Source organism: Callospermophilus lateralis, chromosome 1, assembly GCF_048772815.1.
Source record: "Callospermophilus lateralis isolate mCalLat2 chromosome 1, mCalLat2.hap1, whole genome shotgun sequence".
Classification (NCBI taxonomy): domain Eukaryota; kingdom Metazoa; phylum Chordata; class Mammalia; order Rodentia; family Sciuridae; genus Callospermophilus; species Callospermophilus lateralis.
This window is the reverse complement of record NC_135305.1, coordinates 56,103,190-56,945,946: the sequence shown is the minus strand read 5'-3', so window position 1 is coordinate 56,945,946 and position 842,757 is coordinate 56,103,190. Positions and strand designations below refer to the sequence as shown.

The following is an 842,757-nucleotide window of genomic DNA, read 5'->3' as shown; positions in this document are numbered from 1 at the left end:
CGCGCCCGGTTAGCATCCGGAAGGGCAGGGAGGGGTGCAAGCCCTTGCTTGGAGCGGGGGCGCTGTCGGGGCCACTGAGCCCGCGAATCTGCAGTGAGTGATGTAAAAGCCCCGGGGAAAGGAAACCTCCAGCCCAGCTGTCCTAAAGAGTACAAGGAGGCGGCCAGCCTCTTTGGACCTTAGATTTCCCTTTTTTTTTTTTTTTTTTTTCTTTTTAACTGGGAAGACGCGCAAGAGAAGAGGGGCGCAAGGGAAGAAAAAGGGCGGAAGGGACGGCGCTGGCGCGGGTTCTTTGTCTGTGCTGGCTGCGCCCCGCGCCCCTCGGGGCACGCCGCCTAGCAGCCAGGACAGCCTGGCTGAGGTCTGGGGATCCGCCCGCGGTCCCGAAACGCGAAGGCCCCGGTCGCTGCCTTCCCAGCCAGACCTCGAGTCCCTCCCGCTGTCCCCCGCCTAGCTCATCGCTGCAGCGACAGAGCCTCATCTGTAGCCGGATTTAAAATGAGATTAAGCGAAAACGGAATTGGCAGCCTCGAGTGGTGCCTGAAAATGGTGATTTGTGCTGCTCGGGTGTAGGGAATTGTGAGGCACTAAGGGCTGGCGGAGCTGAGACCCGACAGGCGCTCTTCGCTGGACTGTTATTCATTGCTACTGGTTTCTTCAGGCGGAGATGGGTGTAATAATTTTTTAAGTCCGTATTTATTTCCTTTAAATGTCAGTTATGGCCAATGTCCCTGAAATGGGGGGAGGGGAAGGCGTTCAGAGGAGCTGCTGACGGCAGTGATGAAGCGGGTAGTAATGAGCTGCCGCACATGAGACTGCGGGGAAGTGAAATCATCCATAAGCACGTTTTTAACTGAGGACGGCTGGCAGGAGCCCTGCGGCATCCGGAGATGGGGAAAACGGGTTGCCAGATTTTAAAGCCTCTCCCCACCCACCCTGGGCTTGCCACCAAGCCCAGATAAGCCCGCGTGTACAGAAAATGAGAGTATGAAATTGTCTTTGCCTGTAGTTGGGGCGAGGTGGATGGATGAAAAGCAGGGTTCAAAGGGAGATCTCTGTAATCACTCTGTTGCAAAAGGAAGAGATTGTTTTTCTTCCTCTCAGCCAAGCCGAGTTTAGACAGGTAGAAAGGGGCCACTTACAGCGGTCTACTGTTCTCCCTTACTTCAAAATCCCCAAAGGGGGCTATAGCTGTAGCTCAGTGGCAGAGCGCTTGCCTAGCATGTGTGAGGCACTGGGTTCGATCCTTAGCACCAGGTAAAAAACTAAACAAAGGAATGCTGTCTATCTACAACTATAATTTTTTTAAAATCCCCACAGGTTCAATGCTATCTATATCTATCTATCTATCTACCTACCTACCTACCTACCTATATCTATCATCTATCTGTCTGATATATTAACAAGTCATTACACTGTAGCTCTATGCTGGGCACAGGCTATAGATAGGCTGTAGGTCCTTAACCTCATTTAATCCTAACACCACCTAAAGAGGCAAAAAAATTTATCCCCATTTCACAAGGGGGAGGGAATGGAAAAGTTAATAACTTGCCCAAAATCTGTGACAAAACCTGAATGCAAGGCAGCCTGGCTGGTTCCAGAGGCTCTGCCCCCTCCCCCCGCACTGTCTACAACCCTACCTAGCAGAAAAGTACCACCAATAATTGTTTGTCTTGTGGTAGAGCAAAATGTTGCTTCCAGATCTCAGTGTCCTGACCCTCATTTCTCACTACAGTTTCAGGCTTCTGAAAGAATTTCCTGATCCCCCATCCTAAATTAGGTTTTCTAGAGCTGCACCAACCAACAGAGTAGGCCCTAGCCATAGGCAGATACTTAAACTATATTAAAAATTATGTTCCTCAATCACATTAGCAACATTTCAAGTATACACTATTTACCTCAATAGCTACATGTGGTAATAGGTACTGTATCACACAATGCAGACTCAGACTATGTCCATCTGCAAAAAATTCTCTCAAACAGCACAGTTCTATACTGAAAAGATGGATAAATGCTTAGTTGCTAATGCATTCTTTCAATCAACCAATATTTTATCAAAAACCTCCTGTGTGTCAAAATGCTAGATGCAATGGGCTTAGCAGTAAATACATTTAATACTAAGCCTGTCACTGTGGAGTTTACAAGCTAGTGTTGGAGACAGGAAACTCATGGAGCAGACAAGAGAATTTCTGACACTGGTAAATGCCATGAAGAAATAAAACAGGATGATGGCGGTAGAGTCTAGGGCAGGGAAGTTACCTTAGATTGAGGAGTTGAGAAAAGCCTTTCTAGAAGAGTGAGATGGGAGCCAAAACTGCAGTAATCTAGAAGAGCCCACCCTGTGGACGTGTGGGGGACAGCGAGCCAGCCAAGGAGAAGAAAGAATATTGAAGACCCTAAAGCAGCACCATGCCTAGGATGTTCTGTGCTCAGGAATGGCAGCAAGAAAAGGAAGGGTGGCATGGAATGAGCCCAGAGAAGTAGCTGAGACTAGAATGCATAAGGTGATGGGGAGATTTGAGTGGGCAATGAATCAAAGGATAGAATATCAGAATGCCAAAAAAAGTTTGAGAAAAAAAATTTAAGTCTTCTCCAGATTTAAATAAATATCTAACATAACATTTTAATGTAATTGTCTACAGAAGTTTCTAGATAGTATCAAAGGGCATTCACACATTTGTTTACTCTGACAAATATTAACTGACCAACTATTACATGCAACATACTGTGTTAGACACAGGGGAAAAACAGTTCCTGCTCCATGAAACTTAACTTTCAGTGAGAGAGAAAGACATTAACATCAATTACTATGATCAGTTATGGAGTAATAAAAGTAATATGTACTCTAATGGGAAATAAAAGTGACAGAGGGGGAAAAAAAGGCAATAGAGGCTTAATTGTGGAAGAGACTAAAGCCAGGATCTATAAGGGTTTAGTTTGATAAAATGAAGGGGAGTAGGAAAAAATTATTTCAGACCAAAACACCTTTGTATAAGAAGGTATCCACAATGAAAAGGAAAGTGTACGTTGAAGACTTAACACAAAGATCAGTGCAGCTGGAGACTGGCCCAGCCATGCTACTAGCATAAGCTGCACCCTAACTGAGCAGGACCTTGTCTGTGCCGGAATGAAAGGGAAAGAGATATGTTGAAGACACTGCACACACTCAGGCTTTTAGTTCTGGATCTAGTCACCAAATTTCTTTCCCAGTGCTATAGATCTAGCTTTTACTACTCCTCAGGCTTTTGCAGCTCGAGAAATTGTTGCTGTTGAGCAAGCTATTTTTTTAAATACTTTTTATTAAGTAAACTTTTAAATTAAGTATACCATTTGCATGAAAATAAGCAAACAAATCACACATTTAGAGAAAAATACAGTGGAGTACTTGATACAAGCAGCATCCAGGGAACCAAGGAATGATTTTTTTTAAAAAAGACTTACTGTGTCTTCACGGTGATTATTTTTGTCTGTTTTCAAGCTTTATATAAATGGAATTATGCAATATATTTGACTTTATAGGTGGCTTCTCTGGCTCAGAATTATGGTTTTGAGAATTATTTGTGTTTTTGCTTATAGCAAGAGTTTGGGCATTCTTATTACTATGCAGTATATGGGTATACAGGCAAATCACTATTAACTAATTAAAATTTATACTATTTTCAGTGTAGAACTATTTTCAAATTTTGGCCATTGTTAAGCCATAAACTATGTGGTTAAAAACACTTTGGCACATATATTTCGGTGGTTATATGAATACATTTCATTTAGGAAAGGGAGTATTAGCCCATGGGGCAGGAAGAACCTCTTTTAACACACCAGTTCAACAGAACTAGTAAGAAACAGAAGTTCTTAGAGGTCAGAACAGAAGTGAAAGCAGGAATCCAGAGATAAACAGTGAGTATCCAACCCACCCAGCTCTCTGAGACATCTGCCCACTTCAATAGTCCTTGAATTTCCACTTTGATGGCCATATGGTGTACGGGAACATGAGATAAAGCTTAGGGTCCGCCCTAAGTGGGAAGAATGATAGGACTGTGAAACTCAACGTATAGTTTGTAGATCAGTCCACAAACTATCTGCTGCCTGTCCATTTGAGATATGTACAGAAATTAAGAGGATTTAGACACTTTTATAGTGCATTAAGTATCTGTCTGTGATGGAATACAGAAAGTTTTCATAACATCATGATAGGCACTCTATGCATAAAGCAGTGACCCATTCCTAAATAACTAGACCCTCAGTGGAAAGGTAAACCAGGGGGAAATGTAAACATATATATCCCTCTTATTGGTCTGATTCTTGACAGAGGGTAGTGATGACAGGAGTCCTACCAAATTTGAAACTACGATCTGGCTCTCAAGGGTTTCTGACCCAACAAATGTTTTCTCTCACATATGGAAGTTAGAGCAAAATAAGGGGAAGAAGGTGGCAGTGAGGGGAATCAGACATCATAAATATATAGGGAAGATCAGTGGAGTAGAAGGTAGAGAATGAGAGGGAGGAAGGAAGGATGGGAAAGGAGAGGAGATATGGAATGCATTTAACAAATCAGGTTATGTGCAAATATAAATGTACCAAAGGCAATTTTACCCTTGTGTATATGTAGAAAATACAAATCAAAAATAAATAAAGGAGCAAAAGGAAAATCATTAGAGTAGAAAAGGAAGAACAGGGGGAAGGAACAGGGGAAAGGTGGAGAGAAATGGGGATTGAAATTGAATTCCTTACATGTATGATTTTGTCAAAATGAACCCAACTACTATGCATAACTACAAGGTTCAAATAATTTTTTTTAAAAAGAGTTTCTGACCCAAATTTACACTTTTGTTTGATTAAAAAACCTCAAGCCAAAATTAATTTTAAAGTGGTCTTGGATTAAAAGTGTTCCCACACATCTGGCAGAACCAAATCCATATCATCTCCAGGAAGGGAAAAAAAGAAAAAAAAAAAAACTCATTGTAAGTCAGGCTTCAAAGAATTCCAACTGATGCTCAAGGAACATGTTCACAATGAAAAAAAATCACTAATGTGGTGAGAAAGCAGAACCTTGTGAATAATCATAAACAATAAATACAATCAAATTACAAAGATTTTAGATATCAGAATTATCCACAATATGTGGTATTTAATAAATTTAGAAATTTTCAAAAATATTTCAAAAATATAAAACTAAGAATAAATGACTTCCAAAACTTACCAGGTATTTCCAAAATGAAAATCTAAAACTCTAAGGACAGAGACATGTGCTTCTAATCGTATGGAACACTACATCTTCTGGGAGGCCTTCTTCCTGCAAGACAACTAGATTTATCATTAAGCTTGATTTTCTAGAATTATTGGGCTTATAGAAAGTAAAAGAAATCATTAAAAAATCAGCAAGTTTAACAAAGGCATCACATACTAGCTATACAATTTGCAGGACTTCATACAAAAGACAAACATTCAGTTCAAAAAGTAGGAAACCAAGTCCATTAAAGGTGTGTGTGTGTGTGTGTGTGTGTGTGTGTGCACTTGTGCACGTGCATGCATCAACCATGAAGGAAAGCCAGAACAGTACATTCAGTGGATACATATGAGTGTGAGTTTGCAGTTATGTGGAAACAATATATGGCATTTGTCATTGCAGATCTAAAGAGGAAACAATGGACTTTTCAATAAATGTTCTGAGGCGATTTGTTATTTGCACAAAAAAATAATAAAAATTGGACCTCTCTCTCCCAACTAGGGTCACAGACTACTTAAGTATTGGTCCTTTCACTTGCATTAACCCCTTCCAAGGCCCTGAGAGGAGCTTGGAAATGGCTACATAGGGCTGGGGTTGTAGTTGAGTGATAGAGCACTTGCCTAGCATGCGTGAGGCACTGGGTTCTAGTCTCAGCACCACATAAAAATAAATACATAAAATAAAGGTACTGTGATCATCTACAACTAAATAATATATTTTTTTTAAAAAAAAGAAATGGCTACACATGGTCACACGTATTTTTTAAATTTGTAAAGTAAGATATTTTGATCACACTGTCCCTTTCTATTCTAACTATTCCTCCATCACTTATTTTGTGCGGACTGTCATACTCTCATTAGAGTGTGAACTTTCCTTTCTTTCTTTCTTTCTTTTTAGCATGATTAAAGAGAAGTTGATTTGGAAATTCATTGCATTTAGTTGAATATTTTTATGTGGTTTACAATCAGTTTATGTTTAGAAATGTCTGCCATGAACATTTTCTTTTTTTTATCTTATTCTTGTTGGATTATAATCTTTCTTTTTAAATTTTTTATATTTTATTATTATCAGTTGTTCAAAACATTACAAACATTTTCATAGAAGTATTTGCGCAAATGTACATGTTCTTTTCTCTTTAGGAGTGAAATGCTTGGGAACAAAGGTTCTTAACGCTGTGTGAAGGAACTCTTTGGAAGTCTGAAGAGGGCTATGGAGCTCTTCTGAGGATATTGTTTAAACATTTTTATTGCCTTTATATAAAATACAAAGGGTGACAAAGAAATTAAATTGAAATATAGTTAGTATCACCATCCTAAAAACATGTTATAGTAATATGTTTTATTAACACATAAAATAATAAGTTATAGTAGCAAACACTTTCAACATAATAATGAGCTCTATCTGTATTTTGAGTTCTATCAATCACAACGTAATATGGAAATGTCTGTGATTTCTACTGGTGACAAAAACATACTATTTTGGTTAGTAGTCTACTTTATAATCAGAGGAAATGCTAAATTTTTGCTAAACATTAATGAAAATTCCATTTCATAGATTTCCCTCTACCCCAACAGATTCCCAACCTGTTAAGAACTTGAAATAGAATATTATACTTTATTAAAAATGAATGAATCTTGTAATGCTCATCTTAAAAGGCAAGTTGAAGAAAACATACAGTTTTACTTCACTTCTATAAAACTTAGACACATGCTAAATTACAATATGTGTTGTTTAGGCATTCATATAGTGAAGTATGAAAAAATGTATGGGAATGACAACAAGAATTTCAGAACTACCTATAGGAGGGAGAAAGAGGGATTCGCTAGCGAGGGATTCAAGGAACCTCGACTTACTTGTAATAACATATTTCTTAAACACACAGGTAGGTTTGCAGGTGTTTGTTGTATGTCATTTTTTATATTTATGCTTTATGTTTCCCATGTATTTGCATGCATATGAAATATTTCATAACAAATTTTTAAAAGAATGAATTAACCATTTTAAAACATGTAAAGAAAAATTATACCAGTACTTAATTATTAATTATTATATTCAAAATATTAATGCCCTGTATATACCTAAAATACTTTATACTATGCTATACTCAAAATTGTGGAATTAAAAAACAAAAATTCAGTAACATTTTCTTCTCACACTCCCCATTGAGTTTTTTCCCCAAGGCAATATGGGTAATTTTTGAAACTGCCTTCAAAAAATTGCAAATTGTGCAACCAATCTGGAAAGCAGTATGGAGATTCCTTAGAAAACCTGGTATGGAACCACCATTTGACCCAGCTATTCCACTACTTGGTCTATAGCCAAAGGACATACTATAGTAACGCAGTCACATCAATGTTCATAGCAGCTCAATTCATAATAGCTGAACTGTGGAAGCAATCTAGATGCCCCTCAACAGATGAATAGATAATGAAACATTAACAGAGAATAAAATTATGGCATTTGCAGGTAAATGGGTGGAGTTGGAGAATATCATGCTAAGTGAAGTAAGCCAATCCCCAAAAAACAAAAGGTCAAATGTTCTCTCTGATAAGTGGATGCTGATCCTTCAGGGGGGGCAGGCGAGGGACAGGAGGAGAGGTAGCATGGGGGCAGGAAAGATGGTGGAATGAGATGGACATCATTACCCTAGGTACATGCATGACTGCACATATGGTGCGATGCTACATCATGTACAACCAGAGAAATGAAAAGTTGTGCTGTAATTGTGTACGATGAATCAAAACGCATTCTGCTGTCATATATATCTAATTAAAATTAATTAATCAATAAAAAATTTTAAAAGGTATATATAAATACATAAATGTATATAATACATGATTATATATAACTTTTTAAATAGACTAATAAAATATTTATATTTATTTATAACAATATATATTTATGAAAACATATAAATGTGTGTATACACATTTATATGTGTATACATAATATATAGAGAGGTGTTGAACATTTTTCACATATTTGTTGATATATTTGTGTATATAGATATATATACACATACACTTTTTTGGGGGGGTAGGTATCTGGATTGCTTTACCACTGTGCTACCTCCCCAGGTTCTTTTTAAAAATTTTAATTTTTTAATTTTGAGACAGGGTCTCACCATGTTGCTTAGGGCCTCACCAAGTTGCTAAGGCTGGCCTTAAACTTACAATCCTCCTGCCTCAGCCTCCTGGGTCACTGGGATTATAGGTGTACATCACCACACCTAGCTTTCAAAGATATTTAACTTCATTCTCTTTATGTTTTATTTTACTTTACCATTATTTGAACATCTTGGAATTTTCCCAGTAACTTTTTAATTTTATTACAGTATTATTTATAGGTTGGAGTTGACAAAACATTTTGGTTGTAACCAGTGGAAATCATGACTCAGTTTAATCAGTTATTGATTAGGTTAATCAGTTAATTATTGATTAGGTTAATCAGTTATTTATTGATTAGAATAGCAAATACTTTACAGAAATATGAGTGGTCAACAAATATGTGAAAATGTTCAACATCTCTAGCAATTAGAGAAATGCAAATTAAAACTACACCGAGATTTCATCTCACTTCAATCAGAATGGCAATTATCAAGAATATAAGTAACAATAAAGCCTCTCTGGAGGCTGAGACAGGAGGATTGTGTGTTCAAAGCCAGCCTCAGCAAAAGTGAGTCGCTAAGCAACTCAGTGAGATCCTGTCTCTAAATAAAATACAAAATAGAGCTGGGATGTATCTTAGTGGTTGAGTGTCCCTGAGTTCAATCCTCAGTACCCCGGTGAAAGAGAAAAAGTAATGATAAATGTTGCCGAGTATGTGGAGGAAAAAGTCACATACATACATTGCTGGTGGGACTGCAAATTGGTGCAACCACTCTGTAAAGGAGTATGGAGATTCCTCAGAAAACTTGGAATGGAACCACCATTTGACCCAGTTATCCCACTCCTGGGTATATATCTGAAAGAACTGAAATCAGCATACAGTAGCTATACAGCCACTTCAATATTTATAACAGCACAATTCACAATAACTAAGATTTGGAACCAACCTAGGTGTGCTTCAACAGATGAATTGATAAAGAAATTGTGGTATATATACACAATGAAGTATTACTCAACCATAAAGAAGAATGATTTATGACATTTGCCAGGAAATGGGTGGATATGGAGACTATCATGCTAATTGACATAAGCCAGTTTCAAAAAGCCAAAAGTTTTCTCTGATATATGGTAGCTAACACACAAAAAGGGGGATGCTGAGTGGAAGAATAGAAGTTCGGTAGGATAGACAATGGGAAATGGAAGGAAGAGAGAGAAGAGAGGAAAAAGAAAGCCAGTGGAATGAATCTGACATAATTTTTCCATATACCTATATGAAAACAACACAATGAATTCCACCATCATGTACTAGAATTATATCACATACTTGTATAATTATATCAAAATGAATTCTGCTGTCATCTATAACTAAAAAGAACCAATAAAAAAGAATAACTGAAAAAGCCAAAGGAAGTCCTAGTTTCAGTACCACTGAATATTGCTGCAAGCACTCTACATCCCTTAGCTTTTCTCTATCCTGCAGTAACAGCATTCCCAGGCAGGCCCAGTCAACGTGGTAGCCCTTGGAAAGTCCTGGCATATTTTATCATTAGAGGAATGAGACTTATTGGACTGGCTGAGAGGCATATGCCCATTCTTGAACCAGTCACTGTGATGGAAATGTTGATTGCCTCTGTCTAGGACATGAATCCAGAGTCTAGGGTGAGTAAGTATAGAGTCAGATCCACCAAAACCACATGCACTCTGAGGGAGGAGAAAATGTACCAAAAGAAGAGAAAGTGAATGCTAAGCCAAACAAACAATAAATGTCACTTTGTTGTCATTTGGTCAACTAAGAAAAAAAATGTCCTTTCATTGTCCAGGGGTGGAGATTCATCCTTTGTCTTCTTGTCCTCTACTAACTGCAGAATACCTTACAATCTGTCTGAATGCATTCTTGCATTCTTCTATTTAATGATGAGTGCTGACTGAGGCTGGTTTTCAGAAGTGGCATTAACAGTAATGTGAATTTTAACTTGGGTTTTTTTGTTTGTTTTTGGTGTGCTGGAGGTTGAATCCAGGACCTCACACATCCTAAGCAGGTGCTCTATCACAGAGCTACATCCCCAACCCACTAAGTTTTAACTTGATTGAGAAAAGTCTAGCCCATGGTAAAATAGGGATCAGGATACCCCTGTTCTCCAAAACTTAGTAACATTAATAGTGTTTTGTATTGGAGTCCTCAACTTGCTACTTCCATGATAAAGTCCTGCATGAATAATATATAATTCTATAAAGCTTTCCGGTATAGTTAAATAAAAAAGAAGGATTTGTTTAATATTGTAGGATTCAATGCTCTGTATACTGATGTAATGGGAAAATTATTCAGAAACATTTCATTCTTGAAAAATACTACCCACATTATCAATGCCTTGGCACACCTGAGCTTACAAAAACTACAGTACATACTTTCTAAGCACATGACCTTGTTGGTGACTTTTCACCACAGGAAAAAAATTATCTTGAAATTTGATGACTATTAGCAATGCTCAGAACATGAGGTTTTAACAGACAAGGGTAAAATTGTAGATACTCACCCACTTTCCTTTCACTATATTCAAAGAAATTTTCTAAAGAAATTCTCTATGTGTGGATGTGAAATAGGTATCCAGAATTTTGCTTATGAGAGGTTAGACTAAAGAAGGTTAATAAATATTGATTCATTACACATTATTCACCTACTACATGCCAAGCACCATGCTAGGCCCTGGTGATGTAATAGTAAGGAAAGATGATTTACACTCTCAAAGTATAAATCTTAATGGAGGAAATATAATTATAATATAGTGTGATCAATATTTATAATGTAATAAATACTTTAATAAAGTGAATAGTATATACTGTGATACTCAGAATTAAGTATCCACAAGAAAAATAATGGGATGAGATGGCAGTATGCTGGAAAATGCTTCAATGGTGAATAAACATCTTGGGGGAAACTTGGGCTAAGTCCTAAGGACAGTAGGAATTTCCCAGGTACAAGGGGTGGTCTAGGAAAGGAAAAGACAACCCAAACAGTAAATAGAGAAATAAGCAAGCATATTATCTTCAGTTTATTAAAAATGGGCTTAAACAAAGGCTGTATGAAGCTAAAGATATCAGTAGGGTTGGAGAAAGTACCTACTAAAAAACATCTGTCACTTATCTGCTGAGATTTTATTCATGTAAATTATAATTAATTTTGCCTTAGAAACATTTTAATAGGTTGATGTCCTTGGGGATGGTGATAGAATAAGATTAAGTCTGTTTTGTATAGCTTTAATAGAATACCTAAGACTAGGTAACTTAAAAAGAACAAAAATTTATTTGTCACATTTCTGAAGGCTGAGAAGTCCAAGATCAAGGCACTGGCATCTGGTGTTTGATGAGGGTCTTGCAAGATGGTGCCTATATCCTCTGGAGGGGAGAAATGCTAGTCCTCACACAGCAGGAGAAAGCAAACCTACTTCCACATACCCTTTTTGTAAGGACAGTAAGAGCAAAATGAGGACTCCATCATAACCTGAACACTTCGCATCAGGACCCACCTTCCAGTGCTGCTACAATGGGGATTAATCCTCTGACACATGAATTTGGAGGTAATAAAAATACCTGGACGATAGCATAAAACAGTTCGTTACAACTTCTCAACTCTACAGTTGTATTATGAAAGTAGCCACAGGCAAATGGTATGGCTGTTCTAATATAATTTGAATCACAAAAACAGGTGACTTTTCCAAGATATCTACTAGCACAGAGATGTGAATTAAGCCCAAAATATGGCCCCTTCCTAGCCATACTGAGCCCAACAACCAACCTCTCAAATGTGGAATATCTTCCTGGAAGCCATTACCTCTTCTCCCAAAAGCCTATAAGAAGCTCTTCTTCCTTTAGAAAATGGTGAAAAGAGAGAGAGAGAGAGGAAAAAAAAAAAAAAACTTTCCCATTCCTGCTTGGCTTGGAAAGGCAGCAATAAGGAACCCTACGCAGCTGTGGATTTTCTGGTGAAACATGAGATTTCCCCCTCCTTGCCAAACTGGCCTGTGCATGGCACAGAGATGTACATGGAAGTAACTTTGGCCATGTGCAGGTTACAAGGAACACTGTTTTCCAATTCTGAATTTATTTGCCTCCCTTCACATTCTCCACCAAATATGGTAAATCATAGTTGAGATTGAAGCCTAGACATAAAAGCCTCTTAACACATTATTACATAGCTGAAATATAGCAGTAGTCCACTACGAAAAGTTCTGTCATGTCTAGTGATTGTGTGCGTCTTGGACCATGAAACTCACTCTGGAAGGCATAAAAATATTTAAGAACTAGGAATCCCAAGCGTTTGCCGGGGGGTGGTGGGGAGAAAGACTAAAACTGGATACCTTTAATAATTTCTCTTTCTTTATCCTCATTTGAATTTGAGAAAGTCTTTAAAGCTTAGAGAGTACTTGCTCATTCCAAACAATTTATCTCTATGAATTCCTTTTTTGTGTATTTCACATGTCAGAGACACACAATAATGCAACCATTACTTGCCAGTTGCATGAACTTTGATCTCAAATGGGTCATGGGTCAGTTTCAAACAAAGCACTAAATGTGAAATGATAAGCAACTTCCATGCCTATGATATTACGAGATTTTATTTTTCACATGGTGAATACAATGGCATATTTTTGTCTTTATTTTTCGGTTAATGACTATAATATGAACATTGCTTGAAATCATGCACAGGTCTAGCAATTCTGTTAAAAGACAAAAACTTCTAAGCACTGTACAGTCTAGGATTATACATCTTTTCTTCTAAATAGATTAATGAATACTTCCTTGTTCATTAATATTAAAGGATTTAATAAGAGAAAGGCCACTCACAAAATTTGCCTTTTAACTGAAAAATCTAACACTTGAGAATTTGTAAAACTGGAAAACTGGTCAATGGTTAAGATGTGGTTGCACACACTTGCTGTCAGTGCCACAGGTAGGATTGCAAAAAAGTAAGAATAATTTTTAAAGCCTCAACTTAGCCAAATTTTTTTGTCATATGGTGAAATATCACCAGTCTAACACCAATATGGAGAAGAAAATGTTTATAACCAGACCAATTGTGTAGCCTCAGAATTAAGATATGTTAATGAATTTGGGTCCATGACTAAATGTGCTCAGATCCAGATGTTTTGTAAATAATTGAGTGGTACAAATGGTATGATTGCAGCATTGAATTTCTGGGTTGTATTCAACTGTCTCTAACAAAACCCCAGTCCTTTGTATGCACTGCTAGCCCTCAGTAGTTCTGATTATTCTAAAGGGCTTTGTGTCATGTTTTATGAAAACCCACAAACCTAAGAATCAAATAATACAGGCCTAACCCAATTTATAACTCTAATAACTGTAAGTTATATGCTCAATTATTAGAGATGGTAGTTTAAATTGATTTTAAATATAATTTTAGCACTTTTATGAGTTATATAAATGATAGTTTGGCTAAACTGATGTCTTTAAAATTATCACCATTATTATTTTGCACTAGTTTGTGCAGCATGAGCAGCAAATGCTTGGAACTCTATTGGCCAATTCTATAACTTCTAAAGTGTTAGATTTCTCCTGCATAAGGCAGATTTTGTTAATGTTTTTAATATAAAATTCTTTTTACTAAGACTAACAAAATCATTTATAGCACTGTTTCTCCTTTCTGGCAAACCTTCTAATTTAGTTCATAAAACTACTGTCCATGAGATGAACTTAAAATTTGTTTGATTTTAAAAATTAAAACTTTTAATTTTAACTGCATATGTTTATTATAAATCACCTCAATTAGAAGTGGTTTTGAAATATACACTGGTGATGACAAATATCTTCTTCAGTTTTTTTAAAAGTTTATAATTAAGGCACAAACAATAATAAACAGCTGTTTATCTTTCCAGTCAAGGTGGAATCCAAGTCAAAGATATTTATAATTGCTTTCTGGGTTCAGTATGAGTTATTTTACACTTTGGGGGGTCATAAATGAGAAGACAGGAAAAGGGAATCGGTTTTATGCCCTTATAATGTATGGTTCTAAAATATTGCACTGAAATACTCCCAAAGTTAAATATAAATACATTTGAGATTGACTATCAAATGTGATACGTGAACAAGTTGATGCTCTAACTTTCCTTTCCTGAAAATACAGTCTAGGCACTTTGCATTATTTCACAGAAGTCCCTCCAGTAAGTAAGCCATGGTTCTTCCAAGAGTCATTTAAAGTTCCTGAAAGAGGATTTTTCTCCACAAACAGGATAGTTTGGAGACTCCCCGTGAGGTGAAATGAGAAATGCTCCCCAGTTAGAAGGTCCAGGGAGCAGGATGTCCCAGTGAGGATGACACAGCCTCTGTCTACGGGTTTCATGACCTCTGACCTGGATGGACAAGCTGATCTAATACCCAGGAGTGACAAGCTAGTGAGTTATGTGGAGTCAAGAGCTTTGCATGCTGATACTCAAACCCTAAACTTTTTAAGTGAATAAGTGGCACTTTCTGGGAACCGGGTAACAGGCTTCCAAGACAGCCCTTCTCCCTGATTCTGTTAATCATTGAGCTTTCCTTTTCTGAATTTGAGACTGAGTCATGGCTATAACTCGAGGGCAGCCTGATAAAGCTTAGGCATCAATGGCCTTGCCCTGTGATTTTCAGGTCAAAGGAGAAGAAAAAAGAAGGGAAAATGACAACAACTGCCAATTTAAGAGAGGCCTGTGAACAGTGCTACTGCTGAAAAATAATGCTGACCTTAAAATGACCTTCAGTATAATAGTGTTTCTGCTTGAGGATAAACTGAGTGTAGGCTAAGGTTTAACATGTTAAAACTAAAATGGAGCTCTTTTTTTTTTTGAAAATAAACACGTTTTATTGTTCTTAAATATAGTTTTATTTTTAAGTATATTTAATAGAGAATATGTTTAAGATGTACAACATTATGTTATGGGATACATACAGATAGTAAAATGGTCACTATAGTGGGGCAAATTCATGCATATATAAAAATTTAAGATTATATATATGAATTTTTATATGTAAATTTAAGATTTAAAATTATATACATACTCTTACATAGTTACCTATTATTGTTGTTTTGTGGCAAAAGAAGCTAAGATCTACTCATTAGCATGAATCCTACACAGCATCTAGTACAATTTTATTACCTGTAGTATCCATGTTGTATATTAGATCTCTATCTAGACTTATTCAACCTGCATATCTGCTACAGTTTTTTTACCACTTTGATTTTTGGTAATATTTGATGTAGATGGCTTTTCTTGATTAGGACAACTGTTGTCCTAAACTATGTATAAAGCAACTGAGTGAGTCACTAGGGTTTAAAGTGAACACATGAATGATTCTCTAGGAAAATCAGACATAAACCTCAAAGTTTTGAAGGCCTTGGCTTCATGACTGCATCTCCCCATGTTTACTTCTGATTACACCAGGCATGACTTGTTGACTTGGAGCTATTTATTTTGTTACAGTTATTTTAGGCATCCAATTGCTGGTAGTCTTGGGAGAGCTTGAAATCAAAATGATGGGATATTTTTTCTTGGCCAAATTAGATACAAACAAGGAAATCTAAATGTAGGGAAGGAGAAAATCATATTTCAGAGATTTAATAATCAGAATAATCTTCCTTATTATCCAAGCAGATGAAATTGTAAGAGCTCAAATGAGTGGAATATATTAAATTAGATCAATGTGTGGTTTTATGGTCAGAAATGTTGTTTGACCTAATTACTAAATTAGAAAAAAAAAATATATATATATACAAAGTTAACATTCAGGGACTGAGGAAGCCCTGGGGTCACATTTTACCATCAGGTAAACTGTATATGCTGCTTCAAATCCCAATGAACAGCCTGTTGCTGCTGAAATTTATTTTCTAAATAACTTTTTATTGAATGATAAACTGTTAAACAAGGACCAGGGAAACAAAACCACAGTAAGTGTTCAATAGATGGCTTAATAGTCCAATAGTCTAATTCATATACTTTCAGACTGTATATTTTACATTTGCATAGTATTCTGTAATTCAGAAAACATTTGCATGCAAAAACACTCATTTATTTAATCTTCACAATAAACTCATGCTGTTGTTACTACCATCTCATTCTACAGATGCAGATGGGAGGCTCAGTGAGTTTAAGAGCACTCAGTAGAGAATCATTCAAGAAATTGTTGTTTGAGGCCTGGAATATGCCAGAGACAGCTAGTAAATAACAGCCAAACCTTGAACTCAAATCTAATAACTAAATTTATTGTCCAAAACATGGTTTCAGTATCTTTCTCAGCACAAAGAAGCAGGCAGCAGCTTCCTATCAGAGTTGCCATGCTAGTTGAAATCTCTGCCATCCCAGCACTGTGCCAAGCTGCCCTTGACAATCTGTTAGCTAGAAAGCAATGACTTTATCTAAACCCTGAAGTACTCATTATGGGCAAAATTGTGAGCAGAGCAGAGCGGTGGTTACTCCCCTCCCTCCCACCCATGGTGGGACCTTCCTCTGTACTGGCTCTCCTCTCTGCCTGAGTTCCACCCTCTTCCCTTTACTAACTCACTCCTATTGGAAAAGCAATCTGAAACAGAAGCTCATTCTTAAAAGAAAAACAAACCCCAAAAGCAGGGTTGAGCCTGATTAGGAAAAAAACATTAAAGTAAAATATATACATTTTTAAAAAGATAAATTGAAGAGTAGATATGAAAAAGGATATAGAGGGCTGGGGCTGGGGCTCAGTGGCTGAGCACTTGCCTCACATGCCTGAGGCACTGGGTTCAATCCTCAGCACCACATACAAAAATAAATAAATAAAACAAGGATATTGTGTCCATCTACAACTAAAAAAAAAATTTTAAAAGAAAGAAAGAAAAAGGGTATAGAAGCTGTTGAGGAACAACTTTGTGCAACTTTGGGCAACTTTGTGGGAATAAAATTATAAATTTATTTATAATTATAAAATTATAAAATCCTTAGAGAAGTGGTAATTTTCCAGCAAAATATAATTAGAAAAGTTAGCCTAACGATGAAAACCAAAACAGACCAATAATCATACAAGATAACAAAAGATATACCTTCTAGAAAACTACAGGGCCAGATGGTTTTACAGATAGAGTTAATCTTAAAATACTGATAAACCATGTTATTTAGTGTACTTTTGCTCATAAAAATGTATTAATCTCCATTTTATGTGGTAAGTAACACTCTACTGACAAAACCCAAAACCCAATAGAGTTCAAACAAGAAAGTCAGTCTTGCCTATCAACATAGATACAAAATAACAAATAAGCTACTAGTTAATCCAGAAATACAAGAAAAGAGCAATAATTTGAGCTTATCCTAGATATGCAAGGACATTTCATTGTTAGTCTTTCCAAGATGATTCATTACACCAAAAACTTGAGGTGAAAAATGAATATTATCATGACACAGTGCTCCAGATTAAACACCACTGAATAATAAACTTGGAATCTGAATCTGAACCTAGATAGTCTGGTTCCAGGAATTGGACATTATTCTCAATTGCCCTCATGTCATTCAATGATGAGGAAAATATCTTTTTTTGTTGTTGTTATTTTTGTACCAGGGATTAAATCCAGGGTGTTTAACCACTGGGACACATCCCCAGCACAATTTTATATTTTATTTAGAGACAGGGTCTTGCTGAGCCGCTAAGGGCCTCACTAAGTTGCTAAGGCTCGATTTGAACTCGCAATCTTCCTCCCTCAGCCTCCTGAGCTTCTGGGATTACAGGTGTGTGCCACCACACCCGGCAAGAAACATATCTTTGCAAACTATATGGCCACCAATTATACCACCAATACATAATGAATTCTATATTAATGATAATAATAGTATTTGTGATGATAACAAAACACAAGCAGCCAATAAAACATTCACAAAGGATATGAATTGTTAATTCCCAAAAGAAGAAATTATTGTGGCCAATAATGATAAAATATTCACCCTACTGAGCAAATAAAAATAACAGCAGCAGGCAAATGACAAAGAAAAACAAACTCTATTGCTTTCAAAGAGGTGGAAAAATAATCAAACTCAAACACTGTTGCCAGACATTTGGGGCTTGTCGCACTTTAAAATCTGAGCATTAAAAAAAATGCTGAAGACTATAGTGTACACATATCCTTTCACCCAGCAATCTCACTTTTAAGAATTTAAATAGTAAATAATAACAGCTCTGATATTAAGATATCAAAGAAAACACATTTGAATGTAAGACTACTGTGTAAGAATTTTTCAATAAATATTACATTGTTTCAGTGGCAATTAGTAATGGTATATCCATTCCAAGGAATATTATATATAGTTATTAAAAAGAAAAAAGTAACATTTATAGTTTTTAAATTTGTTTTGTGTTTTTTTTAGAGAATCAATCATGTATTGTTTAGCAAGAAGACGTTTGACAAAAATGTATAGACTATCTCCTCATTTTAAATAATCAAACATCCAGGTGTGGTGGCACATGCCTGTAATCCCAGTAAATAGGAGGCTGAGTCAAGAGGATCACAAGTGCAAGGGCAGCTTCAGCTTTTTAGTGAGACCCTACGCAGCTTAGTGATATCCTGCCTCAAAATTTAAAAAAATAAATAAAAAGGGCTGGGGATGTAGCTCATGGTAAAGAGCCCTAGGTTTAGTCCTTGGTACAAAAACAAACAAGGAAACATAGTTTTTGCTTTTTATCAGTGCACTGATTAAAGGCTATTAATGCCATTAATATTGGTTTTCTCTTGGCATGAAATAAAATATTTAGAGGAAAATACTCTTATCCTTTCTTCTCTCTTTCTCTAGATAGTCAGGCATATATAGATTGTTCCATTGGAAAAAATTAATCTGAAAGTAGATGGTCATATATGCAAAGAATATCTTTGGAAGATACAAAAACATGGGTTGGAATTTGAGTATGGGTAGGGAAAGAAACTTTTTTCCCCTATACCCCTGCTTTAATTTGCTTTTTAAACAAGGAACATGTATTCATTTTTTAAAAAAACTTGCTAAATAAATTTCAATGATTAAAAGCCTTAATGTAACCTTTCAAGGAGCATTTAAATTCCCATGAACAATTCTGAACTTTTTATCTAAGAAGAATCCATCTATTCAAATAGAACATCAGCGCCAATAAGAGAATTTTCTCAAGACACGCCATAGAGACCCACTGAAGAGGTCTGCCTAAGTCTTCAAATATTTCCTGTCTCACTTACAGAGCTTCAGTTCTTGAATTTAAAAGCTTTGCTGTCAGGATTCGATGGAAGTGGGAGGGACACATTTATTCTTAGGGTAATAATCCATGAGATGTGGAGGGAATAGATTGGTAAACACATCAGATACTTCTATTAATACTAATCATATCCTTTTACCATATGTTATTTTTGTATTAGACTGATTCATAGACCAAACCTCTATGTATCAAAATTATTTGCTGTGTTTCAATCTCAAGGATATTTAAAATTGGTGATTGAGTTATACAAAGATACTATGAAAAGCCTTTCATAGCTCGCTAACTTTGTTTTGCTAGCAAAAGGTTGAGCTTGATCATATAAAGCAAAAGGAAGTAACCTGGCAAGAATAAAAGTTCTGCTCTTAGGCTACAGGCAAGTCCGGCAGGCAGAAATTATGGTATTAATAAAAGAATAATCATTTACTATATATGAACTGGTTGGATGTGGGGGAGCACAAAGAAACGAAGTTTAACCTTTAGAAATCCTAAAGTTCCATTTTTTTTCACTTCATATTGACTTATAAGTCACTCATCAAATAAATACAATTGGAGGTAAAAAAAAGATTAGATACAAGTTGAATGTGAGGTTGAGTAGGAAATTTTAATTGGGGAATAATCATTCTTACAGATATGGATGACGCTTACAAGTGAAGTTTTTCACTTCCTTTCTCTCTTCCTTCTCACCTCCTAACACGAAGTGATAATTGCTTTAAAGCAAAATAGTTCTGAATATACTGATAGGTATTTTTTTTCCCAAGGACTATAAGTAGCAAATTTCAACACCTGATGAATCATGTTATTTCTCATTTCACTTAACAAATTCTAATAGGCAGCGAAAAATCTCCTGCAGGGTATGCATTTATCTCAGCACAAAATGTTTGAGCTTGAAATTTGGCCCAGAAAATGGAGCAGAAAGATCAGGAAACGGAAATTATTTAACTGTCATCACGAATAATATTCTGTTCTTTTGGACCTGAAAAACAGCATTTTTACCATAAACACCTATAGTTTCTTCTGAAGAAAAAATAAATTATCAAAACATCAGATGTCCAAATAAAAAGTAGACAAACATTAAGTCTCCTAAATAAACTCATTGTGAGAGAGTTAAAAAAAAAAAACATGAAAAGAATACTACATGAGGGATTTTTATGGAACTGGAATAAACACTTGCAACATTCACAAAATGGACAGAAGATAATTGTGGTCAATTATATTATACTCCTACTCCTGAGAAAATATCTCACAGTCCAGGAAATGAGTTCTGAGATCCTTCCTGTGTGTGGTAGTATGTCCCAGTGAGCTTTAGTGTCTATTAAATGCCCTACTTCCCACAATCTAAGAGCGAATGTGGATTTTTTAGTACCACATCTTCTGTTCCAAAATGGACTTAAGATGGCTTTAAAAGACATGTAAACTACAACAAGACCTCATAAATTAAGTGTGAGTAAACAAGAAAGGAAAATATGGATAGGAACAGAAAAAAATAAGTCCCCAAAAGATCTATTGCAATAACCTCACTTTTGCTATTCGTGGGCCACAGATTTGATGCTACATTTCTAGCAGGAACTGAGAAAAGGAAGATATCCAACTCTAACACTATTTTTTTTTTTGAGAGAGAGAGAATTTTTAATATTTATTTTTTTTAGTTATGGGCGGATACAAACTCTAGTATATCCCTGTAAATGGAAAATCTCATGGTGAACCTGAAGTGTGGGCTTAAGTTGTTTAATTTGTAATAGTAGTCAAGGTATCAGTAGCAGTTAGAGTAGACTTAACTCAGAATGTTTACTGTAATTCCACATACTCTTGAGTATATCACGTATATTAAATAATTTAATCCTCGAAAAATCTAAGTAGATAATACAAGTACCAGCTTTTAAAGATTAGGAAACCGAGGAATAAAGATAGATGTAGCTTGCTCCTAATAAACTGAGATGTTATGAAATATGTACTTAGATAATTAGAATATAAAAACTATATGCTTATAGCTTTTGTATGTTCACCTATCTCAAACAAATTCAATTAAATACAAACAAAAGCTATTAAGCAAGCCAAGCTAACAACTTTGATTTCATATGACAAATCTTACTGTTTGAAACTAAGTCCTACTTGCAACGTTAATATGGAATTGGGTGCTGAGATGAAAGTTCATTTAAGTTTGGCATGCTAATGTTTGATGACTCAATTTTCCATTTCCCTCTAATTGGACTACTGGGACACCTAGCTCACATGGCCTGTCGAGAGTGTGTTTGGCCTTCGTTTGGTGAGAAAAACACCCTTAGTGTATCAAGCCCACCAGTGTTTTCTCAGCACTTGGCAACAATTCAAGAAGTATCACTTGGCATCAACTCTACTGGAGGCACAAACATGATCTCAGGCAGGGAAGCTGTGGACCAGTTTTAATTACAAGATGCAAATGATCCAAAGTATGCTTATATTAATTTATTTTCTAGAATGTCATGTAAATAAAAACACAGAGTTTATTCTTATGAATCACTCAAGTCACCCTTTGGGGGAAATACACTTTTCTTTGGAGAACTTGATAATATTCTTCATTTCAAAAATAGACTGCTCAGGTGTTGCTAATCTTCATACTGAAAGCTGTTTATTTTTCAGGCAATGGGGGCCAATATAGAGGACAGTATGGAATTCAACTAAAAATGGTTTTGGAAACTCTTCTATGAAAAAAGACAATGATCCTGAGAATATAACTACAATGTCACACCAAGAGTTATTTAAGTAAAAATAGTCCTGATGTTCTGGTTTTATTGAGGTTATTCTTTTTTAAGTGCTGATGCTCAAACTCAGGGCTTGCACATGCTAGGCAAGCACTCTACCCCCAAGGCTCACCCCAGCTCTTATTTGAAAGTATATTTTTAAGTAAAGAGAAGTCACATTCTGGGGAAAGGAGTTTGTTCACATACCTGAATTCATCAATTATACGTTGTGGCTACAGGGCTTCAACAAGGTCCATGGTCTTCAATATCAGAAAACTCTTGTATAGAAAGCTAAAGAGCCTCCTAAGAACATGAACCTGAACAGAAACACTACACTCTACTCACAGATGGGAATAATCTTAAGAAGTATGTGATCCAGTAATGTATATTTACATAATGTCCATTAGCTTAGAAAGATCTTAAAATTTCATTGTTATTTCCATTTGTTTCCACTGGTAGTGCTACCAGTTAGGATGCTTTTGAACTGACTTAAGTGATAATAAAATGCATTATGTCATATAATAAAAGGCTACTGGGTTGGCTGATTTAACAACTCAAATTAGTCCCATCTCACTGTTTGCCTTTCACAGCGTGGATTTCTTTCTACAAGTTTCCCCAGCACACAGAATCATCATTACCAGTAATAACAAGGCACAGTGTCCTCATTTATACCCAGCAGAGAGCAAATTAGTTTCTTCCCCAATTATTCAAAAACTTGCTTAACAAAACTGTTTGGATGTTCAATTTTAAATTGTGTTTGCATGATGTAAACCTGTTCTCCACCTTCTTCAGGTTCCCCTTCAAACTTTCAATAAAGTGTACTATTACACACACACACACACACACACACCAAAAAAAAGAAGGGGGGAAAAAGAGAAAATGCCTTTCTTTTAATCTGATTGGCTAAACAGATCCCATTGCCCACAGAGTAGCATGAGCTGATGATGGCTTAAACCAGGTAACTTTCTCCAATTCAGGCAAGAGATATGAGATCACTACTATTGCCACAGTCTAGTTAAAGCCCATTCAGGATGAGGCTGGAGTAACCTTCCCCTCCGACCCATGAGCTGAACTTGGTGAATATCTCCATAAAACCCGAGTTTCACTGTGAATGTGGAAATGGGGTAGACAACCAACAGATCCTATAGCAATAAAAGTGTTGGAACTGGGGATGTAGTGCAGTGGTAGAATACATGCTTAGCAGGTCAAGGCCCTGGGTTCAATTTCCAACACCAAAAAAAAAAAAAAAAAAAACCTTTTCTCGAGCATATCAAGGCTAACTATTTTGTACTGTATGCTGACGTATCGTGGATAGGATTCAGGGGCCAATAGTACCTCCATACTCAATGAAACTCTGCTATGATGTACTTAGGGACACTGTTCTTAGACAATGTTTATATTTTTAAGGGTCAAACATCATTTACTATAAATAAATCATATAAACCATAACAGTTTTCACTAATTAAAATCACAGCTGCTTAGAATCAAGCGCAAAGAAAAAATGACTAGTTCCTTTTCTCCATATTTCACTATCAGGTCTTTCTATACCTTCGATTTCACTCACAGAATGGTTTGAGTTAGTAAGAACAATTCATGTATTCAATTAACATTTTTTTCTTAGCATCCAACTGCCTGCTGTGTGATATAAAATGAGTGAACAGGCAAAAGATGTATCTTTTTGTTTGTCTGTCTTTTTTTGGTACTTGGGATTGAACCCAGGGGCACTTTACCACTGAACTACATCCCCAGCCCTTTCTATTTTTTATTTTGAAACAGGGCCTCACTAAGTTGCTGAGGTGGGCCTCAAACTTGGATCCTCCTGCCTCTGCACCTCGAGTCACTGGGATTGCAGGCATGCCCCATCACACTTAGGCAAAGGACACTTCTATGTCTTCACTCCATGTTCTGTAAATTCTTTCTTTACAAAACACCAAGGTTAACATTAAACTCAGGAGAAAGATAAGCTAATAAATTGGCCAACTTCTGATTTAATCAGGAAGACTTCTTGGATGAGCTAGACTCTGAATTAGAGACAAGATGGAGGGAAGATATTTCAGATATGTAGGCTCCTGTGGACAAAGAGGGCTAAGCAGGCTGGTGACTCTGGGAATGCTGTGGGGATGGGGGAGGATAGAAGGCGGACTGTAGGACTAGTGTGCTGATAACTGAGGTTTGAGTCTGAATAAGTTGGTAATGAAAGACTTAATGTAGGAGATAAGAATACAACTAACATGTGCTGGTTTTCTAAAATGTTCCAGACACTGTGCTGGGTGCTTTATATATTTGCCTTATTTAATCTTCTTAAGAACCTAACAAAGAAAGTCTAACAGCATTCAGAATTGATAACAGTCTATAAAAGGGTGACCTGAGAGAAGGTGTTGCAATAACCTAAGGAGGTTACTTTATGCTAGATTAATTGCTGAAACAGATCTGCTTCCAGCCCAAATACAGAAGATGAAACTTCAGGAGTTGGTTATCCACGTTAGCAAAGATAGTGACTAAGCCAAGTAACATGTGAAAGATATTTTTATATATATAGCCCCGTGGGTAAAATTTTACAGGACTTTTATTTAGGAATAGCCAAATTTTGAGTTTTCTTAAAAAGTTCTTAGTTTCCAACTTACTTGGAATTGTTCTACCTTGGAAAAGGATTAAGTAATATATTCCTTTTTCTTCTATACTTTAATGATGTAAGAAAGATATTTTAAAATATGAATTATCTTTGGAGTTTGAACAAATTCAGTATTGTTCAAGGTCATCTGGTAAAAAAACAAACCAGAGTATGTCTATCCACATGAAAATACAATTCTCAGTAGCATACCATGAAACAGCTTTAAATAGCATTCAACACACATTCTGAAGTCCCATCTTTCTTTTTTTCTTTCCTTTTTTTTTCCTTAATGGTTCTAGGGATTAAACCCAAGGCTCTGTGCATTCTAGGCAAATGCTCTTCCACAGAGCTACATCCCCATTTTCTTTTGATTACATGTTACACTGACACTGGTTTACGGTTCTCAGTAGGGAATTTCAGGACAGAGATCCTATCATCTCTTCAGAAAACTTCTTTAGTGATTTAAATTAATTGAAGATGGTGTATGGTAAATGGTTGTTGAATGGCAACTCTTCTTTTTTATTAATGGCTTTAAGTTCTTTAATATCCTGAGTGTTATCAGTAATACTTAATAAAAAGCATAGCTATGAAGATTAAACATAATTATGGATACAAAACACTATAACAATAGTATTTATTTTATTAAATAAATTAAGTTACAACTCTGCAAAGATTTTAGCTGGAATGCTGTTGAGCACCTTGTCTGTCAACAAGGCAGACATTAATCATTTACACTGAGTATTTGATTTTAAGCAAAAGTCCTCTCCTAAGATATTCTATAATCCATGTCTTGTAAAAAATTCAGACTGGCAATCCTCAAAAGACTCCTTTTTCCCCTGAAATAAAGTATGATGATAATGAAAAGTTGCACGCCCTCCACCCTCGAAAAAAGAATTTGAGAAACTAATACATGCTTTCTAGAATAGCAGTGTCCTCTCCCCATAGCTGTTGACATTCCTTTGGGCAAAGAAACAACTATTTCATTGGACTTCTGCCTCGTATCCACTCTGTACAGAGCAAGTCAATGACCATATAACTCCCAAATGTCTTAAGTAAATTTTAGACTGAAAACAACGACAATGTTAAGAATATAAAACACCAGAAAGGATTCCACTGGGGGAAGAACTGGAGCACACACTCACACAAAAGAATGATAGGGGTAGCTAACAACTATGGCTTCAGTCTCAGCATGAAGTTTGAGGGTTGGAGGGAATAAAAAAATTCAGAGATGCCACCATTTTAGAGCTCCTAGCAACTTTCCCTACAATGAATCCTAAAAGCAGTGTTCTCTCAGATACAGGTATCTTCAAACCTCCACACTTCTCAGGTGCCATACAAGAAAGTAATAATCAAATATTGTCTACAAGAGCTACTATGGTGCCAAAGAACCATGAATAACTATAGAGTGAGCTCAAAGATCAATATTGTCTTCCATATAGCTCTGGGCCATACAAAATCCCTACCCATAACCTTTCCCTCAATCCTGACCAATGCGCACAGCAAAAGAGGACAAAGACAAAAGGAGGAATCAGAAAGCTTTGGTATCACGTCCCTGAAAGTGGCAGCTTTTCTACCACTCACAAATGAAGTGGGCAACAAATTAAATTGCACTTTTAAAAAATCAAGTGTTAAAATGCAAGTAAAATATCTAGTAAAAGCTAGATATTTTAAAAGCTAGATATTTTATTATATATTAGAATGATTCTCTGAAGACTATCATTGGGTTTTAAAGATTTCACTGAGGGGCTTCCTCTTCTCTCTCCCTTCACACCCAGGGTGGTTGTTACACCTTTCAATTCTTCAGATAAGGATCCAGAAGAGGGTAGCTGTTAAGAACTCAAATCCTGGACTCATACAGTCATGAGATTGACTCCAAGTACAAATGCTTATACTTAGCTGGTGATTAATTCCTCAACCTCTCCATGCCTCAGTTTCCACAAGGTAAATAAATATGTGAGTACCTGCCTGGTAGATTTGCTGGGAGTATTGTTGAACCAAGTATTTGGCATGTAAAGATTCAATAAATGCCACCCATCTATAATAAGCATATTCCCTTTTTTTTTTTTTTTGTGGTGCTGGGGATTGAACCCAGGGCCTTGTGCATGTGAGGCAAGCACTCTACCAACTGAGCTACATCCCCTGCCCCAGCATATTCCCTTTTGACAGAGTAATCACCTTGCCTTAAAATGATACACCAGCATTGGAGATGCAAAGGAAAGATATACAATGGGCCCCTATCAGGAATTGCTGGATGACTTAAATCTTACTGGAAGTGAAGATAGAAAATGACAGCCCCATTTCCCCAATAAGGGCAGAGAGGACACAGTTTTCCCACAGCTGCAATTGCTTGAAATGGATGTTTGTGAGAACCATAGATTAAGGTTTTTGCTTTTAACTTTTAAAGCTCTTGAAGGACTGCTTCCAAGTGAGCTTTAGGAACTGTGGACTGGCCCTTGCCTTCAGGGTTTTGGGGGAAGGGAGCTTTGGACTTTGGGGCTTAGTAAGAACATTAAAGGGATCTCACATCCCTCTCCTTACGCAGCCCCCAGGCGGGAGGATCATCTCTCATTTTAAAGAGCTTTCATTTTTCAGGGGCCCATGGCTCCTCAGATCCATTTTATATTTGAGTTTTATACTGCTGTTTGTTTGTTTGGGTGGGCAGTCTACATTTATCTTTTTTTTATAGTTTCCCTTTAATCTCTCTTTTCAGGTATTATTTTTGGAGGAATGCACTTTGGGTTTAAAACTCAGTTAATATGCATTAAAGACAAAACTGCTGTAAATTCTTAAGACTGGTGGATAATACATCACCAATCTATTTCTAAATGTCCTTTAAAAGACTATTTCTGAAAATATTTTCAAATGTTAAAGATACTGCTCTACAACATGTATTTTGGACATTTAACGAATGTAATTTGAGAAATGACCACATGTGAAATGTTTTTATTCAGTACCTTTATTTTGTTTATTTTTATGTGGTGCTAAGAAGTGAACCCAGAGCCTCACACATGCTATACAAGTGCTCTACCACTGAGCCACAACCCCAGTTCTTATAGAATATTTTTAAAGCCTTTTTTTAAAAATCTGAGTTTCTCTGAATAAACTTTTATTGTGGAAAGATCAAAGAAACAAATTATTATGGGGGAAACTGAGGTTCCAGGATAGTAACAGAATCACCCAAGGTCTTTAACACATTGTAGGCAGTCTAGACATAGAGTCACTGCAGGATCCTATGTGGGCATCAGAATGAGAAGTTTTTTTCAGACATAGAGGTTTTCCTACCCCTATGATGTTAGAGTCTACTTCAGGAATGTGGGATAGAATAACTAGAGATATCTAGGAATATTCATTTGGGGATATGTTCCAAGATTTCTAATGAATGTCTGAAACCATGAATAGTACTGGACCCAATATAAAAGCCCTATGACATTCCAACAGTCAATCTGATAACCAAGGTAGCTCCTAAGTGGGCACTGTTTGCAGCGAAGAAAGGCTGGGCATCTCAGGTGGGGCGGAGTGAGTCAGTGCAAGGTTTCATCATGCTACTCAGGATGGCAGGCTATTTAAAACTTATGAGTTATTTATTTCTGGAATTTTCCATTTAATATTTTTGGGTCATGACTGACTACAGGGAACTGACACCACAAAAAGAGAAAACCACAAGCTGGACACAGTGGCACATGCCTGTAACCCCAGCTACTGGGGAGGCTGAGGTAGGAGGATTGCAAGTTCCAGGTCACCCTCAGCAACACACTGAGATTCAATCCCCAGTATTGCCAGGAAAAAATAAATAAATAAAATAAAATAAATAATAGAAAGGGAAACTGTAAATTAGTAAATAAGGGGGAACTACCATACATATTTTTTTTAATTCTGAGGCAAGTGGTTCATGGACCACTCTGTGAAAACACTACATCTTAAAACCAGTTTAGAACTCTAAGTCAAGGAATCTTTTTAGTTTTAGAAACCAGTTAAACTTTAGTGGAATCTTTTCTTTTTTTTAAAATCTCTTTAAGTTCTTGGTTAATACATAAGAGAAGAGTTCTCTTATCTACTTCTACATTCAATCAGTATTCAATTACATGTGCCACTTTGGGTAGAAGTATATGGGAAAAATGGTCTCACACAGATATTAGTTGGAAAAGGAGAGACTAATTTAATAATCTTGTTATTTAATTGCGGGTATTTTTGAATACTACAGCAAGATTGATCACAATGTAAAATCTGAAACTTTAACAATGAACTTTTTACACTTAGTTACTTGAAAATTCATTGGTCTTCTATTTTACATGATCTTTTACCTATTCTGATTTTGTGACATCATAAATTAATCATTAAAAAAACAATGTTTCACTGAGTTATTCAGGTCATCAATTTTGGGGCATTTTTTACTCACAATAGTTAAGAAATCATACTTACTCATATCACCAAAGAAGGCCCTCATTATCAAGAGCTGTCAAACTCTTATAAATAGGAAACTTCCAAAATTCTAATTTTCTCTTGGAAGCTGGAACTTCTTCATTGACAACAAATAATTACAGTTTTTTATTGTGATGGACTTAATTGGCTCATTTTAATTTTTATTTATTTTTTATTTTGAGGCAGGGTCTAAGTTTCTTAGAGCCTTGCTAAGTTACTGAGGCTGGTTTTGAACTTGTGATCCCCTGGCTTCAGCCTCCAGAGTTGTTGGGATTACAGGCATGCACCACCATGTCTAGCATGGCTCATTTTTAAGAGGCCCATAAAGGCACATTTCATATGCCAGTAGTTTTTTCAAATTAAAAGTGTCCCAGGAAAACAAAAAGTAGCTAGCTTGGCTTACACCTCAAACAACTGTACTATTGCTTTACTTAGAGACAATCACTGGATTCTGGTATTTTATAAGTAATTCCTACTTTTCACATGGATTAAAATGACATATTCTCAAAGATTGAAATTTCATACAGTTTGTAATTTTTACTGTTCTACCAGGGACATTCTCTCCCCCAACCCCCACACCAGGGACATTCTTAAGTGCAACTAGATCTTATTTGTTTAACTTCAAGTGCATAATGGTGAAGAATACAACAACTACCAGTGCAGATTGGTGCCATTGCGTCGCTTTGTGCTAAGGTGCCAGGGGCTTGCTTTTGCACTACCAAGGCAAATGTCACAATGGAAAAAAAAATTACTTCTTAGTAATTTTATGAAACTACTTTTTATTTTGCAGACCTTCTGAAAAGGCTTCAGGATGCCCAGGGTTTGTGAACCACACTTGAAAGCTACCATTCTTAAACCCCCCCCCCCAAAAAAAAAAAACAGATTGGTATTATTTTAATACAATTTAGACTGGAAAACAAAACCACAAATTTAAGACTATCTTTATTTTTAGTGTCCCATCTACTTCAAAAGAGGTGACCCAATGAGTAAAATTAATAGAGCCCTCATTCTTTTTAAACCATCTTTTAAAAATCATTTGTCTTTGTAGAGTGATGAGCAGGACTAGTAACATGAGACTAAATTTATTCATCAAATTTTTTGAGTGGATGGCTACATCTGGAGAATCTATGTCTTATTGTTTTACCCTTGGCTCAATAAAAACCAGGAGGTAAAGATAGTTTGGGGAGAAATGGAGCCTAAGAGTGTAGGGTCAGGGGTAAAAAGCTTCCATACCATGTGCAAGGCCCTGGGTTAGAGACCCAGCACTACAAGGAGAGGTGGGGGCAAGTTTAGGTGATAGTGGCTCTTGAGTCTTCTCCATGACCAGGAAAAAAAAATCTACTCATGGACAAAAGTGTTCTCAATGCTGGGGGCTGAGGAAATTGCTACTAAAAAGTTAACAATGTGATGAGGGAAATAAAAATAAGCTTCTCTTTGCCCCTTAGGCATTTATGTGCCAGGGACTGGGTTTTACTTTTGGAGACTTTCTCCCTTCGCAAACAAAGTTGGAATAGTCTTGGAATTCAAGAGTGAAGTATCAAGAGGCTATTACTGCCCTCTGACTCTAACTTTCTAAGCCAAAGCAACTAAGAGCCTGGAGTTTCTTCTATAGAACATTATTTACCATAACCAGGAAACTCCCACTGTACTTTAGAAATTGAGAAATACTTAATGACTTTGAATTAGTTTTTGCTTATTACCTTTGCCCAATTGGTCATTAGTTTAAGAAAAAGTAAAAACCCTGGGATCCAGTGACTTTCCATCCCATCGTTAGCAGTGGCATGACCTTGAGCAGTGAGCAGCAAGCAGCTTGCAGCCTCCCACCTCCCACCTCATGAGTATAAGAAGGGGGCAGAGACTCTAGAATGCACCAAATCATGGAACTGGAGGTCTTAGAATAATATTATCTAATTCAATTCCTTCTTCATTAGAGAAAAAAATAGCCATTATTAATTTAACATTTACTGCAACTGTTATCCTAATATTTTGTACATACGAAATCAATCATTAACCTTATGAAGGAGACAGTTCTGTTATAAAATGATGTATACATTCCTAAAATTCACCATTTATGCAAAATCACACAATTCAAGTAGGTCTTATGGGGAAAGGGGGCTGGGGGTACATCACTTAAAAACCTTTCATATATATATATATATATATATATATATATATATATACACACACACATATACACATACATATGACTAATACATATATTAATATAACTACCTATATATATGGTTAGTTATACATATAACTAACTAACTATATATGGTTATATGTATAACTAACCATGTATATATATATATATAGGTTATATAGTTAGTATATATATGACTATATATAGTTAGTTAGTTAGTTATAGATAGACACAATACCTTTATTTTATTTATTTATCTTTATGTGGTGCTGAGGATAGAACCCAGTGCCTTACACAAGCTAGGCAAGCGCTCTGCCACTGAGTTACATACAGTCCCAGCCCCTTCAGAGCCATATATATATATCTTAAAGAGAGAGAGAGAGAGAATTTTTTAATATTTTTTTTTAGTTTTCAATGGACACAACATCTTTATTTTATTTGTATGTGGTGCTGAGGATCAAACCCAGCGCCCCATACATGCCAGGTGTGCGTGCTACTGCTTGAGCCACATCCCCAGCCTCAGCTATATATTTTTAAAAGATAAAAATGGTAATGCAGTTTTTTATACATATGGATACATAATATGTATAAAGAAATACATAATCATTACAATAAATAAGGTGCTTTACCTTGAAAATGGCCTGAAATTTGCTTGCAGGGGTGGGCTCTGTTGGCCCATCTGCCTGCTCCAACTTGCCATCCAGTGTACAGAAGGAGAAAAAGAAGAAAAGATAAAGAAAAAAAAAAAAAGAAGCAATAGGAAATATGCAAAATAGCTGGGAGGAAAGAGGGGAAATTAAGAAGGGGAGAATGTGGTTCTGCACGTCCAAGTACATACTTGTGAGATACTGGGATGTGGTGGAGGAAGGGCTCCTCAGAAACCAGAAGGGAAGTTTTAATTCCGGATGTGGATGGGTAGGGCTCCTTCCCTCCCCAGGTGTGAGTGTGTGCATGTTGCTCTGTTCCATCCCGCTCTGTAAGAAGGTAGCTAGGTGTAGTTTTCTGCTTCACATATTATTTCTTGCAAACCAAACAGTCCATTTTGGTCAACTTCTTTGAACAAATTTGCACTTTCTTAAAACTAAGAAGGTCTTCATGTTTCAAGTTCCCAAATGCATTTTCCCAAGACATTCTTATTCTTCTTTAGTTCACAACTGAAAAATTGTGTTCCTTAAAATTTTAGAAGAACACAAAAAGGACAAGTATTTTCTAAATTAGTGCAGAGTATTTTTCTAGCCTAGCTGAGGAAGAAGAGCTGGCTTTACCTGCCAGCAATGATGAACCAAGCACCAACTCCCTGATTTGTGGCATTTGCAAGTTTCCTGGTGTAAATACTCCCACTGCAACCAATTTCAAACAATCAAGGTTTACAACCAGTTTGTAAAAGTTCTGGACATTTAACATACAGCTCTTCCAAGCTGGTAAGAGCAGGCTTGAGCACAAGTGTTAGTGGAAGCTTGGAGTAAGGCCTGACTCCACAACAATCAATATGTCACCATCTGCAGTTATAGTCAAGCCAATAAAAGGATGAATCCCTAAACCAATTTACAGATAAGTCCACTGAGGCCTGGATAAGTTATTTGATTTCCCATGATCACACAGTACATCTCAGGCCTTTGCACCATTTTCTTTAGTGCTGTCAGGCAGTGGTTCTCAATGTTAACTTGCATTAGAATCACCCGGTGAAGGCCATGAATCACTAAACCCCATAATTGAGATTCTGATTCAGAAATCTGGGGTAAAGCCTCAGGCTGTGCATTTATAACAAGTCTCCAAATGTTACAGTAGGCAGAATTTTAGAATGGTTCTAGAGAGTTCCACCTACCAATATATGCACCCTTATGATGCTACTTTGTGTTTGTAGGATTCTGAATATAATGGGATTTCAGTCCTGTAATTAAATCAGTTGACTTTGAGTTAATACTCACTTTTATATTATCCTGGTGGGCCTGACCTTACTGGGTAGTCTATTTAAAGGGTATCCAGGCCTTTCCTAAAGGAGAAGATTTAAAGCAGAAGAAATTGAAGTGGCAGAGTTGTTCACCTTGAAGAAGCAAATTACTATAGTCCCCAAACTGCAAGGATCCAATTCTTTCAACAACCTAAATATGTTTAGAAAAGGATCTCAGGCCAGGGACAGCACATGCCTGTAACTGCAGACGTTCAGGAGGCTGAGGCAGGAGGACTGAAGAAGTTGAGTGACTGCCCCAAGTTTACCCAGCTGGCAGCTGGCAGGTTGGGATACAGGCCTAAACAGTCAGCTTCCAAGACCCATGATCTTGAACCTCTCTGAAGAAAACATGTTACCATTTTCATCCCTGACATTTGACCTCTGCATTTTTACAGTCATGAACATCCTACTCATTATTTCAAATTTGATAAAATTAAAGCCAATCATCATTCCCCAACCACACATAGCTCCCTTCTTGGTTACTTACATTTTATTATTCCCTGGATTTACCAGTCTTATTCAGTTAAATTAAACAAACACCTAGCAAGTGCTTGCATGGTGCTGGTATTGTGTTTCACTCCATGGATGTACAGATGAGGCCAAGGTCTTTGCAACAGGAGTTCAGATCCCAGAGAGATATCCTGATATATAATCAGATAATTTCAGCAAAACGCGGGGCTGGAAAAAACCTTGCCCAGATGCCATGGACACACAGAGGTGCTCAACTCAGCCTGAGGATCAGGGAAGTTTTCTGGAGAGCTGATGCCAGAGGCAAGGCTTAGAAGGAATTGAAAGAAAGGTAATCCAGGAGTGGAACAGCAAGCATAATTCACAGAGAAATGTGTATGCCAGAAACACCTTTACTTCTCTCTACATTCAATCTGTCATTACACTGCTATGGACTGAAAGTGCCTTTCTTTTCATAATGCAGAAGGCGAAATCCTAACCCTCAATACGATGGGTCAGGATCTGGGGATCTGGGGATATAATTTATATCTTGAGAATGGAGCCCTCATGCATGGAATTAGTGTCCTTCTAAAGCAGGAGTTGGAGACACCCTAGCCCTCTTTCCACTTTGTGAGGATACACTGAAAAGATGGCAGTAAAGGGTCAGAGAGTGACCCCTTTCCAGAACCCAATCATTCTGGCAGCCTGACTTCAGCCTCCAGAACTATAAGAAATTTCTGTTATTTATAAGCCACTCATCTATGGTACTTTGTGTTGGCAGCTCAAACTAAGACACACGTCTTTATCTTTTTTAAAATATCGTTAAGACCTATAATCATTAATTCTAGTTCCACCCCTCATTTACAAATTAGGAGTGATTTTTTTATTAGTCACATTTATTAAGTTGTTAGGCAATTTGGTTAACAACAAATAAACAACAAAAGGTATGGGAAAGTCCTATAGAAATGCTAGGCAGCCAAAGACAGAGCATAATATAATTAACTAAACCATCTAAATAATATAAAGAAGGCTTGGCTCTGCCTCTCTGCAGCTGCCCTCTCTCAGCACAGCCTCATTCCTTACCAGTTCTTTATTAAAGATCATCAAGCTGAAAAGAAGACTTTTAGGTTAAAATTTCCTCAAACATTTATTTAACTTCCATTATACAATGGGATTGTGGGACATAAACCCACACAATTCTTGTCTTCTAAGAGTCATAGTTCTTTTTTACAGTTATTCCTTAGAAACAAGAAAATCTTTCCTAGAAGTTTCTCATAAGACTTCCCTACTGTCTCACAGAGTGATGAGATACTGCCAATCCTGAATCAGTCACTCTAAGGGGAAGTGTGTGAGAGTAACTAAGACTAACTCTACAGGATGGAATAGATGTTGGAAACTCAACCACTATTGTTACTGAAAATAAGAGTCTCCACTAACATTTACTACATGTACTTCCTACTGTTTCAGGGACAAGGCCAAGTGTTATATCACTTAAAAACACATCCAGCCAGATGCAACGGTACACACCAATAATGCCAGCAATTTGGGGAGACTAAGGTGAGAGGATTTCAAGTTTGAGGCCACCCTGGGCAACTCAGAAAGATCCTGTCTCAAAATAAAAAATTAAAAGCACTGGGAATATAGCTCAGTGGCAGAGTGCCCCTGGGTTCAATCATCAGTACTTAAACAAACAAATAAATATAAAAACACAAACAAACCCAGAAGGTATATGTTTTTATTAGTTTCATGTTACACATGAGGAAACTGATGCTATTGTTGGTGAATTACTTCAAATTACACAATCAGTAAATGCTGAGCCAAGATTCAAGACAACTAACTCCAAAGTTCATTCTAAATTTCAGTTCTACGAACCACTGCCTAGGGAGAGTACATGTGAAATACTCTGTAAATTTAAACACATGATTCAAATATTAGAACTATTATTAAAGTGAGCTTAGCACAAACCTAAACAAAAGGGGAATGATAGGAAAGGAAGCTACCAAGTAAGAATGTACTTTGATGTTTTAAATGCATCTCCAAATTTTCAAGTTCTAGAAATTATATCGTGGAGCATGGAAAGAATCTGTATATGGGACTATCTATGACTTTGTGCTGTCCTGAGAGAGAAAAGAGGAGCCAAAAATAGTATAAAAACACATTTGTCAGTTTTTAAGGCATGCAAAAGAGCAGACCGTGAACCAAACAATAAAGCTAATATTTATTGAGTGTTTCCCCCTTCCCTGTGTCTGGAATTTTTCCAACAATTCTTTGATGTAGAATTATTATTCTTTGCATTTTATGGATGGAATATGGAATTCCTGGGGATTCTAAAAAGGATTATGTAAGTGGTTAAGCTAGTAAAGTATTTAAAACAATTCCTTGCACATAGTAAAACCCTACACAAAGTAGGTTATTATTACTATTGAGAAATCAAAGTTCTCCTTTCTATACTTGCAGTACACCATCTTTATGGTAGAATAAATTGCAGTGTATAGCTGTCACTTGATTTGCTAATTATTTTTCATTGCAATATTTTTTATTGTATATCAAAGGAGAATTCATTGTTAGCAGATTCATTTTTCAGGTAAAGAAACAGAGACAAAGGGATTAAGCAATTGGTGTGAGATTCTGTAATTTGCTTAGTTGTTGAAGCAGGGTTAGCACCTCTAACAGCAGGACATGAGAGAGATTAAAGATCATATTTCTGACTCAACAGTTTCAATGACACCTGAATCTAGCCTCTTCAGCAGTCTAGGGTCTGAGAGTTGAATTTCTCAGTGGAGCTTAAATTGCTGATCTGTTGTTTACCGAATTTGTCTCTTTTTTGTCTCTCTTTGTGTTCCTGGCCTTTGTCTGCAAGTTAGTCATAAAAGTTTCATATAATGACAGGTAAGGGACTGGGAGAAGATGCAGGCATATGAAATCTGACACTCAAAAGATGTATTTGTCCTGCAGTATGCTCTGAACAAAGGATTTTTGAGGCATTAAAATAAGAACAATGAAAGAACACTTCCAGCGGGCTCCTTCCAATACTAAGTTATTTTGGCACAAGAATCATTTTGTCCATAAGTGACTCATTTTTTCACATAAAACTAGGCATGAGTTTGGTTATTAGACACACTTGAATTTCTGAAATATCTGAATAATTGAGAATGAAGCTTTTATATATTCTAAAGCGAGGGCAGTGAATTCCTGCCTCTTTTCTTCTCTCCTTCCTTTTGTTTCTTTCTTCCTTTATTTGGGAACAATTTTGAACTTTGTAATTGTGTGTTTTACTACTGCACAATTCCCGCTAGATGGCTGTAGCAAATATATTCTGTTAGCAGGAAGGTATGATGCCAGATTCATGAATCCTTAGTTTTCTCTGTTTTCCTGGGTATTTGTCCAGTAGAGATGGTGTTAAGACATTTTAATAAAATTTTGAATATTTTTCCTTTTACTATTGGTAAAGACATTAATTAAAAATTAAATTCCTTTCCCTTATTCTAATTTGACACCATATTCATCTTTTTCCTAAATCTGTTTGCTGACATAAGCAAAGATCACTTACCTAAGACAAGCTGTTCAACAGATCCCCCCAGTATGTGGAAATTACATGTGCATTTATTGTGAAAGGGTTAGACTATTCCAAAAGTTTTTTCTGCCTCTGTTAGGATGATCATGTGGCTTTTGACCTTTACTTTATAATTTGCTGTATTATATTAATTCATTTTTATAAGTTGAACCATCTTGCTTTGCTGGAATAAATCCCTCTTGGTTGTATTGTATAGTTTTTTCATATGAAATTGGCTTGCTGTTATTTTGTTGAGGATTTTTTAGATCTTTGTTTCTAAGAGATATTGCTCCGCAGTTTTCTTTTGATTGTCTAGTTTTGCTACATGATAATACTGGCTTCATGGAATAGGTTAGTACATTTACTAATGTGTGCTTTCTCCTTTTATTTGTTGGAAGAATTTGTGAATGGTGTGAATATTTCCTTAAATATCTGATAAAACTGACCAATGTAACAAACTGGACCTGGGATTTTCCCGTGTGAAGTCTTAAAATTACTAATTCCATGTTTTGTTATATATCTGTTCAGATTTTCCATTTCTTCTTGAGTAAGTTTTGATAGTTTGTGTCTTTCTAGGAATTTGTCTATTTCATGTAGGTTATCTAATTTGTTATCAAACAATTGTTACCTTAATTCATATTTGACATCATGGAGGTACTTACTAATCTATTGGGGTAACAATTATTTCAGGCAAATAAAGAATATAAGATTAAAGTATGAAGGTGGTCATTTTCTTGGTTAAAAATTGTTCATTTTTTCATTCATTCAACAAACATTTTTTGAGTGGTCATGATGTTTTATTTATTTATTTATTTTATTTCTTACATACATGACAATAGTGGAAGGTAAAATCATAATTATCCATTCACAACACCATTTTTCATAACTCTATATATAAAGTATGTTCATGCCAAATTATGCCATTATACATGAGCTCTTTTATTATTATTTTTTGCATTACAATCCGTAATACACCTTTATACCACAATTTATCATATCTCTGATTGTTTATAAGGTATGTTGACACCAAATTCATATCTTCATACATGTATTTTGTATAATGATGAGGATCTCTTTCCACCATCCATGCTATTCCCCTTCTCTCTCCCTTTTCCTCCCACCCCTATTCCCTATCTAGAGGTAATCTTCTTCCCTTGCTCTCCCTCCCAACAAACATTTTATTTAATATCTTCTACATGCCATGCTCAGTTCCAGTCTCTAGAAATAAAGGGTAAGCAAAAAGACAATATCTTGCCCTTATAGCACTCACCTTCTCATATAAGAGGAAGATACAATTCATCATAAAAATTATACAATATGTAATATAATATTTGGAAGAATCTTAAATATTGAGCATAGCTTAATAGATGTACCTTAACAATCTGTTGCATGTTATAGTCTTTCATACTAAGTTAACACATAAATACAACATAGGTAGGACACCTATCAGGTTAAACAGATTCTACTAATGAATCTCCTTTCATACATATTTAAATATTTGTATCTGAGAGTGTGTAAAGAGAGATGAGGCAGTAGATATTGTTTTAATTTTGTGACTTTAATGTTGGCTGTACATTAAGGACATAGGAGAAAGTTTTGCAATATCCAATGGCTGACTTTCCCCTAGAACTTCTGATTTAATTGGGTCTGGGGTGAAGCCTAGGCAAAAGTGTAAGAGTTCCCCTGTGAGTCAAACAAGAAGCCAGCATTGAATATCAAGTACTTACTACATTACAAACAATACAATAAGTTACATATGTTATTGCATTTTATTCTTCTAATATTAGCACAAGTTGTAATTTATTGTCCTCATAGACATATGAGGAAACACTTGGGTTCAGAGAGATTAAATGAATAATAGAAGGTTATGCAGTGTTTATTTCCATCCTTGTCTCTTTAAATGAAGCAAGCCTATTTGTATATTCCATCAAAGGAAGCTCAAAAAAATCAGGGTTAAACCTCCTTCTCATATATTTTCCCTGGATGCTCTTCTTTTGCCTACTCACTGGCTTTCTTTTCTTCACCATTATCACTCTGCTTCATGTCTTTATCACCCTATCTTTTTTTATTTTTTTGTGGTAATAGGGATCAAATGCACTTTTCTACTGAGTTACATCTCCACCTCTTTTAAAAATATTTTTACTTTGAGATAGAGTCTCCCTAAGTTGTCCAGCTAGACTTGAGTTTGTGATCCTTCTGCCTCAGCCTCTTGGATAGCTATGATTATGGGCATGTGCCATGATTCCAAATTTATCTTATCTTGATTTGTGTGTGTGTGTGTGTGTGTGTGTGTGTGTGTGTGTGTGTACGTCGGCACATGCTGTATCACTGAGCTATCTCCAGACTTATCTTAATTCTTAAACTTGACACTTGGACTTCATATTCTTAGCCACTACCTGTTTTGAGGACTTGTTTAGATTCTTGTTTCTAATTTATTGTCCTCAGCATGGTCTGTTCAACTCTTGACCTTTCATTCCCTTTACTTTAAATCATCAAATAAAGTTATCAATATGAAATGCTGACATAAATAATTTTACACAGTATAGTTAAATTTTATATTATTGTCATGATTCCCACATCACACAAAGAGACTTACAATTGTTTCACCTTGTAATTCAGAAATGTTCCAAATGAAACATAACATCCATGTCTTTTATATATTTTGTGATAAGAAAGGTTCTGCTTACATGTCTTTTGTATCTTACTAACAGCTAGGCTAGTAGTCTATATTGATGATAAATAGAAATAAAAGTAATGCATCAGTTGGCCATTTGGTCCTTTAATAAACTTGTATCATCAGAAGACAAACTCATTAATGAAGAAATTTTCATATATTTTATTTAAAAATTAAGGTGTGTCCAAAACTATATTAAATGGTTGATTAAGACAACATATTGGAAAGCCTACAAATCATGCCACAGCAACTGTCTACTTAAATGGCTAGTTGTTTTGGTGATAATAAATGTCATCATAAAACATAGGTGAAGCAGTTTGTCAGGGTTACCACTTCAATTTAGTCAAAATGATGCTTCACTTGTATATAGCCTGACTGAATGGAAAGTCATCTATTTGATAGACAGAGGCAAGCCATTTGTATTGCTTGTATTATGTCATATAGTCTAAGATTCAGAGCTCATCTCAGGACCATGGACAGCACCTGGTTAAGTGTGCTCATTTAGTACATGAAAAATGAATATTGACTTTAATTTCAAAATTATTTTAAATTCTCATAAAGAAAATCTAATTATTCATTAAAACAACACTGTGAAGTACATAGTAGTATTTTCCTCCCTTTATAGTTGAAGAAGCTGGAGCTCAGAGACAAAAAGTTACATAGCATATACATGATTAAGATGGAATTTAGACCCAGAAAATTTTATTCCAAGTCAATGTTTAGCCACTGTATTCTCCTTCTTTCTGAAAAAGTGGATTATATATGTAAAAATCATTTTGTCAGTTATATATATGTGACTAACCTTACCTCCCTCAATATATGCCCATTAGTTGAGAAATCTGCATTTGTAGTTTATTTAACATAATCAGAAGACAAACTCATTGATGAAGATGTTTTTATAAGTTTTATTTAAAAAGCAATATGTGTCCAAAATGATATTAAATAGTTGATTAAGACAAACATTGGAAGCCTACAAATCAAGCCACAGCAACTGTCTACTTAAATGGCTAGTTGTTTTTGGTGATAATAAATGCCATCATAAAACATAGGTGAAGCAGTTTTTCAGGGTTACCACTTCAATTTAGTCAAAATGATGCTTCACTTGTATATAGCCTGACTGAATTTATTTAAAAATAAGTTTGTGTACATAAATCTGTTAATTGGTTGATTTCACTGTGGAGGAAAAGAAAGTCCAAAATAGCTTTCTTCTACCTAAGTCCCTTCTTTCTATAAATACTCTCACATCCTGTACCCATCCTCAGAGACAGCAGCATTTTCATGGACTTGCTGAGAAGACATCAAGTTATAACTTGTGGTGAACTGAGACAACCTTAAACGTCACTGACAATGCTCAAACATATAAGCAGTTCTTAAAAATGCAATTATCTATATAAATTTTATGGTACACTAATACTCTTTAATAGGTACAGTATGAAATTATCAGCTTTTCTCTTTTAAAATATAGTTTAAATTCAAAATACCATACTTAATTATCTGTAACGTGTGTAAAATGGAGTAAAAAATGTTTAAAAGTTGTTCAAGCTATGTGTTTCTGAATTTTGTGTACATATGTAACATTATGTACATTTATACAGTTCACTATTGTGGTTTTTGTTCCTTTGAGTTTCTTGAAAACAAACATCTGGCAGCTAGAATAGTTATAAAACAATTGAGAATAGTTTTGCTGAAGGTGTACACATCTTTTATTGCTCTTTTCTTTCCACAAACTCAAATTTTCCTATAACAACATTTTCTAAGAATAGTGAAAACAGTACAAATCCACCTTCAGGAATTACTGCAAATAACTACAACTCAAGCAGGAAATCTTACTAAAACAAATTAAACTATCTGAAGACAGGCCACTTGTTGGCATTCTTCTGCTGAGAAACTTACTCATCTTAAAGCAAATTGAACAGTGTATATTGTGCTGCTTTTGCCTGTATGTACACAATTACCATAATAGGGTCACTGAGTTCTCTGTGTACTCTAAGATGAACACATCTGACGAGTTCGTGAGAAAATGTTCCCAAGCACTATGAGTCATCCATCATCTGGAGATTTATGCTCCACGTGTAAGATCAACAGTCTGGTATATGCTAATTATTTTACTGCAGAGTGGCACCATCTATCTCCACACAGAAATCTTAAAGATTTCTTAAATAATGTCACAGGATTTTTTAAAAAATTATTTGTTTTCTAGATGTAGATGAACACAATACCCCCTTCCTTTTTTTTAATGTGGTGCTGAGGATTGAACCCAGTGCCTCACACATGTTAGGAGAGCGCTTTACCACTGAGCCACAACCCCAGCCCGCAGGATGGTTTTTAAAAAGGCATTGTCAATAGCTTTTTAATGCTTTTTAACTGAAACAAAATTGATATGACAGTGTTAGCCATAGAGTCTCAGAAATTAAAGAATTCAGTAGAAATAAATGTCCTATGCACAAAAATAAGACTTTTTTCCTAATATGTTTAGCAAAGAGAAAAAAAACCTCCAGAGTTTCTGAAGATTAATTTAGACCTGCCAATACTTTTCTGATTATAGGTTTTAAGAATTTAAAATATAGAATCTGAATGCATTAGGGCTGCCTTGCTAACATAAACTACTAACATAAACATATTTAAAGTATGGCCTGTGAGCTGTGGTTGGCTACAATGACAAACTGTATTTAACAAATACCCCTCTTAGCTCTCCATAGCAGTGCTTTAAAATTATGCTGGACACTTATCTATTTGAGTACTTTCTTCTGAGACCAGCTTATAGTTTCATTATGCATTTCCCATTGCCCTTCATGGTTAGGTTAGACTAGATTTACCAAATGACCTCCAAATATCTCCCTTTCAGGTGGAGGCAAGTAGGAGCTGGTATGCTTTCCTCATCACTGTTTCTCAGTGGAGGCAAACTTGGAGAGCATTCGAGATGTCAAAGAAGATGGAGGTTTGCCTGGCTAATATTGGACTGTGATGAGAGTGAAAAATAAACTTTTGTTGTGTTAAACCCTGGAGATGTCAGAGTTGTCTGTCATAATTAATTATTCTGAGTAATATAGCCACAATTATCAGATGGCATTGTGATTTCTCACCACTAATGACAAATCTCATTTTCACTATAAAATTGGGCATGTCAGGAAAGAAGTTTATCTTTTATCAAAGAAGGAAAAGAATTCTGCACTTAGTCTATTGTATTGCCTCTTAAAATGATGCTTACAAGATTCCTGGGATTTTTTTAAAAAGGTTTCCCTACATCTTAATTATATTGATGGACATGGAAAATAAAACTTTCTGCCCGGTCTTATTAATAGACTGGAAGAACAACATCTAATTCTAGTACCCTGGGCTAACTGTCTCAATAACACCCAGGCTATGACAAGCACCAGCTTTTCTTCAAGAGCTACAGTATCAAAAACAGTCATGCATTGATTAACAACAGGAATACATCCTGAAAAATGCATCAGTACACAGTTTCATCATTGTGGGACCATTACAGAGTATATTTGCACAAACGAAGATGGCTATGACATCACTAAGCAATATACTCTTATGGGACAGGTATATTTAACTTTTTCTTCTCTCTCTGTCTCTCTCTGTCTCTCTCTCTCTCTCTCTCTCTCTCTCTCTCTCTCTCTCTATCTATCTATCTATCTCTGTCTCTGTCTCTATCTCTCTCACCTAGGGATTGAACCCATGGGCACTCTACAACTAAGCTATGTCTCCACTGCTTGGGTTTTTTTTTTTTTTTTTTTTTTTTTTTTGAGACAGGGTCTTCCTAAATTTCCCAGGCTGGTCTCAAAATTGCAATACTACTGTCTCAGTCTCCCTGGTAGCTGGGATTACAAGCATGTACCACCATAAATTGCTAACCCACTGTTGACTGAAGTGTTTTTATGGTTGGTGGGTGCTGAACTTCCTTGATTCATTTTTCTGATTATGTACATCATATTAACTATCTTCAAATGCTGTGTAAAGAGTGTGGCCAAGAAAGAGGAGAAGAGGAAACCAAACTTTTAACAAGCTTCCATCATGAGCTATCTGCCAATGAAGAATGACTTTTATGGAAAATATCATTGCTATTACAGAATAATATCTGTCACATTATCTCAGTCACAGTAAATGAAGTACAATGAAGAAACGGTCCTTGGTCATATGTTGCATTTGGTGACCCCAAACTGATTGCAATATTGTAAGGGTGGTAAAAGACTATGGTGTATATAAAATTATGCCTGTAACTCATCAAAAAGATATAACTAAAGTTATTTATGTCAACTTCCTATACCTACTCTAGATGGAGAAAAATCTACTTGAAAAGATGCTTCAAAATGTTTTTCCATCATCAGATGAATTTTTGTGTGTCTTCTTTTCTCCATGGTAACAGCCTTACTGCTGCATTAGTGTAGACAAAAGGATATTTCTGCCTTTGTTTTCATGGCGGACACAATAATGAATAGAGAATTAGCAATTTTACCAGGCTCCAAGAGGCTGCATGGGTATATATCACCCTCCACTGGTTTCAGTCCTTGCAGAGGGGTGTCTAGTAGTATAAAACTCCTGCACTCTCTCATCCCTTCCTTAACCCAAGGAAAGGAGGACAGTCTTATCTGATGAATGACTTCAGAAGTAAGGACTGTGATTGTGTACCTTAGTCCCTTCTCCTCTTTTCTAAGATTTGTCTGGTTATAGAGAGCTGTGCTTTGGTCCACTCTTAGACTCAAGGTAAGCTTAGTGATAAAGGCTCTGCCTTTTCAGGTGGAGGCCACAACTTTCTTGTGAGGTCTGTGACAGGTAGATAAATTGGTTCACTTCTGAAATTCAACATTAGAAAATTCTCTTTATCACACAACTACACATCCTCCAATTTAACATTAATCAGCAATAAGGCTGATACTTCTACCTTCATTTGCTGACTCCTTTATCTCTCAGTTCAGAATTCTGTATTGTGTGAAGGGTAAGGCAACTTGGGCCAGAAAGCTTAACATCCCAACTATGGGAATTTTTTCAGCAGACAATTAGGGCCACACAGTATTCAGGTTCACTGTGTTAGTTGTTAGGGTAGGCCCTCATACTGTGATTGAATCCAGTGTTGCTCTACCACTAAACTACATCCCTAGCTCTTTTATCATGTTTTTGAGACAGGGTTTCACTAAATTCCCCAGGCTGCCCTCAATTTTACATTCCTCCTGCCTCAACTTCCCAAGTAGCTGGAATTACAGGCAGGGATACACCATGATGCCCAGCTCCGTGTTAGTGTATTATATCGAGACAGTGAGCACCTCACCAGGGTAATCTTTCCTGCTCAGAAAAGGATAAGCCACCTGAGAAAATAAAAGTCTGAAGTAATTAGTGAAGAAATAAGAGACAAAGTCAGAAAAATAACATTAAGGGAGCATCTGATATTTTCCTCCAGTCCACATAGGACCTGGAACAGAACAGCCAGTCATTTATTTAAGAGGGTACATTAAAGGCTGGGATGAGATTGCAGCTGTGTAGTCTTGCTTCAAGGTGTCTTGCAGTCAACAGGTTGACTGGCATCTTGACAAGTCACACCTTGGGAGTTTGTGTGGCTATGTGGCTGCAGCAGGGTCACTCCATCACCAGTGCTGTGTGGAACCTGGCAGAGCTGAATAGGAGCTCACATGTATCTGAGCAGTCTCACCAGCAGGAATGCCTCTGGGAGTTCCCAGATACCAGATTTTCCTATTCAGTGGCTACCATGCCTATCTGGTCCACACACATTTCACAGGTAGCTTCTGACGGTATATTGCAACCAAATGGGCAGAGAGGGAAAAAAGAGAGGGAGGGAGAATGGTGTTTCACATGAGAATGCAGTGATACTTCATCGAACTCAGGGCAAAACTTCTGGACCACATGAGGGAACAGGACCAGAAAATGTGAGACCAGCTGGAGTCTCTCCACCTCCTGTCTCTTTAAGTCTCTGTACATTATCTTCATTCTACTCTTTTTTTGCATTTTTCCTCTGCTTCTCCAGGCCACATAGTGCTTTACAGAACTCTAGATTAAATTGTTTTCCTTGAAATTTTGGAGGCATCATTTCACACCAGTTCGATTCTCATTCCTTTATAAAATAATGCCTTTTTCTTCCAAGGAATTACTTAGAATTTTTCTCTGCTCATGGAGTACTGAAATTTCACAATAATGTATCTATTTGTGGATATTTTTCACTCAGTCTCTCAGAATTTGGTGAAAAAAATGCAATTTTAATTTAAAATAATCTGGTTCAGATTGATGTTTGATAATTTCAGTATGATAAAGTAACTTTCTCTAATATATGTCCTTTCCTCCCTTGTGCTACTGTCAAAATTTATATCTTTACATGTTATAAGACCATCAAAGTAATTTCATAATTATAGTTTCATGCAGGAGAAGAAAAGTGATAGGATATGGGTAATTTCAATTTAAAGATTTATATCTCTCTTTAGCTTTAGAATTTTTTATTATTTATTTAATGATATCCTCTTTTTGCTCTTTTTTATTTATTAATGATACATTAAAAACAAAAATAATACATATTAATGGGGTACTGTTATGATTCCATACATGAATATATTACATAATGTTGAAATCAGATTAAGTCTATTTATTTCTTCAAAATCTTACCACTTCTTTATGGTGAAAAAATTCCAAATTTTCTTGTAGTTTCTTGAAATGTATAGAAAATTATTGTTATCTATAGTCACCCTACAATGCAAGAGCACACCACCAGAATTTTCTGCTCCAATTTAACTGTAACTTGGTACACACTGAAAAACATTTCCCTATCCTTCAGTGATCCCTATTCTCCCTGTCCTCTTGTAAACATCATTCTATTCTTGTCTTCTGTAAAATCAACCTATTTAGATTTCCCAGGAGCATATGAATGAGACTATGCAGTATTTGTCTGTCTGTGCCTGACTTATTGCACTTAATATAATGATTTCCACTCCCATTCATGTTGCCTCAAACAACAGGATTTCATTCTCTTTATAGCTCAATAGTTTTCCACTGTGTTCATTCATCAGTTGTCTCTATTTCTTGCTCACTGTGAATAGTGCTTCAACACAGGAGTGCAGATGGTCTTTAACATATTGATTCTATTTCCTTTTGGATATATACCCACCAGTAGCATTGCTATACCACATAGTAATTCCATTTTTTAATTTTTGGAGAAACCAAAATAGGGTTTTCCATATGGCAGTATTAATTTACCTCCCCACCAACAAGCTATAAGATTCTGTTTCTAAATCACCAACACTTCTTTGGGCCATTTTAACTTTTGTTAAATTTTATCAAATGCCTTTTCTGGTCTTTGTGTCTGTTTTTATGCCAGTACCATGCCATTTTTGTTACTATAGCTCTGTAGTATAATTTTAAGTCAGGTATTTGATGTTTTCAGCGTTGTTGTTTTTTTTTGGCTTAGAATTGCTTTGGTTATTCTGGGTCTTTTATTCTTCCAAATGAATTTTAATACTTTTTTTTCTCACTCTGGGAAGAGTGTCATTAGTATTTTGATGGGGATTGCATTAAATTGGTATATTGCTTTTGGCAGTATGGATATTTTTATAATATTAATTCTGTCTAATCATGAACACGGGAGGCTTTTCCATCTTCTTGTGTCTTATTCAATTTCTTTCCTTAATGTTCTACAGTTTTCTTTGCAGAGATCTTTCATTTCCCTGGTGAAATTCATTCTTAGTTTGTTGTTGTTGTCTATTTTTCTTTTCTTTTCTTTTTTTTTTTTTTGAGGCTATTGTGAATAGGATTGTTACCATGATTTCTTTCTCAGCATTTTATTGGTTTATAGAAAGGTTATTATTTTTGTATATTGATTGTGTAACCTGCTATGTTGCTGAATTTGTTTATTAGCCCTAGCAGTCTTTTGGTGAAGCTTTTTGAATCTTCTAAGTATAGGATCATATCATCTGCAACCAGTGATAATATGATTTTTTTCCTTTCCTATTTTTATCACTTTAATTTTTTTCTGTTGCCTATTTGTTCTGGCTACAATTTCTAGTACCATATTAAGTAAAACTTAGTGGTAGTGGACATTCATGTCTTGTTCCAGACTTTAAAGGAAATGCTTTCAGTTTTTCCACATTCTCTATTATGTTGGTTTGGGACTTTCTGATTATAGCCTTTATGATTTTGAGGTAGGTTCCTTCTATCCCTAGTTTCTTCAGTGTTTTTATCATGAATGGGTGCTGAATTTTGTTCAAGACTTTCTCTGCATCTATTGAGATGACTAAGTTTTTTTTTTATCCTTACTCTATTTATGTGATGAATGACATTTGTTAATCTGCGTATTTTAAACTATCCTTGTAGGGGATGAGGTTGTAGCTCAGTGATAAAGCACTTGCCTAGCCTGTATGAAGCACTGGATTTGATTCTTGGCACCACATATAAATAAACAAATAAAAAACTAAAGAAGTGACTTTCTAAAAAAAATCTTTGTACCCATGGGATAAAATCAATTTGGTCATGATGTACAATCTTATTATTACGTTGTTGGATATGATTTGCTAACATTTTATCAAGGATGTTTGCCTCAAAGTTCATCAGGGATAAAGTCTGTTGTTTTCTTTGATGTGTCTTTATCTGGTTTGTTATGAGTATAATAGTGATAGAATGAATTTCTTTTCTAGCTCTGAGATTCTATCTTCAGCATGGTCCACTTTATTAGAGAGACTTTCACCTGAACATTTTATTTGATTCATCGTGTCTTTCATTTCCAAGATTTCTGTTTGATTCGTTTTCAGTATTTCTATCTCCTTATTGAATTTCTCATTCATACCCTATATTGACTTCCTTAATTCATTCAGTTGTTTTTCTGTGTTCTCTTAGAATTTGCTAATCATTTTTATAATTGTTCTTTTGAATTCTTTTATTTCACCCACTTCGATATCTCTGGAGTCAGTTGCCAGTCAATATGAACGTAAGGAGGCATCATGTTGCCATGTTTTTTCATATTTCTTATATTGCTGTGTTAATTTTTATGCCATTCTTATGTGTAGACCTTTTTAAAGGTGTAGCTTTCTCTTGCCAAGAGTGATCTAAATTGGCCCCCTCTTATAGATGTGGTATCCACAGCCTTTGTGTTAATTCCATTTTTGCTGTAGGAGTGGATGTTAGTTTATCAGCAGAGTTTCTACCCTATGAACTTGAGTGTCCCTGCAGATTCCCAGCATCTCCCAGAAAAGGGACACATAAAGAATGGCAACAACAACCAATGCAAACAATATGCAGCATTAAAATAAATACCCAATGCCTACTACGACATCCACAATACTAATTATCATGAAAACAGGGATGGTGGGTTCAGCAGTTACCAAGAGCAAAAACAATAAATAACTATGAACTAGATCTCACTCTAAAGTAAACATCAGTAGTTAACTATGTTGTTCACAGCACTAATAATTGCAACAAAATGAATGATGGAGACAGGCATAGTACAAATTCCTGTCTAAAACAATGGTTCTCTGTCAGTACCTGATGTTTGAACATCCTAACTGGCAGTGTAATGCCCCAGCTGATCATTTTTATGAACAGTCCTTGATGAGACCCAGGTCCCTGTTTTAACCACGTGACAACATAAAGAATATTACTCTTTGTACTAGCATTTTTTTTCAAATAATGATAACCAATTTTATATCAAAAACCAAAATAGAGGCTGGGGTTGTAGCCCAGTGGTGGAGCTCTTGCCTCACACATGTAAAACCTGGATTTGATCCTCAGCACCACATAAAAATAAATAAATAAAATAAAGGTATTGTGTTCATCCTACAACTAAAAATTTAAAAAAAGATAAAGTTGCACACTCAAATAAGTTTTAAAGCAAATTGTATTCAACATACAACATTTAACATTGGGCAGGTTTCTTTATTGCAGGACCCTACAGAGCTTTAGAATAGTTTTAGTTTAGACTCCATCTAAAATGGTTCTAAAAGATGGTAAAAATACAGCTCATTAAGAAAAAATAAAAATTGATTGAAAGGAGAAAAAAGTTTAAAATGTTCGAAATCTGAACAGAATGAATGCATACGAGATGTAGCAAGTGATTGCGATAAAATAGAAAAATAGGAAAAACAAAGTCAAGGGAGAGAAAAAGAGAGAACAAAAGAATTTATTAGCAGAAGAAAGGAGAGCAAGAGAAACCAACAAAAGCAAAACAAAACAAAAGTAAACAAACCAAAAACCTTTGCCTAACCCTCAAAAGACAAGACAAGGAAAAGTAACTATCATAAAAATACTAATTAGTGAGACCTGGTCTCAAAATAAAAAAAAATAAAAGGAATGGAAATGTGGTTCAGTGGTTAAATGTTGCTGAGATCAATCCCTGGTACCAAAGAATATAAATAAATAAATAAACAAACAAACTAAAAAATGAGAAAAAAAATAAACAAGTGTGTGTGTGTGTGTGTGTGTGTGTGTATCCATAAACCAATCCACACAGCAAGAACACACACACACACACACACAAGAAAAAGAAAAAAATTCTTAATGAAAAAATGATCCTCACTGAGGTGGTCAAAACAGTTGACAAGAATGGATAATCATTGTTTATGCCCAACTGTTCTTTTTTTCAATTCTTCTTGGGCTATGTTGAGAGAGAGATAGAGAGCAAATACTGGGGATTCTTAACCCCTTCCTATTTTGGTGTTGCTCATCAAGCTCTCAGTTGGAGTGGCTAAAATTGAAGCTGGTTGAAATAGCTCTCACTATAAGGTAGATGGAATGGGAAGTACTTTCAATTGGAGTTTTCTCCAGACAGTCCAGATTGATGCTTTCCCAGAGTAGGGCTGCTGCAGAATTCTACAAGGGGAGTTCTGGTGGCTGGGGCTGAGGTCTAATGAGGCCTTAGAGGCTTTGTTGGGTGGTATCTGCTCTAGAGAGATTTGACCAACGCATCCTTAGGATCAGGCAGATGACCATTTCTGCTGGGAATTTAGATATCAGGAGCCTCCCAAGAATTCTGTTGCAGGGCAGGGGAGCCCAAACCTTCACATTCTCCTGCCCATGAATATGCCTTTCTCAGGCTTAGTCTCTGAGTGTTTTCACACCTACCATTCAGTTTCCTGACCCTCTTCAGCTGGTCATGAGACACCAGACTCAAAGCAAAAGCAAGTTGAACTCTCTTTGTTTTTCTGACTTAAATCTCCCTGGGGTTCAATCTTTTTTTGTGTGCCTGTTTTGCTCATGTTCTGCTAGGTGCAGCCTGGACCACATGATAGGTGCTTGCAAAGGCAGTATGGCAATGATTGCTGTAATCTCCTGGGTTCCCACAGCAGCAGCTGCAACATTGTTTCCTCAAGATGGTTCCCACTCAGCTCTTCATTTGCTGGTTGAGAAACAGAGCACTTTTCAAACACCAGTTTGCAGTACAGCATCTCAATCAACTAAGTTCAGGCTCTTTTCTGATCTACAGGATTTTTCTGTGCCAAATTTGTCCAATGTGTTTCTCTCTATACGTTACCCTTTCTCCTCTCTGGCCAATCAGCACCACTGCTGCTGTCAACCAACCAGCTTGGCTCTAACAAACTCTCCCTTGCTCTTTGTTCACTGTAACCAAATTCTGAGTCTTTAAGACTCTGACTGTCCAATATTGAATTTTAGTGAAATTCCTCTGTCACCCACCTTTCTGAGAAGCAGTATTCTTGCTGCTTGAATCCTGAAGCACAGAGCAACTGGAAATGCCGCCTTCCTCTTATCTGCCATCTCAAATCACAGTCTGCTTATCTTCTCCAAGCCTGTAATCACTTCCATTGTTTCAAAACTGGATGCCACTCAGATCCAGATGGCTGGAAGTCTGCTGTTGGTGTGTTACCACTGTTTCAGTACTAAAGGGCAATCTAAGCACATATTTGTTCCAAATATATTGGAGTACTATTCAAAAAGAACCAAGAGAGTACCTAGAAAGAGTAATCTATCCCCACAAGCCTCTCTCCCTGGGGCTAGGATAGGCCCAAATGCCTGTCGTAGTTATGGACCTGTGGCCAGGCACCACAGATTCTGCTCAGCTCTAGGTGGAGTCACCATGGATGGACCAGCTCCAGACTCCTGTGTAACTAACACCCATGTAACTAATGCCACTAAGCTGTGTCACACTGTAAGGGGGTCAAATAGATGAGGATGGTGGGAACACGAGGTTAAGAGAGTAATTCTAAAAACTGAGCCCACTATGGTGACTCCCCACATGCTTTTTTTTTTTTGCCAAAAATGCAATCTGCCTGCAGCCCCGCTGGGCATGAGGGGCCAGGAAATGTCACCAACTGAGGTGGGGGTGAAAGGTCTGGCAATCAATGTAGATAATGAATGATGGGGGTTGAGATGATGAGGGCTAGTTATCAAAGAAAACAGCTAACCTGTGAAATCCTTCCCATCACAAGGAGCTGCTAACGATACCCCCTGTGCTGCTCCTTCCTGCCCTTAGGCATGTACATGGAGGAGAAAGAGAAGGTAGGAGATTCTGGGGTCTATTAAAAAAAAAAAAGCAAGACACACCCAATACCACAGGCACCCAGCTCTGGGACCTCTTCTCTCCAGAGAAGTCTGCTACCTCTGTCCCTCTCTTAAATAAAACTTGCTTTCTATGTTTGCCTTGGCATTTCTCGGATGTTTAGTTTTCAACACCAAGGGACTGAGGACCCATTCCTGATCTCCAAGACTGGTATCAACACCCTGAGCCCACAGCCCACCAAGACCAGCACCACACTGGGGTAGAACCAAGGCCAATACTGCTGTGAGCTGCTTCATGCTAAGGTGGACTTATTACCCAAGAATGTTGCAACCAACCACAGGTGATAGTAGCTGGAATGCAAGTCTGACAGGATGAGACCACAAGTTTTCCCCTGACAATGGAGCTATTCCAAAACCTCCATCCACAGGCAGGACTAGAGAGAGGAGCCATTGGAATCTTTCCAGTGTCAGGTTTCACCAGCCTGGCTGGCCCTAAGTTTTAGGACAATGTCTTATACCTACTCTCTTGTCCTACAATAGTGAATGGATTCTTGTACTGTACCATGCTGCCTGAGGTTGGGGTAGTATTGGTCAAGACAGCCCCTCGGCCACGTTGGCTAAGGCTAACCTGGGTCACTTCTGAGTCTCACAAATTCGAGAACCTACACAGCCTCAGGGGTACACAGGGCCCACACTGTAGCTGTCAGGGATACAGGCCAAAGACCAATCCATCCAACTGCCATACAGGTATCTGCCTGAAGCTGGTGCAGTTCTCAAACCCCATCTGTGACACTGGTCTGGCAATAGCCATGCTATTTGAGTTTAGGAGCTGAGTGGTAAAGACAGTCCCTCAGTCACCAACATTAAGTTGGGTCACATCTGAGCCTTATAGACTTAGGAATCTTCACAGTCTCAGGAGGAGAGCAGGTGTGTCCTGGGCCCACTATAATTCTGGGAATGTAAAGTTGAAACTGGAGTCTATCCCACCAACACACAGTTCTCTGGCTGATACCAGGGACATTTAAGAAGCATCATCGTGAACTTGCCTATATATGGAAACTTTAGTTTCTACCACATGCTGGGTCTCATTGTGGTGAGCCTGGAACTAGGGCTTCAAGATAAAGCCCTACACTAGGTTTTATGCCCTGCTCCCTAGGGGGTGGAGTCTTCCTCCCTAATCTGTTGCCCAAGGTTGGGGAAGAGGTGGTAGAAGCCTTCAGTTACCTACCTAATCCAGTTCTAGCTGTTCATGGATCAGTCTGGCAGTAGAGGTTGTGAGACTTTGCCCAGGAGAGCATTTCACTGGGGTGGGCCTGGTACTGGGTTTCATGTCTAAGGCCTGGACCTCACTCTTGCTCCCCTAAATAGGACTCATCTCCTTTCATGCTAGGAAGTTTGGAGTTGGGGAAGGGGTGATTCTGGCAACTCTTTCTTGCCTGCCTTCTTTGATAAGACTCTTCAATTTGTTATGCTAGAAGCAGGCTCTATGGTCTCTCACTTGATTTGATTAGCTGTAGTGGAGATAGTGTGATGCATGAACAGCTATTCAACTTGCCTGTGGAAAGACCATAGGACAACCTTAATCAGATGGTATCTTTTTTTGCCTCCTCTCCTTTGTTGTTTTGTTTGTTTATGAAGCTCATACTATTAAGATTTTCTGTCTCCTTGTGTATTTGCTCTGTTATCCAAAATTTCTATTGTTTTATCTCTATTTTTAACTTCAAAGATCTCTTTTTTTTCAGTAATTATTCCTTTTACATAATAGCCTGTTCTTAATTTATGTCATATTTTATTAATTTAATATTAAATGAAATTCTAATAAATGCTCTTCAGACAAACTCTGGTAAAGAATGGATAGTGACAAGTAAATTCTCTCTCACTTGGTCCCCAGTCCTAGAGACAAGCCAGTTATTACTTTCTGATGTATTCTTCCACAGACATTTCATGCATTTTAAAAACATACACACACTTAAAAATACATTCTTGAGCCTCTTTGAAAATATGATTTCAATTTTGTTTTTCTATTTCTCTTTGTCTTTCCTAAGTTATTTCATGTTTATTGGGGATCAGATTTTCCCTGATCTTGGACTTTCCATTTCATATTTCTGGCCTTATGCATATGATTTGTTGTCCATTTCCATGTAAAAATGGACTAGACTGATTTTTCTAGGTATCGAGTCTGGATTTCCTTGTGTGGTATGCATTAGTATATTTTCTTGCCTATTCTCACCCCGGGTAGAAAAGCTACCCTGAAGTTTCCTGTTTATGTGTGGTCATTGCAGTTAAGAAACAGTGGAGAGTATCAACAGATAGTGTTAATTTAAGAATAGGCAGTGGAAATTTGGTCTATATGTTGAGCAGAACACACCCAGCAGTTTAGTTCTCTTCAGCAGTTTGTTTTGTCTTCCAGTTCCAATTAATGCCATGTTTTCCATCTCCTTACTCTCTCCCATATTCCACCCCAGCCAAGTCCAAGTCTAGAGGCCCTCTGGGTTTAGTCTGGCATCTTGGCTCTCTCCACATTCTAGTCCTTATTTGCCTTTACACAGGAGTTTTCAGGACCTAGCTTCCATGAATTCTTAGTAGTCATTAATATTTCTCATTTGCTGGTGGTTTTCTCTAGTACATCGTTCTTGGAAAAGTTTCTGGGTGTTGGCAAATAACCTAATACAAATAGTCCATACTATCCTGTTAAGGACATTTGTTTAGTGATTAATGTAAAATGATATGACATGTTGGGGAGGGGTACTTCTCCAAAGAAATATATTCTTTAATGGAAGAGGATTATCAATCTGTCTTCATAGGTTTGGAGACATGTTTTTGGAGCCACAAGATTCGGGAGAGTGAAGAAATGCTATTTTTATTAATTTGTTCCTACACATATCCCCCCACTTCCCATCTGGAGGACTGTTATTTTCATGAGGTACATCTGGCATCCTTGTCTGTTCCAGGATTTCTCATTGATAGAAACAAGGAAAATGAACTACAATTATGTCTTCCTTACGAATACAGCATCTTTCAATGATTGCAGCACTTTGAAATTATCATGGCATTATCTCCCTGGGATAATTTCTCATTTTCTATTTTGAGGTACACTGTTTTCTTCTTCTGATAGAAAGAACTTCACTCATCTAGCTTCTAGCAACACTATAAAATTAGAAGAAAAAATCTTCAGAAGTTGCAAAACAGATGATTAACAGTAATGCTGTGGCCTTATTAAGTTGAGGGATATCACGCTGTTTACCCATTCACACATGCTTATTGATTTAATGTTTTGTAAATTTAGCTCTCTTCAATCTCAGCTGATGTGCGGGTGCATATTCCAACCAGACTGATATTTATGCCATAAGTGAGAAATAACCTGATAATTTATGAGTGGTGAAACCCAAAGTCGAACAGGTTTTCCCTCAGGAAAGGGGGAAAAAACCACATGTGGCATATTGTAGACAACTCTTTTCTTGGGTTCTTTTACTTAGAAAGTACACACTTTTGTTGGGGTGGGTGGAGGGGTGATTATGCAATTTGGTGAGTCCACATTTTCTTCTATAAACCATCTCTGAGAGAAATAAACCTGAGTAGTGGGTTGTTTTTTTTTTTTTTATTTTTCCTCTGATCTGCACAGAGGTTGTACCTATACTAATGAGGACATGAAGAATGCCTGGAGGTCATGAATAAAGAGTGACCCAGGGAGAGGCCATGCTAAGGGCACAACAAGGAACTGTCTACTTAGGTGCTTGATTACTTGGAGGCATTTAATCCCATTATAAAACTTATGTGGCCAGGGTGGTGGTTCACACTGGTCGTTTCAGCTACTCGGGAGACTGAGGCAGGGGGATTGCAAAAATAAATAAAATATTTTTAAAGACTGGAGATGTAGCTCAGTAGTAGAACACTTGACTAGCATGCACAAGGTCCTAGGTTCATTCTCTAGCACCACAAGGAAAAAAACAAACATCAAAAACATTTATGCAAAAAAAATTATGATCCACTTCAAATCAGCCAAATGATGGTCTTAAATGTAAACACACATGCACTGTATAGGCTTACAAAAATGCTCATTCTGACATATAAATGCTCAAAGATGAGAACAAGGAATACTAAAGCCAAAAAATGAGAAGCCTGCTGGTTGATCACTTCCCTCTCAATCTTTCTCTCTTCTTACTCTTTATATTTGGAAAAACCTATGGAGGCCCCAAGAACACCTGAGTCAGAAAATAAATCTGAAGTACAAAGGCTTACCTCCAAAATGTCTTACTCCTACTGCATCATGAATCCCTCATAGACCATGGACCCTGATGCAAAACATAAGGTACTCTGTCTTATTTTTATCACTGACCATCATACAGGAGAGAGAGAACTGAAAGGTTGAAGCTGAAAAAGGGGGGAAATCCATGTGGTGCCATACAGTATTCACTGGTCCACAGCAATTCTGGAAAATGTCAAGGAACATGTTAAATTTCTTAATGAAGGCTCACTACTTCTCCTTAGAGATGATGCTTTATTGTTCTTGGTTTTTTTGTTGTTTGTTTGGTACCAGGGATTGAACCCAGGGGCACTTAACCACTGAGCCACATCGCAGCACTTTTTATTTTTTATTTAGAGACAGAGTCTCACTGAGTTGCTTAGGGCCTCACTAAGTTGCTGAGGCTGGCTTTGAACTCGTGATTCTCCTCCTCAGTCTCCTGAGCCACTAGGGATTACAGGTGTGGCCACCAGACCCAGCTGCTCTCGGTTGTTAAAGTTAACAATACTTTCACCAGAACAGTTCTTTTAAATAGTCTATAGATTTTCAATTAATTGTGCTAAAGTCCAATTCTTTTACAAAAGAAGTTTTAAGAAAGTCACAACCTCAAATCTTTTAAAGATAAGCTCTCTTCCCCCTCATGTTACTGAGAATGAAAATTTCAGCACTTGGCTCCATTAAATTTGGGGGACAAAGTTTGGTTAAAAAAAAAAAAGGTTTTGTTCAAAGTCAGCCTTGAGGAAGACAAAGGAGACCTTTTCTGTCTCCAGTCTTCATTTTTGGGGTGTTCAGGGATATGAACAGCTTTTATGAGAGGGAACCTAGCCCACTTCCATCTTGGGACACTGCAGACATCACCACAGCCTTCCCCAGGCAGTAGACTCAACCTTGCAACAACAGACAGGGCCTAGAAGCTACTGCAATCTCTGAGAAGGCATACCAAAGACAGTATAAGGCCCATACTTTTCAGCCCCATCTCTGTAAAACATTGCGTCCATCTTGGGGCAACACCTCAGCTATTGCCTCCACCACCTTTAGTTGCAATACCATACATTGAGGGACACCAGCAGGATCTGGAAGCCCAATATCAAGGTGAGGTACAGACAATCTGCATGGATACTACAAGAATATAGGGTAGAAACTGTAATATCTCAGATCCACACTGCAAGAGAGGAAGACACATAGACAACATGAAAAAACAAGGAAGGAAAGTGCAATAACAGAACCCATGGACAGAGAAACTGATGAAATGTCAGAGAAGGAATTCAGAAGGTTCATAATTAAAATAATCTGTGAATTAAAGAATGACCTAAATGAGCAAATACAGGCAAAAATTGATCACTCCAACAATGAGATAAGAGAGCAAATACAGATAGCAACAAGATTTAACAATTATACATTACTTCAAGAAAGAGATAGAGACTCTGAAAAAAAAGAACAGTCAGAAATCCTTGAAATGAAGGAAACAATAAACCAAATAAAAAAACTCAATAGAAAGCATAACCAACAGATTAGATCATTTGGGAGAAAGAACATCAAATAATGAAGACAAAGTATACAATCTGGAAAATAAAGTTGACCACACAGTGAAGATGGTAAGAAACCATGAATAGAACATCCAAGAATTATGGGACAGCATCAAAAGACCAAATATAAGAGTTATTGGGATAAAGGAAGGCACAGAGTTTCAAATCCAAGGAATTCACAATCTCTTCAAAGAGATAATATCAGAAAATTTCCCAAGCATGAAGAATAAATTGGAAAACCAAATACAAGAGGCTTATAGGACACCAAATGTACAAAATTACAACAGATATACACCAAGGCACATTATAATGAAAATGCCAAGCTTACAGAATAAGTATAGAATCTTAAAAGCCGCAAGAGAGAGGAATCAGATCACATATGGGGGAGACTAATTCGTATCTCAGCAGATTTTTCAACTCAGACCCTCAAAGCCAGAAGATCATGGAACAACATATACTAAGCTCTAAAACAAAAATGGATGCCAACCAAGAATCTTACACCCAGCAAAGTTAAGCTTTAGATTTGATGATGAAATAAAAACCTTCCATGATAAACAAAAGTTTAAAAAAATTACAACTAGAAAGCCTGCACTACAGAACAACCTTGGCAAAATATTCCACGAAGAGGAAATGAAAAACAATGATGAAAATCAGCAGAGCAAGATTTTACACTAAAGGAAAAACTAATCAGAGGAGAAACAAAGTCAAGTTAAATACCCACCCCCCCCCCAAAAAAAATGGTTGGGAATTCAAATCATGTTTCAATAATAACCCTGAATGTTAGTGGCCTAACTCATCAATCAAAGATATAGACTGGCAGATAGGATTAAACAAAAAGACCCAACAATATACTGCCTCCAAGAGACTCATCTCATAGGAAAAGACATCCACAGACTGAAGGTGAAGGGTTGGGAAAAATCATACCATTCATATGGACTGCGGAAGCAAGCAGGGATTTCAATCCTCATATCAAATAAAGTAGACTTCAAATTAAAGTCAATCAAAAGAAATAAAGAAGGACACTATATACTGCTTAAGGGAACCATACACCAACAAGATTTAACAATTATACATATATATGCCCCAAACAGTGGAACATCTACATTCATCAAACAAACTCTACTCAAGTTCAAGAGTCTAATAGGCCACAACACAATAATTTTGGGTGACTTTAAGACACCTCTTTCACCACTGGATAGATCTTCCAAACAAAAGCTGAACAAAAAAACCCATAGAACTCAATAATACAATCAATAACTTAGACTTAACTGACATATATAGAATATTCATTCTTCAACAAGAGATTACACTTTCTTCTCAGCAGCATATGGATGATTCTCTAAAATAGACCATATATTATGCCATAAAGCAACTCTTAACAAATATAAAAAAGTAGAGCTACTACCCTGCATTCTATCAGATCATAATGGAATGAAATAAAAATCAATGATAAAATAAGAAATAAAAGCTAATCCAACACCTGGAGACTAAATAACATGCTACTGAAAGAACAATGGGTCGCAGAAGACTTCAAGGAGGAGATTAAAAAATCTGTAGAGGTGAATGAGAACACAGTTACAACATATCAAATCTCTGGAACCCTATGAAGGCAGTTCTAAAAGGAAAGTTCACTGCATGGAGTTCATTCCTTAAAAGAAGAAAAAGCCAACAAATAAATGACTTAACATTACATCTCAAAGCCCTAGGAAAAGAAGAAAAAAATCAATACCAAAAGCAGTAGAAGACAGGAAATAATTAAAAATCAGAGCTGAAATCAATGAAATTCAAACAAACAAAAAAATTGTAAAAATTGACAAAACAAAAAGTTGGTTCTTTGAAAAAATAAATAAATTGACAGACCCTTAGCCATGCTAAGGAAGAGAAGGAGAGAGAAAACTCAAATTACTAACATACATGATGAAATAAAGAAATACAGAAGATATTAGAAATTATTTTGAAAACTTGTACTCCAAAAAAATAGAGAATATTGAAGGCATCAACAAATTTCTGGAGTCATATGATTTGCCCAAATTGAATCAGGATGAAATATACAATTTAAACAGATCAATTTCAAGCAATGAAATAGAAGACACCATCAAAAGCCTACCAACCATGAAAATCCCAGGACCAGATGGATACAAAGCTGAGTTCTAAAAGACCTTTAAAGAAGAACTAATACCAATACTCTTCAATTTATTTCAGGAAATAGAACAATAGGGACCATTTACAAACTCATTCTATTAGGCCAATTTCACCCTGATTCCAAAACCAGGCAAACACATCAAAAAGGAAAACTTCAGAACAATATCTCTAATGAACATAGATGTGAAAATTCTTGGGGCTGGAATTGTGGCTCAATGGTAGAGTACTTGTCTTGCACATGTGAGGCACTAAGTTTAATCCTCAGCACCACATAAAAATAAATAAAGTGAATATATTTTTAAAAAATTCTCAATAAAATTCTGGCAAATTGAATACAAAAAGATAGTACACTACAATCTACTGGGGTTCATTCTAGGGATGCAAGGTTGATTCAACATACGGAAATCAATAAATGTAATTCATCACATCAATAGACTTAAAGATAAGAATCATATAATCATCTCAATAGATGCAGAAAAAGCATTTGACAAAATATGTTGAGAGCCACAGCCGAGTTGGAATGGCCCCTGGCATTTTGCCAGAAGTAATGGTTGAGAGGCGAGCCATTAAGATGATGCTGGATTGAAACAGGCTGTGTATTCAATTGTATATAGACCCCTGCTGTCCGCCTCGGGCACCTGCTACTTTGGAGTTCTTGTAGGGATTCCTGGGGAGTTTGCGTTGGTTGGTGAAGTTCCAGTGGAGGGAGTTCCGGTTGGTGTGTGTGTCGCTGGAAGGACCACGTGGGTGGCATTCGGAAGAGTTGGGAAATAAAGTTTGTTCCTGCTTGAGTGGTTGGTGATTTGTGCCTAGCCAGACTGCGGCAAAAATACAGCACCCCTTTTTGTTCAGAACACTGGAAAAACTTGGGATAACAGGAACATATCTCAACATCATAAAGGCTATCTATGCTAAGCCCCAGGCCAACATCATTCTTAATGGAGAAAAATTGAAAGCATTCCCTCTAAAAACTGGAACAAGACAGGGATGCCCTCTCTCATCACTTCTATTTAACATACTTCTTGAAACACTGGCCAGAGCAATTAGATGAAAGAAATTAAAGGGATACACACAGGAAAAGAAGAACTCAATTTGGCACTATTTCCTGATGGATATAATTCTATACCTGGAAGACCCTAAAAGTTCTACCACAAAACTCCTAGAACTAGTAAATGAATTCAGCAAAGTAGCAGGATACAAAATGAACACCCATAAATCAAAGGCATTTCTGTATATCAGTGACAAATCCTCTGAAAGGGAAATGAGGAAAACTACCCTATTTACAATAGCCTCAAATAAATAAATAAAATACTTGGGCATCAACTTAACAAAAGAGGTGAAAGACCTTTATAACAAAAACTATAGAATGCTAAAGAAAGAAATTAAAGAAGACCTTAGAAGATGGAAAGATCTACCTTGTTCTTGGATAGGCAGAATTAATATTGTCAAAATGACCATACTAACAAAAGCATTATATAGATATAATGCAATTCCAATCAAAATCCCAATGGCATTCCTCATAGAAATAGAAAAAGCAGTCATGAAATTCATCTGGAAAAATAAGAGACCCAGAATAGCTAAAGCAATCCTTAGCAAGAAGAGTAAAGCAGGTGGTATCACTATACTACAGAGCAATAGTAACAAAAACAGCATGGTATTGGCACCAAAAGAGACATGTAAACCAATGGTACAGAATAGAGGATACAGAGACTAACCCACATAATTACAGTTATCTTATACTAGACAAAGGCACCAAACACATACATTGGAGAAGAGATAGCCTCTTCAACAAATGGTGCTGGGAAAACTAGAAATCCATATGCAAAAAAAATGAAATTAAACCCCTATCTCTCACCATGCACAAAACTCAACTCAGAGTGGATCAAAGATTTAGGAATTAAACCTGAGACACTGCGTCTATTAGAAGAAAAAGTAGGTCCCAATCTCCATCATGTCGGATTAGGCCCCAACTTCCTTAATAAGACTCCTATAGCGCAAGAATTAATAACAAGAATTAATAAGTGGGATAGAATCAAATTAAAAAGCTTCTTCATAGCAAAAGAAACAATCAGTGAGGTGAATAGAGACCCTACAGAATGGGAGCAAATTTTTACCACAAGCACATCAGATAGATCACTAATCTCTAGGATATATAAAGCACTCAAAAAACTTAACACCAAAAGAACAAATAACCAATCAATGGACCAAGAAACTGAACAGACACTTCTCAGAAGAGGATATACAGTCAATTAACAAACATGAAAAAATGTTCAACATCTCTAGCAATTAAAGAAATGCAAATCAAAACTACTATTAATATTTCTTCTCACTCCAGTCAGAATGGCAGCTATCAAGAATACACACAACAATAAGTGTTGGCGAGGATGTTGGGGGAAAGGCACACTCATACATTGCTGGTGGGACTGCAAATTTGTGCAACAACTCTGGAAAGCAGTATGGAGATTCCTTGGAAAACTTGGAATGGAACCACCATTTGACCCAGCTATTCCACTCCTTGGTTTATACCCAAAGGACCTAAAAACAATATACTACAGGGACACAACCATATCAATATTTATAGCAGCACAATTCACAATAGCTAAATTGTGGAACCAACCCAGATGCCCTTCAGTAGATAAATGGATAGGGAATGTTTGGTATATATACACAATGGAACTTTACTCAGCATTAAAAGACAATAAAATCATGGCATTTGCACGAAAATGGATGTAGTTGGAGAATATAATGGTAAGTGAAGAAAGCCAATCCCCCAAAAACAAAGGCCAAATGTTTTCTTTGATATGAGGGTGCAGCCAGTATTGAAAGCAGTATGGAGAATCTTTGGAAAACCAGGAATGGAATCACCATTTGACCCAGCTATCCCATTCCTCAGTCTATACCCAAAGGACTTAAAAACAGTATACTACAGGGACACAGCCACATTAATGCTTATAGTAGCACAATTCATAATAGCTAAACTGTGGAACCAACCCAGATGCCCCTTCAGTAGATGAATGGATAAAGAAAATGTGGTATATATGGAATATTATTGAGCATTAAAAGAGAATAAAATCATGGCATTTGCAGGTAAATGGATGGAGCTGGAGAATATAATGCTAAGTGAAGTTAGTCAATCCCAAAAAACAAAATTCCAAATGATTTCTGATTTACAGATGCTGATTTGTAATATGCCTTGGGGGGGATAGGAGTATCAAATGAACTCTAGATAGGACAAAGGGGAAAAGGGGAATGAGGGGAAAGGAGGAGGCATAGAAGAAGGAAAGATGGTGGAATGCGATGGTCATCAGTACCCTAAGTACATGTATGAAGACACGAAGGATGTAACTCTTCTTTGTATACAACCAGAGATATAAAAAATCGTTCTCTATATGTGTAATATGAATTATAATGCATTCTGTTGTCAATATAACAAATTAAAATTTAAAAAATTAAAAAAAACCAAAATTTTGTGAAAAAGAAAAGGAAAGGAACTGTCAAGAAAAAATAAATACCATGAAAAATTATTTATAAAAACAAGAAGAAGTACAGCATGTTTTAGCTGCTCAGGGTCTCAGAAGGATGAAAGCAATGTGGTAGCTGACTACAGCCTCATCTGGAGGCTCAACTGGGAAAAGACATGATTTTGAGTTCCCTCAGGTTGATGGCAGTGGTTATTGCTGTGGATTATATAACTGAGGTTGCTCTTTTTTGCTGTTCTCAGTTTTAAGAGGATACTCTTGGGTCATTGCTAGATGACTCCTCCATATAGGCCCTGTGCTCTTCACCAAATGTGATCAGTCCTTTTTAAGGACTCACCTGACAGGGTCAAGCCCACCTAGGATAATCTCTTTTGATTAAACCAAAATTAACTTATTGGGTCTTTACAACTGTAAAATTTCTTCTGCCATATAAAACAACCTAATCATGGGTAAGATGTCAGAGCAGAAGTCACAGTGGCCATCTTAGAATTCTGCCTTTCATGCTTCCTTCTTGGTTCATCTCTCTTCCATTTTACTGCAGGCAGCTGTACAGTCCTACGTAGCAACATCAGTGTTCTGCATGGAAACTAGACCATACATTTAGCATATTTTCTGCTCTGTTACCATATAACAAGGGCCCACTTTTCTCCAGCTTCCCATAATACCTTCCTTTAGGTCTTTCCTAGAAGCTTCAGTTAACACAATTCCCAAGGTTCTTTAGGTTTTTATTAGCATTCTCCTGTGTCTCTTCCCAGCTTTCACCAACCACTGGACTCAAAGCCAAAGATACAGTTTAGGTTTTTCTCATGGCAGCTGTACCTAAACCAGGCGTAAGTACCAAAATGCACATCAGTTCTCCACAGCAGCTCAGCAAACAATTCTGAAACTAGTACCTAAAAATAAATAAATAAATAAATAAATAAATAGTGATCTTTTTTTTTTTTTTAGTTCACATATCTGGCAGAATTCCAGGCATAGATCTTTATTTGCTGAACCAATTACTCTGATCAGAAGATAAGATTGTTTCATGAGTTTAACATTCTCTGGGCTATGAGTTTTTCTTTTTAGCCATGGAAAATTAGTTGTTTATTATAAGGGAAAGACAGACACAAATGAATGATGGGAACTTGAGGTTATGGGAATAATTCTATATTAAATGGGCCCACTGTGATGACCCCTATATGCTTTCTTTTCCAAGAAACAATTTACCTGCAGCCCATCTGGCTTAAGTGGACAGGATATGTTATATTCCTCAGCAAACTACCTGTTAACCACTGTGGTCAGAGAATATCTAATTTTAATCTTATGAAATTTTAATTTTAATCTTAATTTTAATATTATGAGCAGCATATGGACTAGCATATGTTCAGTTTTTCTAAGTGGTGTTTCAGTTGTTGGGTGCACTGTTCTACATATGACAATTAGGTCAAGTGTGCAAGATATGCAAGCCTAAAATAATATCAATAGGAAAAACCTAAGTTACCCCGAAGGGGGAGATTTTTGTGACGCTTTTAATAGACCAGATCCCGAAACTCAGGGAACTAAGGAAAATTTCCCCTAACCATAAAATCTGTAGGAATTTATGGTCAAGAGTCCAATCAGAACCAGTCGGTATGGGACAAGGTGACCTAGAGTTTTCATGGCAGTGGGGATTTGAAAGTCTGATGTCATCTTGCTGTTAGTCAAAAATCAAGAGGTGGTCCTGGGCAGGACACTCTGGGAACCTCTCTGGGATCCCCAATAAAACTGGAATGCAGGAAAGGCACACTGTCCTCCTCTCTGAGAGAACACTCTCTGCCCTGAGAGTGTCCCCTTTTCCTATCCCTTCAATAAACTCTTGACTCTTACTATGAACAACATGTCTGAAATCTTTCTGATTTTATTGCAAGAATAGGGGTTTGGTGTGTGTGTGTGTGTGTGTGTGTGTGTGTGTGGCGGGGGTGAGGGGCAGGTCTTTACATCAGTTTCCCAGAAGTCCCCAGCTCTGTAACATTTAGACCAAAATATCCACTTAGAACTAAAAAACCTGGAAACATACACAATTCCACCTAACTGTAAAATCTGTAAAAATTATCATCAAGAATACAATTAGAATCTGTCAGCATGGGCAGAACTATTAGCAGACACAAGTCTGGAGGACAAATGCTAAAGTTCGATGCTTGATAAAGGGGAGGAATCTAGGTCTAGAGGTGAGCTGGTAAACTTTTAGTATATCAGCTTTCCCACACACTGAAATCCAAACTTCAAGTCATTTTATTCCTGATTATAAGGTACCTGGAGTCTCTAGCTTAATGCCAAACTCCAGAAGAAAAAGACTTCTCTCTGAAGGTGGATAACATTACCTAGATCCCAAATTTCCTTTCCATTTTTCATATGAAGTGCCCGGTATCCAATCAAAAACATTTGGGTATTTGAGACTTAACTGAAAAGTAAGGTAGTAAAACATATGGTTGATGTTTGTTATTCTGTGTGGTGATTATCAGATATGAACTTTAAAATAAACTTAAGGAACTAAAAGAACTAACTACAGAACTTCATCCAAGAAATGAAAATTTTAAAAGAAGAATGAAACTTCAACTGGTAAATCCTAATATTAATACCAATTGATGTTAAGTACTCAATAATGAACATACTTGACCTAATTGTCATAAGTAGAACAGTGCACCCAACAACTGAAACACCATTTAGAAAAACTGAACATATGCTAGTCCATATGCTGCTCTAACAAATTTCATAAGATTAAAATTGGAATATTTTCTGTCCACAGTGGAATTAAGCTAGACATCAGTAACAACCACCCTGCAAAATTAGAAAATTCCCATCTGTTTACCCTCTTCTAAATAACCTATGTGATCCAGAAGAAAAGATAATGGAAATTAGCATAAACTTGCACTGAATTATAATGAAAACAGTACATAATAAATTTTGTGTGATGAAAAACTAAAGCAATGCTTACAGGGAAGTACATAGACTTTCACATGTACACATTAGAAAAGTAAAGGTAGTAATCTAAGTATTCATCTCAAGAAGCTACAAAAATAAAAGTCAACTACCAAAGTGAGTAGAAAGAGAGAAATAATAACCACATGAACAAGACTTTCTTAAAAAGAAAACAAACACAGAGGAGAGAGGTGGAGGGGAAGGCAAAATTTGATGCTTTGAAAAGATTTCTAAGAATGATTGATGGGGGAAAAGACACAAAAACCAATAGAAGTAAAAAATGTCTATTACCATATAATATGAGGTTATAATAATTATGATGAAAGATTTAAAATTTTAGGTGAAACGGAGAAATTCCAGAATACACTTATTAATAGTTGACACCAAAAGGTAGCAATTGATCAAGTGATTGTTAAATTTATATGGAAATAGGAAGGGCTAATCAGAGCTGAGATAATCTTGAAGAAAAAGAAGCAGACTTGGAGGGGCCACACTACTGAATATTAAGACCTGTTATAAGACAATCACAACCCAGAGGGTGATAGTGACACAAGGATAGGCTAATGGAGGAATGGGAAAAAAATAGGATCCAGAAAAAGACTTAGTCACATATGGACGTTTGATTCAGGTGAAAGGTGGCACAGCAGAGAAGTGAGGAGGTAGTCTTGCATTCAGTGATGTTGGATCCATTAGATAAAAATATAAAAAGAGAACTGAAAATAAAATTTTACAGATATTTAACTGCTCCTAAGGTTGTGGTAGGAATTTCAAACAAAAGAAGAGGGTGGGAGAAAAAATAAAGAAAAAAATAGAATATCCTCATAAAGTAAAACTGGCAAAGACTTCTTAAATGGGACATAAAAAGCACTAATTATAAAAGAAAAATGAATAAATTTGAATAAATTAATTTTAGCAGACTGACATGGTGACACATGCCTTTAATCCTGGAAACTCAGGAGTCTGAGGCAGGAGGATCACAAGTTTGAGACGAGCCTGGGCAAATGAATGAGACCTTGTCTCAAAATAAAATAAAAAGAGTTAGAGGTGTGGCTCAGTAATGGACGGCTTCTGGGTTCAATCTCTAGTACCACATTTAAAAAATTAATTTTAGGAACTCTTGTTCCTAAATCAAAAGATACCAATAAAAGAATAAGGGAAAAACCACAGAATGGGAGAGGATATTTGAAACACATGAAGCAGGCGAAGAGTTTGTATCAATAGTAGATAAAAATAATTTCTAGAAATATGTAAGAAAATTTTAGACAACCCTATAGATAATCTTATGTTTATGACAATCAACATGAAAAAATGCTGTGTATTATTACTTATACAGGGAGACATGCAAACTGAAACCATAGATGCCACAAAGAACACCGGAAAGGTTAAAAACAAAAAGGCTGATCATACCAAGTGTTGGTAAGAACATGGAACAAATGGAACTCATGCACTGCTGGTGAGAATGAAATCAGTCAACTATTCTAGAACAACGCTTGTCAGTATAAATGAAAGTTACATATATGTTTCATGTACATGTGTCTTATGACCCAACTAATGTTTTCCCAGGTTTATTCTGAAGACAAATATGTATATAATAAACCACAAGATGTGTACAAAAATATTTATAATAACACTATTTATAATAGATAAAAATTAAAAATGATAAAAAACCCAAAGTTTCATCAACTTGATAAAATACTGTGAAGTATAATCACGTAATAGAAGAATTTATTAGCAATGACAATGAATGTGCTATGCCATACATTATGAATGAACATCATATACATGATGTTGGGCAAAATAGGTCAACCTTCCAAATATCTATCTATATGCACACCCATATATATGACATACATTTAATATACATATTAACTGATTCTCTTTATGTAATATTAAAAAATGAGTGCTAACCTCCAGTAACTTCCCCAGTGCAATTTCTTCCTCTCTGATATTCTATTCCACAAATTTTATCCACTTTTACTTCTAGGAATCCCAAATGTTTGCAGCACCCCCAGATTCTAATGCTGACACCTAACCCCCAAGGTGATAGTACTAAGAGATGGGGCCTTAGGAGGTGATTAGGTTAGCTCTAATTAGATAATTCCTTCATGAGTGGGATTACTGCCCATATTGAAGAGGTTTGAGGGAGTCCCTTGGCCCCATCTGCCATATGAGGATCCCGCAAGAGGCCACTATCCTTCATTAGATATTCAATCTGTTGGTGCTTTGATCTCAGACTTCCCAACCTACAGAACTGTGAGAAATAAATTCTTACTGTTTGTAAATTACCCAAGAATAGACTCTTGGGCTGTGTGTGGAATCCACCTTTATGAGTTGAGGCTTCAAACAGCCCCCAGGGAATAAGCTGGAACAACTGAAGTACTAAGTTCACTTATTAGCCTTTCATGTATCATAGTCTTGAGCAACTTGTTAGCCAATGTCTGAAAACCATAATTTGATATAGTTTTTCAGGTTTTTTTATAGCAGTACAGAAATATTAAACATACAAATAGTTGGAATCTATTGCTGGAAATTTGATTCAATAAGTCAAAAGTGAAGCCCAGGCATCAGCATTCTGAATACATATGTAAAGGTGATTCTGCAATGCACTTCCCTAGTTGCTTGTAAATAAAATGAGACTAGTCCCACCAAGTGACACCTGTTGTTCCCTATTTGCAGTACTGATTGGTTGTATACGCGCGCGCGCGCACACACACACACACACACACACACACATCGGTTGTGTGTATATTCACCATGTTATTTCAGTTATTGCATATTTATATACATATTACTTGAACTACATGAGGCATTGTGAACCTATGAATTCGCATTCTAAAGTGAACCTTTGCCATTTTTAAGGTATAAAATCAAACTGACTTGGTGTGAATGCCTAATTTAAAAAAATAATGTTAGTATTTATATACAAATGACATTTCTGTTCAAGAATTTTAAAGATGTATTGATCTTTTAAGAAAATTGCTGAGCCCATTTACAGCTGGATTCTGTAAACTGTAGCAAGGTTTTTAGATTATGCAAACACAATGCCATAATTTGCATATGTATATGTATTTTAAGATATTATAATAGCATAAATTAATGCTTACTGAGATTTTTGTGCCAGGCACAGAACTAAATCCTTTATATTCATTATATCTTTTGAAACTCAAAACCACCATAAAATGTAGGTCTTGTCATTATCACCTTTTATAGAGGTTGGTATCTGCCCAATGCTAGGGGAAAAAAAGGTGTTAAAGCCACAAATAAGCTCATGTTTTTGTGATTCCAAACTGTGCTCACATTAACTGTGCTCTACAAAATCTATTTAGAATAAAGAAATACTTATTTAAAGACATTTTGAAATAAGAAAGTGAAACAGTTTAGAAAATTTGGACAAATGTTATTTTCTCACATTAACAAGATTTAAAAAATAAATCTCTGTTTTGGGGAAAGAAGTAGAGTAAAAATTTTGCAAATGAGAAGTTTTTTCATGATAACCCTTTTCCTTCAGGTAAGCAATGACCTTTTGAGTCAATATTTACTATGATTGATTTAAATCTAAACATACAGTAGATCCAACTGAGAAAGGAAGTTTTTCTATATCAAAGAACTTTGATGCAGATAAAGAAGAAAATGATTAATCCTGGGGGAATCAGAACTTTGATCCCCTGTTTACCCTCAGGTGAATCACAGCAGACACACAACCAAAGAGGTCATTAAAACAAATCAGTGACTTCAGGAATCCTTGGGATTAATACACAGTTCTCCCTGTATTTGTAAAAGCTCATTTTGTCTCTGTGCAAACTGGATGGGTTCTGTTCAGGCATCTCACAATACCCAGCATTCTCTGCTCATTAAAGGCACAAAGGCTGAATTCCAGATAGTTCAGCTACCAGGTATAATTCCATCTCCATACTAAATGTTTTTTTTTAGTTAACTTTCCCTAAAAACACAAAGGCAGTCTATGCATGTGTGCATTAGAAACTATCATAAAAAAAGAAAGAGCAGGGGATATTTTTCTATTACTTTAGGTGGTGGTGTTTTTTAAGTGTACTATTTTCCTCTTTGCCCTTCCATACCCAGAAGCATCTGCCTGTTTCATAAAAACATAGTTAAAGAAATTTGGGCTAATGAACTCTACATGAATACAAATGATGTCCAGGTTTCCAGAGTGAACATTTAGAGTTGTTCATCTTCTCTGCCCCTTACAGCAACTGCCAAATGAGAGTTACACCAGCCTGGAGGCCTAATGAGCACCTGTTTCATTTACTCATGATATGATCTGAGCTGCTGCAAGAATTGCTTTTGCAGAAAAGATGAGAAATGATAAACAAGCTCCTCTTCCCAGAGGCATAGTAGCTTATCCATACCTATCACTTCATAGATCAATCCAATTCTCATCTTTTGATGTTTTAGAGGAAAGCAGTCCCTGCCTAGGAAATAGGAATATATGTGCTCAAGCTTCAGCCCCTTGGCTTTGGATCCCAACCTAACCACCTACTAGATGTGTAATCTTGGATAAGTCATTTAACCATCCCGGGCCTCAATTTCTTATCTCTCTTTCTCTCTCTGTAGGATTGTTGTGAGGGTGAACAGGAATTTTTAAAAATAAAATTTAACTATTATTTTACAGAATGAATTCTCCCAATATATATCAATATGTTTGAAATAGGATAGACAATATATAGTAAAGAAATCTCTAAATTAAACTATATATGCAATATATCCTACCTAATTTCTTCCAGATTCCAAATGTTTTACAGATACCTCTTTCAAGTAGAATCTGCCGTGACTAGCTTTGACCAACAGGATATGATGTATATTTCTACAAATTCCCCAGAATACCATAAATGCAGCCTGACTCACTCTTGTAGCCAAACACATACTGTTTTGTATTCTCAATTACCCTTCTTTTCATTTATGATTATATTCCTAATGAGACTGTGAGCTCATTGGTTTCCAAAGGTGGAAACTTTGTATAATAGTTTTTTGACTCCTTCCTAATGATGATGATGATGAAGAAGATGATAAAATTAATAATAATAATAATCTGTTCAGCTAAAGCAATTCCCCTAGAAGGGTGACAGCTAAAGGCTATCTATTGGCAGCACTCCAAACAGATAAATTCTTCATTCCTAGAGAGTTCCTGGTTGTAGCATTAGAGCACCACTATAATCTTCAAGTTAGTAGTAGGCATAGAAGGTATACCGAGACCTTCCTGCACTTGGGCAGAGATTTCCTATCTGTTCCTTTGTGAAAGTGTTGAATGCAGACATTATTAGGGGGATAGATTGAATGACTTCTAAAAGTTGAACCTGTCTATTACCAGCCCATCAAAATAAACAAAAGATAAATGTCTATTTGAACAACCACATTCAATTATGGATCTAAGGAATTCCAGTGATAGTTCCTTTTGCCCAACCAAACCCAAGAGAAGCTGAAGAAGAATAAAGAGGTGGCTTTTCAACTTAAAAAAATTTAACCTGTAATAAACTCTTTGAGAAGCAGGAAATGATTGATTCTAGGCAGAGGAGATGGTGAGATATGCTATAAAGCCCTAAATGGGGATAGGCTAGCAGGAAATTTTCTAGTTGCGTTCTTTTCTCTTCTTGGCAAATCATTGCCTTCTCTGCTACAATCACAGGACCAGTGGGATAACATTTTGGAAGCTGCACAGGTAAAGAACAGATAGCAAAATTTCAGATGGACTAGCAGTCTTCTAAGCATCCCACAGTTGAGCAATGTCAACATCCTTGATATCCCTCTCCCCAGCCATTACTGAACTCCAGTATGGAGAGGAGAATAAAGAGGAGCTCAATCTTAGACTTGAAAACAAGGGCTTCCCCACCATAAGGCACTTCCCCCAAATCACTTAGGAGGCAGGCTCCATCTTCTAATGCATCTGAAGAAGCACTAGTCAGAGCCCACTAATCTTTTGACCCTTACTTCATGAAGATGTTTGCTAACTGTTATAACAGGGTCCTAGTGGGAACAGTGGCATTCTCAAACTGATAATTTAAGAAGAATTTGATAACACTATTTTCAGTTATGTGGGCAACATATCACAACATCTAAATGAGCAGGGAAGGTAGGTGATATGCACATCACAAGGAGAAAATCATTTAGAGAGGGCTGTCTTCATGGGGATGCCAATCTTAAGTCACAGACATACCTGACAGCATAGGAGAGAAGGAAGAGAATAAATACTCTTGACTCCACATCCTTTCCAATATTCTCCACCTGGGGTACTCCAGTGATGAAACCCAATTGGAAGCCAGAGGGCAGGGGAGTCTATTGTTTGTACAGGTCAGCTTCCAGGGGCACTGAGCAAGGTGGGGAAGGATAGAGATTGGATCTTCAGGGGCAAACAGAAGACCTCCTGAATACTAAGTCAGCTGAGAATCCCAAGGGATGAATAATGAGACGTGGGTATAAAGATTATAAAATGAAAAGAAGGGAAAACTTGTGCGTGCACACGCACACACACATACACATACACATACACACAAAGAGAGAAAGAGTACAGTGTTAAGGAAACAGAAACTTTCAGTAAGTAGATAATAGATAAATAAATAAATAAATCTCAGAGATATTAGAATATTAGAAACAAGAATCAGAGAAAAACAATTCTGAAAAATATCCAGTAGGACATTCACTATGGATAATGACATCACAAAAGGGTTTAACAGCAGAATGGATACAATCAAAAAACCAAGAGTGAAATACAAGATTTATGTCAAGAAGCTCTCCTGGAAGACTCTGGGTAAAGATAAAGAGATGCTGAGAGTGAAAGAATAGAAGATTTGAAAGAAAGATCAGTATCCATCTGGTTAGAAGCCCAGATATAGGTAAACACAAATGAAAACAAGAACATAAATTAAGATATAATGATCAAGAGCCTCCCATAAATGAAGAAACACCTTAGACTCCAAAATAAAGGAATTTTAAGAGGGTGAGCATACAGAAGAAAAAATCCATCCTAAACATATTAGAGTGAAATTTTACAGCAAAAAAATCACATTTCTTAATAGCATATCTATATAAAAGAAGACACATACATTAAAGAAATGAAAGAAAAGAACTTTCCATGTTGAATTTTATAATATTCTTAGGGATGCATGTTTCTGAGAATTTGCTATATTAATACTTACTCTCTATTTTTTCGCAGTGCTGAGGATTGTGCATGTGAGGCAAGTACCCTACCAACTGAGCTATATCCCCAGCCCTTAATACTCTCTTTGAAATAATAATTAGAATATGTACTCCAGCAAGAAGGGAAATAAATACAGGGGAATGCAACAAAATATGAAAAGAAAATATAATTAAAGAACATAGTAAAACTTATTTTTGTTTAGTTAAGCCTTAGCCAAGACAAACAGCAAGACTGATATACATAACAATTCGGAAATAAAATTTTAGCTCACGCCCACATGGTTGGGAATGAAGGTTGTGTGTGGAGTATCAAGAAAAGGAAATGAGAATATGCTCAAGTTCTTGACACCTTTGGGGGAAAATACAGTTTCTGATTATCTAAAGATATTGATGGAAGAAAAAAAGGGATGAGTGAGGACTTAAAAAATTAGCATTAACTATCCTACGAATAGATAGATTTTTAATGTTCAAGCATAAGAAGAAAATTGTAATCTATCCAGTGGAAAACAGGAAACAAATAACAGGAAGAAACACTTTTAAAAAATGAAGAGGCTGAGGTTGCGCTCAGCGGTAAAGCGCTCGCCTAGCACATATGAGGCCCTGGGTTCGATCCTCAGTGCCACATAAAAATAAATAAAATTAAGTTTTTGTGTCCATCTACAACTAAACAATTTTTAAAAAATGAAAATCAGTGCAAAGGAAGAAACTCACTGCAGACTTTTATATTAGATTTTTGGAGTAAAATCTACTAATAAATTGTTACAACCAACATATTTAAAATGGCCTCACAGATATGGTTAAATGAAAAAAATCGATATGATAAGTTTAATAAATAGAGAAAAAGCAACTAACAAAGCTTACATCTATTTTCTGATGCATGGGCAACACAAATTAAATAGGAGAGTGTGGGGATTCTAGCAATATAGCCAGGAACACTTAAGAATTTGATACATAATAGTGATAACAGGAAAAGGAACAATTATTTAGTAGATGTTGCTAGAATACATATAGAAAAATAAGAATGGCCAAAGAATAATTTTATAGATGGGCTTTCCCTATATGAAAAAAAGTAAGACTGTATCTCTGTTGAACTTCAGTAATTAGGTATAGGTTGAGATATGCATATACATATTCACAACAAATAAAGTCACAGTGTTTTAAACAGATAGAAGTTTATTTCTCTCTCCTAAAGGAAAAGTCTAAAGGTGGGATGCAGGGCTATAATTGCAACTCTATAATTATCATTGAAGTCTTCCTATCCTGCTGCTCTGCTATCCCCAACATATAGTATCCATCTCCAAAATCCTTTCATGGCCCAAGATGGATACTGATGCTCCAAACATCACTATATCAGTCAAGCTAGTAGTAGAAAGAATCAAGGGAAGAAAAACAGGGATTTACCTTCTACATTTAAAGAGTTTTCTAGTATTCTCTCATTCTCTTGTTTATATTTAGTTAATGAAAACTAAGTCAAATAGCCTCACCCAACTGTAAAGGAGTCTGGGATATGTGGTCTTTATTATGGTTGGCAATATGTTCATCAAAGGTTCTGTGCCTACAGAACAAGAAGAGAATGAATACTGAGAAATAACTAACAGTACTGACTACAAAAATCTGAGCTCCAAGTTGGTTAGAATCATAACTATGGGAAGCATTACTACAGGGCCATGTGTGAAGGAAAACAAACCAGAATGAACTTATTAGGCATAGTAAAAAAATTTGAAGCAAAAAATTTGGCTCTACCAGCTGAAAAAAGCAAATTGTCAGAGCTCAAAGGAGCCATTTAGTTACCCATTCATTCCACAACTATGTCCTGAACTTCTATAATGTTCTAGGGACCCACTGAGAATCAAAACAGATGGGTCTATACTTGGAGTTTCAGCCTAGAGGTGGAAATAAACAAGCTCCTCCCTGACTTTTGAACTTTCACAAATACTGATTATTTTTCTCCATAAATGTCTGGAAGGATCTTTGGATGAAAGCCCCTTTCTCAAACTTTAGGTTGTATTTAAAGGTTACATCAGAGAGGCCTGTCCTAACAAGTTTATCCAAAGTAGATGTCCCCTTACACTGCATCATGGTCTTTTCATAGTGCCCTGTTCATGTCTTTCATAGTACACATCACAATGTTTATTGTGATGACTTTTTTGTTCAATGCCTAAAGTTTTCAGACAGGAAAATGAGGCCCAGGAAAGCAACTACACATTCAGAAAGTAATTATCAGAAACAGAATTAAAACCCAAGCTACCTAAGTACATAAAAACCTTTAGAAATTACATAATTTCCCAGTTTGCCCATTTTTAAAACGTAGTCTGTAATCTATCCTTCTATGGAAATGAGGCAAAAAAGAAATAAAAAGCACTCATATTATAAAAGTATCTCATTTTATATCATATGTCATGTAGAGAAATGGGAGAGTGCAAAATAACTATTTCAAACCTTATTGTGAGAAGCCAGATGCGGTGACACATGCTTGTAATCCCAGCAACTTGGGAGGCTGAGGCAGGAGGATCACAAATTCAAAGCCAGCCTCAGCAACTTATCGAAGCCCTAAGCAACTTAGAGAGACCATGTCTCAAAATTTTAAAAAGGAAGTGAGGATGGGGATGTGGCTCAGTGGTTAAGTATTTCTGGGTTCAATCCCCAGTACCAAAACAAAAACAAAAACAAATAAAACAAACCTTATTATAAGACTAGAGTCATCAAGAATGTGGTACTGGCCTAGGTAGAGACGTGTGGATCAGCAGAATAGAGCTGGACGTTAACTCACACATTAATGGTCAATTATTTTTCTCAAGAATAAAACAAAAGTAAAAAAAGTAAATCTTAGTGATCTAGCATCAGGCAAATATTTCTTAGATATGACACTAAAAGAACAAATCACAAAAGATTGGTTGTTATCAAAGAAAGTTTTTTTTTTTTGGTTCAAAGGATATCATCAACAAAGTGAAAATACAACTCCCAGAATGGCAGAAAATATTTGCAAATCACATATCTAAAAAGAATTGGGCATGTAGAATATAAGAAAATATATAAGTGGCCCATGTACACATGAAAAGATTCTCAGCTTCACTAGTCATTAGGAAAATGCATGTCAAAAATCACAATGAGATACCACTTCATGCACATTAGGATGGCTCTAATGAAAAAGATGGCAATTACCAGTATTGGTGATGTGAAATTGGCACCCTTCTATTTTGCTAGCAGAAATGTCACCTGCTTGGGAAAAAATAGTTCCTCAAAGTTAAACATGGTTAACATATATCCCAGCAATTTTATTCCTAGAAATATATTCATGAGTTGAAAACATATGTTCATATAGAAATTTACATATGAATGTTCACAGTAGCATTACTCATAAAAGTAAAAAATGAAATCAACCCAAATATCCATCAACTGATCAAAGAATAAACAAAATGTAGTATATCTGATAAATAGAATATTATTCAACTATAAAAACTGAAAAAGTCCCAAACCATACTAAAACATAGATGAACCTTAAAAATTTATGCTAAGCACAGGCAAACACAAAAAACTGTACATTGCATGTTTCCATTTGTATGATATGTCCAGAATAGGCAAATCCATACCAACAGAAGACAGATTAGTGTTTGTTAGGGACTCATGGAGGGGAGAATGGCAAGTGACTACTAACTGGTGAAAGGTTTCTTTGGGGAGTAAGAAAATGTTCCAGATTTAGATAGCAGTGATTTAGATATACAACCTTGTTAATATACTAAAATTCACTGAATTATGTATGTTAAAAGGGTGATTTTATGAAATCTGAGTTACAACAATATTTTTAAATATCTTAAAGATATTTTTAAATATCTTTCCTGTTGTAATGCATATTAAATTCCCACTCCCACCAATTCTAGGTTTATCCAACCTTCTTCATTCTTCCCCTCCCATCCTTTACCACCCCCATCATGGAATATCCAATTGGACAGTTATGTTTTTATAAAACCCTCCTTCCTGGCCTCCATCTATTGTTCCCTATAAATCCCTATGTCAGAATCACTTTCCAGGATTTCAACCTTGGGAAAGAGATAAAGCAGCAGTTAATCCTTCATTAAGAGCCAGTCTGAGAGAGGTAAATTAGGCTGATCTCAGAAAGAAGCAAAAACATATTTTGGGGTCATCTGAGTCCTGATTCCAGAGGTCCTGGTCACCAGATGTATTTGCATCTTCCCCAAAAGTTGGTTTTTCAACCATTCCTTAGGTCCCATGCCTCTTCGTCTATCACTGGTGATCACACTGATACACTTTACTATGCATAGGATATTATAGTTTATGGCAAAGTAAACTATATGGTAAAATTTACTGTTGATCAAAAATGCAAAGGAAAAAAGATCTAAGAGCTAATATTTATGGAGAACTTACTCTGTTGGAAACGGTTTTTGAAGAAACTGAAGCATAGAAAGCCTTAGAAACTTCTTCAAGTTCACAGAGCTTGAATAAGTTCTCAACGTCAGAATTAGCAATGTCACTATTTATATAATCACTGTACTATGTTGCTTCCTATAGGGTAAAATATCATATATATGTAAAGCACTATTATTTGGAAGAAACTGACACAGGAAGTTTCCATGTCAGAATGATTAAATAACTATTCTGAGATGTGGGTTTCCTTTAAAAATCTATTATCTAGAAATTTATTATATAGAAACTATAAGAATTATATAGAAACTTTTAAGATTATATAGAATTATAATTAAATAGAAACTGTTCATGACATTTGGAACTTTTTACCTATAATTTCAGTTTTCTGCCTTTAAGTACTTGTATTTATTAACTGAATCCAAATGAACTCATATAAGTTAATATAAGTGGTCTCAGTTACCATGGATGATTGAAATAAGTATTTCAGCCTATACTATGACAGAGCCACATACAGTGTCTGTTAGGTTCCTAAAGAAAGAAATGTTCATAACCTGATGTTTTTATTACCAGGAGAGACAGTAAATGATCTACAGAGTTCACACTAGAGCCGTTGAGGTTGACAGACTATGATCCCATCATCTGAAATGCACATAGGGTCTGCTATCACAGCTGTAAATCAGAAAGGCACTTATGCTGCCTGGTTCTCCTTGCAAGAGGATCACTAAATTCATGTTAAACTTATAAGCTGCTTTCTTGAGAAGACTAGAAAATCGGATTCTGGTGAATCTCAAGGCTTACCCAATTTATCTCCAGCAGAGGTTGATAAGTTGTACGTTAAGCCTTTCCTGTCCTTCCTGTCAGCCTTCCCTGCTGAAGGATGGATCAACGTTTTGTTTTAAGAAACATTCAGGGGCTGGAGATGTAGCTCAGTGGTAGAGTGCTTGCCTAGCACACAAGTGGCCCTGGGTTTGAACCCTAGCACCACAACAAACAAACAAATGAACAAGGCACACACAAAAAGTCACCTATAGGAGAGAGCTTGTTCTCTGGGCTCTTCAGGCGCCTGTGTTTGATTTCCCACGGAGTGCTAATTATTAATGAAAACCTGTTAGATGGGGTCTGTGCATTGGGAATATTTGTACAAAGAACAGGAAATGAAATTACCACTTCATTTCACATAAATATCAAGCAGTCACCAAGTAGGTAAGAACCAGTGCCAACATCAGATATGATCTGGTGACGCCCAGGGAGCATGCTGGCTTTAGGTATGAGTTAAGTAGGTGCTGAGATGGGTGACAGACCAAGCTGGCCCGAATACTTCCTCTTCCATCATGTAGGACAGTATCTAAAATTCCATGATTTGAGTTTCATTCCTTAGTTTAAGACTCCTAGATTACTGAATTATAATCAACCTAAGGGAAGGAGACATTTTAAATAGAATCAATTGTTTGTGTCTTCTTGTGAGTGAGTACCAGATCCTATCCTGGAGTGTGCTTTAGGAATGGGAACAATCCAGCAAAGAAAGATGACCAGCGGGAGCTTAGAACAAATCCAAGTTGTCCAAGTCCTGCCTCTCTGTGCCCATCTCTGTCTCATAAGTCTGTTGCTGGACTATTCGGTCACCCAAGTCAAGGGGAATCACAGGAGGAAATGGGACTTGTATCATAAAAAGAAAATGGCAGTGGGCTTCAAGTCAACAGAAGGAAGGGGAGAGACCAGGGACACTGTGGTTGGTAACAACTAACTAGGTCATGAGCCAACAAAAAACAAGTAACAATGCAGAGCAACAAGTGCAGGTTGAATCTGAGCAGGGTTGATAAGAGAACACTTTCTTCAGAAGAGAGCTGAGCTTCACCAGAAGCTAATGTCAGCTAAGTCAGCAGAGGAGAGGCCATTCCCAGGAGGGCTTTTTGGTTTGTTTCTGTTTTGTCTTGTTGTTTGTAACTACTTAATATGTATATATGAGGGTAGACATTGGTTATACGGGTCTCAATTACCCTATTAGAGAAGGTTGTTCAATGAAACAAGCCATTCCTGCTGTCACTAAAAGCACTAATAAAACTATGGATTGCAGCTCTGGAAAGTTTTTCTAAACCTACCTTCCTCTATGATTTCCTGATAACCAGTATCCCACTCCCATTGCACTTGTGATATTATAATAGTATGTTTGGGGCTATTTTCCTCAAGAGTTTGCAAGTTGCTCAAGTATTATGATCATGTCTTATTCATCCTAGTAACCCCAATAACTGACACAGGGTATGGTACATTGCTGGCACTCAATAACAGTCATTCATTTGGCCAGTATTAATTGAGCGCCTGCTATATGACTGGTGGGATAGTGTGGTATACAAAATAGAAGGAGCTTGGGTTGGAGTGTGGTTAAACAATAGAGTACATGTTTAGGATGTGTGAGGACCTGGATTCAATCCCTGGCAATGGAAAACAACAACAACAACAAAGCAAACCAAACCAAACCAACAAAATTTTTAATTTTGATACATTCAACTAATCCACCTGTTCTTTTGGTATTTGTTCATTTTATATCATATTTAAGAGTGATCCCTTGATCCAAGGCAAAATTCTCATAAATTTTATAGTTTTAGCCCTTACATTTAAGTGTGTGATAATTTGGGGTCAATTTTTATAGAGTGTGAAGTAGGGGTTCAAATACATTCTTTTACACATGAATACTCAAGTTATATCATGCTGGGAGCCATCAGCCAAGTAGGTATGACAATTTCCTTGCCAGCTACTCCCATGCTGTCTAGTGGAAGGACTCTTGAAAGGTTACCTTGCTCAAGTACAGGGCATGCTAATCTTCGAGGTCCTGTCTCAGGATCCCAATTATCAACTACGGGGTTTGAGGGCCACTCAGCTGTCTCTATCGGTGGGGCTGTTGGTTGAATTACACCCTCTTGTGATAAGACGGAGTTAGTAACAGCCTCCTGTTGTGGCCTTTTTCCTAACAACCCCTTTTCCTTTAAATTTTCTTCCTCTGTCTGACTAGCTCGAGAGACCTTCTCTTTTGCTTGATCTAAAATGTCTTTCTCCATGTTCTGAACCTCTAACAATTTACTTAACATCTTTTCAGTTTGTTTTAATCTACTATAAAGATAACGCAACCCAATAAGATAACACAAAACAAAACCGAAACTGAATGAAACAAAAACGGAATAAAAAATCGTTGTATCAATTTTCTCTTCCTCAGGGCCGACAAACTTCAAACCTTTAGTCAACCATTTTTTCCAGTTTGCCTGAGAAATTTCTAGGGATAGGCAGCTTGAAAGAAAAACAAAATAAATCAAAAGAAGAACACATTGTTTTTTGAAATGGTCACCCATTCTCTCGCCTTCCCTCAGGGGCGAGCAATTTCACTTACCCCCAAGCTTCAGGCATTCCCCGTACGGGCCACCAAATGCCGCAGTCTCTGGCTGGGCACAAATCATGAGCCTCCACACAGCTTGTAGATTCAAACAGCAATTCTTTATTCCCGAACTCACACCGGCCGTCTACAAACACGTTCTGGGGAAATCCACGTTCTCTGCCCAAATCCACACTCTGCCCAAATCCACTACTCCTGGGCTTCTGTCTCCCAAATATACTGTCTGACCCTAAGAACTCAAGAGGAACTCAGCAGCAGGATACGCCCTATTCTAAAGGGGGAACACCCTAATCTCCTATTATGCTAAACCGGGGACACCCTAAACACGGATCCGCCCTGGTCCTTGAGCAAGGTCACCTTTCAAGAGTCCTTCCACTAGACAGCATGGGAGTAGCTGGCAAGGAAATTGTCATACCTACTTGGCTGATGGCTCCCAGCATCATCAGTACATTTTTTTTGAAGAAATTATTTTTCCCAATTGAATTCTCTTGGTACCCTTTCCAAAATCAGTTGGACATAAACGTACAGGTTTATATGTGGATTCTCAATTGTAGCTTTGTAGTAAGTTTTGAAATTGGGAAGTATGCATCCTCCAATCTCCTTTTTTGAGATTGTTTCAGTTACTTTGGGTTTCCTGTATTTTCATATGAATTTTAAGACCACTTATTGATTTCTGCAAAACAAATAGCTAGAATTTTGATAGTATTGTGTTTAATATTTTTTATAGTTATAAAGTGACTTTTAGATGATAGCCAATAAGCTTTTCTAAGTAAAGATGTTATCAAGGACAAACACTTTTAAATATTTTAATTGTTCCAAAGGACTAAATGTGGGTTCTTTATTATCATTTTTAAATAACTTTATTCACTTTGAAGAAAAATTACATTGAATACATGCAAAAATGAATCTCAAAGAGTGTTCATGAATAAAGATGTGTGCTGCCAAGTAATTTACAACACTCTTACCAAACCAGTGCTCTTTAATCAGAAAATTTTAAAAAAAGTAAATTTGCAAGGGATTTTTTTCCTTTTGAAGAAAGCTGATTGCTAATTAATAAAAATGAGGACTGCAGAGCTCCAATAAGTGAGAATGTGAGGAAGAGACTGAAAGATGAATTTTCAGGGAATGAAAATTCAAAAAGCAACAACCATGCTTCAATCTGTTGGTGTAAGCTCTTAAGATGCTCCCTTAGAGAAGCCTGATTGCCTTGGGATTTGAGTTAGTGTCACTAATTGACAAAAATATTTCAAAATGTTTTCCTTATGAGTTTGCATGCTTAGCCCTTGCAAATGAGGTTTTGTTCCACTGCTTTTTCTTCGGATCACTTACCTCTACTACCTCCTCACTGGATACTTCCTTCTTTTGTTCCTGTTTTTGAATTTCACATTTGGATGTCAAAATGTATGTTAAAATAAATGTAAAATACACTATTATTTAAATACTTGATTTTCTTACATCCAGGTCATTGCCAACCATAGTATATCAAGGTCTTGATTTATACCCTGAAAAACTGACAAGGACCTGACCTAAGTGTAAAATAACCTGACCTAAGTGTAAAATTAAATTTGGTATTCCTAAGACAAATTCATTTCAATAGGATTCAGGATTGAGTGGATAAACTAAATTTTGCTCTATGGCAAATACTATGTAATAAAGGAAAAAAATAAGTATGTCATCAAATAAGTATGTCATCGATGGGAATCTTGTCAGTTGCAAAATCAATTATAAATTATAATAACCACTCTGTTCACCACTGTGGCAACATTCAATTCCCTAGTTTGCTTGTGAATGATATACCTTCTTCTACTCTCAGATAATCTCTGTTCATAAAAGGGACCCCATTTTGATACAGCTGTATATAAAATGTCAATAGGGAGGTAACTCTAAGAAAAACCAAGTAGCATTTTCCAAAACAAATGCTAAGTGATTCATTTTTCATATCTATTATTTTGAATCCCTGGATCCCTTGACCTCCTGTGTTTACTCTAAATTACTAAAAGTTTAACATATGCAGAGTTAACATGTTTGGGCTTTTTGAAAAGGTAAACATGTTAAATCAAACATAACACCACACAGATATATTCACTTTCACTGGTGGTACTGAAAGATTCAAACTACTAGTTAGGTGCAGTTTCTCAGAATATCCTTGGTTAGTCTGGGTTGAAACAACTCAAACCTGGGCTCTCTTTGCCAGAAAACCCTTTTGCAAAATTTTTATAATAAAATATACTTTTCCAAAGTTAGGATTTTTGAGGCTTCCATATTTTTAAATTTGTGATTTGCTTGCATAAGAGTATATATAATAGTAGTTTTGAAACTCATTTTGATTCTGATCCACATAAAAAGTACATTTTATCTTATAACTCAGCACACATACCTGTACGTGCAAAACAACACAAGTTTTATGAAACAATACTTACTACATGCAATGTATTCCATCTGATATTTTCCATTGTATTCCATTTCTTTCATTTTGTAAAACTGCTGTGTATTCCACACAAATTATGTCACAACTCTGGAATGGTTTATTCACCCTGCAGTCAAATAAACACTGTTCAGAGAAAGACAGTTTTATCACATCAGAGCAATGTAAGCATAGGCCTTTAGTTTGTCACCTGATAACCCTAGCTTTGATTCAACTCTACCCCATTGTGAGTGACCTCTAAGTCTATATTCTTTCCAGTTTTCTTTCTTTTGTAATAACCTTAGACGCCACCTACTGTAGGTAAATACAAACACGCAAAAAGATAAAACAGCAATCCTGTAGCATAAGTCCTAGGCTTTTAAAAAATCCTCATCTTAAACTTAACAATCTATAAAATTGGTAATTATGTATGTAATCAGCAATCAAGAACAGGGCAAATATTGAAGGCAAAATAGTCCCACAAAAGCAAAATACGTGTGGTGTTAACATTTGCCAGTCTCCGTCTCTCTAGACTTGTTTTTCATTCCTTGTCCTCCCTGATGTCAAATATTTGGCTTGGTGGGTAGAATACGGTTGCCTTCTTTGCCTTAATGTCTGCTTTCTTTCCCAGAAAGTTGCTTTTCTCTTAGACTCATGGCAGCCTTCCACACAGTCTCTCCCCATCCTTCTCTTGCACTCTGAAGAATGGAAGCTCTTTTATTCAGTCCAGGGCACTAGCTCTCTCTTGACTCCTCACCCACTAATCAATCACTCATTGCCCAAGGATTCCCAGTAAACTCTGGCTCCCCTTCCTCCCCTGCCAGAACATCTTTTCAGCTTTCATCAAACAAAGGCTCATGATTACATAGCCAACCTAGACAGGAGTACAGCATAACAAGACACGGTTTTAAAGAAATGCAGACCTCGATTCAGTCAGCATCGGATTTTATTAGGTAAAAATATTACTCATTGTATCTAACCAGCATAAGATAAAGATTTTATTTGATTATTTGATTTAATCAGAGATTAGGTGAAATTAATTGAGCAATAGAGAACTCCCTGCTCCTGGTCTAGCTACAGGAAACTTCTCTTTAGTAGTCTTGAGCTTTCTCTTTATCTCTGCCTATATGGACTTTGCTAGTGAAGTTGTGTCACTATTTTTTTGGTACTGAGGATTGAACCAGGAGTGCTTTACCACTAAGCTACATCCCCAACACTTTTAATTTCTTATTTTGAGATAGGGTCTCACTAAGTTGTTGAGGGCCTCACTAAGTTGCTGAGGCTGGCCTCTTCTTCTGCCTCAGCCTCTATGTAACAGTGGTCCACTTTACCTTTTGAATATACCTCTGAGGTTTAATTTTAAAAGGGACCTGTTTTCCTTTCCTCTTCTCCCTCTCCCCCTCCCTGACCTAGGAGTGGGGAACAAGATTTCCTTGAGTTATCTGTGCTCCACAGGAAGGAGATATCTGCCAGAGGATCTAGGAGGTGGACATCTCCCAAATTAACAAGTGAATCCTAACACACCTTCAGGGTGCTCTAACACCCCTACCAGAGCACACCTGGAATGCAACCCTTGAAGAGTTCCTTTAAAATCCCTGTTCCTCCTGTTGGGTAGACTCACAGTGGAAGGGACAGGAGTCCCCTGTGTTTCTCCTTTGCTAGCAGAGAAATAAAACAACTTTCTCCTTTTTCTCCAAACTGTGTCCTCATTAAATTGGTGTTAATTGGCATTGGGAACAAGGACTGAGCTTAAGGTTACACCCAGAGTTGCTGGGATTACAGGCACCTGGCAAGTTGTATCACATTTAACCTTCCATCTTTTGCTCATAGGTTTTTGTTAATTACTTTTACTTTTCCCACAATGCATCTTTTTTTCTTTGTTATTCAGTTGCCTGAAACTAAATACAGGAAATAGCATGGAGTAGACCTATATCATCAGTATCCTGTTCAAAATAGGTTTCAACATTTGCCATATTTTATCATATCATTTCATCTAAAAATTTGGCTAGTCAGGTGATGTGGTGCATGCCTGTAATCCCAGCAACTCAGGAGCAACTCAGGAGGCTGAGACAGGAGAATTGCAAGTTTGAGCCTAGCCTCAGTAATTTAGTAAGACCCTGTCTCAAAATTCAAAATAGAAAGGGCTGGAGACATAGCTCAGTGGTAGAGCACCCCAGAGTACAATCCCCAGTACTGCAAAAATAAAAAATAATTTAAGATTAAAAATTTTAAAAAAATTGATTAGGTAATGTCATATCAGCTGGACAATGCTCACATAGAAGAATAACTTGTTTGACTTTTTGCTTAACTTTTTCCATAATTTTAAATAGTTGATATTAATATTTGATATTTTCAATATTATATAAAGATATAAGGATAAAAGTGAAGATCAACTATTATTCCACTACCTAGAAATAACCACTGAAAGTACCTCGGTTTTTATCCATGGATACATTTTTTCATAAAAGAGTGTATGTGCATGCAATATTTTAGAAAATTTAAAAAGCAACATAGCCTTTGGGTGGTTGGAGTGAGGATTTTTTTTTTTTTTTTTTACCATTTCCTTACATTTTTCTCTGCTTTACACATTTTAAATAATGTTTATGGTTGCAAGCCATAATAAAAGAAAGTCAAAACCACAAAAGACTAATAAGCAAGAAGCCAAGGTGAGGAAAGAGGTTCTTTGGCTGGCAGGGCTGATGGATGTGGGATAGGTAGGGTGCTGGGAGGAAGGAGTGCAGATGAGGTGGGTAAGCGTCTACAGAGGAAGGAAGTTTCAATTAATCGTGTATAATTCTCACTTCCTGCTGTACTCAGAACTTTCATACTTGGATGCACCTTCATGATCACTTTCAAATATATGCTTAAATTTTCCAGGACTTCACCAAGAGCTGATAAAAAACAAACACACACAACAACAAAATTGACTTACATCTTTTGCCAATGAAAAGAAGTGAGGAATAATTTATAAGTATTTCTTTAACTTCGGCTGTTTGAATCATTATGAAAAATCCCACTCATACCTAGGATGTGGCTGGCAGGAAAGATGTGGTTATTATCTGCGTTTCCGCCATCAGGCACTAAAGGAGGAAGTGCACACATCTCTGCAGGGCTAGCACTGACTCCCTATAGACTACTATTTCAGTGCAACTCTGTTAAATTACACTCCTTCTCCTATCCCAGGAAACTCCCCTCTCCCTAATGAAGCATTTATCACCATCTCCACGCTGAATCTACAGCCTATTCCCTCTTCCGCACCTTCATATCTCGGCTCCATCCATCTCCTTCCTTTGTTTTACTTGGGAGGGAGGCTTGTTATATATTGCTTGTATAATGCTTTAATCATGGACCATGGGTTACTTTACAGCTCCCTGAAAGCCTTGGCAAGGCTTCTATATAAATAAAATTATTATTATTAAAGTCAATTAATCAGAGGCACAATTCACTCTTCAGCATCTGACATCCCAAAGACTTACTCATACAGAAAAGACTTTTTGTTCACCACCAGAGCAATGACATTTTTCAGAATAAAGATTATTGAGCAAGATACTATAGATTTAATTTGATTGTAATTTGTACATACATACAGATGTGTTGACCTGTTAAGGATCAATGATTGATGAGCAGTGAAATAAAATATGCTACTGAGTAATTGTGTTCCAAGAGTGCTAGTGAGGCTTGTTGTACAATTTGCAAGCAATTTTAATTCACACGCAGCAAAAGACAGAGAGAAGCAGCTCCTTGTATAATTAGAATCTCTCTCCACCCCAATTTCTTTTGACAGGTCCTCTGTCTGAAGTAGCTAATTCTTTCCTGTTTCCTACTCTTAGCAAACTTCTTATTGATATATGTATGTGTATATATGTATGTACACATTTATCACCATCTCCACACTGTACATATACATATATACACACAGAGAGATATATCAAGACATATACACACAATATACATACAGACAAGAGCACAACTGCAATTGTACAGCTCAATAATTTTCATAAACACAAAAAAATGACCATACAGATCAAGCAACAGAGCATCACCACACTTCAGACAACCCCTCTACCACCACCCACTTATCATCCCACTCAGAAGTAATCCTGATCGCTATCCCCACATTTCTTTTGTCTGTTTTGTAATTTTCTATACACGCAGTCCCATAGGATGTGTTCCTTTGTTATGCCCAATGATTTGTTTTTTATGATACTTAGGTTTTCTGTTATATTTAAGTACCTGCTATGAGGCAGGAATCATTAAGAACAGGGACTAAAAAGAGCTATAAGAGACAGTCTCCTCTCTTTCTTTCAATTTTTTATTAGTTCTTTAAAGTTTTACATGACAGTAGAGTGTATTTTGACATATATACATGGAGTAAAACTTCCCATTCTTGTTGTTGGACATGATATGGAGTTACACTGGTCTTATATTCATATATGAACACAGGAAAGCTATGCCCAATTCATTCTACTGTCTTTGCTATTTCCATCCCTCCTCCTTCCCCTTCATTCCCCTTTGTCTAATCCAAAGTATTTCTATTCTTCCCCTCTAGCCCCCTTATTGTATATTAGCATTCACATATCAGAGAGAACGTTTGGCCTTTGGTTTGGGGGGATTTTCTTATTTCACTTAGCATGATAGACTCTAGTTCCATCCACTTACCAGCAAATGTCAAAATTTCATTTTTCTTTGTAGTTGAGTAATATTCCATTACATGTATGTGTGTATAATATATATACATGAAATATATATATAATTTTATATATAAATTTTATTATATATACACATATATGTATATATAATTTTCCTTATCCATTCATCTGTTGAAGGACACCTAGACTGGTTTCATAATTTAGCTATTGTGAACTGAGCTGTCATAAACCTGGATATGGCCAAGTCACAATAGTATGCTGATTTTAAGTTCTCTGGGTATATAACAAGGAATGGGATAAATGGGTCAAATGGTGGTCAGTCTCCATTCTTAATAATCCTTCAGTCTGGGGGGAAGACAGAAATATAAACAGATGCGGTCAGGTTAGGGGTTCTGTGAAATATGACAATAGAGCTTCAAGGAGATGGGAGGCTCAGTCCCACGATGGCTGAGTAGGTCGATACAAAGGCAGACATTCATCTTGATGCCTATTGCCTACATACCTTAAAATTCTCTAAGGACTTGATTGTTTGGATCAAATTATTCCTGGGTTGATGGTGGGAACCTCTTTTTTTCTCTTTCAGCTCATTTCTATTCTTCCTCCCTTTTTACTTGTTCCAACCCCTCATCCTCCTCTATATCCCTTTCCTCTCAACTCTCTTCCTCCCTCTCCTCTCTTTCTTGGTCTCCCTCTCTTCAGAAGCTTCAGGTTCTTCCTCCAATTCCCTCTGGATCCTTCTCCCTGAAGGGCCCTTACTTCCAGAGTAAGAAGAAATGGAGCTCCAGGCCGGCCCCCACACCCTTCCCATTCACCCTTCCACCTAGGTTTTCTTAGTGGGCTCCAGCACTGTGGGGGGTTGGGGCTGAGCAGGCAGAAAGGACAGATAAAAGGAACCATAGCTGTGACTGGAGAATGAACAGAGGGAGTGAGAAAAACCATTTCAATCAATTCTTTTTGGTGTCTCACTTTGAGTCCTGCAGTCAATCAAATCGAGTTTGGTTGATTTAATATTTATTGTGCTCCTTGTACCATAGCCAAGCACTATTCAATTCTGGATGTTGAGGTGGAGTGGATGTAGTTCTGTTTTGTTTTGGCTTCTGCAAATTCATCCTTCTCTCTGAAAACCCAAAAGGTGGTTTGTGGTGATTGCTGCGAGGACATGGCTCTGGTGTCTCTTGCCAGGAGGATACTCTCTGTTCAGTGTCAATAGGAGTCCACTTAAAGCACCAGCAAGGGACCCGGACCTCCTGCTTCAGCATTATGCCAAGAATCCCCAGCCTGTATTTCTTTTTCATCTGATGCTGACAGGGTGGTTTTGTATCTTATCCATTGGCTGTTTAAACTGGAGAGTTGGCTGAAAATGAACTGGCTGAAGTTCAATTCAGACAAGATGAATGCCCAGGGTTGGTAAACTACAGAAGTTGGAAGAGATAGTCCCCATCCCCCTTTTCACGGGATTTTACACAAATGGGGGTGTTGTAGTTTCAGAGGACAGAATGTGACTATCATTGGGCAAGTGTTAGATGGTATTAAGAGGCACAGTAGTGAGAGGCTGAACATCCAAGAGCCTTGAGTCCAACCATCTGAGTTTAAATCCTGGTTGCAATAACTAGACCAGTGACCTTAGGCAAACTGCTTAAACCTGAAATCTCTCCACCTTTGGGATGGCAGTGCAGGTCTCAGGGGTCAAGTGGGCTGGGAAGGGCTCCCTTGTAAATTGTATCTTTGTGGCTTCTAGATGGAAGTTTGTTTTAAAACTGGAGGATCCTTTGGTACAAATTGCAGGAGATTGCTGATGTCATTGCTGATGTGATAAGAAGTATTTTGGAGCTCAAACTTCAGAAGGGGTATAGTTGAAACAAACAAACAAACAAACAAAAATGTAACTCTCTGGTTTGCAATGTCTGATGAATAGATCTTATGGAGTGCCAGGATGAAGACCTATGGGTCCCACTGGCTCATCAAAAGGTAGTAACTATATGAGGATGCTCTTGTATCAATGATCTGTCACCAGGGTCCAGAGCCCGAATTATAGGGGTCTGGCTGGAAGGTCATTTACAGGCTTAAGGTGTTTATTATTAAATACAAGAAAAGCTTGTTTCATGTTGTCTGGAAACTCCTCAAGAAGTATCTCCTTGTGCTTCTTTGAGCTCTGAATTCCAATAAAAGCAGAAATCACAACCAATATAGCAGCTCAAACATCCTCCCACTCAGGTAAAACCACTGAATAAGAATCAACATCAAGTAGGTATTGACATAGATATTTAACAGATGGTAAGTGATGAGAAGGTACTGGGGTCACTTGCTGGTTAACAAAAAGGATGTATGGCAGAATCACATGCATGTGTCTTGGGTATAAATGAATGAAAGTATAATACACTTTTATGCCAACAAATATCTATTTGGAGCATGTTTTCATCTGGAGTCATGACTTGGGCTGGAGTCAGAGATGGGAAAAGACAGGCCTTGTCTTAAAGGAGGCTGCAATCAGTTGTTTGAATCTTGGGCTTCTCTGGGTAGTTCTCAGACATAATAGAAAAGTTTCTCTGAGGAAACACATCTCTGACATTTTCATGGTAGAAAATGAGAGTTAAGACCAAAGTAACTGATTTCTCTTCCTTTTGCATACTACATATAACGGGTCAGGAAATCCTGTTAGCACTACTGTGAAAAAATAGCTAAACTCAACCCACTTCTCACAATTTCTCCTGCAGCTACCCCAGAGCACATCCTCCTCCCACTTGGAACAGCCTCCTCACTGATCTCCCATTGTACTCAATTGTAAACACAGAAGTCCAAGAGTTCACCTCTATACTCAGGGTCTGGGCTCTATAGTTCACTACTCTGCTTACAGTAAAAGCCAAAGTCCTTACAATAAGAGGCCCCAAGACATTAGGGTTCCTATTCCGTCTTTGACCCCATCTCCATTCACTTCCTCTTGACTACTCTGCTCTACTATACCGGTCTCCTTTTTGCTCATTGGCCCTCATTTTTCCAGCTGTGCTGCCCCAGGGTCTTTTCACTGTACCTGTGCTCAGTCTATACCAATTTTCCCATAAATTCATGTGACTAACCTTTCTCTGTGAGACTTACCCTAATCGCAGCATTTTACATCATCTCTCTTATACACACACACTATACATAACTCTGGCCCTTCTTTTGCATTTCTGTCCTTGATGTGCGTACTGCTCCATGTTTGTGTAATTTACTTGCTTGTTTATCATTTATTCTTTGCTTCCTCACAGTAGAATGTGAACTTTAATTTTGCAACTTCATTCACTTGTCTATTCTAAGTAAATGGTACATTTAGTACTACATATTTATTAAATGAATGAATTAATCAAATAACCAAGATGGGAAGATACCTTAGAAATAATCTGACCTCCAATGTCAAATTTCAAAGTTTGGAGGAGGGATGTTTTTAACATACGAACTGAGGACAATCTTTACTTCTATGCTCTGAATTCAAGTGTGCTAAGAGTGCATTCTTTGGAAGTCAATTTATTTACATAGTTTCAAACAATGTTTCTAAAATTATTTGTGGTGAAAGACACAAAAAAAAATCTAACTTGCAATCTGCAGTGAACAAAAACTTTTATATATTGCAATAGTGGTTCATTACGAAAATAAATTTAAAAGTACATACACAAAAATAATAATTAAATGAATAATATAATGATTAGGTTCAAAAGGAATATAACTATTCTGTCAACTTGCTATAAAAATTTGGAACACTTACTTTAAATTTCTATTTCTATAGTCAAAACACACTAGTCTGTACCTGGCTTTGGAGTTCTCTCTCCTTTTTGGCTCTTAATGACTCTCACAGTTCCTTCTCAGTGTCATGCCTTCACTTAGCCAGGTTGACCTATGGCTTTACAAATTGTGCTGACCATAATATCTTTCTGAAGAAGGCCTCCAGAAGCTACCTGTGGAATCTGCAAATTCCAGTTGTACAGAAGCCCAGTGAGTTGACCTTTGGAATGTAGGAATAAAACCTTATTTTTTTCTAGAGTCTTCTGTGTGGGGGAAAAGCAAGGTCACTGTTTTTAGCTTATTTTAAATTTTATTATGCTCACCGTTATTAAAAATATATTTCTTAAAATGCCACATGCCTAGTGGAGTTTGTATGTATGATACCTGGGAATATATAAGACTAAATCTAAAATTTCATTAATATGTATGAATATAGTAGAAAATATATCTCTTATATCACAGTTGAATGTATTGCCTGGATAGAGTAACTGTAAGGATTGTACCCACACACGCAAAAAAAAAAAAAAAAAAAAATGTGGCCATTTAATATTTTGGAGGAGGGAGCTGAAATATAATTTGGAAAATAAAAAGTGGTAAACTCATATATTTCTGTAGATGTTTAAAAAATACGATACAAACAACAGATTCACATTTTAGTGTGCTACAATTTCTCTTTAACAATATCCCAATTGAGCTTTTGTAATGTTACTAGGCATTTGTTTTCAGTTTATGTACGGGATTCTCCATGGAGATCCGTCCATAACATGAAGGCATCCAATATAGAAAATGACATGCAATGCCTTTATTCTTCCAGTTTAATTAATGCTGTGACAACCGCTTGGCAGAGACTACAGTGGAGGGGAGGCCTCTGTAGGGAACTGCAGGTTATAAGCAGTAAGGAAACTGTCAAATTGTTACTGGGATCCAACATATCAAACCCAAATCTTTCTTTGTAGCATCACTGGAGATAAATTCCAAGGAGAAAAAGCAACTAAAAATTGGGTTGTTTAGTCTAACAAAAAGAAAGTTGATAATGGCAGAAGTTGTAATATCTAATGCATTTCAAATTTCTAGAAAATGGTTTCTTAGAAAAAAATTAAATCTTAGTCCTACCTAAGTTATAAGTGTTCTCAATGTCCTGCGCACTTCGCTTGAAGAATTCAAGATTCTTTCCTTTCTTTGAGGGCGATTTACTGAGCCCAAGTCTGTGCTGGCTGAGTACAATGGTAAATAAGACAAACTCCCTGCTGCCGTGGGGTGAGCCAAGGGACAGACAATAAGCAAATCGTCAGATACAAAATAGGTGGGTGATGAGAAAGACTGGGGGTTGGTAATTAAGCACTGCAGGCTAGAGAATGAAATGGGGGTGCCATTGCAGAATGGGATTGGGGAAACCCTCCCTGGTGTTCAAGCTGGGACTCAAGTGAAGGAAGGGAATAAGCCTTCCAGGAAGAAAGTGTTCCAAGCCAGGGGAAAATGAGTACAAAGGGCTGAAGCAGAAGCCTATTTGCTGAGCTTGAGAAAGAGCAAAAGGCCAGTGTGGTGGGCCAGAGGGAACAGGTGAATGGTAGCAGGAGGGGAGTGAAGGAGGGCCTTGGAGGGGCTCTCAATTCTATGAAACAAGCTCCTGTTCTATCACAAATATTTTCTAATGGCCCTTTTATTCTCTTGCAATAAAATCTGTTGATAATATAACCTTCACAGACAGTTTAGAAATATTAATATAATATTGTCCCTCCAGAAGAAATAGAAGGCCTACAATAAATAAATATTTCTCAACCATACCCCAAAATACAATGAACTAGTAGGATGCTTGCCTCTCAAAATAAAATCACCGTGATTGTGATAGTGAATTGATACAGTTGTATTGGCAATTAGATCAGTGTAACACTGCTGTCTGTGTTCAAGTGTTCTGAAATTATGACTAGCACTTGAAGAGTAAAAATCCCTTTAGGCACACAGTAGATTCTTAGATGGTGTACAGTAAAACCCTGTAAAAATTAGTTTAGGTTTATGTGTGAAATGGAATTAGAATTTAGGCTCAAGTCATGATTAATAGATTTCAGGAGGGCCTTCAAAGGTTTTGTCAGACACAGGACAATTTTGCAATGTGTGATACTGTTCTGAACATAGTGCCACAGTTGGCATTCAGGTGGGTCACTAAATGACCATAGCACCTCCAAAATTTCCCACAGGCTCCTAGCAGACAGTTTTATCTTTGTGTTCAACCCTGGTGTTTGGACATGATCATGACAGAGGCTTTTATGAGGTTTTACAGGGTGTTTGGAAGCTTTGAGCATCACTATTGATCAGTCCTGTCCTATAGAACATAATGTGATAATGAAGATGTTTTATATCAACCCTGTTCAATAAAGTTAGCACTAGAAACGGGTTTCTATTAAGCACTTTAAACGTGCCTATTGAAACTGAGGAAATGAATTTTAATTGGATTTCAACTTACTTAAGTTTTAGGCAGCCACAATTAGCTAATGGCTGCTGTGTGCAACAGTTCAGCTATAAATATATAGTCTATAAACATAGACTCCTATGCCCTTTTCTTCTCTTGCAGTTGCTTCCCCCTCCATTTTACTTTCATGATCATTTCTTTTTGATCCTGTTTATTTAGCCACATTTGAAGAACTCACTCCTTGGAAAAGTTGGACTTGGAGCACTGTATCAACACTTAAGGGCTAAACAATAAATAAAGGAGATATACCTGGATTCCCTATGCTTGGCTTACACCTATAAATGAGCCTTTAACTTGCTAATACTCAGTGCCTCTTACCAAATACTCCATTAACAGTGAGGTGGTGCAGTCACTCAGCAAACAGAATGTCTGGAGGCAGAAGTGCCTCTTGCCTGTATGTAGGACTGAGAATGGGAGAAGAAATATTAGGGACAGTTAAGAGAGGATTAGGTCAAGAAAGAAAGCAGGATGATACAAGAGAATATCTTAACCTGTTGCAGATTAAGAGAAGCTTTCAGGATCCAGTAGAACAGGAGTATAACCGGAGGACAAAGTTATCTGCCAAAGGAGATGTGAACCAAGTGGTGGAATCCCTGTTAAGTGAGGCTCTCCTGCCAACCAGACCACCTCCCTTACTCTTCTTGAAGAAAAAATATTCCTTGCCTTTCCCAGTCTTGCTCACAATTTCCCCAGACCACAGGTCACCATATCCTCCCAGACCTTCCCATTTATTTACCATGTGCCTCTATCAGCATTTATCCCAACCAAGTATAAGGAAGCCTTCCTTGATCCTCTAGTAATGTGACTTTCCCCTCTTAATCCCCTCAGCACTTTCCTTGGTAATGATACAGCATGGGTATCTGCTTCCTGGTCCTATCTCCTTCACTAGATGAAGCTTGTACAGGCAAAGACAGGGTCTTACCCATCTGTGTATCCTCTGTATGGTGCCTGACTGGGCGGGCGGGGGGTCTTTGATGAACATCAGTGTACTGTAATCTAGTTACTTTTCTCTTTTACAAGAAAAGACTCCTCAAGTGGTAGCATAATAGCAGACTCCCAAAGACATCCACACCCTATTCCCTGATACCTGTGCATGTTGCCTTACATTGCAGAAGGGACTGTACACATATGACTAAATTAAGGATCATGAGTTAGGGAGATTATCCTGGATTACCCAGATGGACTTGAGGTAATCTCAAGGGTTCTTATAAGGGAAAGGGAGAGTCAGAAGAGGCAGAGAAGATGTAATGACAAAAGAGGTAACAATCAAGAGATTTGGAGATGCTGTGCTGCTGTTTTTGAAGACAAAAGAAGAGTGCCCAAGCAATAAACACAGATGCCTTCTGAAGCAGGAAAAGACAAAGAAATGGATTCTCTTTTAGAGCCTCCAGGAAGGATTTGGATTAAGGACATGTTGATTTTAGCCTTGTGAAACTCATTTTTGAATTCCTGACTTCCAGAATTACAAAGTAACAGATATCAGTAGAGCACAGTGGTGCACACCTGTAATCCCAGCAATTTGGGAGGCTGAGGCAGGAGGATTCCAAGTTTGAAGTCAGCCATGGCAATTTAGCAAGATGCTCAGCAACGTGGTGAGACCCTGTCTCAAGTGAAAATTTAAAAAGAACTGGGAATACAGTTTAGTGGTAGAGTGCCTCTGAGTTCAATCCTCAATACCAAAAGCAAAACAGAACGGCACAAAACAAAATGAAACAGATATTTGTCATTTTAAGTCACTAACTTTGTAGTAATTTGTTACAGAAGCAATAGAAAACTAACGTACTCTATCTGCTCTTCAGCTGTAGGATTCTCTATTCTGAGCCCCATGGGCCAGGACAGCCTCTAGGAACACTATCTGGAATATCTGCATTGTTCTCTAAGCAACAAAGGATGTTCTTAGTCCTTTTTAAAAAATGTTTCCACAGAGGCAGAGGCTACCTGTCACCTACCTGCAAAGGCATCAGGGCTTTGGTCATGGAGAAAGGCACCATTTCAGGAAACCCAATACTTGAGAATGAATAGTTTTTATTTCATATATGGATAAGCTAGCAATGTGTCTATACATTAACAAATATAGTTGTTAATAAATATAGTGTTACAAATATAATTAACAGATATAGTTGTTATAGCCAGCATTTTCATGTTTTGATTTGTATGTTCCATATCATGTTAAATAGTAATACTGTCACTAACTTTGGGTTTTTACTTTATTATTGTCAAAAGTAGTAAATGAAACTTTGTTCTAATTATGTGTACATGTGTGTATTGAGTTATGCTGAGTTATGCTGTCAAATGCATTTCTTTACTGCAGGTTGCTGCCTATAAGTTTGAAAACACCTGGCTAAAGCCCACCTTCTTCAGTATCTTGCCCTGTTTATCTTTCTCTAACTTCTTCTAAGCATGTAATACAATTTTGCCTACCTTTGAAGAGGTTAATTAGCTTACCTCAACCTTGCATTTTTTTCTATATAGCTTCTAAAGTACTGTATTTATTTCCTAGGGCGTTTATAACAAAGAACTACAAATCGCAGGTTTAGACAACAGAAATGTATTGTCCTGCAGTTGTGGAAGGCAGAAGTCTGAAATTGAGGTGTCAACAAGGTTGGTTCCCTTCTGAAGGCTCTGAGGAAGAGTGTATTCCAGGCTTCTCCACATGGCTTGTACACAGTCATCTCCATGCTCACAAGATAGTCACCCTGAATGCGTTTATTCCCCTTTTATAGAGATGCTAGTCATATTGGATTAAGACCCATCTTAATGACCTCATCTTAACTAATTATATCTGCAATGACTATTTGCAGACAATGTCACATTCTGATGCAAATGCTTAGATTTCAATGTATGAGTATTTTTTTGAGAGGGGGGGACACATTTTAGCCCATATTTGTTACTTTGTATTAGAGTTAAGATTCTAGAATATGAAACCAACATGTATTATCAATTCCTTTGTCTGGGATTCACCCTTCATGTCACTTTTATCTGCTTTTTAACCACCTGAAATCCCAACAGATTGACTCTTAATAAAGTTTACTAATTTTCAATTTTGATAGATACATTTTTATCCTTATCTACTTGATTAATCTTTGTAATTTGACAAAAATTCATACTCTTTCCAGTTGAAACTCTACTTTGGCATCCATGACTCAAACTTCTCTCATGTGTACCTTGGCCACTTTTTCACTTTCCTTTGTACAGTATCTCATCCATGGCCAGTGTTTGATTACTACCCATAAGTTGATGACTCCCCTAACTATGCCTAGCACAGAATTTCTCCAGAGATACTCAACGTCTTATAAGATGACTGACTGTCATAGAGACAAGCCTACCATAGATAAAATTAGTTATTTATTTATTTTAACCCAGGTGTGCTCCAACACCACACCCAGTTATATCCCCAGACGTCTTTTTTATTTTCTTAATTTTTATTTTGAGACAGGATCTCCTTAAGTTGCTCAGGATGGCCTTGAACTTGCAATCCTCCTGCCTCAGCCTCCTGAGCAGCTCAGATTATAGGCGTGTGTCACTGTGCCCAGCTAGGTAAAACAATCTTGAACAATACAAAATAATAAATCATGAGATCCTTAAATTATTTGATGAAGTCAGATGGTTTTCTGACCTTATTATGTAACAAAATATCACCAGTTTTTTCAAAATGATCCTTTACTTTTCACTGAAATTGCTTGTTCTAATTCTATTTCTTGTTGAGGCTTCTGTTGGTATAACCAAAACTATAAGTAAGCATGCTAATTTCAAAAATCCTTCATCAAACAATGAGCTAGAAATATAGTAACCTCTTCACCTGATATGAGAAGGGGTGTGAAAAATCCTGAAGGAATAGAATCAACTGGAATGATGACCTGCCCTCCACACAAAATTCCAAGCCCCTTACCCGCACTGTAACCTTAGATAGCTAGTGCTCCACTGGATGTTGGTAAGGCCAATTGCCTGTTCTCCATCACCCAGCACATATTTTGGCATTACAGTTCTTTCATTCTGGGAAATCTTTTATTCACAGATATTCAGTAGAACTTGGGTACAGAGACACTGTCTGTAAGTGACATCCCTGAATTCATCAAGGATATGGCTGTATGATCCTTAAGGAAGTGACCTTCAAATGCAAAAACACCCTCTGATGAGTGCCATCCTTTTTTTGTTTATTGTTTATTGTTTTTGTTTTTAATGATCATGTTGGTTGTTATTTGTTTGTATTAGCTATTTTCTACCTCTATAGATACTCTTCTCTCCTGTATAACATTTATAACTTATTTTTACTGCTGCTAATACTCATTGGCAATTAGAATAATAATAAAAAATCATTGATGCGGGCTGGGGCTGTAGCTCAGTGGTAAAGCTCTTGCCTTGCACTTATGAGGCACTGGGGTTCAATCCTTAGCACCACATAAAAATAAACAAATAAAATATTGTACCCACCTACAACTAAAGAAATATTCAAAGAAGTCATTAATGCACTATTTATCCAATGGAAGATATTAATAAACCTACTTCACATATGAGTACTAACCTAAATCTCAGTTTCCTCTGAGCCCTCCCTTACCATTCAGTATGATGCTGTTGAATTGCCCTTTTATGGCTTAACATTTTAATCAATATACTTTCAGATGTATTAATTTAGAAGAATTAGTTTAAGGTAGTCTTTTTTTTTTCAGGTGGTCACACACACACACACACACACACACACACACACACATATCTAACAATTCTTCTTGCTTTTGAAATTTGTGAATCTCCATACATTAGGCTATGATATTCTAGAAGAAATTTTCAAACTCTTGCTGTGTTCTTAATAAGTCCATTACACTGTATCAGCATTACAAATTATAGATTTTTAAAGTAATAGTTATGCTCAATATACTTTCTTCCTCTGTTGGCATTTAAAACAGTCAGATTCCAAGGACAACTGGGAATCTATGGGGTCCCCACTGGGCTGCTCATGACTTACTGAAAGACTAAAAGCTCAGCTGAGATTGATCGTGGGGTTACAAGCTGCAGCTATAGCCCCTCACCACAACACAAGAATATTTCCAGTGGGGAAAGACATAGGCCTTGCTTACACCTATCAGTACACGTGAACTTACTTGATGGGACTCTCCCTCCAGGCAAATCAAGGCAAAGCTTCAAATGAGGCACAGACACACTCCTCATCACAAATACTTTGAGGCCTCTTGTAATACTGCATCATGCAAATCTGCTGACTGCCCATTTGGCAAAAGTTAACTAAGGGATCTTGAGTTCAAGAACTCTTGTGTTTGTGGTGTACACATTTCTACAACAGGATTCCAAAGTTTTTCTCAAGGTACTGATCTAAGATATATGCTGTTGCTAAAGAAAACTTTTGAAAATAAACTGATTGACTACCAAAATTGTAGGTTTGATAAAATGCAGTAAGGTATAGCTTGGGCTTTAATATTGACTCAGCCTGTTGATTGGCTGGCCCTGGAAATACCTCTAACCCCAACAAGCTTATTTTCTCATTCATAAATAGGAATAGTAGTCTCCCTTCAGGGCTGTTAAAAATGTAGCAGGATTATTAAAATTTAAATCAATATACTTCCTTTCCCCTCTGTCTTTTCTTTGTTTTACACTAAAAAACAATTTAAAAGATTTTTTGTAAATCGCTGACCAGTGATACAGACTCATGGGGGGATGTTATATGGGGTCTAGAACTCAGAATCATTGCTATATTTAAGGGATTTGTTTCTTTGTTGGTTTTCTGAGATCTAAAAACCAAATGTAGTAAAATGCATAAATTGAAAACTCTGAAATCTTCATATACACAGTATTATCACCATCAAGATACAGGATATATATTTTTTCATCCAGAAATTTCTATTACATCCCATTCCAGTCAATAATATCACCATCACAACTACACTTCAAGGTAACCACTATTGGAGTGACCCTGCATGGATTCTTATTTCTGGCTTATTTGACTCAACATATTGTCTCTGAGACTTATCCACATTTTCATATAGCCTTTCATTGAAAGAACATAAAAATTTTAAATCCTTTCTATTGTTAATATTTGGTTGTTTTCAGGTTTGACTATATAAATAAATTTGCTGTGAATATTCTTATATACACATCTTTCAGAGGGCAAATACACTCTTAACTCTTAAACAAAAGCTAGGAGTGGAACTGGTTGGTCAGAAGACAGGTATATATTTATCTTCATAGGAAAATGCCAGTTTCCTGAAATAGTTTTACCACATTCTCATCAACCATGTATGGGAGTTGCAGTTGCTTCATATCCTTACTTGGCATTTTAATTGTTGATATTCTGGAGAAAGTATATCGTCGTCTCATTGTGGTTTTGATTTGCCTTCCTTGATGAATAATAATGTTGGGCATCTTTTCATATGGTAATTGTCCATTTAGAAATTCTTTTGTATGAAGTGTCTCAACGTTCTTGGCCATTTTACAAATTGGGTTGATTTTTTTTATTATCAATTCTAGGCATTGTATATTGTGGATACTAGTTCATTGTCAGATATACGAAATGTGAAAGTCTTCTCCCAGTCTATGGTTCACCACTTCACTCTCTTAATGGTATCTCTTTGCTAAATAGGAGTTACTAAATTGAATTTTGTCCAATTTATAAGCCTTTCCCTTTGTGGTTATTGATTGTAGAAAGAAAATTTTGCCTACTTGAGTCAGAAAGATATTTTCCCTCCTTTCTCCTTAGAATCTTTATTATTTTACCTTTCTCATTGAGACCTATGATACATCTAGTATATTTTTTTTTTATATTTTATGCAGCTGGGGATCACATAGGGCTTCACCCATGTAGCTCTATTATTAAGCTACATTCCCAGTCCTAGAACTATTTTTTTTTATTGGTCCTAGCTGAGAGGCACTCAAGTTCTTCATTGAAAGGTCATTCTTTCCCCATGAAATTGCATTAGTGTCTCTGTCCCCAATCCAGTGGCTGTGAATATTCATATTTATTACAGGACTCTTTCATTCTCTTTATCTCTATGTTTATCCTTACATCAGTCACACTACCTTGAGTACTGTGGCTTTACAGTAAGCTTTGGAATTAGGCAGTGTGCGTCTTCCACAATTGTTCTCCTATTTCACAATCATTTTGCTCCCTGATGATCCTTTGCTTTACAAATAAATTTCTGAATCAATTTGCCAATTGCAAAAATTGGGATTTTTGAATGGGATGGTATAGACTATACAAACTAGTTAGAGAATAACTGATCTCAACAATATTGAATCTTCAAATTTGCAAATTTTTATTTAGGTCTACTAAAATATCTATCAGGAATGTTTTGTAATTTTAAAAAGTATGATGTATTGCACATCCTTTGATACCCATGTTCATTTTTATGCGTGTGTAAAATGGTGTTATTTCATTTTCTAATTATTACTACCATATGAAAATGCAATATTTGTTCTAACATTTTGTTTGTATAGTCTTTGGGGTTTTCTGGATACACAGAGAAACAAAAAAGACTTTACTCTTCATTTTGAATCTTTATATCTTTCATCTCTTCTCCCTGTTTTACTATGTGAAATGGGTATTATTTCTTCCCTAAGTGTTTACAGAATGTGCTAGTTAAGTCATTTGATCTTGGAATGTACTTGGTAGGGAGGATATTTATGCAATTGCTTTGTTCAACAAACATTGGAGTAATTGTATTATTATTATTTTTCAGTTTCAATGATTTTTTAAAAGTGTATAGTTATCTAAATTGTCAAATTTATTGGCAGTAAGTTTTGTTCATGATATGCTACTGTTATCTTTTTAATGCACACTGTCTGTAGTGCTGTCCCTGTTTTCATTTCTGATATTAGTGATTTGTGATTCATCTTTTTTCCTTCATGAGTTTTGCCAAGGGATTATCAATTTTCTTAATCTCTTCAAAGATCATATTTGGCATCTGTTGATTTTTCTCTATTTCTCATTTGTTCTCTATTTATCTCTACTCTTTATCATGTTTTTCTACTTACTTGGCTTCAATTACCATTCTATCTTTATGAGATGAAAGTTTATATCATCAATTCAAAATTTTTTAACTGAATGCATTTAGATATTAATCTTTCTCTAAGTACTACTTTAGTCAGACCCTTTGAATTTTATTTTAATTTTTTGGTATCAGGGATTGAACCCAGGGGCACTTAACCACTGAGCCATATCCCCAGCTCCCCACTTTTTTAGACCTTTATTTTATTTATTTTTAGGTAGTGCTGAGGCTCCAATGCAGTGCCTTACACATGCTAGGCAAGTGCTCTACCGATGAGCTACAATCCCAGGCCCGAGCTCTTTTCATATTTTATTTAGAGACAGCATCTTATCAAGTTGCTTAGAACCTTGCTTAGGTTGCTGAGGCTGGCTTTGAACTTGCGATCCTCCTGCCTCAGTCTCCTAAACTGCTACGATTATATGCGTGCACTGCGTCTGGCATAGAATTCTCTCTCTCTCTCTCTCTCTCTCTCTCTCTCTCTCTCTCTCTCTCTCTCTCACACACACACACACACACACACAGACACAGAGAGTTTTTTTTTTCCTACTGGGTATTGACACCAGGAGTGCTTTACCACTGGGCTATATTCCCAGCCCTTCTTATTTTGAGACAGGGTCTCTCTAGATCACACAGGCTACTGGGGAACTTGAAATCCTTCTGCTTCAGCCTCTTGAATAGCTGGGATTACAGGTATGTGCCACCACACCAGGCTCTCTTTATGCCATATTTTAATTGTAGTTAGGTTAAAGTATTTTCTGATTTCTACCATGATATCATTTTTGATTTACAGATTATTTAAAATGTTTGAATTTACATGGCTATAAACCCAGCAGCTCAGGAGGCTGAGGCAGAAAGATTGCAGATTCAAAGCCAGTCTGGGGAACGTACTGAGACCTAGTCTCAAAATAAATAACAAAAAGGGCTAGGGATATAGTTCAGTGGTAGAGTGCCCATGGGTTCAAACCCCAGTACCTTAAAAAAAAAGTTTTGATTAATATCCAACCACTTGGGGTTTTCTGGTTACCTTTCTATTAGTGCTTCTTAGTTTAATCCTTCAGCCTGCAGAAAATACACTGACTGCAGTACTCTGTTGTATTTTGGGGGTGAATATTTCCTCTTTGCAGTCTGCAGTTGTTGAACACAATGTCATATACATTTCTATTAGATCATTTTGTGTTCAAATCATCCATAAATTTACTGATTTGTGTGTACACATGTGTGCATGCTTGTTGACCATTATTGTATATCTATTGTATCATTCTCCTTTACTCATTTTGAAAGGTTCCCTTTTAAACACTCAGCTTAAAGAAAATCTACCTTGATGTTACTATAGTCAGACAATCTTTTCTTCTTTTTTTGGTTACTGTTTTCATGATACATCTTTTGCCAACACCTCACTTTCTACCTACCTGTGCTTTTATATTTAAATGTTATGTTTATACAGCATATAGTTGAGTATTCCTTTAAAAATCTAGTCTTAAACCCTACACTGCAGCGCATGCCTGTAATCTCAGCAATTTGGGAGGCTTAAACAGTATGATTTCAAGTTCAAAGCCAGCCTCAACAACTTAGCTAGGCCCTAAGCAACTTAGTGAGACCTAGTCTCAAAAAGTCTACTTATAATGAGATATAATTTATATACAATAAAGTTCATCATTTTAGGTGTATAATTCTTTGGAATTTAATAGACAGAGTCCTTTAATTTTCACCACAAATAAAACATTTAATCCTCACAAAAATGTTCCTTCTTGATCCTTTGTAGTCATTTGCTCCATCCCCAGGACTTGGCAACAACTGACCTGTTTCCTGTCCCTATGACTTTTCCTTTTTCAAAATGTTACATAAATGGAATTACACAGCATGAAAGTATTTTTCTTCCACATAGCAAAAGGTATTTGAGTTCATCTGTGTTGTTACATGTATGGATAGTTTGTTTCTTTTTATTGCTTAGTAATATTCCTTCATGTGAATGTCCCCCAGTTTATCTACTTACCAGTTAATGAGTTGTTTCCAGATTTTTGCTATTATGATTAAAAATACTAAAAACATTCAAGTGCAGTTTTCTTTGTTTTTGTGGACACACGTTTTTCTTGGATAAAAAAAAACATGAGAGTAAATTTTCTGAGCCATATATGTTTAACTTTTTAAGACACTGGCAAACTGTTTTCCAAAGCACTGTACCATTTGGCATCCCCACCAACATCAACAACGTTAAGAGTTCTGGTTGTTGTTAAGAATCCTTTAATTTTCACCACAAACAAAACATTCAATCCTCACAAAAATGTTCCTTCTCTTCGCCAGCACATGATATCATCAATGCTCATTACCTTTCTTGTATTTATCTTCCAACTTTATATCTTCCTTGATAAAGTGTCTGTTAAATCTTTTTCCTCCCCAGATTTTTAAAAAATATTTTTAGTTGTAGTTGGACTCAGTACCTTTATTTTATTTTTATGTGTTGCTGAGGATTGAACCCAGCACCCTGCACGTGCTGGGTGAGCACTCTACCACTGAGCCACAACCCCAGCTCTTTCCCCTAGATTTTAACCTAACAAAATTTGCCCCTATGTTCTCTCCCTGTCTGTGGCTTCTTTTTCTTTTCTTTTCTTTCTTTTTGTGGTGCTGGGGATTGAACCAAGGGCTTATGTTCATGTGAGGCAAGCATTCTACCAACCCAGTCCAAAACTCAATTGGCTTTTCATTTTTTTTAACAGTGTCATTTGAAGAAGAAAAAGCTTAATTTTGATGAATTTATTTTTTTAGAATATGGTTTTGTGCTTTTTGTATCTTATAAAAATTTAGTTATTTTCACTTAAATTATTATTTTTTTTACCAATCTTTGATAAATTTTTTTTTACAACTAGCTTAGATGTTTATTTTTTAAAATTCTTTGATAGATTTTATTATAACTAACTAATACATAAAGACTCATTCGGTAGGTTTTTTTCTTTTTAAAATTTATTTATTTTAATTAGCTATACATGATAGCAGAATGAATTTTGTTTCATTGAACATAACTGTAGTACAACTCTACATTTCTATGATTGTACATGATGTAGCATCACACTATATGTGGTCAGACATGTACCTAGGGTAATGATGTCCATCTCATTCCACCATCTTTCCTACCCACATGCTTCCTCCCCACCCTTCCTTCCCCGTTGCCTCATCAAAGTTCCTCCATTTTTCCCATATCCCCCCTGCCCTGCCCCCATTATGAATCAGCATACACTTATCAGAGAGAACATTCAGCTTTTGGCTTTTTGGGGTTGGCTAACTTCACTTAGCGTGATATTCTCCAATTCCATCCACTTACTTGTAAATGCCATGATTTTATTCTCTTTTAATGCTAAGTATTATTCCATTGTGTACGTATACCATATTTTCTTTATCCATTCATCTATTGAAGGGCATCTAGGTTATCTCCACAGTATAGCTATTATAAATTGAGCTGCTGTAAACATTGATATGGCTGCGTTACTATAGTATGCTGTGTTGAGAGCCACAGCCGAAGAGGCCCCAGCAAACTTTCAGACTGCCAGCTGATGATTGGCTCACAGCGGCCCCAGCAACATCTAGCTGATTGGCTCCTCTGCGGTGATGCTCATTAGGCTGTTTCCCTGCCCTTTCTGACCACAGAGCTGCTCATTGGGGGTCTTTTTTGGCTCTGCCCACACGACCCAGCCAATCGGCCTCAAGAGCAGGAGGATTGTGGGAGGTAGAGAGGCTGGTGGTTGTGAGAGAGGCTTGTGGGAAGCTGGTGGTGGCAGTTGGGCTCTGAGGGTTTTTCCTGAGGAGCTGTTTTGTTTGGCGTGTGTGATTCTAAAAACAAAGTTCATTTCTTTTGACAAGTGGCTCCTGAACTGTGCCCAGCCAGACTGCAGCAATGCTGATTTTAAGTCCTTTGGATATAGGCTGAGAAGAGGGACTGTTTTTAATACTCCCTTTTACGCCCTCAATGTCTAAGGTTGGTCTATATCCATTCTGTTATTCCTGATATTGGTAATTTGTCTTCTCTTTGTTTTCCTTGGTTAGTCTGATCAGAATTATCAATTGTATTGTTAATTTTAAAGAATCAGCTTTTAATTTCATTGAATTTCCTTCCTGTTTTTGTTTTAATTTAATTAATATCTACTCAAATAGTTGTTTCTTCCTTCTACTTGTTTTGGATAAAATTTGCCCTTCCCGGGCTGGGGTTGTGGCTAAAACACTAACTTAGCAAATTATTAAAATTAAATAATTTTGTACTGGGTTCAATTCTCAGCACCACATATAAATAAATGAATAAAATAAAGGTCTATCAATGTCTAAATAAAATTTTTTTAAAAAAAAATTTTGCCCTTCCTTCTCTGTACCTTTAAGGTACAAACTTAGATTACTGACTTTTCTTTTATATATATATAATTTACAAATTTCTCACCTGAGTGTTGCTTTAGCAACTGTTCACAAATTTCAGTATGTTGAATTTTCATTTTCATTTAGTTTAAAGTATTTTTAATTTTCCATTGAGGAAACCTCTTTGGTCAATGAGTTATTAGAAGTATATTGTCCAATATTTACATATTCAATAATTATTCAGATCTACCACATGCTTTTTAGTTAAATCCTTCTTACTGGTTTGTGAGACATCTAACATCTGCCCCAGGTAAACAAATGCTTATTACGTCCTGTCTTTCTTTGATTTTAAGTCATCTATCTTTCCTTGGGTTTCCAGCTAAGTCATTTTTTATTGTATTAACATTACATAGGCCTCTCAGTTTCACTCTTTTCTGCTTCGTGAGTGCCACTGGTTACAATTGGCATTAAGAAAGAATCGGGTTGGGCATGTTGGTGGCTCAGGAGGCTGAGACAGAAGGATTGTAGTTCAAAGCCTGCCTCAGAAACTTAGCGAGGCCCTAAGCAGCTCAGCAAGACACTGTCTCTAAATAAAATATAAAAAAAGGACTAGCTCAGTGGTTAAGTACCCCTAGGTTCTGGGTACAAAAAGAGAAAGAGAGAGGAAAAAAAAATCCGTGTGAATCAATCCAACACCTAGAGCCATAACTTGAAGCAAGTACTCTACTGAATGTGATTCAATGGTGAATTTATCATGAATAGGGTCAGAACACAAAACCCAACAACAAACAAAACCAAACAACCAACAACAAAAGATGGCTATTTATGGTGTGGGGGGTAATGAAATTCAGTGCTAATAATAAAATATTACATACTGAAATTTACTTACAGGGAAATTTTATATTTAATGAAGAAATTTAGCATATATTTTTATATACTTCAGGAATGGGGAGAAAAGTAGATGCTTAGTAATAAGAATAGCTTTCAAACAATAGGTTTGGGATTAATTAGCATATTTAATCTCTGAACTCAGTATTTGGAGGCATTTTGCCTGGGCAGGGCATGGTATGCACTGACATATCTAAATCTGTGAGCCATTCACTTGTCTCCTGCCATTTTCCTTTTTCTCAATCCTGCAAGGGCCATTTGAAATTTTATAATTATTAAAATTAAATAATTTTGTACTTGAAATTTTAGTACTTAAAATTTCAACTGTATCATGAGCCTCACCTTTCCATGGAAAAGAATGACCAAAAGGTTCTTACAGACTAGGAGCAGGTTTTGGAGGGGCTCTTAAAGTGGCTCTAGATACTCTTGTGCAAGAGTGCAGCCCTTGCCAGTGAATACATGAAGTTTTCTAACCCAGCTGTATTGGACATTTATATATACATTTCTCTCAGATATTTCTATTTTAATACCAAAACCCCCCACGTTTACATCTCCAGCCAGGATTTTCCCCCAAACTCAGACTTATCTAACTGCCTCCTTGACAGTTCCACTTAGCTGCCTTCACTCATTTGTGCTGCTGCAAAAAAATAAATTAGTGACTGGGCAATTATAAATTTAAAAAATTATTTCTCATAGTTCTGAAGACTGGGAAATCCAAGACAAAGGTACCAACAGATTTGGTCTCTGGAGGGATGTCTCTGCTTCCAGGATGGTGCCTTACTGCTGCATCCTCTGGAGGAAAGGAATTTTATATTCCCCACATGGTAGAAATGACACAATGTTATGTCCCCATGTGGTACATGAGATAGAAGGGCAAAACAGGGTGAAGAGCTCCATTATTCTTTTTCTGTAACATCACTAATCCATTTATGAGAACAGAACTCTGATGACCTAATCAGTTTCTAAATGTGCTACCTCTTAATACCATCACATTGGTGATTAAGTTTGAACATATGAATTTTGGAGGGACCCATACATTTAAACCATTGTAGATATCTAATAGAAATTTCCAACCTACCATGCCCATCCCTGTTCACCTAGTCCTAAACCCTGCCACCAAATCTCTCCTCCAGTCTTCCTCACCTCAGGTAGGGTGAGCTTAGATGACCAGGTCAAAAACTTTGGAGTCATAGAGCGCTCGCTTAGCACGTGAGAGACCCTGGGTTTGATCCTCAGCACCACATAAAAATAAATAAACAAAATAAAGATATTGTGTCCATGTATAACTAAAAAAATATTAAAAAAAAAACTTCGGAGTCATTCTTACTCTATCACAACTGACATCCAATTACTTAGCAAGTGCTATATTAGTTTCTTTCAAATTATATCCTGAATCTGACAACTTCTCACCACTTCCACTGCTAACACTTTTATCTGAGCCACCATTATTTCTCACCAGCATTATTTTAATAGCCTTCTAACTTATCTTCCTGCCTGGCCCCTTCAGCTGCCTACAGCCTATTCTCAATATAGCCCACAGAGAACCTTTTCAAAACCTATGCAAGATCATATGACTTCTCTGCTCCACAATCTCCAGTGGTCCTCAATGCACACAGAATAAGAACCAGTGTACCTCAAGGTACCCTGCAAGGCCACACATGACCTAGTCCCCACCACCTCTCTAACTCTTTCTCTTATGTCAATTGCCCTTGCTTTCTGTGTTCTAACTATACTGGCCTTCTTGAAGCCACGGATCCTGTGTTTTGGGAGCAAAAAGGATAGGTGCTTGGTGTACCTGAAGCCTCTACCATACAAATTCAAATTTTGAGTTAACATATTTTATGCATTTCATAGTAACGTTTTCAGAGTATTATATTCTTATGATGATTTAAAGCATGTTTGTAAATTCTTTTAGATTCTTTTCATCAAAAGGAGAGTCTAGTTCCTTTATTTTAAATGTAGGTAGGCCTTTATCACTGCCTTGACAAATGAAATGCTGCAGAAGTGATGCTACATGACTTCTGAGGCTACATTAGAAAGGACATTCAGCATGTGCTATTTCCTGTGGATGCTGGCTCTCTAGGACTACACACCAAGTCAGAAGGAAATGGATTAGAACATATGGAGAGAACATGTGACCAAATATTCTCCATAGAACTTAGGCTCTGGGCTTGGGTTTTTCCTTTTGGATCATATACTAAATAGGAATTAGCTATGTTTTTATTGCCACTCCAAGCGCTGAAAGGAAGAGGGTTGTATAAACAGTGGAGGTGTGTTATTTGAAAAAGTATAATTAATTTGCAGATCTTGAAGAGCATGGTGATGACAACCTCCTAATATATTATCTGTAACTCACTTCAAAATCGTTTCTGGCTCACTGTGTCAGGGACACTACTTTAAGGACAATATATCTAAATCTCAAAATATCCTGATGATGTATATATTTATGTATGTAGTAACTCTGATCTACAACCAACATCCAACTATCTACTTCACATTACCACTTGGATTCCACAATCAGTTCAATGGCCATTTCCCAGACTAAACTCATGATCTGCTCAACTCCAGACCTAGTTGTCCACCAGGTCTGCCAATTTCAGGGAATGGCAATACCTACACAAATACGTGTTGTTTAGGCCAGAAACCTGTCTCTTTTGTTCACTGCTATAACCCTTACGTCTAACATATAGCAGGTAATTAGTATTTGTGGACTGAATATTGAACACTTTAATGGAAAAAGCCATTAAATCAGAACTTTGTCTTCTTCAAACATCAGTGAAATGGATTATGGTTTATCTGAAACACAGGCAAATCTTTTTCCACCATGCCAAAGCTACCACTATTTACTCAAACAGTTGGAATGCCTTCTAAAATTCTCATCATTACTGTGCATCAACATGTAGTTAAATGAATGAATTGATTATAATTTTCTCTGCTCTACCAAATTTCTACTTCTCATACTGTGTCTCATGAATGTGTGTCACTGCTGGAAAATGAGCACTCACTGTATATTCAGGGCATTTAACAGCAAATTTGAGTGAAATGTTGCTATCTTGATAGGAAAGATTTCTTTTGAGTTCTACTAAGCATTTTTGAAAGCAAATTGTGTCAGCAGACTGAAATTACATGCAAAATTATCTAAAGTATTCATATATGATAGGCAGTCACATTTTGTAGTAGAGACTTTAAAAATGTAGGAGATGAAGCTGAATAATATCAACTTTTGTTCTAACTACTTCCAATCCATCTCTGTCCATGGCTAAAGACATACAGTGCAAACAATTATGGTATATAACAATGTGAGACTTCAGGTAGCAATGGAGGATCCTCTTAGAGATTTGAGTACACACACGGGGCAGTACTTCATCTACTCTATTTGAGGCTGAGTACTTAATGTGATAAGGAATGTATTATTACTGGGTTTAGTCCATAACTTTAGTTTTCTTTGCATAGCACAAGCAGAATGGTGATTACTTTGTAGAGATCAAGTAGGTTTCTTACTGAGCTGTCCATGCTCCAGAAAATATTAATTACATTAATTAGTTGTTGGTTAACAGAATCTGTTGGAGGTATACTAATTGTTCAGCAACCTTAAGCGCAAACAATGTGAGTCCTCAGTCACCTGCTCTCTGATCTGATCATTCTCAGTTATACTTCTGCCTATCCCATAGGTCCCTGAAAAATAAATAATAAATAATAAAATCTGCATGCAGATTAAAATCTAGTGGATAGCCCCTCAACTCTAAAAAAAATAAAATATATTATGACCAACTGAGTAACTCCAAGGTTTTAAGCAAGAAATAATTTCTCTAGGCATAGCATTCATTTCTAGGTGACAAGTTTATATTTCATGATAATAGCTAACATTTATTGATCTTTACTGTGTACCAGGTATCTGACTTAGATTTCAACCTTGGTACAATTAACATTTTAGACCAAATAACTCTGTTATGGGTTGTATGTTTTAGTATATTTAGTAGCATTCTTGGCCTCTATCCTTCCTCACCCCACACTCAGTAGGGACAATCGAAAATGTTTCCAGAAATTGCTAAATGTTTCCTGGAAGGCAAAACCACACCCACTTGAGAACTACTGCCTTAGATTTATCAATTTATTTCATTTTGCGAACAACTATGAGGTAAATCCTATTCTTCAATGTACAGGTATATAAGCTTTGCATCACTATAACAAAATACCCAAAATAATCAATTTTTTAAAAAAGGAAAGGTTTATTTGGGCTTACAATTTTGGATTTTTTATTCCATTGGCAATTGACCCTTAATTTTGGGACTGTGGCCAGACCAGTACATCATTCGAGCATGCGGCCGCAGAACTGAGCTGCGGAAGCAGCCAGGAAGTCAGAGGTTAGAGTCCTTCTATTTCATTCAAGGGCACATCCTTAGTGATCTAAATTTCCCCCATAATGCCCCTCCTTTTCCTCCCCATATTTTTTATTGCTCCTAATTATACATAGTGTTGTTACATATTCATATGTACACACAACATAACTATAATTTGGCCAATGACATTTCCAGTGTTCTCCCACCCCTATTCTACTTGTCTCACTTCAATTTTCATGAGACCCCCACCCCTTTCTTTTCCTCTTTCCTCATTCATATAAGAGAAAACACATGACCCTTGACTTTTTCTTGGTTCTGGGGACTGAACCCAGGGGTGCTTCACCACTGATATCTCCAGTCCTTTTTTTGTGAGACAAGGTTTTGCTAAGTTGCTTAGGACCTTGCTAAGGTGCTGCCACTGAGCTATAAGCCCAACCTTTGTTTGTATTCTTGATGGCAGCCATTCTAACTGGAGTGATATGAAATTTTTTTGGCAGGATAGATACCAGCGATTGAACTCAGGGGCACTCGACCACTGAGCTATATCTCCAGCCCTACTTTGTGTTTTACTTAGAGACAGTGTTTCTCTGAGTTGCTTGGCACCTCAATTTTGCTGAGGCTGACTTTGAACTTGCATTTCTCCTGCCTTAGCTTCCCACGCTACTGGGATTACAGGTGTATGCACCGATATGAAAGTTTGAGTAATTTTGATTTGAATTTCACTAACTTCCAAAGATGTTGAACATTTTTTCATGTGTTTTTTGGCCATTTGCATTTGAGAATTGTCTTTTATCCCAAAGTGTTTTTGGCACCTTTGCTAAAGATCAGATGACTGTTAAATCTCTGTGTCTTCTATTCTGTCCCATTGGTCTCTGTTTTTATGCCAGTAGAATGTAGTTTTTGTTATCATAGTTGTATAGTATAATTTGAACTATAATGATATTATAGTATAATGATGCTTCTAACATTATTTTGGCTTAAAATTGCTTTGGCTATTCTGGGTATTTTATGCCTTTTGGGGGGGCAAGGGTTGGGAGGGGAATCTTTTATTCTTCTAAATAAATTTTAGGGCTGTGTTTTCTTAACATTGTAAAGAATGTCATTGGTATTTTGATGGGAATTGCATTGAATCTATATATTTTGTACTGTACCCTTTAAAGCCAACCCCCCAATAGTGTCACAGGCTGTGACCAAGTCTTTAACACATGAGCCTTGGGGGAATACTTATCCAAATCATAACAGGTGAGAATACTGAGGCACAGACAAGGTAAATAACTTGTCTAAGGCCACATAGGCAGTAGTGATATAGCTGTATTTGATCCAAGATAGTCTGACTCCAGAGCTAACTTCTGTCCTGACTTGATTCCTTTGTCATTTAAGGTTTAATGAGATGAGGCCTGATGGATCAGAATCCTTTCTAGAACTTGAAAAAGATTGCTCATCTGTGAGGATTGCTCCAGGGGTTGAAAATGATTTGAAGTAAGAAAACATCTGTTTTCTAATGCCTAAATCACTTTTGGACCTAGGCAGAGTAGATACTGATAATTTATGTGCCTTAACAAAAATATCTGCCTTAACAGAAACATCTGACCCACCAGTCAACATAATTCTCATCATTAAATTTCTCCTTGTAATTGGAGATTCATATCTTCCAATTAAAGATTTCCATTTGCAGATGACCCTTGTTAAAATGCTGATATCCATTTTAAGCTCTATTAGTCATAATTTAAATAAATTAATTAGTGAGTCACCTAGCAAGTCATCAGAAAATAAATTAAGACAAACAGCAAAGTTCTGATGGTCTAATCAGAGCAAGGAAAATGTAGTTACAGGGTACTGTGAAGGGAAGCCACACCTGGGGCTGGCATCATGGGAGGGGTGGTATAGGAAGGAAAATACTTTGGGCAGGAAACAGGCAATCAGCAATGAAACCCTAAAATGACAGTCACTTTGGGGAAATTTTGCCTCCTTTCTGTCCGTATCCCCAGTTTTCTATTGATACTCTCCCCCACTCAGAGTTTTTTCTCAAAATTCAGATAAGCCTATGACAGGCTTCACAGCAAACATGTGTCTGCATAGCAAAATATGAGGGACAAGAACTGTTCCAGTGGCACTGTTCTTCCTTGAGTTGGCTATAAACATCACTGCTACTTTGATGAGATACAAGTGTCAACATGGGGGAAACCTAAACCTGAAGCCCCACTACACATGGTTCTGGTTCCTAACGTTACCATTTTCTGTGGAAGAAAGACTCTGAGTGAGGATGCTCTTATCCACTAGTTGTGGATGCCACTCTTCGGCTGAAAAGTATTCCCTTGCTACATTACATAGGGAGGCAAAAAGGAATTCCATTCCTTTTCTCGCTATTCATTACCTTTAAGTGGATACAAAACTGCTTCTTTCTTTTAACCAGAGTCTGTCAGATAAGCACTACATAAAAAGGCTTCTATCAAGGAATACCCACTATGAGAATTTTTCTTCCAAAAAGAAACGGAGGAATAAAATACCACTGAAATTTAAACTAGACTCTATAATTGAGCAGTTTAAATCAGCTTAAAACAATTTTCAAGCATTCAAATGCTAAGAGAAAACTTCTTCAAAAACATGAACAGATAAGAAAATCAGAACCAAGGTTCACAACTGATAAAACGTGAAAAAAAAAAAATACTGTGGAACTCTTAAAAACCAATGATTAAAATGGAAGAAGAAAAAAGAAGAAAACCATATGCTGATAAAAAGCTAGGTTGGGTAGTTAATTAAAAAGAGTGACCAGATAAACATTATACAAGTAGAGTGAAGATACTTAGTAGGCTTGAGGATGGAAAACTGGTCTACATCTGATCACACTACCTTGACGTTTGAGAGTATCATTGTGAAAAGAGAATACAAGCATGGATTTTTAAAAAGAACTTGTATTTATTTTATTTTGCAACTATGATCTTTTAAAACAGTGGCCTTAGGAAATCTGCTTTGGCAAGCAACTGCAGAGGCTCCTGTGGAGAGGAAGTGAAAAGACTGGGCATATAAACAAGGGCTGCTGGCACATTCAAAGCGCAGGGGATAGTTCACAGAGCAAAACGTAGTCCTAAGTAAATGGGTTTCAGGCAATTTCAGTGTTAAGATAACATCATTAAGAGTAGAACAGATTGTGCTCAAACCCTGCTGTTTATAATTAACACGTTGCTTCCAAATACTCCAGGGTCCCTGGTAAATAGTCTTCTGCTCATATTCACCCAGACCAATCAGAATATTTTCATCAGATTCCATGCTGGGCCAGCACCTGTTTGGACAAATCCAATAGAGCCAAAGAACTCCTTTCCCTGGCCAGCTAAGTAGTTGGATGAACACAGCTTGGCTTAGTCATTGTCACAGTGTCCATATGGCTTTGAAGCTTGTTTTCACAAGAAATCATACAAGTATTTTATTATGTCAAAGTTCACCGTCCTATAAACAAAAACAGATAACATGTCAGCATTCTTACCTCTGGATTGCTCAGCTTTGTATGATTCTGGGAAGCACATGCAAAATAATTCACACGTAACACTAAATAATCTTATAGTGCTATCAAATGTATCATGCTATCCTTGACACTAGCTTTTCAAAAATGATGCTAAGAACACATTTCATTAAAAACTTGTTTTCTTATTTTTCCATAAAGTTTACTTTTCTTAAAAAAAAGAAAGAAAAAAGAAAAGAAACAAAGTTAGAGCTAATCAACATTCTGTATTTCAATTACACTACAGAAAGTTTAGATTTCATTTGAAAGCTATTTGCTTTTTGTCTAATAATCAGAATAAAGTAATTAGAGATGCAAAAGTATTTAAATCTTCTTTGCTTCTGAACATTGTTTATCTTCCAAACACCTGTTCTATCATTACATAAACGCAGAGCTCATCTGTCCTCATTTGTAGTTTTCATTCTTTTCAGTCTTTTAGCAGTGGTTGACCTGTAAGCGTATTGTAACTAAATCTGTATGATCCAAGAATACGATTCAACAGACGATGTGGATGTATATTTTTATACTCTGATGGCAGGCAGAATAAAATAGCAGAGAGAGAGAGAGACATATAATTATTTTCCTTTCTTCAAACTCATTTTTCACTATAAATATTCAGACTGGAGGTTTATTATTTGAATAAATGGTCAAAATAATTAGATATAATGATCTAGCAATAAGTATAAAATTAAAGCCTTAAATATTCAATTCTGCAAAAATAATCATCCATGCAAGAACAGCCTTTTCAAGATTCAGTAATTGCATGCTCTTATTTATTAGACCATCACCAATTAATGTTTTTGCCTATCATTTTGTAATACACTTTCTAAAAAAGTTTCTAAGCAAATGACTGACATATCAAATAATTTTTTAAAAAATTGGACAGGGAACTACAGATACTGCTTATGAAATACATTTAAAAATAGCTCAAATGAGATTGTATGGCTGTTGTGGTACCTAATATTGGACTAAAAATTAATTGTTCCAGTGTAACAGTACCTCTCTGAAGAATACCAAACCTTTCCAAATGGCATAAAAATGCTGCCAAAATAATCCTGCTATCATTAATAGTGATAAGACAACTAAAAATAGTTAAATAAAAAAAACCTTTTTGTCTCATGCAGAAAGACACAAAAGGTATGGTTATTAAATCATAATACTATTGTATTTTTGTGTTTTCTTTCATCCAACTCTTTTAAAAAAACTCCTAAATTTATAAGCAATAAAGTACCTATAAAAATAATTTTTATAAACATTATTTCTAAATAGCTTTAGTTGAAAAGATCTTTTTAAAAGAGGATTAAGAAAGGAAACAAATATAGTAGATTACTTTTAATTACTGACAAAGAAGGGAAGTGGCATTTGTATCTCTCTCCAGGCACATTGCCATCAATGAGTTTAGGTATTTAGGTGATAAACCTAAAGCGACAAAGTAAAATGGACTTAATGTTGTTTATTGGTGACTTTTTTTTTTTTTTTTTTTTAACTTGGGTGAAAACAAAAAGTTCAGAAAAAGCTAAGATGAAACAACTAAATCCCAACAGTAGTGGAACCTCTAAATTTTACAATTCAATAGAATATTACATATACAAAATAATCAATATGAAGCCATGCATATTAGAGATGCAAAAGCATTTAAATATAATATTAAGGTGAAAAGGAGAACAAAGAATTGCAACTATGTTGTGATAGCTATAGAGAAATGTTTGTCCAACGGACCGGACCATACTAGAAGAGGGCATAAACAAATGAAAATACTCCAAAATTCATTTATGGTAGGATTCCTTAATTTTTTTAGTAATCTATTTGTGTTACTATAGCATAGTTTATGCAAAACAGTTTTCTTTAATAAAAGGACTGATTTTAAACCGTAAGAAACTTAAACGTATTTATTTATAAAAACTTTACTACATTCTATTTCTTTGCTTTGTTACTGTGAAGTTCTCAAGTTGCTTTGTTACTATGAAGTCCTCAAATCTAACAGTATAATTTTTAGACTTGTAAACAACTAAATGAATCAGGAAGCAAATATGTAAGATTGTTCTTTTACAACAACACTCTCCATCATTCCTGCTGCCCTCAATATAAATAGGTGTCTTGCCAATTGATAACCACATACATATACTTTTCTAAAAAAAAATCAGAATCTGATAGGAAAAACACAAGGCAGCATCAAAAATTACCACATATAACAAAGATAACTTTGTGCTAATCCACTTTAAATCTTTTAAAAAACTTTTTAAAAAGTTTTAGCTTATTAAAAAGTGTATACATTTGTATTTACTTTCTCTGGCTTTTCTTGCGTTCAGATGTGTATTAGATTCATATAAATACCATTTTAAGATTTTGGATTACAACATAGTACAGGATATACCATCTCCAATGGAACACAAATCAATTGTTATTTAAAGTAAGCAGCTAGAAAGAAATAGGATAAACACAAAAAAGTTAATGGCAATTTATGAGGAGAAATTCTTAAATCATAATTTGGAGTGATAAGTTCATTATATAAAATACATTTAAGAATTTAATTTTGTCTATATCTTTTTATTTCATTTGTTCAATTATTTTACCCTGTATTGAAATACTTTTTCCCCTCATAGGGACACTATTTTATTTTCTTTTTTTCAAAAAAAATTTTTTTTTTAGTTGGAGATGGACACAACCTTTATTTTATTTATTTTTATGAGGATTGAACCCAGTGCCTTATGCATACTAGGCAAGTGCTCTGCCACTGAACCACAATTGCAGCCCTCCTTTTACATTTATGGGCAATTTGAGTTTAGGTTCTTTTTAAAAATTTGTTTCTTCTGATGACTTGCAATACTACAACATTAAATTGCAACCTTCATTTATCTTGTTGTGTCTTCCCATTGACTGCAGAGGAAAAACAATTGTAAACTTGTAACTTCCATCCACATTGAGAACATTCCAAGGATAATATTTAATAAGCTTTTCAGTCATCTGTCATCTCCCATATTCTGTTTCCATATCATGTTCATTTTCTGGAACCAGATTCCTACTGCTGCTGTGTTCACACTTTCCCATGGTTCGCTGGTCAACAAAGTTGTCCATATCCTCTTCAATGAATTATTTCCCCCTTTGGGGGCTTAAATGAAACTTTGCTCTCCCTGAAGAACTTTCAAACGAAGATTCAATTTTCTATTGTAACCCAAATAGTTCTGTAAAATAGGAATGGTATCCTTGTGCAAAACCCCCTGCTCCTCTCAGATCCAGACCATACCATGCACCATCTACTATCCACCATTATTGCTTAGTCAGTGAACAACTAGCATCCAGTTCAGTTTTTCTATCCATCCTGAGACCTGCAGCAGCTTAGCAACTTTATTGCACATTTGTCTTTCTCATCTCCACTGACTTTTTCTACTCTCATTATTACAGTCAGAAATGTTCTTTCTCTAAAAACAAATTCAGACATTCTACCCAAACCCCATTTTGTTCCTATTAAGATCTCTGTAACACCTTAGGAAAATAAGGTCACAAACTCCTTCACTTTTCCTGACCTCTAAATACCGAATGTGTGCCAGTCATTGAACTATCAGCCCCTGACTGATTTACTTCCTTCCTGCTCAACTTAAGACTCCATACTTCATCACTTCAAGTGTTCACGTGCTAACATCCACTGAACTCACCTGGCAAAACCCCAATATCATGTGATTTCAATTACAATTCTTTGCTGTCCTAGTATCTAGCATATGGAATGCTGCTGGAAAAGATCACAAGTCTCACAGATTGGTGCCACTGTAAATTCAAGGTCAAGAACTTCGACCCTCCCAGCAAGCTACTTTCCTTGTCAGCATTTTCTTCCATTCCCCATGGTGGCTATTTCAAATACTACATATTTCTCTCAAAACTGCTACTACTGCTGCCTTTAGTCATAATTTTGCCTCTATGTCAGAGAAAATAGAAGCCATCAGAATAGAACTTCAACTTTTTGCAACCAAACCTTCAAACTCAGCTCCATCCACACCTATCTTTTCTTCTTGTTATAATGCAAGAGGCTTCCCCTATCTCATCCAGGACTCTTTCAACTCATGTTCCAAATCACATAGTGTGAATTAAATTAATCTTTTTCTGCTTTGTAACATTAATTCTCTGCCACTATGGTTTGCACTACCAACATTTAAATATGCTCAAATGAAGAAGGAGAAGGAGAAGGAGAAGGAGAAGGAGAAGGAGAAGGAGAAGGAGAAGGAGAAGGAGAAGGAGAAGGAGAAGGAGAAGGAGAAGGAGAAGGAGAAGGAGAAGGAGAAGAAGAAGAAGAAGAAGAAGAAGAAGAAGAATACAGGCTAATGAGGATAGGATATAGCTATACTTGTTGGTGTATCTTCCCAAAGACTAGCACAGTGTTGAGTTTAAAATGGGCAACACTATAAAAGTTAAATGAATTAAGAAATGAAAAAGCATTATATGTACTTGCTGCATTTACTTTTTTCATAAATACTATTTAAATGTACTATAATTTGACTTCTACCACATTAGTGTTCCTGCTAAAGTCACAAATGACTGATTTATCATTCCATCTTGGCAGCAACTGACTTTTGATTACTAGTCTCTTCCCTTAGGTTTTCCTAGTTTTCTTGTATATACAACTATATATATATATATAAACTATATTATCTATTCAAGCTCATATCAGGAAAACTTTCCTTTGTTTTTATCCTCCAGAAGTACAATTTTCAGTAATTACATAGTCTCTCTTTTTTTTTCCTTAGGGCTATGTAAGAAATTACTGACTGATTCCCTTATTTTAGACATTTAGGTTGTATCCTGAGGTCTAAAAATCTGTTTTCTGCCACAGATGTCTGAAAGTAGGCTTACCTACCTCTTCTTTGATACCTACCCTTGATTCTCCATAAAACCTCAATTTGGAATGTGACTATTTCTTTAGTTTCTTCCTGCTGCCCCCCCCCAACAGGCCCACATGATTTCCTTCTATCTGAAGTTTTACTGTTACAGGTAAGTAGAGGAAAACATGCAATAATTATCTATTTAGCACTTATTACGTTTAAAGCATTGTATTAGGTTTGAGCATAAGGCAGTGAGAGACACAAATACAGTCTATGCTCTGAGTTTCATGGACTTATTCTACAGAAATAAAGATCAATTCTAGTTATTCAATTATTTATTTAATTAAAACAAATGGGACCTTCCTATTTGGGTGTGTCTGGGTTGGGAAGGGAATGGTCATATGTTTCAGAAGGTTTTCTTTAAGAAACACATTTAAACTGAAATCTAAAGGTTATGTAGCAGTTAGCCAGATGAAGGAGAGGAGAAGTTGGAAAATGTGCATATGCAAGAATGGGAAGAAGAATGGTGAATATGAAAAACTAAAAAAGGCAAAGTGGTTAAATTACAGATACCAAAAGGAGAAAGCATATGTCAGATATGGCAGGCACAAAGGCTATGGCAAGGACAAGGGTAACAATGTTTGAGTCTTACAGGCTATTTTAAAAATTCTGGTTTTTATTCCAAGAGCTATAGGAAACTACAGAAAAAGGAAAACGACATTACATTTTTATAAGATCATTCTGGTTATCGTGTCGACAATCAAGTAGATAGAAGATTAATTAGGAAGTTACCAGAGAACAGATGATGATGGCTTCGTCTAGAGTGGCAAAGTACAAATGATAAAAAGTGAATGAATGTGAGATATACGGGAGGGAGAAATGTGAAGATGATTCCCAAGTTTCAGGCCTGTGTAACATGGTGGACTACAGTGCTGATCACAGGTTAAAGGAGCACTAAAGAATAGCTGGATCTTTCTTTTTTTGTTGGTAGTGGAAGCAGAGGTTAGAATTTCTAAGTACATGTTTTTTTAATGTATTAATAGAGCTGGGAAATATCCAATAAAGGTAAAATATTTTATAAAAGAGGTCTAGCCTTTAAAAATAGGGGAGTTACTAATATATAGGTGGTTGAAGTCATGGGTGTTGCTAAAATTGCCTAGGGAAAGAGTACTATATGAGAAAAGTGCTCAGGCTCAAGCTTCAAGAAACAGTTCTGTTTAAAGGTCAGGTGGAGCGGGTAAACTGGCAAATAGACGAATCTTAGGGAAAACAGTAAAAGAATAAAGAGGAAAACACAATATTGTGGAATTGTGAAACATAAGAGAAGAGAGCTTTATTGAAAAGAGTGGTCAACAGTGTTAGGTGCTACCGCATGTACAAACAGCCTGAGGATGAACAGAGGTTCTAGAGAAATGGGGTATATGGAATTCTGAGCACGGGTGGAAAAATTCATGTTAGAGAAGTGGGAAGGTGGGGCATCTCACTAGTAATTCACGGAATTCTCAACTAAAGATTTCAATTTCTTTTCTTTATTAAACAGTGGAGGCTGAATAGAATAAATACAGATGTTAGGACTTCTCATTTGAAGAGTCAAGAATCTTATAGCAGAAAAGAAGTCTGTGAACCACATGCTTTATTCTTCAATACATAAACTGAAATAGCTGGGAGGTTGGTAGAAGATAATCACAATGACAATAATGTACTAGAAACAGACCAAAAGTCTTAAAGAAGTTGAAGGCAGTAACATTCTGGAAGTGGCAACAAGAAGGAAGAATGTCACTGAAATAACTTTCAAGCTTGAAGGACTGGGGTTTGGGAAAATAAAGAGCAGCCAGCCACAAGGGATAATTCAAGGGGAAGTAGTATCCTCAGGAAAGAATCAGGGTTTAGTTAAGGCAATAAGGAAGAAAATAAGAAAAGGTAAGGATATGGGAGACAGGAAAAGAACGGGGAGACAGGAAAAGAACGGGAGGCTAAATAAGCAGGAAAATGCAAAATGTTATGAGGATGTGAGAGTGAAAGAGGGTAGATGTGGGATGAAGGAGGTGCTTACACTTTGGATATTGCCCATGGGAAGTTGGAAAAGAAAAAGAAAATGCAAGTAAGAAAAGAAGTTACAGACTTCCATGGCAAAATAGCAGGCCTATAGTATCCTGCTCCGTCCTGAGGTGGCAAATGAAAAGTGCAAATCTCTGGATGTGGTTTAAAGTCACTGTGATGCTATGATTAAATAACATATATTCAGTTTGTTTCAAGTATATTCTCTATGATAAGGACCCACAAACCTTTTCTCTGAAATAAACATGTGCTATTCCAAAGTTATGTATTTAGTAGAAGCTCTTAGATATAGAGATTTCAATAACATCCAAAAGAAATTTCTTCTTAATCTTCTCTGTGTAAAAGTCTTCTCAGAACACTAAAATCCTTAATTCATGTTTAGGGTTTATATACCATCAAAATGTGGCAAATAACTATATCACAGAAATATTTTTTTCTTCAGTACTAGAAGTTACACACAGGAGACCTCTATCACTGAGCCACATCTCCAGCCCCATTTATTTTTTTATTTTTGAGGCAGGGTTTCCCAAGTAGCTGGAATTATAGGCATGCAAGCTGTACTGGCAGTATCACAAAACTTATAATTCAGAAGGGACGTAAGGGAAGAGGCTGCCAACCGGTGGATTTCAGAACCTCAATAGGTTGTAAAATTCACTGGAAGAACTCCACAAATCCAGACCCAGGTCGAGCACTGTTTTTAGGCTTAATAAATAATGACTCAAGCCTACATATTTTAAATTTTGAATACATGTAAATACTTTGATGATTAATTTAAAAGTGACATTGGAATCTAGCTATCTACCCAAAAAGATTGGGAACACTGTTTTATGGATTGTCATGTTCAACCTCCTAGTCTACATATACAGTACCTCTTCTACTGTAGTCCTAACAGATCATTATTCAACTGTGACCAAGGGATGAAATCACATTTACATAAATGGCCATTACAGTGAGGAAACTCGTTATGTTTTTAGACAACTCTCATTTTCACAAACACTTTCCTCCCTAAACTTCTAATGTTCTAGAATTACTCAGATGACCCATTTTGCAAATGACAGACTTGGAAATACTTGAGACAATTAACATGTCCTTCCTAAGGCTTTCCTCTTATGCCTCATACTTCAGTCAGGGAGATCCAACAGTTCCTCAATTGACCACTCTCCTCCTCGTGTCTCTTCAACATGTACCCATTTGTCAATGCTCCTCTTAAAACTCTAAAGGCAGCCCAACATACCAGATTTGATGTGTCTTTGGCAACAAAGAATTATATCTTTGGAAAAATACACTATATTGTTATTAGTGTTATCTAAGTCAGGATTTTTATAGCTAACAATCCATTAAATCTCACCTTGCTATGACCATTATTCCAGGCTAAGGTCTTTCAGAACCTTGACTTTTGCCATCTAACATATTAGCTACTGCTCCTAAATTTATGTCATTGGTAAGTTTAAAGAGAGCTATCATTCTACAGTAAAGCTTGTTCATTATTGGAACTTAAATGATCTTTTCTTGTTTAAATGACTAATGATATTATATTAGAAAGAACATTAACTTTTATATTTAATATATCATTTATATAATCCAAGATATTTTATATTAACGATCATTCTACTCTTACCTTGCTACAGCTCTGATGAAGTCTAACGAAACTGTGCATTTGTATTTTGGTCCTTCAAGCTGATCATCATGGCCAACCAGGGTTAACAGCTGAAGAGTCACTAGAGAAGTAATCTAAAAACAAAAGAGAATTTTTTTTTTATGAGAAACTGCTTTAATGAGATTACATGATATCCTTTTCTAAAACAGTTTATGGTACCTTTGATAAAGACATAACTGAGCCCACAAAGATATCTGCAAAGAATATGACTATTTTGAAATTTGTACGCACAAACTTGTATATATGTTTAAAATCCTAGTTTTATACTAAGCATTGTTTAAAAAAAAAAAGTCATAATTTAACCTCTGATTCAAACTAACAGTCACCCCTTAAGGATTCCATTAAACACAGTTTTGCTTTATTAATGACTCAGACATAAATCTTTAAAAGTTACAAATAAGCTACCCACATTCCTTCACTACATAATAAGCATTTTATGGAGTTTCTATCTAAATACAGAATATCAAATGTATACTAACTTGGTAATCAATTAAAATGGAGATTTTGGGGTTTTTTTTCAGAGTTTTGTAGTTGGTTAGAAGAGAGATAAATGCATCCTTCTGACTTAGGCTTAGTCATACTTTATAACTTGCTACAAATCAGGCAGTCAGGAAAACACTAGAATGATTAATAATGGCAAAAACCAAAGTGTATTTTGACAGGTCAAAATGAAGTATGAAATAACCTCACATTTATAAGTGCTCTGAAATCTAAGAAAGTAAGTTAATCCAAGAGCTGAAACTCGGAACAGCCCAATCTTATTTTTATCTCTTATAAGCCAGCAGAAACAAACAATCAGCAATGACGACAAAATCTGGAGACTTGGTAATGTGTAACTGCTTTAGGACAATATAAAAGAGTTTTATTTACTCATTTATTTAGATACTGGGGATTGAATCCAGGGATGCTTTATCACTGAGCTGTATCCCCAATCCTTTTAGTATTTTTTAAATTTATTTTTTAGTTTTAGGTCACAATATCTTTATTTTATTTTTATGCGGTACTGAGGATCAAACCCAGTGCCTCTTGCATGCCAGGCGAGCACTCTACCACTGAGTCACAACCCCAGCCCTCCTTTTAGTATTTTGAGATGTGGTCTGGCTAAGATGCCCAGATTGGCCTTGAACTTGCAATTTTCTTGCCTTGGTCTCCAGAGTAGCTGGGATTACAGGTATACACCACCATGACTGGCAAGAGATAAAAGTTTAAATAACTTTCTGGGAATTCAAATGCTCAATTTGTGACTAATTTTTTCCTTCCTTGCAGTACTGAGGATTAAACCCAGGGCTTCTTACATGATAGGCAAACACTCTACCGCTGAGCCATAATATGTGTATAATGCTTTGCAGATAATAATATTCTGTGAATAAGAAAAACAATAACAGCAATAGTGCTTTGCTTGGTTTTAAGTACCATATATACATAATCTCATTTAGTCTTCATGAACCTACCAAGGGGATATTATTATACTCATTTTATACAGGACTCTCAGAGATATTACATAACTCTCCCAGATCCTAGAATTAGTGGGTAGTTAAGAAAGAAAAACATAAAATCCATGCTCTTCCTACTACTATACTACACTTTTATGAATTCCACTACATTTCCCATTATGATTTTAATTTAGTTATTTAGTATTTAGTTAGCTGTCATGATTATTAACAAATTAAAGGGCAAACAGATGGTAGATATCAGTATTTTACAAAGAAAATACTACAGTTAGTTAGCAAATATGAAGCAATATTTTAAAAAAATAGTTCGTATTAATACATCAAAATGTGGAGCTCTGCATTAAAAATGTTGGCTTTAATTTCTAATTCAATATCACCCATCAGGTTATACCTTGAAACAGTTTTTAGAAATGCTCTAGGTGTTTAAAAAAAGTATGTTTTACAGCTGCTGGGTGCTCTATTCTACATGTCTATTAGATCAAGCTTGTTATTTGTGTTGTTCAAATCCTACATATACTGTTTAAAAAAAATACTTGATCTATCAAACCTGAGGAGTAAATTCTCCCACTATGATAAAGGGGGGGGGGGTCTCTTTTTCTTCTTATAATTCTGTTAATTTTGCATTGTAGTTTTGCAACAATGTTATTAAGTGCATAAAGATCTAAAATTACTATACTTGTAGAACAGTGAAACTTTTTCACTATTATATAATCCTTTTCTTCTTCAGTAATGTGTTTGGATTGCAGTGTATACTTCCTCATATTGATATAGCTATATCAGAATTCTTTTCTGTGCTATGCCTATTTTCTATGTTACTACTTATGATTTTACTTTCAAGTTTTATGTTTTCTTAACAGTTTATTTATTGAGGTACTGGGGATTGAACCCAGAGCCTTGTACATGCTAGGCAAGTGGTCTACTACTGACCTATATCCCCAGCCCGTTTTCTTAACTTTAGACAATTTGCATGCAAAGAGCATGCAGGGTGTCTCAGGTGGATCTTTCAGTTGGACCATATACTCCATTTGCTTTTATTAAGTATAATGATTTTCTATAATTTTATTTCTATCATGTCAACATTTCTATTTGTCTCTCCTTTACTACATGTTCTTCTCATTCCTTGGTTGCCTTTTAGTGTACTGAATTATATGTTCTCATTCTATTGTTTTTACTCTAGCACCCTGGAAATTGTTTTACATTCTATCTAAATTTCAACTTCCATTTTGAATTTTTTCTTAGTTCCCAAACTATTTGGGAAATGTTTCTTAATTGCTAACTTAACAAGTTTTTCTAGATGATGATGATGATGATGATGATGATGATGATGATTTGCAGGGAGGGGATGTAGAATGTGGTCTGAATACCAGCTATCCTTTGAAATTTGTTGAGGCAGTTGGGTTTTCTGGGAGGGGAAAAGGCTGTACAGGGACATGGGTATCACTGTAACAGAAAGTGAAAGTGATCATGGTGGCTACCCTGTCTGCCTCTTCTGCCCACAAGGTGTCTGCCCCTGTTTGGATAGAATGTCACCAGCTAATGACAACTAAACATAAAACATGCCTACCATCTGGGATATCTCATAGAGGCAAATGATGTGGGGTGTGACACGTTTTCTCTCATACATGTATGTATATAATATCCTCCATTTTTTCTCTTGCCTGCAAAGCCTAAAACATTATATCTGTACTGAATATAATAGGCAGTTTTTGTCATCATTTATAACAATACAGGACAACAATTATCTATATAGCATTTGTATTAGGTATTATAAGTAATCTAGATATGATTCAAAGTATCCAGCAGGATACATAAGTTATATGCAAATTTATTACACCATTTTATAGAAGAGATTTAAGCATCCAAGGATTTTGGTATCCACAGGGGTCCTGAAATCAATCCCCTGCTGATACTGGGGGATAACTACATTAACTAAAAAGAAAAACAGTGAAGGTGTCCTAAAATTTAAAGGAAGGTTCACTTAATAATGAAAAAATTCAGGTCCTTAAGACCTTCACTATGAAGGTATGAGACATAATATGATGGGCAAACAAGGAATAAAATGGTCCTTGGGGGAGGGTTGTATAGTGCTGTAAGCTAAGATGAGACAAACTATATCCTTCCCAGATCAGAAACAGGTAGAAATCCATGATGAGCCCTGAAATTGTAATAAATGAGAAGATATATAGAAAAAAGTTAACATGGTCTCTTTATGGCAAACTACATTAACTTCAACCCTTTCTAAAGGGATTCATTTGCTATAATAGGTTAGTAACAGTTATTTGAAAATCATATACTAAATTCACTTTATTATTAACAGCAAGTCTCCCTAGTACTTTTTCTTTCAATATAGAAGAAAACATCAATTACCTTTTACTTTGCCAATGGCATTTCCTTACATTTCTTATAACTTCTACTTTCCTGTGATTCAAATATTCTTACACATTTAATTACATTCTTTAAAGTGTGTAGTAAAATAACTCTTCCACAATTTTCACAGAAAAACACAAAATCTGTCTTTTATCTACTTAAGTTTGAATATTCAGAAGTATTTCAGATACCCTATTTTATGACTTTTACTGCATTAGTTATAATAAATATTCAAAAGCAAAATGTTGGAACTAATAGTCCCTTGAAGTCACTTTCATTTTATCAGCATTTCATGTATAAACTGATCATATAAATTGTGCAAAAAAAAGCACACAGTATCACTTCAAGATAGCAGTCAAAAGTACTCCAAGACATTAATAAGATGATTGATCAATTTTGGGAGGAGAGGGAATTTAGGAAAAAAAATAATATACTAAAATCTAAACTTAAAGAAAGTAATTAAGTTAGAATTCAAGTTTTCACATAAAAAAAATATAAAGCCTCACTTCAGGGGTTTTTCATTACTTGACCTTATCATACAAAAATTAATCAAAAACTCAACATTCAAGTACATAGCTGAGGAGAACAAATATTATATAAAGTAATGTGAAAATGCACCAACAATTTAAAAATACTTTCCTACTTTATTAAAATATTTACAAAGTAAATTGGAATAAATAATGAACAAGGATTACTTCAGAGTAATGTTTTGAATCTCATACTCATTTTACATGAACACTTTTGGAAAAACACATATGAAGCCTTTGAAAAGCTTTTTCTATGACTGAATAAACACAAGAATATTCAGGTTGGGGATGTTGATCCGTGTCAAGTGCTTGCCTAGCATGCATGAGACCATGTGTTCAATCATCAGCATCACAAAGAAAAAAAAAATTCACCTTTCTTTCAATTATCTAATCCTTACATTATTTAATTTTTATTTCCAATTATATATTCATGAAACTCTTGAGAACTTACTCTAGGTAATGTGTACTCAAAGATAAACAGAATCACAGAAAATGCTTATTTATTTTCTTGAACTTTAATTGTTCATGACACTATAATGGGCCCAGATCTTCAGACTAGCACTGAGATCTAAGTAGTCTGGTATGGTCAGTGTGTATAGGATAGAAGTCTCTAGACAGTGAAGGAACACAGACTCAATCTCTGTTTAATGTGTATGCACTGGCTAGTATAACCAATTCTAGCCAATTCTAGAGGTAGAGCAGGTCTTTCCCATCCAGCTGCTGAAGGTTCAATGACAAATCACTCAAAGCAAAGAGATACATAGAAGTTGTTGCTGTTGTCAGGTTCCCAAATATAGAAAGTGATTTATATAGTCTCTAGTTTAAGGAAAGAGTAAATTAGAATATTTTACAGCCAATAAATTAACATCTTGGAATGATTTAATCTTTAATGGGAAAAAGCTCTCTTAATAGTAAAATGCACTACAATATCATGTAATCTTTTTCAGCACTAATTTATAAAAGGCTTCTCATTCAATTGAGTTTTGAATTACCCTGAAATATATTTTATAATCAAACACTAACAAAGAAGCTAGATGAGAGAGAAAAAAGACATAAACTAAAGAACTTCTAGTTCAAACAAGATAGCACAGATTCATATTTATTACCCTTCCCTGCTAAATACAACCATAAACCCTGGAAATAATATGAGGCAACCAAAGAAGGACTCTTAAAGGTGGAAAGAGATGGTGGACCATTCAGGGAATCACCAAACAGCAGAAAGTGAGCCAGGCCCTGCATTTCCTGATCTGCAACCCAGCACAAGAAGGTTACCCAGGTAGATTCATCTCTATTCTGGATTGAAGAGAGTACTGCCCAAAAGAACTGGCAATTCTGTATCTGGTAAAACTATCATTTGCAAATAAATCGAAAATAAAGACATTCTTAAACAAGAGAAAACTAAAGAATTCGTCACTGGCAGACCTACCTCTAAAGAATGGCTAAAGGAAGTTCTTCAACAAAAAGAAAATATAGAAGTAGTAAAACAATGAGAAGGAAAAAAAGAACAATAGAAATAGCATATATCTTGATAAACACAACAGCATGTGTTCTTCTGAGTTTTCTAAATCATTAATTATATGATTAAAAATTATAAATATCATCTGATACTCAAGACAATGATATATAAAGAGTGGAAAAGTAAAAGGAACAAAATGGAAGTAAGGTTTCCATACTTAAAGTAGTAAAACATTGATACCACTTATAAAACTAAATATAACATACAATCATCACCATCTAACCCAGAAATTTCACCCTTAGGCATTTATCCCAGAGAACTATATATTACATGAAAACTCATTCATGAATGTTTATATAGTAGCTCTATTCGAAAAAGCTGAAAAACTTCCAAGAACTCGGATGTTCTTCAATGGGTTAATGGTTAAACAGACTTTGGTACATCCATACCATGGAACACTACTTAGCAATAAACAAGAACTACTGATATGATCAAAATTTGGATAAATCTCAAACTACTGAATTAATCATGCTGAATAAAAAGCCAATTCCCAAATGTTATGTTATATGATTCTGGTTAGGAAAAGGGAGGGAGAAGAAGAGGTATGGTTATCAATGGCCAACAGGAAGTCTCCTTGTGATGATGGAACTGGCCGGTATCTGGATTACCATGGTTGATTTGCAAATCCACACACAAGATAAAATTTCATATAACCAAAGACACAGAGACATACATAAAAATGAAAACATGTAAAGGCTGAGAGTGTAGCTCAATAGTAGAGGATGTGCTTAGCAAGTGAAGGACTCTATTCAATACCCAACACCAAAGGAAAAAAAAAAGAAAAGAAAAATCATAAAATCAAACAACAAAAACGAATTTATGTAGAAGTGAGAAAAATCTGAATAGGATCAGGAAATTGCAATAATGTCAATTTCCTGGCTGTGATTTCACTCTAATTTTGTGAAACTGGAGGAAACTAGCAAAGGATACACAGGAAGAAACAGCCCATACTATTTTTTACAGTTGTAGATGAATCTATAATGATCTAAAAAAAAAGTATAATTAAAATATTAAAATGATAAAAGTATTCAAAATACATAGGGGGTTTGGAGTTAAATTTCAAAATGTTTAAGTATCTATGAAGCTACCAAAATTGACTTATAAAAATATGACCCATATTTACAAGGTTTTTTCAAAAATATTTTTAGTTATAGATGGACACAATTCTTTTATTTATTCACTATGTGGTGCTGAGGATCAAATATCCAGTGCCTCATATGTGCTAGTAAGTGTTCTATCACTGAGCCACAACCCCAGACCCAGAATATTTTTCAAAGGCCATTTGATAAAACAGGCCTTTAAATAGGAATATTAGAGAAAGTTAATTTTTCAATATTGATATGCAACTGGGATAGGTTTTTAAATGTTTATAGATTTTACATTTTATCCTACTTATAGGCACATGATTAGTTATGACTTGTAGTTCAGTCTCAAGGAAGATTCTTATCCAATGATTTCATGCTGTGCGCCCATAAAGATTCTTAGTTGCCACAAACCTGGGGCTAGTAAAACTTATTATTTCTTATATAGGAGGATTATAGCAAAACTGTAATTGTATCAAAATCCTAACTTGAGTATTCTATTTTCCTAAATTATTTTTATTTCTATTTTTTACAAGACAATTCTATTTTTGTTTATTTCAGGGTTATTAGAACTATTATAAATTTACTAAAAAGTAAAATTTTCCAATGTAAAAATAACTGCAAAATAAAATTCTGACTAGCCCATCAAGACAGAAACCTGGAAAATCAATGCCTCATTTAATGGATGAGAAAACACACATCATAAAAGGTCGACTGGAATTATGAGTTCCTAGTCAGGCACCCCAAATAAACAAATACATTTCACAATTATTTAATGTGAAAGACCCAGTAAAAAATACAACATATATGACATGCTAGAGGTTTACTAGAAAACATTTTAAGCACTTAAGAATGGTCAGTCAGAACAATGCCTTCTTTTGGGTGTTGATGAATATCAGAAAACGGTTTGCCAAGACTATTACTACCATGAAAAAAAGATCTCAGAATTAGTCTGTGTGCTTTTATTTTTCTCCTACTATCTCTCAAAATTCTGGACAATGGCATACATATAAATTGGTATTCACTCCTCTCAGGGTCTAGCAGAGGACAAACCTAGAGGAGTGGGGAAAAGAGAGCTATCAGAACTAGTTAATAATATTAGCAAATATGGGAAATTAATGGTGTAAAGACTGGATTCCATTTATTTTGTCTAGGTTCTATGGCAGGCATTGTGCTAGACACTTTTAATTTCTTTAAGCCTCACAATCCCCCATAATTAGGTCCTATAAATAAATCTTTTTATTTCCCCCAGATGAAGAAACAACCTCAGAAAGGTTAGTAAATTGCTCAAGGTCACTGAACTAACAGTGTTTAAGAATAGAATTGAATGCTATCTGAATCCAAAACCCACATTCTTTATATTACTTCAAACAGGAAACTGCAGAACACAGGTAAGAGAGAACTTTGTTGGGATACGATAAGGGAAATTTCATGGAAAAAGGAAAAGTAAGTAAAATGCGACTCTGTCAGTATTCCACACTAAAAGGGAGTACTTGAGGTTAGAAACCCAGGAGAGCAGGCACTGCTGATATAACAGAAAAATTCTTAAATGAAACCAGCAATAAAGACAAAAAAGCATGTTCAAATGCAGGCAAATGCCCTGTCCCATGAATACAGAATAGCCTCGAGCAGTAATAATCAACAATCCTGTGAGCAAAATAGATGAGTAGGATACAATATTAATGTAGAATTTATTTAACCTAGTGACATGGAAACCTTCCATAAACTAGACTGTATATTTGAAATAAACTTACTGTTTTTAAGGCTTAATTTTTAAAAGATAAATAATTTAATTTGGGGGGCATGATTTTTAAAATCTGAAATTATTAGGCAACAATGAAACGTTATCCCAAAATTATAATTTGTGAATTAGGGATCATTTACCCCCCAAAAATCATGACTATCAATCGTATATATAGCATCTGAATGTACTAAAAGTTATGATAAACATTAAAATCTTTTTAAGAAGTAATCATGAAAAGATCTTTCCTGAAACACAGGAAACATTTTTAAGAAAGGTAAATTTACCAATTTGTAGGAAAATTATTAATCCTTTCTGGTCTTCCATAACCTATAAAGACATATTCTTTTGCAAATAATGTTCTAATTTTAGGGGAGGTATACTGTTTTCCACAGCTGCTTTTCTTGTCTATTTTTTAAGCTCAAAGTTGAATGAATGAAATTTTAATAAGCTGAAAAGTAGCCGAGGGAGTAGATTTTCTTTTTCAAAGTCAGAATTTAGATTTAAGAAAAACAAAGAAAACACAAACTAAAGTTTATGGGTTTTGTCTAAAAAACAAAACAAAACTAAAAATTCTGGTTGTTTCAGTTCTCAGTTTAAGAACAAACAAACAAAATCCCTACAAATCTAAAGCTTGCTATTCAGAAAGAACTGTATTTTCCTGGCTTTCATATATTAGCACCATTTTGATAGTATATGAAATAGTTTACCTTAATTTAAATAATTTGATTCAAAAGACAAAAGTATATACATTCTTCTTTTGCCTAGCTCCTGTTATGACTGAGACAGTCACAATGAAAAATAAAAAATGAAAATCACCTTTTAGACACAATATTTTTTAGATTTACATCTTAAATGTAGTTGTACAATATTTGCTTAGTTAATCTTTGCTCTGTGTATTATTGTGTTCTTTGTTCTTATCCATGTAGGGGATGAGCTGATTATTTATGTCTTAACAATAGGAGTTCATGTATCACAGTGAGGATTTTTTCTCCCCTTAATCTGAGAGGCAGTCACTAACAAGCTTCAGCTGGAAATGCTTGATGTAAAAACAGTGTGAACCTGTTCCTGGGCTAATAAACTGTTCTTTCTGCCAACAAAAGAAAATCAATTTACAACTGTAATTAATTTTTAACATGCTCATTATTTTTATAGGTTGGTACATATGTCAATTGATTTATGAACTATCCTATCTTGCTTATCCTGGAGGAGCTTTACAAACTAAAATATGTTAAATTATTTTTAAAAAATGAACTTAATATATGAAATGTCAATGGATAAATTCCATATAATCCAACAAGCACCACATTTGATCTGTTATCGACTGATGTGATGATGGTTCATGGCACCTATCAATAGTTCAACTGACATTTTTATACACAAAAATAAGAGGTGAGTATGGGCAAAAGAGGTGAGTATGGAAGAGTTGGGCAAAAATTGTCGATGATGATTTATCATGAATTTTTACTCCCTGCTCCCCAAAAAGAAGAAAGGTAGGTTAAGTCTTCAAACATGCTCAGGTAAACAAAAAGCAGTTACATTTTTATAGATAAAGGGACTAAAGATAGTATCTTTAATCTCTGAAACTTTTAAGTACATAAATGTCACAAATATTGAGTAGCCACAAAGACCTAAAGTGCATATTAGCAGAATGGGAAGTCATTCAATGAGTGAATCTTATGTTCATAGTACTGTACACAAGATACAAAAGTGAAAAGACCAGGTCTATGCCCTCAAAGAACTCAGATAGAAGGAAAAAAAACTTATAATAAAATGATGACACACTTTGAATGCTAGTAATATGAGTAAACAGAATTATCTGATTGCAGAGAAGGGAATGAGTTAATAGGGAGGCAAAATGTGAATTCATTGTGAAATAGCATTTGGGGGTGAACCATGAAGTCAAAAAGAGCTCAACAATTATAGGAGATCTGTACATTGTAAGAATACAAAAACAACAATAAAAAAAATCAGTATGCTTCCAGAGAGAAGAGCTTATTATAAACTGTGTGTAGGGTACACAAAGGAAGTGACAGAAATTGGGCCAGAATGAGATGGGTCTTACAAGAAAGGTTATGGAATGCAGACCTGGTACTGCAGATAACAGAACTCATTAAATAAGTGTAAGCAGAAAAAATAAGACCAAATTTATTTTTTAAGGTTTATTCTGATGCCTATAAGGAAGATGATCTACAAAGGAAGATCAGATAGGAAACTAGTTCAGTAGTCTAAGAGATGATTAAACCTATGGACTTAAGTCAATGGTGATGGAGATGAAAACAAGGAAACATGTTCAAAAGACAATTAGGAGGAAAAACAGACTAGGATTGTTAACCAGCTAAATGGAGGGGAGGAAAAGAGATTTTGGAGATAATTTCTCCATTTAGGTAAAATAAAAACCACAACTAAAATATACTACATGTACACCATATAGTATATAATTAGTTAAGGATGAATGAATAACTGGTTAGTTTTAAAATTTAAGGCTGAAACTCAAAGGAAAGGTTTGGGAATGATTTGCATTACCATACCAATGCATGATACTGGGACACTGAGGTACAATTCAGGTTCAGTTGCAATTTGGATGAAATAAGGGATAAAGGATCAAATACAGAATTCAAAAGCCATCAACATGTATGCAGCATTTTGTGCCAGGGGAATAGATACCAGTTTTGGGTAAACCTAGTTCCATTTCTTATTTCAAAGAATAGGAACATGATTACTTTCTATTCTATGTATTTAACTCTCTAACCACCATTCAGAGTGCCTGAAGGTCAGAGAGCAATCAGGTTCTAAAGGTGACTTGGACCCAACGGAAAGAACAAGATTTTTTTTTTTTTTTTTGCAGTAGTATATCTATGAATGGGTAGGAGTGGTATGCCTATAAATGGGAAGGTATGGCCAAGTCTCCAGCAAAAAACTAATTAGTTGTGGACTAACAAGCTGTCACTGAAAACTCCCTTAATCATCACCATTTTTTGATCATTGTTTTATAGAAAAAATTTAAAATGTAGCATAAATTTCCATAATGAAGAATTTTTCCAAATCCTTTCCCCTAAACTATTCTTATTAAACAACTTTTCTCATTAAAACAGTCTAATCACAAAAGCTCAATACAATATGGATTTGCCTACATAGGCACTATATATGCATTTGCAAGCATGTATCTATACAAACTTTTTTAGTGTGTTTTTAGCTCAAAATGTGCTAAATCAAATCAAATTTATTGGAACTAAATATATTTTCAAAAAAATGCAAATAATGTGTATTTGGCATAGTTATTGGAAGCAGTAATAGGTTTTGAGAAAGGCAGTTATAAAATATTGCCTACAAAAACAAGGTATTAATGTATTATTTTATACAAAAGTAGAAAGCATAACTTATGCTTTTTTTTTTTTTTTTTTTTTAAATCTCTTAGGCAGTATATCATCCTTAAGCCATGGTTCCAGTTTTCTAGGGTTTAGTAAAAATGTCTTACTGTTGCACTGACCGTGGCTACACTGAAGAAATTTAACACCAGACTTAGGGAAAAGAGTAGGAGAAAACTGTTCTTTTACAAATGCAAATAAGAAAACATCATTTTACCCTGGAGCAGTAGGATAAAATATACTGTACTTTTTTATTATCCTTGTTAATATTAGTATTCTTTACAATAGTGAGCTAGTAAAAATCATAAATCAACTTTACTCTTTAAATCATGAAACATCCATAAAAAGCTTTCTAAAAATCTCCTGAAATAGGCACCTACTGCAGAGTAGTGTGATGGCAGAACAGTAATATATCCACACCAGGGGTAGGAGGAGATTTGAGAATCTCATTTACTGCACCAGTGGAGGCTGAGCATCATGGCGGTGATGCTCTTAGCTGCTAGAGAAGAGCCGGCTTCTTTCAACCAGCATCCCTGCTGACCTATTCATCAGTGAAGTAGACATTAAGTAAGACTTTACCAATTTGGAATGGAATGACTCTCAATCTCAGTTGTGGTTTTTAAAAAAAAAAAAAAAAAAAACTAAGATTATTAGAAAATGTTAGCATTCAAGATATTTTCTGTGATATACATAATTTACCTTAATAGCATAAAGTATTTTAGTTGAGTATTACTGAGAAACTGCAATGCTGGTAACAAGATAAATGAAGTACAGAGAAATTGCAAAAGCATAGTTATTTCATACATTTCTAATACTCTAGTATCCACAGAATATTTAAAAGAAAAACTGTCCCTTTTAGTCACCAAGTTTAATGTCCAAAAAGACAATGCTTAGATATGCATATTTTAGAGCTAGATTTAGGATGCTGGATTTTATTTATAAGTTCAAATCCTTATTTAATCAACATATGTATTTGCATTTTTATCAACTATGATTTCTAATGTTATGTGACCAGCTTTTAACAAACTGAATTACTTTTTGTGGAAATACTAATAAAACCATAATACTATGTATTATGCAAATTGTTTTTTCAGGAAAAGAAGTTTTATAATCATTACGTAACGTCTTTATAAAATCAATTTATTTGGGTAAAGTACTTCTGGTTTAAAAATCTACACACAAGCAATATCATAATGAGTATAATTTTTCATAATAAAGTATTTGAAATATAGCAATATAACCTTTTAGGGAAAGTCATTCAGATGGTTTATAATGCATCATGCACAATACACTGCTTATTTGTCCATAACATAACAAGTTCCAAGTGTCATTAAATGCAATTGTTATTAACAGAACTTAGTTTGACACAGAGGTATCAAACAATCATTGCTCTAAATACTAAATTCAAGGCATATCAGAAGAACCATTCAACAGATTTGTTATCACTTAGTAGAAGACACTTAAATACCTAAGTTTTCAAATATTAGGGATCATCAAAGTTTAAAAAAAAAAAAACCTTGTTTTTATTTATTCACTTTAAGTATTTAACTATTTAGTAGTTAGTATTTACTTTAAGTGGTTAGGTATTATCCCTCAGCACACTATCTGTCCTCAGAGTAAATACACATATACACCATTAAGTCTAACACATGCTAGACTGGTAATCTGGTAACTGCACCAACACAAATGGAAGTCTGTGATAGCCAGACACATTTTCTTCCCCTTTGTATTCTCTTTATCCAACACAGTGTATAGTAGACACTTAACAAATACCTGAATGCAACTGTAAGTAGAGAAAGAAAAAATTTAATTCTAACTAATGGCAGAAGATAAATACTGACTTTCAATTTGAAGATAAAATATTTCAATCTTAAATGTTCTGGAATAAATGACTATTTATAAAATCCTTTCCTTACATTTGAAAAAAGAAAACTAAACAAATATACTATATATCTGTATTTGAAAGACATACCAAAGTTCTGACTTCAGTTGAATAAAATATTAGCTACCTTAAGTATAATAAACATATAATGGTAAAGTATAATAAAATATCTTCCTATAGTTATGGTGAATTAGAGATGAAGTATTTGCTTCCAAAACCTCTCATACATAAAATAATGAAATTACCCTGCTTTCTGACTGAAGATAAATTCATTTGGAAAAAAATACTTTGAACTTATCCAATTTAGCTCATAAAACAATAACTAGATAAGTAGAAACCATAAGGTAAGCTAAATGCTACTACAATAAATGCAACCTCTGTACGAAAAGATTATGTTGATTCATGATAGACAAACTGATACAATAAATAAGTCCAATTATGTCTTAATATAAGCTCAAAAGCAGAGAAAGTAGAAATGGAAATGTATTATTTTTTAATATACATATTAGTATGTAAATCTATGCTTCAAAATGCTTTTAAAAATTTTTTTTGTACTTGTAGATAGACATTAGAATGCCTTTATTTTGTTAATTATTATTTTTTTTAATGTGGTGCTGAGGATCAAACCAGGGCCTCACACATGCTAGGCAAGTGCTCTGCTGCTGAGCTACAGCCCCAGCCCCTCAAAATGCTTTTAATTCATGCTCATATAAATAAAGATAAATTTATAAGGACATTTAATTTTAATTTTTACTTATTAAATTCTATAAAACTAAATAAGAAACCACATAGAAATTACATATTAATACTGAAAATTTTGTCAGTATGGTACATAAAACTTTTAAAAGAACTATGTTTCTTTTCTTTTGGTTTTTTTTTATATTAATTCAGAACAATTTTTAATAAAAGTAACAAAATAACTATTACTTTAAATGACAGAATTATAGTGAATTCTCTTCAAAATTATTTTTCAAAATGTTAACTGATCCTAAGATCAATTATCATTGATAACTGATAAAAAATGAACTTAAAAATAAAAAATGTGATACAAAATATGTGTAATTAAATGTCCCTAATACTTGAAAATCAATTTTCCATTTAAAGTTAGAATCTGGTATGGGTTTCTAAGGGAAATGATTTTAGAAATAAATTCTTCAGCAATTTTATCCTCTGGAAAAAAAATAAGGCAGTATGACATTTTAATTTAACTGATAAATCTAACAGTCTTAAAGAACTACTTTTCTTTCTGTTGCCTTCATGTAACTACATGAGGGCAAGGATAACTAAGATTGTAATACTTATAAATTTTACCCATTTACTGCATTTAAACTGTATAGTTTATCTAGTCCATCCGAGAAGAGAAAGGAGAAAAATTAAAAAAAAAAAAACCCTTAATATTTGTTTCCCATGTGTTCAGGCATATGTTCAAAGGCTACATTTATCTTATTGAAGGAAAATTTTCAAAAATTATTCATAATGATGATTTCAAAATCATACTGAAAAACCAGGTAGGAATAAAATAATCTTTAAAAATTGTAAAAAATTTAAAACCATATTTTTGGTAAGTTCCATAATTCTGAGTATGAACATAATTTACATTTAAATGTGCAATTCTTGGTTACTTATTTATGACACTAATTAACGAGTAAAATATATCCAAAATTCAATAAAGAAATTCAGAAGAATACCAACTCTAATTTAACTAATATTACTATCACAATTTTCAATTAAAGTTTTAATAAACTTAAATGCTTACCTAAGCTATTATTTCATAAGCTCATTATAGAACAGATTTAATTGATTTAAATAAAGTGTAATAAACTTTTGCTTGGGGCTGGGGTTGTGGCTCAGTGGTAGAGTGTTCGTCTAAGCATTCATGAGGCACTGGGTTCGATCCTCAGCACCACATAAAGTAAAATAAAGATATTGTATCCATCAAAAAACTAAACCAAAAAAAATATAAAAAAACTTTTGCTTTATGATAATTTTGAACATATATATCATATATCATAAATTATCACTTTGTTGTATGTGCAGAATTTTTAAATAATTATAAGCGGTAAATCAACCTCCAAAAATAACACATTACTATAAAATAAACACTTCAAATAGTTTCATGTAGATTAAACGAATAGAAAAATACATTATTATCTCATATAGGCACATCACAACCAATAAAAAATAATTTCACTTCCTGGTACAAAATATTCATGGAAGTAGTTAACTTATTGATTTTATTTATATTTTCATGAAAGTGTGTACACACACCCACACAGACACACAAACAGATTATTAAATGTCTTCAGGCAATTTTACTTCTATTTAAATAAATCAAAATGTGAAATTTAAAAACTCTCTAAATATCAAAGAGGATGTTAACAAGTTGAAGTTATTTTCTTAGTTCAACTTAAAACCAGAAAGCAACAATATTGCCATCTAGTGTTTCTATCAAATAAGCACTTCCAATACAAATGAGGTCATATTTTTGTTGTTCATTTAAAAAATTAAGTATTTAGGTTAAATACAAATTGTGATTTCCATGGGTAAGAGTATAGTTTTGACAAATGAATAAAAGGAGAAAGAATAAAAATATAAAAATTCATCATTGGGAGTTAGTGGGAATTAAAAACAAAGCATTTAGTGAGCAATACCCTTCTTTCAGATGCGATTCTGGATACTTTCTTTTTGAAGTACTGCAAACAGAATTCATGGTCTCATGCTTGCTAAGTAACTGCTCTACCACTAAGTTACAACTTGAGCCCCCCAATCTTTTTATTTTTGAGACAATGTCTCACTATGATCCCCAGGTTAGCTTCAAATTTGTGATCCTCTTGCCTCAGCCTCTCAAGTAGCTGAGATTACAGGTGTGCATCATTACACCTGGCTTACATTTTGTTTCTGAACACAGTATATATGTTATCTGATTTTCTTGAATATATTATCAACCAAGCAACAGTAAAGGTCAACTCCACAGGGCTACTTGTGTCAATTCCTGCCTACTCATCAAGCCTTCATATCCCAAATGAAAATGACCAAGATCAAGGACATAAACTTATAAAATGAACATAAGGAAATCCATGTATAGCAGTGTTTTAAATATACAAACAATTTTAATTACTAAGTATCAATGACAAGAAATAAAGAATAAAAAGATCAACTTCAATTGTCAAAACTGAAAAGAATTTAACTTCATTAACTGATAAAAAAACATTTGGGGCCACAGTGTTACTGGCATTACTGAAACCATAAAGACTGGTGACATTGTTCCTCCTAGTCAAAACCCTAGAGCAGTTAGTAAATCTCTAAATGCCATTGTTTTTAAGCGCTTTATTCCACCCGACCCTCCAGAGGATAAAACTGCTGAAGAGCTCATTTCTGAAAAACCAAAATCCCAGCTGGGAACAGTGTAGCTCAGTGACTCAGGAGGCTGAGGCAGGAGACTCAACAAGCACAAGGCCAGCCTCAGCAACTTGGTGAGACGACAAAAAAAAAATAAATAAATAAATAAAATAAAATAAAATAAAAATAAAAATAAAAATAAAAAAATAAATAAATAAATAGATAGATAGATAGATAGATAGTTCTGGGGATATAGCTCAGAGGTAATGCACCCCTGGGTTTAAACCTCAGTACCAAAAAAAAAAAAAAAAGAAAGAAAGTTAAATCCCTACCAATCAAAGGTATAAGGTACCAAGAGCAAAGTGTGATGTGTTGTCGGGTAGTAGTACTATGACTACTAACACCAGTACCACCAATACAGTCACAGCTATGATGACCATCACTACTACAACAAAACCCATCCATTTACAACCAAACTATAGTGGCAGTTCACAAATAAATCCTGTTCCATATCTTTGGTACTATTATCCTCTTTCTCAATTTCCAACTAAACTCTATACATTTGAAATATGTGTCAGCTGATTTTAAATATATTATTTTCACTTTTTATTTACCTTTTTTTCATTTTTTAAAATACATATATTTTTTAGTTGTAGGTGGACACGATACCTTTATTTTATTTATTTATTTTTATGTGGTGCTGAGGATCAAACCCAGGGACTTACCTGTGCTAGGCAAGTGCTCTGCCACTGAGCCACAACACCAGCCTGTATCACTTATATAAACAGACAATATTTAAATAACAAAAATCCTACTCATTCTCAAAAGCCAAGCTCCATTTTGTGTGTGTGTGTGTGTGTGTGTGTGTGATGCTGGGGATTGAACCCAGGGCCTTGTACATTCGAGGCAAGCACTCTACCAACTGAGCTATATCCCCAGCCCCCCAAGCTCCACTTTTATCTTCCCTGATTATAAGTACACTCTACCTCACTTCCTTAGGCTTCAATTCTCAAAGATATAATTATATCATACTGTGAAAGTCATTTAATCTGCTTGAAGATTAAAGGCTCAATTATTCATAATAAAGATTATAATATCTGCTGTGTATTTCAGAGTTACTACAACAGCAGAACTAAACAACAACAAACTTTACTACATATTATATGCAGAAAGCTACTAATTGTTAAATTTTAACTAAAAACTAATTTCAGGCAAAGCATTTTTTTAAAAAAATCTGAATTAAAATTTTAAAAATCATCAGCATTAAGGATCTAAATATCTATTTATGAAGCATAAAAACTGATTGGACAATCTTTCTTCAAGAACACAATAAATGCAGATATTTCCTGTAAATACTGACTTACATAAAAATTGTCTAAATTCAGTGCTGAGAAAATTGAGACTAACCTATTTAACAAAAATTTTAATTTTAATGAAGCTTTTAATGAAGAAGTAAAAGCTATATCACAAAAGCTATATCACAATAGATTACAAAGTCTGACAACCATTCTGGGACCAAATTTATTCACAGTGAATGAGCTAAAATGTACATTATCATATATTTCTTAAACAAAAATACACAGAAAAGACCAAAATGCACACTGCAATGATATGACCTGCATGTCAATAAATAATGCATCACTTTGCCAACTAATGCCTTTCTGAATCATTTAAGAAATCTATTGTGATACTTTGAATAGATTTTTCTTAAAATGTCAAGTACAATAGACCCTTAATTTTTTTTTTTTTTTTTTTAATTAAAGTGCAGAACAGTGGCACATGTCCATAATCCCCGCTACTCTGGAAGCCAATGCAGGAGATTCTACCTGGTCAAGTTGGTGAGACCCTGTCTCAAAATAAAAAATACAAAGGGAAGAATGTGATGCAAAGGTAGAACAACCCTGAGGTCATTCCCCAATACTGCAAAAAATAGGAAGGGAGAAAAAGATCTTATTTCTATTTATGTGATTCTGCTGCCACCTAGTGAATTTTGAGAAAGTACTCTGGAAAACAGATTAATTGGGGGGAAAAAAAAGCATAATGTCAACCTGGAAAGTACATACATAAGGAAGGACACTGTGAAATACTCTTATAAAAACATTTTTATGTGTTATTTTAACTAAAATTACATAATTCATGAATTCAATCATCAAGATCTTCTTTATTTAATCAACAAGATAATTTTAAAAATTCCTTTACTGAAGAAATAAGAGCCAGAAATATTAAATTGTTTTTGTTATCAGGTTATACTTAACAATACACATGAATTTGATATTATTCCCAAAGATTCTATATTTGGAATTTTCAGTTATAGTCATTCCTCAGAAATTAAATACAAGTATTGATTCCAGAACCCTCACAGATACCCAAATCTAAGGATCCTCAAGTAGTACTTGCACAAAATTACATAATCCTCCCACATACCTTAAGTCATTTCTAGATTACTTATAATACCTAATAAAATGTAAATGCTAACAGTTGTGATACTATATGTTCAGAGAAATGAAGAAAAAAATCTGTAGATGTTCAGTAATAAAGCAATTTTTCCCCCAAATATTTTCATCTTGTGACTGATTGAATCCACAGATTCCTAACATATGAATACAGAGGACCAACTATACTTATCAAGAACAGTGCTGATTATACAGTTAATATATAGTAATACATGTTGACAAATAATCTCAATACCTAGAACTTTATCAACTATAATATATCAAAGAAGTCCATAAATACGATAGGTAATAATCTATAATAATGCTTACCTGGGAAAAGATATTTGCTGTTGGAGCAACTCTGCTGTCCACAATGCTATATAATATTGCTAATAATCTGTCTAATGGAAATGGTTTTGGTCCAAGTAGATGATTGCTTGTCTGGGGGAGAAAAAAAGAAGAAGAAAAGAAAGGAAGGAAGGAAACATGGATTTTCTTTTTATAATAGAGCACTCACTTTCTGGACTATAAATTCCCAAAAGCAATATATTTATACTTGTTGTCTTAGTCTGAAGATACTAACAAATAAAATACTTTTAAAATATCATGATTTATTTTTTACCTTATGCCTCAAGATAGTCCTAGTATCAACAAATGAGAGCTCACAGACATCTGCAGTCGTAAACATTGCTATTTTGCTGCTGTAAGCAGTTGTTAGACGACTGAGGTGAACAACACCAGGTTCTTAACTCCTACAGTAGCATTTATTACTTTCAGCCTCTCTAGATCATTTCTAGAAAATGTACTTGTTCCACATTAATACCAGTTCTAAAAAATCAAATATAATTAGAAAACTAATAAAACATTTTATAATTTGTAAATAAGCTATCAGACTGAAACAATATAAAATTTATAAATAATTTTAAAAGATTATAAAATGTTCATAGCTGCATACAAATTCATATGGGACAATTATGTCATTAGAAAACTACAGTGTTCCAATTCTATCCTATTAGCATATTTTTTTAGTAGCAATTTAATTACTTTATATTAGCAATGACAAATAAAATGGGAAACCATCTTTATAAGCATGGGAATAACTACCTATTTAAAAGAAGAATGACTATAAAGAAAAACAACTGTTCAGAATTACAAAATTCAGTATTTACTTCAGTTATTTATATATATTAATGACTGTTCAGAAATCATTTATTTTTTAACTTTTGTATATTTTCCTCAATAAAAGAGGAAAGTTGTTTTAAAGTTGTTAAAACTTTAAAACTTTTTTTAAAGTTGTTAAAAACTTTGAACATTTAGAAAAGTACAGAGGTTAATAAACACCAAGGTTAATAAACACTAGGCTAATTTTATCAAATCCTAATGTGCAATATGCACAAACAATAAAAAACTGGAATACATTATAGAGAAGTTGAAGACTTATTGAATGCTTTTTCCCTCATCCCTTTTTCCCTTTCCTTCCTCTAATGAAGGTCTTTGTACTACTGAAAATTATGTAGCCACAAACAATAAATAGCACTATTTGCATCGTTTAAAACTTTATATAAATGATTTCATTTTGGAAATATCTCATTGTTTTTCACATTTATTGACAAAGTACAAGTAGTTCTAGCTCATTTAAACTACTCTCTAGAATTCCATTTTATGACTGTATACAATATCCAGTTTAAAAATTCATCATTATTACTGTGACTGACTTATCTTGTACATTTCTCCTTGTGCACATATGCAAATTTCTCTAAGTGGGATTGCTGGGTGAAAATATGAGGCAAAAACAATGCTGTGTGTTTACCATTTTTTCTTGGGTATATAAGACTTCTTTTCTTAGTCTTTCCTGTAATTAGATAGATGCTATATAACTAAGTGGTGGCCACTGGACTGTGACTAAAAGTGATGTAAACTACTTCCAGGCCTGGTCTTTCAACAACATCCTTTTATCCTCTTTCCCTTTGGTAGCAACTTCAAACTATGCCAGGTTTCACTTGATGTCATTGTAAAAAGAAGGAAGCCACTCAACTCATATTTAATTATGTTGTGAGCAATATATAAACTTTTGTTATGTTAAGCCACTGAGAGTTTGGGGCTTTTTATTTTATACTCTGCAAGCCCTATTATGACTAAAACACAGTTCATTCATACTTAACTTGATTAGATATTATCAGTGCACAGAGTAGGGAGGCTCTTAATTATACTACATTATTATTAGCAATTGGAATCATCAGATTTTTTTTTTAGTTCTGTCAATCTAAGAGTGTGAATGTCTCTGTTGCTAAAATTTGCATCTCTCATTAGTGAATGAAGCTAAATAATCATGTTATGTTTATTAAGCATTCAACTTTTTTTTTTTGTACATTTTCTCATTAGGTGTTTGTCTTTTCCTTACTGGTTTGTAGTCTTTAAAAATTTGAATTATTTGTTGTATAAATTCAAGGACAGTTGTAAACATCACTGAAGAAGTTGGAGTCCACCAATCCTGGAACTGAATCCAGGCTCTACCACATATTAACCAAATAATCTTGGGAAAGTCGGTTAATTTCTCTTTAATACTCAAAGCTGAAGAGAAAATCAGAACACAGATCTAAACAAATTATCTTTGGAACATAGCACACAGACACCAAAGGGAATGAATAATGTAAATGACTTAGATACAAGGACAGCGAGAAGAAGGTCTAACATGTCTATTCAACATCTTAGGAAAACAAATTAGAATGAATGGTAAAGAGGCAATATGTGAAAAGTTAATGACTAAGAATTTATTAGAATTGAATAAGAATTTATTAGAAGTTGAAAATGAGAGTTAAAAATAACTCCCAGTCTCTACAGTATAAACTCAACAGTTCAAAATTCTCTCTTTTGCCAAGAGAAGCAGCAAAGGTTTGGACATACCCAGTGGAACAAAGGATCTCAATAGTCTAAATGCTCTTTCACCAATTTCAAACTCACCTCACATTCCTACCTTCAAAATTACTTGTGCTTCTACTTTTAAGCTTTTCCAGATTCCTTAGGCCAAATCATCTATCTTGGTTGGAGTTCTGGCTTTAGCCTCCTCTCATCTGCTTAATGACCTGAATATTTATCTACTATGGAATTCCAAATTTGGGAGCCTCTCACCTGCTTAGTCCTTTGAATTTCTCTTTTTAGTTTTTTCCGTGTCATTTTGAAGGTGTTTCAAAGTGCAAAAGAGGAAAAACGCCCATAATCAATCAGCTGAATTTAACTAACAATCCAAGGTGAACTTTTTCATTAACTAGGTCATAAAAACACTGTCAATTCAGTTTTATCTCCAGCACCAGCTCAACTGAAATGTGTTTTCAATCATTGTATCCAATAACAAAATACTATTACAACATTACATTTTAGTATATCAATATGAATAACTTCTCACATGCAAATGACAAATATAAATATACATCCAGTTGCTATATTTTAAAAATTCACAAATGTCTACCATCAGAAAATTAAAAAATGTAAATACCTTTTCATGTTTCTTTAGAAAGTTGGTTTTCTTGATTTTTCCATGATGCTGCAATTAAGAAAAAAAAAAATTTTGTTATATTTATTTTTTAGTTTTAGGTGGACACAATATCTTTATTTTCCTTTATGTGGTGCTGAGGATCAAACCCAGTGCCTCAAGCATGCCAGGCAAGCACGCTACCACTTGAGCCATATCCCAAGCCCCAAGAAAAACAAGTTTTTTAAGATTAAAAAAAAAAAAAAAAAAATACTCCACAAAACAACAAAAAAAGTAATTTGTTTAAAACAACGCACACATAATAATTTATGTGACTTAGACTTTTTAAAATTTTTTATCCTACTTATCACACTGTATATATTATACCTCAATATGTTTTAGGTTGACTTGGATTAGATGGAAGATTACTTCTGCATGCAAACAAAAAGGTTTTTAAATTAAATGGCAATACTTCCTAAAAGAATTTAATAAATTGATTAAGCACTCCATATTTATTGCTATAAAAACAGAATTTTCAAAGGTAAATGAAGGAGGGTGACCCCTGCCCTCTTGAGACTATAGAGTAGTGGAACAGGGGACACAAAAAAGAAATTTATTACAAATTGTTACAAATCTAAAGAAGAAAGCAAATATTGTGTGAAACCAGAAACAATAAAGAAGTCCTGCTAAGATAGGCTGCAGAGCGAGAACACTCTGAGAAAGCAGGATTTAAATTGAAACCTGAAAGGTAAGTATTAGAGAAGGGGCTTTTCAGAAAGAAGCAACATGTTCAAAGACCTTAAGAGATTACAATATTCTAAGGAATGAAAAGGCTTCAAATTTACAACGTACGCCTGACTCCTTCCTTTCTTCTGAAAAACTATCTTCTCCCAAATTTCAGGTTGAAATCTTAATTTAAAGCCTTTAGAAAAAAAGTCTTAAACACGTATTTAACAATTTCTTATTCTAGATTCTAGCCCATAGAAACTTATAGGTATTGAGAAATTTTCAGTTAATTCCTAATATCCATAGGGGGATTGAGAACCTCCCAATCAGATACCAAAACCCAAAAGTTCCTTATATAAAATAGTGTACTAGTTGCATATAACCTACTACATACTTTAAATCGTCTCTACGTTATCTATAATACCTAATACAATGTAAATGCTATAAAAATAGTTTTTAGGGAATAATGACAAGAAAATAGTCTGTAAATGTTCAGTACAGATTGAAAAAAAAATAGTTTTATTATTTTCTGATGGTTAAACCTCCAGATGTGGAACCCATGGATCCTGGGAGCTCCAATAAGAAAGTGAAAACAAGTATGTTGCTATTACCTTAAGGAAGAATCTCTTGTCAGTTCTTGCTGGATTGTATGACGCAAGGTATGCAGCAATTAGAATAAATTTAGAGTAATATGGGAGTTCCACATGAGTATATGCTGAGAGACCTATACAAAAAATACTTTCATGAAGATATTTATCAGGCTACCATTAGGTTTTAAGTATCTCTTCTCATTTAACTTTTGACATTCATAGAATGTTCTCATAGTCTCTGGTTCTATATGGAGATAAAACTGAATCAACAGTGTTTTTATGACTTAGCTGATAAAAAAGGTCACCCTAGACTGTTAAACATATGGTGACCTCTAGTCATGGTAACACTTATAAACTGAGCTGTTGATGGTAATAGTTGCACCAAAAATTACTAATGATATGCTTTATTCATTCTATTATTTTTGCTTGGCTCCTCACATCCTAAAGTCTAAATTCTACCCACTATTCCCTTCAAGGCTATTTTCTTAAATTTTTCCTGATGCTCCCCACCACACCAAGATAGAAAACTTTTATCTCTACTATGAATTTCTACTTTGAATATTTCACACATATTTCATATAATATTTATGCTTTGTGTGAACAAAAATTATATATATAAATTATACCCCTGTAGAGTTTTGTTAAGGAGCCATATCTAGCATTTTTTTTTTGTATTCCTACAATGGTATGCACATAGAAAATAAATACAACAATGAATAAATAAAACATAGATAAGCAGCAATGATTCTTAAAGGAAGAAAAGGAATCAGCTCTTTACTAAATATCTACTATGTGTCAGACATCATGCTAGGGGTTTTACTTAAAGACCACTTTAAATCTTTGTGGTAATTTAAAGCTAGATATTCTTCCCATTTTATAGATGAAGAAACTGAACTGGGTTCAAGATCATCGTTAGAAAGTGGTGCTGAACAATTACTATAGACTTTTTAAAGTTTAGTCATTTACATTCTTCCCTTAATAGAGCACAACTAGAAATCACTTGTAAATCATCCAAAACATTCAAAAAGCAAAGCAGACTGAACAATCAATAGCATGTTTTCATACAATTTTCCCAACCATCAGTCACTAACATTTTTTTTTAAATAAGAAATTCTGGATATTTATTCATATTTTAAAAGTAAAACCAGTTCTTTTGGAAGTAAGTCCAAAGTAAATTTTTTCTTAAAAACAAAACAAAACAAAAAAAACAGTGCTTTGAAAACACAGCCACTGAAGTATATCCCTAAACTGAGTTAAGATAAAATTGAATTTTATTCCATAAAACTCTCAATATATATATGTACTGAGAAAAAATCTTGTCATATATTTGGGTTGTTTCAATAAAAACACTGAAAGAAACAAATTGCTTGACTTTCACATGTTATTATCTAAATTTTAGAAAAGAGAAAATTCATATTCCATTAAATGAAAATTATTTATCAAAATACCATTATGATTTAAAAAGTAAATTCTCTTTCATAATACTGTTTACTGGCTGAATACTCTTTAGTATTAACTTTAGTATCAATAATTATAGATGTATTTCTGATAAGTGCTTCAATACTTTCTAAGATACCTTTTAGTTGTCCAGAATCTGAATCATCTTTCTGTAGCTTCTCCCACTGGGAACTGAAAGAAAAGAGAGGAGCAAAAATGAATTAAAATAGAAGAAATCAATAAGCTATACTTAAAACAGCCCTAAAACGAGCTAAAAATGTGTATTTATTGACAAAACAGAAAACAAGAAAGACAGTTTGGTAAATATTACAACAATATAAATTATTGGACATATATTATATCAATATAAACTTATAAAGCAATACCCAGGTATTATTTTTTAATAATCTTTTACTCTGATCAAAACTATAAATAGCTATCAAAGAGCAACAAGTAAATACCTACCACTTAGTAAAACAACCAATGTTCTAGTTATCATATTAGACACAATCATTATACACTATTTCTGAACTCTATAACAACTTAACTGAGTGGGTATTTTTGAACAACTTAACCTTTAGGCCTCAATGTTCTAATGTAATTATACATAAAGAGAGTACGTATAATTACATTAGAACACTGAGGCCTAAAAGTTAAGTTGTTCAAAAATACCCACTCAGTCAATAGTGGAGCTAAGAGCAGAATTCTTGCACATGCCTTCATGCTATTTTAACTGCTCCACCCTGCCCTTACTTGCAATTAAAACAATTACAGCCAAAATATTAAGAAAGTGCAGTGACTATGATATGGGAAATCAAATTCATAAGGAAATACACTATGGTAAAAATGAAAAAAGACTGCCCCAAGAAGACAGAGGTTTTAGCTTGTAACTGTATAAATCTTTTCTCATCAAAATATAAAGCAGTTAGATATAATGATCTCTAAGGACCCCCTTCAATTCTAAAATTATCTTAAAACTTTATTGTACATGGGTAAATGGGGGAGGGGTTACACTATTGGGGAAAAATGGATAAGTCATTTCCTATGAAGCAATTCAAGTACTTTCAAATGAAGCAAAAGGCAACACCAGTCTTAGAATGACATTTCTCTACTACCAAAGAATCTAACTTGTCCTTTGTGGCACATTTTGAGAAAAATGGAAACTAAGGGCACAATATATGATATTATTATAAAGGTAACAAATTGAACAAAACTGCATTTTTTTAATCCCCCAAAAGATTGGGGGGGGCAGATGAGAGAAATTCAGCAAAATAATATGGCAGAGTTAATAAAACATATATCCTCTATGTCAATAAAAATACATGAGCATAACACACTCATTAAAGAAAAGTTTTCAAAATGCCTCAGAGAGGCAGGAAGTCAGATTAGCAATGCTTATATTTTGTTATCTATCACCTCTGTGGAAGAAACATATTACAGATTACATATTAATTGCAAAGGAAAGAAGATGTATCCAGACACACATGAATGTATAATTCTGAAAACAAAAAAAGTTATGGAAGACAAACCAGGAACTACATATGTGGTTAGGAACAGCGCAGAAGGATAAAGATGGATATGAGACTTATTTGAGTATACTTTTAATTTTTTTGGAGGGTAGAATAATGGGTTTAATTTTCTATTTGTTTGCTTATTTGGTTCTGTTTGTTTGCTTTGACACTGGGTCTTTTGCCCTGTTGTCCAAACTGGCTCAAACTTGCAATTCTCCTGCCTCAGTCTTCTGATTAGCTGGGATGATAGGCAGGTGCCTCCATGCCCAGCTACTTTTATCTTTTGAAGTTTTGAAGTTTTTTTGCCTCTCATCTCTTACTTGTGCAGCAATATATTCCCTTTTCTCTTTCCCTTCTCTTACCATTTTTAACGTTGTGATATTTCCATCTTGTTGGAATACACTTATACAATATTCTTTTACCCTCATTTCTACTTTTATTTTAGTTTTGAGTTGCCTTCAGTCATTTGATTAAAGTTTTTTCAGTCAGCACTGTTGTATCAAGGCTGCCACCAGATTACTCAGAACTGCCTTTTGCATACAGTGGTCCCTGGGTTATTACATGTTTAAAATTATTTTCTAAGTTTTGATATTGGAAACAGATCGAACAGACACAAAATACTTCCTTTTTTCTTTAGTTTCTTGAAAATGTTGTTCACTATGTTGTCTTCCTGTATTACTAATTATTCACTTTGCTTTTATTTTTTTGTCTGGAAAATCAGATTTTTTCTTTTATTTTGAAAGTTTCATAAGGAAGTCGGAAGTAGGCTGAATAATGTTCTTAGCAAAGATGTCATCATCCAATGTTACCTTATGCAAATAAAGGGACTTAGATATGGGTGAATAAGAATCTTGAGACAAAGAGATTATACTGGATTATCCAAGTAGACTTAATGTAATCACAAGGATCTTTTTAAAGGAGGCATGAGATCAGAGAAAAAAGAAAATGCTACACTGCTGTTTTAAAAGATGAAAAAAGCCACAAGACAAAGAATGCTGGCAGCCCCTGGAAGTTGGAAAAGACAAAACAGATGTTCCTGAAGAGTCTTCAGAAGGAAAACAATCCTGTGGAAACATTTTAGACTTCTAACATTCTTCTTTAAGACATTAAATGTGTGTTATTTAAAGTCACTAAATTTGTGATAATTTCCTACAGTCAATAGACTAATACAGTCTCAGAATTGACTATTCTGGATTAATTGGGAAGATGAACCCATTTGAAGCATAAAGCCAGGCCTTCTTTTATTTCTGTAAAGTTTTCTTGGATTCTAATATTAGGTCTAAATTTCAATCTATTCTTCTCTGTCTGTAGGAACTCCCATTACTTATGTTGAATCTTGTCATGTTTATCATATCCTACTTGATTAATTTTATCTCTTTTGTTCTCTTGGTTGCTTTTATTCCTCTTTGATGTCCCTAATACAGTCTTCCTTGGATACCTTATAATTTCATTTCCATTTCTGAGATGATTACTTTTGCTTGAATTTCATTCCTAAGTTTGATCACTTTTGTTTCACATATTCTGTTTTACTTTTGTGCATTTATTCTAGGTTGTTGAATTTCTAATTAAAAATACTCTTTCATATATAAAGATTATATTTCTTAAAAATTTAAATCAGGATGGGGTAGTGTACCTGTATTCTTACAAAATAAAAGAATATTTTGTTTCTTTTTCTGATACCTTTATATGGCTTTTTCTTTTTTTTAATACCAGGAAATGAACCCAATGGTGCTTTATGACTGAGATACAGTCTCAGTCCTTCTGTAAAATTTTTAACATTTTAAGACAGAATCTCACTAAGTTACTGAAGATCTCATTAAGTTGCTGAAGCTAGCCTTGAACTTAAGATCCTCCAGTGTCAGTCCCTCTACCCTCATTCTTGGGATTATAGGTATATGCCACAGTGCCCAGTTTATACTCTCTTTTTAAATGCCTCGTATTGGCCTAGACAGGAATGACAGGTATGAATGTAGGTGAGAGGTTTTGGAGTAACTCAGTAGATTGAATTCTAAAATACTCTCTTCTATAAATAACAAAGTGAGTTTAAAAAATATATATATAGTGCCATTTTGAGGGGAAGGGATTATCTTGATTTTGTTTCTGTCTGTGGGGAAGGAAATCCTCAATTTCCACTCCTTCCTACCTCTGTCTTCTATTACCAAGTCTCTAAAAGATACCATGCTCTTGCAAATTGACCTACCTCTTCTGGAAACAGTACTTTCCCAAGACTATTGTGCTGACACTGGTCCTACATACTGCTTTTTAAAATATTTTTTAGTTGTCAATGGACCTTTATTTTATTTACTTATATGTGGTGCCAAGAATCGAACCCAGTGCCTCACACATGCCAGGCAAGTGCTCTACCATTGAGCCACTACTCCAGCCTCAGTCCTACATACTCTTGACATGTCTTTTTGGTTCTCCAGAAGCCAGTGCTCTATCCTTTGGACCTCAGAACTTACTGTGATATTTTCTCACTCAAGATGGACTCTTTCTAGAAGTGATTTCCTTCGTATGTCACCACTACTAGTCAACTCATTCCCAGCTTCCACTGTCCTCTCCTCTTTCTAGTTGTCGTTGCTTGACTTCTCACTAGAGCATGAACTGGTTTTGTGGTTTCTGTTCACTATTTACGTAAAAATTGAAGTGTACAGTACTTCTCAATTACCAGTTGCAATGCAGGCATGGGTTATAAATAGTTTTGTTGATTATTCTCAATGATTTTATAGAGAAAAATGTATTTAGGTGAGCATAATTATCCGATGAGAAATTAGAAATACTTTCATTATTATGTAAAAATTATTTTAACAAGTACACAAGTTTTTCTACCTTTAGAAGAGTGAAACTTTTCATTCTGTGACATCCCTAATCTGATAATCTAAAATCCTAAATGTTCCAAAACCAGAAACTTTTAAAAGTCTAATATGACATATAAAACAGTTTTTGAATTTAGAATTCAGATTTTTGGATTAGGGATAATCAACCAGTGAAGTCTATGCAAATATTTCAAAATCTGAAAAAAAATCCCAAATCTGAAATACATCTGGCCCAAGCATTTTGGATAAGGGATAACAGCTTGTAGTATAAAGGATATTCAACCTACAGAACACACACTAAATAGATAGTAATTACCTTGAGACTTCCCTGAGATAAACAGTCTGCATGGCTTTCTTCAAATGAGGTTCAATATTTCTCCACAGTTTGCGAGTATCACGTTCATTTGCTATCCCACAGAAGAAAAAATTTCAATCATTTAGATCTTATAAAAAATGTTTTTCAAAATAAATATAAATAAGTAAAATTACATAGATACCTTCTCCTTTAACCACAGGTTCACAGTATTTAGGAAAATTAAGTACTGCCTATAAATTAAGAGGAAAAAGACAAAAAGAATAGAATTATCACAATTAGGAATTTATTTTTCAAGTAAAATTTTATTATAATTCAAGCAATTTCATTTAACTGTTACAGTAAAATGTAATTAGAGCTTACCAGTACAGTTAAAACAGCAAAGTTATAAATAATGATAGTAAAACAACATACAAAATATTCTTTAGTTGGCTAAATCTTGTCTAATAGGCTCTACATATAAAATGAAAAAATACAATTTGTATTTACAGGTCATAATGATATTTTGCACAAAGAAATTTTTTTTAACTATTATTTTCCAACTATTATTTTCCAATGAACCCTGTCATTAATTAAACATCATCTAGTTTAGTATGAGTGAAAGTATTTGGACTAACAGCATTAGCTGAGATTGTTACTAGTTCAAGTTTTGGGTACCATCAAAGGCATGCTAAATGAGAATCTCTGAGGATGAAATCTAGCAAACTATGCTCAACCTCAAAGTCAGACTCACCCTGATAAACACCCTGTTTTAAAATAAGAGATACCCTAAAGCTAAGCTGGTAAAAAAATAAATAAATAAGAAGTTGAAATTCTGAAGAAGCAGAAGGTATTTATGAAGTTTAAAAACACTTTTCCCCAAATACATATTACTTACAAAGAAAAAGAGATATCACTTTAATCAAATGATCAAAGTGAACCACACTGGCCTTGGGGTTGATTGCCAATACCACAAAAACAATAGAGTAAACAGCAATCGATAACGGGTTAAACTAAAATCCTGTGCCACCTGATAGGATGCAATAAGACAACACAGCACATTCCTGCCATATTCCTCAGATATGTAACCTGAATCTATTCATGAGAAAACATTAGACAGATGCAGATTTCCAAGGAGTCTATAAAACAACTAGCTTATAATCTTCAAAGGTCTCACAGTCATGAAAGTCAAAAGACAGGAACCGTTTCAGATGAAAATATGTTCAAGAAACTTGACTTCTAAGTCAGTGATCTGAAGTAGATTCTTTTTGCTCTAAAAGGTATTCATTGAGACAACTAACAATCTTGAATAGGGTTTGAATATCAGGTTGCAGTAAAAAAATCAATTTTCTAATTTTGATCATGGTACTGTGATTATGTAGGAGAATGTCTATATAGGAAATGCACACCGAAGTATTCAGGGATACTAGGGTACCAGGTACAAGCTTACTTCCAAATGGTTTGGGGAAAAGGGATTAATCTTAACTGAATTTACCATTTCTTTGTAAATTAGAAATTATTTCCAAAATTTTAATATAAATTGAAACATCATTCAATACTTTCATTATATTATAAATACTATAGCTTAACAGAACAATTAGAACAAACTATTAACATATCAGTACCAATGAAATATGGTAGTGAGCTATTTTAGCATTAAGTCCTCTCCTTATTCTACCATTTATACTTCAATTACTCTGGTACCCTCTTCTTAGTCACTAAGCTACACTACTAAAACTAGCCATGGGGACAAATAAAATGACAATAAAAAGTAAACATTAGAAACCTGGCATTGTATTTTAAAAGGATGTTAAGCTAAGTCATTCATTCTTCTCTGAGTAATTTCTAAGAACCTTGATATTTCGGAGGAAAATAAAGATTTAAATGTGTAATAGATGTTTAAAAAATTAGGCAAAACTAAAGATAAGTAAACTCATTATATAGTGTTTGGTATTTATAAGAGTATAAAAACAAATTCTTTGACTGAACTTTCTAAAAATTCTAACTATTTTTAGGACTATATTGAGTATTGTTAGAGAAGATAAATCAAAATGTATTCAAAGTAGTACTTTATTTTCTCCTGTTCTGTACTATCTTCAGACAAAAACAAATTTAAAAGCACACACACAAAAAAAGATGACTGAAAAGAATCTTTTGCAGGTGATTTATGAATATATAATCAAGCTATATGCCACTTATGTACTTTGAAATAATATTATGCAACTAAAGGGAAACAGGAAAATAAATGCCTTTATTCTCCTATGTTCTACATATGTAAAAAAGAAAAATAATGTTATTGTTTAGATTTGAGGTGAGACAGGCAAGAAAGTTTAGAAGTGAAATGATTAGTATTAACCTAATCAGTGTGTTATACCACTAATAGGGATCAACTGGATGGTAACTACAGGCAGGTAGGGTGTAGCTGGAGGAGGTAGTCATTGGACGGAAGCCTCTGGGGCATATAATTTGTCTCTGGTCTGCAATCTTTCTCTATCTGCTTCCTGGTACAATGCTGAGCTACTTTCCTCCACACACTTCTGCCATAATGTTCTATCTCACCGAGGGACCAGAGCAATGGCACTGAAGGTCTATGGACTGAGATCTCTGAAACTGTGAGCACCAAATAAATTTTTCCACTTCTAAAATTGTTCTTGTCAGGTCTTTTGGTCACAGTGGCAAAAAAGCTGATGAAAACAAATATGTAATTTTCCCTCCAATGCTCAAAAGATTTTTTTAAACGTTTTTAATATTATATTATAAAGACTTAAACTATATATTTTTTTAAATTTTTATTATTGGTTGTTCAAAACATTACATAGTTCTTGACATATCATATTTCACACACTTGATTCAAGTGGGTTGTGAACTCCCATTTTTACCCTGTATACAGATTGCAGAATCACATCAGTTACACATCCACTGTTTTACATATTGCCATACTAGTGTATGTTGTATTCTGCTGTCTTTCCTATCCTCTACTATCCCCCCTCCTCTCCCCTCCCATTTTCTCTCTCTACCCCATGTACTGTAATTCATTTCTCCCCCTTGTTTTTTTTTCCCTTTCGCCTCACTTCCTCTTGTATGTAATTTTGTATAACAATGAGGGTCTCCTTCCATTTCCATGCAGTTACCCTTCTCTCTCCCTTTCCCTCTCACCTCTCATCCCTGTTTAATGTTAATCTTCTTTTCATACTCTTCCTCCCTACTCTGTTCTTAGTTGCTCTCCTTGTATCAAAGAGGACATTTGGCATTTGTTTTTTAGACTTAAACTATATTTCAAGCTTATGAATATGTTAAAACACTCTAACCTATAAGTAAAAGTATAAGTAAATCTATATGTAAAAGTACTCTTCAGTGAATCCCAAAGGATTTTTAAAAAAATACCACACCTAAATATATGTATTTTCTCCCTTTACATTCTTTTCCTAAAAATATTTTGAATTTTCCTTATACTTTATAATCTATTTTAAAGTGGCTGACAGCATGGAATCCTACAAAAGTCAAATACAAAGGAGTGTTAACTACAAGTTATTCACCAGGAAAGACAAAGGAGGAGTATCTGCCCCTGACTCCAGGAATCTTTCACTTTCCCTGTCTCCTCTTTTTAAGTCCCTTCTATTGTCTGTCATTTCCACTGGGTGCCAGAGGTCCCAAAAGGCATCTTACTTCTGGAGGGTTGTGTTTGTTAGTGCTAAGATTGAACTAGAATAGCTTTTTTTTTTTTTTTTTTTTTAATCTCAACTGAGAAAATGCCTGAAATATACAAGTAAATGTGACGACACCTGAAATCTAAATGTGAATATAATTTTAAATGGTCATCTTTTTCTATGTTCTGTCTCCAACACACATTCCAACACATATTAAATACTATTTAAATAAATATTTAAGTACTACCTTTCACAGCAAAGAAAGGAAAAGCAAAGAAAATGTCCCAAGAAGGATAAAATCTTTACTTTGAAAGTAATTGTTGTCCAGCCTTAGATATATTACTGACTTTTGTTAACTGGAGAATAAGATCTTAAGCATTAATTGAAGGTTTCTAAGAGGGAAAACAGGAAAAAAAAAAAAAAGACAAAATAAAAAGTAATTAAGTTAATTAATTTAAAAGAAAAAGATACACATACACACACACACACACACACACAGAAAAAAAAAACAAAACCCAGAAAGATAAAGAGAGAACTAAAAAACAAAGAGAGAAAATAAACACAACTCTACAATTAAAGTAAGAGAGTCAAAGAAAAAATTAAACATTATCCTTTTCCAGACTGCTTCTGGATTACAAAAATAACTTGTAAATTTTCAAAAATATTAAAAGAATTTTTTATATAAAAATTACTAACTCAAAGTTGGTGGTTAATGAAATACCTGTAATTAAGGTTTCTTACTATCCTCATATCTATCTAGATTATAGGCCAATAGCCATACACATAAAATCCGGAAAAAAATGCATTTCAAAAAAGTAATAAAGAAATCTAAGGGCTGGGATTGTGGCTCAGCAGTAAAGCGCTCGCCTAGCATGTGCGCAACCTGGGTTCGATTCTCAGCACCACATTAAAAAAATAAAATAAAATAAAGGCATTGTGTTGTGTCCATCCTCAAAAAAAAGATTCTCTCTCTTAAAAAAAAAAAAAAAAGAAATGTAAAACTGCTTAAGTTTTAACAACTTCCTGATATCCTTCATTTTTATTTTAATGGACTCCTACATTTTTTGAAATTAGAGAAAAGAGGAAGAAAGAAAATGAAGAAAAAAAAATGTCACTTTTCTAAGTAATGATGAATGTGTAAGTTTTCTAATCTGGTCACAGTGTGTACAAACCTCACACATCAGCCTCAAAAAGCCATGACCAAATTTCCAGAGTACATTTTCAGCTTTCAGCATAGCTTACACTATTTCTATATGGAAAAAGATTAAAAGATATATATTTTTTTTTAAGTAATACGCTCACTCACCAGATGTCTAAGCTCTTTCAAATCCCGACAAACAGTATAGAAAACTCCAAGAAGAATATTAATGTAGGCAGCATAAAAATCAGGTGAATATTCTGGAGGACGATCATGGGATAAGATCTTTTGAAGGTGCCCTGTTCACAGAACATAAATTAACTTAGAATGATTAAGACAGCACCTAATCAGATCTTCTAGCATTTGACAAAGGTTTAAAAAAAAAAAAAAAGAAAAAAGAAAACCCCTCAGTCTCAGCAAGAATTAAGGAATAATAAAACTGTTACAAGATTAGAATTGAAAAGTACGATTTTGTGAATATATATATAATCCCAAATGTGACATACATATATATGACATACATATATTTGTGATACACACACACACATGTACCCAGTTCTTGGTCTAAAATCCTTGGGATTTCCTGAAATGACAGGCGACAGGAGCACCTTATTAATTCACAAGTTCACACTAGTGGGCCCCTACACAGCATCAGAACTAGGGCTCCGCCCCTTAGCCTCCAGGGTAAAGATAAAGTCTGGAGATTGAGTTCATCACCAATGGCCAATGGTTTAATTAACCATGACAATATAATGGAGCTTCCATCAAAACCCCTTTCAGAGAGCTGAAAGGATAGTACATCCTAACTCCACAGGGAGAGAAGTTCCTGTGCTTGGAACCCTCCAGACCTTACCTCTTCATCTGGCTATTCATTTGTGTCCTTTATAATATCCTTCATAACAAATGGATAATAGTAAAAGTAAATAAAAATGTTTTCCTAAGTTTTGTGAGTCATTCTGGCAAATTATTGAACTGGAGAAAGGGATCATGAGAATCCTCAATTTACATCCAGTTTTCAGAAGTACAAGTAGAAATTTGAGACTCAATAGGCATTTAAAGTGGGTGCAGTCTTGTGAAACCCTTAGCCTGATTCCTGGTAATTAGTGTCAAAATTGAATCACTGTTTTCTTGGGTTTTGTTTTATTTTTTTACTCCCCCTCCCCTTTTTTTAATGGAATGTGCTGGATGTCTCTATAATTTTGTTCAGATGACTGTAGAACCTGGAAAAGCTGTTGCTGCTATTGATGCATAACATACTGCTATTATTGGTCTTTTTATAGAAATATAAATATGTATATTTAAACTTGAATTTTTGGAAACTTTAGTTGTGCTATCAACTTTGATGTTCTAAAAAGAATTATTAAACACTACTTAAAACAAATGTGAAACCATGACATAAAAAATATCTCAAGAATCTTCTTGTAGGCAAAATCAATAAAGGGTGAATAATAATATGGATTCTAGCTTATTATTCTGCCTACTAAGTAAATCAACTAGGAAAAAAAAAAGAAGGGGTAATACACAAACTATGACCACACTAGACTATGCTCTTCATTTGTTATAAAATGAAAAGAATTCATAAATGTTTTTATAATTATCATTGTCTGATGCCAATCCTTACTTTGTCATTTCCCCTTTTACCAAGTGTGTTTTCTTCCTACAAATTTGGTATCTTTGCTCTATTTCTCTTTTATCTCAAGTTCTATATATAAATTATATGTTTATGGTCCTAAACTTATATTTTATTTTGCTGAAACTATCATGTTATAGGACAATTAAAATAAAGAGAAATAATTACCTATTACCCAAAACTCTCCAGTTATAGTGCATGAATCAATTATTCATTCATTCCTTTTTGTAATGTTGTCTGCTTCTTGGTGCAATGGTCTCCTTAGTCCTCTGGGTTAAGAACTCTGACTATGACTAGTACTTTAAAACCAGTTCCAGAATGTAAAGGTCTTTTGCAATAACTTCAGATAAAAAGTCTCTTAGGATAGTTGACCAAAAAACCACTTTCAAAGCCTAGTTTCATGCTTAAAATATTATACTTCGAATATTATACTAAAGGGAAAACTTATTGGATTTGCATTTTCCTATCAAAACCCTGAAAATTTTTTCACAAAATGTCAAAATTTGACTTTGGATCTTAGGTACTTTCCCTCTCTGATAGCAAACTTTAAATATAATTTTTTTAATTATGCATGGGAAATTATCTGATACACTGAAAATTTCTAAAAGGTACCTTAAAACTTAGAAATAAAAATAGATATAAAAGATGCCAAATAACTGGATGGATGGAAGAAAGAGAAAAAAAGGAAAAAGTAGATGGTCAGACAGATGAACTTTAAAAGCTCAGACTACATTCCTGAGTGCCCTGTAAACATCTCTGTCTAGATACCCAATTTAGGTAATCTTCAATATCCCGTAAGAAAATTAATTTAGGTATTACCACTGGTCAATGTCAATCCCAATGAACGTCTTCTAAGAAATCAGAACCCCAAATGCATTGTTGTAAAAGTAGTTTAGCTGCTTAGTTACAGTCTACAGATGAAATTTTAGAGTACAAGTTTACATTTAGGAAGTTGTGTCAGATCTAATAGTTCAGGACTATTATTTTAAAGTCATGAAGGAAAAAAAAATTATTTCTATCAGAACGCTGAAAACTGCACCACCAAGTAGTAAATAAAGGAGAAGAGAAACTTTGATTTTTCTCCTGGTATCTTAAAATTTCACTTTCAAAATATTGTCTAACACACAAAGAAAATCTATTCTTAACTTAAAGAGAAACTTTAGCTTCCAATTGTGAATAAGAGGATTCAGAAATATTCTCCTGTGATTAAAAAAAAAAAATGCTGGACCCAATACAGAAAAAGAACATTTTCAAACACTGGACAGACACTAAAAGACTGTGATATCTGAAAACGAAAGGAAATGAGTTGAGTCATGCTATTGTTCAGTCTTTCTAACCAAGGGTCATTTTAACACTGTGGTATAAGGAAAGTCACAAAAGGAACTCACAAACTTCATTGAAGATACAGAGGCTGTGGTGACAGACTTAAGGACTGAATTTGCAGGGCAAAATACCCAAGAGGAAGATGTTAACAGAAAAAGAGCAACAGAAATATGCAAAGCAGTTCTCCTCAAGTCTTTGCTGAATATTGATTTGTGTATGCCTAGAGTAAAACCCCATAATGCTAAACAAGAACAAGTTCTGGGAAAAAACAATTACTGGAAAATTGTAAGTCAAATAATTTCACTGCTCACACAGGGCTGTGAACTATTCCTGTTACTACCAGTCAGTATACAGAAACCATGCTGAATAAATAGAGCATTTAGTAGAGATTCCAGAAGGATGATGTCTTAGAAGTGGAAATAAAATTAAACCTGAAATAAAAGCTATTCCAGATCTCTTATCCAAAAAAGTTTAAAAATTGCCTCAAAATGGTCAAATATATTTTTAAATAATTATAGACGCTTATCATGAGGAAAACCCAATGCACAACAAAAAACACTGCCTATAACAAAATAAAAACTAATAGCTACACAAAAAAGCATAAGGGATAAGCAAAATGGAGAAAAAATTAGCAGAAACAAACACAAAATGAAGAAAAAATGAGATTAATAGACAAGAACACTGAAACAACTGTTTAAAATATGTTCACAAACTCAAGGATATAAAGGAAAACAAAAGCACGATAAAATTTGTCATGAAAAATCCCACTGGATGAGATTAACTTCAGATTAAATACTCATAGGAAAAAAACAGTGAATTTACAGACGTAGAAACAAAAGCTTTACCTAGTAAAACAGAGAGAAAAGAAGATTTCAAATTTAAATACATAAAAAAGGACTTTCGGTGGGAAAATAGCAAGTGACCTAACTTAAATAAAATGCAATCACCAAAAAACAGAAAAGTCAGCAGGGGACTACCAAGAAAAACGGCTACAACTTTTCCTCAGTTGGAGGAAACTACATTCATAGATTTGAGAAGCACAAAAAGCTCCAAGCAGATGAATAAAAGGCATTTTCTTTTTTGACTTTTTATTTCACTGACATTCAAATAATAATATGAAGTTTATAATAAAGGTAGGAGTAAAATGTAAGACAGCATTAGCACAAAGTTGGGAAATAAGAAGTCATTAAAATTTTTAGATTGTTACCTGAGCATAATACCTATCCTGACTGACACAATAACCAAAACCTCATCAAAGCACTATAATCTATCTGAAACAAACACATTCCCAAAAGACATAGTCTGCATTTGATAAAAGATCAAAAAATAAGACTTCTAAATTGGGTCACTAGCCATAAATGCTGAGAAATGGCCTTAACATTAGACACCACATTCCTAAAGACGACACAAGAATCAAGTTAGCGTCATTGGATGATATTAACCACTAATTTCATCCCTTTGCCCTGGTTCCAACTAATTTATTCTAATCATAATTTGGTTTATCAATTAATGTTTTATTCTTTGTTACTTTTTATCTAATTATCATGCCTATGCTTTAAAAAAGACTTGACATGTAAAAGGTAATAATCAAATTTAACATGGATCCATTACTATATACTTTCAAAATATTATCCTATTCTCAACAAAATTAAAAAGATCACTATATTTAATTTTGTCCTCAAAATGTATCTATGCTGCTTTGTAGCTTAAAATTTTTAACCCAAGTCTAAAATTAATTATATCAGACTTTAACTTCACTAAGATGTAGAAAGTCAACATTTTTAGTAATTCACTTAAATTCTAAGCAACTTTTCAATACTTAGAATAGGACAAGAAAAAATTTAACTACAAACAGTTATAACATAGTTAAAAAGAAAAGTTTAAATGAAATATGTTGATTTATCCATTTTCTCTTTTCCTTATTTTGTGATTTTCATAAATAAGGACTCCATCTATTTTGGGTTCCTTTAAAAATTATTTTTTAATTAATAAGCTAAAGCAGGAGGTGTTATCTGGCTGCCATTCTTATGACAACAGGCAAAAAAGTGTTGATCTTAATAATGAACGTTTACAGCTGATTAGTTTAGAGGGATAGTGTTAAGGAGGCCAAGGTCATAGAATGCTTTTTTCTCATACACTGCTAACCACTTTATACTTCACAGTTATAATCTCTGAACTGTAAGTGTCACTTTTGCATCATGATAGCCCAATATTAAGCTGCAAAGATATCCAGCACAAAAAGTCATTGTTTTCTTCCAAAGACAAATATCATCAAGACCTATAAAATTGAAAATTACATATTACCCCCAAGAAAGTAGAAACATAGGGCTAGCAACTGGTATGGTATCACAGTAATACAAAATGGGATTTATATAATCAAGATATATTCCATATGTGTACTGAACACAAGGTACATGACAAATTTAGATTCCAATACAATTTAATATGCTGTACCAAACTGATTCCTATTTGTGTGTATGTTATAATCACAATATATACACATCTTAAAGCACCAAAAAAATGAAAATATACCATTAGCACAACTATAGGAAAGCTACTCATTCAAAAATAATAATTATACAAGAACAGTCCCTCACAGAATCAGAATAAAACTTATGTAAGTGCAGAAATAAAATGTAAGAATTTTATTTGAGACCGGCAGCTTAAGTTTAAGACATCAAACTATTCCAATCTGAAGATTATAACTGAATATGTCAAACAAAACATTTTCCTGAATATCATTATTCAAAACAATGTTTTAAAATTTACCTATGCTATAATCAGGGAAATACAAGACAAATGGCTCAAAGCACCCAGTATCTGGACGAAACTTTTCCCAAATAATTTCACTGAGAAAGATAACAGTCACATTTCTGTCCGTCTGTAAAAGAAAGAGAAATAAAATAACTTTAAATTTAAAAATGTTAATCAGAGAGGTAATTCCATTTGGATTTTTCTTCAAATAAATATAGCAAAGCTCTAACATATAACAAATTATCTGCATATTAATAAACCATGTTTGAAAACCTAATCAAGGAGCTCAACCATTTGCATATTTTCAGACAAAATTACTTGGAATTTCCATAAAATTTGTAGGTTAATCAACATTTCAGTTACACATGAATGCTAGGACAGTCACACAGGACTCATTTCATAGAAATTAAAAAGAATTGTCACTTGAAAAACTAAGACAAACCTTTCATGACAATTTTTTAAAAACCACAAGTTTTTAATCCATAAACAAATAAGGCAAAACCCAGCACTTCTCATTAAAATAGCCAGAGTAACTCAAAGAAAAAGAAATATGGAATTGAAGAAGAGCAGATATGCCATTCTATTTAATTCATAAAACTAGGAAAACTTGAGGTTTTCTCAAAGGCTATACAAGTAATGATGAATCTTAGCATCTAAAATAACCGATGCTAATTGTATATTTAGAAATTACAATTAGTATACAAAAGTAACATGAAAAGAAAAAGCTCAATGTGTCTGTTATCCTTCTACAGAGTGGCCACAAATGTCTGTTATATGCTAGCTAGAATTTATTTGTACACACTTCTTCATTTTCCACATAATTAAAAATTTCCCCATATTCTTTTAGATATCTTCTAGGCCGACAAAGCAAATGTTAGCTGTTTTTGTCTGCAAGTATTCTTAGGGTCTAATCTCATAGATAAATCACACCATACTGTTGTGGTGTTTTACTAGTTATTGATTCCTTACTTGTGTGTTTCTTTCTTTTATTTAGAGACAGACTCTCACTGGGTTGCTTAATGCCTTGCTAAATTGCTGAGGCTGGCTTTATACTCTCAATCCTCCTGCCTCAGCCTCCCAAGCTGCTGGGATTACAGGAAAGTGCCACTGTGCCCAACTACTCGTATGCATCTTATATACCAATTTTCACTACTTAGAAAAGCATTCTTTTGGTTAACAAAGATAGCTGAGTTCAATAAATGAATAATTTTATAGAAAATATATCTTCTTTATAAATGAGAGGAAAAGAGTACACTTTTTGTTTTATAAACTCATCAATTTTTAAGAATCTCTGAAATTATTTCTCTAGTTAGGAAAGTATGTTCTAACCACAATCCTGATTACAAAGCACATGCAAAAGTATTCTATAAAATCAGTTAGAAATACAAGAGAAGCTGGATGCAGTGATGCATGCCTATAATTCCAGGTATTTGGGAGGCTGAGGCAGGAGGACTGAAAGTTTTAGGTCAGCCTGGGCAACTTAGATTCTGTATCAAAATAAATAACTTCAAAAAAGGCTGGGGATGTACGTCAGTGGTAGGGTATCACTGGGCTCAATCCCCAGTACAGGGTAAAAAAAATAAAAATAAAAATAAAAAATTTCAAGTCTGAAAAGATTTTAAATTTTAAATTAGTGATGTTCTCAACTGTTCATCTCAAAGTACTTTCAGTATATAATGGTTTTTATGAGTTCTTTTTAGTTGTACATAAAATAGGAATCATTTTGACGTAATTATAAAAGCACAGAATATAATTTATTCTAGTTCAGTACCCAGTATTTACCTTTTCCCTCCCCTCCTCCTCCCCCTCTGTTCCCTTCCTCTACTCTGCTGGTAATCTTTCTTCTATTTACTTTTTATTTTTTTTTAATTAGTGTTATGTGAATGTACATGATGTTGAGATTTACTATGGTATACTCTTAAATTTAGTTTTCCTCAGATAAATAATAAAAATGCTTTCATTAGAGTTCTCTAAGTGAAATACACTTTTAAAAATCAAGCATGTTTTGGAAATGTCAAAAGCTTAATTCTCTGTTCTGGTAGAATTAAGATTACTGTAAACTTTTAATTTTATTTGAACAGCTTCAATAATTAAAACTAAAACAGTGGAAGGCCTAACTAATGGGAAGGGACATATGATCACCATCACCAAGGATGTGGAGGAAAGGATGTCAATCTACACTGAAAGGGCAAGGGGACAAACATGCCCTCTGGGTATCTGATGGGGAGTCTTACAATAAAGCAGTGGGAAAGAGTGGAGGAGGTTATGCAAAAAAAAGAAAATCCTGGCAACAATAATAACCCTCCCATATAAACACCAAACAAAAGGAAAGGAAGGTGGGGACAACTGGGAAAGGATAGACTTTTGTGGCATTAACTTCCTAATAGACCCCAGAAGCTATATTTCTCTCCTGCCAGCAGCTACACTTCTCTCCTGTCCTCTCTAAACCTTCCCTCCCTCTACTGTGACTAAATGAGAACTTTTGAGAGTCTACCTTAGGAACACAATGACTTCAGTGACACCAAAAAGGACTCTTAAATTTGTAATAGTTTTTGATATACTTTGAAAAAAGGAATATGCTCTAACATTTATCTCCAAGTATTCACTTAATTTTTATTATAATATTGCTTAGTACTTTAATATATAAAACTAGGTAGGTATAAACTACTTATGCTCAAAGCACTTAGAAAATTATAAAACCAAAATAAATGTATTATTAAATATGAACTACAAAATCAACAAAATTTAAAGTAACTAAAAATAATGAATGGTACAGTTTGGTTCAAACTAGCTCTTTGCTTCCTTTATGAATATGATCCTAAACAGAAAAAAGCTATAACTCTTTTGAAATGAGCATTCCTATACTCACTAATATTAGTAAAGAATAAATTTTCTCACCAACTTTCTTTATTCAAAGACTCCAAACCCTGCCTTCTCCATAGAACTATCATTCATCTGACAATCATCCATATTAAATCCACCCGTCTCTTCTCATTGGGCCATGACAAAATAGTAATATACAACAGTAAACAGAAATACAAAGCTGAGATCTGACATGGAGTGGCCATAAGATAGCCATTCAGATGACCCAGAATAGCCATTTCCTTCTCTTTTAGATTACTAAATAAAAAGAAAAACATAAAATTCTTGTAGAGTTCACAGTCTTCCCCCTTGTCATGTACTCTAGCAAACACCTAAAATTCTTTAACAGAATGATTAATTTATAATTAGAAATAAAAACCTAAAATAACTGAAGAGTAAATGTTATCAATTCAATATCAATATTGATATTGATACTAAGAGACCAATTCTCACCTATGACACAGCAAAGTGAAAAAAAGTGACAACATAATCTATCAACTGAGGAAAACACCTATTGATGTACTGTGAGGGAAAACACTCTCACACGTTACTTACCAATTCTTGTAACCTAAGAAATCCTGGCAAAAGATTTGCTTCCATATCTCTTAGATATTCTGCTTTATCTAGAACCTCCAAAAAAAAAAAAAAAATGCAGTGTCAAAAACCAATTATGAATTAACTTTTAAAATGTTATTTACATTCTTAAAACAGACTTGTAACACATTTTAATGTCTAAATAGAAAATTAATTATAGCTACATTAATACCAAGAAAAGATAATGGTATAAGGCACTCTGAGGGCATTTTCTTAGATATATAATACAACCATGTGCATTTTTCATTACACTTGATAAAAGATAAATACCTACCATGAACCAAAAATTACACAACTCTATGACCCATGAAAAACAGAAATAGCTCTGAATTTCATCATACAAAACTTCTCTTGCTTGAACTTTATAATAACATGGTACAAAAGTTCTTCTTTACCTAACTAGATAACTGATCATGTTAAAAAAAGATTAAATTTTGTCCAGTATTATGATAATGCTACTGTGACTTTTCAGAAGCATTTATCTTTTAGAGATACACAATGAGGCATTTATAAGTATCATGATACGATACAGGGGACAACAGGATGCATACAGATTATACAAGTTTGGCCAAAGGCTAATAATTATTCAAACTGGGTGATGGCTCATCACACTATTCTCTTGATTGTACCTAACTTCGATTTTGTTTCTTCTATACCCCCCTTTAAACTTGCCTTGCTGTATTATTTAAAACAAATCCCAAATACTGTATCATTCTATCCATAAATGTCAGCATGCAGCTTTAAAATAAGGACTCTTTATGAAAACATAACCACAGTATCAACATACATTGAAGAAATTTCCCCACTTATCCCATAAACATTTTACTGTTAGCTTGTTTGATTCAAGATTCAAAGGTCCACATGCTATATTTTATTACATTTGGATTATTTGTCTTCAAAGTATCCTCTGTGTAGTTAACTATCTACTTTTGCTTTATTCCTAGACTTGTGATTGTATTCTAGGCCTTCCCAGATAAAACAGGTACATCTGTCCATCTCAAGACCCTTCACTCAATTGCATGTGAAAAAAGATACTTTTTCAAAATAAAGATAGCATTTACAGGGTCCTGAGATTAGGAGCTGATACCTCCAGGGACTATTATTCAGTCTACTATAGTGCCCCACTAAGTTAAACTCCCAAGGTAACCAATGAGTTGGACTTTTGTGCTTTATATGTATTTTTTTAGTATCACTATGAGTTTATAGTTTAAGATACTTAAATAATTCCACCCATTAATTCATTATATTTTTGTCCAATTTTTTGCCACCAAGCTCCCTTTCAAATTGGCTTTTGTGTCTTTCTTTAAATGACCCTAATAGTCATTGATAGTTCCTAGATTTCTAGAATGGTAAAAAGTCCTAGGAACATCTTGCGCATTTTTCTGTCCAGAACTAAAATCATTCTTTCTCCAAAGAAACCTATTTTTATTTCCTAAACATTTACATTTCATTAATAAACCTTATTGCAAATTATAATCATAAAATTAGGAATAAGATTAAGATGCAGGAAATACAAGTTTCCCCAAATAATCCAAGTTGTTTATATCTATTTTATTTATAGACAGATTGAAACAATGTGTGAAAATGATCATACTTAAAATGTTTTATTTCTGGGCTGGTATTATAGCTCAGTGGTACAGTGCTTGCCTAGCACATGTTACGAACTGGGTTCAATCCTCAGCACATTAAAAATAATAATAATAAATACATAAAATAAAGTTAAAAGGGCTGGGGATGTGGCTCAAGCGGTAGCGCGCTCGCCTGGCATGCGTGCGGCCCGGGTTCGATCCTCAGCACCACATACAAACAAAGATGTTGTGTCTGCCAAGAACTAAAAATAAATAAATAAATAAATATTAAAATTCTCTCTCCCTCTCTGTCTCTCTCTTTAAAAAAATAATAAAATAAATAAATAAAGGTAAAAAATGTTTTATTCCTAATTTGTTTGGATAAGATACAGCTAAAATCATTTATTGCTATAAAGATAGTTTCTCCACCATACATTCCCATAATGAAAAATTTCCATTAATCTCCATTTAAATAAATGAAGAACACACATTAATTCAAATAAACTGGTCAATCACAAAAACTTAACCAGTATATAGTTCTTCTGATATAATAATTAACCACTGTACTTAATAATTTTGATATTCTAATTAATAGTCCTTTTTCAAAAGCCATTATCAAATAACTAATATTCAGAAGTAAAAATATAACTTAGATCCAAATATTTTCCTTCATAATTTACACAGAATCATTCTACTAGATTCTTGATTTGTAAGCTAGTTTACTGACTAGAAAAAAAATTCTTAGCAACTTTTCTATATTACTTTCTCAGTACTGAAGCTTACATTCATATATTGGACAGCTTAGCAATCTATAAGGTTACTCTAAAAAATATTCTATATTAAACATCTATACATCTTCTATCCCTAGGCAGCTAACAACTAACTTACTGAAAAGTACTTTGATCTACTAGGTCTAAAAAAACGGTCTTAAAAAAAAACATTTTTTAGAACCAGTATATCAAAAGTACTTTGATCTATTGGGTCTAAAAAATAAGTCAGGCCCATGACTTATTCCTCATGGTTATTTCTAAATCATTGACTCTCCCTCCTTAATAAAGTCACTCGTTTTTGAAATTCTATTTTTTGGGGTCAGCCACATATTCTGGTATCATTCCTCTTTGTTCCTTGAGGATTACAGTTTTTGATTACCATTTCTCTAAGACAACTTCTATGTTTTGAATAGCTGACCCTCTATGGATACACTGGATTCTTAGGTCCTTACCTTATGAAACTACTGTCATAATACTAAAATATTTTTTGCCTTTTTCACCATGTTAACATTTGCAATAATGGTGCAAAAAACAACGGTGGTTTAAACTATTGTCATCTTAGCATAAATCAACAGAAAGGCTGCAAGCTGCACTAGTAATCATTATATTCTTCACTATGCTCTTTTGAGAAGATACAAGAGATGAGCTTTTTCCTAATCCTTCTGCTACATAAAGCCAAGAACCCTGAATATTATAAATAAAACAAAGCTCTGAAAAGTGGAAAGCAGAAGGCAGAATGGCTAGGGACCTTGGGCACAGAAGAATGACTTCAATGTTTGCATCACCTGGTCATTTTGCTTCACATATCCCAGACGTGGAGTTAAAGAAGCCAGCAATACACAAAGACCATTAGGTGTAGACCAAAAAGCCCCAACAGAAAACTACTCTCTCTAGATGAAAAACCATGAAAGGGACAATCCAGCAAGACTTCCAAGACACCACGCTCCCAAGTTGTCTTTGCATTGCTGATTTCCTCTCAGAGTCCTTGTTTGTTTTTCCTCATCCCCTAGTCTCAGTCATTGGACTCATTTCTTTCCAAATTCAGTCTCTCTTGCTAATCTAATCCAGTCTCAAAGATTTATATAGAATTTACATGTTCACTGCTTCTAAATAATTTCCCCACATTGGACCTCTCTTGAACTCCAGATTCACATGTGCAACTACAATATCTTCCACTTGGACTTAATAGTCCACATCAAATTCCTGATCACTCCTTCCTTCCTAGCAATGCACACCTATTGTAGTATTAATTCAGATAATGATTATGCCAGCTTTTTAGGTGCTCAAGTACTTTTTTTAATACCAGGATTGAACCCAGTGGTGCTTAACCATTGAGCCACATTCCTAGCCCTTTTGTATTTTGAGAGAGGATCTTGCTAAGTTGCTTAGGACCTTGCTAAATTGCTGATGCTGACTTTGAGCTTGTGAGCCTCCTGCCTTAGCCTCCCGAGTCACTGAGATACAGGTGTGCACCACTGTGCCTGACAACTCAAATACTTTTGAGTCATCTTTGACTTCTTTCCTTTTTTTCGCCCTCTCTTCCTTCATTGATACATCAGGAAATTCTGTCAACCCACCTTTCATATCCATCCAGACCATTTTTAACCACTTGCACTGCTACTCACAGGTCCTAGTCAACACAACGTTTTGCCTAGAATATTACAAACGTCTCGAGACAAGTTCTATTAATTTCCTAGGGCTGTCTGAGGGGTAAATAAATAAATAAATAGTTTTCTTCACTCTTCCAAATGTGTGGGTTTTTCACACACCAAATAATTTTCAGTTCTCTGTGGACATCAACTGGGTATCCTACAACTGGATTCAATTCTAACCTGGAGTTAGAATCAGATTCCACAAGTTAAGGGAAGGTTCCCCCCACCCTTGAGTTTGATAGTTTGATAATTTGCTTGAACACCTCACAAAATGCAGGGAAACTTTTTTTTATATATCTACCTGTTTATTAAAAGGCATACCACTCAAGGAGAGCCTATTTGAAGGTTCCATAGCACAAAGTATGGGAGAGGGGAACAGCACTTCCATGCCTTTTTCAGGTCCACCAACCTTCCAGTACCTCTAAGTATTCAGCAACCTGAAAGCTTTCTGAACTCCTTACTTTTGGGGATTTTTACGAAGGCATTATTATGTATGTACAAGTGATTAAACAATAGGCCAGGGGCTGGGTCTACAGCTCAGTGGCAGAGTGCTTGCCTAGCATGAGAGGCACTGGGTTGGATCCTTAGCACCACATAAAAATAAACAAATAATTTAATAAAGACATGCTGTCTACCCACAACTACAAAAATTAAAAAAACAAAAACAAAAACGATAGGTCACCAGTGAATTAGTCAATCTCTAGTCCTTCCTCCCTCCCAATAGGTCAGGTTGTGGGCCTGAAAGTTCTAACCCACTTGATTAATTTCCCTAATAACCAGTCTTCATCATGAGGTTATTGAGGAGCCCACAGCCCACAGCCACTCATTAGTTAAAACACAAAAATTAAAACAAAACAAAAAAACATATCACTTTGGAGATGCCAAGGATTTTAGGAGCTATGTCAGGAAATGGAAAGAATACCAAATATATATTTCTTATTACATCATAATCAAAGGCTACCATAATAAAACACCACAAATAGGTGGCTGAAGCCTACACTTACTGTCTAAAATAGAAGCATTGAAAGCACCTTATTCCTTCTGAAGGTGCTGCAGAAAGATCTATTTCAGACTTCTCTTCTAATTGCTGGTAGTTCTTTGACTTGTGGCAGCACAACTCCTATCTTTACATGGCATACTGCCTATGTATGTCCATCTCCAAATTTCCTCCTTTTGCAAATCATATTAGATGAGGGGCCTATCCTTCTCCAGTGTGACTTCATTTAACAGAGTAGAATGGCAATTACCTTATTTTCAAATAAGATCACGTTCTAAAATAACAGGCACTCAAAGTTCAACATATGAATTTTGGGAGAAAACAATTCAATCCACAACACTACCATGCTTGCCTTTACCTTTGCACCCTTCAGTTGATTCTCAATACCACCTCTCCCCACCCTATTTACAGTATTCCAACCACAAAGGCATCCTTGGCATGCCCCAATTTCCTTTGCACTTTCATTTAATCTCTTTCCCTAGAATACTCTTTTTACAAATGTTTGTTCACAGCTTGCTTCAAACTTCTTTAACATTTTACTCAGGTATCATAATCTCAGTAAGATGTCCCTATTTAGGAAGACAACTATTGTACTGTCCCCTATCTCCCTTGGTTCTCTTCTTCAATGTCATGAATGCATTATACCTGACATACTGTATGTTAACTTGTTTATTATCTTTCTCAATTAGAAGAGGGAAAAATAAGGTCTGTTCTATCTCTAATAACTAGAATAGTGTCCCTAGTAAGAGTCCTCAATATTTTGCTGAATATATAAATGAACAAAACTAAAATGTAGAAGAAAATATATAAAAATATTCTATACATTTTAGGAGATGCAAGGATGCATAAAATTTGGTCCCTTCTGTGAATTTATAATTTAGTTGTTATGATATTAAAATTTAATTCCAAATCCAGTGATAATTATTCCTCTTAAAAAGATTAGAGGGGTGGGCTGGGGTTATAGCTTAGTTGTAGAGTGCTGGATAGCACATGTGAAGCACTGGGTTCAATCCTCAGCACCACACAAAAATAAAGAAGTAAAAAAAAAAATAAAGGTTAAAAAAAAAAAGAGTATTTTGAAAAATTCACTAATGTAAAACACATTACAATAGTCTACCTTATCTGCAGGTTTGCTTTCCATGGTTTCAGTTACTCATAATCAACCACAGTCCAAAATTATTAAGTGGAAAATTCCAGAAATAATTCATAAGTTTTAAATGGCATGCCATTCTAACTAGCATGATGAAATTTCTCGCTGCCCCACTATCCTAGAAGGGATGTGAATCATCCCTTTAGGAAGTGGATCCACATTACCTCCACCTGCTAGTCATTTAATAGCTATCTCAGTTATTAGACTGATTAATGTCAAAATGCTTGTGTTCAAAACCATTCTTATTTTACTTAGCAATTATTCAAAAGTGCAAAAGTACTGATGCTGGCACTTTGTATAAGACCAAGAAAAGCTTTATTGAAAGTAGTTTTGGGAATGTATACATACACCACAGATAGGGGACTACTATACATATTTTCAATTGTCTGTTGGTCATTTTCACATTGACGTAATAACAATTCAAACTTAGATCACCTAAAAATCAAACAATTTGCTTTTCACCTCAAAACTACCCCATACACAAGTGACAAGTCTAACCTTTTCTTTTTCCATTTATTTCATTTTCAACTTTTGCCCCAACTCTAGCATAGGCCCAAATTTCCTCTCATATCCATAGTCTTAATAGCCTCAAAACCATTCTTCTAGCATTCAAATTTTTCATCCTTCTCCAATTCATATTTAACACATGTTCAGAGTAATCTTCCTAAGCCATATTTGTTACTCTTAAAACCTTTACTCTTGCCCTTTCACTGCCTAAGAAACGAAATAAAGTGCTTTTGTATAGTTTTCAAGACCCTTCATTATTTGATGCCACCTATCATTCTAGACTTCACTTTCTCTTTTCAAGCTTTGTAACACACTACAACTAGACTATGTGGCATTCCCAGGAATCCATTCCATGCCTTTGGCTACACAATTTCCTCCATCTGAAATTTTTCTTCTTTAGTTTCTTCCTAAATTACCCTGATTATTCTATTAGTGCTTGAAATGCTACCACCTCAAGAAGCATACCAGAGGGATTTAGTCAGTACTAGGCAGTGATTATCACTTATCACATTCTGCATGCAGTCATATGTGAATATCAATTTTAATTCTCCTGATAAACAAAGTTCCTTTTAGATAAAGAATAGTACCAACATTTTTGTATCTCCAAAGCACCTTGTATAGTAGCTATTAGAGAACTAACCTAATAAACAGTTTTCACATAAGAAATGACATAATCTAATTACTTACAATGTATACAGTTTGATCCTTGAGACTTTCAGCTTTGGTTACTTGTTTAAACAAGCGAACAAAGTCATTAAATGTTTCACAGGTTATTTCAGTAGAACATCCCTCCTCTGAAGAACTAAGATGACTCAACTTGTTTAAAATCTTTTCCAAAAGTAGCCTCAAGGTAAAGCATTCGACACAATTCACAAAGACATGCGGGAGCTGAAAAGGAAAACCAAAAAGTATAAATAGAAAATGTAAATGCAATACACATTTGTCTTTCTATTTGGGGGGGGGGGGTGGTAGCAGGGATTGAACTTAGGGACACTCAACCACTGAGCCACATCTCCAGCCCTATTTTGTTTTATTCAAAGACAAGGTCTCACTAAGTTGTTTTGTGCCTCACTGTCACTGAGGCTGGCTTTGAACCAGCAATCCTCCTATCTCAGCCTCTCAAGCTGCTGGGATTGCAGGCGTGAGCCACCGCACCTGGCTCCCTTTCTATATTTATGCACTACCATTCTCCAAGTTTCCCTGTGCCCCAGGAACCTGACCACTATAGACTAAATCTCCCAGATTCTTTTATTTTCTAGCTGTTTAGAGAAACAAATGGGAAAAAGCATCAGGAGACTAAAGAAGAGTAGCAGGAGCTACTCTTATTCCCATGAACCTCCTCCCCACATCCAGTGACCCAGTCTGGCTACATTCTTCTATCAAATACCAAATTCCAATTGAGCAGCCCATCTTCTTTCTAAGGCTACAATTCTTGCTGGATTCTTATAACAGGTCCTATCTAGAGTCCCTTCAATAGTAAAGGCCCTGGTGCGTCACTATTCTTCTTGGCTCCCTTAAAAACTCTCAACTTTTAGAAAATAGTGTCTTCATTAAACTCACTTTGATTTTTTTCTTTTGAGCTTGCCATTTGTTTTCTACAATGATTCAAAGCAAACTACAAGTTTTTTCTAAACAATTATTTTTTTAACTTTATTTATTTTTTTTATGGTGCTGAGGATCAAAACTAGTGCCTCACATGTGCTAGGCACCTTACCACTGAGCTACAACCCCAGCCCCTCCTCTGAACAATTCTTATAAAGAAACCCAAGTACATTTGAATGCTAAAATTCTTAGAGGGAATCTCATATTTATAATTTAAAGAAAATATATTTCATGATGAAAGAACTCAGGTTAAAAAAAGAATTTTAAGAGTTAGAAGCCAAAATAATCTTCCAATGAGAATTATAAGAACTTGATGTATGTTTAAACTATCAAAATGAGGTAATTCCCTACAAGTAATAAGGAAATATAATCTGTTCTTAAAATGAAATCACAAAAGCAATACTGATCATTCAGAGGAAGGTAATTTGTGGCATTTGTGGCACAAAGAATGAAAGCTATAACTATGTTTAGTGACATTCTTTAAACCTCATTACCAATAAGGAGGCTTTTTTCCTCTCTGTGTAAAAGGCTACTTAATATTTATCTTGGGCAGTTGTATCAACATTTGCTAACCCCTTTCAAGCTCATTCCCTTATGTATAAGAGTTACAATGTCTCTAATTTAGGTTTCTTGCTTAACTGCATTTGTGCTTTCTAAGACCTTTCATAGCAACATATTCTAAGTACATACTTCTGTACCTATTCCTGAAGCAGTGAGAATCAAAAGAGATTAAACTGATTAAGGAGGAGCAAAAATTACAGTGTTAAAAAATGGAATTCAGGGCTGGGGTTGTGGCTGTTGTAGAGCACTTGCTTAGAATGTGTGAGGCACTGGGTTTGATTCTCAGCAGCACATATAAATAAATAAAATAAAGGTCCATTGACAATTAAAAAAAAAATGAAATACAGTTCTTCAATATGAAACTTCCTTATTTGACTTTCAAGCTTTTTATTCAACATGTATTTTCTGGACACTTCATACACAGGTTCTTCTTTTTTATTTTTTTTATTTTTTTTATTGGTTGTTCAAAACCTTACAAAGCTCTTGACATATCATATTTCATACATTAGCATACATTAGCTTCCAGTGAGTTATGAACTCCCATTTTTACCCCAAATACAGATGGCAGAATCACATCGGTTACACATCCACATTTTTACATAATGCCATACTAGTAACTGTTGTATTCTGCTACCTTTCCTATCCTTTACTATACCCCCTCCCCTCCCCTCCCATCTTCTCTCTCTATCCCATCTACTGTAATTCATTTCTCTCCTTGTTTATTTTCCCATTCCCCTCACAACCTCTTATATGTAATTTAGTATAACAATGAGGGTCTCCCTCCATTTCCATGCAATTCCCCTTTTCTCTCCTGTTCCCTCCCACCTCATGTCTCTGTTTAATGTTAATCTTTTCTTCCTGCTCTTCCTCCCTGCTCTATTCTTAGTTGCTCTCATTATATCAAAGAAGACATTTGGTATTTGTTTTTTAGAGATTGGCTAGCTTCACTAAGCATAATCTGCTCTAGTGCCATCCATTTCCCTGCGAATTCCATGATTTTGTCATTTTTTAGTGCTGCGTAATACTCCATGGTGTATAGATGCCACATTTTTTTAATCCATTCATCCATTGAAGGGCATCTGGATTGGTTCCACAGTCTAGCTATTGTGAATTGTGCTGCTGTGAACATCGATGTGGCAGCATCCCTGTAGTACGCTCTTTTAAGTTCTTCAGGGAATAGTCCGAGAAGGGCAATAGCTGGGTCAAATGGTGGTTTCATTCCCAGCTTTCCCAGGAATCTCCATACTGCTTTCCAAATTGGCAGAACCAATTTGCAAAAATGCAAATGTCTCAGTCAGGACCTTGTACACTTGGATTCTAAAGTTGGCAAGTTGAGTATAGAGCCCAACAGTTGTATTTTAAAAATGCACAGAAGATCTTTGGGATCAAAGGCTAAAGCCCACAAGCTGAAATGTGCTAAGCACTGTTTGGTGCTTGGGAATGAGCTCAAGAAACTCAGTATAAAGCCAAGGAAAAACAACACAAAAATCACAGCTGATGTAGGTAAACATTATCACAAAATTTAGAGCATTGAGGCTGCATCCTCAGAGGTAGAGTAGGACTGAGGTTAGCAAACCAAAGCCTGAGGGCTGGCCACATGTTTTGTATATATAGTTGCTGTGAAACATAGCTATGCCCATTAGATAGGTACTGCCCATCCTCAGCTTAGGATATGAAAGAGGGCATGGCAATACTCATAAATAATAGCAGCTACCCTTTACCAGTTTTACTATACACTAACTACTGTGGCAAGCATTTTTCATGTATTAACATTTAGTTCTCATAATAATCCCAAAGGTTGTCACAATTTTTCCTAGTTTGCAGATGGGGAAGGCACTAAGTGGTTAGTTCACATGAGCAACACAAGTCTGCCAGATTCTAAACCCCAAGGTCTTAACCATTATAGTATGAAAGAAGCAGATTTTCATATTTGTAAAAGAACTTACTGATATGTCTGTATTTCCCCAATATCAGCCAAAGAAAGAGAGAAGAAAATCTGTCTCAACTTAAAGATAACTTTCTAATGTCAAGATTCAACTTATCGGGGCTGGGGATGTGGCTCAAGCGGTAGCGCGCTCGCCTGGCATGCGTGCGGCCCGGGTTCGATCCTCAGCACCACATACAAAACAAAGATGTTGTGTCCGCCGATAACTAAAAAATAAATATTAAAATTCTCTCTCTCTCTCCCTCTCTCACTCTCTCTTTTAAAAAAAAAGAAAAAAAAAGATTCAACTTATCTAGTAATTAAGGAATTTTGAAGTTTACACTAATCGAAGGTATTCAAACAAAACTTGGACAGAAATGTTTTATGCAGAAGACATTCCTTCAGAGAAAGGTAAACTGGACTAAATAATCTCTCAGATCCCTTCCATTTTTAGGAGTCTATAAGTAAAAAATCAACATCGACTTTAGGGTTATTCTTACCTCTAATGTTTTCAACAAAGTTTGCGTTACATAGGTCTTTCCACTGGCAGTATGTCCATAAATAAAAATGGATGGAAAGCTGAAATGATGTCTCTAGGGAAGAAAAGACAAATATTAGCCTACACATACACAGAAAGTGAACATTTATCAATTTATGAAAAAGTTTTATGTGGTATAGTAAAATACTCAGTCCAAACTACTTTAATAGTGAACATACAGTAGATTCATCCTCTCATTTTAAGCGTAAATTCAACTCTCAGTACTTCTTCTGTTATAAAATTATTTGTAAAATTATATTTGGCATATTTTCTTATATGCTATACATTATATGCTTATGCTTTTGTTATTGTACAAGTTTACAATATACACTCTGGTATTCTCAACTTTCTAAGAGGCTTAAGGGACTATTACAAGGATAATTTTGTCTGTGCTCCATTTTAATCTTAATCCTTTTAAGCAATCTAATGCCCTTGCAGGTTGCAACTTCACTGTACGTTTTAAAGTTTGAAAAGAAGCATAGACAACCACTGGGTTGGAATACATTTCAAAAGTTATCATTCTGAGGAAAACATATAGAATACTTCTGGGTTATGCACACTCACTGACTCTAGCATGAGTGTATACATTTCATCTAGTCAAACATTCATAAAATCTGTATAGTATATATTTCAAAATACATTTTGGGACTAGGGGAGTAGGTTCAGTGGTAAGCACTTGCATAACATGTGTAAGGCCCTGGATTTGATCCCCAGCACTTCAAAAAAAAAAATTAATTTAATTGCAAGATCCTCCTGCAGTATATTAAGTCAGCAGCCTACAAAAAATAAAAATGATCAAAGGCCACTTTATTGGTCTAATCAATACTACAAACATACTTCATTCATTCAATGAACATTTATGAGATAATTACCAAATGCTGAAAACCATAACACATTGAAAATTTCAAGCATCAGTAAAATGCAACATCTACTTTAAGAGTTTTTATAGTCTAGTGGGGAGATATATATTTTAAAAATAATTACAAGAAAATTGGATGATGTAACTTTCATAAGAAAGTTGAATCTTGATCATTTCTATCTAGTAGATGATAGGACTACTAGTTGCAAACACTTATTACATTCTAATCACTAAGTTAAACATTACCTTTTACAAGACAAATTAAGAACTCAGATTTATACCAAAAAAAAAAAAAAAAAGCACTTTCTATGGGGCATATACCTATGATAAAAGCAGATTAACTGCTAAATTCAGACTTAAAAGTTACAAAATGCATTTCTAAATGCACGAATCCTTAAGTTTGTTTGTAATAATCTCTTAAAGTTAACTGGCTCAAAAATTAAATGCATATTACTGAGCACCTCTGCTATCCAAATAATATATATCACCTTTAAAAAGAAGCTCAAGACCATGCTTTAGGAGTTTTCCCCAAGCTACACTAAATTTCATTTTCTGGAATCCTACAACACTTGTCTACATCCACTATTAAATGCCTAGTAAAATCCCACCTTATAACATCTTTTTCTATTATTATCCAGAATTATAGCAAACTTTTACATGGTTACTTAACATTTCACCTTTCTAAACCTGCCTAATAACTATAATAAGCCAGAATCTGGCATAGTGCTTGGCTCAGTAAATATTTAACTGAATCAATAAATGAATTCTGTTAAGAAACATAAACTGATTATTGTTGTTGTAGTTCTTTGTTACAGCAGTTCTTTGGATTTCTCATGTGAACAGTACCTTGCAGAAAAGTAATGGTTAAACATGATCTGTTAACAGCAAAAATCAAAACCCTTTCTATAATCCATTACTAAATCAATACTACTAATCACTATTTGCCAATATTATTTTTCAGGGGAAGCACTCTTGGTTGCAGTGATCTGGGTTTTATCATATCCAGAGAAGGAATCAGCAAAAAATGTTTCAGTAATAATAGGGATAAGTACAAATGAAAGCATTATAACTAGAAAACTGACTAAGAATGTAGTTGTTGACCTCTCACTTCCCTAATTAACAGTGTCCCTTTAGATAGAGGGTGGGACTTTTCCACTAACACTTCACAGGCCTCTTCTCTCATCCAACATTTCTGGATCAAAGTAAACTAAAATATGGTTCACAGATAAGGTCCAAGTCTGATTAATTCTAAGCCTAATTAGTGAGTTTGAAGCAAAAGGTACACAGAAAACAATAAAAAAACAGATTAAGTTGTTAATTGGTTAATGCTACCCACCCTGCCTATGGAAAGGACTCTTTAGCTGTGTTCATCCAGAAAACCATCTCTCCTCTAGCGTTATTAGACAAGGAGAGAAGCCTAGGGTAGACCCCTTCAGCTTTTACAATTCTGGAAAAGCTGCTGAATTTTTAAGCCTGATGCACTGCTTTGGCCCTTGATGGCTTTGAAAACCACCACTGTCTACACTTGACTTAAACAAACTACTTCATTTAAACCTGTGAAAATATATTTCAATAGTATTCTGCAAACTCATCTGTCATACAAGGTTCTGTTCTGCTGGGGTAAGATCACACGCAACTTCTAGTAGCTACTTCGAGCTAACATCATCTAAAAAGCATGGCATGTGTAAAAAAGAACATTTACTGGCCAACGTCCTTTAACAGAGGCCGACCCTCCCTCTGCAGTATTCTCTGACAGGGGTTAATGACAAGATACTTTGGGTGAAAGTGCAAGACATATCTACAACACCTCCTATCGCAACATACGAGACGGTCTATAACCCCTGAAACACCATTCCCCACCCCCACTCCGCACCCCGCACCCCGCCACAAAACAGGAACGAGTGGCAAGACCAGGTAAATGTTTTGCCTAAGGAGTTATACAACAGTTTCACCACAATACCTCTCCAAACAGGGACTGCAAGGTGGAGACTTGGGACTCGCGACAAAGGACCATATTCTCCAAGTGAGGCATTTTGGCGGGTACCACCGCAAAGGGCAGCTCAGGTATCACCGGCAACAGCTTTCCTTCCGCCTGGTGGTCCAGGCTCCCGCCGGAAACCGGACCGCCGCGCTGTGGGCGGGATCCGTGCGGCCAGGCGTCGGCGTGACGGCAACACGTACGTGAGGCGTTTCCGCCGCTCTAGTCTTTCACGCTGAAGCCGCGTACCTCTCGTTTGTCTTTTGCCTCTGGGGGCTATGGGGGAGGTTGCTGTGTGATGACTCTCTTGGGGCGCAGCGTTTTCCACCCAAGAGCCGAGAAGTGTAGATAGGGATGGGTAGTGGAGAAGGAGTGGAAGAAGCTAAGAGGTCCTATGGGATCGCCATGACTCGCTAACCGATAGCTTCAGTATTCCCGCCTGGAGCCCCAAATTTGAAAGTCTTGAGCACCGGGAAACACGGGTTCTTGCCTTACTGGGACCTGTGGAAAGCGGACTCCGATATCCAGCATTCTCAAAAAATGAGGCATTTCTCTGACGAAAAGGTTAAAAATTCGTGGCGTCCAGTGCAAAAGAGCGAAACAGAATTTAATAAACTTGGAATGACTATTCTTCGTGCAAGCCTAAAAACAGACTCGGATGTGCCTCTCCTCAGGAGAGGAGTTTCAGGTGCTTGTGTAGAAATAATAATTCTATCTTTATCATAAGATTTTCATGTTACTTATTCATGAAACACCCAACTAGAAACCAGACGCTAAAAGATTCTAGAAATACAAAATAGAAAATGCGTGCTAAAAGGAAGCCTTTGGGTTCTCAGAATTCTGGTTTGAGACCAATGACAACTACTTCTGGGCCAGGAGACCTTGGAAGAAAGGTTGAACAGTTCATTTTGAACCTCTTTACCTGTAAAATAGGGATGTTGATAATAATCGGTTATTGCTTGGAGTAAAAGATATTATATATGATACCTGCCACACATAGATTTTATAACCAGTGCAGTAAAGCATGAAAAAGAAATGCATCCAGATTGGAAATAAAGAAGTAAACTGAATTTATTAATGGACAATACAATTATCTATTTAGAAAGTTGATGAATTCTACAAAAAGTTACCAGGACTCATAGGTTCTTTGCAAGGCTTTAAAATGCAAGGTCAATATAGGAAAGAAATCAACTGAATTTCTATACACTAGCAATAGATATTTAGGAATTGGAACTTAAAATATCAATATAATCTTAATAGAATAAAAATTACAAAATACTTAGGAATAAATTTGACAAAAGACGTAAAAGCTGCACACTAAAAACTACAAAATAAAATTACTGAAAGAAATTAGATATTTTTAAAACAGATATATTATGTTTGTGAGTTAAAAAACTCAACAAATTCCCAATGAAAATCTTAGCATGCTTTTTTTAAGGGGATAGATATTAATTTAAAATATGTTTGGGGGTGGGTTGTAGCTCAGCGGTAGAGCACTGGCCTAGCGCATTTGAGGCCCTGGGTTACATCCTCAGCACCACATAAAAATAAAAAATAGAGGTATTGACAACTACAACTAAAAAATAAATATTTTTAAAAAATAAAATATGTTAATATTTGAACAGATACTTACTGACAAGGTACACCAAACACAATGAAGTGCATGAAAAGTTATTTAACATCTTTGTTATTAGGAAAATTCATAACAAAATGCACACATCTCTTAATGTAAAACTCCGAAAAATTGGTCTCTCCAGGAATTGGCCAGAATACAGAGCAGCTGCAACTTTCATATATCATTGGTAAATGCCAAATGGTACAACTACAGTTAGAAAACTGTGGCAGTTTCTTAAAACTTAAGTACTTGACACCTAGAATATGACTCATCCAGTTCACTCTGAGATGCTTAACTAAGAAAATGATACATGTTTATAAAAAGACTTGACACTACTGTCCATAGTAGTTTCATTTGAAATAGCCCAAATCTGGAAACCCAAATTCCATCAAGAAGAAAATGGATAAATTGTGGTATATTTGTGCACTCAAATACTTTTCAGCAATAATAAGGAATGAATCAAACAACATGAATTAATCTCACAAATAATTATGCTACATGAAAAAAAACAGATCCCTCTCTTCCCAAAAGAGAATACTATAGTCACTCCATATCTGTGGGCTCCACATTTGTGCATTCCATCAACTTTGAACAAAAAATATTTGGAGGGGCCTGGGGGACAGCTCAATAGTTACAGCGTGCATGAAGCCCTGGGTTTAATCCCTTGAACCCAATGTAAAAAGTCTGTACTAAACAAATACATACTTTTTTCCTTGTCATTATTCCCTAAACAATATAGTACAACAACTAGTTATGTACCATTTGTATTAAATTGGATAGTACAAGTAATCTAGAGATGATTTAAAGTATACAAAAGGGTATGCGTAGGTTGTATGCAAATATTATGCCATTTTATATAAGGGACATGAGTCCACAGATTTGGGCATCTGTGATTTGGGGTGGAGGGATATCCTGGAATCAGTCCTTACAGATATTAAAGATGACTATATGTTGTATGTTTACATTTTTAAAAATTCTAGAAAACTATAATTGAAGCAAATGTTGGTTGTCTTGTGATGGGGAAGTGGGAAGTCAGAAAGGAATATAATGAAGTCAGAAAGGAATATAATGAAGTCTAAGGACATTTGAGGAAATGGTGGATATTATAGGAAATAGGGTCATTGCAAACTTTTGACCAGATTATTAGTATGAGCCTTTTACCAATATTAATATTTTAAGAGGCCCTGTCAATACATAGACAAAAGGAGAATGCCAAGTGAAGATGTAGGTGGAGTTTGCAGGATACATCTATAGGCAAAGGAATGCCAATCAATTCAGGTCCTCACCAGAAGTAAATTCAGAAGCTCAGAGCAGGTACTCCCTCAGTCCCTCAAAAGAAATTAATGTTGCTGACACTCCTGATTTTGGACTTCTAGCCCCTACAGCTGTTGAAAAATAAATTTCTGTTGTTCTATGCCATCCAGTTTGTGGGACTCTCTTATAGTAGCCTTAGGAATCTAATATAATGGATATATTAAGTACTTTAATATTGTGATGGATTCATGGACATATACATATTTTAGAACATCAAACTTTTTAAAAAATTTATTCTGATTTGTTATACATGATGGCAGAATGCAATTTATTTCATATTACAGATATAGAGTATAATTTTTCAAGACACTGATTGTACACAAAGTATTTTCACACCATTCATATCTTATACATGTACCTAGGATAATGATGTGTAACTCATTCCATCATTTCTCCACCCTTGCCTCCTCCTTTTCCATCCCTTCCCTTTGCTTTATCTACAGTTCCTCCATTTCTCCCATGCTCCTCCCCCCACCAGTCGCCATTATGAGTCAGCATCTTCATATCAAAGAAAATATTCGGCCTTTGTTTTATGGGGTTTGGCTTCACTTAGCATTATATTCTCCAACTTCATCGATTTACCTGCAAGTGTCATGATTTTATTCTCTTTTAATGTTAAGTAATGTTCCATTGTGTATATATACCAAAGTTTCCCTATCCATTCATCTACTGAAGGACATCTAGTTTGGTTCCATAATTTAGCTATTGTGAATTGTGCTGCTATAAACATTGATATGGCTGTGTCACTGTAGTATGCTGTTTTTAAGTCCTTTGGGTATAAACCAAGGAGTGGAATAGCTGAGTCTAATGGTGATTCCATTCCACATTTTCCATGGAATATCCATACTGCTTTCCATATTGGCTGCACCAATTTGCGGTCCACCAGCAATTATGAGTGTGACTTTTTCCTCACATCCTTGCCAACACTTATTGTTGTTTGTATTCTTGATAGCTGCCATTCTGACTGGAGTGAGATGAAATCTTAGGAGAAGTTTTGATTTGCATTTTTCTAATTGCTAGAGATGTTGAACATTTTTTCATGTTTGTTGATTTACTGTATATCTTCTTCTGAGAAGTGTCTGTTCAATTCCTTGGCCCATTTGTTGATTGGGTTATTTGAGGGTTTTTTGGTGTTAAGGTTTTTGAGTGCTTTATATATCCTAGAGATTAGTGATCTATCTGATGTGCTTGTGGTAAAGATTTGCTCCCAATCTGTAGGCTCTTTATTCACCTAACTGATTGTGTCTTTTGCTGAGAAGAAGCTTTTTAGTTTGACTCCTTCACATTTATTGATAGCTGGTATTAATTCTTTCGCTACAGGAGTTTTATTAAGAAAGTTGGGGCCTAATCTGACATGATCGAAATTTGGGCCTACTTTGTCTTCCATTTGGTGCAAGGTCTCTGGTTTAATTCCTAGGTCCTAGATCCACTTTGAGTTGAGTGCATGGTGAGAGGAGAAAAATTAAAGCATTCTCTCTAAAAATGGGAACAAGACAGGGATGCCTTCTGTCACTACTCTATTTAACATAGTTCTTGAAACTCTAGACAGAGTAATCAGACAGATGAAAGAAATTAAAGGGATACAGATAGGAAAAGAAGAGCTCAAATTATCACTGTTTGCAGATGATATGATTCTATACCTAGAAGATCCAAAATATTCCAACAGAATCTCCTAGAACTAATAAATGAATTCAGCAAAGTAGCTGGATATAAAATCAACACCCATAAATCAAAAGCATTTCTATACCTCAGTGACAAATCCACTGAAAGTGAAACTAGGAAAACCACTGCATTTACAATAGCCTCAAAAATAAAATAAATAAAATACTTGGTTCCACAGTTTAGCTGTTGTGAATTGTGCTGCTATAAACATTGATGTGACAGTGTCCCTGTAGTATGCTGTTTTAAAGTCCTTTGGGTATAGACCAAGGAGAGGGATAGCTGGGTCAAATGGTGGTTCCATTCCCAGTTTTCCAAGGAATCTCCATACTGCTTTCCATATTGGCTGCACCAATTTGCAGTCCCACAGCAATAATATATGAGTGTACCTTTCCCCCCACATCCTTGCCAAAACTTATTGTTGCTTGTCTTCATGATAGCTGCCATTCTCAGTGGAGTGAAATGAAATCTTAGAGTAATTTTGATTTGCATTTTGCTAATTACTAACAATGATGAACATTTTTTCATATATTTGCTAATTGATTGTACATCCTCTTCTGAGAAGTGTCTGTTCAGGTCCTTTGTCAATTTATGGATTAAGTTATTTTGTGTGTGTGTTTTTAGCTTTTTGAGTTCTTTATATACCCTAGAGATTAGTACCCTTCAGTAGATTAATGGATGTGGCATATGTACATGATAGAATATTACTCAGCAATAAAAAGAATAAAATCATGGCATTTGCAGGTAAATGTATGGAATTAGAGAAGATAATGCTAATTGAAGTTAGCCAGTCCCAAAAAACAAATGCTGAAGGTTTTCTCAGATATAAGGCAATTGATTCATAATGGAGTAGGGAGGGGAAGCATGGGAGGAATAGATGAACTCCGGATAGGGCAGAGGGGTGGGAGGGTGAGGGTAGGGGCAGGGGGTTAGCAATGATGGTGGAATGTGATGGACATCATTATCCAAAGTACATGTATGAAGACACAAATTGGTGTAAATATACTTTATATACAAACAGAGATATGAAAAATTGTGCTCTATACGTGTTATATTAGTTATAATGCATTCTGCTGTTATTAATTTAAAAATTAAAAAAAACATAAAATACTTGAGAATAAATTTAGTGAAAGAGGTGAAAGACCTCTCTATAATGAAAACTACAACAAGCTAAAGAAAGAAATTGAAGAATACCTTAGAAGATGGAAAGATCTACCTTGCTCTTGGATAGGCAAACTTAATATTGTCAAAATTACTATACTACCAAAAGCACCATACAGATTCAATGCAATCCCAATCAAAATCCCAATAACATTGCTTATAGGAATAGAAAATGCAATCATGAAATTCATCTGTAAAAACAAGAGACCCAGAATAGCCAAAGCAATCCTTAGCAAGAAGAGTGAAGCTGTTGGCATTACAATTCAGACCTAAAACTATATTACAGAGCAATAGTAACAAAAACAGCATGGTATTAGCACCAAAAATAGACCTATAGACCAATGGTACAGAATAGAGGACACAGAGTCTAACCCACATAACTTCAGTTATCTTATATTAGACAAAGGCGCCAAAAACGTACATTGGAGAAAAGTTGGCCTCTTCAACAAATGGTGCTGGGAAATCCACTGTAACAAAATGAAATTAGGACATCAAAATTTATACTTCAAATATGTACAGTTAATTGTTTACCAATTATACCTCAGAAAAACTTCAAATTTAATTAAAAAGGGTTATGCATAGAGTAATGATGATGGTGTCATCTATTACTGATTAATCCAATTCTATTTCATTGAGATTCATTTAGCAAACAGAAAACAGTGATTTATCTCTAATAGCCTTACTTACTCCAGTACATGGCTATGCTTTCTCACTTAGGATCACTCTTCCTTATAGCACCTGCACCCAAATTTAATGTTATTTATTCATCAAGTGAATTGAATTCCTTCCTCAATTAATAAATGGGTCATTGTGAGGCTTATATTCTTGTCTACCTATTCTTTTAGATTCAATTTGAACCTGCCCAGTTCTACCTCTAAACCCCCAGACAAATGTGTGGGAGAGTGCTGGGCCTTCCCCTTTTGTAATCACCATGAAGCTAAGCTGAGCAGTGCATTCTCCATCTGAGGATGCTGATCCTCCTGCCAGGTGAACAGTTGGATGAAATGCTGCACTTCAGGTCATGGGCTCTTGCATCCTAAGCAGCTACTGAGGAAGACAGCCCAGAAGCGAGAGAAGGTAACTTCCTAAGGCATTAATTCCTTCTGGTAGCAAATTTAATCAGTGGGAAACAGGACATTAAGGAGACAAACACATTTCTTCTCCTTAAATCCACACAATGACATGGATATATGTCTTGCATGTTTTCCTATGGACTGCTCTGAGATATTCTTGCAGAAATCTGAGGATGTGCCTCATGACAAGCTTATCCATGAATATGTATGGACCATTGTGGATCAGTGGCACTTCAGCTTACATCATACTTTCCGTGTATTTTTCCTCATGCTTGCTATCACTGGTTTGAACTTTTCATCTGAAAATATCAACATGTCCATGCTTACATTATGCTCAATTTCCTAATGAGTACAAGCAAAGACAATTTCTCATCTTTTGCAGTGGTTAAATTTATATGTCAACTTGTCTCAGTTAAAAAATACTCAGTTGGTAAAACATTATTTCTGGATGTGTCTGAGAGAGGGTTTCTGGAAGAGTTTAGCATTTGAATTAATAGACTGAGTAAAGAAAATTGACCTTCACCAACATGGGTTGGCTCCATCCAGTCTATTGAGGGCTTTGATAGAACAAAAAAGCAGAGGGAAGGCAATTATTTTTTTCTGCTGGAGCTGTCCACAGACATCAGAAATCTAGTTTCAAACCCCAAGACTTACACCAGTGACCCCTAGATTCTCAGGTCTTTAGCCTTGGACTAAGACTTACTACACCTTTGACTTCCTGGTTCTGAGGCCTTCAGACTCTGAATTACAGCATTGTTCTTTCTCCACCTTTTAGTCATGGAGCTCCTTTGCCTTTGTAATTGTATGAGCCAATTCACATAATAAATTCTCTCATATTTTTCTATGTATCCTATTGTTTCTTTTTTGCTGGAGAACCCTAATATACCATTCTTTTTAAATTCAAATTTATTGATGCATAATGTAAATTCTCCCTTTCCAGTGTACAGTTATATGAGCTTCAGTGCCGCAGTCTCTGGCTGGGCACAAATCACAAGCCTCCACACAGCTTGTAGATTCAAACAGCAATTCTTTATTCCCGATCTCACACCTGCCGTCTACAAACACGCTCTGGGGAAATCCACGTTCTCTGCCCAAATCCACACCTCCTGGGCTTCTGTCTCCCAAAATATACTGTCTGACCCTAAGAACCCAAGTGGAACTCAGGCAGCAGGATACGCTGTATTCTAAACAGGGAACACCCTAATCTCCTATTATCCTAAACCGGGAACACCCTAAACACGGATCCATCCTGGTCCTTGAGCAAGGTCACCTTTCAGGAGTCCTTCCACTAGACAGCATGGGAGTATGCTGGCAAGGAAATTGTCATACCTACTTGGCTGATGGCTCCCAGCATCTCCCCCCTTCTGATTAATTAAACAAAAAGTAATGTGGCTTGAGGACCGTGCCTGGTAGGTTGTCCAATTCAACATATGGTTCTTACCCGTCATCGGAAAACTGACCTTTAGGCGTCAGCCTCCTGTCTTAGGTTGATACCACTGCAATTGGATCATACCCGTCACTGACTACCGGTCCAGCATATAGCCATTGGCCCCCAAATTTTAGACCATCACTAGCAGAAGGGAGGAGGATACAGAAATGCCACGACACCAAGCCAATTGACAGTTCCTTTGGAAAAATTGCATCATTGGTGACACCATCAGCAAAGATATGCCAGCATTACCACAATTTGCTGCACTAAACGATAGTTACATAGTCCAGGCAAGTTCTGCAAGCGGTTCAAAGTGGAGGAATCTATCAATATGTCCGTCTCCTCCCAAAGTCCGTTTCCTCCCAAAGTAAGTTGACTCCTTGATTGAGCATACTTGTTGAGTTATATTCATTGGGATGAAGATAGGAATTCTGGCAATGATGCTAAAGAGACATTATCCTGAAAAGAATTATAAAATATAATGAAAAGGAAAGGTGAAAGTAAACAAACAGATCTGTTAACCTCCTTTAAAAACAATCCTTAACAGCTGTTTACCTGATTTAAATTAGTAAACAAGCAGATCTGTTAACCACCTTTAAAAACAATCCTTAACAGGTGTTTACCTAATTTAAATTAAGCCATTTAAATCACGTGAATAAAAAAAATAATTCGAATCCATTTTCTCATGAGCGCTCCTCATATATGAAATATGGACATACGCACACACAGACATACAACACAAAACACAAATGTGCAAACAAACGTACAACACATAAGATAATAATAAAGGCCTTATAGCTTTACCTAGGTGAAATCTCCATTGCAATGTTTAAAAACTCCAGTCAAAAAATAAAACTCATCAGAAAAACATTAACCTAGGTTTGTATGAGCTCAAAAAATAAAAATAGAACCTTATGATGTGGAAAAATGCAATAATAAAATAGATATTGAAAAAAGCATCCTGGTTAATCACTGTCACAGATGTAAGAATGGCCAAGCTGGAGTTCTGGATATCAGCTGTTATGGATTTGAGTCAAATCATCTTCTTTTCGATCTGTAGAAATCATTTTAGTTAGTCTTTCTGGAATCCAAATCGGTTGCTTCCCTGTGGAAACACACAAACAAAACCCCGACTCCAGATAATCACTGAGTCAGGACCTTTCCATTGTCCTGTTAGAATATCTTTCCAAAGTACCTTAGGCTTATGTACATTTTTTGGATACATATGCCTTTCCGCAGCACTAAGTCCTGATGAATCCAAATTTAAAAAGTTTAGAGTAAAAAGGGTTATTTTAAGTTTATCTTTGGGGGATATATACCCTTTTCCAATTCCCTCTTTTTGCTTTAATAAGTGCATGTCTGTATCTAATAGTTGTCTTAGCTTTTTGTATTTTCTATTTGAAATACCTTAAATACCTTTACTTGACATTTTCAATCTTATTTTTTAACTTTGTGGGTTTAAAATTCTTGTCTTCCTACATCTTTTCTATCTTTTTATTTAACTTTTTATACTTTTGTCTTTAAAGTTTTTCATTTCAAATTTTTAATCTTTTTTATCTAAATATCTTTTATTTTATTATCTTCCCATTATCCTGGGTTTTTTTTTTTTTCCTCCGTCATGAAGGCATCTTAACCACCTTCAATTTAACTTTTTAAAGCCTTTTAATTATCATCTATACTGTACTTTTAAATGTACTTTTTCACTACCTACAGCTTCACTCTTTTAAACGAGGCTAGATTCTGTTTAAATCGCTTTAATGTTAGTTTAAATGGCTGCCCTTCAACCAAAGGCCTTTTTTACTCCATTAAGAAGCTTTGTCTCAATCTGCCATGTACAAATACCTTTTTTCTTTCTTTCTTTCTTTCTCAAGCTTTTAAAGTAAGTCTAGTTTCCTCAAAATCTTTTTAAATGACATTTTACAACTTTTTTCTTTACCACAGAGATTATCTAATCTAGAAACATTTCTTTTTCTTTTAACCTTTTATATTAAAATACATTTTCACATCTTTAATCTTTTAGTATCTCTTTTTTAACTGTTAACCCTTTTTATAAATTCACATTCTGAAATAACCCTTATAAAATTTCTGAATTTAGACAAATTACTCCACTTTAATAAGATGAAATACTTTCATGTTTTTTATGGTACTATAATACTGTAATTGAAACCCAACTGAAACTTCATATACTCTTTGTATATAGATTACACCTGATAGAATCTTAACTCTTAGTAACCTTGTTTTAGCAAAGACCAAAGCAATATTAAACTTTTTTTTCCATTTACCAATTTATGAAAACACACATAATGTTTAAATATATTACCTTATGGAACTTAATAAGTAAAGAGTACTTGATTTTATATTTAGTGGATGATATTTTAACACTTTAGCTTTGTAAATTAATTAGAACTTTGTAGAAACCAAGATCTTAGACAAATGTAGTAAACAGAATTAGCCATCTATTTCTTGAAGAAAAATCCTTCTACAGGATACCATGATGGTCCCATTGATATATTTAATAACTTGTCTTTAAAAAGCCATGGGCTACATCTTTGTGTTGTATCAACATATGCCCTAATTGTTCTTGGTCTTACTGGGTTGCCTTCTTTCTCTAACAATTTCTCTTCCTTGGAGGCGAACAACTTCAAACCTTGAGTCAACCATTTTCCCCAGTTTGCCTAAGAAAGTTCTAAGAACAGGCAACCTGTAATAAAAACAAAATAAATCAAAAGAAGAACACATTGTTTTTTGAAATGCTCACCCATTCTTTTGCTCTCCTTCAGGGGTGAGTAATTTCACTTACCTTCAAGTTTTAAACGTTCCCCGTACGGGCCACCAGATGCTGCAGTCTCTGGCTGGGCACAAATCACGAGCCACCACACAGCTTGTAGATTCAAACAGCAATTCTTTATTCCCGATCTCACACCGGCTGTCTACAAACACGCTCTGGGGAAATCCACACCTCCTGGGCTTCTGTCTCCCAAAATATACTGTCTGACCCTAAGAACCCAAGTGGAACTCAGGCAGCAGGATACGCCCTATTCTAAACAGGGAACACCCTAATCTCCTATTATCCTAAACCGGGAACACCCTAAACACGGATCCACCCTGGTCCTTGAGCAAGGTCACCTTTCAGGAGTCCTTCCACTAGACAGCATGGGAGTATGCTGGCAAGGAAATTGTCATACCTACTTGGCTGATGGCTCCCAGCACTTCAGTAAACATACAGTCATGTCACTATTACAAAATCATGATGTAGAACAATTGCATTGATCTCCAAATTCCTCTACGATTCTCTGTAAAAAATCTCTTTCTCCAGGACCTAACACTGATATTATCTCTTTCCTTATGGTTTTGTCTTTTCCAAAATGCTATACAAATAGAATCATAAATATGTGGATTTTTAAATTTACTTTCCTTCATTCAGCGTTAAACACTTGAAATTTATTCATGTAGTTGTATCTTTCACTAGTTTATTTCTTTTTGTTAGTGAGTCAAAACCCACTGCACAGTTGTACTCAGTTTATCCATTCATCAGGGTAAGAAAATTTTGTTTACTTCATGTTATGGTTTTACCACAGGGTATTGTTATGGTTTGGATCTTTAATGTCCCCTGAAAAGCTTAAGTGTTAGGCAATGCAGGAATGTTCAGACATGAAATGATTAAATCATGAGAGCTATAATAAATAACATTGATTAATAATTTGAATGGACTTCTTGGTGATAACTCTTTGCAGTTGGGACATAGCTAGAGAAAGTAAGTCTCTGGGGGTGAGACCTGAACTAGATCTGTCCATGGCCCCATCCTATAACCTCTCTCCCTTTTTCTCTGCTTCCCAGATGCCATAAGCTAAGCAGCTTTCCTCCACCAAGCTCTTTCACCATGATTTTGCTTCGCATTGGACCCAGAGCAGTGGAGTTGGCCAACCATAGACTGAAACTCCGAAACCGTGAGCCCCAAAGAAACATTTCCTCCTCTAAGTTGTTCCTCTTGGATATTTTGGCCACAGCAAAGAAAAACCAACTAACAGAAGCATGCATTTTTTAATTTGCCCTATTTTACTGCATAGGGTTCTCTGAGTTTCTTGGATCTATAATTTTATAAAATACTGTTCTATAAAATACTTAAAATTTTCATAGCTATTATCTCAACAAATAGTTTTTCTGCCTTTTTCTCTCTCTTAGGGAATTTCAATTATACTTGATGCTGTTTCATGGTATTTGTGTATTCTTCTGTTTTGGTTCCCTCAATCCCACCATCATGTTCTCTATTCTTTGCTTTTTAGTTTGGGCAATTTCTATTGACCTATATTCAGATTTCTATAGGACAATTTTTTTCTTCAGTTTTGTCAAATTTGTTGAACCATCTCTGCTACAATTATATATACGCATATGTTTTTATATATTTATACACACACACACATATGTTTCTAGCATTTCTTTTGCATTACTTTTGCAGTAGTACAGATTAAACCCAGGGGTTCTCTACCACTGAATCATTTTGAGATAGGGTTTCACTAAGTTGCCCAAACTAACTTTGAACTTGCTATCCTCCTACCTCAGTCACCCAAGTTGGTGGGATTACAGGAATGCACCACCACACCTCGCTTTCTAGCATTTATGTTTCACTCATTTCTTTAGTTTGTACCTCCATTAAAATTCCCAATCTGTTCATCTGTTTTCTAGCTTTTATACAGATTCTTTAGCTTATTAATAAACTTGTTTTAAATTCCATGCCTGATGCCTCTAGCTCCCTAGTCATCTGAGCAATTTTGTTAATAGCTTTGCCTTTAATAGTAACTTGTGTATTCTTACTTCATAGAAATTGTATATCTCATAGTTTTCATTGAATACTATATATCATGTTTAGAACAATAGAAATTGGGGTAATTAGTATTTATGACTGAAAATGCCTCTTTTTTGTGGTGCTAGGGATTGAACCCAGGTCCTGGCACATGCTAGGTGAAAATGCCTCTTATGTTAGATTATTGATGTTAGAGATCAAGTTGATATAATCAGGATTTAGTTGTTGCAATGGTTACTTTCAGCTTCAAAATTGCTCAAATATATCCCTATGCTTATATTGGCATATGGGTGATGAGAGTTTTTGTTGCTTTTCTGCAAAGTCTTAAGACTTTAGTTTTATGCAGGTTAAGAGTCCAAGTGCGACTTTGTTCATTTCCCAAATTCTACCACTTTCTAATATTCATTTTCCAAAATTTCCTTCAGAGTCTCTCTGAGGGAGTTTTTCTTCTACTCTGTGCTCCACCTTTCTTGTGAACACCCAGTGGAGACCCATGGAGATGAACTGTGAGTAAATGTGAACTTTCTTTGTGTCTGCAACACAACACATTAGCCACAGTTGGCCTCTACTAAATAATTTAAAAATTGAGCTGAATGTTTTAACTTGCTTGTATGGCTCCTATCTTTTTTTCCTTTCTTATTCTGCCACAAGTAAATCTGTGCTCATATCACATCTCTGTTTGGAGAAGCCAGCCTACCCTTGGATTTTAGGTGATTCCCCATTCTTTTATAGGTTAAAGAACAATAATGATTTTTTAGCTTAGTCATTTTTTTTTCCTGTTGGGCAAAGGAGGAATGATGTTCTTTGCAGATTTTTACACTCTAAATAGTAATAGAACTCAACTAGCTATTTTAAAATCTAAGTTCATATATTTCTTGTTTCTCTTTTACTCATTCTGCTGCACTCAGTTGGAACCTTCCATTGAAAGGACTTTCATCATAATGGTATCTGCCAAATTATATTATTATATGTGTGCATACAGATATGTAACAAAAATTCCATCAATGTGTACAATTATAATGCATCAATAAAAATATGGAAAAAAGTATTTCATCATTGACATAGACTGAATCTTCTACAAAGCCTAACCTAAGACTTCCATCTGAGCCCTAATGCCATAAAAACTCTCTCAATTTTCTAACAAAATTCTCTCAAGTCTAATAAAAATATTTACATTTTATGTTGCACTTAAAATCTCAATCCTGCATTATATGTTTATTTATTGGGGCACCAACTGGGTTAAATTACTCAGATTTGTTTATTATTTCCCTCATTTATTAATATAGCATTTATTGAGCACCTATCATGCAGAAGTGCCAAAGTGCAATGTGACCAAGAGTGACATTGTAATTGTCCTCATGAAACTTAAAATCTATAATTAGAGGTTTATTGAGCTGCATAGTTGCCAAATTTCAGTAAATAGTAATTAATACATTTAAAGAACTAGTGTTTGTACTAACTGTATGAATAGCAGAATAAATGTATGAATAATTCCTTTTCCACAATTATTTCTCTCTTTTTTATATTTAGCCTAAAATATAGTGTTTCTTATATTCCCTACAACATTATTTTAGAATTTCACTGCATATAGTCCCAAGAAACATTTTTTAAAATGTTTTCTTTGTTGGATAAATGATTTAGAAGTAGCTCCAAGTGTTGGATCTTTATTGCAAGATCACAGTTTTTAGTGCTTAATACTCCCTGAGCACTACTAACATATATTAGAAATCTTGTGTGATATTGCATTGAATAGGATAGACCTGTGAAGTTCATCTCAACTCAAATTTAATTCATTTATTTCAATGAAATAGACTTTTAAAACTAAACAACAAAAGAGAAAGTAATAAGGGAATGTAATAAAATTATATTTAAAAGTGAAATATTTATGTAGTGAGAAGATAAGAAAATTCAATATCAGAGTAAGATTAAATCATTATGAAGTTGGAAAAGCGATCCACTTAACTTTTCCACCTTAATAACAAGATCAGCCTATTTTAACACAACTTCTTTTTAGATTTTGAATATGGCATGTCTAAAGGAAATTTATGAAACAGGCTAATTTAACACTTTTTAAAATAGATATACTTATATATAGTAAAGTATTCAAAAGATTAAATAATAAAGCACTGCCTCTAGACTTCAACAATTCTGGGTTACAATCTTGTTTCTGATACTTGTTAACTGTGACTTTAGACATGTTTATTTTCTTAGCCTTGGTTTCCTCATTTTTTTTTTTTTGTGTGTGTACGCACACACAAATAAAAACAATACCAGTCTCACAAGGTTGATATCTCTGTCTCTCCAGGAAGAGATTATCTTCACCCACATTGAACTTCCTCAACAGCTTGGCCCTTCTTCATTAGAATGCAAGCACGGCAATAAAGGTAGGGATTTGTGTTCATTTTGTTCAATACTGAATCTCCACCTCCTGGAATGGTAACCAGCACCTAACATGCTCAGTTAATATTTGGTGAGTGAATCATAGTATATGATGTGCTTGAAACAGTTGATAGCACATGACAGATACACAATAAATATAATTGTTATTATTGTAACAAATAATCTGACCAAAACCAAAGTTTTAATTCTTGCCTTCCTGCTCCCATCTTATTAAGTTGACACCTGCCAAAATTTTTAAATCTTTTATTTATTTCTTTTTTGTTTAATACCTCACAAATCCACCATAAGTCCTGATTCTACTTTCAAAATATTATTGCAAGACATTGTTCTTGCAGTCTTTCAGATTTCTGCATGTCTTGTAAATGAGGCACTCGCTGCCCTTCTTTCAGGACTATGTTTGCCAGGATGTTTATGTTTTGGGAAAATAGAAATAGCGTCTCTCTTTGGAGCAAAGGGACAGGCAATTCTGTCCAGTATAATAAAAACAATGTCTCAGAAATAAAGAGTAGGCATCTTTACTGCACATATTAAAGATTCAGGTTTCCCAAGTTCATTGTTTTCTTTCTTAAACCAAAACCCACTGCATGTGCAGGTGTCATCTGGTCTCTGTTTTGTTGTGCTGGGAATTGAAACGCAGGAAGTGACACAAAATGCTCATATGGTGTTATGGATTAGATTTGATGGCTCCCAAAAGCTCACATGTGAGACATTGCAAGAAGGTTCAGAGAAGAAATGATTGGGTTGTGAGAACCTTTACCCAATCAGTGATTTAATCCACATTAACTGAGTGGTAATTGAAGTGGTAAGGTGTGACTGAAGGAGGTAGGACTTGGGGTATGGCTTTGGTGTATATATTTGTTTCTGGCAAGTGGAGTCTCTCTGTTTCCTGATCACCAGGATGTGAGCTGTTTCCCTCCACCACCCTTTCCCACCATGATGTTCAGTCTCACCTTGTGCCCTGAGGAATGGAGCTGGCCTTCTATGAACTAAGACCTCTGAGACCGTGAGCCCTCAAATAAACTCTTCCTCCTCTATGATTGTGCTGTTCATGTCCTTTAGTCACAGCAGCAAAAAAGCTGCCTAAAACATATCGGGACATGGAATCAAGTGTACCGATTACAGAAGTCTTCCTAGAGGAAAGAATGTCAGTTGTGAATACCGAAATACAAGTAGGCATTAGGTGAATGAGAAAAGAAATTAGAAAGATCCAATACTAGAAAGAGCATGAAAACATTGGAAAAGCTGTAGGTGTTTTGTGAAGCCCAAGTGTTGGGTACAAGATGGGAACAAATGGAAGACACCTGGGGAAGAGGGAGGAAAAAACTGAGAGGTAAGTACTTCCCAGGCATTAAAGGTCTTGTGTGTTAGGACAGAGTTAGACATGATCTTGAAGATCATGGGGAGTCATTGAGGGATTATAAGCTTGAATATTTGCATTTTAGAAAGATTACAGTGGTGGTAGTTTTGACAACATTGAAACAGGAAGAATTGGAAACAGATCTTTTAACTCATTCAGTAAACTGGTCTAGAATTTATAAGGAATTCAAACAGAGAATGGCAGAAGCAGGGTCAAACACTCAAATATTACGAAGATTATGATATATTCAACTCTCCCCCATGTATATATCAAATACAAATTACATTGGCCACAAAAATAATTGTAAAATAATTCAATTATATTCTTATATTTTCTTATATTGGATATGAGCCTTTTTTCGGTAAATCAAATATTAAAGTATTTCTAAATTTTTCTTGTTTGTTTGATTCCTATTGTTTTATATAAATTGTTGCTCAAAGATCAAGGGATACTTTCTCCTGCTTGTTAGGGTTTAACTTAATTATCTGGCCTGAAAGACTCAGAACCTTACATGATATTTTAATTCAGTAATAGTCAGGTATTATATATACACTGCTTTCTTCTCAATTCTTTATTGGTAAATTTTCTTTTTTGGAACAGTTTCATAATTCTAATAGGGAATGCCTTTCCTGTCATGAGTAGCTGATAAAAGGATGTCTATTTACAGTTAAACTCCGTGGAAATGATCTGGTCACTACTTCCCAAGAAGGGAAGGGTGTGGTGGTGGTACAAATTATTGCCTCTCTTTTACATCTTTTATATCTGAGATGATTAACAGTGAGAATGTCTATGACAAAGCAACAAGTATGCAATAATTCCCTTGACCAAGCAATATAAAAATATTTTAAAGACTCTATTTTAATTTCTTTTTCTGCTTACATTGTTTATTAATTATTTCTTGGGAACAAGAAGTACATATTTGTATTACAGTCTTCTGGCATCCATTTATCAAGTTCATCTTTTTATCAACTGAAGGTAGAATTGTTACATGGCAAATGGCCTAGAGTGTTGGTCAGTATGTTAGGAGTTTCTGAGGGTTCCCTGCAACCCAGCACTCTGCTAATGTCCTGATCATGTCTTTTAGATAACCCAACACCAGGAAAAGGAAATTTGAAGAGGAAAATGCAGGTTGCAGAGCTGTTTAGGTAGTTGAACTGACAGAGGGAGAAGACAAGAATGACTGTCAGGATGCTGAGCAGTGGCCATCATTGAGAATATTCGGAGGAACAAATCTGGGAGAGGGAAATGAGTTCTGTTTCATAAAGGCATAATTTGAGAGGCCTGGAAAACATCCAAATGGTGATGCTCAGTTGGCTAAATGTTTCTGGAGCTTTGAAAGCCATTTGAGCTAAACACTCAGATTTAAGAGTCATTAAGATTTAGATGGTTGTTAACTTCATGTAATAAGTGAAGTCACACAAGGAGAGTGAATAAAAGGAGAAGACAGAAGGGGAGTATGGAAACAAACACATCATCATTCCAGTTAGCTGAACCTGGAAGGCTGGAAGAGGGGTGGGTGGTCACAAAACATTAAGCCTCTGGATTCTGGAAAGAAGCAAATGGACATTCTTTTCAGATAAAAAACATTTATGACAGAGACTCTAATTGCAGGATAATTTGTTGGACTGACCAATGGAGGGCAGCAGGACAGGTGTCATGCTCCCCATTCTTAAAACGTATAGGCAGGAGCAGAGGAGGTTTTCTGAACCCAAGGCTGCATCATTTGGAGACAGTTTGCCAAGTTAGGGAAGTCTCTCAATTGAATGGAGGGGTTATCAAGGAGAGTGATGAGTTTTGACTCTGGGCCAAATTCCTTTGGTGTTTGTAGGCAGCCTTCAGCTGTAGTGAAGAGAAATAAAAAATGAGAGACCTGACAAAAACTTTCCCCAGAGCCACAGAAGTTACTTGGGCTGGGAAAGTAGGTAGGAGAAAACCCAGAGCTATTTTTATGGAAAAGAAACCTTTTGGAAGGTCAACGAGAAAGGAAGAAAGCCATGAGAAGACCATGGGAAAGAAGATCCTGGAGGTGGGGAAATTCTATTCCCTTCAGAATAGAACTGGCTTTGCCCTACAAGTAAGTCCCAGAGGTTAGAGTGTTTCACTGATGCCTCTCCCTGGGCCCCACCCAGTGGCATCACAACCAGGGCCAGCAGGGCTCACCACCCTGGTGGGATGACAAGGGTAGGGCTTGATTTTGCTCGTCCTTTCTTCTTGCATCCTGCACCCAGGGGGCAGGAGAGTTGCTGATACTCAAAGTGGTGAGAATTCTGTACAACAGACTGTTTAGGTCTTTTTGGCTAAACTGTGACAGCTTATCACACATCCCTGATCATGGTTCTTAGAATGGATGGTCAAGCCTGATTGGAATACAGTCCAAAGTGAGCAGGAGGGTCAGAGATTGAGGAAGAAGCCTCAGTCCCAGACCCCCCCACCAGGGGAAAGAGAACCTAAACAGATAGCTGGAAAGACTTACTGGAAATTCACCTACTGGAGGTAGCACTGTAGCTGTGATTCTTTCTGCCTCTAGATGTCACCCTTGGACATCTAGAATCTTTTCTGACTCATTCTGTGTTCCTCCCTCAAGATAGGGACTCAAAAACTTGTCCCTCAAGAGAAATGACAAACCCTAGTTAGTTAAACTTAGACATATCTGACCCCCAAAATAAAGGGCTGCGAGTGTGGTAGTGGAGACAAATAACTAGTATCTTTCTATGTTGGATATGTGATAAGAAAGGTAGTTAGAGGTTGGAAATAAGGTACAGTAATTGAATTAACTGCAAGAGACTCTGGGAGTCTCTGTCATACAATGAACTAGTTTCGGCCAGGAATTACCTCCTGCCCCCAAAAGGAAAGCCTGTAATTTCTTACTGGCTTCACAATGCCTAAAGTGCTAGGCAGTTGGGTTTCCCAGAAAACTCCTATAAACAGCTAACATATAAATTGGCATTTCTTAGATGTCAAGTAATCTATGGTTGCCCCATTGATAAATTCCTTACTTGCCCAATAAAAAAGAGACATGAGGAGGGAAATGTCTCTTCACTTGAACTTAATTGTGTGTCCCACATGGTGTAGCTCTCCATGAGGTGGAAGAAGCATTGGAACACTGAAGTTCTTGGATTGAGTCCTTGGCTTATCAATGTCCTTCAGTACAGCTGATTATGTACCCATGTCATATGATATGGTAGAACTAACTTTTATCCACCTCACCACACTACAGAATACCAAAAAAAAAAAAAACAAAACAAAACAAAACATAAGATCGTAAAAACCAGAGAAAAGTCTGATACCTATCAGAAAACCACAAATTGACCACCAGTAGAATTCTTCCCTAAACAGTGAACATCAGGAAAGGAAGAATAGCAACAAGATGCTGAGAGAAAATGTCTATCTCAAATTGTGTACCCAGAAGACATTCTAAGGGTAAGAGCAAAATTAATTTTGCTGAAATTTGATGGATAGAAATAGATGAGTGTGACACCAACAGATCTATACATAAGGAACATGTAAAAGTTGTACTTCAACAAGAAAAATATCAGAAGGAAGGTCCAAACTCCAAGAAACCATGGTAAGGAAAGAAAGTGATCAACCCAGATAGATCTAAAACATTGTCTGAAAAAAGTGAGGATGATAATTGAAGGAGTGATGTCTATTCTGAGGGGCTTTTAAAAAGGCAAAACTAAAATATGGGGCTCAGATGGCAAGCAAGGTGGCAGGAAACTGATAAGAAGTTAAGTGTTCCAAAGACCATTTCCACAGGAGAATAAAGTCATCAATTTTAGACTTTAGTTTGTTTTTTAAACACATATATTGCTGAGTATATGTGAGCATAAATAAAATCTTTTTTTTAAAGAGAGAGTGAGAGAGAGAGGGGAAGAGAGAGAGAGAGAGAGAATATTTTTAATATTTATTTTTCAGTTTTCGGCGGACACAACATCTCTGTTTGTATGTGGTGCTGAGGATCGAACCCGGGCCGCATGCATGCCAGGCGAGCGCGCCACCGCTTGAGCCACATCCCCAGCCCAAATAAAATCTTATATGAACTTCTTTCATAAGGGAAAAAGAAAGTGTAAATCTTTAGAAGTAAAGCAAACAGTGAAAATCTCTCCTCTGCCATTTATTCTCACCAGGAGGAATTTTTTTCCAGGTGGTTTCAGGTGGTTTTATTGTTGTTACCATTATTTCAAATAATGTTACAATAGATATTGTTATACATAGGTGTACCAATTTGTGTGATTATTTCAATAGAGCAGACTTCTAGAAATATATCAAAGGATATATACAACTCTAATCTTAATGGGTACAGCCAAATTACTCTCAAATACACAGCCCTACAGCAACATATGAGAATGTCCATGTCCACCACCCTCCTCAACACTGGATATTATAGATCTTGAATTTTTCCCACTTGATAAGCAAAAGTGATTTTAAAAAATTTATCATTTTAAATTTCATTACCTTGTTAATGAAAACATCTGCTTATAATTTTATCAGTAATGGGCTTTCTTTTGTGAATTGGCTGCACATGACCCTTTGTTATTTTAAAGGTTTTGTAGTATTGTTTGAGTTGATTTTTTAAAGTTTTCTACGGTACAATTGACATAAAGTTTGCAACTTGATAATTTTTTTATTGGTTGTTCAAAAAATTACAAAGCTCTTGACATATCATATTTCACACATTAGATTCAAGTGGATTATGAACTCCCATTTTTACCCCAAATACAGAATGCAGAATAACATTGATTACACCTCCACATTTTTACATGATGCCATATTAGTGACTGTTGTATTCTGCTACCTTTCCTATCCTCTACTATACCCCCTCCCCTCCCCTCCCATCTTCTCTCTCTACCCTATCTACTGTAATTCATTTCTCTCCTTGTTTTTTTTTTCCTATTCCCCTCACAACCTCTTATACGTAATTTTGTATAACAATGAGGGTCTCCTTCCATTTCCATGCAATTTCCCTTTTCTATCCCTTTCCCTCCCACCTCATGTCTCTGTTTAATGTTAATCTTTTCCTCCTCCTCTTTCTCCCTGCTCTGTTCTTAGTTGCTCTCATTATATCAATGAAGACATTTGGCATTTGTTTTTTAGGGATAGGCTAGCTTCACTTAGCATAATCTGCTCTAATGCCATCCATTCCCTGCAAATTACATGATTTTGTCATTTTTTAGTGCTGCATAATACTCCATTGTGTATAAATGCCACTTTTTTTTTTTTATCCATTCATCTATTGAAGGGCATCTGGGTTGGTTCCACAGTCTAGCTATTGTGAATTGTGCTGCTATGAACATCAATGTGGCAGTATCCCTGTAGTACGCTCTTTTAAGTTCTTCAGGGAATAGTCCGAGAAGGGCAATAGCTGGGTCAAATGGTGGTTCCATTCCCAGCTTTCCCAGGAGTCTCCATACTGCTTTCCAAATTGGCCGCACCAATTTGCAGTCCCACCAGCAATGTACAAGAGTACACTTCTCCCCACATCCTCGCCAGCACTTGTTGTTGTTTGACTTCATAATGGCTGCCAATCTTACTGGAGTGAGATGGTATCTTAGGGTGGTTTTGATTTGCATTTCTCTGACTGCTAGAGATGGTGAGCATTTTTTCATGTACTTGTTGATTGATTGTATGTCCTCCTCTTAGAAGTGTCTGTTCAGGTCTTTGGCCCATTTGTTGATTGGGTTATTTGTTTTCTTATTGTTTAATTTTTTGAGTTCTTTGTATACTCTGGATATTAGGGCTCTATCTGAAGTGTGAGGAGTAAAAATTTGTTCCCAGGATGTAGGCTCCCTATTTACGTCTCTTATTGTTTCTCTTGCTGAGAAAAAACTTTTTAGTTTGAGTAAGTCCCATTTGTTGATTCTAGTTATTAACTCTTGTGCTATGGGTGTCCTATTAAGGAATTTGGAGCCCGACCCAACAATATGTAGATCGGAGCCAACTTTTTCTTCTATCAGGCGCAGAGTCTCTGATTTGATATTAAGCTCTTTGATCCATTTTGAGTTAACTTTTGTGCATGGCGAGAGAAAGGGATTCAGTTTCATTTTGTTGCATATGGATTTCCAGTTTTCCCAGCACCATTTGTTGAAGATGCTATCCTTCCTCCATTGCATGCTTTTAGCCCCTTTATCAAATATAAGCAAGTTGTAATTTTGTGGATTGGTCTCTGTGTCCTCTATTCTGTACCATTGGTCCACCTGCCTGTTTTGGTACCAGTACCATGCTGTTTTTGTTACTATTGCTCTGTAGTATAGTTTGAAATCTGGTATCGCTATACCACCTGACTCACACTTCCTGCTTAGAATTGCTTTTGCTATTTTGGGTCTTTTGTTTTTCCATATGAATTTCATAATTGCTTTATCTATTTCTACAAGAAATGCCCTTGGGATTTTGATTGGCATTGCATTAAACCTATAGAGAACTTTGGGTAATATCGCCATTTTGATGATGTTAGTTCTTCCTATCCATGAACAGGGTATATTTTTCCATCTTCTAAGGTCTTCTTCTATTTCTCTCTTTAGGGTTCTGTAGTTTTCATTGTATAGATCTTTCACCTCTTTTGTTAGGTTGATTCCCAAGTATTTTATTTTTTTTGAGGATATTATGAATGGGGTGATTGTCCTCATTTACATTTCAGAAGATTTGTCGCTGATATACAGGAATGCCTTTGATTTATGTGTGTTAATTTTATATCCTGCCACTTTGCTGAATTCATTTATTAACTCTAGTAGTTTCTTTGTAGACCCTTTTGGGTCTGTTAGATAAAGTATCATATCATCCGCAAATTGTGATAATTTAAGTTCTTCTTTTCCTATTTTTATGCCCTTAATTTCTTTTGTCTGTCTAATTGCTCTGGCTAGTATTTTAAGAACTAAATTGAATAGAAGTGGTGAGAGAGGGCATCCCTGTCTTGTTCCAGATTTTAGAGGGAATGCCTTCAGTTTTTCTCCATTCAGAATGATGCTAGCCTGAGGCTTAGCAAATATAGCTTTTATGATGTTGAGGTAAGTTCCTGTTATCCCTAGTTTTTCTAGTGTTTTGAACATAAAGGGATGTTGTACTTTGTCCAATGCTTTTTTTGCATCTATCGAGATGATCATGTGGTTCTTATCATTAAGTCTATTGATGTGATAATTTTGACATAGAAAATATTTGGGAAATCATCACCACAATCTACATAATAAACACACCCTTCACCCCAAAAGAGTTCATAATGATTCTTCATCATTCTACCCTTCTGTATCCTACCCTGACTCAAGGCTACCATTCATCTGCTTTCTGTCACTATAGATTAGTTTTTGTTTTTTAGAATTTCACATGAATGCATTCATGCACTATATAGTCACTTTTTGCTCTTTTTGTCTGTTTTTTATTTAGCATAATTATTTTGAGATTTATCCATGTTGTTGCTTTAAAGAGTTCTTTCTATATTATAAATATTAGTCCTTTTCTGTTATATATAGTAGAAAGATATTGTTTATAACTTATTTTGTAGGTAGTCTTTTTCATTACAAGAAATTAAAGATTTTGTTGTGTTCTCTATTAGCACTTTGTTTTATGACCTGATCCTTATGTATAGATTTATAAATAAAAAGCCTTTCTCTTTTCACAGTTATAAATATAGTCAAGAACTTCCTAGCCCATTTTTTTTTGCAGTGTTAATATTGAATCCAAAACCTCTTGCATACTGAACAAGTGCTCTACTCCTGAGCAACATCCCCAGCTCTTTTAATTTTCTTTTGAGACAGGATCTTTCTAAGTTTCCGAGGCTGGTCTGGAACATGCAATCCTCCTGTCACAGCCTCCTGAGTTCCTGGCACTTTTTTTTAAATTGGCATTACATTAAATTTATAGGTAGAGTTAGGAGGAAATTTATATCTTTTGAATGTTGACTCTCATCATCCAGGACTATGTATTTCTTCATTTGTTCATATCTTCCACAAGTGAAACAATACTCCATGTCTGACATCACTTGTCTTTGAGAACAAAATAGATAAAGGATGAAAATGGTAATTGTGTACCAAGGGGGTTAGGAGGCAGGAAGGCATTCCCAAGACATCACAGAATACTGCCTAGGAAGAAGCCAGCAGTAGACTTTTTAGCTATCATTCCACTTCCCTAATGGGCCATAGTTGTGTGGGGGAAGTAATATGAAAGAGGAGCAGTGCTTGATTGGGGCTTCCCTGGTGAGACTGAAACCCAGATTTATATTAGACCTTCTCAGCACCCTATTTTCACACCTCTAGCTGCTCCTTCCTGCAAATGGTCTTGAGAGTTTTGTGAGTATTACTTCCAGGTGGCTGCAGATCCGCCAAATAGCTCAATGTTTTCACACAGGTATTTATTTTTAGATGAGCTCATGGTTTCTTAAAATCCTTGCTTATTTCTTGTAAGATTTATTGCTGGAAACTTATTTTATTGGTATTGCTACTTTGGCAACAATTTCTTTTAAATTATATTTTATACTGTTATTGCTGTGTAAAAAGCTATTGACTTTCACCTTTTATGTTTTCATTGCTGTGAAGTATCCGAGTGCAAGGTAGATTAGAAGAAATAAAAATAGGTAGAAAGGAGACATAAAGGAAGGACAAGGAAAAAAAGACTTTAATTCAGAAGTTCCACATACTTTTCTAGGTCCATCATGCCCAAATTCCTGGGAAATCTGAAAATCTACATATTCATGGTAAAATAAACCTCCAATAAATTGATTAAGTAAAGAGATATAGTATTTTGAGAAACAGATAATTTAGGAGAATTTTCAGAGGTACTACTGATCAGACACTGAAGACCATGTTTCACTTGTGGATTTGTTGAAGGCGTTTCACACGTACTTACACTTGCATGCTGTTATTTGTTGTCAGACCAGCAGCAAAGGGCATAGACACAGTAAGTACCATTCTTACACTCAATCCCTATTCCCAGCACAAGCCAGAACCCTAGAGAGGAAAGAGATAAGTCAAAGTTCTCAAATAGAAATAAACTTATTTATTTATTTATACATACATACACACATACATACAAGGAATTTAACACAGAGATGCTTTACCACTGAGCTACATCCCCAGCCTGTTTTATTTTTTTATTTTGAGACAGGGTCTCACTAAGTTGCTTAGGCTGGCTTTGAACTTGTAATCCTCTGCCTCAGCCTCAAATGTAATTTAACTCTTTCCGTGGTTTGTTTGTTTTGGTGTTTCATATTATATTCAGTAACTCTCAAGCTTCACACAAATGACCTCTACTCTTGTCCTATTGGATCATCTCAAACCCTTATGAGAAGAGTTCTTTCTTATGGAGAAAAAAAATGGATAGTAAAAAAAGAGTGCTAAGAAAGAAATGTAAAGAAGTGAAAACATGTAAATATAAAAAATACATCAAATTGCCAGGCAGCGGCAACTGCGAGTTCAAAGCCAGCCTCAGCAACTGCGAGGCACTAAGCAACTCACTGAGACCCTGTCTCTGAATAAAATACAAAATAGGGCTGGGATGTGGCTCACTGGTTGAGTACCCCTGAGTTCAATCCCTAATACCAAAAAAAAAATTGTAAGTATCAGAAGTGGAAAGGCATTATATTAAAATAGCAGCCAAGAATTCTTTTTTAAAAAAACAGATATAGAGGTTGGAAAATTAATGATGGCAATTACAAATCTACACACGTGTACAAAATCATCATCTCTCTTTATTTTAAAAAATCTATTTTAAATATAACTTAAGCCCTGATTCTCATACCTTGGTTGACAGTTTAATCTCAGTCTTATTGGAACCCCTCACCCTCTTCCATACCCATTCCATGAAATATACTAAGGAAGTTACAAAATAGTATGTGTAGCACTGCCTATCTTCTAGTCCACCCTGGTTACTAGTGGCACCTCTATTGTCCTTGATGGAATGTTGAAGGATTCTTTTATTTCTCTGGACTTTAGAATTTAGCCAAAGCTAGGTGATCATACAGCCAACTTCCCTCTGAAGTTCTGTTACCTTCCCTGAACCAGTCTTAGAATCCTAATATCTGTTGACCTCCAAATTCTTCCCAGACTTTGAGAAATCCACCTTCTCTTCTCTGTGTTCTCAAAATCACTCTCTTCTCTTTATTTCTTCCTAATTTAATCCCCTCAAGGATTTCAGACTTTTGGAAAACAAATGTCAGAAGTTTCCTACACAGAAAAAAGGAGCATATGGAGCCTGACTACCTTCTTAGAAGTGTGGGATTGGAAACAACTCTGAGAAAAATTAGAAATTATTATCCCAAAAATTATCACTTTGCATTGAAGTCAAAGAAACCTTGCATAAACTCAGCCAGGCTAAGCACAATGATTAGGCTACAGACAGATCATACAGGACTGGGTGCTTATACTTCCCAAACTAAAGAACAGGGCAGTATGAGTGAAGGCTTTGGTTGAAAATTCCCTGATTCCAGGGCTAGCAATGCAATAACCTCAGCAAGTGAGACTGGCTAATCCCAATTCAATAACCAAGCACGGTTAATGGCACCCAGCAATAACTCATTATTAGCCACTACCTATAATGAAGGTCCATGACTCAAAAATATAGTAAACTCTGAAAACTGAAAGCTTTTTGACAATTTGGAAGCAATATCTAGCCCAATCTGACTTGAAGCTATTTATATTCTTTATTTTTCTTATATTTTGTGAGTAGTTTTATGTTTTGCTAGAGAAAGATCAATGTGTTTGGTAATAAGGTATTGTCCCAGACTTGCTGGGGATGTTAAATGTATGGTTTATATGCCATATTTTCTTCATAAAATCAGAATATTTATGAATTCCAAAAGACTTAACCATAAGGTTTTGGGGAAGTGATTCTGGAACCATACTTTGACCTTACTGGCTCACGTATATAACAACTGTTCCAGATACTCTCCGTAAGTCACTATTTCCAATGACAGGGAAATATAACATCCAAGCAGAAGGTGCAAGGTAATCACTCTTGAGGTTAATTAACTTGGAGGCTTGGTCTCTCCTAAGAGCAATCAGGAAGTAATGAATTATGAGGAGAAGTAGAATGTGTCTAGTGCTTTCTGACTTTCTGTATGGTGTCTTAAACCTGTTGGCCAAGGAAACAATAAATTCAGGATAGAGATAGCTCTCTGCTGGATGGGTTTTAACTTAGGGAACTAAAAGGAAAGCTGAGGTTCTCTTCTGAGATTTAAGTGAGGAGTAGGAAAGGAAAGGGAGTTTGCAATTGTCATCACACAGCTTTGGCTTATTAGCAGAAAGTAATCTTTAAGGCCAGGCATGGTAGCACATGACTGTAATCCCAGCAGCTTGGTAAGCTGAGGCAGGAGGATTGCAACTTCAAAGCCAGACTCAGAAATTTAGTGAGGTCCTAAGCAACTTATCAAGATCCTGTGTCAAAATAAAAAATAAAAAGGGCCAGGGATGTGGCTCAGAGTTTAAGCACCCCTGGATTCAATCCTTGATACAAAAAAAAAAAAAGTAATCTTTCATAGCTTATCCTGGAACATAAATCTAGGTCCTGCTGCTTACCAAAGGGTTTTTCAGGGAAGAGACCACACACTTTATTAGATAGTGGTTGTATATGAAGAAGAAATATATAGTTTGGAAAAAGAAAGCAGTGAAGAAAATGGAATAGTGATGCACTTCAATCAGAAATGGTTTATTTCTCTATATGAGAAGACCAGAGCTAATACTCAGAGAGGAAATGCTCCAAGAGGTAAAGTTGCAGACAAGAATCCAAGAAAATCAAGAGGAAACGGACTTACACGTGTGGGGGGTCTCCTTGCAGCTATTTCACAATGTGAAAAGACATCTGGGGTGGGGTATGGTTGTGGCTCAGTGGTAGTGGCTCAGTGGTAGAGCACTTGCCTAGCATACATGAGGCACTGGGTTTGATCCCCAGCACCACATTAAAAAAAAAAAAAGACTAAATAAATGATAAGACATCTGGGGGGTTATTTTCACAGTTTGGGGAAGCGCCTATAATGTTAAGACATTATTTTATAGAAAAGTTTTAATGCAAGCTAGTTCAGATGCTTCAGTGAACAAAGAAGGTAGAAACGAGTAAACAAGTATTATTTAAAGCCATGTATGAAACATAGCATGTATGAAACATACTTATCTTGGAGATATTCAGCATGTTTCTTATGTAAGTACCTTTATAGTACTTTACTGTGAGCTTATGTAAGTACCTTTACAGTACCTTTACTGTGAGCTTTAAGAAATTCACCACAGGAGTTGCCAGAGTCTTTCATCACCAGTTGCCACCGGGAAATCCATCTGTTAACCATATATATTGGAGTAATATTTGTTCCATGGTGCACATCCTCATGAAGGAGGCTGAGGAAGTGGTGTAATTGCTATAGCCTTATTTATTTTATAGACCAGAATATGATCTAAGTAAGGGTGCCAATTTTCTATCCAGGACGCAAATGTAATAGTCATACTTCTACCTCAATACCTCTCCAGAGGCCCATTGGAAGGTTTCCAGTACAAGCTGTAGAAGGGGCCCTTGACCTATTTTCACATGCTGCTGGCTCTCATCTGACATTACTTCCAGCATCTTGATAATTGTCTTTACTTTCAGTTTGACTGTTTTCTCACTTTTTCTTGGCTGCCTCCTGAGAATACCTTCTGTTCACCCTTGGTCTGTATTTTATTCCTTGGCTTTGGAATATCATCCATCTTACTTTCCTGGTTCTCATCCAGGATCATCTCTGACTAGATTCAGTATATCTCATCCACTTGGCCCTCTTCCTGAGAGATTCTGTGCTATTTTTTCTCTCTGATTAGCCTCTTTTTTCCACACCACACTACCTTATCCAGTCTCCTCTTGATTATTTACACATTTAGAAATCAGAGATTTCCTTCCAAATATATAAATTCTGCATAATACCCAACAGAAAATTAATCGCTTATGGACATTTAATTACTCATTGAATATTTGTCAAATTGGATCTCAAACTAGTTTTCACACTGTTTACAACCAGTTGCGCTCCTGAAAATACCTTAGTGAGTCAGGATCGTGATTTCTTTTTACAAAATGAAGTAGAATGGGATAGAATGGAAAATATCAGAATGCATTATGCAATAGAATTGTTTTGTGAAACTTGTGTCTCACAAAAGGTGGGAGTCATAGCATAAAGATACTAATACTATAGATTAGGGTTAAAAACTTTTGAATGCTATGAATTAAATTCCAGAGTGGATTAAGTAGATGAACTAGACATTTGTGGTCTTTTTTACATGTAGCTCCTTTTTCAGCCATATTTCTATCAACAGAACTACTCTATTTTATGCTTCTTGGATAGCAATTACCCCGCCCCAAACCCAACCCCCAGGCCTTGTCATTAAAGAGCTCCAAGTCCTAGCCATAGTGATTGACTGAGGAAGAGATGTGTGACACAAGCCAGTCCAATCAGTGTCTTGCCTGGTGTGTGTGTGTGTGTGTGTGTGTGTGCGCGCGCGCATGCGTGCATTTGTGCCCCAGTATTAGACATATGCTTTTCTTTCCCCTGGAGTTGCTAAATTGATAGAATATTAAAGCTATCAATGGACATATTGAAAAGACTTGGAGAGAGAGAGGGGCAGGGATATATCACTGGTCCCAAGTGTTACCCTTGAACTTTCTATTACATGAGGCAATGCATTTCATTTTTTGGCTTAAAGTAGTTTAAACTGGATTTTTTTTTACCTTCACAACTAAGAGAATCCTGGCCAATATAAAAAAGCACAGATTGAGAATTGGGGAAATTTGTATTTAGGCCTAACAATGTCACACTGGAAGTATGACTCTTGGAAAATCTCAAAATCTCTATAGCTTTAAGCTTTCTGCTCATGGAAATAAGAGAAATAGACCAAATTGGTAATTCATATCAGCATCCTCTGTGGAGCTTTAAAAAATACAAGTGCTTGAGCTCCATACTAGATTTTCTGAATCAAAATATATAGGAGTATAACTCAGGTAGGTACTTGTAATTTGTAAGATGATCTTAGATGATTCTGATGAACAGCCAAGGTGGAGAGTGCTGAACTAGAGTAGATATTTCTGCCCCAATATTCAGTGATCTGTGAGTCCTCAGAGACTAAAAAGTCTGATTGAATTATTAGCAGTTAACATGGTAACAAAGGTAGAATTTGGACTCACTCTGTTTTTGTTGACTGTCCTAAGATAAATGATGTAATGTAAATGGTAATAATGACTAATAAATATGTACTATCACTATTCCTAGTTAGTTAACCTTATAGAAAAGTAATACTGATACATTCATTAAAATCTCTTAGTGCATTCATAGGATGATCAGCCATCATTACAAATCTCTCTCTTTTTTCCTGAAAAAATAGGAGTTCAAGGGGAATAGTGTGAATAGTTAAAGAAAAAAATGTACAAGTAAGTTAGATGATTAAATTTGCTTTGTGTCATTACAAAGATTTGTGGTATCCAGAAGTGTCATATTTCCCATGTCAGAGCACAAATGTAAATTAGTCATGTTAGACAAGTGATAATGCAAAGCCTTTGGTGATCTTAAGTAATTTTCTCTTGCTCCCAAATTTCATTCTGTATAAGAAAATACATATTTCTGTCATTAATAAAAAAACTCTGCAGACATAAGTCTCATTACTCTTACAGACTTGTGTCTATTTTCCTCTTTAATATGCTTCAAGATAATTTGTTAGTCTGTTCATTGTTTTTCACAGGAATTTTAACGAGACAGGTGGGCTTGAAATCTTTTGTCTAGGAGACTGGTATCTTGGTGAATTTTCATTATGCTTCTCTCACTCCTTCCCTTTGGTGGAAAATGCACTGAGTGAGATATGGCATAGCTGTGGCCTTGTATACACAGACATCCAGGGCACATACCTATTAGTTTAGTGTCCTGGGGTCTCCAGGGCTGTGGCCATAGAGGGGAGAAGAAGGTATAAGAAGATATAGATCTATTCTTAAATGACTGATGAAGATCTTGGGGGAGGGGAGAGTAGGATGCATTGGGGATAATGAAGTAAGCAGAATAGGAGAAGAAAATACAAAACATTTTTGTACCTAGGGAAATAACTGTTTTTGAAATATTAGGGTAACTTGTCAGCCTTGAATTTTTTTTTTGCCCCAGATTCCCAGGAAACCAGGGTGAGTAATTATAGGCAGTAACTGTCATTGTCAAGATAGTTCTGTAATTAGAGTAACACAAAATATGTCTCACTTAGAGGCATCTCAAATAGAGCTGCTGACGCAGCCATCACTTAGAAAAGGTTAATAAAGTCAGAATAGTCAGACGATGGTGAAGCTAAAGACAGTAGCAAACATCCATGATAGGAGAGGATGTTCTGTCTCCTTTAAAGCACAAGATCTTTAAAAGAAAATCTAGGAAAAAACATCTGGAAGGAGAAATGGTTCTGAATTCTGAAGTAACATGGATGGGGTGGGCAGAGAGGAAAAACCTAACCAAGGCCCCATGTATTCACTAGTCACATTTTTTTTTTTTTACTTTTCCAAATTATCCTCTTTATTTGTGTTTATCTTTTTATTATATCTTTACCACAACATATACTTTAATCCAAACAAAGAACATTGTTTCACTCTGTTTTTTAAGAATGTGTAGATAATATGGATGTGTAACTGATGTGATTCTGCAATCTATATTTGGGGTAAAAGTGGGAGTTCATAACCCACTTGAATCTAATGTATGAAATATGATATGTCAAGAGCTTTGTAATGTTTTGAACAACCAATTAAAAAAGCTGAAAAAAATATATAAAGTATACCAATACAATCTCCAAATTTTATGAAAATCCAACCATACTTTTTTAAAAATATTTTTAAGACATTGATGGCACTTTATTTTGTTCATTTATTTATATGCGTTCCTGAGAATTAAACCCAGTGCCTCACACATGCTAGGCAAATCCTCTGCCACTGAGCCACATCCCCAGCTCTATAAAATCCTATTTATTTTCTTAAGTTAAGGGAATAAAAATACTTTTGGCGGGGAGAAGCAAGATTCTTTCTTTAGACCCATAATACAGTTAGAATAAATTTTCACTCATGTGGAGATATTATGAAATGACTTAAGCAAGGCAGCTCACTGTCTAAGCAGTCAATGTTTTTGTAAGGGTGGAGTAAAAATCTTCACAACCTCACAGTTTGAAAAAACAGGGAACTTTTCATCCATTAAAGCACGTAGAAAGCGAATGCCTGTGAGCTAAGGTGTTACTTGGAGGGATATAATAATCATTTATTTTATAAATAGAAGTAGTGGATGCAGGCAGCTGCCTTCAGGCATCTGGTCCAGATGTATGGGTGCCCATATAAACTTTCTGAGTTCTAATAAAGGCACATGGTCAGAATAACTGATTATGTTTATAGACAGTCCTGTTGTGTGGGATTTTTGTTTTATTTACTGATTTAGAAATGTCTCTCTTATTCTTGCCACACCAATAATAGAAGCTTTACAAAGACACATATCTTTAGCTTTTTATGTAATCAGATACTTAAAATGATTTTCATAATATTAGATAAATCCAAAGAAGCTTAAATTTCCTATAAAGTCAGGAAACATAGTCTCACTCCTTCTTTATCCTCCTTCCTTTCTCTTCATTCTTTTCTTTTGCATTTTATCGTCAGAATATAAAGTCTCTCTAAGCAAAATATGAGAACTATGTGAAAATTAGGCTAAATTTTTGTTATGGAAAGCTTTATTCATCAGCCACAAATAGATGTGATCTTTAAGTATTAACACTATATCTTAGTCTGCATGTAAAAAATAATTTTAGAAGTCAGATTTAAAGAGGAAATGAAATTATTAAGATTTTAGTTGACTAGACTAAAAGCATTTGACCCCATATATAACTTCTTTCATTCTCATTTTATATTTGGTGTAACAATGTCCACTTTTTAATCTCTGTTTAAGCTAATGATATCACAGCCAGTACTCAACTCATTTCAAGGATTGTGGTACCTGCTGGTAAGTCCAGGGAGAACAAGTTAAAGCAGTACTGAAGATAAAACAATAGTTGTGGCTGTGGTTTTTTAAAAAGAAGTAGCTAGAGTTTAAACAGTTGTGGCCTTGTGGGTTGATTAAGTTTAACATTTCTGGTTCAAATAGAAATGTTAATTACTGATAAAAAAGGGGAGTAGGAAGAAGACAATGGTGTTCTTCATAATTATAATCTTTTATTTGAAAGGCTCTTAGAATATAATACCTTTGATATGTTCCATTTCTGTTGAATTGACCTCCTACCCAGAAGCTGGGAAATTATCTCTATTGATAGCTCAATATAATTTCAAGGACCCTCATCTGCAAACATGTTGGCACTGCTTTCATTCCTCAAATATTAATTGAGATAATGGCAGAGAGATGCTGAGAAAATTAAGATGAAGGAGATACAATCTCTCTCATCAGGAAGCCCCCAAATTTAGCCAAAAGGACATTTACAAATACATATATGTTAGATTCAGACACTGAAATATATCTAAATGCTTAGAGTCTAATTCTGCCAGAGAAAGTCCAAAGAGAGCTTCAGAGAGTATTTGATGTTTGAGTTGGATTGTGAGGGATGATTAAAAATTGCACAAAAAGGTAAGAGCATTCCAAAAGCAAAGCTCCTGTGCAAAGACATGAGTGTTTGAGAGCAGCAAGTAGTTTAATTTGGCTAGAAAGGGAATTGAGGATTAGAGGTTAACTCAAAAAGAGGAGAAGAGAAAGATAAATGAAGGTCAGATGAACTGACTAGTGATTCTTGACCTCATTACATGCACATATATCATACCAGAAGATATTTAATAATTTGTAGATTCTCTCCACATTTCTACCCTTTACCAAAGTCTTCAGCTTAAGAACTACTAAACTTCTAAAGGCTGTGGGGACTACTGAAGTATTTCAAGCCAGAGACTGACTTAAACACAACAAAATATGTGTTTAGAGCAGCATGAGGAATGCTACTTGGTAACCTCTCATGTATCAGATTTGAAGAAGAACTGACTAGAAGCTTCAAGATCCATGACATTTTAACTAGCTCAGTTACTTTAAAATCTGGCTCTCACTCCCATAGGTAATCAAAACACAAGTGAGGAACATTTTAGCCTATAAGTGCCATGCATGTGTCTCTGGTTTCCAGCCCAGCTTCTCTTACCTGTCACACTAATTGACTTTCTTTCTAACTCATGACCTTTTGATCCACTGCTGTTCTGATTGAGAGATCTCATTTGGCAGGAAATCTCACAGTAATAATTAGTTACAAACCCCATTTGGGCACAGCTTTGGGATCTTTCAATCAAATGTTCTTCTCTCAGGCTGCTCATACCAAATTTCCTTTAGTCCTTTGAGGTAGTTTAAGACAGTAAGGAGCTAATGTCACTTCTGGATGGAAGCTAACACAGACTAAACAAAAATAGGAATACTGGAAATAAAGATACATTACCGGTAGAAATAATAGAACTTTGCCACCAACTGGATGCAGAGGATCAAGATGAAAATGCTGAGGCATTGATGACTTTCAGGTTTTCAACTTGAAAAACTAAGATACTTAACAAAAAGATGAAAAGGAAAAGGAAGGCAAGTTCACTGAATGGGAAATAAGTTTATCTTAGACCTCCTTATTTTAAACCTTCTTCAATTTATAAGGCTGAATAGGACATATTCTTCCTGTCTAGTGATTGTTGACGTATCCTAGGGTTTGATTCTTGCTTGCTTTGTCTTGCCCTTGCACATAGACTCTGTATGATCTCATCCATTCTCATAGCTTCAACCACCACTTGCCTATATTCTGGTCTATCTGCTTCTATTATCTCCTTGAAACAGCTGGATAATAGGAACTCAATGAATATTCATTGAATAAATGAATTAAGTTTGAGTGAATCCACCTTCCATAATGCCTCAACAGTTCTTTTTCTAAGATGTAAATATGAGCCTGGAGTTCAGGATCATGGTCTGAAGCAGAGACTCATAAGTATAGAATTGATGTTTGGAGGCTTGTCAATGGGTGATTTCACTCATGGAGAATTTGTGACTAGAGAAGAAAAGAAATGCAACCAATATGGAAAGCATATGGAGACTCCTTGGAAAACTGGCAATGGAACCATCATTTGACCCAGCAATCCTTCTCCTCGGTCTATACCCAAAGGACTTAAAAACAGCATACTACAGGAACACAGCCACATCAATGTCTATAGCAGCACAATTCACAATAGCTAAACTGTGGAGCCAACTTAGATGCCCTTCAGTGGATAAATGGATAAAAAAATGTGGCATATATACACAATGGAATATTATTCAGCAATAAAAGAGAATAAAATCATGGCATTCGCAGGTAAATGGATGGTGTTGAAGAAGATAATGCTAAGTGAAGTTAGCCAATCCCCAAAAAACAAATGCCAAATGATTGAACTCAGGGGCATTCGACTGCTGAGTCATGTCCCCAGGCCCATTTTGTATTTTTTATTTAGAGACAGGGTCTCACTGAGTTGCTTAGTGCCTCGCTTTTGCTGAGGCTGGCTTTGAACTCGTGATCTTCCTGCTTCAGCCTCCCCAGCATCTGGGATTACAGGTGTGTGCCAGAGCGCCCAGCATCTGCTGTCATTTTTAAAAAATCAATTAAAAATTTTAAAAAAATAGAGAATAGAACTTTGGGATATCAACAGTTCTTAAAATTTAGTAGAGAAAAGAGAATCAGGGGAAGTTACTGAGAAGAAGTGAAGAGGCAAAAATAAAATCAACAGATCATTTTATCTTAGAAGTCAAGCAAGGAAACACTTTAGACAGAGGTGTCCATGAGTGAGGTGATCATTGTTTTAGGGATAGAGGAAATGGAGGGCCCAGCAGCATGGGACCCCACTTACCAAGACCACTCTAATTATAGCCATTACCAAATATCCAACCTACTATCAATAGAATTCAACACTGAGCACTGTATATATTACCATTTCCTGAAAAGGGCCACTGGTCATTTGGTGTTAAGTTGAATACACTGGACTTCTACTTTAAAGGAGCCAGAAAATCATTCTGACAGGAATAGACTATAGACTGGGACAGGTTTGCCTTTACTGCCTGAAAGGTCTCACCCAAAACCACTAACCAAGGCTTACAGAATGGTCCACAGACATAGGAGACCAAATATTATCATTTTAGATGAGGGATTTTCTTTGTAGAAGAAGAAGAGTGGGTGGAGGCCTTTTACCATGAGATTCACTCTTCTTATCATACTGCATCACTCAGAAGTTAATGGCCTGATAGAACATGGAAACATCTTGTTAAAGGGATGGCTGACGTGTAAACTTGAAGATGATACTTAACAAATAATTCAAGGAGCTTAACCAGGTATTGTGTTCCAACAGGAAGTATAGATGGGTTTAAGAACCAAAGGTTACAAGAAGAAGTGGCTATCTTGGCATCACTCCAATGACTGCCATCACTTTCCATGTGAGGGCTCAGTGCTCTCTTTCCTTGCAACTCTAATCTCTCAGGTTTGAGGTTTTGATTTTGAGAGGTAGAATATGTCAACCTGGGAATAAAAGAAAAATTCCTTTCAGTTATAAACTATGACTGCCATTTGGGCACTTAAGGGAACTTGTGGCAAGTAAGAAGGGGAGTCACCATCCTGGCAGTGGGAATTGACCCTGATTATCAAGAAAAGGCAGAGCTTCTGTTTGAAATTTGGGTGACCCACTGGGATATTACTTAATACTTCTATGCCTAATTCTTACAATGGATGAAAAAGCATAGAAACCTCACCCTGACTGATATAACACTAAAACCACCAGAGGTGATAACTGAGGAGAATCTAGAACAGATAGTAGGGAAGGGAAATGATGGTATCAGTTGCAGATCTGAGACCAGCTGGAGTCTCAGAGCCATAATTCATTCCACTGACGTCTGCTAAATTCCCCCATGAGGTGTAATCCACTAGAATCCTGGAAGGGATGCTTTCAGAATGTATTTGAGGAAGTAGACCCAAGTAGAACAAGTCCTTCACTGGAGCATATATTGTGAGTCACTGCCAGGATCCCTCTTTGATGAAGGACTCATTGCCTCGGTTGCTAAGAGTGTGGTTTGCAGTCAGCTTTTGGCTTTTATTAATTCCAGGGATTGCCTCAGCTCCCCCGAGGGGCTTCATTGAACGTCATGCTACTTCCCAAGGTAGTTCATGCCTGATAATTGATTGACATAAAAGTATAACAACCTGGGCATCCTGGCCCAACTGGGGATAACTTTGAAGGTCAGTTCTAGTTCTAGTGTTCCCCTCAGGGTCACCCAAGGTTGACATGAGGCCTGCATCAGAACCCCACTTATTCTTCTTTCTGATCATGCTTCCTTCCTCTCCCAAAGGTACTTATCTCAAGAATTCTTTTTAGAAAGCATCCTGCAAGCTACGGACAGATTCTGCTCCTTGGGGAGCAACACATGGTACTTCCCTAATACCTAATCATGTCCTTATTCCTGAATTAGAATTCCCTTCACATCACTGTTTATCAGTTACTAAAAGTAGGATCAGTGTGTTCCTTAGGGAGGTCAAGCTGTTGGTGTCAGCACATGGAGTCTTTTGGTCATGGAACCCTCTTCTGAGTGGAGGTACATTGGACCTGTCATTATCTCCAGCCAATCATCACCATCCACATTTTCCCTGGCATTACTGCTATTAGGAAGTGAAACCTCAGAACTCTCTATTACTCCATACAAGGGTTGTATTTCTCTCAGAATACACAGAAAAAGAAATGCATTTCAAACTCATGTTTATTGAACACCTACTGCAGCAAAAACATCAAGCTACCATCTGGAAGTTTACAGAGATAAATTAAGTCTTTTCTCTGAAGAACTTACAAAAATGTGCTAGACTAGCAATTTCCCTGTAGAAGCAGCAGAGCTTCTTAGCTTTTCACATATTACATGTTTCTTTGCTTTTGGAGTCCAGCTACTGCTGTGAGCTTCAAAAGCAACATTCAGAAAAAGTGACTGAACATGTCCCAGCCTATATGCCCTTCCTCTTCCCAAACACAGGAGGAAGCATCCAGTGCAGTTTCCTTCACACCTGGGCTTCATACTGAGTCCAGGAACAACTGAACACCACAATTTATTATCTCCTGGTTTATTTTCACAGAGTAGTGGATGGGAACGGTTATATTTTATATCAACCAGGGCATTCAAGGACAAGTTCTGGTCACTGAGCCACATTCTGTATGCTAAATAGTTCCTTAAGGATGAGTAATGCTAAGAGGCTGTCTTGGATGCCCTATATCAAAGTATGGTATAATTAAGGAGGTCAGGGCTCAGAATTCTGACTGTAGATAAATGAGGTACATTCAGCATCATACAATATTGCACACATGATACCCTAAAAGGTCAAATAAAACCCATAGGGAGCCTTCCCCAGAGGCCAGCTGCTATACTAATATACATCTTAGATTATTTTACTAGAATACTAATTACAACTTCACTCAGATGGATAGGAGGGGTATTATGACTTGTTTACTTGTTGGTAAATAAGTACACTAATACCTAGACAGCCTGCCTTACAGTTTCTTGTGCTGATAAAGTAAAAGCAAATGAATTCACTTGATAAAAACTGAAGCATTAAAACAATGATCTTAATCACATAGCCCAAAGACATGTTTTATTTTGATAGAACTATGTTTTAAATTTGAGTGCCCTCAAATGAAAGACAATCCCTATCAGGTTTACACCTGCCGGAATAATTTACATAGGTTGCTTGACCCTGGAGACTTTTGAATTTGTAATCTTGCTTAAGCAAATGTGAAATATTATCAGTGCTTCCAAAGAAACTCTCACAATGGTATACTCATCATTAAATGATGTCTAATAAATCAGAGATAAATCTCTCATATTGACAAAAGGTATCCCATTTGTCAGTGAACTCACTGAGTGTCTTCTTCATTATTATATCTCCAAAGCCTAAGTCAATATCTGGGACATTGTGAATGATCAGAAAATACTTTTTGGACCTAACTGAACCAATTGGAAAGGAAAATAGGTCATATTATAAGGGTAGATGTTAAGAAAGAGCAGGGCATGAAGTTGCCCAACTAACATAAACAAGTGAGGGGAAAAAGTGACCAAATAGAACCTGGACTTAAACTTATTAAAGAGAAAAGAAAAATATTTAAACACCAAAGACTGAACTCAAGTGGACACAGGTAAATATCCAGGACTGCCTAGACTCCAGGAGATGAGGTTTGGGAAAGAGAAAATAGAATAGGTCTTTTAAAGACCCCCCCCAAAAAAAGCCCAGAATTGTATGCCCCCATATAAGGAAAGCAAAACCTCTGAGTGTTACTGATGGGCAAATCATATCTGGGACTGTCACATAAACAAACATTGGGTTAGCTAGACTTGTCTGCTGCAGGATGTGGGGTGCCTTGCCACAGTCTGGCTGGGCACAATTCAGGAGCCACTTGTCAAAAGAAACGAACTTTATTTTTAGAATACACACACTGCACCATACAGCTCTTCAGGAAAAACCCTCAGAGCCCAACTGCCACCACCGGCTTCCCACAAGCCTCTCAACTTCCCCCACTCCTCCTGCTCTTGAGGCCGATTGGCTGGGTCACGTGGGAGGAGCAAAAAAAGCCCCCCAATGAGCAGCTCCGTGGTCTGAAAGGGCGGGGAAACAGCCCAATGAGCATAACCGCAGAGGAGCCAATCAGTTGGCAGCTAGAAGTTTGCTGGGGCCGCTGTGAGCCAATCATCAGCTGGCAGCTGGAAGTTTGCTGGCAGCTGGAAGTTTGCTGGGGCCCCCTCGGCTGTGGCTCTCAACATCGCCTAATTTAGAATTGTGACATCAGCTCTCTCCTGCTGATGTGAGATGCCTTTCTCAAGATGATGGTGTTCAGCCAGTTTCTGTTCTATAAGCAAAAGTTCCCAAGCTGGGATTATGTCACCCAGTCTGGTCTGTCCTGCTCCTGGCAGCCTAGGCAGCTTGGTCAGTGTTTATCAACCTCCAGACTTTCTCTTTCCTTCAGCTTTCACATCTGTAATGCACCAGGGCTGTTTGATCTCCCTCAATTGTAAGTCATGACCTTGACTGGAATATAGACTTTCTGCTCCCTATGCCTTCACTACTGATCTAGAACTCTTAGGGCTTCCAGACTCCAACTCCTTCCCACCTCAACTCTTACCACATTGTATTTGTCCCTTGTTTTTAGGAATTTGTTTTTCAAATTGAATTAAGATTTCAATTCCAAGGATTCATCCTGTCCTCCCCCAGAAACCTCCCGCTGCATCTGCGCCTGTGCATAATCTTTCTGCCAGCAGGCTGTTTTCCCTGCAACCTGTCTGGACTTATTCTATTTTCTACTTGCAAGGACCTCCCCTCTTTTCTTATCAACGATTTGCAATTTTAGTTTACTATTTTGGTTTTGAAAGTTGGGCTTATGTGTGGTCTTCAGGAAGTACTGGTGTAGGAATAGAGTGGCTCAAAAAGACATTGACCCAAGCATAGCTTTTTTATCTGGAAGAATGACCTCATCACTTCAGGAAGAACAGACGTCTTATGATGAGGAAGAAAGGGATGCTTACATATATCACCATGTTGACTGTCAACAGAATTGCTTCCTCCCTGGAGCAGGGGCCAGCCAACTACTCCAGGTCAAATCCAGCCTGCTGTCTGTTTTGGTAAATGAAGTTTTAATTGAACACAGCCATACTCATCTGTTTACATGTTTTTATGGTTGCTTTCATGCTATGACAGCAGTATTGAATAGCTGCAGAAGAGACCATATGGGCCAGAAAGCCTAAAATTAAAATTCAATGTCAAGCCCTTTACAGAAAACATTTGCTAATACCTGACATAAAGTTTTATTGTTTATTTTAGCTTGCCTGTTCTCATCCATTAGACTGTAGCCTGCTTAAGATCATGTGCATATTTTTCCCATTGAAACTAGTAAAACACATTCCATATAGAGAAAACATTAAATTTCTGATTGAATGACAAGCATTCATCCAAGAAACATTTTTAAGTGCACCAGATGAGCAGCAAAGTCTAGAATGATTTATATTTTATATGATGGAAAGGCTATTTCCATGTCTTTATTTTTTCTCTGTACACTGTTTTGTTTTGTTTTCTAAGTTTTACTCCACAAGGGCACTATAATAAATATACCTCAAACTTTGTTGAGAGGTTTTAAGAAGATCTATCCATTCTGCAGGAAGTAACTATGGTTCATGTCTACAGCCTCTATCCTACTGCAAGGCTTGGCACAGAGGAGATGTTGAACAGACACTAGTCAAATGTATGCTGAATAAACGAGCTTCCTCTTCTGGTTGCAAATAATTTTATTTAAAATATGTTGTTTGGAAACATATGTAAACTTGAATTTCACAATGTTCATAGCTCCATGGTTAATTAAATAACACCCAGGCATATGTTTGTTTGGAGAATGCCAACAGATTTGCAGCAAGATCATCCAAACAGCAGGCATTGAGGAAAGGAGCCCACCAGGCCAGCTCTGTGTGTTTTCAGTACCCCATCCCACCCTAGAACAAGGAGCAACACTGTGATCAAGATTAATGTAGCCAGCCTCCATTAAAAAAAAAAAGACTATGTTTCAGAATGCCATTTATAAGGAAAGACTTTGACCTACATTTCTTCACAGAAAGTCTTATGAGGAGAGGTTAAGAGTCTAATTCAAACGAATTATTGTAGGGGAAAGGTTTTAGGAGAAAAATGAAACAGGTTCAATGAATTATGACTATGTTACTAGTCAGATAACTTGGGCAAGTTACTCTCTATTGCCTAGCTTCTAGTTGGTTGATATTTTTATTGTTTAATCTTTTAAGTGAGAAAAAATAACAGAAGTGTTGTTGGAATAATGTGATAATGTAACAAGCTGATTTCCACTATTTTTGGCACATAATAGATAATTTTTAAAAAATGAGTTGCCCTTTTCATAGACATTGGTGAAGTTTATATTCGAAATCTCTCCTTCCTTTCTCAATTGATTTTCTCCTCTAGTAATCCCTCCTCCCCCAGAGCTCAGTGACCTAAATCATTTTCCAGGTATATCTCATTTCGCAAAGTACTCCAGCTCTAGAATGATTAAAACTCTCCTTCCTCCAATAATGCATCTGAACTTGTCTACATGTGAGAAGGAAAGCAATCTGATTGAATTTACTTACACTAAAATGTTAATGGTTTGATTCTCCTAAAATGTTTATATTTTCAAACAGGTCTACTATATCACACATATGAATTAATGACAATCAAATTAAAATGCACACTGAAGAGAGAGAGTGCCATTCCATTTTTTCTCTTGAATTCCTTCCCCCCCCCCCTCTCTCACACACACACACACACATACACTTTTCAGTACAGGATGATCTGTCCTGTCTTTGTGACTGCCTCAGGAGTCAATTAATCCAAGCCTGAGATTCTATCATTAAAAGGCTTTGGAAACTGAACTGTGTGTAAGCAAGCAGAGGTACATTTTTCTGGGGAGAGGGTCTTAAGCCTTCATTAGATCCTAAGAACAATGGATACTCCATGACTCCAGAATGATAAGAACCTCTGCCCCAGACCTAACACCATTTTAAAAATAATCCATCCTTTCCTCATTTAGATGGTATGCATAAAATGAGTGCTTAACAGTTAGAAATTTCCACCAGAGTTTTAAATATTGAGGGTTCTGAAACTAAATTTTTATTTCCAGAGGTCCCAGGTACAAATATTCGTAGGGTTAGGAAGTAACATAGCATGGAAAATGCCAAATGACTATGGTGGGGGGTCTATGGTAAAGCAAAGGAGCCTGCTCTTCCTAAAGGAACTCAAATTCAAAGGGTTATAATTCTCCCTTTCCTTTCAGATAAACAATGAGAAAAATAGGACCTTCCAATCTCACTTACAATATTTTATACTGGAAAGTGAAGAAATCTATACATATATAGAATAATAAATTAAAATGAAGTATTTTTTTTTAAAATTCAGTCATGAAGATGCCCAGGATTTTGCAAGGTCAAAACATGTTCTATCTGAGAACCTGAACTGACTGGAGAGCTCTACCACTGAAGTCTCTAGGCCCCTGAAACTTCCATATCTGCCTACCCTACAACTCCAACCAACTTTCTGCAATCTGTGCTTAGGACACTGAGACCAATGTGAACATGAAATTGCTCATTTTTCATGGGGTCCTGAGTCACACCTCTCATGGACCCAGTCACAATGGGTCAAGGTTATTTGTTTGCTTGGAACACTTGGGCAAGTTCATTTATTCACTTACTCATCCAATAAGTATTGGTTGAACTTCAACAACTTGTGGTTGGGAAATAAGATGAGAGAGTGTCTAAACTTTTCACTTTAGTTGGTGAAAATCTAGATGGTAGTCTGACAGTTATCATATAGTGAGTGCAATCATGATATTATTGAGTACCTCAGGATGTGATAAGATGAAATTCATTTGGAAAAATAAAGAGACCCAGAATAGCAAAAGCAATCCTTAGCAAGAAAAGAGAAGCAGGAAGCATCACGATACCAGATCTTAAATTATACTATGAGCAATAGTAACAAAAATGGTATGGTATTGGCACAAAAACAGATATGAAGATCAATGGAATAGAATAGAAGACAAGAGTTAAACCCACATAAATACAGTTATCTCATACTAGACAAAGGCACCATAAACATATATTGGAGAAAAGATAGCTTCTTCAAAAAATGGTGCTGGGAAAACTGGAAATCCATATGCAACAAAATGAAATTAGACTCCTTTATCTCTCACCTTGTACAAAATTCAACTCAGAGTGGATCAAGGACATAGACATTAGACCAGAGAAACTGCTCCTACTAGAAGAAAAAGTAGGCCCAACTCTCCATCATGTTGGCTTAGGCAAATAATGATTACAATACTTATTGACTTCCTCAATAAGACTCCAAAAGTGTAAGAAGTAAAATCAAGAATCAATAAATGGGATGGTATCAAACAAAACACCTTCTTTTTTATACCTTTATTTTATTTATTTATTTTTATGTGGTGCTGAGGATCGAACCCAGGGCCTCACACATGCTAGGCGAGCACTCTACTGCTGAGCCATAACCCCAGCCCCTCAAACAAAACACCTTCTTCATAGAAAGGAAACAATCAAGAACATAGAGGGAGCGCCTACAGAATGGAAGAAAGTCTTTGCTATCTGAATCTCAGATAGACCATTTATCTCCAGAATATACAAAGAACTCAAAAAACTTTTTTTTAAATTTTTTTTTTTTTAGAGAGAGAGAGAGAATTTTTTTAAATATTTATTTTTAGTTTTTGGCAGACACAACATCTTTGTTTGTATGTGGTGCTGAGGATCGAACCCGGGGCGCACGCGTGCCAGGCGAGCGCACTACCACTTGAGCTACATCCCCAGCCCAAACTCAAAAAACTTAACACCAAAAATTGTGCTCTATATGTATAATAAGAATTTTAATGCATTCCACTATCGTATTAAAAAATAAAATCAATAAAAAACGCTTAACACTAAAAACAAAATAACCCAATTAAAAATGGGCAAAGGAACTGAACAGGCACTTCACAGAGGAAAAATATATATGGTTAACAAATATATGAAAAATGTTCAACGTCTCTAGCAATTAGAGAAACACAAATTGAAACTACACTGAGATTCCATCTCACTCTAGTCAGAATGACAATTATCAAAAATACAAATAACAATAAATGTTGGCGAGGATTTGGGGAAAAATATTCACTCATACATTGCTGGTGGGAATGAAAGTTGGTGCAACCACTCTAGAAAGCAGTAAGGAGATTCCTCAGAAAACTTGGAATGGAACCACCATTTGACCCAATTATCCCACTTCTCAGTCTGTACCCGAGGGACCTAAAATCAGCATAGTGCAGTGATGCAGCCACATCAATGTTTACAGCAGCATGATTCATAATAGATAAGATATGGTGAAGGGCAACTGAGGTGCCCTTCAATAGATGAATGGATAAAGAAAATGATATGTCTATGTGTGTATATACATGTATACACAGATATATGTATGTATGTATACACACACACACACATATACACAATGGAATATTTTTCAGCCATAAAGAAGACTGAAATTATGGTATTTACTGACAAATGGGTGGAATCTGAGACTATAATACTAAGTGAAATAATCCAGTCCCCCAAAACCAAAGGCTAAATGTTCTCTCTGAATGTGGATGCTAACACATAATGAGGGTAGGGGAGGGAAGAGAAGAAGTACTTTCAATTAGACAAGGGGGAATGAAGGGAAAGGAGTGGGGGTGGGAATAGGAAAGACAGTAGAATGAATCAGACATGACTTTCCAATGTTCATATATGAATACATGACCAATGAAACTCCACATCATGTGCAACTACAAAAATAGGAAGTTAAAGTCCATGTATGTATAATATGTCAAAATACACTCTATTGTCACATATCTAAAAAGAACAAATAAAGATGTGAGGAGAGTTAAAAGAAATATCTAAATCTGATTGGGAAGTGATGGAAGCTACAGCAAATAATGATTACAATACTGAAAAGAGGTTGACATCTCTGACTTCCCAAAGGCTTGATCTACTTGAAACTGCACCAATTGTTAGCAAGGAATAACCATCCCAGGATCTAAATAATGCCATATAATCAATATTTTAATGAATTTCTTTTGTTCATGTATTAATTTTTAGACTGTTTCATTTTAAATAAGTGTGTGTATCAATTAAGATTCACTTTTAGCTGCAAATAACAACCAAACCAAATTAAGCAACATCAAATTTAAAAGTCATAATGGTGGCTTAAACATGATGGGAGTATATTTCTTTCACTTCTCTTATAAAAGAAGTCTGTAAGTAGAAATGGTAAGGCTGATATGGTACTTTCTTGGTTGTCTCAGAGTCTTGGTTTCTTGTGTTTTGCTGCTTATTATCCTTAGTATGTTGCTTCATGGTTCATGATAGCTGTCAGAGTTCTAGCTATTGTATATACTCTTTCGTCAGCAGGAAGAAGGAAGGGAAGGGGGAAGGAGAACTCTCTCTCACTTTCAAAAATACTTCCAAAAGTTCCAAACAGTTCAGTTTATATTTCATTGGCCAGAATTTAATCACAAGGTCAGAGCATATGATAAGAAACATAGTCTTTGATTGACTAAAAACTTTTAAGCTAAACACTGAGTTTACTACTAAGAATGAATGAGCAAATGGATATTGGGAGGCAACCAACAACAATATCTGCTCCAGATTGTCATCTAAGCTGGATATGAACACATGTTGTCTGAAGACCCCATCCCAATCTACCATTTGGCAACTGGGTAGAGCATCACTGGTGGAGTTGATAGTATCTGAAGTAGATTCTCTATAAAATAAATTTGGTGAAAACTACGTTACAAAGTTAAGCAGGTTTCTTTTTTTAAATGTTTCTTATAATCCTACATACTTACCCACCTTGATGACCTCAGGAGATTAATTCTAAAACACCTCCCCATAGAAACCCTTGATGCTCAAGTCACCTATTTAAAATGGTATAATATTTGCATATAACCTGTGCACATCCTCTTATTTATTTTAAATCCTCTCTAGATTCTTTTTCACACCTAATGAATGTAAATGCTATGTAAATAGTTGTTATACTGTATTGTTTAGGAAATAATGACAAGGCCCCAGGCTAGAGGAAAGTCTATACACCTTTATACAGATGAAAAATATTTTTTTTCAAAGTTTTCAAGTTGTGGTTCATTGAATCTGGGGATGTGGAAACTGTAAATATGGAGGGCTGATTATATTTGCTTATGTCCATTAGGAATCACTAAGGAGTGCCAGGGGAGCTCTAGGACAAATTGCTCAAACATATTAACATGTAAATAAATTTTAAAGATCTTTTCCCCCCCAAAGTTAATAATGGGTTTAGTGTTCCATAGGACATATTTTGAGTAAAGCTGATCTAATAGACTATGGGCTTTTAGCCAAAGTAATATATATTAAATTCCTGTTCTTTTATTTACTTGTAGTGTATTTCTTGCAGGTTGGTTGTGAAGATAAGATAAAATAACTAGAAATAATCCAAGTATGGTGCCTGGCAAATAACACACATCTATTTTTTTTCTTTTTTTATGAATAGACTTTGCTTTTCAGAATAGTTTTAGATGGGGCTGGGGATGTGGCTCAAGTGGTAACACGCTCACCTGGCATGCGCGGGGTGCTGGGTTCGATCCTCAGCACTACATAAAATAAAATAAAGATGTTGTGTCCACCGAAAACTGAAAAATAAACATCAAAAAATTCTCTCTCTCTCTTAAAAAAGAATAGTTTTAGATATACAGAAAAATTAAGCAGATTTTATAGAGCATTCCTAGATATTCCTTATAGATTAATTCCCCTATTATTGACTATATTACTACTGTGCATTTTAATAATTAATGAGCAAATATTGATATATTTTTAACCCCAATACATTATTTATTCATGTTTCCTTAAATTTAGCTAATGTTCCTTTTCTATTCTAGGATCCTACCCAGAACTCTAAATTATATTTAGTGGTCATGTTTCCTTAGGCTCCTCTTGGCTGTCATTATTTCTCAGATGTTCCTTGTAAAAACAAGGAACATCTTGTGCCATGTTATATTGTACCATGGTATATTGTACCATGCCCTGTTATTTGAATTGGTCTGATATTTTTCTAAAGACCAGTCTTGGGTAATGGGTTTGGGGACAGAAAAGCACAGAGGTCAATTGCCATTTTCATCATAGTATATCAAGGGTAAATGCTATCAACATGATTTATGACTGTTGATGTTGGCCTTGATCACCTCGTTAAAGTAAGTTTTCTCTAGTGTGAAGTTATGCCTTTCCCCCACTTTCCATACTGTTTTCTTTGGAACAAAGTCACTAAGTGCAGCTCACACTTAAGAGGTGGGAAGTTAGTCTTCCTTTCCTTTAAATACGTTATTTAAACTTCTGCATGGGAGATTGGTTTCTTATTGATTTATTCAATAATTATATCATAGATATAAGTAATACATGGGTACTTATTTTGTACTTTAGGTTATAATACCTTGCTTCATCTTTGGCCATTGGGACCTGTTTTAATTGGATCCTATCCCCCTTTAACATACCTCCATCAATATGGGTTTTTAATTTATTCCTGACTTTCGAGAGCTGAAGTACTGCAAAATCCTCCAGTATCATCATGTATTTCCTGCTTCAGACATAGAACCAACCATTTTTTTCAAAGGTTCCTGTTCCTCATTACTATAGGCATCATTCTAGCTCCTCTCCTTGCTTATCTATAAATTTCCTCTCTAATAGTAACAAAACTGACTCTCACCATTTGCCATCCATTTACTTAATTATCCAATTGCAGTAAACAAATATGGCAGCATTTGAATTGTTAACCTATACTTCCATGGGAAACAACTTTATTGACCAGAGTACAGTATTTCTGTGCAGTTCCTGATTTTGGTTTTATGTTAAAAGTTTTTGTACATCAGAAGTCACTCTGTGTTACAGAATTCTGAGCCTTAACATACCATGTATCTACCATTACAGTATCATATAGAATAATTTCACTTCTGTAAATATCTTTTATGACTCACCAATGCATCCCTCCTAAATGTCTTATGATCACTGATCATTTTTTTGTCACTATACTTTTACAGTTTTTCAGAATGGCATATATTTGGTATCATGTAGTATACAGTCTTTTCAGACTGACTTCTTTCACTTAGCAATATGCATTTGAGGTTCTTCCATATTTTTCTATGGTTTCATAGCTCACTTCTTTTTATTACAGAAAAATACTTCATTGGGATATACCACAGTTTGTTTATTTATCTCATATTGGAGGATATCTTAATTGTTTCCAGATTTTGGCAATTATTAATAAAACCTCTATAAACATTCCTGAACAGATTTTTTTATGGGCATAATTTTTCAACTTAGTTGGTTAAATACCTAGAAACACAACTGTGATTCAAATGATAAGACTATGTTTAACTTTGTAAGAAATTGCCAAACCGTCTTCCAAAATTGTACCATTTTGCATTTCTATCAACAATGAATGAGCATTCCTGTTAGAGTTTAGAATACCATGTGAAAGGGACAGGTTACAAAATTATGGAGGGGAGGTGAACACAATTCTGTTAAAAACATCTAGCTAGAGAGTTGCTCTATTACGTTCCTTTTCCTTCTAGAATTCCTTGGTTCTTGTACATTCTGTTTTTTTCCATTCATTTTTTTCTCCTTGTACTTCAGTTTAGGAGGTGTTGATAGGCATATCTTCAAGCTCACTGATCCTTTCTTTACACATGTCAAGTCTCTTGATGAAATCATTGGTTACAATGCTCTCGATTCTTTTTTTTCTTTACTAGCATTTCCATCTCTCTATGTATATATTACCCATCCATATTTGCACTCTGTATACTTTTTCCATTAGAGCCTTTAACATATTAACAATAGTTACTTTAAATTCCCTGTCTCATAATTCTAAATGAACCATATATGAGTCTGGTTCTGATGCTTTTCTTTTTTATCTTTTTAGATTGTGTGTTTTTTTCCCCTTGCCTTTTACCATACTTTGCAAATTTTTGTTGAAATCCAAACATGATATATTAATTACACATATGCCTTTAGTGTGAAATTTTATGTTAATTTTCCAGGAGTTGAGCTGTTTTTAATGTTTTTGTTACCAGGCCCTAGGCCAGAGGCCTGACTCTGGGGTCCCACAAATCAGTCACTAACCCCAAAACCAAATGGAAAAAGTAATGGTACAAAGCAGGAAAGGAACTTTCAGCAATATGGCCATATAGGGAAGTCAAGTGAGATCAAGTGTCTCAGCTTTATCTTTGGGGATAGTGATATGACCTTTAGGTTTAAAGAGAGGAAAAATTGGAGCACAGGCAAGAGGTATGTGTAACTGAGCAGTCTTAGTCAAACTGTGGTATGGATGATCATTATCTCAGTTCTGGATCTTTGAGGTAGCTTGGGGAAGTCTTATCACCTGAGGGACAATCTGGTTCTCATGAAAGGTTTACTCTGCTTAGGGGGACAGCTTCTGTTCTTGTTAATAGGGGGATTATTCACTGTTACCTTATCATGTGATGAACTTTCTGTTAGTCTCACTATTCCTGGAATCCAAGGTAACTGCAGGTTTAGGGCAGTAACTGGAGATTTCTACTCTGGGAGGTCTGGAACAGGAGGTTGTAAGGCCTGCAAGTTAGATATCCATGCAAATCTTGAAAATACCTTGGTCACTCTTATTTTGGTGAATTGATCTTGAAGAGGGATAAGATAGGTAATTTTAGGGACTAGTTTTTACATAGACACTCCTTAAGTGATTAACATGCCTACCATAGACTGAGTTGAGCAGGAATCTGACCCAAAATTTAAGGTAATTTAAGATAATAAAGAAGACAGAGACAAAATGAAGGCAGAAATGCCAAGCTTTCTTCTGCCTTAAATCACCTACTGGGCATCTGCAGGTTGACTTGAAGATCAGTACTTTTAGCAAAAGCAGCCTCTAATTCTGGGTTATATTTTCTGTAACTGTTTTCAAAGCCTTCAGTTTCTTCTTGCTTTATTTTATTTTATTTTTTTATTTTTATTTTTTTGTTGTTTTCCTCCCCTGTTGTCTTTTCTAAGAACTACATTTTAAATAGAATGCACATCTTGCATTTTTTTCAGTTGTAATTCACTGTTGTTACTTTGGAGCCCCGTTGGTTTGGTGGCAAAGTGTGGGGAAGCAGTCTATAATCTTATAATCTCAAATAAATCTTATAATCTCAAATCTCAGTCTTTTAGTAAGTCTGAGTCCCTGGACTGTGATATTCAGAAGTGTCACCCTCATCCCCACTTCCCCCTACCCCTGTTTTTGTTCTCCTTATAGGTGAGACTGAAAGGCTAGAAGGAACTGCAGCTGACTAATTACTATTCCTTCAGGTAGATAAGACTCTGGTAGAATTTACTCCTTTGGATCAGCAGGGCTTTTTTGGGAGAATGTTTTGAGCATCCTAGAAAATGGCTATTTTGGCTCTCACCCCCTGCTGAGACAGGAAGAGGTTTCTTTTAGCACTTTACCTTGTTAACCTTGTGGGGTTCCTGGATGTATGCATTTACAGAAGTATGGGTGCTCCTCTAATACTGACTTTCAGGAGTTTCTCACAATAAAGCTAATTCATGCTTGGTTTCCAGAAATTTATCAAAATGGCGTTTAAATATTCGCACCAGTTCATGGGCCCAACACATTCTACCCCTCACAGACTGATCTTGGTTGTAAGTTCTTGTATTGCCACTTTCCATATTTCAGGCTATTAGTTTGCCCTGTGACCTCAATTCTCTGATGAGTCCAGAAAAAGTTGTTAATTTTCAATTCTTTGCAAGTTGGAGCTGAAACAGGAAGTTTCCCTGTCTGATTATTGTTAATTTTAGAGCCATCTTAAAATAGGTCTGCTACATTGGCCTTTTGTTTGATAACCTCCCCTGTTCCCAGTCTTCTCTTTTTTCAGATTGAACACAGTTTAGGCCACTATCCTATATTCTCCATCGATTCATAAATCAATGTTTCCTCCTATTCTTTTGTGTCTCATGTTTCTTGTATATTTGTTATCACTTTGATTAATATTTTTAAATGAGCTTAATTTATTGTCTTACATTCAAGAATACATTCATCTACCTCATCTTTTATATCTACTCTTGTAATGAAATTTCTGGGGAAAAAAACCAAAAAGATATAGTCATCTCTGGGATGTATATTTTTAAATACAGTAATACTTTATGGAATTCTCAGTAAACATTGTCAACTAGGTCTACATCTATTAGATCATATCTAGGTATTAATTTTATACACAATTATTGTATAATTGTCCAGCTTTTTCTGGCTAGTTTCTTTTTTGTGTTAATTCTTTTATCCCCACCTCCACTACTGGGAATTGAACCCACTGGCAATCTACCTGAGCTATATCCTCAATCTTTTTAAATTATTTTTTTCTGAGAGAGGATCTTGCTAAATTGCTGAGGCTAGCCTTGAACTTGTGATATTCTTGCCTCAGACTCCTGAGTCACTGGGATTAGAAGCATGCACCACTGTGCCTGGCCCCACTATAGTTTATTTTTTTTTTCTTCCTTTAAAATAGCTAGAAAATAATATGCTTTGTGGATGGATAATTGCTAGCTGAAATTGCATAAGTAATAAGAGGGTAAAATTAAGTCTCTAACTCCAAAATAGTCTATTTCTACTATTGTTGTTCATTAAAAATAGAAAAAATTAGAGCAATCCAAAATATCTTAAACATTCCTTTGCATAGATAACAAGCAGATTTTTCTATACAGCTTCATTGAAAAGACAAGAGAATAGAGAATAAATGGTGGTAGTCCAGGAACAGTTGATAGTGGCAATTAATATTCATAACAACCATCATACAGCTATAAAATATTACTCATTGTTATAGCTAGTATATAAAATCCAATTGACTTCCTCAGGATTAGTACAGTAATGTCATTACAGTCTGAAAATCATGTTATAAAAGTGTAATCATGCTGGCCTAAATAAAATGAGAATTTGTGCCAGAAAATATTAATCCGTTCACTTCCATTTTGCATTTGACTTAACTCAAATGCCTCCTATCTAAATCATACATCACATAGTCTTATCAGAATTGTGCAAATTTACAAGAAAATGGGAGCACCAACTCAGGCGCCACCTAGAGGTTGTTACAGAATATTCAAAGGCTAGTACTGTTGAAAACGTCTGGTTAATAAGAAAAAAACCTATAAGCAACTTTCTGGGATATAAGACATGTAGGAACTAGGTCTCAAAAGGAAAATATGAAATTGAAAGAGCTATTTAATTACCATTTGTGTGTTGAGTAAAGTGCTCATGTCAATTAATGAACTTCTGTGCATTTAGATTTAATTTTGTAGTTTTTCTATGCACCCAATCAAATGAAAAAAAAAAACTTATTGTGAAAAAAGCTCTTTCTGAATTTTTTAATTCTTCAGGGAGTATTTTGATGAAATAAAGCCCCTCAAAACAAGGAGTTAAATGAGATCACATTTACATTCAACTACCACTTATCAGTTACATAATCTTGGGTGGATTATTATGGTTGAAAGTGTGGGTGCTGGAGGTTGATTCCTGGATTTAAATTTTCTCCATTTCTTTTTCCCCTGGTTCTTTTCCCCTCCTTCACAATTTAATGACTATTATCCTCCTTGCTTCTTCCCTCTCCCTCCTGCTCCCCTCTACCTTTGCCCTCCATGTTTTTTCCTTCTTTCTCCCAATCATTGCTATCTTCTGTCTTTTTTTTCTGTTTCTGAAAGGCATTCATGAATTATGCTTTTTTTAACCATTCACCAAATGATGACAGAACAGCTATTTACAGTGTCAGGTCTTTCATTAATGTTACTTTATTGTCATTAATTGTGATGGATATCTGTCATGTTTTCTATCTACCCAACCTATTTTTAAAAAACTTTTTGCTATATTTAATGGATTTGCAAGCTTTTTAATTCAATGCTTCATCTACACCTGCCTTTGTAGCCATCACAGACATATGGAATGCAAATGGGACTCACTCACATGAGGTTCAGATTTGCAAGAGAGCAATTTGGAGGAACATCAGCATGCTGACAAGGTGATATAAGTGTGGTCCCCAAAAGAGTATACACTTGACTTCCAACTATGAGGAATATAACTGACAACAGGGCTCCAGTTGCTGCCCTCTGAAAGCTATGCAGCATTTGCACTCAGGCCAACTTCCCCCACAACCACTCAATGAATGCTGTGGGATATCCAGGCCTATTCCTGTCCTCCAGTGACTGATTTCAGAACTTCCATAGACTGCTTATCAATCTAGCACATCTTCATTCACTATCCCTCCCTTTCCCCTTTATTCAGAGTTAGACCTGGTGGAGATCTGATGGCACGCCTTGCTATTTCATCACACTCCCATTTTCTTTTACACACACACACACACACACACACACACACACACACTTATCCTAATAAATTCCTTGCATGTTTAATTCTACCATTGTGTCTGCTTCTAGAGAATCTATATTAACACAAGCAGTGTTCAGCTTTGAGGGAAGGCAGTAGGTGCATGGTTTAGTCTCTGGTACCAAAGTAGCAACATTTGCAGAAATTTAAGGCCCTGGTATCAGTGATTGATGAGAGCTATAGTAGATGATTCCTTAACAGGGACAAATTTTTTTTTCTTTTTTTCCTTTTTTTCTTTTTAAATTTCAGAGACACAGACTTATTTAGGAAAGCAGATACACATTCAAAGGAGAATGCAATCAATGTCCAAGGAGAGATGGATAATAGATGGGAAGTTCTAAAGTATGGATTGGGACATTTCCCCTAGAAGCTTAGCCTCAAAACTTATTTTCTAGCATTCTCTACACCTCCGTGATATATTTTGTGTCCTAATATAAGCAGAGTTTGTGATTAATCTGTCAAAATAACTTTTTCTTCCTTACGACTAAAAATGTTTCATACAAAAATCAATTACAAAAGTGGTCATAAGCAACCAAATCTCAGAAAAAATGGAGAAAAGCTGGAATAGATTATCTGAATTAACTAGGACTGGTGATTTCTAAAATTCAGCTACTCCTAAAAGATGGATCATGGCATTACATGGCACATACACAGGGGCAAAAGAGCTAATTCCATTAGGTGATACAATTAACACCTAGAGTCACTTGGAATACAGTGTCCATTGAAGGTAAGGCTTTGAGTGATCAAGTGGTTACAACCACAGGAAAAAAATATGAAAATTGTGAAAAATGTAAGGGCTTTGGGATGAGTTGGTTGCTTCTAACTGGGCTGGATAACTTAAGAAAGAGAATAGAAGATTCAACCTTCTAAAATCTCAGCTCATAGAAAACAGAAAACATGATACTTATGATAATAAATATCTCTTATCAAAAGTTAATTGCAGGGGGCTAAGGTTGTGGCTCAGTGGTAGAGTGCTTGCCTAGCATGTGTGAGGCACTGGGTTCAATTCTCAGCACTGCATATAAATGAATAAAATAAAGGTCTATTGACAACTAATATATATATATATATATATATATATATATATATATATATAATTGCAGTGTAAGATAACACAAAAGTAAACGCAAAAGTTGATTCTCTGGTAGCTTCCTTAAATCAGTTGAATTCACAGGTGTACTTCACTCATAATGAAGTTAGGGGAAAGATTGGGACCCCAAGAATTGGCATGGGAACCTATGAAAGGATTTAGTACCCCAAACTCACAATCTTCCAGAGCCTCTCTCCAGAAGAAGCATCACCTGGTCCTCTCTATGAAAAGGCCTCTCCTGCCTTGAGGTAAGATAGCAACCCTGTGAGTATCTTACCTCACTTACCAGGAGAAGGCAATTCTTATTCTGCCATACTTGCACCATCTTCCATTGTCTCCAGACTTCTATCTGCAATCAGATCACAGAAAATCCAAGGCAGGCAAATATAAAGTCAAGAATCAAACCTCACACACCCAACAAATTGCAAGATTTTGCTAACTTGTGTTGACTGAAGGGAGGAAGGATGGAGAGAATATGTATAGTAATAGATTCTAAAAGAGATGAGAGGAGATTATATAATTTATAGTGACCTAAATTTATGTGAGCACATTTACTAGTTTCTGGATCAGTGTTTAGGAAAGTTAGGTTGATATTGTTTGGTTGGTTGGTTGACTAAAACTTATTATGAATGTTTACCCTCTAATGAGCTCTGGATTAGCAGGTAGACAAGATGTCTTACTCAGTGGGCTGATGGAAAACACAATTCAGCCAGAGGTAGATTCTATTGTTTGAAACTGAGAACTCTTGCTAATACACTATGTATCTTTAATTTCAGAGTTCTCCAGGAAAACAACCATTAGAATGTATGTGTATATATAAAAAAGGAGATGATTTTAAGATATTTGACTCATATATGATGGAATAAAGTCCAAAATTGACTGGGTGAGCTGGGAGATTAGAGACCCAGGAAAAGCCAGTGCTTCATTTCAACTCCAAAAGCTGTTTGTTGCAGGATTCTCTCTTCTTGAGACAGGTCAGTCTTTTGTTATATTTAGACCTTCAATTAATTAGATAGGGTCCACTCACATTATGAAGGCCAATCTGTTTTACTCAAAGTCCACCAATTTAAATTAATGTAAGTCCAAACACATCTTCAGAGCAACATTCAGAACAATGTTTAGCCACAAATTTTGGCACCATGGCCCACACAAATTTAAATATAAAATTAACCATCATAGCAGATAAGTAAAGCCTTTACAAGAAGACTTCTGTGAATCAGCATTATAAATTAATAATTCTTTCTATAGATAACTATGTTCTTTTTATAAGGTATCAAAAAAGTGAATGACTAGGACTTTGTAACTTGAGTCCAATTTAAAATACTGAATTTAAGTGCTACAGGATTCCCTACTATACATTTTAAAAATTGCTTGTTTTAATGGTTAATAGAATAGAAGAGCACCAGCCTATCATGCTTATTCATAATTCTTTTTTTTCTCAGTCAATATGTTTTTTGTTCAGAAATTCCAAGAGAATAAACTTGGTATTCATGGCACAGATATAAATAGAAGCTTGTGAAAAAATAATGGGTAAACATTAGAACTTGAAAGTTCTGATCCATGGAGTCATCAGGCTATTGATCTTGCTTGTTTATATTTGTCTTACGATTGGAAGCCATAAGATATGCCACTTTAGTGTGTATTACTAGATAATAATTGTGAAATCAAAGAATAGATAATATGCTTCAGTGAGAGGCAAGCAGATAAAAATGATTGAGATTTAGAGAACATATTTTCCTCTAGACAAATGGCGATTTAACAATGAAAGCATAATCTTTAAATTTAATTCAGTCAAGGTTACTTTTTCATGATGTTATAGTGATATAACATGATGTTATACTATAGATAATATTCTTATAAAAATTTATTTGCCAAATATATACACTCAAGTGAGATATAGAAGGAATCAGTGAATTAAATTATTCTGTTGAAAGCAACTGTATTAAAATAAAAATCTGCAGAAAAGGATGAATTAACTATATGCATTATGATATAATTATTTGACCTCCTTTGAACTGAGAATTTCAAGGTGTAGGAAAACTGAACAACAACAAAAAAACTATTTAGTCTTACTGAAGGCTTTATAAGTGGACCCTTTAAACCAAGCATAGATTCAATGCTCAAGATGATTATTACTTAGTGACTCACAACAAGTTCTTGGCCAGTATTAGAATTGGTACACTAAACACACTGGCTTTTACCCAGTTTCCCATGTCAAAACCCACAAGTACTCCTCAATCCAGCCTTTGAACAAGTTGGACTATTCCAAAAGTTGTAGCAATATTAATACAAATTTAACCTTCATGGTACAATGCATCTGAACAATTACTACTTAATTACTATTTTAAATCACCTTCAACAGTATATTTATACAGCAAGGTATTACAGGGTAAGATATCTATTTTCCTTTCACAGTTCATAAAATGTGTGTGCAATTCATGGCTGTTGCAGTAGATGGCAGTGTTTTAAAACTTCCTTCATTTGCAAATAAAGTAGTTGAATGACTATCTCTAATTGGGCTACTTATATTATATATAGATCAATCTATACAAAAAAGTCATGCTTTGATTCTTGCATTTATTACTTCCTGTGCAAATAGCGAAAGGCAATGAAACTTGAGTTCAAACTATCTGTGTACTGATGAGTTGCCAGATGATACCTGGGGAGTATATGACATTCTCTGAGACTTGGTAGCAGGAAAAATCAGGGTTCAATTGTGCTAATAATGGCCATGAACAGAGACAAATAGAGCCTAGATGATATTAAATGTGTTTAAAAAGAACCCAAAACCGACAAATAAAGGTTTATATTTCACACAAATATCAGACATTTAATAACCTCAGCAAAATGAAATTATTCTTTTCATTGAAAAACATTCCTGACACTCAGATTTACATTGAAAATCTTTATCATATGCTTTTGACTGAATATTGTACACCATCATCAATATGCTATTCTTTTCATTGACTATTACAGACATGTGTGTTCCTGGTTTTTGCCATCTCCATCTAGAAGTAGTTATTTAAGATTCTCTTTTTTGTTTGTTTTGTTTTGTTTTCTTCTTTGTGTCTTTTTATCCTATAGCTACAATAAAAACAAAATTTTCTTGATTATTCCTGTAAATTATCTCCCTATATTTGGAGGAAAATAATTTCTGGAGGGCTCATACTAAATCATTATTGCTCTCAATTAGGTAGTTTGTAGAATCCATTTCTCTAACCTGGAGTTTTGTTCTCTCTAATATTGCCTGCATGCAAAACACTAAACATTTTAATGTCAAGTCATGAGTGGTGATTCTGGAAACTGCTTAATTCACACTCAGATTGTGTTTTTTTTTTTTTTTTTGTATTTAAGGTCAATTCTTGGGTCATGCTGTTGGTCCCATTTCCTGGTGCTTTTTGGGGAGTTTTGCTGTTATTCCTCATATCTTTATCTCTCAACCTTTCTTTGTTGATTGGCTTCTACATCTTAGCTTGTAAATATGTTCACTCTTGCCCATTATAAAATAATAATTAAAATTAAAACTTTCCCTTGATTCATATTCTCACTTGGGTAACTGACTGTATTAATATCTAACTTGGACTACTATAACAAAACACCCTAGACTAGGGGCTAAAACAATATAATTGATTTTGTTTTTTGTTTTTTTCTTTCTCAGATCTGGAAGCTTGTATTCTAAGATTGGGTTACAGCATAACTGATTCCTGATGAGGGCTCTATTCCTGATTTGTGTATGGCCACCTTCTTCTTTTTTATTTTTAAATTTAAAATGATACATCAAAACATAAAAATCATGCATATTAACAGGATACCATGTGATGTTTATACATACATACACACACACACACACACACACACACATATTGATATTGTGTAATCAGGTTAAACATCTGTCTCCTCAAACATTGTGATCACTTCTTTATGGTGAAAATATCCAAAATACTTTCTTGTAGATTTTTGAGATATATAGTTCATAATCACTGTTTATGATCACCTTGTTGTGTAGCAGCACACCAGAACTTCTTACTGTTAACTGTGACTTAGTACCCATGGCTCTTCTGGGGTAGACAGAGCCAGCAGTTCTTTCCTTATAAAGCCACTAATCTCACCATGAGGGCCCCACCCTCATAACCTAATCTAATTCTAATTTTCTCCCAAAGACCCTATCTCTGAATACTATCATATTTGGAGATTAGACTTCCACATATGAATTTGGATTGGAAAGGGACACATTTATTCATAACATTGCCTCTGTTTTCCTTCCTCTGGAGATTTTCAGATGGTATTTTGGAAAAGAAAAATCTTCACTTTTGCTTCCATTTTTCACCTCCTATTTCCCTACAACCCTCCACCATTTTGTTTCTATCCCCACAGTGTTCCTAAAATCGCTAAGATCACCAATGGATATTGTGTTTGTCAAGTCCATGGACTGCTTTTCAGTTCTTATTTTAACTTGACCATAGGGTCCAATGCTGTTTGCCATTTTATTCTTTCTTGGTTTCCCTTTCTGGCTTCACTTTCCTCTTGACTCTAGAGTTTCTCCTTCTTGGTTACCTTTAGATTGTTTTCTTCAGTGTCCCAAATGTCAGGATTCCATTCTAAATAATCATCTCTTTTTAATTTGTCTTCTCCCTCAAGTCACTCCCAAGTCTTAAATGACTGAGTATGTACTGTAGTAGGCATTTCTCAGATCTTCCATGATGCAAAGGGAAAATGAATCGTGGACCAGGTTATTTAAATATTTTTCTCAGATAGAATTGAAGTTTGACCCTTATTGATTCTCTTTCTTGTCATTTGTAGAAATATAAAACAAGTCTAGTCTCTCATTTCTCCAGGGAAATTCTTCAAATATGTATTTTTCAATCTCTATCATGGACTTTCCTAGTTTTCTCTTCTCCATCCTTAGCAGTGGGTTATCTATCATCTATTGATCTTCAGTTAGTATGATCTATAGGCCACTCCAATCACCACAGGATACTTCAGTATTTGCCATTCTCGTTCTTAAAATGTGTTTTGGAGCATATTCACATTGCTTAAGGCTGGCTCACATGAAAATTTTTCTCACAATAAAAAACCTGTTTCCAAGTCACATGTTCAAGGTACAGTTTTAAAATTTTGAATGACTAATACAGGGATTATCACTTATTTCTGTTAAATTTTACACTATAGATTTTAATCCAGTATTGTAGCCCATATTGAAGTATTGAATTGCAATTGTGTAATGTATGGCATTTATGGTGGAAACATCCAAAATACTGCACAATGTCTTTCTACTGCACAAGTCACCATTCCTAATTTCGATCTCTGAGATTTGGGTAATCTTGCTTTCTGGGACTTTACCAAGTCACTGACATTGCTGAACAGGATAAAGTTAAGTAAGTGCCCCTCTCATATTATAGAAAATGCTGTCCTATTGCAGTGCTTGTGTGTTTTATTCAAGACTCACTCAGGAAGTGGACTGACCTATACAATATCACTCGTAGCACCAATTGTGGCTGTGCAAGCTCCCTTGACTCACCAACAATGTTGTCATGTCAACAATCCAGCCATGGTGCTATCATGAAAAATCACCAAATATTAAATAAAAATCAAGACACATCATATATCTACACTGTTTGCATGCTCTACCAAACCATAAATCTTATTCAAAAACAAAAAAGATGAATTAACTGTATGCATTACTTTAATAAAACTGTTAGTACTGAACTCATTTTTGTAGCTAATGAGCATTATGTTTTACACCAAATTCTTAGTTTTATCATATGTCTGAAACTATTTCCTTTATCTTGATTTTATTTTGCAATTTCCCTTTCTCTTTGTTTTCTCCTTTGTATACTTGTCTTTCTTTTTTTTTTTAAGAGAGAGAGAGAGAGAATTTTTTTTTAATATTTATTTTTCAGTTTTCGGTGAACACAACATCTTTATGTGGTGCTGAGGATCCAACCCAGCACCTCGCGCATGCCAGGCGAGCACGTTACCGCTTGAGCCACATCCCCAGCCCTGTATACTTGTCTTAATGGTTAGACCAGGTCAAAGATCAGAGAGATTTCCTTTGTAGGAATCACTTCATTGTTCTATGATATTTTGCTAACCCAATTCTGCAGCATGGCTCATTACAGTGATGAGAAAATACTCATAACCTGACTAATATGGATTCCTCCTCTTGAGTAAGTCTTACCACTATGTCATGCAAGTGTCCCCCAAAATATTTTCTAAAACTATGTTTTTATTGTCCTTTGAATATCAGAGTCTACCAAGTAGGATAGTGAGGTTTGGAGTGCAATTTGCCTTTGGTATTTTAAACCCAGAGACATGAACACAGTATATTTTAGGAAACTCTGATTAGTTATATTATGGGTTTGTATCACACTCTGTTACAACATTCCAAACACTTTGATTGGAGTATAAATACTTAGCCTCAAGATTATTTTCCATGTTCTAAAACATTGCCTCAATATTAAAACTTGTGGATTCTTTCTTTGAGCTTTTCACACCTTTCCAAAAACATCTTAGCCAAGCAAATCCACTAGTACAAATGCCACCACCTTTTAATTTTACCTCTTTTTGACCTCTTCTGCTCTATTGCTCAATAGGTTCTTATTCAGAAAGATAAAAAAACAAAACAAAATCCCTCTTAACTGCTCTCTCAGTCTCCTACCACCTATCACTGGGCTGCATTTCCCTTGGGTTTCTTTACTGTCTCTTGCCCTTTAACATCGACAGCGTCCCATCTTCATTACTGCATTCATGATTATATAATCAACATCCATAAGCAGCATTTGCAGTTAGATAAAATCTCTAAAGATAAAATACTGAAGTGTAAATCTCCAGGTGTTTGCCCTTGATTTCTAGTTGTGAAATGAGATACTTTAATTCCTGTGAAAAGAATTTTAGATTGTAGTCAGCAAGTAGAAGAATTTTTTGCTTTTGGTGGGGAGTTATCTTCTTGCTCCTGAATCAGATTATCACAATGCCGGCCCTGAAAGCAAATATCCCTTAGTTACTTTATTAGTGTGTCTGAGATAAAGGAAAGCTTGCTCAAAATGGGTGGTAGAGATTGCCAGTCCATTTAGGCAACTATTTAAGAAAACTGCAGAGCAAATTGAGGAGAAAAATAAAATCATTCTTTCTTCTCCACTTCTACCATATGTAGAAATTAATTTGATTGGTTATGTAATTCATGGGTTGACAGTTATCCTAATCTGCAGAGAGATCTAACATAAGGAATCATAAATGTTCTCTAGGATAGTCAAAACTCTAGGATAGTCAAAACTATTCAACCTTGGAATAACCAGAAGAGAATCAAACAACAAATATCTCTCTCACAATTTTAGAGCTCCCCATTCCTTAACAACTGTTTTGAAATGCTATTTTTGCTTTATAAGCCTCTTGGTTTGTAATGAGTATTGAATGACATGGTAAGTAGCAATTGACTAAAGTTGATGAAAGAACAAGTCCTGAATGAGATCAATTGTAATTTCTGATAAAATGATTATCATGGCTCTTAGAGAAGTTTGTTGAGACAGGAAAATATTAGTCTTTGATAAATAGCCATGTTGGAGATCAAGAGATGATACTTTCAGCCCAGAATTGGGGTTCCACTGTAGCACTTTGTATAATGAAAAACTACTGATAATTCTCCATGCATGACCAATCTTATTCAGGAAAAGAAAAGTCCAGGAAGTATGAAAGTAATCTTTCTTTTCTAATAAAAAAGAGGCTACCCATAAAGTTAATTCAAGTCATGAAAAAATGTAGTATTTCATCTGGAAAAGTCAAATTTGAACCTTCAACATTCAACATGTTCAAGGGGTGGTATATGAGTAAGATTGATATTGGAGGAAGCAGAATTACTTTTCTGTTTCTCTGTCTCTCAGATGTAAAGATGAAGACAAGAAGGCCATATAAAGTGAGATTCCACTGTTATTACATGCAATGCATGAGTAAGGCTAGCAACTTGAAGTAATTACATTCTTATGAGATAGGAATAACTGGGAATTTTATTTTTGTTTGATTGATTCATTCTTGGTAATGAAATAAATGGTAGATGGTGGAATTGCTGTGGTTCCCACAAAAATTTTCTGCTCAGACATTTCAAGCAAATAACTTTTGAAATATATTTTTCCCTAGAATGGCAGGAAGGCACAACACACATAGATATATTTATCTTCATTCATTCACATTGGCATATTTTCAAGGAAATTGAAATGAGGAAAAGGTATGAAATCCATTATGTAAATATACAAATCTAGTTTTTAGTGAAATTGGTATTCTGTCAGGAGACTGTCTAGTGACCAAATGCAAGTGAATGAATAACTTGCTGAAATATCTAATTCTACTTTCATAAAGCAGATGACCTTATCAGGTTCTTTGTTACCCCTCAGCCACCCTCCTCCTCCCCAGCTGGGATTAATATCCACAGATTGAAAGATGATAGACTTTGTCAGTGGTTTCTGCTGCTCTGGTATTAGCTTTTTCTGTATTGGAGATAGTTGAATCCTAAACTTCATGGGAATTTTCTTCATGTTTGGCATCCCTACATAGCATCAAGATCAGATACTGCTGTTTTGCTTAAGAATTTATGTTATATTTACATGAAAGCTGTGACTTGTTGAGAAACAGCAGCATCAGGGACCACAAGTGGATACAAATGTGTGGAAAGTTTTAGTAAAGGCAGACCATGAAGGAGCAAGGAGCAACATATTTTGTATGATCCAAGTTCTGCAAACATAGTTTTCCCTGGGGTATATATTTGTCCTGTGGGGAAAGAAGAGCTGATCACAAGTGAACATTTACAGTCCCAGTTGGGCTCGTGCACTCAGGGGGGAGGTAGCAGTAATAGCGGCAGTAGCAGTGGCACTAATATAAATGTGTAGGTTTATATGCTGGTTCCTGCATGTTACATTATTTAAATTTATTGAAGAGATAGATCTCAAGTTGTGTGTGTGAGGCTTGTTCATTTAAGAAAGTGGCATTATAGGCATGTTTTATCTTTCAATAATCTGTGATCTCCTGATTTTAGAATATTCTGGTGTTCTCAGTAAAGAGCTATATTTTCTTGGGGGTAAAAAAAGTCAATTTTGCATTGGGACAGTATAAATGGAACAACATGGCAAGTTGAGCAAAAGAAGGGACTGAGTTGGTCCATAACTCCTGAAGACATGGAAATCAACATTTTTACCTCTTAAAAGGAAAAGGAAACAATTATGTATATATATATATATATATATATTCAGCAATGTCTGGACATTTGCCATTAATTATAACTTAACCCAGTTGCATATTGAAGAGTGGTTACAGTCCTTCAAGATTTATGTAACACTTACAGCCGTATGATTTATTTACAAAGAGCTTCTTTGATGTTCTCTTTAAAACAGCCCAGTAACATCATTTTTCTATCCAAATAATGTCTGATTTGAATTCCAAATTCAGTCATGAAAAGAAATGCAGATAGTCAGGTGCATTTGCCTTAGACATGAGCCATGTGAAAATGTCTGTCAGCTGATTCCTTTGGACTCAATAAAGCTTCCCGAGGCTGCCTTCTTTATCAGCATGATACCCAGAAGGTAGCCACTCCTGCATATACCATGCATTTCCCTTCCTGGCATCTAGGCATTATTCTGTCAGTGGTGTCTCAGTTTTGCTCTGGAGAATCATCCCACTTTCCCTCTCTGGATACAGGCTTGATGGGTAGAATAATCAAAATATTCTGTAATCTTTTAGCCTAAGGAAGTGTCCTGCCATTCCTTAGCCTAGTGGGAGTTGATCTAGGACATCAGAGATTCTCTTCTGGGGATTTGACTCTTGAACCAAGATATTTAAAAAACCTGACTCATTCCAGTGCAAGCCCTTTGAAGATATTGCCTATTGGTTCTACTTAGGTTCAAGTACCCAGACTTCTCTGGACCCTCTCCTAACTGCATACTCGCTTATTTAAATTTGCAAGTCAATACAATATTGTTCTTTCTCCTTTTTCCTGATTAAATTAGATATATTTTCTCTTGCTTTCAAAGGCCCCCCAATACCTGAGTTATACCTCTCAGCCCATAGAGATTTTTCTCTTTGGAATACCTGTCCCCAAGGTCAATCTCCATTTTTTCCACTCTCCTCACAATTTCTACTTGTCTCTTGGTGAGTGGACTGCTAAGTGGAAATTCTTCAGGAGAATATGGTAAGGATAGGTAAAGAGATGAATAAGGTTCTTAGTAACAAATATTTAACATTTTAGGTAGCAGTTCCCTTTTTCCCTAAGATTGGACTTCCTTATACTTCTGAACCTTGACCAAAATTGGATCTTAACTCATCAGCAATTCAAATCAGAAGTTCATCATTAACCATCAGCAATTCAAATAAGCACCTGGCACACCACCAGAGAGTTCTGCATATCCCTGCTGCTTTCAGAAATGATTCCTGCCTATTTCTCTCCAGCAATTGTTCACCAGTCAGATTTAGATAGAAGATTTCACATTAGGAATTTTCTGGAGTCCACTGGGGTGAATGCCAAGATATGTCCCTTCAAAGCACTCTCCTTTCCCACCTTCTCTCCTGTATCTTTTTGTTCTTCAAATTCCTTCAGCTCCCAATTTCATACTCACTTTTCTCATCCTATAGACTTGTGGTTTGATGTATAGAAACCTGGTATGAGTCTCTTTATCCAGAGACATTGTTTTTTGTTAATTTCTAAGTTCACTTTTATCTTCCTTTTCTTCATCAGACTCTTTGCCATCCAGTATGTTTTTTAGTAGCATTAGAATATGGTAACACTTCATCATATTGAAAACTAAGAATTTATAAATATACTGTGAACCCTAAAGTAATGTTCCTTAAACTATAGATCAAGCAGGGTATAGTGATGCATAGCTGTAATTCCAGCAACTCGGGAGTCTGAGGTGGGAAAATCACAAGCTCAAAGCCATTCTTGGCAATACAGCAAGACCTTGTCTCAAAGTAAAACCAATAAAAAAAGGTTGTAGCTAAGTGATAGAGCACCTCTGCATTTAATTTAAGTACCATAAAACAGACAAACAAATAAACAAAATATTATGGATCAAAACCCATTTTGGGGTTTGTAAAATTAATTTAGTAGGTTGTATTCAGGATTTTTTAAATAAAATTATATGGAATAGGGTAGAACTGAATAGAAAATATCAGAATACCTCACTTATAATAAAAGTAAAACTTTTATGGACAAAAGTTTTATTTCAGTAATGTGTAATTCATCGTCTGTTCTCTTTGACAAGGTCAAGACCCAGTGGAGATGACTGATTGGCATAATCTCTTCTCATCTTGCACTGCTTGAGAATAGCAGAGTGTGTCACATTCTCCACCTAGCGTTTGGCCTTATTTAGATGGACTAAATCATCCATGTGATGGACAACATTGTGAATTGAGTCCTTCAAGCCTAGTAACAGAGGTGCCAAAGTGGAGAATGGCAAAATGTTTTTTTCAAGATAATAACTTGGCTAGCAAAGCCATTGTCTTGTTGCCTAATCTTAGTTTATATGTCAGAAGCTAAATCTCACGGTGTTACCATGTTCTTATTCCACCCTCTCTGAACAATATTCCTAACCTCTTAGACAAACCCTCTGCCTATATTTGAATACCCTGGTCAATGGAATGAAGGTTAAGTACTCAGGAAAGCAGAAGAGAAAATCATATTTATCTAAGAACCATTACAAGGTTACACATACAAATGCTTGATGCTACCAAGATCATGGTGTTTACTAAATTTCTCACAAATGAGTTTCGATTTAATGGCCTCCAAATTCCTATTCAACTCAAGATTATGTCATTCTAAGAACATCTGTACCATCTCCTCTTCAAACTTCATATATATATATATATATATATATATATATATATATATATATATATGTGTGTGTGTATATATATTGCAATATAGCAAGACCTTGTCTCAAAATAAAACCAATAAAAAAGGCTGGGAGATGTAGCTAGATGTAGTAATAGAGCACCTCTGCATTCAATTTAAGTACCATAAAACAGACAAATAAACAAAATCTTATGGATCAAAATCGATTTGTGGTTTGTAAAATTAATTTAGTAGGTTGTATTCAGGATTTTTTAAAAAAATAAAATGATATGAAATAGGGTAGAGCTGTATAGAAAATATAAGAATACCTCACTTATAATAAAAGTAAACCTTTCCACCCTTCTAAGGGCTCAGTGCAGTTTTGCTGTTCTGTCGGGATCCCCATCCTACTACCTTTGGCTAAGGCCTCACGTACTACTTGTTTTTACTTTTCCCACCTCTCAGGGAAATTGTTCTAAACTATCTTCTGTTCTTAAAAGTGACTTAGATCTCTGCAAAGCCTTGATCTGTGCTTTCAAAGCCCCTGTTAGCTAATGGGATAAATTAATCTATCCTAAACTGTTTAGGATAGAAAAATGTTTAGTTTTCTTGCTTTGTTGATTCCCCTTAGCTGTTCTTCACTCTCCTTACCTAACCGGTACCCAACTCTCAACACCCCCAATTCACCAGACAGCCTTGCCTCCTATCTTACCGAAGTCTGTCCCTTCCACCTAAAAATGTTGAAATAGCCAATTCTACTTCCACCATTGTTATTTTTAAAGGCCAAGCTCTCTCCGTGGACTTGAAGGATCCTACCAATAGTTTTCTTTGTATGCTCACTCTTCTCTCTAGATTCTTCTTTCTCCCTGTCTGCAGACATACTAATGATGACTCTCCTAGAAAATTTTCTTTTCTAACTAATCTTTCTTTTCTTCACTCCAATTTCTTGGCATACATTATGTGCATTCTTCTCCATCCATTTCTTAATTTAGAGTGCACTTTTGGTAGTCCTTTCAAGACACAATTTTGCATTTCAAGGGATCTTCAACAGAAATTTAATAGTGAGACTTTTGGTATTTATGGGAGACTGAAGCGGTTTGGGATAGGAGAACATACTGATGTTCCCACCCTTTCTCCATTCCCTGTCATTTATCTCTCAAAGCTTATGTTAGTGGAATAGGCCTGACCTCTAGTGGAAGCAACTTGTTCTTAGCTCTGTTTAGCATCTGTTTACAAGAGATAGAGCCCAGTGCTTTGCTAAGCAGATATAGAGAACCCATTGATTAACTGATTTGTTAATTGAAAACTCTTAAGTTTATAAGGAAAAAACTAATGTATGTTTTGTTGTACATTTTGAAAATCTCTCCATTGTTGACTTTATTTCACAAGATATCTTTTAAGAAAAATGTATCCCCAAAATAACTTTTAAGAAGGTAATTATCATGTTTTAATATTTATGTGAATCTTTTTATCTAAATAGACTTGAAAGCATTTTGCAAACAGATTTATTACCTATATAGTGTGTTGAAGTCAATTAAAGTAAAATTCAATTAAAAAGCAACCACCTCCAAAGTAGGACGCAGCAGATGTTTAACAGCTCACAGCAACACCTCACAGCAGTGCAACTTAAGCAGCAGTTGACGAATGAAAATGAAGAATTCCATTTTCTATTTAAGCTACAGGAACAACAGAGAGAAGCAGAATGTAATTATCCAAATTAGAAATTTTCTGTGACACTGAGGTCACCATCTCCGATTTTCACAGAAGGGCCAAGGGATATTTATTGATCACATGCAGCCAAGAATACTGCTTTATGTCTCTGTTGATGGACAGCCCTGTAGGCACACAGCCTCCAAATGCTCCAGCAGTGAAAATTCACAACAAAGCAAGGGATGCTCCTAGAACTTCAAAAAGGTAGTCCTTTATTCCTTATTCCCTGACCCTGGGCTCATGGAGGGCTTGACCACCAGACTGTTTACCAAATGACACAAGAAGAACGCAGGGTAAATAACATAGTCACAGTGTATCTTGTTTCTTGTGTAGTAGAGATTTTACTGGTATTTAATCCAATCCTGAGTCCAAATGGAGTGGAAAACATTATTCCCATCTCACTCTGGGATTTTCATGTTCATTGCTATCAAAGACTAAGGGATATTGTGGTGACTCAGGGTTTTCTCTAAGTGTACAAATGTGATTTGAAAATAGTGACTATACCATATAAAAGCATTCTTACCAAGAGTTAAAAATAAATAAATAAAATAATTACGTCACTATACTGAAAATCATCTGGGTGAAGAACTGAGTTTCCTTGCTTCTGCATGTGAGTTTGTCTCACATCCACAAACTGGCTTGATCATCCTGTAGGTATCAATGCCTACTAGATTGCTTTTGATTTAAGTGTTGGGTAGACCAGGTTTCCAGGTAGAAATTTAAAAGAAAACTTCTTGACTATAGTTTATGTTGAACTGAGTGATGTTTTGACTCATTTTGCTTTAGTCTAATAGGATTCTAAAATTAGAAACAAGCAGAAACACATTAATGGATTTATCTCTGGGTCAAATTTCTTCATCAGCTTGCCATCACAATGCTACCATTCAATTTATTCTCTTTGGTAATGGCCACTCGTAAACAACTTACAGATACATGTAGAATTAGCAATGATTCTGTACTTGCATGCTGAAAAAGGACATATCCATGATCTGAATGAGGAGCAAGAGATTTCTGGTAAAGACATCATTTACCTCTACATCACAGTCTATTTATATGTTGTTTAAACCATCTCACCTAATAAGAAACATAACAAAGGCTGTGTGGATATTTTATGGCCTCACTGCTAGCACATAGATCACAGAGATTAAATACTGACATAGATATTTTCCTCCTCTGTAAGAAAAATAGAGAATTTCCTCAAGAGGATTATATTGACCTGATTTTGTCGTCAGGATCAAGTAGATGCAAATCAACACATTTATTACATACCCACTGTATGAACAAAATGGCTGAGTGGTAGGCAGATATATATATATATATATAAAGTAAACACAATGACCTCTTGGATTCTTGCAGTATCTCCAGGAGCTAAAGAGATAAGAAGGAACAAAAACTAAGAACAAGGGTCACACAGTATGTTTAGGGTAGAGCCAGAAATTATGAATATTAGAGCTCTTTTTTGTGGTCTGAGGCTACCCCTTTAGAGGCAGAGTTTTGAATTGGTTTTAGGGATCTCCAATTCTCTTTTCAAGGACACAAAGAATAAGGGAAACAAGGAGGTCACCTTCAAGATAGCAAAGGAAGAATCATTATTGGTCACATAGAGAAGATACTAAATTTGGAGAATGAGGCAGAAGCTCTCATTTCTTACCAAATTTAGTTTTCTTCTGTCACCTGACAAATTTTACTCCATCAGTAATCTCCCTCTCCTGTGTCTAACACCTCTCCCTAGCCACTGAGTTCTTCTCAGCCCAGAAATGGGATCAACTTCCTTATATCCCATATAATCATACACAAGCAAAATCTTACCTGAGCCCTCAGCATCCTGCATCTATCTTTTTCTTTTCCTTCACAGCTAAACTTTGGGAAGAATTTGTCTGCACTCATTACCTCTGTTTATTTTTCTAAGTGTTAACTGAGCACTGGCAGTTTAGCACCACACTATTGAGATGGCTACTAAAATCAGTAAGGACCACCTGTCTGCTATTCATCCTGGTGTAGCAGTGGTTCTGCAGCAGTGGTTCCTTCACCTTGAATGTCTCCCTCTCCATTTCCTATGGCACAACTCCTTCTAATGGCCTCCCTCTCAGACTACTCATCCAGGGTCCACTTCTTTCTCCACCCACCTCTTGGGAATCATCCTTCCCTAGGATTCCATTCTTGGAAGAAGGGGGAAAAATGTTCAGAGCAAATTTTATTCTGATGGTGGAATATGAATTTCTGAAAACCAACAAAAAGGGAGGGAATTAAATAATGCTCAGAGGATATGCAGAGCTGCTTAGGAATTAGATTAATGAAGAGATGACCTGTCATTTTGGGGCATCTACTGGTGACTAAAGCAAGCAGGGAAAGAAATCATAGCAAAATCAGTCCTGAGATTTACAAGGCAGAGCAGGCTAGAAAAGCTATACCTGAAGATGGGGGGACAGGTGAGGGCACTGCCAGGAAGATTCAGAATGTTGGAGTCTCATTCCCTTTTGCCAAAGTTTTGATACATGTATCCATTGTATAATTTTTAAATGAGGTTAAACACATATATGTCCTCAAATATCTATCACTTCTTTATGGTGATATCTTTTAAAATCCTATCTTAATTCTGTATTTTCAAGGCCTAATGCATTTTGTGACACATAGCAATGTACACTCAATCAAAATTTTGAAACAAATATATGGATGAACTATTAAAACTTCTCTCACTAAGTAACAGTTTGTTAAGCATTACGTGGGAGGTCAATTAAAATAAGTTCCTAGAATCAAACAGTGAAAATAATTTGACCAGGGTCTGAGGTTGTGGCTCAGTGGTAGAGCCCTTGCTTAGCATGTGTGAGGCACTGGGTTCGATTCTCAGCACCACATATAAATAAATAAAAAGGTCCATTGACAACTAAAAGAAATATTTTTTAAAAAAGAAAATAATTTGACTTATACAAAACACATGGAACAGAGTTTAGAGAGCCACAGTGTGAAATATGAAGTTTCCTAAACTAAATATAATATGGTGTGGTAAGTATGTTTTTGTATGTATAAACCTCTAACACTTTGTTCCCTTTGGAGAGATAAAATAGTGAAAGAATGGAGAGTGGTGGAGAGAGACAGGTGACAAAGAAGGGAAGAGCACATGGATGCTGAGATTTTTAAATACTGTTTTACCAGAGTAATTAATAAAATAAGAGGCATTTCCTGTCTAGATCAAGCAGATATTTCCCCATACTGAACCCACATGGAAGAATTTAAACTACTGAATATGTTAGAAACTTTGCTCTTAGGTTAAAACACAGGTGGTTTTTATGAATGGATAGGATATTAATAGCTTCCATTTTCCAGGGACCATTTCTTCTCTGAAAATCACAAAATCGGGAGTTTATTCGCTGCAATCACCAGGCTCCCTAAAAACTACCGGTTTTCTTAAACTGTTATTAATAGCAATTTTAGACAATCACTACGGCACTTTCAGCTACCAACTTTGAAATATCAAAGCCTGACTTCCCATCTGTTGGGCATTTAACTCATTTACTTAAGCCACTTTAATTCTGTTGAAAATCTGGAATAATTACACTTAAGGAAAAAAACCTCCAATTATTTATAAAGAACACAGTTATAGGCTCACATTGCCTCTTACAATTTTCCTTTTTTAATTTTATTATTTTAAAAGATAATGTATTTGGTTAATCAATTAAAAGCCAATGGAGGGGTTGGGGTTGAGAGATTTTACAAAAGCTCTACTTAACCCAATCTATAAACCTTTACTGTTGTGACAAAACAAGTTGATCTATGAGCACAGACTTGAAAGGAAATTGACTTGGGTATTTTCCTACTTTCTCACTGGAATCTATCCCAAAATTTGGGTACAGATTACAGAATTGTCACCTCCGGGCATGAAGGAAGATCCCTTCTCATTTTATCAAGAAATGCTTCCTTCCTGTAGGACATGAGACTTCCAAATAATGGAAATGAGAATAGTCAGTCTATTTATACCCCAAAGTGTTAGATCCTGGACCCGGAATGGAAACCTCCTGGGTGCAAATACATTTGTCACTTACTAATTATATGGGTCTCATTTTCCTTCTCTGTAAGGTGGGAATTATGACAATTCAAATAGACTGTGTGTAGTAGAGTTGGTGTTCTTTTCAAATGCATTGACAAAGTGCTTAGAATAGCACCAGAAGTAGGTCTGTCATAAGGGTTAGCCCTTATTGTTATAATATGGCGATTCCAAAGGACCTAATGATTATTTATGAAAGTTCTCTGTGATTTGCTTAATCAATTATGGAATGTTTGTGCTGGGGAGGAAGAGTCTTAAAAATCACCTGATTCAAGCCCATCAAGTCTTCTTCACAATCTTTTTTTTTTTGGTCACATAGTAGTCAGAGTGATCACATCAAAATGCAAATGTGATCATGCAATCATTTACTCATGGCCCCTCAAGGTAAGGACTAAACATATTTACCTGCCTTAAGTTAATGCTTCTCTCAGCTGGCAAGCATTGATAATTCAAGTTTTCTGTTTTGAGAAAATCTCCTCCACCTTGGTTTTCTCAGGATCTGCTGATTCTGCCTGAAACCTTTTTCTAAGGTATTTCACCATTTTAATTCCTACTTTCCTTAAGGAAAGACCCCCCCTATATGCTCATAGAGAACTGCTGCCCTTTCTGCATTAGTTCCAACCATATACTACATTGTGCTATTTCTCATATCCACCTATTTACCCCAGTTCTGTGAGGGGAAGGACCATCTTTATATTTTCCACAACCTTATTCTAGAGATCAAATTGAGGACTGGGGATGTAGCTCTGTGATAGAGCACTCACCTAATGTGTGTGAAGTCATGGGTTCAATCCCCAGTACCACATGCATGCAAATTACCAGTGCATAGAGTAGACACAAGACAAGTATTTGTTTTATGAATAAATCAATTATTTTTTCCACCTGGTTGCTCAGGGCAAAGATAGGCTTAAGAAGGAAGGTCTTGGTAGACATTTGATCAATACTCTGGACAAAATGGAAAGGCTTTGTTCAGCACTCATTGAAATTGCCAGAAGAAATGTTTTTCCAAATACCCAAAACAAACAATTTTATCACAGAATAAAACACCAGAGTTATTTTAAAAATTCCAGTCATTTTTTCCTATATCTATTCTTCACCTCAGCTTCTTATAAATATAAACATATTTTAATTTCTTGATGATTTTAAACTTTTTACTTGGCAGATAATCATTTTTTCTTTGTGTATATGTTTAATAGAACTGAGATGATTCCACAATTTCAATTTCCAAAGCTTCTTATTACAATCAAACATCTTTAACTTGATCCTGTATCAGTGATTAGGAAAGGACCGTTTTTATAATAAAAAAACATTATTTTTATAGTCACTGACTACTATCATTGTGAGAAAGAGAATGAAAGAATTCACTTGCTCTTGGAAATGTGCTGGAAGTTTTAAGTTAAGCAAAGGCTTCTTCTTTCCTACACAAGATTGAAGAGGGAGCTTCAGAGCTAAGATTTCTGGTGCTCAGTATAAGACCACTTATCCCAGTTTTCACACTGACTTTGGCAAAAGGAAATAAGACCCCCAACACTTTGAATCTTCCTGGCAATGAGCTCACCTGTCCCCTGATCTTCGGGTATAGCTTCTCCAGCCTGCTCTGCCTTGACAATTTCAGTACTAATTTTATTATGATTTTTATCCCTGGTTGCTTTAGTCACCAGTAGAAGCCCATAATGCCAGGTCATCTCTTTTCTTCATTAGTCTAATCCCCAAACAGTTCTGCACAACCTCCTGAGCATTATTTAATTCCTTCCCTTTCTTTTCTCAGAAACTCATATTCTTCCATCAGAAAAATTTCCTCAACTTTCTCTGAACATTTTTCCACCTTCTTGCCCTCAGTAAACAATAGAAAACCCCTCAGGACTCCCAAACAAAGGCTGTTTTCTCTCCCATGTTCCCGTACAACTGGAATTGGAAATAATCCTTGCTTCTCACTGCCACTTGTAGATCATTCTTCATCTTTCCTTCCTCCCACAAAATACCAGTTTAGACTCTGAGTCATCAGAATCTGTCACCCACTACCTCTCCTAGCTGATATTACCTTCTGACACCCTCTCATTATCTGATGATGTTACCTTAGACCCATGAAACAGATCATGTGGTGTATTTGCATGCAGGCTTATTGAGGAGTATACTATGAAATAACATCTGTATGGCAGTGAAGAAAGCAGGATTGGACTAAGGAAAAACTGCTATCTGATCTGAGGCCTCACCTCAGCCCATAGGAATGTTGAAGTTGGGATGTTCCTTCAGTGTTGTCCCCTTTTGATGAAAGGGGGTCAGAACTTGGTACTTTATCATTAAACTCTTACTTTCTGGAGTCTGTATATCTTGTCAATGCCTCCAATATATTTATCATTTCTTGTTCAACCAGTCTGATTAGCATGACAACATTGAAATAGTGGACTAAGAGTGGATTCAAAGGACCTTGTTAAAATGATTAGAATCAGGGGATGGAAAAGAGATATCTGTCAAAGGTGATTCTATAACTTTTTCACTGTTCAGTGATGGAAGAATGCTATTCTCTTTCAGGTAATTCAGAATTGGGAGGAGGATGTGGAGAAGAAAAGGAAATGTAAAGGATGTTGAATTTGGTTTGGCCACATTGAATGTGAGCCATGGTAGAATAGCATATTGGAATTGTCCCTTAACAATTATAAAATGTGGAATTACAGACCCAGATGAACATTCAACAAAACTATAAAAATTTAAACCTGGAAAGGAAGCCTTTTAAGGGACCAATTAGAACTTGTTCAGGTGCTTCAGTGGAGGATGACAGTGGTGGATTTTTAAGAAGTTGTAGAGTGTTTGTGAAGTTTATGGCTGAATAATATTTGGAGATGTTAGCTCATATCTTTCCCCAAAGCATTTTCCTGTCCATTTCCTTCTATTAACTCAGCAGTAGATTCTGTGCTTCATTGCTTAAGAGAGAGTAAAGGACAAGTAAAGAGTCTAAAAGTGTCTTTAGGACCTAATATCTCTAAAGCACAAGCCCATTGGAAGAAGTTTAAGGAAGAAACAATGAACTGGAAGAAGCTAAAAGGAAACAGAAGTTCTCTCAGAGACCCTTATAGGAGATGAGATATCCAGAGACAGTAGAAATTTGTGCTTTGTTTCCTGATAGCACATGGGGACTATTAAAAACCTTAAGAGAAAATAGCTGCAGGGATTGTCCAAAGCAGTGGTACTTGACCATTTCTGCACATTAGATGATCTGGAGATTGTTTTTTTCATACCAATGTTGAAGTCTACCTTCAAAGAGTCTGATTTAAATGGTCTGGTTTGGGACCAGGAATATTTATTTCCCATAACCTCTCTAGATGATTCTCTTATGGGCAGTCATATTCACTGGACTAAGTCCGACTTTCTCAACCTCAGAACTATTAATATTTTGGATGGCTAATTCTTTGTTGTGGGGGGAGTATTTCTTTTTTTATTGTAGAATTTTAGCAGAATTTCTGACTTCTATCCACTAGATTCTAGTAGCTTCCGCTCACTTACAGTTATGTCAGTCAAAATTGTCTTAAGATATTGCTATATGTCCATGGGGGACAAAATTGTTCCAGTTGAGAAACACTTGCCTAGGTAAATCATAGGCCTTGAGTTTCCTGACATCAACCATAAATGGCAAAGAAGCAGCAGAGAGATTTTGAACCTTGAGGACACAGTGAATCAGAAAATATCTGAAGAATACAACTATACTTCTGAAACCCAGGACCAAGCATTGTAATACCTTCTGAGGTCTTGGCATCACTTGACAATGAGGGTGGAGGATGGATTAGGGAAGAGCTTCAAAATAACTTTGGAATTTCCTGATTGTATGGTGGTATAGGGACTTAGAATTAAAATTTAAAATATTAAGAGAGGTGGGAGGAAGAGTGATATTTCTTGCATACTTGATTTTGTGGCCTGATTTTCATGATGTATAAAAGTTCAGATCATCTTGCCCTGTTAGTTATGAAATGTATATCACACAAAGCTCTACTGTGCACACATATCCATGCCAATACTGGAGTGGGCTAGTGGCTGAAATAGAAGGAAGTAGCTACAGTGACTGACTAAAAAGTTCATATGTGGTATTTAAGTTTATGCAGAAGATATCTGAAATGACATTGCAAAGTTGAGTGCTGGAAAAGAAGACATTTGGGAGCTTCTTCAGCAGCTAGAGTAACCATGCCTTGCTGGGGCGATTTGAACTCTCTGCGGCCTAGAGGCATAATGATTTCAGGTGGACAGGTTGGAGTGCAAGAAGACAACTGAATAAGGCACCCTTTTTCTTAAGGTGAGAAGACAACTATGCCACACAAGACTGATAGCTCCAAACCCAAATGCCTAGCCCAGATGGCAATTGTCCACCCATTTATTTATTTGCTTTAATAAGTAGATTTGTTATTCCAATTGCACAAAGAATCAAAATATTCTTAATATTACCCCTGTAAAATAACATAATTTAGTAAATAAGAAAACTGAAATCCAAATTAAATGACTGCCCAAGTTTATACAAGTTTAAGAACACCCAGGCTACAACTTGGATCTGAGGACAATCAAACTTTCTCACTCACCAGAACATTTCAATTCTAAATATAGATTTTCAAAATATTTTGATACTAGTGATTAACAGAAAGAGCAATGCAAGATAATGCAAATATATAGATATTCTTAATTATAAGTTTATTTCAGGCAGTAGCCAAGACATCAATACATATTAAGCAACACGGACAAGGACAGTTCATATATTTCAGGGAGATGGAAACTCCCAGAAGGTTTGCCATAGGCAGACTTGCCTGTAATAGGTTGTGATAAGGAACATTTGCCTTTGTTCCCAGAGTAGTCAAGATTCATGTCCAAAAGAGTTGACTCTCTCTCGGATGTCTAACACATTCCCTGCAAAAAGTTGCTTTTAATTATTTCATGTCCCTCTTTACTTCTCTATTTCCTACTTTTCTTCAAGTTTCACGGGAAGAACCTCTAGAGAGGGCTCAAGGCTAAAGATCAGGTTGCTTACTTTCTGAGTAAAACACAATCAAAAGGAAGAGGTGATGGGGGGAAATGAAAATGCGACAGGAGAAAGTGGCCTTCATAATGTAGGAAATCCATCTGATCCAGGCAGCCTGTGCCCTCCTTCAAAGTACAGAGTTGTTTCTGGGGTGGTCTACTATATCCATGGCACCATGTGATGATTCTTCAAGCTGTGACACCTGAATCCCTTCAAGGACTTATTTCTTTTGAAGTGAAATCTCTAAGGTTCAAAGACTGGGTGGCTTCATGTTTCTTAAAGCCCAATTAACTGTGATGAACTAGACACTAAAAGTGTAGAAAAGCCGGGAACAATACTGGATGGTGGTTCTGGTGCCAGAGCAGAAGTGGAGCTAGAGGTGGGGTCAGCAGGTGGCATAAGAGACTAAAGTTATGCTGGAGTCATGACTGAAAAGATGATGTAAGAAGTTCACTGGACAGCATAGTACCTGTCCAGTGGAAGTGAGAGCTGGTGTGGCATGGGAGGTAAGAATCACTTTCCTGGTCTGTTGTTTTTTTTTTTTTGTTGTTGTTGTGTTTTTTTTTTTTTTTTTTTAATGGGACAAAATGTTTCTATTCTTTACCTTTGTCTCAGCTACCCTACCTAGCTCAGTTTTAGAACATACCAGGAACACAATGAAATCAAACAGAACAATTTAAGTATTCAAAGAGCTCTCCCTCCCAAGCATATTTGCATTTTATAGTAGACTCTTTATAGAATTAAACACTGATTCAGACTCACTATTCTAAGACTTGAAAATAAATAAAAATTCAGACTTGAAAACAAACAAAAAACCAATTAAGAAATACTAAAAATGCATCTTTAAGCATTAAACAATTGACAAAACAGTGGAGAACTGCCAGGCCAAATTCTGAGAGAAAGCCTGATCCCAGAGAGGTAAGAAAGGGAACTGAGCAGCAATGTTGGCCAGAGGCGTTTGCCAATGTTGGACCAGGTAACAGGAAACCTGAGGTTTGCTCAGCAGCCTCAGAGGAAGGAGGGCAGAAATTGAGTCCTTTACCTTAAGTCCACCAAGCATTCAATGTTGGAAAAATTCAGTGATAAAATTAAGCTGGTACAAATTCTTTCAGAGAATAAAAAAGGGACTATTTCCCAACTACTTATTATGCGTTTAGTATATCTTTTGTTCCAAAATTCAATAAGGATAATATAATTATTATTGAGGCTAATCTCAATATAAGAAAATATTTGCAAAAACACAGGAATGTGTGATTGAGTTAGAATTAAAAATCAGTCAAAATGTAACTCTTTACAACAAAAATAGAGAAATTATGATCAATTCAAAAGATGAAGAAAATTGGAGTGAAAATTTCTATCAGTAGTAGAATACAAGCCAGGCACAGTGGCACATCCCTGTAATGCCAGCAGTTTGGGAGGCTGAGGCGGGAGGATCACAAGTTCAAAGTGGAATACTCAACATCTGTGATAGTGAACTAACTGTAATTAAATGCCACAAAAATCAATGAAGCTTACAAATATAATGTTGAACCAAATTAATCAAGAATTAAAATAATTCCTATAGCATGATATAATTTATATAAAGTTTTTTTTAAAAAAATAGACAAAGTATAATTATATTGTTTAAGAACTCATATTATAGCTAGAAAAACCATACAGAAAAGAAAGGCAATTATTACTGTAAACATCTGGAATGATGTTATCTCAAGGAAAGAGGGAAGGGGCTGTGAAGTGGATGGAAGTTTTTTGAGGGTGCTGCCCATGTATTATTTCTTCATGTGAGTGGTGGTAACTTAGGTGTTTACTTAATAATTACTGTAATTGTTAAATATTGTTATAGTTGTGCAGTTGTAAATTTGTTTCTTATATATCACATCCAAAACAATTTTAAGCAAACCTTTCAGAAGTTAATAAAGCTCAAGTAGTGGCATTTCAGGCACCAAGTCTTAAAGAAGCAAGAGCGATATCTTTGGGAAAGGTGGATGTTGTGGTTTGAATGTGAGGTGTCCCCAAAAAGCTCACATGTGAGACAATGCAAGATGGTCAGAGGAAAAATGATTGGGTTGTGAGAGTCTTAACCCAATCACTGAATTAATCCCCTGATAGGGATTAACTGATTGGTAAGTGAAGTGGTAGGGTGTGGCTGGAGGGAGGAATTGGGGCATGGCTTTGGGCATATATTCATACACTCTGCCATGATGTTCTGCCTCACTTCAAGCCCTGAGGATTGGAGCTGGCCTTCTATAGATTAAGACCCTTGAAACTGTGAGCCCTCAAATGAACTTTTCCTCCTTACAGTTGTTCCGGTCAGATCCTTTAATTCCCTGAAGTGAAAAAGCTGACTAAAACAGTGGGTGATAGTACCTTCAACCACTCTACATACCCAACTGTTTACTCTGCTACTCAGATTGGCAACTTGCCCTCCACAAACTACCTTGCTACTTAAGAAAGCTCGATCCTGGTCATTTGTGTGCAATCTATTGATTTTGCTCTAATATTTTAGAACCAACCAACATTATGATTCTTCAACCATATGCATCATAAATTAAATTGAAAGCATAGTAATTATTTTTATGTCTTCAAAAAAAATCTGAATTGTATAAATGAACATAACTCCAGAGCAACTAAGATGATTATTCATGCCATGTAGCTTGTTGAACCATGGGTCATAAAAAATAAGCAACCAAACACACTGAAAAAAGTCAATGATAGAAAGTAAAAATGAAAAACTTACTATTTTTTTTGAATGATAGTTACAGCTCACAGAGAAGAGCCTGGAGTTGTCATGGCAACAGTAATAAGGAAAATGAGCCTCTAGCCTCCAAGTCTCCTTTTTTTCTCTTTCCTAGTCTTGGCACTAAATAGTAAAGAACCGTCCCAGATGATGTGTAAAACCCATAATGTTTATAAATTAGTCTCAGTTAACACATACAACAACCTTGAGTTTCTAAACAAATAACATGCTGATGAATGTTAAGAGGGTAGAGACATCTTTGATGAATGTACAATGCATCCAGATCCCATAAAAATAAAATAATATGGCATATGGTTGGTTTTACTGATGGTCTTTCCATATGAAACCTGAATAATATCATGTGTAGTTTCATTTCTATTGTACCAGTTATGACACTTTCCTAAAATATACCTCATTTCATCCATGATCACTAATCAGCATTCTCTTAACTATTGTACAATAATTGGGTAGTCTAATGTACTAGTTAAAGTAGTGGAGTTTGGGACCAGATATACCTAAGTTCAGAGTCCAGCATGGCCATTCCTTTGCTGGGAAATCTTGGGTAAGTTACTTAATATTTCCAAATTTTAAATTTCTTGTCTGTAAAATGGAAATAACTATAATTTTAGTACCATTTATAGAGTGGGTATGAGGGAATGAGATACTGTCTGCAAAAGCATTTGTCATAGTGCCTACCACATCTTAAACACTCCCAATGTTATTATTATTATAAATAACATACTCTCCATGGCCTGTGGTGATAGATATTTCAAACATTTTTTGAAAATCACAGAAAACTTAGAGTTCTCAGAATTATCAGTTCTCAGTACTTTATTCTACTTTTGTTTCTGTTCTTGATTTAGTGTGTTTTATTTCTTTTTATTGCTCAGTTAATATTGGAAGCTCTATTCAAATACCACTCTACCAGCCTGCCTTTGTTGCTCTCACTGCTTTATCATGCTTCCATGTGGCCCCACATGGCAATCACAATCAGGAATGGCAAGTTCTGAGAGACAAAGCTCAGCCTAATATCTATTCTGTCTATAGTTTGATAAGTGGGACAAATAAAGGGTGTAAGTACTTCAACTCTTACTTGGGTAAGAGTTGGCAAAAAGGACTGAGATGGCAGTCCTAGAGCAAGAATATGTCAAAAGGGCATGCAAAGCTAGAAAGATCTATTGAGTAGGAGTAGGACTATAGTAAGGCCTGCTCTAGAAAGCAAAGAAAGGCCATTACCAGTCTCTTGGAGCTACCTTTGGTCCCTAGTTTCTACGAGTACAATAGAGAAAGATTTTGTTGATCCTAAAATAAAAACCTTCCCCCTTGGCTAAGAGTGCTGGGTTAGAAACATAGTCTTGAGCCAGGCTATTTACCCTACTCCCTATTCCCCACTAAGTTGAAGTATAACATATACAGAGAAGTACAAATCTTTTGTGAACATCTTATTGGATTTTCAATAAGCAAACACACTCAAATACCTGCTATCTGGATTAAAAGACAGAATATTATCAATATGACAGAAGATCCTTTCCCAGTTACCATTGTCCTTCAGTGCGAATCCCTTTCCTCTTTATCATTACTAGTTAGTTTTGCCAATTTTTAACTTCATTAAAAGAATAATTATTATATTTGATGGTAGCTATGATACCTGTATTTGATTTCTTTTTGTCAACAATATGCTTGTGAGAGTTTTCCTATGTTGTACATAGTTGTGGCTTGTTTATTCTTGTTGCTAAATAGTACTCCACTGTATGAATATATTACAGTTTTTCTTAAATGTATTTTCTGTTTATAGACAGTTGGATTGTTTCTACTTTGGGGTTTTTACAAATGCAATAAACATTCTCATACCTGCCTTTTTGTGTACATTTATGCAGAATTCAATGCATTTTTGTTAGTGTGTAAATCTACAGATCATAGAGTATGCAAATATTTAGCTTTCCTAGATAGTGGCAAACCAGTATCTCCACTTCTCCAAAGTGGTTCTGCCATACTGCACCTCCACTAGCAGTATATGAGATTTCCAGGTGCTTCACATTATTACCAAAACTTGGTATACCTGTCCTTTTAGTTTTAGCATTTCTGGTAGGTGTGTAGTAGTATCATTATTATTTTGATTTTTTTGATGAATAATGAGGTTGAGAAGATCTTCATATATTTATTGACCATTTGGTTATCCTCTTATGAAATACCTGTCTAAACCTTTTATGTAATGTCTTTTTCTTGTTGATTGGTTTTGATTTAGAAATGAGGTATTCCCACAAATTTCATGTGGGACAGTGCAAGAAAGTTTAGAGGTGAAATGATTGGGTTATGAGAGATTTAACATAATCAATGCATTAATCCGCTAATATGGATTAACCGATATTGGTTAACTGTAGACAGGTAGGGTGTGGCTGAAGAAGTTGGTCACTGGGATTGTGCCTTTAGAGCTTATAATTTGTCCCTGGTGAGCAGAGCTCTCTTTCTGCTTCTCTCCACCAGGCCCCACATGGCAATCACAATCAGGATTGTGCTTCCTGTTTGCCATGTCCTGAGTTGCTCTCCTCTGCCATGATGCTCTGCCTCACTGTGGGTCCAGAGCTATGGAACTGGCCTCCTATGGACTGAGTCCTCAGAAACCATAAGCCCCAAATAAACTTTTCATCCTCTAATTGTTCTTGTCTTTTGGTTATGGCAATGAAAAAGCTTACTAAAACAATTGGTAAGAATATGTAAAACTATATAAATAAAAATCTCCTGGATATGATTCTTTTGTCAGATAAAGGTATTCCAGTTATCTTCTCTAAAACATTGAATTTTAGTTTATACTTTCTCAATAGTGTCTTTTGAAGAACAGAATTATTTTACCTCTCTAAGCCAAGGCTTTCTCATCTACAAAGTGGGAATATTAATATCTTCTCTTTCGTGGTCCTGCTATGAAGTTTAAATAGGATCATTTGCATGAAGCCATCAGAACATTATGAGGTACTCAAACTATTATTATACTACTCTGCAGCATCATCAAAGTATTACTCATTTATTCCCATGTTAAAATATATGTGTGATAAAACTACAGTTTTAATAGGTTCACAACATGGGGTAAAAATAATTAATCTGTTCATATTAAATTTACTATAGAAAAATGCTTTTCTAACACTATTTGAGATCATGTTGAAAGCCTGGATCAGGGAATTGAGTTGAAGAGAACTTCTTCTGTGACCAGAATCTATGTGACTGGCAAGTATTTGATTTGTCAGCAGAGTTGATTTTGATCTTCAGTGGTCCGAAAATATTTTTACACTTAGTTATAGCAGCTACATCCTAACATAGTGAAATTCCACTACATTTTTTTAAAAAGAGAGAGGGAGAGAATTTTAATATTTATTTTTTAGTTTTCGGCGGATACAACATCTTTGTTTGTATGTGGTGCTGAGGATCAAACCCGGGCCGCACGCGTGCCAGGCGAGCACGCTACCGCTTGAGCCACATCCCCAGCCCCACGGAAACCCTACATTTTTATCCCTTTCACCTCACTGGGAAATCATTCTTATGATCACATTTGAATACTTGTTTATGTAGACTTACCTGAAGCCTTATTAAACAATTCCCTGGAACTAAGGCATGAATTTCTGATAATTTGTTGAAAATATTATGGTATTATTCAGTGTAATATTTTCCTAATTTTCTAAATGACATTATGGTTCCCCAAGTTATTAGAATGAACTGAGTTAACCTGAGCCTGTTGAATTTGTAATAAAGCTGCAATGAACATGAAGATAGGACAGAAGTAGAAAGGGGAATGGTAGACTTAAAATATTGAGAGAGACTTAAAATTATAAACTTGCTTACTTCTTTTGACACTGTCTTACACGTGTACTTTTTTATAAAGGTCATGCAGAAATTTGCCCCCATGAATGAAATTGGGAGCAGTGGATTACAAGATGGATGCTGTATATTTATTGATCATTTTCTGTGGCCACATATCTGCTCAATACTTCATGTAGATTATTTATTTTACTCTCCCCAATAGTCTGCAAGATGTGGTACTATTTTATACACATTGTACAGTTAAAGAAACTGACCCTTGGGAAAGGGGAGGTGCTGTGGAACAAAACCAACTCAATTATATTGTTATCTTGTGTGAGCATACATATATGTAATAGTGAATTTCACTATTATATGTAATTATAATGCACCAATAAAAATTCAAAAAGGAAATTGAACTTTGGGAAGAATAAGTAATTTGGCCAAAATGTCACAATTAAAATAGTGATAAACTTACAATTTAAACCCAAGCAGCCATACTCAAGATTTTGGCATTCTTTATCTACAACATACTATGATAAACTTACAATTTAAACCCAAGCAGCCATACTCAAGATTTTGGCATTCTTTATCTACAACATACTATGCTTCTGTTTGCATCCCATCAGCAGACACTTAACTTTTGTAGGGAGACTGGAATGAGATTTATCAAGCCATACTCCAGGGAAAGATTAGTGGTATAACTCCCTGCCTCAGAAGCTTTACCAGCTTAATCAGCAGCTATGTTTCAGTCAATTCAGAAAGTTCCTCAATTTACATGTATCCAACAAGACACATGCTGCATAGCATGCGAAAGTAAAATCAAGAACCTAAACCATACAGATGTTTTTGTTCAGAAAAGATGTTACTAAAAATTCCTTTGATCAGGATTATCCTTGTAACAGTCCTTTAAGCTGCTTCTTTACCAATCACAAAATTATCATGAGCCCAAACCTTGCATCACAAAGATCAGAAGGAGACAATTTAGTAGATTTAAGTAGCTGAAAAGTGACAAATGAAGATAGGAAAGGACAGCCTGAAGAAGAAAGAATTGGGCAGAGGTAAAGAATATAGTTATGATTTAGACTGGGTGAAACGCATAAATCTTTTATGTTAATCAGATTTATTGGCAATTCTTTGATGCACCGTTTTGAAGGTTACATTCCCTCTAACTACTGAAATGGTTGATTCAAGAGCTCTTTGAGAGTGAACAAATATTCAATGTGATACGGTGATCCTGACAACCTGATCTGGATATTTTGTCAGTTAAGGATTAATCTCTTTCGCTATATGTTCTAGTTCCTTCTTGTTATATAACAAACCACCCCCCAAACTTCATGGCTTAAAACACTAATAATAACTTATTTGGGGACGGGGCTTAACTGAGACAGCGCATTACTGCTGTATACAGTACTAGTTGGAGTGACTCAGTTGAGGTCTGGAAGATCTGCTTTTTTTTTTAAATTTTTTAAATTAATTTTTATTGTAGGTTGTTCAAAACATTACATAGTTCTTGATATATCATATTTCACACTTTGATTCAAGTGGGATATGAACTCCCATTTTTACCCCATATACAGATTGCAGAATCACATCAGTTGCACAACCATTGATTTACATATTGCCATTCTGGTGTCTGTTGTATTCTGCTGCCTTTCCTATCCTCTACTATCCCCCCTCCCCCCTCCCTCCCCTCTTCTCTCTCTACCCCCTCTACTGTAATTCATTTCTCCCCCTTATATTTTTCCTCCTTTCCCCTCACTTCCTCTTGTATGTAATTTTGTATACCCCTGAGGGTCTCCTTCCATTTACATGCAATTTCCCTTCTCTCTCCCTTTCCCTCCCACCTCTCATCCCTGTTTAATGTTAATCTTCTTCTCATGCTCTTCGTCCCTACTCTGTTCTTAGTTACTCTCCTTATATCAAAGAAGACATTTGGCATTTGTTTTTAAGGGATTGGCTAGCTTCACTTAGCATAATCTGCTCTAATGCCATCCATTTCCCTCCAAATTCTATGATTTTGTCATTTTTTAATGCAGAGTAATACTCCATTGTGTATAAATGCCACATTTTTTTAATCCATTCGTCTATTGAAGGGCATCTAGGTTGGTTCCACAGTCTTGCTATTGTGAATTGTGCTACTATGAACATGGATGTAGCAGTGTCCCTATAGTGTGCTCTTTTTAGGTCTTTAGGGAATAGACCGAGTAGGGGAATAGCTGGATCAAATGGTGGTTCCATTCTGAGCTTTCCAAGAAATCTCCATACTGCTTTCCAAATTGGCCGCACCAATTTGCAGTTCCACCAGCAATGTAGGAGAGTACCCTTTTCCCCACATCCTCGCCAGCACTTGTTGTTGTTTGACTTCCTAATGGCTGCCAATCTTACTGGAGTGAGATGGTATCTTAGGGTGGTTTTGATTTGCATTTCTCTGACTGCTAGAGATGGTGAGCATTTTTTCATATACTTGTTGATTGATTGTATGTCCTCCTCTGAGAAATTTCTGTTCAGGTCCTTGGCCCATTTGTTGATTGGGTTATTTGTTATCTTATTGTCTAATTTTTTTAGTTCTTTGTATATTCTGGATATTAGGGCTCTGTCTGAAGTGTGAGGAGTAAAGATTTGTTCCCAGGATGTAGGCTCCCTATTTACCTCTCTTATTGTTTCTTTTGCTGAGAAAAAACTTTTTAGTTTGAGTAAGTCCCATTTGTTGATTCTAGTTATTAACACTTGTGCTATGGGTGTCCTATTGAGGAATTTGGAGCCCGACCCCACAGTATGTAGATCATAGCCAACTTTTTATTCTATCAGACGCCATGTCTCTGATTTGATATCAAGTTCCTTGATCCACTTTGAGTTAACTTTTGTGCATGGTGAGAGAAAGGGATTCAGTTTCATTTTGTTGCATATGGATTTCCAGTTTTCCCAACATCTACTTTTAAGATGGCTCATAGAAGAACTGGGGTTGCAGCTTAGCGATGAAGAGCTTGCCTAGCATGTGCGGGGCTCTGGATTCAATCCTCAGCATCACATAAAAATAAATAAATAAAATAAAGGTATTGCATCCATCTACAACTAAAAACTATTTTTAAAAAAGATGGCTCATAGACATTGAGGCAAGATGGTGCTGTTATTATCTGAGAATTGAGTAGGGCTGTGGAATGGGGTTCTCAGTTTCTCATCTCATGGGCTTCTCTCAGACATCCCCCATGACATAGTAGCTGAGCTCTAAGAGACATGATCTCAAAGAACCACACATAAACTCTTGGTTTTTATAGCTCAGTCCCATAGTCACATAACATCACTGTGTTCACAAGCCTACCTACACTCAAGGGGAGGAAATACAGTCCCCACCTCCCAAAAAGAGGGTCAGAGAAGTCATCCATTAAGAAAAGCATCCTGAGCAGGAGATAGTGGAAAAATCAATCTGCCATGCCATATATGTTCCTTCATCTATTCATTCAACAAATATTTTGCACTTAATTAATACCAAGTTTTCATTGGTGAGAAACTATATATACTTACTGATATAAATGGAGGGAAAGAGGCATGATACAAATAGTCACATAAATAGATAAATGATTATATTAGTATTAAGTGTGGTAAATGAGAGATCCACAGTATCATGAGGGAGTATAAGGATGTCTAAAAGGTCAATAAAGATTAATTTTCAGGGAAAAATTGAATTAAACTGAGATTTAAACTGAAGGATGAAAGCATTAGTAAGGGTTTTCAGAAAAACAGAACCAGTATAATCTATGTAGGAAAGGATTTATTAATCTGACTCATGATAGGAGGCTGAAAACTCCCACAATAGTCAGTTACAAGAGGGCCAATACTGAACTACTCCAATCACGTGAGCTATCTGAATCTGTCAAACTCATAGAAACAGGAAGTAAATGATGGTTGTCAAGGACCAAGGAGAAGGGAAAGGGAGATGAGTATGTAATGGGTGTAGAGTTTCAGTTTTGCCACCCCAAAAATGCTCTAGAAATTGGTTTCACAACATTGTGACTGTTATTAATGTACTGAACTATTGACTTTAAAATGATTAAAATGATGAATTAAACATTATATATTTTAAAAATACAATAGAAAGGAAGGAAAAATAGATGTCTTGCATTATTTAAGTTTTTCCTGATAACATTGAATTTTGGTTTCTCTAGAGTAATAGGAGGTTAAATCTTAAGCTTTGAATTCATATAACTTAGACAAACATCTGACATTTAACAGATAATTAATGAGTGTCTGATGATGGATAGACAGGGCAAATGGATGAGAATAGACACACACCTTGTCTCAATTCCAAGTTCTCTAGTTCTCTCTTAGTGCCTTTGGTAGTTTTGCTCCCTTTTCTTGAAACATTCTCTTTGCTCTTTCTTTTTTTAATTAATTAATTAGTTCTAATTTGTTATACATGACAGAATGATTTTGATTCATAGTACACAAATGGAGCACAATATTTCATTTCTCTGGTTGTACACAAGGTAGTCATACCATTCATGTCTTTACACATGTACCTAGGGTAATGATGTCCATCTTATTCTACCATCTTTCCTACCTCCATACTCCCTCCCTTCCCCTCCCTCTCCTTTGCTTATCCAAAGTTCTTCCATTCCTCCCATGCCCCCCCCCCCATTATGGATCAGCATCCACTTATCAGAGAAAACATTCAGCTTTTGGTTTTTTGGGGATTGGCTTAGCATGATATTCTTCAACTCGGTCCATTTACCTGCAAATGCCATGAATTTATTCTCTTTTAATGCTGAGTAATATTCCATTGTGTATATATACCACAGTCTCTTTATCCATTCATCTGTTGAAGGGCATTGAGGTTGGTTCCACAATTTAGCTATTATGAATTGTGCTACTATAAACATTGATGTGGCTGCATGACTGTAGTATGCTGTTTTTAAGTCCACTGGGTATAAATTGAGGAATGGGATAGCTGGGTCAAATGGTGATTCCATTCCAAGTTTTCTAAGGAATCTCCATACTGCTTTCCATATTGGCTGCACCAATTTGCAGTCCCACCAGCAATTATGAGTGTGACTTTTCCCCCACATCCTTGCTAACACTTATTGTTGTTTATATTCTTAATAATTACCATTCTGACTAGAGTGAGATGAAATCTTAGAGTAGTTTTGATTTAGATTTCTCTAATTGCTAGAGACATTGGATATTTTTTCATGTATTTGTTAATAAAATGTATATCATCTTCTGAGAAGTGTCTGTTCAGAAGATGGAAAGATCTCCCTTGTTCTTGGATAGGCAGAATTAATATTGTCAAAATTATCATACTACCACAAGCACTATACAGATTTAATGCAATTTCAATCAAAATCCTAATGACATTCTTCATAGAAACAGCATGAGCAATCATGAAATTCATCTGGAAAAATGAGAGACCCAGAATAGCCAAAGCAATCTTAGCAAGAAGAGTGAAGCAAGTGGCATCACAATACCAGACCTTAAACTATACTACAGAGCAATAGTAACAAAAATGACATGGTATAGACACCAAAATGGACTTGTAGACCAATGATACAGAATAGAGGGCACAGAGACAAACCCACATAAATATAGTTATCTCATAGTAGACAAAGGTGCCAAAAACATATGTTGGAGAAAAGATAGCCTCTTCAACAAATGGTGCTAGGAAAACTGGAAATCCATATACAGCAAAATGAAGTTAAGCCCCTGTCTCTCACCATGCACAAGTGTCAACTCAAAGTGTATCAAGGACATAGGCATTAGACCAGAGACTCTGTGTCTACTGGAAGAAAAAGTAGGCCCAAATCTACATCATGTTGGATTAGGCTCTGACTTCATTAACAAGACTCCACACAAGAAATAAAATTAAGGATCAATAAATGGGATAGATTCAAATTGAAAAATCTTCTCAGCAAAAGAAACAATCAGGTGAAGAGAGAAGAGAGAGCCTACAGAGTGGGAGCAAATTTTTACCATAGGCACATCAGATAGAGCACTAATCTCTTCACTCCTTTTATCTCTATCCTCACCCTTACCAATCTGTCCCTCATCAAGGGAACTTTTTGGATCACAGGAGTTATATGCTTCCCAGCCTGTACCCTCAGGGGACATCTCAATTGGATGTAAGAACTTAACCACATTGCATCGCAACACTTGATTCCTGTCTCAATTACCTGACTGTGAGCTCCTTCAGGCAGAGACTTGATCTCATTCACATCTGTGACTCCAGCAATTAGCACATATACAGCCTACATAGACTAGGTTCTAGTTTGTAATTATTTAAGTCAATGAATGAAGGGGTGCTTTATCGCTAAACTACATTCCTAGCCCTTTTAAATTTTTTCAGGCAGAGTCTTGTTAAGTTTCCCAGACGGGCTTCAAACTTGAGATCCTTCTGTCAGAGATTACAGGTGTTTGCCACCAGCATATTTTTAAAGTGAGATTTTTAGAATAAAATGTTTGCATAGTTCCCTGGAAATTTTTCAGTAACAAGGTAAACCTATTCTGTATTGTTGATTAATCCAAATTCTGTGTGTGCAAGATCCCCAAATTCAGAGCAAACATTCTGAGGAAGAAATTTAGGAGTGTAGCTAGTCTTTCTTCCCTAAAGGGCTGCCATCAACTCTGCCTGGGGTGGGCCAAAAGGTTACCAGTAAGCTGCCTTCATTTCCTTCTCTCCCTCCTCAGTGCGCAGCACCCCTAAATAGAAGAATCAGCTTCAGCATTTAAAGAAGTACCTTGCTGAAATTTCAGTTTTCTATCATGAGATTCAGTAGAAATAAATTAGGTTTGAAAAATACTTAAAAGCAGGTGTTTTCAACAAAAATTTAATAAATAGAATAACCTTCCCCAGTTGAATAATTAGTTGAAGCACTATGTCATGCTTTTAACAAGAATAGTGATTAAAATAATTACTAATAAAACTGAGAAACATTACCAGGTGAAATGCATAAGGATTTAGGCCAATGCTTCTTAAATTAAGATCTACATGATACATTCCTCAGCACTTATGAATTCTCTGGGAGAATTTAAAATTTGAATTTTTAATTAAATGCTAATTTAAAATTAATATAAGTATATTTTAAATTATCAGATACACTCATGTCTGGTGGGGAAACAGACTGGAAAACAGTACTGACAAAGAGTTTTAGAGCACAGGAGGGCGCCATATTTATGATTGCATTAACACTGAGTGATCCACCAGAGTTTAATGTGTCAGTAATAAGCATATTCCAGCTCCACTACACATACTAATGACAAAATGATAACACTCCTCCCACAACTACTATTATGCAACTCTTAGTAATTTCAAAGACAAAGCAAACAAAAAACTCTTGTTTTTTTCGATAATAATTTGCTATTGAAAATCATTTTTTATGGAATAAGTTGTTAATTTCTCATTCAGTGACTATGATACCATAATTTAGTGGGTCAGAGTGATATTGTGAAGCAATAACACATGTGGTCTTTATACATAAATTCACTCTTTTTTTTAAGGTGTCAAGCAGTATTCTATGCTTTGGGCTTATAGACCAAATAAGAAAAAGTTCTGTTGCTATGGAGCTTACATTCTTCTAAAAGCCAAAGTAAAAGTAAAAGCCAAAGCATATTATGGTGCAACTGTGCAAAGCAAAGTTTTCTGGTAGTTTGAAGGAAAAAAAATGGTGAGAGAATTAAGTTATCAAGGAGTACATTGTGGTCTAGACATTGCAGCCTCTAAAAAATTCTGTGTCAGATCATCTAACGACAAATTAACAGAAAGGAAAGATTTATTTAGTTGGTCTTGTCTTTATGATATTAACTTGCACCATTAATATAAATGAAAAAGTAATAGGCAATAGAAAGATTTTCATTAGATGTTATCTTTAACTTTCTCAGTTATACTCTGGAAATTTTAACTTGAATCTTATTAGTTTAGTAATTTGATTTGTACTTAATTTTTAACTTTCTTTGGGTTGATAACTTTACAAATAAGTTTTATAAGCCATATAAACTTTAGTTAACTTTAATTTTGTAAACAGTTTCATTGATGTATAACTTATATGACATAAAATTTAACCTTTATAAGTTCAGCTCAATGATTTCTTAGCAAATATACACAACTGTGCAACCATCATCACAAACCAATTTTAGGACATTTTCATTTCCCCTAAAAGTTCTGTTGTGCCCTCTGGAATTTAATCTGTGCTCCAACTTTCAGCTGCAAGCATACATTGACCCACTGTCTCTATAGACATTTTTTCATTTTTTAGAAATTTCTTATAAATGGATTGTCTGGCCTCTTTCACTTAGCGTAATGCTTTGTATCACTTTTTCATTACTGATACTAGAGAAATTTCATTGTACAAATTAAACACATTTTTAAATCTATTACCACTTGATGGATATTTAGATTGTTTTAATGCCAGTTTCTGGATTCTCTAACAATCTCTGTATTTTAATTGGTGTGTTCAGTCCATTCATACTTTTCTAATGTTACAATGCTTGTTTTTTACATATAATTCTATCACTAAATTTTCTGTCTTGATATAATTATAGATTTGCATGTAATTATTTATGGAAAGATTCCTGTGTATTTTTTACCCAGCTTTCTGTGTATTATTTACCCAGTTTCCCCCAACTATCAACACTCTACAGAACTATAGTATCATAGCATTGATATGTAGAATACTGACATTGATACAGTCAAGATACTAAGTATTTCCATCAAAACAAGGACATCTTACATTTTATCCTTTTATAATCATACCCTCCTGTCCTCACCCACTTCTTAACTCTTGATAGCTGTTAATTCATTTCCCATTTCTTATAATTCTGTCATTTAAACAATGTTTTATAAAAATATCCTACAATATATAACCTTCCAGGATTTTTTTCTCACTTAGCATAATCATCTAGAGATCCATCCAGGTTCTTCCTTGTCAATATAGATTGTTCCTTTTTAAAATTGGCTAATTGATATTCAGTTTTGAAAGATAATTTTCCTGGATATAGAATTTTTAGTTTATAGTTTTTCTTTCAGCACTATGAATATGTCATCCCAATGCCTTCTGGGCTACACTGTTTGTAATAAGAAGTTAGCTGATAATCATGTTGGTGTTCTGTATTTCTATAAATTGGATTTGTTTTTTATCCCTGCCTTCAAGTTTTTTTCTCCTCATCTTTGACTGTAGGGGTTTAACTATGATATATCTAAGTGTGAATCTCTTTTGCATATCCTACATGGGATTCGTTGACCTTCTTGTGTTTGTAGATTAATGATTTTTTATCAAATGTGGAAAGTTTCAGCCATTATTTCTTGGGTTAAACTTTATGAGACTCTCATTATGTGTTCATTGATTGTTGGTATTGTATAATGGGTCTATAAGACTTTTTTTTTTACTTCACTGTTTTACTAATTGGAAATTTTCAATTATTTATCTTCAAGTTCACTGGTGCTTTATTTTATCATATAGAATTTTCTATTAAGCCCATCTGGTTCATTTTTCATTTCAGCTATTGTACTTTTCAACTCTAGAGTTTCCATTTGGTTCTATTTTGTATTTCCTCTATTGAGATTCTCTATTTGTGGGAGTAACAATTTTCATGCTTTCTTTCAAGTCTTTAACATAGTTTTCTTTCATTTTGAAAATATATTTTAAATATTGCTTCAAAGTTTTGTTTGCTAAGATAAATGACTGGGCCAATGCAGGATCAATATCCACTGAATCATTTTTTTTTCCTGAGTAAGGGTGACAATTTTCTGTTTTCATTTTTTTTTTGGTTTGGTTTCATATTTGCATGTCTCATAAATTCTTGTTGAAAACTGAACATTTTAGATAATAAATGATAGCAACTGTAGATTCTGATTTTCTCTTCTGAAGAATTTTTCAGTAATTTTCATATGCTTTATCTATAGATTCTATCTTCCTTATTATATGTGGCTGCTAATGTCTCTTCTCAAGTTTATTTTTTGAGTTATTACTATTACATTTATATTTATAGCCTGCTTTCCTAATGGTTTTCCCTGAGTCTGCATAGTTTAGAGGTCAGAAAATGACTTAGGTAGAGATTTTGCTAAATACATCAAACCTGTAAGGCTTTCATTTTTGACAATGGATTCAGGCATTTCTCATCTTCCTCAGGATTTACTTTGCACTACCCAATCCTTCTTTTTGTCTCCTGAATATGCATTGTCATTTCTCAGTTGTTCAGAGATAAGTGGAAAGCTTATCTTGCATTTTTATGGTTTTATCATTTCCAGTGCATCCCCATTACATTTCTGACTAGTTATTACTTGTCTTATCTGAGAACTCAGGATAGCAAAACTTTGGATTTTCCATGCCAATTTGCCATGAGCTTGTTACTTTCATTGAGAATGTTTTGGGGTTGAACCAATCTAAGTTTTCCCTTTCTGACAGAAGCTTCTGGTTTTCACTGCTGCCCAACTAAAACTAATATGCTGATTGAGATTAGGGTAGATATAAAGGGAGTCACTGAAGGCAAAAAACCATAGAGTCCTACTTTTCTTATGTAAACTCCAATAATTCTTCATAAATAAACAATCAATTTGTTGTGTATTTTTAGTTATTCTTTGGAACCTGAAAATGACAGTTTTGACAATTTTATTCATTTTAACTCATTTTAGGGGAGATGATTCATTTAGTTCTTCATGCTGCCATGACTGAAAGTTGATTAAATAAAGTTTTATGTTTTTAATTTTTAGCCCATACATTTAAGTAGCATTACAATAATAACTTTGTAGGTCCACTAGATTTTTTTCTTTAAGATTATTTATGCTTATGTTTGGAATATACTGTAGGTTAGTGCTAAGAATTTGTAATATGACATTTTTTATCCATTTTGAAATTAAATGCCATTTAAAAAAATAATTTACACTTTAACAGGCAGAATCATACATCAAGTTTGAATATTTTAGAGTGAAGAAATGCATTGTGAACTTAACTTCTATTTGGCTTCCCTCCCCACCCAATGCTGTGAATTTTTACATTAAAAAAGGAACACATTCTTCAATAAAAGAATCAGTGGTATATAATAGTCATTCAAAACATAGCCTTAAACAAAAAAAAATGCATATAGAGTTTTAGGAAATATTTGTAAAGTAAGTTGATATTATAATTTTATCAAGGAGGAAGATGAATTTTTAAAAGTCATTTCTTAATTTTTCCTTCAGTTCTTTCCTGTAAGAGGATTATACATCCCCATCACATTTACTTTTAGCTTCTTCATATGACATGCTTTGGCTAATGTAAAATGATATACCATGCTATATACTATATTTCAACCAAAGTTTTATATAATTTTATAAGTTTTCTGAGCCTTTTACACATATGTTCTCTGCCATTAAACATTATGACCCAAATAGGAACTTCTTCATCTTGGACCTCAGAATGAGAAGACAAGCTCTGCATTGAGATCTACTGCCTAGAGTAGAGGACCATAGCCAACCAGCAACCATCATATCGTATAGATAAAAGTGAATCATTGATGTTATAAGCCAATGATATAGTTTGAGTTGCTTCTGCAGCAAGATCTGACTGATATAGTCATGAAAATGTTCTTGCACAACAAAAGCACTGAATTATCAACAATATATTTTGGTATGGCAATAAGCAAAAACATCTGGACAGGGTTTCTACATTTAGAGGATGTTAGGATTATAAAACATAAAACATAGCTATGTGAGTTGGGTATATTCTCAAAAAGGCTGAACCTGAAATTTGAGAGACACAAGAAATTGCTAAGTAGGAAAGACTAGTTTTGTAGAAAAAGATGCCCTTAGCAGAGAATCCAAATAATGCCTATATGAAGCCCCAATTGAAGGTCTAAGTGTAGATGTTCCAAATCAAAGGTATCGATTTTCAATCAAGTTGTACCTTCAGTGGGAAACTCCATGAAGCATTTTCAGAATAAGTTATAGATTTTTTTTAAGATCAGAAAGACCAAATAATGCTAGATTAATAGAGAATAGAAAATCCTAACCCAAATTTAAGTTGTAATGCAATATGGCTCCATGACAGACTTTGTTTTAGGAAAATCACGTTTCAAGATATTCTATATTATTTTATTTAATAGAAGTCATTACCTATCTTCAGACAGAATCATAATGAAATCAAGGGCTTAAAAACATTAAAGTGAAATGGTTCATTTAGTATAAGCTATGGAGGTGTTCAGCTTATGAGAAAACAACTTTTGCTCTTAATTGGGTTGTGGAAAAATGAAAAACACTTATAAAATGGATTAGTCACAGAGAATCCAATTCAAAGGGGGAGAAAAGAGAAGGAGAATGACTGACATTCCTATTTCCAATATCCCTCTCTGTTTGGAGCTTCACATGTCATTGTAAAGTGATATAGACCAAAGGGCAATGAATTCAAAATCTTTTGATCAATTCAATCTTGATTTGCATGGATTGTTGAAACACTCAAGCCATCTGATTACCTCTGCTAATTCAGTGATTGATTTACTAAGAGGTGATTTCTGATTTCTGAAAAGCCCGGAAAGAAAACTAAGGGGGAAGGGGAGCAAAGGGAAACACTTAGTGAGTGAAAAATCTTCATTATTAGAATCGTTGTATTCTTTTTTATCATGCAAATAAAATACTGTGTTTATTAATATTACAATTACATTTAGCAGATTAAATTCTAAAATTGTAATAGGTTAAATATTCTTAGGAACACATTCAAAGAAAGAACTTACAAAAATCAAAGATATATATAAAAAGGAATTAACCCTAAATGCAGAGCAGGGTAAAAAAGAGGGCAGATAGAATAATAAAGGTCAATATTTGAAGACAGAATGACTGAAAATTTTCTCAATTAAAGAAAGACATGGAGAATCTTTGTATTCTTGAGTGAGATCTAATAGTGACCTTGGTAATACCCCTAAACATCAGTTAAGTAACAGAGTTTAGAAATCCTCTTTCTGTTATCAAGGTCACAGCAATGACTCATCTGAAAATTCTAAGCATCTATCGATTGCAAAATTATACCTATGCAATTTCAGAGAAGGTTTTCAATATTAAATAAAAGTCTGTTTTGCCATAATCTTATATATCTCCTTTAGGTCTTGGTAAAAATGATCAGGTAAAAATGGTACTGGGTCTGAATCCCAAGTCTCTTGCTCTCCAAGGCTTTTGCACCCTCTCATACTGTCCCAGATTAGTTTGGGATTAAACATTAAGCTCTTTTCCTCACCCAGCATCTTCCTTTTCTTTTTAAAGCATGTTACATAGTCCAACTATTCTTCCTAACAATCTGCGAGACACAGTTTGTGAAAGAGTAGATCTCATTACTGACCCATGGTGGCAGCAAGAGAAAATCGTTGTCAACAGTAAAGCTTGAGATTTGAGTGTTCAGTGTTTCTAATTCCATGCTGTCGATGACACTGACTTCTATTAGTTATTTAGCACACATGAATCATGGTATAGTTTCAAAATACTTTTCTATCAATAGCAACTTCTTAGCATGAATCAGTCTAGTTTTATTATTTCCTCCTCCCCCAAACAGCTTTCCTGGTCTCATAGTTTTGATGAATGTGACGAGTTACCCAGAAGCTCAGCTGTCTGAACTCTAAAGTCTAGGTGGTGCAAGGCAAAAGTTTTAGATTTAAGGTGGAAGTGGTCTTACCTCTCGGACTCACGGTTGCTAAGGACAAAGTTTGGATGGTGACAGAGGAATTTGAAAGGTGTGGACAATCTGTACTTCTTGATGGCAAGTCAAGAGTTTGCAGGCATTGAAACTCACCCCTAGTTCCTCAATAATGAAGGAAACTCACCCCTAGTTCCTCCTTCAACCTGCAAATCTGTTGTGGTGCAGGCAGGGTGGATGTGGAGAGAAAGGCCATTGGCAGAGCAAGGACAAAATCCATATGAGCACTTTAGATAAGCAAAGCACTGGATACTAGAATGTTCCTAGTCCACAAGAGTGGACACCTTGAATATGCCCCTTGGTATAATGATTCTGAGCACAAAACCAGAGGCAATTCCAATCCTGGAATAAGAATAGGACTCTCCTTGGGAATGACTTAAATAGAAAAGCTCTTTGAATCACAACCTTTGAATCTGAGTCACTCACCAGTCTTTTCTTTGTCCTGTGAAGGCAATTTAAGCATTGAGGTCTAAACCAAGCATTTTGATTCTCAGCCTTCCCTTCTCAGCAACATCCCATCTCAACCACCTCCCCTAGGAACAATAAGAATTTTTTAAGGCATTGATTTTAAAGAAGATCTACTTTATACAAGGAGGTTCAGGGAATTTGAGGGCTTGGGAGAGTCATTAGAAATTACTGCTAGTTCTCGCCTTAAAGCCTTCTCTGCCCCTGGGACATATGGCCTGCCAAATGGACCCATAAATCTGATTACCCTAACCTTTTCTCTTCCCCCACCTATGTTAAAAATTTTCTGATTTTCCAACAGCCTTAGGGGAGTTAAGAAAAATTAAACCTAACAGAAGTTTTGACCCGCCACAGTTACCAATGCATTGATGATGCAGCATCACAAATTATATTTTTAAAGACTGCAAGTGTTATATTGAGCTGGCCAAATTTAGGTCGTCTTCCTTACCTCCCCCAAATGCCTCTGATATTTTAAAAGCTTTTCTGAGCATCTACAACCACACTTCCTAGAAATTCTTATTGGTCTAAACTTTCATGTTCCATGGTCATTCTGTCTGATGGACTTGAATTGTGATACCTGAATTCCTTGCCCAGGAAAAGTTGAATAAGTTTTGCACACTTACAGTTTCAAATTTTTTCCCAGTTGCAGTAGTAGGCCCTTTATTATCTTTTGTGTGTCCCATATCCCAAGTTTCACCCTCTGCCTCTGTCTCCCCATGCAATCTCAAATCTTCAGGTTCTCAAATGAAGAGCATGACGAAACTTGATCATTTACGGTATGACTCTTCTTCCATTGACTAGTCATTTACATAGCCAACTGAGTATAGAATTAGAGATCAAATTCTATCAGAGTTCTCACATTTTTACTTATTCAGTGGTCATATGGTTCAAAATGGTTTATTGCCAAAATCTGTTCCTACTATTGAGGAATCTGGCTTTACTGCTTAAACGGGGTTTACATGCTTCTTTATATCAGAGTCAGAAGGAACAACAACAACAAAAATAGCCCCCCCCCTCCAAAAAAAAAAAATAGAGAAGTGAAGGGACTAAAAAGAGCAATTGAAAGCCTGGAAAAGGCAGGGGGCCTGAAATAAGCAAAGGAAACAGCACAAGGCACAGACATAAAACAGCAATGCTCCATGGATGTAATGTCATATATGGATAATTCAGGGGAAAGTGCCCTGAAAAACGACTCTGGTTAACTGAAGCTTTGGGTTGTGGGGGAAGTGGGGATACCTAGACAATTAAAACATCATCTGTTGGCCATCCTTATTGTATCCTTGGCACATGGCAACTGTCAATGAATGTTTGTGTAATCAATGGAACACTGGCCAAACTACCCGATGTTTTCACTTCCGTGCCCACACAAGCCCCATATACGGGAAGGTTTTGAGGTAAAGACAATCTATATCATCAATTGGCCATAGTTCATTTGGCTGCATAAGATAAGGAAACCACCTTGAGGTTTGTCTTTTTACGTGATTGATTATGGGACTCCTGCTCAACTTCTGTCTCTACCTGTCTACCTGAAGTACTGAGGAGTTAGCACGGGTGGGGGAGTGGTGTGGGCAGTTCTGTGGTAGTAACAGAGAAGTCTCTGGGGGGCAGTATGTCTCCTTTCCCTTGGTATTTCTCGCTTGCACCTGCCGCGTTGCCCCTCGCTAAAAGAAGCAGAGGTCTAAGCACGTTGCTGTGCGGCGATGAAATGTTCCCAGAATCAGTCTCTTGAGCCCAGCCCCTAACACCAGCGGGGATCCCGGAGGTGTTTCTGGGATTCCCGTGGGTGCTCCGGTCCCCATCATTAGATTATGCCCGCTCCCCAAACTCCAGGCCCGCTTCTCTGGTTTGCGCCCGCCACTTAAGGGGCGTTCCAGGGTCCCCGCGGTTCTCTGCGCCCTGGGCACTGGCAGCGTGGGCCCAGCCAGAGACTGGGAACCAAGCGGGGGGGGGGGGGGGCGTGCGGGATTTGCCGCCTTCAGCTGCTGCAGCTGCAGCGGCAGCGGCGGGAAGAAGGGTGGAGAGTGGTGAGGAGGGCTGGAGCCCGGGCCAGGAGGGAGGGAGGGAGGGGGGCCGGGAGGCTGTGCCAGGCGAGCCGGAGGGGTGCTCCGAGCTCCCCCGCCCTCCTTCCGGGAGCGAGGATGCAGACTCTGGAACTGGTGCTGTTGGGCTGAGGCGGAGGCAGGGGAGTTGCAGCGCGCGCGGCTCCGTGAGTGTGTCTCCTGCGCGCAGAGAGGCGGGGGGAGGCGGAGGACCGGGAGGCGGAGGAGGAGGGGGAGAATGCCCGGAGCCGCCGCCGCTGCCGCCGCCGCCGCCGCGATGCTCCCGGCTCAGGAGGCTGCCAAGCTGTACCACACCAACTATGTGCGGAACTCGCGGGCCATCGGCGTGCTGTGGGCCATCTTCACCATCTGCTTTGCCATCGTCAACGTGGTGTGCTTCATCCAGCCCTACTGGATCGGTGACGGCGTGGACACCCCGCAAGCCGGCTATTTCGGGCTCTTCCACTACTGCATCGGCAACGGCTTCTCCCGGGAGCTGACCTGCAGGGGCAGCTTCACGGACTTCTCCACGTTGCCCTCGGGCGCCTTCAAAGCCGCCTCCTTCTTCATCGGCCTCTCCATGATGCTCATCATCGCATGCATCGTTTGCTTTACCCTCTTCTTCTTCTGCAACACGGCCACCGTGTACAAGATATGTGCCTGGATGCAGCTCACCTCTGGTGAGTGCACGCTCACCTCCGCGGAGGCGAGGGACCCCTGGGCGTTCAAGCCCGGGAGGGGCTGGACTGGGAGGGGTGGGGGCTGTGCGCGCCGTGGGATACTAGACAACTTAATCCTCTCGGACTGAGGAGTGTGGGGAAGGAGCCCTAAAAGGCCGGAACCCCCGGGGTTCCCCAGCCCGGGCACTAGCACCAGTTCGGAGGCTTTCGAGAACCTCCCAAGTGCGAGGGACGCCACCCAGAGGGGCGCGCTGGAGGCAGAGTGGTGGCTGGGCTGAGTCGGCTCAGAACTAAAGATTACGGGACAGGGGGGAGAGGGGGTGCGGCGAAGTGGCAGCTTAGAGAGGTTGGGCTAGATGGTGGTGGTGGGGCGCGCGGAGGAACTGGCACAGGGAGGTGAAAAGCGGCTCTGGAGACCTTGTAGAGGAAGGAGCAAGCTCTGACCCTCTCTGTGACTATTGTGCTTCATTGTGTGTGTGTGTGTGTGTGTGTGTTTTTTGTGGGGAGTTGGAGTGAAATTGTTTTTCTGTCCTGGGCAATTATAAATATTTTATCATCCATCTGGAGATGAGTAAATCCTAATTGTCTTGGGCTTCATCCTTTTAAGAAAAATGTAACTTAGAGTGTTCCTTAGCAATTCCCCAATGCTAAGTCTTCAGTTTGCCTCCTTGTCAGAGCAAAGGTCCTTCCATTTCATCTTTAAACAGACGTCTTGCGGGAATCAAGATTTCTCAAAATCTCATTTTGAGAAAGTGGTGTTAGGGAAGTGGGCAAATAGAAAACCTGTTTCATTAGCATCTCTGATCACTCTGCTTGTAGATAGGTTGTTGCCAGCTGGTGAATATAAAAGTACTTTTTTTTTTTTTTTTTTTTTTTTTTTGCATCTGAGCATCAAAGTTACTTTTAAACCAGAAAGAAGAAGAAATGAATTTCCTGATGGTTTTGAAGAGTCCTGAAACAAAACTGACTGCTATTGTAGCTCCCCTGATGCCATTCTCTGTCAGCTACCTTGTGTGTCCTTCCTTCTAAAGTCAAGGGTCCTTGGATCCTTGACACCTTAGTGTTCCGACATTGTTGAGGTCCTTTTGTTTTTATGAGTGATTTGGTTGTGAAGGAATATTGAACGCCTCAAGCAGCCAAAGTTTCTCATTTGTTTTTAGTTTTATTTCATTGTCCTAATTCTTAAAGGATCTTAGTTCAATATTTTGTTGTTTATTTCTGAGAAGATTTTCTGGGAAGTAGGGATTTAATTCCCAAGTTTATCAGAATGTCATAAGTTGATTAAATCCTTAAAGGTGGTAAATAACATTAAGTTTCATGATCATATATCTTTAGTTTGATATAAGAAAAGCTTGTGGAAGACTAAACTTGCACGGAAATGTTTGTTTTGTTTTATATGTGTCTTGACTGATTTTGACTTGCATTTACTGTGAAAGTATATATGTGGAAAACAAGAAATGAGCACCAGCTGAGGCCTATCCCCCTCCCACATGCTATCACCTTCCTGAAATACAAGAGTTCACCTTCTCCTTCTGTCCCTCTACCCCAACTTCTTGAAGAACTCCCTCATTTTGGTTCCCCCCTATATATAATATTAACTTTTATAGATATTTCTGGAGCAAATTAACTCTGAGATTTGGAATAAATTTGTATATTATGGTTGTTCTTGACAGCTCTGGTTTGACTTTGAATAGGACAAACAGGATGCAGATGTTTTAGGAAAAGAATTGACCCTGCACAGCTAATTTTAATTTTTCTAAGTTAAATGACCTATTTAGACTGGTGATTCAAATTAGATTGTTTTCAAATTACTCTGAAAGTAATTTTTAGGTGATTTCCCAATAATACATTATTAAGTATTTTATTTTTATGAGGCTTAATATTCTAAACCCATATATTTAAATAAAAGGAAAGAAAGAAGATGGTCTTTGGAAATGAAATTAGTACAAACTGTAATCATTATCATTTTTTCTTTCCTTCTCCTGAAATAGTGCATATAAAAATCATTTATGCTGGATAATGAAATATATTGTCTTGTTTTCAGATACTTGAAATCAATATGCTATTCTAGTTCCAATGTCATATAAAACATGAGAGACTTTGTATCACAGAAGATATCAGGATATTCACTTACTTTTTGAGAAGTCCATATCTTTAAGTAGCATACTTCTTAAAAATGTTTATTTGCAATTTATTTAGTGTTTACTTGTAGTTATTTATTAATGAAGTACATTAATAAAAGAAGAATGGATTATGATAATGGGTCAAATGCAAATCAAAGTCAATTATATGCACAGATTTTTAAAAAATGAGGTATATGTGACATTTCTGAAGAATTTCATGTTTAATATGATTTCAGGTTTTAAAATTTTTCATGTCATAACACTAATAATAAACTTGACATAATGTCCTGAAGTTTCTTTGAAAATTGAACCTCTAACCTTTAGACTATATCTCTTTAATATTACATAGGTTTCTCATGCTTATAGTTTACCTAGGCTAATCTCAAGTTAATTTGCTACATATGAAAGATGAGACCTAATGTACCATGTTCTTACTAGAGACTATTGAATCCTCATTAGAAGTCAAGTAATTAACTTATATATTTAGTTACCTAAGCATTTTAATGTGGTATTATCATAAATCACAGTCAAGTAAAATATAAAATCCTATAGGAAATGATACATTTAAATGCTGCAGAGACCTTCTTATGACAATATAGCATCAAAAATTATTCTTTTTTATGACTCTGAATGATGAAACAGAAAAATTACTTAATTTATTGGACCTGGAAGTGATGTTGGTTATCTATCTAGATATGTGATACAAATATAATTATTGCCACCATTAAGAACACATTGCCCTCTCCCTTGCCTCTTTAAATCATTATCAACCTCAGAAGAGAGAAGCTTGGAAACACAGAACTAAGAGCAAATATGTCACACTACCTTTGGGTAAAATCCTGTCCTTTGAGACCATGCCTGATTTAAGGACAGAAGACATAAAAATAATACATGAAATAAATCATGACAATCAGAGATACAGAACTATCCCAAGTCTATCAGATAGATAATCAGAAAACTCAAGGAAAACTTTTGTTTTTTTTTCTGCATGATTTGACACTGTAAGAAAGAAGTAGATCTGTAATTGGTCAAGTAAAGTAATAAAGTCTAGGGTTATTTTGATGGTGGGGAGTGTTATTTTTAAATAAAGATAAAGAGAGAATTTTGTCCTTCTGGGAACTTGATCCTTTGTTTCTATGCTCCTGTTTTCTTTAAAACATATTTCAGTCTGTTTCAAGTCTATTCATTGCCAAATAACAGAGATGTTTTGCTTGTTTTTCTAACAGTAAGCAATACCTTGAATTGTTTTGAGGAGCCTGTGTATTCAAGATTTTAGACCAAAGAAATCCCTCCACCTCCTTCTCTCTATATATACATATATACATATGTATGATACCATCATATATTTTATATGATAATATTCAGGTAGACTTTAAAGGTTTTGAATACACCATGGATTTCCTGGTGGAAGGCAGCAGATGAGGAGATAGTTACTCTCATTTATGAAGAATAGATTTTCTCAGAGAGATAAGAATAGGAATGGGTTCCATTTTCCAGATTCCTCATCATTCTTAGTATATCAAAAAAAGGACCATCAAGATGGCAAGGCTTTATAGCAAGGCTTAAGGGCCAAATTGTTTAGTGAATTCCTCCCAGTCTTTGTTTCCCCCCATTTTTTTTTTAGCTAGTACTTTCTTAAATTTATAATGTTGTCATTAGGTGAAGTGAGAGTCACTAAAGATCATCACTGCATTTCTTAGCCTGCAATAAGAGCCTCTGCAGTGTTATGCCATCCTCACACATAGTACCCTCCTCTTATTGATCTCATCAACATTTGAAATTACAGGCTGTTTGTGTGTTTGTTTAATGTCTTTCTTACCCAGTGCCCGGAAAGTTCCCTAAGTCCTCGTTTTTCTTTATATGGCATCGAGGTCAAGAGCATAGACAATGGAGTTAAAAGATACAGGTTTGAAGCCTGGATCTAACACTGACTAGGCAACCTGGGAATTAATCTTTCTGCATGTACGTTGTTCATCTGAAAATAGGCTTGTAACTTTACCTACTTCAGGAGATTAGTGCAAGGATTAAGTGAGCTAATGTGTATACTTAGTGCCTGGCTCATAGCAAGCAAGCTCTGTGTGAATGTAGGTATGGTTGCTGTTGTCTTGTTATTATTGCTGTATCCTGGCACATCATAGTGTATGTGTTTGTCTGGCACACACTAGATATCCAGTACACTTTTGTTGAGTTAATGAATGAAAAAGAGAATGACTAATGGGGCAAAGAAAAATGGTAGGAAGGAGTGATCTTAAAATTTCCTACATACTATAGTGGGAAGACAGTGCTGTGTACCTTGAAAATCATGATACTTATCTTTCACAGTGGTATCAGCAATGACCGCAGTGAAAGAACTCTTCCCTATTCTTTATTGGCAATGGGTGTGACATGAGAGCCTAATTTATGAGGAGCTTTTCCCCAAATAGAGGCTTTCCTTATGTATAGGTAATAACCTTTATTATAATATTGAAAGATAATCATATCTCAGACTTTAGACAAATTTCCCTTATCACTTAGTTTCTCATGAAAATATTACAGCATTCAAAATGGTGGTTTTATGTAAGAACCAAGAGATTAGGCTTTCTTTCATGCAGAGCAGGAACCTGTTCCAGGTTGGATTTCCTTATGCACTTCAGGAGCAATCAGAACCGGAGAAGAGTGTGTCTTTTCTTCACTTTCTTATTTCTTTTTTACTGAACATTAGTGCGGATGTACTCTTGGAGTAGCAGGGAGCCTGCCCCAACTGCTCAGATGGAGTGTGCTATGTGAGGAGAGCTGATGGAGGTGCTCTGAAGAGGGTACAAGCTTGGGATTTACTCAAGTGAGGACTCAGTGTTCAGGACAAGCCCCAGGCCTTACCATCTGACTAGTGCTGAGCAGTGTGCGAAGTAAATTCTTACCTCAGAAAGCTGCTAATTCATCCTGAATTCAGTGCTGTAGAATGTCCTGAAAAAAGCTTTTTACTTTGCAAGAACATTGTAAACATTCTCTCAGGTACAGAGGGAAGAATGAATTCTGCTATTGAGGGAAGTTTTTATTATCTAACAACACATTCCACTTATGGTGTATATAATTTTATATGTTGATTTAAATTTTAATTTAAATAATAACTTTCTCTTTACCAAGACAAACTTGCAAGCAAATGAGTTGAAATAATTTTAGAAACTGTTTCTTTTTCTTATATGTTGTGTGACAAGGAATTTGACAATTGAGGAAATGTTGTAAAATATATAAATGTGAATGTCAAAACAAAAATTTTGATAACAGCTAAATTTTAAGTGAAGATCTGTGAAAAATAACAGGTCCCATATAACCCATATGATACATTATTAGGAGTGTTTTGCCTAGTTGTAAATCTGAATAGAAGCCTCTTTTCTCTGTAAAAATGTTAACAAGATGCTTACTTGTCTGTAAATAAATAATAAATATAATAAAAGCCTACCCAAAGTGAGGAATATCAAGTGCTTAACATGAAAACACCTATTTGTTAATTATTGCTTTTCTCTGGATTGATGCTATGACCCAGCAAAGAATGCAGATGGCCAGGTCATATATTGCACTTACCTCAGAAACCTTTCCAAGTGAGCAAAATTTTAAATGGGAGAGGGGTGGGGGGAAACAGCAGAGCATATAGTTGGAGTTGCAATGTGTGGCTCAGTGCACTTCCCTGTGTGGTGTGAGGAGATAAACTATGGGAGAGAAAGAGAGAATTTTGGCTTACCCTGGCGTGAAACAAAGAATTCCAGAAGAATTCTAATTTGGGGGCTTAATAGCATGACAGCTGAGCTAGTTTTAAAATGTAATTTTCATAATATATTTGAACTTTGGGGGTCAGCACCAGATTTAATTAATGGGAATTTTACTTATAATGAATCAACTGGCATTTTTATTTAATATAGGGAAAGACCAAGAAGCTGACCTTTATTCTTAATAATAACAAGATATTAATGACAGTAAGAGACTCCTTCATATAGCATGGTAGATAAATTATTTGATTACTTAAACATAGTGCTATTATGAAAAGTCACTGGAGCATTTCAAAGAAAGAAATAAACAACCTCTCTCAGCACCCTGAATGTTGACACAATTAACATCATAATTAAAGACATAAGCTCTCAAATTATGACTATGGTAAAGGGTTCTAGTACTATTCAGAATTTCAATTGTCCTAAATGTAATTGTGAGTGAGCATCTTTGTCATCTCCTCTGTTAAAGTAGAAAAATGAGTAGCTTCTAAGAGGAAGAGACATATTTTTTGATTAATATAGATATGAACCATGTTTGACTACTATTGGAAAGAGTGAAAGAAGAAATCAAAACTTTCTGAAGTAGATTTGCTGGCATGGAATTGCAATATCTGAGTTTTGACATCTTTCTCAGCCTAACTAAACCAAGGTCTGCACCATGGTAGGGGCTACTTTTGTGTGGTCAACAAGAGGAAAGATCTTAAATGATAATCTGAGTGAAGTTAAGTTTTCTGACTATCCAAAATATTGAGATTAGAACCTATCAATGAAAGACCTAGTGGAAGAGTAATGAAAGGTAATGGAAATGAATAGTAAATAGTTGTAGATCTGCAAAGCAGCCTTAATTTGGAAGCAGACATGCTGAACATAACGAATCAGCATTCTCCATGGTCTTTGCCAGACCATGTTTTGTTAGAAAACAATGGAAGAGATGATTTTGAAGAGAACTCAACATTAGATTTAGTAAGCAGGGTATCATAGGGCAATTCATTTAAGTGTGTGGAGACAGATTTTGGAAATACTGGGGGTGGGGAGGAAGGAATGTTTTGCAAGGTCTTTGGGTAGTTTCAATGAAGATCAAGAGTGAGGTGCTGCTGGGCACAGTGGCACATGCCTGTAATCACTATCATTTCAGGAGGCTGAGGCAGGAGGATGGGAAGTTTGAGACCAACCTCAGCATCTTAGCAAGACTCTGTCTCAAAATAAAAAATTGAAAGGGCTGTGGGTATACCTCAGTGGTAAATCACCCCTAGAATCAATCCCCAGGAACCAACAAACAAACAAATTTTAAAAAGTGATATGCTACAGAATTGAAATGGGAAATATGTATCATCACTGATTGAAAGCTCAGTATTTGATAAACAGGAAAACAGATCCAGCTTTGAAGAATGACAAGGACATAGAATAGTGACATCAAAAATAAATGAATTATGAATAGAAAATAGACAATGAAATTCAAGGTTGAAAAGCCTGTGGAATTTGATAATATCAAAAGCCTGTTGAATTTGACATCATCAATGTCTTAAAGCATATCGACACAGGAAAAGTTGTGAATGGGAATATGTGTTTATGGTGCATAGGTATGTGAAAACCTGTTACCAAGAAAGAAAAACTGGCTCTGACCTCCATTCAGAAAAATTAATATAGACTCTAAGATCAAGTTATTCAAAGGCAGAGATGATCAAACTTCTTGTATGGTAAATAAAAATATTGAGAAGAAATAAAATAAGCCAACCTAAGAAAGAAAATGTCATTGTAAAATTTGAAGACGAATTGTTGTACAGTTTCTCTTTAAAAAATGTAGTTGCAGACCGAGAGGCTAAATTGATTTCTATAATGCCTTCATTGGGGAAAGGAGATTTACAATGAACATTTGGGTGAATATATTTCCAGAGCATTTTAAGAACTTAGAGAGCCACACTAAATTAATTCATCTAAATTTTAGATTATTAATAATCAGTGATATTGTGAACTTGAGTGATGCCAAATATTAGTTAACAGAATATCTACATTTTAATCAATTGATGGGACATGGCTAGTACTGACCACCTGGTATGTTACAAAAACCTTCACAGGGAAGGGAATTGTAATGTAGTGTTTTAAAAGCTGTAGTTTGTGACCCTTTAATGGTTATGATATCAGCTTAGTAGATAATAATTAACATTAGAATTTGGATTAAAATAGAATAGAAAATAGGAATGCAATGCAGATAATAAGGATTTTATAAACTTATTTTTATATACTTGCACATATGTTTGCATATACTAGCTTGTAATGTGAAATGTATTACTTATTGTTGGCCTAATCAAAATGTTTGAAACATTCTTCCAGAGAAAAGATGATGTCGTATAAATTAAGAAAAGTAATTATCTCTTCTTGGAAATTTTTGAAAGATTTATACCATTCATAAGTAATTTTGTATTAGAAGGTAGATAAAATATACTTGACCTAAGCAATTTGAAACATTTCCTTTGGTTTTTTTTTTTCTTGCCTCATATATTACTTTTATTGCTAATGTGTATCAATTAGATTGTGACTGAAAATTAGAATTATTATATGTGATTTGATTGATCCTCTGTGCTATAAAAAATGACATGGTTCACCTATGAGAAACAATAGCTAAAAACAAAACCCCCATTTGAACAAATATACTTTACTTAGTGCCAAATAAGATTCATAGGCATTTGGAATCATTTAATACAATCTCCTATTTTCTTGATGAAGAAATAATAATGGTAGATAACAACTATTCAGAAACTAACATTTGGGAAATCTTTATTTTATTTAGCTCTTATAACCACCTATAAGGTAAGAATTATGCCTACTTTGCAAATGAAGAAATTGAAGCTTAAAAATTGTTCAAGGTCACAGAGCTAATAAGTGGTCTGAGGCAAAATTGGAACTCCCTTTCTACAGAAAGAGAAGTTAAGAATCTTGCCAAAATAACACTTTGGTTAAGCTAAGATTAACATATATCTAATTCTCAGTGCAGTGCCATTTCTTCCACTTTCTTTTGCCTCCCAACCCAATGTACATTTCTGCTACAAATCTTTAATATGCATTTCACTGTTCTGTGTTATCACAAAGGGAAGGAGCTACTACTTACAAGAAAATGATTATCTACCTGTTTACTAAACTTCCCTTTTCTCAGGTGTGATGAGGTATCCCTCATGGCATCCTCTTCATTTCTCTAAATTATAGCCTGTGGTGGTTGTTCTCCCATAGTATCTCCATGGCTACAACTCTGATATCATCGGCATTAATCTTAAGACTGTGAATTGTACAAGACAGTGTTAATTCCAGATTACTGGCTGTGGGTCATCCATATCTTCCCTGCAAAATGCAGAAATGTTTCCAGTAGAGTTGCTTATTGAAAGTTGTAGTGAAAGTGGAGAAGGATAACAGGATTGCTAAGTCACAAAGATAATTTCATAGAAATTGGGCACTTCTGAAGGCGTCAGGGTGGGGAAAGGGAATTGAGAGTATGGTCAGTATATTTACATCTTGACTTGGCAATTTATTGGCTGGATGACTTGGGGAAAGTCATCTAACTATTTCTGACTTTCCTTTTTATTTGACTATATAATATATATAATTTTATGAGAGAGAGAAGCCGGGAAGAGAAGGAGAGGGGTGGGGAGAATGAGCAAAACATGGACAATAAAACTATATCATTTAGCCAGGAGTGGTGGCACACATCTCTAGTCCCAGATACTAGGGAGGCTGAGGGGAGAGAATTGTTTGAGTTTACAAATTCAAGACCAACCTGGGCAACATAGTAGGACCCCATCTCAAAAAAAGCAAAACAAAGCAAGAAAAGACACTGCCCCCTATATCATCTGCTAACCAAGTATTGCTGTGCATTTACGAAGAGAGCAAATATTAGGGAATCATCAAAGGTAGTTTGAAATTGAAGAAGAAAGAAAACAGGGAACAATCCTAGACAGATTCGTGTTCAGAGTTAGATTTTCTTAATCCAATGAGACTCTAAATAGAAGTATCTATCTTCTGTATTCTTAGGATTGTTGAATTAATGCACATAAAACACTTAAAACTGAAGCTACCACATAGTTAGCACTCAAAATATATTAGCTGTAATCACTATTGTTACAGCTACACTGAAGGGATCGGAGTTGAAAGAGTGGCTAGTATTCACAACATTTTAGAAGGCAGAAAAATTGAACTCACAATGTGCAACCTAAGGAAAGATAGTTGAGTATCATAACTGATCTACCTTGCTCTGAGGACAAGGAAGGAAATGGCTGTGAATACCTTTTATAAACTGCAGTGTTACAAAATTGCCATTGTGATTCCTATAATGGATTTTGTACCTTACTAACAAATTGCCATATTCAATTAAGATTTTAATTTTGTGTTAATAGTTCTTGCCCTTTCCATTTTATTTGTGTGGAGTAGTGACTCAAAGTTACAGGAATGTATTTTGAAGATTATTTTTAAACTGTTTTTTAACTTCATCTGAACCAGCTTGAAAAAAGCAAGCCACATTTTGAAAACTGTATGGACCAGTTTTTTGATGGCGTCAAGATTCAAGCACTTAGATAGTCTTAAGTTCCCCTCAATATAGAGAAAAATTATCAAGGTTGATCTAAATTATTTCTTCTTCACAGTTATCAAAACAAAAATGAATATTTCTGGTCTCTTTTAACATCATGTAACAATTTAGAAGTAGCCTTTTTTTTCCCCATGCTATTTTGAATGTAGTTAGAATAGATTAAAAACTAGGTTTCTCAATATTTTATTTGTGAATCCTTTTTTTTCCCTAGGCACAGAAGGAAATGTGCTGAAATTATGATTGCATTGCTCAGTTTTTCATTCACACGTTGATTCTTTGCATTTCTTTCATTTCTAAAATAAGTTAAAAATTGTTTATATTACTGTTTTCATTTTATGTTTAGAGTCATCAGGTTGTTATAATATTACAGTATCAATTTGCAATGACTGTATCTATGACTGTGATCCAAACCACTGGATTGAAGGATGAGCAAATAAACATTCTCTGCTTTACATGTTATCAAGATCCCCTTTGTGGTGAATGTCCAGTGTTGATTTTGACAGGAGAACTCATTGGATAAGCATGCCTGATCAGACTCTGTTTCTAGAGCCTTGATGAGCACTGCCGAGCAGTCCTGTAGATCATAGTCAATAGCTCTGCTCTTCCTGACCTCTTTGTCTATTGGAAATGGTTCTCTCCAGTGAAATGAGCTGAACTGGGGAAAAGGGCAGGATCCACCCAGCCTTCCTTCACTTTACTGAAGACCCCTCCATTGATGGCAGGATGGGCTCTAGAGGGAGCTCCAGTCCTGTCATCTGGTACTTCTCAGAACCTAGCCTTTTACAGGGTCAGGTCCAGAGTCATTTTCTTACTGATATTACTTTGTATAATAACATTTTAGGGGAGGGTGGGTGGAGGATAAATTATGAAGACTGAGAAAGAATAAGAAAAAGGATTCATCAGAATGCACGTGGTAGAAAGGAAAGTTCCTTTCCCTACAAGAAAAAGCCGTCTCTCTCTGGGTATTTCTGCACTCTATTGTCTTGATATAAAAGTCTTTGAAATCACTTTCTAAAATGTATCTTAACTTTGAAGAAGCTGTTGTGACTTCTAGTGGTCTTCTTTTTTAGAAGACCGATTGGCATGGTTTTCCTGAATCAGGATATTTTGACTATTGGTAATACTTGGGCAGGTCATTGGAGATTTGAAAAGAAGTTGAGGAAGTCAGGACCTCACGATTCTAAATGGCCTTTTGGTCTTGGTGGTATACAGTATGTATTATGGTTTGGTCTCTTTGGTACCCTTGACCATGTTTTAAGAACTAAAACCAAAACAAAACAGGATGGGAAATTCCATTTCTTGGGAAACTTTAGGGACTTTTTAAAATTTAAGAATAATATTTAAGGTAACTCAGAACATGAACAATTGACATAGGCAAATAATGCTTCATATTTAGAATGAAAAACTGAAAATGGGCACCTAATTTAATTACCAGCTCCTTCCTACATATTCCAGTCTCCATTTTCTTAAAATGAAGGAACTAGTGCCTGCTTTCTCTACTGGATGCCACACAAAGGATACACAAATTCCATTTCTATAACACCCTCCCAGATGGACGTGAACTAATTTGGTTCCTATATATTTTTTGGAACCCAAAATGCAGAGACTTCTTTAGAAGAAAACCATCAAAAAGCACCCTTGCTGGGTGTGGTGGTGCAGGCCTGTAATCCTAGCAGCTTGGGGAGGCTGGGGCAGAAGGATCTTGAGTTCAAAGCTAGCCTCAGCAACAGCAAGGCACTGAGCAACTCGGTGAGAACCCATCTCTAAATAAAATACAAAATAGGGCTGGGGATGTGGCTCAGTGGCTGAGTGCCGCTGAGTTCAGTCCTCAATGCAAAACAAATGAAAACACTCTTTCTATGCAATATCAAGCCTTTGATTTTCACCAGAATTTTCCTGTATTAGCCCCAATCCCCTACTAGGGTCCAGTCTTCATAATTTATCCTCCACCCACGCTCCCGTAAAATGTTATCATACAAGGTAATATCAGGGCTTGTGCCTGAACAAGGCCTTCACAAGATCTGAAACTAATGACACTACTGCTCAGTGTACAACACTAGCATCACTGGAGGACCACTTAGAATTTTTTTTTTCCCTGTGCATAGAACTAAGAGGGGAAAAGTTCTGTGATCAAAGGAGTTTATTTGACAAGGGCTTCCCCCTTCCTTCACTTACTACTAAAGAATTGCTTTTTTTAAAAAATAAATAAATAAATGAATAAATAAAAGATCTCTAAAAAACCAATCATGATTGTGAGGGGTGGTCCCTAAACACTAAAATTTAATTATGATAGATTTATTCAGGAAATACAATGAATCTCACATATAATTCTACTGTTAATCTCATGATTATATGAACAATTTATTTGGAAGTTATTCCCCAAATGTGTTAAAGTATTACCTAAATTTAGTGTAGAAATGTGTTTTTAAAATTTCCATTGTAGTTATTATATAGTTTAGCTATTATTTTGGTTTTGTTTAACACTTGCAAAATAAATCATTTTAGCTTATCTGTAAACATGTTATTAATGCATTTTGCATTTGTGTGTATGTGCCCATGTGTATGTGTTTGTATGTGTGTTTTAAAGAATAATAAAGTGACCATTTGTGTGCTTGCTACCTGTCCTGATTATATCTTCCTCCCACCCAGAAGTAGTCACTTTCTTGAGTTTTGTGTTATTTTACATTTCTTTAGTTTTATCACTAATGTATATATTCCTAACACATTATTTAATTTTGTCTGTTTCCATTTTTAAAGAAAATGTTTTTAATATTTTGGCACTTAGTTTGACATATGCTGTAGATTTTTATTGTTTATAAATACTATTTATTAAGTTAAAGAAGTTCCTTTATATTTCCTCCATTGACAAGAAGTTTTAAAATTCCTAATGTATGCTGAATTTTATTGAATGCATTTTCTACTTCTGGTGAGATGATCAAATTACTTTTCTGAATTAATATATGCTGATGAGATTAATTATAATACTGCATTTTTAATGCTGAAGTTATCATGTACTTAAAAGATAATACCAACCTTGCCATCTGTTATGAGACTCAGATGCTAATATTTTATTATTTTTAAAGGGCAAGGTTGGTCTTTTACTTTTCTTTTCTTTCCCATTTGTCATACTGTCTTTATTGAATTTGGGTATCATGGTTATGTAAGATCCATAAAAGTTGAGATGTCTCTCTCTTTTCCTGTTCTTTGAAAGAATTTGTGTGTGATTGGAATGATCTGTTCCTTGAATGTTTAATAGAGTTATCTTGTAAAACTGTCTGAGTCTCTGTTTCTGTGTAGAAAGATTTTAAATGACTGATTATATTTCTTTCATTGTAACTGAATCATTCATTTTTTTCTTTTTTTCTTGGTGCATATAAATTATACAAAATTGTGGGTTTCATTGTGGCATATTCACACATACATAAAAATATAATTTGATCAATTTCACCCACGAGTACTTCCTACACCTTCCTCTCCTCCATTCCCCATCCCCTTCCTCTGCCCTAATGGTCTTCTATTTTTAGGTGTCCCCTTTTGTCCTCTCTAGCTTCCACATATGAGAAAAAGCATTATATGGTATTTTTCTATATGACTCTGATTCATTTCATTCAACATTATGATCTCCAGTTCCATCCATTTTCCTTCAAATGACATAATTTCGTTTTTCTTTATGGCTATATAAAACTCCATTGTGTGTGTGCGTGTGTATTAATTTTTCCTTATCCATTCTGTTGAGATACCTAGGTTGATTCCATAACTTGGCTCTTGTGGATTGTGCTGCAATAAACGTGGGCATTCATGTATCTCTAAAGTATGTCAACTTTAATTCTTTTGTATAAATACCAAGGAATGCCATAGGTGGATTATAAGGCAATTCTATTTTTAGCTTTTTAAAAACCTCCATACTGATTTCCACAGTGGTTGTACCAACTTACTTTCCCACCAACAGTGTATAAGAGTTCTTTTTCCCTTGCACCCTCACAAGTATTTATTGTTATCTGCATTCTTGATGATTGCCATTCTAAGTAGAGTTAGATGAAATCTCAGTGTAATTTTGTTTTGCATTTCCCCGATTGATAAAGATGTTGAACATTTTTCACATAATTCTTGGCCATTTGTACATCTTTCCTTGAGAAGTGTTTGTTCAGATAGAGGAAACAATCCCAAAATTCATATAGAATAAATAGCCAAAGCAATCCTGAGCAAAAACAAACAAACAAACAAACAAAAAAACAATGCGGGAGGCTTCACAATAACTGGTTTCAAATTATACTACAAAGTCAGAATAAGACAAACAGCATGGTGCTGGCATAAAAACAGACATGTAGACCAATGGAATAGAATAGAATACACAGAGACAAACTTCCACAGCTACAGACATCTGATTCTTGCTAAAAAGTACTAAAAATATATACTGGAGATAAGAGAACCTCTTTGATAATTGGTGTGGGGACCCTGGATATCCGCATGTAGAGGAATGAAACCAGATCCCTATATCTCACCCTGTACAATGCAAAATGCATAAAAGATCTAAGTATAAGAACATAAACTTTGCAACTATTTGGAAAACAATAAGGGAAACACATCAACAGAGGCATAGGCAAAGATTTCCTGAATTACACCTTATAACTCAGGAAATAAGAGAAATAATCAATAGATGGGATGGCATCAAAATAAAAAGCTTCTCCACAGCAAGAGAAGTTGATGGAGTGAATAGACAACCTACAGAATAGGAGAAAATCTTTGCCAGCTATTCTTTCAATAGAGGGTTACTATCATATATATATATATACCCTTAACAGTAAAACATCATTCTGTTTTTCATTTCACCTTGAGTCAGTTTGTAAAGATATTTTTCTAGAATTTTTCCATGACATCTCTATTTTCAAATTTATTGGCCTAAAGTTGTTCACAATACCCTCTAAAAGTATGAGTTCTGTCTTCTCTATTTTTTCAATTCAATGTTTCCAAAGATTTGTTAGCTGTATTAGCCTTCTTAAATAAATTCAACTTTATTGTTCTTTTCCATTACAATATTCTTCTGTTCTGTATCAATATATATAAAACCTTTCCTTCTATTTTCTTTCCATATTTTTTCTTATAATTTTTAGCAACCTGATTAACTTTTTAGCTACTATAAACTTTTATGGGAAAAAACCCTACTTATTATCATAGTAAGACTTTTGAAGAGGGCATCATTAGAAGTTTTGATCAGGAATTACATTCAGCCATCTCAAACATAAATGTTAAAGGAAAAAAATGTTCTTGAAAGAAAGCTTATGATATTGTAAAAAATATTTAGAAGTATTTAATGGTATGATTTATACAAATTAAGTATATTTAATATTTAGTTTATATTCAATATATTTAATGTTTAATATATTTTCTTATGTCATGAAATTAATAAAATGAATGTTTTTATGAGGTTACATATGGATGCTCTCAAATATCTTCCCACTTATTCTGGCACTTGCTATCATTTCCTGTGATAAGAAAAAGATGAGAACAAACTCTTAACAATGAGTTGATGCCCCTAAAGTTCATGTCAGCTTTCATGCTTGATTACATCTCTGAATTTTTACTGTCTTTTTTTCTTACCCCCAAGTATTTCTCATATTTTGATATCAACTCAGCCATGCATATTTTAAAAAATAGTTTATATTTTAAAAACTTTTTCATCTAGCAATTTTAGGTGTTGCATTTGACTGGGCATTTTAGGTCATCTGGCCTGCCATGCTACCCCAAATTTAAGTCCAATGAGCACCATTCAGTTGACTTTGCTTAGTTCTGTGGCTACATGGCTTCCAAACATCAAAGTACCAACTTACCTATTTGTGCCATTGCTGAAAGCTGGAGAGGATCAGAGAAGTGTGGAGTAAAGTATATAAACTAATTATAATTTCGAACTATCTACTTAAAATCTGTGAAACTCCCACAGTGAATTAGCACCATCTTTTTAAAGATAAACTATACATTAGGAACAAAGGAGTGAAGGTCTCTATTTCAAATGACATTTGCATGCTATTGTAAAAAATTAAAATCTCTTTATTAAAATATAACAAATGAAATCACAAAAATACTCTAATTGGGTTCTCAGTTCTGTTATTCTTTTATTCATTTATTTATCCTTCACTATTGTATGCCTCCTATGTGTCATTAGGAAAGATTTGAAGATTAAAACACTAAGGTTGGCAATGTCTTCATATTTAGTTTTCTTCCTAGTATTGGAAATTGTTTTGCATTACTAAGAAGAAAAATGTGGAGGCATCAATACCATACTAGATAAGTACACAAACTCTGGGACCAGAGCATATGATTTCTGTGGTGACTGCTTCATTTACAAGGTCATTATATGTCCTTGGACCAGTTCTTTATCTGTACATCAGTTTCTTCATCTGCAAAACAGTGTCTGTTTCATTCCTGATACATGGAAAACATTCATAAGTGTTAGACCTTAGGATCAGCATTATCACTGTAATCTTCATCACTGCTCTAGAAAGGCAGTCCAGGTAGGACCTGGTAGGTTGCTGTTCTGTAAAAATTCCAGATTACCTCAATATTTTTTTTCTTTTTAATCTAGGAAATGAGTCGTGCCTTTTGGCCCTGTCTGTTCATTGCTACTCCATGTTGTTAATGAGTGAGGTCATTCTAGTCTTAAATGGGGATTTGGAGATAGAATAGAAGAAGGGTTAGAGCTTTCCTGTGGTGGTGCCCTTTTGGCATTCTCTCTGGAGTAGGTATCTGTAGGACAATATCACTGGGGCTCAGACAGGGAGTATGGGAATTAGCATCTGCAGCTCCTTGTGACTTCATACCTCCTGAGGATAGGGATCCTGGCTGTTGTTGTTTTTTTTTCCCCTCCTTATCAGGGATTGAACTCAGGGGCACTTAACCACTGAACCAAATCCCCACCCCACCTCCTTTTTAATTTTATTTAGAAGGATTTCACTGAGTTACTCAGGGCCTTGCTAAATTGCTGAAGTTGGTTTCGAACTCATGATCCTCCTGCTTCAGCCTCCTAAGATGCTGGGATTATAGATGTGCATCACCATGCCTGGCTTGGCTGTTTTATTCACCATCTTAGCATTTAGTGCCCAGGAGGCTTGTTCGTGTTGAAAATTTACCTTATCTTCCTATGTACTGAACTGATGCCATAGCTCTAAGCTCTACCCCAAGAACTGCTATACAGATAATTTCTCAGCTCTTTTCTGAGCTTTTTTCTGTGGACTCAGTGCCAGAGATCTCATCATTTCTATATGAGTTCAATTTGATTTAGGAAAACATGTCCTATTTTTATTTCAGTTTTCAAAGTGATGGGCTACGAAGCAAACTCAGTTATGCTTTACTTGTGTATAAATATTTGGAATGACACATATGTCAAATAGCTCACTTTGGCCAGAAAAAAAATTTGGCACTGAAAAACATTTTGTTTAAATCAGATATGTGGGTCCTATTGTCTGTAACTTTTGGCCTTAACAGAAAGAAGAAAAGCATTATGGAAACACTATCACATTTGAGTACAAACCTTGCTTTCAAACAGATTATTTTCCCAAAGAAATCATTTTCATTCTCAGTTTTCAAGGTAACAACCATAAAATCTGGGAGCAAGGGGAGAAGATCTAGAGGACAAAGGAAAAAGAGCAGGACAGTTGGAGGCACTAAACAGATGGGACTGGCATGTGACAGAAACTGCAGTGATCTTGTGCAGTTCCCACCATCTCTGCTCCATTTACAGACATTGATATAATAGTTACAAGAGGAGGACTGGTCAGGGATAGTCTAACTGGAGCCAAAGAATCTTTTTCTTCTACTTCTTCCTTCCCCTTCCTTTCCTTTTCATCCTTTTTCTCTTCCTTCCCTCCCTCTCCTTCCTCTCCTCTCTCCTTTTCCCTCCCTTCCTTCCCCTTCTTCCCCACCTCACCTTTCTTGTTCTTCTGTTCTTCACAAATTTGGCTTGAATTTCAAATACTCTGCAAAGACAACAAAATAAAACAAAACAAAACAAACAAAAACCAAAGACACATAAAGTTATCAATGAAAGAAAAAACCTATAGGTAAGGAAAGAACATTTTATTTGAAAGCTAACAAAAAGACAATGGAAAATAATTTAAAAAAAAAACCCTCAAGACACCTTCAAAGTATAATAACATTAGTTTGCTGCATCCCAGGGCAATAATAAAGACAAGTCATAAGAGATACTTCATAATCATTTTTTCTTATAAAATAATTGTTTTACCTTTTTCCTTGTTATGAGTTTTTTTAAAAGAAACACATAAATAAACTTTTAGAAAGTAAGAAAATGCGTAGACTCCTGGGTGTGAAGTAGATACGGAAGGCTAGAGAAATGTGGGGGGCGGGGGGAATGAATTCTCTGTGATATACCAGAGACATACAAGGGAGCCTTTCATGGTATCACACAAATACCTTTCACAAAGTTTCTTCAAGAAGATGCTTATCGTATTTGATTTTGAAATGACTTTGTGATGTCTGGATGCTATGGTAACTGCTATTGTATCGAAGAGTGGCATTTATAGTCAACTGAAATTTTTACCTTGTTAACATACCATTCTAAACTCCCCTTCTATTTATCCTATTATTCAACTTATCACATATTTGATGTAATCTCACTTTTTGAAATGCTTGTATTTCCCTGTTTCTTTACATATTAGCTTAATATTATTCCCATGTCTGAGTCAGGCTTTAGTGTTATTGCAGATTAGCTCCTTTTGCCCACCATAGTACTATTTTCTGAGAGTTCACCTTATGCCAAAGACTGTTCTAGTGTTCTGCATGTTATCTTCTCTAACCTCCATAACAATACTATCAGGTGTTAATTATGATTCCAGTTTCACTGATGTGGAAATGGAGGCATAGAGAGATGAAGAAATGTTGCCTAGGATCGTATAGATAGAACTGTGCTATCCAATAGAGTAGCCTGTAGCCATATGTGGCTGCTTAAATTTATATGCAATTATGTTAGAAATTCAGTTCCTCAGCTACACTATCCATACTCATGTCCTCAAATGGTCCATATGGCTGGTATTAAACAATGTAGAATAGAAAAATCTCTGTATTTGCTGAAAGTTCCACTAGATATTGTTATCAAAGAAGCAATGAATCCAATGTTCAACCCAGGTGGTGTGGTGACTTCATGGTCCAGATTTGGAACTACTGCCTTGAATTCTCTCTACTAACAATAATAAAGGTACTAGTATGGAGAGTCTATGAGTTGATGTTAACCTTTAGGATAAAGGACAAGACAGTTGAATAGACACTAAAATGGGAGATTCATTTTTTTCTTCCCACAAATAAATCCATTAAATGACAGGTACTATTCTGGATGCTGTTGGTATAGCTGCAAACCAAACAGATGGATTTTCTTACCCCACAGAGTTTATATTTTATCTGGAGCAGACAGACACAGGCAAATAACTAACTACATAACCTATCAGATGATGATGAGTGCCATGAAGAGAAGTGGTTAGGGTAAGGATGATGATGGGGGTACTGATGAAAAATCTCTTTGATAAAACACCATTTAAGAAAAGACCCAGGGAAAGACACAGAGAAGAGATGAGCATGCCAGGCAATGGAAACCCAAATTACAAAGGCTCTAAAGCAGATATCAATGGGTTTAGTTAACTTTTAGCACCCCATAAATGACAGACATCTGAAGAAATCCCCTCTCTTTCTGATTGTCAGACTTCATCTGTGTAGTCTTCATCACCCTTGGTCTAATGTCAACTTTCTTTTCCAATTCTGATGCATCTTCCTTTGAGTCATCAGAGCCCATTTATATAATATATATAATATATATTGGATTTCGTAGTTTGCAAACTTGGGAACACAGAGGAAATCTTAGCACCCTTTTTGTGATCACCCTTGACTTGAATAAATTAGAGGATCGTATTTGTTTGAAAATTCTTTCTGTCCTTCATGATTCTTCTCTCCCCCACCCAATAAACAGAGGTGAACCTACCAGTTCAGAAGTTACTATATGTAAAGCCAAGCTGATAAATTTTTAGAAGAAAATTAATATAAAATAAACCACATAGCACTGTCTAAATTTTTGCTTCTCGAGTCATTCTTATGAATTTAATTTTTGATTATTAATAGTTTGGCTAAATGTAGAATCTCAAATCTTTGAGCAAATTTAATATTTTCAAGAGGGCACAATACATTGACATTCTATAAAGACGATTTCAGCTTCTCATTTGCAAAGTATTAGGAAAGATTTGATTCTTATGGCAATACCCAGAAATTTTTATGGCATCCTCCCTTTCTGATCACCATCACACTGTCCCTCTCTTGTCTTTACATCCTGTTAAGTATGCATCTCTCTACATCTCTCTGTTAAGATATAGTGCAACTAGATGACTATTCCCTTCTCTTAATTGCAAGGAGAAAATGATTTAATACATGTAAAGTATTGCTTTTATATTCATATTCCAAAAATTTTACACATAAAGTACTTCTACATATAAATATCTTAGAATAGAACCAAGTACTTGATAAGAACTCTGTACATATTAGTTCTTATTATTCTCAACATGCTTTACCTAAGCATGTCTTTTCTCATTGCCTTGTATTCTGCTTTACTGCAGGCTGCTCTGTTTTCCAGCCCCACCCCTATATCTTAGATAGCTTACCACATCTCCTTTGGTGAGCCCTGCTCCTTCCTTTAGTGCTTATAATTTGTCTTGCAAATGGAGTTCTTGACCCCTGAAAACCTCTTAAAACACTGTACTGGACATTGTTGAAATCACACAATAAGCCTGTTTCTCCCAGGGTAGAAGTTTCACCATAACTTTCCCTCAGGGTGGGACAGATTATGTGGCCCTAGCCCCAAATCTCCAGTCAAATGTTCTGGCCAGTGAGTATGGGTAGGATCCAGGTAGATCCAGCCATGAGTTTTTGGCCACTCTTCCAGTAACAGTCAGGGCATCTCAACTCCATTTAAAACAGTCCAGAAAAATTCAGAAGTTGGCAGCTGAGATTGAGTGAGTTTCCAACTGCACTGGGTAAGTGCCTGATTTCAGTGGGGAGCCTATGATGGCTACCCAGAAAGGCTATTTTCCCTCTGCAGGTCTGGATGGCTCACAGAAGCTCCAAAGAGGTTGAAATTTACTGATTTTTGTTTGCAATGTATTTGTGAGGGAACATTAAGTCCCTGACTGGCTATTAAAAAAAAAAAAAAGAAAAGAAAAAAAAAAACCAGCCAGTATGCTATGGACTAGCTTCTGGGGAAGTGTAAGAAATTTATCAGTAACTAATGTTGGACAAATTTACATTTCAACACTCCCTGTGCTTATAGGCAGCTGCACAGAACAGGAATAAATTAGGTGCACTGTGCTGCCATGGTGTGATGTCAGATGAGACCAAATGTGAATGAGGGTAATGTATGCAAGGGATCACAATTTTCTCAAACTTATTAATATTCTGTTATTGAATCACATAAGTCTTTTTAACTTATGTTTCCTCAGCCTTTAGTTTGGGTCTGAGTTCCTGAAAGATGTACTGATCTTCATTTGTATATAAATAAAGACAGCAGATTCTGGATGGAAGAAGTATTTGCAGTGAGAATAATTTGTATAAGAGGGTAATGCTTTGTAACTACCTTCATCAATGCCCTATTAACCTGGAGTTAAATAAGCTTTGAGCATCAGTGCCTAATAAGGCAGAAAGGATGTGCTTCAAAGGATGAGCAAACCTGCATTAACCCCAAGTGCTATTAGCTATTTCTGTTTTAGGAATCCTGGAATGTACCAGCAGAGTGTTGGTTACTTTATACATAGCACCTTTAGTTTTCTTAACACTCCTTCAGTGTTGCCATTTGATAATAATGTAACTGTAGCTCAGAGATGGTGTGTAACTTGGTATGAGAGCCACCTACCCAGTAAGTGGAAAAGCAAGACTTGATTCTGTTTCTCTCTACTTGTTTCCTTTTATCCTTATTTTCTCATCTCTGTTTCATTGGCTTTCTCATCTACTGCCAAACCATCGTGTATCCTTCTGTTTATATGGATTCTTGTAAAAAAAAAAAAACAAACTTTCGGGTTATTTTGTATTTTAATAAATGGTATTCTGTTATAGATTTTTAAAAATTTTTGTTATCTACTTATTTTTTTAAATGTCTCCATGCAGCACTGGGTTTTGAAGATCCATTGATATGGCTGTATGTCCCTGTGATCTGTAGTTGTTGATAGCTGCACAGTACTCCAAGGTTACATCTACCACATTTCATCTGTCCACCATCTGGTACAGATGCCTAGATTGCCTCTGTATCTCCACCACACCCAGCAGCCCCGCAGTGAACATCCTGTACACATCCTTTGATGAATCTGTGTGGAACTGTTTGGAAATTTCTAGCTCATAGGGCATAGGTATGCTAACTTGGACTGTGTTGGGCCTGTTTGCTGCTGTCCAGCCTGGTTGATCCAGTCCACACATTCACCAGCAGCGCATGAGTACTTTTATATCCCTTCATCTCCACTTCCAATTTTCTCATTTTTCTAATTTTGGCCAATCTAATGTGTAAGTTTGTTTTTTATTTTTTAAATAAATCTTTTTTTTTAAGAGAGAGAGAGAGAGAGAGAGAGAGAGAGAGAGAGAGAGAAATTTTTAATATTTATTTTTTAGTCTCGGCGTACACAACATCTTTGTTTGTATGTGGTGCTGAGGATGGAACCCCGGGCCGCACGCATGCCAGGCGAGCGCGCTACCGCTTGAGCCACATCCCCAGCCCTGTAAGTTTGTTTTAATTTGAATTTTTTCAAAAATTATTAATGGATTTACAACTCACCTCTTTATATGTTTGTTAACTGAACTTTTCCATTGCTACTCAGATCCCCAGTTCAGGGGATTAAATTCATGAACAGGCCCTGCTCATCTATCTAGACCAGCACTTTTGATGTATTTGATATATTTCAGTTTGAAAATACAGTCTGATGTATTTCCAACTGAATAGAGTATAAGTCCTGTGTACAAATTCAGAATTTCTTGTGGTTACTTTTTAAAAAGATTTAAAAAAGATAAATTAATTTTAATAATACTCTTACATATTAAGTAAGAAATGAAAACTCATTTCAACACTAAATTGTTTTTTAAAATTTGATACATAAAATTATACATGTTCATGGAGTACAGTATAATATTTTGGTATGTATATTAGTTGTTCAAATGAGGGTGAACATATATATCTCCTCATACATTTTTCATTTCTTTATGGTAAAAGCATTAAAAATCATTTCTTCTAGATTTTTTTTGAAATGTACAGTACATTATCAAATATACAGTACTCTATTGGGCAATATAACACCAGAACTTATTTCTTCCACCTAATTATAACTTAATGCCTATCTATCAACCTTTCCCATCTCTCCCTTTCTCTATTTTCCCTTGCCTCTGATAACCACCTTTATATTCTCAACAAGGTCAACTTTTTAAAATCCACAGATGAGTAAGATCATGTGGTACTTGCCTTTCTGTACCTGGCTTATTTCACTTAACATAATGACCTCCAGTTTCATCTATATTGATTCAAGTGATGGGATTTCATCCTTTAATTACTTACTAGTGTTTCTTTTTATATGTGTACGATTTTCTTTATCTATTCATCAATTGATGAACATTATGTTGTTTCCATTTCTTGGCTACCATGAATCCTGCTTCAATAAACATGGGAGTACACACGTCTCTTTGACATACTGATTTCATTTACTTTGGAAATATACCCATAAGTGGAATTGTTGGACCATATGGTCATTCTATTTTTAATTTTTTGAGGACCCACCATACGGTTTTCCATGATTATTCTAATCAGTGGATTTTATTACAATGATTATACAAATTTTCATTCCTACCAATGGTGAGCAAAGATTTCCTTTTCTCTACATACTCACCAGCATTTGTTATCTTTTATCTTTTTGATGATAGCCATTCTTACTGGAGTAGGGTAATATCTCATTGTGGTTTTTTTTTCTTTTTAATAATTAATTTTATTTAATATTTTTAGTTTTCGGCGGACACAACATCTTTGTTTGTATGTGGTGCTGAGGATTGAACCCGGGCCGCACGCATGCCAGGCGAACGCGCTACCTCTTGAGCCACATCCCCAGCCCTCATTGTGGTTTTGATTTATATTTTCCAGATCACTAGTTGAACATTTTTCATATACCTGCTGGCCATCTTTATGTCTTCTTTTGAAAAATGTCTATTTATAGCTATTGCTTATTTTTCATCAGGTTATTGGGGTTTTGCCTTATTTTTAGTCTCATATATATTCTCGATATTAACTCCTTTTCAGATGCATAGCTTGCAAATATTTTTTTCCCATTTTGTTGGCTGTCTTTTCACTCTATTGTTTCTTTTGCTGTGCAGAAACTTTTTAGTTTGATGTAATTCCACTTGTCAATTTTTGCTTTTGTTTCCTATGCTTTGGGGATCTTGTTCAAACAAAATCCTTGCCCATTTCAATGTCCTGAATCATTCACCCTATGTTTTTATTTCTAATAGTTTCACATCTTACATTTACATCTACATCTTACATTTAAGTCTTTAATTCATTTCCAGTTAATTTTTATAACTGGTGAGAGAGAGCAGTTTCATCCTTCTGCATGTGGATATCCATTTTAATTATCATTGTTTATTGAAGAGATTGTCCTTTTTTCAATGCTTATTCATATCACCTCTGTGGAAGATCAGTTGGCTATAGATTCATGCATTTACTTTTGGAGTCTCCATTCTGTTTCATTGGTCTGTATTTCTACTTATGCCAAAATCATGCTGTATCATTAGAGTATAAAATTTTTGTGAAATAGAGTTACTTTATACAACTGAAATTTTGTTTGACAAAAATATTTTACATTGCTTATAAAACTTTGAATGTTCTTGATTATTTGAAATCTCTTCTTATATTGAGCCAAAATCTGTCTCTAATTTCCCACTCATCATTGTACTGCTTTCCATGGCCACATATTAAGTAAGTGATCTGTCTTTATGAGTAGTCATTCCGAAAAGCCTTGGATTCTAGAGTTCTTAAGTTTCTCTATCCCCTAATGTCTTCTCTTCTTTGTCCTCAATATTCCCATTTCCTGTGGTCATGTGACATATTCTTTCTTTTATTATGCTGGGCTCTTGGGTTTTATGCATTTCAGACTATCTGTGTCTCCCTTAAAATGGGATATGAGAACCAGCATGGTTCTGTAGCTGTAGTCAATGAATGGGGAAGTGCTCAGATAAATTCTGGCTTCCTCTAACCCAGACCCTTAGCTACCACCAGAGTAAGTTGAAACTGTTAGCTTTCAGCAGTCACATATAGACTCAGTTAATGAACACTTATTGTCTGGTTATTCATCTGTTGATGCTTTTAAGTGCCCACTTTGTTTAGTGTATCTATGACAGTATAGGTCATCTTCCTATTTGCAGCAATTTCTAAACAAGGGGAATCAAGCTTTTAAAAGATAAGATTATCTGTTTTAAAAATTAAGTTCCCTCCTTTGTAAACCCTGCTCCACCCCATGCCAATAAAAGCCTTCTACAGACTCATCCTCAGAAACACCTGTAGTATGTTTTAAATAAGTGTAAGACATTTCTTGGGCCTGAAATTAGTAGCAAAGCCTCTTTCTTTGGTAGCATCTACCTAAGACAAATTGGTAAAACAATCTGAATCTGTTGATAATCTGACATAAGAATTAATTATGTATGTATTTTACTAGAAAGGAAAAGTTAGCCTACACTCTCATTTTGGAAAGTGTAAGATATAGGAAAGTAAATTTTAATCTTGATATTATCTAAATAGTACATTAGACAAATGTACCAAATTGTGAGATGATGATATGAAGTATGGTATGTAGTAATAACAAAGATAGGGTGAAAGATTGAAGAACAAGTACAGCATCAGTAAAATGATGATGTTAGGATATAGCTTTTGTAAGAGAAGGAAACATGCTGTAACAAATACATGAAAAATGTGTTGCTTACCACTTACAGTCACATTTCCAGGATTGCTCAGCCCAGGGGAAGTAATAAGAAAGGAACAGAATTTAGACTCCAGGCAACTAGGAGACTAGATCAAAGAACCTTCTTCCTTGTTTTCTCCACTCCTTGGTGTTCACTACAAGCTGCCCCTGAATATATGACCAGGTAAAAGGGTTGCCGTTAAATTTAGATTAGGTGAGGACCTTTAGATTAGGCGAGGAACAGTTTGAGAAATACATAATGGAGAGGAATAATCTAGACTCTGGAAAGGTAAGACATGTAGTCCTGGAGTCATCCTTATTTCACCTTCTGAATTTCTCCATTTTATGTCATGTCCAAGAATAGTTTATCCTGACCATGGCAGCTACAGTATGCAAGTATTTTCCCTTAGCTTTAATAGCTCTGGAAACAGGAGAGTATAAAAAACTCAGTGTTATAGTTCATGGGAGGCCTTCACACTTAATTGGGAACTTGGGGTGAACTACTGAGTAAATAGTCTTTGAGCTGAACTTTTAAGGATGAGTTGGCTTTCCACAGGCATAAATGATCAGGAAAAAAATTATGCTAGACTATTCCTTCAGGGGGAAGTCCCCAGTGGCTTTATACAGACAATTCCTTGTGTACTGAACTAAGCATAAAGGGATAAATAGTAAATTCATATCCATATCCTTGCTCCAGGGTCTGATAGCATTGTGAAGATAACTCAGAGTAGCCTCAGAGCTGTGAGAGGGCCCTTGCCTCCTTGGCATGTCCTGTGTGGTATTGGCAGCCGCCGCAGGTTAGCAAATATGGCCGAATCCAGGACACAGCCAAGTCATTTTCCTACTCTTAATGGCAGCTTATAGTTTACTTGGAGTATCTGGGAAAATGACTATTTAAAGTATCAGTTTAAGACAGAACATTTTTACACCCTATAAGCAATAATTTTGGAGTAGACAACTTCAATAGTCTAGAAAAATTGAAATATTATATATGTAAGCCTCTCTTTCCTTTCTTTATCAGTGTTCAACCAGAGAAACAATACCAACAGAAGATATATATTAGGAGATGTAGTCCAAGGAATCAGCTTACACTATTGTGGAGACTGGCTAGAAAAGTCTGAAATCCATAGAGCAGGCTGTCAGTAGGCATACTGGCACTCTCAGGCATGAGCAGAAGCTACTGTCCACAGGCAGAATTTCTTGTTCATCTTTAGTGGAGCCTTGGTTCTGCTTTGAGACTTTAAACTGATTATAGACTTGAATAATATCTATGAATTACCTACACCACCTGGATTAATGCTTGATTGAACAACTGAGGCTATTGCCTAGCTATGTTGACACACAAAATAGACCTTCACGTGCCCATAGACAGCTCCTGTGTTGAGAGAGCAAGGGCAGGTAATACATGCAATGGGACTAAACAAATCTAAACAATGACGTAGGAGAATTAATCAAAGACACAAAAAGCCAAAAGTTGTAGGAATCTATTTATATGAAAAAAATCTAGAATAGACAAACCCACAGCAGATTTGTGGTTTCCAGGGGTTGGAGAAGGAAGAAAACAAAGTGACTATTTAATGAGCATAAGGTTTCTATTTAAGGATGATGAAAAAGTTCTGGAACTGGATAGTGTTTATGACTGTACAATATTATGAATGTAGTGATTGCCATCTAATTGCACACTTTAAAATGGTTAAAATATAAATTTTTATGTGATATCTATTTTGTCACAATGAAAGAATCACATTTTTATTTGGTTTGACTGTAGTGGGTCCCAAAATGAAGCAGGTAGGTAGGGTATAATTTAAAAGTGCCAAATTAGCATGTTTACTTTTTTTTTTAAGCAACGGATTCTGCTGCTTCTTGACAAGTGTCCACCTCAGTCCCTTTCATAGTTGAGATGGGCATTGTTCAAGCCTGTTGTTCTGAATGTCCAGCTTATAATGTGAGGCCACAGGCAAGTTTGACTTAAGCAGCTTGACAGCATATCAAGTAATAAGGGTAAGGCAGGACCGGATGGCTTCTACAGAGCTGGTGATAGAGATCTTCAGATACAAGAGGCTTTTGTTCAAAGCATGCCAGTTGGGAGGATGATCATGAATCTCTTGCCTGTCAGAAAGGAAACTAAGATTTAGCTGGCTGTTGTACTTGGGTTCCTGGGAATATTTTACTGGCATGTCTGTTTTCTTCGCAATAAATTCTTTTTCAGTCTTGCTCTTTATTGAGAGCTGTGATATGTGGATCCTTTCCTTTGTGGATAGCACAAGCTCTTGCTCTGCGTATGGTGATGTCAGCACAATGATCCTTTTGCAATGGTGACAGTTTGGAGAAATGTTTTTTCAAATTTGTTGCTACTGACACACACAGATGAATTCCCAGGTAGAGTTATGGATCACCAAGAAAACAGGTTCTGACAGTGCCCTGGAGGCAGGGAATGTAATGGACCTAACCCTGAAAAAGGCTGCACAGGGCAGATGTGCAGAGCTGCACGGAGAGAGGCAGTCTCTGAATGTCCTGTTTGTGCCAATTCTTCCTTTTTCCAACTGGAAACAACACATTGCACATTTAATGCCTTCAGTACAGAGATTTATCCTTGGGAATATTTTTGTCTCCGTTAGAAGCCATGCTAAATATTTGAAGCCACTAAGCAGAACTTTGTTTACTGACATAAGTGGAACTTTAGGCAACAGAAAGAACTTTCAGAATGTCCTCGTTGGGCTTCATCTATGTCAATTTCCAAGTTAAAAATGAAACTTAAAAATTATTATTAATCATCATATATGTCCTTGTTAGCTGATTTCAGCCATTACAAAAAACAGGATCTAATAAAATTAGTTAGTTTTTTTTTTTTTTTGGAGGCATGAATGTTCCAATCCCAAATGAGTTAATAAAAATGTAGAATGTTAAATACAATTTAGTGTAGTCCTTTCCACAAAGCTGATTCAGTCAATTCATCATCTTGGTTATCCTTTGGCTTATTCATATCCTTGAGTTCTACATAGGGGCCCATGAGAAGCTTTAATTTTTGTATGGGAAGAAGAATTCTTCCAAATTCCTTAATAGGACACCCATAGCCCAAGAGTTAATAACAAGAATAAACAAATGGGATTTACTTGAACTAAAAAGTTTTTTCTCAGCAAGAGAAACAATAAGAGAGGTAAATAGGGAGCCTACATCCTGGGAACAAATTTTTACCCCTCACACTTCAGATAGAGCCCTAATATCCAGAATATACAAAGAACTCAAAAAATTAAACAATAAGATAACAAATAACCCAATCAACAAATGGGCCAAGGACCCGAACAGACACTTCTCAGAGGAGGACATACAATCAATCAACAAGTACATGAAAAAATGCTCACCATCTCTAGCAGTCAGAGAAATGCAAATCAAAACCACCCTAAGATACCATCTCACTCCAGTAAGATTGGCAGCCATTAGGAAGTCAAACAACAACAAGTGCTGGCGAGGATGTGGGGAAAAGGATACTCTTGTACACTGCTGGTGGGACTGCAAATTGGTGCGACCAATTTGGAAAGCAGTATGGAGATTCCTGGGAAAGCTGGGAATGGATCCACCATTTGACCCAGCTATAGCCCTTCTCGGACTATTCCCTGAGGATCTTAAAAGAGCGTACTATAGGGATACTGCCACATCAATGATCATAGCGGCACAATTCACAATAGCAAGACTGTGGAACCAACCTAGATGCCCTTCAATAGATGAATGGATAAAAAAAATGTGGCATTTATACACAATGGAGTATTACACAGCACTAAAAATGATAAAATCATGGAATTTGCAGGGAAATGGATGGCATTAGAGCAGATTATGCTAAGCGAAGCTAGCCAATCCTTAAAAAACAAATGCCAAATGTCTTCTTTGATATAAAGAGAGCAACTAGGAACAGAACAGGGAGGAAGAGCATGAGGAAAAGATTAACATTAAACAGAGACGAGTGTGGGGAGAGAAAGGGAGAGAGAAGGGAAATCATATGGAAATGGTAGGAGACCCTCAATGTTACACAAAATTACATATAAGAGGTTGTGAGGGGAAAGCGGGGGGGGGGGAACAAGGGAGAGAATTGAACAACAGCATATGAGGTACAGAGGGAAGATGGGAGGGGAGAGGAGGGGGGATAGTAGGGGATAGGAAAGGTAGCAGAATACAACAGTCACTAATATGCCATTATGTAAAAATGTGAGTGTGTAACTGATGTGATTCTGCAATTTGTATTTGGGGTAAAAATGGGAGTTCATAACCCACTTGAGTCAAATGTATGAAAGATGATATGTCATGAGCTTTGTAATGTTTTGAACAACCAATAAAAAAAAAGAAGAATTCTGCTCAGCTTCATCTACCAGTGGCCTAGCAGAGTATTAAAAGGCCACCTTTAGAGCCTTCAATTCAGGTTGGATTGTGTTTTAGGGACACATATTGAAAAACAATTATTTACGAGAATGATATAGTATGTTGAACATATAAGATATGCCAGGAACTCCATATATATGATCTATATTTTTTCCAACAATTTTATGCAGTATGTGTCATATCATAAAGCCAACACTGAGAAGGGAGAGCAACTTTCCAAACAGTAAGTGGCACGGTGGCTTTAAACCCATGACAATCTGATCCTCAAACCCTGCTGATTTGCACTGTACCACACTGACAAGAACTTGCAGAATGGTTAGCCACAGGGTTAGTCACCAGAAAGTGGGCCATAGGACACCTAAAGTTTTGAAGGGACTGGGTGAGTGATCCTGAGGAGCTGGTCAATAGAAAGTAGTTCTCCTGGAGAGCTCCCGTGTTCTCTGAAAACCTCCTGTTTGGAACTTTGCATTCCAGCTTACTGTGATGCTGTGCACCTGCCACATGTCTGTGGTCAGCCTTGCTGTGCTTTGTTATGCCTGATCACAGGCCTAGAGTAAGACCTTAATGAGTCCTTAATGAATGAATTGGGTAAAGACATCCAGGTACATCTCAGAGAATCAGAGGACCAGAGGGAGAAGTCTGGGCAGGTGAAAGAAGAGGCCAGGGAGGAGCTGACTGTACTTGAAGATGAGTTTCCTATTTCTGTGTTTGCCTTAGGGTGAGCCAGCCAGCACCTGAAATATACATGGAGAGACAGACATATTGATGAAAAACCCCAGGCTCTCTAGCCATTATCTCTTGCTTAGGGAGGTGTTGATTTCAACAGTGATGGGTTAGTTTTTGGTGTTCCACTTTTCTAAGTAAGTGTTTCGGTTTGTGTGTGTGTGTGTGTGTGTGTGTGTGTGTGTGCACTCACGCACCAAGAATTTGGAGGAAGACTTAAAAGGAGAGTGGAAATAGGGAGATTGCTACTCTGAAGAATAAAAATCCCCTTTGTGGTCTCTACACCAGGGATCAGCAAACTATAGCTGACAGGCTAGATACCTTTTTGACCTGCTTTTGTATGAGTCTATAAAAACTGAGCTAAGAACGATTTTTACATACTTATTGGTCAAAATGCATAAGAATAATTCATAGCATATTAAAATTATATAAAATTCAAATTTAGTGTTCATAAATAAAGTTTCATTGGACTCAGCCACACCCATTCATTTATGCATTTGTCTTTGACTGATTTTGTGTTACAAGGACAGAGTCCTATGGTTGCCTCAAGAACTTTATGCCCACAAAGCCTAAAATATTTACTATCTCATTCTGTGCAGAAAAAGTTTGCCAACCACTGCTCTAAGCCATGGTAGTGTCATCCCCTTTTAAGACTGGTGAGAAAACAGAATAACATTGTTTCAGGAACCTTCAAGCAAGGTATATTGATTATATTTATAGATTCCTATCGATTTTTGTTTTTACTTTAATCCATGTTGGTGTGAAGGGCCTGGAATAATTCTTGTACACTGTGAAGGTACATTCTAAAAAGCATCTGGAAAATCGCTCATGATCGATTTGGTAAAGAAGCTTTAATTTTTAAATTGCTTTTGAACTCTTCCATCTCAGAGTGGGAGTGAAGGGGAAAGGTGGGGTAGGTGCTAGCAGCTCTTACTTCTGTGTTACTGCAAAGGCTGCTCTGAGGATTAGCAAGATAATGTATAGGCAGCATTCTGTGTTTCTTCAGGAAGGGCATTACATAAAAATAAGACATTAGTATTAATAATACATTTTTGATCTCTCACAAAATAACAGGTTTATATAAAAATAATTTAGACTTGATGGTTAAGTGCATGTTTGTAATGGGGCCAAAGCAGTAAGAGGTTAGGAATAAGGTAATTGAGGAATAGAGGAGAGACCATTGTGATTCAAGATATGTAAATCTGTCTCTATTAAAAAAGGGACATTTTCTTTTTTCTTAAGATTTGATGCTGCAAGAATAACTATGATCATTGGTCAGAAATAACTTTGGGACCCTCTCTTTTAAAGGACTGGCTTTATGCCACACAACCAGACAAACACCTGGGCTCTCCAGGAATTGAGGAGTATGAACATAAGTGATGCAGGAATGGCCCTGAGCTTTGCCCTCTGTCTTGTCAAGTTTTCTTATTCCCAGAGATGCTATTGGGTTCCGTTGTAGGTGTCGCTCAGAATAGAGGCTGAGACAAGGACTTGAGTGCAGGTAGTTTATTTAGGGGGTGCTCTCCAGAACCAGAAGTGAGAAAGTAGGCAGAGTAGAAGAGCAAAGTGGAAACACCAGGAAAGGGTATATTCCCGGGCTGGGTAACCTGAGGGTAACTAGGGCTCCATCTGCTGGGAACCCATGAGGCACTGCGTGGAATAAGTCTCAGATGGTCCTTGCTAAGGAGGCTGGAGTTAGTTAACTCATTATATAACAAAAATAGCCACTGACAGGTTTTGAGATCACTCATGTGCCAGGAGCTCTGCCTAAGTACTTGCATTTAATTCTGAAAGCAATCAAGAAAGGTATCTTTAGTTACATTGTACAGACAGGAGTCTGAGGATTTGAGTGTAAATTATATAAAGTAACTTAGCTAGTAAGTGTTGGGCCTCAGCTGTAGATCCAGATCCACCTGACAGCAAAGGCCACTGCTGTGCTATGTAAGAATACCTCTTTCTTATCAGTGGTTCCTACATTTTTAAATTGTAACTAATTTTTAATGTTGGGAATATAGGTATATGTCAGGAGGTTCTATTGCAGTAACAAGTAACCCATCAGGTCTTAGTGGTTTAATCATAACTTCTCTCCATGTAGGGGCCATGTGATTGACAGAGTGGCTCTGTGTAAGTATGATGCTCACCTGGAGATCTAGGCTAATGGCACAGACACAGTCTGGTGGTGCTGGCTCCAGGTTGAGATAATTAAGGAACCTTTGGCATTACTTTTAGTGTTGTGTAAAAGCCAACCTTGAATTCACATGACCTTGGGTGTGAATACTTCACTTACGCTAGTTTAAGCCCTATCATCTGGAGCATTGTAACTTGACATGGCAGAGTGAAGAAGGCCTAGCAAAACCTTTGCCCAGGGATGAATTGCTATTTCTGTTCACATTTCATTGAAAAAGCAGGAAGGACACTGAATACTGGTGAATAGTAATAGAGTCTCCCAAAATAGGCTTGATTTAATTCATTTTTATAAGCTTCCTCCTTTTCTTGTTAATAGGTTAACAAGTTTAAGCTATTAAGCAGATCACTATGGCTTGGAATATATTTAATTCAAATGTTGACTTTCTTATGTGGCCTCATGAAAATTCAGAGTGGCTGAGTGCTGCAGCTGCACCTTCCTATATTTGAATATTAGAAAGGGAATAATATGGAGGGTGCACAGTAAAAATTCCCACCCCATAATCAGCTATCCAAAGTTATTCTTAAGATTTAGTCATTTCCTAGATGGCATGAGAGACAGAGAAGAAAAAATATACAGTTATTACCCTAAGATTTCATCTTGAACATATAATGGGAACCTTTGGCTATGGGCACAGTTTGATGACATTGCAGTGGTTGTGGAGGGGGACTTGTATATAAGTAGTTCTCCTTTTGAGCATGTGCTCCAGCAACTTTTTTTTTTTTTTTTTTTTTTTTTTGGTTGTAGTTACATTTTCTCCATGAGCTGAAAACACAGAGTAAATATAAAAGGAACATCGACCATTAGCACGTGCACATACACATACATTTGAAAAAGGCACTCTGAGAAGAAAAATGGCTTTGATCAAATAGCCGCAAAGCTGGAAGTAGATAATAGACTTTCATGTCTGCTTAGCCCTGTTCCCAAGTTCAAAGAACCCAGCTCTTCTACCAAAATTCTACTCTTGCCTTGGAAGCAAGTTTGAAGTGTGGAGGATTGGTGTGGAATAGTCAGGATTAGATTTAGGTGTTGGAGAAAATGACAGGTTGTCAGGAGGAAGGGTAGTATACTGGGGTGAAAACCTGCTGCATCCTTGTGTTTTTGTCCACTCTGCCACGAACCAAGTGTGCAACCATGATGAGGGCATTTAACTTTGCTTTCTTTACCTGAAGTAAGATGAAACTGGAAATTTTAGCTATTAAAATGGTGATGAGGGCTGGGGTTGTGGCTCAGCAGTAGAGCGCTTGCCTAGCATGTGTCAGACTCTGGGTTCAACTCTCAGCACCACATAAAAATAAATAAACAAAATAAAGGCATTGTGTCTATCTACAACTGAAAAAAAATTTTTTTTAAATGGTGATGAGAGGAAAAAAAGGGAGAGGGTTGTCAAATAGCAGGATGGAAAATTTCTTTTTTAGACTATAAGAGACTTCAGAATATTTGGACTTTGAGAGAAGGAGTCATTTGTGAAAGACACTGAAGGTGCAGGAGAAAGGGTTTCTGACATAACAAGGTTGAGACAGAGGTAGGGCGTGAGGAGACCATGTGGAAGACACCATCTTAAAGGGTGGGGATGCTTTTCCTTCTAGGATAGAGTAAAATGAGGACACAGGGTTAGAGATACTTTTAAGGTAGTGAGAAGGAGGATGTAATGTCAAGAAGATGAAAAGCTTCGCATAGCCTGGTCATCTGCCTAGCATGTGTGGGCAGGGAGGGCATATCAAGGGATGGAGGAAAGATTTAGAACCAGCATTTGTAGAGCGTGATAAAAGGATTTGGTTACCAAAGGGAAATACAAACTTTTTTTTTTTTGGAGCCCAGTGAGGACTCATATGAAGTTGAACAACAGGGATTGTAGTGGAATATTTGGCATGGCACATTTTTATAATTTGACACACCAGAATCAGGAATGAGGGAGACAAAATATAAAAGCAAGCCCTGTTAGAGTAATTTTGCTCTTCCTCTTCCATGGCAACTTGGCTTGGGAGGAAAACAGAAGAGTTTGAGGTGCTCTGTGATTTTTGTGAAGGAACAGAAAAGGTTCCCTTGGTATAAGGGCATGGGAAAGCTGGAAGAAAAGAAAATTTGGGACATCCAGGGAACACTGAAAGCAAAAATGTGCTCAGCAAAGATGTAGCCTCAGAACTGCTGAGACCTGTGATTAATTGAAATGAAGCAGGAATTAACTTTTGCTTTTTAAGGAAGTTGAAGAAGGCAACAAAGTGCTAAACTGTGGGCACCTTAGGGACAGGGCCAACATCCTCTTTGTTTTGGTATTCCAGCCATTAGCATGTGGCACACAGTGGATGTTGAATAACTCCTGCAAATTAAACTGAACATTATCCAGGATGATGGCAAAAGAGAGTCAGGAAGAAAACTCTGAAATGATCAGGCTGTAAACAAGTTTAGTACGTGCAAAGTCTTGTCTAAATCAGAGCAGGGGACCTTATTTTCTTTTGCTGAGCACTCTATCAAGGGCATCCCCTTCCTCTGTCAATGTCCAACTCCACAAATAAGGGGTAATTTCCCAAGTAATAGCCAGCTGCGCCTCCTACTTCTCCAGGAAGGGGCTTCTTCCATTATCCTAACACAAAATTCTGTCCTCCTGCTTGCCTGCATGAATAAATTTTATGGTCATGGCTTTGACTACTTTCTTGATAAAAGGTCATTCTTAGAGGTTAAATAAAATATGGAGAAAATGAAACAGAAATGAGGAACCAGCTAATTTGTATGAGAGAAGGGGTATTCCATTTGTGTGTGGATTGCTGAATTTTGAATGATAGACAGTAAAAAACAAATATCAGCCAGCCAGCATGGCTGAATGTAGGTTTTTCCCCCATTTATTTTGCCAGTGTAGATGGTTGTTAATTACATATTTGTGCAAATACTCCAGAGCTTACTTATGAATGTCCTGAAGCATCTTTCCTAAGCATAATGAAGTCTAGACTTCATGGGGGCCCTCTTGCTCCATTATCCTGCCACTAAGTCTTATCTGAGATATGATTTAGTTTGCTATGGAAGTTTGCAGATGAATTATATTAGGGTGTATTTAGCAAGGTTCTGATGACTAAAATACTGGGGAGATATTCCTAACTTTTGAGAGGTTCTATAAAGTGTCTACCATCACTGCATGCATATGAATAATGCATTTGATCATCAGAGAGAACTGATGATCTGAAACTCAATCCCACTTAGGGATTGAGTTCTGAAAACTTTATGGACCATAAATTCCAGGGCAGCCTTCTATTTCCAGACTGGGAATCCAATGTTCTGTGTTTAACTTGTAACCTTCTTTTTTGTTCTCCAATTTCAAAATTAGAAAATCAGTATGTTCCATTAGAAAATTGGTATGTGGTATACTCACAAAGAGGATTCAGCTTTATCCATTAGCTGGTATTACTGTTAGTCAAATAAAATGGAGTGTTTACTACTTTAGGATGCAGATTATCAGATGTTAAGTAAATGGAATGGAGAGACTGCTGCCTTGTTGATGACCGCAGCTGAAAAGACTGAATTTGGAAAGTTTCAGCATAATGGATGTGTTTTCCAACTCAGAAACTCTGGAGCTATTCACACAGTGCTGTGAGGTGGGGGAATGCATGTGTGTTTTGGTTTGTTTGGTTTTGGTTTTGGCTGCCCAGACAAAATTTTGAGTTTTCATGCCTTGTGGATAAAAATGGCTATTGCCAAAGATTTGCTGGGAATTTAGAAGGGAGCAGTAGTTCACAGTAAATTTTCAAAAATTATTTCATCTGAAGACACAAGGAGAAAATTTCATCTCTGTACTGGTTCATTTCCCAGAGTTAGCTATTTTTCCCAGGCTACCTTTCCCCCTTGAACTTTAAACCTTTAGCCCAGAAACACTTAGAAATTTGTCATTATAATTCTTTGGCTATCACTTCTTGCGCATAAACTCAGCTCTGCTCTCATTGGACATTCAGAGCTCTTGCTAGTTGTTTATCCATAGAGAATAGTATTGAGTGAAGCTGTCAGCTCATTAGCAGTGGTGTGTGTGATTTAAACTTGATAGGTGTACCTGGAATTCAGGAGGGCTCAATTAGAAACCCTCACCAGGCAGTTTTTGCTATGGATCCTGCACTTTATTTTCCCAGCAGGACAGTTTGGGTTTGAATAACACTTTCCTTGTGGTTAAAACCTTCTGTCCAATCTCTGTTGTGTTGTTTTTGTGGTTTGAACAGGAGCATGAGATCTACCTTCTTAACAAATTTTTTGAAAGGAGGAGTGAGAAAATAAGGGAGGTTCATTCTGGAACTTTTTTTTTTTAAATATATATATATATATATATATATATATATATATATATATAGAGAGAGAGAGAGAGAGAGAGAGAGAGAGAGAGACAGAGAGAGAGAGAGAGAGAGACAGAGAGAGAGAGAGAGAGAGAGAGAGACAGAGAGAGAGAGAGAGAGAATTTTAATATTTATTTTTTAGTTTTCAGCGGACACAGCATCTTTGTTTGTATGTGGTGCTGAGGATCGAACCTGCGCTGCACACATGCCAAACAAGCGCGCTACCGCTTGAGCCACATCCCCAGCCCCAGTCTGGGACTTTTAAGACTGATTTTAGTTTAGTAAGAAAATCTACTACAGGGACACAGCCACATCAATGTTTATAGCAGCATAATTCACAATACCTAAACTGTGGAACCAACCTAGATGCCCTTCAGTAGATGAATGGTTAAAAAACAATGTGGCATATATACACAATGGAATATTACTCAGCAGTAAAAGAGAATAAAATCATGGCATCTGCAGGTAAATGGTTGGTGTTGGAGAAGATAATACTAAGTGAAGTTAGCCAATCCCCAAAAAACAAATGCTGAATGTTTTCTCTGATATAAGGAGCCTGATTCATAGTGGGATAGGGAAGGGGAGCACTGGAGGAATAGAGGAACTCTAGATAGGGCAGAGGGGGAGAGGGGAAAGGAGGGGACATGGGGTTATTAATGATGGTGGAATATGATGGACATCATTATCCAAAGTACATATATGAAGACACGAATTGGTGTGAATATAACCAGAGATATGAAAAATTTGTGCTCTATATGTGTAATATGAATTGTAATGCATTCCACTGCATTACAATAATATATATATTATATATAAATAAAAAAAATAATGTATATAAATCAAAAATATTAAAAAAGGGAAAAAAAGAAAATCTAGGACTTAGGTCAAGGCAGAATGGTCATGAACACCCACCATCTGGTTCATTGGTTGATTTAAGTCTACTTCTCTAGCTTGTGATCTGTTCCTTTATGTTACCAAGTACTTCTTAACTCATTTCTTTCTTTGTTTCTGACTCTAAGTAAGTTTTCCTCTCCTTTATGCCCCTCATTGCCAATCCTAGCATGTCTGTCTGATTTCTGGACATGGTATACATGGATATGGTGTGCATGTGGGTATGTGTTTTGTTTTGTTTTGTTTTGACATAACATTCTCACAGAACATCAGCAGTTCTATGGTTTCTATACCATGCATAGAACTATGGCTCTTATACCTCATTATGGATGTATCAGCCTCCTACAAAGCCATGGCCAGCTTGTTCTATACTAGCACTGATTGTTATCAACCACCTTTCAAGTGCTAACTATTGTGACAAGTATAACATAACATAATATTCAATTTGGGTAGGACAAAGTAATAATAAGAACACATATAGCACTTATTACATGCCAGGGAATGTTTTACACACTCGCTATATATTCTTTTACATTCAGAGCAACTCTATAAGGCTTGTCTTAGAAATGGTCCTTACAGAACACAGAAACCACATCATTTTTTTTTGTCTTGCTACTTTCTGGAAGTTTAATTTATATGCCACAAATTTTTTCATTGCAGGTAGATAACAATAACTTTTATTTTTATTTTTTTTTTTTTTGAGAGAGAGAGAGAGAGAGAGAGAGAGAAAGAGAGAATTTTTTAATATTTATTTTTTAGTTTTCGGTGGACACAACATCTTTATTTTTTTATTTTTATGTGGTGCTTAGGATTGAACCCAGCGCCCAGGGGAGCACATTACCACTTGAGCTACATCCCCAGCCCAACAATAACTTTTAATAAATTTAGAGTTGTGCAATCATGACCATGATTTTTAGACTATGTCCATCACCATAAAAACAAAATACTCCCTTAAGAAAGAAAAAAACAACTTCCTTGAGCCTATTCACAGTCCTTATTTCTTCCACCTCTAAGATTCAGGTAACTACTGACCTGATTTATATCCCTATGAATTCACATATTTGGGGCATTTCATATAAATGTAACGATACATTATATGTGGTCTTTTGCATTTGGTGTCTTTCACTACCTTAATGCTTTGATCATCATGCATGTTGTTACATGCATGTTCATTTATTTTTATTGCTGAATAGAATTTTATTGTATAGATATACCACATTGCATTTATGAATATTCCAGTTGGTGTACATGTGAATTTTTTCCAGTTTTGGTTGTTATCAATAAAGCTTTGACATATTTTTTCATTTATTTTATATTTTTTAGGATTAGAATCACTGGATTGTATGATAAGTTTATGTTTAAAAAAACTTTTTTGGTGGTACTAGGGATGGAAGCCAGGCATACTCTGTAACCCCAAACCATTTTATTTTGAGACAGGGTCTTCTTGATAATTTGCTCAGGCTGGATTTGGACTTGGAATCTTCTGCCTCAGCCTTCTAAGTAGCTGGGATTATGGTTATGTATAGGCCTGGCTTTATGTTTAACTTTTAAAGAAACTGCCATACTGTTTTCCAGAGTGGATATATCATTTTGCATTCCCACGAGCAATGTATGAGAGTTCAGTTTCTCTACACTCTTGCTCACACTTGGTATGTCATCTGTTCTTTTGATTGTAGTCATGCTAATAAGTATGTAAAAATATCTTATTGTGATTGTAATTTGCAAACATCAAGTGAATAATAATATAAAGCACATTTTCATGTCATTAATTTAGTAATTATCATGTGCCTCATCTGATAAATTGTCTATGCTAGGCATTTTCTTATTATAATATAATTATATGAGTTATAAGTGTTCTTTATGTATTCTGGATACAAGTTCTTTATCAGAAATATAATTTACAAAAGATTTCTCCAAATTGTAGCTATTCTTTTCATTGATTATTATTTTTTGGGGGGTATACCAGAGATTAAACTCGGGTGCACTTGACCACTGAGCCACATCCCCAGCCTATTTTATATTTTATTTAGAGACAGGGTCTCACTGAGTTGCTTAGTGCTTCACCATTGCTGAAGCTGGCTTTGAAATCGCAATCCTCCTGTCTCAGCCTCCCAAGCTGCTGGGATTACAGGCATGCGCCACCATGCCATTCTTCATTGATTATTTTAATAGAGAGAATTCAATATGAAGAAGTATTAACCATGATGATATACATGCTAATCATGTATTGAAGAACTGAAAGGCCAGAAAAGAACCCAAAATGTCAGGGAGGTAACCACTACAGGAGATAGCTAACACATTTTAAGGATGGAGGAACAGAGGGAAGAGATTGAAATTACAAAACTCAGAAGGCTGGAGAAGGAGCTAACAGTCCCTTGAAAAGAAGACACTGCCCAGCTGGCGCTGGTATCCGGGCGGGCAGTGAGTCTGGTTCTGGGAACTCAGGAAGAGCTGAGAACTGAAATCAGCTGCTGCTTCTGGCATTAACTACCACTGGTGGCACAAAGAAGAGAGGCTAGGGTGACTGATGCAAAAGATCAAGGAGTTCTTTTTTCCTTTCCCAGCCTTTCAGGCTTCTTCTCCCAACCCCTGTTGGCAAAGTTCTACAGGAAGCAGAATGGCAAAGCAGAAATATGGCTTTCAGCCCCAACTCTAGCATTGAAAAATAGGGTACATAAGAGTGGTTTATGAAGTGAGAGACAGAACTTAATAACAGCACTGATAGGTGCCACTACTTCCCCATTTTAAAGATGAGGAAATTGAGGCACAGCAAAGTTATGCAACTTTTCCAAGACATTGAAGCTAGTGAGTAACAGAGCTGAGATCTGAACTTGTATGCCTGGCTCTAGAGCCCATTTTCTTAACTTCTACAACATTCTGCCTCTCTAATTCAACATATATTGTAATAAAACATAATTCGCAAATAATACTTTTTCTTGCTCTTAACTTTTGGATGTCTGTCCTGTAGTCTTATTAAATAAGGAAAATCCTCCGTTGTTCTGATTTTTTGTTTGTTTGTTTTTTGGATTTCTTGAGTTCATGGGAGAAGTGTAGAATTCTAAACCCTATTTAGAGAGATCTCAAACTGAGTTTTAGCACAAGTCTTCAAAAAGAATCAACCGAACTGGTTAATCTGTTTTTGTGTTTTTTTATAACTGTTTCCCATTTTCATCTCTCCATTTCCTACATTAAAATTGTTTGCTGACAAGGGCATATTTTTTTTTCTCCCAGTGTTTCCCATGGGGGACTGAGAGCAGTTGGCATTAAAAAGGAATCCTTTGTATATGGTTCTCTATTAGCGTAAGAGGCTAATTCACATGCAATCACATGATTCTGGTTTTTCTAGTTAATTATGTCTTTATTTAGTTGCTTTCTAGTTCTCTGAGTTTCAGAATAGTTCACTGATTTCACTTTGGACTTGAACTTGATGCTTTTATTGCTTAACTTGCAAATTCTGGTATAGTGACATTACCATGACTTTCCACAACTAAAAAATCAGGCAAATTTTCTTCTTTTCAGATGAGTCACAATAACAATGCTACATTCAGGAGGCTGTGTGGTACTCTTATGCTTAGAATTTGAAAGTGACATTTTAGAATACTTATAACAGCATAGTACAGAATTTTGCATGGAGCATTGGGGTGTTCTTCCATTCTGCAAATACACACACATGAGATATGTATCCCCAACAGATGTATCCAGTCCAACAGTCTGGACCAAAATTATCTCACTGCAAATGAGAATATCACAGAGGATAAAACTTTTTTTGGTGGATGAATTGTTAACAACCTATTAATTAGTATTCTTTTTAGTGAAAGCTATAGTTCATTCAAGAATAACCTAATCCTTTCAGAACCTGTGCCTCTGTGGTGAAAACTTGTTGCTGTTCCAAACAGCCATTAAACCAGCATAGGTACCTTATAAATATATACAGTTTTCATGTGCCAATAAAAATAAAACAGCATAAATGCAGTCAGACTGGTCAGAACCTAAACATGACTTTTATCTTGCATGTCTACCCACTGCATAAAAATCTGGGCTCTAGCAGCCTGGATGGTGGTGAAGAAGCTACTTTCTCACGTGTACTTTGACTTTTAGACTCTTGTCCTTTTTCTGGTAAGGGAGCTTGTGGAATGGAAATTTAAGGTTACGGTTCTAAATATATGATGTTGATTTTGGACCAAGAGGTGCAATAAATCTAATTCTTGCTTTTACATATTAGCATAGTTCTTGATTCATCTGTGACTTCTCTTCCATAATGCTGTTTACATCCTAATATCTAGGATCAATCTGTTGTGATTGGTATTGAGGCAGTTGTTGCTCTACAAACTTGGAGGAATTTTTTTTTTTTTTGATACACTGAAGTGGCAATGTGCTTTGGAGAAAATTTTGGATTTGGAGACTGAGGTCTAGTAGTTAATGTTCCCGCTCTGTGTGTTCAGTGCCTGATCTTGGGCAAGTAACTTCATGTCACAGAGTTTCAAATTCCTCATTTGTAAAACAGGAATGATAATACAATTTTTTTGAGATCCAAGTGAAATAACCTGACAGTAGGATATAAATTCTGAAGAACTACATAAGATGTAGTTATAAATATCTTTGCATGGTGATTTATAAATGTTATGGTAAAGGGCAATACACAGTTGCTGCATTCTTTGTTGGTTTACTCTTAGAAAATTATTTTGATTTTATTATGCATTGTCCAGTGAATGGTTGAATCACAAATTAATCCAAATAGAGCATGGTGTCTGTTTTTGACATACTTCTGAGTAAAGGAAAATGATTCATAAAGCATATAAACATATTAAGGTTCCAAGAAGTCACACAATAAATTCATTTTTAGTAGGATGAATTTGGAACATATTTGATTCAAAATATTATGCTTTAACTATTTTAAAGTTAATTTTACTTTCTATTTATTGATGGCCATGTGTTACAGCCTGCCATTTCTTCAACTTCCAGACTGATTTGGAACAAAATTCTGTTATCTATGAATGGATGCTAGGAAGGAGGCATCATTGGGAAACACACATAAAAAGTTGAAATAATACTTGGGGGTTGCATAGAAAAACAGAGAAGCCTACCTTGGAATAGTTTTAGAGACAAATTCCCTATGGATAGCATCAGAGGGACCAATTTATTTCTGAATAATTTTGGTTCCTCCATCAGACTCTAAGCCTCTTAAGGTGGACTTCATGTAATTTTTGCATGAAGGGACCTAACATAGTACTAAGGGACCTAACATAGTACTAAGGGACCTAACATAGTACTAAGCACATGGTAAGCAAGAAAATATTTTTTGAATGTTCAATGAACTAGAAGAATTGCAAGTAGGTTGTTTTAAACTCATCTGTCATTCAGATTATTTCTTTGTTTTATCTGTAGAAATAAGAATGCAAAGAAATGAAAATAACAACTACATGTGGTAAAATTTGGTATGTTTGGCAAGCTGGTTGTAAAATTGAATCTCTTTGGTAATATTGAAATCTGTAAAAATGGATCTGGGAAAATTAGACTACATAAAAAGTAATCAAAATAGAACAATACTCACAAAGATCAAATTTCCTCATAGTAAATTTCTTATCAGCCTTATGGAAGCTTGAAATCTTAGCTTATGGAAGAATGAAATCTTGGCAGCATTTAGATTTGTAAATTTTGACCCTAGAAAAATAAATGAATTTGGTAAAAACAATGACTGCAAAGAAAACCTCAGATACTATCCTTACATGATCTTCCACTTAAATAACGGGTTTCTGAAGACAACCCCATATGAATTAGTGTTTCTCTGCCCTTATTTCCTAGGGAAGGCATAATTATAGCTGTCTTGCATCATGTATTGCCTTATCTGCTCATCATAGTTGCCTTCCTTTAATTTCTATATTAAACTGTTTCACCTTCACATGTTTACCATTTCACTGTTTTTCTAAAGTACTTCAACATCATCTAGAATACTTGCTAAAAATCTAGGTTCCTGAGTGCTACCCTTATGCTACTAAATTTTAATCTATAAATTGGGGGGTAGGCATCTACATCCTTAAAGCATGTCAAGTTATCCTCATGCAGGTTAGGTTTGGGAACTACTGGTTAAGATATGGTATTCATACCTGCTAAAATATATTCTAATATGATCTACTGATATTGGATGTGGGGAAGAACATGAACAATATCATTGGTGGCAGGATGTCAGAATAACACATTGTTATTAATTAATTCATTCATCTAATAATTTAATGCACTTTGTGGGCATTTTAATATGCCAGGTTCTGTCCTAGGGACTGGAGTATATGGTGATATGATCAAGATCAAGAGCCTGTCCTCATTATGTTTACATTTAATGGTGAATCACTAAAAACAAGTAAAAATAATATATATTCAGGTAATAACTGTGATGGCAAAATTTAAGGAAATTTTTACATACAACTTTTCAGTGCATCATAAAATGCCAAGAGCCCAAAATAAAGGAGATACTAGATGAGATCTCTCAGGTCATTCCTCTCAATAGGGGCAAGGGTGTCATTGCAGACTTTCTCCTTTCTATTCTCCTGATAACATTTCTGTTACTTTTCATGCTGTGTTGGTTTTCATGGTGGCAGGAGGTTAGGGAAAGTTGCATTGTGAGAGGGAATTTTGCTCTATGAAAGCTTTTGTCAAAATATATCCCTTGTGTGGACACCAAGAAACCAATAAAGCTGGTGAAGTGTTTGTAGGCTCTGTGCTGGGAGGGAAGTCCTGGCTACACTTTCCTCATCCTTGCCAGAATACATTGATAAATGACATTAGCAATAATATTTATACATCTAAAATTGACAATATAAAGCTCTTTGTTGAAAGTTAACTAGCAGTCTTGCAAAGCAAGTTGGCATTGTTGTTGGTATGTGATGTTCCTGGGTTATGACTTTAAAATTTTGATGCATGATATACTATGAAGCTTAGTTTCCTTTTGAAAAAAAAAATGTGCTTGGTAAGGACAAAAAGGTAACATCACAAATTGGATATGTTTTTCCCAAAGATCTGGACAGTTTCCAGTTCCTAACTAACTCTGTTATGACTGCAAGAAGGTCAAAACCAGCCCCATCGTGGGTGGCAGGGGACTAGATGCATTCTGACATCCTGTAAAGTTCCATGCCTTGTTTAATCACAAGTAGAAGGAAAGAATTTGCTGATTCACTTGTCATCCTCTCAAGTGCTTGGTTTAAACCATTCCTAGGAAAGGTGACAGAGAGATCATCAGGATGCTATAAAACACCGAATTCCTCTTGCAAAACACACTTCCCTGTTATAATGTTTTATTTCCCTGTTTGTTCATTACGGAGGAATACCTCTGTTCCTTATAGATAGGGAAAGGAGGGAAACTGGGTTTTGATGTGTCACAAAAACCCACAGAAGCCAAAGAAAAAGGAAGAGTTTAAGGAAAGGAGCATTTCAAATAGAATGCTTGGAAAAACATCTTCATTATAATATCTCTCTATTCTTTAGAATCCACTTTTAAGTAAATGACAGAACCTTCACTGCCTAGAGTACTTAAGACCATCTAGAACAGATAAGAATCTATTTGCATCTGTGAAAAACCGGGTTAATTAACATAAGATGACTCTCACCATTTTCTGTAGCTGTTGGAAAAAGAGTAACTGCTTCACTTTTCACCCCCACCCCAACCTCAAATCAAGGTAACTTATCAGCATTACATAGCTCCTGGGAAGGACAAAGCTGCATATTATAAAAACGAATAATTCTTCCTAAATTTTCCTTTGTCTTCTCAATAACACCTAAGTTTTTATTTGTCTTTAAACTAGAAACCTGGAGTTCACTTGCCTGCAGTTTCTCAATTCTTGTGAAAATTTCACTTTGTGAAAATGAAGTAGTAGAAGCACTGCACTAGAATTTGAAGCTATCCCAATTGACATTTCCTTTCTGCCTATTTTTAAAAAATCAGCACTATTGAGTATATAATTTGACTCATGAAGATGCACCCATTTCAAGTATATAGTTAGAGAGTTTTAACAGACCTATACCACCTGCATAAACACCATCACAATAAAAATACAGAATATTTGTAGCACTCCCAAAACTTCCCTCCTGCCCCTTTGCAGTTATCCCTCACCATTGATGCCAGGCTGTCATAGATTAATTTGCCTTTTCTAGAATTTCATAGAAATGGAATATGCAGTATATAGTCTCAAGCTTCTTTTATAGATCATGCTTTTCAGATTTATTATTGTGTTTATTAGTGGTTTATTTATCTTCTTTGCTGAATAGTATTCCATTGTGTGGATGTACCATATTCAGTCTTGTGATGGACATTTTTGTTATTTCCAGATTTAAGTTATTATGAACAAAGCCGCTGTGAGCATGCATTGTGCAAATCTTTGAGTTGACACATGTTTTCACTTTTCTTGGGTAAATATGTAGAAGTAGAATTTTCTGGCCATATGGCAAGTACATGTTTAGCTTTGAAGAAACTGCCAGGCTGTTTTCTAAAGTAGATGTAGCCTTTTAACATCCCTACAAGCAACGTCTGATATTCCACTTTTTCTGCATTTTTTAACATGCTTGATATTGTCTATCTTTTGATGTTAGCTATTCAGTGGGTTTATACTAGTATCTCATTGTTTTAATTCACATTTTATTAATGACTAGTGATAATGTTGAACATCTTTTCATATGTTTATTGACACTAGTATATCTTCTTCAGTGAAGTGTCCTTTAAAATATTTTATGAGTTTGTTGTAAGAGTTTTTTATGTGTCTTTGATACCTGTCCTTTGATATATATGTAGATGTGGAATATTTTCTCCCAGTCAATGTTCCTTTCTTTTTTTATTTTTTTTAAATGAAGGCTTTCAAAAAATTCAGTTTATCATTTTTTTTCTTTTGTTCTTTGGGTTCACTTTATTCTTAAGTCTCCTAATATATCACCCAAAATATTGCTTTTACATTCTGAAACCAGGAACCAATCATATAAGGTAAGAGTGCTTTCATTTTATAAATGACATGGGAATTTTGAAAGAAGTAGTGCCAGATGGCCTGAATATACAAACCTGGCTGTTTTCTGGCAGTGTCAGTCCAATAAGGCCCACTTCTAGGGCAGGTTTGGAAATCTAGATTGGCAGATCCCTGGACAGAGTCAAATCTACAAATTAGCTTCCCAAGGAATTAGAGGTAATTAGGGGGAAGAGTCCACATTTCCTGGACCTTGCTCAGTGCAGGTGAGCTTAACCAGACTGAATAACTGATGATATAGGGAGCTTCCCTGTTAAGTTTCTAAGTCTGTCTCTTTGTTTCTAGTGAATTGTTGAACACAAAAAATGGAATTTTTCCTTTATCAAGAGAGGCTATTTCTTAAGGATAATGGTGCATCTGAGAAAAGCAATGTCTTGAAATAATATAGTGCTTCTTTTAAAACCATCTTGGGCAAGTTATTTATTTTAACTGTTCCAATGTGACAGTAAAGAACCAGGGTATCTCAGGAGCAGGGTGGTATAATAGGCATTGACCAATGGAGTTTTTTTTGTAGGTATATCATTTAATTCATCTAGGCAAGAACTAACGAAGCCATAGCCCCCATACTATCTGAGAGGAAGTCATAAAGTTTCATGGAAATGTGTAGACCTGATTTGACCTATTTGTTTATGTTATGAAATCTCATCTGTTTCAGTATGCTATTTATCATGTTCTTATTAGTAAGCATAGTGGTTAAGAGTGCAGGATCGAAAATTAAACTGTTTCCATTATGACTTCACCACTTATAGTTGTGCAACCTTGAACATTTAATTGTATCTTTTATGAGCTTCAAGCTTCTAAGCTGCAAAGTGGGGATATAACACAACCTATCTCCTAGAGTCATCCTATGAAGGTGCATTGAGATAATCCATGTGCCTGTGTCTTAATAGATATTAAATATTATTTTAATTAAAATACTTAATATCTAGAGATATATATGTGTGTATATATACACAAATATATATATTATATATGTGTGTGTGTGTGTGTATTTCAGTAATTCAGCACCTCCTGGTAACTGGTGTTTTTGTAGAAGACACAAGAATGGATGGTGGACAAACAGTATTCATAAATATAAATAGAAAAAAAATTCCAGGGCTCACTAAAGACCTGAATCTGCAGATGGCAAGAATTTACTATGTTTTAGTAAACATTAATAAAAATAGCTATAATCTAAATATATCCTATGTGATATTTTTGAATTTCAAGGGCAAAGAAAAATTCTGGTGAACATTCAGTATGGGGGAAAAATTTCCTATAAAGAATGAGTCAAGTTATCCTTAAACATTTCCATAAGATGAAGATAAGGAGTGAACAGAATTTTAGGTGAAACAATTGATATGGAAAAAAATCCTAAACCATAAATGCCTGAAGGAATTAGACCTTCTCAGATTTGGAAGGACTTAGAAAATAAGTCATTCATACCCAGTACTGAAAACTTTAGTTACAGATATTCTCAAGACTGAAAGTAATGAAAGCAAAATAAAGCAGTAAAATGAAATTTATGGTATAAAAAGAATTGTTGTGAATGATGAAATCAGTGGAGTAGATTTAATCCTTAACTTGAAAATTTGTTTACCAAAGTAGAATGTAATCATAATAAGTAATTCTTAAGAGAGAAAATAATACTAGTTTAGTTTTTATAAACTTGGTAGAAAATCCTGGATTATTTTTAAAAATAGCAAGTGGAAGAGGGGCAGGGAGCAAAATAGTAAATACATTAATTTTTTAACTTCATGAGAGGGAGTTAATAAGTACTGTTCCACTCTCCTGCTGATAATTATTGTCATAGGCTCAATATTATTTTTTCTTTTCCTTTTTTTTTAAGTTGAGAAGTATAAGTAGAATGTGAAGTAGAACTATACCTTCCAAATTGAATGGAGATGGTAGATGAGCATGTATAATGGGTGGCTTTTAAGGAATATAAATTATACCCTAATAAAAGTATTTTCTTAAAATATCAAAGGATAAAATATAACTCATGTTGCAAAAGATAGACTGCAAAGGAAATATCAAAATAGAAAGCATAAAACCCAATGACAAGATAAAAACCTGATGTTCGCTGTGACTTTTTCACTTATATATATATAATCCTATTTCACTTAGGATTATAAATTAAGGAGGGTGCTGTTCCTCTATGTACTAATCACAACTTACAAACCAAGTAGATTAATGACAGTGCAGAAGGATGATGTGTATTTGAGCAGATATTAAATAGGGTGACACAAAAGGTCTCTTAATGTGGAGCTTCTGGCATTTTCACCTTATATACTTAAAATTTTTTCTTTTTTATATTTCCAAGTCATGTTATTCAAAATGTAATGATCCATAACTATTATTTCTTTATTGTGAACACAATCCTTTATAATATAAGTAATCCTTTTTTGCCACATTTATTGTCTCCCGCCTCCACCTGTGTTCTGGTCTGATTCCTTCTGTTGCCGTGCGTAGGCTTGAGATCTACCACCTGAAGGAAGCCAGTTAGCCCAAGGCAAGGCATTGGTGGAGAAAGAATTTTATTTCCTTGAGCTAGGTGACTGGAAGATGGCAGAATCTCATCCTAAAGGGCCATATTTCCCAGAGGTTGATTTAAGACTGGTTTGCGTAGGAGATGGGCAGTTGTAGTCTGGTGAGCACCTTTTCACAGGTAGAGTTTTGTAGCCAAGTGACAACAACATCTGATCCTAATCGCCTAGTCACCAGATGCTTTTCAGTTCTCTCAACAAAAAAGGTCATTATTTCCTTAGGCTGTTTTTTTTTTTGTTGTTTGTTTTGCTTTTGTTTTTGTTTTTTTAATCACTGATTAGTTGCTCAGTGCAGTTCCTGAACTATTACACAATGAACAGAATAGAGCGGGCAGCTGCCGTAAGGCACTCTTGCTAATCATCAAACTCACAGTAATGAAAGAAAACATACTTTTCCTGACTATAGTGAGAGAAAAGGGTCAATTGAAGTTAAATGGGTGTCAGGCATGAGACCTAGTCTCAATACTCAGGCTGCCTTCTTTTTCTCTTCCCCCAAAAGCAGTTTTGAATGTTCACTATGTATCAGGCCCTGCTCTTGTTCTGAATATGAAGTTGGAAGTAAAACAGATATGATCCCTGCTTTCATGGAATGTAAAATCAAGTGGCAAATTAAGGTTGTGAATCCTGTTTTCGTTATTTACCTGATGAATCTCTGATCATACATTTGCATTTTACATAAAACATTTTTTGTAAATTAATAATGGTAAGTCAGTTTTGACTTTTAAAAAATTCTTTTTCATTGAAAACTTAATTTGGGGTGAAATATTACAGCTTACATTTGAACAAATGTGTGGGAATGATGAGAAACACTAATTTGATTTGAAGCTGTCAAATAATAGCTCAGAAATGCATACCCTCATCCATTATTTGAATTAAATTTATAAAAAACTTGCAAGGAAGATAGAAGGATGCTTTGTTCCTTAGTCCCTCTGTGGGTGCTGGGTTTCTGACCTGAATGTGTCTGATCACTGTTCAGGTCTCTGGTACTTTGCTCTGTGATGGTCAGCAGGTCATTTCACCTCCTCATAATCAGTTTTATCATCTACAAACTAATAATCAAAATACATGTTGCAAACTTACTATGTGCTAATCAGTCTCAAAGGCATCTTCTCTACATTAACTAATTTACAGTCCTTGACTTACCATGGTTCAACTCACAATTTTTCAATTAATTATAGTGTAGAAGTATGTTTATACAGCCATTGTGTTTTTCTCTTTCAGTAGTCAATAAATTATATGAGACATTCAGCCCTTCATTATAAAATAGACTTTGTGTTAGATGACTTTGCCCAGCCATAAGTTAATGTGAGTGTTCTGAGCACATTTAAAGTAGGCTAGGCTAATCTATGTTTGATAGGTTAGTCTATTTAGAACTTGTGATGGGCTTATCTGGATGTAACCCTGTCCCAAGTTGAAGAGCATCTGTAGTCTTTTAAGTACCCTATTTGCTTCCTTTAATGGATGAGGAAACTGAGGCATAGTGAGGTGCTAGTATATGATGAGCCAGGATTCAGGTCTAGGTTGTGTATCCTATAGCCCACGTTCCTGACCCCAGTCATAATGTATTTTCATACTGATACTAAATGATAAGACTTTATGAGAGACTTTTGAATCATGTGAAAATTCTTAGTAGTAGTTTAACATCTATATTTTTTCCTACTGGTGAATTATTCTTGTTTTATAATCAGTTCATAAGAAGGCTCCTGTGTAATACCCTTACTCTGATATGGAGATTTTAGGGACTATAGGTAAAAACTACAGCTAGGGTCTTGGGCTGCAAGAATGTCAGTGCCCCTCACAAATTAACAGCTTTCTCCTTTGCTTAAACATAGACTGGCCATTTTGATCATCATTAAACTGAGTTTCAAATAAGGTCTGTGTTAATTGATCCCTATGAATGTATTTCCTATAACCAGATATTTGGATGAACTAGCATTTCAAGATCTTCAGCCTTACAACTTTTGCCTCAAGATATTAGCATTTCATTAGCATTTACTGATTGAATACCTAACACCTGACTTCTCTTGCAAGGTGTTGCTATAAAGGAGCTGGTCTTCTCTCCTGGGGAGCATCATTTTTAATTCATTTGATTTCTAGGTAGAAAAAGGTTGCTTTTGGTAAGGACCTTGCTGCAAGTCTGTTACTGTTTTTAACAGTATTTAAAGTCCAAAGGTTAAGATTGCAGCAATCGATTGTCCTTTCTTTAAAAGAAGGAGGGAGGGAAAAGCTACAAATTAGTAAGAAAGTAGTGGTGTAGTTTTTCCCCCCTTTGTCTGTTGTCAGAGGGAGTAGAGAAGGTCTTATGAACCCTCTTTAAGGGTTATTTTTGAATCTTGAATGTCAGTGGAGCTTGCTTCTTGTATGCCTTGTGGAATTATTCTAAAGTACATTATCCATTGTCTAGTTGTCTGACCTCTAGCAATGGTCTTCTTTCGGCTTTCATGTGAATATTTTGTGAGTCCTGGAAGCTTGCTGCACCTGAGTATTTTTTCCTGACTTTATATATTTTTTATCTGCAACTTATATAAGTAGAATAAATGGAAATGAGAAATTTTGAATAACTGAAGCAGAGTGAGTAGGAAAAAGAATTAGTTAAAAATAATTAATTCAATAATGTTGACCGAGGAAATAAAATGACATCAACAACTAAGAAGTGTTGAGAGTGGGAGAAATAGAAAGAGCTAGTGAATAAGGATATCAGAAAATGTTATTAATACCATAAATTGAGACAGAAAGAATAAAAGATTTAAGAGTGAAAGGGAGTTAGAAGACTATTTAAAGGAAAAGTTAAAAAAGAGAAAGATCAGGAGTCTTTTTAGCAGTTATGTGGAGACAAATGTCACATAACCTGTTTAACCCAGGTAGAATAAATACAAAGGAAGGTGATAGAGGAAGAGGTGGTAGCAATACTGAGATGCCTTTATGAAACTGAGTCCAAATAACTATCTGTAAAGATGATTTAAGGGGTTTGGATAAAGCCAAAGACTAAAGAATGAATGTATCAAAAGAAAGTTGTCCAGAAAAGGCACATATAAATAGGGGCATCAGCAAGGAGAACCTTGACAAGAACTATCCAAATCTTGCCCAAGGAAGGCAAGTCTTTGGCACCAGAAGTTAAAGGGCAGTTGGGAAATGAAATCTTAGTTTTGTTTTGCAGTGAGATTCTCTAATTCAGAGAAATCGAACCTCTGGTTTTTAGTCTGCTTTTTTTTTTTTTTTAAAAATATTGTTTTTATTTATATATGACAGTGGAATGCATAACAATTCTTATTACACATATAGAACATGATTTTTCATATCTCTGGTTGTATACAAAGTATATTCACACCAATTCATGTCTTCATACAGGTACTTTGGAAAATAATGTCCATCACATTCCACCATCATTAATAACCCCATGCCCCCTCCCTTCCCCTCCAACCCCTCTGCCCTATCTAGAGTTCGTCTATTCCTCCGGTGCTCCCTCTCCCTATCTCACTATGAATCAGCCTCCTTATATCAGAGAAAATATTCAGCATTTGGTTTTTTGGGATTGACTAACTTCACTTAGCATCCTATTCCAAGAAGAGGAAATGAAAAACAATGATGAATATCAGCAGAGGGAGGTATTATACTTAAGGAAAATCTAATCAGAGGAGAAACCAAGTTACGTTAAATACCGAAAATGACTGGGAATACAAATCATGTCTTAATAATTAATAATAACCCTGAATGTTAATGTCCTAAACTCACCAATCAAAAGACATAGACTAGCAGATTGGATCAAAAAAAAAAAAAAAAAAAAAAGACCCAACAATATGCTGCCTCCAAGAGACTCATCTCATAGAAAAAGACATCCACAGGCTTTAGTCTGCTTTTACCTTTCCTTTCATAGCTGGAATGGTCCATTGGAAAAGCTGGCACCTATGAGCAGACAGGTACTAAGTGTTCTACTTTCTGAAAGGGAGTCTGTAGGCTTGTGCCTTCTGTGGAACCACTCTCCAAAACCCTGTCCTCTTCCTCTCCCTCCTTCTCAACCTCAGGTCAAGCTGCTTTCTCTTCTTGCTAAGCATCAGCCTCCCCGCTTCACAGTTGGAGCCATGCCAGGTTAGCTTCTAGCAAGGCTTGACCTTCCAAAGAAAGGCCCAGAGTGGCACAAAAAAAGCACAGAAAAGGTGCCCATTCTTTCCCTATCTTTCACCTTCCCTTCTTCTTCTAGGTAGGAAGAGCCTTAGATCTTACATAGTTACATTACCTTCTTATTGTTTACAGTCTCCTAAATCAATGGGAATGTGGTAGAAGTTAAGAGCCTACCAAAATGCCACTGAATATTTAAATTTTAAAACAATTCTTCTTGTTCTGTTTCTGTACTTGCCCTGCGAACTTCTCAAAAGGATTTGTCTCAAAAGATTAACTACAGGGAAAAAATGCACTAGACCTGCTGATACAATGATTATGCTCCTTATGGCATTTATAGTTCTTATTGTAAATTAATAAGTTGGCATTCTGATCTCTATGAGCTGGATAATGAGAAACCTTCCCAGAGATATGGCCCCACTTTCATGCTGACAGACTGATTTTAAGCTGAGTCTGCAAAGCTGAAGGCCAGACTTGGCACCAGAGTAAAATCACCAAGATAATGATTGCCTCTTTAGAAGGAATCTTGGTAGGCAGCCAGCCTGCCTCTTCTGGTGACACCTGAGTTCCCTGAAAGCCTGGATATTCACCATTTATACATGTATTTGCTTACTCACTCATATGACAATTTACTCATTTATTCAAGAAATAGAGTGAATTTTACTTTAATGTTATGATGCATGAAGCTAACTGTAATTTCTTATTTACTTTATAATGTATTTTTATTTTTTATTGATGTATTCTAGTGCTATAGAGTAATCATATATATGTATATGTATATATATTCATATATATGTTATTAATATATACCAAAAGGGAGTTTTTACATCTTTTTTTCATATTATTTTCATATTATTCCTTTGCACATAGATGTAGCCATAGCAAAATTTGGTAGATTTTATTCCTTAGTAATTCCCTATGCCTTCCCCTTCTCTCCCCCTCTCTATTCCCTTCCTCTACTCTATTGGTTTTCTATTTTCATGAGATTCCATTATTTTTGTATTCCTTTCTTTCCATCTTTCTCTCCCTAGCTTCTACACATGAGAGAAAACATTTGTCCCTCGATTTTGGTTTGGCATAGTTTACTTGGCATGATATATTCTAATTTCATTCATTTACCTGCAAATGACGTAATTTCATTCTTATTTTTGGCTGAGTAATACTCCAGTGTGTGTGTGTGTGTGTGTGTGTGCGCGCGCGCGCGCATGCATGTGTGTGTGTGTGTGTGTGTGTGAGAGAGTGTGTGTGTGTGTGTGTGTGTGTGACATTTTCTTTATCCATTTATCTGTTGACCAGTATCTAGGCTGGTTCCATAACTTGGCTATTGTGAATCATTCTGCTATAAATATTGTTATGCATGTATGCATGTATCTGTATAGTAAACTGACTTTAGATTTTTGGGGGTAAAGACCCAGAAATGGGATAGATGGATTTTATGGTCTACATATGAGATGTCCCCGCAAAGCTCCTGTGTTAATACAGGAATATTTGGAAGTGAAATGATTGGATTGTAAGAGCGGTAACCTAATCCCTCCAAGTTTGAATGAACTGGGTGGTATCAGTAGTGAGGTGGGATTAGGCTAGAGGAGTGGGTCACTAGGGACATGCACTGGAAGGGTTCATCTCCCCTGCAGCCAGTTTCCTTACACCCTTCTCTCCTCTTCCCGGCCATTGTGTCCTTAGCAGGTTCTCTTCACCACACCTTTCTCCATGATATTCTGTTTCATCTTGAGCCCAGAGCAATGGAGTAGACCTACCATGGATGAAATATCTGAAAATGTGAACCAAAATAAACTATTCTCCCCTAAGTTGTTATTGTCAGGTATATTGGTACAACAATGAAAAGCTAACACACTGAGTCATATGGTGGTTCAATTCCTGGTCTTTTGAGGAGTACCCATACTGCTTTCCAAGGAGATTGTACTAATTTACAGTTCCACTAATAATGTGTAAGTGTACCTTTTTCTCCAAATTCTCACAAGCAATTATTGTTATTTGTATTCTTGATAATTGCCATTCTAACTGGAGTGAAGTGAAATTTCAGTGTAGTTTTGATTTGCATTTTCCTGGCTGCTAAAGATGTTGAATATTTTTTCATATATTTGTTTGCCATTTGTGTGTCTTTTGAAAAACGTCTATTTAGATCCTTTGAGTATTTATTGATTGGGTTGTTAGTTTTCTGGTGTTGGCTTTTTTAAAGTTCTTTATATAGTCTGGATATTAACCTGCTGTTGGAAGAGCAGATGGTAAAGATTTTCTCCTATTCTGTAGGATCTCTCTTAACATTCTTGATAGTTTCCTTTTCAGTGAAAAACCTTATAAATTTGATGCCATCTCACTTTATTGATTCTTGATTTTATTTCTTGAGCTTTAAGAGTTTTATTAAGAAAGTCAGTGCCTGCACCAATAAGTTGGAGTGTTGCTCCTGTGTTTTCTTCTAGCAGTTTCAGTGTTTCTGATCTAATTCCCAGTTTTTCTTTGATTTACTTTGAAGTGACTTTTGTGCAGAGAGAGAGATAGGGACCTAGTTCCATTCTTCTACATATGGATATCTAGTTTTCCTAGCACCACATATTTATTTATTTATTTATTTTTATTGTTGGTTGTTCAAAACATTACATAGTTCTTGATATATCATATTTCACACTTTGATTTAAGTGGGTTATGAACTCCCATTTTTACCCCGTATACAGATTGCAGAATCACATCAGTTACACTTCCATTGATTTATATATAGCCATACTAGTGTCTGTTGTATTCTGCTGCCTTTCCTATCCTTTACTATCCCCCCTCCCCTCCCCTCTCCTCCCCTCTTCTCTCTCTACCCCCTCTACTGTAGTTCATATCTCCCCCTTGTATTATTTTTCCCTTTCCCCTCGCTTCCTCTTGTATGTAATTTTGTATAACCCTGAGGGTCTCCTTCCATTTCCATGCAATTTCCCTTCTGCCTCCCTTTCCCTCCCACCTCTCATCCCTGTTTAATGTTAATCTTCTTCTCATTCTCTTCGTCCCTACTCTGTTCTTAGTTACTCTCCTTATATCAAAGAAGACATTTGGCATTTGTTTTTTAGGGATTGGCTGGCTTCACTTAACATAATCTGCTCTAATGCCATCCATTTCCCTCCAAATTCTATGATTTTGTCATTTTTTAATGCAGAGTAATACTCCATTGTGTATAAATGCCACATTTATTTTATCCATTCGTCTATTGAAGGACATCTAGGTTGGTTCCACAGTCTTGCTATTGTGAATTGTGCTGCTATGAATATCGATGTAGCAGTGTCCCTGTAGCATGCTCTTTTTAGGTCGTTAGGGAATAGACCGAGAAGGGGAATAGCTGGGTCAAATGGTGGTTCCATTCCCAGCTTTCCAAGAAATCTCCATACTGCTTTCCAGATTGGCTGCACCAATTTGCAGTCCCACCAACAATGAACAAGTGTACCCTTTTCCCCACATCCTCGCCAGCACTTGTTGTTGTTTGACTTCCTAATGGCTGCCAATCTTACTGGAGTGAGATGGTATCTTAGGGTGGTTTTGATTTGCATTTCTCTGACTGCTAGAGATGGTGAGCATTTTTTCATGTACTTGTTGATTGATTGTATGTCCTCCTCTGAGAAGTGTCTGTTCAGGTCCTTGGCCCATTTGTTGATTGGGTTATTTGTTATCTTGTTGTCTAATTTTTTGAGTTCTTTGTATACTCTGGATATTAGGGCTCTATCTGAAGTGTGAGGAGTAAAGATTTGTTCCCAGGATGTAGGCTCCCTATTTACCTCTCTTATTGTTTCTTTTGCTGAGAAAAAACTTTTTAGTTTGAGTAAGTCCCATTTGTTGATTCTAGTTATTAACTCTTGTGCTATGGGTGTCCTATTGAGGAATTTGGAGCCCGACCCCACAGTATGTAGATCGTAGCCAACTTTTTCTTCTATCAGACGCCGTGTCTCTGATTTGATATCAAGCTCCTTGATCCATTTTGAGTTAACTTTTGTGCATGGCGAGAGAAAGGGATTCAGTTTCATTTTGTTGCATATGGATTTCCAGTTTTCCCAGCACCATTTGTTGAAGATGCTATCCTTCCTCCATTGCATGCTTTTAGCCCCTTTATCAAATATAAGATAGTTGTAGTTTTGTGGATTGGTTTCTGTGTCCTCTATTCTGTACCATTGGTCCACCTGCCTGTTTTGGTACCAGTACCATGCTGTTTTTGTTACTATTAGCACCACTTATTTAAAAGGCTATATTTTCTCTAAAATATGTTTTTGGCAGATGACTGCATTTATATGTATTTGTTTCTGTGTCTTCTACAGTATTCTATTGGTCTTCATGTCTGCTTTTATACCAATACCATGCTCTTTTTGTTACTGACCTCTGTTGTATAATTCGAGATCAGGTATTATGCTGCCTCCAGAATTTCTCTTACCACTAGCTCAGGATCGCATTGGTTATTCTGGGCTTTTTATTCTTTTATATGAATTTTATGACTTTTTTCTAGTTCTGTGAAGAATGTCATTGGTATTTTATGGGGATTACGTTGAATAAGAAGATTGCTTTTGGCAATATGGCTATTTTATTTTATTATTTTATTTTTTAAGAGAAAGAGAGAGAGAATTTTTTTAATATTTATTTTTTAGTATTCGGTGGAGACAACATCTTTCTTCGTATGTGGTACTGAGGATCTAACCGGGGCTGCACGCATGCCAGGCGAGCGTGCTACCACTTGAGCCACATCTCCAGCCCAATATGACTATTTTGACAATACTAATGCTGCCTATCCATGAACATGGAGGTGTTTTTATCTTCTCAAGTCTTTTTTTGATCATTAGCATTCTATGGTTTTCATTGTGGAGGTACCTCTTTTACCTCCTTGGTTAGAATTATTCCCAAATTTTTGAGACTTTTGTAAATGTGGAATAGTTTTCTTGATTTCTTTCTTAGCCAATACATTATTGGAGTATAGGAAAGCTATTGATTTTCATGTGTTGATCTTATATCTTGCAACTTTGTTGAATTTTTTTTATCAGTTCTAGAAGTCTTCTGGTAGAGTTTTTTTTCTTCTAAATATAAAATCATATCATCAGAAAACAGAAGACAATTGACTTCTTCTTTTTCTATTTGTGTCCCTTTAGTTTCCTTCTCTTGCCTGATTGTTCTGGCTAGAATTTTAATTATTATATTGAAGGGGAGTGATGAGGGTGAACATCCTTGTCTTATTGCTGATTTTAAGGAAATGCTTTCAGTTTTTCTTCATTCAGTATGATTTGGCTTTGAGTTGGTCATTATACAGTCTTTATGATATCAAGATCAGTTTCTTTTATACTTAGTTTATTCAATATTTTTAACATGAATGGGTACTTGATTTTGTCAAAGACTTTTTCTGGATCTAATGAGATCATCATGTAATTTTTGTCCTTGATTCTACTTATCTGATAAACTACATTGATCAATTCATGTATATTGAACCAACCTTGCATCCCTGGGATGAAGCCAACTTGATCATGGTGTGCAATCTTCTTAATTATTTTTGAAGGTGATTGTTAATATTTCATTAAGGATTTTTACATCTGTGTTCATAATGGATATTGGTCTGTGGTTTTCTTTCCTGGATGTGTCCTTGTCTGATTTTGGTATCAGGGTGATACTGGCTTCATAGAATGAATTTGGGCATGTTCCCTTCTTTATATTTCATGGAATAATTTCAGGAGTAGTGACATTAGTTTTTTTCTTTTTTAATGTATTTTTTTATTTATACATAACAGCAGAATGCATTACAATTCTTATTACATATATAGAGCACAATTTTTCATATCTCTGGTTATATACATACTATATTCACACCAATTCGTGTCTTCATACATGTACTTTGGATAGTAATGATCATCACATTCCACCATCATTAATTACCCCATGTGCCCTCCCTTCCCCTCCAACCCCTCTGTCCTATCTAGAGTTATAGCAGCATAATTCACAATAGCTAAACTGTGGAACCAATTGAAGATGGCTTTCAATAGATGAATGGATAAAAAAAGTGGCATATATACAAAATGGAATATTACTCAGCAATAAAAGAGAATAAAATCATGGCTTTGCAGGTAAGTGGATGGAGTTAGAGAAGATAATGCTAAGTGAAGTTAACCAATCCCCAAAAAACAAATGCCGAATGTTTTCTTTGATATAAGGAGACTGATTCATAATGGGATAGGGAGCGGGAGCATGTGAGCAATAGACGAACTCTAGATAGGGCATTAGTTCTTTTCTAAGGGTCTGGTAGGACACAACTGAGAATCCATTTGATCCTGGACTTTTCTTTTTTGGAAGGCTTTTTATTACTGCTTCAGTTTTGTTGCTTGATATTGGTCTGATAAGTCTTGTATATCATCTTGCTTCAATTTGGGTAGGCCTAGAAATTTTTCATTATTTTTTTAGATTTTCCAATATGTTAGAATTTAAGTTTTCAAAATGGTTCCTAATGATCCTCCAGATTTCAGAAGTGTCTATAGTAATATCTTCTTTCTCTCTGTAATTCTTTTTATCTAGGTCTTCTCTCTCTTTTATTTTGGTTAGTTTGTTTAAGGGGTTATCAATTTTGTTTATCTTTTAAAAGAACCAACTCTTTGTTGTGTTGTACTTTGTATTTTTTTTATTCTCTACTTTTAAAATTCAGCTCTGATCAATTATCTCCTGACTTCTACTGGTTTTGAAATCAGTTTGTTCCTGCTTTTCTAGGGCCTCAAGATATAGCATTAGATTATTTATTTAGGATCTTTTTTTTTTTAAATGATGACACTTAATGCTATAAACTTTCCTTTTAGAACCACCTTCATAGTGTTCTTGAGATTTTAATATGTTGCATCATTTTTTTTATTTGATTCTAGAAATTTTTAAATTTCTCCTCTCATTTCTTCTATGATTCATTCCTTTTTTTTTTTTAAGAATATTGTTCAATTTCCAGGTCTTTATGTGGTTTCTACATTTTTTCTTACTGTTGACTTCTAACTTTTTTCCATTAAAATCTGAGAAGATGCATGGAATAATATTGTTTTTTTTTTTTATTTGCTAAGACTTGCTTCGTTACCTAAGATATGGTCTCTTTTGAAGAGGTACTATGAGCTGCTAAGAAGAAAGTAACTTCAGCTATTCCTGGATAAAATATCTATAGATGTTTGTTAGTTCCAATTCACTTACAATATAATATTTCATGGACTGTAAGTTGTTCTATATGGAAGATAAATGAGTCATATGCCACATTTTGTTTGATTTGTATAGAAGTATGTTTTTTAAATACTTATTTTATTTTTAAAAGTCTGAAAGGAGGGAAACACTTTCATAATGGTGAATCAAGAACCTCCAAAAATTGTTCTTCTATAAGAGCAATGAAAGTACTGGAAGAAAAGGGTCAAAATAAGCTTTTTCAGAGCTCTGGAAATAACCAAAGGCTTGGATAAGCCCTAAAAGCATTTACTCAAGAAAAAAATGCTGAATATCAGTGAGACAGTGAGCTTTACAAAGGTTTTTTTTTTTTATTTGTTCTCCCTTTTCTCTCTCCCTAGTTCCATAGTAGCCTTTGAATACTAGTAGACTCACAACCATGGAATTGTGTAAAACAGCAGCATATCAGCCACTGGAGTGAACATAACAGGTTTGGAACTCTTCAAAAAGTCCCCTCTTCAGAGCATTTTCATTTTTTTTGATATGTCTCACAGATCCCTGGAAAATCTCCATTCACAGAGCATTGTCATTATTTGACCAGACTTGGTGCTCACTCTGTAGGAAAGCACTGTACCCAGGGAGTTTGTTGACAATAATCATTGGCAATTGTTTAATATCACAGTTGTCTAAGAATGCAATAACAACTGGGACAAAAAAAAGAGCCTGTCAAAAATCTTTCTAGGAAGGTATGAAGAGTAAGATGTCCATAAGGGTTTCTAAAAAGCTACTCTATATTCCTGGGGATCTGGGAAGTCATGTACATGTGCAAGGCTATGATGGTGCCCGGGAAACACCAGAAATTAACCTAATTTCTCACCTCCAACTGACCTTGATTCTTTGTACAAGCAGGAAGTGAAGGCACTAAGGCAGAGTTGAAAACTGCTGGAACATTGCAAATGTGCCACAATACACATGCAGAGTCCCTTGGCAAAAATTGTCGTTTCAAGGCAGTTATGACAATTGCTGTCCAGTCATTAGTTGACAAGTAAGCTAAATGAACATGGCTGCACATAACCTAGAATTTTACAGATTTATTTCAGAATGTCATTAAACAAGCAAATAACAACAACAAAAAACAAACAAAAAAGAGCAACAACAACCACAAAAAATGGGTGGGAATGGGAGGGTATGATTTCAAGTCTCCACACTTTATTACCTAAATTTTCTGGTTTTTTTTAATAGAAAAATTACAAGACATAAAAAGAAAGCTGTAAGTATGGTCCATACACAGGAAAAAAATATATATCACTAAATGGAAACTATCCTCAAGAAAGCCAAGATGTTAGGGGCTGGGTTGTGGCTCATCAGTAGAGTGTTTCCTGGCACATGCAGGGTGCTGGGTTTGATCTCAGCACCACATAAAAATAAAATAAAGGTATTGTGTCCAACTACAACTGAAAAAAAGAAATGTTGAAGGAAAAAAAAAAGAAAACCAAGATGTTAGATTTATTAGACAAATACTTTAAATTAGCTATAACAGATATGTTTAAAGAACTAAAGAAAGAGCCAAAAACACTGAGGAAAGCTTAAGTGAGATTATCTAATATGAAGAACTGAAAGGAAAACATTTTATCAATCTTAGTTATCTATAAATATCATCAAGCATATCAATATATACATAATGGTTATTTAAGAATGAAAGGAGTTAGGGAAGAGGGGAAAAAGGGACAGCAAGAATAATTGAAGAAATGTTAGCCACAATTTTTCCAAATTTGATGAAAAAACAAAAAAGACTGAATCCTTTACTCTTGGTATCAGGAACAAGATAAGAATCAAGGAAGAGGGGCTGGGGATGTGGCTCAAGCCGTAGCGTGCTCACCTGGCATGAGTGTGGCCCAGGTTCGATCCTCAGCACCACATACAAACAAAGATGTTTTGTCCGCCAATAACTAAAAAATAAATATTAAAAAAATTCTCTCTCTCTCTCTCTGTCTCTCTCTCTCTCTCATAAAAAAAAGAATCAAGGAAGAAGTAAAACTATTTGTATATGAAATGATTTTCATTTATAGAATATCACTAGGATGGTTGTAATTTTAAAAAAAAGCAGATAATAACAAGTGATGTCAAGGATGTGGAGAAATTAGAGTCCTTACACACTGCTGTGGGTGATGTAAGATGGTGCAGTCAGTTTGTAAAATAGTCTGATATTTTCCTCAAATAAAAAAATGTAGAATTAATGTACGACCTAAAAATTCCACTCTGAGGTACATACCAAAGATAGATGAAAATTTATGTCCACACAAAAAGTTGTACATGAAGATTCACAATAACCCAAAAGTAATTAAATAATGTTGATCAAATGACAGGAATATTAAATGTCATATATTACCAGCAATAAAAAAGAATGAAGTATTGGTATATGCACAACATGAATGGATGTTGAAAACAAGCAGAGTGAAAGAAACCAGTCACAAAAGGTTACACATTATATAATTCTATTTATATCAAATTTCCAAAATAGGCAAATACTTGGAGAAGAAAATAGATGAATGGTTGACAGGGGGATCGGGCATGACTGCTAATGGGTGTGGGTTTTAGGGGAAGTTTGATGCCTTTTTTTTTTTGGTACTGGAGATTGAATCCAGAGGGACTTTACCACTGAGCCACATCCCTACCCCTTTTTATTTTTTATTTTGAGACAGGGTCTCACCAGTGGCTTAGGGCCTTGCCAAGTTGCTGAAGCTGGTCTGGGTCCACCTTCCTCAGCCTCCCAAGTCTCTGGGGTTACAGGTGTGAGCCACCACACCCAGCTGATAACAATGTTCTAAGAAGAATATTGTAATGTAGACTATAGTAGTAATGGCCTTACAACTAATGACTACACTAAATAGTATATTGCAATTATTAATTTGCACACTTTAAATATGAATTGTATTGTATTTGAATTATACCTCAATAAAATTGTTCTAAAAATTCAGATTCAACATTTTGGTCAGACAAACTAAAAGATACTTAGTATAGTATACTTAGTATACTTCAGTGTACATGAAATGACTTGGAAGAATCTTATTAAAGTGCATATTTATATTTAGTAGTTCTGGGGTAATTCCTAATTCAACTTTCCTAACAAGGTCTCAGATAATAATGTCTATGCTTCCAGGCTATTAGACCTGAAAAAAAAATATCCAGACAGTAATGTCTATGCTTCTCAAGCTGTTAGACCTGAAAAAAAATCTAGAAAAATAATCTCAAAAATATTATCAACTAGTGAGCTTGGTGATATAATTTAGGTAAATTTAATTTTTGTTCTTTTTTTCCAATACTGGGGATCATACCCAGAGCCTTGTTCATGCAAGGCAAACACTCTACCCCTTAACTACATCCCTACCTCTTTGTAAATTTTACTTTGAAACAGGTTCTTCATAAATTGCTGAGACTGGCCTCAAACTTGCTATCCTGCTGCCTCAGCACCACAGTAATTGGGATTACAAGTGTGTATATACTACCATGCCCAGCTTAATTTTCTTTTTTTTTAAAATGTCCTTTTAAGTTTTCTGATTCTTTGAAACTTTTTTCTAGTGATCATAAAGAAGTAAGTAACTGTTAGCATAAAGGGAAAAGATGTCTTCCACATGCATGTTATATAATTTTAGACATGTTAGTTTTCTAGCCTACTGGTATGGTTTAAATGTGGTGTTCCCAAAGCTCACGTGTGAGATAATGCAAGAAGGTTTGGAGGAGAAATGATGATTGCTCTATAGCTTTGACCTAATCAGTGAATTAATCCTTCAATTGAAGGCAGGTGGAATGTGGCTGGAGGAAGTGGTTCATTGGGGATGTGGCTATGGGGTATATATTTTGTATCTGGAGAGTGGAGTCTCTCTTGCTCCGCTTCCTGATCAGCTTGTGAGCCTCTTCCCTCCTCCACAGTCTTCCACCTCACCTCGAGCCCTGAGGAATGGAGCCAGCCTTCTATGAACTAAGACCTTTGAAACTGTGAGCCCCTCAATAAACCTTTCCTCCTTTATAGTTGTTCTGATCAGATCCTTTAGTTGCAGCAGTGAAAAAGCCTTATTAAAACACCTACATTCATTAGAATTAATTTTTGTAAAGAAATTATGGATAAAAATCTAAGTATCTATATTAACATCATTATGGATTTCATACTTCCTTTTTGAACATTCTGAGCATTATGAGGCTATTGAGATTAATTAGTTATAATTACTAATCATCATTTTTTAGGGACCAGTGCTGCCATCTGCTGTAAGTTGTTCTTGCCCAATGAGCCAATTTTAATACCACAATTACTCATCATTTATATGCCTCACTTTGATGAATGACACAGAAGGGGGGGATTCTAAAGATCTCTTTTACAAAAACGTTTGAATTATTTTATTAGATATTAGATAACTTACCCAATAACAGGAATCATTTTAACATGACTAACAAACAAGGAAAAGTTTTAATTAAATGTAAATTTTCCCTAAATTTTTATATCTAGAGCTAGTTTAAAAAGCTGATCTGTGGTTTACCAGCCCAGAATTCTTTGATTGTCCTTGCAGTAGCCAGATCATCCTGTCTGCCCACATGTTTTCCACATTCTTAGTATATTCACGGATTTACCTGTTCACTCCAGTCAGACTGCCACTTAGTGTCACTTGTATCATTATAAGCTGTAATTTTTTCCTGAAACTAGCAGCCAGTTTCTTTGCCACCTACTCTCAGACTTCCTCCTACACTCCTACCCCAAAGATGCTCTCCAAAGTTTTTATCTTCTTAGTTATCAGAAGGACCTGATGACTGATGGGAGAAGCAGTAGGTAGAAATGGTGGGAGTAATTGTGCAACAGGTGGAAGAAATAAATTACCTGCCACTGAGATACTTTCTTCTGCATTTTTTCCTCTTAATTTCTGCTCTGTCCCAAACATTCACTACCTAATACAGATAAACTTTCTCAGAGTAGATTTTTCCAGGATACCAGAAGATTTCATATAATGGATTATCATGATGACATTTATTCTTAATTTCCTAATGTCTGTGATATTCAACTAGTTTTAGATTTTATGACATTCTCTTAAAAATTTCTCTTAAAATATATGAATGTGCATTTATTAATAAAATGTTTTGGTTATAAATAATAGCAAATGGCAAGCAATCTAAGCTCCAAAGGGAATAGCGAGTGTTTCCTCACTGTCCCCCATAGCAAGATGGCAGGTAGAAATGAAGGGAGGATACATTGGAAGTCCACCAAGACTCCTCTTTTTCAGTATTCTTTCTCTGTACAGGGTTTTCCCTGCCCTTGGATCCACATGGTGGAAAACATGGCCATTCCATTGATCCTGAGGGTTTGTGTTGTAGGATTAGCCACACAAAGAGGGGATAACTCTCTCTTGGACCTATTCTAGATCCCCATGAAAGGGAGTTGGCCCAGTTCTAATCAGTTGCCAACCTTATGTTGGGATCAAATAGTATAAAATGGCTGTCAAAGACTCTCTGCCATGTTGGGGCAGGAAGAAGGTCACATGGAGATGGCACAAAATGATAATACTGATATAAGAGAAATAAAAGTCCAGAAATGAAGGTCTCCCGAACAGTAATTATGATAAGATACTAGAAAAAGGTGATAAGAGATCAACTGGCTAAAAGTTAGTGTGCGTTTCATGAGATGAGGGTTAAAATGTTAAAACTCTGGTTCCCCAACAGGAATAGTAACGGGATTATAATATTGAAGATTCATCAAAGCTTAATATAGGGAAATTAGAGTGTCCTCTTTTCTCCAACCCACACCTTTCACTTTTGCATTTTTTTTGCCATGAAATACAGTATAAAAAGTCAACAATGATAGTTTAGAAAAGAAAAAGAAAAATGCAAGATGTACAGAGATTTTATTTTGTTTTTGCTATAGTATTTTGCTTGATTGGGCTAAAAACCATTATTAATATACCTGAGAATTTCCAGTGAATATCTGGAAATCAGAGAAGAGTGAAAATAAAATCAAATGGAAAAATATGCTAGTATATTAAAACATTCTTATAGAACTTGAGACAGAATTCATTTAAAATAATTAGTGTCAGGAATTTTCTAACAAAATTTTATAAATTAAAGTGGAAATTATAGGCTATAATTTCATATCATATAATATTTTTTATCTTCAGAAACAATCTATGAGCACAGACTGGACATTCCATGTTATACATACAACACAAGCAAAGTCTCCTTGAGTTTTGTGGAGCTAGAAAAAACAAAATTGCTTCCACATGCAGTTTCTCAACATAAATAGTGAGTCCTTATTTTTTAGGATAAGAAACTAAATGAACTGTTTCCTTTTTTTTTTTCTGGTAAGCCTGTCCAGCATTTCCTCAACTTTCTTTTAACACAAAAAATATAACTATACAAAATCCTTGGGTATTTTACCAACTCTGGGGTCTATGGTGAACTGTTCAAGTAAATGAATCATTGTCACCTTGTGAAAAGTTCACAGAACTCTTTCCCCTTGTTAAGTGTTGGGTTCCTTCCCAAGGGAAGCAACCCTGTATTATCTTCCATGTGAAGAAAGAGGACAAGGAAAGGCACAACTTCAAAGATGAATTTGTTTTCAAATATCATTTCCAGAGTGAGAAAACACAGCTGTTGTACAAGCAAAGTCAATCCAGTCAGAGTCAGTAACTGTTGCTGTTCTTTCTGGATCGTTTTCTTCCAATGACTTGTGGAATCTTTTTTGTCACTTTATGGTAAAACTAGGACAAAGTAGGGAACAGACAAAAAACTGTTCCAGTATGGGCAGTAACTAAATTTTTTTTTAATGCTTTAGAGTTTACAAAGCATTTCTACATGTACTGTCCCATTTAGTTCTCACATCCATCTTTGTTTATTATTTCATTTTTGCAGGAAAGAAAAGTGAGACACATAGAGAGAAGGTAACTTGCCAATATCTCTCAGACAAAAACAAGGAGCTCAGGTCCACTTCCTGACTTTTTCACTGCGAAGTCCTGCAGAGCTGAGCTACCTCAGCAGCTGCCATCACCCACTCCTCATTTTTACTCTTCTCTTCACTGGCCAACTTCTTTTGCTACCTCCTTTAGGAAACGTTCCCTAACAGCCCTCTGCCCCAGGTACTCTATGTGTCCCTAAATCACAACTCCTATCACACTGTTTTGCTATACCTTGTCTGTTTTTCTCCTTTGCTGGCCATAGCTTTTTGAGGACAGGAATGAGGTCTTACTGGTTTTCATATTCCCAGAGCCTGTCATTGGGTCTAATACATGCTTTAAAATGATTGGAGTATGAACACTGGTTTCCAGAGATTCTGTGTGCTGCTGAAAGGTGGTGAAATAGTGGAGGGGTATTTGCTTCCTGTGGGGGGTTTCTGGAGGATGGAAGGGTTTCCATCCTGAAAGTTTCTACCATGACCCCCTCTTATTTTCCTTGACATCCTTGGTCCCTAGGTGAGTAAGCCCTGGAGTAGCTTGAGGATGCAAGAATAAGCATTTAGTTGTACAATTGTTTAAGACTACAGTGAGTTTTGGTGCTTTGTACAATTTTAATTTCACTGGGTAATTTAAGATTTTGATTTATAATTTACTATTGCTCTAATGAAACTGGATAAAATCAGGGTAAATTACCTAGAAACACAGTGTATTCTTTTGTTCTTAAGGTAAATATGTTGCCCTGGGTGGCTCCATAGGGTCATGTTGAATGAAAGAGTCAGAACTTGACCTGCCATGGATTTTTACAGATTTGTGTTTTTTAGCACTCATCCAGGATCAAGTTCAGAGAAGAAGACAATTATTCTCTTCTTATGATCATGGACATAAGAATGTCCAAAACTACTAAGTGACTATTGTTAGAAAACAGTTTGGCATGAATTATATTGCAGCTAAATCTGTATTTGGTAGACTTTGTCTAACATGTAATATGAACAGTAATAACTCTATCTGATAGGTCAGTTCTTTCAGCTATCTAGAGACATTCTTCAGGTATCCAGGATGAGGAGCCTTTGATTGGCATTTTACTAGGAAAAAAGTCACATTTTCTGAGGTTCTTTAGTTTATTAGTAATTCCTGCCTAGTATTCCCATTTTTTGCTTACCCATAAGTTGATTTTTACCAGGTTGCATAAATGACAAATGAAAAAAAATCTAGAAATTCAACTCCAAAGATAATACCCTTTCTATTCAGGCAAAGTAGTAAGTTCAAATACCCCTTAACATAATTTTTTTTTGGGGGGGAGGTGTACCAGGAATTGAATCCAGGGGCACTCAAACATTGAGCCACATGCCCAGCCCTGTTTTGATTTTATTTAGAGACAGGACCTCAGTGAATTGCTTAGAACCTCACTTTTGATGAGACTGAGTTTGAACTCCAGGTCCTCTTGTCTCTGCCTCCTGAACTGCTGGGGATTACAGGCCTGCGCCGCTGTGCCTGGCTTAACACCATCTTAATTGGCCTACTCTACAGTGTGTGCAAGCCACAGTATTTCAAAAATTTTATCAATATATTTTTTCCCCTCAAATTTTCAACCTTCCCCTTTTCAAACATTTCATAAGAAATGGTTATGGCTTTTCCATTATTCATTCTTTGGAATTATTTGTATAAATATTCCTTCTTGATGCAAGCAGCCACCATCTGTCCAGGCTTAGTGAACTATCAGTGTATGCCTCATTACATTTTGGAAATAATTTAAAGCTATTTGTGTTTTTTTCTTTTTCTTTGACTCCTATGCCTCCTATTGAAGTGTGTGTGTGTGTGTATAAAATTTATCATGTAGACAGGAAGCCCTAAGACAAATTCTAGCCTGAGGGATGAGCCCTGGCCCTGGAGATGGCTGTCATGTCACTTCACTACTCCCTTGGTCAGTGGCAATGACTCTCCTTCCCAGTATAGTAATGAGAAATAACACAAGTAATGAAAGTGTGGAAAAAATGAAGATTCTGAGCCACAAGCTCTCAACACAGTAGAACAGGATTATTCGAGATTCATTTCTAATATTTATCCAAAATTAGTTTATAAAGACTATGATATCCTTGGAGGAAAGTAAAGCCTGAGAAAAAAAAATATTATTTTCTCCACTTTTCAAAGGCTGTAGCCAACCATCTAGCATTAGTCCCATATCCATTGGGTGAAAATTTAAACATTTATTTAGCATCATATTTAAGCCAATGTTTTAATTAAATAAAAACAGCAAAGCCAATTTCAGCAGTGTTCAGAAGACCAGAAAATAATTTGTATTTACCAAATAGAAAAGAACAGAGACCAGTAGAGAAGAAAAAAAATAAGCATAACCTTTATGGATGACTGGAAATTTGAAAAACAAAAGCAGAAATCCTAAACTCAGATTTTGTTTAAGGGGGAAAATATCCAGTTCCACATATTTTTTGGAAATTCATTTTGGGAAAGACACTATTTAAAAAATATTAGTCAAGTCAAGCTAGATTTATTCTAAAAACAGCAAGCGAGTAACTTTTTCAGTCTCTGATTTTGCTATTGGTATTTGAGTGGGGGGTTCAGCTATGGAGTTATTAAGAGAAAGATATAGAAAATTAAAGGAAGAATCCAGTGGAGAGAAAAAAATAATATAAATTATTAAGGGAGCAATGGAATTAAGTTATGAGGAAAGATTAAAGTAACAAAAAATGTCTAGCTTTGCTTAGAAGCAACTCAAGGGAATCATAATAACGGTCTACAAATATTTAAAAGGTATAAAACATTGAGAAGAAAAAGGAATTATTTAGTATGATGCCACATGAGTATAATCAGAAATAAAAAGATAAATTCAAAAGGCTGTTCAAAAAAAAAAAAAAAACAAAACAAAACAAAAAAAAAATCTTCCAACCAGTGGATATTTTGGAAGACTATATATATCTACTGAAATATATAGTAGATTTTAACTGTGAAGATTTTCAGGCCAACAAAACACAAAATATCCTCTTTGTTGTTACTTACTAGTCATTTCCTTAGTCTCCCCAAATTCTGAGATCTAAATTCGAGGGAGGTGGGAGAGATCCCACAACCTAGTTAACATGAATTTATAAGAAAGTTTAAATTAGGAAATTGTGTCTGATTTATTAGCCAGTGGCTTTTGCCAATAGATTTTATTATGCTGTTTTAGATCCCTCTCTTGTTTGACAAATGCCTGTTTGCTTGTGACTCAGTTTAGATACCACATTCAAGAAGCCTTTGCCACCCAGGCAAGGGTTTGGCATTTGACCTGTCCTATAGAGGCTGCATGAGGATTCTTGTCCCCTAGCACGAGGCATGGTGCAATGAAAGAATTATACAATGAAAACTAAGAACCCTAAAGAGAGAAATAGAAGAAGATCTTAGAAGATGGAAAAATATACCCTGTTCATGGATAGGCAGAATTAACATCATCAAAATGGCAATATTACCAAAAGTTCTCTATAGGTTTAATGCAATGCCAATCAAAATCCCAATGGCATTTCTTATAGAAATAGAGAAAGCAATCATGAAATTCATATGGAAAAATAAAAGACCCAGAATAGCAAAAACAATGCTAAGCAGGAAGTGTGAATCAGGCGGTATAGTGATACCAGACTTCAAACTATACTACAGAGCAATAGTAACAAAAACAGCATGGTACTGGTACCAAAACAGGCGGGTGGACCAATGGTACAGAATAGAGGACACAGAAACCAATCCACAAAACTACAACTATCTTATATTTGATAAAGGGGCTAAAAGCATGCAATGGAGGAAGGATAGCATCTTCAACAAATGGTGCTGGGAAAACTGGAAATCCATATGCAACAAAATGAAACTGAATCCCTTTCTCTCGCCATGCACAAAAGTTAACTCAAAATGGATCGAGGAGCTTGATATCAAATCAGAGACACGGCGTCTGATAGAAGAAAAAGTTGGCTACGATCTACATACTGTGGGGTCGGGCTCCAAATTCCTCAATAGGACACCCATAGCACAAGAGTTAATAACTAGAATCAACAAATGGGACTTACTCAAACTAAAAAGTTTTTTCTCAGCAAAAGAAACAATAAGAGAGGTAAATAGGGAGCCTACATCCTGGGAACAAATCTTTACTCCTCACACTTCAGATAGAGCCCTAATATCCAGAGTATACAAAGAACTCAAAAAATTAGACAACAAGATAACAAATAACCCAATCAACAAATGGGCCAAGGACCTGAACAGATACTTCTCAGAGGAGGACATACAATCAATCAACAAGTACATGAAAAAATGCTCACCATCTCTAGCAGTCAGAGAAATGAAAATCAAAACCACCCTAAGATACCATCTCACTCCAGTAAGATTGGCAGCCATTAGGAAGTCAAACAACAACAAGTGCTGGCGAGGATGTGGGGAAAAGGGTACACTTGTTCATTGTTGGTGGGACTGCAAATTGGTGCAGCCAATCTGGAAAGCAGTATGGAGATTTCTTGGAAAGCTGGGAATGGAACCACCATTTGACCCAGCTATTCCCCTTCTCGGTTTATTCCCTAAAGACCTAAAAAGAGCATGCTACAGGGACACTGCTACATCGATATTCATAGCAGCACAATTCACAATAGCAAGACTGTGGAACCAACCTAGATGCCCTTCAATAGACGAATGGATAAAAAAAAATGTGGCATTTATACACAATGGAGTATTACTCTGCATTAAAAAATGACAAAATCATAGAATTTGGAGGGAAATGGATGGCATTAGAGCAGATTATGCTAAGTGAAGCCAGCCAATCCCTAAAAAACAAATGCCAAATGTCTTCTTTGATATAAGGAGAGTAACTAAGAACAGAGTAGGGACGAAGAGCATGAGAAGAAGATTAACATTAAACAGGGATGAGAGGTGGGAGGGAAAGGGAGGCAGAAGGGAAATTGCATGGAAATGGAAGGAGACCCTCAGGGTTATACAAAATTACATACAAGAGGAAGCGAGGGGAAAGGGAAAAATAATACAAGGGGGAGATATGAACTACAGTAGAGGGGGTAGAGAGAGAAGAGGGGAGGGGAGGGGAGGGGAGGGGGGATAGTAAAGGATAGGAAAGGCAGCAGAATACAACAGACACTAGTATGGCTATATATAAATCAATGGAAGTGTAACTGATGTGATTCTGTAATCTGTATATGGGGTAAAAATGGGAGTTCATAACCCACTTGAATCAAAGTACGAAATATGATATATCTATGTAATGTTTTGAACAACCAACAATAAAAAAATATATTAAAAAAAAAGAAAAAAGAAATCCCATTTTCTTGTGTTTCCCATGCTAGGCCCTGGCTCCTTTGGGCAAAGACAGTGTGCCTTACTCCAGTGTATATCCCCAGCACTTCTCAAGGCACTGCATACAATAGACATTCCCCCAAAGTTCTGCAACATGAATGAATAGACGAATGAAAGAAGGGGAAGAAATTACACATAATGATGCAGTTATTCAACTTCTTTTGAATGCATTGCTTTGGGTTTGGGTAATCTTAGATCTTTTACTACTTAAAATGTGATTAAAGACCATTTTAATGTGATTAAAATGGAGGTGTCATTTCAGGGCTATGTCTAGACGGGGGGGATAGGCAAACTCCAGCTACTCAGGCTTGCCTCCTGTTTTTGTCTGGCTTGTTATCTAAGAATGATTTTTATATTATATCTCTAAATGGCTCAAAAATCAAAGCAAGATTAATATTTTGCGTTATGTGAAAATTATACAAGATTCTAATTTTAGTGACCACAAATAAAATTTTACTGGGACACAGTCATGCACATTTGTTTATGTACTATCTGTGTGCTACAACAGCATAATTTGAGTAGTTAGGACAGAGATGGTATGGACTGCAAGTCTAAAATATTCACTGTTTTTTCCTTATTTTCTAAGAAAAAGTTTGATGACTCCTGCCCTAGAGAGAAAATTGAGTACTACCTCCCTGTAAAAAGAATGGTATCTTGTATCTTAGTCAATAAGTTATATCTCTAAACAGTTACCTTTCTGAGATCACTTAGTTAATATTTTTCCGTTTTTTCCTATATTTTATAATATATCATAAAACAGCCATTATTTAAAATTTGAAACTAAATATTTTTTCATGTTCAAAATATAATTACATTTATTTAAACATATTTGAAGCAGAGATTTTTTTCAATGCTTAAGTAATTCATTAGGGACCAATAATAATTTGACTAAAGTAAAATTGAGAAATTCATGCTACATTTTGGAGAGGATATCTTAAGAGGTTAAGTTTGGCGGGAGAAACAAAGTTACTGACTTTTAACTCTAGTCAAAAGTAGCATTGAATCATAGTGGTCACTTCTCCACTCATAAAAGAAATCAGAGTTGGGCGTGGTGGTTTATGTCTGTAATCCCAGCAGCTCTGGAGGCTGAGATAGGAGGATTGTGAGTTCAAAGCCAGTCTCAGTAAAAGCAAGGTGCTAAGCAACTCAGTGAGACCCTGTCTCTAAATAAAAATAGGCCTGAGGATGTGGTGTAGTGGTCCAGTGCCCTGAGTTCAGTCCCTGGAACCTCCTCCAAATAAAAAGAAATCAGAATTGAGCCATTAAAGTAGAAGACAAATTACACCCATTCAAAGTAGTAGTTCTGTCTTCTTGGTCTCCTGCCTCTATGTCCAGTAGGAGACTTTTCAGGAGGCAGAGCAGCTGAGTTCCTTGCTATTTACCTGAAAATCTTAGGTGAGTAGGTGGTAACTTTCTTCCTGGTAACCAGAAACCTACCAAGTTAGCTCAATATTATTGAATCTTTTATGCTTTCATCCTGTGCTACTTTGTAGGGATTATACATGCCCTGATTTCAAAGCTCATTATCCATGTAGTTCAAGAAAAAAAAATGAACAAACAAATTTTGTAGACTTACTATATACAGGAGGTGAAAAATAAGTTGTTTTCAAATTTGTGTTTTCACCCTCCTCTATTGCTGATATTTGGCAGTTGACTAATAAAGTCTATAAAATCTATTGAAAAAATTATTATTATCTATTTTAGTTACTTGGATTTTTAGGAATACACCTCTGGGTGTGAATATGTGTGTAGTTTGTTTCTAATAAATAGAGATAGGTAGTTTTTCAGGATAGCATTAATTTTATTTCCAAGATATTATGTTTTACTTGAGGTAAAAATAATTATGGTGTTTGTCAGTCTAATGATTAGATTTTTGAGCCTAGCCAAAAAAAAATTAAGTCTGCAGAATCTATGATAAAGTAAAAAAAATGACATTTGAGATATTTTCTAATTAATATTTTATATTATAAAACTATTATTCTCTTCCATGTACTTTTATTTATTAATACTGTAGAACTGACTAGAAATAAGACTTTTTCATTGCTGACTTTAGTGGTACATGTAATGCTTAATTTATCAGATGACTGGCAAAGTATAAATAAAATCCAGATATTCCTGAGATATGATAGGTAACATTTACTAGGGAATCATTGTGTGTTTGACATTTTCATAAATGCTTTATATAAATTTTATTTTTTAATCCTGTCAAAATTCTTATGAAGTAGGGTCGATGATTATCCTTATTTTATAAACTGTGGCAAAGAAAGAAAGAGTGAATTGTACAACATCACGTAGTAATGGTAGATTCAGGATTCGAATAGAGATGGGTTCACAGTCAAAGTCCATGATTGTATCCATTACACTATACTGCCTCCCAGTCATTATCTTCTGGAAACCATTAAATTATAAATTTTGTTTTAAGAATTTTGGGCAAACCAGAGCAGTTAAAGCATGGATGTATTGAAGATTTGGATTTAACTGATTGGTTTTTTTTGTAGGTTAGACCCTAAGCCAGCAGCATTTAGTTTCTGTAATTCCATTTTATCCTCATAAAAGTGTTGAATATAGGATCCATTATTCCTGTTTTATAAAATAGGAAATGGAAACTTAAAGAGATTAGCAAATTTCCCTGAATAAAACAGGTCATAAGTAACAGCTAGAATTCAAACACAGCATAACTCACTTCTGAATGTATCTGGCTAATAGTCTTTTTTGCTGTATCCTCTAGACAGTGTCTCATAACTTTTCACAAGCATGCTATCAAATTGTAGTCACTTGCTCTAATTTAAGTCTCTCCATTAATAACCTACCCACTGTCCACCTGATTCTTTGTGAGCTGGGACCCAGATGAATGGAAATACATTGTGCTACAGGTATATTCCTATTTTTCTGGAAAGACTGAGTCTAAAAATCAGAGACTTAAACCAACAAAGCATCTTTGCAGGCAGGAGAAAGAGCAAGTATTTTACCTGTGGAATGCTGGCTGAGCTGGAAATATTAAGAGAACAGTTTTGGGAGATCATTCTAGTGTTAGTTGTCAAGAAAATGTTCAAGATAACTGTTAGGTCTTGTCTATCTACTATGTGTTAGAAATTCAGACACTTTCTATCATTCATTCCTCAAAAATCACTTTAAGACATATGAATTAATGGCAGATAAAATGAATAGTATGCCCATTTTGTTGACATATGAATTAATGGCAGATAAAATGAATAATATGCCCATAGTTGTGTAGTCAGAATTCAAACTCGGGTATTCTGGCTCCAAAGTCTATGTGATCTTTCCATTGAACAAAATTCTTTCTTTTTTTGTTGGAAAAAATGGGTAGGTGTGCAGGAAGAAAACACAACAACCAAGCCCTGCCAGATGCCTCTGGTGATTGGGAAATGCAATTGAGACAACAGGCACTTATTGATCTCTTTTTGTGACCAAACACAGTGGCCCCAAACCAGTGGGATTAAAAAATATAAGAAATATACCAGGCTATGATGAAATTTATACAGGGTACTTGTACAGTCCCTTTTTTTGAAAACTTGTGTTTGTTAACTTATACCTCTTTAATCATGAGGTAGAAATATCTTGGACTTTTTCTATTCTCCCTCCCTTTCCTTCATTCCCCATTTGTCTAATCCACTAAACTTCCATTCCCTCAAATTCTGCATATCAGATAAAACATTTGACCTTTGTTTTTTGGGATTGACTTATTTCATTTAGTATGATAATCTCCAGATCCATTCATTTATTAGCAAATATAATAAAGTCATTTTTCTTTATGGTGAGTAATATTCCATTGTGTGTATATGTATGTACCACAGTTTTTCTTTTTAAAAATATTCATTAATTTTTTTAGTTGTAGTTGGATACAATACCTTTATTCATCTTTTTAAAAATATTTTATTTTTAGTTGCAGTTGGACACAATACCTTTGATTTATTTATTTATTTTTATGTGGTGCTGAGGATAGAACCCAGAGAGCCTCTCATGTGCTAGGTGAGCACTCTACCACATAGCCACAACCCTAGCCCCACAGTTTCTTCATACATTCATCTGTTGAAGGACACCTAGGTTGGCTTGATAGTTCTACTCTTGTGTTAATAACACCATTTAGTTAAAAATAAAGAACTCTGATATTGTAAAAAGAAAAATCCTTGGACTTTGGAATCCAAGATGCAAGTTGGATTCCTGCCTATCACTTACCAGCTGTCTGATCTTGGGCACCTTTAAGAAACTGCAGAGCCACACTTGCCCTGTCTATAATGTGGGGATTCCAGTACTTACCTCATAAGGTTAAAATGAGGATTCATGGACATCACATGTAACCACATCTGGCCTGCTTATTGATATAGGAAGTCCTCCTCCATATTCTAGGTTGTTCTCACCTAGATACTAATATAAAAGTCATTCAGCTAGATTCTGTGGTTGGTTGAGGATTATAAAATATAATCCCTTCTCTTAAGTATTTTTAAATTTTAGAGGAGATTAGAACATAAAACAATGGTTCTAATAAAAATTTTAAAAAATGCTCTGTGAGTTCTATGAAGCAAAAGAGCTTCAGAATGGGGAAATCTCGTTGGTGCTACTGGAATGTGATCTGGGGCTTGAGGGCTGGTCAACATCTCAACCTGGGAAGTAGTAGGAAGATTATCAATGGAGAACAACTAAGTCCTTTATGCCTCATTTCCTATTAGGTTTGAAATAATATTATTTAACTTATCAGAGTGTCTTTCAAGGAAGCTATCTAGAAATTTTAAGTAAAAGCTGAATAGTAAGTGGCATAGTCTGGATTTGAACCCTTGTGTTATAAGTTTAAATCCAATGATTGCAACTTTAACATACTTGCTCTCATCTGATTTCACTCTTTTGGGCTATAGAACTATATTGACTGCCTCTGGCTCCTTCTTCTGAGTCTTCATCCTGACAGAATGGACTAGGAAAAACAGAAATTCCCTGATTCATGTAATTGAACTATCTTCTTGACCCAGCTAGACCAGAGATGCATAAGTGGACCTACTCTTACTTTGATATCATTATCCAGCAGAGTTTGCAATGATTATGGCAATAATTTAGATCTTTAAAGGTTCTTTTCTGGCTTTACATATTTCTAATATATAGAAAAGCTGTCATTTGACACATTTTTTCTCATTTCTGTTAAGATTCCCATTGTTATTCAGTTTCAACTATTAGCAAGGGTTAATTCTTGAACTACCTGGGAACAATCATGGAACCATTTTTTTTTTTCTCCAAGATTGGGTCTGATTTTTACATGTGAGTGTGTAGTGTTTATATATACCAGCTAGTAATTTGCTCACCAGATCTTTATTTAGGTAATTGGAATAAATTTGATCTGCATCTCCCAAATATTGATCAATATTGGATGATATGTACAACTCTGGTGGTCTGCTGTGGTTTTATGTGAATTGAGCAGATCATCTTTACAAGACTAAGCCCTTCAACCAAAAAGACAGCTGTAAGACCAAATTCATTTATCTGTACAAATTTGTGACATTATTAGTAGGTGAAGTCTTATCTCAAAAATGAAAACAGGCTATACTCTATATGTCAGTCCTGAACAAATGGATGGTTGCTGTCTGGATATTGGCAGACGTCTGAAACATATTCTTGATCATTGCAAAGAGTACTGTGAAAGGCTGGCAGTGTCTGCCTTTTGTTCTGGGTTGGAGGAAGAGGGTAAGAACAAGAGGGAGGAGAAAAATGCTCACTTACTGTCCCTTGTTCCAAGAATCAGGAAAGTTGCCTTCCTACATCTTGGTTTGATAAGATCTATTGGAAAGTTTAAAACTTGCCGGTGTGCATATGTGTCTATCTGTCTGTATGTATATGTGAGAGTTATCAAATGTTACAACTATGAAAATATATGAAAGTATATTGAGTAAGCCCTTAGTATTGCTCTGATTCTCAAAGGACTCATTTCTATTACAGAATAGACTTTCTTCCTTCCTTCCTTTTTTTTTTTTTTTTTTTTGGTACCAGGGATTGAACCCAGAGGTGCTTAACCACTGAGCCACATCCCCAGCCCTTTATTTTCATATTTTGTTTAGAGATAGGGTCTTGCTGAGTTGCTTAGGTCCTTGCTGAATTGCTGAGGCTGGCTTTGAACTGGAGATCCTCCTGTCTCAGCCTCCTGAGCTGCTGGGATTACAGGCATGGGCCACTGTGCCTGTCTCAGAATAGACTTTTTAAAAAAATCTTAGAAAATACTTAAAAATTAAGAAAATTTCAAAATCATCCACAATCTCACTATCCAGGATAAACACTAGCAGATATTATCCCATGGTGAATTATAGACATTTTCCCATTGTTTTGAAGCCTTGAAAGTGAAATGAATGCATAGTATTTCGTTGTACTTAAATGGTTAAAGCCAATTTAAATATTCTTCTCTTTCATAAGTCCAACCTATCTTCACTTACAAAGAATGTGGCAAATATCCTTGATTATATTTGCTTATATTCTGACAGTTCTCTAACCTTCTAGAAATGGAATTAGTAGGGAGCTTAAAATGAACAGGCTCCAGTTATAGATGAATTGATTTATTTTAAGGAAGCTATATCAATTTACTGACCTGCCGGCTTTGTGGGACTTACATCTCTCAGAAAGCAATGCATTGTTGGCATCCTTTTTCCACATCCATCACCCTCAGCACTTCTTGGGTATGTTCCTGAGCTTTTCTGGGTGTGAGTTTCAGAATTAATGTAGAGGGAGGTGTCTAGAGAGGGAAGGTAGAGCTGATATTCAGTGACAATACACAGCAAAAATACTGCAGAAAGATGGTGCAAAGATCTTAAATCGGCTCTTGTACTTGATTTTTGAGGCAAAGGTCCCAAGATAGTTGATAGTCTGAGGTGGGAGGTTGACTGGGTGGGGTTAAATGGTAAGGAGAACATCTCTGTGTTTTCTCAAAGTTGTCTGTTATTTTGATGCAAATTATGGGACAGACTCCAGCTTAAGTCTCCATTTAGTTCTACTGGCCCTAGAGTGTCCTCCACATTCCATGATAGTTACTTGAAGGGTTTTTTGGGCCATAGGTACTGGGGATTAAAGTCAAGGGCACTTGACCATTGAGTCACATCCCCAGCCATATTTTTTTAATTTTTTATTTAGAGATAGGGTCTCACTGAGTCACTAAGCGCCTTGCCTTTGTCGAGGCTGGCTTTGAACTGCCTCAGCCTCTCAAGCTGCTGAGATTTTAGGAGTAGGCCACCTTGCCTGGCTCCTTGAAGGATTTTTTTTTTTTAATGATTTAGTCACAGTGTGTGTGTGTGTGTGTGTGTGTGTGTGTGTGTGTGTCTGTCTGTCTGTCTGTCTGTCTCAGAGGAACATTGAAAGAGGTTGAGTCAGAGATGGCTAGCCACATGCTTTGTCAAGCAGAACCTGGTATACATTTTCTGTTGTGAGTTTATTAAGTTTGATCTTCTGAACTGGCCTGGATAACACAAAATCATGATAGTGAAAACAAATTAGAAATTAACATAAATATGTTAAGTCTGTTAATGATGAAAAGGAGTAATAACTCACCAATAAAAAATTTTCACAATTAAACTGCCCCCTAAACCATTTGTGAGTTATAGTATATCTCATTAAAGATTCAAACAAGGTCATGCCAAGGACAGTGTATTGTTTGCAATAATGAGGAAAATATGCACAACAATTCACTTAACATGGTGTGGATTAATAATGGGTCCTGCAAAGATAATCACTAACCAGTCTCAATAACTCAACAACTAAGTAGTTAAGAAGGATATTAGTAAACATGTAAATTAAAACATTTGAAGGATGGATTGGCAAAGCTAAATGTCTAGTATTGACATATTGAAAATGGCATGATGTTGTTTTGTGGAGTGATTTTCAGGCATGCAATTCACTTCCTGAGTTACTTAGGGAAACTGGATTATTAGGTTCCAATCAGAAATTATTTTAATGAGAAATAGGTCCTCCTATGATTTAAACATCACAGAGAAAAGCATTTTGACAATGCCCTCATGAAAGTACACTCTTTCTACTGGATTAGGTTCAGTAAGGGTATTTAAATAATAGGTAGTATGGGCTTAATTATGTGGAATATAACTGTTCCTATGCTTGCTGGAGTCAATTGTTTTTTAATGTGTTAACATCTTGATTTATGATTTATAAGTTCATTCTAGGTTCTAGTAGTTTTTTGATTGATGATGATGTTGATTACTTAACATTATATGTGATAGGATTAAGAAGATGATAGCTTCAGTACCAATGACTACAGCATCTCCAAGTCCTTTCTCAGAATGTCAGATCATTTTGGCTGGATATGTTCTACATTACAGAACAACCTGAAGTGTGTAACTATTTATTATTGACATAAATGTTTAACAAAAGATGGTAGAAGAGGAAAGATAGTTTATACAGCTTTTGTGTAGTTTGAAAATTCCCTTGTCTTAACTCTGTGAAACATATAGGTAACATTTCCTTCAATAACCTATCTACTTTCCTTCTGAAATAAGCCATCATAGATCTAATTGAAGCTGAGAAGTAGCAGTTTTAGAACAATGGAGAAAAGTCTGCCAGAAGATGTCCTCAGAAAACAAAATTGCTCTTTTCAACAACTTTAATGGTTGTGGGTTTGTTCTGTTACCATTTTGAAGTCTATCAGCATATCAGCAGAACACACAGTACACATAAAAAGAAGCTTTGCAACAAGGGTAATATTAAAAATAAGCCAAAAAATATATTGTTGTGCTATAATTCAGCTTTAAAAATAAAAACATTTATTTAAATTGGCAATCTGTAGAAATGAATTTGCTAACTCCAGAAAACACATGCAAAGCAAGGAGAAACACAGTGTTTTTCTAAATCTGTTTCAGAAGGTGTGACTAAAGTTCTCTGTGCAAATCTTCTTTTGAATAATGCAGCCAAGTTTAAAACGAACAGAACAAAGAGAACATTGGCATAAAATTCAGGTGAAAAAAACAAGCACTTTCTCCTTCTACTCTCTCTCCCTTCCCTAACATGCCAGCAATGTAGGATCCCCAAAATAGTAACAAGAATTATGATTTAGAAAGTGTTTACCATAGTTTCAAGCACGTGTGATACTCTTTATGTATACTGTACTGTTTATTTAGTCCTCGTAACAATCTCTTGGGGAGGGTGGCCATCTGCATTCCCAGGCCAGGAGGCTAAGGTAAAGACAGATAATGAACTTGCTCAAAGCCAATAAGAGTTGGGAGACAACCAAGCCCCCATTCTTTACCAAATGCCTCCACTCCCTTGCCTCCCCTGTGGGAACACCTTGTTATCTTGTGAAGATTGTCACGGAGAGAGAGTAAGTGAAAACTAAAATGATCCATTAATTACTAAAAATAAGCCTAGATAACACGAAGTGCCAGTTAATGAAATCATGCTCACATTACAGAGACCGTGTCCAGTATCAGACTTCACTAATAATGACATAAGTAATTGCAGGGCCCAGGCAAAGTAAGGGGTGGTCCAGGACCTGCAGTGCAGCACAGCAGGGCTTTTCTTATTGAATCAGGCTCTATTATGGACCAAGACTAACGCAGGAGGTGTAGTAGATGATGTGTGTGATTCACATTACGTACACAGAAAGAGAATCTCTATTTAATACTAGAGATTCTTGTAGGATGCTTTAAAAATCTACACAGAAATTGCTCTCCTAGGGATCCTGAAAAACTCATCAACTGCAATTTTCTCTTCTTATTTCTGAAACTCTACATGTTTGTTAAAAAGCAAAAGGGAAATTCTAATTAAGAGCATATTTCTTATGTGGATAAAATGTGAGTTACTGTGACTGGTGGTTCATCATTTTCAGCATAAATTTGATTATCTACTATTTATTATTGAACAGATTTCAAAAGGAAAAAACCTTCTGTTACAATTTCTATTACTTATGTGACATTTTCTATTGTGTCTCACAAATCTATAAATACCAAGTTTATTCATCATAATCTGTCCAAAACAGACCAGATGTATCCTAATAAAAACATACAATATGTAAGGACTCTTTGTTTGCCAGAGATCATTGACATATTTACATATAGACATAAACCGATCACCTGCTTGCTTCCTTCTTTGAAGTTCTTCATCTACCTCCTTCCACACATTTAATAAAGAGAATGAGTTGCAAGCATACGCTTTATATATTCTCTGCAAATTTTGAGGAAGGATGATAGCCGTTAGTCTCGTTTCAAAGTCAAGTACTACTTGGAAATAGGTCAGGCAAACAGAAGGGAAGAGACAGTTTAGCTTATTACTACCTGTCAATTCCTTTCCTATAAAAAAGTGTGGGTGGGCTGGGGATGTGGCTCAAGCGGTAATGCGCTCACCTGGTATGCGCAGGGCGCTGGGTTCGATCCTCAGCACCACATAAAAGTAAAATAAAGATGTTGTGTCCACCGAAAACTAAAAAATAGATATTAAAAAAATTCTCTCTCTCTCTCTCTCAAAAAAAGTGTGGGTCCTCACCTTCTAATTCTGCTTCTCTGAAACCTCATCTTTCATAAACAATTTTATTGACTAAGGTTTATCATTCTGGTTTGGATGTAAGGTACCCCAACCAAAAAGCTCATGTTATATAATACAGGAATGTTCAGAGGTAAAATGATCAGATTATGAAAGCTGTAACTTAATCGGTGGATTAATCCATTTGGTGAATTAAAAATTTGAATGAATTGTTGGTGGTAACTATAAGCAGGCTGGGCATGGCTGGAGGAAATGGTCACTGAGGGTATGCCTTAGGGATTTTATATCTGGCTCCCTGAGTGCTGTCTTTGCTTTCTGGCTGCATAAACTGAGTAGCCTTCCTTTGCCACACCCTTCTGCCATGATGTTCTGCCTGACTTCCATCCCAGTTTAATGGAGTCATTTGGTCACGGACTGAGATCTCTCCTCTGAGATCATGAGCCCAGAATAAACTAAATAAACTTGAGTCCAACTCTAAATTGTTCTCACCAGATAGGTTGGTCACAGTGACAAAAAGCTGATTGACACATTTATAAAGAACTCATTTGTCAGGTGTTCTCTCTCTCTCTCTCTCTCTCTCTCTCTCTCTCTCTCTCTCTCTCTTTACTTTATTTTATTTTTTTGGTAACTGGGATTGAACCCAGGGGCACTTAACACTGAGTCATATCTCCAGTCCTTTTTGTTGTTTTGAGACAGGGTCTCACTGAGTTTCTTAGGCCTTGCTAAGATGCTGAGGCTGACTTTGAACTCACCATCCTCCTGCCTTAGCCTCCCCAGCTGCTGGGATTACAGGCATGTGCCACCTCACCCAGCTCTTTAAAATTCAATCCTCAGAACAATCCTCCTATAATTTAGATCTTGAATGTTCCTCAAAGTCCTGTGTGTTAAAGGCTTGGTGGCACTATTGGGAGATGGCAGAACCTTTAGGAGGTGGGGCCTAGTGGGAGATCTTGCGGTCATTTGGGCTGGCCCTTGAAGGGAATTGGGGACCCCAGCCCCTTCCTTCCTCCCTCCCATCCCCAGCCTCAACCATAAGGTGAACAGTCTGTTTTGCATTGTAAACTTTAGTGTTTACTCCTAGGAATACTTTCTCACATTTTTTTTAATATTCCAGGGTCATTACTTATGGCCCCCCTCTATTCTCATGAGGGTCAAACACCAGGCAAAGCTTCCTATGGCTGGGATCACCTGGGCTTTTTTTGTTATTTCTTTGCCATGAAATCTGTTTCTACTTTCCATTTGACCCCCTGGCCAGCTTATTTTCCTCAGGAAAGATGATTTAAAAATATAAGGATCTCTCATTTATTAGAAGAGATAGACTTTAAATAAGTATTATATTACAGTAGGGACAGAACATTTCATTTTAGTCCCTTCATATCTTCTAAGAGTGGCTCTGTATTTCAATGAAAGAGAACTATATCACATAAAAGGTTTTTCCCCCCTTTAAAGCCTATTCATTGGCATTTAGTGTAAATAGTAGATGGAGAATCAAGTTTATGCTGAAAATGATTAACCATCAGTCACAGTGACTTTCACATTTTATCCATGTAAGAAATATGCTCTTAATTAGAATTTCCCTTTTGCTTTTTAACAAACACCCAGTTTGGGGAATAAGAAGAGAAAATTTCAGTTGATGAGTTTTTCAGGATCCCTAGGAGAGCAATTTCTGTATAGATTTTTAAAAGCATCCTACAAAAGGAGAATATTGTAGGCTCTTCCTAGAGTTTCTTAGGATCCTCTATATTCTGAGCAACATATGATTGTGCCCAGATCTGAGGACAGGGAACTCTGAAATGAAACACAGCTGTCTTGATATTTTTAAGAAAATTGTTAGGGAGACACTATGTGCAATCAATTAGATTGTTCTTTTTTTTTCCATTTCAGAGGACAAAAACTATTTGTAAATGCAGGGTTGATGTTGAGAATGTAAATTGGCTAGAGTATCTGTTTATATGGTTAGATTTATGCATAACTGTAGATGGCACAAACAAGGTCTTATTGACCTTAGCAGCTAAGCAGTGATCCAAAACAGGCTCATTGCATTCAATTTCATTCTGCCAACCAGCAGTCTTAACATTTCGGTTTTGAGGGTCGAATTCTCTTACTGACTTAAAAAGAACTTTAACAAATACAGATTAGGTTGCCATCTAAAAATTTGAGGCACCATTCCAAATGAGTGTGGTTTCAATATTTAATAATGGCATTACTTGGGATGTGTTTGGATTTAATGGTAGTTAGCATTCATTCATGGGTCAGCCTGAGAAGAAAACAAATTACCCTATATAGTTACACTACCAGTAAACATTAACTCCTATTAGCATATAATTGAAATCATGCTGAAGAACAATGAGTGCAGAAATTGATTTAAGAGCATTACTTTTTTTTAAAATCAGCAACTGATGTTCATCTGAGCAGAGCCAAGAAATTGGAAATAGATACAGAAAAATGAGGAGATAAACTCTTAAGCCTATATCAAGGACACCTGCTTACTGAAACAATTGTTAATAATTTAACTGCTCATCAGGTATTTGTGGAGTATGTTCTGTTTGTGATGCCTGTGTTAGGTGTAACAATAAAATAGTTAAGATAAAACAATATTTCTGCCTAAAGGGCTAAGTTGAATACTATCACTCTTAACCATAGTATGAATGATGTTTGATATTTTTAATTATTTTCTTATATCAAAGTCTTACTTCTCCCAAATACTAGTTTCCACATTATTTTTAAGAATATAATGAATTTTAGTATATTGGAGATATGCTTTGAGTCGTTGTTTCTTTCCTTCCCACCTCTTCTGGAATTTTCTGAAAATGAAGAATATAATACATAAAAACATGAAAAACAATTGTGAAAAATTAATAAAGCATAGCTATTCCCTCATCCTAACCCCAACATATTATTTTTTTCTGATATTACTTGTCAGTTCTTGGCTATCTAAGTACATATTTTCACAGGCCTGCAATCATAAAACACATTCCAATTTCTAGTCTGCTTTCTCATTTAATGTGATGTAGATATTTCAATTTTTTGAAATAGTTATATAGAATTATTGGTTGAAAACAAAGACAATGTATAAAATTTAAGTAGAAAAAATTGTTTAAGGACATAAGAATAGCTTCTAGTACTTTCAGGAGAGCTGTGATTGTCTATAGAACCCAGAGAAAGTCCTATCAGGTCACAGAGCATGGAGAGTGAGGACATTCCACCACTGCCACCAAGACCAAGCAGTAGGCATTGCGGCATGCACGGAAACACACTGGCACAAGTCAATAGATACTACCTTTTAAGGGTTGCGTTGTGCCTCCACCCCCCCAAAAAAGGATATGTTGAAGTCCTAACCTGCAGTACTTCAGAATATGACTTCGCTTAGGAATAATAGCAGATGAAACTCATTAAGTTTATACTGGAGTAGGATGAGCTCTTGATCAACATGACTTGTATCATTTTAAGAAGTAGAGAGGGACACACAGGGGAAAGATGACCATGTGACATTAGAATCAGTGGAGAGAGGTACCGGCAAGCCAAAAACTTTTCAAAGATTGTTGGTAAACACCAGAAACTAGAAGAGATAAGAAATTATACTTCCAGGTAGGTATCAGAGGGAACATAATCCTGCCACATCTTTATTTTGGATTTATAGGCTCCAGAACTTTAAGCCAACAAATCTATGTTGTTTTAAGTCACCTATTTTGTGGTACTTTGTTACAGCAGCCCTAGGAAACCAATATACCACCCACTACCCTATCACCTACTCATTGGCATCCTCACCATCACCAGAGAGAAACCTACCCTGTCCTCTTTTCTAGAGTCACCAGCAGCCCTTTAAAGCATGTCTAGAACATCTGAGCAGTGAACCACAGGGCATTGTGCTAGCCCTTTAGCTATATAGACGGATGGGGAAATGGGGATCTGACATTGTCAGTTTCTGAAACCTTTCAGCAAAGCTAATAAGCCATGGAACTCTCAGAGCATAGGAGTCCAATGAAGTAGACTTTAAAGCTATGAGTATTAAGGGAGCCATAATATTCCATTATGTTGGTGCCATGACTAAAAAGCGTTTTCTGTTTTTATTGGACATATAATTTCTAGATTGCTGTTATTTTACATGTGACATATGTGTGTCTGTAAATTTTTGCTTCACTGATCCACGTTTCATATCTAAAGCAGAATATTATAGCTTTTATGTTTCTGACTTCATAGTTACAGATTACTTTTCAAAGCATTTTCTTAGTTCATGAATTTATAGTTAGCATGCAGGTTGTACCTGATTCACCATAATCCCAGTATTGAGTGATTTTTTAAATCAAAGACATTTCTGTACATCAGTGACAAATCCTCTGAAAGGGAAATGAGGAAAACTACCTCATTTACAATAGCCTAAAAACAAATACTTGGGAATCAACTTAACAAAAGAGGTGAAAGATCTCTACAATGAAAACTACAGAAAGCTGAAGAAAGGAATTAAAGAAGACCTTAGAAGATAGAAAGATCTACCTTGTACTTGGATAGGCAGGATTAATATTGTCAAAATGACCATACATTATATAGATTACATACATACATTACAAACATACATTACACAGATTTAATGTAATTCTAATCAAAATCCCAATGACACTCCTCATAGAAATATAAAAAGTAGTCGTGAAATTCATCTGGAAAAATAAGAGACTCAGAATAGCTAAAGCAATCCTTATAAAGAAGAGTGAAGCAGGTGGCATCACTATATCAGACCTTAAACTATACTACAGAGCAATAGTAACAAAAACAGCACGGTATTGGCACCAAAATAGACTGGTAGACCAATGACAAAGAACAGAGGAACACAGAGACTAACCCACATAATTACAGTTATCTTTTGTTTACAAAGATGCCAAAAATGTACACTAGAGAAAAGAAAAGATAGCCTCTTCAACAAATGGTTCTGGGAAAACTGGAAATCCATATTTTAAAAAAATGAAATTAAACCCCTATCTCACCAAGCATAAAACTCAACTCAAAGTGGATCAAGGACCTAAGAATTAAACCAGAGACACTGCATCTATTAGAAGAAAAAGTAGGCCCAAATCTCTATCATGTCAGATTAGGCCCTGACTTCCTTAATAAGACTCCTATAGTACAATAATTAAAATCAAGAATCAATAAATGGGATGGATTCAAACTAAAAAGCTTCTTCTCAGCAAAAGAAAACAATCAGTGAGGTGAATAGAGAGCCTACTAATTGGGAACAAATTCTTACCACACACCCATCAGAAAGAGCACTATTATCTAGGATATATAAAGAACTCAAAAATCTTTAACACCAAAAAAAAAGAAAACAAACCCAAAAAACAACAACAAAAAAACAAACAAACAAATAACTCAATCAATAAATGGGCCAAGGAACTGAACAGACATGTCTCAGAAGAAGATATATAATCATTCAACAAATATATGAAAAAATGTTCATCATTGTTAGCAATTAGAGAAATGCAAATCAAAAGTACTCTAAGATTTCATCTCACTCCAGTCAGAATGGCAGCTATTAAAAAAACAAACAACAATAAGTATTAGGATGTGGGGGAAAAGGCACACTCATACACTGCTGGTGGGACTGCAAATTGGTGCAGCCAATATGGAAAGCAGTATGGAATGCTTAGAAAACTGGGAATGGAACCACCATTTGATCCAGCTATCCCACTCCTTGGTCTATACCCAAAGTACTTAAAAACAGCACAATACAGGGACACAGCCACATCGATGTTTCTAGCAGCACAATTCACAATAGCTAAACTGTGGAACCAACCTAGATGCCCCTTCAGTAGTTGAATGGATAGAGAAAATGTGGTATATATACCCAATGGAATATTATTCAGTATTAAAAGAGAATAAAATTATGGCCTTTGCAGTAGATGGGTGGAGTTGAGAGAATATAATGCTAAATGAAGTTAGCCAATCCCCCCAAAACACAAATGCCAAATGTTTTCTCTGATTTAAGGATGCTGATTCATAATGTGGTGGTAGTGGGGAATGGGAGGATTAAATGAACTCTAGACAGGGCAAAGTGGAGGGAAGGGAAAGGAGGGGGGCGATTGGGGTAGGAAAGACAGTGGAATGAGATGGACATCATTACTCTAAGTACATGTATGAAGACACGAATGGTGTGACTCTACTTTGTGTACAACCAGAGATATGAAAAATTGTGCTCATTATGTGTAATATGAATTATAATGCATTCTGTCATATATAACAAATTAAAATTTAAAAAAATAAATTGCAAAAAAATTCTTTGTAATTTGACTGCTTAAATAGTTCTTTAAAAATGCCTTAAGGTTTATTTCATTTACATTATTTGATCTTTAGATCAAATTTTTTTTTCACATGTAGTTTAACTTTCTAATTTCTTCTGGTCTGTTATTTTTTTTCTTTTTTGTGGAACTTTGCTATTTTACAAAAATATTTAAATAAGTACTTTTTAGATATCAGTCTTCAGATGCATTAAGTCTCTGCCATTGTTTTTACCAAGGATCAATAAATAGTATGTAAAACATCAAGAAAGTAATCCTTATGGGAGGCATTTTTCTAAAGAAAATATTTTTCCAAGTTAGATTAATTAATAAAATATATAAGGAAGCTTTATTCTTATGGCCTTCCTAAAATGCAGTAAAATGTTTAGCAGTGCTGATATGTACACTGATATGCTCATAAAAGCCAATAAATGTTACCTCCACTGTTTATTTTATGTTATTGGTATATTCTGTTGTACTTAAGGAAAGTGACATCAAAACTTCATTCATTGTTTCAACAAGTGAAAAAAATGAGAAGACTTACAGAAAACTGTGATTATAATGTGATAATCTTCCCAAAACTGATACAAAGGTTTTTTGTTGTTGTTGTTTTCTTTAAGACTTGGGAGAAGGGAGAAGTCACTTCAGCATTTAATGAATCCAGAAAATGCCACAGAAAGAATGGATTTCACCTTAGCCTTTAAGGAAGGGCGATTGCAATAAGCAGAGATGGAGTGGAAGCATTCCAGGAAGCAGAAATAGCTTGATAAAGATATTGATTGGAAAGTATAAACCATGTTCCAAGAATGAGAAGTAATCATGATTAGTATTCTAGTTAAAAGATAGTGAATCCTTCTGTTGCCAAGCACATGCTAACCCTGTAGTGCACTTGCATTATCTAATTAAATGCTGAGAACAATCCTATGAGACAAGAACTATTATTGTTGCTGTTTCATTGATGAGAAAAATTAGCTTGGAGAAGTTATATATGTTACCTGGGGTCACAAAGCTAGAAGTGGTAGAGGTTATAGCTTGAATCTGTTCTTAAACAGATGTGGGGAAATTGTCTCACATCTTGAAACTAGCAGATCCATGTTGGTTACAGTTTAGAATGCAAGTTGGATATTAAATTAGGAAAATAAAAAGGTATATTGATGAAAAGCTGTGGAAGGTATTTGTCAAGTGAGGAAGTGTGAACTTAAATTAGGAGGAACAAGAGTGCTTTGGTGTTCTGAGCAGCACGGTGATAGATGTTGCTGTGGAAGGAAGATCTGGTGGTGGTGTATAGGATTAGTGGGAAAAAAAGGTACTGGAATCTCCCTAATTACCAGTGGTAAGGTAGTGAGAGCCTGAAATTTAGTCAAGAGATTGAAATAGAGCAGTTGTGAATTTGAGAAACACTTTAAAGATAAGTGAACAGGACTTAGTGGCTGTGGAATATGGAAAGAAGGAAATAAAAGCAAGAAATCAAAGGTGAATGCATGTTTCAGAGATAGGTGACTAGAAGGTTATGATGTCATTAAAACCACAAAGATATTTTAAGAGAGTAAATTTAAGGAGGAAAAGCATAACTTTGACTTAAAACATGTTGACTTTGAGGTGGAATCAGAGGGCTGGAGAATGCAGAACTAGAACTTGGGAGAAGACGAAGATGAAGTTGTAGATTTGAGGTTCCTCTGAGTAGATTTAATAGCTGAAGTCTTGGCCTCATGCTATGTCTCAGGGGAAAAAGGATGAGATGGAGGGATGCTCAGGAATGTCACCCTGAAGGGGAGGCAGGGAGAAACGGGGAGGGAAGAAAACAAAGAAGAAGTGGTGAGAATTCTCTTGAGTTCCCTTGGATTGCAGATGTGTTGGAGTGGATGAAGGCATCCAGATACCCAATTCTATCCTTGACAAGTTGACTCCAAGTGTGAAATAATATACAGAAGAGGCAACACAAGGCAGAGGAGCACTTCACTATTGAAGAGCTTTGGCTCCAGCCCCATGGAGAATTCCAGCGGGTAGTACTGGCCACATAGAGCACCCCACATACCTGGGCCAAGTAAGCCTCAGGGGACCAGAACCAATGCAGGATGGAAGGCATTTTCTGGGTCTTCTTTAGATGTGACCTTCTAGCCTTCTTAATGCCTTTGATGCACAGAAGAGAGAAAAACAGAGGATCACTTTAAGAGTGAGGCCCTTCCCACTGGGATGATGTTTGATAACATGTCCACAGTAGCCTTCCTTCTCCTTGTAGGTGGAGTGGGAAACTGAGAGAACCCCTATAACTGTCCACTGCCTTGTGTTTAACAAAGAAACAGGATAGGTGGACATGAGGGTAGTCACGAGGCCTGTTAGAAAATTGCTCAGAGAAAGAGAGGTGGCTGTAAGTATTAAGTTTGACATAAAGGTGGAAAAAAAGTGAAATAGGAGAAGGATGATTTCAGTTAAATTTTATATGGTTACTGTTGACCTTTAGGAGAGAAAGTAGATTTAACCCAAATTGATAGGATTTAACCCAATTGATAAGATGAAGCAAATGGGAAAACAGGGAGGATTAATATGGAGCAAACTTTGTGATAATTTGAGTTGAAAGGAATCAGAGAGATGGTCTAACAACTCAAGAGCATAGTCAGGCTATTAACATGTTCAGAAAAATCAACACTTATAATAAAATTAGTTGACTAATTGAACAAATAGTTGGTAACTAGCCAAGGTGGTACGATTAACTATGCAAAAGAGAAAAGTACACACTTAATGAAAAAAGAACCTGAAAGACCTGAGACAGGGTTGAATTTTGAAAAGATCCATTGCTCAATTTTTTCAAAAAAGAAAAATGCTCAAAAAATTTTAAATATACACTCTATAAAGTCTAAGCCAAGGACAATTCTGCTTCTACAGGCTTAAGGGGAGAAAAGAAGGTATAAGGCAAAATCAGGTGAAGGTAAAGAAGAAGAATGGTGGAGGCGAATTCTGAACAGACAAAATGCTTTATGACAGGATAAAACTCAATCTGTTGCAAATAGCTACATGTTAGCAGCTGATTTAGGGTGAATGGTATTTGAAAATTAGGGGTCAGAAAGGAAAGGCCCAAATGAGCTCACTGGAAGGAAATAGGTTGAGAATGTGAGCTACGGTGGAAGAATATCAGATGTTACTGGAGAATCGCTGACAAATCTCCTTAGGAAGATGATTTTTCTTGCAGCAATCTTGAATGAGAGGAAATAAAGTCCTGCATGAGTGCTGGAGAGCCTTGACCAGGGAAGTCAGAGAGAGAGTAAGGCCGTTAGCACTAGAAATTGCACAGAGCACTCGGGGTAGGGGAAACTCTGCAGAAAAAGGAGGTAATTTTCTAAGACTAGAAGAGGAAAAAGTGGGTTTGGAAATTGTTCACATTCAGAAAGAGAAGATTGCTCTTATGGTCTGAATGTTTGTGTGACCCTGCAAACCTGCAGATTCCTATGTTGAAATCCTAACCCCCGCTTTGGAGGTATTAGGAAGTGAGGCCTTTGGGAGGTAATTCACTCTCAAAGGTGGAGCCCTCACAAATGGAATTCATGCCATTATAAAAGAGAATCCAGAAACCTCTCTAGCTATCTTTCTGTTATGCAAAGCTAAGATGACAAAGGTAGTCTGCAACCTAGAAGAGGGCCATCACCAGAAACTTACCATGCGGTCACTTGGATCTCAGACTTCCATCCCCTAAAACAAGTACAAGTAAATTTCTATTGTTTATAACCCTCCCAGTCTATGGTACTTTGTTTTTTTATAACAGCCTGTAATAAGATAATTGCCTCAGTCCACCAACTCTTACTCTAATACCCCCCCCCAAATAAATTAGGTCAGGGTGTGAGGCTTATGAAGACTAACTGACTTCACTTCACTTTTATTGTAAGATGGTTAAGCATGAGTTCTGGAGTTAAACTGCCTGGGCTTAAATCCCATATCTTCTATGCACTATGTATGTGACAAATACCAAGTTACTCTTATTTTAAGTTTCAGATACCTCTTCTGTACAAAAGAGATAATAATATAATACCTATCTCATAAGTGATTAAGATTAAATATATTACACCCAAAAGGGTTTCAGGTTGGTAACTAGTACACATTTGTTTTATATTCCCTATTACCTTGACAATGATGTTGTTGATGGTGATATATAATAAGTTCAGAAATAAATAAAATAGAATACCTGTCCTCAAGGAGCTCAGATACTATCAATAAATATATTAACATGTTCAGAAAAATCAACACTTATAATAAAATTAGTTGACTAATTGAACAAATAGTTATTGAGCCTCCTACAGTGTCTTGGGTGCTGGGAACACATTGGTGAAGAAAATGTGCTGAGATTCTCTGTCCTCATGGAGCTTGCATTCTAGTAAGGGGAGAGACAAAATAAAATCAATGAGTATTGTCTTTCAGGCAGTTATATGTATTATGAGAGGAAAGGAGAATAAGCTAGTGTAATGGAGGCCAGAGTGGGAAAGGAGGTGAATAGAGTGGTTATTATGCCCGACTAAGCAAGATGCTGGGGGCTGTGATGGGCATCATATTCAGTGAATTCATCAGATGGGGGGCTTTGGAAGCAGAGGTAGGTCACCCAATTTGGCCTTGCCATGGGAGGTGACAGGATCATTCAGGAAAAGTTCCCAAACTAAGTGACGTTGGGACTAGAAAGGGCCAACCACAGTCACAAAGACCAGCAGAGGACTGGCACGTGGAGAGGATAGCCAAAGTAGGGCTTTATCCTTGTTTTATTAAAGAGGGATTCAAATGTACCCTACTGTTTGCTCCTGAAACAAAACCTAGATTTTTTTTAAAGGCAAAAACCTTAAAACTAAAAATCCACTCAACTAGTGTTTTAGACAGGAAATTATCCTATAAATGCTTTACTCCTTTAAAAAAGGGACTGTGGTTGACAGTGCTTTTCATATCAAATTTCTTAAAACTATGGCTACTTTGCCAAGGATGTGATGTACCAGTATTATGATAAAGAAATTGGTTTTCTGATTGAGCTGTCTCTTGATAGGCACTTGCTGTGCAAGAGGTGGCAGGGCCCCACTTGGCTGGAGGTGCTTTTGCTGGGGAATCAGAGGGCTGTCTGTTGTAATTCACAGAAGTGCTTCTGTATGAAGGTACAGAAAGAAGAAACGCTTCCACCAAGACACAGAGGAGCTCTTATGGGGTCTGCTCCGCAACTAGACAGCCTTTCAATTCATTTCAAAATGCTCCCAGCTTTCCATCACAGAGAAGGTTATGTAAGACCACAGAAAGAGAAGTGTAGACTAACTGAATAAATGCATTGTAGCTCCCACACAAATAAATCCAAATATTGCTTTATCTATGAAGGTCAATCAACCAGGCAGGCCTACAGACATTTTTGTTTGTCACAGCTGGTTGGAGGAGGGGCTACTGACACCTGGTGGGCAGACACTATCCTGTGGGGCAATGGTGCTAAGTAAGCCTGCAATGCACAGGACAGCCCCCACCACAAAGAATTGACCATTGTGCTGAGGTTGCAAAACCCTGTGGTGGTGTGTGGAATTGTAGCTGAGAAAGGGGGGACAAGAACATGAGGTAGGTGAGGGACAGTGAAAAATGGTACAATCACTAGATCACAGGGCTCTGTAAGGGGAAAGGAGTTTGGAAACCTGGGTAGTAAATAGAAAGAAAACAAACTTAGGTCTGGAGAGAGAGGATGTTTGGAATTGGAATTTTGGAGGGCATGGAGGTGTTTCAGTTATTGCTATGGACAAAGGATGGTTATATGTCACAAACACAGGGACATGTACTTGAATGATTATTCCAATATGTAGTAGCTCTGTAACTTTAGTTAACGTTTCTAAGCCTGTTTTTTTTTTTCCCCTGAAAAAAAAAAAAACTGAATATTTTCCTCATATGCCTTGTTAGAGAGATTGAAAGATATAGTGTGTGTAAGATCTAAATGTGGTACTGCTTGGTACACATTACTCAATACTTGATGAACAAATATTAGATGTTACTACCACCCTTAGGATGTTGATTAGATGGATAGTTGTGGTAATTTGCTACATTGTCACCTAAGGGGAAAAGGAGGGATGAGAAATGAAAAAGGGAGAATGCTTTGCTTGAAGATTCAGCTTTCCTTTGAGCTCTAATATCATGTCTGTGATTAATTATATTAATTTCTGCTTTTGATAATGCAATTGGATTTTTATTTTCATAGTAGGGGATGTCTGAGGGATGCTCTTAACTATAGGAGGAGAAGATTTGATGAAATTAACGTTTTTCTGAAGCTTTTTAATAAGAAGACTAAATGAGGTATTTCTTCCATTTTTTTTATTTTTAATCTTTCACTTACAAAATACATACATTCTTAACTTTTCCTGGTTCTCATTTATATTGGCCTGAGTATCCTTAAAATAAACCCTACATGAAAGATAAATTTCAGGAAGCTTCTGTGTCATTTGAACTATTCTCCATCAACATTACTTATTATCTGTTCACAATGGCAAAATTGTAGCTTCACACCCATTGAATAGTGTAAAACATTACTATTCCCCTATTAATTTGTTGGCATGACATTGTCTACACTGACTTTTTTTTTTTTTACTTCAAAACATCATTTATTTTTTCTTTTGACCTGAAGAATTTACAGAGCGAAGCAGTATGGGTATTAACCACTTGAAGGTGCTATTATTTTATTTCTTCATTCCATACATATAAGATTCAGTGAGATTTCATTGAAATGACAACAGCATGAATCAAAATTGTCATGTTTCTTGATTTTGAAATGCAATAATGTTGCCATTATTTTTTCAAGAAAATCACCTATAAGTAAAAGCAAAACAAAAAAGAATTCAGCACCTGTACTAAATATGTAAAAAATATTACCAATTAAATATAGAAGGAAAGATATAATCATCAGTTATATATTAGTAATTTATTTTATAGATAAGATAGAAGTATGTGTCAGAGTTGATTTCTAAAAGATTTGTTGAAGATTGCTGCTTGGTAATAATAAACAACTTGATAAATAGCATAATACATCACTGCCTTTGCTTTCTAAAAGGAAATAAAAGATTAGAAATGGATTATATAGCCAATATGAAATTTAGAGTATTTCAAATGTTAGTCAAGTCAAATGCTACCCCATGTCAATTGCTTCCAGCTGCTGAATGAGTTTGTAAAGTTATAGGGCATTATAACAACATTGCCAGCAACACTTCTTAATTTCACTTTTAGAACATAGGAGATAAATCATAAAATGCATCAAAGTGTATCAAAATAATAATCATAAATAAAGAGCAACAATAATAAATAACATTAAGTGAATAATACTTACCCTTCCTTTGTAGAAATATATAGAGAACAAGGGCTAAAATGTGTATGTGAACTTTCAAAGGCAAATCACCAGTTATTTTCATTGTTAATCTTATTATACTGTCTTTTAAGCATTTTATTAAAGCATTTGATTCTGGTTTATAGTGGGATTTTAATTTTAACTTTCTTTCTTGTTAAGATTTGATATTTCATAGATTGGCTCACAGGTGAAATTTAGATTCTAGTGTTATGCACTGTGTTCCAAAACATCAGTTCTCTAGCTTATATACATTTTGTGAAGAATTCTCTTTCCCTCAGAGAATACTTATTCTTTGAATCAACCTCCCACTTTCATTTCTAATGTGGGTTATAAAATGCTTGCTTGACATATGTCTTGGCATTGAATATCCATTGCTCCTTACTTGTTGACTATGGTTATTTCTCTTTTATTAGATGCAGTTCCTTGAAAGAGGAGGAACTTGTTCATACTCTAATTGCCATCCCCACACAACAAAGCATGGGGCACAGAATAAACATTCCGAAAATGCTTAAAGATTATAATGAAATTAATGAGCAACTAATAAACCTTGCTAGAGTACCTGTTGTGCTCTAGGTATCAACTAAGTTCTAGGGGTTCAAAGATGGGGTGTCTTAAGGTGTCGTTGTCTGTCTAGGTCAGGAGGTCATCAAATCAGGAGAGATGGGCCCATTGTCAACATTCAGTGATGTTTAAGGAACATGGAAGCAACTGGCAGAAGGGAGGAAGGAAGGGAAAAAAGCACACAATGTTCTTTAATAGCTTCAAGGAGACTACTCCAGTTCTCAAATGAAACCTCTGTGAACTTGTAAAGATGGCTGTCTGGACTAGTAAAATTTCATTATTCCTAAATTTAATTTGAACTTTATGATAATCTAGACTGTGCTAAACTAAGTAAAAAAGGTCTCCTAAGAAGTTAACACGTAATACAATTATAGAACTTCCCTTTTACTTCTCAAAAGATGCAGATTATTCCTTTAAATTATTATTTGTTTATCTAAAATGGATGGTGCTAGTATTAGATCATTTATTAAGCACTTTTGATAGGGTGCGTGCCTGAAGATATTTTGTCAACATGTAGTTTGAATTGCTATGTGAATTTGAAAAGTGCAAATACCTTAAAGAACATTCTACCATTAGGCCATGTGTATTGTCAGAGCCTGGCTTATTCCCTGGTGGATTTGGTCTGCATTAGGGCTTTTCTTTACTGTTTTTTTTTTCATGTTTTTTTTTTTTATTATTAGTTGTTCAAAACATTACATAGTTCTTGACATATCGTATTTCATACATTTGATTCAAGTGGGTTATGAACTCCCATTTTTACCCCGTATACAGATTGCAGAATCACATTGGTTACACATCCACTTTTTTACATACTGCCATACTAGTGTCTGTTGTGTTCTGTTGCCCTTCCTATCCTCTACTATCCCTCCTCCCCTCCCCTCCCCTCCCATCCCCTCCCATCCCCTCCCATCCCCTCCCATCTTCTTTCTCTACCTCATTTACTGTAATTCATTTTCCCCCTTGTTTTTTCCCCTTTCCCCTCACTTCCTCTTATATGTAATTTTGTATAACAATGAGGGTCTCCTTCCATTTCCATGCAATTTCCCTTCTCTCTCCTTTTCCTTTTCCCTCCCACCTCTCGTCCCTGTTTAATGTTAATCTTTTTCTCATGCTCTTCCTTCCTGCTCTGTCCTTAGTTGTTCTTTTTCTTTACTGTTTGTTGAGAGAATTTATTCTTTCCTTCTCTCCTCTTCTCTCCTTTCCTCTTCTCTCTCTCTCTCTCTCTGATTGTAAGCATACCAGTGGTTGGTGTGGAATCAGTATTCTGGACCCTATTTCATATTCATATCATATAGGTCTTCAAGTACTCAATATTCTTGTAAGCATGGATAAAAAAAAATCCTTGAAGAGTTCAGTTCAAGCAACCATGATTCAGAACACCTCATGCATCAGTTTTTGCTAGTGATAAACATCAGAAATTAGAAATACCATATACAGTCCCTGCTTCTTCAAAATATCAAAGCTGAGATTACATAGCAAAGACCAGGATAGAACTTGCCTAATTAAAATGGATTGAAAATGGTATCCCTATAAATCAGATAATGCCTGTGTCACAATGCATCAGGTAGGAAATGTAACATTTTACCTTGCTAACTTAGTTTTTACATGTAATTCAATTCCTTAGAAGCACTGTCATATTAGGCACCTTTGCCTAATAACCACCTAAATACAGACATTTTGCAATGTCTATCTATAAGTGTGTTAAAAATTTACATATAAAACATGGCTGTATGGATCCATAATGCTAAATTCTCCTCCTCTTAGAAAGAAACCACAGAATAATTCATGTACGGAAATATGATCATAAAATACCCATTAACTAAATTGTTTCACCATACCCAAGAATGCATGCTATTTTCCAAGTACATTTGTTTTGCAGTTAATATCCTTTTTTTCCAGAGATGAGAACAATTAAATCTTCCTGATGACTTAGGAGAGGCATTTATTTTCAGGTTTGACAATTTAGCGTATCTCCCTCCAATATATAATAACTATGTGGAGTTGGCATGTTAGGTGTTGCCAGCTTTGGTAATTTTCTGCATAATATTGAATCTAGAATTTTTGCTTAATCAAATATGCACAGAGCTTCTTATCATACTAATATGTCTACTTCAAGCCCAAGTCATGGCTTCTGGATTGTGAGTTATGTCCTATTTTTGTGGAACTATTAGAATTAGTGGCTTGGAATTTATAAAATAACTTTGAAACTCTAGAAACTATTTTAATTTGTGATTATTTTTATATTCTCATTTTTCCTTGTTTAGAAATGAATAAGACAATGTGATTCCCCATCCAAATGCCTGGATTTAATATGGTGTCAGTATGGTTTTCTTTGGCAGGCTAATAGTCTATTATTTGAAACAACCTAAGTAAGAAGATATCTGTGGAAGCTTTCCTTGCATGCACTTACTAGTCTCTGGGAACTAAACACTAGTGTCAGGGTTAGATTAAGAATTTGACACAAAACACAGACCAACAAAACCAGTCTGGATTCCAAAAGCTTGTACCAAACAAAAACAAACAAAACCTAGCATTCCTTTTAGAATCTGAGGAAACATAATGAAAGTAGTAACTACAGTGACATCTTCTATTGGTTTTGTTCATAGGTATTTTTCATTTTACTTGGAGATGTATATTTTTTGTTGATAAAAGTGTTGGTGTCCAAACATTTCAAAATGAACCAAAAACTTAACTGTGATAACAATAGTTCTATTTTTTAAAATCAGGGTTGAATTTTTTTTTTAATACAGAAGTGTCATGTGTTCAGATACTTTATTTTTAATTTTCTCCAAGAAAGTTTTACTCTCTTCTACAGAAATTGTTGTCAGTCTCTATTAATATGTTCCCAGAGTGTTCTCTTAGCTTTCTGAAGCAAAAAACAAGTTAGACACTGAAATAGATTTGCTTCCTCATGCAGGAGCCTACATGTTAACCATCCCTGATGTTACTTAATAAAAAACAAACAAGCAAATAAACAACAAAAGCAACACAATATAGAAAATACCAGAATAGAGCAATAACCACTTAAACTCCTGGTAAAGATCCAGAGATGCACATTTAGGGGTTTATGTATGTCATTCCTTAATTATTTCTTATAGAATCTGTAGACTGTTGGCACCAGACCTTAGGTTACAACAGTGAAATTCAAGCAAGTTTCTCTGATTTTATTTTTCTTTATCTATGAAGGCAGTATAATAATACATAGCAGGATTGTTTTGAGGCTTAAATGAAATTATATTTGCATACAAATTTGAGATGTGCCTGGTACAAATCAACCAAGAATAATGCAAATAGACATTTAAGTACAATCCAAGAAAGAAGAGTGAGTGAGGTGAACGTGTGATTTATTAAATGCAGTGTGCCTGCCTGCTGATGTTTGAACTGTTTTTGAAAGACAAACCTCTTCTACTTGAGATATGGAAAAGACATAATCAAGGAGAAATGGCTCAATGGATCCTTGGACTGTTCTAGCCATTATTCCTGGCAAGGCTTCAACACCAACTGAATGTGAGGACAACAGTCATTAAGGAAAAAAGAGACAACAGAAACAAGATACAAAAACATCAAGTTTAAGACATTCTTTTGAAACTCCGGTGTGCAGAAAACATCCTAGTCTTTGTCTTGTCTATTTTCGTGTTGAAGTAATTGATTCTTTATCTAGCAGGCATCTGTTCTCTGTGGAAGACAATGGGGATATTAAACTAAAAATTTTTGGATCAAAGCAAGGACTAAGTCACCTCTTCTAGAACCTGTTGCACCATCCTTTGTGATGTTTTAATTGAAATTCACATTTACGTGTGATTACTTTTGAGTGGAATTCTCTGTCTTTGAATTGACTGCTAGAAAGTCCAACACTGTTCTCTATCCAGCTTTGTAAGTCTAGAAGACATGCATTTTGTATACCAATGGCTTTTATTTTCCAATGTTCATTTCCTCTTTATCTTAATTTGCTCATGGGTTCTGTATGCATTTTAAAACCACCCCAAATCTATTTCATGATGATAACATAAGTAAAAATACTCAATTATTCCCTATTTAGAAAGATATTCCATGACCCCAATACTTCATCTATTATTTTCTATCTATTTTCTGTGAGCTGCAGGTTTTAGAAGAGTTTTCTGAATTTGCTGTTTCCTTATCTTTCATTCATTCCCCAATCCCCTGATTTCTGCTTTAGCCTCCACTACCTTTCTTAAATTGATTTTTACAACAGTCAAGAACAACATCCTCCAGGGGACACTTCTTAGGCTTCCTCTTGGCCTCCCTGACATATATGTACCATTCTCATTTTGTTCATTGTTATAGAAATCTCGATTTAGCATTGCCTGCGTGTTGCCCCAATAAGACTCCTTCATCCTCTTACACAACAACACCATGTTAATACTTTCTGGTACTTGGAATTAGATTGGTTTGGAGCTATACTTTTTGTTTCTCTTGTTTGACCCTTCCTTTTTAGAGGGCATGACACTTTTTTCATTTATTTGATGGTTACTATTTCATGTATCCTTTGCAGGACTCTCCTGAATTTATTTTTCATCTTTTTTAAGTATTTCCTCTAAAAATGTTTCCAAAGTAGGTCTTTGTATGGCAAACTTTCTAGATCTTTTAAGCCTGACAGTGTACTTATTTCACCACTACATGTGTATAATTATTTGTTGATTATCAGAGAATAGGTTCAAAATATCAACTGTTGGTATTTTAAAATACCACTGTCTTATTTCTTGGCATCCAGTTTTTCTATGGAGAGATACCATTTCATTGAATTTTTTTCCCTTTGAGGATCATAAGCTTTTTTCTTTCTAGATAGCTTTAAGGTTTTCTCTTTTACTATCATGTTGATCTCCTCAGTTTGTGATCTGCTGTTTCTGGAGTCTTGAAAGGGAGGGGAGGTGGAGGAATGCCCAAGGAGCTGATCAGTATACTCGAGCCTCCTGCCTCACTGGGTTTTTCGGCTGCCAGCCTAATATGGTATCATGGGAAAGGACTACAGCTGCTGGTTTCTGTGATCTTTCAAAGCATTGTAATAAAGAATAGAGTAGAATTTAAAAGCTCTCCCTTTGCCTGTTCTCCCATTGCTGTCTCTGTGTGTTACACCAGAAGCACTTTACCCCACCAACTTATGATAGCCTTTGATCTCCCCAGGAGTTTCTGTACTTTCTGTCTATGCAGACTCTAGCTTCTGTAGTTTCTCCAGGGTTGATTTGGGAAAGGAAGCCAAAAGCCAGTGTTGGTTCCCCATCTTGCCAAGACCTAGAGGACTCCATCTCATCAATGTTTAACACCGTTGACTTGTGTTTTCTTCCTCTGCTGCTCTAACCTTGACTTTCTCATAATACATTTATGAAATGCCATCTTTCTCTTATCCTTTGGAAAAATTCTCCTCTTCTGCCTACCCCTATTCTCTTCAAAGTCTTGCCTTTTATTTTTTTTTTCATCCTCCACATTCTCCGGAGATGATCTCATCTCCTTTAAAGACCTCAATTGCCACCACTCAGAGAGCCAACTCACTTTTGGACAGTACCACTTAGATGCAAAATGCATCCATATCTAACCTCCTCCTGCTCCTTATGGTTCCTCCTGGATTGCTTCTATCTGCAAGACCTCAACCTAACTTTTAAAGCCGGAATCTGAGCATCCTTCTTTACTTCTCTCATCTCTCCTAATTAATTACCAAATTCTGCTAATTCTACACCCTCAACATATCTTAGCCTTACCCTCTTTTCTCCATTTCTAGTTTTTAGTCTTAATCCAGGCCACCAGCTTCATTTACCTTAGATGGGATGACCCTCCAAACAGACCATTGCCCTCTCCCCCACTCCCTGTGTGATTCAGCACAGTTAGAATGAAACCTTGAATTTTATAGTTCTCAAACATTTTGATCTCAGGCAACCTTTACACTCTTTAAAAATTTTTGAGGGCCCAAAGAACTTGGTTTTTGTGGGTTAGATGTAGATGTTCCCCTTGCAAGAAATTAAAACATTAAAAATCTAACATGCAAAACAACACAAGCACATATTCTGAGAGCTATCAGATCAATTATGTCATCACTCATTTTGTAGCCTCTGGAAACTTCACATGTTTAAAAGAATGAAAATGAAAAAGCTAAGCAATGTCTAAATGATGTTATAAAAATACTTTTGACCTCACAGATGCTCTGAAGGTGATTGAAAACTCCCAGAGCTCCATGGACTCCACTTGAAGAACCACTGCTCTGATCTTTCTGAACCCTTTGCTTCCACGGCAATCACTTTAATTCCTTGCCATAGTCTCCTAGGATGAAATTTAAAAGCAAGGTATACAAGACCCTTAATGATCCACTTCTATCCATCTAACTAAATTCATTTCTTGTGATGTCTGAACTCTGCTTGATGCACACAGTGATCTGAATAGTATTATTGAATCAATGGATGAAAAAATGTAAGTGTTATAATATGAGGTATTTTTAATTGACTTGCATATTTTTTCTTTAAATGCTGAGTGAATTGGAGTTATAGTTTTGATTTTCATGTGTATTAATTTATCCCTTATATTATAAAATTCCAACTCAAAAGCATTAAAGATATCAGCTGTGGATGCTAGATACATAAATATTTATAGTTATAAATATAAGTACTTATATATTTATAAATAATTATATAAAAGTATATATAAACATACATAAAAATATATAAATAAATATATTTTTTAAAAAAAGAAGTAAACTTAGGTGCAAGGTCAATCAGTGTCCCAGGTTCATTTTACATTGGCATTGCTATTCTGACAGTGACATTGGCTTCTTTATTCAACTTGTAGTTCTTTGTGTAACAACTTCTGAGGATATGAATCTTTCTAAATCTTACAGCTGCTCTGCAAGCAGATTTGAAAGTGATTATTGGAAAATTTAGACATAAATTTTCAAGCTAACTCTATTAAATCACATTCCAGAAAGCCTTATGTTCAGAAAGATATTTTGTAAGATTTAATTTTGATTGCTGATAGAGTCTATAAACAAATTATTTTTAAAATTATAAATATTAATAGCAACATTTTTCTATTAATGTATTAGAAATACATTAACAATATGATTAATTTTATTATATACTTATTGATTAATTAATACTATATTAATTACTTATTAAGTATACTTAAGTGTTTTGCTTACATCTGGGGTGTATCTTTTTGTGAAAATCATGACCCTCTTGGTAACACAAAAACATTAAGGGGAAAACTTTAAAAATGAAAAAGGAAAAATGGATTAACTACCTTCTTCTAGTAATATTAATATTCATTTATTAAAAGTCATTAGAATTTATTTTCCGATTAGATATCTATATTTATTTTTATCACCTCTCCATACCTAAGAAATACACACTCTTTGTGATAGGGTATTTTCTGAATTTATTAGAACATAAAAGTCTTCAATCAGTGGGCCCCCCTTGCTTGGGTTGTTATCTTTTTTCTTTTTCTTTATTTTGAAAATTCACCTCAAGAAAGTCTGTTTCGTATTCCTGCCAAAATGTACATCATCTCAAACATTTATTTTATGCTTTGGGTAACTATAAGATGACTTATTTATAGACTGGTCTCCTGGTCTATAATTCAACGTAATAGCTTAGTTCGGTTTATTTTCAAACAACAGAAATAAGGCCATTTCCCAGATTCTGAAAGAGAAATGGCAATGGTAAAACTATTATATCTAATCTGATATTTTAAAATTGCATTGAATGTGAAGATGTCTGTTGTTATGAGAATTATGGTCGCACTGTAGTAATAATAAAAATATTTAAAATGATATCTTCTCTACATATTTATTATATTATACTCCTGGACTATCCAATATGATAGCCACATGTAGCTACTGAGCACTTGATCAGTGCCACATGTTGAAAGGATGGTAATATTTTGAATATATAATTAAAATATACTATTAAAATTGGTTTTATCTTTTTTCAAAACAAGGCTACTTGAATATTTTAAAGTTATAAAAGAGGGTTGTAGTGTCTAGGCACTTTGCATGCACTTTAATCTCAGTGCTCACAAAAACCCTACTAAGCATATATCTATAATATTCTCATTTTTCATAGAAACTAATAATCATGGAGATTAAATAATTGTCCCAGGGTTGTCCATGGTAGAGCCAGGACTTAACCCCAGCTCATACCCTTAACCTGTACTCTCTAATCTTTTTGAGAGGATACCCAATCAGTTGTTTTTGGCACCAAAGACAGTAATGTTATTGAATATGCTTCTTTATTTTTTTAGATTTTGGATTCTTACTTTGTAATATAGAATATGAAGATCTCCTTCATTTTTAGATGCATGCATTTAATGGATCTGATAGATGAAATATATAACTCCCAAAGATGTGTACATCCACATGAACAAGAGTGTCATTGACTGCATTTAGTAAATCATGAGGCTCAAATTTTTTACCCATGCATTAATTATGCAAAGGATTTTTTCCAAACTTTTTTAAAAATATTTTTTAAGTCTTTGGTGGACACAATATCTTTATTCTACATTTTTATGTGGTGCTGAGGATCGAACCCAGTGCCTTGTGCATGCTAGGCGAGCGCTCCACCACTGAGCCACAACCCCAGCCCCCAAACCTTTTTATTGGTGCATTATTGTTATACATACTGATGGTATTTATTGTTACATATTCACACATGCACACAGTATAATAACATAATTTGAACAGTGTCACTCCCCAGCACACTCCACCCACACCTCCAACCCCTTTGTCCCTTTTCTCTACTGATCTCCCTTTGATTTTTAGGAGATTCACCCCCACCTTTGTTTTCCTTTTTCCTCTTATGCAAAGGATTTTTATTGAAATTCAACTAGTAGATTTCTGTGTCTCCTGATGTTATTAAGTTTTTTCTGCAAACTAATTGGATGATGTTGCCTTTGTATATTTTATCAAGTGGTTCCTACTAAAATTCTTTATTTGAAATATTTTCAAACAGCTTTAAAATGTTGTGACTTTTTAGAGGTGACACACTTAATGAAGAAAAAAATAAAAGTTTTCCATATATTTATCTTCAAAATGCTTTCTGCTCTCATTACTAAAAATTATACTTTTACCTTGAAGTATGATTATATTTTTTCAAAATGTATGCCATGTTCATACTGTTGTCAACCCCTTGTTATCACAGAGAAGTTCAGCTAATTTATAACACTTGTCCTTTGCCAAAACTTTCTGGTTCACAACATCTTTAGGAAACTTTCACAAACTTTTATAGTTTGTCACAAGGTACTAAAAATAATTTTTATGTTTAGCAACAATCTTATTTTGAAGTATTATGAAGAGTCTACCAGGTTCTGCTTTAAAAAAAATATTGGTACAAAATTAACTACTTTGATGACTGTATGTAAGAAAACAACCAATAAGCAGTTTTCTCCTGTTGTATTCTTAACACAACATAGAACACTTTGAGCACCAGGTATATGTTTCCCCCCACATATCAATTCTCTGGCAGGCACTGACAAAGTGTCCTATAATTCAGTTGCTCCCCCATTTCAGAAAAGTGCTTTACTTACTGTTATCCATCTATTATAAAAATATACAACTCAGGACTAGCCAGATGGAAAAGATAGATAGGGAAAAGTATGGGGGAAGGGACTCAGGGCTTCATATCCTCTTTGGAGACACCACCCACCTAGCACCTTCACATGGTTAGCAATCCTGAAGCTCTCCAGACCCCGTAGTTTAAAGATTTTTATGGAAGCTTTTTCACATAGGCATGGTGGTTATAAACTCAATAGCTAGTCCCTTTCCCCTTTCCAGAGGATGGGGGATGGAGCTGAAAATTGCAAGTTTTTAATAGATTGATTCTTTTGGCAACCAGCCCACGTGCAGGAGCTCACCAACAGTTGCCTCATTAGAACAAAAAACACTAAGGTCATGCAGGAAATGCCCAAGGATTAGGAGCTCTGTGTCAGGAACAAGGGTCAAAGACTAAGTATTAGAGCAAATGATGTACCTAGCACTCCTGTCACTCAGGGAATTACAACCATTTTAGCAGTTCTGTGCCAGGAACTGGGGGTAGAAAGCAAATATATATTTCTTATTATATCACAATATCACAATGACATTTTGTTACACCATGCACTTTTGGCTTCTCTTGTTTGCTGAATCAGTTTGACTGCAGTGAATGAATTTCACATGTGGTACTCTCTTTGTAAACTTAACTTAGAAATACTTTTAAAAAATCCTAATTTAAGAAAGTTGTTCACCAATGGTTACGTTTGCACAGCTTTTTCATAAAATATCATTCTCATCAAGTAATTGATACACTGAGCATATCGATTCTCTGGTATTATCTTTATATTCCAGAGGCTACACAAGTAATTCATCATGAGTTTCATTATTGAGGTGTGATTTGTGTATAAGAGAAGTGAAAAAAGATTTTAAACAGATAATGAAAATACAACATGTCAAAATTTGGGAATGCAAGTAATGCAAGTACTTCAGAGAAATTTGTAATTTGTAGCTTCAAATGCACATATTAGAAAGAAGCAAAGGCTTAAAATCAATGATTTAAATTTTTTCTTAAGAAGGTATAAAAAGATTAGCAATTTAACCCATTTGCATTTCTCTAATTGCTAGAGATGCTGAACCTTTTTTCATATATTATTTGACCATTTTTATTTCTTCTGTAAAGTGTCTTTGATTCCTTTGCCCATTTATTGATTGATTATTTGTTTTATTGGTGTTAAGTCTTTTGAGTTCTTTATATATCCTGGAGATGAATGCTCTATCTGAAGTGCAGGTGGCAAAGATTTTCTCCCATTCTGTCGGCTCTCTTTTCATGTTCTTGATTGTTTCCTTTGCTATAAAGAAGCTTTTTAGTTTGATTTCATCCCATTGTTTGATTCTTGATTGCATTTCTTGTACTTTTGAAGTTTTATTAAGGAATTTGGTTCCTGAGCTGATATGATGGAGAGTTGGGCCTACTTTTTGTTCTGGTAGGTGCATAGTCTCTGGTCTAATGCCTAGGTCCTTGATCCACATTAAGTTGAGTTTTGTGCATGGTGAGAGGGGGGGATTTATTTTCATATTGCTACATATGGATTTCCAGTTTCCCCAGTACCACCTGCTGTAGAGGCTCTTTCCTCTAATGTATGTTTATGGTGCTTTTTCTAGTATGAGATAATTATATTTATGTGGGTTTCTCTCTGTGTCTTCTATTCTGTCCCATTGGTCTACATGTCTGTTTTGGTGCCAATACCATGCTGTTTTTGTTAGTATAGCTTTGCAGTATAATTTAAGGTCTGGTATTGTGATGCTTCCTGCTTCTCTTTTCTTGCTAAGGATTGCTTTGGTCATTCTGGGCATCTTAGTTTTCCAAATTAATTTCATGACTTCTTTTTCTATTTCTATGAAGAATGTCATTGGAATTTTAATAGGAATTGCGTTAAATCTGTGTAGCACTTTTGGTAGTATGGTCATTTTGACAATATTAATTCTGCCTATCCAAGAGCTTGGGAGATGTTTCCATTTTCTAAGATCTTCTCCAATTTCTTTCTTTAGTGTTCTGTAGTTTTCATAGTAGAGGTGTTCACATACCTTCTTACATATGGAAGAATTTCCTTATTTTTCAAAGCTGAATAATATTACATGTATATATTTTCTTTATTCATTCAAATGCTGATGAACATTTATATTGTTTAATATCTTAGGTACTGTAAATAGTGGTGCAGTGAACATAGAAATATAGCTATCTTTTGAAGACCCTAATTTCAGTTCTTTTGGACATATATTCAAACATAGGATTGCTGGATTGTATGGTAGCTCTATTTTTAATTAAAAAACCCCACTAAACTGTTTTCCATACCAACTACTACTACATTTTGCCTTCCCACCAAATGTACATAGTCACTTACCCTCATCTTTTGTTTTATTTTGTTGTGGGTTTAAATAATAACCAGCTGAACAAGTGTGAAGAGATGTATCACCATGCTTTTGATTTACATTTTCCTGATTATTGGTGATGATGAACACCTTTTCACATACTTGGATATCTGTATATGTTCTTTTCTTTTTTTGTTGTTGCTTCTTTTTATTTTTAAATTTGTTCTAATTAGTTATACATGACAGTAGAATACATTTTGACACATTGTGCACAAATGGAGCACAACTTTTCATTCGACCGGCTGTACATGGTACAGTCACACTGGTAGTGTAAGCATATATGTATAATATCTCTAATAATATCCATCTCATTCCACCATCCTTCCAACCCACCCCCACTCTTCCCTGCCCAATCCAGAGTTCTTCCGTTCTTCTACCCCCATCCCTCAACATGGATCAGCATCCACTTACCAGAGAAAGCATTTGGCCTTTGGTTTTTGGGGGGCATCTGCCTTATTTCACTTAGCACAATATTCTCCAGCTCCATACATTTACCTGAAAATGCCATAATTTCATTATTATTAAAGGCTGAGTAATATTCCATTGTGTATATGTTCTATTTTTAATATATTTTAGCCTTAGATAGACACAATATCTTTATTTTTATTTATTTATTTTATGTGGTGCTGAAGATTATGTGGTGCTGAACAATTGGTATGTTTTCCAACTACTGCCACTGAGCTACAACCCCAGCCCTGTGTGTATGTTCTTTAGAGAAATATCTATTCAAGTCCTTTGCCCATTTTAAAACTGGAAATTTATGGACTTTTTTCTTATTGAATCATAGAAGTTCTTTATGTGTTTTTTTATATTAACATATTATCTATTTCAATTATTTAAGAAAATTATATATATATATAAAACTCTGGGGGCTCAAGTGATCCTGCTTCAGCCTTCTGAGTAGCTAGGAGCTAGATCTACAAATGTATGCTTTCATGCCTGGCTAATAGTGACATGAAGCTTTGAGGCAGAATGGCCCATAATAGGTTTAATCAAAAAGAACAGAAAACTTCTGGAGGCTGAGGAAAAACATGTGTAAAACCTAGGAAAAATATTGCTGAAAGAGTAAATTTCTGAAATTTTTGTAACCATCATCTTTTCTGAAGCAATTTCTAAGAACCTAGATTTGTGGCCTACTGTGTAGAATCTGGGTTTTTAGGTTGATGATTTTTCTGAATATTTCTTCAGCCAGATGGTTCTACAGGCTGGGTGCAATCTGACCAGGCAATGTTTAGTTAGATTATTTAATTCTGTTTATTAAAGCTTGCTCTTTCTGGCATCATAGTATACCTTTTAAAGTGTCTTCTTGGGTAACTGCTGAGTTTGGGGGGGTAATTACTTTTTTAAAGTGTCACTAGAGCTGCCAGAGATCACTATTTCCTCTCCTAGTTCTAGAATATCAAAGAAAGGGCTTCATAGCTTTGGACCACACTGTAACCCTACCATACATTTTGATTTTTAAGCCCGATTCTTAATTTTTTGCAATATCAAGAAGTATTTTTGGAGTAATGACCAATAGTTATTTCATGATCAGTGATTGAATTCTGGATCCCGCATTGACTTGGGTTATAGTGAGTACCAATAGTTTATGCCTGACAGTTGGTAATCATTTTAGGACTCATTTTCAGAAAGCATATCCAGAATAACTTAAAGATATAAAGAGCAACATGGCTAGTTGAAAGTTGGGAGATTTTGTGTTCCTGTGTAGCTACCAAAGAAGATAGAAGACAGACAAGATGGAATCCTAAGCCTTCAAAGTGAACATCAGAACATTAAACAGTATTCCCATCCCCAATACCACCTAACATACTAGGAACATCCACCATGGATACTACTGGTTGGGAGGATGAATCTTCAGAAGATATGAGTCCATGACCATTATTATTTCCAGCGCAAGGATGTTTGGCCTCTGGAGTCTGTGTTCTTCTATGAACTCTGAACATGTTTGTTATTGGCCATCAAGTCTTTAAATTCTTGGCCTGACTCCTTGCTCTGCCACATGTTCACCACTCATAGTTTAGGCACATTCTTCAGGAATGTCTAGAATTAAAAAGACTTCCATATCAACCAGAAGAAAAATCAGAAGCATTGAAGATAAAAGTAATAGAAGCCCCAGGTGCTTCTGTGTAACCAAGAAGGACATGTAGCTGTGAAATCCCTTAATCCCAGAGCAGTTATACGAGAATGAAGTAAGTTATTGAGCAGTTATTGAGTACTGTTATATGAGAATGAAGTAAGAAGCCTGGAGCCCCTGCTCTCATTTCAGATTAAGGGTGCCCTAACTGTATTCTCTAGTGATGGTTGGCCTAAGCTTCCTGCACTGTTGCTCATGAAAGTGAGCAGAAGGATGTTCTTCAGTGGTCAGAAAAAACAACATGGGCATATTCCTTTTAAAAACTGAAGTAATAGAAGAGCCTATAATAGAAAGTATAGTGATGATAATAAGATGATTCTTCAAAATCTAGCATCTTAATAGACTTATGTTTTAGTCGGCTTTTTGTTGCTGTGACTAAAAGACCTGACAAGAACAATTAGAGGAGGGAAAGTTTATTTGGGGGCTTACAGTTTCAGAGGTCTCAGTCCATAGAGGGCCAACTCCATTCCTTGTGACCTCAGATGAGGCAGAATATCATGGGGGAAAGTGAGTGGTGGTTTGCATCATGATCAGGAAGGAGAGAGAGAGAGAGAGAGAGAGAGAGAGAGAGAGAGAGAGAGAGAGAGAGAGAGAGACTGACTCTTCCTCACCAGGACAAAATATAAACCCCAAAGGCATGCCTCTATTGACCCACCTATTCCAGCTATACCCTACCTGCCTACAGTGACCACTCAGTTTATCCCTATTCGGGGGGTTAATGCACTGTTTGGTTAAAACACTCATAACCCACTCATTTCAACTCTAAATCTTCTTGCATTGTCTCACACATGAGCTTTGGGGGGATACCTAATATCTAAACCATAACAACTTATTAAACTGAGATGTAGACTCATCTCTAAAAGTCAGCTGATCATCACCATGTAATTTGGGTTGTTTGCTAATTAATAACTTTATAATTTTTTTCTTTAATACTTTCAGTTTCCAAAATCTTCAGACATTTTATAGAATGTCAGAAAACTATCTACATGCAATTAAATACTCTAAAACTGAATTCCTTCTGTGAATTTCCCTTCTGAGACATGGTTTAGGAAGAGAGTAGAGAGACAGAAACCAGCCAGGGGCCATTTGTAACCATCAGAGCAGCCGTAACATGCCTACAGAGCGACTTCACCCTTCATTAAAGAAATCCAAGCATGAAGACTCTGACCAGGTGCACATCCTTGTAAAAAGCAAATAACAGCTTTGGGTTTTTTGTGTGTTGTCAGGAAAATAATATTTGTGTCAGTTAAGCAAGTGTGAGGCTGTGGATTGCTCTGAAATTCCTTGAATTGAGTGTTAGTTTATCTGACACCTACCTTGTCCATGTGTTACAAGCTTCTCCTCTATTTTTAGAGAGTTCTGTATGTGGATTAGATTTCAAGGAATTTTAGACTGCTCCATTGAAGGTGCTGTGTGCTTTCACTGCATTGGACACAGAACACCTTTTGTCAACCTAGCATTGTTGTTATTGTTTTCCTTAACAGTACCATCTGGATCAAACCATAAATATGTACTGGCAGGATCTAGCATAAGGTACTCCCCGTTTGGGATAGCTTTGTAACTTTTTGAAAGAATATTTATCATAGGCATGGTAAACTTTGTAATATTTATTAACTTGAACATGCTGTATGATTGTCCTGAAGTTTTGCATAGCCTGAGCAATTATTTTTTTGTTTAGGTTTTTTTTGGGGGGGTTGTTACTTGTTATGGTTTGGATGTGAGCTGTCCCCCAAAATCTCATATGTGAGACAATGCAAGAAGGTTTAGAGGAGAAATGATTGGGTTGTGAGAGTCTTAACCAATCAGTGATTAAATCCCCTGATGCAGATTAACTGAGTGGTAACTGAAGTGGTAGGTTGTGACTGGAGGAAGTGGGAATTGGGGAGTGGCTTTGGGTATATATTTGCATCTGGCTAGTGGAGTCTCTCTCTGCTTCCTGATCACCATGTGAGCTGTTTCCCTCTACCACACTCTTCCACCATGATGTCCTGCCTCACCTGGAGCCCTTAGGAATGGAGCCTACCTTCTATGGACTAAGAACTCTGAAACTGTGAGCTCTCAAATAAACTTTTCCTTCTTTAAAATTGTTCTGGTTAGATTTTTTGCCACAGCAGTGAAAAAGCTGACTGAAACAATATCTTTAGTGCCACATTGGTCATCTGGCCAAGATGACTGCATGTACATTGTGTATGTTTTATTCTTAGCAATAACAAGATGAAAATACAGTAAAACACACTAAAGTGCTTTACATTATTAAAACACAGGTTGGTGTTTCATGGAATTGAAAAATCGAGTTCCCTAGCTTCAGTGTATAGAAATATGGTAAACATAATAGTTAAGGGTGTGAGTTATGGAATCAGAGTTCCTGGGTCCAACTATAGCTTCCCTCTTTTTTTTTCTGTATATGTATGTGTGTGTGTGTTGGTGGTGTATGAGAGGGATTGAAGCCACTGAGCCACATCCCTAGCCCTATTTTGTATTTTATTTAGAGACAAAGTCTCACTGAGTTGCTTAGAACTTCGCTTTTGCTGAGGCTGGCTTTGAACTCATGATCCTCCTGGTCTCAGCCTCCTGGGATTACAGGCATGTGCCACTGCACCTGGCTAGCTTCCCTTTTACTAGATCTTTGGGTAAGCCATTAATCCTTGCTTTCTTAATTGTTAAATGAGGGTTAGCACAAGTATCTTCTTTACAAGGCTGTTGTGAAGATTAAATGAAGCAATCCACTTAACAAGGGCCTGGCACAAAGTAAATGTTCAATAAACTTTTATCATCTCATCTATTGATGTTCTTACAGGTCTGAGAAATGGTATCGGTCCCTGTGGTTAATTCTCTGTTGTCTGGTTATTGAATTTATTTTAAGGACATATGAGGAAATGAGCCACAAAATGGATAGACTTATAGGCAGGTACCTCATTTTTATGTAGGTATTTCTTTCATTCATAACAGTGAAGCTTGTGTCCAGAGAAAGGTGAGGATACAAGACATGGGAAGTTGATTTCACTCTTTCATGTGTCTTTTACAAAAGGGGCTTCGCACAATGTAAAACCACCAACTTTTCAGATCCTACTTCTTTAACTATCGCTCCTACATGTGGATAGCAGCAAAGCAAAAAGAGAACCAGAATCACTTCTCTGCCCCTTGATTTAATCTGAGCCTTTTGACCCAGATGCATAGAGCAGGATATTTAATCTCTGCAGAAGTTGCTAATGAAAGTCAAGTGTACAAGACATTGTTCTTATCACCAGGAAGGTTTATTAGTGCCTTCTCAGAGGGGAACTAATAAACTATTTTTGTGCTAAGCAGGATATTTATTTGACAAATTGCCTCATAGGTTAGTTTCTGTGAATCTTTTCTCAAGAGGCCTTGGAATTGTCCCCAAAATGAACAAGAACAACAATAAATCTTGGGACTTAAGAAATAATTTTCAGTACAAATTGACTTAAGGAAAGTAAGTTTTGTGTGTCTTCTGCCCTTTGATCTCATGGGAGGCAATGGTATCAGGGAGGAAGGGGGCATGTGAAATAACAAAGATGAAAACACAGTCACTGAAGATGTGGCCACTGGATTATGCAGAGCTGTGTGTGTTCATTCTGTATCTACAAATCCTCTGGGTAGGAAGATTCTTCATCAGAGCCATTTTGTAGATAGTTTTATTCATATCACATCTAGGTCATAGCACCTTTAGCATCTTTGAATTTTTTTTCCTCAGATTTTATCACCTGGTAGTGTTTCAGCTGCAGTTACAAAATAACATCCTTGCTATGATTAACTCATATTTTTAGGAGAATTTTCAGAAACATAGATGGGAAAATAATGTCACATTAGGAACATTGTTGAAATCTGTAGCTGTTATTTTGCTGTTGGGTCCTGATTACAACTTTCTAGTACCTTTTTTCCATTTATGTTCCTCTGTTTTCTACCTTATTATATGATTTTTATATCAAACTATATTCAGCAGGAGCTCAGATTGCATGCATAATGTGGGTACTTGGCTATTCTCAGAGACACTAAGAAGAAGCTGGGCTCTTTTTCTTAAATATCTTATGATAATCACTTTAATCCACAGTAAAATGAAAGTTGTAAATGTACTTCCCTAGTGGTTTTGTGATTCATTTACTAAATTGTGAATTTTAAAAAGAATAGTTTTTCTAATGAGTCTATGAATGCAAACTATTGAACTAAATGGAGGATTCAGAGTTACAAGTTTCTTACCTTAAAGAAATTTTTCATCTAGTTGGTGATACAAGTCAAAAAGTTGGTCAGTTTTGTTATCAATGGATGCCACCAATGGTCTTTAAATCTTCAAGTCCACTGGCATTTTCTTGGCTTTTTTTTTTAAAGCTCTCAGTAGTGTTTAACACCAGTGACGATACCCTAGGCTGATACCAGCCTGGAAACTGTGGGCTGCTGCTCCTCTGGCCTTTTTGATCTCTGTATTCCCCCAAGAGAAACCTCACTATGTTCGTATCCTAGGCATTTGAACATTCCCTATTCTGTTTGAAACACTTTTGTTAATTAAAAAACTTCAAAAATGTTACATTACATGTTGTATATCTTTGTACAAATAAATTTAAACACAAGGAAACATCCATTTATCTGAAAGTAGATTTTCAGATTTTATTAATATATTAAGCTGAACTACTGTTATTATAGGTCACTATTATTATAGGTCCAAAATGACCAAATATTTGAAGTTCACTTTTTCCCCTCTTGTGTTTTATTAGCTTTCTTCCCTACTGTGTAGGGAATCATCTTTTGCTGTATAAATTGAAATATGGTTTTCTTTAGATTTCCAAATGCATTTTAATGAAAAATTATCATTTTCAACTAAATTGGTATATTTTGAGGTTATAGTTTCCTCTTCAAAGTCATGTGTATAACTTCTATTGTCATTAATATCAATAATTTATTTGAAACACATATTTAGCTGGTAGACATTTTTGTCTTAAGGAGTATTGAACAGGGGAAAGTAGTCGGAAATCCCATTTCTTCTTTTGCTCTTCTTTAGTGTATTGTTTATTCACTCCTATCTGCAGTTCCAGAGTTAGAAATAACTGTAGCCAAATTTCAAGGTCTCACCCAGCAGCAGGTTCATCTCGTTCCTTGGCAGGCACAGACAGTGCTTTATATGATGACTCTATAATTACCCAGTTTTGGTAAACACACATTATTTAGCCAATACAGCAAAATGGCTCCTTCAGAGCCATTACATTGCAGTTCATCAAGTAAATAGTGATTTAGCCATTTTCATGAAAAATGTGTGTTATTTTGTTGATAGCCTGTCAATCCACAGCATTCAGCTAATTCCCTATCCCCCTTTATGAGTATTTTGGAACCTCTTTTTGAAAACCATTACTGTACTGTATGAAAACTGTTCAATGCTCTATTTCAATGTAAAAATCAGTGTGATTTTTTATAGATATTTCTATTATAAAGTCTCTCGGTATTCAAGATAACAGGACACAGTATCCAGACTATTAACTTGAATTGCTTTGATAGAAATGAAAATGGCTTGTCTTTAAATAATAGAAAGAAGAAATGATTTTATATTTAGGTCTTGGCTTTATTTTTACTTGATCATTTAAGTGTGGAATAATTTAATGACAGAATTGTAAAATCCATTTAAGAAGATATGCTGTAGTGTCTGTTGGGGCTATATGAAAACTTGTATATACTGGTTACAGCATTTCAGTACTAATAGAGTCAGTTTCACAAACTAAGTTGCCTTTTGGATTAAAATTAAGATGATGTCTTATCTTCTAAAAGAATTCATTTCCTTCAAGGTAATATTCCAGTGTGAGTGTTTGGTATGGCCCCCTAAGGGACAAGAGCCAAGAAGTTGACTTCCACACTCAAAGATAGAATTCCATGGAGACAGTGCTGAGACTCTGTGCTTATTTGTTTTTGTAGTGATGTGTCACCCAAGGATTTCTAACAAAGCAATGCATTAGGATATAGATGGAGTCCCTACCTTCTGCAATGATTTTCTTTTTCTTTAAAAGACAAAAATAGCTGCCATGTCACAGTGCTACTGGGCCTTGATGGAAAATGTCATGCTGTTTCTTGTTTCTTCCCCAACGGCATGATATGTATTGAGAACAGGAGTGATGATCTAAGTATATTTAGCAAATCTCTGCAGAGCACAGAAGTGGGAAACTAGAATGCTATCACATAAGGACTTCATTCCCACAAACTACATCAGGCTCTTGCTACATTTTATCTCTTTGAGGACAGGTCAGAGAATAAAACTTCTACTGCTCCTTATATATGAATTAATAGTGGCTCATATTGTATCTTTTTAAACTTTAGCAAGAAAGTTCACCTCAGATCCACTGACATCTCCTAAATAATTCTTGCTGTCCATTTTGCTAATCTATATGTAATTTGATCAGGGCAGAAAACTGAGTTGGAAAACATAAGCATTTCTCTGTGGTACTTTTCCATCATCTTTTGTGGTGATGATAGCCTCAAGCTCTTCCTTTTCTGCACTAGTGCCTAAGGTTGTCCTCCCTAAAAATGCTGACATGGTAATAAAGTTTTCCATCTGGATGAGCAGCCAGAGAGGTCTGCCTAGATTGCCTTATTTGGTGACACGTAAGGAGGCTAGTTCCTTTGCACTTCACGTGCGTCTCTCAGCTCAGACAACTTTCTGGGGGTGTTTTTACACTTTCACTCCTCATTTTAATTGAAATATTTAAGGAAAACAGCCAGGGTGGAGAAAAAAAACACTTCATGAAAGATATTATATGACAATTCATTTTTTATGCTTTTCTCTGTCCCCCTCTGAAGTATCTGTGGTCCTCTGAGTTTTCCTGAGGACTCTTGGGAAAAAGGATTTCCTGAACCCATCAGAGAAATCTGGAGACTTGAAGAGGTAAGAAGAGAACAAAACGTTTGTTTATGGAGCTTGGCATAAAGGGCACTAATCTTAACATCAAAAGATCCTACTTAACTTCTCAATTATAAGTAATGCCTTTTAAAAAGTAGTTATGAAAAATGAGGTTTCCTTTATGAATGGAAAGAAAAAGAAAAAGAGAACTGTTTGCCTTCATGGTTTGCTTATGAACTCCTTTCCCCCAGTGTGCAGTGAATTTTTTAGTTCTCTCTCTCTCTCTCTCACTAAAAAGACAAAGCAGAGTAGAAATGAATGAATATAGCTACTAGAAATATTCTTCCACACCTCCTCACCCCTCCATAGGGTGATGATCTTCAGAAGATTCCAACCCCTCCTAAAAATCAAGGGGGAGAGAAGTGAAAATGGAAGTGGGACTATAGATCTAGATTTTTTTTTATGGTTGATAATACTAGGTATGCAATAGCTGATTCATTTCCTCATGAAGGGTGTCTTAGAAGGTGTTGACAGGAAAGAAGGGACACTGCTAATACAAATTACTGCTTTACGAATGTCTTCATGGTGATAAGCTGGTAAGGTTGGAAAGTAAACTTGGCTGCCATGTTCAAGGTTAAGACAACCAAAGGGATTGGAATCAATAAGGCAAAGCAATCAAGGGCAAACTGATTCAGCATATCTAATCTACAAAGCATGGGAATATTGGGGGAGGAGGAATGCCATGAAGCTGGGCATAAGAGCCTTACCCCTCTGTTTTCTAGAGCTATAGATTTTTTTCTGATTCTAAAAGTAACATATACAAAAACATCAATAATACAGAAGAGTATGAAGAAAGAAAAATGGTAATCCTACTTCACATTGATAACAACTGTCAACATTTTGGTTAAAAAATATATAATGTATTTATTATATATATTACATACCTGACAAAATTGGTTTAAAAGTATTTAGTCTCTTTTTAAACTATTTTTATTGCTTTGTCAAAAATGGTATATTCATTGTTTAAAACTTTCAAGTAATTTAGCCAAGTACGGTGAAAGAGATGAAAGAAATTAAAGGCATAAAAATAGGAAAACAAGAACTTAAATTATCACTATTTGCAGACGACATGATTCTATACCTAGAAGACCCAAAAGGGTCTACAAAGAAACTACTAGAACTAATAAATGAATTCAGCAAAGTGGCAGGATATAAAATCAACACGCATAAATCAAAGGCATTTCTGTATATCAGCGACAAAACTTCTGAAACGGAAATGAGGAAAAACACCCCATTCACAATATCCTCAAAAAAAATAAAATACTTGGGAATCAACCTAACAAAAGAGGTGAAAGATTTATACAATGAAAACTACAGAACCCTAAAGAGAGAAATAGAAGAAGATCTTAGAAGATGGAAAAATATACCCTGTTCATGGATAGGCGATATTACCAAAAGTTCTCTATAGGTTTAATGCAATGCCAATCAAAATCCCAACGGCATTTCTTGTAGAAATAGATAAAGCAATCATGAAATTCATATGGAAAAATAAAAGACCCAGAATAGCAAAAGCAACTCTAAGCAGGAAGTGTGAATCAGGCGGCATAGCGATACCAGATTTCAAATTATATTACAGAGCAATAGTAACAGAAACAGCATGGTACTGGTACCAAAACAGGCGGGTGGACCAATGGTACGTAATAGAGGACACAGAGACTAATCCACAAAGTTACAACTATCTTATATTTGATAAAGGGGCTAAAAGCATGCAATGGAGGAAGGATAGCATCTTCAACAAATGGTGCTGGGAAAACTCGAAATCCATATGCAACAAAATGAAACTGAATCCCCTTCTCTCACCATGTACAAAAAGTTAACTCAAAATGGATCAGGGAGCTTGATATCAAATCAGAGACTCTGCGTCTGATAGAAGAAAAAGTTGGCTCCAATAACATATTGTGGGGTCGGGCTCCAAATTCCTTAATAGGACACCCATAGCACAAGAGTTAATAACAAGAATCAACAAATGGGACTTACTCAAACTAAAAAGTTTTTTTCTCAGCAAGAGAAACAATAAGAGAGGTAAATAGGGAGCCTACATCATGGGAACAAATTTTTACTCCTCACACTTCAGATAGAACCCTACTAGCCAAGTACGAATAAAGTAAAAACTTCCCCAAAACTATCACCCAGAAATAGCCACTTCTAACATTTTCTTTCTTTAGGGTGATCTCTATGCATATAAATGTCTAGATTGATTTGTGTGATTTTTACATGAATAGAATCTGCTTATTTACTTCTTATATCAGACATCAATTTTAATGGCTGTGCTGTATCTCACCCTGTGGATGAATTTTATTGTGCCATTGCTTTATTGAGAGACATGTAGGTTGTTTACAGCCTTAGTGCAGTTGCACAGTTAGTATTCTTGTACCTTGAAATCTCCCATCAGGTTAAGTTGTGGTAAATAAAACAGAGAGCCACAATATATGCTATATTGGTCCTCACCCATAAGCAATGAGGGATTATTGTAAGTGTTGTTGGTTACTTAGAATTGGGATTCTGCCAGTCCATACTTGAGTTATTATATCCTCAACTACCACAAATTATTGCTATCAAGAGTGCCTAGAATTAAAGTCTATAAGGAAGAGAAAGGTCCTAAGAGTTCTAATCCCAGCTCTTCTATTTATTAGTAACCTGTAAACAAGGAATTTAATTTGTATGAGACTGTATCCTCACCTATAAAATGGAATAGGAACTCTATTTAAGATTATTATTAGGGCAATTCAGTGAGGTTCTGTATGCAAAGTACCTGGCCCAAGTCCCTCATGTAGAATGAGCTCAATTAATGTTTGTTTAGTTCTCCTGCATCTTGCATAAATATTGCTCCTGTTTTGATTAAAAGATATAAGAGCCATAATTGCCTAATTGCCAAGTCTATTCTATATTATCCTATATTACAAATTTACTTCATAAAGTAGAAATTACTTGAAAATCCTATTCTTTGTCTTCATGATCTAGGCTATAGCATAGGAATACTAAATGGAAAGGAAGAGAGGTTATAACCTGCTTCTTTGATCTTGTCTTATTAGCTGTGATCAATGAGCCAGTCTCCTCATCATGCCTCTGTCATTTTGCTGCAGAGCCTCCTCAGCATTTTTCCTTTATAGATTCATTTAATCTTGATGCGTGAGCTAGGTGTGGATTGCAACTTTTCACTTCATCACCAATATCACATTGATTTATGGGCATCCCTGTTCACCAAAAGTGGATCTTGTGACTTAAAAATGCACATTAATTAGAGTTTTGCTTTTAATGAGTTATTGGTGATGAGGCACATTAATTGAGTCATAAAATGCTTATCTTGTGTCTATAATGTGCAAATTAGTTGTTTCACAACTAATTGAAAAGTTTCTGATTATCAAATGTGGATAATGTCTACATGGCAAGCACTTAAAAAAATCTAAAATCCAAGTCATTGAAGAGATCTTTAGACTTTCAATTCCATATATTGAATAGTTATTCCTCTCAAATTGTTAAGAATTAGCTGCTCAAGACAGCGACAAATTATATTCCTTATAAGATTTTACAAATATTAAGATTATTTGTAAGAAAAAATATTCAAAATGTCAGAGCAATCTCTATTTTTATAAATCACTGCATGCAATTATTCAGTGATAATTATTTTATATTTTAAGTGGTCACAATGGATTATTTATTTAGCTGATGATTAGTTGAGTTTTTCTTTTCTTTCTTTCCTTCTTTTTCAAATGTTGTTTATCACAGCATAGAGTTCCCATGCACCAGGAATATTTTCTGTTTGTGAGGAGATGCAAAGCACCCAGTTTCTAGAGGATGTTCAACAATGAAGTAACAATAACAGCATTATTGGCCTTGGACATGGACATGGGGAATAGTCTTGGAGCAGAGCTTTCAGTAGCAGGATCCTGGGTGACAGCTCACCCAGCTAGGCTGTGACATACAGCTGGAAATTTGCAGCATTGCACATAACTTCCAAGTCGTGCCTCTGCTCCTCTGGCTGAGGACTGTGGCAGTTTCCAACAGTTACTGATCTTTAAGTGACTTTGTTCTCTTTGGCTTCTTAAGCATTTCCAACATCCCTGTAACTAGTTCCTTTATTAACTTTCTTCTTTTTGGCATACCTGGAGTGGTTCCTGTTTCTGAAACATTCCTAAAGCAATGGATTTGACTCCACAATTAAGTTACCTATTCATATGTCTGTTGGTCAGATTTTCATTGTTGTCACCAAAGTACCTGTTAGCAACAACTTAGAGGAGGAAAAGTTTATTTTGAGCTCATGATTTCAGAGGTTCAGTCCATGATCAGCTTAGTCTGTCACTCTGAGTCTGAGATGAGGTAGAATATCAAGGCACAAGGGCATAGTAGACAAAAACTGCCGTTTTAGTCAGATTTTTTGCTGCTGTGACTAAAAGACACAACTGGAATTATTCCAGAATAATCATAGGGGAGGAAAAGTTTATTTGAGGTCTCACAGTTTCAGTGGTCTCAGTCCATAGCTGGCCAGCTCCATTCCTCTAGGGGCTCGAGGTGAAGCAGAACATCATGGTGGAAGAGTGTAGTGGAGGGAAGCAGCTCACATGATGATCAGGAGCAGAGAGAGACTTGACTTGCCAGATACAAATATGTACTCCAAAGGCACACCCCAAATGTCCCACCTCCTCCAGCCACACCCACTGCCTTCAGTTACAGCTCAGTTCGTCCCATCAAGTGATTAACTCACTGATTAGATTAAGACTGTTATAACCCAGTCATTTCTCCTCTAAACCTTCTTGCATTGTCCTACACATGAACTTTTAGGGATACCTCACATCCACACCATAACAACTGCTCACCTCTTGACAGTCAGCAAGCAGAGAGGGAGCAGGAAAAGCCAGAGTGACAAGATAAAATCCTCAAGGGATGCCCCCAGAGACTTCTTCTAGCCATGCCCCACCTGTCTACAGTTACTACCCAGTACAGTAGTCCTTTAAAATGAATAATCCATCAAGTATATTAATACACTGAATATATTAGAGCACTCATAATCAAATAATTTCACTCCTGAACATTCCAGCATCAACACAGGAGCTTTTGGGGCTCATATCCTCATATCCAAGCTGTAAAACTGTGTCCTGATCCCAGTATGCCAATGTACTCCATGAATTGTAACAGATTTAAATCCCAAATGAAACTATAGCCTTGGGCTTTTTACTTCATTTTGTGTCTTCTTCAGAGAAACCAATACAACAAGAATTGCAGAAGGTGGGCAGAAATAGTGTCTGAGGAGATCAAAATTCAAGGCACAAACTGCCACCCTTGACAGTCCAAAATATACTTTATTTAATATTTGGCTATGGAGGATATGGAAGGCAGGAATAGGGACCCAAGTGGTTTTATGTCTAACTCTATTCCATCTGGTTTATAGTTGTATCAGATATCCCTGAAGCTATAAGCCTGCAAAACTGGCTGAAGAAGGGTGTCTTAATAACGAATACTAGAAAAGAAATAAGTAGCTAGAGGGCTTTTTATTTATCTTTTTGTTCCTGAATTAAAATGGAATCTAACTTTTGAGCAAGGTACACTCTTTTTTGCATTTGATTTTTTTCCAGGGCAGTGTTAGCCTTAATTAAAAAAGAAATCCATCTTTATTGCTTCAACAGATTTGTGAAATCTTTTACATATAATTTAAATATCTGAAATTTTATATGTCTTTAACTACTGATGTTGAGAATGTGTAAAAATAAATTTAAAAACAAACAATATTAGTGGTCCAAGTGGGTATGTTTCTGATTTTAGTCTTCTACAATTATAGTTTTTGAAGAAATGCTAGACTTGGAATACATCTAAACTGTAGGATGAACTGTTAAAGTTCGTCATGTAAATGTGTTTGTAGGAAATACTTCAATTTTAGCCCTTCCTCAGGAAAGCAGGAAATGTCAAATATCATATCAACTGTCAGATATCATAAAATGTGTATATTCATGCTACTACTAAAAATATCTGGGTAATTTGGGAATAATCTGCTCTTTTACTGCTGAAAAGTGGCAATTGCATTTTTAAATTCTACTGCCTATTTTGTTGTTAGCCTTTTTCAGACTCAACCATGCCAATATTTTAACCAGCTCTACCCAACTGAAACAAGCTGGCTTTTATTTATTTATTTTTGTTGTTGTTGGACCAAGACTTTATGGATAAACAGAACTGGGAGCCTGACTGAGCTATACTCTCTGCCTATGGATTAAAAGGGATTTTAGCTGGAGTTGAAACCTTTTGATGATGATCAAATGAAACCATGTTGTAGGACTTCACATATTCCAACAACATGGCATTTGCCCAGAAACAGCATCTGTAATAAGAGCTTTGGTTTTGATTTTTATTGTTTTCCTCCAGGAACCTTATTTTCTGACTCTTCGCTTTAATTATTCTTTCTCCCACAATTGTCCACCTATTTCCAAAGTGCTTATCCCTGCTAGGAACAAACTCATCCTAATGATTCTTCAATGGTCAACTCCCTTGTTAATGTCAGCTTTCTCTTAACTTCACATTGCCCAAATTTCCCAATGTTTTTTTCTTAAAGAATGTTTTTATTCTTTTACTTTTATCTAATGAAGTCCCATAGTAGCACCTAAGGGTAGTTCTAAGGCAGAGCAAGGAGTTCATTGTTCTCTGGTGGTATCAGTAAAATTCAATGTAAAATGAAATTGATCAAATTATTTTATGTACCTATCTGAATATACCATAGTGAATTTCACCTTTGTGAATCAACAAAACAATAAATAGAAGACAGACCAATAGAGGAAAAGAAACTTGGAGAGAGAGGGAAAAGAGGAAGTAGTAGAACTGAAATGGAGCAAATTACATCCCATGAATGTATGAATATGTTTTAAAAAATCTCACTATTATGTATAACTATAATGCACTAATAAAACCATTTAAAAATTCAAGGTAAAATAGGAGGGGAGCAGTGATTGCCCTGCCTGCCTATTTCACTTGGCCAGTGTGACAGTTGACAAAAGGCAGTATTGGGCAGTGGAAAGGACCTAGGCTGGAGAAAGAAGAATTGAGTTTAGCTCACATTTCTGCAGCTCCATTACATGGGATCTTTTTGAGTGTTAGTTTCTTCAACTCTAAAGCAGGAATAGTAATAATTCCTGCCCATCAATTTCTCAGTGTGTTGAAGAGGAAATGAGATGTGGTATATAAATATAGCTTGTGCACTATAAAGTTCTGGGAAGTACACATTATACAGTCATTTCTCTGTTCAGGAAAACAGTAGCCAATTGACTCTGGGGGATTAATTCATTTTGTTATCTGTGCATTAGACTGCATTGTATGACAAATAGGCAATATTTTGTTATTTGGCAAGCTGCAAATAGATGCATATCCAACTTAATAATCTTTCTTGGGTTGATTTCTCCTCCTCCAATCAAGAAATTAGATACATTTAAACAGGACCATGTTTGGGAAGACACAGATTGAAAACATGAATTGTCAGTAATTGAGGATTTATGTCAAGCAAATTGTTAACTTGAACATCAAGTCATTTGACTTCTTCCTTTTCTCCACCTCTCCATCCTGTTTCTTCCCATTTTCTCTTACCAAATGGTTTTCTCTTTCATGGAATGATCCATGAATTTCTTTAATGATGAGGATGTTTTTGTCTTCCTATGACATTGGCAATGTGGGTTATCTTTATGCAAATGTAACTCAGAAAATATATATCTGTCAGTGTTCATTACACTGTAGATATTTTAAACAGGAAGATTTAATATACAGAATTAAATGATATCATCTGGACTGTTGGTTTCTAAGTCAAACCACAATTAGTGAAAATGAAGGTCAGGAAGCTGCTACTTTCCTGCCTTCCCCCTGCCTCAATTGGCTTCCACTGTGGAAGGTGGTGACTGGACACTGGAATATGGAATCCAGATACTGAAATCATAACTACCCGTCTTTTTAGCCAAAACTTACATGAGGCTGTCTCATTGGCAGAAAATATACACAACACCCAGAATTCTAGCTGCTAGAGGGCTTAGAATGCCATTTTTAACTTTCTGTTCTTTACAAGAATGGGGTAAGAATGGAAACTAGTGCCTCCAAGAGCTAGTAGCTTCAGCTTTGGAGTCTAGATGGCTTATATTGACAGATCATCCTAAAGTTTTTAGAAACAAAGAGAAAAACAATTATTTGGGGTTATAGAAAACCATGAAAATTCAAGCATCACTTGTGCCCTTGTGAGTGGAAGCCAGGACATGAAGATCTGCTCCCAGAATGAGAGTTGTATAGACATGTTTCAGTGTGGAGCAGTTTCCATGGAGAATGATAGATTTCCCAAAGTATGAAGGACATTCAAAAACATTTCCTACCTTTAACAATTGAGGTGCTTCCCAGAGAAGACAGTTTGATTCCCTCAGTTCTAGTATCATTCATTCCATAGTTGGCTCCAATTTAACATGCTCACATCAAAACTTTGCCCTGTGGACATATGGATGATTTGATCCAGTTCCTGTCAATGGAGTAAATAAAGTGAGCACTGATAGCTTAGGAACTCGTTGATATACTTCTGAAATGGCTGCTGCATATTTTGACAAGTCCTGTCTAGAAACAGAAAAGCATTGTCTGAAGGCTAAAAGCAGGGGGATTGAACCCAAGGCTTTTTGAATGCTTGACAAGCATTCAACCTGTGAGCTATACCCTCAGCCCTAAAAGCAGACTTTTGAGTTCAATATCTCTAACAATTAGAGAAATGCAAATTAAAACTATACTGAGATTCTATCTCACTCCAGTCAGAATGGCAATTGTCAAGAATACAAGTAACAATAAATGTCGGTAAGGATGTGTGTGCGGGGGGGAGTACAGTCATACATTGTCACTGGGACTGCAAATGAGTGCAATCACTCTGGAAAGCAGTATGCAGATTCCTCAGAAAACCTGGAATGAAACCACTATATGACCCAGTTATCACATTCCTCTGTATATATCCAAAGGGCTTAAAATCAGCATATCACAGTGATGGAGCCACATCAATGTTTATAGCAGCTCACAATAGCCAAGCCATGGAGCCAAACTAAGTGTTCTTCAACAGATGAATGGATAAAGAAAATGTTGTATATATACACAATGGAATATTACTCAGCTATAAATAAGAATGACTTTATGGCATTTGCTGGTAAATATATGGAACCCTGGCAAACCTCAGATAAAAGGTTCTTTCTCCTCTAGGCCTTGGGCAAGTTCCATAACCAGTCTGTGCCTAATGCTAAGTGAAATAAGCCTGTCCCACCAAAAGCAGCAGTCAAATGTTCTCTCTGATATGCAGAAGCTAATTCAAAATAATGGATTCAGAGAGAAAAAGAATGAAAGATCAGTGGAGTAGACAAGGGGAATGAAGGGAAGGGAGGAGGCATGGAATGGAGAAAGACAAGGGATGAATCTGACCTAACTTTCTTTCATACGTACATGAATACACCACAGTGAATGCATCCATAATACACTATTGCATCCATAATACACTAACTAAAACAAAAAGTAAATAACAGAATGACCAGTAGAGTACAGGGAAGGGAAGAGGGGGAGGGGAGGGGAAGGGAAGGGGAAGTACTGGGGACTGAATCAGAACAAATTATATTCCATGCTTTTATAATCATGTCAAAATGAATCCTATTGTCATGTCTAAGTAAAAAGAAGCAATATATATATTTTTTTAAAAAAATAGACTTTTGTTCTATTCTCAGTTCATTGGTGGTGTATTGTGTAATAAACAAGAAAAGGATGGGCTCTTTTAAACCCCCTACCATGTTTTGTGTATATCACCCATAAGATCAGCTTATTTTACAGTGTGGCTTTAAAGTACTGGTCGGAGACCCGTTGTATGACTGCTTCCTGGTAGATATTAATTTGCAGGAGTCTCAAACTGCATTCTGTTTATTTACTTCTATTTTTTTCTTTTAATGAAAGTTTCCTCCTAAAATAAATAGCCTATTAAGCTATTCTTAATATCATTTACCAGGCTAATAATTCATAAAACTTGGTATAAATCTAATCCAATGGGTGGTCATGTGACTGAGGTAGATAACTAAAAATTTGCATTTCTCATTAGTTTTTCTGCTTACCCCACTCAAATTCAGCTTTTGGGATCTTCGGGATTCATGATGATTCCTCCTTCTAAATTACCATTAGCAGTGGCAGAATTCTATTTCCTGAGACAAATCTTAAGTTTTGTTTCTAGTTTTCTAGAAGTCTATGAAAAATCTTTATCAGAGAAACTTTAATTAACATGAATTAATGTAGCATTTTTGTGTGTGTTGTCTAGACAAAGGTGACATTTCTTAACTTCCAGAGCATTAATGAAATAAAATTACTGTCCTAAAAGAAATAGGAATTATGTAGTAATGCCTATACCTAATCTAACATTCTCTCTGAGCACAATTGTAGCACAATTATGTTATAATAGAAATAGAAAATGTAGGAAAGTGGTCACTGACATTTGAATGCTACACTCTGAGAATGCATAATCCCAGGTAGGTTATGTTCAGGAGTTTGGTTAGACCACACCTTGTCTAGTACTTCATTCTGAAATAGAGTACAGGTAGCCATGAGAGGCAGAATAAACCAGCTGGGAGATATGAGGGAAGGAAATGGATGTTGTTGGGGGTTCTTTTCTCTCTGTTTTTAGTATTTGGTTTCATATTTTCAAAATGAAGAGAAGGAAGATATGATGAGATAAATGGCTTTAGCCAGAATTGCATTTTATTGATGATTCAATTTCATGTCTCTCTGGCAGGATAATTCTGAATGTAGAGAAATGACTTATTTCACAAGCAGAGATTAATCCATATTCATCCTCTTATTTTTAATAACTGTTCTATTCTTTGTGAGCCTGTTTTCCACATGGACCAATTCATGTAACATATTGGTCATAACATGGTTTTTTAAAAATTGTAGTACTCCAATTCAAACTAAACTGGCTAGGAGAAGCAAGACCATGTCCATCTTCCTGCCTGGCCCAGGATCAGTACCAGCTTATGTAACCAACCTTTTGAGTGCTCACACTGCAAGCACAAATAGCTCTACAGATATAAACTCACTGACTCTGATAATAACACTCTTGTTCCCTGTTGTGCAAATGAGGAAACTGTAAGCAACAGAGCTAGTGACTACCAAATACACATCTGAACCCAGGCACACTGGCTTCCAAGTTCGTTTCCTGAACCACCCTGCAGCCCCAACACAACCACATGTCAGGTCACTTTTTTTTTTTTTTTAATTGTCTTTTCACTGATGTTTTATCTTTGCAGAAGTTCCTCTAGCTTTTCCATCTCTTTTATTTTATTACAACTCTCATTTCGATAATCTGATTTTTCATAATACATATGGGACCTTTTCTGGGCAACCTATACCTCACATCGAGGACACTGACTTCCCACCAGTTCCCAACCCAGCTCACTGAGTGGCTATTCCCCCTCTTTCCTTGTTGAAACTGCCTAAGTTTCCAGTGAATCCTAGAAATCTCAGCTTTTATATAAAGACATCCTTGGCCTGTAAGAAAAAAAAAAGATTTTTTCTCTCTATAAACATGGAATTCCTTTGTTTTTTTTCATTCATCATATTTTAAGTGCATGAAAAAGACACATGCTTCTTTCCATAGTATGTGCTCATTTGCTTTTAGTATAGTTCCGTGTGTTGTGTTCATAATGTCTTAGATTTTAGAAGTTGGAACCATACTTGAAATCCAGTTCAAAGCAGCCCATGAAATGTTCTTACTAAATGCTTTGGTGGTGATAATAGTTACTGGTGATGACAGTACTCAGTTGTGATATTTTGTTGGCCCTGTTGAAACAAAGCCAATGGCTTCCTCAATGTTGTCTTCTCTTTCTCCCAGCCCCCTTCAGAATTATGACCCTGTGTTTATAGTGAATCAACCTTATTTTATTTAAGGCTCCTCACCAATATTAGAAGGCTATCATTGCTCTCATGTTATATGAGAGGATAAAATGTTTCAGTAACCTCACCTAGCTCATATACGGTCATACTGGGATTCAAAACCAGGATGATGACTTCAAGTTCGGGTGTTAATAATTATTGTTATTCTTATGGGAAACCTTGGCAAAACTCAGATAAAAGATCCTCTATTCTTTGACCTTAGGCAAGTTCCATAACCATTCTGTGCCTCGTTTTTTTTTGTTTGTTTGTTTGTTTATTCTAATTTGTTATGTATGACAGCAGAATGCATTACGATTCATATTACACATATAGAACACAATTTCTGTGCCTCATTTTCCCCAGATATATTTTATTTTAATTCATAGAACCAGAAAGATGTATAATGAAGTTTCATATATACAACTTTCTGTTTGAATTTATGCCTTGAAAGTGAGTTATCTTAACAAATGTGTATAAATGCTGTGATAAACTTTATAGTAAAGTTGGATCATGAATATTTTAACCTAATGTAAAACTTTTATTACTTAAGGTTAGCAAAAATATACTATCCTACCATGATTGAGCAAACTCTATATGACACCCTCCTGCCACTGATGAATTTTACATAGTTTTAAGATGAGAAGTAGAGAGAATCCAGCTTCACTATTTATCAAATGGATATCAAATGAAGTACTGTTTTCAGAGGATTCAATTTTTAGTAATCTTTAAATAACACATGTGCTTTGTAGAATACTAAAAATAAAGGCATACAAAAATCAAAACATCCCATCCTACCATTCTGAGATCACTACTGTCAGACTCTCCTGAAGAGTATTTTGGGTCCTTTATGCATATCAATGCATAAGTATTTTCAAATACTTACATTTTTTAATTAACAAAAATGCTATCCTTTTGCACCCATTGTTATGTAACCTGTTTTCTAAACCATTAGTTTCCTTTCCTTTAAAGTAAAATTTTATCTCATCTGAAATCAAGTCCATATTCACATTTACCCAGTTGACCCAGTATTTTTCTGTGCATTTGGTGTGTTACATTAGTATCATTACATGTGGTTATTGTCCTATAAATCTCTTTTCATTGAATTCAGTCCTTTGCTAAATGACACTGTCTTGTGTGAAATGCAATTTCATTATAAACTGCTTTAATTCCGTCTGTGATTGAAATTTTAAACCTGATCGAAATTTGATGTAATATCACAGAAAACTTCATTAAACCCTCTAGGAGAATGATGACAAGTACTAATTTAATAATAAACTAAGAAAAGAGTTTCCGATTTTCAAATAACCCTAATTTTAATGAAGTTAAGATTTTATTCTTTTTGAAACTAGAGGCATTGAAATGGAGAATTGTTTTTAAACAAGTGGTTTAGACATGTTCTATGAAATAGCAATCCTAACAACATATTATGTATCAGTGGTGAGAATAACTACCCCTAGAATCTGAAGGGAGTAAATGCTTCTTTCAAATATAAGTTTTCCATCATTAATATGTTTTCCTGTGCAATTTATGGTTTGCTTTTCTGAATTTTTCTCTTAATGATGATAAAGACCTTTAAAAAAAAAAAAAACAAAGATTCTCCTCAGTAGGACTTCTCAGTGGAACACCTAAATATCCTGCAATTATTTACTTTTATCTGCTATAAGAATGAATAGCAAATGGAAGGCAAGGAACCTAATTTCATAAAAGCTTTTATAATCCTCTTTTATCTTATGACTTTCTTCCATTATGTGCCAGGAAAACGCATATTTATTCACTGTTCACTTTATGCCCATCTATTCCTGAGTTGTGGTGAAGAACTTAAGCTCTGAAGTCAGAGCAATTTGATTTTAAATCCTTTCTTTACTGTGTGACCTTGGACAAGCTCATAAGTACTCTGTTCGTCATTTTTCCTGGCTCTAAGAATTAGATTAGAACAGTTTCTATCTCATGAGGTGGTTGAGGGAGTTAGACACAATGTAAAGCATTTAGAATAGCAACTTGCATATAGCAAACATTAAATAAATCTTTCAGTAAATTTGTTTTAAAAATTGAGTTTGACAAAGAACATCTGAAGACACTGCTCTGAAAAATCGTCCTTGACATTCCTATTCACTGTAAGCAACAATAAACATAAAAAGTAAATCATCTACTTGGGAAAAATATTTATAAAGCTTTATGACATACGTATCTTCCATTTTGAGTCTAGCCCACTCCTATCCTCACACTGTCCTCTAGAAAAAGTTTATTTTCAGGTGCTCAGTGTATACTATTTACCCACACACTCCCCACTCTGCTCTCAGACTTGCCAATCTCATGGAGCAGGAAAACGTCTCCAACCAGGAGGTATGTGTGGTCCACTCTGCGGAATTATGTGAATGGACTTGAAGACCTTCTGCTTCTATCCAATTTTTCTACGATATAAGAAAAATTATTCCAGTCCTGTTTAGCTCATCCTCTGCCTGCTGGAAGGCCCAGATCCAAGTCCTCCCTGAATAATTAAATTTTGATTTGCTTCTAAAGAACTTCAAAGAAGGTCTGTTCAGGAATCCAGTTCAATTCAGTTGGACAAATATTTGAATGTTTATTATGAAAAAGCAGTATGCTGAGCCTAAGGTGAATAAAAAGATTAAGAAATTATCTTTGGCCTCAAGGACCCTGAGGCTCCAGAATGGGGATATAGAAAGCAGAATGAAATAAATATTGAAGATATAGAAGGAGGTGTTCCTGAGACACTTTGATTTCTGTTGCAAAGAGAGAAGATAGGTTCTTCTTACTGGAGAAATTGGAGGAATCATATTCCAAGATAAAATCAGGAAAGAGATATAAGTAATGGTATAAGTATAGATTCACAAAGATGTGACCCCTTATCCTCAGAGAAAACCACTGAGTTTAAACAAGTGGTTTAGACATATTCTATGAAATAGCAAACCTTTACAGTGGTTTTGTAAACCATCTCTTACTTCTATCCTGGTGGTTTTAATCTTTTAACAGAACCAGGATTCCTCAGCATACTGCTCAAATATTCTGTTTCTTTGGTGTATTAAAATCATGTCTTACAAAATAGAAAGATGATTTCCAGAAGCAGGGGGATGGCACAATGGGGAGTTGTTATTTAAGGGGTATAGAGTTTCAGATCTATAAGACAAAAAATTCTGGAGGCCTTTTGCACAATAAGTGAATATACTAAACCCTAGTGAGCCATATACTTAATAAATGGCTATGATGGTAAATTTTGTAGTATTTTACCACAATAAAAAATAATTTTCAAAAAAATTATGTTTTACAGAAAAGACCATTTGGCCAAGTATGTTTTTGAAATGTTCATGCTTATAAATCCATTTTGGGTGACTTTTATCGTTCACATAAACTCTGAGAAATCCCACAATGAAGGAAATCATTTAACTTTGCCTAGAGCTGGATTCCCAAATGTAGTAGTAACAAATTAAGGCACACTAGCTTTTTCTCAAAACTATTTTAGGAAATGCTTATCCAGACTGTATGAAAATGGTGGATAATCTGTTTTCTATTCTTTCTCTAATGAAATAACACGATATCCAACACACCGTGATTTTTTTCTAGCATTGTTTTAGCCTTTTAATTTTCAGGAAAACTCTTTAAAAGATATTGTTACTGACCTGGCCTATTGCAGAAATAAAAATTATCTCTTCTTGCCCAGATGCAGAATATGTTGAGTCTGTGTTTGCTGAGCTTAGAGAAACTGGAGTGGTAGCATTTGCTTATTGTTGACAAGAATTATCAGATCTTATCCCATGCATTTCTTATTGACATATGTCTATTTGCTTCTATCTAAAATGAGTGAAACCAAAAGGATCGTCTTTGACAGTCATTAGAGAAAAATAAAACAAACACAAAAATTCCATCAAAGGTTTTCCAACTTGCACACACCACTCAAGATATGTAAAATAGCAAAATAATATAAAAATATTAAGAAACAGTATTTCAGATATCAGTTGTTATATTGTTCACGATTCTTGTCACCCTTTCAGTATATAAGATCCAGACATTGGAGGAAACAGGAGTGTATAAATGGCTTCTACTAAAATGACAGAGTTCCAAGGAACCAATGCCCCTTAGAGTCTCTCTCCTTTTTTTATTGCTAAATGGGGGAGGGGGAAGAAATGATTTAGGGCAAATATTAACTAAAATCTTACTAGATAAACTAGAAACTCATACCCCTTTAGGAGTATCCTTCGTAGGAGTACACATCTGAAGGAGTATCAACTACTTGAAGATAGTCGCACAATTGTTTGACAACTGCTGATCTGTGTTGAACATTTCATTGTGATGCCAGTCGCTACAGAACATGATTCCTCATAGTCAGCTTCATTCTTCTGTTCACTCCTTCAATAAATAAACTTCTCAAGTGTTTGTCACATACCAGCCACTGTGACAGTGTGCATGAACTGGTAAGCAAAGCCAAGGCATTCTCTGCTCTAAAGCAGCCTGCCATTATGAGGGAAAGAGAGCCATCAATCAAATAAGGTCAGAAATGAGCAGATGAGGCACATAGTAATGTGATTCAAAGATAGGAGTACCATCCCAGGCAAGTGTTAACCAAGTAACCTGATACATCCAGGAGGACGACACTGAGGAAGTGGCACTTAACTGAGGAAAGATGAACAAGAATGAGGGGGTGGGAGGGAAAAGCCATGCATACACATGGACAGCTTATGATAAGGACTGATCGACACTGAATCCTATCCCCAGGGAGAATTTGCTGAAATAGCCAAAGCACAGTCTCTATTTCTCATGAAGAAAATATTAAAAGAGTAAGCATAGTAATGTTAAATGTGAGTGCTTTGTACTTAAAAAAAAAAAACTTTTATGTTCCTATCCTTGAAATTGTGTATAGTTAAGAGATAATATTTTAAAAGTTAAAATATAATAAATATCTCCCTGAGTTAAATATGACTTTTATTAGATTGATAGTTTCATAGAAACCCTTTTATGAGTCTCCATTGTCTTAATAAAACTCCTGACTGGTTGAGGAATTTGTTTCCGCTTTCACTAGATTACCTGGACAGTGTGGTCCGCTGGTTCCTGAGGCTTCAGTCAGCAGGGATTCCTAGAAGCTGTAGCTCCTGAATGAGTGGGAGACACGGTCATAGACTCTGGGGCTCTTAGGGGAACTTTGGTGTCTGCTTCTTTTTTCTTTCTCTTCTTGTCTCCCTTGTGACACTTGGACACAGAAACCCTTAATTGGGCATAGAGTCCTCCATGGAAAATGGCAGCCATGTGTGGCTAGGAGCAATCAAGGCGCATCATCTCATCTTGATGCATTTCTGGTCAGTAGTTCATCCCTTTGTTTTTACATCACCCTTGTGGCAGGTGTGAGCATCCTGGGAGCATTTGTTGTCCTCTGATACTTACAAATGTACTTTCTGTATTCTGTTGCTTCATCTGAAACCTCTCTCTTAGAGAAGTTCAGATAAATACTTTAAAGCCACTAGCAAAGACCTTAAAAAGTTTCAGGCACTCATAGATATGTTGTTGCACATTTAACTCGAAACTCTGATGAATTGTTTAACTTATCTAACACTCTTCTTAATTGTAAAAAAGGATAAATTACATTGCCTTACAGACTTGTGGAGAAGATTGAATGAAGTCACATATGCAAATCATCTAGCTCAGTACTTGGTTTAGCAGATACCCAATAAATGACAAACCCCCCTTGTTTCCTGAAGGCATAAAGTGTACTGATACCCAGCACCTGACCATAAGTAGCCAGATACAGAAAGCCCTGCTCAACTATAGATGAAAAGCTGTACAGAGAATGCCCTTCCATGAGATAGAAACTGTGTTTTTGAATAGAAGAGAGAATAAACAACCACTCTACTTGTATACTTGGAGTAGACTATCCTCAGAATATTTCAAGGATATGTGATTGTGCAGCTTGAATATTAGTTATTTATGCCCAATTGCCAGAGTTCAGGGTTTCTTCTTCGTACAGCTCTCCATTGTGAGCTACTTTGAATCACTTCATTAGAAAGTTAAGTGTCTGAAAAAATAGCAAATTATGGAACATATCCTACTATTGTTTTACACACAGTGTCCCAGAGTGGAAATTATGACCAGAACAGGGCCATGCATAAAACAGGCATTCTGTATACAAATAAGCTTATGGTGATGAAATCTTGAATAACGCATGGGCAAAATCAGGAATTTGTAGCAGTAGGTATTTGTAGCTGACATTTAAACTGGAGTGCCTGAGGGTGGGTGATAGATTATCTGATTTATTTAGCAAAATGTGAGACTCAACTATTGATGAAATAACACACTTAGACTACAACATTTATGGGAACACCAGGATGAAGCAAGGAGACCAGCATTCAAGGCTCATTTCTGCCACTGGTCAGTTATGTCCCTTAGCTTTGCTGAGTGACATGTCTGTGCCTATTAAATGCTGAACTGCTCTATCACATACATCCTACACTTTCAGGAAGAAGGATGTTCCTTAACAACCAAAAAGCCTTCTGTACTTCATTGCATGTCCCCCTACTCCTCCTTAGTTCATGAATGTGTCATTTCTTACCCAGATTGAGTTCCCTGCCTTCAGTCCAACTCCCTAAAATCCACCCACCATATTGCTTTTAGAAATAAACAGTATTTAGAATACTCTAAGATGCAAAGCTTATCGGGTCACACTCTACTTTCAGGGGTGACTATAGTCTTCAGTGTCTTCTCATGAATCTCAGGATAAAGCATTCAAGATTCTTCATTGTCTTTCCTGCCTTTTCTCTCACTTGCCCTCACCCTGGGTTCCAGCCACACAGAATACCCTGCGGGTCTCCACCACAGCTAGGCACTTCCTGCCACTGCACCTTCACGAATGATGCTCTCTCTGCTTGCAGTGCTCTCCTGTGTGCATGTGTCCCTAGAATAAACTGTAAATCCCTGGAGCATAGGAACACTGTGCTTGGTGCTGTGTCTAACATGTAGCAAGACCTAATATTTACTGAGAGAAACAATGAATGAATGAATAAGGATGGTTCCGATTGAAGATTAAGCAGTCAAAAGGGTATTTTACTCTCAGAGTCCTTTAAATTACAGCCATAGGCTACTCACACCAAAAGCTAGTCCTGCCTAGAGTATAATTAGCAGTTGAGAACTCAGAGGCCAAACGTGGGTAATTTTGTGAAGATCACTTGTGCAGAAAGGAGGCTCGTCCTAGGGGGATTCTTCTTTTCTGAGGAAAAAATTCTGGGCCCTTGTCTCTTCTGCTTCCTTCTATAAAGCAGTAGTTGCCATCATTGAGGAGCTCTAGGGATAGGGCATGGGCAGCCTCAGGAGTACAGAAGTATTAGGAAAAGGAAATATGGTTGGAGATTGGGAATCAGAAAAGAGGATGTGGTGCTGGGAGCTAGTGAGGAACCCAGTGTGTCCATTAAAATATTTTGAAGAAGAATACACCGTACATAACGAGAAGTTGAAATTTTTAAACACAAGCTGTAAGGCACTCTACTCCAAACACTTCATCTGTAACAAAGTAGTATAAAAAATAAATTAAAAGAAAGGATATAGGCTTAAGGGCTAAATGATTGACTTTTAGTCTAGGAAATACCACTATGTGGTAGTGGCTACTGGTGTCCTGCCCACCTCTATGATAATGCACCCTCCTACCCCTTTTATGCCGTGAGTGCTGCCTTCTCATGGCTGACAGCTGTACTTCTCACTGGGGAATGACCTTTTGAAGCTGAATTGCCTTGCCTGAGTGATGACACCCTTTCCTTCCCTTAGGGGTGGCCTGTGACTAGCAAATGACTAATATGGGGGCACCTTTTCCTCAAGGTGAAATAACTCTGTGGTGCTTGCTATTCACACGCTAGAGCTCCCTAGGCAACCATGCTGAGATCAGACTTCAGTTAACTACATCCTGGCTTAGCTTTTGCCTGCCCCTCCCCCAGTTTCTTACAATCTTGTCTCTTTATCAATAAATCACTTGCAAAATCACATGGCCTGGGCTCTCCATCTAGGGAACTCAACCCAAGACCCGTGGGTGACCTGGAAACTATATTATGGGAGATGCACCTTCCTATTAAGGTGTTTGAGAAAGTTGCTGCCAATCATGTGTTTTCCCAGATGCAGATTCTTTTGAGCCATCACTTTCACCCTGACTAGAGGTCCCATCAGTGGTCGAGTTACAAAGGTCCTTTTCAAAGTTGGGTCTATCTTTTAGGACTCTGGTGTTTATACTTCTTATGATCTCTTCCTACTTCACCGTGCATAGTAGACAGTGAGTCAGTCATTTGTCACCAATGGAGCTAAAAAAAGATACTGCCTTTCTGAGGGTTGCTTTTCTTGTTGTTCCTTCTCCCTGCCACCTCCTCAAACTCTAAAACAGCAATTGCTTGCATCTCATAAAAAATTGGACAGATTTAGAATCCAAAAGGCAGCTGGCACATTGCCCAGTGTGCCATATGTCGCATTTTCCAACTGCAGGTGTTCTCTCTCTTGACTGGCAGCTCCCAGGCTGGCTGTGGTCCAGTCTGAGAGAGAGAGAAGATCTGGGAAGATAACGCTCAGCATAATTCTTCACGAGGCCAAGTCTCCATCTGGTTTAAGTTTGTAGCATAGTGTTTATCATCTACCCATATGGAAATGTACATGGGATTACAGGAAGGATGTTGGATAAACTTTGTGCCCTCAAGATGTGGACACCTGTGGGACCATATGAACACTCACAACCTTGGTTTTGCAGAGAGATTAAAGCAATTGAAGAATTGAGGCATGGACTCCAAAATAGATGAAAGTTATCAAATTCCATGAAAATATGCTCAGTGTGATTTAAACACACACAAAATTTGGGAACCACAGCACCAACTGATCAAAGAACAAGAGCCAGTTATTTGTTCTCACTCCTGATTTGTTTTGTAGTGTTGATTCTGTTCCCTAAGATGCACTTTTGATCCTAAAAAAAAAAAAAAAATGAGATGGAAGTAATGGTGCTTAAATAATTGCAGATGAACTATTTGGGGAGCCCTGAGATTAAACAGAAAAGGTATAAATCACTATGACTGCTATTCAAATTCACAATTTTATTGGTTTTATGTTCAGTTGTAATTTTATTCCCTTTCTTAACCAAAGATCAAGGTTTTTAAATTGATCATTCACAGACTTAGAACTTCTTATTTATTTTTACCATTTGTCTCAAGGGGGAAAAAAAAGGTAAATTCATGTAAAGGAGGTGTAAAAGTAAACATGTAGGCGAAATACTCTTGACACATTTTGAAATGTTTGTATTTCTTCCAGATAATTTAGAATAATTCTTAAACTTGTATTTTAGACATGTAGTCATTTTACATAAGATTGATTCAAGTAAATGAGCAGAGTTGACTTATGTGGCATCTTTGAATATGTTTTTGTACAGTATCTTTGAGATTTCTCAAACCAATTATGATAGGCCTGGGGAAGAGAATTTTTAATTCCTTTTCGATTCCTTCCCTTTAATGATTTGAGGCTCTCTTTTTAAAGCTTTTCATGTTCTTTCTCCATGAAGAAAACTTGTCTATTAGTGCTGTAACTGGTCCCACTTCTTTAACCTTCAGATTTTTTACCATTAGCTTTGAATGATCAAGGGAAGCAAGATCGAGCAGATGGGTACTAAGGACATACCCAACCCTTGGGGGCTCTCAAAGTGCACTCCCTGCCTTACCCCACCTTCACATAGACGTACCCTCCATCTCCTTTCTCTCCTTCAGCCCACCTCTCAGAGCATGGACATTCCTGGGCCAAAGTTCTGAGCATGGTAAATGAGGGACAGAGAAGAGAGAAGGTTAAAAGCTCTAAGATGCATGGGTGTGTGTTCCTGTTGTTCTCTTGGCTTCCTCTGGCATCTTTTGGATTTGAAGTCTCTCATTTCTCTCAAGTCAGATGAGGAAAGGGACCTATGGGTGTCTCACCCAGAGTAGGGAGGGGTTCTCTACCAGTGCCACTGGAGTGGAGGGTAGAAGAAAGCTCTGAGGAGATGGTGCTTTCTTTTGTAAAACATTTGATTGGTAATTTGTGGATGTGATTTAAACATCACAAATATTTCAAAATACACAGTGAAAAAACTGTCTCCTTCATCTTATTTTCCGTCCTTTCAGTTCCTAGGCAGGCTATTGATTTTTGCAGCACAAAAGATATATTTTCTCATGCATAGGAATTATTCTTTTTGAAAAATCTAAAATAGAGAAAAAAACTAAAATAGCAATGCTCACATACTATCAACATGGTAAGTTATATTTAATTCTAAATATTGGAGTGCGTTTTGGCCATTATTTTTTAATGTGCTGTTGGATTCCATCTACTAGTGTTGTTATTTAGGATTTTTACCATTAGCTATATTGGAATTTTCTGTAATTTTGGGATTTTCTTGTGAGTTATGTATCATCACTTGGTATTAGAATTATGCTTACTACATAAAAAGAATTTTGAAGTGTTCCCTTTTATATTTTCCCCCTGATGTACTAGATACTTTTAAACAACATTGTAAATATGTTCCCTTTAAAGGTTTGGTAGAATTTTTCTGTGGAAACATCTTTTGAGGTACAGGAGATCCCCTTAATAACTCTCTATTTCATCTTTAGGAAGTGTGCACTTTTTCTTTAGTGTACACATTTTAAATTAAGGGTTGTCTGTTTATTGTAAAAGATGCATTATTTCTTTGGTCAGGTGGAAGCTTCCATAATCCCTTCAAGGCTGATGACAGTCCAACCTGATGAAGCCTACATCTGTTAAGCTCTGACAGAGTTATTACAGCTCATGTTGAGGCCATATTTCTGGGTTAGACCACAGTTTGAGCAGACACAGCAAGAGTGGCACAAGGTTCTCTATCACTTTTGAAGCCAACTTTGATAATTTATATATTCCTAAGAACATTCAGTTTATCAGAGTTTTAAATTTTATTTACATGGAGTTGAAGAATCTGTTCTCTTATGAGTTTTTAAGTGTCTACCATTCTGTGGTTACCTCTTTTTAAAACTTTTACTTATTTGTATTTTTTCCTTATTGGGTTGATGTCTTAGTCCATTTTGGTTTCTAGAATAGAAATACCATAAACTGGATAGCTTATAAATGATAGAATAATTTTCTCACAGTTCTGGAATTTGAGAAGTCCAAGGTCAGGAGACTCCAGGTCAGGTGAGGGGCTGCTTTCTGATACATAGATGACTGCTATCTGTGCCCTTACACGATGAAATGGGCAAGGGAACTCTTTCAGGCTTCATTTTTAAGGACATTAATCCCTTTACAGACCCATTATCTAAACATTGTCACCTTGGGATTAGGATCTCACTATATGAAAAAAAAGATCTTGGTGAGGGAGTGTGGTATAGACATAAACATTCAGCCATTGTGGTTAGTAAGTAATTCATTATTTGTTTTAAGGAACAAACTTGATTTTATTTAAGTCTCACTATTTTAGTACTTATTAAGTTATTCTTTTCTCTCCATGCTTTCTTTAAGTTTATTTTATTGCTTTTTCTCACTTCATTTGTTTTTAAATTTTCTCATGTATAGCTATAAATATGCCTATAATTTTCCACTTTAGCATTGCCTTAACTCTCTCATTTTCTCTAATATTAAAAATAATTGTATGTGTTTCATTTCTTCTTTTTGTTTTTTATCCACTGTGCTCCTAATTGTTTTTTGCTTCTGCTGCATTATCTGTTTGGCCTTGTGTTTTTTTCAGTTTCATTTTCATGTCTGTTTAGGTTTTATTTTTTTCTTCTACTTCCTTTCCAAGTTGATCCGGAATTATTTATCTCTATTTTCTTTCCATCATGTCCTGAATTCTTGCATTTCTGTTTTGCATTTATTTCTTATATATTTTTTTTTTACAATTTTTGCACACTGGCAACATTTTTCTGTACATCCTGGCTCTTATATGCAAGGAAGGACAAGGGTAATATGCGAGTTATCTGGGATTCACCAATTGGAGGCTCTCTTTTTCTGATCTGCCACCAAGACAGACTACTTTCTGAAAATATGGTTTGTCTCTATGATTGGTCATATAGTCCCTGTCTAGTTCCTCTCTGCTTCTCTGAATTAAACTAGTTTGCTTGCTTCCATTTCCACCTCCACTGTTGCAGGCAAGGTCTTGCCCATTTCATGGGCCTCTTAACTTCAGAAAGTGTATTTTTATCATTACTTTCTGAGACCTCCTACAGTTGATTTCTTACATTGGAGATCTCTGCTTGGCTCCTCTCCAGTTTTTTCCATGCAGCTCCTGAGTGAACTTGATTGCTTTTGGAAATGCTTACAAATATTTTGGAGTTTCTCTCTCAGTTTTGCCAAAAATTGAGTGCACTTTTGGGTGGTTTCCAAGAGGAGAAAAGAAAATACTGAGTTATAAAACCATGTGCATATCAAAATTCCTGTTCTATCTTTAGGGAGCAATTATCTTTTCATTCATTCACTTTTTTTTGGAGAGTGGTAAGATCTTTAAGATAAAAGTCCCAAAAGGCAATCACACCTCTTTTCATCTAGTCCACTTGAGTTGATAATCTAAGGACATTGCTTTTCTAGGGGTATGATTGTACAATCTCAGTTTCCATCTCTCACTCCTCCTGCCCTCCTCCCCTCCCTTCCTGTTTCTCTCACTTTCCTCTTACCTTGATCTCCAGAGCCTAAGAATTTAAAAGTCTAGGACAAGAATTATACCCAGTTTTTCACCCCTTCTTTGAGTCAAGAGGTAAGAGAAAGTCCAGCCATTGATGAGAGAGGGTCCAGATGACAGGGCAGCATAGAACACACTAACATACAGCAGCAGATTACAGGTATAAGTCGGGTATTACTGTGGCATCAAAGGGTCACAGCTGCAGTGGCATATCATATGCAGAGTCCAGAGCATGGGGCAATATTGAAGGCAGACAGAAAAGTCTATCATCATTTAGTAGGATCCAGACTTTGTTACTGAAGATGAATAGAAAGTGGTAAAAACAAAGCAGGTTATGAGTCCTTGGAAAACTGGGATTTTAGGCAAGGAGAACAAAGTTAGTCACCAAGGCTAGCTACACAACATGTGACCTATGCAGTTAAATCATGTCCTGTGCTCAGAATGGGCTTTCACCTGGTTTACCACTCTGTCATTATCTCAAAATAGTAACAATTTTTAAACAAGGGATCCTACCATTTCATTTTGCACTGGGCCCTGCAAATCATGTTACAGATGTTGTGTATAACTCAGCACATAGCCTAAGGAAGTCTGATTCATCCTTTAAATTTCAGATCAAACGCTCAAATACTCTTTCTTTTCTTTATTTCCCCCAAAGTAAATATTTAGTTAATAAGTTAATGTATTGGTTACCAGAAGGGGAACACAAGGTCCAAATAATCAACCTTGAGCTCTTTCAGTTCTCCCTTGTCAGGAATGAGATCAAACCACAGTTTGAGTAGGGTGTACCCTGGACCACTCAACTCTAAGTATTGAAACATGTAAGGACAGAGTATTGGCCCATGAAAGACCATACATGGATGATACCAGTAACATGACCACAACCCTTACCACCCACCCTGAACCCAGGGAGATATCGCCTTCTGGTTGACTGGAATAGTTTGAGACAAGGACATTTTGTGGAAGATCAGTTGACTTTAACTTACCCTTTGACTGGGTACAAACATCTATGTAGGTTTTACAGCCTCCTCACTGCTAATACCCTAAGCCTTTTTAATTCCTAACCCTCTAACTGTGGTCCACTGTGGGTCTAACTGATACATGCTTATCAAGATAGCCTTCTTTTTTACATGCCAACCATCCAACAGGACAATGAAAGGACTGAAGAGGGACTTGCACCAAGGGCCCTGTGCCTGTTTCTTCATCATGCCCTTACTAGGTAATTTGTGGTTAATTTTTAAGTAGTTCCTGGAATTTTAATGTTGTTTTCACTTTTAACTTTCCTAGCATTCCAATATTTTTTCATTAAATAATGAAAATTCTTGTCTAATCCAAAGGTAGCATTACCCTGATACTGAAAACAGATAATCACATAGCAATAACTAAATCTTATAGATCACTTTCTCTAATGTACATAGATGCAAAAATTCTCAGCAAAGTATTAGTAAATCAAATCCAACAGCACATCAAAAAGGTCATTCATATGATCAAATAAGATTTACTCCAGAAATGCAGGGATAGTTCAACATAGGCAAGTCAATAAATGTAAAACATCACACCAACAAAATGAAGGGGAAAAATCATGATTATCTCAATAGATGTACAAAAACATTTGACAATATTCAACATCCTTCATGATAAAAACTCTAAACAAATTCAGTATAGAAGGAGCATACCTCAATATAATAAAGGCTATATGTAACAGATGCACAGTAAACATCACAGTGAATGTGGAAAAACTAAAAGCTTTTCCTGTAAGATGTGGAACAAGATAAGGTTGTCCATTCTTGCCACTCTCATTCAGAATAGTACTGGAAGTCTTAGAGCAATTAGGCAAAAGAGAGAACTTTAACAAATGCAAACAGGAAGTCAAATTATTCCTGTTTGTGAATGATATGATTCAATATATAAAGACTCCACCAAAAGACTTAGAACAGATCAATGAATTCAGTAAAGTTGCAGAATACAAAATCAGTATACAAAAATCAGTAGCATCTCTATACACCCATAGCAATATTTCTGAGGAAGAAACCATGAAAGCCATGCCATCCACAATGGCAACAAAAACAACTCCAGCAAACAAAAGTTGACCTAGGAATAAACCAAGGAGGTTAAAGACTTCCTTTACTAATTGTTTTACTGAATAAGATAAAATGGCCTCTAAATGAGTGACCAACATCCCTTATCCTTTTGAATATTTTCCTTTTGTTCTTATATTATTAAGTGACTTTTACATAGAAGCAGCTCAAGTAATCCTCAGTAGAATAAAATCTCTTCCTAGTTCAATCAGAGGGAGGGAGAGAAGGAGGGAAAGGGGAGGCACTGGGGATTGAAATGGAGAAAACTATGTTCTATGCATTTATGAATATGTCAAAATGAACCCCTACTGTTACATATAACTATAATGTACTTTAAAAAAAAAAACACTTCTGATTCATAAGAGATCTACCAGTGAATAATGACTTCTCTCCAGAGAAACCAGAAGATATAGCAAATTCATGGGACAGTAATTCTTCTCTATCTGCAGGAAAATATCTGAAAATCAACTACTTAGTACCAGTTCCTGGAATTCCCCCTTCAGATTAGTCAATCAAACACATAAAATTAAAAAAAAAAAAAAAAAAAACTCTGAACCACAAAAGAATCTAAAGACTTAAAATTACTAAGGTCTGGGAAGGCCTTAGTGGAAGTTTCTGTAAGCATTCCATTCTAGATCTCAGGGGCACTGGATTTACTCTAGGGGCACTCAGGTCTAGAAGATCAGATCAGAGAACAGGAGCCATGTGTATCACTCCAATCATGGCTCTGGGAAATGACTTAGGATTCCAATTGGACCACTTGTTCTTGTTCATTTCTTTCCTGACTCCACAGCATTTGGCATCAGCAATCAGATAAACAGGATTTCCAGAAGTACTGACCCACAGAATATAGACCAACCAGGGAGATGGAATGAAAAATGGGCACTTTGGGGCAAGCTTCAGGAAATTTTAATGTGTGTGTAGATACATACCTCTCCCTTGTAGATGCTGACAGTTTCCATCTGAAGTTCTTCATTCCTATTCCTTTCTAGGTCTTTGTTTAATATTATAAATAATAAAATGACTCTGTCAACTTTGGTGAAACAGCAAGAATTTTTCCATGTAGAAAGCAAATTATAGATGGGGGTGGGACCTAAACATAAAATAACAGCCCATACTGCCTTAGAGTGGGCAGGGAAATTCAAAGCAGTACTGGATACCTGCTGGGGAGTAAATCAGATCCCAGCAGGTGAGGGCTGATTGGCCTGCAAGGCAGGGTCCTCCTTCCCTCCTGCTTCACACTGTAAATGCAAAGCAATGGGGTGGGAAGACAGCAGCATAAAACAAACATTAAAAAGGATAGAATGATAATCCTTTTACATTTCAGAGTGATTTATATTATAGGCTTTGTTTATATTAATGAATCAAAACAAAAAGTTTTCCTACCCCAATTAAAATGACCAACACAGAACACAAGATTTTCCAATTAGAATTGTTTTTCAAACTGCTTCATTTACAACCCCCAATTTCATTCCCATCACTTTTTTTTTTTTTTTTGTACCAGAGATTGAACCAGGGATGCTTAACCCCTAAGCCGTATTCCCAGCCCTTTTTATATTTTATTTTGAGACAGGGTCTCACTAAGTTACTTAGGGTCTTTCTAAATTGCTGAACTCACAGTCCTCCTGCCTCTGCCTCCTGAGCTGCTGGGATTGCAGGCATGTGCCACAGTGGTCTGCTCCCATCACATTACTAACACAAATATTTCATCCAAAAATCATGCAAAAATTAGGCTTATGTTCCAAAGAAATGTGTATGTACGTGCATGCATATTCATTTCTATACCAGTCTTGGAATGTTTATGTTGAAAAGTTAATTTGGGTTTGACTGTTTCTTTCATTTACTATGTGCTTTACTATGTGAATTACTAGGGGTTAATTCTTTTTAAATTACTGAAGGTTTTTCTGTTCTAGGATAAATTCTCAACAATAGTAAGAACTATAGAATTGTTTGAATAACACTACTATCATGAGTTGGATTTTACTGTGAAATTTTTTGCCATTTGAGATTCCATTAAAGATTGTCCACCTTTTCCTATTTATCAGAAGTCAACAGGAAACAATATAAAAAATCCTATAATAGAAACAGGACATTAGTACTCTTAAAACATTAGGCCATCAGGGTAAAGAGGAGATGTAATCTCCTTAAATTGCTTACTGAGTTCTTGTAGGGAAAATGGTTGAGTTTCAAGTTAGGTGTCTCTAAAATAGATCCATTCAGAGCATGTCTTGGCTTGGGTTCAACATCCAACCATTCGTAGGGGTACTGGTATCTTATGAGGTACTACTGGGAAATGACCCTATCTTCCTTCAGGCTTTGATGGGCATATCCTAATCTGTTTTTCAGGCTGTGTTTTCTATTTGGAACCTTACACATTTAGTGGAAGAGAGCTTAATAAATATTACATAATAATAAATATTCAATAATATGGTTCAAGATTTTATTGGAAGTTCTATGAAAATTTATTCTGCTTTCACATTCATTTATAATTTCTATGTCCACTAATTTCAAAGATATTTGACTTATAAGAATCTTCAAATTTCTTCTTTTCCAATTTAAAATATCTATATTTTAACCTACCCTCTCTCCTCCCCTTTCTTTCTTAGAGGAAGATGTAGATGCCTACCTTGTTCCTTTCCATGGCCTCTTTGATCCCCTTTGTTCCTGCCTCTTTGGGACCCTTCAGTCATCCATTACCACTTCTTATTACATCCCTCCTTTTCCACCAGTCTCCTGAATATGTAAACAGAGACAAGAGACAAGTCTCTCTATCCTAAAACTTTTCACTTTATCGTTCATGCAGTTCTTTATTTCTTATTTATTTAATCTTCAAATTTCTGAAAGCAGTAATATTTATGCACTATTTAACTTCATTAACCACATTCTTCAACCCTGTTATTTAGCCAATGTTCCCACTGTGAAACAGGACATTAGTACTGTTTAAATTGACTAATACTTATTTAGAATCTTAAATTGACTAATACTTATTTAAAATCCCTCCCCTCCTCCTCCTTCTCTTCATACTACATACTATTTTACAAAATGCTTTCAATATGTGCTTCCTTTAGACTACAGAATCTGACCCCTTATTTTCTTGAAATGTGCTCTACCTTGGATGTCGGTCTTTTATGGTTCTCCCCCTTCTTCTTACATTGCTCCTGTTCCATCTCCTCCTCTTCCTCCACCCTACCTTCAAGTGTAGGTACACATTTTGATTCTTAGCTCCTTTCTCTTTCCCTTCAATGCTCCCTCCCTAGAGTGTCACCTAGCATCAGTGTCACCTAGCATCAGCATTTTCTCTGGGTGATGACCTCCTGATCTAATTTTCCATGCCCATCTTCTTTAGAGTTCTTGCATCTCTTGAGCCTGCTGGACATTTTCACCTAGAGGTCCTCCAGACGCCTTCAAAATTGAACCCACCAACTCATTCCCCATCCAAGTCACCCTCCCCTGCTTTGTTTTAATCCTCTTGATGGCCTCATCTTCCTAGTCTTGGAGTCAGTAGAATCATCATTGATCTTTCCCCTCAGCCAATGTCAATTAAATTACAGATGCTCTTCAGTTTAGTTGTGCAATAATTTTTACAACTAACTCTCTCTCTCTCTCTCTCTCTCTCTCTCTCTCTCTCTCTCTTTCTTTTGTTGTTGTTCTTTGCTCTCACCAGCAGTATCCAAAGTCAGGCCCTCGTTACTTCTCTCCTGAGCTGTGAAAATCATCACTGGTCTCTTACTTTTCTACAGCAGTCTATAGATCCATGCTATCCAATAAGGAAATACTGATCACATGTGGCTACTGAGTACTTGAAATGTGCTAGTTCCAACTGAGATGTTCAGTAAATATAAAATGCACACCAGACATTATATACTCAATACTAAAAATAATTTGACATATCTCATTGATAATTTTATATTGATTACATGTTGAAATAATAGTACATGTGTAAAAATTATCTTCATTTTGGTAGGGGCCAGAGAATTTAAAATTACGTGCATGGCTTTAAATGTATTTCTATTTGGTAGCACTGCTACAGAGCAAAGTGAGGTTTATCTTATGTTTCTTCTCAACAACTTTAAGGGCTTCTCACTACACCATGATATAATATTGACAATGGAAGTAACAGTTAACATACTATTTTACAAAATGCTTTCAATATGTGCTTCCTTTAGTCCCAAATCCAAATCTATTAGTTCAGCACTCCATACCCTGAACCATCTGGGACCAACCTATTTTTCCATTCATTCACTTATTCAGCACATATCCATTATCTTTTTCTCTTCCATTGTTTATACTCCACATGCCTCTAAACCTTGTCTGCTACATATTTCCCATGCATACCCTTTCGTTCATTACATTTTATCTTTGTTTATAAAGTCCCTTCTGCTTAGAACTCTTCTCATTTTCACATTTATTTCCCTCCTTCATTATTTTTAATAAAATTTTCCCTGCTTCTTCCATGCCAGAAAAATACTCCTCACCCCCCCAACTCCTTTAACACTGTAGTGTGTGTAAATTGTTCCACCGTCCCCCAGAAGATTATGCTTTCTTACTTATTCATTTATTCATCCATCCTTTCAAGTGAAGCCTGAACTCTTTCCCACAGGCTTGGTAGAAAGTTTCATCTCCCTACTTTGCTCTCACTCCACTTTGGGTGCAGAGAAGAGCCTCAGGGCTCCTGTGTCTTGGGGAAATAGAAAAAGACATGGTTGGGGCAGTTCTGGCAGCTCCCATTCTAGCTCCTAATGTTTCCCTCTTTCCTCTATACTTCCATTTCTCTTAAGATGTTCCTGTGGTTCCAACATCTGGCTCATCTTCAGAGATGGTTCAGCACTTTCCCCTTCTACTTCCCACCATCATCTTTATTAGAGCATTAACTCACTTAGTTTTGCTATCAATACATTCTGGACACTCTGTGCACATCATCTCATTTAATCCTCACTTATATATTACTTTATTGGAGAAGATAAGCCACTTGCCTAAGATCACACAGCAAGCAAACAGAGGAACCAAGATTTTTAAACACAGTCTTGCTGGTTCCTGACTCTGTATTTAATCATATCCTGGATTGCTTTAGCTTAAATGTAATGGATAAAACCCTGAATATATATCTCATCAGAATTACTAGGTGCTAGGAGCACTGTTCATTCTATGCCTAGCATAGAGTAGTATATATAGGATGTGAATGAAAAGTATTAGTGAAAGGAAGAGGGGGAAATTTAATCTCAACTCTTATAAACTCTCCAGAGCCCCCAAATTATTTTTGAAATGTCATTTCTACCTCTTTATGATATAAAATTAAAGGTCCAAGTGAAGAACACAGTCTCTCTTGCTCAATTTATCATTCCTGCCCTGAACAGCCCCCATCTCCTTAGCACCTGGAGAAATCATTCCTAGGCTTTCTTTTGCAGTTAGAGACCCTGATTATTATAGGTGATTTGCAGAGTAACTGAGATGCTAGGGATGCTACAATGGAAGAGTAAATTATCTGATTACAATTATTGTCATGAAGTATGATTGACAAAGCAAAAAACAAAAGCATTCTTCCCAAGGCATGTTCTTTGCATTTGCAAGGTTTACTTATGTGTCAGAACAAAACATTACTAATTTACGTGATGAAGATTTTTAGGTTTCAAGTCCCAAAGTGAAATATCCATTTGAACATTATTAATGTAAATAAGAATGAGTACACACACATACATAAAAATAATGTGAAGAGAAAAGCATCCCTAACTTACCTGATAAAGAAGTTTCTTAGGTTTTAATCCCCCAAAATAAAATTATTAATTAAAAAAGCACACACACATATGTGATATGAGGATGTATGTATTAAAATTAGAAAACAATAAAGCCAACAGGAAGCACATCAGATGCTTTTGTCTTCATTTTTGAGAGCTGGCAAATCTGCCACTTTTAGTAAACAGTCTATGATATGCATTTTTGGGGTGAAATCTCATTTCTCTTGTTCTACTGTTACCATGGTTACCATCCTACAGAATCCCTGCACACACCAAAAGAAAAAAAAAAAAAGGAAAGAAAAAAGGAAAGGAGAGCACAAACATAAATTTAAATATTAACACACCCCACACCCCTTCCAAGCTAGAGGGGCTGCAGCCTGGAGCCTGGTCAGAAATCTTTTGGCACTGATATCCATTTCCAATGCTTTTGAAAAAAAAGCAGCAGATACCTAGAGTTGGGGAAGAGGCTGGACCATACATGGCCCACTGTGATCACAGAGTCAGAGTTCTAACCTGTCATACACTGATACATGGGACATGTGAGAGGCCAGGTTCAAAGGCCTGGGATTTAGGGAAGTGGGATGGTCATGGCCATGGGGCAGGAATAGTTCCCCAGGGCCCAAGAGATTTTTGTCGAGTGTCTTCCTGCAGGCAGACCTATCTTTGAACCTCAGTTTACTAATCTCTTGCATGAAGACAAAACAGTACTGTCCTCTTCACAGGACTATAGTGAGGTTAAGTATGATAATCACTGTAAATATATTTAGGGAACTCATAGTGCTAAAAAATGCAGTTTCTAATGATTGTGGTTATGATTATTACTATGACAGCAAAATCAACCACTGCTACTACAACCAGAAGAAATCCCCATGAGTTCTAGCAAAGCACAAGGCACTGAGGCTTCCCTTGTCACTCATTTATGTGCCTCATTATAGACATCTTATCTTTGTACTAGAAGAAGATAACTGAGCACATAGCTTTTAATCCCAAATGTATTTCAACCCTAATTTGTTGCATTCACTTATGCATCCCTTTCTTCCCCTGGAAACAGTTTTTAATAAAACTTTCTTTTCCCTTGGCAATAAAAACAATTAGAAATGCTGACTCTTAGGACTCAAATGGGTCCACAATGAATTCTAAGCTAAAACTGGTACCTTTAAATAAATTTAAAAATAGAAAGATGTATTCAACTATTTCTCATTTGTAAAGAACTCCAAAAATGTTCAAAGAATTTTCCTGCATGTGGACCAAGAGTCTAAGTTTTGGGCATGAACATTTCCAGGTATAGCTACTCCCTTAGGCTCAAATTAACAAAAGTGCAGCATGATTGAAAGTCACTGGTTTTGCTCCAAAAGTCATGGCATAGTACATTGCCTTAATTTTATTCCTTAGGGAAATGGTGTCATCTTAACTATGTTATGACAAAAAGAAGCATATAGGGATAACAGTTGGGAGACTTTGAATCTAGTCTTCACTTTGCCATCAGCTTGATGACTAATGTTAGGAAAACCAGGTAACCTTTGTTCACCTGTTTCCTTATTTGCAAAATGGATTGCACTTTCCTTGTTTATTTTGCCAGAGTTCTTGCTATAAGATGAAATGAATGATGTCAATGGGCTTTGAAAATGAAAAGAATTTAATACTATCTCAAAACTGTATTACTTACATTTTTGTTAGTATTTGTTTATTCTTTCTTTCTTTCTTTTGGGGGGGAGGTACTGGGAATCTAACCAAGGGGTGCTTTACCACTGAGCTACATTCCCAATCCCTTTTGTATTTTTTATTTTGAGATAGGGTCTCACTAAGTTGCTGCACGCTTGCTAAGTTGCTGAGACTGGTTGAACTTGCGATCCACCTTCCTCAGCTGGGTTTACAGGCATGCACCATGGCACCTGACATAGTATTTACTCTTAAAGGAAGAAACAGTTGCTACAGTGAAGCATATCTCAGCTCTTACCTGTTAAGGTCAGTCCCCTGGCATCATCCTTGTGGAAACCAGACCATCCTGTAAAGTTCTACCACTGATCTGGTTCAGTAACCCCCAGGCCTTTGGAGAAAGGAATTCAAGAGAATGAGGGACTTTTTGTGTTTCTGGTGCACCAGTATTGTCTCATTAATTACAGAGTGTTTTCCTTCCCCAAAGAGGCCTGGTGGCTACTAATAAGATGAATTAGCTCAATCTGTTACGTTAATTTCTTTTTATTGGGAGATTTAAATCATTAAAGTAATGATCTAATCCATATTTTGAAGCAAGTTAATAAAGTGCATGCAGTTATAATCACATTTAACCCAAAAACTATTTAGAACTTGGTAAATTGCTTTAAAAGATTCCATTATTGAGTAGTGTTTTCTTATCAGTAGAAAAAGAAAAATACTGCTAAATTTTTAAAAAAATAACAAAATGAACCAACAGATTAAGAAGATGTTTTAGATTTTTTATTTTTCCCAAATGCAGTAAATGTACTATTCTTTAAGAAAAGATTGGATCATAAAAATGATGGGTTTGGGCTGGGATTGTGGCTCAGCAGTGAAGTGCTAGCCTAACATGTTCAAGGCACTGGGTTTGATCCTCAGTACCACATAAAAATAAATAAATAAAGGTATTGTGTTCAACTACAACTAAAAAATTATATATATATAAACTTCTCATATTCTTTAAAAAAAATGATGGTGGATTTGTGTTTACATTGACTTTACATCATACTGACTGGATGGCTGTTTCCAGGACTGATTCAGTCCAAGAAGAAATGGGGCTGTGGGTAGATATTGAAGCCTCAAAGGTTCACAGGTATCACAAGCCTTTTGCTTTGACAGTGACATAGTTCATTTGAGGACATTCCTTCTCAGAGATGGTTGAGGGGATTAGATGGCTTCTGAGAACCTATTTGAACAACCTGCTGATTTCATCAATAGTCTTATGATACTTTCTAATTAACTGGAAGTCAATACTTTGAAAACAAAATTGAAAGCATTTATTAGAACTTAATTTGTCATTTTACCAAGTATTGCTTACTAAATTTTGCTTCACAAAGTTGAAAGTGCTTACATTTCACCATTATGAAAATAAGATAAGTAATGAAACAGAGGAGGAGGAGAGAGAGAGAGAACCATAATTTTAGTACTGAGGAATTTTTGTTTTTACAAGTATGTGATCCCTGTGTTTTGTGTGCTTTGTGCTGTCTCTTAAATTCACCTGCCTCCTCATTCTTCCTCTTACTCTGGGATACTTCAGGGTTTCATCTCTCTCACATGGACCATTGTACCTAACAGCACCCTTGGTTCCCTGCCTTAATATTTCCATGCCCATGACTTCCCTCCCCACACAAATCAGATCATTCATCAGCCTAAAACTCTTTAATAGGTAAGTTCTTGCTCTTGGAGCAAACCCTCTCTTCTGTTCAGATGTGACTACATGCACTTTCTTCATGTCTTGCAGTGTCTTCTTCCAGAAACATCCCAATTGGACCCTTTAAATGCCTTGTCATCCTTTAAGAGTTAAGTGCCTCAGAGATGCTCTTTCACCCTGCCTCATCCCCTTGAACTCCCAGATAGTTTAGCCGTCTAGTTTAATGTGCATATATTTATAAAAGTATGTACATTTATCACTTTATATTGCAACATTGAATTTACTTCTTGCTTCCTCGTCTTTATCATGACTATATCCCCAGGGTTTATCACAGTGCTTGGCAAAAATGCTCAATCAATGTTTATTGATTGAAGGAAGGAAAAAATAAGGGAAGGAACTAGCTGAATGGTTTGGTGTGTCCTTTTGAAATTCAAATATTATTCCTAGGTTAATCACAGGTATATTTTAACAAACTCTTTACAAAATAATATTCTCATACCATATACCACTTTGCTGCTGATTTCCTTTCAACATTTGTTCTACTAATTTAAAAGCTATTAAGTAAGATGAAGCCTTCAAAACTTTCAAAACTGAACTGGTGCAGTCACTTGGGAGCAGTTAGTACTCTGTACAATTGCTAATATGATTTAAACTGAAGGAAAATCTTTTGTAGTTTTGAAGTTAAGAGTAAATAGGCTGTTAATAAAACCTGAAATCCATCCAAACACATTCTTCATGTGTGTTTTTACAGTTGTGAACTGAAAAACTGGATATACCTGTATTCCCCACACACAGTAGTGCATTGTACTGACAGGCTGCTCACACCTCTTCTGGAGGTTGGGGGTTATATTTCCCAGGCCCTGCTCTTCTCTGAAATCCACCATAAAATACCCTGGATTCAGAAGTTTGGGGTCACAAGACCTGATCCAGCCTGAGGCTCAGATATGTTAAGAAAAATGAAAGAGAATTATAGAACCGGTAAGTTCCAATTTTAAATAGGGAGAAAGGGAAAAACTTAAAAAAAAACCAAATATATTTCTGCAGATACCTTTAGATTCTACTATTGAATTAACTGTAGCATAGTTGATATGATGGTTGTTGTCTGTTTTCTTTTCTGGCTTTAATAAATGGATTTCTGAACAATGAATTTGATCAATTGTACTATGCTGGGAATCAAATTAACTGAAAGAAACTTCAAAATAATCAAATTGTAGTCCACTTATTGTAAATGCATTTGGAGAGAGGAATGGAAAACAAATTATTGAAGATATCTATAAGAAAATAGACATTAATCATCAAACATTCACATGCCATTATTGAGATTTTGTGGATGTTGAAAATTAGTTCAGAGTTATTTATGTCAACAAAAACTACACATCTAGTTTTTTTAACTATATGTCGTATTACTTTCCATATTATATAATGGTGCAAAATGCAATTTAGTTGCTAACACCAGAAGTGATTAAAAATGTTTTTTCTTTGTCCTGTGGTTTAGGAGTTGGAAATAAATTCCTCTCTTCCAGAGTAATGAAGGCACTGTTCAGTGCTTCAGTTCCTAAGCTTATCAGGCTTACAACCAAATTGTGGGGATAGGGGACTGCTTTTACTCTCTTCTTAAGAAAAAAGAACAGCAGGAAAATGGTGAGCACAGAAATAATGTCCACATGTTGGCTAAGCCATCTGGAATATGACCACATGAATTATGACTGCTCTAGGTTACAATTCTCAAAACGTATTAAAACTGCAGACAATTACACTTGTCCAGGGTGGATCTGGGATGCTGCTTTCCACCTACCTACATCGCACATGTATTTACACATGCTCCTTGCAAAGAAGATAAAATGCATTTAGTACTGTAAGTTGCCTACAGTGCTTTTCCAACCCTTACAATGCAGAGGGTTTTTAATAACATTTATTTTTTCCAGTATCTTTATTCCATACTAACTGAGTTATAGCATGGTTCTGGAAGGTCTAGTTTTCAGGGCATTATCTTTTAAAATGATAATACTTAGTAATTTCTGAGTCCTTAGCAAAGGGCACTCTTTTGCTTTATCAATGATAATATAATCATTTCAATTTTCTAGAAGATAAGTAAAAAATATTTACTAACAGCCTTAAAATTTTATGAACCCTTGATCCAGCAATTGGTTTATAAAAACTTATATTGAAGATATAATGAAATATGTTTGCAAATATTTAATTATACAACTCCTCATTGAATGTTTGTAAAAAGAAAAACTAGAAAAAATTTAAATGTTTCCTTATAGGGAACTGGTTAAGTAAATTAAGCTTTATAAGACAGTAGTATGAAACTATGACAAAATGTTCATGTATAATTTGAAGCAAAAAGATTCAGTTAAAAAATAAAATGCACATGATACCATTTAATTAAAACACATACATGTATGTACATACATGAGAGTGTGTGTATAGAAAAGATAATAAGTATAATTCCCTGATATATGAATTGATTATAAATACTTTTAATATTTTTTCTTAGTTCACCTATGTTTTTAACGTTTTCCATAATGGTTTTTGTTTTTTTTTTTTATAAGAAACAAAGAAGCATTTCTTTTGCTCAAGACAATGATTTCCAAAATGTTTTTGAGTGTTCTATTTCATATTTTGATAATTTCCATAGTTATTTGCTTAAGTCCACCCAACATTTCTTTAGCATTCATGTATGCTCATTTATTTTCATTATGCTCCTCTTTTTTTAAAAAAAAAATTGTAGTTGTAGATGGACAGAATGCCTTTATTTTATTTCTTAATTTTTATGTGGTGCTGAGGATCGAACCCAGTGCTTCACACATGCTAGGTAAGCGCTTTGCCACTGAGCTATAGCCTAGCCCCATTATGCTCTTCTTTTGTATTTCTTATTTTTGTTTTTATTTGGTTGATAGTGAAAAATAACTACTCAACACACTCACCTGATCCGTTCTGTATTTGAAGATAATAATCAAATCATCTCTTACTCATTTTTTTCCTCTCTGAGCCAAATAGACCCCATTCCTTTCATCTTTCTTCATGAGCCTATTTTCTATTCCTTTCATCTTTATTTGTTGTTCATCTCTGAACAGTCTCTACTTTCTTCATGTGGAATTTAAAATGCAGTGGCCAATCTAAAGACAGTAACAGAAAAATGTGAGCAAGACAGACTAAAATGGAAGGAGTTGTATTTAACCTTTAGCCATTGAAAAGCATGATATGTTTTCTTTTTTTAAGTTACCATCAATTGTGTATTCACCTTTTATTTATACAGTTAATATTTTTCAAGGTTTTCTATTTTATGGCTGCATTTTCTTTTTATGTTTTATTTTCAACTTAAATATCTGCTGTTAGATTTTTGTCCTAAATGTGTTCTCATTTATATGCTTATCCTTAGAGCATTAAATTGCATTTTTGATAGGAAAATTTCTCAAAAATATCAAGGTCATTTTGAATTCATTCAGTGATGTTACAAGCAATACTAACCCCTCCTGGTTGAGAATTCTCTACAGATCTGACAAGTACATTCCTGATTCTGGGTCATGAATGTTGAATACAAATATAGTGGCCTCGGGGTCGATTCCAACATACATTGGTATAAGAGGTGACTTGACTCAACTATATTTGACTCAATTATCTGCTCACATTATAATAGGGTAATAAGCACCTTATTGGTGAGACACGGTATATATGGCATGAAAACAATTGCCAGAATTTATGATGAATTACTTGGGTCAATATCCCTTTGTTTTTATTGTGTGGCAATAGCATACAAAGAAACTCAAGTTCAGCATACTTTATTCTACATATACTTTCTGTGGAGGCTTTTTGTTAGTTAATCATCAGCAATGGAGAAATTAGGCTGATTAACTTTTTCTAGCCTTCAAGGACTCTGAAGTCACACTGTTACTTAAATACAAGTATGTTTGTGTGTGTGTGTGTGTGTGTGTGTGTGTGACTATATGCACACATTTATAAACTGTATATACAGAATATATATATGCATACATAAATGTGTATATATATACATATATATACACATATATATATCTCCACACGTGGATATGTACATATATGTGTGTATGTACACACACATACACACACACACACACAGAAGTGCATCAAAGCAGAGCTATTCAATATTTACAATTATTTCAGAGTAACACTGTTCCCCAAACAATATTTAGAAAGCAAACATTAAAGGAAATGTATGTTATTTTTCTGTTCTATCAGGCATAAATCATATAACCAGTAGAATTTTTGTCTTCTAACTCCACAATTATATTTGGTCATGAACAGGGAAAAACATTTTACCTGGGCTATGTTTATTTTTAAAGCCATCTCATTCAAATGATATATGGAAATGAAAAGCTTTCATGTCGCTGATGCTGAAGAGCAGCTTATAAGTAAATGATGGTAATTACAAAGTTCAAGCTTGTATTCTCTGGTGTATGCCTAAAGGTAATGAGAAAGCAGAGGGTAAAAGTTGAAGGTGGTAAAGATGGAGAATGGTGAGCTGTCTATTAGAGAGTTCCAGATGAAGAGGTATAATAGCAGCATCAATAGTGCTAGGTTGCATGGGGGAAATTGTCTGAGCATGGATGACTGAGTTGTTTGGTTTGCAAGAGAAAAAAACTCAAAGTCTTTGGAAATATCACAATCAGTTAATTATCATATATATATAAAAATATATTATATCCAAAAAAGATAAGCACAAGTTGATGAACTAATGAATATAGTAGAATTATAAACCCAATCGAGTGTTTAAATATGAATAAATGCAATTAATGAAATTAGTCACTGTTAAAATTACCAAAGCCTGTCGTTGTAATATAAAAGCTAATCTCTATCAAGTAAATTAATGAAAAGTCTTGAAAAAAAATTACTGTTCTCCATTTTCAAATATTGTAGTTATACACCAGAAGTTATACACCTAAAGGACATTTCTTCCTCCAAGCCTTAAATGGAATTGATTACATGTAATACTCAGGCATCTCTTTGAAAGTGAATGCAATCAACTCACTAGAATGACATGGAAAACTGACTTTATAAAGATTTTTTTCTTGCAACACCTCAGAGTATGGGGTATCCCATATACTATTCCATCACTGAACTCCCATTCCTTTCAGGATACAGCTTAGATACACTTTCTTTGGGAAGCTTTGCCTGAGCCCCAAGGCTCCTAAGTGTTCCTGTGACATTGCTGTGCATATCATGTTCCCTACCACTTGTCCCAAAGTCTATCCACTTATTTGTCTCTGCCACTAGACTGTGGTCAAGTCCTCAAGATTATATTATACAGACTGTTGTAGACTTACAGCCTATTTTATATATATATAAAAAATAGGTATTGGTTGGAATTAAAATCCCAATTTTGTTATGAAAAAGATTAGGCTTTCAGAGCTTCTGTGATTTGTTCAAGATCATATAGATGGTTAGTGAATAATTATGATTCAAACATTTGGTCTTAGAAACCAAGGAAAATAGAGCTTTAACAGGATTATTCAAACAATTCCAAATACAGCAGATATTTGTATTTAATTTAACAAAAAGGATTTGGAAGAACTGATAGTCTTTGAGAGCAGTCTCAGCAGAAGAGGAATGGAAATATAAACCTAGGACATTTAGAGAAAAAAAAATGCCAAAAAATAGAAATAGTTGAATAATTCACAAAGTATTCCATTGGAAGCCACAAAAATGTGGATGTTTACTAAGAAGATATATTAATAAAATTCTTTTTCAGAAGGGAAATTTGGTGTACGTCCATAACACTGAGCCAAGTTCTACTGGGAAGCTGGAGTAGATGAAGAGAAAAGGGCAACAGAATGAGAAATGCAGTCCTCAGAGAACAAAATGGAAGTAAATTCCCTGGGATTTCCCCCAGATTTGAAGCTGAAAAAAGTAGGGAACATGGAATTTTACCTGTAATGAGGCAATGTAGAGTGGTGTCAGAAAAAACCTGCTGAAATAGAAGGATTAAATAAGACCCAGTGTCTCAAAACATAGCATGATATGAAAATGTCCAAGTTTTAATAATGAATCACTGTTGTACAGAGAACCAGGAAAAATTCAAACCAAAGAGTAAAAAGATGATCAGTCAATGCCAACACCAAGATTATAGGGATGTTGGAATTTTCTGACAAGGATTTTGAAGTATTTTGATAAAATAGGTCAGTGAGTAATAATAAATGTACTTGAAATGAATGAAAAACTAAAAAGCCTCGGAAAAGAAGTAGAAAGTCTCAGCAAACAGAAAAGTAATTTAAAGACAAAACAGATGGAAATTTTAGAACTGAAAAGCACAATAGCTGAAATTAAAAGTTCAGAGGATGGGAACAATAACAAAATGGAGGGCTCAAGGGGAAAATCAATGAAATAAAATGTAGAACAATGGAAATTACCTAATCTGAGAAACTGAGAAAAGAGAAAAGAAAATGAAACTTCAGAGACTATGGATATATAGATTTCTTTAAAGAAAATCTAACATTCATGTAATCTGGGAAGGAACATAGGAAAAAGATCAGTCATTGGACTAAAAAAGTACTCAAAGAGCATTGACTGAAAATTTCTTGAGACATAAAACTACTTATTCAAGAAGCTGATCAGGATAAAATTAAAGATATACATACACAAAAGATGCCTGATAATTTTACTTCTGAAACTAAAAGAAAAGGAGACTGTTGAAAGCAGACAGAGAAAAATCATACCTTACCTATAGAAAAAAAAGTTCTTTTGAATGACAGTGGTATTCTCACAAAAAACCCATGAAAGACCCAATGTATAACCATAAAGATCTAATAAAAAGTATATACTATATTTGCAGAAATAAAATTTAAAATCAAACTTCAGAAAGCATAAATTTGATTTTAATTTTTAATTCTCCAAATCTTAAAAAAAGAAAGAAAGAACTTGTGGAAAGAAGAATGAACTGAAACACATTTTTCAAGTTTTGAAATAAAAGAACTGTCAACCCAGAATTCTGTATTATGCAAAAATATCTTTCAAGAATTGAAAGGAAAATCAAGACATTCTCAGATAAGGGAAACTAAGAATTTGTCCTAGAAGAATGGCTGTTCAAGTTCTCTATACAGAATGGGAATAATAAAGGAAGGAAACTTGGGGAATAAAACTAAAACTTTTCCTAATTTCAGATGACATTAAATCTATGTGGAAAATTTAAAGATTCTTCAAAAATACTCCTAGAACTAATGAACAATTTAAGAAACAATATAAATAGTTTAAAATTAGTTGTATTTCTATAAACTAGCAATAAACATGAGGACATCAAAGTTATAATACTACTTATATTCACTAAGGAATATGAAATAGAAAGAGTTACTTTGGTGTAAAACTAACACATTCTCAGGACCTGTTTGCTGAAAAACCATACAGTGCTGATGAAAGGGATCTCAGAACTAGGTAAATGAAAGACATACCATCTTCGTGAGTTGGAAGTCTCTTCATAGTAAAGATGTCGATTTTCCTTAAATTGATTACAGAATTAGCACAATTCCTATTAAAATATCAGCAAGATTTTTTGTAGATATAAAGTAATTATTCTAAAATTTATACTGAAAGGCAAAGATATTGGAATAACTGCAATAATTTTGAGAAAAGAATAAAATGGGTAAACTTCATCTATTCTACCTCAAGCCTCATTTTGATTTTAAATTTTAATTCTGCAAGGAGGATAAACACATAAATCAATAGAACAAAATTAAGAACCCCAAAAATAGATCAAATTGCAAAAACATTTTAATGGATAGCTTTTTCAGCAACAAACAGTGCTTGAGCAATTGCACATCCATCCAGGCATAAGGGTGAATCTTGACCTAAGTCTCACAAAAGTTATACATAATTACAAAAAAGAACTGAAACTGGATTATATTCTTAAATATACAACTATAAAAACCTTTGGGAAAAATCATGGTATAAAACCCTTGTGATATATGGGTAGGCAAAGAGTTCTTAGACTTGATATCAAAAACACAATCCATGAAAAGAAAAAGTGACAAATTTGATTGTATCAAAATATAAAGTTCTTACTCTGTGAAAATCATTGAGAGAATGAAAATGCAAGTTATGAAAAGAAGAATCTATTTGCAAACCACATATTTGACAAAGGACTAAAATATAGAATATATAAAGAAAAGACTCAACAGTAAAAATATAAAGAATCCAATTAGAAAATGGACAAAAGACATGAAAAGATATTTCAGTGAAGGAGACATACAACTGGCAGATGGACACAGATAATGTTCAATAGCATAAGCCATTATTGATTTGCAAATTAAAACTACAAGGAAAAATTACTCCACAACCTTCAGAATGACCAAAAGCAAAAATCACTGATATCATCAAATTCTTGCAAGAATGTGGAAAACCAGATCACTTATACATTGCTGGTAGGAATGTAAAGAGGTATAGGCACACTGGGAAAGTTTGACAATTAAAAAAAAACAATAAATATGCAACTACCATAAGATCCAGCACTTGCATTCCTGGACAGTTATCCCAGAGAAATGAAGACTTGAGTTCACTCCCCAAAAAACACTCTGCACAAGTATTCATACCAGTTCCATACTAATAGGCCATTAGAAAAAAAAACAGATGTATTTTTTCTGTAGCAAACATTTATTGTTTTTATTTTTAAGTTAACACACAAGATTTGTACATATTTATGGAGCACCCACACAACCTTTTACCTTTTTTCTCTCTAGCTTCCACATATAATAGAAAACACATTACCCTTGACCTTCTCAGTTTGTCTTATTTCATTTACCAATGTTCTCATTTCATCCATTTTCCTGCAAATGATATTAATTTCATTCTTTATCATTGAATAAAACTCAATTGTGTGTATATACCACATTTTCTTCATCCATCCATTGGCAAATACCTAGGTTGGTTCCAAAATTTGGCTATTGTAAATTGTACTACTTTAAACATGTGTATGTGTGTATCATTATAGTAAGACTTCAATTCTTTATGGTAAAAACCAAAGAATGTTATAGCTGGCTCATATGGTGATTCCATTCCTATTCTTTTGAGGAACCCCCAGACTTGATTACTGTAGTGATTGTACTAATTTACAATCTCACCATTCTAACTAGAGTGAGGTGAAATTTCAGTATAATTTTGATTTGCATTTACCTAATTGCTAATGATTTTGAACTTTTTTCATATATTAATTTACAATTTGTAGTTCCTCTTTTGAGAAGCAACTGTTTAGTTCATTTGCCCATGTATTGATTGATTAATGATTTTGAATTTTTGGTGGTAAGTTTTCTGAGTTCTTTAGATATTAATCCTCTGTCAGAAGAGTACCTAGCAAAGATTTGTCTCTAAAACCTATAGGTTTTCTGTTCATATTCTTAACTGTTTCCTTTGTTCTGTAGAAGCTTTTTAACTTCTAATTTTTTATTTTATACATGACAGTAGAGTACACTTTAATACATCATATATAATAGAGTATAATTTCCAATTCTTCTGGTCATACATGATGTAGAATCTTGCTGGTTGCATAGTTATATATGTACACAGGCAGAAACTTTTAATTTGATGCCATCCCATTAATTCTTGGTATTATTTCCTAAGCTTTAGGAATCCTGTTGCTGGGAGCCATTAGCCAAGTAGGTATGACAATTTCCTTGCCAGCGTACCCCATGTTGCTTAGTGGAAGGACTCATGGAAATAGGACATTTTGCAGTGACATTGCATGTAAGGTGACCTTGCTCAAGGACCAGGGCGGATCCGGGTTTAGGGCGTTCCTGGTTTAGGACAATCTGGGTTTAGGGTGGTTCCAGGTTTAAGGTTATTCCTGCTGGGAATAGGGCTTATCCTGCTGCCTGAGTTCCCCTTGAGTTCTCGCGGGATTCAGACAGTATTTTTGGGAGACAGAAGCCCAGTGGAGGTGTGTATTGGGGCAGAGAACGTGGATTTCCCCAGAACGTGATTGTAGACGGCTGGTGTGAGTTCGGGAATAAAGAGTTGCTGTTTGAATCTACAAAGCTGTGTGGTGGCTCGTGATTTTGTGCCCAGCCAGACTGCGGCATCCTGTTGTGAAAATTGTTACTTATACCTATAATAGGTTGGAGGGTTAACAGAGTTGCATAGTTTCTTATCTAATTCCTAGGGATGTAAGGATCTAGTTTCTACATATGGATATCTAGTTTTCCCAGCATCATTTGTTTAAAGAACTGTCTTTTCTCCAACTTATGTTTTGGCCCATTTTACAAGGCTGAATGACTATATCTTGAGTATTGTGATACCTTTAGCATTGTTTTTTGTTTGTTTTGTTTTGCTTATAATTGCTTTGGTTATTCTTCTGTATGAATTTTGGGATATTTTTCTAGTTCTGTGAATAATGTCATTGGTATTTTCATGGGGATTTCATTGAATCCATATATTTCTATTGATAATATGTCCATTTTAACAATATTAATATTCTCCCTATCCATGAGCATGGAAGGTCTTTCCATCTAGTATTTTCTTTAATTCCTTTTTTTTCAGTGTTCTATAATTTTCATTGTAGAGATTGTTCACCTTCTTGATTAGATTTGTTTATCCCTAGGTTTTTTTTAAACGTTTTTGTGAATGGAATAATTTTCTTGATTTCTGTCTCAAAACTTCATTATTGGTGCATAGGAAAGCTATTGATTTTTTTATGTTTATTTTGTATCCTGCTGAATTTTTTTATTAGTTCTTGCAGTGTTCTGTGGAGTGTTGTTTTTGTTGTTTTTGGATCATATCATCTGCAAAAAGTGATAATTTAACTTATTCCTTTCCTAATTTTGTCCCTTTTATTTTCTTCTCTTTCCTAATTGCTCTGGCTAGAACTTTTAGTACTATATTGAATAGGAGTGGTGAGAGTGAACATCATTGTCTTATTCCTGATTTTAAAGGAGATGCTTTTCATTTTTCTCCATTTGCTAGGATGTTGGCTTTGGATTTGTTACATAGAGCCTTCATTATGTTAAGCTGAGTTTCTTCCATTCCTAGTTTCTTCAATGTTTTTAGCATGAATGGGTGCTGCATTTTGTCAAAAACTTTCTCTGCATCTACTGAGATGACTATGTGATTGTTGTCCTTAATTTTATTTATGTGATGAATTACATTTGTATTTGTATTTGTATTATTTTATTCCTTGTAACCCTGGAATAAAACCAACTTGGTTAGGATGTAAAATCTTCTTAATATGTTACTGAATGTTATTTGTCAGTATTTTGTTAAGAATTTTTGCATCTACATTAATCAAGGATGTTGAAGTTACCTTTCCTTGTTATGTCTTTATCTGATTTTTGGTATGAGGTGATTTTGGCTTCATAGAATCAATTTGAAAGTGTTCTGCCCCTTTCGATTCATGTGATTTGAGGAGCATTGACGTTAGTTCTTTTTTAAAGAAGTCAGCTGAGAATCTGTCTGGTCTGAGGCTTTTTTTTTTTATCTAAAGACTTTTTATCACTGCTTCAGTTTCATTGATTGTTATTCGTTCATTTATGTTTTCCATATCCTTTGATTCAATATTGGCAGGTCATATGTGAATCTATTTCTTCTGGGTTTTCCAATTTATTGGAGTATAAGTTTTCAAACTAGTTCCTAATGATCCTCTGAATTTCTAAATGATGTTGGTGGTGGTAACTCCTTTTTCATGTTTAATTTTATTAATTTATGTCTTTTCTCTTTCTTTCATTTAGTTTTCCTAGTATTTATCAATTTTTTAAACCTTTTCAAACAACCAATTCTTTGTTTTATTGAGCCTTCATATTCTTTTTTTTTAACCCTCTTTTTCATTGATTTCAATTCTGATTTTAATTATTTCCTTCCTTCTACTGGTTTTGGAATTCATTTGTTCTTGTTTTCAAGGGCCTTGAGATGCATCATTGTTTGGGATCTTTCTGATTTTTTTTTTTTAACGTAGGCACTCATATCTGTTAAACTCTCCTCTTAGAGCCACTTTCATGGTGTCCCAGACTCTGGTACGTTGCGTTACTATTCTTGTTTAATTCTAAGAATTTAAAAATTTCTCCCATTTTCTTCCATTTCTTATTCATCCTTCAAAAGTATATTGTGTTTATATAGTTATATAAGCACCTGTTTATATAGTTTCTGAGTTTTTCTTAGTATTGATTTCCCATATCATTCCAATATTATCTGATAAGCAGGCAGTTATATTGATTTGTGTGTGTGTGTGTATTTGCTCAAAGTTGCCCCAGATGTCTTTCAGTGGTTCAGTGGTTAAAGCCAACTGTGGTACATTCTTATTATGGAATACTGTTCAGTACTTAACAAGAATAACTACTGATATAGGCAGCATCCTAGCTTAATTTCAGAGATTATGCTGAATGAAACATATGCCAATCCCAGAAGGTTCTATTCTGTATGATTGTATTTATACAGTATCCTTTAAATGACAAATGATAGAACTAGAGCACAGATTAGAGATTTCTGGGTATAGAAGTGTCAGCAGAGGGGGATTGGAGGGGCTAAGGTCATTAAAGGACCATGGGAGGTATTCTTGTGGTATTGGAAATGTTTTATATCTTGCGTGTATTGATGTCAATACCCAGGTTGTAAAATTGTACTATAGTTTTGCAAAAAAATTACCATTGGGAGAAACAAGGCACAAGGGATCTCTGAGTCATTTCTTCTAACTGTATATGATCTTCCATGATCTCAAAATAAAATATTTTGTTTATAAAAAAGAACACAGTGAACCAGTAGAAAGGGGAAAATTGAAAAAGAGAAGTGAGAGTGTCGGGGAGAAACAAGAACAGGGAGTTTTTGCTTTTCATTTAGGAGCTCTCCCTGGTATTCTGCAGTTTTAATTTCAATTCCTCTGTTTATGAAGAAGCTATAACACAGAGGAGATTATATGGTAAATCCTAATGTATCAAATGGAGGCAAAATTTAAAGATGGAGAATGGCAACTTTAAACACAATGTAGCTCTTTCTTCTAAGTATTCTCACTGATCAAATCCTCAACCTAGAACAGCAGTTCTCAATCTTGGCTATATATCAGGGCAGCTTTAAGAAAATACCAGTGCCTGGATACCACTCCCAAAGATTCTGATTAAATGGCCTGGGGTTTCTTTAGGGCACCAGCATTTCTTGAATTTCCAAGTAACTACAACGTGCAGCCCTGGTTGAGAACCTCTGGCCAGATAGAGGTCCACAACCTGTTTGAATCTTACGTGTGCTTGTGCATCATGTTTTTTTTTCCCCCAAATAGAAAGTGAGGAAGTTCTAGATGTTTGTAAATCATTTCACTGTGACTCTATTGATGAGGTTGTTAAATACATAATGGTTTCAACATAGAAGTTATACTAATAAATGAAATTAGCACTTTTGGATGTTCACTCCCTGAGACTTCCTTGCCTCATGGCTTTTCCAGCTCCTCCACATTATAAACTTTTTCCTGCCACAGAGCTTTTTGACAAATACCATCTTCCTAAACAGATCAAGAAGGATTTCCCTCCACCCCTGCTCTCTTCCCTTCCTCCTCTCTCTCCCAGATCCTCCCTTCCTCTTTTACCTAATGAATCTATATAACCTTCATATCTCCTTCAGTCTTCATGTCCTCAGAAATCAACCTTCTATGCTAACATGAACTTCTCCTTCCCTGTACTTATCAGTTATGATTTTTCATATTCACCCAACTACTTCAACAGTCACTTTAGCATAATTATGAATATATCTAATTGTACAAATTAATGGGATTCACTGTAATATTTCCATACGTGCATGTACCAGGCATTGGTCATGTCAATCTACACTTCAGCCCTCACCCTCCTCATCCTGGTGCCCCTCCTTGTCCCTAGTAGTCTTCTCTTCTCTGATTGTTTCATCATCATTCCATTAGTGTTTGCCTCTCCTGCTAGACTGTGAGCCCCGAGGGCAGAAATCTCATCTGCTTTTGCTCACAATTGTATCCCCCACCATCCCAGTGCTTGGCAAATAGTATGTGCTCAATAGATAATTTGTTGCCTGAATGAACTAGCCTGTCTCTATTTAGAAATTTGGGGAATATTTAGAGACATAACTAGAGACAAAAGATGTCATAAAAGCAGTTGTTTAGGAGGGCTCTGATGAAAACTAGTTAATGTGATGTGTGCAAGTACTAAGTCTTCCTGGTACTTAGTGTAACTATCTGTGAAATAGATTCTTTTTTTTTTCCATGAGTCAACAATCATTTCTTTCTTTTCATTCTTCTCTGAGTTTTGCCTACCTGGCTCTCAGTTGTGGATGTGATATCTTAGTGCTGTTTCTGTGGCTTAGTTGCTTTCTTCAGCGTGCAAATTTAATAGTCAATGAAGCACGTTGGTAAATGCTTAGTGCTCTTAGTATATTTTATAAAGAAAGGGGAAAATATTATGTACTAAGAAGAATTTAAGTTCTAAATATGTGAAATAGATTGTTGAACTTGATTGCAAATTAGAACCACTTGGGAAACCAAAAGGCTAGGACTTCATCCAGATGTTCTCATGTAAACTAGTTTGAGGTTGAATCCAGGTATCAGTCATTTACAAATTCTCCAGGGCCTATGGTTGAGGTTGAGAACCACTGATCTAGACTTAATGATGTCTAAAATCAGGCAAAAACTATGTACTTTTAGGATCTTATCGAGCACGCATGTCCTTTGAACTCCCTACCCTTTCTGTTAGGATTATCTTTACTCAAAGGAGCCCAAGCCTATGGTAACTTGAGAACAGATAACTAGAGAACAGATATATATATATAACGACGGCAACCTCAGCGAGAATTTAGCCTTTTAATAATTCTGTATCATGTTTTTCCCTTTCTTTTACTTTGAACAGTCACATTATCTGCACTGCCACATCTCTCCAGACTTGGCCTCCTGGCATTCTATAAAGTGAGATTGTGAGATGGTGCTCTGTGAGGTACAGATAAATTGGGAAAAATTATTAACATAAAAACAAAATAAAAATTCACTTTTTTGACTATTAACTTTCTCATTTTCAAAATAGAAATTTAAAAACACATCTTTCCATCTAAGTGCACAGAAGGTTAATCTGCATTAAAGATTAATTCCCTGAGATGTTTCACTCTTCAACAATCTCCTGGCTTCATTTTTAATATTCTGCACTAAAAATAAAATCTGGTGCCAAATTTCATTTGTTGTCACTTTTTAGCAGTAATTGACTCTAAGATCTAAAAGAACTCATCAGATTCATGACTTTTATTCATAACAGAACAGTGCACTTGTTCAAAGAACTAGGGTCACAAAATGCAAATAAGAAGAAAGCTTATTACCCAGGCCTATGGGATGTGTTCCAGACGTAAAAAGCTGGTGAAGCTTTCTCCAGCTCCTCTGAGCTGTATAATTTTTTTTTTTTACTATTGTTTACAAGGGCTGTGACATAAATCTCAGTTTATTAACAGAATGACTGGAATTATAAAAGAATGGTGCTTGGAAATAGTATGTTTCATCCTAATTAGAAAAGTTCATTGCGATAATAAATAAAAAGCAATATGAAAAGAAAGATTTTTTTCTACCCCCATGTAGCCCTTGAGATGAAAGTACACTTTTATAGTAGCCCATTTGTAGACTATATGAGAACTGTGTGTGAATAATGCTAGGAAAATTTAAGATATTAGATGGCAAGAACATTACTCAAGGATGAAGAAGGCAACTCTTCATCCTTGAACAATATGGACAGATACAAACAAGCTTCCTCCTCTACTTGAGTTACTCTGATTCTCAGATGAGTGCCTGTAATCCTTCCACTCCTTGAAGTCAACAGGGTGATATATGAAACCATGTATAATCATTCAGTCACTTCTATGGCATCACCTTGAGTACCTAATTCAGGTACTACTACACTATTATCAAATAGTATATTCGAATATTCTGAATATACTTGTAGTAGATGTAGAAATCTTTTATTTAGGGAATATGGACAGGAAGGTGAGTTGCTCTCTCTTCTTTTGGGGAAAGGACAATAAGAGGGAAGTTCCCCACTCTTTATTTTCACCCCATACAAGTAAAGTTCTGAATTTCATCCACCAATAACTCATGTATATGTGTGTGTGTGTGTGTGTGTGTGTGTGAGTCAGTTTCCTGCCCAACATGTTCAGTTGGCTAAGAGGTTCTTTTTTCTTACCTCTCTTTGACAGTCACCCTTCTTCTGCTTTATCAAAGGTTTATATAAACCTTTAGCAAGGTTTATATGAACTTTTTCATCACCTCTTTTTACTACCCTTCCTTGACCCCTAACCATGACAACCTCCAGAGCACCAATCAAAGGGACAATTGGAAATAATAAAGTTGGGGAAGACTCCTTTAAGCAGAGCACTTAAGCAGGGCATGTGTCTTCCCTATCTCAGACGCAGGTCCTGCATAGTGTCAGAAAGCAAGTGTGCAGGTCCTTGTTGTGATATTCCAGAGTGATGGCCATTTTTGTTTAATGATTTCATTTTTCACAGCCCCCTTTGATTGTCGACAAATGTGTTGCTTTTGAGGAGGAGCTCTTTGTGAACAAAGCAAACAAAGCATAAAAGCGAATATCGAAGGTAGCAGCACTTTATTTCATCCTTGCAAAAAACTCTTGGCAGAGGTCCATGCCCTCTCTCTCAGGTTTAAAAATCCAAATTGTGGTGGCTGTCACAAAGATATATATTAACACATTTATTAGAATTGAAACCTGAATCCAAACTGTTTCTAACAAATAGTAAGCCTGTCAAATCAATTGTTTGATAGTAGGCCCTTACTTATTAATTATATTATATCAAAAACCTCTTCCATAAATTGAATCAGCTAGATCTGCAACTCCAAAGTTCCGACAAAAAATGTAGGTCATGTTATAAAAAATTTGTATTAGAAACAAATACTAAAATTACTAGTATTTTTATTTTTCTAACCATTTGAGTACACAGTTAAATAAATGCTTTTAAATGAAAAACACAGGTATAATGTAAATAATTATTTGAAATGTCATGGTGAAATCTTTTTGATTCAATCCCTAGAACCTGATAAAGTAAATGACTTTAATTAGTGAGTATCAAGTGCTTTTGAACAACAAATTTCTATTTCCAAAATGAATTAAAAGATCTAATCATTAAAATTAATCACTAATATTAAATTTAATTGGCTAATTAAATGTATTTGACAAAATAAAAATTAATCATATTAAATTACTAAATGTATATATTAATGTATTGTTTTATTAATATATAATAACATTACATTAATAATTAGGTTAATACATTTTAGTATGTAATAGTACATATATTTGGTATACAATTAAGTATAAATATTTGATATGTAATATTAAATAATAAATCACCCTATGATTTTTGTCATATCACTCAATAGTTTTTCAGATAATCCATTGACATTATTGTAACAGGTTCTATTTGTGTTACACAGTTCTATTTTCAGTACACATCTATAAAAGTAAAAAATAGGAATTAAATTGTTGCTTAACCCTAGTAATAAGTAATATTAGTCAAGGTTTATATGAACTAGATCAACAAAAAAAATATAAAAAACATTAAGATATACATTTTTTCTTTTTTAAAAAATTTGTTCCAAGTAGTTATACATGACAGTAGAATGAATTTAGGTTCATTGTACACTCATGGAGCACAGCTTTTCATTTCTCTGGTTGTACATGATGTAGAGTCACACCATTCACTCAATCATACATGTACCTAGGGTAATGATGTCCATCTCATTCCACCATCTTTCCTACCCCCTCCACTCCTCACATACCCCTTTGCCCTATCCAAAATTCCTCTATAAGAACTGCATTTTTAATAACATTTTACTTTGATCATTTATAAAAATTTCTAACCTACACATGTGGTTTTTATTATTTGTATATTATTAGTGCTAATTATATATTACTACTGATAATTATACTTTCTTGATTTGGCAGAAAAAATCTAAACTTATTTGCAACCTTCTGGCGTCGGGATTGTTTTAAAAATTCCTATTTATGTATTTTTTGTTTGTTACAGAGATCGATGACAGGGTAATCAGTAAAAAGTTTTCCAGGATAAAAATATCATGTTTGAATAGTAACAGGGAAGCAGAAGGCAAAGACTATGTTACAGAAGAAGGGAATGGTGTGAAAATTCTAAGAGGAGCTTGGGGCTAGTTTTTTAAATGAATGATGATGGGTATCCAATCTATATGGCATTTAAATTCCACTGGACACATTTAAGAGTAATGTAAGAGTTTCAGTTTAAACATTGATATACTTCCTTTGTAACTGTAGTCTGAGTAGATTGTTTTGTTTTGTGTGTTTTCTTCCAATAAAACTCTCAGGATTCACCCTCCTAACATTCTAAAGCTTACTTTGGTGCAGGTGACTGTTAATCACTTATTTTTCCCAAAGGGCATTTGTGCTGTACAAGAATTTCTTGGAAATAATAATGTAACCTAAAGAATAATGTTAGAATGAAAATTTTCAGTCAGGAACAGAGACATTTGGTGGAAGAGGAATGGTTCCCAGGACTTACACTGAGAGTATCAAGATTTGCTGGGCAGGCCCTGACTGAGGTGGGTGGTCAATGATGCAGAGAGCTATGCCAGCTGTGCACAGATACTGTGTGATTCTGGGGAAATATTGTACATGTCATATTGGGGAATGATCAGAAGCATCATTTAAAAAATATTTATTTTTTAGTTTTATGTAGTCACAATATCTTTATTTTATTTTTATGTGGTACTGAGGATCAAACCTAGTGCCTCACACATGTTAGACGAGCACTCTAACACTGAGCCACAACCCCAGCCCCCAGAAGCATCATTTTTATAAACAAAGAATTGAAATTGTAATTGTAATTTTGTGTCCTCGGCACAAGTATAATTTATCTTGCCTATTACTGCAGGATTTCTGCAATTGTCAAGGCCTCACTGAATGTGAAGATATCCCTTCACTGAGAAAAAAAAATTGTGAGTGCCTGTTAAGTGCCAAGAATAAGGAATTTTATATGACATAAGATGTAGTTCCTCATGAAATCGAAAACCCAGCTGGATAGACAGAATTTGTTCTTAAAGAAATGAAAGACAATAAAGAATAATTTTTATTACCATTTGTACTATGCTATAGTTTCTGTGAAGAGGTTTTATCTGAAGCTAGGCCTACTGAAAAAGATCTGTGGCATGGTTCAAGATTTCACTGGAGTCTTGAAATAAGGGTAAGACTTTGAAACTCAACAGGACCTGCCAAGCAGTAGGAACATGCACATGTGTGTATACATACATACATGAACTTACTAATTGTTCACTCACAACTATATGAATTTTACTTTTAAAATCAATCCTAGTTTATAGAAGCATTCTGAGTAATAATGATCTTCATCATTCTTTAACTCCTATCATATGTCAAACATCACAATAGATACTTTAAGTAAATACATTTTTCCTAATTCATTCATGATCTCATGTGGCCAGTTTGTCTCTGGACCATTTAAAACACAAATATGCTGGAGAATCTAAAATGAGTGTTTTCCAATCCTTTTGAGAATAAAATAGACCTTATCAAGGACTGGGGAAGATTTCATTAAAATAAAAGTTGACTTTATAATGTATGTGTTAACATTGACAAATACATGAAGTGAAATACAATTTGTCTCATGACTCATTAACCAAAGGTGAACAGGGGTCACATACATGTTGCCTCTCTTCCTTCCACTTTCTTTTCCTAGTTGAAGTCTGGGCATCTTTTTAATCTCTGCCATAAAAATTCTTGAATGCTTAATACACACATGGCCACTGAGCTATATAAAATATATGATGCATGCACATGTTTCACTGGCCACATTGCTTTATCCTCTAACATGGAAACAGCTGATCATTGTTCAGTGAATAACTGCAACAACAACAACAAAGCCCAAGGAAACCCAGGATCTTGCTCCCTTCTTGCTCCCCTACAAGGTTAATCCTCCAACCTGACTATACTCCTGGAGAGAGCTTAAAGCATTCAGATCCATTGTACTTATTCCAAACTTAGTATATGTCTCTCAATTCATTCCCGGAATCAATTATTTAAAAAATTTCTTCAGGAAATTCTAATGCAGTCAGTTAATCTACAAATTGAGTGTCCAGGAAACATTTATATCAATGAATATAGCAGAATCTTGACAAATTTAACAGGATTGCCTTTTTCCTTTGCCCTGTGCACCTGCAATATGTGTACCTCTCTGTGGAATCTAGTCACAGAATTTAGCACACATGTAGATGGTAGAATGAAGATAGAAGCTAGGCAAGGCAGTGACAATGGTAGGTGAAGAAGCAAAATTAATGGCAAGCTAGGGGACAAGAAGACCTACCAAACACAAAACATTGGCACTGAAGCACTGCCCCCGCCATTACCAGGACTCAAGCTCACAAGAAGACAAAGAAAGACAAATAGTATCAGCATCAAGGAGATCATGAAGCTGAGACTTACAGACTGCCTCTCAGAGGAGGGCCACTTTGCTTCCTGCTTCTGTGTGAACCAGAAGTTGCTCCTCTGATACTAAAATCAATGAAATTATCCATTTAGGGTTCTATATCTTTCACCCAGCTAGGACAAACCTTGTGTACATTTCTCCCTATGTTCTCAGGTCCAACCTGGTGCTTGTCAGTACTCATTGAATTGAATTAGACTGACTCAAAGAGTCCTGAGAGACTGACCCACATTATTGCTCAAGAATCTTATAAAGACTTATCCACAAGAAAGAAGTGTTTTAACTTTGGAACCCTAATAGTAATACTACTGTTTTTTGGTACCAGGGATTGAACTTAGGGGCACTCAACCACTAATCCCTATCCCCAGCCCTATTTTGTATTTTATTTAGAGACATGGTCTCATTGAGTTGCTTAGCACCTCACTGTTGCTGAGGCTGACTTTGAACTTGCAATCCTCCTGCCTCAGCCTCCTGAGCCACTGGGATTACAGATATGTGCCACCAACCCTGACCAATGCTGCTTTGAATAAAGATCAGTAATAATGGGAATACTTTAAGGCTGAATTGTATTTGACACATAATCCTTCACATTTATTCCAAAATATGTAGATTCTATGCCTTCCCTACAGTGTTAATTCAGCCTTGATTAAATCTCAAAACTACTTGTTCTTTTCTAGTCTCAGTAGTTTGCTTTGCGGTGTGGGGGGGGGGGCGTTCTCATTTATTTTCCCCAGTTTGACATTTGCAGTACTTCAAATGACTGATAAATTATATACACCTAACATTCCAGTTGTAAGTTGGCTTGCTAGAGAAGCAGAATGTGCTGTGGACATATGCATCATAGTGGAAATCTGAGAAGGTGGTGCTGATTTAACAGCTCCTTCAGCTTGTGCTGGAGTAACAGTTCCCTTAAAGCAGTAGTGGGTGTGTTTGTTTCCCACTTAAGAGATGAGCTCCTCAATGTGTATCACACATCTTAAATCTCAATATGGTTCTCACTATTTTAGCTCCAAAAACCACCAAATTCAAATTGTCCCATGAAAAGCAATACCTCCCCTTCTTAAACTGCTCATCTTACAGTTTCTATATGTGATTCTTCCAGTTATAAGGAATCAGAATAACATTAATCATTAGAAGTATAAAGGCCAAGAGAGCATCAATATGTGTATGATAAAGAATTCAAGCAGCCTCCTGAACTTATTATTTTCATAGGAATTATTTTATTTTCAAAGGTATTTTTTATTTATATTATTTAGTAGGTAGTGAATCTCCTTTGGGTTGCAAGAGACAGAAACGCAAATCAGTTTACTTAAGCAAAAGGATAATGTGTTGGCTCAGTAGCAAAGAAGGTTACTGAGGTAATTCATAACATTGAACTAAGAACTTAAAGAATCAGGCCTCAAGGACTAGTGCAGTGGAGTTACTTTCAGGTCTTTATCTTCCAGTGACTCTTTCTGTCTCTCCTTGGCTTTATCATGTAGACAGGCAAGATCTCTCCACTTACAGGAGAACAGTGTTGCTGGAAAATCCAGATTCACACTATTCTACTTGGCAACCTCAGTAGAAGAAAGCCTATTTTCCCATATATCAATCTAGGAAAAAAAAGACTTGGATTGGTCCCACTTGAGCCATATCCCCAACCCTTCCATCAGAGTTTCTCAGACCTCACTGTGCATAAGTACCTCTAGGGCTGGGGTTGTGGCTCAGTGGTAGAGCACTTGCCTAGCATGTGTGAGCACTGGGTTCGATTCTCAGTACTGTATAAAAGTTCATCAACATTTAAAATAAATTTTTTAAAAAGATAAAAAGAAATTCAAAAAAAAAAAGACGACGAAGTACCTCTAGTGCTTTTGAAAACTCTGCTTCCTAGGTACTACTACCAGAAATTCTAATTTTTTAGTTAGGAAAAGCATATGGAATGGGGATAATATGATATTCCAAAACAAAGAGACACTAGCCAAACAAAAAATAAGCCCATTTAAGAACTTCATTTAGGATTGTACTTCCATAAGCATCACTGCTATTACACACACACACACACGTGTGTGTGTGTGTGTGTGCATGTGTGTGTGGAGAGAGAGAGAAAAGATAAAGCATTTTGTAGGAAAATATCACAGCAATCCTTAGCTGTCTAGTTACAAATGATAAATTCATTAGCTACTTAAGTTCCTTATGCCTTGTCTACCATGGGTGAATAATAGACAGTGTCAACTTGAAAATGAATTTTTAAAAGTCCACAACAATCTCAATTGGAGAAACACACCCCTCTATGACATTGCTTAGGCGTTTCCTCAAAACAATGATGAACAATTATATTGACCTACTTGAGAAATGTTATTCAGACAGACTCTTGTTGAAATTGCAATTAGGACTCTTTTTGATACAGTAACAGCAGAGAAAGTGATTTTAATGTCTCAGAAATGAGTTTAGTACTGTGGTCTCAGTATTAATAACATGGAATTATTATCATTGAAGATGGAGAGCCACTCACAGGTACCCAACAATGGTATTAGGTACCTATGAAATGAAAGGCACCATTCCAGTAGTGAGGAGGATTCAAGTCCCTGCCCTCATGGGGCCTTCACTCTAGTGGGGAGGGAGATGATAAATAAACATATACCTACACAGTGAAATGTCAAATAGCCACAGTGCAATGAGGATAATGAAGCTGGGTAAAAGGAGTAAAAAGGAGGCGCTCTGTGGATGAAAGATCAGAGAAAGACATTCCAAGGATATATTCTGCACTAAAAGGGGAAATATCAGCCACATAGAGGGAGTGTGGGAGACAAGCACAAAGGCAGAGCCATACCACTGTGGCTGCAGCAGTAGGTGCTGATGATAACACTATAGAGGTGGGCATGGATCAGATAATATTGGACCTTACAGTCCATGGGCAGTGGTTGGAGCTATATTTTAAATGTGGTGAGAAGCCACTGGCAGATTTGGTAGGTGACTGTGATGAGATCAGTTCTAAAGTTTCAATATGAAGAAGGTAGGGACTAATGTTAATCCACCAGAATAGGAAGAGTCAGGACAGAGGAGAAGTCCTTGAATTGGTCAGTTGGTCAGTTTTTACTGTTTTAAATAGAAAGAATATTAGCATTATCTTTGAGAAAGGTGAAGGCAGACTGTTGAGAAGGAAGCTGGACATGAGAGGAGCAGAAGGGAGTGGGTAGTGGGGAAAGTCAGGCAACAGACCCAAAATCACCCCATTGAAGGTCCTGGCCTCAGGGAGGCCATGCAGTCCACTTTGCCTTCAGTGATGGGTCTGAATACAGATGGAGAATTGCTTCTCTTCTTTCAGGAATATTCATGTACTACCACCTCTCCACCTGATAGAGGATAGGGGTCAAAAGATTTTAACCAGGGCAGATACTGAACTTTTAATATTCAAGGAGTGTGTCTGCATTTATTTAAATGTAAATCACAAATCAAAGTTTATGCATGGCTTTCATTAGGAACATTGATCTCTAGTCTTCCCCATTTCTTAAAAATGGCGGTTTCAAATTAATTAAACTCTCATGAGAGCACAGGATTCATATAGAAGGAGGATAATTCAATTAATAGCTTCTTAAGCTCTGTGATCCATTTCTCACAAAGGAAACAGAAGTAGGTTGTTTTGCATCTGAAGTTCTCTTGTTTTGATTGTTTTGAAGGGGCTTCTGTTTTTCTTTGGGGTACAGCAGTCACCAGGGGTTTTATCAACATATTTCAAAGTAATTGGGTGAGTTGTCATGACTGGAAGAGATATACATGAGCTAGAGCATTCTGGAGTTATGTAAATAGAGTCATTTAGCTTCTTGGAGTATAAGCAATATTGTAATAAAGAGATTGACATTAGATTTGATAAGAAGTAGTTACAGACTCTAGTCAAAGGATTTTTCCTTCCCTTTCTCATTCTCATGCTCAGGCAGATTCACAGTTAAAATACCTCCTGTATGTCAGGGTTGTGTGGTGCATACAGAATGGTGGACCCTAGTATCATCAAGGGAATAGCCAGTTGAGTGAGAAAGAGAAGCACTTGAGATTCATTGATTAAACAACCCAGAGTAAGATACAACTAAGCATTAATACTATGTGTAACAGAATTGTTAAAGAATGTTCCAACCATGTAGAATTATATACTATTCCCTGAAAACAGAAGACCTCTTTTAGGCCTATCAAAAGTCAGTATAAGCTTTAGTTGTAATTAAAATAGGCATAATTATGTAGATCCTATGTCTCCAAACCACATCTTTTTACTTTCTAGAGAATTAAGTCCAAACACTTGACATCCAAGATGCATAGCTACAGCCAGAAGGTTGCCCACCCCGACCCCATGGAAGACGTAGGAAACCCAATTCAAACCAGCCTGAGCAGAATAGGAAATTCTTTAGCTTATATAACCAGTCCAGGAGTGGGTCTGCTTTTTGCTCATGAGTACTGCCCACTTATGATCTGACTTGTTCATGTCCCTCTCTAGGCTTGACCCTTGCCTTCCACTCCTCCGTTAGTCTGGCTGTCAAACTATGACAGAAAAGGTTGAATCAGCACAGAGAGTGAAGAAGTGGATTCAAGTGCAGAGACAAACAGGTTGGGCTTGGATGAACTAACCAGAGAAAATCTTGAGAATGAGACTCAGGTAAACTGAGTCAGGTTCTGAAGGGAGTGTGGCCATGGTAGAGGACATGGAGATGCAGGTACCAAGGCCCAGATAAAATTAGACAACCAAAGAGGATCACTTGAACTGCTTTCACCCAAGAATGTGCCTATGTTGTGTTTTTATCTCCTATCCTAAACAGTCCTTGGCACAGCTTCTGGTGGGGGTGCTAACAGTAGTGTAATGTCTGAAGGGGACTCTGAGATATTTTGGAAATAAAAGATGATATAATTGAGTAATCATCAATATGATTGAAACTCAGAGATTTAAACTTGGGGTCTTAATTCTAGATCTATGTCCTTGTACAGCCCACCGAAAGAAAAGCAAGGTAATTCCTATATAGCTCCAGAAGATGAGATGTGGGTTCAACTCTCCAGTGACTTGAATACAGCTGGAGTCACTTTGCACTGGAGGCTGGGTGGCTCTTTATGGCCATGAACAACAAGCATATGGCCTAAGAGTGCTTGCCTCCCAGCAGTTCTATTTCCAGTACAGGGACCAGCACAGCCACAGCTGCAATTGGTAGACGGCGAGTACGGCTGGTTGTTTGCTTGTCCTTGTAAAATTGAGCGTGACAAGCCAATGAGGGGTGGAGCTGGGCCTGTTGTCAACACATTTAGAATTCAAGAAAAGCAAAGCATAGATTTGAGAATTTGATTTGTGAAGCTCATAACTATTCATTCATTTCTTAACCATAGTTCGTTAAATTTAACAGTCGTGTGACTCTGAATTCACAGATGACAACTGCAACATATTTTAAGCAATAAATCACTAGCTGCTTTAAGAAACAGGACTGATTTAACAGCGGATTGTTTAGTAGTAATAGAAGCACTAAAATCTGTCTTTCCACCTCCAAGGGGTTTATTTTAAAGGTTTAGATTGCAACAATAAACATTCTTTTAATCCTTCACCATGCAAGCAAGTTCACTTTCAGAAGCATTCATTTACTTGTCTGGTAATAAACAGTAATTTATGACACAGGATATCGATTTACATTTATACTTTCTCTCAATGGCAGGAGCATATAATGGCCTTTGGTTGTTCTTGTGGAAAGTGCTTTACAATTATCTTGTGTCTGAAACAAAAAATATTGCCTGTATTTAAAAAATAAATAAAGTTCTGAAAGTTGGAGGAGGAATTGGAGTAGGTCTGAGTTACAAAGTCTAAGTTATCACCAAAGGATGCCCACTTAACATTTGTGCTAAATGCCACTGATGTACGTATTTATAATAATTATTGTATCTCTTTTCATTTGATTTTATTTCTATCAGTAATGAGTGTTCTTTTTTGTCCTCCACAACTCTTTCCTCTCCCCAGAGGTGTCCAGACAGATTAGCTCACTTGGTCAGCTAAGAACTTCAGGGAGGAGTAGGACTCCAGTGAAGGCATAGCTGCTGTCACAAGATAACAACCTCAACTTCTGTCACCACTGGAAAAAAAAAAAAAATACCAGTTGACAAGTGTCACTGGGCCTGAACCGATTATTTTCCTACTGGGAGGATTAAACTCATGCTAATTAACACACTCAGGATACTGATTTGCTATTTACATACTTATGTCATTGGCTGTGAAATGGGACAGTTGTGGTCAGAGATACCTTAAAAGGCCATTATTTAACTTCTCCTGAAACCTGAGACCCCCACAAAGACAGCCTGGCCCACCTGTTGTCTGCAACCAGGTCCTTTATAAGGATTTCCCTAAGGGTTAGATCTAGGTATATGACAAAGGAATCCATGTTGGAAAACATTTATGTAGTGGATGCAAATAGGAGACCACAAACTTAAGCATGCAGAAAACATATTTATTTATTTTTCTACCAACAATTTCATTCTGGCTTTGAACTGAATGACATTTTGGTGAGTGTAACCTCCACACCCACTAGTGCTCTTCCCATGGGGTTTTTCAAGGTTGTGGGAGTCAGCAGGGGCTCCCCTGGCCCTCAGGTATCTCTTCCTATATCATCCCATCCCATGTCATCATGCACAGATTGTTGGCTTTGGATTAAAAACCACTGGACACACTAGAAACTATGTCAAGGCTGGAGGTCCTGGGCCTTCATTCCTCCTAGGTTCTGCTACTCTAGGTGGCTTCCAGGAACTAATTCACAGATTCTAATGCTCAAGAACCACCTCTCTCTCTTCTGCCCTGCTTAGATAATCTGTTTTTAACCTTGCAAATATTTTCCTTTTCTCTTTATTCCCATCATAAAAAAAAATGTACATAGACTTCTCTTTCTTCCTCTACCCTGGGGAATCTATTTTTATCTTGTGGAAATCCTTTTCCTCTCCATGTTTTCCTCATAAGTACTTTTATCTTATTATATGCCATTGTTCTATGGGATTTTCTACTGTAAACAAAAGCCAAGAAGGGCAGTTTCTTTAAATAATCTCTCTTTCCTTTCTCTGAAGGGGAAGAGAAAATAGATAATATAGGTTAAAAATCATAAATCACTATTTCAACAAATATCCTTGCATAGACATATACATACATTCTGAAAGCCAGATGGCTGCTTGGTTCATTTTTTCACTGGGGAAAAATAACACTAGACCAAAGGACCAGCACATCTTATGCACTGAGCAATTTATTAATTTGTCACTGTGCCCAAAATAAAAAAAAAGAACTGTATGAAGTTTACTTTTGTTAAGGAGAGTGAAGAGAAGATCAGTTTCCCAGAAATCGTTCAAGGACTCTATAACCGTCATACTTCTATTCCCAAATCGTACCTTACATATATGATTATAGGATTTTTGTAGTCATCTTTTATTCCTTAACATTAGCCAACCTTCTGCATTATATTGCTTTTGTATAGACCCATATTTATTAACAGAAATCACAGAACTAACAAATGTTATTTTGACTTCTGTCTTCATTAAGACATGAGGGGCCATTCTTTTTGAAACTCTCTTCTATCCTAGATCCCACAGAAGCTCTCTTACATAGTTCTCCTGCCTTCCTGATCTTTCCTCCTTGAAATTCCTCATGAGGATTTTTTTCCTTTATCCACATATGAATACTCATCCATGTGCAATTCCAGGCTTTGATTCTGTGTCCTCTGTTCCTCTCATGGGATGATCTCACCTACTCTGGGAGTTTTAACCGCCAACAATGTGTTCATGACTCATGCTTTCCCAGCTCCTGAAGTTTGTTATCTTTATATCCAAAAACATGTTGAACACCTCCATTTGAATGTTCCATAACAACTCAAACTTAACATCGCCAAAGAAGAAAGCCTTAATTTCTATGCCACTAACCTTTACCCCTCCTTTTGGTTCCTTTTATCAGCCACATAGGTGTAATTCCCATTCCTCCTTCTTAATTTTCACCATTTAAATTTAAGAAGGAGGATACCTATTCTAAGTAGTTGTTATATCTGTTCCAGATTTACACTCTGCGTTTTGTTATTGCCTTAATCCAACTGTCTCTGAAAATCCAGATTTGACTGCATAGATCATTTATGATCCTGCCAGTTTGTCAATCATTGGTCTCACTTTTCACTTCTTGGACTTCAACTTTATTTTCAGTACTTGACTCTGTCCTATCTCTGATTGTATGTTCTCATAAAATTTGGAATAAAATGTTCTTGACCACCTGGGCTTTCTAGGTTGCTCCCTGTGATGACAATTGAGATAGACTGCCAACTTCCAGACAGCTTGACTCCTTAATTTCCTTTACCTTCTCACATCAAATTAACAGCTGAGCCACATTGAACCTGTCCTGCATTCTTCTTTACACCCCTGCTATATCACCTTAAGTTGAACCTTCATTTTCTCTTCCCTAGATTATTAAACAGCTTCCAAATGGTCTCTAGTCTCCTATTTTGTTCCATACGGGGCAGCCAGATGGTTGTTCTAAAACATAGTACTGATCATTATTTTGCTTAAAACCCATTGGCAAATATGGGTTTGCTTACTGATATCAGGAAGCAAAATCCATGAAGTGTTTAAAGACATAGATTTTTATTTTAACCCAGAGATGGCAACTCAGTGGCTCTGAGATAGGGATGTGGCATCATTGTGTGAAAGAGCACCTTATGACTGACATTCAGCTTACCTAGCACAGCCCCCAGTTCTGTCATGGCCTTCCTCTACCCAAATTTCGATCTCATCTCCTGCTTCAAGACAGCTGGAGGCTATCATTACCTTTCTATATCCTTTGGGCCTATTACAGGGCTTGATGTTCATTGACATTAATGGACAACTGCAGGATAACACAAGTGTTATCAAAGAGCTAAAGATGTTTTTGAGGTCCTTAAGGACCCTGAAGCTGTAGTTTAAAGAATTCCTTTGTAAATGTTCATGCTTTAATTCAAAGTATTCCTTTCCTTAATTCCCTGTTCAGTGCTATTTCTGTAAAGTACTAGACAAAATAATTCCTCACCATACTTGGTATTTACACCTTTAAAGTATTTATAGATTGCCTTTATATTCTCACTTAGTCATCACTTAACTAAGCAGTATGAATTTGTACGCTATTACTTTAGAAATCCATCCTTTCATAAGGTGATAACTTCTCCTAAATTATTTCATTCCTTTTATAGTTTTCAATTTGTGTTTTTTTTCTGCTGCAAATAATAGATTGTAAAACTTTTGAAGGTAACAGTTTTAATTGGCAATTATGACTTTGGCTTTACTGCTACCTCTACCATGCCTGACATAGACCTGGGCAAGGAGAGGAAATAGTGTGCTTACCCAGAAGATGTAGAGACTGTAAGTACTCACTCCTTCTCCCCACCTCATTCTGTTAATCCATGTTTAAGGTGTGCCTTACTGCTCTGCCAGGTGTTTTAGGTATTTGTATTTTTCTGATTGAACTGAAAATAAGCTTATTTAATATGCATTAAGGAAAAAACCTAGGAAGAAATGGAATACTTTGTATTGTTTTTACATCTCCAGAAAAGGTTTGCCCGCATCATATAACTTGATGAGAAATGGCCAAAAGAAATTTAAAAATTCAAATGATACTTCTATCAAGCCATGTAAGATGCCATTCTGGATCTCTATTACAAGAAGTGGTATTTGGCTGCAATCCAATGAAATGTATCAAAATGCAATTTCCAAGGCATTCAGAGCTGTGCCTTTCATTTGATTCTGTTGCATGCCCAAGTAGAAGCTAGAAAATAATATTCATTCAGTTACTATAATCAAATGAAAAACCCAGGACCCACTTCAATAAATCCCTTGATATTTCATATCCTGCCCCTGACAGCCCCCACTAGCAGCCAATTCTCTTCTAAACCCAGGTGTATGTGAAAAAGGAGTTTTATCAGCAAGGGAGTAATCCTTGAGTCCAGCAACATTAAAAGTCACAGAACTCCTAAATTTCAGACACAAAACTGCGATTAGTTGTTTAGCATACTAGGAAAAAAAAAAGGCCTTGTGCCGCTGGAGGATGTATGTAAAGACCAGGCTCTATCATTTGAGAGCCAAAGAACATGGGAGAAACATGGACACCCAGAGACAAGCAGGGAAAGTGGAGATAAGAGAATGGTGAATATGAAAATGAACAGGGATAACAAACCATAGGAATTCAAAAGCTTGGCATGGATAGGATGGGAGCTATGAAAGAAGAGAATAGCTATATCATGGAAAAGTGGGCAACAAGTGGTAATAGCACATACCCCAACCACCCTTGGAGACAGCTGTGAGTGCCCATTAGCACATTTAGTGCAGCTATGCCACAGGACCAAAAGAAGCTACATCATCTGCCTGTGGCCCTTGCCATCTCCATGTGGGTCTGCAACCATGACTGTGTGGAAAGTGTAGTAAATCTTTCATAATTATATGAGGGGCCTGACTCCATCATGATAAGATGGCCTGACATTTTCTCTGTTGAAGAAGACATGGAAATGTATGTTACACTTCACAAATTTGTGATTTAGATAGACCCTTAACAAGGAAAATAAAATAGAAACACACAAAGCCTCTGATTCAACCCAAGCTACAAAAAAAAGTACTAAAAATGGGAAATAGATGCATGTGAGAGGATTCTTTCATATATTTTTTAATGTTTAACTCAGCCCACATGCCAAGAATATCTTGCCTCTATTTTAATACCTGTTATTTTATATCCAAGCCAATTAAAAAAATTTTCCCAAGTATAGTTTTCTCAAGCCAGTATATCAAATCTTCCTTTAAAATAGGAATAGTGATTGACTCTTTCTCAATATCAATTAAAGTTATAGTTCTGTTAGGGGAAGCTATTGATCCAGTTTTCTGTGACTTGATCTTGCTTAGGCAACAGGAAATACATCTTTTGACTTCTGGCTCCCCACATTTCTCCTAAAGTGTCAGCCTCACATTTTCTACTTTAATTTAATCCTTTTACAATGATGATAAGATTCTCCTGCTGTTTACTTCCTCTTTACAGCCTATACTCTTTATTTCAGAACAGTAACAAATTAAGCTTATATTTCCTATGTACACAAAAATTCTCCCACAACTGCTTTCAAGCCAGTACCTCTATAGCAGAGCACAACAATAAGTGCCAAATAATGTCGATGACAGGTAATAGCATAAGGCTTAAATGACCACTGATTTCATCCTTCTCCTCCTCCTCCTCTGTTCTTTCCTACTGTCCTTATATAGCAATATCGGACTATTCAATACCTCCCTACACCCCAGGTTAACCTTTTTTAAGGTAGCAGAAGATGCTTCTGTCACTCAAGATGTAAAGATAAAAAGGAATTTTAACTGTTGAACCTTTGCAGCTTCTCTAATGAGCCTGGATGATCTTTAACCCAAGAAATCGGTAGCCCATCTGTTCAAGAGGAGCTTGACTCCTGCAAATGGTTGGCTCTCGTCATAAAAGGCATTTCAACACACAGCCTCCATCTGGTCACTGCTGCTCAGTAATCTAAAAAGAGACTTGGGGATGTGGGGGAGAGTGACATTTCCAGTTAACAGTAATTATTTCTAAAAGCTCTCAGCTTCTTTCACATTTCCTCCTCCTTCTGACACATCTATTTCCCACAGAAGACTTTTAGAAAATGAGGTTATTGGTAGAATCTTTAGACAATTTATATTAAGTAAGATGTTCTTTTGCTAAAATTCCTTGGTTTCGGCAACCCTGATTTTGGTATGTTTGCCCATGTGTTAATTTTATCTCTCCTACTCAATTGTTGTGGGTTCCTGCCCCAAATGTCTTATATTCTGATGAACACTGCCCAAATCTGAAGCACATGTGATAAAGCTGAGTGAACTCCCTAAGTCTGAGTCTGACTCATGACGCAACTTCTCTCCATGTTTTATATGCCTGGTGATTGATGAAGAGTAGTGCATGTAAATCTATGATGCACCTATCAACTTTGACTAACATGAATAAAATTGTGATATTCTCTGCTTCATGCTTGTAAACACTGGTAGCTCAGATGGTCATGTAGATGAAGGCTTTTCACCTGCAATTGTACATCTGCTAACTTACATCAGGGAGAGCATTTTCTCTAGTGGCCTCCAGTGCAAATGGATGAGGGGAAAGACTCATCTAGGAGAATTTATACTCAGTTCTGCCTATAGACAGATGATTCCTTGATATTCCCTTCCTTCAAGGTCCTTCTTGGGTGGATAAAGGTTTTCTGAAGCCAGGGGAAGTTTCAGGCATTGTCTGACCACCTCAACAGACTAGAACATAGTGAGAAGAAGTCAAAGCAAAATTTCTTCTGCAACAAAGAGTTTCTTCTGAACCCTGCTAGAAAAAGTAGAACTCCGGACTTGAGGTTTCAGTTCAGTGGTAACTAGTGATGAATTCTGCCACAAATATCTTACTTTCCAATTGTTGTGGAAGGGTCTGCAACCATGCCTGTGTGGAAAGTGTAGTAAGTCTTGAAGTACCCAAGCCACGAGTCACCACTGTATCATCAGTGCTGAAATTTTAAACAAAAATAGTCCTCTCTAATCCACATTGACTTTACAAATCTGAAGTGTGATTGCTAAAGGGGAAGTTGTGAGAAATGTGTACTTAGATCATGGGAAGCCTAACTGTGAAGGTCCCAAGGTGCTAAACATACCCTGACACTTAGGGATGAGCATTGCCCAACTTCGCAGAGCTGATTTATAAAAAAAACCAGAGCCCAATTTAGCATATTCTGCCTTTCAGATGTCTTATACACCCATGAACGTTTGCCTGTGAACACACAACCAACCCTACATACACTGTGTGTTTGGGAAAGCATCAGTGCCTTCTCAAATTCCATCTGAAAAGTATCTCAGAGTGAAATGTTTCACTGCCTCATTATTCCTTCTACATGATGGCCATCCACTGCACAGGGCAAAAGTTTTGCTACTATCTTTTCTTTCTCTTCTTTCTTCTTTCCTCCTCCTCCTCCTCCTCCTCCTCCTCCTCCTTCTTCTTCTTTTCTCTCTCTCTCTCTCTCTCTCTCTCTCTCATACTGAAGACTGAACCCTCTACCTCAGAGCTATATCCCCAGTCTCCTTCCTCCTCCATCTGCCTTGTTTTATGTTTTGGAGACAGGGTCTTGCCAAGTTGCTGAGACTAGCCTTGAACTTTTGATTTACCTGGTTCACCACTGTTTTCTTTATCACAAAGTTGCTGGTGGTAGTTTTGTGCCTGTATTAGACGTGCTTCAAATTCTGACTTTTTCACTTACTATTTTTGTGATCTTGAGCAAGTTTCAGATAGTGAATAAAGGGATGTTGATGGAGCTGAGAGATGTATATGATGTTGATGAAGAAAGTGAGAGGGTATGGTAGGCAGCACAATGGTCCTCAAACATGTCCACAGTCTGATCCCCACAGCTGTGATGTTGCCTTACATGGCAAAAGTAACTTTGCAGGTATGATTAACTTGGGGAATTTAAGATGGAGAGATGATTATCCTGAATTATTGAAGTGGGCTCAATCTAATATTGTGGGTTCTTAAAATCACTGAACTTTCCTGAGTTCATATCCAAAGAGAGATGATTAAGGAAAGATGGTCAGAGAAATGCTACATCACTGGATTTTACAATGAAGGGAATGGGCCATAAGCCAAGGAATTCAGATGGCTTCTGCAAGCTGGAAAAGCAAAGAAACAGATTTTCCCCTAGAGCATCCAAAAAGCAAAACAGACCTGCCAACACTTTGATTTTAGCCCAGTGAGGCCTGCGTCAGACATCTGACCTAAAGAACTGCGTAATGATCAGTTTGTATTGTTTTAAGCAACTACATGTCTGGTAATTTTCTATGACAACAATAGAAAACTAAGAGAGAGTAGATATTTCAAAACAAGGGAGTAGAAAACCCAAAATCATAGTCAATTCAACCATGTAATTCAGCAAACCTTTATTGGGTGCTGACTATTTACTTACAAGGCCCTTTTCTACAAAGGTGGGAGATGCTGCTTCTTGTGGCCTAAAAAACAACATCAACAAACAAAACGATACCAATAGATAGACTAAGAGGTAAGTTTAGTGGGAAAAGGGATTGTTTTTGGTTTGGGATGCACAACTTGTTTTTAAATGCTGACTTTGAAGGAGTAGAAGACAGGTAGTAGGAAGAGGGTGTTCAGGGTGAGTATGCAGGGCCAAGAGGTTCAGGTCAAGGAAGAAAATGACCTTGCCAGGTCTGGTTGAGTGGAAAATAAGATCAGTAGATCTCAAATGCTGGTCCATAATGAAGATTTTACTGATGCTTTCTCAGAAATAAAGGGAAAAAAGCCAAATTTGTTCCACTTAAATTGCTTTCTTTTATATTGAGATTATGGGGTTTTTTTCTATGTTTTATTAAAATTCTCTTTGATTAACAAAATCATGGTGTGTGGAGTTGCTATTATTGTTGGAACATTCTTGTCTGGCAAAACGAAATGATGGCAACTCTGTGTTGGGTATCTTTGCACAGTTGTGGTGGTGTAGGTGTTTCCTGATTCAGAAAAATGTAGAAGTCTGGAAGTCAGAGTAAAATTAAGGAGGCATAATAGGATATAATGAGATCCAGCTTGAAGGTAAAGGGGGATACATTTATGCAGTGTTGACTGCCTTACTAGGAATTTGAGCTTTAATTTCTTAACATTAAAGAGTCGATGAATATATTTGAAAATTCATTTAGTGATATTCAGTGCCACTTAGTGATGTGTTCTAGGCATTGTGTAAAATACAGAGAAATTATGTGGTGTAATAGGAGAGTAAGATTGTAAAAAAAAAAACAAAAAACAAAAACCTTCCTTGGCTAGAGTCTATGGAGAAAAGTAATAAAAACCTATATTTTTGAGGATGAAAGGTAGTATTGAAAGTGTGGCTGGCAGAGGGATAGAAAAGTCTAGAAAAATAATTCTTAAGCCAGGCTGATTTTTCCCCCCAAGTTAAGGGACATTTGACAATGACTGAAGACATGTGGTTATCATGACTGAGGCTGGGAGTGCTACCAGCATCTAGTGAGTAAAGGCCCACAATGAAAGATTAACTCTCCATTCCAGAGAATTGACTGGCCCCAAATGTCATTAATGTCACAGTGGATAAATACTGGTCAACAGGAAGTTTTAATATAACAAAACAAAAGGTAATTTCTGTGTGCTCTGAGGTAGAGAATTGTGAAGATCAATATTGTACTTAAAAATAACATTTGTAACAATTTTCTCTGTCAGGCATTCTCACTTCCAGAAATTCCTATCACAGCAGTTGGTTTTTGTTCTCTCTCTCTTATAAACGAGCAAACTAAGACTAGGGAAGGTTGTGATTGTCCTTAAATTAGGACCAAGACCAGATTTGAACTTAACCTTGTTCCATTTCGTCACTCTCCAAGAACAATTACAGATCACTCCACTTCTGTCCATCCCCACTGCCGCCCTCTGAGGTCCAAGTCACCATTGTCTGTTGCCTCAGTTGCTGAACCCAAGACTGCTTACAAGGAGCATTCCAAAGAGTGCTACTAACTTGTCGCTTATGCTTTAAGTCCAGGGCAATCCAGATGAGGCACTGGTAGTTTTCCTACTTCATTATGTGTGTGCTAGTTTTCACATATGTAGGTCTTCACACACACACACACACACACACACACACCCTTCTGGCTAGCCCCTCCATCTCCATCAGACCTTCTTCCAGAGGGAGAGCTTCTCTGATGCCCAGACTGAGTTAGTCCCCCTCCCGTGTGCTCCTGTGGCACTCAGGCATCATTGCCTTTCCCTCTCATTGTGTCATTGGCTCACTTATTTGTTTGTCTCTCCCACGGAAATAAATATCAACAATTTGAGAGCAAGTTGGTTCCAATCTATTTTCTCAGCATTAGGCACATAGTAGGCACCAAATGATATGTGTTGAGTAAATACCACTCTTGCTCTGTCTGATCAATGAGTTGGATTCAGTATTCTGCAGCAACAGGGGAGTCAAGTTTAAGGCTATTTCTCTTCGAGGCACCAGGAATGATGATTATGAGTAGGGTTTTGACCATGGAGAAAGAAATAGAAAATGTGAAATACACTGCAGAGACAAGTCTATAGGACTCTATAAACTTGGAGACTGGCAATATTAGAGGATGGAACATGATTACTAAAAGGGATCCTTAGGTGAATAAGTGTTAGAACCAAGATGCTAAAGTTGTCATAAATGATAATAGAGAAGAATGCTTCTGTACTGCAAATTCTCAGAAAATGTTGAATGAATAAATTTGAATGATATTTTTGTAAATTTGACTCATCTAAATAAAACATGGATAGTATTTAAAACCATAGGAATTAACTGGATCCCCTAGGGGAAAAGCCTAGCAAGGAACAGAAAGGAGCCTAAGACCCAACCCAGGAAACACCAACAATTATAGGGTCATTAAAAGAGGAGGGAGAGCCTGGGAAGGGGACAAAGGAAAAGCATAAAAGTGAGGGCTATGCAAACCAGGAGAAGAGACTATTGGAAGCATGAAGAAGTGGGTGTCTCAGTGTCATGCTACTGAGAGACTGAGCAAGATGAGGGCAGAGAAGGATCCAGAGCTTTCCTGTCTGGCAAACAGAAGTACCAGGAGAGAGGCAGAGGTGACTGCTAAAGCAGTAGGAAGCTTGGTCTTTTTTTTCTTCCTTCCTTCCTTCCTTCCTTCCTTCCTTCCTTCCTTCCTTCCTTTCTTTCTTTTTTCTTATTTTGAGTCTTAAGTTCCAAGACCTGGTCATGGTTCCCATTCCTTCTATCACTTTGACTTTGTTTCCCTAAGCAAGGTAAGGCAATACACCTATTGAAGTTTGAAGCCCTCCACTTTTCTGAGTGGTCTTAAAGAGCCAGAGAATGGTTTAGCTAACAACCTTAAAGGCCAGTGAGGAATGGCCCCATCTTCAGACAATAATAAGCATGTAAGGATCTGCTAGGAAAACCTGAGAGCCCATCACAGACTGGGGCTGCTCTTTGAGACTTGCGAAATTAGTCCTGTGCAGAACATATTGGGATACCTGAGTCTATTTCTCATCTTTCCCAAACGTAATCTTGCCTAGGAGACCAAGGTTCTCCATGAGGAATCACCCTATTTCTAAGGGAATTATCCCTTCCTCAGACATGCCCCTCCCAGGAAGGCTGTTGGGTCCACCCGGTGCATGGGAGTGGGCGCAGTGAGGAAACAATTGATGTTGCTTCCTTTTTCATTTACTTTGCCCAGTGTAAGGGCCCTTTAAAAATTACCTGGTATTAACAGTTTGAAGTTCATTCAGCTCACGAAACTAAGTGCCTGGTTTTAATTCTTCTAGTAAAACTAGCTAGGTGCCATTTGGAAAAAAATGGAAATCAATGTAATAGAATTCAAGTGTTTACGGTCATATAACATCACTAATGACTGAAGTTTCTGTCCCTTTCAGTAATTATTCCAGTGAAATTTAGACCCTATTTTTAGAGAATTAAAGTTAATTTAAATTAGTATTGAGGTGAAATTTGTATGGTCCCATGGCCATCTCAGGATATCAGCTAGCCATGTCGCACTTGACACTTCGTGTAACCAGTGGTGATTAGGCAAACGACCATACGATTATCATTTGCCTTCACAAAGACAAAAATTCGGAGCATTCAGGGTCACATACATTTTGATGGGACATCTGTTGTCCTCTCCCTCAGAAATGTAACATTTTCTTTTCCCATTAACCTCAAGCCCTGAAGTCATTTCTCTCTCAGTTCTTTCTAGGACAACGAGGACTTTCAGCTGAGAAGTGATGGGTGAGCACCACTTACTAGCATCAGTGATGGGGAATATTGACAAAGACAGGGGTAGTCCATCATAGATTGGTTCCCCTCCACTCAGTCCTTCCCAGTGCATCTGGAAAAAAAAATAAGTTCTAAAGAAATGTGATGCATTTTTGTACAAAAAGTGAAAAGTGATTTGTGAGAAAGGAGAGATTGCAATTAATTGTAGAATTCTTTAAAGTCACAAGTCCTCTTCCTGCCCCTCTCCAAAAGGGGAGCTGTTAAGAAGAAGACTACAGAAACAAAGAAATATCTCTTTGCTTCTTTGGAAAGGTATCTCGCTTAGTAGAGGGCATCATCATGTGAGTCCCAAATTTAGGATTTCTAGATTAGGTGCATTAAATAAAACCTGACAGTTTGTCCATCGGGATTTAGACCAAAATGGATACTGCCTCATCTCATCTTGAATTCAAGGCTTTGTGTCTTTGGCTCCCTTAATAAGCTCTCCAATCATTTTTACCTTTGAAAGTTGTCCAATTCTTTCTTTAGTTGATTAGAGGCAGTGAGTAATACGAAAATGATTCCTACTTACATTATTCCTGTAAAAAAAAAGAAAAAAATCCTTCTCCGTAATCATTACCTTTTTATCCTCATCTTGCTCTGGCTTTATTTGCCACAGAATAGAGAAGACTGAATACCAAATGAGTCTTCCCAAATGGCATCAGCCCAGGGCAGCTTCCAGGTTTATTGCCTCTGCATGGCCTGCTCTGAACTTGCTCTCTAATGTTCATCGCTGCCAACTCCATCCCCTAGAATCGCTCCCAGATTCTTGGATTCATCTAGTACTGTCCTCCAGGGAATGTCAAAATCTTGTTAGCAGTCAGCTCATCTGCTTTTTTGCCGCCAGCTCTAAGCACATTATGAATGGGGGTTCTGATCCCCTGCAGGCTTTCCCCAAGGTGAGTTTTCCTTGTTGTCTCTGTAGTATACTGTGCAACCCACCCCCCTCCCCCCAGGTTGCTGTGGGCAGTTCTTTGAGATGCTCCTGTGCTGAGGACAGGGACTTGATTTAGCAATTTGCATCCTTCCAACCAGCAGCTCCTTCATAGCACCCTTCAGAGGCCCCTATAATTGGAGCTTGCTGCTTCAGCAAATCTATTTGAAAAGTTGAAAAGCAAGAAAATTGTTCCATCAGTCTTCATGGATCAGCTTCATGTCTCCACGAAGCCTGCTTCCCAGACAGGGCATGGTAAACTGAAAAGTGCCCATCAACCAAGAATCTTCCTTCTGCATGAGACAGAGAAGTATTTTTGCTTTCTTTCTTAGCCTGTGTGAAAAACTTCAGACACTAACATTGGCTGCCTTATTGGCTGCCTATGAGCCCATAGTGAGCTAAAAAACTTACAAAGAATAGTTAAAAAAAAAAAAAGGAGAAAATTTTGGCCTGATATTAGCATTTTAGTTTCAGAAGCTAGTTCTGAGCCATTGAGCCACGTGATGTAATGACATAAATCTCTGAACTAACTTTCTGACAGGAATGTATTTAATGGATCTTTTATGGATGCACACAGTTTGCAGCCTGACTTTGAAAGAAATATCCCAAGGAACCAACCATAGAATTTGATTTAACACCTCATTTGTTGTTTGTATTTAATTGCATATTCTAATGGAAATACATGAATCCTTAACAAAATATTTAATCTAGCACCTTTAGATCATAAACTAATTTATCTTTGAAATTCCCTTGATAGATAGACAGGACTGATTACTGATTCCCTATTAAGGCACTAGATAATAAAAGTAACTTTGGCAGGGGAGACAAAAAGCACTCAAGAGAAAGTCAGATAATGAAACCAATAATTGATATGAAGGATTATTCTGTTACCCAAAGTGTCCTCACTGTAATGACGATTTCCTTCATTGTAGTACAAATTGTTACTATGATAATGTTTGTAGCCACACATTGAATTAAAGAGTCACTGTAGCTAATCATATAGAGAGATCATCACCTGCAATAAATTTTTGGATCCTACAGAGCTACAGAGGTTGCACAACTGAGTTAGGAGAATTCTATTTGGGGATTGGAGACCTGGGTTCAGATGTCCTCTCCGTGGCTTACTCTCAGGTGTCTGTGTGACTTGGTCATTACTCAGCCTTAGTTTTGTCTTATTTAGGATTACAGTGATAATCTGTACCTCTCTCATTACTGAGGGGGTTTGATGAGAAACTGTAAGGTTTTTGGCACATATGCTAACAAGAGTTCAACAAAGGTGGCTTTGGATATATAGTATCTATACTAGTTAATCTCTTTGCATCCAGGTGGAATTTATTTATTCAACTTTCAGTACAGAGATGTCCTTTGGTACTTCAGTATACTCAAGGGATATAATGCATATTCTCTGCAATAGTTAGTTTTAGGGGTTGGAACCTGAGCTTTAGAGCATGAGAATTGTAGAGTATGAATAATCAATAGCAACGTGATTCTGGGGTGATTCTTCAAGGTTGTCTCTCTAATCTAAAAGCAGCTTTCATGCATGTGAATCCTGTGTATATCAGTCATGATTTCTGATGATGATAAAGGTAAACAGGGTTTTCCAGCTGTTCAAAGGGCCATATTTCTACACACCATCTGCATGTTCAGAAAACCTCCAGACAGCAAGCACATCAACCTGATTCCTTTGGCCCTTTCTCATAGCACAGAACATGAGAAAAAGTACAAGAGTAAAATAGAAATTTATACCCTTCCAACTTCCATGGGCCAGAGAAATTTCCAGAAGGAATATTTGGGCCAGCCCTCTTCAGCCTTTATTTATATAAAATGTGTCTAACAAATAGTAATGTGACAACCAGCTATACTTTCAATTTTTTAAAAAAATAATCTTTGCATTTGTTCTCACAGTAAATATTAGGGAGTACAAATTAAATCTCAGCTATTCCATGTCTGGAAAAGATTGATATAACATGATTTTAAGGTGTATAAAACATAACAACATATACAATTAATGTTTAAAGATTAAAATCTCAACACAACTTTAAAATCTTATTTTATTTAAATATGAAGCAAAATGTCCGAGACCAACATTCTTTAACCATAGAATGTTTTCTTTCAGATAATTAAAGCAGTTTTCCTCAGACTTGACTTCTTGCTTTATTTTAAACATTTATTCTCCAGTTACATGTGTGAGCACATAAATTGCTATGTTAAATAAAATAAAAGAAAGGAAAAGCAGCAGAGAGTTCAAGTAAAAGTAGCATGTTAATCCACATACATCCCAAATCATTTTTAAGTATAAAAATAAACAAACTGTTGTGATTTTTAAAATTAAAGGAAAATTATTCCTTAATTATATTGCATTGTATTAAGTATTCCATCCGTAACTCTTTGCTAGAGAAAAATTCCTTCTTTAAGTGCTCCAATAGAAATTCCTGGCAGGTGAGATTGTTGGGCCAAGTCTGCATAGGTGAGAAGCAGGGGGAAGAAAGCACACATTTGCTTTTATGTGTCCTTTCATGAGAGAGACTCAAAAACCACAGTTCTTGGTCAATCAGCACACAGGGCTAAGAGCCAACTGTGACCCAGCCCAGAGAGGAGTTGAGGGAGCTGCCGGGAAGGACTCTCTTGCTGCCTACACAAAACAATGAGACCACAACTCAGTACCTTCATTTTACATGTCTGATGGAATTGTGCAGTGTTTAAGGGATTCTTAGAGCAGAATTTCAGTCAAGAAACATTTGAGAGAGTTGTGCTTCATCTTTGAAAAATTCAGTATTTGGACTTGTGAGGAGAAGGGACCATTGTAGGTTGAGATGGTAATTAATAAGATATTAATAAGGAAGTGAGGGAACCTGTTACATTGGTAGAGAAAGAAATAGAAAATACGACTGTAAAAGTAATGTGAGGCTGGGTGCAGTGGCTATAATCCCAGTGGCTCAGGAGATTGAGGCAGAAGGATTGCAAGTTTGAGGTCAGCCTCAGAAATTTAGGCTAAGCCACATAGAACCTGGCTCAAAATTTAAAAAAAAAAAAATTAAATGGGCTGGGGATGTTGTTCAGTGATTAAGCATCCATGGGTTCAATCCCTGGTACCAAAAAAAGAAAAAAAGTAATGTGAAAATCCTTACTTGGTACAATAATCCAGGTGGACTGCTGAAGATTTTGGATAAAGAGAAACTAATAGCACACACTTTCTAGTCCTTGTTCTTCTCTAGATAGAGATAGATAGATAGATATAAATAAATGTCTCATTTATTCCTTACTATAATCCTATGAAGTGGATACTATGATGTTCCTTCCCCATTTCACAGATGAAGACATTCAGAGAAGTTTAAGTAAACTGCCCAGATTTGTACAGCTAACATGTGATGGAGCAAGGATTGAAACCTAGGAAGTCAGTTCCAGAGAGTACTTTTAACAACTACATTATAGAGCTCTTGAAAGGAAGTGCTACAAGGAACATTAAATGTATCCAGCTTAGTGTGGGGGAACGAGTAGAAAATCCGTACAGGAGACCTGAGGAGTATTCTTGATAAGAGTGATCTTGTGAAAATGAATCTCCTGACATGTAAAACGTAGCTGAAAATGTTTTTAACATTCATCAGTGCTAAGTACATGATAAATATTATTGCTTGGCACAAATAGTTGATTAAAATAGGGCTAGCTGAATCACTAGCCTAGTATTTTTTTTCAAAGTATACCTTTTGGGGCATATGCTTTATATAAATATTTTATTTATTACTTACTATAGTCCTATGAAGTGGGTACTGTGATGTTCCCCATTTCACAGATGAAAACATTCAAACAAGAGAAGTTAACTGCCCTGACTTGAACAGCTAACATGCAATGGAGTTAGGATTTAAACCTAGGCAGTCAGTTCCAGGGAGCACTTTTACTTATACTTACATATACAATGCAATATAATTCACTCTGCACTTCCTCTCCCCAAATATGTGCTGGGGTGGTGGGAGTCCATAAGGGGCATTGCTCCCAGTATTTTATATTTATAATTGGCAGATAATGGGAAGGAAGAGATGAAGTTAGAGAACAAAAATTTTAAAAGCTTTTGAGTTATCTTGTGAAGATGAAAAGGGTTTGCTTGACTTCTGTATTCCTATATCTATCTGTGGTCCTTAAGTATTTGTAATTCAACTTTCTATATAGTTTGGCACTATACTGGGTGTGCATGGGGGAAGTATTTATAAGTGACATGAATCCTGTTTTCCTGGAGCTTACAAAAGAGGATGTTAACAAAAAAATATGGATAAATATACCAGCTGTTATGTTATAGACCTATAAAAGGTGCCAAAGGAAAGGCACAATTGTATTAATATTTCAGAGAAACAAAACAAACAGGATGTACATAAATAGATTGATTTATCTTCAGGTTTTGGTCCCTGTGGTTTTTGACTAGTCCAGACTCTGCAGGATACACTGGCAGGCTAGAACCCCAGGGAAGAGCATTGTAATTTGAGTCCAAATGCAGCCTGCCAGCAGAATTCTTTCCTGCTCAGAGGAGGCTAGTTTTTATTCTGTTGAAGCCTTCAGCTGGCTAGATGAGGCTACCCACATTATGAAGAACAATCTCCTTTCTCAAAGTCCATTGAGCTAAATCTTAATTTCATCCAAAAAAGACCCTCACTGAAACGTTGAGAATCATGTTTACCAAATATCTGAGCACCATAGCCTAGTAAGTTGACACATTAAAATTAACCATCACAGCAATTATTTTTGCCCTATCAAGAGGAACAAAAGGTGGGAGAGGGCTTTCAGGTGATGGTGTGATTAGAGAAGAAAAGAGCTCAAGGTTGAGAAAGAGTCTACAGGCAATGTAGGAAAGGACACTGTGTCCAAAGACATAGTTATATCATGGGTCATTTGAAGGACCTAGAATAAGTGTGAGGAAAATGGTGGAAGAGGAGCTGGAAACGTAATCATCAGACAGAAAATGAAGAGACTTGATTGTGCAATAAAGGGGTTTTGGACTTTCTCCCAAAGACCACAATGAGTCATTGGGGTTTTCAACAGCAAATATCCCTGGTCAGATGTGTGTGTTAGGAAGGTCATGCTGACCTCTGTTCTCACAAAACAGCAGAAAATTGCCAGCTCTATTGAAACCTGTGAAAATTATTTAAGTTTCTTACAGAAAAGATAGAAGGAAGAAACACAGCATCAATTTTATGATTTTTTTAAACACTGAAAAATTATTCTAGATTTCCCTGTAAAGCCATTTGTATTAGAAGTTATAGTTGCCCTTGATACCTCTTTTTTTCAGTCACACTTCATAAAGAAGAACGAAATCCCTTCAAAAAATGTTCTTATCTTCCAAATGGTATGAAAGCCTCTCAAAATTTTCCAGAGCTCTCCTTGCTCTCTCCCTCACCGGGTTATATTTAGCTCAGCTATAGACCTTGACCTTTTCAATAGACTGCACGACATGATGCACTAATCGGAACATTTCTTAATAGACTTGAATGAGGTTAGTGGCCCTGACCCTGGCCTTACACACACACACACACACACACACACACACACACACACACACACTCCTGTTGGAGAACATTTTGGAAAAAAACTATTTAGTTAGTCCAGAGGAAGAGAGATGTTTTGAAATTTTGCAAACAAAATGAGTTTTAAAGAGATTTTATTTCTTTTAGTTTAGGGAAAGCATGAATTTTCATTTCCTCCTTTCTTAGGAAATTTTTCTTTCTATTTGCACAGTATTGGCCTGCTTCCAGTTGTCGTAAATCCAACCTTGAGTAGCTCTCTATGGGTCTTTCTCAGATGTGGCTTGGTTCACCAGCAGTATTTGTGTACAAAGATGGACCTGCTCTTCTTAGGAACATGGACCCTCTCCTCTTTTTGCCTCCCACTCACCTGCACCTGATCTTGTGGATTTGTTTCGCTTAGGGAAGCTTCAGTTGTGCTGTCCAAGTGCTTTTAAGGCAGAGTCCACTATATTATTTATCATAGTAATAATAGTAATACTGGTTACCTTGTTGATGATGGGGAAATGAGGCATAGTCTCCCAGCCCTTGGCAACTTCATCACTCAAAAATACTAACCCAATCACAGCAATCCTATTTAAATTGAAAGTGGTTCTCAGAAGTAGAAATAAAGGAAAACTGAATAATCAGGAAAAAATGCTAGGTAGTTCCCTCAGGGGAGAAGTATGAGAACTGGCAGTTTCCTTTGAATTATATTGAGCTCCTAGAAGAGATTCTTTTCAGTGATTTATCCAGCAGGCCACTTGCTTCTCTCATGATGCACTCTGCTTATCAACCACCTTCTCCTCCCAGAACTGCTCAGTTTTATTGCTTGGTGCCTCCTGCTTGCTTCTGTGGAGTACTACCTTAAACCTCACTGGTCCCTGTTCAGGGAGGTGGCATGGGTGGGTAAGAATCCCCACTTCACAACTTACTAGCTCTATGCCTTGGGCAAGTTATATAATCTCCCTGTGCCTCAGTTTTCTAATTTGTAAAACTACCTTGATCAGAACCCTAGATTATAAGTGCCACAGGGCTTAAGGTACTCCACAGCAGCATGAAAGAGGCATCAGGCAGCAACCCAGCGAACAAGACTTTAACCCAGTAATCAAGATGCATGAGAATAAACGCTGCCCCAGGGGCCAGGTTCATACAAAGGTCAGAACCATGGACAGCTCCTCACAAGTCTGGCGGCAGACCTCCCACTACTGTAGCACTTTTCCTTGGAATCCTCTAGGACTCATTGGATTTTTAAAAGGACCAATGTCACCCTGTGAGTGGTTGGTCTGTTTGAGATCTTCTAACCTGACAGAGACATCACTGAGGGTCCTGTGAGGAAGGTTTAGGATTCCTAGAAATGGGGAAGCCTCTCTTTCCTCTACTAAGAATAATCATCTTTGGGACTCACGTTTCTTTTAAATTAAGGAATGGGGTCTGAACCTGTTAAGGTTGGAAAACTTAAAGGAAACAAATTCAATTTTTGGTCATTTCTAAGTGCATATGCTACCTGTAATTAGCCCGTTGTGAAAGTTGTAGATTTTATAGTAGATTTTATAATTGAAATACTTTAGGTGCAGCATATTTGTAAACTTGCCAATTGTAATAAACACAATGAAGAAAATTCCTGATATGTGGATGCTAACCCATAACAAGGGAAGGTAGGGAGGGGAAGTATAAAAAAGTTCATTGGATTAGACAAGGGGAATGAAGGGAAGGGAGGGGATGGAATAGAAAGACAGTAGCATGAGTCAGACAGACATAACTTTCCTATACTCATATCTGAGTACACAACCAGTGTTACTCCATATTATGTTCAACCACAAGAATATAATGAGAATTGTAATGGGTTGCACCCCATGTATGTATAATATGTCAAAATACACCTTACTGTCACTGTCATATATATCTAAAAATAACAAAAATAACAACAAAAAAGCCCTACTCTAATTTTCCTTTTTTTTTTTTTTTTTGGTATTAAGAATTGAACTCAGGAACACTCAACCACTGAGCCACATCCCATCATATTTCATACTGTTTTTTTCTTTTTTTGTATTTTATTTAGAGACAGGGTCTCAGAAGAAGTTGCCTAGAACCTCACTTTTGCTGAGGCTAGCTTTGAACTTACAATCTTCCTGCTTCTGCCTCCCAAGCAGCTGGGATTATCGGTATGCACCACCATGCCTGGCTCTAATTTTCCTCTTTTTTGGGGACTTTTTTTTGTACCAAGGATTGGACCCAGGAGCCACATCCCAACCTTTATTTATTTTAAATTTTGAGACAGGGTCTCACTAAGTTGCTTAGAGGCTTGCTAAACTGCTAAGGTTGGCTTCAAACCTGTGATCTTCCTACCTCAGCCTCCCAAACTGCTGAGATTACAGGTGTGTGCCACCACACCTGGTCAGTTGGGACTTTTATAATCTGGAAATATAAAGTAGGGATCAAGCTCCTGGGTTCAGATCCTCACTTTGCCTTTTATCAACTGTGTGACTGCCATGGTACTTAACTTCATGTCTCAGCTTTCCCTCTGTAAATGGAGATGTGAATGGTATCTTTTTTTATAGTGTTACTTTGAAGACTGGATGAGATGGGTTAATATTTATAGAGCTTAGACTGCTGCCTCATTAAATGTTAATCTGCATTATGACTATGATTATTTAGATGTTTCTTTGTTGGAAGATACCTTTGTACTCCTCCAGCTCAGTACACTGCAGCTTTCTACCATGTTGTTTTTGTACTGAATCTACATTAAGTATCCAGATCTTGTTTTATGGATGTTTTTCAATATCCTATATTGTGAAACAACATTTCACAGTCTTAGCGTTCACAGCCTTTGCATTAAAGCCAGAGTTTGGCCTTCAGATTAATAAACTCAAGGCAAAGACAGCTCACAGAAATCGCTGTAAGACACAAAAATACACTCTTCTTTGCTGCTTTGCCACCGTTCTATCTATTCTGATTAAAAGCATAATATATCCAACATCTTATCTAGATCAAATTAAGTCATTCTTTTGTCCCCTAACATCAAGACCGCTTGCCACCTCCATAATCTCTGAGCACCTTTCAGAAAATTGTGTAACTCCAACTCTCTTGGTTGGATATGAAACTGCCTTTAGGGCCAGTGAGTTTAGGATTAAGAACCTAAAATGCTAACAGTTTAAACTCACCTAGTTCTCACTTCTGTTTTTAGTTAAACTTTTCATTTGCTGTACCCTACTGATTTACATCATACCCTGCAGGAGCCTTAAGTCAATTTACAAATTAAAACCACAGAATATTGAGACCACTTCATACCCTACAAGTAAGCAAGTCCCCCTCAGTTACCATACCACCATCCAGCTGTTATTGACAATTCAGTGTTGAGAAGTAAACACCAGAACTTAATTAGTCTGGGCCTAGAGGAATCCTCCTGTCCCAGCAACTGTTATCTGGTTAAACTACAGGTTAGAGGCTCAGGTGTTGGTGTGTTGGTGTGAATTATTGTGGATTGTGGATTAATTCTTGTTATTTCTCTCTCTTTTGGTGTTCACTCATGATGCTTCTAAGCTTTTTCCAGATGATATTCAAGATTCCTCATGATGTGACTTTTTCTGACTAATGACACCTTGCAAGTAACAAATTTCTGATCTCTTTCATGTTGCTCTATATTGCTTATTCAATCTCACAGTGACTCATCCTTGTCCCATTTATTTTAATGAATAGATCAAAATTCTTGGAGACAGGGCTGATTTTGTTTGTTTTGTCCATTTTTTGTTTGTTTTTGTCATGCTCCTGTCATCTCAGTTGATTTGGCATTCTTACCTTCATCTAGGAAAGAGATTAAAACAATAATGTAATTATTTTTATTAATATTTATTTTTTCTTTTCATGCATTCTGGATGATTTACAAAGCTTATTTGCTATTGAATTCCCCATCTTGCAAGTAAACCAACCAGATGTCTAGCCAACAACCTAATTGGAAGATTCTTGGGATATATTTTATCCCCTTCAAATATAGCATTGTATATACAAAACCAAATAAATATAAATGAATTTATCAGCTGGTGTTGGAGACTGAATGTTTGTGTGCCCCTAAACTCATATGTTAAAATCTTAACTCCTAATATGATGGTTGTTAGGGATCTCCATAGAGATAGAACCAACAGGATGTATGTATATATGTAGATAGATAGATAGATAGATAGATAGATAGATAGATAGATAGATAGATGATAGATGAGAGGGATTTATTAGGGGACTGTGGAGGCAGAGAAGTCCCACAGTAGGCTGTCTACAAGATGGAGAACCAGGAAATTTGGTACTAAAGTTCTCAGAACTAGGGAAGCAGATGGTGTGATGCAGTCTGAAGCCAAAAACCTGAGAATCCAGGATATTGCTACTACAAGATTCAGAGACCAAAGTCCAGAGAACCTATAGTTCTAATGTTTGGGGGAAAGAGAGTAAAGGTTTTCCAGCTCTGGAGGGGGAGAGAGAAAATTCACCTTTCTTTTTGTTCTAGCCAGGACTTTGGCTGAGATGATGGTACATGGCTACCTTTGAGGACAGATGTTCCCCACTCAGTCTATCAATTCACACTCTAGCTCCTCTGGAAGTACGTTCATAAGCACACCCAGTGTGCTTATAAACTATCCAGTCAAATTGACACCTAAAAGTTGACTACTCCAGAATGTGATTGGGTTATCGGTGAAGTTGTCATGAATAGTATTAGTGGCCTTATAAAAGATCCCCACAGAGTTCCTTTGGCCTTCTATCATAGGGATCTTCTTATTGTTTCCTCCTATCTATGAATCAGGAAGTATGTCTTTACCAAAGACCAAATCTTCCAGCACCTTGATCTTAGACTACCCAGATTCCAGAACTCTGAGAAATAAATGTCTGTTATTTATATAAGTGACCCTGTCTGTAGTGTTCTGTTTTAGCAGACTGAACAGACTAGGACAGCTGAATAAACAAAATTATTAAAATTGACATTCAGTCAAGGACTTAATAATTGAGTGTTAGGCAAATAGAGTTGTATTCTGCAGTAGAATACCCAATAGCAATAGCAATAGCTACCATTTCCTGTGTGTTTATTAGGTGCCAGGCATTATGCTAAATACTTAATATATAATATCTTATTTGATTTTCTAAACAACCCTATAATATGGCTACAATTATTTAATAAAAGAAAAAACTGAAGAATGGAGATTAAGTAACCTATCCAAGATCACATACCTGATAGAATCTAAATTTGTCTGACTTAAAACCTGTGTCCATAACCTCATGTTGTAGATTATATTGCCACTACTTCTACTGATGGATGCAGAGGGCTGAGCTAGGACCACAGTTTTATCTGTTGTACTGGTACCACTTTTAGAAAAATCCTCTCCTGAGTAATAAAATGTGTCACTCTCATAAGTAAAACAGCCAACAATCAGAAATGGTGACATTTAATTCTTATTTCATTCAGTTCAACAACTATTTATTGAGGGTCTTTGGTGAGTAAGATCTAAAAGTGGTTATTTCAGTTATAATATGAAGATATCTGAATAATATACAATATTAAATTTTAATATATTAAAGTTTTTTCTTTTTAAATTTTTATTTCTTACATACATGACAATAGTGGAATGCATTACAATCATAATTATCCATTTACAGCACAATTTTTATAACTCTGTATATAAAGTATGTTCACGCCAAATTATGCCATTATACATGAGCTCTCTAATTTTTTTCATTACAATTCTTAATATACCTTTATACCACAATTTATCATATCTCTGTTTTTGTATAAGGTATGTTGACACCAAATTCACATCTTCATACATGTATTTTGAATAATGATAGGAAAGAAGCAAAACAAGCAAATTTGGATGTAGGGAACCATGTTCTCAGGCTCTCTTAGCTACTCATGCCTTATGACCCAGGCAACTGGAAATGAGAATGCATCTAGTCAGCTTTGAAGGCAGGAGGAAAGAATTGAGGATGGAAAGGTTAATCTTGAAATAACCACTTATGGGCTCCCTGCTTCTGAAGCCCAGGAGTGCTACTCCGGGATACTTGCCTTGGTGATGTGTGGGAGAATGTGTGCCAGGATCCCATGTGGAGAAGACTATAGAGGGTGCAATCTTCTTTATGGAACTGGAGTAGAAGCTCAGACATTGGCTGTGTGAATTGAATTCCCCATGCTTACTGCTCCCATTAGCAATGACTCTGAACTCTGGTAATGAAATAAAAGGTGAAAGAAGTCAGTGATGGAGTCTTGGGGATCTGGAAAATTAACTAACTGCTGTGGTCTGCATTGGTCTACAAAGTCATTATGCAAATGGCTTAATTTATCATCAACAAAAATGCTATTAATGAGTTAAAATTATAGTTGACCAGTAGACTTTAGAAAAGTACAAGTGTTTGAAATCACTTAAGCTTTCAAACAGATGAGATGACAGATGTATTGAAAGGCATTAAGTCCTGTGGAGACAATTTATTCAGTGCTGTGGGTCATAGTTATTTTTAAAGAAATCACAGCCCTACAGAAAATCACAAATTTGAGTCTACCTCCTATTAAGAAGGTTCTGTGCTTTAAATAATACATTTAAAAGATTGATGCATAAGATAAAATGTTGCTGTTTATTTGAGTACTCTCTAAAAGAACACTGTTTAAGAAGCAGGATCAAACTGTACTATTAGTTAAACTGGTTCAACTTGTCCAAAACAGGGTTTTTTTTTCAGTAGATATGAGAGGAAGTTGTATTGAAAGAAAAGGAAAGAATTCACAGGACATGAAAGCTACCTAAAGGTTTAAATCCTAGGAAAATACTGATTGGAAATAGAGATTACTTGTGGCTTGGCACTTTAATGAAAGCCATTCAACATATGCAGGCACTTCATCTAACTGGATAACAGTTACTTTACTTTTATTTTTCAAGTTTCCTTCCATTTGCATAACTTGTTCCACACTTTATCTTCCTAATTATCTCTATAGATTTCTAAATAATCTTGCCATATGACCTGTCAATCCAAATGATCAAGTCTAGGGCAAGTGTAATCACAGGTATATCCCATGCTGCACTTTGGCTGAAAATATAATCAGCAAATATGATAATCAGAGGATTTTATACAAAGGCTGTGCCTGTACAGGTACAGAAGACTTTTGAAACTCTTCTTGTTTAGTAACCTTTATAGTTTCAATCAACAAACATTCTGGGATCCCATACTAGAGCTACCATTGTTGAGGGATGACAGTTTGTGACTACATATGACAGAGCCAATAAGCACAGTACACTATTAAGGCCTACAGCCACCCATTCACCAGAGGGAAATGGTGTTTTCAGCTTGCAGGTAGGAATTAGTAGGATAGATACTAATATTTTGTAACTCGGATCTCAGCTTCTCCAATACTTTCCACCTATCCTTGTTGTCCACGTCTGGGAATAAAAATACTCTGACTTCTCAGGACAAATCACTTCATTCATGTTTAGAAATCGAGTTGTGAAAAATAAATATTTATACAAGAGCTTTAAGGATTTTTTTAATATTAAGAAGGAGAAGTGATGGGCTTGCAGGTAAAAGCCAGAGACATCTCATATTATTAAAACGGATAGATGTGGAGAAGTCCTTGACCTGGGCCTGCAGCTTCATTCTGATTCCTTTCCCAGAAGTCACTTGAGGGCCCTGGAAATCTAACAGGATTCTTAACAAGTATGTACTTGAGAATTACCTGGAAGATTCTTCAAATTTTTCAAATTCAGTGTCCATTGGGAACAACTGACTTGGCACATTTGAAGGTATAACTCCCAAGGTGGTTCTGATGTGAAGGCCCTGTTAAGCATCTAATATCATGTCCCACTTTTCTTCTTGCACTTACATCTTGCTCATCTTCCTCACAAAACAGTCAGGTTCTTGAAGACAGAGACCACGTTCCAGATTACTTGAATCTTGGTACTTATGAACAACTTTCTATAGTGGAATTTAAGGAAATCAGCTAGGTATGTTCTCAGTGACACCATGGTTCACTTAGCCAACAGGTAGACCTAGTTTCAATCAGAACTTGGACTTAATGGTATAATTTATATTTTCCTTTATAATAAACCAATAAAGAAGGGAGTAGTTTTCTTGAACTTCAGTCTTCCTGAGAAATTGGCAGATGCTCTATCTGAAATGTATTTTTAGCACCTACCCTTGTCTATCTCAGAACAAATGCCTAGCAGTTTTCTCTACCAATTGTTGTATTCCTAATAAGCTCCATGTTGCCTTCTTATACATTCATATACATGAATCCACACCACACCTAAATGATGCTGCTTTTCCATCTAATAATCATTCTGGAACATTGGTTGTTCTTATCTTGTAAAGATTCAGACATTTTCACATCAGGCAGACATCCTGCCCTTAGTGTTCACCTGGTAAAAAGAGCTCTTTTGGAGAACCCAGAAAATGTAAGTAAGAGTAGCATCCAAATTAAAATGTTAATTTGATTATGTTTCACACTCTGCTTAAATTCCTCTTGCCTCAATGTTAAAAAGCTCTTATGAACCTTTTTAGCAACTTCACCCTAAATGGTTTATGATGTCAGTAATTCAGACTTCTCAATCCTTCTCATTTTTATATGATGCCCTGAAGTGTCTACTTCAGATTATATAATAAAAAAGGGCAAGAAAAAATTTTAATTTCTTATTTCATTCAATCAAGAGACTCATAAATGATTCTTCTATTACCCAAACTCTTTCCTGTGTTTTTTCAATCTTCAGTCAGTGGCAAAGGATGTTGTACGGAATGAAGTTCTGTTTTTCAGCCCATTTCAGAGAATCTTCCATTAGGAAGGAGCCCTACAGATTCACCTTTCTCCATCCTTCCCTTCCCTACCATGCAGCCATCTCATCCCTGAAGTCCCTGGCAAGTGGTTCCCAAGCCTTTTCATGAGCACATTAGTGAAAAGGAGCTCCATTCCTGTTGAAGGAAGCCAAATTCACTGATGGGTGGCTTAGGTTATAAGAGAGATACTCTTTGAATGGAGGCAAAAATCTTCTTCCCCATTATGTCCAAGTAATATGAATTCTGCCCTCAGAAGAAATGCCATATATATTTCATCTCTTCCCCTCACCCCCGACCTGGAAGAATTTTCAATTTTTTCAAATTCAGGGTCCACTGGAACAACTGACTCAGCTCATTTGAGGGTAGGTATTTGAGGACAACTAAGTCTTCTCAAGGTTAAACATTCTCTAACTCACATTTGCAGACATCCATCAGAAGACAGAAGAATGATATTTAGAATATTTACCATCCTGATGATTTTCTGGATGTACTCAACTTTGCCCCCACTCGAAAAAACCTTTTTTTAACTTATATATATGCATACACACATACTTTTTCTCATTTTTCAACATGCAAAATAGAAAATAAAAAACTTTTAAAATCATACTACTCCTCACTCCATAATAAACCACTCTGAGAAATTTGGTTGATATTTTTCTGGCTATTAGTCTGTCTTAAAGTGCAGATTTTAAGTGAATAATTCTATTTCCTTCAAAATATGTGACACTTGTTTTGAAAAAAACAAATTTTCCAGATCAAAAAGTGTGGTAGTGCTTAATTTTTTAAAAATAACATGGATTATAATTTTAAGCTCATCTATGGTCAGCTTTTTGAAAATATGGCTTTTGGAGCAAAATGTAAGTATCAATTTAGGTTAGGCAAATTATCAAGTATGTTTTAGTCCAAAATAATATTCTGTTTTAGAGGAGGGAGAATTTTACAGGTAAATGAACTTAACTGGATATATTAGTCAACTTCCTATCATTGCAATGAAATAGCTGAGATAATCAACATAAGAGGTTTATTTTGGTTCATGGTTTCAAAGGCTTCGGTTTATGTTCACTTAGCCTTGTTGTTTTGGACCTGTAGCTTCACAGTACATCATGGCAGGAGCACATGTCAGAGAAGGTCTCAACTCACTCACCTCATAATGGCCAGGAAACAAAGAGAGACAAAAGGAGCCAGGTCCCAATATCTGCTTCAAGGGTAGCCCCCAATGGCCTAACTTCCTCTTCTAGGCCTCATCTCCTAAAGGTTGCACATCCCCCTAGTAGTTCCACAAGCTGATGGCCAAGCCTTTAACACACAGGCCTTTAGGATATTCTTCCAAATCATAGAATTGGGTGTACTAAAATCAAGCCATTTGGGGAGATTTTCTTGTCTTCAAACATTAGGAACATTCATAATAATGCCCCCCAATTTGACATAACCCAATTTCATAAAATTACATTTTCTATTTTTCTGAAAAATGTGATCTACAGTGTTATATACCTGTTTGATGATTTTGAAAAGGAGAAAAAAAGAGTTCTCCTCTATTAATTAGTTATCTCCTAATTGCACATGTTTCCTAGTGGTGCTCTGCTTTTAAGGCTTAATCTTCTGTAGGGATTAAAGTAGATCAGTGTTTTCCTAAGTCTGGAACTTCACCACTGAATAGGCATTTTATGACCTACATTGACTAACATGAAATCCTTAGTGAGAAAGGTACTACGTCTTCAATTTTCTTTCAGTTCTGTTATTAAAAATAGCCCCATGTTTATGTCTTAAAAACCTCTCTAACCAATTCTCTTATAAACAGAAAGATCATGTGGATGTGTAACCGATGTGATTCTGAAATCTTTGTAATGTTTTGAATAAAAAAAAAATAAAAAAATAAAAAAATAAAAAAAAATAAAAAAAAAAATATGAAATGCTAAAAAAAATAAAATAAAAAAATAAAATAAAATATGACTATAAAAAAAAACAAAAAAAACAGAAAGATCAGATCTATTCAAGCACAACTTTTAGCAAGTCATATGATTTAGTTGGAATTGTTTAATTTTTACTACATTTACATGAACAATCTTCTTATAGTCATGGAATTTGATATTCACTTTCCATTAAACATGGTAGAAGTTTGTTTCTTTGTTTTGGGTACTGGGATTGAACCAGGGATTCTTAACCACTGAGCCATATCCTCAGCCCTTTTTTATATTTTAATTTGAGACAGGGTCTTGCTAAGTTGCTTAGGTCCTAGCTAAGTTGCTGAGGCTGGCTTTGAACTCATGATCCTCCTGCGTCAGCTTTCCCAGCAGCTGGGATTATAGGCATACAACATAATGCCCAGTAAGAATTTTCCTTTAAAGCAATTCATTTGGAGGATAAAACTGAGGTGATTTAAAGAAAAAAAAACATTAAATAGATAAATCCACAGGGAATGATTGAATAGCCCTTCAATGGTATATGAATGGGGGGCTGGGTTCGTAGCTCAGTGGTGGGCCGCTTGCCTAGCACATGTGAGACACTGGGTTTGATCCTCAGCATCACATATACATAAAATAAAGGTATTGTTTCCACCTACAACTAAGAAATATATTTTAAAAAATAGTTTATAAATGGATTTAGGAAACTGATATATAAATTAAATACCATCTAGGAAGGAGACCATTTTCCCATTTAGGTGTTCACTCTCTGGAATATTTTTGTCCTTTTGTTTACAGTTACATTTTCAACTATGTCAGTGCTAAAATGCCCTTTCCTCCCAACAACAAGGGTCAGAGCAAGGACTGGGAAAAGTCTGTAACTGTGTTGGCCTTTCTTTAACAACCTCACCTCAGTAGTGACTCTTCCTGATAAGATGGAGGATTTGGGCAGACAGTCTCCTCTTGATATCATCATGTATTCTGGCCACAGTGCTTTGCTTTGCACAACTGCATGCTGTATGTTCTCTTCTCTTTATGAGTTTCCCATCCAAGTTTTCTCCTTTATCTTTTTAAAAAAGTCTTTAATCTTGGTGTCAGTGTAGATGACATATGTCCACAAAAGAACATGTATTGGAAGAGACAGAAAGTTGAATGATTGACATTTGGAATGAAAAATTATTGTGCAGCCACTTGAAAATATTTACTGGTAAATCAAATCTCTTCATTGTCTCTAAGAAATTCAAGTGGCTCAAGAAATGGGTGACTATGAAAAAATGCCAGTAAAATGAAATTATGGAGATTCCCAATATTCCAAGTGCCCCAACGAGTGAGTTTTCTAATTATATTCTCCACTCAAAATTGTCACTAAAGAAAGTCCAACTAAGAGAGATGGTTTGATTGTCTCTTCGGAATGCCACTACTTCAGCTCTAACTGAGAAGAAACACTTCGTGTCAGTCTACCAGCACTCACCCTCTGCAGTAAGTTCCATTAAGGAGCAGGAACAAGGAAAAGAACAAGCTGTACTGGATAAGGAATATAAAAGTCCTTTGACATCATTAATGGATTATGAATTTTTATAAAATTAGAGCAAAATGCACTCAACATAAAATTATACTGAAAATAGAACCAGCATCTTTTTATTCAGAGAGCCCCTTAAAGCCCCTTTACATTTTTGAAGTTAGATTTTTGGCAAAAGCTAAATCTATGAAAGACTACTCAAAGCAAATAGCAGTTTTCAGAATTCCTAATCCTTTTTTAAAATAATTTTATTTTTTTATTTTAAATTTATATTTACATATAATTTTAAATTGCAATAATATACAGATAGAGTATATTATGTTTACATCTAATACATGCTGTCACATACGTGGCTCGAAAAAATAGAAAAGCCAATAGCCTTACCAGAGAGTTCTCACAGTGGACTTCTTTCTTTACCCTTCAAATGCAAAGAGGAAACCTGCTTTGCTCCCACCCCAATTGGTGTTCTTGAAAGCAGTGTCTCCAGAATTTCTGTGTAGTAAGGACTGAGGGAGGCAATCTTTTTGGAAATGGTATTTAAGGAATTTATCTTACAGCTAAGATTGCAAACACTGTTTATATTACTGTAGGTTCATTTGACTGGTTTGAGAGAAGGAACTGATGGTGACTGTAGGTGAACCTGAGTATCCTTAATACCCCTCCAGGCCACTGCTTAGCATTGCTATTAGTTCTTAGCCTTCTTATCCAAACAAAGTATAGATTTTCCTACCCCAGTAACATGGTGAATGCAGGCCTTACCTCCAGGGCAGACCTACTGGTCCACTATCCTATTGGAAAGAGTGATCCTTTTTGCCATGATTTCCTCTCTTTCATGGACCATGGAGCCCCCCCGACCCCCGTGCCCTTCATTCAGTGGTCTGATACGTTGACCTCCAGATCTGTGGGGAAAACAAACAAAATATGGCTATTAACACACCCTGACTATGGTTTAAAAGGAGAGGGACTAATGCCCAAATTCCAAAAGCCATCAGTTTTATCTGCCATCACTTCCTGATGTGACTGTCTTCCTGATAGTCTCTCATGGGGTCCTTGTCCACAGAGTCTGTGCTCAGGGGTTCTGTTCTTACCTTCCTTTGGGTCTTGGGCTATTCCTCTGTTTCATCAATTACCTTCTAATGTCTCTCACCATTATGAAGTCCTTTGAAACCAAGAGAATCCATATAGCCTCAACTTTCTTATATTTCATGAGAAGCATCCAGCATTCTATTTATTTAATACACTTTTACAGAACCAGGTACTGTAATTCTAAGGAAATAAAGATATGAGGATATGGGGGGTGGAGGGAATAAACAGATGGGAAAGCTAGCCATTTTAAATAGGTAATTAAAGCCAAGGTGTTCAAGGAAAGATATAATTCTTGGATATGGACATGTGGAGAGAAGCAGGTGAGAGCAAGGGGGGAATGTCAGTGAAAGCTTCCTGGACAAAGTCACTCCCCGTCTTAAATAATAAGTAGATATGAAACAGTAATTTTGGAGAATGGTATCCAGGTAGAAGGAGCAGCATTAATAAAGGCCTGGGTGTAAGAATCAGCATTGGGTATATAAGGAATTTCAAATAGCTCTGCGTTTGGGACATAAAGTGTTAGGAAGAAGTGAATGATAAGCAGGCACTGAAGAGTTTTAAGCATGGAAGTAACAATAGACATATGGGCTTGAAAATTTGCTCTACCAAAAGAATGGAGACATGGAAAGCTAAAGGTAAGGAGATGTGAGTCAGGCATGGTAGCACATGCCTGTAACCCCAGGGACTCAGGAGGCTGAGGCAGGAAAATGGCAAGTTCAAAGCCAGCCTCAGCAACTTAGTGAGGCCCTATCTCAAAATAAAACATAAAAAAAGGGTTAGGGATGTATCTATATCAGTGGTTAAGTGCCCCTGAATTCAATCCTTGGTACAAAAAAAAAAAAAAAAAAAGGAGATGTAAAGAAGCTATGGCTATAATCTAAAAGTGTAAATAATTAAAAGGATTTTTCAGAGGTCTGAACTAGAACAAGGTGAAAAGAAATTTGAGCACCACATAAAATCAAAATAAATGAGACTTTGTGATTAACAGGCCTTCAAGTATGTGAGACAGAGGCAGGAGTTGAATTAGGACTAGGCTTCGAGTGTGAGGACTAGGTAGATGGTGACATCTCTGATTGAAGCAGACTTTAAAGGAGAGAAAGCAGATTTAGAGGAAAGGTAATGAGTTTGGTTTTGACTGTGTGGGTCGGACTTTAAAGGGGGATGTTCAAATGTGGAAGTGAAACACACAATTAGAAATACACAAGTCCTAGTGAACTAGTACTAGTTGAAAACATTTGACGATGAGGTCCCCAGTGAGGATTTTACAAAATGAAGAGTAACATGAGAATGAAACTCTGGGGAAATACACATTTTAAGAACAGGCAAAAGGAAAAGATCCAGGAAAGAGAGAGGGGAGATAGAGATAAAGAAAAGGAAGGAAGGAAGGAAGGAAGGAAGGGGAGAGGGAGAGAAGGAGGAAGGGAGGGAGGGGGAGGGAAAAAAGAATGTTTAGAGTAGGGCAGGAGAACCAGGAGGCCATGGGAGTAAGAAAGCCAAGAAAATAAAGAGTTTCAGGAAGAAAAGCATCATTAGCAGTTTGAAGTTCAACAGGGGTGTTAAGTATTTTCAGGATGGAAGGATGTCCATTAGACTTTTCAAGCCAATGCAGAAGTATTTTTGTAGAATGGGGAAGGGGAAGCTGGTAAAAGCCAGATTGCAATCCACAGAATCTGCAGAAATGGGCGGAAGAGAGAGGTAAGGGTGCATTTGAGGGTTTGGATGAAAAGAGAAAAGATGAATCATAGCTGAGCTGAACAGAGCCAATGGAGAGGAAAGAGTCACAGAAGTAGTAATGATTTAAGATACAGGCAGTTGGTAATGGCAGATAAAATATAGTTTAGTGGAGAAGGAATGGCCAAGGGCACAGGTGGAGTACTGGACTTGACCCATTGAATTCTCTGAAATTGGAGGATGTATATGAAAATGGGTTGGATATAAGTACATTTGCGGGGAGATAGGGAGGCCAGAAGCAGTAAGTTGCATGAGATTGTGTCCAGCGCCTCCTGTGAGGTGAGTTTGAGATTCCAATTGAGGGGAAAGGCGCAGAGCTGACCAAAGACTGCAGAAAGGCCTGATGGGAAGCACTCCTCAGGTTGTCCCAGCAGGTGCGAGAGCAGAGAGGCTTTGTCTGGAGGGGATGAGGTGCAGAGGTAAAGAAGGAAAGAGACAGTCTCTCTGCCCTTTTCTCTGAAAGGAATGTTATCCCAAGAGAGGATAATTTGGTTCAAACTGGCAGTGAGCAAGTTAGATGTATGTTCATATTGATGTTTTCAAAGCCCTGCTCTGAGTGGTCACTGGTTTGTGTGTGCCTGTATCTGTGAAGAGCCAGCAGTGGAGTCTGATATTTGAATCCCTTGTTTGTCTCTGAATTCAGCCCCCAACTTTTCCAAGCTTCTCATGAGTCCCCTGCTTTGAGTTATAGATTTGTTCTGTGATTATGAATTTTCAGTGATGGGAAAATAAGAGTTTAAGTTTGTTGTTGTTGTTCTAATTCCCACTGTATTTTCACTGCTGCTAAAGAAGAATATTTGTTATCAAACAAAGTATCTATTAGCTCTAATAGTGAAGACTCTGGTGTGCGTCTGCAGTTGGCTGCTGACTTGGAGCAGCAACACAGGACTTTCCTCCTCTGTGAAATGGCCTTATTTTTCACCATTCAAGATCTAGGGTGTCAGAGACAAAGGGAAGAGACCCTTTTAACTTAGTGGATCAGGTTCCAGCATAGAAGGAATGAGTAAGGCCATTTGGTTTAAACATTTATCTTTCCAAGAATATTTCAAGAATCTAGAACCGCCAGTCCTGTTGAGTCTGTAGTTTACCACTTGTCAGGATCAAGGACAGATTCCTGCAGAGAAGGTTTCTTTAAGTCAGAGTTACAATGTTTTCTTGGCTATCTTGGCTCTGTCCAGGACTGCTCACCATTATAAACTTCTGGAAATAAAAGAATGGGATTCCATCAAAGTCCTTGGGAGGGAGTTGCACTTTTGGAACACATACATTCAGACTGTATTTCCTTCAGTTAAGTAGGTAAACTCCTTCAGATATACTCTTTGGAAAGACTGTGGTTTTATCATCCTGCAAACACTTATGAGCACGTAGCATGTGCCCAACTGTGTGCTGGAGGCAAGGGATACAAAACTGAGCCAGAAAGAGAATGTGCCCCAGCCCTGCACCTCTGTGTGGTGCCAGCTATCAGAGGATTTCACGTGAATCAGACTAGGTGGCAAGGGAAAGAGGTAAGAGTGTCACCCTCAGCATTCTGTTTCAGAAAGCTCATTCATGCTTGGTTGGGGTTTGCACAGTTCAGGAGCAAGATCAGCACTTGACTCATAACTCTCCAGGCACAATTTAGCATTGCCTGCAGTCCAGATACAGCAACAAAAACAAGTTCAAGATTCCAAGATGCCCTTGCAATTTAGTGAGAGAACTGCTTATATGAACTAGATTTTCTTGGATTGCTTCAACTTATAGACCACTTAGAGAATCTGAAAATAATTTTATTTTCAGCACACCATTGATTGACATTCCCAGGTCAGTCCTGTAATCTTCACATGCCTCAGTTTCTCTACACACAAATATGAAGCAACAGTAGTACTGCCACTCTCGCATCCCAGATTGCATCCTCTCCCTGCCTGTCTCCTCTGTGGCAAGTGACATGGGCCTGCCTACACATCCAAATTCCCTGAATCTTGTCTCATAATTCAGCCTCCTTGAATTCATCGCCTGCTGCTACAGTGCTTTGAATTCACACCAAGTTGTTTGGTTTTTGTTTTTAACCTCCTATTGACATTGAAATCTCCATCTTCTACTTAGAGTCATCCTGTTGTATGTGAGGAAAATAATCATTTCTGTGTACTTTAACCATTTTGTTTATAGAGTCTTAAATTTTGGCCATTGCATTTCATTATAAGACCACATGTGATTTGTTTTCTACCCATGCTCTCAAATATTTTAACCTTTTCTAAGGATTCTCTCTCTGTGTTCAATAACTGCAAATTAAACTATCTAGACCCTCCTGCCTTATAAACTAGTACTTTCCAGTGTGACATTAAACTCCTGTTGGATGGTAAATTATCAGAAATTTAAATTAAGGGGTTTTACTCGCCTTTGGCTGTGTCAGAGAAATTTATTTTCACATTTTTAAACTATATTGCTTTATCAGTGAAAATCTACTTTCTGCTCTTAATATATTGTGGTTAGTAATAGGCAATTTAGGTATTTTCCACATGAATGTGTCCATATGAAGTGTTTAAAGGAATGGAAAACAGGCTGTCATATCAGAGAAACAACAGCTTTACTTATCTGCAAACTGATGGAAAGTCCCATTAGGGAGATTCAGAGGTCAGATGTGTGGTTATGTAATGCCACCAATCACATGATGTTGTTTGACTTTAAACCCAATTCTTATTATTAGTTAAAAAACATTCGATGGGATTCAGAACACATATCCCCAAAATATGGCATCTTGACACATCAAATGTTTTAAGTTGAATTTGAGAAACAGGAAAGTTCAGGAAGGACTCTCTGACCTTCCCATGAAGCAGATCAAAAGACCCTGTGTGAAAGGTGCCCTCCTCATCCCCACGGTCCACTGTGAGCCTCCACAATGTGAGCCTTCTAATTTGGTGGAAGTACTGTTGACAAAAAGATCAGGTGACTTCACGCTGGTATCCTGGTCATGTAAAGGTACACACAGAATGGTGATTAGCTGAGAGGTTTATAATAAAAATTTCTACTACTAATTCCACATCTCATTAAATAATATCAGGACATACCTTAAATTTAATTGATGATTTAACTTGCCATCTTTAAAAGATAGCAAATGAAAGTTTGCAACAAGCATTTCTTCTATAAGCTTATCATTTAAATTCCTTAGAGATTAATCATTTGCTACATCTGTAATCACTGTAAAGGTTCATTCACGTGTTTATTATAAATGTTCCACCTGTCTCCAAGTAGGATTTGAAGAGCAAATCCTATAAGACAGATATTATATTTCAACAATTCTAAGAATACATATTTTTCTAGTTTTTATCTCTTTGAAATCAATATGCTTCTTAAAACCAACAGATTTATCATAAGTTAATTGGTAGTAGATTTTTTTCTTCCTTAGTAGTTTAGAAGATAATGTTGTTTTATAATCTTATACTCTTAAATTTCATTAAATACATTAGGATAAATATAATAATACTTTGTAAAAACAGGTACAAAATAACTAAAAGTAAAAAACAAAACAAAACAAAAAACTTAGGTTCCCACTACAATGGAAATAAAAATTAACTCTGGGTTTCCTATAAAAACTTACTTAGAATGCCAGTTAGATATGGAATTCCCTCCTGAAACCCCAATAAAGTTATAATGAAGAAATAAAATAGTATGACTCTGTGTTAGTCTGCTTTTTTTCACTGACCAAAATACTTATCAAGAACAACTTAGAGGAGGAAGCATTTATTTGGGGCTCAGTCCATGGTTGGTCAACTTCATCGCTTTGGGCCCAATGTGAGGCAGAACATCAGGGCAGAGGGGCAGCAGTGGAGGAAGGCTACTCACCTCATAATGGTTGGGAAACAGAGAGAGGTGAGGGTATGGGCCCTGGGGAGATGCACCCTTCCAAGGCACACCCCCAGTGACCCACCTCCTCCAGCCACCCCACCTGCCTAGAGTTACCATTACCTAGTTAGTCCTTTCAAACTAAGATGGACTGTTTAGGTTATAGCTTTCACAATTCAATCATTCCACCTCTGAACACTCCTGTGTTAAAAGGAGCTTTGGGGAGACCCCTTATAGCCAAACTACTACAAATCACTCACCTGTCCCCTCAAAAAATAAAGAGACCTAGTTCCATTGATGAGAGATTTCAACATATTTTGTGAAGGTAGAAAATAGAATTGATAGCTGACATGACAGAGCCTAAGGTGAAAATAATGTAAGTGCCGCCAAAAGATACACATTATATCAGTAATCACACCATAATTCCAGGGAGGTATTTTGGGATAGTAGGTAGAACACAGGCAAAGTTCTTCCTGGGTCATCAGTTAAATAGGTTTCCATCCTATTTAAATCTGTGTGCTTTCTTACCTATAATCCCAGCTGCTCCGTAGGCTGAGGCAGGAGGATCTCAAGTTTAAAATCAGCCTCAGCAAGAGTGAGGCACAAAACAACTCAGTGAGACCCTGTCTCAAAAAATTAAAAAAAAAATAGGGCTGGGGATGTGGCTTAATGGTGGGGTGCCCCTGAGTTCAATCCCCAGTTACCCACGCCCCAAAAAAATTGCTCAAGATTTTATTTAGGTTGGGGTAATTCTTTAGATCTAGTCAATTAGAGTTTCTGCTTCTAAACAGATAATATTCCACACTTGGGAGGATTCAGTTTAGAAATATGTAAATGTAAGTGTAAGTAGATTAAATATATTTTATATATAAATGCATATATAGTATTTATATATGTATATATGTATGTGATGTGTGTGCACCTGTGCATATATGTGTGTGTGTTCCCCTGAACAGAACGAATACTTATTTCCTATAAGGGTTTTTAAACCTGTAAATAGTTTACCCTAGGATTCCTCTGATATTTACTGTTCTACCAGAAATTCTCCTCCGGTTTCACAAACTATGCCTTCTATATGTAAATGCTAACGGTGAAATAGAAGATGGAGTTTATTCTCCATAATGTGGTTCATGTTGAGTTGTGGTTTCTATAAATGGTCACTTTCATTACCACCTTGTATTTCTAGAAAACCATTACTGTGCCCATTCTGCCCAAGGCTGCTAATGCATTCTGATATCTTAAATAAATGCTTAAAGCATTTACACAATAATACACACCCTCCTTTCCCCCTCAACCACATGGAAATGGTAAAAATATATTTGAATCTCTCTATTTATGGACGAGCAAAGAGAAATTCCAGAAATAAACTCTTCAGGTTAATCAACTTTTATTGTGGCATATATAGAGTGTCAGGGAGAATGGCATGGTGAATAAAGAAATGCAACAGAGGACAATCATTTAAGGCATTTTTCTAAGTTACTTATATTGGTTGGTTTTGTTTCATGTGTCAGGAAAAAGTTATAGGCAGTTAGCTTTCCCAGGAAAGAAGTTTCAGAAGGAGTCACTGTGATTTATGTTTTAGGATTCACAGTGTTATAGACTTGTTCTGAAAAGGCTTCCTGCAGGCACAGGTAGCTCCTAGTGAGCTCCCTGCCTAGCTGCCCTATGACAGGCCTGATTCATTTATGATCCTTGTCAATCTCCATCCCTCCTCATGAGGCTTTGAACACTGTTTGGAATTTCCTATTCAGCAGAGCAGATTCTGCACTTGGCTGCCACACCTATATTCCACTCCTCAGTCATAGCTCCTGCCTTCACCTATAGGCTCCAGGCCATGAAGTAACCAGGCAAGAGTATCCTGAGGATCAAATAAGGCATCAGAAAATATCTTCAAGCATGAAAATGTTTGATTTTATATTTTAGTATATCATGTTATATTCACTCATGTAATATTCTGATCTTCTGTTTTACTCCTGACCTGCTTCAGCTTCTCTGGTACCTATTCCTCAGCACTGGAGGAGCCTGACCACCTAGGGATAATGGCTGCTGCTATAGTAACCACCCACCCCAATCAATAGGGACCACTCTACACTTTACCTTTCTCACTCTGTAGTCTAGGTGTGGCCCTGAAAAGAGAGTTGATAGATGGTCACATCAGTAGATACAGTCAGTCATTTGACTAAGTAACTTAGTTGTATCAAGAATGTCCATCAAATAAGAAATTTTGAGTACATTTAAGACGTGTGGCATCTGTTGGATATTTTGCTTTATATATGATTGTTTTATGTTTACATGAAATCCTCACACACATACATGACGGGTAGCTCTTCTACTACACTGTGGTCCCTCTGTGCACCTGAGCCTCAGGTTCGCTGATATAATTAGTATTTTTCTCTTTCACTTGTCTTCTGCCTCTTTCCTTCTTTCCAACACCTAGTCTTCCTTTTCTCCTTCTATTATATGCCCTCTATTCCCTCTGCTTGGCCTCTCACAAATTTTTGTGGTATCTGGTGACTCCCACAGGGTCCACTTACCTTGGAAGTAAGCCATGCTAAAAGAAAGCTATACATTAAAATCTCTTTTTAACCAATTATTTTTCTATTTGTTCTAATTAGTTATTATATAACAGTAGAATGCATTTTGACACAGCATACATAAAAGGAGTATAACTTCTCGTTCATAAGATTGTACATGATGTAGAGTTACACAGGTCATGTAATCATATATATTCATTCTATTGTCATTCTTACCCCATGCCCCCTCCCCTCCCTTCACCCCCTTCTATCTATTCCAAAATATCTCTATTCCTCCTCCATCCCCCTTATTGTGAATTAGCATCTGCATATCAGAGAAAACATTCAACCTTTGATTCTTTGGGATTAGCTTATTTTGCTTAGCATAATATTCTCCAGTTCTATCCATTTACCAGAAAATGCCATAATTCTTCTTTAAGGCTGAGTAATATTCCATTGTGTATATATACCACAGTGTCTTTATCCATTCATCTGTTGAAGGACACCTAGGTTTGTTCCATAGTTTAGCTGTTGTGAATGGAGCCACTATAAACATTGATATGGCTGTGTCACTGTAGGATGCTAATTTTAAGTCCTTTGGATATAAACCTAGGTGTCCTTCAACTGGGTCAAATAGTGGTTCCATTCCAAGTTTTCTGAGGACTCTCCATACTGCATATTGGTTGTACCAATTTGCAGTCCCACCAGCAATGTATGAGTGTACTTTTTCCCCCACATCCTCATCAATTTGATCCTCCAAATGAAAACCTTGTCTACCAAAGGCAAGTGTTATTTTTGTAAAGATCTGCACAGGGATACTCAGAATAGCCCATCATCACCCCCATCATTTTTATTGACATCCACTTTATTTGAATATGATGCAACTAACAATGATGTGGAATAAGGCACTGAACCAACTCCCTCTCCTCTCCCCTCCTCTTTTCTTCTCTCCCCCTCCCTCTCCCTCCCCCACATGGCTTTGTTCCTAATAAGTGATGAAAAGAACAGAAGCTTTGCATGCTGAGAGTTTGGGCAGTCTCTATTGTTCTACAATTTATCAGTTGATAACTTCCTACATCTAAGTCATTGTGTTTTTCCAAATGAAGAAGGCTCAGTCTTGGAAATATACCTGCTCCTCTTATTAAGTCAATACTGCAAGGAAATGCAGAGGAATTCTCTGTGTGTAATTCTAGGGAAAACAATTTAGATGTACTTTTGAAATTTAACAAAATTACTTAAAAATCTTACAGAGAAACAACCAGGCTCTTTAAAATAAAAAAAAAAAAATCTCATCCCCAAGGGTTTCATATATCTTTTAGATCAAGTTACTACAAAATACTGACAATGCACTGATTTCTTCACAGTGTTAATCGGCATCTACCAGTATTTTGCAGAGTTAATCAAATCACCTTAAAGTTGGTGTGGCTGGTGAGAAGAGTTTAATGATATTCAGAGCTTTCATGGTAATAATTAAAGATGAAGAGGGTCAGTCAGTCGAGAATTAATGTGAAAAGCAAATAGAATGAAAATCTGAATTAAGATATCAGAATATGCATGGAGAAAAGTGAACCATGAAAATAAAATTCATTTATGTTCATTCAGAAGGAGGAAATGATAGAAAGTGTATTGGAATTTGAGGCTCAGGAAAATTTAGGATTGAACAATTGTAGTAGAAAAAGAGAAGAGGAGATAAGGGTGGTTGGGAAAGCAAATTAGAGAGGGTAGCACATTTCTTCTTACTGTTGCTTCTCAGTTTTTTGGGAGCTGAAAGCACCCATTATGATTCGCCTACTGCTTCCACCCACAAGTTTCTCCTCTCTGATGTTATCTGTATGCACACCTTTAATTTTTTCCCCAAGTATTTTTGAAAGAAGAAATAATATAATCTATAAATTACTTCTCTTGCTCAAAAAATAATTCTACAAAACATTATAAAATAAAAAGTTGAAGTTACTTAAAGTAAAATACATTTTTTTTTCTATTATCTCTCACTTTATTCAGTTTCCCTTAAAGTTATAAAGACATGGTTTTTTTTAATATATATTCTTTTAAGATTCCCAGTGGATGAAAACAACTTTCATATTTCAGAAGCAGCATTGCCTACTCACTGCATTTTTATAGAAAGCAGCCACAACCATGGTGTAGTAACTTTTTAAAAACCAATTGGCTCAATAAACAGATGTGTGTCTCCTGTGTGATATGCCAGGCAATTTTTTTATAAAACTCCTTTTAATCCAAGCACATTAATGTAATCTATAGGCCTCCAGCAAGTCAACTACTTGAGAACTGTAGGGGAAAAATAGGCATTTCTGAGAACATGTGAAGTGTTGAAAAGGCCCTCCTTTCAAAGGAATCAGTTGAAAATTGTGAGTCATTATTCTCTATTTTAGAGACATAAAATTAAAAGTTTAGCATGTGTGCATGTGAAAAAAACAGAGATAGAAATTGCCCATGTTGTGATACTGAATATAATCAAGAGGTGAATGTTCATCAAGTTATTCATTCATTAATTCAGCCTGTTTTTATTGCATGTTTACAGTATTACAGGTACTGTGATAGAAGTTCAGGATACAGAAATGGATGTAAAGCTGTGAATCCTGCTGTCAGAGAGGCCCTTTCTGGAAAGCAGAGATATTTACTGGGCATGGTAGTGTTTGCCTATAATCCCAGAGGCTGAGGCAGGAAGATTGAAAGTTTGAGGCTAGTCTGGGCAAGTTAGCAATCTCCTGTCTCAACAACAACAAAAAAAAAGGACTGAAGATGTAGCTCAGTGGTAGAGCACTTGCCTACCACATATGAGGCCCTGGGTTCAATATGTAGTACTACCAGGAAAAAAAAATAAAAAGGTATTTTGGTAAACCAACAAATGCATTGATGTGTTATGGGTGCTATGAAAGAAGAATGTACAAAGAAAGATGAGATTGTAGACATTTCAGAGTCTTACATAAGTGAATGTTCAACTGGTGGGCAAAGGGAAAAAGGCAGAGGAGACAGGTACAAAAGCATCCTAGGGCATATGAATTGGCTTAATATGGACACTGCAAGGGGCTAAGTGTAGGTGAAGAGTTGAGCCACTGGAAGAATGACAAGTTGGAGAGCTGGGGTCTGGGTTATGGGAGCTCTCTTACTATCAAGGAATACAGGCACCTTATCCAGTGAGCATTTGGAATTCCTACAGGTATTGATCAGAGGATAAATAAAAACAGGCCTGATAGCAGGAGTACTAGAAAGTTAAAGTCTTTAAACATACTTTACTTTTACCATAAATTAAACATTTAGCAATCATTATCCAGAAAGTCATCTGGGTGACATGGGTGGCAGTTATACCAATACTAGGGACAGCTACTTTTCCTGCTGATTGGGCCACCTTTCCCTTGGAGCTCCTATTGCTTCTCCACATCCCTGCCCAACAGATGTCTTCCTTTATTCAGTGGGTGCCCATGTGCCATGTGCTATCCTGGGCCCTGGAGACAGAGAGATAAAAAATAAATCATGGGGGTTGGGGCTATAGCTCAGTGGCAGAGCACTTGCCTAGCATGTGAGGCACTGGGTTCGATCCTCAGCACCATGTTAAAAAAATAATAAATTAAATAAAGGCATGCTGTCCATCTACATCTATTAAAAAAAATTTTTTAAGTAAATAATTCATGGTCCCTGCCCTCAAAGTGTTCCCCAGAGTCATCCCCGGATATCTCGCTGGAGCCACTCATCACAATTGTGTGTCGTTTTGAGGGTCAGGCTTAGCAACAGCATCAGTTCCGTTTTTGAGAGTTGCTAGGATGGGGAAGTGAGAGGGTTGGTAAAAGGACCCCTGGTGGTCTGCTAGTGAGTCATCACATCATATGTCAGTTTAAAAAGTTTAAGAAGGTGACTTTGCTTTTCACAAGTTTGCTGTATAAATTGGTAAAAGGTTCTATATATTAATCTGTCACTCAAGGAATCAAAACCTTCAAATGCCAACATGAACTCTTCGGTTAACGTGTTGACCATCATTTTTATGGTTTGAAAAACTGCCCTTTCAAGCATACCTCAGAGCACAGACTTTCTTAACAAACTATTGCCTCACTTACTATTCAGGAAAGATAAAATTTGTAGAGTATGGAGGTAAGAGAGTCATTAACCCCAATAAATGTTATTTTATCATGCTCTTCTATTTCAAGACTTATTATATGTAATATAGGAAACTAGTACAGAAGCCCCATAACTTCCTGACAAATATTTCATAATTATTTTTCATAAATTAAGCTAGAAAGAAAGATGTGATATCTGCATGGAGACAGGGAGCTTGCATTTGGAGTTACATTCAATATGGAATATTGACCACAGCCTTTGGCTCCTGGGGACCTGTTTTCTGCATTAGATATGATTAAATTCTCCTTGTAAGCTCTCAGTTTCTGGAGAACACCTTCATAAATCTTATGCCATCTTCCTGAGGTTGAATTGTGCTTGTGTGCGGTCCCTTAGACATTGATTCTTAGCAGTGTGAAGCAATTCTAAAAGGCTTCCATGCTGCTCCTTATAATAAGTGGAACCATCTCTTTGAAGATACCATAGAGCTCACAGCAGAGCTTCCAGCAACAAAATCATTGTAATGGTAATCTTGAAGGCTGCATGGCAACCTTGTTGACTTTAGCAGAGGGCCAAGCAGCATGTGCAGTTGCATCATTAACTGAACAAATGTTTACTGAGAGCCTAGTGTGTGGCAGGCTCTGTTCCATGTGCTGTTTTCTGTGCTTCACACTCTCATCACCACACCCCACCTCATCATTCTTCAGGTCTATACCTAAACACGAAGGCAGACATCCCTGGATCCCCTCAAACCAGAGTCAGTTCCCTGACAGGTGCTCTCCTAACCCTCTGCACCTCCCCTTAAAACATTTAGCCCAAGTAACATTTCCTAATTATTACTCTAATTTGAAAGAGTAAAGTCTGTCTTCCCCACCAGGCTGTAAACTTTGTATTGATCAGGATCATTTGTCTATTTTTATAGTTTCCAGTACAGGAACCTGTTAGAATACAAACAGTAATAATGAAATGTAAAAGGTAAAAACAGACTTTATTGTGCTTAGTAACATAGTATATGTGTAATATTGTGATAAGTGCCAGAGTCTTCTGAGGCATGTCATACAAACTCTCAGACATGTAAACAAAATCCTTGAGTGCCAGGTAATATGAACTTTTGGGTCAAAAGTTGACATTTTCTAATAGCTTTTGAATAAAATATGCATTCCAAGCACCCCTTCCTCTTGTGGAATCTACCTCAAACCCTTTCAAACCCATGTGAAGATAACTTCAAACCATGAAAAGGACTATTTATCTGATAGCTCCACAGATGGTCCAGAGCAAGTCTCTCCTAGTTTCCCCGTGGCTGCAGGCAAGAATTCTCCATCCAGCCATGGTGGCAGGGTCTATACTTTACAACATTCCTTTAATGTTTGTCGCATGGGCTGCAGTTCCCTGCCTCAGACCTTTTCATGGCCCGTATAGGTGTGTTTAGTGAAGAGGTACCAATGAAGAGTGTCACCATGAACTGCAATTCTAAGGCAAGCCCAAGACACATTGGATAAGTAGAAGTACTTCATTGAGACAGATCACACAAGTTCTTCCAGAAACAGCAACATCTTCATGAAGTATGTTCCTCCAGTTGAGATTTAAATATCTTACTATGATGTATGGATGGTTACAAATATAAATGAGCCCCCATATAGCTCTCTGCATCCAAATGAAATAGATATTAATTGCATTCCTGCATCTTATTGGGTCTTATCTATGTGGCTAGGAAATTAAAACCACTCTTTTCATGTCACATTAATCTGTTTGCTTTAAAACATATTAAATAACATGAATAACAAAATGTAGCTACAGAAGACTCTTCCATATACTTCATACCTGCCTTGGTAGTCATAAGATCTACTGGTGTAGAGTGAAAGTTATATTGAAATGCCTAAAATTACAACTTAAGATTTACACTTCTAGGCATGGCCAGCTTTCTTCCTACTAGCATTCCATGTTCTTTGCCAGATGATATGTGGCTAGGCCTTTGCACTCTTGTGGCAGTGACTAATGAGTTCTACATCATTATCTGTTTACTTGCCCATTCTGCCAAGTGACCATGAGCTCATCGAGGGAATTACTGACTCTGTCTTGTTCATTTATTTTATCTCAAACATCAATTCCAACATCTGACATGTGTCTGGGTGGTGATTAAGTGTTTTTGAGCTACAGGAACTCACAAACACTCTCACTTCTGTTCTTTCCCACTGTAACAGCTGTAATAGCCTCTCCTCCAGATGAATTTATGTTGTGTCCATTTCTGAGTCATATACTTTAGCACCATAAATGGATGTATAAGATATAACAACAATAATAATTTACTGAATGGGGTAACGTTATTCTATTAGATTGTATATGTAGCTTGTTAAAGCATTTCTTTCCATACAAAGTTCTTTTTGGAATATGTTCTTTCTTTTTGCCTTTTGTATTCTACTTTGTGTCACTCATTCTTTTTTGTTAATATTGAATTTAAAGCTACCTTTAGAGTTAACTACAAAATAAAGTTTCTGTGTTCACTGTTTACATTTCAGGCTTTGATACAACTGAATTGTTAAGTGTGTTAGTTAAGACTAGCAGATGTGTCTTTAAATTGATTCCCCTTGATTAAAGTAGTTTATAGGCTTCTGATAATGTAGTGAGACCAGGAAAAACTAAATGCTTGTTGTTCTTATTAGAATACTCAGCTGTACCGCACCAAATAGACAAGTGGAGCTTGTCTATGTTGAGATATAGGGTCTAGGGAAACATGATTACTTATTCTCCTTCATTCAAACAAAATATAATTTTTATTATTTTTTATTTGTTCTACTTAATTGTACATGACAGCAGAATGCATTTCAATTTATCGTACACAAGTGGAGCGCAACATTTCAATTCTCTGGTTGTATGTGATGTAGAGACGCACCATTCGTGCAATTATATGTGCATCTAGGGTAATGATGTCCATCTCATTCTACCATCTTTCCTACTTTCATAACCCCTCCCCACCTTTCCCTTTACCCAATCCAAAGTTCCTCCATTCTTCTCATGCCCCCCCCCATCATAGATCAGCATCCACTAATCAGAGAAAACATTTGGCCTTTAGTTTTTAGGGATTGGTTTACTTCATTTAGCATAATAAGGAAAATATAATCTTAATAATTAAACTCTAAAATAGAATGTATTTTTAAGGAACTTGAACTATTATTGCCAAAATTCTCACTAGAATTCTGACTAATTATTCTGTTTCCATCAACATTAAAGTTTCCTTATATAGGAAATTGGCTTCAACTAACATTGTAATTACCCCCATTTCATATATGTGAATCCTTACAAAGAAATGAAAGTTGGGCTTTTCTTAAATAGATAAACATTCTCCTAACTATGTCAACTTGTTATTTTACAGTAAGAGAAAAGAAAACTTTACTCTGGCTCTCATCTGAATGATCACAAGTTGAGGATTAGTGACCTGAAAACTAGTAATTATTATTACTACTTTCTGTGATTTATAAACATAAACTTGTCAAATATCTATTATCATCATTGATAATATGTTTTATAGTTTCTTTTCATTTTCATTGTAATTGTAATTTAATTTGCCTTTCAAGTCCCATTTTAGGAACAATTTTTCTTTTAAGTGTAGTTGAGGTTCTTAGACTAGCTTTAATTGAGGTAAAAGTAATGTGAAATAATAGTAATGTTAAATGGTCCTCAATTAGTCAGGGAACCTTTTGTCTTCTCTTTATAAATAGAGTAGTATTACACTTTGACAGTGGAAAAAATTCACACACTTGTCCATTCCTTCCAACTTTATTCAGCCAGCATTTGCTGAGCTGCTTTGACATGCCAGAGACTGAATAGCACTGGTCATGAATCACCATCTGAAGGGGCCGACATCAGATATTTCATACTTCAATGCAATGGGGAAGGTCTATGATACAGATATATAACAAGTGTTAAGGAAATATCACTGAGTGACCTCAATCAGGCTTCTCTTCCTGGCCTCAGTGGCACAAAGGATCCAAGGACCTTGTCTCCCTTGTCTTCTCATCCAGTCAATCAGAGTGCCTATACCAGGTGAACATCAGCAATGGCTAATGTGAGTCTTCTTGATAACTAAGAACCTGAAAGGCAGACCATACTGAACTGCACTAGTGTAAAACTTTACAAAAGCCCTAGACACCACAGAGGGTTTCCCTAACACTGCAGTTTGTACACCTGCCTTGTAGACACTCTATCCTATATCAGAGCCTTAGAAGAATAATTGCCCTGGACCTGATAGCTGTGTATATTAACTACCCAGTCTTCCTCAACACACTTTTTTTCCCCTGTTTAAGCTTTGGATGTGTAACCTGGGAAACTCCACTGTCACATTGGCATGTATGGGACCGAGATGGTATATGAACTCACTGCAGTAGACTTTCTAAGTAGACTTTATCGTTATGACTTTGCTTCACTATTGGATACTTTCTGAGCTGGCTACTTTTTGAAGAGTTAATCTTTCATCTTTTCCATTCTGTAAATATTTATTGAGATACCCGAGCTCTGCTCTGCAGAGAAGCAAACCTTCAGGAGCAAAAGGAGCTGGCATTAATTCTATAGACTTTCCATATCACTAAGCTAATCTCTGTGACTGGAGGATTATTATCATGCAGGTTCTCCTAGGATCTTCACTGCTCAACTGAGCTGTCACCAGAGTCCTCATTTTGAAGTTGGTGATGCTGATGACAAGAAGTCTCGTGTTTTATAATGCTTTTCATTTTTAAGAAAAACATTTTCTGAACTATTATCTCATTCTTTCCTCAGAGTGAAGAAGTAAATAATGTAGATAAATCCTCTTTTAACTGGCAAAAATATAGAGGTACCACAGACTGACTTAGTCCCTTAGCTCATGGCAAAACCAGGAATAGAAATCCACATGCTTGACTAGCACCATATAGTCCATAGGAGGATGTACTGTGTTTTCTCATTTGCTCTTCACAGTGTCCCCCTCTTACAGTTGGAATGACCACTTTTTACAGATAAGGAGACAGAAGTTCACAGAGGTAGTATAGCTACCCATGGTCTTGAATAGTCACATCTTCATAAGGTGTAATAAGCAGCTACTTTGGACCAGCCACTGGGCTGAGTATATTCATGCATAATGATTCATTTAATCTCTTAACAGTCTGTGAGTGAGGTACCATTATCCCTATTTGATGGAAGAGTAAATCAGTTAATTGGCCATGGTGTCTATTTAATACCAGTGGAGTCAGTTCTTAAATTCCTTTCTAATGTTATTCCATTAAGTTGGAGGTTTTCAGCCTTTTTATTCCCTCCAATTCATTTATAAACATAGCACACACTCATTGGCAGCATCTCTCCTCACACCTCCAAGATGCTTCAGAGAGGGTTTGTTCCTTTAGAAGGTGTATCAGAGTCTTCTGAGAGAGAAAGCAATGGGAATGAGAAAAGCGTTCTGAAGAGAAAAGATCATTTAAATTAACACTCTTTTCCCTTCTCCTTTCCCATTATTGACTGAAATGAATCATTTAACTCTTTTGGGGGGGATGCAACTTTATCTCTCCTTTATTCTTTAAACAAAATTTGTTGAGTACCTACATGAGCCAAGTATGTTCTAGGTACTAGAAACATAACAGTGAATGGAATTTGTGAGGTCTCTACATTTATGAAGCATACAAACTAGGTAGTGATAAATGCTCACTTAAGATGAGACAGACATAGGGGAAGGTGGCTGCCAGACAGGGTAGTCAGAGAAGCTCTCCCTGAAGAGTGCGTTGGGGCCAAGACCTAGAAGGCAAGAACAGCAAGCCATGCAGAGAGTTGGAATCAGGTCTTGGACATCTTTTTGGCCACAGCTGTCTCTGGTCCTGTTCTTCCTTGCTCCACAGAGGTATCCACATGAACTCAACTTGCTCAACTCCCACCTTAGGTGCTTGGTTCAATGCTCAAAGAACCAGCCAGGTCTGGTCCTCACCAATCCATCTTATGCCAAAGCCCGGAGCTGGTTCTGATCCATATGACCTGGAAGCATAAGCCAGTTCTACCTAGGCTTTGATCCTAAGCTCTTCAAATCCTCAGATATACTCACTACACCTTCAGCAATGGTGGGTCCTACTCTGAGACAGCCTCTGACACTCTCTGTCTTCCCCTCTATTTCACACACACACACACACGCACACAGGTTGACTTTCAAATGTCAGTTTTTTCGAAATAAACACTTCATTACTAATTTATTTTTTATTTTTTTATTCTTTGTTAGGGACCCAGATCCTTTTCTTTCTCCATCCTCTTAAAGTAGAACATAAAACATAAGCAGGAGATAAGGCAATTTGTAGAGAGGATGGGAACTAGAAGATTCCAGAAAGCAGCTTGGTTAAATATTCCTAACTTGGTGTGTGTATGCTCTGTGTCCTAGTAACTTTTGCATATAATGTGACTGGCAACTAGGTTTCTATTCAGTATTGATTACAGAAAGAGACTGCATGGTAAAGTTCCCCATAATTAAACCTCAAGGACACAGAATCAATGGTGCTTCAGTATTATGTCAGTAGAAGTGTTACATACAAACCAATCACTGAAATAGCCTCTGTCTGGAACTTACAGGGAATGGGAACCAAGTTTGTGTTTCTATAAAAGTAAAAAGAAATAAACTTCAAACACTATTCCAAAGATCATTGATAGGGGAAAGGAGCCATATGGCCCTTGGGAGATTTTTTAAATTAACATTCCGTTCTCATAGTAAAATACTATGATAACTACCCTGAGGATATAACCCCTTTGACAAAAGTCATTATAGTCAGCTCTGCTACTCATGGTCTATGATGGAGCAGAAAGAAAATTCTTTAATCTACTGGAAGAGAGTTTTAGATCCTGTTTTTCACAAAGTCAAATTCTAAATAAAACTATAACTTATGAAAACTATCTGGCTGATATCAAGATTGCATAAAACTGTGCAGTTTTCAGGCCTATAGATATTTCCTAATTTTTTTGCAATGATTGCATAAAACCGTGCAGTTTTTAGGCCTATAGATATTTCCTATTTTTTTGCAATAATGACAAAATTCTGAATTTCTGAGATAAGCTTCTCTGGTAGAAGCTGGACTATCAGTCAGTTTATTCATTGCTTCAGCAAGTATGCATTAGCATGTAAGTATATTGATTAGATTACATATTATAAATTTTTAAATGCATGTTCAGAAACTAATAGTTACTACTTTTGAAATCCATTTAAGTCCTGATGATTTGATTTTTGGGCATTTATTTTTTTAATTTGTTCTAATTAGTTAAAACATGACAGCAGAACGCATTTTGATTCATTGTACATAAATGGAGAACAACTTTTCATTTCTCTGATTATACCAGTTGTAGAGTCACACCATATATGCAATCATAAATGTACTTGGGGTGATGATGTCCATCTCAATCTACCATCTTTCCTGTTCCCAGGGCAGGACTCCCCTGCTTCTTTCCCCTTAGCCCAATCAAAGTTTCTCCATTTTTCCAATGCAACCTCCACTCCATTATAGATCAGCAGAGAATATTTAGCCTTTGGATTTGGGGGATTGGCTTACTTCGCTTATTAGCATGATAGTCTCCAACTCCATCCATTTACCTGCAAATTCCATAATTTTAATCCTTTTAATGCCAATATTCTGTTGTGTATCTATACCGCAGCTTCTTTATCCATCTTATGATTTGCTTTTGAGGCTTCTATGACTTAAAATATTTGACTCTCTCATTTAAATCTCCCCAAGTTGGCAGAAACTCTGAAATAAGGTCTTCCAGGATAACAGAATAAACTGTGTCTCTCACTATGATATTATTATTTTTTCAACTTTTGGGGAAAACAAATAGCAGGAAGATCAAATTACTCTAATAATGGATTTTTCCACTCAATTATTCAACTGTAGAAGCTGTTAGACCATGCAGACCATGCAGGTTTCAGGATTGCTCCACTGCTAGATGAAGCTATCAGGCTGTCATTCTCTGGGAATTGGTCTGGGAATTGTTTCTAAGTGGCCGCCAAGGGCCTTCAGAATTAAATGTATTTCATTGAGGGAAAATAATCATTTTTCTACTGGGATTTGCCAGCCATATCCTTCTGCCTTCAAGTTTCTGAAATGACATTTAATAAACACAATTCTGTTATTTTCAACACATTATACCAGATATCTGTAACTAAATACTCAAATAACCTAGGTTTGAGCAGTGTAAACCCAACATACATCTTTTTAAAAAATCTACATTATCAAATAAGGGTCTTAAGCCTTTGACTGATAGTTCTCAGTCAAAATAATGGATCACACTCTTTCAATAAGGATAGTCCTATAATGGCCTCTTTTTTCCAATAATTTGATTTTTTAAAGAATTATCTTTTTTCTAGTAGAATAGAAAGAAATGAAAAGTATTCTTATATTAAAGCAGGTGAAGAAAATGGTCATTTCCTCTGATATCTAGTCACAGTGATAGCCATGTGGATTAATTTTCTTAATAGTTTTGTTAGCTGTCTTTGGTTAAGTGTTTCAGAATCACACTCAGTTATTATAACTTCTATAGTAGCACAATAACTTAAGAATGCCAGCCACAGAGTAATGAGTGAAATATTTTTTAATATGTTCTTACAAATCACACCCACACATGTACACACATATACTCACATACACACAAAAATTCCAAGGCATACTCTGGTTTGATAAATCTAACTATAAAATTATAAACCCATAAAGATGGGCAAGTGATAATTTCTAATAAAAACATTCATGGTTTATGAGCCTTGAATCACATTTGGGGGTAGTTTAGTTTACAAATAACTTTAAAAACAGTCTAAAGCAAAATTTACTACTGTTGATGTAACTACAGGGAGAAAAAAAAAAACACCACATTTACTCTCACATTAAGACACCAGAAAATTCAAGTCCTAAGTGAAGTTAGAAAAAATGAAAATAACAATTTTTAAAAGAAGAAACAACTATATTGAAAAGCTATTGCAGATTTTGACAGGCACTTGTCATTCAATATGAAAGCACTGGTTAGCACCGACTAAGGAGACCTATTCAGATGGCAGAATTTGGAAGCTGATGAAGTCTTAAAGCATCAGCCACACCCTGTCAATGTTATCCACCTGTATTTGCCAGACAATTGTGAGTGAGATTTAGAAGTCAAAAAAACGAACTGAGATATCAAAAGGCATTATTGCTCTTGTCATTTTTCTGGAAGTTCATCATTTGGTCATGTCCACAAACAACAACTAGCTTTGTGGTTTTGAAAAACCTGCCAGGGATCCAGGGCTGACTCTATTTGAAATACTTCATCTCTTGTGAGATTGGAAATTACTCCTTGAACCTTAGGTTTCTATAAAAATGTAAAAAGTAGAGATAATGATAATATCATTCCTGCCTGCCTCAAAGGATTTTGAAGAAGGTCAAGTGAGATCCTATATGATGAGGGGCTTTGAAAACCACAAAGCACTGCACAAATGTGCAGTTTCATTCAGACGGTCTCAGAAGAGTTGTCTGCCTAAGGACACATCAAGAAATCCTGAAACCCTAACTCCAGGCAGGGCCATGTGTTCAGATCAGAGTCACATATACGTCTGCCAAAGACTTTGTAAAACTCCCTGTATGATATTCCCTCTATAAAACATCACCCTGACTAAGTTCAACACAGAGTGAGGATATAAGGTTCACAGAGCAACAATCCACTGGTGCCATGCCTGAGATCCCAGGTGCTGTACCTGGCAATTAGCTGCACACCTTTGTTTCCTTGAGATGAGAAGCAGGAGTAAATGATGTTGGTGATTAAGTCAGTAGAGTACAGAGCTTAAAGTCTTGGTCCCACTTCATCCACCTGTGTGGACAAGTTAGATAACCTCTCTGTGCCTAGGTCTTATCTGTAAATGTGGAATAGTAATGACTCACATCTAATGGGGTTGTTAAATGGATTAAGTGCCATAATAAAACATGAAAAAATGCTTGCTCTGTGGGTAAGCACTCAGTAAATGTTAGCTATAATTAGTTTAATTTTTATCATCTTTTATTATCTTAAACAACTATACCTCTGTTTGCCCATCTATAATAAAAATGTAACTTACAACCCACTTCCTGGAATGGGAGAACATTTTTTTTCTGTATCTCAGCTTGATTTTGAGATATATGTAAATATTTGTTTTCAAGCAAATAATGGTCATGGGGAGCATTCTCTCTGGTTTAAAACACTGGACACTATGAAGCCTCTGCAGCAATGAGGAGGAAAAGACAGGCTTCCCCAGGAATGAAAATGGTTCTGAGAATGTAAAACCCAGGAGCACAGTAAAGCACATTTAAAATGGCAATGTGAGTATCACACGGTGCCCATAAAACAGCCACACATACAGCTCCTGCCAAGCTTGTTTGCCATCGCTTCCTAAATTTGGCTGGTAAGCAAGGACGACATCTGGAAAAAAATAGTTAAAACAAAACAGTGTCTAATTAGTTTAAAAATATTTTGGTTAAAAAGTACAGTAATTAAATAATGCAATTCTGAGGGGATAAAAGGAAGCAACTATTTTGGGGAAGACACAATATTGCAATCTCAGACAATTCCAGTGGAGACATTGGAGTCTTATAAGGGGAAGCATAATTATTTCTTATTTAATTTTTAATTACAAAATTATGCAAACTAGAAAAAAGTACCAAAAATAACATGACATCTTTTTCCCACCACTAAGATTAAATAGACAGCAGAATGAATCTGACATAACTTCCTATGTACATATGTGAATTTAGCAACAGTAAGTCTCCACATCATGTACAACCACAAGACTGGGATCCTAACTAGAATAAGATAAAATGATTAAATAAACATAGATATTTTGCCTTATTCACAGTTACTACTAAAAGCCAAATTACATTCAATGGTCATGTTAGTTAAACATCCTGGTTGGTTGTTTAACTATTTTTCTGTAAATGATGATTCAATACAATAAATGAAAAGTTGAAAGAAAATGGATTCTGTGCTGTAAATTTGGAAAATCACCTCTGTAGCCTGAATTTTCTAAGAGACTCACTAAGTATCTAGGCATCTTTGATTTAATTAGTCAGTTTTTCTTTAATTGACAAAATCAACCCTTTAGTTAGGTGATGTGATTTAAAGCACCTTAGAGACCTATTTTATTCAATAATACCTTCCCCATTAACTAGAATTCTAATCACAACTCACTCCTGTGGGGTTTATATGAGTATGGGTTCTTCAGAGAAATTGGGGGTGGGGGAGGGCGAGAGATTAATTTACTATAAGGGACTGGCTTTGCACAGTTGTGGAGGCTGAGAAATCCAAGATGTGTAGTTGGCAAGCCAGAGCCCCAAGAGAACCAATGGTGTTGTTCCAGTCTGTTTCCAAAGGAGAGCCAGTGATCAATTCCAGTCCAAGCCCAAGTCTGAAGGCAGGAGAAGTCTGATGTCTGTGCTCAAGGACAGTCAGACAAAGGAAAGAAATTTTCCTTAGTCTCTTATTCCTTCAGGCCTTGGATGAATTAGATGAAGTCTATGTTCATTGAGGAAAGCAATATGCTTTACTCAATCCACTAATTCAGACTGAGTAATCTCATCCATCGATACTTTCAAGACACACCCAGAAATATACCCAAATATTTGGGCTTTTACTCAAATATTTTACCCAAATATCTGGGCTTCCTATGACCAGTAAAGTTGACATAAAACTGTCAAAGCGTAGATGGGAAAAAGTAGAGTGGCTTCCTTGAAGACAAGCTCAGTTGAAATATTCAGCTTGTCGGGTTGTCTGGAGCAACCTACTTTTTATTTGCACAGTAGCATGAATCAACTGAGTCCTTTGAAGCCATCAGATGCTGGTAATTTTAAAACATGGTGACATAGGTAGGGTAAGAAAATGAAGCATCTCTGAGATGTCTGGATCAGGAATGGCAGAACTACACTGACAATGGAGTCAGAGTAAACCCCGAGGATGATGATGATAAATGCTGAGTGGTAGTGGTGGTGAGAGCCAATAAAATTTATAAAATGGTCATAGGGAGTTAGGCAGGCATGGAGATAACACTAACTTTAATCATCAGAGCAACCATTTGAAGCATACAATATTATTATCCCCAGTTTCCATATAATAAAAATGAGACTTGTGGAAGTCATATCCAAAGTCACACAGTATTGATCAATTACACAGATGAATTTCCAGCCTGCTCTATGATATTTCTGGAAGGGAACAGCCATACCATGTGGCCCAGGCTGCATAGGGAAGAATCCAGGCAGGAAACACCTCATGTGCTGCACAATTTTGCCTTAGCTAATTAGAGGCAAGATTTGTTTGTTAGAACACTTGAAAGTGTCAGAATCAAAGGGCAAACAAGGGAGACTAGTCCCCAGTGTTGAGTTCAACTCAGAACAGTTGGCAGTAAGGACAGTTGATGCAGCAAATGAAGAAAAGAGAAATGGCAAAAGAGAAATAAATCCTTTTTGTTCAATCTTCTCATTCCCACTGTTGTAATTAATTATAGAGGAGGAAAAAAAGAAACATAGCATCAAAAAATAAGACAGCTAATTAAAAGGCAGAAAATGATAACAGAAAAAAATTTAGATGGGTTTCCATGTAGGGATAATAACAGAATAAGAGTAATTACAATTGTATGAATTAAATTCCAATTTAGTTAATTTGAAAGAAAGAACATAGAAATGCTTCGCTTTGTATAATAAATGACACCACTCCAAGCTTCCTCACACACAAGGCTGACATGTAGGCTCTGTGGACATATACTTCTGTGCAACCCATTCAGACCCAGCATTTGCCTATTAAATGAGTGCTTGATAAAATGTCATTATTCATTATTGGATGATTATCACAACTACTCTTCTATTACTAAGTTTCTATTACTAAGTTTCATTTTTCTTCTTTCAGAATTACATAGTATGAGAACACTCAAGGACTTAATACTTAAGTGTGCTTGGAAATTCAAGACAAGAGTTTAGGAATATGGAGGGTAGGGAGTCAAACCATACTCTCTGGTCTTTAATCCCAGCTCCTCCACATACCAACTCTAGAACTTTGAACACGTTTTTCAAATTCTCTGAATCTCAGTTTCCATATCTGTAAACTAGTCCTTTTTATAGCCACCTTCTAGATTGGAGTGCGAATTGAATGAAATAAAATGAGTCAGTTATTATCCTGATTCCTCATGTACATAATGGGTAGGTGGAAAACAAAACCGAAATAGTGGACCCCTCAAAGAGAAGTGAATGGACTTAGGAACACCCAATGAGAGAATAAATAGATGCCACATGAATTTTTAGAGGCTACCACCTCCTTTGTGATAGCTGCTAGTGGTTTTAGAAGTATTTGAATGTCCACATGATTTGTTTGGCTTCTTCTGAATTAAAAAGCTTACAAAGAGCTCTCAAGGAAAGCACGGTGGGCATCTGTTCTGATATTTAAAACCCTCACATGTCTCAAATGATCAGTTGTATAATTGTGGTCCAATATAAGGAAGTGGATGGCTGTGAAGGAAAATGACACTGCTTAGCCTAGAGGGACATTGACATTTTATTTTGCTACCTATTTTGCCAAATGATTCTTTTTCTCTTCCTACATGGACTATTTTTGAGAATCCAAAAGCTATGAATTAACCTGTGGCATTAATCATAGTTTGCTTATTCTAGAACTTTTCATATCAGGGTTTTTTCCATCCTATACTCAGCTCTCACATTTGTGACTGAAAGTTAGAATTGGAGTAATTCGTTTGGAAATAGATATGCAAAGAATTCTATTTAACAATCACAGCACTTGGAATGAAAGTTCCTCTTGAATGCAAGTAGGGCTAGATAGATTAACTTTTGTGTATTGGGTATGTTTTTAGCATCTTCAAAAGGATGTTCTTACTTTTTCTTGGGAAGCAAAAGTGATCAGCAAAGGCATTTACTGCCAAAGCATTGCCTGCTCCTTTGGTGGCACCTTCAAAGATAACATCCTGGCTGCTTTAAAGGAATCAGTTTTAAATGATATCAGAGCCTTAGAACTTTTTTAAAGCTCAATGCCCAGATGGAAACTACAGATCAGCTTAGGGCACATCTGGTTCAAAAGCAACTTGAGCTATTTACGAATTTTAAGAAGACCCAGAAATTCATTGCCTTGAATCCTAGAATTCCTGTCCTGTGCAAACAGCCCTCAATAACTCTTCATAGCTACCACAAGAAAAGAGACCCAAGGGCTAGAAAATGATAATTCTTTTGAAATTACCTTCTCGGAATCACTAGGAAAGCTAAATGAATGTTGAATGATGAAAAAGAATTATCTGGTTTATTCCTTCTTGTTTTGCAACCTCATTCTATCCCTAACACAATACTCCCCACTTATTCCCAATCAGAGTTTGTCTAAATAACTTCATCTTTCAGGCCTTGTTTAATCCTCACTTTCTCTGTGAAGTATCTCTACCATGGCCCTACTAAGTAGATGAAGATTGTCAAGGAAAAAACTGCACCAGAGAAGTTAAATGGATGTGGAAGACTTTATTCAGGTCTATTGTGATAAAGCAAGGAGACTGAACTCAACGCCATTGAAACAAAAGGCAGGAGAGTTTTTAATCAGTGGATTGAGCTAGTAGAAAAATACAGGAGGACATCCTTGGGGAGGCTGGCCAATGTGATAAGGCCATCTATGTTTGCTAACTGGCATAGGATCCCTATCTTTCTTGATGATTTCAAAGGGATGGCCCCCAGGTTCTTGAGAAAGACATTGCTGTGTTGTAAAACTAGCAAGATGCTGGGAGGTTCATATTTCAAAGCAGTGGAGAAAGTTTCCTAAAGTAAATGATGTAATAAAAGGGAGGTCTGGAAGAAACCCATCTCAAGTTTAGTCAGGTTGAGGGGGAGCATCTGGCTATATTCCAACTGTAATTATTTGTTTGGATTTATAAAAGTTTATGAACTTACAATCCCAACAAGAGGTTTGGTTAGAGTATCAGAGATATCTGTATTGAGCATTGTAACTGATTTGTTGGACATCTATCCATGGGGGCAGTGAGAACATCTTTATTTTGTTCACTGTGTCCTTAGTACAGAGTATACACAGAGTACCTGGCACAAGGTAAGGCACTCCTTAAGTATCTGTGGAATGAGGAGACAGTTTTGAAAGAACTCAATTTCTTAAGAATTCCTTCCCTCTTTCTTTGGAATTAGAGAGTTAAAGATTCATGAGGCTATTGGGAAAATGAAGAGGATTTCATCCATCAATGAATAAGTATTTATACTATAAACTTACACTATCCTGTTAAGTAACATGTCTTTTACATGGTTTTTCCCCTTGATAGGTCAAGGAAACACAATATACCAAAAGTCTGTGCACAATATGTAGAAAACATCTTTTCATATACATGAGCTAACTCAAACTGATATATTAGTTCTAACAAAAGTGAAAAACCTTTGCACACCCTTCCAAATTTACAGAGACAATTTAGGAGAAATGAATGAAATATATCTCATTAAAAAGTTATTTGGAGATATTTGTACTAATGTCATTTTTTCCTTTCAAAAAATACTTTCCCATACCAAGTAAAAGTGTTAACAATCACTCTGTTGATCATTGTTTTTCAGAAATAGTTATTGATTTCTATGAACATTTTAAGTCATCACTCAAGTCTACCCTTGAATAAGAAAAATAGTTCTAAGAATTAAAATATTTGTAGAACCTGGAACACAAGCACTTCAATAAAGACAATTTCCCTAAATTCAGTGATTCAGCCACCTTTAAAGTAAAATAGAAATGATTGTGAATTGAATGTGAAGTCCAGTGAAATAGACCTTATCAACCATATGTAAGCTTCTTCTAGCCACCAAGAATCATGCAAGGCTTTTTGTATATGATGTGGAATAATGCTCTTAAACACAACGTAGTCTTCATGTCTTCTAGGACCAGCCTGTGTTTATACAGTAAAGGCAACACTGCCCTTTCTATATTAAATTTGTCCAGAGTTAGAAGAGTTCTAATAATGGCATCTTACTTTTCTTTTGTCTTTCCTACATATAATTTAGACCTACATGATAACTAAAAAAAATCTGGATACAAATAGGAAAACCTAATCAATAGCCTTCATGTTCAGATCTGTCCAGATGCCTGATCACAGAGACATGCAATTTTCAACAAAAAGTTATATGAATGGCCTCCCTTTTATCCAATGTACTAACTACCTGTAGCTTTAAAGCTCACTACTCTGTTACTTTAATAGCAGGATTTTCGATTTTTAAGGTTTTCTTTAACATATTCATGACAATAGTATTCTTTAATTTGTTAAAGACAAAATCTGTGCCAATGTCAGTATATGTAGAGGAAAATTTTAATCTATACATGCTATATCAATTATAGTGATTGTGGTTGTCAAGTAGTAGAAAACAAATTCAAAATAACTTAAATCATAAGTTTAAACAATAAGGAGTCTAATTGTCACACTGCACAAGAACTTACTGGCGAGGCGGTGACACTTAGTTGAGTATGGCTCCTTACGATATCATCACCACCCACTATTCCCATTCTGCAGTCTTCCAGATGTCTGCTTTGTCCTCAGGACCAAAAATTAGTGACCAGCTCTGATTTTGTGTGTCAATACAACACAAAAGAAATGACTTTTTTCACTCTAACTCAATATACAATACCCATTGCTATACTTTGGTAAAGAATATATTTTATAACCATGGGAAAATGCAGAATAGAGAGATTCTATAACAAATCATTTTGTCAAAGCTTAATGCACAGTTGTTTGACCACCACCTTACATGGGCATTACCTGCACCTCACATGGTGACTAATGCAATGCTCATCACTACCCTATAGGGAACGTACCAATTTTGTTGTTCTCCTTTAATAGATGAGTAGCTTGGGACATAGGAAGGCTTGCCCAAAGTTTCATGCCTGGTAAGTGCCAGAACCAGGATTCAAGACCAGGTGGTCTGGCTCTGGAGTCCAGTTCCTAAACACCATGTTTTGCTGCCTCCAGTTAGCTCATTTTTAAAGCTTTATGTCTTACAACACATTACTCATTGTTTGATAATGTCAGTTTTATGTTTCTTTCCATTTCTTGATAAAAGAAAATTTACTTGGGCTGTTATAGACCTAAATAATCTAAAAAATATGTTGGTCCTTTAAAAAACAACCAGTTCTTATTTTCAGAGCGAGAAGCCCTGTGCTAGAATTCTGAAAAGGAAAGGTAATGTAGGATCCATTAGATTCAAATTGTTTCATTCAAATGAGGAAAGTATAAGATCCAGAAAGGTGGCGTGACTTAGTGAAGACCCCCCACAGTTCCTTAATGGCACAACAGGAACTAGGATTCACATATGCTGCCACATATTTTAGCAAATTGAAAATGATGTGTAATACCCTCTGCATGGATAGAGTCAAACGCTCGAATGCAGGACAGCTGAAAAGAACAGATCTATTGGTAGCTTCTCAATTTGTTCTCCACCTAATAAGTTTTTACTCAGTGATCAAATAAAACCATTAGTTGTAATTATATCAGGAACATTGCTCAGGCTTAGCACCTTCCCTTTGGGCTCCATGAGAAATGAGACAGCATGCTGCCTATACTCTGAAGAGTGGGGAGCTGGCAAGGTTTTTTAAGATGGTGCAAATGGATTTTTTTTTTTTTAGATGTGAATGACTGTAGTGAGAAAATATGCTGTTTCACCTATTTATATATAGTTCCATAATCACAACTTACAGTCCCAGTCTTATTTATTTGCAGTTAATTACATTTACTTATGATACTATTTTTAGGCCACAGTGTAAAAATTATCTTCTTATTAATTTCTTTGATTTTTAAATCCCATCCCTATATTTGTTATTTTTCACATATTCCTTCTAATATAATGTCACTGGTACTTTGATGTTGCATATTGGCTTGCAATGATCTTTTCCAGTGCTCATCATATTTCTTTTATGAAATTCAGTTAAAGTTCTTATTGTCCAGAATGATGGTAGTGAACAATAGTCTGGTCAATAGAATAGTACCACATTTATTCTGTTTTGTAGAATACTACATATGTATTAAATCAGTGCACTAAGGTATCAATTTATAAATAATTCAAATAAGTTTAATATATTCATCATTTAATGCTCTTTAATTTATTCCTTTAATCAGAAATTATTTATTAGCTAACTCGGGCAATGTCCTAGATGATGGGGAATAATGTTTATATATACTTGGCGTTCAGTTTATGGTGTACTTGGGTACTTAGAAAAAAGTTATACAACATGGCAATGCCCATGTGATAAGAGGGAGATACCGCACTTAGGGGACCTTCTGCTAAGCTTTGGCCCCCTTCTTGGGATATCAGAGAAACAGGCAAGTCTTGATACGTATAATTTGATATTGGACAATTCAGGGGGCACTTGGAGGTCTAATAGTACTGTAGACTTGTCATTCGAAATTGTTTGCTATAGATTTATAAAGGTTTTTAAGAGTTTTAGATGGCACAATGATGAATAAACCCTTTTGTCTATACATATTGTGTTACACATTTTTTGCTTCTACCTTACCTCTTGCTTCATTGTCAAATTGTGCTTTTGCTTCTATTCTGACCATTTATCAGTGCATGACAGTCTCCTCTTTCTCCCTTCAAGTCTGTGTTTCTTTAAGTACTTCCATAAATCAACGTTCATTTCATTCTTGCAAGTACTTCTTATCAGTTTTGACCTGCTTCATGGCCTTGTCTAGCCTCCAACTTGGTCCTTTGTTACAACAGCACCTATAGCCAAGTAGAAATTGTTTCAAATTTTTTACTGAGCACTTTTTCCCTCCAGTGATTTCCACGATTAGGTGCATAATGGCCCAGAACTCTCTAATTCATTTTTGAGAATCTTGAAATGGTGATAATTCCTAGTGTAGGGGCCCAGTTCAGGGAATTCACATTCAAACAGAAGGCTAAAGGAAGTACCCAGATTCTTTTTTGGCCGCTGTATTGATAGCCTGTAGTACTGCAGACACAGATGTCATGAGACCATGACTAAGGCTGGCCTGTGATGCCACGAACCTGTCTTGTTTCCATCCTTGTAAAGGCAGCCCATTTTTTACACCTACACAACATAAATCTCTACCAGCTTTAGGAAAACCACCCACTTCTGTTCTACTCACAGAAGTTGGCTTCTTTGAGGCATTTTTTTCCTACCTGTCTCCTTATTCTCTGGCAACTTATGGGGAAAAACAAGGACTTGAGTTTCTTTATCTCCCAACTCTGTGCACCCATTCTCAGATGTCCCAATTTTCAGTCTCCAGTCCTACCCATCATCCTTTGAAATCTCTGTTGCCGGTCCAAAAGCTGAATGATATCTTGTCCTGATAATTAATAATGTGGCTCTTGAGGGTTGCTGTCCTTTATGGATTAGTGGAAAACTAAACATTCTATGAGAGAAGTTTCAATGAGTTTGCCACTCTAGAAGCAAGCATGCCCATGGTGTTGCCAGCATGCCCTTTCCTAAATGCACAATGCTAATATGTGATATCCCAGAGTTAACACATTTGCAAACTGAATTGCTGCCCACTTGACTGGACTTACAATGAAAGAAGCAGCTGGTACTGGAATAACTGACAAAGATCACTGAAGAGTTTGCTGGGCAGGTGGAGAGTTCAGAACTTCCACCAGAGCTTCCAAACAGAGCTGCTGACATTGACACCTCTCCCTCCAGGGAGCTGGCAGATCACATAATCTTATTGCCATCTGTGGAGATAATAACATACTAGGGAATTGTTATCTGTCTCACAAGGGGGTGGTAGTTGGCTTTTTAGTTGTACTGGAACTACTAAAGGAGTTGGCAGGTTGCACACTACAACTTCAGTCCTTTTATCACATTGTTGTTAAAAGGAAGAGGGGCAGCAAAAAATGACTCCTTCACTGATAAATAGATGTCACACAATCCTAACTTTGTAGCAACTTTGATCTTAAAGTCCTCAAAGAAGTGAAAAATAGACCTCTCATGCCCTGTCTTCTCACCTTTTAGTAACTCACACTGACACAGAAACAAACCTCTTCCAACCACCAAAAGATACTCTTTTCCCTCTCCAAAGACAGAGCAGATGTGTTTGTAACTAAGTCCTTGAATTTCTACTTAGCATACTCAAACCATGAATTTTTTTAAGATTTTTGATTGGTTCTTTTTAGTTACACATGACAGCAGAATTCATTTTGATATAATTATACAAGCATGGAATATATCTAATCTAGTTAGGATCCCATTCTTATGGATGTACATGATAATGGAATTCACTGTGACGTTTTCATATATGTACATGGGAAAATTATGTCAGATTCATCCCAATCTCTTTGAGTACATATAGTAGATTTGTTTGCCAGATGTGGTTGTAATGATATTCCCCACCCCACCTTTTCTGTTTCTTAAATAACAGCTTTATTGAGCTGTAATTCACATACCACAAGATGCACCCTTTTGAAGTATGTGGTTCAATGGTCTTTAATATATTCATAGGTTGTTCAGTCACCACCACATTGGTTTTCATTTGGAACATTTTTATCACCTGCCCCACCTGAAAAAAATCCTCATATCTATTAGCAGTCATTCTACCTTTCCCCTTCATCCTCCCCACCCCACAAGCCTAGGAAACCACTGATCCACTTTATGTCTCTATAGATTTCTCTATTCTGAACATTTTATGTTAATTGAATAATAAAATATGTAGACTTTTGTGTCTATCTTCTTTTACTTAGCATGATATTTTCTTTCTTCTGTTTTATTGTTGTTTGTTTGTTTGTCTGCACTCTGGTGTTCATTGAAGTACTATTCACAACAGCTAAGATAATCAACCTAAGAGTTCATTGATGGATGTATGGATATATACCCACAATGGAATATCATTTACTATAAAAAAGAATGAAGTCCTATTATTTGCACCAAAATGGATGAATCTGGAAGAGATTACATTAAGTGAAATAAAGCCAGTCACAGTACTGCATGATCTCACTCAAATGTGGAAGCTAAAAAAGTTGATCTTACAGAAGTAAAAGGTAAGTGGTTGAGAAGTACCCTTCCCCCAGGCATTGGTGAAGATGTGAAGAAACTGGAATCTTCATTCATTTACTGCCTATGGAAATGTAAAGTGGTGCAGTTGCTATGGAAAATGCAGTGAATGAATGAAGATTCCAGTTTCTTCACATCTTCACCAACACATGGGGGGGGGCGGGGGGGCGGGGGGGATTTGGAGACATTGGTTAATAAGGCCAAAATTAAAGTTAGGAAGAATGAGTTCTATTTCTAACCACAGCAGAATAACTAAAGTTAACAATAATTTATTGTATATTTAAAAACCATTAGAAGAGAAGATTTTGAATGTTCTTATACAAAGAAATGATAAGTGTTTAAAGTGATGGATATAGTATATTTTCAAGGATCATCCACATTATAGCATTATCAATATTTTGTTCATTTTTATTGCAAAAGAAGATCCCATCATACAGATGTAGCACATTTTGTTTATCCACTCATCAGCTGATGGACATTTAGGTTGTTTCCTCTTTGGAGATATTAGGAATAATGCTACTGTGAACAAATTTTTGTGTGGATATCTGTTTTCTCTTAGGTATATATCTAGGATTACAATTGTTGAGTAATCACATTTCTGGTAACTCTTCTGTTTAAACTTTTGAAGAACAGCCAGACCATTTTCCACAGCAACTGTACCATTTCACATTTCCATAGGCAGTGAATGAATGAAGATTCCAGTTTCTTCACATCTCCACCAACATGTTTTATTATTATTATTATAACCTTCCTGGAGGGGATGAAAGGTTCTCTCCTTGTGGTTTTGTTTTGCCTTTCCCTATTGTGTAATAAAGGTGATCATCTTTTCATGCATTTATTGATCATTTATCTATCTTCTTTGGATAAATACCTAATTAATTTCCTTCCCCCTTTTAAAATGTTTCATTTGTATTTTTATTGAGTTGTCAGAATTCTTTATATGTTGTAAATTCAAATAAGGGATATGATTTACAAGTATTGAGAATCAGAAGTTTTCTCTAATTCCTTTGTGCTTTAATATAAGAGGACCTGTTGAGAATTAGGAAATTCTTATACAATTTTAGCTGTTCTAATAATTTGTCACTCAGGGACAAGTCATTTCCTCTCCTTAGAATTCCTTTTCTTCCTAAGCTCCACAAAGACTCAAGGGTGTTTGGAGGTGCTTCAGCTACACCTCCAGTGAGGATTAAAGTTGGGGAAAAAGGAGGAAGCCAGTAAGTGGGCCTCCTCACCACCATCTCTGCAGCCATAGATGCTTTGCTCCCTTACAATTTGTGTATTAGGAAAAAAGAGATCATTATTTTGAATAATTATTTTGAATTAAGAGAAGGATGGATGGGTGGGTATATGAATAGGGAAGGAGGAAGACTAATTCTCTTTGAGGGATCATTTAGTGGTATGCTTTCAATTTTAGAAAGAACAAGGTACTATGGAAAGTATCAGGGTGAGATTTATGAAGAATGACCTTTTCTTCTTTCTTTCCCTAGTAGAAAACTTGGGATGTGTTTTTGGCTTATTGTGTATAAGATATATTTACTTTCAGAGAATTCATCAAAGAGCAAAAGGAGAGTAAATCTAAGTTTAGGTTTTAAGGTGAACTTTCTGGTCATGTGGTTATTAATCACTGAGCTAGTTTATGGATAATAAATATTGTCTTTTCACCTTCTTAAAGAATGTGACCTTATAGGTTATCTGTAGAGGGTCCTTTCCACTTTTATTTATTAAAACATCTTTGCAAAGCCTATTTAACTCCTAAATGATCCCTCAAAGAAAATTAGTCTTCCTCCTTCCCTTCATCTATCTATACACCCACCCATTCATCCTTCTCTTTATTAAAAAAAAACACCTGAACTCTTCACTAACATTATCCATTCATTAAGTCTCCACCTGTATAGTTTTAAGTGTCATGCATTTAATGAAAAGACATTAATTACACTGAATACTTTGTCCTCCTTCATGGAGCAGAACGTGTAAAAAGAAGATGTCCCTTCATTCTGAATTAATTATGACATTCACTTGAAAACAATGACTGTAATTACATTTGGCATTTTGAGGGGCCTATCACAGAAAACAGCCAGCTTAAGCAACAAACAGTTTTGCTTTTTTTTTTTTTTCCATGTAAAATACTACATGTCTCAGTTCCACAGTACTGGAGACAAAACTCCTCCCATTCGGGTAGAAAAGACGGCGGACTGAGACGGACATCATTACCCTAAGTACATGTACGAAAACACAAATGGTGTGACTCTACTTTGTGTACAACCAGAGATATGAAACATTGTGCTGTACGTGTGTAATATGAATCATAATGCATTCTGCTGTCACATATAACAAATTAGAATTTTTTAAAAATCCTCCCATTTGTGGGCACAGACCCAGCAGGAATAATAAGCATGGCACAGAACAGAGGAAGGAGTTGAAAGTTGGCATTTCTATCTTCAAAGTGTCTTTCAAACTTTCCTTTAGTTTTTTACCTTTATATTTTAGCCCTGATAAAACCACATTATTCTTTGTATCACTCGTCTCTCTGTTGAGACTAACATCACCAGTCACTTGTGAAGCCAATGCCAGCCCCCTTTTCTCACTGGCTATTTTCCACCTCCAAACGACAAAAACTTTGCAGTCACTATCGGGTCAAGTTGAAACTTTAAGGATAAATCTGTACCAATTTTTCAGTTTTTCCCTGGGGCTTTTCATTTACTGAATATGACCTCATCAACCAAATACAATCGAGTTACCCACACAAAGATGGCAGTGTTCACATGGTACTAACATGGTGAAACTTCTTCAAAGTTCCAAAACACCACCCCTTCCAGACGGCTGTCATCTTCCCTCTTGTGGCCCTGACAGGGCCAATTTGCCCAACAGGCTTTAATAGGCTCCACTGTCACACTTGGCATATGTTCAAAAGGAATAAACAGCACAATATACTGCAGTCATTTCTTTCATATAAATAAGACAGTAATATTGTGGAGAAAACATCTACTGAGCCCATGTAATTTTTTCATTTTATTGAAAATAAGTATTAGCTCCAGGGCTTAACATTTTGGGCATAAGTGCCTTCTTTCTTACAAGATTCCATACCAGATAGGGTGATGTGTGTGACTCATTGTCAACCCCAAAGATACTCGGTGGCAGGGCTCTGAGCATCAGACTTCCTGCCTCTAGAGTCCAGCTGTTCACAGTTACAAGTGTAAATCAGAGAAAGAAGGTTTCAAGCTTGCTTTCTATATTTTTCGTTTCTCAAAGAGAAGTCTACAAATAAGCTGTATTGCTCTCATTGGCATGTCTTTCATTTTACTATTTTTCTCTCCCTTAAGCCCTTTAGAATACTTACCTTTCCTCATTCTTCACTTTTGTGGTCCCCACTCTTCATAATAAGCTGGAGTCCCCAATCCAGTACACAAATCTATATAATTTGGGATTTTTGACATCTGGACTTCATGGAAACATAAAAGAATTTCAGATATGGTGAGGTACTTGGATGCCTTGGTTGGGGACATCCAGAAGCCAGATTACTCAATTGATGGAGAACCATTCCATCTGCTTTGGTAATCAAGATATGGGGTGTGGGTTGTTATAGATGGAACATCTTCAGGGAGAAGTAGAAGATGTTGTAATATCATGCAGAGTTGTGGTGATTAGGCTCACCCACGAAATTTGTGTGGAAATTTCCTTACTTGAATCAATTTAGACAAGGGCCTATTGTACTCCCACATTCTGTTGGTATGTGTCTTGAAATCAAGACACATTCTTTTTATTCTTTTATTCTAACAAATAAAAAATGAATATATTATGTATAGCACAGTGTTTTAATATATGTATACATTATGGGATGGCTAAATGAAGCTAATTAATATATCCATTATCTTATTTATCGTTTTCTAAGGGTTAAAACACTTCAAATCTACTCTCTTAGGAATTTAAAGTGTGAAACACATGATTAGTAACTACAGTAACCATGTTTAAAACAGATCTCTTGAATGTATTGTTTCAACCTAAGTCTATTAGGTTTTGTATCCTTTGAGAAAATCTCTTAGCCCCTAGTAACCACCTTTCTACTCTTTGCTTCTAAGACTTCATCTTTTTAGATAGCACATGTAAGTAAGATCATGGAGTATTTGTTCTTCTGTTTCTGGTTTATATCATTTTACTTGATGTCTTCCAAGTCCATGTTGCACTCTAAATGACAGAATTCCTTTTTATTTTAGGTTAAGTAGTGTTCCTGCCTGTGTATACCACATTTTATTTATTAATTCACCCATTGATGGACACTTACATTGATTCCATATCTTGCCTACTGAAATCATCTGTTGTTCTTTTAAATGAACTGATGTTTATTTTTAACTATTACCTTAACTCTCAGAGGTTTTATCAGTTATGGTAATGAGTCTTACCTCAGGGAAAATAATACAATTTCTAATTGATTGCTAGTTCAATGCATATCTCTCTGTTCGCAACCACTAAAAATAATTCTTAGTTAGAAATGAAAACTAGGTGTCCTACTAAGATGTTCATCCAGTTCAATAGTCTTCCTAATTTTGCCATATTCTCATGAATTTACCATCCTCAACAATCATCCAAATAACTAGGAAGAGTTCAGCACCTGGGATAGTTCTTTGTACACCTGCAGGGCTGCTCTGTGCTAAGAATGTGAGGTTATAACTCATACCTTCTAAAGTTTTTCTGTGATCCAATTGCCAGGCTATACTTCCTCTAAGGTAGAATCCAAAGAAAGCACTTTGTTCATATTGTGGGATGCTGTAGCAAAAAAATAGAGAGCTATTAAAATCTAACAGTCTCATTCTGCCATTGAAGTGCTAACACTACAGGAAATGATGAAATAACTATAACTGAATTATCCAAACAAGTTACCTACAATTCATTAAAGGTGGTAAATGTATGGCCCTTCTCATCTGGAAGCCCCAAGTAAGGTAGGGTACCTAACATTCCTCTGAGATCATGGAAGCTGTGCCCATGGGTAACTCTCAAGTGCCTTCAATGGAAGGGCTTGGAAAGCAGGCAGAAGGGAAATATAAGGTTCAGAAGTATGACATGGATAGCTTTTCTCAGGTTCACTTAAAGTCAGATACACATGACCCATTCCTGCTCCACATCAGTGTTGAGAAAGTGTGTGTGTGAATATGGAATCTCAGAGGGCACAATATTGTATTCAGAACATTACCAAGTGAGCCTTAAGTAGAACAGTATTATATTGCTGCAGATACTACCCTAGACTAAGCCTTCCCTAAATCACTGTCTTTTTCAGCTAAGATAAAGTACCAGGAATAAAAACACAGCAGTGTTGTGGCATATATAATCCTTGGATACTGGCAAATCAAGTTGTAGAATCTGACAAGTGACAAAAATCAAATGTTCAATGATTTTAGTATGATGATATAACAAGGATCCTGCAGTATTTATCAAATATCTCTTGGGGAGATACCAGTGATGACATAAATAATATTACCTTGAGCCTGTGTTGTTGGAATTCTAAATTCGGTTAATAAATCTTCCCCTTTAGTCCCATCAGGTAAATTTGTCAAGGAACTCATTGTATGTGTAGAATTGCTAGATTATTTGCAACCTGTAGCAGTATTTTCTGAGCAATGCAAGTAAGCAACAATCCTATATGGGGGAGTGGGAGGATTGATTTGAGATTCCCTAGAGCTAACCTTAGGCTTTTCCAGTACCATTTTCATAGGATTTTTCTATATAATTTTAACTAAAGGTTAATTTTCTTTTTAAAGAAACCAAGCACTGACTCTAATTCTATTCTCATTGATTAGTAATGTTACATTTGAACATTTAGGTCATAATTTTTGGAAGCCATACCTTAAGCAGGAATGTTTTCTGATATTAGATATGAACTAGGCTTCTCAAATCCAAGAGCTCAATGATTATTCTTAGCCTTGGTCATATCAAACATTAACTGAAGATAATCTGAAGCATTCTTTACCTAAGTGTCTGAAAACTGTCGCTTTAAAAATACCATCTTGCCTTTTGTTTGGTTTTATTCCTTTTGTATAAGTGTAATACAGCCACTTAAGTAACCAAAAATATCTTATATGTGTTATGAGATGGTGACGGAAGAGTCCTCCTCTTCCTTTCAGTTTCAGTGTTCTTCCTTATTTCTTCTGACATACTGACCCCTCTCCCTCATTGCCCTTTGTGTTTATAGAAAGCTACTGCTGTTATCACTGATGTTCACATGTTTTGGCATTGTGGAAAGCCTGGTGAGGAATGAGTGGCTCTTTGTTCATTGCATCTATAGACAGCTACCTTCTGGCTGGTTCACTGTTCATAATTCCGTTTCTTTAATCTCCAGATTTTGTGGCCCTATGGTTCAAAATTATTTACTTCATTTCTGAGGGCTACAATCCAGTGTTGATCAGCTTGCAGTATTTATAGATAGCAGCACCTTCTTTAAGAAGTCTTCACCACATTTCTCTTGCCTACCCTTTCCACCCCCACATGCAAGCTGGTTAGCAGACCTTCTGCTATCTGTCATTTATACATTTCCAACCCTGCAGAGCTAATGCTACACCAATTCTGGCTTTAGTGCTGATGGAGTGGCTGTGTTCCAGCTCACTGCTCATGACTCAGACTTGCCGACTGATGCATAAAAGGTGTTTTTAAAAAAACTATTTAAAAATCTGCTTACAGTTAACTTTGGCCAGTGTATTTCCCAGCCATATTTGCCCTTAAAAATGGCCCCTATACCATCAACCTTTAGTTGACTCCTCAGCTTGACACATGTCGATTCCACATTGAATAAGTTTCCCTTCTAACCAGTATATTACACTTAAGTAGGAAATTCATCAAATGGACCATGAATGTGTTTTAATGTCACATATGCCTCAAGGGATGGATACTTCTTTGTACATTTTCCTTCTCCTGCAGCAATTGTCAGCACATCATTTGTGAAAGAACTGACAAAGAAATAAAGGTTCCACCTTTAGTCATTTATTTAGCTCCAATTCAGCAAGAAATCTCCAGTGACTGACCATAGCACCAGCTCCTTCAAGGAAGAACTATAGGAGAAATAAAAGACAAAGTCCCTGCTTTCGTAAAGTTTGTAAATTCCTGGCAGTCTCAATAGATGTATAAAACATGTGTAAAAGTGTATATGAATTGGTTATATTGCATATCGTATTGGTCAGGATTCTCCAAAGAAATAGAACCAATAGAATATATAATTATAAGAGGGAATTTATTAGGTTGGTTCACATGGCTGTTTGCAGGCTGGAGAGCCAAGAAAACTGGTAGATGCTCAGACCAAGGAGCTAAAAGCCTCAGAAGAAGAAAGAGGCCAATGATGCAACCCCTTTCAGTCTAAAGACCTACACGCCCCCTGGAGAGTCACTGGTTCAAGTCTGCACTCAGAGGGTGAAGAATGTGGCGTGTCACGTCCATGACAACAGCAGCAGAGAAGCACACACACTCCGGGAGGGAGAGCAGGAGCAGGAGCTAGCTTTTCTCCTTCTGACTTTTTGTCCCATCTATGCCCCTAGACTTTTAGATGGTGCCACCCACATTCAGGGCAGGTCTGCCCTGCTCAGTGACCCACACACCAGTCTTCCCTGGAAACACTCTCACAGACATACCCAGAATATGACTTTACCAATTATCTAGGTATCCCGCAACCTAGTCAAGGTGACAACCAAAATTAACCATCACACATGTGTCCATTTAGGGCGTAGAAGTGCCGGCCAAACATACAGGGCGAGTGAGAAAATTGCGTATGATAAGGTTCCATCTGGAGAGATTTTTTTTTTTTTTTTTTAGAGAAATTGAGTGGAGAGCCTTGGTTTATAAGGAGATAGAATTTGTTCAGAAGAGAAAACAAGCAGTCAATTAAGAGAGAAAAATGTACACAAAAAAATGAATGAATAGTATATGTGAGGATATAGGTCACTTTATGGAGTGTAGCATGCAGATTTGATTAGAATAAAAATGCTGGCAGGAAAAAATACAATAATTGAGATGGTATAGCAACATGGAGCCCATGTTGATGGTAGTCCTAGAATATCAGGCACAGGAATAGACTAGTAATAGCACCAGATGGTCCAAGGCAGAAAATATCTCCATTGTTTTGTTTTTCTATTATCATGGAGATATTTACTTGCCTGCTTTTTACAATCTATACCAGCTCTTTCTCATGGCCTGTATATATTATTTCAAGGTCCAAGTAGATATGAAAAACCACAATCACTTGTACAGGGAAAGTTTGATATAAAGGATTATTATTAGGGCTGGGGGTATAGCTAGTGGTAGAGAACTTACCTAGAATATGCAAATCCCTGGGTTCAATATCCATCACCAAAAAAAAAAAAAAAAAAATATATATATATATATATATATATATATATATATATATATATATATATACACACACATACACACATATGTACATATATATTATATGTATAATATATGCCTATATAACATACATATATTATTACATGTATTATAAGGTAATTGGAACAAAAAGAGACTAGTAAAAAATTTAAAAGTTCTGAAGAATGTAAGAATATCAGAAATAAGGAATAGCCTCTCCTATAGAGCTTCACATATCCAAGGAAGAGGCTTCACCTCCCAGGACTGAGATCCAGACCTTGTTGAAGAGGAAGAAGCCATGATTTATTAAAAAGCATGTGGTACAATACTGGTGGAACTTGCTAGAAATCTGCCCTCCAGGTTTGCTGGAAATCTTCCCCCAGTGCCAAGAAAAGCTGTTAACAAGGAAGCATATCATCTTCTGCAATGTCTCTGCAATACCCTTGACAAAGCTTACTATCATACTAGCTGACAAAGGGAAAGTATTTAAAGAGCCCAGATAAATTTTTGCAGAATGGGCAATGAAGTATAAATTTGCTGCTGAGGAAATAAATTCATAGCTTGCCCTCTCTTTTCCTAAGTTTACCAATGTCCTCTTTCATTTTCAAGTATAAAACCATATTGAATATGATGTTTTTTAAACTACTCAGCTTTGTTCCACCCACCCACCCAACTTCACCCCCTCCAGAAATCCTGATTGGCCTTTGGAAGGAGTGTGACTCATGATTGAGAATTGGTAGTCTAAACTAACATGATTACATTCTTTAAGACTATTGATCATCTCTACATACAAAGGACGGTAGAAGAATGTATTTGTCAGTGTTTATGAAAAAGATTGAGTTGGAGATGGTGGCAGTGAATTTTGTCTGAGTCAACTATGAGCTCACAATTTGGTGTGGCTCTTAAAAAAGCAAATGAGATCTTCTTGTGGGACTCATAATAAGAGATGTTGGCCTAGTTTTTATCTGCAGAACTTTTGCTGTGTCCTAAATCTTGCATTCAATTCTAGGCTCCTTCTTGTAATGAAAGACAATGCAGAACTGTAGCACTTCCAAAACAGCATGATGAAAAGGCTGAGAACATTGAAAGAACCTGTCAGTATTCGCCTAAGCAAAAGAAGGGATAGGCAAGACATAGTTACAACTTCTGCATTTCATATTGGCAGATAATTTTAACATACTCCTTATCACCCTAGAAGGAAAATAAGGAATCATCAGGAATAAGTTATGGGAAAGAAAACTGAAATCAAAACTAAGAAGGAGGTTTTCAACTTCATCAGGGCTGGAAACATCAAGGACTTCTTTGGGAGGTGGTAAGTCACCTCTCTTGAATAGAGGTGGGACAAATTACCTTAAGTTTTCTTCTTTCTCTGGTCCTCTATGAGATTCTATGAACCGGCCAAGGTAGTCCTGCTTATCTCAATATTACTGCAAAGAGACAAGGCTCAAGCCTCATATTTAACCTGTCTTCTATATTATTTGTGCCTGGCAAGCCACATCCCTTTTAGGAAGAAAATAATGAAGAGACCTTCAAAATCAGCATTTGTATTTAGGCAGCAACAATACTTGCAATCATCCCTGTTCCAGAGATCCAAATAATTAAATTCTAGCACATAATTAAATTGCATAGGACCATTACTAATTCCAATATTTGAATATGCCCTTCAGGGTATAGACATTTTATTATAATAAAAGGAATAGATTTGATGGTTCATTTTAAACTATTATGTGAATTTTTAGCCTAAAGACTATTTTAGTCCTATAATGTGAAGCAACTTCTAATACGTAACTCTTACGAAATAACCTGATTACATTTTAAAAGGTGAACAATGACTATTATAAATGTTTCCTAAGAAACGTAATTTGCTCCCTCTACTTTTCCATACAGATAACCCTTTTAAATTGAGTCACAGCTATATATAGTTCAGAGCACCCAATTCAATGCTAAATGAGAAGGGTACAGATATGAAAACTATGAATACTATGGGAGTAATTGGTTAACCTCAATAATACTTTGAGGACCACAGAATAAATATTTTTTCTAATAAGTAAAAAAGAATGATGATGATAATGGCAATGGTGATAAGGAAGTCTAGAAGTAATTTCTCGTGCTATGAGAGACTTCTGAAACCTTCCCAATCCTAGCTAAGGCTTCTATTTTTGTTGTCACTATGTTATTCAATTTCTCAATGTCAGATACCCTCTGGAAAACATCAGTCAATCCCGAGTGCCAGTTAAACATTTGAAAGCATAATTTAGTGATTTATCTTCCATTCTGAGTTCCTAGATTATATTCAGTAAATATAACTTTCTAGGAAGAGAACATTCACCCTGGCCACAACCAGTAATTGAGCACCTACCTGATGACAGATATTTTGTTTGACTGTTTCTACTCAAGTGGCTAGAAAAATTGCTGATAAACTACATGTAACCATAACTTAAAATTCAACAAGTCTACTTGGAGGTTTTCTATAGTCAATGGCTAAGTGTACTTTGATCCCCATCAGTTTAGCTGAATGTTAATAGCCATAATGAACCCAGGAATAACTTCATTCCTGTGAGGTTAGGAACCACCTAAAGATTTGTCATCTTTTCCAGATCCCTTCCAATATCCCTTGATAGTGTATGGAATTCTACTTGTTCATTATTTTATGACAGTGAGGAGTTATTCTTGGGTATGTGCAACTTGTTGTTATGTTACATAAATACATTAGTGGAGTATCTACTTTTTCTTCCTACCTATTCTCTATCCTATTTCTCTAGCCCCAACCTTGTGGGTCCATCCTGCTTATGACACCCAGCATCTGGTCTTGGATATGAAGACTATTTTGGCAGTGTCAGTTACCCCTCTCTATTCCTCTACATATTTCAGTAATTTTAATGGTGTAGTGGTTATAAGCCACTATTATCCTGAACTTTTAAAATCATATCTATTTCTCACTAAAGTCTTCTTCATCTTATAAGTATGTAAAATCCAATAACTCATGAACATTTATTCATAAAATATAAGGTTACTATTTACATTAGCTAGTTCAGCCTATCATAACACATAGCATAGGCTGGGTGATTTAAACAACAGAAATTTGTTTTCTCACAGTTCTGGAGGCTAGAAGTCTAAACTCAGGGGTGGGCATCATGGCTTTTGTTCCTGGTGAGGGCTTTCTTCCTGGCTTGTAGGCAGCCCCTTCTTACTGTATCCTCACATGGCAGAAATAGACTTCTGGTGACTTTCCTTTTCTTCTAGAGGTACCAGTATGTTGGATTAGGACTCCATTCTTAGGACCTCATGATCAAACTTGAATTACTTCCTCAAAGGCCCTATCTCCAAATGCAGTCACATCAAGTGTTTCGACTGAAATATATGGATTTGGGGGCTCAAGGACACTAGGCACCAGAGTTAAAAGAGTGTTAGAGTTAAAATGGGGGATAAGTCAAAATCTACAGAATAAACAGTGAGACTCTTTCAGTTTTCCTCCCTCCTCCAGCTCTAGTAGGCTAGTATTCAGACTCATATCTCCCTGTAGGGTTCTTCGTTGAGGAAAAAAAAAAAAAATGAGCCACACCAAAGAACTACAGATACTAAAATTTGGGTATTCCCATTAGAGCTCCAACTGACCATCCAATTGCCCTACAGTGATGTCCTTTAGTATGACAGTCCTACCTAGACCCAAAGAAGTTCCAATCATCTTTTGGGACCTAATAAATATAAATGAATAAAAAAGGATCATATGATAAGACTCCAATGTGAAATACAGAAACTAACACAAACAGAAAAAAAACATAGCCAAGGGGAAACAGAAATAGTACATGGAAGAAAATCAAATATCAAAGAGGCTATAATTAAAATGCTCAGAAAGCAAAGAGAAGAAATGTGAAATAAGATAGTGTGTGGGGGTGTGTGTGTATACCAATTAAAGAATAAGTAAGAGCACTCAAACATTTAAACTGCTATAGCCAAATATTTTTTTAATAGGAGGATCTCCTGGAATGTAGAATAAAAAGGAAATAGATAGTATAGGGGGGAAATGTAAGAAAAGCAGTCAGCAATGAAATGCTGATTATTTCCAAAAGCCACCTATACCAAAGCCACATATAATTCAGAATGCCTAACATCCAACTAATAGGTGTAATAGAAAAAAAAAGAAATTTAAAGACAGCAAGGAAGAAATTTTTAAAGAAATAAAAGAGAATTCCTAGAACTGGATGACATCAATTTCCATTTTGAGAAGGCTTCCAAGTCATCAGCACAAGGAATATAAAAGGTCTACTCCCGAGCATATCACTATGAAATATTAATGCTAGAAAGAGAGGAATCTCAGAGCTTCTGTAAAAAACAGATGGGCAAAATGTACATAAAAAGGAATAAAAATAATATTGGACTTATCAACAGAAACACTGGAAACTAGCAGATAAATCTTCTTTAAAATTTTTTAAATGTTTTTAGTCATTCATGGGCCTTTATTTAATTTATTTATTTGTATGTGGTGCTGAGAATTGAACCTAGGGCCTCACACATGCCAGGCAAATACTCTACCACTGAGCCACAACCTCAGCCCCTTCTTTAAAAAATTTTATTGATTTATAACAGTAGGATTCATTATTACATACTCATGCATGCACACAATATAAAGGTATAATTTGGTCAGTTTTGTTCCCTGATATCTCCTCTTTCCCTCCCCTCTTTCCTCCCTGTGGTCCCCTTTCCTATTCCACTGGTCTCCCATCTATTTTCATGAGATCCCCCCACCTGCCATTTTTTTTCCTCTAGCTTCCACATAGAAAGCATATGATCCTTGACTTTCTGGTTATTTTGCTTAACATAATGCTCTGGAGTTCCATCTGTTTTCCTGAAAATGACATAATTTCTTTCTTTATAGCTGAATAAAACTCCATTGTGTAAGTATACCACACTTTCTTAATCCATTTGTAGACCGTCACCTAGGGTGGTTCTATAATTTGGCTATTTGAATTGTCCTACTATAAACATAGGTATGCATCTATCAGTATAATATGCTGACTATTATTCTTTAGGATAAATACTGAGGAATGGTATAGGTGGGTCATATGGTGGGAAGACAACTCTTGAAGGACTCTGTCTTCCATATACTAAAAGAAAATGACCTTTAACCTAGACTATTATGCAAACATGAAGATTTTTTTTTAAAAAGACATTTTCAGACATATATAGTCAACAAATGTACCTGTGTGTACAATTTCTCAAGAAGTTACTGAAGAATGTGTTCTACAAAACCAAAGGGAGTGAACCAAAAAAGAGGAAGACAAATGGGGACCAAACCCAGAAGTGGGATGAGAAAAACTTCCAGAGAGTTCCAAAGGATAGCTCAGCCCCTGGCCAAGAATAGCCTGCCCAAGTTATAACAGAAAAACTAGAAGACTCTAGGATGGCTATCTCCAGGGGCAAAACAGACCAATAAATTAAATGACAGATTTGACCATGCAGAAATCATACTGAGAACATTCTCTAAAGTATTGGAGATTGTTAGAAAGACTTAATCAGATATTCACAAAAATTGAGTAAATAAAAAAGGCAATTAACTCTAGGAACAATGAAATGTAATTCAAGACAGGAAATGGAATTCTATTAACTTTCTACTTCAGCAGTGAACAATCTTTACATAGTCATTATAATGAAAACACTGAATATGTATGGACTTAACCATAAGTTAAAGCATAATTATATTGGGCGGAGGGAAAACATACTTGCCTACTATAAAGACAGTTTCAAGTCTTTTTAAATAATCATTGTCTAAATCAGATACATCCAGAAGAAGCAGTTGTGTATGTTACATAGAAATATGGAAACTAATACCAGAAAGAGCAATTCAAAGAGTTAGAAGGGGTTACTATTTATGGGGGATGGAGAAAGATGAGGCAGGAAACAAGAAGAGACTATTATTTTTTTTATTGTAAGACTTTTAGGACTATTTGCTCTCTTAACTATTTGTCTATGTAATGCTTTTAAGTGACACTTGATTTTTTTAAAAAAATACATGGATAGAATCCTTATTTTATTTTCAGGAAAGTTTTTTTTTTTTTAGTGGGGGCAGATATAGGAATGTTTCAAAAGCAATGAAATGCTGATTATTTCCAAAAGCCACCTATACCAAAGCCACATACATCAGTGATTAATATTTACTTATGTGTATGCCATATTTGTGTGGGTTGAATCACTTAAATTAACTTATGTAAAACCATTGATGTGAAATGATTACTTTAAACTGTACATTTGGAAATATACTTGAATTTTCCATACAACAGAACTACTTAATTATGATCATGTTTGCAGTTTTAAGGTGTTGGGGGAAATATTTTATATTATGATCAGACTGATGGCTAAATGATGCTCCTTCAGAATACCCAGTCCCAGTACCTGTTGTACAGAGCATTCTTTCTCTCCAGCACAGATGGAAACCTGACATTCATAAATGACATTGGGCTTTCTATGGAATCAAAGTTCTTAAGAATTGTGTTTTTTAGAATTTTTACATTAGTTCCAGAGAAAAGTATGTCCTTATCCCCTAAATAAGAATAATTTAAGCAATCATCTTAGGCATTTGACAGTTAACTCTTGATTTGCTCTGATAAAGGAGATATTTACAAAGATAATCTGAAACACTGAATGAAAAATATTTATATTTGGTTTGGGGCCATATTACATAATTTTGGAAGTATATTTGCCCCTGACATGATGGTGCTTTAATCCTTTAAAAATTTGTTCTGATATATGATGCTTCCTTAGGTTGACTCATATTAAAGACAAGTTTTCTTTCTAAAGTGAACATGTCCCATAGGTGAGGGGGCATGAGTGGCGAATGGCGCAGGCTAGGTTGGAAGTATTGCAGGGCATAAGTATGTGTATATTGAATGAGTGTATTGAATGAGCTGAATTGATTAGTAAAAAGGATACAATCAATTGCTTATGGAAAAATTATTTCTCAGTAAATTTGAGAGATTTTCACTTGTTCCATTATCATTTGAGGTAAACAAGAAGAAGAAATTATTTCTCCTGGAGAAAGGGTAATATCTGAGCAGATGCTTCTCTTTGGGCAAGTTCCTTTAAGTGAAAAATAAGAGGGTTTCCCTGGTAGCTAATCATTCTTTGCTTATGTCCTCTGGCCTGTGGTTTCAGTGGCCAATTCCTTCTTCAATTGAGTGGGGAAAGCCTGGAATAAAAGGAGAAATAAATGGCAGAGATTGTAAAGTTCCATGTTAAAATTTTTAACAGTCTACACATTCCCATCCTCGGAAGATTAGGTTTTATCAGAACTTTCTTTTATATTTTGCAAACAAAAAAAAAATAAAAGACATCCTTGTGAATTTGTTGGGTGTCTGTTCTCCACCCCTCATTACATTAGCCAGTGTTTTTGAAGTAATACATAAGTGACAAAAATCAACCCAAATTTTATACCCAGACATAAAGAAAATAGATGCTAAAAATAATAATTCTTTTGGCTAAGACTCTTCAAGAGTTCTTTTTTTTTTTAGGGAGTTTTATTTTTTTATTTTTATTTTGTTTTGTTTTGTTTCGTTTTGAAATTTAAATAGACTTTATTGGTTGTTCAAAACATTACAAAGCTCTTGACGTATCATATTTCATACATTTGATTCAAGTGGGTTATGAACTCCCATTTTTACCCCGTACACAGATTGCAGAATCACATCGGTTATACATCCACGTTTTTACATATTGCCATACTAGTGACTGTTGTATTCTGCTATCTTTCCTATCCTCTACTATCCCCCCTCCCCTCCCCTCCCATCTTCTATCTCTACCCCATCTCCTGTAATTCATTTCTCTCCCTTGATTTTTTTCCCTTTCCCCTCACATTCTCTTTTATGTAATTTTGTATAACAATGAGGGTCACCTTCCATTTCCATGCAATTTCCCTTCTCTCTCCCTTTCACTCCCACCTCTCATCCCTGTTTAATGTTAATCTTCTTCTCATGCTCTTCCTCCTTGCTCTGTTTTTAGTTGCTCTCCTTATATCAAAGAAGACATTTGGCATTTGTTTTTTAGGGATTGGCTAGCTTCACTTAGCATAATCTGCTCTAATGCCATCCATTTCCCTGCAAATTCCATGATTTTGTCATTTTTTAGTGCTGAGTAATACTCCATTGTGTATAAATGCCACATTTTTTTAATTCATTCATCTGTTGAAGGGCATCTAAGTTGGTTCCACAGTCTAGCTATTGTGAATTGTGCTGCTATGAACATCGATGTAGCAGTATCCCTATAGTACGCTCTTTTAAGGACTTCAGAGAATAGTCCGAGAAGGGCAATAGCTGGGTCAAATGGTGGTTCCATTCCCAGCTATCCCAGGAATCTCCATACTATTTTCCATATTGGCCGCACCAATTTGCAGTCCCACCAGCAATGTACAAGTGTACCCTTTTCCACACATCCTCGCTAGCACTTGTTGTTGTTAGACTTCATAATGGCTGCCAATCTTACTGGAGTGAGATGGTATCTTAGGGTGGTTTTGATTTGCATTTCTCTGAATGCTAGAGATGGTGAGCATTTTTTCATGTACTTGTTGATTGATTGTATATTCTCCTCTGAGAAGTGTCTGTTCAGGTCCTTGGCCCATTTGTTGATTGGGTTATTTGTTTTCTTATTGTTTAATTTTTTGAGTTCTTTGTATACTCTGGATATCAGGGCTCTATCTGAAGTGTGAGGAGTAAAGATTTGTTCCCAGGATGTAGGCTCCCTATTTACCTCTCTTATTGTTTCTCTTGCTGAGAAAAAACTTTTTAGTTTGAGTAAGTCCCATTTGTTGATTCTTGTTTTTAAATCTTGTGCTATGGGTGTCCTATTAAGGAATTTGGAGCCCGACCCCACAATATGTAGATCAGAGCTAACTTTTTCTTCTATCAGATGCAGAGTCTCTGATTGATATCAAGCTCCTTGATCCATTTTGAGTTAACTTTTGTGCATGGTGAGAGAAAGGTATTCAATTTCATTTTGTTGCATATGAATTTCCAGTTTTCCCAGCACCATTTGTTGAAGATGCTATCCTTCCTCCATTGCATGCTTTTAGCCCCTTTATTGAATATAAGATAGTTGTAATTTTGTGGATTGGTTTCTGTGTCCTCTATTCTATACCATTGGTCCACCCACCTGTTTTGGTACCAGTACCATACTGTTTTTGTTACTATTGCTCTGTAGTACAGTTTGAAATCTGGTATCGCTATACCTCCTGATTCACACTTCCTGCTTAGAATTGCTTTTGCTATTCTGGGTCTTTTATTTTTCCATATGAATTTCATGATTGCTTTATCTATTTCTACAAGAAATGCCGTTGGAATTTTGATTGGCATTGCATTGAACCTATAGAGAACTTTTGGTAATATTGCCATTTTGATGATGTTAGTTCTGCCTATCCATGAACAGGGTATATTTTTCCATCTTCTAAGATCTTCTTCTATTTCTCTCTTTAGGGTTCTGTAGTTTTCATTGTATATATCTTTCACCTCTTTTGTTAGGTTGATTCCCAAGTATTTTATTTTATTTTTTTTGAGGATATTGTGAATGGGGTGGTTTTCCTCATTTCCAGTTCAGAAGATTTGTCGATGATATACAGGAATGCCTTTGATTTATGCATGTTGATTTTATATCCTGCCACTTTGCTGAATTCATTTATTAGCTATAGTAGTTTCTTTGTAGACCCTTTTGTGTCTTCTAGGTATAGGATCATATCATCTGCAAATAGTGATAATTTAAGTTCTTCTTTTCCTATCTTAATGCCTTTAATTTCTTTTGTCTGTCTAATTGCTCTGGCCAGTATTTCGAGAACTATATTGAATAGAAGTGGTGAGAGAGGGCATTCCTGTCTTGTTCCAGATTTTAGAGGAAATGCCTTCAGTTTTTCTCCATTTAGAATGATGCTAGCCTGAGGCTTAGCATATATAGCTTTTACAATGTTGAGGTAAGTTCCTGTTATCCCTAGTTTTTCTAGTGTTTTGAACATAAAGGGATGCTGTACTTTGTCGAATGCTTTTTCTGCATCTATCGAGATGATCATATGGTTCTTATCTTTAAGTCTATTGATGTGGTGAATAACATTTATTGATTTCCGTATATTGAACCATCCTTGCATCCCAGGGATGAATCCTACTTGATCATGGTGCACGATCTTTTTGATATGTTTTTGTATCCTATTTGCCAGAATTTTATTGAGGATTTTTGCATCTAAATTCATTAGGGATATTGGTCTGTAGTTTTCTTTCTTTGAGGTGTCTTTATCTGGTTTGGGAATCAGGGTGATATTGGCCTCATAGAATGAATTTGGAAGTTCTCCCTCTTTTTCTATCTCCTGAAATAGATTGTGGAGTATTGGTATTAGTTCTTCTTTAAAGTTCTTGTAAAACTCTGCTGTATATCCATCCGGTCCTGGGCTTTTCTTGGTTGGTTGTCTTTTGATGGCTTCTTCTATTTCCTCACTTGATATTGGTCTGTTTAGGTTGTTTATATCTTCCTGACTCAATCTGGGTAGTTCATATGTCTTAAGGAATTTATCGATGCCTTCACTATCTTCTATTTTATTAGAGTATAGGGTTTCAAAATAATTTCTAATTATCTTCCGTATTTCTGAATTGTCTGTTGTGATGTTGCCTTTTTCATCCCGTAAGCTAGTAATTTGGGTTCTCTCTCTTCTTCTCTTTGTTAGCGTGGCTAGTGGTCTATCAATCTTATTTATTTTTTCAAAGAACCAACTTTTAGTTTTGTCAATCTTTTCAATTGTTTCTTTTGTTTCGATTTCATTGATTTCAGCTCTAATTTTAATTACTTCTTGCCTTCTACTGTATTTGCTGCTGATTTGTTCTTTGTGTAGTGTGAGGTCATTTATTTGTTGGCTTTTCCTTCTTTTAAGAAATGAACTCCATGGAATGAATTTTCCTCTTAGTACTGCTTTCATAGTGTCCCAGAGATTTCGATATGTTGTGTCTGAGTTTTCATTTGCCTCTAAGAATTTTTTAATTTCCTCTTTGATGTCTTCTGTAACCCTTTGTTCATTCAGTAGCATATTGTTTAATCTCCAGGTGATGTAGGATTTTTCCTTTCTCATTTTATTATTGATTTCCAATTTTATTCCATTATGATCAGATAAAATGCATGATAGTATCTCAACTCCTTTGTAATTGCTAAGATTTGCCCTGTGACATAATATATGGTCTATTTTTGAGAAGGATCCATTTGCTGCTGAGAAGAAAGTGTATCCGCTTGATGATGGGTGGTATATTCTGTATATATCAATTAAGTCTAAATTATTAATTGTATTATTGAGCTCTATGGTTTCTTTATTCAACTTTTGTTTGGAAGATCTGTCCAGTGGTGAGAGAGGTGTGTTAAAATCTCCCATGATTATTGTGTTGTGGTCTATTTGACTCTTGAACTTGAGAAGAGTTTGTTTGATGAACGTAGCTGCACCATTGTTTGGGGCATATATATTAATGATGGTCAAGTCTTGTTGTTGTATGGTTCCCTTGAGCAGTATGTAGTGTCCTCCTTGAGCAGTATGTAATGTCCTTCTTCAAGAGTTCTTGAGAGCAATATTTGAAATGCTTTGCACTGAAATTTTCTGGCCCATAACTTCCAAGTTTCACAAACTGGTCTATTTTCTATTCCTTCCTTACAGTATTCTAGCTGTTCTGAAACAAATATGACAGAGAATAAATATAAGTAAGAATGTTTCCAATCAAAAATTTTTGTTCTACTACCCCCTTCAACTTCCAGAGCCCATTATATCTCATGCGTACAAAATGATGCTTCTCACTTGCAATTTCTCTCTTCTTTCTTCTCCTTAATAAAAGGTAGAGGATTTTTTCCTTCAATGTAGAAATAAAGTACACTAAGAACCCTTCCCTCCCGTTCCTTCACATAACCTGGGCTTCCACTCCCACACAAGGCATGGTAAGAGAGGATTGGAGAGCACCCTGCCTCCATCTGCTACAGATCTGATGATAAGACATCTGCTAGAAGTCTTAGTCCCTCAAGGACTCCCCTTTACCAGCTGGCATTCTGAATACTAAAAGATTATGGAACTATAACCCCACACCTGCTTCTGGAGCTTTTGTTTAGTTGTTGGTTTTTAATCTTGTAATTTAGAGACTTTTCTTATTTTCCTCAAGTTTTATGAAGTTTACCTCATTGTAAGTCTAACTTCAGTGATTTTTAGTAAAGGAGCATTTTGTTTATTTACTTAGTAGTTCTTTTGTTTAAAATTTTTCAAATAGCTTCAATTTTTTTTTCGATTCTACAGAGGAGGTGTGAATGCCTGCAAAAATCTAAAGTCTAAACTTTGGATTAAAATTTTCTGAGAAAAGAAGACACTGACCCACCAAATCTCTCTAAATCTCTTCTGTTGGTAAATCTAACTTGTTCTTTTGAATCTCTGCAGAAGGGCAGCCTTTCTGGTCTTGTCTTTTTCTGCCCTTCTCTGATGTACGAATTTTAAAAGGAATATGGTAGAGAGACTTCTTTGAGCCTTACCATAGATTCCTGTAGCCTCCAATTCAGTTTTTTCATTTATTAAACAGAGGATAATAATAATAATACCTACTTCTTATTTTATCATGAATAAAATAATCTATAATGCTAGCTATTATTTGTTGCTGCTTTTGACTATTCTACTGTTAATATAGTAGTATCATTATACATAGACAACTGCATTATGATTTTTTTCATATAGATTTTCTTAAAGAGTTCCTTGAAATTTCTACATTGATCTTATAACCTCTTGAGTAAAACTAGAGCAGTAAAGATATTGAGTGCTCCACAGAGGGCTGCAGCAGTATAGCTTAACTGTGTTTTAGCCAGTTTCTTCGCCGCTATGATGAAAGGACCCAATGAGAACAACTATAGAGGAGGAAAAGTTTATTCAGGGGGCTCACAGTTTCAAAGTCTCAATCCACTGTTTCTCAGGGCTCTGTTTCTCAGGGCTCAAGGTGAGGCAGTACATCATGGTGGAAGAGTGTGGCAGAAGGAAGCAATTCACATGACGATCAGGCAGCAGAGAGAGGAAGAGAGAGAGAGAGAGAGCTCCACTTGCCAGATACAAAATATATATCCCAAAGCTATGACCCCAATGCTTTACATCCTCCAGCCACATCCTACCTGCCTTAATTACCACTCAATTAATCCCATCAGGTGATTAATTCACTGATTTGGTTAAGGCTCTCACAACCCAATCCTTTCCCCTCTAAATCCTCTCACATTTCTCACACATGAACTTTTGGGGGACACCTAAGATCCAAAGCATAACACCCTGGCTGCACGTTGCATCACCTGGAGAATGTGACAAGTTATTGATACCTGGACTCCACCCCCAGAGGTGTCGAATTATTCAGTCTGGGATGCAGCCTGGGCCTTTTGAAAGCTCTTCAGATGATACCAGTGGACAACCACAGCTGAAAACTGCTGTTTCCAATTAAATTTAGATTCAGGCCACCTGAGCAAAATCCAGCAAGGGGCTCTGTCTTTAGTGTACAAGTTCTAAAAATGGAGTTAAGTTCTAAAAATACCACTGCACAATGAGTTCACAGAGGAATCCCTTCTCCTTTCTGGTAAATGTTGCAGAGTTTTCTTGTGTAACTATTGAATCATAATCTTATCCATAAGAAATCCTGAGAAATCTGTTGGTGATCTGATAAGCTAACGTAGTTCAAATCCAAGCATCATTAGTGGATGTCATCTACTAGTTCTTTGCTGAGTGTTACCTGTAGCCACTGATAAAACATTTCCCATTTCTGAATTGACAGTAGTCAAAATAGCTTGTCATTGATTCACACATTAGTCAAAATACTAATTATCAAGTTTCTCCTTCACCACCAGACAAATATTTCACTGGTGCAGTCATAAATTACAATTGCAGTTCCTGAGTCTTTCTAACAGACTCTGAGAACTGGATCTGTACAAAGATCAGTCCTGTGGCTATGGGTGCAAAAGCTTATGTTCTTTCCACATCCTCTCACCCAGACTAACCCAAGTGCAAACCACTGTGAAAGTTCTTTGCTAGCTTTTTTCAACTCAACAGTTGTCAAAGACAGTCCAGTTTCGCACATTGCCAGTAACAGTCACTTAAGTAGTATGGGATGGTTAATATAAGAAAGCTGACACAGAAAAAAGCAAGGATTAATTGACAGCATTCATGCCCACACTTGGGAAAGCAATGTCTAGAATTTGTCCTAATACACTAGGTTAGTAACTTTTTCATGTGCCAAGCTGAGCACTTTGTGATGACCAAGACTGAATTTTCTTGGTAGAAAGACCCAGTATCTAGCAGTATGTGATATACATCAGGAGTAATAGCTTTTGGAGTCCTGCTAAGAGCTATGAGGGAGGCCTGGGGCAGACCCTGTCAGTGCCTGCTGTTTCCTCTTGGGACACTTCTTCACCCACTTCCTGCCACTAGTGTGTCTATCATCTATCCCAGTGGTTTCCTGGCACCAGCCGAACATAAGCATCACCTGGAGGAGCTTTTAAACTACAGGAAGCCCAAGCTTCATGCCAAAGCAATCGAGTGAAAAATAGAAACTCCTGTTATTGGCATTTTCTTAAAAAGCTCCCATGTGGTTTTGAAAAATAGTGTTGAGGATCACTAACATGGGCTTCTTCTCCAAAACCCCATCCCACATGCCATCTAAAGTTCTCAAACCTTGTCTCTGCTTGAATGCTATATTTCCACCATACCAAAGAGGCAGCCACACAGTTTTTTTTTAATTGACTTATATGCATGATTATCTAGATTCTCCACATTGCTTTCCCTGGGAGACCTAGCTTTGTTCACTCTACAGCTGCAGAGCAGCCCAGGTGCTCCTCATCAGCTGAGCCCAGGTCTTCCTGACAAGCTGGCAACAGGAACAGCTCTCCATCCTGATTCATTGGTCCAATTCTTGTTTTTCTACACTGCTTTATTTTGATTTATAAGGATTAATTTTGCCCGGCAATCAGTCTCTTGATTAGTTCACTGTTCCCCTACTTTTTGTTGTTTTCAAAAGGGAAAGTAGAAGAACAAAAGTGATTATGAACAAAACTCAGCCAAAGGTGGATAGTGTGTATATAATGCAGACCTTAGTGCATGTAATTAGCATCTGAAACAAGAATAATGGCACAGAAACATCCCTCAACTACAGGTACTCAGTAGAGGTGATGTGTCAGAGAGCTCTATGGCTGAGATATCCCAAAGATGCAGCAAAATATCCTCTTCCAAAAATCCTTATTTTTCAAAAGAATTTACATATGTTTTAGATATTAATTCTATTTTATTTTATGCTAAATCTTGTGTGTACATCTGAAAAATTGAATCAGATACTTATTTGAATGGAGAATAGATCCCCAAAAACTTTCTTTATAATTTTTAACAGTTATACCCATGCTACAAAATTAAGTCTGAAATCATTTTTTTTTCTTTCATATGGCTCCATCTCTCAGGACTTAAACCAATTTCTAATAGGTGGATCTCCCATGAAACTTGGTACTTCGTATCCAGGTTCAGGGCACATTCCTAATCTGGACTTCTCATCTACACAAAAGGAAAAATAGAATGTCTCTTACCTCCTCCATCCTCTGGAACCACATGTTAGTTGTAGCCAGGCCCACTCCTCTGCCCTCAACACTTCCATCAGAGCAGAGGCAGCACTGAGACCTGCCCAGCCAGGCCTGGCAGCCCCCATCTGGGAAAGCCTGGGCCAGCCTCAGCAGTTAGTTGCCTAACCTTTCCTTCTTGTGAGGTAAAGTCAGTGTCAGAGACAGTGTAGCTCCCAGGCCATACCTCAAACTCTGGGTCTGAATCTTGAATTTCTTAAAGCAATAAGCAGGATGAGCAGGCAATTTATTTAATCTACCTGTGCTATAAAATAAAACTAACTTCTTGTAGAGATTGAATGAAAGTGTATGTTCAGTGCTTCAACTCAGTACACATTACAATAAGTGTTCAATATTGTTATTGCTAAGTATCCTAGAACATTTCTAAATTTGTAAATTTTTTTCAGTTTCTTTCTCCCATATTATAGAATTAATATAAAGCACTTCCAAGGAAGCATTAATTGCCTATATTAATTCACTTTTGATTGCAGAATCAAAAATCAACCCCAGCTCACTGGAGCTGCTTGAATTATCATAGAGACAACAAAGATATTTAAGAGAAATCAAAGATGGGAATGCTGACTGTGAAACTCTTATCAAAAAGTAGTGAACTTATCAATTATATAAAGAGCTCCTGGAAATCAGTAATAAAAACATGAAGTAGGAGAAAAACAAGCAAAGTACTATATATGAAAAACAGGTCACAAAAAAGGGATTGCAAATGGCTCAAACATGTGAAAAATATTCATTTTAACTCATAGTAAGAAAAGTATAAATTCAAATTTTACTGAGATAACATTTTTATCTCTCAGATTAGCAAAACTTCAAAAACTTGATAACTCATTGTGTTGGTAGAGCCATGAAGAAACATATTTCCATACATAGCTTGTGCAGAATAACTTGGCTCAATTCCAATGAATTATATGGTGTTATCTATCAGATTGTAAATGCACACATGCTTTGGCTGAGCAATTGGTGTTCTAGGATTTTTCCTACAGATATACCTGAACATGTACAAAATGTGTGTACAAGGTTAGTCACTACAGTAAAAACATTAGAAACTTTATTTTCATCAAATGAGGGGCAGTTAAATTATGGTGCACATATATAGTAGATTAAAGTGCAACTATACAAAAAAAGTGAAGTGCAAAAGAGAGTTTATTGTATGTTAATATTTATTTTTTAAAGTGAGTTACAGAATATATGTGTGTGCATGCATTTGTATTTACTTAGTTTTGCTCTAAAAACATCTCTGAAAGGCTGATCCAAAATTGCTATACCTAATTAATGGGAGGAAAATCAATGGAGAGTGGAGGAGAGTGGTGGAGGAGACATTCATATTAACTTTTTCAGACTTTTTTTATTTCTGGGCCATACAAATATATCATAACCTAGTCAAAACTTTCAATGCATCTTTTGTTTGTAAAGAACAAAATAACCAGGGCTGGGGTTGTGGCTCAGCAGTAGAGTGCTCGCTAGCACGGGCAAGGCCCTAGGTTCGATCCTCAGCACCAAATACAAATAAATAAATTAATTAAAGATATTGTATCCAACTACAACTAAAAAATAAATGTTAAAAAAAATTAAAAAGAACAAAATAACCATATTTTGACCTAAAACACAAAATTTGTCCAATTTTTTAAAATAAAGCTGAAGTTATTTTACTTTTTTTTTTTTTTAATTTAGTTGTATGGCTTTGACACCTTTGGACAACGTAAGCCCTTCTCAGCCCCAGTCCTCTTTAGAATCTTTTCAAATAAATTCATTTTTTGCTTGATTATATTTCAAATTAAGAAATTAGAGTGAGTGACATCTGGCCTTATCATAAGGTACATAATTGAAAAGAACTTTTAAAAAATTCCTTGATGAATACTGTGTCCCTTAAGAAGGCCTCACAATAATTGTTTTCCTGATAAAAATAGAATGCAAAATAATTCTGTGAAAGATACCACTTAGAAATACAGCAAAATTTTCCTTCAGATACATGCCTATATCCTGGTGAGAAGTGTTATGGTTTCGATATTAGGTGTCCCCCAGAAGCTCATGTGTGAGACAATGCAAGAAGATTTAGAGAAGAAATGATTGGGTTGTGAGAGTCTTAACCAATCAGTGAATCAATCCCCTGATTGGATTAACTGGGTGGTGACTGGAGTTGGGTAAGGTGTGGCTAGGAGAGGTGGGTCCCTGGGGTGTGCTATTGGGTTGTATATTTTGTATCTCACAAGTGGAGTCTAAATGCTTTATGATCATCATATGAGCTGCTTCCCTCCTTCTATCTTACCTGGAGCCCCGGAGGATTGGAGCCAGCTGTCTATGGACTGAGACCTCTGAAACCATGAACCCCTAAATAAACTTTTCCTCCTCTACAATTGTTCTGATCAGGTCTTTTAGTCACAGCAGCAAAAAAAAAAAGCTAAAACTGGAAATGAGGAACTCTCATATCCCTGCTCCATGGGGTGGGTTTTCTTAAGGTAGAATACCTATAGTGATGCTCTTTGGAATCAGGGTTTTAATCTTCATGGAGAGACCTCCCCATACCTCTCCAGGCAGTGGGCCTAGTGGGATGCATGAAGCTTTACTCTCAGACACACTTGGGTTTGACTCTAGGCACCACCTTTTACTGAGTAACCAAGGATAAGATCCTCACCCTCTCTGATCCTCATTTCCCTGGTTACATAAAGATTAAGTAAATTGTGTACAGGAACAACCCAAATGCCAGTTATATTGTAAGCGGGTCAGTAAATCAGGTTACAAACATATATTTTAAACAATTCCTTCACTTCCACTTGGATCACCAGCTGCTCACCAAGGACTCCAAGTTTTCTTTTCTATAGTGCACCATATTAACGTTTTTTTTTTCATTAACATCATTGTAAGTAAAGAAAAATAGCACTATAAGTATGAATAATGAGGCCTTTTTTTCTTCTTTTTGGTACTAGGAATTGAATCCAGTGGCACTTAACCACTGAGCCAGATCCCAGCCCTTTTTTAGTCTTTGAGACAGGGTCTCACTAAGTTGCTTAGAGCCTCACTAAGACTGGCTGAGACTGGCTTTGAACTTTCAATTCTCCTGCCTCAGCCTCCTGAGACACTGGAATTACAGACATGTGCCACCATGCCTGTGTGACTCAGAGTTTTATTTCTGTAAAATAGAATATAAGAATTGGCAAGTGGAGGGAAGAGAGATCTGAAACTTTTCTGGTTGCATTACCTGATTTTCAGAGGGAAAATAGATTCTAAACTCAATAAGAAAATTGTTTTAACTGGGAAGACTATCCAAGTTAACTTATAAACTGAGTTATACTAAAACAAATTAAATGGGAAGGCACAAATTATAGTTGTCCTAATCAAATACAAACATAATTATAGGGGACTATGCTATTGAATGTTTATATAACCTAAATCATTAGTCACTAAGTTGGTTTTCCACAAATGTAGTGTACTTAGAGTACAGCAATGAAACTTGAATTACCAACTTACTATTAATAGAAATGGTTTCATTTATTCATCACTTATCAAACCTCTGTTAAATACCAGATTCTGTGTGTAGGTGCTGGAATACAAAGATGGATAAGCACAGTGCCTGGCCCATCCTCCACCATTGGGCTCTCAGGGAGCCATCAACGTGAGTATCTCAATTTTGTCTCCAGAGTACTCTGACCATTATAAATATTCTTTATCTCAGAATCATGGCTCCTGTCCTCTGTCTGATGAAAGGTGTCAGAAATACCTTTGTTACCCCTGTACAGTATTAAAATTTCACAGGTATTCTTAATTACTTACTCATTTTCATTTAACCTAATAAAAGCACCATCCTAGCTGATGCATATGGATTTTTGACCTCCGTTTTTCAATAAATTGACCAATTCTAGAAACCTTTTGTTCAGAAAGGTTCATGGCATTAGCCAGGCGCAGTGGCACAAGCCTGTAATCCCAGCAAGTTGGGAGGCTGAGGCAAAAGGATCACAAGTTCAAAGCCAGCTTCACCAACCTAGTGAAGCCCTAAGCAATTTAGTGAGACTCTGTCTCAAAATAAAACCTAAAAAGAACTGAGGATGTGGCTCAGTGGTTAAGCCGCTGTGTTTAATGTACCAAAAAGGAAAAGGAAGGGAGGGAGGGAGGGAGGGAGGGAGGAAGGAAGGAAGGAAGGAAGGAAGGAAGGAAGGAAGGAAGGAAGGAAGGAAGGAAGGTTGGTTCATGGCATTCAGTACCCCACGTGAAATAATCTGAACTAATGCAGGCCCACATATTCCAACTCAGGGTGCCTCTGGATCTCCGGTAGCTGAATTTGGCTTGAGCTAATGATTCCTTCCTGAGGAAAATATTCATCCAGTCTCCAAGGAGATGTAAAGAATGGGACTGGAATTATTGATTTTAGTTCTACATCTAGAAATATCTAGAAAGAGTTGTTAGTAATCTGTCTGACTTCCTGTTGTTGCATTGGTTCTTAGCACCATTTACAGTGTTTCATCACAACAAATATTCATTTTTGTGCTATATACTATTAATTAAGAATGCAGGGCTGGGGATGTGGCTCAAGCGGTAGCGCGCTCACCTGGCATGCGTGCGGCCCAGGTTCGATCCTCAGCACTACATACAAACAAAGATGTTGTGTCCGCCAAAAATTAAAAAATAAATATTAAAAATTCTGTCTCTCTCTCTCACCTCTCTCTTTAAAAAAAAAAAAAAAGAATGCATTCAGCTCCAAGTAGCACATATTCAATTAGAGTGACTAAAATAAATGGAATTCTATTTTTCTCATATAAAATCCCTAGAATTTTATTCAACAACTCTAAAAACCTAGTGCAGAAATCTCCTAGGTTCTCTTCTTTTCCTTACGTTGTTCAATGATTGCTGAAGTTCCTACCATCTTTTGTATGTTCCTTTAGGAAAAAGGAAGGAGAGGAATAGACAGCATTTTATCAGGAAAGCAAAAGTTCCCTAGAAAGCCTATAGCAGACCCCCACTGACCATCCCTTGGAAAAGTGGCAGGAGGAGGGGAGTCAGGAAGAAGCTTGGTCAGCCAACCACCAGTCTGCTGTACTCCCTGGGTACAATGGATGGCATTGAAATAAGTGGATAATTGGCCTCATATGCCTGCCAATTAAAATAGATTGACTCATATCAGCAGTGATATCTGTCTTCTGAAGAAGGCTTCTAGTGAACTGATTGGAGATTAATTTCTGTAAGATATTTAGATACATGTTCTGAGCTTCTTTACTGATGGGGTTGGGCCATTTCCATCTCATAATCAAAGCATAGAGAAAATTATTCCTGAAGAACCTCTCCTGTGTAGGAAGCTATAGACAAGAGCACAAGTCCTGAAGTGAGTGCTGTTGCAATTCATGGTCTGCCTCTATTCATAATATTGACAATAATAGATGTGTGTACTGGGAGCTTCCCGCCAAGCACTGTGCTCAGGAGTTCCCAGAGATTCTCTCCAAGCCCTCCAACCAGTCACATTTCCTCAATTCTAGGATGAAACTCTCTGATTATATGTACATTAATGTTTTCTTTCTCCAGACTCCTACAAAAAAAGTCTGTCATTAAACCAATGAAATGGCTTTCCATCGGTGTTGATCACAGAATCAAGACCATTATAGCATTATTTCCACTTGAATATTTGGAACTTTGTAAAGATTAGGTAAGATTTGGTAACTTGCCCAGGGTCACCCAGCTGGGGACCAAGCTTATATTTTTAGTGTCCCTCAGATAAATGTGATAAGATGTAACATGGTAAGTATGATGTATGCAGATGGTGCTTGTTTTGTGCCAGGCACTGAGATAAGTGCTGGTAATGGATAAACCCATTCACATCCTATAACTGTGCAGTGAGTTCTGGTCCTATCAGGAAAACAGGGCTCTAAAAGGAACATTGATTGCTCACATTAAGGGCAGGTCATCTGATCCAGGACACCATGCTCTTCACCAGATTCTGCCTCTCAGAGTAACACACAGGGATATTTAATTCTGCTGTGTTCAGCGACTCTTGCTGATTGTCCAACATAAACCATGGAAGCTCTGTAGACACATCCTGCCTGGCCTGAGTCTTTTCAAGTTCGTTCTTCTTCCCATTTTCCCTCACTCTGTCTTCCAGTATAGTGGGTTGATGGACAGTATGATTTGTATACTGCTTTCCTAACCTCACAGCCAAGGAGTTGAGTGACGGTTTGACTGCTCTGAAGAGTAAATACATTTGCAAGCAGAATTCACTTTATTGCATTAATTCTAAGATCCTAGAAAGGTCCTGGGATGGACACTAGTAATAAGTGGCAAGACACTTTCAAGGTCCCTAAAGAACTCATAGCCTGCACAGTACATGTAATGGAAAGAGACAGGAAAAATGAACAAAATAAAACATCTGTCCAGGAAAGAGAAGGGTTTAACCAATCCACCTGGAAAGGTGCAGGAACACTTCCCAGTAGAGGAAGTGGCCTCTTACCACTCAACAGCAGAAGGGAGAGCAGAGGGGACTCCTGGTGAAGGGGTGGTGTTTGAGGAAGCCCTGAGGAATGAAAGAGCATAGGAAATTTTTAGGGATCAAGTGATAGAACCTGGCCCATAGTGACCTTTCAGCAAATATGAGTTCTGGGAAGGTGAATGAGATGAGGAAGGAGGGCAGAAGATGAGTCCAAAAATGTGGAAGGGACCAAACTATAGCATTTATTGCATTTGGATTTTTGACAAACTGGATACAGCCTCCTGTTATAAGGCCACTACACTGTCATATAAATTTAGATAGGTTAAGGGGAGCAGCAGGAGCAGGGAAAGTAACTCTGTGTCCCAAACTGGAACATGGGCTTTCTTGGAGTGGTCCACTAAATAATGCTGTCACAGAACCATTGAATCCAGGACCATGCATCCAAAGAAATGGGGGCAGCAGTGCACATGGCCAGCACCTAGGTCCTTGTCATATATGCAGAATCTCAAATCTCTTCTATGATCCGTTGACCAAGAATCTTTCACTAACTTTAATAAGCCCATTGAAGTTTGAGAAGCACTACTCTAAGATACAGACAACAGGAAACCTTATCAAAGAACCCATTTTCTGTTGTTTTGGTTTGGTTTGGTCTTTGGTTTGGGGGTTTTATTGGCAGAGCAGCAAGGGCTCCCTTCAAAGCACCAAGTGGACCAATGTGATATTTCCCCGCTGTCAATTTTTACATTTCATTTCTATGGGAAAATGGGCAATGACATCTCTAAGCTGCTTCCTGCTGAGAGAGGGTGAAGTTGGGGGAAGTGACTCCATGTCCTTGTTCTCTGTCAGGTGGGGCATGAACAATTAAGGATATTCAGCATCAGGGCAGTCCAGAGGTCCATGGTGGCAGGCATCAGGTGACTGGACCAGGCATACACGGGGCAGCTCATTCTAGGACCACAATAAACACAACAGCAAAGCATTATTTTTTGTAAACAATTGGCACAAAAGCCATTAGTATTTCAGCCAGTCTCTGAAAACCATGAAGATGGTAACTCATTAAAGCTTATGGTGGGGAAAGAAAAAAAAAAGGTACATGTATAAAGACATGAATTGGCGTGAACATACTTTACATACAAAGATATGAAAAATTGTGCTCTATATGTGTAATAAGAATTGTAATGCATTCCACTGCTGTGTATTTTAAAAAATGAAATCAATAAAAAAAAAAAAAGCTTATGGTGGGGCTAGGGTGGTGGCTCAGTGGTAGAGCACTTGCCTTGCATGTATGGGGCACTGAGTTCAATCCTCAGCATCACATAAATAAATAACGTAAAGGTATTGTGACCATCTACAACTAAAAAATTTTTTAAATTATTTTTTAAAGATTAATCATGGGGTCCCAAATGCCATTAATTTGTGAGTAGAGATGATTTAAGACTTTGGAAACATTAGCAGAGTTGTTACAAACATACACAACATTTAGTTTCTAACGGCACAAGTGTCTCAAGAGGCCTGTTTTAAATCCCATCCCAGCAGTGAGATCCATAGTGACTTACACAGTGGAAAGACATCAACCAACTGGATGCCCCACGCTCTGGTGAGGTGAGCTGTAGAAGTGGCATATAATAAGAGGCTACTATTAGGCCACTATAAATGAGGATGTTTCCCTTTCCCCAGGGACAGACTGAGCAGGGCTCAGGGGAGGGATGTGCACATCCCCAAGAGCCTTAGAAGATGATAGAGAACCCACAGTGTGGGGCAGGGAGAGGCACTTTGGTAGACAACTTCCATGTAATAGGGGCGATGGTAGAAATCTTTTCTCCCTGCTGCTTCCCCTTCTTAGTGAGTAGGGAATATGAGGGAAACGTTTCATACAAAGCTCACAATAACAATGCGTAGCTGCACATGAGCAAAATTAAATCAGCCCATTCAGATTAGTAAATTCCTTCCTGAAGGCATTGTTTTCATTATACCTCAGCCTTAGAGTCTGTAACCTCCAGAAAGCTTTTCGGCTTCAGGAAATTGAGCGTCTTTCCTCTACGAGCTGCTGGCTACCCTTTGCTTTGATCAAAGACGCAGTGTGGTGGGTAGACAGTCTACAGTGTGTAAGAAGGGATGTTGTGCTAGGCACGGAGGGAGGTAGAAAAGAAGTTAATGGCAGGACAAGGGGACAGCACTGTAGAAAGCAAAGTGGACAACCACTTAACATGATTCAAAATTCCTGTGGAGCATCACAGTGGAACTTATCAAATGAATGATTCATGTTGTCAGAGAGTTTGGTTAAAAAAAAGAAAATCAGGCTCAACAGTGACTTGCTTCAGCATGAATGTGTCTTCATCTCAAAGGACTTTTAAGAGTCTAACTAACCATCTTCATGTGTCAGCAGGGTCACCTCTGAGCGCAGCCATGGGGTGAAGGAGCAGCCACCACAAGAATCAGTCAGACTACATAGCACTGCAGGGGGTGTGCAGCAAGTGAATTTGAGCCAAGCCACCCAGGGAAGTTTATCAGATCTTTGAATAAGTAGGAACCAGGCTACAGTTTAATGGACCACACCGAGAAGCACTTTCCCTAGCAGTACAGTTTCTCTTCCATGACCTAAAAAATCCAAACCTCCTCAAGCTCTAAAACTGGTAGAAATTTGAACAAAGGCTAGATTGTCTGTACTGCTTATTGCCAGTATTCTGAAATGAAGATTTGAAAGCCTAGGATAACTGGCTGGAAGGCATTGTGAGCTGTGTGAACCCAAGATGTTCAAAGGATTAACTATCTCTGGGGAAACACGACTGTGTGCAGCCCGGTGCCCCGGGGCCTTGGCACCTGCTCCGTGGTGCCTCTATGCCTGGCACTGGATCAAATGCTCACCCTAGCATATGCCCTCAGCCTTGGAGTATGTAGACAAGGGAGGCAGTGTACCTCCCTTTGGTTCTCATGCAGGTAGCACTGACTTGGATACAAGGGATCCAACATCATGATTATTTCATAGAAGCATACAAAAGAAGCAAAAATGACTTGAGCCTGGTATTTTCGCATCTGTCTCTGAGTAAGTGTTACAGTGATACGTTTCTGATTTCTTCTATGCCTCCAGCATATGCCACTGCTTTGATCTTGCCCTTGAAGCACATGGGAGCATGTGCTCTGGACTCAGTCTCTGCATCTCATTAGTGGTGAGACTATGGGAAAATTAGTAGCCTTTCTGAGCCTCAATTTACTGATTTACAAAATGTTCATAATTCCAAACACACAAATTATTGTGAGGATTTAAATGATATCACCTATGTGGGGTGGTTTGCATGTTTTCCTGATTACACAACAGATGATCCATAAACGTTAGTTACCTTACTTATGTCCCCCAGAGGATCCAGAGGTTTTGTGATGAAGTGCACAAATCATCTGAGGAGGGAGAGACAGGTGTCTGAGTGTCCAAGCTTGGCCACTAGGTTAATGGAGATGCTTTCAATGAAGAAGGGAGAGACAAGAGGAGTAGACTGTGGGACAAGAGGGTGTTTGTTTTGGCACATCTGAATCTGAGAGGATGAGAAGTCCAGAGCCACTTGAAACATTGAGTTGGTAACCTGAGGCAGTAGGTGGTGTTGGTCGAAGCCATCAGTGAGGGTGTGGAGAGGGTGGAGAAGGGGGCATGGGAAAGCAGAACCAAGCAGACAGCACCAAGGCTGAGGATGGATTGGAGGAAAGAGAGCAAATTCCTCAGAGAGATAGGAGTCAAACCAGCTGACGGCACTGTCCTGGACACTTGGGGGGAGTTTTCAAATGCCTCCCACACCTCTGCTGCAGGGAGATCACACTTTCTGGAGATAGCACTGATTGCTGGAAAGTGAAGAGTGGGTGGAGGAAAGCACTTGGAGGTGTTGAACGAGGGACCAAAGCTGCAAGAGTTGTGTCAGTGAGAAACGAAGCCACACTGGGTAAGGCCCTAATGACAGATTTCACTAAGTATATAGGCAGTCCAGCAAAGAGTGAGCTCAGTTTCAATCTGTACAGAGATGACTGAGCATTTTAAAAGGAGAATGAGGAAGCCGGTGTCAGGGATGAGCAGGGGCTTCCCAGAGTTAGGTTCCTACCTCCCACAGAGCCAGGGGAACGGGGCTCCTGTCTTCAGGTGTCGACTGGACCAAGTCATAACTTCTTTTGGAGCCTGCAGCTTTCCCATACATGAACTTAGGGGGCTGGGTCATTCCAGGGACCCTGCCTACGCTATTAGAAACCACGGTAGAGTTCCAAAGTTATCGCAGAGAGCGGTGAATGAAGTCATTTGTGCTGAGAGTCTGTGGTCCTGAAGGGCCCAGGGTCAGGCCTGGTGGAGAAGAGGGCTCAGAGGAGCTTGAATTTGGTCAAGGAGAGAGTCTCTGTCACAGTGGTCAGGGTGATGGAAATGCAAATGTATTTTTAAGCCAAGATCCAGGAGAAAAGAAAGATTGAATCCAAAATTGAGGTCGGGTTAAAAACACAAATGCACAGGTGATCAGATATCCAGAGTAGAACCATGAGGGACCCCAGAAAGGCAATGTCCAAAATCAGGGTCAGCCAGGTTTCTCTGTAAAAGGCCAGATAGCAAGTGTTTTAGGCTTTGTAGCTCATATTTAGTCTCTTGTCATATGTTTGTCTTCTTTTTCTAACCCTTTGAAAATATAAAAGTCATTCTTCCTCATGGGCCATACCAAAACAGACCACAAGCTGTATTTAACACCCACCGTTGGTGAATCTCTGTTCTAAACTGGTTTAGTCCACATCCATGTGGGGCTCACCCTTTCCATCCTTCAGATTTGCCCGGAAGGCTGTGATATTCCACCTGCCTATGGGGATTTCTCAGAGTGTTCACCCGCAAAAGTTCACCCCTCCTCCCAGCCAGGAAAAGAAATTACAGCCTCATCTACTAGATGCAGGACTAATTTGTTGTTTGGCATACCCCCAAATCCACATGCCCGACTCATTCTGTCAAGCCGCGTGCCAGCAGCCTCCATTCAGAGCCAGGTGATGTTGCTTCCCTGGAGACAGCATTTTTTTTGCCCACTACTTAAGCTTAATTGGGAGCAACTTCCTGCATGACAATGCTCACATTAAAAATATCTTCGGGTGGCACCTAAGGTTTGCCCATTCATTTCATGCCAAGGAATCCTGACTCTCATCCAAAGAAAAACCACAAGTAGGTCCCCTCGGATTGCAACTCCACACGCAATATAATTAATGGGTTTCTTAGTCAGCAACATTCATCTAAGAACAGAGGCAGGAAAGCAGACGTGATATCTGTCCACAGCACCAGACTGCTTTTCTGCCCTGTATCCCTGGCAGAAACTCTAAGGACTGACCAGAGGAATCAGTTCCCTTCAGATGATGATGATGTCTGAAAGTTTTGTTTGTGTTGAATATTCAGACATGTTCTAGGATCAAATGGATGTAGATGGACTGTCAGAAGTAAGCAATTTCCTGGATCCAGTACCCTCTGAAACAGGATGTTATGCTGTAAATGTTCCAACTTGGCAATCAGACTTGGATCTGCAGTCCAGATTCCTCCCTGTGTGACCTTGGGCAAGTTACCTAACTTCTCTGTACCACTGATTTCTCATCTGTTAGATAAGGATAATTGTACCTACCTTGTAAGAACAGTAGGAAGATTAGACATACTGTGCATAGCCTTCTGAGTGAGGCATCTGGCATGCAGGAAGCACTCAGTAAATGGTTGTAATGATAATATTTGTAAGGTCATTGAGTCTCATTTCAGAAACTATAAAAATAAATGAGGTGCTATATACACCCAATGGTTTGAATATTCATGTGCCTGAAAATGACAGGCTGAACAGTGTGATTTTTTAGTCTCTTTCAAGTTCTAATCCTACCATCTCCAAATTCCTAATCACATACTTCCATACCCGCTTTCCAATAGTGAAGGTTATATGACATGTGAAGACTAAGCAAACCTTTCTCTCTCTCTCTCTCTCACACACACATACACACCTATCTCTGTGCACACTTGCACACTCATTCCCTTATCCAAGTACATATTGTTCAGTCCCGCTTCTGAGCATTCACACTGTGACATATTACTAGCTCAGGAACTTCTTATGGCTCCTTCTCCTCGTGCCTTCTTCGCTTCCTCCTTGAGCTAGTTCGGGAAGACTTCCCTAAGTGATGTCAACCCTTGTTCTGCTCACTCCATCTGTCCACCCTTATGTACAGTACTGTGTAGCTAAGTACTGTTCCTGTTTTCTCTTGCTCTTTTTCCCCATTGGATGTCTTTGAATTTTTTACTCTATGTTTGTTCTATCTCTGAGGTTCTCTGTTTCTTGCCCTAGGGTTCCACATACTGCTTCCTCTGTCTTTTCACTCAGCATTCAGCAGGCATTTGTGAATGCTTTGGGCTGGTGATTAAAAATGAAGAACAGTAATTGGGTAGACAGGTATCTGGGTTTGCATCATGACTAGCTGCGACTGACGATGTTCTGTTCCAGGAATGATGATTTGGTCATCAGAGAAGCATATAAATATTTTGGCAGAAAGTAGCATTTGGTATTCAGGTTAAAGTGACAGTCATTGAGGGCAAAACTGGGTGTGCATAAAGGGTCACAAACAAAATGACATATCAAATTGCCCTTATTATAAAACATAACTAAGTCCTCTGGGGACTGAAGTTAAGATACATATTCCTTGGGTTGAGTTGTTTGTAGCAGGGAATTTTGTTACAAAATTAGGACACTGCTGATAGTGGTGACACATACAGAATATTTCGCCACGGTGCAGCTTTTCCTGCAGTGGGATTTTAACCTATGTTGCATTATCTTTCTCCTGCCTCTTCTTATCTCCCTTTGAACGAATTCCAGCTACACTCAACCATTCACTGTTAGTTTCCTTGGTTACCAATGACTTTCAGTTTTTCATTTGTAGGTTTCTGGTGTTAAACAAAATACCTCTGCTTTTGTGTGGCATTGATAAAGGTTGGTACTAGTGATTGTGCTTTTGTCTCCAGAAAAGCACCGCATTTTGTTTTTCCAATAAAATTACTCCAGCAACAAAAGAAGAGAAAAAGACTTAGGGGTTTTCTTTACTGGAGAGGTTTTATTTCTCTTGTCGCAGATTTCAGAATTTTGACATTTGATTTAAAACTATATATAATCAATCTGGTCATTCAAAAAATAATTTGAGCTTCTCTGCCTCAATAAAACAAACAAGATGACGGCAGCTAATTTTTTATTTGGTTTCATCCAATATCCCTGAATGGGCTAAATGTGCTTTATATGATTCCAGGGAAAATAGGTAAGATGAGAATGAGGGAGTGCAGATGAAAACCTTGCTCCACAGAGGCAGTTTATTCTTGCATGATTTCTAAGTACTGTTGTATGCAACAGTGAGTTTAAATGAGCTTAACCCAAGTGAATCCATTAGCCTCATGAGTCCTGGTGTGGGCCAGAGAGTAGGGAAACAGGAACTGGAATGGCTCTTGCTGGGAAATAAATTCTTTGGTGTTGGGGGACTGCTTTTAGAGGTGTGACACTGCCAACTCACTACTCTCAGCCCCAGCTTCTCAGTTTCCCTCAATGTACCTGAAACCTGCTGACCAGACCTCCCAACGGAGACTGATATATGACTCTGAGGGAATGGGGGGATGAGCGACACACATGAGCATCCTTTCCCTCGGTGCTTTCTGAAAAGGATCTAAAAGGGTGGCCCTGTGAAAAAAAATAAATAAATAAAAATAAAAATAAAAAATAAAAGGGTGGCCCTGTGGATATTAATCAGCCTGCAAAGGCCCTGCTGCAAGGAATCCAAGGAATCTATAGTGACCACAGTGACCACAAGGTTACTGGGATCGCCCTCCCCATAGCATTCTCCTCTCACCTCCCCAGGCCTCTCTTGGACTCCCTGAGTTGACCAAAAATATCCTGTGATTATAAGACCATCTGCAACCATGTTTTGGGGAGGCTCTTCAAATATTTTTATTTAGATATAATATAGATAAGATAAAGTACATTATTTGTAAATGTACATATTGAAAAATTATTACATATAAGTCTTTCCAATGCAGTTAAATGGGGGAGGGATATATGGAATATATGTATGTATACATATATTATATATATATATGGTATTCAGGTTGAAGTGACAGTCATTGAGGGCAAAACTGGGAGATATTATATATATATATATATATATATATATATATATATATATATATATCCCTCCCCCATTTAATTCCTGTCCACCCTGTCCCTCTCTTTCCTACTCTGAAGCTTCCTCTCCAACTTGCTACAAATCTCCTTTCCTGGCTCAGCTCAGAGGTCATAGCTTTAAACTCTCTCTTCCTACTGTGTTGAAAACTTCCATAATCATGTTCAACTTGAATGTTCTTACAATAGTAAATCCTCAGTTTCAACAATTGAATAATATTCCATTTTATTTGGCTACTAACTTGCAAGTAGAAAGCAATTATGGTGATATGTGGGCCCACTTAATCAAGTATTTTTGCAGAGATACTAGTACAATTATTTTAAATGCTAAGACTTCAGCAGAAAAAAAAATGATGCCATAATATTAAATCATAAAGTGCTCATTGGAAGAAAATAATAGATGATTTCAGTAAAATCATGGAGAGCTTTCAAATTTCTTACTGCCTTGCAGTTAGAACTCCTTGGTATTTAATGCTGACTTGGTCAAATAATATTCATATTATATTTTATGCACCATTAAATATATGTACATGTATATAGAGAGAGTTTTGTCTTCTTTTAAATATAAAGTGCATTTTTAGATAGACCAAGAAGGACTCAGGGGAAATATCTTTTCCCAATATTATACACATACCTCTTTCAGTATTTTTTTTACTCTAGCACAACTTTGAAAACCTGCTGACCCAGTCCTTTACAAGTCCTCTCAAGACTCACACAGTAAATCTTTAAATCAGTTTAGTGCATCTCTGAATTGCCCAGAATCACGATGAATGGCCTCATTGGTCCTTCATCTTCAACACCTGGAGTACCCATTTAAAATTCATCTCCTTGAATCTCTCCCAGATTCAAATTCAAGGTGTCTAAGTTAAAGTCCATGAATCTGGAGTTTTGATAAGTACCCCAGATAATTTTGACACAGGTGATCCCCAGACCCTACTTTCTTTTTTTGTTGTTGTTCTAATTAGTCATACATGTCAGCAGAATGCATTTTGATACATCATACATAAATGGAGTATAACTTCTCATTCTTCTGTTTGTGAATGATGTAGAGTTACCTGGTCATGTAATCATATATGCATATAGGGTGATAATGTCTGGTTCATTCTACTATCATTCCTACCCCCAGACAACCTTCTCTCCCTTCACTCCCCTCTGACTGATCTTAAGTATCTCTATTCTTCCCTAGCCCCACCCAACTTATTGTGAATTAGCATCCACATATCAGAGAAAACATTTGGCCTGTTGTTCTTTTGGATTGGCTTATTTTGCTTTACATGATATTCTCCAGCTCCATCCATTTACCAGCAAATGCCATAATTTTCTTCTTCTTTAAGGCTGAGTAATATTCCATTGTGTGTGTGTGTATGTATGTATGTATGTATATGTATATATATATATATATATATATATATATATATATATATATATATATACTATAATTTCTTTATCCATTCATATATTGAAGGGCATCTAGGTTGGTTCCATAGCTTAGCTATTGTGAATTGGGCTGCTATAAATATTGATGTGGCTGTGTCATTGCAGTATGTTGATTTTAAGCACTTTGGATATAAACTGAGGAATGGGATAGCTGGGTCAAATAATGGTTCCATTCCAAGTTTTCTGAGGAATCTCTAAACTGCTTTCCAGAGTGGTTGCACCAACTTGCATTCCCACCAGCAATGTATGAGTAAACCTTTTCCCCCACATCCTCACCTACATTTATTGTTACTTGTATTTTGATAATTGTCATTCTGACTAGAGTGAGATGGAATCTCAGCGTAGTTTTGACTTTCATTTCTCTAATGACTAGAGATTTTTGATATGGACATTTTTTATAGTTGATCGATTGTGTTCTTCTTTTGTGAAGTATCTGTTCAGTTCCTTAGCCCATTTATTGATTGGGTGTTTTAGGGGTTTTTGGTTTTGTTTTGATTTGGTGTTAAGTGTTTTGAGTTCTTCATATATTCTGGAGATTAGTGCTGTATCTGATGTGTTTGTGATAGTATTTCTCCCATTCTGTAGGCTCTCTCTTCACATTCTTGATTGTTTCCTTTGTTGTGAAGAAGCTTTTTAGTTTGATTCCATCCCATTTATTGATTCTTGACTTTACTTCTTATGCTTTAGGAGTCTTGTTAAGGAAGTCAGTTCCTAAGCCATCATTGTGACGATTCGTACCTACTTTTTCTTCTGTTAGGTGCAGGGTCTCTGTTCCAGTGCCTAAGTCCTCAATCTACTTTGAGCTGAGTTTATGCAAGGTGAGAGATAGAAGTTTAATTTCATTTTGCTACATGTGGATTTCCAGTTTTTCCAGCACCATTTGTTGAAGAGGCTATTTTTTTCTCCAATGTATGTGTTTAGCACCTTTGTCTAGTATGAGATAACTGTATTTATGTGGGTTTGTCTCTCTATCTTCTGTTTTGTACCATTATAGAACCTACTTTCAAAAAATCTGGAAGAGGTGAAAGAGTGATCACTAAATATATACCTTATTGGATCAAGTCAAGTATGTGAGGTACAGATTTACTGAGATTCAGCGAAGTCCCACTTCCTACACCATTGAGTTTCCTGAGCACGCCATGCTTTCCCATAGTTCTTTGCCTTTGCATATGGCCCTTCTGTGTCTGGAACCCCCTTTTCCTTTCTGCCTGATGGAACCCCATACACATCCTCAGGGCCAGCTCAGGATAGGCAGAGCACACCGTCCTCTTCTCACTCAAACCACCTTAGATTGCTCTGATACTTGGCATATGCCACATAAAAGAGAGGGCATGTTCTACCCATGTTTGTGCCCATACAGACTATTGGCTCTTGTGTGGCAGGCTTTATCTCACATACCCTGTGTCTCCCCAGAAGGCCCTTGAACTTAGGATGTACCTCATACATACGTTCTCAGAGGTTGTAGAGCCAGGATCTGGACGACCATCATCTTTTCAGTCATTTGGTGTTCTTTCCCTCACATCAGAAAATTCCAGGCTGCCCCAGCAAGGCATGAAGTTTTAGATGCCTTACAGTAGGACTGTGATACACTGTGTAGCCACATGCTTTTTCTATACGCTATGGTGACCTACACACACAGTAGTAGGATTGGGACAATGATTTGAGGTGCCAAAACAGACCGAAGAGCCTACTTTTCAACACAAAAATTGAAACCATTAACCTAGGTACCCTAGTGCAATGCTCTAAATATGCAACTGAAATGAATGGTGGAAGCCCTTCATATTGGCTGCTTCTCAAAACATGAGGTGGTGTCATCAGGGAGAAAGCTGGACTGATAGCATAGAAAGCTGTCTTGCTTTGGTCTGGCTTGGCCACAAACCCTCCCTTTCTGAACCAATTAACACGAATGTTAGAAAGAAAGGTTTAGAAGCTGTGCCCTAATGTGTCTGCTGGCACCTACCCTTAAAGTAGGACCTCATTGTCACTTTCTTCCTGATCATTACAAGATGCTTCAATGATTCCATTCTAGCCTTCTAGTTTCCTATCCTTTTTGTTTAATTGAAACTGATATACAGCAAGTGATCAGGTCACCATCTGCTTCGTCAGCACAACCAGCCTAGGTTTTGCCCATCTCTAATTCCAGGCTAAGATCTCTTCCCAATCAATCTTGGCTTAAACAAATAATGGATTTATTTCCCTCTGTCAGTGTGGGGGAGAATATTAGTCATGCCATGCTGCCTGTTTGTACTATGCCAAGTTGTCTGTTTCCATCTACTGGATGCAAATTTAGCAGAAGGTACATGATTTGTGTGTCAGAGTGGGTTAGAAAGTTGCTATATAAACAACCCAGTGTGAACTTCTGTTGTAGGTGAAGCATAAGGAAATAGGTTACTCTCTAGTCAGTGTCAATTAAATCATCCTTGAAGACTTTCCTCTTTGCCTTTCAGGTTATATTTATAGCCACATTTGCATAGCTTTTTTTTTTCTTTTTTCAAAAACTTCCACATTCGGCCTCACAACGTAGCCCTTTAGGCATCCATATTCATCTCATTTTGCATGAAGCACAGAAGGCAAATGATTTTCCCACAGTTACAGACTCCATTGTATATCATTGTGCCTGGCTCTCTTTTTATCACGTTTAGATCACTTTCCCTAAAAGTGGGTGTCACACATCTTCCTAGTACACCAAAGAATATAAACTCAGATGGCTTAAATCCTAAAACTGCTACTGCTTGTTGGCAATGTGATTGTGTATATATCACATTTCTATTCGAGGCACAGCTAACTTTCTTAATGGGATGGATGTCTCAGTACCCGGAGTGCTTGAGCACTAATATCAGAAAGGCTTAGGGATACAATGTGGTGATGGTCCATGAGGTTCCTAGACCCATGGTACAGTGAGCGTAAAGATGATGCCAAGGGAGGAGGATGTCAGCTTCCAGTGAGGTGGTGATGGCAGCTAGAGATGTGAATGTAAAGTACACAGAGAAACACAGTCTCCGGGGTGTCATTCACTGGCTGAGGGGTAAGAATGCACCTGCCCTACACATTCCATCCATGCGTCCTCTTTCCTGGAGTCATTTCCCCAAATAGTTACAACATCCACGGCCATATTGCCAACAAATAGTCCTGACTCATTATACCAGCACTTGAGGGAGGCTCTGTCCTTACGCGGATAGATAGACTGTCCTTACATGTACTGCTGCTCTGAATCACAAGCAATTAAATCAAGAAGTAAAACTACCTATGTCCTGACTCTTGTCCTAGTTCCTTGGTTGAAATGAGAGGAAAAGATATTTCTGTTATTTTGAGATGAAGACAAGGAATAATAATTGATAATTCCAAATGTTTTTCCTTCATAACATAAAGGCACATAACTCTGGAAGCAACTTTTGGTTGTTCTGTATGGTTCAGTTCTGGCCAATCAATCATCTTGCAGATAATAGTTGTGAAAGAAGTACATTAGGACTTATGGCATGCCTTCACTGTTCAGGAATTTTTCAAAAATTCTCTCAATTACTCCTCCAGAAGATTCAGTGATGCAGGTTCTCTCATTAATTTCCACTTTTCACAGTGAGGATACTGAGCACACTGACCCTTGATAACTTTTCTGGGGTTACACAGCTAATAAATGGAAGTGCCTAGAGTCAAATTCAGATATCTTGGCTTTCAAGCCAACTCTCTCTGAGCTATGTGCCTCACGAGATGTGGTGGACTCTACTCGGCACCCAGAGCAATGTCCAGGCTTGATAGAATGTTTGTTGGGTGTATGATACAAACAGCAAACATACCAATGATTGAACATTGAACCAATTTGCAGAAAATGAAAAGGAATGTTTGGGGTCGTTGTTGATGACAGACCTATGTTTGCTCCTTGGCGTTTTTTACACACCTCCCAAATTTGGGAAACAGAATCTTCCCAAATGTTGGCTCAAATTAATTTATGAAAGGTGAAAATCTTTGTATGGTTTCTATTAGATCACTAATTTTTAAATTTTTGAATTAAAATGTGTCATTTTCCAGAAACACTCAAGACATATGGAACTGATGGTATTCTCACAAGTTGTCTCAAATGCCTTGACTGTCTATGTTTAAAAATGCTTTCCTCTTTTCCGTGGTTTACTTAAGACCGAACTCCTCAAGCAGTCTCTCATCTCAAATTTAACCATCATTTGCACTTTTTTAAAAATAGTGTTAATATGAATGCTTATTCTGCCAATGTTAATTTCAGGGTATAAAATAAAATAATAACCTTGACCATGAACTCAAGAGCTTAAAAGTTTTCTCCTTCATCCTCATGAGTTTCTTTGTGAACTTGGTTAGAGTGCATGTGAATTGGAATCTGAAATGCTTTATGAATTGTTTTAAAGTAATCAGTTTCACCATGTGCTATATGAAAGACCCACTCATACACAAAGAAAATGCAAACATCAGAAATAACAAATAGCCAACATATTAAAGAGAATCGGTGTGGACTTCTCCTTCTTCCTCAATGTCTTGAGCAAGCAGTGTTAGCAATGCCACCCAGGAAGAACTGAGCTTTGCTCTTGAGGGATGCAGGTGAAGACCACCCAGTTCTGAGTGGAATGCCTCCTCCAGAAGGAACCATGCTTCACTCACCCTCCATTAGGCATTGATCCAGGCCACTAATGACAAATGAGCTGTACCAGCTGGTTGAAGACTTCATATGCAACATGCAGAGCTATGAAGAAGAATATGTCCTGCTAGCAGCCTTACTGTCATTGGCAAGCCAAATAGAGTTAAAGTTCATGCCAGAATTTTCCAGATTACCATGTGGGAAAGTAAGTTTAAGAAACAACATAATGCGTGTATTTATTTTTATGTAAATTAATTTTTAACTGATAGATAGAAATTGTATATATTAATGGGATGCCATGTTGATACTTCACATGTATACAAGGTATAATGTTTAAATAGGTTTAAACATACCTGTCTCCTCAAACCATTATCATCTCTTTATGGTATATATTCAAAATCTTTTCTTTTACCTGCATATCTCATGGAAAAAGGAAAACCTGAAAACTTCAAGATTTGGGACTCTATAGTATATTATGAAGACAAATTACATTTAGTATTACAGAATCCCCATGATTCTAGAGTCAGGTCTATGTAAACAAGGTCTTTGGAGTTGGGTGCTCAATATTTGGTCACTTACATCATTTTTGTTCACCTTATCCATGAGATTATCAGAACTTTGAATTAGATAAAAGACTTTATTGCATGTGTTTTCAATGTTTGGCAATGTAATAGCTGGCAAATATCCTCAGGGAATTATCTCCTTCTCTTTATACTCTTTGTTTGACCTGCTATTTACTGTTGATTAGCAGACAGATAATGGCATCTAGAAAACCGATTGTGACAAAAATGATTCTTGTCTAATATAACATTGCAATGGATTTTATCCAATAGAGATGGCAATAATTTCTGTCCCATAGAAAATGTAAACCAAAGGTCACATTTTTATTGTTCTGGAGGCAGTAACTAGTTTTGTACCAACAGTAATTTTATTAAAGCATTCTTTCTTTCTGCCACTAAAAAAACTTTGACCCTCCAATTCTTTTTGAACACATACTAAAAACAATACAAATTTTTAAAATAAAAAACTTTAAGATGCCTCAAATACAGTAGGAATTTCTTTCCCCCTTTTTAGGTCCAAAATCTGGGTTCCTGGTCAGGCACCTTTCTGCGTCATGAGAATTCAAGGACTCTAGACTCCTATAGGTCCCTACACTTGGCTCCTCTACTCTGTCCCACTATTCCTTAGGCGGGGTTGCTATCTGTTTCTTTAAAGGTCCAGAGAGTAAATATTTTAGGCTTTGCAGGCCATATGGTTTATTGCAACTTCTCAATTCTTATATTTTTTTAAGAGAGAGAGCGAGAGAGGGAATTTTTTAATTTTTTTTTTTTTTTTAGTTTTCGGTGGACACAACGTCTTTATTTTATTTTTATGTGATGTTGAGGATAGAACCCAGTGCCCCTCGCATGCCAGGCGAGCTTGCTACCACTTGAGCCACATCCCCAGCCCCAATTCTTACACTTTTAGCCCAGAAACAGCCATAGGCAATGACTAAGCATGGTTGTGTTCCAATAAAATTTTATTTAGAACAACAGTAGTAATCTAGATTTGTCCCACGGGCTATCGTTTGCCGATCCCTGTTCTTATGTCTCTGAATCTTCTGCCTGACATGAGAAGAGAGGATAGAGGACATATGCTTTCTTCTGAACCACCTTGCCCTGAAAGTGCCTCATTTGGCTTCCATTGGTGTACATTGGCCTCATGGCTTCACCCAGATGCACTGGTGTCCAGGATACATAGTCCCTGGCTGGAAAGCCACCTCCCAGCAACAACTCTGCATCAGAGAAGAGAAACATAAGTCCTTGAAAGATATTTGGCCATCTTAGCCATAGGCATATCTCATACCTAGCAATAATCCTGCTGATCCTATAAAAGGAATGCACATTGAATTTCAGATTTATTAACAGCTAAACCATATTCAAAGGCATAAATTTTAGCACTTAATTACTATTCTACTGGTTTTGAAGTTCTTGGCCAAGACATGTAAAACTACTATTATTTCATGTTGGAAATAGTAGGTCATGATTTTATTGAAACACTGTTGTTATCTAGAAATGTAGCATCTAATGGAAAGTAGTGGATTGTGTATCTGTAATTTCTTGCTGGCTTTCCTGTGTCGTTTTTACCAGAACATTCAGCAGTTGGCTCCATCCATGAAGATCATACATCAAATGACTTCCTTAATTGAAGTGCTTTCTTTGAAAGGAGATGTGATTCAGAGATGTTTAACATCAGAGTCTAATAATAATCCATTCAACTAAAAATACACCCATGTTAAGTTTTTTATTTTATTTTATTTTTATTTTTTGTCTTTTTACTGTTAAAAAAAAGTCTTGGATTTGTAAACTGTAGTTTCCACTGTAACTTTGAGTTACTGTGAGTAAATCCTGCTTTGCATGGCTATAAAGCATTACATCAAGACAAGGCAGCAACAGCTATGATTACAGACACCCTAATTCACATGTCTCCCTTGTTCATAACTTGCTTGAAAGAAAATGTGATCTTTCAGTGAAATTTGCATGTGTTTTATTTCTACTCAAAGATGAGTTATTTCAGATGCATGAGAAAATAATGACCTATCTCTAATGGACTTGTAGAGGAGAAAAAAATTATCTGCTGTTTCTTACTTTTTCCAGTGCCTGGGTTGACAGGTGTCTTCATATTCCTTTAACCAGCAGCAAAGACTACCTTACTCAGACATTGTGAGGTGGTGATTTTTCCTGCTGCTCATCTCTTCTGTCTCTGACTCAGACTCCCGCAGGCGTAAAACTGCAGACTCCAAATTCATTGCAAGTGTTCCTTGCTTTACCTTAACAAATCTTATTAAAAGCTTTTAAATAATTTCTGATGAAACTTGCTCAAAGGCGAAAATTCCCAATCATAGATCCCTTCTAATAATTATCCATTTGCACAGGGGAAAATTTTCTTAATTGGCCTGCATGGCACCTGTTACAAATGAGTGCATAAAGGTGTTTTATGGTGGCTATGCCCACGTTCTTGTCATCACAAATCACTTTCACGCTCCCTGACTGCATTAAGCATCACATGCTATGGGCCATTGCTGTCACTTTATAGATTTGACTTTTCAAGGCTCACATCCCAGCGGCAGCTTCCATTCTCCTGGGTGTTTATGCCTGTACTTTAGATTAGCTGCCCCAGCAGGATCAATGTCATCTGGGTGATGAACTGGTGGTCAGGTCAGGTGGTCCTCCTGTAAAGCCTCCATAATTGGGTCAACTGTTGGCATAACTAATATTTGTTATCAATTTAGGGAACAACACTGAACTTGTCAAAACAGCCAAGGGTAAATAGTAACTAAGGTTAACATGTCATTATATTCACAATTTACAATTTATAGTAGTACTTAAAGAAATATATTATCTATTATGTATTGTTCCACTATATGAGATTATGTGTTGTTCTACTATATGATCATTAGTGATTTTAAAATCTGATTCCAACACTAACTAGTTGTGAAAACTTGAACAAATTATTTAACCTCTTATTTCTCATCTAAGAAAGACATTAATATTCCCTATTTATTGAGAACCTTCTAGGAGCTAAGCTCTGAAGTAGCTTCTCTCCATTCACTATTTAATTTATTTCTAACAACCCAGAAAGATATTATTATACTCATTTTATAATTTAGTTGGAAAATTGGTATTTGAATTTCTTTTTCTCTACAAGTGTCAATGTCCTATTTCATTTGAAAGAATTATTTTTTCCTTCTATTACTTGTATAGATTATTATAGGAATACCAAAGAACTGTTAGTGCAAGAAAGTGGGAACCTTTTTAAAATATCTTTTCTTTTCCCTTTTTTAATGTCCAACTGTTGTTATTGGGGACAAGGTACAATAGTTGCTTATGTGAATTTCCCATCATAGGACTTATGCAGAACTGACATTCAGCCATGCAAGTAGCAAAGGAAGTGCCAAATGGGTAGGTGGACAGTTTGGCTTTTTATGGCTGCATCTCTCTGACTCACTAGTACCATGCTGTCTGAGATGTCAAATATATTTAATATCATCTCAGGATAAATTATCTGGTCTCACACAGTCCCTCTTGTGTTAGTTACACTAGCCATCTTGTTTTATAATCAATCCACCAGGTAGTCTGTGACTAGACTGGAGAGTTCTTAGGGCCAGAGTTCATATCCTACTCCATTTTTGTATTCCCCACTCCTAGCACAGGGAATGTGTTTCATAAATGCTTAAATGAATGAATAAGTGACGAAAGAGTGAGTGATATGAAACCAAGATTCAGAGAAATAAATGATATTTTTAAGGTTACCTTCTAGAAATGAATAATTTCAAAGCCAGCCAGGCTCCTCTCCTGCCTCTTCTATAGTTGGTAAGGGAATTAGCATCATAAAATCATGACTATGCCTAGCACATGATGGGAACTCAAAAGTTTGTTTCTTCTCCTTCTCTTCCCAAGTATAGTTAGGCACCTTGGTCCTGAACCTTTATTTTTAAATCACAACTTAATTTAGCCTTGGCATTTGTGGACACCTTGCCAGTTCATCCTGAACGCTCTGGCTCCTGCAATTTTCTTTCACCTACATCTTTCTCCCTCTTCCATCATCTTGATCCTGGGAATGGATGCATATTGCTGCCCTGCTCTTGAGAGCAACCAGGCACCCAGGATTCCTGCATTTTTCTCTACCCAATCAATAAGAGAAAAAATATGGTCATTTCTCAACATGTCTCTCCCAAGACTGTTCTTTACTTCTAATCTGAATGAAATAATGCCACCCCACCCTTCACTTAACCTTTGATGTTTGTTCTTTGCAGCTACAGCTCACTTAGTAATTCATTTCCATTTATGTATAAATCCCATTACGACATCCCAGAGACACTCTGAAAGTTCATAGCCTGCCCTCCATGTAGGCTATATATTTTAAAGAGCTGGGAATGCCTGGAAGTGCAAAGTAAATTAGAATTTAATTTTTTTAAACTCTCACAAAATTTTTTACACAAGTCCAAGTGACTTCACACATTGTATAAAGTTCTTGGGAACCCAAAATTAGCATGGTTTTATTTGGCTTAAGTTCACAAGATAGAATGTTAAATATAAAATAATTTGCTTTTATCTATACCATATATTCTCACCTAACACTTTTTGAAGGGGTATTGATTTTATGTAATCTTGTGATCAGAATGGCTAGTGTATGACCAGAGATCTTTGTAATCAAAGGTAACACACAGGAAACCTTCTGGCTAGTAATTACTACCCATATTTGCACCTTTGCCACATCCCGTACATGAAATCCAAGCTCATATTGAGCCAGATGTGATACTTTCTGATGTTTTCCCAAAGCAGCATGCATTAGATCACAGAAGCATGGGTAAACTTCTGCTTGTCTTTAGGGAAACAGGCATGTTCATGTGGAACAATGGAACACTAGTCCAAAAGGGAATCTACTAATTACCTGCCTCAGACTGAGTGCCACATGAGTCTAGAAGACATTTCCCACAAAAAGCTATTGGTCTTCTGGGTTGAAGCCAGTGCTGGCATAATTAGTAGCAAGAGCTCAGAGCTGAATGATAATAATAAAGACAAATATTTTTATTTTCAAGTTAGAGCTTCAGTTGGACCAGGAAATGAAACAAAAGCACAGCGCCTTTTGCCAATCTGTGTTAGAACTGTATCTATGTGCTTCTTCTTGCTCGTCTGTGTAATTCATCAAACAATACTATTCAACCAATTTAAGAAGAAACTGGACTTCTGAAGAGGCCCTCTTCAGGACTGCAAGATCCCTGGTGAGAAAAGACCACTGGACACCCTTGGTTTTCTAGCAGGGCCTTTTGGGCCATACTCAGGCTTTTCCAGGATCTCTTTAGAGGCAGAAGAACCCTGAGAGCAGAGACTAAGGACAGCTTTTGCCTTGTTCATGATTAGGAAAAGCTCAGGATACATGTGAATGTAATTTCAGAACCAATCATATGTTCTAGAAGATCTGACTTCTCCATCCTACTGTGGTCAATTCTCACATACCACACTCTTACTTCCAATCACACCATATAGCAAAAGAGATCCCAAATAGATTAAAAAGTTCAAAAATTTAAAAACACCCCCCCCAAATTTATATGTAATTATTCAATTAATTAAATTTGAAATGGGAAAAGGATTTTGTAAGGCATAAAACCCATGGAATAAATTATGGGGAGTATGGCTGACCCACTTAGCCACATAAAATTTTAATATTTCATACTTCAGAGAACATGAAAAATAAAATTTGAATGAAAATCAAAATTAGGAGAAAATATTTATGTGCTAATTTTCTTTCCATCAATATATTTAAAAAATGAGATGAGAAACTTACAAAGAAAAACGTTTTACTTTGGCTCACAGTTTTGGAAGTTCTAGTCCATAACTGGCTGGCCTCATTGCTTTGAGCTTATGGCAAGGCAGTGTATCACGGCAGGAGCAAATGATCTACTCACATCAGGAGCCAAAAAGCAAAAAGTGAAAGAGAGCAAGGAAGAGGCCAGGGTACCTCAGGTCCCTTGGGGGCATGCCCTCAAGACCAAAGACCCCCTACTAGGATCGACCCCTCAAAATTCTGCCTCCTCTTGATAGTGCCAACTTGGGAACCAAGGCTTTTTAATACTTGTATCTTTGGTGGACATTTAAAATCTAAACTAAAACTTCCAAGCAAAGAATTAGCCAACAAAGAGTTCCAACATAGAATCAATTAATTCAAAATATAAATCACTCCTATTTATCAATAAGAGAAACACTATAAACTCAAAAGAAAAATATAAGGAAGATCTGAACAATTCCCAGAAGACATACAGAAGTATTCATTAGGCAAACTCCGACTGTGCTACAAGGAAATGCTCGAGGTCATGGGATACTTCAGTCAAGAACAGACCCATCCCTCCCTTCGTGGGGAAGATATTTGGATATGAAAAGACAGGCAACAAGAAAATTTTATAAATAAATATATATATATAATGTGTCAGATGGTGATAGTTTGGAGGAAAATAAAGCAAAGCAGGAAGCCCAGGGTTAGGAGGTTGTGTACTTATCTAAGAAATGACATTTGAGCAGAAGGAAGAAATGATACTTGCCAGGTACATAGCAAAGAGAAGAGTTTTCTAGAAGGAATAGCAAATGCTTTGAGGCAGAGCATACTTAGTATTTTCAAAGCAGGGAGTACCAGAATAGTTGGTACTTAAAAACACATGCTTTTAAAGTGTTTAATCAAATGTAAAAGCAAAGATGTAATGAAAATCTCACTAGTAACCTTCCTCTATGATGGACATATTGTTTTCTGGAAAGTGATATTTTTTCACACATATATGTTTTGTTTTGTTTGTTTGTTTTCAAAATCACCAGACATCACAAAAATAGAGGAAAGATTAGTGGAGTGGAGGAAGAAGATTGAGGGAGGGTAGAGGAGGTATGGGAAAAGGGAGGAAATGTGGAATGAATTTGACAAAATTACACTGTGTATATACATGAATATGCCACAATGAATTCCGCTTTTATGTGTATCTATAAAGCATCAATTTAAAAATAAATAAATAAATAGGAAAAAAAAGACCAGTAGAGTGAAGGAAGGAGAATAGCAGGAGAGGCAAGGAGAAGGAAAGAAGAAGTATCGGAGACTGAAATGGAGCAAATTAAATTCCATGCATGTATGATTATGTCAAAATGAAACCCAGGAAGATGGCCGCGAAGGGAGTGCAGTAACTCCGAGTACTGCGTCACTGTGAGGGAAAATGATGAGTTAGAACGGCTAAAAGCTATCTGGTTAGGAATTTCCAGCAAAATTGGGGTGCTCCAAAACCTAGTGGAAGGATTTTCATCGCACGAGGATCAGCTTCAGGGGCTCAAAAGCGAGCGATTTGTCCGTACGGAGCGCTTATTGTTCGGCAGATCGCCCTGCGGCTGGAGTCTGCGGAGCGCACTGGGAAACGACGGGCTGGTGGCGCAGAGATACAGCGATGCTGATTCTGCGGGCTCCTGCCAGCTAGGCATTTGCTGAGCTCGGAGCTGAATTCTGGGTTGGAGACGGGGAAGGAAACGGTCCAGTTCGGTTCTCCACACCGGTCAGACCACGGAGGAAGCCAGCGGCCACCATCTTGGAGAGCTGACGTCACCATCCTTGTTTTTGACTGATTGCAGCTCTTTCAGCTATAGAACAGGTAATTTCAGGCTGACAATTGTCTGCGTCTCGCAGACAAATTGCTCAGACTTAGTGCTAAATAACACGCGGAAACTGCTTCTTGGAGCCTGCTCCTATCAGAACACGCACCGAGCCCGGAGCGGCGGAGCTCCGGCTACCGGAGCTGCTCTGGCCCAGGGCTATAGAACCCGCGGAAACTGCTTCTTGGAGCCTGCTCCTGTCGGAGCATGCACCAAGTCCGGAGAGGCCGAATTCTGGCTCCCGGAACTGCTCTGGCCCAGGGATAAAGAACCCGCGGAAACTGTCTCTCGGTCCGGGTCCTGCTGAATACTGTGAAGGCCAGAGGGGCGGAGCAGAGCCGCCGCCAGAGCCCGGAACAGGCCTAGCGACCTGCCGGCGTGGTGTCGCGTCGCCCCGGCTAGAGTAGGGGCCGAACAGAGCCGCCGCCAGAGCCCGGAACAAGCACAGCGACCCGCCGGCGTGGTGTCGCGTCGCTCCGGCTAGAGCAGGGGCCGAACAGAGCCGCCGCCAGAGTCCGGAACAGGCACAGCGACCCGCCGGCGTGGTGTCGCGTCACTCCGGCTAGAGCAGGGGCCGAACAGAGCCGCCGCCAGAGCCCGGAACAGGCACAGCGACCCGCCGGCGTGGTGTCGCGTCGCTCCGGCTAGAGCAGGGGCCGAACAGAGCCGCCGCCAGAGCCCGGAACAGGCACAGCGACCCGCCGGCGTGGTGTCGCGTCGCTCCGGCTAGAGCAGGGGCCGAACAGAGCCGCCGCCAGAGCCCGGAACAGGCACAGCGACCCGCCGGCGTGGTGTCGCGTCGCTCCGGCTAGAGCAGGGGCCGAACAGAGCCGCCGCCAGAGCCCGGAACAGGCACAGCGACCCGCCGGCGTGGTGTCGCGTCGCTCCGGCTAGAGCAGGGGCCGAACAGAGCCGCCGCCAGAGCCCGGAACAGGCCCAGCGACCCGCCGGCGTGGTGTCGCGTCGCTCCGGCTAGAGCGGGGGCCGAACAGAGCCGCCGCCTGCGCCCGGAGCAGGTCCAGAGACCCGCCGGCGTGGTGTCGCATCGCTCCGGCTCGAGCAGGGGCCGAACAGAGCCGCTGCCAGAGCCCGGAATAGGCCCAGCGACCCGCCGGTGTGGTTGTCAAGAATCCCCAATTGGAGTAGGGGGAAAGCAGATCCTCCACCCGCGTCCGCAAGGTAGGCAGGCCTGTGACAGTCTGGCAGAACAGCCCCAGCGGCCTGCCGGCGTGGTAGACACGTCACACCACTTGGGGGAGGGGCAGAGCAGAGCCGTTCCCCGAGCCTGGATCAGGCCCAGCGGCCCGCCAGCGTGGCAGTCACATCACTCCATTTGGAGTGGGGGCAGAGCAGAGCCGCAGCCCGTGCCCAGAACAGGCACAGCGACCTGCCGGGGTGGTAGTCACGACAACCCAATTGGAGAAGGGGCAGAGCAGAGCCGCCGCCCACGCCTGCAAGGTAGTCAGATCCGCGACTAACTGGTGGAACAGGCCCAGGGGTTCACGGACGTGGTGACGTGGTAGACACGTCACACCAATAGGAGGAAGGGCAGAGCAGAGCCGCTGCCCGCGCCTCCAAGGTAGGCAGACCTGCGACCGACCGGCAGAACAGTCCCAGCGGCCCACCAGCGTGGTAGACAGATCACCCCAATTGGAGGAGGAGCAGAGCTGCCGCCCGCCCCTGCAAGGGAGACTTTTCAACTATACAAGAGCAATATAAATATATAGGGGGAAAAATTTCAAAAACACAATAGTTTCACTAAGCAGAAAGAAACACGAGCAATATGAAAAGACAAGGAAAGAAAGGACCACAAGCAATGCAGGTCAACTCAACTTTAGAAGAGGTTATAGCTGCAGCAGATGGAATGTCAGATAAAGAATTCAGGATATACATGCTGCAAATGATCTGGAGTCTCAAGGAAGACATTAGACAGCAAAATCAGACAATGAAAGATCATTTCGACCACTTCGACAATGTATTACATAAACAAATCCAAGAAGCAAAAGATCAACTATACAGGGAGATAGAGGTAATAAAAAACAAACAAACAGAAATCCTAGAAATGCAGGAAGCAATAAACCAACTTAAAAACTCAATTGAGAATACTACCAGCAGAGTAGAACACTTAGAAGATAGAACATCAGACAATGAAGACAAAGTATTTCAACTTGAAAAGAACATAGATAGCTCAGCAAAACTGTTAAAAAACCATGAGCAGAACATCCAAGAAATATGGGATAATATAAAGAGACCAAACTTAAGAGTCATTGGGATACAGGAAGGTATAGAGGTCCAAACCAAAGGAATGAACCACCTATTCAATGAAATAATACGAGAAAACTTCCCAGACTTGAAGAATGAGACAGAATCCCAAATCCTAGAAGCATACAGGACGCCGAATGTGCAAAATCATAAGAGATCCACACCTAGACACATTATAATGAAGATGCCCAACATACAGAATAAGGAGAGAATTTTAAAAGCTACAAGAGAAAGGAAGCAGATTACATTTAGGGGTAAACCAATCAGGATAACAGCTGATCTTTCAACACAGACTCTGAAAGCTAGAAGATCCTGGAATCACATATTTCAAAAACTGAAAGAAAATGGGTTCCAACCAAGAATCATGTATCCAGCGAAATTAAGCTTCAGGATGGAAGATGAAATTAAAACCTTCCACGATAAACAAAAGTTAAAAGAATTTGCAGCTAGAAAACCATGTCTTCAAAACATCCTCGGCAAAACATTACAGGAAGAGGAAATGGAAAATAACAATGAATACCAACAGTGGGAGGTAGGACAGTAAAGGGGGGGAAAATAATCAAAAAAGGAAAACAAACCATGTTTAGTAACATAAATAAACAATTATGGCTGGAAGAACAACCCATATCTCAATAATAACCCTAAATGTTAATGGCTTAAACTCACCAATCAAGAGACACAGACTAGTAGAATGGATCACTAAACAAGACCCAACAATATGCTGCCTTCAGGAGACGCATTTGATAGGAAAAGACATACATAGACTGAAGGTGAAAGGTTGGGAAAAATCATATCACTCATATGGACTTAGGAAACAAGCAGGAGTGTCCATACTCATATCAAATAAAATAGATTTCAAGCCAAAGTTAATCAAAAGGGATAAAGAGGGACACTACATACTGCTCAAGGGAACCATACACCAACAAGACATAACTATCATAAATATATATGCCCCAAACAATGGTGCAGCTATGTTCATCAAACAAACTCTTCTTAAGTTTAAGAGTCTAATAGACCAACATACAATAATCATGGGAGACTTCAACACACCTCTCTCACCACTAGACAGATCTTCCAAACAAAAGTTGAATAAGGAAACTATAGAACTCAATAACACAATTAATAACCTAGACTTAATTGATATATATAGAATATACCACCCAACATCAAGCAGTTACACTTTTTTCTCAGCAGCACATGGATCCTTCTCAAAAATAGATCATATATTATGTCACAGGGCAACTCTTAGACAATATAAAGGAGTGGAGATAATACCATGCATCTTATCTGATCATAATGGAATGAAACTGAAAATCAACGATAAAAGAAGGAAGGAAAAAACATGCATCACTTGGAGAATGAACAATTGGTTACTAAATGATCAATGGGTTATAGAAGACATCAAGGAGGAAATTAAAAAATTCTTAGAGATAAATGAAAGCACAGACACAACATATCGGAATCTATGGGACACATTAAAAGCAGTTCTAAGAGGAAAATTCATTGCTTGGAGTTCATTCCTTAAAAAAAGAAAAAACCAACAAATAAATGATCTCATACTCCATCTCAAAATCCTAGAAAAAGAAGAGCAAAACAACAGCAAAAGAAGTAGAAGGCAAGAAATTATTAAAATCAGAGCTGAAATTAATGAAATTGAAACAAAAGAAACAATTGAAAAGATTGACAAAACTAAAAGTTGGTTCTTTGAAAAAATAAATAAAATCAACAGACCCTTAGCCATGCTAACGAAGAGAAGAAGAGAGAGAAATCAAATTACTAGCATACGGGATGAAAAAGGCAATATCACAACAGACACTTCAGAAATACAGAAGATAATCAGAAACTATTTTGAATCCTTATACTCCAATAAAATAGAAGATAGTGAAGGCATCGATAAATTTCTTAAGTCATATGATCTGCCCAGATTAAGGCAGGAGGATATAGACAACATAAACAGACCAATATCAATTGAGGAAATAGAAGAAACCATCAAAAGACTACCAACTAAGAAAAGCCCAGGACCGGATGGGTATACAGCAGAGTTTTACAAAACCTTTAAAGAGGAACTAACACCAATACTTTTCAAGCTATTTCAGGAAATAGAAAAAGAGGGAGAACTTCCAAATTCTTTCTACGAGGCCAACATCACCCTGATTCCTAAACCAGACAAAGACACTTCAAAGAAAGAAAACTACAGACCAATATCTCTAATGAACCTAGATGCAAAAATCCTCAATAAAATTTTGGCAAATCGGATTCAAAAACATATCAAAAAAATTGTGCACCATGATCAAGTAGGATTCATCCCTGGGATGCAAGGCTGGTTCAATATACGGAAATCAATTAATGTTATTCACCACATCAATAGACTTAAAAATAAGAACCATATGATCATCTCGATAGATGCAGAAAAAGCATTCGACAAAGTACAGCATCCCTTTATGTTCAAAACGCTAGAAAAACTAGGGATAACAGGAACTTACCTCAACATTGTAAAAGCAATCTATGCTAAACCTCAGGCTAGCATCATTCTGAATGGAGAAAAATTGAAGGCATTCCCTCTAAAATCTGGAACAAGACAGGGATGCCCTCTCTCACCACTTCTGTTCAACATAGTTATCGAATCACTGGCCAGAGCAATTAGACAGACGAAAGAAATTAAAGGCATAAAAATAGGAAAAGAAGAACTTAAATTATCACTATTTGCAGATGACATGATTCTATACCTAGCAGACCCAAAAGGGTCTACAAAGAAACTATTAGAGCTAATAAATGAATTCAGTAAAGTGGCAGGATATAAAATCAACACACATAAATCAAAGGCATTCCTGTATATCAGCGACAAATCCTCTGAAATGGAAATGAGGACAACCACTCCATTCACAATATCCCCCCAAAAAATAAAATACTTAGGAATCAACCTAACAAAAGAGGTGAAAGACTTATACAATGAAAACTACAGAACCCTAAAGAGAGAAATAGAAGAGGATCTTAGAAGATGGAAAAATATACCCTGTTCATGGATAGGCAGAACTAACATCATCAAAATGACAATATTACCAAAAGTTCTCTATAGGTTTAATGCAATACCAATCAAAATCCCAATGGCATTTCTTATAGAAATAGAGAAAGTAATCATGAAATTCATATGGAAAAATAAAAGACCCAGAATAGCAAAAACAATGCTAAGCAGGAAGGGTGAATCAGGCGGTATAGCGATACCAGACTTCAAACTATACTACAGAGCAATAGTAACAAAAACAGCATGGTACTGGTACCAAAACAGGCGGGTGGACCAATGGTACAGAATAGAGGACACAGAAACCAACCCACAAAACTACAACTATCTTATATTTGATAAAGGGGCTAAAAGCATGCAATGGAGGAAGGATAGCATCTTCAACAAATGGTGCTGGGAAAACTGGAAATCCATATGCAACAAAATGAAACTGAATCCCTTTCTCTCGCCATGCACTAAAGTTAACTCAAAATGGATCAAGGAGCTTGATATCAAATCAGAGACACGGCGTCTGATAGAAGAAAAAGTCGGCTACGATCTACATACTGTGGGGTCGGGCTCCAAATTCCTCAATAGGACACCCATAGCACAACAGTTAATAACTAGAATCAACAAATGGGACTTACTCAAACTAAAAAGTTTTTTCTCAGCAAAAGAAACAACAAGAGAGGTAAATAGGGAGCCTACATCCTGGGAACAAATCTTTACTCCTCACACTTCAGATAGAGCCCTAATATCCAGAGTATACAAAGAACTCAAAAAATTAGACAACAAGATAACAAATAACCCAATCAACAAATGGGCCAAAGACATGAACAGACACTTCTCAGAGGAGGACATACAATCAATCAACAAGTACATGAAAAAATGCTCACCATCCCTAGCAGTCAGAGAAATGCAAATCAAAACCACCCTAAGATACCATCTCACTCCAGTAAGATTGGCAGCCATTAGGAAGTCAAACAACAACAAGTGCTGGCGAGGATGTGGGGAAAAGGGTACACATGTTCATTGTTGGTGGGACTGCAAATTGGTGCAGCCAATCTGGAAAGCAGTATGGAGATTTCTTGGAAAGTTGGGAATGGAACCACCATTTGACCCAACTATTCCCCTTCTCGGTCTATTCCCTAAAGACCTAAATAGAGCATGCTACAGGGACACTGCTACATCGATGTTCATAGCAGCACAGTTCACAATAGCAAGACTGTGGAACCAACCTAGATGCCCTTCAATAGACGAATGGATAAAAAAAATGTGGCATTTATACACAATGGAATATTACTCTGCATTAAGAAATGACAAAATCATAGAATTTGGAGGGAAATGGATGGCATTAGAGCAGATTATGCTGAGTGAAGCCAGCCAATCCCTAAAAAACAAATGCCAAATGTCTTCTTTGATATAAGGAGAGTAACTAAGAACAGAGTAGGGACGAAGAGCATGAGAAGAAGATTAACATTAAACAGGGACGAGAGGTGGGAGGGAAAGGGAGGGAGAAGGGAAATTGCATGGAAATGGAAGGAGACCCTCAGGGTTATACAAAATTACATACAAGAGGTAATGAGGGGAAAGGGAAAAATAATACAAGGGGGAGATATGAACTGCAGTAGAGTGGGTAGAGAGAGAAGAGGGGAGGGGAGGGGAGGGGAGGGGGGTAGTAACGGATAGGAAAGGCAGCAGAATACAACAGACCCTAGTATGGCAATATATAAATCAATGGAAGTGTAACTGATGTGATTCTGCAATTTGTAAACGGAGTAAAAATGCGAGTTCATAACCCACTTGAATCAAAGTGTGAAATATGATATATCAAGAACTATGTAATGTTTTGAACAACCAACAATAAAAAAAAAATATAAAAAAAAAAAAAAAAAATGAAACCCAGTATTATGTATAACTATAATGCACTAATAAAAGCATTTTTTAAGTAACCTGAAAACCATTTTGGATGAAGCAAACCATCCTAAAAATATCACTGATAAAGACTTGGAAATCTTTAGCCTCATTAATAAATAAATTCATCTCAAAATGACAAAAAAGAGAAAAATTCTAGAGTTGGCTACAAAATGTAGAAATGGCCTTTCTAAAACAGCCCTAGTGATTATGAAAATTGGCATCATTTTCTGGGTAAATATGTGGATTTTCATGCAAAACCTGAAGTCTGGCATGTTCTTTGACTTAACAGTCAAATTCTGATTTGATTAGAAATTCTGATTCTTGCAGCATATCCAAAGAAAACAATCATATATAAGGACAAGTTTTACCTACAAAGATGTTCATAAACAGCCATGGTGGATGGTAATGGTGACAATTTTGGAACAACAAAATGATAACTGAATGACTATAACTGTACCTTGCCTGTGTGAAAGAATAATATGCAGCAATTAAAACAATGTTATATAAGTAATGACAGAAAAATGTTCTCAGTATAGTGAAAGTATATGACCTATTTTTGTTTACATCTGCCTAGAATATAAATTGGAAGAAAATAAACCAAATGTTATACTCATCTCTGGGTAGTAGGAGGTTGATGGTTTTAATTTTATTATATTTAACTGTTTCAAATTTTTGGCCATATATTTACTAACTACATTGGCACATGGAGCAATTACAGAAGAGACCAGGAATTTTTTATAAAGGCAACATAGAAGCAATATTTTAGGGTAGCCATTCCCACTAGAAAGCTATGAAATAATGGAAATGTTCTATCTGTATTGTCTGGTGCCATTGACACTACCTGCATGTGGCTATTGAGCACTTGAAATCTAGTTAGTTCAACCGAGAAATTGAATTTTTATAAGCAAGCACAAAAACTTCCTTTATTTCTGAAGATTAATGTGGACTCCCATGCCCGTTACATAAAAAAACTGTAATGAATATTGTTCTTGCTTCATAGAAAAAGTCTTTTAATTTTCATTGAGTTAAATTCTTAGAACTACATGAAGAAAATGGCAGCTATATTGGACATTGCCATACTGTGGTAGGATTGGCCTGGGGACTAGAGGAAAGCATCAACAGATATTGTTTAATATTAGAACTCTGGATTAAACAAGATCTGAGACTACAAACCCCACTGGATTTAGGATCCTTAGCAGAAGCTGAAAGTTTATTTCCAAACTCCAGTAAAGATTAACAATGAAATGAACTATATAGAGTTTTGATTTTGTGGTGTGCATTTTTCTTGATATATATATTTGATTATTTTTATAAATTTTATAGTTAAAGAATTCTTCCAAGTCCTGGTAAGAAGAGAATTCTGTTATTGGAATATGAGAGAGCAAGGTTCTGATGCACTGTGTAGATGACCAGCACTCTTATCAAAAGTTGCTTTTTAAATAGTTCTTTTCTGTCTGCATGTGCTGATCATTAGTTACATGTGAAGAACTACCCTAGCATAACCCCTTAAATAGAAGGAAAGAAAAATGCCCCTTCTTTCCTGGTATCCTGTTTTGTGACTGATGCTTTAAGAGCTATTTTCTCCAGGTCAAATTTAACATGTTTAAAAGCTTCAAAAAGAACCTGCTATCTTTTCTTTACTAGAAGAAAAAGGCACAATTCTTAATTTTTCTTAACCAAGATTATTAAATTTTATAGCACTTAAGGTAATGTAACTATTATACTCTAATGGGAGAATAATGTTTTTAAAATAATGAAATTATGGCAGAAGCATTTAGATATAATTATATGGCCATAATAAAATTTTCAATTAGGCTTTCATTACATTGCAATTAACTCTGCATTGGAATACTAACATTAGTGTAGCCATAGGTTTTATTTGTTTCTTGCTTTTTAAAAATAAATGAAATTATTTTTTCCTTTTGTTCACTGTAGTCTGAGAAGGCACCTAGAAAATTAAATTAAAATCTCAGTGTTTTCTAAGAGATGAACAAAGCATTTTTTTAAAGAAGTGTACTTCAAATTATTGTAACTCTTAATTGTCCATTGTATTAGTGACCTATTGCTGTGTGACTGATGAATCCAAAACTTCATTGCTTAAGTCATTGGCCACATAGTTTCTGAAGGTAAGGAATGTTGGGGCTGTTTAGTGGGCCTCTCGTGGGTCTCAGGGTCTCTCATGAGGTTGTGTCAGGCCATCAGCCAGAGCCACTATCATGTAAGACTCACCTTCAGTCCCCAAGTGGAGAATCCACTTCAAATGTAGCTGTTGGCAAGAAGACTATTCCTACTAGCTGTTGACAGAAACAGATCTTCATCCATGGGCCTCTCCACAGGGCTTCTTGGCTCACTTCGTGGCAGTTGGCTTGCCCCAGAGTTTGTAAACCAAAAAAGAACTTGAAGCCTTAGTGCTTTCTCTTGTTATAAAATCTTGTTATAAAACACACATAATGCCAGACTGGTGGCACACACCTATAATATTGGGAGGCTGAGGATGGAGGAGGGAAAGTTTGAGGCCAGCCTGGACAACATAGCAAGACCTGTCTCAAAATAATTTTTTTTTAAAGGCTAGAGATGTAACTTAGTAGTAGAGCACTTGCCTAGCATGTGCAAAGCCTTGGGTTTATCTCCAGTACTGCAAAAATAAACAAAGAAAACCCACTATACTTCTGCTCTATGCTGTTATTAACAGGGAATCACTAGTCTAGAACATATTGTAGGTAAAGAATTAGACTCCATTTCTTAAGGATTGTATCAAAGCACATGTACGTACTTGAAACCAAAATGCACAAAGCACATGAAATGGCTTTAAACTATCTTGATGGGTCAGTGTTTATTATACTGCAATCAAACTGAAAAGGGCCAAGTCATAATTAGGACTTGAATAGAACTTACATTCCAAGATTCAAGGCAAGTATCACATTGAAGACATACTTTTTTTCATGTTTCTTGGAATTCTTTAGACCATAATTGTAATTAGGTGTCTGACTCTTTTTTCTCCCACTAATAATAATGTACCTTTATGAAATTAAAAGTCAAAAAATGCATGCTATCCTCTGTATTCCAAGATTTTACTAGATTCTTAGTGAGAGAAGAGCTCAAGAAAATTCACGTCTCTCAACTCTGAAGGAAAGAGTCAGAAAAGTGTAATAGGGGGTGCTCTGCTTCTTTGCTCTAACAAATAAAAGCATTCTGCATGGACTAACTCCTGGCTGCTCTGCTTTCCCTGTCTGCAGTCTTTCACTGAGTGATCTCGTGTAGTTCAAGGAGGTTCAAATCCTCAGACTTGTATGATGCCTGCTCACCATGTCCACTAGGATGATTAATTGGCTTCTCTAACCTAACGTCTCGTCCAAGGCAGAATATTGCCTCCAGTCATGGAAAGAAGAAAAACAATGAGATGAGCATAGTGAACTTGACACAAAACCAGGAACAATATAAAGGAAAGTAAAAGAGGACACCACAGAGGGTGAATAAATAAGGATATTAAGGCTTAGAGAGGTTAGATAACTGCCTAAACCACATAGCTAACAAAAGACATGTATTTATTCAGCAAGCAGTGTGTATGGGCCAGATCTGAGACACAGGGTCCTGGTTTGGATTCTGACACATGTCTGTGTGACTTGTGCATGATACTCAGACACTTCAAGTTAAATCCAGATTCTTCCACCAGCATATTGTAAAAGATATGGAGGTACTGTGTAAAATTATCAGTACCGTAATGCACAAATGATAATAGTAACCTCTCTTCCAGAGAAATTTGTAGATTAGCAAATTAATAGAACAAAAAAGTCTTGAATGTATAATGAGCTACATAATTGCCAAGCATTGTTATTAGCCACTTAACTAGTTGTAGAAAATGCTTCATGTAGGCATCCTGGGAGAGCTAATGTCTCTCATTTACCTCTTTCTAAGTCATTTTGTTTTATTTAACAACAGTAAAAAAAAACAAACAAACAAACAAAAAAAAAAACAACTAGCAACTTCCACACCCATGTATTTTTATAAGCTGTGTGCCTTTGGACAAGAGACCTTCCCTCTGTAAGCCCTTACTACTCAAAATGTCATCTGTGAATCTGCAGCACAGGCTTCCCCTGGGAACTTGTTAGAAATGCAGAACCGAGACCCACCCCAGACTCACTGATTCAGAACCTGCATTTTAAGAAGCCCAGGAGACTCACAGACACATTGAATTTTGAGAAGCACAGCTCTAAGCCTCAACTGCCTTCTCTGGTGCCCGACATAGTACCTGAGGAGGATTAGCAAAGCCTTGCTTTTTATGCCTCCTCCCACCCCCTCTAGTCCTCTGGGGAAGAACAGAGTGTTCTGGTGCTACACAACCAGCTCCAGGGTCTAGCCTTGGAAGGCTCGGGAATGGGACTGTGCCAACTGGAATAACAACTTCAGAGAAAAATGTGGCCCCTTCCCCTGCTCTACTGTGTAATTTCAAGTTTATTTTTATCCTTTCAATGGCTGAGCCATTGTTAGGATTCGATTGTGCCATGTGTTTTGACATTAGTTTTAATATGCAACAGTTTGGATTCAAGTCTATATTTGATTCAGATGGAATTATTTTCTTTGTATGATGCTTATTTGTATCTGACTATGAAAGTAATACATGCTTATTATAGACAAGTTAGAAAATATGAACTACTGCTGTTAACATTGGTATATTTCTCACTAGTCTTTTTTCAAGCAAAAGTGAAATTATACTGGTGAATCTTGTTAACTTGACTTTTTTACTTATCTGATCACTTTCCCACATTCTGTAATTTGAAGATAATTAGATGAATGTCTATTATTCTTCTTTGTGAATCCTCAAAATTTAACCATCCCCAACTGAAAAAATATACAGTTTCTAATTTTGTTTGCTTTTTAAATCATGTCATGATGAACCTTCTTTATAAGTCTTTGTCCACAGTTGTTGATTTCTTAGTATTGATTCCCCCAAAATTGAATTACTGAGCAAAGGGTATTTGATATCATTTCTTTCAAACATAATGTCAGTTTACACTTATCAATTCATTATAAAGGATATGGCAAAGGATACAAACAGATGGCAGAGATGCATAGGGTAGGGTCAGAGGAAGGGGTGTAGAGCATTGTGCCCTCTCTGGCATACTACCCTCCATTTACATTCATGTACCCAGCTATCTTTTTTGTGAGTCCTCAAAATTTTGAGTCCTCAAAATTTAACTGAATTCTTTTCTATTTTTACAGAGGCTTCATTATATAGACATGACTGGTGAAATCATTGGCCATTGATGATCAAACTTAACCTTCAACCTTCTCCCCTCACTGAGGTTGGGAGGTGGGGATGAAAGTTCCAACCCTCTAATCATGCCTTAGTCTTTCTAGTGACTGACCCCCAATCTACAGCTATCTAGAGGCCCCCAGCCACCATTTACCTCACCAGCATACAAAAGACACCAGGCCAGGCATGATGGCACACACCTACAATCCAGCAATTTAGGAGCCTAAGGCAGGATTACAGCTTCACGGTCAGTCTCAGCAACTGAGACACTGTCTTAAAATAAATAAAATGAAAAGACCTGTGGATGTAGCTCAGTGGTATAGTGCCCCTAGGTTCAATCCCCAGTACAATAAACAACAACAACAAAAAAAAAAAAAAAAAAAAAAAAACAGGCGAGTCCAAAGATTTTAGGTTCTATAAACCAGTATGTTGCAGAAAACCAAATATATATTTCACATTATCATAGGTTGGATGCAAGGAGAATATGACAGTGAACCAGTAGCTGGAAGCCAGGACATCTCCACAGACATGAGATTGATAGGAAATTCAAAGGACCAGAAGCTCTACAGTCCTGCCTGGAGTTTAAGCAGATCTCTGGAGGAAAGGGCAATGAGAACCATTAACTGCCTGATATTAAATTTCTACCATCCAGCAGAATAAGAGTTAGAAATAATGTTCCATTATAGAAAATGCAGAAAATCAGGTCTCTTGCACACCTGAATTAATATCTTAGATTCCTAATAACCACACATGAAACTAGGAAATTAGCTTATATTTTCTACATAATATCTGAGGATATTTTTAGCACCTGGCAAATAAGTGTCCCTACACAGTTCTAAACCAGGAATTTCTTTTGGAAGTTCATAGGATGTATTTAGGTATCCTCATAGGATCTTGGAATGCAAAGAAAAATAATGAGTGTTTACCTCTCCTTTCCTGTGTAGAAAGTATAAGGATCAAGAGCCCAGAGTTTTTCAAAATCTAACCAGAGTGTCAAAGAATTCACATTGGTGGTCTATACAAATGTTGTCAGTGGGTGCAGCATCAATTCACAGTGGTTTTTGACCTTCACCAAGAAAAGCACAGTAAACTGAATACGAAAAATTTTAGGGGGACAATTAGGAAAAATATCTAAAAATGCTCTTGGAGAGAAATAATGAACAAAGGTTGAGAAATGCTGGGTTTTTTCAGAGGAGGCCTTGGGAACCTAGTTGTATTAACCTGAAAATATTCAAAAAAGACCAATTATTAAAGGGACTATGGCAATTACATATAATTAACACACTTAATTCACTTAAAACATCACCCCCACACACACAGTTTTTTATTTTCTTTTTTCTGGAACTGGAAGGAATAGTAATAGAATTCTATACAAAGGGTTGTGGACATGATGTCAAAACAGAGTGAAAAATTCAGAGTTGTAGGATGTTACCAATACCACCACTTTCCAAAAAAAAAAAAAAGACAGGTTTTTACTCATATAAGTAAATGAACTATGTTAACTCAATATAAATTGCTGCAAATAAGCCAAAACTAGAACCAGAACTAAGAGTGCTATAATAAGATGCAAAGCAATAAAAAAGCAGGAAGAGAGATGAGACACTTATCAAGAGGGCATAACCTGATTTGCTGGGTCTCCTAGTTTTTTGGAATCTCAATATTCTAGTAAGAACAGGTGAGAGATGCTGATGAGCAGGAACAAGCATTCTAATTTGTAAACAAGACCATGAAGCTGGTAAGACTAAGAAAACCAAGGGCTTTGTATCTGAGTGTTTCAGACCAGGAAGATTTACACATTATTGCTGCTGGGTGAGGTCCATGCAGATGAAATAAGGTGACAAGGAGGAATGGAAAGTATCCAGAGGAAAATTACCACATACCCAAGGGACCTACAAGCAATAGCAATAAATTTACTAAATATAGCATGCACCTAGCTTAGATAAACAAGGACAATGAGCCTTAGTAGAAGGTCTGGAAACTGTACCAAACACCATATCCAAAAGCAATAGGCCTTAGTAGATAAAGAAAGTAGACTTGGATGTATATCCTGGCACCCACCCCCCATTTCTAAATGTATACGCCCTTTGCCAGACAATTGGAATTCTGAGCTTCAGGTCTCTCATTGTAAGCCAGGATTACTCACTACTTGCAAGCTTGTTTTGAGAATTAAATAAGAATAAGTGAACTGCAAAGAACCAGCATCTAATATGTGGGCTTGGCAAATGTAGATTTAAATAAACAGATGGGGGAAAGTTTAAGAGGATGAAGCAGATAAAGATAAAATATCACTAGAGATGTGTGTGTGTGCGCGCGTGAGCACACATGTTTATTTTAATCACAGTTCACCTTATAAAGATTATAGGAAATACAGGTGAACTTAGCTAAGGAGATGGGGAGAAACAGTGTCAGATATAAAGACAGAAATAAGATCCTACCTGACCATCACTAAACAAGACCACTTCCAGCAAAAACTTAAAAATATTTTTCAAGATCATACTAGAAGAATGAAAGGAATCTAGAGTTCTGAGGATATTTTTAGCACCTGGCAAATAAGTGTCCCTACACAGTTCTAAACCAGGAATTTCTTTTGGAAGTTCATATTTGAACTGCTTTATTTAAAAAATAAATAAATGCAAACTATTATATATCTTTGCCTGGGCTACTATTTATTATTATTTATAAACAATAATAATTTATTTATTACAGTTCTTAAGGCTGGAAAGTTCAGGATCAAAGCATCAGCAGATTTGGTGGCTGGTGAGGGCCCACGGCTGTCTTTTAAGGGTGTCCTTCTATGTTAAAAGAGGTGAGGGAGTCTCTGGGGTCTTTTTTGCAAGGGCACTAATCCCAACCGTGAGTACAGAGCCTACCAAAAGTCTCAGCTCCTAATACTATCACATTAGGGATTCCAACATTTGAATTTGGGGAGCACAAACATTCAGTCTATAGCCCCTCTCTAAAAATAAAAACAAAAATTAGCAAATTATAAGAGGCAACTTCTGAGCAAAGGCTTATTAAACAATGTGAGTGCTTTAAGAATCTTTGCAAGAGCCTACAATCTATTTTAAATTGACAGATACGTAAGGAGCATCACAAAATTTATGTGTCACAAGCTCTCATAAACAAGGACTGAGCAATATGCTGTCTGAGTGTGTTAATAGTACATGATTTAAAAATAAGTAAAATATAGAGTGACATTTCCTGCCAACGGAATTTTATAGGCTTCTTAGAAGCACCAATAGAACAGAAATCATATTTACTATATATTGGGTCAAAGAATGTAAGTATAATAATTCATTTGACTTTTCAAAAATAAAAAGTACAATGCTTTGGAGATTGGAACAGCTGTTCCATATTTGATTTCAGAAGCATGACAAAACCATAGGGCAAAGTTTTTATTTTGAGCTTTCCATCTAACTTGTCTTTATAATTGAGTTTTACCCTAGTACTGATGTAATATTTACACTCCTAAATACAAGGAGGGGAAAGCCAGTTTGCCAGTTTGCTTTAACATGGTCTCAAGGAATATCAGCTTCTTAGAAAACGCTCAGTTAATGAACTAGCCTCCGAGGGATCTGGTGGGAAAGCAACTGATTCAATAGTGCGTTGATTCCTTCTGAAACTCTGGTCTTTTAGGAATTTCAATTTAAATTCCCTTCTTTACTATGATTGTATTATGGATTTCAACTAACCTAAATAAGTCCCAAATCCTCACCCAACATCACAGGGCCTTCGTCTCTCTATCTAAAAGGCCGGGGCATGTGCTCACTGGTCAGGCCTCGTTCCGGGCAAGTCCTTAGTGGGAAGCAACGTCCCAGAAAAGCTTTTCTGTTTTGTTTTGTTTCTTTTACATTTTCCTTTTGAATCTTTCGACATCCTTTTGAGTAAAGGCCAAAACATGTACATTAAAATTCAACCATGCAAAAACAACAAAATGATAGCTTTTATTTTTTATAACTAATCTCATCTTACATTAGACCTCCTATTCCCACTTAGCAAAAAACAAAAACAAGTCATCAACTTACCAGTTAAAGTTCATCATGTCTCTTTCTCTTTATTAAGCTGTAGAGGATTTGTCCTAAACGTCTTTGGGTCTGTCTAGTCAATCCAAAGTTTAAGGCCTATAAGGACCAAAAGCACAGGCAGCACAAAACAAACTAGGTAAGTTGGACAACATCAAAATTAAAAACTTTTGTGCATCAAAGACACTATGAACAGTCTGAAAAAGCAAACCATGGGATGGGAGGGTATATTTGCAAACCATGTATATAATAAGGGATTTGAAAACTTATGTCTGTACAAAAACCTGCATGTGGCTGTTTACAGTGGTTTTACTCATAATTACCAAAATTTAGAAGCATCTAAGATGTTCCCTAATAGGTTCACGTATAAATATACTCTAGTACATCCAGACAATGGAATTTTATTCAACACTAAAAAGAAATGAGCTATGAAGCCATGAAAAGACATTCAGGAAACTTAATGCTTACTACTATATCTGATAAGGGATTCATGTCCAGAATGTGTAATAATTCTTACGATTCAAAAAACCTGCTTTTTTTTAAATGGGAAAGAATTTGAATAGATATTTGTCCAAAGCATGCACTTGCCCAATAAGCACATAAAAAGGTACTCAACATCACTACTCATTAGGAAAGTACAAATCAAAACTATAATAAGATACCACTTCTTATTCAGTAGGATGGCTGTTATCAAAACAGAAAAATAACAAGTGCTGGCAATGATATACAGAAATTATAACTCTGTGCATTACTGGTAGAATTGTAAAATGGTGCATCCACTCTGAAAAAGGATGGAGATTCCCCATGAAAGTAAATAGAATTACCATATGATTAGGCAATCTAACTTCCAGCTACATAGCCAAAAGAAGTGAAAGCAGGGACTTAAACACCCATGTTTACAGCAGCATCCATAATACCCAAAAGGTAGAAGCAACCTAAATATCCACTTATGGATGAGTAAGAAAATGTGATACACATACACACACACACACACACACACACACACACACACAGTGGAATATTATTCAGCCTCAAAAAGGAAGGAAACATGCTTTGGTATGAACCATAACCTTGAAGTTTTATGCTAAGTGAGATTAGCTAGTCACAAAAGGGCACTTACTAAATAATACCTGTAATATTAGGTTCCTAGAGTGGTCAGATTCATAGAAACAGAAAGTAAAATGGTGGTTGTCAAGGGCCGGGGAGGAAGGTAAATAGACGTTAGTGTTTAATAGGTATAGAATTTCGTTGGGAAAGATGAGAAGAAGGATTTGGAATAAATGGTAGTAATGACTATACAATAACGTGAATGTACTTCTTGCTACAGAACTGAATACTTAAGATGGTTTAAAAGCTAAATTTTAGTATGTCCATTTTTACCTCAGAAACAACTCTGTAAGAGAAGTTTTTCCCTCTTTTCAGACTTCTCCTGCTGATTCTTCTCCCCAGCAGCCCCTTGCAGGAGCGCACTTGGGTGTCCTCATAGCACCGGTGCCAGACCCTCAGTCTAGCTTTGGTTGGGGCGTCTTGACCTCAGCGACCTTGGTCCACAACATCTCCAGCATTACAACCTCTTAATTCATTCTTTCTGGGATTGCTTCCAGGGAGCTTGCCATGTGCCTCTGATGAGTAAGCCCCCACGGCCACCATCAGGCCTGGCAGATCCCCTGGGGTCAGCTGCACTGCATTCTCTATTCCTTCCCTAGTTTAGGAGTCTACCCTTCAGTCCTTGGTTATAAGGTCATTTCAGACCTTGCTGCAGGGAACCCTCTGGGAAGCTCACCAATCAGTATCTTTAGGATCTTCCACAATCCTTCATGTGTGAGAACCAAGCGGGATCTATAGGATGTAAGGAAACAGTTACTAGCTGCCTCAAGCCCTCTCTTTAATCAGCATGTCATACCACTATTTCGTTTTCTCCTGCCCCTTCCCAGTATTACCTTAAAGGTGACTTGTTGAGAGCCACAGCCAAGTTGGGATGGCGCCTGGCATTTTGCCAGAAGGAGTGGTTGGGAGGTGACGCCAGCGAGCCATTGGGATGATGGTGATTAAGTTAAGCTGTGTATAATTATTGGGATGATGACTGATTGCTGTAACTGGATGATGCAGGGTTGGGACGAGCTGTGTGTTCAGTTGTGTATGTAGACCTCTGCTGTCAGGCAGTGGGGCGGTTCCTGCTGCCTCGGGTGCCCGCTACTTTTGAGTTCTGGCGGAGTTTCCGTGGAGTTCTAGAGAGTTCCCGTTGGGTTCTGGCAATAAAGTAGTTCCTGTTTGAACCTACAAGTGGCTCGTGACCCTGGTTATTTTGTGCCCAGCCAGGCTGCGGCAGTGACTGGCAAGCAGAGCATTGGTCTCTGTGCTTTTGGCTTCCCTCTCAGCCTGAGTTTTCACATTCTGTCCACTCACCCAACCACCAAGGCCAAGAGCCAGACTGGTGGAGCCAATCCGAGGGTCCTGGTCAGGGTCTTCACTCTCCTTCACTCATTGCCATGGATCTCTCCCTCTCCTAATTCCACCATCATGAAAGGCCTCCACTCTCTCCCTAGAAGGCAGGGAGTATGTGACTTCCTATAAAATGTGTCCTGCAAGCAAAATCAAGTCATCTGTACTATTTTTTTTTTTTTGGTTGAATCTAAAAGTTGAAAATGTCCGAACTGCCTTTACATTACTAGGACTTGTAAGTGTGATTTTGTGTTGGGTCACATAGTATATTTAATTATATTTCCTTCTGTATGGGTGACTCGGAGAAGAGTATTATTAGCATTGGGGTTAATGGATTCACTTTTCTCTTATTCCATCAGTTGTTTGAATTTGTGCTGTATTTTTAGTTTGCAGTTTTGATTCTTCTAGTTGTAATGGCCTGTTGGTCTTAGATTATTTAATGTTGTTATGTCCTTCATTTTTCTAAATATCCATCAGTTATCTATTCTGTCCAGTTCCTTTCTTTCCCCCTAGAGCCTTTCATCCTCCCATCCAGCCTGTGCCAGTGTCTCCAGGCCTGTTGCTCATTCTGTAAGCAGGGACCCCCCTTCATCTCTCCAGTTAGGATCTTCAGTCTCAGATCTCATGCTTTCCTCTTTCTTTACCTACAGTACCATTTCTCTACACTATGTCCTAAGAGTCTTGTATGCCTGTGTCTTTACTCTGCCTCCCACTTGATGAATAATTTGTCTGGGCATAAAATTTTTTAATGAAAATAGCTTTTCCTTAGAACTTTTAAGGAATGGCTGCATGGGTACCAAGCATGGAGCGTTACTGATAAGCCTGTCGGTGTTGACATTACCGTCTTACCATTAGGGTTCTATAATTTTTATAATGACATATTATGTGTTGCCATTTCTACTCATCTTGTTCAGCATCTCCTGAATTTTATGATTCCCAAATATTCATATCTTTCAGCGTTGGGAAATTCTGTATTTCTAGAAATTCCTTTTTGCTCTCTTACTATGACATCTTTGGCTCTTTGGTGGATATTAATAGGGAATTTCTGAGTTTCGTAATGGGACAGGTAGGATTATGATTTGTTTTTCGATTTTCTTCTATTCCTTGCATTATTTCTAACTATTTCAGTGTCATGTTTTTCTGCTTATTTTTCTTATTCTTGCTCATGTCTTAAGCCTCCCTCAAAAATCTACTAATTCTTAATTTTTCCATTCACAATTCAGAATCAGTCAAAAATAAGTTCATGGTGAACCCTGCCAATCGGAATATCATTATCAACTGATGGCCTTCACTTTTGGATGAGCAGGCAGAGACACATTGGGGAAAAAAATACTTTTAACAAATGTTGCTGGGGATACTGAATATCCATATGTAGAAATATGTTTGTGTTCAGACTAAGAAACAAAAATGCCAGGACAGGAAGACCCTTTTCTCTTCAAGGTCAGTGTCCCCACTGGTCACCTTTGTCCTTCCCAAATGTTTTGTTCAGTTTCCTAAGTGGAAGTTCTCTGATGATCTTACCTGACCCATTGGGATTGTGTACGCAATAAGGGAATAGGGCCAATTCTCTACATAGACTCTTTCATTAAGCCCTATTTTCTACTGATGCCCTCAGATAGGGTCTCTCCTCATCCCTGGATCTCCATCTCATTTATTCAAAGCTGTGGTCTCTTCTTCATGGTTCTATCACTCATCACTACTACATCTGCTTCCATGCTTTCAGAAAATTCTGGAAGGTCTCAGCTGCCATTAGCAACCCTCCTCTCTCATCTACTGTCCTATTTATTGTGAGAGTCTATCTTTTTTTCTGGTATTGTCAATTTAATTAGTCTCAGAAGAACATTGAAATAAAACATTTCCTTTTCTTCTATTTCATTTTAACTCCAAGTATCTATTTAATTTCCAAGCCAGTTTTTGGTCATCTTTTTATTGTTGGTTTCTAATCTTTTCAAATCAAAATATAGCTTTTTAAATCCCAACTGTGATGAATTTATTTAGACTATTTATCAACAAATTGATGTTTGTGAGTGTTCTATGGACTCAGATCATCTATTCGGTTTGTAGGATACCAACTCTATAAGTGTAAATTAATTTGACCTTGTTGATTATGCTATTCAAATCCTTGGCATGTTTATTTTTAGACTATTTATCACGCAAAAGTTTATTAAAATTTCCTTCTATGATTTTAGCAGTTTCTCCACAAATTTTTAGCCACTCTTACATTATGTGTTCATCTACCATGTTTGTGCATTGTCTCTTGCATAAAAGTTTGTTGTCTATTTCTTTCCTGGATATCATCTTTTGTCAGTACCTACACTGCTTCATCCCATTGATGCTTTTGACTCTGAATTCTGCCACTCTTGCTTCCTTTGTTTGCATTAGTAGGTTTATCTTTGCTGTGCCCTCATTTTCCATCTTACTTTGTCACTTCCTCATTTAACATAAGGTGGATTGTTATGTCTTCCATTTATTTTAGATTTGCTTTTAACATACTTTATTTTTTTTCTTTTTACTTCTCTTTTCTATTTTTTAAATTCAACAATTCTACACATACACTTGTGATTTTACATATGAAATGTTTTATAAATTAACTCTTCCTATTTTTTTAATTTATTTTTTACACAAATGGAGCACCACTTTTCATTTTTCCGGTTGGACATGATGTAGAGTCACACCATTCGTGCACTGATACTCATGCATAACGGTAATAATGTCCGTCTCATTCCACCATCTCCCTCCTCTGCTCCCAATCCCTCCCTCCCCTCTTCTCAATCCAAAGTTCCCCCATTCTTCCCTCCCCCACCCCTTCCCATCCCCCAGCCCTTACAGATTAACATCCACTTATCAGAGAAACCATTTGGCCTTTGGTGTTTGGGGATTGGCTTACTTTGCTTAGCATGATATTCTCAAACTCTGTCCATTTACCTCTAGATGCCATGATTTCATTCTTAAAGGCTGAGTAATATTCCATTCTGTATATATATCACAGTTTCTTTATCTATTGAAGGGCATCTAGGCATTTTCCACAGTTTAGCTATTGTGAATTGAACTGCTATAAACACTGAAGTAGCTGCATCCATGTAGTGTGCTGCTTTCAAGTCCTTTGAGTATATCCCTTGGAATGGAATAGTTGGATCAAATGGTGGTTCCATTCCAGGTTTCCTAAAGTATCTCCATACTCCTTTTTAAAGTGGTTGTACCATTGCAATCCCACCAGCAATGAATCAGTGTACCCTTTTCCCCACACCCACACCAGCACTTATTGTTGCTCAGATGAAATCTTAGAATAGTTCCTATTTGCATTTCTCTAATTGCTAGAGATGTTGAACATTTTTTCATATATTTGTTGATGAATTGTATATCTTCTTCTGTGAAGTGTCTGCTCATTTTCTTAGCCCATTTTTAGATTGAATTATTTGGGGGGTTTGGTGTTAAGCTTTTTGAGTTCTTTATATATCCTGGAGATTAGTGCTCTATCTGATGTATGTGTGGTAGAAATTTGCTCCCATTCTGTAGACTCTCTCTTCACTTCATTGTTTGAGAAGAAGCTTTTAAGTTTGAATCCATCCCATTTATTGATTCTTTTTTTTTTAAAGCAATGGCCTTTTTTTAACCTTTATTGTATTCATTTATTTTTATGTGTGCTGAGGATCAAACCCAGGGTCTCGCAAGTGGGAGACGAGTGCTCTACCGCTTAGCCACAACCCCAGCCCCCATTTATTGATTCTTGATTTTACTTCTTGCTTTAGGGGTCTTGTTAAGGAAGTGAGGTTCTAATCCAACATGATGAAGATTTGTGCCTGCTTTCTTTTCTATTGGGGTGCAAAGTCTCTGGCCTAATTCCTAAATTCTTAATCCACTTTGAGTTTTGTGCATGGTGAGAGATAGAGGTTCAATTTCATTTTGCTGCATATGTATTTCCAGTTTTCCAAGTACCATTTGTTGAAGAGGCTATCTTTTCTCCAATGTTGTTTTTGGCACCTTTGTCTAGTATGAGATAACTGTAATTATGTGGGTTTGTCTCTGTGTCCTCTATTCTGTACCATTGGTCTACATGTCTATTTTGATGCCAATACCATACGTTTTGTTACTATAGCTCTGTAGTATAGTTCAAGATCTGGTAATGTGATGCCTCCTGCTTCACTCTTCTTGCTAAGGATTGCTTTGGCTCTTCTGGGCCTCTTATTTTTCTAGATGAATTTCATGATTGCTTTTTCTATTTATATGAGGAATGACATTGGTATTTTGATTGGGATTGCATTAAATTTGTATAATGCTTTTCATAATATGGCCATTTTGACAATATTAATTCTGCCTATCCAAGTACAAGGGAGATCTTTCCATCTTCTAAGGTCTTGTTCAATTTTTTTTCTTTATTGTTCTGTAGTTTTCATTGTAGAGGTTTTTCAACTCTTTTATTAGGGTTGATTCTCAAGTTTTGTTTTGTTTTTGGCTATTGTAAATGGGGTAGATTTCCTAATTTCCCTTTTGGAAGATTATTCACTGTTGTACAGAAATGCATTTGATTTATGTGTGTTGATTTTATAACCTGTTACTTTGTTGAATTCATTTATTAGCTCTATAAGTTTTCTGGTGGAAGTTTTTGGATACTCTAAGTATACAATCATGTTATCAGCAAATAGTGATATTTTGAGTTCTTCTTTTTGTATTCATATCCCTTTAATTTCTTTCATTTGTCTAACTGTGCTGGCTAGAGTTTCCAGGACTATGATGAATAGAAGTGGTGAAAGAGGGCATCCCTGTCTTGTTCCAGTTTTTAGAGGGAATGCTTTCAGTTTTTCTCCATTTAGAATGTTGTTGGCTTTGGGCTTAGCATAGAGAGCTTTTTCAATGTTGAGATATGTTCCTGTTATCTCTAGTTTTTCTAGTGTTTTGAACATGAAGGGTGCTGTATATTGTTAAATGCTTTTTCTGCATCTATTGAGATGATCATGTGATTCTTTAAGTCTATGTTGAACCAACCTTGCATCCCTGGGATGAACCCCACTTATATATTTTTAATATGCTTTTTGTATTTAATTTGCCAAAAAAATTAAATATCAACCTTTTTGTTGTACACAATACCTTTATTTTAATATTTATTTTTATGTGGTGCTGAGGATTGAACCCAGGGCCTCGCACGTGCTAGGCAAGCACTCTATTGTGAGCCACAACCCCAGCCCTTTGTCAGAATTTTATTAAGAATTTTTGCATCTATGTTCTTTAGAGATATTGTTCTGAAGTTTTCTTTCCTTGATGTGTCTTTGTCTGATTTTGGTATCAGGGTGATATTGTCCTCATAGAATGAATTCGGAAGGGTTCCCTCATTTTCAATTTCATGGAATAATTTGAAGAGTATTGGTATTAGCTCTTCTTTGAAGGTCTTGTAGAATTCAGCTGTGAATCCATCTGGTCCTGGACTTTTCTCTGTTGGTAGGCTTTTGATGGCATCTTCTGTTTCATTGCTTGAATTTGTTCTGTTTAATTTGTGTATATCCTCCTGATTCAGTTTGGGTAGATCATAAGACTCCAGAAATTTGTCAATGTCTTCCAGATTTTCTATTTTATTAGACTATAAATTTTCAAAGTTGTTTCTAGTTATCTTCTGTATTTCAATAGTGTCCATTGTGATATTTCCTTTTTATCATGAATTTTAGTAATTTGAGTTTTTTCTCTCCTTTTCTTCATTAGCATGGCCAAAGGTTTATCTATTTTGTTTATTTTTTCAAAGAACCAACTTTCTGTTTTGTCAACTTTTCTAATTGTTTCTTTTATTTCAATATCATTGAATTAAGCTCTGATTTTAATTGTTTCCTGTCTTCTACTACTTTTGGTGTTGATTTGTTCTTCTTTTTCTAGGACTTTGAGGTGTAATGTTAGGTCGGTTATTTGTTGACTTCTTATTCTTTTAAGGAATGAATTCCATGCAATGAACTTTCCTCTTAACACTGCCTTCACAGTGTCCCAGAGATTTTGATATGCTATATCAGTTTTCTCCTTTACCTCTATGAATTTTTTAATCTCTACTCTGATGTCTTCTGCTATCCATCGTTCATTCAATAGCATGTTATTTAATCTCCAGGTGTAGGAGTAGCTTCTATTTTTATTTGATCATTGATTTCTAATTTTGATCCAATGTGATCTGATAGAATGCAGGGTAGTATCTCTTCTTTTTTTGTATTTGTTAAGAGTTGCTTTGTGGCATAATATATGGTCTATTTTAAAGAAGAATCCATGTGCTGCTGAGAAGTGTACTTGTTGATGGATGAAATATTCTGTATACGTCAGTTAAGTCTAAATTATTCATTGTATTATTAATTCTACAGTTTCTTTGTTCAGTTTTTGTTTGGAAGATCTATCCAGTGGTTAAAGAGGTATATTAAAGTCACCCAGTATTATTGTGTTGCAGTCTATCTGGTTCTTGAAATTGAGAAGAGTTTCTTTGATGTACTAAATGTTCCATTGTTTGGGGCATATATATTTATAATTGTTATGTCTTGCTGGTGTATGGTTCCCTTAAGCAGTATTTAATATCCTTCTTTATCCCTTCTGACTAACTTTGGCTTGAAGTCTACTTTATCTGATATGAGAATGGAAACCTCTACTTATTTATGTGGTCCATGTGAATGGTATGTTTTTTCCCAACATTTCACCTTCAGTCTGTGGATGTCTTTTCCCATGAGATGAGTCTCTTGAAAGCAGCATATTGTTGGGTCTTTTTGTTTAATCCAATCTTCGATTGATGAGTTTAAGCCATTAACATTCAAGGTTATTATCAATATACATGATTTGTATTCTTGGTCATTTTGATTTATTTTTTAATACCTTTATTTTATTTGTTTACTTTTACGTGGTGCTGAGGATTGAACCCAGGGCCTTGCATGCGCTAGGTGAGCGCTGTACCACTGAGCCACAACCCAACCCCTTATTTTTGGTTTTTAACTTGACTTGGTTTCTCCCTTAATTGGCTTTTCCTTTAGTGTGTTTTCTCTTCTTGTTGATTCTCATTGTTATTTTTCATTTCCTCCCCATGGAACATTTTGCTAAGGATGTTTTGTAGTGCAGGCTTTCTAGTTGTAAATTCATTTAACTTTTGCTTATCATGGAAGGTGTTTATTTCATCATCAAATCTAAAGCTTAATTTTGCTGGATATAAGATTCTTTTTGGCATCCATTTTCTTTCAGAGCTTGGTATATGTTGTTCCACAATCTCCTGACTTTGAGGGTCTGGTTGAAAAATCCACTTAGATCCTAATTGGTCTCCCCCATATGTAATCTGATTTCTTTCTCTGTGGCCTTTAAAATTCTCTCCTTATTCTGAATGCTAAACATTTTCATTATAATGTGCCTTGGTATAGGTCTGTTGTGATTTTGTACATTTGGTGTCCTGTAAGCCTCTTGTATTTGATTGTCCAATTCATTCTTCAGGTTTGGGAAATTTTCTGTAATTATTTCATTGAAAGATTGTTCATTCCTTTGCTTTGTATATCTATGCCTTCCTGTATCCTAATAATTCTTAAATTTGGTCTAAGTTCTCCCATAATTCTTAGATATTCTATTTATGGTTTCTTATCATCTTTAATGATTGGTCAACTTTACTTTCAAGCTTATATATCTTCATTGTCTGAGGTTCTGTCTTCCAGGCAATCTAGTCTGTTGGTGATGCTGGCTATTGAATTTTTAATTTGGTTTATTGTTTCCTTCATTTCAAGGATTTCCATTTGTTTTTTTGTTTGTTTGTTTGTGTTTTGTTTTTTGTTTGTTTTTGGTTTTGTTGTTGTTGTTGTTGTTCCTTTTTCATTTTATTTGAACAGAGGAAAAGAATAATATCCTTTGTAGACTCTGACAACATTTAAATCAGGAAATGCTGAAAAAGCATTTGGCACAGTAATTAACACATAACCTTAATAAATGTTAATCACTATATTTATAATATTATTACTGCCTTATTTCTTTTTGCATTATAATTCTTATTACACATATAGAGCATAATTTTTTATATCTCTGTTTGTATATAAAGTATGTTCACACCAATTCATGTCTTCATACATGTTCTTTGGATAATGATGTCCATCACATTCCACCATCATTGCTAACCCCCTGCCCCCTCCCTTCTCGTCCCACCCCTCTGCCCTATCTAGAGTTTATCTGTTCCAACCATGCTCCCCCTCCCTTTTTTTTTCAGAACCTCTATCTCATTATCGAAGTGATCTTTTGTTTCCTGTATTTTCTTTCTTATATCACCCTTTAGTTTGCAGAACATTTTAATCATGTGCATCCTGAACTCCTTCTCTGAAATTTCTTCTACTGTACTGGTCATGAATTGTAGTATTGTATTATCTTGGCTTCTTTGGGGTACTTTTCTTCCTTGTTTTTCCATGTTGTTCCTGCATTTTCCCTTTTAGCAGTGTGGACTTAAAGTTTTACAGTTTCTACCCTAGAGACTCATAGTGTCCCTGCAGGTTTCCAATACTTCTCCTTTAAGGGGGAGATCAATATTAAGAGGAATCAATGCAAACAGTATGCAGCCTTAAACCAAATAGGTCCTATTAAGATATTTACAGTTCTGTTGCAATAGACAGAAATGATGTGCTCAATTATTATCTACAATATAAACAATAGGTTTGTGAAAGGGTCTACAGTTTCTAGTGGTGGACAAAGGGAATGGGGGGGGATGAGATGTTAAGGAGGTAGGAGGTGAGGCTTCAGAGGTAGTAGATCTTGAGAAGTGTGTATGAGTGATCAGAAGAAGTCGGTTAGTAGCAGGAGAAAAGAGAGAAAGAGGTTCTCCAGTAAGAGAAAAGTGGGAAGAGAATAAAGAGAGTACAAAAAAACCATAAAAACAAAAAAAAAATCAGAAAAGAAAAAATGTAACAAAAAAGATAAAAGAATATGTGACAAAACTGTAGTATATACTATTCAGACATCCCAATCCTTAGTAGCTGATTGCAGGGAAAGTACTTGGTTTCACAAATGTTGGGGATGTGAGGGTAGGAAAAGAGAGAAGAAGAAAGAGGGAAAAAAAAAGAAAAAAATCTTGAAGGAAAATTCAATGATTGTTTCTGTTGGACCTTCTCATCCAGTAGGCAAAGTTGTTGTTTGCTGGTGCCTCCACCCACCCAGTGGTGAAGGTTATTAGCCTGGGAAGGTTAGTCTTGGAGATGGAGCTCCTGGAGGAGGGGTATAGCACTTCCTGCCCCCATTGGAAGACTGTATCCCAAGGATCTCTTTTGGGGCCCACTCATGAGATATGAGCACCTGGCCTTCGCCCCTTTGATTGCCTGTAGACCCCACAATTCCTGGTCTCTAATTTAGTCTCTGTATCTCTGTATCTCTCTAGCACCCCTCCCATTCTACTTCCCATTCCTGTGGGCTGAACTCTGGGGCCTGTGCACCTGGTGCAAAAGCTGTTCTGTATCTGGCAGATCAAGACCAGGCTTTTAGAGCTACAGGCAGGCAACATAACTGCAGGCACTCTGCCGGGTTAGTGGCTGGGAGTGGGGCAGTGGGGGGGGGATTATGGGGGTACCTTGATATTGCTTATAGGCCCCAGCCAGCGTCACAAGATGTAAGTTGTCCCAACTAAAGATGGTGATGTCAGCAGTGGAGGTAACTCAAGATGGTGACGAAGGTATCGATGGAGGCAGTCACTTTTGGAGATGGGGCCGCAAGGGTGGGTGGTGTGGTGGCATTGTGTGGTGCTTTCAGAGATGCAGCGCTGTAGCATTCAGTGGGCAGCTACCTCCAGACCCTGTTCAGTGTCCCCAGGTGCAGGTTACCACGTGGAGAGGACTATGACTGTAGTAGCAGTGTCCCAAGATGGAGGCAGCCAAGGGAGCACCGCATTGGTTGATGGGGAGCCGGCCGGCATCAGGCTCTGCGGGGGCAAGGCAGGATCTGGCTCCTGGTCTGGCACAGGTGGGAGTATAGCTGCTACTTCCCTTTTCTTTTGTGGCATGGTCAGCTCTCTTTTTATTGCATTATTGCCTTGTTAATTGCAAATTCTAATTAATTGCTTTCACTTTTTTCAAAGTTTATTTTTTTGCCTTTACAGATGATCCTCTGTTTCTCTAACAATGTATAAACACTAACAGTGTCCTCCCATCAAAATATTGTATTTATCTACTCATCCACCATTCTACCTATGGGACATTTTTAGGCTGTTATAACTCTTATCTACATTTTCCCTCTCTACAGCAGTGAGGTGCAACTGGTTTATATTAATTCATCTTTTCCCAACTCTGTGTTCAGTCATAACATCTTGGTAGCTTGAAATTGACCGTGATAGGAATGGAAATCACCAAACACTAAAAGTAAGGATTTTAAAATTATTTTTTCCATAAAGTCTGTTATAATCATTTACTGGCAAGTTTTCTACTTCTAAGAATTTGTGGGTTTTTCTAGACTTCTTAAAAATTTCAGTTCCATACTATTATATTTGTTTTTAAAAGGTTTTTCAAAACCCTATAAATATTAGTTATTCCTTGTCACAAGGACCCATTCAGATTTAACCATAAATTTTATTTTTTATGAAAGTAAATATTTATATAAAATAAAACAAATTATAGATATAACAAAGCTGACACATACCACAGAGTTCACAAAATAAAATAGTATTTAAAAATAATTTTAACATTTTTTTCTAAATTTTTTGGGTTTCTACTCTGATTAGTTGTAGATTTTATAATGACTTTACATTATGATTTCCATGAGAATAGAAAAATCATTCTTTTTTTCCTCTAGCATAGTTGATTGAAATTTATTTGTATTACTTTTAATTGAGAAAAATTTTTTAACTTTATAACTTATTGGTAATATCATATACATTTTGGGGGTTGTCAAATTTTGTAAAACCTCTGCCAGTTTTTTCAATAATATGCTACAGGATTTCAGGACACTTCAATGTTTTTTTAGCTGAAGTAGCTAATTTTAAATACTATTTGAATTGACTTTACTAGCATATTGTTGATAAGTTATTTCATGAATATTTGGAGTTTTATATTTTCTTCACAGGTATCAGTGTTTAGTTTCAAGTCAGAAATAAACTGTTTAATGTGATTGGGTAAGGTCGTTTCAGGCCAAGGGAAATGCATAAGCAAAGGCAGGTTTGGTGAAGATAAGGACTTCATTTGGATAGAATGTAAAGTACAGCTCAGGGCAGCAATATGATCAGGAAGAAATATGTTAGAAGCAATAATGTCCAACTAATGGTACCAACCACATGAAGATAGACCATCGTGTCCTAACATTCAGAATCAAGAGCCTTTTGATGGCATAAGTATATGAAAGAATATATTTGGGCCTTAGTATCCATGGGGATTGGTTCTAGCACCCCCATGGGTACCAAAATCCACAGATGCTGAACTCCATTACATAAAATGACAAAGTATTTGCATATAACTTATTCACATCCTCCTGACCATAAATGTTAAAAGATTTAGTATTCATGACAAATTAATTATACCATTGTTTTTCTGTACTCATTCCATTTTTATAAGAAGAGAGTACATTTTAGTGTTTCCTTCATAAATAATACAAGAATGATCTTTACATATCCAAAAGTATCTTCCTTGTGCTGGTAAGTAGGTATTTTAGCCAGAATTCTTTTTTTAATTAAATAAATGTCTTTTATAGTTTAATATTTTGAATATTCATAGTGTTTGAAAAGTAAAATATAAAAATGAAAATAGACACACTATGGGAAATCTCCTTACAACCTCCACTGCTCTTTGACCAGGTCCCATGCTTCACTCCTCCAGGTGCTCGCAGGTAAATGACCCTCCTCATCATGCTTCATGCACATCCAATAGACAGTCTCATGCCTGTCCATTCTGCGCAAGAGGAAGCACACTACACTACTCCACCTCTGGCTTTCTCACATAACTGTGGAACTCAACACCCTGCCCATATCGGGACATAAGGACTTTCCTTTTCTTCCCCCTTTATTGCAACATGACATTCTATTGCAATTTAATAAATGCTTTTTCAGTTGCATCTCTTTTTGGACTGACAAACATTCCTAATTATAGTTTTGGTTGTGAGTGATGAAGAAAATGAATACATATATTTTCATTTGCTTTAATTGCCAACATCAGCTATTTAGGACATATTTTAACACAAATGACCTATGCAATGACTCTTTAGCCAGGCTTCTTAAAATCCCCTCTCTACAATCTATTGATAATGTTGTCTCTTCTCCTTTCGAACATCACAAATGAATGGACTGAGGTTGATCACATTTCTTCTCCTTTAATTTGTTTTATGGTGGTGGTGGTTGTTGTCATTTTCTATGTGGGAATTTAGAGGACACCTTTCTTCATCAAAGGAATTTACACATTTTAATCAAGATATTACTAGGCATACAATTTTTTTTCATTAATACCATCTGGGTCTTGGTAACTATTATGAATACAAAAATTTAAGTCTGTCTCTAGAGAAATTTTCTTTTAAAAAAAAATCATTTCTCCACTTGTTTCTTTTTCTCTTCCCAGAGCTCTTATGTTTACATTCTAAGTCTCTAACCTCCAAACTTCTTGTCTCTTCCACTCATATCCTTGGGATTTTATTCCTTTTTGCATTTGTTCTATCATGTCTTACAAACTATTATTTCAGTTCTCTGCGGCAGCCATCTTAAAGATTTTTTTAATTAAAGATGATGCTTTGCTCTAGATGTTTTGTGCATTCTAACTGCATCGTCTTGAGAAAACGCGATGCTTTGTTAGAGTTTTCTCCCCTTTTTATTTCTCAGTTCTACTGCATCAAGAGCCTCCAGGCCCAGTACAGCTTGGGTTCTTGATTCCTATAATTCTCTAAAGGAGTTGTCATTTCTTTGCTTCCTCAGAGTTCTGTTACCTTCGGTCCCAGTTGAGATAAGACTTTGGTCCCCCAGGCCATGGTATTATCCTGATACTTTCTGTTTATATCAATTTGTGAGTGACTGAGCTGGCAATGCCTATGCCAATACAGAAGGGGGGACCTGTCTGGGAACAAGTTGCACTCTTCTCTGACTGCAGAATTTACTGGAAACAGGTTAGCCTGCCAAAGTATCTCTCCTCCAGGCCAGTGAAGTCTGTCAGCCACTCCCATGAGCATATACACCACTTGCAAATATACCTCTGCCTGTCTGGCCCCCTCAAGGAACAGGAAATTTGGAGTCTTCATCCTTAGTCCTGTCCACTCTTCCCTAAACCACAGAGAGAAAAGACCTTACTCCCAGGTTGCACATGCCCTTCTGGCTCTGCCAAGAGCATCATTTTTTCATTGTGTTTCCAGAGGAGGAAACTAGAGGAATGAGTACTGAGGCCTCCCTCTTCTAATCCAAGATTTTTATGGAAAAGCAATTGATCATGTCAGGGTCCCACAGTCTGGTGCTGTTCTGTGGTTATGGTGGCCACACAACGTCTTCAGACCAAAGCGATGACAGGCATGGAAATTACCATCACCTCAAAAACTTCAGGGCATCACCTGCTGCCGGCCAGCAGTACCAATGACAGGTGAACCAGATAGACAAGTCCCTCACAAACAGGCCTCTGACAAGGACTCTGACTCTGTGATGACTAGCTCGGGCCAGGTAGTCAGCATCTCAGGAGAACACAGGGCAAGACCATCACCAGCACCTCCACAGGTTGTCAGAGCTGGACAAGTCTGGCCAGAGGAGGAGTATTCTCAACGTCCTGGCTCTCGAGGTCTCCTATGCAAGACAGTAATCATCCATGATGTAGATTTCATGCTGTATTGTCAGCTTTTTGTCATTGTAATCAAAATACCTGACAAAAGCAATTTAGAGGAGGGAAACTCTATTTTGGGTTCATGGTTTCAAAGGTCTCAGTTCATGGTCATCCAACTCCATTTCCCTGAGTCTGATGTGAGACAGAATATCATGGAAGATGGGTATGGCAGAGGAAAGCTGCAAGGCTCATGGCAGCCAGGAAACAGAGAAAGAGCATACCACAAGCCAAGGACAAAATATAATCCTCAAGGGGACACTCCCAACTCCCTACTTCCTACAGCCACACCCCACCTTCCTACATAGAGCACCAGTAACCCATTCTGATTATTAATCCATCCACTGATTAGGCTACAGCTCTCAGAAACTAACAATTTTATCTCTAAACTTTCCTGCATTCCCTAATGTGAGCTTCTTGGGGGATATCTCATATCCAAACCATAATATATCCCAGTTGCCACAAAGCCAAAATTTAAGTTCAGAAAAGATTTTATCCCAAGGAACTTGTGAATATTATGTTAAGGGAAATAAGACAAACTCAGAGGGTCAAGAGTCATAAGTTTTCTCTCACGTGCGGAAGCTAGCAAGGAAAAAGGAAAAGAAAGTTGGAGGAATCTTATGAAAACTGAGGGGATATCAGTAAAGAAAAAGAAACCGGGAGGGAAGAGTGAAGGGAAAGAGGAATTACTGGAAAATGATATTGGCCAAATTATATCGTTACATTGTGTTCATGTAGGAATGTGTAACAACAAATCCCACCATCATGTAAACCTATAATGTACCAATTAAAAATATGGGGAAAAAAGATCACATCCCAGAATCACATTTTTTGAAGATGCTTGTCCTATTCTTCTTCCCTCAAATATCAAAATTTACTGGATTAGGTTGGTAAAAGTTAGAGGTAGGAACTATTCCCTAGAAGACAGTTTTCAGGTTGGGGGAGCATATTTTACAATATACCCCATGGTGTCCTCCTTTTTATCAGCCATCAATGGGGAAAATGTCTTCACTGATCAGCTGTGTAGGTGAGATTTGTCTCTGTGATTGCATTTTAGTGGTCAGCACTAATGTTAGTATCATTGCAGATGAAGCAGCCCAGCCATATTTCTCATTTGGGGCAACTTTTCTAGTTGTAAACAGAAGTAGCTACAATTTTGACACTCCAGGTTGGAGTGGGGAGATGATGTCAACAAGATCTGGTGCCCAGCTAGAGTAGTGTATCCTGCCAACCAACATCCAAAAGAGCAGTTACATTATCACTCAACCACATCTAAAGCACCACCTCAAGTCAAACCCAATATATGAATGTGCCTGATATCAAATAAATGGAGACCTAGGTTCACACTCCATTAGGCTTACTTCACTCCAGGACTCATCATTTCCCAGAGCATATAGTGTTCACGCAAGGGAGAGTCCAGAAGCTTAAGTTTCAGTCAGTACACTGAAATATATATTTTGTCAAATTTAGGACCATCGGATGAGGATGAATGCAATAAATATCCACATCCAAAATTGGGTTTAGAAACCCCTGGTCAAGTTTAACCTGAAAAATTGAAATCTTTCAGGAACCATCAGAATGCACTGGCTATAAACCAGATGAGAATAATTGGTAATATTGCAGCACCTTGTATCCTGAAATGACCAGTCTACAATGGCCATATTTCAACTGAAACCTCAAGGAGTCTTGGTTATATTAAAGAGTTCAACCATTTCTGATAGAAACCCTGCTGAGACACCCCTGACCTCACCACAAGGAGAGTGGATGTTTCTTTTCTCCCTCTGACACGTGAGAAGCTTTTCCATTTTCTCTAGCAGTTTCCCCCCTATATTTTAGCTCCATTCTGGGTTTCAAAAGCCATGTTCAGTTCTGCACTGATTGTATATCTAAAGGAGTAAGAATATTTCCTGCAGAATGTGAAGAATCAATATGATTCCCTACCCACTGGAGGAAGAAGTAGGCATAAAGAAGGTCAGATCCCAGTGTTCACCATGATATTACAAACCCAGACAGGTCTAGTCAAGGCTGAGAAGAAAGAGTACTCTAATCCACAAAGCAGAGCTTCATTACGAAATGCTAAGAGAGAAATCCAGAGATGATAACAAAGGCCAAAGACTTAGAATATGTCAGAAGCAGCGAAGGTGAGGAGAGAGCAGGAGTCTGATTGCCTAGAAGCTTTTCCCCCTTGCTCTAAAGGTCAATCCTTGAGAACTGATTTAAAAAAAAAAAAAAAAAAAAAAAAAAAAACAGACACCCACCACCATATAGAAAGGCCCAAGCTCAGTGATGCTTTTTGCAATCTATATCTCACTTCAGGGTTCTAGGCAGCATTCTAGGATCTGGCATTGGAAAAATATATGTATCCTCATTCAAAATATGGGAATGATAAATCATTCTTCCTATTATACAGAGGTCTCTATAAAGTAAACATATCTTTCACTGTGACTGGAAACATTCAATCCTGATATTTCCTGTACGTCCAATAGAAGAGATGAATTAAACACTATTGATGATGTAGAGGGCTTGAGTTTGAATCCTATTAAGATAAAACAGACATCCCCAGACCTCTTCAGTTTGAGACTATAAACCAAGCTCCAGTGAATTTTTAGCTTTAAAAAGAAATACCTTTTGTTCTTCACAGCAGTTTTAAGTTCTACTCCATGTTTTTGTTGATACCAGTTACCTTCCTATTCTTAACAGTTAGAGTCACACTTATATTTTATTATGTATGTACTATAATTAAACATACATACTATTTATTTACTTCCATTATCCAACTGTCAGCCCCAGATCTCTTCCAGTTCTTGGGTCTGGTTGAAAGAATAATGTTCTGGGGCTGAAAAGGTTAAATATTCCCTTGGAGTAAAATGTTGGGTTCTGCAGCATAGATTGGACATTTAAGATTATATGTTCACTTGCACACAATTGCCTTTTTCTCCCTGTTTTCCCCATGTTGTTATTCATTGCAGCAGTTATTCTGGGTACCTTTTCAGACTATAAGACCCTTGAGAGAAGGAATTAGATTTGTCTTAATCACTACCACCCCAGGACCTGGGCATAAATAATAGTTGCCTGCCTGAAGAGGCTATTTGCCAAGGATATGTAAAATCATTTTATATCTGGCCATTCAAAAAAATGCACCTCTTAAGACTCTCATCAGTCGCTGACAAGAATTCCCTTTACTGGGAATATATAACTCTAAAGTTCAACAACAACAACAGAAATCGATGAAGTTTCTGCATTTCAGTTTACTGGGATTTTGCTGCCAGTTATTTCTAGAGGTGTCATTTTGACAACTCAGAATGCCAATACTTTAAGATAAGTTGGCCCATTTCTTAAAGTTTGCGGGAACTCCAGTATTCACAAGACTATTTCTCAGTAATAGGCTTCTAGCCATGTCCTGTAATACAAATATTTGTTGGTGAGTCTAGTCTTTGCATTTTTTTCCAGCCTGTTTTGATCTTAATTATTGACCATGATTAATAAAATCACAAAGCAGTCCTTTGTCTCAGATTACCTACATCAGTCTCATTGTTTCTAAGGTAATAAAAACAGTAAAAGTTATATCCTATAATTATATAATGGTTAACAGAAGGGAGAGCAGCGACTATCCATAGCAACTTACCTACTAACAAGTAGGGTACTTATTCTTATTTCATTTTCTATAAAATAGGGTAATAATAATAATAATACCCATCTTATAGGGTTGCAATGAGGTTTAAACCAGTTGATTCATATAAGACATTTAGAAGAGTGCCTGGCACATGGTAAATTCTCAATAAATGTTTGCTATTAGTTTTGCATTATTAATATATTTTAGGAAAATGGAGGTACTACTAGTTTTACTAATTTTCATCAGAATATTTTTAATTTTCTTCAACATTTGTTCAAACTACTAATCTCACTAGGGTTTCCAAACTCTAGGACACCTAAATGATGAGTCTAACTTTATATAAAAATGACAATGTCGTTATTGTCTAGGCATGAGCATGGATAACATGAAAATAGTGGGAAACAACGAGATAATGAGTTCATCCTGCATACTAGACCCATAGCTAATGTAAAGCATGTGCATCTGGACCTCCCAATACATTGCTTGTCTTCATTATGGTATGTTTAGAAGTGTAAAAGTTGGACCACGGGTTGAGTGCATTAGTACCTAGAGATAAGGACAGAGAACCCATATATACCCTTGTTCAAACTTCCAAACTGATCAAATGGCAAGGGTCAGAAAATGGATTTAGCACCAGTGCTCTATAAACATCGGAGGATTCATGCTGTGGTCACCCATATTTCAAGAGAGACTGGATCCAAATAGTCTTTGGTGATATTCTCTATAGGACTGGAGCTGTGAGCTGCAACTCAGATGGATGCCAAAAGGGAAAATGCTGGGTCCAGCAAGAGTGAACTTACACAGAGTCACTCATGGGAATAGTCAGTAGCCCAAAGGATTCCAAAATTAATCTGGATTCCAGCTGAAAGCAATACCAAGGGAGAGGGGTGGCCAAGTAGTGGATTAAGTCTTCAAAAAGAAGGCCCCAGCCACTGCCTTTCCTAATATCACTTACTTTCCATCAAAGTGACCCATTCTCTTGAAACATGACTCAAACTTTTCTTCAAGAGTTTAGCAAAAGCAATTTACACAGCCAGAATGACGCTGTATTAGCTTTTCCACTGCTGTGACTAAAAGACTCACCAGAACAATTTTAGAGATGGAAAAAGTTTATTTCTGGGCTCAAGACAGCCACTTCCATTCCTTGGGGCTTGAGGTGAGGCAGAACATCATGGTGGAAGAGTGTGGTAGAAAGAAGCATCTCACATGATGATCAGAAAGCAGAGACACTACTAGCCACACCCTACCAACCCTTAGTCACTCAATTAATCCCTATCAGAGGATTAATTCACCGATTGGGTTAAGGCTCCCATAATACAATCAGGGGCAAAATATCAAGACGCATAACAAGCAGGCTCCAAATTAAGATCAAATGTTGGTCCCAATAATAAACCATGCAGCTAATCAGGAAATTAGGATAGAACTATGTTGCAAGCTGAGAAGACCCAGCAGAAATACCTGAAAGGCACAGAGGCAGAAGAGAGAATAGAGAGGATATGTGAAGAGAACTCTACTCATTATCTTAGTCCAACTGGGCTTCTATAACAGTACCTTAGGCTGGGTACTTAACCTACATAAATTTCTTTCTCATTTTTCTGGAGGCTGGAAAGTCTGAAATCACCTTGTCAGAAGATCCAGTGTCTGTTGAGGGTCCACTTCCTGGTTTGAGGATGGCTGTTTTCTCATTGTATGACAGAGAACAGAAACTTACTTTCTGGCTTCTTTTTATAAAGGCATTAATCCCATTCATAAGGGCTTTACCCTCGGATCTAATTGCCTGCCAAATTTTGCACCCCCAAATACTAAAACACTGGGGTTAGATTTCAATGTATGGATTTTGGAGAGATAAAAACATTCAGCCCATAATACCACCATCTCTAGCTTTGAAGATGGAAAGGAGCCATGTAAGGAATACAGGCAGCCTCTAAAACTCAGGAAAGACAAGAAAATAGATTGTTCCCTTGAGCTTCCAGAAAGTAGTCCTACCAGCACCTTGATTTTTAGCTGCCTGAGACCCATGTTATACTTCCAATCTACAGAACAATAAGATATTACATGTTTGTTTAAAGCCACTAAATTTGTGGTGATTTTTTTCAGCAGTAATAAAAAATGAATACACATTACAATTGAGGAAAGATTTCTTTTGTTTGTTTATTCTTTAGTTTAATTTTTTAAAAAAATAGCATCAGGGCTGGGGTGGTGGCTCAGTGGTAGAGCGCTTGCCTAGCACATGTGAGACACTGGGTTCGAGTCTCAGCATCACATATAAATAAATGAATAAAATAAAGGTTCATCAACATCTAAAAAATTTTTTTAAAAAAATAGCATCACTAATGAGCCATTCTTTTACATCATCAATGTATCTTTACATTTGCATGTGTATTTCCATTTTCCTTATTCATCATATCTGTATCTGAAACCTCCATTCTGGGAATTTTTTAATTAATTTATTGATTTTAATTAGGTATGTATGACAGCAGAATGCATTTTGATTCATTGTACATAATTGCAGCACAACTTTTCATTTCTCTGGTTGTACATGATACAGCGTCACACCATATGTGTAGTCATACATGTACCTGGGGTAATGATATCCATTTCATTCCACCGTCTTTCCTGCCACCATGCCCCTTCTCCACCCCTCCCTCCCCTTTGCCCAATCAAAGTTCCTCCATTTTTCCCATTCCCCTCCCACTCTGCCCCATTATGGATCAGCATCCACTTATCAGAGAAAACATTTGGCCTTTGGTTTTTTGGGATTGGCTTATTTTACTTAGCATGACATTCTCCAACTCCATCCGTTTACCTGCAAATGCCAAAATTTTATTCTCTTTTAATGCTGAGTAATATTTCATTGTGTATATATACCACAGTTTCTTTATCCATTATCTATTAAAGGTCATCTAGGTTGCTTCCACAGTTGTTGTGAACAATTGAGGAAAATTTTAACCTAGATTGTGTTTGACTTTTTAAAATCAACAAAACCACAGTTTTCACAAATGATAGTTCTTTTGTATGTAAAAACCAACTCGTCAGAGAGGGGGAGTAGGCAGGTTGGAGGATGAACAATGTATTTCATGTTCTTTTTATTCCCCATAGCTGTGGCCAAGTTAAGTAATCCAGACCAAAGCCCAGATCATGGCTGCTCTAGATGCCCTCGATTTCCATTTAGAAACTCTAAGCTCTCCAACAAGAATTAAACATTGCTCTCCAACAAGAATTAAGATCCTCTGAATTTATCAGTAATTCAAATGAGCAGCATCTTGGAATTTAAAATGCTTTAGATCATCCCAGTCTATCTTTCCATCAGCATACCCCAGTCTCTGTTGTAAAGTGGTGAATGAATCACAATAGACTTATAAATGCCAAGAAGGAACCTGGGTCCATAGTTAAAAGGATGAAAACATAGAGCCCCAAGAGAAGGAAAGCCCACCACACACAGAAAACAAATTCGAGCTCCCTGCTTAGTTTCCAAAGCCTCTGTCAGTCCTATCAGGCTGAGACAACTCTGGGTCCCATTTTCAAAGCAAAATCACCTTCTGGACATTTCACTGGCTTGTTAAGACTGGATGAAATTTCGTTTTAGTCAAAGGAACACATTGTACCGACTGAGGCATTGTTCTTTGATTGTCATACTGGCCGAGGCTTTATCTATAAACTTTGGGCTACTGCTGTTAGAATTTGAAGTTGAAAGATGTGTGAAAATCTTTTGACAGAACGTTTAGCATGCTGACTCCTTTTACCCTCTCTTGACGTGATTTTTGTCCAAACCTTTTTTGAAACCTATTGCCTCTTCCAATACAGTTTCTCTGGGGACAGTGCCTCGTTCTAATACACCAGCATTCTCAACAAACACACATTACTGGAAGACCTTACCATAGATCGGCCATAGTCTATCTCAAATTTTTAAAGTGTGGATAATTTTTTTTAAGGAGCAGCAAAAAGTGTGGAAGCCTTAAAAAAATGTAAGACATGTCTGATGAGAAAAGGGAGCAGCAATTTTTTTAAAAAATCAGATAATTTTCCTTGGCAATCTTTTCCTTTAGTAGTTGTTTTGTATGCAATAACTAAGTCACATGGGGGTCCTTATAACCTTGATATGAAACATCTAAGAGGTGAGGAGATTGGAGAGAGGAAATGACACTAAAGAGGGAAGGAACAAACATAAGAACTTTCAGCTTCGAGATTTTGTAATCCTGAACCAAAGTCGCTATTCTGCACTTTCAATAAGGTTAACTAAATAAAAAAATAAATAAAATTTGGTGCCTAGGCTAGATCATGGCTGTCCTGAGTGATACTACAACCCTCCTCTGCAAAAAAAAAAAAAAAAATTGCAACTGCAACTCCATTGCTTCTACAACTGTTCTTAAAACTGTATGAGGAGCAGAATGGGGGCATACACACACAGGAGGAGACAAAGAGAGAGACTAAATTGTGTGGAAACTTAGGTGCCTGTTAAAATGTGTGAATGTGTGTGAGTCTGGGGTACTCTTGGGTAGTCTTTCCTTTATGAGTGCATCTTAAGCAAGGACTTGTTTTCCTTAAGCTTAGTTCCACTTCCAATGTCTATAGTATGCAACATTTATTTTGCTCTGTGTTTTTCATAAACAGTTTTTGCCATTTGAAGTTTTGAAAGCATTTTTAAAATATTACTTTTAAGTATATGAGGAATTTAAAGCAATAATGGGTATCCTCACCTTGTTCCTGATCTTGGAAGTAAAGCTTTCAACTTTACTGCATTGAATGTGATGTCCGCTATGAACTTTTCACCTGTGACCTTTATCATGTTGGGGCAATCTCGCTCTATTTCTCAATTGTTGAGAATTTTTGCATCTATATTCATATATATATATATATATATATATATATATATATATATATATATATACACACACACACACACATACATATATATATTTTTTATCATTAAAGGGTGTTTAATTTTGTCAAACACATTTTCTTCATATATTGAGAAGATCATGTAATTTTAAACATAATTTGTTGTTGTAGTGTATTACGTTAATTGATTTTTTAATTTTTTAAAACTTTTGTACTTATAAAGATGGACAGAATGCCTTTATTTATTTTTACATTGTGCTAAGGATTGAACCCAGTGCCTCACACATGCTAGACAAGTGCTTTTGCCACTGAGCTATATAGCCCCAGCCCACATTAATTGATTTTTTGTGTGTGTGTTGAATCATCCTTGCATCACAGATAAATCCTATGTGGCAATGTATATGGTCCCTTTAATATGCTTTTGAATTTAGTTTGTCAGAATTTTGTTGAGGATTTTTGCATCTATATTCATCAGGGATATTGGCTTCGAATTTCTATTTTTTATGGTGTTTTTCTTTGGCTTTAACATCAAGGTAACACTGTTCTTACAAAATGAGTTTGGAAGTATTCCCTCTTCTTTGATTTTTAAAATAAGTTTGAGAAGGATTAGACATTAATTCTTCTTTAAATGTTTGCTAAAATTCACCAGTGTACTGGAAGTCCTAGCCCAAGTAGTAGTGTATCATATTAATTGATTATCTAATACTAGGTTAATTTCCCCAAATTAATTATCTAATACTAGGTTAATTTCCCCAAAATGTAAGGATCTCCTACTACTTGATAACAAAAACAAAAACAATGGGCTGGGGATGTGGCTGAAGCGGTAGCACCCTTGCCTGGCATGCATGCAGCCCGGGTTCGATCCTCAGCACCACATACAAACAAAGATGCTGTATCCACCAAAACTAAAAAATAAATAAATAATTATTTTATTATTAAAATTCTGTCTCTCTCTCTCTCTCTCTCTCTTTAAAAAAAAAAAAACAAACTGATTTTAAAATGGGCTAAAAACATTAAATACACATTTCTCAAAGGAAGACATACAAGTAACCAATAGGTATATGAAAATATTCTTAATATCACTAATCATCATGAAAATGCAAATCCAAACTACAATAAGATGCTACTTCATATACATTAGAATAGCTACTGTCAAAAAAGAGAGGGAGCAGGGTATGGTGGCACACGCCTGTGATCCCAGCAGCTCAGGATGCTGAGGCAAGAGTCACAAGTTCAAAGCCAGCCTCAGCAAAAGCAAGGTACTAAGCAACTCAATGAGACCCTGTCTCCAAATAAGAATACAAAAGGGCTGGGGATGTGACTCAGTGGTTGAATACCCCTGAGTTCAATCCCCAGTACTCAAAAAAAAAGGGGGGGGGAAGGTGTTAGTGAGGATTGCAAAATGGTGCATGCACTGTGGAAAATAGTATGGATGTTTCTCAAAATATTAAAGCAAGAATTTCCATAGATCTAGCAATCCCACCCCTTGGATTTATCCGAAAGAATTGAAATGAAGATCCTAAAGAGACAATAGCACTCCTATGTTCAGCACAGCACTGTTTACAATAACCAAGATATAAAAACAACCTAAATGCCCATGGACTGATGAGTGGATAAAGAAAATGTAATATATACATACCATGGAATATTATCTATCCTTAAAAAAAGAAAATTCTGCAATTTATCATATGCGTGAAGTTTGAGGACATTACACTAAATGAAATAATCCAGTCATACAGTAACAAATACTGCATAATCCCACTTACCTGAGACGTTTAAACTAGTCAAACTCATAAGATTAGAGTGCAGTGATAACTGCCAGGGGCTGAGCGGGGAGGGGAAATGAGGAATTTACTAACCAATGGGCATAAAATTCCAGTTATACAAGAGGAGAAATTCAGAGATCCACAGAACAATATTGTGCTTAGTTAACCATTAAAAAATTGTTTAGGGCTGGGTTGTAACTCAGTAGTATAGCGCTTGCCTAGCACATGTGAGGCACTGGGTTGGATCCTTAGCACTGCATAAAAACAAATAAATAAATGAAAAGGTATTGGGTCCATTTACAACTGAATTTTTTTTAATTTTGTTTAGGGTGTAGATCTAATATTAAATGTTCTGACCACAACAAAATAGAATTAAGGTGGGAAATGCTGTATTAAGGATCACATCCTATTTTAGGAAAGTGACTAGAAATGGGTGTGCTTTTTCAGGAATTCTTTGGGGCTTGAGAGAGCTTGTCCTCACTGAGAAGAAATTATATTTCTTCTGTGGTCAGCACCCATACTAAAAACTGAAATGCTGGTAGCCAGATTGGTACCAGATTTCTGACCTTACCTAACTTTAGCCTACAGTGATTTTCCTTAAGTCCTGTGGTTAGTCAAGGCAGAGAGTGAGTATTCCACCTTTTTTGTACCTCCCATGCAGGAAAAAACAGTTAGCTCATGAATTATTTTTATAAGTACAATTATTTCTCATGATATGTGTATGGAACATCAAGTGAATACAAATTTACTACTAAATATGAATAACATAAGGTAAATTGGGGGTATCCACTCAGTAGTCTGGATCTGGGCTCCCTGGTTTACAAATAAAGTTATGGTTATGGCACACGGGGGTGGTCTAGAGGCTCATGAAGAACTCCTTTGCTTTGGTATTATCCTGGCTGAAGCAGATATTGCTAGGAGAATGGTGACAGGTGCACCACACAGGGTCCTGTATGCATGGCCTTGGAGGAAAATGGTCTTTTCTTCTCTTGACATCCTGTGTCCTCATAAGCCTGTAGAGCAGAATAGAGAGCCCAGAAATAAATCTAAACATAGATGGTCAATTAATTTTCACCAGGAGCACCAAAAGAACACAAAGGGGAAAGGCTAGTCTCTTTAATAAATGATGCTAGGAAAACTGGATTTCCACATGCAAAAGCACAATTGAATCTTTATCTCGCACTATAAACAAAAAACAACTCAAAATAGATAAAAGACCTAAATGTAAGATCTGAAACCATAAAACTCTTAGAAGGAAAAGCCTGACATTGGCTTTGGCAATGATTTCTTGGATGTCATACCAAAAGCTTATATAACCAAAGCAAGTTTAAAAATAGAATTACATCAAAAGCTTCTGTACAGTAATGGAAACAATCAACAAAATGAAAAGGCAAATCCACAGAGTGGGAAAAAATATTTGCAAAAAACATCAAATACGGAGTTGATATCTATGATTTATGAAGAACTCATGCAACTCAATAGCCAGAAAACAGGTAACCCAATTTAAAAATAGGCAAAAGATTTAAATAGACATTTTTTCAAAGATGACATAAAAATGGCCAACAGATACATGAAAAGGTGCTCAACATCATTAATCATCAGGGAAATGAAAATCAAAACCATCATGACATCCTGCCTTACACCTTTGAGGATAGCGATTATCAGAAACGCCAGAGATAACAAGTGTTGGTGAGAGTGTGGGAAAAAAAAAGAACCCTTGTACAGTATTAGTGGGAATGTAGCTTGGTGTAGCCATATGGAAAACACAATGGAGGTTCCTAAAGAAATTAAAAACAGAATTTCCTTGTGGCACAGTAATCCGTTTTCTGGGTATACACTCAAAATAAATGAAATCATCACCTTGTAAAGACCCCTGAATTCCCATGTTAATTGCAGCATTAATCACAGTAACCAAGATGGAGAAACAACCTAGGTGTCCATCAGTGGATGAATGGATGAAGAAACCGTAGTGTGTTGAACAGTGAAATATTACTCAGCTTCTTAAAAAGAAAGGAATCCTGCCATTGAGTACAACACAGATGGAGCCGAAGGATATTATGCTAAGTGAAATAATCCAGACACAGAAAGAAAAATATTGCATGATCTCACTTTTATGTGGAATCTAGAGAATAAAACAGTATTTACCTGAATTGGGGTGGAAGGAAGGAGAAAAATGGGAATATGCAGGTGAAAGTATACAAAATAGCAAATATGTAGGATAAACAAGCACATGTGAGGCACTGGGTTGGATCCTTAGCAAGGATCAAGAGTCACTAGGATTATAGTTAATAATACCATTTGGGGGATTTTTGCTAAATGAGTGATTTCTGCCCCTGCTATTCTTGCCACAAAGAGGAAAAATAACTATAGATGTGAGATGATGGATCTGTTCATTTATTCCACTGTAGCAACAACTTTACCATATGCATGTATCTTAAAGTATCATGTTGTATGTCTTAAATATACATAATGATATTTATTTTTTAAAAATATTATGTCTGGGATGCAGTACATATTTAAGCACATGGAAATAAGCCAAGACCTCTCCTACAAATTTCAGACATGTTTGTGACCTGCCAATATGTTCAGATTTGTAATATTGAAATTTTCATTAAAACTATGTTAACTATCATCCAAAGAAACTAGTTAAAAGAATAGTTTAAAGAAATAGCTTCATTAAAACAACAACCTTATTGATTTGTGTCTATTTTTATCCAAAGCAGAAATTATTCTACATTCAAGTAAGTGTGTGTGTATAAATATATATATACACACACACACATTCAAGTAAGCATATATATATACACACATATTATATATATATGCTAATAAAGTACACACATGCACACATAGACAGACAAGCATGTACAATCTTAACAGGAATATATACCTCTTACACATATGAAAATACCTAAGTAAACCCCACCATCATGCCCCCCTACAAGAGTGAGGGCCTAATTAAAATAATATATGTTCCATGCTTGTATAATTTTATCAAAATGGATTCTACTGACACGTATAAGTAAGAAGAACCAATTTTTTAGAAGTAAAATAAAAACATGCCTATGATAGGTGGAAAAAAATATTTGGCTTATGCATAGCCAACTTAAAATATCAAGCCAAAATATCAAGCCAAAAAGTCAAGCCAAAAAAAAAAAAAAATGTGTTTTCTTATAAAATGTGTACAAAACCAAATATACTCTATTTATACATTTATATAACAAAAACTCTTTAATTCCCAGTTCATATGTTTAGAATTTATAATGAATTTAATGTTCTCAGCATTACATATAAGATGAAATTCTGAATAGGTGAAATACTAGTGCAAACAAAAGAAGTATTTATACATTAAAAACTAATAGCTTTTAAGTGTCACTTTCATTTTAGTAGTTGTCACACTCATATAAATTTCTAATTATAAATATCCAAAGCGATGTTAAGCCTGCCAAGATTCTATCTGTTCCGAGTAGCAAAATCAATAGTCTAAAGTGACTTCACATGCACTGTTATTGTGTACATGTGGAGGATTATAGCATAGTCAAGTTCAAATCCTGGTTCTACAACAAGGGGGTTTTGTATTGAGTAAGCTATTTAAAATTTCTGCATCTTCCTTTATTCATATGTAAAAATACTAGTAATAAATAAAATCAATGTTGGCAAAGAAACAAAGAATGGCAATCCTCTATCCCTCTTCCTGAGGTATGAGCCAGCTGAGAGATAGTGAGGAGCTAGCAGTTGGAAATCAGACTAGTTCCTTTATTATAAGAAAGGCTAGATTATAAAATCCTTTGGCCAAAAGAACTTCCTCACCTGTGTCTCAGAATTAGGCATGCTTACCTTCCTAGTCTTGGTCAGTGCTATGTATTCACGTGTTGGAGGCTTGGCCCCCAGTGTGGTGATGTCAGAGTAGAACTTTTTAAGAGATGGGGCCTAGTGAGGGGCCTAGGGTCAGTGGGGGAGCTGCCCTAGAAAGGGAGTACTGGTCTCCTAGAGTGAGTCTTCCCAAAACTAAGTCATTATAAAAGGCAGAGCCTGACCCCAGAGTGTCAGTATTTCAAGGAATTTGGACCCTAGTCTATATCAAAGGTTATCTAGCAGTGCTTAGAGACCAGAGCTACATTTAACTTTTTACATCCTAAATTCTGATTTTCATTATATTTGGCTATTAACCCTCAAACTTGGGCAGATTAGCAAGTGATATTATGCAAGTAAGCATTTTCCCACTTGTTTGGTATCATATTCCATAAAATATATTTCTTCACTTACTATGTAGCTCATCCAGGCATGTCTGGATGGACTTTTAATCATCTGCTTACCACCATGATCCAGGTTTTCACAGCTAACTCAGCACTATGTGCTTCTTCAGGCAAATGAGTAGCTTGGCAAAATACAGAGACTTTCTCATCACCAAACACAACTTTCTAACTCTTTGGAGAGTTCAGTGTTTATTTATATTTTCTCTTAACACCCCCCCCATGAATCTAAGGGATGTTATATATTTCATGATATGACCCCAAGTTAAATGCCCATAAAATTATATTGGTTTTAAAACCAAAATTTTTCAAGACACAATTTGTTTTCTCCACCACACACTAAAGGATAGAATGTCATGTTCCGGGTTATCTAGGGACTCCATTTTTCTAGAAGTAAACTAAGGCAAAAATATTGTACCTTTTTCCAGAAAACACGTATTGCTCCATTTTGTCAGCCATGAGCTGATGAAGAAGCTGGGAGGACGAGTTGTCTATCTCTTTTACCAGGTGTTTAGAGTAACAATCCTTGTGTGAAAGTTCCCCCTCCATAGCCTGGCAGCGTTGGCTGGCATCAATTTCTTCAACTACTGTATGCTTGAATAATTGATAGAGTCAAGTGAATGCAGGTTCCTTTTTTCACCAAGTTCCCCTTGAGTGCTTCGGCAACATGAGGCAATTTATCATGCTTTTTGTGCAACAGTGCATAGACTTTATAAAGAACGAATTTAGACTTTCTCTTCCTGTTCAAAAAAAAAAAAAAATAAGCAGTTCTCAGGTTCACGACACTAAAAGCCCTGATTGGGATAGTTGGACCAGCAATATTAGCTGGCCCGAGTAACTCAAGTCATAGACCCCCCTGTTGCTTTTTTCATCTTACTTCATTTTCTTTTGGAGAAAGACCCAATTACCAAGGTTTGTGGATTTTTCCACAGAGATTACATTCAGCTCTTTAGCAAGAAAAATGCCAGGGCAATTAGTGGCTCTGGGGAACCATTAGCCATTTGTGTACTCTTTCAGAAGAGCCCATTGTGGGATGGGCAGGCTCTGCACAGGGCTTCCTTTTAGAAAGGGAACACTTCTTAACCATTTGGCACAAGCTTGAAATGAAAATCAACAGTGATGCCCTCACAAGGACACCTTTGTTATGTATTCTAGATTAGAAGAGATCATGGCAGCATACAGGAAGCCCATCTGTTCATCATTCCCTCTTCACCTCCAGCTTGTGAGCGTTGATTTCTCCTCAGCATTCAAGAGTGTTCTCTGATATACGTTCAGGAAACCTGCTGCCAAGATGGAGGAATATATAACTGCAAGGAAGATAGTCATTTCCTGGGTGGCATTCTAATAAGAAACCCATTTGGGGATAATAGCTCAATTGGAACTAATTTTCCATTATCCCCTGTGGTCAGGAAAAAGCTTGTGTGAATTAATCAAATGTTCTGGTACCTTGTATACTGTTATGGTTTGGATGTGAGGCGTCCCCTAAAAGCTCACATGCGAGACAATGCAAGGAGGTTCAGAGGAGAAATGATTGGGTTTTGAGAGCTTTAATCCAATCAGTGAATTGATCCCCTGATAAGGATTAACTGAGTGGTAACTGAAGGCTGGTAGGGTATGGCTGGAGGAGGTGGAGCACTGGGGGCATGCCTTTGGGGGTATATATTTGGTATCTGGAGAGTAGAGTCTCTGCTCTCTGATCATCATGTGATCTGCTTTGCCACACTCTTCCGCCATGATGTTCTGCCTCACCTTGATCCCAGAATGGAGCAGGCCTTCTATGGACTAAGAGCTCTGAAACCTTGAGCGCTCAAGTAAACTTTTCTCCCCTAAAATTGTTCTGGCCGGATCCTTTAGTCACAGCAGTGAAAAGGCTGACTAAAACATATTACTCTACTGTTCAGTGTTGGTGCTACCTCTGAGAGCTGATCAATTTGTAAAGAACTGAAATAATTATGAAGCCAAGAGGAATATTATTTAATCTTTCATTGACTGAGACAGCCTAGGACTCTTGCAGGTACTTCTCAGGATGGGGGGCAGCTGTTAGATTCTAGCGGCTATGCAAATCATGCAGGTTAAAAAGGTGCTGGTTAATAGAATGCCAGAAAACAGAATTATTATAGCACTCAAGCATTAATGCAGAAGATAATAGTCATGCCATTCTGAAGAAAGCAACAGAGTCTGTACTATTTTAATGGCTTAAATCAAACATACTAAAGTTTGGGAGACTTGCTTTCAAAGACAAAACAAAACATTCCAGTAGAAGGATCAGGAGAAGAAAATGTATGTTTGATGAACATCATCAAAAAGAGAAAACTCATGCCAGAGCCATACGTTTTTAAAGTTTTTAATGCATTTGCGATGATGTTTTGATCCTATGAGATAACTATGTAGATTTTCTAATCAGATAAATTAGAGCTCAAATCCCTCATGATAAGGAAAAGTTGACAAAAAGCAGATGGACAACCTGGACATTTTACAGTGTCCGGTAGCCTAAAGGAGACTTGGGCTACCCTTGCTAAATGGACCTAAATATTTATCTGCAGGAACCCAAAATCCTGGCATTGTTAGTGAAGTTTTAAGATATCTTTAAACATCCAGTTTCCTTAGATTGTGAAAAAAAAATATTGTGTTTCAAAAATTCTGTGTTTAGCCAGGCAAGGTGGTATATATCTGTAATCCCAGTGGCTTGGGAGGCTGAGGCAGGAGGATCGCAAGTTCAAAGCCAGCCTCAGCAATTTAGTGAGACCCTAAGCAACTCAGCAAGACCCTGTCTCTAAATAAAATATCAAAAACCAGCTGGGTATATGGCTTAGTAGTTGAGTGCCCCTGGGTTCAATCCCTGTATTTACAACTTTCAGCAAAATATCCTTTGCATAAGATATAGTTAGAAATCTTTTTATTTATCTTCCCATATTCTTCACTTAAAATTTTATTGAATAAGCCATATACTTTGAAAATAGGGAACCATGGATTGTCATTCATATTTTCCTGTGGTTTTAGTTTCTGAGTGTTAATAATACCTCAGCTCTTTTCATCTCAATTTATAACTCTGAGTTCCCAGGAATGGAAATCTTAAAGATAGTCTACCCTCAAGACAGAAAGACCTTGAGCAAAGGTGTCTTCGTTAATGTCACCATTCTACAAACACCCTGCTGTGGTGAAGTTGTCCTATTAGGCCCAATAACCTTTCTGAGCTTGGGTAATTTCGTGATTTCTATTAATTTTAGCTCTACTGTGACCTACATTATTCTTCAGGTAATCCCCATTTTTATATATATATAAGAAAGTATTGTCTTGCAGATAAAATGTATTTACTAGCTGGGTGTGGATTACACACCTGTAATCCCAGCAATAGCTGAGGCAAGAGGATCACAAACTCCAGCCTAGCCTCAGCAACTTAGTGAGACCCTATCTCAAAAAATAAAAAGGACTGAGGATGTGGCTCAGTGGTAGTACACTTACTAGCATACAAGAAACCCTCTGTTTGATGCCCAGTATCATCAAAAACAAAAAGTATTTACTATGTAAAAAAAAATCATTTAAAATACTGAAACTACTTTAGAAGTGTTTCTCCAAATTATAGTTTAGATTCAAAGATCTTCTGCACTGCCCCAAATAAAGTGAATCTTGCTTGTGGAAATCACATGCTTTCAAAATACACAGGTCATTTTCATTAGGCAATGCCTTGGAGAGCATGTTGGGTTCTCAGTGCTGAAATTTTTAAAAATATTTTCAAATCACCAATTTCACTTTATTTAAATACTCTCAAGTATTTGTAATCTGTTGTCTAGTCATTACCAAGTTGTTTCTGTCAAATGTTACCTAAATATGAATCCATCTTTAATCAGATTTGTGACCTTGGGTAACTATAGTATTAACTTCCATGAACTATATTTTAGAGTGTATTGTCTAAGTATTGCAACTCATTTACTTATTTATTCATTTTCCCATTTTACTGCCTACTTTGTGCAGGAAACTGTTTTAGATGCTATGATATGGTAACTGACCAAAGAGTCTTTCCGCAGAAAGCTTAAAGACTGTTCATTATAAATTTAAAAACTACAAATATATGAAAAGCAACAAATACTCTAGGTAAGATCTAGCTCTCAGGGAAGAACAGTTTTATAGATCAAGAAGAATTTGAGAGGGTTTGCTTTGCAGAGAATGGTGTGTTTGGCTTGAGTATTAAAAAATATTTAAGAGTGAAATTTTAGGGACATTCCTAGTAAACACCCCAGGCAGAAGAGAAAATGGAGAAATCCAAAAACTTGGGGTTATGTGTGGTTCAACCCCAGTGAAGTAGAGAGTCTAAAGGGGAGGCTGGAAAAGTAAGTTGGGGCTGGGTTGTGGAGCTTTTGAGCTCCTAAAATACCTGGATATTTTTCAATGCCCAAGGGACAGCAGCAAAACGTTTTGAGTCTAACAGTCTAATCAGTCCCTTGGAATCTGGATTAGCAGATGGTGAACTCCAAGCAGGGAGCAGTTAGGGTCTGCTAGGAGCGGGAAGGAAGGTTGAAGTAGGAAAGTGTCATTAGTACCTGTCTATGCACAGATGCTGCACAGGTAGAGATGGGAAGATTGGTGACACTTGGGATGTGTGGCAAAGAAGAGAGTGTGACTCAGAGGTTTGGACTACCCACTGTAAGATAGCGTGGAACACTGAAGCAAAGTTTCCCCAGGCAGTCTTTCTACTTTCCACGCTTCTTGTCTCTGTTTCCTCCAGCTCTGCCCTGTAGATCCATGTACCTGTTTTTATAAAGGAAAGGAGGGTCCATGTTTGTTTTCTTCATTAAAGTTGCAGTAAGGCAACAGTAATATGGCAACCCCTCTTGCTAGCTTCAGAAATTGTTTGTCCCTTATAGTCACAGAGCTCCAACATGGTGTAGCATTTAAATTACATACCTTGGAAACAATAACCAGCCATGATGTATAGACCCCACCTGCCTTGTAACCCCAACGTGATCCTTTGCCCAATGCAGTAGCTGATTTCCTTATAGCCTTTCAAGCACAGTAAGTCGTCCCCTTGAGAGGCCTTACCTGACCTTTATTTCTATCTGAGCTCTTAGTGTCTTTCCTACTCAGCACTTATCACAACTTGCAATTATTTTATTTGCATGCTTAGTCTTTCATTTGTTTGTTTTTCTGATATCACATGAGCTCTATGAAAAGATAAACCACGTCTCTTTTCTTGATCACTGTATCTCTAGCTCCAAGAACAGTGCCTAGTACTCCATAGGAGATGCTAATGAATGGATGAGTGAATGAATGAAGAAACATCCTCTTCAGAAAACTCTAATCTAAATATACAGTCATATGCCCCTAAATAATTCAATTAAATATAAAAAGAAGCAACAATAACTACTAATCTTCTTTAATTTTCAAAGTAACATATTTCTATTAAAAAAAATCATGTTTCCAGCAGTGATGTTTGGGAAATAGAATGTAAATATTCTTTTGAGTTTCTTAATTTCCGTAAAAGCTCTGTGGTGCCACACCAAGTTACAGTGTTTTTCGGCTCTTAAAAAAAAAAAAATTAACTAGAATGGCAAGTAGAATAGAAAGTATCAGCGTGTATTGCACAAGTTCAGAATAGTTTCAAGAAACTTTTCTGTAGGAGTAGGGGTGGATCACAATGTCAATGTACTTTTCACAGTGATTCAAAGTCAATACACACCCTGGTACTTTCCATGTTATCCTAATCCCTTATCTGGCTACTGTCATAGCTCTTCAAGGCCAGCCTTGAATTGCCATTCTGCAGTGTTAGAATTCCTAATGGTCTATTTGCAATAGAAGCCTCCCCAAAAATGTACCCGAAAATCCAATTTCTTAATATTTTCTCATATATCAATCTACCTTAGCCTCTCAGAATGCATGGGCTTACCCTAAAGTACATTCCCAGAATCCTCTCTGCTGCAGAGGCTGGGCTGCTTTCAAGTTTACCAGGAAGACACACATACACACACACACACACACACATACAGACACGTGCCCAAGGGCTCAGAGTGGAACAGTGATGAGGTTTGTTGCTGTCTACCTCAAGATAGATTTTAAATAATGGTTTGACCAACAATGGAAATATTTGCTAAAATAAAATGCTAACTTTTCGTTGTTTTGTTTCTTCCCCTTTCTCTCTCTCTTCAAGCTGCCTGCCTTGTGCTCGGCTGTATGATTTTCCCTGATGGCTGGGATTCAGATGAAGTAAAGCGGATGTGTGGAGACAAAACAGACAAGTACACTCTTGGGGCTTGTTCAGTCCGCTGGGCATACATCCTGGCTATTATTGGAATTTTGGATGCGCTGATCCTCTCGTTTCTAGCATTTGTGCTTGGTAACCGACAAGACAGCTTGATGGCAGAGGAACTGAAGGCAGAAAACAAAGGTAAGATCGCATTAGGGAGCTCTCACTGTATGCACAAAAAAATGGTATTCTCATTCTTTCCCATGAAGTTACTAGTGCTTCCCTCTGGTTCTAGTTTGCTGTTCTGTTAATACTGTCTGATTACCAGACTTTCCCTCAGACTTAACTATAGAAATTTGCACAAGCACTTAACTTTCTGAGGCATCTCTCTGTGGCTGCCTAAGTCTGTTATTATTTAAATGCATTTTTCCAGTTTCTTGTTCTCTGAGTTCAGGTTTGCCATCAGTTAATGGCTAAGATGAAACATTGCGGGGGAGTCCATTTAGTTGAATGGGAAGTGTTTCCGTGTGTTCAGTTATTTTCCAGGGTGCAATGAATGTCTGGGAAATCTCTAAAGTCATCACAATCACTTTATTTGAATTCAAACTCATCATCTCAGAGACAAGCAGTGACACTGGTCTCAAATAGTTGCAGTTAGAGTTTACAGTAGTTAAGTTAGCTGGATTTTAAACTTGTTATCTAGATAATCAAACATCCTCAGATATCTTTTCAAAAGGAATTGCCCATTGAAACACAAAGAAACTAGCACAGAAAGTAGGACTGGTGAGTAAATGCATAAATATGTTACAGTGGGTGAATAAGAGGTAGCAAGTCATTATTCAAGATGACTCTTGATTTTCCAGTTTTTAGAACAGAATTTTTATGTCAAGGTTTTGTTACAGCTTAAGTCCATGTGCCTGTTTTCTTTATGTTATCTCTAAACTTTAAAACTTTGAACTTATATCAGCACCTTCAGCTGAGTGGCTCCTTCTACTAGCATTTTTCCTAACTGGAAACTAAATCCATCCTTGAATTGTGAAATTTTGTTTATTTTTCAAGAAGTTGCTAATTTCAAAAATCGCTTTAACAGGTCACCAATGTACGCCAATATTAATTTCTACATAAATGTCACATGTAATGATTGTGTGGCAGGCTTCATATTCAGACCATCACTGTTTTATGCTTGTAAAGCATGAAGAGGTAAAATGGAGCAGTTCAGGAGAAAAGCAGCATCCACAAACCTTAGCTCCCTGGGATACAGACAGAACGTGTGTGAGTTTACTTAGTCCTATCAAAAATACTCCAAACTCAAAAGCAACTTCTTCACGGGGGAGTCATCCTATAAACAAAACTGCCTCCCTCTCAGAGTTGCCCTTTGTATATTAAAAAAAAGACAATATGAAGATAATCATTACACTTTAATTTATGTTATGCATTTAGCACATTCACACGCACTCACTAATGTGGTTTTCTTGTTGTCTTTGTGGCTTGTTGAATGTATACAGTTCTCCCGTCTAGTTCACTTCAGATTTAATGGCAAGGAGATCTCAACTTAGAACAAATCACATTTCCTGAAACAATGGATTAAATAAAAAACCACCATGTTCTGCAAATACTTGGTTTCCATTGCCGTCCAGTAATGGACTAGAGTGCATTTGTTCCCTAAGTTCAAAGTTATATTGAGAACCTTTAATGACCTAGATATCCTTGGCCACAAATACAAGAAAATTCAGGAAAAAAAGGGGGAAATAACAAAAGCAGGAACATTTTTACTTGGTCATTAAGAATTCCAATTCATGCTTCAGAAAGGAGCAGCCAGGATTATAGAATACATACTCCACAGTTTTCAAAATGGGTCTGTTCTCCTGGTTGATTCAGTTAAATATTGATGTCTGATCCCTTCTGAATCTTCATTAAGGAAACTATCATTAGGAGGGAACATGTGGGTAAATGTTTGGATGGGAAAAAAAAAGAGACTGATGTAAGGTTTAGGGATTATCACTATATGATTTTTCTATTTTCTCCATCTCCTCCATTTTGCATTTTCTTCCAGTGTGTTCTGAAGGTCTAAAATCAGTAGCAGTTCATCCACATCAGATCAAATAGAACCAATAAAGCAACAGAGAGCATCAGGCCACGCTGATGAAACATTTCAATGACACTGCCTTTTCATTTCTCAATCCACAGTCTTTAATGTAAGACTCTTACATTATGAAAGATGGAAGATGCAAATAGCTCTCTTATGAAGGCATGTCAGGCCCTCATGCTATACGGTCTGTATAAAATCAGTCCAAGATTTCTACGCCTCACACAAAATCTAATCAAACCTGCCTGTTTCTAAGAAATGGTACAAGGTCTACAGTTGCTTTACAAAGCAGCCTTTATTGTTTATAATTTAAACATTTGTTCAATGTTGAAACTTCCAAAGTCAGCTTGTTTGACAAAAGACCAATCAATGATCCAATCAGTGGGGTTTTTTTTATGTTGTGTGTGGGAACATAGTTTTGCTAAATAGTAGTTTATTAGTAGCAGTTTAATAGTTTGATAGCTTTTAAGCAGATGCAATAACCAAAACTAAGTGTCATCAGTATCCTAAGGAAAGACAGATTGGGTTAAATTAAAATATTAGAATAACTTCTTATTATGAAATTTATTATACATAAATGGATAGATTTGCAGTTTGTATGAATGTATTAACATAAATTTTTCATTATTAAAAACATTTTTCTGACTATTAGTTTTTTCTGATAAAGCTACTAAGATATCCCTTGGTAGCCAAGGCCTCATGTTGGTTCCAGAGTGATGCAATGAGTCAAAGGCAAATCCAGTTCTAGCTCAGAGTTTTAGAAGAATTTGTTAGCCCGTGGTGCCCTCTGATGTCATAGAAGCAGCAATGCCATATCTCAGACCTTGGCTCCAGAGAATAAATCCTTCATACATTCCTCTATCAGTTATATCACCATACACACTGCATTATCTTCCAACATCGTCTTCCAGTTCTGTGCTCTACCAATCACCATATCAACCTACTTCTATAAGTAGAAGGAGTATCATAGAGGGAATAATCTTGCAATTGTACCATACACCCCCAGATTGAAGAAGTTCTGCCTAAGGAGTAAATCACCTATTATGGGCATATATTCTTTTTTTAGTTTTTATAATTAATCCAACAACATGCCTCCCCATTTATCTGGAAAAGCCACTATATAGAGTCACATTTTCCATGTATTTTTATAGCAAAGATATTGCTTAGATCCATGAGTGCTTCTCAACAACTACCTCTGTGGATAAACTAAAATGATTGTTTCATGAATTCTAGCGTGTATCAGGGAAGGGAAGGGAACTCAGTTCTAATTGTTGAACTATGCTTCACTCACAGAGCCAAAATGAAAGGGAATTTAAAATGCTCCTGAGCCATAAATCAATCATCACAAAGAGATGCTATTCAAAGAGAAAACAAGGAGGAGGTACACAAATAAAAGGCTCCACCTCAAGATATTTTTCCCGTGAACTCACCACAATCTCATTTCAGCAGCCCCTCTACACCTCTCCAATGCTTCTTAAGCCTCTCCTTTCCCAAGAGTGCAAAGGTCATTTTTAAAAAGTCTTAGCTGAATCTATCAAAAAGTATGAAATGGGAAAATTCAAAGGAGGGACATTTAACATGTTTTCAGTAAACTGAAAGTAACATTGAAGATGCAAGTGTTATCTTAGAGAAAATCTATCTAAAGATAAGGTTAATCATCTATGGAGTTCCATCAAAGTGCCAGGATTTTTTTCATGCAAAAAAAAAAAAAATACCCCACTGTATGGAATCCAGTTGAATTTATACAGGATTTGGCACATGCAAGAAAACTCAGCCTTCTGCTATGAACTGGGAAGCCAATCCTTCAGACTGTGTGCCCCTGGCTCTGGGGACAATAGTGGATGGGCAGGTGTTCCTTCTTGTTTAGGAGTTCAGCAGCATGATTTCTAAATGAGCCAACAACAGTAGGCATTTAACCTTGATATCCTGTTTAATTGCATATTTTAACACACTGAACTGTGAAGTCAATTTAATTATGTAAAATTAAAGTTTCATCCAGATAAAAAGGATTTGAAATGAAAGCTTCAATTTCAATTTCTTTCATTAATTGTGAAAGGATAAATAATTACATTTTCCAGAGCTCCTATGCCACAAATATCTCTTTCCTTGTCAGACATCATTTATAAAGAGGTCTGTTTCTACATTTGTGTGTATAGTCTTTGGAATTGCTTATCAGATAATTGGGTGAGCAGTTTTAAAGTCACTTTGTCTTCTAGCACTTAAACTGCAAATGAGAAAACATGATTATCCATCAAGAGGTGACCCAAGCTACCATTTATTTATTAAGTGGCTTAAACATTTTTAATGCTATAATAGGTGGAGTTAGAATAAATTCATTTTGCTTAACTAATTGAGAAATATTTTGAAATTTTGATTTTAGCGATCACACCATGCCATGGCCACATTGTGAGTGGCAGTGTTATATAGTAGAAAGAGCATGCACTTGAATTCAAGCTGCCCAGTGCTAGTACTGTTCCTGATACTAGCTGACACCAACATCTTAAAAGTTCAAGAATTAAGTTTTCTGGTCTATAAAATGCAGGGTTTGTCCAAATGGCATCTGAGGTTCCTTCCAACTCAAAAATATTCCAATTCAGGGTACACCTTCAGAGGTGTCCTTTTAACAGAGGATCTGAGGGTGCTAAGAACTCTTGCACTCAGAGCAGTGAACACATTAAATACTTCTAGGGGCTCAATAGCATGTAAGGGTGATGGAGAGGAGGGAAATATAAAGGTCAAGGAGAAGAGATTTTAGTGTACTGCTGTTTCCTCCTTACTGTACACCACCTGCTGATACACACTGATGCGGACCGAGCCCTCATACCACCCAGAGTGGAATGAATTAGATTTAGAAATTTGGACCCATGAAAGAGGAACGTCCTTACCTAACTAGGTTCTAAAGCCATGTGGTATCTGTGTGGACAGAGACAGAATACTAGTTGCTGATCTGAATTCCAGCAGGCCTTGGATCACCCCCTGAACATCTCAGAGCCTCGGGTTTAAATATGGGAACACCTATACTCAGTCCCACCTCCTCTATGGATTCGGAGAGTTCACTAAAAGCATGTGGATAGAAGTAATTTATAATCCCCAATATCTACCCAGACTTTTATTTATTTCTAAGCACCTTCCCCATTTAAAATTTTATTTGGTCTTAGAAATAACACTGTGAGGGCTAGGGATGTGGCTCAAGTGGTAGCGTGCTCGCCTGGCATGCGTGCGGCCCGGGTTCAATCCTCAGCACCACATACAAACAAAGATGTTGTATCCGCCGAAAACTAAAAAATAAATATATAAATTTAAAAAAAAAAAAGAAATAACACTGTGAGACATTTATCATCATCCTAGTTCTACACATCAGAAACTAAGGTGCAGATAACTTCAATATTTTGTCTTGAGTTTTCAAAGCTAGGAAGGAATGGACTGCCATTCAAACACCAATCATTTTACTCAAAATTATAAGTTCTTTCTTTTGCACAATACTTTTAATCAATTCTTAAGAGATGTTGCTGTCATTGGTTCAACCTGACCAGTCAACCCTATAAGCACAGAGTTTAGTCTTGCTTTCATTTGGTAGCCTTTAGACGTTATTTAAGCAAAACTTTGATACACTTGAGAATAGCCTCTAAAACCCACGCGCTTACTTAGCTATAAAATTTTATAAAAATATCCAGTGAAGTAAGATCAGGAAGCCCAGAAGAAAGCATCTTCAAGTGCTTTGAATTAAAACTTTAATCAAGCCATAGTGAATTGTCTGCTTCCCAGTGGGATTTGTGTTGAACAAAGTGCTATGGTCTTCAAAGCATCTTGCAATGTGCCTCCAAAAAAAAAACTGCATACATCCTGGTACTTTTTCTGAAGGGCTCAAATTGAGAGTTGGAGCAGACCTTAGAGATCCTCATAGCATTGTTTTATATCCTTGCTGCTTCTAATTCCTCTCCCTCACTCTTTCATGAACTCACTCCATTCATGATTTTACAACTAGCATTTCACAGACATTGTCCTGTCAAGTTCACTCCAACTTCCTAATTGCTAAATTTCATGGTCAAGTTTCAGTTTTTATATTTATATTGATCCATCAGCAGCCTTTTCCTAGTGGACTCTGCTGGTCCCATCTTGAAACTCTTTCTTCAGCTGGCTTCCTGTAGCTGACCTTACCTAATTTTCCTTCTGCCTCTCTGGAGCTCTTCCTGCTCATTCAGTCTCTTTTGCTGATTTTTCCCCCATCTTTCCACTCTTTTTAACTGGAGTATCATTTCTAGCTATACTCAACTTCCTGGTTATCTCATTTGGCACCATCACTTTAAATAATATCTATATCATGACAACTCCCAGGTTTAACCCCTCCCTCCTCTGCAGTAAGTCTGATTTCATAGATCCGCTTCTTACTTGAGCATGTGATCAACATCTCAAACTTAACACTTCCAAAACTGAACTCCTGATGCTTCCCACAAAGCCTCCTCCTCCTACACTCTTCCTTGTCCCAGTTAATGTCAACAAGATCCCTCCAATTTTCAGGCCAAAACCTCAGTCTTTTCTCTTCCACTCATAACTTACATTTAACAATTTAAAAGGAAATCTTGTTAGTTCTACCATCAAAACATGCCCATAATCTTCTCATTTCTTCCATTATTGTTGTTATCCTGGTCCAGGCCATCAGTCACTGTCCCTGTTATTATTGCAAGAGACTCCTGCTTGGTTCTACTAGCTCTGCCCTTGAACCCTTTCAGTCTAGTCTCTGCAGCAGTGTGATCCTGCTAAAAGGTAAGTCAGATCATGTCATCCCTCAGCTCAAGACACTCCAATGGCTTCAGATGATCTCACTCAGAGGAAAAGTCAAAGTCACCTACCATAGTTAACAAACCCAGGCAAACATGCCTCCATCTTTGCTACTTGGACCTTCCATCAGTTATTTGCCCCATCACTCCTTCTACTCTAGATAATCTGTTTTTCTTATTGTTCCCCAAACACCTGAGGGACAGTCCCATTTCAGGGTCTTTGCATTTGTTCTTTCTGCTGCCTGAAATAGTCTCCCCCAAAACCACATGGCTCACTCACTCCCTCTCTTGGGTTTTACCTTCTCTTTGAGAAATGTACTACATATTTCACCTATTTTTCTTATTAGTTGTCTGTCTCCCCAGGGAAGACAGGAGCAGAAATTTTTTGTCTCTTTTGCTCACTACCATATCCCCACTACTTTAATGACGTCTGCCATATGTAGGCACTCAATAATTGTGTGTTGAGTGAATGAATTATTGAATGAAGAAATGTGTCTTTTCTGTTGTGCAGATCTTAATCTTAGAAAGTGTTTGTTTTGGTTAAATTATATGTGCCTCTTTATAATGTCCACCCATTGCTACTCCTTCTATTTTAAGCTGTTGACTTTTTTAGAAATCCTTTTTGTGTTCGTTATGGTTACAATTACAGCTACACATTCACCAAGTGGTTTCCATGGCTTTGGGGGCATTCTGTTGTCAGTACTGTCTAATCCCCACCTGACCCCCACCCCATGCAAGGAGCCAGGGAGAGCACCACCACTGGTCATGAGAAGAAGAGAATTTCACAGGAGCCACTCGCAGGTGTGCCACTGGAGATTATCTCCCCCAATTACCTCCACACTTATCCACACTTATAGGTAACTTGGAAGACATATGAATTTGGGAGGTGGATTCCAACTGTTCCCCCAAAGCAGGGATATTTTTCTTCCAGGCTTCCCTAACTAGTTGGCTTCCAGTGAGAAGCAATTGAGGAATATGACTGTAAGTGGAGAGCTGGCTTTGGATGGCTGGGTGGCTGTTATATGCTCCATCATTATCCACTCTACTTCCATAGGCAAAATAATTTGACATTTCAATGATCTTTTTAGTCCCTGAGATAAAGACTGCAGAGTCAAGGATCTCTAGGTAAATATCAAACCAGCTAGAAAAAAAAAAAAAAGAAAAGGGAGTCAAGAGAAAGAGAGGGACAGAGAGAAATGAACAGGATATACAGGAGGTAACCATACCACTGAATGAACAATCAGCTTCCCATTATAACTTTTAAATGAAATCTTTCAATTAGGTTGAAACTTACCAGCTTCCATTTGGCAGTATGGTCGTGAGAGGTGAAAACAGTGAATATTACTGACCCTCATGAGACATAACCGAGGTTCATAAATTATATTTATTTTTACATTACAAATCTGTAGCCAATTCTTTTTTCTAAGATAAAGTTCTGCATAACTTTGGTATGTGGTCGCTTTTCTTTCTCTATTTTCTGTTTTGATTTTTAACATGTAATACAAACTCTTTCATTAAAGGAGTTGCGTTTATGTCAAGACAAAATTACTTCTAATCTTTCAGAATTACAAAATCATTCTAGACCACAAATATACCTCTTAAAATTTTTTCTGCCCCATAAATATCCCAGAAGTATGTGGAAGTTTATTTTCTTGTGTTTGAACTAGTTGATTTTTCATGCTAGCTTCTGTTACCCATCCTGGAGTCTGGTTTTTCCCCAGGTGTCCTGTGAAGAGAAGAACAGATATGAAGTGAAATGTTAGTCCTCTTGAGTTTAATGCTCATCAGATCTCTTGGGGCCTCGGATTCCTTACTTAAATTTTATTTTTAAGATATAGAAAACTCTTTTGGCAGAAGAGGTATTTATCCATTCTTGCTTACATGTTCATTGATTCCATTGTGAGGTCAAAGAACACAATGGAAGTATAACCTGTCACTTCTCCCTGCAAGGGAAAAACATAGTTATTCTTCTCATCTGGAAGGTGGCTAAGGACACCGTGTCAAACAAAAGAATACTGAGATAAATAAATGTTGAGGCTATTTCTATAAATATGTGTTGGGTCTAGTAATACTTCACAAAATATGACTCTCAAAAAAAATCTGAAAATTTCACTTTTCAGTCTTAGGCTTTTTTTTTTTTTCTGAACCAGGGATTGAACCCAGCACTCAACTGCTGAACCACATCTCCAGCACCCACCTCCCCCACCCTTTGTTGTTGTTGTTATTCTAATTAGTTATACATGCTGGCAGAATGCATTTTGACATCTTGAACACAAATGGAACACAACTTCTCATTCCTCTGGCTGTATACAATGCAGAATCACACCAGCCGTGCAATCATACACATACATAAGGTAATAATGTCTGACTCCAGCCCTTTTGTTATTTTTCATTTTGAGACAGGGTCTCACGAAGTTGCTAAGGGCCTCTATGTCTTGTTTATCTGTAATCTTCAGAGCAGGATCTAGAGTTCCTAGATCACAGTAAGTCCTTTAATAAATTTTACCATCTCTTATTATTGTTTTTATTAAATAAGTTTAATGAAAAACATTGTGTAAATAGTTACTATCTTCACTTAATATTTCTTCTATACATAAAGCAGTTTGTCTCTTACTTCACTGATTGCAGAGGAAACAAATTTGCCTGCACACGGCACACATTTTAAAAGATCCATATATTAAAGGAATCTAGGAGTGGTATATCAGAACAATAAACTGTAACTCTGCCACTTTGGGGAGGTCACCTCACTTCTGAAAACCTCATTTCAACTGTTCCAAAAAATGCACTGTGCATCTCCTGTGCATTGAGCACTGTGCAGAATCACAGCATTCAGTTGAACTTGCCAAATATTTCTTGTGGGTTATACACATCTAGTGATAGAGACTGGCTTCAAAATTGAGCCGGACAGGGCTTACCCTAAGTATCTTTAGTGTTATAGGTACTGGGTTGTTTTTCTGAGCTCCAATCTTGCTGTGACATCCATGGCTCCACAAGGGCACCTTGTTGGTGCCATCTCTGTAGAAAATGAGTGAACGCCCGTCCCTGACAGCTGACTTACTCCAGCACCAGTGAAAGATGATGCTATAATAAGCAGAGACTGCTTCTCAAGGACAATTGGACACATAAGCTTTCATCTGCTGGGAGGCTTTAAAAAGTCAGCTTATGGAAAAATATCAGGGAGTCTATTAGTATTAAATAAAACAAAGGAGGACACAGCTATGAAGAAATGAAAAATGTGATAGATGTGTCATGAAACAGGGACAAGTAGAGACAAGTAAGAATGATAGGGAAGATGAGGAATGGTCTCTTATCATTTAAAGCATTCATTTCAGAGCAGTCTACTCAAAATGTAAACTCCAGAAACTTCACTGGATAAAAATCACTTGTAACTACCAACACGATCACTCTTGACCAGGACTTTGCAGACAGTTGGCAGCTGATACCTGGCAGACGCTCTACTCGTGCATTTTACCGACTTTCTTCCTGCTTCACTGCACACGCAGCCAGGGCCTCACATTTGGTGGGGAGAAAAAATCAGTTTGGCCTGAGTAGCTATCCTGTCCCTAACTTGACCATGTCACCGTCGGTGATGTGCCTGGGATAATCAGGAGGTGAAATGAGAATTCTGGTAACTACCATGTGATGCCGTCTGTAAGCTGATGTGCTGTCAAAGCCCACAAAGGTGAGAGTGACAACATTGTCAGGAGATCTGGAGAGTAGAATTCAGCCAGGGGCCTGGTCAAAAAAAAAAGCTGTGATGTATGTGTCAGCTGTCCCAATGTATGTCCTGACAGAGCCACTAGACAGGCAGGTCACTGGGAAGAAGCCCAGATGGGTACTTGCTGAAAGGAGGGCCATGGCCCAGAGCCTCCTAAGGGGGAAGCTTGTCCAAAGAAAGCCTAAAACAACTGTCCCTTGTCCTTGAGAAAGTGGCAGGCCCAGAAGAAGTTACATAAACGCACTCTATCTGCTGGCCTGATGGTTCTCACCAACAGCTGACCTTTGGGTTCCAGTGTACAAAACAAACCAGTGTTCTCTGACTACCCAGATAGGAGAGACTAGGTTGACATTCTTTCCTGAGCTTAGTTAGTGGGACTCAAAGAAGCTATGTAGAGTGACACATGGTAGCAAATGAAGCTGTCTTTTTTCCCCTTTTTCAGGAGAATGTTCTAAAAGCATGAAAAGCTGTAATTCTTTTGGTCAGCCTAGCAGGGAGTCTCCATGGTAGGTTTAATAGCCCTTCAGATGTGGTGTGGTAAATCCAGCCCTCTCCTCTCATCTCTATTATGGATCAAGTTAAAGGAATGTCGAAATCTGATGACAAAGTGAGGACGTTTAGGGGCAGGAAGCCCTTGGGGTTCTTTACAATCACCTGAGCTTTAAAAAATATACCAGTGCTGGGACCCACAGATTCTAATTCAGCTGGCATACAAGTAGATGAAGATACGAAAACTCCCCAGGAGAGTCTAATGTGCAGCCTGGGTTGAGGACCAGTGAGTTCATCCCACTCCCTCCCTTTAGAGAGGAAGATGCTGAGGCATAGAGAGAGGAAAGACAGAACAGCTCACCAGTATGAATTATTTTAATTAGAGATCAATGGGTGATCTTTGACATCTAGTTAAGTTTCCTTTAATAATAGGCAAGATATTCATCTCTGATATAGTTCCATTGCTGTCTTTTGGAAAAACAGAGCTCTCTGCCAGCCCTGGGAAACTGATTTGTGCCACCAGTAGCTCTGTGAACTTGAACAGACCTAACTATCCTCATCTGTAAGGACATTAGCAGAACCTGCCTCATGGAGATATTGTGAAAACAAAATGAGACTAATGCATGTAAACTGTCTGTCACAATGACTGACACATAGTTACTGATGTTATTTTTTGAATTTTGACTGTATTTTGCAAACACTTGGACAGTGCTTGATTCATGCGGGGCAGAGCCCATGCCTCTAACTACCTTGACCTGCTGTTTCTCTTTGTTCCCAGCTACACTCAATCATAATGGAGTCCTCATTAAGAACTGGAGATGCCTTTCTCCACATGCTTAAAGATGCTTTTTACTTTCTTCTAGTAGCTTTGTGGATCTTTTTTAAATTAAGACTGACGAGGGTGTGTTTTTTCATTGGTTGGGGGTTTTGTTTTGTTATAATCTTCTCATGTATGCCTATATCTTAAGGGGAAGGATTAAAAGGTATTTCTTTACAATATTTATTCCTCTATAGAATTTTCCATCCACAGAGCTCAAACTATACACCTATTTCTACAAGTTCAATGACAGTCACCAAGAAGGGCTTGTTCCCCTGATGGAGATGTGGCTCCTTAGCCAGGAGTTACCCATTTTTGACATGGCTGAGAATTTCTTCACTGTATTGCTAGACAGATGTGAAACAAATTCAAGCCTTAAAAATATCATGAGAGGTGTTCTTCTTAAGTAATAGATGGAAGAGATTCTGTCCAGGCAGAAGAAGCAATAAAGACAAGAATCCCGTGTAGGTTGAAGAATACGATCACTTTAGTTCATCCACAGGGTGATAAAAATTTAGTGCCTACTAGGCTAGTAGGTGTCTGTGATTTTGGTTAGAACACATCTTTATTTTCCTCACCATAAACATAGCAAATAAAAGCCACATAAAACAAATATAAGTAATAAACTTTTTATTAGAAGTTAAAATAAATCCTGGGGGGCTCTTCCCCATTCGAAACCTATATCTCTCTGGCTATCACTTGGGATACAATATAAAGTGATTCCTCCCCTCACCAGCAATTTATATGCACTGGTAACAACTATAGCAAACTATTATTATTATTATCATTATTATTATCATAGATTTCAAGTAGTAGTTATCAAACTTTTATAAGCATAACATTTACCTAGACTACCTACTTTAAAATGCAAATTCTGGCTTCAGTAGGTCTATTCTGGCTTCAGTAGGCCTAAGGAACAATTCTGGAATCTTTTTTTAATTAATAAGATTTATTTCTTAGATTCGTTTTAGGTGTACAGCAAGTTTGAGCAGAAAGTACAGAGGGTTAGGGCAAAGTGGAGGGAAAGAAAGGGAGGGGCATAGGGGTGGAAAAGATGATGGAATGAGTTAGACATCATTACCCTAAGTATCTGTATAAAGACACGAGTGGTGTGAAAATACTTTGTGTACAACCAGTGACTTGAAAAATTGTACTCTATATATGTAATATAAAATGAATTGCATTCTGCCATCATATATAACAAATTAGAATAGATAAATATTTTTTTAAATGAGCAGGTTATAAAGGGGTAATTTATAAAAGAGGAAACTCGAAAACAGAAACCAGCAAATGGAGAAACATCCCAAATCATTCCTAATTAGAGAAATGCAAATTAAAACGAGTCATCAATTTGCACTTATTGGGCTGGCAGAATTGAGACAGGACAATAGGTAGAGCTGTGCCTTCGAGTCCTGCTAGAATAGCGTAAACCATGGTGGAAAGCAATTTAGTCCAGTGGATAAAACATTCCCTATGGCCCAGTGATTCTGCTCCTTGTGTTCAGCAATTTCTCACCAGGGCCATAAGGAACCATGTCTGAGGATTTTCACGCAGGCGTTACTTGTGGTCAGAAGTTGGAGTGTACAGGTTGTTCAATACTGAAGAGGGCACAGGAAATTTGGGGTGAGTGGGAACGATGTAACAGTGAAGGGGCAACACATTAGATGAACACATAGTAACACAGTTCTTAAAAACACTTAGTGAAAAAATAAACAGAATAAAATAGGAAATAAAATATAATTCAGATAAATTGAAAGTAACTTATATCAAACTGTCCACATTTTACAAAAATATATTCCAATAAAAATAGATTTTTTTCTTCCCCTGCCTGTGGAAGGGGAGAAGAATGACAGTGGAAAATAGAATGAAGAGGAATTAACAAGAAGGGGCAGTGTGGCCTGGATTAGAAAGCACAGGCTTCGACATCAGATTTCCTGGATTAGAACCTTGGCTTGGGCACTTCCTAGCAGCAGATCTTGGGCAAATTGCTTGATGTCTCAAGCTTCTTCATGTGCAAGATGTAGATCATATTACCAAGTCTAGGACAAATAGGCTTCAGAGTAAGGGTGAAAAGATAATGTTTTACCAAGTAAAACACTTAGCTCCGTGCTTAGCATTCAATAAATATTAGCAATAGTTATAATAGAACCCCAGCCTTACTGTGCAGAGAGATAGTTGGAACATAAAGAATTAAGGGTAAGAAGTAAGGGCTGGGGGGAGAAAGGACAGGAGAGGATGGATTCAGGAGCAGGATGAGCACAGTGACATCGGTGATCGCCTAGTTGGCATCAGCATGGTCCTCCTTTGCCCTGACTTCCTCTCCTTATTTTCAATTCCCTAGAGCTACAGAAGGTCTCACTTTTTGCCACCAGGTGCTAGGGCCGAATGAAGTTAGATGAGAAAGAAATCTAAGAAGTCGAGGAGGGGAGAACCTGGAATCTGTGGTGATTTGGGGAAGACAGTGTCAGCTGGCTACTGCTGGGTATGAACCATCCTGACACTAGTGGCTTATGAAGACAACCACTTGTTGTTCCTCACGAGTCTTCACCTGGGGGTTGAAGCATCTGGGCTAGACTTCTCTGGGGGTGGTTCTGCCCATGTGTGTCTCATCTTCTTCCTGGAACTCATGGGTTAGAGTGCCCTCCTGGAGACAACACAGGATAATCAAGCACAATAGCACACAGACTGGTGAAGTCTCGGTTGTGTCGCATCTACAGACATCCCACTGGTCGAAGTAAGTCATATGTCCCTGCACTCCTCCCTCAGGGGGGCAAGGGCCCACAAAATGACATAGCAGAGGACTTAGGCACAGGGAAGGGTGTAGAACTGGGACCATTCAGGGAGCTGCCTCCTTCTTAGAAGTAACGAGAGAAAGGGGAGACAGCCCAGGTGGGAAATAGGAAAATTCTTTGAGAATCAAACATAACAAAATACAAAAGAGAGAGAAAGATTATGACAGCAGCCCCTGTGATTAGTGTAGTATTAGCCTTGATAAGACAGTTGGTAACTAAAGACAGATAAGTCTTGCTGTGTGGCTGAGGGTTGGGTGGGGATGGAGATCGCTCCTTAAAGAAGTAGACAACTAGATGAACAGTGCTATTTTAGAAGATAGAAAGAAAATAAACAACAAGAACCAAAAAAAAAAAAAAAAACTGTACTCCAAAACACATGTGGAGAAATGAACTCAGGGCTAAGGTGAGGTTACAAGTATTCATGAAGTTTGTGCCTAACCTTTAACTAACTCATTCCTTACTCTGAACCTTTGATAGCCTTATTCTCATGGCCTGATGTTGATGTTCACACCAATATCAACAGCTACAGTCTGGCATATATAAAATATAAAACTTGCAGTGAATTGAATGAGTATTCAAAAGTCTCTTTCAGAAAAAAAAAAAAAGAATCTTTTGTCTCAGGGTAGGGGACAGCCTTCCTAAATAGTCTGAAATATGTTCAGATTATTTAAGCAGGTCTCACTCATCTCACTAGTAATTGACAATTTTGTGTTTATATTTTATGTATGTCGTCCTTGGTTCGAATACCAAGTCCAGATTCTAATGACTTTTTGTTCTCTACTGTGTGTAACATATCTCTGCAGCTAAAATGTAATTTAAATATGCCTTTTATACTCCCAAAATGTGGCATTGTTGTTCCCAGGGCCTGGTATTTAGAATGGTGCCCTGCAAATAGGAAAGAAGAAAGCAGTGAGCCCTATACGTGAAAATCAATAAAGTCATAATCATGGCCGTGTAGAGAGGACTGACATTTATTTCTATTTTAGTCCAAGCTGGAATTGGGCTGTGTCTCTTTCAGTCCTGTACCCATTGTGCTTGGCCTAGTGCCTGGCATCAAGCAGGTGCCCTATATTTATTTGAACTTAAGTAACTGGGATCTTTCTGCACCCCCAAAAAAAAACTGAAATAAAAGAGTGGTAAGATATTTCTCATGCACTTTTTCAGGCTTGGAGTCATCTGTCTTTACCATCTGGCCCCCAGCTCATGTAGCTGGTTGCTTTTTCACAGGGCAGCATCACCCAAGCAAGCTATGAGACTCGAGCATGTGATCAGTCCCACACCCTCATGCTGAGGGGCTTCTTTCTGTTATTAGAATGCTCTCTGACTCTCCCCTAAGAGTTGTTTTTCTTTTTAAAATAAGACTAAGTATTTAAAACACAGAGTGCAAGTTCCCATAGTGCTAAAATCTTTTTAAAGATCAGAGCAGGTTTGTGTTGTCTTGAATAATTTAAAAGAAGTGCAAATAAGAAATTGTCATCTGACACATCTCATCTCAGGTAATTCCATAAATGTTTCTCTCAGTAATACATTTGGTTGACAGATGATTCCAAGAGCCCATTTTTAAGTCAAGTCTAGGACAAATAGATATCTGAGGGAATAGCCTTACACTTGTCTTTTGTTAAGCAAGAAAAGATAGAATGGGGTGGTGGTGCTTAAAGAACTCTCATCTCCTAAAAACTGACTTTTCTAAATATCTGAGGGGTTATACAAGTCTCTAGATTCTTCCTGTAAGAAAACACCACTGGGAGGGAGAGAAAGTGATGCAAGATGTATTGGAAGTTCGTCACTTGGTGAACTTTACTTAGGAGTGGACACTATTAGCAAGCCCTAGGTACTCAAGGTTACTGCCATGTTTGCATTTGCTCCCTACACAGCCTCTGCTTTGTAGTTCCTTTTCAGAGATATTTTTATCCCCCTTGTGATCTAAATTCCCTGCTTTTGAAGGTGTGTATGTATATGGAGGCATCCACTGGCCTTTGAATGATGACAATCACTTTAATGAGCCTCATAATTCAGCAGTGACCTGCCTCAGACTGTGTGGTGAAGAACTGATGAAAAGATTGTGGAATCCTTTGCAACTACAAAGATGATAATGAGGAACTCCACCGAGAGTATAAAAATTGTAGCCAAGAAGCTAGAAATCTTTATCAGTAGGCTTTTAGAAAAATGCAGTGACCCCAAGGATGCTTAGACCAGGGCTGTCCATCAGGAACGTCTGTGAGCCACACATGTGCTTTAACATTTCCTGTAACATTTTTTTAAAGTTACACGAAGGTGAAATTAATTTCAGTAATATATTTAACCCACTATATCCAAAATTTCATTTCAAATTGTAATGGCCATGTTTATATTGTCTTAAAAATCCAATGTGTACTTTATACTTGGGTTCATCTCAGTTCAGATGTGGCCAGTGACTCCAGGAAAGGACAGCCCAGGAAGGAGCTACAGTCAGCCCACCTAATATAAGACATCTGATTTTCATGGAGTAATGTCCATGCGTATCTGAAAGTACTCTTAATTTTCTACAAATATTGGTGACTCTTATCTCCTAGATGTTTTTCAGCAGGAATCCAGCTCCAGGGAAGAGGGAAAGCACCAATGTGTCCTGGTGTGTAAAAAAAAAAAAAAAAAGAACTTACATCATCTTCTCACATGACCCACAACAGATCTACAAGGACAGGAGATGACCCTTCACTAGGCAGGGGGAAAATTAAAGTTCAGGGAAGCCATGCACTTACCAGAATCACACAGCTAATGATGGCAAAGCTGGGAAGGAATTTGGGCCTGCCTCCAGAGGCTAGGTGCTTTCCATTGTATAATGTTCCCTCCTCAGACAACTCTGTGTAGCAGTGGTCCTCAAAACTGGTAGACATCCTAATTACTGGAAGAGATTATTATTAAATTATTAATGAAGCACTGGTCCCAGTTTCTGATTTAGCAAGTCAGGGGAGAGGGAGCAGAAAATTTGCATTTCTAATAAATTCCCAGGAGAAGCTGATGCTATTAGTCCAGGGACCACACTTTGAGAATTTTTGCTGTTTAGACTGGATTTGATTGATGCCTTTCATAGGAAACTGTGTATCTTTAGCTAATAATGATAATTACCTATTCTTCCAGAAACCATACTTTGATCTGTGAATTTGTCCATTGTTGTTCCCTTAGTCAGCTAAAGTTGGCTGCTGCATACTAGTCCTTAGATAGGTCCGCCCATTATATTAAATTAACTATAGAATACAAGTACTTGGTTGCAATAGGGAAGCATTCACCCCTTCTCTCAATTTCTGCAGAGAAAAAGAAATGATACAGGTGGACGTCTTATATCATAAACAAGGATAGTCTTTTCCAGAGTGCACTGTTTACTTTTGAAATTTGCACATTGCATTTTTTTAGGGTGTGGTCACATGGTGATATTTTTTACAATCAAATGATAGTCATTGCACATTCATCACAGTTTAGAAAGATCCTGCCTCACTCTGAATTTTAACTTTTTGTATTTTAACCACCACTACTGTCCAAGAAGCAAGAAATGACCTACCTTTCTACCTAACTGTAAATTCTGCCACCTCTTGATTAATTAAGTGGCTTGGGGGCACTTTCAATCTTCCTAGTCATTGACCTCTATCCCTTTTCATTTTTGCAAGGGAGAACTCTTTCCATTCCTCTTATTTATTTTTAATGCCTTTAAGCCCTTTTTTCTACCCCAGCTCCCAAGCCCTGTCATATCTGAAGAAAAACAGCAGATTACCTTGTGCATATCAGGGAGCCCATCACTTTCAGGAGACGACAGCAGTCCCAGGTGTGCTCCTGGGATGGCATCAGGTCAAACTGATATCCGCACACAGAATAGAAGTCATCTTCATTAGATGCTCCATCAGAAATATGAGGAACATCTGTGTGTTTGAAGCTGGGAAGAGAGGCAGCCTGTGCCTTTCGGGTTTTTCCTCAGTCATTTAATGGCAAGATGAATGAAAGTGCAGTGGTGTGGGCAGGTAGGCTGCAGAGGCCACCTTGGCCTTTCAGCCTCACTCAGCTCTGGGTCTGCCTTTCATAACAGATGCTCTAAACCTGTTTCTTTGTGTGCATGTTGATTGATTGATTTGTATGAAGGGGGATTAAGATTTTCACAATAATTCATTCTTACAGCACCCATAGCTTTTTAAGAACAGAAGAGCATGGTTTGAGTGTATTTAAATAAATAAAACAAAATAAGAATCACAGTACCCTTATATTACAAAGATATGATTTGAGTAAAAATATTAGGGGTTTGGGCTGTAGCTCAGTGGTAGAGCGCTTGCCTAGCATGTGGGAGGCACTGGGTTCGATCCTCAGGACCACATAAAAATAAACAAAGGCATTCTATCCATTTACAACTACAAAAAAAATTATTTTTAAATATTAGGAGGAAGGGTCACAAACTCAGTCGTGTTCCCCAAAATTTCTGTCATTTCTCAAAGCTTCTCTCCATGACATTCCCCATCACCACCATGCTAGTCTCTGTACTCAGGTGCTAGTTCCAGAGGAACTGGAGGAAGGAGGGTTTGGGAAGGCTGTAGTAGGAAAAGGGAAACACTATAGATTTTTAAAAAATGAACTTCAGGAGCTTTTCCTCTGTTGTGCAATTCATAAATACAGAATCCCTTCATTTGATGTGAGGCAGGATCTTTCTAAACTGTGATGAATGTGCAATGACTATCATTTGATTTTAAAAAATGCCACCAGGTAGAACAGTCATAGAGTATATTTCCTCAAATACCTAACCTGTCAGAATTTTCATTCAATTTCATCTTGACACAAACGTGGATTTAATCCTTAGAGCACAAAACCCATCCCCCAGATGAAAAGACACAGAATACCTGTGTTGCAAGCCTCCGGATGGAAGTACCAGCGATCCATATTAGAAAGCAGCCATTTGTCTCTATAACATCACAAGAGAAAGGTCAAGAAATTTTGCCAAACACCACCAAACTACTTTCTGACCTTGCCAAATCTCCTTGCTTGCTGTGAAGTGTTTCTCAAAATTTCATGTGCCTGTTAATCACCTTGGAATCTTATTAAAATGCAGATTCTGATTCAGTAGAATCTTCATGTCTAATAAACTCCCAGGGGTGCCAGCACATCATACTTTAAGTAGCAAGGACCTAGCGGATTTTGTTTCTTATCTGAAAACACTACCTGGTATGAGAGGGTTAGGATTCAGGGCCTGAGACTTGATACAGTCACTACAGTGGGAGAAGATGGGGGCTGCAGATAACAGGAAGGAAAAGTTAGGATCCAAACACAAGTGACAAGGGTAAAGCAGCAGAACTCGGCATCTGGAGAATAATGTGACAAATATCAGGTGGTGGCCTTGGAAAGCAGTAGAAATTAGGACATTGTGATCACTGAAAAGGTGGTGGATGCAATAGGGAATCTCAAAAATTATATTGCTGTGCCAGCAGGCAGCTGGGAACTCTGCCTCTGCGTCATGGTTACCTAACCATAGAACTGAACGCCAAAGAGAAGACCAAGGATAGAAGGAGAAGAGAGGGAAAGGAGATTCGGATCCTGGTGAGAACAAGACAATGGTGGAGTACTGAGACACACATTCAAACCAAGGGCAATCAGATAACAATTTACTTACCAAAAGTGAGGCTTCAGAAACATGGTTGAGCCCAGAGATATGGAAACTCATCCCTAAAGATGCTCACATTCAATATGTATGATCTGTCCTGCCAGGGACTGTTGTTTGTATTCATTATCTCACCTAATTCTCACAAATTTATATGTCAGTCATTATTATTCCATTTTAAAGAAATATCTGAGGTTTAGAAAGATTTTATATTTAGCCTAAGGTCCCTCACTCATAAGTATCAAAACACATGGTCCATATTGTATACTCTCTTCATAACCTCAGGAAGGTCTAAGAGCACTTGGATGGAGTTACCTAGACCTTAGCCCAGGGCTCCTGCAATCTACGCCAGAACCAAGCAAGGGGGTGAACCTTCAATGGCACAAAAGGTCTGAACTGAAGATGAAAGTGGGCAGGAAGGGAAGGGTGCCTGGCATTGTGTGACATGGTGAAGACCAGCTGTTTACTAAAGCTAAAATCCAAGAGGTTAGTATTCTATCTGATGTGTGTGTGGTAAAAATTTGCTCCCATCTGTAGGCTCTCTCATCAACTCACTGTTTCTTTTGCTGAGAGAAGCTTTTCAGTTTGAATTCATCTCATTTATTGATTCTTGATTTTATTTCTTGCACTATAGGAGATTTGTTAAGGAAGTCGGGGCCTAATCCAACTTGATGAAGATTTGGACCTATGGATTTTTTTTGTTTGTTTGTTTGTTTTTTCTATTAGGCACAGGGTCTCTAGACTAATTCCTAGGTCCTTGATTTACTTTGAGTTGAGTTTTGTGCATGGTGAGAGACAGGGGCTTAATTTCATTTTGCTGCATATAGATTTCAAGTTTTCCAGTACCATTTGTTAAAGAGGCTATTTTTTTCTCCAATATATGTTTTTGGCACCTTTGTCAAGTATGAGATAACTGTATTTATGAGTTTGTCTCTGTGTCCTCTATTCTGTACCATTGTTCTACAAGTCTATTTTGGTGCCAAAACCATGCTGTTTTTGTTACTATTGCTCTGTAGTATAGTTTAAGGTATGGTATAGTGATGCCACCTGCTGCACTCTTCTTGCTAAGGATTGCTTTGGCTCTTCTGGGTCTCTTATTTTTCCAGATGAATTTCATGATTGCTTTTTCTATTTCTATGAGGAATGTCATTGGTATTTTGATTGGAATTGCATTAAATCTGCTGCTTTTGATAGTGTGGCCATTTTGACAATATTAATTCTGCCTATCCAAGGACAAGGGAGATCTTTCCATCTTCTAAGATCTTCTTTAACTTCTTTCTTTAGTGTTCTGTAGTTTTCATTTTAAAGGTCTTTCGCCTCTTTTGTTAAGTTGATTCCCATATATTTTATTTTTTGAGGCTATTATAAATGGGGTAGTTTTCCTAATTTCTCTTTCAGAGGATTTGTCACTGAAGTACAGAAATGCCTTTGATTTATGAGTGTTAATTTTATATCCTGCTACTTTGCTGAATTTATTTATTAGTTCTAGAAGTTTTCTGGTGGGATTTTTTGAATCCTCTAGGTATAGAATCATGTCATTGGCAAATAATGATAATTTGAGTTCTTCTTTTCCTCTCTGTATCCCTTCAATTTTTTTCATCTAATTGCTCTGCACTGATCCCTAGGATATATAAAGAACTCAAAAACCTTAACACCAAAAAAACAAATCACCCAATCAATAAATGGGCCAAGGAAATGAGCAGACACTTCTCAGAAGAAAATATACAATCAACAAATATATGAAAAAATGTTCAATAGCTCTAGTCATTAGAGAAATGCAAATCAAAACTACTCTAAGATTTTATCTCACTGCAGTCAGAATAGTAGCTATTAAGAATACAGACGACAATATGTGTTGGCAAGGATGTGAGGGAAAAGGTACACTCATACATTGCTGGTGGGATTGCAAATTTGTGCAACCAATCTGGAAAGCAGTATGAAGATTTCTTGGAAAACTTGGAATGGAACCACCATTTGACCCAGCTATCCCACTCCTGGGTTTATACCCAAAGAACTTAAAAACAGCATACTATAATGACGTAGCCACTTCAATGTTTATAGCAACACAATTGACAATAACTAAATTGTGGAACTAACCTAGATGCCCTTTAGTAGCTGAATGGATAAAGAAACTGTGAGATGCCCTTTAGTAGATGAATGGATAAAGAAACTATACACACACACACACAGAGAGAGACACACACACACAAAATGGAATATTACTCAGCATTAAAAGAGAATAAAATCATGGCACTTGCAGGTAAATGGATGGAGTTGGAGAATATTATGCTAAGTGAAGTAAGCCAAGCCTAGAAAACCAAAGGCCAAATGTTTTCTTTGATATGTGGATGCTGATCCATAATGGGGGGCGGGTATGGGAGGAATGGAGGAACTTTAGATAGGGCAAAGTGGAAGGAGGGAAGAGAGGGGATAGGAAAGATGGTGGAATGAGATGAACATCGTTACCTAAGAACGTGTATGAAGACACAAATGATGTGACTCTACTTTGTGTACAACCAGAGACACGAAAAATTGTTCTCTATAGGTGTATTATGAATTGAAATGCATTCTGCTGTCATGAATAACAAATTCGAATAAATAAATAATTTTTTTAAAAAGCTACAATCCAGAATTGTGATTATGACAAAAATAACCCAGTCTCTGTGTTAGCTATTCTATAGCTAGTTCATGTTGTATAGGAATTTCCCATACCTTATGCCCATACCTTATCAACATATAATTGGCACCAAAAAAAAAGTTAAAGAGGGCAGAAGAGACATTGCAACATCATAACATCCCAACCTTATTCATAACTTGTGCTTATTTCTTTGTGTTGGTCTCTAAGTTGGACATTTCATTCTAAGTAACATAATGGCTCCATCACAGTATACCCAGAGACTATCATGGGTGTGTTAGGGTGTACTCCAGTTGCAATGAACAAAAATTGCCCATATTTGGTTTAAGAATAAAGCAAGTAAGTTAGATATGGCAGGAATATGCAGATTACCTTACTGGACTTCATACTCAGCTTACTGCCTGCTGCAGGCTGCAACCCAAGAAACCACAATACTCAGACTCCTTGCACTGCAGGAGGTGGAGGCCATACCCAGTAGTTGATGAGGATATGGCAAGGTGAGGGTAGTAGTAGCAGAAGGCCCAGTGGTCACAGGAAATCAGCCCTTTAGTGTGGAGTTTCTCAAAAGCAGTGTGATTCTAAAGCTAATGGAGCAGCTTCTTGGCTCTCCAGCTTCCTGGAAAGGGCAGTAACTCCCTCTTTGGGCCATTTCCGTGGAGCTGTTTAGTTGTTAGGGTAGTTACCCAAAAGTTTGACCTCAAGCCTTCTCCTCTCCCTAGCAAGGACTTGGTAAGTACCTCATTCCTGCATTAAATACCTTTCTGCTTAACCTAGCTGCAGTGGATTCTGCAACTGAACCCTGATTAATTCAAAAGGAATTTTCAATAAGGATCCATGGGAATATCACCTAAAAGTGGAATAATAAATAAATCAATTAGTGCATTTCTTATTCTGTGCGTGTTTGTGTGTGTGTGTGTGTGTGTGTGTGTGTACCTTTAACCTATTTCATTCTTCCTTCTGAGAAGGAACACCTGCTTTTTCCACCAATTGGTCCTTTATACAATGAATTTTGAATCCTCTTCTCTCTGACATACACTTGCCCAGAGATGATAGACATACAGTCCTTTAGTCCCAATTCAAAATTCCCAAAAGGAAAGAATCTGATTGGCATAGTTTGAGCTAGGTGTCAACTCTGGGTCAATTGGCTATTATTTTAATTATAAAGTTATAAAAATTATAAATCACTTAAATTATAAAAACCTGTGAAGTTTTTAGTAGTTTAATAATCCACGTTTATAATTAAGGAAACTAGGTTTTATACAGTTTACATGACTTTTCTTAAACCAGACAACTATTTAAGCAGACAATTCAGGATTTATACCCCTGTCTTCTGACCTCAAATTCAATACTCATTTCATTATATCATCATGCCTCTTTAGTATTTATAATTTTGTATCTTTCGAACACTTTACAATTTATAATGTGTTTTTGTATTCTCTGTCTCATTTGATCTTTCCAACAGTCTCATTATTATTTCTATATCTATTTACAGATAAGAAATTTGATGTTCACAGAAGTTAGATGACTTGTTGAGGTCATATATTCCATTAGAGCTCATGCCAAGGTCCAAATCTCCAACTTCTAGGTCTTAGAGGAATTCTTGTTGGGGTGAGAGTTGGGGAAGCCAAAATGTAAATGGAGTTAAATCTCAGGATAGCACACAATATAAAAATGATAGGATATCATTTCTTATAATGATTATCAATTCTTATAATGTTTCTAAGAGAAGCAAACAGCAGGTGACATTTTGGTTTGGTTTTGTGCTGGTTTTGATGAAGTTGTTGGCAAAAATTCTGTTGGACACTTAAATTCTGATAGGAGCACCTCCCTAGAGACAAGGATGACTCGCAGGTTACTAAGAAGCTGATAAAACACATCTGAAATAGGAACTACATTACTTCCTTTAGTATTTAAAGGCCAATGTAGACTGCACAACTCTGTTGGGCTCAGTATTTGGCCAAAGACTATGCAATAGAATCTTGTTAATCTACAGATACCAAGATGATCTCCCAATTTTAGTATTCTTTGGAATTACTTTGGTTGGATAGGGATAGCATTCACATGAAGGACTCATCCTTGCCTCTTGTTACCACGTTTTAGAAGTAGTTATGCTTTCCCCTTCAACCTAACTTTTGCAAAGAAAGCCATTTCCCTAGAGAAATTGCAAAGGCATTTTCTGCATCATCTTTAACTAACAGCTATTGAACTGTTACCATGTACAAAGCACAATACCAACTGTGCAAAAGATCAAATGCCTCTTACTGCTCACAAACTGATGACCTTGTGGCAGCAGGGCAGAGCTCCATGATGGAAGGCTCTCTTATTCTAATTCTGACCCAGGAGGATTTTCAGCAGGTATTTCCACTCCCCATCGTTTATGTGCAACACAGATGTATGATTACTCTGTGGCACAATGAAGGAAGTCCAGGCTTCCAATCTTGTGCAGTTGTCCTGCCCGTCTCCTGAACAAGTTCTGGAAGCCCCTTCATGGTCATCATCAAACCCATCAACCACTGCACCCTGATCATTACTAGGGTGTTGTTTTGAAATGCCAGCTTGTTCTTCCCTATTTTGTAGTCAGCTCTTACAAGTCACTACACCCACTCTGTGGCTTGTTTCAATACCTTTTCTGCTATATCATCATTGTATAACAAAATTCTTTGTTGTTGACACAAAATCCATAATGATTCTCTGGAATGACTCTCAAATAATTTCTGTGGATGGTAAAACTTGAGTTTCGTTGCTATCTTGACTTTTGAAAGGATAAAAGAAACTTAGGAGATACGGGAGACAATTTGCAGAGTGGGAGTGGTATAATCAAAAGCTAAAGTGTACTGACTTGACAGTCTGAATGCCACAGGACCAAGGCCTTGGCAGAGGCTGATGTGAGGAGCTCCCTCTCTGACAAGACTCTTAGACCCTCTTATAAGGTGCAGTCACTAGAGGATTATTTCTGACCTATGCTGACTTTCTCCGCCTTCTGCATTTTATATAATCTTAACTTTAAACTTAAAATGCTAAATGGATTAAGTTTCACCTGAAAAGCTATCATTTGTTCTCTCGTTGTGATTCCATTTTGCCCTCGTCCCCATCTATAAGGAAAGAACACCTAGGATTCCACTGTTTTCTGCATTATCTTTAATGCAGAAAACACTGTTTTCTTTCTTTTTTTTTTTTTTTTTAAGAGAGACAGAGAGAGAGAGAGAATTTTTTTAATATTTATTTTTTGGTTTTTTTGGCTAACACAGCATCTTTCTTTGTATGTGGTGCTGAGGATCAAACCCGGGTCGGGCCGCACGCATGCCAGGCGAGCGCGCTACCACTTGAGCCACATCCCCAGCCCAGAAAACACTGTTTTCAATTCTTTTTTTTTAATTTTTCTTTTTAGTTATATGTGACAACAATTCTTTTATTCCTCCCACATTTTGCGGGTGCATTACAGTTGTACATAATGGTGGGATTCTTTGTTACATATCCATACATGCATACAATATAACAATACAATTTGTCCAATATCACGCCCCAGTACTCCCCAACCCTCTCTATCCCTACTTCCCACTCCTTGGCCCCTTTCCTCTATTGATCTCCCTTTGATCTTCATGAGATCTGCCAAGGTCCTTTTTCCTCTCTAGTTTCCACATATGAGAGAAAACATATGACCCTTAAACTTCTGAGTTTGACTTTTTTCCCTTAACATAATAGTCTTGAACAGTAGGCTTGGGTCCATCCCACCTCTGCCAAGGCTCTGGCAGAGGGACTCCCTCTTCAGACCAGTAGACCACCACGGTAGCCCATGTCTGACCCAGATCCACCCATACCAACCTGTGTGGGGACCCAGGCTCACAGTAGGCTCCGGTCCACCCTGCCACTGGCAAACACCCGCCAGAGCTCAGGCTCTGGTACAGGACCATCTCCTCAGGCCAGCAGATTACCACAGAGACCCAGGCCTGGCCCAGATCTGCCCACACCAACATACGCAGGACCCAGGCCCAGGGAGGTCTGAGTTCTCCACTCCCCCACCCAACCTGAGCCCAAGCCCAACTCACTTCCATCTTAGGACACAGCAGACATGGCCATAGCCTTTCCCTCACAGTAGCCCCTACCTTTTTGACAACAGACAGAGCCTAGAAGCAGGTGCATCTCTGAGAAGGCATCCCAAAGACTATGTAAGGCCCACACTTTCACCCCCATCTCTGTAAGACACTGCATCCATCTTGGGGCACCTCCACTATTATCTCGAGTTACCTTGGCTATTGCCACCATGACCTTTAGTTGCAGTACCATACATTGAGGGACACCATCAAGGTCTGCAAGCCCAATATCAAAGTGAGGTACAGACAATCTGCATGGATACTACAAGAATATAGGGTAGAAACTGTAATATCTCAGATTCACTCTGCAAGAAAGGAAGACACATAGACAGCATGAAAATACAAGGGAGAAAAGTACCCCCAAACAAACCAGGACACTATAATAACAGAACCCATGGACAGCAAAATTGATGAAATGTCAGAAAAGGAGTCCAGAAGGTTCATAATTAAAATGATCTGTGAATTAAAGAATGACCTAAGTGAGCAAATACAAGCAAAAAAAAAAATTGATCACTCCAACAAAGAGATAAGAGAGCAAACACAAGTAGCAAAAGATTACTTCAAGGAAGAGATACTGAGTGAATTTAAAAAAAAAAGTCAGAAATCCTTGAAATGAAAGAAACAATAAACCAAATAAAAAACTCAATAGAAAGCATAACCAACAGACCAGATCACTTGGAAGAAAGAATGTCAGATAATGAAGACAAAGTATACAATCTGGAAAAAAAAAAAAAAGTTGACCACACAGTGAAGACAGTAAGAAACCATGAACAGAACATTCAAGATTATGGGACAGCATTAAAAGACCATATCTAAGAGTTATTGGGATAGAGGAAGTCATGCACAATCTCTTCAATGAGATAATATCAGAAAATTTCCCAAGCATGAAGAACGAATTGGAAAACTAAATACTAGAGGCTTACAGGACACCAAATATACAAAATCAAACAGATCTACACCAAGGTACATTATAATGAAAATGCCTAGCATACTGAATAAAGATAGAATCTTAAAAGCCACAAGAGAGAGGAATCAGATCACGTATAGAGGGAGACCAGTCCGTATCTCAGCAGATTTTTCAACCCAGACCCTTAAAACCAGGAGATCATGGAACAACATATACCAAGCTGTGAAAGAAAATGGATGCCAACCAAGAATCTTACACCCAGCAAAATTAAGCTTTAGGTTTGATGATGAAATAAAAACCTTTCCTGATAAACAAAAGTGAAATGAATTTACAACTAAAAAACCTACACTACAGAACATCCTCGGCAAAAATATTCCAAGAGGAGGAAATGAAAAACAATGATGAAAACCAGCAGAAGGAGGTGTAACACTAAAGGAAAAAATAATCAGTGGAGAAACCAAGCCAAGTTAAATACCAAATATAAACAAAAATGGCTGGGAATACAAATCATGTCTCAATAATAACCCTGAATGTTAATGGCCTAAACTCACCAATCAAAAGACATAGACTAGCAGATTGGATTTTTAAAAAAAGACCCAATGATATGCTGCCTCTAAGAGACTCATCTCATAGAAAAAGACATCCACAGACTGAAGATAAAAAGTTGAGGAAAAAATCATACCACTCACATAGACTGCAGAAGCAAGCAGGGGTTTCCATCCTCATATCAAATAAAGTAGACTTCAACTTAAAGTTAATCAAAAGGGATAAAAAAGGACACTACATACTGCTCAAGGGAACCATACACCAACAAGACTTAACAATTATAAATATATATGCCCCAAACAATGGAGCATCTACATTCATCAAACAAACTTTTCTCAAGTTCAAGAGTCAAATAGACCACAACACAATAATTTTGGGTGATTTTAACACACCTCTTTCATCACTAGATAGATCTTCCAAACAAAGGCTGAACAAAGAAAATATAGAACTCAATAACACAATCAATAACTTAGACTTAACTGACATATATAGAATATTTTATCCTTCAAAGAGCGAATACACTTTCTTCTCAGCAGTACATGGATCCTTCTCTAAAATAGACCACATTTTATGCCTTAAAGTAACTCTTAGAAATATAAAAAAGTAGAGATACTACCCTGCATTCTATCAAATCATAGTGGAATGAAATTAGAAATCAATGATAAAATAAGAAATAAAAGCTACTCCAACACCTGAAGACATCAAGGAGGAGATTAAAAATTTTTAGAGGTGAATGAGAACACAGATGCAACATATTGAAATCTGTGGGACAGTATAAAAGAAGTTCTAAGGGGAAAGTTCATTGCATGGAGTTCATTCCTTAAAAGAAGAAAAAGCAAACAAATAAATGACTTAACATTACATCTCAAAGCCCTAGAAAAAGAACAAATCTACACCAAAAGCAGCAGAAAACAGGAAATAATTAAAATCAGAGCTGAAATCAATAAAATTGAAACAAAAGAAACAACTGAAAAAATTGACAAAACAAAAAGTTGGTTCTTTGAAAAAAATAAATAAAATTGACACTCTTAGCCATGCTAATGAAGAGGAGAGAGAAAACTCAAATTACTAACATACATTATGAAAAAGAAACTATCACAACAGATACTACAGAAATACAGAAGATAATTAGAAATTATTTTGAAAACTTGTACTCCAGTAAAATAGAAAATATTGAAGGCATAGACAAATTTCTATAGTCATATGATTTTCCCAAATTGAATCAGGATGATATACACAATTTTAACAGATCAATTTCAAGTGATGAAATAGAAGATACCATCAGAAGCCTACCAACCAAGAAAAGCCCAGGACTGGATGGATACACAGCCAAGTTCTACAAGACCTTTAAAGAAGTACTAATACCAATACTCTTCAATTTACTCCAGGAAATAGAAAAGAGGGAGCACTTCCAAACTCATTCTATGAGGCCACCCTGATTCCCAAACCAGGCAAAGACACATCAAAAAAAGAAAACTTCAGACCAATATATCTAATGAACATAGATGCAATAAAATTCTGGCAAATCAAATACAAAAACATATCAAAAAAGGGCTGGGGATGTGGCTCAAGCGGTAGCGCGCTCGCCTGGCCTGCGTGCGGCCCAGGTTCGATCCTCAGCACCACATACAAACAAAGATGTTGTGTCCGCCAATAAATAAATATTAAAATTAAAAAAAAAACATATCAAAAAGATAGTACACCATAATCAAGTGGGGTTCATTCCAGAGATGGAAGGTTGGTTCAACATATGCAAATTAATAAATGTAATTTATCACATCAATAGACTTAAACATAAGAATCATGTGATCATCTTAATAGATGCAGAAAAAGCATTCGACAAAATACAGCATCCCATCATGTTCAAAACACTTGAAAAACTAGGGATAACAGGAACATATCTCAACATCGTAAAAGCTCTCTATGCTAAGCCCCAGACCAACATCATTCTAAATGAAGAAAAATTGAAAGAATTTCATCTAAAAACTGGAACGAGACAGGGATGCCCTCTTTTACCACTTCTATTTAACATAGTTCTTGAAACTCTAGCCAGAGCAATTAGACAGATGAAAGAAATTAAAGGGATACTGATAGGTAAAGAAGAACTCAAATTATTTGCTGATAATATGATTCTATACATAGAAGACCCAAAAAGTTCCACCAGAAAACTTCTAGAACTAGTAAGTTAATTCAGCAAAGTAGCAGGATACAAAATCAACACGCATAAATCAAAGGCATTCCTGTGTATCTGACAAATCCTCTGAAAGAGAAACTAGGAAAACTACCCCATTTATAATAGCCTCAAAGAAAAAAATAAAATACTTGGGAATCAACTTAACGAAAGAGGTGAAAGTCCTCTACAATGAAAACCTCAGATCACGAAAGAAAGAAATTAAAGAAGACCTTAGAATACGGAAAGATCTACCTTATTCTTGAATAGGCAGAATTAATATTGTCACCACACCACCAAAATCACTATACAGATTTAATGCAATTCCAATCAAAATACCAATGACATTCCTCATAGAAATAGAAAAAGCAGTCATGAAATTTATCTGAAAAAATAAGAGACCCAGAATAGCTAAAGCAACCCTTAGTAAGAAGAGTGAAGCAGGCAGCATCACTATACCAGACCTTAAACTGTATACACAGCAATAATAACAAAAACAGCATAGTATTGGCATCAAAATAGACTTGTAGATCAATGGTATAAAATAGAGGACACAGAGACTAACTCACCAGTTGATAAAGGTACCAAAAATGTACATTGGAGAAAAGATGACCTCTTCAACAAATGGTGCTAGGAAAATTGGAAATCTAAATGCAACAAAATGAAATTAAGCCCCTATGAGAGAGGCATGTGAGAACCATGCACAAAACTCAACTCAAAGTGGATCAAGTACCTAGGAATTAAACCAGAGATCTTGTACCTAATGGAAGAAAAAGTAGGCCCAAATCTCCATCCTATCAGTTTAGGCCACAACTTCTTTAATCAGACTCCTATAGCACAAGAATTAAAACCAAGAATCAATAAATGTGATGGATTCAAACTAAAAAGTTTCTTCTCAGCAAAAGAAACAATCAGTGAAGTGAATAGAGAGCCTACAGAATGGGAACAAATCTTTACCACAAGCACATCAGATAGAGCACTAATCTCTAGGATATGTAAAGCACTCAAAAACCTTAATACCATAAACAAAAAACCCAGTCAATAAATTGGCCAAGGAACTGAATAGACACTTCTCAGAAAAGGATATACAATCAATCAACAAGTATATGAAAAAATGTTCAACACCTCTAGCAATTAGAGAAATGTAAATCAAAACTACTCTAAGATTTCATCTCACTCCAGTCAGGATGGCAGCTATCAAGAATACAAACAACAATAAATGTTGGTGAAGATGTGAAGATATAGGCACACTCATACATTGCTTGTGGGACTGCAAATTTGTGCGCCCAATCTGGAAAGCAGTATGGAGACTCCTTGGAAAACTTGGAATGGCACCACCGTTTGACCCAGCTATCCCACTCCTCGGCCTATACCCAAAGGACTTAAAAACAGTATACTACAGGAATACAGCCACATCAAAAAACAGAATACTACAGGAATACAGCCACATCAATGTTTCTAGCAGCACAATTCACAATTCACTTCAGTAGATGAATGGATAAAGAAAAGGTGGGATACACACATACACACACACACACACACACACACACACAAAATGGAATATTATTCGGCATTAAAAGAGGATAAAATCATAGCATTTGCTGGTAAATGGATTAAGCTGGAAAAGATAATGCAAAGTGAAATTAGCCAATCCCCAAAAAAACAAATGCCAAATGATTTCTCTGATTTAAGGATGCTGATCCATAATATGCTGGAGGGAGGGGGATGGGAGGATTAAACGAACTCTAGGTAGGGCAAAGGGGTAAAGGGAAGGGAGGGGCATAGGGCTAGGAAAGATGGTGGAATGCGATGGTCATCATTATCTTAAGTACATGTAAGATGACAAGAAGGATGTGACTCTAATTTGTGTACAACCAGAGGTATGAAAAATTGGGCTCTACATGTGTAATATGAATTGTAATGCATTCTGTTGTCATATATAACAAATCAAAATAATAAATAAATAAATATTAGTACCTGCCTCAGAGGAAAAAAACATTAGTCTCAAGTTATATCCATTTTCCTACAAATGACAAATTTTCATTTTTCTTTATGGCTGAATAAAACTCCATTGTGAGTATACGCCACATTTCCTTTATCCATTCATCCACTGATAGATAACCTAAACTGGTTCCATAGTTTAGCCATTGTGAATGGTGCTACTATAAACATGGGTATGTATTTATAACTGTACTTTGATGACTTTACCATGCCTAGCCTTTTGAGGAACCTCAATACTGATTTCCATAGTGGTTGTACTAATTTACAATCCTACCAACATTGTAAAAGTGTTCCTTTTACTCCACATCCTCTCCATTTATTATTATTATTGTTTGTATTCTTGATGACTGCCATTCTGACTGGTATGAGATAAAATCTCCATAGTTTTAATTTTCATTTCCCTAATTGCTAATGATGTCAAAAATTTTCTCATATATTTACTAGCCATCTATATTTCTTATTTTGAGAAGTGTCTGTTTCATTCATTTGTCCATTTATTAATTGGGATTTTTGTGTAAAGTTTTTTGACTTTTTTACAAATTCTAGATATTAATCCTCTGTCAAAAGAGAAGCTAACAAAGATTTTCTCCTATTCTGTAGGTCCTCTCTTCATATTCCCATTTGTTTTCTTTGCTGTGCAGAAGCTTTTTAATTTGGTGTCATACCATTTATTAACTCTTGGCATTATTACCTGAGATTTAGGATGATTTTCCAATTCTGACCCCCTCAAAATTCTGAGCAAAATCTTGACAATGGATGCAAAGGAGACCAAACACTGCTTTTTGCTTGCATTTTCTCCTATACCTCTCACTCCCATTTTCCCTTCTAATTTCCTTTGTTCCTCAGTTTTACTCTTCCATGACTCTACCAGACTATGGCAAAGTTCAAAATGAGGGTTTGGAAACGATACCAGAGGTCTTCAGAAATCATACTCAAATGCATAAAATGAAATTTTAGGAAAGAAAACCCACTTCAAGTGGTTTTAGTCAATATCACTGGTTAGCATCTGATTAGCCCTGGTTTGCACACCAAGATTATTCATTTTATTTCCATTATTATTTTCATTTAGCAGAGTTTATAATCACAAGAGGCACTGTCTTTATCTTAAGAAACTTAGCTTTTAAAATAAAGCTAAAATGAGTATCTCCAAATTTTGTGTGAAGCTATCATCACAAACTGACAATACAGGTTAAAGTTTTGATCAAATGGGGTGAGATGAAGATGATATTTGTCAAGGTAACCATCATGTACAGATTCTGCAGTCTTCTAGTTAGGGCCCTCAGTGAGGAGACTAGCAGAGGTCAAATAGAAACTGTCAGAACTGGAGCAGCTGGAAGTGAGATGGAGCTGAGGCAGGTCATTTGGCCCTGCAGTCAGGGAGCGAACTCTGAAAGACAAAGTGTGGATGCAGGAGGATCTGAAAACCCAGAGCTACTTCTGGCAGATTGCTTCCATCTTGGAAAGGACCTAGAGAGAAGGTCTGAAAATTCAGATAATACCCAGAGACACAGGATTAACAGAATCACCCACTCTCTGACATTATAAGATCTGGGGACGCTGATCTGATTCTCTTTGGATGGTATTTATGTAGTCTCTGGATAAAGTGTGCGTTTCAGCTTCTCCAAAATGAGTTTTAGGTACCCCATGTACATTTTTTTTTCTTGTTTTATAAAATGTTCTCAGCTTACTTTGCTATACGAGCTTGTATTTCTAAATACTTTCCTTTGAGCCTCTTGAAATACAAGCACTAATTACACCAACCCTGCAACTTCCTCTTGAAGTGTGGAGTGTTGTTGTTGAAAAAGACATAGAAATTGAAGAGAATGACAAAAGTATCCTGCCAAATCCAGGGGTTGACTTCAAAATAAAACTGAGATGTTTGATGGCCCCCAACTCCCTCACCTAACAATCACACCATCACACTTGATTCCTTTTCCTTTCTCCCTCCCCTCAAATGATTCTTACGTACATTACCATCATGTAACTGGACCTTTAAAGAAACAGTAGAACAAGTGAATGAAATCAGCCTGGTGATTTTGGCTGTGCCTATAGGAAAATGCTCCCAGGTTGTTTTCTGTCCTCTCATCCTCACTAGGTAGCATTCCATTTTCTAATTCCTACATCTCTAAGATAATGACTCTTTCAGTAAAGAAAAAGAAGCTACCAACTTCTCCCCCATCAGCTTCCAAGGAAACTACTCATGGAAACCTGAAGTGAACATCAAAACACCCTATGATCCTCTGATGAAATAAAAAAGGAAAAACTTATTGCCTCTTCCTTCCTTCTTCTCACCAGAAATATCTCAGATTTCCACTTTTGATCTTCATTTTCTATATTGTCATTAAGTGCAGAGATCTGGTTAGTGGGCTGAGACACTCTTAGAAGTTGCTGGGAACACTTTTCTTGGCTCTGTGAGAAAAGCTGACACCAGAGAGCAACATCTCATTGACCTTCTGTGAACTTCACACTCGAGTCTCTGGAGAGTGGAAATCAGTCTCAGCATCTCTCATTTCATTAGGGGAATCAGGGCAGTTGGACTTGCGCCTTCTTCATTCACACAGCTAGAAGTTCCGTGGAACTAAGCAGTATGAGATGACAATACAGGGAATTCCTAGTGACCTTTAGTGTCCCTGAGTCATCTATATATGCTCCCTTCCTGGCAGCAGAATCTTTGTTAATTAGCCAGCTGGTTGCATTATTTTTATGACTGACAGTTTTCAGACAATGAGAAATAAGCCCAGTGGGCAAAGTCCCTGACACAAGGAGATTAGTTTGAGTTTCATTTTTTTCATTTCCAGGAACAGAACACCACTCCCAGCACCCTCTTTTTAGAAGATAAGTTGGTTGGCCAACTTCTATCAATCTGAAATAGTCCTCTCTCCAAATACTCCAGTCTGTTGCATTCTTTAGTTCAGACTGCTGTCCTTCATATAAATGTTAATCAGAACATTCTGGTGCTTCAATACCCACATGCACCCACAGCAATTGAAGTCCAGGAGTGAAATAAAATGGAGTGCCCGGGACAAAACTTCTCTAACCCTAACCTCCTCTTCGGAAAAGTTTCCATCAACTATTAAATGCAACTGCTATTCAAGAGTTAATCTGGAAACCAGATTGCCTCAGTCATTTGGGAAAGAAATAGAGATGTGGATATCTTTTCAAACATCCCAGGAGGTTCTCATTAAATGCTCATTTTTCTACCCAAAAAGTGAATACAATATGGGACAAGTCACTTTCTGGTTTTATGTTACCTATAAAAGCCAAGTTGAAGAGTATCCAAGAGTGCTCTTCAAGTTTGGAAAGAGAAGTCCATAAGCAGCTATCTTTATTGTCATTAAGGAGGGACCAGAAAGGTCAAGCTTTGAAGATAGAAGGACTCATTAGGACACAAGAATGTTCATTTCTCTTTTGCCTTTCTAACAAGATAGTCTCCTTAAGCAGCCTAAATCCCAAATCTTCAAGATTAGGAATGATAAAGAAGGTATCCAAATATTACATTGAACCATAGGAAATCACCAACAGTCAACCTTTACTGACCTCAATAAGTGGCAATTTCATGTGGTTTGATCTGATAGAAAAAAATATATTTTATTTTTGATGTACAAAAGTAATTTTGCACCAAGACAATGGCTTGAAAACAAAACTATCTTAACAAAGAAGGACTTTTCTAAACGTATTCATTTGCTATATCAAGAGATAAATAAAATGGCTTCTCTCAACCTCCCTGCCCGCCCGCCGTCTGTCTTTAAGGCTCAGGCAAAAATCTGGAGTCAGCCTTATATGAGATAATCTAGAACTTTACAGTAGAAGACATGAGGCAAAGAAAATGAGTTCACGAGGAAAGCTGCATAGTCCCTCAGGAGACTTAAAGGAAAAGGGTTAATAACTGTCTTTCTAGAATGCTGGGGGTGGGGGTATTAGATGACTCCAGAAAGAAAATAAGAACAGCAGACAAGCAACTGAAAAATCTCAGAGGCTGGTACTGACTTTAAGTTTGCCATCCAGGGAAGCAAAGAAGTAGAGCCACAAATCAGAAAGAAACGGGCTCTTAAAACATAGTTCAGTTACTTGCTTACTTGTAGTTAATATAGAGAAAATAAAAGATTGAATAAATAGGTCAATAACACTGGCACTTAGAATACCCAAATAATACTTTATGTACACATAAATGCTAGACTTAATAAATACTTGCTGACTGAGCTTCCAAACATTCTCAGAAAACTAGAAGAGAATAGACCATAATGGCACAGATATAATCCAGTCACATGGGACCTCCATAGGAATGGCAAATACCTAGCACACCCTCCAATTTTGCTCTCCCACATCCACTGCAGACAACATTCATCAATCCTAGCAGCTTTCCACCTGAGCCAGAAGGAAGTCTCAGCAACATCTTCAATACAGATTCCAGCTAATTTCAAGAAATCTGAAATGAAACCAGAGATGATGCCTATTTTCCATAGCTGCTTATGAGCTCCCTGTGTATGTCTGTGTTAGCACTTCTATCTCCTCCTCAGTGATCTCTCCCCTGCCCCTGCAACCTATGTCTTCTGCCCCACCTTACTTTCATCCCCCACCACCACCACTAGCACATATGCATCTTAAGTTCAGGGAATTTTGTTCTTAATTCACCAACAGTTCTAAAACAGTGCTCGGCACAAGGTTAGAGCTCAACAAATATTTATGGAATTAAAAAATATTTTTATGCAGTATTGTTTTCAGTATTTTAGTTGTGCAGATTTTTCAGGGGCAGCTGGCTCATTCCCTGTGTACTGAACCTTTCCCAGACCTTCCTATCAGAAGGCCCCTCTTTCTCTTCTTGCTTCAGTAGCCACACAGTGTGGGTAACTTCTTTACCCAACTTACCATGCTCTACCTCAATCAGTGTTTGTTAAATGGACTTAAAAATAAGAACGGAGATATGATCAAAAAAACTGAAATAACAGTGCCTCACAAGTGTGCGGCTCTTTCACTTTTTCGGATATGAGTTAGATAGGGATTATCACCTCAATTTTATAGGCAAGAGAACAAAGGTGCAGAAGCAATCTTCTCGTGCTTTGCGAATGGCAAAGGCAACCATCATCTGCTCAGGGCACCATGCTCTTTTCACTAGATAATGCTGCCATTTGATGTATTATTTGCCTCAATTGAGAATACGTCATATTCTTTAATTCTATGGGTTTTAGAAATAATATACTTGTTTTATAGTTATAAGTTACACATTTTATATTTTTTATTCTAGTAGCTTTATTATACTCTTAAATTTTAATGTAAGTTACATTTTGAATATTTCACTAGATGTTTTTAAAACAGAGCTTTTTTAAAAAAAAACTTTAGTTTTTCAGCCCATTAATTATGATATCTGGGCCCTATTTTGTAGTTACTAATTAATACTATTCATACCACTCATAGCACTCATCCTGCATGATTGTGAATTCTTTCCCCAGGAGCCCAGAACTTACCCTTAGTTTTATTTTCCATATTTATTAGTTTTTGTTTTGTCTCAGTTTTTTTTTTTTTAATATCCCTATTGGCCAATCCTGGCTTCATTTAGGTATGGGAATATAATTTTTACAGCACTTCCTCTACCTATTATTATTCTGATTATCTGTACTCAGGGGGATGGAGCAAATTTTGTTACCTACATTTGAAAATGTGAAAAAAGTGAGGCATCAAAAAGGGAACTGACTTGCCCAAAGTCATTCAATTAGTTAATGATGCAGTGACTATCAGAACCCAGTTCTCTTGTCCGGGGATCCTGCATTTTTTCTGCTCAAACCTAATGGGCTGTGTATGAGCTGTCTTCTAGCCACAGAGCCCTCGGGGTCTGCTCAGACAATGAGCTCCTCACTCCAACCCCTGCAAGGACACTGGGTCCTATACTGCAAAGCGCTTTCTCATTCCAACGCGTCATCAGCTCACTTTCCATCAGGAAAGGGCAGACTGTCCCAGACTGTGCAGCTGCCCTACAAAGTGAATGGAAACATCACACAGAGATAAAGAAGAAAAGCAGAAATCTCATTCCACTGCTGCCTCAGGAAGAGAAGAAAGCATCCTTGGGGATCCTCCATCTGAGAGTGGGCTCATCTCTAGAATATAAATGGCAGCGTCCTTCCCATGATGTTTCCCATTCTTCAGGCAGACAAACCACACATTCAGTGGGTCACACACATGACTCAGGCTTCAATCTTGCAACTGGATATGTTTTTAATCCAAGTTCTGTGCAATTGGGCTAACATTAACTTTATTAGGTAATTACCTCTTTCAGAGGGCTGTTAACAGTGCTGTCGACAAGAATGTCAGCTTGCTACAAGAGATGTGCTTGCTGACAGCAAAACAAAGAGAAGCTGAGGCAGGTTTTTCTTTTAGCCTGTTTATTAAAATTGTATGAGTAAGTCATTTTCTCCCTTGTGGGCTTTCCCTTGTAGTTTGTATGGAATCATAGCTGTTTGCATATAAATGCAATGGCCCAGCCTCCCTGTCATCCACACAGCTGCCTCTGAGCCAGAGAAACCCCCTACAGGTCTTATCACCCACCCAGGAACTGACACACCAGTGAGAGCCTACTGGCTTGACTTCACCCACCATCTTGTCACTAACCAATGACAGCTTCTGCCCTGAGATGGAAGAAGGACTTCCCGTGCCAGGTTACAGTGGGCCCTCATTGTCCATATTCATCATGGGGAAGAATTGGTCCCATCAGCATTCCCCAAAAGAATATAATTTTATTATGAGACCTCCAAAGTTGAGCATATGTGTTCTTCAGTTAGATGCATTTAAAAAACACCATGAATGCTTTATGCCCCCTCCCCTTGGGAAATTGCAGAGCATCGCAACATCCAAAAGCGAAACATCTCAGAATCCAAAAGATTCTGTCCCCTGGTATTGAGAGTTCAATTGTATCTCCCTGCAAAACTCAAATGTTGAAGTCCAAATCCCTAGTACCTCAGAGCCTGATCTTATCTGAAATAGGGCTGCTGAATATGAAATTAATTTAAGATGAGATTGCATTGAAATTGGGTGGGCTTTTAATCCAGTCTTCATAAAAATGGAAAATATGGACAGAGGTATCCACACAGGGAAAATACTATGTAAACCTGAAGGCAGAGATCAGAGTGATACTTCTACAAGCTGAGGAACTCCAAAGATTGCCAGCAAACTACCAGAGGCTAAGGGATCGGCGCAGAACAGATTCTCCTAGGCAGCCTTCAGAAGGAACCAGTCCAGTCCTAGATACCTCTGGTCAGACTTCTAAACTCCAAAACTTTGTGATCATTAGTTCCTGTTATTTGCTTAAGCCACTGAGGTTTGTGGCACTTTGTTCCAATGGCCCTAGAACACTAGAACATAGGACAATTTCCCTGCAGTCACACAGATAATTAATGGGAAAGCCAGAGAGAGAATGCAGGCCTCCTGGCCTGGGGAAACTGTTCCATCCAGCACAGAACACGGAACATGCTCCGTGTTCATTCCAGTGCTTCAGGTCCTATGGCCTGTGGCAAAGAAATCGAATGGGAAGAGAGAGGTGGCAGAAAGAAAGGAAGAAGAAAAGCAGAATAGAAAATGATACTCCTGCTTCTCTTTTTTTACTTACAGGGCCCTCAGTAATGAAAGTGAAAATTTTACTGGTAATGATAGCTAAATTTGAGTGCTTGCTATGTGACCAGCACAGTTTTAAGCATTTTACACATGTCATCTAACCCTAACGGCAAGTTAGATGCTGCCAATTCTAACTACTTTGCTCTATACCTCTGGGCTTTCACTCAGGTAATGCTGACAGAAAAAGTCTTTGCAATGGGAGGTCAAATAAAGCCACTCAACTTGTCCAATAGTTAAACCCCAGTAAAGCCTCTAAAGAAATGCTTATCACTGTGTCCCAGTGTTTTTCCAGAATGTGAGCTTTTTAGAAAAAGAGTACTTTGATTACTTATATTCTGGGCATCAAGATATGGTCCATTTTATTCAAGTACTTTTATATATTTGGTTCTTTCTGATCGTGTTCCTTTTATGAAGCTTTGCTCTGAGGATTTCTGTTTGCAGTATAAGGAGCAGGCTGGATTAAAGGCTTCATTCAGGAAGCAAAATATATGAGCCTTAGCATCTTTATACATTAGAGCAGATCCATTCCGTAAAATTTCCACTTGGCCTCCCCTTTGATGCGAGGCATGCTGAGCCTCCAGCACTGGTGATATGGTTACACAGTCACTGGCTTTTCTGGGCAGGTTTGATTTCAAGGGTCCTGCCCCATTGCCAATGCACATACCAGAGTCTGAATCACAGCAATGCTCAAAAATAGGATAACCATGATATTGTATATTCTAGGCAATTTAATTATTATTTTTCTGTAGGCTGTTAGCCAAATAATATTTCCAAAGAAGCCTCAGCACTCCCTTAATGTCACCATTTGTGCCTAAATATTAACTTTATTTTGTAACACCCCCCCCCAATTTTTTTTCCTTCTAGGTATATGAGAATTAAAGGACAGGTAGAAGAAAGTTATACAGAATATAGAAAAAGGTTTCAGGAACTTAAAATACCCTCTCATGCCAGACTGAAGAATGTGATTTAAAACCTCAAAGATTTTTTTTCTTGCCCTGAAGCAAGCAACCACTGTAATAATTTAACTGAAACCTTCTATTACATTAGTCACTAAATTTAAAAATGTAAATCTTCTGAATATAGGCAACAACTAACAATCTTTCTTCCAGTTAAAAGGTTTATCCTTCAAATTTCCTTATTCTAGATTCTCTGAACTTTTACATCTTTTTTTTCCTTAGTCTATCAGAACATTTAAAAATGCATTCTCACATTCTTCTTTAATCATGATTTTCCATGTGTACTCGCAAATGCATCTGATTTATATTAGAATCTTGAAATGCATTGTTTAGAAAAGAAGAATCTAACTCCAAAAATAGTCTTATGTCCATATTTTCTAGTTTGGGTATAACATGTAAAGTGGTTGGTACCAGACCAAAGCAAAAGAGGGGTATAAAGGGAAGGGAGCGGGGATGGGAACCGGAAAGACAGTAGAATGAATCAGACCTCACTTTCCTATGTTCATATATGAACACACAACCAGTATAACTCCACATCATGTACAACCACAAGAATGAGATGCTAATTATAAGTTATACTCCATGTATGTATAACATGTCAAAATACACTCTACTATCATGTATTTCTAAAAAAAAAAAAAAAAAAAAAAAAGCCCAAATAAAAATAAAGTCTTTAAAAGAGGGGTATACATCCAGCAGGTTTTAATCTAGATATAAAGGACTAGGAAGCAAATAATGGAGAGTCCACAGTTATCTAGGCTATAACTGAAATTATATGCTCATACTGATAGAAAAGTGTATTTGGAAATATTATGCTCCAGCCCATTGCATGATTATATTGCCAAATAGAACCTTTTTTAAAAATCACACCAAAAATCCAGATGCCATGCTCTTGATCTCTGTAGAAGGTACCCTATATCTGTAACACACTAAAACCCTAATTAGGTGCAAGGCCACTTGACTGCTCCTTCTTCTCTCAGGTCTGTCTAAACCGGTGGTTCCCACACATCCCTGTGCATCAGAATCACTGGAGCTGGGAAGCCCCCACCCCAACTGAGTGCCCTCCCAATGTTTCTAATTCTGCAGGTCTGGGTGGGGCCCAAGAATGTGCACTTCTAACAAATTCCTAGCTGACGTGAACCTGCTGGTCACTGGGCCACACTTAGAAACTTTGGTCTTCAACAAACAAAAATATGCCATTTTAATAACCAAAATAATTACTTAGATAGTTTATTTTGTGCCATTTTTCTCCTGTATTTGAACTCCTACCTTACACACATAGGACTATGAAGATCCAGATTAGATGGCCAGACTGCTATACTGATGGGTAACCATGTCCATATTGTAAAAAAAAAAAAAAAAACAAACATTGACAGGCTTTTACAAAGAGAAGAACAAATATACCTACTTATGGCTGAAAACCCATCACCTTTGATTCAACAGTGAAAATCGTGCTCAATTTAGTGAACCCTCTCCTGAGACTTGCTCACTCAAAAGAAACATTATGCTTCATTCAGTGTCATCTGGAGCGCACAGTCTTCTGTTTGGGGGTATTGTGACTTCTGGGAGTCTCGGGAAGTCTGGGTCATAGGAGAGAAATTCAGGGAGCTAGAATATCATCTCATGAACCATCGTGTGGCCTTAGAGAAAGAAGTCACCTCCACTGTCTTCGTTTTCTGCTATTTTCTTAGCCCTCCGACAATTTCTCAGAGGATGGTATCCTCTGTACAGGTTTTAATGGGTACCTGCACATTCTTTGATAGGTTTAAAGATGAGCCCTCAGGTTTGAACACTGGTTTTTAATTTCCCAAGGCTCCTAGAAACAGGGTTTAAGAGGTTAGCAGGGAATGGCACTTTAATAATCTCTGAAGACATTTGGCAGGGGCCCCTCTGGTGCCCTATTAGCCCTGACTCTGATGCTGCTGGGGTACCCAGCAGGGGGGAGTGCTGCCTGCCTGGAGTCTGATGGGAATAAACAGCCATGCAGCTTTTCCCGAGAATAGCTTTTGGTTGCTGTGTCTGCAGTTTCTCTTTTCCCTTTGCAACTAATATTCCCTCGTCCTGGTCCAAAACCTCCAAGGCATCCTTCCCAGAAAACCCTTCCTGATTGCCAGCACTTCAGAGAAAATCACTTCTTATTTAATTACTCTGACAAAAACAAGGGAGACCATTTCACCCTCTCTCTTGTCCTGACCCAAAGACAGAGCTGAAATGGAAGCACAGCAAAAATATGTCCTTTTGAGAAATTCCTCCAAGTGAACAGCAAAGGAAGAATAGGGATCCCTTATAATTTAAGTACATCATTTTGGCCTCTATTTCACCAGCTGCTTATTGCAATGTGCAGGATTTGATATTTAGAAGAGATATCTGGGATGTCTTTAATCTGTTCTCCTCCCCAAAAGAGTGCAAACGTAAGCTCTTCCCATGACAGTCCTGGAACTAGAGCCCTGCTTTGAAGGAAGGAGAAAGATGAGAGAAGTTGGCTCTATCCGGGTGGACCTGTAGGTTCTACAACCAGAGAGAACCTCAGTCCCAAATATTCCTCATGGTATCCTTTATATGGTTTTGGAACAAGAAGGTTCAGTTGAGATTTAGATTTGTCATTGTCATGGGCTCTCAATGGTCCCCAACCTCCTTAAGTCAATGAAAGCCCATCTCTACTATGAACTGGCTCATTCTCCCACAACTTCATGCAGAAATGACTATATCCACCTCAGTCTTGAGTGCTTTGATCAGTCCTTGTCTGACTCATCCAGAACCACTGACTCTTGGAATGAGTGAGTGGTGTGGATTTTGAGGTGTGTACCTGGCATAGGGAGAGGAAAAGCAGGAACCCACTAACCACAGACTTGACCATTTCACACATTTACCTAGAAACAGCCTGTGCAACACCTGCTCTCATGGAAGGAATAATTACCTGATTCCCAAGAGGGATTAAAACCCTTCATTCTGTGTGCACATAATTGCTGGTTTTCCAGAAATTATGTGCATACAGAAATTTCGTGAGCCCACTAACATCTACTTCATCCCCCACGTCCTCCTCTACCTTGACCACATGTATATCCCTCTGTCTCAAGGACCCCTTTCCCCTCCCACCATCACTTGCCACTTCTCCATCCCTAGAACTCCTAGGCCGAGGAGTGGGTGGTCTAGCTCTGAAACAGGCTGCCATGGTTTAAATCCATGCTCAAATACTTACACCCCCAGTCATATTTGGAATGTGCTGAACTTCTGTGTTTCGGCATACACTTTTCTAAAATGGGAATGATGATAACAGAGTTAATATCAGAGAAACACTAGAAGGGTTCAATTAAACAAAATTATATTATGTAGAATTCTTGCCATAATGCCTGGCTATTATTACTCTTCGAGACTAGGTTCAAATGCCACCATGTACTCTCGGATCTCTTCCCTCCCACTTTTGTTCCCTGAACATGAGCCTTCTGTAGCGATTAACACATATATTATCATTACAGGGTGGCTTCATGATGTAGAACGCAAACCCTACAGCCTTCTTGTCACCACTGGGGCTGATCTCTAGGAAGCCATCCCTGCAACACCTCATGCCTAAAACCGTTAACTGGAACTCTTCCAAACAGCTTAATTTTTAAAAAAGTAAACCTTTATTCTATGGCATAGCTCATAATTGTGCCATAAGTGAAGGGAAGAATTTTGAATTTTATAAGTACATGACAAGATAGTCAACAACTTACTATCTCTCCTTCCACAGGCTTCCTGAAAACCGGCCCCTAGCTTACCAGTTGACCCCCCTCTAGTGCAAATACATACAGATGAGGCTCCATCATGGTCAGAGCTCCCTCATTCATAAGGACGGGGCCCCATGCCACACACTGGTGGCCATACCCACTCTTGAGTAAGTGCTGATGTGAAAGCTCATTTTCCTTCATGGGAACCGAGAATCCCTAGAAGGAAGAGAACCAGAGCAACAACTCAGGCAGGGGACCCACTTGCATCATTGGCAAGTCCCTGTCAAACACCTTCTATGGCAAATATCCCCATGGCCTTCTCTCCTCCCTGAATGTTCCCGGTACTTCCCTGTCTCAACTAAAATCCAGCCCTGCCCTGGAGAATTCCCTTTTGTACCCCTGTGCAAAGAAAGTGACTCATTCTGCTACAGCTTTGTAAGGCAGTGATGAGAGTATGCTTTTGTCCTCCAATGCTTCTTCCAGGTCATATCCTGGCACTTTAAAAACAAACAAGAAAAAAATATACCTTCTTGGAGATTTGTGTCAGTCTCCCAGCCCTGCTGGCTTCCTGAATATACTGGCAGCTGGTCCCTAGTCTTCCTCTATCTTCAAACTCTGCCATCTTCCCATGCATCTCTTTTATTCACGTCAGCAGCCATCCACATGAATATAAACTCTCAGTTCTTTCATTTCCTTGTGTCAATGCATCCCTCTCCACTCCAGACACCTCCTCTAGCCCTTGGACTCTGCTATTCCCTAGAACCTCCAAAACACCAAAACTAGATATCCATTCTCAGTCCTTCAACCTGATCAAGACCTCGATCGTTCAAACTAGACTCTCTTTCCCTGTCATTACTTGCTTTCTGATCAGTGCACCCTCACCACAACCATTTCCTTGCTGGACATCCTTAAATTCTTCACCAATTGCCTTGGTGAAGTCAGATTCATCCGACTTTCTGCCTTCTGCATTTCTACATCTGGATGTTAAGGAATTCTAAAGGGGTAAAACATCAGTACTATTTCCAATGATGAAATCCTGTTCCTCTGCTTGGCCCCCAGCTATCCCCTGGATATTTCAAGTTTTCTCCATTCTTCTAAAAGTCCTAACTGAATGTCTCTCCCAGCAGTCTCAGCACACAGCCTTTTTTTTCCTGCTTCACAAGAGAAATAGGCAACATCAGATAAAGTATCTCCTCTCCTTCCAGCCGCTACACATCTGCACATTTATCTCTTCTACATCATCATTTTCCCTCTCTCTCCTATCACAAGGGAAGAGGAATCCCTCCTTCTGCATCAGCCAAATCCCTCTGCTTGCCCACTAACATATGTGCCCTCTGACTTCTGCAGAATCTTATAATATTAAATCTTATAATATTTGTACCTCTTCTGACCCTTTCCTGCAATTTGTACTTTCCCCATCAGCAATGAAATATGCTTGCCTAAAAACAAAAGAAAATTTTTTTTGCAGTACTAGGTATTGAACTCAGAGATGCACTACCACTGAGCTACATCAGTATTTTATTTTGGGACAGGATCTTATATGTTGCCCAGGCTGGCCTCCAACTTGGGATTCTGCTGCCTCAGCCTCCCAAGTACCTGGGACTATAGGCATGCACCACTGTACCTGTCATGAAGCTTCTTGATGAGATGATTTTCACATTCTGCCTCCACTTCCTTACTGAAATCTCTCTCTGAAATTACCAGACTTTTGCCAGTATCTCCAGTGAGAGCTGTACCATTGAATTCAAAAGACACTGTTCAGTCTTTATCTTTTCTTCTTTCCTGAAGAATTCGACATTGATAACTACCTCTCCCTACTTGGAAGTACTCTCTTCTTTTGGCTTCCATGACACCATATTCTCCTTGTTTTCCTCCTTCCTTACCACTTACTCTGCTTTGAAGGCCTTGCTTCCTCTGTCTGCCACTTAAATATTAATGTTTATTTTGATTCAGTTATTGAAATTCCTTCCAGATACTTATTATCATAGAACAAACTACCCTCAAACTTAGCAACTTAAAGTAATATTAGCTTATAATGCTCAAAATATCAAGGGCCAGGAATTTAGGCAGGGTTCTGGGGGGCAATTCTTCTGTTCCATGTGGCATCACTAGGCTCCTACATAAATTCAGCTAGTGGCTGGGCTAGGCTGGAGGGTCTAAGATGGTTCATCACATGCCTGGCACTTTGGCAGGCGTGACCAAAAAGTTGGGAATCTACTCCTGTGTAACTTCTCCATGTGGTCTCTCCAACAACATGGCCAGTCTTCTCAAAAAGCATTTCAAGGAGCCAAGAACAAGTCATCCAAGAGATAGAAAGAGGAGGCTGCCAGAGCCTGGAATCTGGTGCTGCTTTACCCCTGCATTATTCTGCTGGCCAACTAGTGATGAGCCTTTCCAGATTCAAGGGGAGAAGAGAGATCGTCAATGGCAGGGCAGGTGGGGGCTGCAGCCATCTGTAAACCACCACAGTCACCTTCTGGAAAGAAAGGAAGGAATGGAGGGGGGAGGGGAGGGAGGGAAAGGACCAGTCTGCACCATCACTGTCCTCCCTCTCCTGGACCACTGCACTGCCTTCCTCCCTCCCTGGCCATGCTGCCCCTTCCATCCCATGACCACAAGGAAGCCAGAGAAGCCTCTCTGTAATGCATATTGCATCATAGCACTCTCCTGCTTGAAGCACTTCAACAGCTTCCCATTGCCCTTAGGGGGAAGCCCAAATGTCACAGCACAATCAATGAGACCCTTTGCGATTTGTCACTGCTGAGACCTCCACCTTCACCTCCTGCAACATCTTTATTCTCAGTACTCTGCAGTATTGATATTTCCACACACACCATGCGCTTTCTTCTTCTCCAAGCCTATGTATGTTTTGTACGCTTTGGAATATTATTCTACCCAGCACTCCAGGCCCCAGTGCACATGGACAAGAGTGTTCTCTCTCTCTCTCTCTCTCTCTCTCTCTCTCTCTCTCCTTCTCTCTCTCTCTCTCTCTCTCTCTCTCTCTCCTTCTCTCTCTCTCTGTCTCTCTCTCTCCCCCTCTCTCTCTCTCTCTCTCTCTGCCTCCTACACACACACACACACACACACACTATCCCTTTGTTTATTTATATATGACAGCAGAATTCATTGCAATTCTTATTACACATATAGAGTACAAGTTTTCATATCTCTGGTTGTATACAAAGTATATTCACACCAATTCATGTCTTCATATCTGTACTTTGGATAATAATGATCATCACATTCTTTATCACTATCACCATCCTTCAGATCTTGGCATGGACAAGTTATTCTCAAAACACTTGTGTGGTCCCCAGCCAGGCAGCATCAACATCGCCTAGGAACTTGTTAGAAATGTAAATTCTCGGCCTGATTCTAGACTTACTGAGTCAGAAACTTTATAGGTGGGTTCTAGAAATCACCATTTTAACATTCCCCTTACTTAACATTTCTGGACCATGACTATAAACATGATAATGATATCTCTTCAAAATGCTGTATAGAGAATTCATAAGATAGTGCACCTACTCTGATTCTAGTGCACTCTAAGGTCTAAGAATCACTGGCTAGCTAACTCTTCTTCTGGGTAGCTTTCTCCAACCTAACTCTTCATCCAACAGGGGATAGAGATTTCTCCTGCATGTCCACAGTCCTCCATCCTTAACCTGATCTTAGCCCTTATCATAGAGTAGTAGAATTGCCTTCTTATTGAACCCCAGTGTTATCTTTCTGAGCTCCCATAAATAGGACTCTATCTTGTTTACTGATGTGTCCCCACTCTCTGTATCATGAACACCATAGTAGTAGTTAGTTAAAATGTTGAAAGTGCACATACCAAACTTTTACAAAGGTACAATACAAACACCACAGAGATTTCATTCACTGAGGATAATTGTAATTAGCAGCTGGGTTTAGACTTCAGGGACCTTTTATTTTAGGGAGGGTGTTACTATTTATTTTATTTTATTAACCTTTGCATAAGAGAAAGGAGACACTGTGTATGTACAAGATACCTAACTACTAAAGAGGGAAAAGATATGCACTATTGAATCTAGTTAAAGCCCTGAAAATGAACCACCTGACCCTAGCTCTGAAGTGAGATAAACCAAGCTATTCATATTCCCGTTTCTGCATGACCAGTTCCTCCATTGCTTGCATTTTAATACACTAACTATGTTTACTGGAGTTTCTAAAATGCCACTGAATCTTTAGAAATTTGGCAGAAAAGAAGAATCTGGGTCATGCAACTGTGAAATCTGAATAAGGTATAATTAACATGCCCATCAGCTTTCACAGAAGTGATGCTAGTTTGCAAACTATTCATTAATCTGCACAATAACAGCAACTGGGTACAATGCAGAAACCAAGCTGAAGATGAGAGGCTCAGTATAGTGCTAACCCAAAGTTGGGTTAGTGGTACATAGGAATGAATTGCTTCTATTTTCTGCTTAGAAAGACATGACTATTTAAGTATTTGGAACTAGAGTTATCAAGAGTGGCAATATAATTACTGACCCTCAATGCTTTTTAAATATAACTTTATTATTCACAAAATACTCTCCAAATTATGGAAAACATCTCATGAATTGCTGTGGAACTCAGGGGTGGCAGTGAGGGGAATGACTCCTTGTTTAGGAATAAAATGTAAAAATGGCTACATCTCAAAATCAGGAGAAAACTATATACAAGTCCCAGATTTTACCTATCTTTGTGGCCTACTTAACATTTCTGGACCTTGACTCTAAAATAGGGTAATAATACCCCTCCAGAATATTGTTTTGAGAATTAAATAAGACACTGCATATACGCTAATCTGCACATAGCTAATAGTTCTCCTTTCTATTCTTCCCAGGCAGAATTAGTGACAACAGAAACCAAATGGACTATAGAAAACAGTATGGTAGTTCCATAAACAATTAAAAAATAGAATTGCCATTTGATTCAGCAATCCTGAGTGTAAATCCAGAAGAATTCAAAGTAGTATCTTGAAGAAATATTTGCATACAATGTTGCCCACAGCATTATTCACAATAGCTAACTTAGCTACTTTTACCTAAAAGTAGCCCAAATGTCCATCAACATATGAATGGATAAATAAAATGTGGTATATACATACAACAGAATGTTATTCAGCCTTTTAAAAAAGAAATAGGGTCATATGGTTCATCATGGATGAAACTTAAGGTTATTTGCTGAGTGAAATAAGCCAGTCACAATAAGACAGATGCTGCATCACTTACATGAGGTATCTAAAGCTATCAAACTCACAGAAGCAGAGAGTAGAATGATGGTTGCCATGGAGGAGGAGGAGGAGGAGGAGCTGTTGTTTAATGGATACAGAGTTTTGGTTTCACTAGATTGAAAAAGTTCTGAAAATCCAATGTAAATATACTTAACACTACTGAACTGTTTTTTGTTTTGTTTTGTTTTTCATACTGGAAATTGAACTTAGGGCACTTTACTACTGAGCCATATCCCAGCCCTTAATTTTTTTATTCTGAGACAGAGTCTCACTAAGTTGCTTAGGGTCTCCATCAGTCACTGAGGCTGGCCTCAAACTTGCAATCCTGTGATCCTCCAAGTTGCTGGGAATTACAGACATGCACCATCACACCCAGCTTCAATTATTCACTTTTTAAAATTGAGTAAGATGGTGAATCTGGGAAAATATGATTTATTTGATTATGATTCAAAGAAAATTTTTAATTGAAAAAAAAAGTTGACCAATTCATCCCCTTTGCTCCCTCTAATACCACGTGCTCCTGCCTTCCTTGATACTCTTGTCTCAACCCCCTTGGCTCCCCGCTTTTAACCCTCCCACCTACCATTGGATTGTTGAGGTTCCCTTGGGTTCCTCTTTTTTGTTGTTGTTGTTTGTTTGTTTGTTTGTTTGTTTTAGTACCAGACATTGAACTCAGAGGCATTCAGCTACTGAGCCACACCCGCAGCCCTGTTTTGTATTTTATTTAGAGACGGGGTCTCACTGAGTTGCTTAGTGCCTCGCTTTTGCTAAGACTGGCTTTGAACTCGAGATCCTCCTGCTTCACCTCCAGAGCCGCTGGGATTACAGGCGTGCACCCCTGTGCCAGCCCATCCTTTCTTCATGCTCTCACATCCCCAAGGATTTCAGCCATTTCTCCAGCTTTGCCAACCATTTACATGCAAATGACTGTTATGACTGTTCAACCACAAATCTAAAATAGAGTCTGCATATCTGCTAAGTAAATGAGTACCTAGATCTCTATCCCCTACCCAATTCAAGCTCCAGTAGTTGCAACCATATTTCCAACTACTTTCTGAATACCTCCAACCAGTTATCTCATAACCCCTGAAATTCAACAGGTCCAAAACTTAATTGACTTAACTTATCCTGGGGGAAATTAAAAAGTTCCTGGTCTTGGTCTTAGTTAATACTATCCTCATCATTCTCCCAACCTGTTTTGACCAGTTCTCCAAACCCTATTTAACTTAGAAATGTCTGGGGAATCTGACTGCTTTCTTCCTTCCTCTAGGACTCATCATTCCTCATTTGGACAATTGCAGTCACTTTCTCCCTGTTGCTCTTTGCTCCTCCAAGGAGTTCATCCTCTGAAGGGAGATCAGTAGAGGGGAGGAAGAAAGGGGAAATGCTGGGGAATGATATTGGCTAAATTATATTGTTATATGCATATATGAATATGTAACAAATCCTATTGTGTACAACTATACTTCACCAATAAAAAAATATGAAAAAAAGAAGTTCATCCTCTTTTTCTAGGTGTTTCTTTCTAAAGGATAAATCTCATTTTGTAGCTACATTACTCTACTAGCAACACCCCAGGCTCCTGTCTCTTACAGAGGTAATTCCACATGTGTTAGGGCCTACAAAGCCCCTATATTCTGAACCCAACTTGTTCTTCCAGGCCTTCCTCTCTGCCCTCAAATCCCCCACCTTAAAGACACATTTCCCCTCTTCCGCTAGGCCCTTCTGTAACTCCCTGTACGCTGGGTCCATGGCACACCCTCTGTGTGAACAGACTGTCCACCACCCCCAACCCTCTCTTCCCCAAAACAACCCATTTCTCATGAGTACTGAGTAAACACTTACAAGGGGCCATACAGCTAAGACAGAAACAATTTCATCTTGAAGATTTCCCTCCTCAGCAAGTGTTCCAACCAGCTTAGCTATAACCAACTGGTTACAGACTGAAATATTCACTCAAAATTTAGCTATCCACAAAAAAAGATGAAACATGGAAAGTGAAGGTTTTAACTGGCAGTAGTTATAATAGTCAATTGGATCAAAGTAGCATAATGGCCAGGATCCAGAGCTTCTCAAGCACCTGTAGGTGGGTTGGCTATTTTCTCAGCTTCTACATCTGTCTAATGAAGAATAATACCTACCTCATAGAGTTGTCAAACTTTGGATGAGATGATATGTGACATGATTAACTCAGTACCTAGCATAATGTAATGGCTTATGAATGGTATTAAATATTGCTATTACATAGAATCAGCCTTCTCAGTCTTCTACTTAGGCATTTCTCCTCGCTAATAGGCCTCATTAGCATCTCCAGTGCCACTGGAGATGGAAATAATAGGTGCCATCTTAAACACAATAAAAGTGTCATGGTTTTAAGACTGAACCATGTTTCTTTGTGTGTGTGTGTGTGTGTGTGTGTGTGTGTTTCATATAATACTTGAAAAAATATATATAACTAATAGCAGTTAAATATAGTTAGTGCAATCTAATTCTGCTAAATTTTTCAAATGACACAATTAAGTTTAATTACCTAAGCCATAGGAATGGATTTGCATTACTGAGAAAATGACTTTTAAAGAAACAAAGTGATATATTTACTGAAAGCTCAGCATTGTTTAGAACCAACAAGACAGTTCTAATAAATTCTCTTACTAGTATATAACTAGTCTTATTTGCAATCTGAAATTATTATGGCGTGTCTTTGCTATTGCAAGCCACTTATTTTGATGTTTTGTGCTGTTTTGTTGTTTTAAAATGTTTTCATCCCTGGGCATTGCAGCAGCTATTCTACTTCTAAAATGAACTGTTCTCACAGTTGCATTGGAAAACTCTCAGAAAAACAGCATCCTCACTGAAGCCCTATGCTAGTCAGCTAATGCTCTCTGCACATCAAGTATAGGAAAGTCTTGCGATTGCTTTCAGTATAATTTGGGTGACTTGTGGAAACACAGCAGCTGTGAGGCAGGAAATTAATGTTAGCTCATTCCCAATGCAGTCAGGTGTTCTAAGACCATAGAAAGTACAAAAACAACAGACTTGGGATGGTGATTGTCTTAGTTCAGGATGATATAACAGAACACCAGACTGAGTGGCTTATAAAACACAGAAATTTATTTCTCACCATTCTGGAAGCTGGGAAGATGGAGGTGCCAACAAAGTAAGTATCTGCTGAAGACCCACTTTCCAGTTTTCCATGATATCCTTCCATAGCCCAAGGGGTGAGAGAACCCTAAGGAGTTTATAAGAACATTAATCCTAACCATGAGGGTTCTTTCCTCCTGACCTCATCACCCCCAAAGTCTCCACCTCCTAGTATCATCCCCTTGGGTATTAGAATTTCAACCAATAAATTTGGGGGGAATAAATATTCAATCTATAGCATTTATCCTCCTCGAATTCTTACTTTTTTAAGAATTATTAAATTACTTTTTTAAGCCTGTGAATACAACCTCTCCTTAGTTTTGCTTCTACAAATTGTGTATAGTGCCATAGGAAGAGCAGAAACCATTTCTTTCTGCTCACACATGCAATGGGGGCAAGGGGGATGTAATTCCTTCCTGAAAAGTATTCTAAGCAGATTTCTGGGTTTTGTTTTTAATATCTCTGATATATAATATAGATCCACTAATTTATAGTTTAATAAGCAGAACAGAATCACCTACAGTGTAAATACTAGAGAGCACAGCACATGTGTATGAAGGGACCTGAGTGAACTATTATAGACTGTTCTCCATCAGTGATGTACCATGCCAACTCCTGCCAGCTACAATCTCTCAGACTGATGCCTCTGTTAACTTACCTCATTGTCTTTACACACCATTTCATATTCAGATATTGATCTTCTCAATATCTTCCAGTGGGGGTGCTTCATCCAATAGAACCACGAACTTTTTTGTTACTTTTTTGTTCTTTTTGGATAAACATGACAGTAGAATATATTTTGACATATTACACATACATGGAGTATAACTTATTCTAATTAGTACCCCATTCTTGTGGTTGTACATGGTGTGGGTTTCACCAATGGTGTATTCATATGTGAACATAGGAAGGTTATGTCTTATTCAATCTGTTGTCTTTCCTATTCCATTCCCCTTCCTTTCCCTTCATTCCCCTTTGTCTAATCCAATGAACTTCTATTCCTCTCTAACCCCAATCCTTATTGTGCGTTAATCTCTACAAATCAGAGATTGGCTTATTTTACTTAGTATGATAGCCTCCAGTTCCATCAACTTACTGGCAAATGCCATAATTTCATTCTTCTTTATGGTTGAGTAATACTCCATACCACATTTTCTTTATCCATTCATCTGTTAAAAGGTACCGAGGTTGGTTCCATTAGCTAAGCTATTGTGAACTAAGCTGCTATATACATTAATGTGGCTGTATCACTATAGTATGCTAATTTTAAGTCCTTTGGGTATACACTGAGGAGTGGTCAAATGGTATTTTCTGTTACTTTTGTTTTCTCACTCTTGAGAAAGTATGCAGCGGCCTACATCATACTTAAATTGTATGTGTGAGAAGACAAAAGGTGTCTGGAGTTCAAAGTCTAATGTTCTCTCACTAACTCAGGCCAGTCAGTACCAAGAGTGCCTTTTTTAATGAGGATAAAGCTGTCTTCTCCCCACTTTCCTTGTGTGAATTGCTGAAGTCTGGATGCTGCTGCAGCCACCACTGCAGCCTGTGGCCTTTGGGAAGCAAGGATACACTTTCATGAGTGTCAGGAAGAAAGGTGTGGCAGTCCAACTGGCTACTTGCTCAGTCTTTCTCTGTATTTTCAAGCATTCCCTCTCTCACTCTTCAACAAGACTGTGTGTATGCAGGAGTCTCAAATTAGTAGGCAAGGCAAATATTTGCAGATGGCTGGAATGACATGTGAAAGTCTCTTTAAGAAAGCACCACCATTGTAATGTTTTGAACAACCTACAATAAAAATTAATTTAAAAAAAAAAAAAGAAAAAGAAAGCACCACCATTGTCTAAGTCCAACACTTTTCTTCCTACTGATGTTGGAAGTAATTGCTGCTTCTTGAGTGAACATTCTTCTAGCATTTATGGACTATGTTTTCTATTAATTAATTAATTAAACAAATACCTTTAAACTCCAGAACATATATTACAGCAAGATACTCATATTCTGGAAAGCATAGCAGAACTAAGAAGAACCAGGTAAAAAGTGGAATTCTTAGCTCCTATCACATGCTTACTAATAGCTTACCTTCTCTCTCCCACCCTCTCTCTCTCTCCCACCCCCCCTCTCTCTCCTGGTGTTCTTGGTAAGTACATGAAGAGAACCTAACCCAGACGTGGGGATAGAAATCAGAGAATAAGTGAGTTGTAAGGACTCATAACTCCAACAGACTCTTGGAATTGCAAGAAATGCCAAGGCACCATCATTAATTATGTTGGACTTCCCATCTCAATGGAGGGGTAGGTGGTTCATTTTACAAGACTCTTCTCAATACTCAATAGCTTTTGGACCATAATGTTTTCTAGAAATTTTTTGCCTGTCTACTCAACAGTGAAGGCATAAATTGATATTATGGAAATTATAGAATTTGCTAGCCAAATAAATCTGTCTCTGGGTTTCTGGATTTTCGGATTGCTTCTGCTAAGTAAATATGCAAAACTACCTTACAAGACAAAAGAAAGCCAGCAATGGCACATTGCTGTATGATGTAAACCAGCTGAGCCTTGTTCATTCACTAGGGCCCCACCCTCTAGCCTGGCTACTGGTTGCTTCCAAATCCAATTCCAAGTGTTGAAATTGAGAAGCTTCAGGTGATTTGGGGCCTTATAGCCTCTCCTTCTGTTAACCACACAAAACAATTCCCACTAATTCCAAATTCTCCTTATAGATAATTAACATCAAGTTGTATGTTTCCAGAGTTTCCTTTTTGCTCCCCAAGAAAAATTCATGCATTCCACTGTTTTTCCCATGGACAGAATCTTCTTCTACTGCATACAGGGCCTTCCTCCTGTCTAAAAATTTTCCCCAGTATTGTCTGGCCATCTGTATGCCTCTTTTTGGATTTTTCTTGTGATTGACCTTGGGTTCTCTCTCTCTCTCTCTCTCTCTCTCTCTCTCTCTCTCTCTCTCTCTCCTCCCTCTCTCTCTCCTCCCTCCCTCTTTCTCTCTTCCTCCTTTTCTTTCATCATCCAATTTTGTATTAACTTGGTTCATGACCACTCTCCCCAACCAAATTGCAAACCACCTTCAACAGCATCAAATTTTCTTTTTAAAACCAGTGGGGCCTAAAACAGGCAATGGTACTCTCAATAATTATTTGATTTATGTCAGGGTGCCAAACCCATCTTCAAGAATCAACCCTCCTATGATATGTTAAATAGGAAAGACTTGGGCATTTTAGTGCACTGAAATTTATACCTGACCAGTAGCTAAAAGACCAATTTTCTAGTCACATAAGCTTTTCGAGCTCCATTCTCCTGGTAAACAAAAAGAAACACACATGTATCATATAGCTTTCTATTTCCCAGTTTCGAGTAGGGACATCAAACAAGCTAGAACAAGCAAAAGCAATTTGTAGCTATAAATACTATTCAAATGTATACTTACATTATTAAGTCGTTTGGTCTTTTTCCTCGTTGTTACCATAAGTAAAAAGTATGGGTACTCTTGAACTTTGTGGGAGATCTTCCACAAATTTTAGACTTTACTATTTTTTATGGTTAATATTCTATTATTTCTGTAACCTGATCCCTTTTCCTTCATTCTTCTTATTGGTGTAATTGGAACTGTTTTTCTATGTTGATTTTCCTCCAATAACCAAGCGGTCACCATTGTTTGCTCTGGTCTGGGGATGGGGGACAGAGGTTGGGGGTTGTCATTGACTCAGACTTCCTTGGCTTTGGAGAAACTTTCTGATTGCTCACAAAACAAACAAAAAAGTACAAAATAAAATTCAAATGGCTGGGAACCAAGCCTGTGGGTAACATTTCTATTGACAGCTAATTCTGGCATAATTAAAAAGAGTTTAATTAATCAGGGAGTTAAGTATAGAGAAAGGGTTCCTGGCAGCCTTACATTCTCGGGGTAAGATTCTTTGTCCCCTACCAGAAGCTGATTCTCTTTTAGCATTGCAGTCTTCATGATATTTTTAGCCTCTAACCATGTGATGTCTTCAGACCAAGGGTCTTTTTACCAGCCTATTCTCTGAATCTCTGAAAGAGTAACTGGAACTATGGGTTATTGCTGGCATTTTTTGGGTTACTGCCCTTTCCACTGATCTGAGAAGATAGATTCCAATTTTCGGAAGCCCTAAGGGATATAGTTTCTAATTGCAAATAATATTCCCCAACAGTGTTGGCTCTTTGTAGTCTTAGATTCCAAGGTGGACTGTGTCTGGATTCACGTGGCCTATCAAACCAGGATGACCGCATACAACTGACAGTTCTTAGTCGTGGCTGCAAGATGATGTCAGGTTGTTCCTTCCTGAAGTACCTTGCTCCCACAAACCTGAGAGCTTTCCTGCTCCCAATATTACCATGAAAGATGGAGAGAGACAAGATTTTAAGAAGTGCAAAATATTAAAATTTCATTACCAAGTATGGGAAGAAAACATCACATTCCTGTTCCAAGTCCAGAAGGCGGACTTTCCCCATCAGTCTCACTCCTGATGTCTTTCCCAATTCTTTTCTTTCCCTCACCCTCAAAGCAGAGGCTTGATGCCTGTGACCATCCCTGGATAGAAAGACATTCAGGAAGTTGTCCTGAGAAGGAAAATAGAAAGAAAGAAATACCTCTGGTCTCCTCACTAACTAGAATGCTGATCGCCTATAAAAAATAACATTCTAAGTAAATATGCCTTTCTAGCCACTTTCTGAACTAGACACTCTACAACATGTCTCTCTCCACTGGAATCCAAAAACTGCTACAATTCTCTGTGAGTTCAAACCCTATTACAGATGAATTAATTACCTCCATCACAGCTACTTATCTTAGTTCACTTTGACATGGGACCGGCCATGACTAAATAGCTTTTTCACTATTGGCTCTTAAATCTCCTCAAAGCTCAAATCCTGCTGCCTCTGGGGAAGAAAGTACATGGCCATGTAAAATGTCCCCTGGAGAGTCTTCAGGCACTTTGTTCCTGTACCTTGTTTTTACTACTGTAACTTTACCCCTTCACTTACTAGACATGGAAGATTTATTCTGTTCCCCATATTCAGTAATTTATAGACCAGAACAATGAGATGATCCTCAGATATGCCATAACAGTTTGAACAGCTTGTAAAATCAATCCTGAAACCATGTAACTTTTAGCACATTTAAAAAAAAAACTGCTTCAGTATAATATAATTAAACAGCACTAGGAAAACCTGAAAGAAAAATCTTAAAGCAGCTCAGCTCACATTCAAAAAAGTTAAATGAAACTTCTACTATTTGAATAGATCATCTCTGTTTCCCTGTGGGCCACACTAGTCTTCTGATTATCAGCTATGACATATATAGCAAATAGTTGAAATAATGGTTCATACTACTCAAATTGGTAAAGTATTTCCTTTGTTTTTCAATATTAGGAGGAACTCAAGGTTGTCCATATAATGCTATGCCCTCTCTTTTGCAAGAGAGATATGCTTTCTTGAGTACAAAGAAGGTGCAGTTATTCTTAGGATGCAGGTAATTGTGCATAACCTTGACTCCATCAATGGGAGTTCAGCATGTATGGGAACACAGAGGACATTATGTAGAGGAAAAAGCCTTGGAAACTCTGTTGTTGAAATTAACATCCTATGATGTTTCACTTGACTCCATCTTTTGAAACAAAAATATTGTTAAATAAACCAATAAATAATTTAAATACATAAGTGAAAAAATTGCTTTGGGAAGTATCTTACTGGCAGACAGACATGTAACCAAAAGATGTGAATCTGACAGATATCCTGTGAACTGACCATTGGTTTGCCTCCAACTCTGCTATTTGCAGCATTTATAAGACACGGGCAGAACCACTGCACAACTGCCTGGTAAATAAAGCATGTAGATTTATATTATCTACTGGAGAAAGGGAGGGACAGAAGAGAGGTGAGAAATATTTATAATAGAAAATTAGATAATTAAATCAAAATGAAAGCAAACAAGCAGAAGGACTAGCTTTGCATCTTCAGGAATGAGATGTAGAATACTGGCTTTTCATTGTGGAGAAATTTTGAAAGCAATCCAGTGATATTTCTGTCTCTGGATCTACTAAGATGTCAATGATGAAAAAGCAATATTGTCAAGAATAGTACTATGTCAGAGTGAAAATCAATAGCAGGCACGAAAAGGCAATACATTTTTCTAAAGAATGATTTGATCTCACATTTATAGAATTATAACTGCCATCAGACTGATGAAGCAGCAACTAGGCAGACCCCCCACTCACAGCTGACCAGATAGGAGGTGGGTTTGGTTTAGTTCTGATTTTTTTTTTTAACTCTAGTGAAGTGGCCTTGTCTCTAACTGTGGAAGACTATAAAACTGCCAACTTGAAAATGATAGAAATCTGACTTTAAGATTGAATTTGGTTCTCCTCCCCAGTCTCATTTTTTTAAACTTAACATTTTTCTATTATTTCCGTTGGGGAAGTGTGAAGCCTAAAGAAACTGTAGTGGTGGAAAGACCACTTATTCATTTGACTTTTGGACTCCTTAATATAAAAGTCCAAACCCAGGCAAAATTAGTGTAAGGTATTAGAAATCAACATCAGGTCACCCTTAGAGGTGTTTGGTGCAGAGGAGAAGGAAGCACAAAGCTACTAACTCTGTTTCTTGAGCTAGATGCTGCAAGCCAGGCGTTCCCATTTTGTGAATTAATTGAGCTTACATATATGATTTGCAAACTTTTCCATGTACACTACAGAAATGTAATGCATACTGCACTTCAACAAAACATATATATTATAAAGCCATTGCATTCTCCTGCCAATTCTGCTCTAAATAGCCAACAGATTTAGGGATATTCACTTGAGTGTTAATTTCTTTTACCAAATGAGAAGGTAGACCAGATGACCTCAGTCCAGAAACTTCTCAGTGCCATCTTCCTGGGCACATGATGAATAGCATTGATATTCCTGCTATTAGTGACTTGAATAATAATCAGAACAGGGGCAACATTGCCAGAGGCCTTCAAGAAAAGGTAATGAACTGAAGGCAGTATAAATTTGCCACACAGGGAATGATATTGAATAATTGGAACTGCAGGGTTCATGTTGATAGCAAAGAAGTAGAATTAAGGTGGCTGTCAGTGTGGGCTCCACTTTAAAAGCAGATGTTCATCACACAGCTAGTGATGTGTGCGATTGTGTTAAATTCAAGAGCCAATGTTTCTCTAATAGTTTCTTCTCAAAAATAGCTGCTGGGAATTATGTTTCTCTTAAAAGAGGCTGTAAGAACTTTCAACCAATCCTATAGTTTAGTATTTCAGGCAGTTCTTTTCCTTTCTTGTTTAATATAAAGTGAACTTAAAGGTGACCTGCATAGTGACAGATTGGCAGCTAAGGAAAATCAGCATCTCTATCATCAATGAGAAGTTGCCAGTCACATCTCACAATAAATAAGAAAAAAACAGAGCCTCGGCTGCAGGGTATTTGCAGGAGTGGTAGAAGAAATTATCATGAACTTCATTTGAAAAAGAAAACAAGCTATACCTATCTCCCTGTGTGTTTTCCCTACAATCTGAGTCTCTTGGAAGGTAAAATAAGTTTAACAGGATACAGAAGGGAAAATAAATGATTTTGGTAATCCTCTGCACAAACTAGGTAGTTAGCACCTGGATAATAGCTCCATAGGAAATTCTTAAGAATCATATGATCTTTTTCTGAAGTCTCTAAAGTTCCCTAAAAACAAGTCACCTGATTCTACTCAACCACCTGCCTTCATTTCACTGAAAACGATTCTGGTGAAAGCTAGGCAGTACCTCTTCTGAACCCCAAGAATAATCCTTTGGTACAAACATAGAAGTGTATTATTTAGTCTTCCAGCAAACATGAAGGGATACAATGAAATGAAGGAAATGCAAATCATGAGCTGCCACAGAAGATCCTAATTACCATAATTTGACCCATCCTCCTTCCCATTGCCGGAAAGTCAGCCTTCTGGCTGAGAGGAAGCCAAACCAGGAAGATAACAGCCCTCTGTTCTCGCTCCCCATCCTTCACCTCTTTGTGTCTTCCTCTTTTCCTCAAATGATGTTCATTAATACAGCAATTCTTCTAACAGTTTGTAAGCCTTGATTGTGTTAGTGAAAGCTTTGCATGCCTTGATAAACTGCAAAGAAAAGGAAAAGGAGAAAGAAAGAAAAAAAGCAGATGCATGCTGTCTTTTTATTCCCCAAAGCAACTGTCTATCTCAAAATATTTTCATAGAAGCTGCCAGAAATCTCTCTGGAGTCATCCCTGTTGGATACAAGGACAGTAAATCTAAAAGGTCCAGGTCTTCCATGGTATGATTTAGAAAGTATTAATAATTCAGAAAAGGTCAGTTCAAACTCCACACATTCAGTCACATCAATAACATCACTCCTTCTACCCCCACATAGCTCCTAGCATATTTCTTTTTCCTAGATTACTCACAATTCTGCCTTGTCCCTGACTTCCCCCCAAACAACTTGAGGTAAGTTAACTTGGCAGAGCTTCTTATATTTATGATGGTAAATGAGCAGGACTGGGAGACATAGGAAAAAATGTGTTAACTTCATACCTATTAGAATTCATCTAAGATAAACCCATTAAAATCTGGATCTAAAAAAGCACACCCCTGGCCACATTAGTGCCAGGACTTCCGCCTTTTGCTATGACAAGTGCCATAGAAATTGACTTACCTGTCACCCTTCAGCTCATGCATGGGATGTGATGGGATGTTTCAATGGCAGCTTTCAATCAGCTTGCTGAGACCTCAGTAGCACAGCTCTAAGTTAGGACTCAAGCAAGAACCTCATTAAATCAGAACACACATAGCCCAGTGACAGTATGTACAGCCAACATAGTTGAGGGGTCTGCTCCACTGACCTTTTTTATAGCATTATAGCATTTGACCATGTGGGCTGCTTTCATTTCAACCAGTGCGTATGCAAGGTACAACTCCGTGAGACAAAAGGCATGTTTTCAAGAAGCAAAAATATCCTAAAGAATCCCTCTCCCTTTTTGGCATTGGGATAGGGGTTGCCACTCAAAGCAGACCAGGAAGAACATGTCAGAGAGTAAATGATTATCAGACCATATTTGAAGTTCATGAAATCAGTAAGTAAGTAAGTAAAGGAGAATTCATATGAGGCTGGCCCTTTGCAGTAAATCCACATTGAACTGTGACAGGAAGAAAGGGTCATCAATAAGGTATGAAAAATGAGACCAAGCAGAGGTAGAAGCTACAAATCAAGCAGGAAGGACATGACAGGAAATCTAGTTAAAAGAGCATATCAGTGTGGATGCTTTGGGCTGCAAGTAACAGGTAACCAGTTCAAAGTGACTGAAACAGTAAGGGCATTTTTTGCTCAGGAGAACTGGAAGTCCAAAGGTGGGCAGTTTCAGGTTTGACTGGTCCAGTTGGCAATCATTTCATCAAGGACCTAGGTCTCTTTCTTCTGCTGCTCTACTATCATGGTGTCAGCTCCATCCTGTAACTGGTTTTCCTTTGATCAGATAATGTCTGCCCCATAGGAAATTAGATTGACATGCTTTCTTACTTGCATCCACAGAATACATGGGAGTTACTCATGAATTTTAGATGATGTCCTAAAATAATGAATAGAAACTTTCCCCAAAACCTTGCAAATCTCTCATAGCGTGTCATTAGTCTGAATTGAACTTCATATCCCTTTATAAACCAATCCCAACCAGGCCAAGATTACTTTTATTTTCTTAAATGCATCAAAATCCATTCCTGGAATAGAAAATAGGGTCAGTTTTTCCTAAATAGATGGGCAACATGAGGGAGAAATACATAAATAGTTAAATTTTTTAAAAAATCTCCTGGGAAGAAGAAAGAGGAGCTGTGTAGTGTATGGTCAACTGTCAATCATTGGTGCTATTCAGCAAGTGTTTCTGGCCCACCTTCCTGGCACATGATATACTTCCTGGTTCCTAACGAGTAAGTGGGACTTGTTGCAGCCAATGAGTAGTAAGAAGAAAGGATACATGCTACTACCAGGCCAGAAACTTCATTGGCCAATGTGAGACCTCCAAATAGCTATCTTTAGTTCTGCTTTGGAAAAAAGTTAATGTTCAAGATGTTAACAGTGCCTTTAGTATGAATCCTGAACTAGAAATCATAGAGCAGATCCCTGAGCCAACCCATGGAAGAGATGAGCAAAAAATAAACTTTTGCTATTAAACATCTACTTGAGTTTTTGTTTGTTTGTTTGTTTGTTTGTTTGTTTGTTTTACTCCAACATACCTTAGTCAATCCTTAGTCCAACTATAACATCCATGGCAGAAGCTGATGTCAGCACTTGGCATCTTGACCTGGGTAAGAAGTTATGTGAGGTGGATACCAGTGGCAAATGCTTTGTGACCTGGTTAGGTATAAGGTGTCACCCCCGAGCAAGCATATACTAAGACCAGTTTTTCTGAGCATTCCCACTGATGGACAGAACCATCTACAGTTCTTTTCCTCAAGAGAAACAAATGAAAAATATTATTCTTAAAATTGTCCCTTTTTAATAATTTAATGGATATAAGGACACACTCCTGGTATATAAGAAATAAAAAGGCCGGGCTTGGTGGCACACACTTGTAATCCCAGCAGCTTAGAAGGCTGAGGCAGGAGGACTGTGAGTTCAAAGCCAGCCTCAGCAAAAGCAAGGTGCTAAGTAACTCAGTGAGACCCTGTCTCTAAATAAAATAAAATGATGTGGCTCAGCAGTTGAGTGCCCCTGAGTTCAATCCTTAGTACCCCACCCCCCAAAAAAGAAAAGAAATGAAATCTACTTTCTATTAAATGTTTTAATTAAACAAATTACTCAAGAAATTGGGGGGGGAGGGATTTACCTAGATCAAGAATATTTGAGCCAGATGCAGTAGCACATGCCTATAATCCCAGCAACTCAGGAGGCTGAGGCAGGAGGATCAAAAGTTCAAAGCCAGCCTCAGCAAAAATGAGGCACTAAACAACTCAGTGAGACTCTGTCTCTAAATAAAATACAAAATAGGGCTGGGGCAGTGACTCAGTAGCTGAGGGCCTCTGAGTTCAATTTCTGGTACCCCCCAAAAAATTTCAATTCATCTAAAAATTTTTTAAGAACAAAAAAGCACCCACAGAAAAAATAACCCAAAAGTAGAAGACAAAAAAAATGTTGAGATATATTTGTATATCTCTATGGAATACATTATGGCAATTCAATGTGTACACATGTATACAATGTGCAATAATCAAATCAGAGTGATAAGCATTTTTATCTCTTCAGCCACTAATCATTTTTATGTGCTGAGAATTTTGTACTCTTCTAGTCATTTTAAAATATACTGTAGATTGTTTTAACTGATAGTTTCCCAAGAAGAACCAGAAATAATTTCTCCACTCTGTATTTTGGTATCCCATTGAACTTCCCAGTCCCCTTCCCCTCTGCCCTTCCTAGCCTCTAGTGACCACTCTTCTATTCTGTTTGATAAGATTGACTTATGAACTCAGGGTGAGCTCAGTGGTAGACCATTTGTCTAGCATGTGTGTGGCCCTGGGTTCAATTCCAGTAAACACACACACACACACACACACACACACACAGATTGTTTAGTTTGCAAAATAAGTGAGAAGGTGTTGTATTTGTCTTTATGTGTCTGGCTTATTTCATTTATATAATGACCTCCAGTTCCATTAATATTGATGCAAATGACAGGATTTCATTCTTTTGTTTGCTGAACCGTATTCCATTGTGTAAATGTACCACATTTTCTTCATCCATTCACCTCCTGAAGAGCTTGTGGATTGATTCCATATTTTTGTTATTGTGAATAGTGCTACAACAAAAATGGGAATGCAAGCATCTTCTGGTATAAGGATTTTATCTCCTTTGGGTATACCCAGTCCTGGAATTGCTGGATCCTCTTTTAGTTTTTTTGAGGGATCTCCACACTGTTTTCCACAACAACTACACTAATTTACATTCCTACTAACAATATATAAAAGGTCCCTCTCTCCATATCCTCAACATACTTGTCATTTGTTATCTTTTTGATGATAGCCATTTCAACTGAGGTGAGATGATAGCTCATGTTGTTTTGATTTGCATTTCTCAGCTGAATAGTGAAATTGAACATTTTTTCATGTACTTGTTGTCCATTTGTATGTCTTATCTGCTTAGTTCTTTTAGTATCTATTTAGTTCTTTTAGCCCATTTTTAAATTGGATTGGTCTGATGGTAGTAGGGGTAGTGATATCAGCTTTTTTAGTTCCTTTTATAGTCTAGATTCAAACTCTTGACTGATTAATCGGGTTTTTTTCCCCCATTCTTTAAGTTGTCTCTTAATTCTGTTACTTCTTTTGCTGTTCAGAAGCTCCTTGGTTTGATGTAATCCTATTTGTCTATTTTTATTTTTGTTGTCTGTGTCTTTGAAGTCCTATCCAAAAAATCATTCCTTCACCAATGTTTTGAAGTGCTTCCCTTATGTTTCCTTATAATGATTTTATAGTTTAAGGTTTAACATTTGGGTTTTTGACCTGTTTTGCATTTACATTTGTGTATGGTGAAAGGGAGGGATCTAGTTTCATTATATGTATATTCAGTTTTGCCTGCACCATTTACTGAGAAAAATTGTCTTCACTCTGTGTTCTTGGTACTTTTGTCAAAAAATCAGTTGGCCGTACAAACATGAAGTTTCTGGGTTCTCTATTCTGTTCTATTTGCCTGTGCCTGTTTTTATGCTAGTACTGTGCTGTTTTAGTTACTGAAGCTTTGTATTATTTGGGGTGGCAGGGTGTCTGTTTGTTTGCTTGTTGGTACTGGATGGAACCTAGGGGCACTTTACCACGGAGCTACATCCCAGCCCTTCTTATTTTTTATTTTGAGACAGTGTCTCTCTTAGATCCTTGCTAAATTGCTGAGATTGACCTCAAACTTGTAATCCTATTTCCTCAATCTCCCAAGTCAAGCACTAGGCAAGCAAGCACCACTGTGCCCAACTGTAGTATGTTTTGAAGTCAAATATTATGATACCTCCAGTATTGTTTTGTTGTTGTTGCTTTTGTTGTTTGAGGGATTTTGTTTGTTTTTGGTTTTTGTTTCTTGCTCAGGAGTGCTTTGACTATTCTGGGTCTTTTGTGGTCAATATGAATTTTAGAATTGCTTTTTTTAGTAAAGAAGGTCATTAATATTTTGATGGTAATTGCCCTGAATCTATAAATCACTGTGTGTAATATGGTCATTTTAACAATATTCAATCCATGAACATGGGATAACATTCCATTTTTATGTGTGTGCTTCCATCAGTGTTTTATAATTTTCTTTTTCTTTTGTTTTTTTTTTTTTTTTTTTTTTCAGGACTGGGGATTGAACCCATTACCTTGTACGTGCTAGGCAAGCATTCTACCACTGTGCTATATCCCCAGCAGTGTCTTATAATTTGCATTGTACAGAGCTTTCACTTTCTTGGTTAACTTTATTCCTAAATATTTTATTATTTGTAGCTATTGTAAATGGGATTGCTTTCTTAATTGATTTTTTTAGTTTTGGGCAAGTTAATTACTGGTGCATAAAATGTTGGCTTTTATACATTAGTTTTGTAATCTGCAACTTTACTGAATTTATTTATAAATTCTAACAATTTTGATGGAATATTTAAATTGTTCTATGTATAGAATCATATCATCTGCAACCATGGGCAATATAACTTCATTCTTTCCAATTTGGAAGTCCTTTCTTCCTTTCTATTTCCTAATTGCTTTTGCTAAGACTTCCAGTACTATATTAAATGAGAGTGGTAAAAGTAGATATCTTAAAGGAAGTACTTTCAGCATTTCCCCATTCAGCATGATATCAGCTGTGGGCTTTTCATATATAGACTGTAGTATTTTCAGGTATATTCTTTCTATACCTAATTTGTTGGGAGTTTTTATCATGAAAGAATGTTGAATCTTATGGAATGCTTTTCTGCATATATTGAAAGGATCATAAGGCTTTGGTCCTTGATTCTGGTGGTCCCCCTCTCCCAAGTAATGTTAAAAATTCAGTGAGTTTTTCTCCTACAGATAATTTTTACTAGTGCATTCAAAAACATCCAATCTGGTTATTGAGTGCTTCCAAACCAGAATACCTGGATAATTTTGATTAGGTCATAATCTTCAAAACATGTTACGATTGCTTGGTGACAGGATGCTCAATTTTCAGATTTTTTTTTGCCCTGTTCTCCAATGCAATCATAATTCCCTACTTGGGTGCTATTTTAAAACTATCCTCGTTTCAGAGATGAAAATACAATGGCACATAAATTGTTACTAAGTTGGGTGCTGGCTTATGAAAAGGCACTGAGGAGGAGTCAGGAAACCTGGCCTTTGGGTTCCGGTCCTGGCAGGTGAATGCTTAGGCCAGTGACATCTGGACAGGAGTAGAGTCTCAGATACTTGCTAATGGGAAAGGGACAGCACATTTATCTCTGAGCACCCCCATCTGCCTCACATCAGGAAGAGATTCCCTTTCTTTTGACAAATGAGCCTCCTGGGTCTGATCAACACAATCTCAGTTGTACCAAGAAATTCCACATAATTTATGTGTGCATTATTATGCTCTGCATAATCCTCTCCTGGCAGTCAGCACAGAGATAAAATATCCCAAAGGTCCCCCACCCTGACCTCCTTCTACCTCACGACAGTTAGGGAAGGGAAGATTGTTCCATGCTCACCCGAGCTCCCCTGAGGAGCTGGAAGCAGAGACCCTGCTGACAAAAGGGCCTGCTGTATAGGCCTGTGGTGGGCACCTCTCCTTATGAGTCCCATCTTGCTGCTGCCTCCCACACACTGCACCCTGGAGCACCTCATTTTCCTTTTCTTTTACCTTGACCAGTGTCCTTCATAAGTTTGCCTTCTCACAACTTCATCCTGCAGTCTCTGCTCAGGCATTCACCCAGTGTGATCTCTGCGAGTTGTTTTCCATCCTCCTTCTCAGCAACTGTGTTGGCAGTCTTATTCCTTCTGACCAAAGTGATCGGGCACTGGAGACTCCTGTTTTGCTCTTCCAAATGACCTTCCCTTTCTGCAAGTCTAAGATGCTAGGGCTGGGCTCTGTCCTTTGATGCTGTTATGTGAGCTGAAACTTAAAATAGTTACAAGGGCAGATCATGGAAGGATTTGCTGTCCCCAAACCAAAGATTTCCTTAAACCTAAGGGCGATATTGCTTTCCCTTTGAAAATCTACTCCATCAACAACTGAAATTATGTCTCGGATTGCCTAATATAGTTCTCTCTTGTTTGAAAGGCAATATAAAGTTTAAGGATTTCTGTTCAAGTGAGTTTTCCACGAAACCTTGAGCTCTGTGGGGTCTGCATATGACTGAGACTCAGGTTGCATTCCTGAGAGGTGGTTCTCCTTCTATCTCTCTAGCCACTCCAAACCAGGCTTCTTCCAGCTCCTCTTCTTCTAGCCTCTCTTCTCTCTCCTTGTCCCATGGGCCCTCATTACACTCATTCATTCCATTGTTTTAAGCATCTCCAAGAAACAAGCAACTCTGGCCATAGCCAATCTTGATCTCTAAACTCTATTTCCAACTGCCAAACAGGAATACAGTAATTCCCCTGACCTACAGTATTACTTGGTGGGGTTTCAGTTACCCGTGGTCAACCAGGTCCAAAAATATTAATGAAAACTCCAGAAATAAACAATTCATAAATTCTAAATTTGTACCTGAGTACATTCTGCCTTTCTCTGCTCTGTCCAGGACCTGGATAATCCCTTACCCATCATATCCTCATTATTTTCTATACCCACCATTAGTCACTTAATACTCTTCTTGGTTTTCAGGTTAACTGCCATGGTATCACAGTGCTTGTGTTCAAGAAACCCTTATATTCTTAATAATGGCCCCAAAGTGCAAGAGTAGTGATGCTGGCAATTTGGACCTTCCAAAAGTAAGCTGTCATAGGCTTTCTTTCAATGAAAAAGTGAAAATTCTTGACTTAGCAAGGAAAAAAAATTGTAGTTTTTGTACTTATTGTACTTACGGTATGAACAAGTCTTCTCTGAAATTGGGAAGAGGAAAGAAGAAGTTCATGCTAGTTTTTCCATCACACTTCAAACTACAAAAGTTACGACCACGATGTGTGATAAGTGCTTAGTCAAGAGGGAAAAGGGAATAAATTACAGGGTTCAGTATTATCCAGGATTCAGTTTTAAGCATCCACTGGGGAACTTGGAATGTATCCCTCACACATGCAGGAGGACTATTATATTTTAGATGCCTCAGTCTGAACTAATTGCCCCTTTATTTTCCTACCCAAACCTTTGCCTTCTCCTACCATCATTCACCAAAGACCCAAACACCCTGAGTAATCCTTTGTGATATAATCTTTCCTTGCTAACTGGAGAGACAGTGTTGAACTGGAGGAAGTGGCAGGAGTTGAGATACTGGAGTGTCTATACAACTCTGGAGCCAAAACCAAGGAGGGAACTGAAGGCAGACTGCAACAGAATATCCAGATAAGTTCTGGAAGCCCTAAAAGCAAGGTCCTTGGCCTGGCTTCCTTTCTGAGATGAGCAGCCTCACAGAGAAACCCTCATCCACCTGGCACTTGAGCCACAGATTTGAAATAGATGAGAGGGGTGACTAGACAGGTGGGCCTAATATATTTCCAGTTTTGCAAGGGCTTCAGAGGCATAAAACAGTTTCAGAACATTCTGCTGATCCAAGAGGGGACCAGAGAGGTCCTCAGAATACCCACTGTCCAGAAGAGCCTTGGACAAAGAGGAGGCAGGATGTGAAGACTTTGAGCTGGAAGAATGTGGCTGATTGATGAATGTAAGCAGAGAATAACCTCAAGGACGAGACATGACTGGGCACACTGCAAGGACATATTACAAAGCATCCAGGCCAAGATCAGCCCAGCCAGTTGGAGCTTCCACAGTGGGGACCAGCCAAGACCCTGAAATACCTCTCCCCATTACTGTGAGGACAGATAAGTTTCCTCTACACTCACACCAGGGGAGGTTGAGGTAAATAGGAAAGATCATAAAAGCATGAATGTAACCAGAAGCAGCTGAGTTAACCTGAGATGAACTATTTAACTCAGAAGATTTGAATTCAGTTTCTCTAGTTGGTGCTACGGTTTTTCTGTAGATTATGCTTCTTCTCTGTTATCATTGGGTTGAAAGCTATCCAAAATGATTAAGAACAGTCAACAAAAAACTGTTGTTGCTTACAGTTTGAGTTGCAGTCAGATGTCTTTGACAATACTATACAAAAAAAATCATTGTTTACCTCTCTTCCCTTTCTCTACCCCTGCTAGGGTCTGAATGTTGGTGTTCCCCCAAAATGTGCATGTTGGAACCTAATCTCTAATGTAACAGTATTAAGAAGTAGAGCCTATGGGAGGTGATTAAGCCATGAGGCTCTGCCTTTATGAATGGAATGAGCACACTTATAAAAGACATTGAAAGGAACTATTCTCCCCTTCCAACATGTGAGGATACAGAGAATGTGCCATTTCTGAGGAATGGCTCTGAACCTGCCAGTACCTTGATCTTGGATTTGTCAGCCTCCAGAACTATGAGAACTTAATTTCTGTTGTTTATGAATTACCTGGTCTAAGGTACTTTGTTATAGCATGCCCTGTGGATTAAGACAACCCTCATTTAACAATAGGCCAGTCTTTAGACTATATCTCTGAACTGTTTCACATCTACATTCCAGTCTTTTCATCCCCGGTGCTAATACTGAAATTGAGGGTCCTGGTCATTATAACCCTGAGTGGTGTTCCATCCTTCAGCTCCATTCTAAACCAATTTCATCCACATTTCTGGATCTTTCTAAAATATGTTTTTCTAAGAGAGCAATAAAACTGAACTGATTTACCAACAAAAAATAAATAAAATATGTTTTTTCCTGGCTTTAAAGTCTGGGCTGACTCTCTGTGAATAAAAGGTAACGTTCAAAGTCCAAAATTTGTCCTCCAAGTCTCTTCCTAATCTAGTCCAACTGTAGCCTTCTTCTCCTCTGCCATCTCTCACACATTCCAAATTCAATCCATAGCAACAGTTTATCATTTTTATCATGGACCAAGTCTTGGATTACTGAAACTACTCCACTAAATTTTGCACTTACTATTTCTACTCAAGATCAAATATACCTCTTCTTTGACATCTTTTATAACTCCATTTTCCAAGTCATATTCATCACCAAATCCTTTATTCCCTATATATTACATATAAACCTATTTGCGACCAGAAAGTCACAAGTACCAGCTTCAAATATTATATTCACAAATTAGAAAGGAAAATTTTGTAGATTTACTAAAATTACTCAACTCATAGTTCCAGTCCATGGCCATATGTCCTAATGTCAGTATTAGCTCTTATTACATTTTATCTTGTTCTTCGGTCTACATATATATTCCCACACTAGAATTAAACCCCTAAAGGACAAAGTTCATGTTTGTATTCCTATTTATAGCCACATGTTTCTGTCCTGCTCACTCCTTTAGCCTGTTCAGCTTAGCAGGAGAACATCTAGACCATTGCCACTCCCAGATCGGGACAAAGGGTTGGCCTACTCTTCTGGGGTAGATGCCTTTATGCAGTACACAAACTGTTCAGTTACATACAATAGCCATGAAGTGTCCTTCAGCATTCTATTCATAAACTACTGTCAGGTTAAGCCACAGAAACTTACTATTCAATAATATTTGCAGCATCATTAAAAAAATTATTTAGCATTTTGTAGAGCACTCAGCATAGGTTCTCAATACATGTTTATTACATAAAATGAACATTAATATTTAAAATAGTATTGAAATATCTTTAAGGATTAGAGTATAACCATTATCTCCCCTCATCTTTAAAAATAAGTAAACTAGGGGCTAGAGTTGTAGCTCAGCAACAGAGTGCTCATCTGTCACGCGTGAGGCCCTGGTGTGATCCTTAGCACCGCATAAAAATAAATAAATAAAATAAAGGTATTGTATCCAACTACAACTAAAAAATAAATTTAAAAAATAAATAAATAAAAATAAGTAAACTATACTCAAACATTAGATTTTAGATACCAATTATGTCATAAGAATAACAATATCCTGAGCATTAACAGAAGATCTGTGACTTACTGAAGTCCACGTGTGTTTCTTGCTAATAGGTTTAATACTCAAACCAGTTGGTGTGTTCTGCCACACATCACATGGCCTATTCACAGATTCAGACTTCAAACTAACAGAACACAAACCACGTCAACAAAATATTGGTGAAAGTTGAAACAAGTTGAAATGTTAATATATGCCCCTTCATTTCTACAGTGAAAGTACACAAGGCATTTAGGATCTATCAAGGACACAATGGACATCAGTGAAGGCATTATATAACTTGTTTTAAGTGTATTAGTCAGAAATGTGCTCTAAAAGAAGCTATCAACTTCTCTGTGGGTTATGAGAATGACTAAAGTTTTGGTATCTTGGGGCCCTGTGTTTCTCTAGGCTACTAAAAATAAAGTCAGAGATGAAACGAAACTGACAATTACAGAAGCAATGTCCCCACTGAAGTAAGGCTTGATAGTGTATCCCAGATCTTACATACCTCATTTTAGAAAGACTCTTTGTGAGTTAAATATGTTGTCTATCCCTCTAGGTAAAATAATTTAAGTCAACACTAAGTTAAATTTTGGAGGATGCAAATTTTTGGAGGATCCCATATGAGAAGAGATATGGGATGTTCGTGATCCTAAAATATGTCAAGCAAATATTAGTTTTTTCTTTGTTAAATTAGGACCCTTTTTGTTTTGTTGCATATCGCAGGAAACTTGAACCTAAACTGTGTTGAGAACTTTGTGAAAATTCACTTAAAACACAGATGGATTCAGGATTTGTTCAGTAACAACATAAGGATTCAGTATCTGTTCTTGTTTCTCCTCCTGTTACCTCAGACTTGGACTTCACATCCTAGCAGATAGAGGCAGCAGCTCCAAGGCCCTAGGTTCTCTCTGGTTGTTTGTTTATTCTGTCAATCTGAAAAATAGATCATAACCTCATAAGACTCCTAAAAATTTTCATTATTTTTTGATGGTTTCTGTTGGGTTATATGTTCATCTCTAAGCTGATCAACATAAACTCAGGCATGTGGTATGCTGATTGGCTGATTGAGTCACATTTCTGCTTTTGGAGCTGGGACTGCCAGAAACACTTTAGGAATGGTGGAGGGGGCTACCCCTCTAAGGAGAGTCTAGGTCTAATTGCCAGAAAGGATGAACAGATTCCAACCAGACAAAAACAATAGGTATCTGCTATGCCTCTCAGTTCCCTGTGATAAGTGTTCCCCAGTGATCCCCATCTCCTGGTTTTTCTGCCCTTTTGTAATGTCCTCCCCTTGGAATATGGATGAGACTTATGACTTGCTATTCTAGGCAATAGAATATGGCAAAAATAATAGGATGTAACTTCCACGATGAGGTTACATAAGATTGTGAGTTTTACTGCTAACAGACCATAGACTTCTTGACTTGCAAGTTTGATGAAAACAACTGTCTTGTTGGAGAGGCTTGTATGGTGAGAAACTGAGACTGGCATCTGGCTAGGAACTGAGGCCTTCTGTCCACTAGCCCTCAAAGTAATGAATTTTGCTAACAAGCACATGAGCTTGGAAAGGGATTTTTTCTTTTCTTTTGACAGTTGAGTTTTCAGATGAGAAATCAGCCCTGGCCAATAACTGATGGCAGTTTTGTGGAAGACGTCCTGAGACAATAAACCCAAGAAAACTGTGACCAGAAACTGATAACAAATGTGTGCTGTTATAAGGTATTAGGTTCATGGTAAACCTCATAAATCTATGCAGTAATAAATAACTAAAGCACTTCCTTTTCCCTTCCTACATCCCATTCAGAATCCCTCCCAAGTCTGCTCTCCTCCTTCCACCCCCGACATCTAGCACCTAGTGCAAATACCAAATGACCAGAAGGTTCTCCTCAGGGTCCTGAGTAGACTTATAAGCCTAGAACTCCCGCTTCCCACGTGTTCCCCTCACTCCTGTATGTGCTGACCTAGGTTTATCATTCAGAGACAGCATCTGTCTGGGCTGATTAGCACAGATTCCTCAGGTCTTAACCCAAAGGAAAGGGCTTTGGTCTCATTGTTTCATTGATGATATCTGGGCCCCTTCTGGCATCCCTTAAATTCACATACATCGTGCCAGGTCACATAATATGAGGGTGCAGAGCTGAAGGGTAAATTGCTCCTCGACAGAGAAATGACTCCGATGAAAATGTAGCACTTCCTAATGTCAGGTTACAGTTGTCTGTGTTGAGGTAGATCGTTGTCATCTGTTATTCTTGAAGTCGTCTCCTATCTGAAAGTCACCACGAATGACCAGAGTGAACCTACATGTTCCCACACCAGCCTTCTTCCTGTCTCCAGTTCCCTCCTCTTCCCTGCTGGTTTCACTACATCCAGGAATGCACAGCTGCAGACACACAGAGCCCAGGCTGCAGTTGCCCTGAAGGAGGCTTCCAGCCACGGAAGCACAGAGCCTTTCCCTCAGTCGGTCTCCAAGGTCTCCAGTTCTTGGCAAATAACCCTACATGAGAGTTATATATTCTCATTTCTTTGGGGTTTTCTATCCAAACCCCAAACCCCTTCTTCTTACACCCACATGCCCTCTGGCCCAATCCACAGTTTTCAGAACGGATTCCTCCAACAGAATCCTCGGGGAATAGGCTTTACCAGATCACCTTAGCCCCATCGCTGTATCTGAAACCTTGGCTGTCTTCCTCTGCGGATTCTGTGATTCTGCAACTTGGTGTAGTATTTCAATCACATTGCACAGTAAACCATGATGTGTTTCGTGATTAAGCACTAAAAAGGAGACAGGTGGTACATTTATGGGTAATTAAAGCCTGCTGTAGGCTGTGTTAAGATGCATAAGACTGACAGAGCAGGAATTACAGCAGTCCTTGGTGAAGAGACAGCTCTGCCTGTCACGTGGCTGTTGCTCCTGCAAGCTTTGAGATAGAGAACAAGATTGTAAGGAAGCTCACTGACTTTTTTCTAATTGACATTTAGATCATTTTGGATACCTATATGCAACAAAGCATAATGATTTCGCTCACACTTAAGTTTCAATCAGTTCAGGGCTAAGTTATTCATAGACTGTTTAGAGATGCATTACATCTTTTGAATAATTAATTCCAGGTAAAACTCATTCTGTTAGGGGAAAATCTTTTACCAGTTTATCCCAAGAATCCTCAAAGTGTTCTTGATCTCTACGGATTCCTAAAGCAATAAAAGAACTACATTAATCCCCAAGTTGTGTTTGTTATATAAAATACAGGTTGAGATTCTGGAAAACAGAGTCAAGTTCTCCTTATTTCTCTTTATAGTAATGACATGTGCTCTCTTAGTGACTCTGAACATTTTCTATTGAGTGTCTACTAAAGAGCCCTAATAACTTTTTAGGATGAATGTCCAGTGTATTCTTAAATCTGAGTATCATCTGAATGTTTTCAACAAGAAAAAAAGAAATAATCAAATTGATTAAGTTCTGTTGCACTTCTAGAATGAAGATTCATTATTTGTTAATGCAGGAAAAACTATTTGCCTTCATCCAGTTATGAACAAAATATTCACAAGGTTCCTCTAGGGCTGGACCAGGGAATCATGAAAGGGCACCCAGCAACGTGTTGCTGTGGACCACGCTTGAGATCAAGCACTTGTTCCTACTCCTCTAACTGCCAGAACCAGGTCTCATTTTACTCATAATATGTCTCAGGTATTAAATACCACTTTTGGAAATCATCTTGTCCTTTTCTCATGTCCAATTCTCTCCTTCTCCTAATAATCTCATTTGCTCCTATGACCCCATTGTGGATCAAATTGTGCCTTGCATGAAAAAGACATGTTGGGGTCCTAACTCCCAGTTCCTTTGAATGTGACCTTGTTTCCAAACAAGGCCTTTACAAAGGTGATCAAACTAAAATGAGGCCATTAGGGTTGTCTCTAATCCAATATGACTGCAGTTCCAAAAAGCAAGGGACAAACATACACGGGAAGAGCACCAGGTGAAGCTGAAGGGAGAGATAAGGATGATGCTTCTAGAAGACAAAGATTGTCACCATTGCCTAAAACTGCATGGGGAGGCCCAGAACTGACTCTTCCTCACAGTCCTCAGAAGACTTTGGCCCTACCAACATTTTCCTGGACTTCCAGCCTCTCTTTACTCAGAGACAATAAATTTCTGTTATTTAAGCCTGGTGTATAGTTCTCTGTTATGGCAGCCCTTAAAAACTAATACAGACCCCAGTGCTCAAAGTATTATTTCCAGTTCAAAATTCTCTTCCAAACTGCTTGAATGACAAGAGGCACACCGGCTTTTTAAACTCATGTAAAGGTTTTATTTAGCCCAATACCTGGCCCATAACATGTTCTCAGTGAGAGTTCATGGTGCTGCCAGGGTGCAGGGCTGCACACCTATAATCCCGGAGACTCTGGAGGCTGAGGCAAGAGAATGGCAAGTTCAAGGCCAGCCTGGGCTATTTAGTGAGACCCTGTCTAAAAATAAATTTAAAAGGCCTGTGGGTATAGTTCAGTGGTGGAGTGCCCCAGGATTCAAAAATTTAATGGTGCTCCTGCTGCTTCTAATGATGATGAAAACGATGCTGATGGTTATGAAGTAGCAGGAAAAAGGGGAGGGAGAGCAGCAAAAGAATCAAAAGGGAGAAGAGAATGAATTAACTGGGCCTGGCTTCCCTCTATGAAATACAAAAGATGTAAACAGTCTCAGCAAGCTAGATGTCTTTTCTGTCTTTGCACTTCCTCCACCCACCCACTCACTGAAAGTCTGATGCAGACTCATTATTGAATCTTTGGAATGTTTGTCTAGAACATGATGGTGGACAACTGGGATTTAATCACAAATGGACACCCTCGAGAGAAAATCACAGTTGCTGGCCCCTTTGTGTATTCAGCAGAATAATTTATTTACAGTGAAGCAGTCACACACTCTGTCTTGTTAGCCATAACAGTACTCCAACCAAGACAAAGAGGAAAAGGTGTTGGACATGTTCATATAAGGCCATGCGTTCAGGTTCTCAGTGACTTTCCTCACACTCAACCACAGTCTTCCTCTGTAAAGATGAGAAGGCACACAACAGCCAACTATGACCCCCCACCTGCAGGAACCAGAGTTCCTGGGCTATTTTTAAAGGTACCATTTATCAAGCACCTGCTAGATGTGTCAAAACACTGTCAGACTCTTACTTTGTATTCATTTCTCCAGTTGATCCCACCAACTCCCACTCCCATTATGGAAGAAGTGCTATTATTATTATTACCATTTCAAAAATCACTATGCATCTCATGGGTGACTGGAGAAATTGAATTGCCCAAGGTCATCCAGCTAGAGAGGAACAGAGAAAGTTAGGATATATTCCTGTGACTGGCTGCTTCTAGTTCAGCACCCAGATGGGACTTGGTGCATAGTAAGTTCTCAATAAGTATTTTGTGACCTGAATGACTCCAAAGCCCCTAGTCTTCCAACTTCATGGTAGAAATTCTCTAAAACTGAATGAGAAAAGATAAAGATAGAAACTTGAGGCCAAAGCTCTGAGTAGCAGAGGCCTAGATTTTAAGAGATTAATTTTCATTCCTTTTATTCTATGTATGACTAATTCTACCAACTTGCAGTAACCATACACCATGCAAGGCAATGTTTATTAGGTCCCATAATATCAGTGAGTCTCAAAAACAGGTAAATAATAAAACAAAGATTATTATCATTAAGAATATCTCTCGATGTTAGGTTAATCCCTACAAAGCACTTTTTCATTAATCACCATTTAATCATTTGCTGCCTTCTCATACAAACCTCATGGATCTTGGGTCATCTTGGCAAGAGTTGAAGAGCAATTACAAAGTACAAGCCATTCAACCTTGAGATGTCCAGAAGCTTACAAATCATTTAATACCCCTTTCCTCAATGTCAGGTCCCTGAGACAGGCAGAAGAGGTGCATATGCCTTGAGATTCTTTTCCTAGTAAATGTGCTGAGAAGAGTGAACAAAATGTGAAAAGGTCATTCCAACTCCTACTTGGAACAGCAGATTAGTTCATATGCCGTGGGTATTAGAGGGTCCTTTGTGATTTTGCCTTTGAAGGGCTGAGCCTGGATACAGAAATGATTTTCCATTCAGAAAAATCCTGAAACCCCTGATCCACAGACAACTGAATTTTCTAATTCATGATTCATTTTCACTCTTAAAATATATTAATAGCACTCTCAGAATAATGCCTTTAACACTGGATTATTAACAAATAGTATTGACTATAAATAATCTGATGTAACATATGAGATTTTATGACATAATCCCAAATGAGTAGCTTAGAGAATTGATTATGGAAGGCAAGAGAAGCATCCAACCCAAACAGCAAGAGGAAGCTCATTATCCTGTGGCTAGGCACCCTGGATGGGTGTAAGCTATCTAGGTGATGATTCTTTTCTGAGCACTAACAATGTGCTGTGCCCTGAGCCAGGTGCTGGGGGTACAGTGATGAACAATGGACATAGATCCTCCCCACTCAACATACAGCCCAGTAGAAAGCAACGAGAATTAGAATGAATTGTGGTCAGCCCTCCAATAGAGAAGGTGCAGGCTGTCGCTGGCAGGAACCTGAATCTCATCTAGAAGGGTCATAGGAAGCTTTTGGAGGAAACAGCAATTAAGCTGAAGTTGGAAGGAGCAAGCCAGTTGAAGGGAGGAGTGGGTCACATGAGGGGAATTTTATGTGCAGTGACTCAGAGAGAGAGTGGGCACAGTGCTTCCTGAGGTCCTGAATGCCTGGAAGGGAAAGCATAACATAAATGAGGGAGTAGCCAGAGGCTAGCCATGACAGGCCCTGTGGGCGAAGGCTCCATTCAGGGGCAATAAGAGGCTGCTGCAGGGATTTCGGCAGGGACAGCATGATCAGACTGTGGCTCAGAAAGGTGGAAATCAAGCTCCAGAGAAGCAAGACTAGAGGTAAAATGACCAGTGAGAGGCTGCATAACAGGCAAGAGAGGATGGTGGATGGAGAAGGATAGCAGTAAGGAAATGGAGAGAAGAACCTGGCTGGAGAGAGGTATATGAGGTCGAATCCTCAAGACTTGCTGAGAGAGGGACATTCTTCTGCTCTACCTTGAGCCACTGGAAAGACACTGATGCCATGAAACAAGAAAGAGAACATCAGTGGAGTAGTAAGTTTGGGATGTGGAAGGAAGTTGAGGGAGGAAGGGCATAAGTTCCTTAAGGAGTGGAGGGTGACTCTCTCTCTTGTTCCACCTCACCCCCTTAAAACTGGCACACATTCAGAAATAAAAGGAGGTACTGTTGGTATTATGGGGAAAACATAAACTGTGCCTGTACCTGGCAAACCAGACATATGGTCATTCTAGTGGGGAGGTATATTGAAACTAGAGGGACTAATAATATATTCAAGTGAAAATAACAAGTAGGTGGTGGACATATGGGTCTGAGCTTGAAGAGAGTTTATTGACTGAGGTGATTTCCACCAGGAAAACATCTAAGGAAATTGTCCTTTCCAATTGCTTTATGATGTTTAATTAAGTCACATTTTGTGACTGTTTTCACTATAGTTTGCTGAAATGGACAGCAGCCATTTCCTTACAGTTATCCTTTCCTTACAGCATGTCTCATACCTGGTGGCCCAGGAATACCCCTCGTTGTACCCCAGAGAACTATCTTCATCTCAAAGTTAGAGTCAGGATAAATCGGGTCCAAGGCAGCTTGCCTACTAGAGAAAGGATGGAGAAGCACATGTGTATCCCCAATCCTGAACAGAAAACAGTTCAAAAGAGAGTCTACTGACTGGATTAGTGGCATCATTTTATACCCAGATGACAGCACGCTGTTGCTGTGGTGTTATGATCATCAGCAATTATCATTATTATTGTGACAGATGCCACACTGATGCTCAGCATCAGTCTTTGTCAATGCTAGCATAAATGAATGCATATATTAAAGTTCTTTCCACTTTTAGTTCATTCTCATTTTGAAAGCTAAACCTGAAATAACATGGAGACATTTATTGCTGTCACCTCCTAGCTGATTATATCACCAGGAGAGAAAGCTATTTCAGAGAACAAATACAACAATGAAGGATTTGTACAGTGAGTGTGTAGAATTCACATGTCCCGCCAACAGGAAAGGTTTGAATTACTGATCAGGAATTTGTTAGCCTGAATGAAATAATGCAAAGAAATGTTTCTCAATAGAACTTCACCAAGTGGAACTTCGAGAGTGGCCAGCAAAGCCGCTCAGGCGGCTCTTCATGTCTCAGCCACCGTGAGCCCTTCTGTTTCTTGAGGTATATGCTGTCTTACTTGGAGAGTGGTTGATAACACTTTCTTGTTGACTGACCTCTGTGACAGTCTAGAAAGTCTCCATCTGAACTGCAATTCATTAATTTGTTGGCATGACCACTGCTGACAGCCAGCCAGCAGCTGCTGAGAAAGCAATGATCTTAAAAGGAAAGAGAAACAACCCTAAAGGCCATACCTTGTAGGATAGGTGAAAAAACTATGGCCTATTCATGTAAAGACATAGATACAGCAATGGAAATAGAAGAATCACAGCTGTTCACATCAACGTGGATGAACCTTATAATGCACAATGTCAAGAGAAAGAAGGAAAACGTAAAAGAATACATACAGCATGATTCTAAGATCAAAATTGGCCTTAGCATATAGTTGGGATGCACATATAGCTAGGAATCCCATAAGGAAATGGAGTGATTATCATGAAAGACAGTGGGAGAAGAGAGGGCCTGTGACTGGGAGAGACACAGGGTTTCTAGGATGCTGGCAATGTCCTGATTTCTGATCTGGTTACACAGGTGTTTACTTTATAACTAGTTGTTAGATTGTGCATTTGTGTTTTCTGCACTTTTCAGCATGCATGCTCTACACACACACACACACACACACACACACACACACACACAAATTTTAAAAAGCTAAGGAGAACTCATGAAGAATGATATGGAAGAAACTAAATCCGCACATTTTAAAGTCCTAATTACAATGATTTATCTGAAGGAGACAAAGAATTCTTCCCATTCTACCTTTCCTCTTTATGTTCAGATATTCTCTGAAAGCCTTTCCAATGTCACTTCCTTTCAGAGGGTTCTTCCTTTTAATTCAGCTCAGCTCACTCCTGAACCCCACCCGGCTCACCCACCATAGTTTCAAGTCCTGCCTTCTCTCCTGGATCTGGTTTCTTACACAAGGAGAGGTCACTCTATGGCAAGCTGCAGGACTGGCTATCAGGGGAGCATAGAAAAGCTGGCACTGCCTCAGAATCCAGGAAAGAGGCTCAATGGTGGGAATTTTCAATGTACCTCCTCCTCTATCATTCCACAAAAAAAAAAAAAAAAAAGGCTTGCATGGACCTGCTTTGCTCTTTCAGAAGGGAAATACCAACCCCTTCTTCCTGTAACTAACACAACATTCCTTTCAGGGCCACACCACCATGTGCAAGGAGAACTAGCCCCCTGCCTACTTCCTATCACCTATTTTAGGACACTTAATAAGTCTTGGCCCTCATTATGAGTACAAAATGGAGATCTCTGCCCAAAAGAGCAACTTAAAGAACTGGATATTATAGGAAATCTTTTTTTTAATTTGTTTATTTACTCTAATTTGTTATACATGACAGCAGAATGCATTTCAATTCATATTACACAAATAGAGCACAATTTTTCATGTCTCTCATCGTTCACAAAGTAGTGCCACACCATTCATGTCTTCATACATGTACTAATAGTAATATCCCCTCCCTTCCCCTCCCTCCCCTTTGCCCTATCTAAAGTTCCTCCATTCCTCCCATGCTCCCCACCCCATCCCCATTATGGATCGGCATTCACATATCAGAGAAAACATTTGGCCTTTGAATTTGGGGATTGGCTTACTTCACTGAGCATAATATTCTCCAACTCCATCCATTTACCTGCAAATGCCATGATTTTATTCTCTTTTAATGATGAGTAATATCCCATTGTGGATATGTACCACATTTTCTTTATTCATTCATCTACTTGATGGCATCTAGATTGGTTCCACAGTTTAGCTATTGTGAATTGTGCTGCTATAAACATTGATGTGGTCACATCACTGTAGTATGCTGTTTTTAACTCCTTTGGGTTTAGACCAAGGAGTGGGATAGCTGGGTCAAAAGGTGGTGCCATTCCAAGTTTTCCAAGGAATCTCCATACTGCTTTCCAGATTGGCTGCACCAATTTGCAGTCCCACCAGCAATGTATGAGTGTGCCTTTTTCCTCACATCCTTGCCAACAGTTATTGTTATTTGTATTCTTGATAGCTGTCATTCTGACTGGAGTGAGATGAAATCTTAGAGTAGTTTTGATTTGCATTTCTCTAATTGCTAGAGATGTTGAACATTTTTTTCATATATTTGTTGTTTGATTTATATCCTCTTCTGAGAAGTGTCTGTTCAGTTCCTTGACCCATTTACTGATTGGGTTGTTTGGGTTTTTGGTGTTAAGTTTTTTGAGTTCTTTATATATCCTAGAGATTGGTGCTCTATCTGATGTGTGTGTGGTGAAGATTTGTTCCCATTCTCTAGGCTCTTTATTCGCCTCACTGATTGTTTCTTTTGCCGAGAAGATTTTCAGTTTGAATCCATCCCATTTATTGATTCTTGATTCTATTTCTTGTGCTATAGGAGTCTTGTTAAGGAAGTTGAGGCCTAATCCAACATGATGAAGATTTGGGCCTACTTTTCCTTCTATTAGACGCAGAGTCTCTGGTTCAATTCCTAGGTCCTTCCACTTTAGAAGATGTAAATATTTCCCTTGTTCTTGGATAGGCAGAATTAATATTGTCAAAATGACCATACTACCAAAAGCACTATACAGATTTAATGCAATTCCAATCAAAATACCAATGACATTCCTCATAGAAATAGAAAAAGCAATCATGAAATTCATCTGGAAAAATGAGAGACCCAGAAGAGCCAAAGAAAGAAGAGTGAAGCAGGTGACATCACTGTACCAGATCTTAAACTATACTACAGAGCAATAGAAACAAAAAACATTTTGTTTTGGTATTGGTACCAAAATAGACTCATAGACCAATGGTACAGAATAGAGGACACAGAGAAAAACCCACATAAATACAGTTATCTCACATAAATACTAGACAAAGGTACCAAAAACATATATTGGAGAAAAGATAGCCTCTTCAACAAATGGTGCTGGGAAAACTGGAAATCTAGATGCAGCAAAATGAAATTAAGCCTCTATCTCTCATCATAGAAAAAACTCAAAGTGGATCAAGAACCTAGGAATTAAACCAAGAGAAAAAGTATTTCTTGTGCTATAGCACAAGAAATAAAATCAAGAATCAATAAATGGGATGAATTCAAATGGAAATCTTTATTTTTAAGCCTCTTGGGGAAAAAAAATACAACTACATTTGCAGAGTAGATTCTAAACAGAGCCCATCAGAAGCAATAAGAATCACCAACCTAGGTGAGAATCAAATCTAAAAATCTCTCACTTATTACAAACCTAGTTTCTTTTCAACCTAGCAGGATCTGTCCTGCTACCCAGGATTTGGGGGCTCTGCCCTAAGCTTCAGCACTGCATGAACCACCATGCTGTCTCCTGAGATTTCTCCACGAAAGGATGCATTTGCCAAAGATAAGCAGATAATCTACACAAAGCATAAATGTGAGCTCTAGTTCAAACCCATTCTGTTTCCTTGGATTTGAAATCATGACCTTTGGTCTTAATTTTAGTGCTGTATGGTAACCATGGTTTCAGAATCCTTCTTTCAATTACTATGTGTGATTACAGAAAGAAGATGTTGGATTTAACCTCTTAAGTCCCATCTGAAATTTCTGCACAGTCTGGGTGGCAACTCACTTATAAAATGAACCTCAGAGCCTGCTTTCAAAGGCACAGCAGCTATCAGAGCTGAGCAGTTTCATTTTCAAGACAATGTGACAACTCATGCTCAAAGAGCCTTTGCCCAGGTGTGGAAACACTTCGCCTTGCTGCGGGTGTCTCCTCCCTGCTGGCCCACCATCTTATTGTTTAACACCGTTTATTGGTCAAGAAAATACATTTTCCAAGCCTATTGCCTTCACAGACACACATACACACACACACACACACACACACACACACACACACACACACACAATTCTTAAACAGTCAAGGAGTGTCGCCTGCCTTCTTGTCATCCTCAGTCAGGCACACATTTTTGACCATGATCACCCAACCGCTGGCTCCTCCAATCATTCTGGAATTCTCTTTTCTCTTCTCCCTCCTCCATTTTCCACTCAGACAAATCCTTCAAGGCCCAGCCCAAGCCCCATCGCACCCTGTCCACCCCAATCCACAAGAATCTCTCCCTGCTCTGAAGTTGGAAATCTCCATCTCTGTCTCTCCAAGCCCTTTACTAGATTGCTGTTTATCCTGGCTTATCTGGGGCTGGTTGAGGACTTTGTGTGAACAGTGTCTACACAGTTCAAGGCACTTAATATTTATGAGTTCAGCAAAAACTCTAGATTTGTTTGTTGTTTTTGTTGTTGTTTTTCAATCTTGGTCCGTAATTTTTGAACAGAGCACAGGGCCTCCCCTTTTCTCCTCACCTGATTCACCTTCTCTGAATGCTGCCTTGACCCTGCCCTACCTCAAATCAGAAATAAGCAGGGCTTATTGAACACCATCCTTCTTGACAGCCTTGCCTGCTAATACAATTTCTGGAATCCATGCTTTTCCCAGTCTTCTACAGTATGTATGTGCTTATGTTCAGGCGAGTTATCCACTCTTCACTGTCTTGTTCATCTCCCTCATTAGACTGGATGATCCCTGAGGATGAAAATAACGTCTGTGCCTTCTTATACAGCCCTAAGGCCCTCACATCCCAAGGAATTCAAGAGCCTTTCCTATTCACTAGGTACAGTCACAGAAGCCTCCTACCTCAGACAGAACCATTTTGCTCATTGCAATCCCATGTGAACCTCCTTGGCCACATCACTACACCTTCCACACAGTCCCTCCCTGGTATCCACTGTCCCTTGAAATCTTCCCACTGTCAACTCATTATAAAGTCTTTATATTCCAACACCAATGCACTTAGCCCTGGAATTGGTTACTTGATTTTAAATTTATCAAAATTAAGTACAATTAATTTCCAATGGAGTCACATTCACCCCATTTCAGGTTCTCCATAGACACCTGTGGCTAGAGTTTACTAACAGCATAGAATTATTACAGGTCAATTACATTTTTTTAAATTTTAAAAGATATAAAACATTTCCAGCATCGCAGAAAGTTCTTGAACAGTGCTAACATACAGAAACAAGGGAAATGAGGAGAAACAGAAAGTTTCACTGACCCAAAAGAGGCCACATGATTCCTTTCACAGCTCTTAGGAATGTGCTGAAGTCCTCTGGAAAACATAGTGGCTCGTTTTCCTGTTCTATTTTATTTTGTACCAATTTCAAGAAGAGATTTTTCTCCAGTTCTCTAGGAACCTATCACAACTGTCACTACTGATGTGGGAAGGATGTTGTCCCTAAAATCTAACTTGTCATGGAATTCCTTACCTAATTCCTTAGCTAACCTGGGTACCCCAAGATCTTTGTGTCTTTAATTATCTTATCTTTTCATGCCAGTTATCACAGTTTCCATTTATGCATTACTCCACTGAAATGCTACTTGAGCCTGGAGTGAGCATATCATTATGGACTCAAGCTTATAAGTAAAATAATCAATAACCTAAATTTCAGATGTTCAAAGTACTCAGGGAGGGAAAAGTGGAGAAAAGCCAGAAAAATAGAGATGCAAAGATGTTTTACTTTTCCTATAATGTGGTTCTTGTGTGTGTGCGTGTGTGTGTGTGTGTGTGTGTGTTAAGTTTGAGAGAATGTGTTGGCTTGTTTATTTTAGTACATCCTCCCTCTACCCCCACCATTTCATGTGTGCACACACAGACACACACACACACACACACACACACACACACACACACGAATGCTAAAAAAGAAAGGAGCTCCTATGCAAACTCAAGTTTTTTGAGTTTCATCTTTAACTGCTCATTTTTAGGCTTCCTGCTCTTTTTCAATCTCTAGTAATGCCATCACCACCTAAAATTCTTTTCTCTCATCACACATCTGCTGCACAGAAAAAAAAAAACTGCCTGTACAATTTATAGTTATATAGAACTTGGAGAGAAAATATAACACAGCCCCCCTGTCAACAATCATAATGTTTATTTTGCATGACTTCAAGCATTAGGCAAAGCCCCAAACTATTCCTAGCGTTACTAAATGGATTTAATATCGGCTTAATTTGATCCCATAAAGGCAACTGAAAATCTTTCATCTTGATCCTGCTAAGAAAATAGTAAATCACATGAATGATACGGAATGTGCTTGCATTTCTAATAATAATTCTAAAACAGATGGTCCCTATTTACAACCATCATAATTAACATATCATCACTAGGAATCACCCAAGCTCACCACAGTCCAGTTTCATGCAAACATGTTCTGTTGCCCTTCATCCATCTCCAAAAGAATATACTATCTATTTAGATCTGGAAAAGAAAACACTGCTCTCTCAACCATGTACACTCAGCCTTGCATGGGATCCTCCTATGCAATTGCACACTCTGGCTTCTGAATGATTTCTCCATATCCCAGCACTAAAGTCTTTGCAGAAGGGAAGTCTGTGCCTTTCCTTCTCACCTATAAAAAAAAGGCAGTCATATTATTCTAAAATATATGTTCATCATCACTAATACCCCAAATCACAGCAGCCAGACTAATCACTTTAAATACTCTTCACAGGGAAGCCCTTCACTGGAAAGTAACCACAACCATTCAGAGTTCCAGTGACTTATATTGGCACTCGCTGATATTTGCATACTTTAATAGGGATTCCATGCCATGTTTACAAATCCATCACCTCAGCCATAGTTTTGAAAGCATACAGACAGTTCCTCAAGGAACAAACAGTTTTTAAAATTATAGAGACACACACATGGTTATTGAGAAGCTGTGACTGCCATAATAGTTTCTATTGTCACCAGGTCCCTGATAGAAGGGGAGCTAGGATGCAAGCAATGTACAAAATGAGCTGATTGTGACATTTTTAATGATAGAGAAGGCTCAGTATCCGCTCTATTTCCTGTATGTTGCACAATTTAGACTCCACACTTACATTATTGTACAATTCTCTCCAGGAAAATTGAGCTCATCAGGACGTTTGCACCTTCTCACTCATACACATCTGGACATGCTATATCTGAAAATTGGAAAATGAAAGTGCATTCACAGACCATGCAAAAACTGAGAGCCGAAAAAGCCAAGCCCATTTATCATTCTCAGTGAAAAAAAAAAAAAATCGTAAGGGCAGCTTCTTCTGCAAGAAAAGCAAATGAATGAAAGGGTGAGCGGAGTGCTAATAATGGACCATGGCTCCAGATTAAAGTGTCAGTGGTTCTGCTCAGCCTCTGAGCAGCTGAAATACTCCTCCAGGTTTTGATTAGGAAAAGGAAGATACTCAAAGAGATGTGAGCTGCATGCCCAGGATGCAGTTTCATATGCTGACCACACCTTGTCAAACCAGAACAGAGATCGTGTTGGCAGGGGTTGCAGGCCAGGCTGAAGGCCTTGGCAAAATCAGGATGCAGATGAGTATCCGTGTATCCAGGGATCTCAAGCAGCTCACTTCATGCCTGGCTTTGTTCAGTTTCTGAGCGGAGCCCAAAGGCCCACCCCATGTGAACCTACAAGCAAGTGTCCTCCCTGTACTATGTAGAGTCGTTTCTCCCTCGGGTCAAGCTGCTCCTCTCACTCTCGGCAAGTCTGACCCTCACTGCCTTGGTAAGCACAGACCTAGGGGAGACACCTTAACTCCTCCCCCAGGCAGACACTCCAGATTACAAGATCATGGCCGCACACTCTCCAGAGAAGGGGAATGCTCTCCTTTGTAATAAGACAAGGAAAGCAAACACAGCTAACTTCCATTGATTTTCAGCTTCTCCAGGATCTGGTCCCAGACAGGAGCCTAGAAAAACACCCTCAAGGGTTCCCCATTAAACTTGCACTACATGTTTCCTTCCCCTGGGAACTTCAAATGCCTCTCAGGTGCCTACCTCTCTCTGTTGTCTCTGTTCTGCTAACTTACAAAATGAAACTTTTCAAAGCATCTCCACTATGAGATGAATCTTTATTGCGTGTTTTCTACCTTTAAAAAAAAAAAATACTGACATGTGGTATTCAATTTTGTCATAAATGTGACTGGAGAAAATCCAATCTGTGAGTCTCTAAGTGGTGAGGACATGGGTAAAGTGAGGCTGGGTAGGGGCTCTGTGGATCACTGGAACAGCACAGAAACCCCCACTGAAAACTTTCGCCTCTGCTGGGGAGAATAGGCAGAGCCTTGAAGAGTTCCAATTCAGAAGCACTTACAGCTGTGGGTAGGAGACAATTTAATGCAGATTCACTCTGAAGTGAAGGCTGAGGTGTGGAATATTCTCTTGATTCTGAAGTGAAATCCTAATTTATCCCTCAAGTACATTTACCTGTCCCTACTCCTCAGAGAGAATCAAAATCTCTGAGTCCCAGAAGATAGAACTGTCTGGGCCTGAAGGTTCTGGAATACAAACATTGGACCCTTTTAAAGGCACCCCGTGTGATATAAGCTAGGATGCTGAATTGGGGAAATTTGACTTAACAACAGTTAACCATCTCAAGATATTGCTTTCTAAGGGGTTTTGCCATCTTTAAAGGCCCAAAGAAGCAGAACCAGAGTTTCTAGAGGTTAAAAAAAAATAAAAATGAATAAAATCACCCAGTTCCAAGTGAAACTCATTTATATACTATGAACTGAACAAATAGGAATATAGGTGAAGCATTTTGCAAACACAGATTAAGTACTGCAATCAAAACTTGGTAAGTTTACCAAGAGTTTTAGAGAGTACTTGGCTGCCCCAATTGTAGGGCAGAGATGATAACAGCCTACATATATATTTCTTTATTTCTTTTCTTCTCTTTTCACATTTTATTGTTGCATTATAGGTGTACACAATGATTCGTTATTACATATTTGTACATGCTCACAATATAACAATATAATTTGGCCAATATCCCTCCCCAGCACTTCCCCTTCCCTCCCCTCCTCGCACCCCTGGTCCCTTTCCTCTACTGATTTCTCTTTGATTTTTATGAGATCCACACCCCACACCTCACTTCTCTTTTTCTTTTTCCTCTCTAGCCTCTACGTATGAGACAAAACATACAACCCTTGACCTTTTGAGTTTGGCTTATTTTGTTTAACATAATGGTCTCAAGTTCCACTCATTTTCCTGAAAATGATATCATTTCATTTTTCTTTATGACTGAATGAAACTCCATTGTGTATGTATACCCCACATTTTCTTTTTCCATTCATTTGTTGATAGACATCTACAGTCTGCATATATTAAGAAGCATCAACACTAAATAACTAACAGTTATTTGTGAAGCTGCAACCTGGAGTTTGGTGACAGCTCACCCGAAAGGAGAAAGGGGTACAAAAAACAAAGGCCAGAGCTGGGGTTGTGGCTCAGCGGTAGAGCACTTGCCTAACACTTGTGAGGCACTGGGTTCAATCCTCAGCACCACATTAAATTAATTAATTAATTAATTAAAGTTATCATGTCCATCTACAATTACAAATATATATATTTTTTTAAATGCCAAATGTTCTCTCTGATATGTGGATGCTAACACACAGTAAGTGGGGGGAGGGGAAGAATAGAAGTTCAGGGGATTAGACAAAGGGGAATGAAGGGAAGGGAGGGAATGGGAATAGGAAAGACCATGGAACGAATGGTACATAACTTTTCTGTGTTCACATATGAATATACAATCAGTGAAACTTCTCATCATGTACAACCACAAGAATAGGATCCTAATTAGAAACAGTTATACTCCAAGTATGCATAATATGTCAAAATACACTCCACTGTCATGTATATCTAAAAAGAATAACTAAATTGTAAAAAAGAAGGAGGAGGAGAAGGACGAGGAGGGGGGGGAAAGAAAGAGGAAGAGAAAGGGGTAAAGGTTAGGGTCCTTCAATGATTCACATTCTAAAGAGTGTGTAGTGAGCTTTATCTCTTTAAAAAAGCCAATTTCCTGTGAGACTAAGTGATTGAACTTCATTTCAATAGCCCAGATCTCACGCTGTGTTTCAGAGTGATTTTGTCTGAAGGGTCTTTCTCAAAGGTGGAAAACAAAGCTATTGACAACTCTAGTGAGTCATGATTCCCTAACTACAGATATCTAGAAGTATTTATTCTTGGTCCAAGAGGATATTTGATGCAGGAAATGCTAACTTTCTAACGGTATTAACATGTTCAGGTATTAACAGAGCCCCTGAAATTTCATTCTAGCCTAAATCTGAAGGTTTTCCATCTGTAGCAGGGTTTCTCAACCTCAAAACTAAGGACATTTTGGAGCATCTAATTCTTTCAGGAGAGGGGGCTTTCCTATGCACTGTAAGATGTTTTCCAACATCCCAGATCTTCTACCCACTAAAAGTCAGTAGCAAGGCTCAGTTATAACAATTCAAATGTATCTGGTAACTGCCTAGCGTTCCTGAGAGCTAAAACCTCTATTTGAAAACCACTATGGCTCAAAGGAAGGAATTTCTTTTTCTAATTCACACAAAGGTGCCCATGCACTGATATCAGCCATATCAGCTTAGAGGAACCCTAGGCGGATCAGTGGTTCAAAATAACTATTATCTTCAGCAAAAGGTTAACACAAAGAGAAAGAGCAAGGGTTGAAGGGTCAGAAGCAAAATTTAAAGGCAGTCATCAGAAAAAAAAATGGGTTTACACCCATAGATTGCTTCATTTTTAATGTTCATTCTACCAACAAGTGTTTGTTGAGCATCTACCATGTGATGGGCTTGGGCTACACTCTGTAGAAAATGCAAAAACCAAAGTTACATGGAGTTCCAGGCCTCCAGAACCATGTAGTCTACATGAGGCAGTGATCATAGACATGTCTTGCAGTATAATGTCAGTCCATAGCAATAAGTGATACACAGAAATAGTGGTGCACGATAATATACTCTACAGGACATGGGAAGGCCCTACATACAGCACAGTATGGAGATTGTAATCAGTGACTCCCAAGACTGATAAATAATTTCAGATAAAGAAAAAATGAGTTCATCCCAAAACATTTTAATGTTTAATTATAGAATGTTTAATTTTATAAGTTCCTTTTTTTTCTGATTGAGAGTTTGGAAGGCCCAGGATCTAGGCCCAGTCCTGTCCTGTCAGTTGTGTGATCCATAATTGCCACTTAACTGCCATAGGCCTCAGTTTCTCCATCTCTATGATGAGAGACCTAGACCAGGTGCTTTCTTAAGGCCTTTCCACCTGCAACATTCTGTGACTGAGTCTTTTGATGAATTGCCTCCAGATGATTGCATTTAATGTGTCAAGCAGTTTAGCATCTCTCCATTCTGAGCTTCATTTTTCATCCCATAACATTTAATCCCAGAGTGTTTTATATTTAAAAAAAAAAGTGTTTCCAAGTTTGTGATAGCTTTAGCTTGAAATAGATATTATGCCATAAAGATCAGTATAGATTTGTAAAGTAGAACTCAGAAACATTACAGAGCCCATAAGTGCTTTAAAATTAATTTGATCTTGACTGTGTCTGCAAGGGAATGGGCTTGACATAAGCCTTTTAATTTTTCACTCCATTTCAAAGAGTGCACAAGTACAAACTGTAAATCAACCTCCACATTTGCTGATGTGGCCACTAAGCTGAAGGAAAAAAAAAAAAAAAAAACAGGGAGACAGAGAAAGAGCATGCATCAATAAACTATTCACACAAGATCTAGGAGTGCGGAAAGCACCGGGCCCTAGCCTGTGACTTGCCTCTTTTGAAATATTCAGGCTCATGTGACTCAGGTGGCATCTAGATTATCCATCTGAAGTAGGCATATAAAAGTGAATAAATGAGTCACACAGAGAGAAAGAGAGAAAGGGAGTTGAAGAGAGGGAGAGAAAGAAGTAACCACAGAAGGAACTGGTGCTGAGGTCAGAGGATGCAAATGACCACTCCACTTCAAGATGGCCCAGCAAGGCAATATGAGCAGATGGACTGAAGCGTGTTTGGACAGCAAACATAGTCTACGATAGATTCGGACAGGATGTGCCACAGACATTATCTACTCTTGAAAAAACAAAACAAAAAAAAAGCATTGTGAAAGATCATGGACTTAGGGTTAGACTGATCTGGGATCAAAGCTTAGCTTTATTACTTTCTAGTTCTTTGACCTTGGACAAGTTATTTAACCTATTGGAGGCCCCATTTCTTGATCTGTGAAGTGAGTATAATAAGACCTACCATTCTGAATTATCATATTAAATGAAACAATGTGTATATTTCGTAATTGAGTCAGCTGTGTATAACCAAAAAAAAAAAATCCAAAAAAACAAAACCTTGATTTTCAGTCATATAGGATAAGATCTAATGGTGACAGTTCAGGGCTAGCAAGGAAGATCAACAACATCAGAATGTCTGAGTTTTCTTCTTTATTTTGCTATATTATCTTTAATGTGTGGCTCCCCCTTTCAAGATCATTTTATAATCATAAAATAGTTGCAGCAGATCCAACTATCACATTTGCATTTCAAACAGAAAGAAAGACAAAGAGGGAAAGACCAAAAGAAGTCTTCTTCTAGTTGAGCGAGCACCCTTTAAAGTATTTTTCTAGATGCCCCACCCAACAACACTTATTTATAACCCATTGGACACCTATCCTCAAGGAAAGCTAAAAAGTTAGGATTCTAGCTGGATGTGTTGCTACCCGCAACATTACAGAAGATTAAGACAAAAGGGGAGGATGAATATGGGGTAATTAATTAGCAGTCTCTTCAATAATGTAAACACCTAGAAAATAGAAGATACTTGATGAATAACTGTTGTGATTTAATTTATTCTTAAAGCTGTTTGGGAAATATCTGGCCCATCTCATGCAAAGATGAGAGGCCTCTACTTTTGGAGACCTCACAAAGGAGGTCAACAGTCCTTTGCAGATTTGAAAGCAGCTGTCCTGTGCTAATCAAACCATCTCAGCTCCCACAGATTGGCCACAGGTCCTCTATTGTCACAAGTCCTGAACGTTCTTCTCTGGGCTAGATTCTTCTTCAGCTGTGGTTCCCAAAATGTTCATAATGGTCCAGATATGGGGAACCAGAAGAAACAGAGAAGAACCATCAGTTCCCTAGTTTCAGGCTCTGTCCTTGCAGTTGACTCTAGTCATAGCTGATTCATAAAGTCAGCCCCGGGGAACTCTTACAGCGAAGGCTCCAAGACAGGCCCACGGCTCCCTCTACAGTCTATAAGACCTAGTTGATCTTCTTGGACTCCGGTGCCCTCAGGAAAGAGAGGCAGGTCTCCTGAGCCTCTGTCCCTACCACCCTCAAACTCTCCCAGACCAGCAGGAGAATATCATCTGCTCACTGAATTAGCAGGTGGAGAGCCAATGGGACAGGCTCACAGGACGGGAAGGGGAGTGCCCTGCCCCAGCAAGCAGAGAACTCAGAAACTCCAATCTAGCCCTGCCCTCCACCCTTATCTGAAATCAAGAGATGAAGATGTCCAAAAGTCTTCCAGCAAAGGAGCAGGAAACACTTTTCAAGGGTACAGGACTTGTACCCAGGAAACACTGTCCTGACAGCCCTTCCTAGAAGGGAGGCAACCGGGGTTCCTCAATAGACAGCTGGCATTTCTCTTCTCTAATCAGAGAGGTATTGGGTGAAGACTCTCCCTCCCCAGTCCAGAGCAGCTGAAGAAGTCAGCTAGACAAATGGCATAAGTGGAAAGGTAAGAGGAAAGAAGGAGTTCCCAAAACACGCCCACACTTACAATGTTCAGACTCCCGAAGCCCACACATACAAGGTTCACACTGCGGTTTGGCTCAATCCTAGTCCCAGGACTGGACCCAGACCTTACTCTCAAGGCAGATAGCACATCACTATCAAGAACCTCTCAAGGATGGATAAAGAAACTGTGGTGTATATACACAATGGAATATTACTCAGCATTAAAACAGAACAAAATTATGGCATTTGCAGGTAAATGGATGGAGTTGGAGCATATCACGCTTTAGTAAAGTAAGCCAATCCCCAAAATCCAAAGGCCAAATGTTTTCTCTGATTAGTAGATGCTGATCCATAAGAGCAGGGGAGTGGGGAATGGAGAATTAGGAAAAGGGGGAGAATGGGGAGGGGAGGGGGAATAGGGTCAGGAAAGATAGTGGAATGAGACAGACTTATATGATTATATGATTGCACAAATGGTGTGACTCTACATCATGTACAACCAGAGAATTGAAATATTGTCCTCTATTTGTGTACAATGAATTGAAATGCATTCTGATGTCATGTATGACTAAGTAGAACAAATTTTTAAAAATGGAAAAACAAATTTTAAAAAGACCCTCTCAAAGGGGACTAGAATTTTAGCTCAGTGGTAGAACACTTGCCTGGCATGTATGAAGCCCTGGGTTCAATCCTCAGCACTGCCTATAAATAAATAAATAAAATAAAAGATCCATTTACAACTAAAAAATATTTTTAAAAAAAGAACCTCTCAAGGGGTGCCATTCTTACCAATGGTCCACAGCCTGGCTTGCCCACCATCCAGGCAGAAATGGGGAAATAGAAAAATAGAGTAGAGAAAAAGTAGAAGGAGCCATTTCTGCAGGGGAGAGTGTTAGAGGTCCCAGTGCTTTTTAAGTCATAGATTACAGGGCTTCTTGTGGAATAAAGAAAAGGAAAAGTAGTTTTCCTTTGGATAGGTAGGGTCTTCATCCTAGTTCACATGGGACAGTCCCAGTTTACATCTATTGACTTGCTGTGATCATTAATAGCAACTGGGGAGGGTGAGGCAGGAAGATTACAAGTTCAAGACTAGTCTTAGCAGTTTAGCAAGATCCTGCATCAAAATAAAAAATTAAAAAGGGATAGAGATATAATCCAGTTATAGAATACCCATGGGTTCAATACCTAGTAGCAAAAATATATATATATATATTATTAATAGCACCCACTTTCGCTCTCAAAATTGACTTGACTGACCAATAAATGACATGGCAATTCTATCGTGGAAAAGGACTACAAAGAATGAAAATGTTTTTGAAATCTTTTCTTCTGTAATATAAAATTAAAATATATTCTTATCCAAGCTGTCTTAATCAAAGTAGTATGTCATCAAGCTATACTTTTATTTTTAATAAAAAATATATATTATCCATGCATAATGTGATACTGAAGTTAACCAGAGATGCTTTTGATGAAAATGCAGCCTTTGCAATTCTTCATCCCCCTGATTGCTGGAAAATTCAATTCAGGCAGTTCCAATTTTTGTATAAAGAGCTTTGGAAAGAAAGCAGTTAGGATCTCAAAACTTCCCTGTGCCTGAAAGTATTTTTTTCCTTAAGAAAAACTGAGCTTGTTTTCTTTTTTAAAATTTTTTTATTTGTTTTAATTAGTTATACATGACAGGAGAGACTTTCAAAGAAGAATTAACACCAATATTCCTCAAAGTATTCCATGAAATAGAAAAGGAGGGAATCCTTCCAAACTCATTCCATGAGACTAATATCACCCTGATACCAAAACCAGACAAAGACATACCAAGGAAAGAAAACTTCAGACCAATATCCATAATGAACATAGATGCAAAAATTCTCAATAAAATTCTGGAAAATTGCATACAAAAACATATTAAAATGATAGTTCACCATGATCAAGTGGGATTTATTGCTGCAGTCTGGCTGGGCACAATTCAGGAGCCACTTGTCAAAAGAAACTAACTTTATTTTTAGAACCACACAAGCCAAAGAAAACAGCTCCTCAGGAAAAAACCCTCAGAGCCCAACTGCCACCACCGGCTTCCCACAAGCCACACACACCAACCCAGCCTCTTCCTCCCACTATCCTCCTGCTCTTGAGGCCGATTGGCTGGGTCGCATGGGTGGAGCCAAAAAAGTCCCCCAATGAGCAGCTCCATGGTCTGAAAGGGCAGGGAAACAGCCCAATGAGCATCACCGCAGAGGAGCCAATCAGCTAGATGTTGCTGGGGCCGCTGTGAGCCAATCATCAGCTGGCAGTCTGAAAGTTTGCTGGGGCCCCTTCAGCTCATCAGCTGGCAGTCTGAAAGTTTGCTGGGGCCCCTTCGGCTGTGGCTCTCAACATTTATCCCAGGGATACGAGGTTGATTCAACATACAGAAATCAGTAAACTTAATTCATCATATTAATAGACTTAAAAACAAGAATCATATGATCATTTCAATAGATGCAGAAAAAGCATTTGACAAAATACAGCACATCTTCATGTTCAAAACACTAGAAAAACGAGGGATAGTAGGAACATACCTCAACATTGCAAAAGCTATATGTGCTAAACCTAAGGCCAGCATCATTCTAAATGGGGAAAAATTGAAAGCATTCCCACGAAAAACTGGAACAAGACAAGGGTGTTCTCTTTCACTACTTCTAATAAACATCATCCTTGAAACTCTAACCAGAGCAATTAGACAAAAGAAAGAAATTAAAGGGATACAAATAGGTAAAAAAGAACTCAAAATATCACTATTTGCTTATGACATGATTCTATATCTAGGGGATCCAAAAAATTCCACCAGAAAACTTCTAGAACTAGTAAATGAATTCAGCAAAGTAGCAGGATATAGAATCAACACCCATAAATCAAATGCATTGCTATACATCCGTGATGAATCTACTGAAAGAGAAATTAGGAAAACTACTCCATTCACAATAGCCTCAAAAAAAAAAATACCTGGGAATCAATCTAACAATGAGATGAAAGTCCTCTACAATGAAAACTACAGAACACTAAAGAAAGAAACTGAAGAAAACCACAGATGATGTAAAGATCTCCCATGCTCCTGGATAGGCAGAATGAATATTATCAAAATGGCCATACTACCAAAAGTGTTATACAGATTTAATACAATTCCTATTAAAATCCCAAAGACATTCTTCATAGAAATAGAAAAGGCAATCATGAAATTTATTTGGAAAAACAAGAGACCCAGAATAACTAAAGCAATCCTTAGCAAGAAAAGTGAAGCAGGAGGCATCGCAATACCAGACCTTAAACTATACTACAGAGCTAGATTAGCAAAAAATGGCATGGTATTGGCACCAAAATAGACTTGTAAACCAATGATACAGAATAGAAGACAAAGAGCTTGTTTTATTGAAGGAAAAACAAAAGACTTTAATAGACCAAGCAATGAACAACATTTAGAACCTACTATAAGCCAACTTGTGTATAGCCACATCCTGTGTCAGGAGAGAAAATAGGTAATACATGTCCATGAGTGTTCTGCAGCCCCCACTCCTTACACCCCTGATAACCCCTTCCTTACTTACAGTCCCCACACCTACCTTCATTATACCAAATCACTGGGCACCCAATAAATTTCCAAATTCTCTGAAAGCCTCCTTGCAGCAGACTCAGGGAAGATTTTCCTTCTTCACAAATGGATTGTGAAGATTAATGTCTCATAGAATACCTTAAATACATCAGAAAAAGATGCTTCAGAATACTGTGTGATACAATAGATAAGCTGTGGAACCAACCTAAATGCCCTTCAACAGATGAATGGATAAAGAAAATGTGGTATGTATATATAATAGAATATTACTCGGCCATAAAGAAGAATGAAATTATGGCATTATCCAGTAAATGGATGGAACTGGAGACTATCATGCTAAGTGAAACAAGCCAATCCCAAAAAACCAAAGGCCAAATGTTCTCTCTGATATGTGGATGCTAACACAATAGAGGATGGGAGTGGGAAGAACAGAGGTACTTTGGATTAGACAAAGGAATGAAGGGAAGGGAAAGGGCTGGGAATAGGAAAGACAGTAGAATGAATTGAACATAACTTCCCTATATTCATATATGAACACGCCACCAGTGTAACCCCACATTGTGTACCACCACAGGATGGGAAATTATAATTCATATATGTATAATATGCTAAAATACATTCTATTGTCATGTATAACTAAAAAGAACAAATAAAACCTTTTTTAAAAAAGGAATAATGAAAAAACATAAAATAAAATAAAAAGGGAATAATGGGTGACACAAGTGGGATTCTAGTTAGACTCTGGAATGGGTAGGTCTGAATTTGAATTCCCATCAAACCTGCATGGTTACTTATGAGTCAGGTGACCTTGGTTAATTGCTGAAACCCTTTGGACTCATATTTTCATCTGTCAAAGGAGGATTAATGATACCTGCCTTCTAGAATGTCAGGAAGATACCTGGCATACAGTAGTCACTCTGCACTCCCCCTCCCTGATTAACCTTTCCGTTTTATGGAGACTAATGATATAAGCATCGTGTAAATTTTTCTGGCCCCCTTGCTCCTGTTTCCCTGTCTTTTGCCATTTCAATGTGTGTTAGTGAAAGCCAAGCTGGAACAGTGAGAAAACTTTGAAATGGAATAAAACTCACCGAAATCAACATTGCTCTTTGTCATTTTCTGCACTGGTATAAGGGCTTGATGCAGAAGATAGACATTAATATTTGGAATACTGGGGGATTTAGATGGGCTAGATAACTGTCATTGGCTCTTTATTGTGGAAAATATGATGTTGGTGGTATTGTCCATCATTCTCTATCAGACTGTATTAATACCCATAGCATTACACCCTCCATTGAACATAAAGAAAGCAGGTGATGAAAGACCAAATTTTGCTCACAGATACATACTCAGTGACTTTAATTTACAGATCGTGAGTGCATACATCAGAGGAGAGAGTTTGCTTCATAACCAACGTTCATTCTGTCCCAATGTGTCACAGTGTAACACTCCTGTAAAACCTATTTAACCTAGCCAACTGAGTCCTAAAGCAATTCTTTTATTCTGTTATTTCTCATTTAGAGTACTCTCTCATCCACCTCACAAAGCTCTTTCCCTGCCATGGCTCACCGTCTTGTCTTAGGATCTTTCTGTTCAGTTTTTCAACCTGATGAAAAGGTCAAACCAGATAGTTAGAATAACTCAATCAAAAGGGCTTTTCCTTTTTCTGGATTCCATCAGAGACCAGGCTCAAGCTCCTTCTAAATCACCACCACATTTTTCTCTTCTGTGTCTGCTGGCTACTCACTGGATATCACCAGTGCTTTTGCCTCCTGACAATTTTCTCTAGCACCATTTACTTGATAAAATCATCTGTTTGGGCCTATTAGATGTCACTGAAGTCTAGCTGAGCAGAAGAGATCAAGATAGCAAGTCCAGCCAACAGATAAGGCGTGGCAGTTGCTACTGTCAAGTGGAGACAAATACTTGCACAAATGGGAGGTGGGCAGAAGGAAGACTTAGGAGCAAAAGTCAGTGACAGGCTTCCACCATTCCATGGACCTGTCAATCAAGTCACATGAACAAGCCATTCAGTGTGGTCAGCTCAGGCCTTACAGGGAGAAAGGACAGCTCTGACGTCATCATGATGGTTTGGATGGAACATACCCACAGAATTCCTGTGCTAGAATTCATAATTTTGAGAAGTTTGTTCATCCCATTAATGTTATCAAGTCATTCAGGGTCATTTTAGCCTCAGAGAGATAGAGATAGACACCTTTTATTTTGATTAAATGGGAGATTCTTTTTTTTAATATTTATTTTCTAGTTTTCAGCAGACACAACACCTTTTTTGTCTGTGGTGCTGAGGACCGAACCCGGGCCGCACGCAAGCACACTACCGCTTGAGCCACATCCCCAGCCCCAAAAGGGAGATTCTTGTAGCCTGAATAATTATAGTTTCACATACTTCTGCATTTTTATTTTACCATTCTTCCTACTTTGCATTCTCTTTACTATCTTAGGTTCCATGAGGATTTCCTATTGTGGGTAACAGTGAGGACTCTGGAGTCAGAAGCTCTGGGTTCAAATCCTGACCTTTCAGCTCATCAGCTGTGTGGGCCTTGGGTGAGACATTTAAACACTTAGACCTCGGTTTACTGATCCTCACTAATGAGAATGAGACTAGTGCCCGTTAGCTTGTTGAAATTCAGTGAATTAATCCTCAAAAAGACTTTATGATCAGTCACAGAGTAATTAAACAATACTCATTAAGTATTGTTTAATTAATATTTCTTGTGTGTTCTGCTAGTAAAAGTGACTATTAGGGGCTGAGGTTGTGGCTCAGCCATAGAGCGCTCACTAGCCCGTTCAACAACCTGGGTTCAATTCTCAGCACCACATAAAAATAAATAAAATAAAGGTATTGTATCCAACTGCAACTAAAAAATAAATATTTAATTTTTAAAAAGTGACTATTAGGTTTGTTCTCCATAGTGCCCCACACTTTGCTCTAGGACAGCAACATTCAGAGCCTAGGAAATCAGTGAACAGCCAGCAAAGGTAAACATTGATGAGCTATGATCCTGCCCTGGCAGTCACTCACTCATTCATTTAAGTCAATACTTATTGAGCACCTACAATGTTTTAAGCCAATTTTAAGAAATAGGAATAAATTAGTGAACCAAGTAGATGAAATTCTTTTTCTGAAACTTGCTTTCTAAGAAGGAGAGGCAGACAAGAAATAATTTTTTTTAATTTTTTATTCTAATTTGTTACTTCTGACAGCAGAATGCATTACAATTCATATTACACATAGAGAACACAATCTTTCATATCTCTGGTTGTACACAAAGTATAGTCACACCATTAAGAAATAAATTTCAATAAAATAAAACATCGGAGAGTGAACCATGCTCTGCAGAGAATTTAAACCAGGTAATATACTAGACAAGTTAACTGCCCAAGGTTATGTTCAGGGAAAGCCTCTGAGGACCTGAAATTCAGCTGAAATGTGGAGAAACTGGCCTGGCAACAGAGAGGGGGAATTCCAAGCACAGGGAAGAGCAAGTACAAAGATCCTAGACGGGGATGAGGACCAGGAAGAAGGCGAGTTTGAGTGGGGCTGGAAGTGAGGGGGAGGGAGAGCGGTAGGAAGTACAGCTGGAGACAGACAAGGGCCAGATGCTATAGGCTGTGTCCCCTGGGAAAGGAGTCTGGATTTTACCGGTGCTGGGAGCCATTAGAAGTCTGTGGACAGGGAGTGATCATCTGATCTAAGTTTATAGAGGCACTCCCCGGCTGTCTTGCCCCTGTCTGTGCTGGCGCTAAGCAGGCAAGCCCCATATGCTGAGGTATTTACTGTCCTTAGAAGCAGGCAGTCCCACACAGCCACACACAAAGAAGTGATCAAAAATCCAAGAAGCACTCACATGCTAATGTGAAACCTACAGTTCTTCCACTATCCGTGCTTTTTTTTTTATTTTTTTTTTTTAGTTGTAGATGAACACAATACCTTTATTTTATTTTTATGTGGTGCTGAGGATTGAACCCAGTGTTTCACATGTGTGAGGCAAGCACTCTACCTCAGAGCCACAACCCCAGCCCCTATTCATGCTTTTTAAAAAAAATTATATATATATAATTTACTTGTAGGTGGACACAATACCTTCATTTCATTTTTATGTAGTACTGAGGATCAAACCCAGTGTCTGACACCTGCTAGGTGAGCACTCTACCTCTGAGCCACAATCCCAGCCCCTATTCATGCTTTTAAGAGCTGACAGGGTAAAAGCAGTGATGGAAGCAAGAGTTGATCATCTACCCAGAGAATTAGAGACCAAGCACAACAGTATCAAGACTGGTGAACAGGAAGGGAGTGTCCAGTCAGGAACTCAGTCTTTCATGAGTTCACTGTGTTCCTAGTTCATCCTGCTATTACAAAATGAGTTAGTGGATTTACCCTGATGAGCATAATGAGACAGGCTAATCTTTGGAATGTACAACAAACTGAATTCTGGCTCTGATAGTTGGTTAGTCAGCATAGAGTCCCTGTCAGGAGCCATGTCTTCTGGGATGTCAATTTACCTTTAACAACAAACAAAAATTGCACCCAGTCTGGTATTTGGGTTCTGAAAATGTGTTTAGAGATAGTTCCATAGCCCAGTGATAATCAGCATCTTTCCTAATATTTCATAGGGATGAAGATTTCTGTTCAATTAAGAAACATTAAGCATGTACACCATGGGCACTAAGATGGTAATCAGAAACCCCAGGCTCTGGCCCCAGCTCTGCCACCAACAGGTTGTGTTTAAAGTTTGGCAAAGCACCTCAGCTCTGCAGCTTGTTCTGCTCGTCTCTAAAGGAAAGAACTTGGATGACTTTTTCTTGGATCTTTATCAGCTGTCATATTTGATTATCCAAATACCCTGATTTCCTCATGGCCCACATTCATGGATAGCAGAGCTAAAGGCAGAGACATCTGATCTACCCCAGAGCTGATTGGACCACACAGGGATCATACCTATGCTTTTGATTTCTGTAGTACCGTTTCATTATCAATTGAACCAGCCCTCTCTGCAATGAGGAGTTGTACAGCTTAAGGGGATTTCTCTTCCTCACTAAACTATATGTTCCCCAGTGCTGGGGATTGAACCCAGAGCCTTGCTCATGCTAGGCAAACACTCTATCACTGAGCTACATCCCCAGTCCCTATATACCCTTCAAGAATGCTACAGTCACTAAATTTTACTGAATTTTACTATGTACCTTTTATCATTCAATACTCATAATCCCATGAAGTAAGTACTAACATTATCCCCAATTTAATGCAGGAAATCAAATCTTGGAGATAGTAAGTCATTTTGCTAAGGACACACAGATAGAAAGTACCAAATTTAAATTCAGGCTGACTAGGAAGCCCTTACAGGAATTTAACTACCATACTCTGTAATGGGTATCACAGTATTTAACAGGCATCATTTAATACTAAATAAGTGGTTCTTGAATGAATGAACATTTAATGCTAACTTGCCATCAACATTTACCCACGTTGCTTTGGGGAAGTAATACACCTTTGCTAACCAAAAATCTTATCCACTCTGCTTAGATGTGATACAGAATAGCTTCTATCTCCAGCCTCAATAATCGGAGCTTAACCTATTTTAGGACTTAAGTATTTAACCTACATAAATAGTCCTTGTCATTCTGCAATTAGTCATCTTTATAGTTCTCAACTGAAGGATGGGAGTGGGGAAGACACATGGGAATCACCAGAGGAGCTGTTTACAAGCTACAGATGTTCCCCAAGCAATACCTGTTTTCCTAATGGACTCCAGTCCTATCTGGGTAGGGGAGGATCTACAGTTGGCACGAGTTCTCAGATGTCTCCACAATACACATCTCCCTTAAGAGGAGTCACTGCTTTAGTATAAATCAATTATTTTTATTTATCCAAAGCCTGATCTCTTAGAATCTAAATTAAGTGGTGAGGCTCCATGTGACCAGCTTGAACATAAAGACACCCAGAATTCCAACTTCACTGTTTATAAAATAATTGTCCTCTGTGTTTTCCAGATGGGTTATGTCTGAACCTCAAAGACATAGTTAGTGTTTCTTTGTATCTTTTCGGACTCCAACTTGCAGGAAACAGTATATAGTCTGCATTCAAATTTTATTAAAGTCCAATAAGTATTACAGGACAGCACTGTCCTGCAGAACAGTGAGGAAAAGGTTCTTTATTTGCTCTGTCTGCTGTTGGGGGGTCTAGACACAAGTAGATCTTAAGAAAATGATATTTCTAGTGAGTCTGAGTTGTATTTCATTTTAATTAATTTAAATTTTAAATAAATTTTAATAGTCACACGTGGCTACTGCCTGCCATATCAGGAAGTGCAGGTACACAGAACCATTCCTTCATGTTCTTTAATCAAAATAATATAGCGCTAGGATCCATCCCATTTTTAAAAAATCACTTTCCATGAGGTCCAAAAACAAAAACAACCACAATTCTGTAAAAGCCCAAAAGGAATTCTAGCACACTTACATTGCCACCAGGGAATGAATTCTTAAAGCAAAAGAAGACTCTGACCCAGGAGGACATGAAAGCAGGTAGGCAGGGAAGAGACACTCCCAAGGGGAGCTCCTCAGCAAATTCCTCCCCGTTGCCTGTGAGACACACAACAGAGCAAGACTGACAAGGACAGAGAAATTCCCCCTCAGAGGAAAATCTAAATGTGTTTTTTAGCCTCCTGTCACCCCAGAGGGAGGACGATGGCAGTGTTAAATTGGTGAGATGGTAAAACAGGGAACTTAACTAACCTACAAGGCCAAGTGAGCTGTTTAAAGTGCATTTCAGCTGACAGAACATTCCCGAAATCCAGAGGGTGGCTGACTCTGCCTATACGACGGGGAAAGAAAACTGAATCTTTTTCATTTTATGAAACTAACATTTTCATTAAAAATACCATTTCACCAAAGCAGGATTATGCCAGATTTTCATGTAAAGGAAATATACTGGAAAGCACAAAGGGACCCAGGATTCCAGGATGGAGGGGCATGGGGTAACAGAAGTGCAGGAAACAGGCTTCTTTGCAAAAACATGTATTTAAAAAAAAAAATCCATTCCATACAAAAGAGGTAGCAAGTAAAGGGGCTAGGGTAGATAGGGACATAAACTAAGGAATAAATTGATTAATGGACCCAGAGAAGAGTGCAGGGTTGAATTCTGAGCTAGGACAATGTTTCTCAAATTTGATTTCGAGGACATACTCTTGGGGAATTTGAAGGTTTCATAAGAATATTTTGTGTTTTCACTTTACCCAATTATAAAAATAAAATTTTGTCTTTTTTTTTCCAATGAGAATTCTCAATTTGAAAGTCATATTCAAAGAATAAAATTTTAACTTTCTGAAGAAAAGCTTCTCAAACATAAGTCAAAAAAAAAAAGTCTTTGAGTACTCTAAAGGTCTCCATAGTTTACTCAAATTGGAAGATTAGCAACCTAGATGGAGGTAGGCCACACAGTGCCATTTGACTTTTATTCTAGCAGAGGAGTCAAAGTGGTCCCCTAACTTTGCCCTCAGCCCACTTAGGAAGAGATTAAAGCTCTCTAAACTGAAAGGGCAGGTTGAGCATATTATTCATATCATACAGGTTGAGCATCCCTTAATTTGCAGACCTAAAACCCAAAGTGTTCCAAAATCTGACACTTTTTAAGTGCTAACATGTTCCCACACATTGAAAATTCCACACCTGACCTCATGTGGAGTTACAACCAATACTAACAAACTAAAAATACTGTATAAAATTATCTCCGGGTTATATGAAACATAAATGTATTTCATGTTTAGACTTGGATCCCATCCTCAAAGATAGCTCATTTATAAAATTAATGCAAACATATGTAATATCCAAACAAAAGTCTGAAATCCAAAACCCTTCTGGTCCTAAGCATTCATGATAAGAGATATTTAACCTGGGTTGCCTAATGCATATCACTGCTTTAAAAAATGTTGTTCTTCTCTAGAATATGAGAAGCAACGATTAACTCAAGTTTCATGTTCTCTCTGACTAATTTAAGAATGAAGCGAGGAGAGTATTTTACACCATCTCAAAACACAGTGATAGTGACAGACTATGTCACTTGTCCTCTCTATAGAGTTTTTGTATCCTAGTCTATAAAATGAGGCAAGTTGACTGGACAATTAGTTACCAAGGTCATGTCATCCAACTCTAGGTCTCTCTGATTCTAACAGTGAATCAGAGTACCATCTTGTATTTCTTCCCTGAAGACTTCTAACTGAAAATCATTTTCACTGGGACTTTATTTCCTGTCTGTTCTTTTCATTGCTACCCTCCACCACTGAGCACTGTATGAATTTTTTGAAGGAAAAATCTGTCAACACTCAGCATCCCACCTATTATCCACTACCACCTAGGAAGTGGGAAATTAAACTACAGAACTCAAACTTCCAGGCCTTAGTGCAAACCACCCAGATATAAAAGAAATACTTATTCAGAGGGATGTTTGGTGGTTTTTCTAAAATTTCAAATAAATGAGACAGCTGTTCACTCAAGTTTGAGTAAATCAATAAAAATGTAACAACCATCTCTTTTTTGATGTTTTAAATATTATAAATAATGTTCCTTAATGAATGAAACTTCAATCTGTTGATTGAGCCACTACAGAAAGAGTGATTCTTACATTTAGTGAGTCCTCAGAATAAAGTTCTCTAATTCAAGAAGTGATAGTAGAAAGCCTGTCTGTGGGCTCACAGCAAAGAAGAAATATGTTGTTTGTATATGTACATAGAACCACCACACTCATCTAACTTTGGTAAAAGTAATCCTATTCCATTTCCCTAAGAAATCCTCTCATTGCCCCAGCCTTGATTGGAATATGATACCTGTGGTCTGAGGACCACTCTCAGGTATCAGGAGTGCACTAGAAGAGGTTTGTCTTGAGATCTGACTACATAGCTGAGACAGAAGCTTCCTCGGTGGCCTGTGGTCCACATTCTGCATAAAGTCTATCTTCTATTCAACTCTCTGTCTCCATTCTAGGGACATGAATGAAGACAATGCATCCTTGTTTGTGCCCATTCTTCTAAATGTGCAATAGAGAATTTTAAAAGAAAGAGTGGAAAATGGAATGAGACCAAACAATGATACTGATTCATTGAAGTCTAATATGTGTTGCATGCTGTGTGTGTGTGTGTGTGTGTGTGTGTGTGTGTGTTGGGGTACTTCATATTGCTGTCCCTAAACTATCATTAGTCTCCTTTCCCACATGTGTCTTTCTGTGTGTAGATCTTTCATTTTATCTCTTCTTTGCCTCTTCCGTGAAACTCACTGCCTGTTGGCCCTCTCTCTACCTCTCTTCTCTCAGCTGCCTCTTTTTACTAGCTATAATATAGAACTGGAAGGAGCTTCAACATAATTTTTGCAACAATTAACTCAAGTTTCATGTTCCAATTTGTATTTGGGGTAAAAATGGAAAAGCATAACTCACTTGAATCAAATGTATGAAAGATGAAAAAATAAAAAGAATAAAAATAAATTTAAAAAAAAGTTTCATGTTCCCTCTAATTCAAGAAGGAAGTGAGGAGGGTATTTTATACCATCTCAAAAGAATTACACTTTGTTCATGAGATCCTCATCCCTCCACCCCCATGATATCATTAGATCACATGAAAAAGAGTTTCACCATCTCTGAGAAAGCAAGAGGACAGTTAAAGACTGCAGGCAAGGCTTCGTCCATCATTCTGCATATCTGAAGGGAGCCACTCCCTGTCCTGCCCTTCCCAACCTCATCCTCCCTTTCTCTCCTCCTCCCTTCCCTCACTATGAACATTCCATCTCTCCTGGAGTGCACTCTTACAAAGAATTGGAATTATTTCCTTAGCTGTTTCCAACTAACAATAACCATTAGTCTGCTCTGATCAAACTACACAAACACATACGTGCGCGCACACACACACACCACACACTCACTTCACTCCTTAAAAAGTCAGTCAATTTAATGAGTTGAAAATAGGACACCAAAATACTCTCAAGGCATCCAAGCACCTGTGATGGCAGAACCTATTCTTTCAGCCCTTTCCTCCATGGGCTACCCATTGAAACCTAGGGATATCCCTGACCTGGCTAGAGAGAGGATTAGCACCCAGAGCAGGACTTGGAAGTGACTGTCATTGAACTCTTAACTCAAAGTCATCCTGTGCAGGATAATGGCGCCACAGCCATCTTCACTGCACCCAGGGTTCTAGCCGTCCATATGTGGTCCTACAGGCTGATGAGCTCATTGAATCTCCAGGAGATGTGGCACTGCCTGTCCCAGCAATGAAAAAAGCATAGCTGCCTCTATCTCTTGTCAAAATAATGACCTTCTTCATTTGATGTGGAACCAAATGCAAGATGATAATGCAAGATAATAACTCCAAACCAAGATAATGACTTATTTGAAATGATTCCCTTTGAAATCATCTTGTATTTCCCATCCTAGCTATAATTTGGCTAATTGCTTAATAATTTTGTTTAAATGTCACCATTTCTGCAAACATCAATTCATTAGACCTACTTTTCCTGGTTGAAATCCCTTTGCTTTCCTCAGTATCCTCTGTCTCTTTCTCCCATTTGCACTTTTGCCTGAACAACATTCTAATGACATAAATAGCATCCCTTCAAAAAAAGTGTTGAGCAGATCAAGGTGTTTCTCTGTGTTCCAGAGCCTGAGAGATGTGATCTATGTCCTTGAAACAGTACCTGTGAATGAAAGATCTAAGACTGTGTCTTTAAAAGCCAGCTTTCCTGCCAAATGAAACTGTGATCACTGGCAGCCCTAATGCCTTCCCGTAGTGTGGGGCACACTGCATTTTATATAGTGAGAGGCTGCATGAGAGAGCAAAACCCAAACCCAGACTTGAACCTGCAGCCCAACTGGCAGCTTTTCAGCTGGGGAACTCAACTCAGGAGTTCACATGTAAGAAAATGATCCTGGTTAAAACCCTGCTCAAAGCAGAGGTCTTCTCAGAGTATGACAGGGTCGCCGGGATGTGCTTACACTCACACGTACTCTGCTTTGTGGAAGAATGCACTTTCATTGCCATGTCTATTTCAGGGAGCCAGGGATCGAACATGCACTCCCTGCAGAGGGACTCCCTGCAGAGGCAGCCCGTGCTCCAAAGGGAGTTTGAGTTACTAACCAAACTCTGACATGTTCTTCACAATTTTTCCCTTCTATAGTCTACTAGCTGAAAACTTCCAATGTTGCCTTTCACTTTTCATTCGAAATGATACTTCTGGTACCTAACTTAAAATAATCAAGGTGCTTGATGCAAATTTGGTCATGTCCTGAAAAGAGCCAACGTGGTTGTTCATGCCTTTGACAAGAAACCTGGAGGACAGGCCTAGATCCTCTACCCTGAAAACTTCCTCAGGCCAGTGATTATGTAAGAAGCAACCTAGGTAACAACAAAAAGAGATCAGCAAGAAGAGGACCAAATGGGAAGCAGAAAATGAGAAGCTATAAAATCAGATTAGAATTATTGGGGAGGAAGGAATTGGGTGTCCATGGAGCCAAAGAAGAAGACAGCTAATTACTTTGAGATTCATGCAATATCACATGTTTTTAATTAAGACCACATGTTTTTAAATGAGGTTGTTCTGCATATGCAAATGCACCACAAGGAGGTAGAGAGAGCAGCAGTTGTGTTGAGGGAAAGTGAGGAACTAGGCACTGATACTGCACAGAGTGTGTTCATCAAAGGCACACTTACATCCAGGTCATCCAGGGGGAATTTCACTTGCAGGTTTCTTTTAGGCTAAGATGTCACACCCCCACCAAATGTCCTCACTCACTCCCTTCCTTCCTTTCTTTTGCAGTACTAGAGGTTGAACCCAGGAGTGCTCTACCCCTGAGCTACATCCCTTTTTATTTTTTTTAATTTTTGAACAGGATCTCACTTAAGTTGATGAGGCCAGCCTCAAACTTGTGATCCTCCTGCCTTAGCCTCCTAAGTACAATTCTTTATTGTTGGGCCATAATATGCTGCCAAATAAGGTCAAAACTAATTAAGTGGTTCTGGGGAAAAGTGGAGGAAAGAAAGCTGTCTTCCTATGTAGCTTGACAGACCAGTGGGTACCCACACCCACTCCTGCCCTTGCACCAGCACCTTTCAGCAATTCTGAGAGACACCAGATGGGAGCAACTGAGAAGATGCGAGATGACATCCATCCAGAGGACAATACCTGAGGATGTGTGCGTGACCTTGAACTGCACAATGTGAACCAGGCTTTAGAGTTCTAATTGATCTGTGTGTGTACAATTGATTTTTACTTATCTTTCTTCAAAAGCTACCCTGAATTGGTTTGGGATAATCCAGAATTTGAAGTGATGCCTTCAAAGAATTATAGTGACATATGGAGCGCATGCACAACCCATGCATTTCTTACTTTGTCATTTCCTTCTGAATCATTTTTCTTACTGAATAGTTAAAAGTCTCTCTGAGTTCTTGGGTTTCTATACATCTTTATTCCTTCTAGTCTGAAGGGTATTGCTTGAGGAAAACAGATTTCAAAAAAATAACAAGGATATAACTCTACTGCTGGATAATGCTGAGTATTGAGTAGGATTGTTCCATATATTTGCATGTATTAATTTATACCATCCTCACCGCAACCTTATGAGGTAAGTGCTACTATTAGACCTATTTTACAGGTAAGGAAACAGAGGCACACAAAGATAAGACATTGGCCCAGGGTCCTGCAGCTAGCAGGTGGCAGAACCCAGGTCTGAACGCAGCCAGTCTGGCTCCGAAAAGGAGCTCTTTGTCACCGTGAATCAATCACATGCTGAATGGGATGGCTAGAAAATGACATTGTTATTTTTAATCTTTGAAAATAAAGTGTGAGCTCTCATTTATCTTTAACCCTTCTGTTTTTCCCTCCGACACTCTCAGATGATGGAAATGCTTAAGGCAAACTAAGGTAGTGTGAGACCACACCATGTAAGTGTGAGCATGGCTCCTTGTGGGTTCAGCTGTGTTTTGTGCGCTTCCGCCTTGCGTTCCCGCATGTCTTCTCTGCTCTTCTCCTCCGACTCCCGCTTTCCGCAGTTGGCGCTTGGGCCGCATGAACCTTCACTTTTAAGCTGTAGATCCTATGTCTTTGCTCCTGGTTTTCTATTTGTGCTTCTCTCACACACACAATCCCCAACACATGGGGTACGTGCCAGAGCACGTGCAGCTGTAAGCCTGACAGCTCCGCGGGGAAGGAGTTGGGGAGTCCTGGGGGATGCGTTGGTGATTGTTCTCTGACAATGCACCCTCAGATTGTCAGCTCTTAGCATTCCAGGCACGCGCCCCTGCTCTCACCGCAGCACACACTCCAACGTGGGGGACCACGCGTGTGGGCTTCTCCTCGGGGGCCAGGGTGGGCTCCACCGCCTAGCCAGTGTTCTCTGCCGCTGCGGTCCTAAATGGATTACTGCTCTGTCATTCTCCATAGAATTGGATGCTATGAATATAAACACCATTGTGCCAAGGGACAGGGTTAAAATGAGCCATGAAGAGAAGTGGAAATCTTCTCATTTATTATTTTCTCTCTGTACATATGTATGTGATGGAAATACAAACATATATGGGAGAAAAACAGTATTATGAAGAAGAAAGGATAATATTGGGCCTTAAGCCAGGTATGGACTATTTTGACCTTTCACTGAATACACATAGACACACACACACACACACACACACACACACAATTTCTTTTTGGTATTCCTGGATTCTACACAAACTATTTCCACTATGAGCGAATTTAATATGTGATAAACTAGATCTACGGAACAAACAAGTTCGGGAAAAGATATTTGTGCCTAGGGCATACCTGGATCATTTTAAAATGCCATCCTGTCTCACTACAGCCTTCTTCCACCTGGCTGTGATTTGAGGGTTGGAACTGACTTGTGTTCTCACTCTCACTGAGGTTTTGAATGTGTGTTGAATGGGAATTAGGAGGAAATGTTCCAAGTTAGCTGTCAGAGATGACAAAAATTTAAAATTGAAGGGACTCTCATGAGATGTGACTGAGCCCTGTCCAAGCCCTGTTGTATTAAGACCCCAAACGGTTGTTCGGAGATGCGTGGAATTCTGGAGCCCCAAACTCCTTATGCTTGGATCCTTCACTCCAAATCCCATAATTTATGGAAGAAAGCTAAGATCTCAAGAGAGAAAGTAACTTGTCTGGATTAAAACTCAATCCTCTTCTTTGTATCAAAGCAATTTACTGGAGTTGTATCCCAGCTTCTTTCCCTCTGAAATAGAACCCTTCACATACCATCAGGAGAGCTTTTTATAAATGAAAAAAAGGGAAGGAGTCTACATCCCAAGAAAGGATCCCAGGTCCCATTCACTGGGTCTGCCAGGGTGAGCTGGAGAAAGTCAATGTGCCTCTCTGGACTATGGTTTTCTCATTTGTAAAATGAGTTTCAGAACAGTCAACTTCAAAAGGTACATCCTGCCACATTTGCTTGTTAACCTTGAGCTGTTTTTCTTGCATTTTCCTCCCACCAGTATTCATTTTCTTCTGTAAGATTATGGAAAAAGTTATAGTCAGTCTGTGCAAACAGAGACAGCCTACAGAAGGAGAACACTGTGAGTCTGTGTTACTAACTGAAGAAGAGCAAAGGCAGGAAGGAGAAGATGCAAATGAGAAGCAAGTAGCCTGTCCCCTTTACATGAGCCCATCAAACTCAGTAGAGGTGGCAAACTCCAGGTTTTGTCATCTCAAATATGTGGTTTTTTGCAGTTTGGTGGTATCTGGATGGGATCTGCTTCTCTCCTCCCCAAGAGCCCACTCATTAGAGTTCTGAAACTTAAGGTGATTCAGTAGGTGAATAAGGGTACATTTTCTCTTTTTCAGTGTATTGCTAACCAAATTAACAAGGCCAGGGAAGTCTCCAAAGCAGTTAAGAGACTAACTTGAAAACCAATAAGGCAAGAATAGAAACCCACACATGCAAGCTTTCAGCAACATTTTGAGATCAACCCCCTTTTTTACATAAAATTATGGAAACATCAATATTAACCAAATATACAATGTCATTTTAGCAGAGCTTTTTCCCCCATGACATGCATGACATCTTTGTAATATATCTTCTTTATAGGGCAAAGAATCATCACTGGATTTAATATTTTGGCCCATATGAGTTTTCCATATATCCTCTGGCTTAAAATGCAACTTTTTCCAAAATACCACACACACACACACACACACACACCTAGTATGCAGCAGGATGTTGGATCTGACACTGATTCAAAGTTGAGTGGGAGAAGCAGGACAGGATGTGACAGGATGAGGAACATCACAGAGGTGGATAATTTCGTGTGTTCTTTTCAGGTTCTGCTGGACAAAATTTAGCACTGCAAAGAGCCATTATCTCTGAGAGTATTACCAGGATAGAATTTCAGTTCCGGAATTTTGTCATAAAAGGGGCTTAGAAGTGGCAAATCTAACAGGAAAATACTGTGCAAGGGCATGACACTTGACTTAAAATTGAGAAATGCCAACCCACCATGGCATCTGGAGGGATCAGCTATTGGAAGTTATGGAAAGGGACTGTGGACCCCTTGTTGGCAACTGTCATTGTTTTGGTGTTACTAATCCTTCTCCCATGACAGCCGTACCACTGTTTGAGGAAGAAAATGGCATCCATGGGCCACCATGCAAGACCAATCAGTTGGCCCACTGAGGATGCTGAGCAGGCAGGTGGAGGCAAGAGCACCTCACCTTACTTCTCCCTGTGTCAGAGAGCTCCCTGATCAAATCAACCAGCTGGGAGTGGTGGATGGTTTTTTCAGGCTTCCTGGTGGGCCCTGTCCCTTAAGGCCTAAGATAACTGTTGGCCTGCTGAGACCTCTAGTGACCAACTTGGAAACTGCAGGTGTCTAAGGACGAAAGGAAGCAGTCCTGTGGGAACCATCCTCTAAACCATAGCCAGACCTCCATGGTCTGTGGAGCCCTCAGCCTGAAATTCTTCCTAGATCAAAGAATGCAAACACTGAGGCCTGAGACCCCTGAAATATCGCCATTGGCTTGGTGATCTGTTGCCATACGAATATGCCCAGCTGTCATTTCAGAGATGATTTCTTCCTGCTTAGCCATGGTGATGAGGATTCTGCCTTTTGTATCTGTGGTTTATTCCAGCTTAGTACTGGCATCTTCTGGAAGCTCTAGATTTGGACAATCCATCATGTATTTTCCCTAGAGGAGACTTGAAGCCAGACTGAGTGCCCAAGGATTGGAAGAGCCAGCAACAGATTCTGGTCATCAACAGAGACTCACACCCATCCCATGGGCTCCCTGGAGGCCTGGAAGCCAGCCAGGCTCCTGGGGGTAAAAGGGGGCTGCACTGCTTCCCCTGTCCTTCCCCTCCCAAACATACAGAAAACAAACCCACCACCACTACTACCTCCAGTAGTCTGTTCCTGGGGGCTTCCCCGAAACACTAAGTGGGTTATGTTTAACTGACATGAAAATAAATTGATTTAATTGTTCTAAACCAGTGGTTCTCAAAAAGTGGCCCCCAAACCAGCAGCAGCCTAGCCAAGAGCTTGTTAGAAATGCAAAGTATTGGGCTCCAGACTTAGGAATTAGGCACTCTTGAGAGTGAGGCCCAGGCTCTATGCTTTATAAGCCCCCTGGGTGATTTTGAAGCCTCCTGTATTTTGAGAACCACTGCTCCAAACATTGATTCCTAAAAGTCAGTAAACATAAGATCATAATCTTGACTTATTTAAAATTTAGTTTCTGACCCCAGACCCACAGAGATTCAGTAATTTTGCACTGGGGTGAAAAAATCTGCTTTCTTACCATCATTCCATGTAATTCTGATAAGGGGCCTCCATTCCAACAAATCCTGAAGGAGGGAGTTAGAGATAAATATTGTTCTCATACCTCAACAGTCTTTAAAGAGATCTCAGTCAATAATATGTCAGGTTCTCTAGATCTTTGGGTGGGATCGTATTGTTCTTTTGACAAATTAGGTTTTGCTGTCCCTATAAGGAAAATCTCAGTGAAGTCGGCATCATAATCCCAAAATGCAATATTTCTCTGAAAAAGATATGCGTTACTGAGAAAATGGAAAGATCAGGAAACCTGAGTCTGGGAGTTTTCTGAGCATGGTGATGAGACTCTCTGTGGGTCTGGATCTCTGGACTAGTGAGCTGAGCTTCCCCAAGAAGCAGTAAGTCATCTTTAGATAGCAAGTTGCCTGTCTTCACCCTCCTCAGACGATTAGAGACAAAGTGGTAGTTTACCTGCAGGACCCAAGAGAACAGTTGATGGTAATACTGATAGGGGGGAAAAAAAGTGGTTTTCAAAATTTGAAGTTATAAGCACACTTGGCTTTTACAGCCAGTACATTAGTCAACCTGGAAATTTTTAAGTTCATATTTGTGAGAATTCTTGTGAATGTAAAGTTCCAACCCTCCTCAATGCAACCCTGGGGCTCTGAGAACTCCAGAAGAGATCTGCCATTGTTGTTCTTCCCCCCATGCACTCCACCACTGAACCCCCTTCCCTGCCCAGGGCACCTGCACTTTCTCCGAGCACTAATTTGTTGGGAGGTATTCCAAGAGGACTGAGATGCAGAATCCCAGTTTCAAGAATCTGATAGGAGCAGTCTATAATTCCAGCACGCCTATAATCCCAGTGGCTCAGGAGCTTGAGGCAGGAGGGTCACGAGTTCAAAGCCAGCCTGAGCAAAATTGAGGCACTAAGCAACTCAGTGAGACCCTGTCTCTAAATAAAATACAAAATAGTGCTGAGAATGTGGCTCAGTGGTGGAGTGCCCCTGAGTTCAATTCCCAGTACCTAAAAAAAAAAAAGAAAGAATCTGATATCAGAAACTTGGCACTGACTTTCCTTGTCACCTGCCACCTGGAAGCTCACACTCTGCCCCAGATCGGCACTGCAAGGATTTTGTCTGTCTGGGCAGTAGCTTCAGTAGGCTTTTTCCATTCTTTTCAAATTATATAAGTAGAACAACAACAAAAAAAATTCTAGCTTCCTTCCTTCTGTCTGTCCTTCCTACTTTCCTCTCCCTTCCTTCTTCCCCTCCTCTTCCTTCTTCTCCTTTTCTTCTTTCCCTCCCTCCTGCCTTACTTCTTCTTCCCCTGGTCCATTTCCCCACGCTCCCTTTTCCACCTGTTCCATGCCTCTGTGACTTTTCCCCTCCCTTTCTCTTCTTTCTTCCTGTCGGGTCCTCACCACACTGAAAAGCAGGTGATCCTTCTCCACACACCAGGAGCTCCTTGATCCTGGCCTGCACTCACCGTGGAAGTTCATGCATCCTGCCAGCAGGGAAAGTCACCTAATTACCTAATTAGCTGTAAAACATAATTACGAGACAGATCTCCCCTCAGACAAAGGGAGAGAGAAGGGGAACTAGAAAGGAGAAAAGCAGCAAAAGAAACCCCCAAACAAAGCCACAAACATAGAATATGGAATGTAAAATGTCAAATTTTAAACTTACTCTGTGTCCAGAAAACGCACAGGAGCAGCCTGCTGCCCACAGAAGCCCACAGCAGCACACAGCTGTCCCCTGCTGCCCCCAGCCCAGGAGGTCAGGCACTGTGTTTCAAATCGGTCAGCAAGAAAGGGTGGAGGAGGAAGAAAAAATCACCATGGAGGGCTGGGGTTGTGGCTCAAAGGTAGAGCACTCACCTTGCACATGCGAGACCCTGGGTTCAATCCTCAGCACCACATACAAAAATAAACAAGTGAAATAAAGGTGTTGTGTCCAACTACAACTAAAAAGTAAATTTTAAAAAAATTGTCATGGAGAAAGTAGAGCAAAGGGATAGAAGAGAAAGCTCTTGTCCAACGAGCAGGCCTGCTGTTCACACAGTTGTCCCTGGTTCCCAAAGAGCCTGTTCAGGAGTCAAAACTGGGCAGAGCTGGCTGCACTGTTGAAAGTTCTCCCTTTTATCTCCTTGCTTGTCCTTTGCTCTTGCACCCAGGGTCATATCACCCGTGTAGTCCACAGAGCACCAAGCGGGGTGGGGGGAGCCCACAATTGTGATTTAATGCTCTGCAGTCTCAGTCTTGGAATTACTGACAAGTGTATCTGCATTTGTGTTTTATAAGTGAAGTCAGAGGGGACAATGGGGTATTGGAGGATTGGGGTCCAAGACACCTCAAGAGGATACATGTGGCCTTCTTCCCTCTCCCTCTTCCCACTCCCCTCCCCACATCCCCACCTCCCTAGGATGGGTTCATAGCCCACTCCCCTGCCCTGGATCTCTCAGTCCTACCTGGCCTCCTTCCCTTGTAAACCCAGTAACCACTGCCATCCTCTCCGCACAAGTAGGGGTCTGGACATAGGAGGGGAGGATCACAGTTGGGCACCCCATCCTACAGCATCTCAGGGCAAAGTGTGGCAGTTGCAATGTGTCTGGTGGATAGTGGACAGGAGGCCACGACACAGTGAGGGGCTCACCTGGTCCGTTACCTAGTATGGAGGTTTCAATGCCCTTGGGGGTACCTGTATGCCATGGACTAGGGACACCACCAGTGAGAAAGGGAGATTTTCCAGGGCCTGCCCCAAGTCAGGAGCTAACGTGTTGGTCCATCAGCTGGTGGGAGGGGAGATCTGAGAAGTCATCAGACCAGAGTGAATAGCTCCTGAGGGTCCTGAGGGTCCTGTGCCAGAGGAAGTACTCCATGCCAGCTTGCTCACCCTTACTCAATGCCTGGGGAATCTCTCTTCCTTCTTCCAGCCCTCCTGAGGCTGGGTTTGTCTTTTCTGGCCAGCTCAAGGCACCCTCTAGGGACAAAGTACAGGTTGTGCAACGTCTGTGATTGCACAAACCAGTTAAATGCCCTGGCATTTTGTATTTTTTAGAGCTGGCATTGTGCAATGTAAAAAGGAACAGTAACACTAGTGCTGATAATTTAGATCTTTTATTTACTTAGAATGACATTAAATAGTGAACTTTAAAATTTTTTGAGAGAAAAGCCATAGGACAATAAAATGGGAAAAGTTTTCTATGTCAGTACATTTAGTGGCATGTTTTTCTGCTTTTTGAAGTTTTCATTTAGCACTGAGTCTGCAAATGGTGTAGCTGGTCCTGCCTGCACCCCAGTTGCCCTTGACTGGGAGATGATCACATTTGTCCTTATGCAGTGTTAGAGATAAAATTCTAACTTAGAGAGGGAAAACATTTCCAAGTCTATAGCTGTAGATAATTTCAGTCTTACCTACAGAAGACAAAAAGAAGGAAACATAAAATTTTAAAAACTGAGAGGTGCTTGCATCCGGGATCACTGTAGGGGAAGAAAAATAATTTTTCCTTTACCCCTCTTAGCTGGGATAGACTCCTTAAAAACAGAGAGATAGATAAGTAAAAAATAAATAAATGGGATTTATTAATGCATATATCTTATGTATATGTGAGAGATACCCAGAGATATGAGCAAATCTCAGAGAGGTAGATGTGAGTTCAGTCTTAAATACCATTTTAAGATGAAACAAAGAAAGGTGATGGGGTGGTGGCGTGGGGTGGGGGAGTCATGGGAAAGAAAAATATAGTAAATCAGGGTAAGTTTGCTATGCAGAGTTATGTCAGTATTGTCTCCACTGAGAAGTCTCTAGTGCTTTAAAGCCATTTCTTCCTGTTACAGAGAGGAGGGAGACATACTATGAGTGGAGATTTATTTTATAGATGTAAATTTCCCTTACAAAAGGGTAACTTCTACTCTTCAGAGCTTCTCCAGTGTCTGCAGTGTCTCAAAATAATCAGCTGGTACCCTGCCTTCTGCTGAAGAGATACTTTTGGGATGGCCTACTCTGGTTTTCTATAGCACCCATCACATTTTTAGGGTCACTTCACTTGTGCCCAGGGCAGTGAGAGATCCACGGGGGAGACGAGGGGAATCAATTCATCAACTATGGAAGACCTTTTCAACAACACACATTCTTACCCTCAGCATAGATTGTATTTCCAGCATATCGCCAATGATTTAGGTCATTTGTGATACGCTGGAAATGCAGACACCCTCCTGTCTGAAGACTGGCATATTTTAAAGAGAATTAATAAGCTTATGGTGTCTCGTAACTTGAATATGGAACAAGGGAATAAAACAGAATTAAGTGCAGAAAATACCATTTCCATAGCATCATTCATCTAAGTAAAATGTGTAGGGCTACATTCTAAATTCGATTTTGAAAAGAGAAAGCAATTTGGTTCTTCCTTCCAGTCAAGAAAATTTAATTTATAATAAAGTGGGCACCAGGCACAGTGGTACACACCTGTCATCCCAGCCACTCAGAAGGAGGATTGAGAGTTCGAAGCCAGCCTTGGCAACTTACTGAGACCTCCTATTAAAATAAAATTGAAAGGGCAGGGAATCTAGCCCAGTGGTAGAGTACTTACGTAACATGTGTGAGGCACTAGGTTCAATTCCCAATACTGCAAAAAATGAAATAATAATAAAAAAATAATAAAGTGAGGTGTGCTATGGTTTATAAATTTCTCATAATTACTCTCCATGGACTCATAATGTATCCACCCAAACACACCTTTCTCAGCACTCTCATGAACCTCAGTAAGCTCTTTAGGCAGGCGTGGGAGGCTTAATGTATTTCCTGTGAAATTGTACCATTCTCCTTGATCAGCTTATCCCAGCTTTGCAAATTGAAAAAATTTTATTCCAGGCATCAACAGCCTGTTAAATTGGTTCTGATTAATAATTGAATCTTAAGACCCTTTCAAGACAACATTTACGACAGATTAGTGGGGAGAAGAGAGTGGTATCATGCAGCACTGTCATGATGGAACAGACTGATGACCTCAACTGGAGGTTAAATGCACAGAGTCCAGACTCTGGGGAAGCTTAAATCCTTAGAAAAAGCCTTTATAAAAATGCACAGAAACAGCCTCCTGCAGACTGGTGGGCCTACCACTTATTTCTTAGTAATATACTTTTACACTGACTTAGATGCATTCTTCTTGTACTTAGAGTGTGACTTCAGGTCACATTCTTACAGTTCATGTTAAGCTTTCTTGGATTTTGAATTATTTATGATGGCGTTGCAGAATATTTCTTCCTTTAATCCTGAAGGAGAAAATACAGTCCCCCTGAAATGTCAGATGAGAACCAGATAGGCTCCTAGCTTAACAATCCACAAGAACAGCCCTTATGGATGGTTTTCAGTCAGATGGGTGTCCAAATAACTTCAGATCTTTGTGGCAAATCCTTTGAGTGTGCCATGCTTGTACAACACCAGAACTTGCCTGGGCCCATAATCTCCCAGCCCTATGTATAGATAAAGGTAATTTCTATCCTCTTATTCTTTCACCCATGGGAGGAAAAAAAAAGGAAATAAAAGTAAAAGGACAAAAAGATTCTTACATTTAGATGAATGCCCATCACATTTTTAGGCAACTTCTAACCTTTCTCAAAAGAGGACTGGAGGCTCTTGGGATCAGAATAATCTAGGACATTGGTTTAAATGTTGACATCCCTTCCCAGATCTTCTGATCCTGACTCTTGAGGAATTTTTGAGATAAATAGGAGGCATTTACGGAACACAAATCGAAAACCACAAACCTCCTGGCACTTTCATTAATTTCAGTGAATTATTATATTTGCTTAATCTAAGGATCCAAAAATTTTATTGCACAAGTAAGAATCTTTAAATCACTTCCTTAGTAAGGCTAATTTGTAATGTCTTATAATTCCCAGAAGTTGATAGCAAATGTCTTTCACATTTCTCTTTCCAGTTAGCATGGAATGAGGATACAGTATGACCAGGGCACTGTGATAAGTTCTGTGAATTAGTCTTCAGAGCTTCTCTATGAACATTGAGGCCCTAGGTGCTTGGTATACATTGGAAAACCTCACACTGCTTTGAAGTGATACAAAGTCAATCTTGGAAAGGATTAGGAAGTAAGGTAATAATGGCAGTTAGGAGACTCCCAATTCCCTTGTGTTGTTATGGTTTTGACAGATGCTAATAACCTATAAAGTGGGTGCAGGTACATTGTCCCCATTTTACAGATGAAGATGCCATAGCTCAGTGAGGTTATTTGACTAGTCAGACATGGAGCAGGGCCTCCCTCCTGGAAGTCAGCTTCCACAGTGCAGGCTCTTGTTCACCACTATTCCAACTTATCCCAGAAGTTTTCCTTTTCCTAATAAGGCAGCATCAGAAGGTGACGCTATCAAATTTGAGTATTTTGTAGTATCATGGAACCTCCTAATTCTATTCCAATGGCAATCCATTTGATATTAAGTCCACACGCCAGGCCTTGTGCCAGGCTCTGGGGATACAAGATGAGCAAATGATACCTCAAAAAGCTCCCGGTTAGTAAGATCTTTGGTCATGTAGTCCAGAAGTTGAACTCAGACCTCCTAACTTCCTTACCAATTTTGAGGCTAGTTAGCTGCCTGTTTACCCTCCTTTAAAAACAATTTTTTTAAAAAACTGCCAAGATAATTTTCAATGTTCTGCATTGTTGTGATGTCAGTTTCACTGTTTTTATTCAAGCAAAACCTCTCCTGGGGGAAGTGAATTTGGAACTGAATCCCCTTTGTCACAACATCTGGAGGATTATAATTTTTAAACTCCTTCCAATGAGTCTTTTTCCTCTTTTCTGGATGCTGGTAAAATTTAAATTTTAAAATTTAAAATTTTGGTAAAATTTACTGAGCTCCCAAAACTGGCACCACCCTCAATATAATCCTTAATAAATAAAGAGGGAAACACTGCACAAAGGCAGCAGGGTGTTTCCTAGTGAAAAATTCCACAGGAGAGAAATGGAGTGTGTTGTTTGTAAGCATCACTACACAGCTGCTTCTGCAGCAAAGTCAAGTTAAAATAAAGCTGGCAAATTCCAGCTGTGCCCCAGGCCACTTCCTACCACGAAGGCTAAATCCATACCAGAATATCTCACTGTCCATATGAAAGCTGTGTAAAAATATTCTGAAGACCCTTTGAGTTTCCCCATGATGAAAGCCAGCAATGAAGACTTCTTTGACTCCAAACCAATCAATAAGTAAGAATTTTCCCCAATCCCTTGAACATTAAAGGTGTTCCAGGAGTGATAGGGACTTCCTAGGGGCGATACAGCTGAAGGGGCTCAGTTCCTGGCTGTGGGACCTGCAACAGGCTCAGATTGGCAGCAAACTAAAATTTTCAGGCCTCCCCAATCCTCACTCTTTGGTCCCCAAGAGCAGAGATTCCCCTAATAGAGACAGTGTCCTGCCCTGCCCTGCCCTGCCCTGCCCTGCTTGGACTGTGTCAGCACCTCAAGGTGTGTCCTGCCATCTTGAAAGCCCTCAGTCCAGCGCCACCGCCAACACCCTGTGGGCTTTCCACTTTCCTGTGCAGTGGAGCATTTCTGCAGATAGACTCTAAACACAGTGACACATCTGCTACCCCTTCACAGTCTAACCTCCGTGTACACCCCCTGTCACTTGGCATTTCTTTCACTCCCTCCTTCTTGCCTCCCCTCCCCCATGTCCCTTCCAGAAATGGCTCCAAACTTCTCTTCGCCCAAACCTGCAACACACTTTGACCCTCTGTGAACCCCACCAGCAGCTCTGTCAGTATAAAACTCATTCACTCGCAACTTCTCCAAATTCCTTCTCTCATCTCCAATCTTTTTAGTTTCACCTTTTTCCCCTTCATCTCTATCTCTATCCTGTTTCTATTACAGGGCCCACTTTTCCTCCTGAGTTTTTAATCTAGACCCTCCAGAGATTGGAGTTCCTCAATTGCTTGCTTTTCCCCACACCAAAGAGATTTCTCTTCATTGGCATGTTCGCTCGCCCTAGAAATGCACCTTCCACACCTTAAGCTTTTCTTTCTTTTCCTACATTCTCACTACCAGTTTTTCTTCTTAAAAAATCATTATTTCCAAACTATCTATATATTCTTTTTGGAAAAAAAATATTGTATTTCCTGCATTCAAAATAGTTAATAGAGGGATGTAGGCAGAACACAGAAGATTTTTAGTACTGTGAAGCTACTTAGTATAGTACAATAGTGGAAATAAGTCATTATAAATGTATTCAAACCTATAAAATCTGCATTTCTAAAGGTGAACTCTAGGGGCTGGGGTTATGGCTCAGTGGTAGAGCGCTTGCCTAGCATGTGTAAGGCACTGGGTTCGATCCTTCACACCACATTAAAAAATAAATAAACAAATAAAATAAAGGTATTGTGTCCATCTGCAACTAAAAAAATGTTTTTTAAAAAAGTGAACTCTAATATAAACATGGACGTAGGGTGATAATAAATGTGACAATGTAGGTTCATCATTTGTGAGAAATGTATCACTGGTAAGAGATGCTGGAAAAAGCTGGGGTGGAGCAACAAAGGATTTATGGGTACTCTGTACCTTCTACTCAATTTTTCTGTGCAACTCAAATTGCTTTAAAAATAAATATTTTTAAATATAAATAGTGATGTGACCTGTTTACTCACCACTTGGTTTAGAAATAAAGCCTCAGCGTTGAATTGGGATTTACTCTTTTTCTAATCCTTCCACAAGAACTACACACACAAAAGTTTTTTTCTCAGACTTCTTTGCAACCTTCCTTGACTCTTTTCCTTAGAACCATCTCCTTTCTTGGTTACTATGCCGCTGAACTCTTCTCATTCTCATCCTACATCTTCCGAATCCCTCTTCTCTGCTTTCTCTAACTCTTTTCTCCCTTCTATTTCTGAACTTTGTCTCCTGTTATCTCTCTTCCCCATATTATATCCATTTCTATTGTTGCCTTTATTGACTTCCAAATCTCAATGACTCCAAAGCTAAATCTTCAACTAGTATTCAAGCTCCATCCCCAAATCTATATTTCTTCATCCTAGAAAGATGAAGCTGTCCTACCAGCACCTCAAATTGGCCAACCTCAGGGCTTTATCCTCAACCCTGCTCTTTTTGACATTCTCAACAATGACTCCAGTGGAGATATGGGCTTACCAAATTTGTGAAGGACAAAATTGTGTCGATATTGTATAATTGGATATCAGAATATGGATCGAAAATATTTTGGCAGGTTGAATCTAACAGGATGAGATTTATCAAAGATCAATATGAGTAACTGATCATGATGGGCAACACCTGTAAGTATGGTGGTGAACACCTGTAATCCCAGCTACTTGGAAGGCTGAGGCAGGAGGATCACAAGTTCAAGGGCAACCTGAACAACTTAATGAGATCCTAACTCAAAATTAAATTAAAAGGACAGGAGATGTAGCTCAGTGGTAAAGCATTAACTGACATACATAAGACTCTGGGTTCAATCCCCAGCACCACAAAAAAAGTAAATACCCAACAATACAATCAGAAAGAGAAAGATTAGACAGGCTCTTTGTGGCTCTATGTTATACAGCACCAGTAGCAGGCTCGAACACAGACCAAAAAGAAACTGTTCAAATCTGTGCAGCAGAAGGTGGAAAGTATTATTTGGGGAGGTGGCCGATAACTGAGGAAGGTTTCCATGGTCAATGGAGATGGAGAAGGAAATTCCAGCTTCCTCTCTTTGAATCTCTTCTTCTATCACTGAGATCCTTGCTTATATGTGTATATGCCCCAATCTGAATGCACCATATAAGACTTTAAAAATGAAAAACCCATGTTCATTCTTATACCCACAGACAAAAAGCATTCAGAGATTTAAGAAGAATTTTTAAATTAAGCATACTTGAAATGAAAAATTTCCTTGACCTCTTATAAGGAACCCACTAAACAACATTGGCAGACAGGAAGTTTTTTCTTTTGGTACTGGGGTACGAGCGTACTAGTGCCAAGGGGCACTTTAATAGGCAACCACTTTTTTTTCTTCCTTTGGTTTCCACATTTGAGATAAAGTACGGTACTTGTCTTTCTTTGTCTGGCTTATTTCTTTAACATGATTTTCTCCATTTCCATCCATTTTGCAGTGAATGGCAGAATTCATTCTTCTTTAGGTGAAAACACTCTGTTGTTTCATGCAATGTATGTGTACCATAATTTCTTTATCAATTCATCTGTTGACAGACACCTAGGCTGATTTCATATCCTAGCTATTGTGAATAGTGTCATAATAAACATGCGCATCAGATATCTCTTTTGAATATTGATTTCATTTCCTTTGGATGTATACCCATGAGTTGTATAGCTAGATCATAGATAGTTCTATTTTTAGTTTTTGAGAAACCACCATACTGTTTTCCATAGTGACTGTCCTAAGGTACATTCCCACCAACAATGCATAAGATTCCTTTTGCATCACATCTTTCCCCACATTTTTAAATTTTTTTTGTCTTTTAATAATATTAATTCTCACTAGGGTGAGATGGAATCTCATTCTAGTTTTGATTTGTATTTCCCTAATAGTTAGTGATACAGAGCATCTTTGATATAGTTACTGGCATTTGTATTTCTTCCTTTGAGAAGTATCTGTTCAGATTATTTGCCCATTTTTTAATTGGATTTTTTTAACAATGAACTTTTTAAATATTCTATTCATAGTAGCAACAAAAACTACAAAGTAGCTAAATATGCTCTGAGTTTGTTAGAAAAATTACTAACCTGAACTGAAGGGCATTAAAGATCTAAGTAAATGTTCATGTGTGAAAAGCTTCCAAATCTTAAATATGTCAATTCTCTCTAAATTATGAGTCTGTTGAGAAAAATCTATTCTAATCAAAATCTCTGTAGGGTTTTCTCAGAACTTGACAAAAACGATTGATAAATAGGAATGCAGAACCAAGAGTAACCAAAACATTTTTTTGCACTTGAATAGACCAATAGACCACAATCCCAAATCATACATATTTAGTGACGTGGTATATGACATAAATAGCATAAGAAATTTGTGTTTAAAAAAAAGTGAACTTCTTACTTATTCTTTTTTTTATTTGTTCTAATTAGTTATACATGACAGCAGGATACATTTCTACTCATTGTACACAAGTGGAGCACAACTTCTCATATCTCTGGTTGTACGTGACACACAGTCATACGGTTCATGCAATCATACATGTAGTAGGATAATAATGTCCATCTTTCCCACCCCCCTGCCTTCTTAATTATTCCTGATGAATAATTATTATCCAAATGAAATAAGGAAGGTTAAATTATATACCTACTTCATAAATTTATATACAAATGCATCTTTCATATTCAAATATCTGAAAATGAAATATGCATATGTATATAAAGAGCAAAACTGTAAACCTAGAAGAAATACAGAAATATGGATATTGTTATATCCATAATGTAAATATATTTGGTCTGCGTGTATTTATATGTATATATTTTTCCCTCAACAAAACAGAAGACCATAAAGGAAATCATGATAAATTTAACCACATTAAAAGTTTAAATTTCTACATAGCCAAAGATATCATAACTGACTTAAAAGAGAGTCCAGAGTCTTGGAGAAGATATTTTCAAGATATTTAATCAGCTAAGGATTGTACCCAGACTTTATATAAATAACTTTCATAAATTTTTTTAAATTAATATAAAAATGAATAGAAAATTCACCAAAGAGGAGCTGGAGTTGTGGCTCAGTGGTGGAGTGCTTGCCTCACATGTGTGAGGCACTAGGTTCAATCCTCAGCACCAAATAAAATAAATAAAGGTATTGTGTTTATCTACAACTAAAAAAAAATAAATGTATAAAAAATTTTAAAAATTCACCCAAGAGGAAATCTAAGGCCAATAAGATACTCAAACTTGGGGACTTCAGTACACATAAGACTTTTACCTAATGCAGGGAAGGCTAATTTTTAAAGTCTAGTGCTGAATAATGAATAGACCGTGAGATGTGGTTACTCACAGTTATCTATGTGTTATAATTGAGTACTAACCAATGATTTGCTAAGTCCTCTTTTATCTGAAGCTAATCAAAAATTTTACTACTAATAAAAGAGTATTGCAAAGAGTTAAAAAGACCTATAGGTTCCAGAGGATGGTTCCCTAAAGGCAGCCCTGGGGATGGAACTGAAGGGTCTACCCCATGCCTTCCACTTCACCACCCTCTTCTTGCAACCTGTTGGCAAAAAGCATCAGGGTTTTTTGATCACACACTTTGAAGTTAGCAATAAGAGCTCATTCTAGCCACAACTACCAGCAGTAAGATGCATGCTTGATGCCTAGAATGTAAATTATTTGTAGAAGAAATTCCAAGCTCTGCCAGTGAATGCCTCAGTCTTCTGGCACCCCTCTGTTCTTGCTAAGACCTGGAAAAATTCAATCAAATATTTAAATACATTTATATCTCCTTCTGTCTCCAGTTTTGACAGAGGCGCATAAACAATGTTAAGAACACAGACTGAAGTAGACAGAAAATGTAATCTTTTTTAAATTTTTTAATTGATTTTTTAAAAATAAATGACAGCGGAATGCATTATAATTCTTATTACACATATACAGCACAACTTTTCATATCTCTGGTTGTATAATAAAGTATGTTGACACCAATTCATGTCTTCATTCGTGTACTTTGAATAATGATGTCTGTCACATTTCCCCATCCTGCTAACCCCCTGCCCCCTCCTTTCCCCTCCCACCCCTCTGCCCTATCTAGAAAATGTAATCTTCATTTTCATTTTTCATTTTCTGGACAATGTTTTTATCAACACAACTACCAGAGGTGATGCCATCTCTGACTTTACTCTGACAATCTTATACTTGCCACTGTCATATGTAATTAGGTTCTATTTATAGTTTTGTTGTTATTGTTATTGATTTTTTTAAAAAGTACAACATAAGGAAGATAACAGGGCACAGTAGGAGAGTCCTACATCTCATTGTTGATAAAATCTTTATTTCAATATAATATAAACTATATATTTTAAATTTATATTAGTCGTATTAGATTGTGTTTCAGCAAGAAAGAAAGGGGTAACCAGATATAGGACCCAAAACATTTCACCAACTAAGAGCAAAGAAGACAGATCAGAAGAGCACAAGACATACCTAGAGCTGATATTTAGCTCTTTGGCTTACAGTTTATACAACCTTGGGGGAAATTAATCAGATACATTTCTCATATACATTTGTTATGTATAACCTGAGCAATCGTATCTACCTCAAGGAGGTTTTGTGAGCACTGTACCTGTATATGTCAGTCCACAGCAGGAAACAGATGACATCTTCAGAGAGGGTAATCCAGAAGAGCTTAGTGAAGCAGCTGTCTACAAAGGAGACCCTTGAGGGATGATGAGACGTCCCAGGTTAGCAGCAACAGGGAGCCATTACCTAAAGGGAGTGGTTACCAAAACTGGAAAGAAGGAAAGCTGAAACTCTCTTTCTAACTCTGACTTCAAGAGAGATCATCTGACAGGAGCCAGTACTTTCCATCAAAAGATGCAACCATTTGTCTGTGGTCCTGAGGAGAGAAAATACCCATGCCTCTTTTCCCTTCCATGCTCTATTCTCTTGGTGGTTTTCCTATTGACTGAAAACCAAGGGCAAAGGAGTCCAACTGACACAGTCTAAAGATGCCAGCCTCTCAGACAAAGAGCCAGGTGGAAAAAGGTAGAGAATGGATCCAGAGATGTCATCAGAAACACCAAGCAAAGTGTATAATAAATTTTAGTTTTCTTCCTCATCAGCATCTCCCTCATCAAGCAGTGCTGATCTATATAATTTGGAAATTATTTTGCCACTCATATCTTTTCAAAAGGTCTTGATTCAAAGGGCATTTGTTACCTTATTTGATCCCATAGCCCTTTATTAGGTAAATAGGGCAAGTATATTATTATACTGAGGCTTAAGAGATAAAATGACTTTATAATGACCACAGAGGATTCAAACCATAACCCATATTCATCAGATTTATGAGATGTTCCAGAGATACGGAAGATGGAAAACCTTATTTTGAAGGTGAAACTTTTGAGGAAACTAATGGATCTTAAACATCATCACCATCCACATACCTTCAGCAGGTAGAAAACTACACTTCCAAAAAAGGACTGATCCCAGGGATAACAAGGATGTGTATGTATAGTTATATGTGCTTCAGTGATTACATACATATCACTTAAAGACAACAAAAGATAAATGTATGGTTAATAAAAGAAACAGAAAAATCAAAACCAAGGAATGGAACACACTTCAAATATACTAATCATAAAAGTTACTCTAGCGCTGCAGCATCCAATTTGATTCTGAGCCTCTTGGCATTAGTAAGTTACACAATTCTCATTATCAGAAAAGAAGCAATGTACTATTTTATCAAGGAAAAATGAGAGAAATGTTCCTAAAATAAACATCTTACGGTGAAGCCTTCCTCTTTACATAGAACATCGAGTGACACAATGGACAGTGTCCTTAACAACTGTTTTATAACTAAGAAAAAGAAATGTTGTTCTGCGGCGAATTCTGGAAATCAGGGCTAATGTGCAAGTACATACATCTCAGTGAAGGTGATTCTGGGAGAAGCTAAGGGGCAAAGGAGGACCGTCAAGAACCCAGGGAACAAGCTATGGTGCCAACCTAGGTGCCCTTCAAACAGATGAATGGATAAAGAAAATGTGGTGTGTATATACACAAAGGAATATTACTAAACCATAGAGAAGAATGAAATTATGGCATTAGCCAGTAAATGGATAGAACCGGAGACTATCATGCTAAGTGAAATAAGGCAATCCCAAAAAAACAAATGCTGAATGTTCTCTCTGATATGTGGATGCTAACACATAATGGGAGGCAGGGGAGAATAGAAGTACTTTGGATTAGACAAAGGGGAATTAAGGAAAGCGAGGGGAGATGGAAATAGGAAAGACGGTCAAATGAATTGGACATAACTTTCCTGTGTTCATTTATGAATACACAACCAATGTAACTCCACATTGTGTTCAACCACAAGAATGGGAAGTTATACTCCATGTGTGTATAAAATGTCAAAATACCTTCTACTGTCATATATAACCAAAAAGAATAAATTTTTAAAATTTTTTGAAAAAAAAAAAAAAAAAGAACCAAGGGAAGAGGAGGACTCCTTCCCTTACAGGATTATTCCTGAACAGCATTCATGCTAGCTTTTGGTTGGCATGGACACTGGAAGTTACTGTCTCCTTTGAGGCCTGGAGTGAGTGCTCATGTCCCACATGACTGATGGAGCATTGTCTCCATCCTTTGGACCTGGCCAAGGCAAGCCGCATGCTGCAGGACTATGTTACCTGCCTGCAGTAAAGCATCTCCACTGCTCTGCTCACCCCTAGGGACCCAGGTTAGAGCTCCTTCTAGCAAGTGACACCCCTGTGCCTCTCTCCCACATTTCCAGAGATACATTTTCAGGTAGAGAAGAATTAAAGGAAACAAACTGATTCAGAGTCAGAAAACACTCCCCACCTGTCCCCTCCGTTGAGCCTGTACCTCAAACACAATTTCCCCAAAATGCCATGGCAATGCAGTCGCCTGTCAGCGAGGAAAATCAGGCCTTTTGCCGGGAGTTACAAACCAGGGCTAGTTAGATTCCCAGATCCTCTGAATTATAATGAAGGGAAATGGGATACAAAGGCACTTCAGTCTAGACTGCAAAGGAACTGATCTCTGGAGCTTTGCTACCTCCAGGCATTTCAAAACAGTACCTCTAATCTTCACTACTCACCTTCTGGGTAGGTGGTGTTATCTCCTTTGTATTTTTCAGATAAGAAAATGAGGTTCTGAGATGATAAGTAGTGGCCCAGGGACACATTGATGAAGTCCCGTTTCAACTCCAAGTTCTCTGACCTCAAGCACCAGGCCCCTTAAGGCAAAGGAAGTCTTGCTGATGGTTTCTGATTTGAGAAGTGTAGATCTGGGACAGGCTGTGAATGAGGCTGCTACTGGGCCTGCTGGGCCCCAAGCAGGACCTGTCTGGATATGGATCCAACTTCCCCTCACCACTGCAAAGCTCAGTGCTAAACACAGATCTGGACCTGCTGGACCCTGGGACCAGCTTTTCAGCTTTATCCATCCCTCCCCGCCACTCCCTGGCCCTTATAACAACCAGAGAAGGCCTGGTGCTCTGGTGCAATTCTGTAATCCCAGATGAGGCAGGAGGATCCCAGGTTCAAGGCCAGCCTCTGCAAGTTAGTAAGGACCCTGGCAACTTAGAAAGACCCTGTCTCAAATTTTTAAAATAATATTAATAATAATAGGTGAAGGAAAAGAAAATAAAGGCTGGGATGTAGCTCAGCGGTAAATCTCCCCAGAGTTCAATCCCTAGTAACCGGGGTTGGGGTGGGAGGATAACCAGAAAAATAGAGCAGATAATTAGCATTCCTTTTCTAGGAGAATCAAAGAGGTAAAGCTATGGTTCTCTATACTCCCCAACTTCTCGTGTCAGAAATAGGAGAAGAGCCCATCTGGACTTCCCAGTCCTGTGGTTCGACACAGTCCAGCACAGCATATGTAGGAAGAGGCTGTGTAACTGTGAAGCTGCATCTGTAAACAACCTTACATTACCTCGGATATGGACAGCGGGGTCCAGTCACACAGAGCTGGAGTGATGGTTACGGCCCTTCATATTTAGCAGAGTGGACATTTTCTAATTAGTGATAGAGCTGAACCTCCAAACACACTCCACACACACACACACACACACACACACACACACACACAAATTAAGAATAGCAGGGGCTTTGTGGTATTGATTCCAGAGCATATTTTTTTATTGTTTTCCTTGATCTCCATTTGACTTATCACTCTTCATCTCAAAATCCTATAAAATGAACTGTGCTAAAGTAATGAGTGGAGGTTGATCTTTTGAAGGAGACATTTTAGACTTAAGTGTATCTTGAATTTCATTCTGGACAAACAAAATTGACTCATCTGTTTCCATTTGTGTTTGTTGGTTGGTTTTTTATTAATTATTTTAATTTTATAAATTTAAAGAGTATAGTATGGATAATTTAATTTATATATCCAAGTTTATGATGATAGAATCAAGGAGGTTAATGTTTTCACCTCCTTAAATTTTTTCAAAATTTTTATTAACATATAATAATTAAACACTTTTATGAGGTACAATGTGATATTTCAACACATATATACAATACATACTGATCAAATCAAGGCAATTAATATTTCCTTCTCCTTATTATTAACTTTGTTTCTAGAACTTTTGAGTTCCTCTCTTCTAATTCTTCATAAAATATACAATAGGTTATTGTGAATTATGCTGTAGAACACTACATATGTTTTGGTACCTATTGTCCACTTTCTTTTTTCTTTTTTTTTTAAGAGAGAGAGAGAGGGAGAGAGAGAGAGAGAGAATTTTCAATATTTATTTTTTAGTTTTCGGCGGACACAACATCTTTGTTTGCATGTGGTGCTGAGGATCAAACCCGGGCCACACGCATGCCAGGCGAGCGCGCTACCGCTTGAGCCACATTCCCAGCCTATTGTCTATTTTCTTTTAATTTTTTTTTTTAGTTATACATGGACACAATATCTTTATTTTGTTTATTTATTTTCACATGGTGCTGAGGATCAAACCCAATGCCTCAGATGTTCCAGGCAAGTGCTCTGCCACTGAGCCACAACCCCAGCCCCTTATTGTCCATTTTTAAAGAACATCTGCTGACCAGTGTGGTCACCTACCAATTGAAAATGGCAGCACAGTTAAAACTCTTGTGTTCTCTGCTTCTTCCAGTGTCATTTACTAAGACATTAACCAAAGCACAAGTGACTAACCAATATACAAGTGATGTGTTTCGGGGGTCTCGTCTGCTTACTTAGGAGCTGCTTCGGAACAGTCTGTAACCAGGATGCCAGGATGCAGCCAAAAGGCAACTGCCGTTTACTCAATACCTACCCTGTGCCAGGCATTCCCCACGGGGTATCATCTTGAGTTTGCACATAACCCTACAAGCAAGATGAGTCGCCCTCATCACGAGCTCAAAGGCATAGAGTCACTGGATCAGGCTCACCCAGAGAGCCACTGGCTGAGCTGACATTTGAACTCAGTCAGCCTATTTTCCCTTCTTTTCTTCATGTTTCTCACTCCATTTTCACCCCTGGAAGAATCAGGCACTGAACTCCATAAAATTGGGATTAGTCATTCTCTGTAGGCTAAAGCAAGCAGCCCTGGAGAAGTTCTCTCTCAGATTTTGGTGGGAAGGTCTGATCCTGATGCAGATGTATTTTCCCATGAAAAGAAAATCTAGTTCATTTTTTAAACTTAGTTTTACTCTCAGTTTTAGCCCTACTCTTCTTGTTCCCACAATCCCATCTCCATTTTTCCTCCCATCCTTTATCATTCTGTACCCTTCTCATTCTTTATCCTTTGCATCTTCAAAATCATTTCTCAGTTTCCCTTTTTCCCTTATGGATGATTTTTTGCCTAGTCAAAGAAGATGAAGGATTCAATTTAGCTAACTAATCTCCTAACATGAAGTACCTACCACATGCCAAGGAGAGATAGACAAGAAAACCAATCTTGAAACTTTAAATTATTCCTGGAATGAAGAGAGAAAAGTAGCTAACCAGGCCACCACAGGTCATGGAAGTGCCCAAGAATGGTTTCCTCATTCATAATAGCCCCCGCCTTATACCAACAGAATTCTCTATAAACAAGCAAAAGTCTCATTGCTACGTTTGGGATATGTTTCCATTCATTCGAGAAAGGTTGTGTGTGTAGTGCCAGGATCACAGACTTTGGAACTGCCAAACTGCCTTTGATTAAATCCCAGGCTCACCACCTGCTGGCTATATGACCTTAGGTAGGCTACATAACTTCTCCATGCCTTCACTTCTTCGCCTGTAAAGTAGGGACAGTTATGGCACCTACCTCTTGGAATCTGCGTGATATGTATGTTCAAGTACCTGGAACACTGCCTGGCACAAAGTTAGCACCATGTAACTGTTAGTGGTCGAGTGTCCCTGAGCTCAACCAAAAAAAAAAAAAGAGAGAGAGAGAGAGAGAGAGAGAAGGAAGAGATTTGAGATCTATTTTTAGGTGGTATGGGGGTTTGTATCTTGAGTGTCCTCCAAAAGTCCAGGTGTTACAGGTTTGGTTGTGGTGCTAGCAGGAGAGGGGGTGCCTAGGAGAAGGAAGTTGGGTCACTGGGAGTGGAGCCTTGAAGGGGATATGAGAGGCTCGCTCTCTCTCTCTCTCTCTCTCTCTCTCTCTCTCTCTCTCTCTCTCTTTCTCTCTCTCTGATTCCCTGCCACCATGAGGTGAACAGTTTGGCTCTACCACCCACTCCTTGCCATGATGTACTGTGCCACCACTGGCCCCAAAACAGACTCAAGCAACTGTGGACTAAAACCTCTAAGACTATGAGCCAGGAAATTACTTTCTTCTTTATAAGTTGATTTATCTCAGGTATTTTATTCCAGCAACAGAAAACTGACTCACACTGGTAGAAGCACTCTCCTTCTGGTGTGTGAGGAGCCGTGAGAAAGAGGAAGAAAGGATGAATCTGGGGGTCTGACAGGAGGCATAGGCACAATGTATTCTGTGCTTGGAACCTTAGCAGCACAGAAAAGGGGCACAGATGTGATGTGCCATCCTAGCTTTTCCATTTCCTGAGTGCATATCTGGAAATTATGTCACCTCCTGGGACTCAGTTTCCCCAGCTGAAAAGCAGGAAACTCTCATAAAAGAGTTGTAATGAAAGCTGGCATGGTGGTGCATGCCTGTAATCCAGCGACTTGGAAGATTGAGGCAGGAGGATCTTGAGTTCAAAGCCAGCCTCGGCAACTTAGGGAGGCACTAAGCAACTCAGCAAGGCCCTGTCTCTAAATAAAATATTTAAAAGGCTGGGTTTGTGGCTCAGTGGTTAAGCTCAGTGGGTTTAATACCTGGTACCAAAAAAAAAAAAAAAAGAAAACCCAACTTCCTTCTAGTAGGCACCCCCTCTCCTGCTAGCACCACAACCAAAAACAAAAACGAAAACAAAAACCCTGCCAGCTGCTCTGATCTTACTCCCTTAATCCTCCTTGTTATTAGAATGCTCAAAATATTAACCTCATCTGGATATTAAATTAAGTTTGGACAAATCACAATTGATGCCCATTAACTGTCTGAAGAGCATTTCCTCTTAATAATACAATTCACAATTGCATATAATTGCAATTTAATTTATTTGCTTTAATTAATAGTTGACTTACATAAAAAGAGATGGGAGAGATTTTCAAGAAAGTCTTTCTGCTGATAGTGCTGTGTGCCTTAAGGAAGCCTTTCATATGAAGGTGGTTTCTTCTCCTGTCCAGTGAGTTGGGTGTCAAGAAGATGTCAGGGTCACCACACGTCCCTCTTCGTCCTGGTTCATCCGTCATCCCAACCCCACACACTCAAGCTCAGCGGTTTGATGGCTTTGGTAAAAGATGATCCATCTGGCAGATCCATCTGGGTGAATTAATTCACAGCAAAATGTTGGCTGACTGAGAGCGTCTTGTTACATTCCCCCCAGATAATCCCAGACAGTACAGCTCCATCTTAACCAAGAACTTCCAAGTCTTAAGACATGTTTAATGGTGAGGAAAATATTAGTTGCTACAAGCAGAGAGAAGACTTTTCAGACTTCAACAGCCCTTTATAATTCTTTAAATTACATGACAAAATAACACCCACAAAAAGAGGCAGGATTCCATGCCGTCACATACTAGTTCAATCTTTATTTCAAATATGTACTAATCACCACTATGATCTAGTACTAAGTACTACAGATAAAGACATACTTTAGTGTTACAAGTACTAAAGATAAGATAAGAGGGACCAAGGAAGTCTGAAGTCAGGCAAAGGCACTCCCCATGCATTTTCCAAACTCATCCAAGATGGTAACTGGGCAGTTTGGGCCAGATCTCTTTTCACAACATTCTAACTAATGTACTTTCATTTCCAAGGTATACATCAAAGAGCTCGTATAGGAGGACTCTTTAAAAATTGATATCAATAGTCACATGAAATAATTTGTTTCTGGATGAAGCTTAAATTAAGCCTTCCCCTGCAGCTGAGTGGATGATGAATTGTATTATTAGTAATCCTGTTTTTAGACCACTAGGGCATTGGCCGACTGGCTGTTAAAAATAGAAGCAGGCCTAGTACTAGAGTTCAGAAGCCCTGGAGCTTTTCCCTACCGATTAATGAAAATGTAGCGGATTCTCCAGATTCTCCAACAGTTTGGAGGGAAGAGGTGTGTGCCTCTGTGATTGGTTCCGAAATTACTGTATGATATGTCACCGAAAAGGAAGCTGAGGGACACACTGTCACCGGAGTTTTCTCAATTGCTCAGATACTGGGAATGAAATCTACCTGTTTGATCAGGTGGAAAACGTGGTATTCTAAGAATCTTTCATATTTCCCTCCTGGGGAAATTTGAGCTGTGACTCACTCAGTTCATTGTTCTCTCCATGACTTCCCTGCATATCCTGTGAGTGGCCACCTGGGGGCACCAAAACAGTCCATCTCAGAGGGAAGCTGAGCCTGCTGGAGTCATTGAAATCCACCCCTCATCTCCTGGGTGACCAGACACAGCCTTCCCTCCCAGCTTCATAATCTTGACTTTGTTGCCACACTGGGTTGAGTAGAGGACTGATCTCTTTAGTATGCAGACAAGAATAGGACCTCCCTTGGAGGGAGGTGGTTAGCATTAAATGGGCTAGTGCCTGCAATATTTTTTTAAACCTAATACCACATCTGGTGTGTGACAAGTGCTCTGTTCCTTAGTACAGCCCGTAAGCCTGGAGTTGTGGTGGGTCAGGTGCTGACAACACCACAGAGAAGGCATTAGCTTCCATTCACTTCTATTCTGGGCTCTCTTCCCGCTTTCTTTCTCCTTCCACTGGGGACACCCTGAGACCATCTCTGTTAGTTCAAAAGTCTTCATTTTGGCAGCTTGCCAGGCATGTCCTCAAGGATGCCCTGTGACCCCCACAGGGCTGTCCACTCCTCTCAGCCTCAGTGCTTTCCAGCACAGCTCACAATTTGCCTACATTAGAATCTCCTGAAACTACCAAGTTGGAGTTTCTGGGGACAAGACTTAGGAATCAGCATCTTAATGCATTTTCTAAGCAAATCTGATACAGTTTGAAAATCTGATATATTCTTAGTAAGAATTTTTTTAAAAATAGAATATAGTGGAGACTGATCTCAACCAGATGTTTAGGAGGGAAATTAGCTGATTATCTGATTAAAGTGATTCACACTGAAGTGTGAACAAATAAACTCCCCTTTCAGGAAAATTTGCATGCTGACATTTTGCAAGCCTTAATGAATTTCCAATTAGTGAAATGTGTAGGATGGATATTTAAAGAAAAACTACCTAATCTGTGCTTCAAGATTCAGGGGGAAGCCTTTATATGCATGTGAAAAGCAAGGGATCCTCAGCTTAGCAGGCCATTCCTCCTCCTCCAAAACCACCTGATATTTCCCCCCAAGAATTCTGAGTAGTGAACAGGAGAAGACAGCATGGAATGGAAAACAAATGAGGAAGAATGGGATATCGAGCAAAGGTTACAAGACAGCAACGGGGAGAAGGATGAGGAAGGAAAACCCTCTCAAATGTCCCCAGCTCCTCGTCAGTGGTAATCGCTTGTATAAATGTAGCACAGACTGGTGAACAAAGGTCCAGGCTGCGGTCATTTTCATTCTCCCCCAGAAAAGATCACAACTGAGACTTTGACTTTATTTGTTATTTGGGTTATTTTTAATATGAAGCTGCCCAGTGAATGGAGGAGGGAGAGTATCCCTTTGCTCTTTCTTGTCGCTCCCAGACCATTTCTCCTCCCTCCGAAGGTGGATTCCTTCTCATTCTACAGCCTCTCCATGAATTCTTCCAATCTTGTGGTTTTAAATACTATCTCTACAACTGATGACCCTCAAATATCTATTTCTAGTTCCAGGTCTCCCTTCAGTTCCAGATCTTTGTCTAATAGCCTATTCTATATACATGCTTGAACATCTCACTTTTCCCCCAAAAAATGTTTCTCCTCCAATGTTTTCCATTTCAGTAAATCACACCCCACTCACCCAAATGAACCAAAAACTTGGGGATCATCATAAGTCTCCCCCACCCCACCCCCAACACACACCCCTCCCCTGCACACAACATACAAACACATGAATGAGTTCCTTAACCTATCACCAAATCCTACTGGCTATGCCTTAAAATTGCATCTTGAGGGCTGGGGATGTGGCTCAAGCGGTAGCACGCTCGCCTGGCATGCGTGCGGCCCGGGTTCGATCCTCAGCACCACATACAGACAAGATGTTGTGTCCGCCAAATAGTAAAAATAAATAAATAAATAAATAAATAAAACTTTAAAAAAAAAAAAAATTGCATCTTGAACACTGTAATCAATTACCTCCACATTAAAGAAATGCATCTTGAATCTGACCCCCCACACACACTGTCTCCACCAGGACTGTTCTGATCCAAGCCAGCATCACCTCTCACCCACACCACTTCATTGCCTCCTAACTGTCCTCTCTGCCTCACCTCTTACCCCTTACCTCTGATTACCACACTGTAATCATAATTCTTTATCATAATTCTTGTCCCCTCCCTCCCCTGTGTCCCACCCTTGGCATTATGAGTAAGTACAAAATACCCTCCCATGGCCCAAGAGTCCTACAGAAATTGCACCATCCACAGTGGCTCCTATCTGATCTCCAGCCACCCTGGCTTTCCTGCCTTCCTCCTGCCCTGGCCTTTGCTGCTGCTTCCACCTGAGAGGTGGACAGCCCCTAGATCTCCTGCTTCCTCACTTCATTCAGGAGAACCTTCCCTGACCACCTACTCCTAAATAGCAGCTGTCCTCCTCTCTCCAATTTGTTTTTCTTCATAGTACTTAAAACTACAAGATACATTTGTAAAGTCTCTTTCTGCCCATTTGAATATGAGCTTTATGAATGCTGCTACCTATTCTCTTTTGTCCACCACTGAATCTCCATGCCAACCCATCGTCTTGAGACTTGCTCAAATTGTTGAACAAATGGAACAAATCTAAGAAAAAGCATCAGTGTAAGTAAGGATGGTTCCTTACTGTAAAGTTTGCATCTAAGGCTTACTTATTAGGGGAGCTAGAAGAAGGAATGAAGTTATTGATTCCTTTCTTTTACCCCCTTGTGTTTTTTTGTTTTGTTTGTTTGTTTGTTTGTTTGTTTTTAATGGGCTCCTCCAAGAAAAGCCATGTCCCTGTTTTGTTCCAATAAATGGTCATTTCTGGAGTTCTGGACCTCCTTTTTGCACACATAGAAAAACTCTTCTTTATTCCACATGCTAAGTGCTCAAAAATTATGCATTCACAATTACCAAATCACAAACTTGGCTTTTACCCATTTACCTAACATAAAACACAGCTAATGAGATTAGGCAATAGGAAGCTTTTCCATTGCAAAAATTATATTAATGGAGTCTCCCAAGGGCTAAGCTGCTCTCTCTGAAAGTTAAGCACATACCAGAAATCACATTAAAACTCTTTCAGTCCTCCGTGGGTCTCTGAGGTCAAAGAAGGGAAAGACTGATGTAGCTTTACAAAGCAACTCACTTACTCTCTACTTTTAGCTGTGGATGTGGGAGAATCTGCTTTGTGACTTTCTTCCTGCGTCTTAAAGAAGTCCATAGTGTTTTCCTTTTTAATTCTAAGTTTGTCATGTTGGCAGTCAGTTCCTCATAAATGTTACCCACAAGTATAAGCATTGAGTTTTACTAGTAGTCATCAGCATTACCTCCATGGCACACAGCAAGAGGCAAAATGGCTCCCTTATAGGAAATAATTGCAGTGAAGGGCAGATGACTTATATAACTCGTTTTGTAAGAACATTATCTGAGTGTGAGTTTCCCTGTCACCACCTTCAAAACAAGGGCTCAAGTGTAAGTAGTTTGTTTAGGAAGAGAACCCAGAAAACAAAGAGAGGGAGTAAGAGAATAAGCTGGGAATGGAAGGGCTGTCAACAAAGGGTGTGTTATTCCCTTGGTCTGTTTTCTGTTGCTATAACAAAATACTTTGAGACTGTGTGATTTATAAAGAGTATAGGTTTATGTAACTCACTGGAAAGTCCAAGAACATGGCACTGGCATCTGGCAAGAACCTTCTGGCTCTTACCATAACATTATGGAGGGCTCCATATGGTGAGACAGAGCTAGCATGCTAGCTTGGGTCTCTCTTCACTGTCTTACCAAGTCACCAATGCTATCAAGGGGGACCCACCCTCATGGTTATCTAATTCTAGCTAGTCCCAAAGCCTCCAGATACCATTAACATCTGAATTTAGGAATTAAGTTTCCAACATATAAACTTTGGGGGACACATTAAAGCCTTTGCTGTTATCAAGCAAGTCATTACTTGAGCACTTAATCCCACTGGGGAAGTCAGCAAGGGAAATGATATTATACATTAATTCTCATCAGTCGTTGCCTGAGGACTGCTGGGGGTAGGGAACATTGACTTCCCAGCACTTGCAGTCTGCCCCATGGGTAAACAGAGAGAAGTCTGGTGGCCTTGCAAGTAGATGAACAAAGAGACTGACAGTCAGACATTGGCCCAGTGGGCACTGAAATGCTAAAGCCCAGAGGGAAAATGACAAAGAGCCAACAGCCTCTGCTGTGAACATTGCCTTTTCCAAAAAAACATTCCCTCAACATGGGTGTTCTCCCATAAAGTCGTCTTGTGTATAAACAAAACTTAATGGGACAACTGTGGAAAGATTTCTATGAGAACTGAAATGTCAGAAGCAGGTCATCTTGGTTCAGGCAGAGTGGACTGGACCTATTGATGATTTCAAGTTGTTTTGCATTTTGTTTATAACACTCTTAACAGCTTGAGAGTCCAACAACTTATAAAGAAAAGCAGATCCAGTATCCCTGACTGGAGAAACCAACCCTGGGAGCTGACACTTCCTCTGTGGCGGCCATCAGAAGGACAGCTATCTGCTGTGGGAGGGCCCTTCTTCATAGAACTACTCTGTCCACTCTTTCTGAGACCAAACACCTTGGAAATATGTACACATACATACTTGTTCACTTGGGGGACCATGACACTAGAGACATAGCATTGATTTAGTTGTTTTCATGTTCAGGCATATCTTTAAGACAGCTCTCCCCCTCGAATAGTAGTAAAAATGTATAATAGATAAGTATACATACAGCCAGGTGCAGTGGTGCACATCTGTAATCCCAGCAGCTCAGAGGCAGGAGGATAACAAGTTCAAAGCTAGACTCGGCAATTTAGTGAGTCCCTAAGCAATCAGTGAGACCCTGTCTATAAATAAAATACAAAATAGGGCTAGGGATGTGGCTCACTGGTTGTGTGCCCCTGAGTTTAATCCCCAGTACCCCTCCACCAAAAAAAAAACAGAGAAGTATACATATTCCACAGCAAACAGGGCCCACTCTGTGCAAGGCATTCTACTAAGTCATGGAGATACAGAGATGAAGAGCCCAGTGCTTGTCATGGAAGTATGCCCAGTGTCAGTAAGGAAGATATCTTGAAAGCAGATACATTATAAAACAATGGAGTCATTGCTACGTATATGAATTGCATGAACAATCATGTGTAGGGTGTAGATGGCAGAGAACTTAAACTATCCTTTGTAATGTTTGGAAAGCACTCAGAGAGAGCCACTGGATATTTGAGATGTGTCTAAGTCTTCTAGGAAAAGGAAGAGGGAGGTTGGGAGGTTTCCTTCTATCTTATTTTCATTGATTAATCTGCTGTAAGCACCCATATTAACTTCTTTTTTTTTCCTCCTATACTGAGCATTGAACCCAAGGGCACTCTACCACTGGGATGCATCTCCAGCCTTTTTATTTGTTTGTTTGTTTCTTTATTTTTTTAAGTAGATGGACACAATTCCTTTATTTTGTTTATTTAGTTTTTTTACGTGGTACTGTGGATAGAACCCAGTGCCTCATGCATGCGAGGCAAGCGCTCTACCACTGAGCCACAACCCCAGCCCACATCTCCAGCCTTTTAATTTTTTGAGACATGGTCTCATTTAGTTGCTGAGGCTGGCCTGCCTTGAAGTCACTCTCCTGCCTCAGTCTGCTGAGTCATTGGCATTACAGGTATGCACCACCATGCCAGGTCCTGTATTGACTCTTTTTTTTTTTTTTTTTTTTTTTGCATTTGTGGTACTGGGTATTGAAACCAAGGCTTCATGCATGCAAAGCAAGCACTCTACCATGGAGCTACATACCCAACCCCTCCCCGCTCCATCTTGACTTTTAAAAAGTCAAGCTTATGTCAGATTGTAATAGTAAAGGTGGAAAATGAAGGAACAGTCATGTGATGGCTTCACCTCAGATAGAGACAAGTTGAGTCTGATCTGACTGAATTCATAGAGGAAACCAGAGAGGTACAGGTATGCATGTCATTGACATCATAAAATGAAAAGAGAAAAATGGCAAGGAGGAATAGACAAATCCTTACTTTTCTAGAGGAGACTCAACAGATTTATCTAAAATTAATTAATGATTAAATAGGGGAATATTAAGATATTATGTAGACTAACGAAATAACTACTGTAATAAAACTAGAAACTGTTGAAAAAGATCATCTAAAGGAGTAGAACTGGGTATGAGAAGGAATGAAATGGGGTGACTATCACAAGAGCACTTGTACAGTTTGGGTTTTTAAAACTATACATACAAATTACAGAGTAATTGTAATTCACAAAGTAGAAATTTAAAAATTTAAGCTGGTCCTGGGCTCAGTGGTGCACTTCAGCAACTCTGAAGGCTGAGGCAGGTCGGAATATAGCAAGTTAAAAGCCAGACTCAGCAACTGAGCAAGATCCTGTCTCCAATTTAAAAAATAATAAAGAGCTGGGAGTGTGGCTCAGTAGTTTAAGTTCCCTGGGGTTCAATCCCTGGTTTAAAAAAAAAAAAATTAAAGTCAAGCTGGTACACTCTCCCTGATAAATTACACCATTTCAAAAATTATGTTCAAATAGTTATTAGCAAGTTATCCTAATTGCATTTCCTAGAAGTGTTCTTTCCTATTCTCTGCTCGTTTAGTCTTGGAGTGAAGCAACATCTGAGAGAAGTCTTCCCCTGTCCCACCCCTGCAGAGCAGGCTAGAGACTAGAGTGGACTCTAAGTATTCATCAGACATCAGCCCTGGTGTCCTAATCCTTGGTCCATCTCCATCCCCCACATTATACATCACTGTACAGCTCAGGGAAGGAAATGCCCAGTTACTGCCTTGAGCAATAGTCATGTGGCTCTGTTTACATGTGGAGCTGAAACTCAGAGACCAAGTGGCTGTGTGTGTATCCCTTTAGAATAGTGAGTCCTGCCCCTCTGTGGATTCTGAACAATTGCCTTGGGAAACCCTCAGTGCCCAGAGCTGAGATAAACTGCTAACATGGAGGAAATGATTCCCGGCCCGAGATCATGGGAGGAAGGCTCTTCTGAAACCGCCTTCAGCTGACAGCCGGGCTGCTGGGGGCTGCGCTGAGGCCAGGTCTAGGTGCACAGTGAGAACCACCCTTGTCCTTTGTGCATTCGTTTTACCTGAAATAGAGAGACTGAATGCAGCTCCTGGGAAGGTGCTGTCAAGGGAGGAAGTCCAGTGAGTGCTGCTTGTTCTCTCCTGCTCAGGCTAAGGAGGACAGGACCAAGGCACCAGAAGTCCACCAACTGTGCCCCCATGTCCCTCGCCCCAGGCCGGCTACAAAGTAGGTGGTTACTGAAGGTTGGGTTTGTTATTCTTCCATAGTAGTATTTCTACCATGGCTACTGACACATCTATCGTAGGATAAAGAGAAAGCTGCTGAGCCACTCTGCAGAGCTGGGTGCCTCACCTATGTGCCCTCAGCTATCCTCTCATATAAGAGTCATCCAGTTTAAATTCAGGTCTAATTTGAATGATGCTTATGTTTTTTGTTTTTTGTTTTTGTTTTTAGTAATGGCACTGGGGATTGAATCCAGGGGTACTCTATCACCGAGCCACATCCCCAGCCCCTTTTTATTTTTTATTTTGAGACAGAGTCCCATCAAATTTCTCAAGCTAGCCTCGAACTTTCTGCCCCAGCCTCCTGAGTAGCCAGGGTTACAGGTATGTGCCATCCTTAGTTAATATTCACGTGCACTGGCCCAGAGTCATTCCCTTGAATCACAAATAAAATCAAGGATTGGCTAAAGTTGGAAGCCTTCCTGAGAACCAGAAATCTGTTCCCTGTCTGTGTAAGAAGAATGTCCTATTACAGTGAACAAGCAATGGACAAAAAGAGAAATGGTATGTGCTGCCAGGAGCATTATTCAGCCCTATCTGTGACAGCCACCAAAGGCAAGAATAATGAAGAAAAGAGATATGGTGTAGACAGGTTGATGGGAAATGTCTGCAGGGGACAACTCTTACAGTAACTTAACTCTGGACCTGCTCTGCCTTGATCCTGGGATCTCATTACACTCACAGAATCACTGAACACAAGTTAATCCTGCTTCCAGGAGTCTTGAGAAAAAATAAATTAGAAGTTACTCTTTTCTAAGTTATGACTTTTCTAAGTTATGACTTCTTCCAGTCCTTATGAAAGAGTTATTTTATAATACTCTGCATATTGATGGAAGATGTTCTTTTCAGTATCCATTCATTCATTCAACAAAAATGCATTGTGAAAAGGACATTGTATGCATATGAAAATGTCCCAGTAAAACCAATTAATTTGTATAATCAATATGTACTAATAATTAATTTTTTTAAAAAAAAAAAGAGTGTTTGCTGGGTGCAATGGTGCATGCTTGTAATCTCAGTGACTCAGGAGGCTGAAGCAGGAAGATTGCAAGTATGAGGACAGCCTCTGCAACTTAGGACCTAATATGAAAATAAAAAATATAAAAATAGGAAGAAGGGAGGGAGGGAGGAAGGAAGGAAGACATGGTTTGGTTGTCCCTTTGTTAGGCTCAGAGTGTTCAGACCATCTCCTAATCACTCATTTAGGGAAGCAAGTACAAATCCATGAAGACACTGAAAATGGTAAAATGTTTCACTTTAGTTTCTTTCCAAGGCATTTAATTTTCAAAATAATAGCACATTTCTCCCTAGTTATAAAAGTAACATTTGCCAGCTTACTACAAAAGAAAAAGAAGAAAATTCATATTTTTTTCTGAATATCTGAAGGTCCTTCAAAAAGTGAGAAACCTCCTAAATCTACCATTCAAAGCTGATTTTTTTTTTTGAAAGAGTGAGAGAGAGTGAGAAAGAGGGAGAGAGAGAGAATTTTAATATTTATTTTTCGGTATTTGGCGGACACAACATCTTTGTCTGTATGTGGTGCTGAGGATCGAACCCTGGCCGCACGCATGCCAGGCGAGCGCGCTAACGCTTGAGCCACATCCCCAGCCCCATTACTTGATTTTTAAAAATAGAATCAGATTATACACACTATTTCTTATTCTGCTTTTTTTGTTAATGTCATAGATGTCGCTCTTTAATACAGATCTATGCACTCATTTTAAATGGCAATATAAAAGTACCACAACTTATTTAACCAGTCTCTTATTAGGACATTAAAGTTACTTATAACTTTTTTTCCTGTGATAAACAATCTCATGCATACAACTTTTTCATATTGTTATCATAGTGTATTCAGAGCATTTTTATAAATATTTATTAAATGCTATTCTTTGGACTTCAAGTTCACAACCCAATATTAATTAAGACCCCAGTCTCTCTCTGTCCAGAGCAGAGGAAGAATGTAGACAAGTCCATCTCAGGACTCAGAATTGTCTAGGGGAGGACTCAAAAGTAGAATGCTCAAGAAACTGGCAGAGCTAAATCTTGTCTGCCTCTGCCTCTTTTTATCCTTACCATGATGTGGTTATTACTCAGAGTCATGATCATTGAATTCATTTTCTCATTGGTGAAATGGAATTAATGGACTATGATTACAGCTCAGTGGCAGAGCACTTGCCTACCATGTATGCAAAGCCCTGGGTTCAATTTCCAGCACCACAAATAAATAAAATAGAAATAATTATATCACTTGCCACTTAGAGGTATTTATAGAGATTGAATAGCAAAATGTACATTAAGTACTTAGCACAGTACCTGGCTGCCAATTAGGGCTCAGTAAAGGGGTAGTTCTTGTCCTCTTAGAGGATCCTTAAAGTCCCAAAGATCTCTCAGTGAACACAAACACAGCTGATTTCTAAATTTTGTGAGAAGATGTCCTTACCAGGGACATGATTTAACTCAAGGTATGATAACATCCACCAAATAGAAAATGATCCTCATGGGGGGTTTAAAACCAAACACAGTTGTAGATTCAGCACTGGGACATTGTCATTGGCACTTGTAAAATCCTCAAGTGCATCTTTACAAATAATCACTAAGAAATTATATGGAAATTTTGTTTTACTCTTTGTTAAAATAAGAAAAAATTTCATAGGAAGGTCTTAGAAACTTTTTTTTTTTTCTCTCATTTCTACTCTGTTTTATTTCCTATCTCTTCCCATGGAGGGTGAGTGTCATTCCTCAATATCACCTTGTAAAACGTGTTATGTTCACTTTACCGATGAGACAAACAAAGCCAGGGCAAGTAAAATATATTAGCCATAGCTAGAAAATAGCCCACCCAGGATTAAAACTTTTCTCTGCTTCTAAAGTTCAGGTGCTATCAAGATTCAGCAGCTTGGGAGGCTGAGGCAGGAGAATCGTGAGTTCAAAGCCAGTCTCAGCAAATTGGTGAGGCACTTAGCAACTCAGCAAGACCCTGTCTCTAGTAAAATAGCCCTTTTTTAAAAAGGGCGATAGATATGGCTTGTGGTTAAGTGCCCTGAGTTCAATCCCCAGTACCAAAACAAAAATGAAAAAAAAATATTGATTCAGGTTCCATAGGGACCCTGAATCTGCACATTCCCAAATACCCAGGTAATTGAGATCCAAGAAGGCACAATTAGAAAAACAATTAGAAGCCAGGCATGGAGGCTCAAGCCTGTAAGCCCAGCAATTTGGAAAGGTAAGACAGGAGGATTCCAAGTTCAAAGCCAGCCTCAGCAACCTTAGTGAGGTCCTAGGCAACTTAGCGAGACCCTGTCTCAAAATAAAAAATAAAAAAGTAAGATTGTAGCTTAGTGGTAAAGTGGGTTTGTTCAATCCCTTATATGAAAAAACAAAGAAGAAGAGAAAAACAATTATAAAAAACATTGTCCTTGGCCATACAACATTTATGAAGTCCAATATCTGAAGCAGGGTTTCCTAAAGCCATAGTATTTGCTTCCGGTTATCACCAAGATACCCTACTGAAAACTTTCATGCACCTCAGGATGAAGCTATTTGCATATTTGGATAGTTCTAACATACAAAATACATCCCAGGCCAGGGTTGGGAAACACCTGGATTCTGGAAGATTCGCTGTAAATGTTGAAGTCTTTCTTTATTATCACCCCAGGATAGAGCCAACTCCATGGTGTTGACCTTTCCTTCTCTGAAATCCTAATCATCTCTCCCCCAGGCCAGCTGATCTTATCCTCAACTGTGGCAGTTAGCCTTCCTACCTCACCACAGGTTTCTAATGCTTTAAGTCAGTGTGAGAAAACTGGCAAATTGGCAAGATTTGTGATGCTGTATTTGTGATACTGTGTTGAGGAAGCAGAGGGATAAAGAGTAGTTTTCAAACTAGATTCCCTCAATGTTTCACTATGGTGGTGAAACACAGATGAGGGGCAGAGGGAAAGGCCTGGAAGGGTGGAGATCTGAGCCCCTAGTTGGAGCCAATGCACCCAAGTCTGTTTTGCATTCAGAACTGGGATTCCCAAAAGATTCACTTGAAAAAGTTTTTAGGGGGGACAAGGAGACACAACCTGAAAACCAGTAGGGACCAAACACCAATCTAGGTCAGAAGAACTAGATTCTAACCCCAGCTCTTCAGCTAACTAACTGGGTGACTTTGGGCAAATTGTTTCATCTCTCTGTGTCTCAGGATATTTACTTGCAAAAATCAGGTAAGTATAGTCAATGCTTGTTTTAGTAAGCTAGGACCACCATAACAAAATGCCACAGAGTGAGTGACTTAAACAGCAGAAATTTATTTTCTCACAGTTCTGGAGGCTGGAAGTCCAAGATGGAGGAATGGCAGGGTTGGATTCTACTGAGGCCTTTCCTTGGCTTACAGGTGGTGGTCCTCTTGCTATGTCCTCACATGGCCTTTTCTCTGTGCACACACACCCCAGGAGTCTCTTCCTTTTCCTGTACAGACACCAGTCCTATAGAATCAAGGTCCCAGCTTAAGACCTCACTTAACTTTATTTGCTTCCTTCAAGGCCCTACTTCCACATACAGTCACATTGGAGTCAGGATCCAACATGTGAATTGGGGGAGACAAAATTCAGTCTGATAAGAGGTGAAAGGGCAAAATGGAAACCAAAAACAGGGAAGGGAAAAGTTCAGGAAATATCTCCCCAGGAAGCAAATCAGGATGGGATGTGAAACTTTGAGCAGGCTTCGCGTCCATTGGAAAACTAGAGGAAGGGCATTTCCCACAGGAGGAGCAAAGGCCCAGAGTTGCACCCAGCCTATTTATAATCAGAGGCCAGAGAACAGTCTGAGGGGCTGGCAGAGAAAGAGAAGAAGGCCACAGGAGGGCTGGGGATATAGCTCAGTTGGTAGAGTGCTTGCCTCACATGCACGAGATCCTGGGTTTAATCCCTAGCACCACCAAAAAAAAAAAAAAAAAAAGCCATAGGTGGCCTCATGGGCTACTGTGCAAAGCAACCAGAAGTACTGACTAATAACGAGGCTCTTCTAAAATATCTGTACTTATGCATTTTAGAAAATCCTAAAATTCTGCAATTCAGGCTATCTCTGTCTTTCCACTTCTCAAATCTGTGGCTCTCCAATGTTCGTGATGGGTTTACACAGCTACTAAATGCTCTAATTCTTAGTTACTTCTCTGGTGGGAGGGCAGGCCTCACTAGATCTTGATTATAAACTGCCTTCTGCAATCTGTGGTCCACTTTTCTTTAGTCTGGAGAAAAAGTATGCATCATATTTGAATGTCATATTTTATCACAACAGACTTCCATTCCAGTGATTAGGACAAGGACTATTGAATGTGTGATAATAAAGACATGTAAAGCCTTCGGATCCAGAGCTCCCTTCCTACTAAAGACTCATTCAAAACCATAGGTCTGTGTACTAAGGAACAAAAGCCACACAGCTTCCTGGAGGAGAGAATGAGATTCTGTTTTAAAGAGTTATGTCTTGCTGAGGCTTGTGGAGTAGTTAGAAAGGAGAAAGGGAAACATCAAATGGGTTTTTACAAGCAATTATTAGTAATCTGCTTATTAATAGAGCTGATTCTAGTTCTCTCTGAGAAATTTTCAAAAGGTAGTCCTTTTCCTATTATAAATTCTATGCTTAAGGAGGATAACTATTAAATAAAGCAACTAAATGCTCAAATACAGAAATGTCTATCTACACTCTCCAGGTAATATAATTAAAATCTCTCAAACCAGAAAAAAAAACTATCCATAAAGATAGTAGACAAAGAAAATAATTTGATTTTTGAATAAAAATTCAACCAGTTCAGGTGTGATGGTGCACACCTATAATCCCAGTGACTTGGGAGCCTGAGGCAGCAGGACCAAAAGTTTGAGGCCAGCTTTGGTAACTTAGAGAGACCTTAAGCAACTTAGAGAGACTTTGTCTCAAAATTAAAAAAAAAAAAAAAAAAAATAGCTGGGCATAGTGATACATGCCTGTCTGTAATCCTAGTGACTGGGGAGGCTACTGCAGGAGGATCACAAGTTCAAGGTCAGCCTCAGCATTTTGGGGAAGGCCCTAAGCAATTTAGGGAGACCCTGTCTCAAAATAGAAAATAGAAAGGGCTGGGGATATGGCTCAGTGGTAAAGCACCCCTAGCTTTAATCCCAGGAGTATCAAAAAGATGCCACTGGGTAACTAGGAAGGTTTTCCACTGGGAAACAGGAATACTTGCACCCTTGATGTTTACAGTTGAAAGAGATGGCTCCAGGTTCCTTCAGAAAGACATTCCTGGGGCTGGGGATGTAGCTCAGTGGGAGAGGGCTTGCCTACCAAGTGTGATGCCCTGGGTTTAATCCCCAGCACTGCACAAAAGGAAAGATAGACAGTCCTGGATCAAAAAGCTGGCAAGAGGGAGCTGGAGTTGTGGCTCAGTGTTAGAGTGTTCACCTAGCATGCGCAAGGTGCTGGGTTCAATCCTCAGCACCACATAAATGTAAAATAAAGATATTGTGTCCACCTAAAACTTAAAAAGAAATATTTAAGGGAAAAAAAAGCTGGTAACAGTCTTAGTTTCTTAAATGATTCACATATTTCTTTTTCTTTCTTCTTCTTTTCTTTTTTTTTTCCTGTTAAAGTGTTTTTTTCCTCTGTTTTATTGGTGCATTACAACTATATATAATGGTGGGATTCATTATGACATATTCGTACATGTACATGATATGACAGTATAATTTGACCAATTCCATTTCTCCTTTTCCTCCCCTCCACACTCCCCTGATCCCTTTCTCCACTCTACTAATCTCTCTTTAATTTCCATGAGATCCCTACCATCACCTTTCTTTTCCTTTTTCCTCTCTAGCTTCCATATATGAGAGAAAACATGGGAATCCTGGTTTATTTTGCTTAACACAATGTTCTCAAAACGTTACTACCTTTATCCATTTTCCTGAAAAATGGCATAATTTCATTCTTCTTTATGGCTGAGTAAAACTCCATTGAAGATTTATACTTATTTCTAAGAAATCAGAGAAATAACTTGCAAGTTTTCTAAAGTAAACACTCTAAGAAAAGGAATGTAACTCTCTTCCCTTATTTTCTTTTTTTTTAAATATTTTTTAGTTATAGGTGAATGCAAAATCTTTTTTATTTTTATGTGGTGCTGAGGACCAAACCCAGTGCCTCATGCATGGTAGGCGAGCACTCTACCTCTGAGCCACAACCCCAACCCTCTCTTCCTTTACTTTCAACAGGAAGAATTAAGCCTCTTGTTTTAAATTTTTATTTGTCTTTGCAACATCAAGGTAAAAATTCCACTCCAAATGATAATAATCACACAAATGACAGGCATAGTTAATATATCATGGACTTGCTATGTGCCGTAATGTACATAATGCTCACAGCAGCACTATGCAGGAGGTGAGACACAGCTGCATTGAAGAAACTGGGCCAGGTATGAGCCAAAGGACACAGAGCTGGTGAGCAATCAAGCTGGCCACAACCAGACAGTCTGGTTCCACTGTTCCATATCTGAACCATTGGGCCATCCTGTCACAGGAAAAATTAAATACATGATTTGCTGGATAACATATATGTATAGCATTTCTCGAATGAGTTAGTGATGCTTAAACCAGTATGCATTTAAAAAAAAAATACTGCCAGTATTTACTGCACTCTTTCTATGTGCCAGGTTTGCACACAAAGTCACAAATATAAGTATCAATTTTGATCAATCTTCAGAAAGGGCTTCCCTATCTTTTGAATAGGGAAATTGACATACAGATTAAAAAAAAAATTCTCTGCAGTTACCCAGCCAATAAATGGTAAAGTTAGGGTTTTAAGGGAGAACGGCTCCAAATATCCACACATAACTATTAACTGTGTAAGATATTATCAAGGAGACTGATTGACTCTCAAGATGGTGTTGGGGGCTAGGGTTGTGGTTCAGTGGTACAGCGATTGCCTAGCATGTGAGGAACTGGATTTGATCCTCATCACCACATAAAAATAAACAAATAAAATAATTTGTGTTCATCTACAACTAAAAAATATATATTAAAAAAAAAGATGGTGTTGGAAAGGGGAAGAAAGCTGATAGACAGACCTTGTTGAGAGAGAGTAGCTCAGGCAGGAAGAGAGAGAGGGACAGAATACAGAACAACCAACTAATTCATTGTTGGTGGTCTCCCACATAGAAAGGAGAGGAGCTGAGAGCGTTAATGGAGTTAGTGGAGAATTACACACCACAATGCATATTGAGCCAAATTGGGAGGGAAAAAGATCCTTTAATGAGCAAGTCGAGCAAGTGATGGGAGTGGGCTAGTGCCTCAAAGAACTCTCAGCACCTGAATTTTGGAAATACAGAGTTTATAAAAGCAAAAACCACAAGAGTATAGGTCAGAAAAGACCTTGTTGAGATTATACATTTTGATTACACGAGAGAATTTTGAGTATACATTTTACAGTCATTTTTGTTATACATCAGGGCCATCGTCAGGGACTCAGGAAGAACCTACTGTAGTGTCAACATAGATACAGCTGACAGGAGGCTGTAAAGAAAACATTTTAAGCAAGCATAAAATGGAGTCAGGTCAGAACAAAATGGCGTTACTTTGATTCTTTTACATTTCAAGAGGAAAATGTGTGAGGCTGAATATTCAGTGGCAACAGACAGATGAATTTTTGATATGAGAAGCCAGTTCATATTTGGATTTCATGATGTACAATTCCACGTGTAGTAATACCCCATTTAGTTTTCCTTTTATTTCTGTTTTTAATGGATTGTTATGACCACGTGGTGAAGTGTCAGAGCATGATCTATTTTATGGAATGAAAAATTCAGGAGAGGTCACAGAAGTTGCTGAGATAGGAAAGGCACTTTCAGATCCCCTGGTCTATTAGTTCTTGTGACCTGCACTGAGGATACTACACTCTACCCTGCATTCCACCTGTCTCTTGAACTTCAGCAGTGAACACCTTTTGGCCAATAGAAAAAAATGGAATGACTTTAAGTAAAGAATGTCAGTGGAAATTATTAGGATTCATAAACCAGCAGCCACACCCTATTCACAGTGCATGGGTGAGGCCTACTACGTATTCTTGCTTTTCATAGGTTCCACAGTATTCCTTCATGGGGAATAGAGGGGGAAGAAGAAGAAGAGATATTCATGAATTATTCAATATTCCTTCTCCTAAATGACTTCTGAGAAGCGTGTGTGTTGTCAAACTCCATTGCCTACAGGAAGAGCATGAAATAGTGGAGGCCTGGTGCTCAGGCTATTTTTTGCTCCTTCCCAGCAAAGAAGTTCTACCTAAGTGGTCAGAACAGCTTTAGCACTTATCCACTTATCCTCCATCCTTCCAGTGTTGAAATCAGTCCATCAGATCAGAAAGTCATTAGAAGGAGACAGAGAAAGAAAAAAAGAGACCCAGTGAGAAAGGTAGAAAACACAAAGAGAAGGAGAAGAACCCCCTTGGGAAGAAAGGAGGAAAGAAAGTGTCCCCCAGCTGTCTCAGGTGGGAACTTTTAAAACTAAGTGACAGGGCTGGGGATGTGGCTCAAGTGGTAGCACGCTCACCTGGCATGCATGCAGCCCAGGTTTGATCCTTAGCACCACATACAAAGATGTTGTGTCCGCCGATAACTAAAAAATAAATATTAAAATTCTCTCTCTCTCTCTCTCTCTCTCTCTCTCTCTCTCTCTCTCTCTCACTAAGTGATAAAAGCCAGGCATGGTGGCACCCACCTGGATCCCAGATGCTTGGCTAAGGATAGAAAGATTAAGCCCAGTCTGGGAAACTTAGTGAGACCCTGTCTCAAATAAAATTGAGACCCTGTCTCAATAAAAATACTGTGTGGCCCTTTGGTTAAGGTAAGAGGTGTTAGAAAATATAGAAGGGCTGGTAATTAGAGTATGGCTTCCTCTCCAGCTACCTCCTGACTTCATTGCAGTGAGGGACTGTGGGCGTGGCATGCAAGTAAAGACCAGCAATGACAATGGACCCAGGTCTTCACCAATCCACTGATCAATTACAGAAAGACAAATAACTACAACAAATTCAGAACCTCTAACCATCTATAAAGCTAATGTGGATCAATCTGAAATCAGAGTCCCTATTATACCTTAATGCATACCAACAGGATGTGGTGAGCAGTTAGTCTGCTTGTGGGACAAATGATGGCCCAAGGAGAGACTGTAGATAGACCAAGAAGTGGAGGTCGCAGGTTGAGCTATTGCTCTTCTAGAAGTTGTATGTCAGGAAGGAAAATGAGTTAAGAGCAGTAGCTCACTTTCTGACCTATGAGAAGTGTGCCAACCACACCTGGCATTACAATCTACTTAATACAACAAACCTAAACCACTGTCAAAGAAGAGGGCATTTGTCCACTACTCCAAGTGTCTGTAACTGTATAACAAAGTACCCCAAAACTTAGCAGTTTAAAACAATAACCATTTTTATTTTATTTCACAATTGTTTGGGTCAGCAATTTGGAAAGGGTTCCGCTGGGCGATTCTTCTACTCCATGTAGCATCAACTAGAGTCGTCTGGTGTCATTTGGTTGGTGGCTGGGTGGTACTGCAGGGTCGAGATGGTTTCGCTGACGTGAAGGCTCCTTGACGGGGACAGCTGGAAAGCTTCACTCACCTGGGTCTGTCTCCTGCTCCCCAGAGCACCAGGGCCTCTCCATGTGGTCACTCCAGAAGGGCAGTCAGGTATCACAATACTCAAAAGATGCTCCACATCACTAAACATCAGAGAAATGCAAGTCAAGACCATCATGAGATATCACTTCATGCCCTAACAGATACAGTGGTACTATTTCTTAAAACACATAAAATGACAAGTATTAGTGAAACTAGAAGAAACCAAGAACCACTGTACACAGTTGGTGGGTTTGTGAAATTATGCACCCACCATAGGAAAGGGTGTGGAGATTCCTCAAGAAAACTACCATGGGATGTGATGATCCCACTTCTGAGTACATATCCCAAAGAACGGAAAACAGGGTCTATTATATTTGCAAACCTATGTTCAGGGCAGCAGCACCATCCACAATAGCCAAGGGATAGAAGTCACCCGAAGTTCCATCAACAGATGAATGGATAAACAAAATCCATTATAGACATACAATGGAATATTATTTAGCCTTTAAAAATAAGGAAATTCTATAATATACTACAACATGAATAAGCCTTGAGGACATTAGGCTGCATGAATGAACCAATCAGAAAAACATAAATACTGTGTTATTGCAGTAATATGAGGTACCTAAAATGGCTAAATTCATAGGGATTTGGAAGGTAAAATAGTGACCATGAGGGGCTAGAAGAAAGGGGAATGTAGAGTTGTTCAATGGGCAAAGTTTTCAGTTTTGTAAGGAAATCCATTGCATAGTGAATATACTGAATGCCATTGGATAGTAGTACTACACTCAAAAATGGACAAGATGGGGGCTGGGGTTGTGGCTCAATGGTGGAGCACTTGCCCAGCATGTGTGAGGCACTGGGTTCTATTCTCAGCACCGCATATAAGCAATTAAATAAATAGAGGTCTGTCAATAACTAATATAAATTTTAAAAAGAAAAAAATGGGTAAGATGATAAGCTTTATGTTTCGAGGTTTTTAAACACACACACACACACACACACACAAACTGCTGGGACTTTTAAAGCCCAGATTCAAGGGGAAGGGAACATAATTTTATCTGTCAATAAGAACGACAAAGAGCCCATTCATGCTGGTTGCAGTGGTGCCTGCCTGTAATCCCAGCAACTTGGAAGGCTGAGGCAGGAGGAATGCAAGTTTGAGGCCAACCTCAGCAACTTAGACCCTGTCTCAAAATTTAAAAAATTTTTAAAGGAGATCTGGGGATATATAGCTCAGGGGTTAAACACCCCTGCATTCAATCCCCAGTACAAAAAAAAATAGTAATAATAATAAGTAAATAAAAAAGAATGACAAAGAATCTTCAGCCATCTTTAATCTGTCACATCATGGTGGGGTACATCATGTCTGCAGCACCTGAGGACCTAGACAGCAAGATTCTTTCCAGGGGACTATGTTCCACCTCCCAGAAATGAAGGATATCAAGGGCCCCTGTTGTGGGTGGGTGCTGGAGAAGGCCGAGCAAGGAAAATGGGGAAGTTAGTGTAGCCAATGAGAAACAAATGGCCCAGAACTCCTCCCCTACTTATTTTCACAACAAAGATTCCCTGGCCATTCTACCAAAAGCCTGACCGCTCCTATCAAGCCATTTTCCTCATTCAATAGTGCCTGGTCCCTCAGCTATCCTCTCCGTGGGGGCTCCAGACCCTAATTGGATAGGTCAGATAGGAATATTCAGCAGAAACCAACCACAGGAGACCTTTCAACATCAGTAAACACATAGAAAATTCAACAAAGTAGCACTTAGATAGTCTGGACAATGCGACCATTATAAATGCTGCTTTCACGAGCAGTGATTCAAATGACAGCTTCGAAAAGGATTTGCAAAGAGCCCCTTGGAAGTGGAACATGGGCAACCGAGAGCCCATGACATGTTACAAGGTCAAACTCGACTGAACAAAGATCCAAAGCAGCACTGAATGACTTATTTATTCAGCCCTGCTCTGTACGAACCTGAGAGAATGTGACATCTTTTAAATTGCCTCCCCTGATAAGCAATGTCCGTGGTGCATGGAAAATGTTAGCAAAAGTTCTGAAAGGAGCAGACTACTTTACAAGGCAGTGGTTACAGGGCAGCTACCCTGAGATTTCCACCCCGTTCTGCAAACTGCCCTAATGTCTCACGGCCTTAAGACGAAAGGAGGGATGGCCACATCTGGAGAGGAAAATCCTGCCTTTTGTTTCCTTCCACCCACTCCACAAATCTGTTGGAAGAGCTAGCCCTTGCCAAGCCTTCCGATGGAAAACTTTCTACTGCGCATGTCATCCATAATGGTAATGGCATTCTAATTTTGCTCTCCCAGTAAAGTATCTTCCTGATATTATATGGGGAGTGTTTGTGTTCTGAGCACCACTGGAACTAATATCCTGATTATTTTTAGCCTAGCAGACTGCAGAACTCTCACATGCCCTGGGGTTCTTGTTGCATGGTGGTGTCTGCACTTAGGAAGAAAAAATACCCAGTGGTAGCAGTATCTAAGTAACTCAATTCAAGCAAACATTCCCAGCACACCTCGCAATGAGCAGCCTGCTCTCAGGGGCAGGGGCAGGGCCAGTGCCAGGGTGAGGTAAGCCAGGTGCCTACTCTGCAAAATGTAAGGAAGCACTCAACCATACCTGCATGCCCCTATGAGTAACCTCCTTGAACTTTAAGCCCTTGGCACCTCCCCTGCTTCCTCCTAGTCCCTGCTCTCTGGCTTCATGCTCTCATTTTCCTATTTGCTCCTCAGCTCCCTATCCACCATTGATACTGGGGAGTATGGTCCCAGTGTTAAGAATTATCAGAGAAGAGGAGAGCTTTAGGAAGAAAAGGGTTGACTGATCAATGTTGACATTATAGTGAGGGATCCAGTGAGAAATTTGGTCAAGTGGAGGGCACAGGAGATCCAAGAAGGGCTATTGATAAATGACCTGCCCTTGTCAGGTATTGGGTTGTGGGCCCAGATTATGGGAGTTGGGGAAAGAATTCTTATGAAATTGGACACAGATGTTCCATTCCTATAAAAGGCTCAGCATCTTTCCAAGGAGGCAGCTACTCGTCAGGAAAAATCCCTTTTCCTCCCAGGTATGGACATCAATGCTCTTGGGCAGTGAAGCCCTTCCAACATCTGCTGCTCCCACCCCAGCCCACTGAGACTGGTCTCACCCTGTCTGGGGTGCAGCATTAGACACAAATATTTTTTTCCCTGGCAGCCTCGTACTTTTCCTTCACTGTGTGATGTCATAAAGCAAACCCAGGCAGCTGAGAGCTGAGGAAAGAGAAACAGGAGTCTCTGTTTCATGGTTGCCAACCAATTATTCACATCAAAGCAGGGTTTTCTATCATGAAATCTGGAGTGTATGAACCTCAAGAAAATGGAGACTACCCTCTCACCGGCTTCTCCCCTTCATCACACACATACATAGCCCTGAGCACTTCCATAAGCACCATCTCCTAGCAACGTTCAATATCCATTTCATATTCTCGTTCATGTGTTTATGACCCCCTCCTATTCTTCCCTCTTCCCCATCCTTAGCTAGTACTTTCATGAGCTTACTGGAAAATCCAGACATTCAGCTGTATAGGTTTTCTGTGGAAAAATACTCAGAGTGAAAAAAAAAAAAAAGAAAAAGAAAAATACTCAGAATGGAGGAGTCATGGACCCACAAATCTGACTTTGGATTCCATCCGGCAGGAGCATCTCCTGAGAGCAGAACAGACCACTCAAGGTTGAGAACTGTCCATAGCACTGTGTAAAAATCCATGAATTGCTTATGTTGCTTTTAATATTGTCTGAAGGAAGCATTCCCATCCACAGGGCCTCTGCCAGCATGACTCAATTTCAGAGAATCATTATAGACCAATCATCATTATGACATGATCATATCTCAATTATCCCCTGTGTAGTCAGGGTACATTAAAGTGACTGTGAGTCCTCCTGCTGAGACAAATTCATTAAGATCATAATGTGTATAAGATATTTTAAAGTGTGATGGAAAACGGGGGGTGGGGGGAATATTGAAAACAACACAATCTTTCAGGGGTTTCTCTAGCACACATTCAGAAAACATAATTTTATCTTGTATTTCAAAGTGTTATATGATACAAACCAGACAGCCTATTTCTTGTCAGCCCAAATCTGCCACACCATGGCCAGCTAGGTGCATTTACCCATCCTCAAAATATATAAGATAGCCATAAGCCCAGATCAGTACCACCAAAGTCTACAAAAATCATCCAAGATACTATGTATACAACCAGAGATATGAAAAAACTGTGCTTTATATATGTAATAAGAATTTTAATGCATTCTGCTGTCACATATAAATAAATTTTTAAAAAAAATTATCCAAGAATAGGTATGATCTAGACATTTGGACCCAGACATAGTCCCTAATCTGTTGAGGGAAAAAAAAGAAAAGAAAAGCAACCATCCCCTGAGAATTTGTTTTAAAGAAAAAAATTAAAAGAATAGATTAGTGTATTTGTCAAGATCATTGTACTGTCATGTGTAGCTAATTAAAACTAATAAAAAATTCTAAAACAAAAAAAATAAAGATATTAAAAGCAAAAAAGAAAAAGAATAGATTAGGCTGGGGTTGTGGCTCAGAGATAGAGCGCTCACCTAGAATGCATGAGGCACTGGGTTCAATCCTCAGCACCACATAAAGTAAAATAAAGACATTGTGTCCACCTATAAACTAAAAATTTTTTTAAAGAAAGAATAAAGATATTCATTATTTATAATAATGAAGCAATCAAAACCTACATCTATCTGACAAGGGTGAAAGAGTTGAGAACGGAATATTGAGCATGGAATGGAAAGAAATGATAATAGGATGGATTATTATACAGCCATTAGAAATTGAGGCTGATGATGTAGACAGTGGAATATATTAATATTATATTTAATATAATATTAAAATGTTTAAAGTGTAATCTATAGGGATTGGGGTGTAGCTCAGTTGTAGAGTGCTTCCCTAGTATGTGTGAGGCCCTATATTCAATCCCCAGCACCACGCACATAAGAAATGTCATCTATACTATGATTCCAACTAGATAAAATAGGTTTGCGTTTACATATGGAATCGAAACAAACATGGGAAGAAAACAGTTGATATGTCTAGGTGATTGGACTTGTGGGTGATTTTCTTTTTCTTTTCTTCTTTCTCTTTTTCCTTTGGTGCTAAGAATTGAACCCAGGGGTACTTCTTTCTCTTTTTCCTTCGGTGCTAAGAATTGAACCCAGGGGTACTTTACCACTGAGCCACCTTCCCAGTCCCTTTTTTTAATTTTTGGACAAGATCTCACTAAGCTGCTAATGCTGGTCTGGAACTTGTGATACTCCTGCCTCAGTTCCCTAAGATTCTGGGATTACAGGATTGCACCACCGTGCCCAGGTCATGATTACTGTGATCTCCTGATGATCATTTCTTTTGTAGCTATTATAAATGTTGAGTATAAAATAAAATTTGGGCCGGACACGGTGACACACACCTGTAATTCCAGTGACTTGGGAGGTTCAAAAGTCCAAGGCCAGGGACTGGGGTTGTAGCTCAGCGGTAGAGCGCTCACCTAGCACATGTGGGGCACTGGGTTAAATCCTCAGCATCACATAAAAATAAATAAATAAATAGAGGTTGAAAAAAGAAAAACAAAGTTCGAGGCCAACCTCAGGAGGCAATTTGGTTTCAAAATACAATAAAAAGAACTGGGGCTGTAGCTCAGTGGTAAAATACTCTTGGGTTCAGTCCCAGTTACCAAAAATAAATACACACATACATAACTTGGACATAAAGTTATGTATGAGACACCTTCCATATTAGGAGGATCTTATGCTTCAGATCATTCTACATTCTTTGCTCATTCAAAGCAGCCAGACTTTTGACCCAATACAGGTAATATGTGGGGTTTAGGGAAGATTCCTTGTTGGAAAGACTGTGCAGTGGGGTTTTGTTTTGTTTTGTTTTGTTTTGGAGGTACTGGAGATTGAACTCAGGGACACTCAACCACTGAGCCACATTCACAGCCCTATTTTGTATTTTAGAGACAGGGTCTCATTGAGGTGCTTAGCGCCTCGCTTTTGCTGAGGCTGGCTTTGAACTCTCTCCTCCTTCCTCAGCTTCCCAAGCCTCTGGGATTATAGGCATGCACCATCATGCCCAGATGTGCGGTGTATTTAATGGAACAGAATTCTCAAACTTAAGGCTTCTTTGGTAACAGATCTAAAGTGCATTGAACCATTTGTTAGTGTTTTCTCATGACGAATGTTGTGCAAAAAAATCTTGCTGACAGAGAATGGAACATTTTCTTTTCTCTCCTTCTAATCCTTTCTCTCTTTTCCCTCCCCTTTCTGCAGTTCTGCTAAGCCAATATTCTCTAGAATGAGCACAAAACAAATCAAATAACAGCTAAACAAATCGAATAACAGCTTTTGTACATCAACATCAAGAAGGAAGACTCTTGGGAGAGATCAGAGTCCAGTGATGAATATGGATCTAGATCTGCAGAGATGGAAGTGATTTTCTGGAGAGAGATGTGATCATGGATTAAACACCAGCTCATTGGAAAACTGTCATTGAATAAGATCAGATAACATTCATAAAAAATCATATTCAGGAAATATTTTAAGGAGGAGGAATATAAATGTGCTAGAATTAACATGTAAAATACATATGTACTGAGGTTTGTAAACTGTCCTTTTTTAATCAAACTGAAAACAAAAAGCTTTAATCTTTCAATACCATAAAAAAAAAAAAAGGGCAGTTAGTTCTAGATTATTCCTATCTCAATAGCCACGAGGCTGATCAAGTGTCATTTATTGAGGAAGCATCTTAGGAAATGCCTCTGACCTTTGGTTTTTCCATCCCTACTTTTCCTTTATTTCACTGTGTAATTAGTTACAACCACTCAGTTACTAAGAGATTTAATGCTTCAAACTTTTTACCAAGTCTGTGTTCAGTTTAATGTGTCTGTACAAGTTATTACTGAGAAAGTGTTTCTGACATATACTATTACTCTGTCGAGCTGTATATTACAGGAAGTACATCTTTACATCATAGTTTCCCAAGCAACATAGGTTTCCCAAACTGTCAGGAAATGGCATCAAGGAACTCTGAAAAAACATAGAAAGCTCATTTTCACCTTAGATGCTCACGTGTAATATATAGGCTGCTATCAAATAAACACTTTTTTCTAATTCTCCCTAGTATATGCATAGGAATTTAATATACTTTATAAATAGATATCTAAAATATCTTATTTTTTTTCTATTTCTTTGCCATTCATGTCATCAGAAATCCATATCCTTTATTTCATTTACTGACAGGTATTCATTTTTGTTTCTTTTAATTATTTCATTAAACCTATTTCTAAATGATAGTAAGTGGTACTAACAAAATAAATAATAATTTAATAGCCTTAGAAATAAATGACTATATACTTACACAGGTCAAAGAAACTTGGTAGGAATAAGTTACCTTTTTATTAATGTTGACTTCAAAAATCCTCAAATTTTCTTTAGTTGGCTGGGATTTGGAAGTAGTTATAGCTAACCAGTTGTCTTCAACAATCTTTTGATCCCAGGTTCCCCCCACCATAACGTACAGCCCTCATGACATACCCTGCCACTATTCAACAACAGAGAAATATTTAATAATGGAATAGCCAATTACCTGAGAAAGAGCACAAGCACATGCAGGGTTACCCAGCGGAAGCCAACTAATGTTCTATACCTAAGCAGAAAACACAGATGTATAGAATGCCTTCACTCATGGGCTCAGAACTAAGATCCAGTCAGCATATATTGCTAGAACACCAGAACTGACGTGGATCAGGATTGACCTCCTTACCCTCTCTCTAGGACCACATTCATATTTTAGCCAGATGTCTCTGGTACTGGTCATCTTTTCACCATAAACAGGATCATCTCTCAAATGGCTAAAAGTATATTATAGGTACACTGAAGTAGGTGAAACCCAATTCACAGAGATGTGGCTTTCCTAAAGAACCAACTTAAGGGAATACTAGTGTCTGTAACTAAAGTGTTAGTCATTCTGGGGGTTATTTGTTGCGTTAAGTATTAGCTGTCCTGTTGCATTCAGAACACCTTACTTACTAAATTTAATTACACACAACTTTTCAAAAATTCATCTTTTATTTAAAGGGAAGTATCTCTCTACTTTATCTACAATAAAAGCAGAAGGTATTCACCTTCTCTAATCTATCCCATCAGGAGTTAGGACCAATAGTGGTGTTAACAAAAATGAAAAAGTACTTCCTATCCACATACAAATGTTTTTTAAAAAAATCTTTGCCATAAAACCTAAGTGTAATTTAACATCTCACAGTGCTATGAAGATGGGTCATTGATGATGTACCATTGTACATAGATAATACACATGTAAATCACTAAATGTTAATTAAGTATAAGAAGTATGTTTTTATCTTTTTAAAAGAAAAGTGACTCCCTTTCTCATTCTGTTCTGTTGTATTACGTCCAAAAGTTGTGTGTAATTTTTTTAAGGTCCAGGAAATGTAAAGAAATTTGTTGGAATATCTGAATTTCTGTAAAAAATAAAAATAAAAATAAGATTTTGTTACTTAAAGGAATGCCTGGTGATGTGGTACACGTTTTGGTACATTTGGTTTCCGTCTTTGCCCAGTGTGAACTAATGGCTTGATTCACATAACTATCTTCAGAAAATCTCCTTGCTGCTACATTCCATAATATTTGCCAACAACAAACATTTAATGTATTAGCTATGCAGAACCCTCATGTAAAGGGCATGCCCAACATTTCAAAGCCTCTTCTAGCCAAATATAGACATACCTCCAGCCAATTCTTTATACACTCAGTGGAATGAAATTGAAAACTAAGAAAATAGCTGGACTGCTCAAGCAAAACTTGACCTGAGATATCCAACTGCTCAATCTCCATGCCACAGATTGAAAATAGCCACTTGTTTCTCAGACATGAGTAACTCTTGTGCAATAATTCATACTGAGTATAGGTTGTCCAGATGATTTTCAATCCCAGATGCTCTGTTTATTGTAATACTAAACCTCAACATCTTCATCTGTAAAATGGTTATAAATAACAATACCCTGCTACACAGCATTGTTGTGCGAAAATAGATTATAGTTTTGTGGAAATAGATTATAGTTTTGTGCTTGACAGGTTGGAGATATTCGATGAATGTTAATTCCTAATCCCTTCCCCACCTATGTATGACGTGGAAGGAAGAAAAAAAAAAAAAGCCTCTTCTCTCAAAATGCTGAAGATAATTGCAGAGTTATTTATGAATAGGGATTGAAAATGCAAATGCACACAGAGGCCATGTAGATAAGTAAATTAACAAAGCAAGCTGGACTGAGATAATAGGAAGTGGTAGAACTATGAAGCACTGAAGAACTGGGTTCTATATAAAGGAAGTAAAAAGCCAACACTAAGTTCTAATCATTCAACAAATATGTACTGATCCCAACTATGTGCCAAGAGCTGCTTTAAACCATGAGAGGATAGTGGTGCACAGACTCAGTCCTCGCTCTCGTCATTTTTTATGGTAGTAGGGAATTCCGACAACAAACAGGCTAATGTCAGCTAAAAGTAGGTCCCTGGAGAGAAGTATAATGTTATAAAGAAATGGGGAGGCTGGACAGGGATCGGCCTCTATGAGAAGGTAACATTTAAAGCGAAACCCCAATGATAAGAAGGAGTCAGTCATGTGGGGAAAAAAATAGTGGGGGGAAGGTATGCGAGACAGAGAGCCACTGTTTTAAAGGCAGGACTGAACTCAGTATGCTCGAGGCAAGGTGCCAGGTAGACAGCAATGTGTCCTGAGCCAGGAAGGATCTCTGGGCTTCATAGTCCAGGATAGTTTGCATTATAATTATTTAAGTGTGAGGAGAAGTCATTGGAAGATCTTAAGAAGGAGCTGGGCACAATGGTGCACACCTGTAATCTCAGCAACTCAGGAAGCTGACACAAGTTCAAGGCCAACGTGGGTAATTTAGTGAAACCCTGTCTCAAAATAAAAAAAATAAAATAAAAAGGGCTAGGGATGGAGCTCAGTGGTAAAGCACCCCTGACTCAATTCCCAGTACTGAAAGATTTAAAAAATAAAGAGGAGGGGCTGGGGTTATGACTCAGTGGTAGTGTAGTTGCCTAGAACGTGTGAGGCACTGGGTTCAATCCTCAGCACCACATAAATGTAAAATAAAAATATTGTGTCCACCTAAAAACAAAACATAAAAAAAATTTAAAATAAATAAGGAAAGAAAGTGCTGGGAATGTCACTCAGTGGTAGAACACTTGTCTGGCATGTGTGAGGCCCTGAATTCAATCTCCAATATCACCAAAATATTAATCCTTTAGGAACCTAAAGAACAAAAGTTACATCATTGAGGGCATGTCCTTAAAGGAGAATCTGGGACCCCTCTGCTTCCCTCTTTCCCTCCTTTTTCCAGCCTCCATTAGGTGAGCAGTGCCATCGTGCTAAGTAACCATGGAATAAAACCTCTGAAACCACAAGCCTTCTTTCCTTCTTTAAGTTGATTATCTCAGGTATTTTGTCACAATGATAGGAAAATAGGAAATTAACACTGGTGCAGAATGTTTATTATGCAGGGCTCTCAGGACCAACACCTGGGATAGGGAACCGGAGGAAATAAGAGAGACAGAAAGGGAATCTCAGGGAGGGCCTCAGGCCTTGGCTGATCCCACAGGCAGCCACAGAAGCTGAGTAGCCTTTCAGAGTTGTCCTGCTTTGTGGTTAGCGGCACATCCTGTACACGTTAGCATTTCCCAGTCACTGTATGTGGGCTGCTTGCCCCCAGGAAGGGGGTATGACCTTGAGTGAGGCTCTTTTCAGCTCAAGGCAATTTCCAGCAAGGTCAGAGGACTCCCAGCCACTCAGGTCCTCAAGCGGGCCCTGGGTAGCACAAAACAATATGTGCTACAGGTATGTGTGTTCTTGGAATATAAAATTGATGGTGGATTGAATGTGGTAGATGAGACAGAGCTCCTAATTTTTTTTTCTTTTCTTTTTTGATGGTGGTACATTGACTGAGAAAGGAGGAGCTGATCTGAGAGATGAAAATCCAAAATTTCTTTTGTGACATTGGATGGGCTGACATGATAAGTTTGAGATGCTCATTAGTAATTAGAAATTACTCCATGTCAGGTAGGCAGTTTGATGTAGAAATGTCATATTCTGCTGGGCATGATGGCACCCACTTGTGTTCCCAGTTATTCATCAAGCTGAGGCAAGAGGATGAAGGTTTGAGGCCAACCTGGCAACTCACCAAGACCCTGTCTCCAATTAAAAAGAAAAAAAGAAAAAGCTGTAAAGGGCTGGGGGTGTTGCTCAGTGTAGATCACTTACTAGCATGCACAAGACCCAGGGGTTGATCCCCAACATGGACAAAAATAAAAAAGTGTTGTGTTCTAGGAAAAAGTCGAGCCTAGAAACACACATTCAGTAGTCACAGCAAATAGGTGGCTTTTTTAAAAAGATTTAAAACTAAATGTAATTATTTAGGGAGAGTATGAAAATAAAGACTAGGACCCCAGACCAAGTCCAGAACACTTTTTCAAGGTGAAACACAGGACAGCAGATCAAGAAGGACTGGAAACTGGGATATCATGAAATACCAGAGTGGGGAAAAAAATTCAAGTGCAATGATTGTCAAATGCTGCTGAAAAGTCAAGACAAAAACAGAGGAGGGCTGGGGCTGGGGCTCAAGCGGTAGGGCGCTCGCCTGTCATGCGTGCGGGGCACTGGGTTCGATCCTCAGCACCACATACAAATAAAAAATAAAGATGTTGTGTCTGCCGAAAACTAAACAATAAATATTTAAAAATTCTCTCTCTCTCTCTCTCAAAAATAAAAAAAAACAGAGAAGTGACCACTGGATTTGAAAATCTGTGGAGAGGGCTGGGATTGTGGCTCAGTGGTAGAACACTTGCCTACCATGCATGAGGTACTGGGTTCTATCCTCAGCACCACATAGATGCAAAATAAAGTTATTGTGTCTACTCAAAACTAAAAAAAATATATTAAAAAAAAGAAAATCGGTGGAGGTTACTGGTGGCAAGAGCAGTCTTACAGAAATAGAAATACAAGCAGTGATTGGGAAGGAGAGTTGAGGTTGAGGAGGTCGAGACAACTTTTGTAAGTCAATCAATGCAGTTCAAATCTGAGAGATCATGTCTGCTGGATTTTCTAGTTGCTCTGAGGATTTTTGCCCCCCTGTACTGGGGAGTGACCCCAGGGACACTCTATCTGAGCTATATTCACAACCTTTTTTTTCCCCCCTAATTTGGAGACAGGGTCTCACTTAGTTACCCAGGCCATCCTTGAACTTGCCAGCCTCCTGTTTTAGCCTCCCAAGTAACTGGGATCACTAGCCTGTGCCACTGAGCCTGGGGACCCTTTTAGTCTAAAATCACAAGTCACAAGTCCACCAGTTAGTTGGGAAAGTTGCAATTTTGGAAGAAGGTGCACCTCCACTAAAATGGGAAAGAGAGTCAAGGGAGAAGATTGTGTTTGGAGGAAAACCCCATCAGGCACAGCAGCTGGTTTTATGTTTGATGATTACAGTGCCTCAACTTGCAAGTACTTAAAAAAATTGGAACATTCAATATTCCTGAACTGGTTTTCTTGCACTCTGATCTAGAATCCTTGGGCAATAAAAAAAAAGACCACACACACATTTTGTGTGTGTGTGTGTGTGTGTGTGTGTGTGTGTGTGTGTGTTTCTAACCAGCTGTGTCTAAGTTCTGATGCAATGGAAAATATTTTTAAATAAAACAAGCTTCTTCTAAAATGACTGAAACCAGTGATAAAACAGGAAGAAAAAACTTTAGAAAACTCAAAGAAGGGTTTCCCAGTTTCAGTTAGTAGTTCTTAATTCCAGCTACTTGGAAATTTAGATTTTATTCTGCAGGCATTGGGAAACATTGAATGTTTTTGAACCAGGTATAATCCAAGTGTGATTTTAAGAAGATTATTTCTTTTATGGTAAGCAGGATGGAGTCAACTAAGGCTAAATTAGAAAGAAATAGGAGACTCTTCCAGTAATGGAAATGGAGACTAAAAGGTAGAGATTGAAGCTGGGCATGGTGGCACATTCCTGTAATCCTAGGAGCTCAGGAGACTGACACAGGAGGATCATGAGTTCAAAGACAGCCTCAGCAACTTAGGGAGGACCTAAGCAACTGTCTCTAAATAAAATACAAAAATAAAAGGTTGGAGATGTGGCTCAGTGGTTAAGTGTCTGGGTTCAATCCACTGTACCAAAAAAGGAAAAAAAAAAAAAAGGTGAAGACTGATTGGATATGGGGGGATCCTAGAGAGAACAAGGATGACAATTGTGTTTCCAGTCCACATTGTTAGAAGGCAGTTGGTAGAGTTGGGCAGACATTTAGACATTTACTAGAGTGATGAGAGCCAAGGGTGTTGGGTGGGCCCACAGGATAAAAACGGTAGTAGTCAATATTTGGGTAGCACCATATAGCCTACAAGTACTTTTTATGTCCATTATCTTCCTTGCCCCTCCTCCACCAAAAACCCTGTGAGAGACTTTTATGCCCTTTTTACAAATAGGGCTCCCAGGCTCAGAGAGTCCCCGTGAGCCCAGAGGTCACAGGGAATGATCTTGACCTCAAACATTCTCACTCTTTGCTTTGACAATGGCATTCAGATATATTTTTGGCTCTTGGCATTCAATATGAAAAGGAGCTGGCCCATGTTTTGCTTTCAGGAGTAATGTCCTCACACTTCAGCTTCTTGGCAGGATTGGCTGGTTTCCACTTTTTTTGTTAATTGTAATGGTCCCCTGAAATCCTTCTACAAGAGACTAATAATTTATATATGACAACCAGAGCAAAAATAAACAGTTTTTAAGTTTCCCATTTTGAAATCATTTAGCATCCAGGTATAAGCATATGACCACCTCTGAAATAAAATATTATTTCAGCTAGTCAGGATTCCAGGTAGATCACTACAGTTCATCCTATGAAAATCAAACCTTGAGATAAGTAAATGAATTTACCTCACTTCTCACTGCCTGCTAACCAACCTCTCAAAGAAAAAGCTGGGAGTTCCCTTCTAATGGGTGGGATCTATTTCATTATCTCAACCATAAGTGAATGGGTCCAGGGATTCAGATGTCAAAATAACCTGTAAGTCAATCCTAACTTCACAAATTACTTAAGCACTAGATTTTTCTCAGGTGTTAACTGAAAGAAACTTCCCCTGAGGACTAAACTGGCAGCCATATTGTAATATTATTTTATTTTTTTAATATTTTAATATTTATTTTTTAGTTTTCGGCAGACACAACATCTTTGTTTTGTATGTGGTGCTGAGGATCAAACCCGGGCTGCACGCATGCCAGGCGAGTGCGCTACCGCTTGCGCCACATCCCCAGCCCCCATATTGTAATTTTAAAGTAAAGACTGACTCTTAAGCTCTGTGTGTGTGTGTGTGTGTGTGTGTGACACACACACACACACACACACATATATATATATTAATTGTAGATGGACACAATACATTTATTTTGTTTTTATTTTTATGTTTTTATTTTTATGCCTCATGCATGCTAGATAAGCGCTCTACCACTGAGTCACAACCCTGGCCCCAAGCTGGTTTTAGAATGAGGATGTTATGTTGCTGATGCAAAATTTCCCAAGTCAATATGTTTACTTAAAACTTCATCTTCCTCCAAAGCAGGAATTCCTGAAATCTTAGAAGCAGCTTTCCTTACAAAAGCCTTTATGATTTACAGTTCTGTTGCCTTGTTGATTTTTTGAAAATATTCTTCTAGGTCATTAAAAGCCATTCTGAATTAAATATAGTTGCCTTTATTGTATCAAAAAATAATGAAGGCCAGCTTCAGCTTAGTGAGATTTTATGTCAAAATAAATAAGACAAAGGATTCAAACCCCAGTATTGAAAAGAAAAAAGGGCGGTTGAGGATATAAGTCAGTGGTAAAGCATCACTGAGTTCAATCCCCTAGTACAAACACACACACACACACACACACACACACATACACACACACACACACACAATGACGAAGTTTCTTTCCTAGAGTTTACTTACTATAAATTTCAAAAACAATTGAATATTTTAAAAAATTGATTTGTACTGCCATCTAGTGATAAATTTCATTGAAAATTTCAACACTACATTTATATTTAAGGTCCACTGTGTTACCTATAAGAGCAATGTAATATCACATTTTAAATAGCTTATATTTGCAAATATAGAGAAAGGACTAGGTCCCTCATATACTTTATAGACTAAGAAAAAAGACTTTTAATATAAATATGGAAGGGGGTTCCCAACAGAGATCTTCCTAAACCACGGAGACCATTGCTTTTTACATTAGGTAGGTCCTTTACTTAAATCTTTGGCCTTTACTATCCCACACGAATAGCTTATTTATTCTACATTAAAAAAAATCCAATCCTGGCTGATGAATTTAATGATTTGGAAAGGGAGAATTGTGTAGATATATGGAAACTAGCATGTTGTTCTGTGGGTTTAAAGTCAAGCTCAGAACATGCAGTCTGTTTGCCCTTAAGTTAGTTATGTGACACCCCCAATGCCTCAGTTTGCTAATCTGTAAAACCAGATTGATAACAAACCTATCTCACAGAATAATTTAAAAGAAACACTCTTACCACAGAGACTACCACAAAGTAAATGTTAAGTAGAAACACAAGCTACCATTATATAGATAGTTCACACTAAACCTAATTTGCATAACCTTTGGGACCCTGGGATATCAGGGAAGCTCTGTGTTCCATTCCACTGGCAAATAAATCCTTGAACACAATGAGAATAAAGGTCAGGTCTCTGGACACTGAAATTACCCTATGACCCAGAAATTCCATTTCTAGATATAAACCCGAAAGAACAGAAAACAACTCAAATAAATATTCACACACCAATATTCATAGTAGTATTATTTATGATAGCTAAAAGGTGGAAACAATCCAAATATTCATTGACAGGAGAATGAAAAAACAAAGTGAAATATATACAATGGAATACTATGAAGTCTTAAAAAGGAGTCGGGCAAGGTGGGGCACACCTGTAATTCGAGCTACTCCAGTGGCTGAAGCAGAGGGATCACAAGTTCAAGGCTAGCCTCAGCAACTTAGCAAGACCCTGTCTCAAAATAAAAAGGGCTGAGATGTGGGGCTGGGGTTGTAGCTCAGTGGTTGAGCTCTTGCCTCACATGCTGTGAAGCATTGGGTTCAATCTTCAGCACCACATAAAAAAATAAAATAAAGATATTATATCCAGCTACAACTAATACACACACACACACACACACACACACACATATATATATATATTAAAGGGCTGGCATGTAGCTCAGTAGTAGAATGCCCCTGGATTGAACCCCCAGTATCAAAAAATAAAATAAAATAAGGGACAAAATTCTGATACATGTTACAACATGGATGAGCCTTGTAAATATTGTCTTGGGCTAAATAAGCCCAATACAAAAGAACAACTATTGTATGATTATACTAATCTGAGGCATCTAAAATAGATTCATAAACACATTCATTACCAGGGGTAATGAAAGGGGGAAATGGAGAGTTAGTACTTAATGTGTATGGAGTTTCCATTTGGCACAGGGGAAGAGTTCTGGAAATGGACAGGGCTGATGGTTAAGTGATAATGTAATGTACTTACTGCCACTGAATTATACACTGGACACACATTCCTCCTCACTCTCCCTCACTCTCGTAACATGCATGTACTGGCTGGGTAGCACAGGGGCTTCTCCAGGGGACAGGGATAGTACCCAAGATGGACAAGGAACTTAGAGAAGTTCCTCAGCCTTCTGAGCTTCTTGCCCCCAAACACTCACGTGGGAGCACACAAGGGCACACACACACACACACACACACACACACACACATGCATTATGAATTACCTTCTGACAGTTAGAGGGAGCAGAAAGAGACAACGCCCTAGAATCCTGGAAAACTGTCAGGACTTGTTCAACTATTGTGCTTTGATTCCAACCTGAGCCTTTAATTCCCCCTATGGCGGTCTTGGTCTGGTAAATCAAGGTTGTGCTTTGAAAAGAAGGAAAATATCAGAAAAGTACAGATGACTCTAATTTACATTTGTGTGCAGAGCAAGGAATGAATGTGGACACTCTCAATGCCTATTGATTAATGCTAAGAAACAGCTTAAATGAACCAGTGGACCAAAAATAAGCCAGATCCAGAAACAGCTGTGGCTCTAACCTCCAGCAATGGATTGAAAATCCATGAGACAACTCAGCAGATGGAGAACCAAAAGCCTGTTGTTACATGCTCAATACCCACAGTAAGTAATCTTATGTGTTAAAAGAAAAAGAAAAAAAGAAAAAGCCAGGGAAAAAGTACTTTCCCCCAAAACCTACCAGAAAATAGTCACCTTGGAAAAAATTATTAGCCCAGCTTTTAAAAAAAAACTTAAAACCAAGCATTCATTTTTAAAAATGTATAACCCAGAATTTATTGATCATCTATATTCAGATACTTTACTGGGGGAAATATTGTATATAATACTTATTGCTACATAGCAAGTCACCCCAAAGCTCCCTGACTTAAAATGATAATTATCATATATTATCAGTCACATTTTCTGTGGGCCAGGAATTCAAAGAGGGCACAGTGAGGACAGTTTACCTCTGCTCCAGGATGTCTGGGACCTCAGCTGGAAAACTTAAAGGATGGAATCTGAAATCATCTGAAGCCTGTTTATTCACTTGCCTGACAGCTGACACTGGCTGTTTAACTAAGGGCTAGCTAGTTGGAACACCCACATGTGGCTTCTCTATGTGGTCTGGGCTTCCTCACAAGATGGTGGTTAGGATAAAAAGGCAGACATCCCAACCAAAGTGAAAAACATTGCCTATCATGGACCCTCCCTGAATATCATGCAATATTCTATTGCTTAGTAAAGCTCAAAGATCTGCCTAAATGTCTTCCAAGAAGAGGGAACATAGATCCCGTGTCTAGTGACACAATGAGAAGTCATGTTACCAGGCATGGTGGCACCTATCTGTAATCCCAGCAACTCAGAAGCCTGAGGCAGGAAGATTACAAGTTCAAAGCCAGCTTCACAATTTAGCAAGGCCCTAAGCAACTTAGCAAGACCCTGTCTCTAAACAAAAAATAAAAGGGTTGGGGATGTGGTTCAGTGGTTAAGCACCCCTGGGTTCAATCCCTGATATCCCACACCAACCCCTCACAAAAAAAAAAAAAAAAGAAGAAGAAGAAGAAGAAGAAGGAGGAGGAGGAGGAGAAGGAGAAGAAAAAGGATATTGTGTACACATACATGTTGGCTCAGCCATTTTGGTGTGGAACAATTTGCCAAATTCTGCTTTATCTCAGTTAACTCTCACCCCATAACCATTAAAAAAAATTTTTTTAAACCCTATGAGATAGATATTATTAGCCTTATATAATTTCTTATTATAGGAGCATTGGCTGCTCTGCTCCTCCTTTATGTAGGTTGAAAGCTTCAGGAGCAAACTACCTAAAACTATCATATTAGCCTGGACAGGACCAAGTACATACAACCCAGACTAAAAAGAATAAACCCAAGTCCCCACAAAATGGCAGGTGCACTTGGTGCAGGGAGTTGCAACCATTTGGAGATTGTAGAGTTGACCCTAAAATCTGTCTGACATTTTGGTGCAGCCAACCTCCAAGGAGGCCTCCAATGTTCCCCAGCTCCTGGTATTCACATTCTGTGTGACTCCTCCCACATTCCATGAGGGCTGATTTACAGAACCAACAGCAAATGGCATAAATGATGATATGTCACTTCCAATATTTGTTTTAAAATACTGTGGCTTTTCTCATGGGTTCCCTCTCCCTCTCATGGCTCACAAGGGAAGCCAGCCACTATACTGGGAAAACACTGAGGAAGCATGTGGAAAACCCTACACAGCAAGGAACTGAGACCTCTAGCCAACAGTCAGCAAGGAAGGAAGGCCTCCAACACCCATAAGTGAGCTTAAAAGTGGATTATCCAGCCCAGGGAAGCCTTGAGATGACCAGCTGCAGTGCAGGGCCTAACTGCAACCTGGAGAGACACTGTCACGTCCACCCACTAAGCTAAGCCACGCCCAGTTTCCTAGCCCTCAAAGTAGCTCATCATTGGATTGGGTTTTGTTTTGTTTTGTTGCTCCCAAAATAATAATAATTACCAGTGTGGTAGAAAGAGTGGAAGAACTAGGGTTTGAAGACAAGCACTGTGTTTAAATCTGGTTTAAATCTACCACTCCCTGGATAGATTGCATGGCTTCTCTGAGGCATGCCTTCTTCAGAAGTAAAAGTGGGAATGATAACATTGTCAAGGTTGTGAGGTTTAAAGGAAAGAAGTTAGAACAGATAATATTTCTCTTCTTCCTTCTCAATATTTTAAAGCTGGGGTTAAGAATTCCATACTTGCTCTGTTGATAAAAATAATAATTGCATAACCTGCACTGTAATGATTATAATAATGTAGTCAACATTTACTCATTTCTATTTATTTATTTATTCTAATCAGTTATACGTGACAGTAGAAAGCTCTTCAATTCATTGTACAAAAAAATGGAGCAGAATTTTTCATTTCTCTGGTTGTGCACAAAGTGGAGTCACACCATTTGACTATCATATATGTAACTAAGATAATGATGTCCATCTCATTCCACCATCTTTCCTGCCCCTTTACCCCATCCCCCCTCCACTGTGCCCCATCCAAAGTTCCTCTACCTATTCCATGCTCCCCACCATATGGATTAACATCCTCTTATCAAAGAAAAGATTTGGCCCCTGATTTATTCATTTCTTATTACACATCAGACAATGTGCCAAATACTTATATTTCAGGTACTAACTTACTCCACTCTTACTCCAGCTATACTTTTTTTTTAAAAGAGTTGATTAGAATTTATTTTGACATTACAGTTTTAAGAGAAAGAGACACCCCCCACCACACACACAAAGAGAACAAAGAGAAGGGTTTTCCAAAATACAAAAAAAAACTTGCAATTAACTTCTAGAGGATGAGTTTAGATTATCTCCACCTAAACTTCTCTTTGTACAATGGCAAATAGTCATTGCAGAGACCTAATTCAGCTTATGGACTGTTGATTCTGCCTGACATTGTGCTTTTGGGATGGATGCCAACATGAAATAAAAAACTGTTATGGAAAATTTCAATATGTACCAATTTAGAGCGAATTAAGGTAATGATTCTCCATGTAGCTATCAACCAGCTTGGATATAACTAACAGTGCTCTGCCATTCTGTTCCATTCTTCTTCTTCCTTTTTGTTCATTTTGCTATTTAAAAAATATCAAATATCATATATTTATTTCATTCAAATATTTTAGTAAATATCTCTTTTAGACAAAGATTTCTTTTTTTAGAAAAAATATATGACTACAAATCATCACCACAACCAACAAAATTAAAAATAACTTCTTAAAAGGATCTAATACCTGGTTTGCATTCAGTTCTTCCTGAATATATCAAGTCTTTTTTTTTTAATCAGAATTCAAATTTTTTAAAATCTTTTTTTAAATATTTTTTTAAGTTGTAGATGAACACAACACTTTTATTTTATTTGTTTTTATTTTTATGTGGTGCCGGGGATGGAACCCAGTGCCTCACACTGCAAGGCAAGTACTCTACCACTGAGCCACAATCCTGGCCCCTCCAGCTGTACTTTTATTCTTTCTATAAGCAAACACATTAGAAAGATTATAACATTAATAGTAGAATATTATAGGTTTAAATTTTGTTATACAGGTATGATAGTTCATAGCACTTCCATAGCACTTTATTGTAAAATCAAGCAGTTCAATTATTATACAAACATAGCTGGATGTGGTACCATTCGCCTATAATCCCAGCAACTCTGGAGGCTGGGAGCAGGGGATGGCAAGTTCAAGGCCAGTCGCAGCAAACTTAGTGAGATCCTGTCTCAAATTTTAAAAAATCAAAAGAACTGGGAATATAGCTTAGTGAAAAAGCATCACTGGGTTCAATCCCCACTACCAAAAATATATATATACATATATTAAACAAACATGCTGAACATATTCCTACTATACACATATAGTCAGTCAATAATCCAAAGACTATTTATTGGATACCCCATGTCCCCGAGATATTGTTCTAGATACCATAAAGTATGAAAACTAGCCCAAGGAATCATCTCTGTATTCAAAGAGTTTATGGACCTTAAGGTAAAATAATGTAAAAACCTAAATATTACAATACTAAAAGTGAAGTTGCAAAGAAGGAAATGACTCAATAGCAAAACAGGTCACAATAGTACATGCCTGTAATCCCAGAAACTTGGGAGGCTGAGGCAGGAGGATCACAAGTTCAAAGCCAGCCTCATCAATTTAGCAAGGCCCTAAGCAGCTTAGTGAGACCCTGCCTCAAATTTTTAAAAATAAAATAAAAAGGGGTGGGTATATTGTTCAGTGGTTACACACCCTACTTCCAATCCCTGGTACCAAAAAAAAAAAAAAAAAAAAGCTGAATAATTGTGGATTGTGGATCTGAATCTCAAATCTGCCTAGCTTTGTTGATTAGACATAATCACTAACCTATCTGTGCCTCAATTTCCATACTTGTAAAATTGGTCTAATAAGGTATAATTTGATAAGGCATGCCTCAAAGAGTTGTTATAAGAACCAAATGGTTTTATATACACATATATAGTACCTAATATAGGAAGAGCACTCCATTTCTTTTTCTTTTATTTTTATTGTAGATGGACACAATGCTTTTTTTTTTTAATTTATTGTTATGTAGTGCTGAGGATCAACCCCAGTGCCTCACACATGCAAGATAAGTACTCTACCACTGAGCTACAACCCCAGTCCTCCACTTCTAATATATATGATTTGTGTAGGTATTTGTTTATGTGGAAGTTATAGGTTATTGAGAAGTAATAGAAAAACTGGACTGGCGTATAGAATGTGCTGGGAGATATTGAAAAAGAAGTTCTTGAATCATACTTAAAACCAAGCCAATCAGGCATGGTAGCACACACCCAGCTCTTTAGAGGCTGAGGCGACAATTCACTTGACCTCAGAAACTCAAGACCAGCTTGGGAAACAGCCAAAACCCCTATCTCAAAAAAAAAAAGGAGGAGGCTAGCCGTCTGGCTCAGCCACCTAAGAATGCCTAGGATCTAGGTTTCATCCACCCTCCTCCAAAAACATCAATGGTCTGGGAGGACAACGAATGGTTGAGATGGGTAGACCCAGCCTATTCTGATATCCTGGGGAATTAGAAGGACAGTCTTGCCATCTTCCTGCCTCAAAGATACTGTTGCCAATAAAAATTCCTCCCTCTTAAGAAATGATAGAACAAATAATAATGACTCACCTTATGTATTGCTAAAGACTTTTTTTTTTAGAAAATGGTGTTTATTTTCCATCAGACTTATTTCCATTTTGCTTAAGTGTCTATAAAAGAATAGTCTGAGACTTTTCAGTGGTTGACCCTACGTGCTCAACGGCCTGAGCAGTAGGAGCTACAGACCAGTGTTCCGTGGGCAATGTTCCGCTGAAAACTTTACGGTTTTTTGGTAGTACTGGTGATTGTACCTGTGAGAACTCTACCTCTGAGCTATATCCCCAGCTCTTCTTTAATTTGACTTTTTATTTTGAGACAGGGTCTTGCTATATTGCCCATGCTGGTTTCCTGCTTGGGATCCTCCTGCCTCAGCCTCCTGGGTAGCTGGGGTTACAGGTGAGCCCTACTACACCTGGCAAAGCTGTATGTTTATTAGCTCATTTCATCCTTACAGCATTGTAAAGTAGTGCTCTACTCATCATACCCATTCTACAGAGGAGGAAACCAAAGTTCAGAGAGCTTAAAGAACTTGCCCAAGATCATGTAGCTACTGACCAGCAAAGCTGGGCCTTGAACCCCAGCAGTCTTGCTCCAGGTGCTAAGCTCTTAACTGCAGTATTAAACTTCACTGGCTAATTAGTAACACATTTTTCACTCTACTTAACATTTTCCCACAATTTAACCAAATCTCAAGTCACTTGAACAGAAATCTCCTAGGAAAGGTAAACTAATGAAACTTAGTTAAAGTTAATATGAAGTTAACAGAATAAATCCCAAAGTAACAATTCTTAACCTTTAAAAGTCACTCTCCTCTTTGAAAATCTGATAACAGTTAGGGTCCCTCTCCCTGGAAAGATGTACATATACACACAAATATAACCATGCATAGAAGTGCAGAAATTTCCTGGAAATCAAACCCAGCCTAGGGCGTGCTAGGCAGCACTCTACCACTGAGCTATATGCCCCAAGCTCCAAGTTACCACTTTTGCCTAGGCTGGCCTCAGACTTACGACCTTCTGTCTCATCCTACCAAATAACTGTCTCCTGAGTTATATAATAATTATCTATCAAGGTTTGTGCTTGTATCTTTGTCTTTTGGTATTGAGGATTGAATTGAGGGGTACTCTACCACTGAGTTACATCCACACCCCTTTTTATTTTTTGTTTCGAGGCAGAATCTCTAAGTTGTCCAGCTGGCCTCAAAATTGTGATCCTCCTGCCTCAGCCTTCAAGTAGCTGAAATTACAGGCAAGTTCTACTCTACCCTGCTAAGTTATCAGTTGTTGACCTCACAATTCCCAGAGCCAGATAAAGCACCTCCAGTACAAATACTCTGGGGATTATAGCCAGGACCCCCACTTCATCCCCATCCCATTAGCACAGATAGGTATTGGTGCGGAAACTGCTCTGCACATAAGCCTATGTCTATTTCATTGAATAAGCTTTGAGTCCTTTAGAGCCACGTGGTCTGGGAATGCAGATTCATTTGTTCTGCCAGTTGAGTAGGATCGAGCTGTGGGTGGGACCTTCTGGAGGAAGGCTCTGTAGCCAGCTGGTGTTGCTGCTGCACCACATAAAGTCAGGTGCCACTGAGATGCTAAGAAGTCACTTCCAGCCTAGGGGCCAAGGAAACACACACACACACACACACACACACACACACACACACACCATGCAATTAGCCTAACCCAAGTACCATCTCCAAACAGTCTGGTCCATGTGTACTAGGAGATGTCAAAAGCACAATAGTTTTCTTTCCCCTCATTCTGAGTTTAGCAGCAATGTTTTTCTCCTCTCTAATTTTCTGCTAAGCAAAGAACAAAGCACATAGGTAATAAAGCATAATATTAAGACACAGTTTAGGAGCCAGACATAAATTCAACCCTAGCTTCACCATTTATTAACTCTGAAAATGTGGGCAATTTCTTAATATCTCTTAACCTCTGATTTCTGCCCTAAAAAACGTGGACACTTATGCTTATATTGCAAAATTATTGTGAGGATTAAATAAGATAATATACCTAGTTCCTAACACATAAATACTTAATAAAAATTCGGGCTGGGGGTGTAGCTCATTGGTCAAGTGCTTGCCTATTGTGTGCCCATCATGTTTGATCCCATGGGGGGAAGACTAGGCACGATGACGCCTATAATTCCAGTGACTCTGGAGACTAAGGCAAGAGATCACAGGTCCAAAGCCAGCAACTTAGCAAGACCATGTCTCAAAATAAAGAATAAAAAGGGCTAGGGATGTAGCTCAGTGGTAGAACACCCGTGGGTTCAATCCCCACTATTAAAAAAAAAAAATCAGACCTCAAGGTGTTTCTGGCTATTTATCCACTTAGATGAATAGCCCCCTTAGAGGGGTGTGTTTAAGAAGTGTCCAGACCTCAAGAAAATAAAGAAGAGATCTGAACATCCCCATCCTTATAGGTTAGAAGGCATAACTGCTTCTTTGGATTTCTCACCATTCCTGGTTCAGTGTTTGATGAACACTAGATGTGGCAGGCACATGTGGAAGTAGCAAAGGTACTCTGGGAGCCAGAATCACCTTAAGAACTAACAAGTGGAGCTGGGCATCCTGGTGCACATCTGTGATACCAGCTACTCTGGAAGTTGAAGTAGGAGAATCTTTAGTTCAAGGCCAGCCTGGGCAACACAGTAAAAGCTCCATCTGAGATGGGGGGGAGGGGATATAATTTCATGAAAATAAAAGGGGAAAGGTGTTTAAGATTAAAAGATACTAGAGACATTGTGAATACATAGCCAGTTGTAATACATGAATCTTGATTGGCTCTTGGTCTGAAGAAAAAACATTATAAGACATTTTGTGATAGTATAAGAAATTCATATATGGGTAATTATTAGATGAACTAGGGAAATATTATTGGCTGTAATAGTGGTCTTTTAGATGTTTAAAAGAATGTCCTTTTATTTATTAATTAATTTTGGAGCTGTATCCTGAAGTATGTAGGGATAATTCTGAAATGGTTCCAAAATTATATTTACATGTACAAATGAATGATACTTGACAAATATTAATGAATATAAAATTAAGGTGAGGGTAGTTGCACAGACAGGTATATATTCTATTGTATGTTTGAATATTTTCATAATAAGTACTTAGAAAAAGAAGACACTAGAAAAAACTCTAGAGGAATATGTACTTTATGTGTACCAGAGAAAAGCCCAAAAACTACCCCAAGTACACCAGGCTGAGAGAAATTAACTTGTTATGGGATGAACTGTGGCTCCCCAAAATTCATACGTTGTAGTACTCTGAGAACCTCAGAATGTAACCATGTGTAGAAATAGGGTTGTTTTGTTTTGCTTTTGGATGGGATCTCCATATGCTGCCCATACTAGCCTTGTACCATGGGTTCAAGTGATCCTCTATCCCTGCCTCCCAAATAGTTGGCACTGCAGGCATGTGCCACTACACCCAGCTTAGAGAAAGGATCTTTATAATGTAGCTAGCTGGAGGTGGTAGCACATGCCTGTAATTCCAGTGACCTGGGAGGCTAAGGCAGGAGGAACACAAGGCCAGCCTAAGCAACTTAGCAAAAAAAAAACTTTATGGTTAAGCATACCTGGATTCAATCTCAGGTACCAAAAAATAGAAAGAACAGTGGGGAAGGGAATGAATGGGGAGGGAGGAGAGGAGGGAAAGGAGAGATACTTAGGAATGAAATTAACCAAACTATGCTGTGTGCATGTGTGAATGGGTCACAATGAATCCCCATTTTATGTATAATTTTAATGTAACAATTAAAAATTAAATTAAATAGAAGGGAGACCAGTAGAGGAAGCAGGTCAGGGAAAGGGAGGAGAGGAGGGGGAAAGCAAGTACAAGGAATGAAATGGAGCAAATTATATTATGTGCATGTATGAATATGTCACAATGAACCCCACTATTATGTATAATTATAATGCACAATAAAAAAGCATAATTAAATACTGTCATATTGGATATTAGGTTCCAGCCTATGACTTGGCGGGGTTGGGGGGGAGGTTAGTGTTCAGAGGCAAGTGAGTAACACAAACCTTCAGACCATAGCTAGTGAATTAATTCAGAACCCTTTTGATTTGCCACAAAAAAGCCCAGGGGTCTTTCCCCATACTCTCACCCAGCTGTGTCCCCCAGAAACTGCAGTCTGGTAACTGCAGAGTCCACACTGGGTAGAACATGCCTGCAAGGCCCAGCCAACCTGGAACACAGAGATCCGGCTCATCTGACACAGTTGCTGGAGCAGGTTGTGGCACACCAATAGGACCACACCCCTGGGTGCATCCTACACTGCATGTCTGAACATCTGGAATTCAAGTCTGGACACATGTTGATCCTTTACCCTTCTTAATTACTTTTCTGTTTTTTTCTTTATTAAAAGTTAATAAGGGAGTGCTGGGGCTGGGGTTCAATGGCAGAGCACTTGCCTGGCACAGGTGAGGCCCTGGGTTCAATCCTCAGCACTGCATAAAAATAAATAAATAAAATAAAGGCATTGTGTCCATCCACAACTAAAAAAAAACTATTTTTAAAAAACGTTAATAAGGTGTGTGTGTGTGTGTGTGAGAGAGAGAGAGAGAGAGAGAGAGAGAGAGAGAGAAAAGGAAATCTAACCATAAAAGCTTGAAGTTAATCTTTTTTTTTTAATTTAGTTGTCAATAGACCTTTATTTTATTCATTTTTCTGTGGTGCTGAGAATCAAAACCAGTGCCTCACACATGCCAGGCAAATGCTCTACCACTGAGCCACAACCCCAGGCCTGAAGTTCATCTTTATACTAACTGACAATGATTATTTTCTAATACTTAGAAGTAAAATTAAGGTTCAGGTGGTATGCAGCCATATTCAGTTATTAAAATATTCAAATAACTTCAGATTTGTTGAAAAATAGCACCCCTCCTCATCACCTAGCCCCTCTCTGGTAACTCCCACAAGTCTAGCAGCTAACTGGTTAATGCCTTGGAACCCAAGAATCCTCCAGAACCTGCTGCAGCACAGTCTTGACCTCCACTCTGCCCTTACTGGTTGTTGCATGCTTTTCACATTCTTCCCTGCTTAGTGTGTTCCCAGAACGGCTGTGTCTTTATGACACAGTATTATAATGTGTCTTTATGACACATTATCTCACTGCAGCTCTACAACATAAACTACAAATATTTCCTTTTACCTAGGAAGAAATGAGATTTAGAGAAAGTCATTTGCCCAAGATCAAGTACTGGGAAGGAGAAAAGTTTTTAATCACTGCTGCTATTTTCTACCTCACCCTCTGGAATTGCTAGGTCAGAATCTCTTTATCTCCAGGAGAGGAGAAAGCCATACAGTGAAGAGTTCAGAGGCTGCGGCCCAGGGTCCTGGGCCATCTGGGTGTGCTTGGTGACCCCCTTTTCTCTAGGTAAGATGAAGACTCGGAGAGTAGTGCTAAGTTGTAAAAACTCACAAATGACAAGCAGTCCTGCAACTAGATGAAACTAAATGGTGAAAACTATGGGAACTCAAGAGGCCTCTTCTGCAGTCATGAGGCACAGCCGGACTGAGCACATGAGTATGACCCACTTTAACCTTTCAAAACAGTGGCCAAAGTCTGCACAGCTTTCCGAGGAACACCTGGACACTCTCCTGACTCCTCCCCAGCCTCTGAAAGTGTTGCTGCAGAAACCTGACAGCCCAGTCCCTTCCTACCAATGCTGTCCACTGACTGGACACCCACTCAGAGTGCATGCAGGGAGGCACTATCATTTCACCCTTGCCCTGGCCCCTGATTTCCTGCTGACCTTCAAACTTTGCCTTTGCCTTTCCCATGGCACTTAACCCCTGTGTGACCTGAGGACTCTATAACCCTAAAAACCAGTCCTGCTAACCAGCTGGCCTGGGCACAATAGCACTTGGAAAGCAAAGTCATGGGACTGAAACCAGAAGAAAACCTATTCATGAGAGAAGCAGCTGGCAGCTGAAAAACAGAAGGCGAGAGAAAGGAAGGCCAGTTTCTACCTCCTACAGGACCTGATTAACTGGGGATTTCAGAGCCAGTCACTCAACCTGCCTAAAACCCCCTAGGCCCCTCTCCTAATGAAGGCAGCCATGCTTATCACATCTCCGCCACCACCACCCCCCTTCCCTGCAGGGCTCAGAAGGGCAACCCCGCTGACAGGAGCTTTGAGATGGAAAGCAATAAGGAGGGGAAAGCCGAGGAGGACAAAGCAGGCGAGGGCAGCCAAGAGTACAGCTTCCTCTAATTCCACTCTCCAATTAAACACCAAAGAAACATTTGCGAGGACATATGTTATTATTAAATAATTTTATTCTTTTTAAATTTTATAAGTAAAACTCACCTGTAACTAGGGCCTAATCACTTTCAACATTTCACATACATACCCCCACCCCAGTACTGGGGATTGAACCCAGGGATGCTCTAACACTGACCTACACCCCCAACCCTTTGTATTTTGTGACAAGGTCTTGCTAAATGGTGCAAACTGGCTTCAGTCTCCCATATGGCTGGAATCACAGGTGTGTGCCACTGTGCCTAGCAATATACATACTAGTTTCACACCAGAAAACAAGTGAAGACTATCCATATTCTTACCTGGCAAGTTTGAGACCAGCCTGGGCAACTTAGTGAGAACCTGTCTCAAATTTTAAAAAAGGGCTAGGGCTGTGTCTTAGTGGTAAAGCATTACTGGGTTCAATCCCCAGTACCAGAGGTGGGGAGGAAATTATACATATTCTCCACTATAGACCATAAACATCTCTCCATGTCAATAAAGCCATTCCATCCACACCCTTCTTAATGGCTACTGTGTATTTCACCACATGCATAAAAAAAAAAAAAAAAAAAATGGTTCAAGCCAGTTCCCTATTGCTATGCATTTACATAGCTTGTGAGGAAATTTAAATTGTTTATGAATAGCAAACAGAGGCCAGTGGAGATAATATCCCAGCCTATTTAATAGTCCTCAATTCTATTATACCTATCCATTCACCCACCCGCCAGATTGAGAACTCCAATCTGGTTACTCTACATTTCTGTATATCATATTCCCTTCCGCTCAACCTCAGGAATTTCCAATTGTCTTCTTGTGTGAGCTCTGTCTGTAAACATTGGTTAGGGAGCCACAACATCATCTCTTAGTTGGGCTTCCCCTCTTAGTCCTGGGAAGTAACAGATCATAGCTGAAGCCAAACAAGTGGCTCCGGCTAGAGCTTTTTTCCATTATCTTATAGTTTACCAAAAAGCCTTTGCCAGTGGGAGATGAAAAGCGTTCATAAGGAGACAAAAGTTGTATCTCCAGCATTCTAGAGGCAAAAAAAAAAAAAAAAGCTAGGACCTATTGACTGAATACAAGTATCGGTTTACACCATTTGACACTACATGCCAGTGATCAGGGGAGTTCTGAGAATGCTGAGCCAGCTCGAGACTGAGGTTAAGTTGTTGGATACAACATTTTGGGGGGTGGGGGGTGGGGGGTGGGGAGTGGTGCTGGGGATGGAAGCCAGGGAAGCCAGGGCCTGGAGAATGGTAGGTAAACACTCTACTGCTGAGCTACACTCCCGGCCCCAAATGTGAATTTTGGCTCCCTTTCCCACTGCCTCATTTTCCCCAGTTTTCACAATAATGATATTACTTTAAGGTCCTTCCCTTTTTCTCATTTCCTTGGTGTGATATCAAGAACACTCTTGAGACAAAAGTGTGCCTTAAATGATTCAGATAGAGGAAAAAAGGACCCCAGGGGAAGTGGGAGAGGAAGCGATGAGACCACTCCTGCTCTTGGCAATTAAAGGGAGGCAGGAGGTAGGGGAGGGTCCGGTCTCTGCTCCCCTGCAGGGAGTGAGTGAACCACATCCTGGCTTTCCCTGTTCCCTTTTCTTAAGGGTACCCATCCTCGGCAAATCACCCAGACTTAAAAATCTGCAGCCTCCTTTGTCTTCTTTTTCTCTCACTCCTAAACAACTACTCTGTTGTGAAGCTCTTCGAGCTCTTTCTTCCCCAAAGCTTTCCCACTCCCAACCCTCCCCCTGCATTTCCATAGCAACGTCCCTAACTCAGGCCTTTTCCCCTCACAGTTGAACAACCGTGCCTCCTATTTGGTTTCACTTCCCCACCCTCCTTAACTCCGCCTAGCCCATTCTTACCAACACCTACTCCATTTATGACCTAAGAGATGGGGCATAAATGTTACCTTCCTGCTAGAAAAGTCCCAAGGAATTCCATTTGCCTATAGAATAAAGCCCAATTTCTTTAGAAAATCCTGCCACAATTAGGCATTGTCCCGCTCTCCCCTTTCTCACCTTAAGCTGCTTCTGTCCACATCCCAAACACGCCAAGAGATCCAGCCTTCCCCCACTGCTTTCCCTGGAATTTCACCCCTGAGGTGCCCAGCCTTTCTAACTTTTACCTTTAGAACCAGAAAGACTGTTCAAAGCAAATTTCCTTCAATATGTCGCTGATCTCCCAACAAGAAAGCACTTTATCTTCTTTAACTTTATTCTTTGCACCTTTCAGTGCCCTATACATTATTATCTTTAATAAAGGTTAATGTCTTATCTCTCCTACAGGATTACAGTTCCTGAAGGGCAGAGGCTGTTTTCTTGGTCATTGTCCTGCCTGCAGCCCCAGGAAATTCTGAGTTCATGAGAGCTCGGCTGCGTAATTACCTGATAATTACTCTGGCAGCTCAATCTGATACATACTTGAAGACAGGTCCCTGGAAGCTCAGAGGCTTACACACCTCCTGGTTTCCCAGGCCTGAGAACAGAAGCCTACAAGTGCTATAGGAGTTTAGGTTGTTGTGATGGGTCAAATTGTGTTCCCTTGAAAATTCTTATGTTGAAATCCTAACCCCTATTACCTCAAAATGTGATCTTATTTGGAAACAGGGTCTATACCAAAGTAATTGAGTATAAATGAGGTCATTATGGTGTATCCTAAATCCAATTTGACTGGCATCTATATAAAAAGGGGACATTTGGACTTACAACTAGGTATACATAAAAACACACACATTAGGTGCCATCTACAAGCAGAGGAGTGCAGGAAGCCACCGGAAGCTAGAAGAGAGGTGTTATGGTTTGGAAGTGAGGGTCCCCGAAAAACTCATATGTGAGGCAATGCAAGAGAGCTCAGCAGGGAAATGATTGGGTTGTGAGAGCCTTAACCCAATCTATGAATTAAAAATCACCTGGTGGGATTAATAGAGTGGTAACTGAGGCAGATGGGGTGTAGCTGGAGGAGGTGGGCATTGGGGGTGTGGCTTTGGAGTATATATTTGTATCTGGCAAGTGAAGCCTCTCTCTCTCTCTGCTTTCTGACCACCATGTCAGCTGCTTTCCTCCGCCACACTCCTCTGCCATGATGTTCTGCCTCACCTCAAGCCCTGAGGAATGGAGCTGGCCTTCTATGGACTAAGACCTCTGAAACCATGAGCCCTCAAACTTTTCCTCCTCTGCAGTTGTTCTATTCACGCCATAGAAGCAAAATAGCTGACTAAAAAAGAGGTTAGGAACAGATTATCAGGGCTCTCATATGGGATCAATCCTGCCAACTCTTTGGTTGGTGTTTTTTTGTTTGTTTTGTGTTTTTGGCAACATGAGGGATTGAACCCAGAGCCCCCTTCATGCCTGCTAGGCAAGCCCTCTACCACTGAGGCACTTCCTCAGCTCCTCACCCCTCCTTTTATTTTTGAGTAAAGAGACAGAATCTAGCTATATTGCTCAGGCAGGCCCTGAACTCCTGGACTCAAATGATCCTCTTGCCTCAGCCTCCTCAGTAACGGGGGCCACACCACCATCCCAACTTGTGATACTTGCTTCAGGCAGCCCCAGCAAACCACAACAGCTGAAATCCTGAGAAACATGCAGGCCTCCAAAGTGAGGCCTGTTTCAAGGCTGAGGCCAAGGCCTTGGGAGGGCGTGAGAATGCCCTGGGGATGTCCTGAGAAGAAGAGTAACAGCAGCCCCCAGGCTGCAAATAGCTCTGGTTGTTAGAGACCTCCTCCTTCATACCCTGATTCTTGGGACCAAGTCAGAAAGATTTCAAACGTGTTGCTTAGAGTAATGGTAATGAGTTTATTGAAGGGATAGAAAAGGGAAAGGGGATACTATAAGGGAGAGAGTGGGTGTCCTCAGAAAGGAAAGGGACAATGTGCCTCTCCTATACTCAGTTTTGGTTTTTTTTTTTAATACTTTTTTAGTTGTGATTGGACTCAATACCTTTATTTTATTTATTTTTATATGGTGCTGAGGATCGAACCCAGCATCTCTCCTACTGCTGGACAAGTGCTCGACCGCTCAGCCATCACCCCAGCCCCCTACTCACAGAGAAGTTTCCTGCCCAAGTCCACCACTTGACTTCTGACTGACAACAAATGACATCAGACTTTCGAGTCTTCACTCTCATGGCAAATCTAGCTTACCTTGGCTCATACTGACTGGTTCTTACAGATTTTATGGTTAGAAATGGTTAGAAGGAACTATCCTTATCTCCCAGAGTTTCAGGATCTGATCACAAAAGTCTCATGGGTTCCTTCCATGGACATTATCTCAGACCTGCATTTCTCCTACAGTTAACAGATAGTTTGCTAAGGAATGTGACATATCCTGTCTACTTAGGCCAGTCAGAGCTGCGGGTAAACTGCTTCTTGGAAAAGAAAGCATGTGAGGGTCAGCACAGTGTGCCCATTTTATAGAATTATTCTCTTAACTTCATGTTTCCACCATTCACATCTGTCCACTAACAAAGTTAATAGCTGAATGGAAATGACTGGTCACCCCTTAGAGTCGTGGGCCTGTCTTTGACCACCCAACATAACGCTTTGAAGAGGGAATTTTGTTTCTGCATTTGGGCAGGGGGGAGGTGAAGAAGGGATAGGTCAGGGAACCCTGCTGAAGTTTATACCCTCCTTCCAGGTTCCAAGTGCTTCCAAGTAAACTCTTTAATGGAGGGTAGCCTGTTGGAGGGTGCATTCCTGCAATCCCAGCAACGCTGGAGGCTGAGCATGGAGGATCACAAGTTCCTGATGAGTCTCAGCAGCTTGTACAATAAAAACAAATAAATAAAATTAATTAAATGGAAGGATGACATCAAGCTTGCAAAGTTGTGGAGCTCTACCCTGGAAACTCTTCCCTAAATATCACTTTCCACTGAAGCTCCTGGGACCTAACATCTCCTCAATGAACATCCTCTTCTGGACTCAAAGGAGCATTTCCTGAATCCTATTTACCCATGTGTCTACCCACCCCAGGACCCCAACACATATGAAAATTATATTAGGAGGATTGATTTGATAGGCTGGATAAGTGTAAACGGTCTCCAGTAGAGACAGGAAAACTAATGCTTGACGTGTTTTATGTTAAGGCAGTCTGCTAGCAGGAACTTGAAGCCAAGGCTTCATTCAGTGTTAGGCCTCTTATAGTGAAGGTCGTAGGCAAACAGGGCAACAGGAGCAAAAGCAGGAGTGTAAATTAGTAATGAGCTCAAGAGGAACCACCAGCCTGGGGCTGAAGGGCCAGGGTCTAACCACAACCCCCACACTATAGGATGGGGAGTCAGACCTTTGCTTTAAACCTGTGCTGCTCAGTACAGTCACCACTGACCAAAATGGTTTTTGAACATTTGAAATGTGGCTAGTACAAACTGAGATATGTGCTGATATGCAAGTGTAAAATACAGACCATATTTTGAAAACTTAGTATGAAAAAAAGAACTCTAAAGTATCTCATTAATTTTAGTGGCAAGGGGAGAAAGGGATTAAATCCACGGCCTTGCCCATACCAGCCCTTTATTAATAGTTTTCAAATATTGATTGCATATTAACTGAATATTTACATTGTGTTAAATAGATTATAGTATGAAAATTAACTTCACTTCTTTCTCTCTTTGTGTTTTTAAATATGGCTGCTATAAATTTATATTTTCTTCCTTTATTTTTTGTCGTGTTGGAATTGAACCCAGGGCCTCACCCATGCTAGGCAAGTGCTCTATCACTGAGCTACACCCCAGCCCTAAAAAAATTATGTATTTTTTGCAGTACTGGCGATTGAATCTAGGACTTCTCCCATGCCAGGCAAATACTCTACCACTGAGCCACATCCTCCCTAGAAAATTTTAAATGATATGTATCTCAAATTTGTTTCTCAGACTGTTGAGGTGAGGAAAGTTTTGCCTTTTGTGTATTTTTGGGACAAAGTACAAATTAAACTAACAATAGGCAGATTAGAAAGAGGAAGGAAAAAACCACCCCATATTTAATGACTTATTTATGGGAGTTCACAAAGAAAATAATTCAAGGAGGCAGTTAAGGCCTGGCATGCTGAAGGAACACAGCTTTAATCCCAGCCACCAGGAAGGCTGAGGCAGGAGGAACACAAGTTCTAGGCCAACCTCAACAACTCAGTGAGATCCTGTCTCAAAAAAAAAAGAAAGAAAGAAAGAAAGAAAGAAAGAAAGAAAGAAAGAAAGAAAGAAACTGGGAATGTAACTCTTTGGTGGAGTGCCCCTAGGTTTAATCCCTAGCACCATACACACCCGTGCATGCACAAAACACACAAGGAGGCAGTTAGTGTTGGCAGTGTAGCTCAGTGGCAAAGCCCTTGCATAGTATGTAAGTATGTAAGAAGCCCTGGGTTCAATCCCCAGGATTGCAAAAAAAAGATGCAGTTAGAATTCAGGGCTTATACACTATCCTAATGAAGCAAGGAGGGGTAGGGAGCATTTCTGGGAAAATAAATTACTTCTTAGAAGATGGGGAGGGGGGTACTTATGGGAAAAAATTACTTGTTGGAAAGATAAATGGGCCCTCAGGAGAATAGATAAGAGATCTGATAGTTCTGTGACAATATCTGTTTGGATGTGGTGCCAACTTCCTTCTTTGTCTAGCAGAGAAGATTAAGGGGAGGGATTTATGACAATTGAATTATTTTGTGAGGCTCTACTTCTAGGCAGTTAAAGGATTTCAGGAACTCAAAGGTCTTTGGCTCAGAATTATTATTATGCCACAGTGGTTTATTCTAGATCAGTTTAGGGAGGCCCTACTCTAGGCACAGCATGCTAACCCTTGATACAACCTGAGGAATGATGCTCTTCTCCTGACTATTATACGCTCAGGCCCTAAGAAGTTAAGAAACTTGCCCAAGGTAAAAAAGAAGAGAAGAAATCCAAGAGGATGCAAAAGTGATAACAGAGAAATCTGCAAGGAAGTGAGTGATGAGGATAGAATGATGGCTGTAGACAGAGAAAAAGGAAGAGATGTACCGGGCGCAGTGGTACATGCCTATAATCCTAGTGGTTTGGCAGGCTGAGACAGGAGGGTCTCAAGTTCAAAGCCAACCTCAGCAAAAGCAAGGAGCTAAGCAACTCACTGAGATCCTGTTTCTAAATATAATACAAAATAGTGCTGGGAATGTGGCTCAGTGGTCAAGTGTCCCTGAGTTCAATACCTGGTAACCCCCCACCCCCCAAAAAAAGAGTAAAAGGAAGATATTTGAGATCTATTTTTGGGTGGTGTGGGGGTTTGGATATCGAGTGATCTCCCAAAGTCCAGGTGTTACAGGCTTGGTTGACAACTTGGTTGCCAGAGGTTTGGTTGTGGTGCTAGTGGGAGAGGGAGTGCCTAGTAGAAGGAAGTTGGGTCACTGGGAGTGGAGCCTTGAAGGGGATATGAGAGGGCCCCTCCCTCTTTCTCTCTCTGCTTCCCTGCCACCATGAGGTGAACAGTTTGGCTCTACCACCCACTCCTTGCCATGATGTACTGTGCCACCACTGGCCCCAAAACAGACTCAAGCAACTGTGGACTAAAACCTCTAAGACTGTGAGCCAGGAAATGACTTTCTTCTTTATAAGTTGATTTATCTCAGGTATTTTATTCTAGACGGAAAACTGACTCACACTGGTAGAAGCGCTCTCCTTCTGGTATGTTAGGAACCATGAGGAAGAGGAAGAAAGGATGAATCTGGGGGTCTGGCAGGAGGTGTAGGCACAGTTGATTCTGTGCTCAGAACCTTAGGAGCACAGAAAAGGGGCACAGATGTGATGTGCCATCCTAGCTTTTCCATTTTCTGAGTGCGTATCTGGAAGTTATATCACCTGCTGGGACTCAGTTTCCCCAGCTGAAAAGCAGGAAACTCTCATACAAGAGTTGTAATGAAAGCTGGGCACGGTGGTGCATGCCTGTAATCCAGCGACTTGGGAGGCTGAGGTGGGAGGATCTCGAGTTCAAAGCCAGCCTCAGCAACTTAGGGAGGCACTAAGCAACTCAGGGAGAACTTGTCTCTAAATAAAATATAAAAAGGGCTGGGGATGTGGCTCAGTGGTTGAATGCCTCTGAGTTTAATCCCCAGTACAAAAAAAAAAAAAAAAGAAAGATTTGTAATGAAAAAGGAAATAGGATGATTTTATAGAAGTGCTACATAAATGTTTATTTGTTTAAAAGGAGAACTATCAGGATCTAGAAACATTCTTGTCCTTCCTTCTCTTTTTCATTTCCCAGGAGCTAAATTAATGATTAGCTCTCAGGCCAACTCCCCTAGTAAACACATCAAAGACAGACTGAGCGGGATGGCTCATCTCTCCCAGGAAGGCTGCTTCTTTGGGTCACAGTGCTTCTGTCATTGAACAGTCTAGGCTGGGGTCACAAAACTCAATCAACTCTATTAATGTCATGCCTTCCCTTCCCACCCTGCAAGGGACAGGGTCCCATCCACAGACCCCCAAGTGCTCAGCTGCATACCCTCAAAGACAAACACCTCCACGCTCCCCTCTGGCCCCTTTTACCCCCAGAGATTGTCTTCACCAAGATAGAACTTTCCTGATCCTGTCCAATGCCTCTGAGTGGTGCATTGCATTCTGTGAAAATGGCGTCCCCTGGAGTTGTACAACAAGACCTCTGTGAATCCAATCCAATTGCGGCTGCCTCCTCTAGACCTATGGTGCCAGGCTGATCTGAGAAATGAGGGAAGAGTCTTCTCAGAGCTCTCTCCATCTCTTCCTGCTTCTCTTTCAAGTAACCCCAGGCAGGATCCTGCTTTGATCCTGCTCTTCCTCAGTTATAGTCATAGTTTGAAGGAGGTCTGAAATGAACGAGGAGCTCTTCTGCCATCCTGCCTTTAGTATACTAAGCTGACATTTCCATCTGTTACCCCCACCAAATTGGGCAGGGTAGGTCCTACTGTTCCTCAGTCCTGATGTGTGATGGTCTGTCAGTGTTTGTGGAATTAATGAAAAAGTGTGTCTCTGCTAAGATTTCTACCAATAGTAGTTAAATCTTTTAATGGAAGATTCTTTAAAACCAACACAACTACTAGAGCCAAAGGATTGATTAATCTACCGATGGCGTACATGGAAGGGACCCAAAGGGAAAAGGAGCCCTTTCTTTCAGTCCTGACATATGGGCAACCACTCCTCCTAATATCTGCCCAGCCCCTGCAGAAGGTTTTATGAAGGCTGTACTGAGGTTCCTGGAGGTGGTTTTCCTTCAGCATCTAGCTAAGAAACAAGCCCTAGGTCATCTGGACCACACTTCCCTTTTGGAGGCCCCTTACCTTCTGGTGAATCATTGTGGGCTTTTCCATGTCATTTCTGAGTATTTATGATTGACACCATTTCATAACATACCAATAGGGGATGAGTCCATGAGGTATTTATCCTGAATGTAGAATCTAATCGGGGAACAAAACTTAGGAAAGATAAATAATAGCTTAATGCAATCTTTAAAAAGTTTTGATATTGGGTTCCTCATAGATTACTTTGCATGATTTTTTACATTTAAAAATGATTGAATTAAAATATTATTTATCATGGTTACTGAGTCTTAAACCTTGTGCTCTGAGTACTGAGTACTGAGTACTGAATACCCTGTACCTTATTCTACTCTTAGTATCCAAAGAGCAGAGTACAGTAATCTCAGTTCCCATCTCTAACTGGTGGGGCCATCAGCATCAACATTAAGGTGTGAGAACCTCTTGAAGAAGACTTTTAGATTGATGATTGGTCTCAAGCATAACATAGCTTTCCTTCAGAAAGCCAGACAAATGGTGTGTGTAGGTGGGCGGGGGGTTGGGGGGTGGGCAAGTATTTTGTTCCTAAGTTTCCACCGGCCTTAAACAGCCCTTGGACTCTGTGGTCTGATGATCAGAGGTGTAAAGGTTTCTAAAAGGCCTTTGATATGGTTGTCAACACCCACATTTTCCATTCTGGGAACAAAGCCACCAAGGGGCATAGCAGCCCTCCCCCACCTAAGTGAGGAAGTGTCTGCAGGTGCTGGTGGGGCAGGTTCTGTGAGGGCAAAGGGTTAGAAGTCCAGAGGAGTTCTTATCCTGGCTGCTTGTCTTTCCCCTCTGGTACACTCTGCCACACACACCCCCTTTTGCACTTTTAAAACATGTACTTATCTCTCTGACCCTCCTTGGCCAGAGCCAACTCACCTCTCTGTCCCTCCATATGGAGAAGCTATTCCAGCAATTGCATTTGAAGATTTTTCTTGCACTGGTTCAGAACTTTGCCCTGGGTCTGGACTTGTTTCCCCACCCCCCATGCAGTTTCTTTCTTTCAGGCCATGCAAGAGAGAGTGAGCTATTTTGTTGTGAAGACAGGGAAACAACCTCAAGTTCCCCTACCAGTGCCTTTAGAACTCTCTTCTGAGTAACTGGAGCATAAAATTCATCGACAAAGTCCCTTTGGGGCACACACCATCTGGGGAGACTCCCTAGAAGGGTAGGTTTCTGGGCTAATTTGACTGCTGTATTGGAGGAATGCAGGTTAACAAAAGGTAGTTTCCACTAGGTCAAAATGTTTTTTCCACTTCCTGTTCTTGTCTATTTTGCTGTGTTCCGGTGTGAAACCACTCAGTTTCAGAATCAGCTGAAACTTGCCAAAGGCCTGCTCCTAGGTCTTTGTCAACCCCATAACCTGGTAATTAAATTAGACTTCCTGTTGCCAGTAATTTTCAAAGGACAGGTTTTTCCAACTGAATCAGCAAGCAGCAGCGATGTCTGTTCCCAAATAACCATGAACTCATGGTTTTGAATCAGTCTCTTAGTACTGAGCCTGAATCTGAGATTTCTTATCCCCAAGGCTGACCTGATAGAGGGGAGAGTTTTAGCTTCAGTCCCCACAACTCCCTACAACTGACTGGCGGGTTTCCTTTCCTCTCATCTGGCCCTTATGATAACCCACCGAGCCTCTGGGCCTGGGAGAGCCCCTATGACAATAGTCTTGGGTGGATCAGTATATATCAGTACTCAGAAACGGAAGTGTGGGATTGTGTTATGTTGTGTAACAAAAAGCAACCACGCAACCAAACTTCAGAAGGCCAAGCAGAGCCCATTTAACCGGGGAGTTTCTAAGGGGTTTGTGTCCCCAGGGACTGAGCAGAGCTCACTCAGAGAAGAAGTCAGCATCCGAAACCCTAAGTGAGGCACAGGAAGCCCGGAGGAAACAGTCAATGGCTAGTCATCATTGATTTGCTGTCAGAACATTAGAGCAGGAAAGATCTACAAAGGTCAGCCAGTTCAACCCCTTGCTTTACTGATGCAGGAACTGGAAATCCGGAAAGGATCAGAGTCCTACTGCAGTGGGCGTCAAAGCCGGAATCACCACCCTTCTGGTCTTCTCTATGTATAGCTTTAACAGTTTGCAAACACTCTTATGTGTTTTAATTTCATCTGATGCTGTGAGCAAATATTTGCAGTTCTTTAACAGAAAGGTCAAATGAGGACTGCTTAGCCTCCTCTTCTGGGAAGAAAATAAGAGTATTTTTCTGATGGAATTCTTGGTAGGACCAAATGAGTTAATAGTTTTGAGATTCAAAAGTCTATATCCTTTCCCTCCCAAGTTCTGAAAAATTAGGAATGGGCAAGAAGAAATAAAAATAAATTTGGGGCCAAAATATCAACTTTTTCATTGATAAAACTCTGCATTGGACTCTGTGGGTATTTATATTTGTGGGTAAGTAAGCCCTAAGAGTAGGATACTCACACTGGCTCAGGTAAGCTTTGCAATTGGAAATTATCTTTGTGAATAGCAGACAATGGGAGAACAGAGTCCAGACTTGCTCAGGAGGAGGCTGCTGGCCATGGGATGGGGAGACTAAGCTCTGTATTCCCATTACTACCCCCAAATCACCATCTTCTCCTATCTTCTCCCACCCTCTTCACCACCACTGTCTCTCCTAGGGAGGAATGAGTCAGAGAGTACAGAGAGATCAGAAATCATATGCCTGAGGAGCTTCTTCCATATAGGAGGAATCATCAAGGATGAGGAAGAATCTTTTCTTTGTTGTTGTTGTTGGATACCAGAAATTGAACCTAGGGGTGCTTAACCAGCTACAATTCCAGCCCTTTTTATGTTTTATTTTGAGACAGGGTCTCACTGAGTTGCTTAGGGCCTTGCCACATTGCTGAGGTTGGCTTTGAACTTGCTATCCTCCTGCCTCAGCCTCCTGAGCTGCTGGGATTACAAGAGTGGACCACCGCACCCGGAAAAATGGTTATATCTAAGAAAATGGAGGAATGGAGGAATAGGGTGAGGGGAGAGAAATAGAAGTTAAGACTTGACTCTCTGAATCTGCCTTATTTCCTATATTTGACTTTGGAATAAAATATATGCTTTACATAATTATAAAACAAAATTTAATAATAGCAGGGGCAAAAAGTTCTGAAAAGTTGAAAGCAAATGAATCTCACTGTGAATTAGTCATTTAATTATATACAGAGGAATTATTTCAAAGTAAATTTCAATAAACTGACTCGATAAGCCTCTGTAGCACATCCTAAAGATGAAAAGGAACACTGGATTTGTTTGCTAGGACTGCCCTAAAAAAAAGAACCACAGACTTGGAGGCTTAACCAGACATTTATTTCCTCACAGTTCTGGAAGCTGGAAATCCAAAATCAAGGTGTTGGCAGGGTTGGTTTCTTTTGAGGCCTCTCTCCCTGGCACGTACAGGGCCATCTTCTCCCTGTGTCTTCATATGGTCTTTCCTCTGCGCTTGTCTGTTTATCTCCTCTTCCCACAGAGACATCAGTCCTACTAGAATAGACCCATCCTAATGATCTCATTTAACTTTACTCTGTAAAGATTCTATCTTTAAATTGAAAGAAAGAAAGACCCTATCTTCAAATACAATCACATTCTGAGATACTTTAGCATAATCAATTTGGGGGAGGAAGCACCATTCATCCCAAAACTCTCTGAAGAAATCTGAAATTATATTTTGTTATAGTTATAATATTGATATTAATGTGTATAGTTTGAGTTTTAGCTCCAGCTATGGCCTTAGACACCATAAAGCAGAGATCAACCATCTCTGACTCCCTTCTCAAATTCCTGACCCATAACTTTTAGAGCAAAATAAGAGTTGCTTAAGCTGCTGAGTTTTTGGATAAATAGTTATGCAAGAACGGTAACCAGGACAGAAGTATTTTTGTCCCTACCCCCCACCAAAAAAAAAAGATCTGCTTCTATATGTAATTCTAACTACCAGTTTGAAGGATTAGGGAACATGTTAGGGGAACTTGATACTACATAAAAATCAGAAAAAAAAAATCAGAACAATTTCCAGAATGTGGAAATCTCTGCAGGACAAAGGATTGAACCTTTTCATTAACTATAACAATAGTGAAAGTTGCCAGAAGAAAAAAGAATGGAACTTTTTAGGTTAAATAGACTTGAGAGACATAACCAAATGTCAATATGATACATAGGCTTTATTTGGATTCTGATTCAGAAAAATGAAAACAAAAAGTTTATGATGGGAAAATCTAAACACTGACTGGACATTTATTGGTATTAAAATTGTGACTAATCTTTCTAGGTTGGATGTTATTGTGGTTTTATTTGTTTAAAAAGAGTCCTTACTTGTGTGCATGGGTGTGCACACATGCTGGGGATTGAGTTCAGGCCCTGGAATGTGCTAGGCAAGTGCCCTACCATTGAGCTACATTACCAGCCCTTTAAATTTTTTTTTGTTTTATTGCTGTTTTTTATTTTTTAAAATTTATTTATTCTAATTTGTCATACATGACAGCAGAATGCATGTCAGTTCAAAGCACATATATAGAGCACAATTTTTCATATCTCTGGTTGTACACAAAGTAGAGTCACACCATTCATGTCTTCATACATATACTTAGGGTAATGATGTTCATCTCATTCCACTGTCATTCTTACCCCCATGTCCCCTCCCTTCCCTTCCTTATCTAAAGTTCCTCCATCCTCCTGTGTTCCCCCCACCATACCCATTATGGATCAGCATCCACATATCAGAAAAAATATTTAGCATTTGGTTTTTTGGGATTGGCTTATTTCACTGAGCAAAATATTCTCCATTTCCATCCATTTACCTGTAAATGCCATGATTTTATTCTCTTTTAATGCTGAGTAATATTCTATTATGTATATATACCAAAGTTTCTCTATCCATTCATCTAATGAAGGGCATCTAGGTTGGTTCCACAGTTTAGCTATTATGAATTGTGTTGCTATAAACACTGATGTGGCTGTGTCCCTGTAGTATGTTGTTTTTAAGTCCTTTGGGTGTAGGCTGAGGAGAGGGATAGCTGGGTTAAATGTTAGTTACATTCCAAGTTTTCCAAGGAATCTCCATACTGCTTTCCAGATTGGTTGCACCAATTTGTAGTTCCACTAGCAATGTATGAGTGTGCCTTTTCCCCCACATCCTCACCAACACTTAGTTGCCATTCTGACTGGAGTGAGATGAAATCTTAAGAGTAGTTTTGATTTGCATTTCTCTAATTTCTAGAGATGTTGAGCATTTTTTCATACATTTGTTGACTGACTGTATATCATCTTCTGGGAAGTTTTGTTCAGTTCCTTGCCCAAATCTTCATCATGTTGAATTAGGCACCAACTTCCTTAACAAGACTCCTATAGTGCAAGAAATAAAATCAAGGATCAATAATCAGATGGATTCAAACTAAAAAGCTTCTTCTCAGTAAAAGAAACAATCAGTGAGTAGAGAGCCTACAGAATGGGAGTGAATTTTCACCACACACACTTCAGATAGAGCACTAATCTCTAGGATATATAAAGAATTCAAAAATCTTAACACCCTTCATAAAATTTTTGAGATTCAAGAGCTACTTGCAGAGGCTGTCCTTGAACTTGCTATCCTCTTACCTCAGCATCCCAAGTAGCTGGGAGTAAAGGTATGTGCCACCACACCCAGCTATAGTCTTTATCTTAAAAAGATAATTGCTGAAGAATGTGGCTGAAAATATTTAATGTATGGGTTTCTTGTCTAAATTATTCATGTGTTTTTGTAATGATGAACAGGAGTGGATAGAGAATGGAGGGATATAGATGTAACAAGTTGGTCATGGGTTGATTATTTTTTAAGTAGGATGATGTGTGCAAGGGAGGTACTTTACTGTTCTAATTTTGTGTGTTTCAAAATCTACAGGACTGGGGTTACAGCTCAGTGGTAGAGTGTTGCCCAACATATGTGAGGGCCTGGGTTCAACCTTCAGCACTGCAATTTTAAAAGACTATACCTAATATAGATAGTCAGGGGTGGTGGCCCACACAGGTAGTCCCAGCTACTCAGGAGAGTGATGCAAGAGGATTGCTTGAGCCCACAGTTCCAGATCAGCCTGGGCAGCATAGTGACCTCCAAAGCATACTCCCTTCTTGGAGTTCACAGTCTCAGCAACTTAGCAAGGACCTAAGAAACTTAGCAAGACCCTGTCTCAAAATAAAAAATAAAAAGGGCTAGAGATGTGCCTTGGTTGTTAAGCACCCCTGGGTTCAATCTCTAGTTAAAAAAAAAAAAATACAGTTGGCTTCAGGAAATTTGCCACCTGGATTGCCAAACTGAACCGTTTAATGGTCTCTCTCTCTCTCTCTGTAAATATTTTTTTAGTTGTTGATGGAACTTTATTTTATTTGTTTATTTATATGTGGTGCTGGGAATCAAACACAGCGCCTCACATTCACAAGGCAAGTGCTCTACCGCTGAGTTACAACTCCAGCCCCTTAATGGTCTCTTTATGTGATTGCAAATGCTTTGGTCACAAAAATCCTCTTAGGACTTTCTTTGATAGTGAGTCAAATTTACATGGCATCCACGATTTCTACCTGTGAGTGTTGCTGTAAATCCAGATTTTTCTCCATTTGTTACTGCGTAGAAGCTTTTCTGCCTTTTCCATGAAGATGACAATGTGACCAAATATCCCGGGGAAGTGTTTCATTTGATTTTCTTGCTGTCGCGGCAAAATCTAATTTTACCATTATAAAAATCTGTCAGAACCGTATATTATGTGATTCCATTCATATGCAATGTCTGGAATGGGTAAATCTGTGGTTGCCTAGGGCCTGGGGAGCTTAGAGGGAAATGAGAGTGATGACTTTGGGTATAGGGTTTCCTTGGAGGGTAATGAAAGTGTCCTAAAATTGTTGGTGATGATGGTTGCACAACTCTGTGACCATGCTACTCCCATTGAATTTTACATTTTAAGTGAATGATTTGGATGGAATGTGAACTGTATCTCAATAAAAATGTATTATTAGGGCTGGGGATGTGGCTCAAACGGTAGCGCGCTTGCCTGGCATGTGTGCGGCCCTGGTTCGATCCTCAGCACCACATACAAACAAAGATGTTATGTCCACCGAAAACTGAAAAATAAACATTAAAATTCTCTCTCTCTCTCTCTCTTAAAAAAATGTATTATTAAAAAAGAAGAAAAAGAAGAAGAAATACCAAACGACATTGAGGAGGACACATACATGGCTTTGCTCCAGTAATAAAGCCTCCTTTGTGCTACTGAATGGGAAGAGTCTGGTCTCCTATCTACTCTTCCCATATCCACAGTTTCTATTTTGGTCCTTTTTACAGTCTTGTTATAGTTTGTGAGCAACTGTTAAGTCAAAAGCCACACTGAGGCCTTGGTTACAGCTTGCCCTTGTTTTCAATCAACAGTAAACATGACTAATGTCACTATGGCTCAATTCATCCACACACGTGGACTCAGGAAGCTCTGGACATGTGCTTGAGCTGGTAGGGCCGACCAGCTGGAGAGAGGGTGGTTGGCTAAACTTAAGCTCCAGGGCTCTTAAGATGTTGGTGAAGGCTAGGAAAATATCTTCCCCAGAACTGTGGGGTGGAATATTGCTGTGGAAGCAACCCTGAGGGAAAAGAGTGTTCTCTGGCTTGGCCAGGAGATGGATACCAGCTGGGAATTTGTGAAGAGAGCCAGTTTTGAGCCCAGCATTTCCCTAATTAGTGTCCAGTTCAGCAACCTCCTTCTACTTGGCATTTCCCCACCCTTGATTCTCAAAGCACACCAGGCCCTTAAAGTCAGGGGAGGGGACACTGGAGAGGGACCTGTGATGAAGTGACTACATGGGAGAAGGGGTGAGGCCAAGTACACCAGAACATGAGACAATTCTCCCCTGACACAGTAACAAGGGCCTGTGATGGTAAATTTTGTGTTAACCCAGCTGGGTCACAGTGCCCAGACATTTGGTCAGTTGTTCTGGCCTCCTTTGGTTGATTTAAGACCTGAACAGAATGAAAGGCTGACATCCCACTCCTACCCCACAAGAGTGACTTCGGCAGCAGATCACTTTAGGACTTCATCTGCAACATCGGCTCTTCCTGGCAGACTGCCTCTGGGCTTGAACTATAACTCCTTCCAGGGTCTCCAGCCTCCTCTCCTACCCACGTCAGATTTTGGACTTGTCAAATCTCTACAATAGTGTGAGCCAATTCCTCAAATATCTCTTTATATAAACACACTTCCTATTGGTCCTGTTTCTCTGAAGAACCCTAATGCAGGCTATATTTCACCTTCCTCAGGACTGTGCCTGGGAGCTCTGACCTCAGGAAAAGGAGACCAGAAGAGAAGTTATCCAGAGACAGGAGCTGAGGTCTCAGTGCAGTGATTCAGGACCCATAGCTGATAAGAGAGTAGTGTTAGAAAAGGGGACAGAAACACCCATATTTCTCAGTTAGGCCCATGACTGGGATGGCTTGGAGAAACATGAGTTTCCTAAAAGAATAGACCAAGTCCTGCCATGTCTGAGGCTTGATGTAGATAATGCTTTTTCCAAGAAGGGTCAGACCCAGGTTGGCTTTCTAGGCAGGGGTCATATCAAATGTCTGGCTGTTGTGGATAGCTAATCAAACACTCTCTAGGCAGGGCACCAACAGACATCTCCATATCTAGCTTCTTAAGCAACGGAAGCTGGTTCTTGTATCTCCCCTAACAAGTAAAATCATAATTATTCTATTTCATTTTACCTTATTTTTTTGGCACTTTACCACTGAGCTACATCTCTGGCCGTTTTATATTTTTTTATTTTGAGACAGGGTCCTGCTAAGTTGCTGAGGCTAGCCTTGAACTTGTGATCCTCCTGACTCAGCCTCCCAAGTCCCTGGAATTTTAGGCATGTACTGCCAAGCTTAGCGAACATAATTCTTGAGACTCCTCAGACACACAGGATGATGCTTGGCAGTCAACAGGGCTCACTTTATGAAATAAAAAATAATACTCACATGGTCATTTTTACTACAAACTATGAAATACTTTGAAAAGTATAGACATGCATATTCTGAAATAAGAGTTTCAGTTTGGACATGTGCTTGGGCTGGTAGGGCCCACCAGCTCTCTGGTAAAAGAGAGGCGAAGGGGGCTTTCTCACTTCTTAGGAGGAAAGGATGGGAGCTCTCTGTGAACAGGGTTTTATGATATGGGAGTGCAAATGAGGAAGCAGGGAGCAAGGCAAAGGCCAGGGTCAGCTGAAACAGGAAAGTTATTCAGAAAACACACTGCTGGGTTTTTGTCGACATTTCCTTCCAGTCCCACCCTGCCCCAGGGCCCAACCAAAACCAGGGTGGTGAACGCAATCACCCTCAAGTCTCTGACACATGTTCTGTCCACATTGTTCCTTTGGCACATTGCGTGATTTTCTGAAATTGTAAGCATTTCTGTGCAACTGTCCTAATGTTCCAGTTACATTTCAAGGCAAACTTTTTCTTCTGAAGTACTACATCCTTAATGTAAGAAGACAGAACAAACTAAGTTTTTTTTTTTTTTAGTTTGTTTTGAAGGTAAGGATTGAATCCAGGGCCTTACAACATGCTAGGCAAGTGCTTTCCCACTGAGCTACAGCCCTCGGACCTAGACTAGATTTTGAAGCACAAAGGAATTAATATAGGAAAGCCAATGCCTACAAAATAGTTGAAGTACAGAAAGAACAGGCATGTAAACTTGGATCTTCTGGAGTGACTACCTCTGCTGCCAAAGAATAGAAGGTGGGGGATCAGGCTACGACTGAAACTATTGAGCTCATAAACACACTACATTTGCTATACTACAGAAAAGTGCAAGTTGATCTGGGGCCACCACTTTTGCCACTGACATAAAACTTGACTAAGCAAGCCAAGAAAAGATGGCCAGTGACCTCTGCCTTACTTCTACCTCCTGAAATTCATGCAGTCAGGTGAGCTGCACATCTGAAACTGCAAGAGAGTCTGGGAAATGTAGTTTTAAACTCTCCAACCTCTGCAGCACAGATGGGTACCCTAGGAAGAGGTAGAAAGGGATGCTGAGTGCCAGTCCATTTCCAACACAAGTGACAATCATAATTGTTATCCTTGTGCTGGCTCAGGAGTAATCCTGTGGTGGTCTGATCAGTTCCATCCAGGATCAATGGGAGGACTTATTCTCCCTCTCCTCCCCACTGCACTACGGACCCCACCTTCTATCTCAAGGGCTGATGTTGCAAGGAAGGATTGTTCATATGGAATAGGGAAACTCAGAATCCACAGTTTCTTCTGCTCATCAGACAATAAAGTCCCGGCTGCTGTCAAGTGTAAGTCTTTACCAGACTCCTGCCAGGAGGCAACTAGCATTGCCCCTTGGCACAGGGTGTCTGGAGTTTCTGGAGTTTACTCAGATATAGGCTGGCACTCAAATCTAGCTCTTTTCTCCTATCCCCACCACCTCTTTGCCTCATCACTTCCACTCTTTCTTCCCTTAGCCCTCAGCCCAGAGGATATTTTTCTAACCTAGGTAGTGAGCTTTGCTTTTACTTTTGATATTTTTACCTAAATCTTTTACCTAATCAATACTCTCCTCCAGCACACTAAAAACCAAGACTAATGGTTTTCAAATTTTAACCTTCTGTCCAAAACGCCTGCTCCTCAGTCTTGTGTCTTCCCCCCTGTTTTTAATTAATTAATTAGTTAATTAATTTCTGCAGATTGAATCCAGGAGTGCTTAACCACTGAGCCACCCCCCCCCAGCCCTTTATATTTTTTTAATTTTTAGACAGGATCTCAGTAAGTTCCTTAGGCCTCTCTCTGTTCTTAACTGTCAGACATCTGCATACATCCAGTCTCTCCCAAGTGGAGGAGTTTAAGCTACTACTTTCAGACACTGGACTGAGTAATATACATATGATAATACTTCATTTAATCTCCATGACCGTCCTGCAGAGTAGCATTGTAGTTCTCATTTTGCAGTGAGGTAATGGAAGGTTGGGGTGCTCACACCACTAGGAATTGGTAAATTCAGGATTGAAGCTCAGCTTTGTTTGGTTGTCAGTCCCAAGCTCTTCCCACATAACAATCTGGTGTCATTTTATTTTGCTTCCCTGCCCACAGGACAGAAACCTTCAGATGGATAAACAGTAACTGGGTGCACTGAAGAGACCCCATGTTAAATGTCAGTCTCCAAGCCAAAATCTTGTGGGACACATCGCTCATGGTCAATGAACTCCAGAACCAATAGCTCCTTTTGTTTGGGCAGATCTGTTCATGTCTGGGACATTCTTTTTTAAAATGAGCTTGGTGGGAATTTTTGGTTTCACCCTGAAAAATGCCACCAAATTCCCAGCAAACCCAAAATTGTGTAGGTTGTAGGGAAGAGATATGTTATTTTTGGCAGGAATAGTCTGAGTCTTGCAGTAAACTTCTAAAAACAATAATAAAAATGCTTCTTAACATCCTGTATTTTTTCCCTTCTTTTGTTGATTTTTGAGCATTTCTTCCCAAGCAAGGAGTTGTGCAATAAGATTTAAAAATTGCCAAAGTTTGTTTTATTGTTAGTTTTATTTTGTTCCTTTTCCATGTTTCTATGCACCTTATCTGCTTAAGCTTTAAATTTAGGAACTGAAGTAATTATAAAGCACTCTGAGAGTGGCCTAGAAACCACATGGGGCAGGGTAACAGTTTGCTAGAGTAAAATGATAACTCTGGAAAGTCCACCAGGGTCCTACATGGTTCCCCCTCTCCATGGGTAGGTAAGCTTTGGAACTAGGAATATGGATGCCTGAGATAACTGGTCGTTTCCTCTTCATCTGAGACAAAAAGTTTCAGTTCTTTCTGAGCATTTTCAAAAACTTTCATTCCTGCTGTACTCGGCTTCACGAACTTGTAATCCCAGTGTCTTGGGAGGCTGAGGCAGGAGGATTACATGTTTAAGGCCAGCCTCAGCAATATAGTGGGACCCTGTCTTAAAATAGAAAAAGAAAGAACAGGACAGTAGCTCATGGTAAAGACCCTGGGTTCAATCTCCCGTACCAGAACAAAAAACAAAAGAAAGCAAAACAAAAATAACAACCCAACCAACCAAACAGCAACAAAACCCCTTCCATTCCCTCTTCCCCAGGAAAGTCAGTCTGTTACAAGAGTTAGGGATGTGGACCTTTGAGGTAGACTCTCTCATCAAGATCCTGGTCTGCTTCTTCCCAGCTACATAATCTAGGGCAAGTTACTTAACATCTCTTGAGCTCAGTTTCCTTATCTGTAAAATGGGAATTTTAAAGCACTACTTCCTAGGGTTTATGTGTACTGAATAAATTTAATACATAGAGCAGTCTCTGGTGTGTAGTAAATACTTGATTAAATTGCTCCTCTTCTTCTTCTTTTTTTTTTTCTTTCTTTTTTTGTATCAGGTGCTGAGCCACACCCCAGCCCTTTTTTATATTTTATTTTGAGAAAGAGTCTTCCTAAGTTGCTCAGGACCTCACCAAGTTGCTGAGGCTGGCTTTGAACCTGCGATTCTCCTGCCTCAGCCTCCCAAACTTCCGGGATTATAGGTGTGTGCTATTGTGCCCGGCTTCTTATCATGAAATTGATTTTGTCTTGTGGAGTAAATTAGATCACAATTATGTGAATACATTTACAAACGCCTTTTTGGATTCTAAACTGGTAAATGCATTCAGAAGGCCCTGGTTCCTGGCAAAGATGGGTGGTAGCAGTAATTTGTTCCTCATAGGAAACATTTATTATCCTTGCAGTTAGGACTCCTTTATTGGTCCACATCAAAGATTAGACTCAGGAGGCTGGGTCCTGGCCTTCCATTAACTAGCTGTGTGATATGGGACAAGTCTCTTATCTTCTCTGAGCTTTAATTCTCATCAGTAAAACAGAAAGCTTGAGCCAGAACCTTGTGGTTTGAGGCTTCCTAGATCCCAGGGAAATCTGCACATACCTGAGAGTGAAGTCAGCTGGAGTATAGAAGCATGAATCCATTTTCTAATTGTTTGTGTCCAAAGCCTGAACCTAAAACCAAGGCCTGCTGAGAGGCAGCATAACTGAGATTCTGTACAGTCCCTGAGGGTCAAGGTCAGTTATCTCAGGCATCCATATTCCTAGTTCTTTAACAAACATACCATATTGGGGGGAAATGTGGAGACAAAATGAATACTGAGAAGGCTTGGCCTAGTGGTTATCAGTATTTACTTGGTATCAGAAAAATCCAGGTTCAAATTATAGCTGTGCTACTTACTCTTTGGGTAACATTGAACAAATCCTTGATATCTCCCAGCCTCAGTTTCTCCACCATTGTAGTCATAATTAAATGAATTTAAGTCCATCAGGCCCCCAGAACAGTAAGTCATTTTTTATCTTTTGTTTCTCAACAGTCCTCGGGATTGAACCCTGGGCTACTTACTACTGAGCTATATCTCCATCCCTTTTTATTTTTTATTTTGGGACAGGATCTTGCTAAGGTGCTGAGAGGCTGGCTTCAAATTTACAATCCTCCTGCCACAGCCTCCTGAGTCCCTGGGATTGGGCATGTGCCACCTCACTGAACCAGACTAGGCTCTTAATTTAACATTAATTACTGCTATCATCAACATTCTAGCAGCATCTGCTGATGGGAAGACAGGGTACAGAATCAGGTGGGTGAGTCAGAGCAAGGAGACTAACCCAGCAGGCTAGACTGGCTCTGGGAAAGATAACCAAGTGGGTTGAGTAGATAAGGCCAGATAGGATCTGGTTTAGGATCAATATTTTCAGGGAGCAAATTAAGCAGCAGGAATGATGACTGTGGGAGTCCAGATGCT

The 842,757-nt window shown here is 37.3% G+C and overlaps 2 protein-coding genes and 1 non-coding gene across 3 annotated transcripts; 1 reads left to right on the top strand and 2 right to left on the bottom strand.

Moving 5' to 3' along the window:
- Window positions 1–26,946: 26,946 nt before the first annotated feature.
- Window positions 26,947–27,019, bottom strand: Trnav-cac (transfer RNA valine (anticodon CAC)). The gene has a single exon. It is a non-coding gene; the product is annotated as a tRNA-Val (tRNA).
- An 88,459-nt stretch (window positions 27,020–115,478) lies between these two features.
- Orc5 (origin recognition complex subunit 5) lies at window positions 115,479–183,368 on the bottom strand. The gene is made up of 14 exons (XM_076862435.1): window positions 183,189–183,368; window positions 180,332–180,424; window positions 176,432–176,632; window positions 169,062–169,136; window positions 165,660–165,771; window positions 160,106–160,236; window positions 155,358–155,406; window positions 155,177–155,267; window positions 150,673–150,725; window positions 149,118–149,230; window positions 147,805–147,852; window positions 144,642–144,752; window positions 124,568–124,680; window positions 115,479–116,028 (listed from the first exon to the last, which is right to left on the bottom strand). The coding sequence occupies exons 1-14, from the start codon at window positions 183,258–183,260 to the stop codon at window positions 115,983–115,985; spliced, it is 1,308 nt and encodes a 435-aa protein (XP_076718550.1). The 5' UTR covers window positions 183,261–183,368; the 3' UTR covers window positions 115,479–115,982.
- Window positions 183,369–284,474: 101,106 nt separating this feature from the next.
- On the top strand, window positions 284,475–797,486 carry Lhfpl3 (LHFPL tetraspan subfamily member 3). The gene is made up of 3 exons (XM_076862427.1): window positions 284,475–284,916; window positions 637,017–637,253; window positions 797,407–797,486. The coding sequence occupies exons 1-3, from the start codon at window positions 284,475–284,477 to the stop codon at window positions 797,433–797,435; spliced, it is 708 nt and encodes a 235-aa protein (XP_076718542.1). The 3' UTR covers window positions 797,436–797,486.
- The last annotated feature ends 45,271 nt before the right edge of the window (window positions 797,487–842,757 follow it).

Bases quoted from the DNA above. Each gene is read 5' to 3' on its own strand.
- Orc5 (XM_076862435.1), bottom strand. From the start codon at position 183,260: ATGCCTCACTTGGAGAATATGGTCCTTTGTCGCGAGTCCCAAGTCTCC. The intron at 176,633-180,331 runs GTAAGAATAACC...TTTCCTTTTCAG, and splicing joins CTTTGTTGAAAACATTAGAG to CTCCCGCATGTCTTTGTGAA. The intron at 149,231-150,672 runs GTATCTTAGAAA...TTTTTTGTATAG, and splicing joins AGATTCTGGACAACTAAAAG to GTCTCTCAGCATATACTCAT.
- Lhfpl3 (XM_076862427.1), top strand. From the start codon at position 284,475: ATGCCCGGAGCCGCCGCCGCTGCCGCCGCCGCCGCCGCGATGCTCCCG. The intron at 284,917-637,016 runs GTGAGTGCACGC...TCTCTCTTCAAG, and splicing joins CTGGATGCAGCTCACCTCTG to CTGCCTGCCTTGTGCTCGGC. The intron at 637,254-797,406 runs GTAAGATCGCAT...CCCTTTCTGCAG, and splicing joins ACTGAAGGCAGAAAACAAAG to TTCTGCTAAGCCAATATTCT.